The sequence below is a fragment of the Mirounga angustirostris genome, unplaced genomic scaffold (assembly GCF_029215605.1).
Source record: "Mirounga angustirostris isolate CCGP_5_RB_7025 unplaced genomic scaffold, mMirAng1.0.hap1 SCAF_15, whole genome shotgun sequence".
Classification (NCBI taxonomy): Eukaryota; Metazoa; Chordata; class Mammalia; order Carnivora; family Phocidae; genus Mirounga; species Mirounga angustirostris.
In genome coordinates, this window is record NW_026991723.1 from 28,530,579 (window position 1) to 29,684,011 (window position 1,153,433).

General features: G+C 42.5%; 8 protein-coding genes, 2 long non-coding RNA genes and 2 pseudogenes across 47 annotated transcripts; 5 read left to right on the forward strand and 7 right to left on the reverse strand.

Moving 5' to 3' along the window:
- Positions 1-3,568: 3,568 nt before the first annotated feature.
- LOC123842294 (procathepsin L-like) lies at positions 3,569-16,168 on the forward strand. The gene is made up of 8 exons (XM_064578915.1): positions 3,569-3,778; positions 12,500-12,635; positions 12,930-13,052; positions 13,154-13,300; positions 13,532-13,702; positions 14,384-14,546; positions 15,222-15,339; positions 15,816-16,168. The coding sequence occupies exons 1-8, from the start codon at positions 3,714-3,716 to the stop codon at positions 15,913-15,915; spliced, it is 1,023 nt and encodes a 340-aa protein (XP_064434985.1). The 5' UTR covers positions 3,569-3,713; the 3' UTR covers positions 15,916-16,168.
- A 486-nt stretch (positions 16,169-16,654) lies between these two features.
- On the forward strand, positions 16,655-23,278 carry LOC123850248 (procathepsin L). 2 transcript variants are annotated; one of them, XM_064578916.1, is made up of 5 exons: positions 16,655-16,780; positions 18,735-18,959; positions 19,639-19,801; positions 20,457-20,574; positions 21,053-23,278. In XM_064578916.1, the coding sequence occupies exons 1-5, from the start codon at positions 16,664-16,666 to the stop codon at positions 21,150-21,152; spliced, it is 723 nt and encodes a 240-aa protein (XP_064434986.1). In that variant the 5' UTR covers positions 16,655-16,663; the 3' UTR covers positions 21,153-23,278. The 2 variants fall into 2 exon arrangements, with proteins under 2 accessions (XP_064434986.1, XP_045739611.2); XM_045883655.3 differs by lacking the exon at positions 16,655-16,780 and having other exon boundaries at positions 18,789-18,959.
- A 3,250-nt stretch (positions 23,279-26,528) lies between these two features.
- LOC123849336 (putative ribosomal protein uL10-like) lies at positions 26,529-27,668 on the reverse strand (annotated as a pseudogene).
- Positions 27,669-66,935: 39,267 nt separating this feature from the next.
- FBP2 (fructose-bisphosphatase 2) lies at positions 66,936-97,310 on the reverse strand. The gene is made up of 7 exons (XM_064580128.1): positions 97,030-97,310; positions 92,290-92,452; positions 90,142-90,234; positions 79,051-79,191; positions 76,778-76,915; positions 70,456-70,575; positions 66,936-67,356 (listed from the first exon to the last, which is right to left on the reverse strand). The coding sequence occupies exons 1-7, from the start codon at positions 97,197-97,199 to the stop codon at positions 67,162-67,164; spliced, it is 1,020 nt and encodes a 339-aa protein (XP_064436198.1). The 5' UTR covers positions 97,200-97,310; the 3' UTR covers positions 66,936-67,161.
- Positions 97,311-106,918: 9,608 nt separating this feature from the next.
- FBP1 (fructose-bisphosphatase 1) lies at positions 106,919-131,684 on the reverse strand. Its single transcript, XM_045882352.2, has 7 exons — positions 131,270-131,684; positions 121,901-122,063; positions 119,711-119,803; positions 113,599-113,739; positions 110,145-110,282; positions 108,940-109,059; positions 106,919-107,244 (listed from the first exon to the last, which is right to left on the reverse strand). Exons 1-7 carry the CDS (start codon positions 131,437-131,439, stop codon positions 107,053-107,055), a joined length of 1,017 nt encoding a protein of 338 aa, XP_045738308.1. The 5' UTR covers positions 131,440-131,684; the 3' UTR covers positions 106,919-107,052.
- A 78,321-nt stretch (positions 131,685-210,005) lies between these two features.
- Positions 210,006-564,378, forward strand: AOPEP (aminopeptidase O (putative)). Of its 22 annotated transcripts, XR_010407861.1 has the most exons (19): positions 210,006-210,086; positions 245,322-246,257; positions 259,494-259,660; positions 278,314-278,467; positions 286,553-286,798; positions 407,726-407,915; positions 411,938-412,044; positions 434,399-434,501; positions 435,089-435,196; positions 445,800-445,843; positions 462,965-463,025; positions 487,463-487,525; positions 487,930-488,004; positions 541,283-541,399; positions 558,990-559,076; positions 560,651-560,865; positions 562,686-562,877; positions 563,243-563,478; positions 563,829-564,378. XR_010407861.1 is itself a non-coding variant. In XM_064579971.1 (17 exons), the coding sequence occupies exons 2-16, from the start codon at positions 245,461-245,463 to the stop codon at positions 560,859-560,861; spliced, it is 2,460 nt and encodes an 819-aa protein (XP_064436041.1). In that variant the 5' UTR covers positions 210,006-210,086; positions 245,322-245,460; the 3' UTR covers positions 560,862-560,865; positions 563,829-564,378. The 22 variants fall into 22 exon arrangements, 10 of the variants coding, with proteins under 10 accessions (XP_064436041.1, XP_064436043.1, XP_064436044.1 ...); XR_010407860.1 differs by having other exon boundaries at positions 563,243-564,378; XR_010407862.1 differs by lacking the exon at positions 563,243-563,478.
- LOC135362757 (uncharacterized) lies at positions 390,849-394,928 on the reverse strand. Its single transcript, XR_010407873.1, has 3 exons — positions 394,750-394,928; positions 393,336-393,425; positions 390,849-391,130 (listed from the first exon to the last, which is right to left on the reverse strand). It is a non-coding gene; the product is annotated as an uncharacterized LOC135362757 (long non-coding RNA).
- On the reverse strand, positions 416,782-421,577 carry LOC135362756 (uncharacterized). Its single transcript, XR_010407872.1, has 3 exons — positions 421,436-421,577; positions 418,112-418,992; positions 416,782-417,717 (listed from the first exon to the last, which is right to left on the reverse strand). It is a non-coding gene; the product is annotated as an uncharacterized LOC135362756 (long non-coding RNA).
- LOC123849613 (ATP synthase F(0) complex subunit C2, mitochondrial-like) lies at positions 436,863-438,480 on the forward strand. Its single transcript, XM_045882357.3, is given in 1 exon segment — positions 436,863-438,480. A coding segment is annotated over 1 exon segment (549 nt). The 5' UTR covers positions 436,863-437,157; the 3' UTR covers positions 437,707-438,480.
- A 9,993-nt stretch (positions 564,379-574,371) lies between the features above and the next one.
- FANCC (FA complementation group C) lies at positions 574,372-858,856 on the reverse strand. 13 transcript variants are annotated; one of them, XM_064579760.1, is made up of 17 exons: positions 858,659-858,856; positions 849,502-849,552; positions 758,186-758,305; positions 757,128-757,370; positions 748,797-748,881; positions 744,239-744,333; positions 667,683-667,796; positions 666,712-666,776; positions 643,627-643,791; positions 624,536-624,692; positions 613,263-613,315; positions 611,871-611,970; positions 604,085-604,160; positions 601,552-601,633; positions 599,142-599,316; positions 594,685-594,891; positions 574,372-578,052 (listed from the first exon to the last, which is right to left on the reverse strand). In XM_064579760.1, the coding sequence occupies exons 4-17, from the start codon at positions 757,290-757,292 to the stop codon at positions 577,900-577,902; spliced, it is 1,692 nt and encodes a 563-aa protein (XP_064435830.1). In that variant the 5' UTR covers positions 757,293-757,370; positions 758,186-758,305; positions 849,502-849,552; positions 858,659-858,856; the 3' UTR covers positions 574,372-577,899. The 13 variants fall into 13 exon arrangements, 12 of the variants coding, with proteins under 12 accessions (XP_064435830.1, XP_064435831.1, XP_064435832.1 ...); XR_010407814.1 differs by lacking the exons at positions 758,186-758,305; positions 849,502-849,552 and having other exon boundaries at positions 574,372-575,436; positions 577,768-578,052; XM_064579761.1 differs by lacking the exon at positions 849,502-849,552.
- LOC123850390 (U4 spliceosomal RNA) lies at positions 832,899-832,974 on the forward strand (annotated as a pseudogene).
- A 68,030-nt stretch (positions 858,857-926,886) lies between the features above and the next one.
- PTCH1 (patched 1) lies at positions 926,887-996,360 on the reverse strand. Of its 4 annotated transcripts, none has more exons than XM_064579696.1 (24): positions 996,229-996,360; positions 986,003-986,195; positions 967,758-967,947; positions 964,570-964,639; positions 964,384-964,475; positions 962,797-962,995; positions 962,375-962,496; positions 961,418-961,565; positions 960,489-960,620; positions 959,930-960,085; positions 959,185-959,283; positions 958,519-958,644; positions 952,365-952,483; positions 951,310-951,712; positions 950,579-950,888; positions 945,765-945,907; positions 943,509-943,692; positions 941,778-942,058; positions 939,884-940,021; positions 936,762-936,904; positions 933,315-933,414; positions 932,526-932,780; positions 930,366-930,921; positions 926,887-929,828 (listed from the first exon to the last, which is right to left on the reverse strand). In XM_064579696.1, exons 1-23 carry the CDS (start codon positions 996,229-996,231, stop codon positions 930,367-930,369), a joined length of 4,161 nt encoding a protein of 1,386 aa, XP_064435766.1. In that variant the 5' UTR covers positions 996,232-996,360; the 3' UTR covers positions 926,887-929,828; position 930,366. The 4 variants fall into 4 exon arrangements, with proteins under 4 accessions (XP_064435766.1, XP_045738315.1, XP_045738317.1 ...); XM_045882359.3 differs by lacking the exon at positions 996,229-996,360 and adding an exon at positions 987,833-988,048; XM_045882361.3 differs by lacking the exon at positions 996,229-996,360 and adding an exon at positions 986,876-987,112.
- Between the last annotated feature and the right edge of the window lie 157,073 nt (positions 996,361-1,153,433).

Consider the following 1,153,433-nt stretch of genomic DNA (forward strand, 5'->3'; position numbering starts at 1 on the left):
GCAGCTCCTTGGTCCTTAGCGCACATTTTATATATATATATATATAGAAAGGAGGAGTTCCTCTCTAGACATTTCATGGCCATTGTTGTTTTCATGGAAAGACATGTCTTTGTCGCTCTTGTTTAAACGTCAACATGCGCGTCCACGCAGCACCTGCAGACTGTCCTCCTGCCTCATTCCCACGCATCTCAGGTAGAAGGTGACACAGCTGTAGGTGAGGAAGGTCTGTGGGAGAACTCAGAACACCCCTGACCCGTGATGTGACAGTCCGTTGTCACTGGTGCACAGAAGATGATTTTCACATTAGGTCCTGGTTCCATAACTTCCTGTCTGTGAAGTCTATCAAAGAAGGTGAAGGTTAGCAAGATTTCCTGCAGTGATTTTAAATTGTGATAGAGTTTTAAATAGATATGAGGGAACGTGTCCTAATTCTTCTGTCCTGAGAAGCATGTAATTTTAATTTTATGACATCTGTCATGTATCTACCTACATGCAGTGTGTATATACATGTATATCAATAGGGTTATTTTTACTTAATCTATAAGGTATAGTCAAGAAGTTGTTGGTTTGGCTTTTCTTTTTTTGTTATTTCTTTTTCCTTTCCTTTTTTTTTTTTATAAATAAAATGCTCCTTGTTTCATTAGTTTGTTGAACTTTCATTCAAAAGGAATCCTTTATCTCTGTTTTGTTTTCACCCAGCAGTACCCCACAGAGCAGGCAAACCACACTGAAGCCCAGAAAGTCCGTGAACCTGAACCCCCGTATGGAAACACCAGCTTATCTGGGGTGTGTTATTACTAAAATTGGGAATGGTACGGGGAAATGGGAAGAGCCCAGAGGATTTTCAGATTTGTTCTCACTCGAAGAAGGGAGCCCCTTCCACTGTCCTTGTGTGACCCAAACACACGCGGAATCCTGGAGGCCCCGCGCGGGCATTCAGGGAGCTTTCTCAGTCTGTACAGACATGCGGGGAACGGCCCGCAGGAGCGAGAGCAAACCTCCCGCTCGAGGTGCCCAGCTCCCGCCCTTCCTTCCACCCAGAGCCCCGCCCCGCTGGAAATCAGCTTTGACCTGCGTGGTAGCGCTCAGTGACAAAACCTGCATTTAGGGGGCGCCTGGGTGGCTCAGATGGTTAAGCATCTGTCTTTGGCTCAGGTCATGATCCCAGAGTCCTGGGATCCAGCCCCAAATCTCCTTGCTCAGTGGGGAGTCTGCTTCTCCCTCTGTCTGCTACTCCCCCTGATTGTGCTCTCTCTCTCTGACAAATAACATCTTAAAAAAAAAAAAAAAAAAAAAAACCTGCATTTAGTAAAATCTCAAGATTTTAAACAAAAGAAAAAGGATTTGAAGGAAAACACTAAAATGGTAACGATTTTCTCCGTGGGTCTGGGAATACAGTCCACTTCTGTTTTGCCCAAACTGCCCACAATAAACACAGTCTATGTTATAATGAGAAAAAGAAACATAAATGAAACAAAACTAAAAACCACACGGAGACATGCCTGCAAAGGGCAGCACTGAGATTGAGGCTGTGGTCGCCTCACAAGAGGGGACGTCGTTGTCTTGTGTCACTTCACTCTCTCCTGCTTCGAAGACAGCGTCACAGGGGAGGGACGCGGCACCGGGACGCTGGGACCCAGAATGTTGGTCTCTGGCAGCATCTGTATGTAAATCCCAGAGAAGGATCTGGTCCCGCATGGGTCCCCGAGCAGCCCTGCACAGAACATGGAGGGCGGGGAGGTGGAGTCTGCGACAGTCTGGCCCCGGGGACCCTGGGGCGAGTCTGGGAAAGGAGCCATTCTTCCCAAGAAGGGAGTTGTGTTAACAGGGGAAAGGGGCAGAGGGAGGATGCTGGGCAAAGAAAAGCAAAGGACTGCAAGAGTCTGTACTTGTCTTTGATGCAGGTGCTGGGATTGGAACATGTTCCAAAGGATGTGGCCACCTGGGCTCTCGCAATGTTGAAGCCATAATGGGAACCATTACAACCCAAATCTGAATGGCTTAAGGACCACGGAGCTCCCTGCCCCATTCTGGGAAAGACCATGGGGAGCCTCCTGGGGGGCTTTTGGAGTCTTGAGAGCATGAACTCAGGTGAGGCTGGAAGTGTCTGGCAAAGTCCCATCCTGGGCAGCCAGCTCCGCCTCCTGCAGGAGGGAAGAAACCAGAACACAGCTCCCCTCCTGCCGCCACAGAGAGACTCAGATGGTGCAAGGTCCTGGGAACCACAAAGACAAGCCTCATGGGATCTTTTTCTTAGTGTTGCAGTGAAGTGCACTCGGGAACAGGCTCCTCACCCCCTCTGGGCGGTGCTGCCCTTGGTACAAAGCCCACTCCTGGGCTGCCCTGTGGTGCCCGAGGTCTCCATATGCACAGGAGCTTCCCAGGGACCGAAGGCTGTGTGGAGTGTGCTGGAGGCCACTGTGGGAGTTCTGCTCGGCTCCAAATCTGGATGGCACATTTCAAAAAAGAATCAAAACTGTTGGTGGAGGTTCTGGTGGACAGTTTGCAGAAAGGGGTTTAATTACAACTAGAGGATTCCCTGAAATGCCAAAACCACATTTGGCCCCATCGATGTCCAGAGTCCACAGGGGTCTTACAAAACCTTGACGGTGTGACCCTAGAAAAGCCACTCCAAAGTGAAGGGCTGACCTAGCTCTTACTACATGCACAGCGGCGACGTGCCTGTCAGGCGGGAAATCTGAGAAGGTGGTCAGGAGATCTGAGCTTAAAGTGGAAAGCCTTAGTGAAAGGGAAAACGATAGTTTCAGTTTGGAAGATGAAAACGGTCTGGGGACGGATGGTGGTGACAGTGCCCAGCGCCGTGCGTGTGCTCGCTGTCCCTGAGCCGTGCAGGGAAATGTGGCTCAAATGAACAATTTTATATTCTATTTTGCTACAACACTTTTAAGTAGAGAAAATACATAAAGCTGGAACGTAAATATATCCAGGTAACAATAAAGCTTGCAGAGGAATGTGCCAGATTATCCATTGTGTTTAGAGCATCCAGCAAAGCAGGATCCCCAAAAGGGGGGATGGAAAAAAAGATTTTGTTTTGGAAGAATTTCATGTTTATTATTTCAAAAAATATTTTCTTTAAAGTGGTATCATAGGAAGAACAAGTAAGAATTTTGTTTGGCTTTTTTTCTCTTTTTCCTTGCTATACAGTCTTTCCCCCCTCAGTTTCAATTCATTCGTGGGCTAGTCTTTCATATGCCGTAGTCTTTTCAGGACTTTGGATTCTTGAGGACACTATCAGGCCAAACTTTATGAGGAGTAATGTTGTCTGATTGATTATCCCCCAGACGTCTGCTGAACACCTATTAAGAGCACTTGCCCCCAGCTCACAACAGGGACACAGAGACAGGTGACCACGCACCTGCTCACCCAGGTCGGTCACGGGGCTTGAGCCAACTGCCGCCTGAAAAATTGGCTCCTAGGGGCTATTTCCAGAGACTATAGCTGTGCTTTGGGTGAGGTCAGACTTTATCTTTGCAACCAAAGGTCACGCGCTGCTGAGAGGCTGGAGCCTCAAATCCCTCAGGCCCGGGACTCAGAAGCTTTCAGAGCTGGGCCAGGACAGGGACGGGAGCGCAGGTCCTGGCGGAACACCCTGGAGGACGGAGGGTCAGGGAGGAGCCCCTGAAAGGGGGTTTTAAGGAGTAGTCAGCCCCCTCCCATGGCACCCCTGGAATGTGCTTGTGGCGGAGCCAGACATGCCCCAGGGGACAGCCGCTAATCTTCCAGAACCCGCAGCCTCAAAGGCTGGCTGGTGGTGTCGGTAGGTCACAGGGCCAAGTCTCTGCTGCGAAAGGATGGGGAAGAGTGTGGGCGTGGGGAGGAGGGGCAGGAAAGAAGTTCCACAGGAACCTATAGCAGAGGTCCCCCGGGATGGGGCTGTGATGTGCCCTCACCGTTGGGGCTGATGTTTGGTGAGGGGGGCCTGCCCGGGGGCCCAAGGCTGTCACTCCAGCCTGTGGGGCTCCTGCTGGGGGCACAGAGCAGGATCTGAGTTCAGCTCTTGGCGGATAATGTGCCTTGTCTCCTGAAATCAGAATTTTACAACTAAAAGGTAGTTACAGAGAGTTTGCTTCAACCTCAGTCTTTGGGGTCTGGAAACAAAGCGTTTAAGAGATTTAGACAAAATCCTACTACCAAATTATTAACAATTCACACTAAGTATCAGGCCATCTGCCCGCCCCTGGGGGTCCGTTATTCTCCTGTGCTAAGTCTTTATATGGCAATGTAGCGTGTGTGTATCAAGTTGTACACATTTATGTGTATACTGTGTAACTGTGTATGCGTATGTGTGCATCTGTCTATATATGTTTGTGTGTGTGGATTGTGTGTATTGTGTATAAGCACATGTATATTTGTGTCTGTGTCTCATGAGGTAAAGGATTCTCTGGCCCTGAAGACCTGTTCTCCTGGCCCAGAGCCTTGACCCTGACCGATGCATCCACGGGTGCCGGTTTCCCACGGTCAGGGAGACAAACAGAGCCGGGTGAGGACTATCTTCTTCCCCACAACCCCATACCATCCCCGCCCCTCGGGGAGCCCATGGGGTTCTGCAGAGCCTCGGGTTGCATGAAGCCAGTGCTGATGAGCATCTTTCTGCCTTCCAAGAAGGGAAGACCAGTCACCCTCGAGCGAGGCTGGTGCTGATTCCTGTGAATCATGTGATTCTGTGACCAGTCGTCCCATGAGAAGCCTGGAATTTATTGCTGACAGTCCAGCATGCTAAAAGTCAGCATCCGAAATCCTTTAGACTCAACCCTCCCTGGAGCTCAGGAAATGGCCCTCTTGGATTTTGGGGCAGTTTGATGTAATGGAAGTTTTTATTATCTTCCGTTTTTTTCCTAGACGTATTTTAATGTAACTTAAATCATATAAAATGTACTATTTTATATCCTGCTTTTTTTTTTTACTTAATGTGTTATAATAGCAATAATTCAATGTTACTCAAAGCTCTTCAGACAGAGTACAATGCTAACAGCTGCATACTCTGACGGTGTGGCCATGTCTCAATTCCCAACCCTGAGACACTCAGTCATTCTTCCCTATTATAAATACAACTGGGATAAACACTTTCATGAACTTTTTTTCCTGCATTTTGGATTGGAGGTGAAACTTCTTTTTTGTTGTTTTTTGGTTTTTGTTTTGTCAAATGACAATTAAAATCCAACGAGAGAAGCACTTCTTGCTGAGGGAAAAATTGCATTTGTATTGCTCTCTCTCTCTCTCTCTGGTTTTCATTTTTCCCAGAAAAAATTATTATATGAATAAACTGTTGACACACCTTCTAATACCTTTAATACAGTTTTTGCTACCTATAACAGATTTTATAACACCACTCTGAGCGAAACAAAGATTATTCTATCATCCCAACATCATGAGAGATTAAAATGATTAGTTAATAATTATAATTATTGATAGTTTAGAAAACTTGCAGCTTCAAAACTCATTTTTGGAAATGCCATGAGCATTTTTAGGATTGGTTTCAAATCTGGGGAACCCTCATCACGTTTTATATTTTTTTCATATGTAAGCTGTAGGGTTTCCTGACATGTGGAAATTAGTGACTCATCAGAATACTCGTTGAATTGACAACACTATTAACCAGTCTGTGGTTGTCCGTGTCCTTCTCTGTCTGGTTTGAGAGGCTGAGTTCCACTGCAGGATCCCTTCACTGAGGACGCAACCTCACTAGGGCTCTGGGCTGTTCTCTGTGTGAGGTTCCCCTGCCTCCTGGCTCAGGTCCCCACTTCTCCAGCGTCCTCACATCCCCACACCTGGGAGCCAGCCACCCAGCCGGGACCCTGCCCACCTTGGCACTGGGAAACTACTGGGGGACCTTATCAGTCAACATAGCTGTAAGCAGTGAGGACCCCACTAAAGACCCTTCCATGCAGAGAACACCCAGCCGCAGGGCCCACATGCAGAACTGGTTATCTGGTGGAATGTTCTGGTTTGTGACTTTATCTGATTGCTTTCTCCTGGTGACATCTAACTTATCCCCCGTAAACTGGACAAAGGTGGACTTCAGGCTTGATGAGTTTCATTCATCATTTTGGTAGGAGTGCTGTCCTGAAAATAAGAAATAAAAATAAATTTTACTACTGTTTGCCTCCAAACTCTGGAGCCTGAAGCTCCCACACTTTGGGATTTTCAAGGAGTAGTAATATTTCATAAAGAACACGGGTGACTGACACTTTGTTTTCCCAAGTAAGACCACTCAGAATAGAGCAAGGGCTGCTTGCTGTTGTCACCAACATCGCAAAACACATTTCTGAAACATTGTAATGCCATGAAGAAGAGAAAGAGTAGATTTTGAAAACAAGGAGTGTTAGAGTCTTAGAATAATGGATATATCTTTCTATTGAATAATTTATCCTAAAAAAAATCATCCAGTGGTCCTTTTTTTCTCCAAGTCACTAGACTAGTGACCAGACTGTTGTGGGCAGTGTGGCTGTCAAGTTTGTTATTGTTTGTCCAGACACTGTGCATAGAAATGCAGGGCAAGCCCCACAGGCCCCTTTCCATGAAGTATTTCGTGGCCATGGGGATTCCATCCCCTGACACGTACCCTTGAGCAGTCTAGTAACACCATTTGGCACAGCCTGGATTGGATTTGTGCCTGACTGCTTGGATTCCTCGGAGCTCACTGAGCACGCCACTGTGCAAATCATGGGCCATCAACTGAGAACAGTCCCCTTTGCAACAGGAATGCACACAACTTGGATGGAAGAGAGTCGGGTGTGGGAAAGGAGTTCCCCAGCCAGGACGCAGGAACCCGAAGCTGAGCACACACGGCTGATGAGACACAAATGTCTTAAACTGTTAGAGAGACTGTAGAATTTTCTTTTTATGTTTGTCAACCTTCATCGTGTTAGCGGCTAAGTAAGACTTGAACTTAAGGTGATTCCACTGGAATTATAGGAATGGCCTAAGGAGAAGCTATAACCTTAATTTCCCACATTCCAGCAACCCTATACATTTCCTTGCACTTTCTGGGACATAATGAGTCCCTTTCATCTTCAACTGTGACTAACCCTGCCCTTGGGTATAATTACTACCCATACTATCAAGAACTATCATAGGGGCACCTGGGTGGCTCAGTTGGTTAAGCGACTGCCTTCGGCTCAGGTCATGATCCTGGAGTCCCGGGATCGAGTCCCGCATCGGGCTCCCTGCTCGACGGGGAGTCTGCTTCTCCCTCTGACCCTCCTCCCTCTCGTGCTCTCTGTCTCTCATTCTCTCTGTCTCAAATAAATAAATAAAATCTTTAAAAAAAAAAAAAAAAGAACTATCATATCCCTGTATTATTCTTAAAATAAATCTGACTTGGAGCCACTCGTGCCAAATTCAGCCTCCTTCATTCTTTAAGAAGTCTCTTCTCCCTCCCATGGCTGTGCAAGGGCCCTGGGGTCTTATGAGCAGTCTGTCTTTGCTAGTCTTGGTCACTTTAAATACGTGATCTTCACGCCTCTTTGCCAAAGGCTGGGCTGGGAATCTTCCAGAGCCCACCAGCCATGCATGAGTATAGGCATCAGTGTAAGCACGCTGTTCCCCTCAGAGGGACCTCCTGCCCCTCTCCCTGTGTCAGGGAGACACTTTTCCCCTCTTCCCCCCACTCCACTAGGCAAAGTACACTTATTCGTGCATGCAATGACCTTATGTGAGGTTTTCAGATTGGGCCCTAGGATTAGGAAATCTTTTTCTCTCTCTCTTTTTTTTTTTTTTAAGATTTATTTATTTATTTATTTGAGAGAGAGAATGAGATAGAGAGAGCATGAGAGGGGGGAGGGTCAGAGGGAGAAGCAGACTCCCTGCTGAGCAGGGAGCCCGATGCAGGACTCGATCCCGGGACTCCAGGATCATGACCTGAGCCGAAGGCAGTCGCTTAACCAACTGAGCCACCCAGGCGCCCTTTCTCTCTCTTTAAACTTGGTTTCCAGGGCCCTCCTGGACTCAGGAATTCTAATTGGGATGTCAAGTGCCGAACAGTGACTCTCTCCTCTTGCATTCCTATTGTTAAAATTCTGATCGTCTATGAGACAAGCATGTTCCTGGCTATAGAGGGTACATGTCCCTAGAAAAGAAATACAAATAAGAAACTAACACTGACATTTCAGAAAATCTCACTCCCCTTGACACAGGTCTGCAGGTGGCTACAGGGCCCCTTAAGCATCGGATACAGTCTCCCCACAGCCCTGCCACCCCGCTCCAGGACCTGCTCTAGAAGAAATAACTCAAGCATGGGGGACTTCTGCTGGGGCAGAGGGTGGTGGTTCCTGCAGGGAGAAGAGAAGTTCTCCCCAGAAGTCAGCGCACAGTCACAGAACACAGGAAGAACTTTCCAGAAATGTTTAAATGGACATAGTGGCAAAGGGCTAGAGACTGTACCTAGGGTAATGACTTTGTGGGGGGGCCAAGGGGAGGGGTGCGGTCCCTTGGTTGCTGTCCCTAGGACTGTAGCATGAAGCATTAACTATTGTCCTCATCAATTCTCTTTAATGATCTTTACTGATGGCCAGCCTCGGGTCTGGTCTGGCCCAGCCCTGCGTGCTGCCTTGTCTGGAGTAACAGCTCCTGAGATCAAACCCTGTGTCCCTGCTTACCAGCCGGGGAAGCTGCCAGACTTCTCCCAACATCAGTTCATTCATCTGGAACATGGGATAAGCGGTATTATGGTGATCAAAGGTCACCACCCAAAGCAGAGTGTTGGTGAGTGAGCCATACATCCCAGTTGTCTGCTGATTTCAAGAAGCCACAAAGAAGTTGAGCAGAATTTTGGACACATTTTTTTTTCCCTTTTTTGCTCACCTGTACTTTCTAAGTTTTTCATAATGATTAATCGTTTTGTTTTCTAATAAAGAAAAGAAAAGAAAAAAAACCAGAAGGAACTAAAGAAAAAGAAAGAGAAAAAATTGCTGGAAGGACAAAGGCCAAGGTCCCTCTGAGAATCCATGAAAACAGTTGCTACCATGTTGTACATGAAAGCTCTAATGGGAGGAGACAAGCCAGGGCAATGATGCATTATTGTCCCATCCCCAGGAACATGACATGGGACTATGTGACATTGTTGCTCATGAGCCAGGTAACTGGTTTGGTTAATTGTTCCATTTGTTAATTAAACATTCACATACTCTGTATTTTTACAACAAACCACCACCTTCTCCACTAGAGTGTGAATAGGTCAGGATCTAGAAACTGAAAGTTTAAGGCAACTGTTCACTCATGTTTGCTGGCAAGTCCAGTTTGCCAGGACCAATTGGAGAATGAATCCACTAGACGTCTACAAAGTCATTTTTGACTTGCCTATTATGTTTCTGAGATACAAGAGAAAATGGGGAAGAACACCAGTTTCCCAGATGGATCGCCCATGAGCAAGGTTCACCAAGGCAAGGCCTGGACTCAGCGGTGCATTTTGCCCAAAAATCCGCCCACAGATGACCAATTTCAGTGCATCATGCGACTCAACAAGCAGGGCATAAAGCCATGATGATGGAAGCTGCTTTGGTTGAGAGACTCCAAGATCACCTTAGTCCTTGACTCTCCATCCAACCTTGAGCACAGAGCACCCTGAGGCAGCATGTTGGAATGGCTCCCGCTGAGTATCTGTTCGAAATCCTCTGTCCATCTCTGCTGGGTCCTGTGACCTCAGGTGCTCGGCCCTCCCCAGACCCAAAGGGCTTGTCATCTGTCCTATTATGTCTGGATTGTCTGATATTCTAAAACCATAAGTGTTACATCTTAGGATATGATCCAACAAGGGTGTTTTGATAAGAACTCTCTTAAATTCCAGAACATCTTTAAGAATAATAATAGTGGCTTCATGTTAGGGACTGTATATTAACCACTATATAATTTATCCTCTATAATCCTTACAATACCCCTTAAAAATGGGCATTTTTAATCCCTTTTGACAGGTGAGAATATAGACCCTACAAGGTGAAGTGTCTTGCCAAAGTTACATGACTGTTGAGAGGCAGAATCAAAATTTGACCTGAAAACTATGTTGTCTTAAAATCAGTGGCCCGACTTAGTAAATATTTCTCTGTGTACCCTGTGTCTTGCCTGCCAAGCATCATGTTCACCACTCACCTGACATACGATTGGCCCAAATAAATATTTGTTCAATGAATAAACACTATCTCCCCTGCAGACCTAGGGAACAGAGGCATAATTTTGGAATGACAGATCATTTACATTGTATTTCATTGTTTTGTATTTTCAATATTAGGGCCAGTTGCCTCTGGGCCCAAGGAGTCCAGCCAACTCTGTAGCTTCTACAAAAGTGGGGATGCCTTGTTGCATTGCAGAAGTATTTTGTGTCAAAACTTCTGTAAGATTTCTTTTTTCTTTCTTTAATACTCTTGAGCCTAGATTCATCAGCTCAAGTTGTTATAAATCTGGAAAACTCTGAATTAAGTAGAAAACATGTTTCTCAAAGGGGAAAATGTTTTTCAAGAGGGAAAACCTAACTCTAGCTTCAAATGGAAATTTCTTGCCCCAAACACTACTTTCTTTAAGAAATATGACTAGTTTAAAAAAAAAAAAAAGAAATATGACTAGCTTTGTCTTAATGTCATCCATGGGTTTTTGGTGACTTTCTAGAAAGGTTTTTGAATGTTTCTATTACCCACTCAGGACAGAACTGCTGAAGCACTAGGGAGCGTAAATGAGGTGGTCAGAGGGAGGAGGCTGATGACAGTGGGAAGGCTCAGCAGTGGCCCTTCAGGGCTGTGTCAGTGTGAGGAGAAGGCCCCACCCACATACCCCAGGCAGGAAGGGGCAGCAGGGCCAGTCCCTCAGACCTCATGTCACGGGAGAAAAGATTTGACCTTCCTCCCACAGTTGAGAGTCATTATTAATCAAGTTGAAAGTACAGATGCATTCTGTCCCTTATCCACCCAACTGCCCCCCAAAACAGAAGCCCCGAGTAATGTTGGCTCGCCCTGATCTAGGAGTCAGCTCAGTCAAATATATTCTCATCTTCAATTCTGCTGAAAAATGTTAGGACATTCCCCAACTAGTGACAACCCTTCCTGTTTGTGTTCCTTAAATTTTTAATTATATAAATTTACATTTGTATATTTTGTATGTTTTCCTCCATTTAAGATATTTTCACAAACTGTCATTTAAATCCTGACATTAAATGTAAATTAAAGTAATAATCATTGAAGTAAAGGTAAGTAAGACAATTTCTTAAATTAAATCTGAAGAAAAGCACATTGGATACTGAGGAACATGATAATCCATAATGCAGAGAGTCAGGAGGAAAAAGCAGTTTCTACATTCCGCCTTTTTTCCTTTTATTAAGCCAGATTTCTCTGTAAATAACACGTTCCTGTCATTTTTGAGAAAGGCTTGAGAGGGAAGAAGAATGGGGAAGTCAGGACAGGAGCGTTACAAAATGCCAAACCTTCCCTGGACACCGCTCCCATCAGTCCCTTTCCTTGAAAGCACGTGAGCCTTGCCCAACGCATCCCCTGTTTGGAGATTTCCAGTCCTCTCCAGAATTTTTCCATAACCCAGAGGCATCCCACCCTGAAACAGTCATAACACATTCCCCTGTGGGCTCTGCTTTCTCCACCTGCCCCACCTTTGCTCAAAAATAAACAGGAGCCACCACTAGGCTAGATAATCCTGTTCTCAGCCCTCGAGGAGATTTTAACCAAAGACTTTGGGACTGAAGGATACTCAGGGTGACGCTCGAAACCCACTTGGGTCTCCCTGTGAACTTCTTTTCGTGAACCGCCTGCCAACACATAAATTCCTGCTAATTAGTTGATCCGGGTCCCTAGGGAGGGACTGGATTCCCTCCTCAGTCCTGTCCGTGGTCCCCCAGCTCGCCTCTCGCGGGTCCACTGAGGCAGGCTTGTTCAGCTGTCCCCACCTTCGCGGAGCTCCAGGGCACAGAGGCCCCGCCCACAGGCTGGCTCAGCCACTCGCAGCCTGAGCAGGCGTTGGGGGCGGGGCTGACCGGGCCGGATCCCGACCCTAAAAAGGCGGCTTCGACCCACTGCCAGGCCTTCTGGACGGCAGGACGCGCGTCTGTGATCGAGACTGCGCAGCTGCACGGCCACAGGTGGTGGTCTCGTGCGGAGCCTGAGCCGGGGGCCGTCGCAGAACCAGCGCGGCCGCCTGCCTTGGGGGTCAGGGGTTCGGGGCTCCCAGGAGGCGCTGTCCCTGCGCTTGACCCCTCCAGACAGGGCAGCCTGATTCCCCTGACGCCTCGCTGTCAGGCCCCGCCCCTCCCTGTGCCAAGATGCAAGTCCCCCGGAAGCGGCAGGGGGGTCGCAGGGCGGGGAGCGGGGCAGCGGGCCCCCTGCACAGGCCACACCCTCAGCCTTCCTCCACCGCCCCGTGGAAACCCTCGGGAGGATCAAGTTCCTGTTTGGACTCCACCTTAGCGGCTCTAACATCGCGGAAGAAAGGAGCAGGGCTTTTTAGGTGGTTTGGTCTAAGCAGAAACCCGTGTGTTTTCCCTTCCTAGGTTTTGGAACATGCATCCTTCTCTCCTCCTGGCTGCCCTGTGCTTGGGAACAACCACAGCTGCTCCAGAAGCCGACCAGAGCTCAGATGCGCGCTGGTCCCGGTGGAAGGCGGCGCACGGGAAGCTGTATGACGAGGTGGGTAACCGCTGCGGCGTCCAGTGAGACCCCCAGGGGATGTTCTGTGCTGGTGCGAGCTCACAGCAGAGAGTAGCTGCTTGAGGCCGCTCTAGCCGAGGCGGTCAGCGGGGCACCGTGACTGCACAACGGTGGGGGCGTCTGTCCCGCTGCGTGGTTGCTGGAGAGCAGCTCCCGGAGCGTCCGCGCAGCCCTGGTCAGGGTTTCCCGTCCTCTCTGTCAGCGCATCCGTTTGGTGCAGGTGAGTTGGTTTTAAATAGAAACAAAGATGATGGGTTATATGTCTTTCTGCAGAATGAAGAAGGATGGAGGAGAGCAGTGTGGGCAAAGAATATGCAAATGATTGAACGGCACAATCAGGAATACAGCCAAGGGAAACACAGCTTCGCGATGGCAATGAACGCCTTTGGTGACCTGGTGAGGGTGGCATGGATTGCTGAATGTTTCGTGCGTCCTGTCCTCAGTACTTTACCAAAAAATCTGCTGCTTGTCAACATTCTATTTCCTTTTCCTTGAAGACCAGTGAAGAATTCAGGCAGGTGATGAATGGTCTTAAAATCCAGACGCGCAAGGAGGGGAACGTGTTCCAAGCACCTCCCTTTGCTGAGACCCCCTCCTCTGTGGACTGGAGAGAGAAAGGCTACGTAACCCCTGTGAAGAATCAGGTGAGACAGTATTCAGCAGGTCACCCTCAGGAGTAAAGGTGAAAGGAATCCATGTCCTTGCTGTGGTCGGCTGAGAAGCGTGTGCAGCTCACGATGTTTTAAGAGTTTTCGGATCTGTGGGTGCTGTCAAATCTTGATATTTGTTTTGTAGTCTTGGGTTTTTTTATTTGGTTTCGGGGTCTGTGTGGTTCTTGTTGGGCCTTTAGTGCAATGGGTGCCCTCGAAGGACAGATGTTCCGGAAAACTGGCAAACTCGTGTCACTGAGTGAGCAGAACCTGCTGGACTGCTCTCGGTCTCAAGGCAATGAGGGCTGCCGTGGAGGCCTGATGGATTATGCCTTCCAGTATGTGAAGGACAACGGAGGCCTGGACTCGGAGGAATCCTATCCATACTGTGCACAGGTAAGTAGTGCTCCTTACCTGTGCTTCCAGCTCTGCTTTTTGGAGTTGAACACACTCAAAGAAAACAGACACCATATTTAATATTCACAGTTTAAACTGTAGACCCTACACTTGCAAACCGTCAGAACCATCATTAAACCATATTAGCCGGGCACAGTTCTCTCCTCGATGGTTACCATATAACTGTTCCTATTTCTATGTTATGTGGCCATATATATACCATTCTATATACAGTACAGATTTCTCCAGAATGAAGAAACTTCTTACGGACAGGTAGACTGAGAGTGTCTCATGAAATACACACCAGCTAATGTTTCTTTTTTTTTTTTTTTTAAGATTTTGTTTATTTATTTGAGACAGAGAGAATGAGAGACAGAGCATGAGAGGGAGGAGGGTCAGAGGGAGAAGCACACTCCCTGCCGAGCAGGGAGCCCAATGCGGGACTCGATCCCGGGACTCCAGGATCATGACCTGAGCCGAAGGCAGTCGCTTAACCAGCTGAGCCACCCAGGTGCCCACCAGCTAATGTTTCGATTTCAAAACAACCCCTGGCATTTCAGCTCCTGGGATGCTTCATAATGAACTTGGCTTGGGAATCATTTAGCTGCAAACTGTCTTGAACTCATGTTCCCCAGGAGGTGGATGGTAGCAATCAAGTCTCTTCCCCTTTCCCTTGGAAAGGACGGATCCTGCGAATACAAGCCTGGACAGTCTGTCGCCAGTGACACTGGCTTCATGGACAGCCGTCAGGATGAGGGGTCCCTTATGGTGGCAGTGGCAACTGTGGGGCCCATCTCTGCTGCGATCGATGCTAGCCTGGATACCTTCCAGTTCTATCATAAGGGTAAGCATCTGTCTACATACAAATTTAGGCAGAAAAATGGGAAAACCACCATTACATACAGTAAGACTGACTCTGGTGTGTAGAAGTCAATGTAGAGTTTTGGAGGGTGTAGATTTAACATAGTTGTCTTTTCTGCACATGTCATTTTTGTGCCTGTTGTTTCCATCAGCCATGACTTGACCCGTATCCCCGTGATTTTAAGTACATCATAAATATATTTAAATGGCTACATAATTCAACTGGTATGCCTTTATTTACTTTACTTTTTTCTAACTGTTACACCTTGAAACATTCCAAAGAATTTTACTACTGTTACTGAAACTGGAAAGAACCTCTTGGCTCAAGTAATTTTGTGTCCTGTGCTGTTTCCATAAGTTGACATGCTCAAAGTCGAATCACAAGGTGTCAGTGAGTGCTCTTTTATGTTTCTTGACAAGTTGTTTACAGAAGAGATTGTACCAGTTTGTCTTTCTGCTGATATTAGATGAGGGCCTAAATCCTTAGCCTAGCTAAAAAATAAAAATAAATAAAAATAAAAACTAATTTTTAAATCTTATCTGGGGTTATGTCATTTAACTGAATTTTGAAATGCCTCCCTGACTGTGGCTGATAGGCTGGGTTACTATCACATGTTCCCAGAGATCCTCACCCCAGCACTGAATTTCTCTTCTCCAGGCATTTATTATGATCCAAACTGCAGCAGCGAAGACCTGGATGACGGTATTCTGGTGGTTGGCTATGGCTCTCAAGGAGAAGAACCCAAGAACCAAAAATACTGGATTGTCAAGAACAGGTATAAAAAGCCAAGAATACTTATCTTTAAAGTTGAAAAGGGAATCCTTTTTGGAATCAATGTTTGGAGGCAGGTCCCCCAACTCTTGAGCACACTTCTGAAATCCCAGCAGTGTTTACCCCACTTAGCTGGAACACAGACATATTCACGTGATGACCACAGTAAGATACTGTCTCAAGCTTGCTAGGGTCCTGCGATAGTTTTGGTACCATTGCATTTCTAAATTGGAAATGTTTTCCTATTTCAGAAACACATCTGACCCTAAGCATTTTATGGTCTCTCATTTGTAGTCTGTGAAAGGTCTGAGGGTAGAATTCTGTGCTGGGTTAAAACTCAAGCATGAACAGGAACGGCCTCTCTGGATTCTTCCGGAATCTGTCCTGGCCTCTGGTGCATTGCTCAGTATCAGGTGTGATTGTTCTTACGGATAAATATGTTTATTCCTCTGATAAATGTCAAATGCTGTCTTCTTCCAGCTGGGGCACGGACTGGGGCATGCAGGGCTACATACTGATGGCCAAAGACCGGGACAACCACTGTGGAATCGCTACCTCAGCCAGTTTTCCCATTGTGTGAGCTGAAGGTATAAAGAAGACCTTGACTGGGGACAGAATATGCAGAAGAGGAATTTTATCTTACAACTGATCATACTTTATTGTGTGGGATAAAACACTCGAACCACTGGAGATCCAACTTGTGATCTGATTCTGTGACTTCTTTAATTGCTGCTTTGAACAGCTTTGTGTGATTGACTTGTCCAAGAACTTTTGAATTTTTATATCTTATACTGATGTATAAAGTTTTAAAATAAAACCGTTTCAAAGTAGAAGTGGGGGAAGTTTTTAATATATTAGCTTCTTATAGAATCAGGCGTTAAATAATAAGAAACCAAGTAAATTACAAAGATCTAATTGGTTTAACAAAGGATTCATGAATCAGGCAGCTTCCCATTTATCTAGCAAGTAGAGGAGAACTCCAAGACCTACGGAAAAAGAAAGGTTTGTAAAGGTAGGGAGAGGGAGCGGAGAAAGGGAAATTATTAGCAAAGAATCTGTTATTTGAGGCAAGGTCGCTTTCCTTAGGAGGACAGAAAGGCCTGTCAGTACATGGCCTGCTGCTGACCAGGACATTCCCATTATCACCAGGTACAGGTCAGATTTCAGCTGGGAGGAGGTTGAAACTGCGGTTAGCTTAGGTATTAGGTCTTGGTTTACTGACTTGGGACCTTTACCTAAGTGATGCCATGTGGGGCCTGTGGTTTTATTTTTGACAGGGCTCCAAAGACATAACCAAATGTGCCAGTGGTCCATTAGGAGCAGACTGGATGGCCTCTGGTCCTTGTAGTTACGAACATGCGCATCTTAGGTCAGCGGCCCTCTGGTTCTGTCTGACCCAACCCTGGAATGAAGCAAAATGGGACCAACGATCTACAGGGACAAAGGTACATTATCTTAACAAGGAAAAGACTTCACATTTTCGAAAAGTGAACATGCATACATAGGATTTCAATAGTAGAGATATGCATTAGAGATCATGGTCATTTGACCCCAGATGGCTACAACCCAGTGGAGCTGCAGGACGGATGTCCCAGAGCCGGTTTCGGGTGCATCTTCCTCACCTGCCAGTGAGGGCCACGTGGCTACTTTGCAGATGAAAAGGACCAGACACAGTGGGTTGGTGTGTCTTGGGCCCAAAAAAGGATGAAGGGTAAGCCCCCAGACATGAGTCCAGGCTTCAAAAACAGAACTAGGGCCTGAGAGGTAGCAGACAGGTGAGGGCATCCAGAGTGCCCAGCTCTTCGGTCAAACACCTTTCTGGAACTTGCTGTGAAGTTCCTGCGTAGAAGTGATTAACAATTACAATCAGCGGACTTCGTTTAAATAAAGATTTCTTTCAATAATGTGGGTGGGCATATTTGCAACGACGTAGATGGAACTGGAGGGTATTATGCTGAGCGAAATAAGTCAAAAAGAGAAAGACATGTATCATATGACCTCACTGATATGAGGAATTCTTAATCTCAGGAAACAAACTGAGGGTTGCTGGAGTGGAGGGGGGTGGGAGGGATGGGGTGACTGGGTGATAGACACTGAGGAGGGTATGTGCCCTGGTAAGCGCTGTGAATTGTGCAAGACTGTTGAATCTCAGATCTGTACCTCTGAAACAAATAATGCAATATATGTTAAGAAAAAAGAAAAAAGAAGAAGATAGCAAGAGGGGAAGAATGAAGGGGGGGAAATTGGAGGGGGAGACGAACCATGAGAGACGATGGACTCTGAAAAACAAACTGAGGGTTCTAGAGGGGAGGGGGGTGGGAGGATGGGTTAGCCTGGTGATGGGTATTAAAGAGGGCACGTTCTGCATGGAGCACTGGGTGTTATGCACAAACAATGAATCATGGAACACTACATCAAAAACTAATGATGTAATGTATGGGGATTAACATAACAATAAAAAATTAAAAAAAAATAATGTGGGTGGGCATGTGGGAGGGGGGTGGGAAATTTTCCTCCACCCTCTTAGGATCTCTGGCCTGGCCCAGGAATTAAACTGACATAAGGTAAATTCACAGGAAAAAAAGTGCACAAGTTTAATTCAGTTTTTATATGCACCTGGGAGCCTTCATGAGAGAAGAAAGACCCAAAGAAGTGACCAGAGCTGGAAGCTCCTATACATTCTAGACAGAGAAATGATAAATTTGTAGAGAAATGACAAGACAAAGGGCAGTAAGTTGTGGGGAAGGACGAGGAGATACCTGTGGGGGCAGGAGGCAGAAGGAAGGGAAGATCAGGGTTATTTGGGAAGTGTGTTTGCACAGATGCGGTTGGGTGTGGACTCCCGGCCCCTGGTGATCAGGATGTTCTCTTGCTGGTTCCTTTCTCAGGGGAGAACCCCTTTCTAGGGGGAAATGTTATGACCTGCTTTCGGAAAGGGGATGTCAGAGAGCCCTTTCTACCTCTGCTGCTTCTCATGTGCCCTCAGCTGAAAATAACCAGTATGCCAACACGGCATATTCTGGGGGAGCGTGTCCTGAACCCCTCCAGCCTCACCGATCAGTTAAATGTCTTAGGAACAAACCTGGGATTTCCGGGGGAAGAAGGAATTCTGCCTCAAGGCTGTGGCATAGGGTGTGTGTGTGTCTGTGTCTGTGTGTGTCTGTGTGTCTGTGTGTCTGTGTGGGTTAGGGGGCTTGAATCCTATTGGCTCTGTGTCTCTGGAGAATTCAGACTGATGCACAGCCCCATCTTAGAGACCCGCCCACCATCTCCCGTTTTCCTGCCTATCTTTCTCATGCCTGTTTCCCTTCTTTGCAGAAAAAAAAGCAGGTGATTAGATTTCACTACATTTTTAGTTTCATTCCAGTTTAGCCTGAGAGCTTTATCATTTGGTTTCAGGGTCAGTGTGCTTCTGGTTGGGCTTTTAGTGCAGCTGGTGCCCTCGAAGGACGGATGTTCCAGAAACCTGGCAAACTCGTGTCACTGAGTGAGCAGAACCTGCTGGACTGCTCTTGGTCTCAAGGCAACGAGGGCTGCTGTGGAGGCCTGATGGATTATGCCTTCCAGCACGTTCGGAACAACGGAGGCCTGGACTCAGAGGAATCTGATCCATATCGTGCACAGGTGAGTGGAGCTCCTCACCTGTTATCATTTCAGCTCTGCTCTCAGAGTTGTATGCTTTTGAAGAAAACGGATACCATATTTAATATTTGCATTTTAAATGGTGGACTCTACAGCTGTAAACTGTCAGAACCGTCATTAAACCATATTAGCCGGGTACAGCTCTCTGCCTAGATGGTTACCACGGGGCTGTTTTTATTTCTATGCTACAGGGAGATATGCACAGCGTTCTATATAGCTTACAGATTTCTCCCGAGTGAAAACATTCTTTTTTTTTTTTTAAAGATTTTATTTATTTGACAGAGAGAGAGAGAGCGAGAGCAGGAACACAAGCAGGGGGAGTGGAAGAGGGAGAAGCAGGCTTCCCGCCGAGCAGGGAGCCCGATGTGGGACTCGATCCCGGGACCCCGGGATCATGATCTGAGCCAAAGGCAGACGCTAAGGACTGAGCCACCCAGGCGCCCCGGGAGTGAAAACATTCTTAAGTACACGTAGACCCAGAATAATTCATCGAATACACACAAGGTAGTTTTTCAGTTTCAAAACAACCACCAGCATTTCAGCTCCTGGATGCGTTACGACAAATTGGCTTGGAAATCCCTTACCCGTAAGCTGTCTTGAACTCATGTTCCCCAGGAGGTGGATGGTAGCAATCAAGTCTCTTCCCCTTTCCATTTGAAAGGACGGATCCTGCGAATACACGCCGGAGTATTCTGCTGCCAGTGTCACTGGCCTCGTGAACATCCCTCAGCAGGGGGCGTCCCTTCTGGTGGCGGAGGCAGCTGTGGGGCCCGTCTCTGCCGCTGTCCCCGCAAGCCTGGATCCCTTCCGGGTCTATAAAGAAGGTAAGCATTTGTCTATGTAGAGATACAGGTAGGAAAATTGGAAAACCACACTAACATACAGCAAGAGTGACACTTTGGTATGCAGAATTCAATGTAGAATTTGGGGGGGGGGGTGGATTTAATGTAGTTGTTCATCCTGTACGCGTAATATTTCTGCCCGCCCTTTCCACTTGCCATGACTTGACCCAAATTCCCATGATTTTAAACACATTATAAGTATATTTAAATGGCTACATAATTTGATTGGTATAGCTCGCTTTACTTTTTTCCAATTGTTGGATCTTGAAAATTTTTAAAGAATGTTACTACTGAACTTAACACTGGAAAGAAGCCCTTGGCCCAAGTAATTTTGTGTTCTCTGATGTTTCCCTAGGCTCACGTCCTTTAAGGAGAATCATAAGGTTGTGGCAGGTGGTTTTTTATGTCTCTTGACTACTGTTTACAAAAGAGATTGTGACAATTTGTATTTCTGCTAGCATTAGATGAGGGCCTAAACTGCCAGTCTAGCTAAACAAAACCACCTGACTTTTAAATCTCATCTGGATTTATATCACGGTTAAATTTTGATACTTCTCCCTTACCGTGGTTGATAGGCTGGGTTACTATCACATGTCACATGGGAACCCTCACCCCAACATTGGATTTTACTTTCCAGGCATTTATTATGATCCAAACTGCAGCAGTGAAGACCTGGATCACGGTACTCTGGTGGTTGGCTATGGCTCTCAAGGAGAAGAACCCGAGAACCAAAAATACTGGATTGTCAAGAACAGGTATAAAAAGCCAAGAATACTTATCTTGGAAATCGAAAAGGATTTGGAATCAGTGTTTGGAGGCAGGTCCCCCAACTCTTGAGCACACTTCTGAAATCCCAGCAGGGTTTACCCCACTTAGCTGGAACACAGACATATTCACGTGATGACCACAGTAAGATACTATCTCAAGCTTGCTAGGGTCCTGCGATAGTTTTGGTACCATTGCATTTCTAAATTGGACTTTTTAAAAAAATTTCCGAACCACATCTGGCCCCAAGAGTTTCCTTTTCCTGCTCACGTTGCAGTTTTGTGAAAGGTCTGGGATAGAAGTATTGTGTGCTGGGTTAGAACGCACGCATGAACAGGAACGGCCTCTCCGGATTCTTCCGGAATCTGTGCTGGCCTCTGGCGCACTGCTCAGTATCAGGTGTGATTGTTCATGAAGAGAAATGTGTCGGATTGTTTGTAGTAATTGGCAAACGCTGTCTTCTTCCAGCGGGGGCAGGGACCGGGGCACGCAGGGCTACGTGCTGTTGGCCAAGGACCGGGACAACCAGTGTGGAATCGCCACCATGGCCCGCTTTCCTGTCGTGTGAGCTGAGGATGCAAAGAAGGCCTTGACTGGGGACAGAATGTCTGGAAAACGAATTTTATTTTAAAGCTGACCACACCTTACTGTGTGGCTGAAACACTTGAATCACCGAAGATCCCACTTATGATTTGATTCTGTGACTGTTCACACTGGAGACATCACTACTTCCTTACTCCCTGCTCTAATCAGTGTTGTGTGAGTCACTTGCTTCATGACTTTTGAATTTTCATGTTTTAAAAGGTTGCAGAAAGTTCCACCTTTTAAAATATGGGGCGCCTGGGTGGCTCCGTCAGTTAAACATCTGCTTTCGGCTCAGGTCATGATCTCTGGGTCTTGGGATCAAGCCCCATGTTGGGCTTCCTGCTCTGCAGAGAGTCTGCTTCTCTCTCTCTCTCTCTCCCTCTGCCCCTCCCCACCAATCTTTCTTTCTCTCTCAAATAAATAAATAAAATATTTTTTAAAATAAATAATAAATAATATTTACTTGCATATGCTGAGGTGTGATTCTTTCTGTTTTCTTAAGATTTTATTTATTTGAGAAAGAGAGAGAGAGAGCATTAGTGGGGGGAGGGGCAGAGAGAGAAGCAGGCTCTCCCACTGAGCAGGGAGCCTGATGCACGGCTCTATCCCAGGGCTCTGAGATCATGACCTGAGCTGAATTCAGATGCTTAACCCACTGAGCTACCCAGGCACCCCTTTCTGTTTTTAATACACAAACTTCTTTATAGTTAAAAATGTAATGGTCTGTAGGGAGGAAGAAATCATCTTATTTCCTCTAAAATTCTTCCAACTGGTTTGAGAATTTAATTGACATGAGACAGATTAATGGGAGAAAAAAAACCCACGAAGTTTTATTACGCAGGCACAGAGGGCCAAAGAAATGACCAAGGAAGGCAGAGTTGTTTTGTTTGTTTTGGCAGATGTTATAAATTTTAAACAAAGACAATAATGTGTGAGAAATTGACAGGATAGAGAAAACAGATGTGTGAGAGCTTTAAATCGCAGGAATTCTAAGTGGAATTTGGGCTGAGGTTGTAGATTAGTAAAAAAGCCACAAGGTTTGTTTCTATGGCTTTCTGAGCTTTGAAGTCCCATCTGTGCTGCTAAGGATGTGTTTTTACTTCGTAGTACAGGGAGGGTACCTCTCATATGGGAGACACGTTTCCTGCTTTCGGGGGACAGAGGACAGTCTGGGTGTCCTCGCACCAGCTCTTTCCCAAGTAGCTTCGATTCTAGATAATCAACGTACCATTGTGGCACATTTTGGGATGTCCTCTCTGGACCCCACAGTTTTAGAGTTTCTCTAAAACTCTCCTGGACGTTTTATAGACTACTAGCTGAGCTGGTGACTGTGGAGAGAGAAATCCCGTTAGTAAATGAGTGGTAAGAAATCTGCAAACAGTGAAGAGAGCATAGATTAGAATGAGGGTGAATAAAAGGGGTACAGGCTTCCAGTTATGGAGAATAAGTCACAGGAATAAAAGGCACAGCATAGGGAATATCGCCGATGGTGCTGTAAGTGCGTTGTACTCGTACCGTGAGACTGACAAACAAGAGCTACCCCTGTGGTGAGCATAGCTTACTGTGTAGGGTTGGCAGATTACTGTGTTGTGCACCTGAAACTAATGTAACATTGGGTGTCATCTATACTCAAAACATTTGGGGGGGAAAAAAAGGCATGAGGATGAATAAACAGAAAAGAACACATTTCCCCACACCTCATGGAACCAGTCCCACAACCCTCGAAACAGACCAGCCCAATCAAATGTCTGTGTTTCATTTATCTGTTGGAAAATATTAGTCCTTTTTTTTAAAAAAAAAAAAACAGATTTAAGTTAGATATTGTGTGTCTCACGGGTTTACCTAAAAGCAACATTTTTCACTGATGATTGGGCAAGCGCCCCTGCTGGGAAGACCCTGTCCTAGGACGTGATGATTTGGAGATTCGGATTCCCGCAGAGGCTGTTACCTCCTGACTGGAGTATTCTCAAAGCTAGCATAGTGGTACTGAACCTCGTTCCATTACCAGAGAGAGTTTTAGGATTGCCTTTTCTAATTCACAATCTCTGAAACTTGGGAATAAGATCCTTAATGCTGAAAAGAACTTGGAATTCTGATACATCAGCAGATTTTCTATGATTTTTCAACAGGCATGTTTGTGTGGCACAATGAACAAGTGTAATTTGGCGGGCATTTAGGGTGGAGTGCTTGGTCCCAGAGGAGTCAGGGATCCAAGTCCATATGGTCGTGACCATTCAGGTGGGACCCCTTTCTATGCTTTTGCTGCCACATGAAATAAAAAGACCAGCGTGGTTTATAGACAAGGTTAGGTTGGAACCTGTGATTTTCAAAGTCTGGGGTGTTCCATGACCTTTGCCATTGCTGGTGTTAATGTCCTTACATCTCCATTTTTCTTGTGATCCTGTCAGTCTGTGAGAGCAGAACAAGCTGCAAAATAGCTGATGTAAGAGGCTTGTGGTTTGGCTCTGGCGGCTGGGAAGTTTAGTTTAGTCACCCAGCCACGTAAGCCCAGATTTTTGGTCCACATTTTTGGGTGGTCTGCCTTTGATCAGTATAGTTTCTTCCTCTGAAATTTTCCTGGGAGTTTCACACATTCAAAGTTGAGCTGATAGATTGTTTCATCCCCTTGAACCAGTCTCTTAGTTCTGACAGTGGGTCAGTTCAGTCAAATTCACTTCAGGAGGAGGTGAATCAGGTGTGTTCTCAGTTAGGCCTCTGCTTCAAATGATAGGTAATAAGAGGCAATTCAGGGGCGCCTGGGTGGCTCAGGCAGTCGAGCATCCTACTCAGTTTTGGCTCAGGTCATGATCTCAGGGTCCTAGAATGGAGCCCCATGTCAGGCTCCATGCTCAGCAGGGAGTCTGCTTGAGATGCTCTCTCTCCCTCTGCCCCTCCCCCCGTTTGCTGTCTCTGTCTCTCTAAAATAAATGAATAAATCTTTAAAAAACAAAAAAGTGTCAATCCTATGGCAATAAAAGCAAAATAGTGGTTAATGAGTGGGTCAAATTATAAACCAGTTTCTGAGTTCTGAGGGTAGCCAGTTGAGAGAATTTCTAGATGTTGCTCTTAAAGCATCTTTAGACAGAGGAAGAGTAGGTAATGGCAGTCTGACAGATTTTCTTGGCTTGTAATTTGAGTGTCCCTGGTGATTTTCTTTTTAAGATTTATTTATTTATTTATTTATTTATTTATTTATTTGAGAGACAGAGAGAGCACAAGCAGGGGGAGAGACAGAAGCAGAGGGAGACGGAGAAGCTGACTCCCCACTGAGCTGGGAGACGGACATGGGACTCGGTCCCAGGACCTGGAGATCATGACCTGAGCTTAACCATCTGAGCCACCCAGGCGCCCCTCTCTGGTGATTTTTTGAGTGGCCCAGAGAGAAACAGGCACGAAGACTGTCTATACATGAGCTGTTGTGGTGATTTCTCTGAGGTGTCCATCAAGTTGTTCGTATGCAATTTGCAGGGCTTCAGGAAAAAGGGTACATTTAGTGATCCAATGATTCCAAGTCAAAAGGGTGGGGAAAAGGGCGCCTGGGTGGCTCAGTTGGTTAAGCGACTGCCTTTGGCTCAGGTCATGATCCTGGAGTCCCGGGATCGAGTCCCGCATCGGGCTCCCTGCTCGGCAGGGAGTCTGCTTCTCCCTCTGACCCTCCTCCCTCTCATGCTGTCTGTCTCTCATTCTCTCTGTCTCAAATAAATAAAATCTTTAAAAAAAAAAAAAAAGGGGTGGGAAAAAGTGGAAAACATCAGTTTGGAGAATTGTAGCCAGGCTTTGGAGGAAACTAGAAGAAATTAGGATCTAGTCCCGTTTATAGTGAACTCTGTTAGAATCTAATATCCACAAGGGTGTGTTATTGAAACATAATTTTTCTCTCTATAATCACCCCCATTTTTACCAAGGACAGCCAAATTAAGACTAATTTATTTGCGAAATCGAGTTGTTGTTGCTGTTTTTGTTTTTTTCACTTGGCCTGATTATCAAATTGCTGTAAGTCATAGCTTAAGAGAAAAGTTTCCTAAGATTCCTTACTAATTAAAGCTCCCAAACATCGGTTTTCTTTATCCTGTTAATTCATCATGAATTTCTGTCTCTTTGTCTACAGTGTATAAAAGCTGCCTGCCTTGCTTATAGACTCAGATATAAGTTTTGGACTGTTTTTCCAAGGGGCTTTATTGGCTCCATAAAGTCTGCCTGAGTTCCTTAGAGCAGTCTAGTCCTATCTGAGTCTGTGCATGTCCCCTCTCAAATATGACATTTCAGTCAAAGCCTTGGTAATATAACCAGTGTTTCCAATTGTGTCCTGTTACAAGGAGAGCAGATTCTTATTAAATTTATGCAAATAAACATATCATCATGAAAATATAAGTATACTCCCTGAAAGTTTTAAAATTCTGGACAGAACAGGTAGGGAGGAAAAGATAAATGTTCCAGTTTTTTCACAAAGGTATATTTTATCCAATTGTTGTAAGTTATAGCTTAAAAGAAAATAGCTTCTTTAATACTGGAAAAAGGCATTTAATAAATCAACAGTGTCTCAAACAAAAATTTTATAAAAATTATAATCATCCTCCATTCATTGAGTTCCAAATGATTAATTCTTGTTTTGCTTGAATCCAAATCTCCCAGTAGCTCCAGAAATTCTTACCCAGTTCAGTTTTATGGTCTTAAGTTTATCAGAAACCTATATTCAAGAGTTCTTTCCATCAGTCTCACTGTAGATGAAGCACATTTGCAGAAAGCTTTGCAAAAGCATCTGAGTAAACCTATAACTGCCTGTAAATTATAAAAGACTTAAAAACGGCCATGCTTAAAGACCTGATGAGAGATCATTACAATGTAATTTACAAAGAAATTGGTTATTTCTATGACACACAACAGTTCAAGGTAGTAATACATCAGGACATATCAGATTTCTAGGAGTTTCATACAACTTCTAGAACACTCATTTTAATAACATATTTCTATATAAATATAATCTAAGAGTGCTTAATATCACTTATTTGACACTGCTTCCTATGTAATTTAACATGCCAAATAAGCCTTATTAGTGTAATATCTTCCTTTTTTTATAAAGTGGCCAAATCTCTTGAAAATGTTGCACAGATCCTCTGGAATATTTTAGTTACATTGTAGTCAAATACTTCATTTTAGAATTAGATTTTGGAAAGTTTGTGTTAAAAAAATCAAAATATTTGAACATCTGATTAAATATGATCGTAGATCATTAAGCAACGATATTTATCTATTCAACTGAAGGGAAAATAAAAGGTTGTTTTGGTTTTTTTAAGAAAAGTAAGTTTTTATTCCCCTGTTTCACAAATAAAGTGGGCTGGATCGGTTGCTTTTTTGGTGATTAGTCAAAGAGACCAAATCCCATATCCTCGTCCCACTCTTCTGAATCTTCCTTTGCTTCCACCTTGGCTGTGGCCATGGCAGCCACGGGAGCGGTAGCCACGAATGCAGGTGGATCAGCCAAGAAGGCCTTGACCTTTTTAGCAAGTGGAAGGTGTGATCAGTCTCCACAGGCAACGCCAGGACCTCCTTGTATCTGTTGATGGTAGAATGGGGCACTGATACAACAGTCGGGTAACCTATCTGCAAGACATCCTCGGGCAACCCTGCAGATGCCCTCCGGGAAGCGAGAATGCATTTGCCTCTGTGATGTCAAGCCCTTCAGGGTTGTAAAGCCACTGTAGTGCAACACCTGCTGGACGACCAGCCCGAAGGACAAGGGGAAGATGTTCAGCTTATTCAGCTGTGTGGCTTCGCTGGCTCCCACTCTGTCTCCAGTCTTAATCAGCTGCACCTCACTCAGGATTTCAGTGGTGCCCCTGGAGATTCTAGTGGTGATGTCTAAAGTCTGGAAGTAGGAGGCCTTCTCAGGCCCCCAGGCTGGCATCGCGACTTTACTGGGACTATGGCACCGGTATCAGCGGCAGCTGGCACCTTATTGATCAAGAGCATGTCCCTGATCTCAGTGAGGTCCTCCTTGGTGAACACGAAGCCCACATTCACCCAGATATGAGGCACTAGTTTCTCGAGAGCTGGGTTGTTCTCTCTGGATGCCCTCAGATGGCCTTGAACGTCATGGTGTTCTTGCCCTCAGCACCACAATCTTCCCGTGGAGGGACATGCAGATCTGCTGTGTCTTCTTGGAACCCATGTTGTCGGCTCCACAGTGGAGCATTTGGATGATCATCCAAAAGTTGGATGATCTTAAGGAAGTAGTTGAACTTCCAGGTCGTGCTGTCTTCCTTGGGCATCATGGCCGAGCATCAGGGATGGGCTTGCAGGGTTGAAAGATGATGTTCCTCTCACAGGGACGCCTGGAGAGAGGAGGGCCAACAATAAAACATTTTAAAGGCAAATGCAGAAGGTTACACAGTTGTGAACAAAATTCAGCTCTTTTAATATTAAGACTCAGGTTTCTTGAATAATCTGATGAAGACAAAGCATTAAAAGTTTGTATATCTAGGCCATTGGCCTTTACATTAAATGTAAGGAAAAACTTTGTTTTTAATTTTTTGTAATAAGCAAACCAACAATCTAAGAAAATTTTTTGTCTGTAAAAAGAGAAAAAACCTAAGTTCTAATTTTGCATCAGTATACTTTTGGTATTAAAACTCATTCTTTAATAAAATCTTAAGTAAAATCTATTTTGGCATGGCTTGTAAGAATCCAGGCAGGTTTCTCTTTTGTTCTGATGGCAACACCTCATAAGGTCCTTCCCAGGGAGGTGACAGCATATGCTTTTTTCCAAAGACCTTGATGTCTACTTGGTCTTCTGGCTGAAATGTGTGGCAAGCCTCATCAGTTGGTGGAGGCCATGCCTCTTTTACCTGTTGGTGATGTGCTTCAGGTAGATGAGGTATTCCTTGTCTAGAGTTAGTCATAGCATCACATTTTTCACTTACTCCGTGAATGGAAGGTTTAGAGATGCCAGTAGGCTTTGACGACCAAACACTATTTCAAAAGGGGTTGATCCATGTCTCCTACTTGGAGTATTCTGGATCTTAATAAGGGTCAGAGGCAATGTCGTTGGCCATTCATGCTTAATTTCTTGGTATTTCCCTACAGTCCTTCTTATGTCTAGATTTTTACGTTCCATTTGCCCGGATGATTGAGGATGATATAGGGCATGAAGTTTTAACGTGTACCCGAGAGTTTTTGCAAGCAAGTGGTTTATCTCTGCTATCCAATGAGTTCCTTTTTTCTGACTCAATCCATAAAGGAATGGCAAAACGAGGAATGGTCTCAGGTATTAATTTCTTTACTACTGTTGTGGCATGAGCACATCTAGTCAGAGAGCATCAGCCTATCCACTAAGCATACAGACAATGACCAAACAGTGAGAATAGCCCAAGGCTAGGGGCAAATCTATAAAATCCATCTGAAGTGCCTGAAGGTAGTGTGGGCCTAGGAGGACTTCTTGGGGTATGCTAATTACTTCTAGGAATTTGCTGACATTTACAAGTAGTGCCCTGGGAAATAATTTGGTCAGGAATGTTGTAGATGCTACGGCAATTGTCTTTTAGTTCCTTAATTATCTTTACAGATGTGTCCAATTTGTAGGGAGATAAGTACAGGCCAAATGGTTAAAAAAAAAGGGTGCTCTAGGAAGTCCATTTGACCCACTATATAATCCATCTGATAGTTGTTTAACACCCTTTTGTATCCAACTGTCCCTGGTAGACTATGGGGCATTTGCCGGGTAATTAATACTGTCAGTTGGGGATAAAGGTAGGGTTAGCAACTGAGTGGAGAAAGGATCAGGAGATCTATTTGGGGTGCATTCTTAGCAGGTCTGTCAGCCATATCATTTTCTAAAGATATAACATCAGATTTCTTAGTATGGGCTGAGCAGTGAAGAATGACGATTTTAGAAGGAGGGTGAATAGCTGTAATAGGTTAGCAATTATAATTCCATTAGCAATGGAAGTAAGATGATGGAGGGTTAGTTAAAAGAGCTTGTTTGTGGGACACCTGGGTGGTTCAGTCATTAAGCGTCTGCTTTTAGCTCAGGTCATGATCCTGGGGTCCTGGGTTCGAGCCCCACATCGGGCTCCCTGCTCTGCGGGAAGCCTGCTTCTCCCTCTCCCACTCCCCCTGCTTGTGTTCCCTCTCTCGCTGTGTCTCTCTCTGTCAAATAAATAAATAAAATCTTAAAAAAAAAAAAAAGAGCTTGTTTGTAAGGGGTCTGTCGCCATGTAGAGAGGTGCTGTGTTTTATGAACGTGTAAGAGAGCAGGCACCGTGTGGGGACACACAGGGGACTAGGGGAGCTTAATGTCAGAGTGCTGGCTTTGTCAATCAAGGCGGCAGCTGTGGCCACCACAAATAAGCATGGGGGCATACCAGAAGTCGGAGGGTCTGGTGGGCACGAGAAATATGCTACTGCTGTATCCGAGAGGCACAGGGCTGTCCCAGAATGCAGGCAGCAATTCCAGTACTTTCATGACAGTATAAACAAAACGGCTTGTCAAAATTAGGTAAGCTAAGAGCTGGGGGTGTGGACAGAGCCAGTTTTAAAGCTTCAAAGGAGGTGAATGCATCTGGAATCCAGGAAATAGGCTCTGAATTGATACCTGATTGAAGAGCATACAAAGGTTGATCAAAAATTGCAAAATTAGGAACTCTTTAGAGGCAGGAGCCAGCTTCCCCTAAAAATTTACATAACTGTGTTTTCATTTTGGGGAGAGGGATGGACAAAATTGACACAAGATTTGGAGTGAGATTTTGAAAGCCCTGAGACATCTCCTAAATGGGTAACATCATCCTAAACAGATAACAGTTGTTTTCACTCTTTGAAGTTTGGATGTATCGGCTTTATGGCCTCATTCAGCTAGTGCCTTTAGAGAATGAAGGAGTGCACAACAGCTCCCTGCTTGGTTTAATTACAGACTAAAAGTTCATTATACATTGTACCAGAGGGAGCCTTGGGTAAAGGTTATAGCATCTAGGTGGGCTTTAAGGACTTGCTCAAATATTGAGGAAGACTCATAATATTCCTTGGGGTATGCAAATCCAGGTTAATTGTCTCCCTTTATTTTATTTTTTAATTTAAATTTTAGTAAGTTAACATACAGTGCAATATTAGTTTCTGAAGCAGAAGTCAATGATTCATCACTTACCTACAACACCTAATGCTCATAATCACAAGTGTCCTCCTTAATCTCCATTACCCATCTAGCCCATCCCTCACCCACCTCCCTCCATCAACCCTCAATTTGTTCTCTATCATTAAGAATCTCTTATGGCTTGTTTCCCTCTCTCCTCCCCCCACTTCCTGTATGTTCATCTGTTTTCTTTCTTAAATTCCACATATGCGTGAAATCATATGGTACTTGTCTTCCTCTGACTGACCTATTTCATTTAGCATAATACCCTCTAGTTCCATCCACATCATTGCAAATGGCAAGATTTCATTCTTTTTGATGGCTGAGTAATATTCCATTGTGTATATATACCACCTCTTCTTTATCCACTCATCAGTCAATGGACATTTGGGCTCTCTCCATAATTTGGCTATTATTGACAGTGCTGCTATAAACAGCAGGGTGCATGTACTCTTCGAATCTGTACTTTAATATCCTTTGGATAAATACCTAGTAGAGCAATTGCTAAGTCATAGGGTAGTTCTATTTTTAACTTTTTGAGGAACCTCCATACTGTTTTCCAGAGTGGCTACACCAGTTTGAATTCCCACCAACAGTGCATGAGGGTTCCCCTTTCTCTGCATCCTCACCAACACCTGTTGTTTCCTGTGCTGTTAATTTTAGCCATTCTGACAGGTATGAGGTGGTATCTCATCATCGTTTTGATTTGTATTTCCCTGCTGATGACTGATGCTGAGCATCTTTTCGTGTGTCTGTTAGCCATCTGGATGTCTTCTTTGGAAAAATGTCTGTTCATGTCTTCTGCCCATTTCTCAACTGAATTATTGTTTTTGGATGTTGAGTTTGATAAATTCTTTATAGATTTCAGTAATTGTTTCTCTTTAAATGTGAATGCACAAGAAACCAGGGGTCGGGGTGCAGTGGGATTGAAAAGAAAGCTGCACAGAGGTCATTTCTGTAAACCAGGTTGCATCAGCAGGAACAATGAAGAATATCAGCTGGATTGGGAACCACAGGGTACAGAGGAATTATGAAAAGATTAGGGTCCTTAGGTCCTATACATTGATGGATTTGGTTTCCCTCTGAGTCAAATTTGCCTTCTTTCTTTGTGGGCAAGATTGAGGTGTCACAAGGTGGGGTGGTAAAGACAAGGATGTTGTGTTTCAGGAGAGACTCTATTACAGGGTTAATCCCTTGCTCTGAGTCTCTGGAGAGAGGGTGTTGAGCCACTGAGGGAGAGGGTGGGCTCCTCTCCCAAGAAATACACACAGGCCCCCACTTCCTAACAGCCCAACTTCATTCACGTGTGTAGCCCAAAGACTGATGGGGGCATCTCTCAAAGATCCATCCTCTTCAGAGGAATTTATATCAGGATGAGCTTCCAGTAAAGAAAGTAGGAAACTTGGGGCTTGGCCTGAAGGTAAGGAAACAAAAATGCCTTTTTATTGCAATTTATAGTAGTATTAACAGTAGATAACAAATCTTTACCAACAAGGTTGGCTGGACAGTAGCCAGGCCTGGTGAGTGTGAAGAGGGCCTGAAGATACTGGGCTGGGTGGGGACTCAGGCAGTAAGATGGGTCCCTGAGACTCCACAGGCTGCAGAGAATCAGGGGGGACAGGGAGAGGTAACTTCTCTGAGCAGACAGGAGAGGAAGTTGCACCAACATCCATCAAGAAACCCAGTTCCTGAGCCTCTGTTTGAAGTTTCATGGTAGGCTCCCGGTGTGACGGAGTCCTGGCTGACCCTGTCATTGAAGGGGCAACTGTCCCTCAGGAGAAAGATGAATTTTTTCAGAGTTATGGGACTGAGGGGCATTGTTTCTTAGACTTTCCTTTTTCTTAAGTGCAGGATCATTTCTCTTCCCATGACCTGGTTTTTTTTTGCAATAACAGGGAGACCTCTGAGGGAGCTTTAAGTCATCCTCAGGAATGCTTTTGCCTTTCCAAAGATTCAGGTTGTAAAGCAAGAGTTGTTGTTTTTCATTCCTTTTTTTCATTGGCTTTCTTGCAAGCTATTTTCAAAGAACCAGGTGGCTGCCTCCCTTGTTACTACTCAGAGGTTATCCTGTCCAACCGACCACACTACTGTGGATTTGTTTTTTTAATATCAGGGAGAAATTTTCCCACTGAAGCAGAAATTAGAAGATTTCTATGTTCTGGGGCTCCCAGCTTGAAAACAGTGTACCTTTAAAAGTTTGTATAAAATGCTTCACAAATGCGTTCCTCAATATTTCAAACTTAGACCAACTCACTTGGGAAGAACAGGCCTCCTCCATTGTTCCTATTAACCCTTGAACACTTGAGCCACGTCCTGGTGATTCCCCCGAGGGCCAGACAGAGGCTCCAGGCCTCTCTTTCCCCTGTGAGGGGGGCCATTGGGCCTGCCCAGTAACCACCATATACTCATGGACTGGAAAGTTTCCCCTCAGTGAAGGTCTCTGTGAGTTGGGTTGTAAAAACTTCTAAATCGGACAGGATCCTCTGAGAGCAGAAATAAAGGGACTTTATAATTTAAGAGGTCTGTTGCTATCCAGGAGATATGAATTCCTTGCGATGGGGGTCCAGGCAACACTCATCAAGGACAGCACATAGGAATGCCTGAGAATGGTGGAGCTTGATGACAAATCCCTGAGAAGATGAGGAATTATCAGGCCCGCAAAACGAGCTTCATTGCCCTTCTTGGGGGCTCCTGCTAGATTTACTGACATTCAGCATTTACGTGAGTAAACTGTATCTCCCCAGCCAGGAGATCAGGCTGAGGTACTCTCTATCAATCTTGTAAAGAAAGAATAGTTAGAATAACAGCTGGCCATTTCAGGTTTTTTCTGGGAAAGTTGGAGTTTTAGGATTGAAGGAGACTGGCTGAGGAGCTGGGGCTGGGTTTTGACGGGAAAGGTTTCAGACCAGGGGCCCAGAGATCCAAACAGCCTTCTGGAGGGTCGGGGACAGTGAGTTGGGGACGAAGGGGAATATAAGAAGGGGGATGTATGTCAGATGCGGTTTTTAATTCTCGTTCTAAGTCTGATTATTTTTCTTTTGTTAAGAGAGTCCCTGAGGCTAGTTCTTAGACTTGTTCATGTTTTCCTTTCATTTTGATCCTCCCATAAATAGCGATAAGGCAGCTGCTAGGAAGGAGAGCTCTCTGAGAAATGTTCTAAATATAGATGTTTCTCAAATTTGAAAGATCTCCGTCTGCTACTAATGAGTGGGATCATCGTTAGTATATTTATTCTAATAGTGACTCAATCCACTAAGCCTCTTTATGAAAGGACTCCAAGGCAATGAGACAACTTCCCAGGCTTAGAATAAATATTTACCATGGATGCAAGAGACATCTTGCATGGTGGTGGAAGGGGGAGGGGTCCTAATTTAAAACTTTATGGGGTCCTAGTCATAGAGGGGTCTCCACAGTTTTGTGAGTTTTGCCATCAGGAACTCTACTGGGTTCTCAAAGTGAGTATCTGGAAAAAGAAAAAAAAAGTCTCCTCCTACTTCCGGCAAACCTACTCCGGTCTTCTTTGAATAAGGAAATAAATACCTTCCCTAGTTTTACACAAAGGCATTCTTCACATCATAGTAGAAAATATGGAAGGAAATAAATATACTGGCTCCATGTTAAGGCCTTTTGCTTCCTCCTAACCTGGTGACAACACATTCTTTACTCTCCGGATTCACTTTCATGTCATGTAATCTAATCACCTCCTTTTTTCTCCAGAAGGAAAAGAAAAAAACAAGACAACAATATGGAGGAAAGTGGGAGATGGTGGATGGGTCTATTAAGTGAGTCTGTGTATCAGTCTGAGTTCTCCGGAGAATCAGCCACTAGGGTCCACACACAGACACACAAACTGAGACACAGACACACACAACGATGTCATGATTTTGAGGCTGAATGCCTTCTTCCTTAGAAACCCCAGGTTTGCTCCTAAGACATTTAACTGATCGGTGAGGCTGGAGGGGTTCAGGACACACTCCCCCAGAATATGCCACATTGGCATACTGGTTATTTTGAGAAGCAGCAGAGGTAGAAAGGGCTCTCTGACATCCCCTTTCCGAAAGCAGGTCATAACATTTCCCCCTAGAAAGGGGTTCTCCCCTGAGAAAGGAACCAGCAAGAGAACATCCTGATCACCAGGGGCCGGGAGTCCACACCCAACTGCATCTGTGCAAACACACTTCCCAAATAACCCTGATCTTCCCTTCCTTCTGCCTCCTGTCCCCACAGGTATCTCCTCGTCCTTCCCCACAACTTACTGCCCTTTGTCTTGTCATTTCTCTACAAATTTATTATTTCTCTGTCTAGAATGTATAGGAGCTTCCAGCTCTGGTCACTTCCTTGGGTCTTTCTTCTCTCATGAAGGCTCCCAGGTGCATATAAAAACTGAATTAAACTTGTGTGCTTTTTTCCTGTGAATTTACCTTATGTCAGTTTAATTCCTGGGCCAGGCCAGAGATCCTAAGAGGGTGGAGGAGAATTTCCCACCCCCCTCCCACATGCCCACCCTTTCATCGAGAGAAATCTTTATCTGAAGTCAACTGGTTATCAGTTTTAATCACTTCTACACAGGGACTTCACAGCAAGCTCCAGAATGATGTTTGACCAAAGAGCTGGGCACCATAGCCGCCCTAAGCTGACATCACAGTCTGAAGTACACACAGGGAAAGCTGACCAAGCTATACTATTGGGTGAAACAGGCATTTTACAAACGGATGATGTGGTGCAACTTTTGTGAACTGAAGGGGGAAAAAAGCACAAAACAAATGACGTGTGTTCTTAGGTAAAGGCAAAGGAACAAGACTACCAGTTGGCCTGCGTTCATGGCCGTGGTTTCTCCCCTCAGGCAGGGGAATGTTGATTGGAGGAATCGAGAACCAAAAGGGGACTCTACTTTATCTCCGCTGCTTGACTCTTAACACTACAAGAAGGTACTCACATGTAAGTTGTGTACGTCATCTATTATTTCAGGCGGGCAGCAGATTTTGTTGTCTCCTCTGGGCCAGGTCCTGTCTGGGTGCTGAGGAGAGAGGTGAACAAAAAATCCCTGATCTCGGGGTGGATTCAGTGGTGCGTACGTCAGCTGGAGGCAACGCTATGGGAAAACAAAGCAGGGAAGGGGAGAGGAGGACCAGGAGGGGTTGTGTTTATTCTAATTCTAGGCAAGGGCAGGCTTCTCCGAGGGGGAGACCTTGCAGCCAAGGTCAGACGGAGGGAGGAGCCTTGTACACACGTGGCGGAAAGCCTCACAGGGAAGCAATGGAAAATACATAAAAGGACATTGAAACTGAAAGAATAATTCTAAACATTACAAAATACTATATACAAGATTTCAAGCGTACTTCTTTTAGGACCTCATGGAACGGTCCCACCCGCCCTGGAGAGGTGGGAAGGTGAGGCGGAAGGACAGGCCCCACCAGCTAATGGTTGACTCCACCAGAGACTGTTTTCTGGAGCTTCCCTAACCAAAGAGCTTCTCAGGCACAAGAGGGCTCTTTGGCTGGAAACGAAGCTCCTGTCCCCGGAAGCTTTATTCGCCCCGCAAGTGAGGCTGACACCCGGACAGGGTGACCATCATGTGACCAAGGCTCCCAGACTTCCAGGGACAAGGCAGATGGGGGCCCAGGAAGGGCAGACCAGGATCACCTGCCTGCACTTGAGCCACCAAAGAAGAACAAAACCTGCCCCAGGAGTCGGAGGGAGCCCAGAAGCCAGGGGGCAGCCCTGGAGCGGGTGACTTGTCCCCACAGGTCAGGACTTCAGTGACAAAAGGCCAACAGCCCACTACGAGGAGGGGTCTGGTGCCACGACGAAGACTTGTGTGGTCTCCTGAGTCTCCTCCATATCTTCCTTCTGCTCTTTCCTTCTTCACAGAGAAAAACAGGGAATATCTGATGTCATCGAGGGAAGGTGACACCAAAGGGTCAAAAAAGGTGCGAATCATCACAAGTGAAATAAAAAGAGAAGGAAGCAAAGCGTGTTTGGAGTGCATGTACACGTGTGAGAATGCCTCTCAGTCAGAGGTCACCTGTCTCAGGTGTGGAACCCTGGCCAGGGCCTGGTCAACACGGCACAGGGAGCCCAAGCCGTGGAGAGGCCCAGGTGGGCCCTCTGGTCAGCAGCCCAGGGCTGAACACCCAGACCACACCAGCATCTAAGACCAGTGAACCCAGTAACACCTCAGCCCAGCCGAACCTACCGATGATTCCAGCTCCCAGGAGAGACTCCCAGGGAGAACCATCCCCCTGAGCCCAGGCAGGAAACGGGAGTGATGGTTTTGTCAAGCTGCTAGGACTCCGGGAGTATGTTGTATAGTAAGAGATAACCAGAACAGTCTGTCCGCTGCTTCCCCAGTGACGCCCCTGTGTCCTCAAATCCCACGTGGGCACCCAGCCTCATCTCCCCCACCTCCCCTCCCTCACTCCCACCTTCTCTAGATGCACTTTCTCTTTTCTCCGGGGTGCTGACCCCGAGTGTCTGCTCTGACACCCCTCTATTCTCCTGTCTCACTGACCGGCTCCTCTGGGTTCACGTCAGACCTCTCTTCCCCCTGCTGTTCTCAGCTGCCTCCTCCCCTCCCAGCACCAGCTCCTTCTGGTGGTTGGGAATGTGTCCTCCAGGAGGTGACAGCTGGGACACAGTGGGTGCTGCATCGGTTCTGATTGTTTCAACCCTGGTCCCAGCTGGCAGAAGGGATCCCGCTCGGGAGCCCCCGCATCTCCCGTGATGCCACCTGAGAGGACTGTCAGAAAACCCACACGATTTCACTCCAGACACGACATTGGCCACTTTAGGTCAAACAGTTGGAAATGGAAGCATCTAGGAGGAAAGGTTACATTGAATGGTCCAGCATGACACGTGGCCCAGGCCAGGGGAACATGACCTGAGGTGCAGGAGGTCCCTATGGGCTTAGACCCGCTGACCAGGACCTCTACTATTAACAACATACTTCTGCCTTCTCCTGATGCTTCCCGGGTGGAAACATGAGGTGTTTAAACACACAGAGAGCAAATGGAACCATGTGCTTCTTCAGCCTGCAGATGTAGGCAATCTGTTTTCTTTTAATAAATTCTGAGGCTAGGTACCTAGTTGTGAATTAGGCCTCAGATGACCCCTTTGATGTCCTCACTTGTCTCCCACCTCTGAGGCCCCAGCTCTAGTTTGGAGGCCTGGACTCATGTCTGGGGGTTCACTCTCGTCCCTTGTGGACCCAAGACACACATTCCTGGTAATCCATTGTGTCTGGTCCTTCCTCACCTGCAAAGTAGCCACGTGGTATTTACTATTCGGTGGGGATGATGAACTTGAAACTGGCTGTGACATCCATCCTGGACCTTGGCTGGGTTCTAACCATCTGAGGTCAAATGACCATGATCTCGAAGGCACTTTTCTACTTTGGAAATCCTATGTATACATGTTTATGTGTCTAATATGTGAAGGTTTTTTCCTTATTAAAATAATTTACCTTTGTCCTTATAGATCATCAGTCACATTTTGCTGCATTCCAGGGTTGGGTCGGGTACAGGCAAAGGACAGCTGACGTGAGATGTGCATATTCTCAACTACAAGAGCCCAGGTCACCCAATATTCTCCCAGTGGACCACTGGCACATCCAGGGATGTCCTTAGAGCCCAATCACATTTTGACTCTATAAAAAGTTAATGTATTAACATTTTACCTCACTTCTTCTTTGAAGTTGTTTTATTTTTAAAAAGTAAAACTTCATATTTTTTTTAAATGAAAATTCAAAAGTTATAAGACAAGTCAGTCATACAAAGGTGTTTACAGCAGTAATGAGCAAAGTGGTAACATCCCCAGTGTAAACGCCACACAATCAAATCGCAACTTGGGTCTCCAATGATTCAAGTGTTTTATCCCACACCATAATGTGTGGTCAGCTTTAAAATAAAACTCATTTTCTGGATATTCTGTCAAAGACATTGGGACGTTGACAGAGTTGATAGCACTGTTGAAGAAACAGATGTCAGGACTGAAACAACTGGAATCCAGGGCAAATCTGGGATCTAAGTAGCAGGAACTATTAGGCAATATTGTCAGGGCTCAGTTGCTGGAATGAAGAATTCACACTTTTTCTTTCATCCTTGCATCGTTCTGCTTCCAGATTTAAAACCCTGGAAGATAGTGTCTATCGATATTTCATCCCATGTCTAAGGGAGAGAAAGGCATCTTAATTATAGCCCCACCAAGATTGCATGCAATGGGGAAGAAACAAGTTTCAAAAAAAAAAAAAAACCACCACAGTTATTTACCCATGATACAAAGGTAGGGATCCGAAGGGGTACGTGCACCCGGATGTTTATAGCAGCAATGTCCACAATAGCCAAACTATGGAAACAGCCAAGATATCCATCGACAGATGAATGGATAAAGAAGATGTGGTATATATATACAATGGAATATTATGCAGCCATCAAAAGGAATGAAATCTGGCCATTTGCAATGATGTGGATGGAACTGGAGGGTATTATGCTGAGCAAAATTAGTCAATCAGAGAAAGACATGTATCATATGACCTCACTGATATGAGGAATTCTTAATCTCAGGAAACAAACTGAGGGTTGTTGGAGTGGTGGGGGTTGGGAGGGATGGGGTGGCTGGGTGATGGACATTGGGGAGGGTATGTGCTATGGTGAGCGCATGAATTGTGCAAGACTGTTGAATCACAGATCTGTACCTCTGAAACAAATAATACATTATATGTTAAAAAAAAAAAAGAGAGAAGATAGCAGGAAGGGAAAAATGAAGGGGGGGAAATCGGAGGGAGAGACGAGCCATGAGAGACTATGGACTCTGGAAAACAAACTGAGGGTTCTAGAGGGGAGGGGACTGAGGGGATGGGTTAGCCCGGTGATGGTATTAAAGAGGGCACGTATTGAATGGAGCACTGGGTGTTATACGCAAACAATGAATCATGGAACACTACATCAAAAACTAATGATGTAATGTATGGTGATTAACATAACATAATAATAATAAAGAAACCATAGTGCTCCTACCAAGACCAGAGGAAGTGGATGCTGGTGGCTGAGAAATAGCCTTGGGTCCACACAGCAGCCCCACTTAGCTTCTCAACACACGGATCAACTTTTTCTTTCTATTAAACTTTTTCTTTTGAGATAATTATAGAGTCACATGCAATTGTAAGAAATTATACAGAGAAATCCCATGTCCCATTTACTGGCAAAAAACAGAAACATAGATCGATGGAATAGAATAGAAAGCCCAGAACTAAACTCAAGCATATATGGTCACTTCATTTATATCAAAAGGGGTGAAAATATACAAAAGGGGAAGAGCAGTCTCTTCAATAAATGGTGTTGGGAAAACTGGACCACCCCACGCAAAAGAATGAAACTGGACCACTATCTCACACCATACACAGAAATTAACTCAAAATGAGTGAAAGATTCAAATGTAAGTTCTGAAAGCATAAAACTCCTAGAACATAGAAGTAGTGAGCTCCTTGACATAGGTCTTGGCAGTGGTTCTTTGAATCTGATGCTAAAAGGAAAAGCAAGAAAAGCAAAAACAAACAAGTAGAGCTCCACCAAACTAAAAGCTTTGGCACAGGAAAGAAACCCATTAACAAAATGAAAAGGCAACCTACTGAATGGGAGAAAATATTTGCAACTCATGCATCTGATAAGGGTTTAAAATCCAAAATATTAAAGAAGTCATAGAATGCAATAGCAAAAAAAAAAAAAAAAGGATTAAAAAATGGTCAGAAGATCTGAATAGACATTTTTCCAAGAAGACACACAAATGACCGACAAGTACATGAAAAGATGCTCATCATCATTAATCATTAGAAAAGGCAAATAAAAATCACAATGAGATGTGACCTCACATCTATTAGGATGGCTACTATCAAAAGACAAGAAATAAACCGCTTGGTGAGGATGTGAATGGAAGGATGCCCTTGTGAACTGTTGGTGGGAATGCAAACTGGTGCAGCCACTATGGAAAATAGTACAGAGTACCCCCCCCCAAATTAAAAATAGAACTACCATAACATCCAGAAATCCCGCTTCTGGGTATTTATCCATAGAAAATGGAAACAAAACTCAAAAAGATATATGTAGCACATATCTATTGCAACATTACTTAAATGAACCAAGATACAGAAACAACCTAAGTGTCCATCAGTGAATGAATGCATAAAGATGTAGCATATATATACAATAGAATATTATTCAGCTATAAATAAGAATGGCATTTTGCCATTTGCAACAACATGGATGGACCTTGAGGGCATCATCCCAAGTGAAATAAGTCAGACAAAGATAAATACCATATGATCTCTCTTCTATGTGGAATCAAAACAAAAACAAAAATTGAGCATACAAACAAAAAACGAAACTAAGCTCATTGTTACAGAAAGCAGAGGGGTGACTGCCAGACACAGGGGCTGGGGGTGGGAGAAATGGGTTGGGGGTCAAAAGGTAAAGAATATCACAAAAAGAAAAAAGAAAGCCTGAGAGAAAAAAGCTGTTGATTCCTCCTGCTATCTTAACTTCTCTTCCATCTTTAGCTTCAATTCCAACATTAGCCTGGGGCAGAGAATTTAGTGCCTCTCACCCTTGCAGGTAAAAGGATGAGCAGAATTTAACATCTTCAATTATTGTGCACAGAAAGGGTCTCTCTTAACAAGGCTTTATTTTATACCCTCTGTTACCAGATGGGCTGGCACGAAAAGAAGAGACGTTCTCTGCAAAGGAAGTGCGTTTCTTACAGGAGATTAGTGCAGGCTGCGCGGAGTAATCACTAAATCCTACATTCTAAAGTTCTTCTGCCATGTTTCCTGATATTCCAGCCTTGTTAGGCGTTGTGTGTATCCCTAGGGTTAAGAGGTGCCAGGTCAACCTCCTCGTAGCAGACATTTCCAGCTTCTTAGCTTACTTAGTAAGGAGAGAGACCCCCTCACAGCATCTACCTTCTCACAGCTCAGCCCATGCCCCATTTTACAGGCTTTTATATAAGTACCCTATTTCCAAGTCCTGGTTTCTCTATTAGACATAGTTCTTCCAGTTTCAAGTGACAGAAACCTAACTCAATATGCTTCAAAACAGTTTATGGTCTTTGCATGTGAAACAGGGAAGTTTATCTTGAAGCTCAGCTGGATTCCATCGAAAGCTTGGTAGGTGTGGGACAAACCTTCCTGAGCTGTGTCACCACACCCTGTGCGCGTCCCACCCCGACCCGCTCTAGTTCCTGGCTGTTGGCTTCACTCTCGGACTTCTTAGACTCACTCTTGGCAATTACAGACTCAGGGTGGTATCCTCAGAAAAGGGAAGGGATCCTGTCGAATAACATAGACAGTCTTGGAATGGTTCCACTGGCTCTTATGGGCGGTGGCAGGTGCTCATTTTAAATAATCTCTGTGGATTGTAGATGAAGGAGCAGGTCTCGGCTCGGTCCTGGAGACAGGTTTGGTGGGCGACACCTGAAACACTCTCAAGGAGGAGGGGGTGATTGAAAAGGGAAAAAAGAGTGCAATTGCTGGGTCATAGGGTAATTGAATGTTTCCTTTTATGAGAAGCTGCTTATAAAATCGGGGAATGTAGGGGCAGGGGGACAGGGGACAAATTTCCAGTTATTGGTAAATAAACTCTGGGGATGTAAGGTCCAGCATGGTGACCAGGGTGAACAATGCCATATGTACATGTGAAAGTTGCTGAGAGAATAACACTTAAAAGTCCCCATCATAAGGAAAAATAATTGTAACTACATGAGGGGATGGATGTTAATTAGAGTTATTGTGCTGATCATTTTACAGTTTATACATATATCAAATGATTATGTTGTGCACTCTAATACAGTGTTATTTCTCAATGATATCTCAGTGAAACTGAGAAGAGAAAGAAACTGCTAAACGATATCCCAGAATAGCTGCTCCACTTTCCATTCGACCAGCAAAGGCTGAGTGGTCCAGCGTCTCTGCAACCGTATTAGGTGATGTCACTATTTTATTTTACCCAATCTGATACATGTGTGAAGATGTATCCTCCTGGCTGAGGCTGGCATTTCTCTAATGGCTAGTAGTGATGAACATTTTTTCCTGGGCTCATTTGCCGTCTGCGTTTCTTCCTTGGTGAAGATAAGAAGTTTCCAGCACTCCCCTTCATGCACCTGATGCGCGATGTCAGGAGCTATTTCAGCGTCAAACGAAGGGGTCGCTGGCCTTGCCTGCGTTCTGTGCAGGGCTCACGCCCAGACCCCGGGCTGAAAATGGCTCATTTATGCGTCTGCCGATGAATACAGGATGGTCAGCAGTGCCATCCCATTGAGAAGTGTAGCGAGTGTCTCTTTCTTTCTTAAAATCTTGGTCATGACGCTCGCGGCTACTTTGAGGAGCTCCTCAGAACCAGTGTGCGTTGTGGTTGTCTCTGCTGCAGAGAGACTGTCTCTGTATCTCTGCAGTTCTGGGCTCTGTGCATTTAGTGACGGGGGCACTGAGGTGGCTTGGGAATGCATTAGCAGTTGTTATAAAACATAGACCCTCTGCTTTACGAGCAGCCACTTTGCTTTATTTGGAGCAACAAGAAAGCTTTAAGGGCTTCAGGACAAGGTTTTACAAAGTTTTCTGATGAAAAATGCACCGCGGCCATGGTGCTGTTGCAATAAAATCCAGTCTTCAGACTCCACTGTCGGGTGCTTCACTTACATGTTATTTATCTCTTCGTGGCTGCTCATATAAAACCATCAACCTCGCAGCTTCACCAGGTGATGTCGGCACAGGTAAGATCACATTCTATACGAACACGAGTCTCTTTCACGACTTAAATGTATTCACAACTTTCCCCCCAGGGCTAAATGAAGCCCGCAGCGGGAGCTCAGATCTCCTCCGTCTATGCGGCCAGAGCCTCTTTCCAGGGCTGGTCCTGTCAGCAGGACTAGAACATCCCAAAGCCCTACAGGGGTTAACTACGGCTGGAAAACACAACACACCAAAACTCGGCCTGAAAGCAACCGGCACTCACTGTTTCTCACAGGTCTGTGCATCGGCAGGAGCTTTTCTGATCTGGGCTGGGTCAGTCGGCTCTGCGCCGAGCATCTCTCATCCTCGCTGGGCTAGCCACGTCATGCTCCTCACATGGCGATGGCAGAAATACAAGAGAGTGAGCGGAAACACAAAGGGCCTCTTAAGGCCTCGGCTCGGAACTGGCACCCTGTCCCTTCCATATTATTCCACTGGACAAAGCAAGTCACACAGACAAACCCCACCCCAACTGAGCAGGGAGGTATACTCTGCTCTTGCAGGGGATGTCGAGGGAATGAATATTTCTGAATAAGATCCACCTGGCAGCTGGGTTCCGGGAGCAGGTGTCCCCACGGCAAGGTGCAAGAGTGTGTCATATTTATGCTCCAGTCTTGTAAGTCACATCACGTGACTTCCCCTGTACTGTATCTGGGGCAGTCACCAGATCCCACCAGGTGGAAGAAGAGAGGACATAGACCCCGTTATTCAACGCAAGGTGTGACAGTGTCATTTGCTAAAGACTAAGAACAAAAAAAGATGTAACTGGAGATATTGATATGGATATCTCTGGAGAATGCAATCTTAAAATAAAACAACCCACAATAGTATTTCCAAGAGACAAGCCTCCCTTGGCACAGGGTCCTTTGGGAGCTGCAGTGCACCCTCAGGGCCCTGAGTGCCGGTGGGTACCATGTTGTAGGCAGAAGAAATGACTTCCTCCAAAGAGAATGAGCACCAGGTTTCTAGAGTAGAAGTTTCTCCCTGGACACTGGGATCCGTCCCGGCTGTAAGTGATGACTTTCTTTCGGCGAACTTGACTCGCTGGCTAGCCCGTGCAGCAGGCAGGCTGGCAGAACCCAGGACCTCTCAGAGATCACTGCAAGATCACCTGAAGCCCATGGCTGTTTTCCCAGGCAGGTGAGAGAGGTCAAGCGAGAGGAGTGTGCAGATTCTAGTGCAGACTGCCAGCTTCCTGCATAAGGACCTTGGGCTCCCTTGCTTTTCTCGGTTCCGGTTCTCTTATTCTATGAAACAGGAAGGAGAAACTTGTTTGGAGCAGTAAGCTGTGCTAATGCACACAAAGCATTGCATTGGCTCTGGGAAAGTTCTCCACAAAGACACACCGAGAGAAAGATGCTGGTGGCTGATAGACATTGGGATGGACACAGAGCAGAGAACCATGGGGTGTTTGCTGTAGACTGAAGGTTCGTGTCCCCCACCAATTCATGTATTGAAAACCTAACCCCCAACGTGGTGGGATCAGGAGGTGGGGTGTTTGGGAGGTGCTTGGTGTCCACAGGGATGGGATTAGTGCCCTTACAAAAGAGACCCCAGGGAGCTCCTTATCCTTTCTGCCATGTAAGGACACAGCCAAAAGATGACCATCTATGAGGCAGGAAATGGGCCCTCGTCAGACGCTGAAATTTGCTGGTGCCTTGATCTTGGAAATCCAGCTTCCAGAACCGTGAGAATAAATTTCTGTGGTGCACAAGAGCCCATCTATGTTATCCTGTCATAGCAGCCGGAACAGCCTAAGAAGGCATTTATGCATGGCTGAGAGCAGAACCTGATTTTCTCACATGGATACAAGTCTCTGTAGGGCTGGGGGGACAGACAACATTTCTCTTCTGGGGTTTCTTTTAAAGCCCAAGGAGAAGGATTGTTTAGCCTGAGAACTGAGGATGACTGCTCTTCTCCACTTGACAGGGTAGAAGTAGAAGGTAGTTGAAGTGATTCTGGATACCAAGACTTTATCTGGAGTAGCAGAGAAATTACTGAGGAAAACAAAAATACTCTCCACAATGTCTCAAGCTTGTTCCTATGTAATTCATTGCCTAGTAAAGAAGAAATTAAACTCTGTGATTTCCTTTTTTAATGTATATCAGATAAAATTTTATATGCCACTTGTTTTCACTCAATAATATAGCTTGTTCATCCTTTTATGTCAGTACATGTAGATCTGTGTGGTTCTTTGTAATGTTGTATGGAATTCTACCACAGGGACGTATCTGCTGGAGGATAGTTGGTTGTCTTCAGATTGTTGGTTTTTATCCCTATTAAAAGTATTGTACAAACATTCTTGTACATTTGTGTGGATATTTCTTTAGATTCTTGGGAAACTTATTACACCCATTAGTATGGCCATTAAAACTTTTGTAGATATTTTCTTTTAAAAAATTACTTGTGTTGAGAGAGAGCAAGAGAGAGAGAGTTAGCGTGAGTGGGGGGGAGCAGGGAAGAGAGGTGGGAGAGAGAGAACCTCAAAGAGACTCCCCACCGAGCACAGAGCCCTACACAGGGCTCGACCCCACAACCCATGATATCACGACAGGAACTAAAATCAAGAGTCGAAAGTTTAACTGGACTGAGCCACCCAGGTACCCCTGTAGATATTTTCAAATACCCTACAAAAAAGCTAAGTCAATTTATACCCACTCAGTGTATGAGAGTTCCCCCCTCCCACACACCCGTCTTAGCCCCACTGGATGTATTAGTTGAGAACTTATAGATTCAAACTGTTATTGGGAGTTCTCTATGGTAGAAGTCAATTTATTATGACAGTATTTGTTTTGTCTTTAATTTTAAGAAATAGTTTAGTATTGAGTGTAATAATCTGCAGTGAGTAATCATAAAAATGGAATCATGTGACATTTTGATTTTTCCCATGGGTAACCATGTGCAAACTAGTTTAGGTAAATAGAAGGCAAGCCCTCCCCTTTTTCTCTCCTATCTCTATTTTATTATATATACAGGTTTAAAGAGGACCAATTCTTAAACACTGCCAAGAAAATATTAAGTGACATTGTTCCTCCTGATATCCCAACCACATGATTTCTTTTTCTGAACACAAACATCTAATTGGTTATTTATTATTAAACCCCTAGTGATGTATCCAGGAATCAGACTGTCAGCAAGAACTCCACATCTGCAGGCAGCAATGAGAGTCACGTGAAGACTGTGTCATCACCAGGTGTCTGTCACACAGGCTCCATCCCCTTCCCCAATACTGGAAATGGAGCCTGAAGTGAAGGAGAGTACCTGGGGGGCAGTCAGCTGGGTCATCAAGACACCAGGGAGCTGGAATGGTGGCAGCACAGGTTTGTCCTGCAGGTTTGTAACATCGTAAGCATCTGTCTGTCCCTGTTGAGCAAAACATTTGTGAGTCATGTGGCCCTGACCCCTAAATGTGTGCCCTGGGGCAGGAAAGCTTCCTGGAATATGAGGCAAGGGAGTAAAAATGGAAAGATGGTGAAGGCCGGGCAGGTGAACAAGGTCAGAGCCAAATAACACTGGGTCCTAAAGATTCGAGACCAGATTTGTCCTGCGTATCCTATGCCTTATAAACGAATTTTGAACCTGAAAGCCTCTAGGGCAGGGCTTCTTAATCTGATGTGCACTGACCACTTGGGTTCATGGATAGACTTCAGGCAGCCTTTATTAGTCAGGATTCTCCCGAGAAGCAGAACCAACAGGATGTATGTAGAGAGAATGAGATTCGTGATAAGGAATTGGTTCACATGATCTGAAGGCTGAGAAGTCCCAAGATCTGCAGTCAACAAGTCAACAAGCTGGAGACACAAAAGAACCCAAGGTGTAGTTCAGTCCAGCTGGGAAGACCTAAGTACCAGGTGTTGGACCTGGAGAGCCAATGGTCCAAATTCCAGGCAGGCTCCAGGCCCAAGATGAGCCCAAGTTTCAGTTCCAGTCCAAGGTCAAGAAAAGACCAATATCCCAACTAGAAGTCAGGCAGGCAGCAGGAGTTCCCATTACTCAGGAGAGAGTCAGTGGTTTTGTATTGTTTTGTATTGTTTTGTTTTGTTTTTATCTATTCAGGCCTTCAACTGGCTGGATGAGGGTTGCCCATATTAGGGAGGATAAGCTGCCTTATCTAGTATGCCTGTTCAAATGTTAATCTCCCTGCAACTCACTCTTACAGACACACTGAGAATGTTTGAATATATGTCGAGTATTTTCTGACCTAGTCAAGTTGACACATAAATTTAACCAATACAATTCAACTCCTTGTCCACTTGGGATATATACACATCCTCTCAAACCATAATTTCTTTTTTTTTTTTTTAAGATTTATTTATTTATTTGAGAGAGCGAGAATGAGAGAGAGAGAGAGTACATGAGATGGGGGAGGGTTAGAGGGAGAAGCAGGCTCCTCGCCGAGCAGGGAGCCCGATGCGGGACTCCATCCAGGGACTCCAGGATCGTGACCTGAGCCGAAGGCAGTCGCTCAACCAACTGAGCCACCCAGGCGCCCTCAAACCATAATTTCTAATTAAAGACAATAACAAGGTCAGAATTCTGCCTAACATGATCCAACTAAGCTGACACAACCAAAAATGCCCTAAGGCCTTTCCCCGAAGAGGAAATAAGGTTCTTGAGTGATATTTATTCTTCTCCTTGATACCCCATAACTAAAATATTATGACATAAAATCAACAATTCCTAAATACTATGACACAAAGTCAATATATCTTATGTTACACAGTAAAGCAGGAAGATAGGGGAAAAGACAAAGATATTTTATGCACACATACACATACATATTCATGACAAAATAGGAAGGAAATGCTCAGGATAATGACAATCCTCAGTTCTGGAACTGCTTATGTGGTCCTACGTATCTGGTATTTATAACTACTTTCTTCCACAAGCTCCATCCCCTTCCCCGATACTAGAGATGGATCTTTCTATATTCCCTTGGCCCTCAGCAAACACCTCAGCTGGTCCGTGATTCTTTACCTGGTGCTTCATCCCTGAAGGGTCTTGGGCCATAACCAGCCTGCTGCTGGAGTGGGTTGCTATAATTTTCTGTTGACTTTAATCATAGGGCACCCTAAGGTATCTCTTGTATTCCAGACATACTCTCCCTCACTTTCATTGTGGAGTAGCCGTCCATTCCTCCTAGGTAGTGAGGATCATTCACCACAGCCAGCACCAGCACCGTAACTCCCTTCTTTGCCTGTTGACTCAAAGGTAAGTGGCTAGGCAGCAGTCTTAACTTCAACAATGGAATCATTGTGTATATTCTGGTGGAAGCATTTCTCCTTCTGGAACTAGGACATCGAGGGCAGAAGAGAATAAGGTGGTAAGAACAGGAAGCATAAATTTTATTAGTGGATTACTAGGGGTAGTAGTAGTGCCATTCTCATCCCTTAATTCTTGGACCTTTGAATTCTGGTTATTGGAGAAATAGCACCATACTGGATGCTGATTCAGTTCACATACAGCCTCCTAGAGAAACTTGCCTCAGTCCTGCGAGATATTGCCACCGAGCTGGTGTTGTACCTGAGTCCTCAAAAGTCCATTCCACCATTCTATCAAGCCAGCTGTTTTGCATGTTAGGGAACATGATAAGACCAGTGAATTCCATGAGCATGGGACAATTATTGCAATTCATTGGCTGTGAAGTGAAAGTCCTTGAACATAGCAATGCTGTATAGGATACCATAATGGTGGACAAAGCATTCTGTAGTAAACGGATGGTAGTTTTGGCAAAAGCATTGTATGCAGGGAAGGCAAATCTGTATCCAGACTGTCTATTTCAGGAAGAACAAAAGGCTTCCCCCTCCAAGATGGAAGTGGTCCAATAAAATCAACCTGCCACCACATAGCTCGTTGATCACTCTGGAGAATGGTGTCAAGGACTCAGTGTCCATCTTTGCTGTTGACAGATGGGGCACTCGACAGTGGCCATTGCCAGTTACCCTTGTGAATAGAAGTCCGTGTTGCTGAGTCCATGCATAACCTCCATTCCTACCACCATGGCCACTTTGTCTATGAACCCATCAGGCAATGGGAGGGGTGGCTGTGGAAAGAGGCTGACTGCTATGCACAAAATGCATCATCCTACCCACTTGATTTCTAAAATCTTCCTCTGCTGAGCTCACCCTTTGTTGAGCATTCACACAGTACACAAATATCTTCACACTTTCTACCCATTCCAAAAGGTTTTTTCACATACTTCCCCACCAAATTTCCTTGGAACCACTTATCCAGTGATGGTCCTTCCAAGTCTCTAGTCATGCTGTCAAACCATGGGACACAGGTCTTGAATCAGAATATAATAACACGTTTAGCCATATCTCCTTCCAAGCAAAGTGAGACGCTTTCTGAGTCCCCAGGCTGCAGCATTAAATGCAGAACCTCTTCTTAAGGAACCATATCAACCAATTCATCCTAATCCAAGTTCATGTTCTTCTCTGCACTGTCTCACACCCTTAATGTCCATTCTCATACATGTTTCCCAGAGCTGTTTGTTTAAGATAGAAAACTCAAGTAGTTCCTTTGGAGTGTAGTGCACCTCTGCATGGGTCCCACTTTGAACCTCACCTCTAGGGGTCTGCTGAGAGCTGAGTTTAGCTATAGCAAAGAGGGGAGGTAGAGTTATATCCTGTCTTTGTCTGCTTGGGCTGCCATAACAAAATACCATAGACTGGGTGGCTTAAAGAACAGAAATTTACTTCTTGCAGTTCTGGAGGCTGGAAGTTCAAGATCAATGTGATGGTTGATTAGGTTTCTGGTGAGAGATCCCTTCCTGTCTCGCACATGGCCACCTTCCTGTCGTGTCTTCAAAATGGACTTTCCTTGTGTGCATACGGAGAGACAGAGATCAGGTTCTCTATATCTGCTTATAATGCCACCAATCTTACTAGATTAGGACCCCATCCTGATGATCTCATTTAACATTAATTACCTCTTAAATGCTCTATATCCAAACACATTCACACTGAGGGTTAGACCTTGAACACTGAATTGTGGGTGGTACACCATTCATGGCAGAGGCTATGAACCTATAAAAGGGAAAAGAATATCTTTATTTTTTTCTAAACTTTAACCAAAACTTTGCATTCCCTTCAAACATTTTCGTCACTAACAGACCAAGATACTAGCAGTACTCATGACTTTGTCATCATGAGAAATCAGATGTTTCATATCACACTACAGTTGGTCCATAGATCTTAGGAAATTGCTTAATGCTTGTCACTCTTTCCAAATCACAGCACTTAGAGGATCTTCCACTGCAGGCACACATATTATCGTGTTACCAGTATATCTGTATTTTGGTAAACGTTTTCAATATCTGATCACCTTGTAATTTCATGTACTTTATTGCAAAGATTTAAAAGCCTTATCATGAGACAGCATCTGTGGGCATCTTCAGATTGCCAGAGGTGCCAGGGCTGAACGTCTCCTATACAGGGAACCCTGTATATTTAGGTTTTTGGATGTTGGGTTGTGATCCACTGGTTACTAGTTATTCAGGATCACGCAGGTTTGTGTCAGAAGTGAGGGGTGGAACGTTGAGCTGACATTTAAAGCACTTAAACCATTAAACCTGTCCTTTTGACAAGAAAGGAGTTTAGTGACCAGGCTTCTAAATACAGACTTGTAGGGCACTATGTGTGGTGTCCAGTACAGCACAGTCATGGCCAAGAACTCTGCACCACGTTGAGGATTATTGAAGCCTTGGAAATAAGGGTAAGATTGACCAATCTTTAGCTAGAATTATTAGCAACCACCATTTCTAATAGAACTCTGCTTTGCAGCATTGTTTTACACTGATCTCACATTAATGGAAACTTGTCCTAAAATAAACAAGTGGTTATTTTCTGGATTGTGAATCAAAGGTTACAAAGTTTCCTCTTTTGAACAGATACTTCTCAAAAGTGGCCACTAAACACATGAAAAGGTGCCCAACATCATTAGTCATTAAAGAAATACAGACTAAAACCACACTGAGATCCCTCATTCTACCTACTGATAGCTAACATTAAAATGACTGACGAGACCAGATGGTGAGGATACACCTCACCAGATGGGGAGGAGAAACTGGAAATCTTACATTGTTTATGAGAGTTAAAAATGATACGTCCACGTTGGAAAACTGGCTGTTTCTTAGAAAATTAAATTACAGGTCTCCCTCATAGTTGAGCAATTCACTCCTAGGTATTTCCCCAGGAGAAATGAAAGCAGGTGTGCACAGAACAGCTTGGACTAGATTGTTAATAGCAGCTTTATTTGTGATAGCCAAAAGGAGGAAAGAATCCCAACGGCCATCAACAGGAGAATGCCCAGATTAGGGCGGATATCCATGCCCTGGTGTACTATACAGCCATGGGGAGAGAGGCCTGCTGACAGGACAACACCGTGGATGAATTTCACGGACAGTATGTTGAGTGAAAGAGCAAGACCCACACAAGAGTGCCTATAGTGTGACCCTACTGATATGAATGAACAAACATGCACCAGTGACCTGTGGTGAGAGAAATCAGAACAGTGTTCCCCTCAGAAGGTGCAGTGGGTGGGCATTGCCCGCAAGACTAGCACAATGGATGGTGCTGGTTGGATTGGATGTTCTACCTTCTGAGCTTGATTTTGTTCACACAAGTGAGTATGTTTATCAAGACTCATCCACGTGTAACATAAGAGCACTTTACCTCAATTAAACATATACCACAATTAAAACAAAACGGGACTTGGATTCTCCCATATGGTAAACATAGGGGAACATTTCTCATGCCGAATTTTTTTCTCTCTGTAAAAGTAGAATTAATACACATGCATAATAAAAGACGTGTGTATCTGGTCAGTGTGGCCAGAGTGTCAGCCTGGAAAATGTGCCTGATGGACACAAGCAGAAAGACAAGAGTTGGGTGGAGGGAGGTAGGAATGCAGGTGGGAGGGGCGTTCTTCAGGACACCTGCCCCAACTTAAGAAAGAATCAAAGAGGACACATGCTGATGTACGAGAGGTTGTTGAGATGTGTCAGAAAAGTCACTTTATGTTGCTGAAAATGAGAACTGACATTAATTTTCTGTAGGGAAAATAGCGCTAGCCATATTTTTCAGACTTATACTTTGCCCAAGAAATTTCCCCTTTGAGGCGAGAGTTATTTTCCCCTACAGAAATATGGTTTGTTCATGTTTTCTTCTTAATTTAGTCTCCCCAGCTTTAGAACAACTAAAGCTGATTGATTTCACATGTAAAATATTTTTGAAAGAATAATGGAATCCTATAAAAGGCTCCACATGAAGTGTTTCTGGAATGCAATGAGACATTCACACTTCTGCACCAGGGAGCCACAGAGTTGGCTGGGGCCACAGGCAACTCTGATAGTTCAATAAACTACAAAACAAAACAATGACCTGCCATTCCACCATTAGGCCCCCATTCTTTGGGTGTGAACGGGAGATAGCATTCATTCATTCAACAAATACTTATTTAGGACCCATCATAAGCCAAGTGAGTGGTGGACATGATGATTGCCAGGCAAAGGCAGACAATAGTCAAATGAACAAATATGTAGTAATTCAGGCCACTGATTGTGGAATTAAATAATTCTGGGTTCAAATCTTCCTCTGCTTCTTAACAGCCATATAACCTTAGGCAAGACCCTTTACCTCCCAGAGACTCCATTTTTTCCTCTGTCCAAGGAGATTAAAAATGTCTACTTCTGGGAATGCAAGCTGGTGCAGCCACTCTGGAAAACAGTATGGAGGTTCCTTAAAAAATTGAAAATGGAGCTACCCCACGACCCAGTAATTCCACTACTGGGTATTTACCCCAAAGATACAAATGTAGTGATCTGAAGGAGCACGTGCCCCCAATGTTTATAGCAGCAATGCCCACAATAACCAAACTATGGGAAGAGCCCAGATGTCCATTGACAGATGAATGGATAAAGAAGATATAGTGTGTGTGTGTGTGTATAAGAATATTGTGCAGTCATCAAAAAGATGAAATCTTGCATTTGCAACAACATGGATGGAACTAGAGGGTATTATGCTAAACGAAATAACTCAATCAGAGAAAGACAATTATCATATGATCTCACTGATATGTGGAATTTAAGAAACAAGGCAGAGGATCATAGGGGAAGAGAGGAAAAAAGGAAACAAGACAAAACCAGAGAGGGAGACAAACCATAAGAAACTCTTAATCAGAGGAAACAAACAGGGTTGCTGGAGGGGAGGGGGGTGGGCAGATGGGATAACTGAGTGATGGACATTGGGGAGGGTATGTATTGTAATGAGCACCGGGTAATATTTAAGACTGATGAAAAAAATGCCTACTTCTGAGGGTATCGTGAGGATTATAGAGGATACGTTATGTAGTGGTTAGTGTACCGTCCCTAGCATGTAGCTGCTGCTATTATTCTTAATGATGCTCTGGAATTTGGATCTGGAGGGCCCTTAAACCATCAAAACACCCTTGTTGGGGTCATACTTTTAGATATATCACTGAAGATTATAGAATTATCAGACAACACAGAAAAATAATAGAACATGTGACAAGGCCTTGAGGTCTAGGGAGGTCCGAGCACCTGAGGTCATAGCAGAGATGGACAGAGGATTAGGAAAATGAGACCACAACTCTCAGCTGGAGCCATTCCAACACGTTGCCTCAGGGGTGCTCTGTGCTCCAGGTTGGATGGAGAGTCAAGGACTAAGGTGACCTTGGAGTCTCTCAACCAAACCAGCTTCCATCATCATGGCGTTCGCCCCTGGCTTCCCCCTGCTTGTTGAGCTCCCAAATGCACACGATACACTGAAATAGGGCATCTGTGGGCAGAATGTTGGCAAAATGCAATGCTGTGTTCAGACTTGGCGTTGGTGAACTTTGCTAATCCATGATCCATCTGGGAAGCTGGAGTTCTTCCCCCTCTTCTCTTGCATGTTCTCAGAAAACCAAGCCAAAAGCAACTTTGGAGACTTCCAGTGGGTTCACTCTCCAGATGCTCCTGGTAAATTGGAATTGTCAGAAGACATGACTAAATGACTACCTTAAAACTTCAGTCTCTATGTCCAGGACCTATCCATAATCTCATGGGAATGCCAGGATTTGTTATAAAAGTAAAGAGTGTGAATGTTCCGCAACCAAGGGGAACAATTAACCAAACCAGTTACCTGGCTCATGAACAACAGCGTCACACAGTCCCAGGCCGTGCTCCCAGGGATGGGACAATAACGCATCGTTGCCCTGGCTTGTCTCCTCCCGTTAGAGTGTTAATGAACCACACAGTAGTGGCTGTGCTCGAGGATTCTCAGAGGGACGTTGGGCATTGTCCTTCCAGCAGCTTCTTCTGTTACTTTTTCTTACTTCTTTAGTTAAAAAACAAAACAAGTAATCGTTGTGAAAACTCTAGGGAGTGTACTTTCTAAAAAATGAAATGAAATGAAATGAAAGCAAAATGGAAAAAACATGCAACCAGAATCCCAGCCAACCTCCCTGTGGGCTCTTGAAGCCAGTGGACAACTGGGGTACATCCACACTCTGCTTTGGGTGATGGCCTCTGGGCATCATAACACCCCTTATCCCATGTTCCAGACGGAGGAACTGAAGCTTGGAGAAGTCTGGCAGCTTCCCCGGCTGGTAAGCAGGGAGCCAGCGTTTGATCTCAGGAGCCGTTACTCCAGACAAGGCCGCAAGCAGGGCTGGGCCAGACCCGAGATTGAAGGCTGGCCATCAGGAAAGATCATTAAAGGGAATTGCAGAGGACAACAGTTAAGGCTTCATGCTGGGTAATAGCAACCAAGGGACCACACTCCTCCCTGGGCCCCACGTCATTACCCCAGGCACAGTCCCCAACCCGCTGCCACTGTGTCCACGGAAACATTTCTGGAAAGTGTCTCCTGTGCTCCCTGGTTGTGCACTGACTTCTGGGGAGATCCTCTCCTCTCCCTGCAGGAACCACCACCCTCTACCCCCAGCAGAAGACCCCCCACTCCTGAGTTATTTCCTCTAGAGCAGGTTGGGGTACAGTTGGCAGGGCTGTGGGCAGACTGTACTTAGATTCTGAGGGCGCCCTGTAGCCACCTGAAGACCTGTGTGAGGCGAAGGGAGTGATATTTTCTGAATATGTAAGTGTTCTTTTCCTGTTTGTGCTCCATTTCCAGGGACATGTCCTCTCCTCGGCCAGGGACATCCTTGTTTCATGGACAATCAGGATTTCAACAGCAGGAATGCAAAGAGGAAAAAGAGAAACTGTTCAGGACTTGACATCCCAATTAGAATTCCTGAGTCCACAAGGACCCTGAAAGCCAAACTTTGAGGAAAAAAGAAAAAAAAAAAGATTTCCTAATCCCAGGGAGAGAGAATTCCTCCTACGAAGTTGCTGTCATCAAGGATGAAGTGTCCATTGCCTCGTGGAGTGGGAGGAAGAGGGGAGAAGCATCTCCCCGACCCTGGGAGAGGGGCAGGGGTTTCTCAAAGGCTCAGGGCCATAGCCTGCTCTCACTCATGCTGTGCGAGCCTGGTCTAGAGAGGGTGGGCTCCGGAGGCTCCCCAGGCACAGCCGTGGGCAAGGAGGGGCCAGATCACACATCCTGGGATGACTAAGGGCTGCAAAAACACAAATTGTTATAAAACCCCAGGACCCTCGCTCAGCCATGGGGAGAAGGAGAGGCTCCATGAATGAAAGGACTAGATTTTGCATTGAGGGGCTCTAAATCACATTTTTAAAAGAAGAATAAAGGAATATGATAGTTCTTGATAGTGTGGAGATTAATTATGCCCAAAGTCTGGGTTACGGTCATGGGTGAGTATGAAAAAGGCTGATCAATCCATAGAAAATGGAAGGAAGTGGCAGAGGGTTGATGCATCTGGGGAACTGAGGTTTATACGTTCTCCTTAGGCTTGTCCTGTGATTCCAGTGGAATCACCTTAACTTCCACTTCTACTCGGATACTAGCAAGGATTAAGGTTAACAAACATTAAAAGAAAATGCCAGAGTCTCTCTAATAGGTTCGGACATTTTGGTTGCATCAGCCAAGTGCGCTCAGATTGTAGCTTCTCACTCCTGGCTGGGGAACTCCTTCCCCACGCCCCACTCTCCTCCACCTGAGGTATGTGGATTCCCGCTGCAAAGGGCAACTGTTCTAGGCTGAGGCCCCACGATTTGCTCAGTACAGAGCTCGCTGAACTCAAAGCCCAAACCCTCTGGGCACGAATCCTACCCAGGCCGTGCCAAATAGTGTTACTAGAATGGTCAGGCGTGGTGCCAACAATCTCTTGTGCAGGAGGAGAGCCCGGCCCCAGGAGCACGGGGCTTGGGTTGAACTCAGGTGAGATGTGACCCCACGGGCCCCTCCTCCAGGCGCCTGAGGGCCGTCTACACAGCGCCGGAGCTGCTGCAGGTAAGGTACACAGCCCACTCCTCCCCTGCTTGCTTGGAGCGCAGGAGGGAAGACAGGGGGGCAGGCAGAGGTCCTGGCTGGCTGGTCACACTCACAGACTGAGGACACGGACAACGGGAATATCCAAGGGGAAGGAGGAAAGCGGGAACACTTATTCTTGAATATACTTGTTTCTCTGATTATAAAAGCGGGACACTTGGCAAACAAACGTAAGGAAGAAAACAAAGTGACTCAACTCTCAGTGCCAACGTAGTCCACTTTTCAGTTTCTATGCAGACTGTTAGTCCAAGCCTGACAGAGGCTACGGGGTTTCAGAAGAATGAGTTTGTCCAGTCCCTGAGCCTGAACCCTGTGTCACAAGGGCCATGGTCAGGAGACTTGCCTAGTGCCCGGCGGGCTCGTGCTTGCCCAGAGCAGACCAGATTGCTGCGCGACAGGTTCTGCTGCACCGGGTTCTCACTGCGCGACTGAGGGTCAGAAGAGACTTTGTGTACAGCATCATGAAAATAGTAATTTCACGGGGACACCGCGCAATCATAGCGGGAAATCGTGGATTTTGCTGACTGCCGACCCCTAGTGGTGACAAGCGGCAGGCCCGGTGGAGGGGCCACCCCTGCCCCTGAGCTCCTCCCCGGGGGGACAGCAGGCCGCCTCCCCTGCAGCGCTCCCCCTGGACACCCGCTCCCCTCTGCTCCGGGCATGTCCTTCCTGCTGCAGCCCCGCAGTGCGCCAGCCACGACCCTCCACTGGCCACAGAGCGCGGACGTGTGTGGCCGCCGGACAAGCAGTGTGGGGGGGACCCCCCCAGGCCCGGAGTGGCTGCACCCGGAGGCAGCCAGCGTCCACACGGGCCCCCCGCTCCTGCGTCCTGCCCGGTGGCTCGGCCCTTCCCGCCCTCATTTTCAGGAGACGACAGCGCCACGGGCCGGTGTCTAAGGCGCACCCACGGCCTGCTGTCGGAGGGATAGAAACGTGCCCCCGGGGACATCTGTCCCAGGGAAAGGAGCCGGGCCGGCCATTCTCGCAGGGCTCAGGGGGACCAGAGCTGTGGATTAAGAGATAGCACATGGCCCCCCAGGCACAGCGGAGCCTCTGGGCGCTGACAGTGCGGCTGTGTCCATAACCACACCTCCTTCCCCGGAGCCTACAGTCAATCCAAGGAGCCTGTCCCCTCCTCCACCCCGGTCTCCCCCGGGTGGCCCTCCTAGCCTGCCCATCTCGCTCTCCCTTGGGGTCCCCAGATGTCTCCACGGGGCAGGGGAGGGCTTCTAGTTTGCTCTGGGGAGAATCAGGGATCTTGTCAGACACCACACCCCAACCAGGGATTCGTGCCAAACTGCCTGGATCCTTACTGACATGGTAAGAAAAGGCCTCAGGTTAGCGGTTCCCAAACCTCCCCGCACACTGGAACCCCGCGGTCTCTAAGATCTCCCGCGGGCTGCACGCGCCCACTCCCTTCCGGATGCTCTGCTTCCCTGAGTCTGGGCGCGGCCCAGACACTGCGGTTGTAAGCGCTCCTGGTGATTCCGGCGTGCAGCCAAGTTTGGGGACCACTGTCCTGGTTGGAAGAAATCTGAGCTTTGACTAAAGTATGAGTCTTTTGGGGTCTTCTGGCCATACCATTTCTCTCAGAGACCCGGGATCCGCACATTACACAGGGAGAGGACCCTCAGTGACAAAGGTACTGTCCATCATAGAGCCTTTCAAATGACAGGAAAACCACCATCAACCAGGACTTTACAGTTTGCAAAACACTTGGCCCTAAGAGAAACTATTCAGGCTCCCAAAAGAAAGGCCTGCCAGTGTCATGGAAAGTTGGACCTTTGGAATCAGAAGGACAATGTTTATGTCCTGAATCTGCCCCTCACCAGCTGTGTGGTCAGTCACTGGGCCTCCTGGAACCTGGGCTTCATCTGTAAGGTGGAAACCGGGACCCGCACCACACAGGGACTTGAGCAGATCAGAGAAAACCAAATGGAAAGAACCAGCAGAGTGCCCAGCACAGAAAAAGCAAGCAGCGGTAATTATGAAGAGAGTGCTGGGAATTTCCCAGAACTCCCTGGTTTTCTGTCCAAGAGGGAACGAGGTAGGAGCTGGATGTTTGCCTTCTGGCCTTGCCCTACCCTGTGCCCCTGAGCCAGGTGCTAACGCCCTGCTAGCTTGTCACAAGGAGCAGGCAGGACCTGCAGAGAAGGCCAAGACAATGGACTTACGGGTAATTATAACTCATGTCATCTGGAGGAAACCACCAGAGTAAAATTCATATTTTGGGGTGGGTAGGACATCCTGTCCTTGGAGACATGAGGACCCCAAGCAGCTCATGTCATTGCCTCCCCTCCCCCATTCATTGTGAAATTTAAAAAAAATCACCTCTACCCATTTCCTGACATGCCCTGCGGGGAGCCACCCTCTGTAAGACCCTCTCATGTGGATCCTAAACACATCCCTGGGGAGAAGTCTGTATATACAGAGCAGGGGGGTGGCCTCCCACTAACTCTCTCTCTCTCTCAAATAAATAATTAAAAAAAAATAAATAATAAATAAATACAAGTAACACCATTAACATATAGTGTATTAGTAGTTTCAGAGATAGAGTTCATTAGTTCATCCTTTGTATATAACACCCAGGGCTCATCACATGATGTGCCCTCTTTAATGCCCATCACCCAGTTACCCCATCCCTCTACCTCTCTCCCCTCCAGCACTCATAGTTTGTTTCCTATGATTAAGAGTCTCTTACGGTTTGTCTCCTTCCCTGATTTCGTGATGTTTCATTTTTTTCCTTCCTTCCCCTATGCTCCTCTGTTTTGTTTCTTAAATTCCTCATATCAGTGAGATCATATGAGAATTGTCTTTCTCTGATTGACTTATTTCGCTTAGCATAATACCCTCTAGTTCCATCCACATCCTGGCAAATAGCAAGATTTCATTTTTTTGATGGCTGAGTAAAATTCCGTTGTATATATATATACACACCACATCTTTTTTTAATAAAGATTTTATTTATTTATTTATTTATTTGACCGAGAGAGAAGGCACAAGCGGGTGTGGGGGGTGGCAAAGGGAGAGGGAGAAGCAGGCTCCCCACCCAGCAGGGAACCCGACACGGAACTCGATCCCAGGACACTGGGATCATGACCTGAGCCGAAGGCAGATGCTTAACCAACTGAGACATCCAGGCATCCCTATACCACACCTTCTTTATCCATTCATCTGTGGATGGACATCTGGGGTCTTTCCATAGTTTGGTTATTGTGGACATTGCTGCTATAAACATTGGGGTGCAGGTGCCCCTCCGGATCACTGCATTTGTATCTTTGGGGTAAATACCCAGTAGTGCAATTGCTGGGTTGTAGGGTAGCTCTATTTTCAACTTTTTGAGGAAACTCCATACTGTTTTCCAGAGTGGCTGTACCAGCTTGCATTCCCACCAACAGTGTAGGAGGGTTCCCCTTTCTCTGCATCCTTGCCAATATCTGGTGTTTCCTGACTTGTTAATTTTAGCCATTCTGACTGGTATGAGGTGGTATATCGTATGGGGGTTTTGATTTGTATTTCCCTGATGCCAAGTGGTGTTAAGCACTTTTTCATGTGTCTGTTGGCCATTTGGATGTCTTCTTTGGAGAAATGTCTGTGCATGTCTTCTGCCCATTTCTTGATTGGATTATTTATTCTTTGGGTGTTGAGTTTGATAAGTTCTTTATAGATTTTGGATACTTGCCCTTTATCTGATATGTCATTTGCAAATATCTTCTCCCATTCTGTTGGTTTCCTTTTGGTTTTGTTGACTGTTTCCTTTGCTGTGCAAAAGCTTTTTATCTTGATGAAGTCCCAGTAGTTCATTGTTGCCTTTGTTTCCTTGCCTTTGGAGATATGTCTAGCAAGAAGTTGCTGCCAAGGTCAAAGAGGTTGCTGCCTGTGTTCTCCTCTAGGATTTTAATGGATTCGTCTCACATTTAGGTCTTTCATCCATTTTGAGTCTATTTTTGTGTATGGTGTGAGGAAATGGTCCAGTTTCATACCTCTGCATTTGGCTGTCCAATTTTCCTAACACCATTTGTTGAAGAGACTGTTTTTTTCTATTGGATATTCATTCTTGCTTTTGTCGAAGATTAGTTGACCATTCCATTTCTGGGTTCTCCATTCTGTTCCATTGATCTACGTGTCTGTTTTTGTGCCAGTACCATATTGTCTTGATGATTACAGCTTTGTAATAGAGCTTGAAGTCCGGCATTGTGATGCCCCCAGTTTTGGTTTTCTTTTTCAACATTCCTTTGGCTATTCAGGGTCTTTTCTGATTCCATACAAATTTTAGGATTATTTGTTCCAACTCTGTGAAAAAAGTGGATGGTGTTTTGATGGGGATTGCATTGAATGTGTAGAATTGCTCTAGGTATTGTGACATCTTCACAATATTTGTTCTTCCAATCCATGAGCATGGAGTGTTTTTCCATTTCCTTTTGTCTTCCTCAATTTCTTTCATGAGTGTTCTATAGTTTTCTGAGTACAGATCCTTTGCGTCTTTGGTTAGATTTATTCCTGGGTATCTTATGGTCTTGGGTGCAATTGTAAATGGGATCAACTCCTTAATTTCTCTTTCTTCTGTCTCATTGTTAGTGTATAGGAATGCAACTGATTTCTGTGCATTGATTTTATATCCTCCCACTTTGCTAAATTCCTGTATGAGTTTTAGAAATTCGGGGGTAGAGTTTTTTGGGTTTTCCACATAGAGTATCATGTCATCTGCAAAGAGTGAGAGTTCGACTTATCTTTGCTGATTCGGATGTTGCTTTGGATTTTATTTCTTTTTGTTGTCTGATTGCTGAAGCTAGGACTTCTAGTACTATGTTGAACAACAGTGGTGATAGTGGACATCCCTGCCGTGTTCCTGACCTTAGGGGAAAAGCTCTCAGTTTTTCCTCATTGAGAATGATATTCCGTGTCAGCTTTTCATATATGGCTTTTATGATATTGAGGTATGTTCCTTCTATCCCTACACTGTGAAGAGATTTAATCAAGAAAGAATGCTGGTATTTTGTCAAATGTTTTTTTCTGCATCTATTGAGAATATCATATGGTTCCTGTCCTTTCCCTTATTAATGTATTGTATCACATTGATTGATTTGCAGATGTTGAACCAACCGTGCATCACAGGAATAAATCCCACTTGGTCGTGGTGAATAATCCTTCTAACGTACTGTTGGATCCTATTGGCTAATACCTAGCAGCTTTAGAGGATGAGAATGAAAATGGCAGCCTCCCAATCTCCAGCCCCTGAGCCAAAACCTAGGGGCCCCACTCCTCAGTGAGCCCTCAGAGAAAAGCAGTCAATCACTCCTGTCTCCCTGGTCTCCAGCCACACTCCTTGTTCACCCAGCCTGTGACCAAGCACTTCTATCTCAAGCACACAACCCTGTTTTGAGTCTCCAAACACTGCAGATCCCTGCGGTGCACTCCCGTGCCGCTCCTCCCAGGGGAGGAGGGGGGGTCTCGCCAGTTCTGCCACTTGTTGGGCCCCAGCTTATAGAGCAGTGGCCCAGCTATGCCTCGGTTCACAGTTTATGGCAGCCCCGAGCTGACAACCCACTCCTGGACTCTCTTTAAAGCCAGCTTCCCCACTCTGATGCCTGGGAACTCTGCTGCACTCAAGCACCCCGAGGGTCCTGAGACCACACTGTCTCAGCTAGGGTTCCACCCCTGCTTAGCAGCCTGAGCCATGTCCCTCACCAGAGCAGACTTCTAAGTTCTGATTTTGTGCTCCGCTGCTCTATCACTTGCCAGTAGCGGCTGACGGAAGCTCCCTCCACCCGCAGCCTATCTTCCCATATATCACTCCTGATTCACTTCTCCGCACCTCCTACCTTGCAGAAAGTGGTCACTTTTCTATTTGTAGAGCTGCAGCTATTCTTTTCTTAGATCTTTGGTTGAGTTCGCAGGTGGTCAGAATGATCTGATAGCTATCTAGCTGAATTCCTGGGACTAGACGAAATTAAGGTCTCCTACTCCTCCACCATCTTGGACTCTCCTCCTCAAATGCTTTTTCTACATCAACTGAGAGGATCATATGGTTCTTGTCCTTTCTTTTATTAATGTAGTATATCACATTCATTGATTTGCAGATGTTGAACCAAGCTTGCAGCCCAGGAATAAATCCCACTTGGTCGTGGTGAATAATCCTTTAAATGTACTGTGGGATCCTATTGGCTAGTATCTTGGTGAGAATTTTGGCATCCATGTTCATCAGGGATATTGGTCTATAATTCTCCTTTTTGGTGGGGTCTTTGTCTGGTTTTTGGATCAAGGTAATGCTGGCCTCATAGAACAAGTTTGGAAGTTTTCCTTCCATTTCTATTTTTGAAACAGCTTCAGAAGAATAGGTATTAATTCTTCTTTAAATGTTTGTTAGAGTTCCCCTGGGAAGCCATCTGGCCCTGGGCTCTTGTTATTTGGGAGATTTTTTGGTTACTGCTTCAATTTCCTTAGTGGTAATGGGTCTGTTTAGGTTTTCTACTTCTTCCTGTTTCAGTTTTTGTAGTTTGTATGTTTCTAGGAATGCATCCATTTCTTCCAGATTGCCTAATTTGTTGGCATATAGTTGCTCATAATATGTTCTTATAATTGTTTGTATTTCTTTGGTGTTGGTTGTGATCTCTCCTCTTTCATTCATGTTATTATTTATTTAGGTCCTTTCTCTTTTCTTTTTGATAAATCTGGCCAGGAGTTTACCGATCTTATTCATTCTTTCAAAGAACTAGCTCTTAGTTTCATTGATCTGTTCTACTGTTCTTTTGGTTTCTATTTCATTGATTTCTGCTGTGATCTTTATTATTTCTCTTCTCTTGCTTGGCTTAGGCTTTATTTGCTTCTCCAGCTCCTTCAGGTGTAAGGTTAGGTTGTGTATTTGAGACTTCTCTTGTTTCTTGAGAAAGACTTGTATTGCTATGTACTTCCCTCTTAGGACTGCCTCTGCTGCATCCCAAAGATTTTGAACAGTTGTGTTTTCATTTTCATCTGTTTCCATGAATTTTTAAAATTCTTCTTTAGTTTCCTGGTTGACCCATTCTTTCTTTAGTAGAATGTTCTTTAGCCTCCATGTATTTGAGTTCTTTCCAAATTTCCTCTTGTGATTGAGTTCCAGTTTCACAGCATGTGGTCTGAAAATATGCAGGGAATGATCCCAGTCTTTTGGTACCTGTTGAGACCTGATTTGTGACCCAGGATGTGATCTATTCTGGAGAATGTTCCATGTGCACTCGAGAAGAATGTGTATTCTGTTCCTTTAGGATGGAATACTCTGAATGTATCTGTGAAGTCCATCTGGTCCAGTGTGTCATTCAAAGCCCTTGTTTCCTTGTTGATCCTTGGCTTAGATGGTCTGTCCATTGCAGTGAGGGGGATGTTAAAGTCCCCTACTGTCATTGTATTATTATCAATGTGCTTCTTTAATTTTGTTATTAATTGGTTTATATAATTGGCTGCTCCCATGTTAGGGGCATAAATATTTATAATTGTTAGTTCTTCTTGATAGACCCTTTAAGTATGATATAGTGTCCTTCCTTGTGTCTTATTACAGTCTTTGGTTTAAAATCTAATTTGTCTGCTATAAGGATTGCCACCCCAGCTTTCTTTTGGTGTCCATTAGCATGATAGTTTTCCACCCCCTCACTTTCAATCTGGAGGTGTCTTTGGACCTAAAATCAGTCTCTTGCAGACAGCATATTGATGGTCCTGCTTTTTTATCCAATCTGATACCCTGTGTCTTTTGATTGGGGCATTTAGCTCATTTACATTCAGGGCAACTATTGAAAGATGTGAATTGAGTGCCACTGTATTACCTGTAAAGTCACTGTTTCTGTATATTGTGTCTATGCCTTTCTGGTCTATGTTATTTTGGGGCTCTCTCTTTGCTTACAAGATTCCCTTAAATATTCCTTGCAGGGCTGGTTTAGTGATCACAAATTGCTTTAGTTTCTGTTTGTCCTGGAAGCTCTTTATCTCTCCTTCCATTCTGAATGACAGCCTTGCTGGACAAAGTATTCTTGGCTGCATGTTTTTCTCATTTAGCACCCTGAATATATCATGTCAGTCCTTTCTGACCTGCCATGTCTCTGTGGATAGGTCTTCTGCCAATCTAATGTTTCTACTCTTGTAGGTTAATAACCTCTCGTCTCAAGGTTCTTTCAGGATTTTATCTTTATCTCTGAAATTTGCAAGCTTCACTATTATATGTCAGGGTATTGATCTATTTTTATTGATTTTGAGGACAGTTCTCTGGGCCTCCTGGACTTGAATGCTTGTTTCCTTCCCCAGATCAGGGAAGTTCCCAGCTGTAATTTGTTCAAATAAAACTTCTGTTCCTCTCTCTCTCTCCCTCTCTCTCTCTTTCTTCATCTTCTGGGACCCCTATTATTCGAATATTATTGAACTTTATGGTATCACTGATTTCTCGAAGCCTCCCCTCATGATCCTGTAGTTTTTTTCTTTTTCTCAGCTTCCTTACTTTCCATCATTTTGTCTTCTATATCACTGACTCCTCTGCCTCATTTACTTTAGCAGTTAGAGCCTCCATTTTTTACTGATCTCAGTAATAACACTTTTTATTTTGACCTGATTAGATTTTAGTTCTGTTATTTCTACCCTAAGGGATTCCTTAGTGTCTTTTATGCTTTTTTCAACCCCAGCTAGTATCTTTATAATTGTTATTCTGAGTTCTAGCTCCAACATCTTACTTATATCCATATCGATTAAATCTATGGCAGAAAGTATTACCTCTGCTTCTTTCTTTTGTTGTGAACTTCTTCTAGTAATTTTGTTCAGAAAGGAAAGGAGGAAAGAAAGAGAAAGAAAAAGAAAGGAAAAAAAGGAAAAAAAAGACAGCAATAATAATCAACAACAACAACATCTTCAGGAAGGGATTCTGGTGTATGCTCTGTACAGTCTGCTGTTGTGTTTTGGCTGCTCTTTCCCACTGGCCCTTCCTCTACAGAGTTCCTCCTTGTTTGTAGTGGGGGGTGTTTGTTCCTTTAAGTAGGTATGCTTTGATTTTTTTGTGAAGTTAAGCTGGAAGCTGATGTTTTGGAGTTTTCTTTAATCAGTAGACTCAGTACATGCTGGGGTTTGTGTTTATCTTCTGAGGGAAAGGCCTGCTGTGCTGGCTCACAAGTTGACTTGCCCTCAGAAGGATGTTCCTACCAGGGAGTAGGGTTTACTGTAGGGGATTCAAGCCTCAACCCGAGGCTCTGTGTTTCTCTCTGGACTCTGTGCTGGTGGGCAGGAAGAGGCCGTCGTGGTGGAGAAGGTAGAATATGGTGTCACCTCATCCCTTTGTCCCTGGGGGGCAGAAACCCCAGCAGCTGCTGCTCAGGAAGCCCTCCCAGAAAATCGAGCAATCTCCTGTGGCCTGGGCCCTCATCAATCTCCTGCCCTAACCTGTCTGCATCCAGGTCATTGGCATGCCCAGAGCCACAGATCTCCTGTATTTTATCTCTGGCCAGTGGCTGGGATTCAAAACTCCAAGTTTTAAAGGACCTGTAAGGTGTGCATACCCACTGCTGTCCCCAGGCAGGGAGGATCAGGGTGTGCCCAGCACCGATCAGTCCATGAAAAGCCTTTGCACAGTGCGTGTGCAGAAGCTAGAGTTTATTGTAACACTGAGCGAAAAGCTAGAGCCAGGCTATCAGCCTTCTGCACTTAACTCAGTCCCCTACTCCCCTTGCCCTAGGAGAGCCATCACAGAGGCTTACTTCTATTGTGGCTGACAGCAAAATGCAGCAGCGATGGTATGCGAGATCCGCTCCAGCCTCTGCACTGCCCACAGCCAGTACCAGAAAAGGGACTATTGGCCATGCATAGAGGTTCAAGCCTATTGTGGCTCAGAGCAAAAAGTTAAGAGGTTTTCTCCTCTCTGCGCACCCCTCTGACCCCGCTGGAGAGCTCCCCTCAGTGGCTCCCTGGCTGTCCCTTTGTCTCTGGCGAGGACAAATAATGCTCCTCAAATGCCCTCCGGAAAGAAGAGCAATCTTTCCCTGAGCGACCCAGGGATTCACTTGCCACAGCTAAGTATGGGGTCACAAACCGCTGCAACCTTTCCGACTTCCTCCCTCTTCCTGACTTTGCCCCGCAAACCGGGCTTACTCCTCTTCCCCGTCCCATGGCTTCCCAATCCCCCAATTCAGGGCTGCGAACCATGCTTCTGCCAAATTCACTCATTCAAAATGTGCAGATTGTTTCCATACTCCTCCGATCCTGTTCCTAGTTTTTCAAAATAGTTCAAGGTTAGTCTAGTTATATTCAAAACAAAGCAAGTTCAGGGTCCCCCTAGTACTCTGCTCTCTTGGAAACAGTCTCCACTAAGTTCAAATTTTAAGCCAACCAAGACAAATTCTTAACTGATCTCTAAACTTTTTGCCCCAAAGTCCGTAGCTGCAGATTCCCTGGCTGAGAGACTTGGAACTCTAACCCTATTAACCGCTGTTCATAAGAGAAGACAGATCAAAGTTGTTCTTTTCCCATGTGGGTTTTTATTTTGAGCCCTTCCCACTGAGCACAGAATCGCCTCTGGCTTCTAGAGCTGTGCAGAGCACGTCACTGTGGCTCTTCTTTGGGGGATTCAGGGAGGCTTTGCCTTTTGTTACTCATCACCACTGTTTACAATGATCGTTCCTTTAGGGTCCTTAATAGAAGGGACAAGACAAAGAAAAGGCAGCATTCAGGGTGAAACCTACTACCTGCCTGCCTGGCTTTTCTGTACACAGGTGAGGTATTCCTTCACATCATCCGGGGACCCCAGAATGAGGGGGACTCGTTGGTGAATGGACTCTGGCTTCACGTCCAGCACGGGCTGGGTGCCCGTGGTCGCCAGGCCTCCAGCCTGCTCTATGATATAGGCCACAGGATTGCACTCATACAGGAGCCGAAGCTGTGGGAGAAAGACAGTCAGGTGGACAAGCTCTGCAGAGGCCCAAAAATCCCGAAGCCACACCCCCTAAACCTTGCTGGGGAATTCCGGGAGCTGAACTTCTGTGTCTTCTTAGCATGAATACACTGGGTTCATCACCTTGTCTTTGGGGCACCGCTGGTCAGTCTCTAGCTGTCTTGTGACCTTTGTGTTTATGAGAGGCCTGCCTCCTCCCTTGGGAGGATGAGATCGAGACACTTGTTTGCTGTTGGTTCAGCAGTGAGGCAAACTGAAGCTGAGGCCTGGTGAGGAGCCTCTGTATGTGAGGCCTTATGGCTAGCGAGGAGTCCAGCTTAGATGAGACGGAAGGTCACCTGGAGAGTACTAGGTGGCCTCTCAGGATAACCTCAGTGTTCGAGATCACGTGGCAGAACCCCATATCTCAAGTGTCAGCTTGACCAGGTAGTTTGCTGGGGTTTAAACGGCCTTTTCTCTTGGCCCCCAAGACTGAGTTAATGCCCACTGTTCGCACTGCTGTAGCCTCCTGCACGGCCCTCTTCAGTTTGTCACACTGAGGGTTGCTTCATATCCTTACATGCTTGCCCTTGAGGGCAGGGACAGAGTCTGTCTGGGCTGGCCACTGTGGCATCTTCCTTCCCAGTAATGTCTGACACAAGGGAAGTGTCCCAACAAGGCTACTGTGTCCCTTGCCCAAGGGCTCCCAGTGGAAGGCAGAAATGGGCAGGCTGGGGAGGGTAAGGTCAGCCTGTGCCCTGCTTTCCAGGTTGTGCCCGTGGACCCAGGGCTGAGCCTCTCCTGAGGAAGGCCTGCTTTTTCTACCAGGCACTATGGGAACTAGCAGGCGTCTGCCCTGCCTCCAGGGAGTGGCTGGGGAATTACATTGAAATGGGCTGGACCCAATGCCTTTTTAAGGCCTATTTCGGTGATTATGCTGTGATTCCCTCCTGATCACCCCAACCCCCACCAGACACACACACACATCACATTAGATTCAGGGTGACAGTCTAGCTGCCTGTTCTAACTCAGTATCATACTATCTTCCCCTTCCTTCCCAATAGGTATAAAATCTGTATTTAAGAGAAAACAAGTTCCTTTCTGTAATCAGCTTACAAAGTGGTTGAGCCAGCTTTCTGCAACTTCTTTTTTCCCATTCTTTTCTTCAAATCCATTCTGAAGATCATGTGAAACTCTTTGAGAAGCAGTCCTATCTTGTGCTAATTTTTGAATCATTGTTATTTCACAGTGAGAAACGAAATATCTCTGGTCTAGGTTAGAGAGCCAGGCATTCGGGAGAGAGTAAGTTAAGACTCCAGGGGGCATACTACCATTTTGGTAAAACAATATACACTGCCCTCACCCTAGACCTCCAGCTGTTGAAGCAGTGGGTGTCCTGGCAGGGAGCAAAGAAGCCCCAGTGGGTGTGGACAAACTTGGATCTGCTAGTTTCGTGCCTGATCATCCACAGGAGGGACACTGGAGGCCAATCGGTCCTGGACAGCTACCTGTCAGCTTCTAGAACTTGGCTCTTTCTTCCCCTTTCCCTTGCTCTGGGCGCTTCAAGATGAGGGGTTTGGGGTGTCAGACAAAGTCTCAGACTGTAATTAAGTAGCCTTTGTTTGTACTATGTTGATTCAGATACTTAAAAGAAAAAGAAAAAAGCACAACAACCTCACATAAAGTTTGTCTTTGAGCCAAAGCTGCCTTTCACCTAAAGTTGCCCTTGTAGTAAATTCATCTCAAAACACAATGTACAGGTCTTCGTGTTGCTTTGACCTGCAGTCCATGTGATCTACTTTTTTTCTGCAGTTAAAATCTAAACAGATATACAGAGACAAGCACACAGAGGAGAAAAGGCGTACACATCTACCCCACCGCCAAAACACACACTGATGCGCTCACAGAGACCACAAAAGCTAAACCGCAGAGTTCAGGAGTCAATGATACTTTCAATAGGGCTGGTGGTGATGGTGCTATGAATATATAGATCTATACATGGAATTATATGTACTTATGGAAATGTCTCTATAATTACATGGGCATATTTTCTGACTCATTGTAAATCATTTTAACAATTATTAAGAAATAGCCTAACATTTTCTGTGTTGGAACTGAGTAGGCAGCAAGAGTGGTTCTTTGTAGGCATTCCCTCGTTTTCTAGATCTCATTTACTACCCCGTGCCAGCACCCATCATGAAGACTTGGCTGTGATTCTTACTTCCGAAAGTTATAATATACCTAAGCTCAACACTCACATGAAGAGAAATTCCTGACACACAAATCTTCCCTCTGGTCTCACGTGCTCTTAGATTTCTTATCATGGCTTTGAGTCTGGCATTCTAATCATTCAAACTGCACACGCTGGGAGACAAATATACATGTGGCCAGTTGTTGGTGTGTCTGAGAGTACAGTAGATGTTTGTTTTGATTTGTCTACTTACCTACGATTTCTGTGATTGGCTAAAAATCAGACAGGTTTCCATGGGAGGGTCTATTCAAGATAGATGCATTTGGATATAAGATTCCCATCTGATCATATAAGTATTTTGGGGTTTGTGTCATAAAGTTGCAGTAAGATCACCTGGGAGCTACCTTTCCAGAAGTACTAAATAAGTTCTGACCAGAAGCTCTTATTCTGGAATTTGGGAACTCTCTAGAGGATTCATGGGTAGACTTCAGGTCATCTGTGAACTCCCTAAAAATGTATGTAATATGTATGTTTATGTGCATTTTTTTTCCTGGGAAGTGGATCCATACCTTTCATTAGATTCTCAAAGGGTCTATCATCCAGAATCAGGTGATGCTGAAGCTATAAGTCAGGCACAGGCCATAGAAAACAGTAGATGAACAGAGCTGACTTATGGTGAATGATGGGCATGAGGCCAGGGAATTCCAAGGCCAGTGAAAATTGCCAATAACAACTTCAGCTTCTACCACAGCCTCAAAATTCATTAACGGGAAATACACCTCTTTTCTCTTCCACCTGCCCACTCACAAACAGATGTGAAAAGGACAGAGCAGTAGCCAAAAAGCAGGCATGAAGAGAAAGGGAACTCCAACTGGCTTACTGAGTGATACAGCCAGGGGACAAATGAGAATTACCTTGCCCTTAGGACTTTTCTGGTTCGCCGGGTACAGGAAGATCCCTCCATAGACCAGGGTGCGGTGCACATCGGCTACCATAGAGCCCACATACCTGGCCCCATAGGGAGCACTGCCATCCTAGAAGGCAGAGAGAGAAGATATAAGATGTTCACCTGGATTACATACTCCCTTACCCACATATCCTGCCTTAGGAGGTTTGCAAAGCAAAGCAAAGCAAAGTAACTATTAAAGGCTTCTAAGGAAAGAAAGAGACATCAGCAGCATTTAGGTTTGGATTAGACAAGCAAGAGATATTCACGCACCCCCCCCCCCAAAAAAGGATTGAATTGAAATAAAAGCAGGCAGTGTAGGTGATTCCAAACCTTGAATATTAGGTGGAATGCAAAAGTAGTACTGTTCACAAATTGTGTGTAAATTCAGCTCAATAAATAATTTTTTTAGCATCTTATTTATGCCTGGCACCAGGCCAGGCCCTGAGGATGCCAAAAACAGGAAGACAGTCTCTGCCCCCAAGGAACTCACCAACTGAAGGGGGAGACTAGCATACATAAGTTAATAAAAATAAATGAATTTACCCCCCACCACTCAGGGGGTGGGAGGGATGGGGTGGCTGGGTGATAGACATTGGGGAGGGTATGTGCTACGGTGAGTGCTGTGAATTGTGTAAGACTGTTGAATCTCAGATCTGTACCTCTGAAACAAATAATGCAATATATGTTAAGAAAAAAAAAAAAGAAGAAGAAGAAGAAGAAGGTAGCGGGAGGGGAAGAATGAAGCGGGGGAAATCGGAGGGGTAGACGAACCATGAGAGACGATGGACTCTGAAAAACAAACAGGGTTCTAGAGGGGAGGGGGGTGGGAGGATGGGTTAGCCTGGTGGTGGGTATTGAGGAGGGCACATTCTGCGTGGAGTACTGGGTGTTATGCACAAACAATGAATCATGGAACACTTCATCTAAAACTAATGATGTAATGTACGGTGATTAACATAACATAATAAAAAAATGAATTTACAATTTTATGATAAAAAGATGAATAACCCAATTTTAAAAATAGACTAAAAACTTACCTTATACCACATGACAAATTAACTCAAAGTGGATGGAAGACCTACACATTAAGAGGTAAGACTATAAAACTCTTAGAAAATATCAACAGACTTTTTGGGGAAGAAACTTGAAAGAACTGGTATTGAAATTTTCTAGCAAAGAAAACAGGAACATTTGTGAAAATGAAGAACAAGGAAAAGAGTATCTCTACCAAATCTAAGAGCACACATTGAACTAACAATATTTACATATGCAAAGAAGAAATGCAAACGCTGACCAGTAGATCAGAATAGAGCCCAGTCCTGGGCCTAAAGATAGACGAGAATTTCGTTTATGCTGAACAGGACCTTTCAATCAGCGTGGGAGAGGACTATTAGCGAGCAGCGCTGGGCTAGCTACTTAGAAAAGAGGTGTGTAGGATCCCTACCTCATTCTTTACAGCCAAATTATTTCAAGATGGAGAGAGTTAAAAGGAGAAAATCACAAATAATTTAGAATAATGCTGTCCAATGAAGTTCTCTGTGGTGATGAAAACAATTTTTATCACCAACGTCCCATATAGCAGCCACTGACCACGTGTGACTGTTGAGCTCTGGTAATGAGACAGGTGTAGATGAAAACACAATTTTACATGTTATTTACTGGCAAGTATTTTAAATTTAAATAGCCACATATGGCTAATAGCTATTGTATTGGACAGCACAGAAGAAGAAAACATGAGTACATTAATTTATAATTTGGTACACAGCACCCATTAGATATAAAGAAAGATAAATTTGATAACATAAAATTGCAAACACCTCTACGGAATCAAAAGCTGAAAGTCTACACGTATTTCTAACATGAATAACAGACAAAAGGCTAGTTTCCTTCATTTACTAAGTGCTTATACAAGGCAAGAAGAAAAAGATAAATAATACTAATTAAATATTTGCTAAGAACAGAAATAGGCAATTTACTAAGACAAAAGTAGGTGCTCAATAAATACAAGGAAACAACATAAACCATAATTAAACATGTGCAAATCAAGCCACAAGGTTCACCTTTTGACCATCAGATGGACAAAAATTTAAAAAGATTCACCATATCTGCACTGGCAGGGACACAAGGAAATGAGTACTCTTCCATATGATGCCAGAGAGTATAAACTGATGCAACTTTTCTGGAAGAATATTTGGTAACATCAGCATGTGAAATGCTCATACCCTTTGACCCAGCAACTTCAGCAAGATATGTGCCCTACAGATATACTTGTAAAGGTAATGAGCATACAATTTTGGGATCTCGATTGCAGCTCTGTGTCTCCTGATGGGAAATCAGAGACAAGCAAAGCTGCTCTCCATAAGCAATTAGCTCGATCTGTCCTCTCAACACAAGGCTGGGCAGCCCTTTCAGTCAATGCCACAAATCTGTATGTGCTTGTGTAGAACAATCTCTAAGTCATGAAAAAGAAAATCAGATGAGTTAATATGCTCTACCTGATGTTCTTAAAGGGTGGTGGGGTAGATATGGAGATGAATGTGCATTATCCCCTCCCACCATCCCAATTCAAAGAATAAAATCAACACTTGGCAGTGGTCATCCCTGGAAAGAGCAACCTGGCTGGGGGTAAAGGAGAGAGGAGGCTTTCACCTTTAATTTTGTATATTTCTGTATGTTTTACATTTCCTAATCTTAGATTACTTTTTAAAATTGAAGTAAAATTCACATCAGATAAAATTAACCATTTTAAAGTATATAATTCAGTGGCATTTAATACATTTATAATGTTGTACAACCATGACCTCTATCTAATTACAGAACATTTCCATTACCTAAAAGAAAACACGATACCCATTAAATAGGCTCTGTCCTCCCCTCCCCCAGTGCTTGGCAACCATTAATCTGCCTTCTGTCTCTATGCATTGACCTTGTCCTTGCATCTGGCTCCTTCCACTCAGCATAAATGTTGTTGAGATTCATCATGCTGTGGTATGCAACAGTACTTCATTCCTCTTCACAGCTGAATAATGTTCTATTGTATGGATGGACCGCCTTTTTTCATCTGCTCATCAGTTGATGGACATTTGAGTTGTTCCCACCTTTGGTTATTGTAAATAATGCTGCTCTGCACATTGGTGTGCAAGTTTTTTCTGAATATATTGTTTTCAATTATTTGGGGTGTGAGGAGCGGAATTGCTGGGTCATACGGCAATTCTATGTTTCATTTTTTGAAAATTTTGTTAATGAGAATAAAAATTACAGTTTCAATCAATTGGAAGCATTATGGACTATTTAGTGTTTTCTCCCTTGGGCCTTTCTGTATTAAAAAATAGTAATTGGAAGACCTTAAAAGAGAAAGCAGCAGCTTCATGCCAACACCCACCAGGCCATCCTCTCCTGCGTTCATCTCTGCCTTTCTCTCTTCTCAGAGAATTGCTGAGGGAAGGGGGCACAGATTATTTTCCCTACTTTCCCTTTAATCTTTCTAAGGGATCACTGCAAACCTCTACCGTAGCCAGGAGGATGCCCACCACTCTGTTGAGGGTATCCCCATTTTCCAAATATCTACAGGTGGAAATCCTAGAAAGTAGCTTTGGGTTTTATTGTCTATTCATCTCTATTGTCTTATCAGTTAGAATTGGACACTCCCAAGACCATCCAGCACTTCCGTCAATATGATCTTTGTTTTCACATCAAGAAGAAAGTCCCTCCCTGGACTCTCAAGCATTGCCTGCGGAAATCATCAAGCATTCACACTGGTTTCCTGCTGTTAAACGTAGACTAAACTTTCTGGGCCAGAACCAACTAATCCTTAGTCTTCAATTTATGGAATTGTAAGGGATTTTATGTAAAAAGCAAGCAAGAAAAACCAAAACTTCCTAGAGACAAAACAACTCCTTTTATGCTAGGGGCAGATGCATATGAAATCTAGAATTTCATGTTAAAAAACAACTGGAGGATTCTGGAGACTTGCCTTATGTTGGGGAATATGTGCCTTTGCTGTTGAGAAGGGTCTCATCTTTGAATCGGTATTGAAATACTGATTAATATGTTGGGCTCAATAGTCTACCATTTCCATGATAAGTGAACACTGACTTTCTATTTTCTAAGAGGGACTACTCCTCTGAACAGCTGTTGCAGAGTGAGGAGGAGGTCAGAATAACCTGCTGTTTAGATCCCACTGCACGAGTCCCACCCGTTCAGCATACTGGGTGCAATAACGGGCAGCCATCTATGGGCTATTCGAGTGATGTTACCCTGTTCTGTATGTAATGCATACATTCCCCTTTATTTTATTTTTGTCTCACTGTCTCCATTCTGAATCTGTAGATTAATTTTATAATGTAGTAAAATGTCTAAGAAGCTGCCCAGTGCAGTGCTTTTTCAAGTGTGGATGGAAATCCATTAATGGGTCATAAAATCCATTTAATGGGTCATTACTAAACATGTTTTTTTCAAATGAAATGCAATCTAAACAAATGGAATGGAACAGAAGAGATCAGATCAGAACAGAATAGAATTGAATAGAAAAGAATGAAAAAATATCTTAGAGCACAGTAGACAGTAAGGCAGTTTACTTTTGTTTCAGTGGAGCATGTGTGAGTATGTGCATGCATGCTTGCACACATGTGCTCTGAATTAAACAGAAAATGCATTTGTTATTAATGGTCACAGTCAAAAATTCTTCAGAACCACTGGCCTAATGGACCTTTCTTACTCCCGGGACATCTCTTGTGAAACTGTGTAGACCCTCTTAAGGAATTTACTCCATTTTGTAAAATTGCAAAGTGTAACTTTACCTTAGAACCTAGTGTCTTTCTTCTAGCTGTAGTCAAACTATCTAAGCTGGCCTGTGAGAAAGGATACAAAAGAAACATCTTTTTTAAAGAGCAGAGAGCGTTATTTGGGAGGAAAAATAGTTAAAATGGAATTGAGAAAGAGCTTAAATATCTTCTAAGAGTTCCAGTTTTACTGAGAGGGCAAGGGATTTATGTTTCTTCCCTGACTAGCATAATCATGCTCTTTGCGTGGTTTTCTATTTGGGAGCCCAGCCTGTGGTAAGATTTACAAGGGGTCCTCGTGGGGTCAGCCTGTTCACCAGCTGTCGGTCACTCATGAGCTGATGCCTTTTTTCTCATTTGAAATCTCCCCTTCAAAGAGATTTATGGTATTTTTTGTGCAGGACTTTTGTTTTTTAGTGGTAACATAAATATCTTCTTTTTTGGGCTCAAGGAGAGGCACTTTTTAGCTTAGAATGGGAGCCACTATGAAACATCTCCAAGACCGGAAGCATGTAAATAATATTGATTTTATCAACCTTACAATTCACATCCTGTTACTTTTGCCCTCAAGACATTGGATGGGTTTGTGCGTGATGGCAAAATACAACCCTATGAAGGAGAGGTACAGGAAACTGCATTTTTGAGAACTTCATTTAAAAAACAAATGAAAGAAAGTAGAAAGTTCTCTATAGCTTCAGCTTGGGGCCACAGAGGCAGGTCCTGGGATCCTGTTGACTGACTGCCTCTTGGTCCCATGGAATCATGAGCTCTCTTTCCTTGGAGTTCGTGAGGACTTCCAGGGACAGCCAGGCAGGCACACCATACCACTGCCTTCCCACCACAGGATAAAGGGCCTCTCTTGTGACATCCCCCAGAATTTGGTGAGAGATGGTCCCACTTGTAAACAAGCTTGCATTCCTCTTCCAATTTAGAACAGACTTTACAGTCTTGATCTGGAAATTCTTTGACTCTGCTCCCACACCTGTCTTAAAAGCTCTCTTAGTATGGTGAATATACTGAATGGATTCTTTGGGCTGCATTCATAGACACATGAAGTCCAGAACTTGGTAATCCCGTTGAGAGACAAAGAACATCCTAAGGCTTGGGGCAAACACAGGACCTATGAATGGGACTTTCAAATATAATTACTACACCTAAAAGCAAATAAAAGTGAGTGACCAGAATCTAAATAGGTGGTAGCTCAGCAAGCAAATGACCTGACAGGTTCTGGCCTGAACCCTGAATTTTGAAAATGTGGTCTGTCTTCTTCATAAACAATGTCTCCTGGAAAAACGAAACTAGGGAGTATTATCTTGAGTAGGTAACTTATAGCTGTAAAAGACGTTGCTCGTTTATGAAGAAAGGCACAGTCTGCCATTCTCATACCGATCAGAGTCATAAACAGCGGCATCACCTCTTTCAGCCAGGCTCCCAAAGCCGCCACCCAAACAGGGACCCACTGAGGCAGCATTCTCCCTGCTACTGCCTTAGGCTTTCTTCACTCACCTCAGGAAATTTCTTTCTCTGCACATATTCTGAGGTGGGAGCATCAAAGTACTTGGCATAGCCCTCATTGAGACTGTAAATCTTTCCTTTCTGTTTTATCTTGACATCTTTTTCCACGAGGACAAATTCACCGAGAGCCTAGAAAGATGAAAAACACCTGGAAGAAGAGAGACACCAGGAAACAGAAGGCAACACCACAGTCCCCAACAATCAGAGAGCATCAGAAGGTGTGGGCCTGCTCGAGGAGCCCGGCCGTGCCATGTCCTTCTGCAGCTCCAGCGGTGCTCTAGCAAGAGATGGAATAATTCAGAGGAAAGAGGGAACGTTTCCTTGCTAATTTTCACTGCCTGACAGGTTACTCATTTACGGGGAAGCTCAAAGTATTAATGCCCCAAGTTCTCATTCCTGGTTAATTCCTAATGTTTCCAGGAAGATTTGGGCCATTGACAATGAGAGGAAGAAGTTTCATGGACAGGATTCATCATAAACGTAGGGGATGCAGTTCCCCTACAAATGTGTGGTCCGTTTATTTTAATGACTCAGTCCTAGAAACCATGAAAGATTCCCAATATCCCAGTGACTCTTATACAGGGTAATGAGGAAATCCCTTCAATCAGAAACTGTATTCACTTGGCATAAGAAATGAAAAGGATAAAAATGAAAGAAATCATCAGAATTATTAATAAAATTGTGCCCACTGCCCCCACTGTGGTTACTCTGCAGGACATCCCTCAGGTACCCATTTATCTGAGTGCTTATGGATGTGATTAGCTGGCTGCAGGTATCACCTTGAAAGGCTGGATGTCTCTTTAAGTCACAAGGAGGAAAACCAGGCTTGGAAATGTAATCAGTTTTAATGAACTTTGAAGACTAAGAAAGTGAAATCCCCCAGGATGATAGCTCAGAGCTGGCAGCTAGACTAGAAGGTTCCTAATAAACATAGGAATTTATATTCCCAGAATATAAAAGAGGCAAGACCATGCTGACCATGTCTGAAACAAGACGGTGATGAGAATACTCAGCAACCACAAAAGTAACTAAGCATCCTTCCCCTCTGCTCTGAGTGATGACTTCTTCTTTACCAATGAATCTCTACCTTCACTTCAATCTTCCCACCTCCCAGATAAAAATGATTGATACACAATCATTAATTGAATCCACTCCCAAGCCAGAATTGACCCTCTCTTTCTTGAATCCTCCTGAGATCATCAAGCAAAAGCCCACTTGCTATAGTGTAAGTCCATCCCAACTCCCTCCTAGCATGACACTCTACTGTTCTAGAGCACATCCTTCCTTGTTCAGTAAACTCAACTTCTTTTTATTATAGGCAAGTTCCTGATAGTCTCCGGCTCATGAGCTTTAATAACTTGCTGTGGACATTTGTTGCTTTGGAGCAGGCCAGTGTGGAGTAAGACTTCCTAAAAGCAGCCTAACTCCCTTTGAAGAAGTAACTCTTCTCATTGGATGCCAATCTACGAAGACTGAGCCTCCTCCAGCCCAAGGTCAGGCATTTGACTTAGCTTGGCAAATTAGATATTCCTCCCTGGCACTTGAAACCTGAGTGAGAGACACAGAATCAGGGGTAGTGTCCAGACCAGACTGGCCATGCTGCAAGCCCGTTCCTGGGACTCCTGCATCCTAGGCCTCAAGACCTGCCCATTTCCAGCCTGTGTCCTGAGCTTTACCACTAATACGGTAACATCCTTTACTTAATTGGGAAGAACATCTACTTTAGCGGCAGTCCCACAAACCCATGCTGTCCAATAGGGTAACCACTAGTCACGTGTGGCAATTTAAGTTAATTAAAATGACATAAAGTTTTAAAACTGAGTTTCTTAGTCACACTAACCACATTGCAAGTGTTCAATAGCCACATGAGGACAGCACAGATTACAGAACATATGCATGGTCACAGAAAGTTCTATTGGATGGTGCTGCTCTAAAAAATCCATGTTTCTGTCTAGATATCGGTAACATTGGGGTTTTTTAAATTATTGTATTTCTATAAGCCAAAGAGATTGGATGCATTTTTGGATTAGAAACTCCTTAAGGGCAGAGCCTGGTTGATACGACAGACCCCACAGAACACTTCAAACGCCCTCCATTGGACACAGGTCATTAATGTTTTTTGATGTTGGTGTTGATTCCCCAACTAGCCTCTCTTGTCCTAAAAGCAAGTATTAAGAATGACCAGAAAATTACCCCAGCCGACTGGGATTCGTGCAGAGACGCATGGAGTCCTATGTACTGATACTGCTACATTAGGTACCTACTGGGTCGAGCATGAAGAGGTCCACGCCTTGCCCAGTGGAAAGAGCCACGAGGGTTGCACTACCATAGAGGGCATAGCCTGCAGCCACGATATTTCGGCCTGGCTGCAGAGCATCTTTTTCAGAAGGCTCGTCCTCTGAGGTCTATGGAAGAGAAAAGAGAAACACGGGGTGTTATTGTCTCTGGACAGAACCCTTTGCCAGAGGCCTGGGCTTCAGATCTCCTTGAACCACCGAAGGAAGTGCAGTCCTCAGAATTTTGAGCTGAAGCACACGCATCTGGAGGGAATGCATTGCCATGGTAACAAATGGTTCTAGCTGAGCCATTTGCAGAGGCCATCTTTGGACTTCTCCCTGGTTTCCGAACACATTTGTCTGCATCCTACCAAGAACCACCCCAAGATGCTAAAACCACAGCCCCTCTTAAAAATTATAAGCCATGCTCCTTAACTGTTACAACCACCAAGGTCATTAAGCTTGATCTTGTGCCATATCTCATTGCACGTACTCAACGGTCCTCTGAGGGAAATATCTTTATCATCTCCATTGTGTGGATGCACCACTCAGAGCCTGAATGTTTGGATAACTCACCTGACACCAAGAAGCCTCAGAGCTGGAGTCAAGCCCAGGCAGCCTGGCCCGGGGCTCTTCCCCATTCCACGTGCTGCACCTGGAAGGCCTTGCCCTCGCTTGCCCCCCACCTCCACCCCCACACCTCCACCCTGAGCCCACGTCTACAGTTCTGAACGTTTTCTTGAGGAAGCTTTTCCCTTTGCCATGGCAGCAGTGCAGGTGTGAGTGGGACTTCAGAGACAGGACAGGTGGGGATGCTGAGGAAGGAACAGCGAACGTTCTCATTGGAGGGGCAGAGCTGCAGCTGAGATTCCACTTTAAACCCACTTTCCCCAATACCTCTCGAAGGTTCCTTCCTTCCCCACCTCCTTGTGCTCTAAAAGGCAAGTGAATAAAATCTGATTAGTTTGGAAAAATGAGTAGCAAACTTCTGGGCTCAGCTGTGAGGAGCTGAGTTGGGGAGTGGGGAGGAGAAGAGGCACGCTCCATTCTTTCCCCACCTTCATCTGGGGTTCTGACTTCACAGCAAATTGGGAGAGAATTCTGGACAAGCACTGGGGCTGGCTCTGGACCTTCATCTGGGGTTCTGACTTCACAGCAAATTGGGAGAGAATTCTGGACAAGCACTGGGGCTGGCTCTGGACCCTAACATCATTGTGGACGGCAGATGTGACAGGAGCTTGGAAGGAGAGGCAAGTGGACAGACTTCAAACGACTCTTTTCAAATCGGAAGAGCCAGATGGATGCAGCTCCACAGACCACGGCAAGTAGCTATGACGAATGTGACAGGTTGAAGCTCCAAACTCACTTTCCCATCGCCTGCTATGCCCAAGGAGCGTGGAGCTGGGTGTGCAAGGGTTAAATACGAAGTGTTGGCCTCACTGCTTCTGAGCCATTCGATTCCCCACTCTCTGTTTTCTAGCACAGCTACTTCTGCAGTTTAATTAGATGCTTTGTTCTCTCTAGATGCCAGTGGATTTTGGCTAAAAGTCCGGTCCAGAAATATCGCATAGAGATTCCCTGCTGAGCAGAAAATTCCAGAGAATTGCAAAGCGGTGGAGGTGAAGGAAATACCTTTAAAATTATGAAGACACACTGGTGATTATGTAAATATGAATCAGAATGTTATACTCACTTTAAAAATATATCAATTATGCTAATTAATTCCCCTGTAGAATAACTTCTTCAGAGTAAAATAGTAATTTTTATTTATATAAGGCTTTATCTTTTTCAAAGTACTCTCACATCATCATGCTTTTGTGAAAGAATGGAGAGTCTCCCTAACCCTCATTTAAAAGTGAAGGGAGGGAGGTCAGGAGAGGTACCCACACATTTTGAAACCAGTGAGTGATAAAGCTGGGATGGACCCACATCTCCCAATGCTAAAGCCAGCATCCTTCTCAACACTGTCACGGAATATGGGGCCAGTCGGCCCTTTGTGTGTAATATCCTAACGACTTCATTGTAAAACCAATCTTCTTTAAAAGTGTCACATTCCCTCTAATAATTTTTCCTTATTTTCACAGTTTTGCATTTTTTTGCAACTAATTACATTTTTATTTGACTTGGACATGTTCAATAAATTGGCCTTATTTCTAATTCCTGGCCACATAAGGATTTTGAGAACCAGGCCCTGTAGCAGACTCTCAAGGTGGACCGCAGCATCAGCATCCCCTGGGATCTTGTTAGAAGTACAAATACTTGTCTCCCCCACCGCTCCCCCAATCAGGCCTACAGAATCAGAAACTCTGGGCCTCCAGAAAGCTTCCAGGTGATTCTGAGGCATGCTAGTTTGGGAAACACAGCTCTAAAGCATGAGTTCTTAAGAATCTTCAGAAAAGTGGGAGGTTTTTTACTAAAATCTTTAGTCTTCACCATCGAAGCTTCTGAAGCACCTTCATTCGGCCACCAGAAGGACCACATTTTCTGTGTATGAAACCAGAGGTCTGTCCTGGGGATTTCTCCCTGACCAGAGGCTGTCCTTCCTCTGAGCTGTGGTCCTGCAGCCCCCACACAGCCTAGCACCCTCTCTGGGGCCCTCTGGGCTCTGTGCTGGGGCTTGAAAGTGAACCACTCCTTCCCCACTGGCTTCACTGGCTTCTAATAACAGGTGGAAGTCTCTGGCCTAAAGAAATAAGAAAAAATACTTTCTAGATCACAAGACTTCCCTCTAGCCACTGCCCTATCTCCATCTTCATCTAGGTCCTGGAGTCTAGAATGCCTGTCTATACTAGCTATCTTTCTTCTTCTGCCCCTACTGCAGGCTGCCAGATATGACCCCCATCTACCATCTCAGGAGCACACTGTCCAGTCCTCCTTACCCTACCTTTGGGCAATGTTGGGTCACTTGGCTGCTGTCTCCATCTTGATATGGGTCTCTCCTGAGCATCTGTCCACCTCCCTCTTTTCTGACCTCCGATATTGTGATTTATAAGAAATACCTATTTGCGCATTCAGCTGACCAAAATGCACTTCTCATATATACTTAGTTTTTGCCCACAGTTCCTGGCTCACAGCTTCCAAAACCCTCAGACTTCCCTTAGTGTTGAGAGTGATAAAGTGTCTTTGTCATGCTGATGGATGACTTTTGGACAGCACAGAAGGAGGGTAGCTTGTTGCCAGAAGAACCAACCCCTGTGATTAGAAGGTTGGAACTTTCAGCCCCACCCCCTGACCTCCTGGAGGCGTAGAAGGGATGGAGATGGAATCTACTGCCAGTGGCCAATGATTTCATCAAGTAAGCCTATGTAATGAAGCCTCCTTTAAACCCAAAAAGGACAGAGTTTGAAGAGCTTCTGGACTGGTAAACACCCAGAGGTTCAGGGAAAGTGGTATACCTAGAGAGGGCAGGGACGCTCTGCGCCCTTTCCCCATACCCTGCCCTAGGCATCTTTTCCATCTTGCTCTTCTTGAGTTATATCCTTTAATAATAAACTGGTGATCTAGCAACATGTTTCTCTGAGTTCTGTGAGCTGCTCTAGCAAATTAATCAAACCTGAGGAGGGGATCTTGGGAACCTCTGATTTCTAGTCAGTCAGTCAGAAGTACAGGTAACAACCTGGGCTTGGGACTGGCATCTGAATTGAGTTGCCAAGGAGGGGGGTAATTGGAACTTCCAATCTATAGCAGGTTGGTCGGAAGTCCAGATAATAGCCTGGGGTTGCCTTGTAGGACTGAGCCCTTCACCCCTGGATTCTGATGCTATCTCTGGGTAGATAGTGTCAGAAATGAGTTGAAATCTTGGACACCTGCCAGGGTCTGAGAATTGTTTGGTGCTATGTGGGGACCCCCCTCACCCCCACATTGGAATTGGGTCCAGGAACCCTTCATGGCCTTCTTTCTAGCTCTCTAGCTGTGCCTTCTTATTTGCTTTTGCCACCTCCTATTCTTCCGACCCCTTAAGTGTAGGTGCTCCTCCTGGTTCCTCCCCGTTCTCGGGGTATCTAACCAGTGCAAAAGGGACTTTCTTAACTGCCTCCCCATCCAAAGTGGGTACTCTGAGTTGCTGTGAGACAAATTTAATGAGGGCTAGGATAGATGCCTGACACAACCTGGCCCAATCAGAGTCTGCTCCAGAAATCCAGACACACGCAAATACACACGCAAGTTTATACATGTGCCTATATATACATGCAGATATACTTTTTCAGGAGCAGGGTGGGCAGGCTATTGCATAGGCATTCCCAAATTTAATCGAACCCTTACTTAAAATTTAGATTCTTCCTGAAATTTTTTAACTTTTTGTTTTAAAATAATGATAGATTCACAGGAAATTGCATAGATAGTACAGAAACTCCATGTACCTTTCACCCAATTTCCCTCAGTAGTTACATTGCATATATTTTACTATAGTACAATATCAAAACCAGGAAACTGACATCAGTATTAAGTCTGTGTGTCACTCTGTGCCATTTTATCACATGTGTAGACACCGCATAAGGATACAGAGCTATCCCATCAGGCAGAGAAATCTCCCTCTTGCTACTCCTTTATGGTCATATCCATCCTCCTTCCCCACCAAGCCATCCCTAACCCTTGGCAACCACTGATCTTTCTCCAGCTGTACAAGTATGTTTTTTTTTTTAAAGATTTTATTTATTTATTTGAGACAGAATGAGAGAGGGAGAGAGAGCACATGAGAGGGGGGAGGGTCAGAGGGAGAAGCAGGCTCCCCGCCGAGTAGGGAGCCCAATGCGGGACTCAATCCAGGGACTCCAGGATCATGACCTGAGCCGAAGGCAGTCGCTTAACCAGCTGAGCCACCCAGGCGCCCCTGTTGTTTTTTTTTTAAGATTTGTTTATTTATTATTAGAGAGAGAGTTCATGGGGGAAGGGGGAGGGGGAGGGACAGAGGGAGAGAATCTTTCAAGCAGACTCCCTGCTGAGCATGAGCCAGATGCGGGAGTCAATCCCACAACCCATGAAATCACTACCTGAGCCAAAACCAAAAACTGGATGCTCAACAGACTGAGCCACCCAGTCGCCCCTGTACAAGTATGTCTTTTAGAGAAGGTTACATAAATGGGATCATACATTTTGTGAACTTTTGAAATTATCTTTTTTCACTGAGCATGATACCCTTGAGACCCCTTGAAGTTGTTATGTGCATGGATAGTTTATTCCATTTTATTGCTGACTGGTTCCTCATGGTATAGATGTGTCACTGTTCAACCATTCACCTATTATAGGACGTTTGGGTATTTCCAGTTGTGGGCTATTACAAATAAAGCTGTCATGACCAATCACATGCAGGTTTTTGTGTGGACATAAGTCTTCATTTCTCTGGGATAAATGAAGAAACTGCCAAATTTTTCCCAAGTGGCTGTATCATTTTACATTTCCACTAACAACACATGAGGGACATGATTTCTCTGTATCCTTGCCAGCATTTGGTATTGTCACTATTTTGTATTTTAGGGGTTCTATTGGGTGTGTAGTGATGTCTCATCATGGTCTCACTTTGCATTTCCCTAATGGCTAGTGATGTTGAACATCTTTTTATGTGCTTATTTGCCAACAGACTCATTTTCACCTGTTTGGTGACATGTCTCTTCATGTCTCATGTTCTAATTGGATTGTTCAGAGTTTTTTACTATTGAGTTTTGAGAGTGCTTTTATGTTCTAGATAGGAGTCCTTTGTCAGACTGGTTTGCAAATATCTTCTCTCATTCTGTAGCTTGTGTGTTCATTCTCTTAACAGAGTGTGCTTTTTGAGGAATTGTTCCATTTCATCTAAGTTGTCAGATTTATGTGTGTACAGGTGTTTATAGTATTCCCTTATTTTTCTTTTGATGTCTCCTAATTTTTTTAAAATACCAAAACAACTCTGAGATGAACAATCTAGTGCACAAATATGTGTTTCTCTGATTATTCTCCCAAGAGAAATTTCAAACAATGAAATTATTGGGTAAAAGACTATTGATACATATTGAAAAGTTGCCCCTCAGAAAGATTACATTAACTTATAGCTTTACCATCAGTGATAAAAGCATTTGCTTTTTTTTTTTTTTAGAGAGAGAGAAAGAGCACATGTGCATGCACAAGTGGGAGCGGGGTGGGGTGGGGGGAGGGGCAGAGGAAGAGGGAGAGAAAGAATCTTTAGCAAGCTCCACACTCAGCGATCATGACCTGAGCCAAAATCAAGAGTCAGACACTTAACTGACTGGCCATCCAGGTGCCCCAAAGCATTTGCTTTAATTCAATCTGATGAATATAAAAGAGCACTATTTTTTCAACTTGGCCAATTTGATGGCTAAAAAAAATTACATTTCTTTTGTTTTAATTTCCATTTTTTTATAGTTAACAATGTAAACTTCATTGCCTTCTTGGCCAATTTTATTTCTTATTTTGTAAGTTGCCCGTTTCATGTCTTTGTGTATTTCTCTCTCAGGGTATTTATCTTCTTGTTGTTTATTTTAATACCTTTTTACATATGAGAGATAGTAATGCTTTATATGTGTTACATCTATTTTCCTCGAGTGCCATCTGCCTTTTAATTTTATTTACAGTGTCCTTTTCTTTTGCAGTGCGATTGTTTGGTAATTAAAATTATTCGGGCACCTGGGTGGCTCAGCAGGTTAAGCGTCTGCCTTTGGCTCAGGTCATAATCCCAGAGTCCTGGGATTGAGTCCCACATAGGGCTCCCTGCTCAGCAGGGAGCCTGCTTCTCCATCTCCATCTGCCCCTCCCTCCTGCTCGTGCACCCTCTCTCTCTCTCTTACTCAAATAAATAAAATCTTTAAAAATAAATAAATAAATAAAATTATTCATTACAGCCCATATTATTTTCTTCTCTGTCTTTATGGCCAGATAGAATTTCTCCTACATCAAGATAAGGCCAGACAAATGGTCTTCTATGTTTTATTTCTTCTATGTTTTATTTCTCCATGAAATTCATTAACCCATCTATAATTTATTTCAGTGCATGGAAAAAAGAAAGGCTCGGTTTTTTTTTCTGATTTTGAGATTTTAAAGATCTACTTCACATTAGTCATCTCTATTGCTATGACACTCTTCTCAGAAAATCTCAGAGTAGTTTGCAAACGATTTAGTGTTATCTTTCTCCAGTCTTTTTATTTCTTCCTACCCCAATAAAACATCTAAATCTGTCATAGGTAAAGGAAAGGATGCATCCTATAGCCCCTTACCAGTAAAGTTAATGGCAATTGCAAAGGCTCACTGTGTTTGGTGGTAGAAGGTATGGAAAAGTAGACCATTTTTCTTTGTATTGAGATACAACTTACTCATAGCAAAGCACACAAATCCAAATTGTACAGTTCAATGAGTTTTTACATACATGTAATATATACTTATGTAACTACCAAGATTAATTTACAGAACATTTAAAAAAAAAAGATTTTATTTATCCATTTGACAGAGAGCGAGAGAGAAAGCAAGAGAGCGCACAAGCAGGGGGAGCGGCAGGCAGAGGGAGAGGGAGAAGAAGTCTTCCCATGGAGCAGGGAGCCTGACACGGGGCCTGATCCCAGGACTCTGGAATCATGACACCCAACTGACTGAGCCACCCAGGTGCCCCATTACAGAACATTTCTAACAACCTACCAGACTCTTGTGCCTCTCCTCTATCACTATCACCTCCTCCAAAGGTAACGTCTACCCTGCCTTTTATCATGTGGACATCAAAAGGATAATCACCTTTGCCTGTTTTAGAACTTCATATAAATGAAATCACAAAGCATGTGTTCTTTTTTATCTAGCTTGTTTCACAACATTATGTCTTTGCAATTTTATCTGTTATTGCACATAGCAGTTTTCTGTTCTTTTTCATTGCTATGTAGTTTTCTGTTGTATGAATACACCACAATTTATTCATCTATTCTAATGTTGATACACACTTGGACTTTGTTTTCCAATCAGGAGCTATTATGAATCGTTTGTCACATGTCTTTGGACAGACACGAACACTCACTTATCTTGGGTGCGTACCAGGAGTGGATTTGTTGGACCATAATGTATGACTCTGTTTATCATCAGCAGGTGCCATCTCAACTTTCCAAAGTGTTTGTGTTATTTTTTACTCCCACTAACAACGTACAATTTCCAGTTTCTTCATCAACACTTGGTATACACTTTTCATTTTAGCCATTCTCCTGGGGTGAATGATGTCTCGTTGTTTTAATGTTCATTTCTCTGAGGACCAATGATTGAGCATCTCTCTTGTGCTTATTATTAACCAGTTGTGGAAAAAAAATCTCTTTAGTGAAGTGCCTGTTTGAGTCTTTGCCCATCCCTTTGATTAGATTGATGGTATTTTTTTTATTCATTTGTAGAAGTTCTTATTCTGCGTAAGAGTCCCTCATTGGAAATATGTATTGCAAATCTTTTCTTCCAGTCTGTAGTTACCTTTTCACTCTCTTAATTTTGTCTTCTGATAAGCAAAAGTTCTTAATTTTAATGAACTACAGTTCATTAGCCCTTTCTTTCATGGTTATTGCTTTCAATCTCTTGTTTAAGAAATATTTACCTTCCCCAAAGGCATGATGATATTCTCCTGTGGTTTTTTTTCTAGCAACATATTGGTAGTTGCCAGGGGCAGGGGTGGAAGAGTGAGGGGCAAATGGGTGAAGGTGGCCAAAAGGTACAAACTTCCAGTTATTAGATGAATAAGTTGTAAGGATGTAATGTACAGCATGGTGACTATAGTTAAGAGTACGGATTGTACATTTGAAAGTGGCTATGAGAGTAGATCGTAAAAGTTCTCATGACCAGAAAAAATATATATATTTGTTTAACTATGTGAGGTGATAGATGTTAACTTACTATGGTGATCATCTCACAGTGTATATATATGCATACACATATACATATGTACATACATATCTTAAATCATTATGTTGTTCACCTATTCTAATCCAATGCCATATGTCAACTATATCTCAATAAAACTGGAGGCGGGTGAGAAGCTATTAAGAAATGCGATTGGTGGAGCTGGAGAGCCAATTTGAGCCTCCGACCGGCCATGTCCTGACTGCTGATTTTAGTCGAGTCACTTCTCCGTTCTTCAATGTGTTCACCAGTAAGAAAGCGACAGCAGAATGTGCACCTGGCTCCTGGGCTGAGACGAGGACTGACCCAGGAGCACAGTGCTTGCAGCTGGGCAGAACGTGCCCGACTCACGCTCAGCACGGGTGTCTTTTTCCAGAATCTCATAAAGATCACACCATCTGTCCCTTTATTTTTATCTCTACACTGTACCTCAAAGGGAGAAGCAAAGCTCCTTTATTCACCTAGCTCATTTTTGCTTGACCTCAAAACATCATCTTAATCTTTCACTCTCTCAAATACCAGAGAAAGTGTCTGGTCATTCTCGCCTGCTCCCTCTGCAAAAGTCTCCTTTTCTCTCTTTGCAAGGAAAAAAAGAGAAGCACTAACTGGGAAAGCAAAATTCTCAGAGGTTCCCTCCCGTCCAGGGTGGCTTGGCTTCCATTTGGTTCTCCAAAACAGGAGTCACAGAGCCCGTTCCTCCTCCTTGATGTTCGCCTCAGAAAGAAGCTTAGACTAATTCACATATCCTGCTAAGGTTAGTTTTCTGCTGAAAATAAAATTCTGGGCTCTTTCTTTGGACAACCGTCAGCTAGGCAGAAATATCTTGCAATATCAACATCTATGGACAGCACATTAGGTGAATGGGACAGAGCCAATCCTGCCCCCCCCCAACGTTTATCATCTAAGAGCACTAAGGAAAACACTCAAAGTTAATTACATGCACATTACAGAATTAGTGCCAAATCATAGTGTAGAAAGTCAGTGATGCCTGCAACTTGTTTGATCACTGGTTTAGTGGACAGAATGTGTGCTGTGAGCCAGAGGCATGGCTATGGGCCTCTGCAACCAGCCTGGAGGGCAGATTACCCAACTGAGCAATCCTTAAACCCATCCAGCACCCTTGGTCTCCCTTCTGCCTGAAAGCCCCCAGGGCAGAGGCCCAGCCATCCTGACTGGAGTGAGGACTGATCCTCAAATGAGATCTAATGTGGATTATGTGGTTTGACATGAAGTCTCAGGTGATCCTGGATGGTCACAAACCAACCCACAAAACCCTCTGTTGTTGGGTTTGTGGGGTAGGTGAAATGCCCCAAAGAGACCCTAATCCCCAGAATCTGTGACTGTGCTGCATTATGTGTCACAAGGGACTTTGCAGATGTAATTAGGGTTACCAATTTAAAATAGATCATCACGGATTATCCAGATGTGCCCAATCTAATCAAATGAGCCCTTAAAATCAGAGAACTTCTGTGGCTAAGGGCAGGGGAGATGAAGCAAAGTGGGGATATCAGAGAGATTAGAAGTCTGAGCAAGACTTGGCCTGCCTTTGCTGTCTTTAAGGACATAGGAGTCACAAGCCACAGAATGTAGGAAGCTTCTAGAAGCTGAAAACGGCCCCAGCATCAGCCAGCCAAAAAACAAACAAACAAACAAAACAAGGGCCTCCAAGCCACAAGAGAATGGAACTGAACTCTGCCAACCACCTAAGTGAGCCTGGGAGCTAATTTCCCCACCCATATCCTCTCAGGAGGAGGCCAGGCTGGCTGACACCCAGATTTTGGCCTTGTGAGACCCAAGCAGAGAACCCAGCCATGCCTGTCAGACTTCCAACCTACACAATGGTAGATAATAAGTGGGCATTGCTTTAAGCCTCTAAACATGTAGCCAATTGTTACAGCAGCAATAGAAAATGAATACAGTAAGATCTGAGAAACAGAGGAGTCCTCAAATGCCACCAGGAACCTAATACCACGTCTGATATTTGTGTCACATCCAGATTTTCAAAACCAGGCTCCATCAGTCCTCTGACGTTACCTTCCCACCCAGCTGATGAAGAAGGCAATCGGAAAAGTAACACATCAGTTCTTCCAGTGAGGATCCCAAGACCGAGTGAGTTATGGTTTGCCTACAGTGCTGTGTCTGGTTAGTAGGAGGACAGAGACTAGAACTCCAAAACTCGAACCTTCCAGAAACTACCAGAGGGAAGAGGCATTAAAGATCAGACTGTCTACTCACCTTTCTATAGATAGCAAAGATGGTTCCAATGGAGGCCAGGCAGTCGATGTTAGAAGATCCATCCAGTGGGTCAAAGCAGACTATATACTTCCCCTAAATGCACAGAGAGAAGAACCACCTGATTGGCCCCCTTTCAGACAACACACTCCGTGTGAATGGCTGTACATGGCAGGTAACACTACATCAAGAAGTGATTTAGAGCAAAGGGCTATCCTTATCAAAAAATGCAATAACCAAGGAGAGCAAAGTATATCAGCATCTATGAATCCTGAGCTCAGAGCCAACCTGCCCATAGACTGATGAGTTGATGCCCACGTGGGGTGATCCAGGTCCCATCTACCTCCGCACCTCCTCTGGCTCTGCCCTCCCCTCCTGTGTGGGCCCACTGGGGACTCAGAGCTACCAAGGGTGTGAGAGGAAACCAGGTCTGAAATTGGCACCCGGCCCAGAAGGGGTGGAGAAGCTGAAGATGAACCCAGGCTAGCTCTATCCATATCCACGGTAAGGTCAGTTATAGATTTACTCATGATTCTTTCTGAACCTCTCTGCAGACAGGCTTTCCTCCTTTTAGAGCATTTTTGCCAAAAGACTTTGGAAAATCTCAGAACAATGTCCCAGAGCCTCTGAATCTGTCTTATTAAGAGGGCTAGTATGCATAAGTAGTCTGGGGAATAAAAATACTGTCCTAGGTTTTGCTGCATCCAACCCACCTGTCCTATGCGAAGACCAGAAGACAGAGTGGGGGGAGAGGATATTTCTAGCCCACCCACACTGCTGTCACAGGCTGCTCCAGCTGCCATTGCATAGAAAGAAATCACCAGATACTTTTTACAGGCCTCCTAGGTGCAAGGTTCCGGGAGAGCTTTAGTGATAGGGAAAGGAGTCTCCGGGCTAATTAAACGCAGATAATATAACATCAGGTAAGATGGGAGTCATTTCTCCCACCACAAAAATTACTTTTCCCTGACTTTCTGGTGAGTAATGCCCTAGCTTAAACTGACCTTTGTTTCTTTTGTATTCCTTGCTCAATGGGGGTGAGGGTGGGCTAAAAAGTGGGATAATCCATAAATTTGGAAATTCCCCATTCTCCCTGTAGATAATTCAACTGAGCCCATCTATTCACGCATGCATGCATTCAACAGATATCTGTTGAGCATCTAGCATATGCTGGAAAATGTTCAAGGAGCTGGCATGGAAGTAGGCATGGAATATTCAAGAACTAGCACCAAGACTTGTATAACTCAGGCCAACTGGGAAAGAAAATGATGGATTACACTGGAGAGATGATTGGGGGCATATCAGTGGGAACTAAATGTTGAAAATAATCAGTGTAATGTAGTTTAAATTGTGTGAGACAATGAGAGTAAAGTGCTTTGCACAGTCCCTGGTATACAGCAGGTGCTTAATAAATCTGGCTTTACCTCTTCCATCCTCTCAGCTAATTATGAAGAAATGGTCTCCAACATCCAGTGTATAAAACAAGAGCCAGTCCCAGTGTTTATTTTGCATCATAGCTGAACATAGGTTGAATTTTTGGCCACCAGCAAACCCCTGTCTTTAATGAACTGCTCGTGAAACCAGAATGACTACAGACCCTCCCCGGCCATGCCCTGCACTGACCACGTTTACCACTGTATTAAGCCAAGAGCACACGGTTTTTATGGTTTCTTTTCTGTATGAGTCTAACAGTTTGTCAGGCACGAAGAAATCTCTGCTGAAACCAGAGCCCCCTTGGAGAACTGTGTATTGGGGAGACGGGGCATAGAAGTGGGGATGGGAAGAGTACGGTCCTGCTCTTCCGAGGAACTCTACCTCTTATTGGACTTGATTTCGAAACCACAAAAAAAATGCAGCACTTGCTCCCGGCACATGAAGTGAAAACCCATGAACCCCACCGTGCACTGAGGCATTTTCAGTAAGTTACTGATTTATTTCCTGAATGAATCACCCCCCTGTTATGGAAATTTTTTGCACTAGACACATAAGACTTCTCGCTAAAAAAGTATGCAATTCGTTTTTTTCAGAAAACAGAACTTAAGGAAACAAAGAAAATCCCGGAAATAAAGAAAAAGCAAGGCAAAGATTCTTCCAACTCAGTAGTACCATCTGCTGGTGAAGAGGGTAATTGCATTCCGATCCCGCACTCACCCTCTTCTCCTTGTTGGTGATAATCGCGTCTTTATTCTCCTCCGAAACCAGGACGCAGGTGCTGTAGGAGGACTGGAGCATGTTGATCACCAGGGAATTGGATAACACGTCCAGTTTCTTCACCTCATCCCCGGTCACGTTCACGCTTCCCGCAATTCCGTACCTAAGAAGAGGAAAGTCAATGAAATCACTAAGGGAATCCAATCTCCAGCAAAGAAGCCCAGATGCTAAGACACCACCATTGTATCCCGCCAATCCTCTCATGGCTGCAGAGTCTCCAAATTATACAGACCACGTATAACATGTCTTACAGCGGGGATTCTCAACCTTGCTTCCTTTACATCTCGGGGATATTGTCATATCCCCTTATTCACCCAGAATTCAATCTTAATAGGGGCGCCTGGGTGGCTCAGTCGTTAAGCATCTGCCTTCGGCTCAGGTCATGGTCCCAGGGTCCTGGGATCGAGCCCTGCATTGGGCTCCCTGCTCCGCGGGAAGCCTGCTTCCCCCTCTCCCACTCCCCCTGCTTGTGTTCCCTCTCTCGCTGTGTCTCTCCCTGTCAAATAAATAAATAAAATCTTAAAAAAAAAAAAAAGAATTCAATCTTAATAAAACACAAATCTGCATTCAGCAGTGGGAGGTGAAGGGAAAGACACATCGCCATCATTACTGACTCCAACAAGTAAAGGCCCATGGCTTTCCAGCACTGAAATCTCAAGTATCTCTTGATTACCCTCAAATAGTGGCCTGGTGAGCTGAATGAAAAATCACTCTGTGGTAGCTTTGCATTCCTTAAGAAGGAAACTCGGGGTCACAATTAACTAATTTAATTTTGTTCTTCACTACCATTTCAAGCAATGTAAGAAAAATTCTATCTAGCTTTATGTTTTGGAACACGGAGTTCTCCCAGCTTCCACCCTCATGGGCAGGATCCTTCTAAAATGCCAACCAGATCACTCTGGTCTCACCCAGAGTTCCCAGGTTCCCCACAGTGGGTTTAAGGCCCAGCCAAGGAAACTCTGTCCCACTCACCTCGCTCAGCCAGTCTCGCCTCCAGAATCCACCAGGCACACCCTTGCCTTACAGGTACCCCCGAGTTTGTCACTCTACCCCCACACTTTCCCCCAAGAGTGGCATGGCTATTACCCCACTCAAGCCTTTTTCATCTCAACAGCTACAAAGGTCCTGTGGCCACCGGCACCCAGCAAGCTGCTCCTCTCCTTTTCACCTTCACTCATTGTGTTTCCCCCACAGGAATGCTGTCTGCCAACCATCAGCTTCTCCCTACTCTCCCTCCTGATCCCTTCTGGAAGCTTCCGTGGTCCCACGACAGACCCGGCACATCCCCTGTCGTCCCTCCCACAGCAGTTCACGATCTGTTCATGCAAATACCTTTCCTGCTGGATTGTCTCCTCAGTGAAGGCTAGAACACTGGCCTACTACTGTGCTGGTTTCCATAGTGCTCAAGGAAGTAGTAGATGCTCAATACATGTTCACTGAATTATGAAGAAGGCAAGGCAGGAAAGTAATTTCCCTACTTCTCCCTTATTTAATGCCATTTATTTGTTGAAGGAATCCTCAGGTGGTTCTAACAGGTAGCCAGGGTTGAGAACCACTGATCTACCCTAAGCAGGGGACAACTCACTTCCCACCCTCTTCCTTGACTGACAGCCTTCCTCCAGGTGCCCTCTACCCTTAACCCCCATCAACACCCCTCCTTCCAGAAAGAATGGAAGCTCATTCATAATGAGATCTAATTGTCTGACAACTGCTTCAAGTTAGGGTCATGGATGCAAGAGAGCTTTATAACCCACAGGAAAACATCTTTTACCATTTTAACTAATCTAAAAGCTTTACTGACAATTTTTAAATGGGATATTGTACCACTGACAGTAGAAAACCATGAAGATGTTTCCAGAAGAAGCACTCTAGCTTTCCCTTCTTCCTACAACAATGAGCGGACAAAAAAGAAGAAAAAACATGAAAATTTCTGATCCCTTTTGCACTCATTAAGTTTGCGCCTAAAAATGTCTTCCCAGAAAAAGGAAGCAAAAGAATGAGGGGCTTGAGGTCCCCTGGATGGGAAGGGGCAGGAGTATGTGGAAGTCCCATTTTCTTTTTTTTTTTTTTTTAAAGATTTTATTTATTTATTTGACAGAGAGAGAGATAGCGAGAGCAGGAACACAGCAGGGGGAGTGGGAGAGGGAGAAGCAGGCTTCCCGCCGAGCAGGGAGCCCGATGTGGGGCTCGATCCCAGGACCCTGGGATCATGACCTGAGCCGAAGGCAGACGCTTAACGACTGAGCCACCCAGGCGCCCGTAGAAGTCCCACTTTCATGAGCAGAATTGCTCCAGGACCGAGAGTGACCTTCTAGTAATATGAGAAGCAATTCCAGGGTCCTGTTTATTATTCTCAGCATTTTGTTAGAAAGAAGGAATTTCCAGACAATGGGCTTCTCACACTGCCATTTTGGTGTTTCTTACTGAGGAGCCAGGGGAAGGATGTCATCTGAATTGGCCGGATGTGGGGCTCCTGCCAGCCTGAGGACCTCGGCCTCTGAGAAAAAGGTGGAGTCTGACGTCTTGATTCAGTGGGCTGTACCTGCCGCCTAGGGGACAATCAGCAGCATGGACCAGCCCGCCTGCAATATTTCCCCAGATTTGGGCTTGGAACCACTGTAATAAGGAGCATTTACTGAGCATTTCTTATGGATCTGGCACTGTTGAAATCTTCATCCTATGGATTCACTAAGCCTTACAACAACCCTATAAGTTAGGGGCTGTTAGCATCCCCTCCAGTTTACAAATGGGCAACTGAGGTCCTGACAAGAGTAGACAATCACATGGAAGGAAGAGCCAAGTTCAGTAAACACCCTATTATCCAATTCCTGAGTCTGCTTCATCTGGACACTCAACAGCCACAAAGTTAGAGTTCTGAAGCCGATTAGTACAACCCTACCACGGCAGCCGCTGCCTACCTAAGCATCCTGCACAGAGGAGGAACCCATTAAAGGGGCAGCTAATACTGAAATGGCAGCAAGCAGCGGAGAGGCCCAGAAAATGACTCTAAGCATAGCAGGGCACACATATAGGGACAGGCAAAGTCACTGTTTAGTGTCACTCAGTATGACCCATCACCTCATAGGAGCAGGACAGACGCAAATGGCTGCACCTCATATTCATGAAAGTTCTTAATCGTAGAGCTTGGCCATTATTGCTGAATGAGGTAATAATAAGCAGAGAAAGGAGATCATAATGCATCTTTTTTTTTTTTTTAAGTAGGTTCCACCCCCAGTGTGGAGCCCGACACAGGGCTTGAACTCATGACCCTGAGATCGAGACCTGAGCTGAGATCAAGAGTCAGATGCGTAATCGACTGAGCCACCCAGGTACCCCATAACACTATCAAATTTTTTGTATTAAAAGTACTAAATTGTTAAGAATTAATATTTTAAATTATTAGATTTTGATATTTCTTTTTGTTATTTCATTTTTGGAGGAATAATAATAATGGGTCCCTTCAACTTTTGAGAAGACCGCCACTGGAATTGCTACTAAGAAAATGGAACCCCAGAGAAAGCCAGCTTCTTTTTACCGCAGACTTAACCTGGACACTAGGCTGTGTGAAAATTAATAAAGGGAAACCTCACTAAAATTGAGTCAGGAGGCCAGAAGGGGGAGCCCTCACACAGTGCCGCTGGATGTCATTCCAGAAGTGTTGTCAATTCCAAACCCCAATAGAAAAATCCTCCAGGAAATCATCAATTACAGCCCCCCACAGGGAAAGATGCACATCGCATCTCCTATAAGAAATGGCCTACCCCAGCAACTCAGCCAGTAAGAAATCATTATGGCCCTGAACTCTTGCTTTTGTTCAAAACAATAATTTTCAATTTCCTCCTCCGTAAAATAACCTTCTTCTCCTTTGTTAGACCAGCCTATGGTTTTTGACATAGCTTGCTTGTCCCAGATTGCAATTCTCTGCTATTCCCCAATAAACTCATTTTTGCTGATAAGATAAGCGACTTATTTTTTAAGGTCAGCAGCTGTGACAGTCAGCAGCTGTAGCATGAACTTGGCCTCGTTCTGTGCTTGGACAGAGTACAGAAGAGAACAAAGTGGAAGAACGCTCTGCATTCCCTCCTCCTAAACCCAGAACCTCCCCGCTTCCTGCACACCAAGTAGAAAAGAAGATAAAGAGTCACAGAGAAGAAACACAAAATTGTTTTTAAAGCAAAAGACTCCTTTCCAGAGTAAGACTGGAGCTTCAGGGCAGAAAGTTATTTTATAAATGATTCCTAGCTCCTAGCACGTTGTCAAAGTTCATGGCAAGAAAATGCTCGTATCTGCTAAAGAGCATGAAGCGAAATAAGTCTTCCTTGCTCTTTCCTTGGGCCACAAGATACAAGTCACCATAATTCAACCTATATTTTTAATGCAACAAGCCCCTGAGCTTATATTACATGGCCACTGGAAAAATTATATATTAAGAAAAGGAAAAAGAAAAATTTTATCTTTTTTTCTCCATACCATGTCTCCAAGTATTTTGTTCCTTTCTTGAAACAAGTCAAAAGCCCTTTATCAAGCAGAAACTTTTAAAAGCGCCTCCCCTCCAGGGCGCAGAGGCAAATAGCTCTTGACCCAGGCAGCTGGCCCAAGCACCTGCAGCTTTGCCCATGCCCCACCTGGGCCTCAATCCCTGTGTGTCTGAGCACCCACACCTGCTCCCCCCGGACTCACAGGTGGGCCAGGCCAGCCTTGCGCACAGCCGAGGATATGGCTTTGATGGCCGTCAGCATGGAGTTCAGTAGCTGTGTGAGCTCCCCGGTCCCTTTGGCCTGACGCCCCTTTTCCATAACATAGCGAGTGAGGGTGAGCATGTCCGTTTCGAAGGGGCTTCTGTCCGACATCGTGGCGGGTAACTTTTCAAATCCTTCTTTTCGCCCTGTTTATCTCTACAGGCTGTAGCTCCTTGGTATCAGAGCTGGTTCCTGCCGGCCCTGCCAGGACCTTTAAGGAAAAAGTGCCCTGACCCACGTGGTTAAGATAACTGGGCAAGCCCTCAAGGAAATCTCTCTGGCAGGCTGATTTGGTAGGCTGCCGAAGCACCATAAGCAAGCTGTAAATAGAATCGGGCAGCCCAGAAACACACACCTACTTTCTCTTGATGAACCTTTTCTTTTAAAGATCCTAGGAAGCAACCCTTTAGTAACTGGTGGGAGATGAGAAATCCAGCCACTAAAGAACCATCCATAAAACCCTCTCATTCAAGGACTCAGGATTCTTCGAATAGATCTACCGCAGAACCCAATTCCCCAGTGCCTATGGGAGGCAGACTGGCAGACAGCTTATCTGGGGTATAGGTCATGTAATAAGATAATGTCAATCCTGGGACCGCTTAGCCAGGGGGTCTTTCATAAATGTTTGAAACGGGTGCTTCTTATTTCCAAAAAGCATGTATGACTGAGTGGGTATCCGTAATAGATAACTAAGTCTAGAAGAAGAAAATTATATTCCTAGCGCAGTGCCTCACATCAGGGTTGTTTTATCAATTCCTAATTCAAAAATACTACTTGCTTACTGAAAGGAAACACTACGGAAATATACAAAGAAAAGTGAGGGGCCCCTGGGTGGCTCAGTCGGTTAAGCGTCTGCCTTCGGCTCAGGTCATGATCCCAGCGTCCTGGGATCAAGTCCCCCATGGGACTCCCTGCTCAGCAGGAAGTCTGCTTCTCCCTCTGCCCCTCCCCCTGCTTGTGCTCTCTCTCTCTCTCTCTCAAATAAATAAATAAAATCTTTAAAAATAAACAAGAAAGAAAAGTGAGAGTCCTCACCACCAGCCCAGCCCCCAACCTACTCTCTAGGACTAACTGAGCTGGTAGGGGCCTGCATAGGGTGGACCAAGAACCTTCTGCAGGGGCACACAGACCCAACACTGAGTCCCAAGCTAGTTGTCTGCTAGTTATCCTGGGAAAGTTTCTGAAGCCTCAGTTTCCTCTCTTATAAATGGGAAGAGCAGTAAAACATCTACCTTATAGAGTGGTTATCAGGATTAAAAGTGATAAGATGAGCCTGTCACATAGTAGGTGTTCAGTATCTCTCAACTATTATAGATATATATAACTATTTTTGATGTATATATTTTAGATGTATATTTAATTATTATGTGTACATATAGTTTAGATGTATATATAGCTATTGTTATAGTTTTTAGATGTATATGTAACTATTTTAGATGTATATATAACTATTTTTTTTAAAGATTTTATTTATTTTCACAGAGAGAGAGATCATAACAGGTTGAGTGGCAGAGGGAGAAGGGGAAGCAGACTTCCCGCTGAGCAGGGAGCCCGATGCGGGGCTCGATCCCAGGACCCTGGGACCATGACCTGAGCTGAAGGCAGACGCTTAACCGACTGAGCCACCAGGTGCCCCAGATGTATATATAACTATTATGTGTACATATATAATTCCATTTTGCAAAATAGAGGAATATACACATGGCTCTGCAATAGGATTTTTTTCTTCTGACAGTTATTTCAATCAGAATGTGTTTAGCTGCAAGTGAGAGAAAACTCAGATGATTTAGATATGCAGGGGCTTGTTTTTCTCGTATTTTCTCATGAGTTCGCTAGGAGGTGGCTGCTGGCATTTATTTGGCTATTCAAAGGTTCCATTAGGGGCCCCTCTGTCTCTTCTGTTATCCTTGGTCAGCTGGCTTCTGCCTCCCAGCTAAGACCTCTCAACAGCACAAAAAAGGCAACCACCATTCTGAATGTCTAGCCCACATTGAAGACCCAAAGGGGGAGAAGGGAGCTCCAATCACATTAGTTCCCTTTTATTAGAAAAGAAATATTTCCCCAGAACACACACACACACACACCAGTGGACTTCTTCCTACATAGCTTTGGCCAGATTTGTGTGATATGAGGACCCCTTGCTACAAAGGTTGGGCACTGGTATCCATGGGTCAACCAATCTCATGTGGCTGCCACAGCAAAACACCTTGGAAATATACATCCATGTCAGTACACAGAGATACATTGCATTCCAATGTGCGGACTGTTTGATGATTTGGGGAATGTTCGCTCTTGAAACAATGCTTCAACAAGCTTCCATAACTTTGTGCACGTGTTTGTGTGAGCCTTCGGTAAGATACCTCTGTGGAGGGGCACGTGCTCTGTCAGAACACTTTCATTTTGATATCACCAGGATCTAGACCAGAAAGCCCTCTTTCTTTTCTGAGAGCTGCAGGGGATGGTAAGAACCGTAGAGGGAGCCTTCTACATGACCTTGCCGTGTCATGTTGCTATTAACGAATAACTAAGTTTTGTCTTTCCAGTGGGAGATAAACAATGATTCTTCTGACATAATTATCAGAAGAGCCATGGCTGGATGTTAGGAGTTCTGGGCCAGTAAGTGAATACAAGAGAAGAGAGTGTCCTGGTTCTTGGTTTCCAGGTTTCCTTTGAAGTACAACATTGTCATCAAAGGATTTCCCACATGATGGTGCAAAACAATGCCAGTTCAGTGGGCCTTCACATCTTCCCTAGAGAAATGATTATGTCCATTCACAAACACCCTTTCATGAATATTTATAGCAGCTCTATTTATCATATCAGAGACTGCAAACCCAAATGCTCTCCAGTGAATGAATAAACAAACTGGGGAAGATCCATAAAACGGACTAATATTCAGCAATAAAAAGGAACAAATTGGTTGCATGCAGCCCTGGGACGAATCTCAAAGACATTGTACTAAGTGAAAGAAGCCAGTCTCAAAGACTATATATGGTATGATCCCATTTATATTTTGAAAAAACGAAATTAAATATAAAGAGAACAATTCCATGGTTGCCAGGGCCTAGGGGGGTGGGGAGGGTCAGGACAGGGGAGGGTTTTTTTGCCTGATGGGACTGTTCTGTATCCTAATGATGGTGACGGCAATTTGAATCTATATGTGTGTTAAACTCAAATAATTATATTTTTTAAAAAATTCATTTTACTGTAGGACAAAATACAGAATGGATCATGGACAGTCTGCAAACTGTACCAGTCCATGACAAAGTTAGTAGAAAAATTGAAAGTATTTAGAAATTTCTATTGCAATTGTCCTATGTTATGTTTGCTCTATCTATATTAAAATGTGATTTAGGGGCTCCTGGGTGGCTCAGTTGGTTAAGCGACTGCCTCCGGCTCAGGTCATGATCCTGGAGTCCCTGGATCGAGTCCCGCATCAGGCTTCCTGCTCGGCAGGGAGCCTGCTTCTCCCTCTGACCCTCCCCCCTCTCACGTACTCTCTCTCTCTCTCTCTCTCATTCTGTCTCAAATAAATAAAATCTTTTAAAAAAAAATGTGATTTAAATCTAGCAATAAGGGGCGCCTGGGTGGCTCAGTCGTTAGGCGTCTGCCTTCGGCTCAGGTCATGATCTCAGGGTCCTGGGATCGAGCCCCGCATCGGGCTCCCTGCTCCGCGGGAAGCCTGCTTCGCCCTCTCCCTCTGTTCCTCTCCCCTGCTCTCTCTCTCTCTCTCAAATAAATAATAAAATCTTTTTTAAAAAAAATCAATAAATCTAGCAATAAAATGTAATTTAAATTTAAATGAAATTGCAATCTAATACTAAATAATCGGGGACTGCATTTTGTATGTAATTGTTTTTTGTTTCATTCTTCCAGGGTTTTGTTTTTGGTTTTTTTGTTTTTTTTCCCATTTTGACCATTTTTAAGCACACCGTGCGGTGGCATCAAATACATTCGCAGTGTGGTGCCTCCCTCACCACCATCTGTCTCCAGAACGGTTTCATCTCCCCCAGCTCTGCTTAAATGATAACTCTCTTCACTGGTCTTTCCTGTAATTCGTTATATTATGTTTTATAAAGTATCTGTTAACAAGAGATTGGAAGCGAAACCAACCACCCAGTGCTTCGGGGCAAACTACCCGGAGAAGAATAAGCAGAAGCCTGGAGAACTTGGAGACAAGGACGGAGCGGTATTGACTAGTGCCATTTATTCAGTGACTCATCCATAAAGGCAACAGGGGAGGGTCCGCTATTTCTGCCACCATCTGGCCCCGGGCTGACAGCTGGGTGCAGCAGTCATGCCCCTTTGCAGCTACACTTAAATGTTAGAAGTTCAAGTTACCCAATGGTCTAAAATTGCAACGGACGACCTTTCAGCAAATGCCAAAGTTCTTTCAGGGCACACAACAGGGTAGAAACAGAGTGGCCATGGTGGAAGCCAGGCGAAAGGGAGAGCAGTACCCGGCTTACATTCACTTCAATGGCACCGATACGCCGGAGACCCCAAAGCTCCCTGTGGCCTCGCTCTGCTTGGTGGAGGATGCTCACAGACCTGAGCCTAAGTGAGTAGGACAAGCAGACCCTCCTGACAGTTGAGGCGATCTTGCTCTTGCATCAGGATCTGAAGACAAAGACAAGGATCTAGAAGGTGGCTCTAGAGTATCAACTGAGGGACACTTCTTTGTTAGCAAAACCCTACTAAGAGGATTTACATACACTCTCCCATGTAATCCCAACATATGGGGTTGTTTTTTAAGTTGTCACTCAGAAAAGATTTTATTATAAGAAACAATTCCAGGGCCCCTGGGTGGCTCAGTTGGTTAAGTGACTGCCTTCGACTCAGGTCATGATCCTGGAGTCCCAGGATCGAGTCCCGCGTCGGGCTCCCTGCTCAGCAGGGAGTCTGCTTCTCCCTCTCCCGCTCCCCCCTCTTGTGCTCTTTCTCTCTCTCACTCTCTCTCTCAAATAAATAAATAAAATCTTTAAAAAAAAAAAAAAGAAAAGAAACAATTCCATCAGGCAAAAAAACAACAAAAAAAAATGCAATTGTGGCAAAATGTTTAAAAATATCCACACATTTGCCCCCATAGGACTGCAGGGTTTACTATGTACCTGAGCATGGGACACGGAGGCCATTGTAAGCTACTCCACATGGGGAATCTGATTCCTTGGGGATCACCTTACTTTTCTTCACACACCGATGAAATCAGCTTAAGCTTCAACTTTGTAAGATAACAGAAAACAAAGATGGGAAACCAAGAATCCAATTTCTACTTTCCTATAATATACCAAGTCTGGTTTTCAATGCATAAAAAATATATAGGAAAGTACTTCAAGTGGAAAACAAAATTAAAGTGGAACCAGCCCATGTTAGATCTTTGTTTTAATTCTGTGGTAACCGCTATGCTTTTTACTTTTATTCTCATCATGCTATGCGTTTTAAAAAAAAAAAAAATTTAAGATTTTTTTTTTTTAGAGCAGTTTAGGTTTACAATAAAATCAAGAGGAGGTACAGAGATTTCCCATTTCTCCCTGCATCCACACATGCACAGCGCCCGCCCCCCACCCCCGTTACCAACATCACTCACCACAGTGATGTATTTTTTACAAAGAATGAACCTACAGGGTGCCTGGGTGGCTCAGTTGGTTGAGCGACTGCCTTCGGCTCAGGTCGTGATCCTGGAGTCCCTGGATCGAGTCCCGCATTGGGCTCCCTGCTCGGCGGGGAGCCTGCTTCTCCCTCTAACCCTCCCCCCTCTCATGTACTCTCTCTCTCGCTCTCTCAAATAAAGAAATAAATCTTTAAAAAAAAAAAAAAAAGAATGAACCTACATTGACACATCATAATCACCAGAAGTCCGTAGTTTGCCTTAGGGCTCACTCTTGGTGTTGCATATTTTATGGGTTTAGACAAACATATAATGACATACATCTATCATCATAATATCATACAGAGTATCCTCACTGCCCCAGAAATCCTCTTTGCTCTTCCCGTTCATCTTTCTTCCCCCACTGACCTCTGCCAACCACTGATCTTTTTACTATCTCCATTGTTTTGCTTTTTCCAGAATGTCATGTAGTTAGAATCACACACCACGTAATCTTTTCATTTCTGCTTCTTTCTCTTAGAAATATGCATCTAAGTTTCTTCCATGTCCTTTCATGGCTTAATAGTTCATTCCTTTTAAGCACCGAATAATATTCCATTGTCTGGATGGACCACAGTGTATTTATCCATTCACCCACTGAAGGGTATGTATCTTGGTTGCTTCCAAGTTTTGGCATTGATGAATAAAGCTGCTATTAATGACTTCTGCAGATTTTTGTATGATATAAGTTTTCAGCTCCTTTGGGTAAGTATAAAGTCCTATGATTGCTGGATCATATAGTGAGTGTGGTTAGTTTTATAAAAAAACTGCCAAACTGTCTTTCAGGTGGCTGTACCACTTGGCATTCCCACCAGCAATGAATGAGAGTTTCTGTTTCTTCACATCCTCATCAGCATTTGTTGTTGTCCGTGTTCCGGATTTTGGCTATTCTAAAAAGTGTGTAGGGGTGTTGCTTTCATTTGCATTTCCCTGATGACATATGATGTGGGGCATCTTTTCATATGCTTATTTTCTGAGTATCTGCTTTGGTGAGGTGTCTGTGAAGGTTTTTCGCCCCTTTTTTAAGCAGTTGTTTTCTTATTGTTGAATTTTTAAGAGTTCTTTGTATATTTTGGATAACAGTCCTTTATCAGATGTGTCTTTTGCAAATATTTTCTCCCAGACTGTGGCCTGTCTTCTCATCCTCTTGACGCTGTCTTTCCCAGAGCAGTTTTTCATCTTCATGAAGCCCAGCTTATCAATTACTTCTTTCACGGATCCTGTCTTTGGTGCTGTATCTAAAAAGTCATTACCATACTCAAGCTTATCTAGGTTTTCTCCTATATTATCTTCTAGGAGTTTTACGGTTTATATTTAGGCCTATGATTCATTTTGAGTTAATTTTTGTGCGGGGTATAAGGTCTGTGTCTAGGTCCATTTTGTGCGTGTGGAGGTCTGGTTGGTCCAGCACCATTTGTTCAAGAGACTATCTTTGCTCCATTATATTCCCTTTGCTCCTTTGTCAAAGACCAGTTGACTACATTTATGGGGGTCTGTTTCTGGGCTTTCTATCCTGTTCCATTGATCTATTTGTCTGTTCTTTCCCCGATACCACACTGTCTTAATTACTCTAGATTTTTAAAAATATCTTATTTATTTATTTGAGAGAGAGAGCAAACATGAGCAGGGATAGGAGCAAAGGGAGAGGGAGAAGCAGACTCCACACTGACTGTGGAGCCCAATGCAGGGCTCGATCCTACAACCCCAAGGCCATGACCTGAGCTGAAATCAAGTTGGCTGCCCAACTGACTGAGGCACCTAGGCACCCTTAATTACTGTAGATTTATAGTAAGTCTTATAGTTGGGTAGCATCAGTCCTCCAGTTATGTTCTTCTCCTTTAATATTGGCTATTCTGTGTCTTTTGCCTGTCCATATAAACTTTAGAATTAGTTTGTCAATATCCATAAAATAACTTACTGGAATTTTGGTAGGAATCACATTGAATCTATAAATCAAGTTGGGAAGAACTGACACCTTGACAATACTGAGTCTTCCTATCCATGAACATGGAATAGCTGTCTATTGATTTAGTTCTTCTTTGATTTCATGCATCAGAGTTTTGTAGGTCTTACACATATTTTGTTAGATTTTTTTTTTTTAAGATTTTATTTGTCAGAGAGAAAGAGAGAGCACAAGCAGGAAGAGTGGCAGGCAGAGGGAGAAACAGGCTCCCTGCTGAGCTGGGAGCCTGATGCGGAACTCGATCCCAGGACCCTGGGCTCATGACCTGAGCTGAAGGCAGCTGCTTAACCAAATGAGCCACCCAGGCGTCCCTGTTAGATTCATATGTAAGTATTTCATTTTGTTGGGTGCTCCCTCTGGAGCTGTAGGAATGAATCCTTCCTTGGCTCCTCCAGCTTCTGGTGGCTGTTGGCATTCTTTGGTTTCTTTGACTTGTGGACACATCAGTCTAGTCCCGGCTTCCATCTTCATATTGCATTCTCTGTGTGTCTCTTATAAAAATGCATTATCATTGGATTTTGGACCCACCCAGGTAATTCAGGATAATCTCATCTCAAATTCCTTAATTTAATTAAATCTGCAAAGATCCTCTTCCTAAATAAGGTCATGTTCACAGGCTCCAGGGATTTGGATGTGGACATGTCATTGGCTGGGGTGGGGGGAAGAGGGGGCACTAGAGTCATCCTGAAATTATTTCCAATTCTAAACCTGGGGACCAGGGACCACAGATACTCTGAGAACTTTGAGAACAATGATGCTCATGTGGAGTTTCTACCCCCTTCGTGGTCACAGGGTGTCCCATCAAATGCCCAATGACATAGCATGGTGGCAAAGCCAGGACAGACAGGTGCTTCAGGTCAAACTGGACTCAGCTTTTGGTGAAAGACACAAAACAGCAAGCATGCCATTGTGGAGAAACTCCTCTACTGATATACTTTAAAATATTTAGAATCTGGGCTTACATCCAGGCATGATTTTAACTTGGAACATGAGGAATATGGATATGGAACGTCCAAGAACCAAAATCAGACCTGTAGGTGGCAGCAGGGAGGCATGGGGACCTCTACAAATCCTGCGAATGCTATTACTGAGGAACCTATTAGAAAATGCCTAGCAGCCAAATATTTGAGTGGCTAAAGGGGGTGTTTTCCTTTGCAAAGAGAACATTATGTGTTTTGATTAGGAGTAGGAGGGAGCTCCCATTTTAGGGACAGCATGACACGTGGAGCCTGAGAACCAACAGACCTGGGTTCCTGCCAGGCCTCCACACAATGCTCAGCAAGCACCATCCCTTCATCCTCACCGGTGAAGGGCAGCTCACAAGTAAATATATAATCTATACTTTAACATATTAATACATTAAATATACTTGAATAAATTATTTAAAATATTAAATGTTAAACATCTGATTATTTAATATATTAATTTATATATCTATATAGCAAATAACATATTATATATGATCATATTTGCCTACATCTAGAGCTCAAGAAAGTCCACAGATGTTTAACAGATAACTTGCTATGATCTTGGGATTCTAGTCCACGGTCATCTAAGGGAGAAACTGCTTATATAGAGAGCCTAGTGAGAAATATACTTGCTGGCAACAAATTGTATTTCCTTTTATAATGAATCTTTTTCCTTATGGTAATTAAACCTTAGGAATGACTAGGCTTTGTTGTTCAACAGAGTGTTACGGTTTTTATAGAAAAGTCACCACTGAGTAGTAAGCCTTCATTTGCGACTCAGAGGGTTACACCCACATGTGAGGCCAACAGGTCATAGATGGGTAGTCCAGTACCCAGGAAGGTGTAAACAGCTCTGCCCAGGTTAGTTCTGTGCGCTCAGACCTGAACGAACAACACGCAGGAAACGCGATACATTAACTCTGTTTCCTGGCCAGACTACCTGGGTTCATATCCCCGCGTGGCCGCTCACTGGCTGGAAACTTGGGCAGATGACTTCCCCTCTCCGTGCTCCATTCTGTCATCTGTGAAAGGGGTTATTTGTATAGACTACCTAATTCATAAGGTTGTGAAAATTAAATGAGTTATCTGTTGTGATATGCATTCACTGCTATTATTACCACTACTACTATTATTTGACACAAAGCAAGGAAGACTCTTTTTTAGAAAGGATATGTTTGTTTCTCCCCCACCCACTCAAAATATGTCCAGTGGCATTACTGAGATAGAACGGCAGCACCAGGTACTACGCAGCTTCTGATGGTGAAAATATCCATGCTTTTTATTTCTGCTGTCTAGGAATGTGTGGAGCCAGAAAGGGGTAGCACTGTGGGAGACAAAAGGTCCAGATAAATGGCACTTCTTTTTGGTGTGGGCAAGGCCAGTTCTTCATTTGGCAGCGTGCTTCTTGTAGATCTCCAAGAACTCCTTCACGTCTTCAGGCGACCCCAAGATGACTGGCGCCCTCTGGTGGATGTCAGTGGGAACAATGTCCAGTACAGCTTCCTTCCCAGTGGTAGCCAATCCTCCCGCCTTTTCCATGACATAGGCCATTGGGTTACATTCGTATAGCAGTCTCAACTGGAAGAGAGAGCCACGAGCAGCACGCTCATTATTACATAAAAAAAAAGGGATGTGTTCTATAGCAAACTAGTACAGAGCTGGTGGGACTTTTCAAGGTAACCGATACTCTCCCTTTCCTTCTGTGAGGTTGTAATAGTCCTCACCCCCAAGGCTGCCTCTTAAGACCTAGTGATTAATTTAACCATTTGGTTAAATTAAACCATTCATCAGGCCACAGCCAGCAATAGAGTGCCTGATGCGAATGTGAGACAGACCACCTGGACTCAGGACTGAATGACATTTTGGCAGAACTGATGGTTCCCTTCTCTTTATAGCACGGAAACTGGACCTAATGAGTGACTCTGTGTGTTCTGGATGGAGCTTTGCCTATTCTAAAAGCATTAAACGTCCATGGTAGTGTCTGGCTGCAGACATCTGGAAAGCAGACCAGCTTCTCCAAACAGTATAATATTGTTTGCAACCCTGTACACATTCCTTTTACAATTCTCCGAAGGCTTCGGGGGTTGGGATTGAGTATGTTATACATCTCGGCATTTACTTTTAAATATTAACTTTTTTACTGTCTGCATTTTCATGCAGTCTGCCTATTGAGCAGACAGGTTCTTGCAGGTGTTTCCTGGCTGTATTTGCATACAGGTGTCATGGGCAGATTTGCAAAACAGAAAAAAAAAAAAGGAGGAACCTCAATATTGGTGTTAAGACACAATTTTTTGAGGCATTAAAGAAAAGTGTGACAGAGTAGGCTAATCACATAGGTTGGGATGCCTGAGGTGGTGATGGCAAGAGTGGTGTTTTAAGTAAATGAGAATGCCTTCAATGAACTGGACACCACCAGCTGTAAAGAGACATCTGAATATATCTGGAACATACACATTTTTAACTATCTTAAGGGGATTCTTGTTCCCATTCCTTCTCTCACATTTGAAAAAAAAAAAAAAGACAACCTCGCAACACTGTGGGCATTAGACCAGTGCATTCGGTGGTTGACAGCTCACCTGAAAGCTCTAGGTTTCCCCAGAGATTCTTTCCTTCCCTAGGAAGGTATCATTTTCCAAGCAGCCAATGTCAGCTCATTAGTTATTTCTATTTTACGCCTTTTGAAAGCAATCAAAGGAAACCTCTATTTGGATACATATTTGATTTTCTGCCTTGGTAATGAAGCTGAACTGTTTCATTTCACATTGTGAATGGCATTCATTTTGCCCAGGCCACCCACTGGAAGCACCCATCCTGACCGTAACACTGTTACTTATCTTTAGCAATGGAAGGGCTCTCACGAGACCATTCCGAGCCAGTATCACCTGGCTTTAACTAAGACAGCCTCCAATCTAGAAAAGAATATCCCACAGATATCCTCAGCATCATATTGCAGAGCAAAACAGCAATAAACAGCTACTGTAATCTCTCTTTCTTCCTGTATCAAATCCCCTGGGCTGCAAATGGAATCCACTGCTTTCAACCACGTTTTTTTGTTTTGTTTTTTAAAGATTTTATTTATTTGACAGAGAGAGACAGCGAGAGAGGGAACACAGCAGGGGGAGTGGCAGAGGGAGAAGCAGACTCCCTCTGAGCAGGGAGCCTGATGCAGGGCTTGATCCCAGGACCCTGGTATCATGACCTGAGCCAAAGGCAGACGCTTAAAGACTGAGCCACCCAGGCGCCCCTCAACAGCTTTTCAGGGGATTTGATTACCTTTCCATTGGGGCTCTTCTTGTTCGCAGGGTACAGAAAGATCCCGCCATAGACCAGGGTGCGGTGCACGTCAGCCACCATGGAGCCCACGTACCTGGCACCATAAGGGGCTGTGTTATCCTGCAAGGTTAAGACAACAATAATTAGGGTCATGGAAAAGAGAGTTCTGCGTCCTCTCTGCTCATCTGGTTCAATGATCATTTATTTAATGAGCACCTACAAGGTGCGTGTTTGGAGCTGTGCTAGGAAATGTGATGAAAATCCTGAGTCCCAGGAGCAGAAAGAGACCGCCTCTTACACCTCTCATAATAGGGTCAAATTACCTGCAGTGACCCTGCAGAAGTCCCCCAGGAGGGTGTCGTTGATTCTGACTACAGGGTTGGAACAGGCATCACAAAATCGTACCTTTCAGCAGGACCTTGCAGGCTGAGAAGGACTTTGCCAAGCCAAGGAGCCGGGCAAGGGGGCATGGGACCTGCCCGAGCAAAGCACAGCAACCCAGAGAGGCAGATGCCATCTGCCTGGGGTCTGGGGAGGAAGCCAGTGCACCTGTGTGTGCAGGGTTCAGCGGGTGGGAAGGCAATGCAGGGTAAGGTGGAAGGAGAGGTAAGCTCGAAAGAGAGCCTGGGGCCGGCCAGGAGGCCCTGAATGTCATCCTAACAAGGTCTGGGCTTCCTCCTCATCACATAGCAGCTTTCAAAGGCACTGAAGAGGATGACAAAATTGGATATTCCTACATAAAACTAGCTCTGTAAACAGCCATTTCTTCTCTTTGTATTCAGTGACTTGAAACCTCTTCAGAAAGGTACCAAGATGGACACTCGTAATCTTGAGACGGCGAACAGAAATCCATTGGCCACCCCAGGGCAGGCACCTGGGTACGAGAACCGTGTTCTGTACCATCCGAGATCGGGGACCACAGAAGCGAAATGTTTTACTGCCATGGACTCACTCATCTGGCTGACTTTATTGTCCTGATCTTCTCCTGCCAGCAGAAAGCGGCAGAGGCTGAAACGGACCCTCGGACTTTGACATCCGAGGGCAGGAGTTCCAGTCCCCAGTACGAGGTGGGAACCTCACCATGGGGTCGGGGCACACTGGAGTCCAAGCCCCTGCCATCCCTGCCACCTTTAGCCTCCAGGGTAAATCATGAACCAACAGATCTGTGCATAACTCGGGGCCCTCCCACAGAGCCCCTCACTTACCGGGGGGAACTTCTTCCTCTGGACATACTCGGTGACGGCAGGGTCAAACTCCCTGGCATAGCCCTCATTGAGGCTATAGATTTTTCCTTTCTTTTTGATTTTCACATCTTTATCCACCAAAATGAACTCTCCAATGGCCTAGGAAAGGAGAAGGAGACGGACAGGTGATGAGCCGCTTCCTCCGGGGCCAGGCTGCGCTGCGCCCGGGGTCCTGAGGCTGGGGGCACAAGGTGCCTCTCCCAGCCCTGGGACACCCTGCCCCTGACCTGCCACTCCAGGAATTGTGAACAGGGCCGGGGAAGAGTCGGTGGGTGAAAAGGAAACAGGAGGAGAGAAGAGGCTGCTGCAGATGTCAGCGAGTCGAAACTCTTGACTGGGCTTTCAAATGGTTTCAGTAAAACAAGAAAGAAAACAGACAAAAGTAGGGAATGCAGAAATACCTAACACAGCAGCAAAACCTGAGGGAGAATGAGAACTGTGTATCCACTCAAGTGGGATTTAAGAAACAAATGAGCAAAGGAAAAAAGAGAGAGAGACAAACCAAGAAACAGACTCTTTATAGAGAACGAACTGCTGGTTACCAGACAGGAGGGTGGGGAAACGGGGGATGGGGATTAAAGAGTACACTTATCAGGATGAGAAAATAGTAATAAAATAAGATAACAAAAAATAAACAGCTGTGCCCCCCGGGGGGCAGGGGAAATGTGCGTCCAAAGCAATATACAATTCTGAAAAAAAAAAAAAAAATTCTGCTGGTGCACCCAGGAGGTGGGGTATGAGGAGAGGTGGGCACTGAGTCACACCGGCGTGCTCAGGAGTGCTCTCGGCTTTCCATTTCTGCCGTGATGACGTGTCCCTTCTCTGTGCTGCCACAGAAAGGAAGAGAATCCTGAGTCTGGACTCCCAGCCTCTGTAACCCTGGGTGCTTTTGCCCGCTGATCTGCAACACGTTTCTCAGAACTCGGTCCTGCCACCAAGTTCCGGTGCTGAGTTGATGCCTCTGGGGCTGAGGTGCTTTAGAGGAGACCGGAATCTCGAGAGAAAGTGTCACCTAGGTCCTGCTGCCCGGGACTGAGGACTGTTTGGAGCTCCCACGTGTCCTGAGAAGAGGCTGACTGAAGCTCTGCCCTGGTCGGGAGGGAGCTGCTCCCTGGAGGCAAGAGCGAAGAAGAAAGGAGGTGCCCCAGCCATTTACCCCCATCGCAGAGAGTCCTTCCTGCAGGTAGGGAGTGTGACCTAGAAAGGAAGGAAGAGAGGGAGGGACGGAAGGAGGACTAGGAGAGCAGGAAGGAGGATGGAGGAGGGGAAGGAGAAAAAGACTAGAATTAACAGTGGTCACTGCAAGGTTTCACCTGAGTGATTCTTTTTTTCTTTTATGGTTTGTTTTTGTTTTTGTTTTTGTTTTGTATTTCCAAAAATTCTGGCCACAATTCTGTAGAAATGTTCTTTTATAATCAGAAAACTAACTCACTAGCTAGGTATCTTTACAGAAGAAGACCTGAGAGCAAGCCATCGCCCAGCGGATGCTGCAGAGCTCCTGCAGCCATGCTTTCCGACGCCCTGCCCTGGCACCTGGCCAGAGAATCCAAGACGTGAAGGGGGAAAGTCTCCTGCACGTGCACACAAGAGCCTGAGAGCCTTCTGAGGGTCCAAGCCTGCTGGAAACGCACATATAGCTGTCTCCGTCTTTTGAGCAGAAACCGCCAGCCAAAATGAATAGAAAGCGCTGAAGGGGTCCTGAGGTTCGCCCTGCAGGCAGCGGGGGGGAGCAGCGGGTTAATGAGACGGCGGCCCCAGCAGGGGACTATGACAGCGGACCTGCGCTGTTCTTCCAAACACTGAGGGGCCATTAGGACTCGGAGTGGCAAAAGCCTATCACATACACAGAAACTGACTCCCAGAGACACCGGTCTATGACCTGGAGACAAGAAAAGATTTCATTTTTTCTACAGGTCCATCAACTCAAAGGTAACAGAGAAGTCACTAGAAGAATGTCTGGGGAAGCAGTAAATCTCTAGCAAAGCCATACATATGCAGACTTCAGTGATTCCAGAAACTGTGCACTGGGCTCAGGGTGAACTTTGCTCCGGTTCTGCCACTATGTTCCCCTGAGGTCGCCCCACTTGGAGGCTTAATCTAGTGTTGTTCTCCTACCTTTGTTTATTTATTAAGCGCTGGTACTTCCAAGGAGCCAAAGTCCGGTCATGCAAGGCAGCCTACATTCTCACGGCTACGACCTGCCACGCACATGAAGCCCGGGGCCTCACCAGGAGCTATACCTGTCTCCCGCCCAATTCCAGCTAGCTGTGTGTACCCTGTGTTCCGTGTGTCCACAAAAAGCGCTGAATTAATAAAGTTTCATTACTGTCATAGGAGGACATGTCTAAAACTAAAAGGTATTTATAAACCCAATTCTTTTCCCTTTGGGGCACTGGATCAAGTGCATGATGAATGTGCCCGCCTACTGAATTCTATATTCAACGGTAGGTTGAGTTGGGCCAAATAGTGAAAGAGACTTCTTTCCGCAATTCATCGGCTCCACTGGAACTGTCATCTACCTGAATAAATAACTCCAATTAATAGACACGTGGAAGAAATCATCCACAAATTCAAGCTGTTAATGAATATTTTTCATGGCACCTTGGGCTCCTCTCCACTAAGTAGCTTTTCTCTCTAAGGTGGAATGAGGACTTATCTTCATTTCATTCTTTATTTTCTCTTCCTTGAGTTTATCAAAGCCTTATCAAAACTGCAAGCATTCACAGAGCGTTCATCTGCGTATGCACGACATCAAATGGATCTGGTAGCTATGTTTGAAGAAACAAGGCAATCCACTGCATCAGTTGGGACACCCGTTCACCTCTGCAAAACAAGCTAGTCATGGACATAGTGGGTGGCAAAGAGACCATCTACCGGCCCCATCTGGTCCATAAATGTGTTTTAGTTGGCTAGCACATGTTTTACAAATCTAGAAATATTACATTTTTTTTAGTCCACTGTTTCTTGAGACACTGGAAGCCTTGGCAAGACTGAGCCCCTATTCCCAAATAGTAACAACTGCTAGACCTCTCCAGCTTACCCCCGCCCCCACCATTGCCCTTGGCCTTCCTTCCCCAGCACACCTCATTCATTTATATGGCCTGCCTGGACTCAGTGGGCATTTGAGTCAGTTGAATAATGTCTGTTCTACAGAATTAATCTTGGAACAAAGCCCCCCTTATACTCTGGAATATTATTATTCCATATTATTATATTATTTCTCACCTCAGCAATCTTCTCGTGATGTACACGTGGTTCCTCCATCTCCCCCACCCCTTTGCCCACTCCATCATCTCTGGCCCTCTGTGGGCCTCATTTCCCACCTCTACATACCCCCTCTCACCCTCCCACACAAGTAACAGAGCCTTGCGAACAGTCACCAGCCAAGCACCCAACCTCCCACGGGGTCTCTCACCGGGTCCAGCATGAAGCAGTTGACGCCATTCACCATGGCCAGGACCAACATGGTGGCACTGCCATACAGGGCATAGCCAGCAGCTACCAGGTTCCTGCCTGGCTGCAAAGCATCCTTCTCAGAAGGCTCATCAGTTGAACTCTAGGACAAGAAAGAAAACAAAACAACATGTTTTTTTGTTTTGTTTTGTGTTGTGTTTCTTTTTTCCAGTTCAGTCATTAGCAAGATGCATTATCAAGGTGCGCTCTCCTAATGCAACTGGGTATCTTCCCAGCGGGGCCTTCCTCCACACATCAGTAATATCCTGATTATATTACCACGGCAGCCTCTCCGTCCCCATACGGCAGATTTCCTGCATCTGGATCCTTCTTTCCAATCAGGGTCCTCCTCCAATTTTACTAATTTGATATTCCCTCATTTCTCCATTATCACTTTCAAAAGAGAGCATGCCTTCTTGCCAGCTCCCACTAATTTAATCGTATTACGGCATCAATGTCTTCCACCTGCCTACTCCATCTTTGTTTAAACATATTAAGACTGGGCTGCAGGACTGCTAGTCTGGCGAGGAAATCAATTTTATGAGTTCTTGCCAGTTGCGGCACGTGCCTCAGTGGACACTCACGCATCCAAGCAATTCTCAGAAAGGCGGGGACTTGGACTATCTCTCCAGAGTCAGGACAGGGTAGGGCAGCTGCTTTCCATTTTTTTTACCACACCCACAGTAAAAAATACATTTACGCCACAAACCAGTACCAACACACACACACACACACAACTACACAAAGAAATGCTTACACTCAGAACATAACATGCACTCTAATCTTTCCTATTTTGTTCCATTAAAAACACAATCCAGTGGGTCATGTGATCACAGTTTGATACTAAGGAAGGGGACACCTTAAGGGCATAGCTCCTAGTCAAGGGTTGATAATGATAAGAAGATAATGATCTTCTTTATTAATACCTGATTGGCTTCTTTGGTCCTCAAAACAACCCCAAACAAATCTGATGGCTGATGGGCGCACAGGAGGAGATCCTGCCCCCCTCCTCCTGGAGCTGCCAGGAGCCCCAACTCCACCCCACCCGGGAGCCTCCAGGAGTGCAGACAACACTCCTCAAAACAACCCCAAACAAATCTTTCAGCTTGAATACTCTACTTGGAATTTAATTTCTGCCAATTTCATTTATTCCTTCCCCAACCAGAGATTCCAGTAGCTAAAAACAAGTATGAGCATCTATATCACAATGCTGGAAATGGAGGTCATCCCAGCAAAAACATTCCCGGTAATTTTTTTCCTGGAACTTTTTTGAAAGTGTGGTCCAGAGACCACATGCATCAGAATCACCTGGGACGCTTATTAAAAATGCATATCCTGGGCGCCTGGGTGGCTCAGTTGGTTAAGCGACTGCCTTCGGCTCAGGTCATGATCCTGGAGTCCCGGGATCGAGTCCCGCATCGGGCTCCCTGCTCGGCGAGGAGCCTGCTTCTCCCTCTGACCCTCCTCCCTCTCATGCTCTCTGTCTCAAATAAATAAATAAAATCTTTAAAAAAAAAAAAAAAGCATATCCTGGGGATGTAGCCTAGGCTTACTAAGCCAGACTTTCTAAGGGCGGCGGGGGGGGGGGGGGGGTTCCTGAGAATCTGCACTTTATTGTGCACCATACTTGACTCGGACACTGAAGTTTATGTAAAAGGCAGAGTCATAAGGACATTTCTCTCCTTTTCCCCCTCATCCCCACTCCTTGTGTTTAATAAATGGTTTTCACATAGGTGGCTCGTTGGTTGGTTGGTTGATTGGTTGGGTTAGGTCAAGCTATTTGATTTAGTTTGCTTTGTGTTCACAGAATAGTGCATTGCATCTAAACACAAGACTAAACATACTATCAAAAATTTGAGTTGTTTACCCAAACTCCAAATTTTACCAATGCCCAGCCTTAAAAACAGAACCAGCTTCCTTCAAAGCCAGTGACACACAGGGGAGGACTCGGGCCTCTAACTATCCTCTATCACAACTACTTAACCCTGCTAGGGCCGTGAGAAATCAGACCGGCAATATGTAGACAAATGAGTTGGCTGGGAGCCCCTAAAGGCTTGGAATAATCACTTCTCCCCTAAGAAAAATCCCTCAGAGATCCACCTCACCCAGAACCATCCACGCCTGCCCATGCCAAAGGTGCAAGAACAAACAGCCTTTCCTGAAATGTTGTCACCTAATAATCTTACTCTCTGCCACAGAATAAGAAATGGTAACATTGTCTATGATCCACACACTCAAAGAGAAAATAATGCCATGGAATCGTGGATGAGGAGGAGTTCTTTCCTAGCCTGGTATTTCTAATGCATGAATTCCTTCCTTCAAACCCCAGCAGGGAAGGCCTTTGGTCCAGGGATCCATCACATTCTCATGCAGGCGCTCATGGACCCACCAAGTCCCATAAAGCCCCTGGCAAAATTAGAAAGCTCCTAGACCCTACCTCTCTCTCTCTGCCTATCCCGGGCCACAACCTGTCGGAGGTACTGGTTTGTTTTATTTCCCACCACCTCATAAGGGGTATAGAGGAAGACACCATGGATTCTGGAGACTTGAGGTGGTGGGGGAGAAAATCTGGTCGATGTGGGTATCCCCCTTGTCTTGTCACAAGAGCTCACAGAGCATTCGGAGTCCCCCATAACTCAGCCAGTATTGTTCACCTTCTATCGCGCTAGGCCACTGGCCTACAAAACATACATTAAGACGATGTCCCGCCCTCAAGGAGTTTATAATCGGCAGTGAAGATGGGCTGGTTTTGCCTGGCCAGCATCCACCACCCTTCCCTGGTAACTGCACGTTAATCTCCTTAACATACCGCCTCCCGGGGCGCCTGGGTGGCTCAGTCGTTAAGCGTCTGCCTTCGGCTCAGGTCATGGTCCCAGGGTCCTGGGATCGAGCCCCGCATCGGGCTCCCTGCTCTGCGGGAAGCCTGCTTCTCCCTCTCCCACTCCCCCTGCTTGTGTTCCTGCTCTCGCTATGTCTCTGTCAAATAAATAAATAAAATCTTAAAAAAAAAAAAAAAAAGATACCGCCTCCCCTGCTCTCAACTCTCCGGTGAGCACATGACCCGGGCCTGGCCAACCAAATCATCGCCTGCCTCAGGCCATAGTGATTGGCTATAGCACAGCCACGTGACCTAAGCCAAGCCAATCAGATCCAGTGAGATGACATTCCTGTTGGAATTGTTGGAAGAGAGGCTTGCATCTTCTGCTTGACTTTACTGGGAGGGCTGCGTGTGAGCCTGGACTTGCTGGCCACCGTTCGCCCGAGTGGAGGAACGTAGTAGAGAGAGAGAGGAAGTGTCTCCTGATGGCGTGGTCTGAGGCCCTCAATGCAGCGGCACCTGAAGCAAATCTATCCATTGGGCTTTCTAGTTATGAAAACCAGTAATTTTCTTCTCCCTTCTTTTCCTTCCTCCCTCCCTCCCTCTTTTCATTCCTTCCTTAAATTAGAGTTCTGATACTGTCCACTGGATATTAATACACAAAACAAGTAATATTAATAGCTAATACTTAATCAAGCACTTTTTATGTGCCAGGCACTATTTTCAGGTCATTATTCCTAATTTTCAGTACCTCCCCTTTACAGATAAGGAAACAAGAGGCTCACAGTTACCTTGCCGAAGATCCCCATAGAACTGCAAGTGTCAATGTCCGGAAGCTACATTCCATATGGTTATTAATTAGTAAGTGTGTAAGTCTCGCTGTGCTCAGTTAAAGGACTTGAACTGGATTCTGAAACTGCTAGAGCACTTTTGAAACTCTGTGTTTAGTTGTGGGGACTGGATATTTTTAAAAGATGTTGCAAATTAGATTATGTCCAGTATAGGGTGACCACACTAGTGAGGTCTAAAATCTTCTCATACAAAAGATGTTTAGCTTAAAAAAATATTTTTTAAAAGGAAGGGAGGACAGGGCAGGAAAGCCATTTCCAAACACGTTAAAACAAAAAGACAAAAAAAACCTTATTTTCGGATGCTCTAAAAGGCCAAATGCGCAATAGGGAGATGTGTTGATTCAGTATGTGGACAAACATTCTAACCATGATAGTCGCTCAACCTCAGGAGAATTCTACCCCTTCTGGGGGTCTCCTCGGCAGGAACTCTCTGGGACACTGGACCATGTGCCCCTTTGAGACACCTCTGGAACCTGTTTCCAGGCATTACGTGGGAAAGGCCTGATCACTGTTGCCAGGTTCAGTTACCAATGCTGTGGCCTAAGGAGATGACTTCTAGCCCAGAACCATCGATGCAGAAAGCAGGAAATGTGTCATTTGCAGCATCAGACACATCAATGTTTACGCCCGTAAGCCTTCAAATGCTTTCAAACAATCAGTAAGATGTTTAAAAACTGCAATGGCATAAAGGTGGGTGTCATACTCATTTTTTTTCCCAGTCTTTTCAGAGAGCCACTTCAGGTTTCTTAAGAAGAGCATGGAGACTTGTTGTTGAGTTTTAGCATTCATAACTCAAGCTGCTACTGCAAGCTGGTTTGATTTTTTTTAGGTGATAGCTAGTTTTCTGGCTCTCAGTTTTCTAGGGATTTTTCTTTCCTTAAAAGTCTTTCCTGAGGGGCTGAGGTGGAGACTGGGGCAGGCAAACATCAGCACCCCTGTAGTTTTAGTTAAGTCATTAAGCAGGAGGCTTCCCTCACAGGAAGAATTTTGCTGGGAACCTCTCGCTACTATAGATTTGATACTTTGTAGAGAAAATGACCTCCCTCCATGTCTATAACAGGAATGGTATGTTTCATGGTCTGACCTGGAAAATAGCTGAGTTGTTGCCTTTGCCTTTTTGTTATGAGCATTAAAACCTTCTATTACTCAAACTGATCTCGATGTGGATCTGCCTCTCGGCCAAGACAAAAGAGCAAAATCCATTCTAGTGATGAAAGAAAACCATCCCATGGCGGCCATGTGTTTGGAAGGAGACTACATGTAATACTAGACAACAAGTCACTCTGAGAAATAAGGTACGAATTGTGGTCTCGCATCTCAAGCTGTGGCCTCTGTCTCCTGGAACAAGAGAGCTGGGAGGAAACTCAGAGACCAGCTGAACTAAGCTGCCTCATCCACTGAGATGAAGAAACGGGCTCAGGCTCAACCACAATCTGTGAGGTTTTATTTCTAAAATAACACAAGAAGGGCTGAAGCCAAGATGACGTATTTTAGATTTCATCATGTTTACGATGGGCCCATGGGTATTCATTCTGTTTTTCACTTCTCTGTGTACTTGAGTTGTTCCAACACACACACGTGCGCGCACACACACACGCACATGCACACATGCACAAAGAAAAAGAAGGAAGGAGAGGCTCGCACAGGTGAGAAAGACCCAGGGCAGGAGTCCAGGTCCCAAGCTGCACCAGCGCAAAGCAACCTTTTCACAAAGGGACAGACAGTAAACATTTGAGGCTTTACCATCACCGTCTTTATCACAACTGCTTTACCGTGACAGCGCAGCTCAAAATCAGCCAAGGGCAATATGGGAACAAATGAGTTGACCATATGCCATTAAAACTTTATTTATGGACAGTGAAAATTAAATTTTATATGAATGACACGGGTCATAAAATATTAGTCTTTAGACTTTTTTTCAGCCATATAAAAATGAAAAGGGGGTATTTTCTGGTCCCAGGCTATACAAATCAGACAACAAACTGGATTTGGTCCCAGCGAGTCTTCATTTGCAGACCCCGATTCAGACAATTTAAAGGACAATTTTGACATAAATAATCTCTCGTTATACTCATAATTCTCAGTTCACACAGTATGATCACTATAACTAATCTATATTGTCTCTTATTTTTATTCTCATTTTCCATTGTAAGGAAGATATAGTTTAAAAAGTGAAATATCTTTCTCTTCCCACCCATGTTTTACTATATTTTCTTTTAAACCACTTAATGGATCATCAGCAAGCAGTTAAGGCTGGAAAAGTCAGTACCTGAGATATAAACCTATCTCAAGCCTCAGAGAGTTTCATGACCTACATTCTACCCGCTCCACCAAAAGTGAAATAGTATTGGATGTCAACCTTAACTTTTTATTTCAAACCAGGGGCTCGATATATTACATTTTACCTTTTTGTAGATGCCAAAAATTGTTCCAATGGACGCAAGGCAGTCAATATTGGAAGATCCATCCAGGGGATCAAAACAGACCACATACTTACCCTGAGCAAAAAAAAAAAAAGGAATACAACTTTACTTTTAAAATTATAACAAAACAAAGAGCATACACAAAGGGGATAAAACAAGGGAATCTAGGAGAAAGTTCAAGAAATGTGAATCTGATTTGTCTGTCAGAGAAGGTATGAGGTGGCATACAGAACAAAAACAACAAAACATCTGTCCCAAAAGATCACTAGGCAGAGAAAACATAACTTAGAATAGCAGGTCTAGATGAAGATGATGAAACAGAAAAATAAGTCATAGTTTCCTACACTGCTGATATAGATGAATCATAATTTTGATCTGAGTTTCCTGACAGCCAAGGGGAAAAAAGAAATGAGGCTAGTCACTAATTTCTCTTTATTCACAAGGGAAAGAAAAAAAAATGTAACAATTCCTTAGCGGAAGCAAAGATAACATTAAGATCTATTTGAAAAAACTTCTCATGCACGTCTTATAGCTGACACGTGGTTGCAGTGCACAGAGTTCCCAACAACAACCCTACTGTGATTCCCAAAGGGTATAACCCTCTGTCGTAATGGGACTACCAAAATTTCATTCTGTGAACCAGATTTTCAGTGGTGTGCTGGAGCTGGTTGCTGTATGTGCCCAAGACCTAATTGTGCACATCTCTTCCCAAACTCTGCTTTCAGTGATGCCATGTTGGTAGCTTGAAATAAACTATGGGGCATATTTACACAGTAGAAATTGGTATGTGCTACAAATCAGAGATTTTTTTTTTTTTTTTTTTTTTTTTTAGAGAGAGAGCGCATGCGTGGGATCGGGCAGGAGGGGCAAAAGGAGAAGGAGAGGATCTTAAGCAGGCTCCACACTCAGCACAGAGCCAGATGTGGGGCTCCATCTCACAACCCTGAGATGATGACCTGAGCAGAAATCAGGAGTCCAATGCTTAACTGACTAAGCCACCCAGGTGTCCCAGAGATTTTTTTTTTTAAGAGAGAGTTAACCTGAATACCACTGGGGATTTTTCCATCTCCAGATTGGCCACTTTAAGATGTGGTTTTTAAATGTTCTGCATCAAATTAAGAGGTTTCTCTGATTCCCTGACCTATTGCTCTTAACAAATCACCCTGGCCCATGCAGAGGAAACTGTCATCTGGAAAACAGAAACATGCCTATTATCGAGGCACATTATAGTCAGGGAAGTTTGGGGTAACTGATAGAGGATATTAAACACAAAATTCAATCCACATGCCTAAAACTGCCAACTACCTTGGGAAGCCCAGCAGAGAAAAACATGAACTTTGAATCATGAAGTAGTATTTTAGGAATGATGTCAAACAAGCTAATCAGATGTGGCTCCCCACCCTTCTTATAAAGGTCAAAACTGGGTATCAGGCAACCTCTTTAAATTCATCTTCCAATTGCTTTTTTCTAATGCTACTCCTTCTGGTCCCCAATTCATCTCAAACAGGGAAAGATGGTAAGCCCACAGAACTTCACATCACATCTCAAAAATTTTTTTTTTTAATCATATGATTGTTGTTGTTCTTCAAAAGCTGGCTATACTCTTTCATTCACTTTTTCAACAACAATTTATTGTTGAGCCCCTACAAGCTGCTGGGTACTATGCTAGATGCTGGGATACAGAAAAGAATATAATCTATCTCTGCCTTCAAAGAGCAATCAAATTAATGGGATCCCCATGGATTATAATGCATAAATCAATGATAGAAACTGAGAGCAGTTTAGATTGGCAAGAAAGGTGAATGGGAAGGTTGGCAATTTGGTGGGTGGAGATGAAGAAAAAAGAGGTAGTTAACAGAAGGCAGACTTTGAAGAACCTTGAACATGAAAACAAAAATTTAGGGGTGGGGATGAGTATGAGTACATATGAGTCTCACTAACGCTTGAGTACATGGGGGGGTAATAATGGCATGAACTATGGTGGTAGCATGGACAGTAAAGGATAGATGTGAGATATGGTATTAAGGCAGAATCTGTGAAATGGTAACTGATGGGGAGGAATATGGGATGATTCCTAGGATTCCAGCTTGGCTGAGCAAGTGGGGCCATTTATAAAGCTAGGATGATGGTTACACTGAACACCCTCCCCCCACAGTAGAAATGCAGACCCACCCTTTTCTCGGGCTCTACTATAATGGCGTGCTTATCTTCTTCTGACACAAGAACGCAGGTGGCAAAGGAGGACTTCAACACGTTAATAACCAGGTCATTGGAGAGGACATCCAGCTTCTTCACTTGATCACCGGTCACATTGGTAGAGCCAGCAATTCCATAGCTAGAAGGAAGAAAAGTCACAAAAATATAAGCCATGACCACCAGGATATGCCAGTGCACCTCTAAACCCACTGAAAGCAGGTGTTTAGTAGAATTTAGAAGACAGAAAAGAAGACAAGTGGTTTGGGAGAAACAAAACAAGAAGAATGGTCATCCCCCCAGATTGACTCCTAACAAGGAGCAAATATTCACCTGTCCAGTATGTCAAGTACCCAGCACACCTTTGTGGGTAAATCCATGTTTCTCAACCTTTCTTTAATGGCCTCTAAGAAGACTTTTTAGCTTTTTTTCCCTAATCACACTCCTCCGTGAAATTTTACCACCACAAATATAGTGTGTATCTGTACTTCATATATTAAAAAGATTGATTTTTCTTCACCTCCCCCCAAAACCAGTTTTTACCCTTGAATACACAGGTTAGCACATAATCAATCAGCTGAGAGGTACAGCAAGCAAGGAAAACTTCTGGGTAGGAGGGAGCCTGAGCTGTGAGCTAAGCCAAGGGACGCTATGATTTCATAGCTGAAAAGTTCCTAAGGGACAATACAGACTGGCCCCACCACCTCATTTTATAGAGAAGGAAGCTCATTTGCAGACACTGACGGGCTTGTCCAAAGCGGAGAAGCAGAGCAGAGGTGAGAAGCTCACTCCGACTCCCTCCCGGGCCAGGCCTCCCTCGCTGGCAGGAGTCCTTCGGCTGCCGGCGTGAAAAGTCTGGAGTCTCTACTCTACTTTCAAAGTACCTATAAGTCGGTAGCTGCAGAACTCCCAGAATTAGAGTGGCTCATGCAAAATGCAGCTTAGTTTGTGGGAATGGAGGAAGAGGCAGGCTGGACTAGCGGGGCTCGAACAGGAACACTGAAAGGAGGGGAACCGTTTGAGAGAGAGGAGGCACAGCCCAGAGAAGAGACGGCAGGAGATGGAAGACGTCGCCCAACCGCTGAAGGGCCAGGACAGGGGCCTTGGCTGACAGGGTCAGGAGCACTCGCCTGGGAACCAGTGGTCACAGCGGCCCTTACTTCAACTCCTGCAGATGCATCTTCTGTCGACAGACAGAACTCCCTTGTCTCTGGCTGAACAAAACGCAGCCAACACCAGGGACTGTCCCAACCCAGACGCCTGGCCTGGCCTGATTGGCTCCAGAAGGTAACTCCGGCTTCACAGCAAGCCCACCTCCAGTGTCGCTTCCACGTCATTCCTTTGCCCCCCCTGGAAAGAGCATCTCGTCCCGCCAGCCCGGGGCCCACTGCTCCCTCTCCTGCCATGTCGCTCCTCGTTCATGAGTAAAAGACCAAGGGTCTGCCACACTTGCAGCTGTAGCCCCGTCCTCCTTCCACCTACTCTTTTTCTCACCTCAATCCTGAGGCCGATGCTGGTGGAGAAAGAAGGCAGCCAAATTCTGGGTGGAACGAGAGGGGCTTGGCAGGGCCACCAACCCAAATACATCTCCCTCACTGGCCCCACAGGCCCTGTCGCTCCTTCCTCGCCTGAGATGTCCTCACTGAAAGGCACTAATTCAGGCAGGTGAACTGGCTGATGGAAAGGAGCCTGAGCTTCCTGACAGGAACCTGGCTCAGACCTCACCTCTGCAAGTCACTTGTCCTGTCTCCTCGGGTGCGTGTGCCCACTGAAGGCAAGGATACTTTGTGTGATGCTAGAGGATTCCATGAGGTGAGACGTGCAAAGGGCTTAGCACAGCCCTTGGCATCTAATAGGTGAGAAAAAATGTGAATTACCTTGGTTTGCTCTCTCAAGGGAGCCCTCATCAGGGAGCTGCACCTGCTGCGGGAGGGGCAGAAGAGTCTCGGAGACTCCCAGGCTTCACCCCCCATCCTGTTAGCATGGTCGGTTTATCCTTCACTCCGATGAGGAAGACAGAGGGTATGTTTTCCTCCATTGTGTCCCAGCACACAGTAGGCCCTCAATAAATACTTGCCACACGAATGAATGGCATTCACCGAGGAAAGCAAAAACCTGTCTGAAGGAATGAATATAGGAGCAACCGACTTTCAAAGTCATTCCACACGCTGGAGAGCCGGGGGAAGCCATTGGCACAGTCCCCAGAGGGGTAGGCCTCCGAAGACAGCTCCACAGAGGCCGGGGCGGCTAGGGCAGAGGGACGGGGCCCCAGAGACAGGCGTGGGAAAGGCCTATGTCACACCTGGGCCCATGTCCCACCTGCTCAGGTATCTCATCCAGCAAGTCGGGTGAAGTCCGGCCATGGTCCTTTTTTCTCAAGGGCTTCCTAGAGGCCTGTGTGAGTTTTCCTGCATGTCCCAGTATTTACCATCCTCCAGAACTGTTCTCAGGGTGGGTCTGTAATGGGAGTCGAGTGCACCATGTAACACACTGCGGGAGGAACACTCTGGGGACACTAGCTACACCTGGCACTGAGATAGCCATCTTCCCTGCCAAACTATTGCAGATCACCGGCCACTTCCCCCTTTCCGGCTCCCTCAAGGTCGGGTAGTTACCTTCCCCCCCTCCTCTTTTGACCCCATGGAAGGTCCCTCCTCTGTTCTAACCAGGACCCTTTTCCAACTATCCCCCAGTTGCTTGTGAAGCATTAAAAAAAAAAATTAATTTAAACAAACACTATGGAGATAGAATATTCTGGGCCCCTCAAACTCAAAATTCAGGTACTTTATAACTTTTCTAGACATCTGGTGGGAGGGTTTCCCCTGGTGAGACCTGGTGGTAAGACGGTCTTAAAGGCAAAGGAAAGTGATCCTAAAGTAGAATCAGGGTTCAGGAGAGTGAGTTCCCAGATCACCATGTCCATAGTAATTACAACCAAGTTTATACCCCATCACTGGGTATTCCCTGCGTTTTGTCTTGTCACATCAAGTTAGCCGTGACTCATGTTTGTCACACTGCCCTGCGTTACTTGCTCAGGGATGAGGAGCCAGGCCAGGTGAATGCTCAGTCAGGCTTCTCCAACACACCGCAGGAGGGGCCCGCACAAGAGCTGCAAGGTGTCCCTGAGGGAACAGGTTTCCACAGCTCAGTGAAAAGGCAGAAGCAGGCAAGACTCCTCCAACTCTGACAGAGGAGAAAAGCCTTCAGAAATATCCTCCAGGAACTAATTAGCTGAAGAGAGCATGGAGTTATTTTCTCCCCAAGTTTTCAGAAACCCGCTTGAAACAAGAAATTTCTGCATTCTCATCAGTCATCATTACTCAAAGGCCCCAAAGGATAAATGACGACGAGCCTTCCCTGTGTATTCCGATGGCCACAAGGAGACCAGAGTCACCTGCGGGCCTACAGAACTGGTAGCAGATACGGGCCTTGGCTTCTAGGGAGGTGCCCATGCTTCTGCCTGGCCACTTGAACTAGGGCTTGCAAAACAGATCAACTGTGTTCCCTAAACTGGAATTCTAGGCAGACTCCAGGATTGCCCAGCAGAGGCCAGAAGCCTGGCCTGGTTTAGAAGCAACTTTTGTACCAGCTGTTGTGAACAGGAGGGCATGGCACCAAACACCCTCCCACACACCACCAGACTCTTCCTTAGATCTGTTCCCAATGTGCTGTTCCCTGGGGCCCAAATCAGAAAGCAACTGAGGCTGCAGGGATGTGGGGAAACCATCATCCAACTGTCAAAAAAGCCTTCCAGAAGCCAACTACGCCTTACAATCAGTGGAGAAAGAGAAACGAGCCAAAGGGTGAAGAAAATGGGTTGACTCAAGCAAGTTGTAAACCTCTAGGCTAAACCCCCTCCTCCACCCCACCCTGAGAAGGGCTCCGTAGCAGCTGGGCACTGATCATGCAGGGACAGAGACATTCGTTTTGACGGAGCAGGTGACTTGATCTGCCAAGGAAGCTTTTCCTAAATTCAAGTTACCCCAGAGGGAAAGGGAACATTACTGGCTTTACTCCATGGGCTGGGACTCTAGCTCACTGGAGTTCAAATCCATTGTAAATCACAAACTTTACGGCTCATCCTTTCTAGAAATCATGTGCAAATTTGAAACACAATGCTAATATTTAATCCAAATTTCTAGGGCTTTTAAAATACTGGCCAAATGTAACCTGTCCTTTTATATGAATTAAAGGATTATTCATTTAGGAGTTCCCTATTATATGAATTAAAGCGACATAGCTTTTTTCCAAATTTTTGGTGAGGTTTACAGTACAAGGGAAAGAAGAGGTATTGTAAGTAGCAGCTCTTCAAACTGATTTTTGCTCCCAAACTCCAGAAAGAGAACTCTTGTGTCTCTAGGGGTTTAAAAAGTAACAATCAAAAGGGCTCAGACCCTCACAGGATGCTTCCCACCCCTGAACTGCTTGGACTGCCAGGCCAACTAATTTGAATAAAAATGAAGTGAAATGTCTAGGCATTTCAAATGAAATACTCTCCCCAGTAGGACTCTGGTCAAATGCAAACTTCAAGCGCTTTCCTTTGTTGCCAGTTACCTGTGACACAGTTCTGCACTGGGTGACTTCCAGAAGTTGCCTGACAAACTGGTCTAGAGGTCCTGGTTTCCCCCCTCCCCCCCGCATCAGCCAAAGTTTACTTAGCGGACGCCTGTGGGGCTCCGTTGAGAACAACATGGCTGCCATTTGCACATGATTTCTAGAATGGATGAGCCATAAAGTTTGTGATTTATGATGATCAGGGGAAAGCCACCTTTAGCAACATTTCTGAAGACACAGGGTTGGAGGCAGGGCGACTCCCAGGAAGAAAGCTTCCTTAGCATTCCCCCCCCACCCCACCCCCACCCCCACCCCCGTGTCAACAAGGCAGCGGGAAGCAGGCCGCAGGCTGGACACCACGCAAAAGAACCAAGTGAACGAGCTCATTTGCAGAACACCCAACTGAAGAGAAAGGAAGGCAGATTATCATTTAATCCTTATCACAAAAGTTGAAGGTAACATGACCTGTTATTGACTGATGCCGAGGTAAGTGACCAACCGTTCACCCAGACAGAAAATCCAAGGGTCGGAGCAGAAATTCCTTGAAGAGATGCCAACCAGAGCAGCTTTCACAGGTCACAAACCCCAACCTCTGCTTGTGTTCATGCCAGCCCAAAATTGAAAGGTATCTCAATTAACAAAAATATATATAATCATGATCTTCAGCCTAGGAAAATAATGACAATATTGGCAATTGTTTAATGAACTCAGCTCATCCTCACACAGCTCTCTGAGGTTGAAAAAAACAGCGGTCTCCATCTTACCAGTGGGGAAACCGAGGCTCAGAGTTATTACATCAATTGCCAAAACCCTCACAGAAGCTAAATGGCAGAGCCAGGACTCGGAGCCCAGCTCCATTGCTCCCCAAAATGTGCGTGTTCCTGTTCTATGAAATCCGGTCCCGATTTTCTTCTCCTCTTCCTCTCTGCCTCAGGGCAAAGGTGCCAAAAACCAGGGGCCACATCTTGAGGAAGGGCTTCCTGCCCTAATTTCACAAAGCCCATCCAACTGCAGGCTGGATGACACCTCCAACTGGATAGCACTCCAACACCTCAAGTTCAATGTTTCCAAAATGTCGGGATCATCTTGTCATCCATCCCCAACCTCTAAAACCAGCTTCTGCTTTGGAATTCTATTTTTGGTTTTTGTTTTGCTTCGTGTTTTAATGGTGTGGCCCTGCTCTCAATTGCTGGAACCTGCTCTTTGAGAACTTGGCTGCCCTTCTCACTCAGTCCACACTCAAGACTTCCCCAGACTCTCTCTTTCCCCCAGGCTCTCCCCTCCAATGCTTTCCTCACCCCCCAGCCTTAGTGGGTTCTCGCCATGTTTCAGCTTTCTTTCTTCCGGTTCTGTACTTCCAGCCATATCCTCCCCAGATTAGTCGCTAATCATACCACTGACCTACTCAAAAACTTTTACTCTCCCCTTTGCATACTCCCCCCAAAATATCAAGTATTCACCCCTGCTATCAGATGCTCCCCAATGCACTTGTAATTTCACATCCACAAACACCCCTCCACATGTGCTCCATGCTTGAGTCAAACTGAATGAGCACATTTTCCAGAAATATTTTCCCACCCCTTTTCTTTGCACAACTGAATGCTATCCAGCCATCAGGCCTTAGGACCGTTGCCCATTGCCATGCTCATCTCGATGCCCCACAATCCTTTGCATCCATCCACATTGTATTTCTGGTACCTCTATGAAAGCACCTTTCAGGATCTCTATTGTGTTTTATAACTAATTCCATACTTGTCTAATAGCATAAGCTCTGTTGTTCTCATCTCTCAATCTCATCTAGAATTTTGTACATTGTGGGTGTTCAACACATTTTGTTGAACTAAACAGAACCAGTGAATTCTTCAAGCAGTGATTTGGAAACACGTACAAAGGAAAGTCAACTCCACATGGCTAAAGCAAAACCTGAAGCCACTGGAGAACCACTTTCTGCCAAAGGAGTGAAAACAAAGACATGAGCAAACACTTCAATTTGAACCATGAATTCATCAGATCCCCTTATAGACCGGTGACTGTTCTCCTGGGAGAACAAAACGCTGGTTGCTCCTTGTATGGATCGGCATCCCTTCTCTCCGGGGACTGGGTAGAGGGGAGCCAGAAGCACAGAAATAAGGTTTCAAGAACAGGTTTTCCAGAAGGCAATGGCTTCTTGAGATACGATTCTTAATTCACATCAAAAATAAAATTGGTGAGATTTAGAGTTGGGTGAGTTTTAACTGACTTCTGAAAAATAAAGTCCAACACGTGGCATAAAGAATCGCAGCCTGGACAATAGGCCCACTCACCTCATCTCCCCTGCCCTCAGGGCCCTCAGCTCTACAAAGAAGGGCCGGACTGGGTGACAAATTTTGAGTCTTTCAGCTTGAAACTCTATGATTCTGTGGATGTCTCATTAACCACAAGGACACCAGCTACAACAGCAACTGTTGGTTGACAGAGAGAGAGGAGGCTCCAGGCTCGAAGTTCAACTCCTAATGTGTCCCTGGCGAGACATCATGGCCGAGCTCCATAAGCTGGTTCCTGTGAGGTTCTTGCAGATCTGTAATCATCTTGTTTGTCTGGGTACATGCCCTTCTAGGTCAAGCCTTCGGCCGTAGCAAGTCATCTGCAGGCACATGGGCCTTTTCATCCAGGATAGCAAAGCCAATAATGAATGTGATTGGAGGACTGGCTTGAGATATTGCCTTATTGCTGTCTGCCCAACTGACTACATGTCATACTGAGATAGCCAAATTCTTATTTTCCCACAGGAGTAAAGAAGTGTCCAGATTCTGGCTCATGCCCTGTCAACCACCCACACAACCAGGCCATCAACCCCTGCTCCATACGTACGACGCTATTTGAAACAAAGTTCTGCGAAATGGCCAAACCTAGAGGAAGAGGTAAGTAGCTCAGGGAACACTACGCAACAGATACAAAGGAGGAGGTGGATTTATCCGTCCTCACATTGAAGGATGTTCATTTTATATTATTGAATGATGAAAGCAAAGTGCAGAAGAACATATAAAGTGTGCTGCCATTTGTTTGCTATTTACATACAGGCCTATGTAAATACGTATCGATACATAAACTTGTATGAGTATAAAGGAGTCGCTGGGAAAATGACCAGTAAATTATTAATAGTTGGTACCCCAGGGAAGAGATATGAGGTGGGTTTCACTTTTTCCTTTGTGTTCCTTTGAGTGGTTTGAACTTTTGCCAAGGAGTGCAACTTTTTAGGTAGCTTATAGTAACAACAGCAGCGGTATTTTTTAAAAACCTGGTATACAACTATCTAGCCTAAAAATATACATATTTTATTTAGCCAAAATTAGCACCCTTTGTCCAGGTCCCTCTATGCAAGATCCCAATATCTGAGGTTACTTAAAAGGTGGGAAAGATATACCTCAGAGCAGATCTTGTGTTTCTGAGTCTTTTGGGGGGTGTGAAAGGTACTGACACATTTTTTAAGTAATACAAGGAATGCCAAGCGCTCTTTTTAACAAAGCTCCCAGTCCTCAAAGGCAAGGAAGGTGATGAGAACACCTATACTCATTGTAAATTAAATCTGAACTGAGATTTTAACTGAGTGTATTTCCTAGGGCAAAGGCTCCATAGAAATGTATTATTAAGGGGGGTTCTAGAAGAAATAGTAAAGAAGCCACCACCTTCCTAATGTACTCGTCCCAATCCCAGCAAGGCCTATCTCCGTTTGACATCTGAAAATAAATGTCATCAACACTCCTTTTTTTTTTCCCCAACACTCCTTTCTTAAGAGTTAGCTCCACCAACCCACAGCATGGGTCTGAAGCCAAAGAGCTTCCCAGAAAAGGAATCCAGGTTGTGCGGGTTATACTTTTTCAGATCAGCTATGAGCATCATGCACATTTTCATAGTGTTCCAAAGTACAGGAAACATTAGGAAGCAGTGTGGGCAGTCTGAAAACCCAGGGACGCTTCAGCTACAGTGAGGATCAGTCTAAATATAAAATACATGTGCACACCAGAATAAACCAAAGGGAATTTGTGTTACTTACAAAAAGCCTCATAAGAAGGTGCCCATTGAATCCTCATGTCCCGTGATTCCTTTGCACACAATGTGATCTGCAAACCTCAGCATCTGCTCCATCGACCACAGAACTTTGTAGAAATGCAGAATCTCAGGCCCCACCCTGGACCTACAGCAGCCCTTTGCACACAAGCATTGCTGCTCCTGAGAGCTCTGGGCATGCAGGCTTCCTACCAGCCTGCCCTGGGCTTCCTTTGCTCCTAACGGGGCTTGTTTAGGGTCAAGGAGATACTAAATCAGAAACCTGACTTGGGACCCCAATTCCAGAGGGAGCAAAGAAGGGAAAAGGAGCGAAAGAGAAAGGAAGCACCCGTGCAGGCCCTTTCCTGTATGAGGCTAAGTTGGGTATGGTGGGCTGGCCAGGGGCTCAGCCTGGCCAGCCTGTTTCACCACGAGGAGGCTGAGAGCGGGTGCAAAGGCAGGCTGCTCAGCCCAGGGGAGAGGGCTGCTGGATGGAGGCAGGTGTGAACTGTGAGCCAGGTCCCCCCGTGGGGGCACTCCCAAGCTCAAGGGAGGGGGAACCAGGGCTTGGGTGCAGTTGGACAAGCTTTGTGAGAGAGGGGCTACGAGGGAAAGAGAGAGAGAGAGAGAGACACTCCCATCTGCCAGACAGGCAGGCAGGCTGACAGCAGGAGGGCCAGGGGACCACATATCAGACTCCCAGGCAGATCCCCAACAGGACAGACAGACAGGACGTGCGTGGCCCGATGGCCTGGAGGCCTGACTCACAGGTGCGCAATGCCGGCCTTGCGCACGGCCGTGGAAATGGCTTTGACCGCCGTGCAGAGCGAGTTGAGCAGCTGGGTCATCTCGCCCGTGCCGCGGGCCTTCCTGCCCTCCTCCATGACGAAGCGGGTCAGGGTGACGATATCCGTGTCGAAGGCCGCCTGGTCCGTCATGCTGAGGCCGGGCTGCGGTGCGCGGGGCGGCAGGTGCACGAGGCAGGTGCGGGCGGGGAGACGCGACGGACGCAGCGGGAGGACGGACAGACGGCGCCGAGCGTCCGCACCGTTCGGAGCCTAACCGGCCAAGGCCCCGTCCCCGCGGGGAGTCCCGGGCGAGCCTATATGCGCGGGTCGCCGCCCCCCGCCCCCGGGAACACCTCCGCGCCCGGGCCTCCTCCCCCCTCCGAGTGCGGCTCCGCCCACGCCGATCCCCCGGTGACGTCCCCGAGCCCCGCCGCAGGCTCTGCCCCCCACTCGCCGCCCCCGGTCCCTCCGCTGTCGCCCCGCGACGCCTCGGCGCCGGCTGCCGACGGCCCCCGGCTTGGCGGAGCGGCACTCAGGGCCACCTGCACGACCCCCGGCAGTCCCCGGCCCTGACCCCTCCCTCCAGTTGTCAGACGGAAGTTGGGCAGGTTAGGGCAGGGCTCCCGGCGGCGCTGGGGGTGCAGAGGCCCGCGCTCCAGCCCGCTCCGGGGCGCCCCGCTCGCGCTTCTAGCCGCCGCCCGTCGTCCCGGCGGCCCCCAAACCCCAGCACCACCTGCCCCCTGCTCCCTGCCCTCCGGCTCTTCTCACCAACCCGGGAGAAGTGGATTCCCTGTCCCTCACTGGTCCGATGGCCCCTGGCTGGAGCGTTCATTCCGGCCTCTTCTCTTCAGGATTCCTAGAATGCCAGAACTATTGGAGACCACAGTTTTCAGTATCTGCGTTTGGCAGAAAAAAAACAGTCACAAACACAGGGAAGTATCCCCTGAATGCCACACTGAGGCCAGAGACTCCGTAGACCACATCCTGATCTCTTTGTAGCCACAACACGGTTGTCTTAAGCCGGTTCATGCACTGATTCGTGGAACAACATTTATTGAGCACCTACTGTATGCCGGGCACTGTCCTGTGCTGCCCTGGGGACAGAGCCCGAACAAAACAGACAAAACTCCTGCCTTCTTTGACCTTACATTTTAACAGAGACAATAAAAAACAAACCAACCAGAGATTGGTATGTTAGATAAGCCATAAGAGCTGTAGAGGAAAATGAAATAGCAAAAGGGGACAGGGATTGTTGGGGTCAGGGGTTAAAACTAGTGAAGGAAACCCTCACTGAGAAAAAAAGTCTCCGAAGCGAAATATTTCCTTAACTATAACATCCGAAATACAATGACGGCTACTGTGGCCTAGAAACCAGTCATAACAGCTCCATTCAAGAGTTTGCCCTTTATGTGTCAGACAATTCGCGCATGGGGAGCTCAGATGAGCTAGGACCCTGAAATCGAGCTCGTGCCATCCAGTCCCCCTGAAGTGGAATCCCTTGGAAAGCAGCCCCGGTAAGCTCGGAAGAGGTTAGGGGGTGGGGTTAGGCAGGCCTGCTGGATTCCCAGCTCCAGCCTCACCGGCCCGGAGCCCTCGGCCAGTTACCCAGTCTCTCTAATTCCAGTTTGTCTGTAAAGTGAGGCAATTGTTCCAGCTGGGTGTCATGAGCATGCCAGCAGATGAGGTGGGCAGAGTGCTCAGTTCCAAGCGAGACACAGGCGACACACTGAATAGATGGCGGAGACCTCTGTCTGGCTCCCTCAGTGATCGCTGTCACCCCCACGGACGGGAAGCCCACCACCTACAAGGCCACTTGACCTGGTGGTGGAGTACGCACTCCGGAGCCAGGTGGCCTGGGTACAAGTTACTAGCCTCACGGAGGAACGTTGTCTCTAACAGGGGGCTAATGACCGTAGCCCCCTCACAGGATGATACAGAACGCGGGAGAAGGGCTTCAGAGCTGTGCCCAGCCCGCAGTAAGTCCACGCCATATGTCTGCGTGCCCTTCATTAGATGGACAGTGAACAGAAGAAAGACACTTCCCTTTGCCATCACAAAGGGGCTGAAGGGACATGGGGATGACAGCCTCAGCCTAAATTTATCTATTGTGCAATTATGTTCCCCTGCATCACGCTGGTTGACTGTGACTAGCTCTTTTCTGGGCCAAGATGCATAAACCCTGCGTCTACCTGCATGGTAGCCAGAGACTGAGGGAGGAAGAGGACCAAAGGAAGGTGGGCACCTCCGCGCGCGGGATTTCTCCCTCCCGTCTTTACCCGCCCCCATTGCAGAGCTGCTGCCAGCCGGAGGCAAGCTTTCTCCTCCTCCCTCATCACAAAACACGCCCGATTCATGCACTGGTGCAGGTAGGAGTCGTGTGTGCCATATTAGGACTTTTTGGAACAGCTAGAAGTCCTGGGAAGAAACGGTGACCACCGTTGCCTCACCAGGCTCCAACCCCAGGAGGTCAGCTCTGTGTCAGCGGCAGGAAGTGGAGAAGTAACAGTCTAGATGGTAACTCACCGCCTCCACCACCCCCCGCTCCCCCCCTGAACCCAGGGCACTTCTTCTTGCTCCCCCTGGCCCCCAGGACAGTTAGGGTGACAGGGAACAAAACACCAACTGGTTGCTGAGAAAGAGATTGTCGCAGCATGGTCCTTCCTTAGGTGAATCCCCAGCTCTCGTGGCCTCGTGCAAGTAGAGGAGGTGGGACCTGCCATCTCTGGAGCAATAGAAACTGAACAGCCAAACTGCAGAGCTAACACCTATTTAGCACTTGCTAGGTGCCTGGCACCCCCTGAGGGCTTTCCAAGTGTAATCATCCCAGAGCCCCTGAAGGTTGGCTTCAGCTCGTACTCCTATTCTTGCAGATGAGGGAGCTGAGGCTTTTCAAAGTCAAGGGATCTGTTGAAGGCCTGTGGCCAGCTGGGAGGTGGCAGAGCCAAGACTCACATCCTGATCTATCTGACTGTAAACCCCACATTCCCAATGGCCTGCTGGTTCCTTGCTAAGTGACGTTCATCTCCGTCGGTGAGGCTTTGAGCCTGCTAACCACAGTTTCAACAATCTGCTCTATAAATTGTCCACCTATTAGCTCTGGAGCTACTTCTTAGGGCTGTGCTCATACATTCTTTTACTCAAAGAATAGTTATCAAGCACCTGCTGTGTGCCAAAACCATACCACATGCCGGGATTACAGTGGTGAATAGGACAGACACATCTCTTCCCATGTGGGGCTTACATTCTTTGTGAGAGATAGTCAGGAGACAGAATCACATACTAAGCAAAGATACAAAACCGTTTTGAGGAGCAAAAAGTGCTATGAAGGGCATAAAATGGGGCAATGAGGTAGGAACTAGTCAAGGGAATATTTCTTAGGAAATGACCTTTCGTTCAAGACTGAACAAAAAAAGAATGGGGTGAGTGAAGAACTCATAGAAGAACAGGCAAAGATAGCAGCAGGTGCAAAGGCCCTGAGGTAGCAATGGGCTGGTGTATTCAAGGAATAGCAAGAAGAAGGCCAGTGCAGCTAGAACGGTGGGTGAGGGGAAGATACATAAGAGATAAGGTGAGAAAGGGAAATAAGAACCAGATAATGAAAGACCTCCAGATCATTAACAAGACACTTGTGTTCCATATATAGTGTGGCTAGAAGCCACTGGAGGGTTTTAAGCTGGCGTGATATGACCTGATCTAAATGCGTGGGAATGAACTACAGGGGATCAAGGAGGAAACTCAGCTGGAATTTGATCCAGCCTCTACTCGATTGCCTGTCAAAGATGAAGAATGCTGTCATAATCCTCGTAAATCTTTCCTTCTCCGTTAAATATTTTCACTTCCTTCAACAGTTCCGCATATGGCATATCCTGCTTTGGACCCATTGACTTCTTGGAACTCCTTCCCACACCATGTTCTATTTCTATGATTCCTCCTCTACTCCATCTGCTCCACCCTATGCCCCAATGGTCTGCTCGCTTGTATAAGAAATTAACCCACCAGCTCAGCTCTGCCCCCTGGTCCCAGCAAAAACCCAGTGTTGAACTCTTACTGGCCCAGATAAATGACCTTTCCTCCGCCAATGACTGTCGTTAGAGCAATAACACTGGATCGGCTCTGATGTACAGAAGACGTTACAGATGTTAGTACTTACCTGTTACTCAGAGCCAATGAAATCATGAGTAAAAGCACAGTGCCTGGGGAACATGAATAGCATAAGAAAGCCAAAGATGAGTTTGAAGGACAGTGAGCAAACCAGGTTGACAACCTGGAGAGTTTCAATGACAGACCAGTAGCCAGCAAGCCTGGAAAGTAGGTTGGCAGAGACTACAGAGGGTTTGAACAGGAGAATAAGGAGTCTGCACATTGTCCTGTAGGCCATTGCCACTCTTTGCTCCGCGAAGTCACCCGTCCATGAAAAACACAGAAAGTGAGAGGAGAAAAAAGCTATAGCAATTGGACAGAACAAATTTATGCCTGTTGAATCTAATAATAGATATTTGGGACCTGTGTTTTTCATCTTTTCTATTTCATTTTTCTAGAAATTAATTTTTATGGGATTTTATAAAAACAATGGCCCATGATGGATTGGAAATTTTTTTTAAAAACTAGTCCTTCACCCCAGAGAGTTTGAGAGGCACCCCTGAGGCCCACAGAGGGCCATCAAAGTTTTATGACGATGATATGTTCAGGATACTACTTTTCCTAGATCAAAGTGGAGAGAAAATGGAGCAAGAAATACCAAGTAGGAGGCTCCTGTGACCGTCTGGGTGTCTCTACAGGGCCAGTGGCAGCGGAGACCTCGGCAAGGAAGGAATCAGGGCAGGGGCTCCTTTTCCACCAGGTGCTGGGCTGCACAGGGCGTCCATGTGCAAGCAGAACTATGATCCACTATACTATGGTACATGGGGGTACCGATCTACCGAGAGGCCCCCACGCTTCGGACACCACATGGAATCAATCTGGGACTCCAAGCGCGATATTTGGGCAACACGACATTGCCACCTGTCTCATCACACAGACCCGCCATCTCAGGGTAGTCTTGGCCCTGCTGCATTCCTGGGCCCCACACCCAATCAGGTCACATTGGTTCTGCTTCTGAAACAGCTCTCCCATCTCCCCACTTCTTGCCAGCCCCCTTCCTCTCATCTTCTATCTCTGCCCTGAACGCCTCATCTCCCCTGAAGGCACTCAGATTTTGTCACTCCCTCACTCCGGAACCTCTCATGGCTCCCCAGTGTCCGGGAAAAACACACCCAACTCTTGAGCCGGGTATTTAAGACCACCACCGCATGTCACCACACCCCACATTTCCACCGAAACTCCCTCTTCTCCCTCTCCCAGTGTTCCAGCTGCCCCCAACCAGCCCCTTGCACTTGTGCCTTTCCTCCCACATCTCACTCTGCAGTGATGAATTAGCACCTACTATATTGAACAAACTCTCCAAGGCCACTCCCTGAACCAAAGGATGCATAGGGAAATGTGACCCTCTCACGGTCACCTGGGTGCTCATCCGAGACCTGGCTGCCCTGTGATGCCTTCTCATTTTAGCAAATGAAAGGTCAGAAAGCTGCCATAAGGAAGCTACCTTGGCTGGGTTTCTTGCAGGTATCCTGTCATCTAGTTTAATCCTTTCTTGAAAAGGAAAGGCTCAGGGCAGAGGCTCCTTTTTCACCCAGAGGCTCCTTTTGACTACCTAAGAGCCTGGACGTGTAAGGGGTATTATAATGATTTGGGTACATAGGTTCTGATCCACTCAGTAGGCGCCCACAACCTACTGAGGTGTTTAACCCCATTTATAGCAGAAGTTTAGACAGCTTTACTGGGGTGTCTAATGCCAAAGAGTAGTCAGTAAGCACACTGGGAATTTGAACCCAAGCACTAGACATGTTGCTTCTTAATCGTCAGACGAGACCAAGAAGGGAAACACCCAGAAGCCAGGACCAGCCCACCTGAGGAATGTCACTTAATCTCTTTTAGCAGAGTGGGGATTTGAACCCAGGCACTAAACATATTGTTTCTTTATCATCAGATAAGACCGAGAAAGTGAACACCCAGATCCAGGACCGGCCCTTCTAGAAACCAGCTCACCTTAGGAAGGTCACTTAATCTCTTTGAAAAATGAGATAGAACTGGATGTTTTTGCAAGATTCCTTCCTTCTCTTACATTCTTTGACCCTGAGTAATAATAACAGCTGATATCTGTTGAGTGCTTGTTACACGTGCTAGCATCATGCTAAGTGTGCTTTTAAACCAATTATCTCATTTGATCCCACGTGTCCTTATGAATAAGTGCAGCTGTGATTGTCCTTTGACAAAGGAGGAGATTGTGGTTTGGAGAAGTTAAGTAGCTCTCCCAACTTCACAGTTAATAAGCGGGGGAACAAGGTTCTAACTCAGACGAGCTGACTCCAGAGTCCACGCTCAGCCTGTCTGGCTTCCAGAATCTCCAAATCCAGGTCTTGTGTGAGGCCTGGCTCTCTCCAGCCTCAAGGTAGGGCCACCAGCTGCTTCCTCACCGAAACAGCCCACCCACCTCCCCAAGCTCACTTGTTCTTGGTAATTTCTGGCCACCAGACAGGTCTCTGGAGGCCCAGCCCCTTATGCTGGGTCAACTAGCCTCCCCCAGGCCTTCCTGCTGACTGCACCTCCTCCATCATCTCCTTATTACCCTGCTCTTTACCTTCCTAATTACTTTTCTGCCCTCCACACTGGGCTTTAAGCTCCAAGGAGGCCGGGAACGCCCTTGCTTCCCCAGGGCACAGAACAACGCATTGCACCGTGAAAGGAAAATGTGTTCACTTAGAGCAGTGATCGCGGAGGGGATATCAAACGTGAATGCTGCTTCATCTCAACTGGTTCCAACTAGAGCGACCCAGGTTGCTGGGCCCATCCGGGAAGTCACTGAAGACTCTTGTGACCAAAGAACAATGGGACTGTTTCTTTAAACCACCCTCTCCAGGCTGTATATGGTCAGTCCTTAATTAGCATAGCCACCATGAAACCTGTTTTTCCTTTCCTTATTCTTAAAACACAAACCCTGAGGTTCCTCCTCCCAGAAAACGTGTCAGTGAATTTCTTCCCTGGTGTGTTCCATTGCCGGGCAAATAAAAAACTCAGCATTATTATTATTATGATTCTTATATTTATGAATGGCTCTGACATTCTGCTTTAGTCTTTGACAGCACATAGTAGGTTCAACGAAGTTTTGTTGAGCATCATAAATACAAACAACTGTTGCATCAGGTAAGGGATGATATGTCCATGGCTGCCTGAGGAATCAGGAGCAAGGCAGAATCACTTCTCCCCAAGATAACAGCGGAACGTTCACAGAGCAAGTGAGCTTAGTTTTGGTAGTCATCTTTTACTTTTTCCTAATCCAGTGCCTTCTTTGTTCCAGCCTCCCTTTTCCAGCATAGATCCCATGAGGCATCAATTCAATGTCATTCTTGGCAATTCTCTCAACGCCTTGCCCTCCTGTCTTCCATCACCTCCCCCTACATGTACTCAACCATCTGCTCTCACCCCTGGACACCGATGGAGAAAGTCACACCAACTGGATACATGGGGCTCACCACAAATTCCATAAAGCCATGCTTTGTTCTCAACACCGTCCGACGTTTCTCCACTCAGTTCACTCACCTATTCTAAAACTTCCAGCCGCTCATCTCCTCCTTCACTGATTAACAGGTAGGAGCTCTGCAACTTCTGCCTCAGCTAGAAATCTGACTACATCGGCTCCAACCAATTCTCCTTCCCTTCTCCTAAAGCCAATCCTGCATCTGAGCTTTGGAACCCATCCACTCGCCTTCTCAGCAAACTGCCCTACCTCCCCTGTGTCCTTCTTGCTCATTCAGCTACCTCCTCTCAAATGAATCCATCCCATTATCAGTTAAAAATGTTCAAGTCCTTCACCATCTTAAAAGAAAACCAAAATCCTTCTCTCTCTCTCTTTCTCTCTCTCTCTCTCTCTGCTTTAGTAATCTCTACACTCAACCTGGAGTTCAAACTCACAACCCCAATATCAAGAGTCACATGCTCTACTGGCTGAGCCGGTCAGGCGTCCCCCGAAATCCTTCTTTTAACCCTCTCACTCCTCTCCAGCTACAGCCTCACAGTCAAACCTCTTGAGGAGATGGAAAAAGGGTCATTGAGTATAAAAACTCCCTCCATTTCCTCACCCTACTGGAGGTTAGCTTTCACTTCCATTTGTCTTTCGAAGGGTCACCAGGGTCACTGATGACTTCCATGTTGCTAAACTTAACAGATAATTTTCAGTTCTCCTCTTGACTTCTTAGGAGCACATATTTGACTGCTCCCTTTTTCTTGCAACACTCTGGGTTTCTTTGTCACACTCTCTCCTGCTATGCCTGTTACCTCTTGAGTTCTTCATGGACCCTCTCAGTGAGTAGTCTCCCAAGGCCAGCTCATGATTTTAATGACAATCTGTTTTATAATGGCTTATAAATCCAATCTCCATCTTAGATCTCCCCTTAGAGTTCCAAACCCACATATACAATTCTTCCTTTTTTGTTAAGACTATTTCTTAGAGCAGTTTTAGGATTATAACAAAATTGACAGGAAGGTATAGAAATTTCCCATATACCCCATGCCCCACACATGCATATCCTACCCCATTATCAACATCACTCACCATTTGTTACCAAAGCTGAACCTACATAATCACTCAAAGTCCTTAGTTTACATTAGGGTTCACTTTTGGTGTTGAACATTTCATGGGTTTGGACAAACGTTTAATGACATATATCCATCACTACAATATCACATATCCTCTGTGCTCTGCCTATTCATCCCTCCCCCCAACCCCATCCCTGACAACAACTGATCTTTTTTAGTGTCTCCATAGTTTTGCCTTTTCCAGAATGTCATATAATTGGAGTCTACAGTATGTAGCCATTTCAGATTGGCTTCTTTACTTAGTAATATTCATCTAAGTTTCCTCCAGGTCTTTTCATGACTTGGTAGCTCTTTTCTTTTTAGTACTGAATAATATTGCATTGTCTGGAAGTAGCACAGTTTATTTATCCATTCACCTACAGAAGGTCATCTTGATTGCTTCCAAGTTTTGACAGTTGTGAATAAAGCTGCTATAAAGTTCTTGTGCAGATTTTTGGGTGGATGTAAATTTTCAACTCCCTTGAGTAAATACCAAGGAGCCTAACTGCTAAATTATATGGTAAGAGTATGGACCATTTTGTGAGAAACCACTGAACTGCCCTCCAGAGTGGCTGTGACATTTTGCATTACCACTAGTGATATATGAGAGTTCCTATGGTTTCACATCTTGCCAGCATTTGGTGTTGTCAGCTACAATTGCTTCTTGACTTCCCTACCTAGATGCCTCAAAAGGCATACCAAACTCAAGACTCATGGTCTCCCCACCCCCTTCACACCAAACCAAATCTTTGGCCAATATTTTATCTTTTGGGTGATGACATCACCAACCAGACGGAAACCTAGGATTCTTCTTTGATACCCTCCTCCCTCATTCTCTATATTCACCCCGCACTCAACTTTCTTGTTCATTTTATCTTTGTAATGCCTTCTGGATTGGTCCAGTTCTCTTCAGCTCCTCAGGTGCCAGTCCACCTTAAGCTATCATCTTTCACCCAGACTATGGCAAAAGCCTCTTAACTCTCCTACCTACCCTATTTCCTGTGTTGCAACCAAAACCTTGAAATGATCATGGAGCCCCTATGCTGAAAATATTCCAGTGGCTTTGCTTCTTTGTCTGTTTTAAATAAAGAGCTGGCCTACAGAGCCCGGGCCATCTGGTACCCCCTCCCACCTCTCAAGTATTGTTTACCATATTCAATCACTAGCCACTCCTTCCTCTTTCCAGTTCAGACAAATTGTGCCCCTCCCTCCACAGGACCCTCACACATGGGGTTTCTTCTGAGTGGGATAATCTTCTTCACCTGCTCTTTGCCTGGCTCAATCCTACTCACCCTTTTACATCAATCAATAACACGTCCTCAGCAAAGTGTTCTCTGACCTGGTTCAGACCAGGTTTTACACATTACAGAAACAAGTGTTCTTCCTTCGGAGACTTCGTATCAGTTTGTAAAACATACCCACTGATGTAGGTATATGATTGATGCCTCTCTCCTCCCAGTAGCTTGTCTTCTTGCTGAGAACAGGGGTGTGTCTATTTTACTCACTGTTTGATCTCCAAGTATTGTTAATATAGGGTCAGAAAGACTATAGACCCTTAATAAATATTTGTCAAATTATGATTGAATGTGGGGGGAAAAGCTGCTGATTGTGAGTTGTCTGAAGGAGTGGACTGTGATGAATTCACTAATGCACCTTTGTAACCTGGTAAATGGCTGGCTTTTTGCCTTGCACCTTGTGGGAGCTTAATAAATATTGGTAGAACTGAACTGAATTGAATTGAATTGATGCTCCATACCATCAGTCAGGGTGCCATACCAGCTCCACTCTGAAATATGTCTTGAGCTGTCATTTACTGAGCAGAAAACTATGTGCTCATTATTATGCGGAGTGCTTTTCATGTGTTATCCCATTTAATCCTGAAGACGTCATGAGATGGATATTATTTTTTTAATTTTTATAAATGAAGGAGCCACATTGGTTAAGATCTCTATGGGAAACAGATGGCACACTCAACTCAGGATGATTTCAGAAGAATTGCATGAAGGGACTCTTGACGAGGCTTTGTGCAGGCGGAAAGTAAGACACCGGAGAGGATGCAATACTCCAGAGCAAGTAAGGGCTGGGAGGACTTCATTACTATTCCTGGGCCTGAAGGTTACCAGAACCCATACACATAGAGGGCAGGGTGGAAGGGGCTGCCAGTCAGGGAGACCATGGGTGGAGAGATGTGGCCAGCCCTGAAGGAACATGAATAAAATGCCCCGACCTCACTTTTCTCCCTCTCTCTACAACATTGTACTGGCTGAACACAACTGGGAGCCAGGGAGCGAGGGAATCCTTGATGCCATCTTAGAGTTCAGCTTCCCAAGGCCTACAGCAGCTGGAGAAGGATAGAGAATAGAGCTGGAGATGCAAACTAGAAACACCCAGCTCGAGTCCCAAAAGCACAGCCCTCAGAGGCAGAGCTCTCTTCCCCAAGGTCCAGGCTGCCCACCTCTAAAACCCTCAGAAAACATAGACTCTGAGAAGTTAAAGTTCTTCTCCCAGCCAAGTACTGATGAGACTGAGTCATTGGCTGGGACAGCATGGGCGGTGGCCCAGGGGATATTTGAAGTATAGAGAGGACATATGAGGGTGGTCACCAACCCGGCAACTTCCCATTATCTATGCCCAGGAGGATCCAGAGGAAGGGAGAGTCTGCCCTGACCTTATTCAACCACAGGGTGGAGAGAATATAAAATCCAGCCACCTTTATGACTCAAGCTATGGATCCAATCCCATACTTTAAAACAAATCATCTGAGACAGACTAACCCAACTAATGTCCTTTTCACCCTGATTTAAATCTGGTGGTTATGTCCTCAGTTGGCTCAATCTCTACAATGAGGATCAGAGAACTTGCATAATTTTAATGACCATCTGCAAAGGAAGTACAGTGAGCTGCTATTATCTATTATGAACATTCTTTCCAACATCTTCCTCTTTCTATCTTCAACTGAAGATTTTTAGACCAGTAGACATCCACCAGCTGAAGGAAAAATCCAAACGTCATTAACCAAGAAGCACCAATTCTAGCAAACTTGACTCAGCTGTGACAGTTGCTCTTCCTACTTCCTTAATAATTAAACCCAACTCCTGCTGGCCAAACATTTTTTTTGTCATGGCGCCACAGTCTGCTTGATTTTTTTAATTTCTTTTTTTTTTTTTTTAGATTTTATTTATTTATTTGAGAGAGAGAGAATGAGAGAGAGCACAGGAGAGGGGTTAGGGTCAGAGGGAGAAACAGACTCCCCGCTGAGCAGGGAGCCCGATGTGGGACTCGATCCAGGGACTCCAGGATCATGACCTGAGCCGAAGGCAGTCACCTAACCAACTGAGCCACCCAGGCACCTGATTTTTTTAATTTCTTTGTCCAGTTTGCATATATTTGTCATCAATAAATTTTTGTTCTCTATAAAGCCCCTATTCCCACCATACATAGCAAATTATTGGAGGCATTTTTTACACGGAAATACTGAAGAAACATTTTAGGACAATATGAAAACGTCAAAATTGGTCATCGCTTTTATACTACTCAATAGACAACTCAAACTTTGTTTTTGTTTTTGTTGTTTTAGAGAGGGAGAGAGTAGGGGGAGAGGGAGTGAGAGAATCTTAAACAGGCTCCATGTCCAGTGCAGAGCCCAACACGGGGCTCGATCTCACAACCTGAGCCAAAATCAAGAGTCAGACACTTAACTGACTAAGCCACCCAGGTGGCCCTCAAACTTGTTTAAGTTTGGCCAAATGTTGACATCAAAACAAAATAGAAGGACAATGGCGCTAAAGAAGCCTGTAGTGAGTTGAATGGTGGCCCCTTCCAAAACATATATCCAATCAGAACCTCTGAATTTGGCCTTATTTGGAAAAAGGTTCTCTGCAGATGTATTTAAGGATGTTGAGATGAGATCACTCAAGATTACCCAGGTGGGCCCTAAATCCAAGGACAAGTGCCCTTATAAGAGAAAGGCAGAGAGAGATGTGAGACACACAAAGGGGAAGGTGATGTGAAGAGGCAAAAGCTGGAATGATGCAGCCACCAAACTGAGGACCACCCAGAGCCACCAGGAGCTGAATCCTTCAAGGAAGAATTCTTCCCTGGAGCCATCAAAGCAAGCACAGCCCTACTGACACTTTGATTTCAGGTTTGGTCTCCAGAAATGTCAGGGAATGCATTTCTGTTGGTTTAAGTCATTCAGGTCATGGTACCTTGTGATGGCAGCCGCAGGAAACTAACACAGGGACCATTCAAATCCCCTGATTGAATTCCTTCATTACAGATGAAGGAAATAATAGCATTCTCAAGTACGAAATGCTTCACATAGCTGATCGTGTTCAATCTTTATAGCAGCTCTGTGAAGTGGCTGTTACTGCTCAAGAGAAGGAAACCGAAGCCCAAGGAAGTTCAGTGATTCGTGCGAGAAGAAGTAGCTGAGCAATGGTAGCAGCAGGTGGATTCTTCTTGAAAAACTGGTCTTTTCCCATAGAACCTGCCTGTCTGTGGCTTAGAGAGGCCCAGCAACTTGTCCACATCACAGAGGGGATGAGAAACAGTCTAGAATACAGATCGTTGTTTTTTCTTTTTCTCCCCATGTCTGCTGTAGGAATCTACCCGGGTACAGCAGGCTGTATCGTAAGGTCCAAACTGTTGAACAGTAAGTTAAATTGATGAAACAGGACGACCTCAAAGCTCATCACCTAGATCCTGGGGCTAAAGAAACATTGATGTCTCCAAACACAGGGGTAGTAAGCTGCAGGTTATTTGAATGGGTGGTACAGGTGTTCATTGGTTCATGAAATACGCTTCAAGATTCTCCAAACACTCAGAAAATCAACATCATCAACAGCTCCCCAATGCCAACCTGGTTTGGGGAACCCTCCCTCTGGCCTGTCTTGTAAAATGCTTTATTTACATGCTGCAAGGGTACCACTTCAAAGTCCCAGTGGTTCCAATGGTAATGAGTGAATAATCCAGTTGAGCAAGTAATCAAAGAACAATAACAGTTGTTCTTACCATAAAGCCCCCCAGTTTGCAATTACTTAGCCGTGTAAATTCACTTCATTTAGAAAATTTTGCCTCTGAGGCAGACTGAGGCTCTCATTCAGAGACCAATTAGATTAAATTAGGAGTGACACATTAGCTGGGGAGACTTAATTCATTTTGGGTTATGTGCAGCTTTAATTATAATCCAGATACAGGCAGAGCCACACTTTGGAACATTTTCTTGCCTCTGCGGGTGCTGGAGGTCATTGGATCCCTGGAAGAGATGCTCCGGGTGGTGGGTGGCCAGCCAAGGAACCCAAGGCTGCTTCGCCACCAGATTCTGCTCTCGACTTACTCTCCCAGCCACTACTGAAGAGTCACAGGAAGTGACTTCAACAAGATCTTCCCTTTTAAAAAGTAGCTTTATTAAGATATAATTAACAAATGCCAACACTTAAAATACACAATTTGATAAGTTTTGACATATGTATATACCTGTTTAACTACCCTCACAATCAAACAATCAACACATCCATTGCCCTCCTAAATTTCCCCATGTCCCTTTATAATCTCTCCCACCTAGACCCTACACAAACTCAGGAAATCACTAGTCTGCTTTTGTCACCATAATTTGTATTTTCTAGGATTTCATATAAACAGAATCATACCATATGTACTCTTATTCTTTCACAGAGCATAATGATTTTGACATTTGTCTATGTTGTTTCTAGTATCAATAATTAATCCCTTTTTATTGTTCAGTGGCATTCCATTGAATGGATGTACCACAATTTGTCTATCTATTCAGATGTTGGGAATTGTGGGCTGTTCCCAGTTTGGGGTTGTTACAAATAAAGCTGCTACTAACTTTATGTGCATGTGTTTTCATTTTGTCTTGAGAAAATACCTAGGAATAGAATGGCTAGCTCATATGGTAGCTATATGGTTTGCTTTTTCAGAAACCACCAAACTGTTTTCCAAAGCTATTGTACCATTTTACATTCCCATCAGCAGTGTATGAAAGTTCCAGCTTATCTACATTCTTACCAGCACTTGATATGGTTAATTATTTTAATTTTAGTCATTCCAATAAGTGGGTAGTGGTATCTTATTGTAATTTTAACTGGCATTTCCATTATGACAATGATATTGAGCATCTTTTCTGCTTATTTGTCAAAGTAAGTCTTCCTCTGTGAAGTGTCTGTTCAAATCTTTTGTCCATTTTTTTCTTCTGCCCATTTTTAAAATTTAGTTGGTTGTGTTCTTACTGAATTTTGAAAGTTCTTTATATATTATGCATATAAGTTTTTTATCAAATACATGATCTGCAAATATTTTCTCGCAGACTGTGTGGTTTGTCCTTTCTCTTAACAATCTCTTTTGAAGAGTTGAAGGTTCTAATTTTGATGAACTTCTGTTGACCAGTTTTTTTTATGGATTATGTTTCAGTGTCATATCTAAGAAAATCTTTGCCTAGCCTAAGCTCACAAAATTTTCTCCTATGTTTTCTTCTACATGTTTTAGTTTTAGGTTTGCCTTTAGGCCTATTATAGTGTAAGTGAATTTTTCTATGTGAAGCAAGGTATAGATCCAAGTTGAATTTTAGGCATGGGGAAATCCAGCAGTTCAGCACCTTCCTTCCTCTACTGAATTGCCTTTGCAACTTTGTCAAAAATCAATTGTCCATATATATGTGCATCTCATTTCTGGACTCCCTATTCTGTTCCATTGATCTATTTGTCTGTTACATCAATACCATACGTTTTGAATACTGTAGCTTTAAAGATTTTATTTATTTTTTTATTTGAGCGTGACCGAGAGGAGGGCAGAGGGGGTGGAGGAGGGAGGGGCAGAGGGAGAGGGAGAAGCAGACTCCCCAGGACGGGGGAGGGGCAGAGGGAGGAGATGCAGAGGGGGGAGGGGAAGGTGCAGAGGGGGAGGGGCAGAGGGACAAGGAGAAGCAGACTCCCCAGGCAGAGGGGATGGGGGAGGGAAAGGGAGAGGGAGAAGCAGACTCCCCACTAAGCAGGGAGCCTGACCCCGGGCTAGATCCCAGGACTCCAGGATCATGATCTGGCCAAAGGCAGACGCTTAACTGACTGAGCCAGCCAGGTGCCCCTGAATATTGTAGCTTTAAAATAAGTCTTGAAATCAGGTAGCATTATTCTTCTGACTTTGTTCTTCTTTTTAAAAGTTTGGGCTATTCTAGGTTCTTGCATTTCCATATGAATTTTATCAATTTCTACATAATCCTGCGAGAATTTTACTTGGCATTTTAACCCGTGAATACAGCATAGTTCTCGATTTATTTAGATATTCCTTAATTCCTGCCAGCAATGTTTTGTATTTTTCAGGTGTATCTGTCTTGCTCATCTTTTGTCAGATTTAGTCCTCGGTATTTTATTATGATGTTATAATAAATAGCATTGGTTTGTTTTTTGTAGCATTGGTTTTTTTTTTTTTTAAGTTCAACTTCTAACAGTTCATTGCTAGTATATGTAGAGAGAAAAACTGTTATGATCTGTTATGATCTTATATCTGACACTTTGTTATTTCATCCAGGTTTTGCAGGTATTTCAGATGGGAGGGCAAACCTAGTCCCTGTTACTCTCTGTTGGCTTAGAAGTCCTAAGGCTCTCTTTGAAAATTCCTGATTAGAATTTGGATTCCTTTTTTCTCTTACATGGCTGTGTCCTTTTCCATTCCTAACACCCGACTGCCTTTTTATTATATCATAATTATTATCATTACCATTATCATTATTAAGCTTCAAGCTGCATTGAAATTTCTCATTTGCTATAATCACGCCCCAGAGTCAGGGCAATTGGCAGGCACTTGAGAAGGAATTTTTTGACCAGGAAAGAGGCTTGATTTTCTATTGTTTTAATTCTCCTCTTACTGAAAATTCCTATAGGACAGTTTTTCTCAAATTCTGGTGAGCATCAGAATCATCAGAGGAGCCTATTTTTTTTTAAAGATTTTATTTATTTATTTGAGAGAGAGAGTGACAGAGAGAAAGAGCACAAGAGGGGGGAGTGGGAGAGGGAGAAGCAGACTCCCCGCCGAGCAGGGAGCCTGATGTGGGACTCGATCCCGGGACTCCAGGATCATGACCTGAGCCGAAGGCAGTCGCTTAACCAACTGAGCCACCCAGGCGCCCCAGAGGAGCCTATTTTTAAAAGACAGATTCCCAGCATTCCCTCTACTCAGCACAAGGAAGCTGAATCCAGGAAATCTGTAGTGTATCTTTAAGCCACTACACAAGAGATTCTGCTATATACCAAAGTGTAGACACCTCTGGTGTAGCCAAGCCTTGTGAATCACCCAGTTCAGCCACTTGGAAAATCCCTAAGCTGTAAAACTTGTCTCCCCAGTGTTCCTATCCTTCATTTTTTTCTCCACTCAGGCTCTTAGGTTCTGCAGATCTCTCCCGAGCAAAGCAGACTTCTGCACATTGTTGTCATTATTGTTCCGGGGATATCAGATTGACATGCCTTCTCACACTTCTTTCCAAGAGAAAGTGCACAGTCAACAGCCTGTCCTGCCTGGGAGGTCCTGTGATCCTGCCTCAGCCCCGTCCCCTGGCAGCCACAGCCCCGTCCCCTGGCAGCCACAGCTTCCTGGTTCAGGGTCAAGTCCACTGGATCAGTAAAAGCAGTGTATACGCGGGCCAGTGCAATTCCTGCATTCTCTGCCCAAATGTCAAGAATGGGTAAATCCATAGAGACAGCAATCAGATGGTGGTTGCCAGGGGCGGTGGGAGAGGGGATGGGGTGTGGCTGCTTAGGGTTATGGGGTTTCTTTTGGGGCGATGAAATGTTTTGGAACTAGATAGGGGTGGTGGACGCACAACAGTATAATTGTACTAAATGTCACTGAATTGTTCACTTTCACATAGTGAATTTCCACTAAAGAACAAAAGTCTGAGAAGTGAGCGCTGTGGTGATGTGAGGCCCTCAGAGCCCCCAGAACATCATGTTCCTCGGGAGATCGTAGGGGTCACACCTTCTGTGTCAGGAATGGGCTGGTGAGGGGACACCAACATCACTCGAAGTTCTCTGCAGGCAGGGCCAATGGTAGAGAGAAAGTCACAGAGCTCGGCTCTCAGAGAGCAGTGGGGATTGCCTCTCAGACTGGAAGCAGGAAGTCAGATGGCGGGCCCCAGGTAGATGGAAGAGGGAAATTCTCTCTCTGTGTCTTCTTTTCCTTGGCCTGGATTTTGAAGAGTCAGCCTACTTAATGACATCCCTGGATGACAAGGGAAAGGGTCCCAGCCATGTAGTGGCAAGCCAGCATCTAGGCCCAGAGGCTTCCCTGTGAGGCTACTGTGAGGTCCCGAATGTGGGTGTGGGTCCAAATCTCCTGGAAGCTTTAAAATATTACACCTGCCCCAGAGCTTTGCCACCAGAAAAGTTCCATTTCAGAAGGTAGAAGAAAGGAAAGGCAGGTGGGAATCATATTTTCAAACATCAATCCAGGGATTTTAAGACACACTAACCAGATGAGAGCAACTGCAGTAGGGAATCCTCTGGTGCCATTGAAGATGAGTAAGATATAGACCAGCATGAGCAGAGTCCTGGGTGGTGAGGGGGCACCAATGCAGAGCCACAATAAAGGGTTTGGATTTTATCCTATTTGCAAAAAAAGGCACTGGAGCATTATAATTGGGAAGTGATAGGATCTGATTCTCACTTCAAAAATTATTATCTCAGAGCAATTCAAACACCATAATACTAGAGGGGTCTTCTTGTACCCTTGTAGAAGAAAATCCAATTGTAAACTTTTAGGGTCATGCAGGGTCACTTCCCTTCTTTACTCTCTTTTGAGTTTTATCTTAAAGCAAGTGTGAGTTAGTCACTCTAACATTTTGCCGTGGAATTAGAAAACCATTGGCTTGGCAAAGGCCTCAAAAGAACATCCAGTCCAACCTGCAGACTTGTAGGCAGGTCCATACATAAATCATCTCAGAGCGATACAAATCCAAATCACGTGCCAGTGCTGACCCCGAGAACCCGTTTCCCATCTTCTCTGGTGTGACAAGAACACTCACCACCATGGATGAGAGGTTTGAAAATATTCTAGTTGTTCTAAAGAAATTAAACAACAAGAAAAACAGGAAACTGAAAAGGTGTGGGGTACCTTTGGATGCTCAGAATCTAGTTTCCTTATATCCGCACCACCCCGCCCCCCGACTATTCCAATCTACCATTTGACTTTTTCCACTGAATGCATCAGTTCCATTCGTGTCCAGTCCTCAAATGTTGATAGAGCACCTCGTAACTGCAGGGCACTCTACAGAACACAAGGGAGTCACTGACACCTACGATAGTGCCCTAAAAAGGAAACTTAGATCTCTTAAAAATCACATTAAAGGTGATACTTACAAGCACGGAAGCATGATCGCAGTATATTGCTAAGTGAAAATAGTAATATGCTACCTGATACTATTTTTGTAAAACAAACAAACAAAAAAAACAGAAAGAGCAGGACTGGAATAATTTTCAAGTTACAAGCTTATTTTTTTTTTTTAAGATTTTATTTATTTACTTGAGAGAGAGAGAGAGCATGAGCGGGGTAGACGGGCAGAGGGAGAAGGAGAAGCAGCCTCCCCACTCAGCGGGGAGCCCCATGTGGGGCTTGATCCCAGGACCCCAGGACCATGACCTGAGCCGAAGGCAGCCGCTTAACCGACTGAGCCACCCAGGCACCCCTCAAGTTACAAGTTTAAATGAAAAACAAATAATAAAACATACAATAGTATGCACAGCATTCTTCAATTTGTGTTTAAAGAATAGCATATATAGTGATTGGAAAAATCGTATCACAGGACTTCTAGTTTAAATCACTTGCTTTTTTTTTTTAAGATTTTATTTATTTATTAGACAGAAAGAGACAGCAAGAGAGGAAAAACAAGCAGGGGGAGTGGGAGAGGGAGAAGCAGGCTTCCCGCTGAGCAGGGAGCCCAATGCCACGGGGCTCCATCCCAGGACCCTGGGATCATGACCTGAGCTGAAGGCAGATGCTTAACGACTGAGGCACCCAGGCACCCCTAAATCACTTGCTTTTATAAGAAAAGGCAACATAGTAAGGAGAGAACAAAACAAAACAAAAAAATAAATGAAATAAAATAGAATAGAATAAAATAAGGAAGCCTGTTTGTGGAGGAGAAAAGAAACATTGGAAAAAATCCGCCAAGATCCACATCATCCTGGTCTTCTCAGCCATTTTCAAATATCCTCCCAGTAGTTTTGCTGTCTGGGCACATATCGACACATGCTGGTAATGGGAGCATATTAGAACAATCGTACTCTGAGGAATCCATCCGGCTGTTAAATGTGGTTCCATTATGGGATTATGCGGCGCCTCCAAGTCCAATAGCCACGTACAGAGGATAGGAGACGTGACCCAGGGAACCAGAGCAAAATGACAAAGGAGACCATTCCAGCTGTATGGCAGCAAATAACATTTTCTTCTTCCAGGGCACCACAGAGCCTTTTTAAAAAACAAATGGAATAAAGATGTGGGCGAGAAGTACCCCTCCCTGGGATAAACAGATGGGGAGGAAGAAAGTAGAAAGCAGGTGAATTGCCAAAGAAAAGGCAGGAATGTGAAAAACATCAAAATTTCAGAGTTAATGATATACCACTGCTCAAGAAATGAGAGATAAGAAGCCAGAAAAACACAAATTTAGGGAAGGTTGAACAAACAATTCTTTTCCCAGTGGCAAAGAAAGGGAGAAGCAAGCATCTTAAACGCCGGCAATTATGCAGATGGTGGAAAGAATAAGGATGAAATTTCATTGCCAATGCAAGCCTACATAATAAGGGAGCGTATTAGGGAGACAATAGCAGTCTGAAGTGTTTACAGTGTGGCGTGGGCCAACAGCTCGGCCAGCACTTAGAAGGCATTATCTGAGTTGTGAAAAATTACCCTCAGGAATCATGGAAATTAATCAAGAAGTTAAACATTGATTAAAAACAAGATTAGAGATTACATGCGAAAGGTCGGGTCTGATGGGTCAAAGAAAGCTGCATCCGCTTATTTCTGCACCACCCCCACCTGGGGGCTGTGTTTGATTTGGAGCATGAGGTCCAGATGTAAGTGGAGCTCCCAGAGGCCCCATCCTCTTTGGGGGCCTCAAGTCAGCACACAGGGAGATAGCTGGCTGTTCTGGCAAAAAGGGAATGACGCAACTGTTGAACAACGAGGACCCCTGACCCCTCCGTGACGTTCGCTCCCAGGGAAGGGAAACCAGCATTTGTTTGTGTCCAGGTAACTGCTTGGCTGGCATATTGGACAACATTCAAAACTGAACCCAGCCCCTCTCGGCACCCAGTGGCCCAGGTGTAGACTCCAGTGCCCAGGTGAGTGAAGCACTTGGCTGTGGGTGGCAGAGCTTTGCCTCTCCCATCTTTTTTGTCAGAAACATCAAGCAAATGGGAATAGATCATTGGAACAGACAAGGGAGAGGCTGATGTGTTTCTTGGCACAGAGCTGGAAATGAGGGCTGTTGCGGGAATAGGCACAGAGCGACTTTGGGGGTGGAGGTGAGGGAGAGGGTTTTTCTCGATGACTAATGAGTTTGTACCAGACACCCCTCTGTGTGTGAGTCCTTTTCACACCAAGAGTGAGATCCAGCTCGTGTCAGATCCTCACGAACCTTCACGAAAATATGAATGGCACAGAACCCTGAGGTAGTCAAGAGAAAGAAGCAAAAAGGAAAATTTCCTGTCCTCCTCTGGCCTAATTTATTTTCTTGTGGGTACGCATGACTGCCTCCCTTCCTTAGAACACCATGAATTAAGACAGATTTGAAAATTTTGGTGGAATCTGGTGAAAATTTTGGTCACATAAAATTTTTCTATATGTCTGGATTCGTAGAGTTCTAGGAAAGGGGGCCAGTCATGCGTACCACAAGAAAATAAATTAGACCAGGAGGAGGACAGGAATTTTCACCAGGAATGAGATTAAAAAGAAAAAAAAAAGTTTGAAATAAGCTTTTTCTCTAAATGATTAACTTCAAACCTTTATATGGGCTTTAGTACATACCACCTCCTGGGCCAAATGTTCCATATGAGTAAATGCATGCTATCCTGACAAAGCAAGGAAGTACTCAGCATCAGAAATGTCTCACACAAATGTTAAGAAGAAAAAATAAAATGTTCCTTTCCCCAGTAACTCTTGTTGAGTCAGCTGTGTTCATTCTTGCAGCAAGCACCCAATTTTCAAATCGAATGAAACCTCTGGCATTTGTCCTGATGCCTAGAGTTTTGAGGTATGGTAGTGGTTATATTCCAGTATCCCACAGTTCCAGGAAGTTCAGGTGATGACATAATATAACTTCCAAAATAAGAATATGTTGCGAAAAGTATTTGTGTTTCAAATAATGTGCATTAGTATTCAGAGAGAAAAGGAAAAAATGGCTCTTCGCAGAGCTCCTCCTGAACATGATTAATTGTAAATTTATGCCTCGCACTTAGGAGAGTGAAATGTATCAGTCAGCAGCATAAAATACAAGTGCCTAGACACTTAAAGCACAAAAGGATTTAATAGTATGTGAGTTATGTGCTTACCAAGTCATCAGAAAGGTTGGAGGGATTGCCCTCCGGGAGCTGTTTGCGGCCCTGCCATCAGAAAGTTGGGGAATCAATGAGGGTTCTAGAGGGGAGGGGGGTGGGGGGATGGGTTAGCCTGGTGATGGGTATTAAAGAGGGCACGTTCTGCATGGAGCACTGGGTGTTATGCACAAACAATGAATCATGGAACACTTCATCTAAAACTAATGATGTAATGTAAGGTGATTAACGTAACAAAATAAAAGAAAAAAAAAAAAGAAAGCTGGGGACTCGAGAAGCTGCCCAGGAGCGCTTGTCTTCTGGGGTACCTTCCATGCAGGTCAGGGATCAGAAAGCCTCGTGGTCTCAACTGTTCCCACAGAACCACATCCCTCGTCCTACATCCGCACTGGCAAAAACGAGTGTCCTTTCATGCCCCCTGACTCCGGGTGGCGGTGCTGCAGACAGTCTCACCTCCGTCCCCCAGTTTGCCAGCAGAAAGAGCAGAAACGTGCTTTGTGCTAACTCCCGCCCACCGACATCTTGGGAGCACATCTAAATCAAAGTAACCCAAAGCATATCCAGAACCCAACTGTGCGAGTCTGGAAAGGAGCTTTCTTACTTCTGAAGGAGGTGCAGGAACGCACCGTAGGAGGAGATGGAAGTGATGGGAGTAAAACCACCCTGGCATCACACGTGGTGTGGCGCGGGACTGGGCCTGGACGCTGAAGAGCCGAATGGGATCACCGACTCTTAACTGCCGTGAAAGCTCTTGGTTCCTTCACGGGCAAAACAAAGAGGTTGGACTACACCCTTTCTAAGAAACCTGTCAGTTCTTGAAATAAAAATGCACTTCGATCAAAAGGACGAGGAGAGACCATCTCCTGTCACCATCCTCCTGCCCTTACTTCCCAAATGTAGCATTGGTTTGTCTTTGCGGTTCTCATCCTTTCTTGGAAGCAGATAGTGGCAGCTGGAGCTGAGCTGTTTTCTGTTTCCTCTAGAAGCCTTCCAACACAGCCCACTCCATACAGTGGAGTTGGGTGTAGTTAGAAGTAGGAACAGAGCAGGGGGAAAAAGGTGACAGAGCTGAAGTTCTCTGATCCCACATCTGAATTTCCGAGAGCCCCTAGAGAGCCTCTACCATCAGCCAATATTCCTCGAGTCACTTCTGTGAACAGAACTGAGCTGGAAGACCCGTTTCATGCCCGGGGGTGCTGCATTGGGCTTATGCACAGCCTGAGAAAATCCCTTCTGAAGAGACTCTCAGAGCAGTGCTCCTCAGACTTTGATGTGTATGCAGAGCCCCAGGGTCTGTGTGAAAACGCAGATCCTGAGTCGGTGGGTCTGAGGAGGGGTCTGAGATTCCGCATGTATCACAAACTTGGTAGACCACGCTTGGGGTAGAAGGTCTGCATTTGCCCACACCACACTCCCACCCAGCTGCACCCCAAATGGGTTGAGTTAAATGCAAATATCTGTGACAGAAAATCATAAATTGAGGATTATGTGAAGAACCCTGAAGATAAGTGTTTGAGGGATTTTTTTTCCCCACTAAATATTAAGTACCGATCCTGGCATAAACACCATACAACGTGTTGCTCAGAGACACATATCCCTAGGGGTCTGGTCAACACAGTTTCTCCCCTTCCTATATCATCCTTATTTCCTTGCCCACCCTTTCTTCTGAAGCTAGCTTTCTGAGTTTGGGCCTCAGTTTCCTCATCTATAAAATGGGGATAGAAATATCTATCTATAGGACTGGTCGGAGGAATAAAAGAGATACTGCATGCCAAGAGCACTTGGTATATTACTAGGAGCTTTGAATGTTGTTTCCTCATCATTATTTTTTTTTTAAGATTTTATTTTATTAATTGACAGAGAGAGAGACAGCGAGAGAGGGAACACAAGCAGGGGGAGTGGGAGAGGGAGAAGCAGGCTTCCCGCCAAGCAGGGAGCCCGATGCGGGGCTCGATCCCAGGACCCTGGGATCATGACCTGAGCCGAAGGCAGTCGCTTAACCAACTGAGCCACCCAGGTGCCCAGTTTCCTCATCATTATTGGCATCATTGCCTCAATCCTGCTTCATCGTGGTCCCTGTCTTCTCTCAGGTATAAAGAAAGACACTAGGGGTGTCTGGGTGGCTCAGTTGGTTGAGCTTCTGACTCTTGATTTCAGCTCAAGTCATGATCTCAGGGTCTTGAGATAGAGCCCCGTGTCAAGCTCCGCACTCAGCACAGAGTCTGCTTGAGATACTTTTCCTCTCCTTGTGCCCGTCCCCCTCCCCCATGCACTTTCTATCTCTCTCGAATAAATAAATAAATAAAATCTTAAAAAGGAAGGAAGGAAGACACTATTCAGAATTGCTTCTCTCATTTTCATAGCATGGAAAGTCTGCCAGTCACTCTTGAAGGATAAGGAGGAATAATGAATAGTATGAGATAGAGAATTATAAAAGCTTGACAATTTTTATACTAAAGTGGTACCCTGTGAATTTATAGAACTGCTTGGCATAGTAAATTATGGCAAAAAAAACAGAAAAAAGTGACAAAAAAGAAGAAATTGAGCAAATAATCAAAAAGGAGGCAAACATTAAGAATATTTATGGCTGGGGCGCCTGGGTGGATCAGTGGGTTAAGTGTCTGCCTTCTGCTCAGGTCATGATCCCGGAGTCCCAGGATCGAGGCCCGCATTGGGTTCCCTGCTCCACGGTAAGCCTGCTTCTCCCTCCCCCACTCCTCCTGCTTGCGTTCCCTCTCTCCCTGTCTCTCTCTCTCTCTGTCAAATAAATAAATAAAATCTTAAAAAAAAAAAGGTTTATGGCTGCATAATATTCCATTGTGTGTGTGTGTGTGTGTGTGTGTATATACCACATCTTCTTTATCCATTCATCTGTTAATGGACATCTAGGCTCTTTCCATAGGTTGGCTATTGTGGACATTGCTGCTATAAACATCGGGGTGCACGTACCCCTTCAGGACCCTACATTTGTATCTTTGGGGTAAATACCCACTAGTGCAATTGCTGGGTCGTAGGGTAGCTCTATTTTCAACTTTTTGAGGAACCTCCATACTGTTTTCTAGAGTGGCTGCAACGACGTGGATGGAACTAGAGGGTATTACGCTGAGCAAAATAAGTCAATCAGAGAAAGACAAGTATCATATGATCTCACTGATATGAGGAATTTGAGAAACAAGACCGAGGATTATAGGGGAAGGGAGGGAAAAAATGAAACAAGATGAAACCAGAGAGGGAGACAAACCATAAGAGACTCTTACTGTCAGGAAACAAACTGAGGGTTGCTGGAGAGGTGGGGGGTGGGAGGGATGGGGTGGCTGGGTGATGGACATTGGGGAGCGTATGTGCTATGGTGAGCGCTGTGAGTTGTGTGAGACTGATGAAGTGCGGACCTGTACCCCTGAAACAAATAATACATTATATGTTAATTAAAAAAAAAAAAAAAAGACTGTTTAGGGCATGGGCGCCTGGGTGGCTCAGTCGTTAAGCGTCTGCCTTCGGCTCAGGTCATGATCCCAGGGTCCTGGGATCGAGCCCTGCATCGGGCTCCCTGCTCGGCGGGAAGCCTGCTTCTCCCTCTCCCACTTCCCCTGCTTGTGTTCCCTCCCTCGCTGTGTCTCTCTGTCAAAAAATAAATAAAAAATTAAAAAAAAAAAAGGAATGTTTATGGCAGCTTTGTATCTAATGACAAAGAAATTAGAAACAACCTAAATGCCCAGCATTCTAGATACAGGTGTGTAAAATATGGCACATCTATATATAGAATATTGTGTAGCCTTTACTGTTTTGTTTAGATTTTAGTGGCATAAAAAAGGCTTAAGCCATGATGTTTGAGTAAAAAGAAAATCAGGCTACGAACTGGTAAATTAAGACATACAGAGAAAAAAGGCAGGAAGAAAACATGCTACTGTGTAAACCTGAGTGACTGTGGTTTTGTTTGTTTCTTTGTACTTTTCATACTTCCCAAGCCCTCAGTAGTGACAGTATATTATGAGATGGGTTCCATAGATGGTCCTAACCTGTGACCGAATCCTGGGGTGCAGGGTCAAATTACCAAAGCTCTATGTTGATTGGGGATTCCAAACAGAAGCGATTCACACTCCCGGTGCCCAGAAGAGCCCAGGGTACATGTTCTCCTGTTGCCTATCAGGGCAGGGAATCGATGTTATGTTTAGGCAGACAGATCTAAGACAGACTCAACAGAGTTTCCTGCAACCCAGAGAAACTTGGGAGCTACTGAATGCTTTGTGAGTACTCAAGGGCTATAACAAGGCAATGCAGAGAGCTAGGGATCTGAGAAGTCCAGCAGCTTGGACCAGGAAGAACATAGCAGTGATCTGCATGAATCAAGGGCTAAACATTCGATGAAAACAAGAATGAAGATGGCACTGAGACCAGCCGCTGCTCTCCCTTATTGATAACTTGATTCTGTATGAGCCGCCTAAGAAATTAGACACAAGTCCAGAAAATGTAGGGCAGATCCAAATTGATAATTATGATTCCATGGCTTGGCAAAATAGAAACTTAAGAGGAAATTATTATTTAAAAATAAAGTAAATCCAGGGGCTCCTGGGTGGCTCAGTCGGTTAGACGCCTGACTCTTGATTTCAGCTCAGGTCATGATCTCAGGGTCGTGAGATTGAACCCTCTCTCTCTCTCTTTCTGCCCCTCCTGGCCCACGTGTGCTCTCTCTCTCTCTAATTAAGAAAGAAAGAGAGAGAGAGAGAGAGAAAATCCAAGCCAATTAAACAAGAAAAATAAATAAAAGACATATCCATTGGTAAAGAAGAAACAAAACCATCTGTATTCACAGATTACATGATTTTGTATATAGAAAATCCTAAGGAACACACACACACACAACCTAGTAGAACTAATAAACAAGAACATCAAGTTTGCAGGATGCAGGATCAATATACAAAAATCAATTGTATTTCTAAATACTAGTAATGAACTATCCAAAAATTAAATTAAGAAAACAAGTCCATTTATAGCAGTACCACAAAGAGTAAGACATTTAGGAATAAATTTAACAAAAGAAGTGTAAGACTTGTATACTGAAAACTATAAAATATTGTTACAAAAATTAAAGCAGACCTAAATAAATAGAAAGACATCCTATTTTCATAGATCAGAAGACTTGATATTGTTAAAATGGCTATTTTTTTCAAAGTGTTCTACAGATTCAACACAATTCCTATCCAAACCTCAGCTTCCCTTTTTGCAGAAAGTGAAAAGTTGATCTTAAAATTTATGTAGAAATGCAGGAGATCCAAGATAGCCAAAACAAGCCTGAAAAAGAACAAAGTGGAGGAACTCACAGCTCCACTATGAAGCTACAACAATCAATGCAATATAATACCGGCACAGGATAGATACATAGATCAATATAATAGAATTGAGAATCCAGAAATAAACCACGCATCTATGTCTAACTGGTTTCCAACAAATGACAATTAAATTCAATAAGGAAAGGATAATTTTTTCAACAAATGTTGCTGGGACAACCAGATATCCACATGCAAAAGAATGAAGTTGGACCACTCACTACCTCACACCACATATGAAAACTAATTCAAAATGGATGCAAGACCCAAATACAAGAGTTAAACTATAAAACTCTTAGAAAACGTAAGTGTAAATCTTCATGATTTTAAATTAGGCAATGGTTCCTGAGCTATTACACCAAGACATAGGCACGTTTTTTAAAAATGACAAATTCGACTTCATCAAAATTTTAATGCTCTTTTGCTATAAAGGACACTATTTTAAAAAAGTAAAAATATAATGCATAGAATAGGAGAAAATATTTTCAAATCATATATTTGATAAGGGCCTGGTATCAAGAGTATCTAAAAAATTCCTACAACTCAAAAGTAACAAGTTAAATACCCGTCACACACAAATAGGCAAAGGATTTGAAAAACATTTCACCAAAGACATACAAATGGCCAATAAGTACAAGAAAAGATACTCAACATCATTAGTCACTAGGGAAATGGCAACTTAAAACCACAATGAGATACCACTTTACACAAATCACAATAATTATAATAACAAAAAAAGACAATAGTAAGTGTTAGCAAGGTCGTGGAGAAACAAACCTTCATACATTACTGGGGGGTATGAAAAATGGTATAGCCACTTTGGAAAACAGTATGACAGCTACTCAGAAAGTTAAACAGAGTTACCATATGACCCAGTAATTCCACTCTATATATCCAAAAGAATTGAAAACATATATCCACTTAAAAGCTTGTACACAAATGCTCATTGCAGCATTATTTTAACTAGTTAAGAGTACAAACAATCCAAATGTCTGTGAATTGATGAATGGATAAATAAATGTGATGTATCTATGTAATAAAATACTATTTAGCAATAAAAAGGAATGAAGTACTGATTATGCAACAATATGGAGAATGCTTGGAAACTCTGCTAAGTGAAAGAAGCCAGTCACTAAAGGTCACATATTGTGTGATTCTATTTAAATGAAATGTCCAGAATAGGCAAATCCATAGAGACAGAAAACGATTAATAGTTGCCAGGTGCTAGACAAAATGGAGTGACTCCTAATGAGTATGAGATTTTTCTTTGGGGTGATAAAAATGTTCAGGAATTAAATAGTGGTAATAGTTGTACAACTTTGTGAATGTATTAAAAACTTCTGAATTGTACACTTTAAGAGAGTGAATTTTATTGTATGTGAATCATATTTCAATTATTCTTCCAAAAATGTTTCTCACATTAAGCACTAATAGTAAATAAAGCACAAAAGCAAAAAATTATTAATTAATTATGTTCTATTTCTTGCAGACTTGAGTTTGTAGCCTGAATACCATACTTGCTACAACTATTTGAGACATCCCCTATTTTAATTTTTAAATTTGCTCTCTCAGTGGTCTTAGCAGCACTGTGCATCCCCAAGGTTTGTGTGTTGAGCATGGTCTCCCCATCCATCTCCATCTCTGGGGTCCCCTAGACCATGCCAAAAGCACTTTGTTGATGCCATGTGCCATGAGATTTGTGGATTGTAGTATTTTATATAAATATAAACTCTCTATTTGTAACCCTCCTTCTGACAAAGAGCAACACTGCACTTGCTCATCTCTCTGCCAGGATTCCTAAATCTGTGTTTCTATCCCTGACCTTGGGGTCTTCAACTCCCCACAGGAGCATTCACAGTTAGCTATTCTTTTGTCACTTCCTTTATCCACACAGATAGTTCATACTTCATAAAACCACGTGGTGAACAGAGCTTCCCTTCCCTCTCTCTGTCACTATCAACAGCTTATATTTCCACTTTGATGGAAGTTTAGTAGGTACTCTCACGCAAGCTCATTTCACTTCCACAAGACCTTTGTGAGGTTGCTCTTACTGCTATTTTCCATTTTACACACACATTTGAGTCTTGAGACTCAAAGAGGTGAAGGATGTGGCAGAGCCAGAACTCAAACCCAGGTCTAAAAGGTCCAAGCCTCTGAGGAAACATTGTGTCTTCCATTTCTTCTATTCCTCCACAGCTAGTCAGTCACCAAGGTGCAGGCTATGTAAGCCAAGGACTGAGCTACTGGAAAGTTTAGTACTGATAAGGCTCTTCTGCTAATTCTTCCTTCATAACATTTCACGAGGTGGCCCCCTCCATGCCCACTTCCACTGCTAGATGGCTCTCAGGTTCCATCATTATCTAGAGGGCCTGTTAAAACACAGATTGCTGGGCCCCATCCCCGGAGTTTCTGATTCAGCAGGTCTGGGGTACAGCCTAAGAACTGGCATTTCTAATCCCATGGCTGGCCTGCATTGCCTGCTCCAGTCCATCCTGCATACCACCATTCTATTGATTGGCCATCTTGTCTTTCTTCCAATTAGATTGTGAGTCTGAGGAATGATGCTCACCCCTCCTTGTATTCTTTCTGCCTCACCCATCACCCCACACAGGCCTAGCATGCTTCTCCCAGTCTCACCTGAGCCCTCATCCTGAATTCAAATCTCTGCCTGTGGCTAATACCTTGACCTTGGACAGTCATTCAGCCTTTTCAAAGGCAGTTTCTACCTCTCTAAATGATGATGATGATCATCATCATCTCTAAATGATGATGAGAATGCCTATATGTGGGGTTATTGAGAGCATTAAATGAGAATAATGTTGAAGGGCTTAGCACAATCAAGTGGACAGTAGGTACCCAATAAACACTATTATTATTTCCCACTCTGCCCCTTGACCATGGCATGCACATTACCCCTCTTCGCCTTTACTCCTCACTGCCCTCTAGCCTAGAATATTAGCTCCCTTCAGCCCCTTCTCTCCACTTAAGCCCCTTCCATCCTTTCCAAATCTCTCTATTCTATACCTCCATTGATTTGTCCAGCCTGTGGGAGCTCTCTCTCTTAAATTTGGAGTGCTTAGCTATCTTTATCACTCATTAGTCCAGACTCTCAAACTGCCTTATAACATCCTTTTCACAATTGTATTAGTTGTCACATATCTGCAACTAAATTGTAAGAAGCTCATGCAGTGCTTGCATATTAATGTCCATAGCCCCAACCCAAATCTCAAGGAGTATTTGCTGAATGAGAAGTTCTCTTCCTAACGGACTCAACAGAGAATTAAGATATTGAGTTATATGCCATGTAAAGGAGTAACAAGGAACATGAGAATACCGATTTTTAAATGTCTTGGCTTCAGGGTTTAATTTGGCTGTGTTAACACTGGATCTGTTTTCATCAGGGCTTGGAATATTGTTTCTTAAATGTGAGTTTCTTGGCTAAAATACAGTGGGTTACCACTCTGTAGTGAAACTTGTAACCATTCAAAATAAGTGAATACCATGTGCCCCCCACATGTCAAGAGCCAGCTCTGGGAACTTTGATTTTCTTACCTCCCAGATTTAAAGGAACATCTCTGCCCAGTCAGACAACAGATGGAGATGCAAACTCTTGCTCTTGGTCTACATAATATTAAAAAAAAAAAAAGGTAGGGGCGCCTGGGTGGCTCAGTTGCTTAAGCGACTGCCTTCGGCTCAGGTCATGATCCTGGAGTCCCGGGATCGAGTCCCGCATCGGGCTCCCTGCTCGGCAGGGAGTCTGCTTCTCCCTCTGACCCTCCTCCCTCTAATGCTGTCTCTCATTCTCTCTCTCTCTCAAATAAATAAATAAAATCTTAAAAAAAAAAAAAAAAAGGTAGAAACAGGTGGAATAAAGATTTTCAACATTCTCTGGATTCCTGAAATAATTATTTGGCCACTAGAGAGTGGGTCTTTTCCATCCAAAATTATTCAATTTTTGCTTATTATTATTCTGTAGAAATATTTTTGGATCCCATCCTTTCCCTCCATTCTCATGATATAGTCAAAATAGCTACACATCACTGTTGGACCAGGTTCCAAGTCTGTCACCACACCCAGCTGTGTCCCCTGTCTCCTTGTGACCAGCTAATCGCAAGTTCCTCATCATTTCATAGATGAATAGGATTTTCTGGTCAATGGCTGAGCACTTAAGAGTCCCCATCACCTTTTCCTTTAGCAATCATTTATTTGAATACCTGCAATTGCTAAGGTTTTAAGTGCATTATCCTGTTTAAGCCTCACAAAACCGCATAAAGAGGTTGTATAATCTTCATCTGACCAGAGGACAGAAATGAGACCCAGAAACCACCAAAGAGCTAGAAGCCACAGCCCAGAAGTAACGGGCATTTGGCCATCTGGGGGTGTACAGTGACCACCGAGATATGGGAGGCAGGAAGGAGGTGGGCAGTGGATAGATTCCACCTTCCTCTACACATGCCTGCCGTACAGTCTGCTGGTTCTCTTCATGGGTCACTGTGACGCCATCACGTCTTCTCTTGCCTCACAGCCCCCTCTTCCTTACCTCCACTGCCCTCGGTTTTCACCTCACAAATAAGATCTCAGCACCTCAATCCTTGCCTCAGTTTCCACTTTCTTGAGGACCTGGGCTAAGACAGTTATGTTCTATTCCCAATTTACAAAATTAGGTTATTGTTTTAAAATGGTTCACTGAGACATGGAAAGAAAAATGAACACAGTAACATAAACTATAATACAGAAAAAGCATTCCCAATATAAGCAGTGGGTAGGATTCTCTTGTGAATATGGAATATAAGTCTCTGTGGATCAACCAAGTGATTACTTCACATAAGAGAAAAATAAAAGTCAAGTTGAATACGTATTGTCTTCCTTGAGGCTTTGTCAAACTTTTGCTTTATTCTCACATAAAACACTCTGAGCTCTCTAGCAGAACAACTGAGTTTTTCTAGGATGACTACAAGACAATGCTTTCCAGTATGCAATTTTGTTGCTAAGGCCTAAGAGGAGACAAAAACCATAGAGACATCATTGGAACTCCCACTCCTTTTAGTAAAAACAAGTAGTTTACTTTGCTGCCAAGATTCTTATAAAACCAGTCCCAAATTCACAAATGTTATGCCAGGAGAAAAAAGCAGAAAAATTTATTCACAAAATTCCTGTATAAAACATCTCTGTGGACAACACATAAAATTCAATGGCATAAAATGTGGAAAAGCCATTACTATCATATGTGTATGAGCAGGTATTTTCTTTATAGCTGGAGAAAAATGCTCATGTCCAAAGTATGAATCAACTTTTGGCCTATATACAAGACAAGTTAGGCTGGCCTACATAGCGCAACAAATAAACCCTGAAACCACGCCTTTATAAAGTCTGATGCAGCTGGGTCAGCCCCTCCTATATTGTACCCGGGCCATATAGAACAAGGGTCTTCCAAGTTCATTGCAGCACGGAAAGAGTTGGCAAAGGCAAATCGGCTCTTAAATACATTGGCCTGGAAGTGACACTATGGGAAATGCTGGGAGGAAACAATGTGGGGACATCATAACACTGTCCCTGCCATTGTACTTGTGGGAGGGAGAAGAATTAATGACTTTGTCACTGCTAATTACCAAGGAGAACCCATGTTACAGGAAAATGGTGTGTGTGTGTGTGTGTGTTTGATTCAATAACCTGAGCAACATCATGTGACCTGGAAGAGCAGTCATGTGATCAATACTGATGGAGCGTGAGCTTTTGTCCACAAGAGGGGGCATTGCTAGGTAAAGAAAAGAGAAATGGATAAATTCCTAGGAACATATAACTTCCCAAAACTGAAACAAGAAGAAATACATTATTTGAACAGACCGATTATCAGCATGAAATTGAATCAGTAATCAAAAAACTCCCAACAAACGTAAATCCAGGATCGGATGGCTTCACAGGTGAATTCTACCAAACATTTAAAGAAGAGTTAATACCTATTCTTCTCAAACTATTCCAAAAACACAAAAGAGGAAGGAAAACTTTCAAATTCATTCTATGAGGCCAGTATCACCCTGATCCTAAAGCCAGATGAAGACACCACAAAAAAAGTGAACCACAGGCCAATATCTCTGATGAACACAGATGCAAAAATCCTCAACAAAATATTAGCAAACCAAATCCAACAATACATTTTAAAAACCATACACCATGATCAAGTGGGATTTTATTCCCAGGACCCAAGGGTGATTTAATATTCACAAAACAATCAATGTGATACATCATATCAAAGAGAGAAAGGATAAAAACCATATGATTGTATCAGTAGATGCAGAAAAAGCATTTGACAAAGTACAACATCCATTCGTGATAAAGAACCCAACCGCATTTTTCACAGACCTAGAACAAACAATTCTAAAATTTGTATGGAGCCACAAAAGACCCTGAATAGCCAAAGCAATCTTGAAAAAGAAAAACAAAACTGCGGGGCGCCTGGGTGGCTCAGTTGGTTAAGCGACTGCCTTCGGCTCAGGTCATGATCCTGGAGCCCCGGGATCGAGTCCCGCATCGGGCTCCCTGCTCGGCAGGGAGTCTGCTTCTCCCTCTGACCCTCCTCCCTCTCATGCTCTCTCTCTCTCTCATTCTCTCTGTCTCAAATAAATAAATAAAATCTAAAAAAAAAAAAAAAAAAAAAAAGAAAAACAAAACTGGAGGCATTATAATTCCAGACTTCAAGTTAAATTACAAAGCACTAGTAATTAAAAGAGTATGGTTCTGGCATAAAAATAGACAGGTCAATGGAACAGAATAGAAAACCCAGAAACAAACCCACAATTCTATGATCAATTAATCTTCAACAAAGAAGGAATGAATATCCAATGGGGAAAAGACCAACAAATGGTGTTGGGAAAACTGGACAGCCACATGCCAAAGAATGAAACTGGACTATTTTCTTTCAACATACACAAAAATAAACTCAAAATGGATTAAGGACCTAAAGTGAGACCTGAAATCATAAAAATCCTTGAAGAGAGCACAAGCAGTAATTTCTCTGACATTGGCCATAACATTTTTCTAGATATGTCTCTTGAGGCAAGGAAAATAAAAGCAAAAATAAACTATTGGGACTACATCAAAATAAAAAGCTTCTGCACAGTGAAGGAAACAATCAACAAAACTGAAAGGCAACTTATGGAATGGGAGACGATATTTGCAAATGACATATCTGAGAATTTATGAAACTCAACACAAAAAACCCAAATAACCAAATTAAAAATGGGCAGAAGACATGAACCTTTTTCCACAGAAGACATCCAGATGGCCAAGAGACCCATGAAAAGATGCTAAGTGTCACTAGTCATCAGGGAAATGCAAATCAAAACCACAATGGGATATCACCTCACACCCTATCAGAATGGCTAAAATGAAAAACACAAGAAACAAGTGCTGGCAAGGATGCAGAGAAAAAGGAACCTTCATGCAGTGTTGGTGGGAATGCAAACTGGTGTAGCCACTGGGAAACACAGTATGGAGGTTCCTCAAAAAATTAAAACTAGAACTACCTTACAATCCAAGAATTGCCCTACTGGGTATTTACCCCCAAAATACAAAAACGCCAATTCAAAGGGACATGCACCTGTGTGTTAATTGCAGCATTATTCACAATAGCCAAGATATGGAAGCAGCCTAAGTGTCCGTCGGTAGATGAATGGATAAAGAAGAGGTGGTATATATACATAATGGAATATTACTCGGCCAGGAAAAAGAATGAAATCTTGCCATTTGCAACAACATGGATGGAGGTAGAGAGTATGATGCTTAGTGAAGTAAGTCAGTCAGAGAAAGACAAATACCATATAATCACATGTAGACTTTTAGAAAGAAAACAAATGAGCAAAGGAAAAAAGAGAGAGACAAACCAAGAAACAGACTCTTAATTACAGAGAAAAAACTGCTGGTTATCAGAGGAGAGGTGGGCGGGGGGATGGGTGAAATAGGTGATGGGGGAAAAGATCACACTTACCATGATGAAAAAAATAATAAAATAAAATAAAGAGGCCACATCTGAATGTCAACCCACACTCATTGTTATCCCCAGAGAATAGCCGGTGGTCGATAGCATGTTCCTGATCTTGAATCAGTATTTAAAATGGAGAAAATTGCACCTGTAATCCAAATGCCTGTACTTTTTTTTTTTTCCGTACCTGCATTTGGATTACAGGTGCAATTTTCATGGTGGTGAGAAACGAACAACAAATACAAGACATTGCTTTTCCAAAATGAATTATGACAGCTGTCGAAGTAAAGAACGCTCACATGGGGTTTTGAAATGAAGAATGATAATTTCAGTAAAGATCGTTTCTGTGATTTCATGAAGATTGTTAAAGGGACATCTGGTAGCAAAATTTTCAGTCTCTTGAAAGACCTGCATCAATCACTTCAGGCCCAAACTAGAAAAATCCTTAGCATTGAGAATAGGCTATCCAAACTTGGTGAAGATGACCAAGCTCTATTGCAAACAGCTTAGTCCCTGAGAGCTGGACTCTTCTCAACTGTAGGTGATTTCCTTCGCTCATTGGTGGAATAGACTGATGGCATGCTGTTAGGCATACTTAAAAACTCAAGCCCAAAATTTGCAACAGAACATGAAGAAATTATTTCCAGGAATATATGCAACCCAAGAATGGATTAGACACCCATGCATTCAGGACTACCTCCAAGAAGAAAATTCCACCATTCAGCTTTCAAGCAGGACAAGCCCATCAATACCGCAACTGCAGGGTGCTAAGAGGTGTCCTAAGGAAAAATCTCTCCTTAGAGAAACTATTTGGCAAGGTCACCACATACTCGCCATTCACAATGACCTCTGCCTTCGAGGTAGGATGTTCTCAAAATAAGGAATAAGAAAATAACGAATGGGGAGTCCCATCTATGCATCAATCCATATACTTTCTAGCCAGATACATATTTTGGTGAAATATTATAAAAATATCCTTGTCACTAACATGAAATATGTTATTTAAAATATTAAACAAATGTTTGTTTTTTTAAACAAATGTTTTTATTTAAAATCGTGATGAATCTTTTAAGTTTTCCTGAAATTGCCTGAGTACGCACTGCACATCATTAAACAGCTCATAAATGAAAAAATGTTCCAAGAACATCCTTAGCTGCTTTTGTGAACAGCCTCTGGAGAGTCAGTGGGATTGAGGGCTTGTCTCCTGGCTTCTGTTAGCTTCTAAGCCCCAGGGGACGCCAGGCAGGGGGGATGTGAAGTCATAGTCCCTGAGCCACTTGTGATCACTTTACCTGCTTCTGTTCCCTTTGTCTCCTGGTCTGCAGGTCTGAGCAGGGATATCCAAACACTTAGTGTCCAGATGGTGAATTTCCTTCCAGATATGAAGAGACAGTCATTAATTAAAGGCCTGGAGAACAATAGCAACTATTGGCTGATGGAAAAGGTCTCTACACAGTGACTTCCAGCGCCTGGAAGGCAGGAAGGTTTTGCTGATGTTGCAGGCTGTCTAATATCATGGCGTTTCTCAATTTTTTTGCCTATATATCTCGGTAAGAAATATATATTTATAAAGGCATGCACATAATACATAACATATTAATATATATTTATATATATAAATATATTAGATATATATATAATGGAAACAAAAGTTTCCCAGATCAGTGTTTTCCCTTCCCCTTTGAAATACACTCCGATAGGGACATCTGGGTGGCTCAGTCAGGTAAGCGGTAAGCATTTGTCTTTGGCTCAGGTCATGATCCCGGGGTCCTGGGATTGAGCCCCACGTCTGGCTCCCTCCTCAGCGGGGAGCCTGCTTTTCCCTCTCCCCACTGCTCATGCACACGCTCGCTCTCTCTCTCTCTCTCAAATAAATAAATAAATAAATAAAATCTTTTAAAAAAAATGCACTCAGATATTTTCTCTTCTCTTATTTTCCATTCTGCTCTATTCTATTTCATTTCAAAATGTTGCTCAAATGGAAAATAGGTCGTGGTTTTCAGGGGTTATGAACAGGATGACTGGGAGGAAGACAGATGATTATAAAAAGGTAACACTGACTTGCGTGGTGAGGGAGAGTTCTGTATCTTGATTATGGTGGTAGTGGTCATACAGATATATACGTATGACTCAATTATACACACACACAGAAAGGCATGCACGTAATAATTTGAAATCTGAGTCAGGTCACTAGTCTGTAGTACTTAAATGCATTGTGTCAGCGTCAGTTACCTGGTTTTGATAAGGTGCTTTCGTCAGGGAAGATGCTTCCACTGGCTGAAGCTGGGTGATGGGTACCTCTCTGAACTATCTTTGCAATTTCTTGTGCATGTCTAATTAGTTCAAAGCAAACATGTTTTATTTTTTATTATTGTTTTTTTAAAGATTTTATATATTTATTTTAGAGAGAGAGAGGACAAGCAGGGGGAGGAGCAGAGGGTGAGGGAGAAGGAAGGGGAAAGAATCTCAAGCAGACTCCAAGCTCAGCTGGACTTGGGGCTTGATCTCACGACCCTGAGATCATGACCTGAGCCGAAACCAAGATTTGGACACCCAACTGACTGAGCCCCCCAGGGACCTCCAAAACAAAAATGTTTTCAATGTTACTCAAGATCCATTAAAATGATATCATGAGGTCACAATCCATAGCTTAAAAATGAAGCCCTAGTTCACCAAGAGTGGATATTGGATCAGCAAGCGGCTGTGGCCACATGAACTTGTCTGTCCGAAGCGGGGCATCAGCCTCAGCAGACCTATATATTTGAACTGGCTGGAGTTCTATAACCTCAACTCTCATGAGCCCCTGCCCTTACCCCCCCTTACCCCCCAACCCCTCGTCCCCCCCCCCCCGTGGACTTGGAGGCCAGGGGTTGCATTGAATAGACAGACTTTTTTCCATTTTCTTTGTGTGTCATCCTCATCCTCTAAATGTCCCTACCCTATCCCATCCCCATTTTTTTAAAAAAAGATACTTGCTCCTCATTCCACCACTTGGGATATTAGAGCAGTATTTCTGAAAGTGTGGTCCTTGGCCCCTGCCTCACAGAAGGCCACGAATTCAGATTCCTGGTACTCACTGAAACTGACTTCATTAGACTCTTGGGAGGTGGGGTTCACAAATACACAGTTTAAACAAGCTCGCCAGAGGTTTTTATGTGCGCCAAATTATTGGGAGGCTTGAGAAGTTTGCTAAAACTGAATATGTGAATATGTGGGACGTCAATTACAACACTGGAAGTGAATGTGAGTTAAAAAGTTCCTCTGTTGTGAAGATAGGATTTCTGAGGGTAGCTTTCTTTCCAACTTATATGATCCTTGAGCAATAAAGTTTCCAATGTTGACATAAGCCGTGTTTCCTGCCTTTTTTTGACAAAAACATTACTTTAGTGACTCAGTTTCTCCAAATGTGAGGACAAAAATTCCAGTACTCACCCTAACTCATAGCACTTCCGTAGATAATGACCGTTTGTTCTCAGATGGAAGTAATTTCATTAGCATAAGTGGATGCATATTTTATAAACACAGGCCCATGTGTTTCATATTCTTCTTGTATTTATTTACACATTCTGTAAACACATGTATACACAGAGCCACATGGACATTTTTAGAGAAGCACATGGAATATTTTGCACATGTAAATACCACAGTTGATGCCTTGGGGGCTTTTTTTCTCAGGTGGCAAATCAGTTACCACTCAGAGGCTCTCAGTTATTACCTTTTCCCAAGTAAGAATGTACCTGCAGTGGGTCAGCCTCTGGGTTTTCTCAACCTCCTTCCTCCCTTCAGGATGTCCTAGCTTCTAGAGCTTCTAATTTATTGGGAAACCGATGCATCCTGAAATGGTAATGATTTCTAGTAAGTCAATATCATGGTGTTCCCATATAACATCTCCAAATGCACGCACCCTTAAAGAAGAGTTTAATCAGATCGACAAGGTGGCTACTTTTCGCTAAGTAGATCTCATAGCTCCCTTCTATAAACACCAAAGGCCTTGGACATACTTGGAGTCAGGTTAAAGTGAGCCTCATCCTGGAAAGTCAGGCCTGCACACAGCTGGGTGGGGGAGTCTGTGGGATGGCAAAGGTAACAAAAGTACTCTGAGATTTTAAAACATTTTCTTTCGGGGTGCCTGGCTGGCTCATTCAGAAGAACATGTGACTCTTGCTTTTAGGGTTGTAAGCTTGAGCCCCATGACAGGTGTAGAGATTACTTAAAATGAATAAATGAATTAAAACTTAAAAAAAAATAGTTTATCTCTACTGAGCCTCCCACATGAGGCTGAAACAGACCCAAATGCTATCGCCTGCATTAGAAGCAATCAATTAACTACAACCCAGTGTCTCTTGAGCTAAATTTGATTCTTTACTAGGTACTAAATATAATGTGAGCAGGAAAAGAATATTAGGTAGAGATTGTGCTCCTCAATATTCTCTTGATTTAAATGGCATGTTTTGGTCCGGAGACGGTGTGATCCTTTTTCCCCACTCTCTTTAAATTTGTTAAGGTTTTGTTTTTGTTTTTGTTTTTGTTTTCTGATAGTGAAAGCAAAAACAATAGCTCTTTCCTGCTGAGGACTTCCGTTGCACCAGGAACATCCTAAACTCTTTTACACTCATCTTTACAAAAGGCCAATGGGGTTGGTATTCTTTTTTTTTTTTTTTTAAGATTTATTTATTTATTTATTTATTTGTCAGAGAGAGAGAGAGAGAGCACAAGTGGGGGGAGCGGCAGGCAGAGGGAGAAGCAGACTCCCTGCTGAGCAAGGAGCCCGATGCAGGACTTGATCCCAGGACCCTGGGATCATGACCTGAGCCGAAGGCAGACGCTCAACCGACTGAGCCACCCAGGCACTCCTGGGGTTGGTATTCTTCTCCTCATTTTATGGATGAAAAAATGGATGCTCAGAAAGAGCCAATAGCTTGCTCAAGATTAAACAGCTAATTAGTAGCTGTGATGTGAAGCTAATGCCCATGTGCTAAGTTGAATAGTGTCCCCCCAAATTCATGTATTTCCCAGAACCTCAGAATGTTACCTTATTGGGAAATAGGGTCATCACAAACATAATTAGTTAAGGGCATAGTGGAGGAGGATGGGCCCCTACTCCAATGTGACTGGTGTCTATAAGAGGAGAAGAAGCACAGAGCTCAGGGAGAATGCTACATGATGACAGAAGACGCAGACACGGGGGCGATGAGGATGGCTGGTAATGCCTGAAGCTCAGAGAGAGACACAGACCAGCTTCTCTCCGAGAGCCTTCAGAGAGGGCATGGCCCTACTGGGGCTCCTGGCCTCCAACATTGTTGTTTAAAATTTTTGTTGTTTCAAGCCACCCATTGTGCGGTACCTTGTTACAGTGGCCCTCGGAAACTAATACAGCCCGTGACATACCCTACAACCTCTTTACTGAGAACTTTTGGAAAAGAAAGAAGAAATATTACAGAGTGCTCATGATCTCAAGTTCCAGAGCCGACCACTGTGGATTGTTACATTTCCAGGTTCCCTTCACTTCCTCCCCAAGGCCATTCCATCCATTTCTACCTTTTAAAAAATGGTACCTGCACTCTTGTGTATTTTCTTCTCTTTTGTTGTTTGATCACCTGTACTCTCTACGGAATGTGTTTTTAAAATAGTGAGAACAGCTGTAAACCCCAGCATTCTCTGTGTTTTATCATTAACATCAACAACCTCGTCCTCATCATCATTTCAGCTCACCAGGATAGGTCTCGTTGAGATGATGGTCGGACCCATCCTTGACTTAGAACACAGGCACTAAAAATCTAAGAGCTGGCGGGGCGCCTGGGTGGCTCAGTTGGTTAAGCGACTGCCTTCAGCTCAGGTCATGATCCTGGAGTCCCGGGATCGAGTCCCGCATCAGGCTCCCCGCTCGGCGGGGAGCCTGCTTCTGCCTCTAACCCTCCCCTCTCTCATGTACTCTCTCTCTCTCATTCTCGCTCTCTCAAATAAATAAATAAATCTTTAAAAAAAAAAAAAATCTAAGAGCTGGCTATGCGTGAGATTCCCAGAAGATGGCAGTGTGCATCATCAAACCACACCATCCACATGGCCACTTAGCCCCCAGCCTGTGAAGCCTGGTAGGTGGCAGGCGACAGGCCTTGGGCTCTGGGAAGGGCCTTTGTGAAGGATCCTGGAAATAGCGGTCACATCACTAACTAGCCTGAGTGTTATGAATGTTTGCCAACTTTGCGAGGTCCTTTCTTCTTGTTAAAGAGAGAAACTGAACTGCCACTCTAAGCCTTTCACCTGAAGAAACTTCCAGGTCAGACATTGGATGTATCAACTATGATCTCTAATTTCTGTCCCTTACTGATCTGAGGGTTCAAGGTAGGCATCTCAGTTCCCTTATATAGAGATTGTGCATAAAAGAAGGGAGGGCTGAGAAAGAATGAAGTAGAGAGAGCTTGGGAGGAGCAAGGAGACCGAACAGCAGAACACTATTTCATCAATGCTTACTAGCTGTGTGGTTCTGGGGTACTCACTTAACCTCTCTGAGCCTAAGTATCCTCTTGTTTTATTTGTTCTGCTTTGTTTTGTTTTGTGTTTCATGGGCATAGTGTCTGCTCTGTTGATCCTGCACTGTCATAGCTCAGATCAAATGAGAAATGATTATTAAAGCTATAAAATATTTCTATTAGCAATTACTTTCATAAGTATGGTCTAGCAGTAATTCTCAAACATTATCTTGGATCAGAATCACCTACAGAGCTTATTAAACCATGGAATGCTGGGCCCTGCCCCGGAGTTTCTGATTCAGTAAGTCTGGGGTGAGCCAGCGAATTTGCAGCCCGGACAAATCCCGGGGTGATGCTGATGCTGCTCACAAGGAGGACATCTCAAGAGCCACTGGCTAGAGCGAGGGTAAGAGCATTTGGTACTCTGGAGGCCTTGTACATTTCTTGGAACTTCCTTGGCTACTGCTTAATGCAAAATTAAAGAAGTTCTTTTCAAAACATTAGGAAATGCTGTCCCAGTCTTTATCCTGTGCATATCTGTGGTCAGTACCTGTAGCCGAAGGTGTAACTGTCTTTTAGATTGTGTCACTTCTGCTGGTCTAGAGTTTGCAGGAGCAGGTGTTTTCTGCCTTACGGTGACTGCAATAGCCCACTCACCATGGCTGCCACCAGGAGCTGGTGGCTGCCACATGCAGAGGAGGATCAACATGGCCCAGGGAATTTCCTTGAAGGCCAGAAGGGAAACTCAGTGAGGACCAGGACGTGTCTTGGGAATGCCTCAAGAAGTGGTTGGCTTTGCAGCCCCTTACCCTGCTCTATTTTTGCCACAGTGCCCAATGCCTTCTAATGATATTTTTCTTATTTATTTCTTGTTTACTGTCCTTCTCTCTGACCCCCAAATATAAGGAGCTGCTGTTTTTTTACTTCAGGATGTCCCAAGAGCAGCAGCTGCTGAAGAACGTGCATACAAACATTGCACTGAACGAGGGGAAGATAAATGCTGGCCATTTCCTGCCTTTCCCAGCCGCTCTTGATTCCTCCAAGTGCACAGGAGTCTACTTACCAGCTTCCAGAATGATGGAAGGCCTGCAGCACTGTTTTAGGGAACCACACACTAACCATAATGAACTATAAAACCCAGGCACTCAGTTCACCCTTAGAGCATAAGGAAGGGTTTACTGTATTTGGATTTTATGACAGTGCTTCTGCATTTTCTATACGTTACGGATGCTGAGGTCGAGACTGGGTAGCTGTTCTCACCAGTTCGATGTTCTGGTTTTTTTTGGATCCTGTAATTTGTGACTTGGGTTTTGGAATGAGACCAATCATAAATTCAGAAAGGTTGGTTCAGGATGATGATTAAGGTTCTGCCTTGAGAGCCTTAATAGATGAGAAAGATATAAAGAGAAGGCTCAGGGGAGCCGGAAACTCAGAAAAGGTGTAACCTGAAGAAAACAGATATGCACACCTGAATCAATGCTCCCCGAGTCCAACCAGCTAAAAGGCAGCCTTAGTAGAACTGACATCCACTGACATCCACTGACAACGTTGCAGGTGGTAAGCCTAGTGCTTCATCTTCAGGAACATTTCATTCCCTAGCAACCTATAAAATATATACAAGGCTGTACCACATGGAATTGTCATTCCTGTACGTCAAGAAAGGCTAGGTGCAGCAATATCATTTGACTCAAACTAAAAGTTATCAATCCTATTTTATAGATAAGGAAAATGAGCCTCAGAGGGAATAAACAAACTGTCATCAGTCATTTGGGTAGAAAATGATGGAGTAAAAGATTTTGAACCTAAATCTGTAGGCCCCAAAGACCGTTCTCTTTCCACGATATTATGAGGCTCTTGAAAGAAGGTTATGCTTAGGAAAAGCCCTAAAAAGCCAGTTTGTGTTGTACTGGTCAACATTTCTTTTAATAACTTACAGTTCTTTGCTCTTCCTTCATAGTCATAAATAATGCACTTTAGGAGAACTGTAAGTACTATGTTGAAGGAGCCCTGAGTACTGAGCAAACCACAAATGGCTGTTTTCAGGTTATCAAATTTTAATAACATTATTTTGTTGCAATGCTGCATCTAGCCTTTTAAAGAGAACGTTCCAAGAACTCATTATGTGATTATAAATAATAAGACTCTTTTCACAGAGTGATCAACAAAAGCCAGTCCCTCCTTGTGGCAACACTCAGAATGCGCTGAAATTTTTTAAAATCCTAAGCACATAATCCTCAAGCAAGAGTAGATAAAGCACAAAGTAAGTTTAGGGGGGAACTAAACAAAACGTGATCAAAATTAATCTGGTACATAATAATGACACTTTCAATCATATCTCCAAATGATAACAGTCCAGCGCTTGGTGATTTCTCAAGTAACTGTGATGGGAATGACTTTTACACGTGACCAAGTTGAATCTTTGGGGTTTTCTCTTCTTTTTTTTTTTTTTTTTTTTAAGATTTTATTTATTTATTTGAGAGCGAGAATGAGAGAGAGAGAGAGAGCATGAGAGGGGGAGGGTCAGAGGGAGAAGCAGACTCCCTGCCGAGCAGGGAGCCCGATGCGGGACTCGATCCCGGGACTCCAGGATCATGACCTGAGCCGAAGGCAGTCGCTTAACCAACTGAGCCACCCAGGCGCCCGGGGTTTTCTCTTCTTTAGTGTTCTGGCATCATTGTTGAAAGTTTTCCCTTATTGTGGGTTGTTTAATCCTAAATGCACACACTTGCACGGCACCACATAGAAGCTTAATAAATGTGGAACAAATAAATGATATTGAAAGATGAACACCTTTGTATCATTTTATCAGACAGGTGGGTAACCACTGTGCTGAACACTGGGATGAAAATAAAGCAGTGGGGGCGCCTGGGTGGCTCAGTCTGTTGGGCATCCGCCTTTTGCTTGGGTCATGGTCTCAGGTCCCGGGATCGAGCCCCACATCGGGCTCCCTGCTCAGCGGGAGTCTGCTTCTCCCTCTGCCTTTGCCCCTCCCCCCTGCCCCTGCGCGCTCGGGCGCGCGCTCTCTCTCTCAAATAAATAAATAAAAGCTTTAAAAAAAATTAAAGCAGTGTTAGACACGTTTCTGGTTGCTCACATTGGATGTCTCAAGATGAAATTTCTGTGATCTTACACTGATTGGTAGGTGATGTATAAGCAGACCAGGAACAGTTTTGGAGTTCGTGAGATTTTGACGCAATAGCGTTAAGAGGGGTAAAAACGGGAGTGTGTCCGTTTAGATTTCCTCGTTTACACGCAGTGGGTAGGAAATACTATTTCCACAGTAGAAACAGCCACTCTCCAAGAACTGGCTTTTTTCAACTGTAACAGGTGGTAACAAGACAGGATATAGGCACACAGGCGGCTGTGCCAGAGGTTTAAATTTATAAAGAATGGGGTAAACTGGGGGCGCCTGGGTGGCTCAGTTGGTTAAGCGTCCGACTCTTGATCTCTGCTCAGGTCATGATCTCAGGGTCTTGAGATGGAAGCCTGAGTCAGGCTTGGCGCTGAGTGTGGAGTCTGCTTAAGATTCTCCCTCTCCCTCTTCTCTTCCCCCTTCTTGCATGCGTTCTCTCTCTCTCTCTCTCAAAAAAAAAAAGAAGAATGGGGTAAACTAAGTATATGGGGATTCTTATGACCAACTTCACTCAATTAAGGATCTTGATGAGAATCAAATATATACGATGCTCCATGGTATCTGTGATGTCCGGCGTCACCTTGTTTAAGAGGAAACTTGTTTCCTAGAATCTCCTCCCTATGTGGTTCCAGGTTAGAGTTGTCCAAAAGAGGAATTTGCATGAGGAAGTGAAGCAACAGCAATACCTTTTGGAAGGTCATGGCAGTTGGGCCCAGCGACGTTCTTACAGTGACATTCTTACAGTGCTAGAAGGTTCCAGGTTGTTCCATATCCTGTATGCCACATCTCACTCTTCTTCCTGACTTCTGGCCCTGCTGACCAATGGCAACCTTCAGGCCCATGACCAGATACCCAGCTGTGGAGCCCCAAAGACAACATTTTCTCCCCCAGCTGCTTCTTGGTGGTCCCACCTGAGGGACTGGATATGCTTGACTTCTGGGACTGATGACGCTGACTCCTTGAACCCTTAATCCTCCTTTTAAGTCTTCACTTCTCAACACCTCCCACCATTTGGTAAGGTCTACTGTCTTTCATAACTCAAGGTGGTTCTGTTTTCCCAATTGGACCCTGAAAGAAACAGTAACAATTTAATTTGTAATAGCTTTGTTGTTTGAAACTGAATACATACTCATAATTTAAAAAATAGGGCAATACAGAAAAGTATAAGGAAGAAAGCCAAGATATAACCCCAAATCCCATTTACTTAGTCTCACTAACCAGAAATAGATTCAGTGTTAATTTTCCACAAATTTACCTTTGGGGTTCTACCCACCCACAGAAAGACAGAAAATAGTTGTAATGGATCTGGGTAAATAAATAAGTTTCATGCCATGGCCACCCTGAGTTCTATTTGTGGGTTATTTCTTGAATTAAAAATTAGATGTGTTTATTTCCCATTCCACAAGCCTGATTCATAAGCATGTATGTTAAAGAAAATTTTAGGTGGCTTTTCTCCCTCATTTTAATTAGGGTCCATATAAAATTTTTTGTTCCAAATGTAACTATAACTGCCCTTCCTCGACCCAAAGAAGCAGAGTTGAGTGGAATTTGTGGCACACTCCATTTCTAACTTGAGTATCATTGCATTTTTTCCCAGAAGAGCAATCTCTTGGGAAAAGAGTCAGGGTACTTTGGGTAAGATGTCATAGCAACAGCTTAAATGGAGAAAAGATTGTGGAAATATATCTTCCCACACTTTCCAAACCCAGACTTATGCTCCATTCATGCTTTTAACCATGAAAGACCCAAATACAGCATGAGAAATTGAAATCATTTCTTTTTTTAAAAAGCACCCCTTAATTTCCCCTCCTGAAAACGTGTCGCAAGAGAAGAGTTTGGCCCTTTGCCCTTTGCCATAGATAGATCTCAAGATCTTCCAACTCTGCAAACCCTCCAACATGTGCCACGGGATGGAACAATGGACATGAGCTGAGCTGTGTTTGCTGGACAAGTGGCCAGGCTCACTCACTAGCTTGGGGGCTCCCTCCTGCGGACCAGTCTCCCAGAACAGAGGATTGGAGGCTGTGCCCAGGCATAAGGGTCAAGTTACTGCACCATTTGAAACAGCTCAAAGCTCAAATATTGAATCTGCCACCGCCAGGACTAATCCGGTAATGCATTTGACTTTCAGTCTGAAGATCCATAGTTGAGCTCCAGCCCTGACACACACGTGATCTTGGCTAAATTACCCAACCTCTCTGTTGTACAAGGTGAAGATCAAAATGACATAGTGTCTTAAAATGTTTGGGGAATTAGAGAGTGCCGTATGCATACAGTGTATCATGACAATCCAAGAGACTGGGGTGAGAGTGTTCACTCCAAAGCATTTCCTGAATTTCCCACAAATTCTCGGGACTCTGTATTCCCAGGGTCATCCCCAGCTTCATCCTTCTGCTTTCTCTGAGTCCCATTTATGGATCACCTCAGGTTCCCTACTTGCTGTCCCTGTGCCTAATGTAGCAACCAGTATGTAGAATTCGGGTCCTTACCTCAATTTCCCTCCCAAAACTTCACACAAGGCCTGTGCGTAGCAGACTTTGCTCAAGTTTATAAGGAAACAGAGTGGGATTTCAGAAACTCCAAACACCATAAAACTGAGTCACTGAGTGAAGTTTTCCTCCCTGCTCTTTGATCTATTTCCCTCTGAAAACCAACATTGCCTACACTCCCCCTTGTCTCTTGTTACACTCTCTAACAGGCCACCTGCATACTTAACAGTGCTCCCTGCACTCCGTCCAAGCAAGCTGCCATCACCAGGTGTCTCCCTTTCTTCTTCTCCCCGCCACCCCCCCCACCAGTCTCTGTAGGGGAAAGGGAGCGATAAAGAAATTTTATCTTCTCTTGGAGGATAAATTGTGTTACCATCACCACCGCCCCCTTAAGAGACAGAAGCAGCTATAGTCTATTTGAGTTTAACAATTTTTTTTCAACTGTTCATTCATTCAACAAGTATTGATGCCCTTCAAGGTGCCAGGTCCTGTTCTAGATTCTGAGATAAAGCTATCACAGACAAAAATCCTGCCACTGTATTCTAATGATGGGGGTGGGGGAGACAATAAACAAATGCACAATTAAAATGCATGTATATCCAAATATGAGAAGTAGAGAAAGATACAGCAGGATAGGGCAATAGGGAGAAAGGATGGGGGCAGGTAGCTTGCAATTTTACACTAAGCAGTCAGAGAAGGCCTCTTTGCGAAGAGGCCATTTAGCAAAGACCTGCAACATGCTGGGGAGTGGGTCGTGAGACTGGGGGGGAGGGGAGATGTTGCAGGCAGAGAAAGAGCCCGTGCAAAGGCCCTCAGGCAGCTTGCGATCACATCTCTATTCTATCTGCATGAAAAAGAAGATTTCACTTTTAGTTTAGCTCAATGTTAAGAGTTCCTTTAGGGTCTCAGAAATTCCTCAAATTTATCCTTACCTTCCTTTTTTATTTCCTGTTGATTCTACCTCCTAAATATATCTTGAATCCATACCTTCCTCTCCATCTGACCTACCGTTGCACTTGTTTGTGCATTCATGAGTTCTCCCCTGGAGTACAGACACAGCTTCCTAACTGGAGAGTCCAGCCCCCTTCAGTTCCCATCAGAGTGATTTATAATTCCAATACAAACACACTGCTCTGTGGCATTAAATAGCTCAATCAACCCCTTCCTGCCCCCACACACTTTAGAACAAAATTCTACCTCCTCAGCATGGCTGCAGCAAAGATTATCAGTGCCCCCACTCATATCCCCTAGCACTGGCTGTTCCAGGATACGCCCAAAGCATGCTACTGTGAGCACCAGCCGCTCTTCGCTTGAGGGATTTCTTCGTTGTGAGCCATAAGTGCCAGGAAATTAATGCTCCTGGGGAGGAACCCTCAGTCAGTGATAAATGGAAATTGAAGGATAAATTCTCCATCTTCCTGGCCGCTGGGGCAGAGAAGCAGGGGAAGAGGGAGAGAATAACTTTGAAGTATTTTCCATAGTATCCCCCAGATTTTCCCAATGGAATCGACTCCAATTGCTCATAGTAGCAATCTGTTCCATAATGCACATTATTTTTGCTTCCTTCCTTTCCCTGTCTTGCTTCCCCACTCCTCCACCAAGGTTTCCTGGAATCACCCCTCCTCCAATAAGCTATATGTACTCAAATCTTTGTCCTCTTGTTACTGTTGTAAATTGAATTGTGTTTCCCAAATGATATGGTGAATTCCTAACCCCCAGGTACTTGTGTATGTGACCTTATTTCTTGTTGAATGTAATTAAGTTAAGATGAGTTCCCACTTGACTAGGGTGGGCCCTAATCCATCCAATATGACATGTGTTCTTTTAAGAAGAGAGGAGAAGGCCATGTGATGACAAGGGCAGAGATCAGAGTGATACTTCTACAAGGCAGGGAGCTCCAAGGATTGGCAGCAATGCCACAAGCTAAGAGCAAAGCATGGAACGGATTCTCCCATAGAGCCATCTAAGAGAGCATGCCAACATGCTGGTTTCAGATCTCTGGCCTCCAGAACTGTGAGTCAGTAAATTTCTGTTGTTTCAAGTCCCCTAGTCTGTAGTACTTGGTTAGGGCAGCCCTAGGAAACTGATGCAGCTATCTACTGCTATGCATAACTACTGCCTCAAAACTTAGTGACAAAAGCAACAGCCATTTTCTTTTATCTCCCAACTTTCTGGGTCAGGGATTTGGGAAGAGTTCAGGAAAGTCTTCTGTCTCATGTGCCACTGGGGATTACTCACTGGGATTCAACTAACAACTGAGCAAGCCCAGAGTAGCTGAGACAGCTCCGTTCCTGTATCTGGGACTTTGGGGGGCTAGAAGGCTGGCCTCAGCTGGGACTGTTGTCCAGAGGGCCTCCATGTGGTCTCTCTAACATGGTAGGTGTGGGGTCGGCAACTCAGGGCTCCCCGAGAGAGGATGTCCCATGAGACTCAGGCAGAAGCCGCAAGGCTTCTTGTGACAGTCTCAGAAGTTCCGGAAGGTCACAGGTGAATAAACAAACAAACAAAAAGCAGAATCAAACCTATGAATACAGAGAACAAACTGATGGTTGCCGTAGGGGAGGGAGTTGGGGCGATGGGGAAAATGGGTGAAGGGGAATAGGGGATACAGGCTTTAAGCTGTACAATGAATAAGTCACAGGGATAAAAGGTACAGCATAGGGAATACAGTCAATGGTACTGTAATAGTGTTGTATGGTGACAGATGGGAGCTACACTTGGGGTGAGCCTAGCACAACAAATCGACTTGTGGAATCACTATGTTGTATGCCTGAAACTAATGTAACATTGTGTGTCAACTATACTCAAATAAACTTCTACCACATTCTATTGGTCAAGCAGGTCATTAATTCAGCCCAGATTTAAAGTGTTGGGAGTAAGACTCCACTTGTCTCAGGGGAAGAAGTAGCAAAGAGTTACATTATCTCTAATCTACCTCACCTTGTCTCAGGGTCGGCTACTGGGGGAACCCAACCTAAGATAGCAGCCTACAAGGGTCTTGCCCCTGACTGTCTCCAAGGGCATCTTTTACCCTGACATTTACCTTTGATACCTGATATGCCAGATTCCTCACTGTTTTCTAACACCCCAAGTTCTGTCTTGCTTCCATGCCTTCATATACTTTATTTTTTTAGACACAAAGTAAAAAATATATATATACACAATTGATGTTCATGCTCCTCTCTGCCTAGAACGTCCTTCCCCTGATCTTCGCTCACCAAGCAGGTGGACTCATCCTTCAAGACCTAGACTACTGGAATGCTCCACCTTCTCTATCCCAGCAAGGTCACATGCCTCTCCTCTCACTTCTGTCTCAACTGCTGGCTAAACATCTGTTTGCTTGTCACTAAGTTCCTCAGGAGAGTGGACTATTCTGTTCTCTATCTCTGTATGCTCACGTTCTGTTGATGGATGAATGGTCTGTGGCCCGAAGAACCCCAAGGTAAAAATCCAATCAATTAAGCAGATTGTTGAAATCTTACATCAGTGTTCTGCCATTTCTTGAGTGATCTTCTTAATGTCAACCAGCTCAGTGTAGGAGCTGGTCCTCAAGCTGTCATGGGGAAGAGGGACTTGGGTGAGAAGACAATCAAATGCAGCTATTTGATTTAAAATGATGGGGCCAGTTACCAGAGGGGAGGTGGGTTGGGGAAGGGGTTAAAGCAGTGTTGGGAATTAAGTAGGGCACTTGTCACAATGAGCACTGGCTGATGTATGGAAGTGTTGAATCACTATATTGTACACCTGAAACTAATATCACACTGTATGTTAGCCATACTGGAATTAAAATTTTAAAAAATAAAAATAAAATGATGGGACAGTATATGTGCTTGATTGTCTCTGCACCACCATTTAACTCTCCTTGTTCCCTAATAGGCTTGATTGATATCTTAATAGAGTTGATCTCTTTCTTGTCCCACGTCCTGTTCTTGCAGCTTTTAAAAGAAGTTACAAGTGCTCCCAACAGGGGAGCTTTTGTTCAAAGACTCTGTCAGAGTTCTACTGAATATAAGCTGGAATAAAGCATAAAGGCAGGTTAGGGGTTGGTAAAATCTTTCTACAAAGGGACCATCAGTAAGTATTTTAGACTTTGTGGGCCAAGAGGCAAAATCGAGGATATTTCGCATAAATGCTTATATAACCAATTTAAAGGTAACCTTTGAAATATTTTTAAAAACATCCTTGAGCTGGCAGACAGTGGGCCAGATTTGGACCACGGGCCGTGGTTTGCCAACTCGGGGTGTAGCAGATGGAGAGCAAGAGTTGAGGCAAGGAGAGCTGGTCTCAAGCCTTACCTTGTCTCATGTGACCTTCGGCAGCCTCCTCTAATGCAGAAGGCCCCACAGAGATTCTACAATGTCGAGGCTCTGCTTCTGAGAGGATGGAGCAGAGTTAGGGATCCTGGCTAACCTCTTGTGTTCCAGAGCCAAAGGGAGCTCCAGATACTTGATCATAGTGGAGCAATAAGAAAGGAACCTGCTTAGGGACGCCTGGGTGGCTCAGTTGGTTAAGTGTCTGCCTTCGGCTCAGGTCATGATCCCAGGGTCCTGGGATCGAGTCCTGCATCGGGCTCCCTGCTCCGCGGGGAGCCTGCTTCTCCCTCTGCCTCTGTCTCTCTCTCTCTCTCTGTGTCTCTCATGAATAAATAAATAAAATCTTTAAAAAAAAAAGAAAGGAACCTGCTTAGAGCATTGGACTCCCAGGGAACAAACTGTGAGCTCAAGCCCCACCCCAACACCACATTGATGGCCTTGTGATGCTGGACCATGAATAACGTGAAGGGACCTGGGTGGTGGACCTCAAGCCAATGCAGAAACAGTGGCTCTAACCAGAGACCCCTGCCCAACATCCCATCCATTTGCATGAGTGCCCAAACAAACATGCCTCTCACCATCAGGGCTCCAGTTCCTCATACTCAAGTCCCATTATCTGGGAAAGCAATAAGCCCAAGGGTTCTCAGCCAAGGGCTATAGTGTGTTCCTAGGGCATCTGAAAATACACCAAGTTGTTTCTGGTCAGCCCATTGGCCTTTAGGGCAGGGCATTTGCCAGAGAGGGCACAGGTTCTGCAATTCCTGGAACAGACCCACCCAATGAAGATATGTCCTGACCAAATGCCATCAGAGTCTCCATGGAGAAATATTGCTACTGAGGCACTCTGGTGTCCCTGGGCTATTGGAATGGGGACAGGCGGACATCCTCCTCCTCACCTTCTTCATCTAATCTCAAAGGTGCTTGCAAGAATCAAGGGATAATGGGGTGCCTGGATGGCTCAGTTGGTTGGGCGTCTGTCTTTGGCTCAGGTCGTGGTCTCGGGGTCCTGGGATCAGGCCCCACGTCAGCCTCCCCACTCAGTGGGGAGTCTGCTTGTCCCTTTTCCTCTGCCCCTCGCCCTGCTCATTCTCTCTCTCTTAAACAGATAAATAAAATCTTTAAAAATTTATTAAGAATCAAGAAATAATGCATATGAAAGTCTTTTGTAGACTGTCAAATGTTAAAAATCTATCAGTCATTGTTATTGTTACAAATAACAGTGTCCTCAGGTGGCTCCTAAATGTGATGCCCTTTTTGAAAAAGTAAATGAGATATAACGTGCATGCAGTAAAGGGGACAAATCTTAAGGTACAGCTCAATGACTTCACATGTATGTATACATTTCTCTACCACCCAGATCAAAATATAAGATGTTCCCATCACCCCAGAAAGTTCCCTCATGCCCCTCTCTAGTCAATACCCCCTCCCAGAGGCAACCACTATTCTGAACTCCCCATAGATTTGTTTTGCATATTCTTGAACGTCATATAAATGGAATCATACCATATACACTCTTTTGTGCCTTCTTTTGAGATTCAGTCGTATTATTGCTTCTCTCTTTTTTTTTTTTTTTAAGATTTTATTTATTTATTTGAGAGAGAAAGCACAGAGGGAGAATGAGAGGGAGAAGCAGACTCCCCACTGAGCAGGGAGCCCAATGTGGGGCCCAATCCCAGGACCCTGGGATCATGACCCAAGCCGAAGGCAGACACCCCAACTGATTGAGCCGCCCACGTGCCCCAGTGTATCCCTTTTTATTGCTGTGTCACAACATACATCTTTTTGGGGTCAAAAGGAATTTTTCCCCCTCACACTTATAGCAGAAGCAACAAAAAAAAAATCATTTCATTCCCTGCATGACTTCTGATCCTGGTCTCTTTACCAGCTTCACTCCCATGCTTGGGGAATTACAAAGTCAATTAGCTTTCAGCTGTGTTGGGTTCAGACCAGACTGTCATCCCTACCAAGGACAAGGTCTTAGAGGGGAAAAGGATATGTTAGCTTAACATTCATTCATCTACTTATCTGTCCTTCCAATCAAAATTTGGTTGTTTCATAATTAACTGTTTTATTTACATAGAAATAAGAAAGACTACGCTCTCAACTTGGGAACATGGAGCTTTAAGACAAAAAGTACACATTCTGCAAACAAGACGTGGGGAGTGGAATAGAAAACTCCACTGAGTGCTTTCCTGGCTTCTGGCCATTCTGTGAATACTTAATGACATATATATTTTTTAAAGCCAACTGTTCTCACATTTAAGCCAATTTTTCTATTGCTAATATGGTCTTTTCTTGTCTTCAATCCAAAACAGATTGAAAATCTAGGAAGATATATTCTATTCACACTTTTATTTCAGCAATAGTCTGCTCAATTTCCACTAATGACAATCATTCATATATCTTTAAATATTAATATTGGTGCTAAAGAACACAAGGCAAATGTAACGCTCAGAGCCCACGTTGAATAAGAATTCCTGCAGAGATGCAGGTGAGGTGGGATTTTATCAAATTGGTCAGTTGGTCTGGTAATGCCCATTGCTGGAGGTGATGTGCCCCTCAAGGAAATGAATGAGCTCATAGGGAACAGTGTCTGTCAACAATCTGTGGGTTTAGGTGTATGGTGTCCAACACATTTTCTGGAATTGTCACTGATGTCATATTAAGTTGACTCTGGACTCCCTTAAAAGCTGAAAAGAAACTTGGGGAGAGGGGTGGGGTACCCCCTACCCCCACTTCTTGTCGCTGACATCACTGCACCAATCAACATTCTCAATATGAGCCTTTGTATTTCAGTGCTTTGTCCCTGAGCTCACCCTAGTTTGGCTCTTAGATTAACCAAAGAGGTAATTAGGAAAGTGTTATTGCCACCCTGAGGAGTTTATGAGGCTAAATGAATTCTGTAAGTAATGCAGTTAGTAAGTGGAGACTCTGCCCCTTTTCCTCTTCTCCCTCCAGGTCTTTTGAACATTGCCTTAGGAAGAGCATCAGAATAAGCCCTTCAGAATATTTCATAAAGGCTAATTAAATGGTAGACTCACTATTTTCATGCAATTAAATATAAATCTTGTCTGTAGAATCAGAATAAATTTGCTTCATTTGTCCCACTGAACTGACTAAAAGTAGTCAGGTATTATGACTTATTGTCTGTCTGTCTTCTGCTCTCCCCCCATCAAAATATAAGCTCCACAGGGCAGTGACTTTGTTTAGCTCACCATTATATCCCTGGTGCCTAGACCAGCACCTGACACATAGAAGATTGTCTACAAATCCTTGTTGAATAAATGACAGGATGTAAAAAGGAATGAGGGAAGGAAGGAAAGAATAAAACTCAGATAAGTGAAGTGGCTTGCCCAAGGCCCCACAACCACAGTAACCTGGATATTCAAGAGATTGATCATAAATATCACCCCTTTCTTATATCTTTTCACTTTTTCTTCATATCTATGGTCTTTACGGGGGCAAAGGGAATGTAAGGGGTGAGAGGTTGCCATTTTTCTAGACAAACACTTATAACAAGTCATCAGAGTTACTGCATATCCTACATGAGAAAAAGAGCAACAGAGATGCTTTGGGAGAGGATGCTGGTGACTGGGTAGGCCCACCAACCAGCCAGTAACTTGCTGACTTACAGCATATGATTCAAATCCACAGATCACAACATATCAGAGACCTCAGCAAGGCTGACTTTCTAATTCCACACATATTAAAGGTCTGGGCAGTTAGTTGCCCCATGGGTCTTCTATCCAATCTGCCCTTTTTTTTTTTTTAAACCATATCGCCTAAGATCCTTGTGTATCACAAAACATGCCCATAGAAAAGGGAGAGTTGATAGCTGATGCTCTTTTCCTTCATGCTTAGGGTGTACTAGAGAAATATATCTGCTCATGAATATGCAAATAATTGATTTAAAGTCTAACTGATTTGTAAGAAAATTCTTGAATCACCTCCTGGTGTTCTAGGAATTCGGTATTTCTCGGTGCAAATATCAGACTCCTACTCAGATACAACAAATGGAGACTTGGCTGCTTTTGAAGTATCTATTTACTTAGAAGAATAAAACCCACACTTAGGAGAAAATGTGCCTTATTCTATTTGATGTTCCAAATGCTTCTTTGCCTAAGGATTACTCCACAGGGATGTCAACACAGACAATGCAGCTTTATAGTGAAAGGTGGATCCCATCCAGCTCAATATTACCTATTTATGTTTCACAAAATTATAAGGCTCACAGCAAAGAGAAGGAGGAACCAATGCAGAGAGAAAGTGCTCATGCTTTCTAGAAAAAAGGAGATGCAAGATGGGGATGGTACCACATAGCATACCTTAATGCCTTTTTAAAAATTTATGCGTGTACCTTTCTTTCTCCTTCTAGTCTGTGTTCTCAAGATAGAGAGCCAGTCTGTGGCTTAACAACGTTTTCTACCAGCAGAAAAATTATAATAACCAAGCATACCTGAAAGCTCATAATTTTCCTGGCCAGCCTTCTTTAGGTTTATTCCTTTCATTACATTAGAAATGGAGGCTAATTAAGGCAACTGTGGCTAGAGCAAGCCAAATTGGATTTTTCTTATAGCTTTCCCTTCATCTTACAGAATGATGTCATTAAATGTTCAGACTATGAAATGCTAGGGACAGCCTGTTTCCACTGTACTCTGGGTCATGCTGGAATGCCAGGGAAATATGCCACAGACTGTCATAAAGCTTTACAGAACTACAATAAAACCTACATGGAGGCCAAGCAGAATACGGGCATTTACTTCTCTTTGTAAACAGACTCCATGAAGCTACAAGAAGCATAGGTAGAAAGCAATGCAAGAAACGATGAAGTGAACAGCATCACAGAACCACTCTGTGGGCTTTTTGGTCTGGAAGCCTCTTGAATGACCAGTCATCACTCATAGACTTTACACAGAACAGAAGGTTGGAACTGCCAAATCACACACCTTTTTGGCAGATTTACTTGACCACAGGCAGCTCTTGAGTTATAGGCCTATATTACATGGCAACTTGATACCTGTTTATAATTGAGCAAGCTCCAGTGGGCTTTCATAATAGAGATATACTAGTCAAATCAGTTTACCTCATTTGTTTGCATGAAGCCTGTGATTTGAAGAGTTAAGAGTTACGTTATAGTCCACTGACCAAGGATGTTTCATATAAATGGTTTTCTTAAATTGGAGTAGCCCTATTTCATTCTGAAGTGAAAATTATTTAGTGAGACTCCTCTGGTTTTATTCTTTTCATGTGTCTAAGTAGTATTTGAGTCCTTAACCTTACCCAGACATAACCATTTGTGCTGATGTTGATTAAAACATATGACTATTACCAACTATCCAGAACATATTACTAATGCCTACTATGTGTAAGGCATGGTCCTAGGTGCTAGGAGATAGCCATTGATCAGAAAGGTATTATACCTGCTCTCAAAAAGATAAGCTAAACACACATTAAAATGATTAACAACATAAGACAGCCTATGAAAAGGGCAGAGAAATATAGCAGTTTAATAACTAAAAGAATATGGAGGGAAAATGAGGTCAAAAGAGATAAGTATAGCTTAGGAAGATCAGGGAAGATGTAAAATTTAAGGGCAGTGACCTTTAAGGATGGGTAAGCAGCGAAAGGGGATAAACAAGTGGGAACTGTTACGAGAATAAAATGTTGGCCATGTTCCACTTATGGACTATCTCGAATGCAAAGCTAAGGAACTTAAACTTGTTTTTATAGACAGTGGGGGAAATACAGATGTTTCTTAGTAAGGGACTTACATTACTTGGGACTATTTTATTATAAGCAACAGAGAAGCCAACTTGACCTGGCCCAAGCAATATAGCGAGTTTCTTGGCTTACATAATGGAAATACCTACAGGTGATCCTGGCCTCCAGTGAGGCATGAGCTAGCAGTCCCAACAAGGACATGAGGGAACTGGTTCTTCTCTAGGTCAGCTCCATCCTCAGATGCCATATGGTCCCTCCTTCCCAGCCCATCCTCCCCACTGGCAGCTCCAGGCTCTCCACTTACAGTTGCAAAATGGCCGTAGCAATCCCAGACCCCAGATCTCCTCCCACACCTTCCAGAGGAAGAATGAACGTCTTTCCTGGTAGTATCCGTGGAAGAAAGAGGAAACTTTTCTTTCTAAGCAGTCTCAGTGTCTCCTTGTGTCTTGATGGATCTGACTGAGTTACTGGCTTATCTGGGAATCAGTGGAGGAAGTGAGTAGGTAAATGAGAAAAGCTGATGAGTTTAAGTAAACCAGAGTCCACACCAGGAGGTGGGGGGTGGGGGGGGCGGGGGGCAATCCCTTTTAAGCCATAGAGCTCAGAATGAGGAAGAAGAGATTTCTTGAAGGAATATACAAGTATTGTTAGGAACAGAGAATGGCAACTGGGTGGCCAGAAAGTGACAGATGTCCACTAGAGGGAATAACATGATGAAGGTAGGATTGTATGATAGGCAAGCCCAGTCTATCACATTATAAAATTGAAGAGGTATGAGCTAACTACCTAGTTAGCCATCTCCCCGACTTCCACCTGGCCCCGTGTGCGCACACCTCGCCCCTTTCATTTCAGAAAGTCTTAGAAAGGCATCATCTTGTTCCATATAGACTCAAGGGTGATTTCTCAAATAGAAAGAATTATTAAATTTTTTATTTGGAAATAAAGGAATTATCTTTCTAGAGACGCCAGCATTTTTCAGAAATTGCGCCCGTGGTTGTCAAGTTTCTTCTGTATACTCACCAGCCAAGAGAAGGCAGTAGGCAATCAGAATTCATGAGAAAAGTGCGGTCGGCCTTGAACGCTGCCTTTGTGTGTGTGTGTTCCTTTTTTTAAACCACTGGGCTTAGCCCTTTGGCCCTGACAAAAGCAAATTTTGACACTGACTTTAATGGGGAGAAGGAAGCCACATTTTCAATAGAAAGGCATTTTTTTTGGTCTGGCTTCTGTCACTGTAGCCGGAACCATTGTAACCATAGAGCTCTCTGTGCACAAATTAGGAGCACACCCCCCAGGCCTTGTCAGCTGTTCTGCCTTCTTTAGTGAAGTCACAACTGTCGTTGCCACCACAGTTCAATGCCACAGAAACAATTGTGAGGGCTTAGTGTCTGTATTGCTCCAAGTTTCCGGGGGTGGGAGAGAGAGACAGGTGTCCCCCACCTGGCTTCCTACATCAGAGACTCACACTCCCCCACCCACCAAAGCCTTACTTCTCTGCCCTTTGCAAATGAATGCAGTCCCAGGATGGTGTGAAACTAGGCAGTGCTGGGAGGAAATCCTGGAATGAGAAAGAAAGACCGCGAATTCAAAAGAAGGCACTTTGACAGTGATTGGATACATGTCCCTTATCAAGTGCATCTGAGCTTGGCATGATTCTCTAACCCTAAGAGGGACTCTTTTAGGCGTGGAAGACTTTTAATTCACATGAGCTGGCAGAACCATCACAGCTCTTGATTGGGATGGAAAATGCAAGTTGTAGTCAGAAAAATGAAGAGCAAAGCAGAAGTCTTCCACTCCCAGCTCATGCTTATTTGTACTCACCCAACAGCTGGACAGAGAGAGATTTATTCTTATCCTCTCTGGCAGTGAACTTACTCAGAATGAGAACATTGATTTGATGCTGAGACCAAAGGCTCCAGGTTTAAAAAAAAAATCGTCTCCCCCATGCAGATGGCACACCCTTCTTAAAAGCAGGAGCTGATAAACGACCCAATGAAGATAATACTGCATGACTGGAAAAATTTGATACAGATGAAAAGTGAAGAGAAGTGAAAAACTGCAAATTGCTTCGTGCTGAATCAACAGGGCCTCGGTATAGAGAGGCAGAGAATGAGAACGACAGGAAGCCACAGGGCTGGGATGGGGAGATGCCGTCCGACGTTTTTCCCCGTGTGTCCCAAGCATTTGGGTCAGTACCAAGGTTCTTGACATTTAAAGCTGGTGGGAGCTATTTCTGCTACTGATGGTACCAAGGAAGTGACCTTGGACCTGTTTCTTTCCTTCTCTTTCTTCCCCTCATTCCCTGTTCTAAAATATCTCTCTGCTAAGTAGTTTGGACTTTGCCAAGTAGTTTCTAAGGCCCTTGAAGCACGAAACAAATGTAAACAACTCTAATTCAATTTTCTGAAAGCTCACCAGAAAATTACACTGAGGATATTGCTCGCTTGTGCCTAAAAAGAACAGGAGGACCACATCTTTGTGCCACAGTAGCACCATCTTCTTCTCGGCCTTTTATCAGTCTGTGCTCACGACAGGGAGTGACACAGACCAGCTCCTGATGAAATCAGTAGTCTTCCCCACAGCGCCCCTCATTCTGTTCCAGTCACTGGAAAAATAAGACGAGATCTCTGTGTTTAGTTCTGGAGGTTTCCATCACAACTCTGTATTTGATGCTTATTTCTCAATTTCTTGACTTACTAACTCTGGTAGGAAAGATGATGTTTCAGTTAACTTTCGTCTCTCCTATCTCTTCCTTCTACTCGAGTGCTTGAGAGTTAGATGATGATTATTAGATTTTCTATGGGTGATTGTTTAATTACAAATAATATACTGTATCTAAATATTATAATATAATAAATAGTATTCTCGAATCTCTAGTTTTTCTTCCAGCAACCCCCCCTTTTATAAGATGAAGATGTTGCCCAATTGGGACTTATCTCCTTTTCTCCCCACTTCCTGCTCCCCACTTTCTGTTGGCTACACCCTTTCCATTATATCTCCAGGATGCGGCCTAAACCTCCACCAAGTCTTCCAAGCTTTTGACTGAGACTAGCTCTTGAAGTGGAAATCCAATGCACAGAGATAACCACTCTGTTACCCTAAGTCTCTGCCAAAGGGATGTATTCCTTTCTAAAGTCAGCTACATTACCAAGCACCACCAGCTCAAAGAGGCATCTATTTGATTGGGAGACATAATCATAACAGAGGGTTTTAGCATCCTACTCATTTTCCTGGCCTAAGAATTTTTTTTTTAATTTTATTTTTTAAGATTTTATTTATTTGAGAGAGAGAGAGAGAGCACAAGAGGGGGGAGCGGGAGAGGGAGAAGCAGACTTCCTGCTGAGCAGGGAGCCCGATGCGGGTCTCGATCCCGGGACTCCAGGATCATGACCTGAGCCGAAGGCAGTTGCTTAACCAACTGAGCCACCCAGGCGCCCTCCTGGCCTAAGAAATTTAAGATATAACCTTCTCAAAGCTTGCTGCTTCGATCATTGTATTTGCGTAAATTAACATTTCAACCTGTGAAACAAGTGGTTTCTTAACAGCCTTTTTTGAGGCAGAGAACAAAGGACCCAACTACAAATGCACAGAACTTTTGGCAGCCAAATGCCCCATTTTGATTGCTAATGGTTTCAAAGTGTATTCATCAACACTTAATGGTGCCCCTTTAACGGTCTCCTAAACATATAGAACGCAAACACACCTCTTCCCAGTAATGGAGATCTAAATGTGACTAAGGTTAATAGGAATAACTTTGCTTCTTGAAATGTAAGCTGGAAAAATTTCCATTGCAACCAGATATTTCTTCATAACTGATAGAAAACAATCCCCATATATTTTATTTAAAGCTTAAAGTAAGGGCAGTAGTTTAGCCATACTTAACTTTTTCTGAGCAGCTGCTAAGATGTCCAACTGTCCTAGTTTGCTTAGAACTTCTTCAGTTTTAGCACGGAAAGTCCCACATCCCAGGAAATCCTGGAAAAATCCGAGTGATTGATGACCCTACATATGGTAACAATGATGACAGTAATATTATTTGTGCTTATTATGGGCCAGGTACTATACTGAGTGATTTAGATGGTTTTAAATTTTAACCTTCACAATAACCATACAGAGTGGATATTATGAGTATCCCCACTGTAGAAATGGGAAAACTACAGCTTGACAAAGTCAAATTACTTCCCTAAGTTCCTTTAACTAATAAGTGGCTGAACTAAGATTCACACCCGGGTTATCTGACTCCATATTTGTTCCTGCATTAAAACAAAGTCCATCGCATTTCAGATTAAGGTTGTCAGGTAAAATTCAGGGCACCAAATCAAATTCAAATGTCAGAAACGCAACAAATAATTTTTTAGTATACTCCCAATTGCATGGGACATACTGATACTAAAAAAGTATTCATTGCTTATCAGAAATTCAAATTTAACTTAATTCAAATTTAACAGTATATAACTTATTTGCTAAATCTGACAGCCTTAATTTGGGGCAATCACCTTTTCCAATAAAAATAAATTTTTAGGGGTGCCTGGGTGGCTCAGTCGGTTAAGCATCTGACTTCAGCTCAGGTCATGATCTCAGGGTCCTGGGATGGAGCCAGACGTCGGGCTCCCCACTCAACGGGGAGTCTGCTTCTTCCTCTCCCGCTGCCCCTCCCCCTGCTCATTCTCTCTCTCTCTCAAATGAATAGATAAAATCTTTTAAAAAATAAAATAAAATAAAAATAAATTTTTATTAGGGCACCTGGGTGGCGCAGTCGGTTAAGTGGTTTTGGCTCAGGATGTGATCCCAGGGTTGTGAGACTGAGCCCCATGTTGGGGGCGCAGAGTGTGCTTGAGTTCTCTCTCCCTCTCGCCCTGGCCCCTGCCCTCTCTCTCTCCTCTCTCTCTCTCTCAAATAAATAAATAAATTTTTATTGGTGCTTTATGTGGCCCAATATATTTATGGGCTGGTGAGATCTAGGGAAACAGGTTTCAAATTAAAGGAAGCCAAATAAATTAGAGCAAAAATACATCCATGTATTGTTTTATTTGAGAAATCTGGTTGATCTAAATAGCCTCTTTCTGAGGTAGAGTAGTAATTCTGATATATTTGACTATGAGAATAGAATGAAAGTAGGAGACATTTACTTATTCATTCATTCATTCATTGCTTCATTATGTATTGAGTGCCTACTGTGTTCCTGGCACTATTCCAGATATTAGGTTACAGCCAAACAAAACAAACTCCTAGTTCTCCTAGAGCGTACATTTTCCAGGGAGGAAATGGGCACTAAATAGATACACTAGCAAGTAACATGGTTTCTGGGCGTGCTATAAGCCCTGAAAAAGAGTATAGCAGGGTAAGGGGCCGAAATGAAGGGAGGTGTTGCGATCGATAGAGTCAAGAGAAGGTACCTAGGGAGGAATAAAATCCTAAATGAAGAGAGCAAAGCCATATGTATATGTGGGAAGAAAGATGCTAAGTAGAAGGAACAGCAAGAGCTAAGGCCCAGAGGAGAGAATGTGCGGGGCATGTCAAAGGCATGGCACAGAGGCTGCAGACAATTAAGTAAATTGCAGAGTAGGAGGCAATGAAGCTAGAGAGAAAGAGGCAGGGGTTAGTCGCTTAGGGCCGACTGGCTGTGGTCATAACCTCGGATTTTATTCTAGGTGTGAAGGTTTATGAGCAGGATGATAAGTGCACAGCTTTATACTTCAAAGGCTCACTGTGAGTACCGTGCTAATGGAGGTTCTGCTGCGGAAATACAGGAGAGAGACGCTGGTGGCCTGCAGTAAGATGGAAGCGGGAAAGAAGGGACGTGTTGCGTTTGGCGTATATTCAGACAGTGTGGCCCAGGCAAATGTGACATTAAAAATCTCCGCCAGTGTTGTCTCAAGTGAATCTCCAAGACTAAGGAGCACAGCTACGTTACATTATGATCAGCCATTTGGACCATTAGTTCAGTGCTTTTCAATGTGGCTGCACTTAGTTACCACCCAGGGGACTTAAACAATACTAATGCTTTGGTCCCACTCTCAGAGATTCTAGAAGTACAAGTGTGGACATTGGGCTTCCTGCTTCCCTTTCCCATATGCACTCAGAAGCAGAGCTGTCCGTCAGTAATACTCTTGCCTGACCCTCTGAGCTTGCCAGGGCCATGGTGGCGACGTAAGCGGCAAGTGTCATCTCCTTCATCCATTTTTGCCTAGGCCAACTCAATTTCCAGGGGACTTCAAGGTCTTCGAGATGGCAAGATAAATTGGGAGGTGACCAGAGAGCAGTTCTCTTTTGTTCCTTTCCAGGGAAGGCATATGGTGAACATTCTCCTATGTTCCCAGGAGCAGCCCTGCAATTCCCTCGCCATTGATGGGAAAACTCAAACAAAAATCAAAGTAATAATCAATGTCACTTAGTGAATTAGTGATGGAGACAGGAACAGAATCCAGACTTTCTAACTTGGGGATCCCCTGCTTTTAAGTCTAAATGTTTTTTTATTTTAATCCAGCTGTGCTGAGTTAATAAGACTTTGACGAAATCCAGCCCTGTATTTTGTAGCGTTAACATATTTGATATTTACCTCAGCTATTTGTTGTCTGTTTAATAAGTTTTGTCTTCCCAGATGCACATTATTTGGCAGTGTCTAATCACACACAATTGTTTACACCATTTACCATTTGCTTTCAAGTCTTGCCAAGAAGGACTTGGTGTAAACTAGCTGTCTACAGCTACCACACTAAGCTAAGCCTTTAAAAGGGTCTAATCGGGCCTATGTAAATAAACAAAATGATATGGAAAATAACTCCATACAAATTTACTACACGGCCGGCCAGCTGGTGAATATGCAGACCTTTTCTCCTAGGGAACAGATAGGTTTAAATCTTCCTCAGGACACTACAGCCCCTGTAACGATCAATTACAGAGAGCTGTTTAAGTTTTAACTGAGAACTCCATCCAGACCCTACATGCACACACACACACACACACAATCCTTTCAGTGGCGATAAATTTCAGTCATGTGGTTAGTAAAATTTCACTCTGACTTTTATTTTCGGAGAAAATGGTCAGTGAAGTCAATTTCATATCGGACAGTTAGAAGGCCAATGGGCAGGTCATGATAGCTAGGGGAGCACAGATGGTTTGATCATCTTCTAAACTAATAAAGGAGATCAGCAAAAATTCACCCACTAACTGCTTAGGCTTACAAAAGAAACCAGAGCACAAGGAAAGCAATCTCTTTCTGAAAATGTCCAGCACAATCCATCCCTTATTGTAAAATAGCTCAACACTCACTTCTTCCTGAGAGGGGCTGTCAGGGTTCGGTAGCATAGTTTTTGTGTGTGGAAACAATACAGCATAATGTCATAGTTTTAGGACAGGCTGAGAGCGAATATGAATAGTCACTTGGGGAAAAAGTGAATTTGACATGCATTTCCTCAGTAAGTGTTAGTTGAACAGGCACTGCGGTTCAGGCACTGTGCTAGGCGTCACAGGCAAGGGAGTGGGCTGCAGAGGTGGAAGGCCTAGTCTTTGCTCTTGAAGAATAACGAACGTAGGAGAATCTGTCTTCTTTATGCCTTTGTTCATGCTCATTCCTCCAGTAAAAAGCCCTCTTCTGAAACTTGAGAAGAAGCACATATCCTTCAGAACTCTTTGAGGAGGGGCGCCTGGGTGGCTCAGTCGTTAAGCGTTTGCCTTCGGCTCAGGTCATGATCCCAGGGTCCTGGGATCGAGCCCCGCATCGGGCTCTCTGCTCTGCGGGAAGCCTGCTTCTCCCCATCCCACTCCCCCTGCTTGTGTTCCCTCTCTCGCTGTCTCTCTCTCTCTCTCTCTCTCTCTCTGTCAAATAAATAATAAAATTTAAAAAAAAAAAAAAGAACTCTTTGAGGAATCATACTACCTGTACCCTTCCTTGTTCATGCCTGATTCCTCCTGCTTTGAATCCCATGTACTTAACAGAAACCTGCACACTGCACAAGGCCTCATCTTGTCGATCTTTGTATCCTGTGCCTAGCAAGACATGCATTCAGTAAAATACCTGTGGAATCAATGAGTGAGTGAATGATAGTAATTTTTCTTTGAACAATGGCAAGCTCTTTGAATACTTGGAGTATTTGAATTTACCTCCTCTGAAGTGGTAACAGAACGGTATTTGAATTTGTCCACATTGTTTAATTAATACCAGAAAGGTTTCTGTTGGCTAACATCCTGGGAGGGCATTTCTGTTTCATCTAGCAAATTTTATTTAAAGTGCCTTTTTTGGAATTATTGTTGATTTTGGAGCGTGTGTGATGAGGACAGTGTGGTTATGGTTTAAAGGGGAGAGTCCTTGTATGTCAGAAATACATACTGAAATATTTAAGGATGAAATTAGGTGATGTCTGGAATGTGCTTCACAATAACTGGGGAGGGATAAGGAGTAGGAATTAAAATGAAGAAAGACCAGCCACAAGGTGATCCTTGTTGGGATGATGGATACATGGACGTTCATTAAACTATTCCCTTTACTTTTGTATATTCACTTTACTTTTGTTTAAAATTTTCCATATGTAACTAAAAATTTTTTTTTCATTTACAGAAGAGAATAATCTGATGTGAGGGTCACAACTGGACAATAAAATGTAAAATCACAGACCAAAATTGCTTCAGCTCAGAATGCCCACAATGTTGTACTTTTTGGACGAAGTAGAAAATCACAGACTAATACAACCATACATATACTCACTGCAGAGCCAAGTAACACATTATGATTACATTTTCTTTCCTTTATTCATTTTTTTTAGAATTAAGAATTTCTTTTTTTTAGTTGTATATCCTTAATTATTTGCATATGTTCTATTATAGTGCAATTCAAATTATGGCCCCACAGACCAACAATATCAACACCGTGTGGAAACTTATCTAAAACACTGAAAAAACTGGATATCCATATGCAAAAAAGATTTAGAGAAATTGCCAAATTTTTTTCAAAGTAGTTGTACCATTTTAAATGCCACCAATACTGTGTAAGGATTATAGTTCCTCCACGTACTTGCCAACATTTGCTATAGTCAGGTTTTTTTTTTTTTTAATTTATCCATTCCAGTAAATTTGTAGTGGTATAATGTTGTGATTTGAATTTGCATGTCCCTAACAACTAATAATATCAAACATATTTTCATGCGTGCATTTGCCATCCATATATCTTCTTTGGTGAAGTGTCTGTTGATATCTTTTGCCCATTTTCTATTGAGTTGTTTCCTTTTTACTGAGAATTCTTTATATATTCTTTCGTAAGTCTTTATCACATATATTCTTTGAAAATACTTCTCTAGTGTGTGGCGTGGCTTATCTTTTCACTATTGTGAAGTGTTTTTCAATCAGCATAAGTTCTTAATTTTGATAAAATCCAATTTGTTCATTTTATTTTATTTTATGGATCATGTTTTTGACTCAATTTCTTAAAAAATTAAGCATATGATCCAGGAATTCCATTTCTAGTATTTACCCAAGAGAAATGAAAGCGTGTATCCACACAAAGATTTGTACATGAATCCTTGTAACAGCCTTATTTATAATAACTAAAAACTGGAAGAAACCCAATGTCCATTAACAGATAAATTAATAAACAGATTGTGGTATATTCTTACAATGCAATTCTACATGGCAATAAAAAGATACTTCATATCTTGATAAATCATCCAAACACTGAACCTGACACTTGAATGACATGGGTTTGAACTATGCCAGTCCATTTATATGTGGATGTTTTTTCAATAAATACAGTACCATACCATAACTGTATTTTCTCCTCCTTATGATTTTCCTAATAACATTGTCTTTTCTCTACCTTACTTTATTGGAAGAACAAAGTATATAATACATAAAGTATACAAAATATGTGTGACTCAACTGTTTATGTTATCAGTAATGCTTCCAGTCAACAGTAGGCTATTAGCAGTTCAGTTTTGGGGAAGTTAGAGCCCATAACCCCTGAACCGTTCAAAGATCAACTCTACTGACACATACTACAACATGGCTGAATCTCTAAGTAATTATGCTGTGAATCCTACATATTGTAGGATTCCATTTATGTGAAATTCTAGAAAATGAGCACAATCTATACTGACAAAGAAAAATCAGCAGTTGCCTAGGGAGGGGGAGGAATGTGAGAGAAGAAAGGGTTACAAAGGGACGAGAAGAACTTTCTGGGATGATGTTATGATTTCACAGGTGTACAGATTATCAAAAATTACCAGATTTTACACTTTAAATTATGTGCATCTACATATGTCAATTACCCCTTGCTCAAGCCGTTAAAAATACTGACATAATCATGGTGTTATGTGGGTTGCTGGGAGAGTTGGGGTGTGCTTCTCTTCATCAGTTTCCAAGCAAGGGAGATTGTTTTTATAGCTATTAGAAGAATGATGGTACTGTCACAAAACTAAAATATCAAAATAAGTTCATAGAAAGGGCAATGTACATTGAGAACTGTTAGTTGCTGATTTAGTTGGTCTGCAACGATGCAAAAATTGCAAATTTTTCATCAAGATAGAAAAATAATGCTGTGAGCGGTTCATGTGTTCAGTTGGTGGTGACAGTCTTGCTGTCTATGTGGCCCAATCTATTCTTCCTTTCATATTGATCTGTTGGAGCATGTTGTCACTTACAGTTTTTCACCCCCAGTTCACGGTTTTTCATCCTTCTTTGGTTGTTTCAAAATGTGAACCATGATCAGTTGTAGTGTCTTCCTTGGAAATGTCAATCAGTTGAGTAGGATATCAACAGAGAATTATTCCTTGCAATCTCTCAGTGCCTCTACCTCTCAAGTATCTCCATTAATTATCTCTGTCTCTCCTTTTTTCTACCATTACCTCCTCCCTCAAGTGATCTAGGATATTTAGAGAGGTTGCACTGGTTGGTTCAGGACACTGAACCTGTGACTTTGTGCCCTTGTCCCACCCTGACTTTCAGGCTATGATTTTCTTGTGACTCCAGAATACCTAGTTTTACCATAGGTTTGCTGCAATATAAACTGATTCCAGAAAAAGTCTCCCCAGGGTGATCACAAGTGATCTCAATCCTCATGGGACATTAAACATTCTGAGGATTCTCTTATACTTGGTATTTTGGGCTATTTTGAGGTGACAACAGTTTTGGAGTAGTTTTAGGTGACAACAGTTTTCCTCTGCTTCTGGGCACCTCAAAAACCCTGCCCCACATAAGAGAACTCCCTAGGACCGCCCCATGCTAGGAACGGTGACAATATGATGGGAGATTCTAGATTTCTGTGTGTTCACACACAGAATTATGCAGATGCTGCTTTAATTAAAGCCATGGAGTTTATCTGAACAAAGTTCAGAAATCAGTAAAAATCCAGGACTGGAATAGTCAACATGTCTTCGATCAACTGTGAAGTAAACTACTCCTTTCTGGAAGCTGGCAGGACTCAAGCCAAGCCATCTGGTGTTCCCGCCAAGAATGGCTAAAACCACTCTCACTGTGTCTGCAAAAGTTAAAGTAGATTTGCAAACCTTACAAATGATTCAAGTAGGATACTATATTGTGTCATTGGAAAGGTACTTTTAGAAAAGCCATGAAATGTAGGCCACTTTTAAGGACTGGAGTTCATGCTCAAAATATAATTTGAGGCATAAAGCCCATCCATGACAAGTTTGCCAATATATGGTCTTTTAAACAGAAAATGTGAAGTAAAAGATGGTGAAATTATTTATGACTATAGCTAGAGATTTGGCAAGCTTTACTTCATATCTAGATAAATCATCCAAACACTGAACAGCATTTGTGTTCAACTGAGATAGAACTAGAATTAATAGGGTAATGTCATCCAAGAGTGTATATTATTAATTCTTAATGGCATGAAATTATTTTCCCTGATGGAGACACTTAATGTCCTGGAATCAGAGTGAAGAGTAATATATTAGGAAATAAGTGCTGTTGCCCTATCACAACCCCACATTGGGCCACCTACATCCAAAATTGTCATCTTTCTTTTTCCATCATTTGTTCCTGTTTCCCTCTTTGAAGTTGCCACCTCTATCCAAAGTAATGGACCAAATAGGAGTCATAAATGGCTCCTTTGTACCCATTGGCACAGGGCCATGTACTCATTAAATTCTCATTAAATTGATCTCAGAATAAGGGACATTTTTGGAAATTCTCCAACTGCTATTCAGAGAGGCAATAGACTGTACTGGTTAAGAGTTGTCCTACTTTGGGTTCCCCCAACCGCAGACTCTGAGACCAGGATTTAGGTGCAAGTAATTTATACCAAAGTTGATCCCAAGAAGCACTGAGGGAGAATTAGTGAGGGAGGAAGGCCAATAAAGGGTAAATTAATGATCGAGTTACTTCTGTGGGCAAGTGAGGTTAATTTCTGCCAGGGACTCTCTGAGAGACTTTGTGCAGCATACCTCAGCATCATCTGAGTGAGGGATGAAGAAGCCGGCCTCTTCATTTACCAACTCTTGTCCTCACTGGCTGAGTATCAATTCTATGAGTTAAATCTCCATGCCCAGGTCAAATGGATGCCAGAGAAGACCCTCACACAGAGATATCCAAGAAGCCTGTGGGCATAGAGGGAGACTATTTGCAAATGATCTCCCAGGTGGGCATGTGGGAGCTGTCCGCAGGTGACCTCAGAGGTGGACATGAGGGGAATTATCTGCAGGTGCCTTCCTGGATGGGCCAAGGGGTATCTGTGGAGCATTAATCATGAGTCTCCTACAAGAACTCTGGTGGGGCAGACCTTGATTCAAATCGTCACTCTGAAACTTACTAGCTGTTTGGTTTTGGACACGTTGGTAATCTCTCTAAGCCTTGATTTCTTCATGTGGGAGAAAAATAATAATGGTGCACACCTAGTGGCAGTTCCAGATAGAGGCATGTTAGGAAGGAGCGCTTAAGGACTTGTCTAGGAGCTGCATTTCCATAGTAAGCACACTGTCATATTAGAAGAATACATGTTTCTTTTGGGTGTCTGATAAAGAGTGCAAGGTTGCTAAACTTCCCTAAAGCTAGTCCCATGAGGTTGCCATTGAATTTACCTCAGAGAACTACTGTAAAGATAAAATGCCTGTAAGGCAAATGTGATTGCATCACTCCCCTACTTAAACTCTTCAGTGACTTTGTACTACCTCTTTTTTTTTATTATTATGTTATGTTAATCACCATACATTACATCATTAGTTTTTGATGTAATGTTCCATGATTCATTGTTTGCGTATAACACCCAGTGCTCCATGCAGAACGTGCCCTCTTTAATACCCATCACCAGGCTAACCCATCCTCCCACCCCCCTCCCCTCCAGAACCCTCAGTCTGTTTTTCAGAGTCCACAATCTCTCATGGTTCGCCTCCCCCTCCGGGTTCCCCCCCTTCATTCTTCCCCTCCTGCTATCTTCTTCTTCTTTTATTACAAGGTACAAGATGCTGTAAACCCTGATCCCTCCCTATTACTCAAGTCTTCTTTCCAACTTTTCTCCTCTCTTCTAGAAGTTTCTTGGGTGTACCATGTACCTGTCTGCCACAGGATCTTTGCATGTACCGTCCTTCCTGGGATGCTACTTAGCCCTCATGTGCACAGGCTAACCTGACCTTCCACCATTTAACTTTTTAGGGTAAGGCTCCCATTTTTCTCCCTGCTTGGGCTGGCTCTGCCTCCATCCCACACTACTCCCACTCTCCCATCATCCATTATCCTCACTGGATGGCAGGGAGTTGATTCCCAGGTGCCTTAAATTTCAGCTTCTTGAGAGAAGAGCAGTTCCGAGGCTAGGGAGATAAAATGCAGAACACAAAGACTTCTTGGGACAGGGAAAGACAGCCACTCCCCATTCACTCCCACAGCACTAAGAACAAACCCCAAATTAATATCCTACCATAATTATCTCATCAAAAGCTGGTTTCATATTTCACCCATATCCATTCATTATTAATATAGGAAAGCATTGCTTAATGCTTGATATTCCTCATATACATGTATTATCTTTTCAAGATATTACTACATTTTCCTTAATGAAAAACTTCACAGTCAACAACTGTTTTGACCATCGGCCTTTTCTGAGCACATTTCAATCAATGAAACTATTTACTAATGTCTGCTCTTTTTTTAATTCAACCAAAAAGAAAATATTGAATTATCAGTTTCTCTGAATGAAAACCAAAAACACTGACAGAGAACAGGAGACATTATGGTAGAACATATTAATGTTTTTTCCTGTGTTCAAAAGACTCTCCCAAGGGATTCTGCAGTGTGACTCCACCCTGACTCCTGCTCTCTAAAACTTAGTTGGCAATAGGGAGCTACCTTTTTTTTTTTTTTTAATACATAAACACTCGTGACCAAAACAGTGAGGAATGTTCAGGTTGTCCCACATGCAACTTCATCATAGGGTACCTTCCTTTGAAAAGCTGAAGGTAGATGCAGAAAGAGAGAATGGTTGTGATTCTCCTCAACTGATTCTATCTTTTCTGTTCTTGAGAATAAAAAAAAAAAGTTTTCTCTGAAATTAGGTCTTAATAGCTTAAAAGAGACTGAAGTTCATGAGAAGGAACATAAAAACAGGCCAGACTGTATCATCTCGATGGATCTCCATGATGTGATTAATCACATTAGTTTTCTGGCAGCAGAAGTAAAATAGCACTCAGTGCAAGAAACCTTACTGAAACTGTTGTGCTATTGTCATTCTTATGTACAGTGAACACCATGGCTCTACATCCCACTTGGGATCTTATCTGGTGATCTGCAGATTTTAATCAAGCTTTTCTGGGGATGCAGTGAGGGTAGGAAGCAGCAATACTGTCCAGCTGCCAAGACTAATCTTCGTCCTCTCAGTAAGCCAAAATTCTCATATTGCTCTATGATAGGCCAACAATTACCCAGAGCCAGGTGTCTAAATTTGATCTAAAATTTTGCATGATTAGCATAGGAATTTGCTTCATCTGCTGGGTGGGATATTTTTACACTTCTGGCAATAAAACATGAGACTTGGGGATCACCCTCCCCTCATCCTCTTCTAGAGAAGGCTACCGGCAGCCATGTTTGTGTCACATGACTTGCTCCCTGGCCAGAGATGACTGGATTAGGGGTGGACCCTTGACCTAAAATGGTCTTAATCATGTTCCTTCTTTCAGTGATTTGGAATTGGAATTAAGAGATCTGCTATCTCTTAGAAGGAAGAGATAGAATCTTGAGTATTCTGAGATGACCATCTTTGCTTATTCCATGTCTACAGACTCAGACAAAGTAGATCTAGGAAGAGAAAAAAGAGTAGAGCAGAAATACTTGAAAACAAGAGGAGGGAGAAGACGAGAGAGTACTGTAGGCTTCCCATGGCTCCTCTGACCCAGCTGCATTCCTGCCTTTGGGTTCTCTGAGTCACTACTGTGTTTTTTTTTTTTACAATAAATTCCCTTACATGATACTTGAAACTAGAGTCACAACTAATACAAGCATCCAGCCAGTGGTAACCTTTTGTTATAAGAGAAGAGATCAGTGTTTATCCATCTTTTTATGGAAGTGCTTGTATTTCAAGTGGGTTTAAAAACCAGATTCCTTAAAACATTGTTATTACTGACAGTAATGGAACTAGAAAAACTCAGTGACTTTTGAAGGGCTTTCAATCAAGTTGAATCCCACAGATTCTTAGAAATATCTCTGTAGGTTGGGAGGTCGCTCTGTAGTAGCAAGTTTTTGCTACTGCTTGTGAAATCATTATGTTTTTTTGGTGGGTAAGTGGACCCCGATTCTGCCTGTTTCCAAAACTATCATTGGTGATCAGTGCAACTTGCTCCCAACTGCATAAACATGACTGGTATGATGGGACCTCCTACAGGGTGATTGCCTGGGTTGCCAGGGCCCAGCCCCTTGTGAGTAGGCCCCCACCAGAGAGAGCTTTGTTGGTGTCTTCCAAAAGCTATATCATTGGGTTTGTGCCTGGATAAAGTATTACATTGTGCTGTGTTGGCTTCATGTCTGTGTATGGATAGAATATGCCTTTTCTCAGTCCCTCCATAGAGAATGTTTATCTTTTCTTGTGGCTGCTCTCCTGCCTCCCAAAAACATGGCACAAAAGTCATGTAAGAATCTTGTCTTGCATTCACCCATTCTTTTAATAAATAAACATACTGAGCACCTTCTGGACCAGTCAGACCTGGGTGTTGAGACCAGCTGCCCACACTAGCCTGAGGCTAGCAAACCACTTAGTATCTGCCGTTCTGTCAACCACAATGACCATCCCAGGGACACCCCACACTATCTCCCTTTGACCTGTTGCACTCGATCTTGTCTTCAGCATTCTTGGTTTCTCAACATCTATCTCCCCTCCGCAAATTTATCCTCATTTGTCTTTTCTCTTCATCCTGGCTTTGCTATTTGGGGCCCACCTAGGACACAGGTCCAGAGCTCTGACCTCTAATGTAATAAGCCACTTTTATCTCTACAATAGCCTGGAAGTTGTTTGATGTCAGGGACATATGTTTTCATCTTTGTATCCTCAGAGCCCATAAATGTACCTATACATGGCAGCACTCAGGAAATGTTGTGAAAAGAGAAACAGTGAATGTGGCTATATGACACATACCCAGTTAGCAGGAATGTATTAATGCTAAGTCTTACATACCCCCTTATCCACTGAACGTGCTTCTGCGTTAGGGAAGAAAAGAGAGACCAGACATGAGTGTAGAGGGACTTTCTTTTCTAGAAGTCAGAAGCTCTGTGTAATCCATGGCTGAACTTCTTTAATGTTTGCTTTCATTGGAATCCTTTGAAAACTGTTGTTTCCTCCTCTGGTAAAAATGAATATGTTATCATGAATGCCACTCTCTTTCTTTCTAGGAATCCCCATATTCCATTCTCTTTGGCAACAATACTTCAATTGCTCCCTGTGTCTCTTACTTCTTATTTTTAGTAAAAGGAGCATCATTTTCAGTTTCAGTGCCCTTGGAAATGACCCGTTGCTTTGAGCCACAGACTCTCCTCTCCATTTACTTCTGGCATGAACCACCAGTATAGTGATAAGATCTGTGGCCCAAGCTGCTATATGACTAGACAGTTAACCCTTAAACAGCAAGGGGGTTAGGGGCACTGATCCCCTCCCCATCCTGTGCAGTCAAAAATACACATATAACTTGGGACGCCTGGGTGGCTCAGTCTGTTAAGTGTCTGACTCTTGATTTCAGCTCAGGTCATGATCTCAGGGCATGAGATGGAGCCCGCATTGGGCTTTGCACTCAGTGCGGAGTCCGCTTTCTCCCTCTGCCCCTCCCCCTGCTCTCTGTCTTTCTCTCAAATAAATAAATAAATAAATAAATAAATAAATAAATAAAGTTTTTAAAAATAAATTAAATATATAAATCTTTTAAAAATAGACATATAACTTTTGACTCCCCCAAAACTTAGCTACTAATAATTGTCTACTGTTGACCAGAAGCCTCACCGATAACATAAACATATGTTTTATATATTATATGTATTATATACTGTATTCTTACAATAAAGTAAGCTAGAGGAAAGAAAACGTTATCAAGAAAATCATAAGGAAGAGAAAATACATTTACAGTACTATACTGTATTTACAAAAAAAAAATCCATGTGTAAGTGGACCCACACAGTTCAACCCCATGTTGTTCAAGGGTCGACTGCATATAAAATCAATGGTAATCTCTTCAACCCATTTTGTCCAAGTCACTGAGATGTGACTTGTGGCTCATGGCTGTCAGGCCAGTCATTACATTCAACTTTCATTTATCAACCACCCTACTCTGGTATGATTTTTCTTTTAGAAACTTGCAAATATTTTAAATCCTGCATTTATATTTTGACATATTCATCTCACCTGTCTCTCATCAATCCACAAGGAGTTTTAGAGAGAATTTTTTTGCCACAACTCCTGTCTTAGGAAATGATGGCATATAACCCATGCTGGGTTCTTTTTTTTTTTTTAATTTATTTTATTTTATTTATTTATTGAGAGAGAGAGAGAGAGAGAATGATAGAGTGAGCACATGAGAGGGGGAGGGTCAGAGGGAGAAGCAGACTCCCTGCTGAGCAGGGAGCCCGATGTGGGACTCGATCCTGGGACTCCAGGATCATGACCTGAGCCGAAGGCAGTTGCTTAACCAACTGAGCCACCCAGGCGCCCAACCCATGCTGGGTTCTAACACACTCACTTGCTTTGGTGTGACACGTGGGTGGACTATGGTGACATTAAATGGGCCAGAGACATGGCAGACAGGCTTTAGGCTAATAAATTCTATCAAGAGCTGAAGGGCATATATAACTATGTTTGGTACTTAGAGGAACTTAGAAAAGTAATTGCAAGCAGCAACAGTAACAATAACAAGCCTTACTAATGGGCAAAAACCAGAAGCAGTATTGTTTACTAAGAAGTCCAGAGAGAGATATCAGGGTCAGCATCTCAAAAATGTCAGCAATGACTCAGAATCCCACGCTCCTCCTCCCCCTCCTTCCTCAGCATGTTGGCTTTTCATCCTTATGGTTACCATCCATGGTCAAGATGGCTGCCGAACTCCAAGCATTTTTTCCCTCATGCCAGCTAGCTCTTCTTTTATGACTTTTTAAAAAATTCTCTTTTTAAAAGATTTTATTTATTTATGAGAGAGAGAAAGAGAGAGCGAGCAAGCATATGCAGGGGGAGGGGCAGAAGGAGAGTGGCCACAAGTCCAGCAAAGATAGGATATTCTATTATCTAAAATTTGAGGGTTTGGGGCACCTGGGTGGCTCAGTTGGTTAAGCGTCTGACTCTTGGTTTCAGCTCAGGTCATGATCTCAGGGTTGTGAGACCGAACCCCTTGTCAGGCTCTGCGCTCAGCAGGGATTCTGCTCGAGATTCTCTGCCTCTCCCTTTCCCTGTGCCCTCCCCCAACTCGTGTGACATTTTACAACTGAAAAAACTGAGGTGCAGAAAGGTTATGTGACTTTCCTAAAGAGAGATACGAATGCTTTCTCAAAGGCAGTGGTTAGTTAAGAATGGAGGTGGTGGGCAAATGTGATAAATACTGAGGAGATCCAAGTCAGGACATTTTTGGTTTGACTGTGGGATAAGGGAGAGAGATGAGCCTGGGATCATTTTGGATTTCAGGCTTGGATGCCTGGGTGGATATTGATACTGTTAACTGAGACAGAGAATAACTGAGGAGGTTAGGTTTGATGGTGGGGGCAGATGATGAGTTCAGTTTTATTTATTTAAATTCAATTTAATTAACATATACTGTATTATTAGTTTCAGAGGTAGAATTCAGTAAATCATCAGGTGCACAGAACACCCAGTGCTCATTCCTTCACATGCCCTCCTTCATGCCCATCACTCAGCTACCCCATCCCCCCACCCACCTCCCTTCCAGCACCCCTCAGTTTGTTCCCTATAGTTAAGAGTCTCTGATGAGTTCAGTTTTAAATGTCAAGTTTGAGATGCCAACTGAGTATTTCAATAGCAAATTTTAAAAAGGTTTGGGTGGAGAGACAGACTTGGGAGTTATCAACTTACTGGTGGTAGTCCCAAGAGAGTAGATGAAGTCATCACACTGGGAAAATATCCACCACGGAGGCAAACTTGTGGCCTGCACATGTGTTTTGTTTGGTCCAAAATAAAAGTTTAACAAAGTTCAAATTAGTGACCAACATTTAAAATTTAACAAATTTTATGTAAGAATTTTATGTAAGTATCTGTATCATCACCACATCACCAAGCCAGCACTCTTGGTTGGCAAAAATCATCCAGAGCTGAGTAGGGACCATGAACTCCAGTTCTCCATAGTCTCTAATCATGAGCTTCACTCCTTCGTGTTCACTGCCTGAGCACTTGTAGGCTTTTGGGTTTCCAGCTTGATGTAGCATAAGAAGATCAAGGAGGAAAGAGTTAAGGAAAAGGGAAAGAAAGAGGAGCCCCTGGATGGAAACTGAGAAGAGATGGTCAAAGAGATAAGAACCAAAAGGGCTTGGTAACAGAAGCAAAGGGATCGGGGTTGAAGGAAGGAGAAGCAAATCTTGCAAAGCATTAGAAGTTGTTTCAGCTGCATTATTTGGCTTTTTGCTGAGGCCCAAAATTTAGGCGTAATTTTTGACACCTTTCTTTTCCTTTATCGCCTTACATAATCCATCTCCAAGTCTGTCATCTCTAGCTCCAAATTATTCCTTAAATTTGTTCATTTCTCTCCATCATTTCTTACAGCATCACTGCAAAAGCAACTTGCTCTCTTTGCATCCTTTGTCTCCCAATAGTTCATTGTATACACAACATCTAGGGTGGTTTTACAAAAACAGATCCTGTCACTTGCATGTCTAAAACTCTTCACTGGCTACCCATTACAGTTCAAATGAAACCCATGCCGTTTATGATGACGCAGAAAGGCTCTACAAGATCAGGATTCTACTTGCCTTGTTGATCTCATCTTCTGTTCTTTCCCTAGCCTCCTTTCTCACTTTCTCAATGGCACCACATTTTATCCCTCCCCATAGCTTTCGAACATCTAGATTCTTCTCTTGGTTGTTCTAACTCCAGATCTTGACAAAGCTGACTTCTCAGTTCAACAGGCCTCTTCATAGTTACTTCCTTAACATCTCAAACTAATGGGGCGCCCTCCTTTTTTTTCCTTCCACACACTTCTGATCTCTATGAACGCATATAGATTTGTTGTCATTCAGTGTTTACTTTCTGAACTAGAAAGTAATCTCCAGAAGATTACTGTTTTGTTCACTGCTGTACCCCCCAGATTCCTTTAACACTGCTTGCCCGGCACATAACAGAACTGTAATAAATTGTGGTGGAATGAATATGTACACTACACTCATATATACCAGGAGCAGGGTAAAATAAGGAATAAAAAGTGCACTGTTGTTAATTCGGTAACTTTTTTTTCTTAAATGCCTATAAGATTTTGTAATTAGAAATAACCGGGTAACAGGGTAACCCTACAATCCCCAAACCAAGCCATCCCTGTCAGCCCACGCTCTCCGGCCGCAGCTCCACGCCTGCGCAGACCTCCCCCCGGCGACTCCGCCCAGCTCTTCCGGAGTGGGCGGGCCGGACCGACTGCGGTCCAGGCGCGCTTGGATGACGTCACTAGGCGGGGCCCGGGTAGCCCGTGGTAACCCGGAGTCTGCGGAAGTGGAGACCGGTGGGCAGGCGGCTAAGACAGGTAACCTGTGCGCTCCCTGTTGGGTCCATGCCTTCCTCTTCTTTGGCGCCGCGATGGCGGCTGGCACAGCAGCTTCCCATTGAAGGCGACCGGGAACCCTCCTCAGTCCTCATCTTTCTCCGGTGGGGTCCCCATTCCCTCAGTCCTCCCAGACTCCTGAGGCTGAACCTGTCCTGGGGACTTGGGCTGAGCGGCCACTTCTCTCCGCCTCAGCTCTCGCGGTGCCGATGGGCGATGACTTTCCTCTCCTCCCGTGGCATAGACCCTTCTAAAGCCTGCATTTGCCTCCTTCTTCCTCTCTTGCCTCCAGGCCCACTTCGCCCGCCCCTCTCCACTCCTTGCCCCGCAAGACTCATATCCAGGCTTGTTTAAGGAGATTCAGTTTACGATTCTCTTAATTTCCACTTGCCCTGAAACCCAGGCACCTTCCCTGCTCCTCCAACCGTCTACTTCCCCCCCCCTCCCCCCAGGATCCTTACTGAGAGCACCAAGCTTTGAGTTTTGGTGTCCCTAAAGAGCATTCGTACTGACAGGAGTTTTGCTCCTTAATGCATGTATTTGTTGAGTAAGGAAGTGGCGTAGTAATGTGAAAATCTTTTGTGATAATAAATGATATACATAGGATCCAATCAACTGTTGAGATGGATGGAACTGCTACAGCATTTCATTAAAATGTTCCTTGTTCCTAGCTTTCTTTTTGGTTTTCAAGCAGTGGTAACAAGTACCTTTGCAAAGTTAGCCGTCAAAATAAATAAGCAACAGAACCTCACTAGGAATGTTTAGACAGCAAAAAAAATAATAAAGTTCATCTTGTTGATAAAGTAATATGGGTTATGACAAAACCAACCAGGATAGATATGGGAGGAAAGACAGGATTCTGAAATCTTTGATCCGTTGATGGTTTGGTTTTGTATTTTTTTGTACTTTATGTTCCATTTTTGAATAGAGCGTATCTTCATGTAATTTTGAGAAGCCTGCCTATGGCTTGCTAATTGGTAAGATTAGATTCTTCTAATACTAGGGGGACAAAGTAGAATAAGACTAGGGAATAATAGTCGCTCATTGTTAGCCATCTGCTGTATCTCAGGGACCGTGTTTGATACTTTGCATTTATTTTCTTCTTAGCTCACACAACAACCTTGTGAGTTAGGAATTTTTATCCTCAATTTACACAGAGAAGGAAACTGAGGTTCGGGTATGTGAAGATAACTTGCCAAAAACTTATGGTTACTAAATGGTGGGGCTAGGCTTTAAGTTTAGGTCTATGTATGACTTCAGAGCCTATACCTTTTCTTTCTTTTTTTTTTAATAACTCCATAAACGATCACATTCTAGGCTTTTCACAATAGTCACACATAATTCTATGAGTTTATTCTCTCATCAATCTAAATGATGAGTTTATTCTCCGATCAATCTAAATGATTTATAATATCTTTAGTATTAAGTTGTTATATACCTGGAATTAAAACACCTGGAAAGCTTAATTTATGATCCTCCCCCCCCCCCACTATCCTTATCTGTAAGAATGAGATAAGAGGCAAGCAAGATTGCTCAGTACAACCCTTTTTAGATCCCTCAGGGAATGTGTAATTCTGGATTGTTGAAAGTTTTACCCTTTTAGAGATGGAAATCATACTGATTGTTTTGTATAGAACAATTTTAAATGCCCTAAAAAATTCCTTGCTTTCTTAAACACTAAGTATACTGACATACTTTAACCTTTTCTTATGTCTCAGAGCAGTCATTCTAAGTATCACTTACTGTCCTGTGTTGTGATACAGTGATTTCCTCAGAGCTTTTATTATATATATATATATATTTTTTTTAAGATTTTATTTATTTATTTGAGACAGAGAGAATGAGAGACAGAGAGCATGAGAGGGAGGAGGGTCAGAGGGAGAAGCAGACTCCCTGCCGAGCAGGGAGCCCGATGCGGGACTCGATTCCGGGACTCCAGGATCATGACCTGAGCCGAAGGCAGTCGCTCAACCAACTGAGCCACCCAGGCGCCCAGCTTTTATTATATTTAACTGCACAAGTTGTTTTGCCTTTTGAGTTTGTCTGTATTTTTATGTATTCCATTCCTCAGTGTCACCAGGAGATAGTAAACCATAGTGATTAAAAGCAGGGTTTGGGGAACCACACTTCCATTATTCAGGTCCTAGCTCTACCACTTACTAGTAGCTCAGTGAGCCCAGACAAGGTAGTTGACCCCTCTACACCTCAGTTCCTCATTTGTAAAATGTAAATAATAAGAGTACTTTTCTCAGAAGATTGTTGTGAGGATCAAGTGAGTTAGTGTCTGTAAAGAGCTTAGAACAAATCAGGCGTATAGGAAGAGCCATGTAAGTGTTTGCTAATATTGTTAGTTTGGTTTTGGCCTTATGTATTATTCCTTGAGTGATATTTGATATATGGTATTTATGAGTTTACTGGAGAATTAAATTATCCCAACTAGAGTACCTTCACCTTAGCCATTCTAGGAAAATGCTAATTTATTAAATTTATTTTTGTTGTGTCTTTGAAATGCAATATGCCTTTTGGTTGTAGTGTTTGGAATAGAGACTTCAAATATTTCGTGTTACTATATGTTTCAGAATAATAGGCTTTTAATTTCTGCTTTGAATTTGGGGGATATTTCAGTGGTTTACATTATGGTTTACACATGTATGGGAACCCCCTCTGCTTTTGAATTGAACACCGGTAGGTTTACACATCCATTTATGGTGCCCTGCACAGGGGTAGTGGTGCACTCCTGTCATGATTCTGTGTGGGTAGATGCCTCCTCATAAAACTACCATTATGCATTGGCCACATATAAAGCTATTTTCTCAGTATAATCCTCTTTTTTTTCTCTTCAACAAGCTAAAAAAATTGTCAGCAAAATGAAATAATAATACTTTTTGAATTTGCGAAATATGTACCAATTTTCAAGCATGTGTTTTAAACCAAGTCCAGCTAAGGGTTGATATTGATTCCTTTGTTGTCCATTGTCAGGAACTTGAAAATAAGTGATCTTTTTTTTAAATTTTAGTACCATTAAGGCTGATGCTCCTGTTGAAAGTTGCTGTTGAAAATATAGGTTGTATTTTTAAAAGATATTTTTTTATTGTGATAAAATACTCATAATATAAAATTTACTATTTTAACCCTTTTTAAGCATATACTTCATTGCATTAAGCACATCATTAATCACCATTATCCATTTCCAGAATTTTTTCATCATTCCGAACAGAAGCTCTGCACCCAATAAAAAGCAATTCCCCATTCCCCTCCTCCCACGCCCCAGCCCCTGGTAACCTCTGTTCTACTTTCTGATTTTCCGAATTTGCCTATTGTAGGTGGAGTCGTGCACTATCCTTTTGTATCTATTTCATTTAGTATATTTTCAAGGTTCATCTTTGTTGTAGTAGAGTTCATCCATGTGAGAGCATAGATTAGAATTTCATTCCTTTTTGTGGCTGAATAACATTCTATTGTATATATATAGCATATGCTATACTTTTGATGCATATTGAATTATGCTTCTATATACTCATTTCATATGGTATGAACTTAATACTTGGTGATTTGATTTGTGAGTTTCTAGAGGATGGGGATGGAAATACCAATTGAAATAACAGTTGTTACTGAACAGTGAACAAAATACCTGGTAACAATTTTAAACTGGAGCTTGAGCCTGTATTACAGTGTGGTTGTTCTTCTCACTTAACATTTAGCCTCAATATAGTAAGGAAAATAATAATCATGATAACATTACCTAGTATTTCTTTTTTTTTTAAATTTTTTTTTTAAATTTATTTATTTGACAGAGAGATAGCACAAGTAGGCAGAGCGGCAGGCAGAGGGAAAGGGAGAAGCAGGCTCTCTGCTGAGCAGGGAGCCCGATGTGGGGCTCGATCCCAGGACCCTGGGATCATGACCTGAGCCGAAGGCAGACGCTTAACGACTGAGCCACCCAGGTGCCCCATTACCTAGTATTTCTATAGTGTTTACAGTATGCCAGGCATTATTCCAAGCACTTTACCTGTGAGGTAGGTACTACAGTGTTCTCTTTTACAGATGAAGAAGCTAGGCACAGAGAACTTAAATTAATTGAATTGTTAAAATTTACAAGGCTGGTATGTGATGAAATTGGAATTTGAACCCAGGCTGGGTGGCTCCAGAGTTGATTTATCCTATATTTGGTGTTGACACTTGGCTCAGTATCAATTTTGCAATGTAAATTGTTTTGCCTGCCACATTCTTCCTCTACCCTCTCTTTTTATATCATTTTTAAAATAGAACATTACTTCCGAGCTTAGTAGGCAATGGAAGAGCATCTGAACCCAAATTGTCAAAAGGGTGACAGGAAACTTCTCACTTGGCTGGGGTGATAACATTTGAATGGCATTCAAACTGCATTTTCACAGCTTAGTTCATATTATCTTTCTCTGAGAGCCTGTCTTTGAAAAAGCAGATCCTGAAACGTTTTAAGATCTCATATTGCGTATATATTGTGTTGGTGTTTGATACTGCACAATTCCCACACTCTTTTTCTGTGGGTAAAAAGAGCTTTTTTTTTTTAAAGATTTTATTTATTTATTTATTTGAGAGAGAGAGAGAAACAGCATGAGAGGGGATAGGGTCAGAGGGAGAAGCAGGCTCCCCGCTGAGCCGGGAGCCAGATGTGGGACTCGATCCCAGGACTCCGGGATCATGACCTGAGCCGAAGGCAGTCGCTTAACCAACTGAGCCACCCAGGCGCCCAAAGAGCTTTTTGTTTATAATGTTGTTACTGACTGTCAGAATGGTTTATGGCACATTTATTTTGTTGCTAACTCATTACTCTGTATTGCTTGATTCCTGAAGAAATTATCTTTTGAGATAGCATTTTTAGATACATAATCAATTTCACTATAATTTTTCTTGGCCTTTCCTTTGCTTACATTTTATTTCTTTGACACTTGCAGTTGAAGGTTTACTTTTTGAAACTGATGGGAATTGGGATATGCTTGATAGATTTTGGCAGCAAAGGAGAGACATCTCAGCCTATTTCTTTTGCCCTGATCATGTTTTGCGTGTGTAGCAAGTATGGTGCATATTTGGAGGTGTGAACTGTCTTGAGTAATGTCTGGCAGAAATCAAACTATAGAATGGATGTTAAGGATAGAAAGGGCCCTTAGGTATTTCTCTTATATCCTTCACTCAGCAGTCGGGAATCTGAAGCCTGTGATGATGAAATGATTTGCATATATTCAAACAGAATCCATTTTTAAAAAAGAAATCCAGTGTTGTATGTTCTTTTGAATCATACCTCATTGTGTTTGTGTAGCATCCTTACTTGTAAGAGGAGACTACCTTTTTTTTACTCGTAGGTACTTAATATTCTTCTATATGTTTTAGGTGAGAGAGAATGCCCGGAATTGGATAGGTTGCCAAGAGAATGAACTGATATGATGGATCCAAGTGATATGTAGGTTAAATCAATAGGACTTTGCAATCGTTTATGTGTGGGTGAGAGTAAGAAATCTGGGGTATTTGGGTAACCTGAGTAGATGGTGGTATCATTCACTAGGAAAACTTAGAAGAGGTCGGGACTGGGTGTATGCGTTCAAAGTGACTAGAGCATGGATTGCATAGACATGTGAGAAAAATTGAAGCTAGAGCTGGAGGGTACGCTAGCATCTAGGAAGGGGGAGAAGGAAGCACCAAATCAGTAGGAAGAGATGGAGTGCTATCACAAATACCAAAAGAAGAGAGAATTTTAAGGAGGATATGGTCATGTACATTAATGCTCCAAAATTCAGGACTGGAAGAACCTACTGAAGTTCTTCCAGTAGGGAGTATAGCAAATGACATATAGGGAGTCATTTGCTTCCACTGTGGAGTTTTAGTGGCATGGGAGGGGTGTGCACAGTGGACTGGAAGGGATATGGAGTGACGGGGATAGGGAGGGAAGACAGTTCTTTTAAGGAATTTGGCTGTGTGTGGAGAGAGAAGAGTTGGAGAAAGATATGGAAGTAAGGTAGGGTTTTTGTTCAGTTGTGGTTTTTCCCCCTAAGGAGAGATTGGAACAATCACTTATTTCTGAGGGGAAAAGGGCTGAGAAAGAGGAAGAAGTTGAGGGAAGGCATAGATGATTGATGAAGCAGGGTCCCAGAGGTCAGTGAGAGATGATAGAGTGCAGGCCATGATGAGGGAGTGCTGAGACAGGAAGGACACTTACTCCACCTTCCTGGGAGGGATGGCTTGGGAAGGGTGGGGATAGATATGAATAGGTTTATGGGATGGGGAGGGAATATGTGCAAGTTCTTGTCTGATGGTGGCAAAATTTCTTAAGTGAAGCAGGTAAATTTGCTGATATTGAGTGCTCATTTGGTGAGGTGAGGATTGAGGGGAGAGGTAGAAGTTTGGAATAGTCACTGAGGGGAAAGAACAGGAGTTGAGGGGGTAACTAGAGAGAGACACGAAAGGTTGCCCGCCTGGTAATGCTGGGGGTCCCGTTGAGGTTGGAATCTTGAATATGTAGCATCTGCCTTTGGAATGGTCATGTGATATTTATTTATGTAATAGGTTTTTTTTGTTTGTTTGTTTTTTAGCTTTGATTGAGTTCAGTACACTGAGTTTAGAAGTAGCAAACTTGGGTGATTCAATTGGTTAAAAGTTAGGTTTTATAGAACAGATGTCAGAAGGACGAAAGAGCAAGAGAATTGAGGTTAAAATGTTCTAAGAGTGATTGAAGAAATGAATCACGTTATCCAAAGAAGGCCACAAAACAGATTCTCAACTTAAGAAACATTTATAATTCTCCCTCATAGGAGCTGTCCTGTGCATGGTAGGATGTTTAGCATCCTTGGCCTCTACCTACCAGATGCCGGTAGCCAACCCCGGCAGTTGCAACAATCAAAAATGTCTCCAGACATTGCCAAATGTCCTCTGAGGGGCAAAATCATCCCCCAACTGTAACTTCTGCCCTAGAGCCAGAGGGAGCAGATGCATTGAAGGTAATGGAAAAGTCGAGGGACTAGAGTTTCAATGTAGTAAGAGTTGGTGAGTAAGCAAGAGAAAGTAGGAAGAACAGGAGGGCATGCTCTGATATTAGATTATGGAAATGAAATATTTCAGTGATGGAGCTGTTCCAAGTAATGAAAATGTCAAGAACGGACCATTGGTTTGCTGAGTGGAGTGAAGGCAAAGGTTGTTGGCACTGAGTAGGTAATTTTGGGAGAGGGAAAATAGCCAGCATATAGTGATGGAGCAAGCTGGGAAAGCAGCCGCGGAACAGCCTGAGTTTCTGCAATGAGAACAGAACTAAGACTTTCTGGATGTTTGTTTCCTTACTCTATCCATTAAGTGTTTCTCATCTCTTTTTATAACAGTATCAATTCCCAGATCTTGTACCTCCCTTCTGTGGTATTTTAAAGTTGTGGAATTTATTCAGCTTGGTTTTTGTAGTATTTTTTTTTTTAGGTGAGGAGTTCTTTTTTTGTTTCCTTTTCCATATTTTCTTGATCTGATTTTGTGGTTCTCTACCTCTAAATATATTACTTTTCAAAAGGCCCTGGTTCTGTGCTGTGTGACCTATTTTCAGGGTATTTCTTTTGCATTTGGGCATTTCATTATCAAGTCTGCTCTTTGGCGGAAGTGTCAACATATCCTTAAATCTTACAACTTCTTAGAGATGTTCTTTTCCCTTGCCTTCCCCCACCCCCATTGTCTTCTGTTTTGCTCCTTATTATTTCATATTTATTTTTAAACTGTAACTATATGTATGTATAGTGTTGATGAGAAGTAATTACAGTGGACTCAATAAGCCAGACCATAAACTACTTGTAGAATATGCCTTTGCTTTTTCCTGTGTTCAATAAATCCATACTTCACTGGAACTTTTCTTTTTTTTTACTTTATTTAATGAGCTTACCTTGCATTATTCATCAAGAAAGAGTGGGCACTAACTTCCACCTCTTTTACAAGGCATTAAAAAAAAAATCTTAATCTACAGATATAAGCTGATGTAGGTTTTGTCATTGCAAAATAGGAAGTAAGTAGGTGGCATTAAAAGCCTTGACATTTTTACTTGATTCTTACATGAATTATTTTTTGTGGATGCTGATCTATTTGATCAATATGTTATACTATATTTGATAAAGAATAATAAGTAGCTCTATTAAGGAATGTCTTATGATGGCTAAATCCCCTAATGGTGATTAACAATGATATTTTATGACTTTATTTCCATACTTAAATATGAGGATTTCCAAGAAAAAGATTGATCTGTTACCTCAATAAAAAATGATAACCAGTTTTTCATAAGGATTTGATCTGTTGTGGTGTGTAGGATCTAGCACCTCAAAGGAGAAATGAATTGTTCTCTCCAAACCACAAAAACAGACATTCGTCCTAAATACAAAAGCATGCCAGAAGACAACATTTTTTTTTTAAAGATTTTATTTATTTATTTATTTGAGAGAGAGAGAGAGAGAGAGAAACAGCATGAGAGGGGATAGGGTCAGAGGGAGAAGCAGGCTCCCCGCTGAGCCGGGAGCCAGATGTGGGACTCGATCCCAGGACTCCGGGATCATGACCTGAGCCGAAGGCAGTCGCTTAACCAACTGAGCCACCCAGGCGCCCCAGAAGACAACATTTTATCACAGAAGTTGCGCTTTAAAAAGCAACAGCATTACGTCCCATCCATTGTTCTCTAGTGGCAGATGACACTAAACAATTTTTGTGCTCAGTCTGCAACCACACTCAGTACTTGGACAGATATAGGATTCTTCAGGGGTCACACTGGAGCACATGTATGCCCAAGGACTTTGACTGTTGTTCATAACAAATCATTTTGATTGTGAACATGGCTTAAAGACTTTTCTAATAAAGAGAGTGTTTTAGGTTCTGGAAATACAGTGGTTATGTTGTGTTTAGTCATGTTCTTACAATAATTTAAGAAAATCATATTTTTCACACTTCTTGGTAAATTGTTAATGTTATGCAGTATTTGCAACATTTAACCAGCTTATGGCTAACACTTTAAAAACACATTTCCCTGTTGGTGTTGTTCTGTATTGTTCTCCAGGTTTATTCTATTTCCTTAAGTATATATCAGAGTCTCAAAGAAAAATAAACTGCTTAACCTTACTTTTAAATCTTCCTAATTAATTTTAACATGGGCCCCAATTACGTATGTTCAGTTGTGTGTTCAAGTTGAAAAGGTAATGGAGATCCTGAAGATCTTCTAAAGATACTGAAGCTGTATCAAATGCATTTTCTTATCTTGCTCCCAAATACTATTCCAATTTCTAGGAATTAGTTGAAATCTCTTTTCTTGGGAAGGATGAACTGCATACATGTTCAGTTTACCACTTAGAACCTGATGCCAGGAGTATATTTTAAACCTTAATGAGATGGATTTGAAAGCTATTTATAGAGAATGGGGCACCCATATGTAGTGTGTAAATTCTAGACCTATCTCTCAATGGAGAAATCTCATATATTTATTCCCATGGAGAACCAGAATGTAGATAATGAGATCTGAATGTTGCCAATATTTCTAGAGAATCTAATTTTGCCTGATTTTGCCTTTAGACACAATACTCCTCACCAGAATTGTCTGTAGCTGTAGCCCTGTGACAGTCACCAAATAAATCACTAAATGGAGGGAGCCCATCTTGATTTCTGGCTAAAGAAAATGTTGTTTCCTAAGACAGGAACAGAGGGACCTCTTGCCCTTCCTACAGCTTTCCTGCTGTAGGAAGTATGGTTTCCTATAGAGGATAGAAAGGTTGTTCATGCAGGGTAGGAAGTGGGGACAGTAGGGTCAGACAGAGGCCAGGAGAGGGATGGGAAGGGTGTTCATCTCTGCAGTTGCCAAGAAGGGACAAACTTTTCACTCATACTGCAAGTTTTGAATGATGGGAATTTCTTGAAGATGCTGAGCCGAGTCCTACACAAGAAGCCCTGTAGAAAGTGGTTGGAGCATTTGCCAGATGGAGCCTTTTATTTATTTATTTATTTTCCCCAACATCATTGAACTTCACAGTGAATTCTAAATAGTGCTGGTTGGGAGGAGACCAGAATTAGCTTAAACCACTGGTTCTCAAAGTCTGGTCGCTAGACCAGCAACGTCAGTATCACCTGGAACTTGTTAGAAATGCAAATTCTTAGAGCCCATTAATTGGTATTTTAACAAGATCTTCAGATGATTCATTTCAAGTTTGAAAACCACTGGCTCAGGTAACTCAAAGTGGTTGAGAACGACTTTGCCTAATTGTGGTGTCAAAGTCACAGTGTTGAGAAAGAATGAGTGAAAATGCATTGCATGCTGGAACATCCTTTAATCTTTATTTAGGGATGAAGTTCTTTTTACAGAGTATGCTGTGTTTCAAGTTGAAGGGCAGAAGAGATACTGGTATCTACACTATAGATCTAACAGGCCTGTTGGTGGAGAATACTTGCTGTTCATGGCTGCAGTTTACACTGGAATCTAAATTCTCCCAGACCATAATGGAAGACAACTGTTCACTTTGCCTCCTTTTTCATTTTAAATATTTATCCCTTGATTTTCTTTTTGTACTTTGTGTAGGCAATGACCTGTGGGAATCCTGTTTTCATGGCTTTTTGATAGCAAGAGTTCAAGTAGCTAAATGGTTCAGAAGCATTAGAGTAGAATTACCTAGACGTCTTATTTAAAATGTGGATTATTGGTCCCAGTCACTGGAGATTCTGATTTAAAACATTTGACACAGTGTCTGAGAGTCTGTATTTTTTTTTAAGTAGACTTTTTTTTTTTTTTTTGAGGGGGGAAAGGGCAAAGGAAGAGAGAGAGAGAGAATCTTAAGCAGGCTCCACACCCAGCGAGGAGCCTAATGCAGGGCTTGATCCGATGACCCTGAGATCATCAAGAATTTGACGCTTAACTGACTGAACCACCCAGGTGCCCCCAAGAATCTGTATTTTTAACAAGCACCACCCCCCCTCACCTGCCCCTCACTGGTTCATTCTTAGGCACATGAGCTTCAGACCACATTTTGAGAAACTCTTTATCGGATTACAATTTTACCCTGAGATACAGATGTTTTCCTGAGTTTCTGAAGATACTCACAGATATGAATCTTAATTGCTAGTAATGAAGCTACCTGAATGTTTAATATCCACTGGAGATGCTTGGGATAAAATTCTAGAACTCATGAGTATTCTTCCTAGGTTAAAAATGCCCCTAAAAGACCAGTTTGACAGTGTAACATTATAACACAAAACCAGTCAGATTTAAAAATTTATTCTAAATTCATGTTTTCTGAATAATCCTAGTGAAGCCTGTGTTTACATTTATGGGGCTACATATTAAAACTTCACACAGAAAAGGAATGAACTAAATTGAGAAAATATTGGAAAAGTCTATCTTTTCACAGTCTCCAAGCCACGTGCTAGAAGCCTAAAAGGCATCAAGAGTGTTAAGAAAATACTATGTCAGGGCACCTGAGTGGCTCAGTTGGTTGAGCGACTGCCTTTGGCTCAGGTCATGATCCTGGAGTCCCGGGATCGAGTCCCGCATCGGGCTCCCTGCTCAGCAGGGAGTCTGCTTCTCCCTCTGACCCTCCTCCCTCTCATGCTCTCTGTCTCTCATTCTCTCTGTCTCAAATAAATAAATAAAATCTTAAAAAAAAAAAAAAAAAGAAAATACTATGTCAGTGAGCCTACAGGTTAGTACCCTAAGTTCATTGTGAGGGGAAAGAGGAGATTTACCTAAAATGATTTATGATTTTTTTTTCCTGCATAGAATTATATAAAAAATTGTTTTTTCTAGCATCCAGGAAAATGATTCAAGACCAGGAATTGGGGCAAGAAGCATTTCTCTCTGTCTCTCTCCCTTTCCCCCCTTCCTCCCACCCCCCACTCCCCCCAGTTCTCTTTGGAGAGAGCCTCCTGTTACTGTCTTTTTCTGTGCTTCACTACCCAAGATTCAGTTAATGCTTCTTGAAGTGGATAAGAATAAAGGCAGTGGCATGTGATTGTTTCACCTATTTAGGATAGATAACTACAAAAAGAGGTAGTCCCCCTTTGCAGTGAGAAAAGGAAGTTAAAAAAAAAAAAGTGATTAAATATTTTAGTGTCTTCAATGTGGTTTTTTTGGAGGGGTGTGGGTGCTTTGTCATCATGACATCCTCCATCAGGAATGGGAGTAAGCTGCTCTTAGGAAGCTGTTTCAAAGCGCCCACGGTACTAATATTTCAAAATGAAATCTAACCCATATTTCTTTTAGATGGGAGGAACAGGTGTGGTAGATCCCAGCCCCTCTCTGCCCTAAAGTACTACCTTTGAAATGGGCCCTTCTGCAAGCTTTTAGTACTAGTTGGCAGGAAGGAAGCAAAGTCAATAAAAAGCCTTGCCCACTTGTCCATTAGGCAGTTGGCCTTTTGCCAAGTTCAGCTCTGTTTGACAAGCAGAGCATGGCGGTAGCACCTGGACTGTACCACCCCATACCCAAGAACTTGAAGAGAAGACCTAGCATCCTTGTTCTTTCAGCTGCTTCCCTTATGGAGACCTGTTGCCTATCATTTTTCTCTACCATCCTTTCCAGTGTTATTCTCAAATACTTTTTCTTGGCTAAATGCCAGCCCTGTGGTTCCCACTGATAATATGCCTTTATAGAGTAGGACAGTCCTAAATTTTGCTGTGAAGTGGCTTCCTGAACATTCTGATTTCTTTATCACTTTTTATAAAGTGTAGATATAGATGTGTTACCAGGCTCAGCTGATTTTTTTAACCAGTGTTTTCTTGATTTGTATGCAAGATGATTTAAAGTGGTACATGGATAAGCATCTTTTGAATTTTAGTAGTTATGTATCTCTTTTAATATATGTGGGAAAATGCAAAATAGCCATTCAAACCTATGATTTCATTGGATTTTATAAAAGGTGAGTCAATGGCAAAGTGGATTGGAGAAAAAGTATTTAAAAAATAGTAAGATGATGGTATGAAGATGGCAAAAATACTGAAGGTGTTACATATATTTGACTGAAGTTTGGGAGATACTCAGGGCTTACACTTTTTGAAATAGTCTTTAAAATAATATACAAGAGGTGGGTGGGGGGATGGTGTAATTGGGTGATAGGCATTAAAGAGGGCACATGATGTGATGAGCACTGGGTGTTATATGAAACTGATAAATTACTGAACACTATATCGGAAACTACTGATGTACTATATGTTGGCTAATTGTTAAAAATTAAAAAAAAAATACACAAAATAAATTCTAAGGTTGAAATGCCATGCCATGTTGGGAGATGTATACTTGGCATAGCATAGTTCTTTAACTAAAAATTCCTATTCAAATCAATGTACTTCTATTTTTTTAATTTTTTTTTAAGATTTTATTTATTTATTTGACATAGAGAGACACAGCAAGAGAGGGAACACAAGCAGGGGGAGTGGGAGAGGGAGAAGCAGGCTTCCCGCAGAGTGAGGAGCCCAATGCGGGGCCTGATCCCAGGACCCTGGGATCATGACCTGAGCCGAAGGCAGACACTTAACGACTGAGCCACCCAGGCGCCCCTGTGCTTCTCTTTTAAATAGCCCTTTTAAAATACTAAGCTTAAAATAATCCTTGCTAATATCATTAATGTTTTTACTGAGTCTTTTGTTATAAGTTATAGGAGATTTTGTATCTTCAGTAGGACACAGGTAAGAAAAACCACTGTAAAACTTTGTGTAAATGGTTTGCTGTTCTTTTTTGCCACTTTTAAAAATAATAGCTTTGGGGCACGGGACTGGCTCAGTGGGTAGAGCATGTGACTCAATCTCAGGGTTGTGAGTTTAAGCCCCCACGTTGGGTGTAGAGCCTACTTAAAAAATAGCTTTATTGGGGTGCCTGGGTGGCTCAGTCGTTAAGCGTCTGCCTTCGGCTCAGATCATGATCTCAGGGTCCTGGGATCGAGCCCCGCATCGGGCTCCCTGCTCTGCGGGAAGCCTGCTTCTCCCTCTCCCACTCCCCCTGCTTGTGTTCCCTTTCTTGCTGTCTCTCTCTCTCTCTCTCTCTCTCAAATAAATAAATAAATAAATCTTTTAAAAAAATAGCTTTATTGAGATATAATTTACATACCATAAAACACCCTTTAAAACTATAACTCAGTGGTTTTTAGTATATTCACAGAGTTTTGCAGCCACCCCCTCTGTCTAATTTTCGGGTGCTGTCATCATTCCAAGAGGAGCCATTGTACCCTTTTCTCAGCCCCTGGCAACCACTTTTGTCCCTGTGGGTTTGCCTAATGTGGACATTTTGTATAGATATACTGGTATAATATGTGGCCTTCTGTGTCTTCCTTTCACTTAGCATGATGTCTGCAAGGTTCATCCACATTATAGTATATATCATACTTCATTCCTTTTCATGACCATGTAATATTCCAGTGTGTGGATATATCACATTTTATTTGTCCATTCAACATTTGATGGGCATAGGGGTTGTTTTGCTGTTTGTTTTTTTCTTAAACAATACTTTAAAATACCCGGGGTCTTTATTTTTTTTTATTTTTTATTTTTTTAAAAGATTTTATTTATTTATTTGAGAGAGAGAGTGAGAGAGAGAAAGAGCACAAGAGGGGGGAGCGGGAGAGGGAGAAGCAGACTCCCTGCTGAGCAGGGAGCCCGATGCGGGACTCGATCCTGGGACTCCAGGATCATGACCTGAGCCGAAGGCAGTCGCTTAACCAACTGAGCCACCCAGGCGCCCTACCCGGGGTCTTTAAAGCAGTTACTGGATGACTTTCTAGGTGTATTGTAGAGGAGACTCCTGCAGTGAGTGGGAACTGGATTTTGAGTCCTTTGTTATCATGGATTCAAGAAGTCTGTATCTGTCATCTCTTTTCGGTAGTAAAATATATTTTCCTATGAGCTGGAGCAGTGACTTTTTTTCCATAGCAGAACATTCATTAAGAAAGAAACTGTTTTCATAATACCTCTTTAAGAACTGAGTTTCCAAAATAACTTCTATTTAAAAATAGTGTTTTTCAACAATTCTAGAAGAGGAAATCTTACTGAAAAAGCTGATATTTTTGTCTATATTTTCTGTCTAATTTCCGATTTCTTTATTTTTACCCGACTGAACTCTGTAACCCAGCTCTATTAATCCAGATCCTGTTTCCCAGTATATGAATATTTATAGACAATAATAAATTATATTCTCTTAATGGAGTTCGAAAAGTTTTGTTAACTTTTATCCCAGCACAAATTCCTGGGTGGTCTGATTAAACCCTCATCTTTAAATATTAAATATTAAGCTGGTTCTTTTTATTTTTAAAGGCTGTATTGACTGATTTATATCCACAGAAGTGTTCAATAGTTATTTATCTAGGGCCTGTGGTATGCAAAGCACTTCATGGAGTAATAGCCGTACCTTTTGCATCTGCTGAAGTCATACCTGATTTCAACCATTTTACTCAAATTCTGCAGTGAGGACAGTGAGTGAATTTGAGTGTGAACTGAGATATGAAGGTTCTAGAAACTTTGTCATGTGAGAATCAGATGAAAGAACTGAGGTTGGAAGAGAAGACTCAGGCAGTGTGTCATGACGGCTCTCCCAGCTGTTCAGAGCTTGTCTTGTTCTGGGGGTCGGGGGGCGGGGGGGAGTTTGCGTGAAAGAAGCATGTGTCAACAAAGCTGGTACCCCTGCCAGCTGAGGCGGCCTAAAACATGAGTTTGTGTTCTAATTTTCCATCCTTATATACCTTTCCACCATCTTCCAGTTCCAGGATTATCTTGTCCAGTGTCTGAGGGTAAGAATGATTTCTGGACAGTATCTTGCCTATTCAAGGATTTATGGAATGTTACATTATTATATGAATACATGATTTTATCTTAAACAAATAGAATACAAACATGTAGTGTTGTTTAGTATAATGCAATTTTATTAAGTTTTATTAGATTAGGATTTAAATTTACTTTCCATTTGGTGTATGTGGAAGATTTTGTCACTCCTTAAAATGAAAGGACCTGTAAAATAATAGCAGCAGAATATGGTGTTGTTTAAGAGTGGTGGGGAAGCCTCTGGTGATAGTGGATGTCCATGCTTGTATGGGGATACAGGGATAGTTCTTGAGCTTTTTCAGTGTTGCTGGTCTCATTCAACTTATGGGTTTAGAATATAATGCACTTTGCTGTGCTTTAAATGGGCATTTTTGGTCTAGACTTGGACTGTACTTGAGGCAGTAGCTAGGGTCGAGCCAGACCATATGAATCTAAATTTCAGTTCTGCCATCTAATAACAGTGAACTTAGGGAAGTATCTTAACCTCTCTAGGCTTTAACTTACTCATCTGTAAAATGGAGATGATATAGACCTCCCTAACTGGATAGTGAGAAGTAAATGAAATGTAGTTAATATGCCTTGCCTGTTTCATAGCAAGCACCCAATAGATGTTAAATGCAGTTGCTAATTGTTGTTCATACTAGTGTATAAAGGTCCAGTGCTTTCTCAAAGATTTCTGAATAGTCCAGAGGAGTTCTGAATTGAGTGAATCTCTGAAGGGGAAAGACTCTGGTCTCCCTATTCTCTCCAAGGCATTCTAGATTCATGATGCTTGCTTGGGACCAGCACATTCTAGGGAAGTTTTGGGTGAATGGCATTTTCCTGGCCAGCTATAGTCTAGATCTCTTCCACACTTTGTTCCCCAGAACCCCTAAAACGTGGAGTGTTTGTGGAATGGGAGTTTCTCTGGCATTTTTTTCAGAAGCTCATGGCTGAATGTGCAGAAACTCCATGGAAACACTGGAGTAGCAGAGCACTTTGAAAAATTGTACCACCTTATGCTATAGGAGAAAAGCAGTATATTTGTCTCAAGGGAGATACAGTAAAGGGCATGAAAAAAGAGTTTAAGTTACTAGGATGACAAAGTGGACTATATCTAAATCTTCATGAGTGCCATAAAACCATATTCAATTTTATATGATTGAGGTATCCATTCAACAAGTGTCTATTAAGCATTTATTCATAGTGCCTAGTTTTGTCCAGGAGAGAGTGTTAGGAAACCCCCTGGTTTTTGTTCCTAACACTGCTTCTCAAATCCAGGTAGGATCTTCATGCTCTTTTCCTGGTGGCTGATTTCCGGGGCTCATCCTGGTTTTCTCTCTTCTCAGAACTGCCTCCACCCACTCCTTTCCTGGGATTTTATTTTTCCCAAGACTGGCTGCAGATTGGCTACGCTTGCCTTAGCTTTCACCTTTCCTTGTTATCCCTGTAGTTATCTTCAGACCCTTTTGGGATTCAGGATTTTACTGTGAATCCTTATGGAAAAAATAGAAAAAGGCTAACAAAAGCAGAGTCATTTAAAGACTTGGAGTTTTTACAATGACAGTTACCAATTCAGTGCTAAGACAGTAACTGCTAAAATTGTAACTGAAAGACAATTAACAACTGGGGCTTCTGTCTTCCTTGTGCTAAACACGAAGCTCACCATATTCTATCTGTGATTCATCTCCCCCATTCCCCTGAAAATCCTTCTTTTCCAACACCAGTAGAGATTGATGAAATCAAGAAAGAGCCATAATGATCCTCCCTGATACCAAGAAGGTAGTTTGTATTTCCAAGGACCTCCTGCTAGGATGATAGTCTATTTTAATATGTACCCAGGATTTGTTTTAATCAGGTGACAGACATGGAGACAAACTGCCCTCAAAGAAGAGTTTATTATTTACAGTTCCCAAGAGGAGGGGGCACACCAGCAAGGAAGCACCAGGGTTGGTCAGGAGGCAGAAGGAGCAAGGGGAAAGCATGGGCATGAGCCTTTATTGTGGTTTCTGGAGGATGACAAGGCAGGCCAAAGTAAGCAGACTTAGGACTGGCTAGTTTGAGTGATTTTGGAGGGCTCTGGGCTGTAGGGGTGGTCCCTAGTCTTTGGTATCTTGCCCTGGGAGGAACTGGGGTGTGGGAATATTGGCTTGGTGTTTGAGGATTAAAGGAGGTGGTTGGGACTGTGAGCTCTGGATTGGTTGGTTTGTATATTAGCTGGCCCCAGTAGGGGTTATCTGTCTGGGATCAGCAAGGCTCCAAGATGTCAAAGCATCATCAAATACAGAAAATAAACATGATTAACAGACATTCTATCCACTGGAGTTGTACTTACCACAAAAGGGTTCTTTCAGCAGCATTTTCTTGTTGAATGATACAAAGAATGGTAAAGTGGCTCCCTGCAGTCCAGGAGTTTATAGTCTACCTTAGTAGATAAAGCCTGCATATATCAAATAGTGACTTGTCATGCAGAGCACAAGATTATGTACCAGAAAGATCTACAGAGTGCAATGGAAGTTCAGTGGAAGGGGAGATGGAGTGTCCTAGAAGCAGTAGAGGGCAGTGGTAAGAGGACAGGCTACTGGGTTCATCTGGCTTCATCATTTATTTGCTGTGTGGTTTTGAACAAGTTCTTTAATCCCTATGTTTTAGTTTCCTCATCTGCAAAATGAGTTTAATAATAATAGTCCTCATCTCATAGAGTTACCTGAGGAGTAAATGAGTTAATACGTAAGAAGTGCTTAGAACAAAGCCCAGCACTTAGTATTCAGTGTTAGCTGTTAGAACTGTGGAGAAAAGTTTGGTGGAGTGGATAGAATTGATTTTTACCTTAGAAGAGAGAGGGGAAGTGTTCCTTTTTGGGGCCTGGGTTGCTAAGTGGCTGGAAGTGAGCCTGACAAAGTCAGGAAATGGGAGGTTGGTTTGGTAGGATGAGACTGAAAAAATAGTAAGAGTTTTGAATGCTAAGGAGTGTGCATTTTTCTTTAAACAATAGAAATTCATTCGAAGTGTTTTGTTTTGTTTTTAGCAGAGACATGACATTAAATTTGTGCTTCCAGGAATAAGTCTTGTTAAGTATGGTTTTGGAGAGAGGAGAGGCTTGGTACAGAGTGTTTCAGACAGGATAGGTTAAGTTAGCATAGTAACAAACAGCTCTAAAACCTTTGTGGCTTTAAAAAAGTAAATGTATGTTTCCTGCTTATGCTGCCTGTCTGTCACAGCTCAACTGGGTGCTCTACTTATAATCATTCAGAGGTGTTCAGGCTGATAGAGGAGCCACCTAGCCACCATCTCATATTTGTTTGCCTTAAGAGAGAGGAGAGAGCACTCTGGAAGGTCGTGTAGTAGCAGTTAAATATTAAGCAATCACAGGCTTCCAGAAATTGCCATCCTTCCATGTTTGAGGGTTAGGGACCTGGGAAGAAGAACTGGAAATGTTTGTTAAAAGCACTAATGACTGCTCATCACCCAGGGAGACTCATTTAGAAGGTTGTTGTATCGTAGTTCAACTACGTGGTCTTGGTTTCTGGATCCGGGTTTTGCAGGCAATGTGGAGAAGAACTGGATAAAAGAAAGAATTTGAAGGAATAGAATTTAAAGGTTCATAATTGATTGGATAGAGTTACAGAGGTGGGAGGAGTCAAGATGAGACAGAACTTTTAGACCTAGTGGACGGTGATGCTGCCCTAACAGACAGAAATCGGGAAGCGGGTGTGTGTTAGTGAGTGATAGGGGGTCAGTCGGATGCCCTGCAGGCCTCCAGAGCCGTGCTCCCTGAGGACGAGTCTGCCAGCCAGTGTTACCATACACTGTGGTTAGTCCACAAGGAGATAAGTACAAAAATAGAGAGTAATCATTTGTAAACTATTATAGTAATTATTTTTCCCTTGTTATGGTTTATTCTTATTGTGCTTACGTTAAATCCGATAATAAAATAATTGGGCTTGTATTTTGTATGTTTTTTTACTTTTCTTCTTTTTGTGATTTGTTTTGATTATGTTTTACAAAAGTGTTGACCTGTAATGGGAAAAAATAACTAGCCCTTCACCACAGAGAGTTTGAGACGCATTGCCTTGGAGACAGGTGACAGGGACTGCTGGAGGTCAGGGGCTGAGCCCTTTCCATAAGGAGATTAGTCGAGTACTGGACATGTGAGCACAAGACAGACTCCAGAATGAGAAGAGGGCCCCAGATTAGGCTTTGGGGGACGTCCATTGTCTGGGGGCAGATATGTAAGAGGTGGTGTAGACTGTACAGTCTCCCAGGAATCATCAGAGGTGATGGGAGATTAGTAATGACAGATGCCACAGAGTCAAGGAAAAGAAGAACTGAGGTCAAGCTAGATTTGGCAAGAAGGAAGTCACTGTAAATGTTTAAAAATAAACTTTTTGTGAAGTGGTGTGGTCAGATACCAGATTTCAATTGTAAGAAATGTGTGATCATAAAATAGAAGAGGGTATGAACTGTTGGCTGGAAAGTTTGATAGCAAAACAATGGCAAAAGCTAGAATGGTAGCTGTTGGGCCAAGGACAGGAAAGCACATTTTGCTGTTACTAGAGTTTTGGTTTTTTGTTTGTTTGTTTGTTTTTGCTACAGGAGAATCTGAGTAGCTTTAAAGGCTCCCGTCAGCTGAGAAGTGGAGGCATAGATGTGGGAAGGAAGGAGAGGTGGCAGTGGTCCATGGCAGGGGCAGGAGTGGAGAGCAAAGGTGTGGAGTGAACCTGGGGTTGGGAATGGGTGCTGCCGAAGAGGAATAGTGCCGTGACCCAGGTAACTGCTGCCAGGTAGCAGACGGAGGGTGGTTAGAAGGGGAAATGGATGGGAATTCACGAATGAACGGTGGGGCATCACGAGGGTGGAGCAATGATATGGTCCGAGTTGAGTGAGCAGGGACTCAGCAGCCCTAGTGAGGGCATCGGTGAAATGGCGTCCAGCCTAGGAAATTCAGCTTCTTACTCTAATCAACACTCAGTAAATATGAGTACTAAGTGACAGAGTAATGGGGGGAGTCATATAATCCCCAATCATGGTCAGAAGGAGAATAAAATTGTGATAAAGAAATGGACTTAAGATAAAATTATTTAATTAAACATATCTAATATTTAGAAACAGAATCATTATTTATTAAAAGTATGCAAAGAATACAAGTGTGATGTTTTAGTTACTCTAAACCTTGTAAAATTTGAGATGTATCTCAAAACTCCTACCTGTCAAAATCATCTGTTAACTAATTTCTCATTTTCATGGAGTTCTCTCTTCTTTTAAGTATTAGAATGGGATAAGAGCTGGGCAGAGATACAGGGTCTATTGTCTGTGCCCACTCCTCCCTTCCCTGACCAGATTATTCGCCCTCCACAGTCCTGTCCCAGCCCTCAGTTTCCCCCACACCTTTGCTGTTGTCTGTGATGGGCCTCTGGTGTTCCACGTGACATTGATATAAGGTAGCATGTCTTGTTACTCTGTAGCATTGCCATGTGGTAGAGGCCATGAGATAGCACTTAAGAACACTCTTAAGTCCAACTACTTGAGTTCAAATCTTGGTAATCTTGAGGGGCACCTGGGTGGCTCAGTCGTTTAAGCATCTGCCTTCGGCTCAGGTCCTGATCTCGGGGTCCTGGGATCGAGCCCCGCATAGGGTTCCCTGCTCAGCCGGGAGTCTGTTTCTCCCTTCCCCTCTCTCTCTGCCCCTCCCGCTGCTCACGCACACATTCTCTCTCTCTCTCAAATAAATAAAATCTTTAAAAAAAATCTTGGTAATCTTGTACACTTAGCTTCTCTGAACATCATTTCCTCATCTATAAAAGGGAATAGTAAGAATAAAAAACATTGCTGGGGATTAGGAGAGTTTCAGATACGTAAGTAAGCACTCAATAAGTATCAGTTATTTCTTCTTCTAGATAAAGTATCTCTAACAGATGTTTTCACTGGTTTTTAGTTTTCCATAAAACTAACAAATCAAGTTATTTGCCTCTGGATAATGGAGAGTTGTTAGTAGGTCTTGTGCCTTAAACAAGATGGCAAAGAGGTAAGAGGGAAGGATAAAGGGATTCCGTGAGGACAAAGTCAGCTTCTGGAGAGGTGTACCCACAGCAGGCTGTGTTAGGATTGATGAGTTCTTTGTTGTATTCAATTGACACATCTAACGATTTTGACACAGATAAGTTGTTTTCTAGTTTATGAAACCTTTAATTGTTGATAGTGCCAGGAAGCAGAACAGTGTTGATAAAGACACATCTAAGGAGGAATCAGACCTGTAGTTCAGCAGGTACATAACCTTTCCAGTGCCTTCGCTGGTCAGCCGCCATGGGGCAAGTATGACTTCTTGAGAAAGGGGTAGAAAAGTGAAATTTCCTGTTTTCTATAACCGTAATGTGTTCTCCCAGGAATCCTTTTGCCATTACTCTGCTGTAATTTAGTTTAAGTGACACTTTTTTTTTTAAAGATTTTACTTATTTATTTGACAGAGAGAGAGAGAGTGAGAGAGCGAGCCCCACAAGCAGGCAGAGCGGCAGGCAGAGGGAGAGGGAGAAGCAGGCTCCCTGCCGAGCAAGGAGCCCGATGTGGGGCTCGATCCCAGGACCCTGGGATCATGACCTGAGCTGAAGGCAGCCGCTTAACTGACTGAGCCACCTAGGCGCCCTTAAGTGGCACTCTTTAGAAAACTGAAACAAGCTCTACTTTGCAAGCAAGTAGCAATCAGAGGGATAAATTCTTTTCTCTTTGAAAATAGTGAAATCACTTCCACTCTGATCTTTGCAACCCAATGCCTGCTGATAATGTGAGCATAAACACATTAGGCACCAAAGAGGAATGGCATCTGGATGCTGAGATAGGATCAGAAGAGCCAAAATCAACACAGGCTGCCATCAGGGAGGCTGAATTCCATCATATCAGATCATGTTCAAGCATAATTCAGGCTAGTCATATACTGATGTGAGTAAAATCAGTTTGGTTTTCAGTTTTCACATTTTAGACCTCTGCCCCCCACCCTTGACTGGTTATAATATATAAATCAAACCACAGCTGACAGTGATTTGCTTTCTTTATCCGGGAAAAGGCCTTTGACTCTGGTTCTGACTTGGCTTCATTGCGCTGATCTTCATCACAAGCACGTTCTATAATTCCCACAACAACATAAACTCCAGTTGTTGTGTTTTTTTCCCCCCACATATACATATCACAATAGTTCTTTCATTACATGATCACAAATTATATGCAGTCACCCTTCTATGCTTCATGAAAGCAGTAAATTTGAAGAAAAGAGAGGCTATTTAAAACTTGAGACCAGAGGTCACAGTTTATCTTATTTACAGTTTGGCTTAAAGATTAGTATTTAAGTTAATATCATACTACATGTGGTAATCCTGCAAAGTGCTACATATTTTTATTTATAGTTAAGGGACTAAAGCAAAATCCCCTTTTCAGTATGTTATCTTGCATTATTTACTCAGTGATAAATGACATTGCCTCGCAGGTATGAGTTTTGCAATGAAAGACCCTGTTGTAGCATATATTTATACAGGGGGGTATAGGCTGTTAGAATTAGGGTTCCAGAGGGAATTTAAACTCTGAATATCCTGGTACTTGTTCATTTAAAACATAGTTTAATGTTGTTTTAACACTGCTTTTTTACTCAAAGTAGAACAAAAATAAAAAGAAATGAACAAAAGTTAAAATGCTAGAAACCAAATAAAGTGACTGAAGGCATATTGGCATATCCTAACCTCCGAGATCAAAACTGTAGCAGAGATAAAGGTGATTTTATCTGATTGGCTTGTTTCTGCTGTTTAAAAATAACTTCGACTTTATTACCTGTTTCAGGCACTGATGAACCATTTCTATCAAATTGGTGAGATATGAAAATGAGGAGCTGAAAGAAAAGTTCTGAGGGGCCAGACAGTTTAGTAATCGCTCAAACCTTTGAGTAGAAAACCTGCTCCATGCTATGTCAATGTGTCCACAATTCATGAGAATTTCTATTAAGGAGGGAAGGAGCCAGTCATTTTGGAGAGTGTTAATAGAGTATGTATTTGTTTTGAAATAGAATTAAAAATTTAAAAATAAATAAGAGGAAATACCAATTTTGAATAAAGTGGAAATTAGTTCAGGCCCCGCTTATTCAGAAATTTGGGTAACTTAAGCAGAAATAGGCTGCTGTTTTGCTAAGTACAAAAATAAGGACTTCATAGCAAATTATTATAAAATAAATAATATTTTAGGACTAATATATGTGAGGCAAGTGTGCTCCCCCAAATTCATTTAACACTTAAAAGATACCATTCCATTATTTTCTGGGCCTCCATTATTTCTTTTTTTCTTTTTTTTTTTAAAGATTTTATTTATTTATTTGAGAGAGAGAGCATGAGCAGGGGGAAGAGACAGAGGGAGAGGGAGAAGCAGACTCCCTGGTGAGCAGGGAGCCTGATGTGGGACTTGATCCCAAGACCCTGAGATCATGACCTGAGCCGAAGGCAGACGCTTAACCGACTGAGCCACCCAGGCGTCCCATGGGCCTCCATTATTTCTGATGAGAAATTGTTATTCTGATGAGAGACCAGTTGTCATTTGTATCTTTTTCCTCCTGCATGTAATATCATTTTGTACTGGCTACTTTCAAGATTTTTTCCTTATTTTTGTTTTTTATCAGTTTGACTATGTCGTACCTAGGTGTGGTTTCCTTTGTGTTTATCTTGCTTGGGTTTGTTCTCAGATTCTTGAATCTTTAGATTTATATCTCTCACCAAATTTGGAAAATCTTAACTATTCTAAAAATAAATGGTTTCTTTTGCAATACTTTTAGATTTACCAAAAGATTTGCAAAGATAGTATAGAGTTCCCATATGCATATGACATAGCTTCCCCTGATAACATGTTACATAACTATGGTATATTTGTTAAATTACAGAAGTAAATTGGCACAATGCTGCTAAGAACAGTTTTTGCACTAGTGTCCTTATTTTTTTTTTTCCTGTTTTAGGATCCTGTCTAGGATACCACATACATTTTATAATACCCCCAAGTCTCCTTCAATCTATTATAGTTTTTCAGATTTTACTTGCTTTTCATTGCCTTGACATTTTTGAAGAGTACTGGCCAAATATTTTTTAGAATGTCCTTCAATGTGTGTTTGTCAGATGTTTTCTAAAGCTTAGACTGAGGTTATGGATTTGGGGAAGAATACTACAGAGGTAAGGTGCCCTTCTCATCAATTGAATCCTATCAGGGGATAATGATACCAACATGATTTATCACTGGTGATACTAACCTTGATAATGTGGTTAAGTTTTTGTCTGCCAGATTTCACTACTCTAAACTTAGTATTTTTTCTTTCCCATTCTCTATTCTTTGGAAGCAAGTTACTAAGTGTAGCTCATACTCAAAAGGAAGGAAATTAAGCCCTACCCCTGCCTTCTGGAAGAGGTCATATCTACTTCTATTCTTTGGAATCCTTCTTTAAGGGAGGTGTACCCTCCCTCCCCATTTATCAATCATTTGTTTTTATCAGAATAGAGTTATAGGTTATTTATTTTATTCTTTGGGTTCTAATCCAATACCATCATTATTTTCCCGTTAAGATTGTTCTACCTTTGGCCATTGGAAGCTCCTGCAGTTAGTTCTTTTGTTTTTTTGAGATGCCCAATCCCCACACCACACTTTTTTTTTTTTTTAACTTTCTCCCTTTTTGGGCAGATAGATTAGTAATCGCTCAAACCTTTGAGTAGAAGATGAGCCCAGAGCGTCTATATGATCTTGCATTTTTCCTGCCGCAATCCTAGAATCAGCCCCTTCTCCAAGGAGACCTGGTTCCTTTCATTGGAAAATGGTATTTAGGAACCATAATCTGGGTGCTGGTTGTTCTCACTGCTCACTGTTTTTAAGCATATTTTTTGCTGCAGCATTCTTATTCATCTGTCCTTCTTGGACTTAAATTCTATATGTGTTGAACCTTTGTCCCATAGGTACCTGAGGTTCTGTTCATTGATTCACATTTTTTCTCTGTGTTCTTCAGATTGTATAATTGCTATATAAATATTTTCAAGATCATTTACTCTTTCTTCTGTAATCTCTAGTTTGCTATTAAACTTCAGTGAATTTTTAATTTCAGATATAGTAGTTTTCAGTTCTTAGAATTTTCTTTTTTTTTTTTAGCAATTTCTATTTCTCTGCTGAGTTTTCCTTAGTTCATTCATTATAGCATTTATGTCCTTAATTATAATACTAATATAATACTACATTAAATTCTTTGTTTATACTAATTCTAATATTTGGGTCCACTCAAGTCAGTTTCCATTGATTGCTTTTTCTTTAAGTATGGGTCATATTTTCTTATTTCTTTTTATATCTAATAATTTTTTATTTTATCTTGGACATTGTGATTGCTACTTTAATAGAAACTGGATTTATGTTCCTCTGAAGAGTTTTAATGTCTTTCTTGTATTAGCAGACAATTAACTCAGGTGAACTCAAACTTCCATATTTGGTTTCCCCGCAGTGGGCAGAGGAAAGCAGAGGTTAGTTCAGTACATTGAGCCATACTTGGACTATTTGGTCTGCCCCTAACATGGATGGTTCAGGGGTTCATTAGAAAATTGGGCAGTATATATGCAGAATATGGGGCTCATACCTTTTCTGAAGTTTTCCTTCTTTACCATCCAGGTGCTGAGTCACTCCTGAACTCTGTTCTCTGATTTTTTAGCCAGTAAGATTGCAAGTTTCAGTCTGAATTTTAGCTGCATATGGCCAACTAGGACATGCCCTCAGGTGAAAAACTATGACAAGGAAACTCAGTGCCATTCCCTTCTCCTCTAAGTGTCAGCTCCCTATAGCTTTTGTCAGCTTTTTGCTCACTGTCACCTGCCTTCAGATTTTTGTTGTTGTCTAGAGTTTATCAGTGCTGCCAGTAGGAGGATTGGTCTGATAAAAGCTACTCTGCTATTACCAGAAGTGGTATTTTCCTTCATTTAAGAGGAAGAAGAATATTAAATGATCAAACAAAAAATGTAAAACTAAAACTGTTGAACTGTGAAGAAGTACTCAGTGCTATGAGATCTAATAATTGGGAAATTGACTTAATCAGTGAAGTCAGGAAAGATTTCCTCAAGGACATGGTCGGGAGAGAGAGAGTAAAGAGAATAGAAGAGGATTCCATATTGAATGAATGAGTAATATGGTCCAGCTTTCTCTGCATCTTGGCTTCTTTCTTTGCACATATTCTTATCCTCTCATTTTTTTTTTTGAAGATTTTATTTATTTTATTAGATCATGAGCAGGGGGCGGGGTTAGAGGGAGAAGCAGACTCCCCGTTGAACAGGGAGCCCAAATGCCAGACTTGATCCTGGGGCCCCAGGATCATGCATGACCTGAGCCGAAGGCAGACGCTTAACTGACTGAGCCATCCAGGCACCCCCTCTCAGTCTTTAAGCATCTCTCTAGGCTTTTGTGATGATGAAAGGGAATCTGTAGCTATGGTGCCTATAAAGTTATGCAGCAAAGCATGCCCTGCATGAAAACTTTTTAAGCCAGGGGACTTGTGGGTGTGGACCATTTAATTGGTAAAGCAGGCTTCGTGGGCTTCTGGTCAGTATGATTAACTGAATTTTAAGAAAATCCCCCTTCCCACTTCAAGTATTTAGAAATGCTTTGTAAAGTACAACAACATACATACACCTATGAACACACACACACACACACACACATACACATGCAAATTCACAACCAAGAAGGAGTTATCCTCGTTGACCAAAATGGGGGGGGATTATAAAGTCAGGATGATGAACAGGAGCCTAACCTGAGAGGTTCTGACAGAGGAATGAGAATAGGCTTAATAGCTGTAGGGGGGCAGGGGGGCGGGAAGGGGTCGGGACCCTGATACCTATCAAGGAAGAGGTACTTGACTATAGACCTAGTACATGTGGAGAACTGAAACTGAGTTATCTGTGTAAAGCTAGAAGCCGTGAAGGGGTGACTGGAGAAAGAAAATTCCATCACACTGTTTCAGTAGAGAGCCAAGGAGATTTGCTGTCTCCTCAGGGTTATACATGGAAAGAATTCCTCAGGCTGAAGGAGCACACTGAATCTTGAGCAAGCCAAATAAAAATAAATCCATATTTAGATACATTGATTGAAACAATAGAACATCAAAGATAATAAAAAAAAATATAAAAGCTACCAGGGGGAAAAACATAAATATCAAGAAATGAAGATTGATACCAAACTTCTTATCCGAAAAAAGAGATGTTGGAATATAGTAATGTGTTCCAGGTGCTAAGTGAAAATAACTATCAGCCTAAGTGAAATAACTACTTAAGTAAAAAGGAAATTATATTTTCCCTAAATGACTATAACAGTATCTACCATCTCACAGGCTACTCTCCAGTACGATCCAGTGACTCCCCCGTTAAGATGTGAAGTTGAGTTCCCTGTCCTTAAATCTGGACTAGCTAGCTGTACCACTCTTTTGAAACCAATAGAATGTAGTTGACTTTTGAGGCTAGGTCAGAAGTCCTTTGGGACACTTGCTTTGGGAGCCACCAGTTGCCATATGAAATGTCCCAATTATTCTAAGACCTCCATATTAAAGAGGCTTTGTGTAGCTACTCTGGTCATCAGAACCCCCAGATAAGCCCATCGTCTAGCTGGGTACCACTGAGTGCTATAGTCCTATTCATAAGGTGGCCCAGCTGAGTGTTACCCAAATTCCTGACTCACGGAGTATAATCAGATGGTTGCTGTTTGAAGCCACAGAGTTTTGGGTTAATTTGTCAGGTGGCAGCAGTTAACTAGAGCAAAATTGAACCCTGACAGAAGGAATGGACTGTGTGAATCAGTCATGAGAAAGAAAGCTGGTAAACAAATACAAATAACTATTGACTTCAATTTTTCTAAGTTGGGTGAGGGTTGTTAAAAACAATGTGATACTGGGGCACCTGGGTGGCTCAGTTGGTTGAGCGACTGCCTTCGGCTCAGGTCATGATCCTGGAGTCCCGGGATCGAGTCCCGCATCGGGCTCCCTGCTCAGCAGGGAGTCTGCTTCTCCCTCTGACCCTCTTCCCGCTCGTGCTCTCTGTCTCTCATTCTCTCTCTCTCTCAAATAAATAAATAAAAAATCTTAAAAAAAAAAACCAAAAAAACAATGTGATACTGAGACACTGGCAACAATAATCTGGAAGCTGATAGAGAATGGGGAAAAGGAGAAACTGATGATAAAACTTCCTAGGGTCTTTGTATTATTCAAAAGACTACTAGAGATTGACCTGAAGTAAGCGTGTTAAAGAAAATAAATAGATTGTATAACTGATGAAGCAGTAGAGGGAAAAAACTCAGAAAAAATGCAACAAAAAGTAGAAAAAGTAAAAGCTGAGTAGCAAAGAAAATCATAGTAGATGGAAAACACAAAATAATTGGCTGAGAGATCAGTGCTGTTATAACAGTAATTATGATAAATGTAAATAAATTTACTTCAGTTATTAAAAATGATTATATATATATTTTAAAGATTTTATTTTTTTGTCAGAGAGAGAGAGAGCACAAGCAGGGGGAGTGGCAGGTAGAGGGAGAAGCAGGCTCCCTGCCAACCAAGGAGCCTGATGTGGGACTCGATCCCGGGACCCTGGGATCATGACCTGAGCCGAAGGCAGGCGCTTAACAACTGAGCCACCCAGGCATCCCGATAATTATATTTTTTAAATGCAGCCAAATGTTGCATTAAAAAGATATCCAAGGCAAAAGGCAAAACAACTCAGAGCAGTTAACAATAAAAATAAAAGGATAGAAAAGATACATCAGGAAAAAACAAACCAAAAGAAAGCAGGTGTGACAATACCAATCTCAGGCCAAATGGAATTTCTAGGTGTTTTATCCAGGAAACACTTGCACATGTGCACCAGGAGACATATATAAGGATGTTCATTGCAGCATGGTTTATAATAATGAAAAATTTAAAAGAATTTAAATACTAGCAGAGCAATGTATAGACAAATTGTAGAATATTCATATAGGGACACTAAGCAGCAGTTAAAGGAAACGAGCTAGATTTATGTGCATCTGTATGGTTTTATTTCAAAACCATTGCATGAAAGAAGTTACAGAATAATATGTCAGTGTGACACTTCTATTTTTTTTTTTAAAGATTTTATTTATTTATTTGAGAGAGAGAGAATGAGAGACAGAGAGCATGAGAGGGAGGAGGGTCAGAGGGAGAAGCAGACTCCCTGCCGAGCAGGGAGCCCGATGCGGGACTCGATCCTGGGACTCCAGGATCATGACCTGAGCCGAAGGCAGTCGCTTAACCAACTGAGCCACCCAGGCGCCCCAGTGTGACACTTCTAAATACAAAATAATACATTTGTACTTCTAAGAGTCCTTCTAATTCTGAAATTATTTTATCAAATTTCACAGTAATAAGCTATGTTCCTATGCTTATATGCATTTGAATGTCTGAGGAGCTATGCTCAGAAACAGTATACTTTTCGGTATATAAAATAGCTGTCATTAAGAGCAATCACTGTATCCTACAGAATGAACACACTTGGAGTAGCAGAAAGCTGTCCTCCTCTGAACAAGTAGTCTGTAGAATTAAATATTTTGTAACTACTCATAGTGTGCTCAGTACTATATAGTAAGCATTTTTGCAATTTCTCCCTTTCTTTTGAGTTGCTTATAGGAAAAGAGATGTGGCATAGAGGGACAGGTGAAGGCTCAGTCGTTAAGCATCTGTCTTTAGCTCAGGTCATGATCCCAGGGTCCTGGGATCGAGCCCCGCATCGGGCTCCCTGCTCAGTGGGAAGCCTGCTTCTCCTTCTCCCACTCCCCCTGCTTGTGTTCCCTCTACGCTGTCTCTCTCTCTCTCTCTGTCAAAAAAATAAAATCTTAAAAAAAAAAAAAATTGAGAGCTATTTGGAGGAAGATGTTGGTTAACCGTAACTTTCTACTAAACCTATGTAAGCCAGAACCCCTATTCTGTGGATAACGAGAAATTATAAATGCCCTCAGATGTCAATTCCACAGATATTTACTGAGAACCTACTATGTGTAGGGCATTCTACTCAACGTGGTCATGCACACAGAGATGAATCAGGAATCCCTAGTTGCTTATAGACCATTGGAAGGTAGAGGTAGCTGCAAAATGAAGCAGGGTAAGTTGAGGGTCATGAGAATGATACACATGGCCTTGTAGCTGGAAAGGAGAATGAAATTACTCTCTTTAGAGGGATCTGGAATGGCTCTACAGAGGCTATTTTACACATTTGTAGATGTGTGCATTTCTGTTTGGGTGACTGAAAGTGGCAAGGCAGTTTCTTCCCCGTGCCATAACTCTGTTTAGTATTTGATCCTCCCTTCCTCCCCCCTCCTCCCGCCTTTCTCAAGAAAAATATTGCTGTACATTAATTCTTTTGAAACCTTTAATGGTGTTGCTGAGACAATCATTTAAGCATTTAAAATACATAGCACGTAGTACACTTATTTTAGAGGCAGCAGTGGTTAGCCACTGGAAACTAACCATTGGGTTTGATAAAGGGGGGAATTTTATATGTTATGGCTTATGACAGAATGGAAAAATGCTTCAGTGAGACAGGCTGGCATTTTAAATTGGAGCACAATAATGGCAAGAAGTGCTGAAGTCAACAGACTGCTTAGAAATATGGTTACTATTTGCTGAGAGAGGCCTTACAAGGTGGCCACATACAAGCATTTGCAACCAGTTAGTTCAGTTCTTCCCTAAACATGGGAAGTGACCCTGATTGACGTCAGTGAGAGTTGTATACTTGCAGGGAGAGGAGATTCAGGTCATCTAAGAAGCCAAGGCAAGGAGGAAATAGGTGTAATAAGCAACGAGTTCTAACAGACTCACACATTATACATAACTTAGGTTGGAAACCAGACAGAGGTGACCGTGATCTGAATCTCCTGGGGCTGGCCCCAAACTTCTCCTTTTACCCCCAAAGCTATTAGAATATGAATTGAGTCTAGTCCACACAACTTGAAAATGGTAGACAAGGTAGAATGAGAATATAGAAGACAGTCTTATGAGGTGACATTTGATTTATGACTTGGACAGTATGAAGGAAATGGCCACAAGAGCTGGAAGATGAGAATTCCAAACGAAAGAATCAGCAAGGAGAAAATATCAGAAATGAGTGACCGAATTGCTTTACCTCTCTGGGCCTCAGTGTCATCATTTGTAAAACTGGAGAGTTCGACTAAGTGAGCCCTAAGGAATTTGTCAGCTCCAAAATGCAAAGAAGTAAAGACTTAGCTAACATGGGCAACAGGGTTAAATGTTTGGTTTGTTTGTTTTTTTCCTGGTTTAATTGAGATATAATTGACATATAACATTGTGTTAGTTTAAGGTATCAACATAATGCTTTGATAGATGGATGTATTGCAGTGTTTGTTTTTGAAGATGGTAGCCCTGGGGGGTGTTTGAAACATTAGGAACAGGATGGAAACATTGAGAGGAAGAAAATGTTGGCAAGAGAAACTTTTTTTTTGTCAAATGCAACAAGATTCCAAATTAGTGGAAGGAGATAGTGTTCGGGGTGTGTGTGGCCGGGGGAGCTCTTTCTTCTTTCTGATGTTTCCTGTCTTGTGAGGGGAGCTTAATTACTGTAACATTGCTGATCACTTTAGTTTTTCTACCTTAAGGGAGGTGGAGTGAGAAGACGAAATTGAGCATGTTCTGCTCCTTTCAGCTCTTCCCTTTTGCTTTTGGGCAGCAATCCTCAACTTGGATAGCTTTTCTCCTTACTTCCCCAGGCCTTAATTCTTGCCTGGGGAGGGTACCCTCTCCTCTGGGAGCTTTGACCTGATCTAGTGTTTCCTGTGACCTTGTGGGTAAATCTATTGAATATGGGGATTCAATTTTCAGGTACCTTTGGTTCCCACACTAAATCATATTGTCCAGTTTAGCCTTCATCAGTAATAATGGTGATATTTTGGTATCCCTCTGCCATATCCTCATCTTACTTTTTGGTATGTTCAGAATTTGGATGGGCAAGAAGAGTGCCATTCATTTGGCCCTTTCAGACCCCAAAAGCTAGGATTCAAGGGGAAAGGAATTAGCTTTGGTGAGAAGGGATATTGTCTCCTTTGAATCAGAAAGGAGAAGGCAGTAGTTGTGAAGAACTACAGATACTTGAGCCATGATGGAGTTTCAGATTCAGAATCATCTCAGTAAAGTAGGAGGCCAAATAATCAACTGAGAATGAGTCAGCAGGCATGGAACTAGAAAGTTAAAAGAGGAAAAGAGTTAGAACTGCAACTATGGGGAGTGTACTCAATCCACCGAAGAGCAAACTGTTGCCAGTTAGGGTGACAAGGTGATATTAACAGGCTTGGTTGTGGATGGGGCTCGAAGGCTGCCTTGTTATCTGCCACCAGTCACAAAGCAGTGGTGAAAACTGCTCTGTAGTATATGTTTGAGTCTTAAATTATATTAAATTTCACAAATAAATGAAAGGATCTATTAGGGTTAGACAATGAATGGTTATATTTATGTTGTTACACAAGCTAGACAGTTCTTCAGACATGGTGTACACAGCCACTAAGTTAACCCTTGTCTCGGCTGATTCAGATTTTCTTCTTGTGTGTGTGTATATATACTCAGGTTTTAAAAAAAATATTAAGTAAGGTTTTTTAAAGAGCCCAATCAACAAAAGACTGCATATTAGCAGCCCCAAACACCAACAGGATGACGTTTTAACATCTGTTGTTTTTCATTACATAGATGGCTTTATTGAAGGTTGTTATTCCTTACACGACAAGTTTAGTTGCTTTCATGCAGAAAAGGAAATACTCTGCCTTCTTCCTTTTGCCCATTGATTCTTCTAGAACCAAGGGGAGTGCCAGCTTCTTTATAATCTCAAAATATTCTTTGCATCCCTCATTTCTCTCAATTCCTATTACTTTTGAAAAATCAGATTGTATATTTCCACATGCAGTTTGGTGAAGGGTGAGAGAATAGGGAGTAAGGAAGGATTTCAGGAGATGATTGCATTTGAACTGAGTGTGGAGAAAGAACAGAATTTGGCAGGTGGCTGTGGGTGCACTCCAGGTATGGCACATGGCTTAGTCCAAAGAGCATGGAGGCCTGGTGTCAGGTCATCTTTAGGGAGCAGAGTGTTGAGCAGGCCCTTTGGCTAGAGGACAAATATGCAAAGGGTGTATGGTCTCTACGACTGGGAAAGTAGCATGAAATCAGATTTTTCCCCCTTAGGGTGGGTAAGATTTTCCTGAGGAAGTAAGGCTGTGGAGATGTAGAAAGTGAAAATTCAGTGGGTTTGATTTCTGGAATGATATTCTAGAAGGAACAGAATTAAGAGTCTAGTAGACAGGCACATAAAATCTGAGAGGAGGTGAGGAGGAGTTAAACAGAATGAAAAGAGAGGGCTCAGTTTTACTTGAAAAGCTGGTGATATTGTTTTGTAGTTGATACAAGAATACCTCCTGATATTTAGAAATACAAAAATTATTTTAAATATATCTACTCTGTCAGAGTTGTTATTCCCCCCCCCCTTTTTCATTTTTGGTAAAAGAATAAAAAATAAAGAACAGCATACACTGAAAGAAATCAGGTACACAACAGGGACTGAAATAATTTCAAATAATTTTTCTTCTAGGTGGATTGCTATTATAAAATAAGAATACATTTTGATTCAGAACTTTTATGAAGAACTTGGGCATTTTATTACAACATCTGTTTCTACATTTTAATTTCTCTTTTCCCTTTTATAGATATTTGCATACTTTTTTTTTTCCAAATGAGAAGACCTTTTTTTTGCCACAAGAAGGCTGTTATCCAAAATGTTAATGGGTTTTCAGCTATTAAGATGTAATGATATACCTTGAGTATTTAACTATAAATTTGAAAAATCTCCATGAACAATCTCAAAGGAATACTTAGAATGCACTCCTGGTAAATTGGCTCATTTTCCTGTAATTTACTGGAAGTGCTGATATGAGAGCAGTCCTAATGTGAAAAGTACATTAATCCCTGGAGTTACATTTTATGTATTAAATTATTACTCTCAAAGAATAAAACGTATGAGGCCATTTAGCCTTCATTCACATTTGTTACTTAGAATCACAGTAGAGAAACAGTCACTTATCGTTGATGCACAAAATTAGAAATGATGCATTTAATATCTTTTAAAACAAGAGGCACAGTGATACTCAGTTATGCTTTTGCATAACAATTGCTCTTTCCCCAAACAAGGACTGTTCTAGTTAAGAGCACGATTCTTCGGGCTTTGTGGAGGCCCCTTTCGTTCCATTGGTAATTGAAATATTTTTAGAAACCCATAATGCAGCTTTCTTTGATGTCAGTCAGAAAGATTAGTCTGCCTTCTAGCCCTGAGCTTCTACCACATTGGGGGATTATTTAAGGAGGTAGTCAGTTTGCTGAAGCAGTGGGTTGTAGGAACACTTAGGGTCTTGTTTGGAATTTTGTCTAATTGTGTTTTTCTTCTTTGCCAGGGGACTGAAAGTTGTGGAACCACAATTTGTGACACCAGGTGTTTTTTTGGTAAGCAGCCACTTATGATTCCGGAAGATTAAGGCAGATAGGAAGCCCCTTCTGAGATTGTAACAAAGCTCTCGAACAACAACCGACACCATGGACATAAAGCTGGACCCTTCCCAGGATGACCTGCCTCTCATGGCCAACACCAGCCACATACTCGTGAAGCACTATGTACTGGATTTAGATGTGGATTTCGAAAGTCAAATCATTGAGGGCACCATAGTGCTTTTCTTTGAGCCTGGGGACAGATTCGAGAAACAGAGTGGTTCCACCAAGGACACCTGCCGATCAGAGTCAAACGAAGCCTGCAGTTTTAGGATGCCTGCACCCTGCCAGAGTCCTGTGACAGATACAAGGACCTTCTCATCTAAAACAGGATATAATGATTTTGCAATCTGTGGTAAAGGTGAAAAAGATACTTCTGGTAAAGATGGTAACCATGACAACCCGGAACAGGCTTCTGGGATTTCTAGCTCAAAGTACCGCTGTGACACAGGGAATCATGGGAGTGAGGATTTTTTGCTAGTGTTGGACTGCTGTGATTTATCCGTGTTGAAGGTAGAGGAGGTGGATGTTGCTGCTGTGCCAGGTATTGACAAATTTACAAGGTCTCCCAAGCTCACAGTTGTTTCTGAGGAGCTCAGGAATCAGATTGTACATGAACTTGTCACTCTGCCTGCAGGGCGTTGGCGGGAGCAGTTAGACTATTATGCTGGCTGCAGCCAGGCTCCTGGCTGTGGGGAGCTCCTGTTTGACACTGACACTTGGAGCTTACAGATCAGGAAGACAGGGGCTCAGACAGCTACTGACTTTCCTCACGCCATAAGGATATGGTACAGCACCAAACCCCAGGGGCGATCTGTTACATGGACCTCAGACCAGAGCGGCAGGTAGGTTATCTGGGCGCTCCACAGCCCCCTGCCCGTTAATCTCACACACTGGGAGATGAGCCTTTGCATGGATGCTCTTCCACAGGGGACGGTCTTGGCAAGGATGCTCCTCTCTATTCTAGTCCCTAGGCCCACAGTGAAGTAGGTGAATTCCCAGGCATGCTCCACTCTTAATAGGATTATTTCCTTAAGTCATGATGAAAAGATTACTTTATTCAGCCCCTGTATTTCGGAGTTAGGAGATTGAAAGGCAAGCCTAATGATTAAATCCCGAGCCTAGCTCTCCGTTGGGATCTCTGCTGGCGACCTCAGTGCTGTAGATGGGAGTGATATGTGTCTCTGAGCAAATACTGTCTCAAAGTTCCTTCATATTCCCCCTGAGGGAATAAACTGCCACCAAGTTGGGTCAGTCTGAAGCCTGGCCAAGGGCTTCCAAATAAAGCCAGCTCTGCTTTGTGACTTTCTTACTGAACCTGTCTTTTGGCAGCCGTGCCTCTCTGGACTCTGTCACTTGTCATATAGTGCAAACCCCCAAACACTGGAAAGGTCTGTTTCTGAGGCGTGTGACATAGCCCTGCCAAGACTGCACACTTGCTCCTTTGGCCGCGATTTTTCCCATTTGACCCCAGGAGACTCCGGGTTTTTAGTGTAGAGAGAAGGGATTGATGAGGCGTTGAGGTGTTCAGGCAGCCGTTTGTGCTTTTCTTCTTGCCCTTCTTCCAACAGTTGTTCAGGGTTCTTAGAATTTGAGAATTTTAAAATCAAACTTCATTGATTCCTCATTATTTTACCTGTTTGTGCTAATGTACTGCAGATCAATACAGTAATTATTGCAGAGTTTGGCTGGAGGAATGCTGATCTCAATGAACTTGTTTTGAGCTCCTTCTTTTATAGCATGACTCCCTTGACAGAAGCGGTGGTCTCGGGAAATTGCTTAGATCTCTTCCCCAACCCACCCCCAAAAACCTTTTAGATTTTTTTTTTTTTAAGCATCACTTCGACTTTGAGCTCTAATTATCCTTTTCCTTACCTCCAGTCTTACTTCTCTGCCCTGGTCTCCTGCCCCACTGAGAATGAGTTCATTTCTTGTCTTATTTCTGTTGGAGTCTGAGGCAGCCTTTGAGAAATTGCAGGGTTGGTGCAAACTTACACCAGTACAAAAGCATACTGATTTATATATAAAATAACTTATTGGATATTCTTGTGAGACCATGAGGGAAAGAAACAGGTGTTCTTATTGTATCTTTAAAGTTTTTTGAAATTATTAAGGGTAAGGTTTTCAATAAGATTTAATTAAATATGGCTTCTGAATACTTAATTTAGGAAATCATAGTTTTTAACACTCCCAGATATTTCATTTCTGAATTAGAATAATGGGGAAGAAGAATCTATTGACAGTAGTTGGAAGAAATACTCATTAATGGCTTCAAAGATGGCTTTCTTCTCAGTGCTCACTACCCAGAAAGAGATTAGACTTGTGAATTACATTATTACATGTCAGGTGTTGAATAGGAATGAGTTACGGATAAATGCTGATTTCCATAAAGAAACCGAAGAGGTGCTAGGGCACATCTTTTTCCTGCAAAGATTGACTTGGCAGATTTACTCGTGATGTCTCCTTTTCTGATAATTCAATAAAATGCATGATGATAGCAGGAGTTTAAACTGTATCCTTGGGAGTTCGTGATTATATGTTAGTAAGTAAATGGCACATATGCAGCCTTACAAGAATAATAAATTTTGTTTTACAGAAGAAATCCTCAAAAGATGTTTTCTCTCCCTTTTGTCTTTTTTTGGGGTAATTTTATTACAATCAAGATCATCTTCCATAAATGGCCACCAACTCTCCCACATGCTTACAAATAAATCTAGGTGTATATTGGTAACTGTTTGGATACTTTAAGGACTTTAAAATGCCTAAGGATCCCAGGTTGCTAGACAGAAAATATTCCTTAGTGATAAGAGCAGATAATAATCATCAGGGTTACAAAGCTTTATGAATATAATTGTGTGAAAATATATAAAATTTTACAATTGTGTGAAAATTATAATTGGGTAGAGCTTATTTTCTCCAAGGCATAGAGTCTACTTTTACTGAAACTTACATTTTATCCTTGAGTGGCAGAATACTATCAGCATACCTACATTCTTAGTCCCGGATACAAAATGTTTTATTCTCATTTTACAACTAGGAGAATTGAATAAAGTTACTGATAGCGCCTTGAAAAAAATCTGTATTTCATTTGTGAAAGGGAGCTACATTTCTTACTTTTGATCTTTACCATGTCCCTTATTGTATGCAAAGATTTCAGTACATTTAAAAAATATATTAGCTTTCAGTGAATTTCTATTTTTAAGCAGTTATTAGACAGAAACTTAAGAAAATCTCTAAATTGATACCTTCCCTTTTGAGTTCTGTCAGTGTCTTCTCCCCTTGTCACCCTCACCCTACCCCATGTTGAAAATAAAACTTAAATTATTTGGTTTGATAATATATAAATAAGAGATCAAAGGATCCCGGGATGGAATGCAAATTGTGACAAAACAATCAAATTATATTAAAAATGTATGAAGCAACCTCACTGAAGGGGCTTGGGGGCAAAGGTGCTGACCTAAGTCACTTTGGAAATGAGTGGAGTTTGTAAGACTAAAGGCAAAAGGAGCTATGCCTAAATACTGTGCTGTAGTTGATAAAGTTATTTCCTATGGGCGTACCAGTTAACAATTCTGGTACCACCATATGTGTATACTGGAATTGAGCAATTAAGTAAATTAAGTAAATCTGGGAGCCAGGTTTCTCACTGTTGAAGTGGGAGGTTACAGATGAGCAAGAGGAATAGGCTAGAATGATCTCTGTGGTGTAATAGATTAGAACTGGAGACATCACTATAAACTCATGTTTAATGTTTAGTTTAAGATGGATGCAGATGGTTGCATTATAGAAATAATTATAAATAGGTGTTTTCCAAGGATTAGCACGCACACGTAAATTTCCTTGCTTGCCATATGGGAGGGTCTAGAAGCACAGTGCCTGGGTCTTGGTTTCTAATACCACTCTCCAATAATGAAGCCAGGGCTTCTTGGAGGAACGGCTAAGACTGTAGGAAATAATACAAGATGAGCCTGGAGCATCTTGTAGTGCCAGAAAATAAGGAAGTGCTCAAACAGCAGCAATAGTAGCCCACAATTGAGGGTATATGCCCAAGGTCCAAGGAGCCATTGGAAAGAATTCCTAATGACCAAAGCTGAGCAACAATATAAAATAGTTTTGGATGATGACCTGAAGTATAAAATAAGTATTCATGAGTTCACATTAATATAAAGAAATATTTGAATAAATAAACAAATAGAGAATAGACATATCTAAGGTACAGAAGTTGTCCAAGTTATGTAGATACTCCATCCTCAAGGAGGTGGAACATAACTCTGCTCCTTATTAAGTATGGGCTAAGAAATAAGAGTGACTTTACATCGTAGAAACCTGACAAACATGACCTCAGTGAGGAGATCAAGGTTAACATCAAAGTGAGGAGTCATGTTGATATAGTGTATATCCTTGGTATGATGTGATGAAATGACATCTTTGTGATTGTCCTCCCCCAAACCCATAACCCCAGTCTAACCAAGAGAAAAACATCAGATAAATCCCAGTTGAGGGACATTCAGCAACATACCTGACCAGTACTCCTCAAAACTCTCAATGTTGGGGCACCTGGGTGGCTCAGAGGGTTAAGCCCTCTGCCTTCGGCTCAGGTAGTGATCCCAGAGTCCTCGGATTGAGCACCACGTCGGGCTCTCTGCTCAGTGGGGAGTCTGCTTCTCTCTCTGCCCCTCCCCTTGCTCATGTGCTCTCTCTCACATAAATAAATAAAATCTTAAAAAAAAAAACCTCTCAGGGTCAACATAAGCAAAGAAAGTATTAAGAAACGGCTTCACATTCAAGAGAAGCCTAAGGAGACATGATGATTAAAAGGAATGTAGTATCCTGGAGCAGAAAAAGGACATTAGGGAGAACCAAGGAAATCTGAATAAATACAGACTTTAATAATGTATCAATACTGGTTTATCAGTTGTGACAAATACACTAATATAAGATGTTAATAACAGTGCGTATGGGGTAAATGGGAAATCTGTGTATTATCTTTGCACTTAAGAGTAAACCTAACTGAAACAAATAAGACATTATATGTTAATTAAAAAAAAGTAAATCTAAGCCTGACCAAAAGTAATGTTTATTAAAAAAATAAACTTCAAATCTGGAAAGCAGTCACCATCTTTCTACCTTGAAATCTCTTACAAAAGTAAGGACTGCCTTCCCGTTTTTATCAAGTGGCAATGTTTTCTGGAGAACTGAAAATGTATTTGAAGTTATAAAAGAGTATTCCAATAATTGTCAGTAATTTCTTTTCCCCCCGTTACTATTCTAGTTCTAAAATGAAGTGCCTGATCGTTATAAAAGCTACATTTTCCTACTGGGGCTTAGTCATTGTGGGATTTTGAAAGTTCTTGAACTGAAATGTTCTTTCTGGCCACTGTCATGTAGATACTGGATTAGAGATGACATTTAAAAAGGACCACCTAAACAGACACATATATGATAGTCTGATACAACATGCTTCTTGGAAAGCCTGTTTACTTCATGTAGTGTGATTTTTTTCTGCCCTCTAAAAATATTTTGAAGAACTTTGAGAACAGGGACAGAGTCAAGAATGTATTAAGGTTGTTGCTAAGCTGGGAAGAAAGGGGACTTGATATCTTTTTGGTTCTAGATCTTCAGTATACTTAAGAAAAAAACTTTTAGAAATGGAAATCTTTAATTCAAAATTTATGTACTTTTCTATTCCACTGAATAAAATGTTATTTAAAACTAAAAGCATTCTCTCTGGTAACCCGTTCCCTTTTCCCTTAGGATCATTATAATAGTTGTGGAACTGGCCAAGTGGTCTAGGGAACCCGGGCTTAAGCTAATGACATCACCGAACATGAGTTGAATGGAGTGGAAATTCAGTTAAATATAGGAAATTCATTTTTAAAACTCCACTTACTTGGATCGTCATTAAAGATAAGGAAACTGGCTAAGAAAATACATTATAATTTAAAGTAATATTAAAAATTTTAAGTTCCTTAAATCAGTATGATGTTGTTTTAGACAAGACCAGGATGAAGTTGGCAAAATACTAAAGAGAATGATTTTTCTCTATTATGTTTATTACTTAGCTGTTGGACCAAGGAAGGTGTAGACTTTTGGAGTATTTTTAGTTTGACATCAAAACCAGATGTTAAAACATGGTTTTTTTCTTCCCCCATGAAAATAGTTTCATTGCTTAATATCTCGCTATAAAGGAAAGTTTGAAAAGAATGAGCAGAAGATCTTTGGGAAGATTTCAGGTCTAAAAGGAACATTTCTACAGTTAATCCATTTTTTTCTTTCCTGCTTCAAGAAACCAATACAAAATTTATGAGAACTGAAGTGGAAGTACACATTAATGCTATAATATCATTGTAAGATTACAGGAGAAATTGATAATCCCAAACTTGAAAATGTTTAGAAGGGTTCTATTTTAGCCTTTCTCCCCTTGATTCTAGGTCTACCTCTATTTACCAGAATCCCAGATAAGTCACAGGAGAAAAGGCAATGATGGACTGTCTTAATTTACACAAGTAACCCAAATGACTAACCAACCAAATAGAAAAACCCTGAATAACCAAACATCAGTAGAAAATAACAAATCACAATGACCTAACCAAAGAGCATAGTGTGTTGGAAAGAACCTGGAAAGTGAGAGCCAGGAGACCAGAATACTCGTCTGAGCTGTGCTGCCCATTAGCTGTGTGACTTCAGATAAGGCCTTTTACATCTCTGGGGCTTAATTTTCTCGTGTGTTAAAAAGAGATTTCATCTTAAGATCTCCAGATGAGACTTCCAAATGAGAAATACTGTCTTTGCCTTTATAAACAGCTTGCCTGTTTTGCACCCAAAGCACTTGTGCTGAAAAAAAGTGGTGAATTTCTGACTCAAAGCCACTTCCATTCAGTCCAGTTCATTTTGTTCACAAAATCTGAGTCCAAGCAGCATTCTCCTTGCACCTGCCATATGTCCAGTATGATTTGGGGATCCCAGTTTTGGTAATTGTGCCATGAAGGAGAATATAATAAGGAAGGTCTGTGTGTAGAGTTGCGGAGAGAGAGTGAGTCATAGTTGACATTTCCTACTTTAGTAGTCTGCCTCTTGGTTTTTGTGGCAAAGAAAGCAAGAGGGTTGCTTGCTTGTAACTTGGGTTTAATGAGAACATGGAGTCTTACAAAAGATCAGGTGCAGGAAGGAGAAGAGATGTTAAGGAATTGGAGGAGGCCTGAAGACTTTGTAACCCAGGCAAGTTTTCTAAAAGAATCGGACTCACAGAAATGTCACATCTGTGGCCTCCTGGCCTCCAGTGACCAGATCAGTACTTCATTGTGGGAAAACATCCCAACAAGCCACACCCATGGCAACTCTGGGCTCATCTCATCACCTCCTGCCTGCTTCTCCTAAGGCAGCCCTCTCCCCAGTCACTGAATGGTGGTACCAAGTCTCTGAAAATGGGTGATTTTATGGAAAGTGGTGGAACATCAAACATTTTTTAAATTAAGAATAACCCCCTTTTCACACTGACTGCAAAAAGACAAATGCATGTAGTTGTCAACTGAAGAGAAATAAAATATATTTTTGAATCAATCCCCTACAAGTTTTCTTTATGGATGGCTCCTTAAGAAAATGAGCAAGCATGTGAATGTTCACCGACCTCTTACCTTGGAAGGTGTATGTCTTAGTCCATTTGGGCTATGATGACAAAATACCACAAATTTATTTCTTACTGTTCCTGGAGGCTGGAAGTCCAAGATCAGGGTGCCAGCATGGTCAGGCTCTGATGAAAGCCCTCTTCTGGGTTGCAGATTGCTGCTGACTTTTGGCTGTGTCCTCACATGAGGGAAGGGGCTAAGGAGCTCTGTTGGGCTTCTTTTATAAGGGCATCAATCTCATTCATAAGATCCTCATCCTCATGTGACCTAAGCACCTCCCAGAGGGCCTACCTCCTAATCCCAACAGTCAAATCGGCATTAGGATTTCAATATAGGAATTTGAGGGGGACACATTCAGACCATAGCAGCATAGTTAGTGTGTCTCGTCCTTGTTTAATCACTGCACGAACACAAACATGTATCAAGCTGAGGTAGTAGCTATTCTGACAAGTTCTTCCTCAGTTTAGAAGTTCTTTAATGGCAGCAAGTCATGAGTCTGCTCTCACGCTGTCTTTCCATTTTCTTTCTGATTTTTCAGTGTCCTCCCCACCCCCACAACTCCTATGTAGTTTAACTGAGCTCCCCAGGGAGCCTTTCATTGGGTGGCTTATCCCAGGGCATGTGGGATGAGCCCTGGTATGAGAGAGTTTTCCTCTGTGTGCTGGAAGGAATTATTGAGTCTGGAAATAATGAAGTTATGAGCATTGGAGGCTGGCGCCTGCACATCTGTCCCATAAGCGTTTTAGCAACATGGCCGAGGTGCAAGGCTGTGCATGTTGAATAAACACAGCTGCATTTACTTCAGTGATTACACATCCAGATAGCTGCAGAGCGTATTTATAAATGCGCATAGATTTTCCTCCCCTCTTGGGCCACAGGGTGTGGGGACAGGAAATCAGCTCTCTGTAGTTCTCATTTGTAGGTGTGTATGATGGGAGCCATCTTGATTCTTGAATCACCATGTGGGGAGTATGATTTTTATGACTCAGTGAAGTCCCTACATTCACCCATTCCCCACTTTTTTGTCAGATGCCTCAAATTCCACCACTAGAGTTTTATCCAGAGGTTAAGTTTTCATCTCTGTTAAAAATATAGTCACTTGGGATGCCTGGGTGGCTCAGTTGGTCGAGCGTCTGCCTTCGGCTCAGATCATGATCCCGGGGTCCTGGGATCGAGTCCCGTATCGGGCTCCTTGCTCAGCGAGGAGTCTGCTTCTCCCTCTGCCTGCTGTTCCCCCTGCTTGTGCTCTCTCTCTCTCACAAATAAATAAAACATATGTAGTCACTTAACTTTACACGAGGTTGTGTGACATGCATAAGGATATCAGGTTGTAAAAGCTCCAAAGGCCATTGCTTATGAAGTCATTGGTGCTTGGTGTAGGCTTGTTGGGAAGGAAGGAGGGAGGCTGCAACTGAGAAAGGGGAAAAGGCCAAGAAAGGAGTAGGCTGGGAGCAGGAAGATAATCTGCGTTTTCAAGAAATTTTGCCTAGGTGATTATTTTCCTATTTGTGAAAACATTCCAGTGAGAAAACGATTGAGTCTTGTATCAGGCGTGGCTATATTTATAGATGGGGCTGTTAACACTTTCAGAGTTACAGCTCTGGAGACCAGAGGGAAGTGTGGTGTCTCTCCCATTCCGATGGGGGCCCCCAGATGTGGGGCGTCCCTATCGGGTGGGGACTGGCGGCACAGGTGGTGCAGAATTCTCTGGAGGCAGAACAAAGGAGCAAGAAGTTTATTGAATACACTACAAGGGTGAGGCGGCAGGCAGGACCGCAAAAGAGAGACTGTCTGCCAGTGGTGGGTGGGGCTGGACTTAAAGGGGGAAGGTGAGGAGGTATGGGGATGTATGGAATTTTCCGTTTTTTGATACCTGTGCCTGGTTGTAAGTAGCCCATTGGTTTGTTAGGGCTTATGGATATTTTGAGGTGGGTGGCCTGATGGGCCCGTTTGTATTCAGCCAGGTGGTCACTCTGGGCTCTTTTGCCTTGCTCTACATTCCATTGCTCCAGCCTCTACAGAAAGCAAGAAAGAACACACATAGATTTTAGCAGCAAGGATGCCCAGCGGCGTAAAGAGGAGGTCGCAGAAGAGAATTGTGAGGACAGTAGGGGGCTGGGAGGCGAGAACTTCTTGGGGGCATGGCCAGGTAACTAATCCCCATGGTGCGAGAATTCATGTGCCCAGGGACAGTCTGGTAGAAAGAGCCTTTGAGAGGATGCCAGGGGGGGTCAGGACAGAACTCTAGAACGGAATATCTAGAACTAGACCACTCAGAGGGGAAAAAATCCAGAATGGGAGAGGAAAGGATGGTGATAACATGCTTTTTAAATATCTAGCCAATGGGAGGATTTCCTCCCACACACACTCCCTGATTTGTGGGTGGTACCCAGACTCAAATCTGCGGGCAGCATCAATACTCAGTTCATAAACCCATCATTCCTCAATTTTCTGTGATCGGTCCAGTTTCAGACACTCAGTCCCATTGCCGAACACTATACTCTTTGTACTTTAGAAAAGAATGATCTCTGTGTCCATACAATGTCCTCTGTCATAGGGTGTGCAAAGCCCTGTATGCGCAAATTAAATAGGGACTCTCCTTTTCCCTTGTCCCTTCCTGTGATCCTGCTTGTCATCTTGACTTTCCTATTTAATTGCTTCACAATCCATCTTATCACCTGAGCCAGAAACCTGAGAAAATTGTTATCTATTGCTGCATACAAATCACCCCAAACTTAATAGCTTAAAAGAACAAACATTTATTATCTCACACGGTTTCTGAGGGTTAAGAATCCAGGAACAGCTTAACTGGGTGGTTCTGGCTCAGGATCTCCTACAAGGTTGCAGTCAGCTATCTGTCAGGGCCACAGGCATCTCAAGGCTTGACCGCAGCTGGAAGATTCTCTTCCAAATGCATTTGCGTGGTTGTCGACAGGCTCAGGTCCTCACTGACTGTGGGCCAGAGGTCTCTCTTTCTAGCACATGGGCCCCTCCGTAGCCTATTTGAGTACTGTCTTGACATGGCAGCTGGATTCCCCCCAGAGCAAGTGACAGAAGAACCCCTAAAATGAAAGGCACAGATTTTTAAATTCTCTGTTCTCAGAAGCGACAGCTGTTCTGCCATATCCTATTGGTCACACAGACCAACCCTGGTACAATGTGCGAGGGTACTCCATAAGGATATGAATACCAGGAGGCAGGGGGCATTGGGGGCCAACTTAGAGGCCAGCTGCTTCAGAGAGGCTTTCCTTCTCCCTCTCCTTCAGCAACGCACTAAGTCCATCTGATTCTTCCTCTGCTGTGTTTCTCAGATATGATCTCATCTTAAATCTGATTGTGGAGGTGTGGAGGCTGATGGGAGAAGCCTTGGTGACCACATACTTAAGGGCACAGGCCGAATGCAACTTTATATATAGGGAGAAGGAGAGCAAACCTGTTGGCAAGCCAGTCTTTCAGGGAGGATTCATTCCCTCTGCAGGGAAGGGGAAGATCTGTAACAACAGAGTCACCCTACAGAAACCAGGTGCTGAGCACAACAGCAAGAGAGCACAGGTGCTTTCAGACTTGACCAATTGGGGAAATGTTGGGGTTCAGAGCCAACGGCCAAGAAAGAATTCTGGAGACCTCTTTGGTGCAAAAAGGTGGTTTGATTAAAGTACGGGTACAGGGAGCATCTGGGTGGCGCGGTTGGTTAAGTGTCCGACTCTTGGTTTAGCCCAGGTCTGATTTCAGGGTCATGGGATCAAGCCCTGCGTCAGGGCTCAGTGTGGAGTCTGCTTGAGTTTCTCTCCCTCTCCCCACCCTCAAATAAATAAATTAATTTAAAAAATAAATACAGCACAACAAGACCCTGGGCAGAAAGGGCTGCACTTGGGTAGTGAGGAATGGCTGATTATATACTTGGAGTTGGGGTAATTAAAGACAAAGGGAAGTTTCCAAAAGGACTTTCATATGCTAGAGAAGACTCACAGGATCCTGGAGGCCTAGCTATTGTCAAGCTAAGGTTGCTTTTCCCTCTAGCAAAGCATTAACATTAAGACCCTTGGGAGTTTCTGGAGGAATGTCATTCTCTGCCTGTCTCAAGTATTTGTCAATGGGCTGCAGGTTATAAGGACATTTAATTTTATCTACATTTCCTTCTGTCTTTGTACCCCACATCACTGGGACTTAAGACCATGATATGAGGTCAGCTCCCCTTTTTGCCTGAGGTAGAGAAAGTCTTAGGAAATCTCTCTAGGCAAGCGTCTGCAACTTCCTTGTAAGTCTCACAAATAGTTTAACTCCACGAGTCTACTTAGAAGTGGCTACTTAGATTGGAAGTAGAGCTCTTGAACTGAGAAAAGTTGGGGGATCCATTCTGCTTCAGTGAGAAAGACAGCCTCGATTCTCAGTATCTGCCATTGTCAGAGGAAGCAGGAGTTACACCTGCCATTTGGCCAGTGGGAATACACCCTGTTTCCACTGATGATACTTTTCCTCCTTGAGATCCTTGTCTAAGATGGGCATTTGGGGATAAAGCAAAACACTTAATAGAATTTTCAGAAGTAGGCATACCTTAATTACTTGAGCTGCGACAGCACCCCTCCCATCATGCACCCACCACTAGCAGCCCCACCTGGGAGGAATCAACCCTAGTAGTCTTCCTCATTAGGTTCTTCAACAGCCTGAGGCTGCACGGTTAACTAAGATTAATTCAGTTGACCAAGGGCCCCAGGGGACTAAGGTGGGAGTTGGGAACTCATTGGTGGGAGATTCTGGGTCTTCTATGAAAATTTACTTTTGTTCTTAGATTTATAATCTTGGGATCAGAATGATAGGTTTATGGCCCAGGATAGAGGTCAGCTCTCTGTCTCCCATCTGCATTTGACATGTGACTCACAGAGGTCAAGTCATTTAAAAAGTTGGCCAGGACTACAGTCTCCTGAATCTCTAATCTTTCCCTGCCCTGTATTAGACCTGCGAGTTATCATAGCATATACAGTGCTAGGATAGGTAGACTGCAACAGCTTGTTTGCTCTGAGGTCCAATTTCTGCTCTTGTTGTGATCTCTGGATGGCAAGGAACCTCATTTCCCAGGCTCCCCTGTCTTCTGCTTCCTACTAAGTTTGGCCCATGTAGTGCAGTGGGGGAAAATTTGAGAGCAAGAGTTGGTGAGAAACAAGGTATTTCTTTCCGCCTCCCTATTTCCCTTGGCATCTCCAGCAGTGACTTTGTCTTCTCTGGTCCCAGCGCCCATTGGACAGTCCCCACCGTGACTCTGGCTTCTGCTACTTACCCTTGGGCTGATCTCTGGGTTGGATCCCTGGGTTGCCTCACTTTCCCCCGTTTGGCTTCTCAGCTCTTCTATCACTTGGATCGCCAGCCCCCTAAATCACCTGTTTGTTAAAATCCAGACTGGTGTGTCTTTTCCTTACTGGGCCCTGACGGAGTAGGACCAGCATTCTGTGTGTTCCTGCACGTTTTAGGAACACAATAAATGTTCAGTCATAACGATGCTAATGAAAAAGGAAAACCAGTTTACCCAAGAGAGTTAGTGCTGTGCTCTATTCATTTACTCTATAAATCAAGCTGATTAAAACTACATCATATTTGTCATAATTCCTAAAAAGCAAAAAGTGGAGACATTTTCTTAAGACATCTTCCTGAGGGTCACCCTTGTGCCTTCAACTCTATGGTGTCAAAAGAATGGGTTCTTTTGATCTCATAGATCTTTACTGTCGCTGTCCTCTGACTTAATCACGGAAAGGATCATTCTCGGTATGGGTGGGTTTGTAATTTTTAATTGTAGCAGAACGAGCCCTAACGTCATACCATTTGGTTTCCTACACTCGGTTTGTAATGACTCTACACTTGGCCTTCCCATCACAAGCCCGGTTGTTGTGACCTACAGTCCTGTTTATATGCCCAACCCCTGTTCTTGGCCTCCAAGAACACAAGGTTTCCCACAAGGGTTCCATTTGAGATGGTAGTTTCCAGGATTGGGGGTATTTGTCCGCCAGCAACTGGATTTGAGACCACCAGCTTGTTTTTCCAAGCATTAATATATCTCCAAACATATTTTCTTTTCCAGAATGTTTTCCAAAAGGTTTGTAAGAATGTCTCTCAAACTTCTTTTCTTTTGAAGGTGTAAGAGCCTAAGGGGAGGGGCAAGGGTAGTATAAATTTTAAATTGGCAGACTAGTATTTAAAGCTTTATCCAAAAAAATATTTTTCCCTTTAAAAAAAAAACCTCTCTTTACATATTTAAGTAATTCATTTGGGAGAAATTACTACTCGACTATTCACATAGCCAGCCCTTGGCAGTTTCGGTTCAAAATGCTTTGAAACCAGTCAACTACAAAGCCTCAAATGTTTTCTCTGTGAAAGCTCAACTTAACCTTCACTACCATGGTGGTGAGAAAAGTGACAACTCATTTAAAGATTCCCCCCTTTTGTTTCTTTGTCTTTCTTATGCAGGCCATGTGTTTATACTATGGGATCTCCCATAAACAACAGGGCCCTTTTTCCATGCCAGGAGCCACCCGTTGCCATGTCAACATGGCAGGCTACAGTTCGAGCAGCTGCATCTTTTGTTGTTTTAATGAGTGGGGAAAATTCTGCCAAGCCAACACAGCTTCGGGAAGGTACTGTACATGTGTTCCTGTGCTTCTTTCTGTAGTGCACACATGCTGGACCCAGGGATCCAGTACGCAATGTTTTTCTCAACTTTAAAGAGCTCCTTTATGAGTTGGGTTGGAATGAACATACTAAAAACATTTTGCCAGAGAAAATAGCAGGGGATGGGGAGGGGCACTTGGGAGTCGGGACATGGGATGGGGGGCTCTTCATGCCAGAGTTATCAATTCCTAGATTATTTTGGGAGTTGCTTTCACCTGGTGGTTTGTGGGCCTTAAGTGGGTGGTCCTGGTTGAAGACTTTTGGGCAGGCAAGTGTGTCATGGAAACACCATTCATTACAGTTAACTTGTCTGTAGTTCAGTAAGGTTATTCATTATCCCAGGCAATAGAGTTCCTTCCTGTTGGCTGGCCCCCTGGAGTTGTCCTGCTAAGGCATCTGTTCTGCACACTGTTTGCCCATTTGGCTCTGAACCAAAGGTGTGTAAGAAAGATGGAAGGCAAGTGCTAATGCATCAAGGTTTTGTCTGCGAATCACTTGCTTATTGCAATAATTAACTTTTTCAGTCGAGATCCAGAGCGTGTTAACTCCAGGTAAAATTTTTCTAATTGTGTTATTTCTTCATTTAAAATATTGTGTCTCCTCCCATGTACTTATTATAGAAACTCTTTTAACATTTATAGAAAAGCAAAAGTAATAAAAAATAATTTTAGAGAAAATGGTTGCTAACATTTTGCTTCATTTCCCTCCATTATTTAAAATCTGTATGTATACTACATGTTATCATTTCAAAACGGTCATCCTAGCATATAACAGTTTTATATTCCACTTATTTCACTTGAATAGATCTTGAATGTTTTCCAGGTCACTATGTATTTTTCAAAAATATGATTTTATTGTCTGCATAATAATTTTCTTGTATGGGCATATCAGATTTTATGTAATGTTTCCATATTATTAGACATTTTTATTGTTTCCAGGGTTTTTTTTTTTTCTTATTATATTGTATTGAACTCCTGAGGAGATAGTTTGTATAAAATGAGAATTATTGAGTCAAAGGTTTTGAACATGTTTGTACATTTTTCAAGTTCTTTTCCAGAAAGGTACCAATTTACACTCCCATGAGTAGCTATGAGGGTCCCAGTTACCGAGAGCATCACCTGTCTGTTCAGCAAGAGAAGGTCTCTCTTTAATTGGATTATTTCAATTATCAATGAAGTTCCACTTGTCCTCCGACGTTTCTTAACCATTGTCATTAACTCTTTACTTCTTTTGCCCATTTTTATTCTGAGGCCTTAGTGAGGCTTTCAAAAGTTTGTTTCATCTTTTAATTTGAATGGCTCTTAAAAAAAATAAAGATATTGGAGCTTCCAGGGTGCTAAATGTGAAGATGCTGGAAGAAAGCATGGAAGCTCCGAGCACCTCCCCACATACCTTCTCCTATGCATCTCTTCCCTCTCGCTGTTCCTGAGTTGACTGTCCACTCTTCATCAAAGGCAGCAGAAAAGTGCACTGGCAAATGGTTTCTTCTGGTCTTCGTTTCCTTCTGGGGGCTCCTCTTGTCACAGACTTAACATTAAGTAAATCTGTAACCTAGTTTCCTACATAAAAGAATAAAATAAAATAAAGATATTAATCTCTTATGATGTTTGTGAAAAGTATTGTACCCAGTTTATAGTATGCCTTTTAATTTCATATAATGTTTTTGATTTATAGGAGATTTTAATTTTTATGTAGTGAAACCTGTCAAGTTTCTCTTAGAAAGTTTTTTGCTGTTCTGAGATTCACCTGTTTTGTTCTAATATTTTTAAGTTTCAGTTTAATTTTTGTAATATAACTCTCTAATCTCTTGGCAGTTTATTTGGTCAGGGTTGTGAAATGAGAACTAAACTTTTTTTTTTCCCAAATAGGAAACCATTTGCTCCGAGATCATTTATTAGATCTTTGCTAACTTGTAAAATCTCCTTTTTTTAAATTAAGTTTTTTATTTTAATTCCAGTATGGTTAGCATACACTGTTACATTAGTTTCAGGTGTACAATCTAGTGATTCGGCAATTCTATACATTACTCAGCGCTCATCATGATAAGCATACTCTTTTGATTTGTGATTTCTCCTTTATTAGAAACTAGATTTATTCATGTACTGGAGTCTTCAGTGAGTGTTAACTTGATTCTCCAAGTCAAGACAAAACAAAACAAATAATACATTTAAAAATGTTTTTAAAAAATGGGTCACAAATACATGGCTTCTTTACAAATGAGCAAAGGACAAGAAAATTGCAAGAAAGTCTTCTTTTTGCTCCTAATTTCCAGCTACTCAGGAACTGCCCCCTAAGGCAATCAAGGTGACCAATTTCTTTTGTGTATAGTATAGTTTTTCCTTTTTTGTTGCACAAATCATAGCATGCTATACACACTGTTTTTGTATTTTGCTTTCTCCTTTAGAATAAATTTATCTTATAGCTAATTTCATATCTGAACATAATAAAGAGCTTCCTCATTATTTTTATGACTACAGAGTATTCCATAAATGGCTGTTTCACAATTTAGTTAACTGATAGCTCTTGACTTGGGTCTAAATCAAATAATAAACTTAATGGGCATTTACTTCTCTCATCTTCCCTCACTCACATTCCCCAGTTTTAATTAATACAGTTTGTAGCTTGGGACTGATATTATCTTTATACTTTGTTTTTGTCTTATATCTTCTCTTCTAGGAATTACAATTCCTGTTTTATATTTTTGTTCAGTTTCAAAACATATTTGTAGTAAGTATTTAGACTTTCTTTATTTTTGAGCCCTTAAGTTTGAATCATCTCTCAGCTGGGAAATGGCTTATATATATATATATATATTATTTTATATATATGTATTTTTAGGGGGGGAAGGGGCAGAGGGAAAGGGGGAGAGAGAATTCCAAGTAGCCTCCATGCCCAGCATGGAGCCCAGCATGGGGTTTGATCTCACAAGTCTGAGATCATGACCTGAGCCAATATCAAGAGTTAGACCCTCAACCGACTGAGCCATCAAGGTGCCCCAGTATTTTTTTTCTGGAAGGGTGGATATGTGGTATATTTTCTGAGCCCTCCCATATTTAGGTTGGTTTTTTGTTATATTCAGTTATGAACAATCCTTGGCTAGGTATAAAATTCTTAAGACTTTTTTTCCCTCTTAAATTGACTGTAAACATTTTCATTATCATCCCTTAGAATTTCTGAGGAGAAATCTGGTATTTTTTTTTTTTTATTCTCTGAAAGTAGTCTGATTTTCCTGCCTAGAGACTCGTAGAATTTTTTTTAATTATGTAATTCAAAACTTCCTAGAACATAGCTAGTTGTGGGTACCATTTTTTAAAAATCAACTTTATTGAAGTATAACTTACATATAATAAAATGCACACAGTTTAAGTCTTGCTCATGAGGTTTGACAAATATATACACGTATGTAATTAATCAGCATCCCAATGAAGATGTAGACTATGTTTGGTACCCTGGAAATTCCCTGTGCCTCTGCCATCTGTCCCCTAACCCCATATTAGTCAACCACTGATCTGAATTCTGTATCTGTAGTCTACTTTTACCTCTCCTGTGGATTCATATAAATGGAGTTATTCTGTGTGTACTTTTTTGTGTCAGCCTTCTTTGGCTCTACATGTTTGTGACATGCATCCATATTGTTATAGGTGGCAATAGTTTATTCTCTTTTAAAGAAATTGATGGGGGCATCTAGCTGGCTCAGCATGTGACTCTGATTTCAGGGTTTTAAGTGTAAGCCCCATGTTGGGGTAGAGTTTACTTAAATTTTTTTTTTAATAAAGAAATTGATGAATAGTCACCAATTATATGAGTAAACTGCAGTTTTTGTTTTGTTTTGTTTTGTTTGTTTTTTTAAATTTGCTCACCTCCTGAGAGACATTTGAATTGTTTTTGGCCATCACAAAAAAATATGCTGTGGATATTCATGTATAAGCCTTTTTGTGGATATAGATTTTCATTTCTCTTGGGTAAAAACCCAACAGTGCAATTGCTGGATCATATATGTATATTTTAGCTTTGTAAGTATCTGCCAAACTAGTTTCAAAGGGACTGAATCATTTTATATTCCACTAGCAATGTAGGAGAGTCTAGCTGCTGTGCATCCTTGCAAACACTTGGTGTTGTCAGTCCTTTTAATTTCAGCCCTCCAGCTGGGTGTAAAATACTGTCTCCTTGTGGTTTTAGTTTGCATTTCTCTGATGACTAGTGATGGTGAGCAACTTTTCATGTACTTACTGTACATTCTTATATCTTCCTTTAAAAAACATCTCTTCAAGTCACTTACTCATTTACTTAATGTGGGTTTTTAGGTTGTTTTATTATTGGATTGTAGGACTACTTTATAGACTCTAGATACAAGCCCTTTGTCAGATGTGTGTATTGCAAATATGTTCTCCCAGTCTGTATGGCTTGCCTTTTCTTTTCTTTAATTTTCTTTCTTTTTTAAGATTTTTATTTATTTGAGAGAGTGAGTGAGTGAGAGAGCAGGAGCAGTGGGAGAGGCAGAGGGAGAGGGAGAAGCAGACTCCCTGCTGAGCAGGGAGCCCAATACGGGGCTCCATCCCAGGACTCCGGGGTCATGACCTGAGCTGAAGGCAGATGCCCAACCGACTGAGCCACGCAGGCGCTCCTTGCCTTTTCATGTTTTATTTATACTCTGTAACACTGATTTTCTATAGAGACATTTTGTTTTTTAGTAATTACATTACAGATTTAAGTTGTTACTGTAACAGTATCTTGCAATCCTTCCTCCTATTTTTTATCTTGTTACTTTGTTGTCTTTTGGTCTTACTCTGTTACACTGTCTCAGCCTGTTGTCTTCTCATGGCTTTTTACTACTTTCTCATAGAAGTTATGTCGTATCATAATGGGAATGCCAGTTTCCTAGGCTTGTTTTCATTTCTGTAGTAAATTGATTTCTGAGGCTTTGTTCTTCCTCTGAGTCCTTAAAACAATGTTTTCTTTGACCTTTATTTTGAGTATTTTTTCTTATAGTGCTCATGGCTTTCCTCTCTGGTATGTACCAACAGACAGGAGAAAGTCTGTGGATTTCCCGTCATTCCATTCACTGTCCGCTTGTGTGCTGCCTGAAACCCTCTCTCCGTTCATCACATGAGAGGTTACTGAAGCACACAGCTCCTATATCCAGGCTCCGGTGTCTCCTTGCCAGTTGTCTAATGAAGTTCTGCTGGACTCACATAGGATCTTTTTCTACCCGTGACATGCTGAATTGATTGAGTACATGAACACGACAATCTCAAGCAGGCACTGATAGCCGGACTCCTCCAGACTCCACTGCTATCTATTGTGGTTTACTTGTGTTGCCTACACCTCCCACGATGCTGTGTGGCTCTCCCTAGCCCCGCTTCACCAAGGCTACATTCTTCCTCATGCATGATTTGGCCCTGCAGTTCCCATGTAAAGGCTTATGTTTAGCAGTGTTTCTCAAAGTTGAGCATTATTTATCTTTTCAAAGGGGAAAAAAAATCTGATTCACTGGAGTTCACTTAAATTATTTGTATTAGAATGATATTTTAGAAAGTATAAATACAAGACTAGGCATAAGCTCTTATATATTATATGTGTAATATTACATATTATAATATAATAATATTATATAGTAACTCTTACACATCTATAAAGCCAAGATAAAATATAAATTAAACATAGACCAAACTATTAAATCAATAAAAATCAAATAAGCAACTCAATTTTAATGTAAAGATTAATATTTTACTGAAATGAAATTGTCCCTCACAATATGAATGTAGTGCTGACAGCTTCATGAAGGTTCTGTTGAGCTTATTGGTATCTCTTCTACCCTGAGCCACGTGATGATCTTGTTCTCCACCACTTTTCTTTCATGTGTTATAAAGCTTTTGTTTACACAGCATACTGTGATGTCATCTAGCCTTTACTCACCAAAAACAACACCTTATGTTCTTTTCTCATTATCTCTCAATAGTTAAAGCAGCGCTGCATGTCCCTGTGCAGTCCTATACACTAATTCAGATGTGAACTCTGAAGTTGTTTGGTAGTCCTCAGTTATATCTGGATGATCCAGCCTGCTTGCGAAATCCGGCCCACTGCCTGTTTTTGTAAATAAAGTTTTATTGGAACATGGCCATTGCCTATGGCTGCTTTCATGCTGCAGTGGCAGAGCTGAACTGTTGCAATAAAGACTATATGGCCTGCAAAGCCTAAAATATTTGCTGACTAGCCCTTTACAGAAAAAAAGCCTTCTGACCCCTTTGGTATCTGTCTGTCATTGTCTGTCTAGTTGAAGATTATAAAAAAATTAACATAAGAATTGACATTAAAATTTCCATGGAACATATTCATACTTATAGGAATATATCTGTGAATCTTTTTTTCAGAATTACCAATTCAGGGCAGAGTTGTAACGAAGCAGATGCTAATTGCGATTTGCTTATGTTCATACCACTTATACTTATGCAGTAGCATGGGCTTCCATTCATACTACTTATCCTTACACGATATCACGGAGCAGACTTTACCAATTTAAATGGAGGGAGGATTGAGCTAGAGTAGGAAAAAAATCTATGCCTAATATTGCAGTTCCCCTGCAGTCCACAGCTGGGTTTTTTCAAAGGACAACCAGGAAAGAGTACTAACAGAGCTCTTAGCCAGACCCTGAGGATGGAATAATGTCTCCAAATATCCCTGCACTCCTTAGAGGAAAAGAGTATGTGGCTACAAGATGATACTACTTCCTTTCCAAGTTGTTTTCTAGATTGTAGATTGGTCTCCTAGGACCTCCACTCTGCACAGTGCCCTTTTAAAACGATGAGCTGTCCTTGAAAACACTAGCCGAAAACCCGACCCACAAGTCACAGTTTCCATCACAATAACACATCGACGTGATTAGCACATTTGCCGGGCACCAGCTGATTTCCCGAAAACAGCAAAGCACCTGGGAGCAGCATAATGTAATGAGGCAGATACCAGCGACAGAAATGACAGCAGCCCTTCAGCAGGGGATGGAAATCAGGAGACGGACCTCTGAGTTCTTGCTACATGGGGGAAATCATTCCTCCTAGCTGTTTATTAAAAGAAGGCTAATGGTTTAGATTGTAGCTTGATGACCATCATAAGAATTTTATTAGCTAGAAGTCACCCACCTTTTTTTCAAGAAGGCTACATCAAAGCTATAGATTTAGATTGACTTGTTTGGCTCCTTTATTATTTAACTTCCTTAGCATAATTTCATTCGGGCGGGCAGAAATGTTAGCCTGTGTGTTATCATCGGCCTATATTCTCTGCCGAAATGTAGCTCGACTATTAAGCACAGAGACCCCACGCCCAAAAAAGTGCTTTGTATGTAATAGGTGCTCGATACTTGGTTGAATAAATGTGTTCTGTGTAATCAGATAGAAGTAATATGTTCATGGAGGGAGCATTTAAAAGCACTACTGAATAGTAAAAATGATTTCCGGGTCATTTCTGCAGTTATGCTTCTGCTTAGAGTTTATATGCCTTTTCTCTAGGCTCAATAGATTTTAAAAGAAAAAACTGGCATACTACAGCTTGTTTTTCCCTGTCTGGCAATTCTTTTGTTTAGTGTTATTTTATTTTTGCAGGGTCTAATTTAGTGTATTCCTGCTTCCTAGAAAAATAAAACATTCCACTTACTTTTTATGGAAAGCCTCAAATAAATGAGCAAAACTAACTTAAGCTCCTTACAAATGTAAGAGAAGAAGCATATGAACAAGTGAAAGGTGTTAAAAACTCTCTGTGCCCTCACATAGTATCTGATTTCATTTTTCTGTGCAAAAGTAAGAGACTGTAGACATTACTTCATCCTGGGCAAAATGCTACTCTGGCCTGCCCAATAGACCAACTCTCTGACATTCTCTCTTGACTTTGTGTGGGAAATTCCAGGAAAAAGCCAAGATTTCAGGGTCCAGACCCTCCTGTGTGCAATTGAAAGCCAACTTTCTTTCCTCTTGATGGCTCAAAATGAGCAATACTATTTAGACTGCTCCCACAGTATGCGAGCAGGAATTACGTATAAGGAAATAGTAACGTAAAAGACATTTAGGAATGGTTATGATTAAGAGTTTTCATCACAAAGAGAGAATGCAAAGTAGAGAAAGCTCCTTGTTTCTAGAACTGAGGAAATGTTATTCTGGGCACATATTTTATGTTTCAAGGGGTAGGAGTACGGAGTGAATGCATTCATCTTTTCTCTTTAGAAAGCTACTGGTGATTGAGACTGTTTTTCTCTGTTACCCCCCTCATAAAGTCTCACCAGGCCCTGGCACTTTCCAAATCTTTGTCAGTTTGTGATTTGCTTTTGACTAGTTCTTGCTTGCCCTCCTCATGCTGAACTTAACCATATTTGGCATTTGGGAGAGTCATCATGATTTCTTTTGGATAATGATGACTCCGGCAGGCGTGTTCCAATTCTTTTTGCTGTGGATTTTTGTCTTAGGCTTGATATTTATGGGTTTTCTCCTGTGAGTAAAGTTCGAAAGTGTATCTGTGACCATCTGGAGCAGTAGGCTTTGGTGTCTAGTACCCACTTGGTACTTAAGTTTAAGGGGAACCAGGTAATCTGTGGCACAGGTCAGAACGGTGCGTGAGATTTGGAAGAACAAGCCTGATGCAGGGTATTCCTTTAGGGATTCATTAGCCACGAGGGAAAACCTCAAAACCTATGGAGGCGCTTGTGTTCTCAGTTCGGTAGGTGGCGCCCTTTTACCTGGTTCACAAGAATGATCTTGAAGGTCATTCTCTTCTGGGTCTCCTGTGCCGCAGGCAGTACCATGTTGCGGGGAAGGAAAGCCGAAGCCCTGCTGGGTGGCATCGGTGCTTGAGAAGCGGTGGCATGACCTGGCACATGGCCCCAGTTAGGCAGTGCCGGCGCATACTAGCCCAGAGCATTCTTACTGTCTCCTTTATTCTGGTGCCAGTTCCCGCCCTTGAGCAACAGCAGAGAAGAACTAACGAAAGACAGTCACGCCATGGGTATTCAAGAGGGTGGCACTAACTCATAAAACCAGAACGTGTAGACTCAGCAACTAAAAAGTAGTGAAAGAGAAAGGGCTGGGGTTGGCTGAAAGACCCAAGCACTGGGCAAGGAAACCAAGGACCTTTCCCTCCTTTTTGTGTATCCATTATTATAAGAAATACGCAAAATGTAGAAAACATGCACATTGTGTATGGTGCGACTATATATATACACTTAGAAATACACATTTCCCTATATACACGTGTCCCTATACATATTAAGCATCTTGAATTTGTGATAAAAAGATATTCCAAAATCATGAAATAGCTTGATGTATGGAATGGTTTGGGCCGGAAACTCTGAAATTAAGAGTGATGAGTCAGTGGTGAGGTAGGAAATAAGCAAGGACTACAGAAGAATTGAGGAAAGAAATCTGATATGTTAAGTAAAAGCATGTATCAATCCAATGTTTCCAAATGCTTCATGTTATTTGTCTAACTTACAGTGCAAGAGTTTAAAAGATAGAGTGAATGCTTTTAATAGGAAGAATTTAAGTGCTTGTTTTAATTTTCAGTGAAAACAATAACTCTTTACATACAGAAAATACTGTGAGATGTTTATCTTTGCAAAGATAAATAATCTGCTTTTGCCCCTGTAGAAGCAGAATGGTTGTGGATGGTGTGGCTGTATTTTTACAATGTGTTTTGTGAGTATTTCCAAGACTCCCCTAGGAACAGGACAGTGACTTTCCATACATTTACGTATTTAATTTACTATTTGTGAAATAGTTAAAAAAATATATTAAATTTTTTTTTCTTTTTATAAGAATGATATTCCCAAATTCTTAGCAAAGTTTTTCACAGGTTTGGCAGAAAAAGTTCTCTCTCCCCCCATGGACTGATTCCATCATGTTCTTCCTTTCTCCTCTTCAGTCTTCCTCCCTTAGAAAATAGAATCTTCAAAACTATTCATAGGACAGTTTTTTTTTTTATGTGATAAAATAAGAAAATAATTAAGGCAATTGTTTTAATACTCCCTAGTTAGAAGAATTTTCAAAACTAAATTTTAAATTGCCTCTTATGATTTGAAAAGTGAACCATTTCAAATCCTTCACCTACCTACAAAAAATACAATTATCTCATATTTTTTCTGAAGAAAATTTCAGACCCGTTTTGGGACATGAACATTTCTATTTGGATCTTGTAGCAGCTACTATTGTGAGTATAAGAACAATACTTGATATGATGTATCTGTCTTACTAGTGAGACAATCAGAGTGTAAGAATTTTCCACCCTAAATAAGTTCCAGTTTGAGAAGGTGATGTAGGGGTATTCAGGAACTTTCTGAGGAGGCCCAGAAGGGAGGCGAGATGGGTGGCTGCTCAAGCCTGCTCGGTTAGGGAGTGCCACTTCCTTTGGGCCTCTTCCTACCTCCCCCCTCCCTGTTAGTCTTGCTAATGAATCCGGCCTGGCCGTGAAATCATCCAGTGGTGTGATGGGCTTCTGGCCTTTGCAGAGGAAAAACTCTGGGTTAATTCAAGTACAGCGTGTTCTCTTTGTTTTGCAGCTGGTGTAGCAAGGGAGTCTAGGGCAAGTGGATTGAATCAAAAAGGAAAATGAAGGCATTCACTGTCTATTTCATTGAGGATGGCTCATTTAAAGTAAACACCATTTAAATAGTCTCCAAATGGCCCATTCTATATGAAGTCATACAGGATGCCCCCTTTGGGCTGTCATTCTCCTTTAAATGGATCGCTTTGTGTGCACTGCGTTTTAATGCCATTCAACCTTAAACCCCATATGTGGGCCTCATCAGGCCACAGGCTTCGGTGCACATGTGGCAGCCATACCTTCAACATTCTTTGTCTCTGCCTCCAGACAGTCAGCCCCAGCAACAGGGGGAGGGAGTTGTAAAGACAACAGCAGTTAACATTTCTTCAACACTTATTATGTGCCAATTTACTATGTCTAGTGATTTCTCTATATATTATCTAATTTAATCCTCACATAATCCTAGGGGGCAGATACTATGATTATTCCCTTGTTACAGACGAGGAGATTGATGCATAGAGAGATTAAGCAATGTGCCCACATTGGTAAGTGTGGCTCCGGGAATTGAACCCCAGCAGTCAGATTCCAGAGCTGGAGCTCAGTCAATGGATATATTCAGAAGAAATAAGCTCTCATCAATTCTACCTTTGCAAGGTAGGTTTATCCCAAACAATAGATAATCCAGAAATGATTTCTCTTTGTCTTTGGAATGCATGCTCTGCTTTCTGGGGGCAGGAATTCCACCTTGTTACTTGCATTTTTCCGCAGTCGGGCTTGAGGATGAGATCGGGTATCCTTGAGCACCTAGCTCCCTGTGGCAGTGGGCAGTCTTCATACAAGATTGGGCTCAGTGGAATAATCCATTAACAGACAACCCAAATGAGGCTTTCCTACCAGACATGCCCTCATAGTAAGAAACTAGTAAAAACCTCCCCCGGAGAAATGGAAGCATTCAGTTGTCACAGCTCTAGTCTTCACCCAGGGTTGGGCAAGAATCCCAGGGCTGGACAGCTTTGGGGAGCTTCTGTGAAGGGTCCAGCCAGGGTCTCTGGGAAGTGTGTTCCTAGCCAGTTCCTATTTGCCACCCCCCCTTTGATCTGCCCCTGTTTAACTGTTACTTGGTAACCTAGAAAACTTTTTTTTTTTTTGCTGTGAAAGCTTGAAGTATGAAATAGTTTATTCCACATGAGCTCTAGTAAGTAGAGGAACTTTAAGAATCTTAAAAGATGAAAAATCTTGGGGCGCCTGGGTGGCTCAGTCGTTAGGCGTCTGCCTTCGGCTCAGGTCATGATCTTAGGGTCCTGGGATCGAGCCCCGCATCGGGCTCCTTGCTCTGCGGGAAGCCTGCTTCTCCCTCTCCTGCTCCCTCTGCTTGTGTTCCCTCTCTCGCTGTCTCTCTCTCTATCAAATAAATAGATGAAATCTTTTAAAAAAAAAAAAAAGATGAAAAGTCTTGAGGGTAGTATATAGAAGAAAATCATCTTGAACATTTAAAATATGGGTTTGGGTGATGTTTTCAATACATGCCCCCCCCCCCCCATTCTTTTCTTTCCATTGTTTAACTTCAGAGAAGACTACAAGGGAGCAATGGCAGTTCTGAAATATTTGTGCTGGACTTAACTGAGATTCTGCTACCACTTTTGCTGTCTTACTCCCAAACCTCAGGTCATTTAAGGTTTCTGCCTTAAAAGAAAAAACCCATTAATGTCATTCCTCTCCCCTGCCACATCTTTCTAGGGCTTCTAACACCCTCCCCATGTCCCCTCTAGGATACAGACATTCTGGTAAAGGCTCTGGGACAGGATGTGATTTGGGTACTCTCTGTGACCTTGTGCAGCCATCTAACAGATACCCCTTATTCCATTAGCACTGTTCTCTCTGGAAAGCAGTTCTAGTGCCTCCTGTTTCCATAAGTCTCCTCTTGCCCATGTGCCAGATGTGTGGTACAGGAACCGGAGGGACAGCAAAAATTGGGTCAACGCTTCGATGCAGATTGTAGGGAGAAAGCCTATTGTGTACATGGTTTCATTCTTGTCCCTCCCAGCTTTAATTGACATATAACGTTGTTTAGGGGATACAGTGTCATGATTTGATATGTGTATATGTTGCAAAATGATTACCACAATAAAGTTAGTCAGCACATCCATCACCTCATGTAATTATAATTTTTTTTTGTTTTGAAAACTTTTAAGATCTACTCTCTTAGCAACTTCCAAATACACAATATGGTACAGTATTGTTAACTAGAGTCACCTTGCCGTATATTACATCCCCAGAACTTATTTATCATATAACTGGAAGTTTGTATCCTTTGACCCCCTTCACCCATTTCTCTGCTACCTCCCCTGCCTCCCAACTGCTGGCAGCCACCAGTAAGATTACTGGTTTCTATGAGTTTGATGGGTTTTTTAGATTCCACAAATATGTGAGATCATTCACTATTTGTCTCTCTCTGACATATTTCACTTAGCATAATGCCTTCAGTGTCCATCCATGTTGTCCAAGTGGCAGGATTTCCTTTCTTTATGGCTGAGTAGTTTTCCATTGTGCATATATACTATACTTTCTTTATCCATTCTTCTGTTGATGGACACTTAGGTTGTTTGTGTCTTGGCCATGTGAATAATGTTGCAGTGAACATAGGAATGTCGAAATCGCTTTGAGATAGTGATTTCATATCCTTCAGGTGTATACCCAGAAGAGGCATTGCTGGATTCTGTGGTAGTTTTATTTTTAATTTTTTGAGGAACTTCTATACCGTTTTCCATAGTTGGTGCACCAGGTTACGTTCCCAACAACGGTGCACAAGGGTTCCTTTGCTCCACATTCTCACTAGCACTTCTTGTTTCTTGCCTTTTTGATACCAGCCATTCTGACAGGTAGGAGGCCATATCTCACTGTGGTTTTGATTTGCATTTCCCTGATGATGAGTGATATTGAGCACTTTGCATGTACCTGTTGGCAATTTGAATATCTCCTTTGGTAAAATGTCTATTCAGGTTCTTTACTCTTTTTAATAATATTTTTTGCTATTGAGTTGTATGAGTTCTTTATATATTTTGGATATTAATTCCATATCAGATATGTGGTTTGCAAATATTTTCTCCCATTCTGTAGGTTGCCCTTTCATTTTGTTGATGGTTTTTGTTTTGCCGTGCAGAGCTTTTTAGTTTGGTTTAATGGAGTCCTGCTTGTTTATTTTTGCTGTTGTTGCTTGTGCTTTTCATGTCATATCCAAAAAAATCATTGCCAGTGTTTTATTCTTAAAAGGATTTTCTGACAGGCTGGTGCCTCTTCCTTATCTCTAAATTGTCTCTTCCTTCTGAGGTATATTTTAGTATTTTAATATTACCTCAGGACCAAAAATATTTTTCTTTTTTTCTTAAGATGAACTTTTAATTAATTGACTGATTATTTTTATTTTTTTTATACTAGAAAGGCACATATTCAAAGAGTGAAATAGTTCTATTGGGTTTATTATACTCCTCCCTGAAATAACAGTCCTTAGTACCTCTACTGTATTTCTTCTGTTTCAGAAGTAACCACTTTCACCTGTTTTATTTAGCTAATTATCTGATATATATATATATGTCCATGTTGTTCAGTAAGATGCATGATTGTTCTGGGTTGATCTTCCCACTACGGCAGATAAGGATTTAGCTCTCTCCACCCTACCATCACACACATACCCCCTGCCCCAAATCCTATCTTCCCGATATAATTAATATCATAACCTTGATTAGAACAGTATTCTTTATTTATATTATTATATCTATGCTATTAAAAGCTGAGTCTTGTACAACTTTGATTACATTATTATTTCTGTACAACGTGTTTGTTTTTCATGGGGTTAATCATTGTGTTATTGTTTGTTTTTCCTTCTGGGTTGGTTTTTCTAAGTATTTACCAACCCCAAAGGCTTTGAAAGTTGTTTAAATCTGCTAAGATGCTCAAATACATCAAGTCTTCTATCAGTTTTCTCCTCCTGAAGCAGTCTCTCTCCGGGCTCTGAAGGTGCTCTGAAGAGCGGGGTTGCTCTCTCTGCTGGGCCTATAGCTGGCTCCTGGGATCGCCCTGCTCCATTACGGGATTGCTCTCTCTGCTGGGCATATAGCCGGCTCCTGGGATCGCCCTGCTCCATTATTCTACAGGTTCCCTGTGCTTCTCTCGTGTATTGGCTTGTCTGCCTTCCTCTTGGTTTACCATATCTTTTTGAAGCATATTTTACGTACTTAAGTAGCTTCCAGAGAATAGAATACGTGGGAGGTGAATTTTTTGTGAAACTGCATGTCAGAAAATGTCCTTATTATATGTGATTTTTTTTTCCTCTTTCTGGAAGCTTGTGGAATCTTGTCTTTGTCCCTAGGGTTCTGAATTTCATAACGATATATTTCGATGTGGATTGATTTGTATCCAGTGTCCTGGGTGTTATGTGCCCTCTGAAGTTGGAAGCTCATGGCCCCTTAAACTTGGGGAGATTTCCTCAATTTTTTTAATTGATGCTTTTTCCCCTTCTATTTTCTCTGTTGTCTTTTTCTGAAACTTCTATTACTTGGATATTGGACCTGCTGAGAGGGTTTCTATTTTTCCCTCTTTTTTTTCCCTTTTGCTCCACTTTCTGAGAGACTTCACCAGCTTTATATTCCATCTCACACCTTTATTGAGTTTTTCTTTTTCTTCTATCATGTGTTTCATTCTCTTTACTTTGGAATGCTCCTTTTTTATATGATACTATTCTTATTTCAGTATGGCAATACTCAGCTCTTAGTGTTTGGTGTTCTTTGAAGTTTTCTTCTTGTATGACCATTGACCTTCAACTTGCTTGTTTCTGTTTGGTCTCTCAGTGTCACAGCAGGGGCTTTCTAGAGGTCCTGGAGGTACTTGATTTGTCTGTAGGCATTTAGGAACGGGGGACTAAAATGCTGATTGGAAGCTCTGAGTGCCTGTGTAGGGCTTCTCAACCATGAGCTTCACCATAGGCTGATCATAGGACACCTCCCACGTGAGTCTCATTAGTTGTCTGCTCTTGGGCTGTTCAGTGTTTTTTTCATTCCTCTGCCTGGAGGGTAAAAGCCTGATTGCCTGCATTCTGGGAGCCAACTAAGAGAAGATGGCTGGTGGTCTCAGCATCTGATATGCATATGTTCATTTAATCCCATTCATTTGCCCTCAACTGTGCTGTTTTCCCCCTCCTCCCCCTCACACCACCCCCAGTCTGGAGGCCTTCTCTTACTCTCCGTATAAAATGAATCTCCAGTTATTTACTGGGCCTTGGGGGATGGGGAAATAGCCCACATAAGGGGTAGAGTTACTTAAAAATAAAAATATATATAAAAAAAATCCCTTTACTATCCTTCATTTGGTTTTGGGAGGAAACAAACGTAGCCTCCTGTGTGCAGCCTTCCATTTGTACCTAAAAGCCTCACCATTGCTGTTTATTTACTGATGCCCAAGTGACTGAAGCTTTTAAAAGGGATATTCAGTGGCCCATGGTAAATGCTACAAAGTATCCTTCAGAGAAAGAATGACCAGACCACAGCCCTTTGATTAAGAGAATTCGGTTAGTCAACATTTTTCTTTTAAACCAAGGCTGTTCAGAAGATTTAGTTCCTCACCCACAACTCCTTTCCTCTTCTTTCATCTGCACCCTCCCCGCCCCCCCAGCCTCTCATTGTGTTGCCCAGTCCAAATTGAAGTTCTTGTGGGGCGACCTTGGGGAGGCATCAGGTTGCAGAGGATGAGGTAGTGAAGGGAAGGTGAAAAAACGAGGGAGGTGGGCTCAGGGCAGCACGTCGTGTGGGATCCATGTCATGCTTTTATCCAGACTGCTGTGACTGCCTCTGCCCCCTTCTTACTGGCTGGGGGTCAGAGCCGCAGTGCTCTTTAAAGCCATGGTTTCTTTTAAGCTCAGTAGAAACTACACACATCACTGGACTGGCTCAAACATCACCGGATTTGGTTATCTTTTTAAAGAGGAGCGTGCCTTCAGCTTCTTAGCTGTGGAGAGAGTGATGTGAAGCGTAGCCGCTCTGACTCCAGAAACAGGATGACCTTAGAAGCAAGCTGGAGAGCATGGTTTCTGGTAGTTCTGAGCCTGCCCTTCTATATTCCTTCTTTAAATATCTCCTCTAGTGACTTCAAAACTTGATGTCATGTCATACGTATTCAAACTTGATATCATATGTTTTCCCCTTATGTTTAAATCTTTGTTTCCTATTTAAAATTTTGTTTCTCTTTTCTTTTCTTTAAATCTTTCAACAAGTATTTATTGAGCAGCCATATCTGCCAGGTCCTGGGATCGACACAGTCCCTGCCCTCATGGGCTTAGGTCCTGGCAGAGGCCCAGTGCAAAGCCTTGGGCTGGTGGGATGGGGCAGTGGGAGGTGCAAAGGGCAACAGATGCTTCCTCGTTTTGGGCAAAGAGGCCCGGGGATGTGAGGAGCCGCGGCCCGAATGAATCCCAGTCATGCCCTTTCCAGGGAAGAGGGCTGACGTCTCCCTGCTGAGTCCATGTAGCCATTAAAATTTTGTTTTTTATTGGAGGAGTTCTGTAATGTATTTTTTTGGATCTAAGTTAGTAGAGTTTCAGGGGATAATAAATAATGACCCCTCCACCTTCCTGAGTTCAAAATTAGTTGAGAGACAAAGAAGACAAGCATAGGGAGATAAAAATCTAACCTTTATTATTGATTTTTACCGGTAAAACAAATTGAAAAAGGCCATGTTAGGTCTGCTGGCCAGTATGGGCATGTTACTCTTTCGTCCCTGTATTTGACATCTAATCCACTCACTGACCAAATTGGACAATCATAGGCCATGAGTATCTGACCATCTAAAACCTTTAACAAGACCAAGAGGAATAGCTCCTGCAAAGGAGTTAGTAAGGGGCTGAAAGAGAGGCTAGAGGTATTCATGTAATGGAAGTTCCCTCCATGGAACATGAGGAGAGGAGAAGTGTGTTCCGTACATGGGGAGATATCAGTTTCCCTGAAGGCACACCATCAATTTATAGCAGATGCTCAGGAAAAAAAAAAATACTGTATTAGATCAGGTTGTATGACACATTCAGATTTCAGAAACATTAAAAGCATTTTGCCATCTTAGAAGTCAGGAAGGATAGTGTTATAAGCTATCAATTGTTTGTTCTTTCGGTAAACACCTTCACTATGTTTGGCCTGAGTGGTGTGCACACCCTCAGCTGGGGCAGGGAGCCCCTGCTGAAATTCCAGGCCTGTTACAAACTAGCTGGGAGTCCTTGGCTCCCCTGAACCTCTCTAGGCCTGGTTTTCATCTGCTCAATGAGGAATGGGAGACCAGCCCAATACATGAACAGATAAAAAGGATGAGGGATAAACCTAGGCTTCCACAGCTAATTAGTTTCAGAGTTGGGACTAAAACCCAAGTATCTTCCATCCCTAGTCTCACTGTTCTCTACCATATCCAGTTCAGACTGATTCTTAAATTGAATATATACAAAATAGTTTAGCACCACAGAAGCGATCATTCATTTGTTCATTCATTCATTTATTTATTCGTTCAACAGAGCATCTTTTTTTGTTAAGCGTCTGCCTTCGGCTCAGGTCATGATCCCGGGGTCCTGGGATCAAGTCCCGCATTGGGCTCCCTGCTCAGCGAGGAGCCTCCTTCTCCCTCTCCCTCTGCCTGCAGCTCCCCCTGCTTGTGCTCTCTCTCTCTCTCTCTGTCAAATAAATAAATAAATAAATAAAATCTTAAAAAACAAAAAAGAAAACACGTTTTTGTCTCTCTAACAGCATGCATCCTGTGCCCTTATGTGTTTGCAGCCCTTATGTGACCACCTCAAGTACGACCCTTTACTTATAGCCTCACTTGAAGCGCTTCAAACTGACCCTAGGTCTTCAAGGAGATACAGTCCTCCTTGGCTGCCCTAAAACCATCAGCCCTCTGTGCTCTCCCTGAGACCTACAGTGATGCCCCTGTGGTAGATATGACCCACCCACAAGAATAGCTCGTACCATCTTAGCACACAAGTTCTTCAAGCGCCTAAAGAGAAAAGCTACAGAGTGAGGTCCAGAGCTGTGCACTGGCCTCATTATGGTTGTTTCTCTCCTTCTGTTTCTAGGGTGTGCAAGCTGGCATTACTATGTAACCATGCCGATGCCAGCCTCCACCTTCACGATCGCAGTGGGCTCCTGGACAGAAATGAAGCCAGAGCCCTGCTTGTTCAAGGATCTGGCAGCAGAGAGAGCCCTCTCACCTTCCAAGGCTGACTTCAGGTTGGTATTTGGGAGCTTGCTGAAAAACAAACACTTAAGGGAGCAGTATGATGCATTTATTCCAAGCACTGGGAATGTGAGTCATCCCTGCTGAGAAGCTAAACCAAAATATGATTAATCAAAGCAAGAAAAACCCTACTGGGAGGGAAAGAGAGTTGAGAGGCAGAAATATGGGCATATTGTTTATGCAGAAAGAAAGAGAAAAGAAGGATATATGAAGTCCTCTGTGAAGTCAGGTGAAATATTTTTATGTGTTTGGGTATGTCAACAGAATCCTCAGATTCAACACTTTCCCTCCTATACTTTTTAACTTTGGTTTTCAGTGCTTATTTGGTCAAAAACACAACTTAATGAAAAGGAGTTGCTTGTCTGTTGGATTACTTTGTAGGCCACTCTGCTGTTTAGGTCCCCGGGACTGCTGTTAGCAGTACATTTGTAGGGTCAGCCCTCCTTCAGTGGGGCTAGTCAGCCTGCTCCGAGCTCAGGACACAAGGAAGCTGTTGCAAGGTCATGGGGCAACGAGTAACCTACTGGTCAGGACTCCATTAACTTTGGTAGTGGTTTCTTCTTTTTTCAGAGTGATCGGAGAAAAATCTCTTTAAAGTTTTTAAAAAGCAGCACAGACCATTAGATATTCACTCACAGCCTCCCCACACGTCCAACTGTTTTCTAACTTCGAGAGCCAAAAGGGAGGAGGGGAATGTCCATAGGAGGTACAAAGTGTCCAAATTGTGCATCATTGCATCATGTTCATTCCTAGGACTTTTACACCCAGCTCAGTTTAATCACTTTTCCTGTTTACACAGAGTCACTAGGTCCATTACCTTCTGGTGGAGAAAGCCCAGAGTAATGGTACAGATGGCTAGTTCATCCTTGAAAACCAACTAAGATATGCTTTTAGTACAAATTCCTTTTGTGCCGGTTATATTTTGCCATGTTGCTTTCACTCTTACTGCAGTGGCTGCAGTGACGGTTGGTACTGTGAGGACGGAAAGCCACTGAGCCCTCTCCTATGACAGGCATGTCTTATTGCTTGTGTTTTGCTTTTTGGAGGAAGGGAGGTAGTTTCCACTTCCTGCTTAGTAACTTGCCTATTTTGGACTATCTCCCCTGAGCTATACAGAGTATCCAAGGTTGCTTCTTGGATTTTATTTATGCACGCTTGAGGGAAGAGGAGAGTTGTGGACAGAAGTGACACGTGTTACTTTCATGTGGGGATATTTAATTGCATGTGAGACCCTCAAGTGATCCCTTCCCCTGCCACTGAGCTCAGAATAGGCCTCATTTTGCAATTTTGGGTAGCCCAGATTTCTGCATGGGAAGGACAGGTGCCCTGGAGAGTTACTTGGATCCTCAGTGGACTTGTTATGAGCAAGAAATAAATTTTTTGTTGTTGTTGTTAAGCCGCTGAAACACTGGGGATGTTTGGTATTGCAACATATCCTAGCCTATCCTGAATTGATACAGAAGTCACTGGATGTTTGAAGTCAGGGAAAGTCTTGATCTAAATGTCATCTTGGTTAGTCCTGAGAGTAAGCCTATAAGATAGATAGGCTTTATTATCACAATTTTATAGATAAAGATACTGAGGCTTTAGACAGCAATGTGTCCGTGTTCATATCTCTACTGAGTTTCAACACCTGGATTCCTATCTGGGCTTGACTCCTTACGGAGGTGATTCAGAATCTTACCTGGGGACATTGGGTTTTTTTGTTTTGTTTTTTTAAGATTTATTTATTTATTTTAGAGAGAGTGCACAAGCGGGAGGGGCAGAGGGAGAAGGAGAGAGAATCTCAAGCAGACTCCACGTGGAGTCCGATGTGGGGCTTGATCCCAGGATCCCGAAATCATGGCCTGAGCCAAAACCAAGAGTCGGACACTTAACTGACTGCGCCACCCAGGTGCCCCTACCTGGGGACTTTTTTTTTTTTTTTAAAGGTTTTATTTATTTGACAGAGAGAAAGACAGCCAGAGAGGGAACACAAGCAGGGGGGAGTGGGAGAGGGAGAAGTAGGCTTCCCGCGGAGCAGGGAGCCCGATGTGAGGCTCGATCCCAGGACTCTGGGATCATGACCTGAGCCGAAGGCAGACGCTTAACGACTGAGCCACTCAGGCGCCCCCCTACCTGGGGACTTTTAAAAACTGTGTATGATGTCCATGCCTCACCTGGAGTCTGATCCACCTTCCTACCTGGAGAGTCAGTACCATGACTGAGTGACTGTTACTGATTGAAATGTGTCACGCTGGTACAGACGACAGAAGTTGAGAGTTCTGCCTTTGAGTGTGAAGCAGTCCGTACTGCTTGGGTAGGGTTCTCGGGGCAAAGCCATTCTTTCCTGCTCTGTGGCATAAAGACTTTGCTTGGGGTTTTCCAATTCTTCATGGTGAAGAAGCAGCCTCAGGGCTGCTTGACTGTCAGAGGAGGTGTGCAGTTGAAATCCGTGCGCCTTAGGGGAAGGCAAAGAAAGAAATGTGTTATTTTGTCCTTCTAGCCATATTCCCAGGGATATGAGGTTGGGGAGCGGGCAGCAACCATTTCTTATGTGTTCCTTCTGCTGCCCAGGGGCCACTGAGGTGGCTTTTCACCTTATTTGCATCCATAATTGTGAAGGAGGCAGCCTTGGCCACTTCATGTGGGCATTCTGGGAAGAGATGGCATCTGAAATTCCAGTTGGGGTTTAGGGGAAGGGGATCAGTATGACTCTTTTCTTGTGTTTTCAAGTTTGCAACCAGCTGTGAAACAGGCAGAAGGAGAACACAGGGAAAGTTTTCATAATTGGCCGGAGCTCAGGACTGCTCGGGTGCACAACCTCAGTGGACTTTCTAATACTCCGTTTCCAAGCCAGACAGACTGGCCCATCCAGTTACCTGCGCAGCTGGACTGCTGTTCTCCACAGCACAGGTCCACGCAGGCTGCCTCATGGCCAGAAAGTACCCCATCTGTGGGCAAGCAGATTGGAAAAGAGGAAGCCCAAGAGTGGCCAAGCCGATCAGAGCAGCTGGAGCCAGGTCAAAGGTGCCACTCCAGGGAGGCACATCCTCATGTGGGAACGCGAGGCCTGGGGAATGGAGTCCTTCCCACACTCCCTTCCATGTCTGACATGCTATGACGAAGTTTCCCCTTCATTTATCACCATGCTTGTCCATCAGAAATGTACTGCTGATAAAATAATAGCTTGCATTTGCTTAATCCTTCCCTGGCTACGTGCTTCATGTGTGCTGTCTTTAGTCATCAGAGGGTAGCTTTGTGTTTTTATCCATTAAATCTCTGGCTCCGTGCTTGGTTTGCCAACAAAGGTACTCTGAAGTGCCAACTGCAGTCGTGTTTTCGGTTATGTTCACATCTGGTTCCCTTGCCTTCCCCGCCCCCCTTTTCTACTTCAAACCTTCCTGAGACCACCAGTTCAATTCACGTAAATGTAACTTTTATAGGGGCCTTATATACCACAGGCTTTCATTTGCCTAAAGTGTTCATCTGGGTCCCAGAAATTTGGCCAAAGTATTGGTCACTGAACTTTTGATCACTGTTCATGTGGGCTAAATTATAGGAAGAACATTCCCTCTTCCAGCTCCAATTCCACACGTGTTCCGGCCCACTCTGGGTGAGCATTTAAATACATTAATTAGAAGGCATTTAGGTAAACCATTGAAAGTTTATTAATTTTCTTCGGCTGCAGCATAACCGTCTCCAGCCACAGAGGAATCTTTGTATTGTTTAACCTCTGGAGGCCTTTGTTAAAGCACTGTCTTCACTTTGGGCCCATACAGTTTAGGCACGACACAGAAACTTGGATAAAGTCCAGAGGAACTCAGCAAAAATTATTAAAAGCGTGGAAAATACGTTCCACGAAGAAGAAAAGGCATTGAGGTTGTTCATCCTAAAGAAGGGACGGCTTGGTGGGAGAAGCGGTCTTTCTGAGAGTTGTGAAGTCTATGGAAAGTGGCCTGTGGACCTTGCAGGATGAGGCCCTATTTCTGTATCTTTGAAAGACTAGGAAAGAAGGAATGATATATAAGTCATGGGGGAAAAATACCAATTTCCAGTACACCCTTTGCTATAAGAGAAGCCTTTCCAAATCTCCCTGGCTTGGTGTGATTTCTCCAGCCCTGGCTCCCTGGTGTAGTTCAGCCTTCTGGTTTTTATAGCATATACTGCATTTTGCTTCGTAAAATCCTAGAATGCCCTAAGGAAACCCATCCAGCTTTCAGGCACAACTGCATCATTGTATATATTGACATCATTGTCAACAACTCATTGGGGGCTGGTGCTGGCATTTTGAACACTTGTGATTTTTACCGTATCCAAGCATCTACTCTGCTTGCTAAAATATGTTAATAAATTGTCTAAACATCTTACTGTGTCACTGTACTCATCAGAATTTAAAATTTTTTCTTCCAACAAAACTGTAAACTCCTCAAAGGTAGGGTTGGAAATTTATTCATATGTCTGTACATGGCATACCTTTGGGGTGCCTTGAGTAGAGCAAGAATGCAGGAAATAATTACTAAATTGTCAGGTTGAACGGTAAAAAAAGGACATGCATTCCCAGGGGAAACTTCCAGTGATTCCTTTTGAGCCTATGGCAGGGAAATGTCTGTGTCAGCTACTTTCAATACATCTCGTTCTTGAAACAAGAGGAGGGCTGAAGGAGAGAACCTCTTTAGGCAACTTCCAACCTTGTGATTCTGAGTGAAACGTGGTCACCCTTCTTCCGTGGAGAAACCTCTTGTAAAATAATTTCAGCCCAGCAATCGTAGGAGAGGGAACCAATGTTCTGGTTCCCATCATTTACCAGCCTAATATTTATTTCACCAGTTCTTCCCACTCTTGGCAATATTAATGGGCAACATTGACAAGGAGGAGCAGGAAACCAGAGAACCACAGAGCAGTTGAGCTCAGCTTCTAGAAAAATCCAGGACCCAAATTTACTCAAGAAGATTAATGCAGTATGTGGGGAAGGAAGGTCGGGAGGGAGGAGCTTATGATGACTCACGATGTGATGAAAAGAATAGTTCTTATTCCTTAGGAATGTTGTGTGGATTAATTGGGATAATGCACATGAAATGTTCAGAACAGTTCTTGCCACATAGTAAATATTCAGTAGCAGTTGTGGGAGGAGTTATTGTTTATTATTCTTATTATCATCAGTGCAGATTATTTATAAATAACAAGCATTATTATTAATCTTAACTATTAAAATATTTACCCTGATTATAAGTGTGGGCACAGGGAATAGCGATTTGCAAATGCTTGATTCGCTGATGATACTGAGAGTAGGTTGGAGCAGGCACAGATACAGAAATGAACAGCTGAAGGTTAGTGGGAAAGGAAGCATGTTTGAGTGAATTCTGGCTTCATGGAGGACTATTCATGACAATAGAAACGTATAATATTCCCTCACCACTTCAGGAACAAGGCTGTTGGCGTGAAGAGGGGCGGGGGCCTCATGTGGAGAGTTGCCATAGAATCACAGTGCCAGAAGAAACCTTAGAAACCATTTTTTGTTTTTTTTAATTAAAGTATAATTAACATACAATAAAATGCACAGATCTTAAGTGTTTGGCTTGATGAGTTTTTGACCATCGTTTACACCCTAAACTGATACGCTCCCACACCCAGTAAGTTCCCTCTAATCAATTCCTCCCCTCCCCGCCCCCTGCAGCCATTTTTGTGAGACCATGTTAGAGATGACAAGAAGGAGCCCCCAGGTACTGAGGGGCTTTCCTCACGTCACAGTTAGCCCGTCTGAGAACAGCCACTGAAGCCCAGCTTTCCTGATCCCGATGTCAGAACCTTTGTGTCATCTTCCCTGATGCCACTTCCATTTTTTAAAAAATTTTATTTATTTATTTGAGAGAGAGAGATCACATGCACGTGAGCAGGGGGAGGGGCAGAGGGAGAGAGGGATCTCAGACGGACTCCCCACTGATGCCTGATGCTGGGCTCTATCTCATGACCCTGAGATCATGACCTGAGCCGAGATCAGGAGTCTGACGCTTAACTGACTGAGCCACCCAGGTGCCCCAGCCACTTCCATTTTTATTGGGAACCTTAATGGTCTCACTTACCCGTAGCTTGACTGCCTTAAAGTCCTGCATTTTCTTCCAGGCTTTGATTATGAAAAACGGTGCTAATACACACAGCTGGAATAATCTTCATCCTCCTGGCTAGAGCCGTTCATATCCAGAGAGAATTTAACTCACCTTTTCTCTTCAACAAATTGTGTGGATTTTTTTTTTGTTTTTTGGTTTTTTTTTGAGAGAGAGAGAGTGCGAGCATTCGAGCTAGGGAGGGGAGAGGGGCAGAGGGAGAGGGAGAGAGAGAAAATCCCAAACAGGCTCCATGCCCAGTGTGACCCTGAGATCATGACCCGAGCTGAAATCCAGAGCCAGATGCTCAACAGACTGAGCCACCCAGGTGCCCCTACAAATTGGCTTTTTTTTTTTTAATACCTCCAACTATTCTCTGACCTTTCTTGGCTGCAAGAAATAGTCTGGCCCCATGATAATTTTCTAGATAGGCCGGTGGAATACCTCTGCGAAATTATGCTTTCATAAGTAGAATTTAAACTTATGCCCTAACTTTGTACTGAAGATGCCTCCACACCTCCAGTCTCTCCATTATTTAATGTGCTCTGAAAGTTCTTTAGTAGAGTGTAAGCTTAAATTATTATCGCCCATTATACATCTCTGTAAATATATTAGGTGATTAACTCAATAAATGGCTTCATAAGACCTTTGGGTACTTGTCATTGGGTAGACATTTGCAACATTTTCATGTTAAATGTTTACCACCAGGCACCTGTCCTCACTTTCTCCATAAAGCAAGGGTATCAATCCAGGGGCGTTGGCTAGCATTCGATGTCAGTCATTATATTCTTGCTGTCACCTTATCCTGGCAGAAGTGTTGAGGGGTCTCCAACCATTTTTCTTACCCTCACCCGTGGTGAAATGTCCCACGTGCTGGAAGCTGTGTTCTATGCACCAGGCTGGGGGACGGCGAGGCTTATCTCCAGAGCTGTGTGGATCTCCTTGGGCGGAGCTGGCTTTGGATGAGCGAAAGGCACTTTAGAAATCTGGAGAGGAATTATTGTTGTGGCGTGCCCCTTTTGGGACATGCCAGCATCTTAAGGTTTCTCATTATTCACCGTGACTCCAACAAAAACCCATAGTTAGAATTATAATTTGTCAATTAAAATTAGAGGGGCTTTCCATTGTGTTTGAATAAAGGATGTGTGAACAGGCAAAAAAAATTGAGTTCCCTTTGATGTGGGTTTCTTTGTGTAGATAAGTTCTCTCGAGGTCTGTGAGTCAGGTTCTAGGAATTCTTGCTTGGCTCCACCTTTGACAGAAGAACTGGCAGTGATCAGATGGTACCGGCTGGGCTCCGAACTATTTCCTTAAAAGGTTGATTCAGTTCAATTTGTATCGAAAGAGCACTGGGGAAGGTATTGTTTCAAAAATGCCTCTGTATTCCATAGGAACACAACTTCTGATGGCCTTTAATAAGAGCACCTAGATAACTTTTGAGTAAAATGGATTGTGTTCTTTTGAAAAGTTGAAACCTGTCCTATCATTGGGTTCATTATTCTACCTGAGTCCACATCTTTATTCTAGGAAATTCCAGAATGGGATCCCAAATTTGGCTTTGCACCATCCTTAACGTTCTGAGTTACGAATTGTTTCTGATTTGGAAATTTTTTTCCATGGTGATATTTGAAAAGCACATTTCTAAGGGCAGAAATTTTGCTTTTTACTTTCAGGAGGGGGTTGTTTCATTGCTTTGAGTCTTGGAGGGTTTCCCCCTGTTATTCTAAAATAAGTAGTAAAATCTACTTTCACTTAGTTTAGATTGAAGCTATTCAGTCAATTCAGCGCGTCAGTAAGTATTTTGACCAGTAAGTTTTCACTGCTGCACAGAAACAGCCAAGCCAAGAATTCAGTTGAACTGTCTTGATTGGGAGCCCATGTGAACCACTGTCTCTTAGAAGTTGTGCACGTCTGTGAGAGTTGCTCACCTCCACGGCAACAAGAATAAACCTGATTTACCATAAAGCGCATCTGTTTATTTTGTGTTGTTCCCAGGTATGTTGGCGTTTGTGGTCACACGGAATACCCCTGCCGCTTCCAGAATCCTTCCGCTACCACCCAGGAAATTGTTCCTCATCGGGTCTTTGCCCCAGTGTGCCTCCAGGGTGCCTGTCAAGAGACCCTTCTGCAGCTGGTCCCCCCGTGCCTGTCAGCAGCATACTCCATCCTGGGAACACACCCGTTCTCCAGGCTGGACATCCTCATCGTTCCTGCCAACTTCCCGAGTCTGGGGATGGCCAGGTATGTTGTGCCATGGTGGCACTCGGATTACATGCTTTGGAATGACTTCGACGATTTCTTGCTTTTCCTGAACGCTGTCAGAGCTGCCATTTGGTTAGGATGGTCTGCTTGGACCTCTCATTGCTGCCTTGAGGGAGAGTCTGCGTGTAGATTCCACCACGCGGGAGGGAGCCTTTAGGTGTCATGGGCTCAATCAACTGCCTTGAAAATAAAAAGCTCACGTTGTTGCTCGGATTGAAAACACATTGTGCCCCCAGAGTGATGTATGTTGGACTGTGGCTGATGAGTGGCTGGTTAGCTTAGGTGGTGAGAGCACAATGCTAATGAGCGCAAGGTCATAGCTCTGGGCAGAGTAACACAACTTAGTTCCAGGGCCACGGGCTGCTCACCTAATCCTGACCAGCTGTCTCATCCATTCTCGACATTGGTCACAAGGGCAACGACTTGAGAGCCCCTGTGTCAGAGAGACTGTGGATGGATCAGTGTAAATCCATCACCGCTGCTGGAAAAACAGCTCAAAGCAGATGGCTTACTGGGGGGGTGGGGAAGTGGGGGGGGAGTCACTTGTCTTGCTACTCTTTTTAAATATAATAAGTGCATTATTCTTACTGTTTTCTCAGTTTTGTTCTTACGGAAAATCCAGACACGCAAGTTGAGCCTTTCCCTGTTATTTTCATCTAAAACTCGTTCCTTGATGCTATCGTTCATTCAGTAATAGGTACCTGAGTTTCCCTCAGCATTTTACTTGTTATGCACTCGGGATTTTACTTGGTTATGTTTCTGTTTGAAAATCTTAATCATTAACAGTGAATATGCTTGACTAAGGCGAGGAAGAATAAGCTCATCAAAACACGTGACTTAAGTTTTTCCCTATTAGTCAAGGAAATTCCTGCTGCCAGTTAATTTCCATGCTTTGGAGCAGCTGTTGTTTGTGGTGTTTTCCCTGAAAACTGCATACATTCTGAGTCGAAAAGAACTGACCAGAACCTTTGCTTTTGATCTTTACTACATACGTATACTTTTTAAAGCTGGCTAGCTATTCTTAATCCTTGAGGAGGTCTGAGAAAGTCATTTAGGCTGATTTTTTATCCTGTATTTATGAAGATAATAGAAATGTAGAAACTAGGGTAATTGTCTATATTTGGTAACATGCATCAATATTGTTTGGGATGTCTATATATAGAATTTGTCTTAACAGGGGGGCTTCTTCGGTCCCTTTGAAGAGTCTGCTGGACTTAATTTAAGCAGAATTGTTGGCGAAGAAAGGGTTGTTCATTAAATGTTTCTCATTTGTACCCAGTTTTGAGGGGCTGTATTTATTTGGGAGTCTTTAGCACTTTATGAGAGTTGCAGTTTTTCAGGGCATGTTTGCTAACAGTTCCAAGTTCTGACCTGAGGGAACCAGAGGCGGAGTATTTTTCATACAGAGGACCTCATTTTCTGTAGCTCTTTCCTGACAGCAGTCTGCCAAAACCAGAATTTGTTGACCTGCAGGCCATTCTGTGAAGCCTCTCTTTGCAAGTTTGCATGCCCAAGCAGGTAGGCAGTGGGTTTGCTGCTTTTTGAGATATTTAAAGTGACTTAAACATGCTTAACTCTGTATTTTGAAAGTAAGAAGCCTAAGAACCCTAAGGCCAAATGGTACTGGGCACAAATGTCAGAAAATGTGGTGGCGATAATAACTCAGCAGCAACAAGACTGCTTTTATGCTTAAAAACAGAAGAACCATACATTTAAAAATTTGTGGTTGGTTGTCAAATATCATTTTTTCCCCACTTTTTTCTTTCTTTTTAGACAGTGGAAGTAGTCTGCCCTGGTCTAGATGTTTTCCTGAGCTTAGTTAACTGTTCCCTGTATTTGAGATGCAGAGGGAGGATTATGGTATCTTCCATTGCCAGTTGGGGGTGGGGGGGAGCACTGTGTTTTTCCTAACTGTGGCCTAAATTGATTCCACTTGGCTTGGCTTGACTCTCGCGGGATCCCAACACCTTGAGCCACATGCAACCGAGTGGGGTTTATGACTCAGCTGGCTCCCGGGGCCCTGCTGCCTTATTTATGGTCAGGGCTTTCCTTGGGGCTCTGCAAAAGCAAAGCTGGAACAAAAAATGACAGTCTTGTAGGTCAGCTCTGTACCCTAAACAGGAACAGAGAAATCCCGAGTCTAGTAGGAATTATCCCAAAAGACCTCTGTACTAAAACTTGTCATTGTCTTGTTCATTGTAATGCACTAAAGATCAAAGGATTTCTTGGTAGATTAAATGGTTCTTTGCTGAGTCCACATTTTATAAACATGTATGCGAGATCATAAATTCCATACCTCTGGACTTCTTTAGTGATTAGGTCCTAATCATAATGAATACCATTTTATACCATTGTAGTATTCTTTTTTTGGTGAATGGCATTAAACATTCCCACATGAACTAAAGTGGGTAAATTGTTAGTAACCATTTTGAAGAGTTTTTTAAATTTTTGGATGACATCTGTAAAGATTTCGCTGTATTTGAAATATTACATATCATAGTTTGTATGGATAATCTTAAAACTCTCTCTTTGGAGCCCGATTCTTCTATTTCAGTGAAGTGGGGAGAAACACACTTGTATAATTTGAATGTATGATAATTACAGATCAGCTTATCAGAAGGTAAATGACACAAAGACAACGTTTTAGAACTTGGAATGCTTTTCCAACATAGCAGTAACTAGACCATCTATCAAGACTGCACATCATGGTTTTTGGTCACCTTTTGTATAAGAGGAACCCCCCCGTCCTTTTCTCAGTCACTGTTCCAGGGGAGAGATGCTTTCATTCCGTTCTGATTCTGAGAAAAATCCCTAGTTTGCCTTTAAGACACTACTGACTAGTTGTAGTCCATAATTTTCTCATTCAGTGCGTGTAGGCTTTCTGTTTTTGTTTCCTTTTGCTTGTCCTTCCATAGAGGCTGAGTCTGCCATATAAGGAGCTGTGGAGTGTACCTTTCTTGGATTGAGTAATATGGTGTCTAGCCAAAGATATGAATGCATTTTAAGTGAATCTCCAATGTATAGACACATTCTCTTCATGTTGGTATAATTAGCATTCTGCCATTTTCATTGTGTTCTCGTATTTTCTCAGGTGTCTCAGCTAGGGATGGACTAGTAAGCCTCATTTCCCAGGTATTGAGAAATACATGAAAGGAGCTCATCATCATGCTTACACTCTTTGTTATAATAATAATAATGTTAATGAAATAATATCCTGGAACCAGATTTATGACAGTTGCTTAAAAATTAACACCTCAGTCTTACCTCTGTCGGTGTTTATAATAAATGTTTTGCTTCGCCATTTGTCTTTCAGCAGCTCACAATTACATGTCACGGGGCATAATTAGGTTGGCAGAACTACCTTGCTGACATCCAAATACATTCTTTTTTTTTTTCCTCCTCTATTTGAATTTCAAGAATCTCCTGCAAATCATTTCAGAGCGGTTTTACGTGTAGAGCACCGAATAAAAAAAGCTGTGTTTTCTGTGACTCTACTTCCCTGCTCTACCATTCACAGGTAGCTTCACCCCTGGTTCCAGTTGGAAAATTGGAAAAAAAAAAAAAAAGTGGCAGTGTGGTTGACATTAGGTGACAATTCTGCTTTCACTTGTTTTTCCACTGGTTTCGTCCCAGATTGTTTTGTTCGTCTGTACATTATTTATTCATCTATTCATCCTTCCAGTAAATTTCTATTAAGCACATACTGTGTGCCAGGTAGGATTTAAGATGCTGAGTCTACAGGGGTGAACAAGATTGATGCGATCTCTGTCATCACGGAACTTACATTCTAGTCAGGGGAGAGAACTGTGTACTTAAAAACCAGGACTAAGATGTATGCTATAAACAATAAAAACCAACTCAGTGACAGAGTGATCGTTAGGGTCTGAGGTGGGGGGGTGGTGGCAAACTCTTTTTTTTTTTTTTTTTTTTAAGATTTTATTTATTTATTTGACAGAGAGAGACACAGTGAGAGAGGGAACACAGCAGGGGGAGTGGGAGAGGGAGAAGCAGACTCCCCACTGAGCAGGGAGCCCAATGTGGGGCTCGATCCCAGGACCCTGGGATCATGACCTGAGCCGAAGGCAGACGCTTAATGACTGAGCCACCCAGGCGCCCTGGCAAAGTCTTCTTTAAAGAGTGGCAGGTGCCACGAGACTGAAAAACAGAAAGGAGCCACCCTCGTGAACAATCTGGGAGAAAAGCAACCCAGGCTGAGGGAGTTCAGGTCCAAAGGCCCCAAGGTGGGAACCACTGAGATGGGCTGGAGGAGCAGAAAGAAGGCGTGTGGCTGGAGGGCAACGAGATTTTAGAGTGGCTTTTCTTAGTTCCCTCCTTACACTCATTTTAGGTGCCAGGAGGTCCCATGGTCCCTCAGGTCTTGGGTCACCAAGCCACCTATGCACCAGTATGAGGAGAGCTAGGAAGAGCCACCAAGAAATGGCAGAGGTTGAGTGGGGACTGATGGTTCTGGGCCATCAGGAGTTATGGGGAGAGAGTCGAAAGAGAGGTCATCTTTTCTCGGTTTTATGAGAACCAGCAGTGCCATACCGTCTTGGGATTGGCTAGTTAGAACCTGACTTGGCTTAGCAACTGCTGTCCTTGAGCAGAATTCGCCACTGTGGGGGCATCAGAGTTCCTGGCGCAAGGCCCGGCAACTCTCCCTTTGTGGAGCAGGGAGAAAGCAGTCCCAGGGCACCACGTTTCCCTTCCCTGCTGGCTGCTGGTGGATTCCTTCCCAGCTTTTTTGACACGTGAGGTCACAGGGAGGGAGGCAGTGTTTTTATGTTTGCTCATCCTAATTTTTAAGTTTCTCAAAGGCTGAACAAAAATAGGATTGATAGAGAGCAGAGAGAAATAATCATCAATTACTTAAATATCTTCAGTGTGCTTCACGGCCGGAGAAAGACTGTAAAGCTCCCTATTATACATGGCTTGTTCTAAAGATGTGATTGTGCAATAAAGGGCTTCTGGGTGCTTACACTAGTTCCTGACTATTGCAGGCACAGTTTTCTCAAGTACCCCAATTTGGGGGAATGAACGGTGTGCACATACATGCCCAAAAATGAACGTCACCAGCTTTCCCTCCGCTCCCTCCTCCTGGGGTTAGACAGGGTGTTGTCCTGTTTATTCTTATCTCCCAGCCAATGTGTAATAGAATAAGCAAAACATAACATGCTGGTACAAAGGGCCTGTTGTTTTCAGCCTTCTAATTGTGCTCCTTTCTGCCGGAGAAGGAAGCAGTCATAAATTTCTGTCATTATCTTAAGTAGTAAGGTTTCACAGCTTTGGGAATTTTTCTGTGCTTGTTCTTTGTTAGCTTCTACTTGAATTTTTTGATCCCCCCCCAAACCGAAACTGCCGTATTTTTAACCAGTCCTTTACATTTGGGGGGCTGTGACCCCATGGTTTCAATGCAGGATGCAACCATAGTGATTCTTTCCTTTGGGATTCTGATTGGAGCTGTAAGAGTGCACCTCTCTTTGATATGCTGAGGATTTGGAGGGGCGGTGTCTATGTGTGGGTTTTGTTTCTTGGTTATTGTTCTTTGTCTCCCAAACTCTCAAATTCTCTAATTTCTTTCTGAATGGATTGTTTTTAAAAATATTTTGAAGGGGCATTTTTCCCCCTGCTTTCAAGCGTAATTCTGTTTTTTCAAGTAGGTAGGTGTGAATGATAGAAAGCAGCTCATACCAGCCTTGTCTTTTTCCTGCAAGATTTTCATCCTTTGTTTACTGGCACCCCCTGCCACTGCTGTAGTGATGAACACGTGGGTGAGTAGTGAGGGCCATGCCAGGAGGCTGAACTCCCAAACATCCGCTTTGTCACTTTCTTTATGTTCATATCTCCATTTCATTTCTGATCTCTATTTTTCTTCTTGAGAAAATTATCTGACTTTGTTTCCCTCTTACCTTATAGAGAAGGTTCTCCTGTGTTGTAGTTCTTGTGTTTTTCTTTCTTTTTTAAAGATTTTATTTATTTATTTGAGAGAGAGAGAATGAGAGACAGCACGAGAGGGAGGAGGGTCAGAGGGAGAAGCAGACTCCCCGCTGAGCAGGGAGCCCAATGCGGGACTCGATCCCGGGACTCCAGGATCATGACCCGAGCCGAAGGCAGTCGCTTAACCAACTGAGCCACCCAGGCGCCCCAGTGTGTTTTTCTTTCTTGAAACAGAAACTGGTATTCCTAAGGTCACGTTCTTCTGGGACTCTGAAAGCCCTTGGCTTTAGTTTTGACAATACCAGTTTATACTGAGAGAGGCAGGTAGCGCGAAGGTGTACGTATGCTCCATTCTTCAGGGCACAGGTGCAGGAGGATCTATGATGTCCCCACATCATGTAGAGCCAGCAAGTCGGAGAGAGATGTAGAAAGGCCTCATCCTTGGATGGCTCTTGGAATCTGGGGTTCAGACTTAAGCAAGTGTTTTATATAACCCTCCGTGAGGTATATGTATTTGCTTCAGGGTCTGTCCATGGAAATCATAGTGTCATGGAGTCTACCTGAAGCTCAACATTCACTGCGGGCTCATTTTGAGGCAGCCACAGAATCTGGGTACCAGGCAAATTCCTGGATCACATGAGTATGCTGGGGCCAGGCTCGCTCTCTCTTTCTCTCTCTTTCTCTCTCTTTCTCTCTTCTGTTGGAACAATAGCAGCGTGAACTCACAGCTTTTGGCTTAGCCAGAATCTTCTTGCCATCAAACAGCTGCGCTGCTTGTCAGACCCAGAAGTAGCATTTTATCATCATTACGCCATGATTCCTCACCCTCTGAAAGATTACGCTTAAGTGTTTTGTTTTCTTTGAACTGTTCTCCACACACATAGACTGACAGTCCTACCTTCACAGAACACTGCTGGGCCATCCTTCAAGAGGAGTTGTCAGGCCTTTGAAAGGCCTTCCTGAAGCAATCATCCCTCTGCCTACATTTGTAATCTTCTTCTTTCCATAGGCCCCTAATCTCTTCCAGCCCTTGAGCCTGAGATGGCCAGTCGGCACTACCTTTCCCTTTTTTCCATTGCAAAGAAAAGCCTTTTATTTTTCTCCCCTCCCACTTACTTACCCACAGAAGCATCATTACTGAGTAGAACATCCACTCCCTGGGTGAAAAAGAACAATGGAATTCAATGTGCAAAGTTGCCTGAGTTTGAATATTCCCAGTCTTGCAGGTTCTCACTCCTCAGACCACTACACAGAGAGAGCAAAATGCTACCAGCTTCTGGACCGTGTTACGTATATACGTGGGCATGGAGCTGTGTCCGTATCTCTTTGAAGGCTAGACTCCTTTGGGGGAAACACCAACCCTGGAAACAGTCCTCAAGCAAGGTACAATGTATGAATAGCTCTGCTCAGTGGGAACATAGCCTATGTTGTATTATAGCCAATATGCACCTGGAACCCACCGACATCTGAGCCACAGAAGCCTGTGTGCGTAAAGTGGGTAAGAAGTTGCCTTGTCGCTTTACCCCACCCCTGAAATGTAACTGGAAAAGGGTAGCAGATACCTTTTGTTAAAAAGTAGTGTTCACGTTAAAAGGCCAAAGATGTAAGGAAGCGCTCGTTTAAAAAATGGATTACTTTTTAAGAAATTGATTACTTTGTAGGATTTGCAGGTATATGCAAAAGTTCACCCTGACTTAACCCAAGTGGAGCTCAGAGGAGAACATGTTATATTTCTTGGTTAACTAACCATGCTATTTATAGAGGTGGCTCCTCAGAAAGTCTAGACATTGTTCCGGGAAGACAGAATGCCAAATCTGCCCTTCACTTTCCCAGTTAGCTTGCTGAAAATAACCACCTCCCCTTCTCACCATAAAATGGAAATCTTAGAATTCCATTTCAGGAGAGTGTGAATGATACTTGGGATCCCTGGCAAGGGCTTGGGATGGGCAAGGAGGAGAGGGTGCTCTTGTGATCCTGGGGACCCACCCTGGGCCTTTGCTCCCTGGAGGCCAGTTTGCTGAGTTGTGGGGACTGTGATTGGCAGTCCTCATTTCTGAGTTGGTCTCCTCCAAGAAGAGACCCTGAGGACCTACTCTGAGAGTGAGCCAGCTGCAGGTTCTGGCTTTTACCATACATGTGCCATTTGTGAACATCCTATGGAAAGCTGGCATTTGGAAAGGCCTGGATGGGCAAAGCCCATTTGTTCGGTAGATGTGTATCAGTGGGCAGGTGTGATGAATGCTAATGATTCTGTGGCTGCAAGGAGAGAGGAGACCTAAAGTCTGAATTAGGGTTTTCTACAGCAGGTTCCAGGGAAGACTAGTTTTGTGGAATGTTAATAATGTGGGAAAAGGAACTGTGGCTTAATTAATTGAGGAAATGAATGGATTAAACAGAGTTAAAATGGAGTCTTTGCTGGAGGACTTCTAAGAAAGCCTTTAAGATCCTTATTATCCTGATTTATCCTGGTGTGTACGTGCCTATTGAAGACAGGGCCAAAAGGTGCAGTATTCCTCTGTATGCCGTGCCCAGGGATCCCCCTTGATAGTGTGCATTCCATGGGACCATGATGGTCTCGAAGAAGCCACCTCCTCAAAACAAACCTTTGAGGGGTGCCTGGGTGGCTCAGTAGTTGAGCGTCTGCCTTCGGCTCAGGTCGTGATCCCGGGGTCCTGGGATGGGGCCCCGCACTGGGCTCCCTTCTCCTTGGGAAGCCTGCTTCTCCCTCTCCTACTCCCATTGCTTGTGTTCCTGCTCTCACTGTCTCTCTCTCTGTCAAATAAATAAATAAAATATTTAAAAAAAAAAACCTTTGACAAGTGATTCTATTCCAAAATATCCTGGAGTCCATTATGTAGCCGGCTGTGGAATCCACCTTTCATTGTATCAGGGTCACTTGAAGGCCTGCCATGTGTCAGGCCCTGGCAAGGGCCTTGCTTTATTTAGGGTGAGGAAGACGGGCCCACAGCTCAGTGCAGGAGGCCCCACGCTTTTCTGATTATACATCTCTTTTTGAACAGTCACCCCCTCCATATATTTATATGCGTTTATAAGTTATATACATTTAGTACAGTGTTAATATACTGGGTATACTAAAAAATACAAAAATAGAAATTTAGAAGGATGAGAAAAAAATATTTTTAAAGACTTACTCATTTCTTAGAGCACAAACAGAAGGGGCAGAGGGAGAGAGAGAATCTCAAGCAGACGCCTCACCTAGCCCAGAGCCTGACACAGACCTCGATCCCACGACCCCGGGCTCAATCCCATGACCCCAAGATCACAACCTGAGCCGAAACCAAGAGTCAGACGCTTAACCTACTGCGCCACTCAGGCACCCGGAGGAAAAAAAGTTAAGAATTTCTACCTCTTCATGCACCCCAGTGGATAGGCTAAGAACCCTGGGATCCCTTGAACCTGGGTCCCACCACGGAGACTCTGATTCAGTGGGTCAGCAGCAGGGGCTTGGCATCTTGAATGTTAACACATCCGTGCAAGTTCTTTTGTTCCGGTGTTAGAGAGCAGTGTGTTTGGTGGGGACTTTGGGGGGGGGGTGCATCTCTGAACAGGTTATCTCCCGGGAACTCTCAGACTCCGTACACTGCCATCTTCTCTCAGGTGAGAATGTCAGACAGAGGAAAGAGGATCTAGGAGAAGCTCCGTGGTGATGCTCCCTGCTTGTCTGTTACTCCTAAGGAAGGTGTGTTCCCGAGGAGCTGGGCCCAGTGACAGGCCGGGATCCTGGGCAGGTCACTTGGCCTCCCTGGCCCAGTTTTCGTCTTTGAAAAAGTAAGGGGCTGGTTTGGAATCGCCTGCAGAGTATCTTAGAACTTTAACATTCTTTGATTTATTTAGGTTTGAGTTTTTATGTTGAACAGGGGTGGAGGTGATTCAATTTCATTTGGCAATTTACATCCACATGTATTTTCTTTTTGATGTAGGAGCTAGTTAGATCATAAGCCTGGGATTTTCTTGTACTCCTTGGGCAGTGTACTCCACCTAGGCAGCAGTGGGCGTTTAAATTTTAGGCCCGCAAGCAGAAGGTTCAGAAGGGGCCTCTCTTACTCCTGGTTAATTGCAAAATAAACAGATCTCAGGGGCAAGGGCCCCTTCCTTTCATAATAACCGCCTCTGCTCAGTGCCCCATCCATGCAAAACAGCATTTCCAAATAGCACATCAGGAGCATGCTCCCTGGATGAAGGCCTTCATCCTCCAGCCCAGCCATTTACAGCCGACACCCCCCCTCACCCCCTCTGAGATGGCAGCTAACTTTTTCCCCCCACCCTGTTTTTAGCCTCCAGATACCTCCATTTGCAAGCTAATAAGTTGCACGTACATATGTTTGAACAGTTGTCAGGCTTGTCTGCTGCTCAAATTGTGCTTTGGTTTAAAACAAACAACAACACAGAACCCAAAGGAGGGGATGGATGAAGACATTTTAGTTGTACCTGCAGGTGGTGTTGTTTTGACCTTGACAGTCAGTTTTAAACGACCTGTCAAGCACCTTTGTGTGCTCCTGGGCACACCCACCTGGAAGATATTATATCCCCTAAGCTTTATGTGCCCCAGCAGGCAGGCACCAGGTCCCTGGATTTTGTTTTCATCGATGGAGGGTTAATGCATGCATGGCAGGACTTTACGGAGAGGGGCCCAGCTACAAACGCTGTTTTCATTTAATTCTGATTTCTCTTCTCCCTTGGCTTAACCCTCCCCGCCCTGAGGCTCTACCCACCCCCCATCCCCTCCAGACTCCCTCCACCCCCAATCAGCCTTCCCTGCTCTCTCACCCCTCTTTGGCTTCAAACCATTTCTTTCTGGCTTTGATATCTTCTTGCAGAGCTGCAAGCAATCAGGAAATTATGGGCCCCAGAGCTCAGCAGGGCACACTGCCTGGTAGGGGGCTCAGGCCCCAGGCCACCGCAGAAAATCGGGCCCAGAAAGCCTGCCAGCCTCCAGGACCCTCCAGGACCCTCCAGCCCAGCCCCTTGCCCATTCTGGTAACCAGCTTCCCTGGGGTAGAGGGGCGGGGACACCTCATCAGCTTCAGTGCTGTCTGGGGAGACACGTTTGGGAATGATTTTGACCTTAACCTATGTGGTCCGGGGTCACCTCTGTTGCAGCTGTTTGAAATTTATCTTTTTCAACTTTGAGTCTGCCCTCTGCTTTCTGAGCCATACATAGTGGTGCTGGAAGTTGGGGTGAGCAGAGTGAATGGACAAACGCAAGGAGCCCGTTGGATTCAGCCTCGTGCCTGCCAGCGCTAGGATAGTTTCAAGTTATTCGAGGATACAGATGAGGGATTTACAGGAAATGCCTCTTCCTTGGCATCCATGTCTAAGGCCCCAAGTTGTTGAAGGAAGTCTGTTCTATATTTCTAAAAGAAGAGGTGACAAAGAAGGTGCTTGTTCTTGTGACCAAATGTATATCTTATCACTCTTATAATATGTCCTTCAAGGTCTGAAAGAAACAGGCCCAGATCTAGCCACCTAACCGACTTTGCCACCACCAACTCTGTTCACAGAGGTGGCCGGAGGAAGGGGGTGGGGCGGTCTCAACCGAGATCTGACTCAGGATCCAAGAGGAGACCAGTGCTGTCAGCCTGTCCTCCTCAGCCCCAGGGACCCTTCCCGGGCTGTGGCAGTGCATCACACTGCCTCGCTCCTGGGGACGCACACCACACGTACTTCGCGCACACTGCCGCTGGGGCACCTCTGTACTAGAACCTGGTTACTTAAGATTGGCACAAGTCCCTCCCTGGGATTTCCCAGTTGAGAATGAGGGGTAGAGGAAGCTGAGGAGTGTGTGGTTTGGGAGTGACTGGACCGGGTCTCTGAGAATGGACGAGAAGCAGAAATATGGGTGAGAAATGGCTTTCATGTTCCCTGCTCTTCCCATGGGTCTCTGAGCCCTCACACAGGGCTCTGTTTGGTCCAAGCTGTTTGAGGTGGGTTTCTGTCGTTAACACCCAGGTTCCTGACTAATGTACAAGGGCTCCTTCTTTTTTACCTGTACAAACAAAAGCAGCATTAGACCTTAGGATTGGAAAGAGGAGTCAGGGGGCGCCTGGGGCTTAGTCGTTAAGCATCTGCCTTTGGTTCGGGTCATGATCCCGGGGTCCTGGGATCGAGCCCTGCATCGGGCTCCCTGCTCAGCAGGAAGCCTGCTTTCCCCTCTCCCACTCCCCCTGCTTGTGTTCCCTCTCTCTGTCAAATAAATAAATAAAATCTTTTAAAAAAAAAAAAAAAGAGGAGTCAGTGGCTTTCAACTACTTGGGATCCTTTTCCTCCCGACTCTTTAGTGGCGATACCATGTGATTACAGCTTGCAGAGGGTCTTCATATATATTCTCCCTTGTTTGAACCTCCCAGACAAGCTCTCAGCCCTGCCATGGCCCAGCCTCCTTCAGGACCAGCCCTGCCATGGCTCTCCCCATGGAATCCCTCCTACTCAGAGAGGCGCTCTGCCTAGCCCCTGCCATAATTTTCCATCCCCCAGGCAGGGCAAGCTCTGCTTTCTGTTCAGCCCAGTAGTTTATCTTATGGGGTGATGAGTCTCAGCAGGTGCTGACAGCCAGGATCAGGGCCTAGGCTTCTGTGACTCTTGGCCTCTGAGGCGTAGGGCAAGTGGATTCTAATGATGGGTTGTTTGCTGGAGCTGAGGAGTAGAAACCTGTAGACCCATGCATGCGTGAGTTGTGAGTGAAGCAAGGGCAAGCCCCAGGCAACCGAGTGCACTTAATATCCTTTCCTTTGGTTTATTTCTCTGTTAGTCTTTTGAACCATCGTGCTGTTACTGCGTGCTTTTTTGGAGCCTGTATGGGTCCTTCCACCCCTCGGGACGCCATGTGAGATGATGGAAAGAGACACAGGTTTCGGAGTGAGAAAGACTGGATGTTATGCAGCTGTGCCATGGACTTGTGAAACTCAGCCCAGTTACTCATTTGTAAAAATCCCCAGGACCGCTCACCTCCGGGACTCCTGTTTGCATTAGATACGATCATGTGAAACATACCTGCCAAGTAGTAGGCTCTTGGCAAATATTGGTCTCTTGCTTCAGTAGGCTTGGAGAAATGTGGTAGTTTTGTGGATCAAAAAGCACCTAGGATTGGCTGCTTATTAGCGTGAATCACAAACTCTAAGGTCCCAGCAACCCAGAATGTCCAAGATTCTCTGAAATAATAGCTCCAGGGAGAAAATAAAAATAGGTGTGATAAGTTACCATGGTAGCATGAAAACATGAACGGTTTGTTACGAAAAGTCATTGAGTCCAGATTACTCAGACTGTACAAATGGAATTTCTCAATTCAGTGAAGGAGCATTTTAGAGTAGCACCTACATTCTTGTTAGGTCTTCCTTCAAGGATGTAGCTTGAACTTTAGTAGTTTACATACTAACTTTTCTTACCCCCGCCCCCCCAAAAAAGTTGAAGAAGGCAGCAGAATAAAACTACTGGACATCTTTGGTTCAGGTCAGATTCATTTCTTAGTTCCTTTTCCACATCTAAAAGAAATCCTGGTCATCTGGGGATTTGGGATACCACCTGAACTCAACTGGACTGTCCAAGCCCCCCGGGGCTCTGGGTCCACCACTTGGAGAAAGCTCTGTGATCTTGACCTCTTTTCCTGTCATTTATGGATCAGAGATGGAGTCCTGTCCACTCCTGAGGCAGCTGTGTCTGGTCCGTTCTTGGTGGTGTCAGAGGCATTATCTGACCTGTGCTTAAAAGGACTGGGTGATGGAAGCTTCCAAAAAAACCCTGTGTCACCACACCTGCCGCTTCCAAATGGAGCCAGAGAGGCCCCGAGTCAGAAAGAAGGCCAGGATGGAGGGGGGCGAGCAGCGGCAGGGCGGGGTGACGTCCTGCTCTGCTCAGGCTGCCTTCCCAAGGCCCCTCTCCCAGAAGCACACACAGCATTTGGTAAATAGTCCCCACCTGGGTTGATTGAGATGCTCCCATAGGCCAGAATGGGAATGGCTCAAGACACTTTTGCAGAGTAGTCAACCTTAAAGGGCCTTTGAATCGTAAGTTTCTTTAGTGAAATTGTTTTCTATTTTTGTTCCTTACCTCTGTTCCCATCTACCTTAGTCTTCATTCCTTAGGTACTTTTATTAGCTTTTTATACAACTTCCTGTGTCTCTTCGTGCAAATGCAATAATAAATACCTAGTAAAATGATACAGATTTTACTCCTCCTCCCTTTTCTTACACGAGGCAGAGCACACACCCTGTTTACTCTGTGCTTTTCACCACTTAACATTACATCCTGGGCTTCTTTTTACTGTTAAGTCTTAGTGAGTTTTCTCTCTCTTTTTTATTTAGTGGCATGGTGTTCTATTCTGAGGTTGTTCTCCGTTTATTTTTCCAAAATATGGATCTTTGAGTTTTCCCCCCAGTATTTTACTGTTGTCAACAATGCTGCATGGAGGACTTGGAGCATTTTGAGGAGTTCGTGAATACACAAAGCTTCCGTTAATGTACCTGCCCGGTCATGGGAGTTAGGGAGGTGCCTGCCTCTTATTTATCCCCCACTAGTGCTGTGACGACAGGTGGAGTCACAGGACATTCCTGTTGGGGGACATTTCAAAAGCAGTTGAATATCCGCAGTTCTGTGTGGCTCACCAACACGTGGAGGAACCTACGTGTGCAAAAGCAGGGTTGGAAATAAGAATAGTCAGTCTTCACCCCAAACCTAACATTTCATTGTGAGGCTCTTGCTCACTTAGATCCAAGTCTTGTCAAAGTCACACGATGGGTGATCCTCTTCTCAGTGTTTGGTAATGATGTTGTTCTTCAGATTTCTTAATTTCAGCAATTGTGAAGTTGTAGTCATCCTGTTCTCAGTAACTTCGGAAATTTAGAGGGAGCCTCTTTTTTTTTTTTAAATGAATGTACATATTTGACATTTTTAAATAGCATTAAGAAATGCCATTTATTTTTCTGGCTAAGAGAACTAAATATTACTGATACAGTTTGGGCTATTGGTTTTATTTATTTGGGTTGCGCTGTGGTGTTGAGTGAGTGGTTGTAGCTGGTCGAGGGACCCGCAGCTGGGCTTTCAGCAGCCGAGTGTTTACTCCAGAGACTTGGAGGTGGGCAGGCAAGAGGCTGAGCTGAGCCCAGGCCAAAAGGTCAGCAACCAGTCTTCCAAAATAATGCCGCTGTGCAGGCTTCAAATCAGAAAGCTTGAAAGAGGAAAAGGGAAAATATTCTTTAACCTCCGTAGAGAAAAAAATGAAGGGGGGAGAGCTAATGTTGTCTCTTTTAAAAAAAAAATAGGGTGTTGAGAAGACAGAGATTTTTAATGGTTTTAATCCTCAGACTTGGGCAGAAGGCCAAGCATGATCTGAAAACAGAAAAAGTGGAATGAAATGCCAGAAAGGGAAGTGGAAAGTAGTGGGATATGGAAACAACTAAACGTGACCGAATTTCTAGGCTTCTCAAGGAATGGGTTGGATTGTGGCAGAGTTGCTGAAACATTTTTTTTTTTAAGTTCAGATGAATGTCCATATGCCACCCCCCACCTAATTGTAGAGCATATCACCCCAAACTCAATTTTAAACAGTAAGCAGAGCCTAGGCTGCTACCCCATTATGGTTTCATGTTGGCTACAATAATCTAATTTTTTTCGGTGACATCAATGGGAGGTAAGCAAGGGACGTGATTTATCTCAGCTTTAATAAGGCATGACACTAAAGAACAAATTCGGAAAATGTTCTTTATCAGCATAGCAAATAATTTTTTTTAATCTCTAAAGGGTAACCATTTTAGTGGATACAAAATTAATATAAGCTGTAGGCCTTTGCACTGTGTGTGTGCAAACACACACACACACACACACACCCAAGCATTCAGCCTGTTGACCTCCCTGGTACATACTCACCAGAGATACACACACAAAATGCAGTGATCCTGGTTTGGCAGGACAGTTATTACTTAGGGGGAACAGACAAAGAGAGCCATTGCAGAAGGCTCAGAGGCTCAGAGAGTCCCGTGAGGGGAGTTGCTGGTCATTTGTGTCACTTCCCCTACCTGGCAGGACCCTTGAACCCCTTTAAGGATGTGGTGATCTTGTTAGAAACTGAAGCAGCAGATGGAAGGTCGTTTTTCTTGTGCTTTCAAATGGATGCCTGATGTGATGGGAAATAGACTTGTGCTTGTCTGACTCTAAGGCCAAAGGAAATGACTCTTCATAAAAAGAAAATTATAAGGAAGTCCTTTTTTATAGCTAACCCTTGCTCCTCTTGCTACAGCAACATACCTTCTCCCATGGCCCCACTCCAGCAGCAGAATAGCTGGTCACCCCATGCTGAATAATGGGGTGCTTTATTGCTTATTTGGTTTGTTGCTAAGCCTTCCAGCTTTGGCTTTTCCAGGCTAGATAGTCCTGACAGTTTTGAGCTCGTTTTTATGGTTTGTTTGCCTTTTCTTTAATCATCTCACTTGCGTTCTTCTGGATCACTTTCTAATTCTCTTCATTGTCCAGAAATTGAAAAGTCCAAACCAGGCACAGGAAGCTGCAAAGGTGTATCTCCTTGATGAATAGAGGATCCGTTTATGGAGCACTTAATTCTAGGCCCAGCACTGGGCTGGGGACATTTTATGGGTTGTCCCATGTAAGCCTTACAACTGCTATAGGGTGGAGGCGAGTATTACTGGTATTTTGTAGATGAGGAAACAGAAAAGAGTAGTTGTGTCTTGCTCAATCTCCCAAGTGATGCAGCTGAAACTCAACCTGGGTCTCTGACTGTGGAGCCTGTAGTCTGAACCACATCTCTCTGGTGCCATGATTTCATTCACCAATTCCAAGATCTTGTATTTAATAACTGTGCTGGGCAGCTGACTTGCTTTTCATTTAAGGACTGTTATGGCTCCCTTTTACTACTTATTAACACATGATTAGTCATTCCTTACTTCAGACTGGTCTGCATGTGTTTCTGGAAATTCATTTTATTTAACTACTTTTCTAAGTTCTTTGATTCTCCTTGAATTCGAATTCAAGCCCTTCAAGAAGCTGTTAACTCCTCTTAGCTTGATGCCCTGGAGGATCTAATGAGGTCTTTTACCTGGCGAGACCCCCTCCCCCCACCATGGGAATCTTGGGTGTCCAGTGCCCATCCTGATGTCATTCCCCACACTTCCCTTGGTCCTTCCCTGGGTTTCCATGGCGGACAGAATGGAAGGAGGTGTAGAGTGAGCCATAATGTTGGCTGCCCAGTGGCAGTGAATTTTTAGGTACTATCTATTTATTCAAGTTTGGAGAATTTCATAATAACTTCAGAACTGGGGAAATCTAACTTGCATTTTGTTTCAGGGCCAGGGTTATCGTGCACTCATAGCTCTCGCTGAGAATCTGGGGAACTGCCAAGATGTCAGTTTGTGGAAGCCATGCCTTTGGAATGAAAAAAATACCACCTATGAAAAAAATTCACCTGACGTGCAATTATAACACAGCCAACATGCTATAAAGTACCAGGCATATAGATGACATTCAGCTTATTTACTTATTATTTATACTGTGAGGGAAAGAATGCATGTAGGAATAGCTATAGTGATAAAGGTAATTTTAATTTTGGCAAAGATAGCTAGTGTGATTTCCCCAGTGTCTGGACACCAGTTTAAGCAAGAGACGGTAAGACAGGAATCACCATTCCAGTTGTCCTCCAAATTACAGTTAAAGTAAAAAAGGTCTCATAACACATTTTTTAGGAACAACAGAAACAACAACAGCAGGGGCGCCTGGGTGGCTCAGTCCATTGAGCGTCCAACTCTTGATTTCCGCTTAGGTCATGATCTCAAGGTCGTGAGACTGAGCCCTGGGTGGGGCTCTGGCTCATTGGGGAGTCTGCTTCTCTCCCTCTCCCTCTGCCCTCCCCCACTGCTCGAGCTCCTGCTCTCTTTCTCTCAAATGAATTAAAAAAAAAAAAAAACACAACAAAAACAAAAACCCAAAGCCCAGCAAATCAATGTTCCAGAATCTCACGCACCTAAAATGAGGATTTCAAGAGTCTTTAGTCTTTAGCTTTCCTTTCCTTCTCTCCTTTTCTGGTTCTTGCTCAAAGATGTTAAAACCAGCCAAGGATGGTCTCCTGCGAATCGCTTGCAATTATACCCATCATTACAAGTACAGTTTGGCATCTACTGCATTTGAAAACTCAGAAGTACTTGGAAACACTGCTGGGAATAGTCGCTAACTTTCAGGTGGAACCAGAAAATAAATAATTTCTGCCTCTACGATGATGCTCCTCCAAGCGTTTGTCAAATTCAGCTCAAAACAGGGTCTTGAGTACAGAATATTTTTTCTGGTTGCCACATAGCTCAGTGAATCTGTAAACCACGGGAGTGTTATTGAGAGCATTTGCAGAAGGGTGGGATGGGGTGCTTCGGGGCCCCCAGCAAGAAAATGTTTTGTTATTTACAGAGCAAGGCAGTGAACCCCGGAGACTTGAGTTCCCTGTCTCCTAAAGGGAATTGGGGATGCATTCCTTTACCTTGATAGAGGAAAAGAATTAAATAGAGAAACAACCATTCTTTTACATTTCTTTTTCCTCTTTCGATTTTGCTCTCGAGTTTTTGTAATGTACCCTTCTCAAGTTTTGAAAATACAACTGCTTCCCATTTGGTAAGCTCTTTTTTCCCCCCTTTCCATTTGGCAACAGCATTTTCCTGTGTTTTCAATGGCACCAAAGTTAACATGGCTGTTTTTATTTAACAGGAACAACTTCAAGTTTTATATTACACGCCCAGCCAAAGAATCTTTGATTTTGCCCTGGCATTTCCCAAGATGTTAGCATGGCTTTGAAAACAGGGTTGCTTCACTGCTGTTGCAAAGACAGTAGGGGCGGCAGGGCAGATTGGGGAGGCAGGAGTGAGAGGAAGAAGGGAGGAGATGAGGGGAAATTTGCCTCCCCCACGTTGCTATTTTTAAAGTTTGCTTGCCTACTGAATAGCTCAATTTACAAATCCTACTGGATATCGTTTTGACCTTCCCCAGTTTTCTTTCCTGTTGAAAGCGTGATGGATGCGTTGGTGGGACACAAACCATTTGTTCTGTAGATTTTGCCATGTGCATGCTCCCTTATGAGCACCAGACTCTCCACTCCCCTCGATACGGATACCCACATGGTCAAAGGCACCGTGCCTGTGGGAGGTATCCAAGCCCAGAATTTCTTAGGAGGTGGGATCTCAAACCCCAATTAGAAACACTCCAGGAAACACACATCTTTATTTGTTAAACAAATAGTCTTATGTGAGCCTTGGCAAAGACACTCACTTATTTTAAATAAGCGAAGTAAACATTACCCGTGCAGGGGAGCGCCTCCTTATTTTAGACTGTAACTTTCAAGCCCAGTTGTAAGGTTTTACGTTGGAACACGCACTGTTCTTTTTTCCTTGGCTTGGGTTCTAGAGAATGTTGTTTCCTCATTTAGTAATTGGAGAGTTAATGGGGTTCTTTGTGATGCTACTGTAGAAGAGAGACTGTTTTATTCGATTCTGGGACTGTAATTAAAGTGGCGCCCATCGGCGTACTTAGAGTTAAGGTTGCTTCAGCTTTTCCAGTATAAACTCATATTTTGGGGGTTTATAACCAGCTATAAAAATTTGCTTCTAGCTACAGACCTGGCATATTCAGTGTCAGCCTAGGAATAACCTTTACTTCTTAAAAAATCTTTTAAAAAGGATAATTAAAAATTCAGTTTAGCTGCTTATAACTGTTACGTTACAAGGATACAAGGAAATAAAAATAGCTTTTTTTTTTTTTAAAGCAAAAACGTGTGACCCATTTTTTAAAATGTGGGCAGGGTTTTTAGATATTTGTTATGCCTTCAAAGGAAAATAGAGCAAAATCTCTGTGAAAGATATTTTTAAAGGATATTGTTTCAGTGTTCCTCATGGCGACAGGCAGGGCACTGGTAAACGCCCGCCTTGTTCTTCCAAGACATGAGCCTCCTTTGTCAGTGGGCTTCGAGTCATTGTAACAAAACCCCTGGCCACGGAGTACACGGCAGCCTCTTCCCGGCAGATGGAAATACGGCCCGCCCTTCGGTTATGAGGCCGTGGCTACTCACTTATCCCACCCAGCCCTAGCCTTCTGGGCCGTGCCTGTTGGGACATAGTGAGCAGCCCAGGGACAAAGCCATGTTAGAGACCCACTTGGGAGCCTGACAACCTTCTCCCAGCCCTCGCTCTGTGTCTCACAAGGGTAGGAAAGGAGCGGAGGGAGTTTGCCTCTCTGGGAGTCTCTCTTCAGCACCGTGGCAGTTACTGCAGCAAGTGGCTTTAGGTGGGGCCATAGTTGTACCTGCTGAGAGATGGGCGTGACACTGTTTGCACACGTGATTCAGAAGTTCTCCAAATAGAACCTTCTTTAAGGCTTCAGGTAAAGCAGGTTTACCTTCAGCTATTCCTTCTTTAGCAGCTGGGGTTTTGATTGATGCCATGTGGTGATGCAGATGGTAGTGGTGGTTGTGATGGGGGAAGGAGGGAAGGTGTTATTGGTCCTGGTGACGGTGTTGATGTAGCTGGTGGAGGTGGTGGTGGCCACAGTGGTAGGCATGGCAGCACCAACAGTGCAAGCGGGGGGAGTCACAGTGGTGCTGGGTGGTGAGGCGGGTGATGGCAGCACTGGGGGGTTACAAACTTCTGCCTGCCCAAGCTCTGTGCAAAAGCCATTCTTCATCTTTGCAGAAGCAGTGGCTTAGGGAATCTGCTTTTTGTGCTTTCCCTACACACAGTATGCCCAGTGGAGCTAACAACTGGCTTTTGATAGATCTTGCCTTCCACTGAACTAGTATGGTTTGCAGGAGAGGTGGGTACATGCCCTTTTTAAGAGGCCGGTCTCCATTTGAGAGCCAGAGAACAACCTGTCTTCTTTTCTATGGCTTCCAGTTAGGACCAAGGAACGTGGTGGTGACCTGAAGCTCTAGAGACATAGTGGGACATATCTAATATTCCTACCAAAATTGAATTGCTGGGCCCTGTGCTTTGCATACATGATGTCTATAAATCCTTTCGACAACTCTGTAAGGCAGGTTTTTATTATCTTTGTTTGGCAGTTTAGGAAAGTGAGGCTTGCTTCATAGGTCGCAAAACTAGGGTTTGAAAATCGTGGTCTTTGTGACCTCAAATGCTTTTTACTTCTTCCTCCACTGTGGCACCAGATAGCTTTTCAGTCCTAGAACATTCCTGGAATGTTTCTTGTCCTTACTTAGGTAAGGGTATGGGAAGAAATTCATAAGAGAATACTCTATATTTGGTTTTCTGCTCTAACTTAGCATGAGTGCAGAGAATGTCTTTTCTCCCTACGTACTTCCTTACACTCATAGTGTACTCGGATGACCCTGTTAAAATTCATATGGGAACTGTGTGGAGGCTCTTCCCGCATGTTTTCAAGGCTGGAACTGTGGAGTGATCTTTTCCTGACCTGGCTGGTTTTTGGCCAAATAGGACATTGAGCAAGCCAGAAACCAGGCCCTAACAGAAAAAAGCAAATAGAGATAAATATTTATCCTCATCCCAGTGGGATCCCTACGTTTTCAGGATCAAAGGCCTACTTTGTGTGTGTCTGTTCGTAAGCCTTGGATAAGTATACAAGAAGCAGGCGACCTGTAGTATATAGCAAAGACTCTGTAGTACCCAGGCTCTTTAACACTCAAACAAATTCCCTTGTGATGTTTAAAAAAAAAAGCAAAGAAAACCCCCAGAATCCAGAATAAAAATAAAAATATAAATTGCATTCCCTAGACGCAGAATAAGAAAAAGGAGAAACCAAGAGTGGGAACCAAAAGAGGAAAAAGAAGAGGAGAAGAAATGGAGAAGACCAGAGACAGAAAGCAAGCGAAGAAGGGATGGAGAACTATGGTTTTGGGGTTGATGCTGGGGAATCTCTTTATAAGAAGCATGGAAGCAGATGATAGATGTGTATGCCTCTTATTGTGTGGGTCGCTTTCTCAATTTTCTTGATAGTGTCCTTTGAAGCATAAAACTTTAGTTTTGATGAAGCCCAGTTTTGTTGCTTGTGCCTTTGGTATCGTATCTAAGAAACCATTGCCTAATCCAAGGTCATGAAGATATGCACCTATGTTTTCTAATAGTTTTATGGCTTTAGCTCTTACATTTAGGTCTTTAATCCATTTTGAGTTGAATTTTGTGTGTGGCATGAGAATGTAGATACCCATTTGCCCCAGATTTTTATTCTTTAATTCAACAAACATGTGTGATATACATATTGCGTGCCAGGCATTGTGACAGACGCCCGGGATACAACTGTCAACAAAATAGTCATTGGTTTCAGAGTGTTTCAGAACCTGGGGACAAAAAAAGCAATTTAAGAAATTTGGGGATAAGATAGACTTTCAGAGGATTTAGACTCTTGAGCAGCGTTTGTTTTTGTTTTGTTTTATTTTGTTTTCCCCAGGGAAACCTGGGAAATGAGGAAACCTGCATGAGGATTACCTAGAATGCTTGTTAAGAGAGCAAACAGAGTTGATTTTCTATGTATGTGATTCTTATATAACTAAGTATAAGATACAGTGCTTTATATTGAAAGCCAGGTAGGCCTGGTTATTATTTCCTCTTAGATTATTATCAATTATCTGAATGACACTGATTTATATTTTTTAACATTAAAAAAATCAGAACTTTTCTGTGGCCTCATTTTGAAATCCAAAGAAGTGAGGCCATTGTCTAACCACATACCGGCCTGCAGTTGTGGAAGTCATTCTCCTAAAAGCCTATTGATGAAATGTTTTAGATGGGAAACATGATATACGTCTGGAACGGGACGGTAGAAACTGTGCCCCATCCCGAAATTGGATGCACTTGACAAAACGGGCCACGCCCATGATGGATGCCAGGGCACTGGAACAGGACGGTAGAAACTGCCCCATCCCTTTGCTTTGCCTGTACAATCCGAGGGTTCATGTGTGTGAAAGAACAGCATTAGCAGAGTGACTACATGAACTCCATCTGATGTTTGATTTTGGAAAGGGAAATGAGCTGCTTTCAACACGTGAATTGCCTGGACATAAGGACTTTTTCTATGTACTCGAAGGGACTGAAGGGGAAAAGGTGAAGATCATTAAACATACTGTGTTAAGTTCTAGAAGAAAACATGAGTGAATTCGTTTTTTAGCCTCAAACTGAAGAAAACTTCTGGATTCAAACTCCAGGACCAATAAAATGAAAGACTGATAAATTAGAGCACATGAAAACAAAATACTTTTTGCATGTAAAAGAAAAATAAGCAAAGCAAATGACTCACTGGGAAAAAATATGTGCACTTTATGCCATAGACAAATAAATAATGTGCTTCTAAAAATGAAAGAGGAAAAAAAAACCCCAATAACCATATAGAAAAATGAGCTACAGATATAAACAGTTCACAGAAAAGAAATGCAAATATCTCTTAAACCTATGAGAAGATGCTCAATTTTGCTCATCATAGGAGAAATGCAAATTAAAACCACTATAATTTCTTATCTATCAGAATGGCAAAGATCCAAGAGTCTGACAACATACTTTGTTGGTGGAGCTGCAGGGAAACAGGCACTTTTACATTGCTGGTAGAAATGCAAAACAGTTTAAACTCCATGGAAGGGAATTTACATATCTAACAAAATTAAGTAGTTCTTTTATTCAACAGTCCAGCTTCTAAGATATTATCCTAAAGAAACATTGGCAAAAACAGGAAAATACTCATGTATAAGGTTATTTGTTGGCACAGCAAGAGACTGGAAATAGCCCAAATGCCCATCAATTTGGGCCGATTTAGAGAAATTATGGTACATTCGCATAATGGAGCACTAGGTAGCTGTAAAAAGAAATGCAGACTGTCTCTAAGGCTGTGTATTTTTTAAGATGTATTGTTACATGAAAAGAGCAAGGTGGAGAAAGTGTGTGTAGTGTGAATTGTTAAATTGATACTAAACATCAGTTCCTTTGGTATTTAACAAAAACAGTGGAAATATAAATGATAAAACTTCTTAAGATGATTACCTGTAGTGGAAGGGAATAGGATGAGAGAGACAGAGATAGGCGCTACACTTCTTTTAACTACACCTTGTGTTATAGATTTGAGTTTGGAACCAAGACAATATTGTACATAATTATAAACCTAAGTATTTTTTAAGCAATCCCTAAAAATTAAAAGCAAAATGAAGCAAATGAACTTAACTGTGTTTAAGATTGGCAGCATAATTATACAAAGTAACTATTGCAAGTACTTTAAAGTACAGTAATTTGTATACTTCTGGTGGAATTACTCTGGTCTATCATATCGTGAGTGGTGATGATGATATTATTAATTCTGAGGTTGTTGTCTATTTTAAGATAAAGCAAATGAGTAATTATGTTGGGGCTTTAGGGGACTGAGATTTAAGCCATGGGAGAGAGAAGATCCGCATGTAAAATTGATGAAGTTAAGTAAAAACTCTGTAGTCATGAATCTGACATCGTGTAGTTCATCTTGAGAAAAAATATCTCGCATCTGTGTCAACTGAAAGGCTGAGGATAGTATAGCAATGAGCATCTCTAGCACACAGTTTGTGGTTTCTAAATACCATTTCTGACTAAAAGGAGCTAGGACTCCTTGGAGAAATGATTGTTTAAAAATTTGGGGCAGGAAATATACCACTTGGGCCTGGAGTGGTTTTTTTGGTCATACCAGAAAACAAAGAAACTGCCAAAGACTACTGGAGCCACAACCAGGACTCAAGAACCAAACTAAAGAAGTTCCCAATGGGGCAATTTGAGCATCAATAGAATAGTAACTGCAGTGGTTTAAAATACATCAAACATGTTTAAATCCATGAGTTAATAATAATAAAAATAAACTCACATAATTGCTCACCTTCTGATGGTGCCAGAGAATGAATTCATTATTTTGAAAACAGATAAAGGAAAGAATCAAGCATTTATCTTGTCTTTCCTGCATACGCTGTATTGCAGCATAATCAAATTGTTAAGAAGGGGAGTTTCTCTTCATAGAAGAATTCTGGCTAATAAATTAAGAAGTGATGATAGAATGGAGTATTAGCATTTTGCAACCCCTAGTTAATTAATGGATCTAGGCAATGATCATTTGTGCCTACCAAGGGTGTGTTGGGGGGTGGGGGTTACACAGCTCATCTCTGTTGAAATTTTCTTGCCCAACTAAAACCAAACAACCTGAATCTGATCAAGCCTCTAGATCTGATTATCAATTTACAGGAAATATAGAGGACAGAGAAACAAATTAAATGACTCTACAGGCATATAATGAGCAAAATCCGGGCAATCTTGTAGACCAAAAATCTGTTTTTTTTCAAATAAATTGCAAGGAAGAAGGGCATTGGAATCCAAAAGAAATGTAGAGAAATACCAACCTATTCTAATTATGGGCCTTATTTGGATTTCAGTGTGGACAAACCAACTATAAATAAGCATTTATGAGATAATCAAGGAAATTTTAACACTAGATAGTTGATAATATTGAGGAATTACTACAATATTTAAGGTATAATAATAGTATTGTGGTTTTGTTTAAAAAAGAGTCCTTTTAGGGGCGCCTGGGTGGCTCAGTCGGTTAAGCGTCTGCCTTTGGCTCAGGTCATGATCCCAGAGTCCTGGGATCAAGCCCCGCATCGGGCTCCCTGCTCGGCGGGAAGCCTGCTTCTCCCTCTCGCACTCCCCCTGCTTGTGTTCCCTCTCTCGCTGTGTCTTTCTCTGTCAAATAAATAAATAAAATCTTTAAAAAAAAAAAAAAAGAGTCCTTTTAGAACTATACTGAAATACTTATTTGAGGGATACAAGATGTACATCATGGAACAGTTATAACATGGTATAGTGAATGGTATAAAAAAACATGTATGAATTATTTTTGTCAATTTACTTGATTCTTTCCTCACTAGTCTGTAAGTCTCTGGGCAATGACCCTTTATTTTCATTTCTCTCTCCTCAGTGCCTACCGCCATGCCTTGCCATGGTAGAGCCTCAGTGACTCTTTGTTGAATGAATATTGAATCACATTTAAGGATTGAAGGGTATGATATTGGCATGTATTGTAAGTATAATGAGAACTACAGGGAGTGAGAGAAGAGATCTTTGACATATACAATTATCAAGGAATGCTTCATGGATGAAGAAGGATAGGCGATGTTTTAAGGATGGTAGGAAGAGCATCTTAGGATGACAGGAAGAATGGCAGGAGTCCCCAGGATGATAGGGCAGCACTGATAATGGTGTATTCAGGGAATGGGGTGGGTGGGGGGAGGGGGAAAGTTGAGGTAGGTCCAGCTAAACCAGAAAGTTGTTGAAGTAGTTTGAATGTTAGAATGGGAATTTTATACTTGTTTTGTTGGGACAGTGAGGAGCCATTATAGATTCTTAAAAAAAGAAGAGGCATGATAAAGGATAGGGATTCTGTAAGGAGATCCACAAATATATGGTCAGTTCATTTTTGACAGAGATGCCAGGTTAGTTAATGGGGGGAAAGGACAGTCTTTTCAACAAATAGTTCTGGAACAACTAGATAGCCTTTTTTTTTTTTTTTTTTAAATTAATATTTTGGGCACCTGTGTGGCTAAGTTAAGTGTCTGCCTTCGGCTCAGGTCATGATCTCAGGGTCCTGGCATTGTGTCCCTGCTTAGTGGGGAGCCTGCTTTTGCCTCTCCCTCTGCCACTCCCCTTGCTTGTGCTCTCTCTCTCTCTCAAATAAATACAGTCTTTAAAAAAAATTAAAATTTTTTTATTTTAATAAATAATTTTTTTAGTAGAAGGTTTGAACTTTTATTTTAAAAAGTTTTTTTAATTGAGATATAATTCACATATACCATTATGGTAGTTTTAGCTGTCCAACATAATGACTTGATAGTTGTATACATTGCAAAATGGTCACCACAATAAGTCTGCTGAACATCCATTACCATACATAGTTACAAAAGTTATTTCCTTATGATGAGAACTTTTAAGTTCTACTCTTTTAGCAATTTTCCAACATATGATACAGTATTATATATTAACTATAGTCATAATGCTGTACATTACAACTCCAGGACTTCCTTTTTTTGTATTTTATAAATTTATATTTTATATTTATATATTATTTTTTACTGTTTTATAGCTGGAAGAAAATCCCCTTCACCCATTTTCCTCACCCCCCAGCTCTTAGATTGCTATATTAAAAATGAAGTGACCCTAAACTCATGCAATACACAAAAATTTACTTAAAACATATCATAAACCTAAATTAAAGGAAACATAAAACTTCTATAAAAAAAAAGAAAATCTTCATAACCTTTGGATTGGAAAAGATTTCTTAGGATACAAAATACATGACCCATAAAAGAAATATATATAGAAACCCATATATTATATGATATAATTCCATAAAAGAAAACATTGATAAATAAGAATTCATCAAAATTAAAAATCTTTCCAGCCCACCTGGGTGGCTCAGTCAGTTGAGTGTCTGTCTGCCTTCGGCTCAGGTCATGATCTCAGGGTCCTGGGATTGAGCTGTCAGGCGTCCTGCTCTTTGGGAGTCTGCTTGTCTCTCTCCCTCTGCCCCTCTCCCTGCTCAAGCTCTCTCTCAAATAAATAAGTAAAATCTTTTAAAAAATAAAAATCTGGGGCACCTGGGTGGCTCAGTCGTTAAGCATCTAATTTCGGCTCAGGTCATGATCCCAGGGTCCTGGGATCGAGCCTCGCATCGGGCTCCCTGCTCAGTGGGAAGCCTGCTTCTCCCTCTCCCGCTCCCCCTGCTTGTGTTCCCTCTCTCGCTGTGTCTCTCTCCTTGTCAAATAAATAAATAAAATCTTAAAAAAAAAAAAATATTTCCTATTTGAAAGACATAGTGAAAAAAATTAAAAAGGCAAGCCAACAGACTGGGAAAAAATACTCATATATGTCTGACAAAGGACTTTTATTCATAATAAATAAATAATTCTTACAACTCAAGAAGAAGACAATCCAATAAATAAGCAACAAAGATTTTTTAACAGATACTTTAGAAAAGTAAATATGCAGATTGCCAGCAAATAATTGAAAAGTGATCAACATCATTGGTCATTAGGGAAATGCAAACTGACCTTCAGTGACACCTCAGTTGACCTCTACACATTAGAATAGATACAATTAAAAAGACTGACTGGCAATATCAAGTTTGGCAAGTATATAGAACAACTGAACCATCATACATTGCTGGCAGGGATGCAAAATTGTACAATAATTCTGGAAAACAGTTTGGCAGTTTATAAGTTAAATATACATTTCCCAAATGACTCAACCATTCCACTCATAGTTAGTCCCCCAAGAGATATTAAAAATGTGTGTATGTCCACACAATAACTTACACACAAATATTCATTGCTGCTTAAACTAGAAACAGCCAAATGTACGCCATTATGTACATGGATAAACAAATTGAGGTATATCCGTGCTATCCATATAATGGAATCCTACTCAACAATAAAAAGAAATGATACATCTAGCAGCATAGTTGGATCTCAAAAGCATTATGCTGAAAGAAGCCAGACACGAAAGAGTACATATGATATAATTCCATTCATATGAAACTCTAGAAAAGATAAATCTTTGGTGACAGAGAGCAGATGAGATTAACTGAGTTGGGGCACAAGTGAACTTTTTGGCAAGATGGAAAATATTCTATATCTTGACCATCCATGGTGGTTACGTGGGTGTGCAGATTTGTTGAAACTCATCAAAATAGACCCTTTAAACCAGTGCATTTTATTATATGTAAATGAATAAGCAGAATAGACTAGATGGACAGTAGTCTAGCTAGGGGAAGGCCACCACAGGACATACAAGAGTGATTTTCCCTCCAACAGGGCTGATGTAATCTGGGTTTTGCTTTGGCTCAACTGTTGTCTGCTCTGTGGTCATCCCTGGTGTGTGCCTTCCTAACTTTGGCCAGTATTTTCCTTTAGTCTCTACATCACTAGAAATGGTGAGGACATTGGAGAGAATTTACTGATTGATGGAAGAGGGCACAGAAAATATTCAACCATCCAATAAGTCTCTTTTTTTCTCCTTTAAAATAAGGAAGTCCTACTGCTCTCATGGTCTCTAACTTGCTTTCCTGCATTCCCCAATGACTTAAATTAGAGGTGTAAAGCCTCCTAAGAAATGCATTGAGACTCCTGTTTATTTTTAAATTTTGCTCTATTAACCAGACAAGAGCAAAGACTTTAACACAGTGCTTGAACTTTTTTTCTTTCTGCTTCAGTTGAAACTGTATCTGTGTAAAAATCCAAAGAGCAGGTGAGTGGGGGGCGGGGGGAGTAGAGGGCCAAGGCAATTCTGTATTTATGGCTAGTCCTAGTGTCTCCTCCAAGCAATGAGTTCAAAGGCTCCTTTGTTTGATGTTTTAGTGGGATTTTCTGGATTCTTTTGTCATTCTTTGTTTTTGTCTTTGTTCTCTTTTCACCCCAAAATCAGTCAATCCCAAATGAGGGGATCTTGAGGTCAGAGATACAGGGTGCAGAGTAGATAGAGGTGTGTAGCTGGGCGTGTTTATCCACAGGAGAAAGCGCCTTGATAAGATTGCATACATTTGGATGACTTTTCTTCCCTGCTAGTTTGTGTGCGTGTGCACATGTGTGTGCATGCACCCATATTTGCAAGTGTGTACATGCACCTTTTCCGGGGAAAATGTAATTGCCACATAATTTTAGACATGTATAGAACTCCTACAAACATTCATATACAGGTTTTGGTGTGAACGTAAGTTTTCATTTCTCTAGGGTAAATATCTAAAGGGTTGCTGCGTCATATGTTAAAGAGTATGTTTAACGTTATAAGTAACCTAACTATTCTTGCAAAGTGGCTTTACAATATTACATTCCCGTCAGCAATGAACAAGAGTTCCCCTTGCTCCACATCCTGGTCAACCCTTGGTATTTAATCAGTTTAAAAATGATTGTCATTCTACTCTTGAATCTCAGATCTGTACCTCTGAAACAAATAATGCAATATATGTTAAGAAAAAAAAAAAAGAAGAAGAAGAAAGTAGCGGGAGGGGAAGAATGAAGCGGGGGAAATCGGAGGGGTAGACGAACCATGAGAGACGATGGACTCTGAAGGGCAGGCAGGGTTCTAGAGGGGAGGGGGGTGGGAGGACGGGTTGGCCTGGTGGTGGGTATTGAGGAGGGCACGTTCTGCATGGAGCACTGGGTGTTATGCACAGGCAATGAATCATGGAACACTTCATTTAAAACTAATGTTGTAATGTATGGGGATTAACATAAGAATAAAAAAAAAATGATTGTCATTCTATTAGGTAGGTAGTGGTATCTTATTGTGGATTCTCATTGCATTTCCCTACAGTTAATGATGGTAAACATTTTTTCATATGCTTATTTTCTTTGGTGTAGTATGTGTTCACATATTTTGCCTATTATAAATTGGGTTGTTTCTTTTCCTACTATTGAGTTTTGAGAGTTCATTATTTATTTTAGATGTAAGTAGTGTGTCAGCTATGTGATGTGCTAATATTTTCTCCAGCCTGTAGCTTGTCTTTTCATTCCCTGATATTATGCAAGATACTGTTAAAGTCTCAAAGACCAAATGATTTTAATTTTGATGGAGTCCAATTTGTCAGTCTTTTCTTTATAGATTGTGTTTTTGTGTTATGTCTAGGAATTCTTTGCCTAACTCCAGGTCATGGAGATTTTCTATTATTTTTTTTTGAAAGTTAATTGTTTTATGCTTTATATTTAGATCTGTGATCAATTTGAGAAAAAATTTTGGTAAGATGTAAGATTTAGGTCAAGGTTCATTTCTTTGTCTCTGTATGCCCAATGATGTTTTAACATCATTTGTTGAAACACTACCCTTTTTCCATTGAATTGCCTTTGCGCCTTTGTCAAAAATCAGTGACCATATTTTTGTGGGTCTATTTCTGGACTTTCTCATTTCTTCCATTGACCTGTGTGATTTTCCCTTCTCCGATAGCATACCTGTTTTGATTACTGAAGACTTTATAATCTTAAATTTGGGTAGTATGATTCCTCCAACTTTCATCTTTTTAAAAATTGTTTTGACTAGTCTAATTGTTTCAGCTTTCCGTATAAATTTTAGAATTAACTTATCTACAAAAAAAATAAAAAACGGGGTGGAGCAAGATGGCGGAGGAGTAGGAGACCTGGATTTCGTCTCCTCTCAGGAATTCAGCTGGATAGGGATCAAACCATTCTGAACACCTACAAACCCAACAGGAGATCGAAGAAAGGAATAGCAACAACTCTCTGAACAGAAAAGCGACCACTTTCTGGAAGGTAGGACATGCGGAGAAGTGAATCCGAGGCGATTCAGAAGGATAGACAGCGGGGGAGGGGCCTCCGTCGACCGCTTCTGGCAACTGATAGAGCCGGGGAGCACAAAATCAGAACTTTTAAAAGTCTGCTCCACTGAGGGACGTCACTCTGGTGGCTAAGCAGGGGGTGGAACCCTCTGGGACAGTGTGGTCTCAGGACCCTTGGGGTCACAGAAAGACCGGGGGTGCCTGAGTGTGGCAGAGCTCCCAGGTAATGGAGCAGGAAAGCCAGCTGCAGAGGCGGAGCCCAGGCGTGGGCTCTCAGCTCGGGGTTGCCATAAACCGTGATCCGCGGCACAGTCGGGCCCCTGCTCCTCCAGCAGGGACCCAACAAGTGGCAGATTCGGGGAGACTCACCTTCCTCCCCCGGAGGAGCCGCGTGGGACTGCACCGCAGGGATCTGCTGGGTTTGGAGACTCCACCCGGGGTCGGGTGCCAGAGATAGAAACACGTGGACTGGGTGAGCACGGAGTGCAGCCGGAGACCGGGGAGATGGGAGTGACTGACAGCTTTTCTCTGGGGGCTCACTGAGGAGCGGGACCCCGAGTTCTCGGCTCCTCCGGGGCAGAGATTGGGAGGCCGCCATTTTCACTCTCTGCCTCCAAAGCTGTACGGAAAGCTCGCAGGGAACAAAAGCCCCGGAGAGCAAACCCGAGCAGATGACTTAGCCGGGAGGGGGCAAGGGTGGGGCAATTCCGCCTCCGGCAGAGACATTTGGAAACCACGGCAACAGGCCCCTCCCCAGAAGGTCAGCGAGAACAGCCAGCCAAGACCAAGTTTACCGATCAATGAGAACGGCAGACTCCAGCACTAGGGGAATACTGCACATAGAATTCATGGCTTTCTTACCATGATTCTGTAGTCTTTCAAAGTTAATTTTTTTTTAACTGTCTTTTTTTCTTTTTGAATTTTTCTTTTTCCCTTTTTCAACCAACATCTTATCAATTCCTTTTTTTAAAAAAAAATTTTATTTTTCATTTTTAGATTCATATTCTATCCCTTCATAGTAGTTACCCATATTTTTGGCTTATATATATAAGTTGTTCTCTCTTTAAAATTTTGAGATAGTTTCTTCTAACAGATTAAAATATACCTTAAATCTCTAGTATATGGTGTTTTCTATTCCCCTGCCTGATCACATCCTCTCCCTTTTTTTTTTCTCTTTTTTTAAATCCTCTTCTTTCTTTTTTCAAACAACTTCTTATCAATTCCTTTTATAAAATTTTTTATAATTTCCATTTTTACAGTCATATTCCATCCCTTCATCATATCAACCCTTATTTTTGTACATATATAAGTTTTTCTTTCTTTAAAATTTTGGGAGGCACTTTCTTCTAAAAGACCAAAATACACCCCAAATCTAGTGTGTGGTACTGATCTATATACCATATAGATCATATTTGATCACATTCTGGTTTTTCTTTTGTTGTTGTTGTTTTGTTTTGTTTGTTTTTGTTTTTGTTTTTATCTTTTTCTTTTTCTTTTTCTTTTTTCTCTCGTTCCCTTTCTTATCCCACTGCTTCAGGTCTTTTCTGATTTGTTTAGAGTATATTTTCTGGGGACATGGTTACTCTGCTAGCATTTTGTTCTCTCATTAATCTATTCTCCTCTGCACAAAATGACGAGATGGAAAAAATCACCTCAACAAAAAGAACAAGAGGTAGTACCGACTGCCAGGGACCTACTCAATATGGACATTAGTACGATGTCAGATCTAGAGTTCAGAATCATCACTTTAAAGATACTAGCTGGGCTTGAAAAAAATATGGAAGTTATTAGAGAAACCCTTTCTGGAGAAGTAAAAGAGCTAAAATCCAACCAAGTAGAAATCAAAAAGGCTATTAATGAGGTGCAATCAAAAATGGGGGCGCTAAGTGCTAGAATAAATGAGGCAGAAGAGAGAATCAGTAATATAGAAGATGAAATGATGGAAAATAAAGAAGCTGAGAAAAAGAGAGATCAACCACTACTGGATCATGAGGGCAGAATTTGAGAGATAAGCGATACCATAAGATGAAACAACATCAGAATAATTGGGATCCCAGAAGAAGAAGAAAGAGAGAGAGGGGCAGAAGGTATAATGGAGCAAATTATAGCAGAGAACTTCCCTAATTTGGGGAAAGAAACAGGCATGAAAATCCAGGAAGCACAGAGAACCCCTCTCAAAATCAATAAAAATAGGTCAACACCCCGACATCTAATAGTAAAACTTACGAGTCTCATAGACAAAGAGAAAGTCCTGAAAGTAGCTCGGGAGAAGAGATATGTAACCTACAATGGTAGAAACATTAGATTGGCAACAGACCTATCCACAGAGACCTGGCAGGCCAGAAAGGACTGGCAGGATATATTCAGAGCACTAAATGAGAAAAATATGCAGCCAAGAATACTCTATCCAGCTAGGCTGTCATTGAAAATTGAAGGAGAGATAAAAAGCTTCCAGGACAAACAAAAACTAAAGGAATTTGCAAACACAAAACCAGCCCTACAGGAAATCTTGAAAGGGGTCCTCTAAGCAAAGAGAGAGCCTAAAAGCAACATAGACCAGAAAGGAACACAGACAATATATGGTAACAGTCACCTTACAGGCAATACAATGGCACTAAATTCCTATCTTTCAATAGTTACCCTGAATGTAAATGGGCTCAATGCCCCAATCAAAAGACACAGGCTATCAGACTGGATTAAAAAACAAGACCCATCGATACGCTGTCTGCAAGAGACTCATTTTAGAACCAAAGACACCCCCAGATTGAAAGTGAGGGGGTGGAAAACCATTTACCATGCTAATGGACACCAAAAGAAAGCTGGGGTGGCAATCCTTATTTCAGACAAATTAGATTTTAAACCAAAGACTGTAATAAGAGATGAGCAAGGACATTATATCCTACTTAAAGGATCTATCCAACAAGAAGATCTAACAATTGTAAATATCTATGCCCCTAACATGGGAGCAGCCAATTATATAAGGCAATTAATAACAAAAGCAAAGAAACACATCGACAACAATACAATAATAGTGGGGGACTTTAACACCCCCCTCACTGAAATGGACAGATCGTCTAAGCAAAAGATCAACAAGGAAATAAAGACTTTAAATGACACACTGGACCAAATGGACTTCACAGACATATTCAGAACATTCCACCCCAAAGCAAAGGAATACACATTCTTCTCTAGTGCCCATGGAACATTCTCCAGAAGAGATCACATCCTAGGTCATAAATCAGGTCTCAACTGGTACCAAAAGATTGGGATCATTCCCTGCCTATTTTCAGACCACAATGCTTTGAAACTAGAACTCAATCACAAGAGGAAAGTCGGAAAGAACTCAAATACATGGAGGCTAAAGAGCATCCTACTAAAGAATGAATGGGTCAACCAGGAAATTAAAGAAGAATTAAAAAAATATATGGAAACCAATGAAAATGAAAACACAACTGTTCAAAATCTTTGGGATGCAGCAAAGGCAGTCCTAAGAGGAAAGTATATAGCAATACAAGCCTTTCTCAAGAAACAAGAAAGGTCTCAAGTACACAACCTAACCCTACACCTAAAAGAGCTGGAGAAAGAACAGCAAATAAAGCCTAAACCCAGCAGGAGAAGAGAAATAATAAAGATCAGAGCAGAAATCAGTGAAATAGAAACTAAAAGAACAGTAGAACAGATCAACGAAACTAGGAGCTGGTTCTTTGAAAGAATTAACAAGAGTGATAAACCCCTGGCCAGACTTATCAAAAAGAGAAGAGAAATGACCCAAATCAACAAAATCATGAATGAAAGAGGAGAGATCACAACCAACACCAAAGAAATACAAACAATTATAAGAACATATTATGAGCAACTCTATGCCAGCAAATTCGATAACCTGGAAGAAATGGAGGCATTCCTAGAGATGTATCAACTACCAAAACTGAACCAGGATGAAATAGAAAACCTGAACAGACCTATAACTACTAAGGAAATTGAAGCAGTCATCAAAAATCTCCCAACAAACAAAAACCCAGGGCCAGATGGCTTCCCAGGGCAAGTCTACGAAACATTTAAAGAAGAATTAATACCTACTCTTCTGAAACTGTTCCAAATAGAAATGGAAGGAAAACTTCCAAACTCATTTTATGAGGCCACCATCACCTTGATCCCAAAACCAGACAAAGACCCCATCAAAAAGGAGAATTACAGTCCAATATCCTTGATGAACACGGATGCAAAAATTCTCACCAAAATACTAGCCAATAGGATCCAACAGTACATTAAAAGGATTATTCACCATGACCAAGTGGGATTTATCCCTGGGCTGCAAGGTTGGTTCAACATCCGCAAATCAATCAATGTGATACAATACATTAACAAAAGAAAGAACAAGAATCATATGATCCTCTCAATAGATGCAGAAAAAGCATTTGACAAAGTACAGCATCCTTTCTTGATCAAAACTCTTCAGAGTATAGGGATAGAGGGTACATACCTCAATATCATAAAAGCCATCTATGAAAAACCTACAGCGAATATCATTCTCAATGGGGAAAAACTGAGAGCTTTCCCCCTAAGGTCAGGAACGCGGCAGGGATGTCCACTATCACCACTGCTATTCAACATAGTATTGGAAGTCCTAGCCACAGCAATCAGACAACAAAAAGAAATCAAAGGCATCCAAATTGGCAAAGAAGAAGTCAAACTCTCACTCTTTGCAGATGATATGATACTTTATGTGGAAAACCCAAAAGACTCCACCCCAAAACTGCTAGAACTCATACAGGAATTCAGTAAAGTGACAGGATATAAAACCAATGCACAGAAGTCAGTGGCATTCCTATACACCACCAACAAGACAGAAGAAAGAGAAATTAAGGAGTCGATCCCATTTACAATTGCACCCAAAACCATAAGATACCTAGGAATAAATCTAACCAAAGAGACAAAGGATCTTTACTCAGAAAACTATAAAATACTCATGAAAGAAATTGAGGAAGACACAAAGAAATGGAAAAACGTTCCATGCTCATGGATTGGAAGAACAAATATTGTGAAGATATCAATGCTACCTAGAGCAATCTACATATTCAATGCAATCCCCATCAAAATACCACCCACTTTTTTCAAAGAAATGGAACAAATAATCCTAAAATTTGTATGGAACCAGAAAAGACCCCGCATAGCCAGAGGAATGTTCAAAAAGAAAAGCAAAGCCGGCGGCATCACAATTCCGGACTTCCAGCTCTATTACAAAGCTGTCATCATCAAGACAGCATGGTACTGGCACAAAAACAGACACATAGATCAATGGAACAGAATAGAGAGCCCAGAAATGGACCCTCAACTCTATGGTCAACTCATCTTTGACAAAGCAGGAAAGAATGTCCAATGGAACAAAGACAGTCTCTTCAACAAATGGTGTTGGGAAAATTGGATAGCCACATGCAGAAGAATGAAACTGGACCATTTCCTTACACCACACACAAAAATAGACTCCAAATGGTTGAAAGACCTCAATGTGAGACAGGAGTCCATCCAAATCCTAAAGGAGAACACAGGCAGCAACCTCTTTGACCTCAGCCGAAGCAACTTCTTCCTAGAAACATCGCCAAAGGCAAGGGAAGCAAGGGCAAAAATGAACTATTGGGACTTCATCAAGATAAAAAGCTTTTGCAAAGCAAAGGAAACAGTCAACAAAACCAAAAGACAACCGACAGAATGGGAGAAGATATTTGCAAATGACATATCAGCTAAAGGGCTAGTATCCAAAATCTATAAAGAACTCATCAAACTCAACACCCAAAGAACAAAGAATCCAATCAAGAAATGGGCAGAAGACATGAACAGAACTCTTTCCAAAGAAGACATCCAAATGGCCAACAGACACATGAAAAAGTGCTCAATATCGCTCGGCATCAGAGAAATCCAAATCAAAACCTCAATGAGATACCACCTCACACCAGTCAGAATGGCTAAAATTAACAAGTCAGGAAACGACAGATGTTGGCGGGGATGCGGAGAAAGGGGAACCCTCCTACACTGTTGGTGGGAATGCAAGCTGGTGCAGCCACTCTGGAAAACTGTATGGAGGTTCCTCAAAAAGTTGCAAATAGAGCTACCATATGATCCAGCAATTGCACTACTGGGTATTTACCCCAAAGATACAAAAGTAGGGATCCGAAGGGGTACGTGCACCCCGATGTTTATAGCAGCAATGTCCAGAATAGCCAAACTGTGGAAAGAGCCAAGATGTCCATCGACAGATGACTGGATAAAGAAGAGGTGGTATATATATACAATGGAATATTATGCAGCCATCAAAAGGAATGAGATCTTGCCATTTGCAATGACGTGGATGGAACTGGAGGGTATTATGTTGAGTGAAATAAGTCAAACAAAGAAAGACATGTATCATATGATCTCACTGATATGAGGAATTCTTAATTGCAGGAAACAAACTGAGGGTTGCTGGAGTGGGGGGTGGGGTGGGAGGGATGGGGTGACTGGGTGATAGACACTGGGGAGGGTATGTGCTCTGGTAAGAGCTGTGAATTGTGCAAGACTGTTGAATCTCAGATCTGTACCTCTGAAACAAATAATGCAATATATGTTAAGAAAAAAAAGAAGAAGAAGAAGGTAGCGGGAGGGGAAGAATGAAGCGGGGGAAATCGGAGGGGTAGACAAACCATGAGAGACGATGGACTCTGAAAAACAAACAGGGTTCTGGAGGGGAGGGGGGTGGGAGGATGGGTTAGCCTGGTGGTGGGTATTGAGGAGGGCACATTCTGCATGGAGCACTGGGTGTTATGCACAAACAATGAATCATGGAACACTTCATCTAAAACTAATGATGTAATGTATGGGGATTAATATAAGAATTAAAAAAAAAAAGATTAAAAACAAAATCAAAAACAAAACAAAACAAAAAAAACCCAAAAAACCCTGGGATTTAGATCAGATTTGCATTAAATGTAGAGATAAACTTGGAAAGTTGACATCTTTACTGTGAGTCCTTACTCTGAGTCTTCCAATTCATGAACATGGCTTATCTCTCCATTTATTTAGGTCTTTCACTTTTTTCATCAGTGTCTTGTAGTTTACAGCATACAGATCCTATACTTGTTTTATTAGATCAAAAGCTACGTATTTCATTTTTTTTTAGAGTTACTGTAACTTGTATATTCTTTTTAAATTTTGGTTTTCAGTTTGCATAGCTAGTATATATACATATGATTTATTTTTGTGGGTTGACCTTCTATTTGAGACCTTATTTCTCATTTATTAGTTCTAGGAGTCAGTAAAAAAGGACAGTTTTATTTCTTCTTTTGTAATTTGTTTGACTTCCATTTCTTGCCTTATGTGCACATTTAGGACTTCCAATATGATGTTGAATAGGACTGGTATGAGTAAACATCCTTGCCGTGTTCCCAATCTTAAGGAAAATGCATTTTGTCTTTCACCATTAGTTATAATGTTATCTGTAGGCTTTTGTAAATGTCCTCCCCAGGTTGAGTATACTCTCTCCTCTTCCTAGTTTGCTGAGAAATTTTAATATGAGTGGATGTTGAACTTTGTCAGATGCTTTTTCTGTATTAGCCAATATGATTATGTGGGCTTTCTTCTTCAGATTGTCAATATAGTGGATTACATTGATTTTCAAATACTGAATCACCTTTGCATTTCCAGGATAAACCAAACTTGATTGTGGTATATGATTCTTTTTCTATATTTCTGGATTCAATTTACTAATATTTTTTGAGGATTTTTGTATCTGTTTATGGGGTATATTGGCCTATAGTTTTCTTTTTTTCTATTATCTTTGGTTTTGATATCAGGGTTATTCTGGCCTTATCAAACTGAATTTGGAAGTGTTTTTTTGTTTTTCTGGGTTTTGTCTCTTCTGTTTTCTGCAAGAAATTGTGTAGAATTGGTGTTATTTATTTTTTATGCATTTGGTAGAAACCACCAGTGAAACCATCTGGGCCTGGAGAATTTTCCTTTTTATTTTTTATTTTTTTGCTGGAATTATCTGATAAATGTTTTTTTTTTTTCCCCTCTGCACCTTTTATTTTTTATTTTTTAATAGATAAAATATATAACTTTTTTTTATTTAGTGATTCATCACTTACATATAACAGCCAGTGCTCATCATAACAAGTGCCTTTCTTATTACCCATCATCCATTTAGCCAACCCCCCACCCATCTCCCTCCATCAACCCTCAGTTTGTTCTCTATTGTTAAGTCTATTATTGTTTGCCCTCCTCTCTCTTTTTTTTCCCTTCCCCTATGTTCATCTGTTTTGTTTCTTAAATTCCACATATGTGTGAAATCATATGGTATTTGTCTTTCTCTATTTCGTTTAGCATAATACTCTCTAGCTCCATGCACACTGTTGTAAATGGCAAGATTTCATTCTTTTTGATGCCTGAGTAATATTCCATCAGATATATATATATATATATATATATACACACACACATACACACACACATATATACACACATCATACATATATATATACACACACAGACCACATATTCTTTTTTTCTTCTTTTTTAGTTGGAAACTGGTTGCCATTTATTTAGATAAGAAAGGTTTTTTTTTTGTACACATGAAATGTTACTGTAGTTCTAAACAGGTAATATATATATATTTTTTTTAGAGAAATATTTAGGAGTCTTTATTTTTTTATTTTCAGTGATTTTTTTCTTTAATTAATTAATTAATTATTTTAAATGTAGTGTTCCATGATTCATTGTTTGCTTATAACACCCAGTGCTCCATGCAATACGTGCCCTCCTTAATACCCGTCACTGGGCTAACCCATCCCCCCACCCTCTCCCCCCTAAAACCCTCAGTTTGTTTCTCAGAGTCCATAGTCTATCATGGTTTGTCTCCCCCTCCGATTTCCCCCCCTTCATTTTTCCCTTCCTACTGTCCTCTTCTTTTTTTTAACATATACTGTATTATTTGTTTAAGAGGTACAGGTCTGTGATTCATCAGTCCCACACAATTCACAGCCCTCACCATAGCACATACCCTCCCCAGTGTCTATCACACAGCCACCCCATCCCTCCCACCCCCCACCACTCCAGCAACCCTCAGTTTGTTCCCTGAGATTAAGAATTCCTCATATCAGTGAGATCATATGATACTTGTCTTTCTCTGATTGACTTATTTTGCTTAGCATAGTACGGTTCCATCCACATTGTTGCAAATAGAAGATTTCGTTTTTGTGATGGCTGTATAATATTCCATTGTGTATATATACCACATCTTCTTTATCCATCATCTGTTGATGGACATCTTGGCTCTTTCCACAGTTTGGCTATTGTGGACATTGCTGCTATAAACATTGCGGTGCACATACCCCTTGGATCACTGCATTTGTATTTTGGGGTAAATACCCAGTGGTGCAATTGCTGGGTCGTAGGGTAGCTCTATTTTCTTTTTTTTTTTTTTTTTAAAGATTTTATTTATTTATTTTTTAGAAAGCGAGCGAGAGAGAAACAGCATGAGAGGGGAGAGGGTCAGAGGGAGAAGCAGGCTCCCCGCCGAGCCGGGAGCCCGATGTGGGACTCCATCCCAGGACCTTGGGATCATGACCAGAGCCGAAGGCAGACGCTTAACCATCTGAGCCACCCAGGCGCCCGGGTAGCTCTATTTTCAACTTTTTGAGGAACCTCCATACTATTTTCCAGAGTGGCTGCACCAGCTTGCATTCCCACCAACATGCAGGAGGGTTCCCCTTTCTCCACATCCTTGCCAACATCTATCGTTTCCTGACTTGTTAATTTTAGCTATCCTGACTGGTGTGAGGTGGTATCTCATTGAGGTTTTGATTTGGATTTCCCTGATGCCAAGTGATGTTGAGCACTTTTTCATGTGTCTGTTGGCCATTTGGATGTCATCTTTAGAAAAAGTTCTGTTCATGTCTTCTGCCCATTTCTTGATTGGATTATTTGTTCTTTGGGTGTTGAGTTTGATAAGTTCTTTATAGATTTTGGATACTTGCCCTTTATCTGATACGTCATTTGCAAATATCTTCTCCCATTTTGTCGGTTGTCTTTTGGTTTTGTTGACTGTTTCCTTTGCTGTGCAAAAGCTTTTTATCTTGTTGAAGTCCCAGTAGTTCTTTTTTGCGCTTTCTTCCCTTGCCTTTGGCAATATTTCTAGGAAGAAGTTGCTGCAGCTGAGGTCGAAGACATTGCTGCCTGTGTTCTCCTGTAGGATTTTTATGGACTCCTCTCTCACGTTTAGGTTTTTCATCCATTTTGAGTCTATTTTTGTGTGTGGTATAAGGAAATGGTCCAGTTTCATTCTTCTGCATGTGGCTGTCCAGTTTACCCAGCACCGTTCGTTGAAGAGACTTTTTTCCAATGGACATTCTTTCCTGCTTTGTCAAAGATTAGTTGACCATAGAGTTGAGGGTCCATTTCTGGGCTCTCTATTCTGTTCCATTGATCTATGTGTCTGTTTTTGTGCCAGTACCATACTGTCTTGATGATGACAGCTTTGTAATAGAGCTGGAAGTCTGGGATTGTGATGCTACCAGCTTTGCTTTTCTTTTTGAACATTCCTCTGGCTATGCAGGGTCTTTTCTGGTTCCATACAAATTTTAGGATTATTTGTTCCATTTCTTTGAAAAATGTGGATAGTATTTTGATGTGGATTGCATTGTATGTGTAGATTGCTCTAGGTAGCATTGACATCTTCACCATATTTGTTCTTGCAATCCTTGAGCATTGAACGTTTTTCCATTTCTTTGTGTCTTCCTCAATTTCTTTCATGAGTATTCTATAGTTTTCTGAGTACAGATTCTTTGCCTCTTTGGTTAGATTTATTCCTAGGTATCTTATGGTTTTGGGTGGAATTGTTAATGGGATCGACTCCTTAATAGAAATGCCACTGATTTCTGTGCATTGGTTTTATATCCTGCCACTGTACTGAATTCCTGTATGAGTTCTAGCAGTTTGGGGGTGGAATCTTTTGGGTTTTCCACATAAAGTATCACGTCATCTACAAAGAGTGAGAGTTTGACTTCTTCTTTGCTGATTCGGATGCCTTTTATTTCTTTTTGTTGTCTGAGTGCTATGGCTAGGACTTCTAATACTATGTTGAATAGCAGTGGTGATAGTGGACTTCCCTGCCATCTTCCTGACCTTAGGGGAAACGCTCTTAGTTTGTCCCCATTGAGAATGATATTTGCTGTGGGTTTTTCAAGGATACCTTTTATGGTATTGAGGTATGTACCCTCTATCCCTACACTCTGAAGAGTTTTAATCAAGAAAGGATGCTGTACTTTGTCAAATGCTTTTTCTGCATCTATTGAGAGGATCATATGGTTCTTGTTCTTTCTTTTATTAATGTATTGTATCACATTGATTGATTTGTGGATGTTGAACCAACCTTGCAGCCCAGGAATAAATCCTACTTGGTCGTGGTGAATAATCCTTTTAATGTACTGTTGGATCCTATTGGCTAGTGTTTTGGTGAGAATTTTTGCATCCATGTTCATCAGGGATATTGGTCTGTAATTCTCCTTTTTGGTGGGGTCTGTGTGATTTGGGGATCAAGGTAATGCTGGCCTCATAAAATGAGTTTGAAAGTTTTCCTTCCAGTTCTATTTTTTGGAACAGTTTCAGAAGAATGGGTATTAATTCTTCTTTAAATGTTTGGTAGAATTCCCCTGGGAACCCATCTGGCCCTGGGCTCTTGTTTGTTGGGAAATTTTTTATTACTGCTTCAATTTCCTTAGTGGTTATGGGTCTCTTCAGGTTTTCTCTTTCTTCCTGGTTCAGTTTTGGTAGTTTATACATCTCTAGGAATGCATCCATTTCTTCCAGATTATCGAATTTGCTGGCATAGAGTTGCTCATAATATGTTCTTATAATTGTTTGTATTTCTTTGGTGTTGGTTGTGATCTCTCCTCTTTCATTCATGATTTTATTTATTTGGGTCATTTCTCTTGTCTTTTTGGTAAGTCTGGGCAGGGGTTTATCAGTCTTGTTACGTCTTTCAAAGAACCAGCTCCTAGTTTCGTTGATCTGTTCTACTGTTCTTTTGGTTTCTATTTCACTGATTTCTGCTCTGATCTTTATTATTTCTCTTCTCCTGCTGGGTTTAGGCTTTATTTGCTGTTCTTTCTCCAGCTCCTTTAGGTGTAGGGTTAGGTTGAGTATTTGAGACCTTTCTTGTTTCTTGAGAAAGGCTTGTATTGCTATATACTTTCCTCTTAGGACTGCCTTTGCTGCATTCCAAAGATTTTGAACAATTGTTTTCTCATTTTCATTTGTTTCCATGAATTTTTAAAATTCTTCTTTAATTTCATCATTGACCCATTCATTCTTTTTTTCTTTTTTTCTTTTTTTAATATGAGCAGGGGGAGAAGCAGAGGGAAGGGGAGAAGCAGGCCCCCCGCTGGGCAGGGAGCCCAATGCGGGGCTCGATCCCAGGACCCCGGGATCATGACCCGAGCCAAAGGCAGACGCTTAACCATCTGAGCCACCCAGGTACCCCGACCCATTCATTCTTTAGTAGGTTGCTCTTTAGCCTCCATGTATTTGAGTTCTTTCCAACTTTCCTCTTGTGATTGAGTTCTAGTTTCAAAGCATTGTTCTGCCACATATTCTTTATCCTTTCATTAGTCCATGGACATTTGGTCTCTTTCCATACTTTGGCTATTGTTGATAGTGCTGCTATAAACATCGGGGTGTGTGTACCCTTTCAAATCTGTATTTTTGTATCCTTTGGGTAAATACCTAGTTGTGCAATTGATGGATCATAGAGTAGTTCTATTTTTTACTTTTTGAGGACCCTCCATACTGTTCTCCAGAGTGGCTGCACCAATTTGCCTTTCTCTGGGACTTTAAATGACACAATGTTAAGTTTTTTAGTGTTATTACATAAGATCCTGAAGCTTTAAGCATTTAAAAAAATTTTTTTTCTCTCTGTTGTTCAGCCTAGATTCTGTCACTATATCTTCAAGTTTATTGAGTCTTTGTCACTTTTAATCTGCTATTGAGCCTATCCAGTGAGGGTTTTTTTTTTTTCTTGGTTCTTATATTTTTTAGTTTTAAAATTTTCACTTGGTTCTGCTTTGTATCTTCTCCTTCTTTGCTGAAATTTTCTATTTCATTTATTTCAAGAGTTTTCACCCTTACTTCCTTGAGCATTTTTATAACTAAAGTCTTTCTCAGATAATTTCAACATCTCTGTCATCTCTTCATTGTCATCCATTGACAGTCTTTTCCCATGTGACTGACATTTTCTTGATTCTTCTTGTGCTAACTAATTTTGGATTATATTTGGGACATTTTAAATTTTATGAGATTTGCATCTTATTTAAATCTATGAATAATTGTTTTTTTTTTTTTTTTTTTAAAGCAGGTAATCAACGCAGTTGGGTTTAGGCTAGAAATTCTGACCAGTCTTCTGTAGGCTATCGTTTCAGTGTCTGCTTTGTTTTAAAAGTCTTTGTACTGCTGTATGGATTTGTCCCTCCTGTGTACCACCCTATGGGAAGCCTTGTGGTCTTTCCCTTAGTGCAGTTCTCAAACTCTTCAGTAGGCTGTTTATGATCAGATACCCACATGCATGGCTTGGGAGTCAGTTCAGGAGTTTATAAACAACGTTATTGGGTCCTGAGCCCCTCCCTCTCTGCAGTCTCCCTGCTACTGCCTGGTTCCCTTGGCCTCCTTTTTTTGGTCTTCTGGCCAGAAAGCTGGGGCTTTAGTTGCCACCTTCTGTCATACACTGCCTACATCCATGCCCTTGTCCAGGGCCAAGCAGCAGAAGTACTGACAAGAGAAAAAAAAAGCATGTGTTATTTACCCCGTCCTCTTGGGACCACAGCTTCAAATGTAGAGGAAGTTTCCCTCCCTCAGTTTTAGGTGCTTTCCATCCCACTGTCTCCTCTGCTTGTCACCACAGCCACTCAGGATTGCCTGGGGCTGGGGTGTGAGCAAACAGAAAAGAAAAGAAGAGGAAGTAGGGATTTCTCTCTCTCTCTCTCTCCCTCCCCCTTCTTTCTCCTCCCCTGCCCCCTTTCCCAGAGCTTTAGGTATTCTCCCTCTGCATCCCATTCCCCCTTTGAATTAGAGGGTTTCTTCTGGAGTTCTCTCTTTCCTTGCCTTAGTGGCTGTCATTGTTTTGAGTTCAGTCTGGGGAATATTGCAGGGAAAATGGGGATTTCACTGATTCCATAGTATTTTGAGTTCTAGTCTTTATCTACAACTTTTTTGCCATTATTTATTTTCCAGAGTCTTCAAATACTTGTTCCATATATCTGCCAATATTTCAGGTTTGCCTTCATTGGGAGAGAGAGAGTGAAGTGGGCTTTTTCTGTCTTACTTGCAGCCAGAACTTCCCTGGGCCTATATTCTTTTAATTGACATTTGGGGCCCTTGCATGGACCAAGAGTTTTCCTCAAAGGACTTTATGCTATTCTTAATTTTTGCTTGTAGCCTGCATTATAATGACACTAATAAGAGCTTGCTGAAATTTTTTATAGTGGTAGTTTAAAAGATTAAAAATTCATCAATTCTTTTTTATTCACCAAAACTGGATAAAGTTCAAAAACATTTTCATACTGTAACTGGAATGCTTATCTTGCATGGAAGTAATAATAAGAAAAAATAAACAGAAGTAGTAAGAAAATATTAAAGTCTTCAGAAATTTCCATGCTTGCCTCCCCAAAACTTATTCATGTGCCAGTAAACTTACTGTATTGTTTGAAGGCTGTGGGGAGCCAAGTCCTGTGGTTTTTCACTTTCTGTAGGCAGGTGAGGTCAGCTGTGTCACCTCTGCTTCATTGACTGTGGCCTTTGCGTGGTGCGTCAGGTATAGGCCCGCAGTGCCAAGGAAGCAATGCCCTTGCTCCTGGGATACCAGGTCTCTCCAGAAGGGCCAGCAGCAGGTCTCTCGTGCCTGCTTTCTCCTCAGGCTGGCTCTCGAAGCTCCGGAGAGCCACCTGACTGTAATGGAAGCCCCACTGTCACATTCTGGCCCAGGTAGAGTGCACGGATGCAGCCGGTTCCTTCCTAGTTGTCACCCTCTTCCCTCCCCACCTCCCCTCTTCTCTCTGGGCTAGTGGCACTGCTCTCCATTCAGTGACTTAAGACACAAAGCTCCACATCATTCTGCACTCTTGCTGACTTCCCATTCACTCCATCCGTCACCAGGCACTGCCTGTTTTTCCGCCAAAGTATCTCTGAGCCCTCTCTTCTCCCTTCCGAGGGTACGTCCTGCCATTAGATTAGAGTCCCTGTCATTTCAGTGGGCTTTTGAGGAAGCCTCCTCCTGGTACCCCTACCTCTGGCCCTGCTCCCCTCAAATTTGTTTTCTGCATTACTGTCAGAACCAGCCTCCTAAAATGCAAACCTGATAATCCAGCCTGCCTGAAAAGTAGCTAGAACTGGCTGCTTATCACCTTAGCACAGCATACAGGGCCCTTTCTTGCCTGCCCGTGTCTCAACATGGCGCCCCACAGCAACACAGATTTCTCAGTTCAGATTCTTCCACCACCTGAGTTTTTTTGTGCCTCTGCACCTTTTCACATCTTGTTCCTTTTGCCACCCTTGTCCCCCCGGTTCCCCCACGCCCCCCTCCCCCTCCTGCCTGGCCAGCTTGTACTCATCTCTGAAAACTCACTTCAGGAGTGTCCTCCTCGGTGGTCCATCTTTGATCCCCCAGCATGAGTTCATCCCAGCCTCCTTTCCCATGGGTACATTCCATATGTTTCTATCTTGTACTTTCCATTCTCTCTTGTGATGGTCTGTGTGCATGTTTCCTTCTCTTAGCCCCAGTTCTCAAGGAGCTCATGGTCTACTGTGTCTTATTCGTACTTATGTCCCCAGCGCATAGTGTCTGGCCTCTAGAAGAGGTTCAACCACGAGTGGCTAGTTTGTTATTATTACCATTCTTCCTCCTTCGGCCTCCTGGGTAAGTTGAGTACCAGACATAGAATGCCTGTGAGCCTTTGAAATCACGTTTTTTAATGGAAATTACAGGTAAAATTCATTCAGTTTAACCAGGACTCTCTTTTTGTCTTGTCTAGTATTACTGTAATCACTCTGGCTTTTGAATACTCTATGACTTTTCAGAACAGAAAAGACTATATTTACACAAGTCAAACCGTAGATTTTGCACTTGGCTTTTAGTTTCCCTCTAATATACCTTCCCATCTTTTTTTATATATGTCTCAGTGTTATTTTTTTCAATTATTGCTATCTCAGTGTTGGTAAGATCTATGCTATGGAAAATAATGTTTGATAAATCTAGGTATAGTTATTGCTTTATCTAACTATAGCTGGGCTGTTTATTTTTCCTCCCCAGAGTTGCTTAGTCATACCTGGCATATTCCTTACATCCATAAGCCACTTTGTGCCAGAAGCCCTTAACATGGGGGATGCAAGTTAATCCAGAAAATGTGTCCTGGAAGAACTCATGGTCTCAGAGAGCAGATGAACCTGCTCCGAGGGCTGGCATGAGGTCGGAGCAGCCCAGGTAGGGGGCTGCCTACCGGAGTGGAGTTCATGTGAAGTTAGGCCAAGGCATAAGTTACCTGAGCTAGTCAGTGAATACCATGTGGAAGTAAAAAAAAAAATGTCCGTTTTAGGGGGCACCTGGGTGTGTAGTCGGTTAAATGTCTGACTCTTGGTTTCAGCCCACGTCATGATCTCAGGGTCTTGAGATCAAGCTGCGTTGAGCGCTGCCTTGGGCTCCACGCTGAGCGGGGGGAGTCTGATTGAGGCTCTCTCTCTCTCCCTCTGCCTCTGCCCCTACCCCCTATTCTCTCTCTGTCTCCCTCTCTGAAATAAATAAATGAATTTAAAAAAAAAAGGAAAAAAAGTGTCCTTTTCAGGAAAAAGTGAAGAAGCCCAAGAATTTAATCATTCATGTAGTCTGTCAGTTACACAACTTACACAACTGAGTCCTTAGCAACTATAGAAACAAATATTTCTTGAACTCTTTTTTTTTTTTAAGATTTTATTTATTTATTCATGAGAGACAGAGAGAGAGAGAGGCAGAGCGAGAAACAGGCTTCCAAGGAGCAGGGAGCCTGATGCGGGACTCGATCTCAGGACGCTGGGATCATGACCTGAGCCGAAGGCAGATGCTTAATCATCTGAGCCACCCAGGCACCCTATTTCTTGAACTCTTATTATGTACCAAGTACTATTCTAGACAGACAAAGTCCATTCCATTATAGAGCAGGGTAAGGGAACTAAGAGTATAAAAGCTTGCTATTATGCAGATAGTGATGGTTTGATGTCTTCCTTTACTGCTTGGATACTTTTTATTTCTTTTTCTTCCCTAATTGCTCTGGATAGGACTTCCAGTACTGTGTTGAATATGGTGCTATGAGTGGGCATCCTTATTTTGGTCTTGTTTCTGAGCTTCGAAGAACTTTTAGCTTTTCATCATTGAGTATGATGTTAGCTGTAGGGGAAACTTGGTATTTTATATGGGCAATTCAGGTCGGACTTTATAATAATATGATATTTGAGCACAGACCTGAATGAATCAGGGGAGTGGGCCAGATGAGGCAGAGCCGCTGAAGTAGGAATATATTTAGCAAGTTGGAAGAACTGCAAGAAGGCAAGGCTGCTTATGTTGAATGAACAAGAGGAAGAGTGGTAGGAAGTGTACATGGAGAAGTTGCTAAGGACCCAGTTGTGTAAGGCCTTCTAGGTTTTTTATTTTGAGTGGTATGGGAAGCCACCTGAAGGTTTTGTGTAGTTAGTAACATGACTTGATTTATATCTTCAAATGGTCATTCTGGAAGGATGCCTGATATTTTGGTTTGGGGGATAGGGATAGGGTAAGAGCAGAAATAGGCATACAAATTAGAAAGCAAATGGAGAAATCCATGTGAGAAAAAATGGTAGCTTGGACTAGTAGTAGTGGGGTAGTAGTAGTGAATGGGGTTAGAACCGTTCACATTTGGATTATTTTGAAAATAGAGCTGACGAGATTTTAGAGCAGACTGTGTGTAAGATGCGAAAGAAAGAGGAGTCAGGAACCACTTCAAGATTTGTGGCCTGAACAAAATGTTGGTGCCATTTTATTGAGATGGAAACAGTAGGGAAAGATAAGATTATAGGAGAAAATCAAGATAGGTTTTAAATTAGTTGATTTTGAAACATCTAAGTGGAACTGTTGCTGGAATTCAAAGGGAAACCCATGGCTGGAAATATAAATTTGGAGAGTCTTTAGGATACAGATGGTATTTAAAATCATGGAACTGAAAGAGCACATTGTGAAAGGAGATAGAAAGAGAGGATAAGAGGTGTGAGGACTGAAAAATGGTGGGCAAGAGTGTGAGCCACTGAAAAGTATATTATATGAGGACTGATAATGGACTGTGGGATTTGGTCCAGTGGAGGTCACTGGTGACCTTGAAAAGAGCAGTGGTGGTGAAATGGTTGAAAAGGAAGCTTACTTGGAGTGAATTAAGGAGAAAATGGGGACAGGCAGTTGGGACATCAAGTACAGGAAGCTCTTTCAAGGAGTTCTAGTGTAAAGGAGAGGAGGGGAATAGGGAAGTTGCTGGACAAGCTGTGAAGTCAAGTGAGCATGTTTTAAGGCCAGACTATATCAGAGCACATGTGTATGCTGATGAGAATGATCTCAGTAAAGAGGCAGAAGTGATGAGAAAGGACAGGTGATGATGGTGCATGTGTCGTCATGGCGAGAGGGTTGGGGATCTAGAGTAAGAGCAGATTGGGTCTTTGATGGGAGCAGCAAAGGTTCACCCCCCTGTCAGAGCAGGGGAGGCACATATGGAGGTGGGTGCAGGTAGGGTGGTGTGTTTGGGTGTGGAAGAGCTAGGGACCTCCATGTTGATTGCTTCTGTTTCCCACACTGGACTAGGTGGAGAAAGCCTGGGGGTAGGAGGAGATTCAGGGGCTATTGCTTGGAGCAGGTGACATCTCTCTTTGGTTCTTTATGCTGGTGGTTTCTTACTAACACCTACTTTTTTGAAATTTAATAGATTCTTATAGAAGATTGAAGAAAATGAAATTCATTCAAGAAGTAATGAAGCAGAACTGTGTTATTAGGTGCCAGGCGAGTAGCTGATTTCCTTAATAGGTTGAATCATTAATGGGGTGGGAGATTGGGCCCTTCTGTGTGGTAAAAGAGGAAACAGATATGAGTGGGAGAAAATTTGAGTTATGTTGAAACCGAAACAATCTCATTAGTTACTCTTAATATCCTTAGACATTCTGTAGGGACAGTTGATATCTTTTAGCAGATGAAGAATGAGAGCACAGGGCATTTCAGTAACTGCTCATAGCACCCAGCAAATTAATGGTAGATCCAGGATTTAAATGGTTTCCTTGAATTTCTAGTTCTTCATTTGGTCCCCGGACTGAAGCAAAGTGCTAAATCTTGACTGTAAACCACCTGCAGGATTGGGGACATATCTTTAGTCTTTAATGTTCAGGCCCTTGCTGCTACTAGTAATTTCTACCATTAAAGTGGGAGTTATTTGGCTACCGGCTCTGGGGACACATAATACTGCAATTAGTTGTTTAGTTCCCAATTTAAGGGCTTCTGTGGAAGAGAGCGTCTCATCAGCATACATTTGGTTAATGAGGGTTAATGAGTAAAACATGGAGCCTGACTCCGTGATGGCTGTAACTGCTCTGCTTCCTCCCTTCTGCAAATGCATGTCCAAGTTCATGACTGGAGACACACACACACATGATTATAGTAAACATGAACATCCAATGTAAGATGCATCCTGATTTCAGCAGGGGGAGGGGTAGGGAAGATAGGCAGAGGAGAAAACATGTGTTAGAACTAGAAATGAGGGAGGTCACATTTTCATTTGACATTGTATTGTGGAAACATTTACACGTTGAAGACAAACCTGTATTTTGTTTGAAATTAGCTTTAAGAGTGTTTCGCTGGTAAGCCTGACTCCATAAACTGGTTTTAGGATTAAAGGAGACAATGCATGTAAGGAGTTGATGGCAGTCTCCAGCACGTAGTAAAGGCTCAGTAAATATTCATTTCAAGTAATAATAATTGTTATTGTATTTCTCTGAGTATATTTTCCAGGCAGCAATAGATTTTTTGAAGTATTTCTGATGGTAAAATGTTACCTTTTAGTCAGTACCGTCTTTTTGCTACCAATAAGAAGAAATGGACCTTTTAATTAAGTTATTAATATGCAAAAACCCCACAAATGAACTTAGTGAATGCCTAATTGAGCATGTCACTGTGCTCAGTGCTAATCAGAGAGAACCCTTCTCCCCCACAGATCTGGTCCCTGCCCATTAGCTGTTTATAACCTATAACAGACGCCATGAAGACGAAGATGATCACTAACGTTGATTAAGCCTTACTGTGTGCCAGAGTCTATTCCAAGCACTATACATTTATTCCTCACAGCAGTCCTCCTTAGTTAGGGACTCTGGTCATTCCTTTTTCAGAGAGAAGAAAATTGAAGGCTGCACACCCAGTTAGTCGATGGTACAATGGGATTCAAGCCCACTTCTGGCTCCCTTAACCACTATGCTCTACAGCCTGTTTCTCATATGAAGTAAACTGCAGCAGACCCCATTGATTGTCTGCCTAAAATCCAGTCCCACTCTCTTGCTTGCTGGAAGAGCCTTGATTTTGTTTGGTTGTTTACCCCTCCCTGTGTTTCTCAGAGAAGGTGAATCCTGTCCACATTTCCCTTAGTAAATCCTGGTTCATCTGAGCCAGTCATGGTGTCCCATTTCCCCTTGCCAAAAATCTGGGTAGGCAAGGGCATTTGACAAGATTCTGGCCAAGGAAATATGAGGGGTAACTTTTTGCAGACTTCTGAGAAAGAGAAATGGGTTTCTTCACTGAGAGAAATAGGCCCATAAGGAAGAACACCTCTCTTTTTCTCTTGATCTTCCCTGATCACATTTGGATATGATGCCTAGCAATGTGGCAGCCAGTTTGACACTGACCTAAAAAGGAAGCCGATATTCAGAATAAGGCGCTGCAGAGACAGTGGCAGAGAAGCAGAATAGGACCTGACATTCTATGCCTGGAGGCACTTAGCTCCTGCATTTCTTGTTATATGAGAGAATACGGCTCCTCATTATTTAAGCTAGCTTGAGTTGGGCTTTCTGCTACTGCTATCTAATGGTATCTTCATTTGGAGCATCCCCACAGGGGTGCCTTGGCATGCTGGTGTTCTGCAGATGTGTCACAGGTATGCTGAGATACAGATGCCCTCCGCCCTCAGGTGGCTGGGAGGGACCAGGGATAGCCAGAGTCCCAGGCCTGTTACCTTTAGCCACAGGCAGGCTTCATGTTTAGTCCAGAGAATTTGCAGATATTTTCTATGTGTGTCATGACATTAAGAAGGTTGGGAAGATGAAAAGATGCTCCACATCATATGTCACCAGGGAAATGCATATTAAAACAAAGACAAGGTACCACTATGCATCCCAATTAGGATGGCCAGAATCCAGGATGCTAACACCAAATGCTGGTGAGAATATGGAGCAACAGGAACTCTCATTCACTGCTGGTGGGAAGGCAAAAGGGTTGCAGCCATTTTGGAAGACAGTTTGGCAGTTTTCTTCCAAAAGTAAACACACTCTTACCATATGATCCAGCAGTCATGCTCCTTGGTATTTACCCAAAGTTGAAAACTTATGTCCACACAAAAACCCACACACTGATGTTTATAAAGGCTTTATTCGTAATTGTCAGAAGTTGGAAGCAACCAAAATGTCCTTCAATGGGTGAATGGATAAATAAACTGTGGTCTATCCAGACAGTGGAATGCCATTCGTCACCAAAAAGAAATGAGCTATCAAGCCCTGAAAAGACACCGAGCAACCTTAAATGCATATTACTAAGTGAAAGAAGCCAATCTACATACTGTATGATTTCAACTCCATGACATTCTGAAAAGAACTATGAAGACAGCAGAAAGATCTGTGGTTACCAGGGATTGAGAGTGGGTAGGGATGAACAGGAAAAGCACAGAGGACTTTTTAGGGCAGTGAAACTGCCCTGTATGGTACTACGGTGGGAGGTACATATCATTTTACATTTGTCCAGACCCATAGAGTATAACACCTAGAGTGATCCCTAATATAAACTGTAGACTCTGGGTTAGAGTAATGTATCGCTGGCATCACAATGATGTGATGTTCACAGTCATCACTTATAACAACTGTCCCACTTTGGTGGGGGATGCTGATAGTGGGGGAGGCTGTGCATGTGTAGGGGCAGGAGGGATAGGGAAATCTCTGCCTTCTGTTTAATTTTGCTGTGGACCTAACACTGCTCTAAAAAAGTCTATTTTAAAAAGTCAAAATACACAAAAAGCCTTATGAGTGAGATGAAAATATACCCATGGCTGTAACAATTAGCTATATTGGCTGGAAAAAAAGGTTGGGAAACACTGTCCTAAGTGATCAAAAGTATATAATAGAGACATTATGTGTCAGTGTGTGTCAATAATAAAAATATTTTAAAAGGGAAGTGTATGTTTCTAAGAAAACATCCTTTTTCCCGTTACTCTTTCAGTCTGATGACCCGCACGACCCTGTTCAAGTATAATTTCCTCTGAGAAGCCTTCCCCAACTTCACAGGTTGTTAATTGCTCCCACCCCCTGTGTCCTATAGAAGATTTTTCATATTTCCATCACAGTACTTACATCACTGTGATTTAAAGTTTGGTTTTTCAAGTCTGTCTCTGTCAGTGGACTACAAGCTCTTGAGTGAAAAAAGTTCCCTATTGAGAATGGCTCTCAGGAAGCCGGAACTGAGCTCAATAGTGGTAGTTAAATGAAGCTAGATGTGGTGGTCATAGAAAGATAGGTCCCAGAGTATTGATTCTCAATCTTGGCTGCTTTTTAGCAACATTCCCGCCTCGTTCCCATCTCCAGAGGTGATGATTTATTGGGGGTGGGTTGTGGCCCGGACGCTGTTACTTTAAAGGCCCTCGTGATCCCAAAGTGCAGTCAAATTGAGAACCACTGTCCTGGAGGGAGAGAAGAACAGAGCCAGAAGGAAGGTTGACGGAGATCATTTTGAGAGCTATGACGACAGTAGATGTAAAAGGCACTAGCATCAGTTAGATCCTCCAGATCCAGAGAATCCAGCAGGGAGCTTGTCTTAGTAGCCCTGATGTGAGATGGTGATCCCAGCAGGTGGGGGAGAATCCGTGTACATAATAGTGGAGGAACTACTATGGGAGATGTCTTCTAGCAGTGCCACCTTATGGCAGTGATTCTTATCCTGCCTACATGTTAGAATCATTGGGGAAGCTTTGTAAAAACGTAAGTACTTGGACCCCATCCCAAAGATTTTGGTTAAACTGATGTGGAATGGAGCAATCGTACTTTTTAATTTTTTTCAAAGCTCTCCAGGTGATTCTAATGAGTTGCCAAGATTGAGAACTGCCGCCTTATAAGAATAGCAGTAGAACTTGACCCTACTTGGATATGAGAAATTGAGCAGAGGTTATCCCAAGCCTCTTGACTTGAGATGTTGACGGTAAGTTTGCATAGACCAGGGAGTTTGAGAGGCTGGCTGGAAGTTGGACATAGAGTCAGGGATGAGGGGAAAAGATAAGATAAGAAGGTAACTTTTTCATGAGGTCCAGCTTGAGTGGACAGTGGGGCCCGAAATGAATGACAGTTTTTGGCTGGGTGTTACACAGACCTAAGTCAAGCTGGAAGGCTGGGAGCAATTTCTCAGTGCGGCTCATATGGATCTCCCACCCCCATTCCATACTGTCAGGTGGTCTGCAGGTGCTTTGGCAGTTTTGGGGGATAAATCAATGAAGTCATTTTCTTCATACACATTTTACTTATTAGAAATAATATTATTTTCACAGGAATCCTGTTCTTAATAATCTTTATCCTCTTAAAGATAGTGTATGTGCTAGAAAGACTGTCAGTCACTTTGTCTTGGATAATACTTGGTCAGCTGAATGAAGTTCATCTCAGCTGACATGTTTTTACATCCTCTGCCATTATTGTTCACATAAATTTTCATGTACTGTAGCTATATGCCAGTTCGAAAAAATAGCTCAGTGACTGGTCAAGACAAAAAGTAGAATGGAATGAATCAGGTAGATATTAGCACTCAGAGTAATGTTAGAACTATAAACAGTAAGCAGGACACCAGTGAAAATATAGAATATGTATCTGTAGCTGATGGGACAAATGATTCCTTGGGTAGGATGATTTAACATAAGTGGCCAAATAAGGAAGGAAGAATGGTGATGAATATCTAAAATTAGATTTTATTGAATCAGCAATTCTCAACCCCACCTCACTTGGTACTGTCCTTTTATCAGATAATGGCATTGAAGTCATTGAAGCTTTTCTGTCACTTTTTAAAAAAAGATTTTATTTATTTATTTGACAGAGAGAGAACACAAGCAGGGGGAACAGCAGAGGGAGAGGGAGAAGCTGACTCCCCGCTGAGCAGGGAGCCCGATGCAGGACTTGATCCCAGGACCCTGGGATCATGACCTGAGCCGAAGGCAGATGCTTAACCGACTGAGCCACCCAGGCGCCCCTCTGTCACTTTTAAACACAACAGAGGTAAACCTATTATGTTTCTTCAGAACAAATCCAAAATTGTGCTTTTCAAAATGAGATTGATGAATTCTACAGTGAAATCAGAGAACAAGTCAAAATGAGACACTATTAAGTGGTATAATCCATGTAGAGATAACCAGACACAAGTCACACTATTGTTGAAGGGTTCGTAAGACTGTCTCCAGTTAGTGACAAGCATAATTCTCAGAGAAGGCAGGCTAGGGGGTTTGGCAAATTCTCTCATGAAATGGAAATTGCATAGTATCCATGGTATAAGTATGGAAAAGCACTTATTATTGGATGTATACACTAGCAGATCTTTTACTTTGCATTTGGGCAAAATCCGTGGTGTGCGGATTAAGAATCAACTCTTGGGGGCGCCTGGGTGGCTCAGTCATTAAGCGTCCGCCTTCAGCTCAGGTCATGATCCCAGGGTCCTGGGATCGAGCCCTGCATCCCGCTCCCTGCTCCGTGGGAAACCTGCTTCTCCTCCCCCTCTGCTGCTCCCCCTGCTCGTGTTCTCTCTACGCTGTCTCTCTCTCTGTCAAATAAATAAATAAAATCTTAAAAAAAAAAAAAAAGAATCAACTCTTGGCATATATGCAGTTCTTCTATGAAAAGGAATTGCTTGAAGAGTTTTTGTTCACGAAAACCCATGTCATCAGAAAAAGTTTGGTTTGGTTTGGTTTGGTTTGGTTTGGTTAATGATTATGTTGTGAGCCATGAAGGAGAATGCAAAAGGTAAGGTGGGACCGGTAGTGACAGATAAGGAGAAAGAACATGGCTCCATGAATAAAAGAAGTGACACTAGAATGTGAGTAACAACATTATTTTATTCTCAGAGAATGGTTTGTGGTCTGTCATGTGCCTCTTGATCCTGATTGTAGTTGAAAGAGTAAAAAGTATGGCAATTTCTCATAAATGAAGAAAATGGGCAGCACATAGCTTAGTGGAGGCAAAGGTGTCTCACCGAAGATCTTGGAACATGGTATGAGTTATACACATACTTTCATGACACTGACTAGTGTCTGTAAAGGCCATTTCTATTTAGGTGGCTTTCTCGAATGATATGCTATTTTGGGGCTGAATATTAAGATATGTATTGTTAAGTACAAGAAATCCTGTTATTTTGTGTGTGTGTGAGGACAGAGACCCTGTCTTGTTTCCTTCCATATCCCTAGTACCCAGCAGTGTCCACAGTTGCTCAATAAATATATGCTGAATGAATGGATCTTCATTCCTTAGAGAAAGAACTAGTGGTGTATTATAAGTTATGTTTTATTATTTTTTTAAAGATTTATTTATTTATTTTAGAAAGAGAGTGTGCATGAGTGGGCGTGGGGGGCAGAGGGAGAGGGAGAAAGAGAATTTCAAGCAGACTCTGTGCTAAGTGCGGAGCCCGATGTGGGGCTCAATCCCACAACCCTGAGATCATGACCTGAGTCGAAACCAAGAGGCAGACACTTAACCGACTGAGCCACCAGGCGCCCCATAAGTTATATTTTAAAATCATATCCAAATGCTGTTACATGCTTGACAAATGCAACCAAAAAATAGATTGGCATCTATTGGTTGCTTTCTTCCCCGATGGAACATTCAGTCCAGTCTTCCAGCTCTTGGATCTAAGGTGCTCATGAATTTATGTTTACCAAGCCCAATTTATGTCTCCTTGGTGAGAAATCACCCCATAATTTTTAGGACTGTGCTGAGTCTGAAGGTCCAAATGTATCTAACAGAGCTACCGAACACTTGCAGCCCTTTCTGACAATCTCTGCATGTAAGGTTTCCAGTTTAGTAGAAATGAAGAGTAAGAAATTACCTAGAAGACAGCTCAAACTATTTGTCATCATATGTATGACCAATGAGTTTGTCGTTACAGATACAAAGTCCGATATACATTAGCTAAGTACTATACACCATATCGTCCCTCTCACTGATATGAACTTATTTAAAATAGTAATTTTGTAATATGTTTTAGTTTATCCTTTAAAAATTGTGAGGAATCTTATTTTTAATATGCCTAGAACTGTTGGTTGACATGTGGGTCAAATGCCCATTATGTTTGATAAATAACGGCCTAGAGATAGACAAAATGTATTTGCAAATTATCCTTATAAAAACTACATTATACAAAGTCATAGGCGTCCTCTTCTTGGACTCTGGGGTGAGACTCAAAGAATATATGACAAAGGAGAGGCACGCTCCTGTCATCAGATGTTCACAAGTCACCACTGAGGAAACATTAGAATATAAACCTGGCAAAGGGACATACGTGTACATGGGGTTCATACCTTAGGCTTACTCACATCCTGAGTTCTACCAAAGGCCAAGAAGCAAGCTCTTGCAGGGGAGGCCAACACTCTGGGCATCAGCGCTGGGGTGGGGGGGCAGAGCAGAGAGAGGTGAGTGCCCCTGAGCACCATGGCTGGGCACACACCACATCTAGTGCATTTGACTCAGGCCACGTGCTCACAGACGAGCATGCGCAAGCACACCCACCCAGCACCTGCTCTCAGCAAAGGTACAGCGTCAACACGGGCTGCTGTCTTCAGCGTGGCTGATAATGATTGAGGTGTAAAAATGGGATAGTCTCAGTGAAAACAAATTATTTGGCCAAATAGCTATTTACCACCAACGACATTAAGGGGAGGCCAAGGGTAAAGGAAGAGGCAGGAAGATGATGGGGTGCTACATCTGTTTGAATGTCATATCGAAAAGAACTGGTAAAAAAAACAATCAGCTTGAAGTAGCTCATCATGGAATAGGTTTACAGTGCTTAAAAATTAATTTGCCCCTAAGAAATATAAGGTAATTTGTTATTATTTAAGCTAGCGGATGCATCTCTCCCATCTGAAATCAGTGTGGAGAGGCAGAGCACACAGTGCCGGAGGAGGGTCTAACAGACCTGAGTTTGAGCCCCAGCTTGGCCACTTGATGGCTGACTGTCCTTGGGAAAGTGACCCCACCCCTGCTGGCCTCAGTTTCTCATGTATAAAATGAGGCAGTTGAGCTAAATGATCTCCAAAGTTCTTTTCTACTTTCAAAATATTATGACAAGGGGCGCCTGGGTGGCTCAGTCGTTAAGTGTCTGCCTTTGGCTCAGGTCATGGTCCCAGGGTCCTGGGATTGAGCCCTGCATCGGGCTCCCTGTTTGGCAGGAGGCCTGCTTCTCCCCTCCCAGTCCCCCTGCTTGTGTTCCCTCTCTCACTGTGTCTCTCTCTGTCAAATAAATAAATGGAATCTTAAAAAAATATATTATGACAAGTGAAGTGCTTTTTTAATATTTCTGACTGCTCCCCAAATATGCTCTGGGCCCTATGAGAAGCATCTTTGCTCAGGAGGTTTTCTTACATTGAAACGTCCTCACCTTCCTGCCTTGCCCTCTGTCAAGACTCAGCAAACTTGAATCACTGCACCTAATTGCCTCAACCATATTTTCTCGCTCCGTCTCATCTGGAGCTTTCTTTATGCTCTCTTACAGTGGTTCTTATGATCGTCATTTCTTCAACCAGATTTTAACTGCTGTGAATCCACCTCATGTATGTTCATCTTAAACTGCAGAGCCATATTGACAACAGCTTTGAAAATTTCCGATTTCCTTTGGCATGATTAATTTCCAGCAACTTAATATCCTTTTCCCATCTGGAAGCTCTGAATGGAATAATAGCAAGATGGCTGCTCCAGCAAGAGGGCTATTATCCCTGTCCTCTGGGTGGGAATATTGAGAGTATGTTAAAATTTTTTCTTCACAGTGTGTCTCACCTCATAAATATTATTTGACTTCTTATGATGTTAAAATGAGTCATTGGAAATTTATATTTCTAGGCACCTTGTCTTATAAAATTATAGATTGTCTTAAAGCAGAGTGCATTATCAGTCTGCCAAATCCAGACCTTAATATATGAGGCAGAACTGTGACCACGAGGTAGGCTGAAAGATGAACTTGCAAGTACAATGCCTTTAATTTCATGGAATATGATTCCTTAGCTATTCTAAAGCAGTTGTTTACCTATTATAAATTATTTCCTTTATTATGGAAGTGAAAACAGAAGACCTCCCTGGATCCAAAATCATTTTGGAAGCAAGATGAAGACACCGTTTACTTTGGTTTTTATATAAGTCCTGAGCTTTGAAGCATTTTTACCCCTAGTGGTCAGTCGTTTCTTTTGTCTTGCCTTATAATTTTCTGATTCCTCATTGCTAATTCTTGACTTGGGGAATGCATGGCAGAGGTGGTGCCAAGAGTGAAGATGTGATGTTTACCTGTGGCTGAACAGTGTATGGCAGAGTACAAATGGGGGGATGTTGGGAAGGAGTAAAACTTTTCCAGATGTAAACCACTGTGTTTTAGCAAAATAATGTTATGGACTCTATATTAGTTTCCTATGTCTGCTGTAACAAATTACCCCAAACTTGGTGGCTTGAAACAATGGAAATTGATTCTCTCACGGTTTTGGAAGCCAGAAGTCTGAAATCAGTATGACTGGGCTGAAATCAAGGTGCTGGCAGGGTTAGACCCTCTCCCAAGGCTATAGGTTGAATCTATTCTGTTGGCCGCCAACATTCCTTGACTTGTGGCTGCATCACTCCAAGATCTTCAGATCCCTCTCTGCTACCCTTTCATGTCCCCATTTCTTCTGTGTGCCAAATCTCCCTCTGCCTCTCTCTTCTAAGGACGTTTGTGACTGCATCTAGGACCTGTCTGGATAATCCAAGATCATTTCCCCATCTCAAGGTTCTTAGCTTAATCATTTCCCAAAAGATCTCCCTTTCTTTCTTTCTTTCTTTTTTTTTTTGCTATCCTTTCCTTTTCTTTCTTTTTTCTTTTCCTTCATTTCCTTCCTTCCTTCCTTCCTTCTTTCTTTTTTTGCCATATAGGGTAACATTCACAGGCTTCAGGAATTAGGATTTGAATATCTTCTGGGGGGACATTTTTTAACCTATCCCAGACTCCATTTGTCCCAAATCAATCAACTAACCATCAGCCTCCTATATCTTCTCTCTCTTCTGATACAATCTGGTAAGTGTTAAGAACATACAAATATTAATATGTTAATTCAACACATATTTATTTAGGACTTAGTATGTGCCTGTCATTAAATTCTGTGGCTACAGTGATGAACAAGTAGACGTAGTCCCTTGTCCTCATGGTTGGGGAGATGATCATTAAACAAATACTCGAAAAAAATATACCACAGATTAGTAAATGCTACACAGAAGAGGTGGCTTCCAGCAAGGTCTTGAGGAAGGTCCATCTGGAAAAGTAATGTGTAAGTCAAGATTTGAAAGACAATAGAAGAGCCAGGCTAGGAACAAAAAGGAGAGCATGTCATGCAGAGGGCCAGCCTATGGCTGGAAGGAACTTGGAGCTTTGGAGGAACTGAAAGAAGTGTTGGTAGAACTTACAGAACTGTGGGAAGACTGAGGTGAAACGAGACTGGAGATGTCATCAGGGGTCAAATAAGGCCGGGCCTTCCAGAAATGTGAGCTTCATCCCAAGGTACTGAGAAGACCAGGGGCTTAAGCAGTGGCAGGATGGGAACAGAGGTGGGTATGACATCTGGTTTATGTCTTTACAGAATTACTCTGGCTTCTGGTTGGAGGATGGGTTGACAGGAACAGAGTGGTAACAATGGCATCCAAGGTGTGACCATAGTCCAGACAAGAGGCAAAGTTGGTTTGGACCAGGGTTGGAGATACTGCTGGTGGAGAAAATTGGAGAGATGCAAGAGATGCAAGATATGCTCTGGAGAAATGACAGGAAGGTCTCAGAAATCAAGAGTTTTATGTGAGGGAGTCATGAGGAAGAGGAAGGTGTCAAGGATGAGTCCCAAGTTCCTGGCATAAGCATAAGCAGCTAGATGGATGGGGGGGTGCCATTTGATAAAAGTAGGAGGACGGGAGGAGCAGATTTGAAGAAAAGATCCTGAATTCAAGTGTGTGCATGCTAACCTTTAAGAAGTCAATTGGCACGGTGCCTGGCACGGAGCACACCGTGAACAGTAGCTTCTGTTTTAGTCATTCCCAAATTACAACTGGCCTTTGAGTCCATACATTTAGGTTCTAGCTGTGGCTAGGCCATTTTAGATAAATAAACCTCTCTGGGCATTAAGTGTCCTCATCTATAAATTGGAGGCAGTCGAACTGGATGCGTTTTGTGGTCCCTTTCAGGTTTAATATGCCTATGATGCTATGAAATTCTTTGGTCTTGACCACCTGGAATGCTCCTCTGGCCAGCTGGATCTGCTTCAGAGAAGCTGATGAACTCGAACTCCTCATATGGGTGGCAGTTTCTGGTGGGAGCTGACGCAGAGGGAGCTCTGGCCAAGGCAAACTGCGGCTAGTGAGGAGGCCTCATGACGAAGGGGAAGGATGTGGTTTGAGGACAGCAGCTGCTGCTGTCACCAGACAAGCATGAAGTTCGCTGAGCTGCAGAGGAGATTGCAGCCGGGGATGGCTGTTTATTAATTGACCAATTAATGTGATTTGGGGCATATGGGGAAATGGCGACGGGCAGAAAAGCAGACAGAGTCAGAAAATCTTATTTCCTTCTTTCCTGGGCCCTCATCTGTTACTGGCAGAGTCATAGTTGGAGCCGGACTGGGTTTCGGGGATAGATCATCTCCAGTCCAGCTCCTCATCACTGACAGATGAAGAAACCAAGGTCAACGACAAGTTCCACCGCAGCAGAGCTATGCTAGCCCTCCAGTCTTTTTACACGTGGCCCGTGCTTTCCTGCCCCACCAGGCCACCAGGGAGGGTTCCTGGGAGCCACTGTAGGCCCCGTTTTGGAAAAAGAGTCAAGTTTGGTTTCATTTGCCTTAGGGCAGACCCCAGAGAGACTATTCACTCCTTCTCACCTCCAGACAAAAAAATACCGTAGGTAATTTGTTCCACTTTGGGCCCTCTCCTCAGTCAGTGCTTTATTACTCAAAATAAACCTGCCTGGACCCTGATTCCATCAGGATCCTTCTGTTCACCTGACCTCATTTGGGCTCCTCAGTGGTCATAATGGCACTTCCTCTTCCAAAACACATCCTACCTGTGCCTGAGTCTTTCATTAGCTTAGACAGCGCTGTCCTTTTCCTCAGGTGTTGGTTGGTCGATTTTTAAAAACTGAACAATGGCTTTGTTTATGAGGAACAGCTGAAAGGGAACTTAATAGGAAAATTGCTGCTTCATCCTGTGATTGTGGTTAGCTTATGAGTAATTGAATTCCCTGGCCTCTTCTTTGGAAGCAATGACTGGTCAGTCTGTGGCTTTACTGTTGTTTCACAACGTAGGACGCAGAGCACCCTATCTCTGCTTAACAGTTGAATTTCGAACACCTCATCAGGGGCGGTGAGCAAGACTTCAGATGTGCCTGTTGCCCAGTAAGAAGCACAGTTCTCTAGAAGTCACTATTGGGCTGAGCTTGGAGCAGGATCCCTAAAGAAAAGCAGGACCCTGGGCCTGACGCGCATCGTAGAGTAGGCCCAGGGGAGTTGTCAACAGTATCAGGCATGTGCTGTGTGTAAGGCAGGGACAATCTGGAGCAGAGATTCCTCTCCTGAATGAGGGGGTGAACGGTGAGGTGAGCCATCCTTTACAAGACTCTCTTCAAGGCGGAGAGACCGCATTCTGAGAAAAGGGAGGGCTTGGTTTCCAGAGGCCACACATCTGGTTGACCTCCTTCCAGTCTCCTTGAACATGCTGTGCTCATTACTGAAACAGAGGTTTCCCTGCTGTCCGTCCCCACCCTGGGGACACCCAGCCGGTTTCTACTGCCTCTGTGGGTTCAGCCCCTCATGTGAGGCTCACTTCAAGGGCCAGCTTCTCCCTGGAATCTTCCCCAAGAACCCTAGTCCTCATTGGTCCTTTGGTTTCTGCATTCCTTCCACAATTGCAATCTCATTGCACAGTCTCACTCTTTGTTCTTTGCTGATGTGTGTTATTTCCTCTGGGTGGGTGTGTTGGGGAGGGAGGATAGGCAGTTTGTGCGTGTTCTTTTTCACTGACTAAATCACTAACTTCTAAAAGGATAAGAACTCAGTCTTGAATTTCTCTATATTCTCTCATAGTATCAGACTTAATTCTGAGGACAAAATATGTACTCACGAATACTTGTCTACTTGTTGGAAAGAGTTCTCAGTATGTTTGTCAAACAATGGATTTTTTAAAGACACACATTAAGTCTACCTGTGCCTGTTTTTCAGATTATTTTCAAAATCGTATTGCTAAGATTTAATGTGGCTGCACAAGACAGAAAACTCAAAGTATAATGACTTAATTACGATTGGGCTTTCTTGGGGCACCTGGGTGGTTCAGTTGGTTGAGTGTCCAACTCTTGATCTCAGCTCAGGTCATGATTTCAGGGTCGTGAGCTCAAGCCCTGCCTCAGGCTCTGTGCCAGGCATGGAGCCTGCTAGGGATTCTCTCTGCCCCTCTCCGCCCCCCTCTAGGGGAAAAAAAAAAAAAAAAAAAGATAGGACTCTCTTTTTTTCTCCATGGGACTGAAGGGCAGACGGAAAGAGTCCAGGGTGTGTGGGACTCCACAGGGCAAGCACCCAGCCTTAGCCTTCTTTCTGTCTTGCTGCTCTGCCGTCCTAACAGGTGATGTTCATTCTCAAGATCAACACATATTCTACAGTGGCTATTTGAGCTCCAGCCATTACATGCACAGTTTAGACAGCAAGAAGGAGAGAGGGAGGGAGAGGAAGAAGGGGCAAAGGGCTTGCATCAGCTGTCAAGGAGCTTTTTCAGAAGCTGCTGCAAAATGCTTTTGTTTGCATCTTATTAGTTCATACCTCGTGACACCTAGCTGCAAGGGAGGCTGTGAAATGTAGTCTTTATTCCAGGGGGCCATGTATTCAGTTGAAACTTGGGGTTATTGAGGATGAAGGGGGAGAACAGCTAGAGATTCAGACACATGGGATCAATTGGATAAAGTGAGGTATACTGGAGTAACTGAGTCTTTTTAGCTTTATCTCATCAGACCATTCATGAATTCTCCAGTGAGCCACTCTTTGCGTCTACTATGCACCTGGTGCTATGCTATGTGTTAACAGTGGAGCAGAGAACAAGACAGATGTGGTCTTTACTTTCAGGAAGTTTACAATTCAGGTTGGGAAGACAACAATAAACATGAGAGCAAGTAAGTGAGCAAGATAGTATGAGATAATAGTAAGTACTAAAAAGAAAATAAAATCACATAGCCTTAGTTGGTTTCAAAAACTATCCATCTATTGGCTATGCTTAGAGTTGTTTACTACATGAATGAAACATTCAGTCTTCTTTAAAGCTATTTTGGTTTCTCTCTTGGATTGTGCTTCTAAATCTCTTTGAGCTTTTTAGGTGAAGAAATGCGTTAAAAATTGCTTTGCTAGACCAGTCCTAAGAGGATTTATTTAGACTGGGTAGTTTTAAGCTGACATTTCTAAAAGGTTTATATCTGAGTATGTTTATATTAATTAAGGTTTTATTTATATAATGTAAATGCACGTTTTCAGGAGCCATTTATTTAAACATGTAAAGACCATTAAGAAAAGTGTTGTCAGTTACAGAAGAGACTTCTAATGGTATGTGTTTAATAAAGCTGTGTAATTTATAAAATACGTAGAAAAATGTTAATGTTTTATACTTTTTTCCCAAGGGAGGAATTTTTATTTCCCTACGTTCCAGACACAATGGTATGAGTCAGTTATTTAAATTTTATAATAGGTTGCCATTAGAGTCAGATATGTTTTTGCAAAGGACATTTTTTTTTTTAAGTGAATAAAACCAAACAAAGAGTCATCAGCAATGCTTGTATGGCTTTGATTTGATGTGCTTTGTCGCAGTCCAAGCTGATTTCTGGACCCCTGGAGTAAAACTGCTGAGGGTTAAAGAGACAGTTCATGAAACTTTCATTTTGTGACTCTTATTTAACCAGACCTGAATGACTTTCTACTTTCTAGTATTAATTTTCAGTTATTTCAGGCCATGGCTTATCGTCTCTCAATTATGGTGGAGACCACAATCTGGAGAAGAAAGAGAACATCCGCGTTGTTTAGAGTATGTTTAAGTAAGAAGTCCTGGAGAGCAGTTCTGGACTGGCCATGCAGGAATGTTACTCAGCAGCAGTGAACTGTGTGCTGAAGACGTGTTGAAAACAAACCAGAGCTTAGGGAAAAACAGGAAATTTGACCAAACAACTCTTCCTAGTAACAGGTTTTGTGTGTCTTTGTTAAGATCATCACAGCTTGTTTTAATTCTTCTTTAACTTCCTTTCCAAAATTTGACACTGTGTTTCTTTGCAGTTTTATATACAGCTTTCATTTAATAAAGCACTCTTCCCTTCAGACCAACCACGTTCCTATAACCGGAATTGCAAACGAGAGGACTCCATAATGAAATTGTGATGCTGTGTATTCGTTCATAGGCAAATTGGTGTTAGAGACTGCTGATTAACAGGGTCTTTTGCTAGGATGGTGCTTAAACAGCCTTCCAGCCCAATTTACAAATGGTGACATTATCTGGCATTTGGAAGAATGGGCTTATGTTTTGCTTACCATTCTTAGCCTTATTCTTTTTTTTTTTTTTTTTTAATTTGAGAGAGAGAGAAAGAGAGAGAGCACATGAGAGGGGGGAGGGTCGGAGGGAGAAGCAGACCCCCCGCTGAGCAAGGAGCCCGATGTGGGACTCAATCCCGGGACTCCAGGATCATGACCTGAGCCGAAGGCAGTCGCTTAACCAACTGAGCCACCCAGGCGCCCTCTTAGCCTTATTCTTATACTCTTAATTTTAAACTCGACCCTCTATTGTCATCGTAATGCAAGAAACCATTCCCATTTAATCTGGGACAGCTGCAGATGTTTAGAGACTGTAATGCATAAGTTCTCACAGAAATCTGACCTAAAACGGACAGATGTTTGAACTCCTATGTAAAAATCTATTCTAAACATTCTGGACTACTGCTAGACAGGAATGCCAAACATTCCCAACCACAAATTATACTTGATAATAACCACCTTGATAACAGAAAGCAGCAGACCCCCAGTTCCATTTCATGATCTGGAGGAAGATAACAGGTCTTTGGCATTTCAGCTCAGCTTTGCTATATTTACAGATGATTAAGGCCCGTGCAAATTGCATCGTTGTGAAAGTTAGAAACTGTTAATTCATACACAAAAATTCTCCGGGCACAAAGGCATAGACTCTCTTCTCCGTGTAACGGGCCCAGAGCAGCGAACTGCTGACAGCAAAGCGGCCGAAAACCAGGCAGGCAGAGTCCACAAAAAGCCATATGGCTCACGAGAGGAAATGGCCATGTGTTCCCTTTTCAAGGTTCTGAAATCAACGTATTCCTGAAGAACCATTTAAATAAGCTCACCAGCATGTTTTATTTTATAAAACGTGGGGCGGGCCGGTTATGAAATGGGAGGCCTGAAATGTGATACATCCATCTTAACCAGCTCAGGGTTTGATTCAATTCTTCAAGCTTTAATCCGATTAACTCTCATGCACAAAGGAAATGCAGGGCTCCTCTCTGCCCAGGCCTCATGGCATTTGTAAACCACGTCTTGAATTTTACAAATAAAGCTTCTTGGTTGACCAAAAATATAACAAGCATCAGTGAAGCCACCTTTTAAAAAGAATATTTTAGATTGTTTACTTTAAGAAAAGCCCTTACAAGGGATTTATGACTTCAATCAGTGTATAGATTTTGAGGATTTTTTTTTTTAAAGTGGCTCACTTGGATATGCAGATTTTTGGTGTGAAGCACATCGAATATGTGGCTTTTTTAAACCAAATCTCTGGTTTTACGAACAAAGCTCATTGGTTGATTAAAAATACAAGCAGCATCAATGTAACCGCTGTTCAAAAGAATTTTTTTTAGACTGTTTACCTAAGGGGTTTTGAAGGGCTTGATGATTCACCTCAGTTTATAAAATCGAGGATTTTTTTAAAAAGCAACTTTACTTAAGTAAGCCAAAATTTTGGTGTGAAATGCATCACACTTATTTCTGGCTGTACGTCCTTTGGACGTAGAGCTAACCCAGCGAAATACCAAGATCTGATTATGATGTTGTTGGGAGTTAATCTCATTGTAGTGAACATGAGCTAATAACACATTAGTCCATATTATATTATACCCTTTTCAGCCTGCGGCCTGCTGTTTTGATTAAATTTGGTTCCTATCCCCTTTACAAAGCCTTTCTCTAAAATTCTGAACTATTTTAGATCTCCATTACTTACAAAATTGTAGCCAATGTAAAATGTTATCGCTAATGTAAAATCAGAGAGGCTATTTCTCTCCGTCCCGTTTCTGTTCAGAAATACTTGCTGTTTACAGGTGGCGGGCTGTCATTAGCACGGCCTGCCCTGTGCTGTGGTGGCCTGGAATGTCTAGGCATTTTGGTTTACATAACAGTTTCACTGGGGTGTTTGCTTTCAGAGGTCACTTCAATGTCAACCTCAGCAGCACACACATAAGTCTGCCTGTTCCATGCAGTTGGCCAAGGAAAAGAAAATATTCTATCCAAGCATTCCCCCCCTACTTTGTTTCCTTAGCCGAAATTATTTGAATATACATTGAAAGAGTGATAAAATTCACCTTATATTCTGAAGAATAGGTTTATTTTTCTGTCTGACTTCCTAACCTGTCTGACTCTCTTCCTGCCTGAGAGGCACCTGGCCTATTGGCTGGGACGGCTTACTGCTCCCTTTCCAAACACCTTGGCCTGAAGTTAGGAATGACACTGGGTCAGTACCCACTAAGACTCTCACCGGAGTCCTCCCAGCTCTGATAGGATGCCATTGGACTCAGAACATCAAGGAATATTCCCTTGGTAAATGAAGCTTCTTATGCACTAGCGCATTGACTTCCCTGGAGCTGAGTAATTTAAGCCAGTTGCCTTTCATTTCAACCATGTCAAAGTATCAAATAAAGGTATAACATCAGAACAGCTAGGGAAATGAGAGTAACATGTTTATAATATAATATAATATATAAATAGAAAGTAACATGTTTATATAAATCCTTCCTGTTTTCTCAACCCTTGCTTCCCTGGCTGTTTTCCATTCTGACAGTCAGAACACTCTGGAGATTTGCCTACAAACAGTGGCCACCAATTTAAGGATTTGTTGATTATTTATTAAGGAAAATTACAAAGCTCAAATAAGCAAACCCAGTGCTGGGTAAAACTGTTGACCAAAATTAGCAATTCCCAAGATTCATTAGCATTAAGGACCCTCACAACCAGGTTGGGCAGGCCTTTGTGTCACTCAGTCTCCAAGAAAGCAGTTTGGAGGCCACAGGTGGCCTCTTCTTTCCAGACCCAGATACCCCAGAAGTAGCACCCTTCTGCAAGTGGGGAGGCCAGTCCGCTGCAAGTGAGAATACCTGCCAGTCCCTTGATCTCAGGACTGTGCTTTCTGACCTTGGAGAAAATCTGTTTCAAAACATTGATTTTTCCAGTCATTGCAGTTATGCATCACATGTCTCCTAGGCTTTTGAGCCATTTGAGGAATGCTCGTGAAATGCTTTAAGTAGGATAAAAAAAAGGTAAAACTAGAGGCCCTCGTTCCTAACTGGGAAACCCAGGGGGAGCCCTAAGAAGTTACCAGCAGCCCAGAACTAGGCCTCTAAGCTCCCGTCTGTTGAGTGTGTACTGCTGAGCTTTCTTCTCTTCTCTCTCTCTCCCTCCTTCTCTCTCTGTCACACATACACACACACAGGTATTCAGGGTACCTTCACCAAAAAGTATGACCATATCTACCTAATGATATTTGCGGAAAAGGTGGTTCCAGAAGAGAATGTGATTAACATCACCAAATAACATTAGGAAAGGAAGTATATATTCCAACTAGATTCTCACCATCTCTTTAAAATGGCAGACTCGATGGGCCTGCCTGGCTCAGTTTGGTGGAGCACGTGACTCATGATCACAGGGTTGTAGGTTCAAGCCCCACGATGGGTGTAGAGATTACTTTAAAAAATTTTTAAAAATCTTAAAAAAAGTAATAAGATGGAAAAAAATGGAAACAAAAGTAATAAAATGGCAGACTTTTCAATCTTGCTTTCTTTCAGAGCTTGTATTCAAACCTTATACAATCTAAGATGCTATTCAGGAGATGCACCTAAATACACATACTATTAATTAATTGAACACTCATTTCAGACTATTAGAAACCATACTTCTTTGGGAGAGAACTTGGTAGTTAACTAATCCCTGGACTGGCTACATAATTGGCGGGGCTCAGTACAGAATCAAAATTCAGGGCCCCTTACTCAAAGGCAAGGAAAAAGGTATTAATATAGAGGGATTTTCCTTTTATTCCTCAGTCTCTCTCAACTTGTTATGATATGTTTCATTTACCATTTAATGTTATTTTTAAGTAAAGAAAAAATTTAAAAAGTAAATTATTAGTGTGAATTTTACAACTCATCTTTATATTATGCAAAGGTGATTTTAAATGCGAGTATAAGAACATTTAACTCACATCCAGAGTCATTGAAATTACACCGTTCTTTGTAGCACATACATACCTGGGTTTTTTTTCTTGCTGGAAGTAGAAAGGCTGCAGAAAACTAGCTCACTGTTTTTATTTCACTTCTTGATACATGCACATTCTACCAACATTCCCTACTTTTGACTTCCTGATGACTGAGGGAGAACTAAAAAGAAAATGAACTATAGATCACCCTATCCTTTCCTTTCCTTCTGACCCATCATTTTCAGTATATGTGGATGGCTAATACAGAGAAGTAACAGCAGTAAGAAATGATTGTTAGTGTTTCTTAGAACTCTTTTGCCTTCTTTCTGCGTTTGAAGAAAATTCTGGTTCAAATGGAAAGCAGAGCCTCTTGGGCTGTCAGCAAGCCCACTTACTCAGTTTCAGACATAACACAGCTATTTTGTGCTCATTTTGAGTCTTCCTAAACTCCTATGCAGTGTGGGTCCACCAGAATTCTTTGTTCATGGGCACTGTGACTGCTCTGTGTGGGTAGGTTGGCAAGGACCATTGGTAGACACATGTGATGCACATAATAGCTTCTCTGCTCATGTGTGTGCTCCACTGTCCCATCCGTCTTTGCTTACAAAACACAAGTTCAAAGATAACATTAAGAATTTCAAGACTGAGGGCGCCTGGGTGGCTCAGTCGTTAAGCGTCTGCCTTCGGCGCAGGTCATGATCCCAGGGTCCTGGGATCGAGTCCCACATCGGGCTCCCTGCTCTGCGGAGAGCCTGCTTCTCCCTCTCCCACTCCCCCTGCTTGTGTTCCTGCTCTCGCTATGTCTCTCTCTGTCAAATAAATAAACAAAATCTTTAAAAAATTAAAAAAAAAAAAAAGAATTTCAAGACTGAAACGTTAAACCGAAGCACAGGGAACACAGGCCCTGTGTGACTGCATGGGTCACATGCCCATGAAGTTGTCCCTGAGTCCTCCTGGGCTTTAGCTGACTTGCAGTGTAGACTAAGATCCTAAAAGGTGTAGGGCTTCATGCTTCACCAGTCTCATCTCCTTTTGCCTGCTGGGAAGGTCTTGAGAGCAGGAATGAGCCAGAGACTGATGCTTCTCCCTGACCCAGGTTGCCTTTGCTAAGTCCTCCTGTCTCTATCAACAAGTGGTCCCAAAGGGGCTGTTGTGGGGGGAGGAGTGGGTCTTCCTCTGTTTAGCTCAGCTCCCTCTTATCAAACCCTCATCCGGTCTTTCCCCCCACCCCACCCATTGAAATGGAAATAAGAGTTGCTGGGGTCCATTTCATTATCACTAAGAGCTCACAAATATCATTAGACTTTATTTCTCCCATAAATCAACAGTTTTCCATCATGGAATTATTATTATTATTATTACTATTATTATTATTATTTTATTATTTTATTTTTTTAGAGAGAGAGAGAGTCAGGGGGAGGGGCAGAGGGAGAGCGAGAGAGAGAATCCCAAGCAGGCTCCACGCCCAGTGCAGAGGCCAACACGGGGCTCTATCTCACAACCCTGAGAACATGACCTGAGCCGAAATCAAGAGTCAGATGCTTAACCAATTGAGCTACCCAGGCCCCCCATCATGGAATTATTTTTAACTTATATATTTTCTTAGTGTGAAATATTTCAGAAATAGAAGAAGGTTTAGAGAAGTACATAAGTATCTAGGTACCCATCACCCAAAAATGAGACCTAAAACATTACCGATACAATGGCATTTCCCTGTATTACCTTCTCCAATTTCATTTCTCTCCCTGCCCCTCCCTCCAGCAACTACTATTATTTTTCATTCTTCTGCATTTCTTTATAATTTTATTTTGTAGGTATATACTCTCAAAACACTTATTTAGTATTTCTTGTCGTGTTTTAAAGCTTAATGTGAATGTGAAGTCAGTTCATACCCGTCAGCTTGTTTTTTTAGCCTCCACAATATGTTTCTGAAATTTGTCCATGTTGCTGGGGCAGGAGCCTTTGTGTCCAGTTTAATTTTATGTTTCCGAAGTTCCAAGTTTTTGATCTTGTTGATTGTTAGTGAATGCCCCATTTCTAGCTTGGGCGGGTTGCAGCTAGTCATTAGCCTTTGAGGCTTTATTTAACCAAAAATTTGTTTGGAGACTTGAGTCATCAACCCTTATCTGTTTCACTGAGTTTCCATTCAGCCCATTGTCTGGGCAAAATATGTGTTGGAAAAGTTTACTAGTGTTTCTTGGCAATCATTTGCTGTGGGATGGGCACAGCCATGCGGAATGAGTTGGGTAATGTTTTTTTGATTACACCATTTATCTTTAAATTAGACTGAATTAGTATAAAAGGAAGGATGTAGAGATACAGAATCCAAGCCAGATAAGACTCATCTTACCTAGAAGCAGAATGAATGATTACTCATCTATAGAATGCCATTTGGAGACAGCCTATCTACTGTGAATATCTCTCCACAGATTACTCCTTTGTGTAATCATTGCCCAATACCATTATATTCATTGCTTTTTAGAGTCTGTAGTATGAAGCATCGCCCTTTGATATGAGTGACATTATCAAATTGATTTCTCTCTTGATAGGAAAGATGGGGTATGTTAAGGGCACTTTGCACTTGGGCAGGGGAAAGCCATGATTTTTTTTTTTTTTAAAGGGAGAGGAAATGGTCAAAACATGATTATTTTTTTCTTAAAGGAGAAGAGTACAGAGAATTAATAATAACCGTTTCCATTTCTAGAATACCAGTTTCATGCCCAGCACACACTAAGTGCTTTACATACATTCAAATCCCACTCAATCCTCACGAGGACCCTGCGGAACAGATGTCTGTTTTATCGTTTTATAAATGAAAAAAGTTCAAAGCCATTAAGACAGTTCCCTCAAAGCCCCAGAATGGGTAATGGGAAGGCCGGGCTTTGGACCCGGCTGTGTCCACGGAGGCAGGGCTCTTTACACACTCCGGTAGACCCAGCTTGCTGATGCCACAGTTAAGCAACAAGCCAGCCATGCTGTGGACAAGACTCAGCGCTGGTGCTTGGCCCAGTATGATGACTGCATGGATGCTGTGGCTCTGGTGGATAGGGAATATATAAGTTGGATATGGGTCTGCTCAGTGGGAAAAGAAGTAGAATGTTAGTGGTTATGTGGTTTCTAAGGAAGAGCCAGAAAAACTAAAAAGTGACCGTGATTTGGGTTTTTACAGACCCGCCTTTGGCCTCAAAGGGTCCCTGCCCTACTTGAGGTCTGTCTGTGGCTGGCTGGCTTCTGAGGGGTGGTCGGGCCATCACCCGCCTCTCTCTGCACAGATTGGGTTAGGCCAGAGGCCCTGCTCCAGCAGAAGTAATGCCCTTCCTCAGTGCATGTGGCCGCCCGTTCCTTTCTCTCCATCACTCTCTCGGCCTTCTGCCCCAGCTCTTCTGAAACATGGGCGTAACTCCGAATTCCATTCTCTAAAAAGGTCTGTACCCTGGAGTGCATTCTGATGCCCCACCCTGACACCATATTTTTGAGCCTGTGTCAGCAACTTTTCTACTCACTCTCATTATAGCCCTTTCAGATGACCTTGATTCATCTTGCTATCTTTAGCTTTTCTCTCTTCACCAAAGGCACAGGTAATGCTCCAGCTCAAGCAATCACATTATCTCTGCACCTTGGTTGTTTTTCAGCCTTTCTGTTTTAAATGTGTCTTTTATTTATCATCCACCCAGGAACCTCTCTGGGTTGATGGCATAATTTTCAGACTTCCTGACATCTGAATGCAACACACACACCCTCCTTAATGTTGGCTGATTTTAATCTTCTCGGCCACAATAAATCTGACACATACCTCAAGCCAATGGCATGCTTGTCTTGATATTTTGATCCTTTTTCCTTTACCACAGTGATTGCTTGATTTAAGAAAGTAGCTCTGGCATGTACTGTTTTTACTAACATTGAAGTGTCAAGTCGGCCTTGACTTTCTGCAACCCCTTACCAACCTGATCCTTCCAGACTTAAAAGTATTTTGCCTATCTGGTATTTGCTGGTATGGAGAGCAATTAGGTTTTGTTTTGTTTTGTTTTTTTCCTGTCTTGTATCTCATAGGATAGTAAGAAATACGATGATTTGAAGATTTTTTTTGCTAGTTTTTTATAGTCCAACAAGATATCTCTAGGAAGTGAATGGCTCTGCGACAGGAAAAGTAGGACCTAGAATTTTCGTATCATTTCTCTTCTTTTCTTCTCCAGGTCTTATTGGATGGCATTTCTTTGCATATCTGAAAAAGTGGTCCTCCAAGTGGGGCATGTGTTTAGATAGATTACATTATGTGGGTACTGATTCTTTAGTCTTTGGCTTGTTTAATTTTCAAAAGTCATCTATCCAACTCCCTCATTTTACAAAGGAGGAAACCAAAGCCAAGAAAGGTTGACCTACTCATGGATTTTCATAGAACTCATGGCAGAAATGGGCTCAGGCCCAGGGCTCAGGAGTTCATATAGTCAGAATCTCTAGCAGGGATTTGAAACCTCACTTCCACATAATATTGGGTCTCCAACTGATGAAGCAATAGAAACGCCTCTTTGAGGCCGAAGTTCTATATTCTCTTATTTAGCCTCTTAAAGCCATGTGTTTGCTATACTCTCGAGTCAAACAAATATCTAAAATTCGTTTAACCTCAAATCCTTTTATCCCCAAAGAGGCTATACCTTATTTCCATGAGATATGTCCACCACCCGAACTCAATCAGTAACTATTTGTTGAAGTTATACTGTATGTTTTCTGAGGCTTAGCTGTAATATTCCCTGTGCTTGAGTAGCTGCCTGCTCAACTGGAAAAAAAGACACAAAAGATTATCTCACAGTCATAAAGTGCTAATTGTGTGGTACCAATCATTAGTGCCGTGGAACTTGAAGGGAAATGAGAATCGCTGGAAGTTGGAGCAGTCAGGGGGTGGCTTCCGGAGGGGTCTCTCACTTGCAACATAGTTAAGCTTTCCACAGGGAAGCTAAGTAGCAAGACAGGAGGATTCGTCAAAGAGGAACCCAGAGGTCAGGAGAGGCAACAAGAACAGAAAATATATCCAGGGGCAGTGAGTTATAACACAAATAAATAGATCAAGAAGGATAGCAGAGGTATGGATGATCCAAAGAAAAACCAACAAGGAAAGGGTGGGAAAAGGAAACAGGAAAAAAATGGGGAGGGAAAAAAAGATGAAAATGAATCACCTAATTAATGGGTGGGAATGCCGGCTGATGGTTTCCAGGGGCACTGTTTCCAGGCCAATTATCTGTCAAAAATGCTTTGGCTTCGTGGCCAAAGGAAACCGAGGCGAAAACTCCCTGCTAAAATACTTGAACGCCTTCCCCAAACCTCGACTTTTATTTCTCTTATTTGAAAGAAGGCGTTATACTATTTGCCCCAGAATATGATTTTAAAGTCCTGATTCTAGAATTCTTTGCAATTAACATACGTGTGGTGTGGTCTTTATCGCATCACTTTGGGAAGCACCTGACGTCTTTGGAGCCAAAGCATAACTTAATAAATTACAGTTGCCTGGGTGGTTAGGAGGTAACTCTGAGAAGAAGCTAGGGACTTTGGCCAAGTTGGAGGAAGGAACAAAGAGGAGGGGAAATTGCTGCTCTTCATTTCAGCTTTCTCTCCCATATTTGGTTTGTTCACAGAATTCATCAACTTGCAGAATCCGAGCCATTATATGGGGACCATAAAATTTGTTTTGTTTTCTTCATTCTACTTGTTTTACTTCCATGTTTAATACACTGACTTAATAAAGGGTGAGAAAATGCTTTGTATAATTTCTTTCAAACAGCTTCTTTGAAACTGTAATAACTTCTCTGTTTCATCAGCAGGGCTTTAAAAAGTTGTAGGTAATAAATGATAAATTCCCGACATAATTCAGTGGAGTCACAGCCACTGTACTCTGTGAAGTGTGAAGACTGACGTGTCCTGCCCTCGGTAGGGGCTGAGTCAACTCTTGGTAGGAGACTGCGTACATTCTGTCTTGTGTGCAGCCTGGATGTGGGACACAGCTTCTCAAAGAGCAAATGAGCCAGAGCGTGTAAAGAATATGAGAGAATTATGTTTGATTTTGTGATCATGGAGAAATATGGGTTCCCTTTAAAACTAAATAGAAAAAAGGTGGAAAACTATGATTAGAAAATTGCTTGTTACAGGTTGTTAATATGATTATTTAAAAAATTGTAAGTGTATTATGTAGTTCCCCTGTGTTACCATCCAGCCAGAACCTTGAGCATTCTCAAAGGCACCGCTCAACCACCTACTCCCTTTTTTTAATCCTAGAAAAGTACTGATGATTTAATGTTCTTCTGCAAGAATATCCTCCTTTTGATGGTTTTTATTATTTTTTTTAATTGGTTATGAACAGCAACCAAAAGAACATTCCCTTTTTAAAAAAAATAACCACAGGAAATAGAGTTATTTTTATAATGATAATACTTTATACAGATCTGTGGTCTTTCATCTCAGAACTTTCAAGCGCTTTTCAAATGTTGACTCATCAATCCATGACACACTTAGAAGATTGGGCAGTAATTCTGCTTCCATTTTATTTCAAAGAACTCACTGTGTCCTAAGACATATGGACTCTCTTTTTACTTTTTTTCTCCCTCTCTCCATCTTCCTTCCTTCCTTTCTTTCTTTCCTTCTTTCCTTCCTTCCTTCTCTCTCTTCCTCCCTCTCTCTTCCTCTCTTTTTCTTTCTTTCTTTCTTTCTTTCTTTCTTTCTTTCTTTCTTTCTTTCTTTCTTTCTTTCTTTCTTTCTTTCTTTCTTTCTTTCTTTCTTTCTTTCTTTCCTCCCTCCCTCCCTCCCTCCCTCCCTCCCTCCTTTCCTTCCTTCCTTCCTTCTTTTTGTTAAAGGCCAGAAGAAATGTGGCTTTATCCCAACCCATTAGGACCTCAGTGTAATGAAGGAAGGAACCATGGAAAAGCTCTTCAGATTCTCAGTAACACATGCTACAACTTAAAAACCAGAGACGGAAATCTCTACATATTTTTGAAGGTCCAGAAAGGCATGCAGAAGACTTCGAGCCCTAAATTATTCCAAGCTACAGAAGGCAGACTTACTTTGCTGAATTGATGTTTTAATTGTATTTATCTTTTTTTTTTGTAAAGATTTTATTTATTCATTTGAGACACAGAGATACAGAGAGAGAGAGAGAGAAAGCATGAGCAGGGAGAGAGGGAGAGGGAGAAGCAGGCTCCTCGCTGAGCCAGGAGCCCGATGTGGGGCTCGATCCCAGGACTCTAGGATCATGACCTGAACTGAAGGCAGATGCTTAACCATCTGAGCCACCCAGGCACCCCTAATCCGTATTTTTCTTATTTATTTTTTTAACAGGGCAACTATGTTATTTCTAATGTCCTTGCCAAACATGAAGTTATGCCTTTCACCTGTGTGGGGAAAGATGATCAAGGATGGATTGATCTTGCCTGAAGAATTCGTGTATAAAAATTTCTTAGGCCAAGGATAGGAAAGTAGGCTGCCAGTAATTAAAAATTTATGAAGTATCCATTAAGATTTTGTTGATTAACCGTCTCAAGATTTAGCCTTTAATTGTCTTACCGATTTCCTGTGGTAGGTAGAGTTCAATGGCCTTTCCAGCTACCTTTGAGTTGTTAAAGTAGATGACTATGTTGGGGGCGTTTTTCAACTCGAGGGCCGTATTTTCTCACCCACATGCTTTTTAACTCTTCCAGTTCAAGAATGCTATGAAAATACTCTTTATGAGTATGGATCATTATGTATGAGAATAATAAAGTTATGGGAAGAAGGTAGTTCTATGTATCGGAAAAATATGTTTCTCTCTCTCATGTATGTATCTAGCATAACTATACTCCTATGAAACAATTTGGGTTGATGGCAGAGATATTAGTTAAAACTTTTAAATGTGAATTGAGGGTTGAGATAGAGATACTAGAAACCACATAGAGAAAGTGAGAGGAGACCCCACAGAATGATGGGTATTTGGGACCTCCAGCCCAGGCAGAGTTTCTGAAAGCTGGGACCTAGGGCAGACCTCTGGCCACCACTTTATTTCCCATAACTACACCCCAAGATGGAGTCACTTCCTTGAGTGCCTCCATTTTAGAATTTCATGAGGAGCATCCCTAGCTCATGCTCATGTGCTTTGGGATGCAAATTGCTGTCTGGATCTTCCCTGGGGACCTCTGTCTTCAGCAGCCCCAAGCAGACCATAAGCCCAGGGAGAATCCCTGCCCCTCTTGGTCTGGAGAGAGGTGGAGAAAGGAAGAAACCAAAGAAACCATGAAATACCTTTTACTGCTGCTATTTACTTCTTCCTTTGTCTCAGATTTCCCACCATATCTTAGCAGGTAAATTGTTAATGAAGAGCAATTAAAGATGCTTCAGTGAGGCTTTGAAATCCAAACCCATGATAGCTGTTCTACCAGCCAAAGAATGAATTCATAAGGAATTGGCTGTGGTACCCCAACCTGACTGCTAAGAAAGCTGAAGATGAGATTCTGTTAGGCAGTTAGGACTTTCTGACTGGACACATATTTAGGCTAACCTTGAATTAGCACAAAATATGAAACACGTGTCACCAATCCCAAAAGAATCAGGCTGTTATGGTAACAGTATTGCACAGAACACACACGCTGGAGCTGGGACTGCAGGGTACTGACCCGACCCTGCCAGTCGTGACCTTGGGCAAGTTTCCTAACCTCCCTGCACCTCAGTTTCCTCATCTGAAAAGTGAGGACAGTATTATTATAGTATCTCACTGGGCTGTGAAGATGAAATAAATTAATGCGTGAGTATCTCTATAATCAGGGACTGGCACAAAGTAGAATTATAGTAATATTTGCTGCTATTATTGTTGTCGTTGTTTTGTACTAAAACATGTAAAAATAGCTTATACTATCTGACATTCAGATGGTTGAAGGGGAAAAAGCATGGAGGAGTATACACAGGAAGTTTTTATGAGCTGGGCCTGGTCATGGCTAATATCACTCCTATTTACATTCCATTGGCTAGAACTCAGTCACATGGCCACACCTAACGGCCCTGGAAGCTAGAAAATACAGCCTAACATTGGGAGTCCAGTAACAAGAGGAGAATGTGGATTTTGGTCAAGAGAATCTTTTGCCACAACCCTAAACCCGTAATAATCTTGAAAGAGCTTTTTCGCTCTTTTAAGAGATCAAGTGGGTAAAACACATGTGATACATGTAATAAAATACATATTTTGCTAACTGAACAATGAAATATGTGGCCTGAAATTTTTTTTCTGACTTGTGAAAGTTTATTTGAAAAGTCTTACAAAATCATCAGAATTAAATTAGTTTGGTTGTATATTTAAAGAGTTATCTTAATTGAAAAGGATATCACTGTGTGAAATCAAAGCAGTGCCAGAAGGTCTGAAACATAGTCCCTGTTCAGTGACTAACAACTGACCCATCATTATAAAATCTACATTCACTCCATTGGCTCAGTGGTCAGTGCCAATATAATCCGAGGTTAGTACAGATGAAACCAAAAAGCGTTGGTGAAAATTAAAACCACAAAGCACTGTGGAAAATTGAGAGGTTTGGATGGGATAGAAGGGTCAGAACAATAGAAAATTGTCTGATGAAAAAACTAACCCAAAGGAAAAGCAAAAGTAATGTGCATCTGACAGGTGGTAGGCACTGGAATTTCCTTGGCATTTTTTTAAAGTATACAAATAAAATATAGCCAAGGGTCAGATGTGCTTTGCTGGATATATAAACACTCTTGAGAAGATGTCCATAAACTGAGTCTGTCGAAATCCAATTTTAATGCTTTAAAAAAGATACCTACGTAATCCAGCCCTACCGAAAAGGCTTAAACTCCCTTTTGTTTACATGGCCTGTAAGCCTTAAGTAGTTACTCATTTTCTTTTGAAGTAGATCATCCTACCAGGTCATGTTATATATGTATGAAAGCAAACTTGTGATAATTTTAAAAATCCAGAATAGAGGGATGCCTGGGTGGCTCAGTTGGTTAGGCGTCTGCCTTTGGCTTGGGTCATGATCTCAGGGTCCTGTGATTGAGTCCTGCATCGGGCTCCCTGCTAAGCAGGGAGTCTGCTTCTCCCTCTGCCTGCCGCTCCCCCTGCTTGTGCTCTCTCTCTCTAAAAAATAAACAAACAAAAAATCTTTTTAAAAAAATCCAGAATAGAAATGGGCTACCTTTATGCTTTTTTCTTTTCAAATGTATTACTTTTAAGAGAAAAGTAAAAAAATGATATCATGCAAGGTTTTTTTAGAAAAGGGGTTTAGACTGATTTTCTACAGTGGGATTGTTCTTTGTTCTTAGTATTGTTGAAATGTGGGACAGTGCAGTTCAGTTTTATACAGCGTTAATAACAACATTTTAAATGAAGTTCGTAAGTCCCAATAGTTGAAATTATCTTTAAAATGCCTTAAAGCATTCACAAAATATACTATATGTGGATTTGTTCATATAACCTATTATGTAATATGAATGTATAATATAGATTAGTGTACAATCAGTGATGAAATATACATGCAAGTATTGTCTTACAGCACTATTTAAATTATTAGTCTCTGTTTTTTCTTATGAGTGGGTATGGTTTAGTCTATGTAAGTAAAATCCATGGATGATGGAATTCCTTGATATAGAGGAACAAACGTTGGACTTGAGTTGGAAGTCCTGGCATTTTATGACTTTTGGCAAGTCATTTGATCTTTCCAAGCCTTATCTCTGTTGCCCATAAGATAAAGCTACTACATATTTCATAAGTTGTATTCAAGATCAAATGAAATGATGTGTAAACTCTAACGTGCTATACGTATCAAGAGGTTCCCGCTAGACTGAGAGTATCAAGAGGGCAGGCACCATATCAGTGTTACTGCTAGTGAATTTTCATGAGTCTCTATTGGAAGTTCTGTTGGATGACCAAACCAGGGAAGAAGTTCAGTCCTTTGTTTTCTGCCCAGAAGCAGACACACTCAGATGGACTTATGCACAGAGCAGTATTAACATATCTGAAGTAATGAAGGCAAATTGGCTCTTTTCTTAAACTTCAGCCTGTATAAAGAGATGCTAGTGCTATTCATGTTTAAGTGAAATAAGCCCATAGAGAAATCCAGTATAAACACTAGAAGTTTCCCTCATTAGGCAGTGAGCAGTGAGTTTTATTGGGAATGGATTTGTCATGCTGAAAGTTTTCTAATTATAAGGCCATTTTTTGCTTTGACTATCGAAAATATGTCTGTTCACTAGACTTTCACCTTTTTTCCAATATCACAACTTAAAAAGAGGATTATTTTAATTACAGTAGCATATAACTAATTTAGTGACAAGGAAAGGAGTAAAAGTGAAAGTGAACAAAAAATCCATTCTTAACAGCTGAGGTGACCATGTCAACCAGTTAGAATTTTATTCACTTCTCCATAAAAATGAAACTTTAAGCATTTTCAGCCATAGTGCTCATATAACATTAATCCATCATGGAATAAATTGAGACCATGCATGTGCGAGCATGTGTGCATGTGTGTCTGTGTGTGTTTATTTTTTATTTTGTAATAATTATGGAGTCACAGAAAGTTGCAAAGAAATGTACAGGGAGGTCCCATGTACTTATCACTCAGCCTTCCCCAGTGTTAACATCTTGCCTAACTGTAGTATGATATCAAAACCAGGACACTGGGGGCGCCTGGGTGGCTCAGTTGGTTAAGCGGCTGCCTTCGGCTCAGGTCATGATCCCAAGGTCCTAGGATCGAGCCCCGCATCGGGCTCCCTGCTCAGCAGAGAGCCTGCTTCTCCCTTTCCCTCTGCCTGCCACTCTGCCTACTTGTGCTCTCTGTCAAATAAATAAATTTAAAAATAAAAAAAAACCCCAGCAGGACATTGACATTGGTACATTATACAGCATTTATTCAGATTTCAGCTGTTATACAGTTGACCATTGAACAATGTGGGAGTTGAGGGCACCTACCCTGCACAGTCAAAAATCCACATATAACTTTTGACTCCCCAAAAACTTTAGTAATAGCCTTGGGTTGACTGGCAGCCTTACCAATAATAACATAAATAGATGATTGACACATATGTTGTATGTTATATGTATTATATACTGTATTCTTACAATAAAGTAAGCTAGAGTAAGTGTTATTAAGAAAATCATAAAGAAGAGAAAAGTACATTTACAGTATTGTACTGTATTTATTGAAAAAAAAATCCATATATAAGTGGACCCACACAGTTCAAACCTCTGTTGTTCGAGGGTCAGCTGTACATACATTTATTTCTCTCAGCATTTATGTGTGTGTATAGCTCTCTGCAATTATATTCTGTATGTAGCTTCCACTGTGTATAACCACCACCACAATCAAGATACTTAAGTATACCATTACCACGAGGCTCTGTTGGCGTTTCTTTATAGATAATGTGCCATTTCTCTTGAACTGTTGTCAAGATTTTTTCTTTCTTTTTGCTCTTTAGAAGTTTAATTATGATGTGTCTGGGTGTGGATTTCTTTGACTTTGTCTTACTTGGAATTTACTTAGCTTCTTGAAACTGTACGCTGTGTCTTTTGCCAAATTTGGGAAGACTTCAATCATTATTTCTTTGAATACTTTTTAAAAAATATTTTATCAGTCCCACACTCTGTCCTTCTGAGATTTTGATGATATGAATGTTGGATCTTTTGTTATTTTCCCACAGAGCCCTAAAGTTCTGTTTATTTTTTATATCTGTTTTCTTACTATTGTTCAAATTGAGTAAATTTTATTGATCTGATTTCAAGTTCACTGATTCTATCCTCCATTATCTCCAACTACTGTCAAGTCCATCCAGTAAGTTATTGTGTTATTGTGTTTCGCATTTTAGTTATTGTGTTTTTCAGCTCTATAATTTCCATTTGTTTCTTTTTTATAACTCCCCTTTCTTTGCTCAGATTTTCTATTTTTTTTTCCACTTATTTCAAGAGAATTTCTAATTGATTGTTGAAGCATTGTTTTATGACAGCTGCTTTAAAATCCTCATGAGATAATTCCAGCATCTGGTTTTTCTTGGAATTGGCTCCTACTGAAGGGAAATTAATGATCCCAACCTCAAAACATTTTAAAGTCAGTGGTGAACTGAATCAAACTAAAACAGCAACAAAACAAAGCCACAGCTAGACTACAGGTTGTATTGATTTGGCGTGACAAAGGAAAGGGCATATCTTTTCCTAGAATAAATATTATCTACTTAAGTCTTTCTTATACTCTCAGTTGAATATACAGTAAAAAACAAAATTAAAGGAAGGAAGGACAGAAGGAAGGGGGGAGGAAGGAAGGAAGGAAAGAAAGAGAGAGAGAGGGAAGGAAAGAAAGACACCTGAAGAAAGTGGAACATGTAACCCAAAATCAAGAAAAAAATCAGTCATTAGGAGCAGACCACAGAACAGCCAGATGCTGGATTAGCAGACCAGGATGTTAAAATTACTATGATAAATATGTTAAAGGCTCTCATAGAAAAGGTAGACAATGTGTAACAACAACAACAACAAAGGACACTTTAAGAAATAACTAAATGGAAACTCCCAAAATGAAAAAGATAATAAATCACACATTTATATAATGGGATAAAGAATATAATAGACACAGAGAAAAAAGGATCAGTGAACATGAAACAAATCAATAGATTTTATCTGAAATAAAATGAAGCATTTTTTTCATTTTATGAACAGGGCATCTTAGAACTGTAGAACATTATCAAATGATCTGACACATAAGTAGTTGGAGTTGCAGAATGAGAAAAGAGAGAGAATGCAGAAACAAAATATTTGAAGTGATAAGGGCTAAAAATTTTACAAAACTTATCTAAGAAATCGACCCACAGGGGCGCCTGGGTGGCTCAGTTGGTTAAGCGACTGCCTTTGGCTCAGGTCATGATCCTGGAGTCCAAGGATCGAGTCCCACATCGGGCTCCCTGCTCAGCGGGGAGTCTGCTTCTCCCTCTGACCCTCCTCCCTCTCATGCTCTCTGTCTCTCATTCTCTCTCTCTCAAATAAATAAATAAAATCTTAAAAAAAAAAAAATCGACCCACAGATCAAAGATGCTCAGCAAATCCCAAGCAGGATAACAAACTACAAACAAAACTACATCTAAGCATATCATGTCAAAATGCTAAATATCAAAGATAAATAGAAAATCTAAAATGCAGCCAGATTAAAAAGAATCATTACATTCAGAGGAACAACATTAAAAATGATGACGGGTAGGGAGGGCGCCTGGGTGGCTCAGATGGTTAAGCATCTGCCTTTGGCTCAGGTCGTGATCTCAGCATCCTGGGATCGAGCCCCTTATTGGGCTGCTCAGCGGAGTCTGCTTCTCCCTCTCCCTCTGACCCTCCTCCCCACTTGTGCTTTCTCTCTCTCTGTCTCAAGTAAAAAAAAAAAAAAAAAAAAAAAAGACAGACCTCGTCTTAGAAACAATGGAAGCTGAGCACAGGTTAGTTTTGCCATAAGGATGACAGATCAGCAGAGCAGAATACAGAATCTAGAAACTGACCCATACACATACAGTCAAATTGTTTTTCACAAAGATGCCAAGGGAGATCAGTGGGGAAATGGGACTGAAAAAACTAGATAACACTATAGAAACAAATGAACCTAAACCCCTACCTCACTCCATAAACAAATATTAATTTGAGATGGATCATAGAACTAGATATGAAAACTAGGAGTCTTAACTCTTCTAGAAGAAAATATAGACTATTCTCTTGACCTTTTAGTGCAAACAGATTTCTTAGGACATATAAAGCACTAATCATCAATGATAAAATTAATAAACTTAAAAATTCTGATTATGAATTTTTGGAAATGAACAGGTTAGCCATAGACTAAGACAAAAATTATTCACATTATAATGGGCTTATATTCAGATATATAAGGAAGACACATAGCTCACTTTAAAATATGATAAAAGGCTTGAGTAGTCACCACACACACACACACACACACACACACACGAATTAGAAATGGTCAATAAGAACACGTAAAGATATAAAAAATCATCAGTCATCAAGAAAATGCAAATTCAGACCATTCTGAGATAGCATTTATGCCCACAAGAATGGCTAATGGGTGGATAGGATTATGTTAGCAAGTATGTGGAGCATCTGGAATTCTCGTGCATTGTCTATGGAATTGTAAAATGGGACAGCCACTTTGAAAAACTTTTTGGTACTTTCTTATAAAGTTAAAAATACATCTACCATATGACCTAGCAATCCTGCTCTGAAGAACTTATCTAAAAAAAATAAAAATATATTTACAAAAAGACTTGTACAAAAATATTTATAGCAACCTCTAATACTTAATAGCCCCAAACTGAAGCAACCTGAATGCCTCCTAACAGGAGAATGAATAAACAAATTGTGGCATATTAGTACAATGAAGTACTAAAGACAACACGGATGTCAAAAACACTATGTTGAGCAAAATTCAGGTACTAAAGAATACATATTATATGATTCCATTTGTGTGAAATTCAAGAACATGGAAAATTAATCTATGTACTGGAACTCAGTGGTTGTCTTTGGGGTTGGGTGGGATTGACTGGAACAAGGCATGAAGGAATTGTTTGGGAAAATTTCTGTATCTTGATTTGGGTGGTGGTTACTTTGTGTATTCAATTATCAAAACCCATCAAACTGTTTAAGATCCATTCATTCTATTGTATATATAAAATTTAATTCAATTAAAAAAAAAAGTTCACCAAATATCTTAGAGAGACCTGAGTTCTAGGCCTCAACTCTACCATTTACTAGTAGTTGCACCTTCAGCGAGGTGTTTAACCTTTTTGAGATTTGTGTCCTCATCTGAAAAGTTAGCATCAAAGCAGTATCTACCCTGCTTTAGGATGTTTGAGGTTTAAAGTGGTTTAATACATATAAATCACTTAGCACAGTGCCTGGCATATAAAAAATATTCATCAAGTGTTAACCATTATTTTTTATTTTTTATTGTCCTTTTTGTTTGTTTCAATTGGAAAAACAGAATGGTTCACTGCTTTGCCCAGGGACACTGGTAGTATATTATAGAGGTGGAAAATTAATCCAAACAGTCTCACTCCAGAGTGAAATTTGTATATCAGATTGTTTTAGAAGGACATAGGGAATTACTTGTGATTGATTGAGTCTTTGGTTGATTGATTGGTTAATTAAGCCAACACAGAAACATGATAGGCAGCTAATCAATCTTGTATTATTGAACCGTACTGTAGGAAGATTAATCTGTCAGTGTTTTATAGGATTGATTGGGTCATACAGAAACTGGTTAGTTATGAAGCAGTTAGAGTTGTCCTGAGAAGTGGGTGATGCAAGCCTCAGTAGGGTAGTAACAATGGGAATAGAAATGAAAGAATGGATTGTAGATGGTGGATAGGTGGATTCTTGATGACATGACAACTGACTGGATGTGGGCATTGAGGGATAAGATGGAACTGAAGATGACTCTGAGAAGAATGGTAGGGCCATGAAAACAAGTAGGAACATCAGGGGAAGGAATTGGTTATGGGGTCAAGGGTAGGGGAGTCAAGGTATGAGCTTAAGTGAAATGAATGTGAGCAACCAGCACAACACCCAGAGAGTTGGATGTCTAGCTGCTCTGGAGAAGTGCGCCCAGAGGGAGCAGATCTGAGAGACTCATGTTAGCGACAGTTGACATTCCCTGAGTGAACCGAGCAAGGAGGAGTGAGAGCTGAGGATGGCAGCAGTTGAAGAGCAGGGGAGAAACAAACTATGGAGCGGGATGGTTGTTGACGTCTGTGTATAACGATGGTGCTATTGGCACTTGACCAACTGGATGTATATTTTGTGCTGTTTCCTTAATGTAGTTGCCTCCCTTTCTCCTTCATAGAATCAAATATATTATAAAAACTATTGCATTTCTTAATCTTTGAAAGGGCTTTCTTTGGTGTGCCCTCTTAGAAAACTGAGCTCCAGAGATGTAAAATTATATAGCTAAGATCACAAGACCATGATGAGGTAGAATGTCAACCAAAGTACTAGCTCTTCTTAACTTTTCTCTTGTTGATACAGCAGGTGTTTACTGAACCTTCTTCCTGGTACACTCTAGGATAGAAAGTAATGTAAGATTTCTCAAGGAGCTTACTGTTTTACCAGGAAGACGAGATATATTAAACAGCTGGATAATAGTACAAGGCCCTTTAGATCACATGCCAAAATGCATCTAGTCAATGAAGGTCACAAGAGTAGAGACACTCAGTGAACTTAGCCTGATTTTATATGTGTCAAGACTTGAGCCTTAAAAGTTGAATATAAAATGAGCAAAAGAGAAGATATTTAAGAAAACAGAAGAGGGGAGGTGCCTGGGTGGCTCAGTCAGTTGAGTGTCGGGCTCTTGGTTTCAGCTCAGGTCATGATCTCAAGGTCGTGGGATTGAGCCCCAAGTTGGGCTCCATGCTTGGCATGGAGTCTGCTTGAGATTCTTTCCCACTTTCTCTCCCCCCCCATTCCTTTCCCTGCTCACACGCTCGCTCTCTCTCTAAAATAAAAATAAATAAATTAAAAAAAAGAGTATACAACTAGGTTTTTTTTTTTTTTTAATGTTTTATTTATTTATTCATGAGAGTCGGAGAGAGAGAGAGAGAGGCAGAGGCAGAGAGAGAAGCAGGCCCCCCGCCCAGCAGGGAGCCCAATGCGGGACTTGATCCCAGGACCCCGGGATCATGACCTGAGCCAAAGGCAGACGCCTAACCATCTGAGCCACCCAGGCGCCCTACAACTAGGTTTTTAACAACCTACATATCAAATCCTGTTTTAACCTTTTTATTGACTCATTTTACCATGGATCACTATGAAGTGAATGGCTTACTATCAGTCAGTCTTGTGTCAGTATGAGGAGAAACTGCCTAGGGCCAGTTAACCCCAGAAAAATAAACCCATTGAATACAGGTGGCATTCATTCATCAATTCATTCATTCAGCAGCCACTTACTGAACAACTGTGTACTGAGCATAGTACTACGAGGTGTTAGAGATACATGAATCACATAGTTCTCCTGCTCTGAAGAAACCAATCATGCAGAAACAATGTGAAGTATATAATTGTCTGCTTTAAAAAATATTTCTAGTTAATGGATCATTTATAGAAATTAATCACATCGGGACTTACTAAAAATGTTATTCAATTCCTCAAGAGAAATAAGATGATCTCTGACCCCAATGCAATAAAATAATAAATTAGGAAATAAGAAAAGAGGACCAATACCTCTCTCCCCCAAAATCTTCTCTCTTCACCTTTATATCAAAGAAGAAATTAAACCTAAACTGGGAGAATATCTAGAAAAAACATAAAACACCATCTAGCCCAGTCTATGGGGTGCCACTAAAATTGTTCTTGATGAAAAATTCATAGCCCAAATCAGTTCTTAAGAGGTTGGAAAATAATGATAAAATCAACCTAAAGAACACAGAAGAGGTAGAGATCAAAGCAGACATGAATTAAGTGGAAAGCATGAAAAGGAAAACCAGAATTGATAAATGCATCCAAAAGTTTATTTTTTGCCAACACCAATAAAACAGAGATAGCTTAATTAAGAGGAGAAAGGGAAGAACTAATACAGAAGATTAGAAATGAAAAGTGGCAAACAACAACAGATGGCAAGGAAAATTTTTTAAAAAATCATAAATAGTACTTTGTGACCTTTTCAGCAAATAATTTTGACAATCTGGGTGAAATAAATGATTTTCTAAGAACAAATGAATCAACAAAAATTGATACCAGAAGAACTATTACTAGACAACTGAAATAAAAAATACCCACAGAAGAAAAGTTACTTGAGATTCCCCTGGGAAAAACACCAGATCCTTGTGGGTTTTATAGATGAATTTGCTCAGATTTTCAATAAACAGGTAAGTCCTAGCCATAAAAATATTCCCATAGAAAGGAAGTCTTTCAAATTATATATATGAAGCCAACAAAATACTAATTCCATAATCTGACAATTTAAAATAATAACATACGGCGCCTGGGTGGCTCAGTCGTTAAGCGTCTGCCTTCAGCTCAGGTCATGATCCCAGGGTCCTGGGATCGAGTCCCACATCGGGCTCCCTGCTCGGCAGGAAGCCTGCTTCTCGCTCTCCCACTCCCCCTGCTTGTGTTCCTGCTCTCGCTATCTCTCTCTCTGTCAAATAAATAAATAAAATCTTTAAAAAAAATAAAAAAATAAAATAATAACATATTATAAACTATTATTTGTGAATATCAATATAAATACACAGACTATTAAAAATAAGGAAATACTTAACATATCACAAGCATGATAAACTAAAACTAGGTGAGTTTTGTACCAAAAGAATGGTTACATCTTAAAAAATGTATTAACATAACACTATATTTATAGGTCAAAGACATCAAAGCTCAGTAGTTGCAAAAAAAGGCAGTTAACAAAATTCAACAATATTCCTAATAAATACTCTTAGAGAAAATAGGGCAAGGTGGATTTTTTAAACATTATTTAAACTGTGTGTGTGTGTGTGTGTGAGAGAGAGAGAGAGAGAGAGATCAAACGCTGGCATTCTGCTTAATAGTGAAACAGAAGAACATTCTGTTTAAAATGAAGATTAAAACAAGGCAAGGTACCCACCATCACCATCATTATGTAACATAATTTCAATTCCAAAACAGTGGTCAATAAACTATATTGCCTGTGGGCCAACTGCCTGTTTTTGTAAATAAAGTTTTATTGGTAAACAGTATCTCCCATTCATTATCATTTTGTCTCTGGCTGCCTTCCTACTATAATTGTAGAGTTGAGTAGTTGTGACAGAGGCTGTATGTGATAAAGCCCATAATATTTACTATATTTGGCTCTTTATAGAAAAAATTTGTTCATCTCTATTCTAAATAATACAAATAGACAAGACAAAGAAATAAGATCTATACTTATTGAAAGGAGGGAGCAAAATTATCATTATTTGCAAAATATACATAGGAAACCCAAGACAATGAACTGAACAGAAAATAAAAATAATAGGAAAATTGAACAGGATGGATGGTTACAAAATAAATTTCTTAAAAATCATTAATTTTCTACTTTAGAAACCATAAAAAGTTATAGTGGAAGAAGAGCTTTAGAAAATCACAGAAAAAGGGGCGCCTGGGTGGCTCAGTTGATTGTGTCTGCCTTTGGCTCGGGTCATGATCCCAGGGTCCTGGGATCGAGTCCCTCATTGAGCTACCTGCTCAGCAGGGAGTCTACTTCTCCCTCTATCCTTCCCTCCTGCCCTTGCTTTCTCTCTCTCAGGTAAATAAATAAAATCTTTATTTAAAAAAAAGAAGAAGAAGAGGGACACCTGGGTGGCTCAGTCAGTTAAGCGGCTGCCTTCAGCTCGGGTCCTGATCCCAGGGTGCTGGGATCGAGTCCCGCATCGGGCCCCCTGCTTAGCGGGGAGCCTGCTTCTCCGTCTCCCTCTGTCTGCCGCTGCCCTTGCTTGTGCGCGCTCTTTCTCTGACAAGTAAATAAATAAAATCTTTAAAAAAAAAAAAAGAAAATCACAGAAAAAATTTTTTCTTGAAATTTGGAAACATCTGAAGGAAAACCTAAACTTTCTTGAGGATCATGATAGAAGAAAAATGATAGAAAGGCTTACAAAAATATTTCTCATTATCACTTATTTTACATTAAGCTTTTGCAGAAAAACTAACCAGCCCCAAGTAATCTGTAAATTCAGTTTGATACCAGTTAAAGTATCAGTAGGATATGGGTTGAACTGGTGCGGGAAGAGAGACTTAAAAATGGTATTAAGTAATATAAATACAGATGGATGCATATAACAATATGTATAAATATGTGTATATACATGGGTTAGTATACACACTTCTATTTCATTGTTCTGTCAGCTCACAGGACCTAGAAGCCAAGAAACCCCCAGCCGCAAAGATCATACCCAGCACCCAGAGTTTGGTATTAGTAATATTTTCCAGTAAAAGGAACCAGATTCTTGGAGGAAATGGCTGATTCTAGGACTGGGGCAGGGAATATACAAGATAAACCTATAGAATCCTCTAATACCAGAAAGTAAGGAAGTACTGAAAACAACAAAACCCTCGACAATGATATGGTTATGTCAGTGGGATACAGGAGCCAATTAAAAGAACTCTCACTGGCCAAACCTGGAACAATTTGAGCAATAAACAAATAATGCAGTATTAGATTGTAACCCAAAGTACAAAATAAATGTCTATATGAGTCTGCATTAAATAAGTGATTGAATAAAGAAATAAATGAGGGAGAAGTTACAAATCTCCTGTGCAGAATTCCAAAAACTGTATGTAGAAACTCCCCACTTAAGTAGCTGGATCATAATGCCTCACCTTTTAAGTTTGGGTTGTGCATAGTGACTTCCTTCCAAAGGATACGGTATGGAAAGGGGCAGAAGTAACTTTACAGTTGAGAAACCTGACAAATATTCCTACCACTTTAACCCCATGATCAAGGCCAATGTCAACAGTGTAAGTCATGTTGATAGCATTTCCTTCAATGTGATGAGCATAGCACTTTACAGCTGTGGTCTTCCTCCCCAAAACCTGTAACACCTTTCTAACTATGAGAAAAATATTACACAAACCCAAATTGAAGGACATTCTGTAACATAACCCGACCAGTACTCCTCAAAATTGTCAAGTTCATCAAAACCAAGGGAAGTCTGAAAAACTGTCACAACAAAGGAGGACTAGGAGACACGACATCTTAATGTAATATGGTCTTGAATAGGATCCTGGGACAAAAAAAGGGACATTTGGTCAGACTGAATAAACGGTGGACTTTACTAATGATGTGTTAAGGTTGGTTCATCATACTAGTGTACATTTGGACAAATACATTTACCTCTACATAGATATTTTGACAGATGTATCATACTGATGTAAGATGTTAACAATAGGGGAACCTGGATATGGGTTATACTGTCTTCACAATTTTTCCATAAATTAAACAATTCTAAAGTAAAAAGCATAAGTAAGAAAGAATACAAATTGAATGTAAACTATGTAAGGTAGAACTCAGCCTCCATAAATTTCCCATATAAATATGTATTTTTAAAAAGTAAAAGAAAAAAGGCTAAAAATCATCTGAAAAAAAATAGACATGTGAGAATGAATGGAAAAATATTTTTTAGAGATTAATAACGGGTAACGGGTGCTAGTTCTATCACACATGAAAACATGTTACAAAGATACATTAATCAGAGCAGTCTGTTACTGGGAAGGAATGAAGCCCTTGAAATGGGATAGAATAGCACTAGGAACTAGATTCAAATACATTGAGAAAATTTTTATATGAGAAAGGTAGTGCATCAAATCAGCGAGGAAAAGATGGATTGATAAGTAAATGTTATCGAAATAACTTACAAGCAATTTGGGGGGCGCCCGATGGCTCAGTCGGTTAAGCGTCTGACTCTGGTTTCAGCTTGGGTCATGATCTCAGGGTCGTGAGATCGAGCCCCGGGTCAGGCTCTACACTCAGTGGAGAGTCTGCTTGAGATTCTCTCTCCTTCTCCCTTTGTGCCTCCCCAGTTCACTCTCTGTCTCTCTAACATAAAATAAATAATTTATTTATTTTAGAGAGACAGCACTGGAGAGTGAGAGCAAGCAGGAGTGGGGGGCAGAGGGAGAGGGAGAAGCAGGCTTCCCGCTCAGCAGGGACCTGATGCGGGACTCCATCCCAGGACCCTGGGATCATGACCTGAGCCAAAGGCAGATGCTTAACTGACTGAGCCACCCAGGCGCCCCTAAATAAAATCTTAAACACACACACACACACACACACAACTTACAAGCAATTTGAAAATTTAGCTGCATTCATATTTCTTTCACAAAAGTCCAGATCAAACATTAAATGTAAACAAACAAACCACAGCAGTAAACAAATATCAATATTTATACTCTTAAGATGTGGGGATTCTTTCATAGACAATAAAACCCAGAAACCATAAAGAGAAATGGTGATAAACACGTTTACATTAAAATTTTAAACTTCTTTATTGAACAAAATGCCATAAACAAGACCAGAAGCAATAAAACAAATGGGGGAGGGGGATATTCGTAACACATGACAAATAAGGGGCTTGATTCCTTATTTTATAAAGTGTTCTAACAAGTATTTTTTAAAAAGTCTCTCTCCTCAAAATAAAAATATAATGTAACCCAAAAGAAAACTGGGCAAATGAACCTGGCATTCTCACTTTTTCTTTCTTTCTTTCTTTCTTTTTTTTTGTGGGAGGAGAAATTGCTGTTAATTGCTTTTAAGGCAATTTGGCAATATTTACCAAACTTTCAAAAGCATATTCTCTTCGACTCAGCCCTTCCACTGCTAGGAATGTCACCAAAGTATGGGTGGATAAATGGGCAAGAATGTTCAGTTTAGTATTGCCAGTGAAAACAAAACTCTAGAAACCACCTAGGGCCAGGTGGGTGCAGTCTGCCGCACCCGTCAATGGATTTCTGTGGCCTTCAAAAGAAATAAGGTAGAAGAACTACATGTGGAAGAAGTTCTGAGATACAGTATCATCTTAAGAAACAAGATGCAGTGGACATCATGCCTTTATACTCTATACTTGAAAATATTTTCAGGAAAAATTTGTAACACTTCATCTTGGAGAAGAAAGACTCAAATTGGAGGACTGATGAGAAGAGCATTTTCCTCATCATTTGCTAGTTTTTACATTGAGATCTTTTTACTGTGCACATGTTTTTAATTATTAAAGTTACAAAAACAAAAAACAGGAACAAAGTACAGACAACCTTTTTCGATAAGCATCACAAGATTTTAATTAAATTTTTTTTTAAGATTTTATTTATTTATTTGACAGAGAGAGACACAGCAAGAGAGGGAACACAAGCAGGGTCAGTGGGAGAGGGAGAAGCAGGCTTCCCATGGAGCAGGGAGCCCGATGCGGGACTTGATCCCAGGACCCTGGGATCATGACCCAAGCCGAAGGCAGACGCTCAACGACTGAGCCACCCAGGTGCCGCGCATCACAAGATTTTAGAACTTACATTGCTTGAGTCCCAAATTACTATCCAACTAGAATTAACACAGAGTTACAATAAATTTAACCAAAAGCAGAAACTTGGTGCTTGAATCTGTGTTGCCTTTTTTCCCCAGCAAATATGTAGATTCATTTGAACTTTCTGAAATACTGAATGTAGGAGGTGCCTGGGTGGCTCAGTCGGTTAAGCAACTGCCTTTCCCTCTCTGTCTAGAGAATCTCTTGCATTATCATCATCATCTTCCCCATTTCTCACTACTCCTGCCCCAGACTGCACTAGGAAAATGTTTTATGGTACTTGGATAGAAGATATCATGGGACACAAGCTATCCCTTCTGGAATAGTATTCAGTATAATAATTCTCTTTGAAACATTTTTCTCTGCATATCTGTATCTTCATCAACTTTCAGGTTTCTCCCTGAGAGAGGAGAATGGGGAGTGTTGATAATCCAAATGTCATCTATATTTGGCTTCAGCGTGTTTTCTACTTAGCTTTCAGTTCTGGATATATCTGAGATTCTGGGAACTGACTTTAAACAAAATCACGACGCTTTGCAGTGAGGATACATCTGACTCACAAGTTAAGTGGGATGCTTCCCAGTTGCCCCATTTCTTAGACCTTGCTCAAGTCTTTCCTACAATAGCTCCATGCTTGGATTAGCTCACTTTCTCTCAGATCTTGGCAAAACTGACCTTTCCATATTCCCTAATGTCAAGTGGTGGTTACCATTTGGGTTCCTATTTTTAATCCATGCAAAGTTGAGTAAATAGTATGAAACCTCACTGCAGGAAGTGGTTAGATGGGAGATTTACCAAAACAATTAAGTAGAATGTGGTACCCACTGTCAATAACCAGGAAATCAAATGTTCATAATCTTCTCTGACTCGTGTGGAGTTGACTTATATTTATGGCAACTTCCACCTTTTAATGGGGAATGACAAAGAATAGAGTATTTGGATTTACTCAAAAAATAATTGATTGCTTCCTTCTCTGTGCCCCCATACCTCCCAATACATTCTTTCGTTGTAGCAATTTTAATAAACTAACCTAGTATAGTAAAGTGTAATGTTTATTTTTATATTAAATTTTTAACTGAGATATAATTGACATACCACATTTTATTAGTTTTAAGTGTGCAATCTAATGATTCCATATTTGTATATATTGTGAAATGATCACCACAGTAAGTCTAGTTAATGACCATCACCATACATAGTTTAGAATTTTTTTCTTGTGATGAGAACTTTTAAGATCTACTCTTACAGCAGTTTTCAAATATATAATATAGTATTATTAACTATAGTCTCATGCTGTACATTACATCCCCAGAACTTTTCTTTTGACTACCTTCACCCATTTCACCCACCCCCCAGGCCCTGCTTCTGGCAACCGCCAATCTGTTCTCTGTATCTGTGAGTTCAGTTTTTTCTTTTAGATTCCACATATAAGTGAGATCATAAAGAATTTGTCTTTCTCTGTCTGATTTATTTCACTTAGCATAATGCTGTCAAGGTCCATCCACGTTGTCACTAATGGCAGGATTAACTTTTTTAATGGCTGAATAATATTCCATTGTGTATATATGCCACATTTTCTTTATCCATTCATCTTTCGATGAATGTTAGGTTATCTTAGGTTATTTCCATGTCTTGACTATCGTAAATAACGCTGCAGTGAATGTGGAGGTGCATATATCATTTCAAGTCAGTGTTTTCATTTCCTTTGGATAAATACCCAGAAGTGGTATTACTGGATCATATGATATCTCTTTCTTTTTTTTATTTTTTTTTGTTCTTGTTTTTGTTTTTTTTAAAGATTTTATTTATTTATTTGACAGAGGCAGAGACAGCGAGAGCAGGAACACAAGCAGGGGGAGAGAGAGAGGGAGAGGGAGAAGTAGGCTTCCCGCGGAGCCGGGAGCCCGATGCGGGGCTCGATCCCAGGACCCTGGGATCATGACCTGAGCTGAAGGCAGTCGCTTAACCAACTGAGCCACCCAGGCGCCCCTTTCTTTTTTTTAATCATTTTTAATATGGTATCTATTTTTAATTTTTTAAAGAACTTCCATAGTAGCCAAACCAATTAACATTTCTTTCAGCAGTGCACAAGGGTTCTCTTTTCTCTACATTCTTGCCAATACTTGTTATTTCTTGTATTTTTTTTTTTTAAGATTTTATTTATTTATCAGAGAGAGAGACAGACAGAGGCAGGCAGAGGGAGAAGCAGGCTCCCCGCCGAGCAAGGAGCCCGATGTGGGACTCGATCCCAGGACCCTGGAATCATGACCTGAGCTGAAGGCAGAGGCTTAACCGACTGAGCCACCCAGGTGTCCCTATTTCTTTTTTTTTTTTTTTTAAAGATTTTTTATTTATTTGACAGAGAGAGAGACACAGCGAGAAAGGGAACACAAGCAGGGGGAATGGGAGAGGGAGAAGCAGGCTTCCCGCGGAGCAGGGAGCCCAATGCAGGGCTCGATCCCAGGACCCTGGGACCATGACCTGAGCCGAAGGCAGACGCTTAACGACTGAGCCACCCAGGCGCCCCTCCCTATTTCTTGTATTTTTTTATACTAGCCATTCTAAACAGGTGTGGTGTGATATCTTATTGTGATTTTTGACTTGCACTTTCCTGATGATTAATGATGTTTAAGCACATTTTCATATACCTGTTGGCCATCCGTATGTCTTCTTTGGAAAAATGTCTATTCAAATCCTCTGCCCATTGTTTGTTTTGGTTTGGCTTGGGGTTTCTGTTTTGCTCTTGAGTTGGAAGCGTTCTTTATATATTTTGGATATTAACCACTTATCAGATATATAATATGCAAATATTTTCTCTCCTTCATTAGGTTGCCTTTTCATTTTTTGATCATGCCTTTTCTGTGCAGTAGCTTTTTAGTTTGATGTATTCCTACTTGTCTATTTTTGCTTTTATGTCCTTTGCTTTTGGTGTCAAATTCAAAAAGTAATTGCCAAGACCAATGTCGAGGAGCTTACCACCTATGTTTTATTCTAGGAGCTTTATGGTTTCAGGTCTTAGATTCAAGCCTTTAACCCATTTTCAGATAATTATTGTGTATGGTATAAGATAATGGTCCACTTTCATTCTTTTGCATGTGGCTGTCCAGTTTCCTCAGCACCATTTATAGAAGAAACTATCCTTTCCCCATTCTATATTCTTGCCTCCTTCATCATAAATTAAGTGACCATATATGCATGTGTTTATTTCTGGGCTGTCTGTTCTGTTCCATTGGTCTAAATGTCTGTTTTTAAATTGATACCATATTGTTTTGATTACTAGAGCTTTGTGATTTCTCCAGCCTTAAAAGAAGAAAGAAGAAAGCTCTACTCTCTCAAGATTGGCTATTGGGGGTGTTTTATGGTTTCATTCAAATTTTAGGATTATTTGTTCTATTTCTGTGAAAAATGCCATTTTAAGTAGGGATTGCACTGTATCTGTAGATCACTTTGGTACTTCAGACATTTTAACAATATTAGGTCTTACAATCCATGATCATGGAATATCTTTCCATTTGTGTCTTCAGTTTCTTTCATCAATGTCTTATAGTTTTCAGTATATAGATATTACACCTCCATGATTAAATTTATTCATAGGCCCAAAGCAGTCTTGAAAAAAGAAAAACAAAACTGGAGGTATAACAATTCCAGACTTCAAGTTATATTACAAAGAAGTAGTAATTAAAAAGTATGATACTGGCATAAAATAGACACATAGATCAGTGGAATAGAACAGAAAACCCTGAAATATACCCATGATTATATGGCCAATTAATCTTCAAAGGAAGAACGAATATACAATGGGAAAAGACAGTCTCTTCAACAAATGGTGTTATGAAACCTGGACAGCTGCATGCAAAAGAATGAAACTAGACCACTTTCTTTCACCATACACAAAAATAAACTCAAAATGGCTTAAGGACCTAAATGTGAGACCTGAAATAATAAAAATCCTTGAACAGAGCACAAGCAGTAATTTCTTTTTTTTTTTTTTTTAAGATTTTATTTATTTATTTGAGAGAGAGAGAGAGCACACAAGAGGGGTAAGGGTCAGAGGGAGAAGCAGACCAGAGCCCGATGTGGGACTCGATCCCGGGACTCCAGGATCATGACCTGAGCCGAAGGCAGTCGCTTAACCAACTGAGCCACCCAGGCGCCCCACAAGCAGTAATTTCTTGATGTTGGCCATAGCAACATTTTTCTAGACATTTCTCCTGAGGCAAGGGAAATAAAAACAAAAATAAACTATTGGGACTACATCAAAATAAAACATTTCTGCACAGCAAAGAAAATAATAAAACTAAAGGCAGCCAATGGAATGGGAGAAGATATTTGTGAATGACATACCCAGGAAAGTGTTAGTATCCAAAATATATAAAGAACTTCTACAACTCAACACCCAAAAACCAAATAATCCAATTTAAAAATGGGCAGAAGACATGAACAGACATTTCTCCAAAGAAGACATCCAGATAGGTAACAGATGCATGAAAAGATGCTCATCATCAAGGAAGTGCAAATCAAAACTACAGTGAGATACCACCTGTCAGAATAGCTAAAATAAAAAACACCAGAAACAACAAGTGTTGACGAGGATGTGGAGAAAAAGGAACCATCATGCACTGTTGATGGGACTACAAATTGGTGCAGCTATTGTGGAAAACAGTATGGAGGTTCCTCAAAAAATTAAAAATAGAACTGCACTATGATCCAGTAATCACATTACTGGGTATTTACCCCAAAAATACAAATACACTAATTCAAAAGGATCCATGCACCCTATGTTTATTGCAGCATTATTTACAATAGTTAAACTATGAAAGCAGCCCAAGTGTGCATTAGTAAAAGAATGGATAATTGCCATTTTCAACAACATGGATAGAACTAGAGAGTATAATGCTAAGCGAAATAAGTCAGGCAGAGCAAGAGAAATACCATATGATCTCACTCATACATGAAATTTAAGAACCAAAACAAACGAGCAAAGGAAAAAAAAAAGAGAGAGAGAGAGATAAACCAAGAAACAGACTCTTAACTATACAGAATAAACTGATAACTATAGAGAATAAACTGATGGTTACCAAAGGGGAAGTGTATGTGTGTGGGGTGGGGAGGGGGATGAGGATTAAAGAGTACACTTTTCATGATGAAAATAAAATAAAATGAAATGATTTAAAAACATTTATTCCTAGGTGTTTTATTCTTTTTGATTTAGTTGTAAATGGGATTGTTTTCTTAATTTCTCTTTCTGATAGTTTGTTATTAGCATATAGAAATACACCTGATTTTTGTATGTTGATTTTGTATCCTGCCACTGTACTGAGTTTATTTATTAGCTCTACTAGTTTTTTGGTGGAATCTTTTGGATTTTCTTCATGCCATCTGCAAATAGTGACTATTTTACTTCTTCCTGTCCAATGTGGATGCTTTTTATTTCTTTTTCTTACCTGATTGCTTTGGCTAGGACTTCTAATATTATGCTGACTAGAAGTTTGAGAGTGGGCATCTTTGTCTTTTTTGATCTCAGAGGTAAAGCCTTCAGCTTTTCACTGTAGAGTATGATTTAGCTATGGGCTTGTCATATATGTCCTTTATTATGTTGAGGGAATAGTGAGTGTTTTAAATGGAAGAACGGCTCTGTGCTTATCATCCTTGAACCCCCTCCACTTGGCCCAATATTCCACATATGGCCAGTGTTCATCTGATAGTTGTTAACTGTGGGTTTTATCTTTTGAATGTGGGATGAACCCTGAGTCCTTAGGACGACCCCCTGCTTCTCAGTGTCCCACACACATTTTGGCTGTCCACAATAGGATAAAAAAAAAAAAAATTTCTGACTTCTTCAGTCACTTTCACTTAAAACACACATGCTTTTCACTTAAGAAAGTGCTTCTGAAATTTTAACGTGCATATCAATCAACTGGGGATCTTGTTTCAAATTCAGATTCTGATTTGGCAGTGCTAGATGAGTCCAAGATTCTTCATTTCTAGTAAGCTCCCAGGAGATGTCGATGGTCCTGGTCCCAGACCACATTTTGAGTATCAAGAACTTACAGTTGACTTATGTGTGCTGTTAATTGACTGTTTAAGTAGGGAAGAAAGTCATGTTTCCAGTGAATATGTCATTTAGTGTTTCTTACACACATATATATGGAAAAGGGTGAATAGGGTTTATTGTGAATGATGTTCAGAAGTGAGAAGGGAAAATAATGAAGCTGGCTGGATCTTACTTGGTGTGCTGTTCTTCAGCTCAGCAAATGAATCCAGAGTAGGGTGAGCAGGTCAAGTGCTAAAACACAGGTTACTGTGTGGGTGAAATGCAGCAGCTGCTCAGTGTTTTTTTGTTTTTAAAGATTTTATTTATTTATTTGAGACAGAGAGAATGAGAGAGACAGAGAGCACATGAGAGGGGGGAGGGTCAGAGGGAGAAGCAGGCTCCCTGCCGAGCAGGGAGCCTGATGTGGGACTCGATCCCGGGACTCCGGGATCATGACCTGAGCCGAAGGCAGTCGCCTAACCAACTGAGCCACCCAGGCGCCCGCTGCTCAGTGTTTTACCTACCTGCATGCCCCCTTTTAGGACTGGAAGCATAGGCAGGTATTGTATCCAAAAGAAATGACAAGGAATGGCATTTTATTTATTTTATTTTATTTTATTTATTTTATTTTTTTAAAGATTTTATTTATTTATTTGAGAGAGAGAATGAGACAGAGAGAGAGAGCATGAGATGGGGGAGGATCAGAGGGAGAAGCAGACTCCCTGCTGAGCAGGGAGCCCGATGCGGGACTCGATCCCGGGACTCCAGGATCATGACCTGAGCCGAAGGCAGTCGCTTAACCAACTGAGCCACCCAGGCACCCAAGGAATGGCATTTTAGACAATAGGTGGCAATTGTCCGATTGGGAATTTACCCAAGATATCAGTGGTGTGATTTGTGTGACTTATCTTCTACAAAGATGTGTTTATCTCCCTCTTTCATCACAATATAGGTGCATTTTCTGGCCCTCAGTCTCCTATTTTCTTAATGTGTGTGTGTGTGCACGAATACACCATTTAAAAAAGAAAATTGGAAGCTCATTTTTATCTTTCTGTGATAACTTTTTGCATTTCCGTTCCTTGAAGTAGTTCTGCTTGTTTGCTTCTGTTGTAAAGATTATAACAGGGCAGCAGGCCCCCGGGCTGGGGGAAAATAGTAGCAAATGGATCTGTGGTCAGACACAGCAGGTGTCATCCTCACCCTCTCTTTATGGTAACTGAATTGATTGAAGATACATGGAAATCCAAACGAGATACACTTTAAAAAATATCACTAAAACGCTTGCGATTACCATTTGATTGCCATTTGATGCTATTTGTGCACCACAACTACACAATTTGGCTTTCTTCTTGTCTGAAATGGTGCTCTTTGCTACATCTTCAGTTGAGTGCCCACAAGCCTGACTAAATTAATCTCTCTGAAAGTAAAAAGGGTGAAATCGAATGATTTGAGGGAAGTCCAGCCAAGACATTCCTGTATCAAAATTGTACATGACATTGGAAATCCTTACAGCTTCCCTGACAGAGTGGGTGTCATATCCATTTTAGAGATAAGAAACTGCAGCCCAGAGAGGTAAAGAACTTGGCCTGAAGTCACACAGTTTTCGTGCACTTGAGCCAGGGTTTGTACTCAAGTTATGTCTGGCCTTGAAGCGTACCAGACCTGTTAGCTCTCTGACTGTTGTACTGCAAGTCCTCTAGGGCCACTGGGCGTCATCAGAAGCTGTGTTTAAGAAAATCACAGGAGGGACACCTGGGTGGCTCAGTTGGTTAGGTGTCTGCCTTCAGCTCAGGTCATGATCCCAGGGTCCTGGGATCAAGCCCCGCATTGGGCTCCCTGCTCAGCTGGAAGCCTGCTTCTCCCTCTGCTGCTCCCCCTGCTTGTGCCCTCTCTTTCTCTCTCTACCTCTCTGTTTCTCTGTTAAATAAATAAATAACATCTTTAAAAAAAAATCACGGGAGATGTCGATGGCTCTCCCTCTTACACTGCAGATAGAGCCCTGCCCCTCAGCATCACCCATCCTCCTGTTTCCTTCAGGCTTTTCTTTTTAAAGTCTGCCATAATGTGGAATATGACAGCCTCAGTTAAAATATCCTTTTTATCATGATCAACAATGAAAATCAGGAAGATCCTTTCATTATGCATTTCATACCTTGAAGAGTTTCATTTCATTCTAAGTGGTCTTTTTAAACTGAGTTCTCAGTCTTCCCAAGGACTTCAATTTTATTTTCCAATTTTCTTTTTTTATCTACCTGAAATCCATGTATTTGGGTCATTTAAGCCGCCACTCTATTAGAAATAGGTGTCTTCGCAGAAATTCTGGTAGTTTGGAAAGAGTTGAATGTACTAGAATCATAGCATGTATTTCAGCTGCACTGTTAGCCTCCTCGCTAAGGAGAGTTTATTGTTCCAGTTTTAGTCATTATAATACAGTCCTGTTTAATATTGCATGATCTGTGGGTTGCCATAAACTTGGTACAAATTGGAGTGCTGATATAACATGAAATGAAGCGCCTTGTCTGAATGTTGCTTTTGTTTTGCATTTAACAAATTAGTATGTTGACATTTATCACTGATGGATTTCATTATTTGCTGAAAGGGTTTTAGAGGTTTGACAGCATGAATGGTTTGTCCTACAGACTTTTGAGAATTGATAAAAGCATCTTTGTTCTTTGTACAAAAGCACAACAGATATCTTATTGATGGATACACAAAAAGGGATGACTTGTGTAGCTGCAACATAAAATAAACCAAGAAAATAATTTTTGAGTTGCTACTTATGCTTTTATGTGATTTTTTCCCCCTTTCGTCCTTTTTTTCCTGATTAAAGAATGCATTTCATTCATCTCAGTAACAAGCTCAAGAGCGGTCAGTGATCTTTTGGTAAATTTAAAATATTGGTTTCTTTATGCTCCACTTACATTTTGTTTAGGGAAAGTGGTTGTAAAATGTTATAAAAGTAATTATTGTGTAAGGATTGCATTAAATAATGGTTCCAGGCCCTCAGATAGCAGAGAGGTAAGATGAAGGAGCCAGCCTGTGTGGGTCAAGAAACTAAGAGTTACATATAGAAAAGAAAAAGGATAAAAATTTAATTTAAAAGTCTAGTTTAATCAGAACAGTAAAAATATATGCTCTTCTGTCATTTCTTTCCTATCATTATATTTACAGGGATAGCCTTGTCATTCAAATGTACCTTCTCTCTACAGGTCATTGAGCACTTATTGGAAAGTTGCTCACCTCACACTTTTGCCCCAACCATCTTAAAACCTATCATAAAATATATTCTGGGACACACACACACTCTTCCAGTAAACGCCATGATAGAAAGCGACACATAATGAAATCTATCAATGATCAGATAATAACGCCCATCACTAACAACTGCCAACACTCGGACTAAAGCAGTTAGACACTGTGCAGAACCATCCATCACCCCTGTCATTTCAGCAGGGAGTGGAGATCAGGGCCTGGGAGGGGAGGGCTGCAGAGGCTCTTGAGTGAGCCGAACATAAAGCAGGTGGGGGTGGGGGTGCAGATCTGAATTCGTACCACAAAAACACGGGAACCAAGAGAGGGAAAGAAGTGAATGACTCAGTTCAGAAGTAGAGTTGCACTTCCCGCATGTCGCCCCCTGCTAGACTGTGATCTCTCTGATCACCCCAGTCGCTGCCCCTTTTGTTCATGAATGTATCCTAAGCACCAAGCACAGAAGCCTGGCACTTAAGCAGGCTCTCAGTAAACGTCTGCTGAATGAATGGATGGTTCAGCACCGGTATTCACCCTCTGTGTCCTGTTTGTCCAACCCAGTCTTGGACCAAGAATTTATGTTCCCTGAATGAATTCACTTTGTGAACCATGGAACCGAAGCTGGCCCTGCTGTGCACGTGTCCAGAGTCCAGTTTGAAGAGGAGCTGGAACACAGGCTAGCTACACACGAGCTTGCTGTTCCAGGTCGGTCTTTTCCTCTTTCTGGCCTTCATTTTCTCACCCGAACGGGAAAAATCCACAACCCTCACAAAGCTGTTGAGGTTCAATTAAAAAGAGAAAGAACAGATGAATGTGAAGGGCCTTTTAAAATTATAAGGGTATTACTATTCATTAATTGAAGAATTTCTCTTTTGGGAGGTCACCAGTGGGAGAGTTAATTTACTGAAGAAGATACAAACACATTTGTGAGTGACATAATGGTATTTTCAAATCAGGCTTATTGGTTTCCCAAAGACATGGGGAAGAGCTGAACCTGCAGCCACGTGTGGACAACCCTGCTTGGTGACTTCTGCATGCTGCTTCTCAGTTGTCTCTTAGCTGTCACCTCAGGGTCCTCTCTGTAAAAGAGAAAGCTGACGATCTGAGAGATCTAGTGGTTGGCCCCAGTCCCCGTTCAGTGTGGTTTCCGAGTCCCAGGGTTCAGGGTCTGCTGCAAAGTGCTCTTGACCTCACATATCAAGTTGTTATGGGCAAAGGTGTATGGAGGAAGGGTCTGTTGTGTGCCCCTTACACACACACACACACACACACACACCCCACATGCAAGGGTCTGTTGTGTACCCCTTACACACACACACACACACACCAGATGCACACACATACATACATATCCCAGCCTCTCTAGAGCTTCTTCCCAAGCAAGATCTTGTGCCTCAGAGTATCAGTGGACAGGACATTTCTCCTTTTGGCCAACCACAAACCTCCATTGAAACAGCCCCTCTGCAAACTGGAATGCAAGGTATTTTCTCCTTTGAGCCACTGACAAAGGTGCAGGATCTGTAAAGGTCTAGAGAGTGAGCTACTCTGGACAGCCAGGGGCCAAGATGCAGTCCGCAGCCTGCTCTGAGCCTCAGTTTCCTTCCTTGCTGTTTGGAAGTGGTGGTTACACCAAATGACCATTAAGTGCCTTTCCAGCTCTGAAACTCTTTGAACTCCAGGTCTCTTCCTTTCCAACTTATGGAAATTATTTTCCCCACTTTTCCTGAGAGGGGAAGTATAAGACCCCAGGCTGTCTCTGACGACTGCCAAAGCGGCTGGTTTTTAATGGAAAGTCAGCTTCCTTCTCAGGTTGCTTAACATAGCAGAAGCTTCTCGAGAACAGAGAAGCCCAATGTTTCCCCCTAGCTTTTTGACGTCATTTGCCTGTGGGTGGGTTCCCGTCCGCCGCCACCTCTCCAACCACACCAAATTTTATTGCACAGATTTAAAAAACACACCTCGGTGTGGCAGGCCACCTAAAGAAGCAGTTTAGCTTAGGAGCCCTGCCGCTAAGCTGTGGCCGAGAGTGCTAGTTTCGGTCCAGCCGCGGACTGTGCCAGCATCCCGTCTGGAGGAGTAAATTAGCCTCTCCCTCCGGGCCCCCCGCCAATAAAAGCGGACTGTTCACTTTACACTATCTCATGGGGGACTTGAAGAATCAATTCTAAACACGGACTTGAAAGCACTTAGCAGTGCTCCTTAGAAGGAGGGACTCGCATTTGTGACGTTTTTACTGTGTGCTAGGTAGTAGGGTAGGCACTTGACTTGTCTTCTTTAACTCCGCTAGGTAATCATCATATGCAAAAATGTCAAATAGATGCTTTTTAGGCCACTAAGAACCTAAAACTTATCAAGAAGACAGTGGACAGAGGGAAAAAGGAGAAACCAGACTTACCATAAGCCCCCGAGAAGCTAAAGGTCTTTGCCATACTTAAGCACCGTGCACGCGGAATTTAAAAATCTAATTATGTTCATTTGCAACTCGCAACTATGAGGCCTTGGAAGTACATCTGTTAACACAAATATTTTGCCCCTTTTGGTGCTTTCAAATGTCAGAGAGTTCAGCTGAGTGATTGCATCTCTAGCCGCTGATAAATAACCTAGAGATGTTAATCTTATTCTAGTAGTTTCCTTTTTAAGTTAAAAATAATTTTGCCAACCCTCCTGGTATGTGTTTAGGTGATTAGTCTTAAATGACTAGGTGGTAAATTCAGGAGAGCTGAACTTAGCCGCCAAAATAAGCAACGTTGCCCATGACATTATGGAATAAAAACACATACCCGGCTTGGTCTTGCCTGCTTTGAGGCTTCTATCGCCTGGTAACGTGAGCAGTGTTCACGGTGAGGCACATGTGTGGAGATCACGCCACACGAGAACTGTGAGTCAGGTCTGTTCTCAGAAGAACTGAGGTAATGGCTATTAATATTTTATTTCATACATTACAGGGTTTGCTTTTGCAAACACTGTAGTTAAGGTTACCTGCATTGACGCTCCAGCATAACCCAGTTTTTCTTTATGCCAGGCTTTCTTTCCAGAGACGTGTTCAACCCAAAGGTCAATTTGCAGAGCCTTAAAAAAAAATGAATGAAAGAACAAGAGAGGAAAATTCGAAAACAATCAGGTACACCGTTAGAGTTACACAGTGAAGATATGACACTTTTTATACTTAGAAAATAGTATGGAGTGTTTTCTTTTTCTGCTTTTGTTGTTATTTTCCTCCCATGTGAAACTGGTGAGAGACAAAACAAAAAACAGCAAAAAAAAAAAAAAAAAAAAAGGCGGTGTAGTTGAAGCTTTCCTTCAGGGTAGCCCTCTGTCAGCAGGAGAGAAGGCCAGATCTTACCGGAGGGAGCATCCCAGGAAGCAGCCTCTGTTACGCGGTATGATGTTCATCTCAGAAGCATTTTGTGGCTGTGGCTGCAGAGGATTTCTGCCCTCAGTCGCCACGAGCTCCTAGCTTTGAGGGAGCCAACAGTTTTAGGCAGCAGGCCTCTGCTGGTTCTGCTGTGACTGGGATTTTGTGAAAGAGTTTTGAGTAAAATGTCTGTCAGACTTGGGTCTGACATGAATTAGCTGTGGCACAGAGGAAGCTCCCATCGTGTGGAATGAACAAGCTGGCTCTCTGGGTCTTTGTTTTCTCATATGTAGGCTGAGGAGGGGTGGGTCTGTAAGATCTCTCTTGGATGGACTGTCCAGGGATTCCAGAACCAGTCTCTTACCTTCCCCAGCTTCATTGTTAGCTTATCTCCCTGGCCCAGCCCATCTCCCACCTGTGAGCCAGATTCTACACAGGCCTTTGCATCCCGTGTTCCTTCCTAAGATCTGCTCTTCTTACCCACCCACCCCCAACCCTCATGGGCTAAGTTCTTTTCCTGGACAGTGCTCCCCACGCTCATCTTTCCTCCTCATCTGTAGTCCTCCATCAGAATGAACCTGTTCTCTTTCCCAGAGCCCTTCCTGGCAGCTGGCTAAACGAATGTGGCATGCATGTTCATCTTGTGGGCAGTGGCTATGAAATAGTATGCTGTCTGTCTCCCTCTGGGCCCTGGGACCATATAATACCCGAATCTAATGGGGGTTGACTCCATTATGGAAGGGTCAGGCATCTGTGCGAGACTGGGTCGCTGAAATCACACCACCCGGTTGGGATTCCAGCTTCTCTCCCGTCATGTCCAGGCTCATTCCTGCTGGCTTGCAGGTGCGGACATGGGTCTTAGGTGGTCACAAGCCATGCGGCACTTCAGCTACAGATCCCCTCGGCCTCCCTCTGGTCTCCCTGCTCTGGCCCTTCCTGCTGCTGCTTTTGGCCTCAGGATCTGTTCCTGACCTGAGACACCTGCCTTCACACTGAGCTGGCCCAGGCCAGGGTGGGGCACTCATCTGGGGCACTGACCTAGGTAGGGTCCGCCGCTTTCTGACGACAGCACGGTGTCATTTGCCCGGGACCTGTCTTCTGCACTTCAACCGTGGAATGCAATAGTGTTTCTAATTCTCTGCTGCTTGAGAAGTATGGGAATTTTCCCAGATCTTGTGGCAGCTCCTGACATCTCTGCAGAGAAGGATCTTGGGTCGGGGAGGGACAGTCTATAGGACGAGCCGTATGAGATTGCCCATTTTGGGGTGTTGAACATGCTCAAATATCAGCAGTTTCATATGGTTCATCCCAAAAGTTGAAAAGATGGAGGAAAGTCAGGGCCTTGTCCTATTCTATTTGCCTAATCGGCATGCTGGGTTTTGCTTAGAGTGTGATGTCGTAGGACGTCAGTATTCTACATCAAAGAATGTTATTGTAGGTGCTATTATTACTACTACTGCTTATGCTATTATTATGACTACTACTACTTGAGGCCACTTTAGAGACAACTGATAGCAGGAGAGGGACGGCCAGCCCACCCCCTGGGAGGCACCGCTGCCCTGGCCCCAGGCCCTGGTCTTCCGCCTTTAGAACTAGGTCTTTAAAAACGAGCTTTCTCCTCCTCCCGGTCTCATCTTGTTTGACCCATGTGGCTAGTTTCAGCGATAAGGGACGTTAGGTGATCAATGGCCTCCGACAGTGTGGCTGCCACAGTTTCATTTTCGAAATGTCATGGCAATAAAAAAGCCATTTGCTAATAAAAGGTGGGATTCATGGCCGAGTGGCATTCGCATCCATGCTGTCACTGCCTCACCCGGATTTCTCAGAGCAGCCGCTCGCTTGGTGTCATAGCTGTATGATGTCATTTCAGTCATAATGTAATTTTCCAGCTGGCCGGGATGGAAAAGGGGTTTATTATAGTGGTATGTTTTCCACTGTGTCTGAAAGAAAATGAAGCAGGCGTGGATATATAGCAGTATCAGTTCTGTTTTTACAGGTGCGTCTGAAGGATACAAGGTACCTTTCACTTGCACTAGAAATGTGACTCTAAGGCAAAAGAAATTAAAAAAAAAAAAAACCTTTTCCTCAAGAGATTTAAAATACACACATAATGAGTGTTGGGAACTGACCTGGAGTACACTCAGCTTGAAGGACGAGAGGAAGGCTGCCCAATCTCTGGTCTCCTTCCTGTCCCTACCAACGGGACTCTGGCTTAATCTTTGCCTTCATTTTTCCAAGAAGAAAATGGCCACCTCCCAACATACTTGTTTGTCTGTTTTTAACTTTTCACTGAAGTACAGTACATTGTAGAGAGTGTGCAACTTAAGTGTACAGCTTTGTTGAACGTTCACACACTGAATATACCTTTGTAACTAGCACCCTGATCAAGAAACAGAATGTGACCCATGCCCCAGAAGACCCCTCTCAGCCCCCTTCCAGTCACCTCCTACCCGACACACACGAGGCCCAGTGTCCTGACTTCTAGAAGCGGTGAGACCAGTGTCAAACTTCTGACCTGCAGAACTGTGAAATGATAGATTTGTATTGTTTTAAGGCACTGGATTTGTGGTCATTTGTTACAGTAGCACTAGGAAACTGATACAGTGACGAAGCTGGTAAATGAGAGAGCCACGAGTCAACCCCAGGGCTCTGGCCCCAAAGCCTGATTCTTAAAAACCACCATAATATATAGCATTGCTGTTAGCTTTAATGGGTTTTCAGTCTTTCCAGGAGGGTAAGAAGGTAAAATAAAAGTCCAAATGTCAGCCAGCATCAGGTTAAGTTGGGAAGTAGGTAGACTATGTCCTTGAAATATATCTACTTGCCCATCCTACAGTCCCCATGTTCAGATTGCCTCCTGGCTAGAAAAATCTGAGATACATCCCTAACACTTCAGTGTGAATTCTTTTTAGTGCATTATTTCTTCGGAAAGTATTTGCATTCTAAGAGACCCAAGGAATGGCACTCTAACATCTGTGAGAAGGAGGGTTGCACTAGGGTGCTGTAGCCGGCCCTACACCCATAACCAAACCCCATCTACCTGCCCATCTCTGCCATGGAATCAGGTAAAGCCAAAGAGCCTCTTCCCTGTGCTGTCTTGAAGGTTGCTTGTCTGAGCTTGGGGTAGCCAGTGAGAGGAAATCTGCTATGGGCTTTCTAGGGTACGTTTTGCTTTCTTGATGAAAGGGGGAGATATTGCTGGCACAGCACCCCTTTTCTCCCACCTTTTTGTTCTATGTTGAACATGAATGTGGTGCCTGGAGCTGTGGTAGCCAACTTGGGACCACGAGGTGGCAGGCCTGAGGATGAGAGTGAACACAGTAAGAATGGCTAGCAAGTGGGATGATAGACCCAGAGCTCTGCTGCCACAGCTGAGTCACTGAACCAACCCCAGCAACCACCTTCTTCGGGGGGTCTTGTTACAGGAAGGACAAGAACCTCTCCTCGTGTATGCCAGCCTGAGTTGTCTTTTCTGTTACTTGCAGCTAAACATATTGCAAACAGATCCAGGTGTCTTTCACAAGACCAGAAGGCAACCGCCCAGGAATGGGCGCATGGGCACTAAGAATTATTTAGGAGAGGAACTCCTATGACCCTCCCCGACACTTCCGGCATGGTGAACACATCCGAGAGAAATGGGAATTAACTATAGATATCCAATAAACACGGAACTTCCATTTGGAGAGAAGAAAGGCAAAGACTAGGAATTTTAAATGAAAAGCATAGTTAAAAACCAGGAGACTGGAGAGCGAAACCTTTTATTTGTTTTTTGTTTCTGGTGCAGTTTATTACCTTTTAAAGGGAAATGCTGTTAAGTTCAATACCTCTGAGAATGACCATCTGCCCCATACTTTCTAGGACCACCCTGGAAAATATGAGGTATATTGTCCCTTTATGTCCTCAGGCATGCTGTTTTAGTCTGTTTGTGGAGTCAAATAAAGATTAGGGGATATGGCTATTGTTCGTAAAAGCAAAGTTATTTATGAACCCCCCCATAGCCAGGTGATTCCTTATCCTTAATGGCATTTGCTGATGCAGATGAGTACTTTAAAAAATTTAGAGAGACATTTACTTTGTAAGCGACCACTGAGAAGATCTCTGACCGGATAAAGATAACTCGAGCAGGCTAAGCCTTTCAGCAAAGGTGGTGATATATATCGTGGCAGCTGAATGCTCCTTTACAGCCTAGCGAGAACAATCAGCGAATTCATTCATTTAATTCATGAATTTCCCTTCTATTTACACTTTCAACAAACATGCCAGTTGTTTGCTTAGCTAACAAGCTCTGCCTTCATTATAAGCCATTAGTGACTAGTAATAATTGAAACTGTGTTTGGATTTCAAAAATACAATAAACCTAATTAATTCCATGCTTAGTAATATGGAATTTGTAGTGAGTGACTTGAGTGAGGCTGATGTTTGTTTGCGTCTTTGGCCTCTCCGTGAAGCAAGAGTTTGCTAAACTGTTTTCTAGACATGAACAAGGTTGATAGAATTTTTCATAAGAAAAACTAAGTAAGAGATTAAATCCACATGCTTATAAGGAGTCAGGCAGCAAATATAAATGAGTGCATGGCAGAGCATCCCCTAGAACACTTGGTCTTTGATGCCCACTTTTAACGGAGGCACAAGAAGAAGAAATATTTTGCTTTTCTCTTAGTCCTGCTATAAGAAAGGAGGAGAAAAAAACACACATGATTATAAATAAGTGGACTCAGCCAGTGGTGGGGAGACAGATAGCAGTGGTGGGGAGCTGGGGTCTGAGGGCACGGAGCCCCCTCTAAAAGGGTCAGCTGCTATTCCGCTACAACTGCTACCTGGGAATGTGGGCCTAGTGTAGCCAGATCTTTCACATTTTCAATATAATTAGAAAATCTGGATCTCAAGGTGAAATAGTCCCACTTATAGACTTCGGCAGCGGATTTTTTTTTTTTTTTTTAAGTTAGTGCCATGCAGCCCCCACAGTGTAAGTCACTGGCTCTCAGAGCGTGGTCCCTGGACCAGCATCACCTGGGAACCCATAGAAATGCAGAATCTCAGGCCCTGCCCAGGCCTCTGAATCAGACTCTGGTGGTGGGGCCCAGTGATTTGTTCTAACAAGCCCTCCAGGTAGGGTTGCCAGGTTTAGCAAATATTGCATGGGACATGACATACACTAAAAAATTATTTATTGTTTATCTGAAATCCGGATTTAACTGGGTGTCTTGTATTTATCTAGCAATCCTACCTCTGGGTGATTCTGAAGCATGCTGACGTTGATCAAGCAAAACATGTAGATGAGCCAGGCTGCCTGTGTTTAAATCCGCTTCAACACGTACCAACTATAGGATCTTTGGACAAGCAATGTGACTTCTCCATGGCTTAGTTTACTTGTGTGTAAAATGGGGGTGATAATAATAATAATATCTCCCTCGTGGGATTGTTGTTAGAATAGAATGGGTTAGTGAAGTTGGAATATGCAGATGGTGCCTGGGAGAGAGTAAGCATGTCTTAAGAGTTTACCGTCATCATTATTTTGTTTTTCCTCTCCTTTTCCTCCACCATCGGACCAACCATTAGAGAATACTTGAACTCCGCTTCCTTTAATTCTGTCTTCCTGGATCTACCTTTGGTTTAGAGATTTGATTCTGTTAGGCCATGCCCTAAGGCAGCTTGCAGCTTGTTCTTTTTTTTGAAGATTTTATTTATTTATTTGAGAGACAGAAAGAGAAGAGAGCATGAGCAGGGAGGAGAGGGAGAAGCAGGCTCCCCGCGGAGCAGGGAGCCCGATGCAGGACTCGATCCCAGGACCCGGGATCATGACCTGAGCCGAAGGCAGACGCTTAACCAACTGAGCCACCCAAGGCGTCCCCACTGCTGCTTGTTCTGATGCAGAATAACCTAGTGCTTTGAAAGCTAGCTGACAGCGTGGCTGTCTGGCAGGAGGACCCTGTCCTCTGCACTGGTGTCTGCTTCCAGGACTCATTCTATCCATCTACAGTGCCCTGCTGTGCTCAGGCCTATTGTTGTCCGGACCGGCCTTTCTGCCTCGTGTGTGTTCTCACCAGCCCCCAGCGCAGCACCTACACATGTTCCCGACTACATCTTGAGATTTCAGATTCCCAGAGTGCCTCTCAGTTGTGGAAGCAACGGATGACCTCCCCAACCCCACCACCCACCAGTTAGATTTCTGAGTACTCGCTGGGAAATCCCCATAATTTCTTTTTCTAGACAAGGAACACAGGAAGACATGATTTGTGGACCCAAAGAGTGTTCACACCGTATTTCAAAGGAAACTCGTAACCACATATTTCTTACTTAGGGTTGTGCAAGCTACCTGAACGTGTTCCTTCATGAAGCAGCTTTCCAAGCTTCCACATGGCCACAAATGACAGACTTGTACGCACAGCGAAAACCAACCGGATGAGCTATTATGGTTCTCAGTTGCGCCATTTTGTTGCTGTTCTGGGAATGAAGCAAAATGCATTATTTTATTAAATAAAGATTTCCCCTGTATCATAGGGGAAGCTAATTTTATTAGCTCTTTTTATGGGAACAAACATCATCACCCTGGTGGGGAGGATGGGAGCAGGAGGGGGGTGAGGGAGTGGAGAGAATCACATTTTGTCATCCCTGTGCTCCAGTGGAGGCTGCCAACATGTTTTAATTGGTAATTACCAGAAGAGTTCTCCAGATCCTGCGGAAAATGCACAGCTCTCGGTTCATAAGTAATTTCATGATTCAAAAGACATGCTCGGCTGCGATAAATATGGTTCATGTAGTTTTGGTATGGGTGGGTCCCTGGTGTCCAAAACACTGGAGTGTTCAGTAACTTCAAAAAAAGTTGTCTCTTTGTTCTCATCTGTGAGAAAACAAAGACTCCTTAGGTTGAACGTGTGTGCTACGATTCAGAAGGAAAGAAGTCCAAATCTAGTTGGATCATTCAAATACGAGCCTCTGATTCTTTAGTTTTAAAACCTGAGACATCCACTTGTAGCTTTATTTCACTTTTTAGATGAGTTTAACCACTAGATGACAACCACTACCACCTTCCTCAGGCAGGGTAGCCCAAGTGAGAGGTAGCCAACTCCTAATAATTGGGCACTAGCACTGCCTGCACTTAGCACGCAGGGCTGAGGTCTAGACGGCGTTCCCAATGGATGATTTGCCCGGCGGGCCTGAAGGGCAGTGTCCACTGCTCTGCTTTTCCATAGCTAAGCACTCTCCCAAAGACAGCCTCTGTTTTCTCGAGTCAGAAGTGGCCTCTGTGTTTGCTAGAGCCAGAGATGGTCTCTGTTTTGTCGCCGCCATGCTGTTATTTTGCCCATTAGCAATAGGCCTAAGGCCAACACTAAACCAAATTATGAAGCAGGCAAAAATGTTTTGGTGTCCCCAGCGCCACCCCTTCTTCCCTCCTTGTGCCTCACTAGGAGCCCCCTCTCTCCTCCCAGCTGTCATCTGTGCTCAGCTTTTGAGCCTTTCCCATCTTCCATGAGCATCCATCCTGAACCCTGGTAGGATGCAGATATCAGTCATTACAACCTCCCTGTGCAATGAAAGTATAAGCTTCTTCCCCTAAGATAACTGCTTTAAACGAGAGATGAGAAAATTGTAGCCCCTGTCCATAGGTTAGGTTAATTTTGACATGGTGTTTTTAAAAATTGCTGCCTATTTCCCCCTATTGTTTTCTACTTCCCTGTTGTAGTTACCTGTTGCCCTATATCCTTATCACTCCCTAATCTACTTCCTTCATCTTGTTACTCACTTCCCATCTTGTTGTCTACTTCCTCCTTCCTTTTGTTATCTGCTTTCCTCATTTTATCTGTTTCCCACCTCTCCATGTCCCCTTCCCCATCTCCTTGTCCCCTTCCCTCTTCTCCTTGTCTACTTCCCCACCATCTCCTTGTCTACTTCCCCACCATCTCCTTGTCTCCTTCCCCCATCTCCTTGACTTCTTTTCCCTCTCCTTGTCTCTTCCCCCCTCCTTGTCTCTTTCTCCCTCTCCTTGTCTCTTTCTCCCTCTCCTTGTCTATTTCCCTCTCCCCTTGTCTCTTTCCCCTTCTCCTTGTCTCTTTCCCTCTCCTTGTCTACTTCCCCCTCTCCTTGTCTACTTCCCCTCTCCTTGTCTGTTTCCCCCTCTCCTTGACTCCTTTTCCCTCTCCTTATCTATTTCCCCCCTCCTTCTCTATTTCCTCATCTCCTTGTCTACTTCCCTCATCTTTTTATCCACTTCCCCCATCTCCCACATCCCTCATTTTATTATGTTCTCAGCTCCTGTAACCCTTTGAGTTTGTGATCTGCTTTAAACCATTTCTTCTTGGAAAAAAAAAAAAAACCAGAGGATTGTTCAGGGCAGTGAAACTACTGGGTGTACTGTGTGGTACTGTAATGGTGGTTACGTTCATACATTTGTCCAAACCGATAGAATGTACCACACCAACAGTGAACCCCAGTGTAAACTGTAGAGTGATAATGATGCATCAGTGTAGGTTCATCAGTTGCAATAACAAATGCACCGTTTTGGTGGGGCATGTTGATAGCAGGGGAGGTTAGAAATGTGTGGTTAGAGGGGGTGTATAGGAACTCTCTGTATCCTTTGCTAGTTTTGCTGTAAACCTAACACTGCTCTAAAAAATAATGTCTTTTTAGGAAAAAGAAATGTCAGGCTTTAGCAAAAATGGGTGGGAGATAGAGGTCAGGGAGAGTCTGGCGTGTTGCTCTTCCTGGGCTCCTAGGGACTGGCCTGAGCACCTTTGCACCTGCTTGTCTATCTAAGCATCCCCTTGAGGTGGTCCATGAGGGACTCCTGGCATAGGGCAGGGTTAGGAAGAATAAGGTGTTATGTTCAGGAATTTAGGTCCTTTGGGGATATCAGAAGTGGAGTAGTGGTGTTTTCCTTGCTTTGTCCCCTGTCCCTTCCATCCTCACCCTCCTTCCCACAAGGAAGAGGCTGAAGCCTGTGATCAAAAGGTCTGGTAACCCTGGGCCAGTCTGGCTGCGACATAGATTTCGGGAACAGAGGGCATGGCTGGTGGCTTCCCTTGGGTGGGCTCTGAAGATGGAGTTCCAACAAGGGCAGCATTGCACCACTGGGCTTGAGCTGGCACAGGGGGATGGGAGCCCAGAATTTACAGGTCTAAACTCAGTGACCCTGGGCCAGTGAATCAGAGTAAGGCTTCAGGGTCAAGACTGTTTGAGTAGAAATACTCCATTACTTGCCAGTGATGTGACCTTGACCTAGTCACTTTACTTTTCTCTACCTCACTTTTATAATCTGTAAAATGGAGATAATAATAAAATCCATCTCCTGAGGTCATGAGGCAGGTCAAATGAGATGATGTATATAACATACAGTGCCTAGCACATAGCAAGCGCTCAAGCAATAGGAGTCTTTAGAAGGAAGATATGTTTTTGGTAGAAATCTCTGGAGTGTGGCCCTGGACATTCTCTCTCTGCTCTGGTTATGTTGGCAGTTTCAGCCAAAATCCATTTAGGTAAATGAGTATAGATGTTTTACTGCCTATTCAGAATTTTGAAAGGAAAACTTAATGTTACCCTTTTCTCTCAAACTTAGATCCCAGTGTTGATCGGATGTAGTAAGTTTTCTTCAAGTTTTTAGAAACTGGTTTCTACCTCAAGCTCCTGAAAATCCCTATCCCCGAAAGAACATTTCCTCATCTCCTATGGCTCCAGTTTAAAGACTACCCTGTGTGGCCACAATGGGATGCCAGATGGGGCAAATGGAACGTAACTAGTCCCTACTGAGCAGTCTCAGAGCCAGACGGGTCTTCAGGTCATCTGGGCCACCTCTTTGCCTTTGGGACCACAGATGCATCCCCTACATTAGACTGCACGCAGGAGAGGGGGAGTACAGGAATTCATTGCAGAGAAGAGGGGCCTCAAGTTGAGCATTTTGATTTGTAAACACATTCGTTGAAGTGCTTGGCATGTATCACATCACACCTTAAGAATGAAAGAGAAAACATATTCTGAATCTTAGGGAGTGGTAGCTAAGATTTGTCCTCCTTGCAGATTGCCCCAGGCTCCTATGAGTCTACTTTTAGTTGCCCAAATTAAATTAGCAAGTAATTAAGTCACACAAGCAAAAGTTGCTTTCACGTGATTAGAAGACCCTTAAAGCTATCCAGTTTGACTTTGGAGGGAAAGGAGCTTCTGTTTCCCTCTTTTCCTGGTTCATCCTTCCTCTCCATAATGGGTATTGGGGTCCATGTGTTGTTGAGATTGTGAAAAACTTTGAATCACTAAGAAGTCCAAGCTTGAGGAGTGTAAGTCGGTTTCCTGGATGCACTTCCCAAGGATCTATATAAAAAGTGAATCTGCTCCCCCCAGGGAAACTGGGATCAGCTCCAGTATCATGGAAGGGGTGGCCTGGGGCTCTTCTTGTCCTGAACCAAAAACCATTTCCTGTCCTCCTGGTCACACCCGCAGCCTGCTCTGACCAGCGAAGGCAGGAGCTCGGAGCTGGAGCCGGGAAGTGCTGGACCTCTCCCTGGGCAGCAGGATGGGCCGCGCTGGTCACGTCTCCCTGGACAAAGCTGAAATAAATCACAGAACAGCCCCTGCTTAAGATCTGATGAAATTCTCCATTTCCGCTCCAAATTGAATTCCTCCCGAAGGCTTGGAGCGGCTCTTGAGAGTAATGAAGGCTCTCCTTCCTCCTCTGCGAGAAGCATGTTTTAAATTAACAGACACAGCCTTCTAATCTGGGTGGGGAGGTAGCCTTTAGGAACAGTCTTGAGAAGCTGTTTTCAGGCCAGAAATGATATTTTTACTCTCGAGGGGCAAAGGCAGCAGACATCCAACACGACGTGGCCTCCTCTGGAGGGAGCAGCCCCGCCGGTGGTCCCCTGGGAGAGAATGAGAACACGTGTCCTGCTCTCGCTCTGTGCCGCCCCCCTGCTCTGCCCTGCTGTCCTCCTCAACCACTTATAGCGAAAGGGAATTTATGACGGGAATACGGACCAGGGGGCTGGTGCTTTCTGAGAGTTGGAAGTATGACTTTCCTGTCCGTCTCTTACTTGGGAAAAGTGATAAACTCCGTGCATTAAAAAAAAAAACCAAAAAAACTGTTTTTAGGATGAAGGTATCATTGAAGTGATTATGTTCCATCCTCTGCAATGATGAAGCGACAATTTGGCATTTGTAGAGGCAGCTGACACAGGCCCTTTCCGGGGAAAACAAGAAAACCTGTTTTCCCATGGGCCTTGTCAGAGCGAAGACGGATGACCTGCTGGCTGATTGGGACCATGAATAAGGCTCTGAGAACGCGGGAATGTGTGAGGAACCCAGGGGTGAAACTTATAAATCAAGGTTAAGGTAGAAGTAGAAAATTCTAAATATCCATTCTGTCTTGAAGGTGGGCAGGAAGTAGATTATCTGTTGGTAAAGGAGTATTTAATATTACTCCTTGAAGTGAGCTTAAGAGCATTATACTTTTCCCCACTCGCTGTTGAAAAAAAGCAGTGTAAAAAATCCTACTTGACAGGAGAAATCCTGACTTTTAGGGTCGAAAGGAGAGGAGGAAATTCTCCTTAAAAGTAAATTCTATTGGTTCTTTTATGTCAGAATTTTAACAGCCCTCAAGAAGGGTTATCAAAACCTGACTCCATGTTTTTCATTTAGTTTTAAGAAGGAAGCCATTTCCTTCATAGGGAAATACGACCCCAGAGTAGCCCACAGGTAAAACCCAACCTCAGAGGGCGGACTCCACTGCAGGAGGATTTAGGGTCTGATTCTCAACTGGAAAATTGCTTTTCAGGGAGAAGGTCGTGTTTTCCACTGATAATAGGGTCCCTTATATCAAGTGAAACGCCCTTCCTTCTGACCCAGGAGGACATTTAAGCTTTGATCTTTCTCAGAGGACAGTAGGAAGTACATTTATTCCCCGCTAGGAAGAAGGGACTGGGGATGGGTAGTGGGAGTGTAGGATTCCAGCAATGTCGGTCCGTCCTGAGCCCAGCCAAGACTCACTGGGGCCTGGCCTGGTGGCGTCCTGGCAGGTGGGGAAGGAGGTCTGGTGGAGACAACAAAGGCCGTTGGAGGGAAAAGATTAAAGGGCAGGAAAACGCACAGCCACCCCCCGCCCCCCACGCAGCTGCTTTCGTGCATTCCTTCAGGCTCTCTAGACTTTGATATTTGCATAAATGGGCCTTGGCTAGGCTTCCACACTGGGACAGAACAGCGAGCGGTCACCGCAGACAAGGCAGGCTTTTTCTTCGTGACCAGTCTGGCTGTGATTTCAGTCATCAGCTTGTGTAACCTCCCTGGGTTGAGCGGACGGGTCAGCCGCCCCGTCCCTGTCGCTGTGTGCACACCGTCTGTGTCTCTGGCCCGCAGACCCTTCCGACGCAGGCGCGTCTTGGAGCCTGTTTACAAGGCCTGCAGTTAATTCTGTTTTGTTTTAGCCAAAAGGGTGAAGTGCTGCCAGCAGTATGTCTGGAATGTTATTTACTTGGTACATTTCTGTGGCTTTTCTTTGTAGCGCTACACATGCCAGAGCAAGGGGTCATTGACTTGAAAATGCCAGGTTTCGCAGTTTGTCTTCTCCGCGGGGCTTTACTTTCTCAGTGAGAAGGAGGTTAGCTCCTGTGCCTGCCTCTCCGTTCCTCCCTCCCGTCCTTCCCTCCTTCCTGCCTCCTTTTTTTGTTTTCTGAGTGCTCTGAGCTACTGTTGGCGCCTGCCCTTCCCCACCCCCCCCGCAAGCACCCCCGTGTCCTAAATGCCCCGAGTGCACTTTTAATTCCTGGGGTTTCTGGTGGACTCTGCCGAGGGCCTGGCAGACGCTTTTCATTTGCGTGCCTGCCCTGTTATTATTTCACATGAAAGCTGTCTATTTTGGCACACGTGGCTCCCGCGATTTCAGTTGAGCTCTCTGGGCTGAATGGGCGATGTTGTGCAAGGGAAGTACAGGTGGGGCTTTCTCTACTGGTGGCCGTGGGGGCGGAGGACAGATCCGCGCGCGGCCCTGGCTTGTGCTGAGCCCACGCGAGAGCAAACAAATGGCTTCTGAAGGAAGGAACCAGTGTGGATGGTTTCTTAATTTGGGAGCTTTCACAACTGTTCACCTTCAATTGATGGAGGAGAGGGTTTTGGGTTTGTTTTTGTTTTTTTTTTTAAGAGCAAATTCTTCATTTAATAAAACTGTAAACAAGTCCTGGATCAATGAGCAATGTGGAAGGGGGACGCAGGGGAGGTTTGCTCTCCGCCTCTTGTTTTCAGCCTCCCTTTCTCCCACTTCTATGCAATTCTGATCATGGTATTTGGGGCTTTAAAACAAGGTATGGAAAATGAGATTAGATAAATCTCCCCAGCTGGTGCCAGCCCTGGGGCCGTTTGCACACCTGGGTGGTTACCTCCACCCCGCCCCCTGCCCAATTTTGTTATGTCAGTGAGTGTATAAGCATCTACAGGGAGGAGATGAGACCTTTGAAAAGTTTTGCCTTACGGAGACTGGGCCTTTCTCTGAGTCTCTGGGAAACCTTGCCCATCCACGACACCTGTTAGTGTGTTCACTCCGTAGCCAGCCCCAGTCTGCAATGGAAAATTTTGGTCCCATTCTTCTCGGCTTTTCCTGTCCTTCTGCATGACTTCTCAATTTGTGTGTAAGCTGCTCGGATTTTTGGCTGAAGGGGCTTCTTTGATCACTCTCTTGACAGCATGGGCTTCACATTCTCACACCTGCTTTTCTTTTACAGTCCAGATTTCAGAGTAAATGCTTCCATTGCCTTGTCATTTCTTCGGTATAAAACTTTGGTGCTGGTTACTCATTACAGGTAATAGCCGTTGGATGACAGAGACAACTGCTTGGCACAAACGGCCACCTGAACCACTGCCAGAAACGTAAACTGCCACTTTATTTATTTCTGAAAGCATCTAAGCTGCAAGCCTATCGGTCATGATCTAGCATGCACATGATAATAACAGGCTCGCCAGGCTAAGAAAGCCGCCCCATGGGGCAGCCGTGAGGGCAGGCTCTAACAAGACTCCCGTGTGTTTTCTCCCCCATTATCCACAGCCCACACATCATCTTCCTCTCTCAGAGCGTCTTGACAGGAGCGAGCCATCTCTGTGGGACCCGGCTCTGCCATGAAATCGCTCACGCCTGGTTTGGCCTAGCCATTGGGGCCCGGGACTGGACGGAGGAATGGCTGAGTGAAGGGTTCGCCACTCACTTGGAAGACGTGTTCTGGGCTGAAGCGCAGCAGGTAGGTTTACAGTGACCCTAAGCATTTCCCGACCCGGAGTCAGATTCTGTTCATCTGTTCATTCCACAGATCCGGAGAGGGCTTCTTGCGCGCTAGGACTGTGCTGGATGCTGGGGAGAGGGGAGAGGCCCTGAGCCCCGGGGGGTTCTCCCTGTGGGGATAGGACAGAGGACAGCGAAGCAGACAAACGCATCCCTACCATGTCAGGTGGTGAGCACTATGAAGGCAGGGGAGGCCGGACAGAGAGTGGCGGGGAAGCTCAGTTTTAGAAGGCACCATGAGAAGGCCTCTCTGATGGTGGACATTTGAGCAAAGACTAGAAGAGAAGGTCACACCGTGGCATGCTCAAGCACTCCCCTGTGGTTATTATGGTTGTGGTGACACTGACTTGTGTTTGGTTTGGGTTGGGTTTTTTTTTTTTCTAATAAGATGAAAATTTACATCTGGAGGCATAATCTCAGATGTCTGCTGGCAAGTAACGAAGAATAAAGTGGCTGGTGTCGTAGGTTAGGGTGTGCTGAGGGCTGAGACAAGCTGGCAACCTCCCCTCAGCTTGGACCAAGCATGGCTGGGTCGGCGGGAGGGCTCAGTGGAGCCTGGACTCCTGGTGGTTTAAAAGGAAGTTCTAAATCTGGATTTTTATATGAAATTTAGTAATTTAAAAAATCCTATGCCAACTAATATACCCAGAGGTATGGGCAGCACGCTCCCAGCTTACAACCTCTACTTTAAAGCACTGACTGCCGGCTCTAATGAGGATATGGCAGCTAAACTGCCTCCTGCTTATTTTTCATCCCCTAATATTTGGTCACTCTTTTCCCTGCCATCCCCACCCCTTACACACTGGACTAGTTAACATTTTCTGAAATCCTCAAGTTTGTGCATACCTATATGCTTTTGTTTGAGCTCCTTCTGCCTGTTGAAATCCTGTTTATTTTTCACTAACCAGCTCAAGGTCACCTTCTCTGGATAGCCCAGACTGATCATTCCACTCACAGTACTCACTCTTCTAGAAGCTTTGAACTCCCACGGTATTTGGTACTTACCTCTTTTTCCTCACTTCTTTCTTCTTTCTCCTATCCTCACAACTAGACTGTGGTCTCTTTCAAAGTGGAGCTGCAGCTTATTCACCCTCCCACGCCCTCTGCACCTTGGCCAGCAGCGTGCACATCTGTGTCCCCTGCCACACAGTGAAGAGAGGCCACGTGGCAGATTTGGGCAGGGTGGCGGGGTTTGGAGTCGGACCGGGCAGGGAATCCCAGCCCTGCTGTTGACCAGCTCTGTAAGTGTAGGTAGGTTGCATAGCCTCCCTGACCCTCAGTTTCCTCATTTGAAAATACATATAAGAATGTGCAAACTGGCACGGTGAATGGGATAATTATGAATGACACATGGAGCTCATGCAGGAAATGCCAGTTCTCTTTTTCTCTTCTTTTTCTCTTTGTATTTTCCTCCACCTGACTGATGCACAGTAGGCATTCAGCAAGGGTTAAATAGGCCAGTATAAATGGGCCTCTATCATCATCCCTTCTCTGGGATGCTTCTGTCCTGAGACAGATTTGTGCTGTTCTTGGTAATTGTGAGTATATTTCAGGCATCTAACGATGATCTCCCTGTCCTTTATCTCCCGTATCCACAAAAAACACTCCTCCGTCGCCTTGGCCCCTGCCCATATTTCCAGAGTGTCAGTCCTGAGTCTCATTGCTTACGTCCTGCCTCTTACTGCCCTGAATATGTCCATCTCCACTAACAGAGGCATGAAGCCAGTCTGGCCTCATCCCACAGCTGACATACCTTCAGTGTGTCCATTCTGTGCTAGACCTGTAGGGATAAAAGGATGAGTGAGACCCAGCCCTGCTCTGAAAGAGGTCATAGTTTAACTGTGAAGATAAGAAAAGCACACAGTAGAAGGAAGAAGAAAATAAGTTAGAAGAGAGAGGTAAATACCAAATATTGTGTGAGTTCAGAGGCGGGAGAGGTCAGGCCTGAGCAGATCCAGGAAGTCTTCTTGGAGAAGGTGACTTCTGACATGGGCCTTAAAGGTAAAGTAGGAGTTGAGATTTCTCTGTCCCTGCCTTTCCCTTAACCTAGCATAGGGGACAACCCACCGCACTATCCTTCAGGGTCTAAAGACCCTAAAGGGGGCAGGATCTCTTCAATATGTGAAAGCCCTTTGGTCTGAAGCAAAGTGGCCATTCTGGATACCAGCACAAAGCTTGGAAACCTTTCCAGAGAGTGTCGATCCCTCTAGCCCCTTCCTTAAAGGGCGAGACTGAGGTGCTGTTGGTCCCTGATGGCAGACTTTCTGAGCAGGAGAGGGGCTCTTTGGGGCAGGAGAGTGTGGGCCAGCTCACATGGTCAGTGGCAGATGCCGCCAGGGAAGAGGGGGTGACGCACATCGGCCACTTGGCAGCCCAGACTGTGCTCTGCATCACTGAACGTTAGCGAGCATGGCAAAGTGAGGGAGGGGGAAACCACTGAACGAGGAGACAGAGAGGGGCATTCCACTTGGAGTGGCGTTCCGCAGGGAGAAGGGAATTCAGTTAGTTGCAAGATTGCATCATGTAACTTGTCATCAACCTGGATAAAGTCTAACCTCCTTCACAGGTGTCTTAGCTCAGGCTGCCATAACACAATACCACAGCCCGGGGGGCTTAAACAACACTTGTTTTCTCATAGTTCTGAAGGCTGGAAGTCCAAGATCAAGGTGCTGACAGGCTTGGAATCCGGTGACACCTTTCTTCCCTGGCTTGGTGGCGGCCACCTCTTCTCTGTGTTCTCCCGTGGCTTTTCCTCTGTGCGCATGTAGAGAGAGAGCCCTGGTGCCTCTCCCTTTCTTGTTAAGGACACCCGGCCTATTGGACCAGGGCCCACCCCTAATAACCTCATCAATCTTAATTGCCACCTTAAAGGTCCCATCTCCAAATACAGTCACATTGGGGGTTAGGGCTTCAACATGAATTTTCCACTCATGATTCGGTCCTTAGCAAGAGGGCACACAGAACCTGTGGCTCATCTGGCCTTTGCTGGCTACTTGGCACCTCTGTCTCTGCCCAGGTGATAGCGTGCTCCCCGCCCGACTACATCCCTCACCGTTCTCTAAACACATCATCACGCTCTTTCCAGGCCCCTTGAACCTTACACATGCTTTCCCTCTTCCTGAAATTCCTCCTCCCTGGGCTGACTCCTGCTTTCTCTGTGGACCAGTGTGGGCCCCACCACCTCCTCAGGGACTCACCTGGATGGCCAGAGGGCATCTAGGTTCTTCCTTAACCTCTGATGGCTAGTGTTCTTACAGGCTGTGTCCATAGTGTACCCAGGGTCTGGCAGAGACTCAGTAAATACCTGTTGAATCCACTCTTAAGGATCTTTCATTTCCAGAAGTGCCTGTTGGTACTGACATTTCCCTCCCAGGCCGATGTTCTGCTGCCCTCCCTTACAGAGACTTGAGTCGTGGGGCCTTGTGAGCCCAGTGGCAGTAGCCCGTTCTCACCAGCAGGGCAGGGTGTGATGGCGTCCCCCTCCCCCAGAGTGAATCCAGGCAGTACACTCTTTCTGCTTCTATGCAAACAGAATCATCTGGGCTGCATTAGCAGGCTCCACTGTAAACAGCCCTTAACCAAACTGAGGGCTGGGAAAAGTAGGAGGTAAATGGAGGGGACCTTCCCCACCCAGTGCCGAAAGACAAAGCAGGAAAGGGCTGGATGGAATCCGAGTGGAAACAGCCCTCTAAGGAAGCCTGCTCTTTCTGGGCCCCAGGGTGTGTGAGGGGTGGGTTCCAGACAGCCAGGCCCAGCTCCATCACCAGCAGGAGAGTGAGCGGCTGGGTCTTCGTGTGAGGACCTACCAGACCCCTTTGGCCCTCTGGCTTTTCTGATGGGGTGCCAGGCACCGCGGGGAGGCCATCTGTGCGGTCACCCTGAAACTGAGCAAGCTGCCCTGTCGGGCGGCTGTGACCCCACGTGAGGACAACAGTGACTGTGTTTTGTGCACATGTGTTTGTGTGTCTGTGGCCCAAGCAGCTGGCCCCCCACGAGGCCCAGGAGCAGCAGGAGCTGAAGGCTTGTCTGCGCTGGTGTTGCCTCCAGGACGAGGTGCGGAACTCCCCCGAGGAGATGCAGGTGTTGAGGTAAAGCGCCCTGAGATCTCTTTCCCCCTCATCCTCTGCCTCCCCCTCCTTTCCTTCAAGACGCATCCTGGCCATCTATTAAATCTGCTGTGTTTCCTTTTTAAATCAAACTGGGTTAGGTCACTCATCCTCCCAGGAATGTGATTGTTATGTTTGAAGTCTCTCAGGGCTTGGGCTTAGATTTGCCTTCTGACGCTTTCCTGGTGTCTCTGTTCAGGAAAAAACGAACACAAGGCCATTTCCAGGACCAGATTCTTTGTTTGAAGTTCTAATAGTCACTTTGTGTGGTGGCTGAGGACTTGGACAAGGTGGGGGTTTGGTAGCTTGACAGACAGTAACCCTTTAAAGCCAAAATTAAAAAAACAATAACAACAAACTTTCAGGAAAATATTGCTTCCTAAGTGTTTAGCAGGAACAGATGTCAGTGTCAGTGGGGCCTTTTGTTTGGGGTCCTCCCAGCAGGAGGCCACGCCTGTGCCTGGGGGAGATGCTACTCCGAGCTCCCGCAGGGTGGTGTCCACGTGTGTCTTGCAGCGCTTACTTGTAGGATTACTTCTTGCCATTTTTCCGTTTTTGCCCCTCTCTGCTTTGCTCGTTTTCTTCATTTCTCTAAATAGTTGTTTATCGGCAAGCCCAAGCCTAGGCCCCGGGAATACTGCGATTGCTATGACCACAGAAGCTTTCATCCTGCCCCTGCTCCACTATAGCCGTCAGACGGGTGGGAAGACAGCCATCCAGCGGTGGCCCCCCAGTTTGATGACAAGGCCAGTTGACCTTTGGGCAGAAGCCAGTCTGAACCGGTTTGGTTGTTTGTTTTTCAATGCCCCCCCCGCCCGCCCCCCAGGGAGGCTGGCTGGTGCTTTTGTGCAGCATGGCTGCCTGGGGTGTGGCCACTCTTCCCACGAAGAAGAAGTCCCTCGTTCTCGCATACGAAACCTCTACGTCCTCTAACTCATGGGTTGTGTAGGAAATCCAGAGCGAGGAGCCCCGCATTCCCCACCCAGCACCGCTCTCTGCACCCCTCTGCCCTCAGCCAGTGGGATGGCTATACGACGGAGGTGGACAACGTCCCCGCTCTCACGGAGCTTCCACGTAGCGGGACCCTGTTGCCTTCACAGGGTTCCAGATGGTGAGAAGTGGTGCGAACGGAAGGTGTCTCTGAGGACTACAAAGGCCCTGAAGCAGGAAAGGGCTTGGCAGGCTGGTACTTGAACAGAAAGGAGGGCGGTGTGGCCAGATGGGCAGAGGGAGGCAGGCAGGAGTCTGGCCAGCGAGCCTTAGGCCGAAGTGCAATGGAAGGCGCCCCAAGGCTTGTAGCAGGGAAGGATCCTGATCTGTCTTGTGTTTTCAGGGCTGCTCGGGCTGCTGGGGGATGGACTGCAGGCCGCTGAGGGATGGGAAGGGGAGGGTTAGAACCTTGCAGTCGTCCATATGCAAGAGGTCCTGGTGGCGGCTGTGGCAGACCCATCTGAGACATGTCCAGGTGGTGGGGCTGGCGGGTCTTTGGTCATCGAGTATGGAGAAGAGGGAGATGAGAGTGTCCAGAATAATTCCAGGCTTTTGACTTGAGCCGCTGGGTAGATGGTGAGGCCATTTGGTGAGACAGCAAGACATCGGAAGGAAAAGTAAAAATCCCAGTCTTGTATATGTTAAGTTTGGGATGTCAAACAGATACTTGATATCGAGAACTTAGTGGGGTCTACAAGTCAGCAGCTCACTGGAAAGATTGGAACATTCAGTCTATAAATACTTACAAGTCTGAGCACACTGAAATCACCAGGGAGAGAGGAAAGTGAGGGAAGAGGTCGGAGGAAGGTAGGGGGCCAGTGGAGGAGCTTGGGAAGTCGGTATGGCGTGGGGGTGGGGCGTCATAATGAACATTAGTTGATGAAATGTGCTCCCAGTTCATAAGCAGGCCAGCCTCACACGGGGAAGTCAGTACGCATGTGAGGAGAGCCTTCTCTCTGGACTCGGTGGAGCTGTGATCAACCAGCCTCTGATGGCCAAGAGCTTTTCCTGTGTGTGTAGAGCTGGGAGAAGAAATACACTATTTTTAGACCCTTGTGCTGGAAAGCTTATTAGGGCATTTGTTTTTCTTTTTCTTAATATTCAGAAATTTTGTTTGCCTAAATTTAGGCTAACCATGAAATGACCGCATTCGAAAGATTTATTGCACATCAGTATGGAATCTATTGTTATCAGATGCGCTTACAATGAAGAGGAAATGTTTCTGAACCTGCCCCAAATTATATAGTCAAGGTTTAGTTTACTCCCATCCTTTAGAATTCTCCCTTAAATGGGCACAGAGAGCCTAGAAATTACTGAAAGTGAAAGAAAAAAAACATCAGAGTTATAAAAATTTGTTCTCAGATTTTATTTTGGTTTAATATGCAAATAAGACCTTGGGAAAGAAGTCGCTTAAAACAAGACAGTAATCAAAGATGCTCTTTTTTTCCCCCTCCCTTTCAAGATAACCCATGGCCTTGAAATGATGGACCAAGAACAATTTAGAAGTCTTGGTTTGTGTCTTGATATGTTCCGCATTCCTCGGTGGTGCAGATGAAATGGAAGCTTCTCTCACTCATCTTTGCAGCCGCTTTCAACGTGGTTGACCACTCCCTCCTTCTAAAAACACTTTCTTCTCTTGGCTTCTGTGTCACACTCTCCTGGATTTCCTTGTGCTCTGCTGCCAGTCCCCACCCCTCCTGCTGGCTATTCAGCATCTTCACTTAGATGACTCACGGCTCAGAAAGAGGTATTAAGGGGTCCAGCAGCATACAGCTGATACAGAGCAGAACAGAGATTGGAATCCAGGGATGGAAACGACCTTCTTTTCCCTATACACTTTCTCTCTGCCTTCAAGGAACTCCATATAGCATTTAGTTGCATTAAAACCAAACCAAACCAAACTAAACCAAACCAAAAAACCACTGCAGGTATCTTGAACAGTGGAAGGATGTGAAGGTCAGGGTTAAAAAAAAAAGTATCCTTGGACCAAGTATCTTTGTCTTCTTACACATGAGTGAATGTGTCTGATTATTTCGGTGGCTATCAGGAAAAAAATTCAACATTGTGTTGATTATAGATATTGGAGTATTAACAAAGTGAGAAGAGAAAAACTAAAATTGCGTTTGGTTCTGGCTTGCTAATTTTAGTCATTTACAAGAACCATTTTCCAGTCGTGTCTTCCATACATCCAGTGTTGAACATGGCTCTCATCAGATGTGTCCTGGATTGACTTGGTTGTGAGATTCATTTGGTTACAACGGTTCCTGTGTTTTCCTTCTCAGCCTTCCTTGGCTGGGAAGCCTGTAATTTGGCTGCAGACTCTTGAGGCATGGCAATTTGCTCAAAAGGTTAGGGGTCACATTACTGACTCCACGCCTTTTCTCATTTGTTAATTATTAAAGATGCTTTTCCCATAGACCAGACCCCAGTGGCTCTCCTCAGACTCTCCCTCACCTGTCCACTGACTCTGGGCACAACTGTGCACCAGACAAAGCTGATCTTACTGCTGTCCTACTCTGCCTGGCCGCCACCACTCCGCTCTCCTGTTGTTTCCACCCCCACCCCACCCTTGACCTTGCAGCAGTCGTGACTCTTGCCAAGGAAGATGCGAAGGGCCTTCTGCAAGGCTCCGTGCCTCTGGTCCCTGGGGCACTGCTGGGTTCCTGCGTTCTCTCTCTAAAGTGCTTTACTCAGTGTTAGTTAGCTTTCCTCTGACAGGCCTACAGGATGGAAGAGCTACGGTGGTGGGGTCAGAAGAAATCTCTGTTGGTTTTTATTGTTTGTGATTTATTATCACTTCTCCTCTTTTCTGGATTCATTGTTAAAGTCAAGCTCGTGCTGAGAAAAACGTGAAAATATATCATGTTGAGGAGGCGCTGACAGGCGTAGAATCTGATGTGGCTCTTTCTCCTAGCTGCTGTCTCCACAAACGGTAGAATTCCGGAGAAACGAGGATATCTTCTCCTACCTTCCTCATAAATGCCTCATTCCCTGGTCACAAAGACAGCCCATACTGATAGGGAGAAGCCCCAAGTATGCAACCCTCCATAGCCACAAGGAGATGTGCATGCCACAGGCTCTATGAGTCTGCACGATGCCTAACACTGTGTGTTCCACTTAAAACAATAAGCCTTTTAGGGGTGGCTCAGATGGCTTGTTTAAAGCTCTACTGAGCAGCACCTGAGTGGCTCAGTAGGTTAAGCATTGAAGGCAGACACTTAACCTTCAGCTCAGGTCATGATCCCAGGGCCCGGGGATCGAGCCCCATGTCAGGCTCCCTGCTCGGTGGGGAACCTGCTTCTCTCTCTCTCCCTGCTCCCCCCACCCCCCTGCTCTCTCAAATAAATAAATAAAATCTTAAAAAAGTTAAACAAGACTTTTGAAATTAGTCTACATGTGCACCTCTAGTATGCATGAAGTTTTCACCTCTGAAGTTTTTCTCAAAATTTTTATTTCTGATCCTTGAAGAACACAGCGGTCTTTTCCCACCCACATGTGGGAACTCATCCACTCGCAGCCACCCGAACCTGCCTCATGGAAAAGTGCCCCTCCTTTGAGAGTCCTTTGTCTCTGCCATACACCCACCTCCACCCAGAGGCTCAGCCTCCGCTGCTCCTCCATGCTGGGGCCTGAGACTCCCGGCGTGCCTGCTTCGGTCTCCAGTGGCCCCACAGGCTGGGAACAAATCCTTTCCCTCTCCCCTGGGCAGCTCCCTTCCCCGTGGCCTTCAGTATCTAGTCCAGACCTTCCCCCCTTCCCCGCTCTCCCTTCCTTCTCTTGCCTCCTGTCCCCCAGGGAAAACCGACGCCATCAGCCATGTTCTTCCTTCAGTTCTATCAACGCATCAACATCCACATCTCTCTGATCTCTCAGAGGCCTGAGAGCCAACCTGTCAGTCTCAGTACAACTAAAGACACATTTCTAGTTCCAGAGGTGGCAGCGAAAATGTGTGTGCATTGACGTAAATCTAGAACTTACGTATATCTAAGTGAGGTTTTCTGCCCATGAGGAAGAAGGGAAGGGAGGATCCATTTATGAAGGGAGAATGAAGTTCCCATCACTTGGGACTGTGAGCCAACGTCATGAATCTAGGGAAACTATTTTTTTCCTGAGGTCATTTTGCCCTTCTGATCACCAGATTCTGTAAACATATTCTAGTCTTTATATATATATATATATATATATTTTTTTTTTTTTTTTAAAGATTTTATTTATTTGAGAGAGACACAGCGAGAGAGGGAACACAAGCAGGGGGAGTGGGAGAGGGAGAAGCAGGCCTCCCACGGAGCAGGGAGCCCGATGCGGGGCTCAATCCCAGGACGCTGGGATCATGACCCGAGCCGAAGGCAGACGCCTAACGACTGAGCCACCCAGGCGCCCCCAGTCTTTATATTATTGGAACTCCTCTGCTTTGTTTGGTACTATTGACAAGTCTTCGTTCTGGGAATCTCTGTCACCTGGCTTTCCTGGCAGCCCCTCTGCCTCTCTTTTTTCTGGCTCTCCGGTGCCCCTCTGCTGTCCCTCCTCCATCGTCTTCAGGCTCTTCTCTTCGCCTGCCTCTTCAGAGCTGGTGTTCCCTTGGGGGCTCCGCTCTTTGCCACACATCCTCCTGGAGTGGTCTCATCTACACCCCCTGTCATGGGTAGGATTCCCCAAAAGCAGACCCTGAGACAAGATTCATGTGTAAGAGATTTATTAGGAAGTATGCCCAGGACAGGAAGTAGAAGCAAAGAGAGGGGGAGGAGGCCAAGCCAGGGTGCTATGATATCAAGTCAAGTCCCATAGGATGGCCCTGGAAGGTGGTGTGGGTCAGTCTCAGAGTTTTCCCTGCAGGGGTATGGCCCAGACTGTGGACACACCCCTGCATGTGTCCCCATTGCTTCGATAGATGTATGTTCCCAGGTACTTCCGACTCTTGTGTTTGCAGGCAAAACAGGCTTGGGCCACCCAAGAGCCACATCTGACCAAGAGTCATGGAGAGCATGCCAGGAGTTGATGTGCACACGGATGATAAAAGGGCCCCACGGATTGTGAGTGGCGTGGGCACCGCTGGCCATACCTTCCCTCTTTGCTGGAGGCTCCCACATCTGCAGGCTGGCTCCACTCTCCCTCAAAGATCAGAGGCAACTGCTTAGCGACCCATTTGACATCCTGTCTTCCTGGTGGCCCTACAGGCCTCTCACTGGTAACCCCACTCCCTGGGCCCCATCTGCTCGTCTCCTATGGTAGTGAGCTCATCCGTGGTGGCTCACGTTCCCACGCTTGTCCCAGGCCAAAAGTGGGGGCCTTCCAATTCCTCCTCCTCTCCGCTCCTTGCCCTGGGAGGGTTTCAGCCGGCACTATGAACTTTCCTCGTAAGTATTCTCAGCTGGGTCCTTCTCCATTCCTGGTACTGCTGTCTCCCTGGATTTGAGTCCCATTAATAACTCGCTGGTACCAATCCAACAGCCTCCGACTTGATCTTTCTGTTTCATCAAATCCACCTTCCTCGTCGCCGCTGGGGAGCTCTCCTTGAAACACCTTCTGATTCTGCCACCTCCTTGCTTAAAATTCTCCCAAAGCTTCCCTTCGCCTCCGGGAAAAAGCTCAGGGTCCTTAACATAGGCACAGTGCCGCACACCAGCTGTCCTGCCTGTTGGGACAGTCTCTTCTCTTCCCATCCTTTGCTTCACCCTCCAGCCGCCTCACTCGGTTCATACCCAACCCTACGGCATCAGTTTGCCGGGGCTGCCATAACAGACTACCACAGACCAGTATGTGCAAATGGACTTCCCCCGCTCCTGGAGGCTGAAAGTCCAAGATCGAGGTGTCAACAGGTTTGGCTTCTTCTGCAGCGTCTCTCCTTGGCTTGCAGGTAGCCCCTTCCCGCTGAGTCCTCGCACAGTCCCTCCTCTGCGTGTCTGCACTCCTGGGTCTCTTTGTATGTCCGAATCGCCTCGTCTGGTAAAGGGAACCGACCAAATGCCTCATTTTAACTGACCTAGCTATTTAAAGGCCCTGTCTCTAAATGGAGTCACCTTCTGAGGTACTGAGGCTTAGGGCTTCAACATAAAAATTTTGGAGAAATAGAATGCAGCCCATGACATCTACTGTCTACCTGTTCTTTCTTACCTCCTTGCCTTGTCTTCATGTTGTCTCTATTAGAATAGCCTCCCCTTGTCATACGACTCCAGATCATCACGATTCAGCACATATATCACTGTGTTCCAGAAGTCTCAGGCTCTCCCCTGACAAGATAAGTGCATGACCCTCCTCTGTACCCCCAAATGCTCTGGTTGTATCTCTATCCCTGATCTTACTATGTTATTTGATAATTATGTTTAGAATGAGCCACGTAATATTGCCAATATTTGACCATTTTTAACCTATAGAAACAGCAGTTTCACATGGTCTAACCTAATGCATCTTTCTTCTGGGTCATAAGCCTTTTGAACCTAGGGACTGTGTCTTTTTTTTTACTTCTGTATACCACAGGTTTGGGCACTGAATGGGTACTTGATAAATGTTGAAGAAACGAATGTCATAGAGGACACAGTCTGTGTTCCTGAGGTTCTTTCTATCTTATTTACATAGAGTTGAAATACTGGTCTCAACACAGTAGATAGAAAAACCCTAGGCTGCATCCTCCGAGTTCTAAGGCCTGAGAGGTTACTATTGGTAGGCTTGGCTAGAAAGGGCCGCTGGGAAGGTGTGAGGTTTGAGCTGGGATGGTTAAGAAGGGCTAGCATCGAGACTGGGAAAGGCTGGAAGGAAGGGAATTCAAGGAGCAAAGCCTGGCAGGCATAAACAGTAGATTAATTGTGGAAATGGGCATTAGGTGAGAATGAGCTTCCTGGGGAGGATAGCCATCAGGACCTGTGAGACCGAAGGGGGCCAGGGAAGGACAGGCTAAGTAATGGAGTTCCTTAGAGGTCAGTTTCAAGAGTTTGCATGTGACCATCCAGGCACTGGGGAGCTATTTTCTGTTCCAGGAATGACATAATGAAAATGGGAGTTCTGGGAAGATTACCCAGCCTGTGAGATCACACTTGATCAGAGAGACAGAGTCTATCTAGAAGCCAGATGGAATTGGGTGGCCATTTCAGGAACCCACACCTGGGTTTAGAAGAGTTTGAGATGCTCTTTCTGATTGGCCTGAGGCTCTAAGTTGCTCATTTGGCGCTATTCAAAACTGGTTGAAGTGTCAATACAGCTTCAAAGAAGGCTTCTAATAATATGATGTAAAGCTTTCTCTGATCGCAGATAAGGATTGACCCAGTAAAGGAAGTGGTTGAATATGTGGGCTTTGTGAAGTTTGTTATGACTTTAACAGAGTGAAGGGCAACAGTCCCAGTTCCTGCTTGGCCAAAGCCTGGTCTGTCCTGCCTCATTTTAGAGAAAAACCGTCTGAGAATGTAGGCCTGGGCTCTCTCCAGAGCTTGTTGGTCTTCAGGTCTCAAGCCAGGAGAGTAGTCTAGGATTTAGAGAGTAAGCTTGGAAGCCAGAGTGGCTGGATTTGAATCCCATCCTGACTCCTCAACTTGCTGTGTGACCTTTAGAGAGTTACACAAGCACAATGAGCTTTGGTCTGCTCATTATAACATGGGAATATAAACACAATAGTTTCTACTTTATAGGTGAGTGGGGGGGGTACTGTGATGAATACATATAAATCAGAATACATGTATTGGGTTGAATCACAGAGAATTGACATTTTGGTGGATCTAAAATGGCTCAGTATTGTCAATTTCCAATGGTTCATCCTATAGTAAATACTCAACACGTGTTAGGGGCTGTCATCTAGACCCTCTGACACCCGGTCAATGTTTGCCCAACAGGTGACAGAGGGCACAAGGACGCAGCCCCTGCAGCTAGCCCCACTCTCTCTTCTGGTTTATTCTGGTTTCTAGCTCTTCTTTCACTGATGCCACCCTCCCCTGGTGACCACACAGGCAACCTGCTCCCATTTCTTTACCCACCAGAGCCTGGAAACACCTACCTTTCCTCTTGACAAACTTGCAATTGGCTAGAATGCTCAAAAAGTTAATTGTATTAAGAAGTTAAGAGGATGTTTAAAAAGGGAGGGGGTGGGGGAAACAAGAATGCCTGGTTACAAATGAAAAGATGGGATTAAAAGCAAAAACAAACCAAAAAAAAGTTTGAACATGAAACAAAGATGCTCAAACTAATAGCTAGAGGTAAGAATTAACTTGGCACTGCATCTGAGACAAATGGAATCTTCATACCTTCCTGGAACCTACTTGTGGTCTAATCTCTACATTAGGGCCAGGCTGGTGTCCCCTCTGGCTCCACTTGGTACAATTTCCCCAGCATTCTGTGCAGAATCTGACCACAGCCCTAAGAAGAAAGCAATTCTTGCCTCTATGGCTTTGAGAGTTCTTACCTGGGTTCCAACCACTGACACTGGCCTGTGGAGTTCCTGAGGTCTCTCCGTGCGTATCCAGCGATTCTTACACTCCATTCTCCATCTCTCAGGCCTGGGGACCACTTCACCCCCATTTTTTCTGTCTAATTCTTTTTGGAACCACACTCACTAGCAAGCTAGCTGTGTGGACAGCATCTACCCTTCTGTGACAGGACGGGGCTGTACCTGTGCCAACATTTTCTGAAAAACTTGAAGGCTCTCAGCTAGCCAGAAACAGACTGCTTTCCTGTTCTGAAGGCCAGCTCTATCCCCCCGAACTGCCCACTCAGTTCCTGTTTCCTGTTGGAGGGAATCCCTCAGTTCTCACTTCTTCTACCCAACAAAGATGACAGACATGTCCTGAATATTTGAACTCAAATAACACTCCCTGTTCATTTTTCTAGACCATTCCCTGGTTACTCATCACTCAGGTATTTCTAAGGGAGGGATGGAATTCTCCTTGATAGGCCCCTAATTACATATTTACTGTATGCGGTGTTTCATTTTTGCAATTACATTTGGTAGGGTTTTTTAAATCTAGAAAAACATAAAGAAGAAATAAAACAGTTCATAATCACTGCCTAGTTAAAAGTACATAACAGGAAAACCCAAACAGTTTAGAAAGGTGCACAATTTCATCCCCACCATTGTAGTCTTCACCCTAAGATAATCACGGCTAGCGTTTCCTTGTGAATTCTTCTGAAAATAAATTTTGTAAGTATATATGCATACTTCTGTCTTGCCCTGTGTGGCACTGATTCATTATAACCCTATTTGCCTGTGAAATATTTTCCTTAAAAAATAATTCATATACATAAACCGATCTGTAATAATTCACTCTTATTTTGCCCATCCTCTGAGGACGTTTCATTCACTCAGCCAGTCCTAGCATGATATACATTACATTCTTGGCTAATGAGTGTTAGTTTCCCATTCAGAAAAACTCTCGTCCTCCCTGTACCCTTCCCCCTGATACTGCCATTTCGTTTGTGTTTTGGCCAATAGTTTTGACCCAGAATGGCTGAGAAAAAAACAATGCAGGTATTTGCATGCACCTGCTGCAAAGACACAAAAGAAGAATCTTCTACTACATGTTAAAATGCAGTTTTATAGGTACACCTGGGTGGCTCAGTCGATTAAGCGTCTGCCTTTGGCTCAGGTCATGATCCCAGGGTCCTGGGATCAAGTCCCACATCAGGCTCCTTGCTCAGCAGGGAGCCTGCTTCTCCCTCTGCCGCTCCCCCTGCTTGTGCTTGCTCTCTCTGACAAATAAATAAAATCTTTTTAAAAATGCAGTTTTATAGGGGCTTCTTCCTCTTTCATGTCAATGGTTGAGGAGAGAAAAAGCTAAAAAGAGGGATTATGTTTCTGCTCAAGATTGCGCTGGAGGTTCTAGCCAAGGTAGTTAGGCAAGAAAGTGAAATAGAAGGCATCCAGGTTGGAAAGGAAGAAGTAAAACTCTCTCTTTTTGCAGATAACATTATGTTATCTTAGGAAATCCTAAGAATCCTCCTTGCAAAAAACTGTTAGAACTAATCAACAAGTTCAGCAAGGTTACAGGGTACAAGATCAATATACAAAAGTCCATTGTGTTTCTATACCTAGCTATAAATAATCTGAAAATGAAATTAAGAAAACAAATTCATTTACAGTAACAAAGAATAATTAAATACTTAGGAATAAATTTAACACAGAAGTGCAACACATATACTGGACACTACAAAACATTGTTGAAAGAAATTAAAGAAGAACCAAATAAATGGAAAAAGTCTTGTGTTCATGAATTGGAAGACTTCAGATTGTTAAAATGGCAATACTCCATATACTGATCTATGGAACCAGTGTCAAAATTTCAGCTGCCTATTTTTTTTTGCAGACATGGACAAGCTGATCCTAAAGTTCATATGAAAATTCAAGGGACCCAGAATGAATAGCCAAAACGATGTTGAAGAATAACAGAGGTTGAGGACTCACACTTTTCAATTCCAATACTTACCACAGAGCTACAGTAATCAACATAGTGTGATACAGACATATAGACCAATGGAATAAAATTGGGAGTCTAGAAACAAACTCTTCTTTCTTTTATGGTCGGTTGGTTTTTGACGAGGGTGCCAAGACCATTCAATGAGAGAAAGAATAGTCTTTTCAACAGATGGCCATGGGACAACTGGATATCCACATGCAGAAGAATGAAGTTAGACCTTCTGCTTCATACCACAAACAAAAATTAACTGAACATGGATCAAAGACTTAAATGTAAGAGCAGAAACTATAAAACTATTAGAAAAAAAAAAAATCACGGGTATAAGTCTTCATGGCCTTTGGATTAGGCACCAGTTTCTTAAAGTACAAGTGACCAAAGGGGGAAAACAATCAATAAATTGGACTTCATCAGAATTAAAATCTTTTGTGTTTCAAAGGGCTCCATCAAGAAAGTGAAAAGACAACCCACAGAATGAGAGAAAATATTTGCAAATCATATATCTGAGGGGACTTGTATCCAGGATATATAAAGAACTCCTACAATTCAACAATAAAAAGACAAATAACTCAATTGAAAAATGGGCAAAGGATCTAAATAGACATTTCTCCAAAGAAGATACACAAATGGCCAATAAGCACATAAAAAGATACGTGACACTACTTACCATCAGGGAAATGCAAATCCAAACTTCAGTGAGGTATCACTTCATTCCTACTAGGACAGTATCCTGAAAAGTAAGAACAAGGGCTAGGAAGGTTTTGGAGAAATTAGAACCCTCCTACACTGTTGGTGGGAGTGAACTGGTGCAGCTCCTTTGGAAAGCAGTCTGACAGATCCTCAGAAGGTTACATGTATGGTTATCATTCAGCCCCGCAACTCTACTCCTAGGTATTTACCCAAGAGAAATGAAAACATAAGTTCACCCAAAAACACATACGCAAATGTTCATAGAAGCATTATTCTTAACAGCCAATGGTGGGAACAACCCTAATGTCCATCAGCAGATGAATGGATCAATAAAACGTGTTCTGTTCATACAATGGAGTATCATTCAGCCATAAAAGGGAATGAAGTACTGTTACGTGCTACAAAAATGGAGGCACCTTGAAAACATTAGGCTAAGTGAAAGAAGCCAGTCACAAAAGGCCACATGCTGTATGATTCCATTTATCTGAAATATTCAGAATAGGCAAAACCATAGAGACAAGAAGCAGATGAATGGTTGTCAGGGACTGGGGTGAAGGGAGAATGGAAAGTGACTGCCAGTAGGTGTGGCATCTTCTTTCTGGGGTGATGAAAATGTTCTGCAGTTAGGTACTGGTGATGGTTACACAACCTTACGAATATACTGAACCCAGTGAATTGTACTTTTTTTTTTTTAATGGTGAATTTTATGATATGTGAGTTATATCTCAATTTTTTTAAAGAAAGAAGGATTGATGGAAATCATTGGGTATTTTGTAACATCTTATAACATCGTCTCAGCCTTAGCAGGGTTGAGTAGCAATGTCTGAAGGAGAGATGGCAGATGAAATTATGGCAGGAGGCAGCTAGTGTCCTCAGGGCACCAGAGGGGACCCAAGGAGCCATTTCTAGCGTTGGATGCCTAGAAGACATCTCCATAGTGTCTGTGGTATCACCACCCCACCTAGAAAGCATCCCTCAAGCACAAGTACATATGCATGAGTGTGTGTGTATGTGTGAATTTGTTTCCACTACATGCTCTACCTTCCATTTTTTTCTTAATAATATAATCCTAATTGTTGTTCTGTTCACAGCACATGTAGGTTTTTTTGAATGTTCCGCAACTAACTGTATAACTGCCTGTTAACCATTGGACATTTTGGCGATTTCTAGGTTTTTGCTTTTACAAACAATGCTGTGGTGAATGGTCTTACTGTTAATGCACAGCCTGTTAAATATAAGACCTAAGTCGTACACAGTTGCCCGTGAGACTGGGAAGAGAGCTGTTCTGCCAACTACTTACCCTGTTTTATATCCTGGTATGTACTGGGCTGCAAACCCAGGCAAGGCTCCACCCCCTGTGGCTCCCAGTCCCGAGCGCTGTGCTATCCTCCGCCCAGCAGGGAAAAGTCCTTCCTCAGCTCCCACAGACCATCTGCTCCACTTTGAGTCATGAGACGAACCCTTCCACTATCTCGGCACACAGCACCACGCGTGCTGTTGGTGTTCAAAAAGTGCTTCTAGCCTCCCCTTACAAAATGAAGCTGGTGCTTGTCTCATTTGCCTCTTTCCAGGATAGAGTCGTGGGTTTTGTTCGATGAAGTACAAGAAAGGTTTTCCCTTGCTACCTTTTCTCCTTTTGCCTCCCGTAATTTCCAGGTTCTCTGTATTCCTGTGTTCTGAATGTGTGTGGCCAACTGACAGCTCACGTTTCATTATGATCACCCTAGCCCTGCATAGGGTGCGGGGCTCCTTTTAACCTGGCTTATGAGGATTCCAGCTCAGGTTTAGCCCGTATGCACCTCTCTCTCCTTCGCCCTCTCCCCCAGACTACAACACTGGAAACAGGATAATGAAAGCCTCTTACTGCTTGAATCCTATATTCTTAGGTTAAATCTATCCCCAGATACATGCGGTTGGGTAAAGTTCAGTTAAGTTTCCTCTAATTCATTTAGGTATTTGTTGGTTGGTTGGTTTTAATCAGAATCACCCTTGATGCTGATTTGGCATGACCAAGGCTGCAGAGCAAACCTACTAACTCCACTGCAGGGATGAATACTGGTTTACATCTAAATGCTGCAGCTGAAATTATTCTGGGCCATTTTATCTCTGAAAATCATAGAATATTAGGGTCAGAAAGGACCTTAAAAGTGATTTCCCCTAACCTCCCATATCCCTGACAGATACCACCCAGCTTCTATGGAAGATTTCCAGGACCTGGTTCTCCCTGCTCTGGAAAGCAGCAGTTTCCCTGTTGAGTACACCCATCTTACAGTGGCCTTCCTCCGACTGGCCCTGAACCTGCCTCCCTGTAAGGCCCACCAGGTCATCTCATTTACTGCCAGAGTTGCACCGGATTTGCCTTGTTCTGCGCCAAACAAATCCACATATTTGAAGACCACGGTCTTTCCTTTCCTGGTCACTAGGTCACAAGTTTTGGAAATTTGTCATACATAATACAAGGTGGGGAGAACCCTTGCGTCCTTGGGCTTGGTCCGTTGTTGTTGTCTTTGTTGATAGTGGCCTTCTCCAAATGTGACACCTGAACTGAACACAGCACTCTGTTTGAGGTTTCGCGTGTAAAGAATGCAGTGGAACTCTTACTGCTTCTCTTGTCTGGCTGGGCCAGAAAAGAACGGACCAGCACGGGTCCAGTCGGATGCACTCACACATACACCGTATTTCATTTTTAAACCAGTATGATAAACCTTCTTGTGGTGGTCTTACTACTCCAACCCCCTCGCATTTTTCTCTCCTTAGTAACATTCACTGAGTGCTTCCAATGTGCCAAACACTGTTCTAACCACTCTACATACGTTATCTCATTTAGTCCTCAAAATGGCCCTATGAGATTGGTACTGGCCATCTTCCTTCCCATGTGGTAGATGAGGAGACCGATGTGTAGAGGTGTTAAGCATTGGGCCACGTTTCCACAGCTACTAAGTGGCAAGCCGGGATGGAAGTAGAGGAAAGTCTGGCTCCAGAGCCCAGTCGTGACCCCTGTTCCCCATGCTGTCTGATCCCCTCCCCAGCAGTCCTTCCTGCTACCTTCTCACTGCTCCTGTTGAGCCCAGTGTGGTTATTATTATTATTATTATTTTTAAGATTTTATTTATTCTTTTGAGACACAGAGATAGAGAGGGAGGGAGAAAGCATGAGCAGGGAGAGAGGCAGAGGGAGAGGGAGAAGAAGGGTCCTCGCTGAGCCGGGAGCCCGATGTGGGGCTCAATCCCAGGACCCTGGGATCATGACCTGAGCCGAAGGCAGACACTTAACCATCTGAGCCACCCAGGCGCCCCAGTGTGGTTATTATTTTGGAAGCCACATCAATCACCTCTTGCTGCATGTTGAGTTTACAGACAATTTAATATACTAAATCTTTTTCATAGGCCAAGGCTTAATTTTTAAAACCTCTGTCCTTCTTAACTATTGTCATATTAATTTTGGATCTTCATTTTAGCATGTGCTTGCTGTTCTTGACCGTGGGTGCTGCCAGTCAACCAGCTAGACTCCCAGCTTGGACTGAAATGCAAATCTGTTACACGGGTACATCATCATTCCTTGGGCTCAGCCCTAAGTACTGCTCCCTCCTGGTTCTAGCAAGTAATTAATCAACAGCCTCAAGCTCTGAGTTCTGTTTTTTACCCGACAAGCCATGAAACAACCACCATACACTCACCACTTCTACATCCATTCTGCCGGCTGTCCTCTAGAAGTCAGGATGCCTGATGCCCACAGTGAATTTCTGGAAGTGGCCCTCTGGATACTCTGACGCCTGTAGTTCATCATTTTCTGTTCTAAGCGCTCACGAGCTCTCTGTTCAATAACCCAGTCGCAAATTTTGCCTTCCTTCCTCTTAGCCCCTCTTCCTTAGCAAATCAGAAGAGCATTTGTCTGTCCCCACCAGTCCCTCCCCCATTGTCTCCATGATGATTCCCCCAGGGGTCTGTGATTGCCGGTGGAAGCTTTCAGAGCTGAGGCAGGTCGGGACTCTTGAAGGGAGTCCCCTGTCCCAGACGTCAGTTCCCACAGAACAATGCTCATTCCACTGTGTACATCATTCTCCTTAGCGGGAAGGTTGGAGCGAAGTGGGAGTCAAGTAGTTCTGTTGGTTCTGTCACCTCTTACCAGTTGGTCTTTATGCTCCGAACTTCTAAAGCCCCTTTCATTGTCCTGGACATTCTCCATTAGCATCAGCTCATTCTGACTTTTTGCCTTCCCAGCAAGGATTTTACAGCTTCTGGGCTCTTGTATTGAGCTTTGCTTTTTGTTTTTGTTTTGTTTTCTTTCTCCAGCATTCCCCCCCCTTCCATCTTTTGAACACTCCTCTGAAAATTCGCCTTCTGGAAACATTCTGTGCAGTCAGAGTGGGGTCTGTGCCCTCCATTTTCTCCTTGTCTCCTTTGAAAACAGGTCCAGATTCTCTCTTGCTATGTTGAATGTGGTAATATACAGCTCAGACCATTGTATTCATCTGTTCTTTGTTTTTTTCCTCTGGGATTTTGTTTCTTAGGTATTTCTGATTTATGGCCACTCAAAACCTGAGGACTGTTTTGGTTTTGTACTGATTCTCATTACCTCCTGCTTTTCTAAATTTCATCTTTCATGTCCCTACCCTGCTTATCAAAATTTGTGGACTCTGTTTGTGTTTTCTGCAGTTCTGCTAACTACCGAATCTTTCCTTGTCACCTTTTTCGGCAGCTGACCTCTCCTTCTATAGGTTCCGACCACTGGCTCCTTTCACCATCAGGGGGACGGAATATACCGTCCTCGCTTTTCTCTGGCTCCTTGGAGGGAAGCCTCTTTCTGTCTCAGATCATCTTAGCAATTGCCTTTTTCAACACCAGAGCAATATCCTGCTGTGTCGGCTCCAGGATAATGGTCCCTGACGGGGAAGAACCTTCAGGTTGGATAACTGTTAAATCCATTGTGAAAAGCACACAGAAAATCAAACTTGCCAAACAGTAGCTCTGACACGATACATCATTAGTTAAAGGTGTGCACGACTTTCTGTCTGCTTCTCTCTGCTAGTGTAGTCAGTGGGCAAGAATGCACATTTTATAGATGGGAACATTGTTGCAAAAACAAATGGAGGATCTAAGATCCGTGTACTTCAAATCATTCCGCCTTCCTTTTTTACCCAGAAATGTAAAAGTGGTGTAGACTGTGGGCTTGTGTGTTGGGAATCTGCCCAGCTCTAGCTCGCTGCAACTTTAGGCAACACCTGAAATCTGTTGTTTCTTTCTGTTTTCTGATGATTCCGCAAGGAGCAGCTTGAAAGACCAACCTCTGAAGGGTTTACACTCAAAATTCGGTTTTGCAAAGGAAAAGGTGGAAGGGCTCATATATGTGCCATGGCTTCTTTAAAATACTTTTTATTTTGGAATGATTTTAGACTAACGAGCGGTTCCTAAAACGAGGTCCTGTGTACTCTTCGCCCAGCTTCGCCTTATGAGAACATGTAGGACTTCGCCTGTCAGAGGCAGGGTTGGCGGCATTCCCTGAAGTCCAGTCGGAATGCATGATGGCCAGAAAGCAGCATTCATGCTGTGCTTACCAGATGCCAACAGGAACTCTGGCTAAGTGCTATTAGATGCTGCAGCAGCCTAATGAGGTGTCATGGTCATGATCACTGTCTGTCCCCTTTCCATAGATGAAGGATCGGGCTTCATGGGGTTGGGTGTCTCAAGTGGCACTTAAATGGCAGAGTCAAGATTCACCCCGAACTCTTAACCAGTGTGTGAGGTTGCTTCCCCCCGTAGGTCTCACATGTGCACTTGGGGCTCAGCGAAGTACCATGAGACCAGTTTCTTCACTTCCTCCATTATGGTGGGTGAGTGAGGTCCTGCTCCCCACCCTTCACACCTTGTGATTTGGCTGTGACTATAGACAGACAAGCAGGTTGAAATGCTGAAGGGATGTTGTCTCATCTCTTTCTGTCTCATGTCTGCGGTGCTTAGTCTCTGGCTCAGGCACCACAGTAGTAGCGAATTTATAGATGAAGATATCTCGTGGCTCTCGCTTCTATGGCCAAGGGGTATGAGATGCAGAATGCTGGCAGACGGCCCGTCTGGGCTGTGGCGGGGCAGTGGGTGTTCGGACCCAAGCGGACACACCTGGGCACATTTCAGAGGCATTTTCCCAAATCCCACCTTTGGTGATACTCCTGCAGAATCAGTCCTTTCTTCAGGAGGTTTGATTCTAAGTCAAATCACTGTGTATCAAATACCACTGCTATCTGACAGCTCTTTAAATGTCCATATTGCTTCTGAGCGCGGCGGAAAGCCAGGAGGCAGGAAGGGAAAGGTCATGCTAATCTTGGTTGTTACATTCGGTGCCAGGTACAACAGAAACCAAGGGCATTTAAGCTCAAATGACCTTGGTAACTTGATCTCTCACATTCCATGTATTCCAGCTAAGGAAATAAACACTGGTGTGTAATGTTCAAGAGATGCTTAACACTTTTACGTTTACAAGGTGCTTCCAAATTATCTGAGCCTCATCACGCTCTCTGTATGTGAGGAAACTGAGCTTCGGGGAGGGTAAGCAACTTGTCTCAGTTTCTCCACTTATATTCGGCACAGCCACCGTGGGGGCCCGGATCTTGGGGAGGCCTCAGCATTGAGCAAGGACTCTGGTGTTCCGTGGACCTGGGTTCCAGCCTCAACTCTGCCACTAACTAGCTTTGTGGCCTTCTCCAGGCCTCACTTTCCGGTGCTTTAAATGGGCGTACTCATAGTACCTGCCCCAGGTACGTAAGAAGAGCTTGGCAGAGTACCTGGCATGGGGGGATAACAGGAAATGGTAGCTGATAGTATTAGTTCAATTCTCCATCCATTAGGAATGAATCTGGCCATAATTAATAGAATACTAAAGCAATCTTGACTTAAACTTAACAACGAGAGTTCCTTTTCTCAGACAATAACAAGTTTGAAGGCAGGCAGTCTTGGGCTGGCCAGCAGCTGAATGATCCCATTGAAGACTACGTTCTTTCATTTGATGGATTTTGGCCCCCATAGCATATTGACTTACTGTCTCCTGGTTGCAAGGTGGCCGCTGTACCTCCATCTACCAATCATACTTCCGTCTATCGTAAGGAAAGCAAAAGCTTTCCCGGAACCCCACCTCATCTGCTTTTGTCTCATTGGCCTGGACCATGTCTTCTGACTATTCATAGCTGCCAGGACACTTGGAAAGTGAGCATTTCACTTTTCAGATTTAATAGTATAAGAGGCAAGAAAGAAGGTGGATGAGAATGGGACTGAGCCAGTGGTGTCTGCCACAGTTCTTTCTGCCTCTCCCAGCGTCATTTAAAAAACATACTTCATTGTGCAGAGGGCTTCGTTAATCCTCATCTTGTGTTCAGGGCACGTGAACAGCAAAGCTCCTTTCCTAGACTGATTCCCTTTTATTCTCACAAAACGTGTACTGCTTTGCGTGCATCTATTTTTTCTTAACTTTCTGATTGAAATGTAACATACATAGGTATTTCTGGATGGCTCAGTGGATTTCTACTATGTATCCTAGTGAAAGCACCACTCAGATCAATATATAGAACATTCCCAGCATCTCAGAAACCTTTCTCCTTTTCCCTGCTCTGTCAATACTCACCCCCAAGGGTAACCATTATTCTGGTTATTCTGGTCTCTATCCCCATTGGTCTCTTTTGTTTGTTCCTTGACCATAATTATTTAAATGGAATCATACATTGGCATGTAGTCTTTTTGGGTGTGTCTTCTGTCGCTCACCTGTGAGACTCATGTGTTTTTGCATGATGGGGGAGTTGATTTGTTCCCTGCTTTCTCTCCGTGCTTTGTCTCTCTGCCTAGACCTGGGATAAGTTGCATCATGAGGGCTGGAGTAGCACAGAAATGGAAGTCACCTTTTCCCCACTCATGGAGTATCTTTTCCTTGTAAAAACCACTCCCTTTGATTTCTCATAAAGCTTGCCTGCGCCCTGCTCTCTCCAGCACGACGTCTACTTTAAAAGGAATCTCTTGGGGACTTGTGTATTTGCCTTGGATGCTGTCAGCATAAAAGAATTTTCTCGAACACTTCTTCATTTGGAGAAGGTGAAAGAAGAAAGTAAGAGAGGGACGCTTTCTGGAAGGACATATTTAGGCAAAGGGGAAAAAAGCACCAACTACAGGCGTCACTAGGAACTTGAGCTAGAAGCCAGCCTTTGGAGCCAAGATTTACGTCGGTCCTCTGTGTCCCTCCCCTTCTGATAGTCTCAGTACAAAGCTTAAGGTGTAAGAAGCTCACAGCAAGTCTGTCCCTCTTGGGGCTGGGAAAGCTGGTTTGAATTTAGGCCAACTCTGAGAAGCCGTCCTCCTGCCAAGGCTGAGGGTGGTGGGCTTTGCCTATCAAAGCCAGGGTGGTTTTCTTTATAAAAACGCTCAGTCCCAGGACAAACTTGAGAGCAGGAATAAAGCTGGTGCTTTTCAATGGAGTCTTAAATGAAGATGAAAGAGACTAGTTATTGCTGCAAGTATGGTCATGTATGTAAGTCAGGGATCAAGCACAAAAATTGAAAGTATGCAGTTAGCTCTGGTGGCCAGTTGTTGTCTCTACTTTAGGAATCTGCTGATCCCGTGCCTTCTGTCTGCTGAGATAATGTACTGGAATACTCTGCAGAGACTTAATCAGGGATTCTTGCTTGGCAGCTAGAACACACTGCAAAGGTCATAACTGGCAAGGTGGGCCATCCTCAGGCACTTCCATTCGGGTCCAGCATCCTGACACATTTGTGTCCGTGAGCACATGGGATTAAATGGATGAACCACTGAGATTCATTGCCTCTAACATCAGATGACCAACCTTGAATTTAGCCCTATTTATTGCTAACAACTTCAGAATATTTTATTAAGTTTATTGAGTAATTTTTGTAGCTCTGGCTCTTGCTAGGGGCTTTGCGTATATTATCTCAATTATTCCCCACAGGAACTGGGGCGTTGGGTGGGATTATTTCCGGTTTGCAAGTGAGTAAATTGAGGGTAAGAGAATTTAAGTCATCTACCAGTAGGTAGCAAGTAGTAAGAAGTGGGGTTGAGATTCAACACCAGGTCTCTCGGATTCCAAAGGCCATGTACCTTGTAACACCACACTACTTTTGAAAAATAGGATCCCCCCTTTCTGATGTGCCAGCCCGATGGTCAGCCCTTGCCTCCCCTCACCCCAGGTCATGCTCTTCAGGCTGTTGAGCCAGTAAGTGACTGGTTTTAGAATAGCTGAAAGTTGTAAGTACGTTGCCACTCATTTTGATTTTAGCTAGTTGTTGAAGCTTCATTATTACCCAATTATATTTTTTAAAGGAATTTTTTAAAATACTTAAAGCTATAGGGGCACCTGGGTGGCGCAGCTGGTTAAGCATTCTACTCTTGGTTTCAGCTGAGGTCATGATCGTAGGGTCGTGAGATGGAGCCCCGCATCGGGCTCTGTGCTTAGTGGGGAGTATGCTTAAGACTCTCTTCCTATCCCTTTGCCCCCCACCCCAGCTGTTCTCTCTCTTTCTCTCTCAATTAAATAGATAAATCTTAAAAAAAAAAAATACTTAAAGCTATAGAGCAAAATGGAAAGCACCGTGATAGATAATAAGGAGACATTGGTTTCAATGCTGATGTTACCACGACTCAAAACAAGCTATGAGACCGGGATGCAGTCTTAATTTCTATGTGGCTCAGTTTCCCTCATTTGTGAAATGAACAAGTTAAAGTGTATGCTGGTAAGGCCTGTACCTGTTCTAAAAACATGGGCCGCTATGGCTTTGTTTTTGTATTTTGATATTTTAAAGTGGCTTCAGAGTACAAATATTTCTTAGATCTTAACTGCTTAAATGCAAATTAAGAGAAGTGGATAACATTGGGGCTTTCAGGATTTTTTTTAAAAGATATTAGTTCTTTGCCCTTCCAAGTAAGGCTGCATTTTCCATTGCATTTCCCAGTCCATCACTCCTACCAAAAGAAAAGCCTGTACGTTCTTAAATAATTCATATTGCAGCTCAGATTCCTTGAGGGTCTGGCAAGCTTTAATCTTGGATAAAATGATGTAAAATATTGCCAATAGCCAACCGCGGGTTGCCAACCCAAATATAAATCCCTCCTTGTTCAATATATGAATTTATAATATAAACTGTTTTAAATTATACCTGGTACAATTGAATAGACCTCAGACACTGTTGAGCAACTTTGAAAATAAGAAATTAGATGATATTATGGTCTAATTATTGAAAAATGTGCATACTTAAACAAAATTTTACTGCATCATTTTAGACCCAATAAAGAGAAGACTGGCCACGTGAGTGACTCAGGATCATCTGTCATCAAACATGGGCTCAATCCCGAGAAGGTCTTCATGCAGGTTCATTATTTAAAGGTAAGAGCATCTAAGCGACAGAAGTCAGTTGTTACGGGGCAACACTCTTTAGGTTATACATGTAAACATGTAAACATGGCCGGGGCAAAACAAAGAGACTATCCACACTGTAATGTCATATGACTGGGCAGGTATCTGAGAGTCCAATATTTAAAACACTTCATATCCCAAAAATGAGACATGAATCAGTTTCCCTGCCCTGTACTTCCCTTCTCTCTGCTTCATGTCGGTTTTGGAGAGCCAAATCTTAAAATTGCTGTTAGGTTCCAAGGAGAAGACAGGAGGTATAAGGAAGTATTTTACGTCGCAAAGGCTTTTCCTGCTAGCTGAGGGAGACAGCTGGGCCCCTCCTCGCTTTCGGTCCATGATGGACATTAGGCTTCATGTAAGCCGAGGAAAAACCAGATGGTGATACCATTAACAGAAGGGTTGAAAGCAAAGTAGCCATTCAGCCCAGGACAGGTCAGACAGAACATTCTCTATGTGCAGAAAGTGCTGGTGGGAAGTTAGAGTTGGCTACGTCGTAAGCAGCTTTCTCGTGAACCCATGATAGACATCTTTTTTTTTTTTTTCTTCCTTTCTTCTAGGGCTATTTCCTTCTCCGGTTCCTTGCCCAAAGACTTGGAGATGACACCTATTTTGCATTTTTAAGAAAATTTGTGCACACATTTCATGGGCAGTTGATTCTTTCCCAGGTAATTTATGAGTCGTCATGAGTCCATGGTATGTAATTGGAGGGAGTGTGACATGTGGGGACTAGGTTATGTGAGTATCAAAAAGTAGGGAAAAGATTTACAATTTAATGCAATAGGAAAAGTAGGGAGTTAATGAAGTGAACACAGGGAGGTGTTGTTTTGGGGAGGGTGATCTCACTATAGCTTTGGGACAGACTGTAACCCAAAGCTGTCCTGTGCACAGGGATGTGGATAGTTGCACCTTACGTGACCTTAAAAACAAAAACAACGCAATCCTGCTCTTCCCTTTACCTGGAATGATCTTTGCAAGGTTGGCTCCTTCTTATCCTTTTGTCTTAGCTTGAATACCACAATCTCAGAGTCGCCCCTGCTGAACATCTATGTACCCACCGTGTTATTCTTTGCCCTTTGCCCTTGTCATTGCCTTCATTGTCATTGCCATTATTCATAATTATATTGTCATTGGTGGATCCATTTGTTTTTTTCTATCTCCTCCATTCTGTGCATAAGCTCAACAAGGCCAGACCATGTTCTTTATCTCACCAGTACTAATATACAATCGGCACACCGTACATGCACCATATATATTCGATCAACAAATCGATTAATAACAAGATACACTGAAATATTCAGACAGCCTGGCCACCAAACTATCAGAGAGAGGCACTGTCAACTTATACTGGTGTTGGGCCAAGCTGCACATAGCAAGAAAGTTAGCAAAGAGGGAGAGGCTCTGAAAACAGTGCTCATAACTGACAGAGAATAGAGGATGCAGCCTTAACACCGATTGGTCCGATGGGTATTCTTGATATTTGACAGTGATGCTCATGCACAGTTTTGAAGTCACAGTGTCCACTGTGTTAGCTGTGATGTATGTGCGTGTACAACCAGAACACATACAGTGGGAGTAGCGTGAGTGTAACAAGATGAGATGACTGTTCCTTGCTCCTACGTTCTTTTTTTCTTTTGGTTGGAGGGAAAGGAGGGTCTTCCTAAACATATATTTGGAAAGGCATCTTGAAAATAGGCTCAGAAATCTTATATGCTTGGTGGACCGATTAGCCCAAACTCCCACTGCCTAAAACCACTGCGCACTGAGATACTGCAGTGTTAAATGAGCATGTTGCCCGTCCTGTGACTTCTGAGGTGCTGATGTCAACTTCCCGTGGAATGCTTAGTGCCTCCTCTACCAGGTCACTCAGGTTTTCTTTTATCTTTTCTGAACAACAGCTTTATTGGTTTTTCATGACAGCTTTATTGAGATATACCATATATATTCATATACCATGTACCATATGTATATTCATATACCATAAATTTCACCCTTTTAAAGGGTACAAATCAGTGGTTTCAGTATATGCACGAGGTTGTGCAACCCTCACCACTCTGCCATTTTCAGAATATTTTCATCAGCCTCACAAGGAGCCTCATACCCATTAGCCATCACCGCCCCACTCCCCCCGAACTCCAGCGCCAGGCAACCACTAACCTACCGTCTGTCTCGGTGGATTTGCCTCTTCTGGGTGTTCCACATAAATGGAGTCATAGAATACGTGGCCTTCCGTGCTGGATTCTCTCATGTAGCGCAGTGTTCTAGGTTCATGTGGTAGCACGGAGCAGCACTTCATTCCTTTCTTTATGTCAAGTTTTACTTTTTAAACTTTGGTAAAACATAAAAAAATTTACCTTTTTAACCACTGTAAAATGTATAGGTCAGCACATTGAGTACATTCACATTGTTGTGCAACTATCAGCACCAGGCATCTCTAGCATGTTTTAATCTTCCCAAATTGAGACTTGGATCCATTAAACAATAACTCCACCTTGTTTCCTTCTCCCCTGGCCCCTGGCAACCGTCACTCCAGTTTCTGTCTCTAGGAGTTTGACTGCTCTAGATACCTCATATAAGTGGAATCGTACAATATTTGTCCTTTTGTGACTGGCTTATTTCACCAAACGTAATGTCTTCAAGGTTCATCCATGATGCAGCACGTGTCAGAATTGCCTTCCTTTTTAAGACTAAATATTCCAGTCTTCTCTGCACTGGGAACAGCTCTCCTGCCACAGGCCCTCATCCCCTAAAAATGTCCGCCTGTGCAAAGTTCGTCTCCACCCCCTTCTTGGTCAGGAGCACCTCTTAGCTGTTGAGCTGATCACTGTCTGCAATGGCGCTAAAACCACCAGGAACACTGACAGATGAGAACCTCAGCTGCCTGGCAGCCCCACGTCCCCTGACCTCACTTATTTCCAGCCGCAGCTTCCAAACCAGTGCCATTTCAAGGGACATGCGCACAGCAGCCAAGTTCATTGGGGCTGGGGCTGCCACGGTAGGGGTGGCTGGCTCTGGGGCTGGAATTGGGACTGCGTTTGGGAGCCTCATCATTGGTTATGCCCGGAATCCCTCTCTGAAGCAACAGTTCTTCTCCTACGCCATTCTGGGCTTTGCCCTCTCGGAAGCCATGGGGCTCTTTTGCCTGATGGTGGCCTTTCTCATCCTCTTGGCTATGTGAAGGAGCCGTCTCCACCTCCCAAAGGTCTTTCTCCCGTGTCTTGTCTGCCCTGTATGTTCCTTTTCCTATACCTCCCCAAGCAGCCTGGGGAAAGTGGCTGGCTCAGGGTTTGACAGAGGGAAGATAAATAAATACTGTATTAATAAGAAAAGAAAGACTGAATATTTCATTGTCTGTATATGCCATATTTTGTTTATCCATTCATCCGTTGATGGATGCTTGGGTTATTTACGCATTCTGGCTCTTGTTGATAATGCTGCTATGAATATTAGTGTACAAATACCTGTATGAGTTCCTGCCTTCCTGTCTTTTAATTATATTTGAGGAACTGCTATACTGTTTTCCACAGTGGCTGTACCATTTCACATTCTCACCAGCAGTGCACAAGTGTTCCTATTTCTTCACATCCTTACCAACAGTTGTTCTGTTTTTTAAATAATAACCATCCTAGTGGGTGTGAAGTGGTATCTCACTGTGGTTTTAATTTGCATTTCTCTGATAGTTAATGATGTGGAGCATTTTTTTTAAGTAGGCTCCACACTCAACTCTTGAACTCATGACCCTGAGATCAAAGAGATGCATGTTCTACCGACCTACCGAGCCAGCCGGGTGCCCGGATGTTGAGCAGTTCTTCATGTGCTTATTGGCTCTTTCCTTTTTTATATCTTCTTTGGAGAAATGTCCATTTAGATTCTTTGCCAATTTTTTAATTGGGTTGTCTTTTATTTTTGAGTTGTAGGAGTACTTTATATATTACAGATTCAGGTCCCTTATCAAATATATGATTTGCAAATATTTTTTCTCATTTTATGGGTTATCTTTTCACTTTCTTGATAATGTCCTTTGTAGCACAAAAGTTTTTAGTTTTGATAAAGTTCAATTTATCTTTATCTTTGGTTGCTTATATATTAGCTATCATATGTAAGAAACCATTGCCTAATTGAAAGTTATGAAGATTTACTCCTGTTTTCTTCTAAGTGTTTTATAGCTTTAGCTCTTACATTTAGGTCTCTTATCCATTTGAGTTAATTTTTGTATATGGTGTGAGGTAGGGAATCTAACTCCATCCTTTTGCATGTGAATATTTAGTTGTCTTGTGACCATTTGTTGAAAGATTATTCTTTCCCTCCATTGAATTGTCTTGGCATCCTTGTTGAAAATCAGTTGACCTTAAATGTAAGAGTTTATTTCTGGACTATTAATTCTATTCCGTCAATCTCTATTTCTGCAAGTACCACAGTAAGTTTAGAAATTATTGCTTTTCAACTGAGACATACTTATTGTAAAAAAAAAAAAAAATTCCAGCAATTTGTAAAAGTACAAAGAAAATGTGAAATACTATTTAAAATCCCGCCACCTATAAATACCCATAATTAATATTAGGTGAACTTCATTCCAGAAATTACACTATTCTCTCTTTTTTTGTATGTTACATGATATGTATACATTCATGATATGTATGTATATGTGTACACACATATAAAGATACAAAGGTATATGTAGAAGTAATTTTATAAAGGTAGGATTATATGTGCTTTTTCATTAAGTGTTTTCAATTTTATTTTACTTGAATTTAACAAATGAAAAAGAAACTAAAGTGAATGCAAAGAACTTTCCTGAACTTTGGATAAATATAAGAGAGATCATTTCCTAAAAGATTCTTCCATAGTCAAGAAGGATGATTACAAAAAAAATCTTTGAGGTTGAAATTGTTATTTTTTTCCTCTTTAGCTATTTATTCCATTTTTAGAAAGCGTCAGTTTATTCACTTCTGTAAAAGCTGAGGAAATTAGCAGTTATGTACTTCTACTTTTCCCTCAATTCAAAATTTTTCATAATTAAATATTTTTATAGAGTCAAGCTTTATATCATTTGTTATATGTGCTATAACCATACTTTTCATAGTTTTATAGTCTTAGCTCTAGATTTAAAGGACTTCATTTTCACCACCAGTCACTTTGCCATGCTTTTATATTCATGAATGCCTTATTTTGATTCCATTTTTTGTTGGCTGAATTTTGTTATCAAATTGATGTTTAAGTTGCAGACTCACTGCTTCTGTGATTTTTGAGTTCTTATGTGCTTGAGAATGTTTGTTGCCTTTATATTTGAATCACAAACTGGCTGGATATAGTATTCTCCAGTCACATTTTCATTTTCTCAGAACTTTGTGGCTATTGCTTAACTGCCTTCTGATTAATAATGTAGAAACTTTTTTTTAAGATTGTATATATTTATTTGAGAGAGGGAGAGAGAAAAAGAGAGAGAGAGGGTGGGGGAGGGAGGATAAGAGGGAGAGGGGCAAGCAGACTCCATGCCTAACATGGAGCCCAACTTGGCGCTCGATCTCAAGACCCTGAGATCATGACCTGAGCCAAAATCAAGAGTCAGCCGCTTAAGGGACTCAGCCACCAGGTGCCCTGCTGTGGAAACTTTTGAAGTCAGCCTACTTTTTCCTCTTTATGCCACTCAGATGACAGAAGAATTCTTTCTTTGTCTTTGACATTTAGTAATTGACTCAGAAAATAGCTTGGTGTTATGAGTCTGCATCAGTTTTATTTTTCCTGCGAAGGAGTGTGCACTTCCAGTCTTACCTTCTGTCCTTCCTTCTTTCAGCGAAATTGTCTTAATTGTATGTTTGAACACATTCAGGTTTTTCTCCCTTGCGGGGTTCTGGATTTCAAGGTTGCCAGTTATCCTTGTGTTATATCATCTTTGTCCTCCATACCTTTCATTTTCTAATTGCTTTCATCTTTTTCTTCTTCATGGCATGTGTTTATCTCAAGTGACATTATTTTTATTATTAATGTTATAACATTATTATTAATTTTTTCTTTAATGTCTACATTTTTCTTACTTTTTTGTGTTATTAATTGTCATGTACTGGTATTATTTTGGTCCTTAATTTATTTTTTATTTTTTATTTTTATTTTTTTTTAAAGATTTATTTATTTATTTGACAGAGAGAGACACAGTGAGAGAGGGAACACAAGCAGGGGGAGTGGGAGAGGGAGAAGCAGGCTTCCCGCTGAGCAGGGAGCCTGATGCAGGGCTCGATCCCAGGACCCTGTGATCATGACCTGAGCCAAAGGCAGATGCTTAACGACTGAGCCACCCAGGTGCCTCTGTTTTGGTCCTTAATTTATTTCCTTTGCTTTGAAATCTCTCTTTTCATCTCATTTTGTTGTTTTATCATCTTGTTTCTGAGCTTTCATTTTACTGACTTTATGTTCTTATTATGATCTTTTGTTAATTTGTTTTATAGTGTAAAACATTCATAGAGAATTTTCTTCTGTTCCTTGCATTATGTTTTCTTCAAGACTGGATTCTTTGTCTTTTATCCTATGTTTCTTAGTTCTGCTCTCTCTTTATGTGGGTTTTGTTACATTAATTTGCATAGTTGCCATACTTTTCTTCTTGCTCATTCTCAGCATGCGTAGCCCTGTCCTGACCTATTATTTATTCTCATATGTATTGGAACATTATTCTTGATTTCTTTCCCAACTTGTCGGAGACATGTTTTCTTTCCCTCTGAGCTACAGTTTGAAGCTTGGATGTTCTGCATGGTGGAGCTTGAGGGGAAGAGCTCCACTGGGGCTGCATACAGCTTTTGTTGCAAGAATTTGGCTTCACGAACTCTTAAAATTATTTTAAATGTTCCAGCCAAGATTCTCTTTACCTGATTTGGGTGCATCTTTTTCCCCACTGCAGGTACTCTCTCAATCCATATTGTTCCTGCAGTTCAGTGTGGAGCTCTAGAAGCTCTACAGTTCATCAAAGAGCATCTTAGTTGTTTATTTCCCAGCTTTTGCTCATCTCTCTCCAGTAAACATTTCTAGTCCCTTAATGGTCAAAAAAAAAGAAAAAGAAAAAGAAAAAAGAAAGAAAGGAGGAAAGATAAAGATATTCCTGTTTCTTTCCAAATGTGTGGGTATTTGTGAGAATTTGCAGGGTTTGGGCAATTCACCAGTCCCACTACTGCTAAGCATGAGGTTGGGGGTGGTGCAGAGTGAGGGCTGGAGGCTCTGTTGGAATCTTATGTCTCTTTCCTTAGTTGTCTCCTTTTGAAGTTTATGCCACGAGGCCGTCCTTCTTTCCTTATTTGGATGCCTCTGGTGACATTTCTGCCCCCTCCTTTTTTTTTTAGTGGATTGGGTTTTTGTTTATATTGCTTGTTAGTGATGAGGAGGGCTGTGATCTAGTTTCTTTGCTCAGAAGTCCTTCAATTTCTTCTTTTTCCAGTTTGCTTCTTAATCTTTTCCCTTGTGAACACCCCACCCACCCAACATTTTGGTTTATCACCGTCCCAGTCCCCACTGCAGGTTAACAATGACTTCTTCCCAGACAATTCACGTCTCAGTTCTTATCTTGCCGACGTGGTCCTTGCTGAAATTATTTGGTTATTTATTTTGCCTCTCCTGCCCAACCCCCATGACCATGGTAATTATTCATAAAACATCTGAAAGAAATCACTAAATCTGTGCAATTATCAAGCCATTGCCAGTTTATCCCATAGAATCTATGTGTACCTGCTTTTTATTGAATATTTTTACCAGGACTAAAAAAATAATTACCAAATTAGCCATGTGCCAAAAATCAGCGTAGTTTTTTTTTTTAAATCATGCTTAATTTAATGTTGTTAGGTGTTGATGAAAATAACCTCTCTGGGACTGACCTGATTCACATATAGAATATTAGGAGAGGAGGAAATGAAAAAATTTTCTCAAGGAATGTATTTTTTGATTGGGGTGAAGGCTTGTAATAATTTCCAAGGATCCAGATAAAATTTTATCCTAGCCCACTGTCAGAACAGCAGGAGGCCTTTTTTGTTTTGTTTTTGTTTTTGTTTTTTGGGGTTTTTTTAATTGTCTTGTGTCCCTTTGGTTTTAATCTTTTTTCAGACATACTGTAGAGGTGAAAAACTGAGACTCTGGCATTTGATGCTAGCCAACTTTGTCTGTGATCAGCCTTGAAGGAAAGCCCTCCTTGTCCAGTTAAGATTTGTAAATTGCCTTTACAAAATTGCCAACATGCTGAAGGGAAGAGGAAAGATGGATGAAAGAACTGAAAAGAGGTGGTGAGGGAAGGAATAATCTTAGGAAGCATTTTTCTTTTTATGTTCTCCTGTTGTGGAGAGTGGGGAAAAGCTTCTATCATGAGTCCACTCCAGGGGTGTATGCCAGTTTACAAAAAGAACCAGGAAAACTAGCATGTCATGGTTAATGATTAGGTCATGAAAGGAGTAAGAAGGGCCAGCCAGTAGAGTTGAATCCACTAATAGCTGGTATAGCATTGGGGCCAAGACTCTCTTTGGATTGGATGGAGTCTAGACAGAACATCTAGAACCGTGAATGGGCATTCACATAGCCCATGGGAATACAGGCACCATGACTTAGAGATGCTTGAGGTGGTGGGGTTTTGTGATCCATTGTGATTCTTTAGACCTGTTGTCCCCAGCATTGGTTGAGAGCCTCCAGCGAGCTGCTGGGTGGCCTCCAGATCTCAGCCCTAAGGCAGGAGAGGCAGATGACCACCTACCAGGAGGCAGAACAAGGTTTCTTAAAAATGAAGCAAGGTTTCTTGGGGACCTCCTGTACTTATCCTATATTGACACAAAATTCTGGAACATTGTGCTCTGCATTTCTGTAAAGAAAGATCCAATTGTAATTGGAAAATGCAAAAGGGCAGAATTAAGGCTAACTCTGAATTTCCTGCTTCTCCTGCAATTCAGTTCTCCCCCTTGTCATTGAGTTAATGTCATCCCCCCCCATAATTGAGCATAAATTACTGGACAAATATGGGATAAGTTGATATGGACTCTAAGGAGATAATGAAGCAAATTTAGTAAGAAATTATCAGTACAGCACTCAGATTTTTAAGAAGCAAAAATACTGTCAGTAAGCCAATGAAATATTTGCAAAGTAATCAATATATCAGATTGTGATAAATCAATTTCTAATTTAACCTTTTAACAAAATGATTGTTAAAATTATAAAAATAATGACTTTAAGAACCTCAAACAAAAATAATTCTTCACATTCTAGATATTACTCATTTCCTTTTTTTCTCCATATACCCACTGCAGGTCCAAATGTGAGACATTCGATTTGGAGTTGTCCCTTTCCATTATGACTACATGATCCATGTTCTTCATATTAGTTTTGTACTCTTTGTATCATTTATTGTAGGTGAAGCAGCAGTAGACAAATAATGACTTAGAAGGAGAACAGAGGTTAGGAGAAATAAATCTTTCATTAGTACTCCTAATAGGGAGACTTGGCCTCTGGAAGAAATGGCCCTAGCCACCTGTAAGCACACAGGGACGGTGGCTCTGCTCAGTGCCATGATGGAGAGAGAACACCTCATCATACAAATTTTTCGCAGATTTCCATTCCTCTCTAATTCCATCTGTTTGTAATACAGAGGTCGGTGCTGCTTCCATCTCACACTGTGTCTTAAATGGATCTCATCAGAGCCCTGTGCTGACCCTGGATCTGCAGACTTGATTCTTGGGGGTGGGGCGGAGGGTGTGGCTTCTTTCTGCAGGAATTCTGGTTTGGTAGCATCCTGTTTGGTCATCTGGGCTTACACAGAGGCCCCTCTTTAAAGGACCCGTTTTAAACGATTATTTTCAACTTATTAAAATAAAAACTTCAAGTGTAGATCTTATTGATTGTTCAATATCAAGTCCAGAAAGTTAAATATTGTTCTTCTCTGTCTCATGTTCTGTATTGATCCAAAATGTATCTTCTTAAACCCTTCAGATAACTTAGGGTTACCACTAGCCTTGGGTCACTTAGCAAATAAAAATGCACAGCTCCCACTTAAATTCAAATTTCAGATAAACAACAAATAATTTCTTAGTGTAAGTATGCCCCCAATTTAACTGGGCGTCCTGTATTTTATCTGACAAATCTGGTTGAGACCAAATCAAGATTCTAGAATTTATGGGCTGAAAAGATTAGTCACAGTACTCAAGGTGCAAATTAAATATAAATGTAATCTTGAGCATTCATATGTGAATTTTTTTAGGCCTATGGTATTGTGGTTATATTTTTAAAGAGTCCTTATCTTTTAGAGTTATTTACTGAAGCATTGATTGATGGTGTTATATAACATTTGGGATTCACTTCTGAATAATATAGGAGGCAGCTAAGAGGTTAGGACGGATTGGCTGTGGGTTGATGGGTACATAAAGGTTAATTAGACTCTTCTCTACTTTTGAATGTATTTGAAATTTTCCACAGTACAGGAAAAAATAGATGTGTCTAAGTTATGTGTTTAGGTTGAAAAAAATCTATTGTTGAAAGATCCAAAATGTGAAGCAATAGGAGATTGCACAGTGTCACTAGAAGTAGCTTCAGACTGAGGCGGGGGCCCACGAGCCATTTTGTAATTGTGACATCTTTGTTCCTCCACTGGGATATTAATTGTCTTGATCTTTGTCTTGATCTTTTGTTGGTTGTTTTTGTTTTATATATATATATGTGTATATATATATATAAAATATATATATACGTATATATATACATATATATATATATATTTTTTTTTTAAAGTAATCTCTATACCCAGTGTGGGCCTCAAACTCACAACCCTGAGATCAAGGCTCGCATGCTCTACTGACTGAGCCCCTAGGCGCCTCTGTCTTTATCTTTCCATAGAACAATGCAAGAATGTTGCAAGTTAGTTCCTAGCCTCTTGTTGGAGTTGAGAGTGTTCAGGTGTCACAGGATCTCTAGGGAAAGCTGGAGAGGAGGAAAACGTGGTTAAGTAGAGAGGGGATAGTGCTTTATGCTATGGTCAGCCTTTTGAAAATAGTTAAACATGAAATAAACTGTTGGGTTAGGTCAAAATAACAAACAGTACATTTTTCAATTTGCGGTTTTTACAAAAAAAATCTCTTTAACTGATTGGATTGAAGCCCTGGTAAATTAATAAATATAGAGTATATAGTCTAATAAGTCAACACAGACCTAGCTTCCCTAGCAGGTGAGCTGTCAGCAGCTGGGAGCACTCGGGCTCTGGCACGATTCTGGACAGTGTTATTTATTGATGGACATCTTTAATGGTTTGCTTTTTTCTTCTTCCAGGATTTCCTTCAAATGCTGTTGGAGAATATCCCAGAAGAAAAAAGGTGAGGACCGATTTAGGAATTAAGAGCCCGGTTTTACTTTTAATGTTAAAAATGACCCTGCCATTGTTTGGCTTGTTGCAATCTAGAAAGTTCAATCTTCGTCTCTTTTTTTTTTTTTTTTTTTATTCTTATGTTAATCCCCATACATTACATCATTAGTTTTAGATGAAGTGTTCCATGATTCATTGTTTGTGCACAACACCCAGTGCTCCATGCAGAATGTGCCCTCCTCAATACCCACCACCAGGCTAACCCATCCTCCCACCCCCCTCCCCTCCAGAACCCTCAGTTTGTTTTTCAGAGTCTATCGTCTCTCATGGTTTGTCTACCCCTCCGATTTCCCCCGCTTCATTCTTCCCCTCCCGCTACCTTCTTCTTCTTCTTTTTTTTTTTCTTAACATATATTGCATTATTTGTTTCAGAGGTACAGATCTGAGATTCAACAGTCTTGCACAATTCACAGCGCTTACCAGAGCACACACCCTCCCCAGTGTCCATCACCAGTCACCCCATCCCTCCCACCCCACCCCCCCACTCCAACAACACTCAGTTTGTTTCCTGCGATTAAGAATTCCTCATATCAGTGAGATCATATGATACATGTCTTTCTCTGTTTGACTTATTTCACTCAACATAATACCCTCCAGTTCCATCCACGTGGTTGCAAATGGCAAGATCTCATTCCTTTAGATGGCTGCATAATATTCCATTGTATATATATACCACCTCTTCTTTATCCATTCATCTGTCGATGGACATCTTGATTCTTTCCACAGTTTGGCTATTGTGGACATTGCTGCTATAAACATCAGGGTGCACGTAGCCCTTCGGATCCCTACTTTTGTATCTTTGGGGTAATACCCAGTAGTGCAATTGCTGGATCATATGGTAGCTCTATTTGCAACTTTTTGAGGAACCTCCATACAGTTTTCCAGAGTGGCTGCACCAGCTTGCATTCCCACCAACAGTGTAGGAGGGTTCCCCTTTCTCCGCATCCCCGCCAACATCTGTCGTTTCCTGACTTGTTCATTTTAGCCATTCTGACTGGTGTGAGGTGGTATCTCATTGAGGTTTTGATTTGGATTTCCCTTATGCTGAGCGATATTGAGCACTTTTTCATGTGTCTGTTGGCCATTTGGATGTCTTCTTTGGAAAGAGTTCTGTTCATGTCTTCTGCCCATTTCTTGATTGGATTCTTTGTTCTTTGGGTGTTGAGTTTGATGGGTTCTTTATAGATTTTGGATACTAGCCCTTTATCTGATATGTCATTTGCAAATATCTTCTCCCATTCTGTCGGTTGTCTTTTGGTTTTGTTGACTGTTTCCTTTGCTTTGCAAAAGCTTTTTATCTTGATGAAGTCCCAATAGTTCATTTTTGCCCTTGCTTCCCTTGCCTTTGGCGATGTTTCTAGGAAGAAGTTGCTTCGGCTGAGGTCAAAGAGGTTGCTGCCTGTGTTCTCCTTTAGGATTTGGATGGACTCCTGTCTCACATTGAGGTCTTTCAACCATTTGGAGTCTATTTTTGTGTGTGGTGTAAGGAAATGGTCCAGTTTCATTCTTCTGCATGTGGCTATCCAATTTTCCCAACACCATTTGTTGAAGAGACTGTCTTTGTTCTATTGGACATTCTTTCCTGCTTTGTTGAAGATTAGTTGACCATAGAGTTGAGGGTCCATTTCTGGGCTCTCTATTCTGTTCCATTGATCTATGTGTCTGTTTTTGTGCCAATACCATGCTGTCTTGATGATGACAGCTTTGTAATAGAGCTGGAAGTCCGGAATTGTGATGCCGCCGGCTTTGCTTTTCTTTTTCAATATTCCTCTGGCTATGCGGGGTCTTTTCTGGTTCCATACAAATTTTAGGATTATTTGTTCCATTTCTTTGAAAAAAGTGGATGGTATTTTGATGGGGATTGCATTGAATGTGTAGATTGCTCTAGGTAGCATTGACATCTTCACTATATTTGTTCTTCCAATCCATGAGCATGGAACGTTTTTCCATTTCTTTGTGTCTTCCTCAATTTCTTTCATGAGTATTTTATAGTTTTCTGAGTAAAGATCCTTTGTCTCTTTGGTTAGATTTATGCCTAGGTATCTTATGGTTTTGGGTGCAATTGTAAATGGGATCGACTCCTTAATTTCTCTTTCTTCTGTCTTGTTGGTGGTGTATAGGAATGCCACTGACTTCTGTGCATTGGTTTTATATCCTGCCACTTTACTGAATTCCTGTATGAGTTCTAGCAGTTTTGGGGTGGAGTCTTTTGGGTTTTCCACATAAAGTATCATATCATCTGCAAAGAGTGAGAGTTTGACTTCTTCTTTGCCAATTTGGATGCCTTTGATTTCTTTTTGTTGTCTGATTGCTGTGGCTAGGACTTCCAATACTATGTTGAATAGCAGTGGTGATAGTGGACATCCCTGCCGCGTTCCTGACCTTAGGGGGAAAGCTCTCAGTTTTTCCCCATTGAGAATAATATTCGCTGTAGGTTTTTCATAGATGGCTTTTATGATATTGAGGTATGTACCCTCTATCCCTATACTCTGAAGAGTTTTGATCAAGAAAGGATGCTGTACTTTGTCAAAAGCTTTTTCTGCATCTATTGAGAGGATCATATGATTCTTGTTCTTTCTTTTGTTAATGTATTGTATCACATTGATTGATTTGCGGATGTTGAACCAACCTTGCAGCCCAGGGATAAATCCCACTTGGTCATGGTGAATAATCCTTTTAATGTACTGTTGGATCCTATTGGCTAGTATTTTGGTGAGAATTTTTGCATCCATGTTCATCAGGGATATTGGTCTGTAATTCTCCTTTTTGATGGGGTCTTTGTCTGGTTTTGGGATCAAGGTAATGCTGGCCTCATAAAATGAGTTTGGAAGTTTTCCTTCCGTTTCTATTTTTTGGAACAGTTTCAGAAGAATAGGTATTAATTCTTCTTGAAATGTTTGGTAGAATTCCCCTGGGAAGCCATCTGGCCCTGGGCTTTTGTTTTTTGGGAGATTTTTGATGACTGCTTCAATTTCCTTAGTGGTTATAGGTCTGTTCAGGTTTTCTATTTCATCTTGGCTCAGTTTTGGTAGTTGATACATCTCTAGGAATGCATCCATCTCTTCCAGGTTATCTAATTTGCTGCCATAGAGTTGCTCATAATATGTTCTTATAATTGTTTGTATTTCTTTGGTGTTGGTTGTGATCTCTCTTCTTTCATTCATGATTTTGTTGATTTGGGTCATTTCTCTTTTCTTTTTGATAAGTCTGGCCAGGGGTTTATCAATCTTGTTAATTCTTTCAAAGAACCAGCTCCTAGTTTCGTTGATCTGTTCTACTGTTCTTTTAGTTTCTATTTCATTGATTTCTGCTCTGATCTTTATTATTTCTCTTCTCCTGCTGGGTTTAGGCTTTATTTGCTGTTCTTTCTCCAGCTCCTTTAGGTGTAGGGTTAGGTTGTGTACTTGAGACCTTTCTTGTTTCTTGAGAAAGGCTTGTATTGCTATATACTTTCCTCTTAGGACTGCCTTTGCTGCATCCCAAAGATTTTGAATAGTTGTGTTTTCATTTTCATTGGTTTCCATATATTTTTTTAATTCTTCTTTAATTTCCTGGTTGACCCATTCATTCTTCAGTAGGATGCTCTTTATCCTCCATGTATTTGAGTTCTTTCCGACTTTCCTCTTGTGACTGAGTTCTAGTTTCAAATCATTGTGGTCTGAAAATAGGCAGGGAATGATCCCAATCTTTTGGTACCGGATGAGACCTGATTTATGACCTAGGATGTGATCTATTCTGGAGAATGTTCCATGGGCACTAGAGAAGAATGTGTATTCCGTTGCTTTGGGGTGGAATGTTCTGAATATGTCTGTGAAGTCCATTTGGTCCAGTGTGTCATTTAAAGTCTTTATTTCCTTGTTGATCTTTTGCTTAGACGATCTGTCCATTTCAGTGAGGGGGATGTTAAAGTCCCCCACTATTATTGTATTGTTGTCGATGTGTTTCTTTGCTTTTGTTATTAATTGCCTTATATAACTGGCTGCTCCCATGTTAGGGGCATAGATATTTACAATTGTTAAATCTTCTTGTTGGATAGATCCTTTAAGTATGATATAGTGTCCTTCCTCATCTCTTATTACAGTCTTTGGTTTAAAATCTAATTTGTCTGATATAAGGATTGCCACCCCAGCTTTCTTTTGGTGTCCATTAGCATGGTAAATGGTTTTCCACCCCCTCACTTTCAATCTGGGGGTGTCTTTGGTTCTAAAATGAGTCTCTTGCAGACAGCATATCGATGGGTCTTGTTTTTTAATCCAGTCTGTTAGCCTGTGTCTTTTGATTGGGGCATTGAGCCCATTTACATTCAGGGTAACTATTGAAAGATAGGAATTTAGTGCCATTGTATTGCCTGTAAGGTGACTGTTACCGTATATTGCCTGTGTTCCTTTCTGGTCTATGTTGCTTTTAGGCTCTCTCTTTGCTTAGAGGACCCCTTTCAAGATTTCCTGTAGGGCTGGTTTTGTGTTTGCAAATTCCTTTAGTTTTTGTTTGTCCTGGAAGCTTTTTATCTCTCCTTCAATTTTCAATGACAGCCTAGCTGGATAGAGTATTCTTGGCTGCATATTTTTCTCATTTAGTGCTCTGAATATATCCTGCCAGTCCTTTCTGGCCTGCCAGGTCTCTGTGGATAGGTCTGTTGCCAATCTAATGTTTCTACCCTTGTAGGTTACATATCTCTTCTCCCGAGCTGCTTTCAGGATTTTCTCTTTGTCTATGAGACTCGTAAGTTTTACTATTAGATGTCAGGGAGTTGACCTATTTTTATTGATTTTGAGAGGGGTTCTCTGTGCTTCCTGGATTTTCATGCCTGTTTCTTTCCCCAAATTAGGGAAGTTCTCTGCTATAATTTGCTCCATTATACCTTCTGGCCCTCTCTCTCTTTCTTCTTCTTCTGGGATCCCTATTATTCTAATGTTGTTTAGTCTTATGGTATCGCTTATCTCTCGAATTCTGCCCTCGTGATCCAGTAGTTGTTTATCTCTCTTTTTCTCAGCTTCTTTATTTTCCATCATTTCATCTTCTATATTACTGATTCTCTCTTCTGCCTCATTTATTCTAGCACTTAGCGCCCCCATTTTTGATTGCACCTCATTAATAGCCTTTTTGATTTCTACTTCGTTGGATTTTAGCTCTTACTTCTCCAGAAAGGGTTTCTCTAATAACTTCCATATTTTTTTCAAGCCCAGCTAGTATCTTTAAAGTGATGATTCTGAACTCTAGATCTGACATCGTACTAATGTCCATATTGAGTAGGTCCCTGGCAGTCGGTACTACCTCTTGTTCTTTTTGTTGAGGTGATTTTTTCCGTCTCGTCATTTTGAGCAGAGGAGAATAGATTAGTGAGAGAACAAAATGCTAGCAGAGTAAACCCGTCCCCAGAAAATATACTTTAAACAAATCAGAAAAGACCTGAAGCAGTGGGATAAGAAAGGGAAAGAGAGAAAAAAGAAAAAGAAAAAGATAAAGATAAAAACAAAAACAAACAAAACAAAACAGCAACAACAAAAGAAAAACCAGAATGTGATCAAATATGATCTATATGGTATATAGATCAGTGCCACACACTAGATTTGGGGTGTATTTTGGTCTTTTAGAAGAAAGTGCCTCCCAAAATTTTAAAGAAAGAAAAACTTATATATGTACAAAAATAAGGGTTGATATGATGAAGGGATGGAATATGACTGTAAAAATGGAAATTATAAAAAATTTTATAAAAGGAATTGATAAGAAGTTGTTTGAAAAAAGAAAGAAGAGGATTTAAAAAAAGAAAAAAGAAAAAGAAAAAAAAAGGGAGAGGATGTGATCAGGCAGGGGAATAGAAAACACCATATACTAGAGATTTTGGGTATATTTTAATCTGTTAGAAGAAACTATCTCAAAATTTTAAAGAGAGAACAACTTATATATATAAGCCAAAAATATGGGTAACTAATATGAAGGGATAGAATATGAATCTAAAAATGAAAAATAAAAATGTTTTTTTTAAAAAAAGGGATTGATAAGATGTTGGTTGAAAAAGGGAAAAAGAAAAATTCAAAAAGAAATAAAAAGACAAAAAAGACAGTTAAAAAAAATTAAGTTTAAAAGACTAAAGAATCATGGTAAAAAAGCCGTGAATTCTATGTGCAGTAGTCCCCTAGCGCTGGAGTTCTGCCGTTCTCATTGCTCGGTAAACTTGGACTTGTCTGGCTGTTCTCGCTGATCTTCTGGGGAGGGGCCTGTTGCCGTGGTTTCCAAATGTCTCTGCCGGAGGCGGAATTGCCCCGCCCTTGCCCCCTCCCGGCTAAGTCATCTGCTCGGGTTTGCTCTCCGGGGCTTTTGTTCCCTGCGAGCTTTCCATACAGCTTTGGAGAAGGAGAGTGAAAATGGGGGCCTCCCAATCTCCGCTCCGGAGGAGCCGAGAACTCGGGCCCGCTCCTCAGTGAGCCCCCAGAGAAAAGCCGTCAGTCACTCCCGTCTCCCTCGTCTCCGGCCGCACTCCGTGCTCACCCGGCCTGTGACCGCGCGCTTCTATCTCTGGCACCCGACCCCGGGTGGAGTCTCCAAACCCAGCAGATCCCTGCGGTGCACTCCCTTGCGGCTCCTCCCGGGGAAGGAAGGTGAGTCTCCCCGGATCTGCCGCTCGTTGGGTCCCTGCTGGAGGAGCAGGGGCCCGACTGTGCCGCGGATCCCGGTTTATGGCAACCCCGAGCTGAGAGCCCGCGCCTGGGCTCCGTCTCTGCAGCCGGCTTCCCTGCTCCGATCCCTGGGAGCTCTGTCACACTCAGGCACCCCCGGTCTTTCTGTGACCCCGAGGGTCCTGAGACCACACTGTCCCGGAGGGTCCACCCCCCGCTTAGCCACCAGAGTGACGTCCCTCAGCGGAGCAGACTTTTAAAAGTTCCGATTTTGTGCTCCGTGGTTCTATCACTTGCCAGAAGCGGCCGACGGAGGCCCCTCCCCCGCTGTCTGTCCTCCCGAATATCGCCGCGGATTCACTTCTCCGCACGTCCTACCTTCCAGAAAGTGGTCGCTTTTCTGATGAGAGAGTTGTTGCTCTTCTTTTCTTCGATCTCCTGTTGAGTTTGTAGGTGTTCAGAATGGTTTGATCCCTATCCAGCTGAATTCCTGAGAGGAGACGAAATCCAGGTCTCCTACTCCTCCGCCATCTTGCTCCGCCCCCCCCTTCAATCTTCCTCTCTTAACAGCAGTAGGGACCTAGCCCAGGACAATCAACCAGCCCTAGAGCTAGAGGTCTGCTTGGATATTGGGAGCCAGGGCACGCAGCATTGGGAGGGCCCAGAGTCAAAAGCCTGAAAGTAGTATGAGAGACAAGCCAGGGACACTTCGTGGCCTCAGCTGCTGTGAAAAGAAGGGAGGAGAGGAAAGTTCTAAGTTAGGGTTCTCTAGTTAACACAGTTTAATATAAGGAAATGCTGTTTAATTGAAGGTAAAAGTGTAGTGTAGTAATAAGAGCCTGGGATTTGAAGTCAGGCTCTCCTAGGTTCTTACCCCAGCATGGCTCCTTCCCAGCTCTGAGATTCAGAGTGAGTTACTTCATCCCTCCAAATTTCGGTTTTTCACCCTTGGGAGGAATAAAAGAGATAATATCTGTGAAAAGTAGGTGTTCAATCAGTGATTGATAACAGTTATATCAATAGTCATCTTCTGTGCCTCAGGCCCTGTATACAGGATCTACATATAGTAAATCATTTAGTCCTTATTACAGTACACCCCCACCCCCCCAACACCATCATCATAGTGGGTATTGGAGGGCAGTACTTCCTATATGCAGGCCCTCAGGTAATCCTTCATCCAACACTATTTAGTGCATGACATGTCTATCCCTATTTTCCCAGTAAGAGCACTGAGGTACTGAGGGGCTGACCACGTATAGGAGGAGGAGGTTTAGGACCTACATCAAAGTTTACACTGGGTTCATTCCAATCCTCTCCTTCTAATTTCCTATCTTAATTTAGACACTAGAAGTGAATACCCTGAAACATAATTCCCAATAGCAAAATTGGTATTTAACGTTGAGGGGGGGCATCTTGAGAAATTAAACATTCCTTTGAAGAAGAGCCAATGTTCTTCTCCTTTCTGATCCACAGATTTAACAACGTTTTTATGCTCATAATAGGTTTCCAAATGTGGAAATGAATTCTTTCACGCAGACACTGACTTGGACCCAGGCAAGGCCATCCTCCATGTAGGTGGGCCAGCTTTATAGGCAGTCCAAATGGAGTGTCTTAAAGGGAAGGTGGCAGGGTTTGAGCCACCAGGAGGTGACATGCAAATTCAGGGGGGTATCCAGGGGCCATGAAGACATGAAGATTTTTTTCTAAGTGTTAGACTTTTGCCTGGCCTTTTGTTTAAACTCCCCATCTTCCACCTTCTACTTCCAATTCTGGCTTCAACTGTTAGAAGTGTTATTGTTATCCGCTTGTTTTTTTAAATTAGATGTGAACACACACACATAGAGCAAGCCAGTGCATCATACAAAATGAACATACCCATATGATTTGATAAGTTCCTTCATTTCTACCTCTTTGTGTTCATGCCTTTTGATGCTGAAGGAAGTCTTATACAGGGAGATTGCGTGGGGCTTTAGTAAATGGCCAAGATTATTAGCTCTTCAGGAAGCTGCTTGAAGGAAGTGTGGCTTGTTTTGGTAAGTCTGAAGTGTTTCAGATTTACCATCCTTTCTTTTTAAGCAGACATACGGATTTTCTTCATGCAAAATCACATCAGATGTGGCCATTATTCCTAAGGTCAGGAACAACAGTTTACCTGCAAGACATTTTTTTCCCCCTTTGCTTCTGTACCTGCCCTGGAGTAACTTTTCAGATTCCCTGATAAGATGGAGCAGTTTCTTTAGAAACTAATGCAAGAAAAGAAAGACAAGACAATTACTAGAAATGGTGTATTCTTATTACCAGTGTGTACTATACACTCTTTTGGAAGAACTTAGGACACAAATATAGCAAATTTCATGGAAGCAACAAAGTGCATTTTTAATTGGGAAGGGCTTCTTTCTTTTTATCCTCTTCCTAATAAGGTTATGAAGTTCATGGGGATGGCCCTGAGCCCTCTGGCTCCGAGGGCTCCGGGGGACTGGGATCTTATCATTGTGAATATTTATCAAGGGACACACTGTTGAGCCCACAAAGAGACTTTTGTTGGGATGGTCTCTGTTTAAGGGTGGCCACCGACCACCAACCTTCACCCCCTGAGAGGACGCCTTTCCCAGTTAGGGTCATGTTTTGGCTAGCAGGTTTAAGCTTCCTTTTAAAATTCCCCTTAAAAGTTAAGGCGATTTCCTTCCTGCAATGAATCTATTTCAGCAAGTATAGCAGAATATTTTCTGAACCTTGAACATCTTTCCTGCTAACTAATGTCAGAATCTAATTCAGCTATTAAAACAGACTGTTTGCCCTTTTACCTATGCAGCATATTGTACCAATTTTATCTGGGTCTCCAAAGGCCCCACACCTACCCCCGGAGCCTCTAATCTATAGCCCGGCTGCAAACTGATCCTTGGGCACGTCTGTCAGGCACGTGAGCCATTGTGAGCGGGGCAAGGTTCTTCAGATTAGACCAGCCACTTAGTGTTCAGGGGCCAGTCTCCTCTGTGTCACACTGTTTTGCGTTGTTCTCTTGCTTCGATTAATTTAACATTATCTATTGAGCGCCTCCCCTAGCAGGCTTTAGGCTGGACACTAGGGGACAGAAAGGAATAGATTCCATGTCCAGCCTGCAGGGAGCTCCTAATCAACATGAAGATATGCATGAAAACAGATCGTTATGATTCAGTGTAGGAGGTACTTTTGGGAGTTTCAGAGTCCTTGGTGCACAGGGAAAGGCCCATGCGTCCTAGCCTCAAGCCTTCAGGCAGAGAAGTACACCGAAGGTTCTAAGTAGGGGAGTGCCATCAGCAGATTGGCAGGATACTCTGGGGGGCAATGTGGAAGATCGATGTGGGCAGGGAGGACTAGAAGTCATGAGACCAATGAGAAACCTAGACAGCTGTTCACTCAAGAGATCTAGAGCTGGAACCCGGGCAGGGATGTGGCAGTGGCAGGAGGGTTTGGGAATAATGAACAGATCTGAGGGATATTCCAGAGGGGCCACGGATTAAGACTTGGTTGGTTGGTTTTGAAAGTTACGTGGAGGAATCCAGCGCAACCTGACCTTTCTTTCTGGGCCACTCAGTGACCCTTTGGAGTAGTGCTGGAAGCAGAGGGGGCTGGGAATTTGTCTCGGGAATCCATGTGGGGCAGGGAGTGGGAGGGAGAGCATTTGGAGGTGGAGGGGAGGGAGTGAGGAGTTGTGTTCTAGACATCTTCAATGTGAGGTTTCTGTTCAAATGTTGATGTTTTATGAGACCAAGGGAAGAAAAAGCTGAAAGTGCTTAGAAGGAAATCTAAACAGACCCTGGGCACTAGCTGGCCCTGATGCAAGAGCTCCCTGCCCAACTAATACATCAACCCTATCAACTGTGGCTTGCTCTTCCTTTTTTTTTAAGATCTATTTATGAGAGAGCAGGGGGAGGAGCAGAGGGAGAGAGAATCTTTTTTTTTTTTTCAAAGATTTTATTTATTTATTTGAGAGAGTGAGAATGAGAGACAGAGAGCATGAGAGGGAGGAGGGTCAGAGGGAGAAGCAGACTCCCTGCCGAGCAGGGAGCCCGATGTAGGACTCGATCCCAGGACTCCAGGATCATGACCTGAGCCGAAGGCAGTCGCTTAACCAACTGAGCCACCCAGGCGCCCCAGGAGAGAGAATCTTAAGCAAACTCTGCACTGAGCGTGGAGCCCGACGTGGGGATCAGTCTCACGACCCTGAGATCACGACCTGAGCCAAAACCAAGAGTTGGACACTTAACCAACTGTGCTACCCAGGCACCCCAACAGTGGCTTTTTCTTTGCTCATCAGTTATTATGTGTGCACGTCCCTGTGTTTGGTTTCATTCACTGCCCTGCCTCCCCCGTGGAGCTAGGGAGTGCTCGCTTATAGATGTGACCTCAGCCATTCTCATTATCTGCCCGAGCACAAATGACTCCTTTTGATCGAGAAACAAATAACCATGTGCAGAGTTCTGAGACGCACACTATTTGTATCCACATGTAGAAAGGGAACTTAAAAACCTAAACTACGAAAATTTAAAAATCTGTGAGGAATGTCGGTCGCACTGCCGAACGAGGGCTTTTCCATTTCAGACCCTGAGCACCGAGGGCCCCAGTGCTTGCGTTCATCCAGTACCTGCACTTCCAGCGTTCCTTCCATCTGTGGTTTAGTTCACGTGACAGTTGCGGGGGCCTTAGAAAGTTGTGAAAGTTGTGCTTTCCTTCAGAGGCACGGATAGAACGCGATCGTGAGACTCTCAAGGGCTGCAGGTGGGAGCAGAGAGCGGTGAGGACCTCTCTTCTGATCGGCCGCAGGTGATAGGCACAAGTGGCAGATAGAGCTGCAGGCCAGCCCAGCCATCCGCGTCCCTCGGCCCTCAGAAATCAACTGAACAAGCAATACAGCGCGTGCAATACCATCTTCACACGAGCCCTAGGCATGTTAGTATCACAAAGGGAAGAGCCCCTGCCTTTCAACTTTCTCCACTTGAAACCCAGTTATTTCTCTCACCCGCATTATGCCACGGTGTCCAACATATTCTCTCCCCTGCTGTGCTAACTATGTGTGACCACTTTTATAGCTCAGAGGGCCTGGAGACAGATGCCTGAAACTCAAGAGTGGCCTTACAGGATGTACGAGTGCAGAGAGGGTACTCTCCAGCCAGGGGGTAAAACAACCTGCTGTTCCAGCTACCCAGGAGGCTTGGGTAATGAGGCGCAAGTACCGCTCACTAGTACAAATATGGGGGCATGCAGTCGTGGGTCTGTGTACTTCTGGCTATCTGTATAAAATCAATTTCCATAGTGATCAGACATGCAGAAGAGTAATTTCCTGTAAGTCCAGGGTCCCAGCGAAGTGGAAATGCTTCTGCTTGTTGTTGTGATTATTTAAGCCACATGATCTCAGAGGGGAAACATTCACCACTGGCTTAGACTCTGAGTGTCTTGATCTGAAAAAGTCAACTTTTGCTTTACCATGGCTATCTATCCAAGTCCAGACCTAAAAATTCACCTGCACCGTCATCTCAATTACTACGATCAAAACAGCAAAAACTATGGAATTGTTACTTTTTCCCTCCAAACAGTCTGCAGTTCATTTCTTCCTTGCTGATTAAGCATTATTGGGGTGCCTGGCTGGCTCAGTTGGTAGAGCATATGACTCTTGATCTTGAGGTTGTGGGTTTGAGGCCCATGTTGGGCATGGAGCCTACTTAAAAAAATTTCAGCATTATCACACATCTCTCATAATTTCCTTGGGAAGTAAGCCACTTATAGTACCTTCATTTTTTTTTTTTTTTTTTTTTTTAGCAGTTGAAGTTATTGCTTTCATCATTCTCTCATAGTTTAAAGTCTCATTCCCTGTTAGCAATCCCCAGACAGGCATCAGTGTGGTTCGATGTCTGCACTGGTACTGGGAATCTAGAAACCTGGGTCTTTTCTTTAGCCCTTTGTCTGGCCTGACTTTGGCCAGTCTTCTTATGAGGCAGTTTCTCCATCTGCTCAAAGCCACACAATAATTGACACCCACTTCACAAGGATATTATGAGGAATGAAGTGATAATGGTTATAAGATGCTGTGAACTTTTCCAAAGGAAAGTGATCTGAAAACACATGTTCTTTTCATTCACGGGAGAGTGTCTTTTGCTCCTGGATGCAGCTGAACGATGAACTCTCCTGCCCTTACACTTTTGCTCCTCCCAAGGGTCTCCCCATCTCTTCAGAACTGTAAATGAAGGGCAGACAAACAGGGTGACCACAGCAGGGGCCAGGCCGCCTTCGGCAGGAGAGATGTGAGCAAGAAGGAGAAGGCAGGGCTGTTTGGTGCAAGTACAGGCCCTCCTTTTCCACAGGCTTGCCTGTCCCCAAAAATCACAATCGATGTATCATGATACCTAAGTTCAGCATAGAAAGAAAAGTGGGGGCTTCGTAGCCAGGCAGCATAGACTTGGATCTGTGTGGCCTTGGTTAAGTCCCTTAACTTCCCAGAACGTGCATTTGCTCATCTCTGAAATGGGGATACTAATATTGGTCTTGTGCAAATAATGTCAAGTTTAAATGGGATATTCTTTCTAGTGTCTGGTACACAGTAGGTGTTCAGTAAGCAATAGCTACTACTTTTATGCCTTTACTTGGTAGTGGGCAGAGGGGTTTTTGTTTGCTTTGTTTTTGGGGCCACTCCATAATAGGACCTGTGTGTACAAACACTAAATATGGCAACGCAAAATTTGCCTTATTACTTTCCAGTGGAATAACCAACCACACAGTTGGCCCGGCCAGCTCTTCAGGTCATAGACTGTAGCACAAGTTGTTCACAATCTCCACTTTGGTCTCCCTGCCTCCGGCCTCTTTCCCTTCTGTTACTCCTCCTCGACTCCCTTTTGTTTGTGCCATTCTGTGGACATGCTCCGAGCCTCCTCGATGAGGCCAAGGCTCAATGGCAGGATGTCAGGGTTCTCACAGAACACCCCTTTTTTCCCTCACCTCATTCTGTGTGCCTGCCCAGTTGACCATGGCTTTGGACTTTCCTGCTTCTGCTCCCTTTGCCCTGCATGCACTTTCCTTCCATTTTGCTGGCTCTGCACCATCGTTGGGGACAGCACAGCCTTCCTCCATGACATGGTTCAAGCGTTGCTTCCTTGAAGAAGACTCCCCTGACACGCCTCCCACCGTCCTCCTTCTAGCTGAGCCACCTGAGGCAGCCAGTGCCTCTTGCATACGTAGTCCCACATCTCTGCATTAGCGCTGGTGGCACTGTGGGCGTGCCTGGTATGTGTCCCTATCAGACAGTGCAGCCCTGGGGGTTCCCAGCTCAGCCCTCCACAGAACCTTGTGCCCTGTAGGCATCCACTGAACCAATGCTGCAGGGAGAAGTGTTGCCCATTCTTTAGTTTTCTCTGGTGAAGACTTGGGCCTTGCTCAGTGACATTCCAGGGCTCAGCGCCCCGGCCCCTCCCCATGCCACCCTTGAAACTGTGTGTTTGGGGGCGCCTGGGTGGCTCAGTTGTTAGGCGTCTGCCTTCGGCTCAGGTCATGATCCCAGGGTCCTGGGATCGAGCCCCGCGTCGGGCTCCCTGCTCAGTGGGAAGCCTGCTTCTCCCCCCTCCCATTCCCTCCGCTTGTGTTCCCTCTCTCGCTGTGTCTCTCTCTGTCAAATAAATAAATACAATCTTTAAAAAACAAAGCAAAACAAAAAACTGTGTGTTCCAGCTAAAATTCCCTGAAGGAAATTTATGTCCACGTCCTCTTACTCGCTCCTCCATGACTATGCACAACAGCTGTTTGCCCTCTTTTGTAAAATCACTCAAAAATGGCCATGAAGTCACTCCCAGACTTCTCTTCTTCAGGACATTGAACCCCAATTCCCTCGACCCCCCTTGTGGACCCAGTGTACTCGCCCCTTTGATCCTCACTACGCTTCTTGTCTAAATCCTTTCTAAATCCCCTGTCTTCCTCTCAAGTTGGGCAAGATTTAAGAATGCCCGTTTTCCTAGAATGCCACAGCTCAACAAAGCTTGGGTCAGAGTCAGCCTCTTGCGTTGGCTTTCCGGAGATCGCTGGAAGGAGGGTGACGGGAGCTCTTGGCCCCAGGGCTCTGGAGGGCTCCCGACATCCCAGTGCCCCTCTCTGGCTGGAAAGGAAGCAGATGAATGGGCGACTTAGGAAAAGCTTCAGGGAAGGAAGGACCCAGGAGAAAGCAGGCGTGCCTCTCAATCAGGATAGACAACTTAGAGCACCAGCAGATCCCCAGCTGTTGAGGCCCCAGGGCAGGAACCCAGCACCACCAAGTGAACCCCCCCTCCTGGGTGCCAGACAAGGTGGGGATGGTCTGCGTTCCTTCCCCACAAGAGCAGGCCTTCCACGGAGCCTCTTACCTTCAGCGGAAATTATACAGTCTGTCTGCCCTTGCAGCCTTGCACGTTTCGTTAGAAAGCAAATCAGCTTTGAGTTCCTCAGACACTTCTCTAAGGGGCCCCTTCAGCCCTGCTCTCCTCCTCCTCCCAGCAGACCAGTCAGGCCTGTGAAGGGCATTGCCAGCACCTCCCAGTGCGGCCGACCGAGCCCAAAGAAGAACAGTGATCTGGATCTAAGGTGCTCTGAGAGCCACCTCCTCCCTTCCAGTCACCCACCCACCCACCCCTGCCCCACGTGCTGCACACGTGCATGCACACACATGCCTCCACGCTCTGCGTCACAGCAGGAACTTGGCCGCTCGCACCTGGATTGATGCTGTTGAGTGACCACGAAGAAGTAGTGGGGCAAGGCTCGGGGATGGTGGCCCCTGTGGGCACCTGCATACAAGGCACGCCCAGTAATTCCACTGAGCCCGCGAACCTGGAGGAGCCCAGCGCAAGCATCCTGGGGAGGTCATTGTTCTCCGCTTCTCCACTTCTGGCCTCTCCCCTTCCCCAGTCATCCCACAGATGGGCATCATCTTGAAATGAATCCAAACAACTTACTCTGCGTAGTCCCTCCTGCCCTCCGTTTTCTTTGGAAATACTAACAGTTGTGCCCTTCTGCAACATTTGCTTTTGCCCTGGCCCAGGAAGACCAAGGCACACCAGTGACTTGCTTCTCACTGGGGAAGAGAAGGTCGCAAAAATATCAGTCAGCCCCTTCTTCCCCAACCCCATCCAGGCCCGCTTCTCCCTCCCTTTCTCACTACTGCCCAGCCTGGAGCATAGCCCAGGAGGTGAGGGAGCACTGGCTTCAGCCCCTTAACATCACAGATGGATGGCATTGTGTCTTTCCACAACTTCTCTGCAATCCCTAAAGGGAGGGAAGGAATATTATTTATATATATCTGTGTGTGTGTGTGTGTGTGTGTATGTATATATATATGTATATATATTTATGTATGATGTAGAATATAATATATAAAATTTTTATAGGTTTGGAGTTTAACACATTGGGAATCTCTTACTGGGAAAGGTGGTTTTTAAATTAAAAGTGAATACTTTTTATTGAAACAAAAGTGAAATGTTTTCATTCATTCAAATAAAAAATATCTATGGGAAGCATCTTTTATACCAGGAACTGGTCTCCATTCTGGATCTTGAGAAGTGAGTCAAACAGCCATAGACCCTGATCTCAGAGAGCTTCGATCCAGTGAGGGGACAGTTAAAGGGCAAGTAATGAAATAGAAGGCAGGCACGCAGTGCGGAATGCCATGGCGCAGAGGGCAGGGAGCGTGGTGGATGCCGCACACACAGCCTGGGACAGGGCTCGGGAAAGGCCTCTGCGAGCGGGGAGATGGAGCAGGGGCCAGGGGTATCTAGACAGGGACTGTGGTTGCTTTAAATGTCATTAGCCCAGGAACACAGGAAGATGCAACCTAAGGTCTGTTGACCCTAAATATACTGGATACTTCACGAATTGAAGGAGTATTCAAATCAGCGGGACATGAAACCAAAAGAATTGGAGCTGACTTTGGGTCAGACTTAACGAGCAACTTTTATTTCAAATAAAGCAGCCCGTGGGCCTGCTTACGCACACTCCCCGCAGCCGGGCCCCTCTGCGCTCTGACAGGGGATTGTGCCATCTGTGCCTGCCACAGCCGCCGTCACGATAAAGTTCAAATTTCATTTTGATGTGCTAAGTGCTGGAGCGTTCCGATTTCACTTTGCTGCCAATTGTGGAGGAAGCAGTCGTGCCTGATGTGTCCTCTCCTCCCTGAATTGAGGCTCCCAACCCAACAGTTCCTCTCAAGGCATTAAGAGCACCTATTACAGTGTGCCTCCGATTTTTAGATCCCATCGTGCACATCCCTGTTGACCGAAGCTGCGCTGAGTGTGACTGAGTGCCCTCTGCACTTGAACCTGGCACGGCGTTGCTTTTCTCCAGGGAACGGGTACTTCTCTGGAAGATCGATGCTGTGATCTACCCGAATAGTTATAGAAAAAGGTGCTATGTATGTAGTAAGTGCTCTGTACCATTTTAATCCTTGACTTTTTGCTTTATTTTTAAAGGCTTGAGTTGTCTGTGGAAAACATCTTCCGAGACTGGCTTGAGAGTTCTGGAATACCACAGGTGGGCTCAACATGACTGCTCAGGAGGGTCTGTAGAGGAGAGTGAAGCTTGCTGCTTAGCGTATCAATTTTGACAATGATTTGTTTGTATGTGTAGTTATAAAAGTAACCATCTTACTGAGGTGGAGTATCTGTAAGTCAGGAAAATGATGGTCTCCCACCCTTTTCCGCCTGCGATCATGGTGTGTGCCTCCGGCCTCTGCCTCAGGGGACTGTGGGGCTGTAGGTGGGCATGCTGGTTGACCTTGAACTGTGTGTTAAGTGAGATCTTGCAAAGTGTGGTGTACATTGTGGGTGGTGTCACCAGGCAACACTTCAAGGCCACCGGTCGGTTGAGCAGGTGGTCTCCAGCTCTGCTTTTTGGATACAGCCAGGTGAGTGAGTGAGCTGGCTTGTCTACAGCTTTCCTCTGACCTATTATGCCCTTAGTTCTCCATCATTTCCCTGCTGCAGCTGCCCCTCAACTTTCTCGCCTGGTTCTGCATCCCTGCCTCAAGCTGGTGTGATCCGAATGAGCCATGTAGATTCATTTCTTCGTCTTATGGACCGGGACCTATCCCAGCTGAATGGTTGTTCTACTGTCTCCCTCCCTTTCAGCCCATTGGCACGTCTGAGGGAGAGACATTCCCGACCAGTCCCAGCTCCATGGGAACTGCCTAGCTTGGAGCCTCGCCTCCCTCCACTCTCCTCCCCAGGTCCTGTGCTTTCTGGAGCTTGACGGGCAGCCCCCGAGGGCCGACCCTTGCCAGAGCATAGGCCCTGGGAAGTTGAGGGTGGCATCCCGTGTGGAGCTGATCAAGGGACCCTGCAGACCTGGAGCTTCCCAGGCTGGGCTGCACCCCCGCCCCCCGAGCAGCTGCAGACCCATCAGAGTGAGCCCTAGTGTCTGGGAGTGGACCCCCATGGCTGTGAGAAACTCTGCCCTGGGCCCAGGCAAGCAGCCTCCTTAGCCTGCTCGTTTCTAGTTTCATGGCTGGTTATATGAGCTTCCCCTTGGGAGTGTCTGGATGTCAATGAATGTCTGTGAACCATGAAATTAAGGAACAGGAGGGGCTGCTCTCCATTACCTTTTCATCCCTCTCTTCACATCTTTGTCCGTGCTATCACACAGGGGAAAATGTCGGCCACCAGCCGCCATGAACTTGTTCCTAAAAAGGATGCAGTGCCTTCTGTTCGGGGATGCATGTCACCTGTTAAAAAGTTATTTATTTGGCCCAATCCTTCTGGGAGCAAAAAAATAAAAAATAAAACCCTGAGGTCTAAAAAAGCAAAACCAAACAGGGGTGGGTAAGGCAGCAGTCCTGGGAGGCAGCTCTGTCAACTTGTATGTGTTATAGTGAGGTCCTGGGATTTCTAAGACGGGGGCTTCCGAACCCGGCCATTTACTGCGGAGAAAAATCTCAAACACAAAGTTAAGGTTTGTTTGATCCCAAATAGCCAAGCGTTGCCTTCTTGTTTGAGATGGGGGCAGAGGGCATTCGCCAAAGCTGTGGGCCTTGTGTTCCGAGGCCGGGCTGTTGCAAGGCACCCAGACATTCTTTCCATGGCCTGGAAACTGGAAAGAGTGGGGAGCTCAGAGAGCAGGATCCCGAAATTTCCTGGCTCCACACAACAAGACCGCTGTATTCAACAGTTAGCCCCGAGGGAAGAGAAAAGAAAGAGTCCTTAATCGAGTGCCCAGAAGCAGGCGCACCCCACTTGGGCTGTAACACTGGGGCTGACCCTCTCAGTCCCAGGAGGCTCCCTAATTTCCCCTGAAGAGAAGGAGGCTTTGCCACCAGCAGGAGGCTTTTGCTTTTCATTAAAAGGGGGAGGGGCGCGGCGAAGGGAGAGATTTGCCTCTGAGCAGTGCATTTTTTCCAAGGTCTAGTTGCATTTGTGACAGCTTATAGTGTAGACAAGAATTTCTGCTATAAACTGACGAAACCTGCTGTCAAAACACAGCCAGGTGCAATGAGGCCAGCCTAGCTATAAATTGTCTTTAAGACCCAACTGGTATTTCCTTGGGCGCTTAACTGTTCAGTAAAAACAACAGCGTCAGACAGAAAGGACCCTGATTTAGTGCACATCTTTCCATTGGTGAATGATCAGAAGGCACCTTTTCATCTCCGTACCCATTCTCTGCCATTGTTTACATGGTTGATGATGATTTACTCGCTCACAGTCCTTTCTGCACTCCTTGAGAGTTCCTTCTCGGTTCCACTTCAGTGAAAGGCTCTGCAAAGGCCCGGGACCCTCTGGGTGCAGCCAGCTGGCGGTGAATGGGACACCTTGTTCTTTGTCCCCATCATTATAATATAAAGTTACGAGTGTGCTTGGCCGGGATTGACAACCAGAGCACTGAAATCACTTCGATGCTCTTTGTTCTCGTTAAAAATTTCTGTCCACCAGCAACTGAAGTCATTCATGACAAAAGAGTCACGTTCTCCTGGTAAAGTTTTCATTCCACAGGTTACAGAGGCTTTTTGTCTCCTCTCAGGAAGGCTTGCCTTGTGGTTGGCCTCGATTTTCCTTTTTGGGCACACTGAATGGAAATCATTAAAAAAAATGTGGAAATCACTTCAGCGGCAATAAAAGTAAGCATGAGCCCCAAAGAAGTAAAAGAAATTGGATCCAAACCTCTTTAAAGAACACCCAACCCTGTAACCTTTGGCTTTGCAAACAGATTTAAAATTGATTGTACCATCAGTATTATAGATTATTTCCTTTTATGACTTGTTTTTTTCTGGTTATAGAAGTATTATGTATTTATTTTGGAATATAAAAAGTTCAAAATAAGAAAATTAAAATGGCCCAGAGATAATTTTTTGATATAAGTCCTTTCAGTCATTTTTCTGGAGGTCTGAATACATGGTTTACCCTTTCCTTTGTCTCCCTTTTTAAAACTCAAATAATGTGTTCTCTGTAGCAAGTTCAAGCAATAGCAAGATATAAAAAGGAAAAGCCCTTGCCCCCATCAGTCTTTCTCTGCAGAGATAATCCATGCTGGCTAACAGCATGGTGTGGGTCCTTCCACACATTTTCTGTGCTATACAGAATGTAGGTGCATATCCTTTTTAAACAAAATTAGAATCTTATTATCCAAGCTGAAAGTTCTCATTTAAAAGTATATCTTAAGCAGCTTTCCTTATCCTTTGATATAATTTAAGAGCAGTAATTTTCAACAGCTGCCTAGCCTTCTAACGAATAATACTGTAATTTAATTTACTCCGATTCCCTCCTCGCCCCAAATAGTATACATTATTTCTAAGAAAGTCGCCCATTCTGCTAATTTGACTGTTCTCTAAATAGATATTGACTTCTTTTAATGTCTGCCCAAGTGTCTCTTCCAAACCCCCCCACCAGCCTGTACGCACATATATTCCAATTCCTTTTAAAACATTTATGTGCAGATATGTTAGAAATAACTTTCCCATCCAGCCTTTTATCTGTACTTCCTTATTTTAGTTGCTACAGAATTCTCTGACTCCTCTTTTTCCTTGAGTTCCTGGCCACATTGCCAAGTCCTGGTATCCCTATATACATATTTATTACATTTCGAATTTTCTTTCCTTTCCTATCGCCTCCCCCATTTTTTTCATTATATTTTGCTTGGACCGGTTCAGTAGCTAATTGGTTTTTTAGCCACGAAGCCGTTCCACATCAATACTAAGTGGATCTTTCTAAAAGATTCCTCCTCACCAAAAACTTATCCCCCATTAACTGTGGATTGAGGACAGACTCTTTGGCTTGCTATTTGAGGCTATCAGCAGAACTGCCCTAGGCTGTCTTTTTAAACTTTAATTTCTACCCTCCTAGGTTTATGCCCAGCCATAATTACCAATCTCTAAATGTTTGTTTCTTTGCCACCGACCTTCCTTTGTGCATTCCCTTTTCTCCTTGGAATGCTTTCCTTTCTGTGTACTTAGTAAGTGTCATGACCTGCCTTACATTGTTACTATTTGTATATGTGTCTCATACATAGGCTTCCCCACCCAGAGGAAATAAGGACTCTGTCAGACTCATCTTGTCTTACCTGCTGTGATGTGCACAGTAGGTGCTCGGGGTCTCGCTGTCCAGTATGGCAGCCGCTAGCCACATGTAATTATTCAGCACTTGAAAAATATCTAGTGTGCCTGAGGAGCTGAATTTTTAATCTAATCCACATCTAAATTTAAGATCTAATAATTCAAGTTTTGTTTGGAACAACTTTGGGTATGTGAATGAATCTACTTTTTTTAACCGTAAATTTTATGAAATCTAAATACAGACCAAGCATTTCTGGTTAAAATTTAGCACTTGAGATGGACTGTGAAAACACATCAGATTTAGAAGATTTATTACAAAAAAAGGAAGGTAAAATGTCTCTTTAATGGTTTTTAAAATATCAGTTACATGTCAAAACGATACTGTTTTGGCTACGTCATAACCCAATGTATATATACCCAGTAAGATATATTATTAAAATTAATTTTAGCTGTTACATCTTACTTTTTAAATGTGGCAACTAGGAAATCGTAAATGACAAATGCGGCTCGCATATATTCCTAGTGAACAGTACTGCTCTAAAACTATTAGATGAATTAAAATCTGAGTGCATGATGCCTTAAAATCCCCCACCAAATAAATGTAACTGAAATCATCTGTATTTTTGTCAAATGTATGGATAAAGATAGCGCTCGGCCAGTCCATAGACACCCTTCAATGTGCCGTGACAGCGCAGATGATTATAGTCCATGGGATGGGAGTGCTTGTTCACTGTGGGCATCCAGAAGGGCATGAACTAATTACCAGCCTCACTTCAGCTCTTAATTTTGACTCCCAGGCAGCCTGTTTCCCGAGGTACTAACAAGTAGCACACTGACGACGCCAGTGAACCTCACGGCCCTTCTGTGGCTCTGTCTGCTGTTTGGGGGAAGTGCTGAGCAGATGTGAACTGGCAAAGCCATGGGCATCAAGGGCACTGAGGAGGATAGAGAAGATGGGTAATAGCCGATCACATTGGGTGTCTCAAACAGGCAGGAAGCACCTCAAGCTCCCAGACTCGCTCCTGCATCCCCTCCTAGAACAGCAGGTTCTTGTGTCATCTTGGAGAATGCCACTCCTTTTCAAACAAACATCTGCAAGTTGCCAAAGGCCACACAAGCAAATGATGGACAACTTAAGTCTCGTAGGGAAAATGCTGAGGTCACAGAACTGAGGAAATTTGATAAGATGTGGTGCTTTTAGCACAGAGAAAGCCTGTGGTTTATTAGGGGCATAACTTGTAAGCTTATTTTTTGCACAGTTTATGTAATCACATCAACATAAGTTTAAGGCCTGTTGGGATACTCAGGCTCAGTGATGTCTATAAGAATTCTACATTTAATGGTCATTCAAGAAAACTGAGACTGGTTATTTTGCAAACTCCAGAGAAATGATATTTTTCAAATTATATGTGCTGTGAGATCCTTGCTTCTTTTTTTATCAGTAGTAGCAGTTGCTATAACATGGTGTGTTTTTTGGGCTCCTAATAATTTTGCTGTCTTTTTAGTCCAGTGGTTCGGCTTACATTTTCTAAGTGACTAAATACCTTGTCAGGGGGCTTTAGAGATATACTGACTAGATTCCCTGGCCTCAGTTGGGGCAGGGCCCATCCTGTCGATGAGTCGCCACAGTTCATCGAAGAGCCCACAAATCCCTCAAAGTGATACACTGCTCTGCAATCACAAGAGACAGAGAGAGAGTTTATTAAAGTCCTTTCATCTGTAGCCTGATTTCTTTCATTCTTGGCATCTGTGCCTTCGTGCTCTTATTAGTTAGCTCAGGCTGCCATAACAAAATCCCACAGATCGGGTGGGATTTTGCAACAGACATTTATGATCTCCCGGTTCTGGAGGCTGGACGTCCAAGATCAAGGTATGGGTAAGGTCAGTTTCTCCTGAGGCCTCTCTCCTTGGCTCACATATGGCCAACTTCTCCCTGTGTCCTCACATGGTCTCTCCCCTGTGTGCGTAGAGATCTCTGTCCTAATCTTCTCTCCTAAGGACACCAGTCAATTAGATTAGAGCCCACTTTGTGATCTCATTTTACCTTAATCACCTTTTTAAAGGCCCTATCTCCAATGCAATCACATTCTGAGGTATTAGGGGTTAGGACTTCAACATGTAAATTTAGGGGGAAAATTCAGCCCATAACAATGCTTATTCCCAATACTTCCCTGATTAGTTCTACATTTCTTGTGAATCCCTTCAAAATGGCCAGTAAAAATCACTTAAGTCAACCTCACTATATATTTTATTCCCCTATGGATGAATATTTTTGGGGTCTATAGGTTTTTGTGGTCCCAAATGACATCCTGTCTTGTGGACGAGAGAGAAATGTGGGAAGGAAGGGTCAGTTCTCCTGGAGAGTACGAGGTAACTGAGGGTCTGTGCTGGGCATTGTGTGTTATTGGGGATATCTGATCTGACACTGTCTAAATGAACTGACCTCTTCAAAGCATAAGGCACCACGATGAACCGGGAGACATTTTCCTTTGGTGCCCCAAATGAAAGTTCTGTGTCCTTCCTTCCTTTTCTCTCTCTTTCAAACACAATTTCCAGAAAGAGTTTGAATCTCATTCACAATAGTCTAAGATGAGACTCTAAGTGAATAATAAGGATTAAAACTGTTTCCTCTCCCTTGAAGATTTCCTTTGTAACTGTGTCAGAGCTTAGGTTTCTACAGAACTGCCAAGCATCCCAGACCTGATGGATGAGATTTGCAAGAGGAAACTTCCACGATCTGAAATCTTACCTCCTAGTCCAGTGCCTACCCCTCACCGCATCCCTTCCCTTCTTCCCATGAATATAGCTGGTACCTCTATCTTTTCTGAGGGACTGTGGATGACTCAAAGATGAGAGAACACAGGCTTTGCCCTCAAGATGCTTAATAATTCAGTAGGGAAAATAGACACACAAGTAACCAACCTAAGGCAGAAAGCAGTAACTTGTGAAAAATGCTAACTTTTAGCATTCGGAAGAAAGAGGTCATTTCCCATTTGTTGAAACAGGGAGGGTTGAAGTACCATTTGAAGCCAATCTTGAAGGATACATAGGGGAGAAGGCCATTTCAGGCAGGCGGAGAGTCAGAACCAGCATCTAGGGGTGGAAAACTGAGTATGCATGCTTGAGCAGCATTAGGGAGAATCAGATCTCAATAATGGGAGGGGGCCGATGAACCAGTTTGTCGTAAGCATGATTAAGGCTCAGTGGGTAATGCCCCAGGAGCAGAGGAATGGAGACAGCTTCCTGGTGGGAGGGCTGGGGGAAAGCACCCTCCCAGCCAGCCTCACTGTCACCCCCTTCTCTGTCCCCAGCCTCTGCCACATTCTAACCAAGGTCATCTGTCCCCCGAATAATAGAAGGGTCGGTGCATTTTTTTTTGTAGCGATAAAATACATTGGGTGAATGCATTGTGACCACAACTTGGGAGTAGTGATCTTTCCCCTTGTTAGGGACAGGCTTGTTAGGAACAGGCATATTGTTGCCCGCTTTGCACGGAGAGCAGGATCTGCAAAGGGCATTGATTAGTAAGGTAGGACACTGCCAGACTACACAGGAACTTGAATGTGATGCTGGAGGGTTCCCACAAGATTCAAGAGCCACAGAGGACCACCAGAGGCCTATAAAAGGATGCTAATACTTGAACGGCAATTAGATCCCTGGGCAGGTAGGCCAGCAGCCTAGCTAGAAGGAAGACTCCTGGATGAAAGGCCAAGCCTCTCCCCTCCATTCAGGTACTAGGGAGTCTCCGGGAGTGAGAAGAACAGAGAGAGACTTTCGCCCCTTGGTTTTCAACTTTGAACTTTCAGGTCCAGGAGCTGTTCACTTAACACGGATGCTTTTAAAAAGCATCATTAAGTATCTGGATGGCCAGTGGTGTCTCCTTAGAAAGCACATGCAATGGGCTGAGGAATATCTACAGGTGCCCTCAGAGAAATATGTAGGAAGCCATGTGAAACAAGCACAGATTCATGTAATGCAGGTGACATGCCTGAATCCTGCTAAGTGATGAGGGAGAACATTCAGGATATTGACCTAGACTGAGGTCTGAGACCCTTCAGGATCTCAGATTGGACATCTATTTTTAAAGTGAGCTCAGAGGAGGGCATATGGGAATGGCTCTGTCGGGTGGATAAAGAGCATTTGCGAACTTGTTTCTTTAAAAAGAATAAAAATTCTGAACTGGCCCAGATGGACACAGACATGATGAGGGTGTGGCACCGTGGAGAGAAGAACAATATTTGCTTGCCTTTTGAACCAGAAGGAAAAGGAAGCAGAAGCCACTAGCTTTGAAAAGTCTACTTGGTTCCATCCAGTTGATAGAGACAGTTGGTAGTGGCCTGTGCACACATGGTTTTCATTTTTTTTTTAAAGATTTTGTTTATTTATTTATTTGAGAGAGAGAGAGAGAGGGAAAGGAGGAGGGACAGAGGGAGAGGCAGAGAATCACAAGCAGACTCAGTACTGAGCACAGAGCCCGAGACCAGGACCTGAGCCAAAACCAAGAGTCAGACGCTTAACCGACTGAGCCACCCAGGTGCCCCACACATGGTTTTTAATAAAGAGATAAGTGTAGGTATTTTCCGGAAGCATAGCTTTGCAGACTTGGATTAGAGGCCACCTACCCCAGTTATGTGGAGACCTGATTATCAGAATCATCCAGGAAGCTGTTTGAAACCACAGGTCCTGGGGGCACCTGGGTGGCTCAGTCAGTTAAGCATCTGACTCTTGTTCTCAGCTCAGGTCTTGATCTCAGGGTCACGAGTTCAAGCCCCACGTTGGGCTCCACGTTGGGTGTGGAGCCTACTTAAAAAACAAAAATACTGCAGGGGCACCTGGGTGGCTCAGTCGTTAAGCATCTGCCTTAGGCTCGGGTCGTGATCCCGGGGTCCTGGGATCGAGCCCCGCATCGGGCTCCCTGCTCGGCGGGAAATCTGGTTCTCCCTCTCCTGTTCCCCCTGCTTGTGTTCCCTCTCTCGCTGTGTCTCTGTCAAATAAATAAATAAAATCTTAAAAAAAACAAAAAACAAAACAAAAAAACTACAGATCCTGGACTCAGGCCATACCCAGTGAATGAGGATCTCCATAAGTAGGACTGGGACCAACTGAGAGACTCCATAATCATGTCATATTCTGCAATATATTGAATCAACAGAAGTTTTCTTATTCCTTGAGTATAATCTAAACTCTTAGAATCCTTTAGTTTTATATTCCTCCCAAGCAATCCAAATATTTGGCTTTATGGTTTGGTTTATTTGTTCAGCCCTTATGCCAAGCACTGTGCTGGGGAGTGGGCTTACAAAGCTGACAGGACACCGCCCCGCCCATGAGCCCATGGCCCGTGAGGGCATCTGCAACCAACCATTGTTCAAGGCGTGCTCGAGGGGCCTCTGCCCTGAGTTTGAGACCTGAGAGGAGCCATAGAAGTTGACTTCTCTGTTTGCCACATTCAGCTGGGAGACCATGTCCATTGGAAGACAGCATGCCTGGAGGCAGGAGACTTGGCTGTGCCCCACTGGGTCACAAGTCAGCCAGCTGATGTGCACGGGAGCCAGTTTAATTGTCCTCAAGGTGCAAAGTCTGGCGAGCCATGTTTGGACATAGGGACATTACCTGGTTTTCAGGTTCATACAGATTGTGCACCCACAAGAGAGATTCACTTAAGTAAGGACATTGCAGCAATCATAAAGAGTGATACCATTTAACAGGACTTCATTGCAATGGTGCTTTAGCTTTTTCATAGAGAGAGTTCTTTGGAAAGAAGGAGCAACGTAAACTCAAAGAATCAGGACAAAGATATCAGCATCAGGTTGTAAACGTATACATCAATAGAAAAACATCTGATTCTACTTTTTAAGAACTGCCCCTATTCTCTGTTTTATTAGCCTGGAGACATATTCTGGTAGACTCTTCATCAAAGGCAGATTATTTAGCGCGTGCATTCTGCTCTCGCCACGCCTGGGGCAAGCCCTGAGGCCCGGCAGAGCAGCGGGTTGTGGACATGGGTGCACACATACAGGGTCCCTTGGCACTTTGACATTGCACAGCATTGTCAGCTGCATCCCATGCCTCTGGGCAGCCGCTCTGATGGTGGCCCTCCACCATGCTCGCGGGGACTTTTGCCAGAGCACCTGCCGCCAGAGCCACCTGCTGACAAGGAAAGCTATTAGGAACACTTGGCTGATTTTAGAACATGGGGCTTTTTTTCCTTCTCTTTTGTGGAGAGCCACTGTGTCGTACAAAGTAGATGTATATTTACTATGTGCATAGTATAGAATTCTTGGGTGTGGCCCCTATTGCTTCATGGTTAAATATTAGTGTTTTCTGGTGTTGCATGACTTTCGGTCTGCTTTAGAATCATAGGCAGGAGCAAGTCGTGGTGAGGAGCTCATTTTCTCTCCCCAGGAGTGGTGGCCTGATCGGCCCAGGCTGGTAGCCCCAGTTAGCGGCAGAGCCCCAGCTCAGATCTGGGACCCTTAGCCCTCTGTCCATCCAACTAAAGTATTTTGTGTTTTTAGCAAGGTTGCTTTTAATCCAAATCAGCTGGAACCCATCCTTGCCTTCATTTTTACAAGACCTATGAAGAGATAATAAATGAATACAGCAGGGAGCTCTGAGCAGTGATGATTTTTAACATAATTAATGACTACTCTTCTTCCTGAATCTGTTCTTTACTATTCTTTAGTGGGCAAAACTGTGCTTTGTGCCTGCAGTAATATGAAACTCACCTTTCAGGGCTTTTCCATAAATATGTGTCGTGGTGTGTACATCCTTTTTCCATGTGGCTATCTCTAAATGGTAGTAGCCCTGTGTATCTGACTGAGTATTTTATATAGGAAATTCTGGGCTTTACTGCATTGAAGAGTTGGTATCTTTTTTGGTGTGAATGAATATGAGTGTGTGTAGAGATTAGTTGAGGTCCTTGCTTTTAGAAAGACAGAGCTATTCCTCGAGATGGAAACTAAATTAGGTAATAAATATCAGGTCACCAAAACAAGTGAGAAAAAGCAATTGGTCGAACAAAGAAGTGTCTTTATATACCATCTAAAGCATTTAAGGGATGTATCCTTTATCTTCTTATTTGCATTCAAAAGCTAATTCCAGCTAGAGTCCCTGGCTCTTGCCCTCATTTTGTCCTCTCCCCTGACCTGGAGCAGGCGAGCTTCGAGGGCACAGCCCAGAGGTGGCCCAGAAGCAAGCGTAATCACAAGGGTCAGGGTAACAGTCAGTGATTGTCAAACTGCCCAAATCCGCATGTGTGTTTTTAAAAAGGGTAGCGTGCATGTCACACGCATTTCTTTGTGTGGCAGTTGTCTGTGATGGTGCTTGGTAGTGGGCGTGTTCAGCTCATTCAACAGAAGACCCTGTCCTTCCAGGCTGGTCCTTCAGCTTGGACCTTTGCAAGCTCAGTGTTTCTGCTTCTGATCCTGTCTACTTATAACTGCCACCACCGTATCTAAGTACGGTCCAGACAATTTGATGCATAAAATGCACGGCCGCATTATTTTGAGGTTAAAGAGCGGGAGTAGAGGCTGGGTGGGAAAGGAGAGTCAGTTGTGTTGTATCCAATTTGCTGTTTTCACAGAGGACGCTGTAATGAACTTTTGTCCTGCGAACTTAATTCTATATTAGACAAAGGAGGCAACTGATACATTAAATGAGGCTTTGGAAGCAGCCCTGTGCCACTAAGCTGTGTGGTCTTGGGTGAACCACTTGCCTTCTCTGAACCCTCACTGATTCTTTGGGAAAAGAAGGGGCCTGGCCTGGGTGAAGGCCAGATCCACTTTTTTGCCTCATGTCACTATATACTATGCCCAGTAGCTGGCTGAAGTGTGAGCTCCATCGAGATGAGCCTGGTCACTCTGAGAGGAGAGAAGTCTGGATTGACTTTTCCTCCAAGTGTCTCCCTCTCCAACCTGGGAATCTGTTGAATTCCCCACAGACTGGAAACTTGCCCTTAGTTTGGAGTGGTATTGGGAGAATTTTCTTTTTTCTTTTTTCTTTTTTCTTAAAGATTTTATTTATTCGACAGAGAGAGACACAGAGAGAGAGGGAACACAAGCAGAGGGAATGGGAGAGGGAGAAGCAGGTTTCTTGCCGAGCAGGGAGCCCGACGTGGGGCTCAATCCCAGGACCCTGGGATCATGACCTGAGCCAAAGGCAGATGCTTAACGACTGAGCCACCCAGGTGCCCCGGTATTGGGAGAATTTTCATATGTTTCCTCCTGAGTGGTGTTTTACAAAGGTAGCTATCAAGAAACCTTGTCTGTGCATTTCTTTTCTCTTCAGCTGGAAAATTGCTATACAAAAGATTCTTGGGAGAAATCACAGGTAATAATCAATCTGCAAGAGCATTTACGCTGGTTGATCATTAAAGAATAGGCATTTGCTTTTATTGCAAATCAATTATTCACAGATAGTAACCTGTTTGACTAGGAGGAGATGAAAAAAAATTTTGCTCAGGTTGTCAATGTCTTGAAATGCCTGCAGATCAATAAAAGCTGCAGGCAAGTTTTACCTCAGACAGTGGCAACTATTATTTCTAGGATACATTTTGGGACATAAAAGTAAATACTCATTTATGTTTCTTGTCCAGATGATCCAGTGAGTTCTAGGAGGGGAAGACATTGGGGCCAAAAAAATTCATATTTTTTATGCTGCTTTTATATTTAAATCTGTAGATTATTTGCTGCTTTAAAAAATAAAACCAAGCAGAGCCGGTAGTGAAATGTTTATGAGAAATTGCTACAGTGATTGCTGTAGAGCTTGCGGCCGAATGTTGCCATGTTCCTTATATTGAGAAACTAGAACCTATTTGGCATTGAGGTATAACAAGAAATGATCAAACCCAGATGCTTTCCTAAAATTATATTTTCAGTGCATTTATATGTCTGTTACAAAGTGTGCTACATGCTAAAAATATTTTCTTTTGTAGGCTAAGGGAATTTCAAACCACATCGAAGGCTATATAGATCAGATGGTTTTTCTTAAAGAGCATTAAGGGCATCCTGGTTGTTATTAGCCCCGACCTTCCAATATGACATTATTTATGCCCCACAGCTCCACAATTCACTTCTTTATTTCAGCAATTTTACTGGCATGAAAATGCATGGAAGGGAGGCCAGAGTCAATGCATCAGACTTGGGGGCTGAGACTCCGGGGCAACAAGTAATACTAGGGATGGGCTGGAGAGAATGCCTTCACCCCCATGGCCTATTTCCATGGAGAGAGGTCTCCTTCCATGCCCGGCGGCTCCTCTGGCCTTTCCTCCAGGGGCTCCATTTCCCCTTCTCTGTATTCTCTTCCTTTTCCCTCAGTTGTGTGTGCTGTCACTTTTCATATTCCATGTGGCCAACCAAAGATACATTCTCTTTGAGACTCTTCTTGGTTATACTCATTACAAGGTTGGCTTCTCCGGAGCTCTCACTGAGTCTCTCCTCAAATCGTGTTTCTTCGTCACTGTCATTGATTTTGTAACTGAGGGATGTCTGCCTGGGTTTTGCATAAATGCTTCTAGTGAATTAAACTGTAAATGGGTAAATCTAAGAACGTGTAGATCAGGTGGCTCTGTATAGAATTGTATTTGTGAATTTAATCTTTCTCTCTTCTTAATTATTACATTGGTGTTAAATGCATGTAGCTACTATTAGGATTTCAGATGTTTTTGTATCTAGCACCTGTCATGTTGGTACCTTCAGAGAACAATGTAGAAATACCAAATTTCATTTCTGATATTCTTAGAACAACAGTGGCTTATTGTTTTGAGTGCGATGGGACCGGAAACAGAATGATTTCCTTTATCATAAGGCATATGAGAAAGAGAACTTGTTTACTTGTGGCCACCAGTCCTTTGGAAAGAGACAGGCATTTGCCTATAGTAGCTCGGCCATGCCACTGTCACTGTGGGCTCTGTCAGAGGCGACACGGCTGTGTGGTGGTCAGGTGAGGCTTTTTATTATGATGTCACAACTCAGTTATTTGAGACCTTTGAAAGTTTACTTAGGCTCAAAATACCAGACAGGCTTTTGTTTCTGGGGGCAAAGAGGCAGGGAATTAGCATCTACTGGTCTACTTTGTGCCGCTTGGTTTATGTGCTGTCTCATTTCATCTTCAGCACCGCTCTGCGAAACAGATAGCATAATCTCCTTTTTATAGGCCCAGAAATGTTGTGTGACATGCCCAAGGTTACACAGCTTCTAGCTGGTAAGGACAGAGGGTGCCTAGGTCTAGGTTCTTAACTGTGTATTTCTCATTACATATGGTTTTGTACAGAGATTGTTAAACCACATTCATAGGACAGCACTTAAAAACAACAACAGCGGGCGCCTGGGTGGCTCAGTCGTTAAGCGTCTGCCTTCAGCTCAGGTCATGATCCCAGGGTCCTGGGATCGAGTCCCACATCGGGCTCCCTGCTCGGCGTGAAGCCTGCTTCTCCCTCTCCCACTCCCCCTGCTTGTGTTCCTGCTCTCGCTGTCTCTCTCTCTGTCAAATAAATAAAATCTTTAAAAAAAAACAAAACAAAAAAACAAAACAAAACAAAAAAAACAACAGCATATTTAGTTGTACATTAGCATGATTTCCAATGCCCTTGAACCTCAGAGAGCAAGGCAGTGAGATAAGAAAGGCTCAAATAGAAAGCAAAGCTAAAGTAGACTGCAGTATTTATGCTATAAATTGAAATCCATAATCATAAAACAGAAATGACCAGAAGATTGGTAGGTTTAAGAGAGTCTAACATACCTAATATTAATAGGAATATAAATTCACTGGGTAGATTCTCAAAGTCTACATATTAGGTGTTTATGATGAGTCTAATAAAGCTTTAATGTTCTTGGTGGTTCTTTTTCATCTCTCATACTACTGAGCACAAAAGCTGTGTTGTATGCAGAATGGCTGGGTTTATCCCTAGTAGAGAGAAGTTATGTTTGGTATCTAAAGAACAATGAGAGTTTGCTGCTTGGCTGATCAATGCTGGATCAAGTTCACATTCCCCAGCTCCTACTCTCCCACCTACACACGCAGGGGGTGGAAGCAGAGCAAAAGGAGGGAAGACGGATCCTTTTTTCACCGAGAAAGAGATGTGAGCTTGGGCTTTCCTAATATGGACACAGCTGGGCCTGTGTAGCATTAAACATTGATTTAATCCACTGCTGGAGGAAACATCCTACAAAAAGTAAAGAGATTAGCAACCAATTAATTCTGGCCCTTCTCGTTGTTGTCCTGGAACACCTCTTATATGGATCTAAATGTTTGGTGAACAAACATCCTGGAAAATAGCTCTTTCTCATATAGTATTTCTATTTGGGACAGCCCCCCCCTGCCCCCCCCAAATTATGGTGGATTTTACTTTCCCTATTCTGTGTGTGCACGTGCCTGTGTGTTCCTACTTCTGAATAGAGGTGGGACGATTTAGGCCCATTGTACTTGTTTGCAAATTGTGACTTCATTGGGTTCTCTTGGAAGGTCAGATGACAGGCAAGCCAGTCTGAGTGCCAATATTTTTAAAAATAGACATGCTGGAAAAAGAAAAAGAGACATGCTGGGGCCCCAGACTCCCAATGCATAGCTTCCCTTGAAGGCATCATGAAGCACAAGGCATTCCTTGTGCCTATACTTACAGATAGCATATCCATCCATCTTAGGGAATAACCAAAGGGACCTAGACATGAGTGTTTGCTTTTCAAGCTACTGATATGTTCACATATATGTTTGTGCTTTTAAATAATTAGTAACTAATATCTTTTGTAAGGCATTTTGCCAGAGTAGTTTTCCTATAGCATCATTGTAGTGTATTTTTCTAAATAGGGAAGCCCATTTGGTTAGAGCATGGTGCCCAACACTAAGGAAGACCAACCTGGGTTCCTTCCTGTGTGGAATAGTAGCTTTTGCACATGACAAAGGGTCCTTTCCATTGGTACACATTGTCCCCGAATTGTAGCCAGCAGTCTTCCAAATGCAAAATATTTGTTTCCAGGGAATAGGTGGCAGCCATCGACATGATTAGAACACTGTCTACAGGGGATGAGTGGGAAATAGCACCTCATATGTATGTGGGGTTACGGGTTCCCCAAAAGACAAGAATCTGTGCTCTTTTCATTCCGGATCCAGAATTGTATTACCCATGAACCTGGAAAAAACTCTAAAAAGTCAAATATCCATTCATTCTTGCCTCCCTTCTGGTTAGTGTTGAGATCATCCACTTCTTTTTAATTCGTGTGTGTGTGTGTGTGTGTGTGTGTACTTAACTAATCTTGCCCAGAAGTTTATCCCTAGGTGTAAGCAGTAGGAATTGCTACCCTGGGTCAGGCCAGCAGCCCATCCTGCTCAGCATTGTCTATTGTTTACCCAGAGACTTAATGAAATAGAACTTAATAGATGGCTGTCTCTGTGGCATTGACCTTGAAATTTAGATGTCTCCCAAACATCTGGAATTTCTTTTTTTTTTTTTTTTTTTTTTTTAAATATTTTTATTTATTTATTTGAGAGAGAGAATGAGAGGGGATAGGGTCAGAAGGAGAAGCAGACTTCCCGCCGAGCAGGGAGCCCGATGCGGGACTCGATTCCGGGACTCCAGGATCATGACCTGAGCCGAAGGCAGCCGCCCAACCAACTGAGCCACCCAGGCGCCCCTACATCTGGAATTTCTTAATAGTAACTTGTTAGAGATGGGTCATCATTAAAATGATCTAAACCAGTGGTTCTCAACACTGGCAGCACAGTGGAATCACTAGGGGAGATGTGGGGGTGGGGAAGGCTTTAAAAAAAGACTGATGCAGGGTCCCACTCTCAGGATGTGAATTTCAGTGATGTGGCATGCCACCTGGGCATTGGGATCTAAAAACCCTCCTGGTGATTCTAATAAGCAGTCAGGGGTCCCTCTGATTTAACGCCACCCCTACATAACTTTGTATTTCACCTGTGAAACTCTTTGTCAGAATATCCATGAATGTTAAGCTCCTGTAAAGAATTGCAGTCATACAGGTGTTGAAGGGGGTGTACAATGTCTGTTTTCTGAAATGGCTGTTGCAATAGACTTTTATGGTATGGGATAATATTTTATGGGCTGTGTTTTGATCTGAGGTTGATCTGATCCACATAATAAGCAACTATTTTAAAGTGAGACAGTCATGCTAGATGTTCCCTAAGCTCTCATGCTGGAGTAGAAAGGGTGCTACATTTCCAGCCTGGAGATCTAAGGGCTACCCAATATTAAATACTAAAAATATGAAAATTTGGGGCACCTGGCTGACTCAGTCAGTAGAGCATGCGACTTTTCATCTTGGGCCTGTGGGTTCGAGCCCCACGATGGGTGTAGAGATTACTTAAAAATAATATATATATTAAAAAAAAGAATACGAAAATTCCCTGAGACCCAGTTTCTTCATCCTGAAAATGGGACTATGTGAGAAATAAACAGTGCAGTCTGTATGTGGAAGCACTTGGCAAACCATTCAGTCCTTACAGAATTGGCTGCTCTGGTTCTTTCTTCCAGTTCTGAGGTTCCATGGTCTCTGGTACACGTAGCAGTTGGGTACTTTGTGTCTTAAGGTCACTTCCCTCCAGCTTCTAGTGATGTTGGGTTGCTTCTAGAATTTGGTAAGTAACAACTGCCTCCCCTTGTAAGCACATCACATGTGTCCCTTGATCTTCACAAGTCTCTAAGAAAGGAGGCTTAAAGAGGTCACACTACTACTAATATATGGCAGACCCTGGATTCCAACCCAACAGGCTATCTGTGCGCTCCTTATACTACGCCGGGTGACTGCCTGGTCACACTAGGGTCCTGAAGACAGGGATGGTGTCTTATTCAGCTCTGTGTTCACGAAGTCTAGTGCTCTGTTTTGCAGTAGGCTCTCAGTATGCTTGTTAAGTGACTAACCTGTCTCTATATCCAGCTTACATTCTTCTTCCCGAGGTCAAAACCTATTTCCTCTGGTTTCGATATCAAAAGAGGTAAAATACTAGGTTGATTAACATTTTTATAGTAGTTTAGCACCATGTTTGTGTAATAGTGTATTTACTTTTGTTTTGTTTTTTAACAGTTCTTTTCCTTGAATTTTATAAGTAGAGTGTAATAGTACGTCCTTACCTCCCATGCTTCACTTCTAAGTGTTTTTAATGGAGAGAAATATTAGAACCGTCACATTTTATCAGAACCTCTTCCTCTCCCCAAAAAAGTAAAAGAAAGTTAAAGAAGAAAAAATAAACCCAGAATATTTTATTTATTCATACTCTTCTTTGCCCAAAATGGAGTTAAGACAGCTTCTAAAGCAAAATAGAGCATGATAAAAATAAATTAAAATATAAAAAGCGAAGAAATGTGAAAATAATAGTAGGAAAATAAGATGGGGCCAGGAATTAAATTATCATACAATATGCACCCCTTGAAGTTCTTATGCTTGGTTTAATGTAGGGGCACAGAATTTTCTAGAAGAGGGAAAAGGAATCAATTTGTAGTGTTCATGAGGTAAAACAAACCAGGTGCCTGAGTCCAGCTATTCCTGATGTTGATACCAGGCTCCCTGTGGGTCCTCTCAGAAAATTACTATTTAATGTAATAAACAATCCTCTGAAACTATCCTTACGGTAAACACTGGGATGGGTTTTATGGGGCTGTTTCTTATAATGCACCTCAATAAAGGTTGATGGCTTCTTACCAGAACATAATGCGATAAAAGGACTTTCACAGAGCACCAGTAAGACGTCGTCCTGGGCCAGCTGTATGGTGGGGTCTGCTCTAATCCAAGAGGATTTTAGAGTATCTAGGGTAGGGGTTTGGGCAATCAGAAAATCTGTAAACCTCCTGACAGTTGATGTGTGTGTGGGAAGGGAGTAGGGGACTGTGAATGATTGTAGGTGTATTTTTTTCTAGGGAGCCAAAAGCTGATAGCTAATGTTTTATCAGATTCGCATAGGGGATCTAGAAATGGTAGAGCTGAGCGTGTTCCCTCAGGCAAGCTCTGTAAAAGTTTCTGAATAACAGTGAGTTCAGGGTTATGATGACTGAGAGGAAGAGGTTCTCTTAGCCAGCTCACTGCAGCACAAATGTGGGAAGGATTTCCTTTTTTGAAAACCATGCTTTATAAGGATTCCACTAAGAGGTCCATTTAGCAGGGCCAAAATCCTCTTGAGAAAGAAGAATTAGGCATTCATTCTAACACAGACACAAAATGAGCAATAATAGAAATGGTAATTTTTCTAAAATCAAAGATATCATAAAGGAATGTTACATTCTAAAAGGGTAGAGCAAAATTTAAAGACCTAGACATTTGAGAACTTTGACCCTAATCAGGATTACTTCCTTGTTATTATTTGCAGCTTAAACTAATCTTGATTTTTCATTTCCAGTTTTGTGTAGGTGTGTACTTTTTAATTTACACTCAATGTATGTTGGCTATAGAGCGCTTCTGAAACCTCTCTACATTGTTTGGTATTAAAAGATCTTTTGACTTCTTATAGCGGATAGTTTTGCCTCTCCTGAGCCCAAGTGAGTGTACTTTGCCATCTGAGGCTGTTTGGACTAATTAAAAGGCTCCCCCTGTCCGCCCTTTCGGCCTTCTAGGTGACTAGGAAGGCCTGCTGCTGCTTCTCATTCCTCTGGATTGTAGCTCATCATGAAGAAGAAGCACACATCCATATTAACAATATGAAACTGATATCGCTACCATATTCCAATGAAAGAAGTCATTTCCGGAGGAGGAGGGGGAGGAGGAGGAGGAGGGATTTTCTCTCTAAAAGTAATCTCCAGCCACTTGATAAAGTAACGCTTTTATTCTAAAGCAATGGCATTTTCCTTAGCCTCTGAAATTGTCTTCAGCTATTACAAACTGCATTGACAAGAAAGTCTCTTAAAACAACTTCCTTTCAAAACTTGCATCTCTACTAGACGAAACATTTTTTAAAACATACTTCAAATAGAAAACATCTGTTTTTAAAAGATAGCTTTAAAGTGCTTTCACCACTTTCTTAAAGATAGTTATTAGAGTATCCATCCCTGTCTACAGAATTCCAATTTTATTTATTTATTATTTTTTTAAAGAGAGCGGGACGGAGAAAGTGCGTGTGCATGCAGGGAAGGGTGGGAGGGGCAGTGGGAGAGGAAGAGTTTGAGAATCTCAAGCAGGCTCCACACGCAGCACAGAGCCCAGTAGGGTGGGGGTAGAGGTTGGATCTAATGACCCTGAGGTCATGACCTGAGCCTAAATCAAGAGTGAGACGTTTGGGGCGCCTGGGTGGCTCAGTTGGTTAAGCGACTGCCTTCAGCTCAGGTCATGATCCTGGAGTCCCGGGATCGAGTCCCGCATCGGGCTTCCTGCTCAGCAGGGGGTCTGCTTCTCCCTCTGCCCTCTTCCCTCTCGTGCTCTCTGTCTCTCATTCTCTCTCAAATAAATAAATAAAAATCTTAAAAAAAAAAAAAAGAGTGAGACGTTTAACTGACTGAGCCATCCAGGCATCCCCAGAATTCCAATTTTTAAAAAGTACTCTTCCTCCAGTTTTTCCACACCCTACCTTTATTGGGGTCAGCCCATGAAGAAAGGGAGATTTAGATAGGCAAAAGGAGAAATGTGTTGAGGTTATATTGAACACAGTAAAAAAGAATTAATATTTTTCCGGGCGCCTGGGTGGCTCAGATGGTTAAGCGTCTGCCTTCGGCTCAGGTCATGATCCCAGGGTCCTGGGATCGAGTCCCGCATCGGGCTCTCTGCTCCTTGGGAGCCTGCTTCTCCCTCTGCCTCTCTCTCTCTCTGTCTCTCATGAATAAATAAATAAATAAATCTTTAAAAAAAAAAAAAGAATTAATATTTTTCCAATAAAATGGGGCGCCTGGGTGGCTCAGTCAGTTAAGTGTCTGCCTTTGGCTCGGGTCATGAGCCTGGCTCCTAGGATCCAGCCCCGCATCGGGCTCCTTGCTCAGCGGGGAGCCTGCTCCTCTCTCTCCCTCTGCTGCTCCCCCTGCTTGTGTGCTCTTTCAATCTCTCTCAAATAAATAAAATCTTTAAAAAATATTTTTTTCCAATAATTTTAAAATGTGTTACTATTTCATTCTAGATCAAATTCAGCTCCTAGCACTGAATTTTTGGAATACAGTTTTCATGATTAATAGAAGAGGGAATTAAGAATCTTTATTTCTCATTTCTATTTTTATTTTTATTTTTTTTAAAGGCCATTTTAGAAGCACCCCGCAATGTAACTGATGTCCCATGGTCTCTTTCTTTAAAAAAAAAAAATGCACAATTTTGTGCTTTTTACAAAATAAGGTATTTTAGTGGAGAAACAGGAGTTAATTAGAAAGATCTTTCTCTTGAGACTCTCCCCCTTGAAATTTCATATGCTGTTCATTCAGTCATTTGTTCCTATATCTTCCATTTGCTTACTTAACGTATTTATTTAGCATCTACTATGTGCCAGCGGTATTTTAACTGACTGGACCAAAATCAAGAACAAAAGAGGATCTCTTTCTTCCTGGAGTTTAAAGTCCAGCTGGGGAGATAGACATTCAACAAATTAATAATAATTTTAAAAAAGCTGCAATAGAACTGTACAACACATAGTGAACCCTACTGTAAACCATGAGCTTTATTTAATAATGATGTATCAAATATTGGTTCCTGAATTGTAACAAACACACCACCCTAATAGAAGATATTAGTAATAGAGGAAACTGTGTGTTATGTTGGCATATGGGAACTCTGTGCATTTTGCATAAATTTTTCTGTTATCTGCTCTAAAAAATAGTCTTAATTAAAAATAATTTTTAATAGCTCTAAAAGATAAGCAATTTAAAAGAAATAAACAGGATGCTATTAGAAGGAATAGTGGGGGTGACATAATTTGGAGTGGGGAGTAAGGAAAGACCTTTCTAGAGTTAAGGCCAAAACTAGAGAATAAGTAGGAGCCAGCCAGGCAGAGAAGAGAAAGAAGTGCATTCTTGGTAAAGCAAAGTGGTATCATTTGAACTACCTTTCAAAATATTATTCTGGCTTCTTGGTGTAGGATGGATTGTGGTAGTGGGTGTGAGGGTGTAAGAGTACAAAGGAAAGGAGTTAGGAGGAACTTAAGAGTGGACCATAGCTTTAATTACCTACTCAGAGGAACAGTGACAGTAGGATTCTTTCCTTTGCTCAGCTTATGCCAGAAACCATTAGGTTCTCCATGAGCTGCAGACTAGGAAGAAAGGAGACTGTCACTGGCAGCAAGACAGGGTTCCCAGGTCTCAATTCCTAAGATCTTTCTAGTGACTTAATGGGATTTTTAGCATGAGAAACAATTGTGTGTGTGTGTATTTGAGACTACAGTCAGATGAGAATAACAATGGAAAACAAGCCTTCAAGTACTAACTATCCATCTGAAATAACATTTTCATAGAAGTCTATATATGATTTAATTTTCAATAGTTTTCTATTCCCACTACTGGATTGTTGGAATTTATTTTATTTTTTGTTTCTTTTAAGGCTACATGTTAAAAAAAATTGTTGATCAGTCAACAAAAAGGATACTTAAGGAAGGTCTATTTGGGGTGCTGTTTTAGTACATCAGTAATGAAAGGTTTTTTTATCAGAGTTCTTAGGGGTGGTAAATTCCCAAGGAAAAAAATTCTAGTGGGTGAAGGGAAGTGTCTACCAGTGATAGATTTCTATTGATTCTGGAACTGTTATTAGTAGCGTGGAAGCTCAAATAGTTGGAGGTCTTATTTCCATTTGAAAGTAAGCAGCTCTGCAATTACATAATCCAGTTCATCATTTGTAACTTTTACCTGCCTCTGTATGTGCACTGGAGATGTGCAAGGCATTAACTATTTTTATACATTTATTTTGCAGTGGAAAAATTGTATATGATAGTTGTACATTATATATAAGGAGATTCGATACCACTTCGAAAAATCTTTAGCAAATGAGCATGCATTTCATAGTACTTAGCTAATAATGATACAAAATGGCAAATATGCTTATCTAACTAGAGTTTTATTTATTTATTTATTTATTTATTTATTTATTTATTTATTTTGGTATTCATGGAAACACAAACACTTAAGTCAAGAATCCCCCATTTGAGCAGACCTGTTGTTTATTTTAGGACATATAAGTGCATCATCAATGTAATTTTAAGTAGTCCAGTTATGAATATAGGATGAAGGGATAAAATAAAGTTTTCCACTCTGATGTCTCCATTAAGAAGCTCCTCTTTGTGTAAAATACTCCGTGGCAAAGTTGCTTCTATTTAAAGTAGTGAGTTTGATCTTGGCTTTGATCTAAAGCTTTTGATCTTGAAAGAAGGATGAAGTAGCAATAAAGAGAGGGCAAGACAGATTTTCTTTAAAGAAATGCGATAAAGTTAAAGGGATGGTCAAGATCAACAAATACGAGTGCGACCCAACTGTTCACCCCCTTTCTGGTTCAGCCAACTTCTGATACGGATGGGAAGAAAGCCTTTTGGGTGTCGGCGGAAAAATGTGGAGCATCGCAGACTTTTACAAACTAAGTGGAAACTATCCCCCTAATTATAAAGACAGAATGTCTCCTTTTAAATTCTCCCCAGTCGCTGTGGGGGTCCGCGGGCAGGGCGCGTGCGGCGCCGGCCGCGCTTCCTGAAAGCGCACAGGCTCCGTCGAGGCGCGGGCAGTGCGCGGGGCTCGCCTTTTTACGCGCTCCAGGTTTCTCCCCCGGGAGGTCACCTGCCACCGCCCCAGAGTCCGGAGGGGCCACTGAAAAACGTCTCCTTAATGGCGTCTAGTCCATTCCCGGAAAAAAAGCCCACTAGGAAAGTTCCTTTCCGCTCCGCGAAGACCATCTGGACACCTAGGTTTCTGACCCGAGAAGCGAGTTCGGCTGGCCGCGAGGGGTGTGGGGGCGGCTTCTCGAGCTAAGCCCTTTCGCCTGCGGCCGGGCAGCGCTCCTGCTCGCAACGCGGCCGAGAAACCCTTTCGCGGGTCCCCAGGGGTCCGCGGGGGATGGGGGCTGGAAAGGTAAGGCATGCGCGCCCAGGTCGGCCCGCGCGTGGGAGGGCGCGGGAACGCGGGCGGGACGCGGGGAGAGGAAGAAAGACGTTCGCAAAAAGAACAATAAAATTAGCCGGCGCGCCGGCGGGGGCGGGGGCGGGGCGGGGGCGACCTGCAGGGAGGACGGCGCGGCCGCCTATACCTTTAAGGCAGGCCCCGCCCCCGCCCCAGCGCCCGCCCTCCGCCCGCGCCGCCGCCCGGGCCCCGCGCCGCCCCGCCGCCCGCGCTGCGCCTTAGGTGTTGCGGGCCCAGCGTGCCCGCTGCTCTCCCGCGGGCCGGCGGGGCGGCGGGCGCTGGGCGCGGGCGGCGGGGCCCTCGCTCCCACCCTCACCTTCCGCGGGCGAGGTAGTGGGTCAGCGCGCCGAGTTGGTGGGGCGCGGGGGAGGGAGGCTGGGGCGGCTCCCGGGGTAAACTTGACTCTTTCCCCTTCCCCCGCAGCCGCTGCAGAGGGAGCGCCAGGCCGGGGCGGAGTGCGGGCTCGCGCGGCAAGTGAGCGCCGAGGTGAGTGCGGGAGGCGCGCTCCCCGCGCTCCCCTCCCTCCCTCCCTGGGGGCGGTGGGTCTGGCGCCGCATCCTCACCGCGGACTCCCCGCGGCGCCGACGCGCGACCGCGGTGGGTAAGATGGCCCCGTTCGGGGGCTCCGGCGCGCGGGTGGCCGACCGGGCCGGTGACCGGAGGGCCGGGCCCGGGCGAAGGTCACGGCCTCGGCGCGCCGCACACCCGCGCGTCTCTTGAGCCCCCGGCGCTGAGGCCGCCCGGCGAGCCCGGAAGGTGCCTGTGGCTTCCCCAGGTGGAGCCCTGGCAGGCAGCGTCGCGAGGCCGTCGATCGTTTCTTTCTCACGCAGAGGGATGGCCCTCACGACCCGTCGTCGTGTTTAAATCGCTCTGTGGTTTTTGAACTCCAGGTCGAGAAATGGATTCGAGTGAACCGGAGACCCCGAAAACGGACACGAAGGGAGGCTGAAGAAGTGTTTGAAAAGGTAGGGTCCCCGAAAGAGCACTGGGTGGAGTTCTTGAGAAATCTCGCCCTACGCCCCTGAGGACTTGGTCATAACGGTAGAGTAGTAGTTTTTAAGTTTTAATTAAATGTACAGTAAGCCGTAAAATAACGTGGATGGTTATACAGAAATATTGGTTGATAATCTCTGATAACTATAGACATACTATATTCTCAGGAAGTAAGAGAATAACTCGCGATGGAGATACGTTTCGTGCTCATTAACTAGAGCAATAGGACATAAGCGGGTTCCATTATTATATTAGATCTGTTAATAGTAGTTATGCAGTTGTTAAGGTACCTCTAAAAAGGGGGGGTGTTCTGAATAAATTGCCCACAATATCAGGTTTCTCTGTTTGGTTGTGATAGATACAGTAGCACACTCACTCGTTTAGCCTTTAGACTTTAAATTAGAGTAATCTTAAAAATGGAGGGAGATGAAAGAAGTGATTTCTTTTGAAACAGTAGGAGGGATTTTATTTACTGTAAAGCAAATGAGAAATTTGTTTTTTTTAAATTTAGAATTTCAGTATGTTACTTTGCAGAAGTTTGGACTACCTATTTTCTCCTGAAATTGTGTTAAAACTTGATTTGTCATTGTAATAAATAATTATGAAATAATTGTGAAATAAGGTAAGTAGTATGTTGTTTTCTGAATAATGTTTTACCAGTGTTACAGCAGATACGATTTTTGTTGCGTTTACTTAATTACTGTACTGTTTTTTGATTCCTGATAGCACCAAGGGATTAAAATAGATGTGTGTTGTTTTTCTGCTGCTAGAATGTATGATGAATCACTCCTGATTCTGAAGCCAAATTCTTGCTGATAGCATTGCTGCCAACTTCTCTGATGTGTTGCCTTAGTATGGGCATTGCAGCGTCCGAGAATGTGCACAGAGCACATCATAATGAAGGTGATTCCAAAGTTTCAGAGTGCATGTAAGGATACCAAGGACAGCTTCTAAGAGAATTGGGAAAAGAACTGGCCTAGGATCCTGGTCATTTGTAGGGAGACAGTCCATGAAGAGTGGTACTCCAGCCCTTACCTTTTTAAACAGAGTCATATCTGTCACTTAAGTTAAACAGTAATAGGAAAAGGTTTCATTTTGAATAGATTTGAGTTTTCTGACCATACCTTGGCATGCTGTGGTAGGTTGTGTTTGTTTAACTTTCATGCTCCAGGTGTTTTAAAAAATGTCCGTGAGGTGATGAATGAGATCATAAAATGTCCAAAGAAGGAAAAAGTTTTATGGCTTAACATTTCAAAAAAATATTTTCTGGCTATTATTTTTTTAAGCCAAAAAGGTGATTACCCAAATGCACAGTATGTCACGCATGAATGAAGGGAAGCCCTTACCTTTGTGGATTACTAGGTACGATCACCCCCAAAATCTGAACTTTAACCACATGTGTGACACCCATGATCTGACCACTGCCTTCTGAGAATGAGGAGGGAACTGAGGATTTCACCTCCCAAGAAAATGGGGTTCTTTGCTGAGCCTTTCTCCTCGATAGAGGCTGTGTATTAGAGCTTATGAGCAGGGCGCACGTTTGACTTTTCTTCTTAGAAAACGTGGGCAGCAGTTTTAAAGAGGATACAGAAATAAAGTAGGTTGGGACCAACAAGCTGAACTTCCTTTCAAGGAGTGAAGCTTAAAGCTGACTAGCTTTGAGGGGGAGGTGGAGAGGGCCAGAAGATGGGAAATTTCAGAATTGGATCAGAGAATATTAATTATCAGTGTGTCTAGTCTTTCTTCCTGGCTCTGCATGGCAGCCAAGCCCTTTGCCCACTGTTTTGCCTCTGTTGCACCCAGGAAAGGGTTTGGAGCTCGCTGAGGCAAAGCAGGCGATATTTTCAAGGGCAGGGTGAAAGGGAGTGTAATCAGTGACCAAGGGCATTAGAGTGAGTTCTGAAAGGCTCAGAAGCCACCCTGCAGCGGGTAGCCAAGGTGCTGTACCCCGATTGCCCAAGTGTCTATTCCGAAATACAGAGCGAATTCTGTGTGGTAATGAGTATTTAAACCGAGGTCATGTGTTAATTTTTTGCTACGATTTGAACCTGTTATTAGTAGGAATCTCAGTAGTTAACTTGCTGTTGAGTTTCATAAATGTTCTTAAATGTCTACCATGCCACAAGTAGAAGCAAATGAACCTAATTTCTCCTTTTTAACGCATCCACTATCTTTTTTTTTTTACAACATTGAAATAAAACTATGGTATTTTCAGCTTTTATTCATTTTCTGTTACTGTTAACATGAGAAAATGAGTTTTAGTCATTTTTGGTAGGCATAATTTTAAGTCTGCCCATTGCCTTTATTTGCCTACTTTGTTTTCTTTGCCCCACTTCTCCCGCATGCTGCCCTTCCTCCATCCCTCCAGTCTCTGTTTACATCTTTCAGGCTCACGCAGGATTCAGCCCAGATGACTGAACTTGGTTAACTAGTCTGTGTTTAACTGTGGGAGGGTCGGAACATTTTTTCTCCAGTATTTACTGACTTGTGGAAAGCAGAGTCGTCTGACCTGCCTGAGGAAGGAAAACAGAGCAGCGGTGCAAGGCCAGAGTCTGGAAGTGGGCAACTGGCAAGGAATTATAGGTAGTGAATGTGATCTTAAAGAAGATATTTATTTTCCCCCTTAAAGAAAATCTCGAAGGTGCTAAGTGGTCAGCACAGCCTGATCTATGGGTTGAGTTTTTCAGTGAACTCAGAAGGGGAAGCAAAACAAACTTACCCCGTTCTCAGCTGTGGGTTAAAATAACGAATAATGAAATAAAGTAAACTGGGGTGAGTGAGAGGTACCACCCGGAGAAGTGATTTAAAATGTTCTCCTGGCCTTTTCCTGGCTCTTCTGCTTACTGTTCAAGTGTCTCTCCACCCCCCGGCCCACCAGGTGGCTGTGCGGTGTTACAGGTTTTCAGCTCTCCTCTTCCTGAAGCTACTACATCGGTCTGCCTGACGCATCTTTTGTCTTTCCTGACATTTACTTTCATTTTATTTTTCTCTTCACATCTTCGCCCCCCTTCCACTGGTGCAACTCATTTCTTTCCTACTGGTTTTTCTTTCCTTCATTTCAAATGACAAAACTCACCTCTCTTTTGCCTCTGGTCCTCAGGTGTTTTCTCCTTCATTCTGATAGTCTTTCTTCTTCAGTTATTTCACATTCCTTTCCTTTAGTTTGAATAACTTGTGCAACAGAAAGGCAAGGAGAACATGAACAACCACACAAACAGCCGGGGGGAATGGATCGGCCTGCTCTGTGAGGGCTGCTGAGACAGTGGTGGTGGCCGACTGTGTGGTGTCTGTTTTTAAAAATAATGTTAATAGATGTTGCTGAATGGCTGTTGGTTTTGGAAGAGGAACGTAATTTTTTTTCTGCTTTTATCTCTAACCAATTCAAAGATAAATGCGAATTACCCATCACATTCACAGATGAAGGGATAATATACTTTTATAAATATACATGAAATACAAAGTTTTTAAATAGTTTTTTTTAAGGGTTAGTAATAGAACAATAAATAGCATATAGAGGAAAATATATGAATGAGGTAGGATTCCTTTAGAAGAAGAAAATGCCAGTTTTCAGATTCAAAAGAGGCACCTGAAATCCTATTTTATGCATATGTGATAATGTACAGAGAATAAATTTTAAGATACTCACTTCTGGTCATCATCAAGTATATATGATGATGTCACAAGCATGCATTGGCAAACTTTCAAAACCCTGAAAATTCAGTAATACTGAGGTTGGCTATTATTATTAACAATCCATCCTTTACGTGTGTTAGTTTCCAAGCCTGTGGTCTTGGCGAGGGTGAGTGTGTCGGCCTGTGTTACGATTAGTCATAAGCAACACTAGGTACAAATGGTTTCTAGCAAAAGCACCCTTTAAGGTAACCTAATTGTTCTTTTCTCCCGGAACCTGAAAAACAATATTCTGTAGCAATGAATTGTTAAAAATTTTATGAAGTTTTCCTTGAACTACGGAGCGAAACATACAAAGATCTAGAAAGATGGTTGTGAAATGTGGACTTTATATCGTATTTAATGGCCATTTTAGTTGGAGCCAAATGATAAATTCTGTTTTCTAAGTCTTTGAGAAAACAAACATGGGCACTATTTTCTTTGTGATAATATGCTTCTTAGATTCTGGAGCATTTTTTCTCACTTTTATTTCATTTGCTCTTTCCATTTGTTTGATTCTGAATTGCAGTGATAATCTTGGTATGAATAATAATGTACACATTTAAAAAATTGTGTATAAAACCCAATTTGGTTTATGAATTTTGCCCCATTTATTGTTCCTTTTAAAATTTTTATATGTTCTAAGAAAATGCTTTTATTACAATTCTAATATTGAAATATTCAACATGTTAAAGGTAGGTACAAATTTTAAACTATTTAACAAAGTGCTTTACTGCTGTTTGTCTTTTGTGACAGAGGTCTGTTTTATATTAAGTTTATGATTTCTGGAAAACTAAGACTAATAAAAATTATCTGGCTCTTAGTTGGACGTGTAACAGCAGACGGTGACGGTGTTAGGCTTGACTCTGGAGCCGTAAGGATACAAAGCTTGGCAAAATGGCACAAGATGAATTTAGAGAGGGCTGAACCAAGGGTCCCTTCACTTGATAGGAGCTACGCCACATTCAGCAAAATGGTAGGCTTCAGGCAGCCGTGCTTACACAACTGAGGCAGCATTGGTGTTGAGTGGTTTCCCAGGCATTGGTGCCCTTGCTTCTTTTCGAAAATGCTCTTGCCCTGTGAGAATTCATAACTAGTCTACATTTATATAGCTGTAATCTCTTACAATAGCTTCATTGATACTTGATCTCCATAGAAAAGCTTTATGGGTTCTAATGAGTCACTGCTCTTGAGGCACCAGCCGCCCTCCCTGTTTGTGAGTGGCTTTGTGTCCTGTGTTGTACTGATTGTGCCTTTGGATGACAACTTACTTGAGTGATGGGGAGAGGCAGCGTAATTTATTAAAAGTAATTACAAAGAAACCAAACAAAAAGAGTAATTACAGCGCTGTTAATATGCAATTCGTTATTTTATTGCTGCAATATTTAGAACTGGGTCTTACTTGTGGGTCACCCTTTTTTCCTTGTAAATCTCTAGCAAATACATAATTTATTAAATTCTCTGTACCCAGGTCTCAAGTTAGATCCGGTTTCACAGGATCTTGGCTTTTTCTGCCCCCCTCCCTTTTTTTTAAAGCTGGACCAAGGAAGAATTGCTGATAAAATGTATTTTTGGTAGCCTCAGGAAGGAAGTCTGATCCGTATGATTTTATACCATTAAATTTTCATCTGTTCTGTAGATTTATTTTTTTAAGAATCCGCAGTTGATAAAAAATATTCTGAGAATTCTGAGTGAACTGAAACCCCTTCCATTTTCGACTAGCACAACAGAGAAAATTAAAGTATAGTCATCCACTTACCCTCACGCACTTATTCACGTATTTTAAAAAGAATCTGTGAATGGAACTATTAATATAATAATAGCTGACACTTGTCATGTGTCACGCCCTGTTCTGAGTGCTTTGCATGTATCCGCTCATGTAAATGCACCATTAAGGTAGTACTGCAGACCAGCAGGATGCTGTGAGGGTGTCGTAGACTGGGGCGACCGCTCTGAAAGGAGGTGAGGTCCAAACAAATCAAATAATTGCTGCAGAAAAGAATGCTTCAGGCAAGACTTAAAGAATTTTTTTTTTAACCCAAGCCATTGACAGCCTTAGACCACCAGCATAAAGCATACATTTCTAAATGAGGAAAATCCCAACCAGCGAGTATTTTGAAAACACTTGAAAGTGTGCAGATAATTACACTGTTGTTGATTTTAGCAGATTCGATGCCAGCAGGCATCAGCTCTTCTATGCCATGAAAGATGAAAGCCATTTTAATATAAACCATGAGTTTTGGCTGGAAAGGGGAGGCGGGCAGAGAACAATTTCATGACTTTTTAGTTACTTTTATAGGAAGCATTAGTTACGTTCCTGTGATAGAATGCTTTACTTGGCAATTATTCTCATCTGAGGCATTTTAATGACCGCTGCTTTGTGCCTGGTATCATCTGGCACTAATAAGATGCATTATCGTAGTAGCACCTACCAGTGTCAGCGTAGTTTAGGGCCTGTTACGGTTTCCATTCATCTTCTCTTTTAGGAGGCAGACACTATACCTTTAAGTATAGCCAACCTGTATTTCATTTGTATTTCTGGGTGTCTGCACACGGCAGAAATGACACTCAAGCCTCGTATCTCCAGCACTTAGGAGGGCCTGCCTGATCACACGCAGCCTCGAAAAATATTTGTCGAATGAATTAGATCAATGAATCCCACTCATGGCACTTAGACCTTTAAGTCATACCTGGCTGTTACGTTTTTAAGAAATTGTAGTGTCCCAGTTTTTATTTAATTATTTTGTTCCTTAATGACAGCAGTTTTCATGAAAGCACATTTGGTAGAGCTTTCCTGGTTGTTGTGGGTCATCTTGTTCATCCATTCTACACAGAGAGCTCAGAGCCAGGAAGGCCTGACCCTGGTCCCAACTCTGCCACCAAATTGTGTGCTCCTTGAGTTTGTCACTTGACTTTTGCTTTCATCTGAAAATCCTTTCAGTTAATAGGCCAGTTAAGCCAGTGTATATTAATTATAAAATTAATGAGTATGTTTAGCCTTGATTCTTTCATACAGTTTTATGATATATTTTTTTCTTTTGTCCTTTTTTCATATTTAGAAGGCTTGGATTTTTGTTCTGATGGTTACTTTGACATAATAATACATTTTGGTCTCTCTTCACTTTTTTACCCCCTCTTGTCTATTGATTTCCTGCTGTGAGCAGTAGTGAAATTAGATATTAAGCTTTTCTTGCCCCTCCTCTCTTTATTTTCTATCATGTGACATGAAATACTGTCTTTTTGCTTCCAGAGAAATACTTTTAACATGGTCAACAAGCTGATGGTATCGTTTATATAGTCTTCCCATTTCCTCCCTTTCTTTGATGGTTGTATTAGATTTATGATGTCAGAGCATGTAGATATTATATACTTAATACCATATGCTTTATAAAATCACATAACTTTAATTCTGCAAGTAAATCTGTAATGTTCATCAGCCGCCCTCATACAACTGATCTTCGGGGATTTTGGTTTTTTGAAGCTAGTTCTAGAGTGGATTTCTCTGGAAGAGCGTGGGGCAACTATATTTATTGAGTTCTTGCATTTTGTAAGTTTGTGCTCTTTCTATGTGAAGGTCAGTTCAACTAGATATAAAATTCTTGATTCACGTTTTTATTTTGAGTATGTTACTACATTGTCTTGGTGCTGGTCTCATTTCTTTCCCTCAGAGTGACCTGGTCTTTTCTCCCAGATTTTTTTTTTTTCTTTAAATTCCGAAAATGTTACTTGAGTATGTCTCATTGTGGGTTACTTTTCCCAGTTGTCAAATGGCTTTTGACCTTGATTTTCCTCATTTGTAAAATGAGAATAATGGTAACCTTTTTTGCTGCTCAAGAGAGTGGATTTGAAGACCAGCTAGGGTACTGTATATAAAGTGCTTTAAATTCATTTTACTTTCTTGTTACTCTTCGAAGTCCTGTGTTGTTAGGAACTCTAAAATTTAGAGTACTTCATTTTATGGTAGTCAGATTTGAGTTGGCTTTATATTTGTGAGAAATCTAAAGTGGATCCTCTGAAGTCTTTTGTCTGCGTCTTAGCAGTATATAAACGCTTGCCAATTGCATGTGGTCAGCAGGCTCTCTGGCCTAAAACCAGTGGTGCTTTCTGAAAGCCTCTCATGGAGAAAACTCCTCCTCTGTTTTATTCTTCATACACTCTTGCCCGAAATAGGTTAGTTTCCCCATACACAACTGGGTTTACATGATCATGGTTTGTGCACAGTGTAATACACAGGGAAAAAAAATTAAAGGACTCTGTTTTTCAGATAATGAAAGCCGAAAACCCAAGTCAGTTCTAATCAGCCAGCATGTTTTCTTGGATTTGTTGTACGTAAGACCTGTGTAAGAAGCTGCTGGAAAATACCAGAGAAACAGGAGATGTCATTTCTGGCCATAGGAGATAAAACACACACATCAAAGATCATTTACAAAGCAGCATGTGGATAAGTAAATTCAAACCAGTGTGGCATAAACTAAGGACGTGAGTATATGATGCATTTTACCTGAGGCTACCCTGGACTCGAGTTTCCACGCCTGGGCCTTGTTTGAATAAAGCAACCCTTTACACATGCAGCCTGGAAGTTATGGTGGGAAATTGGGTAACTGAATTAACTGAATCCATTTTAATGCTTTTACCTGATTTGTAAGCACAGATAGGGGTTTGATCGACATACATGTAAATAATGTTAGTGTCTTTATTTGAATATGTGATTTTTAAAAATAAATTCATCCATGTTTTGCAAGTAAGGCTGGAACCTATCATAGAAATTCTGCTTACACTTGCAAATCAGGGTGGTTTGAAAACCCAATGCTAGAAATATAATACCACCTGTAATTCCATGTTAACACATTCCTTATTAAATTCTATATTTATTTGAACAATTTATTTACTAACTTCACCACATATCCACAACATACAAAGCCCTGAATAAGGAGTACAGAAATGAATGGAAAACAGTCCTGAACGAGTTTACAGTTGATTGTAAAAAATTGTATAGAGTAGGAAACAGAATTGAACCCAGCCTCTGTCAGTGGTACAAGTATGTCTACAGAGCAGTTTGGATCTCTGTAAGAAAAGGGGGTCCTTTCTCTGTGGGCTTTTTGCATTCTCCGTGAGGCTTTTCCAGGATGATTCCAGGATGCAAATGTTCCAGTTTATTCAACTTTTGTTATTTTGTAGAATTGAGGATACCATCATTTCAGTTCTCAAAATTCTGATTGTCTTCATGAGAAGGTACTGAAACTGGGAAATTAGTATTTCCCTTTGGCTTATGTGCAGTTGGAGGCCTGCAGCGAGTTCAGGCTACTTCTGGACTTGAGGATGTATAAAGTTTTCAATCTCTTCCACTCTGTTTTTTCCCTTTTATTTGCATTGTTAAGTTTTGGGGTTTTCCCCTTCGCTGAACATTTGGTTGAGGCAAAATGAGAAATGAGAATGTTTCAGAATTAAAGGTGGTGACTGCAAGTTCTGGAGTCCTTCAGTTTCCTCTTGTGATTTTTGAATGTTGTATTCTGTCATCAAAAAGCATCCCACTTGTTTTCAGCACCACAGATTTAGCATGACCTCATTTAAAAAAAGTTATTAAAAAATAATTATATGCCCCTTTTTCTGTTGATGAGCACAAATGGACTCATCAAGTGGGCCACAAAATGGCATTAAGTGCATATCCAAATCCTTTAACATTTTACATCTCTATAAATCAAGAAATGTTTGTTTTTCAGGGTGTTAAATTCTAAATCATAGGTATGTGAAGGTTCAGACTTCATATATATGAAGCAAGAAAACAAACTGATTTGCAGTAATTAATATCAAGGAAACTGTAAAGTGGGGAAAGATCTTTTCATAGAAAAGGCAACAGTTGTCATTTTATGTGGCCTCATTTATAACTGAAAACCATAGAGTTAATTTTCTGTGGCAATTTTCATTTGGTGTCCAAGAAAAATTCATGATCTCCATGAGGAGCAGGAGAAGTCAAGGAGAACAGCGGGAAGAATCTGGAAGAGAAATAGCTCTGCGTTGTGTTCACGCATAGCTTGGTTTCTGAGTTTTTCTCCCTAACTGTCAGCTACAGGAGCTTTACTTTTCAGTGTTGAAGGCACAGCTTTAACAGTGATTGCTCGCAGTAACGGTGAAGGCTGCCAAGTGCTCCCACAGACAGCAGAAGATAGTGGTTCTGGTTCTCTCTTGTAGCAGCTGTACTGAATTTTAGGTCCCATATCTTTTATATGCCATAAAATGCACCCATAGCCAGTTTCTTGAGTTTTAGGACACACAGTTTGTGCAGCCATCGCCGCAATCCAGTTTTAGAACATTTCCATCACCAGAAAGTTCCCTTGTGTCCATTTGTGGTCAATCCCCATCCTGACCCCCTAGCCCCAGGCAACTACTGATATGCTTTCTGTCTTTAGAGTTTTGCCTTTTCTGGAAATTTCCTATAAATGGAATCATACACACTTTAGTCTTTTGGACTTGGCTTCTTTTCATTTATCACCCCATTTTGAGGTTGAGCAGTATTGCACATTTTGGTGTTTGCTCCTTTTTATGACAAGGTGGTATTTCATTGTGTGGATGTGCTACGTTTTGTTTATTCGTTTTCTGGTTGAGAGGTGTTTGGAGTTTTTGCAGGTTTGGCTTACTATGAATAGTGTTTAACTGCCTACATGTGGACATGTTTCTCTTGGGTAGATACCCAGGCCTGGCATGGCTTGGCCATAGGGTAGGGGTGTGTTTAACTTTCCAAGAAACTGCTCAACTGTTTTCCAGAGTGGTTGCAGCATGTTCTACCAGTGGTGCTTACGGTTCCCAGTTCCTGTGTCTCCTCGTCAGCACTTAGAATTGTCAGACTTCTTTATTTTAGCCATTTTCATGGGAGTGGAACCGTGCTTTCTTCACTTATGCTTTTATTTCTTGTGAGGATCTGAAAGTATCTGTATACCCAAATGTGCTTTCGTCCTCCATTTTATAGATCAGAAGGCAGTAGAGTCGTCACTGGAAAATCTAAATGTCTCACCCAAGATTCCCAAATGAGTCACTGAGCCTGGAGTCCTCGTGCATCAGTTGGAGACGGAGCAGCCTGTTTTTTGTTCCAGCTCCTGGCTCCCTGTGACTCAGGCTCCTCTTTGTCCTCATAGCCTTGTTGGGTGTGGCTTTCTTTTGATCTTTGTTGAATGAGCCATTCTTACCCTCTCTGGAATTTGGTCTGATGAAATCCCGTTGTTTTCTGTGGAGCTGTGCTAGTGTCTTGGGAGAGGTGCTCCTTAGCTGAGGTCCACAGGCCTTGGGTGGCTGTGCCAGCACGTGTCATCCTGTCAAAGGGGGTAGACCCTCGCCTCACCGGAGCTCTGGGGGAGTTAGGTGAGGTGACTTACCGAGACAGCTGGCACGGACTAAATAGTTAATACGTTTTACAGCACCTCGTCCAATGCCTGTGAAAGTCGACTACCTTCTGACGTGGACAGTAAGACCAGTCATTTGGGTTTTTCTTCTCAGCGATCGTGAGACAGGAGAGCATTCTTAAGTTTATTTACTAATTAAGAAAAAAAATTCAGCCATAGTTTCTTACTGTTCTTTGGTGGGCAGCAAATGCAGCAGTAGTACTTTTACAAGTTTCTCTGTTTCACCTGTCTTCTGGCTTTACTCTAGAAGACTCATCCTGTTTCTCGGAGCTACTGTGGCATTTCGTCAGCCCCTCCCTCCAGTTTGTCCAGACTGGAAGCTCTCAGAGTGCTCTCGTGGCTGTAAGATCTGTAGTCTAGCAAAAGCTCCATTTTAGATCAATCTATAATCATTTCTTGCTGTCAGTATGTCGTTGCTTTTGCATCTTGAGGCCAAACTGTTTTGATGCGAAGTTCCTTTGAAGGCTGGCGGAGCTTATACAAATGCCCAGCTAATGAAAGGCACTTAATATGGGGCACATCTCGCCCTCCATGCTCACTTTGCAGGGCATGCCTGGTTGAAGGGAAGCTTCCAGTTACCTCTGTTACCTTTCGCTAGACAGGGTTGCAGTGTTTCATTTATTTCAGGACAAAAAGTGACTTCTAGTACAGGTAGTTTGTGAAATAATTATTTTCTCTGAAATGATTCTTGGTCATGTTGAGTTTCTAAATGTTAAAGGGAACCTGGAGAGGGGCCTGGGTGGCTCAGTCGGTTAAGCGTCCCGACTCTTGATTTAGGCTCAGGTCATGATCTCAGGGTTGTGAGATTGAGCCCCATGTCGGGCTCTGCACTGAGCGTGGAGTCTGCTTAGGATTCCCCGCCCCCCCCCCCCCCGCCCGGCTCTCCGTGCTTGCTCTCTCCCTCCCTCTCAAAAATAAATAAATAATAAAGGGAACATGGCTTTTAGATCTCTGAAAAATCTCCTCTTGGTCTTATGCTGTTGCACAGAATGTGGGGACGAGCTAAAAGGTTGAGAACTTCAGAACATCTAACCACCCCACCAAGGAGCTGTCTGAAATAACTGCTGAAGTTCTAAGTCAGGCACCTGGAAGGGGTGTGCTAGTGGCTGTAATGTTAAAGCTGCTTGAGGTCCTAAACACCTGAGTGTGCCGGACCGCAAGAGAGGAAATGAGGGGGGAAATGTCACGTGGAAAGTTGACAAGTCAGGTTTCACTTTAGCACTTTATTTGGGAGGTTGTATGGGACTGAGCTGTTAGACTCAGGGAAGACCTTACAGCTTCTTGAAGGCCAGCCTTTTTCTTACATGTGAGAACATGGAGGCCCCGAGAAGTTTCGGGTCCCAGGCTGGAGTGCTGCCCTGGGACCAGAGCCCAGGTTCCCGCCCCCCCCCCCTTTTTTTTTTGCTCTTTTCAGCTGGACAGTTTCCCAAAGCAGGGTGTGGAGGCAGAGCAGCCTTGGGTTCCAGGTGAGGAGAAATGGGTCACACTGGTCTTTGTTATGTTGTAGGGCGTGGACACCTGAGGGAGGCCCAGAAAGAAGGTCTGAGAGACTTGGGATGTCCCTACCAGGTCATCCCTTGTCATGTAGCAACACGTGCAGAGTGAGGGCCTTTTCCTAGTGGATGGAGGCTTGGTGAGGCAGGGACTGCGTCAGATTTTGAGGGCTCAGTCATTTCCGAGCACAGAGAAAGACTTCATGGTGAGGCAGCTGGGTGTCTGCAAGGATTGATGTGAAATTTTGCTTTTCATGTTAAATTAGTGACTTTTACAAGGCACAGATTATTTGAATTTTTGTGATTCTTATCATAGTCCAAGCAACTGCAACATGAAAATGTTGTGGTAGTTTTTCAATCAAATGTGGGTGTGACCAACTAATTAGTCATTTTATTTTGTATTGCAGCAGGGGTACACCCACAAATGCCTTTTCTTCAGTCTGTGCAGATCTCTTTTATGGTGATGTTATTTATTCTAAAATGCAAGGCTGCTTTCCATGTTTACACATATTCCTACCTTGCTGTATTGCAAATTTAGAGTTACATTTTTCTTCAGTCTCTCTCACTTGGCTCATAGCTTACAGGTCAAATCAAACCACCTTCACCCCAAAGCAGTATTGATAAACCTAATGCTGAACTTGGATTATGAAAGGTTTAGTTGGCAGGGCAAAGTGAGTAGGAAGATTCTGGTTTCTGCTTGTATTTTATCTGCAACACAGCTGGTAGATACAAAAGGATAGTGCCCCCAAATGAGCAATTGAAAAGGGAATGTAGGTACTGAGCTGCTTCAGACTTGCAGAAGGCGCCCCCCTGTCCCAGCAGAATGAATTTGCTCCTGTAGCAAACTTTGAGTCTTCATTAGAGATTAAGTCACTGACTTGGTCACCAGTAGCATTACCCAACCTTAGAGCACCAGATTATCGTAAGACAAATCTAAATGATGCTGAATGGTCTTCCAACAAAGGATTCCTGTCATACCAGCATGCACGTATAACTTGGGTGGTGTGCGTGCAAACGTACGCACACACATTTACCTGTCCCGTCAGCCTTTGACCTGCAAGCAGGGGAGGTGAGGGGCGAGACCCGCTGTTGTGACCACTGTCTCCCAGCTCAGAGGAAAGCTGCAGGCGCTATTTCCAGAGCTGGCACTGTTTGCCTCTGACTCACGCTCCCAGAGAACTGCCCTGTGCATAATGCAAAGTCATTGTCATCATGAGCCATCGTAGGGAGAGGTTCAGTGGAAAAAGTGAAGGTGGAGCAAACCAGGCTCTGGAACAGGAGGCAAAAGGTATGGTTTTTGTTTGGTTTTGCTGAACTTCATAGTCACTTTTTTGAAAACTGCAGTAATCCTGATGGAGTTCGGGATAACAGAAGAGAGGAAATCTGACTTGTTGCTGCAGGACTCCTCTTGTGTTCAGATTCTTAAAACAGGAGGAGGAGAGTAAATAATCCTGTGCTTATTGTCGATTTTGAACACATTCATAATTTCTCAGTTCTTAATTTTTTGTGTCAAACCTATTTTGTGATTATGCAGTGTTACAGAGAAGAGAGGGGGATGTGTTATAAATATATATAAACTTTGGTATTCTAATTACTTGTCTTCAAAATGAACTTTTAATAATCGGGAGGGCAAGGCACATCATTTACATGAGGGTTAAGAATAAAGAAGTTATCTCTATGCTATTCTTGGTGGGACTTTTTCCTGTGAAAAACTGTTATCAGCATATCTGGAAACACTTCCTCATTTTTTAAAGACCGTTCAATATAATAAATCTTACTATCAGAAATAATTGAAAATTGGGGCACCTGGGTAGCTCAGTCAGTTAAGCGTCTTGGTTTTGGCTCCAGTCATGATCTCAGGGTCATGATACCGAGCCCCATGTTGGGCTCCACATTCAGCGGGAAGTCTGTTTGGGATTCTCTCTCTCCCTCTGCCCCTCCCACTTATCCCCCCCCCAATAAATAAATAAATCTTTAAAAAAAAAAAAAGAACTGAAAAGTAAAATAAAGTAGCCATTGTAACGGTAGCTCAGTAGAAAGAGTTCGTGTGTCAAGAGCATTTATTTCCTAAGCAGTTTTTTTTACTGTAGTTTCCTTAGCAAGAAAAGTGTAAATCTGTCGTGGATGGACACTTTTTCTTCTTTTTCCCAGAACATGTGTGGTTTCCATTAACTTCTTTCTCCACCGAACTGTGGAGATGGCCGCAGATGATGCCTGTGGGTCATCTGTGCTCCTAGAATTGAACTGAAATTGTGCTGTACATTTCCCCCCCCCGCTGTTGTCCTTCACAACCTGGAAATCATAGACAGGTAGATGGAAATCCCATCTTTATCCCTTACTAGTTTTTTACCTTGGACAAACTAGTCTGTGGAAACCTCAGTTTCCTCATCTGTAAAACAGTTACTGTAAAGCATTTAACGAAGAGCTGCCCCTGGATTGTTGCTCAGTGACGGTAATTAATGTTACTGGTGATGGGCTTCTCCAGTACTGTTGTCAGGGGTTAAAGTCATTTATCATCTGCAGTGTATTAAGAGAATGGAAGGAGCCCTGAGAAGCAATAGGATAGTTAGAAATGTAGCCAGAGAAGGATGGCCATGTTTGGAACATCAGCCCCGCGTCTCCTGGCCACCTGGAGTGTCCCCAGCATGAAGACCGGGGAGGCAGCCCAGTTACTTCTCTGGCAGGTCTCAGCTACGCCTAGAGGTGCACCTCTCTGCTAAGCTGACCCCGGAATCTGCTCCGTGAGGCCGCTCTGCCCCAGGCAAATAGTGCCTGGGGTTCTGTTGGAAGTTTCCACTAGGCTCCTCCAAGAAAGTTTTAGTTGAAGTCCTCAGTAGTAGTTTTATTGATTTGGGTTGAGGTCTTAATTAAAGTCATCAGTCATCTCACTTGGCAAAAGGTCTGGCCAGGCAGAAATACAGTGCTTGCTGGTATCTGAGTACTGTAGAATTCCAGGAAGTTGTCAGAAACAAGTGTTGAGATATCCCTGCCCGCCCCCCTCCCCCCCCGCAGCTATAGAAGTCTGAGTTTACAATAACTATTATTCTTATGTAGAGCTGGCTCCGTATAGTGAGTTTCCCCAGGCATGGACTTACTAATAGAAACCCACTTAGACCCTGAAGAAATGGGCCCAGTGTTTGTCTCAACTATGAGTAATGTATTATGCATGATTTAAAAAGGCTTCTCAGAATGTCCTTGCTTATGTAAATCAAGAATCAATATTTTTTAGAAAGAAGTTTTTATAGATAAGCCATCACATTATTTGATAATCAGACATCATTTTCAAGTAGTTAAAAGGGTCATTGGACAAAACCCAGTGGACTGACTTCGCTCCCTAATTGCTAAGGATTGAGACTCCACATGCCCTCTAAATTATGAACAGGCTTGAATTTTTTATGGGAAAGAAATTGTATTTTTATGTAGGATAATTTTCATGTCAAACGGTCTATTAGCCAGCTAGCTCTATCAGATTATACGGGTTGCCACTTTAACTCACCTGATCCCTACTTTTCCTCTGTGAAGTTTATTTTAAATAGAGATAAGAGAATGAGAGAGAAAGTAGGTTTGGAACGAGGGGAATGAATCATGAAAAAACACTGCTGGTCCTTTCCATTCGTCCTTGGCATTCTTGGAATATTCTTACCTCTGTTGAGTTCAGCGACAGGCTTGCTCATGGTAAGGGGCATTGTGGGCCCCCCTGGGGAGGAAGTTGCTGGAACATTCTCCCCATTTTCTCCCAGGCAGTGCCATACCTCTCCATGAGTGGTGAGGGCCATTGGAAGGATTTCATAGGCCCGGGGGGGGGGGGGCACCCCTCAGCGGATAGCTGCAACAGTGTGCAGACCTGCATCTGTGTGATCCTGTGTGAGTGCCGGCTGCCCCAGAGATGGTGTGTTTTTCTACACTCTGGGCCGGGCGGGGGCCGCCTTGCCGGCGGAGCTCGTTGGCCAGTTTGTCGGCCAGTGTGTCTCAGAGTGCAGGGAGAATGCTGGGAGGGAGAACAGTTTTATTGCTTCTGAAAATAGAGGAAATACTCAAGAGTGCTGGGAGAGAGGAGGATAAATATAGCATTTCCGTTTTCCTGCCCATTCTACTGTTTTCCACTGCATTTCATTTTTCATAAGATGGATTTTTATCCTGCTAACTTCAACAGAAAATAATTGCATACCGTTTCTGTCAGATGGGCCCTCTTATCACTTATTACCTTTTTTTTTTCCTGTTCAGAAACTTTTGTACAGGGACATATAAGGTGGTCCTAAGAAGCTTGTCTTCTCGACATGGCGCGTGTGCCACGGCTTCCAGCGGAACCTCCTATGAGTACATGGCAGGGCCAGTCTTGGCTATGGTGGTCAGGAAATTCCAGATATGGACTAGCTTGTCCTTGCTCTTATTTCTTCCACGACCCATGTCCTAGAGGGCCGTTCCGTCAGTGGGCACCGTCGGCCCCCAGCGCTCAGACATGGCCCTGGAGCCTGGTCTTTGTGCCCAGGAACAGTGCCAGATGCCATCCAGTCTGCTGTCCTGCTGGGAAGGGGTCCGTCATTGAGTCTGCAAGGCAGAGCTAGCACACTGGCCGTAAGGCCCTGCCCAGCTGTTTAGTAGGTGCTTGGCAGCAGTTGACTCAGTAGGAGATGGGAGGGGAAAGCAAGACAGGTCGTCTTATGGCATTGTCCACGCTGTGCCTGCTTACCAGACTGAGGTTTCTCACTGTGTAAAATTATTCAGTTGATACCAATTTTAACTAATAAAGCCTAACTTTGAGGTTTGGGAGGTAAGTGGCTTGTGTTAGATTTTCAGCGCATGAACTGAATATAAACATTTCCCTGGTTTCTCATTTCTTGATTGTTTGGAGTGTCCATTAGCATGCTTAGCCTAGTGCCTGGCCTAGGTTTGCCCATGACAAAGGTCCTATGTTCATAGGGCAGGGGACTCTGCGTTCCCAGGCCCCAGCACTGCCCCCGCCGGCCGTGTGCAGTAATAAGTAAGCTACTCGTGGTTACCGGCTAATAGGGCCGTGACCCAGCTTGAACTCCATAATGAGGAAAGAGCAGATTGATTTGCTCCCCCTGCGTGCCTCCCTCCCCCCATGCTCCTTTATTATCTTTAAGAGGAAATTGAATAGCAAAATTCTGCATTCTCATAATGTTACTGGCCTGATGTCATCTTTTCCAGTCTGGAGTCAAGAAAGAGGGACAACCAAAACACAGATTTAACATTTCGTAGCTGCCCAGGGCTTCAGCTAGAGGCTCTATGTATGTGTGTGTTATGTTTTTAACAGCTTGTGTCAGGTGTAATGGCTAGAGGATAAAATTTAGTGTACAATTCATTGGTTTCTAATAAATTTGCTAAGTTGTGCGGTCATCACCAGAATCCAGTTTTAGAACATTTCTATCATCCCTGAAAGATCCCTGGCACCCATTATCAGTGACTCCCTGTTGCCCCCCGCCCCGCAGCTGTGGGCAACCTGTAACTTTCTTTCTCTTTCTGTAGATTGGCCTTTTCTGGACATTTCGTATCAGTGGAATCGTACAATATGTGGTTTTGTGCGTTTGCCTTCCTTCACTTAGCATACCGTTTTGGGGGTTCATCCATGTTGTAGCATGTATCAGTAATTTGTTCTTTTTCTTTTCCTGAGTAGTATTCCATTGTATGGATATACCACATTTTGTCTGTTCACCAATTGATAGACATTTGGGTTGTTTCCAGTTTGGGGCTGTTGTGGATGATGCTGCTATAAAGACTCACAAGTTTTTGTGTGGATGTGTGTTTTCAGTTCTTTCGGGTAGGCACCTAGAAGTCTTAACAGTAAACTTATGTGTAACTTACTAAGAAACTACCAGATTGTTTTCCAAAAAACTATACCCTATTAACATTTCCACCAGTGATGCATGAGGGTTCTAGTTTCTTTACACCCTAACCATAGGCTATATTTAAGGAATAACCTTAACCTTTGACTTTTATTTGATACTCTTACACACCAAAGAAAAGTAGAAACTGTTTTAGGGTTTTTTTGCATTTTTTCAAGAATTGTTAATGCATGTTAACCGAAATTGTAGTCCTGGGTACTCTGTCCTCTCTAATCTCTAATTATGTGGGGTTTTTTGTAGACTTGATAAGAAGTATGGAGGCCGTGTGTGATGTTAATTGTTTCAACGTTAAATTAGTTTACTTTGAGAGGGGATTTTATTTTTTGTGCTTTTCTTTTTGTTACTTTCTCTTTTGCTCATGCCAAAGGTTGTAAGTTTATATTTCTAATTATACACATTGTCTTAATATAGAGTAGACACATGTGTATGTAGAACCATGTTTTATGGTGCTTTAAATAATCAAATGGTAAGTTTTCTAGTTTATAGAATTAGGTAGCTTTTAAGGGTTTTTTATTAAAAATGCAGGTAGGGGTATTTGTATGAACCTGGGCTATTTCCAAAGGCCTCACAAAAGTTGTACAAGAAGAATTTATCCCATCATTTGACATGGCAGGGATTACTGTGCACCTTTAAGACCAAGTGATAAAAGTTGCTTATTATTTTTGTTTATTCTTGGATTTGCAGGTATGTTTTATTCTGGCAGTGAGCTTATCAAATAAACATTTTTCTAGCCAAGTCCTAGTTAGTCATGACCGAGCCTCCTGGTGAGGTCTGTGGCCGCTCCTTAGGTGCCCCAGGACACCTGCTGCAGGCCTGCTGGTCTTTGAACAATTTGTACTTGTTGAGGGTTGGTTTTAGCAGTGAGTGGGTAAAGATAATGTTCTTTATAATAATGAGGGAGCACCTCACCTCCCCAAGAGGAAAGGATGAGGGGTACCCAAGTGCCAAGTGACAGAAATACACAGGAGAAAAACCACGGCAGAGATGTTCTCATACGTTCTGATAGCTGAGGAGACAGCCACAGCTAACCATGGGCTGTGGCACCTAGCCTGGCCTCCGTTTCTGTTCTGGCACTCTGACGTGGCAGTAGTTTGGTATCAAGGAGCCGTTCTCACGGGGCAGAACCACTCCCATGGGGATGATGTTGTGTCACAGTGATTGGGGGGTGCTCTTGGCCGTTAGCGGGCTGAGTCTGGGAATAGTGTGTCTGCAGTGCGTAGCACTTCCCAGCGTGGTGAGGAATGTGCTGCTTCCTGCAGTCTTTAGGTGCCCGCTGCAGGGTTAGACAGCTGAGAATCCTGGCACCGATATCGGAGCTTAGACCTGACTCTCTAGGCACAGTTTTAATATTTTCTGACTTCTCTAGGAATGTGACTGCCAGGTAAATCTGGGAGGATTGTATTTTGCTGAGTTTTCCCCCAAATGCTTGCCATTTCAGAAAACCATGTCCTCAGTGAGAATGCTTTTGTGTCTGAGTAACTTCCACAGCATGTTTGATTCAGTTTGCATTAATAGCTGTGTGTTTATGGGGATTCTTTAGGCCTCTTACTGCTTCATTATGTCTTCTAGGGTTCACGGGCTTGTAAATACCGAAATCCACATTAATGCATCCGGACCCACTTTCCTTTTAATTCTCCTTTATATTACAGATGGGGCATTCTATTAAGGTCTCCTCATTATATGTATTACATGTGTTAGGATATCTAAGAATTTCTTTTCAGGGTAGTTTTAAAAGTGAGGCATTATTTTTGACACCGTGAGAGCTGTTGGCTCCACGTTCCAACAGGCTTTCAGTCCATGTTACAGGTATGTGTGGAAGGGAGTGGCAGAGCTAATGGGGGTAGTAGCAGCTCTCAGAGGCTGCATGGGGGGGAGGCAAAGCTTGCAGGGACCTGTGGAGGGCGGGGTGCTGCAGGTCACTGAGCTGTGTTCCTTTGCTGTTAATTGACTGTCCTGTGGGCTCTGCAGTACTCCCTAGGACTGCTTGCTGCCTTCATCAACGCAGAACCCTCCCCGTCACTGTGCACCCCATCAGTGGGGCATGGGGGGCATCATGAGGCTAGTCACATATTTCTGAGAAGAGATGTGGTAGGGAGGCCTAGGGCAGAGTGGAGGGTGAAGAACCGAGCTATTGGGCTTCATGCTGACGTTACTGAATTCCTTAGGGATGTTGCCTAGATGCGCACATTAAATCATCTTATCAGTCTCCATTTTCCTGGCCTCTGCCCTTTTGTCTGCGGTGTGTTCCTGACGAAGAGCCATGCCCCTGATCCACCCAGGAGCAGCCCCTTCTAGCCCATGCTTTCTCGGCAGAGCAGTTCCTCAGAGCTCGCACATGTAAGTGTCCTCCCTGCGTGCAGCATTTCCCCCTCCTGGGCCCTCAGACACCTGCCATCCTGTCATGACTCCAGGCCACTTTGGTGCCATGCCAGTCACTCTTCATCCCTGGGTTTGAGAGACGTGGCGTTCTACCAGCTTCTCACGATTTTAGCACTGATTCCAGTTTGCAGATTTTCCAATAGTAATGATTCTCCTTCCATTTGTTGCTGATATTTTGGACATTTCAGTGCTTAAAAGCATCTTCTCCAGCAGCTAATCAGGGACACCAGGAAGAAAAAAGTTAATTCAGCCTTCTCATGGAAGGAAGCTCCTAAGAAAGGTTTACTCAGGGGCAGGGAGTTGGAATTAATTTTAATTCAGTTTCATTTGTAATAACTAAGTCCACTGTTAATGTAACAACTCGGCTTTCTACTAAGCCTTGCCTAGGTCTTTGAGAGTTTCTTGGTCAGATCGGAGTGACACATAGGCTACAGTATGCCCGCCCCATAGGGCTGATTGGGTGGGCTCGCTGGGGAACCTGGTTTATGTTGCTCAGATTGTTGAAACTACACCGAATGCTGAGTTGACTGGTGCAGGGTGCTATGTTCCCAGTTTCTGCATAGGGTAGTTTGTTTTCCTGTGCAGCACTTTTCCTGTATATTTACCTCAGTTCAGCATATTTAGCTCCCTTTCTAGTCTCAAACCAACTTGAGCCAAGAAAATTAACATTTTTTTCTTGTTATAAAAGTGATATACCGTCGGGGCACCTGGGTGGCTCAGTCAGACACAACCGACTCTTGGTTTTGGCTCAGGTCATGATCTCAGGGCCCTGGGATTGAGCCCTGCGTCAGGCTCTGCACTCAGTGCCGAGTCTACTGGAGATTCTCTCTCTCTCCCTCTGCTCCTGCACGCACGCTTGAGCGCATGTGCACGCATGCTGTCTCTCTCTCTGTCTCTCTAAAATAAATACAATCTTTTTTTTTTAAAAAGTGATATAGTATTAGAGAAAATTTAGAAAATATAGGGAAGTATAAAGAAGAGAATTAAAGGGGCGCCTGGGTGGCTCAGTCGTTAAGCGTCTGCCTTCGGCTCAGGTCATGATCCTGGGGTCCTGGGATCGAGCCCCGCATCGGGCTCCCTGCTTGGCGGGAAGCCTGCTTCTCCCTCTCCCACTCGCCCTGCTTGTGTTCCCTCTCTCGCTGTGTCTCTCTCTGTCAAATAAATAAAATCTTTAAAAAAAAAGAGAGAGAATTAAAGACTCTCTGTAATCCAGTCATCCGGAGAGCTGTAGACTCTTACTATTCCGGTGTTTGTCTTTTAAGTCTCTTAGTGAAAAAAATTATTGAAAAAGAATGGGAGTATGTTTTGTATTTGTGACTTCAAAGGTGGTTCATTCAGGCTACTTTCTATTTTTTCTAATTAACTGAATTCACTGATTTTGAAATTTGGCCTTTTGGAAAGATCTGTTTTATACCTTTCATGAAAACATACTTGATGGACAGTGAGTACTGGAATCCTGGCTTTCCCAGGGACTTGTGTACCTTAACTAAATCCATGTGGAAACGATCTTGTGTGTACCAGAGTAAACTTTTATAAATGGAGACTGTGATTTGATGTCACAATCTCACAAATGGATGATGGCAGGAGTGAGCTCAGGGCTGGGGGATGACTTTTTTTACCTTTGACTTTCTGGGTGTGACCATTGGTGTAAAAAGTGGCAACAGCCATGCTGTGTTTCCTCTTCTCTCTCAGCGTGAATCAAAGGGACATCCATTTCAGGATCTGAGGGTGTGCTACCAGCTCACCTCGTGACTTGTGGGTTGAGCTTGCAGTCAGAATATGCGAATTATGGAAGATGAGCCTCTGTTCAGCAATTAACTGTGGGGCTATTTCTGTTCTACTTCAAGAGTTACGCTGAAATTGATACTCCCAACTTGTTTCTAAGGAATATGCATGCAGTTACACAGCCGGCCTGTCTTTTCTGGCTTTTATTAAAATGCAAATAGTCTTCAGAGTAGTGTAATTGAGTCCTGAAAGGGGTTATAACTGATGCCTGGCCTCTTCTTTGGTTTTTTTGCATTTTTGTGCAGCCGGGCTGGCTTTCCTGGCTATCTTGCTGTCTACATGGGGGAAAACCCCTCCCAGAGAGGCTTCGTCGAAGCTAGTGGAAAGTCTGGCACTTGGAGTGCTCAGTTCATCCCTGGGGTGTGCAGGCACACACATGCACACACACGCACGCACGCACCTGCCGTGAGCCTGGTAACGCTACCAAACAAAGTGAATGTCGTATACAGATTTATGCGGGTGAATAGCGTGAATTGTTTTGGCAGTTAATAGATTTCTCTGCATTTACCAGTATTGACTTAAATGAAATGGAGTCAGTGCATCTGTCTCCTTTGGCTCTTCATGCATCTGCTCTTTTTAGTTTAAACAGAATCATGAATCGTAGGTAGGCTCTCTCTTGTCACAAACATCCAATAGCAGGACCCACTCTGGTTAGGCATGCTGTACACGTCCCCAAAGTGCCAGAACATGATGTCATGTGGGTCCTCATTTTCATGTGAGAAGAAAGTAAGTCCCTCAGAAATTCTTTATAGCAGCTAATACCTGACTGAGACCTCGCCTTCCATCAAAGGCCAGGAGCACAGCTCATGGCCCGTGCGCTGACATCAGGCAGCTGGTGGAGCATGAGGTCAGAACTCCACGCTTGGCAAGACAAAAGGGGGCCATTGGATTTCACTCCCATGAGGAATCAAAGAATTGCTGAAGCTTCCCTGTGCATCTTGAATCCTCTTCCCAGCCTGGCTCCCAGAGGGTGGGAGAATTAAAACATGAGCATCCTAAACTGTTACTGGATCACATCATTTAGGGTCATTTTTGGATGTATCTCAATTCTGACAAGCGGACGCTATGTGCTCCTCCGTCTTTCAACTTGTCCCAGATATTTGGAGGACTATCCTGTTTGTGGACCTTGTGCCACACTGAGGGGCTTTGATATTCCACAGCCCCCACCCTTTCTTTTGGTTACGTGTGTTTCTGCTAAAGACATCTTTTTCCAGTGCTTACAGGGGGCATGAATAAGTTGCTCAGTCCCCTGTAGTTTTTGTACTTTGTGGTTTCTCTCATCCTGTGGTGTTAACCATAACATGGAAAGGAACCTGATCAGAAGGCACATGTCCAAGGTTATCAGACTAATGTGTGGTGGCCCAGAAACCCTCTGGTGTGATGGTGAGTGGGCCTGAAAACACCCTTTATCTTGTATGTCTGAGAAAGCCCTGTTGGTCCTGACTAGCCGGGGCCAGCTGCTTCTGGTGGTGTGCCTTTCCTTTTTGGGTCACCTCTTGGTGCTGTAGGTGCACGTGCTGGCCCTTCTGGGGCCCTGGGGTTGGTCAGGCATGCCCCAGGTGCAGGGGGAGGGGCAGAGGGGCCCGACACGGGGCTCGATCTCATGATCCCAAAATCATGACCTGACGTCTAATGGACTGAGCCACCTAGGCTCCCCTAAAAACAGTCATCCTAAAATGAACTCGGGTTGGGTGTTCTAGCACTTGGCACAGTATCAGGCAAATCCTTATCCCCATTACACACACGCATGTCCCTGGTTGGTAAAGAACTCTGGGCATGTTTCAGGGCAACACAACCTATAAATCAGTGATAAGGCTATTTTCTCATAGAATAAAGGCTATTTCACCATAGCCCAGAAGTGGGGACAACTATAGATCACCCTGCCCTGACTTTATGCAGTCATGTATTTACCAGTTTGTTTCAGGGAACGTGTATGTATTCCTCAGTAATGCCTACTGTGTACAAGTTACAGATCCCAGTCCCCGGTGCAGCTGAAAGGTGCCGCCACGGGATCTTGTGCTTCTGAGAGACCCACAGAGCAGAGTGGATGCTGGCGGGACACCGGCTCTTCTGACTAGTCCCACTGGACACCCAAGTAAGGGTGAACATCGCTGTCTTTAGAACACGAGGCCCCTACTGTCTGTGGGGCCTCGTGGCTCAGTGGAAGGCCTGTCCCTTCTGGACCAGAGCGGGCTTTTGCCTCCAGGGAAATAAGCAAGTTCTATAGCACTGTTTTTAAAACATGGCTCTTGGGTATGTTTTCATTTAAGTTCTGCCATTCAAAGGTATTTCTGTTGACACAGAAGCCACCGGGTGAACTCTGGAGATGTTTTTCTCTGCCCTTCTAAAGACAGCGATGTTCACCCTTACTTGGGTGTCCAGTGGGACTAGTCAGAAGAGCCAGTGTCCCGCCAGCATCCACTCTGCTCTGTGGGTCTCTCAGAAGCACAAGATCCCGTGGCGGCACCTTTCAGCTGCACCGGGGACTGGGATCTGTAACTTGTACACACACAGTAGGCATTACTGAGGAATACATACACGTTCCCTGAAACAAACTGGTAAATACATGACTGCATAAAGTCAGGGCAGGGTGATCTATAGTTGTCCCCACTTCTGGGCTATGGTGAAATAGCCTTTATTCTATGAGAAAATAGCCTTATCACTGATTTATAGGTTGTGCTGCCCTGAAACATGCCCAGAGTTCTTTACCAACCAGGGACATGCGTGTGTGTAATGGGGATAAGGATTTGCCTGATACTGTGCCAAGTGCTAGAACACCCAACCCGAGTTCATTTTAGGATGACTGTTTTTAGGGGAGCCTAGGTGGCTCAGTCCATTAGACGTCAGGTCATGATTTTGGGATCATGAGATCGAGCCCCGTGTCGGGCCCCTCTGCCCCTCCCCCTGCTCTTGCACATGCTCTTTCTCTCTCCCAAATAAATAAATAAATAAATAAATAAATAAGATCTTTAGAATGGCTGTTTTCAGAATACCAGTGTAACTTCTGAAGAGATTTCAGTTAGAAACAGTGGAGTTGGAGCATACCTTACATGGTTGGAGGGAAGGTGCCTGCAGCTTCAGTCAGCAGACACAGCTAAGAGTAGCCCCACTGCCGTGTGCTGTTCATCTCTGAGGCCGTTCTCTACCCCGGGGTCATGGAGGCCAGAGGTTAGCACATTCGAGGTGTCACCCTCATGCGTCCTCATTTCACCTCTTCTTTTGATACCTGTGTTCCTCTTGCTGGTGCTGGTCTCTCCCCCAACCTGTTGAGTCAAGTGCCTCATGCCTCCCAGTGCCCAGCACGTCTCTTCGTTCTCATCTCTTATCCACCCCCCTCACCCCACATGGTGACTCCTACCCTCCTGCAGAATCTACTTGTCCAATTTCCCTCTCCTTCCACTCAGTCATGTTCCTCCACCCAGCCTTTCTATCGTAGGTGACGTGTTAAACTAGTAGAATTGATGGGCTTACGTGTGTGTGGTCGTCTCTCCATTGGTCAGCGATTCTTCATGTTGAGAGGCTTACTGAAGGTACAGAGTCCATAACTCAAAGTTTCCCCGTCTTTGAAAATGAAATACTAGGTTAATTATATGACACTCTAATTAATAATACAGTAAGTTTACTTAATAAGCCTCTCCCCAAAAAGATCACGTTGGAAATATTTGACATTTAGAAATAGGAGCTTTATGTGATTCAGCAAATCACAGTGATGTTTTTTGTGTTTATTTTGTGCCATTTCAGAAATGGGAATCGAGTATGAATTACATAATGATTCTACATATGGACATAGTAAAAATCATATTGTATAGTCAGAAGTTAAATGCCCAAAATTCTATGCGTCATCCATTAAATTTGGTATATTCTACATAGAAATTTATAATCCTCATTTGCTTAACCAAATTGTGATTATAAGATGTTGTATGTTCTCTTGGGGTGCCTGGGTGGCTCAGTCGTTAAGCATCTGCCTTCGGCTCGGGTCATGGTCCCAGGGTCCTGGGATCGAGCCTCACATCGGGCTCCCTGCTCGGCGGGAAGCCTGCTTCTCCCTCTCCCACTCCCCCTGCTTGTGTTCCCTCTCTCTCTGTGTCTCTCTCTGTCAAATAAATAAATAAAATCTAAAAAAAAAAAAAAAAAAAAAAGATGTATGTTCTCTTCTCCTGTTTTGCTGTCACTATGTTAGTGCAGTTCTACTGAAAATGAGAGAATTGCTTTCTAAATGACCTGTTGATGACATGTTCCTGCTTTGTCTTCTGAGATTTTGTTCTGAGTCCTGAAATTCATGTTGTTTTGTTCTTAGGATACGTTCATGAAAACCTGGGTTTTCAGTTATATTTGAAACTTAATCATACTTTTATTTATTGCTCAAAGCCAAGATGTAAGTAGTGATTACTTCACCTTTATTCTTACTATCCTTCTGAATAAGAGTTTAGACTGGTATCTTCATAAAGTGGATCCCTTAATAAAGGAAAATAGGTCTAGACACCCACTAAATCATTCTTTTTCACCCCCGTTTTCTCCTTCCTTGCAATAAAGGTCGATTTGATAGAATAGCATCAGTATACGAAAGGACAAAACTGGTAAATACAAATCGAGTTCTCTTACAGATCACAGAGATGAGAGAATTTGAGACCATGCTCCTTATAAGTTGAATGATAAATGGGGCAGAAATGGCATGAAGGCTGAGGGTGAAACCATTTAAAAGTAAAGATGAGCTAGTATTGAAACTCTGCATGGGTATTAATAATTTTCCCCTTAATCCACGCACTGTGGCCTATGAGGCCTCCTTTGGCTCATCCGTTCTTATGTGGGCTAAAGAAACTTGTTTGGAAGATGTAAATATCCTCATGTTTTTTTAATGGAGAAAGGTTGGAACAATTATGCTTTCAATTCTGATCAGCTAACAGTCCTTGATTTGACATGAGCTACACTGAGAGAAAGCACATACTGTTTCGGTGATGTAATATGGCTCTCTAGAAAGAGAAGCTTGACAAGCAGGCCTTGCTGTGATTCTGGCTAATGGCTGGATTGGACTGGTTGATATGTTTCTGGTTTCATTATGAACCTGGGAGAGAAGTAGGAAGACATCCTATACACCTAGCATTTCACTTAATAATTTGGAAGAAAAACATTTCTAACAGTAAATCACACATCATTTTTTTCCCAAGACTGGACATTAATTGTTGGCATATTTGAAAAATCTGCCCCAATTATGCATCCTGTGGGAGCTGTCAGTAACCAGAGCTAACAGTTTGAGTCATGTTGAGGACCAGTATGAACATCTTGAAGATCTAAGCGGTAGTAACTCTCTAAGGAATTTCCTTTGTACTGGTGCTTTGCTGTTTTTTAAAATTAATCCCTTTGACACCAGATTCATATAATATTTTTTTAAAGAAATTGCTACGTAGCATAGCTTGTCTGTCAGTAAGAGCAGGCACTGCCCCTTCATCATTCATTCGCTCAGACTCCCCTCCTACCACATGCTTTCAGATGCTTCATCCAGAAAATGAACATGAGAGATTGCAGACCCCAGGGAGGGAGAAGCTCCTGTGACATTGGTCACAGTGAGTGTTCTTGAGTACAAAGGATTGTACAAATATTCATGTCTTAAATCTCCCCAGATTTTTGCTGTCTAGTAATTGAGATGTCTTTAAGAATTCCTGCTGTGCTTAAGAGTTCCTTTATGAGGATGTACCTGTGATTCTATGCGAGCACATTTCCTTTAAGCCTAAAAGCTTCTCTAAGCTTGAAGGCAGTTGGAATCTTCCAGTGAGCTTGCTTGGTTTTTCAAGATCTTAACACTGGTTTCTCAGAAGGACATTTTAATTTAGTTATTTGAAAGTCTGAAAATACATCTTTTGATTTTATTATTTGAAGTTGTAATTCATGAAGATGGAATTTATCTGGTAGGCCCTATTGCTTTCAGTCCTCACCTATGGCAAAAAAAATCCTAAGTTTTAAATAAATTTCTAAGAGTGGCAACCCATGAAATGACAGCAATCATAGTGGAGGGTGGGGGAATGTCCTTCATCCCTCATAAATACATTTAATCTTTTTGTAAAAAGCTTTCCTTGCTCCCTAATTATCTTAAATACATTATTGGCCACGCACACCAAAAAAAGGTGTGGTGTTGTATGCCTTTCAGCAGATATCAGAATGGTGAGGATTTTTTTGTTTTTGTTAGTTTGTTTCAGATGTCACCAGGCATGACATAACTGAGATAGGGAGGAAAGCTGTCCCATGAACTCCGTGTCTGACCTGGAGACACAGGGCTTGAAGTCAGCTGGGGGGTGGGGGTGGGGGGTTGTGGCTCTGAGGGCCCTTTGATCTCCTTCTTCCGGCCTGGCCTCAAGCTTGCCTTAGCAGTCCGAGCCCTGAGTGTCATCTCTTGCCAGTTCAACTGTGAGGGGATCAGATGCTCACTGCAATTTGGCAGGTCATGCATTCTGAATGTGCCACTTGCAGAAAGTGGCAGCATCTATTTAGCTTTGCATTCAAAGCTGGTATGCTGCTGTGCAGTTTGAACATCACAGATGTGTGCGGTATCTGTAGCCTGATTGTGGGCATGAACATCGTAGAGCACCCATAGACGCGTTCAGAGTGTTTCACCGACATGACCTCAGAACGGTGTTGGTAGTTTGGTTATGAAGTTTCAGAAATAATGTACTTTTTCATCCACCTTTTAGCCTTTATTGTGACTTAAAAAAAAAAGAAAGGATTTTCCTTTATCAGTCTCTAACCATTTTATCTTAGGAATTCTTTCTGAAGTCATCCTTTGTTTATTTTACCAGAAAGCGGATTAGAGTTCATTGATAGAAATGATAGGCTGTACAAATAACTATGGAAGATATTTTTGTCCTTGGCATCTAAAAGTCATCAGAAGCATTGCTACATTCGGTTGTAAAGGGTGTGCAGGGTTTCATTGTTTGAGATTATGGTATAAAAAACAGCATCTTGGGCACCAAAGCTCAATGAATTCAGGTGTTCCACAGAAATTTAACTTGCATTTTTTCCCTGCGGTATTCACATTTCTTCTCCACCCTTCAGTTTTTGGAGTAAATAAGGCATCATCTTTGTTCTGGGCACAGTGCCTCTAGGAGATTGCTGAAGGACTGGGACAGAGCATTTTAAGATGGTAAAGGGTCCAGTTTGCTAAACTGAAAAGGCAAGCCCGCAAGCGCTGTTCTTTTCTCTTCAGCTGCTCTCTGTAAGCCTTCAGACACACTTGGAGAAGGAAGTGCTTAGTCCTGAGAGCTGTGGCAACACTATACTTGATTTATCTGCATAGTGTAGCCCATTACCTGGCAGAACAAAGTCATAAATTCCTAACGGTTATCTGGCTTCCCGTGGTGATTTATAGTGATCCTGACCAGTGTTCTGACTGAGCCCCCCACGTACAAAATGTGACCCAAGAGTGTGGTGACATGGTGGGGAGTGTTGGCACCTAAGATGTGTACGAAATACATGCAGTTCTCTAGGTGAAAGTTGCTCAGTGTGGGGAATGCTTTCAGTGTGAGAAACCTACCTACCTTCCTTCCTTCCTTCCTTCCATCCATCCATCCATCCATCCATCCATCCATCTAACTTAGGCCTGTATCTCTCTCAAATGTAAAACGTCATACATATGTGCAGTCCTGACACAGGAGAAGGGACCTCCTTCTAAGTTTCCTAAAGAATTAAGTGCATTTAATCAGGGTGAACAAAACGCTGATTTCTCTCATTATACCAAACGTAATGGTATAACTAAACCAAACTCCCTGGAAAACTAGATACCATCAACCTTGAATGACAGGGATATATAGTAATGAGCCCAGCCCGGAGTGTGCTTGGGAGAACATGCTGTTTCCAGCAGCTGCAATTTAGCATCCATCAGGCTGTGAATTCTTCTGTGCTTTGGTTTCTAGGCAACTTGCACAAATTTTAAATCTGAATATAAACATATACACACACTTCCTCTCTCTCCTCCCCAATCAAAAAAACTCTAAATAAAATGATAGAAAGCCTAATGACATAACCCCTGCTTGCCACAACTCTTGGTAACTACAGCAAACAAATCCAGGCCACTACCTGGCTATTTAGAGATTCTGGTGGTTAAATCTAGGAAATGAGGACTTCTTTTGTTGCAAAATGATTAATCCTTTTTTTTAAAAAAAAAAATTTTATTTATTTATTTGAGAGAGAGAGAGAAACAGCGTGAGAGGGGAGAGGGTCAGAGGGAGAAGCAGGCTCCCTGCCGAGCTGGGAGCCCGATGTGGGGCTCGATCCCAGGACTCCGGGATCATGACCTGAGCTGAAGGCAGTCGCTTAACCAACTGAGCGACCCAGGCGCCCTGCAAAATGATTAATATTTCTACAGTACAAACAAGTTGTGGGTATTTTTCCTCCAAGGTAACCTGCAAGAGAAAGGATCTTCTCATGGAAATGGTTTCTCTTGTTAAGGGAGATTTCTTTTCCTGTATTTTTAATTAGTCCTGCATTCAGATTGTTAGAAGTCGTGGATCTCCTTACTGATAGCAGCAGGTTCTGTCCGTGAAGGGGTACTGGATGGTGTCTTGAATACTGGCTTATTTCCTCTTTTCCTGTAGCGGCTCTCAGGACTCATAGACTCCTGTTTGGATGGGTCAGTGCTTCCACTGCCACCAGGAGGGAGATGATAGAGCAGCCCCAGAGTCAGTGTGGCTTACTGTTGCTATTGGGGATTTGGACTTGAAGATAACCGTGGGGAGGTTATGGATGAGGCGGGTTTAATAAGGTTGCCAGAAAATTTGGCATTCTAAGTGATCTTGTTAGACCAAGCACTGTTTAGATTCATGGGGGGAACTACCAGCTCTAGGTTTGAAAGCAGGGTTATTGTGGATCCACTGGACAGACAGAAGTCGAATGGGACACCTGCAGGAATTTGTGCAGTGCCTTTCAGTATTTCCTAGTGTAGTGGCAGGGGGTGCTGGGAGGGGGTCAGCCAGCGGCTTCTTTATGCCTTTGGGAGTCTGCATCTTGAGAAGTGTGAATCAGTTGGGAAAGGTCCAAGTAAAGGTAATGTTAGAGGTTAAAAAGTAAAGTCTCTGAGCAAATTTTTAAAAAACTGGATTTGTTCTGTCTAGTAGCAGCGACGTGCGTTTGGGACTTTGGGGATGAGCTGACAGCGAGGTTCTAACCTTTGTGCCCCTAGGCAAACAAGTCACGGAGTGCCTCTCAACTTAAAATTGTTCTCTAATGAGGAAGCGAGACATCCTGCCATCTTTAGATTTTTTCCTGAATTCAGAGGAGCTGTTCACAAGATACTCTATTTTCACAGCACACAACGAAGGGACTTAAATTGCACTGGTGGGGTTAAGAATCGTATTTTTGCAAATAACAAATCAGTATTTTGTGCTACCAATAGCAACAGTTAATAAATTCATATATTTTTACATGGCTATGTCTTCAGTGCTAATTATCTGTGGCTTTGCTAAAAGCTGGGTCACATTTCAAGTAAGTCCTATCCTACAATCAACACACATTTTACTTTAAGAATACTTCTCCTAAAGGCTTTGAGGGCAGGCTATACAACAGAAACAACTTAGGAGTTTACTAATTTGTTTACCTGCTATGGACATCGTGTTTGTCTGTTGTCATTCATTCATTTTTCATGTTACTACTTTTTAAAAATCTTTACAATAGTCACTGGTGTTATTTACCATCAAGTAGAATGATTTGTAACAGCAGACTAAATAAGATTGCTGATGTTATTTTTTTTCTCAGAGTTTGTGAAAACAGTTTTCAGGATGTTAAATTTTTATAGTTATTGTATGATTGATATATTTCCTTTTCCCACAGAACTAAGGCATGTGAAGGATGCTATTTTAATTTAATTCAATTCTGGGAATACAATAAGAATAGCATTAGGGAAATGTAGGAGGGACTGGAAGAGGCCTTGTTAGTCCTCCTCATACAGAAGCAGCGGCAGGTGGAGGATGGTTTCTCCTGAGTCCCAGAGGACCACAGGAGGGGAGAGGAGCACGGGGTCAGGCAACTTGGAGGCCACAGCTTCACCAGTGGGCTCTGCTTCCCCAAGCCCTTCCCACAGGCTTGTGCCTGCAGTGATAGGAATTTTTTTTCCCGTGCTTTGTAAAATTTAATGCCCAGCCTCTTTTTTGGGTTTTTTTTTTTTCCCCCTTTAGAATTACATTGCTATCAGGAATGGTTTTCTGAGAACTAGAGATGAAGGAGGGCTGTATTTCACGGTGTGCAAGTCAGCTAATAAAAATGGATGGTCAGGGTGCCTGGGTGACTCAGTCGGTTAAGCGTCCGACTCTTGATTTCGGCTCAGGTCATGATCTCAGGGTCCTGGGATTGAGCCCTGCGTGGGGCTCCGCACTCAGCATTGCGTCTGCTTGAGATTCTCTCTCTCTCTGCCTCTGCCCCTCCCCCTGCTTGCGTGTGCACACACGTGCTCTCTCTCTTTCTCTAAAATAAATAAAAATAAAATCTTAAAAAAAAAGGATGGTCGAATACAAAGCAAGTTTAGTTTCCAGACTTAGACCATTGTACAGCAACATGATAAGTACTTTTTTCTAAAGGAAAAATGTCACAACCCTGGGCCCAGGTGTGTTTCATCTTGGGTTGCTTCCCACTGCCTGAGGCTCCTCCACTTTTTCCAGGGCTTCTCCAGAATCTGTCTCCATCCTTGGGATTAAAGAGAAGAACATAGAACTCTCCTTCACTTATTTCTGACCAGGTGCTCCAAGAGACATCTTCTGGTGAGGCCACATTCCTGTTCCCTCATTCCCTTCCGGCTGCGTGTTCCTGGAGGTGAGGCCATTTGTGACAGAATCACTTCCACCTCAGCCTTCCTCTCTTGTGGGGGGCAGGGTCTTCATTTGGATATGACCCTCGCACCTCTCATGCCGGTTCAGCTCCACAGACAGTAATACCACAGGAGAGCCAAAGATATAAAAAACACTGATCCAAGTGAGGTACACTTGGAAGAAATTGCTTTTTTTAATATAGGGCATGACAGAGAATTGCCCTTCCTCCCTCAGTGAAGAGTTTGCCTGGAAAGATACGGCTGGTTAATTGTTTCTCTTTGGAAAATATAATAGCGTGGACTTTGGAAAACATCAAAATCAGGCGGTTCCATGATAAAGGCTGTGCATGATGAAAAAAAGCAATGGCACTGATCTTGTGGACATGTGGATTGCTCCAACCTCTTACCCATTCCTTTTACCACTTAGATGTTTTGTCTGGCTTCTCCATCCACAAGGCCCTGTGCTCTTCAGGAACTTGGCCAGGTTTAGCACAACCGAGTGAAACATATGGGGGCAAAGGAAGACCCCTTCCAACAGCAGCAATGTGCCCTTTGAACAGTGGAGGAAATGGCCCCAGGAAAAGATTGATTTGTGTTAGAAAACTAGAAAATGCGGGGAACTATTCAAAAATAAGTTTTTGTGTTTTAAGTCAATTATGTAGTAATATAAAACCTGATATGGCCCAATTGTAATTGCAGTGCTGTGTATCCAGAGTCCTCGGTTGTGTGTGTATGTTTGAGGAGGGGGGTGGCACTTCAAAAAACTACAATAAACTGGGCTGTGATCTCACCATATGTGTTGAATTGAACATAGCTCTTCTGCTTTTAATGAAGACTTTAGCCTTTAGGGGTAAATAAAAAATCACTAAACAGGGATGGCCTGAATATTTTTTACTGGCTGTAATAATTAAAGCCATGAAAAAGGTGGTGGGGTTATGTTACTTATTAACTTGAATCGCTCTTAGATTTGATCAAGACGTGGTTGCCCATGGCATTTTGTTTCATGTTTGTCCTTTGTTTCATTGACATGCTCTGCCCCGGCCTCCGTGGCACTATAAAAGCAGCAAAGCAGTTAGGAACCAGACCTGAAAGGGCTTTTAGACCTCCTATCCAGTTTTCTTCTCAGCTCAGCCTGCCGACCCCAGCAAACTTCTCAGACCCTAGAATCGAGCCTGAAATTCCCTATGAAGCTGTGTGCTTGGGGATGAGGGGAGGGCCCTGGAAGAAATTCTCCCCTCTTAGGAGGAAACAGATCAGAGTGCAGGTGTAACTGAGAGCTTTTAACGGATGTTTTTATTTTCCTCACATGTTGAGCAGCAGTGACGTTGATTATAAGAGGAACTTGGGACCCAGATGTATTAGTATTAGTTTCCTATTGCTGCTGTAACAAATTGCCACAAATTCTGGGACTTAACACAGATTTATTATCTATAGTATCTGGAGATAAGATGTCCAAAATCCGTCTCACTGGGCTAACCTCAAAGTGTCAGCAGGCCTTTGTTCCTTTCTGGAGGCTCTGGGGAGAATCCACATCCTTGCCTGTTCCAGCTTCCATAGGTCCCTGCTTTCCTTGGCTCATGGCCCCTGTGTCCACCTTCAAAACCAGCGAGGCTGGGGCCTGTCCTTCCCATACTGCTGTCTCTCTGGCTCTTCCTTGCCTGCTTTCTTCACTTATAAGGACCTTGTGATTACCTCAGGCTCACTTGGATAATCCAGGATCATCCCATCTCCAAGTCGGCTGATTAACAACCTTAATTCTCCTTTGCCAGGTAACCTAACGTACTCACAGGTTCCAGGGATTAGGACGTGGACATTATCCTGCTTCCCGCACTAGAGAGTGTTGATAATGTAAAGGTTAGTGACTTGGGAGTTCATAGGGTTGGACAATAGACAGATACAGGCTGTGTGGTATTAGAAATGGGTTTTCGGGGCGCCTGGGTGGCTCAGTTGGTTAGGCATCTAACTCTTGATTTCAGCTCAGGTTGCGATCTCAGGGTCCTGGGGCTCTGAGCTCAGCAGGGAGTCTGCTTCAGGATTCTCTCCCTCTGCCCCTTCCCCCGTGCACACATGCTCTCTCTTTTTCTTTTTCTCTCAAATAAATAAATAAATCTTAAAAAAAAAAGTGGGTTTTCATAGCTTCTCACTAAGGTTTCTGATAACTACTGCCTGGAAAAATTACATATGTATGTACATGTACATACATGGTATAACAGTAGAAAAGGTCACCTGTATTTCTAGCTTAAATGGGCTTCCATTTTACTGTAATGTCTAATGTCAACTACTGAATATAAAGAGAAGTTTTAAGTCTGACATACAAATATTTATAATTTTAGTTTGGGGGGAAAATGGCATTTCTCTGTTCAAAAGAATGATCCAGTTATAGTTTTATTGACTTAATAATTGAATCAGTCATTTTTTGTCTTGTGAATTTTTTGTACTTTCATTTGTTATTAACATCTGACTTCATACAAAAACCTCCAATAACACAATACTCTATTTTTAACACTAAACATCCTTTTTGGTACTCACATCTGTAAAATGTTTACATAGTTTCCAGCACTGTGTGCATTTCTTGTGTCTTAAGTGGCTTGACTTTTCTGTGTCCCCTTTCCCCAGCCATCTCTTTTAAGGCTCTGGGCGGTGTGTGCCCATGTCTGCAATGCCATGGCAAAGTCAGCTGAGATCACAAATGTGTGAAGTGCTCTGGGAGAAAAGCACCATCTGCATTTGCATAAAGCAGAGCTACAGTGGTTAAGCTGTCAACAGCTTCCGAGTAGAAAATGTCCCTGAAGTAGATATGACATTTACCTGTAATGGCTTTCTTTGCCTGTGAAATTAATGGTATAAGGCTTAAAAAAAAAAAAGGTGTATTATCTTTGATTTTCTCTTTTAAAGTTGATCCTATTTTAACAAATTTTCATCATTTTAGTTGCTAAAATTAGTGCTAATGGGCACAAGATTGAAACTTTGATCTTGCCACAAGACAGGTGACATTAATTCCAAATTGGCTGTGCTGGGGGCTGGGTGGGGAGGCTGAAAGAAAAGACTGGGCCTTCCAGGAGCTCAGACAGCCGGTGTGTTGTGCACAGCGTCACTGCCAGTTCTGTTGCGCTGCGGTGTGGGACTGCCTGCATGGGGATGGAAGAGAGGATAAAACCCAGAAGGCGCAAAATGTTGCTGGAAGGATTCTTGAAAAGGTAGCCCCTGTAAAGTGATAAGGAGAGTCAGAGGGCATTCCAGGTGGAGGGCCTGGTATTAGCAATCCGTATCAGTTTTGACTTCAAGAATGAGTTTGAATGGCTGAGAGGATTGGAACTGGAACTGAGTGTATTGAATGACACACATTGGAGCTTACAGGTCACTGTGTCAGAGGACGAGCGGAGAGAAGGCCAGAATCAGAGCTGTGAGTAAGCAAAACTCACCTGTCCCGGTGGACGTGGAAAACGTGGCTGTATAATCCAGGTCCGCGCCACCACGCAGGCCTGACGAGGCCCTAGGGCCCTCACAAAGGGAGGAAGGCACTGTCGATCAGGGAGGGTGGGAGAACGGAGAGCTGCTGTGACAACTGGTTGAGATTTGGCAGTTACTTTAGTCGGCTCACCGGTTTCAGTCCGGTTTCAGTCCGCGCTCCACTCCTTGTCAGCACTGTTGGTCTTTGAGGAGCATGCGGGAGGAGGGTGGGCCGTTGTAAATTCATGCCCAGGACCAAAGTCGGTCCCTAGCCCGAAAGGGCGCCAACGGTTTCCTGACACCCTTGAGAGTTGGATCGAGTTTTTTTAGATGAAGAGAACGGAAGTCGCAGTGTTTCTGCCCAAGGTCACTAGGTGAGTAGACCCGGGTTCTAGGTGACTTGCCAGCTGAAGGCCCCCCGTGTGTTCAGAGGAAAGGACGCTGTTTTTAAAGAGAGGCACTCTTATCCCCCGCACCTGGCAAGACCCTGGTCCCGCGCGGTGCGGCGCGGTGCGCAGTCTGCGGTGGCTCTGTTGACACCTGCGTGGCTGGGGGCGGGGCCGGGGCGGGGCCGGGGCGGGGCCAGGACACCGCCTCCTCCGTGGGAGCCCCCGCGGCCCGCCCACCGCCCGCTCCCTCCGCAGGGTGACCCCTGCGCCCCATGCCCCACTCGGACTGCGAGGCCGCCGGGACACTGGCGCGAGCCGACCTTTATCTGGGGCTTGGCGACTGGTGTCGGGTGAGGGTCTGGGCCGGGGAGGAGGAAGCGAGGCCTGTGGGGCCCCAGGGACGACACGATTTGCTTTGGTTGAAACTTCCTTACATTAGGTGTGCTCCAGCCTTTAGATCCAAGCATTTGGGCACACCTGGAATTCCCTAAATCCCTCTTGTTTTTCGTCTCCCTTTTGGGGACTGCCTGCGCCTTCCTGGTGGACGCTGGGTGCTTGGTCCTCCCGGCGGAGGGCTTCTGTGAGTCTTGTGGAGGGATGCCGCGCACTCACGCAGGGTCTTGGCTTCCGAACCGGAGAGCGCCGTTCGCGTCGTTGATTGCTGCACAACAGCTGTAGTCTCCTAAGAGCTAGGTACTTTAATTTTGTTCTTCCACCCGACCCCCGTGCCTTTCATAATCTGTTGTCCTTGTGCTTCTAATTAGGTCATTCTTTGCTTTTCAGAGACAAACGTGCTCCTGGGACAGATGTCAGTGTAGTTCTACCCGCCTTTAGACTTAGGTGAAGCTGGATGAGAGCATGGAGCGAGACGTGTAGATTTAGGGCAGCATCGCCCGGTGGGCCCTGTGGAATTGATAGTGGCGTTTGGGGATTTGCTTTTGAAAAACCTTGGAAAGGTGTCACCGCCCCTGCTTTGAAGAGAGGTGGGGGCGCAGCAGCGCTGGCCAGCAGGGGACTGCGCTCTGCTTGGGAAAAGGGTGCGGAGGGGTCACCCTAGATACGGCTTCTTTCAAAAATAATAATCGTAACAGTAGTTTCATGGGGTAGGGCTATTAATTTGACTTCCAAAAGGGGAAATGGTAATTATAATAACAGCTTGAGCAAATAGTATTGGAATCAACGAGAAACGGAATCTCTTATGTTGAGAACTCGATCTTACATGGAGATACTTTCAGGACAATATGTGGTATTTTAACTCTTGGTCTTTACCTTTCAATTTAAAACAAAATTGCAGGTTTGACCAACAGCTAAATTGACAATGGCTTTTTGCTTTTAAAAGTAAATGTTAAAATAAGTTTGTGTCAGCGATGAGGCTGATAGCATGGGTGCTTGGCTGTTAGATGTTTACTTTTACAAGGCATTTTGGTATATTTTGTAAAATTTCTTTATTCTTGTCTGTCTCTCATTGCAGTATATTTATGTTTATTATCTGAAGGAACATAACATGGATTTTTCATACTGAAACTTTTTTGAGAGTTATATTGAATGATTTTTATGTTCTTATACATTTGAGAACATACATAAAGCTTATTAATGTTCTTAATATTTAAAGGGAGCTGTCCTGTCTTGTACACAAAGAGAGTAACTTACCTAAGAAAGACTTTAAAGCCATTTAAAGATTTAGATGTTGACTTAGTGGGGAATTTTGGAAGGATAAGTTTGGGGGAAATATATTTTCTCTGGAGGAGTTTTCTCCCTGTGTTCTCAATTGCTTACTATGTTTATTTTATCTGCAGAACAAGTGTTTGGAAGTCCTCTCTCTATTTTTATGTCCCAGGCACCTGGTCTTCTTAGTTTAAACATTTAAGAATACCATCTTATTTTCAGGGCTTTAACTTTATAAAGAGTTAGGTACATTAGCATTTGAAAGTGTTCCATTTGGTTTTAGTTGTTTCTTACTTTCTCCTTGTTTTAACTTAAAATTAGTTGATTTTTTTGTTAAAAGAGATTAACTTTTTAAGTTGTTACTACAGTGAAACTAAATTGTGTTTAGATATTTGTCCTGTTAACATCTAGAAAGGCAAACAGCTGCTAAGCAAAAATCGCATCTTGTAACAAACTAAGGTGCTAAATTCATTTTTCACAATGTTTCATAATGTTTCATAATTTTCATAATCATAAAGATTTCATTCAATTAAAAATAGAGAAATTTTCAAGCATTTTCTAGTAAATGCATGGAGTGAGACTGAAAACTACCTGAAATTTTGAAAAATTCAGGATCTGTGTTTGGGGAAAAGTATATTGAAAGGGGAAGAGATGTATAAGACATGTAACCTGTTTTGTGCAACATTTTTGTAGTGGTTGTTTTTATCATTTCTCTACTTTAGTAGTTCATTGCCTTTTTTTTTTTTTAATCTTTCACATAAACTTCTGAGTATTGAGTAATTCTTCTAAAATGGATGCAGATTGCTTTAAAGATCAAGCCAGTACTGGACAACAAAGTAAGAAAGGACTTTTTTGTTTTTGATGTTTTATTTTTCTAACACATATTTTACAGTTATAATTTTACTCATCCTGAAAATTCCAGTGTACATTTAAAATTAGAACAAAGAGTTTAATACCCAGAAGAGCTGTGAATGGGCTATTATAATTTTCTAGGGAAAACAGGCCTGATCACATCCCTTCCTGAGGATTCCTTGGGTTTGGGGCCATATTTATCTTTCTGGTTTTATTGTGAAGTAGATCTGTCTTCAAGAAATGCCTTGTTCCTGATAAGTACATTTCCCCAAATCTTTGCAATAGCTATTCTGGGTGATGGCGGTTGCAGTTTTTGATTTTTCTTGTTGGAATCTGTTCTGGTGACCTTTATCTACTGGGGTTGCTGTAAGAGTCTTGGAAACAAGACTGGCCTCTTGTGTGCTTTCGAAATATTCTGGTGAAGTTTGGGGGAAAGATGCAAGTCAGTAGGCATTAAAGCTGTTCTTGCACCCAGGAAACTGCTCGCATGTGGTGTTTTCCTCCTCGGACCGGCAGGTAGCCATCCAGCTGATGTTAGTGTGAACGATTAGCAACCTCCACCCATACCAGTTAAGAATTGTGCAGATTGCTTACTAGAAAGCTGCCCCGGGTAGTGTGTTTCCCTTTCATTCACATGGTCTATAAACTGTAGGAAAACAGTCCTCTCACATCTCTGTACATCTTACATCTTTCCGCCAAGCGATCCAGAACACTGGTTCTGCAGGAGGGACCAAACTTAGAAGTTTAATACGCTTTTTTTTTTTTCTTGAAACAGTGTTTTTTTTGTTACATGTAGCTGATGTGTGCTGGTGTTTTTCCACAGAAATGCTGATATCCTTGTGAAAGGGCATGTATACCAGAGGTTAAACCTTTTTTTTTTTTTTAAAGTACAACGTGCAGTGAGAGAAAGTGTTCACATTCTGTAAATTAGAGGAAAAATTGCTACAGCTATGATTGCCTTTGTTCTCAAAGCCACTTCAATTGCAGGCTGTGTTGGGACTGGTTCGTACATTGTTTAACTGCTGAGACTAAGACTTCTAATTAGAGTAATTACCGGGTGGGAGCTGACTAGCGGGGCGGGTGGGGGCCAGGGGTGTGGCCGGGCCCGGGCGCCGCGCGCTGGGAACCCGGCCCCGACTGGCCGCGCGGGGCGGGGCGGGGCGGGGCGCGCCGGGCGGCCTCTCCGGGGATTGGCGGGAAAGGAGGAGGCGGTGCGCGGGGCGGTCGCGGGAGATATCAGCCGGCGCCGCGGCGGGTGCGAGCGGACTCCAGGCTCCGGCCCGCGCCCCGACGGGAACCGCAGTAAGTAAGACGTTCTCCCCAACCGGGTCGGCGGCTCCGCCCGCCGCAGCCCGCCGCGTCTGACAGCTGCGGGGACCCGGGGCCGTCAGCTGGTGTTCGTTAGGAGAATTAGAGTGGTTTCTTCTCCATCTACCAAATCCCTTCTCGTTTTCCTCCTTTTAACCTCAGTCTTTCCACCAGATGAGCTTTAGCGGGAAAGAGAGCCAAGTTTGGGTCACTATTACTCGTTTTGCTTCATAATCCTGTCCTTATTTGCTCGCAGCTAACAGCCCATTCTATGGAGTTTGCAGTCCCACTACCATGGTGATACCAGTTGATGTGAATGGGAGCTCTCAGTTGCCTTCAGAAATACTATGGGGTGCTTCTGACGGGCTGTTGCCTTTGTTTTCACGCTTTCGTAGTTGTAAACAGTTTAACTTGCAGAGTGTGTTCGAGGGCCTGGGCGTCGATGTTATTGTAATTTTTGGTGTGTTGTATTTACCAGGGCTTCGAGGAAAAAAAAAACCCAGGTAAACAAGTGCATTCTGATTCGCACAGGAAAGCTCGTTTAAAGTACAAATCCAGCAGGAAAAGAATAACAAAAATTACTGCTGGAGAGCGTGTGTGCTGATCTAGAGGGGTGTTCTGGTCTTTGGTCTTAATTCCTAGCAAAAACATTCTTGGATGGAAATGTAGACTTACTGCCGGACGGCTAACCCAGACAATTAAAAAAGAAAAAAAAGCTGCATTTTAAACTTTGACTCTAAAAAGAAGTTTGTTTGGGTTGCCCAGGATGGAGGAGCCTGTTCATTTTTTATTTCTGTCTCGACTCTTACTTACAAAGTTCCCAGATGAGTCGAGACCCTGCATTGTGAAATCAGTGAAGAAGTGGTTCTCAACCAGTGAGGTTGACTTTAGTCATTTTAAAATCTGTGTACCCATTTTTCATTTTGGGGGGAATCTATGATCACTGGTTTTTCACGTTAATTTATTTTATTTTATTTTATTTTATTTTTAAAGATTTTATTTATTTATTCATGAGAGATAGAGAGAGAGGCAGAGGGAGAAGCAGGCTCCCCGCAGAGCGGGGAGCCCGATACGGGACTCGATCCCAGGACCCTGGGATCATGACCTGAGCTGAAGGCAGACGCTTAACCGACTGAGCCACCCAGGTGTCCCAACCACGTTAATTTATTTTAAATAAATCAAGCTTCACCTTGGCATAAATGTGTAGATTATAATTGGTGTGCTGGAACTTTGATATATAGTAAAAGCAAAGTAGCAAAAATTTTGTTAGAATGTGGAAAGTAAATCCCATTTTTAAAAGTGGTTTTTAGTTTTTAGCTTTAATTATTTAAAGAAAAAATTTAAAAATCTATATGATGAAAACTGTGTTTCATTGCTGTCTCTTTTTTTGTAAAGATAAATTCCAAGTTAATTTATACAGATAATTTGGGATGCTAAGGGAAGGGAAAGTTTGCTTTTCCAATGGACTATTTTCCATTAAAATTGAATAAACAGAAAACTTAGAAATGTCTTAATGTTTCCTGTAACTTCCAGAAGTTGTTCTGTGCTGTTAAAATGTATTATTCCAGTAAAATAATACTGGTTTGTTTGTTTACATGAGCACATTATACACACATAAAGGAAGATATAAAACTTAATTGCTAAAACTTAACTACAATTTTTATGAAATTTCATTAGGAATCTGTTAGGAATAACATGCACATCCTTGAGATTTTAGATTGCCGCTAGAAAGCACATCGTAGGTTTAATCATGTTCGTGCCAACACCTATTAGAAGGGTGTTAGTAGGTCTCTGACCTACCAGGATTTTAGATCCATGGTTAGCAATTTTAGGATTTTAGATGCATATATAAATTTTTAGATCCATAAATTTTTTAGATCCGTGGTTAGTAATTATCTGTTTGCATCTTTGAAGACTTACTTCTGTTGGATTGACTTTCAAGTACTTGAATTCATGTGAGAAAATATTTCCATGGCAGCAAACAAGGCCGCATTTTAGATTCCTATTCCCGTATCAGCTTCAGGCTGCTCCAGGCCGTGAGTCCCAGCTGGAGCTCACAGTAGACATAAGATTATAATGTATGAACTCTCCTAGCAATAATGTGGACGTTTCGCCCCCAAAGAACATTTTATAAAACTTACTGTTTTAGTTTACTTGTTTAGTTGGGAATAGAGTCTGTCATGATGGGAAGTACATTAATTTGTGAATTATTCAGCCATTTGTACATAGCATGCAACTTGGGGGTAAACAAATCGGGCCTCGAACATGTCCGTGTGGTGTTACTCTTCTGTTTCCCGTTCACCTTCTCACATGATATACATCCACAAGGCAGCCACTGCTCTTCATACAGAATGCTGGCCCAGTAGGCGCTTTCATTCCCTTCACGTGAGCTGGTGTTGAGGTGAAGAGAGAGACAAGAAGTTGAAAATGTAGCAAACATTTCTTGAAAGTACGTGAAACTTGTTCTCTACGTTTCTTTCTCCTGAAGTTCTTAAGTCCATATCTTTTTCAATAATACGAATTGCTGTAAGTGTCAGTGACCCTTCCCAAGTTAATCCTTTGCTCTGTTCCTCATGAAACTTTCCAGAGTTAATCCTGGATATAAAATGTCTGGACTCGAATCCAGCAGTGTACAGAATTTGAGCGAAATGTGACTCATGTGCTTTACATACATTAAGTTATTCTGTGAAATAACCCTCAGCCGTTGGACAGTCAGTGGAAGCATACTCTGAACGTATTTTTATTAAGTAAACACAACTTTATTGTTTTATTGCCCACAGTCACTCATGCAGCTTGACTCCTCACCCTCGTCTGCCCCACCCCCACAGTGCCTCCTTAGTTGTGGCTGGCTATACATGTATTTAGGGATATGTCTCCTTGTCAGCTTTATGACAGAAACCACAACACATTGTAGACATGTGGCTAAAGTCATGCTTAGTTTGGATTTGGTAGAAAACATAGAAAGAATATTAGAAAATAAAGCCCAACCAAAAGATGTTTCTGTATTTTGACTATGCTCCTGTGAAGAAGAAAGGGCAGGAACCAGGAGTGATGGAATGTTAGCATTCTAGACCAGAATAAACACCCAAGAATGAAATTTGTTTATAAATGATGTTCTGCATTTAAAAACACGTTTACTGTGTGTGTGTCCATCCGTGCCTGAGTCTGTGTCCAAGCTGAGGCCAGTGATTGACTTGGTTCCCCCCTCCTCCTATTTCTGGTCTTTTTCTCACCTTACAGTCTTGTTAGTACCATTGTCTCTAAAATGCTTTTGCGGCTTACTTTCTTTTTAGCGGGTGATTTTGATAATTTGGAAAAATTTAATCTTGAATAGCAAGTTTTAACAAGGAGATTTTGGAAGACAAAAGGGCAGGTCTCTCTTAGAGGTACTATCCATTGTTTGCACTTAGAGCAGAATGGGTTGTTGCCACTCCTTGTACAACCTAACTTATTTATTAGCTCTTTAAAAACATTCCAGAGCCATCGTTTTGTTGAGTACAGTTGATTACGATTGCAGAGGCATTTCAGTTATTTTACCATTCATTAGCTTTTAAAATAAGAATCCTCTACCGCATCTATTATTAGAATGCTTATAAAACTTTTTAAATTGATGTATTTGAATGTGTGTATTTTTTGGATTTGTTTTAGTTTAGAAGTGAGAATCATTTCTGGCTTGAATTTTCATTTGTAGCTAAAAGTTTTCTTGTAATAGATTTAAGTTGCCAAATCATTGATTGCCAACTATTCTTGCAGTCATCTTACTATGTTACTCCACCTACTATAGTGGACATTAATTCCTTTGTTTAAATTTGATAAACATGTGAATGTCAGGCCGGGGTAGGTGGCACAAGAAATGAGCACTGTCGGGTTACAGTTTATAAGGAGTTGCCTTAAACTTTTTACAGAAGTTGAAATATAGTTTTGTTTGAACTCACTATTCTTTACACTTAAGAGCATCCTGTTTTTGTCCATAAGATACTGAAGAGTATATTTTCAATAAGAGCTTAGGTTTTGTTTTTTTTTTTTTTTTCCCATTTGTTCACTACTTGTTTAGAGAGAAAAGTATGTTTTTAGACTGGATGTTCCTAAGGGTTAAATATTTGTGCTTATGAACACCTTTTGTGTATGTTCTGTAGGTCACTCTTTACCAGGAACGTAGGGCTACATGAAATATATTCAACCAGATGTTACAAAGGGGAAATCTAAAGTTGTTGTAGTTATTTACTCAGGTATTAAATTTGTAGTAAATAATGCCACACAGACTATGATTTTGACATTTTGAGGGTAATATAGGAAGTTAGAGAAAGATAGAAAAATTCTGAATTCGAATGAAATTACTGGTTTTTGTCTCTTGGAAAAAACTAAAAATATTTGATAGTTCATTGATGTTGTAAATGACAACATAAAAATCTGAGCATGCAGCTGTTTGATGCAATGCTTTGTATATGCAAAGCATTCAGAAAATGTAAGGCTCTAGCAATATTTGAGTGTTGTGTGCACAGAACTAATGTCTTCTTTCTGATGGTGTTAGCATTCCTCTTTATGGAGAAGCGTGGAAATCTGAACTTTTGAGATCTGTGTTATTTTCAAATACTGTTTTTCTAAGACTAGAGAGATGCCGACAGGTTTCTTGTGACCCTAGTGCTAGGGACTCCGCCTGTACTAACTGGATCTCTTTATAGAGGCCCCCCCCGCCGCCCCCCGGTTTCTAGGTGCTGGCTCAGCACTTCGTTAGAGCATGTGCTTTAATCATTTACGCATTTCAGTGCTTAAATTAGATTGCAGTATTGAATTTCTTCATAAAGTAGATCTTCTCTCCATTAAGTAAATTATTGGGAAATGTTTTTGACATGATTTAAGAAAAATAGTTTACTTCAGCTGGAGGCAGGAAAAAAGGAAAAAACCAGTCAGCTCATGTCCTATCCTTTTGAGCTATCAGTTGGTTGTGGTACTTCCAAAAGTGACACCACAGACTAAAACACACCATCATTAGCAGGTAGGATCTGATGTAATTGACTGGCATCGATCATTCTCATGTTTTCACATTGTAGAAGGGTCACATTTTCCTGTGCTAACTTAATTTTCCCAACTTTTGTGAAAGTATTACCCAAACTATGTGCTGTCTGACACAAAGCATGTTATTTAAAGTACATGAAATGCAGTCTTCTTGTCAACTTTTATGACCACGTGTGTACATTAATGGTTTATGTCCTACATTTTGGAAAATAAATCTTTGTAAACACTAATGTTGGAAATTCCCAGAATTTTACCAGAGTACTTAGGATCTTCATGTCTGCTTCCCCTACCCAGTAGCCTGTCAGATCAATAACCAAAAGGGCCAAAGGGAGACAATTCCTGATCTGAATTTTATGCTTCTCAAGAAAATCACTCATGAAAACTATAAATTCCTAAGTGATCAGCCCATTCACTGTGCCTTGACAACAATTGCATGCTCCGTGTTGGCCTGGTTTAAAGCTTTCTAAAGAATTTGGAACACTTGAAAGTATCAGAGAATACTTCTAACTTGCATTTGCAGGTTTTTTTTTAAACGGGAATCTTCTTTTTGTTTCCTTAGAATTAATGCTCTTACCTAAAGTAATAATACTGTATTAATACTGATGCATTTATCTTGGATAAGAGTGTGTGTTTTATGAGCTGGAGTTCCTAACTTACAAGTAGTAGTATTTTCTAACCCAAAATTCTAGTTGCATACTAATTTACGACCCCCTGAAGTCCAACGTGTGAATACCTTTGTTGTGAGAACTGTCAGCTGGTTTTGTATGTCAGATTGTAGCCAAGGTATGGAACCACATAATGGAATACTACTCAACTATTAAAAAGAATGAGGTGAAACTGTTTCTGTAGTATGGTAAGATGGCAAGAAATGTGTGTGAGGGGAGTTTACTGTATTTTTGTTTCCCAATTTTTTTTTCCTATGAAATGAATTATATGAATATTTGCTGCTTGAATTTTTCTACTAAAATTTGACTACAGACATACTCCCTAAAGATATTTGATAATCAAAAGGGACTGTGCTGAGTAAATATGTCTACTGATTGCTCTCTCGGTATTTTGAAGGAAGTTATTTTCACTTTTAATTATTTTATTTGGTGACTTTCATTTGTTGGTAAATCAAGTCTGTATGCCCAAAATAATAGGAACTGTGACTGCTTTTCTTAAGTTTGGCAGTTCTTTAAAATGTATTAAGTTTTTGTTTTAGCATGTAGAGGTTGGTTCTTCTTTTGTAGGTTTTGTTTTTAGTTTGTTTTCAGTAGCAACTCAAACCAATTGTTTTTCCTCTATACAAGTTACTAGTTTAAACTAGAAATATTTTAATTATACCATGATACCTTAGTTGACAACAGCTCTTAGGCAGACACTTGTCTGTGTGTACATATTATTAAATAATTCACTTTTGTCACTTAAAACATTTATCATTAGGAAAGTGACAGATGACGGAAGATCATATTCTAACATCTATGTGAAGACCATAGTCCTGGCTGGTGTTTGGGGTCTGGAAGGTCAGCTTCACCAGGGTTCTGATACTCTTGAGGATTTTGTGTGTCTTTTGGGGTTGTAAGGAAGGAGAATTCTTATGTTTTGAGGATTTCTTAAAATTATATCTTAATTATACCCCATTTTCAAAAGTCATGATACAAAAATTTATTTAACTTAGAGATTTTTACTTCTGTTTTATTTTGGGTCAAGCGCCATCTGAAAGATGATTTGTTAAGGCTTCGCCTTGTGTCCTATAGTCCGTTCCTGTTGCCCGTAATGAGGAAAGTACAGGGGCACTGTCTGTTCTCAAGCTGTGGACTGGGGGGGCACCTGAGGCTCTATCGTGTGGTACGTTTTCTGGGAAAGGTACAAAGGAATTTATCGGACTTTGGGGAAATCTTATAAAAAAGACTTATTATATCTATGGGATTACCTTTTTAATCCAAGGGGCAAAGAACTGCTGTCTCTCTTGTGCCTCTGTGCCCGAAAGCCTTTGACTTTGAAAGGTCAGCTGCTTCGATTCTGGTTTGGACCCTGCTTCTGTTGAATTTCAGCCAGCAAGTCTCCAGCATACAGGAGAATTTGAGATTTTTCTCCCTCCCCCATTTCTTCTGTTTTTGTTCAGTGTAAACAGTTCCTGCCGTAGTAACATAGACAAATATAGCAGAGAATGCTTTTCTGGAAGAAGAATGCTCCCTAAGCATTTTTTAACCATTTTTGGGAAGAATTGATCTTTCTGTGTATTTGAGACAGACTGAAGGAGGGAGGCTGTTGCTGTAAATTGAAGTGACATCATATGTATTGCCCCCATTGATCCGCTTTTAGTCTCCAGCCAGGATAAAAGGAAATGGCAGCAGGGAGGAAGCATGCTTCATTTAGGCACAGATCCAGAGTGATAATGGGGTAATAATAGAACTCACGCCACTGTCCGCCGGTGGCTGTCTTAGTCCCAGGCTCACTCCCCGTCTGGGAGCCTCTCGGAGACTTCCTCCGTGTGTGTGGCTGCCGCGGGCCGGCTGGGCCACGAGGGAGGTGCCTTCCCTTTGACGGGTGCAGGCAGTGGCGGCTCCTGGTTCCTCGTGTCGGTTCCTGCCTTTGCAAGGTCAGTGGTGGGATGCGTTGGTGACATTTTCTGATCGAGGCGGCGAGCTGGCCTTTTCTGTGCCTTGCTAATGGCAGAAATGGTGGAGGGGCTCAGTTGCGTGGGTGGTCCTCTGGGAGCCGGGAGTGAGTGATGCCCCTCTGATGGCGGTAAGGGGCTTCTGGAAGAGTCAGGGTTTGTTTGCTTTGTGCTGCTTGTAGACGAGGAGGGTGGCTTTGGAAAATTCATATCTTCTTTCCAAGAGCCTATGTGGAAACTCTTCAAAACCATTCAGAGTTGGGTGGCTTCCCTCAGCAATTTAAGTAGACTGGGAAAAATACCAGGTAGACTTCTTTTTTCTTCGTACATTTCTGAGTAATTAGCGACTACGGAATCCTCTCTCTTTAAAGCAAGAATACAGACTTCTAAATCCTTAACAAATAGCATTTGTATTGACTGACCCCCTTTAGCATTTTATGTTTTGTATTCAAGTAAGTTTTACAGTGTGTGAAGTTCTCTTTCACACACAAAGCACATGACTTTGGCACCCCATTGTCTTATTTTGTCTAAGTTTCTGAGGCAGATGAATATTTAAAATACTGAGGTGGCTTCCCTATGGAAAAATAGTCACCCCTTCATGAAGTCCTTGTGTGTGCAAAGGAAGGGACCTTCTATTCCTGTCACTGTTAAACTGTGGGCGTGAGCACCATTAGACGCTCAGAAATAAGGTCAGGTTCTTTTGTAATGTTTAGAGGAGCTGCTTTCTCAGGAGATAACGCTCTGAAACACGCACTTTATTTTTCTTAATCACCCCATAGTGCAACGGAAGCTCTCAGTACTGCTGCATTAAAACACAGTTGGCCTAGAAGTCATGTGAAATTTAATGTGATTTCTCCGTGGGTGGGAGTGGAATGACCCGCACAGCGTTTCCCACTGCTGCCGTGCCAGCCGCCGGGGCGGGCGGTGCCCAGCACCGTGTTTAGACCACGTTTGCCAGTGTGCGATCTTGCTCGCTGCTGTGCAGACATTTTGGTTTATTACATAGTCCTTCTTTTTCATTGTAGGTTGGCTTCACAGGGAGTAAGTGTTTATTTTATGAAGAAATGTACTGTATTAAAGTGAGCTACTTACCACATTTTTGCTTTCATATCCTCCTTTCAGGGGGTCTGTAATGTCATGTAAAAAATTACGTAATGTTTACTTATTTGTGAATGAAAGATACTGAATCAGTGTTATTATCTGTGTACTAAAATAGCATTTGATCGCTAATTTTCTCTGCTTTCCTCATTGTTTAGAAACTGCATTTTTCCTGGTGAATTAGAAGAGCCGCAGTTGGAAGCCAGATGGCTACAGGTTGTTTACTAAGGGAGAGTCATTTCTACCAGTCTGCTCTGAAGGCTAGGACTAGCGAGCTCCTGGTGTTCGTTCTGGAGAAATGGTCTCAGGTCTCCGTGTGGGCCCTCGTTGCCTTCTGCCCGCTCTCAACAGGCCCACTCTCCAGCAGCGCTGCCTGGGTGGGGGGCCTCCCTGGCGGGGCGTGCGGCCTGCTCTCTCTGCCTCTCTCCAGTTAGAGTAAATGAAACGTGTTAGAGAGCCCTAAGGGTTTGACCCCCTCCCATCCGTCTCTGCTGTCCATCTTCAGGCAGGGGGCTTGGCTTTAAATATTTTTCCATCGTGGAAAATTTGAAGAGGACAAAGGCCTTCAGTGATCCTTTGGTTTTGTTTCTCTGTGAGGATGTATGACCTGTTCAGAAGAAAACTTCAAGATATAAAAGTGTGAATCCAGATACCTTGATCAGTTCACAAGCTAGTAATTCTTCAATTTCAAGCTGGAGTTGTGTTTGTTGGTAAAACCCAGTTGGGGTAAGTTAAGGACCAAGCGAATCATCTTACTCAAGGTCTTCTTTCCTCCATGGGTCTCTCTAGTTTAAACCAAATCCCAAACTTGAGTTGTAACAATAGGCCTCTTTGTAAGTGCGTATGCGTAATAGGGAGATGCTTTCCGTCCTGCTCCTTCCTTTCCTGCAACTCTGCAAATTGGCAGGGCTGGTTCCTGCCGTGTTTAGTTAGCCAGCAGGGCCCACACCCCCAGCTGGTAGGTGTTCTGTGCTCTGTCAGGTGGGCCCTTCCCCAGAAGCTGTCGTCCTGCATCCAGAGTGGCCTAGACATCAAGCTGTTGCTCCTAGGGGTGGTTAGCTATAGAAATGCTGGGGGCCAGTTTTGGGAGTGCCTGTCAGGGTATAGGGCTGGATGGGCCCCTGACTCAGTCTGGGGCTCTCCCCTCCACAGCCCCTGCAGAGGCAGAAGCCAGGCCAGGCCACCACCTGGTGAGGGCCGTTGGGACACACTTTGTAAAGGGCAGTAGTGGGGTGGGGGGTGGGGTGAGACCGTGATGGGGGAGAAAGGCCAGCTCTGTGAAGAGGGTTCAAGTGTAGGAGGACAGTTGGGGAGTGACCTAAGGGGTGTACTCAGAGCCAGGGCTGAAGGATTAGCCTCCACCAGGGAAAATCCTCTCTTGGAAGGCAAGAAAGAAAGATCCAGAGAGGGAGGCTGCAGGATGCTGTGGGTAGTAAGAAGGGCTGAGGAAGCCTGGGTGCCAGGCAGGACCTGAGCACATTGCTCGTGGTATGAACTGGTGTGGAGGCTCCCTAGAGGCTGCTGGCCCTGGATTTGGGCTCTTTTATAAACAGCAAATTTTTGAAAATATAAAAGCCTCATGTGTCTGAAACTGTAAGAAATGAAAAACTGTCATTTTTGTTATTGGTTGTTATGTAGTGATTTGATATCTTCAAACATCTTAAAGGCACATGACTTATAATGAAGATGAATGAAGTGTTAGCTATCCTTTGAGTCCTCCTATAGGACCTCACGGGCCAGTGCTGGTTGTAACCCTCTATTTTTGCTGAAGGCACCTTGTTTCAATCCTGTCAGCCTGAGAGAGGATCCACAGCATTGACTCTAAGGTGGAACGAAGTGATGTTATAAAATAAAAATGCCCAGGAATCAAGTGATGTACATCCATGTTTGTCTGTAGGAAAGTGGGGGTTTTATTATCACTTAGAAGGGCGATGTGAGAAAATACAAGAAATGCTTTCACTATGAAATTGCCTGGTGAATATTGTGCATGCTGTCTACTCAGTTTTCCTCCCTTTGTGTTTTGGGAAGTGTGTGTGTGTTGGGGAGGGGGGATGGGGATGGGGCAGAGTGCACACTAAGGGGCAAAAAGGTAGAGAGGTAGCAAGAGAAGCCAATGATTTTTAAATTTTCTTTTAAAGTAACAAAGTAGGGATTAAAATCCAGGTGGGTAGTATGAATATTCTGTTGATCGAGCATTGACTTCTAGACCTGTAAAATTGAGTTAACTGACAGGGATTATCTGGTCATAAGCAGGGATGGAGAAAAGCTAAATGTAGAGAATAGTGAAATTCAGAATCATAATGTTAAAACCTTGATTTCAGAATAAATATTTTTCAGTTCCTGCAGTTTCTACAAGATGGATCTTACATTTAGTTTTTCCTCCATTTATAGTTTATTTGAGCACTGCCCTGTGGTCGGGGCTGATCCAGGCATTGCGTGCAGTACTGTAGTGAATAAGACATTTTAAGTCCTTGGATTTCACAAATATTGTTTGCTCATAAATTTTCATTGTTTTTATGTCCTATGAAAACATCTTCCTCTCTTTGCCTTTAAGTGATCAACAGCATTTTTTGACTGTATGAAAACTCAGGAATAAGAGTGACTTTGTGCATTTTGTGTGTGTGTGTGTGTGTGTGTGAGAGAGAGATTATACATATACGTATAAAATCACATGGACAGTCATTTTAATGGAATGGTAAACTTACAATTTTTATAATGGAGGGATTGTGAGACATGGTTCTTGTTTCATTATGTGCCTTTTATTTCTTGGTTGTACATGTGCAAGGTTTAGGTGCTACGGGAAATCTGAGAACTGCTTCTTACTTCTTTTCCATGTGTTCACTTAAGATCAGATGGCTTCAAACTAATGATGTAATGTATGGGGATTAATATAAGAATAAAAAAAAAATCAGATGGCTTCTTGAATCTTTATCTGGGTTAAGTGACATTTTTTGGCATTTACATGTCGTAAAGAAAGGAATCTAATGAACCATGATAATGTTTTATTAAGATAAGGACAGGTTTTATCATTTCACAGTGCATATGTATATTAAATCATCATGTTGCACACCTTAAAAAAAATCACATTGTACAACCTAAAAATAAAAAGATAAATACCTGGGGGCGCCTGGGTGGCTCAGTTAGTTAAGCGTCTGCCTTTGGCTCGGGTCATGGTCCCAGGGTCCTGGGATCGAGCCCTGCATCGGGCTCCCTGCTTGGTGGGGAGCCTGCTTCTCCCGCTCCCTCTGCCGCTCCCCCTGCTTGTGTTCCCTCTCTCGCTGTGTCTCTCTCTGTCAAATAAATAAATAAAATCTTAAAAAAAAGTTAAATACCTGATCTTTTTATCTGCTCTAACTATAGAACTGACATGAAAAGCCATGGAGAATATGGCTTAATCATGCCCCAGAATGCAGTGTCTTTGGGGATAATGGTGTAAGCTCTGAGATTTTAGCAAGATCAAGTCTTTAGCCTTTTCATAGACTTTTTGGTTTTGCCCTTAGCTCCTTCCAGACCAGCTTGTCTTGCTTCTGGAGCATCTCTTGGAGCAGAAGACTCTGAACCCCCGAACTCTGCAAAGCCTCGAGAGGACATACCACCTCCCCCAACAGGATGCAGAGGTAACCAGGAATGCTCTTAGAGTTTAGACAGTGGGGCCCCGCTGTTGGTGAAGAGTGAGGGTCCCATTGCACCCTAAGCTGTTGAAACTGCTTTTTCCTTTAGCATCCATGCAGTGTGCTGCTGAGTGAAGAGCAGGTACTTTAAGCAGAGTGTGAACTGCTCCCCTGGTTGTGCTTGCTCCAGTAGACGGCCTCTGATCCTGGTTATCACCTGGCTATCTTGAGGTCCCGAGTTTTTCCCTTTTACTTCTTAAGTCATAAAGATGGACATAAGTCTCCTAAAGGAATGAGCAGACAGGATGGATTGTTTTTGAATTAGAAACTCAGGCGGGTCATTTTGTGCACGATGGTGGCGCCATCCTGCTGCACATTAAGGAAGCTTGGCTCAGATGTGCCAGAACTTCTTGGTTGCATTCAGTTAGGACAGGAAAGGAGCCATGTGTAAAGGAAATGAAAACTAAATCTAACAGCCGTGGTTTGAAAAGCAAAACTGGATGCTTGTGGGAAAGCAATATGATGTGGTTCGTAATATCTTTTAGCTTATTGTGAAGAACGTGGTGTGAATCCTAAGATGAATTCCAGGAGTTTTTATATACCTAAAATAGTAAATATTTATTGTATTAAGTCATCTGAAGTAAAAAACAAGCACACAGTCAAAATGAGAAAAACTCTTTTATATAAAACTCCTAAAATGCAAGTGAGTTTGGTTTGTGTTCGGTTCAAATAACTGAGCATTTGAGACACGTCCAGGGCTGAGCGGCAGCCTGTACGCACACGGCCATTGAGTGCTTGATCCGCGGCTGTGGTGAGCTGAGATGCGCCAGGAGTGTGAATGGCACCGCGGACATTAATGACATGGTGTACAAAAGGGCAAATTATCTCAGAATTTCTTCTCATGGATTACAGCGTCGAAATGATATTTCGGATATGTTGGGTTAACTAAAATATGAAAACTAATTACACAGTCACTAAAATAGAGTAAATCGGGAAAAGCTCACTGTGACATTATTAGATTAAAAGGTAAGATGGACATTGTTACGCATTTTAAAGCCTCATAAATTCAGGAGTTAATGGAAAAACTTCAGAGAAGACACATGTGGCTTTTTACCCACCTGAGCATAGATCAAACAGGCAACTGTTGCTCTTTATTTCAACTCTTATATTTCTGTTTATGGGAGTTTCCAAATGCCAGCCTGTTATTTTTAATTAGTGTTTAAAAGACGTTTTTATTTATAGGCATGAGGTTATGTTTTAATCAGAGCTGAATTCTTCTGGAATGCCAGGCCCCTGTGACCGGCAGCGGATCAGAGCAGGCGCTGGACACCTGTCACTCTGTGCCCAGAAGTTGTGAGGCGCGAGACCCTGTTCCCCCCACCCCCGTAAAACTCTTTAAAAAAAAAAAAAAAAAGTACATAGCACTCCTTGCTGCAGGCTGATCTGGCCTGCTTTCTCCGGAGTTTGTCAACCCCTGCCGTGGGCCCTGCCGGGTTGAGCTCGGGGGTGGGCAGGGGCCAGATCGAGGAGGGCCTTGAGGCCGTGGTGCACAGTTGGGATTTTTCCTAACAGTGTGCCTCCTGCCCCCTCCCCAAGTTCTCTGAGGTCCTGGTGTGGAGTTAGTTACCCTGACAGCTCGTCTCACTGTGAAGTTTCCTTGAAATGTCACTCAGAACCGGAAAAGCAACAGGGTTTTGACCAACTAGGCTGTTTTCTAGAAACTTTATTAGTTAAGTGTGATTTCTTTGTGACATTGATTAGCAGGAATTTAGTTGAATAATTATCTGCCTTTATTTTAAGTGACAGAACATTTCTTGGGAGAAAGAATTATTATTTGATGGTAAGGTCTTGAAGATTCTGACTTTATTCTCGGTGCTTCTCCTTGACCTAAACAAGTAAGGACCATCCCTTTCAGTCATTATCAGAGCTTTGTCCCAAATAGCAGCCGTTGGAAAGTTGGCCGAATCTACTGGAGTGTGGCAGGCCGTGTCTGGGGCATGCCTGTGGGAAAGGGCTCTGGAGTGACTTTCCTGGCAAGGAGCAGTGTGAGTTACAGCCCTGCCGCTCTTTGTTCAGGGTGCTGGGACCTGGGACCGAGACTTCAGCCCCAGGGATGACGGGGCTCTCCAGCAAGAGCAGGGGATGTAGTTCCCCCACGTTTCCAAGGTGTACGGAAAGGCTCGCCTTACCTTGGACGGACCTTTTCCCTGAAAGCCCATATGTAACGTCCCTTTTGACAAGGGGGGCCTGCTGCACCTTGTCTTGTTGCCACAGCGTTTCCACAGCTTGTTGAAGCGGAGGCTCCGGCTGCTTCCACCCTGCTCACTCAGTGCGCTAAAGCACTCTTTTGCTGTCAGAGCAGTACGTTCTCGATGCATCCCACCAGAGTATGCTCAGCTGTGTGAGACGCCTGTCCTGCCATGAATCGGGGCCCTCGTCCAGTAGCTGCTTCACCTTCTTTGCTGTCACCCCCCTGGGCCCTTCCCTCCTCCCTTCTCTGTGTTGGGCGGGCTCGTGCGGTCCCACCGGGAGTTTTAGTTTTAATTATTCTCTCTGGGTAGCTCAGTACCTGTATCAGCTGTGTTGCTTCTGGGTTTTAGCTGTGTTCCCGGAACATCTGGTCCGTGGGTCAGGATTTCTGAGCATGGCGCCCAGGCTGATGTTGCTCACCAGTATGTTGCATGTCAGATCAGTGGGTGTCGGCCTTCTGAACGCCAGTCCCTGGCTTCCAGGTGCCTGCGTCACCCCTGGCGTGAATATGCAGGCCTGCTCTCCGGGAGAGGGCTGCCACGTGCTCCCAGGCTTACGGGAAGAGCGCTGAAGGACAAATGTCATCAGAAGCTGGGCAGAGTCACATGTGCAATCGTAGGCCACTTTGTGCCTTGCCTGCCCCTTCTCATTGCCACCACATGAAACATGGGGCACTGGTGGGGGGATGTTTGCCTTTCTTAGCCTGGAAAGTAACCCTAAGTACAGGAGTCAACCATCTTTTACCTCCTGAGCTAATGATACTACTAACCGTATGTGGGGCTGCTTTTAACCAGGACGGAAAATGAGCTGAGGGGAACCTCAGTTCACAGAAATGTATTGTCTACAGTTTTTGAGCATATTGGCTCAACTAAAGAGCCATGAAAGTTAAAAAACAGAAGTTTAACTGATTCTTGGAACAAAGGGTATTTTCTAAGATCCCTTTCTAAATGGTGACTTTCCTGCCCTCTTTAAGCAGGTCTCTTGAACTGTCGTAGTAGCTGCTGTGGTCGGGGGGAGGTGAGGACCCACGCAGCTTGGCTCTGGGACCTTTTTTCCCAAGAGCTTCTCAAGTGACCTTGAAGTTAATTTCTCTGTATAGACTATAAGTGAGCACTTCAAAATTAGGGGCACACCTCAAGTGAATTTTCAGAAATTTAGAATCAGCAACTCAGCATCTTATCTGGCCTAGATGGGAACGGAAGACATTGGTCAGGAAGTTCCCCAAGGTGTCATGCTCTGCTCTGGTGCTTCAGTTGGTAGATTGAGCCAGAAAATTAAGTCTCTGGGAGAGGCCATGACCAGCGTCAGCTCCTCCCCTCATTGTGTTTGGGGAAGTACTGAGGGCTGAAAGGACAGGTCTCGGGGGTGGGTTGGAGTGGGACAGCTGGGCGCCGGCCCTCTAGTCTCCTGTCGGGGGACACGTCCTCATGGTCGGCCATGAGAAGGGAAGGAACGGTGCCTGCTCCTAGCCGTGGGAGTGCCTCTTCCACGCCTTGATCTCTTCTTAACACCCAGGCCGAGCACCTGGTCCTGGCCGAGGCACTGCCTTGGTAACGAGCTCCACTCGAGTCCCAGGCCCCCAAATGGCTGGTGACCACAGCCGAATCGTCCCCTTCCTGGGCACCATCTTCCTGTCTGCACAGCTGTTGCCTGGACGGGACTGCAGATTTCCGGCTTTTATGACCACAGCCAAGTGGCAAAATGAGTTTCACAAAACCAGTTTTACATTTACTATCATTTCCTAGTTCATTTTCTTTAAAAATGTGCATTGTGATGTAACAAATTGATTTTTATGATCCACCAAATTGACTGCAGCCCGCAGTTTGAAAAATGCCAGGCGGGGTGACGTCAGGGTCCTCCTCACCAGCTCCCCTGCTTCCTCCCTGCGGACCATGGCCAAGGATCCTGAGCCTCCATCTCCTCAGGATTAAAATGGAGCCGTAAACCCCTTCTTCATGGGACTGTTAACACGATGTGAGAAAATGTCTGTGAGCGTCCATGGCTTTCATGTAATTTCTCTTCATGTAAAATTCAGTCTCTCATTTGCTGTGAAATGGTCAGGTTTTGTTATTTACCTGAAACAACCTTTATATTCTCTCCTTCCTTTAATCTGTCAGGGAGAAAGAAAGAAAAGAAGCATAAGCTACCTGTTAGGAGCCCGTAAGCATCAGGTCACAGAGTTCTTGATCTGGGGGCATGGTGAGCCGGAGGGGTAGGGTGCAGGGGAGAACTTGCTGTCAATCGCGGTTTCCTAACTGTGGCACTTCCGACATTTTGGAATGGGTAATTCTCTGTTGTGGGATGGCCTGGGCCTTTTAGGAAGGTTGGCATTGCCGGCCTTTACCCATGAGATGCTAGCAGGAGCGCCACCCACCCACCCCCGGTTTGGCAATCAAAAGTGTCTGCAGACCTAACCAAATGTCTCCAAGGGGGCAGAGTCACCCCCATTTAAGAACCCCAGCTCGACACTACCAGCTGATTCACAAGAGGCAGTTTTTCCTTCTCATCTAAGGAAGTGCTGTACTTCTGAGGCTCCAAAGAATGTAACCTTGGAAGAGGTGAAAACAAAATCTCTCACAAGGAAGAAAAAGAACTTACAACTAAAGTAGTAGCAGCAGGCACATCTGAGGAAGCAGATTAGCAAATAGGGACAAACCTGTTTTACCACTAGAACACAGAAGAAGCCATGCCAGCATCCGACCGCTCCACTCCGCTCTGAAGAGGACACGTTCAAGGTTGATTGCAAATGGAAAAACATCCAGTCTTGCGGGCCTTTCCCACATCACTGCTTTTCCTCTGGTTCCTGCTGAAGAGCCCTTGAAAACCCAATAAATGGCCCCCTCCCATGGTGGGCTTCACATATGTGGGGAGGGCGTGTATTTGAGTACGTTGTTACTAAGAGAACTCATTGTTTGCTGGAACAAAAACTACCACAGCATGTCTTTGAAGTCCAAAGGGGATGATTCCAGGAGTGCAGTGGTCTGACAACTCTGGCCCTCATTTCTGATTTCATCTGGGCCCAACGCATAGTTTCTGTGAATTGAGAAGATTTCATGATTCACAGACCTTGGCATGTTAAAAGGGCAGAGAATAAAAGCTTAGTCAGTTGCTAGGTCTCTGAATTCTAAAATTGAGCCATTGCTGTGATTCTGCCCGTTCCTTTTAGTGCTAACACGCCTTCCATTCAAGGTCACAGTCTTCTGCAGAGTGTTCAGGTCTGGTCCTGGTCACGCGGAGCTCCCTGTCCCCCTTCACTCCTCTGGTTGCTTTTCCGCAGCATTCCAGCTACAGAATTAAATAAAGCACTTCTATTTTGTTTTCCTCACAGAGCAGTTTAGAGGAGAGGTTAGTTGTAATCTCTTTAGGCTCTGTTGCCATTTCAGGATGCTCAGTTAGTTACATGTATTAAAATGTAGCATCCCAAACTCTGAGCCTCCTTCCACTCTGGTCTCCCTCCCTGCAGTCTGCGCAGTATAGTGGCGGATGCTGTGGCCCTTGATCCCGGGACTGTGGGAGGGCGGCCCGGTGCAGGGACGCTTCTTCCTCCCTCCTCCCAGAGGCTGCACACACACCCCAGGACCGCCCCACGAGGCAGTTTGGGGATTAAGCATAAAAAAGAGACCATTGTGGAGAGTCAGAATGATGTGTGGCAATTAGTGAGGTGGTTTTTCAGGGTGAGTTACGAGGTGGGAGTTTCCCAAAACACCTGCCATATCCAGCATTGGGCTGTTTGTCACAGTTTCTTTGCAGGGACAAGGGGTCTGGCTTGGTGGCCTGGTGACATGTCTAAGCTCAGGTTACAAATCAAGAGGTCAGATGCTGTTGAACCCCAACTTCTGGTTGTGAGCTATAGTGTGAATTAATACCCATTTTTTAAAAGGCCAAGACAGTGCTTTAGAGTAGAGGGGGCTGGCGCTCAGCTGTCTCTGACACAGTATTTTAATTCCTTTTCTAGAGTTTTGAAAGCTTGGGTGGGGTACAGATTGAAAAAAGAGATCGGGGTAATTTTCTGTAGTTGCTTTAGACATACCTGTCTTTTTAAACCTTGTGCCTTTTATGATGTGGGAAAGAACGGAGCTCTTATATAATTCTTTAGTTATATTTGTGTATTTTTCCTTTGTTGTATTTGGTTTATGAAACTGTTTTTAGAACATTTCTTTTCAAGTCAGGAAGATATCTCTAGGTCTTTCTTGGAGTTTTCTTTCTTTGTTACTCAGTTCAGTGCCCCTAGGTTTTTTCCTGTGGAAATCTTGCAACAAAGTGTTCCCTACTATAGTACAATAAAGGAATTTTTCAAAAACTGATCTAAAATGACAGAGTTAAAAAACTTATATTTTTTAGATTAATATTCCTTTCTTGTTCCTGAAGCCAGGGATTGTGCTTTATTTACTTGAATTGTTCCAGCATGTTGGGGCTGCTCAAATGTGTGTTAAGTGATGAAGATAAAGAAAGAATGAGCCACTAATTGCATAATCTGTTCAATTCTTCTTAGGACCATTTAAATAAACACTTAAAATCAGTTGATAATATTTATAATTTATCTGTAAATAGAAGAAAACGGAAAAGAACATTTAATAGAGGGGCGTTTAGCCACAGGTTCAGCCAGACTTGATTAGAAAAGTTTCTAGTCTCTTAGTGTTCTTTGTTCTTTGCTATTTGGCGCTCAGCAGCAGGTCCTGTGGTATAGAAGCTTTATATGCCCCCCACACCCCCATCTATACAGATTTTCTCAGATGCAGAGATGAACACATTTTCTGGGGTTATATTGCCTTAATGCTCTTTCGGTAGAGCCCAAAACCCAGCTACATCACATGTCCATTTTGTCTTTAAAGGGCTCACGAGTGAAATCAGTGTGGGGTTTTGTTGGTGCTTCTGGGTTCTTTATTCCTCCCTCAGTAGTTTACATATTTCGTATTCTATTTCTGTGCTGAAATCCACAGCAAAAAAAGCTCCCTGTTGTCCATGAACACTGCCATCTTTTTCCCACAGCTGTAAACTGAGCCATATTCACATGTAAAGTGTCCCATAAGTACCTTAAAATAGAGGGCTCACTTTTTCCAAAATGCTCCCATCTTTCCAGATTGCTTTTCTCCCCTCCAGTGCCTTATCTGACACATTCCCTGCTCTCTAGTTCCCTGGCACACCAGGATTTGGGTGTTGGGGGAGTTTGGCCTTTGTGCTGTGGAAGCCACGTACCACACGTGGGATGCAGGTTCTCCCTGAGGCGTGTGGGGAGCCTTCCCCGGGGCAGGGGGCAGGCTCTGTGGCCCCCACCCTGTGTCGTGGCAGCATTCGCTCTTAGGTGTGAATGTCTGTGCTGGTCCCTGAGAGCAAAGGGAAAATTCGATTTAAACTGTTCAAAAAATTAAAGAGCACCCACTTATATGCAAATCGTGGCATTTTGTGCGTGTGTAAGTGTATGAAATTTAGGGATCAGTTAAACTTTATGGGGTGGCACTGACACTGATTTTTTTTTTTAAGCTACTTGGTCTGCATGTTGCTGCACTGCAGCCTTGAACCACATGGAACCATGTTCCGTAGACCAAGTGATCTTGCCCATCTGTGGGTAGAAGAAGCCAACCGGGCTGAGCTCGGGAAGTCCCCTGGCTCTGCTGTCGGGACACCAGGTAGTTTCCTCTGTAGAACAATGCCCTTTGCTGAAACCACCTTCCCCATCTTGACTCTTAGGTTGTTTTTAGTAACAGCTTTGAGTAATAATTCACAGGCCACACAATTCACCATTTCAAGTGCACAATTCAGTGGTTTTAGTGTATTCGCAGAGTTGTGCAACCAGCACCGCAGATAATTGTAGAACATTGTCATCCTCCCTCAAAGAAGCCCCCGTGGCCTGTAGCTGTCGTTCCCGTCGCCTCTGCCCCCACTCCCGGTCCCGGCAACACCGTCATCTCTCTAAATTTGCCCGTTCTGGACGTTCTTACAAATGGAGCGATACACAGTATGCGACCTTTTGTGACTGGCTTCTTTTCACTTCGCCTCCTGTTTTCAGGAATTGTCCGTGTTTCAGCATATATCAGCACTTCATTCCTTTTGTATTGCCAAATATTTTCGATCGTATGGATTACAACCGTGATCCATCCATCAGCTGATGGACTTGGGGCTGTTTCCGCATCTCGGCTGCTGTGAATAGTGGTTTTGTAGGGAGGGTATTGAAAGAAATAGCCATTTAAAAAGAGAGGGGAAGGGAGGGCTGACATTTTCGCGGCATGTGTGGTATGGCTAGAAATTGGGCTTGGGATGCCTCCTTGTTCAGGAACTGGTGTCTTGTCTTCCTTCTGCACTCCCGTTTGTGCAGCTCCTTCTCAGACTCTAGTGTGCCACCCCGGCTTCCCCCGTTGCACCGTGTTACATTCTTTCACAGCATTTGTCACAAAGGTATTGCTGGTTTCCTGGATTTTTCTTAGACCTTCTATTGAACTACAAGTTCCAAGAAGACTGGGACTTGACTGTTTTATTCACCACTTTATCCTCAGCATCTAATACTTATTTTTTGGAGAATGACTTTTCCTGAGTCTCCAGGTGTTCTGGAACGGCAGCTACTAGTCATCTGACGTGACAGGGTAATTGGAGTAGGGAAACACCTTCGGGAGGGAACAGTCCTTTTTGGTAGAGACAGGGAGGCCCTCCAGCCTCGAGTCTGCCTCTGAGGAGAGTGAGAGAAGGCACCAGTGTCCCTTCTGAGCTTATCAGAGGAGGTAACCCATGGTTCTGTTTTCTGCCAACAGTAAAAGTCCTCTTTGCCGTAAAGGCTGTGTGTCCCATGGTAACACAAGGAAGAAAAAAGGTGGAATGTGTTCCTTCCTGATTACAGACTTACATGTTGGAACAGACTGCCGTCAAGTTTTGATGGGAAAGGAAGGCAAATAGTGCCGTATTTCAAGGTGGACCCACCATGGGCTCCCAAGTTCTCCTTTTTGAAGCCAGTTGCCCTTAACAGTGTTAATGTCATTAGATGAAAGAGTAAGTATATCCACAGGAGAAGGAAGAAAGGTTAGAACTTGCCCTTGTGAACTATGCAAGGCTGCCTCTTCTAATCCTTGACATTTGTCATCCCATTTATCCTCCCGGCCGCTCTGGGTGGATGTGTCAAGTGTGAGGCAGTCCCGAAGGAGCCCTGTTCTGCGTGTTGCCACAGCTCCGGTTATATTTGGCTATAACCAGTTCTAGCCAGTTGTCCATCACCAGAGCTTTAGGGGCTGACTCAGGCATGGGTGGTAAGAGCCCTGAGAAAGAGCAGACAGCCTCTGATGCCTCATTTGTTGTCCCTACCGCCCCCGCCCGGCTTCGTGACAGCAAATGCAGTAACTTCTAGATCTTGTTTCAAAGAGAGCATGAAGATCGCAGCTCTTCAGAGTAAGGAGCAGCGAATGTGGGAGCGCAACGGAGAAGTGCTAGAGTCACGGTACATGTACGATGTTGGAGTCTCGACGTGAGAGCCGCACAGCTGAGGGGTCTTTCGTCTTTTCTCGTGAGGCACAGCAGAGCGTTACACTCGCCGCCGAAGAAAACACTGGCTGGAGATGCTGTCTGTCCTGGAGCCACACTCTGCAAAGGCCTTCCTGCCCTCACCAGCAGGAAAGCCACTTGATAGCAAAGTTAAATCTAATTTCAGACACAAACTGAAAAAGCAGGTTCATTTACTGCAGTGTTAGACTTATTAACTCCCCGAAGCCATGAGCCTTGGTCTTTCTGTTTACAGATATAAAATGGAACTCTAAATGAGGCTTAATGGGCTTCCCAGATCATGTTCCCTGGACAGATTTTTTTTTCCCTTTAACAGTAAATTTTGAAATCAAAAGGACTGAAAAGAAAGGGGAGTACTTCCTGTCATAAATAGGATGGGTGGCATTCTTCAAAGCGTTTTACAGCTTCCAACTGTGCCTTATAATTTCCAAGTAGCTGGAAAGCATTCTGAGTCTTTAAAGGGGCTTCATTCATTCAGAAACATTTGTCAAGCATGTACTGTGTGCCAGGCATCGAGACGGGCCTGGAGATGACCTGCAGGTGCCCGGCCCCTGCTCTCCCCGAGCTTGTGTTTCAGGGCAGGGGGCCAACAAGGGAACACAGGCTGCTCCAGGAGCACCGGGGGCGGGTCAGATCGCAGACCCAACTCGGAGAGAGTGGCCGGTGGCGGCGGCAGGGTGCTGATGGGCTTGGAGGATGCGCGCCAGTGCGGGAGTTGCTGGGGTCACAGCCAACGTCCTTGTCCCCTCCCGTCTGCTGGCCCCTCCCAACCTCCTTGTTAAAAAGCCAAAGGCTATTAACACACTTTGGGACTTTGTGGGACACACTGAGACTTTAATGGAGCTGTGGTGCGTTAACAGAAGGGCGTCCCCTGTCGTCTTGAGCGAAAGTATGTGGGCTCTACTAAACCAGTAAGCCCTACAGGGGCAAGTGGAGAAAAGGAAAAACGCAAAATAATATATCCACATTGAATGTTGCTGTGAAGATCAGAAACGAATTTGGCTGAATGGCTAGAATTTCATGTTCATTGGGTGGTTTGTTTGTATACAGTTACGTGTTTATAATTTTTAAACATTTGAAGATAAAGCAGAGAAGCAGCTACCTCCAGGAGCCATAGGGGCTTTTTCAGGCTTGGACAGTGATGTGCACCAAGCCAAACCCTGGCTCCCGGACCACAGTGACAGAAGCAACGGCCTGATTTCCTCTCTCTGATGTGCGTGTGCCTGCGCGTGCCTGTGTAGGCTCGGTGGCTTGGAGAACCAAGGCCAGGGGTATTAGCCGAGTTAGCAGAACTAACCTCTTGGTTTACATCTGCAGCAGTGTCTGCACAGCCTCTGTGATTCCATTTATTCTTCAGGCACGGTAATTCTGAGACACTGGTTTTCAAACTCCGCATCCGAGGAACCCAGGGCCCCACAAGTTTGCCGTTTACCTTAAAGGTGTTTCCTCTCTGACATGGAGGTTTAAACTGCCTGAAGAACCACTTACATTCTTTAATTTATCTTTAGAAGTTTCCAGAGTACACTTTTACTAGAAGTTAGAAGAATTATGTTCAAGAGAAGTTTGAAAACCACTTTGGAAAATTAGTCTATTAGTTAATAAACAGGCTTATGGGGTGCATTCCCATAAAGAATGTTTTATTTCTTTGAAATAGCTTCATGGAAAACACAAAAATTGAAGGAAAAAAAGGAAACTTGAGGTAAAAGCTATAAAAGAACTTTGAGAATTGTGAAGTGTTACTAAGCATGAGACTGGGGTGTGTAGTGATTCACAGAGGGAAGCTCCGACAATGTGGGGAGACTAGGAGCGAGCTGGTTTAGGGGGTCACTCTTCCCAAAGATTGTGTTTCCTTGATGTCAGGTCACCCACCCATGCATGATGCCTCACATCTGCATTTGTGCTGGGCCCACCGGCTCGAGAGTCACTCTGTTTCAGCAGGAATTTAACCCATAGGGAGAAAAGGACTCAAGAGGCCCCACATCCAGGAACATGCTAGATTTTCTGGCAGGACCAGGCTGAAGTAGGCCTGAGCCAGCTCATGAGGACCTTCCAGCTCTGTGTTCTAAGACATCATGCAGGTAGCTTTGGGGGTTGAATGTTTACCAGCACCCCTTCACCTCGCCTCCCTCCAAGACCTGGGGTGTGGGCTTCCGTCCTAAGCAGAGGTCTGCAGAGTGTAGCCAGGCCAGCCCCGCCCACCCTGTTTTTGTAAATAAAGTTTTATCTGAAGACAGCTGTGCTCACACCCACTTATTTACATACCGTCTAGGCTGCTTTGGCAGTACAGTGGCAAATGGGCTGCAAAAAGCCAAAAACACTCACTGGCCCTTGATAGAGAAAATTTCCCAACTCTTGTTCCAGAGTTTGGTAGGAAACCGGTTCTGGATACATGAAAATTCTCAGGTTGAAAAGACATTGGGGTGGGGAGTGGGCTTGTTCTTCAGCAGTCTTTCTCTCCTGTTTCTGGGAGAGAACGACCAAATGAGGGGGACCCCCAGCATGTCCTAATGAAGGTCACGGTCATATCACAGAGAGGCCCCACTGGGTCATGGGACTTGTCCCCTTGAGTCTGAGATGTGGAATGGGAATACAAATGACCCCTGCGAGGCAGGTCCCATTTTTTGAGCACCGCCGGAAGTCGGGAGCAGGCCGGAAGTAGTTCGGCTCAGCCTTTGAGTAGTAAGAACTTCCTTGAAATGGCAGAAACACCATGGGGCTGGGGCTGAGGCAGGGCTGAGCTGAGCTGGGCGTTCTGTCTCCACAGGTGGTTTGGGAAATTCCCAGTGCCCGGCCCCTGGGTGTACTGGATGACGGGGGACGCGCCAGCTTCCCGAGGCCTCTCAGCCCCTCCCTGGTGGCACCCCTGCTCTTCTCCCGCAGGGAATCTCAGACTCCTGAATCCAGTCACTGCAGGCAAAGCAGGGGCCCAGAGAGGCCTGGGGACCTCGCGCCCCCTCCCCCAACCCCCAGCCGGGAGCCCAGCCCCGTCTGTGCCTTCTGTCTTGGGCTGCTCTACCTCACACACCTTCCAGTCCACCCTCTCGACCAGCAGCCATCCGATGGGCACCTTGCTCTGTCATTTCGCCAGTTAACAGCACTTTCTTGACATGATACTCCCAAGTTTTTACAAATTCAATAAATAACAGAACTTCTGAAACAGAAAAGAAAGCCAGAAACATGCCACTCCTGCTAAGGTGACAGGCACTCAGTATATGGGACCCTTAGGTACACTTGCCATGGGCAACCTCAGTCGGTTTCCACAGCAGCCAGACAGGGGCCACCCTCGTCTTACCCCACCCCGGGGACCTGGGCCGCGCTGACGGGACTGAGTGGCAGACCCAGGTCTCCAGCCTGGGGCCTCGGGCTCTGTGGCTCAGGGCACAGTGGGTCATGAAATCAATTGAGTAGCTCACTGACCAGCAGAAAGAAAAGGACAGAAAATACCAGAGTGAGGGGCACCCGGGTGGCTCAGTTGGTTGAGCGACTGCCTTCGGCTCAGGTCATGATCTTGGAGTCCCGGGATCAAGTCCCGCATCTGACTCCCTGCTCAGTGGAGGGTCTGCTTCTCCCTTTGCCCCTACCCACTCTCGTGCACTCTCGCAAATAAAATCTTTTTAAAAAAAAAAAAAAGGAAAGAAAATACCAGAGGGAAAGGATTCCGTGTGTGTGCACGTGTATACACGGCTATACGTGTCAAGTGCAGGATACCTCGTGGGTGCCCAGGCCACGCATCTGCCAGGCCTCCCAGGGGCTCAGGCCTGTTGCCACACACACAGCCCACCTTCCTGGTGGAGTTCCTCCTGGACGAGTGCCTGCTACGGGTCAGGGATCCACCGGTCTGGAGCAGTTATGTGGATTATTGGAGGGTTTTCATTCTCACCAAAAGTGGGTCCGACATGAATCCGCTTCTGCACACCTCCCCTTCATTGTTCCCACCTCAGTTCTGGCACCCAACCCCAAAGAACCAGTCGCATTGTTGGCCATCCCCAGGGAGAACATTAATGTCTGTGTACTTACCACCCTTTGTTCATGGAGGCTTTGGAAGCCTGGAAACTTCTGGAATCCATTTCCAGTGGTGCAGATTAGCACCGCTGTATTAAAACTCAGCTGTGCACCGAGGGCAGCACCCACATCATTTTTCTGTTCAGTATATCCCTTAAGCAGAACTCTGAAGAGCAGAGTTTCAAACTAGCTCTTGTTGGACTGGAGGATTTATGGGCGCACACCTCTATATGCACGTCTGTGTATCAGACTTCCTTGTGACCCTGTGGGAAGAACCGGGGACCTACATTCTCTTTTTCTTTATCATTCTTCCTCAGTCGTGTGCCACACGCTGTGCTGAATGGTTCATGTGTGCGAGGAGCCCCCCACGTGGCCATGGCAGGGGCCGGGACCCGCAGGGAAGGCGCAGCGGCGGGGAAGGCCTCCAGCGCCCTGCCACACACTGTCGCAGAGCAACGGGACGGAGGGTGCCGGCCCTCGGGGTCCCCGGGACTCTGCCCTTCGTCACCTGGGGCAGCTCTGCCGCTCTTCACTTCTGAAATGCCCCTTTTCTCATCCTCCTCAGGTTCTGGTCCTTCTGCTCCCCGCCCCCCCGCCCCCCCCATCCCTCCTCACCCCTTCTCTGTCCGGCTGACCACGTTGATGGCCTTGGGGACTAGGATGTTGGCTGCCGGGGCGCTTGCAGATGATTCCCGGCACGAGGTTGGAGTGAGGTGAATTTGAGTCATCGTTCAAAAGGTCATTAAATGTCTTCAGCTCTATTGACATAACTGAAGTACAGTAAAACGTGGATCTTTAAAGTGGGATTTGATCCGTGTGGGCCTGTGTGAGCGCCTGCAACAGGGAAGCTCAGTGAGCAGAACCCAGGAGCCCGGGAGGCTGTGGAGGGAGGCCCGCCGGGCGTGGGCGCTGTCCTGTGCGTGCGCGGTGTTTGCCGGTGAGCTCACTGAGGGAGTTACACACCAGGCGGCCACCACCCCGTTGTTGAGTTAATTAAATAGAAAATGAGGAAGGGCAGATCTACAGGATGGACAGCCCTCTGCTCAGAGGCCTGCTCCAAATTCTCTGGCTCTGGCCCCCCAGCACGGGAACCTCACTCTCTCCAGTTCCAGTGGGAGAAGGAGCGTGATACACGTATGTGATGGCCCCTGCCAAGGATTCTCCAGTTTCTCAGTGACCTGGAAGGGGAATATTCTGTCAGTACCTGCTTTGGAAATATTGCTGGGAAGAATTGAGACAAATGTCATTTTGCTGCCAGTTTTTCGGGAAGACCCCCATTATGTGTGGTGACAAGTGGCCATGCAGGTTAGGTCCTGGAGTTTAGGGGATAAAAAATGAGGGTTTTCTTTGTGAAAGAAGTAAGAAGAGAGGTAAAAGCCCTGTGCGGGAGCAAGAAACATCTGTCAGGCCCTCAGCCTCACGAAGCATCTCTGTGGTGTCTTGTAAACATCCTGCCCCTGAACTATTGAAATGCACTGAGCTCTTTTGTAAAGAAAAGGCTTGTTGTTTGTTCTGCTCTTCCAGGGGAAGGGACGCTGGGCTGTGCTTCCTGGATGCCGTGTTGGCCTTCAGGGGTCAGAAGACTAGATCTCTTCTTGTGCCAGTAATCTCTTTCTAACAGTAAGAGAAGGAAGAGAAATGGCAGTGCTGACTTCATGTTGGTGTCAAAGAGCCTTTCGCTCGGGCCTCCTGGACCTTTGCCCCTTTGTGGTGGAACCCCCCCTCCCCCCGCCTCTGCCTGCCTGGAGGCCCTCTTCTGCCCGAAGTAGGCCCCCAGGTGGGCCTTGTTATTGCTGTCCGTGTACATCAGGGAGAGGAGAGCACCCCGTGGACAGGGTGGAAAGGGGCGCTCTTTCCTGAGGGCCCCGGGTGGGGCACAGAGCAGCCGTCGGCCCCTCAGGGTGGGCCTCCCACCAGGCCACCCCCTGCTTGCTGGGGGGACTTCTCCTGACCTTGCCGAGCTGGCCCCCCCATTTTCTGCAAGCTCGCAAGGTGCAACCGGGGGTGTCTGAGGTGTTGAGATGAGCATGACTGCGAGAAAACAGTGAAAGGGCATCCAGCGGGGCCTGGTTGGGTGCTTTCCAGGGCCCAGGAGCGGGGCGTCTGGTGGTTCTGGTGGCTTCTGATTGGTGTAGTATGATGAGCTGGCTTCTCAGAGCTCAGTCCACTTGTCCTGTTCTGTGAGAATATTGTAGGGGCTGCCCTTTCCCTTTTATGGTCTGTTCATTTCTGTTGGCTATGTAGGAAAGAACATCTTGTGGAAGATGGAAAGATTGCCAAGACCCATCCAGTCCAGCCTCTTCCCGTTTGTTGTGATGCTCTGAGGCTATTAGCTCATTTCCATGTGCCTCTGAAATTCCTTCGTGGATGTAAAGTTCGTTGGCATCCTGTCCTTAGAAGTTCAAAGGGTTTGCTGCCCACAAGCAAAGGGCAGAGCCCCCGAGTTAACACCCAGTCTTGGGAGTGCACTGTAGCCCAGGGGAAGGATTCTTCCCAGAAGATTTGTTTCTTCATTTCTACTTGTTTGTGTGTAAATCTATTTATAGTAGATTAAAGGAGAGATCCGGCCAGCAGTGGGTAATGATATAATTTACAGGGGCCCCAGCCAAAATGTTGAAATTGCTTACATTATCCCATTGCCACAAATGGATTACTGTGCAGGGTCTCCCTCTTTCAAAGGCAATAAAAACAAAGAGGGAAGGAAGGAAGCTTCTTAGGTGCTTGTAATCACTTCTGTGGAGGGCTGATGTTGAGCCACTAAAGGAATACAAAGTGGTGGACTGCTCACTGCATATAAATAACTGAGAGGACTTGGGGCAGTAGGCATGGGCCTGCGACTGGATTCTGAAAACCGAATTCAGGTAGACTCTCCACCTAAAGAATGTGCCAGGAGATGCTGGGGCTCTGCCTCCACCAGCAGAGACCACTAGTCCTGGGCCCAGACTCCCATATTGTCTGGAGGGGCTGGGGTTCTGGCAAATTCCTTCTGGGAAACCTTGAGTCAAGTGGATCTGAACTGAATGGCCCCTGCAGTCGGCTGGGCTGTTTGCGGCAGGCTGTGTAGACATGCGGCACCCTGCGGGCACACGGCGGGGGGCTGCTTGTGGCAAGGGCTCTGCTCTCCTTCCTGGCCCCGGGCGCCGTCCGCACACGCTGCAGAGGCGTGCGGTGCGTCTTCTCGGGAATGTGGAGGACCGTGTCTTCCCGCTCTCGCTGTCTTTATTGTTACGATCAACAGCGTTGAACCAAATTGGTCATTGCTGGAAATTAAGAAGATGTGGTTTTGAAGGGCACGTCCGTTGACCGCGTGCTGCGGGGCAGAGCTGGGCTGGCTGGGCTCTGTGCTTCATCGCCCGGTTATGTTTTGCATTTATCTGGTGTCTTGCAGAATTGCATTTAAAAACATCAGAACACCTAACTGAACCATGTCCCTTCTTCCCCTAAAGTTGACACACCACGGTCCAGTGAGGAACATGGTTCCTTTCTTTGTACACGAAATTAAACTAAAACAAAATTTACAACAAAGTGTCAGCGACATTAATACAGTTGAGAGAGTAACTTTTGCTAATACATATTCTGTCATTAAGACAGGCTGAGGAGGGACGCCTGGGTGGCTCAGTCGGTTAAGCGACTACCTTCGGCTCAGGTCATGATCCTGGAGTCCCGGGATCGAGTCCCGCAGCAGGTTCCCTGCTCAGCGGGGAGTCTGCCTCTCCCTCTGACCCTCCCCTCTCTCATGTGTGCTCTCTCTCACTCATTCTCTCTCTCTCTCAAATAAACAAATAAAATCTTAAAAAAAAAGACAGGCTGAGGAACCCCCCCCCCGGTTTGTTGCTTACTGGATTTTCTGTCCTTCCTTAAGGTTCGCCATCGATGGTGCGAGCTCATTGTTAAGCACAGATACACAAGAGCCTACAAAGACGTGGAGAGATTCCTCCAGGAGGATCAGGTAAGTTTCCTTCTTCAGCAGATGGGAATTCTTTACTGCTGTCCCCTGACTTCAAGTGCATTTACTAACACAGGGACCCAAGTTGTGAACTTCTCTTTTATAACAAGTATTTAAACATTTTCCATAGATTTCTAAGAAGTAGGTAGGAGCTTCCCTAAAACATTCTGGAGCTGATTTTCCCCTCTCTCGGTGTCCCTAAAGCAAACCAAAATGTTGGTTTGACGTGGCTGTGGACCACTGTGATTACCACATGACGCACAACAGACCTCACGGCGTCACCAGGTCTCGGGCCAGGTCGCGGCTTAGCTGTCCCGGTGTGCATCCGTGTCTTCAGCGGCTCTGAGTAGTCACGGAGAGCCCCGACTGCCTAGGACAGCCCGGTCTGTGCCCGCACCAGCCACGCCTCGCCACGCCCCTGTGTGTCATCCTGTCCCCCCCGTTTCCAGTTCCCTTCCTGCCAGAACTTCCCTCACTATTCATGGGGCAAGGCGGTCACCTTCCCCGGAGCCCGCAGGAAGCACGAAGGAGCGTGAACATGTCTGGGGGTGCCCTCCTTGCCGCCTCTGCACACCCACATCTGCCCAGCGTGGCTGTGTGTGTGGGGGGGTGCCACGGGTTCTGTCAGCTTCTGGAAGGCAGCCTGCAACTCGTTGCTGTTAGCGTGACTGTTTTGTGCCACCGAGCGAGCTTTGCGCCGGGCACTGTGGGCTGGCAGAATGGAGCCATGCTTGAGTGGGGGTGGGGCGAACAAAGGGACTTTTGAGAGGGCCTGAGTATGGGGGGCAGCCAGCAAGGAAGGGCTCATTCTTCCCACAAAGAAAAATACATGACTTTGTAGCAGAAGAAATGTCACATTTGCACAGTTGGAGCAGAGGTGTTTGGAAACACAGGGACAGAATGTAAGAAGCAACTTAAGGTTTCTTCTGAAAACCAAAAGTAACTGCTTTTCTAGAGCCAAGACCTTTGCCAAATAAGGATTACCACAAGTCAGCTTTCTCAGGGAAGAAGTTTTGAGCCCCAGACTACCGAGTTTTTATCTTGTGCTGTCTTTGAGATCTTTCTTTTAATTTGCTCCAGCAGAATGTAATGCATAACTGTGCTTAGAGCAAGAGAAAAGGCAGAACCAAAGGGGTCTTTTGGTCTTCCAGGATGTAGTCGGCAATTTTTCAGACTGTCGCAAACTGCAGAGGTGGTGTTTGCTGCCCGGTGGGGAAGGTTGGGGGGCTTGGCCGGGCCGGGCCAGGCAGAAGCAGCGGGCACCTGTTCCAGGGCAACAGGACGGTTCTCCCCCCGAGGCGCCATGTGATGTGCTGGGGGCACTGTCCCAGGAGGAAGGCCTGCTTGCAGCCGTGCCGGTTTCCATGGCGGGCATTGTGGGGACCTACCTGCTGTCCCTGGCATTCCTGACACAGTCATCCCTGCAAAAACAGGTCGCCAAGGTTCTGTTGATGGAATGGATAGCTAAGAATTCTGGGGGGGTCAGTGTGAACGAGAGAGAAGGGATGGAAAACTGTAGGTTGCAGAAGTATAGCTGGTCAACCATCTGTCTTTTCTCGGGTCTCTGTCATTCCCAGACGGGCAAGTTTGTGTGCATGCAGACACCTCATTCCTGTCCCTCCCTCGCTCTGCCCCTGTGCCCTGCAGGCCATGGGCGTGTACCTGTACGGGGAGCTGATGCTGAGCGAGGACCCCAGGCAGCAGCAGGTCGCCCGCCAGTGCTTTGAGCTGACCAAGGAGCAGATGGAGAGGTCCTCAGCTGAGGTGGTGGCCGAGATGTTATTCTGAAGAGGTGACTCTCTCCCTTCCCTTGCTCCGCTGTTGTGCTCTAACCAGAGAGTCCTCGTTGGAGCCACATGAGCCGGTAATGAGACGCTGAGCCACGGTCCTCTGCTCCGTGGCCAGTGGCCAGTGGCCAGTGGCCTGGGAGCGCAGGTAGGGCAGGCGCCTGCCGGCAGCATGAGGCCCACTCTGGCCAGAGTAGCTCTCCTGACACTGTTCTGGCCACTTGGGGTTCTGTTACTTGTAGGGACAAAAACACAGGAGAGCACTTGGAGTAGGTTTGGACGGTGGGCTGGGGAGGCCGCTGGAGCACTGATCCGGTCGTCCAGGTGAGGGCTCATATGGGAGCACGTGGCCGGGTTACCCTGAACCCTGAGCTCCGTGCAGACGTGTGTGTGCACCCCCGACCCCCATCTTCAGGAGAACTTGAGGGGCCGCCTGCTGGAGTGCGCCATGCACTTCTCAACAACCCCGTGCCCGGCTTATTTCACCTTTTGCACTGGAGCAGAATTTCTCCCTGGTCTGCACTGGAGTCCGAGCCCTAAATTATTTAAACTGCTTCCAATCAATTGTGCTTGGAATTGACCTGTTAGATTTACATCCTAGCAGTTCGTTTTTTAACTGGGTTTTTGTGTTTTAAGTCACATCCCAATGGTCCGGGAAGCTTTAGGCAGAACTGTGGGGCTGTGAGCGCGGCCCGTGACGGCCACCACGGCTTCTGTTTCTTCTCATTTATGTGATATAATGGGGCCTAATTTTGTATCTTTTTTTTAACTTCACATCAAATCTCAAGCATTTTGATGTTTATACAGCTTCTCTACATGTAGAATTCTTCATGGTTAATATTTTATGTAGATATTCTTAATCTGTTGTCAGACTTTCAGTGTGCTTCTGCTGTTTTGCTGTTAACAAAACCATTTCTAACATGTTTAAATATTTATTTGAAAGAACTCTTGATACTAAGGAGAGAAAAGGGTTTTCTAAAGTATGATCCTGTTCTTCCAGAAGAGTCCAGGAACCGTGTTTGCCAGGAAAAGGAAATAGTGGGGGTATTTGCCACGATTGTACGTCTTGTCGCGCAACAGCTGTGTGTGGTCCGTCCCCCACTGTCCCCGTGGTGGCGGCGTGTCCTGGGCAGAGCCGGGCCAGTGGGAAAGACCGCGAGCCTCTCCTGCCGCCACTCTGCGTAGCCGCGGGATAAACCCTACTTCTCTGAGATGTTTTCTTTCGTGGAGAGGTGGGGTTTCCTGGAGACTGTGCATACAGTGGGGTGGTCCCCCCCCCCACCGCCCCCCTGCTGCAGCTTGTGGGGAGCCACAGCGGGCTCCACGGCTCTCGCTTCTCCATCGGGAGTTTTCGGGGGAGCCCCGGTCACGAGTCTGCTCCCCTCCTGTCCCTGCCCCTTGGGGATCAACGCAGGGCCACACGCACGCCCCTTCCCTGTCGCTCCTGCTCAGTGACAGTGGCACCTTCCAGCGGGGGATGCCCTGGGCCCCCAGGGTGGAAGCGGCGAACCACGTAGGGGCAGCTGCTGGTTGCATTTTTCGTTCCGTGTGCCAGAGCTGCACGGGGCGCACGTGGTCGCCGCGGAGCCCTCTGGCTGTGGGCTGGGCCGCCAGGACGCCGGGTACAATGCCCAGCGAGCTGAAGTCGCGGCCACGCGGTGGGTAGTGGGCGGACGGCGGTGCCCGGCGCTGCTCCGGTGCTCTGGCTGCTTGGGTTCCTGGCATGCTGATTTGTGACTTAAGATTAAAATCACATTGCCAGGGATTACCACGCAGCCATGACCTTGGCTGCTCCTTCAGAAGCCGTAGTTCTCTCTCTCTGCAGTTCTGAGAACAGACGCATCTTGTAGCTCTTCTCCGGAAACAGAAGCAGCAACAGCCGTGGAAGATGCTCGGCGGCCCGCTCCTTCCGCCCAGCCGACGACCTCTCTGCCGAGGTGCAGAGCTTAGCTGATTGGTGAACAGTGACTGGTTTCCGCTTTGTTCACAGTGGCTAAGTTCTGCACCTGAAGAGAAGGTGAGATGGGGACAGTTAAGCTGCTGGGGCAGAGGCCGCCGCTGAGCGGTCCGCTCGGTGCCGGGCGCGATTCTGGAGGCTACGAGACCGCTCGGCTCCGAGGATGCGCTCCCTCCTGTCGGGAATACACAAATGTACCAAAAGTCTGCGGAAATATAAACTCACTGATTAGATACCTGTCTGAAAGGTCAAATGTACTGAAAGCTGCAAAACAACTTCTCTTAAGAACTAAAACCAAAGGCATCACCAGAAAAACCAAGTGAAAGCTATGTCAGCAGTGGGTTGCGTGTGAGTAGGGCTGGTGCTTTCCAGGTGCGCCCTGCTTGCAGTTGCCGAGCACGGTAACCTCTGTTTTGTGTTCGCAGCCCCCGCAGGACGGCGCCGAGCTCCCAGCCGAGGCACTGCTTCCGGGCTGTCGATTGGACCCGCCCTCCGGTGCCTACTGAGCTGATATCAGTTCTCATTTTACACACTGGCTCAGTTCAGCAGGAACAGGAGTCGAGCCCTCGAGCAAAAAGCCTTCCTGTTTGCAAGTGCCCAGAGGCTCCGGAGCTGGTACTGCGCCCACGCGAGGAGCACACGTCGGTGGCGGCGCCCATCTGTATGTGGCCCCGGGGTGTGGCTGTCCGTAGAGCCCTGGCGCCTGGAGGGCGTGAGCTTCCATCCTGGAGGCAGACCGCAGGGCACCTTGAGGCTGTGGGAGCAGGTGCAGTGAAGGGGGCCGGAGCCACGGGGGGCAAAGAAGGCCGGGTGCGGCCGCCGGCTCTCACGGCCGTGTGCGAGCGACGCGGCTGTGAACCCCACTGGCGGGGTCATGAGGTGCAGCCGGTCTCCTCCCGTCCTCTGCTCAGGTCCTCTCTCCGAAGCCAGAGCGGAGTCGAGCAGAGGTGCAGGTACAAGCATTCCTCCGTTGTTAACAGGCAGTAAATTGTACTGCTCTTTCCTTTGCAGGGAAGATCTCAGCAAGATTCTTTCTCATGCATCTACGCCTAGCCCTGGTGGGACCAGGATCGCATTGACCCTCGACATCGCAGGAAGGGTCATGGGGCTGCTAAAGCCATCAGCCAGCAGCATCCACGCCTTGGTGCTTCTCTTTCCCGAGGCTGCTCTCCCTGGAGCTCATGGACCGCATGGTGCCTTCGTCCCCTGCCCTGAACTTGCCACCTCAAGATCAGTCTGCGTTGGATCTCTTCCATGAGGCGAAGGCGCTTCTTTCACACAAATGATGAAAGCTGCCTGAGATGCATCGGAAAAGCTGCTGAACATTTTGCATTGATCCCCTCAGCATATGGCTGCACTGGAGATTTCTAGAATTCCAGGAAGTCACAGCTTCTGTATCCTGGGACCAGTGGAGTTCTTCTCCAGATCATTTCAGAAAGATTCTGCAGGGTTATTTTGATTGCTAGGTCTGTTGTTTAAATTTGTCCAAAATGTTAATACCCTTGGTAAAAGGGCAGGGTGAGAATCCAAGACGTATTCGTAATAAAACAGTGGATTACTATTTTTGTATTCCTGTGTGCTTCTGAATTTAGTAATGGTTTCAAAAAAGAAAAACTGTTACCTGAGGGGTATTCTCTGCAAGCTGGCCCTGCCCCTCTCCCGCCCACCGGCCCCCCTCGTGGCTCTCCCCACGCTCGGAGACCAGGCTGCCGGCACCGTGCGGGCCGAGCCCGCCTCCAGGGCCAAGTGTACCCTGCTCTGCATCTGGCCTGTGGGAGGAAGCGTGGCGTTAACACCTTCCTTCATCAGAAGCTCTTGGTCTTCAGAATTCTTTAATGGAACCTAGAAGGTTTCCAGGGGGTTTGCTCTTCGCTGTTACCCGTGCTCTGCCTACGAGGATATGTGCCTTGTATACCACAGTGGTACAAGAATCATTTGGATTTTTGAATTTGAATAAATGTAAGAGCGCTGCTCCCTGTGCCGACTTGGAATAGATGGTCTGCGTGAGCGTGTTGGGCCTGCCGGGTGGAGCAGGAAGGGACCGGGGGGTGCACACTGCGCCTGTCCGCGTGCACACAGCTGCTCCGTTCCTCCCTGTGGCCGGGAGCAACCAGCTGGCCCAGTGGTTAGCTGACTCTTGTTTTTCCAGAAAGTTAAAGCCCCCCTTTGTCTCTGGAAGCCACTGAGGCAGGACTGAGCCACCCCACGCATGGGATTTTACACAAAGACAGCTGATTCCCTTGCTCCCGTGATCCCAAGTCTTGCAACCAGTTGTGGCCCGTCCCTGAGGGATCACCTGAACCGACACTCCCCCCCCCCCCCCCCCACACACACACCCCGCCCCCAGTCCCCTGCCCCGTCACTGCCTTGGCTGAGTCCTGTGCCGTGTCTGCCTTCTCGGCCTGTGACACCGGGGGCCTTGCCTGTGCCGGGTGTTGTCCCCCACGGGGACGGTGAAGGAGGAGGGGTGAGTGGATGCCCTGAGTTTCTGCCCACACGGCGAGATACCCATGGCCGCCCCGCAAAGAGGGGACAGACAGTTCGGACTAGCGTGCTGATTTCTGCACGTGTCCTCTGATTGCAGAAAAGCAGCCATGGCGGACCCCCGGGGACGCACAAGGGGCTTGGGATTAGAAAGCCCACTGCCCTCCCTGGGTTGCTGTTCTCCGCAGGTGCACATAGCGCCTTCCGAGGGCGGCCTCAGGGCAGGCGGGAGAATTTGCAGGGGGCCCGGGAGCCCTGGGGACAGAAGATGGGCCATTGTGGAGACAAGGGTGTGGGTGTGCGGGTGAAGGAGGGAGGCTGCCCGGCCCAGCTTCCCCTGGTGGGACCCCTCCTCCCCCCAGACAGGTTTAACCGGGCAGATCCCCACCTAGTAAGTGACAGGATATGAATGTGGGTCCACATGGCTCAGGATTTCCCTCCCCGTGACAGCTCCTCACGGCCTGGACTGTCACATGCTCCCCAGGGACAGCCCACCTGTCACTGAGGCCTGCACTCCTAACCCGATTTGCTGTAGGGATGGGCCTGCGTGAGGGCGGGGTCAAGTGACCCCGGCTTTGGGAAAATGGCATCTTGAGTCCCCAGGGAGACGGCACAAAGACCCGTCAGCGGGGCAGTCTCGTACACTTCCTGGGCGGCACGGGTCCTGGTCTCTGCTCCCCCAGAACTCCTTTCTGGCCTAGGCGGTTCCCCCGACCCCTGCCATAGTTCTCCCGTTAAGCAGACACAGGGGGCTGAGCTGACCCCCAGGAGGAGTGGGAGAAATAAACCGGGAAGAACAAGCCTGCTTCCCAACAAGACGGCGCACCCCCAGCAGAGCGCCCGGGACAGGAGGGGCCCACCAGTCGCCGTCGGTCCCCTGGTCCAGTGAGAGCGGCTTCCTTAAGTGGTGCATCAGTTTGACCCTGAATCACACTTGGCCTTTACTGGCTGCCAGGAACCCGGCATTTCCCAGGGGCGGTTTGGGGGCTCCCCGCCAGCAGTAGTCCATTAGCAGGCTCGCTCCTTTGTGAGGCACCCCTGGCCCGAGCCCCCCCTGGGACGTGGGGGCCACTGAGCAAGCCCGCCACCACCGCCCCCAGCCAGGCAGTCAAGCACAGAACTGGCGGTGTTTTAACAGGTTTATTAAAAAAGCAAGAAGCAGAGTCTTGTCCTCTGAGCGAGTTCTTGGGTTACCTGCCAGTCAGCTGTCCTCCCCAGAACCAAGGGCTCTAGAAATGGAAGCGCTCCTCCGCCCCTTAGGGAACAGACCCTGTGTCTTTGAAGAGCAAGTCAGGTTGGGGACAGAAGCACATCTCCCCAGGTCACCTTGGCTTCCAGCATGTTAGGAAACAGGCGGGGCCAATCTGTGGTTGGACTGAGGGGCCAGGCCTCCAATGTCCCCGGGGTGCTCCCCACTGTGCTGGGCCTGGCTGTCAGCCCCTGGCCAGTCTGAGGCAGCCCCCGTTCCTTTCCTGGCCGGTTGGGCTGAGGGGCTGAGCTTCAGGAAGGGGGTAAAGGGACATCCTCAGGAGCCCTTGCTGCCCGCCTGGCTCCCATCACCTGGCCCTGGGCTTTGTGCAGCGGCCGGGGCAGAAGTGCTGGGCGCCCCGGCTGTACCAGGACCGGAAATGCAGGGGGTGCGGGGGGGGGGGGGGGACGGGGGAAGAAATACAAGGGAAGATGTTTCAGTTCTCCCTCTTGGCCTCTATTTTAGGATGACAGAGTTTCAAAGCATTTATTTTTATTGGAATTTCAAATCAAAACATAGAAATAATAGTCTCCATCCCAAACAAGGTACAGACATGTCACAAAAGCAGGCAGAACCCATGTCCCAAGTACAGGAACCAGAAATAGTAATGTGTCCCTAACCTTCAACTATCCATTTAAAATGAAGAACAGAGCTCCAAAAGAAAGGCCTCAGACAGATGTTTCCAGAGCATCCTGTCTCTCTTCCCTGACCCGGCTGATTCCGCATGGACACTTGGCAAAGCCCAAACACGGGGTGCGCCAATGTTTTCAGAGCTTTCCGTTCTGGGCCACCCACTTCCCGGTTCTGCAGCCGAGCGGCGCGGTGGGAGGATGAGGGGCATGAGGGGGGCTCTGCCCCCCCCCCCCCCCCCCCCCCGTCAGCAGGGCCGACCCGCACTGTCCGCCCTGCTGGACAGATCTCTGGGCGTCCCGGGCCTGTGGCCTCTGCCGGCCGGCCTGTCTGGAACATTACCATTCCTGAGAAGTCAGGGAGGGGCTGCTATGGGTGCCACCAGCAGGTGACAGCGTGCAGCCGCTTTGGGGTTGGATGGTCCCTTGGAGGGTCCTCTCCCCAGGGCGCCTGGGGCTGAACTGCCTCCGACTGCAGAGAGTGGGGCGGGGACCCTCCGTGCCAACCGAGGGGAGCCTAGACTCCCTGGAGTCTCTTCAGCCCGAGGTCGGAGCTGAGGAGGCAGAGAGGGTCCGGGCGTCGGAAGCCTCAGGGAGGTGGGGGTCACAAGGGCGGTCTGGACCTCCCAGGGCAGTGCCGGGGGTGGGGGGGCATGAACTCTCAGCCCCCCCCCCGGGCCCCCCGGCCACGGTCCTGAGGACAATGACCTCAGCCTTCCCTGGCTGGGCCCTGGGGGTTTACAAGGTGGAAGGGAGGAGAGGCCGACTGGGGCTATTCACCGGCGGGGTTTTATAGATCTTTTCCCACCCTTTGGGGCTGTCTGGGAGATTGATCGGCCAATAAGGCATTTCTGTTCCAGTCCAGAGGGTGTGAAAAAAGAGGGAGGAGGCCATCGGCCCAGCCTGGGGGCAGAAGGAAACCCGAAGTTCCCAGGACCAGACCCGGCCGCGAAGAGCCTTCTGCGGGGATGGTGGGTGGGCGTCGGGCGGCCCCGGGGCCGGAGCAGGCCGCAGAGGCAAACACGGCCCTCGGGAGAGGACCGGCCAGAGCGGCCCACTCTCGGCAGCCGGGCCGGGAAGGGCTGGTGACAGCACCAACGCTCGTGCGTGCGTGCGTGCGTGCGTGTGCGTGGAATGCAAAGCAGAATGCAGAAATGCAGATCAAGGCTTCTCCGACCACATATTTCCGGCTGCTCCAGCAGCGCTCGGAAAACTCACCTGCTCCCCGCGGAGTGTGGGAGAGAGCATGGTTCAGGCCCCGGGCTTCGCGGCGACAAGGACTGGGAGGGGACATGCTGAACTGCCGGCGGTGCCCCGCCTCTTCCGGCTGCGCTGCCACTTGCGCTGGCACAGCCGAAGGGGGTGCGGGTGCGGTGCGGGGCTCCCGCCCGGGCGGCTCCCCTGGGCTTGGCGGGGAAGCAGGTAGGCCGGGTGCACGCCGCCTTCTTGGCGCTCCTCCTGCGGCCCTTGGCCGTGGTTCCACCACTGTGAGGTCCGGCCCCAGTGGTGCAGGAGGTGCCGAAACCGCCTGAGGGTGGGCCCTGACCGAACCGCCAAGAGTCCGGTGTTCCAGAAAGTTCTTTCCCGCTCTAATAGTCTTCCCTTGTTGCACTAGGCCTGGCAGAACGGGCCGCGGCGGCGGAAGTGAGTGTCCTGGCACCGGAGAGTATACTGTGGCTGAGAAAGGCAGAGAGGAGGAGCCCCCCCCCCCTCCCAGGGCCAGACCCCGGCGCTCTTCACCCCGCCGCTTCGGGCTCCCGCGTCCCCACCGCATGACTGCAGTCTCCCGAGACTTCAGCCTCAGTTCTGTGTAAGGAGGGGCGCTCAAAATAAACCCGAGTGCGGGGATCAGGAAGAGGTGGGAGCCAGGTTTAGTGTTTGCCCAAGAGATGGGCGCCGCGTGCGTTTATGTTGGGTTGTAAAGAGAAGACAGATCGCTTAAGGGAAAGGGATTGTCGTTTTATGATTTTATTTAATAAAATAAAAGACTTGCCGCCGAAGAGAGAAGGGCACAAATTCTGGCTTCAGTGCCCTGGAGGCGGAGGCCGTCGTGTAGAGCGCCTACGCGTATTAGTAACCGCGGTGGCTGGGCGCCCGGACAGACCGCGAACTGCTCTTCCCCTATGTCGGGGACCTGGATGCAACCAGGTTGTCGTTTTCTAGAAAGCTCTGTTCGAGGCTAGAGCGTCGGTCCTGTGAAGCGCCGCGGTGCTGGTGGAAATGCGGGGCACGGTGTCGGCGCCGCCCCGGCTCCGCTTAGCCTCTCCGGGAACAGGCAAACACTGAGTACAATCTGGGGGGCCTACATCAAACAGGCAGACAAATGCGAACTATACGTGGGGCAAAAAGGACGTTTTCCTGCGCCTGTTCACCTGGTCCCTTGTCCCAGGCCTCCAGTGTGAGGGCTCCACGGGCCTCCGGCCCCGCCCAGCCGCTGAGGGCGGCGCGTGCACGGCCCTGGCCCTGGCTCGTCGCCCCGACGGGAGCCCGGCACACACTCCTCTTCCCACGGGACAGACTGGGTCTCGGGCGGCCCGCAGTAGGGACCTGACTTCTGTTCTCCGAACGTCGCGGACTGCCAGAGGCAGGAGTCCCCGGTGGCGCAGGGGTTCCGCTCCGGGTCCCCCGCGCAACCTTCCTGGTTGGGGAGTCCTCGTCTGTAAACCGGGGACATTCGAATGAATATATGTACAACCCTGGGAACGGGGCCTGGCAGCAGCTCTAAGGGTGTATTAATGTATTAATACTTAATGTATTAACCAGCCCTTGACCATTGCGCCTTTGAGGTGTTTCCAGGGAGCGCCTGTTGGAGGCAGCACCGCCAGAAGTCGCCGCGGGCATTCTGCAGGTGCACGGGGGGCGGGGGGGCGTCCGTGGGACGGCTCCTGGGTTTGCTCCTGGTGGTGGGAACCGTGCAACCCGAAATGGGAGGGGGTGGCTCTGAAGAACTGGAATTTCCTTCATGGAGAATAGGATATGTAAATTTTACATGTTTTATTTAATGTTATTTTTTGAAAACTTCCACAACAAAATTTACCATTTTCACCATTTTCACAGGTACAGGGCAGTGGCATTAGGTGCATTCACAGTGTTGTGCAATCGTGGCCACCATCCGTCTCCAGAACTTTCTCATCTTCCCAAAGTGAACCGCTCCCTATTCAACACTAACCTTCCATTCCCTGTCCCCCAGCCCCTGGCTACCACCGATCTGTTTTCTGTCTCTACAAATTTGTCTGCTCTCGTGGAATCACACAGTATTTGCTTTTTTGCGTCTGGCTTAGTTCCCTTAGCAGAATAACCTCAAGTTTGGTCCATGTTGTAGCAGGTGTCAGATCTTCATTCCTTCTATGGCTGAATAACATTCGTGGGATGGACAGACCCCATTTTGTGGATCCCCTGATGTGTCACGGCCCCGCGCCTGTTTGCACCTCTGACTGCTGGGTGGCACTGCCGGGAACACGGTGGACGGACACCTCTCCCGGTTCCCCTTTCCGTTCCCCTGGGGACACAGGACACAGCAGCAGTGTGATTGCTGGGTCACCTGGTGATTGTCACCATTGTTTCTGGGACGTATGCCCTTTAAACGTTATAGTCTCTCCCTCTGTGAAGGACGGTGCCTTTGCCTCCGCCCCGTGTGGCCAAATCAGTCTCTTTTGCTTTGGCGTCTTGATACGGGAAAATGTTTTTACTAATTTGAGTTTCTCACAAGCTGTATTAAATATTTTTTTAAAGTCTCACCAGAGTCCTGTGTATCTCTCCTTCTGTTAACTGTGTGCAATGTTTGTATCGTGGCCCATAAGTCTCTGGGCTGAAGGCCTTCTACTGATCTGGAGAAGAGCATTACAGTTTGGAAATCAGTTATTTGTCATGTGTTGCAAATATTTTTTCCCAGGGTGTTATTTGTATTTCAATTTTTGGTTATTTTAACGCTTCTGTATGGGCAATTTTATTCGTCTTCTGTGGCTTCTGGGTTTTCTGTCTTACATAGAAAGTGCTCCCATTTGGCTGAATTGGAGAATTCATGGATGTTTCCAGGTGATGTGAGCGGAGCCTCAGGCCCTCCCCAGCTCCTCATGCAGGGAAGACCCCTCCCATGCTCCCCACAAAGGACTGAGACGCCTTCTCTGAAGCAGTGGCGAGGGGCTTGGACTCGCAGACCCCAGGCAGGGACTTGGGTGTGTGTGAGCAAGGAAGGCTAAATGAAATAGAAGAACATTCTTTCTATATCAGGTAAGTTGTTTTTATAAACTAGCTTTTTATGTATCTGAGTAATAGGCTCTCTTCCCCCGACTCTTTCCAAACAGAATTGCCAGAGCCTTCTCTGGAGAAAACCCCAGCCCAGACCTCAAGATGCTGACATTTGGTAAAGAGCGTTGAACATTTTATTTTGTAATGTTTCTTTTCACCGAAGAAGTGGAGATCCAACTTGATTTCCCAACACCATCTTTTCTCTGTTGATCAAAATGCTTTTACCATATATTAAAGCCCTTTACAAATCAATTCCACAAATACTTACTGGCATTCTTTTATATGCCTGCAACTATTCCAGGCACCTGTGGTGGAGACCGTTGATGAAGAGTAAACAGAATATGTAGATTACCTGGTGTCTAGGAGTTGTGTGTGTGTGTGGGGGGGAACAAAAGCTGAGGTAGTACAGGGGGAGGGGTGGAGGAGAGTGGGGTGCCACTGTCAATGTCAGGGAGGCCTCATGGAGGCAGTGACCTGTGAGCAGGCAGGGGAACTGGCCTGCATGTCTGGGAGGTCAGGACAGCCCATTCAAAGGCCCTGGGGTTGGAGTGTACCATGTGTTGGAGTCACTGCTGGGGGCCCATCTGGTGGAGCTGGTGGTGGTGGGTGGGTGAAAGGGTTGCAGAGAAAATTAGGAGATGAAGTCGGAGTAAAAGGAGGACCTAGATTGTGTAGGGCCTTGAAAGCCATTTTAAGAATGTTGGGTTTTACTTGAGGTGAGGTGAGGAGCATCTGGAGTGCCTTCAACAGTGGCGTACCACGATCGCAGTGGAGAGAGATCGCCCACACTGCTTGCAGTGGGGTAGAGCGGGAGCAGGGAGACCAGATGGACGATGGCGTCTTAAGAGTGGAGGGCAAGAAATGGTCAGAGTATTCTAATGGATTGGATGTGGGGGTGAGAGAGAGAAGAATCAAGGGTCCAGAATCGGGTGCAAGTCGCTGGGAAAATGGAATTACCAACAACTGATGTGGGAAGATAGTGGGTTTGGGGGGATGGGGTAGAGCTGGTGGAATCAGCTTTGCACATGAGATGGTCATCCGACTTCTGGGGGGAGATGCTTCCTGGGCAGTGGGACACTCAGGCCTGTGGTCCAGGAGGGTGAGTGGCCCCTCTGCACAGAGATGGCATGTGAAAGCCCAGTGTAGGGAGGGTCTGCAGGGCAGAGGCCCAAGGATGGAGCCTGGGGGCTACCCCCAGGAAAAAGGTCAGGGATCAAGAAGGGACCAGCTCGCCAGCTGAGGGGAAGCCCTGGAATGTTCTGCCAGTCAAGGGAAAGCATCAGGGAGGAAGGGACTGATGGGATTAGGGGCTGCCCAGACCTGTGAGGGGACCTGAGAACTGCCTGCTGGATCCACAAGGAGGGGTTACAACCCAGATGGGGTCTCCGTGTGCCCCCCTCGGTCCCATCACCCTGCTGTCATGCTCGAGCCTTAGAGCGTGTGCCAGTGCATGCCCCACTTCATTATACTTCATCCCTGCACTTTCAGACTTTTCCTGGCCGCTCCTCAGTGGTTACTTTTCCATATGAATTTTGGAATCAGATGATCTAGTTTTCTTATTAGGATCCTCTTAAGCCTAATTTATATCTCTGTAACCGTGTTTCTATCCAGGACATCTTTCCAGAAATAAGAACCACCAGCTAGAGCAATAATTCTCGATTGGAGAGTTGGGGGGAGGTCCCCGAGACATTCTGGAGAGTCTCATCACTTCTGGGCCGGTATGTAGTGGCAAGAGGCCAGGGATGCTGCTCACCCCCCTAGAGCGCACATGACACCCCGCCGGAGACTCACCTGCTCCACGCTGTTCTAGCGGTGCTGGAGAAACTCAGCCTCACGGGCCCGCACGCTTCCTGCCAAGGGCCCTCCTCTGCATTTTCCTGCTGAGTGCTTGGATGGTTTCATGGGACTCAACCTCCTCAACTGCTCTAGAAGAGCTTTAAGGATTGATGATACATAGTGTTGTGGAGATTTTTTATTCTCTTCAGCAGCCCAGGCTCTGACCCCTTCCTGCATGTAGGAGACCGCTGGTGGGGTCCAAGGTTCCAGTAATGTCATGGAGGCAAAACAAGCCAGACACCTGCTTTTCCACTTCGCTTCCAGCTGAAGCACAGGTCGGGGACCTGCGACCCATCAGGTGCCCGTGCAGGGACCAGGGCTTCGGAGCAGGGCACAGGGCCCGTCTCCCTGCTGGAGGTGGTGGGCCTTTCAGGACCAAGCTACAAAGGCTCTAAGTGGCAGGTTTTGGTGGTGACAGATTTGGGCACTGTTCTTGACTGCCTGACACGCAGCCTTGTCTGCCCCCCAATTCTGTGGGCTTTTAAATATCCTTTCGATCAATTCCCTTTTACTTTTGACATCGCGCCCAATTCTGTTGCTTGCCACCAAGAATCTGGGCTGGTACACATGGATTCATCATACCGTGAGAAACAGCGGAGGCCGAGATGTTCGACAGTGATCGAACTCAGCTTTTCTACAGAAAAGTTGTGTGGAACTTTCTGTATCAAAGTATCCAAGTTTCCTGCCCTAAACCCCAAGTACAATAAGGGATGATTATGATGTCAGGACTGGGGAAAGGGAAGGCTTACACTGAGGGGTAGGATGTGGACTCATGGGAAAGACTGTGGAACCGGATTTTAGAAGGCTTTAACACATACATCTTTATCTTGCCTTAATGTTGGTTCTTCAGGAGTAAACTGGCTTGGTGATGGGTAGAACCGGACCAGTGTCTGAGAGTCTGTGGGGTCCCCGTGAACAGCAGGGTCACGCAGAGGGAGGAGCCCATGCCCACCCATGAGGAACGGGGCCGAGCGGGGAAGGGCTAACGGCGCACGTGTAACAGAGCAGGACTGCTCACAAGGGGCTCCTTCAGACACGCGGCTTCCGTAACTGGGGAGTGAAGGCAAGCTGCTTCTGAGAAAGGTTGTCATAGTTAATGAATACAAAATTAGGTGTAATGTACGTTTTTATTTATAATAAAAAAAATAAATTACAAATTTAAAAACGCTAACAGATTCCACACATCACAAAGTGCAGGTGACAGGCTTTGCATTAACAGGTGGTCAATGAATGCATAAATGCCTTTTCTCCCCGGTTTTTGGCAGCTCTGTCCTCTGATCACCTCTTGTCGGGACAGTGAATTTACATATTCCCACAGCTTCTCCAGCACGCTTTATCAAAAACTTCATTATTAGGACTTAACGTTTCTCTCCACTTCACAGCTTGCTATTGGTAATAGATCATTTTAGAGCTGTTATCAGATCTCTGAAAACCTCTATCAGGTTCATCCCAGACCCAAGCTGGAGGTTTTGGAAGGACTCCCCCCACTCCCCTCAGGGTTCCTCCTCAGGGGGCACAGGCCACACTGCTGTTGGGCCCTGGCCCCTGCAGGGGGCACTAGCGTTCTTGGAAGCTTGCCCTCCGCAGTAACTTCACTAGACCCTGAAGTAATGCTGAACCAACTCCGAGTCCTCTCAGCCGGATTCCAGTGCACAAGGCCACCCTGCACGGCCCAGTGGGAAGGGGGACAGTAGGAGTGCACAGAAACACCTTTGCCAGTGGCAGTTAAATTCTCTTTATGAATTTTACAAAAACAGATGATCATGGGAGCACGGTGCTGGGGCCTCTCCCAGGGCCTCTGAGGGGCCAGGCAGTGGAAGGCCCTGAAGCTCAAGGCTCCTTAGTGTCCTGATAAATCTGCGCATGGTCTTAGCAACCCCATTCCGCCGTGCTGGGTCTGCCAATGACCTAAGGGCAGGTCCAGTGCGGGCTGGTGGGAGAGACAGGAGAACCTGATGTCCTTTTCCTTCTTGGAGGCTGTCAAGAAAGTCTCAACTTGGCAGCTTTCTTGAACTTGGGAGAGAAAACCCAGAACCCCACTGAAGCCAACCCCGTTGTTAGCCATCTTTCCGGGTTTTCTGTGTCTGCGACCATCAGGTGTCCTCCTTGTTGAAGCTGCTCGTCATTGACTATTCTGCTGGTGGAAGCTGGAGGCATCTGCCCGGCATAGACACTATAGTGGAAAGAAACCCAGTCCAGTTAACCCCACACACAGCCTCTGGGTCTCAGCCTCACTGAGACCTCAGCGCTCCAAGCTCTCCAACAGGGGCACAAGGCTCGGCAGCCTGTGGGGCCTACACGTGCATCCTCACCAGAGCCCATTCCTAGCTCGAACCCTACTTCTTTGAACTTCAAAAAACCGAAAGAACCCACAGGTTCAGACTTTCCCCCACTCCAAGGCAACGGGATGAGGAAGTGGAATTTACTAGATACTTCTCAGCCTGCTCCTGAGTTCCTCTGCCAGGACTGGGTCTCTTCTGGGGTGGCTGGGGGCGGGCTTGCTCAGGAGCAGAAGGAGTACAAGGTACTTGTCTTCCTGGGCTGTCAAGCAGACAGCGTCGCTTCCTCCCTTCCACAGTGCACCCCCCTCCATCTGCACTTAGGGAGACTCCCTCCTCCTCAGAGAAGTGAATGGGATGATGCAGTAACCCTTCTAAAATGGTCGGCATGTGCACCACTGAAGGCCAGGGCCTGCCGGTGAGCCTTCCCGGCTGCCCCTCCAGTTTGGGGAACATTCCTGCTTCCCTTTGTTTCCCCCTGTGGAGCACTTCTCCCCTTGTCAGTGACTTTCTCAAGGAGGGAAAGGCAAGGGGAGAAAGTAAAATCAGTAAACAAACCAGGGCCTGCTCCAGACACAAGAACTGCCTGGCTGCCAGGAGTTCACCGGGGTGAAGACTAAAGCTCTGCCGATCAGATAGTCTGGTCAGGTGCTGACTCAAACGCCCAAGGTTTGGGAGAATTTTGAGGCTTTGTATAGGAATTGGAGATACTACAAACAGGCTGAGGTAAGGTCAGGACAGGAAGGACCCTTTCAGAAATGCAGCTTCAACAGTCTGAGGTGGGTAACAGTCTTGCTGAGAATGAATTTCCAGTGGAAGCACACCGACAACAGGAGTCTGATTCCTGACGGGCCCTCACGTTAGGGATTATTCAGGCTACCAGACGACAGATCCCCTTCTTCATGCCCACAGAGCTGTTCACAGCTTCCATGGCAAACAACACAGAAGAGATGTCCTTGACTCCAAATGAAGCCTACTACTACACGTTTTGATGAAGGCTTTTTATATGAAAGTAATAATGGTGGTAGTTGTGTGGACAGTATTTTATCAGAACATTGCTCAAACTGCAACATTTCTCAAAGGGCAGGCTCAGATCAAACAATTCTTGAATTTTCCAGATCTTTAGGTGGATCCATATACCAAAACAGTAATGCTCCTAACACCACAACCTTTAATCCAACAAAATGTTACTCATACCTCAAACAGGAGCCCAAACTGAAGGTGATTCAGAGATCACTAACACATAAATCAAAGTGGACATGAAGTCCTGACTGACTCAACCACCAGAATGCACAGAGAAAAGCACATAGTCAATGCATATTAAGAATAAACCTGGAAGGGGAAAATTTTTTTAATTGATGTGAAATAAATATTGGGGTTAACCGATTCTTTTATTAGAGATTTCTAATTCCCAGGGCACCTGGGTGGCTCAGTTGGTTAAGCATCTGACTTAGGTCATGATCTCAGGGTCCTGGGATCAGGCCCTCATCAGGCTCCCTGCTCAGCAGGGAGTCTGCTTCTCTCTCTCCCTCTGCCCCTGCCCCCCACTTGTGCTCTCTTTCTCAAATAAATAAAATCTTAAAAAAAAAAATTTTGAATTCCCACTTCGGTTAACTAGACAACTAATCCGTAATCTCTCTATACTCTCCCCTTTCAGCCATCCTTGAGGTCACACAAGCCCCTCTGGTGGCAATGTTTAGCAAACAAAGCAAATACAGTTCCTACTGGAACTGGCTTTATCCCTCTGGCAGGCAGAGCCGTCCTCCACCGCTGAGCAGTGGTCCCGGGCACTACCACTTTGCTGTCGGTCTCGAGCAGGCTCTGTTTCCCTTCTGAGGTGCCTGAGAGACACCTCGATGAAGAATTTCTTAGGGAAGCAAGACAGTGTGGCTTTATCTCAAATCCCTGCGGGTCAAAAGAAACACCAATAATAATAACATGACTTCTGAAAAGAGAGACCTGTGGAAAAGGACTAAGTTACATTCTAAATCGATCAGTGGTTCATGACCCATCTCTTGGTCCAGAGACTTTGAACCACTCAAATAATAGTTGTGTATCTTGGTCTGATACGAGGGAAAATGGAAACAAAAATCTGTTCTCCTATCTAAGCCTTTTCTTTAGTGATTCTCTGGCAGCTGGGCTGAGCAGGTAGGGAATGCTCAAGGCACAATCCAGTCATGAACAATAAACTGGATGGAGTTTGGGTTAAGAACCGGTCTTCTCACTTCATAAAATATGTGCTAGCAGATCTTGCCAAGATGTCTGGCTCATTCTCACTACTCATTCCACGAAGAAATGGTCTCATCATCACATCACGAGGCCGCGGGGAGCCTGGTCCCTGCACGGCAGCTCTGCAGTCAACGGGCCGTGCCGGCTGAGCACAGCTCCGCGAGGAGCTCTCTGGCCAGTTTTCTCGACCTCGGGGCTTCCATGCAGAGATGATCCCATCTGTACAAGGTCTGGTCAAGCAAGCCAGTCATCTCGTGGGTTAACTCATCAGTTGGAGCCATCTGCAATGAGGACAGAGGAGAAAGAAAACTAAAACACTCACCAGACAGATTCATCTCTTGGTCCAGCAAACCAACCGTACCCATCCTTCCCCGAAAAGCAGCTGCATTCTTATTAGCTTCGGAAGGGCTCTTGTTTTGTTTGCAAGGTGACTGACAAAGCAAGTCTGTTCTCAGAGGCTGGCCATCCAGTCAGCAGAGTCATTTCCTAACGATCACCCTCTTCGGACAGAATGGCCCGGAACGCACAAAGGCTACAAATAAGCACCACGTTTCCTGGAATGCCAGTCACAAGCCAGGCGACTATCTGCCGTGGGTAGCGAAGGCAAGTGAACGTGCTGTGGCCTGTCTGCAAAAAGCTCACACTAATATGAGAGCTGGAAACTGCTGGAAGGAAAACGCCACGTGTTCTCACACAAACAGCTTTATAAATGGCATTCTTGAGCTAGCAACCTGGACCCACTTGTTTTTTAATAGACATCTAAGGTTTTAACACCCGATTCTCAAGGGAAGCAGGAAAGGCAGAACTGTTAGCTCTGCTAAATACAGCCTCAAGGCGTTCTCAGTTGTTGGCGCCCAAGTATTTTCCTAAGAATTTCAGCTCAGCAAAAAGGCAAGGGTGAGAATCTCACAACTGAATTGTGTGAAGAATTTACTGTGACTTTTTTAGACACGAGCACATTAAGCAGCCCTGATGTTGAGAGTAATCTATATACTCACTTTGTGTGGGATAGTTTCTATAGACCCCTCAGTCAAATCTTTAATCAGCCATAGCAGCCACAGGTCAGCTTCCCATCCATCTCCACACTGGGCCTTCTGGTGGGAGGCCGCCCGCCCTGGTGCCCTCGGACAATCCCACTGCCCTGGAAACGCTTCACTCCAGGGCCACCACCTCTGACCGGCAGCTCAGGCAGATGCTCCGGCAGCACAGGATGTGCGGGGCACACGGCGACAGCATGAGGTCTCTTCAACTCTGGCTCAGAGGGGCTCTGCCAAGCTGTCGGGGGCAGGCCACCAGACTAGGTGGGGTTCACTGTGCTCTCGGTATCCATATTACCACTGTGTGGTTTTTACTCAGAATCACAGATGCTGTGGATGACCTCTGTCAGATACAGTTCTGTCTTTGTGGATGGATGAAACTGCGTGAGCCTCCCTGGGACACCTTCAAAGAGTTAATCTACTTCCTAGACCCCAAGTGCAGGGAGACCCCAAGTGCAGGGAGAGGGGCTCCCCTGGGCTGTTAGTCTTAACAGCTGACCGTGGAGGCCACCTGTCCTGACCCTGTGTCATCTTCACAAGCCAGCTCAACCTCCACACTGTTCCACTCACGGTCTCTGGTCACATGCCCACCTCCCTGCAGCCCAGGTAGGCAATCTGCATTGTTGGCAGAGATGCATCTGTATAGAGATGAAATTCATTTGAGTTCAACAACTATAGAACTGAACTCTCTATTTCAGATGCTAGCTAACTTACCTGGAACTGCTGTGGACCAGCAACAAAGATGACAGGAGAGAGAAACATGAACTCAGGACAGGACAGGGGGCAGGACAGAGTGAGCCTCAAGGGCAGGAGGAATCCAATCCCAACACCACCCGAGCTGCTTCTGACTCATCCTGGTCAAAGAGGCACATAGGGAGGGAGCAGGGCAAGAAACCTAGTAGCCAGAGGAGCAGAACACCAGGCGTGAAGGGGCAGGGGTTCCGAAGAAGGAGTTCAATGGAAATTCTCAGAAGCCCAAGGCGGGCAGAAGCTGATTACGGGGGCCTGTGCAGGAGCCCAGGGGAGCAGTTTGTAGGGAGTATCCTACAGCAGAAGCTGGAGTATGGGACAATGTGGGAGGTCACAGCCTTTAGACAGGGCACAGACATGCAGCCCCTGTGGTCTGCAGCCTCGAGTGTGCACAGCTCCCCAAAGCTGATGCTGGGATAAGAAGGATAAGACCAGGACCCTGGCTCAGGAGCTGCTCTGCTCGGGCCTTAGTTCACATCAAAGCTGGGTCAGGGATGGAGTCCTGGAAGAGAAGAGAAAGGCTTCTTCCTGCTGGAAGAGAAAGGCCATCCCACCAAAGCCAACACTTCTACCATTTGGCCACCACCTGCTCCCAGGCCAAGGAGACCTGACCCAGGACTCCTTCCACAGTGCTCTGAGTGAGAGGAAGTGATGAGATAGGGGGGCTGAGGAGAAACCCATGAGAGGCTGGCACTGTGCAGAGGACTTCTTCCATCTGTCCTGTCTGTAGCTGCATCAGCCAGGATGCCTTCAACCTGTCATGAGGCCACTGCAGGAAGCCTTCCAGTTAGGAAGTCTGGTATGTTACTAAAAATAGTTTCAAAACACCCACAAGGACAGTGCCAAGGAGGCTCTCTAGACCATGATGCATGGGCTCCAAGGTGCCCAGACAACTACATCTGCTAAAAAGCCAATGTGTAAAGAGAATCATTGGTGTTTTCCCTTCAATGAATTTTTTTGCAGCTGAGCAGACTTATGATATTTTATGAAGATGTACTGGAGTTTTCCACCTTCCCTTAGCCTCAGGTGCAGGCCAGAAGCATTAATGTATGGCTAGGACTGGACTGTTTTGTGGGAATGGGCTGCCCAGGAGAGGCAGCAAACTTGAATTCGTGACATACTCTAGGCTCCTTATTCACAGCACCTCTATGGGAGAGACGTAAGGATGTTCCATTCTGAATGCGGACTGTTTCCCCAGAATGGTGGATATGTGATTGGAATAACCGGAGGAGCATTCTCTGGGCCACTTTCTTCCTCTCTTAGCCCACGGGCAGGGCCAGGCTGGTCATCATCTCTGTGGCCTGTGAAACAAGGCAAACTCTGCAGGGGCCTGATTCTCCATTCCCAAGGTAACAGCATAGGAGATGAGCGGAACAAGAACTCGCTGGGGAGAAGTAAGGCAAAGGCTCCGGGAGGAAGAGCCTGAGTCCCAGCTGCCAGGCTTGAGAAGGCTCCCTCAGGGCAGAAGCTCCATCCACAGGAGGGCATGGTCAGAGATTAGGTGAAAAAAATACCACCAACACTTTCATGACTCAAGAGTGCCTGCTGTTGACTTAGCATGTTGAGAAATAATTGGAATATCCTATTAGTTTCAGGCTTACATCATAGTGATTTGATATTTTTATATGTTATGAAATGATCCCTGTCATGTCTAGTTATGTCATCACACAAAGTTATAATAATATTGACTATATTCCCTATGCTATACATTACATCCTCAAGGACTTATTTTTGTTCATTCGTTTTGTTTTTTAGATTCCGTATGTAAGTGAAGTCATATATTTGTTTTTCTCTGCATGACTTATTTCACTTAGTATATACCCTCTAAGTCCATCCATGTTGTCGCTAATGGTAAGATCTCATTCTTTTCTATGGCTGTGTTATATTCCATTGTGTATATATACCACCTCTTCTTTATCCATTCATCTATTGATGGACACTTAGATTGTTTCCATATCTTATTGTAAATAATGCTGCAATAAACACAGGGGAGCAAATATCTTTTCAAATTAGTGTTTTCGTTTTCTTTAGGTAAATACCCAGTTGAAATTTTTGAGGAACCTTCATATATTTTCCACAGTAGCTGCATCAATTTACATTCCCACCAACAATGCATGAGAGATCCTTTTTCTCCACATCCTTGCCAACACTTGTTTTTCTTGTCTTTGTTTCTAGCCATTCAGACAGGTGTAAGGTGATATCTCATTGTGATTTGGATTTGCATTTCCCTGATGATCAGTAATATTGAACATCTTTTCTTCATGTCTGTTGGCCATCTGTGCACCTTCTTTGGAAAAATGTCTGTTCAGGTCCTCTACCTATTTTATTATTTTTTTTAAGATTTTACTTATTTGACAGAGAGAGACGGTGAGAGAGGGAACACAAGCAGGGGGAGTGGGGGAGGGAGAAGCAGACCCCCTGCTGAGCAGGGAGCCTGATGCGGGGCTCAATCCCAGGATGCTGGTCATGACCTGAGCTGAAGGCAGACGCTTAACGACTGAGCCACCCAGGCGTCCCTGGGTCCTCTACCTATTTTAAATGGATTATTTGTACTTTTGGTGTAGAGTTGTATAAGTTCTTTATATATTTTGGGTATTAGCCTTTTGGCAGATCATTTGCAAATATCTTCTATTTAGTACACTGTCTTTTCATTTTGTTGATGGTTTCCTTTGCTATGAAAGCTTTTTATTTTGGTGTAATCCCAATAGTTTATTTTTGCTTTTGTTTCCCTTGTCTGAGGAGACCTATCTAGGAAAATGTTGCTAAGGCTGATGTCAAAGGGATTATTTCCTATGTTTTCTTCTAGGAGTTTTATGGTTTCAGGTCTCACATTTAGGTCTTTAATCCACTTTTGAGTTTATTTTTGTGTATGGTGTAAGACAGTGGTACAGTTTCATTCTTTTGCATGTGGCTGTCCAGTTTTCCCAGCACCATTTATTGAAGAGACCCCATTGTAGATTCTTGCCTCTTTTGTCATAAATTGACCATATGCATGGGTTTATTTCTGGGTTCTCTATTCTGTTCCACTGATCTGTCTGTTTTTGTGCCAGTACCATAGTGTTTTCATTATTATAGCTTTGTAGTATATCTTGAAATATGGGACCCAAATACCTCCAGCTTTGCTCTTTCTCAAGATTGCTTTGGCTATTCAGAGTCTTTTGTGGTTCCATACAAATTTTCAGTTTATTTGTTGTAGTTCTATGAAAAATACTATTGGTATTTTGACAGGGATAGCACTGAATCTAGAGATTGCTTTGGATAATATGGATATTCGCCCAGTCCATGAGTGTGGTATATCTCTCCATTTGTGTCATCTTCAATTTCTTTCATCAATGTTTTATAGTTTTCAGAGTATAGTCTTTCACCTCCTTGGTTAGTTTATTCCTAGGTATTTAATCTTTTTGGTGCTACTGTAAATGGAATTGTCTTCCTAATTTCTTTCTGCTACTCTCTTGTTAGTGTACAGAAAGCAACAGATTTCTGCATATTAATTTTATATCCTGCAATTTTACTGAATTCATTTATTCTAATAGTTTTTCTGGTGGAGTCTACAGTTTTCTATTTGTAGCATCATGTCATGTACAAATACTGAGAGTTTACTTCCTCCTTATCAATATGGATGCCTTTTATTTTTTTTTTCTTGTCTGATTGCTATGGACAGTACTATGTTGAATAAAACTGGCAAGAGTGGATGTCCTTGTTTTGTTCCCACTTTTAGAGGAAAAGCTCTCAGTTTTCTCCATTGAGTATGATGTTAGCTGTGGGTTTGTCATATACGGTCTTTATTGAGATACCTTCCATTTAAACTTACTCTGTTGAGAGTTTTTATCATAAAGGGGTGTTTAATTTTGTCAGATGCTTTTTCTACAAATATTAAAATGTCATATGATTATTATCCTTTGTTTTCTTAATGTGGTATGTCACAATGATTGATTTGCAAATACTGAACTATCACCCCCAGAATAAATCCCACTTGGTCATGGTGAATCATACTTTTAATGTATTGTTGAATTTGGCTTGCTAATATTTTGCTAAAGATTTTGCATCTATGTTCATCAGGAATAGTAGCCTGTAATTTTTTTTGTGTGGTGCTTTTGGTTTTGGTATGAGGGTAATATGCTGGCACTACAGAATATATTTAGAAGTTTTCCCAGTTAACAAAACAAAGAGGCAACCCACAGAATGGGAGAAGATATTTGCAAATGACACTACAGATAAAGGGCTGGAATCCAAGATCTATGAAGAAGAACTTCTCAAACTCAACACCCAAAAAACAAATAATCAAGTCAAAAAGTGGGCAGAAGATATGAAAAGACACTTCTCTGAAGAAGACATACAAATGGCTAACAGACACATGAAAAAATGTTCATCATCATTAGCCATCACGGAAATCCAAATCAAAACCACATTGAGATACCACCTTACACCATTTAGAATGGCAAAAATGGACAGGGAAAGAAACAACAAATGTTGGAGAGGCTGTGGAGAAAGGGGAACCCTCTTACACTGTTGGTGGGAATGCTAGTTGGTACAGCCACTTTGGAAAACAGTGTGGAGGTTCCTCAAAAATTTAAAAATAGAGCTACCCTATGACCCAGCAATTACACTCCTGGGTATTTACCCCAAAGACACAGATGTAGTGAAAAGAACGGCCATATGCACCCCAATGTTCATAGCAGCAATGTTCCGCAATAGCCAAACTGTGGAAAGAGCCGAGATGCCCTTCAACAGATGAATGGATAGAGAAGATGTGGTCCATATATACAATGGAATATTACTCAGCCATCAGAAAGGATGAATACCCAACTTTTACATCAACATGGATGGGACTGGAGGAGATTATGCTAAGTGAAATAAGTCAAGCAGAGAAAGTCAATTATCATATGGTTTCACATATTTGTGGAACATAAGGAATAGCATGGAGGACATTAGGAAAAGGAAGGGAAAAATGGGGGGTAGGGGTGGAATTGCAGGGAGAGATGAACCATGAGAGACTATGGACTCTGAGAAACAAACAGGGTTTTAGAGGGGAGGGGGGAGGGGGGATTGGTTAGCCCGGTGATGGGTATTAAGGAGGGCACGTACTGCATGGAGCACTGGGTGTTATACGAAAACAATGGATCGTGGATCACCACATCAAAAACCAATGATGTATTGTATGATGACTAACATAACATAATAAAATTAAAAAAAAAAAAAAGAAGTTTTCCTTCCTCTTCTGTATTTTTGGAATGGTTTGAGGAGAAGAGGTATTAACTTTTCTTTAAATGTTTGGAAGAATTCACCACTGAATCAGTCTGGTCATAGACTTTTGTTTTTTTGGGAGTTTTTGATAACGGATTCAATTTTATTACTAGTAATTGGTCTGTTCAGATTTTCTATTTCTTCCTGATTCAGTTTGGGAAGACCATATGTTTCTAGGAGTTTATCCATTTATTCTAGGTTGTCCAGTTGGATCTCACATAATTTTTCATAATAGTCTCATAATCCTTTGTATTTCTGTGGTTTTGGTTGTTACTTCTCCTCTTTCATTTCTGATTTTATTTAGGTCTTCTTTTTTTCTGCTTAAAGGTTTATCAATTTTGTCTATCTTCTCAAAGAACCAGCTCTTGTTTTCATTGATCCTTTTGTTTCTTTTCTTTTTTTGTCTCAATTTCACTTATTTCTGCTCTGAACTTTATTATTTCCTTCCTTACACTAACTTTGGGCTTTGTTCATTTTCTACTTCCTTTAGGTGTAAGGTTAGATTGAGATTTTTCTTGTTTCTTACAGTAGGCCTGTATTGCTATAAACTTCCCTCTCAGAACTGCTTTCACTGTATCCCCAAAATGTTGAACCATTGTTTTCATTTTGTCTCTATGCAGTTTTCTGATAGCCTCTTTGATTTCTTCATTGACCCACTGGTTCTTTAGTACCATGTTGTTTAGCCTCCATGTATTTGTTTTTTTGTTTGTTTTTTCATTTTTTTCTTGTGATTGATTTCTAGTTTCATACTATAGTGTTTGGGAAAGATGCATGGTATGATTTCAGTCTTCTTAAATTTATTGAGATCTGTTTTGTTACCTAACATGTGCTCTATCCTGGAGAATGTTCTGTGTGCACTTGAAAAGAATGTGCATTCTGGTGTTTTGGGGTATAACGTTCTGGGGTCAAAGACACTGTTTCCTTATTGATTTTCTGCCTGGATGATCTAGTCATTGGTATAAGTGGGGAAAACCCTCTACTGTTATTGTATTACTGGCAATTTCCCCCTTTATATCTGTTCATATTTGCTTTATGTATTTAGGTGCTTCAATGTTGGGTGCATAGATATTTATAACTGTTATATCCTCTTGGTAGATTGATGCCTTTTCATTACATAATGCCCTTGTCTTTTGTTACAGTCTTTATTTTGAAGTCTATTTTGTCTAAGTCTTGCTACTCTGCCTCTCTCTCTCTCTCTCTTTTTTTTGTTTCCATTTGCATGGAATATCTTTTTCCATCCCTTCACTTTCAGTCTGTATGTGTCTTTAGGTCTAAAGAGAGTCTCTTGTAGGCAGCATATACAGGTAGGTATGTATTGCCATTTTGTTCTTGTTTTCTGGTTGTTTTTGTAGTTCTTCTCTTTTCTTTTTTTAAAGATTTTATTTATCTATTTGAGAGAAACAGAGCATGAGCAGAGAGAGGGAGAAGCAGACTCCCTGGAAGCAGGGAGCCTGATGCGGGGCTTAATCCCAGGACTCCGAGATCATGACCTGAGCCAAAGACAGACGCCCAACCGACTGAGCCACCCAGGCGCCTGGAGTTCTTTTCTTTCATTTCATCTCTTGTTCTCTTTCCTTATGATTGATGGCTTTCTTTAGTGTTATGCTTGGCTTTCTTTCTCTTTATTTTTGTATATCTATTATAAGTTTTTGGTTAGTGACCATCATGAGGTTCATATGTAACATTCTAATTATATAGCAGACTACATTAAGTTGATAGTCACTTAAGTTTGAACACACTCTAAAAGAACTTCAGTTTTACCTTCCCACCCAATGTAATATATACTACTACTTTTTGCTACATTTGTCTCTTAACCATACTAGCTTGATAAGTGATTGCTCTACTATCTTTACTATGTGTTTCTTTTTACTCATGAAATTTTTTCCTTTTATAATTTTCTTACTTCCAATTACGGCCTTTTCTTTTCCACTAAGAGAATTCCATTTAACATTTTTTGTAAGACTGGTTTAGTGAGGATGAACTCCTTTGACTTTTGTTTATCTAGAAAACTATCTCTCTTTCAATTCTGAATGATAATCTTGCCAAGAGAGTATTCCTCCTTGTATTTTTTTTCCCCGTTCATCCCTTTAAGTCCCTCATATGTTACTAGTTGGTTCTCTCTTTCTGCTTTTAAAATTCTCTCTTCATCTTTAATCTCTGACATGTTACTTATTACATGTCATGGTGTAGACCTCCTTAAGTTCATCTTGTTTGAACTTCATCTGTGCTTCCTGAACCTGGATGTCTGTTTCTTTCCCCAGGCTAGCAAAGTTTTCAGCTATTATTTCTTCAAATAAGTTTTCCGACCCTTTCTCTTTTCTTCTCTGGGACCCCTATTAATGCAAATGTTTGTTCACTTAATGTTGTCCAAGACACCCCTCCCCTTAACCTCATTTTTAAAAATCCTTTTTTTTCTGCTCAGCTTGGGTGTTTTTCCATTACCCTGTCTTTCAGATCATTGATCCATTCTTCTGCATCCTCTAATCTGTTGATTCCCTCTAGTGTATTTTTCATTTCAGTTATTGTATTCTTCATCTCTTGATTGATTCATTTTTATATTTTCTATCTCTTTGTTAAAGTTCTCAGTAAGTTCAGCCACTCTTCATTCTGTTGAGTATCTTTATGATCATTACTTTGAACTCTTTGTAACAGGTAGATTGGTTATCTCCATTTCATTCAGTTTTTTTTTCTCCTGAGGTTTTGTGCTTTTTCTTTTGTTTGGAGCATATTCCTCTGTCTCTTCATTTTGCCTGACTTTCAGTGTTTGTTTCTATGAATTCAGTGGTACAGTTACTTCTCCTAAACTTGAAAGAATGGTCATCTTCTGTGTAGACTGTGTGTGCCTGGTGACTTTGACTAGATGCCTGGATCTGTGTCTGGTGTTGGTTGGGGGTCCCAGGATGCTCTGTGCAAGGGGCCCGTGATGGGACAGCAGAGGCCAAGTGAATGCTGACCAGGGCTGTCCTGGTCTGCACTGTGCTGGGTGGGAAGGCTTGGGCTAGTATAGACTAGAGGCCCAGGCTCACTGAGGTGATAGGCTGGCTGGGGCACCTGGACCCTGCTCCCGTCCATTCTATTAAGGTGGGGGGGAATATAAACCATGGTGCTTGCCCAGCCCTTTGATCTGGAGAGAGTCTGCCCCTGCCCAATGACTGGAAAGGTTCTAGGGATGGATCCTTTATATTCTAGTCGTTCTTTTAAATTACATTTTTCTGTTCCCCAGGGTGTCTGGAACTGTGTGGGCTAGAGGCATGGGGCTTGCTGAGGTGGCAGGCTGGCTTTGGTGCCCAGACCCGGCTCATGTCTGTGCTATGAAGGTGAAGGAAGAACATAAATCATGGTGCTCACCAGCCCCTCTAACCCAAAGAATTGCAGCAGCTCTCCCATTGTTCAGAAGGGCTCTAGGGCTGATTCCTTTATAATTTTAAACCAAGGCTTTTTTTTCTGTGCCCCAGGGCAGACAAATCTATTCATGGTCTCTCAGTACTATCCCTCTCCACTGTAGTTGGGGATTTCCCTTCATTACCGTTGTCTCCATCTTTCTTGCCATTCTGTATGTGGTCTATCTTCTGTTGTGCAGAAGCTGTTCAGTCAGCCCTCAGTTCTTCAGGAGGAATTGTTCTATAAATAGGCATAGATTCGGTGTGTCCACGGAAATAGGCGAGTTCAGCATCTTCCTACATTGCCATCTTGGACCAGAATTCATGACTTAATTATTTTATAACTGGAAGTTTGTACCTCTTAATCCCCTTCACCTGTTTTACCTCCCCCACCCCCAACAACCACCACTCTGGTAACTATCAATTTGTTCTATCTATGAGTCTGTTTCCATTTTATTTTGCTTTTTCATTTGTTTTGTTTTTAAGTTTTCTTATTTTTTTTAAATAGTTAAGGACATTTTAATTTTATCTATCTACTTTAAGTAAGCTCTATGTGGGGCTTGAACTCATGACCCCAAGATCAAAAGTCACATGCTCTGTCAACTGAGCCAGCCAGGTGCCCCTGTTTTGTTTTTTAGATTCCACATATAAGTGAAATCATATGGCATTTATATTTCTCTTTTATTTATTATTATTATTTTTTAAAAATCCTTCTCTTTCTTATTTCACTTAGCCAAATACCCTCAAGGTCTATCCATGTTGTGGCAAATGGCAAGATTTCATTTTTTTCTTTTCATTTTTTATGGCTGAGTAATATTCCATATATATTCCACAACCTTTTTAGCCTTTCATGTACTGACAGACACTTAGGTTGCTTCCATATCTTGGCTATTATAAATAATGCTACAATGAACATAGGGCTGCATATGGTCTTTTTGAATTGGTGTTTTTGTTTTCTTCAGATAAATACCTAGAAATAGAATTGCTGGATCATAAGTAGTTGTATTTTTAGTTTTTTGAGGGACTTCCATATTGTTTTCTATAGTGGCTGCACCAATTTACATTCCCATCTGTAGTGTATAAGGTTCTCTTTTCTCCACATTCCTGTCAACACTTACTTTGTGTCTTTTTGATAATAGCCCATCTAACAGGTGTGAGGTGATAGGTGTCTGTGGTTTTGATTTCCGGTTCCCTGATGGCTAGTCATGATGAGCATCTTTTCAAGCATCTTTTGGTCATCTGTATTTCTTTGGAACAAATGTCTGTTTAAGTCCTCTGCCCATTTTTTAATCAGGTTTTTTTTTTTTTTTTTAGATTAAGTTCTTTATATATTTTGGATATTAACCCCTTAGCAGATGTATGATTTGCAAATTTCTCCTCCCATTCAATAGGTTATGTTTTCATTTTGTTGATGGTTTCCCTCACTGTGCAAAAGCTTTTTAGTTTGATGTAATCAATTTATTTTATTTTAGCTTTTGTTGCCCTTGTTTGAGACTGGTTCAAAAAAATATTGCTAAGATTGATGTTGAAGAGCTTACTGCCTATGTTTTTTCTTCTAGGAGTTTTATGCTTTTAGGTCTTATATTCAAGTCTTTAATCCATTTTGAATTTACTTTTGTAAAGATAGTGGTCCAGTTTTCCCAGCACCATTTATTAAGTGTCTTTTCCCCATTGTATATTCTTGCCTGCATTCTTATAGATTAACCACATATGTATGGATTTATTTCTGGACGCTCTATTCCATTGATCTCTATGTCTGTTTTGTGCCAATACCATACTGTTTTGATTATGATAGCCTTGTAGTAATATTTGAAATCAGGGCATGTGTTACCTCCACCTTTGTTCTTTCTCAAGACTGCTTTGGCTATTTGGGATCTTTTGTGGTTCCCAAAATTTAGATTTCTTTGTTCTAATCTGTGAAAGATGCCATTGGTATTTTGGTGGGGATTACAATGAATCTGCAGATTGCTTTGGGTAACAATTTTAACAATATTAATTCTTCCAATCAATAAGCACAGAATATCTTTCCATTTATTTGTGTTGTCTTCAATTTCTTCCATCAATGTCTTATAGTTTTCAGAGTATAGGTCTTTTCATCTCTTTGGTTAAATTTATTCCTACAGGGTGCCTGGGTAGCTCAGTCCGTTAAGCATCTGCCTTCAGCTCAGGTTATGATCCCAGGGTCCTGGGATCAAGTCCTGCATTGGGCTCCCTGCTCAGAAGGGAGTCTGCTTCTCCCTCTCCCTCTGCCCTGACCCCCTGCTCGTGTGTGCTCACTTGCTCTCTCTCTCTCTCAAATAAATAAAATCTTTTACAAAAGTGAATTTAGGGGCACCTGGGTGGCTCAGTTGTTAAGTGTCTGCCTTCAGCTCAGGTCATGATCCCGGGGTCCTGGGATCGAGCCTGCACTGGACTCCCTACTCCGTGGGAAGCCTGCTTCTCCCTCTCCCACTGTTTTCTTAATTTTGCCTTCTGATGCTTCATGATTAGTGTATAGAAATGTAAACCATTTCTGTATGGTAATTTTGTATCCTGTGACTTTACTAAATTCATTTATTAGTTCTAATAGTTTTTTGGTGGAGTCTTTAGGGTTTTCTAAATATAGTACTATGTCATCTGCAAATAGTGACAGTTTTATTTCTTCCTTACCAATTTGGGTGCTTTTTTTCTTGTCTGATTGCTATGGCTAGGACCTCCAGTGATATGTTGAATAAAAGTGGTCAGAGTAGCATCCTTGTCGTGTTCCTGATCTTAGAGAAAAAGCTTTCATCCTTTTTTCACCATTGAGTATAATGTTAGCTGTGGGTTTGTCATATATGGCCCCTATTATTTTGAGGTACATTCCTTCTATACCCACTCTATTGAGAGTTTTTATCATAAATGGATGTTTAGTTTTGTCAGATGCTTTTCTGCATCTATTGAGATGATCGTATGACTTTGGTTTATGAATATTTTGTTGAGGACTTCTGCATGTATGTTCATCAGGGATTTTGGCCTGTAGTTTTTTATGTGTGTGTGGTGTCCTTATCTGATTTTGGTGGCCTCACAAATATGTTTGAAAGCATTCCTTCCTCTTCAATTTTTTGGAATAATTTGAGGATAGTCATTAACTCTTATTTATTTATTTATTTATTTATTCATTCATTCATTCATTTCCAGAGAGTGAATGGGGAAGGGGCAGAGGGAGAGGGAGAGAGAGAATATTAAGCAGGCTCTGCACCCAGCATGGAGCCCAACGCAGGGCTTGATCTCACGACCCTGACATCATGACCTGAGCTGAAATCAAGAGTTGGTCGCTTAATCAACTGAGCCACCCAGGCGCCCCATTAGTTCTTCTTTAAATGTTTGGTAGAATTCACCTGTGAAGCTGTCTGGTCCTGGAATTTTGTCTTTTGGGAATTTTAAAATAACTGATTCAATATCATTACTTATAATGAGTCTACTCAGATTTTCTCTTTCTTCATGACTCAGTCTTGGATGGTTGCTTGTTTCTAGGAATTTATCCCGTTTCTTCTAGGTTTTCCAACCTGCCTGGGGAAGGGAGCAATTTATTAGTGTATAGTTGTTTGTAGTAATCTCTTATGATCCTTTGTATTTCTGTGATTTCAGCTGTAATTTCTTTCATTTCTGATTTTATTTCAGCCCTCTCTTTTTTTCTTGATGATTCTGGCTGGAGATTTTCAATTTTATCTTTTTAAAGAACCAGGTTTTAGTTTCATTTATCTTTTCATGTGTGTGTGTGTGTGTGTGTGTGTATGTGTGTGGTCCCTCTTCCATTTATTTCTGCTCTGATCTTTATTATTCCCTTACTTCTACTAACTTTGGGCTTTGTTCTTCTCTTTGTAGTTTCTTTAGATATAAAGGTAGAAAGTTAGGTGGTTTATTTGGGATTTCCTATTTCTTGAGGTGGGCCTGTATTGCTATGAACTGCTCTTTCAACTGCTTTTGCTGTGTGTCATAAATTTTGGAAAGCTGTTCCCATTTTCATTTGTCTCACGGTATTTCATTTGTCTCAGGTGACAAAAATGCCTCCAACACGTTCATGATTCAAAAGTGCCTGTTGCTGACTTTTTGAAATAACTGAGTAGGTATTTTGTTGAATGTCCCTCAAATGGGGCTTGTCAATTACTTTTCTCAATATTAGACTGGGGCTACAGGTTTTGGGGAGGAAGACCACAGAAGTGCCACTTTCATCACAATATACTAAGGGTATCTACAGTCAACACGACTTATCACTGTTCCTGTTGACTTTGATCACTTGGCTGAGGTAGTGGCTGAAAAGCGACTATTACAACTTATACCTGGCCAGAGATAAAACGTTAGTTGGTACTGAGGTCTATAGACACATGGACATTTTTTAGCTCTCACCTATGATGTTCATCCACCCTAAACAGACTTGAAATAAAGTGAGGTATGCACTGTATAAAACGATACAAGAGATTTTGTGCTGGGGTGGGCCCTGAGGAGATGGCACCTAGCATGTGTTAACAGGTGAGTCCTCTTCTGCTCTTGGCAATGCCCAAGCTCTTGAGAGGCCTTCTGTCTGAACACGAGAGGCAGGACTGACAGGCTGGCTGCTGTGGCCTGCCTGCTCAATGCTGACTGTTCTACTAGGACTGAGGAGAACCTCCTCAGTGCTGGCTTCTGAGGTTCTTGGCAGTCCCACTTATCACTGGGACTCCCCTCATATTCACATTCAAACAGAACCTGCCCAGGGAAGGGAGCAAGACGGGGTTTTCTGGGTGCTGAGACCATTCTTTTCTTGATTTGGTTGCTGGCTGCATAGTTATTTTTGGTTTATGAACATTAATCAAGCTGTACATTTTCTGCATGTATATTATATGTTAATAAAAAATAAAAACAAAAGCAAGTAAAAATTCTAAGAGCCAGCTTGTGGATGCTTTTTAAATTTGCTCTTTTATCCATTTTTAAGTGGACAATTCATTGGCATGAAGTAAATTCATAGTACTGTACAACCATCACTAACCATCACTATTACCCATTTCCAGAACTTTTTTTTTTTTATCCCAGTCAAGCTCTCCATCCCTCTCCCCTGCCCAGCTTTTGGTAACTTCTATTCTACTTTTTGTCTCTATAAATTTGCTATTCTAGGTACCTCATATAAGTGAATCATACAGTACGTGTCCTTTTGTGTCTTGCTTATTTCAGCATAATGTCCTCAAGGTTCATCCATTTGGTAGCATGTATTAGAACTTCATTCATTTGTAGGGCTTAAAAATATCCCATTGTATGTACCGACCACACTTTATTTATCCATTTATCTGCTGATGGACACTTGGGTTGTTGTGCATATTGGCTATTGTGCATAATGCCACTGTGAACAGGGGTGGCTAAGTGTCTGTTTAATTCTATAAATTCTTTTACAGAGAAATAGAATTGCCAGATCATATGGTAATTCTGGTTAACTTTTTCAGGAACCATCAAAGTCTTCCACAGTGGCTGTACAATTTTAATATTCCCCAATGGAAATATATGAGACTTCCAATTTTTTTCTTTTTCCTTTTTTTGAGAGTTCCAATTTCTCTACATCCTCACCAATACTTGTTCTTTTCCATTTTGTTTTGTTTATAATAGCCATCCTAGTGGGTGTGGAGTATGACCTCATTCTGGGTTTTGATTTGCACTTCCCTAATGGCTAATACTGTTGAGCATTTTTTCACGTGTTTGATGGCCACCTGTATATCTTCTTTGGAGAAATGTCAATTCTAATCTGTTTTGACCTTTGATCAAATCCGATCTGACCTTTGATTTAGATTTTTTCTATTGCTAAGGTGTAAGAATTCCTAATATATTGTGGATACTAAACCCTTATCAGATATATGGTTTCCAAATGTTTTCTTCCCATTCCATGTCTTTTCACTGTCTTACTAATATCTTATAATGAACAAGAGGTTTTTAATTTTGATGAAGTTCAATTTATCTACTTGTTGTTGTTGCCTGTGCCTTTGGTGACATTATCCAAGAAGTCACTGCCTAAGCCAATGCCATGAATAATACTCACTTTTGACTTGGACCATTCTTTATCTCTTATGTCAGCTGGGTTTCAGGAAGGAATTCACTGTAATTAACAAACATTTTTTTTTTTTTTTAATTAACAAACAAAACTCTTTGGATTGCTACAGTGAACACACCTCACTGAAGTCTTGGTCCTCTTTGTGAGGAAGGGAGTCATGCAATGTAGCTAAAAGAATAAGTACATGAGGACACAGAAGAACTAGCTTTGGCTATGGGCCCTGGGAGCAAGCTGTGACCTAGAAGAAGTCACCTCCTTTCTCTGAGCCTCCATTTTCTCTTCCATGTCATGAAGGTGTTGCGAGGGGTAGGCTCTGGGGTCTCAACTGTCAATTTCATTGCCTGTCCTTCCATGTTTGGATAGCACCCTGGTACACACATTCGTCAAAGGCCAGACCTTTGGGCAGACAATCCACCTCTTCCCTGGAATGTGAGTGAGACTTAGCATGCTAGAAAAGGGGAGACTTACAAGGGTGATGACTTCCCGGGCAATCACATGGCCGCCAGGAGCCCAGAGCAGGAAGTTCAGGACGAGGCGCCTGATCAGCTGTTGACACAAAGGTGGTCTGGGGTCTCTGTCTCGGCTCTCTGCAGCTGCTGCCTGCAGATCCTTGGCTGAGAGAGTCGGACTTCTGAACAGCTTCTTGAGGTGGCCGAGCACTGCCTTTACCTCTATCTGGGAAGTATAATGTCAAAGGTGAGATATTAGGGAAGAATCAACACAAGCATAATTCTAGGACTGATTTGGGACTTTGAAGCAACCCCCAGAAAGACGAGAGGACTGGCGCCCGAGGGAAGGCAGAGAGAGGCGACTCATGTCTGAGCTTACACACTGCTCCACACAAACCCAAATGGGCGTAATGGAAATTTCTTGACTTTCTTTCGTCTTGCTCACTAAGCAGCCAAGGCACCATGCCAGGAATTGACCTTTTTTTTTTTTTTTTTTAAAGAAAGGAAATGGAGAAAAGTCCTCAGCAGAATGTAGTCAGATTTTTATATTGTGGGAAAAAGAACAAAAAGCTCCTTGAAGACTCGCTCACTATCACAGCCACAAATCAATTAAAGCCCCATGCAACTGGACCTCCACTGAGCCAATGTTCTGATAAGAATGAGTTTGCCTTTTGCCTTTTGCTATCTTTGAGGGATGGAAACACACACACACACACACACACACCACATTTGTTTTGTTTTAGACACAGGGACAGTCTGTTCATACATGTTTAAAGCCCAAGCAGAGGTCACAAGTCTGTGGAATCCACATAATAATGGTGATTGTTATAGGTCTGTGGGTTGTTTTTGCATAAAAAATACTTATTTCATGCTGAGACTTCTGCTTGCTAGAAGAATGGTATCAAGTTGTGACTTGGAAACAAAGAAAAAACTGAAAGCCATAGATCCAAAATGCCACATGGCACTCATGAACAGCTATGTTCCGTCATTTTCGGAAGAATACTTAGGCCTATTCTGAGAATTCCCATGACCAATTTTATGGATTTTGTGTGAGTCTTTTTTTTTTTTTTTTCCTGGAAGTTAAGGCCTCATTCAATGAAGTCTGTCATAAACTCCAGTACACTAGGAGTGCTGTGTGAGCTATTCTGACCACAGTCCAAGACCGTGAGAAACTGCACCATGGGGCTCTTCCACGGAGAATGGCAGCATTCCAACAGGAGAGGGCTACTCTCTCACCACCTCCTCCTGTCAGCTGGGCCCAGCCTGCCCTCATCTGATGGCATCTATGGGAGCCCAAGACCCTCCTCTCATCTAAATGGTGTGCAAAAATGTCAGAGCTTAGGAAGTTATGCCTTCATATCCATTTTGTTCTTGACTGAAGAAAATCTTGATTTTCTACCCTTGTCCAGTACTCCCTAAGACTGGTCTTCTTCATCCCAGACCATCTTTCCCTTTAAATGCCTTCCATGTCCATAAGCTTCTACCTGACATGCCAAAACTTTTTTTTAATTTTTTTTTTAAAGATTTTATTTATTTGACAGAGAGAGAGAGTGATCGCAAGTAGGCAGACAGGGAGGCAAAGGGAGAGGGAGAAGCAGGCTGCCCGCTGAGTATGGACCATGCAGGGCTCGATCCCAGGACGCTGGGATCATGACCTGAGCAGAAGGCAGACGCTTAACCCACTGAGCCACCCAGGCGTCCCCCGACATGCCAAAACTTTAAATGCTTTTTCATTTGTTTTTAGGTAAAAGACATAAGCTTTCTATTCTAAGTAGTACTTTTTATCCTGCATTGTGAAAATTTACATATGCTCACTGCAGAAATTTAGAAAAAAGTATCTAACTCCACTACCCAAATAAAAGTTCTGATCTAACTTGATCTCAGGCTGGTCCTGCTCCATTTTCTCCAGGGGAGATGGAGGAAACCAGGTAGGTTCACATCTTTCTCATCTTTTTCCCATGCCTTGTGCAAACAGCACTCACTATGCACTATGTTTTCTTTGTGTTTTCACAATGCACTGTAAGCAATGTCATGTATCTATGACAGTCTTTGAGAACATGATTTTTCATGGCAGAATGCTAGTCCATGGTTAGAATATGTCACAATTTATTTAGTCAGTTCTTTACTATTCAAAGTTTAGGCCATTTGTCATGTCTGCAATTACAATAATGCTCATGTCTCATACATAAATCTTTGTATGGATCTCTAATTACTTCCCTAGGGTAATTCCTAGAGGTGGAATGACAAAGTTAGAGTATGAACCCTGGCCTAATTCTTAGGGATATACAAACACAGGCATTTTTTGTTTTTATCATGATTCATTTCAGAGTTAGTAAAAGAAGATGGACACTGGCTGGCAGTGAACACGGTCTACAGAGAGAAGGGTGGGTCTTTGTGCGGTGGCTGCTCTTGCTTCCCTGCTACTGAACCTCAAGGGTGGTCAGGGGAGGGGGTGCTTCTAGCTACAGTATGCTATCAGGCCTGAGCGATTAACTGGATTTAATGACACCTTTTGGGGAAAAGGCACAGATGCTGTCAGGCTCATTCAAATCTCCCAATAATCACACGTTCAAAGGCAGCTCACAGTTCGTTTCTCAAGTCACCCAACAGACCATCAAAGGGATTAAAGCTCAAAAAACCAGGAGAGCGAGAGGCATGTCTTACTAGTTAAACTAGGAAAACTGGGCCCACTTGCTTCTCAGGATGTCACACACACCAGCGCCTCAGGTTGGGCACCAACGAGGAAGAAAGAAGCTTTGGGATCACAGACATGGAGTGTGGCTTCAATCACAAGACGAACAGCCACCTCTGACAGGATAGCTAAGAAGGAAGCGAACATGCTGGTGCTAAACTACTCTTGAGTGTGCTAATCTAATTTTTTCAAAGATTTTATTTATTTATTTGAGAGAAAGCAAGAGAGAGCATGAGCTGTGGGGAGGGTCAGAGGGAGAGGGAGAAGCAGACTCCCTGCTGAGCAGGGAGCCCAATGTGGGGCTCGATCCCAGGACCCTGAGATCATGACCCGAGCTGAAGGCAGATGCCCAATCCAACTGAGCCACCCAGGTGCCCTAAGCTAATCTATTTTTATCCAGTATGCCTAAGCATCCCTGGAGTAAGAACTATGCACAGGTTTTATTAAAAAAAAAAAAAAAAAGACCTAGTTAAGTATTAGACATGCCAATGCAGAACTTTCTAGAACTTACATTTTTTGGGGGGACAACTTATTTCTCTATAGTTCAAAAGTGAACCTCTGTTGGTTTCTATGATTGATATAGAATTTAACACATAACCTACCTACTTAGCTTATAAACAATCAAAGTATATATAACAGGGCTTTGGAAATCATGCATGTGCTACATGCATTTTAACTACTACTATCATTAAAAATAAGGATTTCCCTTAATTAGGATTAGGATTTCCCTTAATTAGTTTGATATTTTAAAAGGGAAATAGAAGGCTTTCTTTTTAATATACTAACCCTCAAATACATATGTGGATTATGATAATTTCTTTAAAATGTTCTATTTTTGATCCAAAATAATCACAAAATTTCCACTTTTTAAAATCCAAAACTCTTTTTTTCCTCTACCATGCAAGCCTTTAAACAAGTAAAATATACAGACATATCTGTACTAGTCCGCTTTTTTCCAACAATGGAAAACATCAAGCAAAAAGGAGCACTGCTCTCTACATAAAGAAACCTGCTCCCTTTAATTATTAAAATTAGCAAAAAGTTCTAGCTTTAGTTAAAGTTTTAAAAACCAACAAATAAATGTTTGCAAGGGAGGTGCCAATGCCTTTAATCAAAGCACTGCTTCCTGTAATCATTATACTCCACATAAAATAACAACTCTCTTTGCCATAGACAGTCAGTCTAGTACTTAGCGGCTCTGTTATTTATGGAATGCCCAAGTCCTTTTCCAGAAGCTAAGGGGTTAATATCAGATTACTTTAGTAAGAGTTCTAAACAAAGCTGGTAATGTGAGGATCTGTTGACTGAGCCAAGAAAGCAGTAAGTCAAGACAGGCCGGGCTGCGGATCAGAGAGAGGACAGTGCTCCTCAGAAGAGCAGTCAGACTCCGTGTAGCAAATGCTAGAGGACGTGGCCCCTGGGCCAGGAGCGTCTGTAAATGAGGGCAGAGGTGGCAGCTGAGCAAAACCAGATAAAACAATGTGGGGGACAGAAGGGCTATGCCTCATCTCCTCCATGCTTCCTGGGAAAGCAGAGTGGCAGGCTCCGGTCTCCAGTCAACTCTGTGAGGCAAGAAGACGTCTCCGACCACAAACTGAGCACCCGTGCACCCACTTATCTGGGTGGACACTGACATGCTTCCGCAATGAACACAGTGACCACTCAGTGCTTAGGTGCCTGGGGGTTAGTGGAAGCCAAACCCACTACAGGGCCCCTTCCTGCAGCATCCTTTCTGATCCCGAGACGGACCCAGAGCACCGCACAGAGTGGGCCCTGCCACCCACCATGGTCTGTGCTCTCTGCAGACTCCCGTCGCGTGGGCTGTAGCTGAATGCCAAGAGCCACAGCAGGGCCTCAGGGGGTTCAGCTTCTGACATCACTAACTGCTCAGCCACGATATCAGCCCATCCTCCAAAGTGAATGAACAAAAACCAGCACTCAAAGGGGCCTCCGTAGGACCTGGAACAGAATCAAAACACATGGCAGCCCGGCAACTTGATTTCTTTCTCTTTTTCGTTCTTAAAGCAACTGTAATGTTTGCAAATGGTTGGCTTCAATTGTTCTTATGCACTGAAGTACAACTTGCAAGGAATACAAGTTACACCCAGAAAAGTAGCTCACTATGCCATGCTGAACTCATCACAGGGCCATCAAAGGCAGGTCTTTCAAAACCCCATGTGCCCTGAGGACTTCAGACATTTAAATCTTTATATCCAAGGACCATGAGTACAGGACTTTGACAAAGAAAGATTCTGGACCATGACCAACAGGAATGCTACAAGATGAGAACCTGCAGGCACCCCTTCGCTTTCTGCCTGGCCTGCACAGCTGGGCTGCCATGGAAAGTGGGGCCCCCCAGCCATTATGCAGCCACCCAGAGAGCTCCAGAGCAAGAAATGAGGGGGCTCCCGGGGGTCCAGATGGAGACCAGAGAAGGGATGCAGACAGAAACATGCACGGTTTCCTTCTGACAAAACACAAGGTTCTGGTCAGTATTCTGGTAATTATGAATTTTTAATGGGCTGCATACTGTATTCTTTCCTGTCATCACGTATATGTCCAAGCTGAAAAGCTAGAAGCTTTTGTGAAGCTATCCTTCTGTCATGCTGGGAACTGAGAGGTGTGCTGGTTGTTTAAAGGGAAGACTCCATTAATATGCACAGTGACAGTGTCAGCAGCTTAATATCTCCCCTGGAGAAAATGGAGCAGACTGGCCTGAGATCAAGTTAGATCAGAACTTTCCTTCTGAACCAGGGAAGCTCCTGGAACAGGAGAGTTCTAGGCCTCTCTTGGTTTGATCTGGGCCCAAGTGATTAAATGTTTTGAAATCTAGCTCCTGGACAGTGGAGAGAAAAGAAAAAAGGAGGGTATTTATCTTATTTGTCCCACAGGAGGGAGAAGAGGTGCTCTGTGGGCCGCATCAGTGGTCAGCTGGGTTATGATGTCTCAAAAGCAAAGGACAAGCTCCACAGGGTTTCTCCCCTACAGACCTGAGCACCAGGGCTCTCTCACCCTCCCTGCTCACAGATGGGCATCACACCTGGATCAGAGCTCAGAGCTTGCCTTGCACAAATGGGCCTGGTCCGTCTTGCTGTTTTCTACCAATAACTGAGTATGTGAGGCAGTCCCAGTGGCCGGCTGAGAAAGCATCTAAACCTGCTCACCCACTCCTCCCTGCAGGTGGACCCTGAAATCTAATTAAGGCAGATCTAGGTTAAGTAGGAGTACTGTGAAGTTTTGGGTCTAGGTCCTGCTCTGCAACAGAGACAATCTGAAAGGATGCACATGGGGCTGACGGTGTTACAGGTTGTCAGTGAGTCCAATACTCTGATCCCCGCTTGGCTGCTAGTTCTTTTTTTCTCATTTATTGGTATGAATCTTGTTGAGGAGGGGCAGATGAGTAACCGGCACAAAGCCTTCATCAATGATCACGAACATAAGGAGGACCAAGTGGAATATGTGATGGCTCAGTGAGGAGATTACAGAGAATTTCAAAAGGGAATAGTGGCAAAAGGAACAAATAAAGACAGTCTTAGTAGGTTAGTATAGACAACAAATAAAATATTTGTACTCTACAAAAAAGTAAGTCAAGAGGAAGCTGAAGGGTGTTATGTCACAAAGAACTAAAAGCCTAAATGTGATTGCTTTTAGGAAAATAATGTATATGAGAGGATACTTAATATCATGTTAGAAATTAATTTATATTAGAATGGATTTTCTAACTTTAGAAAAATATTTATTAAAAAGAGGAGGAAAAGGGGCATTTTATCCTACTGTGCAGGAGAAGGTTAGAATTTCCTTCCGTAGAGAGTAAAAGGAAGGAGAAGACCAAGGGACCCAGAGGGCACCACCCTTCTCCTTCTGCATGGCTGGGGGTGGGGGCGGCATGCAGGCACTGCTTTTTTTATAGTGTCTATTTTTCTTATTGTTATGCTTATATATTTCAAAATCCAATACCGGCCATTATTCAGGACAGTTTCTATACAAGGTATTTACATACGTACCTGTTGATTCTGAGCGACACATGCAGCTCGCCATGTGCTTCCTCTACTTCTCACTCAGTAAAGTGCTTACCTGTTTGGGGATGGTCACAGACCAGTAAAGGCCATCCCCCGTCAGCCCTCCATAAAGGGACGATCAGGATCAAGAGAAACCACTGTGATGCAGACCTACGAGTCGTCAGGATTTGCTTACCCGTGAGTCTGGTCTTCAACTATTTCTCTGAGCATTTCAGAAATATGTTTCAGTGGCTGGTGCCACAGTTCTTGTGGGATCTCTGTGGGTAGAGAGACCAGAGGGAACTGAAGAAAAGTCAAACCTATCAGGATCATCTGCTGCTAAGACCAGAAGAGCTTTGGAAAAATGCCTTGTTTTTCCTGGTCCATGGGACCCATACCACTGGTCTCATGCTGTTCCCAGTTGATATCCATCCCTTAGGCCTGGGAAGATCCTCAGTGTTACACAGAACTAACCTTCAATATATGGAAGGAGACAAACTGCAGCCTGCCCTAGGACTGGAAATGTTATGTTGCAGATACCCCAGGTTTTTTTCTTTTCTACCCTCCCCATCGCTGACAATTCATGATTTCAAAGTACATGAAGATGGTAATAAAAGTCAACAGGGAACTAAGAATAGGTTGCCCAACTGTTTTTCTATGACTGTGATGAATTCAGAATATGATTTCAGGTTTAAAGGAAAGGCCAGGAAAATAATACGCAGATATCATACAAACAAATGTCCTTTCTTGAGTTAGTTTTTCTGGTTTCGTAATTATCCCATGGTTTTAAGACACATCTGAACACGTATGTATCTGCAGTTCTACACAACATCTGACAAAGTTACCACATTTCCATACAGTGATAGGCTCTGTAATTAAATACATCAGAAGATAATGTAAGCAATAGGGTAAGCACTGCTAATGATCCCACAAATGTCACGGGTTACAGGCTCGTACATTATCTTTCCCTCCTCTGAAATGCCCATAACTCTTGATTTGTAGTCTTTGAAGGCATGTTTCATTTTCTTCTTTGTATTAATTATTTAGATACTTATTTTATGTCCCCCCCTACTGTAGCTCTTGGATAGTCAGGGCTTGTAAGTGATCTATCTTTTATGCCCCACAGGACTTTACAGTGGACACAAAATCAATTTCTGATGAATAGAAGATTCTGCTATTAAAAAATACTTCAGGGGCACCTGGGTGGCTCAGTTGGTTAAGCATCTGCCTTCGGCTCAGGTCATGATCTCAGGGTCCTGGGATCGAGCCCCACATCGTGCTCCCTGCTCAGCAGGGAGTCTGCTTCTCTCTCTGCTCCTCCTTGTGTTCTTTCTTTCTCTGTCTCAGATAAATAAAGTCTTAAAAAAAATACTTCAATTTGTGAACTTAACATTCATTTTTTCCCAAAAGTAATATGCTGAAAAGCAGAATAGGAGGAACTCCTGCTAAAATTCACTTATTTATTTTTGGACATAAATCTAGGACAGTCACATAAAGGAAAAGGTAAATGGCTGACTTCATGCCCAAGGTATCACCTTAGCCTTTTGTTTATAGATTTCCCAACTTAAAAAATAACAACTCCAGTATTTTTTCTGGAGCTCATTCAGCTTTGGCTGACCTCAGGCTTTGCTAATCTGACCTAAGCTGTAAAGTGTACCCCTAGAAAGAGAAATGCTGACTTTTCTGTCTCGTTATCAAAGTTTTCCCATTGTGTTCCCACAGGGTAAGTTTCACAACACTGTTGACCCCAGGTCCCGCCAGCCTCATTACCACCTCTACCGCTAGCACCTGAGAGGACAGGGTCAGATGGGTCACTTTGGGTGAGAACCTACATCTTTTAGAAAAAGGAAAAAGAACTGGATTTTGTAAAATGCTCTGAAACTTTGAATCATCTACTTTCCTTGAATGAATCAACTTACTCAAGTCTCAGGAAAAATGCAAGTAAAAATGGCATAAAAAGGAAATACTACCGGCTCTTTCCCTCTTCTTTTTCCTTCCACAGTTAAAATGCCTTCTTCTCTGGCACAGGCCACGCTGCGTCCGTGTGCTGCCTTTCCCTCAGATGCCAGGCTGCCACGGGGAAGGATGCCTTTATTCTCTATGCCTGAAACGTTGCCTAAACACAAGTTCCTACACACGCCAACAGGTCAACTCCAGTAAGGATGGAATCATCACTTCCCCAACTGGATGTGGCCAATGGAAGGCTGGCAAATGAGACCAGAGAAGGCCATGATCCAATACACTTACTGAATTCTTTCAAAAGTCTTCTTCCCTTGGCTCGGTTAGGAGAAATTTCCCCTAAATTTCCTAGGCTTTGTTCATCATTTTATCTTTCCTTCTGCAACAAGGGGCACAGAGTGGAAAGATGAAATACAAATAAACGTACTGTTTTAATCTTCCTCAGCCAAGTCTTGGCTTGATCCTGGCATTCAGGTGGATCTGGCCAGCACCAGTAGAAGCCCGTGTTATCCGGAGCAGACTACCAAAACTTAACGAGAGGCCATTTTTTCTTTCTTTCTTTTGGTAAGTGATGATAACTGGGAAGTCCAGAAAATTCTCATTTCAAAATCCCACAGAACGTGAGACCCCGAGAGCTTAAAGGGATGTTAGAGATGACCAAGTCCGTCTCCCCTGTTTTATACATAAGGGACTGGTAGGGAAGGGTCATTATTTGTCAGTGTTCTTTCTCAGAAATTATTTTAATATGGGTAGAATCAACTTTCACGTACCTTTCGGGTGTTGGAGCAGTGCCATAATAAGAGATGGAGAAGCATAAGGAAAGTAGGTCTTGAATGTAAACTTCAGCTACAAGAGAATAAAAACTTCAAAACCACATGGGCATTACGGTTGAAAGGGATATTAAGAAAGAACAAAATCTTGCATCATCTACCCCAAAAAGACCTACTAGTACTAACATGGTCAGAATGTTTTCTTAAACATTTATTTTTAAAAAATGCTTCCAATAACCTTGTAAATATGTACCAGAAAAATGAACCTTTTTGAAATCACCTTCTGGGGCTTAAGAAAAATAAAGTTATGTTCCTGATGTCTTCATAGCAGTTCTTTACCTCACATGAACCCAATTATGCACATAAATCTCCTATTTAAGTGAGAGTTTCCAAAGCGGTTGTGAGATGTTAGGTATTCCAGCATGATTTTTTAACAACAAAAAAAGCTTGAAACAACCATGGTGCTTGCAACACTTTGAGGGCCAAAGCGCTACAGTTATTTATGCCTTCTGAAGGCAGAGTGGCTTTGAAGTATGTTTGTAAGAAATTAAAGAAATAAAAGCACTTCTAGAAACAGTGAAGTGCTCGGGCTTTGATGAATTTTGGTAAATCTGTAAATCCATGTGACCATCATCCCAGTCAAAACAGAGAACATTTCTGTTACCCCAAAAACTTCATTTGTGGTTCCACCACTCCCCAGCAACCAATATTTTGATTTCCACAAGAGAGTTTCATTTTGCTTATTCTTGGATTTCATATGAATAGAATCATAGAGTTTGTATTCTTTTGTGTCTAATTTGGCTGAACATATTTTTTTTCTTAGATTCTTCCATGTTACTCTGCTTGTTGAGTAGTTTGTTCTTCCAGTCTTTTCTTATTGCTTGAAATAATCATTGTATGAATATACCATAATGTTTATTCATTCCCCTATTGATGGGTATTTGGGTTGTTTTCAGTTTGGGGCTACTATGAAAAAAGTGTCAAATTAACATTCATATTTATGTCTTTTTGTGGACATGTGTTTTCATTTTTCTTGGGTAAATAGCACAGGAGAAGAATTACCGAGTAGACGCCTATTTAACTTTATTAAGAAAATACCTAAAAAAAAATAAAAAATTAAAAAATTTAAAAAAAAGCAAATGCCATGTAGTTTTCCAAAATGGTTGTACCATCTCACATTCCCACCAGCAATTTATGAGAATTCCAGTTGCTCCACACAGCAAACATTTGATATTGCCAATCTTACTAATTTCAGCCATTCCAGTGGGTATGAAATGTCACCTCTCTATGCGTTTACTATGCATCTTCTTGACAGCAAATGATGTTGAACAATTTTCATGTGTTTAGTGCCAACTTATGTATCTTTTTTGAAGTATGTATTCATTTCTTTTCTACATTAAAAAAAACCTGAGTTGTTTCTTAGGGAGTAAGAGATCTTTATATATTCTGAACACAAGTTCTCTGTCAAACATATGTATTGAAAATATTTTCTCTCATGTGGTGGCTTGCCTTTTCACTTTCTTAACGAATCTACCAAAGAAAAGAAGCTTTTCATTCAGATGAAATCTATAATTTACCCAATTTTTCTTGTATGGTTTATGCTTTTTTTTGCATCCATTGTAAGAAATCTTAGATTGTTCCAATGTAAAAAAAAGATACTCTCCTATGTTTTCTTCTAGGAGCTTTATAGTTTTAGCATTTACGTTGAAGTCTATGATCTATCTCTAATTAATTTTTGTATTTTGTGAGGCAGAGGTTCGTTTTTTGCCATATAGATATCCAGCTGTTTCAGCACATCTGTTCAAAATGTTCCTTTCCCCATTGAATTGCCTTGGTGTCTCTGTCAACGACCAACTGACCATACATACACACACACACATATTTCTGGACTCTTCACTCTTCAGTTCTACCAATATATCTATCCTTTTGCTGATACCTCACGGTCTTGATTACTGTAGCTTAAAGTCTTGAAATCAGGTAGTATGTGTCTGCTGGGGTTTGTCTTTTTTTTTGCATTTGTTTTTCAGAATTGTTCTGGCTATTGTTCTGGAATTTTATGGGTTCTCTCTTCACATATTTAAGTTTCTTAAAGCAATGTTCTGTAGTTTTCAGTGTAGAGGTCTTATACATCTTTTATTAAATTTACATCTAAGTATTATCATATATTTTTAAAGATTTATTTATTTATTTTGGGGGGGTAAAGAGAGAGCGTGGGGGCGAGGGGCGGAAGGAGAGGGAAACCAGACTCCATGCTCAATACGGAGCTGAAGCAGGCCCTATCTCAGGACCCCAAGATCAGGACCTGAGCTGAAACCAAGAGCTGGACACCCAACTGACAGCGCCACCCAGATGCCCCTTAAGTATATGTAACTGTGCATTTGTCTTTCTCTCTTTACTTCTGTCAATTTTTGCTTCATGTATTTTGGAACTCTCTTATTAGGCACATATCCATCTATAATTGGTATTTCTCCTGATGACCTGACCATCGTGCCATTATAAAATGTCCCTCTTTTTATCTCTTGTCATACCCTGTCCTCAAGTCTACACCATCTGCTGCTAATAGCGCTGTACCAAATTTCTGTGATGATTACTTGTATAGCCTATCTTTCCTTTCTTTTACTTTACTCTATCTGTGTCTTTATAATTAGAATGGGTCTCTTGAAAACAACATACAGTTGGATCTTAGTTTATCCAATTTGACATTTGGGCCTTTTTACTAGCATATTTAGCTAATTTTTATTTAATTTTTGTAATTAATGTGCCTGTTAGTATGTTTGGGTTTAAGTCTACCTTTTGATGTTAGTTTTCGTTTGTCCCATTTATTTATTTTTTGTTTCTCTGGCAGCTCACAGCCCTGTCTTATGACACCTCAAGTCCATCAGATTGTGCCTTTAGGGCGCCTGGGTGGCTCAGTTCGTTAAGCAACTGCCTTCGGCTCAGGTCATGATCCTGGAGTCCCTGGATTGAGTCCCGCATCGGGCTCCCTGCTCGGCAGGGAGTCTGCTTCTCCCTCTGACCCTAACCCCTCTCATATGCTCTCTCTCATTCTCTCTCTCAAATAAATAAATAATAAAATTAAAAAAAAAGAGCTTCTTTAAAAAAAAAAAGATTAAAAAAAAAAAAAAGATTGTGCCTTTAGTTCTGGGCACCTGTGACCCCACGAAACCCCCTCCCACTCCTCACATGAGTGACCTAAGGAGACGGTTAGCAGAAATCCCAATGTGGTTTCCTTTTTCAAGGCTTAAATCTCCTCCAGTTTCTATGTGCTTTTTTAGTGGCTCTCTAGTACCTTCAAATAGTTTTTAAACATATTTTGCTCAGAGTTTATAATTTTCATTAGGAGATTTAGTCTATTATTGGACTCTGCCATTGCTGGAACCAGAACCTGAACTGATCTGCTGTTTGTACTAAGCCATTAGGCAAGTTTAGAAAAAGTGGCTTGTTGTGGCAACACTAGTCCAACTGGGCACATTGATGGAACTGCACCGTGCTTGCCAAATACAACAAGGGTGAGAGGAAAGGATAAAAAGAGAATGCGAAGCACTGAAGATAAGTATTTCTGACAATGGGAAAGAATGTGGATGAATGGGATTTCTCATAAACTGTTGGGGGGAATATAAATTGGTACATCCACATATGAAAACAATTTGGCAGTATCTACAGAAGCTAAATCTTTGCATACCTAATAACCAGCACTTCCACTCCTATATATATATATATATATATATCCCAGAATGTTCAGGGCAACCCTATCTCTAAAAGAAAACAAAATCTGGAGACAACCCAGAGGCCTACCACCACTTTCCCAACAGAGTGCTATATACAGCAACACCCCACCGTGGCCACACACGACATAGAGCAATCTTGGTGAGTGGGAAAAGCAAGGCTCAAAAGACTGCACACAGTATGCTACTCTTGTTTGTTGTTTGTTTTATGAAGTGCAAAAAAGTAAAGAATACATGGGTTGGGAAATCCCATATATGTGATTACATTATTTTCAGGAAAAGCAAAAGAATGATAAACATAAACTCAGAACAGTGGCTACATGGGGGAGACAGGCAAAGCTGTAAGACAGAGACAGGCTATACGGATACATGTAAATTATTGTTACCAGTCCAGGTCTCATTTGGATATCAGATTCATAAATATTCATTTTATTAAGAATAAATGCATGACGGGAGCCTGGGTGGCTCAGTTGTTAAGCGTCTGCCTTTGGCTCAGGTCATGATCCCAGAGTCCTGGGATCGAGTCCCACATCGGGCTCCCTGCTCGGCTGGAAGCCTGCTTCTCCCTCTCCCACTCCCCCTGCTTGTGTTCTTGCTCTCGCTATCTCTGTCTCTGTCAAATAAATAAAATCTTTAAAAAAATAAAAAAAGAATAAATGCATGAATGAATGAATAAAACACAGAAAGGAAAGAGTGTTATGCATGGATCACACAGGACACAGGGTGTTATGCATTAAGGATTATGAGTAATCTAAAAATGGGCACTCAAGAAGGCAGGAGATCAATGATGAGAAATGGCCGTCGATTAAAAAGGCAGGCAATCAGGAATAGCCCTACAAAGAGAAATGACATAATATATGTATATGAAGGCCTGTGCAAAGATAAGAGGTTACTGCCCTCTTATTCTGAGACCAAAGTCAGGGCAATGAATTCTTCTTTCTTTTTTGGATCCCTGCCTTGCTTTCCACTGGGACTCAGTGTGTACCCCTCCATACCGCCAGACCAGTGTAGCCTAAGCAGGGTGATATTCTAAAAGGAAAGCAACAAAAATAGAAAAGAAAAGCAACAGAAATAGAACAAACAATCTTAAAATCTGTATGGAACCATGAAAGACCCTGAACAGCCAAAGCAATCTTGAGAAAGAAGAACAAAGCTAGAGTCAGCAGACCCTCTGATTTCAAACCTTATTATAAACCTATAGTAATCAAAACAGTATTGTACTGGCATAAAAACAGACCCACAGATCAACAGAACAGAGAGCCCAGAAATAAACCCACACATACATGGTCAAGGAGCCAAGAATATACAAAGGGGAAAGGACAGTCTCTACAATTAATGGTGCTGGGAAAACTGGACAGCCACATGTAAAAGAATGAAACTGGACCACTATCTTAACAACATATACAAAAAATAAACTCAAAATAGATTGAAAATAGACTGAAACCATAAAACTCCTAGAAGAAAAAACAGGTGGGAAGTTCCTCAACAATGGTCTTGGTGATGATTTTTGTATCTGATTCCAAAAGCAAAGAGAACCAAAGTGAAACTAAGTAAGTGAACTGCATCAAACTAAAGAGCTTCTGTACAGCAAAAGAAACCATCAACAGAATGAAAAGGCAACTACCAAATAGGAGAAAATATTTGCAAATCATATATCTGATAAGGGGTTAATACCCAAAATATATAAAGAATTCATTAAAATTCAATACAAAAAAAATCTGGTTAAAAAAATGGGCAGAAAATATGAATAGACATTTTTCCAAAGAAGACCTACAGATGGCCAACAGGTACATGAAAAGGTGTTCAACGTCACTCATCATCAGGGAAATACAGATCAAAACCACAACAAGGAATCGCATCACATCCGTTAGAAGAGCTAATATCAAAAAGACAAGAAATAACAAGTGTTGGCAAGGATATGGAAAAAAAGGAACCCTAGTGCCCTGTTGGTGGGAATGTAAATTGGTGCAGACACTCTGGAAAGCAGTATGGAGGTTCCTTGAAAAAATAAAAATAGAACTACCAAATGATCCAGTATCCCACAACTGGGCATTTACCCAATGAAAATGAAAACACTAACTCAAAAAGATAGTTAATTAACTATACCCCCTATGTTTACTGTAGCATTGTTTACAGTAGCAATGACATGAAAACAACCTAAGTGTCCACTGATGGATGAATGGATAAAGAAAATGCGGTCTATGTATATACAATGGACTATTATTCAGCTGTTAAAAAAGGTGCTATCTTGCCATTTGCAACAACATGGATGGAACTTGAGGGCATTATCGTAAGTGAAGTAAGTCAGACAGAGAAAGATAAATACTATATGATATCACTTATATGTAGAATCAAGAAACAAATCAAAGCAAAACACCCCTTGAGCTCACAGATACAGAGAACAGACTGGTGGTTGCCAGAGGCAGGCTGGGGAGTGGGAGAAATGAGTGAAGGGGATCAAAAGGTACAAACACTTCCAGTTATAAAATAAATAAGTCTCATGGATGTAACATACAGCATAGTGACTACAGTTAATAACACTGTATTGCATATCCAAAATCTGCTAAGAGAGTAGATCTTAATAGTTGTCACTACAAGAAAAAAAATTCTGTGACTTTGTGGTGACAGATGTTAACTAGACTTACTGTAACATTTCACAATATATACAAATATTGAATCATTATGTTGTACACTTGAACCTGGTATTTGTTAATTAGACCTCAATAAAAAAAAATAAGAAGAGACAAATGACTCAAAAGCAACCGCAACTCCAGTCCGAATCCGCAGTGCCCAAGACCAAGAGCCAGGAGCAAGGCTGATAAGAAAAACACACTTAAGCTATTGCTTTCACCAGTGTCTTCAGACCCAGCCTAGGTGTTGTTCAGGAGTCAAGGGGGCAGGTTTTCTAGAGGCTGGTTCCTAACTGGGAATACAAAAAATGCACAAGGGAGGATAAAAGATATTTACAGTTATGCCTCAAAATGGGTGTGAGGGCCAACCAATGCCTTTCAGCAGAGCTCTCCTCCTGAATTCCAGGCTGGGTACCACTGAAACGTGGTTTGCTACAGTCTATTTAACCTCCCTAGGGAAAAAGGATGGGAGAAAACACATCATAAATATTTATGATTGCCTTAAAAAGCGGAAACATCTGCTAAAACCTGAGAGATTTCTTTGGTGCAGGGGTGTGTGGGATTGTAGCAGGTAACAGTCACACAGCACTGCTCTCTTCAGTCAGGCTGTGGAAAGCATGGTGAGGGACCATGGCCTACCTCCTGGGAAGCTGCAGTGACCCAGGCGCCCTGACAGGCAAGGCCCCACACATAGTATAGGGCAGTTAAAGTGCCCAACAGTGAAAGCTCTGGTGGGAACGCTTCCTGTTTCACAAGGTCCCTCTAATCAGTCCCCGGCCCTTGGCAGGGCTTGTCTGGCTTCTGCTGATGGGGCCCCACAGTACAAGTCTTCCTACAGCCCTCACGCCTGGCTTCTTGCTCGCTGATTGTGTCCAACTCGCACTTCTTGGTCACTGCCACTCCTAGCTGCTTCTCTACAATGATTCAAATCTCTCCTTGTCACTTTTACTGGCTCCTTTCTCTCCTGGAACCCAATTCACATTTGGGTCTCTCCTAGCTAGGCAAGGAAACTCTAATAATTAAGAATGCCCAGCACTCCTTTGTAATATGTGGCATTCCTTCTTAGCACCTGCCATATAGACTCCAGAATGCCTGGGCAGGGCGGAGGCCCGCTTGGCAGACAGCATGCAACACAGGCGCCGGAAAATGCCTCCTCCAGGGTGGCACGTGCTGGCATGAGAGTCCTCTTACACAAGAGCAGGTAAATGCTTCTGGGTACCAGGGCACAGGGCAGACAGAAACTATCCTGATTTATTTTCTACTAAAATGGTTTTACCTTTGCTGGGGCATTCATTTGGAAGCTTTCTTCATAAGCAAAACAGTTTATCAAAATTACTAAAAATAAAGTGCTCCTTCCTGGTGATTAGCTAGATACTCTTAACAGCCTTTTTTGTCTTTGGGGGAATGAGTAATATATGCAATATAACAAACCTGCTTGTTTTTTTTTTCCAGAGCTTCCACAAAGCACCGTGTAAACACTTGAATAGCGGCTAGTACTTCTGGGGCTCCGTCGGTTTCCAGAAGTGCACACCTGAGCAATGCAAAGCCAGATTACACTACACGTAATGATTAATCTGGCAAACACGTGAGCCTGAATTGTAAAAGGAAAGAGTGGAAACGTTCTTTTTGTGCCATAAGCTTCAGCAGTATCTTAGCTCATCAGATTTCAGTCCTCGTGTGAAAGTAGGAGAAATCTCACTCCTTTTCTAAATACTTCCATTAAAATAGCAATCGGCGGAGCTTCCTTTCTTGGTTTTTAAATTATTAAGCACTGCATATCCCTTCCACATAGGCCTGAGTGCTCTTTAGAAATACTCGCACATTGTACGCCCAGGCATGCAAAATCAACAGACCTTTTGCTTTTTCAAGTGGAGAAAGAGCTGCCCAAGCGGGTAAAATGCCTTGGTCAAATCCACCCAGAGAAGCGGTGAAAGAATCTGTGAAAAATCTGCCTTGTACCTGGACTGGTTTTTGTGCATTTTCATACAACTAACTATATGTTGAAACAAAAGAAATCAACTCAAACTTTGCTCGCTTTAAACTAAAAACATCATTCTGACTTACTCCTGTGCTCATTTATTTAGCCTGAAGTTGGTATGTTAAGACCAACTCAAGGACTGGGTTATTTGCTGTTGTAAAAATTCCTTTCCCCAGGGTTACTGTCTGCCCTGGAGGCTCTACTGCTGAGGGCGAGGGGGATGAAGGCGGGGAGAGTAAGCGCCAGCACCCAGGAAAGATGGAAACCCTCCCTTGGTAACAAGATCCCACTAACGGCCAGCCATGACCCAACCTGGTATCCAGTGGTCTCTCATCTCTCTTCACCTGTAAATCCAATGAACTTCCTAAGAAGTACTCATATTTGTAAAATTAATGTGTTTTAGGATAACATGCATAGTTGATTTTGCCTTTCAGCTCTAAGAATGGCATTATTTATTTCTTTTTCTCAGTTTTTCCTTAGCTTTAAATTCCTTTAAAAAGATCGGTCAGCCCTCATGTGGTGAAGGGAGTACACTGCTATGCTTTATTTTGAGCTGAGAAAAGTCCTACATGAACAGTTAATGATTTAATATCTAATTCGATTTTGCCTTTCTACCATTATAATTAGAACTTTAAATGGTTTTAAAAAACTTATTTTTAATTCTTAGGCATTGGCTTTTAAATATACACTGATATTTAGGTTTTACCAAATAGCTCAGAGGGGTAAGACAGAATCAGAAACTAACTTCCCCATTGTATAGCTAGAGACTACCACAAAATTTTTTATTCATATTTGGAAACTGGCTTTTCTAGATCAATTATTAGCAAAAATAGCACATCATTTACCTGAACATTTCATCAACAATTCTGAATATGGCAGGGTGGCAGGCTGCTTCAGGCTGTAAAGGAAGAGACCAAAAGAAAGTAAAATATCAGAAGCATTTCATGGATAACATATGACTGGTTATTATCAGGGAGATGAGTTGTCTAGAACTGTTGGTGTCTAGAAAATGGGCATATCCCTTTGGGTTGGGGAAAAAAAAACCAACGCTGAGTGCATGGAAAAAGCCTTGCATTACAAACACAAATTGGTTCTCTAGGAGCAAAGAGATTATGGGCAAGCTTTGTTTCCTCTTTATACTCCTGTATGTTCTACATTTTCTCCAACAGGCCAATATGATCCAGAGAAAGAATCAATAAGTATCATGGGAAATTTAAAAATACCTTTCACCAGCATGCTGTAGTAAAGGCAGAGCCTGTTTGTGTTGCTAGTTTTACACCTGCCCGTGTGTCTGACCACCCCCCATGGCCCAGAAGTGCCCCAAGGTCACGTCTGGGCCTGCTATCTTTTCATTCCTCCTTATTAGGCAATGAGTACATAGTAATTTAGAATTATTATTGAGGAAAACAGTGACTACTACCATCCTGGACTAAATAATATCACATCTTAGTGCACTATGAATTTAACAGCTTAAATTTAGGATGAAAAAGGGGCTAATGAAAATAAAATATAGATACCATCATTTTGAAGAAGAAAAGTGATTTATTCTGTGAATATTTTTGTGATGGTTTTGATGATTTCAATCTGCAGAAGTTGACCTACTGTGGCCTAGGTGGGGCTTCAGTGGGCCTGACCCAGGCTGCCTATCTTCTCAGCCAGAGCTCAAAGCATAACATTAAGCCAGATGAAAATGCCATTTGCGGGATGCCTGGGTGGCTCAGTCGTTAAGTGTTTGCCTTCAGCTCAGGTCATGATCCCAGGGTCCTGGGATCAAGTCCCTCATCGGGCTCCTTGCTCAGCAGGGAACCTGCTTCTTCCTCTGCCTGCAGCTCCCCATGCTTGTGCTTTCACTCTGTCTCTCTGACAAATAAATAAATAAATAAATAAATAAATAAATAAATAAATAAATAAAATCTTTAAAAAAAAAGAAAAAAATGTCATTTGTGTTCTGAAACAGATTTTACAGTAGCATCCAAATGTGAGTGGATTAAGCTCTACAAGGGACATTTCTTTGAGTCCTACTGCACTTGCTATGACCAGCTTTGGTAAACATTTTTTCATAGCCCCTCAGCAAGAAAAGAAGAAGAAAGGATATGCTTTGCCTCACAAGTTTTCTGGGCCATGGTGAAGAAAGAATGGAGTCTACCTCCATAGATTTTCTTTTCCACTTTCCAGTCTGCGCTGGCCTTTTGAATTGTAACATTGAACGTGTGCCATCTAGTGTTCACATCCTGCCACTACAGGCTGTCCCAGCCCGCTCCAGGCAAGAACACTGCCACTTGTTGAAAGGATGGGAAGATTTCCTTTTAATTACTGGAAGAGAGGGATTTGTGCTTTGCAAGTTACAAATTGCTACTCTTTAAGTAGAATAACCCACATTCCCTAATCCTTCATTGATGTGAATTTTTATTTAAAAGAAACCAACTAAAAATTCTCATAGGTAAATTCATTATGTACTCAAGAAATAATGTGGCAGGACCATGGTTCAACAGAAGGGAGGCAAATTATTTCTTGGCTTTGATCTCAGGCAAGTCAGTTCATCTCCCTGTGTCTCGGACCCACTGTAAATAATAACAGCTATTAAGAGGTCACTGGATAAATGCCCAGAAAGTATCATAAACCTTTCTACATATTCATAATGGAAAAATCAAACAAGAGAAAAGCGAACTATATGTTTTAGAGTGATTCATCAGATTTGCCAAAAATTTTTCAAACTTTCATAGATGGACAATATGCCTGAATAAGTGTTTGTGTCACATGCACACAAGCAGACATACAAGAGCCTGAAAACGCACTGATAGAAAACCAAAATTGGAAATGGTAAAATAGAACCATTCCTTTCAATCCAAATGGTCTAACTAATCTACAGCCACAATGTAAATTTGATGCTAGCAGAAAATCATTCAGTACTATTTACAGGGGGGCGCCTGGGTGGCTCAGTCGGTTAAGCGTCTGCCTTTGGCTCAGGTCATGATCCTGGAGTCCTGGGATCAAGCCCTGCATGGGGCTCCCTGCTCAGCAGGGTGTCTGCTTCTCCCTCTGCCCCTCACGCTGCTCGTGCTCTCTCTCTCAAATAAATAAATAAAATCTTAAAAAAAATACTGATTACAGGGAGGGATTTCTAAATCGCCAATGACAAGATAATCCAATGGGTAGAATAGGCTGTCATGAAAATAAAGGGGGAGAAGAACGTTCTAACTTAGATCGTTAAGAGAGGACTAGAGTTTGGACATACTTTTATTTTATGCAGTGTTTTCTATCAAAACCACTCAATCCAATGTTTTAAATGTCTCCAGAATGTGTGGAACCTCCTGCTCTCTCCATGCCATTGGACTCTCTGCTTAGATTTCCTTCTATCTAAAAAAAAAAAAAAAAGATTTCCTTCTATCCTAAATATTTCATATTTCAAATATTTATTTGTTCTCAGCCTGCTTCTACAACCCCTTTTAGCTTTTACAACAAATAAGATGCCAGGAGGCAGGAGAACCTTGCTGAAACAGCAGTGGCAGAGATTTTGATTTAAAAACCAGTCTTCCTTGCTGCCCCAGAGCTGTGAACAGCTCTTTCTCATCTGAAGCCTTTACTGATGGTTTTTCAAATGAGACTCTTTACACTTCCCGAGCACATAATTTCAGGGTCAGTGAGTCCCCTCATGAAGCCTGGAGTGGTCACAGGCCAGGCATGTGTCCCAGTGACATCAAATCACAAAAGCAAACTTAAGCTGCTTTTCTTTATCAAGAGAATCCTCCAAATAGAATTAAAGTCTTAATTTATGCTTCTTTGGAAGCCATAAATTTCCCTCCCCTAAATCTTTACAGCATCCTTGTGAGGGAAGAGCCAGACATTTAACCCCTCTGTGCCCTATCTTATTTGTAGAATGGGACCCTACAGCCCACCACGGGCTACCCTGCAACCCAGAGCCTCGAACCCTAGCTCTAAAGCCCTGCAATCTGGGCGATTATCTTTCCTGTAAAAATGAGGGAAAGAAAAACTTTCTTGGGTTCCATCTGTTTGTCTTTCTCCATCCTACCAAAATCTGTTCCTTCTCAAGCTCTGCTCTTCTCCATCTGGCCTAACGATTTCCATGTACACATTATTTCAAGTCTAGGGAAACTATGTCACCAAGAGGCCATCAATAACACACGTTTTGCCTTCTTTCCTCCCTTCACACCACCCCCAATCCTTTCACTGAATGTCGGAGGATGAACAGAAGATGATGATGGAGAGCTTCGGACTCTGGCTTCCTTTTCTTATCGACCAGATTGTTCTGTTGGGTGTGCATCCCCTTCCTGTCTCCCACAGCTACCCAGAAATGCATCGTTTATCTCCTCTCTGCCTAGGACAGCCTATTCCCAGCCCTCAACAAAACGAGGCAAGACAGAGTCAACACAGTAGAAATGCGCAGTGGCCGTGTGCTCTTGGCCTGTTGGTTGTGGGGGAAAGGTGAGGGAGAGGCCAACTGTACAAATAACATCCATGCACACTCTCTGCCCTTGATGCCTAATCTGTTATTTTCATCCCAATTCATCAAGGATTATTACAAGCCACTTGTCACTTGAAAGAGGCCTGAGAACATGGAAGAACAGAATTCTCATGGAAGAAATCTTTCCTCTTTTCTACCATTTTCTGATTCCTTGTGTGTGCTCGATAGAGTATGGGGAAGAGGGGAAGAAAAGAGAGACTACAAACCAGAAAGGGAAATTGTACTATGATTCGAGGTAATTCACAGACAAAAGTGAATGCCTCATAGAAAAAAGGGCAGTGAGGAAACAGAAAAGTTCTCAAGCCTTTTCCATTTATCATCCTTCACAGATATTTTTATCTAAAAAATAAAGAGGGAAATTGGAGGTAAGAGAGAAGATGAAGTTCAGGAAGCCTGGAATAGATTCTCTTTCGTGGTCTGTTCTACGAGAGTTAAATACTTTACTCAGGAACGGTCATTCTCTTCAAGAAGAAATGGCTGATGAGAAGCTTGCCCTCCAGGTGCGCGGCGTACGCAGGAGCCAGCAGTCCCGGCCCACTCAGCCCACTCCTCCAAACCCTGACGGGCGGGAGCCCCTGTGGTGATATATGTATGTAATTGAAGGGTGACTGTATTTACCAGAAAATACCTTTCCTCTTTTAAAAAAGGGATTCTCCAGAAGATTCATTCCAATAGTAAACTCTTTTATAGAGCTCAAAAGCAATTTGGTTTTTAAGATACCGACTTATATGAAACCTTTATATCTATTGTGTAAAGTACCTTTATTAATACGTATGTTTTATTATGCCATTTTCTTCTTTTCTGCTTTCAGAATGCTAAACGTAAAACTGTAAATATCCCTTTTACATTTCAGGACCTATTTTGTTTCAAAACACTCAAGTTTCTTTCAACAAATTTGAGCCTGGAAAAATTATTATTTTTAATCTTTACCAGATGTTGTTTATACTACAAGCAATTTTTTTCAGTACTCCATAATGCAATTATTGTTTAATTAGTGATAAATGTATCATTTCTGGGCTTAAAAGAAAAACAACTTAAGCACCAAATGTACTTCTGTATTTTAAATTTACCTGTGCTCTCCAAGAGCGTTAAGACGCAGGGGATGTCAGCTCTGGATGCAGAACAAGAAACCCCAAATCTGAAGTTCTTTCTAGCCTTGCCCAGTGGCCTCTGTCCAGTGAGCTGAACTTGTGCAGCTTGAGCAGGAAGATAGCCCCTCAGCTTCCTGCTGCTTCTTGGCTCAGTCACTAAGTGGCACTGAAACCCCAGGTCGAACACTGCACTTTGTTTTTTGTTTTTTCTCTCTCCCTTCATTTGACTGGTCGGTTGCAAAGTCCTGCATCCCCAACAGTAGGAATCCCCAGCACTTGCAATCTGGGCCTCCTTCTTTACAGAGATGATGCCTGGAGCGGGGGAGGGTGTGTGTGTCTGGTGCCCCCCAGAGGTCGATGCTGGGAAGTGCAACTACTGTCCCAGATGCAGATTCTTCACCTTTTTGCTACAAGCGTAAGCCATCACCACACTTTCCTATTCTACCACTGCTAAATTACATGCACCACATTAAAGAGCTCAAAAAAAGAAATGCTTAAAGGACTGCTAATGAAAAAGCAGGAAAAGAAAGCCCTAGAACATTAGTAAGAAGTTATTCAAGTACAGAAAACTGACATCATCTGGGATGTGGAGTTAATTCTTCAGTATAATCTTTTATTAAAGGGAAACTGTGCTTGGAATGTTGTGTAAAGGCAGTTTTTCTTTTTGAAGTGGCTATAATTGCTCTTTGGAGAATGAAAACAACACATCCTATCTCACATCAGGGGTATCTGCATGCTTTTATTCTTAAGCTCTTATTAAATTAAGAAATAATTCCTCTACCACCCCCCGTCCTCAGCTTTACTGAGGTATACTCGACAAGATAAAGAAATGATTTTAATTGAGCTACAAAGACTTTCAGGTAGGAGGGAATAGATTCAAAATCTGAAAAAACAAAAACAAAATGCACCCCATCTCCCTTCCCCCTCTCCTCCCTGCTCTTTCCTGGGCAAATCTATTGGTGAAGGCGAGGGAGCAGCTTCTCTGGACCCAGCTCGAGGGGCAGGCGGCGTGCGGGGTCAGCCAATGAATGACTGAATCAAAGGGCATGGGAACCAGGGTACATCCCAGCCCTGGCATGCAGCAGGGCAGCCAAGCACAGCGCCACCGTGCCACCCAGCCCGCACTTCTCATTTAAATGTGGAATAGAAACAATAGCTTTCTGGGCTCCACAGACAGAATGGTAACTGGAAAACATAATATCCTTCTGATTCTGGTCAGTCTTGGGAAACCAAACAGGGTCAAAAAACCCTGCATAATTAGCAAGTGGCTTTCACTGCTTTGGTGACATCAGTTTTTTAAGGTAGGTCTGAAGCTATGGATTACGGTCTTGCAGTGTGTGTTCTGTCAAGGAAAACACGAGACTATCTGCTTTGAAAAGTTTCAGTCTGCAGAATAAATGACAAACTGAGGCTAATACTGCCATTTATTTAGGAGCCACCAGTTGTGGCAGGGAGCCATGAACTTGGGGGCAGTTCAGCCCATGGAAGCCAAAGGGTGAGTCTCAAAAGTAAGCAGGTTTCAAAAACGTGTTTTTATTTTATTTTAAAGATTTTATTTATTTATTTGTCAAAGAGAGAGAGAGCGCACGCACATGAGCCGGGGGGAGCGGCAGGCAGAGAGAGAAGCAGGCTCCCCTCTGAGCAGAGAGCCTGATGTGGGACTCGATCCTATGACCCTGGGATCATGACCTGTGCCGAAGGCAGACGTTTAACTGACTGAGCCAACCAGGCATCCCTTGTTTTTATTTTAGAAGTCAAAAAGATATATGCATTAAGAATTCAGGTAATATTAGATTGGTGCCTTATTAGTCTTAATAGAAAATAACAAGCTTTACAATCTACACATTTAATGCAATTCCTATAAAATAACAACAGCATTTTTCACAGAGCTAGAACAAACAATTCTAAAATTTGTATGGAACCACAGATGACCCCAAATAGCCAAAGCAATCTTGAAAAAAAAAAGCAAAGCAAAGCTGGAGGCATCACAATTCCAGACTTCAGGCGATATTACAAAGCTCTAGTAATCAAAACAGTATGGTACTGGCACAAAAGGAGACACAAAGATCAATGGAACAGAACTGAAAATCCAGAAAATCCAGAAAAAAACCCCCCCCACAATTATATGGTCAATTAATCTTCAACAAGGCAGGAAAGAATATCCAATGGGAAAATGTTTCTTCAACAAATGGTATTGGGAAAACAGGACGGCAACATGCAAAAGAATGAAACTGGACCACTTTCTTACACTATCCACAAAAATAAATTCAAAATTGATTAAAGACCTAAACGTGAAACCTGAAACCATAAAAATTCTAGAAGAGAACACAGGCAATAACTTTTTTGACATAGGCTGTAGCAACTTCTTTCTAGATATGAAACTTCTTTCCAGATATGTCTCCTGAGGCAAGGAAAATGAAAGCAAAAATAAACTATTGGGATTACATCAAAATAGAAAGCCCAGCAAAGGAAACAGTGAACAAAACGAAAATGAAAAGGCAACGTATGGAATGGAAGAAGATATTTGCCAATGCCATATCCAATAAAGGGTTAGTATCCAAAATAAGTAAAGAACTTATAAAACTCAATACCCCCAAAACCAAATAATCTAATTAAGATGGGCAGAAGACATGAACAGACATTTCTCCAAAGACGACATCCAGATGGGCAACAGACACATGAAAAGATGTTTATCATCACTCATCATCAGAGAAATGCAAATCAAAACCACGATGAGATATCACCTCAAACCTGTAATAATGGCCCAAATCAACAACACAAGAAACAATAGGTGTTGGTGAGGTTGTGGAGATAAAGGAACCCTTGTGCACTGTTGGTAGGAATGAAAACTGGTGCAGTCACTCTGGAAAATAGTATGGAGGTTCCTCAGAAAGTTAAAAATAGAACAACCTTATGCTACAGCAATCACACTACTGGGTATTTACTCAAAGAATACAAGAACACCAATTCAAGGGCCACCTGGCTGGCTCAGTTGGAGGGGTGTACAACTCTTGACCTTGGGGTTGGGAGTTCAAGCCCCATGTTGGGTATAGATTACTTACATAAATAAATATTTTTTTTCATACATAAATATCTTTTTTAAAAAAGAGCACTAATTCAAAGGGATATATGCACCCCTATGTCTATAACAGCATTATTTACAATATCCAAGATATGGAAGGAGCCCAAGTGTCCACTGATTGATGAATGGATAAAAATGTGGGATCTACATACAATGGAATATCATTCAGCTTTTAAAAAAGAATGAAATCTTGCCATTTGCAACAACATGGATGGAGTTAGAGAGTATAATGCTAAGCAAAATAAGCCAGTCAGAGAAAGACAAATACCTTATAAATTCACTCACACGCGGAATTTAAGAAACAACAAACGAGCAAAAGGAAAAAGAGAGACAAAACAAGAAAGACTCTTAGCTATAGAGAACAAACTGATGGTTACAAGAGGGGAGGTGGGTGTGGGAAGGGGTGAAACAGATGATGGGGATTAAGAGAACACTTATCATGATGAGCACCAGGTGATGTATGGAAGTGCTGTATCACTATATTGTACACCTGAAACTAATATAATACTGTATGTTAACTACCTGGAATTAAAATAAAAATTTTAAATTAAAAAAAAAAACCTACCAAAAAAAAAAAAAAAAGGAGAAGAAGAAGAAAAAGAAGAAGAAGAAATGAAAAGAAAAAACTAATGATGTAATGTATGGGGATTAACATAAGAATAAAAAAATATATATATATAAAAAAAAAAAAAAATGAAAAGAAAATACCAGGCTTTCAAGTCCCCGAAAGACCAAAGCACATTTGGGGAGATCATTTCCCTTTGTACAACCTGTACCACACTTTTATCTTTTGTTTTTGCAACATCTTGTAACTATAGAATTTCCAGGGCTATTTCTGGACAGTCCCAAGAGATGGAGACATAATTAACAGTGCTCCATATAAAATACAAGTTACGTAGACCATCACACTTTAATTACTCTCAGAATCCAACTCTAATGTAATAGGTATCAAGTTTCTTCTGGAGGAAAACACAGCAGGCCCCTGCTATCTGAGTCTTCGAGATCTCTCTCTGATACTTCTGCACGGCCTTGTCACTGCACCAAGATACTGTGCTGCGATAAATGAATCAGATGATGCAATTAGGAAGCAGGCTCTTCAGGTTACCCTTGTAATCACTCAGTCACGTCACAGGCATATTCCAGCCTGCCGTGTTTTCTAGCACTGTAGACCCAGGATGCCTGAGGAGAGCGGCCCACGCCAATCAGGGGCTTGCAGCTCTGAACTGTAATTACCTCCTTGAACCATAAGGCATAGAGAGGTCACATCCTGCCAATGCCACGATAAATTAAACCAAATAACACCCTCTGGAATCCTTTAACCATAATGGAAGCTCCGAATCCCTACACACACGAGCCTGATAAATACTTCTGTAGATCAACTGACTGCTAAGCTGTCTGCCTGGGGGATATTAAACTATAAAAGTTGGAGACTGAAGGCTGTGTAGTGCAGTGTTCAGTGGGGGTGACTGCCTCCTGGCTCTCATATGCTGGGATATCCTGTGCTCGCTGGAGTGCTCTCAAGCCAGAGGGCCACAGGTAAAAAGGACATGGGGGAAGTTCAGAGAAGAACCACAGGACCAAAGAAAGGCTGCAGAATCAAACCAACTCAGAAAAGCCAACGGAACTGGAATTTCTCTATAGGGACAAGACCTAAAGAAAATTAAGGACCCCACAAGCAAGGAAATAACTCAGTTACTGTTATTTTGTCCCTGAGAAAGGACTAGGGAAAATTAAATTATACCATGTACATTTAAGTTAGAGATAGAGATGTACCTGATAATAAAGGTAATGTTTGGAATGGCCAGGGACTTTTAAAAGCCTTTGTTCATTTTGAATTTTACTGTAGCTATTTTTACGTAAGGTGCATTCTTATTTCTCACCTTACTATGCAAGTCTTTTGAATGGTGAGGTCAAAGTAGTAATTTTCCTAAAAACAAAAAAACCTCTTGTGCTCTCTCAGTCTTCTGTATCTATCTTCTTTCCTTCCTTTTTTCCTATCAAACACTGTAAACTTGCAAACCAGCGGGGTTCAATCTGTGCCACTTGGCTTGCAGGGACATGGCTACTGGTGACCGCAGCACCGTGCACAGCTGCCTGGGAGGCCCCAGAACGTGAAGGCAGACAAGAGCCTGTGCAGTAAGGGAGAAGGCTGATGGGGACCTAAAAGGAACAATGGGACAGAGGAAGAAGGCAACTGATTCAATCAGGATTCCCTAACACAATCTCCAATATGAAAGAGAAAGAAAACAGGAAGTTCCAACTGAATTAAAAAAACCAGAAGGTGTCTGGGAGGTGGGCGTTGTGTGAACTCAGCCAACCTCAGAGCTCCCCCCTTTCCAAGTCTCAGCTCAAGTGGGGAGGTGAACACTCTCTCCTGCCCACTCTTCCTAGCCCCCAACTAAATATCTGACCGTTCACCATCTCTGAACTGATTTTCTCCACCGGTACAATAGGAAGAAAATCTCTGTGCCCTATGTTCCCCAGATTACAAAAGCTAATGAGAAAACATGTTAGAAACCACTAAGGTTCTCGTAAAACAGATGCCCAGGGAGCACGGCACCTCCTGTAGTTTTTGGCTTGTTTTTTCAGGGTGCATTGGTCTTTATTCCTGCTCTTAAAAAATGCACATAAATTCCACAGAGTTGCCTCCCACGAAGGGAAAACACCCCCACCGGTCAGGTTCTGAGGATTGCCTGTGAGTCCTGCCATCTGACCCTGGTTTAGGTAATGAAGCCAGTCCATTTGGCCCACTGAGCCCCCAAATTCCCAGGCCTGAGAAGTCCCAAGTACAAGGGAGGGCAGGGTTCAAGGCTAGAAGGCTTATACCAAAAGAAAACTTAAAAGAATTCTTAGCTGTTTTTGTTGTTTTAACCTTTCTTCCAGGATTTTGTTTTATACCTCCTCTCATTTGTAAGGTCTTCATTTTTTAAAACTTACTTTTCTTTTTTCTTTTTTTTTTTTTAAAGATTTTATTTATTTATTTGAGAGAGAGAATGAGAGAGAGAGTGAACATGAGAGGTGAGAGGGTCAGAGGGAGAAGCAGACTCCCTGCCGAGCAGGGAGCCTGATGCGGGACTCGATCCAGGGACTCCAGGATCATGACCTGAGCCGAAGGCAGTCGCTTAACCAACTGAGCCACCCAGGCGCCCCTTAAAACTTACTTTTCATATGGAAATAAGAACTACTGTTTTAAAACAGTGTGCCTTAGTATCAGTTCTCGTGAGGGTGCCCTCTAAGGTGCACTGACCCAGTAAATCTCACACCTCTCCCCGTTTTCAAGACACGCTCCAACCATGCAGAAAAGCCCCCTAAGCTGGGTATTCCTATAACAAAATGCAGATACATGATTATTTTAAAAGGTGCCAACTGCTCTCGTTTACATTTCCCCTTGCTTTGACTAAAAGAGAGGATACCCAGCATCCTCTTTAAGGATTTTTCTCCTCATCAAAGCCCAGCACGTACCAGTAATGAATCTTTCAAAAAGCATTCGATCCTTCTCAGGAAATTTCTCTCACTGGAGATTAGCTTATCAAAAAGATGCAGTGTTGCTTTTTCAAGGCCGGGGAGGTGCCGAAGCCAGAGGCAGACTACAGCTGATGTGGGGAGAGAAATCTTCTTCCTTTCAGCAAGAATAAACAAAATTTTAAACAGAAATGGGTTACTAAGAAAATAAGATTGAGACAGATCAAAATGCAGTAATGAGTCCAGTTTGTGAATCTTCTTTTCATCATGGTCGTACAGCAGTTAATATTTACAGTAATCAATGAATATTTACCAAGTGTAAGTTTGCAAAATAATGTGAATCTGCTTCCAATTCAACTCAAGAAATTAGAGAAATGCCCAAAGAAACGCTTTCCAAAAGGAAAAACAAGTAGTAGTGACAGAAGTGTTAGTGACAGAAAGATTAGTGATAAAGATGGGAAAAGGCCTTGACGGATACCGTCCCGAATTTAAGAAAGTTATGTTTGAAAGTACATCATAAGGATTTAAAGTATGTAATCAGACCAGAGCCACCACCTACTAACTCGATGGCCTTGGGAAAGTTACTTAAACTCCAAACCTCAGTATACTCATCTGTAAAGTGGGCCTATCTCCCTCACCGTGTTCTCAGAAGGATCAAATGCAGTAATAATACATGTGCAGAGATTAGCACAATGCTTGACATCTAGTGAATATTCAGTGGCTGTATTTGTGAATCTGTCACTTGAAAGTTAAAAAATATTTTCCTTTAGTAATCATTTCAAAAATGGTGGTAACAGCCTGGTAGATCCATAGCTGATCCCTACCATGGTACTCTATGGGCCCCAAATAATTTGTGAAGCTATGTTTCCACAGGAGAATGTACGTGGATGTTCCTCCTGAGTCAGGTCAGTGAATCAGGGGTTCTCCCTCCTCTCCTGGGAGGGAGCATGAGGGGACACCTAATTCTGAGCCACTGGTGGCTCCTCCCTGTGAACACTGGGCCTGTTTTGGCCTGGGGAGACTTCTCTTTCTCCTTTCAGCCCAGCTTTTCCAAGACCTCCCTCCCTTCACCTGTGGTATCACAGACATCAGAGTACTTGCCAGGTTCTGCCAAAGATGTTTACTGCCTTTACTAAGAAAAACAGAAGCTGAGGGCACAAAGGCCCCCTCTTAGCCAAAAACCCCTTCAGGCCTTTCCCTTCACCACGGCTTCTGGGCCACTTCTCTGCAGGAGCTGGTGTGAAGCCCAGAGCATGGGCGCAGGCGCAGGAAATGAATAGGCAGGGTCACAGTGCAATTTCTCATGATTTCTCTGTTTTCTTCTCCCTCGGCGTACCTCCTGTAGACCTTTGTCCTGGATTAACTCTGGGGCCAGACAAAGCTGAAGAGTCAGAAGGACTCTCACAGACAGGCAGAGTACAGGACAAAGGGCAGGACGGAGGCCCCCCTTTGACCCTCTTTCTCATCTCATGTTCTCACCCTGAGCTTCAACTCTTCTGGGAAGTCTTGCAGGACCCCCTTCCCTCACCTCCCCACACCTGGCAAAGAAGAACTGCCACGGTGCCCCCCCTCTTGCATCACCTGGCCCATCTGGGGGCCATGCTATGGATGTCCTCTCTTGTGCCACTGGTGCTTTGGGCTGCAAGCCCCATGCCACCTCCCCTATCATCCTGGATGGCAAGGAGCTGGTGGGCATCCATGCAAGGAAGAGGAGCACTTCCTGTGAGGCATTCAAAGTGCCAGGTGCAGGCCAAGCAGATGGGAACAAAACAGACCTAGTCTGTACCCCTAGCACTTGGGGCCCAGTGGGAGGTACACATACACATACTAAATTGAGAAAAAGGCAATGAAGGAAAAGGGCAGGCTGAGGTAAAAGAGAGTAATAGAAGGGGCCTGACTGAGACTGGGTGGTCAGGATGGCCTCTCCAGCTGAGTTGAGATTAGCTAGGTGAAGAGTAGCCAGAAGGGCATTTCAGCTGAGGGAATGGCAGCCGTGATGGTCCTGAGACAGGGAAGAGCAATGTCAGACGGAGAGAGAAACCCCAGAGAGCGAAGGTGAGGTGGCTTGTAAGGCTTTGGGATTCTATTCAGTGATTATTCTGGTCCAAAGGACTTTATACGGAGGAGTGCCAGGATGCGGTTTGCAGTCAAAGGTCAGTCCGGCTGCAGCAGGGAGAACGGAGTGTGGGCCTAGAATGGGTGTAGGGAGCTCAGGAGCCCAGGGGGGCCAGTGCTGGCGGTGCTGGCGTGACCCAGGCAGCAGTGGAGGAGTGAACGGATGGCCTTCCTGGGTAAGCAAGATGCCTGGACCCTGTGTCCACTCCCTTCAGTGTTTGCGGAAGTCTTTTTAAAGTCTAGGCTGTCAGGCTGTCAGCCAGTTTTAGTCACATTAACAGACCCCTGGGAGAGGTTTCCATCCAGCTTTCTACAGGAGAACTTCCCTGGACAGGGGCGAGGGTATCTGTAGCCCCTGTCATGAACCAGAAAGCCCCCAAGAGGCAGGGATGCTCTGAGGTGCAGAGGGAACTTGGCTGCTCAGTGGCTCCTCCCTTCCCAAACAGCAGGGACATCTTTTGACCTGCATTCACCACATCTTTTTTTTTTTTTCAGGATCCATATGAAATAACTATGTATGTCATTAGAGAAGTTTCTCACTTCAGGGAGAGTTCTTCATGCAACACCATTCCCAGGGCCTCTGAGCAGCCGTGTGCAGTAAGTGTGATTTTTACCTAATGGTCACAGTGGCCGAGTGATGCCTGGCAGCACAAAGGTATGAGCCGTTGAGAATGAGCAGTAGATAAACATGAACAAATATAAAAAGGAAGCTAGTGTAACATGGTAGTTCCATCAGATATCTGAAATAAAAAATACTGCTTAAAAATTTACATAAGATCTGCAAAATTATATACTCAAGTCAGTAAGTACATAATATTTTTGTTCTGTTCTCAGAAACAGTTTAAAAAATGTGTATGTTGGGCACCTGGCTGGCTCAGTTGGTTAGTGGCTGCCTTTGGCTCAGGTCATGATCCCAGGAGTCCTGGGATGGAGCCCCACATCGGGCTCCTTGCTTAGCGGGGAGCCTGCTTCTCCCTCTGCCTGCCACTCCCCCCCTGCTTGTGCTTGCTCTCTCCCTTCCCCATGTCAAAAAAATAAATAAAATCTTTAAAAAAAATAAAAAATAAAAAATGTGTATGTTAACAATTATCTTTTTATTACCCTTTATTCAGAGTATACTCATTTATTTGCTGTGATTAAATTTATGAACTCATGTTGAAGAAAACAATCTATTTTGCCCTAAAACATCAAAAATTTAACTCTTTATAATCAATACTGGTGATGAAGAAATCACCAAAACAATATGATCTTAATATACTTGCATAACAGAATTTGACTAGACCAACACATTCATATTATGTAAAATGTTCTAAAAGTATACCAGGTTGGTTTTGAAATAAAAAAGGCAAATTACATTATATGTCAATTACATCTCAATAAAACCGGGGGCTGGGAGGAGGCAAATTATGAAAGAACACAAATGGCCAATAAAGATATGCAGATTTTCAACCTTATTAATAGTAAAGAAAGGTAAACTAACACAGCTATCATTTTCCTCCTCACACATCAGCAAATGTTTACGACAACGTCCAATGCTTTAGTAGGTACAGGGGACATATGTTCTCAGAGGTGAGATGGAATGGCTTTGCTCTTTTGTTTATGCATACCATCTAACGAATTGTAGAACAGACATTATCCTGGCTTTCATAACCATACTTTTGTGAATCTGCCTGGCAGAAATAAAAGCATCAGTTGGAGGATATTCACTGCAGCAATATTATAAAAACAAAATTAGAAACAACTTGAATGCATCTACTGGAAAGTAGCTGAATAAATTAAGGTCCATTCATATCAGGGAATATGCTCCTATTTTATAAAAATGAGCTGGATCTATAACCCCTGAGGGCTAGCCAAAATATATTGGTTAGAAAACAGGTTCCAGAGTCATGTGTATGGTGTGATGCTGTTTTTGTTTTTTGTTTTTAAAACTACTTAAAAAAAAAATAACTGTTTTATATAGATTTCTATGTTTACAAGAATATAAGGTATGGTTATCAGAAGTACTAGAGGGTGATAATGAGAGGATAATTAACATTTTCTGTATATACTTCTGTATTGTATTGTTTGACCAGATAAAATGAATATATTATTTCTGTGGAAATTTAAAGAGCCAATAAAGTCACAGAAGATAAAAATGTTTTAAAGGACACTGAAAAATTTCATTCTACTCTACTGAACATGTGTTAGTCATAGAAACACTAAGGCAGTCCTTTTTCTACTCTAACCATACTTACTCCATCTATCTAGCCCAGATACCGATCAAAACTTGGTGTAATACATTAAAAGTTTCTCATTTAAAATAGGAGGAATAGGCTTCCAGTCAGTGCTTTCATGTGGAGCAACTAAGTCTTTTTTTTTTTTTAAGATTTATTTATTTATTTGAGAGAGAGAACGTGTGTGTGACTGGGGGGCAAGAGCAGAGGGAGAGAATCTTTAAGCAGACCCTCTGTCAGGTGGAGAGCCTGACATGCGGCTCGAATCCCACGACTCATGAAATTATGACCTGAGCCGAAACCTAGAGTCAGACATCCAATCCACCGAGCCACCCAGGCGCCCCAAACATCTGAGTCCTAGTAACAATTTCTGACACAAAGCAGGAGAAGCCTGACAGGACACTACCGTGTCCAACATCTCCTGCTATTAGTCTGCTAGATAAATGCCTCCTTGGCATTTAGAAAACTATACTTTGTTTCTCCAAAATACTGAGGCTGTTGTTTGTCCCATCTCTTCCAAAAAGAGGCAGTATATAAAGAAAATGGTTCAGGTGCTTAATAAATAATTTTGGCTCCAACTGTTTTTTGATAGCTACAATAGAAACAGAATGTGGAATTCAATTCTTTGCAAAAACGGTTCTTAATGAAGGCAGTGCCTGTCAGTAGGGAATGTCAGAGAGGCGAAGGGAAGGATGAAGCTTCCTCACTCAAGACAAACAGGCAGTAGTCCACCTTTCCAAACCAGAAAGAGATCAGGGCTGTTTGGGTTGCCAGAGAAGCCCACAAAAATCGGATCAGCTTTTCTGGAGAACTACTTAATTCCAAGGAATTGGAAAGAACACTCTCTATTATATCCCAAAGGTGTACTTCCATGAAAACTTGATCTAAGAAGTATAACAAATTTGAGGACTGTGCCATTGCCACTTACGTGTTCAGAGAAATCACTTTTCAAAACAAAGAGCAGCAACACCAAGCAAAGGAAATGTCCAAACCCAAACATACTGGAATGTCTATTACAAATCAGAATCAGCAGGTTTTTATTTGAAACTTTTTCAATGACTAATTTTGTGACCATATCTTACTAAGGTTTAAAAGAAAAAGAGGATCTCAGGAAGTCTCAATAAATGGATAAAGAGAGTTTTAGTTACTACTACTCATCTTTGTTACCTTTCTGTCTTTGGTATTACACTAACCTTTCTTTGTTTATTGACATTCACCTATATCATTTGAAAACACTTAAAGCCTGATTTTTCTTATCTGAGCTGAAAAAGTACAAAACCAGTAGCTTGGCAAAAGGTCAGCCTTTTCTTGTAATTTACTTTCTTTTCCTGGTAGGCACCTTTGGAGGCTGTATTAGTTCTTTCAGCAACAGGATTTAAAAAAAAATTTTTTTAATAGGGAATAATACACACACACACACACACACAATAGTTCAGCAAAAGGAATTTAGCTTACATTTGGCCTCAGCTCAGTGACATTTCCATTAAAAGGAAAAGATATAAGCTTGAGAAAACCTAATAAAACATTATAAAAAATGATAAAATTACTAAAGTCAACAATAATAATAGCAACATGTGAACAGTTACTGAACGTTTACTCTGGGTGCGAGGCACCATGCTGAACGTATTACAGGCATGAGACCCATTTAAATACATTTCAGTATGGGGGTGCCTGGGTGGCTCAGTTGGTTAAGCGACTGCCTTTGGCTCAGGTCATGATCCTGGAGTCCCTGGATCGAGTCCCGCATCGGGCTCCCTGCTTGGCAGGGAGCCTGCTTCTGCCTCTGACCCTCCCCCCTCTCATGTGCTCTCTCTCTCTCATTCTCTCTGTCTCAAATGAATAAATAAAATCTTTAAAAAAAAAAATACATTTCAGTGTGCCTAACGTCTGTTACCCCACCACAGTTATAAAAAGGCAGTCCCCTTTGAACTCTCAAAGTTTGGGTCAAGATTATGAACTGTACGGTCACTCTATTTAACATTCACAGCCATACCGTGAGGCCAGTTGGTTGGTCAGTCCTGCATCCATTCATTCTTCCTTTCATTTGTTCAACTGACTCATTCATTCTAGTATGTAGAAAAAAACTCTCCACCCAGTCATCAAACTCTTCAATATTTCTGTAGATTTACCTTAGAGGGCATGTCATACTGAATTATTTATACTCCACAGACCCCCGGAAGGATTTCAAGCAGTCCTCCCAGAAAGGTTGTATGCAGCCTGCAGCCTGCAGCCTGTGTGACTGTGAGGGCAGCTGCAGGAAGAGACCTGAGAAGTTAGGTTTGACATTTAGGCCAAGAAATTAAAGATTTCCTCTAGGTTATCTAAACTGCAGAGAGGGGCAAGAATCTGCTGTTTAAAAGAAGACAGGCAGGGCGCCTGGGTGGCTCAGTTGGTTAAGCGACTGCCTTCAGCTCAGGTCATGATCCCAGGGTCCTGGGATCGAGTCCCGCATCGGGCTCCCTCCTCGGAGGGAAGCCTGCTTCTCCCTCCCCTACTCCCCCTGCTTGTGTTCCCTCTCTTGCTGTGTCTCTCTCTGTCAAATAAATAAATAAAATCTTTAAAAAAAAAAAAAAAAAAAAAAAGAAGACAGGCAGCCCATTTCTGAAAGTACATGACTGTATTTGGAAGCCAAGGCCACAGACACCCGGCCAATAGTAAAACAGATGAAATTCCACTGGTGTATTGTGGCAGGCAAAGAGTTGGAAGTCTAAACACAGGGCAGGGCGCACTGGTCAAAGAAAGTATGTGGTTTCTAAATGACCACACAGCACATTTGGGGAACTGCTCAAGGGGCTGGGGGGAGAACAGTGTTGGGTGTGGGGGTGGTAATTTGCACTGACTGACTGAATCAGCCTCCCCATGTCAACATGTGGCTAGGATGCTCCGTCCATGGGAAAGTGTCCATGGAAAGGTGCCAGCCCTTACGCCACTGCTCAGGGAACTTGCTGAGCTGAAGCCACAGGAATTGGACAAGTCGAAGGCCACCCAGCATTTCTGAACTGTCTGTCCCCAATGGATTAGCAGACATAATTTTTCAAACTAAATAAATTTTATTAGTTGCTGAGGGAGAACATGCTATCAGAAGTAAAATAAACAGCAAAGGAGTTCAGGCCTACCCATGAAGCCACTGCCCTCAGCTTCCTGTCTGAGCACTGTGGGTGGAGCAAAAGTAGCTATTTTCTGAGCATGTCTCTTCCTCACCAGTAATTTCTAAAACAGTTCTGAGAGGTTTCACAGGGGATGCCAAGGGGCGTTCTCCTCCCATTTCCCTTTACTTCAAGTCTTGCAGAAAAAGGCTGGAAGCACAGGTTGCTAAGACCCTATAACTTGATGAAATGTATTACTAAATAAATCAGAAACAGAGCTGCAATGGTGAAAGGCAAAGAACATTTTACTCAAAAGTAAATACTTTGAAAAACTGCTTTGGAGGATGAAAAATGAAAGCTGTAGGGTAAGCCACTAGAACCTGAAGTATGTACTCAGGTAAATGATGTGAAGCACATTTATCACATTATACAAACCAAAGACAACTGATCAGACTCCTCAGGAAATTCAGGCTTACTGGGTAAATTGTGACAGAGGTTTACAGTAGGTAGAAAAAGACTATATATATATATATATTTTTTTTTTTTAAGATTTTATTTATTTATTTGAGACAGAGAGAATGAGATACAGAGAGCATGAGAGGGAAGAGGGTCAGAGGGAGAAGCAGACTCCCTGCCAAGCAGGGAGCCCGATGCGGGACTCGATCCAGGGACTCCAGGATCATGACCTGAGCCGAAGGCAGTCGCTCAACCAACTGAGCCACCCAGGCGCCCAAGACTATATTTTTTAACCATGAGAATTGTTTGGACTTTTTTCAACATCAAATAATTTAACCTTCTATTTCTTTTTCTAAATATTACCTTAACAAATTCCTGTATTATAAGACTTCATGTAAAATGAAATTAAAACTTACATTCTTACATTAATTTTTAAGAATTATATATGAAAAACAGCAAATACTCTATTGGTAATTACTTCCTCTGAACTAACTGAAAGAAAAATGGTGATTTTGAGATGCTCATTCTCCAAATGCAATGATATAATAAAAATCAATTTAAAGATGGGGAGAAGATATACTTGTTACAGAAAAAAAATCTAACCCTCCCCCCAAAATACAATAAAACCTTAGGAGTAAAATATATTACAACTTATATATGAGGAAAATATGTAAAACACTCCTTTAAGATCAAAAAGTAAACCTGAACAAATGGAAAGACATAAGTATTCTTGGACAGGTGGACAGAAAGCCTTCATGCAGAAAAGATGCCAATTCTTTCTCAGTTAACCTATATATTTCACATGAGCCTCCCCCAAACAATATTAACTATCTTTCCTGAAGCTAGACACAATGGTTTCAAGGTTTATTTAGAAGATAAAACAAAAAACAAAAAAACAAAACAACAAGAAGATAAAACAAGTAAGAATTGTCAGAAAAACCCTGAAAAGGAAGAGAAATGAGGGAGAACTAGCTTTATTTTATAATAGGTGTATAAGAAAGGCTCCACCATTAAAACAAAGTGGTACTGGTGTGTGAATATACAATAGGCCAAAAAAAAAACCACCAAAAAACCCAGAACAGAAAATAACAAAATAGGCCTAAATTATACATACAGAAATTGAATGCATATTAAGAGGGCAAGGGGTTTGCACCCTTTATCACACTTGAGATGGTAGAATGCTCTGTAACCTAAGAGTGTGGTAAAGCAACCATATTATTTCAACAAATACTTTGCAAAACCAAAACAAAAAGAAATTGGGAACCTATAGATTGAAAGAGACTTTTGAACCTATCAGCCAAATGCAACATGTAGACTTTGGACTCTGACTCCAAAAGAACCAACTGTAAAAAAAAAAAAAAATTTTTGAGACAATCAAGAGAATTTACTGTCTGACTAAATACATGATGGTGCTAAGGAATTAGTATCAATTTTTTAAAATATAATAATGCTATTGTAGTCATATGTATTTTCAAATACACCATATAGAGACTTTCAATTTCCTGTTGCACATGAAAGGAACTTGGAAGTCACCACTCCTATCTTAACAAGTACAAAGCAAAACACACTGAAAAATCAACTTTTCTTGTATCCTTAAGATAGACATAGGACAAACCTTGGCCCCTAAGACTGAAAAACAGATAAGCAAATAGAAATTGTGACTTACTGGAGTAGAGAGCCACAAGTAGAAACTGCCCTAGGAACCAGTGCCAGGTAGGAAAACGTGCACTGTAATTAGTGAAGGGCTGGAGGCTCAGTGTGGACAACTCAGTTAGAAAGTCCAGTGGGATCCAGTCATGGAAGGCCCCCACAATATTACGAAATTTGCCTCCAGGAGCTTAACCAGGTTCTCTTAGTACACTGGGAGTAAATCTACTTCTACTTTAGGTTTTGAATAGAATACAGCACTCCGTTCTTTTTTTTTAAAGATTTTTTTTTTAAGATTTTATTTATTTATTCATGAGAGACAGAGAGAGAGAGAGAGAGAAGCAGAGGGAGAAACAGGCTCCCAAGGAGCAGGGAGCCCGATGTGGGACTCGATCCCAGGACCCTGGGATCATGACCTGAGCCGAAGGCAGACACTTAACCATCTGAGCCACCCAGGCGCCCACAGCACTCCGTTCTTAACAAGGTCTGCCCTCAAGGAAAACTGGTTAACCAGAGCCTAACCTCCGGTGGTATTATCAGAGCCTAAAAGACCTGTGGGAAGGCAAATAACCAATTCCAGCCAGCTCAGGGCATTTGTCCTCTAAGTAAGGGGAAAAAAAACCCTGAGAAACTTGTGTGAAGTTCACAGTTCAGGACAAAAGCTCACTAAAAGACTGAGACCTAATTATAAGACCATAGACCACTTCCCCTCCTCTCATACCTCACCACCAAACTACAAAAGCCTATTTACAGTTCTTCTTACCCAGTACATATCTAGTACATCAAGAAAACAATGACAAGGCATATCAAAAGGAAAAACACCCCACAATTTTAAGAGACAGAGCAATAATCAGAACCAGACACGCAGAGATGTTAGAATTATCAGACTTGGAATTAAAAACAACGATGATTAATATGCTAAGAGCTTTAATAGATGGTGTGCAAGAACAGATGGGCACTGTAAACAGAGTTGGGAATCTTAAAAAAACAAAAAGAAATACTAGAGATCAAAACCACTACAACAGAAATAAAGAATGCCTTTGGTGGACCACAGACTGGCTAAGGAAAGAATGTCTGAGCTAGAGGATATATCCATGGGAACCTTGAAAACAAAAAGCAAGACTGAAAAAACAGAACAGAATGTCTAAGGAATGTGGGACAACTATAAAAGATGTAACACATGTGTAATGGGTGTACTAGAAGGAGAAGGAGGAGAGAGAAATAAAATTTTTTTAAAACAATGCCTAAGAATTTTCCCAAATTAATGTCAATACCAAATCACAATTCCAGGAAGCCCAGAGAACACCAAGTGGGATAAATACAAAAGACTGCACTAAGCATATCATTTTGAAATTACAAAAAAAAATCAAAGATAAGGAAAAAATCCTGAAAGAAGCCAGAGGGAAAATACATCATTTTTTTAAAAAATATTTATTTATTTTGAGAGAGAGAGAGAAAGAGGGAGAGGGCAAGTATGGGGAGGGGCAGAGGGAGAGAGTCTTCAAGCAGACTCCCCACTGAGTGTAGAGCCCCATGCTGGGTTTGATATCATGACCCTGAGATCATGACCTGAGCCAAAACCAAGAGTAGGACGCTTAACCAACTGAGCCACCCAGGCGCCCGTACATCTTAACTATAGAGAAAAGAGATAGGATTATATCCAACTTCTTAGAAACCATGCAGGCAGGAAAAGAGTGGAGTGAAATATTTAAAGTGTTGAGAGAAAAAGAAATACACCTTCTAAAATTCTGTACCCTGTGAAATTACTCTTCCAAAGTGAAGGAGAAACAAATGCTTTTTCAGACAGACAAAAATTGAAGAGTTTTGTTGCCCGTAGACCTAACCTGTAAAAAAAAAATTAAATGAAGTTCTTTAGAGAGAAGAAAAATAGCATAGGTCAGATACTCAGACCTAAAAAAAGAACATCAAAGAAAAAATAAGGAAGGCAAAATAAAAACTTTTATTTTTCCTATTCTTAACTGATGTAACAGAAAATAGACTGTTCAAATAATAATAAATAGGAACAATGTACCCAATTATATATGTTTATGTGTGTATATATGCTTAGGGTGCTTCATATAAATGAGATGAATGACAATGATACAAGAGACAGAAAAAAGGAATTAGGATTATTTTGTTATTTAAAGGTACTCATAGGAGCCCCTGGGTGGCTCAGTTAGTTGAGCATCCAACTCTTGGTTTCGGCTGGGGTTGTGATCTCGGGGTCATGGGATCCAGCCCCAAGTTGGGCACCATGCTCAGTGTGGAGTCTGCTTGTCCTTCTTCCTCCCTCAACTTGCACGCTCTCTCAAATAAATAAATAAATAAATAAATCTTTAAAAAAGAAGGTACTCACTATCTGTAAAGAGGTACATATAATGTTATGTGAAAGTGGATTTGCATTAGCTATAAATGTATATTGCAAACTCTAGGGTAATTACTAAAAAAGGTAAAAAAAGAAAGTGTAATGAATATGCTAAGAAAGAAGATGAGATAGAATGGTATCATATTAAATGTGCAATTAAACCCACAAAAGGCAGAGAAAGAGTGGAAGACAAAAAGAGGAACAAATACCAAGGGCAACAAATATAAAACAGTAAGGAATATAATAGATATTAAGATAATTATGTTAATAATCACTTTGAACCTCAATGGTCTAAATGTACCAATTAAAAGATAGAGACCAACAGAGTAGATCAAAAAACAAGACCCAACTATATTTTGTCTACAAAAAAACAACTTTAAGTATGAAGAAACATACAGATCAAAACTAATGGATGGAGAAAAATATACCATGCTAACACGAATTAAAAGAAAGCAGGAATAGCTCTATTAATTTCAGATACAGTAGGCTGCAAATCTAGCAGTTATCAAGAATAAAGAAATTCATTACATATTGATAAAGGCGTAAATTCTCCAAGAAGATACAACAATCTTTAACTTGTATGTGCCTAATAATGAAGTGTAAAATTATATGAGGAAAAAGTAACAGAACTGCAAAGTAGATGAATCCACTATCACAGCTGAAGAGTTCAACATCCCTCTATCAGAAAGAGACTGATCCAGCAGGTAGAAAATCTGTAAGGACGTAACTCAACAACACCATCAATCAACTGTATATATTGCCATTTATAGTATTCTTCATCTAAACATAGCAGAATATGCATTCTTCTTAAGTTCACATGGAACTTCACTAAGATAGACCACATTCTGGGCTATAAAACACACCTTCATGAGGTGCCTGGGTGGCTCAGTCAGGTAAGCATCCAACTCTTAATTTCAGCTCAGGTCCATGATCTCAGGGTTGTGAGATGGAGCCCTGCAGCTCTGTACTCAGCATGGAGCCTGCTTGGGATTCTCTCTCTCCCTCTCCCCATGTCCCTCCCCTCCCTGCTCATGCTCTCTCTCTAAAAAACAAACAACCCCCCCAAAAAACCTAAATAAACACACACTCACACATTTAAATGAATAGAAATCATACAATGTCATCTTTCAGATCACAATTCAATTATTTTTTTTAAGATTTTTTTTTTTAAAGATTTTATTTATTTATTTGAGAGAGAGAGAATGAGAGAGAGCACATGAGAGGGGGGAGGGGCAGAGGGAGCAGACCCCCCGCCGAGCAGGGAGCCCGATGCGGGACTCGATCCCGGGACTCCAGGATCATGACCTGAGCCGAAGGCAGTCGCTTAACTGACTGAGCCACCCAGGCACCCCCTTTTTTTTTTAAGATTTTTAAAATTGATTTATCTGACAGAGAGATCTGGCGAGAGAGGGAACACAAGCAGGGGGAGTGGGAGAGGGAGAAGCAGGCTTCCCGTGGAGCAGGGAGCCCAATGTGGGGCTTGATCCCAGGACCCTGGGATCATGACCTGAGCCAAAGGCAGACGCTAGTGACTGAGCCACCCAGGCGCCCCCACAATTCTATTATAAACTAGAAATCAGTAACAGAAAGATTAACTTGAAAATCCCAAATTATGTAAAGATTCAACAACACACTTCTAAGTAACACATGGATCAAGCAAGAACCTCAAGAGAAATTTAAAATTATTTTTAACTAAATGAAATTGATTTCAATGAAGTTGATAAATAAAATTTATCAAAATTTGTGGGATGCAACAAAAGTAGTGCTTAGAGGAAAATTTATAGCACTAAATACACACTCAGAAAATAAGCAATATCTAAAATCAATAACCTAGTTTCCACCTCAGGGAGGTATTTAGAAAAAGAAAAGCAAATTAAATCCAAAGTAAACAGAAGAAAAGAAAAAGTAAGAATTAAAACAGAAATCAATGAAATAGAAATCAGGACATCAATAGAGAAAAATCAATGAAACCAGAAGCTGGTTCTTGGAATTGATCAATAAAATCAATTAAGTCTCTATCCAGGCTAATTTAAAAAAAAAGAGAGAGAGAGAGAACAGCAATTACTAATGTCAGAAATAAAAGAGGAGACATCATTACAGATCCTATGGTCATTAAGAGGATAATAAAGGAACTCTATGAAAAACTCTATGCCAATGAATTTGATAACCTAAATGAAATAGACTACTTCCTTGAAAGATAACATTCTAACAGAACTCACATAAGAAGAAATATGCTGAATAGGCCTATACCTATTAAAGAAATTAAATGAACATTTAATAACCTTTCAAAAAAGAAAGCACCAGGCCCTGCTGAATTCTACTAAACATTCAAGGAAGAAATTGTAGCAATTCTCTACAATCTCTTTCAGGGGAGAACAGCAGAGGAAATACTTCCTAACTCTTTTTCTGGGGCCAGAAATATACTAATACCAAAAGCAGACAATAACATTATAAAAAAACTTAGAGAAAAAAGAAACACAAAACAAACCTTAGAAACCAATATCTCTGATTAACATAGAAGTAAAAATCCTCAACTAAATATTAGCAAATTGAATCTAATAGTGTATAAAAAGAATTATACATCATGACCAAGTGGAATTTGTCATAGGTATGCACGGCTGGTTTAACTTCTGAAAATGAGTTAATGTTGGGGTGGCTGGGTGGCTCAGTTTTAGGCGTCTGCCTTCGGCTCAGGTCATGATCCCAGGGTCCTGGGATCGAGCCCTGCATTGGGCTCCCTGCTCCGCAGGAAGCGTGCTTCTCCCTCTCCCACTGCTTGTGTTCTTTCTCTCGCTTTGTCTCTCTCTGTCAAATAATAAAATCTTAAAAAATAAAAATAAAAAAAGAAAATGAGTTAATGTTATCAGTCACATCAACAGGCTGAAAAAGAAAAGTCATGCGATCGTATCAATAGATGCAGAAAAAGTATTTGATAAAATCGAAACCAATTCAATACAAAAACTCAGTAAACTGGAATGGAGGATAATTTTCTCAAACTGATAAAGAATATCTTCAAAAACCTAACAAGAATTAATATTGTTAAAATGTCCATATACCCAAAGCAATCCATATATTCAATGCAACTGCTATCAAAATTTCAATGGCAGTTTTCACAGAAATAGAACAAACAATCCTAAAATTTATAGGGAACCACAGAAGTCCCCAAAGAGTCAAAGTAATCTTGAGAAAGAACAAAGCTGGAGTCATCATGCTCCCTGATTTCATACTATTTTACAAAGCTGTAATAATTAAAACAGTATGGTATTAGCATAAAAAAAGGCATACAGATCAGTAAATAGAACAGATAGCCTCAAAATAAAGCTATGCATATATGGTCATTCTATGACAAAGGAGCCAAAAATATAAAATGAGGAGAGGACAGTCTCTTCAATAACTGAACTTGGGAAAGAACTAGAAAAATAATACTAAAATTTGTATGGAACCACAAAAGACTCTGAATAGCCAAAGCAATCATGAGAAAGAACAACAAAGCTAGAGATACCACAGTCACAGATTTCAAGATATACTACAAAGCTATAGTAATCAAAACACTATGGTACTAGCACAAAAACAGACACAGATCAGTGGAACAGAATAGAGAGCCCAGAAATAAACCCATGCTTATATGGTCAATTAATCTACAAAAGAGACAAGAATATACAATAAGTAAAAAAGAGTCTCTTCAACAAATGGTGCTGAGAAAACTGGACAGCTTTCTTACACCATGCGTAAAAATAAACTCAAATGGATTAAAGACCTAACTGTGAGACCTAAAACAACAAAACTCCTAAAAGAAAGCATAGCAGTAATCTCTTGGACATCAGCCTTAGCCACATTTTCATGGATATATCTCCTCGGGCAAGGGAAACAAAAGCAAAAATAAGCTACTGGGACTATACAAAAGTAAAAAGCTTTTGCACAGCAAAATGAAAACACAACCTGCTGAATGGGAGAAGATATTTGCAAATGATATACCTGATAAGGGGCTAACATCCAAAATATATAAAGAACTTCTACAACTCAACACACACACACACACACACACACACATAACTCAAAAATAGTCCAATTAAAAAATGGGCAGAGAACCTGAATGGACATTTTTCCAAAAAAGACAGATGGCCAACAGACAAGTGAAAAGATGCTCAACATCACTAATTATCAGGCAAATGCAAATTAAAACCACAATGAGATATCACCTTACACCTGTCCAAATGGCTAGAATCAGAAGGACAACAAATAACAACTGTTGGTGAGGATGTGGGGAAAAGGGAACCCTTGTGCACTGTTGGTGGGAATGTATATTTGTGCAGCCATCATGGAAAATTAAAACTATTCTATGATCCAGCAATCCCATTTCTGGGTATATATCCAAGGAAATGAAAACAGGATGTACTGTACGTCCATGTGCACTGCAGCATTCACAATAGCCAAGATATGGAAACAACCTAAGTGTCTATCAGTAGATGAATGGATAAAGAAGATGTGGTATATTTATATACTGGAATATTATTCAGACACAAACTGCAAGAATATCCTGCAGTTTGTGACATGGATGGACCTAAGGGCATTATGTTAAGTGAAATAAGTCAAAGAGAAAAACACAAATACCATATGGTATCACTTTATGTGGAATCTAAAAGAGCTGAACTCAGAAACAGAGACTAGAAAGATGGTTACCAGGAACTAGGGTGTGGTGAAATGGGGAGATGCTGAAGATGTTAAAGAGTACAAATTTCCAGTTGTAAGATGAATAAATCCTGGGGATCTAATGTACAGCATGGTGATTATAGTTGATACAGTATGATATATTTGAAAGATCCTAAGAGTAGATCTTAAATGTTCTCACCACAAAAAAGAAATGGTGATTATGTGACATGATGAAGGTGTTAGCTAAGCTATGGTGGTAATCATTTTGCAATATAAAAGTGTATCAAATTAACTTGTACATCTTAAACTTACACAATGTTGTATGTCAATTATATTTCAATAAAGCGGGGAGTGGTAAATGTAAGTAAGTAAATAAGTAAACTAGTATTTCCTCTTGAGCCTACAGGGAAACATAACAAGAAGCAAGTACACTTTGTTGTCTAATTGTGCAATAATATTTAAAAATTTTTTGAAAAGTCTAAATTTTATCTGAATTACTTTAGATCTAAGTATATTTATATATACTTCACAAATATATAACATATTTTAGATCTTCTTATAATTTGATATTTTATTAAAAAATAAAATTCATTTATAATATATTTTCTAACATCTAAGAATGGAACATTTACTTTACGAAGGAGAATGAAAAGATTTGCTTTCTCATCCACAGCTGTTTCATTGGGAAAAGATGAAACCAATACACCAAAGATTTCCCCGACTCATGACAGGGAGACGTGTACACCAAAGGAACGGGGCTAAACTGTAAGTGAAAGCAAATATGAAGAAAGCTATCTTTCCCTTGGTTTCATAGATGTTACTAATTTACCTTATTATGCCTTATTGAATAGAATGTTTTCAAATACTATTTTGGTGCTAGCTTACTGTGGCATCAATTGTGAGATCAATCATTCAGAGTGGAAACAAAAAGGAATTAAATAATTCGAACACAGATGTAATGTTAATATTTCATCAAAAGAATTATACTTCTGCCTTAAAAGTAGACCTCTCGATATGGCTGAACTAGCTGTGTTGGTTGTATTCATCTCGTATCAACACGGAGAACAGGAGTTCTGTTAAATGAGCAGGGCAGTACACACACAGGGTAGAGAAATACTTAAAGTGTTAAATAACTATTTTGAATCTCATGGTTTTTCCTGGAACAACTGTGTTGATATTTGCACTCACAGTGCAAAAGCACTAGCAAGTAAAACTACTGTGCCCAGCATGAGTCAAGCAGAGGAAGTAGTCACTGTATTCTTCACTACTACATACGGTAATAACAGTGCCAGTTTCACACAAAAATGTGTTTGAGGAAGCAGTATAAAATATTAACTTTACTAAATTTTACACTTGAGAATACTTTTTATAAAAAAACATTCTGTGTGGTGAAAAGGAAAGCATGCATACTGCACTTCTGCTGCATAACAAATCAGGATGGTTGTCTGGAGGAAAAGCACTTGCAACTGTATGAGCTGCAAGATCAACTAGCCACCTTTTTGTAATGGAAATTTACTTGAAAGAATGGCAGACAAACAGTGGTTACTCAGAATTGAGTATTTGGCACATACTTTCTCAAAAATTAGTGAAATGACCTTTGTACCTCAAGGAAAACAAATGACAGTATTTTGTAGCCAATGATAAATTTGAGTTTTTAAGTAGAAATTTTAATCTTGGAGAATTTGTTCCTGCCAATGTGAGCTTGAAAAGCTTCCTAATACCTAAAGATATTTCTGATGAGATTGGTGCTGACAAGAATGAAAGTGTTGATGCTATAAAATGAAGTATGTCAGGTTTAGAAGATCTGCATAACTTAATAAACCAGTATTTCCCAAATGAAGCATGCATTCAAAAACCAGGCTACAAAATCCTGCTTGGGCAGAAGAGCTATTAAAAGTATACCACCAAAAAACCCCCAACCAAACAAAAAAGTATTCCTCAGACATTCAATGGGTTTTAATTTAACAGTATGAAAAGCTCACTGTTATAATTTCAGATTCTGCATAGCAACTAACCTTAAAACACTACCATTTTCAAACTTTGGTGAGGTATCTATCCAAGGAGAAAATCCACAATTATCTGAAATGGCTACTGCAATATTCTTGTCTTTTCCAACTATGTATCTGTGTGAGGCTGAATTTTCTTCATATACTTAAACCAAAACAACATATCACGTCAGACTGAACAGAAACACATATGAGAACCAGCTGTCTTATGTCAGATAATAAAGAGATGTGCAAAAATGTAAAACAATGCCATTCCTGTAAACAATTTTCTTCTTGGAAAAGATCACTTTTTCATAAAAATATGCTATTTGTGTGAACATGTAATCAATTTATTATTTTTAAATGAAGTAATAAATATTCTTAAAACTTGTTTTAATTTCAAGCATGGTAAAATATTGATAAATAAAACCCACATTAAAAAAAAAAAAAAGCTTATGGGATCCTCAATAATGTGGTGCTGAAACCAAAAGTTTGAAAACTGCATTTCCAATATACTGAAGCATTCTAAGAAAGGAAAAACAAAGCTAATTGAGAGTAAATGGACATCACTTACAGCAGAAAGGCCTCATTCACAGCATCAAAGAACTCAGGCCAGAGCACTTCCTGAGGTTCATGTCCATGGTAGGTGAGCAGAGCCTCCACCAGGGGTTCAATATCTGGCAGAGTTACAAGTGGTATACAAACTCGTGACAGGAACCTTATTTTTTCAGGAACCATTCTATGGAATAAATAAGAAATAATTATCCAAATCTTAGAGCCACGTGTAATTAAAGACAGAAAATCTTCATGCTGAAGACTGATGACAAGTTACTTGCTTTGTCTCTCACATAAAGAAGGCTAACACCATCAATGAACCTTTCTCTTACTCAACTCTCCAGGAAGAAATCCTTTAGTTGAATTTCCCATTTTGACATCACTTACTGTCAGGACTTTGGCATAACTATCTACAGGCACCTCCAATTTACCATGCCCCAAACAGAACTCTTGAATTCCTTCTCCAAATGTTCTCTTCCCCAGTGCTGCTGATCTCATTTGCTCAGGTGAAAGCCCTTCAAGGTCCCCCCTTTCTCGTGCGCCTTACCAACCAGCAGTAAATACTGTTAATTCATTTGATGACCTCTACACTCCATCACTACCCACTAATTCACCATCACCTGTGGTCTGAGTTACTGTAGGAGCCTTTTAACTTTCTCCCTACTTCTGCCCTCATCCCCAATGTTTATCATCAGAATAGTTCCAGCAACCCTTTAAAAATTCAGATCACTTCACTTGTCTGCTCAAAGCTTTGCAATGGCTTCCCACCTCAGAGAACAAGCAAAGTCTTATACTGGCCGCTGTGGCCTTCCATGATGGTGGCCCCTTCTGTTTCTCTGGCTTCATTTTCTTCTACTCTTTCCCTTACTCATCCTGCAGCCTTACAGGACTTCTCCAACTACTCCAGATGAGGTTCTGGTTTTCATTCTGCCTGGAACCCATGGCTAGCTCCTTCATTTCGTATAGGTCTCAGTTCAAGTGTTGCCTTATTCACGTGATGGCATCCCTGACTACCCATTCAAATGCACTGACCAATATGGTAGCAGTGAGCCACATGTGGTAATTTAAATTCAAATGAAATAAAATTTAAAATTCCATTTATCAGTTGCACCAGCCTTATAACAAATGCTCAGCGGGTACATGAGGCTAGTGGCTTATAGTATTAGACACTGCAAATTTCCAGAACTTGTCCATAACTGCAGGAAGCACCACTGGACAGCAGAGCTTAAACATAGAAAGTGCCCTCCCATCCCATCTATCTATCTTACCGTTTTACTTTTCTTCAGAGTACTTTTCATCACCTGACCTATAATGTATTTATTTTTCATCATCTGTTTCTTCCTCCTAGGATATCAGCTTTATCAGGACATGTCCTTTTTTCTGTTTTGCTCTCTGCTCCAGTCCCAGCATGAAGGAACCAACTCCTTACACATATTACATGCTCAAGAAATAGATGTTAAATGAATAAAAAACTAGAGATCGATACAATGAAAGTTTGAGATACAGGCTATTAGATCTTTTTCTAGTTATATTCATATATAATCATAAATCTAGAAATTTAGTCTTGTGTTTTCTGAAAAACAAATGGAACCACAACAGAAAACAAAAAGCTGTCCCCCATTTTTTTTTACTTGCTGCCTATTATTAAACAAATATGTGTGTTCTGTAATTTGACAATGTCCTTATTTATAGACATTTAGGTTATTTCTGATTTCTCACCATTACAGACACTGCTACAGTGGTATCCTCGCACATGCCTATCTGGGACCCTGTGTCAGCATTTGCATATTAAATTGCACTCCAAAAGATGACCAGTTTCCTTTTTCCCAAACTCCAACCCAAGTGCATAATCTCTTTGCACTACATTCAAATATATCTGACATTCTACCACTCTCATCATCTTAAAAGAAGTTTCTCCTAGAACCCTCTGACCTGTTCCAATCCAGGCAGGTCACTTTTTATTCCCTCTGTACAGTTATCATCTTGGGATCTCTGTCCTGGGGATTTTCTTCACTTCTTTCCTGAACACTGTATCTTTTTCTTTCTTGGTTCATTCTTCTTATGTGGGAAAAGGTAGATGAGAGATAAAGTATTTGAGACTTTGCATGTCTCGAAATATCTTTATTTTACGTTCACACTTGATTGATACTTTGGCTGAGTACAGAAATCTTATAATTTTCCAACGAAATCGTGAAGGTGTAGTTCCACTGTCTTCTAGCTTCCAGTGTTGTTCCTGAGAAGGCCCATGCTATTATGAATCTTTATTCTTTATATAAGTCTTGTTTTTACTCCCTTGAGGCTTTTGGAAATTCTCTTTGAAATTTCACACTGATGTGTGTTGGTATGGATTTATTTTTATTCATTGTGCTGGGCACTCAGTGGAGCTTAAACCAGAAAAGTTCTCTTGGATTGTTTCTTTGATAATTTTCTATCTATTCTTTTATCTGTTCTCTCTTTATGAGAACTCCAATGTTTTTGAATATTGAACTTCCTGGACACTTTTCTGTCTTATTTTTCATTTCTTGGTCTTTTTACTCTAGATTTTGAAAGAACTGTTCAAATTTATCTTTCAATCCTTTTTTTTAAAAAGATTTTACTTATTGAGAGAGAGAGCATGAACAGGGGGAGAGGGGCAGAGTGGGAGGAAGAAGCAGACTCCCTGCTGAGCAGGGAGCCTGATGCGGGGCTCGATTCTAGGACCCTGGGATCATGATCTGAGCCGAAGGCCCACTGAGCCACCCGGGCACCTCCCAATCCTTTTATTATGGTTTTCATCTCTCGTGATTCATTTACAAGAAGTTTTTTTTAATAGCCTAGATGTTCCTTTTTTTAAAAAAATAGCATCCTGTTCTTATTTAATGGATATAATGTTACCTTTTATTTTTATGCAGGCACTAATATTAATTTACTTGAGATAGTCTTTTCTTTGAATAATTTATTTGTATTGCTATTTTTTCATATTATATGCTTAATATGATTTCCTTAAATATCTGGTGACCACTGCTGGTCTGCTTATATATACATGTATTTTTTTTTTTTGAGCTGGGTACAGTATACTTTATTGACGATACATCACAAGATAGGTCTCCCTGAGCCCTTCCCCTTCTTCAGGGGGTCTGGGATAGAAATTGTGTAGAGGTCAGGAGATTCTCAGCGTGTTGAATTTTAACTTAAAGATTACTGAGAATACCAAAGAACTTTTGTTTATGAGGTTGTAACTTTCAACATTTATGATGTTTGAAATTAAAGCAGAGACACTTGAAAATACTTATTCACTAAAAGTAACAATGATAAACTCATTAGATGTTAACATGAATAACATTTTTTGTTAAACATAACAGTATTTTACAAGACAAAAATAAAATAGTGAGAAGAGTGGCACTCATTTAAATGTTTGTAAATCTTACTATATGGCCTGAAAGAAGACGCTTGGATTCTTGTACACATTTCTGCATTCAATCTGTTGCACTATGTTTTGAGCAAAGTATATGAATAAAGCCTAGCCCCACAAAGATATATAGTTTTCAAAGGCAGGAGTATTTTAATAGCCTCTTCATATAACTGTGCATATTATCTTTTGATACTAGACCAAAACTCATCAAGCACTGCCCACCCCTCCTACTACAAGCCTGTCTAGGAATGCAGGTACAGCTGCCCATCATGTGTCTAGGGGATTGGTGATGGGTAGTCTCTATCATGATAACAGCTGAAATTTACTGGCCAAACCATCCCCCCAAAGCTGCAAGTCTTCAAGCAGACTCGAGAGTTCCAAAACAGTTAACATCAGGCAGAGTCTCTTAGTAAAGTTTTGGTCTAAGTAAAGAGGTGGATTCCTGGCCCTTCTTACCCCATCATCTTCCCCCATAACCCACTCTGATCTCTTATATTAAAAAGGAAAAACAAAACCAAAAAACCCCACCTTCTTACTTTCTACTTCTCTGTCCTTCTGTACTTTCTCCTAGGAGAACTATTTGGCTCAGTCTTTGAAGTCATTATTTGTTATTCAGCTCTATCTCTTTAGCCTTTTATTCATTTTTTCCTATAAGTCCCCTTTTTAGAAATGTAACCAATTTATTCGTATTTCAAGGATTTGGAAGTTTCTCTTATTATTCTTAGGGCAATTAATTATACCTTTAAAAAAAACACTTGTTTGTCCAACATAATCCATTTAATTAGTGTATTTGCATCTTCTGTTTTGTTGCATTTAGTTCATTTTTCTTCATGGTGTTGGTTTTCCATGAGTATCTGGTGATTTTTTTGTTTGCTCTTTCTGGAATTTGGGATTCCCCATTAGCCTCCCCAGGAATGTCTTTTACTATAGCTTCCTCTGGAGGTCCGGATGTAGTGCTGGTTGGAGTTGCCAATAAATCACACTCTGCACATTGGAGCACCCCCAGAATTGTTGGGAATTAATAGCCATTTGGTGCTTACTTCTCCAAATCTTCCTCCCTCCTTCCTGCTGGAAACAGGACATTTCTGTTGTCTCTTGTTTGAAGGCAGTGGATAAGGAGGAGTGTATGAGGACCCAGCCCATAGTTGGATTATGTGAATTGCAGTAGTCCCAACAAGCTGTCTTGTTGGCTGCCTTGTACCCTCCTGTTCCATGAATCCACCCCAGCGTTACTTTTACCTTTGCAGTAGTCCTCTCTTGCAAGCTTTGTGGGCTGTGATATTTTCCTTCAAAAATATCCCACTACCTGCTATTTGAAGCCTTTCCTGTAATTTGTGGGTTGTCAAATGCTCCCTTGTTTTACAGCATTATATACTTAATTGTTAAAAATGCCCCCATCATTTCTAGGAGTTGGAGTATAAAGCGAATGCCAGGCCATGTATGAACTTAGTTCATCACTTGATTTAGTCTCTTGCATTACATTTTCATCTGATTAGATTAGGAGAGCCACTCTTCTTCATAGGTCTTACACTTTATTTTATTTAAAAAAATTTATTTTTATTTGGGACAGAGAGAGAGAATGCAAGTGAGAGCACATGCATGAGTGGGGGGAGGGGCAGGCAGAGAGGATCTCCAAGCAGACTCCCCGCTGAGCAGAGCCCGATGATGTGGGGCTCGACCCCATGACCCATGAGATCATGAGATCATTACCTGAGCCAAAACCAAAAGTCAGATGCCTAACTCACTGAGCCACCCAGGTGCCCCAGGTCTTGTACTTTAATCTTCAGGATCTGGCCAAGCACTCTATATCGGAGTTACTCCAAAAATATGGTCCTCAGAATCATCAGCATCAGCATCCCTATGAGTGGGGCCAAAAAATATGCTTGTTAATATCTTTTTTTTTAAGATTTTATTTATTTTTGCAAGAGAGAGAGAAAGAGAGCACACGAGCAAGCACGAGCAGGGGGGAGGGGCAGAGGGAGCAGACTCCCTGGGGAGCAAGGAGCCCTGTATGGGACTCAATCCCAGGACCCTGGGATCATGACCTGAGCCAAAGGCAGACGCTTAACTGACTGAGCCACCCAGGTGCCCTCTGCTTGTTAACATCTTAACATGAGATGATCCTTATGCACACTGAAGCCTGAGAAATGCTGCTGTACACTACTTCTTCAGTAGCAGTCCCCAGAATAAGGTATCAATCTCCAGTAATAACCTGAATACTTTAAGGAGACATGATAGAACTGTATTTAAGATTTATTTTTTGTTAGTTAATTCCTATAAACTTTCAGTTGAGCTGTATTATATTCTTGATAATCAACTGTAAAATTCTCACAGAAATAAATTTTTGTCAAACTACAAAATGATTTCTTCTCATGTGTGAACAGTTCGTCTCTTCTCCTCAAATAATCACCTTTTCTAAAATTCACTTCTTGTTCTGTACCACTTTCCTAAATGACTGAGGTCTCTTTAACAACAGGTATCTTCCACAGTGCTCTACCATCTTTCTTTAACCCACCACCAAGGTGGTTTTAGATCTAAAAATAGTTAACGTTTTCAAGTCCATCATCTCAGTTTAATGAAAAGAGAGATTTAGCTTGAGTTGTAAATACCTTAAATTTTTGGAACTTATTAACTTACTGGGTAGGATAGGAGAAAGGGAGAGTTGTTGTTGTGTGTGGAATGTGGAAGGTTTTTTGTATATTTTGCACAGAATGTAGAATATTTTGCATAGAATAAGGGTTCTGAGAATGTTTGAGAAATGGAAAAAGAGTTATGTGTACTCATAGTAAATCCAGAACTCTGAAATAAAGAAGCAGGGAGGTAGTGATCTTGCCCTTCAACAATCCTCCTCTCTAAAAGACCTGTAAGTCCAACTTTTCTCTCATTATCTTAAAATTCTTACCATCCTCTCATTACCTTAAAAGAGAGGAGTCAGAGACCATCACTGGTGACTAGGTGAGTGGAGAAGACAATCCTGGCACCAAGGGCATTTATCAAGCACTGAAATTTATGGTCTGCAGATTGTATCTCTCAATTAGGCTGAAAAGGTCCAAGAGAATTTTCCTGAAAAATTCTAAAGTCTCATATAAATTTCAGCAGTTCTTGGTTCTATCAAAATGCAGGCAAGGTCAACTGATGATCTTCTGAAGGGCTTCAAAGTGCTCACAGCCTTCACGGCTCCCTCTTTTGGTCTGAAGCTTGCCAGAATGTGGAGGTCCAACTTCAACTATAGTTATGCAACACTTTCCAGACTGGATTATGATAAGCATTATGTCTTGATTGATTGCCAGAGCAGCACTTCCAAATGATTTTTGCACAAAAATTCAACTGCAGAAGGCTCAACAGTAACCATATACTGCTGGAAACATCATTCCCATGTGGCTATACTGACGCTTCCAAAACATCTGCAGCAAACCACAGAACTACAAGATAAACTGATGATGCTCTCAAAGTCCAGAATGTCATTCCTTCTGGACGGTTTATGGCAAAGAACAGGAGAGAATTTAAATATTCTGTCACTGAATTGTTGATTTTAGTTGGTGGCAAGTGAAATTCTATTTAAAATCCTATGACAAGACCATTTATCAGGCTTCTAAAAATAATGCAAAAGGAAACCAAACAGATTTTCCTATTTTTTTGTTCCTCTGCCACTGTATGCATTGAAGTTATGAGATTAATTCTATATTTTCTACAAGACTTTTGAGTCTTTTGAAATGAACTTTAAAGATTTAAGTAGAGGTCGCCTGGGTGGCTCAGTCAGTTAAATCTCTGCCTTCAGCTCAGGTCATGATCCCAGGGTACTGGGATTGAGTCCCACATCAGGCTCCCTGTCCAGCAGGGAGTCTGCTTCTCCCTCTGCCCTCCCCCACTCATGCGCTCTCTCTCAAAAGTAAATAAAATCTAAAAAAAAAAAAGATTTAAGTAGCAAAAAAATGAAAAAAAAAAAAAAGTAAGATGCCCTCTATTAACAACACAGAGAAAAACAGAATTGCATTGCTTATATGGTGTTTAAGAGGCTCTTGGTGGCTTTAACATTTTAAGTCTTCCTAGGGGAAAGAAAATGATAAAATTTAAGTCTCATAAATAGGGGAATATCTACATTCAAGTATACCAGAAAGTAGTCTGCGTACTATAGTATATTCTTATTCAACTTTTTTGACTTTTAAATCTTAAAAATGTACAGAAAACTTCATACACACACACACACACACATATATATACATATAGTAGGAGAAATTTACACATTATAATGATGCCTACTGTAGTTATTATTATAACTTATGATAGCAACAACTATAATGGCTCCAGCATGTTTGGCAGCTCTTTTAAATGTTATCATGATGCCATTCCACTACCAATTTCATGAAATCAGTTTCTACTTGAGACAAGAGAACACACTTGGTTGGACTTAAAATTCACTAGAGAACTGTAGATGTGTTCTGAGTCTCACATAAGCTTTAAGGGATCCAGGTTCTTTTATGGATGGAGAACAGAACTTCCTGGTTTGAGGTCTTAAAAGTAAGACTTTAAAAGCTCATAAAGAGACTCAAAAAGAATGCTGAGCATCAACTTGCTTTTTATTTTTATTTTTTTTTAAGATTTTTTTTTTTTTTTTTAATTCATGAGAGACAGAGCGAGAGAGAAAGGCACAGGGAGAAGCAGGCTCCCAAGGAGCAGGGAGACCGATGCGGGACTCGATCCCAGGACCCTGAGATCATGACCTGAGCTGAAGGCAGACGCTTAACCATCTGAGCCACCCAGGCGCCCTCAACTTGCTTTTTAAATTCAATCTTCTGATAAGTATAAATGAACTTAATTCAAGAGATTGAATTTCTCTAAAAACTCAACACATTCAAAAAAATACCTGCAAGACATTTCTTGTTGAATTCTGAAATTCATTCAAAAATTAAGACTCCATAGTAAACACTATTCAACAGAGCAAATTAGAAATGTATCAGATGTGCCAGTGTCCAGAGGACATTCTACTAGCACAAGCATCTCATACTCTTGGTAAATTCAGTTAAGAATTTTACTAATTACATCACCGACTTGCTTTGACTAAAAATGTTTTTAAACTACTAACCAAGTTAATCACCACTGTATCCTTGCGGCTACCGCCAGCTGGAGTACCAGCATGGACATCCTTCAGTAAAGAAAGAATCTGAAAGACCAGTAAAATCAAATAATGGGTACAGTGCAAAAAGATTTAAATAAAGGGGGAAAATACTGCACAGAGGAATAAATACTAACCAATTGGAGGCTGATTAAAGATGATTGTTTTTTCATGAACTACACCTGCTACTTTGGAAATAAGAATCTGAAGCACGAAATTATTCCTTTATTATGAATATTATCTTTTAATTTTCAGGATTTTACTAGCTAACACTGTATTTTCATTTTTTAAAGTTTAATTATAAAATTATGACGTATACAAAAACATAGGGAGGGGCGCCTGGGTGGCTCAGTTGGTTAAGCGACTGCCTTCGGCTCAGGTCATGATCCTGGAGTCCCGGGATCGAGTCCCACGTTGGGCTCCCTGCTCAGCAGGGAGTCTGCCTCTCTCTCTGACCCTCCCCCCTCTCATGCTCTCTATCTCATTCTCTCTCTCAAATAAATAAATAAATAATCTTAAAAAAAAAAAAGAATACATGCTTATTAAAAAACAAAACAAAACATAGGGAATTACTATAACATCAACTGTGTACTCATTGCCAAGATTTTTACAACGCTAACATTTTATTGTTATTTCTAGTTGAGGTTTTAAAGAAATAAGAATGTTTCAATTATAGTTGAAATACCCTTCTCCTAAGGGGAAAAAAAAAAAAATACCCTTCTCCTGTCCCATTTCCTCTTCTCCTTCCCAGGACCTGGCACTCCCCTAATGATATGAGTCCTTTCTGTCTAGTTTTAACACTTTTACTTTATATGTGTGTATTGTTTTATGACATTACAGGTATCTTTTTGCAACTTCCTTCCTATTCTATTCCATGGGTCTCTGTGTCTGGCTTTATACCAGTACCAAAGTGGCTTAATAACTGTAGCCTTGAGATATGTTTTCAAATCCAGAGGTGTGAGTCCTCTACCTTTGTTTTTCTTTACAAGGTTGTTGGCTATTTGGGGTTCTCTAAGATTCTTTATGAATTTTAGGGCTTTTTTTTTTTTTCCATTTCTGCAAAAGAAAAATGCCATCTGGATTTTAATAGGACTGCACTGTATCTATGGACTGCTTGGGGTAGTATGGACATTTTGACAATATTAAATCTTTCAATCCCTCAACACAATGCCTTTTCATGTATTTCTGACATACTTAATGTTTTTCAGCAATGTTTTGTAGTTTGTAGCATACAAGTCTTTCATCTCCTTGATTAAATTTATTCCTAGATATTTTGTCTTTTTGATGCTATTATAAATGGGCTTTTAAAAAATCTCTTATTGGACTGCTGTTAGTGTATAAAAACACAATTGATATTTGAGTATTGATTTTGCGTCCTGTAACTTTACTGAATTCATTTATTAGTTTTAACAGTTTTTCTGTGGAGTCTTTAGGCTTTTGTACATATAAGATCACGTCATTTACAAACAATAAACTGTCCCTTAAAATTTGGATGCCTTGAGGGGTGCCTGGGTGGTACAGTTGGTTAAATGTCCAACCATGGGTTTGGGCTCAGGTCTCGACCTCAAGGCCCTGAGATCAAGACCCACTGCAGGGCTCCATGCTCAGTATGCAGTCAGCTTGGGACTCTCTCTCCTCCCTCTGTCCCTCCCCCCCTGCTCATTCTCTCTCTAAACTAAATAAATAAATCTTAAAAAAAAATTTGGGATGCCTTGGGGCACATCGGTGGCTCTTCAGTTAAGTGTCCTACTCTTGGTTTCTGCTCAGGTCATGATCTCAGGGTGATGGGACTGAGCGTCAGGATCTACCCTCAGCGCAGATTGTGCTGAAGATTCTCTCTCCTTCTCCTTCCCCTTCTCCCCCTCCTCCCATGTGCGAGCGCGCTCTCTCTCTCTAAATAAAATCTTAAAAAAACACACACACAAAATAAAATTTGGATGCCTTTTGTTTCTTTGTCTTGCCCAATTGCTCTAGTACTTCCAGTACTTTGTTAAAAAGAAGTGGTAAGAGAGGGTATCCTTGCTTTGTTTCTGATTTTAGAAGGAAAAAATTTTGGTCTTTCACCATGAAGGATGATGCTAGTTGCAGCCTTCTCACACATGGTCTTTATTTTGTTGAAGTAGTTTCTTTGTATTCCTGATTTGTTGAATTTTCTTATCATGAAAGGGTGTTGAATTTTATCAGAAAGTTTTTTCTGATTTAATTAAAATTATCATGATGTGGTTTTCTCCACCATTCAGCTAATATGGTGTATTACACTAATTGGTTTTTGTATGTTGAACCATCTTTGCATGCTAGGAATAAATCCCACTTGACCATATGCATAATCTTTTTAGTGTATTGCTGAGTTTGGTTTGCTTGTATACTGATGAGGATTTTTACACATCATCAATATTCATCACGAATATTGGTCTACAGTTTTCTTTTCTTCTACTGTCTTTATCTACCTTTGCTTTCACAGTAATGCTGGCTTCATAAAATGAGTTTTGAAATGTACCCTCCTCTTCAATTACTTGAAAAAGTTTGAGAAGGATTGGTGTTAATTCTTTAAATATTTAGTAGAAAACTCTAGTGAAACCATCTGGTCCTGGGCTTTTCTTTGTTGGAAAGTTTTTGATTACTGATTCAATCTCCTTCCCGTTATAGATCTGTTCAGATTTTTTAAATTTATGATTCACTCTTGGTAGGTTGTATGTTTATAAAAAAGTTAACCATTTCTTCTAGGTTATCCAATTTGTTACAGTATAATTGTTCATAGTAGTCTCATTCTTTTTTTTTTTTTAAGTTTCTTATTTCAATTCAATTTAATTAACATATACTGTATTCTTAGTTTCAGAGGTAGAATTTAGTCATTCATCAATTGCATACAACACCCAGTGCTCATTACTTCAAGTGCCCTCCTTAATGCCCATCACCCAATTACCCCATCTGCCCACCACCTCCCTTCCAGCAACCCTCAGTATGTTTTCTATAATTAAGAGTCTCATGATTTCCTTCCTCTATGCTTTGTCTTATTTTAATTTTCTTTCCCTTCCTCTACATTCATCTGTTTTGTTTCTTAAATTCCACATATGAGTGAAATCATATGGTATTTGTGCTCCTCTCACTTATGTCGCTTAGCATAATACCCTCTAGTTCCAACCACATTGTTGTAAATGTCAAGATTTCATTCTTTTTGATGGCTGAATAATATTCTACTGTATATATATATATATATATATATATATATGTACCACCTCTTCTTTATCCATTCATCTGTCAATGGACATCTGGGCCCTTTCCATAGTTTGGCTATTGTGGACATTGCTGCTTCAAATCACTGTTTGTATCCTTTGCATAAATACCTAGTAGTGCAATTGCTGGGTTGTACGGTAACTCTATTTTTAACTTTTTGAGGAACCTCCATACTGTATTCCAAAGTGGCTGCATCAGTTTGCATTTCCACCAAAAATGTAAGAGGGTTGCCCTTTCTCCGCATCCTTGGCAACATCTGTTGTTTCCTGAGTTGTTCATTTCAGCCATTCTGACCACTGTGAGGTGGTGTCTCATTGTGGTATTGATTTGTATTTCCCTGATGCCGAATGATATTAAGCAGTTTTTCATGTGTCTGTTGGCCATTTGTATGTCTTCTGTGGAAAAATGTCTGTTCATCTCTTCTGCCCATTTCTTGACTAGATTTTTTTGTTTTTTTGGGTGTTGAGTTTGATTAATTTTTTATAGATTTGGGATACTAGCCCCTTATATGACAAGACAAATATCTTCTCCCATTCAGTAGGTTGCCTTTTAGTTTTGTTGACTGTTTCCTCTGCTGTGCAAAAGCTTTTTTATCTTCATAAAGTCCCAATAGTTGTTTTGCTTTTGCTTCTCTTGCCTTTGGAGATGGTCTGGTAAAAAGCTGCTGCAACCTCGGTCAAAAGGTTGCTGCCTGCGTTCTCCTCTAGGATTTTGATGGACTCCTGTCTCACATTTAGTCTTTCATCTATTTTGAGTCTATTTTTGTGTATGGTGTAAGAAAGTGGTCTGATTTCATTCTTCTGCATGTGGCTATCCAATTTTCCCAACACCATTTCTGAAGAGACTGTCTTTTTTCCATTGGACATTCTTTCCTACTTTGTCAAAGATTAGTTGACCACAGAGTTAAGGGTCCACTTCTGGGTTCTCTATTCTGTTTCACTGATCTACGTGTCTGTTTTTGTGCCAGTACCATACTGCCTTGATAATTACAGCTTTGTAATACAGTTTGAAGTCCAGAATTGTGATGCCTCCAGCTTTGCTTTTTTTTTTCCAACATTACTTTGGCTACGCGGGGTCTTTTCTGCTTCCATACAAATTTTAGAATTGTTTGTTCCAGCTCTGTGAAAAATGTTGATGGTATTTTGTTTGATAGGGATTGAACTGAATGTGTAGACTGATCTGGGTAGCATGACATTTTAACAATATTTGTTCTTCCAATTCATGAGCATGGAATGTTTTTCCATTTCTTTGTGTCTTTCTCAATTTCTTTCATAAGTGTTCTATAGTTTTCAGAGTAAAGATCCTTTACCTCTTTGGTTAGGCTTATTCTTAGGTATCTCATGGTTTTTGGTGCAATTTTAAGTGGGATCGATTCCTTGAATTCTCTTTCTTCTGCCTCATTGTTATTGTATAAAACTGCAACTGACTTCTGCGCATTGATTTTATATCTTGTGACTTTGCTGAACTCCTTTATCAGTTCTAACAATTTTTGGATGGAGTCTTTTGGGTTTTCTACATAGAATATCATGTCATCTGCAAAGAGTGAAAGTTTGATTTCTTCTTTGCCAGGCTGGATACGTGTTATTTCTTTTTACTGTGTGATTGCTGAGGCTAGGACTTCCAGCACTATGTTGAACAACAGTGGTGAGAGTGGACATCCCTGTTGTGTTTCTGACCTTAGGGGGAAAGTCTCAGTTACTCCCTATTGAGGATGATATTTGCTGTGGACTTTTCATAATGGCTTTTATGATATTGAGGTATGTTCCCTCTATCTCTACACTGTGGACAGTTTTGATCAAGAAAGGATTCTGTATTTTGTCAAATGCTTTTTCTGCATCTACTGAGAAGATCATATGGTTCTTGTTCTTTCTTTTATTAATGTGGTGTATCACACTGATTGATTTGCAAATGTTGAACCACCCCTGCAGCCCAGGAATAAAACCCATTTGGTTGTGGTGAATAATCCTTTTAATGTATACTGTTGGATCCTATTAGCTAGTATCTTGGTGAGAATTTCTGCATCCATGTTCATCAGGGATATTGGTCTGTATTTCTTTTTGGTGGGGTCTTTGTCTGGTTTCGGGATCAAGGTAATGCTGACCTCATAGAATGAGTTTGGAAGTTTTCCCTCCATTTCTATTTTTTTGAAACAGCTTCAGAAGAACAGGTATTAATTCTTTAAATGTTTGGTAGAATTCCCCTGGGAAGCCATCCAGCCCTAGACTCTTGGTTGTTAGGAGATTTTTGATTAGTGATTTGATTCCTTTGCTGGTTATGAGTATATTCAGGTTTTTTTCTACTTCTCTCTGTTTCAGTCTTGGTAGATTATATGTTCATATGTAAGAATGCATCCATTTCTTACAGATTGCCTAATCTGTTAATTGCTCATAACATTCTCTTATAATTGTATCTCTTTGATGTTGGTTGTGATCTCTCCTCTTTCATTCATTATTTTATTTATTTGGGTCCTTTCTCTTTTCTTTTTGGTAAGTCTGGCTAGGGGTTTATCGATCTTATTCTTTCAAAGAAATAGCTACTAGTTTCTTTGATCCGTTCTTTTGTTTTTCTGATTTCTGTATCATTGATTTCTGCTCTAATCTTTATTATTTCTCTTCTCCTGTTGGATTTTGGCTTTATTTGCTGTTCTTTTTCCAGCTCCTTTGGGTCTAAGGTAAGGTTGTGTTTTTGAGACTTTTCTTGTTTCTTGAGAAAGGCCTGTTTGCTGTAAACTTCCCTCGTAGGACCACCTTTGCTTCATCCCAAAGGTTCTGAACTGCCATGTTTTCATTTTCATTTGCTTCCATATTTTTTTTAATTCTTCTTTAATTTCCTGGTTGACCCATTCATTTTTTACCAGGATGCTCTTTATTCTCCATGTATTTGAGTTCTTTTCAAATTCCCTCTCGTGATTGAGTTCTAGTTTCAATGCATTGTGGTCCGAAAATATGCAGGGAATGATCCCAATCTTTTGGTACCGGTTGAGATCTGATTTGTGACCCAGGATGTGATCTATTCTGGGGAATGTTCCATGTGCACTTGAGAAGAATGTGTGTTCTGTTGTTTTAGGATGGTATGCTCTGAATATATATGTGAAGTCCATCTGGTCCAGTGTGTCATTCAAAGCTCTTGTTTCCTTGTTGACCTCCTGCTTAGATGATCTGTCCATTGCTGCAAGCAGGGTGTTAAAATCCCCTATTATTATTCTATTATTATCAAGGAGTTTCTTTAACTTTGTTAGTAATTGGTTTATTTATTTGGTTGTTCCCATGTTAGGGGCATAAATATTTACAATTGTTAGCTTTTCTTGTTGGATAGACCCTTTAATTATGATATAGTATCCTCTTTCATCTCTTATTATACTCTTTGGTTTAAAATCCAGTTTGTCTGATATAAGGATTGCTACTCCAACTTTCTTTTGATGTCCACTGGCATGATAAATAGTTCTCCACCCCCGCACTTTCAATCTGGAGGTGTCTTTGGGCTTAAAGTGAGTCTCTTGTAGACAGTATATGGATGGGTCTTGTTTTTTTTTGTTGTTGTTTTTTTTTAATCCAGTCTGATACCCTGTGCTTTTTGATTGGGGCATTTAGCTCATTTACATTTAGAGTAACTAGTGAAAATTTAGTGCCATTGTATTACCTGTGACATTGCTATTTCTGTCTATTGTCTCTATTCCTTTCTGGTCTTTGTTACTTTTGGGCTCTCCCTTCTCTCAAAGGATCCCCTTTAATATTTGTTGTAGGGCTGGTTTAGCGTTCACAAATTCCTTTAGTTTTTATTTGTCCTGGAAACTCTCTATCTCTCCTTCTATTCTGAATGACAGCCTTGCTGGATAAAGTATATTGGCTGCATATTTTTGCCATTTAGCACACTGAATATATCATACCAGTCCTTTCTGGCCTACCAGGTCTCTGTGGACAGGTTTGCTGCCAGTCTTATGTGTCTACCCCTTGTAGGTTAAGGACCTCTTGGTTTCAGGATTTTTCTCTTTATCTTTGAAATTTGCAAACTTCACTATTATATGTCAAGGTATTGACCTATGTTCATTGATTTTGCGGGGGTTTCTCTCTGCCTCGTGGACTTGAATGCCTGTTTCCTTCCCCAGATTAGGAAGTTCTCAGCTATAATTTGTTCAAATAAATCTTCTGCCCTTCTCTCCCTCTCTTCATCTTCTGGAACCCCTGTTATCTGGATATTATTTCACTTTATGGAATCGCTGAGTTCTCGAAATCTTCCTTCCTGATAGAGTAGTTATCTTTCTCTCTTCTTTTCAGCTTTCTTATTTTCCATCATTTAATCTATATCACTGACACTCTCTTTTCCTCATTTATCTTTGCTTTCAGGGCCTCCATTTGGGATGCATCTCAGTAATAGTATTTTTAATTTCAGCCTGACTAGGTTTTAGTTTCTTTATTTCTACAGTAAGGGATTCTCTAGTGTCTTCTATGCTTTTTTCAAGCCCAGCTAGTATCTTTGTAATCATTGTTTTAAATTCCAGTTCAGACATCTTTATTCATATCCGTACTGATTAAATCCCTGGCAGTGAGTACTACCCTCCTGTTCTTTTTGGGGGGTAAATTTCTCCATCTCATCATTTTGTCCAGAAAAGAACAGAAGAAAGAGAGAGAAAAGACCACCACTACCACCACAACAAAGAGAACAAAGCAGAAGAAAACAAAAATAAAACAAGAAAAAGTCAAACAAGAAACAAAGCAGAACAAAACAAAAAACTAGATCCTGGGTGTGTTTTGGTCTGCTTGTTAAAAGAAACTAGATCCCAAAATAGGAAAGAAAGAAAAACTTATATATATACAAAAATAAAATAAAATACTATGAAAGGAAACCAAAAATAATATATATATATGAAGAGTAAAAAGTAAAAAGAAAAAACAATTAAAAAAATAAAGTAGCTGGGAAAAAAAAAAAACTGAAAGACTAAAGAATAAAAAAAACCCTCGAGTGCTATATACTGTTTTTCCCAAGAGCTGAAGCTTTGCAGTTCTCTATGATGAGTAAAGGGTGCTAGCCAGTTGTTCCTGCTGGTCTTCTGGGGGAGGGGCCTGTTGGGCTGATTTTCAGGTGCCCTTGCACTTGTGGAAATGGGCCTCACTTGCCAGGGGGCCCAGCTCAGTGTAAGCAGCTCTAGATTGCACTAGGTGGTGCTGTTTTGCTCCCTGAAGGCTTTCAGCACTGATAGGCAGGATGAATATGGCGGTGCTCCACTCTCTAGCCCCTGAGCTGAAAGTGAGCTTTCAGTGTCCAGTGAACCCTCATAGAGAAGTAGTCAATCACTCTTGTCTCCCTGGTTTCTGTCAGAACTCTGTGTTCACCCAACCTGTGACTGAGCATTTTTATCTCAGGCATGCCCTGAATGTTTTATTTACCCTAAAAGCTGGTGATTGAACAAAAGAATTGCCACTAACTTAGTTCTACATATCTCATTATAACTACGGAGGACTGACATGCATTAGTAGTAGAATAAAATGTTAATTAACATCATAGTTATTTTCATCTAACTTGTATTGTAGGACTGCTAAGAAAAGTATTCAGGATTTTATCACTTAATACTTTTTTTTAAACATTTTATTTATTTATTTGAGAGAGAGAGACAGGGATAGCGAGAGAGAGAGAGAGAGAGAGTGCAGGAGTGGGGAGGAGAGGAAGAAGCAGGCTCCCAGCTGAGCAGGGAGCCCCACATGGGGCTCAATCCCAGGACCCCAAGATCATGACCTCAGCCAAAGGCAGATGCTTAGCCGACTGAGCCACCCAGGTGCTCCCATTAACATACTTTTGTGGTTATAGTTCTTAATTATGCTTTTATTGTCCAACTTTTGTTAACAGATTTAAAAGTAATTTATGTGCTACCATTACAGTATCACAGGATTTTGCATTTGTTTATATATTTACCTTTAACAGAGAGTTTTATATTTCAGTATGCTCTTGTGTTGCTGCCTAAAGTCCTTTGGTTTCAACTTGAAAAACTCCCTTTAACAATTCTTGTAAGGCTGGTCTTGTGGTGATGAACTCCCCCAGCTTTTGTTTATTTGGGAAAGTCTTAATTTCTCCATTTTTGAAGGACACTTTGCAGAATATAATAATCTTGGTTGGCAGGTTTTTGTTTTAGCACTTTTGAATATGTCATCTCACTCCCTTCTGGACTTAATGTTTATGCGAGTAATCCACTGATAATCTGGAGAGCTTCCTTGTAGGTGTTGCATTCCTCGTATTCTTTCTTGCTTTTTCTTGCTGCTGTCAACATTTTCTGTCTCTCGACAGTTTGATTACAACATGTCTTGCTATGGGTCCTTTTGGATTTATTCTAGTTGGGAGTTCTTTGACCTTCTTGAATTTGGATGTCCAATTCCTTCCTCAGATTTGATAAGCTGTCTTTTTCTCACTTCTGTGACTCCTGCTATACATATAATTGGTCCACTTGATGATGTCCCATGAACTCTAAGGCTTAATGAACTTTTCTTCATTCTTTTTTTTTTTTACTTGATTTGACAATTTCAAGTGACATGTCTTCAAGTTAACTGCTTGACTAAGTCTACTGTTGAACCCCTCTACTAAATTTTTCAATTCAGTTATTGTATTCTTCAGCTCCAGAATGTCTATCTGGTTGTTTTTCATAATTGCTATCTGCTGATATTCTCATTTTGTTTATGCATCATTTTTCTGATTTCATTTAGTTGTTTATCTGTATTCTATTGTAGTGCATTGAGCTCCTTTAGGACGATTATTTTTAATTCTTTGCCAGGTAGTTAGGTCATAGCTCTCCACTTCTTTAGGGTAGGTTTGTGCAAATTAATTTTGTTCCTTTGTTTGGGCCATGTTTTCCTGTTTCTTTGTGTGCCTTGTTATATTTTGTTGTGTTTTCTGCAGTCAAAGAAATAGCCACTTCTCCCAGTCTTTATGGACTGCCTTTGTACAAGGGAAGATGTTCACTAATCAACCTGGTGAGAGAGTCTGGGGGTCCTTTGAATCTTTTCTGGCGATGTGTCTTCTCTGGGATTGTTTGTGTAATTTCCCAGAGAGCTTGCCAGCTTTTCAGGAGTTTGCAATCTCTTTCTCCCTCTGGTGTTTGTCTGTGGTACTGCAGGTTCTCTGGTGCTACAAGCCACTAAGCTCTTTGGTTCTCTGCAGCCTCCTCACCTCCAAAGTATGCTGGTTCTGTTATTGCTTCAAGTCAAGGGAGACTGAAACCAATCCCTAAGGTAGCCTCTTCAGAAGCTGGAAGATTAGATATATATTCCACTCTTCTTTCCCACCCCCTATGCCACCTAGACATTAGCTGTGGGTTGGGTGTTTTCTCTCTGAGCCTACCTCTGTCTGCAGCACTGTCAGTTCTCTGATGCTGCAAAAAGCAGCTGAGGACTCTCTAATGTGCCACAGTTCCCAGGCACTGAAAGTATGCTGGTTCCCCAACAGTGGTCAGAGTCAGGCAAGCGAGACACCAGTCCCTCAGGCAGCCCCCCAAAGCAGAAACACTGAACATATTCCATTCTTTTCTTTCCCCATCAAGGGAGAAGCTGTAAGCTAGAATTTTCCTCCCAATCCCACAACACTGAGCCAGCTTAGGGGAAGGGCTACTGTGATTGATATGAAATGGCCTTCTTACCCATTTCCATATGGTTGTTTTTAACTTCGAGTTTGCCTGGGGTATTATATCGTCTTAATTGGTTTCTGGAGTTCTCATAAAGGCTCTTTGGGTCATATACCATTGTTAAGTCAGTGTCTCTGTATGGAAACAAAGACTGGGGCTTCCTATTCTACTGTCATGCTGACATCACTCTTGAAGAATTTTTTAAATGTTTGTTATTTATTCTTCTTTCCTCTTTTAGTAATAACTTACTTATATTTTTTGCCCATTTCTATACTGGAGTGTTTGCCTCTTTATGATTGATTTGCAGGAGGCATTTCTATACTTCCCATACTAATCCTTTGTCTGTTTTATGGTTGCAAATATCTTCCAATTCTCTGGCTAATGTTTTCCACTTGTTAATAGTGTTTTTGTTTTGTTGTTGTTTATTCTCAGTTAAGTTTTTAAAAAATCATCAACTTGGCATTAGTTTGGGTTGTTGGTGAAGGGTGTACATATACATTGTATCCTACTGATGTTTTAAGTCCATTTAAATAAATTTCTAATTCTATTATTCAACATTTATCTCAAGGCAAAACCAAAGTCTCTACCTGACATGTAAATGAATGACTGTAAATGCTTTCCATGTCCCTTCTAGGGACTCTTCTTATTACTTTTTAGGTATAACTTATATACCACAAAATGTACCTATTTGAAATGTTCAATTCAAAGATTTTTAATAAATTACTGAGTTGGACAGCCATTACCACTAATGATCCACTTTTAGGACATTTCCATCATCTCAAGATCTTTTGTACTCATTTGCAGCAAATCCCTGTTCCTACCTTTAGCCCTAGGCAACTGCTAATCTACTCTGTCTCTATAATTTACCTATTCTGGACATTTTATAAAAATGGAATCATATAATATATGGTCTTCAGTGACTGGCTTCTTTCACTAAGCATAATGTTTTTGAGGTTCACACATGTTGTAACATGAATCAGTAGACTGTTCTTTTCTTAGTGAGGTATAGTATTCTACTGTATGGACACAACATATTTTGTTTATCCATTCATGAGTTGATGGATATTTGGGTTGCTTCCACTTTTTATTATGAATAATGCTGCTATGAACATCTGTATACAAGTATTCATGTGCTTATTAGCTGTTTGTATATATTTTTTGATGACATTTTCCAATCTTTTGCCTATTTTTTTTTTTAACTGGGTGGTCTTATTACTGAGTTCTTTATATATTCTGGGTAGGAGCCCTTTATCAGATACATAATCTGAAAATATTTTCTCACAGTTTGTGACTTGTCTTTTCATTTCTTAAACGGTGGTAACAGACAATACTTACTTGTTTATCCATCCAGTTAAGGTGGTCCTTTGGATCATTTCTGGTTTTGAACTATTACAAAATTGAGCAGCTATGAATATCTGTATAGAAATATTTATGACTACCTATGTTTTCGTTTATTGTGAGTAAATACTCAAGAATGGAGTTGGTGGATCATATGATAAGTGTGTGTTTAACTTTATAATGAAGTACTACACTGTCTACCAAAGTAATGACACCACTTCACATTCTCACAGACAGTGGATGAGAAATCCAGTGGTTCCATATCTTCTCCAACACAGGTTGATGTAAGTGTTTTAAACTTTAGTCATCTGATGGAGTGTACAGTTGGTATCATGTTTGTTTTTTTTCTTGCTTTTTTAAAATCATGGTAAAACATACATAATTGTTATTATTTTTTAACTATTTGTACTTGGTAACCATTTAGTGGCATTAAACACATTCACATGCTGTGTACCCATCACCACAATCTATCCCCAAAGCTTTTCATTATCTCTAACCCCTAACACAACCGATGGGCCCATTAAACAATAACCCCGTTCCCTCTACCTCTAACCTCTCTTCTGCTGTCTCTACTGAGTTTTCCTCTTCTAGGTACTTCATATAAGTGGAATCATACATTATTTGCCCTTCTGTGTCTGGCTTATTTCACTAAGCATGATGTTTTCAAGGTCCACCCATATTCTTGCATATATAAAAATTTTATTCCTTTTTATGGCTGAAGAATATTCTGTTGTATTTACATACCATATTTTGTTTATCCACTCCACATTTTGTTAGTGGGAACTTGGAGTGTGGCCACCTTTTGGCTATTGTGAATAATGCTGCTATGTACACTGGTGTTCAAATATCTGTTCAAGTCCCTGTTTTCAATTCTTTTGAATATATACCTAAGAGTGGAATTTCGGGGTCTTATGGTAATTCTGTGTTTAATTTTTTGAGGAACTGCCAAACTTTTCCACAGTGGCTGTACCATTTAACATTCCCACCAGCAAGACTATAGTCTATAGTTTGTTACATTCCCACCAACAATGCACAAGGGTTGTACTTCCTTAACTTACTTGCTAACATTTATTATTTTCCATTTTTGCTTGTCTTAAAAATTATAGATCATGGCTAATACATGTGACGTAATATCCCACTGTGGTTTTGATTTGCATTTCGCTAATAACTGGTGATGCTGAACACTGTTTCATGTACTTACTGGCCGGTTACATATCATCTTTGCAGACATGTAAGACATCTCTCTTGGCCCATTTTTGAATTGAATTTTTTGTTTTTGTTGAGTTTCAGTTCTTTCAGTATTAATCCCTTATTGGATACATGACTTCCAAATATTTCTCAGTCAGTAGGCTTTTTGCTTTGATAATGTCTTATAATTCATAAAAATTCATAATTTTAATGAAGTCCAATTATTTACTTTTCCTTTGTTGCTGTGCTTATGGTATCATATCCAAAAAAATCATTGCCAAATCAATGTCATGAAGATTTTCTCCAGTGTTTTTAAGGGTTTTATAGTTTACTTTAAAGTTTACATGGAAAGGATCACGTAGGCTGAGAGCAAAAACCATTTGTGATAGTTTTAATTGACAGTAACTTTATAAAAACAAACAAAAAGCAAAAACAAGGACAAAGTCCCTTGTCCCCAGACTCTCTTAGTTAATAATTTGTTAAAAATGAAATGCTCACCAGGGCACCTGGGTGGCTCAGTTGGTTAAGCGTCTGCCTTCGGCTCAGGTCAGGATCCTAGAGTCCTGGGATGGAGCCCCTGTGTCAGGTTCCCAGCTCTCAGTATGGCTTCTGCTTCTCCCTCTGCCTCTGCCCCTCCCCCTGCTCATGCTCCCTCTCTCTCTCTCTCTCTCAAATGAATAAATATAATCTTTAAAAAAAAAAATGAAATGCTACTCACCAATGAAGACAACTTTGAATTCTCTCACATAGTGAAGAACATTTTGTAATGTGATTAATTGCCTTTTAATTTGTCTGAATCTATTTGATTTGTTTAGTCTAGATTTTGGAATATTATGTTTCTTAAAGTAAGTCATATGTGCATATCAAATATCTGTTGCCTTGTAAATACTGTTTGTGTGTGTGTGTATTTATAAGACACACACACACACTCTCTCTCTCTCTCTCTGAGCTGAGCCCTTCCTTTGTTTGTGTTCCCTACTGTATATGTAGGGTTTTTTACTCAATGGGTCACAAGAGACGTTGCATGATTTACTGCCCTATAAAAGTTGAAAGAATAGTGATAAAAAAAGAAAGTTTCATAAAACTCACCAATTTGCCATGTATAAATAATCTCTCCATACAGAATATAACCTGAACTTATGAACATGCATTTCCAAAGAATTATAAAATTTTTCTCTCATAACCAGACTGATACATTTTGAAACTTAAGAAGGGGGATGTTTAGTTTAACACCTACCGCCTTGGAGTGTTAAATCCATTAAGATGATTCTCTCGCAGTTCAGACACTAATGATAAAACCATCTGTAAAACAAAATCAGTTGCAGGTTAACTCATCCTGCAAAACAGGATTACATCAGTTCTATTTTTCTTGGTGTGAGTGATATTTCCGTTGAGATTCCCTCCCCTCCCCTACCCATCCTCTCCTTGTTTTACTTTGTCAAAATGAAAAGAAAGCAGTGCCAAGTCACATTTACTAATAACTTGGATTTTATTTTTAATGTCTGTTATTCCACATTCCAATTTAATCAAATGAACAATACACTGATCATTAATTTCCAAAGAAAACCAAACCTGTTAAAAATAAAACCACATTAAAGTTACCTTATTTTTTTCTTTCCTAATTTAGCTCTAGTTATTTTTTAAAAATGCTATTTATGTATAAAGTTTCCAAAAGACCAGGACAGTTAACAAAGATTAGAAATCTCATAACAATATTTAGAAGATCATAAATTAAAATTTCTTGAATTTGGCCAAAATTCAAGGCAAAAGGAAACATAGCTTTAATACTAAGATGTGAATATATAATACTATTTACAACATTGTTACTTATTGAATTTTTTGCTTTAACATAAAGTTCCTATCAGGTTATTTTAAATACAAAATTCACCCAACAGTAAAAGGGTGTGTTTACACTGGTTAAGGAAATCTCTTCTCCCAAAAATCTTTGAGAGAATAAATGAGATCCGTTAAGAGAAAAGAGGGGTTGGTTGATTTAGAATAACCTCTCCTGGTTTCCTTCTTTTTTCTCATAATCTCCCACCTCACATTTCTTCCTTACATGGCTGTAAGTCGGCCCAAGGTAAGAAGAGATAAACAGAGAAAAGTTAAACATCTCTCCTGGAAGAGTGAGATATTTCCATTTACCCTTTTTGCCAATGGTACATTAAGCAACAAAAATTTCAATACTAATAAATTAAAAATACTCACATTTTTAAGCAAACCAGGACAGTAATCTGCAGGTGCATATCCAAGACCTTGAGTAAAAAGACCAACTTCTTTTGTATCAAATCTGAATGCCGAAAGTATATGAGATAACAACCCCTTAAAAACATAAACAAAGTTATTAAAAGCGAGTGCAAGTGCCTATTACGTATAATGTCTAGAGTTTAGGTCATCTGTAAATGCACTCATCTCTGTGAAATGAGTAATCCTAATTTGTCCAAATACTCAGTTCATCTGGATTCATGGTATAAAGAAGAAATAAGTTAGCATTAAAATTATCACATTAAAAATAGGTCAATTTAAACAAATGTTAACAGTGAAGCAAAAATATATAATAAATGAACAGTGCTTTAACCATATTAAGAATATGATATTTATTGTTTTTAAACTCAGCAAAATATTTTTATCAAAGTAGCTATAATTTAACACATGACAAGGAACATACCACAAATTACTAAGGAAAGATGAATCACTAAATGGTGTTATGGGAACGCTATTTGAAAAAAAAATTAGATTTGTACCTTATGTTATTCATCAAAATATACTTGAATTTAATGTAAAGTTAAACATCAATGTAAAGAGATCAATGTAAAAATGAAATAATAAATGAGAAGAAAACAGTACTTTTCAGGTGTCTGAATAGGGAAGAACTTTGTAAACTGAAAATTAAGAGAGCAAATCATTGGTTTTTCTAAATAGAAATAAAACCTTGTGCTTTCATAAAATAATATAAGCACAAACTAGGAAGAATATTATTAATAAGTAATGACAGATCATAAATAAATGTGCAAAATACATGACAAACACTAAGAACATAAAAAATGAGTATGAACAGATAATTCATAAAAGAAAATACAAATGCATAAGAAACACACCAATAAATGTTCACACTCATAAAACCAAAGGGTAAATTTAAACATCAACATACCGTTTTTCACTTAATGAATTAAAGATTTTACAGACCTAAATACCAAATGCTAATCTGGGTTCTCTGAAACAGGTACTCTATGTGAGCTATTAAAATATAAATGGGTATCCATACATCCTGCTGCTGTGAACCACACTGAGACACCCCCAGGGGGTGTGAGTGGGTGTAACACAGCCCATTTCCCACCCCAAGCTCAGACTGCCAGGGCTATATCTGCCCAGAGGTTTATAACCTGAACAAAGGTGCCTTATAGGGTAGTAGAGGCCTGCCTTATAAAGAGCAACTTGGACATACATATTAAAGGTTTTTAAAAGATTTCATAACTTCTAATGTATCTGGCACACGTTTATGGAAATAAATCCGAATATGATGATGGGGATTATAATCAAAGATGTTCACTACAATGGTATTTCTCATAGTGAAAAATGCTAACAGCAGGAACTGATTAATTTATAATACCCTCATACATTGGCCCACTGTAAACCATTAAAATGTTTATAAAGAATTTATGAGAGCATTTTAAATGGTTGTATTACAATGTTAAATGAAGAAAGGAAGATGCAAATTTTAATACTCAGAAACAATCTCATCAATATAAAAATAATCCATACATGGAAATGAAAAAATAATGGAAGAAACTATCACCAAATGTTAACAGTCTCTGGGGTGGTGCTATTATGGGTATATATATTTTTTTCTACTTTAGTACATTTTCCAGTTTCCTATGTGTGTATGTGTACTACTATTAAAATCAGAAAAAAAAAATACTTACTTTTTGAAAAAGTATTCTATTTGGAAACATTTTATTTTTCAACAGCAGCTTTATTAAGATATAATTCATATACTATAAAATTTACTCTTTAAAGTGTACAACCCTGTGGTTTTCAGTATATTTACAGGGAATATACCTTTTTATTCTTTTTTCTTTTTTAAGTTCTGTATTGCATTTTGTAAGTACATATTATGAGATAAAATAAACTCGTGTATGTGCATCTAAGTGTATGAGTCCAGATACAAATACTTGGAGGACCACTGAATCTAGGGAAGGGGCTGTGTTACCTCAGTCAAGGGTAGGCCCCTCCAGACCAGGACAACAAACTTAGCAGTAATGCCCAGGGTCGATGGCATCATTTCAATTTTATCATGAACTGTTTCACATATTCAAAAAGATATAAAATAATATGACAAATTTCACCCATCACCACATTTAACAAGCATTAGAAACACTGAGGAGGCCTTCTGTGCCATCTCTCCCTTCCCCGACCAGTTCTACAGCCGTCCTTCCTCCCAGGGAGAATTCTACCCTGGATCTGGTGTGCACCCTTTCTTGTAGATCATGATACTTTCTCCCTGCGAGCTCAGATTTGCCTCCTGATCCTCAAAACAGGACTCCAGGCAACACTACTAAGTCATGCAGGTTGAAAACTGCTGTCCCTGCATGTGATCCCATTTACTATTTTCAAACTGGAAAAATTCATAGCAAGTTAAGAAAGTAGCTTTGAAACATTACTAACTACTAAGCAAAAAATATTGATGATTTTTTAAAAACCCAGCAACATGTATCACATGACTTTACAAAAGTAAGTTACTGAGGAGGGAGAAAAACAGAGATTTATAGGGTTAAAGTAAACTTTTTATAAGGTATAAAATACTTAAGAGGCTCCTTACTAGAGTGAAGAAGAAAAGGCTGGATGGAATTTGCATATTATTTGCCTTTTTTTCTCTTTCAGTTCAAAGCTGTCCTTTATAAATACAGAAGGCAAACAGGAGCTGAGGACAGCCCAGTTGGTTTCAAACACCAAGCGCCATGTGGGTGAGAGTAAGCAGTCATGGTCAGGTTGGCAACGCCGGGGAGGTAAGTTACCTCCAGTGTGCCATACTTTGAGGATCGGTGGGTACTGGCGAGTTCTGTGTAGTTCACCCCAGCAGGAAGCCCACACGGTGTAAGTGGCTAACTGCGGCCTGACCCACTGTGTGAAGTGCCATGCAAGTGCTCTAGGGAAGGAAGGCCAGCCGGGCCTGGCCAGCATATGCCACATCCATGTGGAGGCAGCCACCCCAGACCAGACACGGGGAGGTTCCGAGGAAGCTGGGCTTGGTTTGGAAACTAGGCTCGGCCAAGGACTCAGAGTCAGGGCCAGTCTGGGTTTTCCATGGTGGAGGTCAGCTGTTTGGAGGGAGGGTAGTACTGGAAGTGCTTAACTTTCAGCATTCTAAATTTAACCAACATCTAAAGCACTAGAAGCTGTTCTGAGGACATGACAAATAAATAACAACTCAGAGTTTATGGTGTGAGTACTACTACTATTACTAAATCTGTGTTGGAGATGAGGAAACTAAGACACACTTAGCTTAAGTAATGTGCCCAAGGCTGGTTATTTACTTTATGGCCAAACCTCGTAAGGAACTTCCCTGTACCCACTCTCCACAGGTGGATGGAATCGTTTTTTAACATAACAATCAAATATGATTCGTCCTCAGCTTATGACCCTTTCCGGCTCTCAACTGCTCTCCCAGTGAAGCCTAAACTTCTTCTCAAAGCTAAGCCCCCGCCTAGGGCTGACTTTCGCTCACTGGCTTGTTTGGAGCCACAAAGGGCTACAGGCTCGTTGGCTCCTCAGGACTTCAGGATGTTCCAGCCCCTCTGCCACGAGGGTTCCTCCAGACCTGGTTAAATGTCACTTCTTGAGGGAATTCCGACAATTAAGACAACTAAAATTTATGAGTGCTTTCCATGTGTGAAATACTGTGCTAAGTTCTCTAAGTATGGCGTCTCACTTAAAAGCCCATAAATCAAGTTTTTAATAAAATTCAATTAAGCAAGTTTCACTTAAACCACCTATAAACAGGTGGCTACTGTCAGTATAATTCACATGATTGACCCTTAAAAAATTAAAGCACAAAGTACTACAAGCTTAGTTGGTATAAAAAGTCATACAGTGTATGTACAGTAGAAGGAAACCAATTTCAAGGCTGTAACAGTTAGGGATCAGTTAAGATTGTAGATCTTACGGAAAACCATGCCAAGTCTTTCCCCTATAAATCCAGTGCCTCCCAGAAGCACTCACATCCTGGTCCTTGAACCAATGCATGGAGGCTTGCTTCTTAAAAGTGTATGAGTTACTTTGGTAGCTGAGCCAATGATAAGTTTAAAAAAGAAAGAAAAGAAAAAGAAAAAAAAAAATTTTAGGACACTCAATAGATTCAGAGGGTATGACTAGGGATTGTAAATAATTCCTGAGTAATAAACAGTTCCCTAGATAGTATTCATAATGCCTGCTTTATGCAAGCTTACTCTAATATTTAAGGTCTTGGAAAAATGAAAACAACTTAATTGGCAGACCTGTCCTAGACTAAATTCCTAAAATGATATGGTTAGAAAATGATTTTTAAAAAATCAAATGCTATAAATATTAGTTCCCCATCCCACCTCCTACCTGTTTAAAAAACAAAAACAAACAAAGAAAAACCCCATACTATACTACTCAGTGTTGGCAAGGATGTGGTGAGAGGGGCACTCTGTCCCTATTGGGAGCACAAATTTGTAAAGCCTTTCTGGGAAATCACTTGATGATATGTAGCCAAAGCATTACAGTTCATATCCTTTTACCCAGTAATTTAATTTCCAAGAATATATCTTAATGAAAGTTTTAGGTTCAGAGCAGCATTACTTATAATAGTGAAAAACTAAGAAGGAACCCAAGGACCCCATACAACACTGGATTGGTTGAATTCATCATGGTTTATGCAACAGTGTGAATTATGTTGAAACAGATATTTAATGACATAGGAAAAGACTATGTAACATTTACTTAAAAAGCAAAGTGTCAAACTGTATGTTCAATGTGATTTTAATTTTGTATGGAAAAACAATGCTGAGAAGAAATATACCAAATAGTTAACACAGATTTTTTTTTTTCTAGCAGTGATTTAAAATTTCTTCTTTCAACTACCTGTATTTCCAAAATTTCCACAATTACCAAAGCTGGTTACTTACTCTATGGCCAAAACTTATAAGGAACCTCCCTATATCCACTCTGCACAAAGCAGCTGGAATAGTTTTTTATCATAACAATGCAATTCTGATTGGTCCTCAGCATAAGAACCTTTATGGCTTACGTTTTATCACAAAAAATGTTTTGTAAAATAAAATTACATGCTTTAACTTATGTCTCTTTTCCCCCCATAATTCTCTAGTAAGAATTGCTATGGAGGGCCACAAGAGTTTTATCCCTGGTAAAATAATCACAGGTCCTAAGAAACAGCATACTGAGGCCTGGCTATGGTTACGTAACTTCAGAATAGACACCTCAAACTAGACCTTGCTAAGAATTTTTTTTACTGCCACCTAGTGGCTAACAGTCCAAACAGAAAACCATTAAAGATTCTGTGAGCATCTGGCCCTTGGACAAAAATTCATTCCTACTGTCATATGATAATTGATTATTTTGTAAATGCTGAGAAAGCAATCTTGGAAATCCTCTATTTCAATCCTCTCATTTTCTAATGAACTGATGAAGAACTGGGTGTCTGAATATAGGAATCAGTATCCACAAAAGGATGTGTATGTAAACACACAGGTTCTAACTTGAAGGGCATAAAGAAAATGTGCAAATATATCCCCCTGACTCGTGATCTAAAATTCTTCGAGGGTGGAAGGTGTAGGAATGAACACAGCGGTGTACAAAACATTTGAAGCCCAATTTTTATTCCTGCAGGAGTTTTAAGAACACTGTTAGAGTTTGAAAAGCCATTTTAAAACTGCTTATACCATGAAGGTGAAGTTTCATAAGGAGATAAGTTTTAAATAAATCAGAGGAAAATCCACTGCCCTTGCTTTCAGGTGTCTTTTCTGTCCTCACCTCACTGTATCTGCTCCATCTCGTAACAGGCAGCACATTCACAGGCGGGTTAGGAAAGTTGGAGCAATGAGGCTGTGGTTTGGCACAGGGTTGGGTTGTGGAAGAAGGACTGTGGTTTCTGCTCAGGCTAGGAGAGCCAAACTGTGGTCAATCTTCTTGAACTGAGACAGAGCACATATTTCATGCTTCTCCAAACAATTTCTTCATCTGATCATTAAAGTCTTTTAGAATTTCCATCACTTTGGTCTCTACTGCATCTAGTTCTTTATACATAATATAAATAAAAACTGTTTATAAACAAGGATCCCTTATTCATTCAACAAACACACTGAATGTGATCTATATTCAAACCATGCTACTAAGGTATTGGGATAAGAAGACCCTATGGCCCAAGGAAGGGAGATCGAGATGGAAACAGCCATAATATAAGACAGAATGCAGTGAGTGCTACAACGAGGGGGTAAGACAATCACTGTGGGAACAGAGGAAATAATGATTAATTCCAACTGTAGGGTTTCAGAATGCTCCCAGAGATGATGACTTCTGAGCTGATTCTGACAGCTTGGTACAGACAGAAAGAGTGAGGGGAAGGAGGCAGGGAAAGAGAGAAAGAGAGGCTGTGTGATGCGACAGACACACAAAACCATTAGGGAAGAAGCAGAGAGAAGCGGAGGGAAAGAGGCTAGAGTAGGCAGGGCAGAAACACCCGGGAAATGCTCCTGTCACTCCTCCTGCTCCCAGCCTTTGCTGGATGCCTAAGCACAGCCCACCTGGTCAATCTTATTTCTCCTGGTCTTTCTCTTTGATCCCAGCAATTTGGCTGCGTCAAACTCCCTGCTGGTCACCACATTCCCACCTCCCTACGATTTCTTTCTCCTAAGAAAACCCACAACCTCCACACATTTCTAGCTGCCAGAATTACACATGTCTTTCAAAATCCATCTTTCTCCAAGACTCCTGATCCAGTTCCTTACAGGATGAGATCAGATTCTCCTGAAATCTCCACAGCATCCTATCTGTATTTCTTTGACAGTGCCTACCAAGTTCTGCCTTACAGTGAAGTTATCTTTTTCCTCTTCTACTCATTAGCCTGTAGGCTCCCCAGGAAAGGGACGGTCTTCCCATCTTTATACTCCCTAGAGCAACTGTTGACTAGCCCTCCACTTTGCATACACTAGGCATTCAATAAACACTAGCCGAATAAAAATAAATAGAATGGATTGCTCATTTATAGTTACTGAACAATATAATTACTGCAGGATTCCTCTGTAACCTCATTACAGTATAAAATGATGAATTTTCCTTTTCACAATTTGCTTTCCTAAGTTTCAGCCCATAAAATACCCACAGAATAATGGAAAAAACATGACATTGCTTATGTGCTTTTACTTCAAAGGGGTTTACTTAATTTGGTAACACTGACTGGAACCTGGCACACCAATGTGAATGTAGTTTCACTGAATAATATGCTGCTTTGGTGCTACTAAATTTGTGACAATCTAAGAGTACCACGGTATGAGAGCACGCAGAAGGGACAGGAGAAGCAGCAGCAAGGACCATCTTTGCTAAAAGGGCACTAGAAAATCAAAAATCTGTCTTGACTATCCTTAAATAAAAACTGTAATGGACAGCTACACATTTTTAAAACTTTTTTTCCTGTAGGGGCGCCTGGGTGGCTCAGTCAGTTAAGCGGCTGCCTTCGGCTCAGGTCATGATCCCAGAGTCCTGGGATCGAGCCCCGCATCATGCTCCCTGCCCAGTGGGGAGCTGCTTCTCCCTCTTCCTCTGCCTGCCACTCTGCCTACTTGTGCTCTCTCTCTCTCTGTCAAATAAATAAATAAAATCTTAAAAAAAACCCAACACTTTTTTTCCTGCAAACCTGAATTGCAAAACAAAGCTTCTGCTAATTCAATCCAATTTATCCATTTTTGACTAAAAAACTTAGTTCTCGAGGTACAGCACAACATAATTAATCTTCTCTTCTCTCAAGCTTTTACAAAAGCATCCGGTCTATTCAGTTGTTGGCCAATAGAACTGATGTCATTTTGAATACTTGGCACGTTCATTTACCATATAAAATACCTGTGCCCAAATACTGAATTAGTCACTTCTTTTTTTATATTCCCATGGCATTTTATATAAATGTCTAGTAAAACATTTATGTTATTATCCTGTTTGTTACATTTAATACTAAAATTTTCAATTAATTAAATCCCTGCAAGTGATTTATATTTTCCTAAATTAGATATCATAGTGAAAACTGGCTAATTTTCTTAATAACACAATCTTAAATCATTATTTCCCCTGACAACAAACACAATCTAGAATACAGACCAACATATAAGCGGTGACTAAATATATTACTTCAGTGAAAAAGAAAAATTGCCCTCTATAAAGTAAAATGGACCAGCAGTGCCCTGCGCATGACACTACACAACAGAACAACAAAGAAGATAAATGTCACAAAACTTTAAGACATCTATTAAAGACCTGCCTAAAGGGAGAGATACACCATGGCTTCAGCAAGAAAAACTCAGTGTCATAAAGATGTAAATTCTTTGTCATAGAGACTCAATGTAGTACCATTAATAATTCTAAATAGGTTTTTTTGGTGGAATTTCAGAAGCTTTTCTAAAACTTACATAGAAAAGCAAGCACAGCACATGTTAAGGAAAAGAATAAAATTATAGAAATAAATACACAGTATGACTCCACTTCTCTGAAGTTCAAAAGCAGGCACACTAAACAAGGTGCTGGTCAGGGATACAGACACAAGGGGCAGAACTACAAACTCTGCAAATTACTTCTGGGTGAAGGTTCTAAGAGACAAAGTGGGATAAAGAGAATTAAATATTTTACACCATCACAATTATTCTGTGCCTGTTAGTCTGAAGCACCCATAATACTGAGACTTCTCAGGAAAAAAAATATTACAGTGATGTAGTTTCACTGCTAACTCTTCTAAAATTTAAAATCCTTAATATCTAAAATTATAAGGAAGACTGTTTTCATGTTATAATGCATACCCATTGCTCTTCATAAAACTATAAAACAACTAAGATATAAATTGCTTGGAAAGTTATTTAGAATTCTGTAAATTAAAAACATTTTCTAAGTTTCGATAGTATTTTTTGTTATTTCTATAAATTAAGAATTAAAAAATATTTCAAAATGTAACTGGCATACCACCAGGTACTAGAAAAATCTGCAATCCAAATCAAGAAGAAATGAGTCCTAAATTAAAGATATGGTTTTATTTCTAGTATGTTCCTCTTAAAAATCAGACATGTTTATTAATTTAAAATCATTTTGAGGGGGAAAAAACCCCTCATTATTTTCATTGCAAATATTTGTGATTATGCATACTTTAGCAAAGGGGTAATAAATAGACTTTTTAAAGGATAAAAACAGCCTAAGCTTAGAACTTATACATTATCTCCTTCAACATAAAAGAGCAGTCTAAATAAATTAACCTAAATAATGCCAATTCCCAATCTGGAACCCGACAGTTTTTTTCCAACAGTCTCGCTTATTAGTCTTATTTGGGCATGGCAGGTTCAATCTAATAGATGTGCAATTACCACAGTTCCTTTTATTTCAATTGTTGAAACTATTGTATTTCAATAGTTGAAACTGCTAAATGATTTCTAATTTTATAGAATCAGTATCTACTCTAGCCAAAGTGGACAAAGTTTAATTCAGTGAGCAATTTACTACTGAAGGAAAACTAACCATATAAAACATGTGTTGAGAAACACCCTTCCCTATTAGGTGGGGAAGCATGGTTCAAGAAACTGGGATGCAAGATTCAATAATTAGTCACTGATTATTTTGCCGTTTTCATAAACCACACACTGTGAGGTATAAAAGTTCAAATATGATTGCAAATCAGGGAAGAGGCTAGAGTATAATTGTTTTCTTCCTCAGAAAACTTGAAATCCAACCATTTAAAACTAATTGACTTATTACTCAGCACTCTTAATTAAAGGTTAATGCTGAGAAACTATGTATATCGATCAAGCCCTTCAGGAGGCTGCTGAAATCCCTTAAGATGAGGAGGTTTTTCTCAGTCTCTGCACTATTGACATTTTGGGCCTGATAATTCTATGTTGGGGCCTGTCCTGTGCATTCCTGGCCTCTACCGACTACATGCCAGTAGCAACCCCCCTCCAAGTTGTAACAACCAAAAATCTCTCCAGACATTGCCAAATCCCCTCAAGAGCAAAACAGTCCCAGCTAAGCAGCTCTGGTTTAAACACACGCCTGCTTTTTAAAGTTGGTTTGGATTATAGTTTGTGCATATTCCTGCTGTTTCTGGTATAAAGATGAGTCCTGGCTATATAAAGAAGGCTTTCTAATTGATATGGAAATAACTACAGGACTTAGTATTACGTGAGAAAGTAAGTTACAGAATAATACATGCAGAGTTATTACCTTTATATGAACAGAAACACAAAAAAATTAAGATATTTTCATATATAAATACAAAGACTAGAAGGCTCTATGGATCTTCCACTACTTATGATAGGATTATGTCCCAATAAGCATATCATAAGCTGAAAATATCATAAGTTGAAAGTGCATTTAATACCCCTAAGCTACCCAACATCATAGCTTAGCCAGGACCTTCACTGTGTTCGGAACACTTACAAAATCACCTAACCCAAAGCCTATTTTATAATCAAGAATTGACTACGTCAGGTAATTTATGGAATGCTGCACTGAAAGTGAAAAAGCAAATGGTCGTGTGGGTCGAGAACGGTTGTCAGTGTTAACGGTCGTTCACCCTCATGATTGCTGGCTGATGGGAGCTGTGGCAGCTCAGCATCAGGTGAGAGGATCATACCGCATATTGTTAGCCTTGGAAGAGATCAAAATTCGAATTCGAATGAATGTGTATCACTTCTGTACCATCGTAAAGTCAAAAAATTGTCAGTTGAACCATCAAAAGTCAGGGACTATCTGTACAGTCTGTTGATACCAGAGATTATTTCTGTGGAGGGGTATGGGATTGGGAGAAGTCTCCAATGTTTGGACTGTTTGATGTTTTTGTCTGTGAGACTATATTGATGTATTATTTGTGTAATTTATAAAAAATGAAGGAAAGAAAAAGGTTGTGGGATTTTAAAATTAAACAGACTTTGATTCTAGCTATATGATCTTGGGATAATTTTTTTTAAACAGTGTCAGGCTTCCCCAGTTCCCATTTCTATAAAATGTAGATGATAAAATTGATTTTATATGTTTGTTACAAAATTAAGTGAGGCACACGCATGGGAGTGTTGGTTCACAGCACATCCCTGATCATCGGTAGCTGCTCTGCTCAATCTCAGTTTGAGTAAGGAGGTAATAGAATACACAGCCAAGTAACCCAGCTCCTGGGTTTGGGGTAACTTTAGCCTTCTCTCTCTTCATTTTCATGGTCAAGGTCCACCTCCTGCCCTCTAAATCATCACAATGCCCAGTTTTGTGTACACTTATCTGACAGTGGGCCCACCACCTCTAGGCTTATCATCTCATAATCAGATAAGAAACGGATGAAGAGACCAAGGAAGAGCCAGGAAAAACAGGGTGATCTACCTCAGTGTTTCTCCTGGTGTGATGTGGAGACACACACCTCAATCAGAATCATCTGGGTTCTCATTACCATGCAGACATTCCACTGAACCAAAACCTCTGGGTATGGAGCTTTTCCAGCAGGACCATCACCCAGCACACTGCACTGTGAAATTTAAGGACCACCATCCTAGCACCTGCCCACAACCTGCACACAATGTATATTTATCTCCCATGCACTGGGGAATAAATCAAGACAAAGAGAGAAGCCCAAGTCATCCTATCACTTCCCTACCTTTGCTAGAATTAATCCTTCTCTGGTCCAAAATCTACTGTAACAACCATCCAAGCAAGCTTTAGACCATCCTGTGTAGCTGTAGCAAGATTCCTTGAGGAGCTGAATGAGAATACTCTGGAGTGGAAACATCCTAGGATTTGGGAGTCAGACATACCTAGGTTCAACTGGCAACTCTTGCTCAGTGTAAAATATCACTGTCAGTAAGCTTCAGTTTCTAAATTATCTCTGAAATGGAGAAAACAATACTTCTCAAGGTTAGGAGGACTGAAAGAAACCTTGTACGAAAATCACCCAGCTAGAGATCTGGCTCACAGTAGGTGCTAAATAAATGTTAATTCTCATGGTTCAGTGCCAGGACTGACTCAATTTCTCTGAGACAGGCCAAATGTCTAGAAGGTACCCTTATTAGGAAGAGACAGAGAGGTCTTTGGTGCATTCTGTCTCATAATCTGTTTGCCTACAAATCAAACATTAACAATCTCTTATAGCAAACTTAAATATTTGCAATGTCCCCAAGTTAGAGACACGAGATGCACTCCTCAGGAAAGCAAGTGGTGTCACTGTGGCCATAGCTTCAGGATGCATACAAGCTGGTGTTGTTCATGCAGTCCTCTCCTAAAAAACTCTCGTTGGCTCTTGCCCCTGCCTCCCTCCTATCATGACTTCATTTTCAAAACACCCTCCTTCCCACCCCAGCTGTCTTTGCTTCTGGGGAGAGGACACTGTCAAGGAAGTCCACAGGCCCAATGAAGAAGGTCAGGGTTCCCGGAAGGCAGAAATTCCCACCCAGTGAAAGGCAAAACGTTAGTTTTCTTTGTACTTATTACTCCTATCCATACTTTTAAATCTTCGTAATCAATACAACTTATATCCCTAAAATTGTTGTTACTTGGCAGGCTGAAACAATCAAGTGTTTGGGTCTGTTTTCTCTACAGATTATCTCTTTGTTTCCTACTAACTTCTACTCCCTGCAGTGCTCTGCTGTCTCATGTTTTTCAGTCCAGCTCGCATACCCCAACTAATAATCTTCCCCTATACGACTTGTGCTCCTTGTCTCTTGTCCTAAAGCTTAATCCATTCTAATCCTTTTCTCATTTCACTCTGAACACTCAAAGTTATCATCTGACATGCCTTCACAATTTTAAAAAATAATATTGCAGATAAGAAGTTATGAATATGTTGAAAATCAACTTCAAAAGGAGAATTTCTTTTACTTTAAAATTCGGTATATGGAATATTTTCAGCCTGGCATAGTATTTGGACATTCTGGTGTGCTATTATTCAAATCCTTTGTACATCAATTAAATGTACCAATTGCTCTCACTTAAAAGACGAAACAAAGTTATTCACATCTCTTTTGCACTTTCACATCCACAGCCAAAACAAATTCCTACAGACTTATGTAGATTTTCCTTCAAAATCCTGCCTTCAATTTTTTTTTTAAAACTTTATATGTCCCATTGCAGTTTAAATGAAATGATCTACAATAAAAACCTAACTGGCCTGGTATTTTTAGAGCCCTTTTTACTATGAAATAAACACTCAGAAATCTGGAGAATTGCAGTGGTTAAGTGTGTAAGCGAGAAGGAAGGCTGCTCATTCATAGAACCGCGCAACACCCATTGTTTACATAGCCTATTCCATGAGCAGGATGCTGACATAACACAATTCACAGAATTTCCAAACACAGGTCCAATCATAACAAAGTCTGCAACTTTTACTTTTGCTTACAGAACCTCTTGCTTGCTCACTCATTAATTCCAGGGGGGATAATACAGTTGGTTTTCCAAAAACCAAAATCAAAAGGCTTTAGAAAATAAGCCTGAACTAAAAAGAGCCATACAAATGATTCAAACAATAGCACTAAAATATACCTATACTCACATAATATAGAAAGACAGAGGTAGGCAGATCTAGAAATGTATGCTTTACATTTACTGTAAGCAGGTCACGTGTTTAATAACTACCTTGCCAAGCTTAAATGATCACTCCTTTGCAAGCACCCTCAGCTCCCTGCTTGCCACCCCCACCCCAAAGTGCTGTAGTGCTTGCCTCGTGAAACCCCCACCCCGTGAACCCATCTCTACCTTCTCTTCACCAGCGCCCACACAGCCGACACTGGTGAGAACATCAGACCCCGGAGCTGCCTGCTCTGGCTCTGATTTCATGACCATAAGCCTCAAATGGGCCCGGCACTGCCTCAGGCCCTCCTATGCTTGCTGGGCGATTTGCTCCACAACTTTCTGAGCAATTACTTCATATCTCCTCCTGTCTCATCACACCACTGCCCCTTCCGCACAACTCCTGGCAGAGGACCTCATCTCATCTATAGCTGGGAAAACAGCAATTAGCAAGGAGCTCGCTCCTGTCATCACCAACCAGTTCATAAACTCACCTACACAAACAGCCCCGTTTTCTGTCCTCCTCCCTCTTCTGACGGAAGAAGCGTGTCTCTGCTCCTATAAAGTGGAGCTGTTCACTTGGGCTCTGACCCCCTCTCCTCCCCTCTTTGCCAGGTCTCTCTCTACAGCCATGCTCCTCGTTCTCCCTGGCATCATCACTCGGTTGTTCACATCGGTTTATAACCATGCTCTGAGCACTCTCGAACTTAAAAAAAAAAAAGTTCCCCTTGATCCAACATCTCCCTCCTTCTAATTACTGCTCATTTCTTTGCTCTTCATTTAGCAATTTCCTGAGAAAACTTTCTAAATTTGCCTTCTCCACTTCCCACTTCACATTCATTCCCCAGTCTTCTCTAATCTGGCTTCTGTCTCTATAAATTCACTGATCAGAAGGCCATGATGCAAACTAATGGACCCATCTCTCCCCTATCCTGCTCACCTCCTCAGCGGTATCCTAAGTGTTGACTCTCCCCCCAGCGCTGCCACCCCACGTTCTCCAGTACACACACCCACCACATGCCGCAGTGCTGCAGGCACATGGTATCCCCGGCTTCTGCTCGCCTGAAACGTTTTTGTCTTAGCTGGTGGCATACTGTACTATAGTTTCTCTCCTCATCCAGTCTAATTTGCTGGTACTTCCTCCTCAATCTGATTTTTTAAGTGTTGGAGTCCTCAGAGCTCAGTGAACCTCCAGGAGATCCTTTGTAGTTCCATCATTTTAAAGACTATTTATTTATTTGACAGAGAGCGACACAGCGAGAGAGGGAACACAAGCAGGGGGAGTGGCAGAGGGAGAAGCAGGCTTCCCCGGAGCAGGGAGCCTGATGCGGGGCTTGATCCCAGGACCCTGGGATCATGACCTGAGCTGAAGGCAGATGCCTAACAACTGACCCACCCAGTCGCCCTGTCTAGTTCCATCATTTTAGATACTGCTTATTTCTGAAGTCTTCTGTTATAAAGAGTTTAAATCTACTTTTGATGTCTGATTGCTGATAGCTTTCAAGTCCCACTGCTCCCCTTCCCCCTTCTGCCCCGTATCTGGACAGGTGACAAGAAGGCCTTGGTGCTTCTTCCTGTGGCCCCAGCGTGAAGTGCAAACCTCAAAAGGCTCAGCCCACACAAGGCAACTCCTGCCCAAGACCATCCTCTCACCACCATAAAAACCAAACCAGTCTGCTTTCCAGCTCTCTCAAGTCATTTCTGGAACAGCTGGGGAGCCAGTGCTGATCTCCCTAGAGAGCCCCATTATATAAGTATTAAATTTTTTCATACCTTCTTGGTATGGGTGTGGTGCCCTCTTGGTTTAAGTGTGAGACCACTGATCTCTACATCAGAACCAAATTTGGGGGACGGTGTTAGGAGGCCCATCTCACTCTCGTTGGGTGACTACAACACATTCCAAATTTCTAGCCCCACCCTGCTCCTTCTCCTATGCTCCAGATTCATATATGCAACCGGCTTACTTGGTATCTTTGAATGTGGAAGAGATAGCTCACAATTAACAAGTCTAAGACTACTATTATTCCCACCATCCCCAAACCACTTTTTCCTCTTTGTCATCTGAGTAAATGTCACCATCCACATGGTTGTTCAAAATTTTAGCTGTTACCTTTGATTCATCCTTCATACCCTTTCTCTCATCCTCCATATCTGATCCATCATCTGTCAATTATAGCTCATATACACTCTGCCCCCGTGTACTTCTCTCCAGTGCCATTACTTTCACTCTGATCCTATCCACTATGACCTCTCACCTAATGTTGTCACAGCTTCCTACCTGCTCTCCTGCTTTTTATTCTTGCCTCCTCCCACCCCCAGATCCATTTTCCATAAGGCAGCAAGAAGGAGTGTCAGGATGTAGCTCTCTCAGGGGCAAAACAACATTACAGTGAGAAATTCTTTGAGTTGGAGCGCCTGGGTGGCTCAGTCAATTAAATGTCTGTCTTCGGCTCAGGTCATGATCCTGGAGTCCCAGGATCGAGCCCCATGTCCAGCTCCCTGCTCAGCGGGGAGTTGGCTTCTCCCTCTGCTCCTCCCGCTGCCTGTGCTCTCTCTCTCAAATAAATAAATAAATTTTAAAAATAGCAATTCTGAGTTTTGAATGCAGTAATAGTTTTGATGAGACTGGTCTCCTAATGGAATGGGGATTCAGGGAACAATGGGCTCAGCCCCACGTAGCTATCACATGGCTCAGACCACTGACCTCGCAGCAGTTACCTTCACTGATTCCAGGATTTAAGGACAAGCAAGTCTGTTCACTCTCTAGTTCCTGCCACAGATACTTTCAATTGAAACCTGATACCCCAGGGATGGGAAACCCAATAATGAAACAGACCTATGTCCTGGTTTTATAACCCAACCAGCTTTCTAAATGTTTCTTAACATTTAGAGTGTCACTTTCTCATTTTCAAAATGAAGATATATTTTTCATAGGGGCTTGTTAAATGAATATGTATGAACAAACTATAGAAAGCAACACAAATTTAAGTTGTGAATATAACCCCCTCTGACATGCCCTTTAAACAAAAAATACTATTAATTCGACTGAATTTCTTTTTATTATTAATAATTATAGAACAGATAAAGATCATTATGGAAATTTCAGAGATCTTGAGCTATGCTTACAAGGTAAAGGTTCTTGGAACTTGCATAATTACAGAATTCTATTCCCAGCTTGTTTTCCCCCAGATGTCAGTCTTTTCCTAGACAGTTTCATTTTCCACCACACTCCCTGACCTCCATTCATCCAAAGATTACATGTGAGAATGGGAATAGGCAGGATTTCTGCAAAAAACCCTGAATTCATACATTGTTAGCACCAATGGAAAAACAAGAGTCTCTTGTCAGAGAGTTGCTTTACTATAAAAACGTTATCATTACATATCTATGTTCAAAATAAGTTAGAGGATATTTATTGAGCACCTATGGTGCACCTCACTTTGGAGATGTAACAGCCAACAAGCCAGTGCAGGTTGCTGCACTCACAGTTTACCTTCCAGTGAGGGGAGGAGGAAGAGGGAATGAATAAATAAAGTACACGACAACAATGACAATGATAAGAGATGATGATCAGGATGCTGTGACTAGAAAAAAGTAGGGAGGAAAGAATGGGTTTATTGTCAGGAAGGGAGGGAGGCAACTCTAAAGACTGCGCATGGGACCAAGACCTGAAGGAAAAGGAAGGAACAGCATTCTAGGCCATGGATCAGCAAGTTCAGATCAAAGGCAAGAAAGAAAGTGCGACTGAAGAAACCCTAGGAAGGCCAGTGTTGCTAGGCCGTGTGAGCAGGGGTAGAACGGTATGCAACAGGATGGAGATAAAACCGGCTTCCAATCACACAGGATCTTACAAGCTGTGGTTAACGGGAACTGGGAATGCTATTTCAAGCACAACAGGATGAAACTAAAGGGTATTTAGAAGGAAAATGATTTGATTTGTATTTTTAAAAAGTATGAAGTTCACGCTTTATTTTGTAGACAGTGAAGAGCAATGAAAATGTTTCTGAGGAGGGCAGTGGCATAAGCTATGCTTTATGATGATGGGGTTGGCAACACCATGCAAGACAGACTGGAAGAAGAGGACGACACTGAGGTTGAGACTAACAGCCAACTATCACGTGAAGTCACAGCATGGTGAGTGCCTGAACTGCCCTGACAGCAAAGGACTGAAAATAAAGGATGAAAGGGAGACAGATTACACGGGTGGCAGGGACAGAACCTGGTTGGAACAGAAGAGGAGAAACTGTGGGGAAGTTTTCAACTAAGACACACAAAGTATAAAGGCGGAGGCCCAGGTAAAGAAAAGAGATAGTTACTCAGTGTCAGCCACAGTGCCCCCTGCTTCTCATTCTACAGTTACCACCCTGCTACCTCACTGCATTATTCTAGTCCAGTGTTCTAGTTGTTTCTCACCCAAGGCTGGGCACCAGTACCATTAGACCCCAGGCCACACACCAAACCTACTGAAGAAGGACATGGAGGTTATTTTTTTAAAATTCCACTGGTGATTCTGATGTGCAGCCAGGGTTGGAACTCACTGGCCCAAGCAGAGTACAAAACCAGGATTGATTTCTTCTATTTTTTGGGTAGAAGATTATTCCGGTCATTTTCCTTCTTAAAGAACAACTTTAGCATTTCCTTTACTGTGGGTCAGCTGGTAATAAATTCTCTTACTTTTTGTCTGAAAATGGCTTATTCTGAAAAGAATGACAGCCTTCCCCCTCCCCCCAGCATTTAAGGATCTCATGATACTGTCTTCTAGCTGTCATTACTTCTACAAGAAGTCAACAGTCTGTGTAATTGCCAAAGCTGGTACTAGAGTGATAGAGTAAGGCACTTGCCTTTGGTGTGAAACTGGACCCACTGCCACATTCCTACCAGAAACGTGCAGGTGGTCCAATTACTCCACATCCTCACCAGCATTCAGTGTTCTAGTTTTAATTTGAGCCAATTCTTTTTTTTTTTAAGATTTTATTTATTTATTCATGAAAGACAGACAGAGAGAGAGAGAGGTGGAGGGAGAAGCAGACTCCCCAAGGAGCACGGAGCCCAATGCGAGACTCGATCTCAGGACCCTGGGATCGTGACCTGAGCCGAAGGCAGATGCTTAAACCAACTGAGCCACCCAGGAGCCCCAATTTGAGCCATTCTGATAGGTGTGTGCTGATATCTCACTGTGATTTTATTTTTTTGCATTTCTCTGATGGCTAATGATTTGAACATCTTTTCATGTGCTTATTTACCATCTGTATACCCTTTTTGTAAAATGTCTATTATATCTTTTGCCCATTTTCTAACTGAATTGTTTGTGCTTTTACTGTTGAGTTTTGAGACTTTTTTTTTTTTTTTAAGTAGGCTCCATGCCAAGCATGGAGTCCAATGTGGGGCCCAAGCCCATGACCCCAAGATCAAGACCTGAGCTGAGATCAAGAGTCAGATGCCCGACTGAGCCACCCAAGCGCCCCTAGATTTTTGTCCTTTGTATGTACTGTGCTTTTGGTATCAAGTCTACGAACTCTTTACCTAGCTCTAATTTCTAAAGATTTTCTATTTTTTTCCAAAAGTTTTATAACTTTACATTTTATACTTAAGTCCCTGATCCATTTTGAGTTAGTTTTTATGTAAGTTGTAATGTTTAGGCTGATGCCCAAGTACACCAGTACCACTTGTTGAAACTCCTCTACTGAACTGTTTCTGTACTTGTCAAAAATCAGTTGAGCCTATTTGTAAGGCTCTATTTCTGGAGTCTATCCTATTTCATTTACCTCTGTGTTTATGCCTCTGCCAATATCACCTGATGTAATTACTGTAGCTATTACAGTAATCCTTAAGATAGAATAGAGTGATCACTCCCACTTTATTCTTCTTTGTCAAGACTGTTTTACCTATTCTAGGGTCTGGGCCTTTCCATGTAAGTTTTGGAATAAGTCTATGTGTACAAAAAAGCTTGCTGGGATTTTGACAGGAAATGCTTTGTACTTATAGATCAATTTGAGGAAAACTAACATCTTTATTATGTTGAGTTTTTCGATGCATGAATACTTCATGTCTCTCTGCTGATTTAGGTCTTTTTAAATTAATTTCGTCAGAATTTTATTTTTATTATTTTAATCACTTTTAGATAAAAGATATAAGTATATGTTAAGTATATACCCATGGATTTCATTTTCTTTAGGGGTGACTGTAAGTGATATTGTTTTTAATTTCAGTTTCCACATGTTCATTGTTAGTATATGGATATACAGTTGATTTTTGTGTACTGATCTTTTATTGGGTGACTCTGCTGAACTTATCAATTCTAAGAGTTGCTTTCTTTTTTAGGATTTTCCACATAGACAATTAGATTTCTTGCAAATAGGCATAGTTTTATTTCTTCCTTTTCCATATAGGCCTTTTATGTCTTTCTCTTGCCTTATAACAATGGCTAGAACCTCCAGTGCTATGAAAACAGATACCCTTGCCTTGTTTCTGATCAGAGGGGGTAGCATTCAATCTTTCACTATCAAGTATGATGTTATTAGTTGTAGGTGTCTGATATATGCTCTTTATCAAGTCAAGGTAATTCCCCTCTATTCCTAACTCACTGAGAGATTTTTGTCATGAATGAGTACTAGATCTTCTCAAACACTTTTTCTTGCATCAATTGATATGAAAATATGATTTTTCTTCCTTTGCCTATTAATATGGTAGATTACATGGATTGAGGTATTTTATTTTATTTTTTTAAGACTTTATTTATGTATTTGACAGAGAGCGAGAGAGAGAAGGGGAGGGACAGAGCACAAGCAGGCAGAGCGATAGGCAGAGGGAGAGGGAGAAGCAGGCTCCCCGCTGAGCAAGGACCCCACCCCCACCCCCACTTTGCGGGGCTTGACCCCAGGACCCTGGGATCATGACCTGAGCCGAAGGCAGATGCTTAACTGACTGAGCTACCCAGGTGCCCCTAGTATAGGTATTTTAAAGTCTGAGACTTTTAATGCCAGTATCTAAAACTCCTATGTGTCAGTTTTGTTCTCTGTTGTATCTACTAATTCAATTTTGCTGTTTTGGCTCTTTGTGTGCCTAGTTATTTTTATTTTGTGCCAAATATTACATTTATTACACTCTTGGTAGAAATAAGAGCTTCTTCCAAGGAGGCTTCTGCTAGACCTCAAGTACTAGCAATCCAGAAACATCTTAATCCAATTTCAGAAACTAAAAGGATCTGAAACTAAACTGCACTCCTTGTGAGGGCCTGTCCACTTCACACTTACTCTTAAGGTCACACACTCAGGGTCTCAATCTAAAGTGAGGGGTTCACTCATTGGTAGGCCATAGACTCTAATTCTTACCCTCCTAGCCCTGTAATGCTGTTAAAAGCACCTTGCTTCTTATAAGGTTGATCCCTCTGGAATTGGTAGACACCTTCAGCCCCAAACAATGGGTTCACCTCCCTTAGCCTCTGTCCTTACCTGGATCCTGCCATGGTAAGCCTTTACTATTTTATGGACTTTTTCATGCCTTCAAGCATGTTTTTAATATACTGTCCAGACTTACTCCTTCTCAGGAGGAGGGTTTTTGAGTTTGCAATAGCTAGAAACAGAAGTCCCCTATGACCTATTTGGATTATTTGATGAAAGTTGTGAACCCCCTTCCAGGAAAACTATCCATACCAGTAACATTTTAATATAATTTCATGGAATTTTCTGACACTCTGAAGCCCATTCATGAACTCCAGGTTTCAAAATCTTCAGTTAAAAGGCCAAATATAGGGCGCCTGGATGGCTCAGATGGCTAAGCATCTGCTTTCAGCTCAGGTCATGATCCTGGGGTCCTGGGATCGAGTCCCGCATCGGGCTCCCTGCTCAGCGGGAAGCCTGCTTCTCTCTGCCTCTGCCTCTCTCTCTCTCTCCCTGTCTCTCATGAATAAATAAATAAAATCTCAAAAAAAAAAAAAGCCAAATATAGTAAAAAGAAAAAGGAACTGTATGGTAATCAGGGTCCGCAGGTACGGACCGTTTTCTTTGTGTTAGGCCTCATGCTAATAGAACAGCCCTATAATTATGCTTATTTTTTTGCACACACTCCTTATAGTCTCTGCAGGAAGCATGGCTTGTTGGTACTAAAGGTAGTGGCATGACTCCTGAGGCAAACCAGTGATGCACAGACAGGAGAACTTTCTACTGCTGCCACTGCTGTGATGCTGAACCCTGAGGAGCTACTAGGCAGAGGCCAGAATGTTTTTTGTCTAAATCTGCGCATGTTTTAAACTGATAGAGCCATCTAAAGAGACCTTCCTGGTGGGTGGAACAACATAGCAGAGATTCCCATAGGACCCCAAAACTGTAATGAAGTGGACAACAGTGACCTATTTCCAGAAGTCCCTAGGGGATAAGCCAATCTCAGCAAGGGAGATGTGGCCTACAAGCAAGAGTATGATCAGAGATTTGAGACTCAGACCCCTAGAATAGGCACATGGCTCCATGCCCGATGCCATGGCTATAGTCTGGTAGGCCTAGAGATGTTCTAAAGGTACCCAAAGCCAGCACTCACAGCAGTAAGACACGCTTCATGACCCCGGAGGAGCTAGGGCTGATGGAATTTCTAAAATGCTACCACACTTGACTGGAACTAAATGTTGAAGATATTAGGCAAAAAAGGGCTGTAGAGCAGAACAATGGTTCTCAATGGGACCAATCAAAACCCACTCGCCCCCCCCCCCCAAATTTGTGGCTCTACTAGCATAAGCTAGTCAAGGAAGACTAGAAATATATCTTCTGAGGGTGAACGGGCAGACACGACTTTCAAACGCCCTACTGAACTCTTAGGTATGTCAAACCTGCCCGTAGAGCCTAAATCGGCCTTACACATCAACACAAAGCATTTTTTGCATGTTTTGACATCCTCTGACTTCTCAAAAAATGTAATTTTCAATGTCTATAAGGGGAAATTTTGATGCATTTTAGTCAGAACTCTATCAGGAGTTGTCCATTGTTTTCGAAAATCATCTCCCAGAAGGCAAGGCCACTCATGGTATTTTTCTCACTGTCACATCACCTTTCTGTAACAGTCTACATTTGTGGCGGTCACATTCTCAGAGAACCTATGTGGAAATGCATACATCAGATTATTTATTATGTCTTCTAGGGTCATAATGTCAAAGCACTTACATTTTGAAATGTATATTATTTTATATATTTATCTTCATTTTATTTTTCTTTATATTATAGTAAAGGCAACATACTGATTTCTTTTTTTTTTAGGAAGAGTATTTATGAATTTCACTTCAGGATAGCTAAGGGGACATTATAAAATGTCTGTTCTAAAAAAACTGGTGTTGGGTCTGAAAGTGTTGAGAATTCTGCTATGTACCATTTTCTTTAAAATAATCTGTACCACATACTCCACTCAGGCCACACTTTCCAAGTCCCTATATCCCTTAAGGTCCCTTTCCAGAATGTAGGCCTTTTACTTCTTTTTCTTGCCCGATAACAGTAGCTAGAACTTACAGTGCTATAAGAACAGACATCCTTGTCTTGTTTCTGATCAAAGGGGGAAAACATTCAACCTTTCCCCATTAAATATGATGATTTCCCATAGGACCCCAAAACTGTAATGAAGTGGACAACAGTGACCTATTTCCAGAAGTCCCTAGGGGATAAGCCAATCTCAGCAAGGGAGATGACTAGTATCTACAACTAGTATCTACTAGTTGTAGATACCTGGTACATGCTCTTTATCAAGAGCATGTACCAGGTATTTATCTATTTCTAACTCAATGAGAGATTTTTGTAATGAATGGGTGTTAGATTTAATCAAATGCTTTTTGCTGCATCAATTGACATGATAATGATTTATCACATGATAATGATTTTTCTTTTTTTGCTTTAAAAAAAATTTTTTTTATTTTTTAAGTAATTCTCTATACCCAAAGTGGAGCTCAAACCCACAACCCTGAGATCATGCTCCACTGACTGCGCCAGCCAGGTGCCCCTTCTTTTGCATGTTAATATGGTAGATTACATGGTCCCTGGGTCTGAGTAAGCACTGACTGATGGCAGTCTGCCTGTCTCCTGGACAGTTTGCTCCAAGGACAGTGCCTCGGTTAGTTTGAGTACCACTGTATGTTCCGCTTAGTGCAGGTAGGGACTGGTGCACACAGGCATGCCACTGGGAGAATGAAGGAGGGGGAGAACAGAGGAAAAACACTGTTAGAGGGCCCTGGTTTCCATTTTAAGGATGAGTGTTTACAGCAGTGACCATCTTCCAGGGATGTGAAGGGTGAACATTCACCTTGGTACAATGGCTCTCTTGTTTAGATGAGACCTTTCCATACTTCTCCCGCAAAGTTTTATGTTACAAGAACCCTCTAAACGAGAGTGGACATCTATTAGGTAAAAAGCTTTCACAGCTCATGTGAGCTTTCTTTTTTTCTTAGGAAATACTTGTCTTATTTTTAGGATGGTTTATACTAATTGGCATCTATCTACTCCATGTAGTATAGCCACTGATAATAATAGATATTTAGCATTTAAAAATGTTTTCTTCTTCTTTCTTTTGGTATAAATCTAAAGGATAAAATCTCTTATTTCTAAATTTTCATAGTCAAATCTTCAAAATTACAGACAAATGAAAACGGATGCTATCAGAAATATCAGTGAATATTTGGTGCTTGAATGCCTGGGCAAATGAGTCACTATCAAGAGCTAATATAGTGTAGCAGGAATCCTGAATCTTGGACATTATCTCAGAGTGTGTGACACTTTGTAAACAGTCAAAAAATGTGCATTATAAAAAATATTAGCACTGCTGCTCCTCCACATGACACCTTTAAAATACAAAGGAGATCTACCTGGAAGCCAGAGTGGCTGTTTCACTTTCATAGAAGAGCAGCAAGATGTTTAGTGGAGTAACTTCACTTACCAAATGGGGGGGTTTTCAGGCAAATTCCTACATGTCTCATCTCATCTAAAATATGGAGATAATTTTACATGGCCTGGGGGTATCATGGGGTTGTGAGAATTAATTAAATGAGATACAGATTTGCTTTGAAATCCACAAAAGAGCATCAAAATCTAAAGTATTAATATAATTGTTATTTTCATTAGAAACTTACTATTTCTCAAGTAACTTACATGTATAATAAGCAGATCACATAGAAATGGAAGATCATTTAAAAAAAAATAGGCACCTGGGTGGCTCAGTCGGTTGAGCGTCAGATTCTTGGTTTTGGCTCAGGCTGTGATCTCATGGGTCCTGGGATAGAGCCCCAGTCCAGCTCCGCGCTCAGTGGAGAGTCTGCTGACATTCTCTCCCTTTGCCCTTACCCCCACACGTACACATGCTCTCTCTCTCTCTCAAATAAATAAATCTTTAAAAATAAAATAAATAGCAATGTAAGGAATAAAAGGCATCTATTTTCACTTCAAGATATTTACCTAAAGAATAAGCCTGTCTCAATCATGAACATAATAGTCAAGTGTTCTTTTAGATTTAGATAATCAAAATGTACTCTCTAGAACAAGTCAGCTGAGATTATGCCAAGTTGTAAAGTGGTGTATTACATCTCCCAACAAGAAAGCAAATCCAGGGGTGCCCGGGTGGCTCAGTCATTAAGCATCTGCCTTTGGCTCAGGTCATGATCCCAGGGTCCTGGGATCGAGCCCCACATCAGGCTTCTTGCTCAGCGGGAAGCCTGCTTCTTCCTCTCCCACTCCCCCTGCTTGTGTTCCCTCTCTCGCTGTGTCTCTGTCAAATAAATAAATAAAATCTTTAAAAAAAAAAAAAAAAGAACGAAAATCCATACAATGCAATCTAGTACTATATGCAATATAAAAACACAATTAAAAAGAGAGACCATTTTTGAAAACTTCTAACTATATAGTATTAAGCACTTTAGAATTGATTTTTAAAAATTGTATGTATTTTTAAATAAATTGTATGTATGTATTTTTAAAAATGTATGTATGTATGTATTTTTAAATAAACTGTATGTATGTATTTTTAAAAATGTATGTATGTATGTATGTATTTAGTAGGCTCCATACCCAGCATGGAGCCCAGCGCAGGGCTTGAACCCACAACCTCAAGATCAAGACCTGAGCTGATAAAAGGAGTCTGATGCTTAACCGACTGAGCCACCCAGGCGCCCCTGGAATTGTTTGATTTGCTTCCTTTTTAAGCAACAAGCAAATGTTAACTCGCTAAAGTATTTTTTTCAAACAAGTCAAGAGGGAAAGAGTGGCATCTAACACACACCCTTGCACCCTCATCTCTCATGCATCCCAGCTCAGTGAACCTCTGTAAAAGTAGTGCAGGAAAAAGAAACGGTGCTGCTCCCGTGGCTCAGACCACACAACTCTCTAATGGAGCCGTTCCAAGGCTTGATGTTCCATTTGAAAGTCACTAACAAAATCTCTGGAAAGTTTAAAAAAAGAAAAAAAAACAAGCCAGGGAACTGGAGGCCTGGTGAACCCTGAAGCCTGTGCTTATCTACACTCATGAAAAGTAATCACAGGTCCAGTCCAGTTCTGTCCCTCCTTCCGCATTCCCTTCAAAGCAATCCACTAACAAAATTGCTATTTCTGTTTTCAGTAAAAAAAAGAAAAAGAAAAGAAAAGGATGAAGGAACAAAGATTCCATATAAACTAAATGTGGAAAGAAACCACATTTATGCCACCATGTAACAAGAACGACAATAGTTCTTAACTAATCCACATTGAAATCTGTTCGTTTAGGACCTAGTGATTTAAATTTGTTCCCTTTGCGTAAGAAACACCACACTCTAATATCAGCCAAGACACAGAAGGCCACCTACTTAGACAGTTGTAGACTTCTTTTTAAGTGATAGGTAATAGCAGGTTTAAAAGTTTCCAAGTTTAAAAAGATTTCCAGAAACCAAGTCCCTTAATATACTCCAAACCTCAGATTAGCAATGTTGCATTACTTTCTATAATAACATACACACCTACATTTTGCTTACTTAAAGAAGCATTTGCAGCTGTACCATGTAATACAGAAGACAGATGGCTCTTGACACTATAATCTTGGAAGAAAACTGAAAAAATCAACTAGGTATTTGGCAGAACTCAACAAACAGCATAATAAGTTCATTCTCATGCAAATCACCTACAATGCCAAATAAAAAATTGCTGTATTAAGCTCAGAGGAGGAAAACTTCCTCCCCATCCATGTGACTGGAGACTAAATGGAAGACTTTAGGGGTGCTGCTGGCTATGAAAAGAATTGGGGAAACTCCCCCAGCAGAAGTGGGGATGTCTAAGCACAGAGGACGGGGTGTAATGGGAGAGAGGCTGGTCTAGATAAAGTGCCAGCTCTCCCAGCATGGGACAGAAGTTACAAAACTTCCTATAGCTAGTGAATCAACCCCCACCATAAGTTACCAAGGCATACTCTTCGTTTCTGGAGGTACTTCAAAGACAAGCAATCACTTGTTCTAAAGATTTAAGATAATTCTAAAGAGAGGAGAAGGAGCCATATCAACTCTTACCTGTCTGTTTCCAATATAGAAGTTTGTTCCATAGGGCAGTTAGCCCCTTCCAAGTCAAAAGTAATCACCTTTTAAAGGATTAGTTACAAAGCAAGACAAACTAAAGAGAATAATAAAGGCAAAAATAATGGTTATTTTGCCACTTTTTCTTTTTTAATCCCAAACTGTAATTCAATAGAAAAATAAAAATTATTAGGTAACTGAGGCAGATGTGGTTAGAAATATCTGAAGTACACCTAAGATTGATGTATATTATGCTTATTACAATTTCCATGGATTTTACAATTGCCATAGAATCATCTATGAAAGATGGCAATCTACAATGTTTGTTAAAAGCCATGTATTAAAATACAAATGGGTGCAGATTATGTCAAACTAGAAAGAGATAGTTAAATAAGTAAAAGGGATCATAACTATGCAACCTATGGCGCCTTCTTAAATTTGTAAGAGGACATTGGACATTCTGCTTGATAGAACTTCATTTATAACAAGATACGTCACCGGTGCCTGGGTGGCTCAGTCAGTTAAGTGTCTGCCTTCGGCTCAGGTCATGATCCCAGGGTCCTGAGATCAAGTCCCACATGGGGCTCCCTGCTCAGCAGGGGGTCTGCTTCTCCCTCTCCTTCTGCCCCTCCCCACCTGCTTGTGCTCTCTCTCAAATAAATAAAGTATTTTTTAAAAAGCAAAATAAAAAGATACATCATGAAAATATTCTGAAAATATAAAGTGGACAGTTAATTAAAACCTCATGGCTGCAGGCTAATTTCATATATTTATAGGCTCATTTGGATCAGACTCTCAGAGAAGCCAACAGAATATTGATTTGAGAACCACATTAATAGTTCTAATATCTATAATAGCAATTCTTAGATCTTCTGGTCCTAGGACCCCAAAGAGATTCTGTTTATATATGTTTTATCTTTTAATATTTACAGTATTGGTAATCAAACCTCAGAAAAATTTATATTATCTATTAGTTCATTAGAGATAACAATAAACCCTTTACATGTAACAATATTATTTATGAAAAAGATATTTTCCAAAACAGAAAAATTTTTAGTACAGTGGCACAGTTTTACATTTTTTGCAAATCTCTTTAATGTCTAGCTTAATAAATGGTCTCTGTGTTCTCTTATCTGCTGCTGCATTCAATCTATTGTGAAATGTTGTTTGGGTTCAATATTTGAAGAAAATCCAACATCACAAAGATAAAAAATTGGAAAGGACATGGCAGAACTCTTAGAGACCTGAGGATCCATGGACCACACTTTGAGAGTCACTAATCAATAATACAAAACACAATGATGAATATTTACACTTAGGGTGGAATGAGGGTAATACAGAACTGCAAATATCACCAGAAGCATATAAATACCATGTTGGTAATATGTTAATATGTTCCTTATAGACCAAAGATAAGGAAAGGAAATTAATTTCAAGAAGAGTAATCTGAATACATGTAATAGTTTTAATTTCATTCAAAAAACCACAAAAAGTAATATGTAGCACCTTCAGTCTTCTAGTCTTCATATTATTTCTGTCTCTCATATTGCTAATATCTTTTTTATGAAACGAATTCAAGGGGTTACATCTAAATAAACCCACGAATCTCTGTCATGAGGACATTAGCAGCTTAATTACATACTGGTAACTGGGGAAATGTTCTGAGAGCACATCTATGAATAGAAACCTGCTGAAGCTTCATTGGGTCTCATGCAGCCCACTCTGTGGGAACCCCAACATGTGCCTGAAATGAGGCATTAAGAACTCTAAGGTGCATTTTCTGTGAAGGAGGGTTTACCCTGGTGTCTTAAGGCAAATTCTGAGATCCATCAGGAAGCTCAGGGAAAGGGAGACTGAACACTCAGTCTTAAGTATATGTTAACCGGTACTATTAAAATAAAAAATGTCAACATCCCTGCTTTTGATATGGTTACTAAACTCCAAATGGTAATTTCTCAAACCAAAACCAACCTGCCTCACCCCTACTCCATTTAAAATTAAATGTAATCCTTCAATTTATAGATGAAAGACTATTCCAAAAGAAAGTTAAATTCAGCATCGTTAAACTTGTCCCAGTTGCACCCAGACTCTCAAGTTCCAACTCCCTCTGCCAGAGGGTCCCACATCAAACACAGGATGGCTCCCCATAAACAGACTGTAACGTACCATAGAACAAAGGATGCCCAAAATAGCTTCAAAATACCAAAGGGGATTAGCCAACAATTTTTTTCTTAAATTAAGCCGTTGTGATCTAAAGCTTGGCAAGTAGCATCAGAACAGAGAATTAGATTAGCTTTATCATAAATGAAAATGACTAAAGTATTTTGTAAGTGCTTTCATGAACAAAATAAAATTCCCCAAAAATCTACATATAACACTGGATTTTTTACAGGTATGACTTTAAAAGGAGGTTACTCTTGCTTTTGACAATGTCATTAAAAATTATAATCGTAGGCAATTTATTTATAATCAGTTTATGGGAAAAAAGTACAGTATAATATGACTTTATTAGGGACTATATCTTATGTAATATAATTTGAAAACTATTTTTTTAAATCTCCTTTATATTACTTAATTATATATGTTAATATAAAATATTATAATGTCATGTTTTTTTGTTTTTTTTTATTCTTATGTTAATCCCCATACATTACATCATTAGTTTTAGATGAAGTGTTCCATGATTCATTATTTGTGCATAACACCCAGTGCTCCATGCAGAATGTGCCCTCCTCAATACCCACCACCAGGCTAACCCATCCTCCCACCCCCCTCCCCTCTAGAACCCTGTTTGTTTTTCAGAGTCCATCGTCTCTCATGGTTCGTCTACCCCTCCGATCTCCCCCGCTTCATTCTTCCCCTCCCGCTACCTTCTTCTTCTTCTTTTTTTTTTCTTAACATATATTGCATTATTTGTTTCAGAGGTAAACTCTATAATGTCATGTTTTACTAAAAAATTGATGACTAGGAACAGCCTGTTTATAATTTTAAGCAGTAAGACATTATTACCTTAAAGAAATCAATAGGGGTGAGGAGGTAAGGGTATACATTTGTAGTATTAACTGGTCTTTTATTAACATATCTGTATTTTTCCAAGTCTTTCTTTTAAAAATCACTCTTTTAGGGAGAAAAACGTTAAAGCTTCAGATAATACATTATCATCTGTATACTTCATCATTTAAAATACCTCCTCCCCAGAAAAATTGACCAAAAGCTTTTATAAACTCCATAATTCTCATAGACACAAACTAGTGACTTTGCATTTCCATCATTTGCTTCTTTTGTTAATATTCATAAACATTAAGGGCTAGAATAATAAAAGTTTCTAAAAGGGGAAACTGGATTACCAAAAATCAAAACAGGCCAGCAAAGACATATCTTAATAAGTAAGAAAAAACTTCGCAAATGATTCAGATTTTCATTCAGTCAAACAAACATCAAAAGATGTTTGGGGGAGGAGTTAAATGTTTTTAAATGAAATAAGGAAATAAATTGATTAAATTCATTTTACCAGGGCTTACTATGAGAAGTTGCTACCTTCTAACGGTCACAATATCCTATGGATCATTTTCAGCTTTTGTGCTGAAATAAAATTTTGAACATATATATTTTCAAAGAAAAATTTTAAAAACCACTGGACAAGGAAGGCAACAGCATATGCAGGAAGGCTTCATCTGATAAAAGCAAACAATTTAAGCAATAAACATTTAGAGGAAGAGTCTAAAAAAAGAGGAGAGAAAGGGGGAAAGCAACTTAAAAAGAAATGCTATGCTTTCTCAAACTGAAAATCCTGAAAAGCCTGTGGAATGCTGTTTACTTGTGCTCGGCTCACAATCCCCCTCGCGTGGGGACTGGACTGCCTGAGTTGTCTGCGGACCGTGACCACCCACACTACGGGAAGCACCGTGATTAAAGAGAGAGTGCTGTAGTCCAGTATCTGCCAGCACAGTCTCTGCCACGCTGTAATTACTAAATTTGCAGTCTTCTTATAATCTGTTGCATGTGTTGTGGCAAGTCCCCTACATTGTCTAACAAGAAAACCACTGAACATGAATAGCAAGTTATTTTTAATGTGCACAAATAGCTAGAAAACTGGATACTTTTAATATTACACTTTCAACTTTCACAAAAATGGTTTAACTCACCATACATCTAACACTACCATGAAAACAGATATGCCCCTCCAAATTCCCTTTCAGTCCTCTTAAAGAAGATAACGGGCCCAAGTTAAATTTCTTAATAAGTAGCTAAGATATGGTTAAACATATACCAAGGAACAACTCACCCTTACATCAATCCCATGATTAAACACACAGAAGTATACTAAGGAATACAGGCATAAAATTCTGTAGGTTTATTCACCCCCAAACTTCTGTTTTCTATCAAAAATTTGCTTTCCATTCTGTCTAATTGTGTTCACAACAGTAATCTGGCTTTAAAGACATACTCTTCAAGGAGTATTATCACAGGTGGTGCTCAAATGTCAGTCAGGGCACCCTTGGCTCATCAACTTCCCTGACTCTACCCTCCCATCCTTGCTGAGGGAGCTGTCACCTAGGCACAGCAGGTCTTTTCTGTAGGAGCTAAGACAACACAAAGTTTTTTCTAGGGGTTCCTGGGTAACTCAGTCAGTTAAGCATCCATCCGACTCTTGATTTAGGCTCAGGGCATGATCTCAGGGTTGTGGGACTGAGCCCCACACAGGGCTCCGTGCTGGGCACTGGAGCCTGCTCGGGATTCTCTCTCTCTCTCTCTCTCTCTCTGCCCCTACCCCAGCTCCCACTCTCTAAATAAATAAATAAAAATACATATAAATAAATAAATAAATAACAACCAACCAACCAAAAACCAAAGTTTTTCTAAAAGTCTTTTTAAAAAAGGACAAGTCAGCTCCACCAGAAATTAGCAGGCAGGCCTGCCCCCAAAGTAAAACCTCCAGACCTCTACCTAAACCTGTCTACATCAGGGCCCCTGCCTTGGGAGGGGTGTATGAATGAATTCACACAGACAGCTGGCCACGGCTTCTATCACTAAAACAGAAAGAAACCAAGAAGAATTAAAGAAAACAAAATAACCATAAGCATTTTTAAAATATCCTTTCTAGAAGCATAAAATCAAAACCACCAAAAAATTGTGACCCATCTCTGTAACGCTCCTGCCAAGACAAGCCTTTCATCTGGAGGACAGATGATAGACTCGTTTCCCTCTTCCTAGTGATCAAAGTCCTTGGAGATTATTTGCATAGGTTAAACAAGGAATGAGGATCCTTCTTTCCCAAACATACCTCAAAAAGCCATAAAATCCCCCAAAACCACAAGACCGAGACTGAGGAAACCAACTTTGAACTGTGCTGGCCTCCAGGAGACTTCACATTTCCATCTCTCTCCTTGGACATATGCTCCCATGGATTCCAGATGGCTCCACTACTCAGTGCTGGGGCAGGGAATACCTCTTTCTCACACAGGGTTACAACCTTCCCCTACCTACCTCATTATATACTTTACCTGTGGCAAAATGCTACACAGTAAAAAATGACACAAAGCTGTGTGAGCTATGACTTGATCTTACAACCAAAATGCAGTTTATGTTTAGAGGCTTAAGTTAACAAAATTTACCTTGTTCCAAAGAATGGGAAAACAAATACAAAGATGGATGGATGGATGGACAGATAGATATATCTATCTATCTATATATATAAAGTTATTCATTTAAATTAAATTCCTCTGGTTGATTCAGAGTTCCTTTTCGATGCTGTTTTAGAATTTTACTAATAGATTAGACTGCATTTATGTATGACACAAACAGCTCTGATTGCAGTCGAGCTCTTCATCTGGCTGTCTGGCTTTTCATCTCCAGCCTTGAATAAACTTTTCAGGGAGGAGGGAAGTGATTCAGAGAGGAGCAGTGGAGAGGAAAGTATTAAACTCTTTAAATGACTTGTGCTAACCCACAAGCCTTTTAAGAGAAAAATCACCCATATATGTCCTTTACTACATCACTGCCTTTTTTTTTCTTTTGATTTTTATGTTTTTTTTTATTATGTTATGTTAATCACCATACATTACATCATTAGTTTTTGATGTAGTGTTCCATGATTCATTGTTTGTGCATAACACACAGTGCTCGATGCAGAACGTGCCCTCCTTAACACCCATCACCAGGCTAACCCATCCCCCCACCCTACATCACTGCCTTCTTATATGGCAGCCGTTTTCTTTTCTGACACAATTTCAAATTTAAGAAGTTTGCAATAGAGCCACACGTCTTGGGCTCATAAAGTTATTGTTCCTAGCCTACTTAGCTTAAAAAATAAAATGGGCATTAGAACTTATACATACTTTCAATATCTCATTTATACACATTATACAGAACACACTAAAATTCATATACATCTCCTGAATTTTAAAGTGCATGATTTATGGACACAGAGATAAAAGATTAAAGCGGATTATGAGCCTGTAAGTGTTTTCCTGTATTACATACTGGCTTCAGTATAAACTAGAACAAAAATAATATCTGCAACATTTGCAAATTGTTTTCTTTTTAAACAAGTACTCCAAAAAAATAAAAACTGTTCACTTAAATCTGGAGGTGATGGCATCATCATCATCATCGCTGTTGTCATAGATAAGAAAGCTGCTCAAGTTGCCAATGTGACTGGCCTGTGAGCACCAAGTTTATGGTAGGTGTGTGTACATGTACACACGTGTCCTATCCCCTGGAACCTATGTTACTTTACATGGCAAAAGGGAACGAAGGTTGCAGATGGAATTTAAGGTGCTAATCAACTGAACTTAAGATAGGGAGATTATCCTGAATTACCCAGATGGGCTCCATATAATCATAAGGGTCCTTAAAAGTAAAAATAGGGGTGACTGGGTGGTTCAGTCGGTTAAGCATCTGCCTTCGGCTCAGATCATGATCCCAGAGTTCTGGGATCGAGCCCCGCATTGGGCTCCCTGCTCAGCGAGCGGGAAGCCTGCTTCTCCCGCTCCCGCTCCCCCTGCTTGTGTTCCCTCTCTAGGTCTCTCTCCCTCTCTGTCAAATAAATAAATAAAATCTTAAAAAAAAAAAAAGTAAAAATAGGAGGCAGAAGAGTGACAACAGAGAGAGATGGCAGTCTTGAGAAGGACTTGTTGGCTCTGAAGGCAGGGGAAGGGGCCACAAGCCAAAGAAACTGGGGTAGCCTCTAGAAGGTGGAAAAGACAGGGAAATAGATTCTTTCCCAGAGCCTGCGTTCCACCTCGGTGGCTTACATGTGACTTCTGATCTTAGCTCAGGTGTTGATCTCAGAGCTCAAGCCCTGCACTGGGTTCCACACTGGGTGTGAAGCTTACTTTAAAAAAAAAGAAAAAAAGGAATGCAGCTCTGCCGACACATGATTTTAGGCCAAAGAAACTCGTTTGGTCTTTGGACTTCCAGAACTGAAAGATAAAAAAATGTATCATTTAAGCCATTAAATCTGCAGTAATTTGCTAAAGCAGCAATAGGAAACTAACACACAGCTTATCAGTGCCAGGGCCAAGATTCAAATCCAGAGCTTTGGACTTGGTATTATTTGTTATGTCCCTTCGCATATAAATTATGATTTTTTTTTTTTAACCTCCAAATGTCAATGCATTTAAAATTACTTAAGCATGGACTAAAGGCCTTAATGGGATCATACATTACCTATCTGAAACTTAGCTAACTAGTAACTTCCACCCACACGGCTTGGTACTGGATGTAATCAAGAGATAAGTCCAAATCTCAGGATATTCCTAAGAAAGCCTCCTGAGTCTTTATTCAATGTCATTACATATAATTGCAAACCATTTAGTTCTTATTATATTTAGATCAGATCTAAGGCACCATATTGGAAAGAATAATGTATTCTACAGGCAAGCACAGTGACATCAGGAATGGCAGTTAATGAGATATTAAAAATGTAAAAAAGGAAAAAAAAGAAATACCCATGTATTAATTAAAACAAAATACAATGTCTTAACTGCTGGGAGAAGTACCCATTTCAATAAATGCACCTCCATTTAAAATTCTGGGAGTCATCCTTGATATTCCCTTTTCCTCATCCCACCCCCACTTTTGTGAAATACAGTGCTGACACCTGTTGATTTTATTTCCAAAATGAATCTGAAATTCATCTGCTTCCCTCCATCACTTGATAACCATTCTGTTTCAAGCCCCCATACCCCTTTGCCTGGAATACTGCAACAACTCACTTCCACTCTCATCTGCTCCCACAGGCAGTCAGCTAAAGATTACAACCTCAAATTTATGTTTCTAGACATATATCCAGAGAAACTCCAGCACATGTACATCAGGAGACATGTACAGACATTCAGAGCCATTCTGTTTTTAGAGCAAAAACCCAGAAATAAGGAAAATACTATTCAGTAGTGAAAATGAATGCACTATTACTACATGTACCAATGCAGATGAATCTCAAAAAACAAAAACAAAAAAACATTGAGCAAAACAAGTGGAAGAATATGTCATTTTATTTACATAAAATTCAAAAAGCATGAAAAATTATATGTTGTTTATGACTAAATCAATATGTAGTCAAACTATTTTTTATAAAGCAAGGCATATGATCATAAGAAGAAAATTCAAGATCAGAGATAATGGGATATGTGAGGGGGCTGAGTTGTATGGCTGACTCTGAACGTAATAATATTCTTTTGCTAATGCTGAATGGTAGATATAAGTGTTATTTATTATTCTTTAAATTCTACAATATATATGCTTTAAAAAAACAAGGGATGTTTCTATTAAAATGGTAAAAATAATTTTGAGGTTTAGAGGAATAAATCTTAATCTAATCAGAAACTCAGCATGACAACTACAATGACAATAATAATAAACATTAAATGAGCATTTAACATCAAGCATTGCTCTTAAAACTTTACACACACACACACACACACATCATATATAATCATTTAATCCTCCCAAGGTGGCAAAATGATTTTCCCTTTGCAGATGAGAAACTGTATTTCTGAGAAGTTCTATGACTTGTCTAATACCAAACTAATAGGTGGCAGACCCGGGATTTAAACCCAGGCAGTTTGTTGCAGAGTGCCTGTGCCCAACCATTCCAAACCATGCAGTCTCAAAATGCTATAATTCCTGTCTGATCTGATCCAGAGGCCCAACAATTTTTTTTTTTAATTTTACAATCTTAAATTAACAAAGGACAATTATTACAGAACAAATACTCTTATTAAAGTATTTCATGTACATTCTGCAAACTCTTACTATTTATATGCTAATAGGGCAGGTTATAATAGAGCTTTGCAAACTGAAAATGTTAGCTATACAGAGGGCAAAGAGCATATTAATATATATGCTAATCTATAAAACTGACTTGTCAATTTCTTGAAACTTTATTAATCTGTTCAAAGGTTTTTAAAGCACTCCAGTTATCTTCAGGATTTCTAATCCTAGCAAGCTATTGCATTTATCTTCTTCCTTATAGAAAAAAAGGGAAACTAGACAAAATGATTTCAGACATTTGACAAGAGGCAGCACCAGACTGCCTGATCCCTGAAGGTAGAAAAACCAATGAGGTGAGTCCTATGATCAGCCTGGCTTTCTGCCTGGATGCACTTTCTGAAGCATGGAGCAGGGAGAGCCGTTGCAAGCAGAGCACAGAAGTCTCACTGAGTTAAGGAGACTGATACTAGAGTTTGGAAAGACAAAGGCAGCTGGAATTTAAGGGTAAACAGGGAGCTAAACAGAAAAAAACTCCAGAAATCAACATGGGGGTCGTGCCTTTGGTTGAATAATAATCCATGGATGTATATGGTGAAATTCCACAATGACAAACAAAAAACTGCCAGGGAGTGATAAGCTAAACAATTCCCAGATATCACACAAGACTAGGAGACATTGGAATTCTGTGTTCAGGAAATCATCAGATACTCAGAAAGGGTCACATCTTAATAGCAGGGTCTATAGTTACTATAGACCTACCCCAACACAGTTTAAATTCAAGCGTGGAAGGGACTGACCTATCTTCAAGGATCATAAATGTCTGCCAAGATAAAACTAAACTAAAAAGATGACAACATAATCAAAACATTCAACAATGTAAACAGTCACAATATCTGGCATCAAACAAAAGGTTACTAGACATGCCTAGAAGGAGCAAAGTATGACACATAACCAAGAAGAAAATTAGTTTAAAGAAAGAAGCTGAAAATGACTGAGATGATGCAATTAGCAAGCAAAGACCTTAACAGGTATTTGTATATATTACAATTATATACGTTAAAGAAAATTATGAATATAACAAGGAAGGAAATGGGTGGTTAAAAAACACAGGCATACCAGGACGCTGGCTGGCTCAGTTGGTAGAGCATGCAACTATTGATGTCGGAGTTGTGAATTCGAGCCCCACATTGGGCATATAGCTTACTTAAACAAACAAACAAACAAACAAAAAACAAACCCAAAAACCACAGGCATACCTTGAAGATATTGTGGGTTTGAATCCAAACCATTGCAATAAAGCAAGTACCACAATAAAATGAGTTAAATTAATTTTTTGGTTTCCCAGTGCATATAAAAATCACATTTACACCATGCTGTAATCTAGTTAATGTGCAATAGCATTAGCTCTAAAAAAATAATGTACATGCCTTAATTTTAAAATACTTTATTGCTAAAAATACTAACCATCATCTGAACTTTCAGCAAGCCATAATCTCTTTGCTTGTGGAGGGTCTTGCCTTGATCTTGACGGCTGCTGACTGATCTGGGTGGTAGATGCTGAAGGCTGGGGTGCCTGTGCCAATTTCTTAAAATAAGACAACAATAAAGTGTGCTGCATCAACTGACTCTTGCTTTCATGAACAAATTCTCTGTAGCATGTAATGCTGCTTGATAGCAGTTCGCCCACAGCAGAACTTTCAAAACTGGAGCCAATCCTCTGCTTTATCAACTAAGTTTATGTAATATTTGAAACCCTCTGTAGTCATTTCAATAATCTTCACAGCATCTTCACTAAATTAGATCTCAAGGAACCACTTTCTTTGCTCACCTATAAAATGCAACCAACCCCTCAAGTTTTATCATGAGATTGTGCCATTCAGTCACATCTCCAGGCTCCACTTCTCATTCTAGCTCTCTTACTATTCCTACCACATCTGCAGTGACTTACTCCACTGAAGTCATGAACCCCTCAAAGTCATCCATGAGGGCTGAAATCAACTTCCAAACTCCTGTTAATGTTGATATTTTGACCTCGTCTCATAAATCATGAATATACTTAATGGTATCTAGAATGGTGAATACTTTCCAGAAGGTTTTCAATTGACTTTGTCCAGATCCATTAGAGGAATCACTGGCTCTGGCAGCTATAGCATTATGAATGTATTTCTTAAATAATAAGACTTGAAAACTGAAATGACTCCTTGATCCACAAGCTACAGAATGGATATTGTGTTCACAGGAATTGAAACATTAATCTCACTGTACATCTCCATCAGGGCTCTTGGGTGAACAGGTGTATTGTCCATGAGCAGTAATGTTTTGAAAGGAATCTTTGTTTTTCTGAGCAGTAGGTCTCAAAAGTGGGCTTAAAATATTCAGTAAACCATATTGTAAACAGATCTCTGTCACCAGGCTTTGTTGTTCCATTTACAGAGCATAGACAGAGCAGATTTAGCATAATTCTTAAGGGTCCTAGGATTTTTGGAATGCTAAATGAGCACTGGCTCCAACTTCAAGTCACCAGCTGCACTAGCCCTTAACAAGAGATTCAAGCCTGTCTTTTGAAGCCAGGCATTGACTTCTCTCTACCTATTAAAGTCCTGGATGGCATTTTCATCCAACAGAAGGAAGTCTACACTGAAAATTTGTTAAGTGTACCCACCTTCAAAAATTATCTTTGCTAGGTGTGCCTGGGTGGCTCAGTCAGTTAAGCATCTATCTTTGGCTCAGGTCATGATCCCAGGTCATGATCCCAGCCCCGCAACGGGCTCCCTGCTCAGCTGGGTGTCTGCTTGTCCCTCTCCCTTTGCCTCTCCCCCTGTTCCTGCTCTCTCTCTCTCAAATAAATAAATAATCTCTTTAAAAAAATAGTAATTATCTTTTCTAGACCTTCTGGATAACTTGCTGCAGCTTCTACATCAGCACTTGCTGCTTCAGCTTGCACTTTTAAGTTATGAATATGGCATCTTTCTCTAAACCTCATGGACAAACCAACCTCTGCTAGTTTCAAACTTTTCTTCCTCACTTCTCTCTGCTGTCATAGAACTAAAGAGAGTTAGGGCCTTCCCTACGCTGTATTAGGCTTTGGCTTAAGGGAATGTTGTGGCTGGTTTGATCTTCTGTCCAAACCAATAAAACTTTCTCCCTATCAGTAATAAGGCTGTTTCACTTTTCTTATCACGTGTGTGTTCGCTGGAGTAGCATTTTTAATTTCCTTCAAGAACTTTTCCTTTGCATTCACAACTTGGCTATCAGGTGCAAGAGGCCTAACTTTTGGTTTATCCCAGCTTTTGACATGCCTTTCTCACTAAGCTTAATCATTTCTAGTTTCTGATTTAAAGTGAAAGACATGTGACTCTTCTTTTCACATGAGCACTGCTATTGTAGGGTTACTAACTGGCCTAATTTCAATATTGTTGTGTCTCAGGCAATAGGGAGGCCCAAGGTGAGGAAGAAAGATGGGGAGTGGCTGGTCATTGGAGTACCACTTTATCTATTAAGTTCAGTATCTGATATGGGCACAGTTCATGGAGCCCCAAAACAATTACAATAATACCACCAAAGGTTAGTGATCACAGATCACCATAACAAATATAATAGCAATGAAAAAGTATGAAATCTTGCAAGAATTACCAAATGTGACCAAAAAAACAATAAGGAAGCAAATACTATTGAAAAATAGTATTTAAGTAGTGTTTAAATTAATAAAGCAGAATAAACACCGCAAAAGAAAGATCACTAAACTAAAAGACATAGCAACTGAAACTATCCAAAATGAAGCAGACAGAGAGAAGATAGGATAACATATGACAAGAATCTCAATGACCTTTGGGACTTGTTAATATATATACATATATGTATCTGGAATCCTCGAAAAGAAGCAAAGGACAGAGTAAGTATTTAAAGAAATGATGGCTGAACTTTTTCTAAATTTGATAAAAACTATAAACGCACAAATACAGGAAGCTCAAAAGATCCCAACTATGATGAACACAAAGAAAACCATACCACGATACATACTAATCAATTTTCTGAACACCTGTGATAAAGAAAAAAAAAAATCTTAGAAGCAGCCAGGGGGGAAAAGACAGATGAATATAAAGATAAAAATGACAATAGCCTTCTCAAAACTATACAACACAGTCACTCGAATTACATCTTTAAAATACCAAAGGACAAACAACCCACCAAAACAGAATTCTATATTCAGTGAAAATGTCATTCAAGCATGAAGATGAAACGAAATCTCTTTCAGACAAACAAAAGTGGAGAGAATTCTCAACAGCAGACATGTAATCCACCCTATGTTAAAAGAAGTTTTTCAAGAGAAAAGAAAATGTTATGAAATGGAAATGAGCATCTACACAAAGAAATAAGAGTTCTGATGATAGCAAATATATGTGTTAATATAAAAGATTGTTTCCTTACTTTTCATTTTTGTTAAAAAAAAATAACTGACTCATTAAAGCAAAATTAATGACAATGTATTGTGGGTTTATAAAATTTTCATAAATAAAATCTACCATTAATAATAAACAAAAGCCGGGAGAAAAGAAATGGATATAAATTGCTGTAACATTCTAATATTATACACATACATACTATACATATATACTATACTTTAAGGTAATATAAATACTCTTATGAGGGTGCCTGGGTGGCTCAGTTGGTTAAGCGACTGCCTTCGGCTCAGGTCATGATCCTGGAGTCCCAGGATCGAGTCCCGCATCAGGCTCCCTGCTTGGCAGGGAGTCTGCTTCTCTCTCTGAACCTCCCTCCTCTCATGCTCTCTATCTCTTTCTCTCTCTCAAATAAATAAATAAATAAATAAAATCTTAAAAAAAAAATACTCTTATGATACAAAATATGAGTATTATAAATCTTAGAGCTGTGTTGCCCCATACAGTATCCACTAGCCACCCGTGGCAAATTGAAACTTAAAACATGACTTGTCTGAATTGAGAATTGTTATAAATAAGTTATATTCTGAATTTCAGTGAGTTACTATAGAGATAAAGAATGAAGTATTTCATTTTTAAATATTGACTACATGTTGAAATAATAACTGGTTGTATTATGTAAAATAAAATTTTTTTACGATTTTATTTATTTATTTGAGAGAGAGAGAGTGCACATTCATGAGACAGCATAATCGGGGAGAGGGGCGGGGGGGAGGGGCAGAGGGAGAGGGAGAAGCAGACTCCCCACTGAGCAGGGAACCTGGCATTGGGCTTGATCCCAGGACCTTGGGATCACGACCTGAGCCGAAGGCAGATGCTTAACCCACTGAGCCACCCAGGTGCCCCAAATAAAATATTTTTATAATTAATTTCACCTGTTTCATTTTTTAATGTGGCTACTGGAAAATTAAATACATAATTATGGCTCACATTATATTTCTAATAAATAGTGCTGTGCTACAGCAACCACTATAAGATAAAAAAGTATAGCTATTAAACTAAAGTAGAGATGAAATGGAATAGCAAAAATAAATTTTTTTTTAAAGTTAGGAGTATAGGAAAAATAATGAAGAACAAATGAGAAAAACAAGAAAACAAGAAAAAGATACTAGATGTGGCAGTCTTTTTTATTTTTATTTATTTTTTATGTGGCAGTCTTAAAACATGGTCCTAAATATCTTTGATACTCTTCACATTGAGAGGTGGGGTTTCTGTCTTTTTCCCTTGAATCTGGGTAGGGGCTTGTGCTTACTACTACTTTAGCGAGTGCGGTAAGTGTCACTCTGTGATTTCTGAGAAAAGGTTACAAAGAAGAGGTAGCTTCTACCTGGTTCTTTTAGACATTTTCTTGAAACCCAGCCACCATGCTGTGAGGAAGCCAAAAAGCCCGACATAGAGGCCACAGGTAGGGGGTTCCAGCCAATAGTCCTAGCTGAGGTGCTAGCTAACAGCCATCATCAACCACCATTAATGGAGTAAGCCTTGAGATGATTCCAGCCCCAAATCATTCCATCACTACTAGCATTCAAATCTCCCCATCCAAGGCCCCTGACATTGAGAAGCAGAGCAAGCCATCCCCAATATGTCCTTTCTGAGTTCCTGACTGATAGAATCCAAAAAGGCATTAAAATGATTAATTTTATGTCACTAATTTTGGGATGGTTTGTGACTTAGCAATAGCAACAAATACAAAATATTTAAACCCAGCACATCAGTAATCACATTAAGTAGAAATATTTAAACATTCCATGAAAAGGCAGCAGCTGTCAGACTGGATAAAAATCAAGAACCAATTATATGTTACCTACAAGAAACCCACTTTAAAAAGTCATATTAGGTTAAAAGTAAAAGGATGAAAAGGATATACCATGCAAACACTAGCCAGAAAAAAGCTAGGGTGTTGACGAACCATGAGAGACTATGGACTCTGAAAAACAAACTGAGGGTTCTAGAGGGGAGGGGGGTGGGAGGATGGGTTAGCTTGGTGATGGGTATTAAAGAGGGTATGTTCTGCATGGAGCACTGGGTGTTATATGCAAACAATGAATCATGGCACACTACATCAAAAACTAATGATGTAATGTATGGTGATTAACATAACATAAAAAAAAAAAGCTAGGGTATTTTTTTGTTTTTCATTCTAATATCAAAGTATACTTCAGAACAAAGATTATTACCAGGAAACAAAAGAGTCACTTCATTAATAATAAAAGGGTTGATTCATCAAAGATGTCACAATTTTAAACATGCTTACACCCAATAACAAAGCTTCCAAAATAAATTGAAACCAAAAAAATGACAAAATTGAAAATAGAAATGGATAACTCAAAATTATAACTGCAGACTTCAACATACATCATCTATCAGTTAGTAACTGGTAGAAAACAGAAAATCAGTAAGGCTGATTTGAACAAAAGACTTGAACAACAGTGTTATAGGGAGATAATTCTCTGTTAGTCTCTTGCATTTCTGCACATTTTGTGAGCCAAAGCAGTGGCTGCCTTTGCGTCATACTATCTTTTCAAGGATGCTTCTATAACAAACAGTTTTGGAAGAGAGAGGTAGGGTCTCAATCAGAAGCAAAGGGCAGGTTTGTTTACTGTATAATATAATGTTTCCCTTCAGGGTAAAATGAAGTTTGTCTGCCATCTATTATAGATTTGACTACTCCCAAGCTGAAGGTTTTTCAGATATGACTCATACCCATCTATGAACAGTATTTACCTGGAACTCTCTGCATCTCCCATAGAAAACAGGGGACACAGGGAATAGACACATACATCAAAGTCATACTGTTTACTGTATTATAATAAAGCCCTTTGTTTCTACCAGCAGGCATTAAAACATGACAGACTAACCTCCTAGCATGCAAGGAGGAAAGAAATCTCAGAACTTCACAGTCTTCAACAACTATTAACCATGTTGAACTAACCCACATCTACGGAATACTCCATCCAGTTACTTTCAACTTAATGTGGAAGTCACCATGACAGATCAAACTCAGAGCCATAAAACACATCTCAGAGAACTGAAAGGAACTAAAATAATACAAATATTTTCTCAGACACATCAGAATTAAATTATACATCACTAAAAGAAATATGAAAAATCCTCACATATTTGAGAATTAAGCAAAACATTTCAAAATAACCAGAATCAAAGAAAAAATTATGAGAGAAAATTAGGAAATATTTTGCAGAAAATGAAAACATAACGTCCCCAAATTCAAGAGAAGCAACTAAAGCAGCAATTAAAGGGTAATTTATAGCTTTAAGTTTTATGTTTCAAATGAAGAAAGGTCTCAGATCAAGTAAGTTCCAGCTTAAAAGTCAGGAAGAAAATATCCCAAGTAAATCCAAAATAAGAAGAAAGGAAATAACAAATATAAAGGCAGAAATAAAAGAAATAGAAAAATGCACAAACAAGAGATAAAAATCAATGAGGACCAAGACGGGTTCTTTTTAAAAACTTAGTAAATTTGTCAAACTCTAGTCATGGCAAAAGGGGAGAAGATGCAAGTCCAAAAAAAAAAAAAAAGATCCAAGTTCTAATGTCAGAAGTGAAAGTGAGGACATCCTACAGATATTAAAAGCATTATAAAAAACATTATGTCAACAAAGGTGCAATGGATAAATTCCTTAAAAGGCAAAAATTACTAAAACTGACTCAAGAAGAAATAGAAAATCTTAATAGAATTCACCTATTAAAGAAATTGACCCCTATCCAGCTGAATTCCTGAGACTAGACAAAATCCAGGTCTCCTATTCCTCCGCCATCTTGCTCCGCCACTCTACCTATTAAAGAAATTGAACCAATAATTTAAAAACTTCCCAGAAAAAACATTTCAGGACCAGATAGTTTCATTAGTGATATTAAGCAAACATTTAAGAAAAAAAAAAATCCTACATTCACTTAGAAAATAAAGGTGAATTTCCCTGATATCAAAGCCAACAAAGGCATTATTGGAAAACTAGAGACCAATATTCCACATGAACATGGATGCAAAAATTTTAACAAAATTTATTTTTAAAAAGATTAATTAATTAATTAGAGAGGGAGAAAGCAGGGGGGTAGGGGGTAGGGGCAGAGGGGGGGAGAGAGAGAGAGAGAGAGAGAGAGAGAATCCCAAGCAGACTCCATGCTGAGCCCAATGCAGAGTTCGATCCCACTACCCTGAGACCATGACCTGAGCCAAAATCAAGAGTTGGACACTAAATGACTGAGCCATCCAGGTGTCCCTTGTCAAAATTTTAGCAGTAGAAAGCAACAATACATAAAAAGGATAATACCACATTACTAAATGGGGTTTATCCCAGTAATGAGAGGTGGGGTTAACAACCTAAATTGCAATAAATGCTATATTGACTATATGAGCATTGATAGTATAAAGGAGAAAAATCATATGATTATTTCAACTAATACATAAAAATCAATATTCAATATTTGATGGTGTAATGTCAGCAAAATAGCAGACTAGAAAGTCTCAAGCCCTCATTCCTCCAATAGAAATATCAAGAAAACAACCATAGACTGACTAAAACAACTTTGCAGGAACTCTGAAAAGCAGTCAAGGATTTGCAGCAACCAAACACCCAATCAAGAAAAAGCCACTCAAAACAGTATGAAATTGCCCTTGTCCATCCCTTCCCCCCATGCAGCTCAGAAGGAAGGGGCCCAATTTCCAGTTTTCGCCCTCCTAACAACAGAAAAAGAGTGAAACTTGTTTGTAATATTAAGGCCTGCCTGTAGCCTGCCCAAGGAACTGCTTTCTCTATTGCCTGACTCGGAGCTCAGATGCAAATGGTGGCACAGTTTGGATTTCAGGCCTGAAGTCATAGAAGGCAGTGGCAAGTACTGCAGTGTGCAAAAACTATAGGGGATGGGATACGGGCAGACACCTGGGGGTAAGATTATAGGCAAAGAAAAACAGTAGAACACCCAACACCCTATAAAGAGGCAGGAAGGAGACTCATTAAAAAATTAGGATATTTTAGTGCTTGCTTCAGCTGCACATATAAAAAAAATTAGGGTATTTCAAAGAAGCCATGTATACAGAAAACTTGGAAAAAAAAACATACAGGCCCAGAAAAAAGTGCACCCAGAAGAGGCCTGAGAAAACCGTAAGCCTTTATGCCAGGCTAACTAGGACGATTTTCTCTCATGCAGGGCAAACCTGTAAAGATTGAGAAAATTGGCTTTTTAAATAACAAATTTTCAACAAATATAACCAGGCATGCAAAGAAAAAGGGAAATATGAACTATTCAAAGGAACAATATAAATCTCCAGAGTGATGCTAAAAAAACGCAGACTTTGGACTTCCTATAAAAAGACATAAAGCTGTCTTAAATATGCTCAAGGAGCTAAGGAAAAACACAGAGAACTAAAGAAAATCAGAAAAATTACATATGAACAAAATGAGAATATCAATATAGAAATTAAAATGTCTTTAAAAACAACAAAACAGAAACTCTAGAGCTCAAAAACAGAACAAAATTGAAAAATTCATTGAAGGGATTCAATAGTGGGTCAAACCAGCAGAAGGAAGAATACTGAATTTAAGGAGAGGTCATCTGAAATTATTGAATCAAAGGAACAACAACAACAAAAAGAATGAATAAAGAAAGCCTATGGGATTTACGGAATCCATGAAGAACACCAGTATATTCATTATGGGAGTCCCAGAAAGGGACAAGTGAGAGAAACAGGCATAGAAGTTATCTGAAAAAATAATGGTCAAAAACTTCCCAGATCTGAGGAAGGAACTGGACATCCAAATTCAAGAAACTTAAAGGACTCCAACTAGAATGAACCAAAAGAGGTCTACATTGAGATATATTATCAAACTGTCAAAAGTCAAATACAAAGAGAAACTTGATAGCAGGAAGAAAAAAGCAACTCATCACAAATAAGGAAGCCCCCGTAAGATCATAAATGGGTTACTCGGCAGAAACACTGCAGGCCAGAAGGGAATGGATGGTATATTCAAAGTGCTGAAGAAAAAATTGCTAACAAAGATTACTATATCTGGCACAAATGTCCTTCAGAAATGAAGGAGAAATTAAGACCTTCCCAGATAAATGAAAGTGAAGGGAATTCATTACCACGAGACCTACCATACAAGAAATGCTACAGAGAGTCCTTCAAGTTAAAAAGAAAAGATGCTACACAGAAACTCAAAACCATATGAAAATATAAAGTTATGCAATAAAGTTAAATATACTGACAAACAAATTCATGTATTATTGTAACTGAGGTGTGTATATCCATTTTAATTCTTTTAGGAAATTTAAAAGACAGAAGCATAAAAAATAAATCTAAGTTAATGGGTACACAATACATAAAGATGTAATCTGTGACATCTATTTCATAAAGTAAAGAGGCAGAGTTATAATTTCTGTACGTGATTGAAGTTGAGCTGGTATCAATTTAAAAAAGACTCAACAAAGAAAATACCTATAGAATCTGAACTAAAGGAAGGGAATCAAAACATGTCACTACAAAAAATCAACTAAACAGAGGAGGAAATAAGGAACAAAAACTTATGACATCCAACAAAAACATAATGACAATAATAAGTCCTTCCTGTAATTACTATAAATGTAAATAAAATAAACTCTACAATCTAAAGACAAAGATTAGCAGAATGGGTTAAAACAAAAACAAAAATAAACAACAGATCTAACTATATGCTGTCTACAGTGAACTCACTTTAGGAGTTCAATCTAAGGAGTTCAATCTAAGGCCATGCATAGATTGAAAGTAAAAGAATAGAAAAAAGGCCATGCATAGATTGAAAGTAAAAGAATAGAAAAAATATTTCACGCAAACAATAAGCAAAAGAGGGTAGAGTTGGACAGACCACATTAGACAAGAAAGACTTTAAGTCAAAAACTAATACAAGAATCAAAGGACATGATATAATGATAAATGTGCCAATTCATCAAAACATATAACTATAAACATATATGTACCAAATATTAGGCTCCTAAATATATGAAGCAAGCAAACACTGACAGAATTTAAGGGAAAAAGAGACAGCTCTACAGTAAGAGTAAAGACTCCAGTATCCCACTTCCAATAATAGACAAAATAACCAAAGATAAAAGCAATAAGGAAACACAGGACTTAAAAAAATACTATAGACTAACTGGACCTAAGAGACATATAAAAAATACCTTACCCAACAATAGCAGATTACACACTTTTCTCAAATGTACATACACTATTTTCCAGGATAGACCATATGTTAGGCTACAAAACAAGTCTCAATAAATTATAAAAGACTGAAGTCATACAAAGTATTTTTTCCTATCATAATCCAACAAAATTAGATGACAATGGTAGAAGAAATACTACAAAATCCACAAATAATGTGGAAATTAAACACCACACTCTTTTTTTAAAAAAAACACACTCTTAAACAACCAGTAGTTCAAATAAGTAATCACAAGGAAATTAGAAAACATCTTGAGACAAAAAAATAAAAATAAAAACAAAACATACGAAAACTTACAGGATATAGCAAAAGAAATGGTAATAAGGAAATATATAGCTGTAAATATTTATATTAAAAAGAAGGATAGTAACAAGCTGACTTTAAACCTCAAGATAGAAAAAGAGGGGGCACCTGCATGGCTCAGTCGGTTAAGTGTCCAACTCTTGATTTCAGCTCAGATCATGATCTCAGGGTTGTGGGATCGAGACTCACCTGTCATGGAATCAAGCCTCATGTGGGGCTCCAGGCTCAGTGAGGAATCTGCTTCTTGCCCTCTCCCGCTGCCCCTCCCCCCAACACACATGTGCACACTCACTCTCTCTCTCTAAAATAAATAAATCTTAAAAAAAGAAACTAGAAAAAGAGGAACTAACTCAGAGTTGCCAGAAGGAAGGAAATAAAAAACATTAGAGTAGAGATAAACAAAAGAGAATAGAAAAACAATAGACAAATATCAATGAAACCTAGAGTTTGCTCTATGAAAAAAATACAGAACAAAAAGTGACAAATGTTTACAATGCTTGAATGAGAAAGAGAGACAGAGAGAGAGCAAAGACTCAACACAGTAAGAAATGAAACAGAAGACATGTGACAGAAATAAAAAGGATTATAAGAGTGCTCTAAACAACTATATACCAACAAATTGGATAATCTAGATAAACAAATCCCTACAACAAGACTGAATCATGACGAAATGAAAAACCAAACAAACCTATAACTAGTAAAAAGATTGGATAAGTAATCAAAAACCTCCCAACAAAGAAAAGCCCCAGACCAGAGGGCTTCACTGGACAATTCTAACAAATATTTAAAGAAGAGTTAACATCAATCCTTCCAAATCACTTCCAAAAAATTAAAGAGGAGAGAACTACATCATTCTATGAGGACCAGTATTATCCTGACACCAAATCCAGATAAAGACACTTTAAAAAAACTATAGACCAATATCTCTGATGAATATTGATACAAAGATCTTCAACAAAATACTAGCAAATCGATCTCAGCAACACATTAAAAGATTATGACCAAGACTAAGTAGAATGTGTTCCTCAAATGCAAAGATGATTCATCATACAAAAATAAATCAATGAAATAAATCATATTAACAGAATGATGGAAAAAAACACACATGATCACGTGAATTGATACAGGAAACCTATCTGATAAAATTCAATACTCTTTAATGATAAAAACACTCAACAAACTAGAAATATAAGAACACTATCTGATAATAAAGACCATATGTGAAAAGTCCACAGCTAACATTATACTCAAAGATGAAAAACTGAAAGCTTTCCCCCTAACACAAGGAGAAAAGCAAGAATGCCCTCTCTTGTCACCTCTTTTCAACATAGAACTGAAAGCTCTACCCAGGGCAATTAAGTAATAAAGAGAAATAAAAGCTATCCAAACTTGAGTAGTAAAATTATTTCTGTTCAAAGATGACATGATGTTATATGTGGAAAACCCTAAAGATTCTAACAAAAACAAAAAAACAAAGAGCAAAAACAAAACAAACCCTGTTAGAATAAATGAATTCAGCAAAGTTGCAGGATAGAAAGTCAACACGGAAAATCAATTGTGTTTCTCATTACATGAACAATAATCACCCAAAAAGGAATTAAGAAAACAATGCCATTTACAATAGCATCAAAAAGAATAAAATACTTAGGAATAAACTTAGCAAAAAGAAGAAAGACTTATAAACTAAAAACTATAACACAGTGCTGGAAGAAATTAAAGAAGATGCCAATAAATGAAAAGGCATCCCTTATTCATGGGTTGGAAGACTTAATATTATTGCCAATACTACCCAAAACCACCTACAAATTCAACGCAATCCCTATCAAAATCCCAATGTTTTTCACAAAACTAGAAAATCTACCCACAATTCAAATGGACTCTCAAGGGTCTCTAAATAGCCAACGCAATCTTGAAAGTGAAGAAAGCAGGTCTCACACTTCCTGATTATAAAATCTACTACAACTATGCAGTAATCATCTGGTGCTATGAAACAGACTAATGGAACAGACTAGAAAGCCCAGAAATAAATTCTTGCATATATATTCAAATGGGGAAAGGGCAATCTTTTCTACAAATGGTGTTGGAAAAATTGGATATCCACATGCAAAAAAAAAAACCCTGCAGCTGGACCCTTACCTTACACCATATACAAAAGTTAACTGAAAAAAAGATCAAAATTCCAAATTTAAGGCCCCAAACTACAAAATCATTAGAAGAAAAGATTGAGGAAAAGCTTCATGACATTGTATTTGGCAATGATTTCTTAAATATGACACCAAAACACAGACAACAACAACAAATAGATAATCTGTACCTCATTAAAAAATTTAAATTTGTTCTGTGCAACAAATGACACTATCAACATAGTAAAACACAACCACATAATAGGAGAAAATATCTATAAATCATATATCTGATAAGGGGTCAACATTCAGAATATATAAAGAATTCTTAAAACTCATTAACAACAAAACAAAACAAGCTGGTTAAAAAATGGGCAGAAACTTGAACAGACATTTCTCTAAAGGTTTATAAATGGCCAATAAGCACATGAAATCGCTAGGGAATTGAAAATGCAAAACCACAATGAGAAACCACTTTTTACCCATTAGAATGGCTATTATTAAAAAGAAGCAAACAGAAAATAAGTGTTGGGAGGCTCTGGAGAAAGTGAAATCCTCATACACTGCTGATGGAAATATAAAATACTCCAGACAATATGAAAAACAGTATGGCAGGGCAGGCACCTGCATGGCTGAGTCGGTTAAGCATCTGCCTTGGGCTCAGGTCATGATCCCAGGGTCCTGGGATCGAGTTCCGCTTCAGGCTCCATGCTCAGCGGGGAGTCTGCTTCTCCCTCTCCACCTCCCCTCTGCTCGTACTTTCTCTCTCACTCTCACTCTCTCTCAAATAAATAAATAAAATCTTAAAAAAAAAAACAGAGAAAAACAGTATGGTAGTACCCCCCCAAAAATTAAGAGTTTTTTTTTTTTTTTAAGATTTTATTTATTTGCGAGAGAGAGAGAATGAGAGACAGCATGAGAGGGAGGAGGGTCAGAGGGAGAAGCAGACTCCCTGCCGAGCAGGGAGCCCGATGCAGGACTCGATCCCGGGACTCCAGGATCATGACCTGAGCCGAAGACAGTTGCTTAACCAACTGAGCCACCCAGGCGCCCCCCAAAATTAAGAGTATTACCACATGATCCAGCACTTCCATTTCTGGGTACATATCCAAAAGAACTGAAAGCAGATAGTCACAAGTATTTCTACACCCATGTTCACAGCAGCATTATTTATAATATATAAAAGGTGGAAGCAGCCAAAATGTCTCTTGACAGTCAAAGGACAAACAAAATGTAGTATATACATACAGTGGAATATTACCCACCCTTAAAAACGTAAGGAAATTCTAATTCGTATCACAACCTTGAAGACATATGGTGAATGAAATAAGCCAGTCACAAAAGGACAAATATTGTATGATTCCACTTATATGAGAAACCTAGAGTAGTCAAATTCATGCAGACAGAAAGTAGAATGGTGGTTACCTGGGACTGGGCAGATGGGTGGGGAATGTGGAGTTATTATTCAATGGATACAAAGTTCCAGTTTTGCAAAATGAAAAAATTTCTAAAGAGGGATGGTACTGATGTTGCACATTTATGCAACTGAACCGTACACTTTAATATGGTTAAAATGGGGGGCGCCTGGCTGGCTCAGTCAATAGACATGTGACTCTTGATCTCAGGGTTTTAAGTTTGAACCCTACATTGGGTGAAGAGATTACCTAAAAAATAAAATCTTTCAGAAAAAAATATGGTTAAAATGGTAAACTTTGTTATGTATATTTTACCACAGTTTTTAAAAATTAAAATGAAAAATAAAAAAATATTCAACATTCATTTATCATAAAAACTTTCAATGAATTATCAATACAAGGGAATTCCCTCAACTTTATAAAGAACACCTATGGAAAACCCACTTAAAGTCATGTTAATACTAGGGGTTCCTGGGTGGCTCAGTTGGTTCACCATCTGCCTTTGGCTCAGGTCATGATCTCAGGGTCCTGGGATCGAGCCCCGCATCAGGCTCTCTGTTCAGTGGGGAGTCTGCTTCTCCCTCTGTGCTCTCCCTCTTTCTCTCTCTCTCAAATAAATAAATAAAATCTTAAAAAAGAAATAAAGTCATGCTAATACTGAAAGTCTAAATGCTTTCCCCCTAAGATGAGGAAACAGGGGAGGTATCTGCTCTCAAAGCATGTATTCGACATTGTACTGAAGGATTTGCAAGTTCAATTAAACAGGAAAAAAAAATTAAGGGCATATAGATGGGGAAGTAAAAATTAAAATATGATTATGTACAAAATCCTAAAGAATCTATGAAAAGCTGATAAGTTTAGCAAGGCCCCAAGATACTAAGTCAATAAACAAAAGTATGTTTCTATGTATTGGCCATAAAAGACTGTAAATTAAATAATAAGCATTCAAAAACATAAAATACTTAGATATAAATTTAACAAAATATGTGCAAGAAATGTACACTATAGACTTGCAGGAAAGATGGTAGACTAGGAGGATCATAAGATCATAATGACCCATGGACACAACTAGGTAACACCCACATCAGTGTAAATAACCCAGAATACAATTCAAAGACTGGCAGAACAGACTCTTCTTCATAGCTAAATGTAGTGAAGAGGCCTATTGAAGAGGGTAGGAAGAGCAGAGATGCAGCTGGAAGACAAAGACAACCATGGGATATCTGCAGGAGCGACACAGGAGGCACAGAGTGAGGACAGGAGCAGATCCCCGCCAGACACAGCAGGCACAGGAGACCCAGAGGGGGAAGATGAATCCCCATATCATTTGGCTTTGAAAGCCGGAGGGGCCTAACAAGCGACAGGGCTTAACGTGTGGAACTTTAAAATTCAGCAGGTTTGACTCTGGGAGAGCCAGAAGGGCGGAGTTCCTGCTTAAAGAGACAACACAACAAACATCCTCACTGAGATACAGCATAGAAGCAACAGTTTGAAAAACACCTGGAGTATACGGGAAGGAGATATATTTACTAATCTTGAAGTGTATGCTGGAGGGACAAGGATCTTTGAAAGACCTCTCCAAGGATAAAAGAGCTGGTGGGCACCATTTCCCTCCCACACGCCCCCCCCCCCGGGGCTAGATACTTGGAAATCTGTGGGAACCAGCATAGCACCAATACTCCCTACCTAGATTGCTAACAGCAAGCCCCACCGCCACATGGATTCCTCTTTGGACTCACCCTCTCCATCTTGGCCATGGCAAGAGTTTTTCTCGGTGGCTGCAGGTCCCCTCCCACAGTGGATCATCACAACCTTGCTGGCAGCACACACCCTGCCCTGCATTCTTCTATGGACCCACCCCCTCCAACCTGCCAGGAGTTGGCAGGATTTTTCCTAGGCAGCTGTAGGTCCCCACCCAGAACAGACCACAAAGACCTTGCTGGCACCTAACACTCTGTCCCTGCATTTTCCTATGGACTTGCCCCCTCCAATATGCCCCTGGCTGCAGACCACTCAAAGCAGTTCCACAAGCCTGGCAGTGACCAAGCACCCCGTACAGGGGTCAGCACCTCTCCAAAGTGACTCCTGCCCCAGAAAGGGGGAAAGATAACCACACACACCAGTCCAATTGCAGATTCAGGAGTGGGATGGGGGCAGATATAAGATCTGACTGTAGGCCCCGCCAACCAATAAAAGCTTCCCAAAGGACAACACAGGGAAAGAATGCTACAGTTTGGTGCTACTGCATCTCTGACAAATACCTGGTATGATTAAACTCAAGCCCAAGGCAACCCCAGACAGGCCCACTAACAGAGGGACCAAACCCTGCCTACAACAGGCAAAGAGAGCCATTGTAGATGACTGGACTGAATGCAAATGCAGATCAGCCACAACAATAGGGTGTGTACAACACACAAAGGAAACACCCCTGAAGTGCCAGGTTGTGATAAAGAGGGGACACTGCACTACAGGACCTCTTCTTCATAAAGCCACTATTTTCAAGAATAGAAGACATAACTGAATTTCCTAACACATAAACAGAGAGTTAAACAAAAAGAGGAGACAGAGGAATGTGTCCCAAATGAAAAAAACAAGGCAAAAATCACAAGAGAGCTAAACAAAATGGAGATAAGTAATATACCTAATAGAGAATTTAAAGTAATGGTCATAAAGGTACTCACTGGATTTTAAAAAAGTGGAGGAGCCAAGGGAAACCCTCAACAAAGAGAAAGAAAACATAAAAAGAACCAAACACAGATGAAGAACTCAATAAATGAAATTAAAAATACACTGGATGGAATAAACAGTAGATTAAAGGAAGCAGAAGAACTAATCAGTCACTTGGAAGACAGAGTAATGTAAAATGATCCAGCTGAAGAGGATAGAGAAAAAGATAATAAAAAATGAAAATAGACAAGGAGAATTCAGAGACACCATCAAATGTAATAACATTCGCATTATAGGGATCTCAGATGGAGAATAGAGAGAAAAGGGGAAGGAAATAAAATTTAGGGGAAGGAAACAGAAATCCAGATCTAGGAGGCACTGAGGGCCCCCCAACAAAATCAACCTAAGAAGGTCCACATCAAGACACTATGTAATTTTTTTTTAATTTTTTTTTTTAAGATTTTTATTTATTTATTTGAGACAGAGAGAATGAGAGAGACAGAGAGCACATGAGAGGGGGAAGGGTCAGAGGGAGAAGCAGGCTCCCCACCGAGCAGGGAGCCCGATGCGGGACTCGATCCAGGGACTCCAGGATCATGACCTGAGCCGAAGGCAGTCGCTTAACCAACTGAGCCACCCAGGCGCCCAAGACACTATGTAATTAAAATGGCAAAAAATAGTGATAAAGAGAATTTTAAAAGAAGCAAGAGAAAAGAAAACAGTTACATGCAAAGGAAACCCCATAAGGCTATCAGCTGATTGTTCAGCAGAAACAATGCAAGAAAGAAGGTAGTGACACAATATATTCAAAATATCAAACAAACATACAAAGAAACACAAAAAACAAAACAAAACAAAACCTGCAACCAAGAATACTCTATCTGGCAAGGCTATATCATTCAGGATAGAAGGAGAGATAAAGAGTTCCCAACAAAAAAGTTAGAGGAATTCAAACCAGCCACACAAGAAATGTTAGAGAGGACTCTGAGTGGAAATAAAAAGACTGTAAGTAGGAGTAAGAAAAGTAGGAAGCATAAAACCAGTAAAATTAAGTATATCTATAAAAAAAAAAAAACAGTCAAGGGATTTACATAATAAAAGGATACAAAATATGACACCATATACCTAAAGCATGGGGGTAGGAGGAACAAAGAATGCGTTCAAACTTTAAGCTACCATCAGCTTAATATAAACTATTATATGCATAAGATGTTATATGTAAACCTAATGGTAACCACAAATCAAAACTGGTAATAATATGCAAAACATAAACAGAAAGGAATCTAAGAATATCATTAAAAAAAGCCAGCAAACTGTAAGAAAAAAGAGCACGAGAAGAAAGGAACAGAGAAGAACCACAAAAACAACCATAAACAAGTAAAAAGTGGCAATAAGTATATACCTATCAATAATTTCTTTGGATGTAAATAGACTAAACACTCCAATCAAAACACAAAGAGTGACAGAATGGATAAAAAAGATAGATTTGCAGAATGGCTAAAATTAACAAGTCAGGAAATGACAGATGTTGGCAAGGATGCAGAGAAAGGGGAACCCTCCTACACTGTTGGTGGGAATGCAAGCTGGTGCAGCCACTCTGGAAAACAGTATGGAGGTTCCTCAAAAAGTTGAAAATAGAGCTACCATATGACCCAGCAATTGCACTACTGGGTATTTACCCCAAAGATACAAATGCAGTGATTCGAAGGGGTACACACCCCAATGTTTATAGCAGCAATGTCCACAATGGCAAGAGCCAAGATGTCCATCGACAGATGAATGGATAAAGAAGATGTGGTATATATATACACAATGGAATATCATGCAGCCATCAAAAAAAAAAAAGAAATCTTGCCATTTGCACTGACATGGTTGGTACTGGAGGGTATTATGCTGAGCGAAATAAGTCAATCAGAGAAAGACAAGTATCATATGATCTCACTGATATGCGGAATTCTTCATCTCAGGAAACAAACTGAGGGTTGCTGGAGTGGTGGGGGGTGGGAGGGATGGGGTGGCTGGATGATAGACATTGGGGAGGGTATGTCCTAGAGTGAGCACTGTGAATTGTGTAAGACTGATGAATCACAGACCTGTACCTCTGAAACAAATAATACGTTAAAAAAAAAGAAGAAGAAGATAGTAGGAAGGGAAAAATGAAGGGGGGGGAAATCGGAGGGGGAGACAAACCATGAGAGACTATGGACTCTGAGAAACAAACTGAGGGTTTTAGAGGGGAGGGGGGTGAGGGGATGGGTTAGCCCAGTGATGGGTATTAAGGAGGGCACATATTGCATGGAGCACTGGGTGTTATATGCAAACAATGAATCATGGAACACTGTATCAAAAACTAATGATGTAATGTATGATGACTAATGTAACATAATAAAATAAAATTTAAAAAAAAAAAGCTAGATTTGTCTACATACTGCCTGCAAGAGACTAATTTCAGACCTAAAGACACATGTAGACTAACAGTGAGGGAATGGAAAAGCATTTATTACACAAATGAAAGTGGAAAATAAAAAAAGGTGAGTAGCAATACTTACTTTGAACAAAACAGACTAAAACAAAGACTGTGGGGTGCCTGGGTGGCTTAGGCGGTTAAACGTCCTACTCTTGATTTCAGCTCAGGTCATGATCTCAGGGTCATGAGATTGAGCCTTGCATCAGGCTCCCCACTCAGCAGGGAGTCTGCTTGAGATTCTTTCCCTCTGCCCTTCCCCCGGCTTGCGCTCTCTCCCTCTCAAATGAATCTTAAAAAAAACCCAAAAAAAACAAAGACTGTAACAAAAGACAAAGAATGACACTATAAAATCATAAAAAGATTCCTTCATGATAAAAATTCTCTTTAGACGTAACTTAATAATTAGGCCATATATGAAAAACCCACAGCTAACATCGTAGTCAATGGTGAAAACTGAGAGCTTTTCCCTTGAGACCAGGAACAAGACAAGGATGCCCACTCTCATCACTTATCAATATAGTACTAGAAATCCTAGCCAGAGCAATAAGACAAGAAAAAGAAATAAGTGGCATCCAAATCGGTAAGGAAGAAGTAAAACTTTCAATATTTGCAGATGACATGATATTATATATAGAAAACCCAAGAAGTCTACCAAAAAACTACTACAACTGATAAATGAATTCAGTACAGTTACAGGATAAAAACCGATTATACAGGAATCAGTTACATTTCTATACACTAATAATGAAGTACCAGAAAGAGAAATTAAGAAAACAATCCCATTTACAATTACACCAAAAATAATAAAATACCTAGGAGTAAGCATAACCAAGGAAGTGAAGGACAGGTACTCTGAAAACTATAAAATATTGATGAAAGAAACTGAACATAATACGAACAAATGGAAAGATTTTCCAGGCTCATGGATTGGAATAACAAATACTGTTAAAATGTCCATTCTACCCAAAGCAATCTATGTAAATATTTAATGCAATCCCTATGAAAATACCAGAAGCATTTTTCACAGAACTTGAAAAAATAATCCTAAAATTTGTATGGAACCACAAAAGACCATGAATAGCCAAAACAATCTTGAAAAAGAACAAAATTAGAGGTATCAAAATCCCAGATCTCAAGTTATACTACAAAGCTGCAGTAATCAAAACACTATGATACTGGCACAAAAACAGACACAGATCAATGGAACAGAAGACAGAGTCCAGAAATAAGCCCACAATTATATGGTCAATTAACCTTCAACAAAGGGGGTAAGAATATGCAATGGGAAAACAGTCTCTTCCACAAATGATACTGAGAAAACTCGGCAACTACATGCGAAAGAATGAAAGTGGACCACAAAAACAAAACAAAACAAAACCCAACCTCAAAATGGATTAAGGACCTAAATGTGAGACCTGAAACCATAAAAATCCTAGAGGAGACCACAGGCAATAATTTCTTTGACATCAGCTGTACTATCATTTTTCTGGATCTATCTCCTGAGGCAAGGGAAACAAAAGCAAAAATAAACTGTTGGGACTACATCAAAATAAAAAGCTTCTGCACAACAAAGGAAACAATCAACAAAACTAAAAGGCAACCTACTAAATGGGAGAAGATATTTGCAAATGACCTATCTGGTAAAGGGTTAATATCCAAAATATATAAAGAATGTATACAACTAAATACACACAAAAAAACAAATAATCCAATTCAAAAATGGACAGAAGACATGAACAGACAGAAATGTCTATTTCTCCAAAGACAAACAAATGACCAACAGATACATGAAAGATGCGTAACATCACTAATCATCAGGGAAATGCAAATCAAAACTACGAGATATCATCTCACACAGTCAGATGGCTAAAATCAAAATACAAGAAAAACAAGTATTGGCTAGAATGTAAAGGGAAGCCTCATGTACTGTTGGTGGGAATGCGAACTGGTACAGCCACTATGAAAAACTGTATGTAGTTTTCTCAAAAATTAAAAACAGAACTACTATATGATCCAATCATTCCATTACAGGTATTTACCCAAAAAATATGAGAAAACATTAATTCAAAAAGATATATGCACTCCTATGTTTACTGCAGCATTATTTATAATAGCTAAATTATGGAAGCAACCTGTGTCCACCAGTTGATGAATGGATAAGGAAGAAATTGTACATATGCACAATGGAATATTACTTAGCCATAAAGAAGAATGAAATCTTGCCATTTGCAACAACATGAATAGATCTAGAGGGTACAATGCTAAGTGAAGTAAGACAGAGAAAGACAAATACTGTATGATTTCACTCATATGTGGAATTTAAGAAACAAAACAAATGACCAAAGAAAAAAAGAGACAAACCAAAAACCAGACTCTTAACTATAGAGAACAAACTGATGGTTACCAGAGGGGAGGTGGGTTGGGGGATGCATGAAATAGGTAAAGGGGATTAAGAATATAGTTATCATGATGAGCACTGAGTAATGTATAGAATTGTTGAATCACTGTATTATACATTTGAAACTAACATAACACTGTATGTTAACTAAATAATTAAAATAAAAAATAAAAACTTTTCAAATTTTAAGAATTAAAAAAAGAAATGTATACTATAAACTGCAAAATACTGATGAGAGAAGTTAAAGAAATACAAATAAATGGATGCCTAGGGGTGCCTGGGTGGCTCAGTCAGTTAAGTGTCTGCCTTCGGCTCAGGTCATGATGGCAGGGTTCTGGGATCGAGCCCCGCATCAGGCTCCCTGCTCAGCGGGGAGTCTGCTTGCCCCTCTCACCCCTGCTTGTGCTTTCTCTCTCTTGCACTCGCTCTGTTCTCTCTCAAATAAATAAATAAAAATCTTTTTAAAATTAAAAAATTAAAAAAAAATAAATGGGCGGCTATACTATGCTCCTGAGTTGAAACACTTAATATTGATTGGTAAGATGTCAATTCTCCTCAAATTGATCTAGAGATTCCAATCAGAATCTCCTCAAACATTTTTGAAAAAACTGATAAAAAATATATCTGGAATAACTAGATCTCAATTTAGAAGAAACAAACCTCTACCCTTGCCTCAAATCCATATAAAAAAGTTAACTCAAAGTAGATCATGTATCTAAATGTAAATAGAAGCTAGCACTATAAAACTTTTGGAAGAAAACACAGAGAAAATCTTTATAAACTTGGTATAAGCAAAAAATTTCTGAAGACACAAAAAGTTTGAGTCATAAAGAAAAAAATGGACAAATATAGATTTCACCAAAATTTAAAACTTATGTACCTTGTAGTATATTATTAAGAAAAGGAAAAGGCAGGGTGCCTGGGTGGCTCAGTCGGTTAAGCATCTGCCTTTGGCTCAGGGTCATGATCCCAGGGTCGTGGGATCAAGCCCTGCGTCGGGCTCCCTGCTCGGAGGGGAGCCTCCTTCTCCCTCTCCCACTCCCTCTGCTTGTGCTCTCTTGCTCTCTGTCAAATAAATAAATAAAATCTTAAAAAAAAAAAAAAAAGGAAAAGAAAAGGCAAGCCACAGATGGAGTGAATATTCTCTCTCTCTCTCTCTATATATATAAATATATGTATAATATAATTATCTGGCAAAGGAACAGTATTTAAAATATTTTTTTAAAAGCACTCTTACATTACACTCTTACATAAGATGGCAATATTTTTAGGAAGCAATTTTTTAATAAGTAAAATACCTGAATAGACACTTCACAAAAGAAACTATAAGCACATGAAAAGATGCCTTAACATCAAATCATGAGGGAAATTCATATTAAAACCACAAAAGAAGACAGCTATACAACCGTGAGAATGACTAAAACAAAAACACACTAGTATACTAAGTGTTGGTGAATAAGTGGAGCTATTGGAGCTCTCATGCATCACTGGTAAGAATGTGAACCATTTGGCAGCATCTTATAATGTTATGTATAAATGTATCACACAATCCAGCAATTCCAATCCTAAGCATTTATCCATGAGAAATTAAAACATGACTACGCAACTCTTATACAAGTATGTTCACAGCAACTTATTCATAACAGCCAAAAATCAGAAACAATCTAAATTGCTATCAACACATAAATGGATAAACAAAACGATGTGTTGATACAAGGGAATACTCAATAATAAAAAGGAATCAACTACTCAGATAAGCTACAACATGGAAAAATCTCAAAAAAATTATGCTGGATGAAAGAAGCCAGACAGAAAAATCAATACTATATTACTCTGTTTATATGAAATAATAGAAAAGAGAAAAGCAAATCTGTGGATTACAGAAAACAGATCAGTAGTTGACTAAGGCCAGGGTTGAGAGAGTGACAGATTGTAAAAGGGCAATACAGAACTTTTTGTGATGACAGAAATGTTTTATTTCTTGATTGTGGTGGTGGTCAGAAGGATGTATACATTTGTCAAAACTATCAAACTATACACTTTAAAAGGATACGTTTTACTGTATGGAAAATTTGCCTCAATAAAGTTGATTTTTAAAAATATAATGTTACAACCACAATACATTATCATAATTTGATGAAATAAAAGCATACAAATTAAAAGAAATATTAAAAGGAAAAATTCACCCAGATACCACTATCCTAACAAAGTTTTTCCATTTCTGCTTGTAATCTTAGTTAGTGCATATATATTTTGCGCAGCTGTTATTGTTTTGTATAAATAATTTTACATCCAACTTTTTATGTTATACACATTTTTCACATTATTTCATAGGCTATACAAAATGACATTACATTTCTTGAAGTAGATTTGCTATAAAAAAGTAGATACACTATAATTTAGCTATCCATTAGTCTTTTTTTTTTTTTTTAACTTTTTTTTAAGATTTTATTTGCGAGAGAGACAATGAGAGACAGAGAGCATGAGAGGGAGGAGGGTCAGAGGGAGAAGCAGACTCCCTGCTGAGCAGGAAGCCTGATGTGGGACTTGATCCCGGGACTCCAGGATCATGACCTGAGCCAAAGGCAGTCGCTTAACCAACTGAGCCACCCAGGTGCCCAGTTATCCACTAGTCTTTAGACCATTTGCATTGCTTCTCGTTTTTTCCAATTATAAAAATTATTATAATGAACATCATATATAAAGATCCTTTTTTAATTTGAATACTATTTAGAATAAACTCCCAGGAATCATGGCTAACTTTCTTTTCTTTTTCACTTTAGAAATTACATATTAGTTGGCTAGGACTGCTGTAACAAAGTACCACAAACTGAGTGGCTTAAACCACAGAAATTTATTGTCTCAGGGTTCTGGATACTAGAGTTCTGAGATCAAGGGGTCATCAGAATTGGTAGTTTCCTGACAATTTTTGGCATTCCTTGGCTGGCACCCCAATCTCTGCTTTCATATTCACATGGCATTCTGCCTTTGTTCATGTCTGTGTCCAAATGTTCCCTTCTTATAAGGACACCAGTCACACTGGATTAGGGGGCCACCCTACTTCAGCTGACTTCATCATTTTAACTAATCAATTTACTTGCAAAGAGCCTATCTACAAATAAGATCACATTCTAAGGTTCTGAGATTCAGGACTTGAACATATGAATTTAGGGGGAACACAATTCAACCCAAAACAGAAGTTACACTTGTTATTAAAAACTCAAAAAGCAGAAATAAAATATAATGAAACGGTAAAGGCCCTTCTCAGTCTCTACTTTCCACAGAAGTAATAGCTATTAACCCCTTAACTATTCTAACATTTGAATGACACCTTGGCTTCCCATAAAGGCATTTGTTGTTCCTGATGTACCACAGACTAAATCTAGCATGCATTTTGAGTTCAGTAGAAATGGTAGAGGGGTCATCTCTGAACACCTAAACATTTGAACTTTCTTTTTTCTCACTTGAAGGATCTCTGCAGGGTCCCTAGGACATCTCAGAATCCTAAGAATCACAGATTCCAGAGCTAAAAAGCCTTAGAGATAGACTGGCTTAAGTTTAGCTGGCAGCAATGTATTTTTTGAGTGGCTTTAAAGTCACAACTAGGTCCAAAATGGTCTGCCACTTACTAGCTAGTAAATTACTTCTCTAAATCTAAATTCTCTTATCTATAACACAGGGTAATGATACCTGCCTTCATGGAGTTGTGAATATTTAATAAGATAATTCATCTAAAACACATACTAAACATTCAATTAACAGTAACACTATCCATTAAAGTTTCTTTAAATTTTTAAAATTGTGATTAAAAACACATAACATGAAATTTACCATCTTAATCATTTTTAAATATACAGTTCAGTAGTGTTAAGAATATTCACATTATTGTGCAACAGATCTCTAGAACGTTTCTTCTTGCAAAACTGAACTCTATACCCATTAAACAAATCCCTTTCCCCTTCTCCTCCGGCCCCTGTTCTACTCTGTTTCCATGAATTTGACCACTTTAGATATCACATGTAAATAGAATCATTAGTATTATCCTTTTTTTAAGATATGGAAATGATGTATGTAACTTCTATAATATCTCACTAATAGAGCCAGAAGAGATCTGGACTTTGTGATTCTTAAAAAAGTGACCCAGTTGAGGTGTTTTTTTCTTTCTTTTTTTTTTTAGTTCCAGTTGAGCTACAAAAGCTCCCTGATAGCCAGCATTCTTTTAAGTACTGCTTATGTCAACCATAGAGTAAAGGACTATTTAAACCACAAAGCCTTTAAAAGACCTGGAAATCAAGATTTATGGATTTGAATATGCCTGGTTCTTTTGCCATGCTGCTAATTTATAGAAACTCCAATGTTGTCAATATTAAACAGAACCAGATCTGATAGGAACAACAGTCAAACTAAGATAAAGTATAACAATCTCTAGGTCAAAGAGAGTAAACCAGTTATAGTTGCCAGCTTATAATGCCTGGATCCTGGGAGGGAGGGATGTCAGCCCCCTAAAGAAATGCACATGTGGTCTGGGAAACAACTGAACTTCAAAACAGATGTAGAGATCATGTCACCACATGTAGTGCAGACATCCACATGGCCCTCAATGGTGGCTATTCAGTATGAAATACCTCCACTATAGACATTACTGTTTAAATTTACTTTTCACAGGGATTTATCCTCAAAATAGCCCACGGAGCACTCCCCAGGCAATTCAGATTGAAATACAGTGAGCCTATGTCTTAGAAACATATATTACACCTGTAACACACAGACCTAAAAATTCCTGTTTACTCCAGACTGAGGTTGGGGCACAACAGGAGAACTGGGTGAAGGGGTTGAAATAAGAAGACTGGGAGTTATAGAAGGGGATCTGGTCAATGTTCTATTAACAAAGCCAAGTCAATTAAAGTTATAGTTTAATGGAAAAGCCAACATGATCATAAAACAAAAATAAAACAAAATAAACATAAAACATAAAACAGGTCATCCGGAGAACATCACCAAACATCTCAAACATCCTGTTCCTAATTGGCAATAAATGTCTTGGTCTGGCCTATTTGAGCAGTGGCAACTTACTAAAAAACAATCTGATACAATTTAGAATTAGAATAAGCAGAAATCCACCTAAATGAAATAAAGAAAAACCTAGTCAAGAACACAAATGGTATCTCATTTTGTCCTCTCAGAAGAAGCAAATGTTTATTCCAGGAAGTTCAATAATAAGTTCAGTGTCTTCACATTAATGACTCAGGAGACAGTTACCACTCCCCAAAACATGCACATACAAAGACATAAACATTCACAATTCAACTTCATGTGTAGCATGAATTGCTGATTACATTGAATGGATGTAAAATACTTGGGAATGAGAATAGCAGTGTTTGCACATTTTCTAGAACCCTGCAAAATACTAAATACCATACTTCTATTGCAAAACTATGAAATCTTGAGGAGACTTTATCAGGCTAAATAAGAGCACGATATTTAGTAAGGCAGATGCTATTTCATGGAGTTACTGAAGTACCCGCTGCATTGGGCAGCCTACTACTAGATACCACTGCCCTAGCACAGTATGGCAGACAGCTTCAGTGGTTTCCAAAAGCCATGGGGAAAACACATTTACAAAACTATAAAGAAATTTTCTATGCTTTCCCATTTTCCCATTTTTTTATTCAATAACAGACAAGAAAAGGAAGAGGACTCAATTTGCATTATATTCCCTGAGTTACGGTCCCAGGAATGTAAAGGGAACCCAAAAGGCAGTGAGAAAACAGGGTCTCTGCATTCCACTGTTCTGGAAGATGGCACAGAAGACGAATATGGGACAGCTGCTGGGCTGACCTGATCTCCTCCTCCTTCCTCTTGTACTTTCTTACTTGGCTTATTTTAGGGACTCTGCCCTCTTCCCCTTACATTTCTCAGTGAATGGTACTACCATCCACCATGATGCTCAAGTCAAAAACCTAGGAGTTCTCTCTTAGAGGGAAACAAATTGCCTGTCCTCATGTTTCCAGAGAAGACAGACTGTCCACCCCACTCCCCAGGAGGGAAAAGCAGAAAAGGAATGGTTTTGGTATCTGTGAAGGATGTTGTGAAGTCACATCCATATCATCATTAGCCATCTCTGCCTTGCTCAAGATCATACCTCCTTCCCTCAGTGGCCACATTCCAATGACTGATGGAAGCAGAGGCATAAGGGCCCAGCCCTCCTGTCCCAAAGCAGGAAAGCTCTGAAGGGTCCCCCATCTCTGTCCCTGTACGCACAGCAGAAGTTTCCATTGAGACTGCACTGTAGCTGAGCTTCTCAACTCTGCACAATCCTGTGTCCTTCCTATCCCCTTGACAGCTGTCACTCCCTGCACATTATCTCCATCTCAAGGCGAGATTTCCAGAAAGCCCAACCTATGACATCATCTCTCAGTCCTGTCACTCTCTTCTCCCCAGAAGAACTGACCTGGTTGGTCAATTTGGGAGAAGAAACTAAAAAAAATTCCTCTCCCAACTCTGTCTTTCTGACTTGCCTTACCTGCAGAAAGGATGTGTTTTAGTCTACCACTGCACCATGCTTAGTCAGACAGGCTCATTCCCTGCCAGGCAGGCCTACTGTAGTCCAGCTTAGCTGTGACAGGCTGACTTGTTTACCACAGGCAGATGGGCCCAACTGAACCACAGATGGAAGCTACATTCTTAAATCTGTTTTAAGAGTTAAGGGATGGATGTTTGATATCCATCTACCTAACTCTGGTGTATCTCAATAGTTCCTAACTCAGAAGAAGAGAGAGGTGTTATTTATTAGTCCCCTAAAATCTCTCAACACTATCCTAAACTGCTCCCCTATCCTTTCCCTAACAACTCATCAGTACCAAGTCCTGTCCTCCTGTACTTTCAAATGTATTTTCAGCACTGAAGCCACTAATTCATAAATATATAATGTAAGTGCCCCCGCACTCCCATTTAAACCCCTCCAATTAAAATCCTTGCTTTCCAGGTTAAAGACACTTTACTAGGGGCCGTCTGAATCCTCAGGATCCGGCCCTATCTACCTGTCATGCGTAGCCAGTATACAGTAGATGGGATAGCCCATAGTAGATGGGATAGCCCATTCTTAATATCATTACCAGGAGGAGCTTTTCTAGCTTTTTCTCTGCCTACTCTCCTACATGCATCTCAAATCCCTTTCAGCTCTTCCAGTTCCATGAACACCCCTAACCTCTGCCTCATACCTCATGATACAAGCTCAAATGTCATCTTCTGAAAGCCTTCCTGACCAGCCCTGCAAACCTCCCCAACTCCCAATGAGGCTTTTTTTTTCCTTTTCACTGGGCTACCACAGTACCTTCAACATGCTGTCCTTCTACTCCTTCACTTATTACTTTGCAATAAAACCACCTGATCCTGCAAGGCAAGATCTTCATGTCCCCTAATATCTGCTTGTACATGGTAGGCACTCAGGATATATTTATGGAATAAACGAATGAAGGACTGAGAAAGACTAGAGGAGAGCAAGGGAAAAAACCGGAAGGGATACCAAACATGACAAATGCCTCTCTCCCAATGACACAGTTAAAATACTTTTCAGTAGCTCCTTCCTTTGCCCTATGCTACTGATTTATGAACAAACTCACAGACTGGCATTCATGGCCCTCCAAAATTCTTCCCAAACTGTTTTTTTCTAATCTTAATTTCTACTTTTCTCCATAAGTACCTTATTCTCCAGCCTAAATGGAAAACCACTCTTTCTTGACTATAGCCAACCTTCTGTTTGTTCACTCTCTTCTTTCCAAGTAGAATCCCACCCCCCCCACACACTAGGGTTTACCATCTGAAATCATACTCCTTTATTTACTCATTCAGCAAATAATCACTGAATTCTTACAGTGTAGCAGATACTGTGCTATACTTTTAGAACAAAGTCTCTACTCTCATGGAATTCGTAGGCTATATGGGAGGGAACAGGCAGGAAGAACAAATAATCAGTATGTCAGGGGGTGATCAGCACTAAGAAAAATAAGTCAAAATAAGGAGAGTTGAGTGCCTGAGACAGGCGCTGATGAGGAAGGCCTCTCAGATAAGGTGATATTTGAGCAGTGGTCTGAGAGAGGTTCTGGAAGGAGCCATGTGGCTCTCTGGGGAAGAGCTGTGGAAACAGTTGCATACACTCTAGAGAGGAGGTTGATGGGTCCAGGAAAGTCACACGATATTTGAAAAGTTCCAAATGTGCAGAATAAAGAAGTAGACAGTTTATAATTTAAAGGGGAATTTCCATGGGATGAAAATCAAAGGAAGAGCTATTTTTAAAAGAAATGTCTATGACCAGTCCTTTGTTATTTGGTAAGCTGTGACATGGGATAAAGGTGTTACTTGCAGACCAGTCTCTCTTTTGCTAAGATCTTGTGGTGATGGTCAACTACTGGGCTTATGCCATTAGTGTGCAACTATGGAACGGAGTGTGAGGGGACCAGGATATTATGAATTTACTTCAGGATTGTGCAAAAAAGTAAAACAGACTTGAGGCTATGAAGGACACCTTTTTTATTTGATTCATTTTTAATATATTTTTATTTATTCATTTAATTTAATCCATTGAATGAAATGGATTCTTTTAATCTTCCAAAAAACTTATCAAGTAGAAACTGTTAAAATCTCCATTTCAGGTAAAGTAAGGCTCAAACAAATAACTTCAGTGAAGCTAATGAGAGATGGAGTCAGGATGTCACAGCACTCCAGCCAGTCTTAAGGGTTAACTTGCTTCAAGGTACTCACATGCTGACTTAAGGCCCTTGATCTGTAACAGAATTAATTTACTTTCTTTGAGATTTACAGACCACGGGCCTTGGGGAATAAAGGACCAGAATGGCCCCAGACCACAGTGGCCAACAAGTCTGTTTGAAGCCCCCTTAGCTTTCTGATTAGCCCAGCAATCTTTTAGCAAAATGTTTTTCATTTTTAAGGTTATACACTGACTTCCCTCCCTCCGCTGACTTCACTGACCTCCCTCCGCAGATCCATAGACCTCACCCTCCTTTGCAGAAAGAACAGAGCACCCATGCACAACCCCTGGTTACCAGGATTCAGAAGTTCCTACACAACCCCCTCTGGGCACCAAGGAACTAGAACTTCTTGCACAACCTCCAAGCACTGCGATAACTCTGTAGCTGGTATCACCGAGTCTGCACATAATCAAGAAGTGTCACAGACCACTGCATTCCCTTAAATGATTAAACCCTTTTAAAAATCTCTTGGCCACGCAGAAACCTTGGAGTTGGCCTTTGGACAAGAGTCCACCTTCTCCCCAGGTGGTCAGCCTCCCGAATAAAGCTCATATTCCTTTATCATAAACACTCATCTCTTGAGTATTGGCCTTTAGAGCAACGGGCAGACGAACCTGGCTTTCGGTAACAGGGAGGCAAATTAGGTCAAAGTTGGTCTCGTTCTCTCTCAAGTCTCCAAACATTATGTTTGGTGGTGGATAGAATACAAAGAAAGTATATTTCAACTTATCTATAAATATGAATGCTAGAAGTTTCTTAGCTTTTATAAGAAAAATAATTTATATTCTAGGAGAACTATGTGACCTTTATGTGATGCTTTAACATTTTTGTCCAATTCTCTTCCTATAAGCTCTGCAGGCCCTGGTCCTACCACTGTGACACACCCTCTGTTACTCCAAATGTCCGGTGTCTGAAATCCTAATCCACACCAACGTGAAATGAGTCCACTGGGGTGGTTGGGCTGCTGCTGCATGTGCCTTGGAGTTCCATTCTCACCTTGTTCTTTCTCACACAGGCCGAGAAAGGAAACAGGGCCCACTTTAAAGTGTCCAAACTTGTATTACTATTCCAGCAGTGTGCCGGAATCTCTCCTCTAGAAACCTGGACTTGTAAAGGCTCTGGCCTCTGTGGATATCTGCCCAAGTCAGCATTTTCCAGGGGCCTCTGCTGAGGGGTTGGAGCCAGTTCACAGGCTCCAGCCGGTTCCACAGCCCGCACTGGGGTCTACCTGCCCGCACTGGGGTCTACCTGATTCAAAGGAAGGTGAGACACCTTCTGGGTCCCTCACGTATGTTGCTGGATCCCACAATTCCCACATAGGCATTTCTCTTCGTGGACAAATGTTGAATTTTAAATGTTTAGCAGGGGCAAAAACGAGACTGTCATGCCACCATGCTGCTGCCAACACCCTCCAAGGAGGCCTTCTTTAATATACATCTTCATCATAAGCGGTGGTGGAAAAACAACTTTGAATCAAGTATGGAACTTTTAAGTAACTATAATTATTTTGTCCAATTCACTATTGATTCATATTACCCTTTGAGTAAATGAGATTTTTTTTTTCTTTTGCAATTGTGTATGTGTATACCTGAGTTTTGAAACCCTTCAAAAAAATAGTTTATTAAACCTCAAAATAAATCTGTTTTTTCCATTAGGATGCCGTTGGCTGCTAGTAAAAACAACGCTAAACCAAACTGGCTTGAACAGGAAAGGGAATGTACCAGAGCACTGAAGTCCAGGAGAGGCTTGGTCCAGGGCCCCAACAAAAACAACCTGAACGTGACCGTCTTTCTCTTTCTCTCAGCTCTGTTTCCTCAGGACTAACTTCATTCCCAGGCAAGCTCTGTCCTCGTGGACCCACAATGACTGACAGCAACTTCAGGGACTATATGCTACCTAATTCACGTTCAGGAGGAAAGATAAAATCCACTTCCCTGATCAATCAAACAAAAGTTGTAGGACTGAATTTCCAGCATGGGCTGTATGTCCATCTTGACCAATCGTTATGGCCAAGGAAAGGGAGAGGTGGTCCTGATTAAGCCAGGCAGGACTAACTCCAGGACCATGGTGGGGTAAGTATCACCCAAGATGCACAATGCACAGCTGAGAAATGCACAGTATTGTAAGAAGGTAAGAAAGGAGGGAGATGGATACTGGGAAAGCAATGAATAACTATCTGCCAAATGTGTGAATATAAAAATTCAAAGAAACAAAGAAACTGCAGGTTTTAGAAAGTCAAGCAAATAGAATACAGGTAGGAAAAGATACCAGTATTGTGTTTGTTATTTCAAAAGTAAAACCAAAACAAAAGAGACAGCAGTCATACAGGATTGCCAATGTTTTGCCAGAGTGGAGCTGTGGAAGAGAAATCTCCAGCATCCCCAGCCTTGTCCCTGAATTTCACCTTGCCTCTATTGTCTTTCACTAATTGCCCTCAAGAAATATGCTATTTTCCCTTTTAAAGTACCATTCAATTGTGGACAATAATTCTTTCCCTACATTTCAACATCTGAGCTGAGCCAGACTAGCATTTCCAAATCCCAAACAACACAAAACGAATAATAATGGAAATTACCAACAGTGTAGAATAATCATGTTTCCAAAGCAGCAGTGTCTGCCCTTTGGCTGACCAGTCTTTAGTGTAGTTGTTCCAGCACCAAACCCACTGTCTCTTCTGACTCCCTTGCCTGTCTTGCAACTTGGTATACATAATACCATCATTTCTGAAACCACTGGTTTCCGAAAAATTTAGGACACTCCCTGTAGAATGCCTTGACAATGATGTATTGCACCAAAAAACAAAATATACAACTTGGGGTTCACTCAAACCCATTGTTTATTCGATTTCAATACAGGGAAAACTCTCATGGGAGGGTTTAGCCTTTTTGGCTAATTGGATGAAATGCCCACACACATTAAAGAGGATGACCTACTTTACCTAATCTATTTAAATGTTAATCACATTCAAAAACACCTCACAGAAACACCAAGAATAACATATGACCAAATATCTGGGCTCCACATAGTCCAGTCGACATAAAATTAACCATCACAGATAGATGAAACCAATGGAGAGATTTAAGATCATATCTGCACATGCAAAGACACTTGACTTATGATGAAGGCAGCCCCATACATCAGTGAGGAAAGAACTTTTCGGTAATGGTGTTGGGACAATGGGTATACATGTGGAAGTAAAGTGAAAGTGGATGCCTACTTAGAGCATACAAAAAAACAGTTACACTGATCTAAATGGGAAAGGCAAATCAATATACTTTTAGAAGATAATATGGAAGATTTCCATGATCTTGAAGTGGGGAAATTTTCCTTAAGCAAAATACAAAATTATTAAACACAAAGGGGAAAGATTGATAAATTTGACTACAATAAAATTTAAAATGTCTTCCTTAAAAGAAAGAAATGTAAACACAAACCACAGAATGGAAAAAAACAGCTACGATATATATAAAATAAAATCGTACCCAGGGCACCTGGGTGGCTCAGTTAGTTAAGTGTCTGCCTTCGGTTCAGGTCAAGATCCTGGAGTCCTGGGATCAAGCCCCACATCAGGTTCCCTGTTCTCCCTCTGCATGCACTCTCTCAAATAAATAAATAAAATCTTAAAAAAAAAAAAGGTGCCCAGATTCAGTACATATAAAGAATTTCTACAAATCAATAAGAGAGACAGCCAAGTAGAAAATTAATTAAGAAACATGAACAGGAATGCCACAAAACAGGTGCTCAACTTCAGGGAAATATTAAAACCATAATGGATACTACCACACACATCCACCAGAAGAACTGAACTTTAAAAGTCTGACAATGCCAAGTAACCAGGAGGCTATGGAACTCTTATACACTGATCATAGGAATTTAAACTGGTACCACCACTGTGGAAAGCAACTTAGTATGAGCTGATACAATTAAAGATACGCATATAAAATAACCTGTAATTCCCTCTTTTTTAGAATGCTCTTTATTTTCACAAAACAGGGCATGTGCAAGGCTTGTTCACAAGTGTTTGTAAACACTTGTTTAAACACTAAAACACATTCTCTTACTCTCCCGTTGCTCTTCTTTTCCTTTGTAGTTCTTTATAAAATATATGCTTTGAATCCTGGATACGCAGGAGAGAATGTTACAGCAACTCTGTTCCTACTTCTCCCCAACCAGAAACAAATTCCCATCAAAGGCAGAGTGGATAAATAAACTGTGATACATTAATAAAATGGAGTGCTATACAGCAATGAAAATGAACATGGGCCAACCACAACATCTAAGATCATGGTTGAATACCACAAACAATTCTGAACAAAATAAATTAAACACAAAACAATAGTGTATTATTTCATTTATATCAAGTGAAAATAATAAGCCAAACTGCATAATTAAGTGGTAAAACCATAAAGCAATGTAAATAAAAGCCAGCCTAGTGGTTACTACCAGAGGGAGACAAAGGAGCATGTAAGCAGGAAGAGGCATCTGGGGGCAGAGAGCTTAGAGGAGGCAGGTAATGCTCTGTTCTACTTCCTGACCTAGGTGATAGTTACAATGGTAGTTACAAAAATAACTGCAAATTATTTTGTAATAATTTAAGCTTGTCATTCATGCTTGATACACTTTTCTGTATGTTTGTTAGATTCTGTATAATTTAAAAGTCGTTTGTTTTTTTAAGAAGAATGAAGTAGAGGACTAAAGCAATACATGTAACACTTGGATATTACTTAGCACTGCATTTTGAAAGGGAATAAAGATGAAGTAAAACCCTTTTCACTGATCTCTGCACCTGGTATTCTGTTGTTTTCTTCGCATCAGAATAAAATTCATAGAGGTATGGTCTTGCCCAGAGAAGACAGGTATCTCCTAAATTTGGCAGGCCTGGTATCTCCTCCTGGATTATAACCTCTCAGAACAGACTATCTTTAGATCCACTGCTATATCCTCAGCCTCTGGTGTAGGGCCTGACAAACAGTAGGTGCTCAAAAAGTATCCGTTCAGTTGATTCACCAGTAAAACCAAGTTTTTCAAGGACCAAGTATTCCGAAAAGAGGTGAAAGAGTTCTGTGACTTCAACAAATCTCTAAACTGTAAGAATAGTCACTGAGGTGGTTATTTGATGAGACATTTGAGGTTACCAGTAAAACTTCAAAAACAGAAACAAAAACACACTGTATTAATGTATTTCCAACATATTAACATACGCTAACATATGGCCAGCAAACAAAAATTTTATTTCATCTCAGTTCTAAGAATACAACTCATACAACTCAGTCCAACATTTTCAAATTTAATAATCTGAATTTTTATTGAATTTTAGAATTTATGGAGGAAATTAGTAGTTTTTGACTCAGGCTGTTTCAATCACATTCCGTGAACTGTAAAATCTGGCTATTTCTCACACCTCCCACTCAACCTAGCCTCACCAAGGTGATTCCTCCTAAGTGGCTAAATCCAAGCACTGCTTTTCGGTCCTTATCTTGCTTCATGCTCTAGAGCGGCCCTGTCCACTACAGTGGCCACTAGCCACACGGGGCTACTGAGCACTTCAAATGGACTGAGTACGATGAAGATAGTAAGTTTTTAATTTTTAAAAATTTTAATTAAATTTCAGTTTAAAAACTGACACTTTGTTCAGTTATAAGTTTCTTTGTAACAATTTGGGTATGTGAGCCTACTTTTTCAACTGCAAATTTTATGAAATTGAAATACAGAGCAAGAACTTCCAGTGAAAATTTAGCATCTGAATTAAGATGTAACATGTAGATACAAAATGTAAATGTAACATACACACTGGATTTCAATGACTTAGTATGAAAAGAAATTATAAAGTAATCTCATTAATAACTTTTATATTGATTATATGTTAAAATGATAGTATTTTGGATATACTGGGTTGCATAAAATATTATTAAAATTAATTTCACTTATTTCTTTTTGTCTCTTAAAGCAGCTACTGGAAAATTTAAATTATCTATGTAATATGTATTTGATTTGTGTTGGACAGTCCTGCACTATAGCATTAGATATGAATGACCACTCATTCCTTCTTGAAATGCTGCTGGTTTTCTCCTTCTACACCTTTGACTCTCTGTTTCTGACCCGCAGTGTAGCTTATTCCTGCACTCACTCCTCAAATGCCAGTGTCTCCCAAGGTTGTCCCAAGGCTCTTTTCCCTCCCCATGCTAGCTGCCCTCCCTGGGCAATCTCACCCTCACCCAAGGCTCCACTGTTCCCAAGCCCTGAGGATTGTCAGCCCTCCTATGTGTAAATCAGCTCACTTTCCTAAGAACAGTATGCTCAACTCCATCTACACCTAAGTACATCTGCACTTAACCTGCCATTACATCTTTTGAATATTTACCTTATTCATATCATAAGTCTGGCCCCTTTTCTCCATTTCATTCAGGGCTGCATGATTTCTCACCATCATCACTACAATAGCTTCCAAAGTGCTATCCCTGCTCCCTTCCAAATCAACTTCCTTTTGCTGTTAAGTTTCTAAAACTCACACCTGGCCAAATGACTTCTCTGTTTAAAATACTTTGGCTTCCCCACTGCCTTCAAAATAAAATAAAAACTTCTTTATTTTTTTTTAAGATTTTATTTGTCAGAGAGAGAGCACAAGCAGGGGGAGCGGCAGGCAGAGGGAGAAGCAGGCTCCCCGCTGAGCAAGGAGCCCAACGCGGGACTCTATCCCAGGACCTCAGGATCATGACCTGAGCCGAAGGCAGACTCCTAACCGACTGAGCCACCCAGGCGTCCCAAAAACTTCTTATAATTATACATTAGGCTTCATGCTTCATTACCAGCCGTCCAAAATCCCAAGCTCAAACATTATCTAAGTACCTGCAGTTCCCTGAAAAGGGCATGGGCTCTCTCCAATCATCTTTGCGCAAGCTCTTTTTGCTGACAGGAATATCCTTCCTAAAGCTCTATCCCTGCTCTCCTAGTCACCCTTCAAAACTCAGCTGGTATATCACCTCCTGCAGGACTCATCTACAAACCCCCAAGTCTGAGCAAGTGTCCTCTGTATCACCATCACACCTGTACATAGCTCTAGTTACTAGTGAATTCCCTGATGGCAGGAGTTAAGATTTTAAGTTAACCTTCCTGTGCTATACTTTATATGTACCTATTGATAAATGAACGCAGTATTAAATAAGGGAAATCCACAGAATAAAATGCAAAGCTAGAAATTTTAAAATAGGCTAATAAAGTCATGAGTTTAAACGAAGAAAGTTGACCCAGTGACCCTAAAAACACTTTATTACATGCCTTATTTCAGGACTTAATGAACTAGTCAATATAAAAATATATCCTAAGTAATCATTAAAACATCAAATACTCAACAAAAGCAACAATTTAAAAAAATTAAAGACTATATATGTTATTCTATTTCTATAAGCTTGTTTTTCATACCTTTTCTTCCCTAATTCTACTTATCAGTTCCTTTCTTTAGCTCTTTACAGTAATTTACCTTCCAGTAAAGTTTGCACCCTTTCCTTCCCCCACCCAATTCTTTTCATTTCTACTGTCCCTTCAATTTTTCTTTTAAATCTAAAAGAAAAACACAAACACTGTCTTTGTCAGCTCTGTCAGCAATTTTGTATAAAACAAAGTAATGGTAAAAAGCAGTGAATGGAATGAGATCACCAGTCAGACTGATAGACAAAACTGTATGCATTAATCTGGGTGGGTGATTTCATAATACTAAGCAGCTAATCTGAACCATATGCATACTAAGTGGAGTCTGACCAGCATCAGCGAGTCCTTGGGGTTATTACAGCAGGACAATGGCGGGTATAAGAAAAGAACAGCAACTTGCTGGCGGTGAGGGCAGCCACAGCCCAGCCTTACAACATTCACCAACTTGTGCCTGTCCTTCCTGTGGGGGGGAATGCAGGACGCTGTCAGCTAACCAGCCTAGCACAGTCAAGTAACCGATTTGACGGTGAGCAGCAAGCAGCAGCCAACGAGCACCGGATGCTAGTCTGAGCACCCTGGCCTGGATACCAACTTGAGGATATAAAATAAAGACAGCAGCTCCCAGGGCACTTCTAAATTTTCATTTTACTACAGATTAGATCCTGAGAGAGGCAAAGAAATACTTAGACGGAAATTATGTAAGTATTTAAACTAGGTTGATAAGGAGAAACAATTTTTTGAAGGATCACAATCGCTAGAAGGAAAGAGAGAACATTCTTTTCATTACCTGAAAGTAATTTTTCAAAATCACACAACGTGAGGTCTTCCAGGCATGAAAAAGTTCACCCTAAAGACTGCTATCTTCTGGAATTCAGAATCAAGCAAAAATGAAATCTCTTGAATAACTTTACACCCAGCAAGATAATGGAACAGTAAAGACTGTATTTGAAAAAGTTTCTAAAACATCATAGAACTGGACTATCCAAGGAGCACCTTTAAAAAATCAATTTAACGCAAAGCAGTGCAGGGCAAGATTTACTCTTACCCGTGTCCAGGAGTTAAGTTTCGATTCTTCAGAATTCTGTGGTTCTTTATTAATCAAACAACATAAGCACCATGTTAGAATTTTTTGGCTTTCATCTGCAAAAAGGAAAACTAAAATAAGTAGGTTTTATCAAATAGAAAAGATAATCAGTATACAAATTTTTTAAACACTGTATTTAAAGGAAATACATGTATTATATTTTAGGAAAATCTCAAACTATTAAATTCACAGAACAAGCAGCCAGAACCATGTGTGAAACTTCGTGGGGTTTTTTATTCTTGTGGTTTTGGGATCACTTATGCTTAGCCCTTGTGTGGTCAATTACCTTTCTGACACAGCAACAAATTTTTTTTTTTTTTTTAAGATTTTATTTATTTATTTGACAGAGAGAGACACAGCGAGAGAGGGAACACAAGCAGTGGGAGTGGGAGAGGGAGAAGCAGGCCTCCCACCGAGCAGGGAGCCCGATGCAGGGCTCGATCCCAGGACCTGGAATCATGACTTGAGCCGAAGGCAGACGCTTAATGACTGAGCCACCCAGGTGTCCCTGACACAGCAACAATTTTTAAAGCCAAAAGAGAATGATAGAAATAACTAAAAGAACTGCACTTTTCTCAAGATCAGTTCTCTTAAAGTATATTTCAAACTGCTAGTAATTTCAACCTTTTAAAAGCAATATAACTGTTATAGGCAGTAGTCAATATTAGTCTTAATCTTTTAATTTTCTAGTTTCCCAAAACACCCTCACTTGTTAAAAACAAAATTAACAAAAGGATCGTTTTAAAATATATTCTGTTTAGTACTAAATGGTTTGGATAAAATAGAAGCCTCTTACATGTTCCTCATTCTTTACTCTAAAATTTAAAACTTTACCAAATATGTGATGAAAACACTGAACTTTGAAATCTTATACTTGGCAAGAATATCTACTCGGTGAGCCATTTTCTTTTTCCTCGTTTGGTAAATGAGTCCATTCCAGTTGGAGATTTTACAACACAACTGAGAAGCAAGAAGGATGCCTAAAACTGAAGATGTCAGTACCTACACGAGAGCCAAGCAACCGTGGCCTTCATCCGAAGACCATGGAGTGGTGGCTGAGGAAGCCCAGCACCTGGAATCAATCCTCTGCAGAATCACCTGATGCCCTTTACCCTCTCATCTTCTACGGTCTCATAAACACAGCATTTCTAAGAGCTACGGTAACAAGAAATAAGAAAAATATAAACTGCAGTAAGCTACCCCTGCATTTTCAACCATACACCAAAGAACACTAATAGTAATTGTTTATTAAACCCTTTTTTCCCCCATAAACGTCCTAAGTTTATACTCCCCTAATAACACCTCTAAACAAACTTCATCTGGTATTATTTTGAGGGACATTGATTTTTTTCCTACTTTTTATGAGCTCAAATGTATCACTGGCTTGCCTATTATAGGTTAATTTCATGAATCATGTCATTTAACCTCCGAAGATCCTAGGATTCTTCAGGTTTAACCAATGCCACTGATTAAAAATTTGACTGTTGTACTTCCTATGCTTTAAATATTAGAAGCAATTCTAACTATCTTCATGTCACAGAGTGTCAGACACTTCCAATGATATGCTTATTACACAAGCAGCTTCCCCTGTTAGAAAACTTAAGTCATCTAAAAGATGGAAATTTTCCCCAGGTGTTGAGTGAATATGCACACTTAGTTCAACAAGTATATCATTTTTCAAATTTTTCTCTCAAAACAAAACAAAAATAAAAACAGAGAGCAGCCAGACAAATGTTCACCCAACCTTTGGGAGGTGCCTTCCTTTGCCCAGAGTCAATGTACTGAAATGCACTGAAATGTACTGTTAATGAACTTATTTTGCTTTAGGGATTTACAGATGCAAGCCATCACTTGTTATTCATGAGTGCCACCAACACTCACTGCAGGGCAGAAGGCTTCTGTCAGGCTCCTCCCTGAGACCCCTAGATTCAGAGTGGACATCCTGCAGGGCAGTTAAGTGAGATGGGAAAACGCCTGGGGTTCATCATGCAAGCAGTCACTGCCAGCAGATCTTCGTGAAAATTTGGATTCTAAAAATGAGTGGAAGGGAAAAGAATATACCAGCATATATTTGCCACCTAATATTTTTTTTGGTATCCTGAACTAAAATTCCAAATGAAAGCTAAATTAATTCTTTAAAATTCGGGTCACCTGGGTGGCTCAGTTGGTTAAGCGACTGCCTTCGGCTCAGGTCATGATCCTGGAGTCCTGGGATCAAGTCCCACATCAGGCTCCCTGCTCGGCGGGGAGTCTGCTTCTCCCTCTGACCCTCCTGTCTTTCATGCTCTCTGTCTCTCATTCTCTCTCTCTCAAATAAATAAAATCTTAAAAAAAAAATAACATTCTTTTAAAATTCCTTCATCTATAATTTAAAAGTGTGAAAGCAGCATTTTTTAAGACAATAAATATTTATTATTTTAAGCTGCCAAGTTTGGGGGCAAATTTTATATAGCAATAAATAGCAAATAGTGAGGTTATAGCTGTTATATTTAATCATGAGAGCATAGCTCAAAACAACCAGTAAGAATTCCAAGAAGGTGAAAGTGATAAGTTTATGCAGAGAACACCCCTGAATAAAAGGTGTTCCCTCCTTTTCCATTATCAGTTTTTTCTCTCCTCTACATGGTGTCTTTTCCTTTCTGAATCTTTCCTCCTTTTTTATTATCCTTATTTCTGATCCAATTCTCACTTAACATTATGAGAGACTTAACTTCTTTCTTTGATGGAAACTCACCTTTCCTGTATTTAAAAAGTTATTTTGCTATTATAAAACCATAAGAAAGGACCCTTTCCTGGACAAAAGTACCCAACTAGCAAAACAACAGTAGCAACGCAGGCAAGACTTGATTCATCATGGAGTTCTGTTGTCTGTCAGTCTCCACTAAGCTCAGAACCCAAGGCACTCCTCAAACAGGAAGGTGAAATTTAACAGGCAGTTCGAAACATAACAGAGGCACAGAAACAAAAAGAGATGAAGGATTTGTTTCTGGTTGTCAGAGGGGGCCAATGTAATGGGGATAGGTGCAAAGGAAAGATCACAGACAGATACAAGTTTAAGGCCCTAGGGATAAATCAGTCCAGCCCTTTTACAAATAAGGGATCTGAAACCACGCAAGTCTGGTGACTTGTCTCAGAAAGTCCTGAATCATCTACTGTTTCCTAAGAGTCGGCCTCAGCTCGACCTCCCCTGAAAAACTCTCCTTTCTCTCTCAGCTCCCTGTTCTGAGTCAGGCTGATCTGCTGAGGTCTCTTTTTTCTGTGACTGGATGCTTCCAGTGAGAGAAATTGTAGCCATGTTTTCCTAGGCCTCACATATTAAAAAAAAAAAAAAAAAAAAAGCTTAGTAAATACCTGTCCAGTAAATATATACATTCACGTGAGGCTGGCTGGTGTTAAAGCCAGAACTGGACCACTTCAACCACAATGATGTGATACACAGGATGGATCATTACAAAAATGCAGGCTTTAGAGGGGTGGGATCCTGGCTTTTATCAGTTTTACATTATGGGGAAAGTGATTTCCTTGCCCTAATCCATAATTACCTATCCTGCAAAACTATCATCAAGTAAATATTACACTAGCTAAAAATACAGCCAAGTCAAGGCAATAAACCTCAACGGTACACCTTCCGATGTGTCTGCTTCCCCTACACTTGGCCCTAGGACAACAAAAAGAACTAAAACCACAGTTCCTGCTCTTGAGAGGCATTCAGTCCTCCAGGACATCAGACAGGCAAACCAACAATTACAAAACAGTGCAGTAAGTGCTATAATTAAGGGAGATGCGATCAGCTATGGAGACACTAAGAGAAGTTCCTAACTCAGCCCCAGCAAAACTATTCCAAAGAAAGTTTAAGAGGACAGGAGATGAAAACAGAGCTCCAGGCAAAGGAATCACATGTCACAGGTCCTGACATCATGTACGTTCAAGTCACTGTAACTCGACCTGGCTATCATGTGTGTGGTGTGCCCGTGGAGAATTACACAGGAAATGAGGCTAGACAGGTAGGCAGGAGGTCAAGAAAGGAACATCTACCCCCAAAGTGTCCCCAAATTCCTCTTCACCTTGGGTAAAACCACAATGTCACCCCTAAATAATGTCAGGGCCTTGGGAGGATTCAGACACTGAAGAATGATTTTACACATGGAAAATGTGAGTTAACATGAAATTGTGAAACAAGAAATTATTTCATTATTATCACCATTTCACGCTGAATTAAAAATGAGGTTATGATAATCATCTGGAAGAGTCTACTCTATAATACAAGTTCTGTTTTCTTACAGATCTGCATGTGTATGGGTGTGTGTATGTACGTGTATGTGAGATTATCTATATGAACATATATGGACAAGAAAAGGATGCCATCTTTCTAATGGAACAATGAATAAATCTTAATAGTTGTTTTGTAAACAATGGGACAAAATTTGTAATTTGAAGCTCTGTATTTTGTTAAACAATGCAAAGATTAAAATTATCATTAGAAGTTTGTATTTTGAGAAGACACGTTTTGAATTCTTACCAAATGCTAAGATAAAAGGATTCCAGCAAGTTCTTGCCAAGAGTTGACCAATTGTGGGGAATCTTTCAATGATCGTATTTGAATCCTGTAAAAGAAAATTATGTTTTGGTCAACAAAATACTTTTGTTGACAAAGTTGAACTGATACTACAAGTTGAAGGAATCTGAATATTCAGTATTTCAGAAAAGGAGGAATTTCAAATAAAATTTAACAAGTAACCACCTAACTTCATCCTTAAACCACATCATCAAAACTAAGATGTACAGCACATTTACATAAAATCAATCTTGTTACAAAATTATCTTTATTTTACTCATACTTAGGAAAGCCAATTTGTTTAAAAATAACAAAGAATGTATAACAGTGAACAAAATATTGTGGGTGATTAATAACTATATAATCCTGTATCTTCATCCTGGTTTTTTTACTCTACCATAAGAGAAGTTCCTAATTCAACTTTACTAGGGCTATTTCAAAGAAGGTTTGGGAGGACAAGAACTCTGGAACTTGTAAAAAGAAACAAAAGCAGCCAAAGCATAAAGATATATATCTCTGTTTATTACGATTTCAGTTACTATATGCTAAATGACATCATACTTACTCTACAACAACCTGAGACAAAAAAAAAAAGATCAACCAAATAGAAAACAGCTTAAGATTAAACAATCTACATGCTATTGTACAACTAGCCCTCTTTCCACTTCTTTACCTTTCAAGAAAGTTCAAAAATAAGACCTAAATGAGGTAATATGTATATAAGCTGAAATATAAGTTGCTGCACCAATAAATTCTTCATATTCATCTTAGCATCAAGGCCAGTCCTAGACTTTCTGGGACCAATTGAAAGCCAAGTTGCAGAAGTCCTATTACAGAAAAACAATTTTAAAAGGTAGCATCAGGAGAGGGGGAAAGATGGCGGAGGAGTAGGGGACCCTATTTCAGCTGGTCCCCGGAATTGAGCTGGATATCTACCAGACCACTCTGAGCACCCACGAAACCAGCCTGAGATGTAAGAAGATCTGGATCTCTACAAACAATATCGCAGGCAGTTGGTTTTGAGGTACGAAGCGGGGAGCCGTGATCCTGCGGGCAGATATCAGAGGATAAAGGGCAGCGGGAGGGTGCCTGGCCGTGGGGATCCTGCACCGCTGGTGAGTGACAGCCTCGTGTGCTGCGGACGGGGCACAGACTTGCAGACCGGCAGTGTCGGGTAAAGGACTTTAGGGCAGCCCCGGCGTGGAAACCCAGAGCGGCACAGTCGCGTGCACATGAACTGCAGCCCCCTGGATGGAAACCCGGGGCAGCAGTGTTGTGCCGGTGAACTGCAGCCCCCGCGGGACAGAAACCCAGAGTGACAGAGTCGCACGCACACGAACTGCAGCCCCCGGGGGACTGAAACCTGGAGTGCCAGGGTTGCGCCGGTGAACTGCAGCCCCGGGGGCGGACACCTGGGGGGGTGGAGTCACGCACGCTTGGGAACGGGGAGCGGCTGGAGGTTTTGGAAGCACAAAGGGCAGAGACGTGCCCCGACTGAAGGCAGGACTGGGAGCGCTGCGAGGGGCGCACAACCCAGGCCGCTGCAGTTTATAGCAGCACGGACAGAAATGGAGACAGTGTGGCCTGGAGGGCTCACTGAAGAACAGACTGCGGTCTCTGCTCTGAGGCAGAGGGTTGGAAACGGGTCTCTTCTGCTCTGACTCGCGGAAGAGATGCGGAAAGCCGCCAGGGGAAGGCGCCAGAGAACAAAAGCCCCAAAGACTGATTCCCACTGAGCCCATCCCCCGCCACAGGGGTGCAGGGCAACTCCGCCCAAACAGGGCTGCCTGAGTAACAGCGCGGCAGGCCCCTCCTGCAGAAGACAGCCTGGGAAAACAAGAGGCCAGCAACCCTAAGGTCCCAAGAAAACAGGTGCATCTTGCTTGGGTTCTGGTCAATAATTTGGACTCTATACATTCCCTCAAACACCCATCAACAGAATGACTAGGAGGAGGAGCCCCCCAAACAGAAAAGACTCAGAGATTATGACTTATGCTGCAGATTTACAAATGGATGCAGATATAACCAAGATGTCGGAGATGTTATTAAGGCTAGCAATTGTGAAGACAATGGCTAGAATGGAGAAATCAATTAATGGCAACATAGAGTCTCTAAGGGCAGAAATAAAAGGTGAATTGGCAGAACTTAAAAATGCTATCAATGAGATCCAATCCAATCTAGATAATCTAACAGCTAGGGTAAATGAGACAGAAGAGAGAATAAGCGACCTGGAAGACAATATAATAGATAAAAAGGGAAAAGAGGAGGCCAGGGAGAAACAACTCAGAATCCATGAAAATAGAATCAGAGAAATAAGTGACACCATGAAGTGTTCCAATGTCAGAATAATTGGAATCCCGGAGGGAGTGGAGAGAGAGAGAGGACTAGAAGATGTATTTGAGCAAATCGTAGCTGAGAACTTCCCTAATCTGGGGAGTGAAACAAACATTCGAGTCCTAGAGGCAGAGAGGACCCCTCCTAAGATCAAGGAAAACAGGCCAACACCCTGGCATGTAATAGTAAAACTTGCAAATCTTAGAACCAAGGAAACCATCTTAAGGGCAGTTAGGGGGAAGAGATTCCTTACGTACAGAGGGAGGAACATCAGAATAACGTCAGACCTATCCACAGAGACCTGGCAAGCCAGAAAGGCCTGGCAAGACATATTCAGGGTACTAAATGAGAAGAACATGCAGCCAAGAATACTTTATCCGGCAAGGCTTTCATTTAGAATGGATGGAGAGATGCAGAGCTTCCACGACCGGCAGAAGCTGAAAGAGTATGTGACCACTAAGCCAGCCCTGCAAGAAATATTAAGGGGAGTTCTATAAAAGAAGACCCCAAGAGTGATATACAACAGAAATTTACAGGGACAATCTATAAAAACAATGTCTTCACAGGCAACATGATGACAATTAATTCATATCTTTCAATAATCACCCTCAATGCGAATGGCCTAAAAGCTCCCATAAAACGGCACAGGGTTGCAGACTGGATAGAAAGACAGGACCCATCCATATGCTGTCTACAAGAGACTCATTTTGAACCTAAAGATACATCCAGACTGAAAGTGAAGGGATGGAGATCCATCTTCCATGCCAGCGGACCTCAAAAGAAAGCTGGGGTAGCAATTCTTATATCAGACAAATTAAATTTTAAACTAAAGTCTGTAATAAGAGACACAGAAGGACACTATATCATTCTTAAAGGGTCTATCCAACAAGAAGATCTAACAATTGTAAATATCTATGCCCCCAACATGGGAGCAGCCATCTATATAAGCCAACTGTTAACCAAAATAAAGAGTCATATTGATAACAATACGTTAATTGTAGGAGACCTCAATACTCCACTCTCAGCAATGGACAGATCATCTAAGCAGAAAATCAACAAGGAAACAAGAGCTTTGAATGATACATTGGACCAGATGGACCTCATAGATATATACAGAACATTCCACCCTAAAACAACAGAATACTCATTCTTCTCGAGCGCACATGGAACTTTCTCCAGAACAGACCATATACTGGGTCACAAATCAGGTCTCAACTGATACCAAAAGATTGAGATTATTCCCTGCATATTCTCAGACCACAATGCTCTAAAACTGGAACTCAATCACAAGAAAAAATTTGGCAGAAATTCAAACACTTGGAAGCTAAAGACCACTCTGCTCAAGAATGTTTGGGTCAACCAAGAAATCAAAGAAGAATTTAAACAATTCATGGAAATCAATGAGAACGAAAACACATCGGCCCAAAACCTATGGGATACTGCAAAGGCGGTCCTAAGGGGGAAATACATAGCCATCCAAGCCTCACTCAAAAAAATAGAAAAATCCCAAATTCACCAACTAACTCTACACCTTAAAGAACTAGAGAAAAAGCAACAAACGATGCCTAAGCCATGCATTAGAAGAGAAATAATTAGAGCAGAAATCAATGAATTAGAAACCAGAAACACAGTACATCAGATCAATGAAACTAGAAGTTGGTTCTCTGAAAGAATTAATAAGATCGATAAACCACTGTCCAGACTTATCCAAAAGAAAAGAGAAAGGACCCAAATTAATAAAATTAGGAATGAAAGGAGAGAGATCACAACTAACACCAAGGAAATAGAAACAATTATTAGAAATTATTATCAACAACTATATGCCAATAAACTGAGCAATCTGGATGAAATGGAGGACTTCCTGGAAACCTATAAGCTGCCAAGACTGAAACAGAAAGAAATTGACAACCTGAATAGGCCAATAACCAGTAACGAGATTGAAGCAGTGATCAAAAACCTCCCAAAAAACAAGAGTCCAGGGCCTGATGGATTCCCTGGAGAATTCTACCAAACATTCAAAGAAGAAATAATACCTATTCTACTGAAGCTGTTTCAAAAAACAGAAACAGAAGGAAAACTTCCAAACTCATTCTATGAGGCCAGCATTACCTTAATCCCCAAACCAGGCAAAGACCCCATCAAAAAGGAGAATTTCAGACCGATATATATCCCTGATGAATATGGATTCCAAAATCCTCACCAAAATCCTAGCTAATAGGATCCAACAATACATTAAAAGGATCATCCACCACGACCAAGTGGGATTTATCCCCGGGATGCAAGGGTGGTTACAACATTCGCAAATCAATCAATGTGATAGAACACATTAATAAGAGGAGGGAGAAGAACCATATGGTCCTCTCAATTGATGCAGAAAAAGCATTTGACAAAATACAACATCCTTTCCTGATTAAAACTCTCCAGAGTATACGGATAGAGGGAACATTCCTCAAGCTCATAAAATCCATCTATGAAAAACCCACAGTGAATATCATCCTCAAGGGGGAAAAGCTGAGAGCCTTTCCCTTAAGATCAGGAACACGTCAAGGGTGCCCACTCTCACCACTGTTGTTCAACATAGTACTAGAAGTCCTAGCAACAGCAATCAGACAACAAAAAGAAACAAAAGGTATTCAAATTGGCAAAGAAGTCAAACTCTCTTTTTTCGCAGATGACATGATACTTTATGTGGAAAGCCCAAAAGACATGATACTTTATGTGGAAAACCCAAAAGACTCCACCCCCAAATTACTAGCAATTACAAGAAATTGTACAACAATTGTACAAATACAAACATCCAGCAATTCAGTAATGTGGCAGGATACAAAATCAATGCACAGAAATCAGTTGCTTTCTTATACACTAACAACGCAACTGTAGAAAGAGAAAGTAGAGAAACGATTCCATTAACAATAGCACCAAAAACCATAAGATACCTCGGACTAAACCTAACCAAAGAGGTAAAGGATCTATACTCTAGGAACTACAAAACACTCATGAAAGAAACTGAAGAAGACACAAAAAGATGGAAAAATATTCCACGCTCATGGATTGGAAGAATAAACATTGTTAAAATATCTATGGTACCCAGAGCAATCTATACCTTCAATGCCATCCCGATCAAAATTCCAAAGACATTTTTCAAAGGGCTGGAACAAACAATCCTAAAATTTGTATGGAATCAGAAAAGACCCCGAATCACCAAGGAAATGTTGAAAAAGAAAAACAAAGCTGGGGGCATCACGTTGCCCGATTTCAAGCTATATTACAAAGCTGTGATCACCAGGACAGCATGCTATTGGCACAAAAACAGACATACAGACCAATGGAACAGAATAGAGAACCCAGATATGGACCCTCAACTCTATGGTCAGATAATCTTTGACAAAGCAGGAAAAAAACATGCAATGGAAAAAAGACAGTCTCTTCAATAAATGGTGCTGGGAAAATTGGACAGCCACATGCAAAAAAATGAAACTCAACCATTCTCTAACACCATTCACAAAGATAAACTCAAAGTGGATGAAAGACCTCAATGTGAGACAGGAATCCATCAAAATCCTAGAGGAGAACATAGGCAGTAACCTCTTTGACATCGGCCACAGCAACTTCTTTCAAGATACATCTCCAAAAGCTAGTGAAACAAGAGCAAAAATGAACTTTTGGGACTTCATCAAGATAAAAAGCTTCTGCACAGCAAAGGAAACAGTCAACAAAACAAAGAGGCAACCCACAGAATGGGAGAAGGTATTTGCAAATGACACTACAGATAAAGGGCTGGTATCCAAGATCTATAAAGAACTTCTCAAACTCAACACCCAAAAAACAAATAATCAAGTCAAAAAGTGGACAGAAGATATGAAAAGACACTTCTCTGAAGAAGACATACAAATGGCTAACAGGCACATGAAAAAATGTTCATCATCATTAGCCATCAGGGAAATCCAAATCAAAACCACACTGAGATACCACCTTACACCAGTTAGAATGGCAAAAATGGACAGGGAAAGAAACAACAAATGTTGGAGAGGTTGTGGAGAAAGGGGAACCCTCTTACACTGTTGGTGGGAATGCTAGTTGGTACAGCCACTTTGGAAAACAGTGTGGAGGTTCCTCAAAAATTTAAAAACAGAGCTACCCTATGACCCAGCAATTGCACTCCTGGGTATTTACCCCAAAGACACAGATGTAGTGAAAAGAACGGCCATATGCACCCCAATGTTCATAGCAGCAATGTCCACAATAGCCAAACTGTGGAAAGAGCCGAGATGCCCTTCAACAGATGAATGGATAGAGAAGATGTGGTCCATATATACAATAGAATATTACTCAGCCATCAGAAAGGATGAATACCCAACTTTTACATCAACATGGATGGGACTGGAGGAGATTATGCTAAGTGAAATAAGTCAAGCAGAGAAAGTCAATTATCATACGGTTTCACTTATTTGTGGAACATAAGGAATAGCATGGAGGACATTAGGAGAAGGAAGGGAAAAATGGTGGGGCTGGGGGGGAGTTGGAGGGAGAGATGAACCATGAGAGACTATGGACCTGAGAAACAAACAGGGTTTTAGAGGGGAGGGAGGAGGGGGGATTGGTTAGCCCGGTGATGGGTATTAAGGAGGGCACATACTTAATGGAGCACTGGGTGTTATACAAAAACAATGGATCGTGGATCACTACATCAAAAACTAATGATGTATTGTATAGTGACTAACATAACATAATAAAATTAAAAAATAAATAAAAATAAAAGGTAGCATCAGTTGCTCATACAGACTCTGTCTTTCCTCCTAGTTGCTAAAAACACATGAACTCATATTGTCAACATAAATAATTCTTTAAATTTCTGACTTGCTTCTTTGATTAAGGGAAGAAAAATGTAACACAAGAACACCCATATTAAATGAATATATTTAATAATAATATATTAAATGAAAATTTCACTTTCATTTTGAATTAGAAAGTAAGTATAAAACAAAGAATATTTTCATAATATGAAAGCATGTTAACTCATAAAAATATCCATTGCAATAAAAATGAGAAATGTCAAAATGAAAAAAATATCAAATTTTAAATACATTATACAATAGTGAAGACACTCAAAATCTTAATATTCACCAGAAAAGACACTTAAGATATTCAAAAGAAGATACTTATTTATCATTTCTTGGTAGAACCTGCTTTAGAACAGCATTAAAGAAAGGGTAAGCATTGGGGTGCCTGGGTGGCTCAGTTGGTTAAGCGTCCTACTCCTGATTTCGGTGCAGGTCATGATCTCAGGGCTGTGAGGTCAAGCCCAGTGTTGGACTCCACCCTGGGCATGGAGCCTGCTTAAGATTCTCTCTCCTACTCTCCCTTTGCCCCTCCCCCTAACTTTTCTCCCTCTATTAAAAAAAAAGAAAGAAAGAAAGGGTAAGCACTTTGGAAAACTCTTCAATATTTAAGAGATGAAAAGGACTTTAAAAGAATCTCAATTATTACTAACAAGTATCAAAGTCTTTTTTTTTTTGGTTTTTTTTTTAAGATTTTATTTATTTATTTGACAGAGAGAGACACAGCAAGAGAGGGAACACAAGCAGGGGAGAGTGAGAGAGGGAGAAGCAGGCTTCCCACTGAGCAGGGAGCCTGAGGCGGGGCTCGATACCAGGACCCTCCGATCATGACCTGAGCCGAAGGCAGACGTTTAACGATTGAACCAGCCAGGTGCCCCTAAGTCTTTTTTGTTTTAAAACAACTTTATTGGTCAGGAAGTCTCATGTGACAATGTAACTACTCGAGGAGACTGAAATCATAAGAAATCAAAGGTCAGGAAACTGCCCTGTCTGTATTACCTATGGGTAATTTGTCTTTCTAATCCATCAAGACATCAGGTCAATACCACAAGTCCCTGACCCTAGATAACGTTCAGGCTTGGTTAAATGTAGTAGAGATTCATTATTTTGGTCCACCACTTACCATCTCTTTCAAAACTTCATACATCTGTCTCAGGAACTCCTGAAATCGAGGTAGGTGAAGGCAGGTATCTTGCTGGGTTTCCAAAGTGGAGGCCTGGTCCCACACAGAAAGCTTCTGCAGCCAAAACTGATAATCAGAAGAAAAGCTTACCGAATCTTGAGCCATCTTGGAAAAAGGGAAAAGGTGATGAACCTTCACAGTGGCCTGCCAAGCACTGAAGGAAACAGTGAGCACACATCAAATCTAGAAAAAAGGGGAAAAATGAAACATTTTTAAAAGGATTTTTACTGGTGACTTCATAGTCCACTGATGAGTGAAAGGGGGAGTATAAGGGACTAGAACAGAATGCCTTCTATGGAGTCATCTTTGAATTATTTTAAAACATGTCACCCAGCTATAGCTCCAATATTCACCTTCTGACTTTTTATCATGGGTAAAATTCCACTAGAAATCATTATATCTTCACAGACACATGCTAATTATGCACAAAAAGCATACACCTAATAATACTTTATATCTTCTTTTTAAGATTGAGCTATTTTTAAATGTTCTGAAGTTCATTTGGGTATTTTAATGTAATGGGAAATCAAAAACACCCATGGGTGTTTAATAATAGCCTGTGTTTTAAAAATGTTTTTTTAAGTTTTCATGTTTTATATGCATTTCTGGCTTCTCATTTAGGTGTTAAAGAAAATCTCTATGCACTACTGTCTACTGAAATTTCTTCCCAGTTTCTCTTCACTTTTCGGAAAAAGTAAAATAATTCATTCCACATGCATCGATTTGAGCAACTGATTTAATTAAAGACTAGTATATATGCTTGATCTCAGTTCATTCACAAGAATAAATCATATTTTAGTAAAATATGAAAAACTGCAATTATTGAGGAGGTGTACTAGTCCTAAGGGATAGAACACAGCCCATAAATTTGACTTACCACACATGAAGTACATGTTAGAAAGAACCGTGGAGTGGCGCAGTGAGCGTGGGCCTCAGGCAGAGCTGGCTAAATAAATCCCAGGTGAACCCCCACCACCCCAGCTCCTCGCCATCCTCACCCATAGAAGCACACCGTGCAGAGGAGGAAGAGCTGCTTCTTAACCATGCAGGCTTTTACAAGGTCTCCGACTTTCTTGGGGCAGGGATGATACTCAGCTATCTGATTTCAAAAGACAGCTCTGCAAACAGTGAGTGAGTTTAAACTTTCAGCAGCAATAATTAACAGATAAAATGGTCCCAATTAAGTGCTAAAAACATCAACACAGGGGTTTCATTACTAAAGAAGAAAATAAAAATATTTAAGGAGAGCATACAATTTGGTTGCAGTACAAAAAACTCTAGACCAGGAAGGTGGAAATTTTTAAATGGTCCTAAAAACTTGGTCTTAGGAACCATGAGGAAAAAAAAGGTTTAATTATAGAAGAAATATATGCATCTTGTCAAATGGCACCTAATAGCCAAAACTTTATTCCTTCTCCCTGATTCCTCCCTTTCTCTCATTGTCCTCCTCATCCAAGCCATCACCAACACCTGTCAATTCTACTTCCAGAATAAAAATGCATGATTTCATTCAACTTATCCACTTCTTTCCAACTCCACTGCTGCATTCCATCCCATCCCCATCCATTTCTTTCCCTAGAGTCTTCTACCTGGCCCTCCCCTCCCCCCACCCCTTTCCAATTCTTTCTCTACAGTCCACAAAACAACTTTCCCAAATGAGAATCACACCCAGCACACTCCTGCTTAAAACCTGCCCCCAACTTCAAAAGCTTCTACAGACTCCCTGTAGAAAAGATCCTAGCTCCTTCTCCTGGAGTCTCTGAAGTCCTGCAAAAATTTAGCTATGGCACCTGCTCTCATTTCCTACGCTGTGCACCTGTCCGGTCCAGGCCTCTCATCTGTTCACCATCAACACATGGAAGCCTTCCCTGCTTCACTGCTTTCTGCTCATTCCTCCATAACTCCTATCCCATCCCCTAAGTCTTGTTTTTTTGTTTGTTTGTTTTTTGTTTTAAAACAACTTTATTGGTCAGGAAGTCTCATATGACAATGTAACTATTGTCAATGTAATTATTTGCTCGCTTAGTTACTGCTTCTTCCACTGGTATATAATTCCCTGTCTCCTAGAATTTAACAAATGCTTGGCAAACAAGAAATATTGGATAAAGGAATAAATAATTCACTCATATTTTTCAAAGTATAGTTCTAAACTAAACGCCATAACAAAATGCTTTTCCAGATACAGCAATTTAATTTTTAAAAGGTAACTTCCCCAGAAAAAAAAATTTTTTTTTTTAAAGATTTTATTTATTTATTCATGAGAGACAGAGAGAGAGAGAGAGAGGCAGAGGGAGAAGCAGGCTCCCAAGAAGCAGGGAGCCCGATGTGGGACTCGATCCCAGGACCCTGGGATCATGACCTGAGCCGAAGGCAGACGCTTAACCATCTGAGTCACCCAGGTGCCTGAAAAAAAAAGTTTTAAGGTGTATCTATGTGAAATTTAATTAATATCCCATTTAGAAATACAGTAATAGTTTATACCTACATACACTTACTATGCTCTTGACAATATATTAAATGATTTATGTACACTAATTTAATCCTCTAAGCAACCCTATGAAATGGGTATTATTATCATTATCTTCATTTTACAGAGGCACAGAGAGATTATGTAATTGCCCAAAGTAAGATTATGTAAAAGCCCAAAGGAAGTAACTGCTAGTAAATAGCAGATCTACAGGTTGTGGGATTTGATTCAGAGTCTAGCTCTAAAGTCTGTGCCCTAAACAAAGAAATAAACCGAAGAAACAAATTAATGAATTACATACATAGTTCATATGGTTCTAGATGAGGCCTGTTTAGATATTCGGAGACACTAAACTGAAGACCTTTTTGGTAGGAGACAGAAAACATTATTTTATTATAGCCAAATTACAAACAACCTTTTGCTTAGCAATAGGAATACATCTGATTGTTTTAAATGGAAACAGCTTTAGGGATCATGTAGCCATGGTTCTGAGGGCCTGTTCACAGCCGGTCTAGGGGGAGATGGTAATGGCTGGGAAACAAGGAGACCTGACTGTGATGCTTAGCAGTGGGAGTGCTGCTGGTATTTAGTGCCCAGGAGCCAGGGATGTTGAACATACTGCAATGCACTGGGAGAGCATCACACGAAGAAAAATGGTCTTACCCCAAAGGCCGATGACACCTCTACTGAGAAATGATGACCTAATCCGAACACCCTGGAATGCGCATCTGTTGACTGTGCCTGTTGAGCATTCCTCCTCCCTTCTTTTGGTTACAACACCTCACCGTCCCTTGAAGAAAGAACCTCTCCTTCATTCCACAAGTCTTGGTGAGTTTATGAATCAAGGCACCTTGCAGCATCAGCCAAGAGGTGAGATGATGACTCAGGTTAGGCAAACCAGACCCTGTGCTGGGAATCTGAATCTTGAATAGACTGACATAAGGATGGAACAAAGTCATTCCAAAGACTCTCTCAGTCTAGATCCCTAAGGCCACCCTACATCATGTCCTTAACAAGGTATAGCTTTCCAGCTATTTTTTCTAAAAGATTTTATTTTGGGGGTGGCTGGGTGGCTCAGTCAGTTAAGCATCTACCATCGGCTCAGGTCATGATCCCAGGGTCCTGGGATTGAGTCCCACATCGGGCTCCTTGCTCAGCAGAGAGCTTACTTCTCCCTCTGCCTACCACTCCCCCTGCTTGAGCTCTCTCTCTCTCTCTCTCTCTCGCTGTGTCTCTCTGTCAAATGGATGAATAAAATCTTAAAAAAAAAAAAAAAGATTTTATTTTTAAGTAATCTCTATACTCATCGTGGGGCTTGAACTCACAACCCGGAGCTGAGATCAGGAGTTGCACGTTCCACCCACTGAGCCAGCCAGGTGCCCCTCAGCTCTCTCTTTAATTCTGTCCACTACCCAGGGGCTTTCTGCAAAATCCTTTTTTTCCCCCTTAAATTAACCACTGTTGATTTCTGTGGTTTCAGAAAAAAAAAGCAACTACAAACTGATAGTTTCATATATACTGATATAACATCTAATACAAACTAGATAGTGGGCTGCAGGCAACAAACCTTTGAAGAAAGAAGAGGAATTTAGAACTGGTTACTGGGCCAAATCATAGAAAACAGTAGGGAAACTTCTGTTTGTATTAGGGTATTGGAAACCAGAAGTCCATGGAACAAGAAGGGAATACAGGTCAATGAGGTATTGCCTATGATCAGGGATGCTACCTCATTATACTCTTCTAGTAGGAATGGCCAAGTGAAAGATTGGATTATCAAAAAATGATGTCTGGTGATCTGCAAAAAAAACCAAACAAACAAACAAAAAAACAAAACCCACCTCTCCAACCAGGAGGCCAGTTGGTTTTAGTCAATGATATGGGCTATCATAAACATAATCAAATGGTGACTCCAACTCAAGGTGTACTTTCAGATGTAGATCCTAACTGGAATAAACTAGTAACCACCACCCCCACCCCCACCCCCCCAGCACCTAGAATGCAGTTACGAAGCTGGTAATAAACGCATTTCTCCATTGGGATAACCTGAGGACATGAGAAAGCAGTTCACTTTCACCTCCCTTAAAGCAGTTCACTTTCACCTCCTATCAACTCAGAACACGGTGTATTACACTAGTCTACCATATTGAAGTTATCAGGTTGACAGAACCTAGAGACAAAGAAGACACAGGTGCTTTGCATGTATTCCAGATGGTGGGATATAAATCCCATGAACATACAGGGCCTGCCATTTCAGGAAGTTTCTTGTGATCCAATGGTCCGTACAAGACAGAATATGCCCTTTAAAATAAGGATAAACAACAAACTAGTACCAGTGGTTGCCTCCAATGTGGAGACCTGGATAGCTGGATGGTAAGTGCAGAAAACAAACTTGGGTTTTACTGTCCACCTTTTTGCACCTTTTCAAAACATTTGGCTGACATCTCTGGGACTCATGAACATAAACTTGCATGGGTCTTAGACCATTTATCTGCTTCTGCCTATTTTTTGGCAATGAGAAATATGGGTAGAGCCCAGAGCAAGAACCACCGCACAGTTGGTTCATCCTAAATTGCTCTGCCACATATGACCCAGCAGATCCAATGGTGTTTAAAGTGTGTGTGGAAGATCTGGATTCTGGGCAGAGCCTATAGCAGGCCTCAGTGACTGGACTGATCGTCCAAGCCACAAAGCCGGGTGTGCCCAGCAGTACTCTATCATCATGTGCAAATTATGCCTGCTTGAGCAAAATGCATGAGTGAGGTTTTTGGATGCTGTGTATGTCTTCCCTGCTGTGTCATATAATTTTTTAAAATTCCCTTCCTTCTCATTTTTCCCTCTCCTACTACTGCATATATAGAGTATATTATTAGTAGATAAATTTTCTAAAGTCTTAATTTACCAACTATCACAGAAATGGGAAGAGGAACTGACATCCAGAAATTCTGGACCTGAAGCCAGAAGCATTAACCAGGCATTACTTCAGATTATCTCCTATTTTGAAGGGAAAGCTAAATTATGTTAGTTGGAAGTGTTTTAAAAATTCTTTGTGTAGACAGCAGCAGGTCTGAATGTCCTGAGTAACCAGCAAGTGCAAAGTAGTAGATATCTGTGGGTTTTGCCCATCTACCACCCTTTTTCCTGTTCTTTTAACATGAATGCACCCCACTTTTGCACTGAAGAACTGCCCTTCTTCCATTCCATATATTCTTACTAAGACTATGGATCAAGGTGTGCCTCCTTAAGAGTGAGAGAGTTACATAGGTCTAACAGATGAGGCTAACAGCTAGGAAAGAATGCTATGCAAATAAAATAAAGTTTACGTCTCTTTATCTGACACCACTCATAAACAGCAGACTTTCACCCAACAGAGAGAAGAGCTTATGATGATGTCACTTAAGGCACAGGTTATGTGATACAAGTTAACTTTTGTTTATGTTTCTTTTTTCCCCCCTAGTTTAACGAATATCTTTAAAGACACCAAAAAGCAGACAAGACAGCCAAATGAACCCCTATGCACCCATTAACTAGTTCAAGCAAATCACAGACATCATACCACTTTACCCAAAATACTTTGATTTGTATCTCTTTTCTAAGGACTCAAAAAGAAAAAAGAAACTTAACTACGCTATCTTTCACACCCAATAAATCCAGCAATAATCATCTAATAGCCCATCTAAGTTCAAATTTCTTTAAAATTTCCCTTTAGGTTGGGTTGTTTATATTAGGATCCAAACAAGATCTACACATTGCATATGGTCAATATTGATTATTTCTCCTTTACTCTATAACAAAATAATATAAAAATAAGTGTCCCTTAATCTGTAATAATTACCCCTTGATTTTTTTAACTTTTTCATAACATTCATCCCCTGAAAAAAACAACCAACAGAAGAAGCTAATAGAATCTATTGTATTGACTAGTAGAATCTTTCAAAGGTGCATTTGGCTGATTGCATTTCTGTGGTGTTAGCATGTTTTGCTATCCCCTATACTGCCTACAAACTGAAAGCACGATTCAGAGTTTTTTTTAGATTTAGGGTCAACCTTTTCCCAAGAATACTTCATTTGTAGTGGTGTGTGCTGTGAATCAAACCAGAAGGCATATACTGGTTGTCTCATGTACCATAATGTTGAAACTGATCAGTTGTTTCAGGTACTGTCAACCTAATCCATCCATTATAAAGTTCACCATCAACCCTTTCCTGAATGGTCTTCTGAATTGATGATCATTTTAGATCCATTAGGGGTTGAAAAATAGTGATTTTCCTATTTTATCCATTCTCCTGCATTTTTATGATGTTTCTTGACATATCAAAGCTGTACAGTTTTAGGTAGTAAGAATAACAATCTTTTCCTATGGAAATCCAATGTATGTCTCTCTAACCCTGTGAAATTGCCAAAAGAGTTGCTAACTTCTCTGACCCCCTCTTGCAGGTTCTCAGTCTCTCCCAGCTTCTCAAGAAATGGCAATGCCCTGAGGGTGAAAAGCTGCTAAAGAATCTGTTCAGTACTCTGCACTTCCTTTCACACCAGGGGCTTAACCCCTTGAGTACTGACTTCAATGGCTTCAAAAGATGTTTTATCTGGCTCTTCTAGGCACTGTAAATGGCTGGAAGTAGAAGTCTATCATAAATTCTCTTGATTAACCAGGATAGGTGAGGTAAACAAAAGTATGGTACATAATATATTTAGTGTAAACATACTTAATTAAAATTGCATCCAATTTCAGTCCTACTTCAGGTAATGGTAGACTATACAATTGAGACCAACCCACCTACTGAGCATGGAATACAAAAACATAATTTAAAAATCATCAAGGAATCAGAAAGACAGTGTCAAATTATAGAGAAAGATCTTGGCACATGGGTTACACAGGCCTAGGGATGCATTTCTGATCCTGAAGATGCAGTTTAAAGGCAAAGGTTAAAAAAGCTCTGTGGGGTGCCTGAGTGGCTCAGCCAATTGAGCGTCTGACTCTTGACTTCGGCTCAAGTCATGATCTCAGGGTCAAGATACTGAGTCCCACATCAGGCTCCATGCTCAGCGGGGAGTCTGCTTGGGATTCTCTCTCCCCCCCTCTCCTGCTGCCCCTCCCCCCCACTCCAAAATTAATAAATACATCTTAAAAAAACCAAAAATCCTCTTTTGATAACCTTGCCAGAGAATAATAGTAGGAGGCCAGCCCTACCAAAGTGAGGGCCTGGTAAACCACCCCACACTTAGGGTTGAGGCCTATAAGGGTACACCCTGGGAGGATGGGTGAAACAGAAGTGAACCAGCCTGCATATACCATGCCTAACTATGAAATTAAAACTAAATTAAGGTGGTCCCTGGTTTCTAAGTCTGCTGCCAGGTGCCTGGAAGATACAAACAAAAATCCTCTCTGAAGGAAAACAACATCATCATAGGTTTCTAACTATTTCTAAAAATAATTTTTCAAATACAATAAAAATTACATAATGAAGACAATCAAGCACACAGGAAGAAAAGAACACATGAAGAAGAACTCCAAAACAAAAGACAAGAACAAAAAAACAAAACAAAGAATATGGTAGAAATTCTAAAACTGAAAAGAAAAAAAACAAAACTAGCTGAAATTAAGAATTCAACAGATAGGTTTAACAGCTGATCAGACCCAGCTGAAAACAGAATTAGTGAACTTAGAAGATAGAGCAGAAGAAACTACCCAGAATTCAACATGGAAAATAAAAATAATGGAATATACAGAAGAATGGATAAGATATAAAAAAATACAGCAAGATGGCTAGAAAACATACCTTCAATACAATAAAAGGGAAAAAAGGGCCAACCCAGAATACTATAACCACCTAAAATAGTTAAGATAAAGTGAAATAAACATCTGACCCATGAGAGAATCTGCCACTAGTAAGCCTGCTCTCAGACAAAAAATGATCCCAGACAGAATTCTGGAAGCACAAGAAGAAATGAAAAATAACAAAAATGGTAGATACATGGAAAAAATTAAATTAACATTTATGATATAAAATAAGAATAATATCATTGGGGTTTTAAATATATACAGAAATTAAGATATATAAAAACAGTTAAGAAAAATAGAGTCAAAGAATTCTAAAGTCTGCATTTTCCAGGAGAATGAAGATAAAAGTGTGAACATTAAGTTTTAATAATTCAAGAATACGTACTGTGATTTCTAGGATATCCACTAATAGAATATCAACAGGTAGTATATAATTTCCAAGTTATCAGAAGAGAAAAATTTACAATTCAAAAAACCACCCCAAAAGGGGAAGAATGAAGAGAAAAAGGGAATATAGTATGGACAAGATTTTAAAAAAGCACAGAGTGAAATGGTAGATTTAAACTCAAATATATCAATAATTATATAATATATAAATGGCTTAAATTTCTAAGTAAAACCCAAAGATTATCAGGTCTTTTAGTTTTTTATTTATTATTTATTTTTTAAGTTTTTATTTAAATTCCAGTTACTTAACAAACATAATAATAGTTTCAGGTGTACAATATAGTGATTCAACATATCCATACATCACCTGGTGCCCAACGCAAGTGCAGTCCTTAATCCCCATCACCTATTTCACCCACTCCCCGTCTGTGGTAACTATCAGTTTGTTCTCTGTAGTTAAGAGTCTGTTTCTTGGTTTGCCTTTTCTCTTTTTTTCCCCTTTGTGCTCGTTTTTGTTTCTTAAATTCCACATACAAGTGAAATCATATGGTATGTCTTTCTTTGACTGACTTATTTCACTTAGCATAATACTCTCTAGCTCCATCCATGCTGTCGCAAATGGCAAAATTTCATTCTTTTTCATGGCTGAGTAATATTCCTGTGTGTGTACACACACCACATCTTCTTTATCCATTCATCAATCAATGGACACGGGCTGTTTCCATAATTTGGCTATTGTAGATAACGCTATCAGTTTTTAATTTAAAAAAACTATATGTTGTTATAAAAGATACATCTAAAACATAAAAATACAGTAATTCAGAGAGGCTGAAAGAATAGGAAAAGAAAAACCATACAAACCTAACCAAAGGAATCCAATAAACTGTACCAACTCAAATACACTTTGGGACAAAAAGCATTACCAGAGGTAAAAAGGGTCATTTAGTAATGACAAAGTGTTCAATTCACCAAGAAGATTAAACAATTCTAAATTTGTACGCTCCAGTAATATAGAAATGTAAAACAATCTATAAAGCTCAAAATATAACACAGAAATTGACATACCTACAAAAAGAAATAATCAATCCTAATCATACTGGGAATTTTCACACATCCCTCTCAGTATATCATAATCATGCAAAAATCCACAAATTAAAAACTCTCCCTCAAAGAATACTCCAAGCTTATTGTTTATGTACACCAGCAGAATGTTCATAGCAGCACTGTTCATAATAGACCCAAACTGAAAAGAACCCAAATGCCAAAAAAAAGAGTAGAATGAATAAATTAAATGTGATATATTCATACAAAGGAATACTATACAGCAGTGAAAATGCCTACAGGCATAGAGATGAATTTTCAATCATAATGTTGAGAAAAAGAAACCAACCCATAATATATAAGATATGATTCATTTACACAAAGTTCAAAATCAGGTAAAACTAAACTGCAGTGGTTACCCTGAAAAGTCAGGAATCCTATTACCTTTAGAGGAAGAAAAGAAGTACTATGGGGAAGGTATATGTAAATGGCAATCAATATGCTGGCAATATTCTATTTCTTGGCCTGGATGCCAGTAACATGTGTATTAACATTTTAAAATTTATAAAACCGTGAGTCATGTTTATGTGCTTTTCTATATGTGTTACTTTCCATTACAAAAAAAAAAAAATCTTTAACTTCTAAATATACATTTACCATACAGATATTACTCCAAAGGAAAAAAAGAAAATATGTTATAGCTTATAAATGCTAATCATTAAAGTATCTGATGAATACAATAAAAATTTTGAAGTATTGAAAGAGTATCTTCTATTTTTTAGCTGAGTTCTCTGAAAATATTACAACTATCAGAATTGGCCAGAGATACAATCCTAGTGTTTGTTTTCTCTTTCTCCTTCCCATCCTCAAATAATGGCTCCATTTTTCCTAGTCTTGGCTCTCAGGAGGAGAAAATCCACAGCCTTCTCTACCCACCCTCACTTCCCCATAGCTATGTGGCTACTGCTTTGCCCTGAGAGGGCTATTGTCATAAGGTGGAAGAGACATCCAATTCATCTCTCAGGGGAGGGTAACCAGTGAGAGGTCCATGTTCAAGGAGACAAAATGAGGCCGTGTCCATGCAGCTAAAACAGAATGCATGCCTCATAAAAGAGAGGATTCTGCAGATTCACGGTGATTTCAAATTTTTTCACAAATCATTAATTTTTGTATCCCAGTTAATCTGCACACTTACTAGACAACTGAGATCTGACTTTACATCTTTTGATCGATATCAAATTCTTGATGTAAATCAAGAATATCAAATTCCAATGTAAATTTTTTACTTTCTCATGAGTCTGCTTAGTGTGCATGCCCTCACATGGACATAGGTCTGTGCCCATATTCATTTCATTGGAGCAACTAGAGAAATAATGTTTAGCATCTTTTGAGAGCATAAGAGAAAGGTGGATGCCAATGACATCACTTCCTTAGAACTCAGGATTTTAACAAGTATTTTGTACACAAACTGTATATGCTTATGTGGCAAAAGCAAATGGCACAGAAAGTTGGAAGGAAATCCTCATTTTCCATTTCTTGAGTTATTTCTCTTTTGGCACATTTACCCAGTCCTAAAGAATCAAAACCATGATTTCACCTTCTCCACATATACAGACTAAAAACAACAAAAGTTCTTAGTCCCCTCACTATATATTTCCAGGAGAAAATAAAATGACCTTCAGAAATTGCCATATAGAAGAGACAAAAGAAATGTCCTGTGAGCAGAGAGAGCTAGACACCCAAATGCAAATGACTGTCTAGTAAAGGATCCCCATGTACTTGTTCATGTTCCTGTCTTTTGCTATTAGAGGAGATCCTACAGAAGAAGGAGGCAGAAGGAAGAGGGATAAAGTAGCAAGGGAATCCAGCCATCAGAGCTAGCAAACATCAGATACTGAAACAGGGCTGGTTCAAAATGGTGTCCACATTGGGGGCGCCTGGGTGGCTCAGTCGGTTAATGTCTGACTTCAGCTCAGGTCATGATCCCAGGGTCCTGGGATCGAGCCCCACGTCGGGCTCCCTGTTCAGCCGGAAGCCTGCTTTTCTCTCTCCCTCTGCCCGCCCCCACACTGTGTTCTTGCTCACTCTGCTCTCTCTCTCTCTCTCTCTCTCAAAAAATTAATAAATAACCTTTTTAAAAAATGGTGTCTGCTTTGGATCACTGTCTCCCCCTCTTTTCTCATTTATAAACTGCTTGAAAGTTACTCCACTACTTGCAAAGTACAATTTTATTAACTCAAATCACCACAGCACAAAGATACACCACTATTCATGAGGGTTCACATTGTGAGTCGCCAAGATAACATGGCCTGGATTCAAAATACAGCAGGTGAAGAAGAGGTAATGCTTCAGCGCTAAAAGGTTCCCCATTCTGGTGATTTCTGTTCTCTGGGTAAAGGATATATTCAAAAACTTAGTGGAAATGTGCTTCACAAAGAATACGGTGTTTACCAAGCACAACTCATGAGAAGTAATGAAGGAAAGAAAAGCATCACAACACTTGAGCAGTGTCTGAAGAAAGATGATGAAGAGGAAAGAAACAAGTAGGTGACAGGCTGGGGCAAAGTATCCTAATTTATTAAAAAAACAAACAAAAGCATTTCCCTTAATTTAGATACCAAGTGTTAAGAACCTGGCAAGGGACAGCTCCCAGACCAATGGTTCTCAAATTATCTTTTAGAAAGCAAGGTGGGTTCCCAAAGTTCCATGTTGACACCTGAGTATTTAAGCAGCCCTGACTTCAAAGAGTAAATCCTGCAGCCCCAGGCAGGAGCACGCAGGATGTTCTGTCTATCACAGCACTGGGAGTGACCAGGAATGGCATGAGCCAGCAATTCCAGCCTCTCATTTAACATTATGTGACAGTATTATCCTCTCTTAATCTATAAAGTTTCAGGATGGAAAATCCCTTCTATAATTTAACTTACAATTTTCTGATCCTCCATTAGTATTGCTGTTGAAAGGCAATTCGCTATCTCAAAAAGGCTGTCCCATCTAGAAACAACTTAGAACTCAACTGTTTTTAGATTTTCTGAAAAAATCTAAAAAGAATCCTTACTCAGCTGATATGATGAGGAATCTGGTGCCTTTAAAGTCCTGTCAAAGGCTACAATTGCCACAGATATAAAGGAAAAATACTCTAAAAATCACTTCATTTTAATCATCATTGTTTTCTTTCATGGCAAAGAGTTGGTAATCTATAAGGCCAAGTATGCAAATAAGAGTAGCCAGGGCTACATTTTGAATAGTGTGAGAAATTCAAAAGTAGTTATTATAATAAGAGTAGCCAGGGAGAAATTCAAAAGTAGTTATTATAATAAGAGTAATAAGTGTGAGAAATTCAAAAGTAGTTATTAATTATAATAAGAGTAGCCAGGGCTACATTTTGAATAGTGTGAGAAATTCAAAAGTAGTTATTATAATTTAATTGTGAGCACTAAAGTAATTACCAAGCTCCTACCATCTGTATCTTCTAAACCAGTACAGTGGGTAAACATCTAGGATGAAGTCACAAAAGTGACAACAATGACAACAGTGATATAGAACTTTAAAGCTCTTTAAAAAATTGTTTAGTAAAATGAAACCTTGTATAAAAGTTCAACTCATAAAAGGGACAGACCTGTGCAAATCATGTATCAAATAAGGGATTAATATCCAGAATATATGAAGAACTCCAACTCAATGAAAGAAAGAAAGAAAGAAAGAAAGAAAGAAAGAAAGAAAACCCCAGTTTTTAAAAAATGGACAAAGGACTTGAATAGATCTCTCTCAAAGATATACAAATGGCCAAAAAACACATGAAAAGATGTTCAACATCACTAATCATTATGGAAATCAAAACCACAATGACATACTACTTTACACCCATGAGGGTGACTATTATTTAAAAACACAAAAAACAGCAAGTGTTGGTGAAGATACAGAAAAATTGGAACCCAGCATTGCTGGTGGGAATACTAAATAGCGTAGCTGCTGTGGAAAACAGTATGATGGGTCCTAAAAAAATTTTTTTTTTTAAGAGACTAACATTTGTTTTTTTTAATTTTATTTATTTATTTGAGAGAGAGAGAATGAGAGACAGAGCATGAGAGGGAGGAGGGTCAGAGGGAGAAGCAGACTCCCTGCCGAGCAAGGAGCCCGATGCGGGACTCGATCCCGGGACTCCAGGATCATGACCTGAGCCGAAGGCAGTCGCTTAACCAACTGAGCCACCCAGGCACCCGGGTCCTAAAAAATTAAACACTGAATTATCATATGACCCAGCAATTCCACTTCTACATATATACCAAAAGAATTCAAAGTAGGAAAGCAAATGGATATTTGTACACCCATGTTCATAACGGCATTATTTACAACAGTCAAAGGGTGGCAATAACACAAATGTCCACTGAGAGATGAGTAAATACACAAAATGGATATATACATACAATGGAGTATTATCAGTCTTTAAAGGAAGGAAATTCTGATACATACATGGACGAGCCTTGACAACATTATGCTAAGAGAAATAAGCCAGGCACAAAAGGACAAGTATTATATCATTGCCCTTATAGGAGATACCCAGAGTAGTCAAACTCATAGAAGCAGAAAATAGAATAGTGGTTGTCAGGGACTGGGTGGAGAATTATTATTTAAAGGGTACAGTGTTTCAGTTTGGGAAGATGAGAAAGTTCTGGAGATGGATGGTGGTGAAGGTGGTACAACATTGTAAATATAATCAATGCTGCTGAATTGTACATTTAAAAAATAGTTAAAATGGTAAGTTGTATGTTTATGTATACTTGTACTACATTTAAAAACAAAATAAGGACAGACTTGAGCATGGCTCTGGTCAAAGCAGAGACAAAGCCTGAAGTATGTGCTATGTCCCTGCTATGTCCTCCTGACAAAGCCCCCTCTTCAGAACAGAACTCCTCCTCAGAACTGTCTACTTGACAGCCCTAACCCTTCTGCTGCTTCTTTGTTAACAGAATCAGTTCATCCAGGAATCTCTCAGCCATGAGTCTTGGGGAAGCTGGGATGTGTTCCAATGCCACGGGTGAACATCTTGATTAATGGAGACCAGGAAATCAGAAACATTTTCAGGACCCTTTATATTCTTAAACATTAGAGGTGTTATGTGGTTATATTTATATATTTATATTTATGTAATATAATATTTATATATATATTTATAATAAAACGGGGTTATATTTGTATTTACCACATTAGAAATTAAACCTGAAAAAAATGTAAGACCCAAAAATATACACACACACATTCCATTAGCTGCCGGAGCAATGATACCATCATACATCATGTGATCTTTGACTCCACTATAGATTACGGAGAAAATGAGAATGGATGATGTATATAATGTCTTAGCATTATTATGAAAATAGTTTTGCCCTCATGATCCTTGTGAAAGGGAATCAGGGATGCCCAAGGGTTCTTGAGCCACGTTTTGAGAATGGCTGGTGTAGACCAGTCATGGTATTTCCATCTGCCCTCTTCCCAACTGTAGGAATGGCCAGTGTTATGCTACTTGGGACAATGACAGCTGAGCTTTGGCTGGAAGGTTTCTGATAGAGTCTTTCTCAATCTAAAATAAATTCACATTTTTTTATATTAGATATTATAGTCTTCATGTGGTGCTTAGAATAGCAGTGGCTGCCTTGGGATCCAGCAGTAAATACGCCTGAGAGGACTGGCCAAAAACCTACAAAGAGCAGAGCAGAAAGATGAACCTGGGTCCTCTCACTAGCATAGTTGAGGCAATTAAGTGGCCACCCTACTCTGAATTTTCCTTTGGGATTAAGCCACCTTTTATTGGTTTTTCTGTTACCTGCAGTCAAACACATATAACTGGCACATGTCCTCAGGCCCTAGTTTGCTAAGCACATTCTGACACCACTACTGTGCACAGTAGCTGGCATGTAGAAACTCAATAAATATTTGTTGAACAAATGTGTGATACATAAATAAACAAATCCACTAAGGCTCCTGTAGAGGAGAGACTAAGACAGACAAAATTTGAACTGATTTTGTGTTGATAGACATGAAGCTCCCAGATTGTCAACATTTCAAAGTTCATTAAAAACCTCACAGTCTCAAAATGGATGTATCATACTTGTCAGGGGCCAAGAAAGTTAGAAATTGCTTTCCTTTGGTCTATCCCATCTCTAGGCCACAGGCAGGAGAGGTAAGTCTATACATGCCAAATATGGCCCATGACCAAAATGGCAACCTGATAAAAAGCACTATTTTTTTTTTCATTTCCCTTGAGCATGAGTCAACTGAAGTCACTTCTCCCATGAAATAAGCACCAAACAGAGATTTAAGGACAGAATGCTACAAAACACACTTTATGAGAGAAGAAAAAGACAAATTAAATACCTAGCCTCCAATTAATGTCATCAACTAGGGGCACAATGGCCTTATCAGAAAATATTTAAGGGCGCCTGGCTGGCTCAGTCAGTAGAGCGTGTGACTCTTAATCTCAGGGTTGTGAGTTCAAGCCACATTGGGTATGGAGCCTATTTCAAAAGAGGAAGAGAGAGAGAGAGAATTAAAACCTCTACGAATATAATGAAAAATAAAATTAAGAAATTTATGTCCAACCATGCTTAAGGTTGACAACACACCACCTCTGCCTTACTGAAAGCCTGATACCAGTATTTTTAATTTACTAAAAAGTAATATTTCTTTGCTTCGTTATTTTAAGTAAGACTGGTCAATTTGTCCCTGTGTTTGTGACTTTTTAAAAAAAGTCACAATAAAATATTCTTGTTTCCACATAAAGTGCTTAAGAAAGAAATTATATTCCCCCCCCCCCCAAAAAAAACAATGAGGTTTTAAGGAAAGTTCCACTAGGAGGAGCTGGCTTTTTCTCTATTGAGTCAGCAGCATTTCTCCTTGGAGATAGTCTAATAAAAAACACAGACATGAAATCTACAGATAATTTCAAACAAACCTCAATCGTAAACAAAATCTAGGTCTAAGGAATCAGAGGAAGCAACTACAATCCAGGTGCAGAGTGAACACACTCTTCAGATGACTTTGCAAAGAATTAAGGAAATTTAATCTAGCAGATAACTCTGTCTAAGGATTTATGAGGCTCCATTCTCCGGCCCATGTCCCCAGGTGTGTGGAGAAAAGAACTGCTCTCTGGACCTAGCTTCCAAGCAGAAGCATCCCTTTGTGATAGTGCTTGCTTTTGGAGCTACTAAGAAAGAGCCCCCTGACCTTGTTATCTGTCAGAGTACCAAAGAGCAACCACTGGGGCTCAAAAAAATACCAGTCTTCCCACATACATTCTGTTAGAAATAGTGGTTACTTTCCTTGCATTCTTGTCCTTAATTCTCTCATCTTAGAGTAAGATTGTGACTTCTGGTGAGACCAAAAGTTTGAAAAATGGGCTGAGGAGCACACTAGATATTAAAATATTAGAAATCTTACCTTTGTCACTGATTTGCCTCCAAGTTATTTCTGCCTCTTTCTACCCTTGGTTCCACTCACAATTTATTACTAAATAAACAGAAACAAAAAATCCCACATATTTATTGGGAGTCTACACTTTATGACAGAAACTCTCAAAAGCACTCTAAGTAAAAAGATGGCAGTGTGTTCCTTGCTCTCAAGCAACCTGTGGTTAATGAGAAAATCAGGATCTATAAACAGAAACAACACAATCCCCTGTGGGAAGGGCTGGGAAAAAGGAAACAGAAGGTGCTGCAGGGAGCACTAAGAAGGGGCACCTCACCCAGCACGGGGGTGTCAGACACTTCCAGAGAGAAAGGATGCCTATGCTGAGTAAAAGCATGAAGTATGAGCAGGAGTGAGCCAGGCAAAAACATAAAAACCAAACACAGGATGCTACTACACTGCACAGGAAGAGTTAAGCTACCCTTTGATCCATGTCTCTCAAACTTGAAGAAAAAACTGCTGAGGGCTCTCAGAGCCATCTAAAACCATTTTTAACCTGTTAAATACTAACAAGTACAAAACCAGTAAAACCATTATGCTTATAACTCTTACTCATCTACAAAATTTTTACATGCACAAATACCAACAAATCTACAAACTGAATAAAATTTCAATCAACAAAATGAATTCAATGTGATCAAGGACAGGTTACTAAATCTCACTTGGACTGGTGATGTAAATTTGGTACTGGCTACCAAAAACTACCAGCAGCTTCTGTCATTTGCTACCATATGTGGGGATGGCTAAATTTACCCTTTTCTCTTTTTAAACTACTGCGAAACAGCAATCTCTCACTCAGCTCAAATATATGATTTACATTTTCACCTCTGTTCATTTGCAATATCTAAAAGTAGTGCTACTTGGCGCCAATACAAACAGAACTGCAGGCACTGACATCTTAAGACACTAGCTAGAATTGTGGGCATTTAAGTGTTTGGAAACAACTGAATTTTTAAATTACAATCAAAATGAAAAATAAAAAGTGAAATCCTTGTAGAGAACCATGGAATCTTAATAAATCCCACCTGCTTAATCCCACTCTTCTTGGGGCTACAAGCCTCTGAAGGAGGAGTTTAAATAACTGTAGGCTATGGGTCACTGAACTCACACAAAAAAACATTTCTGTGGTTAGCATTTAGTACTATGTAAAACCAAATATCTCACTTTATTTCCTTTAAACCCCAGCCCACATGACTTCCAGTTAAGATGGCACAGTAAATTCACTTTGATGGAACCTCTCTACTCCAAACATAGAGCAATGAGAGGGGAAACGTAAGAAGAGAAAACCAAAAAGATGTAGGCAAGCTCAAAAATAAGAGAAACATTTCTGTGAAATAGGTATGGGGCAGAAACTCAAAGAGGGAAGCCCTCGAAATTAAAGCCTTGAGCCTCCTAAGCTCAGGATCCAGGAACCGAAACTGGAAGTATGAGTCCTACAAAGTTTTGAGGCTAAACATAATCCACAAAAGACAGAGTCAGACCTAGCATCGCTGTGTGATAGCACGATCAACCTGATAACTGGAGGAGGCCCCCCATTTCTGAAAGAAGGCTGGCAGCTCCTTGTTTCATACAGAGCTGTGGCATAGGGAGGAAGGAGGACATGGGCCAGCCAGGGTTCAGTAACTCAGTAAGACTGCCTGTGATTGCCCAAGTATAAACTACCACTGTGGTTCTAGACTGGGGCTCCGTGGAAGCCACCCAAGACAACTCTAAAATAGCTATAAAGAATGAGCAAAGAGGAAAAGAGGTGGAAAATGAGTAAACGAATGAAAACAATACAAAACAGACCTCACTTAAAACATGTCATTCAACCAAACTTCTAAGTACATAAAGAAATCTAATGCCAATAAAGGCAACAGAATCAGTCATCAGAGCATTAATTCACTTCAGATGAAATTAATACTACAAAACAGTCCAACAAAATAAGCATATTTAAGATGCTTTTAAAAAGCTAATTGAAAAAGAATTAAAAATTATAAAACAAAAAGGCAGAATTAAAACAAGAAATGGTTAAAAAAGAACCAACTAGAAATTATATGGATGAAGAATACAGTCAAAGTTTAAAACTCAGCACACAAAATACTTCAGACTGGACAGAACTGAAGAAAGAACTGGTAAATCTGAAGATAATATTAATAAGGAATTCACTCAGAATGTAGCCCAGAAAAAAAGAAGAAAGAAAAGCACTTAAGAAACCTGAGTGATAGCTTCACAAACATCTAGGAGGTATCACAGCAAAAGAAAGTAAAGAAAATGGAAGAGAAGCTGAGCTAAGAATGTTCAAGAAATACTTGAGTTCTGAGATTAAAAGATATGCTGGAGGCACCCGGGTGGCTCAGTCAGTCAAGCATCGAACTCTTGATCTCAACTCAGGTCTTGAGCTCAGGGTCATGAGTTCAAGCCCTGTGGAAAAAAAAAAGTGTATTCTGAATACTAAGAAAGATAAAAAAAAAAAAAGCAGATAAGTAAGACAATAAACAAATCTACACAAAATAAAGTATGAATTATAAAAAGAAAATTTCAAAAGCCGCAAGAGAGTGCCCTGAACATCCACTGGATCTCTGGGTCACAAATTTCAAGAGGGGGGCTGCCAGTGCTGTAGCCAAGACCAGCTAAGCTCACTGATACCTGATAGCATGGGGAGCCAATAGGAATCAGCTGCTCAGATCAGCACACCCAGCTGATGCAGAGTCTGGCAAGCATTTGCCTCTTCCTTAGTAGTTGGTGAATACAAAGTGAACCAACTGTCTTTCACTGTAGAGACAATCCCAAGAAACTTCCAGAGAAAACAGACCGTAAATGTTTTTGGCAACTTCTGGCAAAAAGAAATTTGTCCTGCTTGGAATGGATACTCAGTCTGGATTTAAATTTCTCTTCCTTCCCTACTACATGTCTGCCAGCAGCACCAAACGTGGACTTTATTGGATGCCTTGTTTACCATCATGACATTGCAACCAACTCTGAACCAAAGAACTCAATATACAGCAAAAGAAGTGAGGCAAAGGGCTGATGCCAACTGGGTTCACTGTCAGCTGTAGTTATTACTGGCTATTGCATGAACTCAATGTTTTTCATCTATATTCCTTCATCATTTACAAGTTTCTCTCCCACATATTTATTTTATTCTACTCCATCTTCTCCGAAGCTAAAGGAAAGGAAAACAAAGAAACCAGAATGATAGCCTGAGTTATCTGGAAAGGAACTTGATTTGGAGCTTCACTGATGATTTACAATGAAAAAGAATGGTCATGGGGTGCCTGGGTGGCTCAGTTGCTTGAGCGTCTGCCTTTGGCTCAAGTCATGGTCTCAGGGTCCTGGGATCGAGCCCCGCATCAGGCTCCCTGCTCAGTGGGGAGTCTGCTTCTCCCTCTCCCTTTGCCCCTTCTCCCTGCTTGTGCTCTCTCTCTCAAAAAAGTAAATAAATAAAATCTTAAAAAAAAAAAATGGTCAGAGAAAATTGGTAACACACAACACACATCACAAGTGTTTAGATAAAAACTAGAGCCACAACATTTTTTTTTTTTTATTTTATTTGAGAGAGAGAGCACACTCACTAGTGGGGGAAAGGGCAAAGGGAAAGAATATCCAAGCAGACTCCCACTGAGCGGGTAGCCTGAAACTAGGCTCGATCTTACGACCTGTGAGATCAGGCCCTGAAATGAAACCAAGAGTCGGATGTTTAACTGACTAAGCCACCCAGGCACCCCAAGCCACGGAATTTTTTAAAAGGTTAGTAAACCTCTCAGTTACATTCCCCTGGAAAGCAGAGCTCAGGTAGCTTTAGGTAAAGACCTGAATTTACCTCATTTCCAGAAAAAAACAAAACAAAACCCTCTCACCAAAAACACCCATATGCTGCTATCCAACTGATGCACCTGGCAGTGACCCACAGGATCAACAGGGACACAGGCTCTACTACTACCCACTGTGGTCTCAGAACCTCTCTAAAAACTATGCTATATTATATGGCACAAGAGCACCACCTACTGAAATAGTTCCAAGGGAGAAGTTAGTCCATTTGTCAAAAAAGGGCTATGTATACCTATCTCCACCCAACTGTTAACCTTGGCTTCAAAAAATATGATTATGGAGGGATGGACTTCAAATCATTTCAACCTAACTGGCTGTCTCTTTCTCTTTTAAAACTAGGCCCTTGCCAAGATCTCCTGAAAAAGAAGCAGCATGCCTTCTCCTTGCTCCCATTTTTGCTTTAATAACCATAGCAAACCAAATCTTGCTAGTACAATGTCCTCTTCCCTCCTAGGCAGCTTCAATTATCTTAGTGAATACTGTTACTTGTAGATCTCTTCCCCTACCTGTTTTCCAAAGGAGTGAGAAAATTCAAGGTGGAGAAGCTGTAGTAGTTTTAAAAGGTCTGGGAAGGATATTCATAAAGTCACTCACTCAAGTCTTTCATTTTAAGCTCGACTGGGGAATTGAGCTTTTTCAACTCATTGAAAGATGATTATAATATAGTCCCCCAGACCACCCTGAAGGAATTTAAGATGAACATAAAGGTTCTATACCAGCAAAGCTGAGGTCAAATGATCTACATAAAACAGAAAATGGCATGTAGGGAAAGATAATTTATGGGATAAGTAATAATTAGGATAGAGTAGATTGTTTCTCCTATGCTGTATACATACAGAATACAACTAAAGCCAGGACAAAAATAGAGTTCTTTCTAGAGCCCTTCATGGCTTTTGTGAAGCACCAACGTATTGCCAATGACAAAAACCCCAACACAGACTCACTTGAACAATTCATATAAATTCTAGCTTGTATATCAATTAGCTTTGTTATATTTTATTGGTCTGCTGGGGGCACTTTATTTATGAGCCATTGTATGTGTAACCACTACTATGCTTTAGTTGTGATAAAAAAAGCAGCAGCTTATGTTTATTCCCAATCATGCTGCCTACCCTCTCATCCAGTACTAGTCAGGGTTTCCATTACAGTCAGAGCACTCGCATGAAAACAGAGAAAGGATCCTCTACAGAGCACAATCAAGAAAGAAATAACACATACCCCCCAAAATACCAGTCATCTGATGCCTATAGAAGTATAGATTCGTTCATATGTAAATCACAGAAACTTCAAAACAAAATGCGCCTGTATTCTATTTCAATTACTTCAGAAGGGAAAAAAAATGACCACTTAGAAAAATTCCAATCACAGTTCTCTAGTGCATAAATGGCAATGCTAAATGCAGTTTGTACTACTGTGTGTTTCCTAATGCCCCATGGCAAGGGGCAAGAGAAGCAGTGTCACAGGGAGGGTAAATCCCACTGAATGTGAAAACCTCAGGGAAGAGACTTGTTGAAAAAGAATGAAGTTATGCAGGGACAAAAATTCTAAGCTAAAGAGCAACTGGCTTTTTGACATTAATAAAGCAGAAAAAGAAAACAACTTGAGATTCATAGCCCCATGGAATTTTTTTTTTACAAAAGTGTAATATTGGGTTTTAGTTTTCTAACATAAAAGACCATAATGTTAGAATATACTAACAGGGATCTAGCAAAAATTTAGCAAGCCTGCCAGGTTTGACCCATTTTGGGTCCTTATTAGAATTTCAGGTGCAGTAGATATTTGCAGTTACCTCTCCAGCACCCATTTTTCTACCTTCTTCCTTCCTAACAAGACTTGAAATTTTCTAGCCAGCAGATTTTGGTGAGATTTTGGTGAGACAAAAATGGGCTCTGACTGGGTTAAAGCAGTGGTTCTTAATCAGGGACAATCTTGACATACAGGGGACCTATGACATTGTTCAAAGACATTTTTGGTTGTCAGGACTGGGGAAGACAGTGCTATTTGCATCCAGTGGGGAGAAGCCAAACATGCCACTACACATCCTATAAGCACAACAAAGTCCCCAACAACCAACAATTACCTGGCCCAAAATGATACTCCCTCACCCATGCTAAAACACTCTATCTTCTCATACAAGAGCTACTGGGAAAAGGCTCCTCACCAGGTACGAAGAAGGAAACAAGAGCTCTAGTCACTCCTGGAAACCAACTCACAACCACAAAGAAACCAGCCTTAGGATGAAGTGTGAAAGGCAAACAGAGTTCAAGTGATGGCTGCTTGCCATAAGACCTCTTATAAAAAGATGCACCACTTTGGACAATGATTGCTTTTTCCCCTGTCACTATATGACCTTTTCATGCTACAGCACACTAAGTAAATCACTATAAAGATAGTATTTTAACACAGTTTCAAATAAAGAATGGCTGTGTCTTGTCAAGAATATCCTATGGAACAGAAAGTTTTAAAAATTGCTTCAAATATGCCATCTCATTTGTAGTAGGCTAAACAGTGGCCCCTAAAATATATGTCCATGTCCTAAGCCCCACAGCCTGTGAATGTCTCCTTTAAGGAGACAGGAACTACAGGTAGACGTCTCAATGATCCAGGCCAACCCTTTCACTTCATAGTAATAGGGTGGCGGAAGGATGAAGTACCTTCCTTAGACCATCCATTTGGTTGGAATTCCAGCAAGAACAGAATCCAGGTCTCCTAGCACCTACTTCAGTATTCCCCCTGAGGTTATATAAAGAAACTGAAGAAAAATGGCTAACTAAGGAGGGAGAAAACAGCAGACATTTTTACCATTTTAAGAAAAGATGAAATGATATAGGCATTCTTTCTGTAAAAAAGGGAAGGGTGGTGAATGAGTTAATAAACACCAGCAGGTAAAGGAAACATCAACAAAAGGCTACCCCACATACCCTTATTTTGCACTGATAATCAAACCTTGGTTTTCCATCTTTCTGTGTGTCTTACAACCCAGAGTCTTCAAGATTTTTAATTCTATGAGAATCTATTTAACTACTGGCACTGTATCTCAGTTGTAGAACAAAACCCCACACAACTAACTTGAGTCAAATGGGGAGGGAGGCATTCTGAAAAGGCTACAACAAAAAATCTCACGGATACTCAAGGAAAGAAAACAAAGTTAGCTGGACCAAGTGAAAACTGGAACTAGAAGCTCCTGCCACCATTTCTCACGGGTCTCTACATGTGTCCTCCGCTGTCAGCTCCTCTCTGTAGACTACCCTTCCTCTACTGACTCACGGCTTTTTCGTTCCCCTTGGCTGGCAGATGGTGTAAGTTATGTAAGTTTATGGGATAGTTCAGAACCTGGTCACAACTCAAGATGATCTTTCACCCCAAGGATTCATCACCATCCAATTAACTCAGTATCTCAAGGTCCCTATTCTCAGGGAAGAGAATCCAATGGGCTCAATTCAGCCAATGGAGTCTCTAGACTGGTTGCTACTAGATCAGCTGCTCATCCTGCAAAGATTGGTGATCAATGGGTAGTAAAGTCTGGGCAGATTCTTCCAAAAGTGGTGCAGCAGGGAGAAATTGATCAGCATGTGCATTAAGGTACGCAAGAATTATATAGCTCTGTTAGGTAAGGCTACACAGCAAGAACATGTCATTTCTGTGTTTGAGATCTGTGCAAGAAGCGACCATAACCTCTAAACAGAGAATAGGAACCACTTTTAAATTTTCTTCTAGCTCTACGGAGCTAGAGCGAAACCTTACTACTTGGGGTTGCATTATCAGATTTTATCATTGTCCACAAGTATCTCCAATTAGCAGATCATCAAGGAAATCTCAAGAAATAAAAGAACATCTCTTTTACACAATATGGTCCTGACATGCCATTATTTGGAGAAAGAAAGGGAAGAAAGGAATAAAAGGAAGGTATCAGCAGTCCTTACATAATTGGAATTTTCTGAACTATATTATGGTCAAAGTACACGTAGTTCAACAGTTCACACAGGAATGGAATTATAACAGAACTGATTCCTTAAGTAATTTTAAAAATAAAAGCAAAAGCCTCACAGAGGTTGAGAAGAATGGTAGATGAACAGGCAGAGTACAGAGGATTTTTAGGACAGTGAAACCAGTCTGTAAGATACTATAATGGTAGATACATGTCATTATACCTTTGTCTAAACCCACAGAGGTACACCTCCAGAGTCAACCTTAAGGCAAATGATGTACTTTGATGATTATGATTTGTCAATGTAGGTTCACCAATTGTAACAAATGCACTACTCTGGTACAGGATGTCAATAGTGGAGGGAGTTGTACATCTGAGGAGAAATGGGATATACAGGGACTCTGTGCTCCCTGCTCAAGTTGGCTGTAAATCTAGGCCGGCCCACTCACCCCCACCCGCAAAAAAAAAAAAAAAGGGCTATTTAAAAAGGCCATGGTGGCATAAGCAACTTTGGACCCACAAGATTCAAAACTACTCTAGACTGTGGGCATAAAGAACAGAAATATCAGGAGCCGAGTGAGAAAAGGAAGAATGGATCTCAACTATATCTGGCAGCAGCCACAGCCCTCACACCCTATATAATAAAATTAATCAGTTCTCTGAGCTCTGATTTCATACAGCCAGATGCTTGGTTTATCCAACAGGATAATTCCTGTTGGTTGCACTTTGAGGTATTTTCTGCTTCCAAGTCTAGTATGTGAACTCCTCAACCACCAGGAAATTAAATACAAAAGCTTATTGCTTCTCCCCCTAACTCTCCCCCCAAGATAATATGCATTTCCAATGTCAACTAAAAATTTCATGGGGCAATCTCTCACATCTAACATATGAAGGTTTTTTGTTGCTAGGTTTGTTTGTTCTTTAAGAAGTTCTCATCTTAACTTAGACTATAGGATAGAATTCTAACAGTACCATATGGCCTGTGGCATTATTAATTCCATGGGCCAACTTTTCCTTAAACCCTTCCTCTAACAGATGCTCCTCTTCCTCTCATAGGGAGCCTGGTCCTTCTCTTATCCTCCCTGCATCATCTTCAAGACAACTCATTTAGGGGCAAGGTAATCTTAAGTAACAACTTGATTATGTATGTACATACCTACCCTAAGTCTTAATAAAGTACTATTGCCCATTCCTTGTTATGCCCCAAGAACTGTATTTGGTCTGGCAATATTTAAAAGGTTTAACTGCATCCACTTGGGTAGGATTTCAAAAAAATAAGTAAGTCAAAGAAGCAGTATGACTTATTTTGCCTACTAATTCTGAGGAAAGATCTTGACAAACGTCCACTAGCTTAAAAAGCACAATTGTAACATTTGGTTAATTAAAGTTTTGAGAATAAACTGGTCCACACATAATTTTGTCATGCAAAATTGGTGAAAATTATTAAAACAACAACTATTTAAAGCTTCTGGAAATGGTCCCAAAGGTAAACAGCAAATGAAAAAAATACCTATTCAAGAAAATCTATGCAAATTTGATAAGAAAGAGTCTGAGGCATTTGAACGAAGAACACTCCCTACCTCTCTCCTCTGAGCTCAGCAAGAGTACTCCACACTGCAACAGCCAGAACAGTTCCCTCTCTCTCCAGCTGATAGCCAGAGGGGCTTTCTTCTCGGGAGGAGCGGGAGGAGCGGGAGGAGCGGGACTGCCTCCAGCTGCCTGTTGCTGAGGCTAAGTCCCAAAGGAGTATGACAGCTCTAACTTGGGTGTGTCAAACCAAGAATCATGAGGCTCTGCCCATTCCTGCTGCGGTGGTTCCGCACCAGAAGTGGCAGCTGAGTAGACCTCAGGCTGCTGCACCTCCACCAAGCATTCACCAACTAGAGCAAGAATGTCACTCAAAGAGAAGCTTTTCATTGTCACCACCCGAGCTCCAGGGCCCTGGCTCAGAGACTTTGCCAGAAGGGGGAAGCAGGCCATAACAGATGGCTTCTAACCTCTACCCAAAGGAACCTACTTCATTTGCAACAAGGTGTGGAGAAGTTCAAGCCTAGTGTGCTCTCAAAAACAGTAAAGACTGTGGTGAAAGGCATCTGAGAGGAGATTCAAGATACATGCTAAACTGCAGGCCAGCCAGTTTGCAGCAGAGAACTGGGAATAAGTTCAGAGAAGCCCTCCTGGGGATGGAACAAATATCAAACACTAACCTCAGAAATAATTCCTTCAAAGAAGATGTAATTTGACTGGATTCATTTATAGAGCAATTTAGATCTCAGAGCATTATTAAAAACAATATAGTAATTATCCAGCAATCAGTGGAGCTCAACAGTTGGGTATGGTCAGAGAAAGAGTTGAGGAAAACCCTACCAGTGTCACTGTCATCCTAAAGTGACTATGGACATACCCAAAGCTTCTGAGGAGCAACATCAGAGGCTTAATACTGTCAGAAGAGAAACAGACTACTCAGTTAATAAAGAAATAAACAAGCAAATGATACAACAAGGTCTGAAACGGGGCATCAGAGGACAATCAGTGCCCAGGGCTGCTACAGTATATTACATGAAACGTCCAATTTTCAACAAAAAAAAAGTATGAGGAGCCATGCAAACAAATAAGAAAGTATGACCCACAGACCAGGAAAAAAAGCAACAGAAGGGGCCTGTGAGAACAATCAGATGTTGAATTTATCAGAAAAAGATTTCAAAATAACAATTATGAACATATTCTCACAACTACAGGAAGTAATTAAAGAAGTAAAGGAAGGTATGATGACAATATTGCATCAAATAAGGAATATCAATAAACAGAAATTATTAAAAGAACCAAATGGAAATTCTGGAGTTAAAAGTACAATAACAGAAAAAAAGAAAAAAAAATCTCATTAGGATGCTTCAATAAATTTGAACTGACAGAAGAAAGAATAAGCAAACTTCAAGATAGACATAGATCAAGAGAGAGATATCAGAGAGAAAAAAAGAATGAGGAAAAATGAAGAAAGCCTCAGAGAAATGTGGGACATCATTAAGTGCACCAACATACTTGTAATGAGAGTACCAGAAGCACAGGATAAAAAGGAACCAAAAAAAAAAAAAAAAATCATTCAAGAAATAATGGTTAAACCTTCTCAAATTTACTGGGGGGAAAAAAATCCAAGATCAACCATACCAGACTTCTCAGCAGAGACAATAGAGGCCAAAAGAGAGTGGGTAACACATTCAAAGTGCTCAAAGGAAAATCTGTCAACCAAGAATCTCATATCCAGCAAAGCTATCTTTCAAAACTGAAGATGAAATCATAATTTTCCCCGATAAACAAAAACTGTGATAACTTGCTCCTTAGAAGACCCACCTTATAAAAAATACGAAAGTAAGTTCTTAAGACTGAAAGCAAGTAACCACAGAAGGTAATTCAAATCTACATAAAAAAAAAAGAACACCAGTAAAAGTCATTATAAATGCATATTCTTCTTGCCTATCATAACTGACATAAATATCAACTGTATGAAGCACTACTTATATAACATGTCATTAGGCTGGTAACATACAAATATGTAAGATATATGTGATATATTTGCCAATACCAGCACAAATGAGGTATGTGGGAGCAAAGCTGTATTAGGCCAAGGAAATTACTATTATGTTAAGGAGTATCTATAACAATATATTTTTGGATCTGTAACATTAAAAGATGCAGTATGGGTGCCTGGGTGGCTCAGTTGGTTAAGCGACTGCCTTCGGCTCAGGTCATGATCCTGGAGTCCCGGGATCGAGTCCCGCATCGGGCTCCTTGCTCAGCAGGGAGTCTGCTTCTCCCTCTGACCCTCCCCCCTCTCATGTGCTCTCTCTCTCTCTCTCATTCTGTCTCAAATAAATAAATAAAATCTTTAGAAAAAAAAAAAAGATGCAGTATGTATAATACAAAAAGTGGGGAGAAGGGAACAGAGCTATATAGAATTAATGTTTCTATATACCACTGGAATTAATCTGGTATAAATCTGAAGCTGATTCTGGTATGTTAAGATATATATGGTAAGGCCTACAGAACCACTAATAAAAATACTCAAAAAGTATAGTGAAAACATCATTAAAGAAATTAAAAGGATATATTTAAAAATATTCACTTAAGGCAAAAAAAAAAATGCAATAAAAGAGAAACCAAAAAAGACAATACAGAGAATAAAAGTAAATAAATAAAAAGCAAATGTGTCAAAAATAAATCTAATTATGGTTGACACTTGAACAACATGGGGGGGGAGGGGATACCACATGCAGTTGAAAATCTGTGTATAACTTTTGACGCCCAAAAGACTAAAGTACTAATAGCCTACTGTTGACCAAAGCCTTATAGATAACATAAACAGTCAATTAACACATATTTTGTATGTTTTATGTATTATATACTGTATTCTTATAATAAAGCTAGAAAAAAGGTTATTAAGAAAATCATAAAGGAAGAGAAAATACAGCTACATACTATACTACATTTATTAAAAAAAAAAAACCCACCTATAAGGGGACCCATGTAGTTCAAGGTCAATGGTATATGGATAACATCATTGAATGTGAGTGGAATAAACAATCTAACCAAAAGGCTGAGATTATCAGACTGTATAAAAAAACAGTAAATCTATACACAGTCTACAGAAGATATAATTTAGATTCAAAGATACAAATAAAATGGAAATAAAAAGAAAAAGATGTATCATGAAAACATGCAAAAACAAGAGGTGGCATAACTATACTAATATCAGAGAAAACAGACTTTCTTTTAGATTTTATTTTTTAAGTAACCTCTACACCCAATCTGGGTCTTGAACTTACAACCCTGAGATCAAGAGTTGCATGTTCTACTGACTGAACCAGCTAGGTGTCCCAGAAAACAGGCTTTAAAAAAACAAAGAATGTTACTAGAAAAATGAAGGGTATTTTATAATGATAAAAGGGTGAATCCATGAGGAAGATATAACAATTATTAACATGTGCAGCTAACAGAGCACCAAAGTACACGAAGCAAAAAATGACAGAAGTGAAGGGAGAAATAGAGACTTTAATGTTAATAAAACTTCAAAACCTCACATTCAGTAAAAAATAGAATAAATGGACAGAAGATCAAGGAAGCAAAAAACTTAAATAACCACCTAAACCTAACAGACATCTATAGAACACTTCACCCAACCGTAGTATATTCTTCTGAAGGTCACATGGAACATTTCCCTAAAAAAGATATACAAATGGCCAACAAAGTACATGAAAAGATGCTAGGTATTATTAACCATAAGGGAAATGCAAACCAAAATACAATGAGATACCACTTCACAACCACTAGTCATGGTTAAAATCAAACAGTCAGATAATAGCAAGTGTTGATGAGGATGTAGATAAATCAGAACCATCATACACTGATAGGAATGTGAAATGATGTAATCACTTTGGAAAAATTTGGCAGTTCCACAAAAGGTTAAACATAGAGTTACCACATGACCCAGAAATTCCACTACAGTATATACTCAACAGAAATTAGAACACACATTCATATGAAAACATGTACACGAATGTTCATAGCACTGTTTATAATAGCCAAAAAGTGAAAACAATCCAAATGTCCAACAATTGATAAACGGATAAATGAAAAGCTGGGATAGAAACATGAGAGTGACTACTAATGGGTATGGGGTTTCTTTCTGGAGTGATGAAAAAGTTCTACAACTGGGTTGTGGTGACAGTTGTCCAACTTTGTGAATGTACTAAACTACACTGAATTGCACAACTGAAATGGAGGAATTTATGGTATGTGAATTATATCTCAATAAAGCCAATGAAAAAGAAACTATGAGGGGCACCTGGGTGGCTCAGTCAGTTGAGCATCCAACTCTTGATTTCAGCTCGGGTCATGATGTCAGGGTCCTAAGATCAAGCCCCAAGTTGGGCTTCATGCTGGGTGTGGAGACTGTTTGGGATTCTCTCTCTCCCTCTCCCTCTGCCCCTCCCCCCAACATGCATGCTCGCACGCACTCTCTCTGTAAAAAAGAAAAGAAGAGAAAAAGAAAGACTATTATGTAGAACAGCAGTTTAAGAAACAATGCCCTAAAGAATTAATTTTACTTCTAATGCCTTAAGGGTCTATAGTGGAGTCATAGAAAGAAGTGGTTTTTCCTTTACTCTAATGTCTCTCCTAAAGTAGGAGAGTCAAGTTTGGTATTAGATTCAAAAAGTTTTAGGCAACGTCTGAAGCAATCACAAACTGTACTAGAATTATACATCCAGGACAAACAAAACTGGATGTTCTATGACCACTTATGGCTGAATATAGGGACTTGGTTAATTCCCTCAGGGAATTAAACCTGGGCTTACCCTAAAATGGGTTGAATCGAAACTGTCCAAAATTTACACAGAATCCTCAAGATCACCGTATTTTGTACTGGAAAAAGTAAGAACTGAAAGTAATCTTCAATATTCTTTAAATTCCAAAGTCAGATGGAAAAACCTACAATCCAGAGCTGTCCCCCAACTCCATTATTTTCTGAATTATGCTTGCTTTTATTGTATTGATTTTTTTTAACACCTCCAACCTGCTCCATGAATATTTAAGGTGATTAACCTTTACTCATTCAATTAGGCACTGTAAAATACAACCCAAGGCAAATTGATGAAAAAAGCATAACAAAGAGAGATATCCTAATCCCCAGAACCTGCGAATATGTTATCTTACATGGCAAAAGAGACTTTGTAGATGTGATGAAGTTAAGAATCTTGAGGATTGGGGGGAGGGGGGGACATGGGACAGGGGATGACACATTATTGTCTTTATCCAGGTGGCCCAATATAATCATAAGAGTCCTTATAAGGGAAGGAGATAAGCAGAAGAATATAAAAATAAGATGTGACACTGAAAGCAGAGGTGGGAGTGATATGGAGCCAAGAGCCAAGGAATGAGGGTAGCCTCTAGATGCTGGAAAAGGCAAGGAAAAAGATTCTCCCCTTAAAGTCTCCAGAAGTAATCAGCCTTGACAGTTCCTTGATTTTATCCCAGAGAAACTAATTTCAGAATTGTGCCCTCCAATAGTGTAATACAGGAAATTTATGCTCTTTTATACCACTCAGTTTGTGGTAACCTATTACAGAAGCATGGGAAACAGAGGTTAGTACACAAAATGACACCAACTAGCTCTATATTTTTTCATGGCCAACCCCAAACTGGCAAACAAATCATGAATCAATTTGACCAAAAGCTAAACACAAATCAACTATAAAGAAGAAGCACAATTGTTCCTGGCACTCTTTCAGAGGAGAAATTTCTTAGGCTCTTTATAAAAAGATGCTTTGCCAACTCAGGTAATAAAGAAACTACCTATGCACACAGAATTTCCAATCTAAAAAGTTCTAATAATAAACAGTTTCTATGGTTGGGCTGAAGATAGCAGTGTACCAAGATCCTGAACTTACCTCCTCCTACAGATACAACAAAACTACACTTGCATATGGAATAATTCCCTCGGAAAGGAACTTGAAAAACGAATAAACAGAACCTCCACAACAAAGGATAAAACGACAGCACTGAGATAGAAAAGAGAGGCAGAGAACAGACTGACCAGGAAACAACCACCCCCCCCAGCTACAGCCAGTCACAACTGGGAACGATAACAACCATACAGAACTTTTCCCTGAGGAGCAAGGGATTCAAGCTCCACATAAAGCATACCAACTCAGATCCTACACAAGAGGAAAAAACCCCAAAACACTGGACTTTGAAAATCAATGGGGATTACATTCAGAAATACTATAAAAATATAGGGAACAGAAAATGTGCTCTTAAAGTCCTTCTGCAGAGACTCACTCAACCAGGACACCAGTGAAAAACTATCAGTTTGAAAGGTACATAGACCATAAGTAAATTAAACCCATTTACAAACGTTAAAGTATCTGCTGGGAAGTCAGAAAACAGCAAGGACTCTCCCTGGGAACTGAAAGACTGGTGGGAGTAATTTCTGCAGTCTCAACCTACCTTATTAATACCAGCCATTCTGACATTCTCCCTCCAACTTGCTGGTGTCAATACGTGCACCCTACTGAGAACCCCACACACCAACTCACCATAGCAGTCATTGACATGCCCCACAGCTACGTGGAGGGCCAGCCTTATGACCAGTGAGCCACAGCATTTGCAATCAGGTCAGGAGACAATCTCAACCATCAGTGAGCCACAGCAGATGTGCCCCACCCACCAACATGCCCCAGCCATGGTCCCACTGCAATAAGACGGCACATGCTGCCCACATAGAGGACACCCCATTAGCTCCTGGCTCTGGTGACCAAGGGAGATTGCACTTCTGGGCCCCACAGGATATGTCCTACATATGACCACACACCTTCAAGACTCGGAGAGGTAGCTGGCATTCCTAATATGTAGAAACAAACAAAGAGAGTTGGCAAAATGAAGAGAGAGGGGAATATATTCCAAACAAAAGAACAAGACAAAACCTCAGAAAAAGAACTAAATGAAATGGACATAAGCCATTTACCTGATAAAAAGTTCAAAGTAATGATCATAAAGATGCTCACTGAACTCAGGAGAAGCATGGATGAACATAGTGGGAACTCCATCAAAAAGGTAAAAAAAAATAAAAGAAAGTACCAAAAAGAAGTTATAACTGAACTGAAAAACACTATAGAGGGATTCAACAGGAAACTGGATGAAGTAGAAGAACAAATCAAAGACAAAGCAAAAGACTCCCTCAGAGCAGTAAAATCAAAACAGAATTTAGAAAAGTTAAAATGCCTCAAGGAATGTTTGGAACAATATAAAGTGGAGTAACATTCACATTTTAGGGATACCAGAAGAAAAGAGAGACAAAGGACCAGTAAAATTATTTGAAAAATAATAAATTTCCCACTAATCTAGGGAAAGAATCAGATATCCAGGTCAAGGAAGCCCAGAAAGCTCCCAATAAGATGAACCTCATGAGATCCACTCCAAGAAATACTATAATTGAAATGGTAAAAGTTAAGGATAAGGACAGAAGCCTATATCAGCAACAGAAAAACAACTTGTTACATATAAAGGAAACTCTGTAAGGCTATCAGGAGACTTTTCAGCAGAAACTTTATTGCCAGAAGGCAGTGGCACAACACAGTCAAAGCGCTGAAAGAAAAAAATTTCTAACCCAGAATTGTCTACCCAGCAAGGCTATCATTCAGAATAGAAGGAGAAATTAAGAGCTTTCCAAACAAGCAAAAGGTAAAAGAATTCATCACCCCTAAACAGGCCCTGCAATAAATGATAAGGGTCATCTTTAAGCCAAAAAGAAATGGTTCTGATTAATAACAAGAGACATATGAAAAAAAAATCTCACTTTAAAAGGTAAATATGTAACAAAGGTGGTAAATCATTTACAAAGCAAGTGAAAAGACAAAAGTAGTATAATTAACTAAAATTACAAAAAATTAGGTAAGGAAAGCATAAGATAAAAAGATGTCATCAAAATGAGTTAAGGAAAGCATAAAATAAAAATATGTCATCAAAAATATAATACATGGGGGGGAGTAAAAAGGTAAATCTTTGGAATGTGTTTAAAATCAAGTTGCTATCAACTTTAAAAAGGACTATTTACATAGGACATTTTAAGTGAATCTTACAGTTATCACAGGAAAAAAAAATTAGAGTAAATACAAAAAAGAAATGAGAAAGGAATCTAAACATAACATCAAACCACAAGAGAGCAAGAGAAGAAGAAAGGAACAGAGAGGAATTTTTTAAAAGCAGCCAGAAAACAATTTTAAAAAGGCAATGAGTACGTGCTTATCAATAATTACTTTAAATGTAAATGGATTAAATCTGCCAATCAAAATATATTAGAAAGGTTGAATGGATTAAAAAAAAAAAGATTCATCTATATGCTGCCTGCAAGAGACTCACATCAGAAGTAAGAACACATATAGACTGAAAGTGAAGGGACAGAAAAAGATATTCTATGCAAACAAAAATGAAAGAGAGCTGGAGTAGCTATAATCATAGCAGACAAAATAGACTTTAAAACAAATATTGTAATAAAAGAAAAAGGACATTACATAACGATAAAGAGGTTGATCCAGCAAGAAGATACATTTATAAATGTATATGTACCCAACATGGGAGCACCTAAAACATAAAGCATATATTAACAGACCTAACATGAGAAATTGAACACAATACAATAATAGAGAAGACTTTAATACCCTACTTTCATTGATGGATAGATCATCCAGACAAAACAAAAAAAAAACAATAAGGAAACATGGGCCTTAAACAACATATTAGACCAGATTGACTTATGAGATATATATATTATGTTCCTTCCAAGGCAATACAATACATGTTCTTCTCAAGTGCATGTGGAACATTCTACAAGACGATCACATGTTGGGCCCCAAAACAAGTCTCAATAAATTCAAGAAAACTGAAATCATATCAAGCATCTTTCCTGATGACAATGGTATGAAACTGGAAATTAATTACAAGCAGGAAATGGAAAAGAACAAAAAACATGGAAATTAAACAGCATGCTACTGAACAACCAATGGGTCACTGAAGAAATCAAAGGGAAAATAAAAAAGTATCTACAAACAAATGAAACCAGTAACAGGACATACTACAATCTATGGGATGCAGCAAAAGTGGTTCCAAGAGGAAAATCATAGCAATAACAGGCCTACCTCAAGAAATAAGAAAAATCTTAAACAATGTAACTTTATATTTAAAGGAAGTAGGAAAAGAAGAACAAAATCCAAAATTAGTAAAAGAAAAGGAAATAATAAAGATCAGAGAGAAAACAAGTGAAATAGAGACCAAAAAAAAAAAAAAAACCAGTAGAAAAGTTCAACAAAACTAAGAGTTAGTTCTTTGAAAAGATAAACAAAATTGCCAAACTCTAGCTAGACTCACCAAGAAAAATAGAGGGCTCAAACAGAATCAGAAATGAAAGAGAAATTACAACTGATACCACAGAAATACAAAGGATCATAAAAGATTACTATGAACAATTATATGCCAACAAGCTGGACAACCTAGAAGAAATGGACAAATTCCTAGAAACATAATCTTCCAAGACTATCATGAAGAAATAGAAAATCTGAATAGACTGATAACTAGTAAGAAGACTGAAACAATATCAAAGAATTCCCAACAAACAAACTCCAGAACCAGTTTCACTGGCAATTTCTACCAAACATTTAAAGCAGATTTAATACCTATCCTTCTCAAACTCTTCCATAAAACTAAAGAGGACAGAGAGCTTCTGAACACGTTTTAGGCCAGCATTACCCTGATACCAAAACCACACATGGACACCACAGAAAAAGAAAATTATGACCAATATCCTTAATGAACACAGATGCAAAAACCTTCAACAAAGTATTAGCAAACCGAACGCAGCAACATTTAAAGGATCATCACCACCACAATCATGCAGGATTTATTCCAGGGATGGAAGGATGGTACAACATCCACAAATCAATCAACATGATACTTCACATTAACAAAATGAAAGATAAAAATCATATGATCATCTAATAGGTGCAAAAACAAAAACAAAAAACACTTGAAAAAAAAAACACTTGACAAAACTCAACATCCATTTGGAATAAAAACTCTCAACAAAGTGGGGATAGAGGGAACGTACCTCAGCATAAAATATACCATATATGACAAACCCACAGGTAACATCATACTCAATAATGAAAAGCTGAATGTGTTTCCTCTAAGAATAGGAACAAAAACAAGGATGCGCCACTTCTACCACTTTTATTAAACATAATATTGGAAATCCAAGACACAGCAATTGGGCAAGAAAAATAAAAAATTCTTTCCAAATTGTAAAGAACTAAGTAAAATGTCACTATTAGCAGATTATGTGATATAATATACAGAACACCCTAAAGATTCCACCAAAAAAACTGTTAGAACAAATAAATGAATTCAGTAAAGTTGCAAGATGGAAAATCAATATACAGAAATCAATCCCATTTACAAGTGCATCAAAAAGAATAAAATACCTATGAATAAATTTAACAAAAAGACGAAGACCTGTAAACTAGAATACCTACAATTACTGAAGAAAGAAACTGAAGAAAATACAAATAAACAGAAATATATTTCATGGTCATGGATTAAAATATTGTTAAAATGTGCACATTACCCAAAACAATCTATAGATTCAGTGCAATCCCTATCAAAATTCTAATGGCATACTGCATAGAACTAGAACAAATAATTCTAAAATTTGTATAGAACTATAAAAGATTATGAATAATCAAGTAATCCTGAGAAAGAACAAAGCTGGAGGTATCATGTTCCCTGATTTCAAACTATACTACAAAGCTACAGTAATCAAAACAGTATGGTACTGGAACAAAAACAAACACACAGATCAATGGAACAGAACTGAGAGCCCAGAAATAAACCCACATATATATGAACAATTAATCTATGACAAAAGAGCCAAGGATATACAATGGAGAAAGAATAGTCTCTTCAATAAATGGTTCAGGGAAAACTGGACAGCATGTGCAAAAGAATGAAACTCAACTACTGTCTTATACTATAGACAAAAGTTAACTCAAAATTGATTAAAGACCTGAATGTAAGACCTGAAACTGTAAAATTCCTAAAAGAAAACACAGAAAAGAGGGTTTTTGCATCTGTGTTCACGTTTATAAGCTCTCTGACACTGAAGTGATATATCTGACTCCAAAGGCAAGGGAAACAAAAGCAAAAATAAACAAATGGGACTACATCAAACTAAAAAGCTTCTGCACAGCAAAGGAAACCATCATCAAAACAAAAAGGCAACCTACTGACAGGAGAAGGCATCTGCAAACCATATAACCAATAAGGAGTTAATATCCAAAACACATAAAGAACTCATACAACTCAAAAAGGAAAAAAAAAAAAAAAAACTTGATTAAAAAGGGGTGGAGGATCTGAATAGACATTTAGCCAAAGAAGACATACAGATGGGCAACAGGCACATGAAAATATGCTCAACGTCATTAATTATTAGGAAAACTCAAATCAAAACCAAAGTAAAATATCACCTAACACTGATAATGGCTATTGTCAAAAAAAAACAAGAAATAACAAGTGCTGACAAAGATGTGAAGAAAAGGGAACCCTCGTACACTGTTGGCAGGACTGTAAATTGATAAAGCCACTATGTAAAACATTCCTCTAAAAATTAAGAATAGAACTGCCATATAACACAAGCTACTCTACTGGGTATTTTTCCAAAGAATATAAAAACACTCATTCAAAAAGTTTTATGCTCCCATATGTTCACTGCAGCATTATTTTCAATAGCTAAGATATGAAAGCAATCTAAGTGTCCACTAATAGATGAATAGATAAAGAAGACACGGTATATTTTTACAATGGACTACTACTCAGCCATAAAAAATGAAATCTTGCCATTTTTTGACAACATGGATTGACCTTGAGGGTATTTACACTAAGCAAAATAAGTCAGACAAAGAAAGACAAATACCGTATGATTTCACTCATACGTAAAATCTAAAAAATCAGAACGAACAAACAAAACAAGACAAAAACAAACTCATAGATACAGAGAATACATGAGTGGTTACCAGAAAGAAGTAAGCAAAACAGGTGAAAGGAGTCAACTGTATGATAATGGATGGTATTAGACTTTTGGTGATCACTTTGTAGTGTATACAATGTTGAATTATAAAGTTGTATATCCAAAACCTACTTAATTTTTAAAAAAATTATTTGTCTCAGAATGTTTTATGTTATTCAGTAAATATCTAGTACTCATTCTCACATTTTTTGTCTTTGGCCAACAAGTTTTTTCATTTTATTTCACTTTCTCCCAGATAGCAAAATATTTTTTTCCTCTCTTTAAGAATTACTTTTTTTTTTCTTTTTGCTTTCCCCTTTGCTCCTTGGCTCAGACTCTTCAGTTTCTTTCATTGTATTTGTAGGTGGGAAGAAGAGGGAGTCTTAAAATTCAAAGAAATGACAATCACTACAACATCAAACTGGACACAGGCCTATGAGCCTGGGTTATCGTTAATTAAAAACATCAGTTTTCTAACAAAGTGTCATCCACAATCAACAGCCAAATACGTGGTATTTGAGCAAATGAAAAAATAGCAAATCTGTCAGCATTTCTTACGTAAAAGGAATATAACTTAACTTTTAGTATCTTGAAAGATGACCTATTTATCAATATATTTTAAGAACACAGTCCAAAAATTACTCCATAGAGTTCAAACAATCAAATAATCATTTTCAACACATCACAATATAGAAGAGAAAAACTAACCAGATTTACCTTTCATTAAAAAAAGGAAAGGAGGGGCGCCTGTGTGGCTCAGTCGGGTCAGGTCATGCTCCCAGGGTCCTGGGCTCAAGCCCCCCATCAGGTCCCGCACTGGGCTCCCTGCTCGGTGAGGAGCCTGCTTCTCCCTCTCCTCCTGGCTCGTGCTCTCTGTTGCTATCTGTTTCTCTCAAATAAATAAATTAATTAATTTTTAAAAAAAGGAAAGGAGATGAAACTGGTCTCAATTTGTAGGCATTACCAATATCAAGGGTGGCCTACACAAATAATTATATCATAAAATCACAGTTTTTGAATTGGAAGCAACTTTAGGGATTGTCTAAACTCAAATTCCCCAGTTCACAAATGAGGAGACTCAGACCCTGTATCAGTCACTTACCCAACTAAACCCAGAATGACTTGAGGACATGTATTATTGAACAAGCCATGTATTATTGAACAATAAAAACAAATACACTGAAGAAAGGGGAGATGACCTTGACCCAGCCCTGCCATTACCATGCTTCCAGTCTTTGGTCTATACTACTGTCTTAACTTTGAGGTACACTTTCCAGTGGGGATATACAGAGATTTTCTAAGGAGTACACACGCACAATTCGTTTTAGGATCAATTTCTGGATCTTCAACTTTTTTAAGTACTCTTAGTCTGTTCAGGCTGCTGTTAAAAAATACCACAAACTGGGTGGCTTATTAATAACAGAAATATATTCCTTACATAAGTTCTGAAGGCTGGAAAGTCCGAGTTCAAGATACTGCAGATTCAGTGTCTAGTAGGGACCTGCTTCCTAGTTCATAAACAGCTGTCTTTTTGCTGTGTACTTACACATTAGAAGGGACTATGAGGCTCTCTGAGTCCTTTATAAGGGAGTAATCCCAGTCATAAATGCTCCATCCTCATGACCTAATCACCTCCCAAAACCTTACCTACAAATACCATCACTTTGGGGATTAGGTTTCAAACTATGAATTTGGCATCATTCTCTTTCCTAAAAACTCTGTTAAGAACAACTGAAGTCTAAGCCTCTGTTTTCCTCCTTCTCCTGTCATAATCATTCCTCTCCCACTTTGTAGAAGAAAGCTGTAATGCTACACTGTGTAGTAAGAAATATGTTTTTTGGTCTTCATCCAATGTTCCTGGCTTACAACTCCCAAACCCTTGGAATTTCCTAAGTGATAAGAGTAATGGGAACATCTTCTGTTATACTTGGTCTCGAGTTCTCAGTTACTGAAATAGCTTCACAGCCATAAAGGTGAAATGGGTGTCTTGTTATTTATAACAAGCCACTTTCAACCACACTTGAGTTTATGTTAATGCTTTTGGAAAGCTCCTAAGGATAGAGGCTGGTTGCCAGGGGAACCAATCATGATTCATGGGTTGGAACTTTCAGTCTCACCCCTCCACATATAGCTCCAAGGGGAAAAGAGGGGCTGGAGGCTGAATCAGTCACCAATGGCCAATGAGTTCATCAATCATACCTACATAACAAAGCCTCCATAAAAATCCCTGAACTCTGGGGTTTAGGAGAGCTTTCATGTTGGTAAAAAAAAAAATGCATCCATGTTCAAGAGGGTGGTGTATCCCAAACTCCAGAGACTGAAGCTCCTGCACTAGGAACCCTCTGGACCCTTCCTTTCTGACTCCATCTCCAGGTGGTGTCAGAACAGAGTTAAATTGTAGGACCCCAGCTGGTGTCTGAGAATTGCTTAGTGTGGGGAAACCTCTACACAACTGGTGCCCACAAGTGTGAGAAGTGAAACAAAGTATTACGTGAGCAGAGTATTAAAAACAGAGGAGAGATACAGGAAGGGAAGTGGGTTTTCCCTTCTTTAAAAAAGCCATTCCTGACTTACTCCATCTGCCTTTCACCGTGGTACATAATAGTGCTAAGATGTAAAACCCACGGCTCCAAACAGGGGCCACTCAAAAAGATTAGCACCAATACATTTCTCAACAGAAATATCACCACCCCATCGCCATCTACTCATCAAGAACTGCAGCTGAGGGACACCTGGGTGGCTCAGTCAGTTAAGTATCTGCCTTCAGCTCAGGTCATGATCCCAGGGTGCTGGGATCGAGTCCTGCATCCAGCTCCGGTGGGGAGCCTGCTTCTCCCTCTGCCTGCTCTGCCTGCCACTCCCCCTGCTGTGCTCTCTTTCTCCCTAACAAATAAATAAAATCTTAAAAAAAAAAAGAACTGCAGTTGACATGAAATTTTACTTTTATGTTTAACAGATTATTTTTAAATTTGTCAAATGTTTACATCACTTTAATCAACTGTGTATTAGGAATAATCGAAAATATAACTCAAGTCTGGGGCACCTGGCTGGCTCAGTTGGAAAAGCATGCAGCTCTTGATCTTGGGGCTGTAATTTTGAGCCCCATGTGGCGTGTACAGATTACTTAATAAACTTAAAAAAAAATTAAAAAATTAAAAAATAAAAAGATAATTCAGAAAAAAATTTAAATGTATAATCTTAGATTCTATGCATTTTTATTGTACAATCTTTTGGAAGTCTATTACCTGTATTCTTGTATTCACTGTACTCAGTCAGAGGCAGTTTCTCCACGTTTCGAACTATTTGTCTAGAATGTCCTTAACTTCCCCACACTTGCCTCATTGTCAAATGAAACTACACCCTTCCCTGGGGTCTCTGGGAACCCTCTCTTTTCCCACCCAGGTTCTACTCCTATCCCTTCCCATCTCATTTAAGACTTTTCTCCATGCACTGCTCTCCCTATCCATCACCTCCTTTTCTCTTGGCCCATTAAAAACCTTTCTTTCCCCTATCCTGAAAAAGAATAAAGTAAAAAGCTTCTCCTTGATCTTATCATCCTATTTCTTTCTGTTCTTTGACAGTCAAGCATCTTGAAAGAACAGTCTACATACCCACTCACTGCTGTCTCCATTTCCTCAGTAATTATTCATTCCTCAGTTTCCAGAAATGACTTCTGTTCCCACCATCATGTTTAAGATTTCTGAGCAAAGGTCCATAGCAACTCTGTGCTACCAAACCTCCTGGGACAAGGGCAGAATTAATTGTTCTGGTCTTGTTTGCCTTCTCTGTAGCATCAAACAGTTCAGTGCTTGCCCTACACATACTCTCCTCCCTTGGTTTCATGGATATCACTCTTTCTTTCTCCAATAGTACCTTCTAAGTCAGCCCTTCTGAAAGCTCTTCTTCCTCTGGCCATCATGCAACACACATGCTTCTCAGGACTGATTCTCTGTCCTTGCAGATTTTCAATTGTGTAAAACATCCCGCCTACACACACACACACCACAACACAAAAGCCTATCCCCTTGCCATTTTAAAAACCTAGGCTGACATTCTCACCATGTCCTTGCCCTGACAGATTGATCTTGACCATTGCCAAGGAAAAAACTCTATTTCTAAGACCAAAGGGATAATAAGAGAGGCTTCTGCAAAAGATGAAGAACAGGGAGAGATTTATGCCTCTGGATCCTTCCACCCTTTACATGTTACTTATGATCCTAACTCCATATTGTCCCCTAGGCCTGCTAGTAACACCTGAATTCAGACCAGTAGCTGATTCCACCACACACTACTGCCTTAGGAACAAACAGAGAAGCAACTGTGCCACATCTGAACTGACCAATTAATATCTGACCAAGGGCCACTTTTAAGTGACAGCTTTCTAAATTGGCCAAAACTACACAATCAACTATTTCCAAAAACTGGGTCAGAATTTTCAGTTTAATTTCTCTAATTTATTCACCTCAATAGTCCTGATCAGAGACAGTGAGGAGGACTGGTACAGGACCAAGGGTAATATTAAATGCCTAAAGATGATAAACCAAGTTTTCATTTACTCACTAGTTTTCAACCGTAGGAAGGTGAGATCAAAACGGTACTCTATAATGAATCACTTCCATCATTCACCCTTATCATTATCAATCATGTCACTGGTGTTAACTTGGGCCACCCAAGTCTCCTTCTTGAGACCTAGGCTTGGCAACAGAACAAGACAGACTGATGATAGACAAGGATGAAAAGGACAAATCTCCTGAGCTTCAGGAAGAGTGAAGCAAATATCAAAAGTAACCCTATAGCCTGGCCTTTGACTCTTTTATTAAATGCAAATGCCCTCCTAAGAAAAGGCATACCATACTTATAAATATTAATATGAATATCTTAGAAGGGATTTGTTGACAGTGAGTAAAGATGGTTGGGCACCCCACCTAGTAATGGGGAATGGCAGAACAGACCAAGGTGCCAGTGACAGGTAAAATGAGAAGGTGTCAAAGACAAATTCTACCTATAGCCAGCCTGGGCAATTTCAAAATATTCAGCCTGCCATTCCTGAAATATTCAGTTATAAAGAATGGAGTGCAAGACCAATAAGGCTACACTATTAGAGACTATTAAACATTGATCATTGATCATTCTGTGACTATTACTATGATTCTGAATCTACTCTCCAAAGTTTTGTTTTAAACACTGTCTTTCTAGGAGACCGTTTTGTTTACTGGAAATGCAAGCTTACCTAAATTTGTATGAACACAAAAGAATATGCTTGACTCACTGTGTTCCACCATAATATTGGGTACAAGAGGACTCATTTCATATGAGCTAAGAATTTAATGAATAGCAATTGCTTAACTATTTTGAGCTGCTAGCAGGCATCAAGTCAAACCTTCCCCAAAACGTGAATAGCTATTTCTGAGTCACCAATACCTCCCTCTTCCCATCTAATAAATGTTAGTATAATAGAGTGACAAAGGAGGCAGACTCTGGAGATAGACGGCCAAGGTTTGAATTCCCACTCTGCCATAAACAAGCCTTGTGACCTCGGAAGTTATTTAACCTGTGTTCTTCAGTTCTGGTATCTGTACAATGGGAAAAAACCTAATAGGGCTACAATGAAGCTTAAAATGGGTCAATATACAGAAAGCACTTGGACCTGGGCCTGGCATTCAAGAAATGTTAGATATTATCATTAATTATTGTATTTCTAATAAAAAGAAGCTGATGGCTTTCTCCAAGATTTCTCTGCTAGGTAGAAATAATCTCCCTTGGCAACCCTAAATGTCAGCAAAACTGCTCATGAAAGCAAGGGAGTCAACAATGAGAATAAGCATCAATGTCCTGGACAGGCTGTGCACTACACAAACCTGAAAGTCTCAAATTGTTTATTTTACTGTACCACAAATATTAGAGTTTGAGGTTTCAAGATTTTGCTAAGCCAGTTCCTGCTACATTCAAAATATGGTAATATAAGATGGTTTGGTCAGCTGTCAAGTCATGGGTTGTACAAACACTAGTTTACAACAAAAATGACTATAAAAGTGGTATGGTTCTTTTTTTTTTTTTTCAGAGTTTTTTTTTTTTTAAGATTTTATTTATTTATTTGACAGAGACTGAGACAGAGAGAGCAGGAACACAAGCAGGGGGAGAGGGAGAGGGAGAAGCAGGCTTCCTGCTGAGCCGGGAGCCCGATGTGGGACTCGATCCCAGGACCCTGGGATCATGACCTGAGCCGAAGGCAGTTGCTTAACCAACTGAGCCACCCAGGTGCCCAAAAGTGGTATGGTTCTTAATGGTTTTATTAAATTATATTTGAGGCCTTTTATTTTCCTAGCTGCAAATAATAGGGAGAAGAGTCCACTTGAGAATAAGAACCAAATTTAAATTAATTATAAATTTCAACATAACTTGGAAACCTCAGCTCAGCCTCTTTCTACATGCAAGACCAAACACAGTATAGTTTATAATTTAATATCCAAACATATCACTAGCAAGCTAGGTTCCAATCCCAGCTACCACTATTAGCTGTATGGCTAATATTTCATCTCTCTATAAAAGAAAGGGGTATTGATACTAATCTCATAGAACCAAAAGAGAAGATTAAATGAGAAAAATGCTAACAATAAATAGTAGTTATAACTATTAATAAATAACACAGGAAAATGACATTTACTCAAGGTCTGAGACACACACCTACACGATTACAATTAAAAAAGAACAAAGAATCTGAGCCAAGGAATAAGAAAATAATTTTAAATTCTTTCTATAGAGTGGAAAACAGATTCTGATACCTGGGAGAATATGAAGACAAATAAAATGTTATGTTGCCAAAGCAAAATGGTGTGAGGAAGAGTCATAGACATTTACTAAATAACATAAAGGAATCTGGAAAGAAATAACTTATTCATTCAGTATCAAAGGTGAAGTCTATAGCCAGGAGGATGTATGATTAAATAACTCACCCAACCAGAGCAGGCTCTGAGACACTATAATTTAAAATGACTATAATATCATAAATTAGGTAAACTAATATTTGGAATAACCAATTTAAAATAGAATGTCATAAATTTATTCTATGGAGTTTTAGACTTACCATTGACATACCTTATGTTCTTTATTTTATGTACATCACAATAAAAAAGTAAAAATAATGTCATGTAAAGGATGTGAATAGATAATCTACACATCAAGAAACATATTTATTCTTTCATTCAATAGGTATCTACTATTACTAATATTCAATAATACCGGTAATCAAAAAAGCATAGAAAAACAAAAGAATACCACTTTTTGTCTATAAAACAAGCAATTACAACATAATTCCCAAAGCTGACAAGAATACAGTTAAATAGCCACTCACATATAGGTTTGTGGAAGTGTAAATGGCACAGGTTTTCTGGAGGGTAAACAGAGAAGTACACCAAAAGCTGTGAAAATATTTATGCCCCTTTACCCACTTTCCTTACCACAGCTGTACACAATGATACTAACAGGTCTTTACCACATACATACTAATAAACTACTGATGATCTCAATCTCTAACAATAAGCAATTATTTAAATAATTTGTAATATAGCCATATGGAAGAACACAGAAGACCACTCATCTCATTTTTGAAGAACATGGTTTCATGACATGAAAAAAACGGTTGTGTTAGATCACTAAATTTAAGACTATAAAACACTATGTACAACATGACTACAATTTTCTAAAAAACAAAAACTAGAAAGCTAGAGGAGGAAGATGGCAGAGGAGTAGGAGACCTAAATTCGTCTGCTCCCAGGAATTCAGCTAGATAGGGATCAAACCATTCTGAACACCTACCAACTCAACAGGAGATCGAAGCAAAGAATAGCAGCAACTGTCTGAACAGATGAGCAACCACTTTCTGGAAGGACGAGTGGAGAAGTGAATCCGAGGCGATATTCGGGAAGATAGACAGCGGAGGAGGGGGCCTCCATCAGCCGCTTCTGGCAAGTGATAGAACAGCAGAGCACAAAATCAGAACTTTTAGAAGTCGGCTCTGCTGAGGGACATCGCTCCAGTGGCTAAGCGGGGGGTGAAACCCTCGATGGGACAGTGTGGTCTCAGGACCCTCAGGGTCACAGAAAGACCAGGGGTGCCTGAGTGCGGCAGAACTCCCAGGTATCAGAGCAGGGAAGCCAGCTGCAGAGACGGAGCCGAGGAGTGGGCTCTCAGCTCACGGTGGTCATAAACCATGATCCGTGGCACACTCGGGCCACTGCTCTTCCAGCAGGCACCCAACAAGCGGCAGATCCAGGGAGACTCCCCTTTCTCCCCCAGGAGGAGCAGCAGGGGAGCACACCGCAGGGATCTGCTGGGTTTGGAGACTCCACACAGGGTCGTGTGCCAGAGATAGAAACGCTCAGTCACAGGCCGGGTGAGCATAGAGTGAGGCCGGAAACCGAAAAGATGGGAGTGATTGACTGCTTTTCTCTGGGGGCTCACTGAGGAGTGGGGCCCCACCTGAGCTCTCGGCTCCTCCGGGCGCAGATTGGGAGGCCGCCATTTTCACTCTCGTCCTCCAAAGCTGTACGGAAAGCTTGGAACAAAAGCTCCCGAGAGCAAACCCGAGCAGATAACTTAGCCCCACGGGGCAAGGGCGGGGCAATTCCACCTCCGGAAAAGACATTTGGGAACGACGGCAACAGGCCCCTCCCCCAGAAGATCAGTGAGAACTGCCAGCCAAGACCAAGTTTACCGATCAGTGAGAACAGCAGAACTCCAGCGCTAAGGGAATACTGCACATAGAATCCATGGCTTTTTTACCATGATTCTTTAGTCTTTCAAAGTTAATTTTTTTTTAACTGTTTTTTTTTTTGAATTTTTCTTTTTCCCTTTTTCAACCAATATCTTATCAATCCCTTTTATAAAAAACATTTTTATTTTTCATTTTTAGAGTCATATTCTATCCCTTCATAGTAGTTACCCTTATTTTTGGCATATATATATAAGTTGTTCTCTCTTTAAAATTTTGGGATAAAGTTTCTTCTAACAAACCAAAATATACCCTAAATCTCTAGTGTATGGCTTTGTTCTAGTCTCCTGCCTGATCACATTCTCTCCTCCCTTTTTTTTAATCCTCTTCTTTCTTTTTTCAACCAACTTCTTATCTTATCTATTCCTTTTATAAAATCTTTTATAATTTTTATCTTTACAGTCATATTCCATCCCTTCATCATATTTACCCTTATTTCTGTACCTATATAAGTTGTTCTTTCTTTAAAATTTTGGGAGGCACTTTCTTCTAACAGACCAAAATACGCCCAAACTCCAGTGTGTGGCACTGATCTATGCACCAGCCTGATCATATTTGATCATATTCTGGTTTTTTTTTGTTTCTTTCTTTGTTTTTATCTTTTTCTTTTTCTTTTTTTCCTCCTTTTTCTTTCTTTCCCTTTCTTTTCCCCCAGTTTCAGGTCTCTTCTGATTTGGTTAGTGTATATTTTTCTGGGGTCATTGTTACCCTGTTAGCATTTTGTTCTCTCATTCATCTGTTCTACTTTGGACAAAATGATAAGACGGAAAAAAATCACCTCAAAAAAAAGAACAAGAGGCAGTACCGACAGCCAGGGACCTAATCAATACGGACATTAGTAAGATGTCGGAACTAGAGTTCAGAATGACAATTTTAAAGACACTAGCTGGGCTTGAAAAAAAGCATGGAAGATACTAAAGAATCCCCTTCTGGAGAAATAAAAGAACTAAAGTCTAACCAAGTTGAAATCAAAAAGGCTACTAATGAGGTGCAATCAAAAATGGAGGCTCTAACTGCTAGGATAAATGAGGCAGAAGAGAGAATCAGTGACATAGAAGACCAAATGATGGAAAATAAAGAAGCTGAGAAAAAGAGAGATCAACAACTACTGGATCACAAGGGCAGAGTTCAAGAGATAAGTGATACCATAAGACGAAACAACATTAGAATAATTGGGATCCCAGAAGAAGGAAGAGGGGCAGAAGGTATATTGGAGCAAATTATAGCAGAGAACTTCCTTAATTGGGGGAGGGAAACAGGCATCAAAATCCAGGAAACACAGAGAAGCCCCCTCAAAATCAATAAAAATAGGTCAATAGCCCGACATCTAATAGTAAAACTTACAACTCTCAGAGAAAAAGAGAAAATCCTGAAAGCAGCTCAGGACAAGAGGTCTGTAACCTACAATGGGAAAAACATTAGACTGGTAACAGACCTATCCACAGAGACCTGGCAGGCCAGAAAGGACTGGCAGGATATATTCAGAGCACTAAATGAGAAAAATATGCAAACAAGAATACTATATCCAACTAGGCTGTCATTGAAAATAGAAGGAGAGATAAAAAGCTCCCAGGACAAACAAAAACTAAAGGAATTTGCAAACACGAAACCAGGCCTACAAGAAATATTGAAAGGGGTCCTCTAAGCAAAGAGACAGCCTAAAAGTAACATAGACCAGAAAAGAACACAGACAATATGCAGTAACAGTAACCCTACAGGCAATACAATGGCACTAAATTCCTATCTTTCAATAGTTACCCTGATGTAAATGGGCTAAATGCCCCAGATTGGATAAAAAAACAAGACTCATCGATATGCTGTCTGCAAGAGACTCATTTTAGACCCAAAGACACCCCCAGATTGAAAGTGAGGGGGTGGAAAACCATTTACCATGCTAATGGACACGAAAGCAAGCTGGGGTGGCAATCCTTATATCAGACAAATTAGATTTTAAACCAAAGACTGTAATAAGAGATGAGGAAGGACACTATATCATACTTAAAGGGTCTATCCAACAAGAAGATCTAACAATTGTAAATATCTATGCCCCTAACATGGGAGCAGCCCATGTTATATAAGCCAATTAATAACAAAAGCAAAAAAAAACACATTGACAACAATACAATCATACTGCGGGACTTTAACACACACCCCTCACTGAAATGGACAGATCTAAGCAAAAGATCAACAAGGAAATAAAGACTTTAAATGACAGAGTGGACCAAATAAACTTCACAGATATATTCAGAACATTCCATCTCAAAGCAACAGAATACACATTCTTCTCTAGTGCCCATGGAACACTCTCCAGAATAGATCACATCCTAGGTCACAAATCAGGTCTCAACTGGTACCAAAAGATTGGGATCATTCCCTGCCTATTTTCAGACCACAATGCTTTGAAACTAGAACTCAATCACAAGAGGAAAGTTAGAAAGAACTCAAATACATGGAGGCTAAACAGCATCCCACTAAAGAATGGATCAACCAGGAAATTAAAGAAGAATTTAAAAAATTCATGGAAACCAATGAAAATGAAAACATAACTGTTCAAAATCCTTGGGATGCAGCAAAGGCGGTCCTAAGAGGAAAATATATAGCAATACAAGCCTTTCTCAAGAAACAAGAAAGGTCTCAAATACACAACCTAATCCTACACCTAAAGGAGGTGGAGAAAGAACAACAAATAAAGCCTAAACCAGCAGGGGAAGAGAAATAATAAAAATTAGAGCAGAAATCAATGAAATAGAAACCAAAAGAACAGTAGAACAGATCAACAAAACAGGGGCTGGTTCTTTGAAAGAAATAACAAGACTGATAAACCCCTGGCCAGACTTATCAAAAAGAAATAGAAAGGACCCAAATAAATAAAATCATGAATGAAAGAGGAGAGATCACAACCAACACCAAAGAAATACAAACAATTAAAAGAACATATTATGAACAACTATATGCCAGCAAATTAGATAATCTGGAAGAAATGGATGCATTCCTAGAGATGTATAAACTACCAAAACTGAACCAGGAAGAAACAGAAAACCTGAACAGACCTATAACCACTAAGGAAACTGAAGCAGTCATCAAAAATCTCCCAACAAACAAGAGCGCAGGGCCAGATGGCTTCCCAGGGGAATTCTACCAAACATTTCAAGAAGAATTAATACCTATTCTTCTGAAACTGTTCCAAAATATAGAAATGGAAGGAAAACTTCCAAACTCGTTTTATGAGGCCACCATTACCTTGATCCCAAAACCAAAGACCCCATCAAAAAGGAGAATTACAGACCAATATCCTTAATGAACATGGATGCAAAAATTCTCACCAAAATACTAGCCCATAGAATCCAACAGTACATTAAAAGGATTATTCACCACGACCAAGTGGGATTTATCCCTGGGCTGCAAGGTTGGTTCAATATCCGCAAATCAATCAATGTGATACATTAATAAAAGAAAGAACAAGAACCATATGATCCTCTCAATAGATGCAGAAAAAGCACTTGACAAAGTACAGCATCCTTTCTTCATCAAAACTCTTCAGAGTATAGGGATAGAGGGTACCTACCTCCAAGCATAAAAGCCATCTATGAAAAACCAACAGCGAATATCATTCTCAATGGGGAAAAACTGAGAGCTTTGCCCCTAAGGTCAGGAACATGGCAAGGATGTCCACTATCACCACTGCTATTCAACATAGTATTAGAAGTCCTAGCCACAGCAATCAGACAAGAAAAAGAAATAAAAGGCATCCAAATTGGCAAAGAAGAAGTCAAACTCTCACTCTTTGCAGATGATATGATACTTAATGTGGAAAACCCAAAAGACTCCACCCCAAAACTGCTAGAACTCATACAGGAATTCAGTAAAGTGGCAGGATATAAAATCAATGCACAGAAATCAGTGGCATTCCTATACACCAACAAGACAGAAGAAAGAGAAACTAAGGAGTTGATCCCATTTACAATGGCACCCAAAACCGTAAGATACCTAGGAATAAATCTAACCAAAGAGGCAAAGAATCTGTACTCAGAAAACTATAAAATACTCACCAAAGAAATTGAGGAAGACACAAAGAAATGGAAAAACCTTCCATGCTCATGGATTGGAAGAACAAATATAGTGAAGATGTCAATGCTACCTAGAGCAATCTACACATTCAATGCAATCCCTATCAAAATACCATCCACTTTTTCAAAGAAATGGAACAAATAATCCTAAAATTTGTATGGAACCAGAAAAGATCCCGAATAGCCAAAGGAATGTTGAAAAAGAAAAGCAAAGCTGGTGGCATCACAATTCCAGACTTCAAGCTCTATTACAAAGCTGTAATCATCAAGACAGTATGGTACTGGCACCAAAACAGACACATAGATCCATGGAACAGAATAGAGAGCCCAGAAATGGACCCTCAACTTTATGGTCAACTCATCTTCGACAAGGCAGGAAAGAATGTCCAATTTGGAAAAAAGTCTCTTCAACAAATGGTGTTGGGAAAATTGGACAGCCACATGCAGAAGAATGAAACTGGACCATTTCCTTACACCACACACAAAAGTAGACTCAAAATGGTTGAAAGACCTCAATGTGAGACAAGAGTCCATCAAAATCCTAAAGGAGAACACAGGCAGCAACCTCTTCGACCTCAGCCGCAGCAACTTCTTCCTAGAAACATCGCCAAAGGCAAGGGAAGCAATGGCAAAAATGAACTATTGGGACTTCATCAAGATAAGAAGCTTTTGCACAGCAAAAGAAACAGTCCACAAAACCAAAAGATAACTGACAGAATGGGAGAAGATATTTGCAAATGACATATCAGATAAAGGGTTAGTATACAAAATCTATAAAGAACTTATTAAACTCAACACCCAAAGAACAAATGATCCAATCAAGAAATGGGCAGAAGACATGAACAGACATTTTTCCAAAGAAGACATCCAAATGGCCAACAGACACATGAAAAAGTGCTCAACATCGCTCAGCATCAGGGAAATCCAAATCAAAACCTCAATGAGATACCACCTCACACCAGTCAGAATGGCTAAAATTAACAAGTCAGGAAACGACAGATGTTGGCAGGGATGCGGAGAAAGGGGAACCCTCCTACACTGTTGGTGGGAATGCAAGCTGGTGCAGCCACTCTGGAAAATAGTATGGATATTCCTCAGAAAGTTGAAAATAGAGCTACCCTACGATCCAGCAATTGCACTACTGGGTATTTACCCCAAAGATACAAATGTAGGGATCCGAAGGGGTACATGCACCCCAATGTTTATAGCAGCAATGTCCACAATAGCCAAACTGTGGAAAGAGCCAAGATGTCCATCAACAGATGAATGGATAAAGAAGAGATGGTATATATATACAATGGAATATTATGCAGCCACCAAAAGGAATGAAAGCTTGCCATTTGCAACGACGTGGATGGAACTGGAGGGTATTATGCTGAGCGAAATAATTCAATCAGAGAAAGACATGTGTCATATGACCTCACTGATATGAGGAATTCTTAATCTCAGGAAACAAACTGAGGGTTGCTGGAGTGGTGGGGGGTGGGAGGGATGGGGTGGCTGGGTGATAGACATTGGGGAGGGTATGTGCTATGGTGAGTGCTGTGAATTGTGTAAGACTGTTGAATCACAGACCTGTACCCCTGAAACAAATAATACATTATATGTTAAAAAAGAAGAAGAAGATAGCAAGACGGGAAAAATGAAGGGGGGGAAATCAGAGGGGTAGATGAACCATGAGAGACTATGGACTCTGAGAAACAAACTGAGGGTCCTAGAGGGGAGGGGGGTGGGGGATGGGTTAGCCTGGTGATGGGTATTAAAGAGGGCACGTACTGAATGGAGCACTGGGTGTTATACGCAAACAATGAATCATGGAACACTACATCAGAAACTAAGATGTAATGTGTGGTGATTAACATAATAAAAAAAAACTGGAATGCTAAACACCACAATGTTAACAATACTTACCTCTATGTGATGATAGTTTTTAAATTTTTTATATTATGCTTTTTATTATTTTCCAAATTTCCTATGATAATCATGGATTATTTTTATAACCAGTGCAGTTGTCTTTGTGGTTTACACCCAAAACACCTATTCCACCTAAATCAGTCAGGGTAATCCCACTCCCCTTGTCAATGACTGTATCCTGGCCAAGGAGGAGATACAAGGAGACACCTAGAATGGAGGCTTCCGGGAAAGGCTCCCTTGCTCCTGAGAAGGAAAGTAAGAGAGGTATTGCTTTCTTCTAAATAAGGCTGCATCTAGATATGATTCATTTATCTTTCATTCAATACACATTTACCTGAACACCTACTACACAGTTCTCAAGTTATCTCTAAATATGGAGATTATGTTTGCTATTATTTCTAGGAATCCTAATATAATAACTTTAGTAGCTAAATACAAAAATCCTAATTATCACTGATATAGGAAATGTTCAACTTTTAACATTTGTAGGCCCTTCTCCTGGGCTCCTAGGGAAGCTATACTTAATTTTCCAGGGTCAAATGACTCCACAAAACCTCAAAGCATGGGTTCTATTTGTGCCCTAAGCACACAGTGTACATCTGCTTCATTAAATAACCAAAAAGGAACATTCTGAACACAAAAGATAAAAAAAGGGAAACTTTCCGATTCCCTTAAGATTAATGTCACACAGCCCTGCATATGCTAGAAACCTAAGATAAGGTCTGCAACTTTCTGAAATGTCTTTTGTCTAATGATTTGTAACTTTGTACGTAAAAATGTATATGACCCTAAACCAAATGTTCCTTTGCCAGAGCACTCTCTTCTTCGTGAAGATTGTGTATCCTGGGCAGCTGTCCTAACTTCGGCTCAAATAAAACTTTCTACCTTTTTTTAGAAATTCTGAAAGGTTTGTTCGTTTTGCGTTGACATCCTCCAACTTCTACTTTCTTCTTCACAGGAAAGAGAAATTATTGGATAAATGGTGGTATAAGGTGTAAGAAAATAAAACAAAACCAACACATTCACCACAACAAAAACCCCAACTGATCACATATAAACAAAACAAAAACAAAAACAAGACAAGATAGTTTCAAACCATCATTGCCGTTTAACACATTATGGACAATATTAGAAAAGACAAGAGGAAAAAGAAAAGTCTGGAAGGAAAATTAAGGGTTCTATTTCTCTCATGCTAATTTTAAGGTTGTAAAAAACTACATGCATCTTTCATTTTAATGCACCTAAGAATATACTAAAGCTAACTGAAGTTGCTAAAATCAGAGTAGGGCACTGGTTGGCTCAGTGGGTTAAGCGTCTGCCTTCAGCTCAGGTCATGATCCCAGCGTCCTGGGATCAAGTCCCGCATTAGGCTCCCTGCTCAGCAGGGAGTCTGCTTCTCCCTCTCCCTCTCCCCCTCTCCCCTTCTCCTGCTCTCTCTCTCTCACATGTGTGCTCTCTCTTTCAAATAAATTCTTTAAAAAATAAAAATTAAATTAATAAAATCACAGAGTAATTTTAAGTGTCAAAACTTGCTTTATGTATTCATGATGGAAATTTTTTTCAAAAGCAATTATACAATTCCCTGTCGTTTTAAAAAAGCATCCTAAAATTTGGATTACTCAGGGGATGCCTACCACTGAACATTACTGTGCAGTTTTATAATATAATAATGCCCTTAGGGATCCCTGAAGTGTGTATAGTTCTTTGACTCTACACTAAATAGCCCCAGGTGGCTATGTTTTTTTGTGACATTTATTGGCTCATGTTTTAATTTGGAAAAATGCTACAAAAATAGAAATCATCCACAGTTACTAATATTTTTCAAAAATTGATTTTTCAGGGGCATCTGGTTGGCTCAGTCAACAGAGTGTGTGACTCTTGATTTTGGGGTTGTGAGTTCGAGCCCCACGTTGGGGGTAGAGATTACTTATACAAGTAAAACTTAAAAAAATTAGTTTTTCGGGGCTCCTGGGTGGCTCAGTCGTTAAGCGTCTGCCTTCAGCTCAGGTCATGATCCCAGGGTCCTGGGATCGAGCCCCGCATTGGGCTCCCTGCTCCGCGGGAAACCTGCTTCTCCCTCTCCCACTCCCCCTGCTTGTGTTCCCTCTCTCGCTGTGTCTGTGTCAAATAAATAAATAAAAATTTTTTTAAAAAATTAGTTTTTCAAAGGTAACACAGACATATTATAAATCACCTTAACACTAAACAATTCATTACTGATTCGTTTATATAGAGATACATATTTTTATACTAAGGTATTAGAAGAAGCAATAGCTTCTTCCTCAAGAGGGTCTCTTAAGCTACTAAAATAAGCTAAAAAAATAAAATGATGATGATGATAATTATTATTATTATAGCATCTAACATTTACATAGTGCTTATTCTATGACAGCATTTATAAGCGCTTTATACAAAGCCCAATTAATCCCCACAATCCCATTTTATAGATGAGGGAACTGAGACAAAAAGCTGTTGAAGATCTTGCCCAAGGTCACACAGCGTGTCAGATAGAGCCATTCACTGAGAAACATATCACATGCTCATCCACATCACAAATCACTGATGACACGTCACAAAAGGAGATGAAGGTTGAATATGAAGAGTTGCTTTTGTTTGTTTTTATCCATATCCAAAGCAAAACTTTTCGGGAACCTCAACCTGAAATATTTGGCTTCTTAAGAACTCTCATGTTATTCTGAGCACTCGCATTCCTCATTTCTGTCCACATTGCTTAATTCCTCTCTTAAGTCTCTCAAACAACCCCAGCCCAGCCCAGCCCAACCCACCTCCTCAGAGCCCGCAGTCGCATGCTAAATGCTCAGTGGGTCCTTCCAACTATCAGAGGCTATCCCTCTATCTGTTTACACATCCCAAGTTTACCCAACCAAACTTCAACAGGGAAACCACAATGTCTGCCTCTGCCAAAGGAGAAAGGGAGCAAAATGTTTTCCACACAGTTTAAAAGAATTCCATTTGTCAAACCAATCTGATGATGCTGGATGAACTGAATACTTCCATCTGACTACCTCACCATCCACTATTTAATATGAAATTGTTATGATTTCCAAAATGGAAATCATTCAAATTGCCTTCAAGGAGTTAAACTAGAAATTTTTCTTTTTTGTCAACAACAAAGAGTTATAAATAAGAGCCACAGATCTGCAATATGCTTTTTTTCCTGAATAAGAATTTATTTCTGTTCTCCTTGTATAAAAATTCAAGATAGGTCTCCAAAATAAGGGTTTGAGTCGATATTTTTTCTATTGCTATGTAGCAGTAAAATTAGTTTTTCCAGCTGATAAGTTTCCCCCATTCACCCATGTTCAATGCACAATTTCTCTTAAGAGCTCTGAAATTTTAATTCTCAGCTGCAGACTACTGGCCCAAATTCCTAATAATCTATGTATTAGAAAAGGGATATCAGACAGAAAAGTAAAATGCTTGGCATTTAATATTAACAAGTGGGATAAGAAATTGTTTCATCTTTTCTAAAAGCATTCTGAACTTCCTCTAAAACATAGACTAATGCTTCAGCAAGAAAGTACAACTTGTAAAGTAGTGTTTTGTTTATAATTTCATTGTTCACGTTGATCATGTCTTTTTTATATAAGATAATCTGTCTTTGCTAAGACCATATATAGAAGAAAATTCAACTTGCTATGGCTGGTGTAACAACTATTTGTTCCAGAGACCTTAGTTATAAATGTTGATGTATTTTATCTGTCCATGTATTTGAAAACTACTGGATCATTTCAAGGCAGTGATTTAATCTTAGTATGCACTGATATAAACTCCAATGGCAAGTTGTAATTTCATACATATACTGTATTTATGATTGTGTTTCCCATAATTTCCTTTTACATGTCCTCATCATAGGTAATAGTTACAGCACTTAGCACATGGATTCAATGTGTTTAAGTCTGGTCCCTGGGGCGCCTGGGTGGCTCAGATGGTTAAGCATCTGCCTTCGGCTCGGGTCATGATCCCAGGGTCCTGGGATCAAGCCCCACGTCCGGCTCCTGGCTCAGCGGGGAGCCTGCTTTTTCCTCTGCCTCTCCCCCTGTTCATGCTCTCTCTCTCTGTATCCCTGTGTCTCGAATGAATGAATAAAATCTTTAAAAAAAAAAAAAATGATAATCCTGCATTACCAAGTTCTTGCCATGACATTTTTCCTTTGCTTTTCCATCTTGAGTACAGTTTGTTGAGTATTTACATCTCGTGTTTCTGATTAGTTCTATAGCATTTCACTCTTTTTCTTATTTCCAATTATACTTCCCTTCACTGTTTTCTGTTTTCTAAGAGTTTCATTTCATCTAAGTTTCATTTCAATCTATGGTTTCTCCTTTATATATATTATTAGTGTGTCTTCTACAGTTTCTCACAGGTACTGCTTCTTTTTTTAATTTTCTGAACCTTTAAAATATCTGGTGAGGTAAATGCTCAGATGCATATATAATTCTTATATACAGCACTATCTATCTGTCTCCTGACAGTGAAGTATGGTTTTCATACAATCACTAAGTGTCTGCATATCCACTGGGTTGGAGTGGGAACCTAAAAACTACACAACCAAACCCTGAGTATACTATAAAGACAGCACTCTATAAAAAGGTAGTTGTCTTTTAGAGGTGAATAATAATTCCATGCATTAACACCAGTAAGTTAAAAATTATGATCATACTAAAATTCATAAGTCATTCCTCTCCACAAAATTCACATAAACCCCAGTATTCAGGGATACCTGGGTGGTTCAGTGGGTTAAGCGTCTGCCTTGGGCCCAGGTCATGATCCCACGGTCCTGGGATAGAGCCCCGCATCGGGCTCCTTGCTCAGTGGGGAGCTTGCTTCTCCCTCTGCCCGCCACTCCCCCTGCTCGTGCTCTTTCTCTCTCTCAAATGAATAAAATCTTAAAAAAATAAAAAATCAAAAAACCCCAATACTCATGAATTCTCTATCATTTTTTCAAATTAAAAAACATTTTTTTTTTATTTTAACCTTAAATGTACACACGGATTTCAGAATGGAACTTAAACATGCCTAAAGTTTAGGCTTGCTAAGAGACTGCTCCCAGAAAACTGGTCTTCGTGTGTATCTAATCTTGCAGCAAATTCTGAAGAATGTCTGGGGATTGCTGTGCATCAGTTATTCCTACTGCCTGAGTGGGCAGGCATATTACTGGGTTCCAGAACAAGAACACACAAGCAAAGGGTGGAGGGATGATCAAAAACGTATAAAACTTCATGAGAACTGCTAAAGGGGTTTCTCATGCATGGTAGATACACCATACGAGAAACTCGGGCAACTGAGAAGCCTATACTTCTGTCTAGGATCATGTATGCTTTATCTTGATCCAAAAGTTTCCAAATCTTTTGCCATTAAGAAAACCAAACATCTTCCAAGTTTATCTTTTTGTCACCAATATGCACATTAATCCACAGATCTTAGAAGCCTAATTAACCTCCAGAAAGATAATTGCCTTATTTTGGGTTCCCTAGAAGCTGACCTTGAGAAAACGATTTGAGTAGAGATCATTTATTTGGAAGGTAAACACTGTTAGGGAAGTGGAGGTGACAGAGGGAAGAGAAAGGAGCTAATAAAAGGTTATTAAGCCAACTACCAGGTGGGTAACTGGAGCATTCCATCAGTCCAAGAGCATTCTCTGGGGAATGGTACCAAACACACTCCTCAGAAACAAAATATATAGAAAAACTGCAGAAAACTAAAGGCACAGAGGAAATCCTAAAAGCAGGCACAGTCTCAATGTTCCAGATGAAACTGGTAACCCAGAATTCTATACCCAGCAAAAATATTTTTTAAGGATAAAGATGCAATAAGAATATTATCAGGTAGATTTTAAAAAGTGGGAGAGTTTACCAGCAAACCAGCAAAGAAAAATCTGAGGAATGTTCTTTAGGTAGAAGAAAAATTATCCCAGGAGGAAGACGGAAGGCAGAAGTAACAAAGAACAAAGAAAAAAGCAATTATGTATAAAATGTAAAAACTAATGATGGGGGCGCCTGGGTGGCTCAGTCGCTGGGCGTCTGCCTTCGGCTCCGGTCATGATCCCAGAGTCCTGGGGTCGAGCCCCAGGTCGGGCTCCCTGCTCCACAGGAAGCCTGCCTCTCCCTCTCCCCCTGCTTGTGTTCCCTCTCTAGCTGTGTCTCTCTCTGTCAAATAAATAAATAAAATATTAAAAAAAAAAAACTAATGATGTACTGTATGGTGACTAACATCACATAATAAAATAAAATAAAATTTAAAAAATAAATAAAATAAAATCAGCTTTACAGCAAAATCATTACTCAATAATGATAAAAGTCAATTCACAAACTGGTGAATTGCTTATAATTGCTATATTGCTATAATAACTTAAAATGTGTATATACCAAATAATATAGTATCAAATCACATAAAGCAAAAACTAACAAAACTCCAAGAAGAATAAGAATAGTTCCATAATCAAAAGAAGTGGGAGGTAATTAAAGCATTTATAGCTGTAAATGTGTTTTTTTAAAAGATTTCAAAATTAATGTACTCTAACCTTGTACTACACACAAAATTAACTCAAAATGGATCAAAACCTTAGTATAATGGCAAAAACTATATAACTCTTAGAAGAAAACAGGGGAAAAGCTTCATAACAATGGATTTGGCAAATGATTTTTTCTAACATCAAACTTACAGGTAACAAAAGAAAAAAAAGAAACTGGACTTAATAAAAACTAAAAACTTCACAGAATTCAAAACTTTTGTGTAGCCACTGTGGAAAAGTTTAGCAGTTCCTCAAAAAGTTAATCATAGAATTACCATACAATCCAGCAATGCTACTCCTAGATACAAACCCAAGAAAAATGAAAACAAGTATCCAAACAAAAACTTGTGCACGTATGTTCACAGCAACATTATTCATAACAGCCAAAAAGTAGAAGCAACCCAAATATCCATCAACTGATGAATGGATAAAATATGGCATATCTATACAATGGAGTATTATTCAGCCCTTAAAAGGAATGAAAAACTGACATATGCCACAATATGGGTGAACCTTGAAAACATGATAAGTGAAAGAATTCAGCCACAAAAAGCCACATACAGCATGATTCCATTTATACAAAGTATCAGGAAAGGCAAATCCATAGGGACACAAGCAGATTAGTGGTTGCCAAGGGGCTGGGGTGAGGAAGAGGTTAAGGGGGGAATGGGGAATGACTGCTTACTGGGTAAGGGGTTTCTTTTTGGGGACAGTGAAAATGTTCTGGAATTAGGAAGTGGTAATGGTTGCACAACGTGAGTGCACTTAATGCTAATGAATTATACGCGTCAAAATGGTTAAAACAGTGATCTTTGTAAATTTAGTCTCAATAAATAAAAGCCAAGTCATATAAAATTCTGCCATCAAAATCTACTCAATGTTATATAACATCACTATTACAGAAAGATGGAGCATCCATTCACTGAACTAAGAGGTACCAAAGTGATTCTAAATGATGAATGACAATGCTTTATAAGGCTATTCGTGCCTCATAGCTGCACCCAAGATGAAATATGTGAAAGAGAATGTTATAAACTTGCAGTGAGGTCCTTCTGACCTTGTGGTGGCCATCAGCAATAATATCAGGAACAAAACAGGCAGCAGAAAAAGACAAAGGAGAAAGTTTTCAACCAAAATGTGAAAAGCTTGAAGGAGATTCAAAAAAGTGGTAGACACTTTTTTAAAGAATACTTAGTAACTATTTTTCCCCTTTCTAGCTTTTTATAAATTTCTTTACATGAGGCTAGTGAGAAATTTCCTGCTCAGGCGTTCTTAAAGCTCCACTTCACTACTACATCACAAGTGATGAACATGTCACTTAGCAACCCCTAATATTAGACCACCTCACTGGAGTTATGAACACCACACACAGCTTATTCATATTCCTCATCACCATTTTGGTCTCTATCTTTGTCATCTGTGTGGACCACATTTCCTGTCTATAACATCTTCACCTTCTAGAATGCAAGAGGAAACTTGTCCCTAGCACTATGATTGGTTGATGCTTCACATTAACTTTGTGTTACACAAAGAAAATCATGTCTAAAAATTACGAAATAAAACTAGACTCACACTAAAGCTTATTTTAGGAACTGACAAATGCCTTCGATACTGGATATTTCATATCTGTTATCCAAACCTGACCTTCTACAGAATATTTCCATAAAGAATAATGAATTCTTCATATCCTCATAGTACAAACTAATCATCTACCCAACTTCTACATTTTCTCATTCACTTGAGCAATATTCACACTGGGAGGGTACTCACTGAAACAGGTTCACCATGACTTTCATGGACTCATTCACATTTTAGTTCACAACTACAATTTAATTAGACATCATAGTCTTTAATTTATCCAAAACTTTACTGTTCACACCAAGAACCAGCATTTTCTTAGATCGTAAGGTTTTCTCTTCTTTTTCATCAGTAGGACTAGCAGTTGGCTTTCTTTATGAAACCATGAAAAAATGCTTTATTACTTCATGAGAACTAAGGTATAAGCTCTGATGATGGGTAGATAGCAAAGCTGCCCTGAGAGCAGGTTCTGAGGGCTGAGGTAGGCTTACTGACTATGTCAATGCCTCATGCCCCCAAACCTGACTCATAGTACCTATTACTCAAATATGAGTCTCAGGAAAACCACAATTCAGTGTATGTCATCGATTTTTTAGATCAATTGCAAACAGTCAAAACTGCACAAGCTAAATCTGAAAATATCAAGTCTGCTGTATATTAAAACCCCTCTATATTAATTCCAATTTAAAATGACATAAGGATAGAAATACACTGATTTCACATATGAGGAGGCTTCATTTCCAGAAAAATAACAAAGAGCCAGATGTCTTTTGGATGACAAAGATGACTTTGGTAGAGTAAGTGAAAAAAAAAAATCACATGTGAAAGAACTATACTTTTTTCATGGCTCCTTTACATACTATATCAAATCCATAGTCCTTTGTTAAGACATTTTTTTTTCTTATTCAAAGGTAATTCACTTGGATTTTTCAATAGGGTTTTAGCAAAGTATAAATTAGGAAATTACATAGCCTTTGTGGATTATACTATTTCAGGCATATTAAATTCTCCTGAGCATAGAAATAAAAGTACTCTCAGAAGCAACAGTTCCAGACAACAATGCCTTAAGAAAAATACATGGTTGATGAAATCTATCAGAAGGGGAGGTAGAGCCTAACTGTTAAAGAGGCTAAGAAGTTTTAGGCAGAATTTGGGTATTAAGACAGAAAGAAAATGCAGGGTATATTAAGATAGCCAAATAAGCACACATCCTGCGTTAGGACGAGACTGGGCTGGCTTGACAGGTGGAATATATACCAAAATAAAAAATATCAAATATGAACACTGGCATTCACATTCAAGACATTCACAACTGGACTATGGCAGGCCCCTCTCATTCACAGAATATCTTAAGGTATGCTATATTACAAATATTTCAAAATTGTAATTAGGTTCAAAGAAAATTCATGGCTTTAGTGGTTTTAGGAGTGGAGAAATGTCTCATGACTCAATCCTCTTGAAAACACTCCTGAAACCCCCTTCATTTCAAATGATAAAATTAGTTATACTCACTGAACTTAAAACATAAACTAAAGCTGCAGTATAAGAAGCATTCTATGGTACAGGAGATTCAGCAGAGCACTTAACCCAGACTTAGGGTGTCAAGGAAGGTTTACAGGGAAAGAGACCTGAACCATATGCAAAGGTTCATTAAGTGAACAGCAGGTAGAATGTTCCAAGCAGAGGGAAGAGCATTTGTAAAAAACTGAGGCAAGAGGACCTGTCTTTAGACAAAGCATAGACTAACAAGACATAATGCATTGTTTTAGAATCTTGCCAAAATCAGGGATTACTCCCTTCTCTGGGAGAGGCCCACAGTTGACTTTTCTTTTTTTCTTTTTTCTTTTTTTTATTATGTTATGTTAATCACCATACATTACATCATTAGTTTTTGATGTAGTGTTCCATGATTGATTGTTTGCATATAACACCCAGTGCTCCATTCAGTACGTGCCCTCTTTAATACCCATCACCAGGCTCTTTGTCAATAGTGAAAACAAACATTTTAGGGTATCTAGAAATAGAGACCAGCTGAAAGATTACTCTATTAATGCTTTTGTATTTTTTTAAAGATTTATTTATTTGAGAGAGAGAAAGAACATGCGCATATGTGCACGCACAAAAGTTGGGGAGGAGCAGAGGGAGAGAACCTTCAAGGAGACTCCCCACTGAGCATGGAGCCCGACATGGGGCTCCATCCCATGACCCATGAGATCATGACCTGAGCCGAAACCAAGAGTCAGATGCTCAACTGACTGAGCCACCCAGGCACCCCAATACTTCTGTATTTTGACCTCACCATTTTTATATTTCTACTGGTGACATTCCTTCCTTTGTTCCTTCCTTCCTTCTTCTCTTCCCAAGATGTTCAGGAATCCCATTCTCTTAGGGAAGAAATAATGTCCATATCCTATAGCCAACCTCTGTTGGCCTATTTGGAAAACTGCTTCAAAAGGAGCAGATGGGGGGCACCTAGGTGGCTCAGTCGGTTAAGTGTCTGCCTTCAGCTCAGGTCATGAGCCCAGGGTCCTGAGATTGAGCCCCACGTCAGGCTCCCTGCTCAGCAGGGAGTCAGCTTCTCCTTCTCCCTCTGTCATTCCTCCTCCCCACGCCCTGCTTGTGCTCTCTGGCTCTATCTCTCTGTCAAATAAATAAATAAAAAAAATCTAAAAAAAAAAAAAAAAAAGCACTCCCCCTGCTTGTTCTCTCTGGCTCTATCTCTCTGTCAAATAAATAAAATCTTAAAAAAAAAAAAAAAAAAAAGGAACAGATGGTTAACTCTTTTATTACCTGTTCTTTATTTTTTTAAGATTTTATTTATTTATTTGAGAGAGAGAGAGCAAGAATGAGCATGAGCAGGGGGCAGTGGGAGAGGGAGAAGCAGGCTCTCCACTGAGCAGGGAGCTCGACGGGGGGCTCGATCCCAGGACCCTGGGATCATGACCTGAGCCGAAGGCAGATGTTTAACCAATTGAGCCACCCAAGGACCCCTTTTATTACCTGTTCTATTTATTAACCCAAAATGACAGGCTGTGGTGGCATCTAATCATCTCCATTACTTTGTCTGGGCCAGGATCAATAGACAGGCTCTCTACAGTTTGTCATAAAAACATTAAAACAACATCAAGCATAACTTCTAGATGGAGACTTCTCAGAAGAAGCTGCCAACCATTACAACTACCTGCTGCACTATGTATGATGGATGTGTAGGAAGAGGGGTGCACAGATCTGACAGGGGCTTACTAAGGGACAACAGACCATAGTAAAAATTTCTTGCTTCTCATAAGAAAAGAAAGTGTCATGAATGGTGTTAGGGGGATTTCAGGCTATAAAAGTAAATCTAACTAAGGCTATCACCTTGCTCAGGCAAGCAACAGATGAACTGAAAGGACCTTATAAGATGTGGTCAGGACCTTGGACTTTCCTGTAAGAGCAACAGGAAGCCACTGAAGAATTTTTAGCACCAAAGTGATATAATCAGATTTGTGTTTTAGAAATATCATAGAGAAGCAGTATAGAAAATGGGCTAGAAGGGGAGAGAGGAAGACTGTCTTCTAGTTACCTGAGGCCCAGTCAAGTGGCATGAAAGAATGGAGAAAAGTTCCTAGATATGAGAGACACTTAAGAAGTAGAGTGTATGACATTTACTGTCTGACTGAACATAGCAAAAAAGGAATAGGGAGGAAACAGGATGGTGCTCAGGTTTCTGATTAGTGAACGAGGTGCACAGTACCATCGTGTACTAAAGGAGGGAACAGAGAACTAAGGACTTACTTGGATAGAAAGATGAGTTCAATTTAGGGCACGATGAGTACAAGATACTTGGAGCATCCACTCGAAAATGTCCAATAAGCAATAGGCTATATGAGTATGAAGGCTTAGGAGACAGATCTGAGCTAAGGACATAGATGTGGGAACCATCAACACACAGAAGGTAATTAAAGCCATGGAAATGGATGACATAATCGAGGAAGGATGAGAAAAAAGGACTGGGCCATGGACAAATGGGATGTAAGAACTACGGAGGGTTGAGGCGCCTGGGTGGCTCAGTCGTTAAGCGTCTGACTTCGGCTCCGGTCATGGTCCCAGGGTCCTGGGATTGAGCCCCACATTGGGCTCCCTGCTCCACAGGAAGCCTGCTTCTCCCTCTCCCTCTGCCCCTGCTTGTGTTCCCTATCTCGCTGTCTCTCTCTCTCTCTCCCTCTCTCTCTGTCAAATAAATAATAAATTTTTTAAAAATTTAAAAAAAAAAAGATCTACAGAGGGTTTAATTGACCTGTGGACATTTAATTGAAGAAACAAGGTGGGGAGGAGGGCTAAGCATGACAGTAGCTATGTTAGGGAGCAGTCTTGCACTAGTTCTCCTGGGAAAAATTAGCAGACGTGTGGTAGAACAGGAGGGGCGCCCACCCACTCTGTTCTTGGCTCTAGTTTCCAGGTTCAGTCTGCCACCTTTACAAAGACTATAGTCATCCAAAATAAATAAAAATCAGTAAAAACGAACTGGCAAAATCATTGTTGTTCTAGTTTTCTTTTACTTAGTAGATTCAAAACTGATACCACCTGTGCAGTCAAGCAATGTATGTTACACTTAAATACAAGAGTCATTCTTGTACCACTAATGCAATCCAAAAGCTGTATCAAGACAGCACAGACACAGAGTAATATCAGATGTAGTTTTAAGTGCTATAAAATAAAATGATTCTACATTTTGGTTCCAGGCTTTAAAAGTACCATAGTATATGTGGCTTTGTGTAAGATTCTAAACTGTAGTCAAGTTCTTAAACTAGTTTTTTTCTACTCAAGTGCTGACAGGAAAAACTATAGTTTCAGTCTGACCTCACAGGCACATACTATTTACCCTACTTCTAACGTGATTTGAACCTTAAGGGTACTCTTACAAAACAACAAAAATGTGCAGAACTGAGGTCAACTAATAACTAGTTCCTAAAATCTACTGAATTTTTTGCTGGACAATATCAAAATCCCTATAATTTATAATGAGTGATAATAAAACTTGGGATTTTTCCAGTTCCAACTAGGATTTCCCCAAAGATGAAAAATACGTTATTTTAAGAAATTCTATCTGATTCATCTGTATATCTCTTTAAGTGCTTCATTTAACAACTATTCTATTGCTAGATATAATAAATATCCACAGACCACATTTTAGTAAAAAGTTATCCAATTCAATACTGAAGTTGTCAGCCACGTTTAATTGTCTTCCGAATACAAAACCTTATTTCCCAAGCCCCAGAACAGGTTCTATCCCTCAGTCAATATTTAACCTTCCTTCGAATAAAAGTTAACAGGATAGCTCTATTTATCACTGACGTAAAACACCTCTGTATGCCGAAAACTCATCTGCTTCTGAAAGTTTTCCCATTTTTCTCTATCATCCATTCACAATGTATGTGCCCAATAGGACAGTTTCTTTCTGTCATGTTGGTTTACCTTTGCTGACATATTTTCCTTACATCTCCTACGATGTGTCCTGATCTCCTAGGAAGTAGGGACTTACCAGGCTTCTTTTTGTAGGACTGCACACATAAGCCACATATTAGTGTCTAGCTGATTCTATGGTCTTCCAAATACATGGAATCAAAAAGGAATTAGGTTCCTTAAAATCTTGTTTTATATTAAACACGTAGCAGGTGGCCTATTTACCACCACCTTCCTCACCTCACCCTCCCTATACCCATCCAATGAAAAATCAGATTAGATTCCGAAGGAAAATCTGATTAGCATAAGACTAATTTAAAAAAGGGAAGAAGTCTGAAGAATCAGAAGCAGAAAGAAGATAAGAAAAAATGATCAAAGAAAAATGACTAAAAGGAAAATCTGAGCCAAAGATAATAAAAGGGAATAAAATAAATAATAACGAGGCAGGGGCGCCTGGGTGGCTCAGTTGGTTAAGCAACTGCCTTCGGCTCAGGTCATGATCCTGGAGTCTCGGGATCGAGTCCCGCATCGGGCTCCCTGCTCGGCAGGGAGTCTGCTTCTCCCTCTGACCCTCCTCCCTCTCATGCTCTCTGTCTCTCATTCTCTCTGTCTCAAATAAATAAATAAAATCTTTAAAAAAATAAAAAAATAATAACGAGGCAATAATATCAGATGATGACCAAGAAAAAGAAGCCTATAAGAAATAAATTCAATCTCCTGCTTCAGTCGATCACTAAACCACAGCTCACAGGACAGTTTTCCCATTTTTAAATCCCAGGCCAGGGATGTGTGGTTATCCCACCCTGGTACTTGTTATGCCAAGTATTACTGCTGACTTGGGGTACTCCGGAGTCAATGTAGAGGACCACCATCATTTCTGTTCCCTGCCAAGAAACACAGCAGCGACTGGGGGCCGGAGGGGGGGCCCGTGGCAAAGACAGCACAACAGCAGGCCAAGGACTGCACAAAACAAGTCTGGTATTGAGGTTAAAATTAAATGAAAGGAAGAGAAATAAAGACAAGGGAGAATGAGAAGAGCAAACACAGCATCAGACTGAGTTCTTTCTATATGCAGGGAAAAGCAAACATCTGGAATTATTTGGTGTTGAGTGCCACCAAGTTTGACTTTGTTCCTGTCTTGCAACTGTTTCTTAGTAACACCACAAAGAAAAAAACAGACCTAGATGCTAAAATGGGGAAGAGTCCTTAATTATATTAACCTTAAATGGTTATAACAATAACCATTTAAAAAACAAAATACTTTTTTTTTTTTAAGATTTTATTTATTTATTTGAGACAGAGAGAATGAGAGAGACAGAGAGCACATGAGAGGGGGGAGGGTCAGAGGGAGAAGCAGGCTCCCGCCGAGCAGGGAGCCCAATGCGGGACTCGATCCCGGGACTCCAGGATCATGACCTGAGCCGAAGGCAGTCGCTTAACCAACTGAGCCACCCAGGCGCCCAAAACAAAATACATTTTTAAAGTAACAGAGCAGTTAACTGCACAAAGACTATACCTGACTGACTTGGAGATACGTTCATCCTAAATTCTTAAGTCAAATGAGGAAGTTGCAGACAAATACATATGATACATAACATTTTTTGTAAAAATACGTCTGTATAAGCACAGGAAAAGTCTTTAAATGTTCCAAAATAAGTGCTGGTATTATGAGTGATTTTTCCTTTAAAAAATTTTTTTTTCTGCGTTGTCAACATAATTAAAATAAAAATAACAACAATCCCTTAAAATAAAAGGAAAAATATCCCCTTCCAGGTCATTCAGTCTTTACCTTAAGTGTGTACGGAATTTACAAAGAACCCCTTTCACACTGAACACAGCTTTGAGAGGCCTATTCCCGCCCATGGGGAGATGGGGCCACTGGCCAAGCCCAGCTGCATTATGGTGGAAAAAACACGAGCTGTGAAGACCAACGGAAAGGTTTGAATCCAGAATCTCTATTTACTAGCTCGGTGACCCATGGCAAATCAGATGAAATTTCTGAGTGTTGCCTTCACTTGGCTTCGGCAATGAAATAATACCTACCTCACAGGGCTGTTTTGAAGATTCTTGAGGACAGTTCCTACATATGACATGGACGGGTGGGATGGGTATCAGGGAGAATTATGACCCTTCTAACCACTATTATACTTATTATCTCAGGAAACAATCTGTTCTGAATAATGCCAGATTGTTTGCAGCTTTCACTGACCTCCCCTTGGCCTATGATCCCTCAGACTAATCAATGCTCAGCAAAGCAGCCTGGTTATTGATGCTTCCTTTTAAAGCATCTGTACTTACCACCTCCAGGAGAATAAAAAAGGAAAGTACGTGTCAGAGAACAAATGGGTGCTTATCCAAGTTCTTTGTCCTACAAATATATAAGCAAACCCAGTAAGGGTAGAAAACATCTCTTCTAATAGCACATACTGCAGAAGAGTGACCAAATGAATTGCATGATAATTGCAGATATTGTTATAGGCTCTGCTTGACACATTATGCTTCACCAGAATTTGCACTGCAACTGTTGTTCATTTCTTAGTGTTGTTTTAAAACCTTTTAAGGATGCCCACCAAAAATTTTAGTATTCATAAGTATGCCCTGAACCTGGAAAAGTTCAGAACCACTGAGACGGAAAATAAAGGACAGAGGAGAGAGGTGTGAAGCAACAGTCTAGAAAAGTGCTGCCTGGCAAGACAATGCAATGATGGTAATGTTCTATCCAGATCTATGGCATCCACTATGATAGCTACTAGCCACATGTGGCTATTGAACACATGAAATGGGGCAGGTGCAACTGAAGAAATGAATTTATTTTATTTAATTTAATTCTAATTTAAATTTATATGATCAAATGTGGCTATTGACTATGGTACTGGATGGCACAGATCTAGAACCCTGGGTTAATAACTTGTGCTAATTCAAAAAGGGTGGTATGCGGATGAGTCAGCTAAAAGCAAAGACAAAAAGAGAATCAACAAAACACCAAAAAACCAACAAAAGCAGAAACCCAGTGCCATGTTAATATTCTCTCGCTCCACAAAGAGTTCACCCTGATAAAGCTGAAGTCCTCGTCTGATCCCAAGCTGCCTTAGTCTGCTCAGGCTGCCATAACAAAAAACCATACAGTGTGGGTAACTCAACACAAATTTATTTTCTTAGTTTTAGAAGCTGGAAAGCCCATGAACAAGGTTCTGGATGACTTGGTTCCTGGTGAGGTTCCTCCTCCTGGCTTGTGGATGGCCACCATCTTTCTGTATGCTCACATGACCTCTTATTTGTGCGCATGCAGAGAAAGAGATCTCTCCTCCCCTTCTTTTAAGGTACCAATTCTTGCACCAAACCAGATTATGACCCCACCCTTACGACCTCATTTAACCTTAATTACCTCTTTAAAGGCCCTATCTCCAAACACAGTCACTTTGGGAGTTAGGGCTTCAACATATGGGGGGGGGGATGGGCAGGCGAAATTCAGTCCATAGCACAATCCTCCACTCACTAACCAGCTTTCTTATCATGAGTTCCAAAATTCCATGGAATATATTTCTCACCCTTAATTCATAATCTTCTAGAAGCTTAGTCTTCTGCCTACTCTCGCCACACCACCAGTTTACACCCATGTAAGGCTTTAACTCTGTCTTCAGACACTTTAGCAACTTACCAAGATTAAAACTTAACTTTGAGCCTCAAAAATGGCTTAACTCCTAAAATGATTGTGCAAAAAAGAGTTAACATAGCAGGCCTGAAACTGCTCTCCTCAGAAAGGACTGTTTGTAACACTGGCACTTGGCTAGACTCTGGGAACTTGGATACTAGAAGAGTTCCCACCTCCCTAACTACTAAGAGGGACTCATAGTACCTAAACTGTACAGACAATGTGATTTATGCTGAACACCTGCTTTCCTTCTGAGGGTCTGGAATTTGGTACCTGCTAGGATGGTAGGAAGACTATGTGACCAGCCCCCAATAAAAACTTTGGGCATTGACTCTCTCTCTAATGAGCTTCTCTGATGGATGACATACTACACGTTATCACAGTTCTGCTGGAGGAAATGTGTCCTGTGTGACCCTACAGGGAAAAGACTCTTAGAAGCTTGTGCCTGGTTTTCTCCTGACTTAATCCTATGTACCTTTTCCCATTGCTGATTTTACTTGGTATCCTTTCCCTGTAATAAACCATAATTTGAGGACAACTACATGCTGAATTATGTGAAGTCTTCCTAGTGAATCATCAAAGTTGTAGTATAGAAGACATCTGACACTTCAATCCACTTAATTCGTATCACCAAACATCTACCCTAGTAAAAGAACCCCATATTCCTATATTTTAATCTTCCCAAGTTCCACTCCAACCCATAATTCTCCCAGCCCTGGCCTTATCCAGTCAATTTTCTACAATTATCACAATCACTCAGGTTAAGATAACCATCTGCTCTCACTATGTATCAGTGCTTCTGTAACTGGGTGAATATGCTCCAAAAGACAGCAGCAGGTGTTTTTTTTTTTAATGTAAAAATGTTCATTTCCTAAATCTTTTAGTAAAAATAGCATTCCCAGGCACTTCTCCATGTTGAGCCTCATTTTACTTGATCTTTCTGCAAGGGTAGAAGCTGCAGAGCACTCCTTCTATCTGCTATAAGCTGCTTCTTCCTCCAAATAGCCTTAAATATCAGTGTTCCACGGGTCTCCACATTCTGCCTCTTTCACCTCACTTCCCAAAGACCATTCCATTTACTTCCCTAACTTGAGCTTCTACCTACAGTCCATACATCTTTGCCTTCAGCTCTGTCACCTGTCCTAAGCCCCAGAATCTCACCTCCAAACATCTACAGGATAAATGTATCTATGGATCCTAATGATCACTCAGACTAAAGCCTTCTTGATACTTTTGTTCAAAAAGATCATCGAGGTCTGTTTGCTTCACAATTCCATTGGTATGTCTACAGCTACTATATCATAGCAATCTGAATTTACAGAAGTTATAGAAGACTATTTGAATTCTTTCCTTAACATGTCTTTTTGGTATTCCAGCCTACACTGTTCCTATTTAGTAGTTCACTATCACAGTAGAGCCTGGTGAAAAGCTATGCACACACCAACCATTTAATAAATGTTCATTCAACAAATTAATATTGTCATCCATCTATCAGACCTACAGCAAACAGAATGGAACACAATGCTGGTAACCCAGCTGCATGTAGAAATGTCACTACTGGTAATCTCAATTTATTAGTTCTATATGAATCAAAATTTTCAAAGAACGGTTTGGAATAACCAGCTAGCCATTTAAGGGATAAAATGTGTATGAAGGTTTAAACTTTAAAAATTAAATCATTTAAGAAAAAAAAAAAAAAAAAGAAGAGGGGGTATTTGCTGTAGGAATGTCCAGATAAGGATGGTAGACTGAACATACATAGGTTTCATTCCTCCCTGAAACTGTACAAAGATGAAAATAAAGGAAATTACTTTTCTTTTTTTTTTAAGGCATAAACTTACAAGGATGAAGAGGATAGAAAAGGAGAAAACAGCAATAGAATTTAACAAGCTAGAAAGTGATAGACCAATGGTGACTAACTTAATAGACCGGAGAAACCAGAATCTGAGAAGAACAACAGAGCTAAACCCAGCCCATTTTACATCCCATTTTATACCACTGGACTCCTAACAGGATCAGGAAATGAAGAAATCTGGGACATCTAGAAATGGAGATGTGAAGGGAGACCTAAAATAAAGTCAACTGGTTTAAAGGCTATCTAAGATACAGTTAGAGCTCCATAGCTTCATTCCAACTCTGGCAGCCTAGGCCCCAACCTGACCAAAAAGAGGTAGTTTATTCTCTGGAGATGATAAAAGAGGTCTCTGGACTACAAGTCAACAGACACAGCTGAGAGCAGAGCCATAGTGCCGCAAACAGGGGATGGAGACCAGCAACCAGAAAGTGATACAACAGCGGAGCGCAAAATCGGAACTTTTAGAAGTCTAATCCAATGGAGGACATCCCTGCCTAAAAGGCGCTCAGGTGGTGAAGTGGGGCAGAATCCTAGGTGGGACAATGCAGTCTCAGGATCCCCATATTCACAGAAAGAACAGGGGTGCCTGAGTGCAGCAGAGTTCCCAGATATCGAAGCAGGAAAAGCAGCTGTAATCAGTGAGCCCAGGAGTGGGCTTTCAGCCTGGTGTTGCCATAAACCACAAACCCTGGCACTATCCGAGCAGGGGCCCACCAAGCGGCAGAACCATGGTGAAACCCCCCTCTTCCCCCGGGACAAGCGGCTTGCCACAGTAGTCTGCAGGGTTAGGAGACCCAAGACAGGGTCACATGCCTGAGATAAAAATGCTCAATCACAGGCTGTGTGAGCAAGGAGTGTGGATGGAGACCAGTGAAACAGGAGTGATTGCTTTTCCTGGGGGCTCACTGAAGAGTGGGGGGCGCAAGCTCTCAACTCTAGGACTAGAGATTGGGAGGCCGCCATTTTCATTCTCATCCTCAAAAATGATGCAGAAAGCCTTCAAGGGAACAAAAGCCACATACAGTAATCCACAGCCACTTACTTAGGTGCCCCCCCTCCCACCCCACACAGAGGTGGTGCAATTCTGCATGGGGCAAAGACACCTGAGAAATCAGCGCAACAGTCCCCTGCCCCCAGGAGATAAGCAAAAACATCTGGGTAAGAGCAAGTTTACTGATCACACAGAACTGCAAAACACCAATGCAAGAGAGAAATACGATATAGAATTCATGGTTTTTTTCTCACGATTCTGTAGTCTTTCAATTTTAATTATTTTCTCTTTCCTTTTCAACCAACCTACTGAGCAGGGAGCCTGATGTGGGACTCGATCCCAGGACCCTGGAATCACAACCTGAGCCGAAGGCAGACACTTAACCATCTGAGCCACCCAGGTGTCCCTTATTCTTTTTTTTTTTTAAGTCTTTTTAAATTTTCATCTTTATAGTTATATTCTTTTTTTTTTTTTAAAGATTATTTATTTATTTGAGAGACGGACAGAGAGAGAGAGACGGAGAGAGCAAAGGCAGGGGAGGCAAAAGGCAGAGGGAGAGGCAGAAGCAGACCCCCTGCTGAGCAGAAAGCCTGATGCAGGACTCAATCCCAGGACGCTGGGATCATGGCCCTAGCCAAAGGCAGACACCTAACTGACTGAGCAACCCAAGCGCCCCTTTACAGTTACATTCTATCCTTTCATTGTATTTAGTTTTGTTTTTGTATATATGTAAGATTTTCTTTCTTTACAATTTTGGGATGCAGTTTGTTCTAACAGATCAAAATATACCCAGAACCTAGAGTATTATTCTGTTCTCTTCAGCTGTCTGATTACATTCTGTATTGTTTTATTAAAGTCTTTTTTAATTTTCATCTTTACAGTTACATGCCATCCCTTCATTGTATTTTTGTTTTTGTATGTGTGCATGTATGTGTGTGTGTGTGTGTGTGTATATATATATATATATATATATATATATATATATTCATGTGCATATGTGTAAGTTTTCCTTTCGTTACAGTTTTGGAATACAGTTTCTTCTAACAGACCAAAAGACACCCAAGGCATAGTGTATCACTCTGTTCTATTCAGCTGTCTGTTTATAGCCTTTCTTTTTTCTTTGTCTTTTTTTTTTTAAAGATTTTATTTATTTATTTGACAGAGAGAGACACAGCGAGAGAGGGAACACTAGCAGGGGGAGCGGGAGAGGGAGAAGCAGGCTTCCTGCCAAGCAGGGAGCCTGATGCGGGGCTTGATCCCAGGACCCTGAAATCATGACCTGAGCCGAAGTCAGACGCTTAATGACTGAGCCACCCAGGTGCCCCTTCTTTGTCTTTTAATTTTCATTTTTACAGTTATAGTCTATCCTTTTATTGTATTTAATTTTCTTTTTGTACGTATATAGGTTTTTCTTTCTTTACAATTTTGGGATCTAGTTTTCTAACAAACAGATCAAAATACAGAGAGGATCCAGTGTATTGCTCTGTTCTGTTCACCTGTCTGATTATATTCTCTCTTTTCTTTTCTCAATTTTTCTTTTTTTTTTCCAGTTTTGGGTCCCTTCTGATATGATTAGTGTGTATTTCTCTGGAGTTGTTGTTGTGATTTTAGTATTTTGTTCTCTCCATCATGTATTCTCTGGACAGAGTAACAAGACAAACTAATCTCAAAAAAGAGAAGAGGCAGTACTGACTGCCAGGGACCTAATCAGTATAGATATAACTAAGACGTCAGAACTACAGTTCAGAATAACAATTATAAATGATACTAGCTGGACTTGAAAAAAGCATAGAAGACACTAGAGAATCCCTTTCTAGAGACATAAAAGAACTAAAATCTAATCAAGTCAAAATAAAAAATGCTATTAATGAGATGCAATAAAAAATGGAGGCTCTAACTGCTAGGATAAATGAGGCAGAAGAGAGAATTAGTGATATAGGAGACAAAATGATGGCGAATAAAGAAGCTGAGAAAAAGAGAGAGAAACAACTACTGGATCACAAGGGGAGAGTTCGGGAGATAAGTGATACCATAAGATGAAACAATATTAGGATAATTGGGATCCCAGAAGAAGAAGAAAGAGAGAGAGGGGCAGAAGGTATATTGGAGTAAATTACAGTGGAGAATTTCCCTAACCTGGGGAAGGAAACAGGCATCCAAGTCCAGAAGGCACAGAGAAACCCCCTCAAAACCAATAAACATAGGTCAATACATGGACATATAATAATAGTGAAGTTCGTAAATCTCAGAGACAAAGAGAAAATCCTGAAAGCGGCTTGGGACAAGAGGTCCGTAACCTACAGGGGTAGCTTACAGCAGCAGACCTATCCACAGAGACCTGGCATAATATATTCAGGGTGGTAAATGAGAAAAATATGCAGCCAAGAATACTTTATAAAGCAAGGCTGTCATTCAAAATAGAAAAAGCAGCTTTGCGCAGTGGCAGTATCATAGCCAATGAGTTTTATCCGAGGAGTGATTATTGCTAATTCAAAATAGAAAAAGCGATAAAAAGCTTCCAGGACAAACAGAAAATAAAAGAATTTGTGATCACCAAACCAGCCCTGCAAGAAATAAAGGGGGTCCTGTAAGTGAACAGAGAACCGAAGAGTAACAAAGACCAGAAAGGAACAGAGACAATAGACAGAAACAGTGACTTTACAGGTAATAAAACAGCACTAAAATCATATCTTTCAGTAGTTGAACGTAAGTGGGCTAAATGCCCCACTCAAAAGACACAGGGTATGAGACCGGATAAAAAAGCAAGATCCATCCATATGCTGTCTGCAAGAGACTCATTTTAGGCCTAAAGACACCTCCAGATTGAAAGTGAGGGGGTGGAAAACCATTTATCATGCTAATGGACATCAAAAGAAAGATGGGATAGCAGTCCTTTTATCAAACAAATTAGAGTTTAAACCAAAGACTGTAACAAGAGATGAGGAAGGACACTATATCATAATTAAAGGGTCTATCCAAAAAGAAGAGCTAACAATTATAAACATTTATGCCCCTAACATGGGAGCAGCCAAATAAAAAAAACAATTAATAACAAAGTTAAAGAAACCCATTGATAATAACACATTAATAGGAGGGGACTATAACACCCCTCTCACAGCAATGGACAGATCATCTAAGCAGAAGATCAACAAGGAAACAAGAACTTTGAATAACACACTGGACAAGATGGATTTCACATATATATTCAGAGCATTCCATCCTAAAGCAACAGAACACACATTCTTCTCAAGTGCACATGGAACATTATCCAGAACAGGTCACATCCTGGGTCACAAATCAGGTCTCAACCAGTACCAAAAGACTGGGATCATTCCCTGCATATTTTCAGACCACAATGCATTGAAACTAGAACTCAATCACAAGAGGGAATTTGGAAAGAACTCAAATACATGGAGAATAAAAAGCATCCTAGTAAAGAATGAATGGGTCAACCAAGAAATGAAAGTAGAATTAAAAGAATTCATGGAAACAAATGAAAATGAAAACACAAGTGTTCAAAACCTTTGGAAGGCAGCAAAGGCGGTCCTAAGAGGGAAGTTTACAGCAAACAAGCCTTTCTCAAGATGCAAGAAAAGTCTCAAATACACAACCTAACCTTACACCTAAAGGAGCAGGAGAAAGAACGGCAAATAAAGCCTAAACTCAGCAGGAGAAGAGAATTAATAAAGATTAGAACAGAAATCAGTGAAATAGAAACCAAAAGAACAGTAGAACACACCAATGAAACTAGGAGCTGGTTCTTTGAAAGAATTACTAAGATCAACACACCCTCAGCCAGACTTATGAAAAAGAGAAAGGACACAAATAAATAAAATCATGAATGAAAGAGGAGAGATCACAACCAACACCAAAGAAATACAGACAATTATAAGAAAATATTATGAGCAAATATATGCCAACAAAATAGGCAATCTGGAAGAAATGGATATATTCCTAGAGATGTACTGAACCAGGAAGAAACAGAAAACCTGAACAGACCGATAACCAGCAAGGAAATTGAAGCAGTAATCAAGTCTCCCCACAAACAAGAGTCCAGGGCCAGATGGCTTCCCAAAGGAATTCTACCAAACATTTAAAGAAGAATTAATACCTATTCTTCTGAAGCTGTTTCAAAAAACAGAAATAGAAGGAAATCCCAAATTCGTTCTATGAGGCCCACATTATACCTTGATCCCAAAACCAAAGGCCCCACCAAAAAGAATTACAGACCGATTATTCCTGATGAACACGGATGTTGAAATTCTCACCAAGATACTAGTCAATAGGATCCAACAGTACATTAAAAGGATTATTCACTACAATCAAGTAGGATTTATTCCTGGGCTGCAAGGGTGGTTCAACATTCGCAAACCAATCAATGTAATATACCACATTAATAAAAGAAAGGACAGGAACCATATGATCCTTTCAATAGATGCAGAAAAAGCATCTGATAAAGTACAGCAACCTTTCTTGATTAAAACTCTATGCAGTGTAGGGATAGAAGGAACATACCACAGTATCATAAAAGCCATCTACGAAAAGCCCACAGCAAATATCATCCTCAATGGGGAAAAACTAAGAGCTTTGCCCCTAAGGTCAGGAACACGACAGGGATGTCCAATCTCACCACTGTTGTTCAACATAGTACTGGAAGTCCTAGCCTTAGTAATCAGACAACAAAAAGAAGTAAAAGCATCCAAACTGGCAAAGAAGAAGTCAAACTCTCACTCTTTGCAGATGACACTATACTGTAAGTGGAAAACCCAAAAGACTCACCCCAAAATTGCTAGAACTCATACAGGAATGCAGCAAAGTGCCAGAATACAAAATCAATGCACAAAAATCAGTTGCATTTCTATATACTAACAATGGGACAGAAGAAAGAGAAATTTAGGAGTTGATCCCATTTACAATTGCACCCAAAACCGTAAGATACCTAGGAATAAACCTAACCAAAGAGGCAAAGAATCTGTATTCAGAAAACTATAGAACACTCATGAAAGAAACTGAGGAAGACACAAAGAAATGGAAAAACCTTCCATGCTCATAGATTGGAAGAACAAATATTGTTAAAATGTCTATGCTACCTAGAGCAATCTATACATTCAATGCAATCCCCATCAAAATACCATCCACTTTTTTCACAGAGCTGGAACAAATAATCCTAAAATTGCTATGGAACCAGAAAAGATCCCGAATAGCCAAAGGAATGTTGAAAAAGAAAACCAAAACTGGGGGCATCACAATGCCGGACTTCAAGCTCTATTACAAAGCTGTAATCATCAAGACAGTATGGTACTGGCACCAAAACAGACACATGGATCAATGGAACAGAATAGAGAGCCCAGAAATGGACCTCAACTCTATGGTCAACTCATCTTCAATAAAGAAGGAAAGAATATCTAGTGGAAAAAAGACAGTCTCTTCAACAAATGGTGTTGGGAAAATTGGACAGCCACATGCAGAAGAGTGAAACTGGACCATTTTCTTACACCATACACAAAAATAGACTCAAAATGGATCAAAGATCTAAACGTGAAATAGCAATCCATCAAAATCCTAGAGGAGAACACAGGCAGCAACCTCTGTGACCTCAGCTGCAGCAACTTCTTGCTAGACACATCTCCAAACGCAAGGGAAACAAAGGTAAAAATGAACTATTGGGACTTCATCAGGATAAAAAGTTTTTGCACAGCAAACAGTTGACAAAACCAAAAGACAACTGACAGAATGAGAGAAGATATTTGCAAATGACCTAGCAGATAAAGGGCTAGTATCCAAAATCTATAAAGAACTTATCATACTCAAAACTTAAAGAACAAATTATCCAATCAAGAAATGGGCAAAAGAGATGAACAGACATTTCTCCAAAGAAGACACACAAATGGCCAACAGACACATGAAAAAATGCTCAACATCACTCGACATCAATACCACAATGAGATATCACCTCACACCAGTCAGAATGGCTAAAATTAACAAGTCAGGAAACGACAGATGTTGGCGGGGATGCGGAGAAAGGGGAACCCTCCTACACTGTTGGTGGAAATGCAAGCTGGTGCAGCCACTCTCGAAAACTGTATGGAGGTTCCTCAAAAAGTTGAAAATAGAACTACCATATGACCCAGCAATTACACTACTAGGTATTTACCCTAAAGATCCAAATGAAGTGACCTGAAGGGGCACCTCCACCCCAATGTTTATAGCAACCACGTCCACCATAGTGAAACTATGGAAAGAGCCCAGATGTCCATTGACAGATGAATGGTTAAAGAAGATGTGGTATGTATATATATACATACACACAATAGACTACTACTCAGTCATCAAAACAAATGAAATCTTGCCATTTGCAATGACATGGATGGAACTAGAGGGTATTATGCTAAGCGAAATAGGTCATTCAGAGAAAGATAATTATCATATGATCTCACTCATATGTGGAATTTAAGAAACAAAACAGAGGATCACAGGGGAAGGGAGGGGAATATAACAAGAGAAAATTGGAGAGGGAGACAAACCGTAAGAGACCCTTAGTCATAGGAAACAAACTGAGGGTTGTTGAAGGAGATAGGGTAACTGGGTGATGGACATTAAGAAGGCACATGATGGGGCGCCTGGGTGGCTCAGTTGGTTAAGCGACTGCCTTCAGCTCAGGTCATGATCCTGGAGTCCCTGGATCGAGTCCCGCATCGGGCTCCCTGCTCGGCAGGGGGTCTGCTTCTCCCTCTGACCCTCCTCCCTCTCATGTGCTCTCTCTCATTCTCTCTCTCTCTCAAATAAATAAATAAAAATCTTAAAAAAAAAAAGGCACATGATGTAATGAACACTGGGTATTATGTAAGACTGATGAATCACTGAACTCTACCTCTGCTATTAATAATACACTATATGTTAATTAACTAAATTTAAATTTAAAAAATATACAGATAAAAAACAACATGGAAGTCACATGGGGAAAGGAAGAGACTTTAAAAACTTTTTCAAAAAGTCATAACATTCGTATCTTTTTTTTTTTTTTAAAGATTTTTTCAATTGATTTATTTGACAGAGAGAGACACAGCGAGAGAGGGAACACAAGCAGGGGGAGTAGAAGAGGGAGAAGCAGGCTTCCCGCAGAGCGGGGAGCCCGATGCGAGGCTCGATCCCAGCACCCTGGGATCATGACCTGAGCTGAAGGCAGACGCTTAACGACTGAGCCACCCAGGCGCCCCAACATTCGTATCTTTATAGTACAGAGAAGATAATACTATATCCATGAAATGAGAAAATATTAACAAAATGAACATTCAGAGAACGATCTTGGAAATTAAACATAAAATACTAGAAATAAACTCAACAGAAAAGAATTTAAAGTTGAAAAAATGTCTCAAAGGTAAAGCAAAAACACAATGTGATGGAAAACAGGAAGAAGGTAAAGAATATCAGTCCTGGAAGTCAAATTCCAAATAAAGGGGCTCCAAAGAAAACAGAAGAGAGGATACAGTGAACACATATTTTCCTAGAACAAGAAGCTCCAAACTGAAAGGGTGCAACACAATGGATGAAAAGAGCATTATAATACACCATGGCACATCTTCATAAAATTGTAAAAACATTGGAAGGTAGAAGGAAATGGAACAGTGCCTTCACAATTCTGAAGGAAAATTATTTCTAACATGGAATTTTATATCCATCAAACTATCAAACAAGCGTGACTAGAATCACGACACATTCAATAGACAGTGACCAGAAAATAACTCACCTTCCACACACCCTTTTAACAAGATACTAGAGGATGTTCACTACCAAAAGCAGGGAATAAACCTAGAAAGAGAAACAAAAAGAAGATATAATATCAGAGAAAGGACAGAATGGATGATAATGAAGGAAAATCCTACAATAACTGAAAAAAGTTTTTAAACAGAAAGAGGCTTTTTGTATCTGCTCAGAGTTCCTTCTCAAAATACAGAATTTTATGTAAATGCTGAAAGAATTCAAGAAACCTCCACAACCTCTTAAATTAAAAAAAAAAAAAGGAAAGCAAAAAGAAAGACGGGGGAGACAAAAGCAACAGCATTCATTGTGGTATACCAGTCTTCTATATTGATAGAAAAAGCCAGTTCTTCTGATCAGCTCTGTGCTTCCAGTTACTAACTTTAGGTTACAACACAGTATTTGACAATGGTTGGCTTCAATTCTTCTGGTCATAAAATGTTTAACAGAAATTAAAGAACAAATGTAAATACGGGAAACTCAACTGCCTTCTTTTGATAAATGTTGCCTCTTTTTAATCAAAGACTAAAGATGGTTTAGCAATAGCCAATTTAGATGCTTCCTCAACAGTCCAGTGGAGAAATTCAGTAAAAGTAAATGGAATTTTAAAATGCGGTCACCAGGGGCACCTGGTGGCTCAATCAGTTAAGCATCTAACTCTTGGTTTCAGCTCAGGTCACGATCTCATGGGTTGTGGGATCAAGCCCTGAATTGGGCTCCTTGCTCAGCAGGGAGTCTGCTTGAAATAGTCTCTCCCTCTGTCCCTCTCCCTGCTCCTGCTCTCTCTCTCTCAAAAAAAATAAATAAATCTTTAAAATAAAATGTGGTCACAAATAAACAAGCAAACAAAAACAAAACAATCACACCCACTCCTAGAACTATCTGACCCATTCAAAGCGCCTCCAGTGGACTCCTGTATACTCTTAAATTTGACCCAAAAAACCCCAAAAAATCATACAAGATTTCATAAGAAATCAAAGCACAGAACGTAGCTCTAGAAAATACTATACTGCTTAACTGATACCTCACTGGTAATCACACTAAGTGGAAAATGAGAAAAACAAATTGGAATAGTGCAGGTTTTGAAAGCTTGTCCTACCACAGCCTAACTGAAAGACAAGTTCACAAGGAACATGCTCAAAATCACTCAGAATAAAATTCTTTCCTTAAATACAGCATTTTAAATTGTCCAACTGATACGATTCTAAAATATCAACTATTTACTATCTTCTAATTGACTAATGCAATTGGATTCCATTAACAGCTAATTTTTGCCAAATTCTAAAAAACTCATTTAAGTTAAAAGACCATAAAGAAAGAATACTTATACTGTATTTTTGCATTCCTACAATTCGAAAGCAACAGAATCAAATTTTTTCAGGATGTGAATAAACATGCCATACTTCAGGTTAAAAGCATATTCTATTCCAAAATTAGCAGTGAAAATAAGCTCGGAAAGAAAGGACTTCCCAGCCTTGAATTCAGTGGCATTAATATTAATGACAATCCCACTCATTTCAAAGGCATGTCCCAGAGTGTTTATATTATGAAAAATGGCTCTGGAATGTCATCTTCAGTAAATTTTAAATTGTTTAATCTGAGGTTTTGCTAGATTTGTAACAGCTGCACTTGTGTTTACAACTATAATTAAGATCTTTACAGCATGGCACTCCTTTACACATTTTTTAGATCTGGTTGGTACAAACATGTTGTACTGATCAATAGAAATGAGTTTGGTATCTCTCGATAGCTACAAATTTGGTCAGAATAAAGTTTTGTTTTGGATTAACATTGTACAACAAATGCATCATAGACCTTCAGAAGTTTTATGGTATTGGTTACAGAAGGATAGGATAAAAACTTCCATTCCTATACAAACATTTGGAAAATGACTCAATTTGTGTTTGTGGAATTCAAATTTTGTTTGGGGAGAAGATATGCATATCAAATACACTGTGGATCTAATTTGTTTGCTGGCATTCACGGAGGCTCTCAGGGCAAGTTACCAAGCAGAAACTGGTTAGGCAGTATTCAAAAGCCTGCATTTCTTCTAATACCTTTATTTACACAATAGAAAAATGCAACAAAAAGCCTGCCAAAGACTTGCTTAAGACTGTTTCAACAGGGAGCACCAGCAATCCTTGGCCATGGGGCTGCTGGGGCAATAAGAAGAGCACCAGACCAGCGTCAGTTTTGGGGGTAACAGTCAACAGCTTTGCCACTAACCTCAGTTTTTTCTCTGTAAATATTTCACAGAGAAGTTATTATTGAAGGTGAAGGTTCTCTGCTAAAATAAGTTGAGTCTGGCAACCAGAAATGCCCGGCTCTTTTAGAAACTGAAAAGATTATCATGCCCTAATAGCTAAGACATATTTAAAAGCTGCACAAACAGAAGTAACCCCACAAGTTCTTCAGCACTATCCTCTTTTTGGGCTCTCAGGCATTCCCAATCCTGGTCAAAATTAATTTTTTGAAAAGCCTCCACTCTATTTTGTTCAGAATTACCCATTTCTTCCCCTAGCTATAACTTTGACAACTGAATGCACTTCAAAATGATTCAAGTGTTACTAAATTACTTTAGACAAAGGTCATAAATTCAAATGTCCAGAATGGGTCAGTTAAATGAGTAAAGCAATCAAAAGGGCTTGAGGCTACTGGGAGACAAAGCATCATCCAAAGAAGACAGCCAGAACTTAGTTCCTGCCAGCTGCTGGCAAAGGAAAAGTCAGATTTAGTTGTCCTACTGCCTTAATAAAAACCTAGAAAATATGGGTTTTTAAAGGTGAAACTGCTTGGTGTTTAAATGTTAGTGATTAGAAAACTCTTAAACATCATGCAAGCCACACAAAACTTAACTTCAAAGCAGATCTGTTCTCTGCTTTATTATCTCTACCATGTTTGTTTTATACGGATGTATGTAAAATACCATTACAAGGTAAAAAAGAACTTTGGTGACTTTTTTTAATGCTTCAATTATGCTATGACTTATGTCGATATATTCAACAAGGTTCATTTTTTTTCCTTAAGCTACAATTGGTTTGTAATGTTATATTAACTTCAGCTTCATACACACACCATGATTTGATCTTTGTATACACTACAGTAAGTCTAGTTACTATGCATCACCGTATCATTGCTGTTTACCCATTTCATCCACCCCATAACCAACTGCCGTTCTGATAACCCCAATCTATTCTCCATATCTGGAGTTTTTGTTTTGTTTCTTGTTTCATTTTTTAGATTCCATATATAAATAAAGTCATAAACTTGTCTTTCTCTGACTTATTTCATTAGCATAATACCCTCAGATCCATCCATGTTGTTGCAAATGGCATGCTTTCATTCTTTTTTATGGCTGAGCGGTATTCCATTGTCTATATACCACATCTTCTTTTTCCATTCATCTACTGATGAATATTCTTGTTGTTTCCATATCTTGGCTACTGTAAATAATAACTGCAATGAACATGGTATGCAATATATGTTTCTTAATTAGTGTTTTCATCTTCAAATAAATACCAAGAAGTGGAACAGCTGGATCATATGGTAGTTCTATTTCTAATTTTATAAGGAAGCTCCATACTGTTTTGTTTAGTGGCTGCACCAATTTACATTCCCACCAGCTGTGCACAAGGGTTCCCTTTTCTCTACATTCTCTCAAACTTTTTTTTTAATAATAGCCACTCTAACAGGTGTGAAGTAATATACCACTGTGGTTTTAATTTGCATTTCCTTGATGGTGATGTAGAACATCTTTTCATGAGCTTGTTGGCCACTTATATATTTTCTTTGGAAATATGTCTGTTCAGATACACTGCCCATTTTTCAATGAAAATGTTCGGCTTCTTTGCTATTGACTTGCTTGAGTTCTGTATATATTTTGGATGTTAACCCCCTAACAGATGTATGATTTGCAAATATTTTCTCTCATTCAGTAGGTTGCCTTTTCATTTTGATGGTTTCTTTTGCTGTGCAGAAGCTTTTCAGTTTGATGTACTCCCGTCTGTTCATTTTTGCTTTTGAAATCAAATCCAAAAATTAAATGTCAAGACCAATGTCAAGGAACTTACCATCTATGTTTTCTCCTTGGAGTTTTATGATTTCAGGTCTTACATTCAAGCCTTTAATCCATTTTTTTTTTAAGATTTTATTTATTTATTTGAGACAGAGAGAATAAGAGACAGAGAGCATGAGAGGAAGGAGGGTCAGAGGGAGAAGCAGACTCCCCGCCGAGCAGGGAGCCCGATGCGGGACTTGATCCCGGAACTCCAGGATCATGACCTGAGCCAAGGCAGTCACTTAACCAACTGAGCCACCCAGGCGCCCCGCCTTTAATCCATTTTGAGTTAATTTTTGTGTACGGTATACGATAGTGCTCTAGTTTCGTTCTTTTGCATGTGGCTGTCCAGTTTTACCAACACCATTTTTGAAGAGACTTTCCCCATTGCAATGCTTGGCTCCTTTTCAGAAATTAATTGACCATAGGTGTGTAGGTTTAATCTGGGCTATTCTGTTCCATCAATGTGCCTGTTTTTATGTCAATAACATATGTTTTGACTACCATAGCTTTGTAGTACAGTTTGAAATCAGAAAGCATGATACCTCCAGCTTTGTTGTTCTTTCTCAAGATTGCTTTGGCTATTCAGGGTCTTTTGTGGTTCCACACAAATCTTTAAATTATTTGTTCTATTTCTGTGAAAAATATTGAAACATTTTTGATAGGGACTGCACTGAATCTACAGATTGCTTTGGGTAGTATGGACATTTTAAACAATATTAATTCTTCTAATCCATGAGCATGGAATATCTTCCCCTTATTTGTATCTTCCTCAATTTCTTTCATCAAGGTCTTATAGTTTACAGTGTACAGATCTTTCACCTTCTTGGTTAAATTTATTCATAGATAGGGGCACCTTGGTGGCTCAATTAGTTAAGTGTCTGAGTCTTGATTTTAGCTCAGGTCATGATCTCAGGGTCCTGAGTTCGAGCCCCATGTCCGGTTCCACACTCAACAGGGAATCTGCTTAAGGATTCTCTCTCTCCCTCTCCCTCTGCCCTTCCCCCTGCTTGCATGCTCCCCTCTCTCTAAAATAAATAAATCTTTTTAAAAATTTATTCATATTTTATTCTTTTATTTACAATTATAAATGGGGTTTCTTCTCTTTCTGATACTTCATTACTCATGTATAGAAATGCAACAGATTTCTGCATATTGATTTTGTAACATGCAATTTTACTGAATTCATTTACTAGTTCTAACAGTTATTTAAATGAGTCTTGTTTTTTTTAAATCCATTTAGCCACTCTAGGCCTTTTGATTGGAGAATTTAATCCATCTACTTTTAAGGTAATTATTGATAAGTATGTACTTATTGCCATTTGTTAATTGTTTTCTGGCTGTTTTTTGTAGTTCCTCTCTTTTCCTTTCTTATTCTCTTCCCTTGTGGTTTGATCACTTTCTGTAGTGCTTTATTTACATTCATTTCTTGTTATCTTTTGTACATGTATTAACAGGTTTTTGCTTTCTGGATACCCTGAAGTTCACATATAACAGCCTACATATATAACAGTCTATTTTATGTTGGTAGCAACTTAAGTTTGAAAGCATGCTAAAAACTCATTTTCACTATCCCCCCCGCAAACATTTTGTTTTGATATCTTCTTTTACAACTCTTTATTTTGTGTATCCAACATTTATTCATGATAAGAACTCTCAACAATATAGGAAGGAAAGTTCCTCAACCTGATAAAGATCATTAAGGAAAAACTTAATATCTAACATCATACCTACTGGTAAAATATTAGATGCTTTTCCCTTAAGATCAGAAACAAATCAAGAATGTCCACTCTCCCCACTTCCATTCAGCAATGTACTGGAAGTTTTAGGCCAGAAAAAAAAAAGGGCACCCAAATGCAAAGGGAAAAATAAAATTGTCTATATTGACAGATGACATGAGTGTATGCAGAAAACTCTAAGGAATTCACAAAAAACCTGCCTGAAATAATAAACAAGGTTGCATGATACTAGGTCAATATACAAAAAAAACAAGTGTATTTGTATTTTCATATACTGGCAATGAGCAATCCAAAATTGAAATATGAAAAACAGTTCTACTCACAATAGCATCAAAAAGGAAACACTAAGAAATAAAACTAACAAAAGAAGGGCAAGACTTGTACAATGATAATTACAAAAAAATGCTCAAAGAAATTAAAGATCTAAACAAATGAAAAGACATTCCATATTCATGTTATTACATTTCTCCCCCAAAAGGGATCTACAGAGTCAATACAATTTCTATCAAAATCAGCAGGCTTTTTGGGGGAAAAAAATGACAAGATGATACCAAAACTTAACATGGAAATGTAAGGAACCCAGAATAGCCAAAATAATGTGAAAAAGAACAAAAACAATGGAAGACTTTTATTACCCAATTTCAAAATTTACTACAAAGCTACCATAATTAAGACAGTGTGGTGCTGGTATAAAAACAGGCATGCAGATCACTGAAACAGAAATGAGAGTCTAGGAATAATTAATGGTCAACTGATTTTTTTTAAGATTTTATTTATTTACTTGAGAGAAACTGAGAGCTTGCATGCATATGTGGGGTGAGGAGTAGAGGGAGAAGGAGAGAGTCTCAAACAGACTCTGTGCTGAGTATGGAGACTGACAAAGGTCTTGATTTCATGACCTTGAGATCCTGACCTGAGCTGAAACCAAGAGCTAGACACAACCAAATGAGCCATCCAGGTACCCATACAGCAAATTGATTTTTGATAAAAGTGGGGGAAGGTTTTTTTCAACAAATAGTGCTAGCATAACTGGATATACATGTACAAAAAAGATGAATTTGGATCCCTATCTCATACCATACACAAAAGTTTATGGAAATTAATCATAAACCTAAGATATGATCCAAAAAAAGAAAAAAAATTGATAAAATGGACTTCCTCAAAATTAAAACTTTTGTACTTCAAAAGATACCATGAAGAGAATGAAAAGACAAGTAACAGAATGAGAGAAATTATTTGCAAAACATGTGTCTGATAATGGGCTTCTACTGAGATATACAAAGAATACTTACAACCCAATAATAAGACAATCAACTGTGAAAATGTGTTAAGGAAACCTAAGTTAAAATTGGAACAAGGAAGCCATGAAAGGAGGGCTCTCACACAGACCCATTTATTGCAGCTGAACTCTCACAGTCTTCCAACAAACTTTATTCAAAACTACCCCTCCAAATTCCTCCTTTCCTCTATAAAAGGATCCTCCCCTCCATTGTTCTCAGGATTTGCCTATGGTTCACCATAGTTTCCTTCTCTTGAACTGCAATTCCTCTGCTATTTCCAAATAAACTTGATTTTGCTGGCTGATCACTTACATTTTTAAAGATTGACATTTCATGGTGTCAGAAGTGGGATCCGAAGGCAATGAACCCTAGAGGAACTAATGACCCCTAGAGCCACATGTGGCACCCACTTGTACCCCTCATACTCTCTGCTTGAGTTGTCTTCTTCCTTTCAGTTTGATAAGTCTTTTCTCAGATTCAAGCTCCCTCCTTTTGGTTGAGCTCTCCAATTTTACTGGTGATCTGTTTTCTTGAAGGTATAGTCCTTTTAGTGATACTCATTTATATTGTGAACCTCTGGTTTTGAAGTATGAGAAGATCCCAATCCTCTAAATTCTCTCAAGAGGGTCCTCCTTCTGGGATCCCAGTTTTATGTTCAAAAACTACAGTCCCTCCTCTTGTGCATCCTTAACTAAGTAGGACAACTTACAGATAACTTACAACTCAAATGCCCAAAGATAACTTACAACTCCAATGGCCATCATGGGGAACCTTCAATCACCCAAACTCATATTTTTCAGAACCAAATTAGAAGACCATAGCTCCGAAATTAAACAGACTAAATGGGATCCCTATCTTAATTGGTACCTGGAGGCTTCCAAATGTACCCAAGATTTTAAAATCATCTCTTTACAAAATATCATTTCCAAATAAACTGAGGTGAACAATTGAAAGAAGACCCAAAAAAGCTTCTAAGGCCTCTTTTTCCCCTCCCTGTGCTCTTTGTCTCTGCTGCCAGCTTCTTTTCCTCCTGCACCACCCCCATCTTCTTTATACCCTTCACTTTCTCATTCTGATCCCCTCACTAAACTTTTCTTTTTCTCAAAATCTCTCACTTCCTGCTCCCCTGAACCTATTAAAACCTGCCCCTTTAAAATCAGACCCTCTGTCAATCCAAATGCTAAACCCTTAATTTCTTCTGTTACCTGGACTAAAGTTGAATTACAAGCCATAGTCAAAGATTTTCCCAAAGTAACTGAAGATCCCCATAGATTTGCTGAGGAATTTAGTATAGTCATTCAAACTTATCAGCCTGGTTTCTCTGGTTTATACCATATGCTTGTTAGGGAAGGCCAGGCCCAACTACCAAATGGAATGATCCCAAGAAGCCTAGAATTACAACATGGGTACAAAGAAACCCTTGCTGCCATATATATGATCAGGCTTGGGGAATTGCCAACTGATCCTTTTGGTAATTCTCAGGGCTTTCCCAAAGCCAGCTGATTGGAATATGATTCAGGCTTGTACCCAGAAGCCCAATGAGCCCATGCATGATTATTAGAGCCAGCTCCAAATTATCTTTAAAGAAAATTCTGGTCTTGCTTTGGATATTGAGTCCACCTGGATAGCAGTTAACTCTATGTTCATTAACAGGCTGAACTGGGATTTTTTTATTCTAGTTAAAAGGACCAGGATGGAATGAAAAAGTATCTCTACTGCAGATTGAGCTGATTTAGCAAACAAGGTCACCTACATCTTAGATGATTCAAATAAAAGAAAGACCCATAAACCCCTTCATTTGAACTCCAACAAATGAAGGATCCTAAATAAAACCAAAACCGTCCTGGTCTCTGCCATTATTGCAAAAAGCCAAAATATTGGAAGAAAGACTGCTACAAGCCTAAGTGCTCCAGGCACCTTCAGCCCTCTATCCAGCCAATGTTCTAATCCCCAGTGATGGAACTCCAAACTCCAGGGACTATTCCAGTCCTTTCCCTTAATTGACCTGGAGAAACCACTCTCCAGATGGGGAATGAATCTCTCTGTACCTACTGATACTAAAGCTACACTCCTCAGTGCTCAACTCCACTGCCATTAAACACCCACTGCCTCAGAGTACTAAAACAGTTCAAATAGCGGGAGTCTCTAATAAATCTCAACAGGTTCCTATCTCTAAACCTATACCTTTTTGCTTAGGCCTTTAGAGATACCCAACCTTTTCTCCTTAGTTTCTCTGACCTTATTTATTTATTGGGCCAAGATTTCTTAGAAAAATATCATGCTGGGATTTTTCTTCCAAAAGGTAGAAATAATTCTAGAATTTGACAGCAGGAACCAAAATAGCTAACTAGATAAGTCAAATGACCCTTCAATAGCTCTTATTTGCTCCATCTCTGATATCAATATATCTACTCCAAGGACACTAATCATTTGTCTCTAATGGATCAGCTACCATCCTCTCCATGACAAAATCCCCAACTGATATTTACAGAATCCACAGTGCACCTCCTGTTAAAGATACAAACAGATTCTTCAAAATCTCTCCCCAGAATTAACCAATACCCTAATAAACAGAGGCCCTTCAAGGCATTAAGCCAATAACAGAAGGCTACAAGACTCAGGGCCTCATTATCCCCTGCACCAGGCACTGCAACACCATTTTACCTGTGAAGAAACCAAATGGCCATGGATGGAGGCTCATCAAGACCTCCAAGCCATAAAAAATATTGTCATCGCTTTGCCCCTCTGTTGTCCCCAATCCCACCTTATTTGCTTCCATCCCTACTGAGAGCAAATTTTCTTCCATGATTGATTTATGTAGTGTTTTCTTCAGTATCCCAGTAAATAAAACTAGTAAATATCTTTTTGCCTTTACTTGGGAAGAACAGCAATATACCTGGACAGTAATGCCCCAGAGTTTCATGGAAAGCCCTTTTTTCTTACAAGCTTTCAAGACTGACCCAGATGATATCAAGTTCCCTGGAGACTCCACTTAAATATGTGGATGACTTACTTCTCCGCTCCTCTTCCCAAGCCTCCTCACAAGAAGATAGCATCCATCTGCTAAAACTCTAAGCCAAAAAGGGATAGAAAGTCTCTTTAAAAAATTTAAAATTTGTTCAAACTTAAATTTGATACTTAGGACATTTAACCTTAGAACAAGGACTGCATCTAAGATCACACAGGCTTCATGGCACCCTGAACTTCTCAAAGCCCAAAACCAAACATCAGCTGTGAGGTTTTCTCAGGTTGGCAGTCTACTGTTGCAACTGGATCCCCAACTTTTCCCTTATGGCCCAACCCTTAAAACCTTGTTTAAAAACATCTAAACCTAGGAAGATTGAGATGACATGATTTTTCAAATCTTAAAAGATTTGGTTTAATAACCATCCCCTGGCCCTTGGACACCCCAATTATCAACTCCCTTTCTTTGTTGTATATGAAAAAGGGAATGCCCTCGGGGTACTCATCCAAAAACAAAAGGATCACCACCAACCCACAGGATATTATAGAAAACAACTAAATCCTGTAGCCCAGGGATATCCCCGTTCCTCATAGCTATACCTGCTACTGCCCTTCTTGTAAAGGCCACTGAGGGAATAATCATGGGATCCCCTTTAACCATCTTTGTGCCACATGTTGTCAAAGCTCTTCTTAACTCTCATCATACTCAACATCTTTCATTAAGCCATTTCACTTCCTATGAAATCATCATGTTAACTGCCCCTTAGATCACTCTTGTTCACTATAGTTACCTTAATCCTGCTAATCTTCTCCCCTCCTCTACTGATGAAAGCCCCAACAACTGCTAAATACTAACAAATCACCTTCCGACCCACATGATGATTTACAGGAAACTTCAGATAACACTGACTTTTCATGGTTCACCGATGGATCTTATTTGAAAGATGAAAATGGTAAATATTGTGCTGAGTATGCAATATCAACTTTTGAAATAATTGAAGCAGCACCTTTGCCTTTGGCTATTTCAGCCCGTCAAGGCAAATTATATGCACTCTTTAGGCCTGTATCCTAGACAAGGGCAAAATTGCAACATTTGCACTGAGGGTAGACATGTCTTTGGAGTGGCTCACGATTTTGGAATGTTATATAAACAATGTGGCTTTTTTACTTCCAGCAGAGATAAAATTAAAAACAGGCCTTACCTTCAGTAATTATTGGATGCCATATTCTTACCTGCTGCTTTGGCTATTATTAAGGTCCGGGGGGCATTCTAAGCTTGACTCTCTGAAAGGTAAAGGAAATCACCTCACTGACATTTCCCAAAAAATGCTACCCTCAAAGGGTCCAAAAGTCAAACCTCTGTTATGGTCCAAAGGAACTCACCTCCAGAGGGTAGCCTGGAGAAATTGACGAGAGACACCAACAATCAGCACCAGAAAAGGAAAAACAATATTGGCAATCAAACGGTAGCTGGTATGATAAAAAGAGAAACTTGTGTTTTGGGCCAAACAAAAACTCAACCCCACCAGAAATTCTGTAATTCTATTTTCTTATTCCCTTTTTAAATTAACATACAATAGGGGCTCCTGAGTGGCTCAGTCGGTTAAGCGACTGCCTTCGGCTCAGGTCATGATCCCGGAGTCCCGGGATCGAGTCCCGCATCGGGCTCTCTGCTCGGCAGGGAGCCTGCTTCTCCCTCTGACCCTCCCCCCCCTCATGTGCTCTCTCTCTCATTCTCTCTCTCTCAAATAAATAAAATCTTAAAAATAAATAATTCATTAACATACAATAAACATACAATGTTATATTAGTTTCAGGTGTATAATACAATGATTCAACACTACTATACATTGTTCAATATTCATCAAGATAAGTGTACCTCTTAATTCCCTTAATTTATTTCACTCATCCCTTCATTCACCTCCCCTCTGGTAACCACCAGTTTGTTCTCTGTATTTCTCTTGTTTTTTTTGTCTTTTTTCTTTGTTCATTTGTTTTTGTTTTGTTTCTTAAATTCCATGTAAGAGTAAAATCATATAGTCTTTTCCTGCCTGACTTGTTTCACTCAACATTACACCCTTTAGGTACATCCATGTTGCTGCAAATGGAAAGATCTCTTCTTTACGACTGATTAATATTCCTGTGTGCGTGTGTGTGTACACCTTCATCCATTCATCTATCAATGGACATGGGTTGTTTCCATATCTTGGCTATTGTAAATAATGCTGCAATAAACATAGGGTGCATATACCTTTTCAAAATACATATGTTTTCATTTTCTTTGGGTAAATAGCAGTAGTGGGATTACTGAATCATTCGATAATTCTATTTTTAATATTTTGAGGAAACTCCATACTGTTTTTCACAGGTTACACGAATCTGCATACTCACCAACAGTGCACAAGGGTTCCTTTTCCTCCACATCCTCATGAACAATTGTTATTTCCTGTCTTTTTAATTTTATCCATTCTGACAGGTGTGAGGTGATATCCCATGGTGGGTTTGATTTGCATTTCTTTGATGGCTAGTGATGTTGAGCATCTTTTCATATGTCTGTTGGCCATCTGTATGTCTTCTTTGGAGGAATGTCTATTCAGGTCCTCTGCCCATTTTTCATTGGATTTTTTTTGGAGTTGAATTGTATAAGCTCTGTATATAGTTCAGATATTAACCCTTTATTGCATATGCCATTTGCAAATACCTTCTCCCATTTAGTAGGTTGCCTTTTTGTTTTGTTGATGGTTTCCTTCACTGTGCAAAAGCCTTTTATTTTGATGTAATCCCAATAGTTTATTTTTGCTTTTGTTTCCCTTGCTTCAGGAGACATATCTAGAAAAATATTTCTATGGCCAATGTCAAAGAAATTACTGCCTGTTTTCTTCTAGGAATTTTATGGTTTCAGGTCTCACATTTAGGTCTTTAATCCATTTTGAGTTTATTTTTAAAGTTTCCATTATTGACCACTGTACATGCACTCAACCAGTGGTCTATGGATAAAATGATAGGTTTCTGAATCAATACTGTTATGGAAAGGTGAGAAACCAAGCGACACTCAGAGAAGTAGGAGAACCTGGGTTTATTTTACGTTGGTGGACCCAGACGAGCTCGCACTCAAAATTCTGGGCCCCGGGTAGCGGGGTTACAGAGCTTTTATAGGGCAGTGCAGGGAGTCAGGTACCAAGGGCTGTGCTGACTGCCGGTAGGAGGGTTTAAATTGGCAGGGAGGGGGGTGCTTTTTAGGGGGGAACAGTAGTTAGGGCAGTGCAGGAAGCTTGTGGCGGGAAGCCTGTCTAAAGTAGAAATGGCTGGTTATCTCTTGCTCAAGCGGGGCTTCTGGTTATCTCCTAGTATTGCTAGTAACCTTCCACCTTCTGGGGCCTGCCGGCCTGGGTCTGCTCTGGATAATTTTCCTCTTCAATACTAGTGGGGAAATACTAACAAAGCCACAAAAAAGGCCTACTGTGATTGCCCCAACTGCCCAAAATACAATCCAGGAAAACCTATCCTCACTGCTCCTGGGCACTTTAAATTGCCTAATGAACCATTCGAGGTTTGGAAAATGGACTTTATTCAGCTACCCCCATCTCATGGGTACAAATATGTCTTGGCAATGATTCATGTCCTCCCACTGGGTCAAAACCTTTCCATGTAGACAAGCTACTTTGCTCTTCAGTAGCTAAAATTCTACTGGGGGGAAAAAAAATCATCCCTACCTGAGGAACCCCTCTTAAGCCCTACAGTGACTAAGAAACTCACTTTATTGGGTCAAATATTATGGTGAGTCTGTGATGTCTGGCCAGTTCTGTAGCATTTTCACTGTTACTTATCATCCTTCACATCTTTCACTTACTATCCTCGGTCTTCAGGACTAAGTGAACAAACCAGCAGCAGTAAAAAAAACTCAACTGGCAAAATTTGTGGAAAACTTCCAAATACCCTGGCCAAAAGAACTGCCTTAGTCCTTCCTAATCTCAGATCCACCCCCTTTGGAACCCACAAGTTCTCACCTTTGAGATAATTATTGAGTGCCCTATGCATCTAGCTTCGACATTTTTTGACCCACACCTAATAAAAGGAGATATATTTCAGTATCGCAAAGGTCTAATTACATCCCTTGAAAACAATAATGCGCTAACAGAGCAATCTTTTCACAACATGTTCCCAGGAGATGAAGACCCCCAAACACCACACCCTATAACCTGGGGATTTCATTTATTAGAAAGGACATCTCCAAAAAGACTCTCTTCAACCACACTAGAAAGGTAATTACGACCAATTCTTGTGCCAGCAAACTCCATGGAGTTGACTCCTGGATCCATGTGTCTCATCTAAAGAAAGCCTCAAATCCTGACTAAACCTGCACACCAAATGGTGACCTAAAATTAAGGATTTCCAGGAACTGAAGCCAACAACAGCCGAAGCAGAGTTTTCCCAACATGATGAGGGTAGACCTGTACATTCTCCCCTTTCTGCTCCCCTTTCTGCTTCTGCAGAAGGGCCCACAGCAACCACCTGGCCACCCACCTCAAAATACCCATAAGCCCTAACTGACGCTACTTACAATCAGGCACAGTTACCAAAAAAGGGAATATTCCATGTCCCCATACCTCCTCTCCTCCCACCTTTAAAAACAGCCCCCACCCACTACCTCGTGGCAGACAGTCTCTCCTTTGCTGTCTTGCCCGCTGCTCCCTCGCGGTGTATTAAATAAACTTCTAACGCCTCTGTTCTCCCTCAGGTGAATCCTTTCATTGTCCAAACTGCTGGCTTCCACCCCATCAGGTCACCCCACATTTTAGGCCCCCATACGATTGGGAGAGACACCATATATTTCCTGATTCCTGGCAAAAAGGGAAAACATTTCCCACAGTTGGATGTCATCAGAAACCTGGATCTGTCCATGACAGCTGTGAACCTTTAGTCTTCCCTGTAGCCAACTTTTCCTTCATCTCCAATGCAACCACTAACTAGACCCTCACCCTTCAGGGTCTTTCTTTCTTTTTTTTTTTAAACAACCTTTTTTAAAATTCAAATTTTAAAATCCAATTAATTAACATATAACATATAACGTATTATATATTAGGTAGAGGTCAGTGATTCATCAGTCTTATATAATACCCAGTGCTCATTACATCACCCAGCTACCCAATCCCCCCATAAGAGACTCTTAATCATAAGAAACAAACTGAGGGTTGCTGGAGGGGGAGGAGAGGGTATTTCTTTCTGAGTCAAACTTCTAGAACCAGGTTTTCCCCATACCTTGCTTTGACCTGTACCCTGTCATAACTCTCAATGCAACTAATTACACCCACTGCACTTATACAGTTCTCCATTCTTACTACTACCTCACGTTTGCTTGCTGTAGCAAAATAACCCCCTTCTATACAGCCTTCAAGAACCAAGTCCACAGAACAAGACCGTTTCTCCCTAATTATTCCCTAAATACCAGTGACCCTAGGCTCAAAAGGGCCAACTGAATAATCTCAATTAACACCATTATTAATAATCAAACCATAGTAGGAGTCTTATGTGCACTACGTGGTTTTATCTTTGTCTGTGGTGAATCACTGGGCCTATGAATGTTTAGACCACGGGGGGGGGGGGGGGGGGGAGACGCCAATGCATACTAGGATTTCTAACTGTCCCCAGGGACATCCACAATAAATCTGAAGCCTCGCATAGGTTTTCCCCATTAAAACTTCACTGCCACATTAAAAGGTAACTCCCAGGAGGCATATGTGACTTTGGATTTGCCTCCATCAGAAGGGTACTTTATCCCTTTTGTGGACTTCCATGACAATGAACGAATGATTAGACATCTTCCTCTGGAACTGGGAAAACTTGCCAAACCCAGTCCTAAGGCAATAGCAGCCCAACAACAAACACTTGGTCACTGGCTAAAGTATAGGCAGGCATACCTTGTTTGTGCTTCACAGATACTGCATGTTTTTTTTCCCCACAAACTGAAGGTTTGTGGCAACCCGGTGTCAAACAAGTCTATTAGTGCCATTTTTCCAAAAGCATTTGCTCACTTTGTATCTGTGTCACATTTTAGTAATTCTCACACTATTTTAAACTTATTATTATATTTGTTACAGTGATCTGTGATCAGTGATTATAACTTGCTGAAAGCTCAGATTGGTTAGCATTTCTTAGTAATATTGTTTAATTAAGATATGTATTTTTTTAGACATAATGCTATCATACACTTAATAGACTACAGTATAGTGTAAACATAACTTTTATATGCACTCGGAAACCAAAACATCCATCTGACTTGCCTTATTGCAATATTTACTTTACTGTAATATTCGCTTTATTACAGTGTTCTGGAAAGGAACCCACAATATCTTTGAGTTTGCATATAGCCTTTGATTACCTACTTGCTGAACCAGGAAGCATTTATGCAATAGCAAACACCACCTGTTGCACTTGGATAAATCCTCCAAAGTAGAAACCCAATCACATAAAATTACGGAACAAGTACATTAGCTACAATAAATTCCATCTGAAGATCTAGGGTCCTTCGCTCTCTTTAGCCAGTCACTTTCGGGTTTGGGCTCCTGGTTCAGACTATTATATAAACTGGTGTCATTATTCTGCTCTTCATATCATTCTGTATAATCGTTTTTAAGCTTTGTACCTGTTGCCTGTCAAAACCTTGTAGAAAGGACATATCCAACAGGATGATGCGGCAGCCTCAACACTTCAAAATATTTCCAATGCTTATAACCTTGATAAGATACAGACTTTGAATGAATACCTGAGAGTTCTTTCTCCCACTGTTTCTTGTTACTCAAATGTGGCTTCAGTGGTTTCCAATCTGTGCACCTCCCTCTGATGTGGGACATGACATACAGGAAAGATCCTTCCTGGCACCAAAGGACAAAAACAATTCTAACAAGGAACAGATGGCTCAACTTTTGGTCAGTGATGCTAAGAAAGGTTTGAAAAGGTGTTAAGGAAACGTAACTCAAAATTGGAATTTTGGAAACCATGAAGAGATGATTCACACACATAGTACCTGTCCAAGCTTGCACTGTCCAGCAGTAAGAAGGAAGGTTTGCTCTCCGCCCAGGAACAACAAGCTGCCCTCACCTACAGCCAACGAGAAGCTGCCACCACTTCAAATTCTCATTTTCTTCCAATGAACTTTTGTTCAAAACAGACCCTCCCAAACTTCCTCCTTTCCTCTATAAAAGGACACACCTACTCTGCTCTCAGGACTTGCCTATGGTTCACCATAGTTTGCTTGTCTTGAATTGCAGTTCCTCTGCTGTTGCCAAATAAACCTGATTTTGCTGCCTGAATCACCTACCTTTTACTTTTAAAAGGTTGACATACCCAATTGAAAATGGACAAAAGGTTTCAATAAATATTTCAAAAGTGACATAGAAATTGCTAATATGCACATGAAAATATATTCAACATCATTGACCAATAGGGAAATACAAATTAAAACCATAATGAGATACTACTTTCACACCCACTAGGATGGCTACTTCAAAAAGACACAATTAACAAATGAAGTTCTGGAAAAATTAAAACCCATATACATTGCTAGGAACTTGCATGTGCAAACTTGTTAGGGTGGTATAATATGGTACAGCCACACTGGAAAAGTCTGGCAGTTTCTTAAAAAGTTAAACATGAACTTATTATACAACCCAGCAATTCCATTCGTAAGTATCTATCCAAGAAAAATGAAAACATATGTCCAAAGACTTGCACATGAATGCCCACAGCAGCATTATTCGTAATAGCCAAAAAAGAAGTAACGCAAGTGATGAACAGATAAACAAAATATGGCATATCCATACAATGGGATGCTATTCAGCAATAAACAGGAACTATTGATACATGCTACAAAATGGATAAATCTCAAAAACATCATGCTAAGTGAAAGAAGCCAGAGATAAGACAGTACTTATTTTATGAATCCATTTATATGAAATGCCCAAAGGCTAACCTATAGAGACAGAAAGCAAATCAGTGGTTGCCTGATTGCCTAGCTGAAAGCCACAGCTAGGATCAACTAGGAACTTGCATGTGCAAACCTGTTAGGGTGGTATAAATGTTCTAAAAATGAATCGTAGTAATCACTGCACAATTCCAAAAACCTAAATTTACTAAAAATCACTTAATTCTTTAGAAAACAGAGTACACAATGTCAAAAAGATGATTTCCACATGAACTCTGCCTCCCTATAACTAGAGAAGGGTACCAGGAAGATTACAGATGTTCCTATTTCAGAGATCTCAACAGGGAAATGATTTCTACATACCCAGCAGAACTAATGAAGAGCCTAAGAGAACGAACCAGTTAACATTGCAAGGTCTCTTCCAAAAAAAAAAAAAAGGTTTTTAGTAGAAAATGAAATGCTCAAGATTTGTAGTGTTCTCTAACTTTTCTGATAAATTTTTAAGTTTCTTCCTTCTCTATTTCTACTACATTTTTATTGAAACACTGTAAACTCAATGTACTTCTCCCATAGGTGTTCCTTCAAATTAAAGTCAGGATCCATAAACAAGAACAGAGAATACACATACCCCAACCTAAAATTTTATAAATCCATTTGGTACTGATTTCCAGCCTGATTTGAGGCTCCACCACTACCAACTTGGAACTGCCACACCATGTGTGATTTTTCTGGCTCTCTCTGTGGCCTAGGTAATCAATCCAACTTTCTACTGGCCAGGCTGGCCTCCTTGTAGCTGGTTTTCATAAATACAAAATTTGTATAATTGTTACTGGAACTACTTGCTGAAATATGGAACTGGTTTAAAATACCATTTATTTTAAAATGTACATGCACAGTTTCACATACATGCAGCAACAAAGCTTCCACACCCAGCCAATCAATCAAGTTAATGCCTTTTTTTTAGAGAACAAAAAATTCCAATATAGTTTGCCTTCCTTTTCTGGAACCTCAGTAAATGTTTTTCAAGAAATCAAGAGGAATATGACTGAATAATGAAAAAGATTAATTAAAATGTAATATATACTAAAGTATAATTAGTCCAATTCTAAATAAGCAGGACCTAACTTTAACCCTGGGGAAAGAGGCCTCTAATAGAACTAGGAAGAGCAAATTCTGTTTTGATGCAGTCTTTCTTGTATATGCATATGAATGCTTCTTTCCCTGTGAATCTGGCACAGTCCATTATATTGAAACATCAGTTTGATTTAAGTTTAATGGATAAAGTCACAATGAACGTGTTTTCTATCTAAACTTATGTAATAAATGATCCCAACACATGGTATGAATTCTATCATTTGTAACAACCTTTCCTCCCCTCTTTAAGGGAATAATGAGAAAAGGTTCTGAGCTGCACATCACTGAAGGTGAGTGACATTCATAAATGGCTGAAGTTGGGTGGCCCAAAAGTGCCCTGCTCACGTGATAAATGGTAAGTCAATCACATCAGTTAAGATGCACTAAATGGACAGGTTATAATGAAACCGGGAGCCAAGGAGTTTTCCAACAGTTTCAGATTAGGATAAAACCACTGGCACATACAGGTCTTTGCCAGAAAATTCCTCGGCCTCTTTCCTTAAAATTCTGGTCCCAAATTCCTCATGTTTCAATAAGTCCTAATCTTTTCCTCTTCCAGACTTCTAACCCGTACAACATAACCACAGAAGGTTCATGGTTGTAAAAGCGCCCACGTAAATACAAAAAAGCAATCCAAGAAACAACATCTCCTAAAAAAATCTCAGGGATTTGGACGCGATTTGGCCTAGCGGTCAAAGAAAGAGAGTTGCGGGGAGACGGTCGCCGATCAGAACCTCCCTCCCCTTGTGCGATGAAAGGCCTGGAGGGCGGGAGGGGTAACAGCCGCGCCCCAGGCTTCTCTAATTGGGCCTCGCCCCCTCCCAGTGCCCTGGAGGCAGGGGGACGGAGAGCAAGCGGCCAGCTGTAAGGGTGATGGGTTAGAAGAGGAGAGCTTTTCACAGCTCCCACGGATCCGGGGTGAAGAAATTCACCTTTGCACCTCTCCTTTTAAGTAGACAGAGCTGCCAGGGTTCAATGAACAAAAAGAACCGAAACGCCCATTCCCAGGTCTCACCGCTCCGGGGGCTCCCTTCCGCGTGACCCCTGCGCCGGCTCCACCCCCGGGCCTGCCCCGCCCCCTGGGCCCGCCCCCTGGCCCACCGACCCGCCCTTCCGCGGGCTGGCGCCACCTCAAGCCTCTACCCACCTCCCCGCCTCAGCCCTAACGCACGGCGGGGGCTCCGCTCACCCACCTAGATGCGCAAAGCGCGGCGAACGTTCTCGCGAGTCTTCCTTCCCTACTCTCCCCCTCCCCACCCCCATCCCTAGGCTGACGCGTCGGCCAGACCCTCAGGGAAGCAGCAGCCTTCGCTCTCGTTCTGCGGCCTCTCTTACCGGGTGGTCTGCGCCAGAGCTGCTTCAGCAGTTTGGGCAGTGGCAGAAAGGACGCCTCCGCCCGGGTTCTGTGGCTTGCAAATTTGGCTTTGCCCCGTACTGGTTTTTTGTTTTGTTTGACTTTTTTTGGAATTTTCCCGCGGTCGCTCGGCAGTGGAGCGGCGCTCGCGCGCTCTAGCCCCGCAGTGCACTCTGGGGCCTGGCGAGCGGTGCCGCGCGCTTCCGCGGCATCGCGGGAAAATGCGAGGAATCTCGCGCTCGCGGTGGAGGGGGACGCGGGTCTAGCTCCGGCTCGCCGGAAGTCGGCCCGGCCCGGCCCTCGGCGGCCGGTCGCGCTCCGAGGCTGGTGGGGGAGCTGGGGCTGTCTTAGCTTTCCAGGGTCGGTGCTGGAGTCACGGGCGAGAACTAGACCGAGGGAAAGACCCGGGAGGGAGAAACCTGGGGTTTTTAAGCAGGTTGTTGCCCAGTGTTGCAAGATTCAGTCCAAAATGCAGAGGACGTAAAATGGAAATCAGTTTTTTAAAAGAAAAATTGAAGCTTTGTCAAGGGGTAAAACCTCTAAACAAGGCCTAGCATATGGTTTGCTAGCTGTGGTCATACACAAAAAAAGGAATCTTTTTTGGGTTAATAATCCTTCCTGTCCCCTCCCAATCAACTCTATACAGTGTGAGTCGGTTTTAGATAAGTTCAATGAAACCACTTAAATAAAAGCATTTTCTGTAAAGTTCCGTTATTTTAGCTTGTCTCGGTGAATTTTTTTTCTTTTTATTCTTTAATTTAGTGCACGGAGGTTTTTCATAGATGTTTAAGTTGTGAAAAGAAAGAATCTGAGGAACTTAACAAGCTTTAGATTTTTTAAAATCAGTGCCTCATAATCTTAAAACTACAACTTAATGGGTGCTTTAAAAAAAACTTACTGCAACGCAGTGTATGCATGTAATAAAAATATTCAAACACAGCCTTCTGTGATGAAGGAATACCCATTTTATATAAGAAGAAATTGAATACAAGGATTAGGTTACATCAAGCTTACACAGGTCCTAAGTGACAAACTTAGCATGTAGGTTAGTGGTAGCAACAATCTTTTTTTCATAAAGGGAGATACGAAAGGAACCCAATCCAGAATTTGAGACAAAATAGGCAGGATCTGCAGCTGTATTAAGGAATCAGGTGTTAAATCCATTCTTGAAAATATTCCCTGCCCACTAAAGAGGTCTATGCTATATTGATGGGTGCATAGTTCATTGTGGGTAAATCCAAAGCAGAGCCTGTGTAGGAAGATACCTGCTTGAGTGACACTCATTATGGCCTCATTGGCCATAAGGAGAAAGTCATTGTGTTTGTGGTGACAAATGTGAGCAAGTTAGTATTTAAGACTTGCTTCTACCAGCAAAGGAAACAAGCTGTTTATTTCCTTAGAGAAAATATCTATTGTGGTACTCAGGTCCCTTTACATATTTGCTGAAAAATTATTTCTGATATTTGTAGCATTAATAATTGAGGTCTCGGGGCGCCTGAGTGGCTCAGTTGGTTAAGCATCTGCCTTCCACTCAGGTCATGATCCAGGAGTCCTGGGGATTGAGCCCTGCATAGGGCTCCCTGCTCAGTGGGATGTCTGCTTCTCCCTCTCCCTCTGCTCCTCTCCCACTCGTGCTCACTCTCTGTTTCAAATAAATAAATAAAATCTTTAATAATAATAATTGAGGTCTTGCCATATTGCAGTTATATGTCTTTTTGATTTAGTGGTTCATAAAGTTTTGCTAAGCTAATTCAACTTTACTATAGATAAAAGGATGTCATGTTTAGGCCTAGTTTACACCTAAATTGGTAGCATGTACAGTATAAATATATAAATGTAAATTTATGGAGATTTATAGATGCTCATTTTATTTGGCATCCATATGTATGGAACTATCCTAATACTTTAAGCAGTAATGAAATCAACATTTTGTAAAATGCCTGAAAAGTTTCCTGAGAAATACCGAGATAAAAATCCTAGTTTTGGGGTGCCTGGGTGGCTCAGTTAAGTGTCTGCCTTCAGCTCAGGTCATGATCTCTGGGTCCTGGGATGGAGCCCTGCATCCGGCTCCCTGCTCAGTGGGGAGTCTGCTTCTCCCTCTCCCTCTGCCCCCCTCTGCCCCGCTCATGCTCTCTCTCTCTCAGGTAAATAAAATCTTTAAAAAAAAAAATCCTAGTTTTAATCAGCTTGTAACCCTGAGTATATGTACCTCTAGAAACAGTTTTGGTATAGTACAGAGCCTAATCATACTTAAATAATGTAGCAAAAATGAAAAAGCAGCATGTGTAGGTGAAAATTATTTCATTCTCAGAAATAATTAGAATTTATTCTAATGGAATCTATCCATTAGAATCATTATATTCTAGGGGGAAAAACATCACAGGTGAGTGCTATAAAGTACCTGATATCAAATCTTCTTTTAAAATTCAACAAACAGGGCACCTGGGTGGCTCAGTTGGTTAGGCGACTGCCTTCGGCTCAGGTCATGATCCTGGAGTCCCAGGATCGAGTCCCACATCAGGCTCCCTGTCCGGCAGGGAGTCTGCTTCTCCCTCTGACCCTCCCCCCTTTCATGCTCTCTCTCTCTCATCCTCTCTTTCTCAAATAAATAAATAAAATCTTTTTAAAAATCCTTAAAATGTTAAAAAAAAATTCAACAAACAAAATCAACTGTCTTGGAGTCTAACCATTGTAGTAAGACTCATATTTCCAGAATTAGTCCAGACACCCACCTAGTTTTCAGCTTTCATAGCACTTCAACACTGTATTGTCCACAGCTCTGATACTCTCAACTGTGAATATTTAATGAGTATTTAAGTTCAGGCACGGGGTTAATGCCTTGAACTGATTATTTTAATTATTACAGTGATCTTACGTGGTAGGTAATATTCCAACTTCACAGCTATTGAAACTGATGCGCAGAACAGTCTTTACTAATAGGTGTAGTACCTTCAAATCCAGATAGATTGACTCTGGTGCTTTGCTTCTTCCCACTTGCTATGCTCTTGCTCATTCTCCAGGCTGGGTACCAGACCACTTCCTAAGTTCTTGATGGGGCAGAAGTCGGGGAGGGGGCGATGTGACCCTAGAGGCTTATACAAGGTAATCACCACATTGCTTTTTTCTTAAAACATTCTGTCTGAGGAAATGTACATGTAATTAGAGAAGAAAACAATAAGAATGTGCACAAAATACTCTCAGAAATGGTGCAAGTAATAGTGAAGGTCTTTGATCTGCCACCCCAATGGGGGAAAAGCACCAGAGATCAAGACACTGAGGGCAGCAGGAAGTGGAAATTAATGGAAAAAGGGAAGTGTATTATGACTGTTGCAGGTACCTCTCCTTCCCCTCACATGCTCATTGTTTAGGGGCTACGGAAAGAATGCACCTTAAGAGGACATATTTGTACTAATTGCCTCACTCCTTGCCACAGCTATTTGAACTAGGAATGGTAACCTGACCCTCACTGAATCAGTGAAGCTACTGCTGGGGAATTTGGAATGGCAAAACCCAGATTGTACCACAGGAGCTAAACCCCCATGCCAGCCAAACTTACTGGGGGAAGAAAAAAAATACAAGCAGTAAAGAAAGTTGGTTGAGAGAGAAAAGCAGAAAAGAAATTGAAAGGCCATATTATTCCATGAGAAATAGAGATAGCTTCTATTCCCAGCTTTTTTAAGCCCAATTTTAAGGCAAACTGACTATATTTATTTTTCTGTTCTTAGCTTTCTGTGAGATTCCCCTGCATCTTCATAACAATTACCCCTTTATCTAATCTTTCAATGAGTTTCTCTCATTTTTTTATTTTAGAGAGAGAGCATGCGTTGCACACGAGAGTAGGGGGAGGGGCAGAGAGAGAATCCCAAGCAGACTCCCCGCTGAGTATAGAGCCTGATGCTCAATCTCACACCCCTGAGATCATGACCCAAGCCAAAATCAAGAGTTGAACACTTAACCAACTGAGCCCCAGAGTTTTTCTTTCTTGCTGCAAAGTGTTAACCTTAAAAATAAAACTGTCAGTTATTTGACCAGCAAAAAATGGTTTCATTTGGGAATAGCAAGAGAATTGCAATTGGGGACATGCAAGCTTCTGCAAAACCATAGGCAACTTTGGAGAACAAAGGAGAGGAATACTCTCTCACTGAAGAAAAAGGTAGGGGGGTGGATTTTGAGGGACTGTTATAAACCAAAAGCCCAAATTGGGAGTTTCAAGTGTAGTTGCTTTTCATTGGTTGAGTTGGGATAGTCTCTCATTGGCTGGGCTGTTGCTGGGGCAGGAGAAAATCTGCCTCCTGCTGAGGTAAGAAACTCTAGGCTTCTTCCTATTGCCGGGCGAGGGTTCCTGCAAGAGGACAAATGGTAGGGTGAGAGCTCCCACTTCTGGCCTCCTGTCTCCATTTTAAATGTAGTTTATTCAGTTTCACAAAAGCAAGCCCTGACTAAGGACCTGGAGGTGCCAGCTTGTCTTTGTGTCTCTAGGTGTTAGCACTTTGGCTGAGATACTTGATAAATTAATTAATGGATTACCTAGTGAGAACTTCTAAGCAGAAGGCATGAAGCATGTAGGCTGTGTTGAAGACACAGATCCATCTGAGTATCCTGGAGCAGGGAGAAATCTTGCAGGTCACCTATGTAGTCCAGGAATTCCCTAGATTTTGAATTTCTTGTACCAGTAAAATGTCAATAATATTAGAGGACTAATAGAGTTAACAACTTTTTATCTGGTCAAGTAAGGACTTTAGGAGGGAAAAAAAATTTACCATCATTTCAATTTTTAAAAATTTAAGAACAGATGCGGGGGGTATGAGTCCAAAGAATAGTCTTGTAAACTGAATAAATTTGCTTAACAGAAAACTCATTACATTGTCCTTATTGATCTCATTGTACCACTTCCGCCCTTTGTTAGTATGAGAACACTACTTTTACTTAGCATGGCAATGTGCCCAATTAAAAAAACTACATTTCCCAGACTCCCCTGCTATTAGGTGGCCCTCTAACTTAATTGTATCTAGAGACACATAAGTGAAAACTGTTGGATGAGACTTTCAGAAAGGCTTCTTTTTTTTCAATTTTATTTTATTATGTTATGTTAATCACCATACATTACATCATTAGTTTTTGATGTAGTGTTCCATGACTCATTGTTTGCGTATAACACCCAGTGCTCCATTCAATATGTGCCCTCTTTAATACCCATCACCAGGATAACCCATCCCCCCACCCACCTCCCCTCTAGAACCCTCAGTTTGTTTCTCAGAGTCCATAGTCTCTCATGGTTCATCTCCCCTTCCAATTCCTCCCCTTCATTTTTCCCTTCCTACTATCTTCTTTTTTTTCTTTTTAACATATAATGTATTATTTGTTTCAGAGGTACAGGTCTGTGATTCAACAGTCTTACACAATTCACAGTGCTCACCATAGCACATACCCTCCCCAATGTCTATCACCCAGCCACCCCATCCCTCCCACCCCCCACCACTCCAGCAACCCTCAGTTTGTTTCCTGAGATTAAGAATTCCTCATATCAGTGAGGTCATATGATACATGTCTTTCTCTGATTGACTTATTTCGCTTAGTATAATACCCTCTGGTTCCAACCACGTCGGTGCAAAGGGCAAGATTTCAGGTTTATTTGATGGCTGCATAATATTCCATTGTATATATATACCACATCTTCAGAAAGCCTTCTTAAAAGGTAGCAAGACAAGAGCAAGGAACTTTTTAGCCCTTTTCCCCTTTCAACTGTTTCCTACCTAATGTGGGGCAAAATGGCTGGAGTTCCAGTAGTCTTGGACCATAAGGTACCCTCAAGGATGATAACCATGGAATAAAGATGGCAGAGCAAATGAAATGGATTCTGGGTCCACAGTAATCATGGGAGTCACCTAGTTTGCCTAACACTGAGCTTCTTTTACAATAAAGAAAAATCTGTTTTGTTTCAACTAGCATTTTAGATCCCTGTTGCTTAGGGCTGAACTCAGCTAAGGCACTATGGTGGGTCTGGGATTAATGTGGTGAAAAAAAGAAAAAAAAAAAAAAACACAACATATTCTCTGTGCTTGTGAAATTTATTCCAGTGAAGGGAATCTGTCTTTAATTAATCAACATCTTCTCTTCCAGCAGCATAGATCAATAGACATAGATTTGTTAAAATGAGATAAACTCAAGAGAATAGCAAGTTTCATTCCAATAAAGGTGGGGGAGGAGACCTAAACCACACCAAGAGAGAGGAAGGCAAGGGACTCTTAACCATTTGTTAAAATTCTGTCAACATTGTAGAATGGGAAAACAACTTTATCGTTGTACAATCTCTGACACAGAATTCCCAGAAAACAAAAATCTGTCCTTTTGGAGCACCTGAGTGGCTCAGCGGGTTAAGCGACTGCCTTCTAGGGTCATGATCCTGGGGCCCTGTGCTCCCTGCTCGGTGGGGAGTCTGCTTCTCCCTCCCCCTCTGCTGCTCCCCCTGCTTGTGCTCTCTCACTAATGCTCTCTCTCTCTCTAAAATAAATACATAAAATCTTTTTTAAAAATCTGTCCTTTTTTCATTGAGCAATGATATACTCTGCTTCAAAAAAATATACACATATTAAGGCAGTGTTAGTCTGATTTTCTTTAGTTTAGTAAAAAATGCATTCCCACCAATCATGGTGTGTTGTATAGTACATTTTTATTGCCTGTGGAAAGTAATAAATTATATTTTTAAATGAGCACATGGTTTAAAAATATTTTTTTCTCATAAGTATTTCATAATGGCTCATTTAATATGAAATTAATATTAAAGAACTGCTAAGAATAAGCACTTAAAAAATTCCAAATGAAAAGAAATTATGCACATTTATGATTTGATTAATTCTGGCAACTATTAAGTCAAAAATAAGTAAGTTTCATCACATTCTTGTGTCTGTTTCAGATTGACCCTTTAATTGCCTAGTGTTTTCCAGTAAGACACGTTAACTGCATCTTTCTATTTATTCATGTACTAAATTAAGGTTTCAGTACATTCAAGTTGCACCATAAAACAATTGCTTGGGGTGGGGGTAATAAGAAGATGTTAGTCAAGGGGTACAAACTTCCAGTTGGAAGATGAAGAAGTTCTGGGGATCTAATGTACAGCTTGGTGACGATATTTGACAACACTGTATTATATACTTGAAAACTGCTAAGATAGTAAATCTGAAATGTTCTCACCAAAGAAAGAAAGAAAGAGAAAAGATAATTATGTGAGGTGATGGAGCTGTTACCTAACCCTACTGTGTGTGGTAGTCATTTCACAATATATATGTGTATCGCATTATCATGTTGTACACTTTAAACTTACACAATGTTATATGTCAATTATATCTCAGTAAAGTTGGAAAAAAACTGCATGCTAAAAGAACAAACTTCAAGAATGACATCTATATATATGTTATGCTTTTATTACTCAAGATCTAAGATCTGTAAGGGCAAGTAGAAGGAACTAGCTTTTAATGAGCACCTACTATGAGTTAGGCATTTTGCTAAGCACATTACATTTATTGTCTCTTGATTTCGTTTCTCTGGCATAATCTCATCACATGGAGATGTAATAAAAGTGTCACTCCCATTTTGCATGTAAGCCAATAGAGATTTGGTATATCTGAAAAAATCATTTTAACTGTAAAAAATATTCCATACAGCAAGTGACAGAGTATCATTAATAGAAAACCACTTTCCTCTGCTTATGTTTGGGACTCAAAAAATTTCAGAAGCTTTCACACTTCTTGTCTTCTATATCCCTCCGTCATCTGTATTTATTTCCTATTGCTTCTATAATAAATTGCCACAAACTTAGTGGCTTAAAACAACACAAATTTATTATCTTGTACTTCTGGAGGTCAGAAGTCCCAAATAATCTCAATGGACTAAAATCAAGGTGTCAGCAGGGTTATGTCCTTTCTTGGGGTCCTAGGGGAAAATCTGTTTCCTGTCTTTTCTAGCTTCTGGAGGCTGGCTGCATTCCTTGGCTCATGGCCCCATCCTCTAATTTCTCCCTTTCTGATTCTGACCCTCCTGCCTCCCTCTTATAAAGACGCTTGTGATTACATTGTGCCACCTAGATAATGCAGGATAATCTCCCCACCTCAAAATCCTTAACTTAATCACACCAGCAAAGTCCTTTTTGCCACATAAGGTAACATTCACAATTTCCAGGAATTGGGACATAGACACCTTTGGCGGGGGGGCATTATTCAGCTTACCATGCCCCATCTGTTAATTCAAATGAATTTTCATGACTTCATTTCAGATAATGATTCATAATACAATTTGTATGTTTTTTCCATAGTAATGAAGGCAGTTGCAAACCATATAACTTTTAGAAAATCTTTTTCTTTCTTCAAGGACACTGTTTCTTATAGTATTCATGGCAGATTCCACTAATATTTGCAGATGAATCTATTTCTTAAAACAGAATTGTCTCGTCACTATTACCTGCTTAACTATCAAAGTTGGTGCTGAACAATAATAACTTCACTATCTCTCCATCAGCACTAATTGACCCACTGAGACAAGGTAAAGATCTTTTTCCCACCCATAGGGCATTTCTGCAAATCACAAGATTCAGCGCTGGGATAGTATCTGCAGTCTCACTGGGGCTTGGTTTCATGGCTTCCTTAAGTGACTCACACTTGCAGACACACATCTTTGTATTGCTTCCTGGCTACTTCATATGCACCCGTCTTAGCTCCCAACAAGGCCACACTCATCTGAAGAGCTGAAGTCAAGTCCTCTTCTTTTATAGCCCTCAAGGGTCTAGCAAAATACTGGACCAGAGAAAGTAAGCAAGCAACCCAAAGTCTGCATCTGGCCAACAGAGTTAGTTTAGCTTGAAGGGCGCTTGAGAAAAAATTAATTGAAAACATTTAGAACTCAGAGCATTTCACAGAAAATTTTGTATATCCCAATTCTCTTCAAGAAATTAGACAGTATGGACACACTAGGCCAGCATTTCTGCCTGGGAACTATCAGCTGGAACTCAGGAGCAGAATGCCCTGTCCACAGGCAGAGCTTCTCCAGCCTGATGGTCTCCACTGAGCCCAGACTGACCCATACAAGCACTTGAGTTTGAGACTCCCATACTGGGTACCTTGTAGAAATCTCTAGTGATCTGCCTACTAATAGTATCCCTTCATTTTTCATGCATGGAAACTGCTTGTTAAACCCCTCTCTGGCCCACGAACTACTTGAGGGTATATTCACAAAAAGTTTTTTAATGTGCAAGCTGTCCTCTGAAACCTTGCTAATCAAAGTATAATCCACAGACCAGCAGCATTACTGTCAACTGGAAGCTTGTTTAAAGCTCTACTGAGGGGCGCCTGGGTGGCTCAGTAGGTTAAGCATCTGCCTTCAGCTCAGGTCGTGATCCTGGGGTCCTGGGATCAAGTCCTGTGTCAGGCTCCCTGCTCAGCGGGGAGTCTGCTTCTCCCTCTGACCCTCCCCCTGCTCATGCTCTCTCTCTCTCTCTCTCTCTCTCAAATAAATAAATAAATAAGCAAGCTCTACTGAAGCAGGATCATACCCAGGTGATTTGAATACATATTAAAATTTGAGAAGGGCTACTCTAGATAGGAGTTTATGGCTAACCCTATCTGACACACACACACACACACACACACACACTAACACTAAGGCCAGGCCTAACTCTCACTCATTTATGTGTCATGGAAATAATACTCTGAAAATTATTAACATGCCATTCTCTTATGCTTGTCTAAATGTAGAATTGGGGCACCTGGCTGGCTCAGTCGGTGGAGCATACGACTCTTGATCTTGGGATCGTGAATTCGAGCCTCACCTTGGGTATAGAGATTACTTAAATAAATGATTAAAAAAATAAATGTAGAATCAGAGGCATCCTTCTAAATGGGTAGGAAGAGATTTAAAATACCAAGAATACCTAAAGAAAAACGTGAGGTAACTTGTCTAGGTTTAGGCTGGGAAGGAGGGTATATTATAGGGAAAGGAAAAGGAAAACACCACCTTTTTTAGCACTGAGAACTGAGGCATGAGAGACACTCAGTCCAGGATGTGAGTGTACAGATTCTGTGAGGTGCACACTGAAGGCACAAGGATTTTTATCCTCACACTTCTCTTAAAATCTGCCTCTGACAAAAGGACAGGTGGCACAATTTAAAAATGGGCAAAGAACTTAAAAAGACATTTCCCCAAAGAAGATCCACAAATGGCCAATAAGCATCTGAAAAGGTGTTCAACGTCATTCAACAGGGAAATGCAAACCAAAACCTCTCCATACCTACTAAGATGGCCATTATAAAACAACCACCACCACAACAGAAAATAGCAAGTGTCGGTGAGGATGTGGAGAAGTTGGAACTCTCATGAGTTGGTGGTAAGAATGTAAAAATGAAGCAGCTGCTGTGGAAACCAGTTTGGCAGTTCCTCCAAAAGCTAAACAGAGAATGACTGTATGACCCAACAATCTGCTACTACCCCAAAGAACTCTCACCCCGGAGAACTGAAACTGGAGACTCAATCAGATACGTCTACCCCAGTGTTTGTGGCAGCATTATTCCCAATAGCCAAAGGTGGAGACAACCCAAGTGTCCACCAGGAGATGGATGGATAAACAACATGAGGTCTACACACACAACAGAATATAATCCAGTCATAAAAAGGAATAAAGTTCTGTCACATGCTACCACATGGATGAACCCTGAGGATGTTATATTAAGTGAAATAACCCAGACACATGAAAGGACAAATACTGTATGACTTTACTACTTATATGAAATATCTAGAATAGGCAGACTCATAGATGTAGAAGGTAGATCAGAGGTGACCAGGGGCTGGGGGAAGGGGATAATGAGAACTTCTGTCAGGGATGTTGGAAATGTTTTGGAAAGAGTGGTGATGGTTGTATAATATGACATATTGAAAAATGCTACTGAATTGTACACTACAATGGTTAAAATGACAAATTTTATGTTATATATATTTTTACCACAATAAAAAATTATTTTTTTTGCCACAACAAATAAATATATTTTTTTGCCTCTGGGGTTTCCCACACCAGTGTGGGTGAGTTAAGACTTGGTGGTCAGAATGAGTGGATAGTAAATAAGTCTGGGCTGCTTAGCCCAAAGGATGGAGGAAAAACATGGCACAGACCCCAGGGTCTATAGCAGGTGGCGGCCAATGTGATGCCACATCAGGAGGGAATAGCTCCACACTGTGATCAAAGTGACAGAGACCAGACCAGGGATGAATGACATCTGGGTGAACTACACAGAGGTGACTAAGAGCCATCATTCCAGAGGCCAGAGAAGTCAAAGGACACCTCAACTGGAGCCCCTAGCCCTTCTCTGTCATCCCAGGAGTTGTATAAGACATACTCCACCCTCCATAGCTCAAGATACCATCTTAGGAAGAGAAGCAAGGGGGGAGGGAAGGGGTAACTGAGCAAGTAAACGTTTCTGAGAAGGCCAAGCCACAACTAAAGAGACTGATTATATTAAGTGAACAGACGAGAATCTTTAAGCCAGATAGAACTAATGGTTAATTTTTAAACTACTTCTCTACTCTCCGTTCCCACCATAAACCAATGGGTAGGGATTCAGGAAGAATGGATTAAGAAGAGTCAAAGAAATTGCCTCCAGCCCCTGTTACCTCTTTTGGCTTCTCTGGGCTTTTGCGTTAAAATTCAGGCCCTGCAGTGATCTGCTTCAGAAAACTGGACTTGGACTCCTGGAGTCACCTCCCCTGCAGGTGCAGACTCTGACATTGAACCTTCGCTTGGTTTCTTCCCCTCCCCTTCCTTCCTCCTTCCCCTTCCTGGTTTCTTTAGGGGGCCCTCCTTAATAAACCCTTTACACACAAAAGCTCACCTCCAGGCCTGTTTCTGGGTAACCAGCCTAAGATGTGCCTTTTTTTCTACCCTCCCAAGTTATAATATGACTGAACATTTTCAACCCTACCACATCTGTTACTTGGCTGACTCCAAAAGTATTTGAGTCTATGGCCCCTGTTCTAGGCATTCTGCCTTGTTTGTGGGAAGCACTGAGCTAGCCCTGTGCTGGGAGCACCTCGGGGAGGGAAAGTTTGAGTAAGGTCTGCAGAACCAGTTAATGAGCAAGATCACAGAGGTGGGCTTCCACCTCCTTTCCTCTCATTTTAGCCACCCCCTCCCTTCAACCCCAATTCTGCTTCTGTATGCCGAACTCTAGGCAGGTGGGGTGGCTCCAGGGGTTCAAGTCCATTTTTCCAAAGTGACTCACAACAGAACCTGACCCCAAGGGCAAAAGCAAACTCTTTAACATTTAAAAGGTAGCATGGATTTCTTGGAGGAAATATGGACTAGTCATAAATAAATAAAAATAAAACCAACATATTCAAAGCTTCTATTATATATCCCTGAATCCATTAACTTTGTTCTCTTTCCCTGCTTTCCATTGGATGCTTTGAGATTCCTTCTGCTAGTTTCAGTTATACAATATTTTTGCTCAGCAGTGGTTGTACTCATAATTATTTACCCCTACAGATTTTGTAAATTTATCGCCATTGGCATCTTTCTCCAAGAGGACCACTCCACTGTTGGTAGTCTGGTCCCAGGTATCACAGTCTCTCACCTGGATCACTGTGATGCTTTGCTCTTGGATTTCTCTGCTTCCACCCTGTAGTGCCAACGTCATTTTAAAAGCCAAAGTAGGCATTCCTGTACAGAACATCCTCCAGTGGTGCCCTATCTTGACTCAGGAAAAAAAGTCCAAGTCCAAGTCAAAGCTTGGCCCACAAGGGCCCATCGGATCTCCTGCTTTTGCTTGGCCACCAGCCCCTATTCATGTATAAGACATACTCCACCCTCCATAGCTCAAGATACCATCTTAGGAAGAGAAGCAAGGGGGGAGGGAAGGGGTAACTGAGCAAGTAAACGTTTCTGAGAAGGCCAAGCCACAACTAAAGAGACTGGTCTTTTTCTCTTCTTTCAGCATGCTGTGGAAGGGCCCACCTTAGGGCCTTTGCACTAGCTGTTGCTTCTTGTTTCTCTCGCCTCTTTCCTGTCTGTGCTCAGATGTTCCTTCTTCTTTTTTTTTTTTTAATTTTATTATGTTAGTCACCATACAATACATCATTAGTTTTTGATGTAGTGATCCACAATCCATTGTTTTCGTATAACACCCAGTGCTCCATGCAGTACGTGCCCTCCTTAATACCCATCACCAGACTAACCCATCCCCCCTCCCCTCTCCCCTCTAAAACCCTGTTTGTTTCTCATGTCCATAGTCTCTCATGGTTCAACAGATGTTCCTTCTTAATCAGGTATACCTTCGTCATCCTATTTAAAATGAAAACAAGAAACAAGACTCCCATGCTCCCAATACCCTTACTCTGCTCTATTTTTCTTCTTTTTTTTTTTGACTGAAGCATCGATTGTCTCCTAACATGTCATATAATTTACTTATTTATTGTTTATGACTCCTCTGACTAACATGTGAAGTCTTAGAGGGCAGGGATCTTCTGCTGGTTTGTTTACTGCTGTAGCCTGAAGACCCAGGCCAGTGTCTGGCACAAAGCAGGCCCTCACTCAAAATTGGTGGAATGAATGGATGCTTTAGGGTGCTCTACTTTTCTTATAATTTGTCTTCTAATTTTCTTTTCCTTTTTTTTTAAAAAAGATTTTATTTATTTATTTATTTGACAGAGAGAGATAGAGCATGAGCAGGGGGAAGGGCTGAGGGAGGAGGAAGGAGAAGGAAACAGAGAGAGAATCGCAAGCAGACTTCACACTGAGCGCGGCACCCAATACCGGGCTCTATCTCACGACCCTGAGATCATGACCTGAGCCGAAACCAGGAGTCTCAAGCTTAACCAACTGTGCCACCCAGGTGCCCCTTGTCTTCTAATTTTCTAATTGTCTTTTTCCTTTTAATTACTGGGATACTCCATCTTTAGTTTTGAATATTATGTTAAAATTCACATTTCTGCAATCATATATATGATTTATAAAAGCTCTTTCTTGTTTTCCAAACATTCCATGTTTATAATGTTTGTATCTGGATGCAATACCTTTTCTTATTTTGAAGTTTTCTTGAATTATCTGTGCTTTCTTTGCATTTCTGTTTTTGTTTTCCAAAAGAAAAGATTTCTTCAAATTTATGACGAACTTTGCCTATTCATATTTAATATTGAGACATTGAAGGTTCATTGGAAATTCCACATACCTGGGTGGAACCTGTCAGTGGGTGGGCCTCACTGGGTGATGATAGGTGTCAGCCTGTCCTTTCTGTAGGGGAACCCCAAATATCAGTATCTACAGAACTGGGAAAAGGGGGCTGGTTAGTTTCCCAGCAGAGTTAGCTCCGGCCTGGGACCATACTCCTGGCTACCAGTGTTAGGGGACCCCAAGCAGAATACACAAGGCTTCGGTCTCCCAGTTCAGTGTGTAGATTTGCACTTGTGATTTTCAGGACAAACTTTATCCCTGCCCTAAATTGGACCGTGTATCCCCAACATCAAGAATCCAGTTGGTTAAACCGGTCCTATTTTCTGCCGGCAAAAGGGCGGGGTAATTATCGGGCTGTGTGGTGGGTGTGGGGGGGTGGGGTGGAGCGCAGTTTGAGGGACTGTTTTTAGCTCTATCTGCCCTCCTGCTTCTGAAGGACCCAACACCTCCAATTCCGGAGCCGTCCCAGGGTTTAGTAGTGTAGATCCGCTCACTGCTGATCTTCTCAGCAGGCCAAGATTTTAGTCTCCGGTTTACTAAGACAGATGCCATCCACGGATTTGCTCGTAGGCTTCCAAAGTTTTTTTGCGATCTCGCCTTTGTTGCCTATTCTGCTTTCTTTATTCTTCTGGTTTCATGCCTGTTTAATTTATTTTGCCCTGTTTCGTGGGGGTATTGAGAGGGAGCAAAAAGTAAAATTTATTAGTCACCGTATTTAATTGTAGGTGATTTGTGTTATGTCCAATATAAATAATATTTATGTAAAAATAAAAGAAAAACATTTCAACCATAGAACAAAGTTAAAGTAGGGCAGTTAGTTATAGTAATTATAAAAAACTAATCGAAAAAAAATACTCGTTTTGTGAAGATGAATCACTGACTTAATTAAGATTAATATCTGTATTTAAGGTATTATGTAATTTTTAGTGCATAGTTATATATAATGACCCAGGGATTATGGAATTGAGTTTATGTGAGGACACTGATTATCGAATGAAACCCGAGTTTTACTCCATTTATACCTATTTGTGCAATACTATCTTTTAATATTACCTCCTTAAGTATCTACTCCTTAGAGGCATATAAACATGTTTAACTGATGGGTGGAAGCATTGTGATTTGACCCTTTATAACAATCATTTATTCCACTGGGACACTGTTCCCCAACATTTTAAACCTCACATCTCTTTTGGACAAATACAAAACTCACCATTTCCCCCATCCTTGCCATTTTTGATGAATTTCTCTCTCTTTTTATTCAGGAATAATTAACATACAACGTTACATTAGTTTCAGCTGTACAGTGTAATGATTCACCAATTCTATACATGACTCAGTGCTCATGATGATGAGCACTCTTAATCCCCTTCACCTATTGCACCCATCCTCCCTCTGATGTGTTTCTCTTAAGAGCCTAGAAGATGTTTAAGATTTATCTTTTATATTTTGAATTACAAAACTGAGATTTTATTTTTATTTTCAGATACAAAGTATTGAATAGAAAGTACTTCAAATCACATTTTCTCACTTTTGCAGATTCTAATTAGTTCCCCCTGCTGGGGGTGGGAGGAAGGACAGGTGAGCTTCCCAGGTTGGCAATACCATGTACAGAAAAATTTCAGAAGCAATGTGGTTTTTTTCCCTTATTCATGAACATAACTGTTTTATGAAATTTTGGGCAAGGGAAACAATTGTCAAGTGATATGAGTGTATTACTACTTACAGTGATTTCCAGAGGGGTCCCTTCCCTTCCAGACTTGACTAAACCATTGTGATAATTGAACTGCTGATATAATGTGGATCTAAAAACTGAATAACTACATATACATCTTTATCACGAAAAGCAGTCCCATAATAAGTTACCATCGTAAAACTAAATGTACTGCATTTAACACCGTTGTTACTTCATGTTTTTAATGGTATATTTAACTACATTAAATTAATTGGTGGAAAAGTTATCTTTAAAATCCAATTATAGAAATATAGAGAAAAATACAAGTGAAAAAAGAAAAATTATATAAATAAGGCTTCATCAAGATTTAAAACTTTATGTATGCTTCAAATGTTATCATCGAGAAAGTGAAGAAACAACCTTGACAGAATGGGAGAAAATATTTTCACGTGCTATAGCTGATGAGGTACTTGTATCTAGAATGTATAAAGAATTGTTACAACTCGGGGCGTCTGGGTGGCTCAGTTGTTAAGTGTTTGCCTTCAGCTCGGGTCATGATCCCGGGGTCCTGGGATCGAGCCCCGCATCGGGCTCCCTGCTCCGCGCGGAGCCTGCTTCTCCCTCTTCCACTCCACCTGCCTGTGTTCCCTCTCTAGCTGTGTCTCTTTCAAATAAATAAGTAAAAAATCTTAAAAAAAAATTGTTACAATTCAGTAACAAACAGATAAATAGACTAATATAAAAATCAACAAATTATTTGAATAGACATTTCTCTAAAGAAGATACACAAATATCCAATAAGCACATTGAAAAATTCTCAATACCATTGATTATTAGGGAAATGCAAATCAAAACCACCATAGGATACTGCTTCATATTGACTAAGGTATCTCTAATAAAAAGCCATAACAGCAAGTGTTGGTTCGTACATGGAGAAATCTGAAGCCTTCCACATTATTGGTGGAGTGTACAATGCACAGCCACTTTGGAAACCAGTTTGGTAGTTCCTCAAAATGTTAAAATGGAGTTACCATATGACCCAGCAATTCTACTTTTAGGTATCTACCCTCCCAAAATGGTAACATATGTCCATATAAAAACTTATACGTGAATGTTCATAGCAGTGTTACTCATAATAGTCAAAAAGTGGAAATAACCCAAATGTCTGTCAACTTCTGTCTGAATGGGTGAACAGAGGTGGTGTATCCATACAAAGGAATGGATTTATTCCACTGGGACACTGTGGAATAAATCCACCATAAAAAGGAATGAAGTACTGATACAGTGTCACATAAATGTACCTTGAAAGCATTTTGCTAAATGAAAGAAGCCAGACACAAAAGACCACATAGTGTATGATTCCATTTATATGAAATGTCCAGAAAAAGCAAATCCACAGAGAGAGAAAAATAGATTAATTCTTCCTGGGGGCTGGGGTGATGGAGAAAAGGGGCAGTGACTGTTAATGACCATGGGGTGTTTTTTGGGGGGGTGATAAGAAGTTCTGGAATTAAATAGTGGTGAGTGGTACACAATTTTGTGACCGTACTAAAATCACTGAATTGTACACTTTTAAAGTGTGAATTTTGTGGCATGTTGAGTTATGTCTCAGCAAAGCTATTATTAAAAAATAATTTCCCTAAATATCTAAAAAATTCTTTGATTTACCAAGTAGTTGTCGGAATCAAGATCTAACAAGGTCCACATGATTTGGTTGGTTGATAAATCTCTTAAGGCTCTTTTAAAACCCATCCATTTCCCTTCTCTCTTTCATGTCACTTATTTGTTGAAGAAGCCCCTTAATGACTACATCACGTTAGTGTTGTACTTGTGTTGGAGTGGTCGGAGTATATAATAGTGAATTTCCTTTATTTTAAATTTTCTCTTAGCCCCTTTAACATTCCACTTTCGTTCTGGAAAAAAATAAGTCTGTTCCCCTGTTATGGGAAGCTCCCGAGCTTTCAAAGACTTAGATTCTCATTAGCCCGCTTCTCTCACCATCCCCCTAATCATCCCCTCAACCTCCCTCGTAGCTGACCTCTGCCTGTTCTCCATTACCCTTCGGCCCAGCCTGGCCTCCCCAGGGTGGCACACAGAATTGCAACTCCAGATGTGGACTGACCAGAGACGCGCCCATTGGGATGATTATTTCCCTTGATCTGGATGCCATCCTTCTGTTAATATAAATTAAGATCTCATTAGGTAGTTCATTCGCCAGCTCACACTTTTGACTCATTTTCTCCTTGAAATCAGCTGAAACACCTAGAGCGTGTTTGCATGTGACTGTGTACGTTTTCTCACATAAACTTCTTAGGCTCGTTTGTGTACTTTACAGTGGCATTTTTGAGCCTAAATGCAGGTTTTTAGTTTTAATTGTTCGCATTCAATTTCATTCTGTTGATTTCTGTCCATCTGTGCAATCTTTGGAGATCTTTTTGAATCCCGAGTTTTACACACTTTATGAATCTGAGAAGCATACTTCTCGGGTGCAAGGTCAAATACAGAGCTGTAGAGCCCTCCTTTAAAGACTTCTTTTCCATGTAGCATTGCCCCTTTGACCTCTTTGGTGTAATCAGCTATGAATCCACCAAACTGTACCATTATCCAGGCCTTAGTTCTCCAGGTGCTCCACAAGAAAATCATGAAAGACTTTGAGAAATGCCTTCATTTATTTCCCGATCTATTTCATGTTTCCTTACCTTTCATTATAGCTTGCTAAAGAATATAGGGGTTTCCTTGATCTTAAGAATGAAATGAGCCCCCCAAGTTCCAGTACTAGCTTATTTTGCTGAAAATTTTGATATTCACATTACTCTGCTCACAAATCTATAATTTCTAGTCTTTGAAATGTAGTCTTTAAAAAAGTGATCACTGAATTGTTTTCACAGACTTCTGCTTTTACCGATAGTTTGCTTCTTTCACCTTGTCTGACTTGGAATCCTTTTTTTTTTTTTTAAAGATTTTATTTATTTATTTATTTGACAGAGAGAGAGAGAGCGAGAGCTAGAGAGGGAACACAAGCAGGGGGAGTGGGAGAGAGAGAAGCAGACTTCCCGCCGAGCGGGGAGCCCGATGCAGGGCTCGATCCCAGGACCCTGGGACCATGACCTGAGCCAAAGGCAGACGCTTAACAACTGAGCCAGCCAGGCACTCCTGACTTGGAATTCTGTGTTATCCATGTGACATTTTGGACAAAATATTTATTGACTTCAGTATTTTTTCAGAAAAAATATCTAATTTTCTAAATTTCTTTAAATTTATTTAAGTTCTCCGAGATGAGTCTCAGGATAAACAACATATGTATATGGTATATATCTTAACTACTTACTCATTTTTACATCCTGCAGTAGGAAACAACACGCTTAAATCCATATACTAGTCTACAGAAAATCAGAATGCAAAAAGTAACCGCTGAATCCAGCCATGAATGCAGCGAATTGAACTCTAAGGGAAGCTGAGAGGCTCAGCGACTTCTTCCTGTCATGATCTTAAAGAAAATCCCACACTCCCAATAAGATGATAGGCATTTACGAGAGATCCACAGACTGTGAATGGCAGGAGAGTCTATCATTTCTGTGACGCACTCTTGCAGGACCACATTGGGCTCTGCATCTGAGCTGGCCACGTTCAGCAACGTGAACATGGCCAGGTGAATTTGATGCTCTGCTGTTTTCACTGTCATGCATCCAAGGAACATCCAAGCGCGGGTAGGTTTAGGATTATAAGGAGCTGGCAGTACTCCCTCTCCCTGATGGGGTGATCCCACTATAGGAAGATGTCACATTCTTTCTCAAGTGGGGCTGGCCCTGCATTCCGAATGGAAAACAGCCAAACTCTGGACAGCAACACATGGTTTGGTCTCTGCAAGATGCACGCTTGATCCTGCTCGGAGAATTTGTCTCCTGCTAAGATAGTAAACAAAGCAGTAAATAAAGCAAACTTTCTGTAGGAATCTTATGTGGAGGGTGTGGGGACGGCTGCTCTGTCAGAGCTGACATTTCAGAAACATCTTCAGCCTGGAGGAGACGTGTGGGTTTTGAGTTATTCAGCCCAGTAATGAATAGACTGTGCTTCAGGGAGACAGTCTAAATGTAACCATATTAATGGAGCTCATAACTTTACTAGTAGATTAATGAGGATCTGAAAGATAGGGTAAGTCTGATCTGTTACTGGATAATGTGGTGATTCATGTTCATGATGTAATAAGGAAGCCCTAAGTAGGAAACCACAGCGGGAAAACCCCAACAGGCTTTTTCACTTAACAAGAGCTTCCACCACCGAAAGAAATTTTGAAGTGTCATTTAATAAGCTTTATGGACTCAGGATGTAAAAATCAGAGGAAAGCCAATTAAATGTTGAGTCGGGAGTGAGCAACATTATGATCCACTGAGACTTCATATCTTTCCTTATGAAAATTCCTGCATCAGAACAAATTATTGTAAAAATATGAGTCGTGGTTACAATAACAAACTGACCTATATTTGTGATATATCAACAACTATACTTTATACTCCATTCTTTTAAGAATATGGGAAACATACAGCATCATTTTCAAGGGGATGTTCACCTACAATCCAATTTTCACTCTCATTGTAACTTTTAATAAATTCATTCAAAGTATTAAGGACAAAACCAATCACTTCCATTTTTTAAAGTGAATTTTATGCCCTCTATTCTTTGGGCCAATACAAACATTTTAGGATGCCAGATTTTGATGATAGTTTTCTCTACATGCGTAGTATATTTATGTCAAATTATTCTTTCATATTGGAAGAAAATCCTAGAAATAAAAATGTAGAAAAACTTTACTCTATCACATACATACATACACAATAAAGGACAGACATTTTCTTGCATGTGAACTATATGTATGAAACAATTATACAACCCTTTAAACAATACTGGTAAAATGCTTTTTTGCATGCTACTTAGCAGTTTCTAGAGGTTAATGACCAGATTCTAGAGGTTAATGACCATCTGAGGAGGATTAATGAACCAAGGTTTTGTCAGAACCATTAACCTCAACCAATCATTAATTGCTAGAAATGTCTTGGGTCTAGGAGGTTAACTATAGTACAAGATTAAGGAGAAGGAAATATAAACTCTTAATACTATCTTTATGGGCTATGCCCTTTAATGGAATATACATGGAAATTACTGTTTTCTACATCGGCTTATCAGATGGCTTAGGCCATCATTCAGCATTCTGCCCAACAGTGCTATAATTAAAGGTCTTGTGTTTAAGAAGGACATAAAGTGTGAAAAGAAAGGCCATATGCACCCCAATGTTCATAGCAGCAATGTCTGCAATAGCCAAACTGTGGAAAGAGCCGAGATGCCCTTCAACAGATGAATGGATAAAGAAGATGTGGTCCATATACACAATGGAATATTACTCAGCCATCAGAAAGGATGAATACCCAACTTTTACATCAACATGGATGGGACTGGAGGAGATTATGCTAAGTGAAATAAGTCAAGCAGAGAAAGTCAATTATCATATGGTTTCACTTATTTGTGGAACATAAGGAATAGCATGGAGGACATTAGGAGAAGGAGGGGAAAAATGAAGGGGGGGAAATCGGAAGGGGAGACAAACCATGAGAGACTATGAACTCTGAGAAACAATCTGAGGGTTTTAGAGGAGGCGGGGTGGAGGGATAGGTTAGCCAGTGATGGGTATTAAGGAGGGCACGTGTTGCATGGAACACTGGGTGTTATATGAAAGCAATGAATCGTGGATCACTACACAGAAATTAATGATGTATTGTATGGTGACTAACACAACATAATAAAATTAAATTTAAAAAATTAAAATTAAAATTAAAAATTAAAAAGGACATAAAGTCTATTAATTTCCGTCTACTTCAGTTGCTTATGATTAGAAAAGTCTAGCCATTTGTCTGGGTACTCAAAGTGGTCTGGGACAAAGTCAAGAAGTCTTCTCAAACCACTACAATTTAAGCACTCCCCCATATTTCTCAGGTCCCAGAGAACTCCCCCCTGAATCTTTCAATTTCACACTTATCACTGAAGGCTTTGTATTGAGCCAGGAAAACATCCTCGGTCTCTGCAGTGTCCACTTTGTTTTCAGCACACAGTAGGCCCTCAAAAATATATATTGATTGGACTGTGTGAGTGTGAACCAAGTCTCCTTGTATGTATCTTTAAACACAGTAGGCATTCTTACTTTCAAATGCTATACAATGCCATTGTTCAGAACAGTGATGCCCATGACATATTACTAAGTGAAAGAAGAAAGTATTCAAATATTAAACTATTTTTTAAAAGAATAGAGAATATTCTTAAATTATTTGACTTATTAAATAAAGCCACACAACGGTGAAGTTATGCAGTTAGGTGTCTCTCTTTTGGAAGAAGTTGCAGATTTCTTAGAGAACAGGTGGGTTGGGAAGCTTTAGGCAAACAAAACAAAAATCGTCATTCTACTTAAGCATCCTACTTAACCTTGCTTTACATCAATCATCCTTTCTTATTAACCTCTCACCCTTAGAAGCTGCTGGGGATGCAGGGGGCGGGTGGAGTGTGTGATAGGCTTGGGGATGAGGGGACAGTTATAACATGCAAATTATATAAAAGTGGGCTACAGCCATAACAGCCATTCATATTTACTCAGAACTTTCCTCTGAGACTTGCAAAGCATTTATAAATACTATCTCCTTAGTCCTCTGGGATGAGTGGGTGGCAAGATTCTTGATCTTTACTTAACAAATGTTTTATCTATGATAGAGAAAAATTAAATGCCAGCAAAAGATCTTAACAGAAGGCAATTGGATGATGAGAAAGATTAATTTTAATGTATGCTTGTAGTTACAATTCAAAACGATCTACACTTCACTCTTGATTTTCAGCTGCATTTCTTTGCCTCTTCCAACATGCAAAATTCCCATGTGGTTGGATTCCCAAGAAACTGATCACAGTGGTTGCTTTAAGGGAGAGAAGTTTGGCAGCTGGAGGGAGGGATTGAAGGAGGGGGGGGATTTTTCACTGTATATTCTTTTGTACCTTTGGGGTTTTACTGTATATTCTTTTGTACCTTTGGGATTTAATATTAATTAAATTTTAAAGACACACAAAACAGTTTTCAAGAGGGCAAATTCAATCAAAAGATCCACTCTCTTGAGGGATGCCTGGGTGGCCCCGTCAGTTAAGCATCAGACTCTTGGTTTCAGCTCAGGTCATGATCTCAGGGTTGTGAGATCGAGTCCAGCAATGTGCTGATCATGGAGCCTGCCCTCTCCCTCTGCCCCTCCCCTACCCCTCTGCATGTGTTCTCTCTCTCAAAAAAAAGATCTGCTCCCTTGATGTTTTCCCCTCACTCCCCAGGAAACTTGGTGGCTGTAACATTGTAACATTGTACATTGTAATATTCGGATAGAAGTCATTGCAAAAAAATGAATACAAAATTTACAGTCCATGTTAAATGTATAAATTCGGAGATTTAATAGAAATGAGAAATGCAGTGTGCAGGTATATTTACAAACCACCTGGTTTTAGGGAGTATCTATGGCATGATAAATATTACACCTAAGACTCTAACAGTAAATTAAAAAATTGTTTGGACTGATGAGCTGCTTTTGAAATAAATTCCACTTTGTAGAAATGGATATTAGCCTTTTAATATTTTGTAACGTATTTTTAGTGAAAAGCTGCTAAGCAATTTCTATGAAATTAATCTTCGATAGGGACATTTTACCCCTAAGAATAACTGAACATATTGCAGCAGTCAGAGAGAAACGTTGCCAAGTATTTATTTTAAACATTTCCAATTTTTCCAAACACCAAATGGTTCAATTCTCTCAACCAGATCATTAATAAATCTGTTATCCAAAAATGTGGGTCTAAACATGGCTTAGTTTGGCCGTACTTAATTATTGAGTGTACAGAATGTCTTTCTTTTTTAACCAAAACACTTCATGGGTGAGAAAGGGACCAGGAGGTGGGATTATTGCAGCCTAGTGTGGGTTCAGTATTGATGTCTCTTGGACTGACAGTGTTGAAACAGGCCCTGATTTCCACTCCAGTTGCTTTCTGGATAACCCCCTGGAAAAGTTGTCTCTGTGGGCGCTGGAGGCCCCAGGCTGTCTCCTTCCTACTGGCTTCTCTTGTCTCTTCTCTAGTCTGACGGTAGCAGGGGACCTCCCCTTCTAGTGAAGGGTGGCTGAATTCAACCACCTTGCACTCCAGAAATCAGTCAAAATGCCTTTCTTTGAGCAGATTTCCTCACACCTCTTTTAATGACTAATTAAAACTGATTATAATTAGCAGTATTCACTGGCATGCTAGTACCATAATGTTCAAGTCCATTAAAAAAAAAGCCCCAAACTGTCTTAAATAGATTGCTCTGATGTTAAGAAAAAAAGTATCCAAAACTTAGAAAGAAAGCCAAGAAGATGACCGCCTTTTTAATATCATACTAAAGCATTGTTTCACAGGCGCATGAAGGATTATTTAATTATCTGGGTCTAGGAGGCTGTACTATTATTTTACTTTGCTTGCTACCATTTTTTAAAGACTCAGACTCTATGCAGACCTAAGTATTAACTTATGTCCTGTCCAGTAGAAATGCAAGTTATTTCTCTCAGGTAGAAAAGATAACCCTAGGGGTTATGATTTCATTGCTCTGAAGCACATTAACCAGTTTTATTTCTAGTTTAGTAATGTTCTTCTAATATCCTTTTTATTTTTTTAAGTGCCTTTCCTGATGAGCTATATAATCCCTTGTCCCTCAGATGCTCTTCAAACCAGCTTTACACTCTTTACATTATTAGCCGATTCCTCATACGTTAATGAATTGAATAAATTTTTTGACACGTACTCATCCTATATTTATAAGAGAGTCATGTTTTTAACTTTTTGAAAATTATGCTTTGACACCGGTAAATCCATGTGGCTTATGCTACGGATTTGCTTTACCAACTTCTTTCCCCATAGTGTGAAAGTCCAAATTTCTTAGTTGGCACTCAAGGTTCTTCGTATTCTGGTCCCACCTGACATCTCCCTTTTGCTGAAGCACTTCCCCAACCTCCTCTCTCCCACCCACATCATCCCTTCCTCAGGCAGAATCAGAAGTCCCCCCATCTTTTGCACCAGCATCCCCAACCAAGTATTTATTGATAAATTGAACTATTTTCCTACCCTTGTGGTTGACATGTAACCTAGAGGTTATTCAGATAATGCATTTCATCTCCTAGCCACAGTAATTGTTTTTTTGGGGGGGCGGGTGTGGTCATATGAGCCATGCTGTTTCAGTCAGCATTGCTCTCAGAATATTTAGGGGAATGGTGTGACAACATCACTCTTTTTTTCCTGCTGGATGTGGACAAAACTGTACCCCTGGAGGCTGGCAGCAGCCGTCTTGGAACCATGAGAGAACCAAACTTCAGGATAAAGCAGAGAGCAGCTTTGAGAACTGGAAAGCAGCTGAAGCCTTGGTAACATGGTTTAGTTTCTGGATCAAGCCTTAAGATAACCCTGCTTCTAGATTTTTCAGTTCTGTGAGCCAGTAGATTTCACTGATCATTTAAGCCTTTTTGAATCAGACTTTCTAATATTTCCAGCCAGAAGCATCCAAGCTGATACATATACCGGCTTCAAGCATTTGTATATCCATCAGTGTTTCCTCAGTAGTTTTGTATCTGCTTAACTTCCACCCAAAGAAAAACATCTCTGTGATCCTAGCACCTCACACAGCGTCTGGTTCAGCCAGACTCAATAAATGTTGCCTGGATTCATTCATTCGTTACTTTTGGAGTCTATATCTCAATATTAATACAAGTAATGAAATAAAAACCTACTTTCCTCCCCTTCTGCCGACTCCAGTGTTTCCAAAATTCCAAGCCTCGATAACATTTCCCGGCATCCCATTCATCACACCTGGAGCCACATGAATCTCTCCATACCCCCACCCCACTGTGCCCACCCCTGCCCACTTCCTCTGGAAATTTTCAGAGAGGAAATGCCTGGGCAGTTAGCCAGGCTGGCAAGCTGTGGGTCTAATAGAGCCCTACATAACTATACCCACAACCTATGTCAACAAGATGCACTTGGACACTTTGGAAAGTGATTGTGGAAACTCAGCATGAGACATGGAGATCTACTCTGGAGATTGTGCACTCCACGCTCGAAGCAACTGCGCTTGGGGACCAAGCTAGAAAATCACCGGGAAACACATTGTGCTGGCAGATCCAGAGGGCCTGAGATTTGAGTCTCTTCTCAATGACCAGGCACAAATGCTGGGAAACACTTTAGAATCATCTTTCCCAACCAACACTCCCAAGTCTCCATCTGACAAGTGCACTTGTCTTTCCTGAGTGACCTCTTTTTGACAACGTGCTGATTTTGTTTATGGTATTGCTGGCATCTGCCTTGTGTGAAGAGTCAGTATTCAAACCATGTGGGAAGCGTGAGCCTGGAGGATCATTTTGTACTTAATATATTTGCACACGTTGACAGTAGCAAATAAAAAATCTTATTTTGAACAGGTTCTTGGAGTTAGGAGCCAGAGAGATTTGGTCATTTAACACTGGAATGCAGTAACTCCTTAAATATCAAGGGAGGGGATTGGTAAATAATGCTGATATCGATTCTAAAAGTATTAAATGATGTGGAGCACTGCATGCTGGTTCCATAGTTCAGATGTTACTTACTGTTGCGCTGGTTTTCCAGAACCCACTTTGTCTGGGACAAATGGTTGCCAATAACTTATATATCGTTTACCGCCTCTCCATGTTAAAATAGAGTGAAATACCCAGTATCAACCTGGTTTTTTTTTTACCACCGGCCAGAAACTTCTTTCCTCCTTACCACCTGGGGCCCCTTAGGGGTGTGGTGTTTGACCGTTTAAACATGCAGCACCCTCAATCCCTATATTTCTCTCTCTCTCGATTCAGGAAACACCCAAAGGTAAGAATAACAAGTAGGTGTATGAGGCAGTCACCCACACAAGGAAGCAGAATTTATGATTTCTGTCTTACAGATTCGTTAACAGGGTCGCTAACACTTTTTCCTTTCATTGACTCGGTAGCTGATGCTGTCACAGGCCTGTCATTAGTAGGCTCGTGGCGCTCCCAGCTGGGCTGTGGCGGGGGGGGGGGGGGGGGGGGATGCCACAGGAGGACACCCAGAGGTTATTCTTAATGATAATGACCTGCCCCACAGGGTCACTGTGGACTTTGATTTTGAAAGGCGAGCCTGAAATATTTTACAACTTCGTGGGGTACGACTACATTCACATTTAAATGAATGTTTTCTGCCCCAAAATTGAAGATGTTTAAAGGAAGGAAGATTAGCAATTCACTATAACAGAGGGGCAGCTCTTATCTCCATATTATCTGAAATGCCCTCATTTTTCTAAATTTATTTTATTATTTTTAAAGATTTTATTTATTTGAGAGAGAGACTGAGGGGGAGAGAGAGAGAGAGGGAGAGAGAGGGAGAGTGCACAAGCGGGGCGAAGGGCAGAGGGAGAGGGAGGGGGAAGGGGAGAAGCAGACTCCCTGCTCCAGACTCGGAGCTCCATCCCAGGACCCTGGGATCAGGCATCGTGACCTGAGCTGAAGGTGGACACTTAACTGACTGAGCCACCCAGGCGCCAGACCCTCATTTTTATTTTGGCAACATCGCCATCACATCCTCCAAAAAGGTTAATGATCACAATAGATTCTCTCAGTGTGGGTCAAAGAAGACAAATTTGCAAACCTTAATGACAACTGTGGGAATTGCCCCGTAAAAATGGAAATTCTAAGTTGAGAAGTCTGGGCCTCTGTCCATCCATATGATTTTAATGGCTAATTCACAAACATATAATCATTATTCACTCCATGCAAGGCGGTCTGGTGTAGGGGGATCTGAGAAGTATAAGGCATGGTGCTTGTCTTGATTTGCTTATAATTTAATAGATGATAAAAGATTAGAGCATTTGAAAACTTCATATTCATCCTTTAAGAATCCTCCCTGACCCTCCTCTGCTATTTGTTGCTTGAAAGTGTTAATCACTCCTTTTCCTGGACTCTCCAATACATTCATTCTGAACTCGAATGGTTTCTACAGCTATCTTCTCCCCCACAGCTAGTATAGGGCAGCATAGTAGGTGCTTGAAAAAAATGTGAATAAAAAAACAATGAACAGAGGAATCAGTGCAAAAAAAAGAAAGAAAAAGAAACTCAGATACAAAGATTAGTGGTTGTCAAAGGCGGAGGGTGGGGGGTGGGAAAATTGGGTGACAGGAATCAAAGGTATTAGAAAAAAAAAGCAATGTGAGGGATAATTTGACTGATTCAAAATAAAACAAAGTAATCGGTGCATTTAGAAGAACCAAGAGAACGTTCTGGATTATAATATACATGAGACAAATGGGACAGAATGAACCCTCCCTTCAAGTTGGGATTGTCAGAGATTTCACTGAGGAGATGGGAAATACGGCAGTCCTTCGCGGCTTGACTTGTCAGTTGTAGGTAATTGTGCCTGGGATGATGAAGACCCCAGGTAACTCCCCTCCCCCAAATCTGGCACTGTTCTTGGATATTTAAGTCACATCAACACAGAGAGGAAATAGACTATTATTACAACAGTGCTTGGCAAGAAAAAGCAGCTTCATCAGGGAGGGTCACACATTTGAAGAAAGAATGCTTCTACTGAAGTGTCTATCTGGCCCAGAGAATTATTGTTGAGAGAAACAAACTCTAGCATTGGGCATGTAGCATTACCCACAAGAGACGGAAGATGAAGACCCCCAGATCTTCCCACTTACCAAAAAACTATTTTAGGGGGTAAATTTTCAGCCAGTTAAACTCAACACACCTCAGATCCCTGAAGTCCTAGTTAGTCTCCAAGATGGGGACATAATCATACTCTATCCATGCCACCATGCACACGTCTTATTCACCAACCAACTCCCTTCTGGGCTCAACTTGCACTCTGCCCCCCTCCTCCATCTCTTGCCCGATGCGGTCTTTGTCATCTGGCATTCATTGAAGATTTTGGCATATTAGTCACAATTTTTTTTAGAATAAATGCATTTTTTTAGTGTGGTAAAATACACATAACATAAAATTTATCATTTTATCCATTTTTGAGCTTACAATTTAGGAGCATTAAGCATATTCATTGTTATACAACCAACCCCGTTATCCTAAATGAGGTATTTTTTTATCGCACCATATATGTTAATTTAGTTCTCAATTTTATCAAAATTACATACACATAGAGTTTGAGTGCAATGGTTCAGGAAGGCTTGTTACCTACATCACAGATCCTGGCCCGCTTATTCCCTATTTCTCGCCCTTTCCTCCCACCGGCAATTTTCCCAATTTGTCAGCTATTCCTTCTCTAGTGATTTCTATATATATCTAAATGTGTTGTGACTTTCAGATTTTTAAATTTTAGACATTATCTATTGTTTCCCACCATGGACAATGAGGACTTCATCCCTGGACTGGCTTAGTCCTACCTCACACATATACTTCCCGTACCCTCATCCTCCCAATATAGTTCTACAATAACTTTAGCTAGACCAACATGCATCATTGACATTTTCACCATGATAGATTTAGATGGAAGATCATCCATCTTCCTGCCCCTCGGTCCTCCCTCCACCAGCTCAGCTGCCTCTGAATTCCAGATTCACAGAAACTATGTGATGTAATATTTATTGCTATTTAAAGCCACAAACTTTTGAGATAACTTGTTATGCAGCAATAGATAACTAATACACAGTCTAATAAAGCTCACTCAGATTTGCCGCAGCTTAGAGATAATCAATTTTTTTTTTTACTCTTCTTATTTTTATTTTCCTATGGATCAGCTCCTTCTGGACCATGATTGTTAGAGTCTTCATCTTTTCTTAATGAATTACATACTTCTATTCCTAGGCAGAGTCCTGTTGCCTGCAAGCTCTTTTGACTCTGGTGATATATGATACTTAACTTCATTTCTCATAACAAGTAGACCTTCAGTTCTGTAGTCCTGAACTATTCCCAGGCTCTCATTTAAAAATTTCTTTTCTCCCTGTCCCATTCCTCTCTTCCAAGCAGCTCTGTTCCTTGCATTACACTTTTCTTTTATTTTCCATTCTTTTTGTCCTAACAATCTGTTTTTCTCCCTTTTCTGATTATATAATTTTCCAAATATACCATTCCCTACATGTGCCTACTTTTTCACAATACTGTTGACTTTGTATATGCTATTTGTTACTTTCATCTATTCCTTCCTTCCTTCCTTCCTTCCTTCCTTCCTTCCTTCCTTCCTTCTTGTGTTCCTACCATGTGCCAGGCACTAAGCTAGGTACTGAAGGTACTTCTGCCAAAAACACCCTGGCCTCCAAATTCCTCTTCTCTACCTGAACTTAATCAATTTATCTTTGATTATGGGCTCATTCAAGGTCAGACACTGTGTTAGATGTGCTTTAAGTCTCAGTTCCAATTACCATCTCTCATTAAGACTTCCTTTTTCTCCAGCCAGAGTTAATTGCTTCTGCCACACTCTATATTGGTAACTTGAATAATGTTTTGTTTGTTCATTTGTTTATTCATTCATTATTTCATCAGATATTTTTGAGAGCCTGCTGTATGCCTGACACTGTTAGAACCTGGAGAAACCATGGTGTGAGGTAAGTGCCAACAGACGTTTGTGCCTAATGCAATGGAAACTCAAAGGTGGAGCAACTAAGTGTGTGTTCTAATTGTTTCCTTTAGTTGTTGTGTTCTTCATAGATCTCGAGCTACCTGAAGGCATGGATTACATCTTTTTCTTGCTCTCCCCAGTACCTAGCAGAGCTTCTGGAACAGGGAAGATGCCTATTAACGATTTGTTGTGTGTTGGCAGCCCATCACTATGCTACTTGACAAATTGGGAAACACCTCCATTGGATCATCATATAGCCACCGGATCTCTCCAGGCCTCCACACATTTTGCTTTGTGCCTTTTCTCAAAGTTGATTTAAGACAAAGGCTCATCTACAACTCAATTGCATGGCAGATTCTCTGCCCTGGTCAGGCTGGTGACACTCCAAATCCAGATTTCTAGGAGATTTCTAGCAGAAGGCAGGTAGATTGTGAGGGGTGGTCCAGGAATATGGGGAGTTGAGAGAGAGGTGAAGGGAAAAAAATAAGCTGTTGGAATTGGAGATGGAGGCCAAACACAAGGCTCTTCTCTTTCTCTCCATTTTCCTAGGGCCACTCGGCCCTGATAAAACTCAACAGGTTAGTTTCAGTCTGGAGTCTGAGAATAAACGAAGCATTCTAGATGACCTAGAAACAAAAAAATAACTGAGTAACATTTACAAATATGCCCCCCGTCCTGGGTGAAGGCCTGCGAGTCCGCATCCTTGGCAGCTTCAGGCTGCTGACGTGGCTCCTGCTGAGAGATGTCTTAAGAGCTGATGAAATAACTTGCTGTTTTTACACTAACAATGCAAATATTCCCTTCATTCATAGATAGTCGGATACGCTGAGCCGAGTCTCATGAACTAGTTTTGGAGTGCCATCAGATCTTGTGGTTTAGAATCTGTCTCCAGTTATTGTGGTGGTCAGCAACGCTCTTCTCTAAGCCAGTTAATTCATGACAGAAAATGAGAGGATGAGATCACAGTAAGCACAGAAATAGTCCACTGTTTGAAAACTTGCATTCCAATGTGGATATTAAGCTAATTTGCTTATCTTAATCCCATCTTTGTGTTAACCTGCATTTCAAAATGATGATGCGTTCTGGAATCTCAGACCTCCCTATGGAGGAGTTAGGCCAAAACAGAGGAGTGAGACTCCCTTAGAGGCTTTGCTGAAAACAAAATACCCCTATAATAAATACACTATGGTAGAAATCTCTTGTGTCACAGTGTCTCAAATGAAAGCATTGATCCATTTATTTCTCCTAATTATATTTGAGAAAAACATGATTCATCAACAAAATAATTACTTTGGTCATAATTCAAAAGTTACCTCCAAATTTCTAATTCTACATCAGCAAGTTAATTTATTTCATTAAAATGGACTGGAACAGACACAGTTTCATTCAAGCTAAGCTGACCTTCTGATTATACCTGTTCTTGGTTGATTTCTTCTGGAGGCCTTTAGGCACCCCTGGAAATACCAATTAAAAAGATAACATCCTGAGCTGCTTCTTTTTTTTTTTTTTTTTTCCCCTCAGTGGACAAATTTGTCTACCCATCTGGGAAGAATATTTCCTCTGATTCAATGCTCTTTCTCTTTCTTTGTCCATCTGGGGAACATCCACTCACCTTGCAAGAATCATGCCAAAGGCCATATCATCCATGAAAATGTTCCTAATTCCCTGCTTAACGCTCCTTCCTCTGTGTACATTTCTGTCTCCTATTACCGTGTGTGCACAAATATTTTTAAGATTAAACTGAGCTTTTAAATTTTGAGATAATTGTAGATTCACGTATAATTGTAAGAAATAATACAGGGAGATTTGTATAGGGTTTATCCAGTTTCCCTCAATGGTAACATCTTTAGAAACTATGTATAAAATCACAACCAAGACATTGACGATTATACAGTCAAGAGACAGAACAGTTCTATCACAAGGATCTCTCTTGTTGCCCTTTTGTAGGGCCCCCTGCCCCCACCCGACACATGTGCCCACATCCCCTCATCTTCAACCCCTGGCAACTGTTAATGTTTTTCATTTGTATAAGTTTGTCATTTCAAGAATGTTTTATAAATGAAATAATACAGTATATGATCTTTGGGGATTGTTTTTTTTTCCAATCAGCATAATTCCCTGGAGATTCATTCAACTCATTGCATGTATCAATAATTCCTTCCTATTGCTGAGCAGTTTTTCCTGATACAGATGTAGCAAAGTTTGTTTAAGAACACACACACTGGCTATTACAAATAAATCTGCTACCAACATTTATGTACAGGTTTTTGTGTAAATATAAGTTTTCATTCCTCTGAGATAAATGCTCAAGACTGCAATTGATGGCATGTTCAATTTTGTAAGAAACTATGAACTTGTTTTCTAAAGCGGGCTTTACAATTTTACATTCCTACCAGAAATGCATGAGTGATTCCAGTTTTTCCACATCCTTACCAGCATTTGATGTTCTCACTATTTTTTATTTTTATTTTAAGATTTATTTATTTATTTGAGAGAGAGAGAGGGAGAGAGGAGAGGATCAGAGGGAGGGGGAGAGAATCTCAAGTAGACTCCCCGCTGATGGAGCTGGATGCAGGGATCCCACGGCATGAGATCCCATGACCCTAAGATCCCACGACCCTGAGATCATGACTTGAGCCAAAATCAAGACTCTGACACTTAACCAACTGAGCCATCCGGCGCACCTCATTATTTTTCATTTTAGTCAATCTCATAGGTGTATAATGATATGTCATTGTTGTTTAAATTTTTGCATTTCCTTGATGGCTAATGATGTTGTCATCTTGTCGTGTGCTTATTTGCTATCTGTATGTCCTTTTTTTGGTAAAATATCTGTATCTTTTGCTTATTTTCTAATTGCATTCATTCATTCATTCATTTTACTCTTGAGTTTTGAGACATTTTTATATAGTCTAGGTCCTTGTCCTTTGTCAGATATGTGATTTGCAAATATTTTCACCCAGTCTGTAACTTGTCTTTTCATGTTCTTTACAAGGACTTTCACAGAAAAATGTTTTTGATTTTGATAACGTCCAAATGATCAAAATTTCCTTTAGTGTACTGTTCTTTTACTATCAAGTTGTAAGAATTCTGTGTCTACCTCTAGATCCTAAAGATTTTCTCAGAAGTTTTATTGTTTTACATTTTACATTTAATTCTCTGATCCATTGGGGTTGATTTTTGCATCTGTTATAAGGTTTGTGTCTATGCCCAATTGCTTCAGCACCATTTGTTGAAAAAGCTATTGTCCCTCCATTGAATTGCTTCTGTATCTTTGTCAAAAATCAGTTGAGTATATTTGTGTGGGTCTAGTTCTCTATTCTGTTCCATTTATCTATGTATTTATGCCTTGCCAATATCACATGGCCTTTTTGTAGCTGTTATGGTAAGCCTTGAATTAAATGAATCCACCCACTTTAATCTTCTTTGTCAAGATAGTTTTAGTTATTCCAGGGCTTGTGCCTTTCCATATAATTTTTATAACACACTTGTCTGTGCATACAAAAAATCTTGTGGAGATTTTAATAGTATGTCATTAAACCTACAGATTAGTTCAGGGAGAAATGACATCTTTACTATGTTTTTCAATTGGAAGCAATTCATGAATATAGTATGTATTTCCATATGTTTATGTTTGCTTTGATTTCTTTCACCAACATTTAGTAATTCCCAACATACAAATCCTGCATGTTTTATCAAGCATATGCTAAGTATTTCATTTTATTTGCAGCAATTATAAATGATACTGCCTTTTAAATATCATTTTCCACATGTTCATTGTTAAAATATAGAAATATGATTGATACTTACATATTGCTCTTGCATTTTACAACTTCCCTGAACTCACTTATCAGTTTTAGTTATTTTATAGATACCTTGGGATACACAGCCAATTATATCATCTGCAAATAGGAACAGTTTATTTCTTCATTTCCATTCTGTACACCTTTTATTTTGTTTTCTTGTGTTATTGCAGTGGTTAGAACTTATGGTATTATGTTGAATAAGATAGGTATGAACCCTCATCTTTGCCTTGTTCATGATATTAGAACGAGACTGTTATGAACTTCACTATAGAATATGGTGTTAGCTGCAGCTTTTTTGTAGATGCTTTTTACCAAATCATGCAAGTTCCCTGCATTCCTATCTTGATGAAAGGTTTTTTGTTTTGTTTTGTTTTGTTTTGTTTTGTTTTAGGCTTCATGCCCAGCTTGGGCTTTAAACTCACAACACTGAGATCAAGAGTCACATGCTCTATCACTGAGCCAGCCAGTTGCCCCTACCTTGCTGAAAGTTAATCCTCAAACCAAGAATTTTAGTTCAAAGTGAACCAGGGTTGATAGCACCCCAAATACATGGCCAAATGCAAACTAAAATTCTCTCTGGAGAAAACTTAAATTCAGGCTTCAAATAATTTTTTAGATAAAATTACAGAGAATGTGAGTCATTTTTTTTTTTAAATCAGAGAACGTGTGAGAAAACAGGTACCATGAATGAGAGTCAGCAAACAACACACAATAGAACTTTAGAATGATCACACACAGAATATACAATGCCTATATTGGATTATATTTGAAGAAATAGAAAGGGCTATTATATGTATGAGTAAAGAACAAAAAACTTCAAAATGATCAGGCACACACAGAAAGGCAGTGATGGGAGGTAAGCCAGTCACATGCTAGCATAACTGTGGGAACCTCAGATGCCAGGTGAAGAACAGGGGTCTTTGTATAGAGACACAATTGAACCACTGAAATCTGCCGAAGGGGACTGCCATATGCTGAGTGGGGTTTAACTAGGACTAATCTGTTACCTATGTGCAGAAGAAACTCGAGGGGAGAAGATGGACAAAAATCAACCAACAATTCCATGGCAGGAGTGCCAGCATGTGATCCTGAGATGAAAATAGAAAGAGTGTGTGGACGGGAGAGAAGCATCATGATGGAGAAACAAACGATATTTGATGCCTGGCTGTCAAGTGAGTAGGGAGGATTCTAGTCTGTGTCTTAGAGTCTCTGATTGACATCTTTTATTTCCTTCTTCTAGAACTTTCCCCAAACCCAAATCGCCTGGTTTACCCTCAGCTTCCACTCTGTCTCTAATAGTGCCTATTGCTGGGCATGAGCAATGTGTGAACAGAGGAAAGCAGAGGGACTGAGGGACCATGACTGTTCTGGAGGCATCAGGATGCAGACACATCCTCCTACTAACCAGACACATACGGACTTCACACAACTCTGCTGATACTGGGGTAATAATCATGCATTAAATATTACAAAGCCCATTTGTACACCCTGTCTCATTTGATCCTTGAAGCAATCCTTGACATGGGCTGACAAGACCTTTTATGACTTACTTCTATTTTATGCGTGATGAAGCTGAGGCTCAGCAGTATGGAAGGGACATTCCCCAAGTCACACAAGCAGTTTGGTGGTAAAGCCAGGACTAGAATCTGCCAAGCGAGAACTCTTAATTCTTCCACATCTTGGAAGGGGAGACCTCAAGGTGGAACCTGTTGGTTTTGTTATGTTCCATTGTATTTGAGTCCTTGCATGGATACCGGGCATACAAAGAAGAGAAGTTGCTGGAAATTTTAGTTCTAGCTGGTTCTTAGCTATAAAGAGGGGATTGTGTAATGCAATGCACTTTGCAATTTCTCTGATGCTTTTGATCATAAGAAAGTAGGATATGGGGGAGGGGTTCCACTGTGGAGGGAAAGTTGCAAGAAGGGAATGGAGTTGCTTAGAGAGATACAGTTGTAAAGGGGGGATAGCAGCTGAGTTTCTGACACTAAATTTTTTGGTGCCCTATGGTGTTAATTAGACATTTCTTTTCAACCTGATTGACAGTGCATTTTAATGAAGAAATAACGGAGCCCAGCAGAGCCTGGCAATATATTCTTTTCTTACAATTTACAAGCTGAACGTCCCTTGGCAACCTACATCTGGTTTGCTCTGCTAGTAAGTCTGTCAGTAGAACAATGTATAGGCTCTTTCATTTCAACAGGTTTGCTGTTATTAAAGCCTTCTGCATTTTCCTCAGCTTAATTCATTAGGGCTGTTAAATTTCATCAAATCACTTTCTTTAAATTATATATATAATAATATATATATATAAAAGAAGCCCAGTTTTGACCAGTCTGAACAAAAATAGGATAGTATGGAAATGTGTGAGCTTCAAAAGGAAGAGGCTGTATGTTAAGGGTTGTATAATGGAAGCTTCATGGAATTATTTTTTTAAGTATTTTTTTCTCCCTTTCAATGGGATATTTCCTGGAAAATTAGAATAAATCCTGAAGGATCCCCTAAGCCTCCTATGACCAATTGGAAGCAGAAGGTTCTCACGCACTGAATGCCTTGGCCACCTAGGAGTGCTGATACTTGGCAAGTGCTTAGGAATACTTATTTTTTAAGATTTCACATTTGTTTTACATTTACACACAGACGTTTAAAAATAAACACATCTTTTTGTTTGTTTATTTCTACCCAGGAGTAAATGCCCGTCTCTACCAGAGACTAACCAGGACCCTTGTTTTTTGTCGATGGGCCAGAGACCACTAAAAACAGGCAGGAGAGACTGGGTTGCTGTACCGTCCCTCTGCCTGAGTAGAGGGTTGGGAGCAGGGCTGAATCTACAAATGGGGGGTAAGTGACTACGGTAGAGGGCTGTAAAGGCAGAGAGCCAAACAGATCGTTACAAGCTACTCCTCCAGGAAAATGGAATCCATTTAAAAAATTCCGGGAATAGCTTGGAACATGCAGTGTTCTTAAACAAAGGACCTTTGTGACATTCAGAATTACCAAATTTAGGAGAGGAAAAGACTCACACTTCACCTGCCTCCCTTCCCTTGGTTTACTGCCACTGCTTTGTCTAGATCAATTGAAAAGACCCCCAAATTTGGAGTCTAACCACAGTTCTACATTTTTGTGATGAGGGCAAAAGGCGGATTGTACCTTATTAAAGATTCTGTCCAATATGCTATTTCCAGGTGTTTGCCCACCTGGCTTTCATGATATTTAGTTCTGTATTAGTTTGCTTAGGTAGGAAAAATGCTTGAATTCATGCTTCATACAAACTTCTTCTATTACTACAGGCAGATGATAGAAGACGATCATAGTAAGAATGAAGTTAAAACCCATTCAGTGACTTCTGTTCAGATTTTATCTATTAGAACTGGGTAATGTGACCATCCCTAAATGCAGAGGAAAGTGAGTGATTTCTGGGCCCACTGCTGCCCCAGGTAAAGTCTCAGGCTGATGGTAAGGAACAAGGAGAGAATGGATATTGGATGGACACCATCAGGTTCTGCCAACTCACTATCTTTTGGAAATTGTGGCTTTTTTTTTTTTTTCAGATTTATTTATTTGAAAGAGAGTGAGAAAGAGTGAGTGAGTGGGGGGAGGGGCAGAGGGAAGAATAGAACCACAATTCTATTCTTTGCTTCCTTGAGTTTGATTATTTGAGATAATCATACATATTTGTCTGTGACTGGCTTATTTCACTTAGCATTATATTCTAGGTTCATCCAATGTTGTCACATATTTCAGGATTTCCTCACATTTTAAGGTCAAATGATATTCCACTGTAGGTAAATACCACATTTGTTTTGTCCATTCATCCATCAGTAGACGTTTAGGTTGTTTCCATATCTTGGTTAGTGCGAATAGTGCTGCAATGAACATGGCAGTGTTACTGTCTCTTCAAGATCCTGATTTCATTTCTTTTGGATAAATATCCAGATGTGGGATTGTTGGATCATATGGTAGTTCTATTTTTAATTTTTTGAGTAACCTCCTGTTTTCCATAGCTGTGCCCATTTTGCATTCCCACCAACAGGGTACAAAATAACCCCCCTATCTCATGGTGGTTTTGATTTGCATTTCTCTGATAATGAGTGATGTTGAGCATCTTTTCACATACCTGTTGGCCATCTGGATGTCTTCTTTGTTTTTGTTTTTTGAAGATTTTATTTATTTATTTGACAGAAAGAGAGAGAGAGAAGGTGAGCATGAGTGCACATGAGCAGGGGGAGGAGCAAGGGGAGAGGGAGAAGCAGACTCCTTGCTGAGCAGGGAGTCCGATGAGGGACTAGATCCTAGGACCCTGGGATCATGACTTGAGCCAAAAGCAGATACTTAACCTTAATCGACTGAACCACTCAGGTGCCCTGGATGTCTTCTTTGGAAAATGTTTATTCAAGTCCTTTACCCATTTTTAAAATCGGGTTATTAGGGTTTTGGGGGTTTTTTGCTATTGAGTTATAGTTATGTATTTTAGAACTAACCCTCTTATTGGCTATATATATATATATATATATATATATATGCAAATATGTCCTCCCATTCTGTAGGCTGTTTTTCTACTCCTTTAATTATTTCCTTTTTGTGCAGACATTTTTTAAATTGATGTAGTCCCACTTGTCTATATTTGATTTTGTTGCCTGTGCTTTTGGTCTTACATCCATGAGATCATCGCCAAGGCCAAGGTCATGAACATTCCCCTAAATGCCATTTTAAGGCTCAGACCTCAATTCCACAGATGCTGTGACCTTGAGGTGCCACTGAAGGTGAAGTTGGACAGTGGGATTTGAATCCCTTTGCTCCCTGCCCCAGGGATGGAAGACTGGCCTGAGTGATGATCTCTAGGGGTCGGGGTTTGTGCCAGAAGAGTAACCAGAAGTAAGAGGGGTGCCTAAACCACAAGTGAGAAAGGGCTGAGGTAGGGTGAAAGACCAGGACACCAGAAAAGTCTCCAGGGGTCCCCAAATGGAAGGGGGAGGCCAGGTGAGGGGGCCTGGCTGCCCAGGCTTAGGGTGGGTGGCTGAGGCAGGGCTGGCGGAGCCAAGCTGCTGAGCTAGAAGGCTCTGGGCTCAGGGATAAAGGCGGGGCCTCCACTCCAGGTAAAGTTCTTGGGCCCCTAGTGACTCCATTTATGAATGTCTGACGGTGAACCCAGTGACTTATGCAAGTCTGCTATAGTTAATGTAGCCTTGACTTACAGAGTTTTTGATGTTTAAAAGCTAGTATCATCTGCTTTGAAATTACTTTAGCAGTGTTATTGTGGGCACTTTCTAGTTTTTTCAAAGGACTTTGATGTGCTTACACATTTGCTTCAAGAACTGCCTGCTACAGAGAGGGACTCTGTTTCTCTGTTGAGGAAACAAGGTGGAGAAGTTACATCACTTGCTCAAGGCTCTGCTGGTGCCAAGGTGGGGCTCTCCGTTCTCAGGGAAGTGAGCATGAGCGTCATGCACAGTGCTCCTATAGATATAGCTGATCACTTACAGATACAGTTGTTCCCAGAAGACCAGGTTGACCAGAAGCTCCGTGGTCACAATAATTGGCCCAATCTGTTGTCAGGGTCCCTCCCTCTGGGGCTCCCCCCAGCCCCCTCCTCAGGCGTAGGGTGGCTTCACTCAATCAGCTGCTGGGTGCCCAGATGGTGCTCTGGTCGTGAAGACTCTGTGGTGGTGGCAGAGGAGATCCACGCTTGGTAACGGAGCCTAAAGAAAAGGACCCGGTGGGGCCCGTGAAGTTCTCTACTTCTGAAAATGAGAACAGGAATGCCTAACTCAGAGTAAATGTGAATTTTAGAAAACATGATGATATAAAGTCAATTTAGAAACTGAAAATGCTGCACAACTAGAAGGTAATACCATAATCACTATTTTTGTTGTCAGTGTTAACAATAATACTAATATTTATTGAGCACATGCTATATGCTAGGCACTGAGCACAAGGTACACATGAATGATCTTATTTAACCCACAGAATAAGCCAGTGATATGAGTACTATTATCCCCATTTTTATAGATGATGATACAGAAGCAGGGTTAAGTGACTTGTCCAAGTTCAAAGCTGGTAAATTATAGAGCTGGGCCGGGAACCCAGTTCTGTTTAACTCTGAAGCCTGTTCTCCTACCTAATCTAGAAATGAGTACTTTGTATGGTTTCCAGATCTTTCATTTTTCAGGCTGTCTTCTTTGGATGCTTTCTTGGTTTGTTGATATTTATTTTAAAATTCATCACCTATAACTGAAAAAATACTCCAAATATGGCCTTGACCATCAAAGAGTACTATGGGGTCATTACCTCCTTTGTTTGGGACCTTAGGCTTTCATTAATGCATCCCAACATTTTATTGGCTGTTTGAATGACTAGGTTGCGCTAATGGCTTATCTGAATTCGAAGTCTCCTAAATTCCCTAAGTCCTTTTCTCTTGAATTGTTGGTAAACCCCATCTCCCCTTCTCCAAACTTACACAAATGAAATTGAATGTCAGTCTTTGATATATTGCCTTGATTGAATCTCCAGGAAGAGTGTGAACTCTTAAGGAATCATAAAATGTTCTGCTGGGTGTTCTAAGCAAGATTCCTCAATGCTAATTACTATTGTTAAATGGGTGAGTCATCTGAAAGAGTTTCCTTTTCAAGTTGCATTGCATCATATGGGAACTGTTTTAAATAGACCACCCTGTACACAAACATTTTCATCTTAAAGTATTCAGGCACCGCTTCTGTGTAGGAAGAGATGAATCGTCCTTCCCACCTCTCAGAGGGGAACGACTTCACAGCACACTGGGAGAGTCACAGTGAGGCCCCGAGCTCCTGGTTCTCCTCCTGCTTCATTTCCGGAGGGCTAGATTGTATCTCTTCATCAACGGGAAAATTTAGCAGGAGAAAGAAAGGGGCTGAGCAACCCAACCAGCTTTCCACCGAATTAAAAGCAGGCTGTTGGGGCGCCTGGGTGGCTCAGTCGTTAAGAGTCTGCCTTTGGCTCAGGTCATGATCCCAGGGTCCTGGGATCAAGCCCCACACCGGCTCCCTGCTCGGCAGGAAGCCTGCTTCTCCCTCTCCCACTCCCCCTACTTGTGTTCCCTCTCTCGCTGTCTCTCTCTCTGTCAAATAAATGAATAAAAATAAAAAAAAATAAAAATAAAAACAGGCTGTTCATAAAGCAAAGGGGATTCTTTACAATGGGGTTAAAAAGGAGGACAGATGGGGTAAGAAATCAAATCAAAGTATTTTAGGTGCTGCTTTTAACAAGGCAGGGCAAAAACAGAATGAATTCCAAATAGTCCTGGAGGGAGAGAGATTATGGTCCTAGAATACGTAGGATGACAAGGTGGAGAGAAGCGAGGGCCTTGGCTCACAGAAACTGAGTGAGCGGAGCAGGGATTCTAGCTAACTGCTTAATTTGCAGACAAATAAGAACAATATGAACTTCACTGTTTGGAGGAGGGGGAAATCTCTTCTTAGGAAAGCAAAACAAAACAAAACAAAGCAAATCTTCACCTCTCCGTGCATATTTTCCTTCTCTGCAGTGATGAAAGTGTTTGCACTAATTTTCCAGGGAGACCAGAAAATATGTATGGTCTGTTTTGTCTCCAGTGGCATCCTGGGTCACTGAGCACCGTCATTCAATGCGATTTGTTGATGGATAGATGGAAGAATCAAACCTTTCAGCATTTGGGGGAAAAAAAATAACCAGAACCCAGCGTCTATAGGAGCTCCCATTAAAAATAATTTGAAATGTTAAATCTGAAAAGTTACAGAAAATGCCATGCCACGGGAGGAAGCACACTGTCACTGGAAGAAGACAAGCCAGATCCATTTTGCCTGTGTTGGATAAGGTCATGTTTCTAGAAGCTGAGTGACAAAAACAGAGTGTTCCTCGTGATGTTTGAATGGACCAGATTTGGGAGCTCCGTGTCAATTGTGTGCAGCAAGAAAGGGCCAAACTGCTAACCAGGGTTGCCCAGAGAACTGGTGGGCTATGAGTGGGGGGGGGGGAGGGGCAGGGGAGGAGCAGATAATTCTCTGCTTGGAGGGGAAAATTCTCCACCAGCTCATTCCCAGCTGAAAGCAGAAAGGGGACACACCCAGACACCCCCTCCAGTTCCCAAGGGAACCAGAGGCAGCCTGAGCTCTCCCCTCAGTGCCTCTTGGGTCATTGAATGTGGTGGCCTCTTCCCTGGGGCTGGAGTGGGACCCCAGGCAGCACCCCTCATGGTCTGCCGCACCTTGAAAGGTTTGTCTGGTTGAGTCCCTCTTTCACTGCCGGCCCCATCCTCTCTGAACCAGGCCGAACCCATTTCCATAACCCTACATAGGATGTTCAGAGCAAAGTGGGTGTGGGCAGATGACTGGGAATGGGAAAGAATGTTCCTTGAGCCCCTGCCACATGCCAGGTCTGTGCTAAATACTTTCTAGTATTTACTAGAAAGTATTTAGCACAAATTCTCTCATTTGTCTTTATCTTACACAGTAGGACATGAAGGCTCAGGGACAGTCACTAATTTGCAGAAGTCAGATGTCACATCAGTGATAGTGGTAGACTGCCTCTGTCTGAGTCACATCTTCAGGAACCCAGAGAATGGCTTTGCCCCAGAAAAGCACCAGCCCTGGGCCTTAGGAACTAAGTCAAAGCCTCAGATATGATGCTTTCCTTTCCACACTGAGAGAGATGATGTTCTCAGACCTAAAAACATTAAATGCCAGGAGAATCTTACCTTCAGCATGAAGGGAGAGACCAAAGGCTGAAATTCGACTTTGTCCCAGGTTGGCATCCCAGGAAGCTTCGAGGGATTTGCATGTTGGAGTTCTGTGGGGAGTTCGCTCAAGCGCTATATCCATGGAGGGGATCCTCCAGGCAGGACTGGGCAGAGGGAGAAGCTGAGCTGCCAGGCAATCTCAACAAAGGCCTCAGTCAACCCCCAGGCAGCTCTGGAGCTGAAAGGGCTCTTAGAGGGCTGAGCTTTCATACTCCTGGCCCACCACTCATTGGATGCAAGCTGTTCCAGGGAAGGGGCATGAACTTGGGAAAAGTGTCTCTTCTGAACCAAAGGCAAATTGTAGGAAAGGAGTCCCTTAAGTGCTGTTGGCATCCAACACTCAATATAGCTGGGGGAACCAGGGCCTCAGCTGAGGGAACCACCACCTCAGGGTGGTGCCTCGAGGTAATGTGTCCACTGCACAACTGTATAAAAATCCTGAAGTCAACAGGCCCCAGATGGGACATATAGAACAAGACCAATAAACAGGGCATTTAAAGCATCCCTCAGTTGAGAGATACATGGTCTTCACATAATATTTCTGAAAGTGGGATGCATCTTGCAATTCAAGCCAAAGTAGGCTTGCCAATCATTCTCCCAACCATGCCTGCCCCAAAGTTGTTATTAAATCGATAGTGGTTTTTGAATAGGTGATCTTAGAATCGAGGAAATACTGTATTTAATTTACTGGCTGATGGGGGTAAAAGGATCTTCCAGTCTGTAAATTGCCTAAGGAGAGGGATCCTTGCATTGCTCATCACAGGGTGGTAAGGGTTCCCATTTCTTCTTTGCTGCTGAGCTGCTTTCAATGTTTTTGTTTGTTTATATGTTTTTAGTTTGAACCTCTGAAACAAGTAAACAAATAAATGAGTAAAGATAAATTGCAGTGTCTGTTGTGTGTGCCTACAGGGCCTCTTGAATTAATAAACTACCTTAGTAAACGGCTTCAGTTTTTTTTCCAAATTATTCTAAACATCTCCCTAGAAGGTTGAGAACTCTGTTGTTAGAAAAGGCTAATGCTACCTTGTTCTTTTTTTTTTTTTTAAAGATTTTATTTATTTATTTGACAGAGAGAGAGACAGTGAGAGAGGGAACACAAGCAGGGGGAGTGGGAAAGGGAGAAGCAGGCTTCCCATTGAGCAGGGAGCCTGATGCGGGGCTCGATCCCAGGACCCTGAGATCATGACCTGAGCCGAAGGCAGTCGCCCAACCAACTGAGCCACCCAGGCGCCCCTAATGTTACCTTGTAAATACAATTTAAAGTCCACACAATTTTTAGGTAATCATTATTTTATCAGTGCAGTACATTTATAATACTTATAAAGAGAAATAGTATTCAATAGTTTGTGCCAAAGCACAGTGTTTCCTGCTTTCATCATGCTCCATTCCTTTCCTCTGGGCAACTACTATCAACTTTTTAAGCCATTTTTTTCCTGGCATTTACATGTCCATAATTCAAAGTATTGTGTGTACCCTGACCTCTTTTAATTTGCCCATTTTATCTACTTGCTTGATATTACCGTAGAAGATCCATCCCCTCAGCCTTCCCTCCTCTGTCCCCCAATATAATTATGTCACAAATTTTAGAATTGATTAATATTTAGTATTTACATTATTAAGATTATATAGATATTGTTCTCAGCTGAGTATTACAGAGTACTCTGATCATAGTACCTTCCTTACTTTTCCTTTTTGTAGTTAATGATTGCCTTTCTTTTTCTTTTCCTTAGTTTTCTTTCCCACACCTTTTAATAACCTCTCAGTACAACTTTACATGGACAGTCCTCAGGCTTCCTTGTGAAGAAATCTATCTGTTCTATTATTTACTTAGAGACTTACTTAGAGACTTCCCTCCTGAAGACCTCCATTCTCCCTCCATCTGGGCCTATGGTACAGCTATCATCCTGAGCCTTCTTTTCTGTCATCCTTGGACTTGCCTTGCTTTTCTCTGGGACTGTATTATCTAGTTCCTAGATCTTATATCTTCTCAAGGGAGGCCTGAAAAGGGGTGGGGCAAAGAACAGATATATACCCACACACACACACATATATTTGTATACATACACATTCATATATCATATGTTGTTTATTGCGGTACCATTTGTATTCAGTAAAAAGCACAGATCTTAACTGTGTAACTCAGTGAATGTGTATCCCTGAGTAAGATACAGAAAGTTTCTATTTCCCAGAAAGTTCTCTTGTGCTGCTTCCTAGACAATTCTACCCCATACTCTCAAAGCAACCACTGACCTGATTTCAATCACAATAAATTAGATTTGTTTTGCTAATTCTAGAACTTTATATAAAAAATATTTTTGGAAATCTGGCTTCTTTCACTCAGCATAATATTTTTGAGATTTATCCATGTTGTTATGTGGTTTGTTCATTTTGATTGCCAGAACAACTGTACAGTTGACCTTGAACAACATGGAATTTAGTGACACCACCCCCATCCTGTGCAATAAAAAATCCACATATAACTTTTGACTCCCCAAAAATGTAACCACTAATAGCCTGCTGTTGATCAGAAGCCTCACTGATAACATACACAGTCAATTAACACATACCTGGGAGGACAAGCCTCCCCAACAGTGGAGGGGGCATGAAATAGATACTTTTTTTTCTTTTTTAAAAACTGAGCAGAAGGTACAGAGATTTCTCACGCACTCCTTGCTTTCACACATGCAAAGCTCCCCATAAACAACATCCCCTACCAGAGTGGTACATTTGTTACAATTGACGAACCTGCATAGATACATACTTTGGGTTTGGATTTGCTTCCCTACACACCTTGTTTCTTCCAGCAATTGCATTCATGATTTATTGAATACCTTACGCATCTTTGTGTTTTTGACAAAGAAGCTCATGAAACTCCCATGAAGAAGTAAGGCAATGGAAAAATGAAAATAAGTTTCACTTCCCACATATGCATTTGACTTTGCAACAAAGAAGCCAATTAAAGATTAGGTGTGTTGCCAACAACATCTTGTGAAGTTGGTATGTTGTCTTATGGGATAATATTATATACTTGGAATCAATGACCAATAGTGTGGTTTCTCCCAATGCCAGAATTAATGAGTTGAAGAGGGCATGACACCTCTCATTATTGGATTTATCATCCACTTAAAAATTTTTCCTTATTGCCACTTGCAAAGTTTGTTTATTGGCTCTGTAATTTTAGGGTCTATTGATTTAGAACCTTAATTTCTAAGAAAGGAATGCTCCCAATGGGCACACAACACTGAATTAGAAGCTATGACTTTCCTCTTGATCATTTGAGGCTCCTCATACCACTAAGTACTCAAGAAAAAGTTGGACTAAGCACTGGTTAGGTTGATTTATTCTGCTTCTCCAGGAGAATAGGATTTACATCACATAACTGGAGTAGGGAGGAGTATGAGTGAAACTCAGAGGACACATCTAATGGTTCGACCATGTTCAATGGTAAAAATTAGTGGAAGACCACAGCAACCCTATGCAGTGAGACAAAGGGCTCATATTTCTGTTAATAAAGATTTGGGCCAGTCCACTGGATAAATAACCCTGAAAAGTAAGCCCCCAATCAAAAGGGAACACAGAATGAGTAGTGGAATGGGAGTGAAACCATCAGTACCAGTTAAAATCTTACAACCAGTTACAGACATGAGGATCATAGCATCATTCTCCTTTTTTAGTATGAGCTGGCATCACTTTAACCAATATAAACAATATAAATTAAGTTTTTTAATATAGGTTTCTATGTATTTCATTCCAGTCCACTCCATTGCAAAGGCCACACCACAGTTCTTTTTGAGGTATGCCATTCTCTCCAGACTTAATTATTGCAAATTAGGGCACATGAAGCTATTGTGGAACCATGTGCCCTTTGGCTTCTAGGAGCTCTGTTATCTAGCTTAATGGGTCTTCTAGATGCTTACTTATTTATCTGCATGGAATAGGAAACTATAAAACATGGCAAACATGTTACACATATAAAAATGAGTCATACAAAACTTATAGAAGAAATGTTTTAATAAAACCAACAATTAAAAGATTTGTTCAGTAGTAGAAGACAGAATCCATGAACTGCAAAACAGAACAGAAAAAATGATCCACGATGTCACATATAGAAACAAAAAACCCCCCGCAAATATAGAAAAGAAGGTAAGAGTTATGATGTACTGAGAAAATTCTAACATATATTTGATTTTCAAATGAGGAAAAAAAATAGCAAAGGTAGTATTGAAAAGGTAATGGATAGGAATTTTCTAGAACTGACTAAAGACATGTATTCACATATTTGAGAGGCACACTAAACCTCAAGCAGGCTATATTCATTTTCTGTGGCTGCTGTAACAAATGATCACAAACATAGTGCTTTGAAACAACAACAGAAATCCATTACCTCACAATTCTGGAGACTCGAAGTTTGAAATCAAGATGTCAGTGGGGCTGTACTCCATCTGGGAGCTCTGGGGGAGAATCTACTTCTTGCCTCTTCCAGCTTTGGATGGCTACCACCATTCCTTGGTGTCCTTTGGCTTATGGACATACCACTCCAATCTGCGTCTCTGTAGTTACATTGCCTCCTCCCCTGTGTGTATATCAAATTTCCCTTTACCTTTCTCTTATAAGAAAATTTGCTGTGGCATTTATGACCCACCTAATAATCCAGGGCTATATTCTCATCTCAAGATCCTTCATTTAACTACTTATGCAAATATTCTTTTTTTCAAATAAAGTTAATGACACATTCCAGAGATTAAGACATGGACATATTTTTAGGGAGGAGATTTTCAACCTACCACACATTAAATAATAATGATGATTTCTTTTCAATGGAGATTAATGGACTGAAAGCCAGAAGTCAGAGGAATGATTCTTTAGATGTGCTGAAAGAAGGTAACTACTACCTAGAATTCTATACCTAGGAAAACTATCTTCCAAAAAGGAAAAAGACATAAAAACATTCTTAGGGAAAAGAACTGAGAAATTTTATAACCAGCACACACTATTAACTTTAACTCTAAGGGCAATACTTCAGGCCTAAGGAGATTGATCCCAGATGGTAGGTCTAAAATATGTATAACTTCTAAGCTAGCAAAAGAAGAAAAATGAGAGTGATATGAAAATAGTCCATAAGAAAGAAACGGAAAAAAGTTGAGTAAAATATGTAGAAAAAGTGGGTTAAATAGAGGGTACATGATAAGTTTGTATATTTAAATGAAAATATACCAATAATTATAATAAATATAAATGGACTTAATTGTTCAGATAAGAGAAAAAGATCATCAGTCTGTCATATACTAAAACAAACAAGCACTCAACTGTGTGCTGTTTAAGAGAAGCACATATAAAGAATAGAAAAACATATACCATACCAATATTAACCAAATAAAGCCGGTGTAGCTTTATGAATATTAGATAAAATGGACTTTGAGGCAAAGAGCACTATGAGAGATAAAGAGAGCCAGTTCATAATGATACACTCTAGATTTACAAGAATAATAATTTTAAATTTGTATATGCCTACTAGTATAACCTCAATATATTTAAATTAAAATTTGACAACTGAAATGAGAAATATACACAACATAATCATGGGATGAAATTTAAAAACATGTCTCTCAGTAGCTGAAAAAAATCATGATATAGAAGATTTGAACAAAGGGGCACCTGGCTGGCTCAGTTAGTAAAGTATGAAACTCTTGATCACAGGGTTGTAAGCTTGAGTCCTACATTGGGTGTAGAGAGTGCTTAAAAATAAAATCTTTAAAACAAAAGAAGATTTCATCATGATTAACAAACTCAACCTAAATTATACATAGAATCTGTCTCCAGGAACTGCAGAGTATGCAGTCTTTTCAAGCAAACCAGGGGCATATAAAAATTGACAATCTAATAGGCCATAAAAGCAAGTCTCAATAAATTTTACAGAGGAGTGTTCTCTGATGGCAATGAAATTATGTTAGAAATTGGTCACTAAAAGTTAAATAAATAATTAAAAGAAAACATTTTTCTTTGGTTGGAAATCAGATAAAGACACCTAAATATATTGAATCAAATAAATTATAATGGAAATGAGACAATACTTAGGCTGCTCGGCGGGAGGCCTTCTTCTCCCTCTCCTACTCCCCCTGCTTGTGTTCCCTCTCTCGCTGTGTCTCTGTCAAATAAATAAAATCTTTAAAAAAAATAAAAAATAAAAATAATATTTAGAAAATATTAAAAGCATGCAGAATATAAAAATCTCTCCAAATCCCGTAAATGTGTAGTTTTGGTATATTTCCTTGAGATTTTTAGTGTGTGTGTGTGTTTAAAATAAATTTGATCATGTGACTTTGACAAAAGTAATATACATGCACTGAAAAAAAGTTTAGAAACTATACAGAAGTATTTAAAAAATCATCCATAATCTCAAAAGCCAGTGGACCCCTTCCAGCTTTAATCATCTTGCTTCTTTATAAACATTTTAATACAACCCAAGCAAAGCAGCTTTGAGGCTGTACATTTAAGATGAGGGTTAGTGAAGCATTTCTCCACTTCAATGAAACTAGGAAATCAAATGGGGTCTCCTTCACCCAGTCAGCGAAGGAAGCTGGAGCCGCATAATAAGGCTCTGCAGTGACATGTATAATTAAGGGGGTATGTTGGTAAATGTATCATGAGCAAAAAAAACAATTACAAGATCTAAGGAGCCAAGCATGATGGATTGCTTCAGAGCAGGCTGCTTACCAAGAGTGGCCTATATCTTGTGCAAGACAATCTCTGCAAAGAAAATCACATTGTTGAGGATCCAAAGGATGTATTTAGATGGACGAATAATACATTTAAAAAATCCCTTGGATGGCCATCTGAGTGGTGCTGCCCTCTTTCAGTTTCAGAATTTCCACCTGTAATTTACTTCACCAAACCAAACTACCCTAGGTCCAGTTAGTTTGCAGTCTATTTTTTTTCCCCATTGCCACCTTGGACTAAGATCTTTAAACCATTGTTATTTTTCTCCACACATATTTACCTTTTTCCATCAAAACAACATATTAGAGTCTACAAAAGTTCTTTAAGATAAAATTCAAATTCTGTCAGTGTTTATGTGCTTGGTCACAGATGTTCCATTGTAAGTCAGTCAGAAAACAGAACTTTTCTCCAGGTCTATAAAACTGTGGTTATGCCTGTATCAAAACAGAGGAATGAAAGTGAAGTCAAATTTGGATCATTTACCATCGTAGAGACAGATACCTCAAAATAGTGAGTTGCTTCAGTATCTGAATAAAAATATAAAGATACAGACAAAACATACAGAAACAGACAATAAATTGGATTTTCAAATTTTTATTCAATTCCTTGAGTGTTATAAAGACACAGTAAGTGTCCAGAATTAAAATAAAAATTGGAGGCAGAAAGGCAACAAGGAACTGAGCATCCAGCTCAGGGTCTATGTCAGAGTCATTTCATCTTCCTATCATCCTTAGAAGAGTTGCCGGAGCTTGTGCTCAAAATATGTTTGTTTGTTTGTTTGCTGGAGTGGTGGGGGGTGGGAGGGTTGGGGTGGCTGGGTGATAGATATTGGGGAGGGTATGTGCTATGGTGAACGCTGTGAATTGTGCAAGACTATTGAATCACAGACCTGTACCTCTGAAACAAATCATACATTATATGTTAAAAAAAGAAGAAGATAGTGGGAAGGGAAAAATGAAGGGGGGGATATCAGAAGGGGAGATGAACCATGAGATACTATGGACTCTGAGAAACAAACTGAGGGTTCTAGAGGAGAGCAGCGTGGGGGGATGGGTTAGCAAAAAAAAAAAAAAATGTTTGTTGATGGACGGACTGAATGAATGAGTGAATTAGTGTGTGAGCACATGGAGCTGTAGCCTGTGCAGTAGACTGTGTGTTGTAGCCTATGAGTGTTGCTGAGTCATTGATTTTATAACTGTGTTGGCGCTAAAAAACAAAACAAAACAAAAAATCTTTTAAAATATAAAATCAGCAGATGAACAACTTTACTCATGAATGTGTGCTAGAGGTTGTAAACACAAAGATGGATAAATCTTCACAAGGGGAACATGTTGGGTTGAGATTCAATGACAAGTGAACATTAAATGCATTTGTGAATACTGAGAGCCATGGGAAGAGTGAACAGCTTTTAACTGAAGATCTGCCGATTCCATACACCAAAATTAAAAATAGCTTTAAATTCTACTTATTATTATGAAAACAGAGGGGGAGGCAAATCATAAGAGACTCTTAACTATAGGAAAAAAACTGAGGGTTGCTGGAGGGGAGGTGGATGGGGGAAGTTAAAGATCATGCAAAAATAAAAGAGAAACAAGATGTTCAGGAGACATAATGGCTCACAAAGACTAACAGCATCTCTTCCCAACTCTGTGTTCAGTGACAACCCATTGGTAGCTTGAAATCCACCATGGAGGGAGGATAGATACCACAGAAACTGGCAACAGCTACAATTCAGCCTACTTTCCCCCTGGAGATCTGGGTGTTAAACATTTATCAGCACACCACTGCACCAATCAATTCCTTCCCTGCCCCCACCACAACTGTCAACATCATCTATTAAAGAAATTGTACTTTGCAAGCTGACATAAGAAAGCACTCTTTATCTAAAGACACTGCCCACAAAATAGCTAGAAATTAAAAGATCAAGATGACTTCTTACAAGATAATTGTAAAAAGAAAACAAACATGTTGATGGTCACATTTGAATGGATAAAAATTCTCCTCCCAAAACCCATTCACAAAGCAAAAGAAAATTTAACACAACTCTTTAAACTGAATTAAGTATCCTAAAGAAATATATGGAAATGGATTTTTTAAAATCTTTGAATCATAAATTTAAAAAAACCTAAGAATAGAAATGGTTGTAAAACAAGAAGAAATGCAACACGATGATTGAGAGATGTTAAAGAAAAAGATGCAATTATCTGAGAAGGTAAGAATAAATTAAAAGTCCCACTGGAGAATAAATGTCAATGGAAATGTAATAAGGGACATCGAAAAAAAGTAGACAAACAACCAAGAGAATTAAAATGAGATAAAGAAGTTAAAAAGATCCAAGAGAAAGTGGCTAAAATGGAAGGCAGATGACAAAGGTCCAACACATGAATAATGTGGTCTCTGAAGAAGCAAACAAAACATTGGAATGGAACTAGTATTTAAATTTATCATCCAAGACCATTTTCTGGAAATAAAAGAACATTTCAGTCTACATATAGAACTACAGGGTAACTTTGAAAATTGACATGAGACAATTACCTCCAAGACATATCCTAGTAAAACAATTAGACTTTAAGGTCACAAAACAAACAAACAAAACAAAAACAAAAGACATCCTCAGAGCCTCCAGGCAAAAAGATCCAGTAACTTACAGGTAAGAAAACAGGTAAGAGAAGGTGGGCATCAGCTTCTCATGAGCCACATATGAAGTAAAGCAACAGTGAAGCAGCATTTTCATGATGCTCAAGGAAAGAAAGTGCTAGTCAAGGATTTTATACCCACCTCAGCTATCCAAACCATGGAATACTGTGCATATGCCCTTCCTGAAGATTACAGGAGAAAATGCACTTCATCCAACTAAGTGATAACAGAGGAGATTTTAGCAAAATAACCAATGGTGAACACTTAATATAGTCAATTGCAGAGCTAGGAGTAAAACAAGAAAGCAAACATGGGTGGAAAACATAAATATTATATGTTCTCACGAAGTAGAAAGAAACATCCAAAAATGTGAGGAGCCAGGATAAAGACAGGGAGAGCAGAATAAGATTGTTGCCTATCATAGTAAGTGAGTCAGAAGATACCACTGATGGGTCAGATAATAAGAAGATAAGTAAGAAAAAAGGGACTTAAGGAAACTATACAATATAGAAATACAAAGGAGAACAAAAAATTCTCAAATACCAAAAAACATTTAAAATTAATATATGTGATAGAATTAGTAGAGAAAGAAGCATAGCAAATATAGTATAATATTCACTGTAATTATAACATAAAAAAATATGACAGAGTTGAGACCAAATGTTGGTCATCTTGTTAAATGTGAATGGGTTTAACTTGCCTCTATGTGAAAAGATCTTCAAATTGGCTTATAGGCTTATATAACAAAACCCAACTCTATGCTGTGATCGAAAAGACATACCTAAAACAGTGAATCAAGCGGAGTAAAAATAAAGAGATGGACAAAGATTTACCAGGCTAAGGACATGATAAGAATTCAAGGGTCATTATTGTGATATAAAACAAAGTAGAATTTAAGCCAAAATCATTAAACAAGATTAATAAGGGCACAGTAAAGTTAAAACCATAACTCACAAAAGACTGGAACCTCTATTGGAGGGGAAAATGCTATAAAGAAAATTATCGGGGGCGCCTGGGTGACTCAGTTGGTTGGGCGACTGCCTTCGGCTCAGGTCATGATCCTGGAGTCCCGGGATCGAGTCCCGCATCGGGCTCCCTGCTCGGCGGGGAGTCTGCTTCTCCCTCTGACCCTCCTCCCTCTCATGCTCTCTGTCTCTCATTCTCTCTCTCTCAAATAAATAAATAAAATCTTTAAAATAAAAAAAAAAAAAGAAAATTATCGGGGTAATACTGTCATATTTGGAATACGGACTGTGGTTTAGATAAAAAAATGTCATAACAAAGTCAAACTTCCTAAATAAGAGACTAGCCTTGCTCTTAGGAAATACACAGAATTATTAAGTAGTAAAGGTACATGACATATGCAACTCGCGACCAGTTAAAAAAAAAGTAGTGAACCTGGGTAAAGGGCAAATGAGAGCTCTTTGTATTATTCTTGTAACTTTTTGTTAAATTTGAAATCATTTTTTTAAAAAAGGTAATTTGTGTGCATTGGTTAAAACTCATCTGAAGGTCCACTTGACATTTATGCATTCCTCCGTATATAAATTTTACCTAAAAAATTCCACAAGCCATAAACAAATATTGAATTCCAATTAATAGATGCACACTGAAGTGCTTCAGGGGGAAGTGTACGTCAGTGACTTCCAGATCCTTGCAGAATAAGATGGCCTGCTGGACACGTGAGTGGGAGGGATGAACGGTTTCACATGTGATAAAAGCAAATAGCAAAGTGTTCATCACAGAATGTAGGTCATGCGTGTTCAATTCTTTCAACTTTTTCTATATGTTTGAAAATGTTCATAACAAAATGGAAGTAAAAGGTAAGTCAGGAGTTTGATGCTGTGTAGACTTTATCAACAACTAGAGGGCTGACCAGATTTTCCACTTTCCAGCACCTTCTCTGTTTACTTGGCCTCTGACAGCCTCTACCATCCCCGTCTGGTCCCACGAAGTCTTGGAAACCCCAGGACGGCCACCACCAGCTGTATCTCACCTGGGTCTGCCGCTCTGTGGATGGGCAAGTTGGTTCACCTATAGAATGGGCCCCACCAAATTAGCTCTGTTTTCCTTTGTCTCTACCTTGGAATAAATTAGGCCAAGGCTCTTCACACTTTGAATTTGTTTCCTTTAAAACACACACGCACACACGCACACCTGTCTTCGCCTGGGTGAAGCAAAGCTAGTTCTTACTGCATGGAAGTCTGGTTCTGGTTTATTTTTTAGGGTAAGAAAAAAGGTCATTAAAATTCTCTCTGATGGTTGCGTTGGTCCTTGTGGGGGGAGGGGAGAGACGGAGCCAAGGGAAGAAATGTCCTGGTAAGCACAACCCCACTTAAAAATTTTCCCTTTCTTTCTTTTTGTTTTTCCTTTTTTCCCTCTTGAAGCTGCTCTCCGTGGAGTCAAAGCATTTTACAAAAACAAACCACTCCAAAGCTTTCAAGTCCAGGGAAAGCTCAAGCAAAGTTAATTAACATGAAGGTTCTCACAAAAGTTAATTAACATGAAGGGACTCACAAAAGCTGTCTGTTGGCATCTGCTCGCCTCCCAGTTGCAGCGGTCCCTTTGTCTGATGGCAGACCCCAGCCCGGTTCTGCCCCACAGCATCTCCCAGGGGCCAGGCTGCCTTCGTTTCTCCCAGAGCGCCTGTGAAGGCTTCACGATGTTCTAAGAGGCTCCTTGCTTCCGTGAGGATCCATGGCTGCTTGTATGCAGTCCCTGAAGAAAGCTAGTTTTCAAAAGGGAAAAAAGGAAAGAAGGGTTGGGATGAAATCTCTCTTCATAACATGACAACTATTTCTCAGGGAGTAATGAAGACATATAAAGACACATAAAATCACCAGAAACAATAATATACTGAAACGGCATAATATAATAAACAATGAATAATGCAGCACATTAAGTAATAACGTAATTATTAAATAATATTACATTGATATCAATAAATAATACCAAAAACTATTTGTAAGAATCATATCATGAAAATGTACACCCTCTCTGACTTTGCCTCTGCTCTACGTAAAGCTACTTTTTCTCAGAAAGAGGAATATGAGGTACCTACTTTTTTCATAATCTGCAGTTTAATTGATCAATAGATCATGAAGTTTTTTCAGTATCAGTAAACATAGAGTTTCTGCAGCCCCACAAGGATTTTCCCGATCTCGCAGAAAATCAAATTGTCACAAATAAATACGTATATAGGTCTTGCTACGTCACGTTATCAGGCCTCTCATATGTATACAACCAAATACATGTGTGTGGGATTTATTGAACAAACCACATGAAGCAAGGTTATTTCTCTTAAACAGGGGCTTACTATGAGGATTCTTTCCCAGAAAGAAGTTGTACAATTGTGCCAGAAAAATCCATCAATTTAGATTTATGGAGTTATGTATCATTTACCTAGAACTTTGATATTGGGGATGTTTGCTAGGAATGCTGATTTGGTTCTCTCTAGAGACTTCAAAATATCTATTTCAGAGTTCCTAATGGTTACAAAGGAGTCATACTGACATATGTGTAAATCTTTCTTCATTCATGAACTGCCCACAGTGAACCATCATGGTTCTTTGCTTATCCAGAAGCTGGCCTAGGTGTGTTCACTGGGATTTATTTAGGACTTTCTGGGGTACAGGACTGATGTGACCAGGACACAAACAGAAGATCCAAGGAAGAACTTGATTTTCATTGCAGATATTGCCTATTATTGTTGCCAGCTTTGTTTTCTTTGTTTTTTGTTTTATTTCGCAAATGCTTCTTATAATTCCAAATATCACTAAGACCACAGGGTTTAACGGCCCGGTGACTGCTTGGCTAGCTTCCATAAATAGAAGATTTTGAAGCAACTGGCTCAGGAAGAAGAGAGAGTTCCACACGCTGCAGCCTTCCCAGTACTTGAGGCGATGTGAACAGGTAGAAACACAGTGGGTTGCTTTTATTTGCTCCTGCTTATAGAGGACTTCCAGTTTCAGAGAAGTCTGCCCCCAGTGACAACAGGGGAAACTGTGGATGTAATAGGCAAGTGCAAATTTAGATAGTAGAGACCAGAAATGTTTCTAGACAAGTCCCAGACAGGAAAAAGTCCCAAATCTGAAAAGGTAAGAAAGACCATTCTGGATCACAGGAAGTGTACTGTGGGGTTTAAGAGCCTGTCGTGGATTTGAATACTGGCTTTGCTCCCTAATGGCTGGAGGACGTTGTATATTACTGGGGTGGACTGATGCCCAACATCCACCCAGCCATCTTACCTCTTAGAGGTGAGGAACTAAAAGCACTTCCCAGACTCCCTTGCAGCCAGGAGTCAGGATGTGATAAATCACCTCCCAGCCATCCCGTGCAGTCCGAGAAGGCAGAAAGCAGAGGGGAGTCTGAGGAAAGATTTGTGTTGCTTCTGGTGTTCCTCCTGGTTGTGGTGGCTTGGTTCGGGAGCTGTCAAGAAACTTTCCAGTGTCACTGGTGGCTTCTTCATCTTAAGAGAGGCAGAAACCCTCTTGGTAGTCTGCTTCTGCAGCTTTGGCATTGTTCCTCAAACCCCAGCCCCCAGTTTTTTTCTCCAGCCTTCTCAGTAATTCTGTTATTGTTTTCAAGCATTCATTACCTTGTAGTGACTCTCTTCTTGCTTAAGCCAGCAAGAATGGATTCTGTTCTTCATAATGGAGTCAACAGAGTTCCTTATCCTCTCTGTGGTGGCTTCTGATGGTCTCCTTGGCTAGGCTCAACTATGGTCCCTAGCATTCTCTTTCATTAGTTTCTGGTTAGGGTTATTCTCCTTCAGGAACTGGGGCGTCAGAAGGGAAGCAGTGGCCATTTTATAACATGTACCCCTTCTCCAGTATTTAATCAAACGCTAACACATGTGCTGCTGTGAAGGAATATTACAGCTGTGATTAAAATCCCTCATCAATCACCTTTAAATTGATTAAAAAGGAGATTATCATGGGTGGGCCTGACCCATCAGTTGGAAGATCTTCAACAGAGGTTTCAGGCTTTCCTTGAGTTTAAAGACTCTCTTCAGGTCATGCCTCTGGGGTTCCAGCCTGCTCATTATCTTGCCTTCCTGTCTGCTCTACAGAGGACCTTAGACTTGCTTAGCCAGCCCCACAACTGCATTAGCCAATTTCTTTAATAAATCTGTCTATCTATCTATCTGTCATCTACCTATCATCTATCTGTCATTTCTTTTATTGGCTCTGCTTCTCTTGTTGGACCCTGACCGGTACACTCTCTGAGCCTCGGTATGATTAGTTGCACGATGGAACTTAGTGTCTCATACCAGGCTTGCTCGAAGGGTTACATAAGAAAGTGAATGTAAAGCCCAGTACCCGGCAAAGGTATCAACTCTATTTTGGACACTGTCTCTGCTCCCATCTGATCCTGGACATTTATTCACAGGGTGCCAGTAGCTCCGCCAGATCGGTAATTTCAAAACCTGGTCCTGCCTCCCACAGAAATATCAAAGTGACCCTGCCAGTTCACAATGATCCGTCCTGCTTCTGAATTTCTAGGTTCTGCTTACCTGGTCCTGAAGCTTAACCCCATTTAGCATCCTTTAACCATCTGACACATAGCATTATACCTCATTTACTCCCTCCTAACTCCCACCAATGTACCCCAAATTAGGGCATACACTGGTTAGATTGACTCCAAACTCAGATTCTATCATAAGCTACATAATATTCTTTGCAAGTAAAATACATACATTATTAGGATCAAAGGACCCATTTTAATCTTCCTTTCCTCAGCTCACCCCCAACAACAGGTGGTGATGGGAAAGGGAGGGGATATAGCCAAATCCATGGTTATTCTGAGACCAAATGGAGCATCTCTTTAGTACTAAAGACCTGGAATCTCAGAGGTTAGGCCATTCCTTAGGATGGTCATTTGTTTGGTTTTATCATTATTTGTATTTTCAGATGGGAAACACTCCCAATATTCCTGTATGCCTCTCTTCTCAAATGATTAAACATAGATTTCCCACATGACCCAGCAATCTCCAAAAGAAATGAAAAAAGTATGTCCATACAATAATTGGTACATGAATGTTTATAGCAGCACTATTCATTATCACGAGAAAGCAGAAATGACCCAAATGTCCATCAACTGGTTAATGAGGAACAAAACATGGTATAGCCATCAGTGGAATATTATTTGATCCTAAAAAGGAGTGAAGTACTGATTCATGCTACCACCTGGATGAACCTTGAAAACATTACACTAAGTGAAAGAAGCCAGTCACAAAAGACCATGTACTATATAATTCCATTCGTATGAAATGTCCAAAACAGAGCAGAAAGTAGGTTACTGGTTGCTTGTGGCTGAGGGAGATGGGGAGGATAGGGAAATAACAGCTGAAAAGGAGATGAAAATGTGCTAAAATCGACTGTGGTGATGGTTGCTCAAGTCTGTGACTATACTAACAACCATTGAATTGTACACTTTAAATGGGTAAATTGTATGGTATGTGAATTACATCCCCAAACAGCTTTTAAATGAAAACAGAGAGTAGGGATAAAATTTATTCAGCAAACATACTCTCACTTTTGATGACTTTTATGTATTAGTCAGCAAATACACATGCTTCAAGTACACCTGTCCTATCCCCAGATTCCAGATTCTTCCCCTAATTTAACTGCTCATCAACTGACTAACCGCCACTCAACTCATTTGCCATCACCTTAAGGTCCCTGGCCAGCGAATGCTCACAGCCTGGCCCAGCGTTAATATCCGTATTTGCTATTACTACTACTCTCTTGGAATTTGCAGCACTGCCTGGTTCTGCTACCTCTTTAACTGCTCCTCTTTTCTCTTTTCATGGGTTCCTTTTCTTCTTTTTGCCCCCTAAGTTCCATCCTCCCTCCTTTCCATCTCCACTCTCTCCTGGCAGGTGCTCCTCAACTATGCTTTCCATTCCCACTCTTCCCAGATGGATGTCGGTCTGGACCTCTGGGAACATCTCTTCAAGTGTTTAAACACCACCGGTTCAGAACTGCCTCCGCCCTCTCCCGGACTGCATCCTCTCCTCCTCCGTCCCTCACTTCAACTGCAGGCATCCCTGTCCTCACAGCCGCACACTCAAGCAGGAAGCCTGGCTGTGGTGAATGCTGGGCTGCTCCCGACACCCAGAGACTCAGCACTCTGCCCCGCTGTGGGCTTGTTGGCGGCTGATGGCTCAGCTCAGTCTCTCTTTGGGAGTTACACTTGGTGGAGGAAACACACCTGACCCAATCTCATGCCCCCTTTCTGGTGGCAGCGTGTATCCAGTGACTGGTCGAATTGAGAGTGTAGAGCTCTATAGTCTCTTCACCCTAATTTGATTCAACTCCGCAGGGCCATCTTGGCCCCCACAGGACCAGCAGCATGGCAGTTCAACTTCTCCCTCTGCCCAGGGCTGCTGCTTCCACTGTCCTATAGGGGTTGACCCTGGGAGCACTCCCCAGTGAACGTCCCACACACGTCTCCTTCTCAGAGTCTGCTTCTCATGGAATCCAACCTGCAACACTGTCAGTCACCTTTGACTTCCTCAATCTCTTCTCCTCTCAGTGAAAAGCCACTGTCGGTGTCCTGTGAATCTGTGGCTCCCCTATCAAGCCCAATGCTTGAATAGGTTTAGGTCATTCAGGACAAAAACAAAAAACAAAAAACCAAAAAAACCTGCCTCCAATTGGCCAGAACACTAAGACTTTCAGAACTGAAAATTTTGAGAATAGATTAGCTTTAGGTACAGCTGGATCCAGGGTTCAAATGACGTAAGCAGTTTTGACTTCATCCTCTTCTTTCCTTGGCCCTGCCTTTTGCACTACGGGCTCCTTTCTCAGAAAAGCTATCTCTCCACTCAACAAGGAGGCTGCACATTTCTCAGTGGAAAGCAAATCCTACCAAAGCACATCTACTCAGAGAGCCTCACAACATCAAACAGATTCTGATTGGTTCATGCTCCCATCCTTGAACCAATCACTGTGGCCAGGAAATGATGCTCTTATTGGACAGTCTGAGTCACATGATCAACCCTGAAGCCTGGATGGCTCTACCTGAAGCAGATGGACTGAAGGTCAGGAAAGTGCTGGTTCCTGCAGAAGAAAATTGGGTTGGGAACCCAAGCAGTGAGCGGATGTTGGGAAACACAAGTAATAGGCCTTGCTGCTGTAATTGCATTTGGCAGCCCCTGCAACAGCTTCCTATGCTCTTCCTGCTTCAAGGTTCTATTTCTGTACCTCTCATCCATCCTTCAGAGCTCTGAAACACAGGCACGATCAGGTATCTGCTTAACAGTCTTCAAGAGGGCAAACGAATAAGGCCACTGTCAGGCTAGCTTTCAAGGTCACCTTCTTCCCATGTGCCCTACACGTGCCCATCCTAAACTTTTGGGAGCTTAAGAATCAGGGGGCACCTTGGTGCCTCAGCCGGTTAAGCACCTGCCTTCGGCTCAGCTCATGATCTCAGGGTCCTGGGATTGAGCCCCGTGTTGGGCTCCTTGCTCAGTGGGGAGTCTGCTTCTCCCTCTCCCTCTGCCCCTCTCCCCACTCATGCTTGCTCTCTCTCTCTCAAATAAATAAGTAAAATCTTAAAAAAAAAAAAAAATCACCTAGAGAGGAGCACCTGGCTGGCTCAGTTGGAAGAGTACAACCACTGATCCTGAGTCCGAGCCCCATGTCGGTGTAGAGATTATTTCAATAAATAAAACTTAAAAAAAAGAAAGAAAGAAAGAAAAAGAATCACCTGGAGAACTTATTAAAACAGATTCCTGGGCTTCAAACCCAGAGATTATGATTTGGTAGAGTTGGGGGTGGGGGAGCCTGTGAGTTTACATTTCTAGCAATTTCCCAGGTCATGTTGAAGTCACTAGTCCTAGGACCACACTCTGAGAACCGTAGTTCGTGGGTGGCATCTGCTCCAACATAATAGACCTCACATTTTCCAGACACACCCTAAATTTCTTATCTTCTGGGACTTAGCTCAGCCTCTTTCTTTTATTGATAATGCCCTTCCCAAAGTCTCTACCTATTGAAATCCTATCCTTCAAGGCCAAATTCAAATGCCATCTCCATGACATCTTTCCTGATCTAGTCATCCCTTTAACTCCCATTTTGCTTGATTTATTCCTTTTTAAAAAACGATGCATCATATTCTATATTATATTTAGTTGTACACCTATCTTCATTTATCTAACATATTTCTTTTTAAAATATAAAAAAATTTGTTGTCTTTTTTTGTTGTTGCTGTTTTAAAAGTTGATTTATTTAAGCAATCTCCACACCCAACGTGGTGCTCGAACTCATGACCCTGAGATCAAGAGCCACATGCATGCTCTACCAACTGAGCCAGCCAGGCACCCTGCCTTTTTTTGTTTTATTTTGAGTAATTATAGAAATGGTGAAATGCTTGAAAAAAAATAGGAGAAAATAAACACACACACACAAGTGAACTTTGGGACAATCTGGGGGATTTGAATATGAATCGGGTATTATGTGACATAAAGGAATTATTGTCAATTCTGTTTGGGGTAGTAAAGCAGGGTGGTTAGGTTACCAGAGGAGGAGAGAGGGAGGGGGTTGGGCAAAATGGGTGGGGTGGGCGGGATGGGCTTTCAATTATGGGATGAATAAGTCACAGGGATGAAAGGCACAGCACAGGGAATATAGTCAATGATGTTCTAATAGTGTTGTATGGTGACGGCAGCTACACTCATGGTGAGCCTAGCATAATGTATAAACTTGTCAAATTGCTGTTTTGTACACCTGAAACTAATGTAACATGGTGTGACAACTATACTTCAAGCAAAAAAAACAATCCTTCGTTAGAGATACATAATGAAGTATCTGTCGGTGGAATGGGATGATGTCTGGGATTTGTGTTAAAATACTCCAGCAAGCAACAAGAAGTTGAAGGACAGACAAAACAGAACGGGGAAATGTTACCAATTGTTGGAACTGGATCCATGGGGGTTCATTACTCTCTGCTATATTTGTATGTTTGGAAATTTTGCCATAATAAAAGGCAAAGTAAAACAAAACAAAAATGCACCTATATGTGTCCTTATATTTATATATTTGTAGGGAAATAGGAGGAATTAGATTTTAAGGTTCTTTGTATCAGGGACTGTGGTCCTGTTACTCTTTTTATCCTGCCCAGAATCGGGAACGGTGCCTGGATCTAGAGAGGGTGCTATGCTCAGTAACCAGCTGTGATGGCAACACAGAGAAGAGGCAAACAGTAGTCATAGAGTTCCCACGAGTAGTGCCTAAGGCTGGCGGCTCAGAAATCCATGACTTGCATTACAATTTCTAGCGAAACTGGTAATCTTCTAGTGTTCTCATCTGTCAAGTGGCAGAAATTATAGTAGGTACTTTCTGGGTTTATTCTCTTAACAAATACTGTACTGAACTGAATGCTATGTTCCAGGCACAGGTCTAGCCTTCGGGGACACAGTGGTAAATACCAGAGCCGAACATCCCTGTCTTCAAAGAGCTAACATTCTACTAGGGTGAGCTAGACAATAAATAAGTTGGCTAAGTAGAGAGGATGTTAGAAAACACCAAATGCTGTGGAGAAACTCAAGCAGAAGAGGGAGACGGGGTGCTGGGGTGGAGGTGCGGGTTGTACTGGCAGTTCTAAAGTGGGGGGCAGGCAGGCCCCCCTGAGAAGGCCACCTTTCAACAAAGACCTGAATTCAGTGAGGGGGTGAGCCCTGTGTCTGTCTGGGAGACCAAATGTCCAGTCCTGGTGGAGGGAAGAATTAAGTGCAAATGTCCTGAGGGAAAACTGCCTGGTGTGTTTGAGAAATAACAAGAATTAGCATCATTGTCCGTACAGTGGCCAGAGTGTGTACATGATTTAATGGGGAGACATTATATTCTAAATCAGGGGTGGCAAGCTTTTTCTGTTAATGGCCACACAGAAAGTATTTTAGGCTTCGTAGGCTCTATGATGTCTGTCACAACAGCTCAACTCTGCCCCTGTGGCATGAAAGCGGCCACAGACAATACAAAAGTGGATGAACATGTCGGCGTTCCAATAAAACTTTATTTACAAAGACAAGTGCCCGGGCCCGATTTGGCCCGAAGGCTGTAGTTTGCCAGCTCTTCCTCTCAATACATCTCTCCCTCCACTTCCTTTTGCCTCTTGGACTTTGGTGCTATTTCCTGCTGGCTCAGAGTCTCCGCGGAGGCCACAGCCGGTGGGTTTGTGCGGAGAAATCCCCGCGGGCGGCCACGCGCCGAGCACGCGCCTGTGGTTTTACTGCTGGTGCCCCTGCCCCCCGGGCTGGCGCCCCGAGCATCCAGGCTCGGGAGGGCTCCCCGGGCCTTGGAGCTGAGTCGGCCTTGACCAAGAAAGGGAGGGCGGCCAGGCCTCTCAGGGGAGAGCCGAGGAGATTCGGCCGGGGTCACAGCTGACAGGTCGGGACTCGTTCGTTCCCCGGGTGCGAGTGTGCGGGCAAGCGCGGGCCTGCGTCAGGCGGGTCCTGCGCTCGCCGGTGGATGCGGGCTGTGTCCCCGCCGCGGGAGCATCGTTCATAAATTCAGCCAGCCTCCCTCGCTTGCACGTTGAAAATGCCACCTTAATTGTGTGTGCCTTATGATTACGAGCCATTAGAGACCATTAGTAAATGAACTATGAGATTTCAATCGTGAAATGCAGACTCTCTTGTGAAATGCAACCCTCGCTTCACATATTAATTGCTTCTAATTAAGGAGGAACATTTTAGCCAATTAGCTTTTGGAATTTAAGTGTAATCAGAAGGATAATTCGGAGATTTGCTAATTGCTTCCTCCACTGCGGCCGTTTGCCTTTAGCGCAGACATACCGTGTGTGCACCTGGTTGTGCACCCACGCGGTGGCTGAGGGGCCCGAAGTGGTGGAGACGTCGGGCACCCCACCTTTGAAATTAACACGTAAAACACCGGGGGGTGGGCGGGGAAAGGGAGGCCATAAGGGAATAAGAACAGCAGACTGCACCAGATTTGGGTCCTAAGTCCGACTTGACTCCAGAAGGTGCTGGCTAATGTTGAGATGGTCATTGCACGTCCCCAGCCTTTTTGGATCTAAGATGGCCAAGGCCTCGGACAGTTTTGGCCTTCCATGATTCCTGACAAATTCCCATGATTCATGATAACCTTCCACGATTCCATGTCCGGTGGGAGCTGAATAAGAAAAGAAAAAGCATCCATTGGATAGAGGGGCCAAGCGTGCTTATTGATGCTTTGGTCCCAGTACAAGTATTATGGGCTGGATTCAATGGCTCTTGCAGCCCATGGATGTTTTAAAGAAGATCTTTGTCTCTTGGCATTCTAGTCCACTCTTTTTTTTCATGCCTCTTCCTCATTTGAATGGTCTTTCCCGTTTTGGCGGCGCTTTGGCCTTTTCCATGGTATTGGCCTCATTCTCTGGACATCTGAGCACGTGCCTTCTAAAGGAAAGCTGTTTTCTCTCTCAGTCCCCAGCAGACCGCCTCCTGCTCTTCTCCCTTCCTGCCTCATCTTGCTTCTCCTCTTGCTGCAAAAGAGGCTCTCACCAGGAGTCCACTTACTGCTGCCGCTGATTGAAATTTGTAATTACAAAGATTATCCTTTTGGCATCTTCATGTGGGCTTAAGGCTGCAATCCTCACCAGTCAGAACTTGCTCATCAACGTCTCCTCCATCTACATGATTTTTCTCTTTATAAAAATAAAACCGGTTCTTATCCACCACCCCCCTTTCCACGAGAATCCAAGCTGTTGTCCATTGTGTACAAAGATGTTGCTGTTGACAGAGGTATTTTCTGGGCTTGCTTTAGTGTGAACTGTTCTCTGGGTTTATATTTTGCCTCAGTGATAGCTAATATCACACTCCTACGCCCTTGGTCCTCGGTCCTGTGGCTCGGAAGCAGATGAATGAAGAGAACACACTCCGGGAAAGAGGATGTAAAGGGGTTCAATCGACTCTGAGAAAGATGTGGCTGTGCTTGCCTCTTCTAGTGACTCGGCTCACTGGGGTGTGTCTCTGTCAGGGCAAAGGCTCCCTCTCCCCGTTGAAAGGCCCATTTTCTTTGCCCCAAGAAAGGGAATTCCTAAAGGGTAGGTGAGAATCAGCGATAACAAAAACGCCCTGCCATGTGGAACGCCGCACCTGCTTTGGCCAGGCCAGCTTTGATTTGGGTCATCTCTACTGCTCACTTCTTTAGGTAACAGAGAGCCCTGGGACCGTCTGTTTTCCTGAGGTCCACTGTGTTCCTAACAGATCAGAATGTCCCTTCAAGATCCCTAAAATGGCAGTTGTCATTTCCTGGCAGGGAACGTTCACAGAAAATGGCGTCCAACATGCTCTCCATCACGACAATGTGAACGATGAAGCAGATTTGTGTTCGAGGTGTATTCTCATTAGGTGCAACCTTCATTAAAAGTAATTAAAACTTGGCAAATATTCTTTTTGGATGATTAATAGGCCATCTCCACTTCTCCTTTTGGGAGGTCAGTTGCCAGTTACCAAAAATGAAACACCTGCCTTTACATCAACGTGGCTACCGCCCGAAATTGAGCAGCATGCAGCATTCCCAAAGCTGTTAAATGTGCCCATCGTGCCAAAAATAATGGGGCCTTATGTTTACCTAAGTCCTAAATAAATATGGTGGATTTTGGGACACAAATCTGATTAAAAACTTCTCCCCGGGCCAACGTGAAAAACGAAATTAGCTTACTTAGGTATATGTAATTTATACAGAATATAAAATTGGATGGCAATGAATGGTCATTTTGGTGGTATAAAACACGTTTAAAAGAAAGCGTCTCTCAATTTGAATTCCAATTAATGCAATTAATATTTTCCATGCTCAGTTTCAGGGAGTACCTACTCCCCATGACCATGTGAGCATTATGTGTGAAGTTCACCACCGAAGGGCTTTAGTAACAGACTGTTGATTAGACCAGGAGAGAGGAGGATGAGGTTATAAGACAGGAAACGCTGCTTAACACTTTGACTATTGTTTTTTGATGAAGCATCCATTAAGGAGGACATTGTATTACCCGAGTGGCTTATTCAGTGTGGGGTCCACAGAGGTTTCCTCTGGGCCAGACCTCATCACAACCATCACTGCTTTCAACCTTCAGAAGTCTGCAAAGGACACGCATTCTCTTTAGTTTATATACAGATGAGGATACGGAGGATCCAAGGTTTCAAGTGACTTGCCCAAGCCAGAGCGAGTCACCTGCAACCCTCTCAGCAGCAAGGGTGGACGGGGGTCTGGCCTGGAGTGGCCTTCCTCCCCTGCCCGTGAGGTCAGGAGCCCACACCCTCTACAGCGGTGGTAGAGCACTGAAAAGGAACTCCTCTCTTCGGACTCCCAGACACAAATGCAGTTGGCAGGTCTCCGCTCTTTCCCATGGATGAACATGTGTTTTTGCAGAAAGAGAAGCACAGAGGGGTCGGCATCTCTCCATTGTTTTCAGATCCGGCCTGCACTGGCCGTGTAGCCCGTGACCCATGGCCACATGCAGCCAGAACGGGTTTAGGGATCGTCTCTGCTGTTGCATCCAAACCACCAGAACCAACCAGCTGGTTAACGCACGGATTCCTGGGCCTCACTCCCGGCATTCTGACTCCATAGGTCTGGGGTGGCCCTGAAGATTCTGCTTTTCTGGAAAGCTTCCGAGGCACGCCAATGCTGCTGGTCCATGAACCCCACCCGAGTATCACTGAACCAGGATAACCCTATCTTAAAATGGGTGGACGAACACAGTAAATCACCTTAGGCTCCATAGGCTGTGCAGTGGGTCACAACTATCCAACTGCCACTCTACCTGGAAAGCGGCCAGACTACCTGTATGTCAATGCGTGCGTCCGTCTTCTGAGAAATCTTTACAAGAACGGGAGGCCCGCGGACTGCAGTTTGCTGACCGCTCACCAGGTGTTTGTGACAGTTTGGGTCTCGAGTTCTTCCCCACCACTCCTTGCTTTCCGATGGGTAGGATATTCCTGGTCTTATTTTTCTCCATGACTACGAAGAAGATGAGATATAATCGTATCATAAACACTCAGAAAAAGTCATTCTGTATCAGGTTCAACTAGTCCCATATTGTCAGCTACCTTCATTTATTTTAATAATCATCACATTTATCTTGATCAATGTTCCCTCTAGTTATTAGGCATCACATAAAAAAGATAAGAATGTTAAGAGATGACAGAGGGGATCATCTTGAATGGTATTTAGGAACTTTCTTGGTGTCAGAAAATAACCTAGAGTTCTTATGTCAAGAATGCTTTCATGAGGTAGAACAAGAAAGGATTCTTGAGCAACGTTACTAAGACAAAACAACAAAGTTTATGGTGGCCTGACACGCTGCCTTTGTAAAACACTATAAATAAAAAAACATTCTATGGGGACACCTGGGGCGGCTCAGGTGGTTAAGCATCTGCCTTCAGCTCAGGTCATGACAAGGATCCTGGGATCGAGTCCTGCATTGGGCTCCTTGCCCAGCGGGGTGCCTGCTTCTCCCTCTGTCTGCTGCTCCCTCTGCTTGTGCTCTCTCTCTCTCCCCCTCTCTGACAAATAAATAAAATCTTTAAAAAACAAAAACAAACATTCTATGAATAAGGGCGCCTGGGTGGCTCAGTTAAGGGTCCAACTCTTGCTTTCTACTTAGGTCATGATCTCGGGGTCCTGGGGTCAAGCCCCACATTGGGCTCCTCGCTCACCGCGGAGTCTGCTTGTCCCTCTGCTCCTCCCCCTGCTTGCACGCGCATGCGCACGCACACACACACACTCTCTCTCAAATAATAAAAAAAATCTTTTAAAAAAATTCTATGAACAAAGACATAACCAACAAGTTATATTATTTTTTATTCATGTTAGAATTTCTATCAGTGTTTGAACATTAATATTTAGAGAGTTTGTACATTTTTGCCTTTCAAGGTTTAAAATGAGAACCACACTAGGTCACAAATGGTAACTAATACACATTTCACGATTGCATGAATATTTACTCGATCTCTCACTCTCTTAACACTGTTAAACATTTTCTTTTCCTTGCTGTACTTTACAATGAAAAGTGTGCCCCACTCATGTCTCAGCAAAGTTCCAGACATTATGGATTCATCACATATAAATTCTTTAAAAATATACTTCTGTCAAAAGACTTGATGACTACTATGTACACTACAAAAATAAATTTTCATATAAATAAATTATATGGCATACTTTTATCTTTGTAATTGAAATGACACAAACCCATTTCTGCCCAAACGGGCAGACAATGAGACCCAGTTTGAATATTTATTTCCTTTAAACTCCTTACACTAACACCTACCATGAGTCTTTAATGAACATGTTATATACTCTGAACTATTTAACATTAGTAAGCACTCTATACAAATAAAAATTCTGTTCAAAAGTAAAACATAGCTGTAATAGTGTTTCCAATAGAAATAAAATCCCTGCATTGTTTGTTATAAACTGGCGTGACAAATACTGTAGGAAAACATTCTTATGATACAAAATTATAAATATCAGCAAAGATTTAAAAAAAATTAAAACATCCAAATAAACAAACAAGACAGACAAAATAAAACTATTTTAAAAAGAGAGAGAGAGAAATTCTGGCTGCCTGCCCGCCCCCGAGTTCTCCCTTTGCCAATGTGACTGTGGGAGAAAGTTCTACCCCGTGCAGAAAGTGGGGCCGTGCGAGATCTCATGCACCACACAAGCTGGGCTCAGGAAAGGAGCGAGGAGGGCATGCCACGAGCCAGAGGGAAGCAGACCTCAGAATTTTGCACCGTCTCTCTCTTGAACGCAGGACCTAAGTTTTCTGAGCAGAGCTGGGTGTTAGGTGGACAGACAGTGTGGCTGACAGAGGCTCCGAACAGTAGACGCGGGCCCACTGGGGCCCCTGGCACATGAACACACACACCTGGCGGCCCCAGGGGGCTTCCAATTAGTATCTTACAGTTTTGTGGCAAGTTTTCGGGTCTGAGGTCACTATACTGCTGGGTGCTACTGGGAGCCCACTGCCTTTTGGCCGGAATTTTCTGTAGGGAACAGGAGGGCACAATGGGCACCGCCATCCGTGTGCTCCTACAGCAGCTGAGTCTGGGGACCGACTGCTTCCCGGACACTTGCCGGGCCCCGGCTAGGAGCGGAGGAAGACCAAACCTCAGAGCCGGACAACACGAGCAAGACAGAAGCAAATCTTTAAAAGTAACGCCTGGTTCAGAGATCTGCCTCCAGACACGTTCTTCAGTGGGGTGTATGCAACGAACAGCTCCCTGCTCTTGGATCAGTGTCACATCGAAAGAACACTAGTAAGGCCGAGAGGAGGGACACAGTTTATTTAGGAAGTGTGTGCCCATGACGTTACTATTCACACACTGAGAAGGATCCTTCAGAAGCTCTTACCCTGCAGAACTTCTGACTCCACATCACCAAACTGGAGGCTCACTATTTATCTCTCAAGAAGATACAGACAGATCCAGAAAGCCCCGACCAACTGTGCAATTTAGGAAGAGGGGGGAGTTTAAATTGTAGGGACTCAAAACATCATCTCTGGGTTTACTGTGGGCCCAGAATCAATAGGTTTTTCTACTCGTAGTAGGGTCATTGTCTCTGAAAGATTTCCGATCTGCCCTTAAGCTTTTGAGGGTGCATGTGTATGTGTGTGTGTGTGAGTGTGTGTGTGAGTGTGTGTGAGTGACAAGAGGTACAACGAAGGCTGCGTACTCTAGAGTACACGTTCATGGCCCAGCCGAGGCTCACCACTAAACGTGTTCTGTAATAACTCTTTAATACCAATGAAGATGAGCAGATGTTAGCTCTAAACCCTGAGGTTCCAACGTCCACCACAACGATCCATGCAACGGAGCCCGTCTCCTCTGAGGCATGAGTTGGGAGTGTCTGGATAGCAGCCAACGATCGCAAAAGATGCCCTGGACCTGAAGCGAGTCTGGCGAAAGGATAAGGCGACATTCAGGGCTAGCTTTCCAGCAGCACCAAGCAATAAAGATATCCTGACTCTTCCAGCCCAAGGAGGGCAGAGCCCACTAAGGATTACAAGAACGTGAAAAGAAACAACAAAATGAAAAAAAATAAAATAAAATCACAGTACAGTACATTGGGAAATCACACACGTGTTCACACACACACAGCCAAACAGAACCACATCCAACTACACCTGGAGAAGCCACCGGGGTTAACGTACTTTCTTCATATCTGCTCATTAAACAACAAAATTATCACGCATAGCGTGTTTGAAAGTTAACAGTAACATTTCATACTACCACAGGGCTGTGATATGCAAATTTAAAATATTTTAAACAGAAACCTTTACAAAATAATCCTATTACATAAGCAATATTTGCATAGAATTATACAGGTAAATTATACAATATTTAAGCAGCAGCAACATATGCTGAAATTTAAGACTAAGTTAAGCTTGGTTGTGGCACAGAGACCCATGCACAAATGGGGGGGGGACCCCGCGGCGGCCTCCCCACCAACAACTCTGGGGGCAGGAGTGGAGAAAGCCCAGATCGCACTACTTTACATCCGTTCCTTCGTATATTACATATGTGTACACCTCTTAAATATTTATAGAACTATTTCACAAAATAATACAATCGGTTACAGTAACGCGGAACTGCTCTCCCGGTGCGCACGTTTGTAGGACTCTAAGCCGTTCTCTTCAAGCAGTTCGGGGGCGGGGGCGGGGGGTGTGTGGTTGGGGGGGCTTCCAATCTTTGGCCTCTTTGCTTCAGATTTTACTCACCCTTTAAAAGAAAGAAAAAAAAGTCAAACGAAGCAACAGGTGTATGGGTCCGGATTTAGAAAGCACAAAATCAAGGAAACTGATCAATGGTATTAGGGATCAGGATGCGGGTGCTGGGTGAGGGCACGAGGGGATTCTCAGGGTGGGTGGCAAACCCTTCCCCGGTGTGAGGGCCGGCGACATGGATTCACGGAGCCGTGTATCACACATACCTGTTATGGTGCTTTATATAAAGATAGAGAGGTGAAAGCTAGCGCCCTTGTGGACTGGCACTAACGCTCAACAGCTCGGCAGCGAGGGGAGGGACCCCATTTAGGACTGGACCAGTTCCCCAAGGACGAAAGAGCGTGGACGTAGCGCTCCTTGCCTTGGAGATCAGAAGCCACTGGGGTTCGGTTTGGGCCACACCAATGCCCCGGGGCTCCCAGAGGATGCAGCCTGAGAAGCCCCAAGGAGCTCTGCTCTGGGTCCCCCTGCGCGTCCGGCCCCTGCTGCCGAGGAGCAGCGACTCCCGGGCCAACCCACCTGCCCCACGCACCTCAGTTGGAGCTGCTGCCCCGGGGCCTCTCCTCACACTCCACGTCCTGCAGCTCTATGACTTCCACCTTGGAGTCCCTCCTCTCGCGCCGGACGTTCAAAGGCACGTGGGGGTCCTCAAACAGCCCGTGGTCAGTCTCGGGGTAGTCCCCGTAGCCTGGGCACAGTCCCCCTCGGGGGCTCCGCGCCGAGCCGGGCCCGGGGGCAGGCGGGGGGTGTACGGCAACAGTCACGGACGCCGAGGCCGTCACAGTGGTGATGGGCTGGCAGTAGCTGGGCGCCGAGCTGCCCATGGCAGTGAACGCGGGGTGCCGAGGGTTGTTAGAACGGGCTCCCCGGGGGCCCGCGCGGTCCCTATTGCTAGGGCCGGAATGCCCGTCAGTAGAAATTTCGAAAGCATCTCTGCGCGGTCTGTAGGGGGGTGGCCGCAAGCCTTCCCTGGGGGGCTCCCTCCGGGGCTGCTGGCCTGGTCGTCCGGGAGGCAGGGACTCTGAGTCCAGGGGGGGCTGCTGTCGAGGGTTTGAGGGCGGGTGATGTCTCGCTTCGGGATGGACCACCTGCAGAGGGCGAGGGCAGGTTAGAACAGGCGGGAGGATGCTAACCCCAGGCGGGGCATCGCCCCTCGCTGCGCCCGGCCTTCCCTTCCTGGCTCGGGCTCCCGCCGGCCACCCACACACAGTTCTTCACTGAGCGCTCAGTCAACCCCACAAATGGCTGGGCGAAGCCCGGGGGAGCCAACGGGGCCTTCCACCCACAAAAGAAAAACCTGTTCTTTTAGAACCTCCACGACGTGGCAGAGGAAGGCCTTCTTTGGACCCCGGGCCTAGGCTTTCTCCCGCACAGCTGACCGGACACATACGGCTGAGGCCCATAAATGCAGGGCTTTGGTGGGAGGGGCCCTGGGCTGCCTGGTCCCACAGTTTGCGCCCCACCCTGCGCTGCAGGGTCAGGTCGCAAGCTCCTCCTCTTTGAAAACTGCTAAGCATCTGGCTCCCGCCGGCCCAAGCGCAGCCTGTTGGCAGGACTGTCTACACCTACACTGTTGAATACGGTAGCCACTAGGAACATACGGCTATTTACACTTAAATGAGGAAAAATGCCAAATTCGGTTCCTTCGTCGCGCCAGCCACATTTCAAGGGCTCAACGGCCACATGTGGTCAGTGGCTACTATATGGGCGAGCCCAGAGGGAGCATTTCCATCGTCGCGGAAAGTTCTGTGGGGCAGCACTGCCCCGTCCGGTTGTTAGGAATCTGGTTTCTGGGTCTCTATACAAAGCACGGAGCAGCACAGTGGCCACATCAATCAAAAGGACCGTGACCAACTTCAAAGTCGTTCAGCTTGTACCTATTTTTAGGCCCCCGCTGAACAAAACCAGATTCACACTGCAGCTCAGCAGGCAGCGCCACGGGGGGTAAGAGGAGGAAAATTTAGGTTATTTGGTTGGCCCCTTCTCTCTTTCATGCAAGGGCTGCTCTGGCCTGGGACTGGAATACCCATTTCCTGGAGGGACAGCAGGAGGCCCTCAGTTGGAGCAACACGAGTCTTAGAACCTTCCTCGGGTTTTGTGTGCTGTGCTCTAGGCCTGGGGGGCTGAGGACATCCTGGGGAACAGAGAGAGTGCAGGACATGGCTGGGGCTCTGGGAGCCTCTGAGAAGGGGCTCCCAGGCTGCTCATGGCTTTCCTGAATCACTGAAGGCTAAGCTTCCCACTTCTGGTAAAGTCTTAGGCATCAATACTGAAATCATTTTGTACCAGGGCATTTAAATGTAACAGAATTGGGAGGAAGAAGAAATCACTCTGTTGGCAATAAAAATACCATTACATTGAAAAAAAAAAAGTATTACTCTAAAATGACATGCAGCTTTAAAAAAAAAAAAAGGGCAGCAGCAAGGCACGCTTTCCCTCTGGCCCTGAAGCTCAGATTGTACTTAGCCCGAACAAGACACATGCCAATGCTGCTCATAGCTAGGGTTACTGGCCCCCGCCCTTTGCAACCCGCAGGACACCCCGCCACACAGAACTGATGTTTTTATAGTTTAAGAGGCAAATACTGGCAATTTCATATGATTCTACCTAATCCCTACTTTATTTTAAAGTCCTCTCTGTCTGGGATTTGCTGCTCAAAGGAGGCAGGGGCTGCCCCCCTAGGGTGACTTACAGTGGAGCGCGCAAAGACAGGGTTTTCTGTGGCTTCCACGATCACTTGGTGGGCAGGGCCCCCGGTGCCCTGCTGGGCCTCGTAGTGCCGAAGCTCTTCACTGATGCCTGACACGGTCGTCTGAGAACTGTACTCCGAGTCAGAGGAATCAGACCCATTGTTTGCATGACCGGGGGGCACGGCAAAGCGGACCACACTGGGGGGCGGCTCGGGGGAAGGGGTGGGCAGTCGGTTCAGCCCGTTGGCTGGAGATACCTATTAAAGGAGATTCCATATCAGAAGTGTTATCATCCATTTACCTGCTGGTCACACTCAAAGCAAAGCAAAGCAGAGCACAGTCTTGCTCAGGGCTCTCTGTACCCGTCCCCCACTGCCCCGGCCTCTCCCACTCCCGTGCTCACCTCCCCCACTCTGCCACCTCGAGGCCCATCAGGCCTGGCAGCTGGAACACAAGAACTGCCCTCTGCTTTTACACTTCGGAAAGGCAGGCTGTGCCCTTTTTACTTTTTTCAAGCCCGGATATTCATCTTGAGTGGAAAATGCTTCATTGATACAGAACTATAAGACTCGGGGCGCCAATCACTTGGTTTAAGACACCAAAACAAAACCAAAACAAACCCAGTACATCCCCCAAAGCTGAAGAGAAAAAAGCCATAGTCATCGAAATGTTTACTGAAAAAGTAAACAGTAATGTTGAGATACCTAAACATCTAAATTCACAGGGACCCTGGGACAAGCGGCATTCTGGTGGCCTGAGAGGTGTATGTGACACCCGGTGCAATTACTGACCTCGGGGTACGGGCCGAAGAAGGACAGAAGGACTGGGAGCAAAACCAGCCCGTTGAGAACACCCAGGATTGTTAGGATTGCCAGGACAGCAAAGAAATACCTTGAAGATAAAAGGGAAACAGGATCATTCACTGTGGCAAAAGTAAATGAAGCCAGGCTTCATGTGCCCAAATATTATGCAGCATGTCAAAACCCAAAATTAACAAAGCCCACACGGTTGCAGAGGCTCTTATAAAACTGTGGTTCACATTCAGCATGAGATTAGTTTTTTTTTTTCTTCTTTTTTTTTTTTTACCTTGTGACTCTCAAGGACTACATTCCACAACCCAAAGTGTTAGTTCGTGAAGGGAAGAGGGAAAAATTAGTTTGTTAATTTGCTGAAATCTCCTGGCATGTAATGTTATTTATGAATGTGTTACACAAACACAAAAATATGGAATGTGAGCTGAATGGCTGAGCGGATTGGAAGCACAAACACAATGCAGAGGGGCCCCCGTCCATGAAAACCCAGCAGAAGCAAACAAATGAAGTGAAGGGTGTAGAATTTAAACAATTTAGCTCAGGAGGAAAAGCAGCCCACTTCTGCAGGCAGCTAATCCACTGTGAAATGCTTCTGCATCTTAGAGCAGAATCTCTAATTAAGTCTCGAGCGGATCAGGTAAGGCTTTCCCTGGGCTTTCATTAATCACAACTTTCTGCCTAGAATTCTGTGAGTTCCAGTTTTACCAAACGGCTCCAATTGCAACCTTTTTAGAACACAAGAACCAGCTTTCTGCAAAGAAAACGCTGCCCATTCTGTGGTTGCTGGGGCATTTGCGGGGGAGGGCGGCCCACAATGAGGGGCTGCTCTGTGGGCCAATCTTTTGTTGAACAATTTAGCATCTCTGAATACTCTTGTTTTGCGTCAGCCAATTCAAACATAAAGGCCGCAGCACCATGAAGAAGAGGAGAGTGCGCAAGTGGCCCTGCTTTCCCACCATTGAGGGCTAAGGTCTGGGATCCTTCATGAATACCAAGGTAAACCTGTCAGCTCGGGCAAGCGGCTGGCCGATGCTCCCCACAGCTGCAGGGAGCGGGCTCCACACAAGTGTACGTTTTCTGGAACTAACAATATCTAGGACAATTTTGCTGGAAGGAGGCTGAGGTGGCGGAGAGCTCAGGATGTTCTGGGAAGAGGGAGGGCGAGATATCTATCTGTTAATGGTCCTCTTGATCATAAAACAGAACAGGCACCCAACTTTGCCATGACTATATATGTTTCGACATTAGATGAAAGGAGCGAGAATCCCTATAAAAATACAAATACCTTGCAGCTATTGTAAACACTAGAAACTTCTGAGCTGCATTAGTAAGAAGCAAGCCGCCAATGTCTTGCTCTAATGTAAACTGCAGGAACTTGAGGCTGAAGCATATATCAGCAGCAGCATTAAGACATTTGCATCCCATCCGTCTAACTGTAGCATAAACAGACCAATTAGATTTCTGACGGCTTAGCGTATACAATGTCTGCTCATTTAGTTGACCTCAGTGAGGGCTTTATCAGGTTAATCCATCCAGTTCTAGAAAATGGGAAGCCCTTTTAAGTGCTTGAAACAAGAACCCTGATATCTCTGGGAGAGAACAGGAAGCCACGGGTTCGATGAGAGCTGGGATTCTGCCCTCCATTCTGGTTCCCAGCTGGTTGCTCCACTTCTGGCAAAGATCCCCCTCTGGGGCTCACTCGGCTTCCCCACGAGGCTGAGTGAGATCCTCTGAGATCCCATCACGCCCAGCCTTTCCCATGCTTCTGAACTGCCTGTGAACTCCCTCTCCCCCCAGATTGTAAGCCACACTGCGGGGGACGGGGTCCAGGTAACTTGCCGCTGTGTACCATGGCACTTACGAGGTGCTTGTTACATTGTGTCGAGGGAGAAATCACGTGAAAGAAACTCTCCTTGACACAGGGGTTTTAGGCCATAAAGAAACATCTACTAATGCCCGAATACACGTATGCTAAGGAAATAAAGGAAAAGCCAAAGTCAAGTTAAGAAGCTGAAAATAAAACTCTGGCCAAAATCTTGATCTAATTTAGGCATACATCTACCTGGTATAGGCAAACAAGAATGTACTAACTGGCTTGTTAGTTGATTAACGGTGTTGTGTTGAGAAGACCAGCAGCATGGGTATCACCTGGGAGCTGGCTGGAAATGCAAACTCTGCTCCGCACCCTCCCTGCCCCCAAAGAAATCCGAGCTGCATCTGCAGAGCCTGGGATGATTCCTAAGCACATTACGGTCTGAGAAGTTCTGGTCCACACTGTGATCGCCGCCCCACCTCTCCGTTAGCCCACACTAACTACACTGAGGGAACGCCGGCCCTCCTTCGAGGAAGGCTTCATCTCTGCTGCCCAACTGCCCAGTGGGGTAGGCCACAGACCAATGGCCTGATCTTTTTCCTGCAAGAAGGAATCTTGGACTGAAACTCAAAACCCTCTTCTTTTCACTTGAAAATGCAAGACCTATCACAGGCCCACACAGCGAGAAAGCCTGTTTAGATTCTCTCTCCAGATTCCTGAAGCATCCCAAGCCGGGCAGTCATGTCTCACATTCGGTTCTGCTTTACCACGGTTCTAATTCTGGACTATCTTTCGCTTATGGATGGTTCTGGCCTTGCCCTTCCACGGAGCAGCAGTGTTACATCCAACAGCAGCTACTTCCCGAAGCCATGGGGGCTGTTCGGAGCAAAAAATGGTCTTTCCCTGCAGTGCTCAAATTCTTTTCAGAAGGCAAACTTGCTCTCCTTTTCTATGTCACAAACTCATATTCTTCATAAATCCACAAGAAATTGCATGCCCGGGGATCCAAAAAGAAGTATCCAAACTAAGTCTGGATTTCCAACATTTGATACCAAAGTCACACATTTACTGCTCCCTAAATCTTATCCCTAAATCTTATTAAGAACTTGAATGTGAAGTCTGGGCATGCTACCTTTGCTTCTTAGAAGAACAAAATGTAGGTGACCATTTTAGGTATTTTGCTAAGTTTTCTATCAATTTGAAAGTCAGTGAGGGGGAATCAAGGTCAGAACTGGGGTACTGGGTGGTCCCCTGGTTTCACACTGTGGAACTCTCCACTCTCCTCCCCAAGATGTTCCCTAAGATGGCTCTGGAAGAGAGCTTGTCCTTCTACCTCTCGGCAGGTCTCTGAGTTAAGAAACTCAACATTAGAGGAGTCACAGACTGTGGTGATCATTTTACAATGTACTCATATAGCAAAACATCACGTTGTATACCTTAAAAAATATATGATTTTTATTTGTCAGTTACACCTCAATAAATCTGGGGGACAAAGAGTAGAGTCACAATGAAGACATGAAGACATCTACAGGATACAGAAGGAAATCTCCAACAGAGATCATAAGGTTGATAGTGATTGCTAGAAATTAAGAACCGTCTCCCCTCCTGCTTACCTGACAATGAAATCAAACTCAGACCCTGCGAGCATCAGCACTCCCAGCAGAGTGGAAACGGCGCCGTCCAGGACGGGTGCAAATATGTGCTCCAGGGCGAGCGCGGCCCTGCGGTTCTTATCGCCAATGGCCGTTAGGAAGGCCTGCGCAACGAGAAGAGGCGGGATGAGCCGATTCCCGGACGGAAGCCCGTGGGCAGCTCTGTCCAACATGCCACCAGCTCTCTTACTCGGTCTGTACAGACCTTCTCGCATCTTCCTTTCTAGCTCCTGCAATATTTAATCGGGGTTGCTCAAGTACCTAAATCTAGGCTTATGCTAAAATGGCCTGTTCGTGATACTGTGTCATGTTTGGTGTTGATATAAATCTTGAACGACAAAAAGAGACAGAAAGCATATTTACTTTAAATTAAAAACCAAACCAAAACTATACAAACATGAGCAAAATGTCCTTTTCTTTTTGCTGCTGCCCCCCTTGGGTTTCCTCCCCAACCCGCATGGTCTCACGGCTTTCACATGGGAGGCCCACAGTGTGAAGATGACAGCATCCTTCCTGATTTGGGGGAAGGTCAAGATCTTACTTCTAAGTGGGCTTAGTTGAGGGTTGCGTGCAACTGGGTGCCAAGTACCCATTTCCTCATGATGATGCAGAACTTCCATTGCCGGGTTCAAACTAATGTGTTTGTAGTACATCTAAGCACCACGGAAGGATCACAAGAAAAATATAGGACGCGAAATTCAAATCGAGCTGTTCTAACTCTGCGTGGTCATATCCCCCCGCTCCTTCACTTCCTAAAGCTCCACTAGGTCAAGAATACTACTGATACCAATGGCAACTTATATAGAGTAAGCCCCAGCATATTGGACTGTTGGCTTGATGGGGTGACCCAGGACCATTTTAATGGGAGTCAGTTCCTGGCCCTTCGGTGGGAGTCAGTACCTGGCCCTTCGGTGGGACCCCAACAGGAGTTTGGTACAAGTCCTTTCTCTGCCTGAAAGCTACAGGCTGCTCTGGGATATGCTGAGAAGAGAAGGTTCAGGAACTCTGTAGACCATAGCTCCTTAAAAATCAAGGCCTATCACACATTGGGTGCACTCCCATGCCTTGCATAGCTTGTGGAAGAACACTAAGGTTGTTCTCTTGAACGGATGAAGAAAGAAAAGTATATAAAAATGTGCTAGGAGTTTCCATACTTTTCTCCAAAGTGCATGTGCTCTAGAATGCACATGCTTTTCCAGAGTGGGGAAGGCTTTAGGATCAACAGAATTGCCTTTTTGTCTTGGGAGGAAAGCACCAAGACAGTCTGCAACCATGTTACTTTGTGCCATACTTGGGCCACAAGGCTGCAAGGGTCAAGTAGGGTTTTATCATCTCACACCCAACTTATGTTGTGGGAACAATGAACTGATAGGAACCCACTGATTCTTTGAAGAGTGCTCCTCACCAACCTTATTCCATCATTTTAGAAACCTCAAAAGAGCAGTACCTGCCTGCTTTAAGTAGACCTTCACATACAGGACCAAGAACGCCATATCCTGTGTGTGGATGGTCTCGTGATGAAGATGGGGGCTACGAGCAACGAGCAGGGGTGATGGCTCACAAAGCCAAGCTGGCTCTTGAGCCTCCTTAAATTCTTGGAATTACATCTTGCATGAGCGGTGGAAGCATTCCTTAATTGTTTATCCAGCACTGGTGTGTGCATTTATGTTCATACTACCTCACGTGTAAGGCCCAGAGTGCCCTGACAGGCTGCAGTTTTCATTTCCACTGTAAAAACCTGTTCTAGAACACTCTTGCTTGCTATGCTGGCTACCAAAAAAAAAAAACACGTGGTTTTCATTCCCATCAGAATAAAATGACTGGGTGGATTCTTCACTCTCATGTAAAGTTTTCTCCTTTTTGAAGAAATGATATTAAGCATTATTTATGTTCTAAGCTCTAGGCTGGTGGGCTCTTCTTTTTAAAAAATCCCCTCTCCCTCCTCCCAGCTCAGTGGAGGAAAAGAATTTGGGGAGGCTCAAAATTTAGGGAATGTTGCTTCTGTATTATCAGCTTTTTGTTGAAAATGGCACAACCTCAACAGAACAGTCTTTCTGAAACACAGAAGTTTATAGACTCTAAACTGCATGTCAAGGCCCCTGAAAGACTCCTTGTGGAGAAACTAAGAAGGCACAAAACAGAGCCAATGTGTAGATATGCACACGTGCAGACATGCATATGCCATGTGTTGAGCGCCAGGAAAACCAACGCTAGTGACTGCAAAAGCAAGACTAAAAGTAATGTGACCCAGGCTCAGGGCTAGGTTTCCTATCCGGGGCATTCCACACATCAGTATTTCTTTAAAATATTTATTGAGTGGCTACCAATCACCCCAAGGACTTAGGCTATAAGCATGAGTGTGGACAGAACATAAACCACACACTGCTAGGAGGCTTCTGAATAATTTTCTAATAAATGTACACAATGGGTTTGTCTCTTGGTTTAAAGTCTCCTGATGTTTAACTTCCTCCAACAAACCGTTTACGGGACTGGACATGGTTGGGGGGGGGGCGGGGCGGGGATCCTGTTGAGAGCAACCCTGGTTCTCTTATGTTCCTCTCTCTCTCAAATTTGGAGGCAGGGAGGTTGAAGGAGCTGGGTGGGCTCAGGTGGGAGAACCAGTTCCTCGGGCCTGCCTCACCCTCAGTCAGGCCGTCCCGCCACGCCTGTGAGTGTGGTCTCACTTTATCTCTGCTTTATAACTGTGGTTTTAAAAATTGTGTGCTCTTGTGTGCAATCACACACACTGATACCATCTAACTCAGGAACAAAGTTGACAACTTACACACCTCTCATGACACTAAGGACACCAAATAAGCAGAATCCTTCCTGGGCCCCTGCTGACCTGCCCAGTGAACTTTCACCTCCAATGCCCTTCTCCTTAGACTGCCCAAGAGGGAAGAAGCCCACCTAAATTTCAGCCCCTCGTCATGCCTGTGCTCTGAAGCCCCTTCACTATGACACGTTGTATGTGTGTCCTTGATGCTGGAGAAAACCCAAAAGGTCCCCAACCTGGAGACAACCAAAGCTAAAGTAAACATGTGGCCTCTCCATAACGTTCTCGATAGAGAGGTCTCCCATACCAGAGCAACATGAACGGTGAACTCCACTCCTATGCCGACGGAAGCGATCAAGATGACCACAGGCACGGCACTCAGCTTGATTCCAATGAGGCCCATCATGCCAAAGAGCTCGACCGTCATCAAAGCCAGGACCATCACCTTTAAGAAGATGCACGGGATGAGTGGACGGGCACAGACACCGGGTGCTGACAACAGGGGAAGGGCTCACTCCAGATCAAGAGCAGAGAAAACACCAGGGACCCAAACGTAATGAAAACGCTGACTTGCTTTCACTCTGGACACCTGTCTTTACTTTCTAATTCACCGCTGTCACTGCTGAGAAGGGAGCCTTTGGGACAATTTGGGGATAGCTGTTTTGGGCCAGCAGCCTGTTTGAGGAGTGCAGAAAGGCAAAGCTTACTATTACTACCGTAAGCTGTTTTTCCAACATACCTGCTCTAGAAGGCAAACAAATAAAAGAAAAATTAAAAAAAAAAAATTCACAACTATTCCATTTGGGTCATCTAAGAATTACACAAACATGGACTGGTAACTAGCTGCAAATTTAAAATAGTTTAAAACAAGGTTATTTCCTTCTGTTTTGATCTTAATCATCAGAAACTGTCCTTCAATTTACAACAGAATGGAAACTGGAAGAGTTTTTGGATGCCCCACCCTCCACCCTAAAGAAAGCAGATAGGACGGGTGAATAAAAGTTCTTTCTTCTACGTAAAGGCAGCTTTGCTTTTGTTTGGAGAGCCCATGGGTTAAGAGAGGATGACGAGGGAGAAAAGGGACTTCTGGTCAGCTGGCAGGGGTCAGGTTACAGGCGCCTTCACTTTGAAGAAGTGAGGAGCAAGGCGGGTGGACACAGCAGACAGCTAAACCCAAGGAAAAGCTCTTATTTGCCTTCCGTCTGCCTTGTCAACCTCTGCGCAGAGATGCAAAGAAAATCTGCGAGGTAGACTTTGGAGTTTCTTGGGCCAAAGGGGAGAAAACACAAATGAAACAATAAACTTCCCACAGACGGAAGAGGAGTGAATGATCTTTCCTGGCCGGGGTGGGGCGGTGGACGGCGGCGGCAAGGGGAGGACGAGTCCAGTGACAGTTCCCTTTGCTTTCTTTTAAGAAGCTAATGAAAGATGGACAACATCAATTGCTTAAGCACCATGAAAACCCCTACAGACTAAACATTTACCTTTTAACATACCTGCTGCACAGACGTATGGTGCAGAAATGAGACCTGGTCTGTTTTTATAATTTTGTCATTTTGAAGCCTGTACCACAATTCGTGGAATTTAAACACTGCCGTGATTTTATTAGACTCTACGTGAAACTTACTTCAGATCTGAGAGTATTATACTTGGAAAAAGGATGCCAAAAAATCGGCTAGTAATACCAGTTCATCAACGTCCTTCAAACTTTAAAACACACAGAACACACACAACCATCTCGAAAACCATTTTACCCATAGACCACTGCCCTAACTTCTCTATTTACCTCCCCCCCCCCCTTTTCTAGAAGAATCTTTCCTATGTTAGGTCTGGGATGTAGTCACAAAAGGACCCTTTAAGTAAAAAAAAAAAAAAAAAAAAATTAGTTACATTTGTATTTAATAAATGCTCAGCGTGTTCACGTTTAATAAATGCTAGGAGCGGTTATAGAGAGTGTGTTTTAAAACTTCCCTGTCTTTACACAGGAAGTTGAAAGCTGTAGGAGAAGGGACACAAGATGAAGGCCATTAAAGGCTCTACCTAACCATGAACCTCGCCACCTCCAGCAGAATAAATATAGCAAGGATGATGCAATCTATACCCTCCTCCAGAGGCCCAGACATAAACACAGCTTCCCGGCTGCAGCAAGAGCTAGGCCGAAAGGAATCTGACGTCCACAAAAGCCCTGCGAATGAACTCACAATGATCCCGGCCGTCCAGGGGTTCAGGAGGAAGACGGCACACACCAGGAACGTGCAGGCCAGCACCACGCTGATGGACAGCAGGAGCCAGTGCCGGAGGCCGATGTACTGCTCCCAGAAGAGGAAGGGGTAGCCGTTGGGGTAGCTGGAGAGCCCCAGGCTCGTGTAGTTGTTGCAGATGGTTCTGACCTTTTCGATGGCTTCCACGAAGTCTGAGGTGTCCCGCAAGCCATTGAGGTAGAAAGGGAACTGAGCATATTCGATGGGCTCCGCTGCTGGGACTGGACAGGGAGACAGTGGGAAGAGGCCACGGCTGAAGGCTTGGGGCAACAGGACAGAGGGCGAACGGGCGTGACCCAGGTTTGGGGGAGCCACCACACGCCCCAGGGTCGGCCCTCCCGGATGCACACCCCGCATGCTCCGCCACTGATCACAATGAACGGAGAAGGGACTCTGCCACCAGGTCCCCTGACTGCACTTCTTTCAACGTGAAGCACAAACAGTACTGGGGACAGTCTTCGGGACTTTACAGTCTTAATCTCTGGTTTAAGAGAGCTTTAAGCAATAATCAACATTCTATCTTTTTTCTGGTGGGGGGAGGGGAGGGGAGGAGCCTGGGGCCTGTGTATTTATTTAACCTTTGATTTTAATCTTCTGGAAGCAGTCACTTTTGTGATGTGTCTAAACAAGAATTCAATGGCAGGAGCATTTTTTGTTCGACTGACACAAGGGAAAATACGAAGTTCAAACTGTTTTATTACGCAGTCACTTATGAGAACAAAATAGCTCGAAAGTCATGCTTTCCTGAGAAAAACGCTTAACTTTCTTATCCTTTTAGTGATCTAACACACTTAAACCTTCCATGCTTCTCTTTTAATGCAATGCTAAGTCTTCAGCAGCAGGGGAAGAAATCCTTACACAACAAGCATTTAGTTACTGCCGTTGTGTGTTCCAGACCCTTTGGGGTCATTCAGTTGACTTGCTAAACATGATTTGCCCTATTATAATCTCAACTATAAATTTTCATTAAGACAAGCCTTGGCTGCTTGCCACAAGGCTCTGGGGTTTAGATACAGAGAAGCACAACCCGCTTCCTCTCCGGCCATGTTTGCAAAGGGACCCGTCTTCTTTGTCACGTCCTCCCTCGGCCTCCTCTCCAAGGTGGAAGCTACTAGTATGTCTAACGCCAATGCAAATTCCATCCATACAGGACCACCGTTCAAAGTCAGGGCTGAGCGGGGAAAGGAAGAGGATGCTGCTGCATACAGACTACCCTGCTCTGGTCTGAACAGCTTTGACAGAGTACAGGTGCTTGGTGGCTGATAGGAATGACCCAACTTGCCAAAAATTCCTTCCACACCAGAGTTGACAAAGCTAAGATAAACATATAATCCCCAGCGATAAAACTCTGCAATAGTAAAAGAACACTCAACCTGGAGGCGTCCCCAGCTTTCACATGGAACAGCTGGTGTGAAAGAGAGCTGCCTGGTGGGCGTCCTAGGGCGAAAGCTACAAACGGAGATAAGGGACTCTCATTTCCCAACGTGATAGGGCACGGCTTGTATCCATTAAACATCCTCATCTGTCTCCCAGAGCTTTAAACTCAAAGGAATATATTGTTCTGTTTACACTTCTGAACCCTGGGTAAGCGTCAGCAGACGAGGGCCATGGCTGAGCTTGGGAGAACAGGGTGAGGCCCTGCACGGCGGGTCCCCGTGGAGGGCTACTTACTTCTGAGCCTGGTTTCTGGCATGTAGTCGGCTTTGTCGTGCACCCACTCAGGACGGTGAGGCCGGATGTTGGCCTGGGAGGCGGCGTAAGCCACAGGGTCATTGCTGACCCAAGCGGTCAGGTAGATGTAGAATGCGCTGGGATTGATGATGCCATCCGCGTCCACCAGGCGCCGTTTGGTCAGCTGCAAAATGGGAAGAAGAGGGGTCCTTCAGAATGGGGCTGGGAGGGGGGGACACACTCCTGTCTGGAGGGGGGAAAAGAAGCTGAGCCCTGCACCAGCATTTGCAACAAAGCCGAGTATGCCCCCTCTTTGAACATATAAGAAAATCCCACCAGAACACCTTTGGTTTCTTTCAAAATGCACTTATCAGAGGATGCAATAATGGGTGTGTTTGTAACACACACACAGTTCTGCAGATGGTCCAGGAATTGACTGAACCAATTAAATCTGAATGCTAAAAGACTGTCTGCAGCCAAGGCAGAGAATGAACAATCTGGAGAAACATATTTATAGGAGGGGAAGGGGGGGAAAACCTGGCAAGAATCCCCATACACGTCTGTGTGCAGTTAACCTCTGCTGTTAACACTGAAGGAAATGCCACCCAGTAAATGGAGGAGAGCTATAAAAATAAAACAACATCTGTATAAATTTTGCTAACACTAGCCTCCTATGACCTGTGTATTCACAAAATGCCCATCGCCAGAGAGTGGAAGGGGTTGGTGCACAACTATGGTCTTTCTGGGTACCCCGATTTCTGAGAGAGCTGGTCCCACTGAGCAAGCCCCATCCTAGGCCCCAGAATACTACACTCCCTCTCTCTAAAGGAGGTCCTGGGGGCTCTGCTTAGGTGCAAACACCGTGAGAGAGACATACACACACATCCACACACACTCACACACACAAATATATTTTTCCTGTTTACTTTAGATTCAGGCCTGACTCCAATGCTTTTGGCCTTCTTAACAAAATGAAAAACACCAGTGACAGCAGTTAATAGAGAAAGAGTGAAGGAAGAAAGAGTCGAGCGACAAAACGAAACTTCAGGGGTCTGGATTCAATTAATCCCCAGGATATGTAACAACTGCATGTCTTCAAGCCATCTCTGGAATTACAGAGCACAGCTCATGGCCTCCGTGCACGCAGCATGCTTTTCTCCCTCCCGGGCGGAGGAAGTGATATCCGGGGGCCTGGCCCGATCCCCTTCGCTCCATGGTGTCCCTGGTCCCAAAGGCCCGGCCCAGCCGCCGGGCATCCCCCTGCTATCTCTCCCACAGGTTCCTCTGCCCACATCCTTGTCAAACCTGACAGCGTGCCGAGCCGCATGCAGCCATAAAGCACCAAGTTCACACTCCATAATAACTCTGAACAATGTACTTTGTAAATCTGTCACCTTTAACGCCAGCAAAAAAGGGGAGACAATAAACAGAGCTGCTGGGAAGATCATTAGCATGACGGTTTTCTGCCTGAGGGGGAAGCAAGTAAGCTACGAGGAGCAGAGGGAGTGAGATCTGGGAGGGCCGGTAGTAGTGTTGGCCTCATTTGAAATCCGAAGGGTCCAAACACACTCCCCAACATGCCTGAGGAATCAAAAGGGATATGCTGGAATCTGAGCATCACAGAGAAGATGCAAATGCAGTTGGAGAATATGATTACTGAATAGAAACAGCTCTTATTACCCAGGGGAGTGAGCAGAATGGCGAGTGCACTCAGGTTCCAAGGACTGGCATTTCTGTTTGCCTCACTCGTGACAGAGCCGTCTGTCTGTCCTCCTTCTCCACCTGCTGGGCCAGGGTGACCCCAAGGAATCGAATGCAACCGATCCTCCCATCCTTCTAGAAACCTCTTTGATCTCCTAGCTCATCCATCCACCCTAAATTCTGCTCAAATGACTGTTACCATTCTTCCAAGTTTGAATAGAATCAAGACCAACATGGTAATGAGTACTAGAATTCAAAAGAGAACAGTACAACACAGCATTTCTAATATCTGAAAGATACTGCCCACTGCCTCGAGGGTTCTTGGTTGGAACCACGGCCATGGAGGTAGGTGGTCCACATGTCCCCACCTGACAGAGGAGCAGACTGAGGCACTCAATCAGCTGATGGGATGAAGTGAATTAGAGCCAACTCAATATTCTACCAGCCCCTGATGCCCCAGGTCTCCAGAGAGCACAGGCTGGGCGGGCAGGCTGTCAAGCAGTCTCTGTTCTATCATGCCCTGGGAGCTTCCAGGGTGTAGGGCAGGGAGAGTACCTGACTGATGTCAATGGGTTTATCACGGCTGCCGGTCTGCACCAGGAGTTTGTAGGCAAGGACCCCATCATCTGATCCATTTTTGTAATTGTTTGGCATGATTTTCCCAGTTTCCCAGTCACTGTCAAATGCATCCTGAAGTCCTAGAAAAGGCAAATGTATACAATGTATTATGATTCTTAACCACTATGATCCAGGCCCTAACGGGGTGGGCTGAGGACACTGAGCAGGACAAGGAAGTACTTGACATCAACCTCAAACACTGTGTGCTACTTGTTTTCTATTTCAAGTTCAAGTGACACTATTAGATTTTTCATGGATGAACTTCAGGTTGCTAATAATCACTGCTTCAAAAAGACAGAAGAGGGGAATACTTGCTTCTGGGAAACAAATATACATGTTTTACCTTTACATAAAAAAAGAAACCCCTTCTTCTCCCCCATGGCTATCCCGAAAGAAGGGAAGAGAGCTTGGGAGAGCTGGCTGGCTGGGTGAGGAAGCCACACAGGCTCATTAGGCATTTCACGCTGCCGTCAGGTGCTAAAGCCGTGGATTCTCCGATACGACCAGAAATCCCACTCAGAGGGGGAAACACGCATTCGAACTCCCAGCTTCAAACAAGCACTCAGCTGCTTCTCCAGCCCAGGGTGAGTGAACACGAGTCTGTCAATTTGTTCCATCTGTTCGACTTGTGGAGCTAATACAAGCTGTGGGATCGGCTGCCAGGTTGTGTAAAGATCACAGCCAACACCTATTCACTCTCCACTGTTCCTCTTTGCCACCCTTCCTCAGAAGGGGGGTGTGGAGGGGGGCGCGGGGAGGGATCTCGTGAGCGCCTGTGTGCGCAGGGAAATGCCTCACGGGGTAAATTTGGATCAGATTGAGAACAGGAAGCCACAGGCCAATACAAGGGGGCTCTGTGAGAACAGATGACAAACCGCAAGCACAGGGAGGGGAAGGAAAGGGCTTTCTGGGTGTGGGGGATGGGCGAGCCCACCAGCCCACCGCACACAGCTGCGCTTGGCCTCTGTAATCAAAACCATCATTACAGACCTGACGGTTTGGCTACAGCTGTAAAGAGATAAGCGTGCTGGAAGAGAAAACAGGGCCCTGGTGACCTGGCCTTAGGGGCTGAGTGATCCCCTGTGCACACACTCTCCCCCGACACCCCCACCTCCTTTCCACTGCCCTGCTTCCCCCCGCCCCCCATCCCCTCCCAAGTAGAACTCCCAAGCCCCAGCAGCTCAGGAAACCACATCTTTTGAACAAGCTGTGCTGGCAAGGGTTAGACATGGCCAGTAAGAAGGGAAAAGGGTTCATTTCATGACATGCCTTGAGTGACTTCAAAGACACCTCCCCCCTCCCAGTGCTGGTTCCCTCAGTGCTCAAAATAATTAAGCTCTTGGGGTTTGAAACAGGCGGAGAGGGGAGCACAGGCCCCTGTCCCCCGTCTCTCTCTCTCTAAACCTTCCTGCCCACATTGCTGTGGGCATTGTTTTTACACGAACAATGTGGGGATGAGGCCCGTAGGCCTGGTGCTGAAAGAAGGCCATGTTGGGGCGAGTGTGGAGGAGCGGTGGGCGGGAGGGACCACCAGCACGGCCGGCTCCCGACTCTCACACAGACTGTTTTTCAGAGCGGGGCATGCACACAACAAGCCGTACTGAGCAGATGTTATTTTATTACCTAAAGCCTTTTTTTGTTTTTGAAAAAAAATAAGCAGGAGAGCAAAAACAAGCCCTCCTCCCCTCCCCACCCCCCAGAAGAGACCTGGTCTGTTTTCCTCACCTTAACAGAATTTTAATCACTTCATGGCCTGTATGAGACTTTAACCCTTTCCCTCTTGACCCGTCAATCCTAAGGAGCCACTCGTGCTCAGCGAGCGTGGGGCTGTCTCAGCATTTTACACTGATCACTAGTGTGCTTCTTACAACCACCTCACGAGACAGCCCTGTTAGCATCATGGTTCCCACTTTACAGATGAGGAAACTGAGGCGTGGAAAGCAACTTGAGCAGGGCCACCCAGCAGGGCTCCAGGCTCGGCTCGAACCACGGCTGCTCTAAATGGCCTGGACACACAGAGGCGCTCAGGAAGTTCTCTGCTGAAGGCACGAATACGATCAGCAGAGTTACTGTGGGCACCAATGATGTCTAGGGGAGAACAGTGTTCCACAAACGTTGAGTGTAGTTTTAAGATATTTATGCACTAAGAATCGGGGAACACCCTAGATTGGATTTGGGGATGGCAACCCTGTGGGCAACTCAGTTCAACTCGTCATCCACGCTGCCAGCCTCCCGCGCCAACAACTGTACTTGGAATACAGACACAAACGAGAAATAGTCATTGACCTTAGGAAAGAGCGAAGTCCTCATGATTAGATTATTTTATTTTCTGACGAATTACCAAAAAGCTCAGTAACAATGAAGTGGCCCAAGAGTACATGTACAACATAGGATTCTAGACACAAAATGAGGGACAAGGATTTGCCTCCACTGCCCCTTGGCCAACATTTTATACTCGAACACATGTGCACTGTAGAAAACATTGGTGACAGTATACCTATTTTACAGCAAAATGTAAACGTTCTAGCTAGAACTTTTCTCATTTTAAATTTTATACTAAATATTATTTTCTAGGGGAAAGTTCTGAGCTACTTATCCCAATTGTCAATTTCTCTTTGATATGGGCCCCTAAAAAGAAAACACTGATTTAAATTTTATCTGCATAATTCAGTGTGAAATACAAACGAACACCATTTGTTCATGATGCACAGTGTGGTTTTTACCTGCAACTTCGCCTTACTTGCATGTGTGTTTAAAGATGACATGTGATGTTACCACTATGTATTTTTATGAGTTAACGCCCCCCAAACTTGTGGAATGTTGCTAAAGACCAATAGCGCAATATGGTTTTTAGTGATAATTCCACTGAAAACCAATGAGGGGTCCCAACACTTACCAGCCTCCCAAAATGTTTTTAAACGATTCAAGGACAGCTGATTCCTTGCAGGAAGTGTTCAAAGACCCAATCAACCACCTGACAGGCCTGAAAACCGTCTAGGCAGCCCAACGGTCCCATTACCTGGCCATTCTGTGTCCAGTGCTCTCTGCTGGACCTCATAAGAGTCACACGCAGAGTTGTAGAGCTGGCTGGGACCCCGGCTTGGGAGCAAGAACGGATCTCACTTGGTCTAGGTGGGTGCTGTTCACTTAGCAATCAAAACAACATGATTCAATTGCACCTTTAAAAAAGTGCGATTCTCAAGCCCAACCGCTTTAGGTCTTTAAAGGATGAAAGCATAGGGATAATTTACAATACGCTATAAAAAGTTTAGCCCTCACCACCGCCTGGAGACAGTACCCTCTGCCCTCTTCCCAAGCTCTGCCTTGCAGGCCATATTGAGCATCCAAAGGAATGGCTGAAGATGCTGAAATCAATTCTACAATAACCCTCTTTGGCTCAGATACTGGCAGTGCTGCCAATCGCTCTGTCACGGTGGCAAGCGATTTGCATGTCTTTGGCCAATGGGGGAAAAATGAAAAGCAGGGAATCTCTCAACTGTCTGGTCCTGTTTTGACTCATTATCTGAAAAACACAACCTCCCAAACTACTGTAAAAAATAAGACTTGGAACAAATTCACGTTGGTCTCGTGAGCATGTTAAAAAAATAATATTAACGTCGTGCAGTTCTCTTTGCCTTCCTCAAAAGAAGAGGTCAAATCTGGTATACACGCATGAACAAAATTCTAGCAACAAAAGTCAATGCCAGAAACTGTATTGAAGAATTTTCAGTCAAACTCAAGTTGTTTACCATTTCATGCAAACGCCCAGGGAAATTGGCTGCTTAATCTTTACATACAAGTGTATTGACTTAAGACCAAAAAAGGCACTCAAATCTGTGTTTAAACAAGCCTAATTAAGTGGTAAATTAAGACAATCATTTGGATAACTTAAGCCAAAAAATGTTGGGGGCCATAATTATTTGGGTATTTCAGTAAAAGCATTTTTTGCCTGAATTGTGTGGATAATTATCTTGATTCCCCACTTCACTTTGCATGTGTCAACATGGAATAAATGAACAGATGTTCTTGGAATCACTGAATACATTCATATTCAGTTGGTAGTTAGGAACAAATTTAAGCCATTTTTTTTTTTCTCCAGTTGACTACTATTTCCTAGAAATGTTTCTAAGGACAAGGTAACAAATGCTAAGAAAGGCATTTTAAAGCACAATTCGATTATTTATGAAATACTGTGAGATGTGATTAAGCATTGATAAGTTTATTTCATATGCCAAATCAAAAGATGGTCCAAATATGGAATTTTACATTATATTCTCAAATGATGCAAAATTTACCGGTATAGTAAAGCCATAATTTGTCAATAAGTCAGTCTAGAAATTCCATCAACACTCTGATTTCACTTGATCATCAAACTAACCACCATCCAAAAAAAGAGCACTAGAAGCATCCAGCTCCCGATTTTATAACATATTTCCCATTTCCTAATGTGCACCCATAAATTCATACAGAAGTTCCCGAGTCCCCCATTTGAATTGTTTGCATCATTTTATAGGTAAGAGCCGGATTTGGGAGGCTGCCCCAAAAACAGTCCATAGAAGAATTTTAATTAAAATATAAAAAAAAAAAAGAAGAATTTTAAGCATCACTTAGAAGTCAATGAAACATGTTAGTGTTACGTAATAATCTAACACTTTAATAAAGTGAACAAAGGGAACTTGTGGAAGCTGAACATACCAAAGACCGAATGGTGAAAGTTTACAAAGGGCGAACACCCACTAGCAGCACCTCACCTTGGAGCCAGTCTCTGAAGTAGTGCAGCCACATTTTGGGAAGCTGTTTATTTTCTTCCAACATGACATACTTCACATTGCTGAAACTCTTGTGAAGGTCGTAAAGTAAGTGCTGGATATTTGGGTAGTCTGCTTTCTGGGTGACTATATACATGTTGTAGAAAGAAAAGTATTTGAATTGTGCAGCAATAAAGTCATATTCTCTGGTTTCCCGAGGCACAATGTCTGTAAGGTCCAGCCCATCGCGCACTCGGGTGGTCCCATAAAGGCTGACCCCCAGCAAGCCCAGAAAAAGGAAGATCACCACGACCTGTAACACAGTAAGAGGCATAAGATCAGAGCCAGAGGACAGGACCAACTCTCCCTTGACAAAAGCAAGCTGTTTGGTTCAAACCTCACTTTTACCCCCAAAATGGCCCTAATGAAGGATGTAGGGGTCATTCTCCAGAGGGAAAAACAAGTACTCATAGTAATCACATTTTAAAACAAGCTCATGAAAAACAAAATGTTTAAAACATAAGGAGTTCATCTAAATTCAGAGAAACATTTGCTACATAGAGATTCACTCCTGTAGAAGATGAGCTCATTAAAATGGCCCCACATGCTAAATGGACTGACTTTTTAGGAGGTCTGAAATAAGTCACACCCAAAGAAGCAACCTGATGAATTCCAAAGGAGACGGTTTTGTTATTTCTTGAAGACAGGAAGAATCTTCTGTTTTGGTAGATTACCTTGGCTTTTGGTTTCAAGAGGAAAGGAGCATAGTGTTTCTCAGCAAAAGATGAAAGTGTCCACTTGGTGCAGGGGGGCTCAAGGCAGTGGAGGCTGGAGTCGGAGAACTGGGAGAGCAGGTCCCTCGTGGAGCTGGTGCTCTCGGGGCTCTGGCAGCTGAGGGTATCCTGGGTCATGGTGACAGGCTGCACGGAGATCTCGGAGCGTGGCTCAGCAGTGGTGTAGTATACATGCGTGTGGGGGTCGTACTCTGTGCGGAGCTGCACTGTGGACTGCATGGTGATCTGGGTTTCATGGGTGAAGCTGTGGCTGCTGTAGGGGGGCGGGGGGCTGTAGCGGGTGTTATCATGAGTCTCCGTGTAGGCCTGAGGTTCAACCTGAATCACTCTGCTGACGCAGGGGCTAAGAGGGGAAAATATGTTGCAATGGTATACTGAAACAGGGAAACAGTGCTTTCATTTTTGCCAATGACCGACAGTATCCATTTTACATAGCTCTAATTTAGAAGAAAAATATCATACTGTTGAGTTCCACAAACATCACCTGATTTAACCACCTGGACACAAGACACTAGTAAGTCAGAGGAGACCAAATGGATGGCCGATCCTGAATTTGGCTGGCAAAATCGAAGTTACATGCTGATGAACCCCTTTCAAAGCACAATTCCTAAAAAACACACAACCCCTCCCCCCAAAACCCCACAACACCCAAAGGGCTGTATTTTTTCTGGATGGTTGGTTTTCAAACCTTTGTTCTGCCTGAATCAACAGAGATATGACACACTCCCAATAATCAGACAAAGCGATCCATAACAGAAATAGTGAGTGTGTGCATCACAACCCCAGAGCTGTGAGTCTTTAGTCAGGGGAGGGGAGAGCCTGTGACTCAATATCCCCAACAAAGCATCCTCCATCCATTATCTCCTCTGCCTCCATCACACTGGTAACAAGCCCTGTTAGCTACATTTTCGTCCAAGTCTACAGGCTAAAGAGTTCTCTAAACCTACCACTCTGTACCCAACAAATAAAGGCCATAGCAGCTCATGAAATTGTACCTTGTAAAACAGCAGAAAATATCCAATCTCCTGTCCTCACGTCGATACAAATCCATGCTGAGAATCGCAGGAAAAATTAGCAGAACCATAGCAAAATTGAATACCACTACTACGGCTGCCTGGAAGCAGGGGGAAAAGAAAAAAAAGTAGAGGTCACCAATATGTCTCCTCCCAGTCAGAGGACTGCTCTGAAAATAAAAGAGGTTTTAAACAACATCTTTCTTTCAATTCCCTATTGAAGTGTTTAAACTTGAAATAGATGGAGTTTCTCATCATTTTGCTTCTCTTCCATCATTAAGAGACCATTTGACTAGAACAGGCCCCATCATTCTGATTCTTTTCATCTTTTAGAATTTCATGAACCCATGATGTACAAACACAGGAATGAAATGAGCGTCTTGCTAGCAACCTAACCAAACCAAATCTACAAAGGCAGAATACAGAATATACTTGAGATGTTTTAATTGAAAACAAACATTCCCCATTCAGAACATTTCTAAGAGTTTCACGCTACTCTGATTTTATACTCAGAATATTTAGACGTAAAGTGGATTGGGTATATCAAAATGTCACCTTGAAAACATGAAATAAAATTTCAAACACGTCCCCTGAGGTTTTTAATAGGCACATTCCAAATAGCCTCTGGAGTAGCCTGTGGTGTGTGCGAGCACAGTAACATAAAAGGTCAAGGAGAGTAAGGCAGAAAGAAATTCCTGTGTGTGATTATAGTATGCAGAATAAATAAGTACAGATTCAAAAGTCACTCCATAACCTAGAATAAACATGGGGCTAGATTCTGTAGTGCTTTGGCAAATCTCCTGCTGACCTAGTAAAAATTACACAATTGGGCTGTTAATAGGGGAAAGTCAACAGAGGACAGTTGAAAGTGCTCGCCCATTCAGACAGGAATGGAAAGAAGCGGCACAATAAAAAAAAAAAGGAACTGGAATGCTAAGTAACCAAGAAATCATCAGAAAATTTTTTGAAAATTAAAAGGTCTCAGGAAGTTTTTCAAAGAACTACTTAGTTCTAAGACGTCCTCCAACTGGGTAAACGTCTCTGGGTGAGAAAAGAAAACCTGCTTGTAACAGACACCTAACAGAATCAGAAGAGAACTTTGCAAAGGGCTTCTGATAAAAATTGTGCATTTATGCTCAAGGTGAAAGAGCAAGGCCAAGGTCTGGAAAGGTACCTTTCAATAATTAATTCCCTGTCAAGTCCACAAAACCAAAAAATAATCAAGAGTCTCCTTCTAAAAATTGCCTAACTCCTCTCTTCTCAGTCTGCTTTGAAATTCCTCATCATCTCAAAATACATGAAACCTGTGAACTTAACCGCTCTAATGAATGGTCTTTAAAGACCTAAAGACTAAAGGATTCATCTTAGAGACAAATACTTTAAAAAGAAAAGGGAGGACACAGAGCTGGGTACTGGAGACACAGAGAAAAATAAGACAAAATCCTGTTCTCAAGGACCACCACAGCCAGACCTACCAACAAACTACAATTCAGGCTAATAAATGTAGTAATAAAAGCTTGCATAGAGTTCCAGAGCAGCTCAGAGGGGGAAGAGTACCCGGGGGGGGGGGGGGTGTGGGTGGAGGGCGGAGGGTGGTCAAGGCAGGGTCTCAAGGAGGTGTAGAAGACAAAAAACAGGCCTCTCGTGGGGCCAGGGAGGAAGGATGTGCCATGTGGAGGAACCTGACAAGCTGTGTCTGAGAGGGAGACCCAGAATTCTGTTGGGGGCAGAGAAAAGGGGGAGCACTGGGAGACCAGGTAGTTAACACACAATTCTTCAATCCCCACAGCAACCAGGACAGCCATTATTACTGCTCTTGACACAAGCACCTAACAGACTCCGTCGTACAGAGGATGGTCACCTGCCGGCAGTCATGGAGTAAATCGAATTCAAACACAGGCTTGATGTCAGTGCCCTCAGCCTGACTGCGACCTGGGAGTTCTTGTCACCTGGTTACCTCCTGAGGGGATGGACATGGGCTGGGTTCGGCCTCCGGACCAATCTGACCACAGGGGTCCTGGCAAAGACGGGTCTGATTCTCAAGGAGATTTTTCCAGAAAATTCAATTCTGGAGGTGGAGTCCTTTCAGCTTTTCTTTCTATTATAGGCATGTTTAGAATTCGGGGGTGGAACGCCGACAGAACACTCTCGGGCATCTCACTCTGGACAAAAGTTCCTGAGGATGTGGAACCCAAGTGGCCCAGATGCTCTGGTAGGAACAGCACCGAGGCTTCCACAGGGGCTGGGGACACATCTGATATCAGCTTTATCCCCCGGAGGCATCTGTGGAGGACACGAAGAACCCCCCAACTCTTAAGTGTAGCGTCCTGTCCACGCTCACTGTCCGGCGGCATATTGCGTACACAGGGAGAACATATTCTGACAAGAAACGGCGCAACTTCAATGTCCCATTCAAGTGCACCCAAACAGTAAAGACCAACAAGCTGCAAGGACTTCTCAGCAAGGGAGAAGGGTCATTGCGGGCACAAAGGGGAGCTTAAGACATTGTAAGAAAATCTATTGATGGGGATGATTTGCACTGCCAATCAATTCTAATTACTGTACTAGAAGGAAATGTCCCCATCTTCTGTGTTGCCCCCAAACCCCACCTGCAGCAGAGCATCCGTGGGGGCCCTGCTGACACACTTGCAGAGCGCAGAGACAAACTGACCCTGCCCAGAGGGCCCTCATCTAGACCCCCTCACTGTGTGGAACAATACGGCGTTCTGTTCTGGGAGTTTCCATTGAAGAACACCATTCAATTATGCAGGGCTTTGGTTCCTAAAGAATTAGACGGTGCCACTGCTTTCTGGTATAGAGGTGGCATTTGGTCAGATGGATGGAGACTGACAAGGAAGTCTAAGACGGTTTCTCTGGGGGAAAAAAAATTCTATTTATTTTGATAAAGTTAGACAATTGGAAAAGTTCCACAAAGAAAAATCCTAAATTAATATGGATTTATTAGTGTACAGAACCACTGTGGGTCTCTTTCTTTTGAGGCTTAATCTATAATACCCTGAAAACACAAACACAAATGGATACCCAGAGGCACAACTTAACACAGTTCACTAAAAGAAAGAGAAGCTACATCATGACAAACTTTGAATGTCAATATATTTAAAAGGAAACCAGTGTAAATTTCTGATGGCTACAGCAAAAATCATGGCACATTCTTTTTCTTTTCTTCTTTTTCTTTCTTTTTCCTTTTATTTTTTTTTTTAAGTTTGTTTTTGACAGAGAATGAGCCAGTTATTATGGGGTCTTTAATAAATGAGGACTCCTGGAAGTCCTCAATTTTCTAAAGTGGTACCCCAGGGGCTTGGAATAGAAATGCAAAACTCACAGTACTCATTTCATCTCAGTAAGGTGCTTACCTTGGGAGAACTTTAGCGTACTGGATTTTCTAAAAGGCGTAAGGAAAACTCATGTAGCTTTTCAGACCACCACACCATAGGATATCATTAAAGGAGAGTATGCCTTGATGAATCATCAGTGTGTACTGAGAGAGGAGAGGAGAAAATGAGAGAGAGACACAAGAAGAAATGAAGGAGCGTGAGGCAGAGCAGAAATAAAGAGCAGCGAGAAAAAGGCAAGCGGAAAAGGAGAGGCAGGAGAGGGTCCCACTGTTAGAGGAGGGGGACAATTTCTCAACACCGGCATCTGCTGTATGTATAAGCAGCGAGAACGGGAGACTGCAGGTGGGTGTGCAGATGCCCACGCAAAAAGGCATTCTAGAATGGTAATTGTATCAATTCTTTAGCGGGCACTTTTCACTTATGTTCCACATCACTGAGCAGTTAAGCAGTTAGACATATTTTCATTTTCCTGTGCTTCGGTCGTTCAGATTTAACCTTAGTCACTAATTCACTTACTTCTTCTACTGTTAGATATTTATAATAAACCCTTTATTATTTTCATTTTTTTTAGTATTTTTCTTTTGGGGGGTGGCGGTCACAGTGATTGGTACAAAAATCTTTTCTCATGTTCTCTCTTACACTAAATATTAAGTCAGTCTAGTGTCCCAAACACAGCTGGATCGTTAGTTCCTCAGGTCTTCATTAGCCATTGGTGAAATGAAATCAATTCAAATATGAAGACTACAAAAGAGCGAAGCGTGTTGACAAAAGCATAAAGAGAAACCTAATTTATGATTTGTCAGTTGCTCTTCCTGGTCACAATCACCTTTTGGTGATTAACCAGAGTAAAGCAGTAGGAAGAAGCTGGATGTAATAACAGCTTAAAAAGTGACACCAAGGGGCACCTGAGTGGCTCAGTTGGAGAAGCAACCCCAGCTCTTGATTTTGGCTCAGGTGATGATGTCAGGGTTGTGAAATCAGGCTCTGCGCTGGGTGTGGAACCTACTTGAGATTCTCTCTCTCCCTCCCCCTCTGCCCCCTGCCCCTCTCCCTCTCAAAAAAAAAGTGACACCAAAAGTAATTTCCCTTAAAACCTGGCCATCTCATAAATTACACATCATACTGTAAGAGAAAAAGGGGGGAAAGCCACCGTGTCTCTCTTGGAAAATAGTTGAAGCTTTAAAATGTGAATTTAGGGGCGCCTGGTTGGCTCAGTCATTGAGCATCTGCCTTCGGCTCAGGTCATGGTTCCAGGGTCCTGGGATCGAGCCCTGCATCGGGCTCCCTGCTCCGTGGGGAGCCTGCTTCTCCCTCTGCCTCTCTCTCTCTGTCTGTCTCTCGTGAATAAATAAATCTTTAAAAAAAATTTAAAAAAAAATGTGAATTTAATTCACAAAACTTCAGGAACGTCTTTGTAATACCAAAACCTGAAAACATCTGGGGCTTAGGAAGATCACATCCCAGACTGGTCAGTTAGCTGTCTTCATCCGCTGTACTGACAGATTCCAGGATTCCTTAGAGTTTCAAACAGCGGCAGAGCCATGCCAGCACTCCCGGCCGAGCACAGAACGGACCAGAGCTGTGTCCCCAACCTCGGGAGCTCTCCATTCTTACCATTCGTATAAGCTGGCTCTCTGCACAAAAGAAATATCCTGGTGGCCTCTAGGTGTGGAAGGGCCTGGTTTGGGAAGAGAGAGCAGAACAATGCAGGAGCCAAACTGCTCTGCAGAAGGAGGGCAGAGGAATTTTGAGTTTTCTTGTGCAGCCTGAGAGGGGAGTAGGAGACCAAAAGAAGAGAGAAGAGATGGAGGAGACTGTGGAGAGACTAAGGAAAGACGTGACAAGCGAGCGCCCGCCAACAAACCCCCTGCAGGCAGAGAATGGCCGGACGTTTGCACGGTGGAAGCTAATGCGGCAGATCCTCGAACAACATGGGTTTGAACTGCATGGGTCCACTTAGAGGCTGTTTCCAATAAATATGGTGTAGCACTCGAAATGTATTTTCTCTTCCTTATGATTTTCTTAATAACATTTCCCCCCCAGCTCACTTTGTTCTAAGAACACAGATTTAACGTATAAACGATGCGTTAATTGATTATGTTATCAGTAAGGCTTCTGGTCAACAGTCGCTATTAGTAGTTAAGTTTTTGGCGAGCCCAAAGTTGTATGAAGATCTGACTGTGTGGGAGGGGTGTCAGCAGCCCCAAACCCCATGTTGTTCAAGGGCCAACCGTACTCAGTTCTAGGTTACCGCCTAGCTGGTCTCTACTGCAGCCTCTTCCTCTGCGTTGTACAACTGTCCTGTGTTGGAGCTGCTTTAGGGAAGTAGAGAGGGTGGCGTGCTGGGGCTGAGGTGGCCAGCAGGGAAGGGAGTAAGCCCAGAAACCCAGTGGGATTCAGAAGCAGGCACGGCCAAGAGCTGGCTGCACTGTGGATGAAACCAGAGGACTTCCCGCTATCTGGAACGGGGGCTTCTCAGCATCCCCTGCAGAGTGGCCCTCGTGTGGTTTTCGTCTCACTATAAAGGGAAGGGCCACTCCCTAAGGCACCAGGTCTTGGGGATACCCGGGCCCCAGGCATCTGGGCTCTAGGAATGAAAGGAGGGGAGGAGCCCTGGCATGTGTTTTAGAGGGAGTGTTGGGGTTGTTGCTTTAAGAAGCTTCCACCCAGAATGGCCCCAGATGCGGACAAGCTACTTGTCTTCACGTTAGTGGAGAAGGGAGATGGGATGCTCGGCCTCCGTGTGGTGCTCGCCATGGATGTCACCAGTGCAGACTCACCTGGAGGGAGAAGGCCCGCAGGGCGGGAATGGGGATCAGTGCGGCCATGAAGAAGGCGGTGACATTGCTGATGGAGGTGAGGGCCACACTGGCTCCCGTGCGCTTGAGGCACTCTCCAGTCCTGTCCTGAGGACGAGAAACCACGGTGCTGAGAGCCGCACAGTGCAGGGGCCCCCAGATCACAGATCGTGCCAACAGTCCAAATTCGCGACAAAGTGGGACAACAGGTAGTTTATCGTGCTGACGTCAGGGCATAAGGAAGGGCTCTCCCCGCCCTCCCCCCCCGACACTGGCATCGAAAACATTTTCAGGACTATCTACACGGTCCTGCGTTGTACCTGGCTACCACATCCAAAGCACAAAGCTGCAAGACCATGATTTAAGTCAATTTTTAAGATTTAAAAGGTGTGTGTTGGGGGGGCAGGGGGGATGGGGACAAAGTGACCACAAAACCCCACAAAAAACCCAGAAAAGCAAATACAGGCTTTGGAATAATCATTCTGCGGTTCTTCTGATTTCTTTCACTTATTTAGAGCCAGTAACATGTCACTGACTTGGGACTGAAATATTTCCTAGGCCAGATTAAAGAAAATTAAAGGACAAATACTCAAGAACAGAGGGGATTTTGGCTGGCCCCAAAGCTTTCTTCTTTTGTTTTTCTATTACCTCAAAAGGGATTCTTTTATTCTGTCCTGTTTCACTAAATGCATGTGCCAAAAGGAAAACATCATCCACACCAACGCCAAGAGCAAGAAACGGCAAAACCTGCAGCGAACACAAAGGGCAGCGCATTAAACACACGAAGTCCAATTCAGATAATTCTAGAGACACTGAGAACAGTGCCCCCAGCAGCTACCCCAAGGACAGCTCACATCAGCTTACGGTGAAGAACCTAGTTCCAAGAGTTAAGATTCCCCGGATCTAGCCGTTTTAGCTCACAGGAGGTCTTACCCATTTCTATTTTTAAGCTCCGCTATTTTATTTTTAAAGCTAATACATGGGAAGGAAGCTAACTCATCAAAAGCAGTGGTTCTCAGAGCATGATCCCTGGACAGGCATGGTTGAGAACTGATAAATAGAAACTCTGGGGGCGGGGCCCGGCAGTCGGAGGTGTGGCCAGCCCTCCAGGCGACTCTATGGCACACTCAAGTCTGAGAACCGGGGCATGGCTCTAAAGAACGGTCTTCACTGCACTGGTAAGTGAAACATCTCTACGATCAACAAGCCCGTGCAGACCTTCCACCCCCCGCCAAGTGCTCCTCTCTGAGACAGCACCCCCCTCTGAGGTGTGGCATCCTGGCGGTAAAGGCCGGAAGACCCTGTAGGTGACATGGACACATAGGAGGCGGCTGGGCCAAGCCCGCGGAGGGGTGTTTGTCAACAAACAGTGGATAGGTGGCTCCCTTAGTACCTGAGTTGTTGCAGCGTTAAAGGAAATCCCGATCAATGAGCACAGGCCCAATCCTGCAGCCACGGACAGTGCAACCAACAGGACGCCAGCCAGCCCCACGGCACCCTGGGACTTGGAGCAGTCCCAGCGCAGCATGGTTAAACAGGCATAGGCAAGCTGCGAGCAGAACAACGGGGTGAGGGGCAAGGGAAGGAGTGAGGAGGGGGAACCGGGGGAGGGGGAGACACAAAAGCCCAACATTAGAATGTGTAAGGATTCTAATGTTTTCCCCCACCCATCACCCCAAATCAAAAGGGACAACTAATCAAATCCAACAACAACAACAATTTACATTACAGACATCACACGGAATGATACGAGTCAAAGATGGGCAAACTGCAAATGGGAGAAAATGCTTTACACGACCACTTTTGAAATCGTTATGAAGCCGAGCTCTCTCTGTCTTGGATGCACGTGTGTGTTAAGAGCAGTTAAAAAGCAGGAGCGGTCATGGAAAGATAAAAACTAAAACCAAACCCACTCCCCCCCCCCACCCAAGGAGAACTGAATTGACTGTTACCATCAGTAGGTAGCCACTGGCCACTCGGATGACACTGACATCAGAGAAGGACTTCAGGATGTCGTCCAGGGTCGTCGTGGTAAAGGAAAGCACCTTCTGAGTGGAGTTCGGAGCGACACTTTGATGAACCACCTGTGGTCACAACATAAAGTCCCAAATGGAATGAGAGCTTCAATAGCACAGACCTCGGGGGACACGTCCCCTCCACTCAACCCTCACTTTTTTCTGATGCCTTAAAAAGAGCTCTACATGATTTGGGTTTGAACTTGGACTGAGGTGACATGACCCTGGGCCCGGGACAATGAAGGCCACCGCTCATCAGGTGAGAATGGGGTGCCGCGGTGAGCCGGCCTCATCTCTGTGTACCCTCACCTGAGACTACCTTCTCCTCTCCATGGCTCTACAACAGATCTGCGGTCCCATCGGCTCCCCTGCCCCGCCCCAATCCAAAACGACTCAGTCTTGTGGCCACTCCTCCCCACTTCATTTGCTGGCCACTTTTAAAAGGTCACATGCAGCTCAGTAGAGGTCACTGCTTGGGAAAGGCCAGCTCCTGTCACATGGCCTAACCAAGGGGATTGCAGCTGTGACCAGATTCTATGCTTTGCTAATGTTTTCCAGACACTTTTTCTTGCTAACCCAGTGTTTTTTTAAACACTGTTACGCCTTCGCCCTGGAGTTCACAACTGGTTACTCAGAACGTCTCAGGCGTCCCAATTAGAATTAGCCATCAGCCAGACACGAAGGTGTTCCGTATCTAGGAAAGGAAAAAAAGTTCTCACCCCACCAGGTCCCCAAAATGACCATTTGTTTTGAAAATAGATTCTAATGAAAACAAATGTTCTAAAACATGGCGACAATGAAGTACGTGGTGACTAAGGGGTCTGTACCCAGATTCCAAGGTGGGTGTCGGAATGCCGCTGATTTACCTCCACGTACGTCCTCTGCCAAGCCTCCAGTACGGCGGCTGCCTTGTCCTCGTTCCAGTTGATGTGCGAGACATACTCGTACCCCTTGAAGTGTTCGTACATTTGCTTGGGAGTCATTAACTGAAACATGGTCTGCAGGGCGTGGGCACTGTGACAGGGTGGCAAAGACATGACATCAGCATTTCCAGGAAGTTGTCCTCGCTGCTTAAAATCCTGAACGCGCGCCCCCACCTCACTCGTGGCCATTCTCTCCTTCTACTTGAGCACATGTTTCCATTAAACGGGACCTGGATGGTTATTTTACTCAATAGATGGATGTACCATATTAAAGGTGTAACCTTACAAACCTTTTACAGATAGACCCCAAAATTAAATTAATAAGCAATTTCCTTTCTCAGTTTCTATTCAGTGAAACAGGAAGGGTAGGGGAGTAGATAGCTTGACCAGATACGCTGGGCTCGGCGCTGCACGCTCGCCTATGCAGAAATCCCAGCCGACGGCTCTCCCAAGGGAGGGATCTCAGACGGAGAGTGCCTGACGCTTGACCGAGCGGAGTCCGCAAGGGCACAGGGGAGAATTCTTCGGCAGCCGTCAGTTGTTGGTCAGTCTGGGACAGAGCTTAGCTCACACCCCTCCACCCTATTGCTCTGACCACTGTTGCCTGCCCGCCTTACGCTTGCTCCCACTTTCTACATAATCGATCTTCTAGTCTTACAGTCACTAACTACAGTCCAGATGAAAACAGCCAATCTCCCCCTGAAAAATTCCCCACAAGGCAGTTTTTCGAGCTGGTCTGGTCCACTAGTATTTCCTAATATTCTATTACACCAGACTGCTGGCCAGGAGAACAGTTAAGTATTAGTACAAGTACACTCGCAGACGTCAGGAGGGAAGTGGTTTCTGAGCAAAGGACAAAAAAATAGATGGCTTGGATTTTTCCTCCTTGTGCTGGATTACCTGACAAGCTTCCCAGTACTATTCTTGACCGTGCCACCCACAATCAGTTCCTCTTGCCAGTGCATATACTTTCTGGATAATCCATGACATCCACCATTCAAAACAAGGGCCACATCAAGAGGCTAAAATAAAAAGACAGCCACATAATTACGGGAATTAGTAGGCAGGTCACATGCCTTGTTAAAATCCAGTGCATTAAGGGCTTATTTGTTTCAGAGAGAACATTAATAACAAGGCTAATGAGAGGCATACGGCAAATCTTACAGCAAAATTTAGCTCTATAAACAAACTTAGCTCCATAGACAAAAAAAGGTCGTTGAGAATCAAATCTTAAAAATGAAAATAATAGGACTAGGAATTGCGGAGGAAGACGCCAAGCTTTCCTCTCAGCCCCCAGGAGCAGTATCAATGACCGTACTCACTTTGGTTGCGTTTTTGTTGGGGGCTGTGGCAGGGCAGTCTGGATCAGCCGGGTTGAGGCAGGGCCGGTCCATGTAACCATGACCAACTTCGGCCTTATTCAGCATTTCCTCCCAGCTGTCCACTTGATAGTTTATTTTCTTTAACTCTTCCAGGAATTCCAAAGGGTCAAAGTTTGTCCACTGCAAAGGAGGCTTACCTCTGTGAAAGAAATTAGAAGGCGAGACCATGAAAAGAGGCTTTTCCAAGCCTCCGAGCCTGCGCGGATCATATATACTGCGTCCGGATCGCACTAGGCTTTCTGGGAGTGCGGCAACGCGGGGAGACCCTGGCACAGAAACAGAATGCTCCTTTCCTGGGGATCAGTATGCAAACCCGAGTCAGGAAAATAATTCATGAATGGAAATGGCAAGCAGAGAGCTTGTAAATTAATGAAGAAATCAAAGACTCGTTACTGGCTGATACGTCATCTTTAATACCTGAAATCAAAATTTGCCGAAGGGTACGCCTAAGCAGAAGACTGAGATCCAAAATTAAGGGGGGGGGGGAAGAAGAGGGAATCACAATGTCAAATTAGCACTTGCCAGCCTAATAAATGCTTCGTAAATGTCATCAATCACAATATTTGATCTCCATTACCTTCAATAATCCCATACTTATGAGCTCTCTCTGACAGCCTGGCAGTCGACCCCAAAAGCCCCCTGCTGCCTCTGCCATCACCACCATCAGGGCCACTTCCCCCCACACTCACTTTTGAATTTGTGCTGTTGACAGACCAGAAAGGCTTTTGGCTGCCTGTTATGTGGTTCAAACCACACTGTAGCTGCTTAACCAGGCTGAAGTCATTATTCAGAATCTCCCAACCAGAAAACACAAAACCCCTTATTTCCCATCTAAAACTGTACACTGAAGGTCAGGGTATGGCCACTGCAAATTGCTTTTGCAGATATGTGTAAGCCAGGACAGAAACAATAACCCAAGCACGAACTCTTGCATAATTAACTGAAAACGTCTACACTGATTAACAATTATTCCTTAAATGATGCGGTGTATATAATATCCAACTGCTAAATCGTGAAGCATCCCCTACCATGGCCTTCAAAGATAGCGGATTTCCCCCTTCAATGTCATTAATGTGATCCAAAGAAAGGTTAGTATTTTACTCTGCAGGAGGATCTTGAACTTTAACTCAATATATTTAATTCTGATATGTACGCACTAATAAATTCTCTCTCCTTAGAAAAGAACTCAAACATATGGCAGTGCTTGGTTAGCAAAACTGCAAACATTTTATTAAAGAGTTAAAAATCATACATACTCTGAAAGAATTTGCATTTTATTTGCATATAAATAGGTTGGTAAAAGTGAATGAAATTTACTGGTGCCTTCAGAACTTTTTTTTGAAAAGAGGAAAAACATTCTGCTGACATCCCCTCTCCCCCAGCTATTCACTCAAAAAATGCCCACGGAATTTCAATGTTTTTATTTCTTGTTCAAAACTGAAATAGAATAAACAATGATCAAGGAGCATCCGAAACATTCTAAAGTTTAGAAATCACAGACATCAGAAAACAAGATCACACACTTACAGTAGGTACGCTGTCCCAGATTGTAACTTTGCCCCTTCCCAGAAGCAGTCCAAAGGTGTAATAATTAAACAAGGGTAAAGATATTCTATTATCTGTCAAAGTTAAAAAGAACAGGCCACACGTTAGGCTAATGCATACCACTGAGGAATTTTTGAGAATTTCTTGCAAAAAAAAAAGAAAATATACCTGATCCATGTAACCTGTTTCTGTGATAAGTTCTCCAGATTTGTAACACAAATGTTCCAATTTCCACTGCCTAGTAAATGAAAAAGCAGAGACAAACATTCTCATTATAGTAACGTAAGGAAATCAGTGCAAAATCGGAACTATAGAACATATATAGAAACTGCAATTTCTATCACTTTTAAGTATCTGTCAAAACGAGCACAACTTTTGCCAAGTAAAGACTCAACAAGCTTGCTTTAATGAATAGATAATACTCAATTGTAATTAACATTTGGGTGTTTATGTAAATGAATGTTACCAAAGTACATGAAAAGTCTTGTTTTCTGAAGTGTTCTCCCAATAATCTTGTTTACACCATTAATCTGCTTTTCTACATACATTGAACAACTTCAGGGAAGATAATTCATAGTTGAATTATCAGAAATTCAAAATAAGTGGAGACTAATTAGTAAGGTTTATAATACATTAACATATATTCAGGTAGGAAAATATTACTGACTTTTTTTTTTTTTTACTGGCAGTTAATGTCCTTATTAACAGATAGTGTTCAAAATGACTTCTGCTCTTAACCATGAATGCTATAAACAACACTGCCAGGTAGATAGATTTCCTACTTTACAGTCTTTTATTCTTGTTCTGTAGAAATGATATTAAATATACTGATCAACAATTACCTCTATTATCTATCACCTATCTATTATTACAGAGTTCTGTCAACTCTAGAAAAATGCTCTGTAAGCCCATGCCTTTCCAAGTGCATCAGGGAGATAAACTTAACTTGAAACAAAGAGGAAATTTGAAAAGGGTGGGGATGGGAAAACCAGATGAAGAAAAAAATGTTTTTAAGTCTCTCTAAACTGCTCTATTTTATTGGTCTTCTTTATTTTTTTTTTTTTTTGTATTGGCACCCAAAGGAATGTTCTAGACTTAGCCCACTTCCCTGTGGAACCTTCACATCTATACCGCAGGGTTCCCAATGAAATGCCACCCCTCCCACTAGGCTTTTTTTGCCCAGAGCTACTGAAAATCACCCCTTTCTCTTGAACTCCAGGGCACTGCTGGTCCGATCTGCTTGACACCCGGACACCTGGGCCGGGGGGTGCCTGTGGTTGGCTTTGTATGTGCCCATCTACACTGATGTCTTCACTCTTTCTAACTAGACCGTCAGTTCCTGAGTGCAGGGCTCAAGTTATTCATCCATCCTTCCATCACTCATCCACCCACCCACCTACTCAGGCATCTATGTATATGTTCATACTGAACTCCACACAGCATCTCTCTAAAATAAATTAAATCTAGCATGAGGAGGTCCTCAATATCACTTGGTCGGTGAACTCATTTACACTTCCTTGAAGGGCATGGCTGTGCATTAGAAAAACCCCTGTCTTGGAGCCAGAAGAAAGGGTTTGAAACCTGGCTCTAATGTTTAATAATTGTATGAACTTGAACAAATGCTCTAATTGATCTAATTCCTGGTTTTCTCACCTAAAAAATGAGATGGGTTAAACTAGGTGTTCTTTAAAGCTCATTCCAACGCATAAATGTTCTCGGTTCCATCTCAGATAAAGAGTGTAATTTTATGGTACAGACACTCACATCTTCTCCTTAAGTGTGTTAGTGACAAGTCCCTTCAAGATAGGGTCCCATTATGTTAAAAATGGGTCAGCATGCTTACAGTGGCCCTGGAATGCCCATTTCCAGGTTCTTTACAGGGCCTCTACTTACTAATTTTGCAAAACTGCACTGGGTAGTTGCTCCCTCTACAGAATGGGAGGGATGTGTTGAAAGGAGCAGGGTGTGCTCGCTAGTCAAGTCAGCCTGACGAAAGTGCTAGAATACCTCCTTCCGTTTTCCCTGTCATCCATTACATATATCTCATTTTGTTCTCAGGGCCTCCTGAGGATAGTAGACCACAAGTGATCAGTAATTTAGTTTACAGATGAGGAAACAAGAGCGTGCGACTCATGCTGGACCCTAGGGCTCCGTCTCCAGCAAGGTGGGTCTTAGAGCCAATCCAGTTAAGCCATGGAGAGTGGAGGTTACTGTAGCAGTGACAAGTACAGATTTTCCTTTTATTCTCTCCGCTCACCCTCCCTGGCCACAGACTATGTCTACAGGGCCACTTACTCCCCTCTCCTGTGAAAAACTATTATCAACCACTCAGTTAAAAGGTGCTTCAAAGGGGCGGCTGGCTGGCCCAGTCGGTCAAGCATCTGACTCTTGGTTTTGGCTCAAGTCATGATCTCATGGGTAGTGGATCGAGCCCTGGGTTAGGCTCCACGCTCAGCGTGGAGTCTGCTTGGGATTCCCGGTCTCTCCCTCTTCCTCTGCCCCTCCCCCCAACTCGTGCTCTCTCTCTAAAATAAATTAAAAAAAAAAAAGAAGAAGTGCTTAAAAGCCTTGGCGAGGGACAGGATGGGGTTAGGTAAATGCTAACTCAGCGGTCCCCTGGAAACCGGGTTTAGTGATAGTCATCTCAACAGTTCAAGGAGAAGACCCAGTTCAAATTTACAATCTAGGCAGTTAGTCAATCATCAAACTCTTGAGTGCCCACCCTGATCTAAATGCTGGGGTGCAAGGATGGACAAGAGATGTGGTTCCTGCCCTGAATAACTCACTGTTTAAATAGAGAAGAGAAAGGACTGTCAGTTTTGCTCCAGAAGTCTCTGTATGTTTTTACTCTACCCACAGCACTGTTAAATTAGCTATGAAGTTAAAGGGTAATATTTTGTGAAGCTGTGTATGATTCCTGTCAGTAAGAATTCACCAGAGTGGCTCAACCTGCTACACACTCTGTAACACATGCCAACTGTCAGTAACTGTGGGGAATTCGAAGAAACCAGAAGTAAGTTCTTACTTTTTCTTTTCCCATTCTTTTTAAGTTGACTGAAAGCAATTCCAACTGTAACTGCTCCAAAAATATCTTAAGCAATGAAACATCTTCAGAATGGGTGTACAGCCCCCAGATGGCTGCCTGAAGGATCATACTCATTTTGGGTATATAGTGCCAAGATACTTACTGAAAATACATTATCATGTATTTGATTTATTACCAAACTCTAGAAACAAAAATCAAGATTAAAAAAAAAAAAATCACTTCATTAGAAAACTATCTGAACTAACACTCTAAGCATATTTCCAGGGTAACGTAACTTACTAAAACCAGCAGCTTCTTCCCACCAGCTTACCTGTTATACATATATACGTGGACTCGGCTGGCCTGGAGTGCGGAGTCCAGGTGTTGTCGGAGAGCTTCCGTGGTCAGGACGTTAGCACCTTCTTCTTTCGGGGTCTGAATCATGAGTTGAGGATTAAACATAGCCTCTTCTCCAATCTTCTGGCGAGTATAATTTAATTCACGACTTACTCGTCCACCAACTGACAAACATGTACAGGTTTCAATTAGAGCAGCAACATCCCCACGAATTCATGTTCTGTTATCTCACTAAGAGGTGCACAATGCATGATAAGTGCTCTCTGTTCATATAAACATATGGCTGATGTTTGGGGGGGGGGGGGTAACATTCACTTTATGATTATTGGCAATGTTCATTTCACCAATAAAAAACATAAAAAATATTCACTAAACCCATGAACAACTGTCCTGCTCGTTGCATATGCAAACCTAATGCATACGTGCTTTGTGCACCTTCTAACTAATACACCATATGTATAAAGGGGGAGGGGGAGGGGGAGGGAAAACTTGAGACACCTTTTCCTTGCAGACCAGACCAAATACCCCTGTTACAATTTCTTTCACTTGTGTAAACAATGTGCCCCTGCAGCCCAGTTCAAGATAAATGGCTTCGATTTACACTCTTCTCCTAAATAATCTAGCAAAGGTAACAAGGAAATGTTTCTCCCCATTGAAAAAGAAACAAGGAAAGTTTAGCACAAAACTTGCCAGGAGAAGATAAATAATGTGATTCACATCAGATGTACTTGAGAGGAAGCAAATGTATCAGCCAATGGCCCGGACGGCCAGTCTCTGGGTCCTGGCTCCATCAGACTCACCTGGTCAGCATCCTGGAAACAAAGGTGCCAGGTTCTGAGCTGCCCGTGACAGGCAGCCTGTGTTCCAGAAGCTCCCCCACATGATTCTGAACCTGCTGCTGGGGCCAGAACTCCTGCCCCAGTACCAACCGGCTCTCCAGCAGGCCGACCACAGTGGGACAAGCCATAGGCCAGGGCAACAAGGTGCAAGGGACATTGGTACTGCAAACTGCTTTTTTGTCTTCTTTCTCAGGTCCTACGTTATATTTCAATTATGGTTTTAGAACAAGCCAAGCTCAGAATGCTGCCACCTGGCTGGGAGGTATGGGGTGAAGGGAGTTGCAGTTCCCAACAGGGTAGGTGTGTGGGGATGCGGTTGAGGAGAGTGCTCTTGGGAGATGGTGCTTTGATCCAATACGGTCACAGGGAAGGGGCTGTTCAGGAAGGGGCCAGGAAGCAACAGAGAGAGAGAGAATCCTAGAACAGCACCCCCCCCTCCCTACACACACACTCCAAGCCTAGCTGGTGAGTCTGAACAGTGAGTCTGAATAGTTCCTGAAGTCACTGATAAGTTGCATGTTTACTGAAAGACAGGCCTTCAGCTGCAGTGTAGAAAGACCCTTCAACAATCATCCTGAGCTTTCCCACGAGGAGGAATCCTTTTTCTTCAAATTTAGTATTCAAGGACATAAACATTTGGTTTGGGCAAGTAAGTAAGTATTGGGAACAGCAGGTTGTTTGGTTCTCTTGGCATATTTTATAAACAAGGGGGCAGGCTAAAAAGCAAATAATGCCCTCATTAGGAAAGCTAGTCCAGATTCACAGACTGGCAGGATCGTCTGTGTGGGTCCACGCAGATGGCCAAGGCCACTGTGGAATACTGTGAGGGGAGGCCGAACATACTGTGGGGTGTGTCAAAAAGGAGGAGAAACGGTGGGGGGGGGGCATGGGGGAGAGGGGAGGGGCAGAGAGGGGGAAATGATCAATTGGTTACACAAAGTATTAAGACTCCTTGTGCAGAAAACTTTGACAGATGCCCTGGGGAATTGCTGAGGACCCTGCAACCAATTTGAAGTTAAAGAAAGACCACAGGAAAACAGAGGAAACTTGCAACAAAGGATAAATTTACATGAAGTCACAGGCCTTTTCAGGATGCTCTTCTAAAGCTGCCTGCAGGCAGGGTCTGGCTCCTTCTGGCAGGAATCACAATGCATTATTTCAACCAATTAACTAGTGAACTGAATTAGACTCAATCCACATTCTCTGGAGATACAAAGGCTGTTTGAGGCTAAAAAGCCAATTATTAGTCCAGAGGTCACTTCTGAAAAGCTACAGAGCTCCAAGCCAAAGAGCTCCAAAAAGACTTTTCCGGGAAAAAAAGCTGAACTCCTTCCTTTTTTTCTGGCTATATGACATCAATGCCCCACACCTATAAATCCTGTGTATTTCCCCGGGATCCTCAAGCATCGGCATAGCGCATGATCCCTCGTTCTGCTTACAAAGTCCTACTTCCTTCTATCTTTCCTGAAGCTTAACTACAGGTGAATTAAAACCACGAGGTAAAAACAGACGAGTAACAACAAAGGGGGACCACAGACATCCCCCATCCTCCTCTCCCCTGCCTAAGAGCAGCTGCCTGTGACTATAACCGAAAAAGGTGAAGACCCAAGCGAAGAGCGCATACGAAAATAAAGATCACATACAAGGTTCATGCTCCTGAAAAGAATGATCTACACTCTTCCAGACCAACCTCACAACAGATCAGTGATTTAATTACAGGGGTTTTCAGAAAGGATGCTATTTCCTACAACATACAAAATGGACCCCAGGGGCTTTATAGTGGCACTTTTTAGATGGTTTAAGATGTATATTTAAATAAATGGATATTTTTTAATTAAGGTATTTGTCATGTCTCTGGAATTGGAAATCTTTTTGTTCGTTCAGCTCTTTGCTCTAGTGATAAATCTAATATTTTGCTAACATGACAACCAGTTTCAACCGAGACAAGACTATCATCGTAGGTAGACAGAGCAACTGAGTTGAAAGACCCTGAATTCTGAAGTGTCCTCAATCACCTAAGCTGTATCCTACCTTTGGGTACTGTTAAATTCGACTTATTTTTACATATTACACGCCATATTTTATTTAACATTTCATCTTATATTTGACCAAATATGCATGTTTTTGCAAAATTATTCAGTAACTTTAAAAAAGTTTCATTGACATCCACTTTACTCGACAGGATTCATTCATCCGGCGAGCGTATAAAGGTGCCTGTCATGTGCTCAACAGTGGGGTGCTATGGGGGGGTGAGACTGGCGTGTTCCCTGCCCCAAAAGGCTGGCCGGCCAGTGAAGCACACAGGCAACAGACAAACACATCAATAAGCTAATCTCATGGCATGACAAGTGCCACAGAAGAAAAAAAGATGGTGATGCCATCTTTATTTCAGTGCCTGGGGACCAGTGCCTGGGCAGAGGAAGCAGCAAGTGTAAAGACTCCTGTTTGGCTTGCTGCAGGAGGAGAGAGGAGGCCAGTGTGGCTGGAACTCGGTGAGGCCATAATTACCTCATTCACTTGGTTGCGCTGGTGGACTTAGCTCCTTCTCAGGTGTACCTGTTTCACAAATGGCACAGCCTTCATACGCTCTTTTTTTTTTTTTAAAGACTTATTTACTTGACAGAGACACAGCGAGAGAGGGAACACAAGCAGGGGAAGTGGGAGAGGGAGAAGCAGGCTTCCCATGGAGCAGGGAGCCCGATATGGGGCTCGATCCCAGGACCCTGGGCAGATGCCCAACCTACTGAGCCACCCAGGTGCCCCAGCCTTCATACGCTCTTATATCAGCATTCGCGCACGGTGCTCTGGAACAAGTTACCAGAAACAGAAACCCTTCTGGACAGAGCGATTTTATGGACTCACCTGACTTCTACTACCCTAGCAAATAAATGCCTATCAGAAATCACAACTGAGCGACAGCCCAGGGCTATTCCTTATCTAGCCAGTCTTCCTCATCAGGCATCAGTGTGAAGCTCCACCTGCCAGGAAGCCCCACAGAACCCCTTTCAAGTGGCTGAAATTACAGGTGCAGTCTGGGGGAATTGGTTTTTCTCCCTTTCTGTCCCATTTTCAAGGTCAAGGTCCTTCTTTATTATTTAAAAAATAGTCTACTGTTCATGAAGTACTGCATGATTATTTTTGACTCCTGAGCAGAATGAGCCGTAATACTCAGTATCTGTGATGTAGATGTAGGTATACTTGGACAATATTTACCCATTTCCCTTTTTGGAGTTTACTGCTAATTCTTAATTTTTCTGCACGGAACAGGTACAATTAAAGACTTCCATGTGACAAAAGGAGAAAAATATGAAAGCTGCTTGGTAGGGATCTGAATGAAAAACAAGCTCACTACAAAAATAACATGCATATTCATCATATTCCGAGGTCCTCTTATATTCTTTTCCTTCTTCCAAATGCAACAACTTTTAACTTATATAAAATAACAACCAAACTCTTTGAATAAGACTCATGAAAAATGTTATCTCGGGATCCTGGGACACAAAATAGCCTTTTAAATTTGTGTATGTTTTGCATTTGCAAAGCCATTTCACATGCATTCTTTACCTATTTATAAATATTTTGCTTGGTGCTGCTCCCCATCAAGCTGGGCCAAGCTGGACTGGACAGTCAGGTGATGAGAACCAGGATCAGAAGGGCTGGGTTCTGAGTCGCAGCTTTGTGACAAGTCCCTGACCCAGCTGGGCCTCGGTAACCATCTCTGTGAAATGGGATGAAAATGCTACAACTAACCTCGTAAGGTGGTGTGAGTATTAACAACGTGTGGGAAATTTCCCACACCCTTAACCAGGTGCTGAGCAGGTCATTTATTCATTTATCACAGGGCATGTTGCATCACCCTTACTTTACAGAAGAGGAAAAGCAGCTGCAGTTTGGTTGACTGGCCCAAGGTCACCCAGCTGATAGGAGGTGGAACCGACCCTCAATCCTGCATCCAACTTCCCTGAGAGCCTTGTGGCTCCTGAGCACTTGTTGAGGATATACCTCTAGGAGAGCCAAATTCCATATACCCGACAACATCAACCTCACAGCTAGAGCTTTTAGAATGCTCGAAAAATATTACGCGGGACAAACAATTGGTATTTTTTATTTAAAGGACAACAACATTGTCTCCCAGAGTGTTTACCGCCACTGAGGAGATCGTTTTTGGGTGGCCGCGGACAGGCCCCCGTTTTCCTTCTGGTCCCCAGAGGGGCCTTAGAGGGGGGCAGAGAGATGAGGGCACACAGAAAGCAAGCGGTCTTATGCCTCTTTACCTGCAAATTCTCTAGAAATCTGAGGCTTAAGCCAATTCTCTGAAAGAGGTGGGGTAAAAAGCATCAGTTGTGCAAAGAAGTTCTTGCTGAAGCTCTGCTGATCCTTTCCTCCCTAAATCAAACCATTACGCTTTCCAAGGTGAAGAAGGGCCAGCACAGGCGGGAAACCATTCCACCCGGGGGTCCATACCTCTGGGCCAATGCTATTCCAATCCATGGTAGACGAGAGATGCTCCCCTCATGATGCTCTCCTGTTGTGTACCATTCCTCAGCATGGCCTCTGTGCAGAGCTTAATAAACGCCTGCAGCATTCATGCAAAAAGCTTTTAGCAAAAGCTTATTGTGATCCACATAAAGGTGATCTGAGGGACCAAACGAAGTGCTGTTCCCAGTAAATTCCAAGTCCTTTCAGGGAGGCACTGCCTGCTGCCCACTTACCTCGGCAACTAGGCGCATGCGCACACTCAGCGTGTCAGAGGAATGAATGAATGAACAGCCTCAATACAGAGCCTTGGGAACAGGCAGTCATCTGTATAAGATATTAATTCTTCCCAAAGCCTCAAAAAGTCAATCAGTCAAAACAAATGACCCTTTCAGCCTGAAAAGTACCCACTCAGAGTCCAATTAGGAAAATGGGGTCTGTGTATATGCAAGCTGAGCATTTGCATTTGATTAATCCCATGAATTATCTAACAGCCTCTAGAGAGATTTTTTTTTCTTCCCTTTTAGTTACTTCAGGTCCTTCTTTCAATGTTGCGATTAGTTATTGTGAGGGTGAAAAACTACAAATCTCCAAAAGGGTGTAACTGCAAAATTATTAGCACCAGCTCATTTTCTAAATTGAAAAAAATGAAGATTCAGTAATTTGGGCAATTGGCTGAAAACTCCTGAGCTGTGAGTTTTAGTCACTCTTCCAGCCATCTCTTTTATTCATGACTAGCCAACTGCTGCTTAAGCTTCTGGGCTGTTTTTCTCCTCGTGGGATTGTGCCCTTGGGTGTTGCCATGGGAAAGTGTTAGAATCAGATAGCCCAAAGAGAATTTGCCTTCATGAAGTGAGCCCAGTGAGTGAAAACCACAAAAACAAGACAAGAGCAGGACACATCCCCACACCTCCCCAGGGACAGCCCGGGGGGGGGGGGTGGTAAGGAGGGCGGAACTCGGTAGAAGGGGGAGCGGGCCTGAGCATGCGCCTGCCACAAGCCCCCACACCAGCTGTTTGTGGTGCCATCTGTTACCGCCCAGGCTGCTTCTCTGAATGGCTTTCCCTGAAGCTGCCCGCTCACCCTGTCGGACACGATCAGGTCAGCCCAAGCACTGTGTCCACCCTGGACCTGCCGCCTGCCACAGCTCCCCCCGACCTGGTATTCTCTCCAGGGCCACCAGCTCCCAAGATGACACTGCATCTGTTGGGAGACCCATTCTTCCTCGGTCACTTGCTGCTGTGGCAAATGAGAGCTGCGGTCAACCCCACCAAAGACAGGCCGCATGAAGTCGCAGGCTGCGCACTCAAGGATGCTCCTGGCGTCCAGCAGGACGTAACAGAATGGAGCTCTGCTCTATGCCTAAGCTGCGTACTTGCCCAGTGTGAACTGTCCCAGGCCCTACCGTGATTTCACCTGGAATGCTCAAGTCCACAAGCCAAGTAGATGCAAACCCAAGTCCTGTCCTTCTGCAGGAGCTGAGCAAGCCTGGGAGGGTCTGACACAGAGCAGCATGCTCAATCAGAGGCAATGCTGGACCAAGAAGCAGAACCCGGGACCAGAGACAGTGTTGTGATCAAGTCCCAAGTTCTTAGGTAAGGCCTCCTCAAGTCTTCATTAAAAAAACAAAAACCACACAACCCAATCACAACAACAAAAGCCAAGTGCTTGCTCGGTGGTGGGGCTTTCTAGCCCAGCATTCGGGCTGCTGAATAACATTAACCCAGGCTCCCTTCTCCCAGCTTCTGTGGGGGGCTGACATCACCTCTCTGTTCTGAACAGTCTTCCTGCCGTTGTCCGGCCCAGGCCTCTTTGTACCGGCCTTCTCCTTGAGCAGCACAGGGGAGAAGACAATGTGAGTCCCCACCTCCATGGGCAGGCTCCAGGGGCCCTGAGGAACATCAGGCTGGCCTGCTTTAGCTCCCACACCCTCCCCAGGGGGTACTTTCAGGATTTTGTTGCCATCAGGATTAGCTGGATTAGGGGCAGATGCATAAGGACCCCCTGGCGTTGTGAGGAAGTTTCATCACCAGGTCAGCATGGTGTGACCTATATTCTGTCACCACCACCACTCCTCATAGCCACCAACTGGAAAAGGGGAGGGGACAGCAGGAGAAGTGCTTTGAGTGCAAAATGCATGAACTCGGTACAGCTATAAATTCCCCCATCATGCACTTCCAAGGGTGTGGGCCATTCAAGACCGTCCTCCTTTCAAGCAAGAGCCCTACTGAAATGGGTCTGACAGTGGCCCTAAGTGGAGTGGTAAGCGGAGCTGCCCCAGAAAAACAACACAAAGAAACTTCTAGTCCTTTGCTAAAACCAGGCAAGCAATTTGGGAAGAGAACTGTGCTGTTGGAACCTTATATTATGGTCCTATCCCATGGAGGGGGGGGAGGCCTCCAATTTATTTGAAGGAAAACAATGTGGGCAGGAGTGGGGGCTGGGCAGTAAGAGCACAGACTGAAACAGAGGAACAACTCTTAACGCCTTTTAAAAATTCAGTGACCGAAACTTTTCCTCCCAAGAAATCACTTGGCCCTTTTACCTACCGGAACCCGCATCCTGGCTGCCACTCACGTGCACCCTGCATGTAGTAAACACGATCAATAGAGAAAGCAATGGGATTTCTTGCAAGTGTGTGCGTGTGCGTGCGAGTGTGTGTGTGTGTGTTATAGAACAGTCCCTCTTGCACAGAACTGGGCTGTTCCATCAAAGCCGTATCTGTTATATTTCTGTCTTTCTCTTCTGTTTGGCGTATTCACCAACAAGAGAAAAGGAGGTAAGCTTTGGCGGCCCTGACCTGCAGCTGGAACACAATACTTTCGCACAGCCCTGCCGACCCCTGACATAAATTTTACACCGCAGCTGGCATTTACACACTCAGCATTACCATATGTATGGTTGCTCCGTGCTAATTATGCTAATCACCTGTCTAACTGGCTGCTTCGAAAAATGGTTGTATTTAGCACTCCAGTGCCTACCAATGCGGCTTACTGTGTGGCTGAAATGTACATTCAGACGGCCCTGAATGGCAAGATTTTTCCACGTTGCTGGCTACATTCAGGCCTCAGAAAAATTTATTCAAGTCAACTGGTTTCGGTCCGCAACAAAAAAGTTACGAGAAAAAAGTGAGTGTGTTCTTGCCCTAACATTCTGGATCTGCTTGCAAGCAAAATGATAAATCAATTGGTGTGGGAAACAAAAAGGGAGAGAGATTTCTTTTGGGAGCCATGTGAAACTGTAGCCTATTTAAAAAAAAAAAAAGAAGAAAATAAAGGGTCATCCTATTCCCCAAATCTCTAGAAAGAGCAGTTAATAGATATTTAGCCCTAATCCCAATTCTCTCAAATTGCAGGCTTTGTTTGCAATTAAGCAAGGTATTAAACATGTGCAATTTTCTTTTTTTTCTGGATCATGTGTGGACTAAAATGATGGCACCATATTTATCATTTTTAAACTTATTGCAACAATGTATGAACCTCATGGGGAAAAAAGCCAGGTAAGAGGAAAAATAATTTCTTAGGCAGCTAGGGAAAATTCTTTTATTATGCTCTCTTAGAAAACTTCCATTTAAAAAGACATTGTGTGATATTTACGTCTATTTTGTCAAGTTTTCTGGTTTGTCCCCTAAAGGAGCAAAGGAAATCAGGGAATGGGGGTGGGGAAATGGGAGAATTCAAAACAGAAAAAAAAAAGTGCTGGGGGAGGGGTAGAGAGTCAAGAAGCCTACATTTTCCTTAATCTCAAAATTCCCATTTTTACCATCACTGTTTCTAAAAGCAACGTTCTCAGATCACTCTATAGTATGGACTTCTAAAATCGGGATAATATTATTGCAGGCTGTTTAAACAATTCCCCAAGTTCAAACTGAAACCCCATTTCCTTCTAACTCACAAAATACCTTCATATTAATGTTTAAAAACCCTAAATGTAGTCAGTCTAAGGACTGCTTAGTATGAGATTATTTGGATGTACAGATAATGTCTAGGCGGTCCAATTTCCCTGAATCGCCTACAGCACTGTAAAAACATGCTTTACTGGAGGGGCAGCCCAAAGCGTCCAGTTACTCTCTTACCTCCAAAGGATCATCATTAGTAGATGCTCTACTGAAATCTAGAAACTGGGAGCAAACTGGAAGTCCACTTATTTTGCAAATATATCTTGGGCTGCCCCCCAGTGCTACAAAACACCAAAGCAGCTTTGTGATCAATCTTAGGTGTTCACACAGAGAAGGTGCACCGACCCAGCAGGCTTTCTCAGACCCAGGAGAGGGTGGTGAGAGAAGCTGCTCTCTCCTCGCCTCGCTTCACCCACCTTGCAATTTAACTTACAGCAGATGAAAAGGGTGAGGCTCACTGATGCTGCTATGAAAACAACAGCTTTGTTCCTATCAGCCCCTCCCCACTCCGTTCAACATTTTATAAACTTATCTGACCCAGTGAAGCAACATTATCCAAGCCACATCTTGCTCTCTTTGGCATCCCAATTCAAGTGGCTTTTGTTTGCCAGTAAAAAGTATTAATTCATCTAGGTTTTTGCAGTTCCAAATCTTGACCGTACAGGCAAAAATCCAAACACCATGACCACTACTGAGCCACTGTAGAGCTTACCTCTCTTTCCCTCCCGATCTCGCTCTTCTTTAATAGGAGATGGACCACCCTGCCTCATGGCACAGAGCAGTGTTTACATTGCAGTACTTGACTGTGTAATACATCTGGCATTTTTGGGCAGGATTCCTGAGCTAGGGGCCAGAAGCCCTTAAGCAATGATTTAAGGGGAAAAAAATCATGCGCATTGACTTAACAAAGCCCACTTCCAGTTCCTTTTGCTTACTTCTGTACATGTTTCATCAGTAACTGAAAACTCTCTTGGTTGATAGTTTCTGGGGAAACCTACCGTTTCTCTTCATTTATCTTAACAATAATAAATCAAGCTTGTGTGGTGGCACAGAGACTTGCTTCTCACTAGTCTCATCTTCATGGCCAGTGGTGTTTTGGGACCCACGTGCAGTGTGGACTCTTTGGGCCAACTCACACCTGGGTTTCTAGAAATAAGGTCCTGCCTCCACGTTATAAATCTCTCCAACAACAAACTTGTCATTCATTAGCAGGTACCTGACTGCCCACCAAATTCAGAGTTTGGAAACAAAGAACAAGTAATAAAAGTGCTTATATTTTGATGACACTGATGATATCTGTGTAGTCAAGGAAGGCTCCCACTAAGAAAATCCCAAGGAGTTTCCTCATTATGAACTGCTGGAAGCACCTTCATGAGCAAAACCCTCTGCTCTCTGGGACCTCTCATGTGGATGGACCATCTAATGTGGCAGAGTTGACCAAAATTTGGATAAGGAAATCTGTCCTCTTCCATGTTCCTTTTGGCTTTGGTGGGAGTTCCATCCAGGGAGAACCTGAAGTATGGTGCCCGGGTGGGAATGTCTTGGTTTACATTTCACTTACCATCTCAAGAAATGCTAAAGGACCCAATTCTTCCATATTTCACACAACACATTAAACACAGGGGACCAAGACTTACTTTACACTCCATTTGTCAATGAATTCTAAGGCACCTCAAAAGTCCATAAAAATGCCATGACTCTTCAATAGGGGAAGTGCATCTTCTGCTGACAAGACCCCATCAAAGAGTAAGGTCTGGGAACCAACCCTTACCAAGATAAGAACCTCAAGGATGCAAATGGCAGCTTTGCATTTGGTATCTCCCACAGCTGGTTTGAAATAATACATTTTCTAATTCCCTCCTGTCAGTTTGTGATTAACCAGATTTACTACCATTTCAGATTTCACACTAGTAACTCCAGAGATCCACTGGGAGGAAATGATTAGGGCAGTTTAGGAGTAGGTGGGGGGGAGGAAGGATGGGAGGGAGAGAAGAGGGGGAGGGAGAAGAGGTTCTGGGAGCCAGTGAGGGGCAAAGGAAACAGTATTATAATAATAGAATCACACAGGTCTGGTGATTATTTAGGGATGTCTTTCTTCAAAATAGTATCAAACTAGTGCTGAGCTAAAATGCTATACTTCTGCAAATCGGCCTCTATTAAATATGGTCTCCTGCATAATAATTTTAAAATATTTCCGTATTTGTTTTAAAAGCTAAAGACCTTTAAAAATCAAACCCCCTCCACCTTCCCTACCTCCCACCCCCATAAAATAGACTACTCTTCTGGGTCTAAATCTGGGCAGATAGCTGGCATGAAGCTGGGGCGGGGGGGGTGGTAAACCACAAATGCAACCCCTTCCGCTGCACAAATGTGACCCCCCCCCCCCCCGCAACAGGAGAAGAAGGGCAGACAAGTTACAGCTTGGCCTGAGTGGACAGAGCTCCGGGGGTCACGGGGAGGTCAGCTTTGAAGGAGAAATCCCAATGAAATATAAACACAGCATTGTGGAAACCAGACAAATCTCCCATAGCTTGTCCAGCCAGCGTTAATCTCGCCATCAGCTGTGGTGCATAATCCAAACAAACGGATCCGGCGGTTCGTACATCTGGAAGCTGTCATCTTCTGGGGCCTCCAAGCAGCAGTCCGTGTATCTGATACAGCCCATCGCCCAACCTGGCTTCTACACCCCTTGGGAGGGTCAAGAGTGGCAGGCAGCAAAGAGACATGGAGGATTCGGAGGGTCAGGTGCCCTGGGGAGAAGGCACCTGAGGCTTTTTGGTATTTTAAAGCAATTATTGTTGGGTGTTAATTTCTCAGTCATTTTCCTCCAAATATGACGAAAACCACAACTCCTTGCACCTGTATGCGGGCGCCTGCTATTGCAATCTAACCAATACCTACCTAATAAGCATCTTCATTTTTTAAAATGCACAGGGGACCAGGAAGAAGAAAGGAGCTGCACTTCAGCAGGTCTTTCGATCCCTTGTGAAAGGCACCCAAACTGACAGCCCCAGAGAGCAGAAACTGGGGGATCACTTTGAAATGGGGCGGTAAAATCAGAGCCCATAGGGCCCATACAAGCTCAAGGCCTCAGCCCCTCACTGTGCCCTCGGCTCTGCTGCAGAAGGGCACCCGGGGGAAAGTGGTTTGTGATGGGAGCATCTGGAGGAGAGCTAGACCACTGAAGAGCTAATGTACTGCGCAGGCTGCCGAAAGGAGCTCTCGCTTCAATATGAACTAAGTCCACTGGAGTCTTTTCCTGCTTTTTACAAAGTCACCTTCATGCAAAAACCTTCATCTTACTGTTCTTGAAATGCAACACGGTCTGTCTTCAAAATTAAATGACCCAAAGGAAGAAAATATTCTAATATACAGCTTTTTCTTTCTTCCATGGCTTATCCCCTCCCATGTCAACTTGTCATGCTGGTTTTTTTTATTTGATATTTAATGTAATTCTAAGAAAACACTTAAATTATTAGAATTAAAAAATTAGTTACCATTAGTTACGTAGATCAGTAAATATGGAGATGCGGAGGGGGCATTATCTTAAAGAAGAAAATTCTTTTGCATTTATGGCGGTCTATTTGCAGCCACAACTCCATCATAATAAAAGCCTTCCATCTGCACAGCAGGGGTCTTCCAATTGGAATCTATTATCTCAACCAGCGCTTCTCAACTGGGGTGATTTTGCGCATTCTCCCGCCCCCCCACCCCCATTTGGCAATGACTAGAAACATCTTTGGTTGTCACAACTGGGAGGTTGCTACTGGCATCTAGTGGGTAGAGTTCAGGGATGCTGCTAAACGTCCTACAATGCACATGGCAACCCCCTTAATATAGAATTATCCAGCAAAATGTCAATAGTGAGAAAACTTGCTCTGAACTGCAAGAAAGGATGGTGAAGTTCATTTATCTCCTACAACTGCCTGAGTTCAAGCCAAGAACACTGAAGGCGTCATACAAGCAAGGAACAAACTTGAGAGCACTTAAAAACATCAAGCAGACATTAAAAATATTTTTAAAAATTTTTCTTAAAAAAAAAAAATCAAAGTCACAACTTGCGTCCTCTCCCCTCGCTAGCCTCCAGAGATGTTAATAACCAAACACAAGGCAATATGGATTCATTTCAAGGCTGTTATTACCCTTTGCAGTAGAAGAAGCCAGGGGGTGGGCAAAGCTTGGGGGGGGGGACACACTCAAAGAGATAAATGAACGTTCTGTCACTGGAGAGCTGTCAACAACAAACTTGTGTCCGAGACAGCGTTGGAGGGGGCGTAGATATTAAAGGAGACGGGAGGATAAAGGTGCTAAGCCAAAAGGAAAAGCCAACTGAGAAATGGGCAAGATTACAAATAAAGTTATTTGCCTTCTGTGCCCAGAAGGGTGAAATCCAGGTGAAGCACACCAGCAACAGGCAGCACCCTAAGGGCCAAATACGCTAGTATGGAGAACGACACAGGCAAAGGGGCTAAAAGGAAGAGCCTGCCACTCAGCCAAATGCCCTGCACACACCAGAGACCTTCCTGCCATGTGGCTCGGCCTTGGAGGCCTCCGGGCTCCCCACCTCAGACTGAAGTCCCAACCAGAGGCAAGCACTTGGGAGTTCTCCTGTCCGCTGAACCTTGCTCCTGGAGCACCCCAGCACCCCCAGCTCTCCAAGCCCTGCGGCCTGGCTCAGTCCCTCCCTGTCCAGGCTGTCCTGGATGGCGTTCCTGCCATCCTGCCATCCTGCGTCCGGTCTGGGTGCCCCCACTGGGGTGGAGGTCCTCTGAGAGCACGGACTGTGGCCTTTCACCAACACCTCTCTGGAACTGAGCGCAGTGCCTGGCATAGAGCATACACAGAGAGCGTGCACTGAAGGAATATTTTTACATTTAAAGAACAATTAGTCTCTCCCTGACCTTGCCGCCACGGGCTTGTGTTTCGTAACAGATGTCCACTACATCATTCCACATACTCTTTTCCTGAACCTCATGACTCCAATCACAAGTGAGCTACATTTGATATTTTTGACTTGCAAATACTATAACCCTAAGACCTAAGCTAGCACCTAATGCATATTGAGTTTCTTAAAAGAAACTGGTTGCTGTTGCAATGATTACAGCAGTCACTGTACGAACATTTTAACAACAGAATCAAAGAATTCTTATCACCAGTGCGATAAAAATATGAGAGTCTTCCTTATCTAGCTTATATTGGTCTGCACAGTGTGGCCCATGTATTCAAATGGTCTTTATAAAGCCACATTCCCCCAGCACGCTGAAGCATGAAAGTCAAATCAATGATACAGCCTAGCAAGTGGATCCTTTTAATTTGCTGACTATATTAAAAAAATAACAATTATTTTGGCAAATACAAGGATATATGTAGTAAGTCTATGTGGAGACACAAATACAAAGGTAAGTGGAGATATACACAGTTGAACAACACAGGTTTGAACTGTGCAGGTCCACTTATATGCAGATTTTTTTCGATAAATACAGTTGAGTACTGTAAATATATTTTTTCTTCCTCTTGATTTTTGCAATAATTTTTTTTTCCTCCAGCTTACTCTATTCTAAGAATAAAGCATATGATACATATAACACACAAAATACGTGTTAATCGACTTTATGTTATTGGTAAGGCTTCCAGTCAACACAGGCTATTAGTAGTTAAGTATTTGGAGAGTCAAAAGTTACACATGGGTTTTCAACTGTGCAGGGGTCGGTGCCCCAAACGCCCCACACTGCTCAAGAGTCAACTGGTAGATACATGTATTCATGTATAGGTATGTAGATATACATATCTCCAGTTGCTTTTGCCTATTTAGCTATGTAGTGTGTGTGGTATGTCTTTTTGTTTAAAAAAAATCATGGGGGAAATAAGCATTTTCCCAAACTGTCCCTCAGCATTCCTCTCTCCTTAAAAATCTCTTATGTTTTTCTCAGTCTTTCGCTTTTTAACTAGGGAAATAGGCAATCTCTATTCGTTTGGTTTCTTTAGTGTAGCAAACACCCTCGTTTATGCTCAGAACATTTATAGTCTCCATTAAGAAAACAACCATCTAACACTTCCTTGCTGATAGTGATGAATAATTTATCAGAGACTAAAGTACAATTAACCTGCATCCCAAGTTGCTCCTCATTTTCCTCTGCTACAGTCTAGGACAGCAGGAAATTCCAACTCCTGAAAAAAAACGCTTACACTACTTACTGTTGATATGAACACCAAGCTCACTACCTCATAAACAAGAACTCCTTACTGTTACCTCTTCTTTGAACTTAAGTCAAAATTATAAAATGACATGGTGGTCTCACGAGATCCCGGGTTGGGTTTACCTGTATTTGTGAAACTATTGCTTCTTCTACATGGGAAGAGTCTAGCACACAATGAATGAATGAGTGGATGAATGAATGAATGGATGACAAATCAAGAGACCAAGTTGACTTAAGTCATTAGGAGGCAAAGTGGACATTTTTGTAAAATGGAAGAATAATTCAGTTATTACAGGTAAAAACATCACATACACTATTGTGTTATAAAAATAAGCATAATAATAGATAACTACTTTATTGAGTTGTGAGACATGTGTTAATAAACAGTAATGGTAGTTGAGCAACAAGTGATAGTTATTAAGTAAATAACATTTGGTTAAAGAACGAGTGAGCCACACTGAAACCACCAAAACAGAAATGGGAAGAAAAATAACTGAGGCCCAAAGTCGGCAAAATGAGTCCTGTCTGAGGTGTCACTCCTTCACACTCACTAAGCTAGAGCCCAGGTGACACTGCCACTAATCATGTTCCTCCTCCTTCCAGGACTTGAAACAAACTGTCACATGCAGAAACAGTTGCTTCTAGAAATATACAATGTTAAGAAAATAAATCACATTATTTCTCTTTACACTTACTAAAGGTCTACTGAAAAATCTTGCTCAAAACAGCAAAAAATTATCTTTTGTCATCACCACTGACACCTAACAAATTTGTTGGTCTGAGTGGCGTAAAGTGAACAGATGCACAGAGCTGGGAAGCCCCTCAGCTCGTCCCTTGTTCTGTCCTAGGACCTATGGTAGCTCCCCACAGTCTAGCCAATCACATCATTTCCCAACTACAGCCTACTGTCTTGGGCACACCTGCATCATGGCACCCTATTCCCACCACACTCAGCTTGGGCCTCTGCTTGACCCCTCTTTTTGAGCTTCTGCCCAGACATCCCTCCTTCCTTCTCTTTCTCTCTCTTTCCAGGTCATCCTAATTTACCTCAGCACTTCCATGGAAGCTTTTTTTCCCATTTGACTTTCATGGCCCACTTCAACTGTGAGCTCAAATTTACTGCAAGCGCACTCAACACCAGTATTTTTAATTGCGAGCATTTGTGCACAAGGAGTGTCTCACAGACGGGACATGATAGGTACTCTGTAAAGTTGGTGCTAAGGTATAAGACATATTGGTGTATATATAAGGTATAAGGTATATTGATGCTCAAGAAAACTCTTCTTTTATCTACCAATGACAGGGAAATGCTCAACTGAGGTAAATTACCCCACGGATTCAATCCAAAGAATAGTTTTGTATTAATTACCAACCTACTTAAGGCAAGAATGTTTTCTGTTCTTAATTCTTTGGACTATTATTTTAATTGTCACTTCTCAATTAAAGACTCCACCACATGCTTGCAAAACACTGAGAGCTGAATCTTCACAAACAAGGCAAACTTAACAAAATATTCTCCAAGGTTAGCTTTCCAACAGCATTCTGGAAGGGATCAGTGACGTAATTACACATACAACTCTCAGGCTTCCAAATTTTGTGTTAGGTAGCTTTCACTAGGAATGCTCTAGGTAGTCTGGTTTGAAATATCTACATAATTACCTCAATCCTTCCTTCCCATCCCATTGTAAGAGATATCCAAAGCAATATTTAGGGGTTAAAATGTTTCCAAACAGCAAGACTGTCACTTTCCAAAAAAGAATTAAAAAAACAACCACCCACAACAAGAACCCCAAAAAACAAAAACCCGTATCACCAAAAAAATGTAAAATGTTTCCGTCTTGAGGGGCGAGGAGGATCTATTTTAAATTTACAACTGCTTTAAAAAAAAAAAAAGTCTTCAAGAACCCCCAAATGGAGAAATGTTGGATAAAGGACTGGCAGAACCCCTTGGAGAGCTCCTGTGTGGCCCCTCCCTCCAAACCTGAGTTCTTAAAACACATTTCTTCTTTCAGCCTGCAAAACGCAGCCTTGCCCCGAATCATTCCATTTAAAAAGCCCCCCCCCTCGAGGAAACATTAATCTACTTTGCAAACATGCGTTCCAGTCTATGCTTTACTGTTTTTTATTTCAACTCCTTTCCTCCCCACCCCCACTTTTTTTTTTTTTGTACCTTGAGACAAATGTTTTTTTCCCCCAGAGTTGAAAGCTGTCCAAAAACAGGACCACACACGCCGCTGCCTCCGCAGGCCCGCGCTGCGCCCGCCCCCCGCCCTCCCCGGCGCGGCGGCCGCGGCCGCCGGGGACGCGCACACTCCCTCCAGCCGGAGGGGTGGCCTCTCTCTGCCCCCCCCCTCTTTCCCTTTGGACGTGCTGGGTGGGGGTGGGGGAGGGAAGGACACCGAGGACGAGAGCCAGGAGCCGAGAGGCCTTCCTCGGGCCGCGTCTCGGGCGCGGCGGCAGTGAGCGGCGGCGGCGGCAGGCCCCGGGGGCCCCCGGCCGCGCGGAGTGGTCCGTCCCGCGGAGGGGCCCCGCGCCCCCGCCGGCCCGCCCTCGCCACTCTCTCCCACAACACCTAGCAAAGCGCAGCGCCCCGAGTAGATTACAGCGCGGCCTTTGTCGGGCGGGCCTGGCTCCCGGCCAGGCGCCCAAACAATAAACAATTCCCCCTGGTGCGGGCAGGGGGTTCTCGCTCGCCACAGAAAGGCCCTAGGTGTATGCTGGCAAATATCTTTATCAGTTGGAAGGAGGCAGGGAAAGGGGCCCGGGCTGGGGGACGAGAGGGCGCCGCGGCGGGCGCTGGGTCTCTTACCTTCCACCCACAGCTCCTCCACGTTGGTCTCGAGATTAGCTGCCTTTAATCCCACAGCGAAGGCCCCAAATATGAGGAGGCCCACAACCAAGAACTTGCCGCAGTTTTTTTGAATGTAACAACCCAGTTTAAATAAGAGTCTCTGAAACTTCGCTCTCAGCCACAGCGGCGCTTTCCGGCCAGTAGCTTTCCCCTGAGGATGAAGCAGAAGGGAGGAGTGAGCGCCGGGGAGTCGCGGCCCGCGCGCCCACGCCCGCTTGCGCGCACCCGCCTGCGGATCCCGCGACAGCCGTGGGGAGGGGGGTACCCTCGGGCCTGGATCCCAGGCCGGCCCCGGGTAATGCGAGCGGCGTGGGCCTGGGCATAAATCAACGTCGGGATGCAGCGTGGGAGCTGCACCTTCGCGACAGCAGGGGCGCCCCCACGCACGACCCGCGCAGCATCCCCGAAGGTGTCTTGGGGGCGCTGGGGAGAAGGGCTGCAAGAACAGGGAAGGGGAAGCCGAGGCAGAGAGGAGAGAAATCACTCAACACAGGCAATATTCACACCGGAGCTGGGAAGGGAGGGGCTGCGCAATCTCTGTGTTGGAGCCCACCATTTAAGAACCAGCAAACCATGGGTCGATTCCCCGCAAGTCAAGCGCCATCCTTCTCCCCTTTCCGGATGCCCCGGCAAAGATGGGGGCTGGGGAACGAGCGCGCTCTGGGAACAATGTATTGCGGGCTCCCCGATCCTGACCCCCGCCCGGCGTGGTAGTAAGTGGGGATCCACGTGGTGAGCGCGGCGCCGGAGCTCACTCGCGACGCATTTCCAAAGCGTTGGGAGACGCTGTGTGAGCTGAATTAGGAAGTGGGGCAGCCATCTGCAACTTACGACAATATTTGTGATCGGAAGAGGGCAGCCACATGGATCTTTCCCTCCTCTCCCTTCCCATCTGGTTAAACGTAAAAAGTAGCCAAGTGCACAGGGGAAGGGCCCAGGCCGGCGCAGGCGGGGGTCCTGGCTGGGCTGTGGCTGCTCCCGGCGGCGGCGTTTCCCCGGCGCTGGCCGCTGCCCCGGCGGGCCCCCGTCTGGGTGCTCGCCTTCCCCGGATTCCACACATTTCAGCGAGCCTCGTAAACACAATGAACCCGGCCGCTTGGCAGACCAGCACCCGCGGATTTAAGGTGGCAATTTGTTTACAACTTTCCCTTTCCCCCCAGGCTCTAAGAAGAAGTGGCTCAAAAACTAAAAAGGAAGAGGGGGAGATGCCCTCTTCCAAGGATAATTTTTAAGGGGGCAGAGATTTCATGCTCCACAAAAGCAAAACAGGCTGCCAAAAAAGGAAACCACCTTTATTTCGGCTCCCTCCCCCCCTTCCTCTCTCCGCCTCCCTCCACTCCGCCTCCCCCTCCAAGATGTTAAGAAATGTGGCAGCATTACAGGGGTTTAGGTTGCAAATAGGGGCAGGGGCGCAGGAGCAGGGGTCTCCGGGGCCGGGGGCACTGGGCATTGCCGCGCTGCGGCCGCCCTAGAGGTGGTCCACGGTGGACCGCTTTCCAGTGCTCCGGAAAAGGCATGCCGGGGAGGGCGCGTGCACACACACACACACACACATACACACACCCTCCACCCCCTGCGGACCTCAGACAGCCCTTTCCTCCTAGGACCGGAGGGAGGGTTTGAATTTTTCAATCCCCACTTGTCTGCTTCTTTTCCTGGAGAGGTGTGTGTGAGTGCTTGCGTGCGTGCGTGCGTGTGTGCGTGTGTGTGTGTGTGTGTGTGGCGGGGGCGATCCCAAAGAGGAAGAGGAGGGAAGAGTGGGAGGAGAGGAGAGAGTCTGAAATGCACCTTGGAAATCTGCTCCAGAGCGAAGGCGGCGTCGCAGTAGCTGGGCCGGTGCAGATAGTCCCGGTCCAGCGCGGCGCTGCGGCGCAGCCCCCCGGTCCGTCTGCGTCTCCCGCCGCCGGCCGGCCGGCCCGGGGCCCCGCTGCAGCTGCCGCCGCCGCCGCCGCGGTCCTGGGGCTCGGCGGCGTTACCAGCCGAGGCCATGTTGCCGCCGCCGCCGCCGCCGCCGCCGCCGCCGCCGCCGCGGGAACCGAGGCTTCCCGGGCGGCCCGGCGCGCTGCTGCCGCCGCTGCGGGCTCCCGGCGCGCCCGGGCGCTCGGCTGGCGAGGACGCTGCTGGCCGCCGGCTGCTCGGGCTGGGGCTCCGGTTGACAGACCTGCTGCTGTCGCTGCTGCTGCCGCTGCTGCTGCTGCTCACACGGCTGGCGCTGCTGCCGCTGCGGCCGCAGCCGCTGCCGGGGAGTCAGACCCTGCGCCTTCCATTGCCACATTGCGCGGGGGTCCCGAGGTCTCTGCGGCCGCCGCTGCCCACATCCAGTTCTCGGGAAGGCGAGAGCCGGCGCGCGGAGCCAGCCTGTCCTTCGGGCGCTCGCGCGGCGCTCCTCGAGATCCCCAACTCCCCCTACCCGCCCCCCGCCCCGCGCCGCGACCCCTTCACTGCAGAAAGCGCCAGCAAATCCCCGCCGCTCCCGCCGGCCTCGCCGGCTCCCTCGGCGCCTCCCGGGTCGCTCGAGCGGCCGCGGAGGGTAAGCGCAGAGCCACCGCCGCGGGGTCCGTGCGTGCCCGGTGGGTCTCAGCGCTGCCGGGCCGGGGCAGCCGCCGCCGCCGCCGCTGCTCTCGCGGCGGCTGCTGCTGGCGGTGGCGGCTCCTGAAGCTGCTGCTCGGGCTGCTCGGGCTCTGGCTGCTGGGTTCGCGGTGGCTGTTCGGTCCCGGACTCTGCTTTCTTGTGCTCCTCGCCGACCCGCTGGACCATTCTGCCCCAGTGCAGCGCGCCTCACTCGCTCCCGGGACCTGGGGACTCCGCTCTGTGTGTGTGCAGCGGGCAGCGGCCGCAGCAGCTCCTTGATTCAATAGATGAGATGGAAGAAGAAAAAAAAGAACTCTCTCCATTTGGAGAAAGAGGAGGAGGAGGGGAGGGGGTGGAGGGGGAGAGACCGAGCGAAAGAGAAAAAGGCTGGAGCTCCCGCCCCCGGGGCTGTCAGATGGCTTGGGTTTCTGCGACGCGATTGGCTCGCGGAGGGCAGAAATTACTCAGCAAACATGACTATTATTAGCTGCTTAGCAACAGCTCACCAAAGTAGAGAGACCACCCAGGTAGGCAACCCCAGTGTGTGCATCCCCGGCTTCGGGGGGAGCCTCCGAGAGCGCCAACCTTCTCGCATGCAATACTTCCATTAAGGAATGCTCCCCCCCTCCCTTTTCTTTCTTATTCCTTTTCTTTTCAACAGTGTCTTCTTTTTGTAAGACGCCTTTTGCGCGCGCGCACACACTCACACACACACATACACCCACGAGCATTTGCCTCGCGATAGACACGGGGGGAAATGTAATATTTTTTTAAGCGCTTAAACAATTTCTGAAATTCCTCAAAGAGAAAACCCTTTCAGAGGCACCTTGGCCTCAAGCTGCAGCAAATACTGGGAGGTCCGGCTTGAATTCCCAGGCCTGCACCAATAATGACAGGGTGGTGGATAGTGCGCCAGTGTGTGCCAGATTTTTTTTTCCTCTTCTCTTTTCTTTTCTAACTAAAGAGAAGACTTAGGCTCTCGCAGGGAACAACGCCTCGCATTAAGATAAACAAAATGGAAAGTTAAAGAGGAAAGTAAGGACGTTGGGAAAAGCCACCCTTTCTTAAAATCCTCCCCCCACCCCACCCGAAAACCCACGGCAGCACAGTCCCCGTTTGAAGGAGTCAGTGCTTTAAAAACGTGGAATCCAGACACCGAAGCAATCTTGTGGAGGCAGAGGCGTTTTTATTTGAATCTTTAATATGACATATGTAAAAAAGAAACAACAGAATCCTTTTAACAACCAGGAGCAACGGAGTTGTTTTCACTGAGAAAGAGAAAAAAAGTTTTCTTGACTATTTGGGGTTCATTTGGACTCCCCCCTTTTATCACCCACAAGTCCTTGTTTAAATTATTTAAAGTCCGTTTTAAAAGTTTTATTTTTTTTTTCCAAAAACTGGTACGCATCCTGTTATATTTAATAATAGCGTGACGTTGGGGAGAATAAAGGCTTTGATGTTGGATTCATTCGAAACAAATTGTGCGCTGATTGCGAGGACTTGTCAGTACACTGCGGCCAGTGTCACCGAGACATCCCGGGGATTCGCTTCCCGTTGGGGAAGAAAACACGCGACCCTCTGAAGTGGATCCTGGGGCCAGACATCTTAAACTACCTACATAGTTCCGCTTTTTACTTAAAAATATAATTTTTGAAGAGCGTAGTTTGTTTTTCTTGTTTGCAAGTTATTAAATCCTCCCTGAGATAGCGACCAGACCCACAAACTCTTCGATTCTGCTTCATTTTATTATTTTTCCCTTTCTTTTTTAAAAACGTGGTTGAACTGCAGAGGGGGACCCGCGGCAGCTAGAAGCCGACTGCAGCCGTGAAATGGGGCAGTGTGGCTTTAAGATGCACACGGTGTGTGTTCATTGAAAAAAAAGAAGAAAGAAAGGAAAGGAAAGAAAGAAACCCAGATGGAGGGAAAGGGGGAGGAGCGGGGAGAAGGCGGAGCCCACGCGACCACGTGACCCAGGGCCGGGCCCGGGCGGCGCGCGCTGGGCGGCCGGGAGGCCTGCACGCGCGCGCGTGCGTCTGCCTGCGCGCGCACCCGAGCTCCGGGACTCCCCGCGCGACCCAGGCGGAGCAGGTAGGGAAGTCGGTGCGCTTGGCTCGCGCCGGGCGGACTCCAAGTCTCCAGCTCGGCCTCCCGGGAGCCCAGAGGAGGCTCGCGCCCCACCGGCGCGGACGGACGTGCCGGACGCGCCGTAGTACATTCCTGAAGGCGGTCCGGCCCCCTTACGTTGCCCAATGTCCGCGCGGCCTCCCGCAGCCGGCCAATGGCCGAGCGCACGGGTCCCTTCCCATTCAGCGGCCGGGTGTCCGCGGCCCCGGCCCGAAGGGGACTGCGGCGGGGCGAGCAGGCCACCGGGGCAGCCCACGCGGCTCCCGCGGGGGGGCTTGTCGCCAGCCCTCCCCGCCCTCTTCCTGATCCCCTTAGTTGTTTCCCTCTCCCTCCTTCTTTCCATCTCCCCTTTCCTTTCTCCTTCCTCTTTCACCCCTTTCTCCTATCTAGCCTCACTGCCTTCCTTCTAGCTTTTTCTCCTTCCTGGTTTCAGTGGGAGGCCCTGTCTCCTGAATTCCAAACCGGCGGAACGTGATGCGGTACCCCGGGCGGGGTAGGGTGTCCCGCAGAATAGAGACAAAGACAGCAGAAGTGTCTGAGGGTATTTACGAGATCAAGAGGAGGACCGGAGTACCCGGCCAGCGCGGAAATTCAAAACTCAAAACTCCGAAGGAGCACGTGATTTTGTGCGCCGCTCTGGGAGGGCTGCTAAAATCCAGAAGGGAAGGCAAGCACCGTGCGATTAAAATGACACATTAATAAATAATATCGCAGGGAGGAATGGGCTCGACACATAGCAAGTTTAATCTTGAAGCGAAATCCTGATTTTTATTATGTTTGATAAAGAACAGAAAGTAGGAAAGGAGAGTTATTCCAACTTTCCTTACTGAGTGGTTCTGCAGACGTTTGAAGTCAAACTATTAAGTGCTTGCCGCTGGAAATTATTTTTTTAGAGTTGGGGGTTGTACCCCCTAGTTTTACATGTCAGTCTCTTTATATTTGAATCGTGCTGTATAGCAAGGTAATCATGTAGTCATAGGTTGCTTCGTTTGTCTCTTCAAATTCCTTTACAGCGTTTTAGACCAAAACAGTTATGCCTCCGAGTCTTTTATTTACAGCAATTTAAGTTTAGCTGCTTGGATTATGGAATTCTAAAATGAAATTATGGGCTATGTACACATCATGGTTCCTTATTACTCTCTGCACGCAGCTGCATATTCTCTCGTGCTGACTGCTGCTACATGTGCACCATTTCAATGGCAAAGCCTCTTCCACTCGGGCTCATTTCCCTCAGTTGGACTTAATTCCTAAACGTTTTGAACATTGATCTCCCGGGTTCTCAGCGCCCTCAGCCTCCTCACCCGCTGTTTGATAGGTTAACTTTTCAGCATCTCAGACAATAGTCCCGGCCTGTAAATTCCACCCATCGGTTCCAGGACGCAGTCCCCAGCCTGGGCTCTAACAAGCGCTATCTTAATCTCCCCACCCCCACCCGCCGCTTCCCCTGTGGTCTGCTTTTTTCATACACAGAGATGAATTACTTTGAGGATCTAATTGGCCTTGTTTCTGTAACGTTTTAAGAAAGGGAAGAGGAGCCAGTGTAAAAGCCTGCTCGACTTGGGTGGTCAGGGCTGAGGCTGCCCCCAATTTGCCTCATTGCTGATGCATGCGAGTGCGACATTCCCAGCGATAATGTTGTTCCTAATCAATCTGCCCTTATTTACATTTGTAAGCGTTGTCGGCTTTAATATGCATGCCCTGTGCAGGGGACTGCTGCGCCACACCGGGTTTGTTAACTTCAACTAACCCTAAGAATTCTCCAGACCTGAGATGAGGCTGGCTGGAGGAGCCAGGCCTGTGAAGGTGTCTGCTGGGAAGACAGTCCCTTTAATGGCCTCTCTGCAGTGTGGCTCCCCTCCTGAGAGTTACCAAATAAGTGAGAGCTTGGGGCTTTTTCAACCAGCAGGAGTTGCTGGCCCTCTTTGGAGCAACCGTTGAGTGTTCTATTTCCCCTTTCCAAGTAAAGGGGAATGCATCATCTCAGTGCATCACTTGTCATATAGGTCTTCCCACCATGATGCAAGACGTCATAGGACTCTGTAGTTTTCAAACAGATTTCTTTGAACTTTTAAACTATGAATATGAAAAATATTTCCCCTTTTCTGCTCCAATACTTAAAATATCTGTGGCCACACCACACACATCTCAAAAATGACATCCGATTATCCAAGTGATAACACTGAAATGAAACATCTGCCCTTTGTATTTGGACATTCCAATGATAAGCAATTGTGGGAGCTGGACTTGGTTGAGTAATGAGAAACCATAGTGAGATTTAACTTTTCACTGGTTTCTCAGATCCAACGAAATGGGTCTTGAAAATCTAGTGTAATTTAGCAAATTTTTGCAAAGTAGAAATGAATAAAGGGGTAAATGTATTCTACTAAGTTGACCTTTGGGCCTTGTTATAATTTTGCCTGAGTTTAATGCTCTTTTCCACAAATGCAAAGAATTGCAAATGTTACATTAAGTCCCACAGTATGCCTGTTGAGAGGCTGTGATGGGGAGAGGAACAGGGGATTTGATGTAATATTCTATTTCTGGGTGGGGAGCCCAGGGTACAGGATGTGAGTGATGGGCCTGAGCCGGAGCGGTTGAAAGCAGGTACTTTGGAGAAGGAGTCTCGACTCATTTCAAACCCGTATGCCACCATCCACCACATTTTCTTGGCTCTCTAAGAATGCCTTATTATTTTCTCATTGGCAGCTTTTGTATTTACTTAAAAGGTGATGGTAGAAAATGAGTCTAAATGGTTTCAGGGGGGAGGGAAAAAAAAAGATTCGGCAGCCACAGAATGAGAATCCCCTAAGCATGACTCCCCTCCCCTTCCCCTTCTACCTTCTGTTTCCTCCCCCTATTCCCTCCTCCCCAGGACTGGAGGAAAGGGAACAGCTCTAGCCAACTTGTCAAAATAATGCTGCTAATTACCCCTGATCTCCTTTAATGGGAAGCTGCTCCCAATTCCACAAAGGAGTAAATGAGGGGTCTACAGCACAAACCCAGGAGCACTGGCATTTTTTTGAGCCTGCAGTGAACTTGGGATGGTGGCAGAGGGGAGATGTCCTGAGAAGGTCCCAGAAATCTCCACATTTATTACTCCAGGTTCAAATACTAGCTTGAAAAGGGGAATTAGACTTTATGCGGTGCCAAAGCTTTGGGTCACCAACTACAGAGAAAATGTTCAGAGCCTACAATGAACTTGAAAGAAAACATAGCATTGATCCTTGTACTGATTTCCCCCCTTCTCAAGTATCTTCTTAGCCACATTACTCCAGTGGATAGAGATGTATTCTAGAAAGACCCAGACTCTGAACATTTTTTTTCCTCCATCTCTCTCTTGCCTCATCTCTATCTCCGCATCTAATATATCTATATCAAGCTTTGCATTTGGCAGAAGGCACACCATTCATTTCAGTGATCTCTGCCATTGGGTCTTGCATGAAAAAGAAGCTGAGCAACATGATCCCTTTGACCCACTGCTGGAGCAACAAATTTATTAGAGATATAGGCATGAGAAATGAAAGGGAAGTAAAACAATTCCAGCTTATTGTGTGTCTTTCTTTCATACTGCTAATCCGGTTTACACATCACGCCTACATGTCTCAATAGGGCTTTATACACTGTGGCAGAGGCGGGAGAAAATAAAAGGTGTGTGTGTGTGAGAGAGAAGAGAGGAATGAGGATAAAAACAGGGAAGACATATTTTAATCCATATTGATTTGCTTCATCAGTTTTTCTATCGGTAGAAAGTTGAAGACAATTTGTAAAAACAGTCTTCCCCCCCACCAAACACACAAAATAATTCCAAATGGTGTGAACTCCTATTCAAATAGCCTGTTAGATTAGGACTAGATTATAACCAGAAATTAGAAACACTTCTCACAGTGAGTTTGAAATGAAGCTAATACCCCAAATTGAGAATGGGCCTATAGGCGTCCACCTTGATTGAACATTTTAATACAAAAAGATCTTGGACTCAAAGGCATTTTACAGCCTTGTGGAAGGAAGCTGGGTGACAGCTGGAACACACACAAACTCACAATTGAAAGCCCCTTGTTTTACAACATGGGTGCACAATGCACCTGAGGCAACAATTTATCCGAGGTACCACCCAGAAATAATAAGTTACAGTAACAAAGGATGACACCAAAAAGCATTGTCTTTCTTTGTGAAGGCAATTAATTCTGGACTGGAAGGAAAAAAAACTGTTGAACTACTGGAAGAAAAAAAAAATCGAACAGAATGCTGAAAAAGGACTATTGTAGTTCAAGACCTCAGTTATACAATTATTAAATATTTAGGGCCGCCCATTGTGGGTCTTTATTATTTGCGTCTAGTTCTTTTAGATTTCCCCTCCCCAGGGAGGAAGGAGGGATAAAAATGGAAGAAGACAGTCTTCTCTCCCAGGTCTAGGAAAAGAGAGGTCTCTGGGTGTCTTCCACAGACAACAATCCATATGGTTCTTCTTAGATGTTGGAAATTGAGATCTGAAAACTTTGGACTGATTGCTCATCCACACACTAGGAGTCATTTTTCACATGAACTTAAATACCTGGAGGCATAGCACACGTCATCCCAGAGGTACAGTCCCTGGAGGTCCTGTGGGCCCAGTGTCGGCATCGGGTCTAAAGGGGTTTGAGTCGGCCCGCGCCAGCTCAGGGCTCCCCTGAGGCCACACTCAGCACCCCGGCTAGCCGCCGACCTCTTTAATGGGTGGCAGGCACCAGAAGGCCCGCTGCCGTGGGAGCAAGCGTCAACACGTACCTCTCTCCCACCCGTGGCCCCTTCCTGAACTCAGAGCAGCGCTCTGGCCTCTTTTCCCACCAACGGCGGCGGGAGGGGGGAAGTGTGAGCCCGGGGTTTTTAAGGTGCTTCTCGGCTAGCCCCGGCTGTCGCACTCCCGGCGTGCGGGTGCGGGAGCGTGCGCCCGTGCCCTCCAGCAGGTCTCCACGAGCGCCACCGAGACGAGAGGGCTCGCTCCGCTGCGCGCGCGCCCTCGGCCCCCACCCTCCCCCCTCGGCGCTGTCACTCTCCGCACCAGCCCTTCCAGCCCAACTCTGCCTCCGCTGGCGAGTCGGGAGCCACCAGCAGGCTGAGGAGCGGAAGCCAAGGTGGCGACCCTTTCAAGCGTGAAAATGGGATCCCAGGCGACCCCCTCCGTGAGAACTCCCCCCGGAGCCGTTCCCCCGGCCGGGCCCGCCGCGGTCGGCCCCCTCCCCACCCCGCGGGGCCGGCCTCGGGGGGCGGGGGGCCCGCGGCGAGCGAGCGAGCGAGGGAGCGTGGAGACGCGGGCCGGCGCTCCCGCGCCGCGGCGGCGCAGCCCACCCAGCCCCGCGGCCCCGGCGCGCCGCCAGCCCCTCCCGCCCGGCGCCCGGCCCGCCGTCCGCCGCGCGGGGCGCCCGGCCCCGCAAGCCCGCGGCCCCGGGACGCACGCGGCGCGAGGGCGAGGCGGCGGTGGCGGCGGCGGCGGCCGCGCCGGCTGCACTCACCATAGCCGGCCGTCAAGCCCTGCCCGGAGCGCGGGTGCCGATGGCGCGGACGCTGGGCTTGGATTTCACATCAATTCCTTTTTTTCCCCTCGCCCCCCTTTCCTGGTCCTCCGCTCCTCCGTCTTCTCCCCGTCTTCCCTGGTCTCCCCCTAGCCTTGTCGCTCTGGGTCTCTTTGTCCTCCCTGTCGTCGTCTTTTTCTTCGTCTTCGTCTTCGTCTTCTCCTCCTCCTCCTTCGTCTTTACAAAAGGAACGGAAAGTGTAAAAACCCCGGCGCGCTGGGCCGCCGGAGGCTTTCGGCGGAGTGCAGCGCGGACTCACAATTACAAGCCTGTTTCTATTAAGCAGTTCCATGGCCCTCGGCGTGGGTGGTCTGCCGCGCCATAGGCAGGACCTGTCAGGGTCACGTGACAGATCCGAAAACTTTACCCCTTTACAATAAACTCAAGGAAAGCAAAGTAAACTCGAGGAACGTGCTATCAGCACAGCCCTCCTGGGTAAACAGGCGCTCCCCTCCCCGCCTTCCTGGGAGGCGCCCAGCCGCGCGAGCTCCGGCGAGCCCTGGTCACCCCCTCCCGGCCACCCCCCCGCGGCCCTCTCTGCGGGGGGCCGCCGGGCGGGGGGGCTCGGCTCGCCACCTTGCCTTCCCCACCTTGTGCTCTCCCACCCCCCCACCCCCGCCCCACGTTATTTGCTAACATTGAGCCGCTTGCCCGAACCCGGGGGCGGGGGTTGCCAGGGGAGCAGGGAAGCTCACTGCAGCATCCCCAGCACTGCGGGAAATGCGGGGTGCCCAGAGCGCTGCCGAACACCACCACCTTGCCTGTCCTCAATTCTCAAAGCCCTTTCCTGCTCGCATTCCCACGGAAGCCCTGAGAAGCTGGGAGCGTTCTGGTTGACAGGCCCACAGGCTGACAGGGAGGCAGAGAGCCAGGGACGCCGGGCAGATAACAAGAGCCTCCCTGGGGAAAATGTTCAGTGCACCAAGATGTATGTGGATTCGCGTCGTTTCTGTCAGAGGGCCCTGGGAAGCTGCTACTTCTGAAGAGACCAAGGTGGAGTCCCTTGGAAACCAAGATTGGTAGCTGGCTGAGGAATTACTAATTGATATTTGCTTTTCTCCCCTTCCAATTACTGTGGTTTTTGGGGTATGCCACCCAAATGCTCCCACCCACACTGTCTTCCCAAACGAGGCAAGCTTGGGTGATGGGGTTAGACGGAAGTGCCTCTGTGCTGAAGGGCTCTCAGCCTCTTGCCCTAAATGGAAAGTCCTATTCTGGAGAGACCCTGCTACAGTGTTTAACATTTCATCTGCTCAAACCTGCAGGGTAGACTTGTGTTTCACACACAGCTGAAAGGTGCTATTTGAAATGGTCCACATTATGAATATAGATGAATTACAGATGAGGGAGGGTAAGATAATTTATTGAAAATATGAAGAGTTAACTAACTGGTCTTTAGGTAAAACCAGCCTTTCCTCACCTCGTTCTGGGCTGACAGTGTGATTAGGGGTGTGTGTGTGTGTGTTGTGTGTGTGTGTGTGTATTAAAAAAAATAAACATCCATGCAACCAACCTAGGAGTCACAATTTGTCTCCCTCCCCACAAAAGATGATATACCGTTCTTTAATAGGGTTATTTGAGTTTCCAGAGTGCTTATGTTTGAGATGCATTAAGTAATTAAGCACTGGAATGCTGGGGGCAGCCCTGTGAATTAGGCTGGTCCAGAAAGTCTTTTCATACCAATTGACTTTAGTAAAAAATGGTCTTAAATGGATATTATCCATTTATCCAAGCTGAGTGTGGATTCTAAGAGTCATAATAATTGGAAAAACAAACCCACCAATATTTCTCTCAGAAACGCTGCATTTTGGTGTCATATCCAAAGACTCTATTCATACCTTGCTATAAACTTGGGTGGGGTGAGGAAGAGGAAGATAAAAATACATCTCCAAAAAGAGTAGTCTAGAATATGAAAGAGAAAGGGGGGGGGGATAAGAAAAAAGAGAAACAGCTTAGCAAAGGACATTTAAATGGCCCACAATATCAAGTTGGTAGGTATGCTAATTTTGCAGAGAAATTCCAGCAGACCTGTGGAATTTGGTTTTCCTAATTAAAATGACACCCCCAACCCCAAACACCTCCCACCTCTGCCCTCTGCAAGCAAGCTTGGCTACAGGCTCCTTGAGTATGTGGCCAAGGATGATAATAAGGGATAGATCCAGGTTTACTGGGGCCTGAGGCTTATGCAGTTTGAGATTGGGGGGGTGGGGGGAGCTTCTTTAGGAGCTCCAAATCACAAACCCCAAATCAGTACTTGGCTTTGGAAGGGGTCTGTTCAGGGAAGAGGCCTGAAGCTGTGTGAGCTTCCTGTCCCCCTTTATAGTGCAGGACAGGGAGATTACAGAGCTACCCAGATTCTGTGGTCTTGCATCCATTAGTTAAGACTGAATGTGTTCATATTATGTCCTATTTCAGTCAACTGCTTTACAATTGGGAGCAAAGACAGCTTGATTTGAGTGCAAATAGTTGGAGTTGGCCAGTGGAGATGTAAAGAATCAGGGAGAACGCCTTTGGTGTTGGAACCTAAAAGGTCAGCAAGGAGGGGACCTCACTGGAAATCCTTTCTCCCAGGAGCAGCCTGCCCTTCTTTTCCTTCCTCTGAAATCAGTCTTTGAAAATAATCTCAGGGCTGTGCCTCTCTTCCCTCTACTCTTAGATGCTAGAAATGTTAAATCATCAAGTCTGACATACGTGTTCTGCAGGGCCCAGAGCCCCATATGTTGTTACCTTCTGGCATTTCTCTGAGACTCCCCACCAGGGCGGGCTCTTTCTCATCAAACAGCTGCCTCCACCCTTCTAAAGTTGCCTGTGCCCCATCCCTTCCTGCAAAACCAGCTATAGCGCTGATTACCAGTCTGATAACCCACTTGGCATGGATATATCAATGACTGACAGGGCTCCCAGGCAGCAGAGCTCAGCTCTAGCCTGAGTCCGATAAGCCACTGACATCAAGGTGTTAACGGCTGCCCAGGTTACTAGACAGTATTTTTGAAGGTTAACTTGGACTTGTGGAACCATACCCAAAGGAATAATTCTAAAGTTGGAGATTTCAGGGCATTAGGCAGGACCAGATGGAGCCATTAGGGACATATCAAAGGAGGGGACAAGAGAGGGACTTTTTGAAACAGGTCTGAAACAAATCACATGGGTGTAATCACGTCCATGGCGGGGCAAGGTCAGCCTTGGCTCTGCTTGTCTTTGTGAGTATCTGTCGCTGCTTGCAACACACACACACACACGGAGCCGTGTGCATGCACATGGACACATTCTTCATTTTATTCTCCCCTCTTCCCTGGCTCCCGCTAAATGTGGGTGCCAAACACTTTCACTCAATCCCTCTCTCAGAGCAACCTCCAGCAACCAGAGTACTTCACATGAATAATTGAGGGTTCAGCAGAAACGTTTGTCCACATCTAAGAAGCCATCCACCGCTCTTGTACACACTCATCTTGGGTGCAGCCATTCTTTGATCCTGGATCAGACGGATCAAGCTCTCATAAAAAGCAATTTGCTCAGTGTAGGGATTCCAATTCTAAAATGATTACCCGCCCCCACCTTCTGCCTCCTTCCTGTCAGGAAGATACCCAGAGCCAAGCCAACTTGGAGAATTAGGGCTTTGAAGACTGGAAGGGTAAGGAATATTTAAAGGTGGTTGGTTGGAGTTAGGAGACTGGATGAGCAGTTGAATAGCAGCGCTGAGATACTCTGAAACAGTAAAAGGAGAATTGTTTAAACAGCAACAAGAAGTAAAACAGGATTGCAGCACAAGAAAATCTAAATAAGCAGCTTGGAAACACAAGGGGTGGGGTGAGATCTGGAAAGTCTGAAACCAAAAACTCCAAGGGACCCATTACTGAATAGGGAGGCTCACGGAGGCACTGAAGTATCCAAAGATGGGACAGCAATCTCAGGAAAAGAAGAAACAGGAAGAGAAAGATACCAGTGGCACCCCTACCTCAAAATATGAAACTTAAGCAAGTTGCTTACTCTTGCAACTGATGTCCACGTAGGACTCTTTCTGATGACAGTCCCCTCTGTAGAAGGCCCATAGAGGACAAGCCTTGCCAATGACGAATGTGGTAAGAAATGAAATGCCAAAGAGGATTTTTATTTTATTTATTTATTTATTTATTTATTTATTTATTTATTTATTTATTAAGATTTTATTTGTTTATTTGAGAGAGAGAGAGTGAGAGAGAGCATGAGAGGGGAGAGGGTCAGAGGGAGAAGCAGACTCCCCACTGAGCAGGGAGCCTGATGCGGGACTCGATCCCGGGACTCCAGGATCATGACCTGAGCTGAAGGCAGTCGCTTAACCAACTGAGCCACCCAGGCGCCCGCAAAGAGGATTTTTAAACCATGGGAAGCAGGTGTGGCCAGGCCGGCTGGTGGGGACGGTGATGGGGATGGTGGTGGGTCAGGGCCAGGAGAAACAAACAGCTTACTGCAATCAAGCGGGTCAGAAAAGTTACCACGAGGTTCTAATTGTTCCTAGGAAGGCTAAAAAGGATGTTCAATGTAGTAAATGTTAAAAAAACAGCTTCTGTCTGTCCAAAAATGCTGTTTTACACAATTGGCATTCTTGCCACTTAGAGTCCATCACTTATCTTGATTGAGATGGTGGGAAGAGGCACAGAACCGGAATGCACTTACCTATGCTACGTGACTAAAACTCTGGAGAGCTGAGCCACCATTCCTGTTCTCGCTGTGAGTGAGGGGGATGTGAGAAGCAATGGCTCCGTGTGGGTGAGATTTCAGGGGGAAGGTTTGAGGTGGAAGCGGTGAAACATCCTCGAGCCCTGTCACTATGCTGTGTTATGGGGGCCAGTCGGCCACGGGCGGGACTGTCGGCAGCTCTGAAGACCCCTCATATATACAGACAGTTCCCCTCCTCTGAGGAGCAAGGGCCTGGAGAGTAATGCATGTTCCTGTTTCCCGGTAGCCCCGTGGGGAGGGCCCTGGGGCCAGGGGCACCTTCTCCTGCACCTATGCCCAGTGGTTGAAGGAGGCCTGTTTTGTGGGAGTAAGGAATGCAAGCCCGGGTCTGCCTGCCCTGCCATCTGACCCCAGGCCTGGTGCCTTCCCCTCCACACCTGTATTAGCTTGCTGGAGTTGCCATAACCAAGTACCACAGACTGGGGACTACAACAACAAATTTATTTTCTCATAGTCCTGGAGGCTTGAAGTCCAAGATCAAGGTCTTGTCATGGTTGGTTTCTTCTGGGGCCTCCCTCCGGCTTGTAGATGGTCGTCTTCTTCTGTCATTACATGGTCTTCCCTCTGTGCACGTCTGTGCCCACATTTTCTCTTCTTGTAAAGACATCAGTCATACTGGATTGGGGCCCACCATATGACCTCATTTTAATTTAATTACCTCTTTGAAGAGCTTAACTCCAAATACAATCACATTCTGGGGTACTGGAGGTTAGAGCTTCAACATAGGAATTCGGGCGGGGTATACAGTGCAGCCCCTAAAAACACCCAAATGTTGAAAGGAGCTGGCATGGATCTGAAGGGCAAGTTCCTGTGACATTCAGAGGGAGGAGTGGGATGGACAGGACCTGGGTGCTTCTTGGCTTCTGGCGCTAGGAGGACCTGACCTGCCACCTCCCAGGAACACCTCCACAAATCTGACGTGGATGATACATTTCCTAGGAATGCTGGTGGTCTAAGAAAATGGCTTTAGGCACCCAGCAGAACTTTAATCCCCCCACAAAGAATGAGCCCTGCTAGGCTAATTATAAATCTGTCTTCTTTATTTATTGCAGCAAGTTCCTTCAGGCAATGGTTTCCAAGGCTGGCTGCTCATCAGAATCACCTGGGGAGTTTAAAAACAAAAACGAAGAAACACAAATAGAGTCTTTGCTCCCATCCCAGAGCTATAGAATCAGAATCTCAGCCCTGGGGAATTGACATTTTTTCAAAAGAATCTCCTTAGAATAAGTGTTGTAAAATGCTAATGGTAGGATCCATGTTGGGTATTTACTGTAAAATCCTTCCAACTTTGCTGTATGTTTGAAGTTTTTCATAATAAAATGTCAATGAGAAAATAAAAGGATACCTGGGTGACCCTGATGTGCAACTAGCTTGGAAGACTTAAGGGACGGTTAATTTACAAATATGTTAACATTCTCCTCTCTAACGGTACTTGTCACATTGCATTATTGCTGTTGATCATCAGATAAAAGATTTGTGAGCTCCCACAGCATGCAGACTCTTCTGTTAGGTGCTGGGAATTGGGGAATGAAAAACCCATCTTCCTTAAAAACACCATGAAATACTATTTCATATCCATCAGATTGGCAAAATTTAAAAGTCTGACCATAGCAAGTGTGAACAAGACCAAAACAGTGGGAACTCTGGGGCATCACTGGTTGGAGTGCAGGCTGGAAAATTGCTTTTGGAAAGTAATTTGGCATTGCCTAGAAAGTTTGAATCCCACTCCTAGATATATTTCTAAGAGAAAGAAGATGCCCAGGAGGGGCATTCAAGAACATTACAGCATCAGCATTTGTAATGGCATAAAATGGACATGACCAAAATGTCCATCAAAGTAGCAAAGATAGACTGTGGAGAATTCATACAATGGAATTTTACCAAGAGATGAAAATACACGAGCCCTAGCTACTTCATAGCAACAAAGATGAATCCTATGAACATTATCTTGGGTGAAATACCTGGGTCAGAAACAAGTCTCATAAAAGTGCATACGTAAATTCCATTTACACAAAGGGCAAAACCAGGTAGTACTTAGAAAAGCAAAAGCATGACAAACCCACTCAGGGAAGCAGTTACTTCTAGGGGTGCAGGAACCAAAGGGATTGGGAAGGTCAAAAATAATTTATTTTGGGGCATTGGGCTGGCTCAGTCAGTAGAGTGTGTGTCTCTTGATCTCAGGGTTGTGAGTTCAAGCCCCACATGGGGTGTGGACCCTACTTAAAAAAATTGTAAAAAAATAATAATCCATTTTATTATTGTTCTTGAAAATGTGCATACAGGTGACAAACACACTTTTGAATGTATGATTTATTTCATAATGAAAACATTTTTAAAAAATAGGGGCGCCTGGGTGGCTCAGTCATTAAGCATCTGCCTTCGGCTCAGGTCATGGTCCCAGGGTCCTGGGATCGAGCCCTGCACCAGGCTCCCTGCTCAGCGGGAAGCCTGCTCTCCCTCTCTCACTCCCTCTGCTTGTGTTCCCTCTCTCGCTGTGTCTCTCTCTGTCAAATAAATAAATAAAATCTTAAAAAAAAAAAAAGACACCATCGTAATTCTAGACAAACTCAGGGTCTAGCAGGGTATGAAGAACAAATGACAGGTGCTGGAGCCCTGGAGCACAGGGAGTGTGAGCCTAAGCCCTGTCTCCTGAAAGGGCGGAGTGTGGGGAGGGGGCTGCTGAGGAAAGGAAGAGGAGCTGTTGACCATATCAAAGAAAGAGAGAAAGGGCATTCTCCGGGGAGGGGAGACCCAGAGGAACCCCCATCGCAAATCCTGTCCTTAGAAGCCCCTACTTCCGGACCCCAGCTTGGTTAAACTCTGAGCTACCACCTTCATGCTTTCCCGGTATTAACGTGACACCCTAGGCACAGACTAGAAACCCTGAGTAATCTTTTCCGAGGGAATGAGGCTATATAACCTGAAAGTTGGGGGAGTGTGTGAATTCGATGGCGCTTTATGGGCCCAAACCTGGGTTTAAAAAAATCTGCACCATATAGTCAATCCTTTCACGGGTCATCTTACAATGACATTTCAGTTATTCTTTGTATGTAAGGCAATATTATTTATTTACTACAAGCACTGTGAGGAGTTATAAATGTTAACAGGAAAAATCCATAAAATGGCAACCTTAACTCTCTTCCCTGGTGAATTTGCATGGCACAGGATTTTTTTTTTTTTTTTAAGTCACTTCACTATGGGTAAAGTGACAATCTGCTTAAGAAAATTCAGTTACAAACAAGTGTTGGCCTAGAGGAAGCCAAGGAGAAGGCAGCTTGAGAATTGCTGTTCATTATTTGCTTATGCAGGAGAACACTTCTGTGTGACCTTCGTGGTCTGAAACAGGCTACCAGCCCACTCTCCATAGAGTGGCCCACTCAGTTTCGTGCCCCCACCTCTTCTGCAGACATATACTTCTACCTGGCCTCATCAATCATTCTTGATACCCTCTCTGCTGGTGTTTCTAGCACTTTCTAGCTTTTTATGTCACAATACACATAGAAAGAATGATAATATTGGTATAACACAATGGAATACCTGTGAGGGATTTGGAGGTTTTACCTTTTTTTATATTAGAAAATTATAGCAGAGATAAGTAAATAGATAGGTAAATAAATAAATATTTAGAGAAAACATTGTGTCTGAAATTTGTATAAAATTTCCAAATGAAACCGTTTCAAGTGTTTGATTGAGAAGGCTGAACTGCCTTCCAGTTTTTTTTTTTTTTATGTCAGCTTTAATGCCTAAAAGGACTCTGAGGAAAAGTCTCAGAATAAGACTTGAATGATGATCTCTTCAAGATGTTTAAATCATGATCTCTTAAAATTTTTTCTAGGTACCATGATTTAAAACTTTGTATGAGCAGTTGATAGAAACTTTAAAACATTTTTTTAAACATGCAAAATTGACACCTGTTGAAATGGAAATCAAAAGCACAGTGCGATATCTCCCTCACACATGTTAGGATGGCTATTATCAAGTGCTGGGGAGGATGTGGAGAAAAAGGAACCCTCATGCACTGTTGGTAGGAATGCAAACTGGTACAGCCACTGTGGAAAACAGTATGGAACTTCCTCAAAAAACTAAAGATAGAAATACCATATAATTCAGCAATCCTACTTCTAGGTCTATATCCAAAGGAAATGAAGTCACTATCTTGAAGAGATATCTGTGCTACTCCCATGTTCATTACAGCATTATTTACAATAACCAAAGTATGGAAACAACCTAAATGTTTATTAATAGATGAGTGGATCAAGAAAATGTGGTGTGTGTGTGTGTCTGTGTGTGTGTATGTATGTATGTGTGTGTGTGTATATATATATATATAAAATGGAGTACCATTAAGCTTTTAAAAAGAAGGAAATCTTGCCATTTGGGACAAGATGGGCACATCTTGAGAGCATTATGCTAAATAAAATAGCCAGACAGAAAAGAAAGACAAAAACTGCATAGTAGCACTACTTATATGTGGCATCTAAAAAAATAAATAAATAAATGAAAGTGGGACTCCTAGAAACAGAGGAGAATGGTGGTTACCAGGGGCTGGTGGGTGGGAATAATAGAGTGAGGCTGATAAAAGGATACAAACTTTCAGTTAAAAGATGACTAGGTCTGAGGCTCTAATGTATAACATAGTGACTATAGTGGATAACACTGGATTGTATAACTGAAATTTGCTAAGAGAGTAGAGTTTATATGTTCTCTCACACACACAGAAGGTAAATATGTGAGGTGATGGATGTTAATTAGCTTGACACGGGTTATCATCACAATGTGTTCATATATCAGATCATCACATTGTACGCTTAAAATATCTTACACTTTTGTCAATAAAGTTGAAAGAAACAAAATTTACATCTGTTGAAATTATATTTAAAAAATCTAACAAATTCCTTGTTGGACAGATTTCCTTTTTTTGCTTTGATGACTATCATACTGAAATGTCATATGATAATGTAAATGGATTTTTAATTTTCTATGTGTATTTTTTTCCCCTAGGGCTGTCATAACAAAATACCACACAGAAGATGGCTTAAAATAAGAGAAATTTATTCCCTCACAATTCTGGAGACTAGAAATCCAAAATTAAGATCTTGGCAGGGTTGTTTCCTTCCACGAGCTCTAAAGGAGAATCTGTTCCAGGCCCCTCTCCCAGCTTCTATTGATGGCCGGCAATCCGTGGCATTCCTTGGCTTGTAGATGTGCCCTTCCAATCTCTGCCATCATCTTCACATGACATTCTCCCTGTGTGTCTGTCTCTGCGTCTGTTGTCTTCTTATAAGGATACCAGTCCTTGGACTAGGGGCCCACTCTGTTCCAGTATGACCCCATCTGAACTAATTACATCTGCAATAACCCTATTTCCAAATAAGGTCACATTCTGAGGTACTGGGGCTTAGGACTTCAACATCTCTTTCTTGAGGGACGCCATTCAACCCATAACATCATGGAACTTTTGAAGCTCTAATTTGCAAAGTAAGTGCGTGTGGTTAGAGCAGCCCCCCTAAACCAACTCAGATACCATTAAAATAGCGTACCAGTTGCAAGAAGGAGAGACACATTCAATACACATGAAAACAGAGATTTAGGATTCCTGGAGTCTGTTTTCTGTCTCACACCCTCAAAACCAACCAGCTGCAAGTGAAACATGACCCTGCTCCAGGCAATTCATGGAGCCTCATTTAAGGTGTGTACTGCAGCTGGCCCCTAACATTGGGCACCCCCAAGGAGGTCAGTGGGGACCCCAGTGGTCTAATCCTACTTCACTCCACTCCAGGAATTCCAGCTCAGGCAGCTTTGTGGCTGGAGAGACTGTCCTGGGCTCCAGACTCCTTGGCCAGCAGGGCTGTCCTGAGGACTGACAGGTTGTTACCTTGAAGCACTCTGACAGTCCTTCATGACACATTCACGCATGCCCTGCAGCATACAGTGGAAAAGTTCTCTTCTCCTGCTTGGCCTCTCTTCTGCTTCTACTTCTCTGACTGTTCCTCTCCAGCTTCCTTTGCTGGTCCCTGCTCTTCCATCCACTCCCGAAAAGTTAACATTCCCCAGGGTCTGTGGCTGACCTCAGTTCCTTTTTTTAGCTTACTCTTTTACTCCTATAGGTGGGACGGTGAGCCCATTGGCACCCCAACCTCCCTCAGCCATTTACCCTGAACTTCAGACTCTATATCCAGCTGCCTCCTGGACATGGATGCTTCCCAGGTGCCTAAAACTGAACATGTTCCTGCCCACCCCCTCCAGCTGAATTCTCTGTCTCCAAACCTGCTCTTCTGACTCAATTAATGGCTCTTCCATTAACAAGTGTTCCAGCCAGAAATTACCTTTGATGATTCCCTTTCCATTACCCAAAGGAGTTTACCAGACACCATGTCCACATTCCTTGGTGTGGTTTATAAGGTCCCTAGTGAATTGGTTGGTTGCCTTCCTCTGCAGCTGTATCTCCACACCCTGCCGCTCTTCCTGAGCGAAACAGAATTGTGTAGTTTTCTGATTTTTTTTCACTTCCCTCTGCCTGCACATTTGCCCTTCGCTCTATCTCCTTCCTATACCGTCTACCTTTACATACATCCTATAAGGTGCACATCGAATGTCCCTTCTGCCGCGTGCACAGAGGTGACATCAACTCTGCGTAAGGGGTCAGAAAATAATTTACAAGTAAGTTTTTAATGTTTTAATAATTTAATGTTTTGAATGTCTCAAGTATTATTAGTCATTTTGAGGTTAAATGATGAGTCGTTAGTAAAATTATCAGTCATTTTGGTATTAAAGTCTAGAAGAGTGGTCCTCAAAGTAGAGTGTCTGAATCAGCAGCAGCAGCATCCTCTGGATATTTGTTAGAAATGCACATTCTCAGGCCCACCTCAGACCCACTGAATCAGAAGCTCTGGGGCTGGGGCCCAGCAATTTGTGTTTTAACAAGTCCTCCTAGTGATGCTGATGCGTGCTAAGACTTGAGGGCCAATATCTAGATCTGGCCTAAAGGGAAAGGTAAAAGGCCTGGTGAACTTGGTCTCTGTAGGTAGCTACATGGGGCTCCCCTTGGCCATGATCTGCACTCACTCCTGTCTCTTCCCCAGGTTCAGCCGCTCATCTGCCTGACTCACCCCAATACTCCAAGATTGGTTGCCTACCTAGCAAAAAAGATTATAAAATGCTCCCCAGGTGAGACAGAAATGGTCTCAGTATCAGAAAGTTGGTGTTTATGGCCCAGACTCTTCACCTCTTTTTCTTTTTCATCTCACTGCTAGGGATCTCCTGGTTTCAAATTATTGGCCTACTATTTGATCAATTGTTTTCCTAACTTCTCATCAAACTGGTCGGCACCATATGGCTGCTTCTCCAGAATAGGAAACACCATGTCACCCAAACTGCCCCGTTTTCCCACCTCCAGACTAGTCATAGGTGTTTGATCCTCCTTCATCCTATTTCTCTTCCTATAAAGGACCTAGAGATAGATTCTCTACACAGAGCCTGGGTTCATGCTTATGTTCTAACTTGCTTTTTGAGCTTGCCTCTCCTAATCATACGGAAAGTTGAATAATTTAGTAAAAAGGAATCAAGAACACAGGAATAGATTCCGGGAAATATGAGAGTTTAATATCTGACAAATAACTGACTTCGGTGGGAAAGATTTAATGTGAAACGTGATGGTGCTGAGCCAAGTGGCTATCTCCTGGAAGAAAATATAGTTGGATCCCTATCTCAAACATTTGCAAAAATGAGTTATAGACAGAGTGTTTATATGTAAAAAGTAAAACAATAAAAATAATATAATTTAGGGGACATAAAACATGACCTAGAGATTTAAGAAACCCTTTTAACAGAAGTAAGAAATTCAGTCTATAAGAGAAAAGAAAGACATATTTTAACCAAAAAAAGTAAACTTTTTAAAATTTTTTTATTTTATTTATTTATTTTTTTAAAGATTTTATTTATTTATTTGAGAGAGAGAGAATGAGAGACAGAGAGCATGAGAGGGAAGAGGGTCAGAGGGAGAAGCAGACCCCCCCTTCTGAGCAGGGAGCCCGATGTGGGACTCGATCCAGGGACTCCAGGATCACGACCTGAGCCGAAGACAGTCGCTTAACCAACTGAGCCACCCAGGTGCCCGTGGTAAACTTTTTTTTCAAGTACAAGGAGCACTGATCTTTTTTCTTTTTTAAGATTTTATTTATTTATTTGACAGAGAGCCAGCACAAGCAGGGGGTGCGGCAGGCAGAGGGAGAGGGAGAAGCAGGTTCCCTGCTGAGCAGGGAGAAGGATGTGGGGCTCGATCCCAGGACCTCGAGATCATTTCCCCAGCGGAAGGTAGATGCTTAACCGACCGAGCCACCCAAGGCACCCCTAAACATTTTTGAATGGTAAAAAATATAATAAATTAAGGGGTGCCTGGGTGGCTCGGTCAGTTAAGCATCTGCCTTCTGCTCAGGTCATGATCTCAGGGTCCTGGGATCGAGTCCCACATCAGGCTCTCTGCTCAGCAGGAGCCTGCTTCTCCCTCTCCCTGCAGCTCCCACTGCTTGTTCTCAATCTCTGTCGAATAAATAAATAAAATCTTTAAAATATACATATATATAATAAATTAAGTAACCAGAGAAATACAAGCCTCATATGGGGGAATCGCACTGGGAAGTGATAGACAGTGTGGCTGCCGCAGATAGATTGTTGTCATGCAGGGGCGGGGGCGCAGTGCGGCCAGATGTTCTGGTCCTTCAATTCCTTTATGATTCGGGACTTTTATAAACTCTACCTGAGTTGTTTATTGGTACCCCAAACTCCAGATGTCAAAATGGAAACTATCAGCCTCTTGCCAAAATATCCTTCCTCTCCCTCCCCTCCCTCACCCAAGAGGCATCAACATCAGTCCACGCCTGACACCTTATATACACACATATTTTTATTCTTTTCTCTTGGCCGGCTTCCTCCCTACCCCCATTTCGAGCAGTCCCACAGCTGTCTCCATCCCACCTCCTCTCCCACTGTCCTTTTGCTCACGCTCATTCTCTTCCCTCACAGGCACCCCTGGTCCCAGGCACTCAGGACTTCTCTCAGGGACTATTATAAGGGTCTTCAAGCAGGTTTCCACCCATGATGACAAAGTCCCATTCCTAAGGCTCAGTTCTTTTCAACCAAGCCCTAGGCTAGGAATCTTCAGTGGGTCCCCGGCACTCAGTGGATGAAGGGTGAGCACGCAGCCCGGCTGTCAGCACCTTTCCATCAATGTCCTGCTCTCTCCCCTGTGCTCATGCCCAGAAATTAATGATCACTGCCTGGGTGTCTTGCCACACTCTCTAAGTTAAAACCGAACTCTAGGACTTCCTGGGGCTTTCCCAACTTCCTCCGTGTAAAGGACAGAGGAGCTGGAGTAGGCAATGCCATAGTAGTTTGTCTCCAGATCGTTAAGCATGGAAAGTATGTGCAAATCTCACTTTCTGGTTTCTGCGTTCCTGCAAAGTCTCTCCTCATAGGAAAGAAATTTCCTATATTATCACATAAGACCTTGCAACAGTTTTGCAAACAATTTTTAAAACAATTAGCCTCAAAGATATTTAGACACTTTTTGAAAATCTTCCTTTTTAAAACTGTGGTAAAATGCACATAAAATAAAACTTGCCATCTTAGCCATTGTTAAGTATTCGGTTCAGTGGCATGAAGTACATTCATGCAGCCGGCACCCCATCCATCCCCAGAGCTCTTCTCATTTTATGAAACAGAAACTCTGTGCCCATGAAACACTAACTCCTCATTCCCCTCTCCTCCAAGTCCCCAGTAACCGTCATTCTACTTCTTGTCTCTGAATCTGGCTACTCTAGGTATCTCATCTGGGTGCAATCATACAGAGTGTGTTCTTTTGTGACTGGCTTATTTCACTTGATAATAGTAACATAATTATCCTCCAGGTTCATCCATGGGGTAGCCTGTGATCATTTCATTCCTTGTTAAGGCTGAATGGTATTCCATTCTATGGATTTACCACATTTTGTTTATGCATGCATCCATCGATGGACACTTGGGGTGCTTCTACCTTTTGGCTATTGCTAATCACACTTTTATGAACATGGGTGCCCAAATATCTCTTTGTAGGCTCAAAGATTTTACATGTTCACCAATGTTAGTTTTGGTCAGGCCAGTGTTTGCTGGTGTCAGCTCTTTCATAATAAAGCTAATTTTAGAAGATAGATTCTGACCCAATCTGCATATTGGAAGGAGTGCTGTCTTCTTCAAACACTTAGATGACTTCATGATTAAAGTTAGCTTTCACAACGTGTAGCTAGTCAAACCTTTAGAGAACTTTGCCTACTTACCCAGAAACAACTTTGCTAAAAAGTTTATGGCACTTTGTGAATGTTAGAATTCCAAAAATTACACAGATTAGAAAGAATAAGTGAGATGGCATGGAATCAGGATTCACTTTAGGAAAAATTAAGACACTGATAAAACACTACTGGGGGTGGGGGTTGTGGGAGGCAGAATACTGCTTCCCCAAAGATGTCCACATCCTAATTCTGTGAACTTGTGAATATGTTACATTACCAGGAAAAAAAGAGACTTTGCGGACATAATTAAGTTAAGGCCTTGAGATGGGGAGTTTATCCTGGATTTTTTGAGTGAGTGGGTCCAAACTAGAATCTTTAAAAGTAGAAGAGGGGGACAGGAGCATGCCTTTTGAGAGGGACCGCACCTGCCATTTCTGGCTTTGATGGAGAAAGGGGCCATAGTCAAGAATTATGGACAGCCTCGAGGAGCTGGAGAAGGCGATGAACAGATTTTCCCGAGTCTACAGAAAGAAACACAACCCTGGCGACACCTCGACGTTAGTCCGGTGAGGCCCGTGTTAGGCTTCTAATCTACCCAACAATAAGATAATACGTGTGTGTTGTTCTAAGCCACTAAGTTTGTAGTTGAAACTTTAAGAGCCGATTTTGTTAGCCTGAGAGTGGCTGCCGATCATCTGATGTTGAAGAGGATTCTGAGCCAGTTCAGGTCAAGCAGCAGTGTGACATGACGGAGCAGAAGTGTCTGCTGTGCGTGGGGTGACAGTACATGGACCTCATGTTTACCACTGCCGTCCCGGCCTCACCATTCATCCTTTCTTTCAATCCGTTTATTCCTTTTGCTGCTTTCCACAGAGCCCCCTGTAACAATTTACAAAAGCATAAGAAAGGCTCTGTCTGGTCAGATGCAAGCCCCAGGAATGTTAGGAACCATTCCAAAGGTAGCTGCCAGAGACACTCGATGATGGTCGGTAGGTCACAATATTGAGCCCAAAAGCCAGGGACAGCAGTGCTCGCCGCCATACCTCTCAACTCCCAGCGTGCTCTTCCGGTTTCCAGCTACTAGAAGAATCTGCATCTCTGTGTGTGACATTGCACTAGGGCATGTTTGGGCTTTGCCCCCAGTTCCTTGCACCAGAGCTTCTAGAACGCTTGGAATTTCCTGAGTGATAGTGGTGAGAGGAATGTCTTATAATAAGCCCCTTTCGATCACACCTAAGTTTGTGCTAATGAGGTGATTCTGCGTGGGCCCCCAGAGAGCTTTAGGATGGGGGCTGGTTGCCAGAGGAACCAATCTTGTGATCAGAGGGGTGGAAGTTTCAGACCACCCCACCTCCCCATCTTCACTTGTACCTAGTGTTTTACCATCTCCAGGGAGGGGAGAGGGGCTGGGGATTGAGTTCAATCACCAATGGTCAGTGATTTAATCAATTGTGTCTATAAGATGGAACGTCCACAAAACCCCTAGGTGTTGGGGTTTGGGGAACTTCTGGGTTGCCAACTCCATGGGAATAAAAACTCCTTTATTTGAGACCCTTCTGGACCTTCCCTATGTACCTCTTCACCTGGTTGTTCATTTGTATCCTTTATAATAAGCTAGAAATAGTAAGTAAAACAGCTTTCTGAGTTCTGAGAGGGATTATAACAAATTGTCACACCTGAGGATAGGGCTATAGGAACCCCACACAGAGGTGTGGGTCACCTGGGGACCCACTACTTGTGGGTGGCTTCTGAGGTGGGGGGCAGTCTTATGGGACTGAGGGTCTATGCTAATTCTGGGTAATTAGTGTCAAAATTGAATTAACTTGTAAGACACCCAGTTGGTATCCACAGAAAATCAGAGAACTGCTTGGTGTCAGAAGTGTTGTGAGTGGAAACGGATCCTAGTACTCTGCCTGAAGATTCTTCTCCCTCCCAAGAGCCAAATCCACACTGCCCCACAGCGCCCAGGAAACAACCCCCACCCCCACCCTCACCCCCACTCATGTAGCAGCTCAAAGCCGAGTCCAACTGTTGTAGACAGACTCCCAGAGGTTGGTGCACCAATACCTGCCTCCCTTAGCTTGGGTTGGATAATTCCGAGGCTTGTGTTCTGTGTCCAGTTTCCCTGCAGTGTTAAGCTTCATTCTCCCATCACCCACCCACCCAAAAAATAAACTCCCCATCTTAAGGCCTTAACTTAATTACATCAGCAAAGTCTCCTTTTTCCAGGTAATGTAACATATTCACAAGTTGGCAGAATTAGGGTGTGGGCGTCTTTGGGGGGACCAGTATTTTGCCTCCCACAACGTACCCCCTCAATAGTGTTTTATCAGTGTTTTAATTTTTTCTAAATGGAATCCCGGTTACATGCCACTTATTCTTTCTAATCTGTGTAACTCTCTAACATTCATGAAGTTGGATATTCTGTTTCTCTGTTCCTGCTTTCTCAACAGGCTATGCATTCCCAAATATTCAGTACTTAAAAAGAAGAAATACACGCTCATGATAAAAAGCCAAGCAGCATGAAAGGGTGTGTATACAGAACGGAGAATAACTGTCCTTGTTCTACTCTTGACCTCAAATCCTCCAGATCCTCTCCAGAGGCAGACGTCATTTTAGGATTTTGTTTCTCTCTTAAGATTTTTTTCAAATATAATTAAGCCTGTATACGTGTCAAACTACCACTCTATCTTCTACTTTAAAAATTTTTAAAGTATTCCTTTCCATATCAATGTACATGGTGCCTAATTTTTTGTATTATCCTTTATCTGCTAGGCTTGAAGATAGGGAATTCCTGTGTCTGTAGGTCTGAGATAAAGGGCAGCTTTACCCTCACCCCCTTTTAAAAACAGTGAGTCTCTAATTCCCTAGCCTCTTCTTAGCACAGCCTACGGTTTTATCGCCACATCTGTGCTAACATGCACAGGTGATATACAGTCTGGCCGACACAAGTCAGGATCAAGATGTCAACATGGGCAATGCCAATGCCAATACCTTGCGATTTTCCCCTCAGCGCAAACTCGTCATGCGCATTTATTTTTTTCTGATTGAGTTTTTATTATTTAGGAGTTATTATTGCACGTGAAGCCTATCTAGTTCATCTCACAATTACAGCTATTCCATTGCTGTAAGGAGGAGAACATTGTAGTAGAGAAAGTGCATCCTTTAAAAATGAGCATGAACCACAGTGCATTGGAGCTGGTCTTCAGAGGAGTGTGTCTCTGAAGGAAGCCCACTGTGGCTGGGGGAAAAGGAGCCAGTGGTTGTTTAAACGGGAGGGGACATTACAGGAACCTCAGCATCCCCATCACTGTCTTTACAAAACAATCATTCCCAAGGCCACGTTTTGGTGGTTTCCTCTCAGGGGTAGCTTAAATGCTCTTTCATGCTACTGTAAATTGGCCTTTTTACAACGTCCATGTTAAAAGAACAAGAAACCGGGGCGCCTGGGTGGCTCAGCGGGTTAAGCGTCTGAGTCTTGGTTTCTGCTCAGGCCATGGTCTTGGGGTCGTGGAATCAAGCCCAGTGATCTATGCTCAGCACAGAGTCTGTGTGTCCCTCTCCCTCTCCCTCTGCTCCATCCCCGCTCTCTCAATCTCTCATTAAAAAAAAAAAAAGAAAAAAGAAAAGAAAAGGAACAAGAAACCAAAATCCCTCTAGAAGAGGTGATCTCAGGGGACTCCTTATCAGCTGGAATACAGAAGACCTTAATGTTTCATGATCTAATTTGATTTTCAAGTTGTTCCAGATGCCTTTCTGCAGCAACACTCCTTGTAATTAATTGTTGCAGACACTGGAGCCGGCTCACACTTTTTTTTTTTGTCTCCAGAGAATGCAAACCGTGGTGGAAACTTTGCATGATAGAGAAAGTTAACAGCATCAGGCAGAACCTGGAAGATTGGTTATGTCAGCTGAGCTCCTAGCTCCTGAATCTCCTCAACATTTGATCTTGTATTTGCTACAATTATCTCTTTAGTTGTCTTTTAATAGTTTCATAGTTTTAAAAAGTATTATGGGGCAAATTATTATTTTTTTCTCAGTAGTGGGCTTTCCATAGAGTCGAAGAACTTAGGGAGATTCTTTGAACAATAATAAAAGAAAAAGTGAGGATTCTGAGAAGTTAGAACTTTTAAATAATTCGGGTTTTTTCCAAAACAAAATAAAAATGCTATGACTTTAATATATAAATGCATAGGAAGTTATTACTATACTTTCTCAGATGAATGGGAATTTTGTTGGTTCTAATTTACTTTGAGTATACACAGCAAGTTCCATCAAATAAACACCTTTATTACTGTAACAGTCTATTAAAGGGAGGTTATTTTAGGTAGGTGGATTTTTCTCTGTTGAAGGGAAAGCCTCTGAAAATAATTTCATGGTCTAGATCAATGCCTTAACTGGTCCAATTTTGTGTCGTGATCAGGGACTGGAGGATAGCAAGCTTTTATGATGTGATTCATTGTACAATTACCAGCTATTTCAGGAAATTCCTTTCCAACTTCAGATAACAGTTACTTTGTGCCCTGAGCACTGGGACGACCCCCTTATAATTGTATTCGAGCTCGGGTGGTTCAGGCACTGCTTTTAGTCATACACCATGGAGATTCATTAGACCTTCTTTCTCACTGAGCACTTGGTCATACGGAATGTTCATTTGGAAGTTTCAGTGAAAGGCCCATAGAGCTCCGCTACCCTGCACAAAGTTGTCCTGTATTTGGTCAACTGACTGTTGAATAATTGGCACAGCTCTCGATGCCAATGTGAAAGAACCAGTAAAGGCAAAGAGTGCAATGGCCTGGCAGTTAGGAAGGCTACGCTGGTCTTGCGTGAATTCCACTGTGTGCGGAATGGGTGGTATGTATGTATTTACTGAGCGCAGCGATAGTCTCTCCAGTATAGGGGGGTGGTTCAGAACTTAGACTTTGGAGCTGTGCATTAGTGCATGACCTTGGAGACCTTAACTACCCTCTCTCTTTAGTTGCAAAGTCATCCTAATAATATCTACTTCCCAGGGCTGTGATGAGTTGGGAAATGAAATCATCAATGTAAAGAGCTCTGCCCAGTGCAAGCACTCAATCAGTGGGAATTAGCTCTGTACAGTCCATCAGCATGGCAGATGCTATCCGGACACCGGCCATAACCGGCAACCCTCCCCGCCCCCGCCCCCGCCCCCCGCCCCGGCCCTACCACTGCAGCCCACGCCAGCCCAACTTCCAACTGTGGGTAGCAGCATTTCTGTGCCACGGGGCTTTTCTCTAGCCGCCAGACCTGCTCTGCTGCCCAGGCTGGAGGAGCTGAGGAATGCCCTCTGGAAGGAGCCTTCAAGTAAGTCTTGACTGGCGTATCCATACCCCAGATCTCTTGCCTTTGGATTGGAAGAAATCGGAATCTCACGCTTTCCACTGGCTCTGGAACTCCTTGGGGGGGGGGGGGAGGGTTGAGTTTCAGTAATCCATGGGGATGGCTTTCGTGAGGATGAACCTTCCGTTGGCTGTCTTCCCTTCCCTTCTCCCTACTGCACTCCCCCACTTGCCATTCCAGAACAAACTCCTTGCACCCAGATCCTTCCTCAGAGTCGCCTCTGGGGAAACATACATTAAGACATTCACTCTGAACACGAGGAAAGAATTTTCATTGTTAATGTTGGACTCATTCATGCCTCTTTATACGGGTCCTGGTCCCGAAATTCCTACAAGGAATCTTCTTGCCAGCAGGATTTGAGGCCTTTTAACCAATTGAGTCCTAAATGGTTTTTTTCTTAATCAGTACAATCGATCTAAGGGGCAACTCTCCAGGAGCTGCTGCAATGAAAAGACTGGCCACCTCTCCCGGATCCGCTTCTCCAGCAGCTGTAATTCCTGATGCTCGAGTCGTCATTCTTTCCGCCTTTCAGCGGAGGTGCCCGTTGTCATGCAGATTCAACCTGAGAAGGTGGCACAAAAACATCACAGCTCTTTGATTACACAGAGTATCTTTTTTTGAGGCAAATTGGAACAATAATACCGCCACATGTTGGAGATTCAATCTCTGGACGCTGTTTTGAACTGAACGCCTCCTAGATATTTTTGCAGAAGGGGGAAACATTTAATGAAAGTTTTGAAGCTGGTGGTTATTTATTCCAGGAGCTTATTGCTGGTGGGTGGTGAGCAGGGAGGCCTGAGCCCTGGTAATAAAAAGATCAGTGAGTCCTGCTCCTGCCATGGTGGAGGAAACGACCCTGTGAAACACTGACCAAAATATATAGGTCTGAGTTCTTTAAGCTATTTTTACAAAGCTTGCCTAACACTTTTGAAATTCTATAATACTTAATCAGCAATATCCTGATTAACTTTCCATAAAGTCATATGGATTGTTCAAAGTAACATTTGAAAACTTTGGGGGCAGAGGGAGAGGGAGAGAGAATCTCAAGCAGACTCCGCACTGAGCGCAGAGCCCGACCTGGGGCTGATCTCACCACCCTGAGATGTTGACCTGAGCTGAAATCAAGAATCAGATGCCTAACCAACTGAGCCACCAAGGTGCTCCTTATTTTTATTTTAAAAAGTGTCCAATTATATGTTACGGTAAAGGATGGGATGAAACAGCTTTTGATTTGCCATTTCTAGTTGATTCCTTATGTTTAGTGAAAGAGTGTCTAAGAAGGGGTGCCTGGGTGGCTCAGTTGGTTAAGTGTCCAACTCTTGATTTCAGCTCCGGTCATGAAGTGTCCAACTCTTGATTTCAGCTCCGGTCATGATCTCAAGGTCGAGGGATTGAGCCCCTCTAGGGCTCTGCACTCAGCGTGGAGTCTGTTCAAGATTCTCTCACCCTCATTCTCCGCCCTCTCCCCACCCCCCCAACGTGGGCGCTTTCTCTCTCTCTCTCTCTCTCAAAAAAAAAAAGAGTGTCTAAGGGGAGGGACTCTGATATTTTTACATGAGTGTTGTTCTAGTTTTTCACTTCACCTTGAAAAGTTAAATCAGATGAATCAGCAATAAAGAAATGTTCTGTCCAGGACTATGTGTGGGCATAGCTTGTATAATAATGACTGAGATAGGAGCAAAAACTTGTGGAACTTATGTTTTGGGAGATATTTTTTGGTTAATAATTCCAAACCCTTCCAAATATCCAAAATAGATATTTTTAGAGAAGAATGCACACACCTGCTTGTTCATGAATTTATTACTTCAGCAGATATTTATTGAGTTCCTACTATGTGTGAAGCACAGGTCTAAGAGGTAGGGGTATAAGAGTGATCCAAAAACAGATATGAAACTTAGGGTTCAATAAACAGATATCATTTAATTAAACAAATGAATGTATAATTACATAGTGAAGAATGTGTAGAGTTATAAAGAGATACATGTGCTCTGAGGTATAGCTATGTAGTTCCATGAAATCACCCAATAGTGGAACCTGACCAAAGGTGAGGAAGAAATGTTTGTGCTGAGATATGAAGGATGAGTGGGGTTACCAAGGCCAAATGGGTTAGGTTACAGAGTAGGGGCTAAGAATGTTCCAGATAGAGGGAATAGCAAGTGCAAAGATCCTGGGATAGGAGGGAGTTGGTGTAATTTGGATCTGAAGGCAAGTCTGAGCCCAGAGTGAGCAGGGGCAATGGGCCAGATGACACTGGAGAGATAGGCTGAGGCCACATTCTGAAGACTTTCTAGGTCATTTAAGGAGATCTAGCCTTATCCTGTGAGCCTCAGGAAGCCAATGAAGGCCTTCATATAGGAGAGAAATGTGATCAGGCTTGTCTTTTGAGAAAACAAAAATATTCGGATTGCTATCAAATATATTAGGGTGGGAGTGGGGAAGGTCAGAGAGGATGAGGGGAGGGATGGATAATTAGTAGGCTACAGTGGAAATCCAGGAGAGAGATGGCAGTTCCTTGGAGAAGGGTAGAGTGATGGGGAGAGAAAGTGACTAGGTTCTAGAGGTAGAGAGGATGTGAAGTTGACAGGACTTGGGGATAACGTAGCTATGAAGAGCAAGAAAGAGGGAGGTGTCAGAGATGGCCCCTAGTTTTCTGACTTGCATTTCTGCACGGAGGGTGGGGCCATTCACTAGGATTTGGGAGAAGATCATAAAATCGCTCTTCAACATAAAAATTTTTTTTTTATTAAAGATTTTATTTATTTATTTGACAGAGACAGAGACAGAGACAGCAAGAGCAGGAACACAAGCAGGGGGAGTGGGAGAGGGAGAAGCAGGCCTCCCGCTGAGCAGGGAGCCCGATGTGGGACTCGATCCCAGGACCCTGGGATCATGACCTGAGCCGAAGGCAGTCGCTTAACCTTTGAGTCCACTAAATGGAGTTGTTGAGTTGGCCCTAGTATATAGATCTGGAGACCAAACTGTTCATTTTTATTATTATATAATTTGTTCTTTCCAAGTTTTAAAAAATTAAATAAAATATGCAGAGTTTATGTTTGCAAGGGCATATGGGTTTCTCATCCATTTATATCATCCACTTTAACTCATAAAAATCAGTTGAAAAATACATAAAAAGGAGTCTTCTACCCACCACAGGAGATTAAAAAAATGCTCTTCTTATGTTTTATTACTCTGGAGATGATTGCATGAAGGTTAGTACTGGAATTCTGATGTATAATTTTAACTGGCAATTCTTTTGCAATTTCTACTAAGCTTGAACTATAGAGAGTCGGTATTGGTGTTGGCAGTGAGAGTAGTGGAGATGCCCAATGGTGATCTGTTTCGATGTGCCACTCTGACCACTTCTTATTCTTTGTCTCTACCTGGACAATTCTCTCACTCCCATGAACTTCCTGCTCTTCACCTAATAGTTACTTACGGTGTACCCTGGTTCAGCGGCTGGATATACAGGAGTGAATAAAACACACAAAACAAACAAAAATGAGTGAATGAAACAAACAAAAATCCACACCTTTGTAGTGCTTGAATATGGGAATGACTCCCAAGTCCATGTTCACCTCAGACTTCTCTTCAGAGATTTAGACACATCTACATGCAACTATTCCTAGGGCCCCTCAAATTCAAGATACCTAAAATCAAACTCCTTATCTTTTTTGTTTTGTATCTGCTCTCTTGAATTCTCTTTCTGTCCAACAGTGTGTGCATCCGTCCTTCCTCCCAGTTGCCCAATCCATTGACCTGGGAACCATCTTTAATTTCTCCCTGTCCCTCACTCCTAAATCCTATCAGTAATCTAGTCCTCCTATTGCTTCTAAAATAGTTCTCACATTTGTCCCCTCATGTGGCCCCCAAGTACCCCTGTCTAATGAACTTGGCTCTCACCATCTCTTGCCTGGACTGGAAGAACCACCTTGCTGGTCTCTCTGATTCTGTATTGTTTCCTTTAAATTTCTCCTCCATGCAGCTGCCAGAATGACTGGTCTAAAAGCAGATCTGGCTGTGATCCTTTTTAATGACTCTAAGCTCCTTAATGTGCCATTCACAGCCCTTGGTGATTGTCTTCTGCCCACCTCTCCAGTTCACCTCCTCCGGCCCTGTCCTTTTTTCAAATACAGCAACAAGGAGGGGCCTGTGGTTACCATTGCCCAAACCTGGAAGGTCCTTCCTCAGATTCTTCATGCATCTACTGCTGCTCATCCTCTAAGATGAGGCTCACGTGCCATTTCTTCCATGATACCTTATCTTGCCCTCTAACTCCCTCCCCAGGACCAAGCAGATGGCCTCCAAAGCACCATGCCAGCACTCCTTTACGTGCTGTCTTGGTATTTCCTGACTCACATTGGGATTGCCTGTCTTCCTCGTGCTTTGAAAGTAAGAACTGTGTCTTAGTCAATGAGTGTAGCCTCAGCTCCTGCCCCAGTATTTGGCACACAGAAGGCCAACGATCAATGTGTTGAACTGAGTTGCTGAATGTATGTTAGAATGCTTTTCTATTGGGGAAATTTCAAGAGCATAACATGATTTTTCTTTTCGTGGAAGTACTAGTATAATGTAGAAGGAGTCCTTTAATCTAAACTGTACTTGAAAGACAAGGGGAAATAGGACTTTCCGCAGTAGAAAGCTCTTATCTGTGGCTAAAAAAAAAAAAAAAAGGGTGAGACTATGAAAATGCTGTGGTATCTAGAAGTCTCAATATGCTGTTGGTTTTCTTTAAAAGAAAATTGACTTTTACAAATGTCTCAAATGTAATAATAGCAAAAGATATATGGAGCAAGGGAGTCCCTGATTATTTTACCTTCTGAAAGGTTCAGCTTACAGACAAGCTAACACTCTGTTGAATTTGGTATCCTCTCTTGACAAAGATATGTACACAATTGATTCTATCACTTAGTTCTTTCCTGTCTTCAACTTATTTTCCTACAACAAAGGATGGAAAATATTCACAACTCAGAACATATGTATATTTGGAATAGTTGGTCCTTTCTGTTTTTTTTTCTCCTCTGAAAAAATATACTTTGATCTTCAGCATACCACATGAAGGTCCTTTGAATGCACTACCTAATGGGGAAAATAAATAAGCCAAGAGCTGCTGTAACTTAAGATGTTTGCCTTGAGATCTATTGGTCTTTCTGTCAGTCTGTCAGCCTGCCTGTCTTTGTGTGTGACTCTCCATTTTGACTGCCAGTGTTTTGTGTAAGTACCTTAGAGGTTTTCTTTTAATATCTAAACACGAGCTTCTCCGTGTTCTGGCCAATTGCTGTAGAATTCTTTCATCACGTAGCAAGGGTGAATTTTCTTTGTTTCTTATTCAGCTTTGCTTGCTAAAGCTCTTAAACGGCTAAGGAAGATCTCTCCACAGACTACAAAGGATGATTTTTATCTCTTAACTGATTTAGAAAAAAAAATCCCCAAAGTTCACATTGATTTGGTGAAAATGGAAACTTCCAAGGTATAGTGGATGCTGTAGTGTGTGGCCCAGGTCCCCCCTTCAAGACAGGGTACTCATTCTCCACGCTGCCAGGGACGGTGGCTGATAACAGCTCATAGTAAAGTCCCTTTTTGGGAATTGACATCAGCCCAAGAAAGCTGCCTGAGCAAGCTTCCTGGCCTTCTCCACATACGTCAGAGTCCCAGAAATCTTCCCCAGCAAATCCAACTTAAGACATGGGAATTCAACAGTGAATCAGTTCAGGGAAAAGACTGGTGTATTAGCCAGAGTTCTTCAGAGAAATATTATCAATAGGGGAAATATATATATATCTTAGTGTAGAGATCATATAATACGTATCCCGATATATTTGATATATATCCTTATATATACCATATAATATATCCTTACATATGGAAATAGCATACATCCTTATATATCTCCTACTGGTTTTGTTTCTCTGGAGAATGTACAGTTGACATTTGAAGAACACAGGCTTGAACTGGGCAGGTCCTCTCATATGTGGATTTTTTTTTTTTTGTATAAATGCAGTATGGTACTGTAAGTGTATTTCCTCTTCCTTATGATTTTCCTAATAACATTTTCTTTTCTCTAGCTTACTTTATTGTAAGAATACAGTATGTAATACATATATAAAATATGTGTTAATCAACTGTTTATGCTATCATTAAGGCTTTTGGTCAACAGTAGGCTATTAGTAGTTAAGTTTTGAGGGAGTCAAAAGTTATACACAGATTTTTGAGCAGGCAGTGATACCCCTAACCCCATGTTGTTCGAGGTTAATTGTGTGTGTATATATATATAATATGTAATATACATGTAATGTATATATAAGAAAAAACACATGTAATATATTACATACATAATACATATATGTAATAAATCAATCTCTATCTATCTAGCTGGCTAGCTATTTATCATCTATACAAATTCCATGCCCTGGAGTAGAGGATGGCTAAGTAGGGACCAGAAAGACTGCTAATGTGTATAGGATTTCTTTGAGGGACATTGGACATGTTCTAAAATTAGATTGTGGTGATCTAATTCAGTGTATCTTTGAATCAGTTTAAGCGTCGTGTCAAACACAATTGCCTTTTTCAGCTTAGATTTTTGGAATGTTTGAACACAAACATTGCCTTGGAGATGCTCTGGTAGCTCTCGGACTGGAGACAGACCACGGATTGAGAAAGTAGCAACTCTGTTGATTGGCTGAGAAGATGAAGGCTGAGAGGAGAGCACTGGGGACTGAAGGGTCCATAGTTGTGAGGTTGTTCACTCACAAAAGTTCTTCTTCTTCTTCTTCTTCTTTTTTTTTTTTTAAAGATTTTTATTTATTGGAGAGCGAGAGAGTCAGAGATAGTGAGAGAGAGCACGAGGAGGAGAGGGCAAAGCAGACTCCCCGCTGAGCAGGGAGCCCAACACGGGCTCCATCCCAGGACCCTGGGATCATGACCTGAGCCACACAGGTACCCCCACAAAAGCACTTCTAACTCTGAATTTTCTCCAGCTCCTTCACATAGAGTGGAGGTAGATGAGGTCTTGTTGGGACAGCCACATAGCCTGGTAAATAGCACACAGCCTGTTCTGTGTTAGGAATATGCTATTTTTGCTTTATGCAGTTTCCCAGCCTCCTTTTAGACCAAACATTTGAGCTTGTTGGTCCTCTTAGCTGTAACAGCGTTTTGGACCCCTATGTTCAGGGAGTAATCTACTACAACAAATATTTATTGAGCACCTACTGTGTGTGAGGTACTATTCTAGGTGCCGTGGATTTGTGGCGAACCAGTTTGGTAAGGAATTATGGAGTCGACATTCGCTCATCCTAAAACCATGTATTGAGCACCCACTGTTTTTCATGGACTGTGCTGGGCTCCAACTAATGATGAAAACTCCAAAACAAAATTGCAAGTATAGAAAATCATGTTTTAATGAATTGTGGAGTCAAATAAACCCAGGTAGGCAATCCCAATTTCCACCTCTTACAAGTTGTGTGACTTTGGGAAAAATAATTTACGCCAAGAAACCTCAGTTTTCTCAGCTGTAGAAGGGATAGAGAGAGTGGAGGAATCACCTGTGTCATATCTTGTAAATTTTTATTGAGAAAACATATCTCACTGAACACCCAGCTCAATGCTGGTCCTCACTAAAAACAAATAATAGTTCCTTTCTAATTTTTAGCTCACTCCCATGGATTTGGGTTATGGTACATGTAGAAAGCCATTTATTTATCTATCTATATCTATCGATCTGTCATCTATCTGTTATCTATCTACCTACTTATCTATTCTTGTAAGAGTCTAACATAATTCTTTTATTTATTTAATTGAAGTATAATTAACATACAATGTTATATTAGTTTCAGGTATACAACATAATGATTCAACAATTCCATACATGACTCAGTGCTCACCCTCTGGGGTGCCCGGGGGGCTCCGGCGGTTAAGCGTCTGACTCCGACTCTTGATCTCAGCTCAGGTCTTGATCTCAGGGTCGTGAGTTTTAAATGTTCTGAGATTCCACAGTGAAACATCCAGGTTTAAAGATCACGCTAGGCCCTCCTGAGAAGGCAAGTAACAGAGAGAGAAAAGAAACAAAGCTCATAAGTTACTGTGCTGTGTTAGAAGAAAACTGAACCAGGAATTGAGTAGCGGGGCTGGCTTTCCATGCTGACCTCGCTGTTAACTACTTCTGTGACCTTGGGTAAGATTCGGGACTTTTCCGCGGCACAAGTTTTCTCACCTATAAATGAGAAAGTTCAATTATGAGTTATTGAAATGGCGTTCTACATTAAGAGGCACAAATTTACTTTATTTACAAGGTGAATAAGTCGTGGAGATGAAAGGTACAGCATAGAGAATATAGTCACTAAGATTGGAGTGGCGTTGTTTGGTGACAGAGGGTGATTATACTTTTTTTTTAAGTGAGCACAATCATTCCAGTTGTGCAGAAGCAGATGGAAAGCAAAATCAGAACAGTGTGTACTCACGGCGGGTCTCAAAACTGGCCTGGCGGCAGGAGCAAAGCTAAGATAATAGTATGAAGGGAGTGCTTAAAGCACAATAAAAAGAACCTCGGCTGTTATCTCTGGGCCATGGCACATCCCCAGGGAGGGGTGAATGTGCTTGTCCCATGAGAGCATCAGAACCTGGAGGAGAACCTGGGTCTTGGACTGCTTCACTGTGTTCCTCCACTTTAACTGCACACCAGGATCCCTGGGGGCCTATAAAAATTCCCAAAGCCCTGGCACCAATCCAACCCCATTAAATCAGAATCTCTGATGGAGGGGCCTGGCTTTTAATATTTTTTAAAGAAGTTCCCAGGTGGGGCGCCTGGGTGGCTCAGTCAGTTAAGTGTCTGCCTTTGGCTCAGGTCATGATCTCAGGCTCCTGGGATGGAGCCCCACATGGAGCCCCACATCAGGCTCCCTGCTCAGTGGGGAGTGTTTTTCCCTCTGCCTCTACCCCTCCTCCCCGCTCGTGCTCTCTCTTTCTCTCAAATAAATAAATAAAATCTTTAAAAAGAAAAAAAAAAAGAAGTTCCTAGCGAACTTCTAAAACGTTTCTAAAGCGAACCAGGGTCCCAAACTGCTGTGCCACGCCCAGCCCTCACCTCCCTGGAGCCAGCGACATCCTTGACCTGCTGGTCCCACCACGCCTGCCCCCATGACTTCATGAGCCTTCATCTAGCTGTTGGCTTTCCAGCTTCGGACCCCTTGCTGTTTCTGAATGGCTGCATCCCTGCTTCTCCCCTGCTTCTTACATGTGTGGAGTTGAGTTCTTACTATGTGCAGTTACTTTGTACTGGACATTTCACTTTGTCTTGGCAACACCCTCTGGCTGCATCCCTGCTTCTCCCTGGTGGTGGAGGCTCTAACATCCACCGTTTATTGTGGGCTCTTGTTGTATCTAGAAGTGCCCCTTCGGTGGGTTCGACTGTGGCTCCCAAAAAGACATGTCATATCTTGGAATGTGACCTTATTGGTGAAGAGTCTTTGTAGATACAGTTAAGTGAAGGTTCTCCAGAGGAGATCATCCTGGGTGTCGGGTGGGCCCTAAGTCCAACAAGTGATCCTTAGAAGAGACACCTAGGGAGGAGGAGAAGGCAGTGTGAAGCCAGAGGCTGAGAATGGGACCACAGACCGAGGAATGTCCAGAACTACTGGAAGCTGGAAGAGGCAAGGAAAGATTCTCCCCATGACTTTGAAGGGAGCATTGCCCAACTGATGCCTTGATTTCAGACCTCTAGCTTCCACAAGATGAGAGCATACAGCTTGCTCATTTTAATCCACTTGGTTTGCAGCATTTGTTACGGTAGCCTGAGGACACTAATAGATTTGCTTTCTCCACACCCTGCTTTTTGCTTGGTTGTGATGTGACAGACAACCATCCAATTCAACACACTTCCTTTGGACTCACCAAATTTTGCCTTTTATTAATATTAAATCCAGACAGTTTTGAGGTGTCCACTAGGGCAAAGCACCCCTTTTCTTCTCTCCCTTCCAGCCTTCTCTCAATCCAGACCAAACAGCACCCACCAAGAATCGCCTCAGAATGGCCACATCCCGGCATCTTCCAATCATTTCACAGGTTTTAATTTTTCCATATCATGTTTCCTTTAAAACATACAATTTTTTTTTAAAGATTTTATTTATTTTTTGACAGAGAGAGACAGTGAGAGAGGGAACACAAGCAAGGGGGGGTGGGAGAGGGAGAGGCAGACTTCGCCAGGAGCAGGGAGCCTGATGCGGGGCTCGATCCCAGGACCCCGGGATCATGACCTGAGCTGAAGGCAAATGCTTAACAACTGAGCCACCCAGGCGTCCCTAAAACATACAAAATTTATGCATGGCTGTACACAGTTGCAACAATTTAGGAGAATAACTTCTGCCTTCTCCTGCTGGCTTCCTCCATCCACCTTCCCATACCCACCTACGGTGACCACGGATAACCGAGAGCAGTACAGTGAATATCTTTCAATCCTTTTTCCCAGGCAGATATTTTGTAAGCGATAACTGACTGACAGGAAACAGAAGCTCTGGTGCGCCAGGCTGGCTTGGTCGGTAGAACCTGCGACTCTTTATCTCAGGGTTGTGAGCTCGAGCCCCAAGTTGGGTGTGGAGATGACTTAAAAATAAAATCTTAAAAAGAAAGAAAGAAAGAAAAGAAACAGAAGCTCTGACACAGGTGGAAACAGAACGCACTTGTTGAAGCAGGCAGGGGTGGGTGCTTAGAGCCCAGTGATCATTTCTCAGTGGATCTCTCTGAAGAGTGCTCAGGACAAAGGAACAAAAACCATTTGGAAACCACTGGCCTTAGGAACCAAGTTCCGGATGAGGGTGAAGCAAAATTTAAGGAGCTGCTCTCTTTCAGGGCTATGCATACCTTGAATCTTCAGGTTGGGTGGTGAAGACCCCATCAATGGCAGAGGAGGGGTCCTGGCTCTCTCTATGTGTGGCTTCTGGGTGTTTCAGAGAGGAAGAAGCTGCAGCACTTATTTCTGGCTACATACATCAGTCACACTGTGCTTGAAAGCTCCAAGGTCTTCCCATTACATCTACAGTGAAAGTCAAAGCCCTGAACACTGCCCCTGACATGATCCCTCCCTGATCCCAGCTCCCAGTCACTAGTCCCAGCACTTACCTGACTCTGGTCACATTGCCCTCCTGCCTTTTCCTTCAACACACCAAACGTGCCCTACCTCGGGGCCTTTGCACTTGCTGCTCTCTCTGTGCGTGCAATGCTCTTTTCAGGGATCCAGGAGACTCGCTCCCTTACTTCCTCCAGATGTCTGCTCAGAGGCCACCAGGTCAGAAAGGACTCCCCTAACTTCAAGGAAAATAGTTCTGGCCAACCTCACCACGCATTGTCCCCCGGACACCGCTTCTGTTTCCTGTGTAGCGCTGATTGCCAGCTGACTTTGTAGCTTCAGACAGTCAGACCACTGCAGGTTTTGTGAGAAATGGTACAAAAACAAGCCAGATGCTTTCCCTCACTGATTTCACTGAGCACTGGCTGCTGAGTGCAGGACCCATTCTGTTGATTTGGGTTCCCATCTGAAAAGCCCCAGAGATGTCTTTTGGAAATGGGGTGTAGGGAAGCCACACATCCCTGAAAACATTGTTCATGTGTTTGTGAACTCTCTGTTCCAAGGTGCTAATTGTGTATCTGTGGGCTGCCTTTTTCTCTTTGGCTCCCAGGAAGTTTGGGGCCAAATTTGAGACAGAACTGTAACAACTCTATGGGACTTGAATGTCTTACTCCCTGGTTGGGATTTTCCAGACTTATTTACATTGTCCCAACCCTGGTTATTTGTTCCTGTTATGTTATTCTGTAGTTTGTTCTTTCTGCAATCCAGGGATGAGGTGGGAGAGAAGTAAGCTAATTATCAAGGGCACGGATAATATACATGTGTGATGAGCAGGTGGGCCTCTGGCCCAGCAGGCTTTGCTGGAAATGCAATATTGCCCGGAACAGAGAGGAAAAAGATGGGTAGCACAGTTAAGTCTTGAGGTCAAGGTTTTGCTCACATAGTTCTTACACGTAACAATACGACTAATGTGGACCCATAAATTTATAGACTCTCTGAGCTTGAAGAAATTGTTGGTAAATCCAAATACTTCCTCACAGAAACAAGGAAACTGAAGACCAAGCAATTTGCGTAAGGCCCCAAACTATTTATTGGCAGAAACGAGAAGAGAATCCTTTTCTCTCTCCTCCTGGCCCAAAGCTTTTTCCATGATACCACCCACAAAGTTGCAGTTCTTCCCATTTTGTGTATTAAATTTTTTCATTTGAGATCCTTGGAAAAGATGTTAAGAGGTTATGCCTGCATTTGTATAATACTTTTTCCTCCACAGACTTTCCAAATTCAATAAAGTCATGGAAGCAGAGTGCCCCCTGATCATTTTCCTCAAAGCCCACCCTGATTTTAATGCTCCGGCTCAGGAACACACTCTTTCCAGCAGCGCCCCTTGGCAAATGGGCTTGTAGCTGGGAGGGGGAGGCTGAAACACAGAAGGCATTCCTCTGGCTGGTGGGAACCAATGGGGTAACAATAGAGCTCGGGGAGCTGGGGGCTGGGGATCGGAGGTGGGTGGATTCCAGGTGGCAGGTGGGACCATCAGAGCACGGGGTTTCCGGGGAAAGCTGCCAGCTCAGGCCAGGAAAGGAAAGACAGGGATTCCAGATGTGCCCCAAACATGTCTGGTTTCAGTCAACATTGGAGGACTCCTAAATGTAGGTTCTCAAAAAATCATAGAACTCAAGAGGGGTTGAGGAGCAGGCTAAAAAGGAAGGGAAGACCCCGTGTGTGCAAATATCACAAGTCTCCAGGGACCTGAAAGGCAACCCAACCCAACCCAACCCAACGCAGAATCTTTGGTGGGCAAGCAGCATTAGGGATTAGGACCTAGCTTTTAAGAGGCAAGTTGTTCTGATGAATGGGTATATTTGGCTAGTTCCGGCTGAGTGGTTTTCAATGGTGACTTCAGCCCAGCGCTATCACTGCTGCCTGTTTACCAGTCAGGCGGGCACAGAGCCCTGCGGGTGGAGGGGGGCGTGGGTGGGGGGCACCTGGAAGGAGCCTGGGGCCCAGGAGCTGCTGCCCAGAGAGAGCTCTGCGAAGTTTTGTTAGAAAGGCAAGGGAAGGGTGGGCCTGCTCATTCCGGGCTCCTGCTTTCTGTGAGTTCTTCTCCCGGGAAAACCAGTCTTTTTCTGCAGAGCACTTGTATTGCCCACGACATCCCAGTTAGGGATTTCATGCCTCCACCAAGATTGGGCCTGGTTTTCTCTTTCACACACTGCAAGATAATGGCCCCTGGCACATGATAGGTAAGCAAAATGATCCCAATGATGATCATACAGCTGCTATTTTAAAAGCTAAGAAAGTGATCCATTGTAGCTAAGAAACTGCGCAATGGTCAATTTTCTCATGAGACAGAAAGCTGTGACCTTCAAGACTGCGGTGCAATTCCGAGCTTCTCCCTCACTTTGTTTCCAAGTTTACTTAAACCGTTGCTGGGCTGCAAGCGGTCTTTGTATCTGTGTCCCCTACCAATGGGCTCCATGCCTGGATCAAAGGAGTTCTTGAAGGCACGATCCTGAAGCTCCCCCCCAGCTCATCGTGCCAAAGCAATAAATTGGGAATCTGGGTGAGCTTATTGACTGTCCCTTAAAATCCTTTCCAGCTAAAGGTTGTCAATCTTTATTTCCCCCAGGCTGGCCTGAGGACCACCTGCATTAGAATCTCTCGAGTTCTTTGTTAAAAAATGTAGCTTCCTGGACCTGAGTTATACTCATTGAGTCAGACTCTCTGGGACTTGGCCTCAGGAATTGGTATTTTCAATAAGTGATTCCTATGCATATTTAGTTTTTTAAAAAAAACAGTTCGATATTTATCTGAAAGCAAATACTTATGTAGCTATCACCCTGGTCAAGAGATGGAACTTTATCAACAGTGCAGAGACCCTCTCATGCCTGCACAGCTCCCCAAAGGTAACTAGTATCCGGATTTTATGACAATTGCTATCTTGCTCTTTCTTAGAATTGGTGTTTTTACGTTTAGGGATACATGTAAGCATGTATCTTTAAACACGATAGTTTAATTTTGTCTTTTTTTTTTTTTTTGATTCTGTATGAATGGAATCATACACGTTGTAGTTTGGGCATCTGATTTTTTTTTTCCCTCCTTGCCATTATGTTTGTGAAATTCATCCGTGTTGCTGCCTGTGGTTGTAGTTGTTTTATATCGCATAAGCTCTAAACCATAATTTATGTATTTAGCCTACTGTTGGTGGACACTGGGTGGTTTCCAGTTTAGGACTATTTATGAATAATGCTGCTCTGAACATCCTTGCACATGTTTCTGTTGGTTATACAGTAAGAGTGGATTGCTGGGTGTGCTCATTTGTAATGTTAAGAGATAATGCAAGCTGTTTTACAAAGTGGTTATTGCAAGTCCAATTTCAAGAACCTTTATCTATCTATCTATCTATTTAAAGATTTTATTTATTTATTTGAAAGAAAGCTAAAGTGAGAGAGAGGGAGAGGGAGAAGCAGACTCCCCACTGAGTGGGGAGCCCGACGCAGGGCTCGATCCCAGGACTCTGAGATCATGACCTGAACTGAAGGCAGACACCTAACCCACTGAGCCACCCAGGCTCCCCAAGAACCTTTATCTGTATTTTTGCAGAGTGGAAGGTGGAAACAACCACAGTGAGCTTCATACGTAATTCTTTGTCACCCCCCGTTTATGAAGGTGCTGGCCGATTTGTTTCCAACCAGAATTTTGTTGATTTAATCCCCCCTTTGTTGCTTATTGCTAACTCCTTCTGAACTGATATCCTAAGCAACTTTTTGATCTGTCCAGAAATGAAAATGGATATGCACAAGAACCTGCTATGTGCCAGACACGGTGTTAGGTTCTAGGAACACAATGGTGAACAAAATAGGGAAGAGCTCAGTCTTTGAGAAGCTTAAAGTCTAGCGGGGAAGTGACATAAACAAGAGAAGAGAGGAGTAAATATATAATTATAAACTCCGAGACATTCTGCAAGAAAAGAACAGGTGCTGGGAGAATAGAAAGGGCCTGGGGCAGGGGGGTGCCCAACAGTAGGGTGGGACTTACCATGTAGGCAGGAGGGTATGGGGAGGGAGTGGGAGAGAGCCTGGCTTGAAAAGTGGCAGTTAGCTCAGAGCTGAGTAAATCCCACAAAGAGTCAGTGAAGGACATTCCAGGCAGATAAGATGTTCTCTTGTGTGGGCTCTGAGAAAAAGAGAGGTTGGCCTGTAAAGAACTGGAAGGGGGAATGTGATGGAGTGTGGGGGAGGGTACGGGAGATGAGCCGGGCAGGGTGGGCAGGCCCCAGGCTCGGCGTGCTGCCCTGTGTGAAACGTTGGCTCTGGATACTATACAGACAATGGCCAGTCGGAGGCCAGGCGTGGAAGCAGGCAGGCTGGTCAGGAGGCTACTGGAGTCGGCCAGGCCAGAGATGATGTTCAGCTGGACTCGGACGTTGCCAGGAGGCTTGGAAAGACGTGCATGAATTCAAGAAACATGTTGGAGTTGGACTGGAGAAGTCTGGTGATGGATCACCTCTGAGAAGAGAGAGAGGGAGGGGAGTGAAGAGTGTAACTCCCAGGTTTCTGGCTTCAGTACCTGCGTGAGAGGAACTATCCTTGACTAAGATGGGGACATCTTTTTCATGGACATCAAATTCCTTTTATAGTGCTGAAAACCTACTCTATCTCCATCCTCCTGATATTTTTCTATACTCAGTCTCAAAATAAAAGCAATCTAGTTTTGGAAACCAACTTTCTTTTACTGTCTTCCATCGTTATTTCTTATTTACTGAGTAACTATTTGTATGCTCGCTGTGTCCAGAGTTTCTGGGTCATAGTTTTCATGCGTGATTTAGTGAATGAGTTCTATTTATAAATCAACCTCCAGATTTATAATAAGGGGAGGCTGGCCTGACAGGAAAATAGCAGATATAGACCTGCTTCTCAGAACAAATGCAGTTGCTTAAAAATTATCGTTTTTTTTTTTAAGGGGAACATGTATGAAACATGGAAAACTTATGTTAAAACCTAATAAAAAAAGTTCTGAATTCAGAGATGTAAAAGAAATGATAGAAAAAAACCAACTTATCAAACTCTTCACTAAAGAATTGGACTACACAATATTTTCCTTTCAAATTTCTTTTTCTTAAAAGAATTTTAATTATTTTGAGGCCATTTGAAGTGGGCTTCCTGTATAAAATATAGGATATACTTAATTTCTTCAAGATATGCTCCTTTGAACATAAAGATATCAGAAGTGTTTCCAGGGTAGAGTTTGTAAGGAAATTCTGAACTTTTCAGATTGGCCTATGTAGTGTATTTTAAAAATTTGGTTCTGGTCTCTTAGCTGGTCCATCAGAATTGTCCTTCGGGCCCTAGAGTCTTAGCTAGTCATTTGGGAGCACTGGAGAAGAGAGAAAGTTATGAATGGATTGTGTGGCCATTCACCTGCCACCTCTTTACCCGCAACCATGAAGAGGCCAGATTTTCTTAATTGCGAACGACAGAATCCACCCAGCTAGTTTAATCAGAGTTAGTACAGAATTTCCAGGAGGACCAGGGAGCTAAGCTTGGATACTACATAGGAATAAGCAATCAGAAGAAGCACCAACCACAAAAGGAGACTTTTCTAGCAGAAACCTCACAGTTCCCAGTGCCAACTAACCAGGCCACATGCTGCTGGGACCATAGAGGTGCCCTGGGCCTCTATGAGAACTAACACCTCCATCTCCATGCTTGCTCCATGATCCCACTTCCCTCACTTGTGCCGCCTTCCATGGCTCACTGCTGCTTTCCAAGTCTCTCATGGATGCATCTGTTTGGTATAATCTAGAACACTTTCTTACTCCCATAAGAATGCAGACAATAATCAGTTCCAACAGGAGAGCAACAAGTGCTTCTTAAGGGAGTCTGGGAAGGACGGAGCTCCCCCTTTTAGCCCCCAGTTCACCCCCCCATACCCCTCTCCAGAGCAGGGATGTATACTAGATGGTGTCGGAGGTGATGTTGGAAATAATATGCAGTATCTGCCACAGATGACGAACAAAATCACTTAAAGAAATGATCTCAAATCACTGGTCTCCTTCTCCCAGCACTAATTCCACTCAGGAGAAACATTTACCTGGGTCTTGCCTCCATTTCTCAAACTTGTCCTTGCAGGCATCCCCTCTGTCAGAACGAGGTCAGCGTCACTCTGACAGAGCACGCAGGATGCATCCGTGTGCAGCCAGGGGACCCGGACAACCCCTACTTTCCATGAAAGGCCCTTGGACAACAAACATCAAGCAGTTTCTTCTAGGTCAGTGGCTTTGCTTCTCCCTGACTTCTGTTAGGTTTTTCGATTTAGGTCAGATCATGGATCAGAGGGTATTTCTTATTTTTAGAACGTAATTCTAGAGTTTACTATAAGGTAATATAAAATGTGGTGTGGAATGGAGATAGTTATCTGCAGTGATGCTGTTATAATTTTAAAAGTCATCCTTTCCCCGTTCACTGCAACTTGAAATGCAATACATTTCAAATAATTAAATCTTAAAGAAAAAGGGATAACGTAAAATGTGGATGGTGGTAATGATGCTCACTGTCTTGTTTTGTGGTATAGTGGTGGAGACGAAGGGGTCTTAAAAACTTCTTGGGACTTCTTGTTTTCCAGTTCGGCATGTAAGGCGCTTGAGGCCACCACTCTGTCCTCACAGCAAGTAGAAACAGAAGCAGATGGACAAATCAACCACTCTTCTTTTTTTTTTTCAAAGACTATTTATTTGTCAGAGAGAGAGAACAAGCAGGGGGACTCCAGGAGGAGAAGTGAGGACACAGGACGAACCGCCGCCCCCAGGGCCGGGGAGATAGGTGAATGCAGGAGGTCTCGGCTTACCAGCGCAGAGCCCAGCAGAAGCCGTGTGAGAACCAGTGCCACGGGGGAGAACAGCAACTGTGACTTGATACATGGTGGGAAGCTCAGTGTAGACAAGTCTAAGAGTTAAAAACTCTCCAGGAAGACTCACCACAAGTTTATGAGATTTACCTCCAGGAGCTTGACTAGGTCCTCACAGTAAACACCAAATATCCGGGGTGGGGGGTGAGGGGGGATTCCCTTGTCTGGCAGGGGAGGAGAGAAGGAGCCATTTTGAAATATGCCAGGGCAGTTAGCTCTTCTTAACAAGGCCTGCCCTCAGGGGAAACTATTTTACCAGAGCCTAACCTGGGGAAGGAAATACCCAACTCCAGCCTACTTGAGCCATCCTGTCCTACCTAAGGAAAAAAAAACTGAGCAACACTTGTGAAGTTCAGAGTCCAGGGGCACCTACATATCCAATCCAGCTCACCCCCCATACCTTACTACCGTGTTACTAAAGGCCTATTTACAGCAGTTCCTTTTACCCAGTACATCGTGTCCAGCTATCAAGAATAAATCCAAGGCATACCAAAAGGTAAAAAAAACAAAAAAACACCAATTTGAAGAGATGGCGCAAGCCTCAGTATCAGACATGGCAGGGATACTGGAATTCTCCAGCTGGGAATTTAAAACAATTATTCTGAAGGCTCTAATGGATGAAGTAGACGGCATGTAAGAACAGAGGAAGCAGAGAGATGGAAATCCTTAGAAACAATAACGACAACAACAAAAACAAGTCAGAGATCAAAAACACTGTGACAGAAATAAAAAATTCTTGGATCCAAGATGGTGGTTGCGGTCACAGTCCCCCCGAGACCCCCAGTCTTGCAGCTGTGGATGCAGTGGTTCAAGCAGTAATAGCTTTCTCTCATCCAATAGGAAGAGAACAGCACTATGTGGACAAGGATTGATTTTAACTGGAGCCTAACCAAGAAAGATCTTGACGGCTGAAAGTATTAATACTCCCATGACCTCCTCAAGGATGAGTCTGACGTCTGGCTTGACAATATCACCATATACCCCAATACTGTCCCAGAAACTGCATTCGGTGAGGTAGATGGGACAATACCAAATGTCTAATTGATTACTTCAAGCTTTTGAACCGGGAACCTGCTCAAGTTTATTGGCTCATCTCATGGCTCTGGGCCTGGGCCCTTGGCTGGCAGTAGAAATCCTGGATCTGATTTAGAAGCATAAAGAATGATAAGACCAGTGAAGATCCAAGCTATTGAGATAGAAAAGAGAGACCTTTGGTAGCCTTGGACCTGACTTCCTATGTCTTATTCATGGTTCAACTTCTAATAAGACCTGAGCTCTGACACACTGCCTCCCACCCTGAACCAGTTTCACTGAAGAGTTAAAACAGGCACTGATGCAAAAACCAGAATCACTGCTGGGTTTCACAGTTGGGATGCCCATGGAGGCAACTTATAGCCTCTCCCTGCTTGGGGGAGTGGAGAATTCTGGAGATAGGAGGTAGGTGAAAGTTGATAGACAGCCTTTTTGGCTTTGGGAAATAAACTACTGATAAAAGCTGCTTACTAGTTTGTTTGTTTGTTTTTAAGATTTTATTTATTTTTTGACAGAGACAGCAAGAGAGGGAACACAAGCAGGGGGAGTGGGAGAGGGAGAAGCAGGATCCCCGCTGAGCAGGGAGCCCGATGTGGGGCTCGATCCTAGGACCCTGGGATCATGACCTGAGTGGAAGGTCAGACCCTTAACCCACTGAGACACCCAGGTGCCCCTCCCTTTTTAAAGATTTTATTTATTTATTTGACAGAGAAAGAAAGAGGGAACACAAGTAGGCAGAGCGGCAGGCAGAGGGAGAGGGAGACAGGCTCCCACCCAGCAGGGAGCCTGACATAGCGTTGGATCTCAGGACCCTGGGATCATGACCTGAGCCAAAGGCAGATGCTTAACAGTCTGAGCCACCCAGGCACCCCAAAAAGCTGCTTACTAGTTTAAAAAAAAATGAATTGGAGGAGGAAGAGGAAGAAGAAGAGAATCCTTAGCAAATTATTAATAAAATTATGGCTATCTGGGACATATTTGGTGTGTTCTCTCCCTAACAAAAAGTCGTGGAAATAAGGCAGGGAGAACTTAGGAAAGCCGACATATCACATATCATCATTGGAGAAAGTCAAACTTGAAGGACATGATGCTCAGGGACTGAGGTTTATTTATTATTTATTTATTTATGTATGTATTTATTTATTCACTACCTTTTAGGATGTGTTTGATTTTAAAGTCTACATTTTTAAGAAGGGCTTTCACATTGGGGCAAAGGGGGAAAACATCAACTCTTCTAAAAATGTATTCCAGCAGAAACTCTTTGAATTTCCACACCATTTTTAGAAAAGCAGATGTGCTTAATCTGCCACAAATGATTCTTCATAAGCCATTCCTGGCTCTTTTGGTCTGATTTTTCTGTTTTAGAATCCTGCACAAAATGGAGTCAAAGTTCACAAGGTGGTAGGCAAAATGGAGTCAAAGTTCACAAGGTGGTAGGACCTATGACCTGCCCACAATATAAAACTCAGACAAAAATTTGCCATGTCTGTATTTTCGGCACTACTCCTGTGATTCATGGTTCCTCAGAAGTCGGTGGCAGAGACCTGGTGAAAAATACCCATGTTCTTCTAGTCCCTGGGCTGTACATTTTCCTCCTGGCCTCCCCTAGTGTCTCATTTGTGTTCCCAAGTTCTTTGGACCCTGGGCCCAGAGGTGTTCTCAGGCTGGCTCAGGTAGAGGAGGAGTGTTGAGCCCACCATGTCAGTAAAGGAGCCAGGCTCTCTGGAGGTGAAATATGGGGTCTGGAATACACCTGGGGCTCCTTCCGTGATACAGCATCACTCTTGAGAATGCCACCATCTTCTCATGAATGTTCCACCTTCTCCTCGGCTTGGCCTCTCTCTCAGCCTCTCCTATCGGTGTCTCCTTGCTCCTCTTTTCTTTATTAACCAGCCCTTCTCTGGTCTGCTCATGTTGTTTTCTTCCTCAGGACATGGCTTCTTTATAACTTCAATGTGTTCATGGGCTTTTGTGGCTTCTCCTGTATTTCATGTGTCTCCTCTTTCTGCATTCAGTTTGGGTCCTGAGCTTGGATTCTCTCTTTTCTCAAGCAAGGTTTGCAAGAGTGAGAGCACCCATTGGCCCAGCTCCTTCTCACTTGGCTAGCCCGTGGAATGGCTACACCTAGGTCTGATCATGTGGGCGGGCGGGTGCGGGCCTGTGATAGAACACATGACACCTAGGTCTTTGGAGACAGTGGGGCCTGTGGGAGCACTGGACACTGGGATTCCTCAACTTACTATTGCTTTTAAGCTGAATCCATAACACTCCATGGAGCAATCTTTGTGATAGAAAGGAAAACTAGATAGCAAGCAATATTTTTCCAGCCTAGTTGAAAAGGAAGCAAATGGTAAGGTAGAAATACTGATTGCCTTATTCTCGATTCCTAGAGAATTTGGGATAGGATCAATATCTTCACTTTACTGGGCTTCATTCTAGTTCCAAGAATTCACCCTCCATGTTCATTTGGTCAAACTCAAAGTGTAGGTCTGTTGATTTTCTCCTGGGCACCACAAGTCCTCTATTGGAAGGGGCTGGAACCCTTCCCCCACCACATGTCACCCTGGCACTTTCCTACTGTGTTGGCCCAGCTGCAGACACTGCATTAGAAACTCCCTGAGTTCGGGCTGGGGAAAATCTTGACCTACAAGTGTCTGCAAAGGGAGAGTATGATGGAAGTTTCATATCATTTAGGTTTTAGTTATCTTCATCTGTCTGTGGCTTGTTCCTGAAACTCATGATCACTTGACGTTGTTTCTCCTTATCTGTGAGCATTCACTTTCCCCAGTATCTCCTAACCGTCCTGCCCTTTTGTTGCTGTTAAAGGCCCCTCCGCTGACCTGACACATAGTTTTTCCATTGAGGGATCAATGAGCCAGTCTGCTATGTTCAGGCCAGCAGGGAGAACCTGTTACGGGGTGTGTGACGGGACAGGGGAGGAACATTTATGAGGCACGCATGAGCTTTGATTTCTGCTTACCTCCTGAGCTTCTCCCCTACGTTCCCATGTCCTGCTCCACCTGAACTACTTGCGTGACTGGGCATCTGCCACGTGACTGGCATGGCTAAGCTTTGCTCCGGAATTCTGTCTGGGACACATTCTCATTCTCCTTGCCTTTTTCACTCGTAGATGTTGCTTCCTCTGAGAAGTCTGTCCTGATTCCCCTCTCTCCAGGACAGGCCTGGATTCTCTGCCACCCACACCCATGTGCTCCTAAGGCACCTGGGACCTTTCCTTTTTGCTGTCATTGCCACTCGTTCCCTGAAGTGAGGACTCCTGGAGCGCTGTACCCCCAACTTTTGGTGCGTGGAAAGTGCTCAGTAACTCCTTGCAAACGGTTGAGGGTGTGAGCGGAGTCTTCTCATTCATTCTGGATTTGGGGTGAAATTATGCATTTCGGTAGGAATCCCTTGTGGTGCTTCTTTAATAACAACAGCCAGTATTTCTAGAACTACTACAATGTATCCTCAGTGCCCCATTAAGTGCTTACATGGATCACAGGTTTTTATCTCTGTCACTCTTTTCAGCCAGTGAGGTAAATACCATTTTTAACTGCATTCTACAGACTGGGAAATCTGGGCTTAGAGAGGGGAAAGGAAGGGCCCAGACCACCCAGCAGGTGCATAGCCCAGGCGGAGTTGGAACCTGGCCCCAAGCCTCTCTGCCTGCACTGACTTCTGCCGCCGTCGGGCCCCTGGAGCTCCTCCGCTCAGCTTAGGGGTTAGGGACCCACAAGAGACTTATGATGAAGCTCTTGGTGTCTTATAAGTCTCTCTGCTTTCCACTAGTAACCTTGAAAGTGTCTTCAGCTTTAAAACAAACAAACAAACAAACAAACAAACAAACAAACCAGCAAGGTGTCCTGCCAACTAAGGTGTTTTTAAAAAGTTGTAATTCTTATTAATTTCTTGTTCCCCTCCTCTGTTATTTTTTGTTGCCTTTTGTTGCCTCCTTATGCAAGTAATACCAGAGTGCATTTTTCTTTCTCAGAGATTCAAATGAATTGGGAATACATGCAGAAAACTGTGAAAAACCTCTTCACCACTGGCTTCTCCTCACTGGGGATTCCATTTTCTTTTTCGGAGATAACAATTGTTAACAGTTTGGAGTGGATCCTTCAAGTCCTTTTTCTGTGCATCACACACATAGATGTGGCCATGGAAAAAAGTTCTCTTTCCACAGAAGTGGCATGGTTTTGTCACTTGATTTCCTTTTTCCTGCTGGACACTGAATGTCAGCGATCAATCGCACTCTAGTTAAGAGCTCATAGTACTTACCATCTTTTAACTCTTCCCTTAATGATGGAAATGTAGGGAGTTCCCAGAAAAATGGCCAATCACAGCTTGCTTCTTCTCTGAAAAAGTATTTATTTTGCTTTAAAAATGCTCAAGAAGAGTGCTTGGTTCGTATAGGGCTTTACTGCTCCTTTTCATACACTCATACAATCGGTGCTGCTCATACTTTCTAGAATGTGGAATGCAGTCCACTTTGTTTTTGGTAAAATTAGTGACTCACAATGTCTTCCCCCTTCCCTTCACCCCTCCCGGCTGAGAGAGGCCCCGTCTGTTGTGCTCTTGGAAGTAGCACAGGATGCTGTTACACTTGGCTACCCAGTGGCACAAAGGTCTCCGACATTAGGCCCAGCACTAGCGAAGCCCTTGTTCACTCTTCAGATACTGACCATCGACTGGCACTGGGGGCTGCCACCTGCGCAGTCAGGGCTTCCAGGTACGCGTGTGGAGATGTGTGATGTGTGTGTGTGGTGTGTGTGGTGTGTGTAGTGTGTATGTACGTGTGGGGTCTAGTATACGTGTGAGTGTGGTGCGTGTGTGCGTGTGTGGTATGTAGTATGTGGTGTGTATGTGTATGTGTGGTGTGTGTGTGGTGTGTGTGTGTATGTGGTGTGTATATGTGGTGTGTGTAGTGTGTGGTGTGTATAGTGAGTGTGGGGTGTGTGTGGTGTATACGTGTGGTATGTGGGGTGTGCGTGTGTGTGTGTGGTATGTGTGGTGTATATATGTGTATGGCGTGTGTAGATGGTGTGTGTGTATGGTGTGTATGTGTAGTGTGTGCAGTGTGTGATGTATATGTATGTGTAGTGCATATGTATGTGTGGTGTGTATAGTGTCTGTGTGGTGTATGTGCGGTGCATGTGGGGTGTGTGTGTGGTGTCTGTGTGGTGTGTGTGCGGTGCGTGCGGGGTGTGTGTGTGGTGTCTGTGTGGTGTGTGTGCGGTGCGTGCGGGGTGTGTGCGTGGTGTCTGTGTGGTGTGTGTGCGGTGCGTGCGGGGTGTGTGCGTGGTGTCTGTGTGGTGTGTGTGCGGTGCGTGCGGGGTGTGTGTGTGGTGTCTGTGTGGTGTGTGTGCAGTGCGTGCGGGGTGTGTGTGTGGTGTCTGTGTGGTGTGTGTGCGGTGTGTGTGCGGTGCGTGCAGGGTGTGTGTGTGGTGTGTGTGCGGTGCGTGCGGGGTGTGTGTGTGGTGTCTGTGTGGTGTGTGTGCGGTGCGTGCGGGGTGTGTGTGTGGTGTCTGTGTGGTGTGTGTGCGGTGCGTGCGGGGTGTGTGCGTGGTGTCTGTGTGGTGTGTGTGCGGTGCGTGCGGGGTGTGTGTGTGGTGTCTGTGTGGTGTGTGTGCAGTGCGTGCGGGGTGTGTGTGTGGTGTCTGTGTGGTGTGTGTGCGGTGTGTGTGCGGTGCGTGCAGGGTGTGTGTGTGGTGTGTGTGCGGTGCGTGCGGGGTGTGTGTGTGGTGTCTGTGTGGTGTGTGTGCGGTGTGTGTGCGGTGCGTGCAGGGTGTGTGTGTGGTGTGTGTGCGGTGCGTTCGGGGTGTGTGTGTGGTGTCCGTGTGGTGTGTGTGGTGTGTGTGCGGTGCGTGCGGGGTATGTGCGGTGTGTGTGTGGTGTGTGTGTGGTGCGTGCGGGGTGTGTGTGTGGTGTCTGTGTGGTGTGTGTGCAGTGTGTGTACGGTGCGTGCGGGGTATGTGCGGTGTGTCTGTGGTGTGTGTGCGGTGCGTGCGGTGCGTGCGGGGTGTGTGTGTGGTGTCTGTGTGGTGTGTGTGCAGTGTGTGTACGGTGCGTGCGGGGTATGTGCGGTGTGTCTGTGGTGTGTGTACGGTGCGTGCGGGGTATGTGCGGTGTGTCTGTGGTGTGTGTGCGGTGCGTGCGGTGCGTGCGGGGTGTGTGTGTGGTGTCTGTGTGGTGTGTGTGCGGGGTGTGTGTGTGGTGTCTGTGTGGTGTGTGTGCGGTGTGTGTGCGGTGCGTGCAGGGTGTGTGTGTGGTGTGTGTGTGGTGTGTGTGCGGGGTGTGTGTGTGGTGTCTGAGTGGTGTGTGTGCGGTGCGTGCGGGGGGTGTGTGTGGTGTCTGTGTGGTGTGTGTGCGGTGTGTGTGCGGTGCGTGCAGGGTGTGTGTGTGGTGTGTGTGCGGTGCGTGCGGGGTGTGTGTGTGGTGTCTGTGTGGTGTGTATGCGGTGTGTGTGCGGTGCGTGCAGGGTGTGTGTGCGGTGTGTGTGCGGTGCGTTCGGGGTGTGTGTGTGGTGTGTGTGCGGTGCGTGCGGTGCGTGCGGGGGGTGTGTGTGGTGTGTGGGGGGTGTGCGGTGTGTGTGGGCACCAGCCCCTCCTCGGCAGTGGCGCACTCCTGTGAGGGGGTGGCTCCAGGGGAAGGAGGTCACACAGGAGTGAAGCAGTCGAGGGACGTTGCTCCAGGACTCACTCCATTTCGTCACTCTTTTAACAATCATTTCCGAGTGACGAGTGTACAAAGAAGTTAATGAGTAAGTACTTCCCCTTCTGTATAGAATGTTCCGTGAGGATAAGAACAGCACCTAACGAATCTGCAAATACAGGATCTCCTGTGGGGAAAGCTTGAGAGAAGCGTCTTGCTAAGCGGTACCGCTGAGAGGAAACACTGGGTAACGCGGAGCTTGCCGATGAATTTTGGAGATTAACTTCACGAGAATCCCTGACTTGGACATTTGGTTTCAAAGGCCCGTTGGCCGCGCTGTTTTCTGTGATCAGAGAGACGCACGCCATTGATGTAACCAGCCCAATGTTGATTTTTTTCTTAATTTGGTTCAGAGTTACAATTTTCTCTTCCATTAGCACCTAGAATTTTCCATTAGAAAATTTCCTTTCCACTGGTGTCCGGAGATGTCCAGACGCTCGTTCCATTAGTATTAAGTGTCTGGAAGCCGCAGCTGAGCCCATGCGCTGCGGCAAGGCTGTTACTTTAAAGCCGGCTCACCGTCTTGGGCTCTTAGGATCCGAACTCTGAGACTGGATCCATTATGACACCAGAGTGATCAATCTTTTCAGGGAAAAACTATTGAGAATTGGATTTGGGGATTATAGTCACACAATTTTTAAACTTTCCTTTCTTCTCTCCCTCCTAACTTCAGGATACTGTTTCTTTTCCCCAAGTGTCCAAGTATTTAAAATTTTATGTATTGCTGCTTTTTCATTTCTTTAAACAAAATTTTTTTCCTATTACATAAGTAGGTCACCTCATTGTTTTTAAAAAAATTGTGGAAACACACATGTTTTTAAAAAAAATTGTGGAAACACACAATATAGAAAGTGAAAACCCCTCTCTTTTCAGAGATGAGTTTGTTGTTCTTGGGTCTTACCTATTTTAGTTTCACTTTTCTCAGACAATGAAATTTGAAAACAACCCATAAAAAATACAGAGGTAAATTCATATATTGATTTAAATATTCATAACCCATAGTGCAAGTTTTCTAGGGCCTGAGTTGCTTCTGAGACAATTATTAAGAGGAAAAAATAGTGTACTGAGATTAATTTCAGTGACCTTTTCAGTAAAGAAGTACATAAGGTTCCTTTTATCCTTTGAGGAGATCTGAATTCTTTATTCTATTTCCCTTTGGGGCTGGTAACCGAATGACAACGGACAGCAGAAATCACATGGGGGTGAAAGGAGCAGTATCAGCTTTAGTCCTCAAAACACAGGGCTCTTGGGAATAGCTTCAAATGTGGCTTCTGGGGGGAGGTTCCGTAGGGCAGACCCTGACCACATAGTTCAGCCTCCCACGTGGAGGGTCTCTGCCGGGTCCTAGTCCCCCACCTAGAAACACAGGGCTATCACGGCCTTGGCTCTGCCTGGGGAGCTTACTCCCCACCTGGGAGCAGACAGGCCTGTCCCCTGACTCTCTGCTACTGTCACCCCACTTGAAAGCCAGAGCTTCTGGACTGGTGCCTCCAAGGGTCTCTTGGGGAAGAGATGTCTTCTCTCCTGGGAGGAGAGGGCCCCGGGAGCAGGCCAGGACGACACCCCTAGGGGTATGGTCTAGCTTATCAGCTGAGTCAGAAACAATCAACTTCACCACCCAGGACCTGATAGCGATCCCCGGTTCCTGCAGCCTGGCTTTGGGGCTGAGCGGGTAGCTCTTTCCTCCCAGAGCGCCTGCATTTTTTGAGGATGGAGTGAATGTTTGTGTTTTCATGAGGCCATGTGAAAGGAATGTGAATATTAGAAAAGAGCCTTATTTGTTAAAATGATAATTGCTAGAATGCTCTGGAGCCGTCCATATTCGCTCTTCTATAGTCTCATGAAAGCCCGAGGAATAGGGCAATGTCTGACCCCGATGACTTGGACTTGCCAAGGTCCTTCCAGATGATAGAAATCTGCTGTCATTTCGGTTATAATTTTCACTAATGACTTGGATTTCCTTTTGGCCACCAAATATTTCAAAGCAACTGATTTTTTTTATAGCATTCAAGAGCTGACTGGCCCCATGGCAGTTGCCCAGGCTGACGACGCAGAGTGAGCGTGTGAATAAAATAATAAACGAGTGTATAAACATGCATAATTTATTTGAATCAATATTCATGCCTGATTACACCGTGGGCCGTTTCAGATGCTTGGAAGCCAGGCCTGGCTGGCCCCCGCAGACACCCCCTGCAGCAATTCCCTCAGGAAGTGAGCTCACCTCCCCTCCTGGAAGAGCGTTTGTAAAATGCTTGTGTTCCTCCTGGTGCCAACTCTGCAGGGTTGGGGTCAACTACGAGTTTCAGTTACTCCTTCAAACTACTGAGAGAGTCCTTGGGGACAAGCTTGCCTTCTTGGGCCTTTACATTGGTTTCCTATCTTGCAGATAAGGGGGAAGAACGGCAGTCTGTGAGGGCTTGGCCTCTTGACGTGCTCTCTCTGGGCCAAGCGAAGGGTTGGTGCTATGGTTTAGGGGAGATGCTCGGTGGATTCAAACATCTGCTTGTCTTGGCTTTAATCATCTGATGGTGTCAGCCTCCATTAACTGAGATTTCCACGCTGAACAGCATCATGGTCCAGTGGTCAAGCGTCAAGTCAGGACAGATCAAGTCAGACAGACCTGGTGTGAATCCTGCCTCCACGTCTTACCAGTTGTATGGCTGGGGGCTGCTTACTTAACCTCTCTGGGCCTTGGATTTCCCACCTGTAAGATGAGGATGATGAGAGGGCCTTCCCCAGCATATAGTAAAGAGTTTCGAAGAAGGCTGGACTTGCAGAAGAAAGAGTGGGGAAACTACCAGGAATTGGTGAAATCCTGGCTCTACCAGGCTCTGCGTGTGGACACACCGAGCGAAGGGCCCAGAGAGGAGGAGGAGAGCCCCTCGTATTCACCCGTGACGGATTCAGAAGTTTAACACAAGCTAGCGTGTTCTTTATGCCCTGGCCATCTCCCAGCCCAGTATTTTTTACATTTCTTCTATGGCACATCAGGGGCAGTAGACAAGCTCTCATCTTTCCACAAGCCCTGGACTGGCCTGGGTGTGGCACGCAGACATCCGGAGGCTTACTTTCTATCCCCTTCCTGGGTCATCCTGGCAACCCACGTCTTCCCCCTCTTGCCATAACACAGCAAAAACATCTCTCTACCAACAAGTGGGGATGGTGTTGGTAATGGCTGGCTGCTTTCTCTCAGTTGTCCCCCATGCTTGGAGATCCCCTCTCTCTTGTACTGCCCCTCTTCTGCCTTTAGGTCTCCCTGACCTCTCCCCAGGGAAACAAATTTTCTTTCCCTAAAGCTCAGGGTTTCTCAACCTTGGCACCACTGACATTTGGGTCAGAGAATTCTTTGCTGTGGGGGGCTGTCCTGTGCACCCTAGGATACTCAGCATGCCTGACGTCTCCCCACCAGAGGCTGGTGGCATGCTTAGCCCCAGCTGTGACAGCCAAAAATGTCTCCAGATACTGCAAACTTCCCCTTGGGGAGGGGAGAGCAGAATCACAGTCCTAAAGGAATGCAAAGTGGTTTTAATGTTCTCCTAAACACAAAGACCGGGGGCTGTACATGTGTCTGTGTGTGTGTAGGGGGGTGTGGCAGGACAATAGTTCTCGGATGCAATCCCGAGCCAGACGGTTGCGAGCTCTCTCGTTTCTCTTCTCTTCTTTCCCTCCACCCAACCCCATGCACAAGGAAGCGGCATTCTGAAAACAAGTCAAGGACAAAGTAGAGAGTCCTAGAGGCCACAGAAAATGGGACCAGTGTGTGTGTGTGTGTGTGTGTGTGTGTGTGTGTGTGGTGGGGGGAGTTTTGAGTTGCAACTTGAGGAAGATTAAAGTGGCTGTTTCTTTGTTCTCTTACTTCCCCCTTCTCTCTTACCTCTCAGTGTGGCCGGCGAGCTAAGACTCTGGAGAGAGCTTCTTCAGCTATCAGGAGGGCTGGCTGGGGCTTCGAGGAGAGGCCGTATAGAGAGGGCAGCCTAGGCAGGCTCTTCCCTCCCTTTGTCCTCCTGCCCGGAGCTGGTTCTGATGAGGGGACCCCCATCAAGGTGCTGGGCGGAGCACTCCACCTCAGAGAGGTTCCATAACCTGGAGACGTGGCCACTGGATCAGAACCTGTCAGACCAGAGCTGGAGCGGGAGTCACACGGGGAAGGGAAGCAGCGAAGTGCGAGTGGAGGGTGGTGGAAGCAGACACACGCCTGGAAGGAGGACAAGAATGAGAAGCCACAAGGCAGAGAAGCCATGAGGTGCAGAGATGGGGACTAGAGAGGAGAAAGTAGAAGCCGGGACTCGGGAGCTGAGTATGGTGACAAGTGGCTTTGGGAGGCCCCCCGGGCCGTTAGATGGGCTGTGAACACAGGATTCCATTGCTCACTGAGGTTTGGTTGGAGAGATGGGTTCTTGCAAACTCCCACTGCCTAAGTCATGGCTTCTGCAGCTGCTGTCTGTGCACCTCAGGAGGTCTACAGATACGGTCTCTGCAGTCTTCAGGCTTTCTGAGGATAAGCCTGGCTTTTCGGCAAATGGAAATAATATATTCACATTCTGGATCATTTCGAATTATGCGAATACTGTAGCCACTGGCTGTGGGTGCCTACTGAGCACATGAAATGTGGCTAATAGAAACTGAGCTGTGCTCTAAATGTAAAACACATTTTGACGTCTTAGTAAGAAAAAAATATATAAAATATCTCATTAGTAAGTTTTTGTACTTATTATCTGCTGAAATGATAACCTTTTGGCTATATTGAGTTAAATAAAATATATTATGAAAATTAATTTTACCCGTCTCTTTTTATTTTCTTAACGTGGCTACAGGAAAATTTAAAAATTATATGTAGTATGTGGCTTGTGTTATATTTCTGTTGGGTTATGCCTTCTCAAAGGGGATGATATTGTTCCTTACTGGGCAGGAATTGATTCTTGGAGGAGTATGATGAAAAAAATTATAATCTTTTAAAATCTTTTATCTATGTATAAAGCACAGAGACACATACAGCATATAAACAGATACAACTGTATGTCTGTGGTATTAAAATTTCATGGGGTTGATTAGGAAAAAGAAATGTCTAAAGAAGCTCCTTGAACGGACAATAATGAAAAAATTGAGAAACACTGATCTAGATGAACATCTTTTTTTTAAAGGTTTTTAAAATTTTATTTTATTTATTTTTTTAAAGATTTTATTTATTTATTTGACAGAGAGAGACACAGTGAGAGAAGGAACACAAGCAGGGGCGGAGTGGGAGAGGGAGAAGCAGGCTTCCTCTCCTTCCCCAGGACCCTGGGATCACGACCTGAGCTGAAGGCAGACGCTTAACCGACTGAGCCACCCAGGCGCCCCTAGATGAACATCTTATAACCCAAGAACTGCTGTGTATGTATAGGCCTGTGTCTGCATTTATGTTTGGAGCCCTATTAGTGCCAAGTAGAAACATTTTAGTTATCTTGAGTTAATAGGTGAAGAATTGAGGTCGTCTTCTGCAAGGATGAATTTGTCCTCAGTGAAGGCAAAATGACACCAAGGTGTACCTTTCAAGGAAAGTTTCAAATCAGTACGTTAGGGAAGAATGGGGGTGGGTGGGAGTGAGCAAGCGCTTGGCTCGTTAGGGGGCTATACTCACAAGAGCACCCGCAGGTTCATGTCTAGGAGACGACAGAATCCATCTGTCACATCATGTTGATTAGTGTTGCTACCCTGAATTCCATTATTTTTAACATATAATTTGTTAATCTGTGTTGGATTTCTATAGCGTCAAGTGCTCCCAACTCAGCAGAGGAAGAGAGGCTTGATTCACACCACTAAAACCCAACAAGGATAAATAAAGGAGGAATCAAACAGATGATCATAATGTCAGCTCTGTAACTGATACAAAGTAGCTTGGGAGTCATGGCGTACATGTGTTCCATGTCACCCCAGAATGAAACCTGGCCACCTGGCCTTAGGCCTAGCTGGAGAGCATCACAGATGCTTGGCAGATAGCCGAGCAGCAGCTAACCCCGGCAGGCACCGCCAGCCTCAGCAGGGGAGGGGCGGGCGGGGCGGGGGGCAGCACCGAGCATGCCCCGTTCCTCTCAACCAATCAAAAAACTCGCCCCCCCCCCCCGCCCCAACCCCTAATAGGGACTCCAAGTGTTAAGCGAATAGATGTTCTTCCACTTGGAATCATGGGGAGAGGTGAATAAATATTTTCCTCTCAGTCCCTGGTTTTATGCTGGTACTTATTTAGGTAATGTAGAAAAAGGAATTTAGGTTGGCATTTAGGTTTGTAAGACCTTTTTAAAAAAAATTTTTTTTTTCGAAAGCATTTATTCAGAGCCACTGACCTATTACAGGGAAATCTGGGTATACTTCCGTCAGTGTGAACATGCGTTGACTGACTTCTCTGCGGAACAAGTCCCACCTGCCTTGCTCTCCATCTTGGATGGCAGGTTCTGCTTCTCCTCTCCACTTCTGTGATTTTCTACAGCCTCACCCCTTGAAGCCTTTGACTATATAGCGGAGAGGAGGGCATAGGGACGCACACGTGGGTTTGGAATTGACAGCTTGCTGTTCAAACCTGGGTGTTGCCGTTTCAAAGTTGTGCGACTCTGGGCCAGTTACTTAACCACTCCCTGCCTCACTCTTCTCACCTGGAAAGTGGGCTGATGCCTTTCCGCCAGAGCTGTTACGTGGCTGAAAGGAGATAGGTACATAAACTCATTCAGTGTTCAAAACCCTTCCCTTTCCCTCCTTGGTTTAGTTTTCAGGCCTTTTCTAGTGCTGCATCTCTTCAATTTTCAACTCTTTGAATGCCCATTTGCTTTACGTAGTTATCAAGCAGAGCAGCAGTAGAAGGAAAGTTCCATGAGATAAGCCAGGCGTGGGGCTTATGCAATTTCAAAGTATAATTTTCAAAAAGTTAAAGGACTCTCAAACACATATTGAGTAATTGGGTAATCAAAGATTTATTTAATGTATTAATGAGAGAACCAAGCTGATAGTAAAACAGCTTTGAGGGCAGGTAGGAAAGACTGGTGTATACAGTCAATCAAAGAAAAAAAATGCTGAAATACTCCTGCCAAGTTAGCTATGAAACTGGTTAATGTCCTACAGCACCATGAAACTGCAGCTTGGAGAGATATTTTCTCCCCTGGATAAAAATAATCTGCTTTTTTAGTGGACAAAAATAATTTTCTTTTTTTTTTAAAAAAGATTTTATTTATTTATTTGAGAGAGAGAGAATGAGAGAGAAAGAGAGCATGAGAGGGGGGAGGGTCAGAGGGAGAAGCAGACTTCCCGCTGAGTAGGGAGCCCAATTTGGGACTTGATCCCGAGACTCCAGGATCACGAGCTGAGCCGAAGGCAGTCGCTTAACCAACTGAGCCACCCAAGTGCCCGACAAAAGTAATTTTCAACTCTACAATTTAATATCTCACGTTACAGAGTCTAGGCTGTAACCATGAGTAAATACTGAGTCAAACAAAGATTACCAACTCTAGAAATCAGGTGATGCTTAGGTGGGCGCTTAGACAATGCTCTGCTATGACATAGGATAGGAGTTACGATTTTGCTTTAAGTCCACATTATAGATAATTTTTTAAGAAGCATAAGTAAGATCTGATAGCAAAAATCGATGGCGGAGAAGCTACCTATTCTGGGTAAGGATTGGCATGACGCCTTCAGTTATAAATCTCAATTATGTCTAATGAAAACTCTTCCTTAAAAATGGAAAAATCACCCAATTTCCATTTGAACTAAATTTCTCTATTGGGTCCAGTGATTCTAGCATAGTTTTTTCTCTCGCAAATTGTTTTTACCATTCTGAACAGTGAGTATCTTTGGATAGTAACAGTAGATTCAGTCACACCCCTCACTTGACAATGATGCTTTAGGACAATTCCTAACCACTAGAATCTCCTGGGTGTAGGATCTTGACTTGAACCATATTTGAACCTTTTGGTATGAGAACCCTGCTGTTGGCTGGCAAACCATAGCTTCCTGGTTTTTAGAAAAAAAGGCTCAAGAGAGGCGCTTTGGACTTCAAATGGTTATTACAAAACAACATTTTGATGAGTTAAGTGTAAATGAATCAGAAGCATATGGATTTAATTAGTCTCCAAACACAGCCATTTCAAAATTCGGGGAAGGAAAAAAGCATGCTTGTGTCAAAACACATCTTGGGGTTTTCCTGCTAAATTCAAAATGATGGAAAAACATATGGAACCATCTGCCAAGCCTTCAGGTTGTGCTCTCCAACTATCTTATCGGGAAACACAGAGCAATGGGAAATTTCTACCACAGAAGTGGACAGCGTTTCGGCATCATGTTTGCCAGCCCGTTTGTGGCCTACAGTTAATTAAACCAGGCCTACGCATGGCTGCAGAGCATGCAACTTCCATGTTTTTGAAGAGGGTCCAGGGCATAATCCACATGGGACCATGTGTGTGGTCTTCTTTTACAGCTGAAAACCCCCATATTATTCTCCTCATGCCTCTATAAGTTTTTCCATGTTACTCCTGAAGTTGGCCACGGAGGCATCTTGGTGGAACTGAGTGGCGTCAGGCAAAGAGTCAAGGAATATGCATGCGTTTTCACTTAAATGTGGAGCTGTTCTTGCTCCTCAATGAGAAAGGTGCTAAAAGTTCAAGGGTCAAAAGCTGCCTTCACTTTGAGTGAAAAGAAGGGCCTGGTAGTCTGAAATAGGACATGCCTCAAGATGAAGTCAACCGAATGGAAACATGGAGGCAATTTTTTCCGTAACTTTTCCAGAAATCATGTATCAGGTCTAAGCTTTTTTCCGCATTGAGGTTGTCCAGATTTACTGCGGAACGGACAAATCAGAACACCACCACACATTTGTTGAACGAAAGCCTACCGAGTGCTTTAATCTTCACAACAACCTTGTGAATGGGGTGCCACCATCCCCATTTTAAACAAGAGGAGATCAGCTGACTGAGGTAAAGAGATCTGCACAAGCTCTGTCAGTTAGGAAAGGGTAGAGCTGGATTTGGATGCAGGTCTTTTTAGTTCTAAGAGCAGCGCATTTTCCGCTATTCCCTATCTACCAAGGAGGGATATGGGACTTACCAGTTTTATTTAAGTGCAGATCCTAGACTTTCACTTGCTAGCCAAACATGCCTTCCAATTGGGAAAGCAGAACGTGTCCTGGGCTTCTGAACTCATATTGCAATTTGCCTGGGACATCCTGGTTTATGCCTGTTGTCCTGGCTTAATTATGCATAGTACCCTGTTTCTCTCTCAGAAGTGTCCCAGTTTAGATGATAAGTTATTTGGATACTCTATTATGAACTCCATCTCATAGATTTTATTTGGATAAGTCATTGAACCTTTCTATATCACGTGCTTCCTGTGTTTTTCAAATCAATGTTTTCATGTATGGAAGAGGAATGTCTGTGGTTTTAGAGAGTTTTGGGGTCCCCAGATATGAACATCTGATGTAGAATTGAAGCATTGGTTAGATACCCACATAATTTACCGTCTAGTTCTGACCAGAAATCCCCACAAATTGTACTTTACTGCAAAGTTAAGTAAGGTTTTCTCAGCTTTCTCAAGGAAAGGTGGTAAGGCCTCCTCTCCCCAAATTCCCACAGAGAAGCTGGTCTTTGGCATCTGTGCATTTCCCTACCTCTCTTCCTCCTCTACCCTCAGGTAGTCTCTTCTTGTTCCCATGCACACAGTGTCCCCCAGATGGTCCTCTAGGTTCCTATAATCTCTTGCATTAGCCCTCACTAGATCTCTCACTATATCCCATCAAGGTTCAAATTCTCTCAGCCTTACCCTCCTCAGACACACCTCAGGAAAGCAACCAAATGCCCTCATTCCTGTTAATCCTCCTAAGCCCTGTTAGTGGAGATACTTGAAGCAAGAGGACATTTCATTTGTTAGTTAAGTCATAGAGCTCACAGGTAAGGCCAGTCCCTGTAGGGGGTGTGAAGAAAGAGGCAGAGGGAGTAACATTCTTATTCCAAGGGCAAGAGAGAGTGAGGGTCACAAGTGAGAAGTGGAACAGATCTGCAGTATGGCCTCCCTGGTGATGCATTTCTCTTTGTGTGGGCTTGCCCCATTCTCTTCCACAGGGAGGCCTCCTCCGCGGCTTCGCTGTCATGTCCCTCCATGATGCTGGCTGGCACTTGGACATTGTGGCTCCCATATTCTCTCTCTGTCCCCTTTCTACATTCTATCACTTACTGTTCTTTGCTTATAAGCAAAAGAAAGCAACAATAGTTAACTTACCCAAGAAAGGAATATTTTGGGAGAATATGGGGTATGAGTTTGGTAGGTTCTATCAGAAGTGGACTTGGAGAAAAGGATTTGGTGCAATTTTTAAACATTTTTATTATTGAATTATAGCTGACATACAATGTTATATTAGTTTCAGGTGTCCAATATAGTGATTTGACAATTCTACACGTTACTCAGTGCTTGCCACAGTAAGTATAGCTACCCTCTGTCACCATAGAAACTTATTACAATATTATTGACTATATTCTCTATGCCATACTTTCTTTTTTTTCTTTTTAAAGATTTTATTTGAGAGCGAGAGAGTGCACACGAGTGGGGGAGGGGCAGAGGGAGAGGAGAAGCAGACTCCCCACTGAGCATCCCAGGATCATGCCCTAAGCCAAAGGCAGATGCTTAACCGACTGAGCCACCCAGGTGTCCCTATGCTGTACTTTTCATCCCTGTGACTTATTTACTTTAAATGATTTTTAAAAAGATTTTATTTATTTATTTGAGAGAGAGAGAGAGCACGAGTGAGCACACAAGCAGGGGGAACGGCAGAGGGAGAGGGAGAACGCGCTCCCGACTGAGCAGAAAGCCCGACGTGGGCTCAATCCCAGGACCCTGGGATCATGACTTGAGCCAAAGGGAGACACTTAACTGACTAAGCCACCCAGGGGCCCCAACTTATTTATTTTATAACTAAAAGTTGTACCTCTTAATCCCCTTCATCTATTTTGCCCATCCCCCCAGACCTTTTTCCTCTGGCAACTACCAGTTTGTTCTCTGTATTTATGACGTTGTTTCTGGTCTTTCGTTTGTTTGTTCATTTGTTTTTGAACTTATATGGTATTTCTCTGTCTTATTTCACTTAGCATAATATCCTCTAAATCCATCCATGTTGTTGCAATGGCAAGATGTTATTCTTTCTTTATGGCTGAGTAATATTCCATTGTGTATCTAAACCACATCCTTTTTATCCATTTATCTACCGATGGACACCTAGGCTGCTTTCATATCTTGGCTATTGTAAATAATGCTGCAATAAGTGTAGGGATGCGTATATCTCTTCAAATTAGTTTTTTTTTGTTTTCTTTAGGTAAATACCCCATACAATCCAAATCACTGGATTGTATGGTATTTTCTGTCAATTTTTTGAGGAATCTCCATACTGTTTCCCACAGTGGCTATACCAGTTTAGATTCCCACCAGTAGTGTACGAGGGCTCCCTTTTCTCGCCATCCTTGTCAATACTTGTTATTTCTCGTCTTTTTGATACTAGCCATTCTGATGGGTGTGATGTGATAGCTCATTGTGGTTTTGGTTTGCATTTCCCTGATAATGATTGATGTTGAATATCTTTTCAAGTGTCTGTTGGCCATCTGAATGTTTTCTTTGGAAAGAAAATCTATTCATTAAAATGTCCTCTGCCCATTTTAATTGGATTATTTGTGAGGTTTTTTTGGTGTTGAGTTGTGTAAGTTCTTTATATATTTTAGATACTAACCCCTTATCAGATATGTCATTTGCAAATATCTTTTCCCATTCATCAGGTTGCCTTTTTGTTTTGTTGATCGTTTCCTTTGTTGTGCGAAAGGTTTTTATTTTGGAGTGGTCCCATTCGTTTATTTTTGCTTTTGTTTCTCTTGCCTTGGGGACATATCCAGAAAAATGTTGCTGCAGTTGCCGTCCAAGAGATTACTGCTTGTGTTTCCTTTTAGGAGTTTAATGGTTTCAGGTCTCACATTTAGGGCTTTAATCCATTTTGAGTTTATTTTTGTGTACGGTGTGAGAAAGTGGTCCAGTTTCATTCTTTTGCATGTAGCTATTTAGTTTTCCCAGCATCACATATTGAAGAGACTCTTTTCTTTATTGTATATTCTTGCTCCCTTTGTCATAGATTAATTGACCATATAAGTATGGGCTTACTTGTGGACTTTCTATCCAGTTCCATTGATTCATGTGTCTACATTTGTGCCAGTACCTTGCTGCTTTGATTACAATAGCTTTGTAGTATATGTTGAAACCTGGGATTTGATTTCTCTGGTTTTGTTCTTCTTTCTCAGGATTGCCTTGGCTATTCAGGGTCTTTTGTGATTTTTGTGATAGATTATTTGTTCTAGTTCTGTGAAAAGTACTATTGGTATTTTGATAGAGATTGCTTTGAATATGTAGATTGCTTTGGGTAGTAAAGACATCTTAACAATATTGGTTCTTCCAATCCATGAGGATGGAATATCTTTCCATTTGTTTGTCTCATCTTTAATTTCTTTCATCTGAGTTATAGTTTGCAGAGTACAGGTCTCTCACCTCCTCGGTTAAATTTATTCCTAGATATTGCATTCTTTTTTGGTGCAATTATAAATGGGATTGTTTTCTTAATTTCTCTTTCTACTACTTCATTATTGGTGTATAGAAATGCAGCAGATTTCTGTATATAAATGTTGTCTCCTGCAACTTTATGGAATTCTTGTATTAGTTCTAATAGTTTTTTTTGGTAAAGTTGTTGTTGTTTTGAAGAGAAGATCTCAGGAGGCCTAGGTAGAAGAATGGAGAAGTTGGGAAGGTAAGGCAGCCACGGTGGGTGTGACAAGAAACAGGTTTCTATTTTGGGTGATTGGGGCTCAGTCTCTCTGGGACCTATATAGATTCTACCTCTGATTTAACCCAGTCAAGTGTGAGGAAGCTGGAGCATTTAGACTTCCATTGAGCTGTAGCTAAGAACTGCTCCTGGGAGTGTTACCTCTCTGGAATACTATCTGCCACAGACAGAGAGAGTATACTTCCAGTCAGAGAATGTCTTCAAATGGAGTTGCAAGCGCTTGAAGTAAAGAGCTTGTGGCTATGTAAAGGTTTGTCTCCAAGCTGGCTACCATCCATCAGTTTGTTCTCTTCCTGTATGTGTACATTCCCTCATTGAGAGATGGAAGTTACTCTTCAATCCCTTGGATCTGGGCAGCCTGGTGACTTTTGAGAAATAGAATACAGCAAAAGCAGTGCCTGCAGCTTGAGCCTGACTTTCTTGGAACACTCACTCTGGGAGAAACCAGCAACCATGGAAGAAGTTTAACTTCTTTTTTTTTTTTTTTTAAAGATTTTATTTATTTATTTGAGAGAGAGAATGAGAGAGAGAGCACATGAGAGGGAAGAGGGCAGAGGGAGAAGCAGACCCCCTGCTGAGCAAGGAGCCCGATGCGGGACTCGATCCTGGGACTCCAGGATCATGACCTGAGCTGAAGGCAGTCGCTTAACCAACTGAGCCACCCAGGCACCCAAGAAGTTTAACTTCTGCAAGACCACCTTGCTGTGAGGAAGCCCAAGCCAGCCATATGAAAAAGCCACATGAAGAGAAAGTGAGAGATGCCCAGCCAGTCTCAAGCTGTTCCAGCCATCCCAGACCAGATGATGAAGAAGGCTTCAGATGAACTTAGCTTCAGCCATAGGCTGCTACTGTATGAGGTACCCCAAGTAACAGGCAAGGTGGGAAGACTCAGTCACATGCTATAAAAACCTCACTGTGTCTCCTGGCAGGGCCATGGGTGGGGCAGTAACCTGCAGAAGGGGGTGTGACCGGGGCAGGCATTCGATACTGGCCACACAGGCAGAGGTTATGACCACAGACTTTAGGCTGAGATCCCAGCTTTACCAGCGGTAGGAGAAGCCCCTCAGACTGCGATGGCCAATTACGTTCTCTGCAATCATAGTACCTACCCATAGGTTTGTTGGGAGAAGCAAATAGAAAGCATGTACACCGTCCGATACAAAAGCTTTTAGTGGCGGTAGTACATCATTTTATCTTAAGTGTGAGATCAGCCACCATGTCTGATGCTCAATCATCAATGAAAAGGACTAAAGCCCTCCATGCAGAAGGTATAGCAGTTGCTGCGTGCTCCTTGCCATTACCTCCCCCCCCGCCCCTTACCCTTTTCAGTGCGTGCTGATTTCGAACTGCCAGCCCCTGCATCTCTTTGCTTGAGGGCTTTCTTGGTCGACTGGAGTGAGCTCTACTCAGGCAGGCCCAAGTGCAGGGAATTCATGACCACTTTTCTCCCCCAGCAGCTCCCAACCAAAGACTGGTGGGAGTTGGTGTATAAAGTACCCCAGCACCCTTGCCCATCAAGTGGGATGCTTTCGAATCATGTGTTCTATGGTAGCTTCCAGAATTCCCCAGAGACATCAAGCTGAATTATCCAAAGTGGTAGCTTGCTCCATTATGCACCCCATCTCACTTCCCCACTCCCAACTGGTGTTTCCTAGGATCCCCTACCAAGTAAACTACTTGCATGTGAATTCTTGTCCTCTGGGGGAACTCAAGCTAAGAGAGAGAGGAAGGTTCCCTGGTCTGTGACAAGAAAGGTCCTGACTCCTGCTATTTATCTTGTTGTTGCTCCTGAACCTCACGGGGTTGGTTCTTAAAACACCTGGACTCCAATCTTGGGCCCTGTGTTCCTCTGAGCAGCTTCCTGTGTTGCTCAGACCTCTGCAATATTAACATTAATTTTCTTCTTTAGTCCCTAGTCCTTCCTGGCTCTGTGTTCTTTTTTTTTTTTTTTTTAAAGATTTTATTTATTTATTTGACAACGAGAGACAGCAAGAGAGGGAACACAAGCAGGGGGAGTGGGAGAGGGAGAAGCAGGCTTCCTGCCAAGCAGGGAGCCCGATGCAGGGCTCGATCCCAGGACCGTGGGATCTGACCTGAGCCAAAGGCAGACACTTAATGACTGTGCCACCCAGATGCCCCATGGCTCTGTGTTCTTAAGAGATGAGCTATGGCCCACTAAGATGCTTCTCAAACTTGATTTGCAGAGGAGGGAATGTACCTTAGAGGCTATGGGACTTCTAAAGGGGCAAGTTCAAAATTCATTGCATTGTTCCTTCTCTCCACAAAGGTTCATGTGAATTTTGCATTTAACACAAAATAAATGTGCTCTTTATTTTAATGTGCTTGATCAAGGTACACATTAATATTTTCAGTTGCTTATTGTCAGATAAAATTGATGGTTCGATAAGGTGGTCCATGCTTATTCTTGGAATCGAGGGTTTTTTGGTAGCTTCTAGGTTCTTACCTTGACCTGTTGGGGAAACATGGGTCACCAGGTAACTTGGGACCGAGGTCTTTTCTAGGCTATTTATTGTCCCCGATGAGAGCCAGATGGGACCCAACCTGAGGCAGAATGGGGTTTCTCAGTTCCAGTTTGGCCCCATGTGGAGAGAGCTGAGCCAGGTGATTTGCTTTTTGGATACCAGTGGGGGCGCACGACTAATTCCTTCCAAGTCTCAAAGTCAGCTCTTTGCTCCAGGCAGACATTTAAAGCCCGAAACGTAACAAAGGTCTTAGTATTTCCTCTTTCCAATATCTTCTACTTCTTGGAACTACTCTCCTGTTTTGAAGAGGATTGAGAGATGAAAAAGAGGAAAGGAAGAGTGTGGTTTCCTTGGTGACTCAGGGATGCTCTCGGTACATCTGTTTTCCTTCAAGACCTTATGTTAGCATCCTTGAAATGCGCTCTGCCAGATTTAGCCCACTGCTATTCTTCTTTAAGGATGTATAACAGGCTCCCTTCCTTTCACTTTCTGAAAGCAGAACACGAGGAAAATTTAGTATTTGTTGAAAATGACATTAATAAGTTCACGATATCCCTTGTCAATGCCTGGACGATTAGGAGAAAAAGGTGAATGGGCGGTATGCCTCAAAACGTCATGGGTGTGTGGGAAGTGTTAAATCAGATCTAGGGGCTTGAGAAGGTATCCTGTTACTTAAAAAAATGCAGGAGACAACATGTTTTACTGAAGTCATTACCTTTTAAAATTAATTCAAGAAGCTAATGGGATTTAATTTCACGTGATCCTCGCAAAGCCAGTGCCCAGTCCTCTTTTTCCAGTTTCCACCCCAAATTTCATTCAAACATAATGTGCCAATAGAGACAAAGGACAAAGAAGAGAGAGGGTGGGGTTGACGAGTGAATTAAATGGCCTTTATCCCTCTAGCAGGCTGGCTAATGTACAGCTGAAGCTTCACAACAGGCGCATTATTGCAACAACATCTGTATTTTATAACGCGCCCTGTGACAGTGGTTCTGCCATTATCTGCTGTGTGTGTTAGAGTATGTGCTGTGCTGAGCGCCCAAGGCATGGTCAGGGAAGGCCTTTGCACAGTGATTAGATTTATGGCCCTGGTCTCCATCTGAGGAGAGATTAGCAGGACTAAGGCTGTTTAGTTTGGCAAAGACGAGAGGAGCAGGGGATGTGATAGGTACATTATAGAAGATGATAAATGAAGAAAGGGAAGGCTTTGGGGCCCCCTGGTTTGCCATTGCAAAGACACTTAACACACTTGGGTCCCCACCCGGAGCATGTCATTAACCCGGGCGTTGGAGGCTGTGGAGGGGGCAGAGGCGGGAGAGCCGGCCTCAGGGAAAGGCACTGCGCTGATGGGAAATGTCTGGGTGGATGTATTTATATGAAATAGCACCTATGGTTACATTAGCGAGGATCGGTTTACCGGGGCCATCCATCCTACTTTAGGGCATGGTGACAAGGCTGGCTGTGCTTCCTGCTTCCCGGGGGAGGGGGCCCCAGACGACTTGGCACCAGTCCCCTCCACGGGGTGTCTGGGTTTCCAGCAGCCTTTTCTCTGTAGGAGGTGGAGAGGGAATCCAAGCGTTGAATGGATGCAAATATTTGGGGGGCTGCGGGAGGGCATGCCGGGATGTTGCCAGTCCTTAGGAATTTGGTAAGGGTCAGTATCAAAGTGGGCCACAGTGGAGACAGCCCGCTCTGAATGGAAGGGACCTGGAAACTATTGGATTTTAAGATTCATCTGGGACTTCCTGTATCTCTGGCCCCAAAGAGAACTGTCTCCTTTAATCCCTGGGGCTTGGGCCCGGCGGCCGATGACCAGGGGCAGTAACCTTGAGCGGCTAATGGTAGCAGTGGGTCTTGGCAGAGTCTCCGCAGTATTCCCACTTTCTCCACTGGCTCCTTTTTCTTCCTCAGTTTCCCCATTGAAGACTGCCATCCTCTGAGGCTCCCCGAGGTTGGAGGTTGGGGGTGGCAGGGGCGGAAGATCAGTACGTTGGTGTCTGGCTGGCACTTTGAAGTCAGAAAGCACAGCTCCCTCGGGGCACTGACGCTGTAGATGATTCAGCAGTGACCACCGGGTGGGAGGGGATTCTTCGCCTGCCACATTTTCCCTCCCAGCAGCTCCTGGAGCTACTAAAATGCCACCTCCTTTGCCAAACAGCTTTCCATGACTTCCCCTGCCCTTGTTCCTCCCTTCCTACAACTCTCTCCATCCGCTTGCCCTGGGTCTTCTCTCTTCCTCTCTTTTTTCATTTTCTGTCATTATTTATTTATTTATTTTTGGTAATAAAACTTTGTGTAAGCATCATAATTCAGAACTTCCTCTTGTCTGTGTATAGAAAGCTTTTTATGTTGTGTGGCAATCAATTTGGTTGATGGACCTCTCTCTGAAAAGGAAATGCAGTGGTGTCCAAATCCGAATGGGGACTCCTCAGACCTCCAATGTTCTGAGCACAGCAGAAAGGACAGTAGGAAGAAAGCATTTTTATTTTCATTTTTTTGCTTTTTTTTTTTTTTTTTTTGTCCTGTGCCTTTGGGCAAGTCACCTGACATTCTGGGTCATTCTCTTCAGAAGAAGGCGAAGACCCAAGCCCTACCCGACACACACACACACACCCCCCCCCACACACACTCACAGGGCACCTCGGAGCCCCCAGTGGTACCTGTTCTGGAAAGGCTGAAGAGAGCTTATGTGGGCAATTAGGATGATGACCAGTGGAGCGGCTAGCAGACCCCAGCTAAGAGTAGAGAAGCCGGAATATCTGGACAGCAGGCCACTGCTAAGTGCTAAATGGCTCGGGGAATATTATTTTAATGTATACCTTGATGTGTTATTTATACTAATTAGCCACAAAATTATATGCCGTTGTGCTTCTGTAAATGGCAGAATTGAAAGAGGCAGTAGTAAAGCAACTTAATAAGTATCTACAGCCAAATTTAAAAAGCTGAATGAAACGTGCTGTGTAAGGGGGAGAAACCGGGATACATACACAGAACATGGAAATTGCACTTCATTGTCATGGGCGCTCAGCCTTGGGAAGGTCTTTACCATCTCTTAGGCCTGGTCCTGTCTTAATGTATTTGAATGCGGTGTGTAAGGTCTCAGACTCTAGGGGGATATGACAAAAAAAGCCTTCTTTTAAGGGACCTGCAGAGAGAAAATGTGAATGTCATTCCTGACGTCTTCTTTGTCCTGGTGAAGGTATAAGGTGAGCTCAGAGTTTCCTTTCCAAAGGAGCCCAGGATCTGAGCATCCTAAGCAACATTCCATAAGTCTTGGCTATTTGATTTTGAATACTTTGACATTTTTTTAGAGGTCTAGAATGTTATGTTATGAAGATCCATTATAACTTCTCATTTGGAAGCCATGGTCAAGATCATGGTTAAATCTCAAGTCAAATCTTGAGTTCCCTTTATACCAAATGACAGGTTGTGTTAGCCTAGACGTCTACTGCAGGTATTGCGTTCCTCAATGGAGAGGAACGTATTTCAAGAGACCCAGGGTCCCCTTTTCAAGTCATTTCGACCTTCCCGTTCTCAGTTCCGTGTGTCCATCCTCTTCTCTTTCATCTCGGGGGCCCTATAACCAGGAGTCCAAGCGAGGGCAGGATGATGGAGGTGGGACAGAGACTGCTGGGTCCAGCTGCCACCCCGCCCCGTTCGACTCACATAGGGGTGCAGGGCGTCCTGGGCCACCCACCCTGGTTTTATTTACTTCTAAACCACTGTGAGGTCTGGGAGTCACTCCCAGGCGGAGCCCTCTCCCTGGCAAGCGAGTGATCTCAGGGGGGTGGGAATGGCCCAGGGCAGTGCCTTTGAGAGATGTGGCTGACTCTGTCTCAGTTCTCCAGGGTGGTCAGCCTGTAATTTCAAGATTTACTGGCCTCACGGAGATAGCCACAAATGGGGCAACAACAGTAATTACAAGAGGCCGCTCTGCTAATCCCCAGTTACAAATGCTAGTTAGGAGCAAAAGAAGCTTCATGCAAGCATTTCCTGGACTTGCATGGGCCCTGTGTCCTTTTAGCTTTTATTTTCCTCTCCTTAGGAAGGGAAAAAAAGGAGAGAGAGAGAGAGAGAGAGAGATTGAGGCAGGGGGAGAGAGACTGATTCTTATTTAATTTCATTGTGGCCACTAGGAATTAGAAAGAGTCTTTGAAGTTCAAATTATTTTAATGCTTTTTTGGTTTGTTTTATATTTGGAATTGGAAAAAATTAGGAAGCTGGATTCCTAAAGCTCATGAGAACCATGTTGTACGTTCTGCCAGTTTGTGGCTGAAGATGGGCTGAACAGAATGATTTTAGGGAAAATGTCTCCAAACTGAGCAAAAGCAATGAAAATTCTGGGACTCCTGCCCTCCTTGGAGAAGCCTGGAACGTGAGCGAGTCCTGGTGGCTTTCCCCCGCCTCCAAGCCCAGTTGGAGGGGGCCCTGTTTCATACTGTGCTCATTATCCTTAGAGAATCTTCCCCGAGTCTGTAGGAACGTTAACCCCATGTGCTGTGTGAAAATAGCAAGAGACAGCCCAGGCCTTCTGGAGACGGTTCATGCCCTTTGCCAGACCATTTGCCCTCCTGGTCTCAGCCTCTCTGGAGGCAGTTAAAGGTCATTCCCTGAACCCGGGAGGGCTCTGAAAATGGAACTGACCCCAGAGGAAGACAAAAGCATTCAGCTGTTTGCCTATGATTCTTATCTTCAAATGTTTTCAAATGTTTAAACCCACCCTCGGCTCTTTTGATGTGCTTCTGAGGGCTACACAGACCCATGACTGAGGCTGCTTTATAGCACAGGGAATAGAGGGAGGCCACGGTCTTAGGTCAGGCCATCTGTACTCCCTTCCCTCGAAAGGTCCATCTCTTTAAAAGGCCTGTGGTTTAAGACTTACCCCTAGAAATCCCCTGTGTCCACCTTCTACCCTGGAAGAGGCCATCTCCTCCTCCCTATCTCCTCTGCAGAGCAGCATCCTTACTCCTGCTATGGGCCACCTCACAAGGAAGCTCTGAGTTCAGGTTTTCTTCTCTCCACAGAGAGCTCATACGTGGGGAGCAAGGCAGTGCAGTTACCATTAATAATAGCTGGTGTGATGATAAAACCCTCCAACACATCCATCTGCTCCTGGAGTCAAGCAAGCACTCAGGAAGGGGACGAACTTCCCAGAGGGTTTTTCTTCCCCTGTAACTTTGGACAGTACACTGACAGACTAGAATAAGAAAAACGTTTTTTACTGAAATAGCCGACTTTTTTCCTCTGCTTGAGTGAGCAGGTTCCAAAGTGGTGATTCCTAACACTTGAGCCCAAGCATATTTATTTTGTCTTGACCAAAGTTAAAACCCATGGCAAACCCTGAACCCCAAACTTGCTTATTAATAGTGAAGCTGAGTCACTCACCTCTTTTTAGGCTTACTCTCTTCTCTTTTTTAGCTACCATTTATTGATCACTGTTTGCCAGGCTTTTTTTTTTTTTTCCTTTTGCATCTAGTGTCTCATTTAATTCTTAAGTCATACTTGTGAGACATGATGGTTAATTATATGTGTCAACCTGACTGGCTCATGGGCTGCCCAGATATATAATCAAACATTATTCTGGGTGTCTCTGTGAAGGTGGTTTTGGATGAGATTAACATTTAAATTAAAAGTGAATAAAGTAGATCGCTCTCCCTAATGTGGGTGGGCCACATCCAATCAGATGAAGGCCTGACTAGAGCAAAAAGGCTGACGTTCCCCTGAGTGAAAGAGGATTTTTCTTCCTGGCAGCTTTCAAACTAGGACATCAGCTTTTTCCAGCCTTTAGACTTACATGGAGATACTGGTTCTTCCTGGGTCTTGAGCTTGTCGGCCTTCAGACTGAAACCACACCAACGGCTCTCCTGGTCTCCAGCTTGCTGCTTCATTCTGCAGATCTTGGGACTTGTCAACCTCCATAATTGTGTTCCCCAGTTCCTTATAATAAATCTCTTTTTACATATCCCATGAGTTCTGTTTCCCTGGAGAACCCAAACCAGTGCATGAAGTTAGAACCATATTGGGTATGTGTCAAGGATTCAAATCCTGCCTGCACCACTTCTGAGCTACAAGAACCCGGCTAAGTTTCTCAACTCCCCTGGCCTCAATTTCCTCATCTTTAAAATAGATACTTATCTATTTGGCTTATCATGATATTAAATGACATATGCAAATGCTGAAAACAGTGCTTGGTACACAGGAATTTCTTGGTAAGTGTTAGCTGTTAAGACAACTGAGAAGCTCAGAGAGGTTAAGTTAACTGCCTGAAACCACACAGGTCCTGACAGAGCTGTACTGGCTAATTCAAGAACCTTCTCTATCCTTTGGACCAAATTCATTCCCAAACGCTTCCCTCACCATGGAGGCCCTTACCTTGTGAAGTAGGCTGATGGGGACGGAGCCGTGTTCAAATCCCCATCATTCAACTGCACGGCTGTGTGGGTGGCTTTGGTGTAGGAACAGCTCTTACCCGTGGCCCGCCAGTCTCTGTAAGATAGAATGTGACCCAGCACTGCCTTTGCCCTTTTGATGGTATGCTTCTGTTTCTTCCTCTACCTCCTGCCCTCCCCAGAGCCCTCCATCTGCCTTGCTTTTCACCCTCTGGCCAGCCTGCTGGAATTATCCTCAGGAGCGGATCCTTTCTCCAGGTGAGGCTTCAGATGCTGGCTTCAGCTGGAAAAAAATTCCAGCTGGAATTACCCCTGTGGTAGCAGGCTATGCTCCCTGAGCCTCTGTACTGCATGTGGATTGAGGACTGGGCATAGAACACAGCTCTAGGGCTTGGGGTTGCGTGGAGGGAGGGAAACACGGCCTGGCTCTTGAGTGCCACAGACAAATGAGGGAAATGGGGCATGCTAGGAAAAGGCCTGAGAATAGCACTTAGCAGCTGGGGGCACATAGGCACAGAGCATGACCATTTCTGCTTACCCAGATAAATGACAGGAAAGTGTCACTGAAGGCACTGAAACTGGATATGGCCAGTCAGGAAGGATACCAGGAAGAGGTGTGGTGATGACTGTTCTTGAAGAACAGATATGATTTACGAGTAAACAGGGATGCATGCAAGCGAATTTCTTCAGTAATTCTAATTTCTAGCATAAAACGAATAATGATACTGTCCACTTACGAAACACTATGGCTCAGCTGTACACTGTGCACCTGTAGAGGACCTTTTACGCATTAGTTTATTTAACCATCTCATTCCACACAGATTCCTTCAGTTATTATAGTTAAGTTCATTAAAATAGCAGTAATAATGATGACCTTCTTTGATTAAGCACTTATGATAGATCAGATGTCCAAGGACTGTGTTTAGTATTTTACATACAGTATCACATTTAACTGATATAGTAGTCTGGAGGATGGGCATTAATACCTGCATTCTGTATCTGCAGCACCTGTAGCACAGAGAGGTTGAGTGACTTGCCCCACATCATACAGGTGAGGTGATAAGTGGCAGAGTCCAAATTTGACATCATAGAATTGGAATTACAGGGATGACTCAAACTAGCTCTTCTCCTATAATTTGCCATTCTATTTTTTTGAGAATTATCACATTGTAAAATGTGTCATTCAGGTATGCAAATCATATGCAAGGTGATGTGCTGGTATTGAGTGTTGTAAGAAGATTGTCTTTGTGCTCAAATAATTTTTCGTTTCATTGTGGTGCTCACGACTAGTATCAACGCTTTAAGTTGAACAAGACCAACAGTAGAGAGGTTCTCTTCTGGTAAGTTTTTTTTGGCATAGTGAGACTGGGATTTACATGAAAAGTATTGACCAAAAGCTTCATCGGTAAGTTCATTTCCTGAGTAGAATTAATTTACTTGTTTTTCATGGTTAATACACACTAATGAAAGTGGCAATCAATGTGGCATTAGCTTTCTCCCCACCCACTTGGTAGCGCTGGACCTGCTTGTGGTGGGCAGCTTCTGTCCTGGCCCATAATGATCCCTGCCTCTTGGTACTTATACCCCTGTGGAATCGCTCTCCTTGGGTGCAAGCTGGACCTAGTGACTTGCTTCTAATGAAGGGAATACAACAAAAATGCTGAATGTCGAAAAAAACACAAAAACAAACAAACAAACATACAAACAAAAAGTGCTGGGATGTCACTTTTGTGATTAAGTACCAAAAAACCTGACTTCCATCTTGTTAGCTCTCTGTCTCTGGGCACCAGCCGGTGGGGAACTGAGTCGCCAACAACCATGTGATCAAGCTCAGGAGCAGATCCTTCCTCAGGAGTGGATCCTTCCTCCAGATGAGGCTTCAGATGAGACCACAGTTCTCTTTTCTTTTATTTTTTTTGGACAGGGAGGGAGAGAGAGAGAATGCGTGCGAGTTGGGGGCAGGCAGAAGGAGAGGGAGAGAATCTGAAGCAGGCTCCATGCTCAGTGTGGAGCATGATGTGGGGTCCGATCCCATGACCCTCAGATCACAACTAGAGCCGAAATCAAGAGTCAGATACTCAAATGACTGAGCCAGCCAGGTGCCCCAAAAGCACCGTTCTTACTGATACCTTGGACCCACCTGAGCCATGCCCAGATTTGTGACTTTTAGAAACTTTGAGATGAGAAAGTTGTTTCAAGCACTAAGCTTGGGGTGATTTGTTATGCAACAATAGATAACAATAGACCTTAGAGAATCAGGTACTCTCTGACATCATGCGTCTGAATGGCCCTTACCCTTGTCCCTTAGCCCTGCCCACCTGTGCCTCTCCCCAACAATAAATAATATAGAAAAAGAAAAAAGCCTTTTCCCTGTTGTGGTATCTAAAAGGATAAGCTCCCTCCTTGGGCAATTCACCAGTGGTCAGCTCTTGGCCCTCATTTTTCTTGACCTTTAGAAGTGGTTGGCACAATTGATCACTTGTTCTTCCTTCACACATTTTCTTCTCTTGTCTTTAGGTCATTGCACTGTCCTGGTTTCACTCCTACCCCACTGGCAGCTCTGTCTCAGCCTCATTTCCTGGTTCAGTCTCTTCTTCCCAACCTGTGGACACCAGAAGACTCACATCTGAGACCTCAGGCCTCATCTCTCCTCTATGGACACACTCCCTTGGTGCTCACGTTCCATTGCATGGCTTCAGATGCCATCTAGGTGGAAAAGATTCTTGATTTACATTTCTCTCTTGAATTTAGACTTGTTTATCTAATTCTCTACTTGAGGTTTCTACTTGGAAATTGAATTGACATTTCAAATTCAATGTGTCAAGTGGCTCTTGGTGTTTCCCTGACAACCTGCTCCGTCTGCAGCTGTCCCCACTAAGTTGATGGCAACTCTAGCCTTTCAATTACTTAGGCCCAACACTTTGGGCTCATCTAGGTTCCTCTTTTTTTACACTGTCAATAAATCTTGTCAACTTTATCTTTAAAACACGTCTAGAATGCAATCTCACTACCACCATGGATGCCGCCCTGGTCCAAGCACAACTTCCTCCAGATTACTGCACTAGTCCCCAACCAGCCTCCCTGCTTCTTCCTTTACCCCCTTTGGAATATTCTCTGCACAGCAACCTCAGCAGTCCTTTCAAAACCCGAAGTCAGGTGAGGTCACTCTTCTGCTCTAGCCCCTCCAATCCCAAGATTCTACGTGGGATGTCCTTGCTATCTGCCGCAGCCACAGTGGCGCTGGCTGGTCCTGGAGAAACTGCCAGTCACATTCTTGCCTTGGTCCTTTGCCCTGGCTCTTCCCATGGATGTCCAACATCCATCACCTCCTTCAGGTCTTTTTTCAGATGTCACCTCCTCACTGAGAGGCAATTAAAAATCACAATGCTAACCCCCAGGACCCCCCAAATCCTTACCTGGATATGCTTTTTCTCTTCTCCATGGCACATGTCACCTTCTAACATACTATATTATTTGCTTTTTAAGAATTGGGGTGCCTGAGTGGTGCAGTTGGTTGAGCATCTGACTCGGTTTTGGCTCTGGCCGTGATCTCAGGGTCATGACATCAAGCCCCACGTCAGGCCCTGCACTCAGCATCAAGTCTGCTTGAGATTCTCTCTCCCTCTGCCTCACTGGCTCATGCTCTCTCTCTCTAAAATAAATAAATAAATCTTAAAAAAAAATAAAAATTATGTTTGTCACAATTAGGCAAGAAAAAGAAAAGGCATTCAGATAATAAAGGAAGAAATAAAATTATCTCTATTTGCAGATGACATGATATACAGAAAATCCTAAGAAATCCACTACAAACGATTAAAACTAATAAATGAGTTCAATGAGGTTGTAGGATACAAGATCAATATAAAAAGTTATTGTATTGAACAATCCAAAAATGGAATTAAAAAAACAATTCCACCTACATAGTGTCAAAATGAATAGCATACTTATGAATGAACTTAATGAAGAAGTGTGAGACTTATACACTGAAAACCAGAAAACATAACTCAAAGAATTAAGTGGAGAGACAGCTTGTGTTCATGTGTTGGAAGACTTCATCCTGTTAAGATGACAATACTCTGCAAGTTGATTTATAGGTTCAAGGCATCTCTGTCTGACTTTTAACTGCACTTTCTTTTTTTTTTTTGTAGAGATTAGCAAGCTGATTCTAAAACTTACATAGAAATTCAAGGGACCCAGAATAGCCAACACATCTTGAAAAGGAAGAACAAAGCTGGAGGACTCACACTTCTAAATTTCAAAACTTACAAGGCTATAGTAATCAAGACAGTATAGTAATCAAGCACTGGTATGCATTATATCTCAGAGTCCATATATTTATGCTCCATTGATTTCAAGGGTACCAAAACAATCAAATGATGAAAGAAAAATCTTTTCAACAAGTGGTCCTGGAACAGCTGAATATCTACAGGCAAAAGACTGAAGTTGGACCCTTACCTTATACAACATACAAAAAATTAACTCAAAATGCATCATAGACCTGCCTACATGTAAACACTACAGCTATAAAACTCTTAGAAGAAAACAGGGCAGTGAATCTGCATGACCTTGGGTTAGCAAAGCTTTCTTGTATATGACATCAAAAGCATAAATGGCAAAAGAAAAATAGATGGGGGCGCCTGGGTGGCTCAGTCGTTAAGCGTCTGCCTTCGGCTCAGGTCATGATCCCAGGGTCCTGGGATCGAGCCCCGCATCGGGGTCCCTGCTCTGCAGGGAAGCCTGCTTCTCCCTCTCCTACTCCCCCTGCTTATGTTCACTCTCTCTGTCAAATAAATAAATGAAATCTTGAAAAACAAAACAAAACAAAAGAAAAATAGATGAATTGCATTTAATCGAAATTGAAAAAAGTTTGTACTATAAATGATACCATCTGGAAAGTGAGAAGACAACCCACATAATTGAAGAAAATATTATCAAATCATGTGTGTGATAAGTATCTGGAATATATATATAGAACTCTTATAATTCAACAACAAAGGACAAACAACCCAATTCAACAATGCAGAGAGGACTTAAAGAGCCGTTTCTCCAAAGAAGACAAATGGCCAACAAGCACATACAAAGATGCTCAATGTCATTAGTCATTGCAGAAATAAGCATTAAAAATCCCAGTGAGATATTACGTCTTACCCACTGAGATGGCTATGATAGAACCGAAAAGGAAGGTAAGAAAGTGTTGGCGAGGGTGTGGAGAAATAGGGCACTCGTGCATTGCTTGTGGAAATGGAAATTGGTGCAGCGACTATGGAAAACAGTTTGATGGTTCCTCAAAAAGTGAAACACAGGATTACCAATTCTACAACTGGGAATATACCTAAAAGGATTGAAAACCAGTACCCAAACAAATACTTGTCTATGCGCATCCATAGTGGCACTCTTCATGACAACCCAAAGAGGCAAACAACCCAAATAAACATTAGCTCATGAACGAGTAAATACAATGTGGTATAGCCATACAGTGAAATATTATTTGGCCGTAAAAAGGAATGAATGATACGTACTGCAACATGGATGAACCTTAAAAACATTAGGCTAGGTGAAAGAAGTCTGTCACAAAAGGTCCCATGATACATGATTCCATTTATATGAACTACTCAGAATAGGCAAATCAGTAGGGACAGAAAGCAGATTAGTGGTTGCCAGAGGCTGAGGTGAGGGGAGAAGTGGAACGGGGACCAGCTGCTAATGTGTTTGTGGTTTCTATTTGTGGCAAAGAAAATGATGGTTGCACAACTCTGGGTATAATAAAAACCATTGAATTGTACACTTTAAATGGACAAGTTTCCTGGTATGCATTATATCTCAGTAAGCTCTTTGAAATAAATTATGATTATATATTGACTGTCTCCCCTAACAAGAATGTAAGTGACACGAGGGCAGGAATCCTTGTCTGTTTTCTTCACTCATGTATTCTTAAGCCCAGAGGACAATGCCTGGTGCTCGGGAAATATTTACCATGTGAATAAATATAGGACTATTTTGTGTTGACTTTTTCATTTCCAAAAAACATAAATACCCCCACACTGGGCAAGACTGCTACCTATGGCTCATTATATAAACCTACGTGTAAAGGAATTAATTTGCTACTTTTTTTTTTTAAGATTTTATTTATTTATTTGACAGAGAGAGAGAGACAGAGAACACAGGCAGGGGGAGTGACAGAGGGAGAGGGAGAAGCAGGCTTCTCACTGAGCAGGGAGCCTGATGTGGGGCTCGATCCCAGGATCCTGAGATCATGACCTGAGCTGAAGGCAGACGCTTAACCGACCAAGCCACTCAGGCGCCCTTATTTGCTACCTTTTTAAGACGGAATTTGGAACAGATATAGTGGAGAAAATAAGAGAACTCTGGAGGATGCCTGGCCTCCAGGGAGAGGAGGCAGGAACGGGTTGTGGCCATGAGGGCTGGGCCTCGCTCCATGGCAAGAGAAGGCTCCAAGTCAGAAGGTATAGACTGGTGACCCAGGAGACTTTCTGGCCTCAGCCACGTTTTCACGGCTCCTGGCAGTACATCTGATATTTATGTGTGAATTCCAGAAAGATGCCCGGTCTCTGGCTGACAGCACTCTTACTCGGCCTGCTGTTAAGGTGCAGGACTTGGTGGAAGAAGCTTGACTGAAGTTTACCCCCATGTATCCCCTCATAGGCGTCCTTGAGAAGCGGACGTGCCGTACTACCTTATACAGTGGCTCGGGCATTAAAAAGATTGTCACTAGGTTTCAAGATTCAAGGGCATACGGCTTCAATGGGAGGTGATGCCAGGAAATGTCAGCAGAAGAGTAGTGACACAAGAGAAGGCAGTTAAAGTCCATGATCAAACTTGTTAGTGATGGTGCTTTCTCCTGGTGGCAGGTCTGGGAAGCACTGTAGGGCCCACGCCTCAGAATTATCCCAGATTGAAGAGAGGGAGCTGGGGCGTCAACACACCAAGTCCTCTCAGCTGGTGAGGCCTGCTCTGGGACACTAATTCCTGGGCAAGTCCAGCCTGTGCACCCAGGCAGCAGGGCCTTCCAATACTTCAGAGAAAGCCCCAGGCCCAGAGATGCTGTTACCGGCAGCTGGGAAGTCAGCTTGCCCACACTGAAATGGTCAGGCCCTAGGATTTGAGCCCAGCACCCATTGTTTCTTTTTGGTTGCCAAAATTTTAAAAGGGAGAGCTCTCATGCAAAAATATGGATTTCTGGTTTCTTGAAGAAAAAGTGTGATGAGCTGGCAAAAGTGGGCTGACGTTCCCACTTGTGAGAAGAGGCCTCTGTTGCAATTCCCTTCCAGCCTCGGGCCCTTGGTCACGTCTCTGACATGGCCCCGGTGGTCACTTGCATTTGTGATTCTTGCCCGAGGCCACACAACTCTTAGCCCAGGGTGCACGGGTGATGGCCGAGCCGACGTGCCCTGTGAAAAGTGGCAAAAAGAAAAACAAGATATAAATGGATTTTTCCCCCCATTTCTCCCCAAAGAGCTCTGACCTGCACATGCTTGGCTTGTGAGAGTGTTGAAAACTCTTGCCAGTATTTTCATATATGTAGCTCCTTCTAGCCTCCCCCAAACCTAGGAGGGGCCAGGACTTTGATCCGGGGCCCCTTCACGCATGACGGACCCTCAGACTCGCATGACCAAGCCTGAGACACTTGAGGACTCAACAGGCCAGCCCTTGTGTGAAGTCTCTGGTCTGGGCCTGGCCTGGGGCCAAGGCTTGGTGGTGCTGCCTGCGGGAGAAATCTGCTGATGCTGCATGACCCGGGGCCTACGCGGTGCAGAGAGGGGGCCAAGCTGGGGCTCTTGGACCAGATTCCAGGATGCCTGCTAGTAGCATCACTGGAATGTGTTGCCACGGAAAGTAGTGGGAATGGTGGCTTTCACAGATTCCACCTCCCCACCCCGAATGCAGGATGGGCCACTGTCGAGGAACATCAGAACAATTGTTGCAGAGCTATCTTTGAACTTAGCCTCTGCAAATATAGAAAATCTGATTGTGGGCTCCTGTGGTTTGGGCCCCGGCCTCTATCTGTGCGGCCCTATCCCAGGTTACACGTCAGTTCTATAAGGGTGAATCTTTTCCTCAGGCATCTCTCTCTATCTCTCTGTGGTCTCTCCATGGGGCTCTCTCTAGTGTGTCCATGGCAGAGCAGTGGGACTTCTTAGAGAGAGGCTTGGGGCTCCCAAGAGGCGTGTCCCCAGAAGGAGAGAGCCCACAGATGTTCCGTCACCATTTATGATCTAGCCTTGGAAATCAAGGGGCATCACTTCACAGACTTTACCAGTGGGAGCCGTCACAAGGCCTGCCCAGGTTCAAGGACTGTCCATCTCTTGATGGAGGAGTCGCAACGTCCTGGGAGAGCCTGTGGAAGAAAAAATACTACTACAGCTATTTTTGGGAAATGTAACCTGCCACAGTCTCTTAATTGGGCCCTAGTCTATGGGGTGGGGTGCAAGCCCAGGGATGCTGGAAACCTTGGAGCTCTCAGGGGCCCTTTGACCTCATTTGTCAGTGAATTAGCCAGGGGAAATGAGACCACCATATTATGACAGCTCCCTGTGCTTCCAGGTGGTGTTTGGGGTTTGGGTGAGCTACCAGTGACTTCTGCTTCAGAGATCTATACTAGAATAAATGGAAGAAATGTCATATTCCGGCCAATATTCATCTAGTTTCTGGGGCTTACTAGGTGACAAGCCTACTCCTAACATTTCCAGGGCTCAAAGCAAGCATACACCTGGTGGCCTACATACCAGATGTCTAACTATTTACAATGTACAAGTACATACATTGTAATTACAAAATTTATGAACTAATTCTCAAATAAATCTCTTACCTTGCCTTCTTGTCAAATGTTCTTCATAACAACCTGGAAGGATGAATTTGAATTGGGATTTCTTGGATTTCTGGGAGTTCCTGAGTGGGGAGCCCCCAACCCAAACCCTGCCTGCTTCACAGCCCAGCTGTTCACTCCACAAGGGCCTTGAATATGTGAGTGTGAACAAGCCGGCCGGCATATTCAAATTCTATCTGTATATCCTTTAAACAGCCACCTCTTGGTCAGTTCTTGGGCTTTCCATGTAGACCTGGAAGTACGAGCCATCAGGGGAGGTGGATCGGGGCACGAGGCCCTCCAGCCCCGGAAGCAGGCTTGGGAGTTCTTTGGGCAGAGAAACTGGATCCCAGTTACCGAGAGCGTAGTTTAGAAAAGAAGATCTGGGCTCCAGGTGGGCCTGTCCTGAGCCTGTGGCCTCCTCAGTCCGTGTGGGGGATGGGGGGCAGCAGAGGGGCCAGAGAAGGGCCAGACGAGTCCCTGGGAGTGTGGGAGGCACAGGGCAGGGCTTTTCTTGCCCAGGGCCCCTGGGGTCCGGCTTGGTGCCTAGCCCCCCTGGCTACCGGCGTGCCACTCTCACAGCCTCAGGGCTGTTTCCTTTGGGTCGATTTGGATAGATTTCCCCAGGTGGGTGGCATGTAGCCCTTGTTGTCTTCAGTATTTATGAAGATGGTCCATAGTTTGTTTTTAGTTCCAATAAAAGCAGAGACTGGAAATTAGGGATTCTTGCACAGTAGTAGCTGTGCTTGCACACACTTTCCTTCAAGAACTTCCTAGAAATAATAACTGCTGGGTACCCAGGCACTGTGTGAATGCTGTCCACGCAGCATTTCCTTCCATCCTTACCCTACAAGGCAGGTTCCATCATTTTCCACCTTGTACAGGTGAGAAAACAGGAGATCAGAGAGGTTAAGTAACGTTCCCAAGGTCACACAGCTAATGAGTAGCAGTTTTAGGATTTGAACTCAGGTTTCCTTAACTTGAAAGCAAGTTGCCTTAACTTGAAATGTATAAAAACGTTTTATAGGGTTTTAGAGACCCTATAAAACTACGTCTTTTTTGCCTTGAATTATTGCCTAGTGGCTTCCTGGGAGCCTCTTCCTCTAGGGACAGGATATCCCTGGATGCAGGAAGGGAGCCACCAACTAGTTTTCCTGCACACCTCTGCCTGAAACTTGCATTTCTCATCCGGGCTTTGCCTTCGGCCAGCACGTCGGTGAGAAGCAGCTGTAGCCGAACCAGACCGCATGATGCTTTTGTGATGTGGAACTAGGCCAGCTAAAGAGGGGAGGGAATTTTTTTCTGTTTGGTCCATTGCTAAACCAATTCAAGACATACATAAAATTTAAGTCTTTGATTCCTCTTATTTTTGTTTCCCCTCTGCATTTGGCTTTCCCATGAGCAGCTTTTCATTGTATTTACTACTATCTTTGAGTGAATTATGACACCGGGAGAATTTGCAGAAGTAGCCAGAGTAAATGGGTCTTGCTAATCCTGTGGTTAGAAGGTCAAATCAGCAAACACTTGGGTGTGAAGAGTCCAGGGCCAATTTCATTATGGGCTCGATTTGTAAGATGCGGGTGAGAAAAATTATATTAATAACCAGAAAAGGAGACCTTGAGTGTTTTCCCTATGTCACTTATCCCCGCCTGCCCTATGGCACGCTGCAGAATTCCGACTCCCCCGTATGAAACTCATCTACGCCTGGGACCCTGCTTTCTCATCTGGAAACAGAACTCTTTATTCGACTTCACAAATGTCCTTGGTGTGTTAGCAAGTCAGGTTCAAGGCAGCAGCTCTGCTTCCAAAGAACAGAGTTCCCAGGCCATATTCTACCTTGTTGTTCCTGGCTGAGAAAGTCTATGAATGCCTGTGTATGTTGATTGCAAAATACCCGCCACCATGTGGCATTGCTATAAAGAATCAAGTCAGAGAAAAGTCGATATGGTCGATGGCAGGATTGTTTCCGATTTTTTACTCCTCCTTCTGTTTATGTCCTTTTCCTTTTGACTGGGCAAGGTGGATGTTTTCCTGCTCCAATGATGTGGGGTTTGGCCACGTGACCTGCTTGGCTAGCGGGATATTAGTGGACATAATACAAACAAAACGAACACTTGAAATGCACTTGTGTGATTAGGTCTGTCCTCTTTGCTTCTTTTGCCACCATGATAACGTGCTCTGGATATCTTATTTGTCCCCAGAGACAAGGAAATGTGAGGAGCAGACCCAAACCACACCTGCAGCCTGGGGTCAGGCTCAGCACCAAGCCCAGCTGATCACAGAGATTTGAGCTCGGAGGCCTAATAAATCCTTATTGTTGTAGCTCTCGGTTCGGGGTATTTTGTTTTGCAATGATATTGCAAAAACTCATGGACATGGTCTATCAGAGTTCTTGAGAGAAACAGAACCAATAAGACATATATAGATATACAGAAGGAGGTTTATGATGACAGGTTGGTTTGGGTGATTAAGAAGGTTGAGTCCTGCTACCAGGGCTGTCTGCGAGCTGAAGACTCCAGAAAGCCTAGGGTGTAGTTCCAGTCCAAATCTGAAGGCCCGAGAACTAGGAGCCCCAATGTCCAAAGGCAAGAGAAGAATGATATCTCCGCTCAGGCAGAGAGCAAATTCACCCTTTCTCAGCCTTTTTGTCTGTCCGGGCCCTCTGTGGCTCGGGTGATGCCCCCCCTACACTGGCAAGGGCCATCTTCTTCGCTCAGTCTATGGATCCAAATACCAATCTCTTCTAGAAACACCCTCCTGACACACCCAGATATCATGTTTTGCTAGCTACCTGGGCATCCTTTAACCCAGGCAGGTTGACTCATAAAATTTACTATCACACAGTCCGTCAGAGGTGAGATTCATGCTCTTTATTTTGTCAACCCAACTCAAGAAAGCAAGGATGCCCACACCACGGCTTCACTGAATTGCTTTGAGGAGTCTCCAGTTGACCCAAGCAGCCCTAAACAGAGCTGTTTGTGTGGAAATGCAAATGATGAGGTCTGATAATACAGGATTTATGGATAACTTCTAAGGCTCAACAATGGTGATCTAAGAAAGTTTGCCTGGCCAGGAGTGGAGGGAATGAAATGTAGCAGTCATGAACAGGGCTGTGAAGTTCATGGCTGAGGTAAAATCATGAAATAAATACTGAGAGAAAAAAAGGAACATTGTATGTATATTCTTCAGGATTAAATTTCTCAAGACTACCTTTTGGGAGATGAGTGAATGGTTTGTGTGTGTGTATATGGGGCTGTTTCTGTTGATTCTCTTCACTCTCTGGCTGTCGATTTGTTAGAAAGGATTACTTCTTTTGTAAACTGGTATTTGAATGACCTCTTAAAACCACCCTGGGACAGTAGGTTTGGCCTCTGTGCCTGGGCCTCTATTTCTCTTTCTGTATCTACTTTCTGAGCGATCCCACTCAGTTCCACGGCTGTAGATCCCAACTTGAACTGGATCAATTGAGTTTCTTTTTTTTTTTTTTTTAAGATTTTATTTTTTAAAAAGATTTGTCAGAGAGAGAGAGAGAGAGCAAGTGCACAAGCAGCAGGAGTGACAGGCAGAGGGAGAAGCAAGCTCCCCACTGAGCAGGAAGCATGATGCGGGACTTGATCCCAGGACCCTGGGACCATGACCTGAGCCCAAAGCAGATGCTTAACTGACTGAGCCACCCAGGTTCCACAAGATTTTATTTATTTATTTTGGGGAAGGAGGGGCAGAGGGAGAGAGAATCTCAAGCAGACTCTGTGCTGAGCGTGGAGCCCAATGCGGGGCTTGATCTCACGACCCATGAGACCATGACCTGAGCAGAAATCAAGAGTTGGATGCTTAACCAACTGAGCCACCCAGTCACCCCTGGGCTCCTTGCTTTTCATGGAACATGTCATGTCTTGTGTTTGGGACACAAGCCTGCCACTGGGAATAACTTTCCTTCCCTAGGACTTGGCATGGCTCCCTCTCTTCTTTTAAGTCTTCACTCAAAATCATATTCTCAGTGCAGAAGGTACATAAGAAATACCTGTAAGATGAGAGAATGAGCTAGATGCTCAGAGAAAGGGTGTTCTGGTGACTACCCCCCTTTTTGTCACACTCTGCCCCTAGCATGGGCTCTAGTCTACCTATACCACCTCTGTCAGTGTCAAGTCTGATGTGACACCCCACTTACCATGTGCCAAGTCCCGTGCTCCACCTCCCCTACTTCTCCAACCTCCTCAGGAGCCAGATGCTGTCACCTCCAACACGAGGAGTGCCCCATGCCAAGTCCTGGGGTCTTCCAAGGCCACCACCTGAGCTCATCTTGTATGAACTCATCTAGGCTTGGAGAGTATTTCCCCTGCACTATGACCCCAACTTAGAGGGATGGAGGGTTGTCCTCCTAATCTGACCCTCCAAGAGTCCCGGGCCATTTGAAGTCCCGGGGCAGCTGGGGGAAGATGGACCCAGGACTGGATGTGATACCCAAGAGGCCCCAAGAGCCTAGCTCAGTGCCTGGATCTGTGTTTGCTGACTGAATCAGTGAAGGACCTCCTGTCGATGCCTCCTGGAGGCTGCCTCAGGGTGGGACAGCAGAAAACGAAACAAGTCAAGGGGATGAATAGGCTTAGGTTGTTTTTAAAAACAGCAACAATATTTGGTCAAAGTTGGAGTAATATAAAAACTAGCCCAAACAACTGGAGGGTCCTGGGTGGTCTCTGAGCTCTGAGGGACATAACTACATGTAATGGGGTGAAATTGAGCAAAGGAAAATGCTCTCACAGGAAAGCTGATTATATGTTGCCACTGGGTCCTAAGGAAGTGGTAAAATCCCCTCACTGAAGTCAATTTTGACTATTTTGGAGAAGTATTCATCAGGCACAGAATGAGGGTGGGGGCTGCCTTGGGGGAGTGTGTGTCTTCCTCCATCCCATAGAGCCTCTAGAAGGCAGCAGGACCTCCTTCATGAAAAAACCCTAGTTTAAGACCAGGGTTGGAAAGTTTGATCTGAAAAAATATTTTGAGGAGATTGTGTGGGAACCTTTAGTATTTCCTGAGCTTATAATCTGTAGATAGTAAAGAGTTTGTTTCTCATCTCTCAGAACAAACTAGAAGCATCTCAGTGTAGATGGGAAGACAGCAAGCCTTCCGGAGGCCAGCTGATCCCCAAAATTTGCTTCAGAAACTCAGATGGAGTCTGCGTTTTAAATTCCTCTTATGTGGCTCAGAGTCTCATGGGGGTTCTTGTCAGGGGTTTCTGGTCGGGTTCGGGGCAAGGACAGGAGACAATGGCAAAGAAATGTCCCCCCTTTCAGCAAGCATGTGGAGGTATGTGGTAGAGGGGATTTTTTCTTTTTTTCTTTTTCCCAACTTGTCCAAGAAAACAAAGGACTTGAAATGACAGCTCTCAGGCCAAACTCAAGTCACAGACGTGTTTTGCTTGGCCCATACAGGGTTTTTAGAAAACTCTGAGCCAACATTTAAAAATTGGGTGATTTCACATAAATATCTGAATTTTGGAATGTCCTAACAATTCAGAAGGCCTGCGCATCCCAGTCCACACTCCAGCCTGGCAGTGGCTAGTGGCGCGCCTTTGAGATGAGGCTGTCGCTCGAGGACTAGCTGCAGTCCCCACCAGGTGGGCCTTCTATATCGCCATTCGCGGCCCTCCGGCTTTTGGATTTTGCCACTCCTGAGATAAAGTCGTCTTTTATTTCAAGAAGCAAGCATGGGAATTTGAAAATTAAAGCAATTGCTTTATAGCACAAATAAATTGTCCAGCAGACCGAAGGCTATAAACCCCACAAAGAGTAATGCCTTACGAGAGTCTACGCGGGGATGGAAACAAATCATTCCCTGTCTTCGTTTGGGTTTCTTAGAAGCAGGGCCCAAGCCAAAGATTCCTGTGCAAGGGATCTGTTGTGCTGGTGCTCTCAGGAGAGGGGGAGCTAGGGAAGCAGGGCCCCGGGGAAGGAGCCGGCCCCCGGGGGGGGGCCCTGGAGCTGGATTGGTACCGCAGCCCTGGTCCCACTGAGGCAGGGGGTGCCCTTTTCCCCTCCCGTGTCCATCACGGGGGGAGGTGTGTGGTGGGGGAACACCCCGACCAGGGGCTGGCTTCCAGGGTGAGAAGGCTGTAAGCAGTGAGCAGACTGCAGCTGGGGTGGGTGGGTGTGCGGCCTCCATGGATGGGATCCAAGTTCCTACACCTTCCGCCACCAGTTATAAAAGGAATTCTTACTACAGGAGAATGAACAAATATAGGAAAGTTTAAGGAAAAATGATTACTTATCCCACAGCTTAGAGATAATAATTGTTCATATTTAGACACCGAATTATCCTTTCCTCTTTCCTTTAACTCTGAGTGCAAGTCCTTGGGCTTTCGTGCCCCTAAATGGTGAGGAATCCAGTGCCCTTGTCCATGTTCTTGCGCATTCTGCGTGCGGGGCCGAGAAGGGGGAGTGTAACTGGCCAAAGGTGGCCCCCCTCTGCTGGGCTCTGAAATCCAGCGCCGTGGGGTGCTGAGGCGGCCTCCGGGACTCCGCAGGGCAGACCTGTCCTGAGGGACCCTGACAGCTGACTCCCTGGGGGCCTGGCCCAACCTCCCTTGGGCTGCTCCCCGCCAGCTCTCCTTCCCTGTCTCCTCCTCTCCGAACCAGACTGTGTTGCCTCTGCTGACTCTCCCAGCTACCTCCAACTCAATATTCTCTCCGGGCATTTCCCCTAATGAAATCCTTGCAGGTTTCATCCTGTCTCGGCATCTGCTTCTCAGACCTGCACCAACACAGGTACTTATGTCGTCTTAGGGGTAACTGCTGCTTCCTACACAATTTGGGGCTATCTCTGGCCACCTCGGCTTTCACCCCAGCTGGAGCATTCTGTGTGAGGGGCCTGGAGTGTCCAAAGGGAGAAAAGAAAGCAGAGAGAGAACCCAAGGGTTCATCTGGCTGCATGACAACTTTTCTAGTACCTTCCTTCTCTTTAGGATTCTTCTCTCAGGTGCTGAATCCTGGGCTCACTTGGAAGAGGCCAAGGGAAGGGCAGGGCCAGGAGACAGAGGCTGCCCCCCCGCACGAGCAGACTGGGGAGGCTGCAGCAGGTCTTGACCCCGACCCCGCTGATCTTATCTCTTCTATCGTTCCCTGGGCTCCTTGTTCTCCATCTTGTCCTGGTAGGACTTGATGTCAAGGTCACTTTCTTATTCTCTGTCCCCCACAGTGAGCTCCTCACCTAGTTTTCTGATTCTGGCACTGATGTTTTGATTTCCTCTTAGCATCCCCTTGACATTCATTTCCATGCATGGAGGCTGCTCCTCAGGCAGGCACCTATGAAGGCTTTTTCTGCTCACAGGAGATGCTTGGCCTGAGCTCAGGGCCAGCCAGAAGCACTGTGAAGTTGGCGTCCCAGAAGCAGCTCTGACCAGTAATGGACAAGGCATTGGATAAATGCCTTAACTTGCTGCCTCTTGGTTGGGAGAACTCTGAGGGGGCTCTATGCTGTCTCCAGGGTCCCCCAGAGGATTGCCTTCTGGAGTAGCTGCTTAGACAAACTTTTTACTGCCTTCCCTACTGCTTTCCCATTTCCCAACCAGTGTTTCTTGGAATTACCTCCCAAGAAAAACACTAGCACTGGGATCCTTATCTTGAGGTCTTTTTCAGGACAGCAGAGCATGCTATTTCCCGTTGCTCACTGCTACTCTGGGTTCAATCTCTGGATGAATGAGAACCCGAAGGAGCAGCGGTGAGAGAGGCACTTTAGGACCCGGGCCCCCCTGCAGGCCTATGGTGTCACTGCTGAGAACACTGAAGAGGACCCCCCGCACCGCCTCTTTTGGAGGCCAAAGGGGCAGGAGGCTCAGCCTAAGGATCTAGATGCAGGGGTTGCAGAAGAGGACTTGGATTTGGCCCATGGGATGATTTTGTTTGGCTTGTAAGTTTTTGAACTTGAATTAGTTGCCAAAACCAGAAGAGTTCACATAAAAATTCACATTGTGTCTTGCCTGGAAAAGTTGGGAGTTGTAGCTGATGATGCTGGTCAGCATCTCCTCCTCATGCCAACAAGCTGCCCTAACTGAGCCCCCTTCAGATGGGGCTTGTGTGTTCCAGGTTTCTACATCTCCACCCACCTGGTTTGGATTGTTTCCTTGGCTTGGGGGGGTCCTATAGTCATCTGGCTTGTGGTCCTGTGCTAGGATTGCTGGGCCCCTAGAACTGGGGCAAAGTCGTATGGCCCCATGCTAAATCACACTGAGGGAACAGAAATGGTGGGGCTGCTGAGCCCTGGCCTTGCTATCAGCTGATGGATGGACCATGATTATATCAGGAGCCCAGCACCTTCTTAAGGGAACAAAGCCAAAAAGGCCAACAAGCCTCTCAATATAAAGTTTGGGTCCAGCGGTTCTGAACCCCTGGCCTTACTTGTTAAAAATACTAAGGTTTGGGCCCCATCCCCAGGAATTTTGGCTTGACTGGTCTGGGGTTGGCCTGGGGCATGCCTGTTTTGAAGAGAGCTGCTGTATGAGGAGTAGGCTTGTACCACTCAGGAGAGCCCATGGTGTGTATCTCTTGTTGAAATTGGCTGTGGTGGGAGGATTTACACCACGGAGACCAGCGCTCACTCTGTCCCTCCAGAGAGCCTGTTGTTAGACATTAACCAGCACACCCCTGAAGAGTCCCATGCCAGCTAATGGGAACTGTGACATGAGCCATGGCCTTCGCAGGGATTAGTATCCCTGATGTGGGATTTGTCGCTCCGTTTGAGGCAGAAAACTCTACACATGGAAGGCCTTAGGTCCAAGATGGTGGGGGCCCCATGGAGTCTTACATTCAACTTGAGAGTTGGAATTTCCGTTCTTCTGATCATTAACTGTATGACCTTGGATAAAATGTCCTCACCTTTGGGCCCCTGGCTTCCTGTGGATTCAGTAGGAACAGCAGTCTCTACCTCTCAGGAGGGTTGTAAGAATGAATGAGATCCCACAAACCAGTCACGGCCACAGTGTCTGCCATACAGTCACACTCCATAAATGCCATTTGTCTCTCCCTTTGTCTGAAAAGGTACAAAGTACACAGTGTAGTTTCTGGAGCCTCCTTCAAGGAGCTGTGTCATGACTGACCACTGATCTGAGTGGGTGTTGGAGAAGGTCCGCTTAGAGGCCATCTGGGAAGAAACCCCATGGACAGGTTCTTCTGTGGCCGGGCCTTGGCCCCGGGGGTGGTGAAGTTAATTTTTCAGTTGGAAATGACTCTTCCAACTATGACTGCTTTCTTTGACACAGGAGAATCGAGGGCTGTTGTCTATTGAAAGGAAAAAAGAGCTACATTAATTACAGTCTCACCCATGACAATTTACTCTGACTAAAATCTCACCACTCACCGTTTCATATGATCTCTTTTAACCTGAAAAGCAGCTTTTTTTGCTCCCTTTCTAACCCAGACCCAGTATTTAGCAGGGTAATGGGATTTATGATTTTGTTTACATCAGTCTCCGTGGCGATCCACCATAAAAGATCAGTTGCTTGGCAACTTGGCATTGTGGCGTTGCAATGGAGGGTGGAATTTTTTGTCCCTCTGAAGCGAGGGCTTAAGGAAGAATGAAAACTTCTGCTCATACTTCTCATGAATGCTTTTATTTTCAAGGTCAACCAAATGTTTTTTCAGGAAAGACTAATGCACTTTTCTTCAAGCGATACACTGTAAAATGTTTCTCCAAGATTATCCTGTCTCTGAGCCGAGGACAACCAGCTCTTGATGTTTTTAGTCCGTCCTTGCTGTTGCAAAATTAGGTTTGAGCAACTCTGGGACCATCATAATGGAGGGGGTCCTTCTCATTTACTGGCATTTTCTACACTCATTAGCAAATGCTTTTTTTTTTTTTTAATGAGCTGCTATACACTCTGAATCACTTCTACTCTTAGAAACCAGTTTCGTTTGGTTTGCAGTTGGTTTACCAAGATCCCTTTGATGACAGGGTCAATGTTAGCAGAAGCCTGGAGGGCACAAAACAGGACCCCAATTTCCCTCTGAGGTTCCTATTGATGATAGGCGTTTCTACGAATGATCAAAGGGCCTGTTTTAAAACATGCAAATGCACTTTCCTGACCTCTTTCTCAACACGGGTACACACGAATGGGAGAAGTTGACTCATACAGATATGCGTGGACACAGCCCATGCTGGAGTGTGGAGGCTGTAGTGGGAATCCCAGTGAAGGTCACAGGAGCTAACCGAACACCTGCCCCGTGCTTTACGTATAGTACCTTGCATGATTCTTGCAACAACACTCAGCCACGTGTAATATCACGGTTATCCTAGCAATCGAGACCCCCACTGCCAGGCAATGGTCCCCTCATCAGCCCATGCCTCCCCGCTTCCGGTGCCCACTACTAATTTCTCCCTACTGTTGTTCTCTCAAGCTAAACTCAGACCTCAGCTTCTCATGGTGAGTGAACCCCAACTGCCCTGGTCACAGGGCCATCCTCACCCCGAGTCAACTTTAACCTAAAGACTCTTCTGCATCCCTGTGAGGTATGTTAATAATCCACTGGGTTGTGACTAATGTGAAGTATGCTTCCTGAACCCGAACATGTGTGAGAATCACTTGTGGGTCTCGTTCATGGGCACATGCTGAGCCTCACCCTCAGAGCCTCTGATTTAGTGGGTCTGGTGGGTTCAGGAAATGTTTGGTGAGATACTTTATGATGCCCAGTTTTCATCTCGCTTCTTGCCAAGGACTTGGCAGGTTTTACGTTTGTCAGCTGTTGACAATTTACATGCATTGTGTAACATTTGTGGAGTGATTTATAATTTACATGCACTGTGTCATTTGGCCCAGTGCGGTATGGTTTTGCCCATTTTACAAATTAACCAATGGAAGCTGAGATGGTTCAAGGGCTAGATATAGACCATAAACCAGGCCTTTGGGTGCTAAGTCCAGTCTGTTCACTCCATGGATGCTGCCCAGCTCTGTTTCTGGTCATGAAGTTGTCTCAGTGCTGTGAGGCAGTGGGACACACACTCCCTGAGGAGACAAAGATGGAACCTTGGTGAAGAAAAGAGTCCCAAAATGTAGGCTGAGTGCTTGAACTCCAACCACTCAGTTGGCACCCTGTTCTCTATCCATTAAATAGAGATAATAGCATTTCTATCTCAGAGGCTGTGCAGAGGAATCAAATGTGTGTAGTGGCTTTGTCCCTGAGTAAGCTGTTACTAGAATTCCCAGTAAATAAGAGAAGATACTGGCAGAACGAGGACAGCAAGACCACTGCTCACATTGATTCTAGATGTTTCATAGGCAAGGGCACACTCCTGTGATTTCTGTTTAACTCTGAAATGCTCATATAATTTTCAGAACATCATTTTTTGGTGGAATTACATCTTGGTTTGAGGCAGTCCTTCTCATTTTCGAACATGACAGCCCTTGGCTGGATGTCATTTTCTTTCTTTTCTTCCTTTGACTCAAATTAAAGCATTTGGAAAAGCGTTTTATTTTTTTAAATCTGCCAATTTAAAAATACATGTCCTTTTCACTGTTCTCTGCTGCATTTCATGAGAAGGCCCAGCTCCTGGGAATCTTCTATAGTAACAATGGGCCGTTGGGAGAGAAGGCTCTTGTGGAGTGGCTGTGGTCTCTCTGAACTCACCTTCTCCTCAGGCCCCCTGGCAGAGAAGCTGGTGGGTTTTCACAGGGGTGGGAGGGTACTGAAGGACATTCATGGACCACAGTAGTCATGTCCTTCTACCTAGACTTAACTGGGACCCAATGTGGCTTAAGTAATGATGATGAAGGAATGTTGACTTGACCTGAGCGAGAAAGAAATAGCAGGAACAAAGTGAGTGGATGAACTAATGCAGCTCAATTTCACTGTACTTGGCTCTGCTTCAAAAAGTCCAGGTGGAAGGTGTAAGTGGCTTTCAACATGGATCCCCAGGATGCTTCTCCGAGCAAAAAAGACAAATCAGAGAAGGGTAGCATAGCATTTATGTAAAGACACATAATTCCCACAAAAATACTATAAAGTGTCTGATAGCATATATATGCACACACTTGTACATATACATGGGTGCACACATGGATCTAGCAGGAGTTACTCCTAACTTTGGCTACCTCAGGGGTTGGGATTGGAGTGGTGGACTTCAGAATTAACCAAATATTTTAATTTTTAAAAGTAGAGTGGGTTTGTGTATTATTTTTGCAATTAAACACTAAATTAAAAATAATAGTTAGAAAAGAGAAAGCAGCTCATTGTAATGACCACGCTTGAGGGGTGCCTTTTTGACAACTCTGCATTGACCATCCCCTGAACAACTGAGGCTCGGAGGCTCCTTGCTGCAGTTCTGTAACTTCAGTCTTTGACTTTGAAGCAAAACAAATTTGGCTCTGCCAAATTCCCATTGCCCTTAGGGTTTGGGTGAGCAGCAGTCTTAGTATTAAGTAGGGAAGCCTTTCCCCCCAGGGTTGGCGGCGCCTCACTTTCTCATAGGCCTTTTACTCCATCAATTCCCTCCTTTTTAAGTGTCTTTAATCAGTTTTGCTACAGGAAAACTAAATGGTAAAGGCTTAAAGCGTCTTTCTTTCCAGACACATCTGGATTTTACTAGGGACTAAAGAAAGTGTTCTGGAGGAAATGATGAGCACAGTGTGGGACACTGGCAAGCAGGTTTTATGCAAGTGCTCCCATAACTGACATGAGAGTCTGGTTTTGCCTCAGGCCAAAGGGAGAAAAGAGACTTGTGGTCTGTAAAGCAGGCAGATTCGTTTTAACAGAAAATTCCTTCTCAACTCATTAGCCACAGGATTAAACAGGTACTCCTTTTCCCCCTCCCCTTAATCTCTGATAATCCCAGATAATCTCTTCACTGAAGATGACACTCCTCAATGGGGTTGACTCATACATTCCCAAGGTTTGGGCAGCCACATGCCTGCTGAAGTACAAGCTGTCTTCCTCTGGGGCCAACTCCAGTGTCTGGATGGGACCTTAGAGTCGGCAAGTAGACCTGCTGTCAGAGTACAGTTTTCTCCTCTCCCTTGACTGTGTAATGGGGCTGCAGTCTTAATAATCCAAGAGTCCAAACCACACAGTCTAACAGAGCATGAGGGGCCTGGATCTCATGTACCTTTCCTTCCTTCCTTCCTACTGGAACGGCAAGAAAGGCCAGACTTCCTTGTTGGGTATTGAAGTCACACAACACAGTAAAAGATTTGGCGAAAAGTGGACATGACTGGTGAGTGTGAGGAGGATTTGGAAGACCAAAGGAATGGTCCAATTAAAAATAATTACATTTTATTTATTTATTTATTTATTTATTTATTTATTTATTTATTTTTAAAAGATTTTATTTATTTGCGAGAGAGAGAATGAGAGACAGAGAGCATGAGAGGGTGGAGGGTCAGAGGGAGAAGCAGACTCCCCGCCGAGCAGGGAGCCCGATGCGGGACTCGATCCCGGGACTCCAGGATCATGACCTGAGCTGAAGGCAGTCGCTTAACCAACTGAGCCACCCAGGCACCCAACATTTTATTTTGATAAAATCGTTGACAAGCCAGTCATGCCTGGGAACAATCTTTATTCCTTGCTGCCAATATATGGCAGTTGTCTTTTCCTTGACGGGACAGTTGGTGTAGGGAAAAGAATATGGATTCTGGAGGTGGGAAAACCTGAGTTCAAATCTCATTTCTGCAACTTATTAATGGTGTGATCTTGGACAAACCATTTACCTCTCTGAACCTCAGTTTCCTCACCAGGAAAATCAGTCTTATAATGTCCATCATCCACGGCTCTAAAGCTTAGAGAGGATATGTTTAGTCTGCCTGGCACATACTAGGTGCTCAATAGATGGTAGCTACTATAATCATACCATCATTTACGCTGCATTAGTCAGGACTCATAGTCACAAGAGACATCAACCTAATCACAATAAGACATAAGCAAAAGGGAATCTGTTGGCTTATCTAACTGAAGAGTCTAGAACTCCAGGCATGACTTAATCTAGTTGCTCAAGCTGATTTTCATGAGGAATCAGTCTTTCTTTTTCTCCACCTCTTAGGCTGTTTCCCTTTGAGCTGACTTCATTCAAATGACTGCAAAGATGGACATCAGTAGATCGAGTTTATATTCTAACAGTTGAGCAACCTTGGGAGAAAAGGGACATGTTTTCCAATTGCTTAGCATATTCCCAAATTATTCTGATGTGAGTGATTTAGGTCTATCATCTTCCCACCCTTCAGCCAATTATTGTGTCCAGAAGATTGGAATATGTTAGCCATGCTATGGTCATGTGTCTGACCTTGCATCCTGGTAAATACACATGAACCAGAAGGAGGGTTGGGGGGATGATCCTAAGGAGAACTAGGATGGGTGCCATTATCAGAAGATGAGACAATAGATATTGGGTAGGCACAAACAAAAGACCCCGATTACAAGGGCATGTTTTTAGTAGATTCTCTAATTGTGAGATTGACAGCCTTGGAAGATTACTGTTCAACAGAGGGTTGCCATTAATTTCCTTAGCTGTTTGTAAGTTTTCTGATTCTCTAGTTTTTCAGAAATGCAAAAGAGTGAGCAAATTAACAAGTACTTCTTAATGGATGTGCAGGATGATAATTTGAAAGTGCCCAGCAGGGCGCCTGGGTGGCTCAGTTGGTTAAGCGGCTGCCTTCGGCTCAGGTCATGATCCTGGAGTCCCTGGATCGAGTCCCGCATCGGGCTCCCTGCTCGGCAGGGAGCCTGCTTCTCCCTCTCCCGCTCCCCCCTCTTGTGCTTTCTCTCTCTCTCACTCTCTCTCTCAAATAAATAAATAAAATCTTTAAAAAAAAAAAAAAAAAAAAAAATGAAAGTGCCCAGCATCCTAAATTTCCATGGGAGTGATCATGCTGGAGTTGTTTGTTTGTTTTAAGTAAGCTCTATGCCCAATGTGGGGCTTGAACTCATGACCCCAAGATCAAGTCACATGCTCTACCAAATGAGCCAGCCAGGCACCCCCATGCTGGAGTTTAAAAAGTAATTAGAATGGAGTTCTAGAAAATGTTTTCAGCGCTTACCATCAATGTAGACACCCCAGCCCCGCAAATTGCTTTAGGCATATTGCCCCAGGACATATGCTATTTCTTCTGTATTAATTGGGTACCTTTGAAAGTGGAAATTCCTAATATACTACAAGGTTCTCTTGAGAGAACCATCAAAGAACACTGGGTTTGATTTGCTCTAATTCCACAATCACTGAGCAGCATACCTAAAAGACTTTCCGGGGCATAAACTCACGGGCCGTGATAAAAATGTATGGGGTGAAGGAAGCAATTTAAGTGGCTGTTGAAAATTCCTGTCTGTATGATTCTGAGAGAGTCATCTCTCAGGTAGAGCCTTGCTGGACACTGGGTTCCCTTCAGCTGGGAGAAGGAGAGAATCTAGTCTTTTCAGCCTCTGAATCATAATGCATTTACATATAATGCTAATGTGCTAGCAGCGGTAAGATTCTGAAACTTGCAATGGGTTTGGGTGAGCAGCAGCCTTAGTATTAAGTAGGGAAGCCTCTCCCCCCAGGGTTGGTGGCTCATGGCTATCATGCTGGGTTGTTTCCTGTTGGTCTCTGCCTATGAGTAGTGATGCTATCAGCTAAGAATGCCTGGGAGTCCTGGAGGGTACATAGAATGCCTACAGGGGCAGTGAGGTTTGGGGTGGGGTGGGGGAGAGAGAGAGAGAGAGAGAACGTGTGAGACAGCAGCTTGATCTGGGGGTCAGACAGCAGTCCTGGAGTTCAGCAGCAACTGGATTTCAAAGAGTGCTGTTGAGCTCACAAAATGCCCTCACAGCCATTCTCTATGGATCTGAGAACAACGTCTCCCAACCAGCAGACACACTATCTCTGACTGCTTGCTTTGGATCTGGGGTTGTGGTTCAGAGGTGTGACCTGCCTTGTAATGAATGCACTTCTCTGGCCCCAGAACTGGCCCTTCTGCTTTCCAACCTTTCCTTGAGCTCTACGTGTAGGCTTTGCAGCTTGATCTGGGGGGCAGATCAAAGGCATTGCAAGTTTCAGAATCTTACCGCTGCTAGCACATTAGCATTATATGTAAATGCATTATGATTCAGAGGCTGAAAAGACTAGATTCTCTCCTTCTCCCAGCTGATGGGAACCCAGTGTCCAGCAAGGCTCTACCTGAGAGATGACTCTCTCAGAATCATACAGACAGGAATTTTCAGCAGCCACTTAAATTGCTTCCTTCACCCCATACATTTTTATCACGGCCCATGAGTTTATGCCCCGGAAAGTCTTTTAAAGATGAAAAAAATTTTACTTGGCTCCTGTTCTGTGTTATAATTTAGCTGAAAGGCAATGCAGAGAGCAGGCTGTTTTGAAGGTCTAAGATTGGAACTGGGGTTCTGGGCCACCGGATTTTAATTTACACCATGGCATGGCTGCCCATTTCTGGCTTTGGTCAGGTTACCTTTTGCTCTCTTGGTGGCCACCTCTCCATTTCTGAAAGGAGACCCTCATTCTGGAAACAAACTAATTAACAGAACTGGGACACTTTCCTGCTTTCGGCTTCTTTTAAAGGCACAGAGTTTGGTTCCCATCTCTTGGATGCTATCAAAGATGAGTTTCAGAAGAAGCAAAAAAGGGGCGCCTGGGTGGCTCAGATGGTTAAGCGTCTGCCTTCGGCTCAGGTCATGATCTCAGGGTCCTGGGATCGAGTCCCACATCGGGCTTCATGCTCCTTGGGAGCCTGCTTCTCCCTCTGCCTCTCTCTCTCTCTCTCTGTCTCTCATGAATAAATAAATAAAATCTTTAAAAAAAAAAAAAAAAAGAAGAGGCAAAAAAAATCTGCACCAGGTCAGTGGGTGATTCAGGGCCGCCCAGAATCTTCCCTGGGGATCATGTCCTAACATTGGTCTTTGGCAAGCATCTTCTCTTCCCTCCTTTACTGGCCAGGCCTTGGCTCTGAGAGGCACTTCCCTCTCTGCTCAGCCCGTCCATGTTTATTTGAGGGGGAGATAGTCACGTGACAGGGGAGGTGTTTATTGCTCCCTATCTAGATTTAATAGGAAGGGAGCAGGGGAAGGTGTCTGGCATCTAATGTAGTATCTGAATTCACAGACCCCAGTGCCACCCAAAAGGGGAGAACTGGTTTTAGAATTGAAATTGCTGGCATGCCTTTGTGACTGTGCCAAGCTAAACACCTTCCATATAGAAACCCCCAACCTTCTCCCTGTGAAAGCCACCAACCTAAATAAGAAGGATTAGAGGCTGCCTGATATTTGGAGATGTTTAAAAAGAGAGAAAAGTGAAAGCAATGTGCTCAGTGGGTATTGGCCCCTGAAAGCTGTAGCCACAATAAAGTGCCAGGGGGACAGGATTACACCAGGAAGAGGAACATATCTGTGCCCACAGGCTGGATGGGAGAACTGTCGAAGGAAAAGAGGAAGTTTGTGTTTGGAGGGGTCTTAGCCAAGTGGGGAGTCTGAAATAAATCTCTTTGCTTGGTCGTTCTTTATTTCTCCTGTTGGCAGAGTTTGGGATTGGGGTGAGTGAGCTGGGCTGTGTAAGGAAGGGAAATGACTGCAGACTGGCTCGTTCTTAGATGCTTCATCAGTGGCCACTGGTGAGGGAGGGTCTGGCCGTGGGTTTCCCTGGGAGAGGTTCCCTTTGATCCACTCAGAAATTTCTGCAGGAGTTGTTAGAAAGATAGATTATCAAGAGGGAAATCAAGAATACAGGATGCCAGTTTTATTTGGCTTTTTCTCTCTGTGTGTTTGTGTGTGTGTGTGAGAGAGAAAGAAATTGAGAGAGAGAGAGGAAGGGAGGGAGGGAGAGAGGGGAAAATGGGATGGGAGAGAGAGAGAGACCTGCATGGATTCCTCTTTAGCTAGTGAATCACAGCTAGTGATGGTTTTTCCCTGCCTTGTTCATGGAGAGACACACTGAGGTAATGAAGTGTCAGGTAGTTTACTAAAGTCCTTGGTGAGCTCCTGGGGTAAACCGTACTCGTCAAGAAAGCACACCTTGCAGGCACAGATCTCAAATGAACTTATATTAACAGTGGGGAGTACAGTTCTGAGCCTTTCCTAGACCTGATTCCATTTGATCCCATAATACCTCCCTCAGTGGACAAGGCAGGCATTTTCATTTTTTGTTGTCTTCCCATAGATGGGGAGACCAAGGTGCAGAGAGTTTGGGTCTCCAGCCAAGGGTCTGCCTCCAGCCTTGGCAAAATCCTGTTCTCACCTCCTTTATGGGTTATGAGTCATGAAACAACTTTGCTGGGGAATTGGAGCTACTTGAAAGGTAGCATCTCGACTAGCAGTTCTGATTCCAGTGGGCGCATCTGGAAGGCAAGGAACTGACTTGCCCACCTCTCAGGGAAGGGTAAGCTCAACAAACACAAAGCTTTGGCTTAAGGTGTGCTGGCTTTAAGGGAACAAATCCCAAACCTTGGACTGTGGGGCAGCCCCTCTCAGCTTTCCTGCAACATGACTCCTTAGTCTCCATTGAGCACCTCCTGCATGCCAGGCCCTGGAAAGAGAGCAGTGCCCAAAGCAGACAAGATCTCTCTGTCCAAATGGCAGAGGATGCAGGGTTATTAAACAAAAGTGTGGAGTGTCATACGGTGGTAAGTACTGAGAAGAAGAATAAGAGCAGGGAGGAGAGATGGGTGGGGGAGGGACGGGAAGAGCAGGAGTTGCACTTCTGAGCAGAGTGGCTGGAGAGGTGTTGCTGAAGGGGTCCATGTGGTAAAAATGTGAAGACTGTGAGGGATAAGTCAGGCAGGTACTTGGGGGAGAACATTCAAGGCAGAGGGAACAGCAAGGAGGTCATGTTACTGGGACTATGGGGTGAGGGCTGTGGAGGCAGAATGGGTCCGTGATGCCCACTGTTCAGGGCCCAATGGCCCATCGAGAGGAGTCTGGCTTTTCCTTTCAGTAAAATGGGAGGCCATGAAGGGTTCGGCCAGTGAAGTCATATGCTCTGCAATCACTGGCTGGTACTGAGAATAGACACAGGAGAGGCAAGGACAGAAATAGTGAGACAGGGCAGTAATTGAAAGGGAGATGACAGTGACTGGGTTCTGATAGATGTGATGGATTTTGGGTAGAGTGTGAGGGAAAGCAGAAGTCAAGATGAACTGGGGGCACCTGGATGGCTCAGTTGGTCAAGCATCTCACTCCTGATGTTGGCTCAGGTCATGATCTTAGGGTCGTGAGATCGAGCCCCATGTCGTTGGGCTCTGTGCTCAGCGGGGAGTCTGCTTGAGATTCTCTCTCTCCCTCTGCCCCTCCTCCTGCTCTCTCTCTCTCTAAAATAGATAAATAAATCTTGAAAAAGAAAAAAAAGGAAGTCAAAATGAACCTAAATTTCCCCAGAGAATAGAAAGATGAAGTTGCCATGAACTAAGTCTATGGAAGGTTGGAAGGACAGGGCTTTCGGGGGGACTCTTGGAACCCTCTTTTGAACATGTTAAGTGTGAGGAGCCTTTTAAACACCCAAGTAGTAATGTCGAAAGGGGCTGGTGGATACATATGATTGGAGTTTAGGGGTGAGGCTCAGGTTGGAGATACCAGTGCCCCACTTCAGCATATAGATATCATTGAGAGAAGAGCCTTGTGCCTCCAGCATTAAGAAGTCACAGAGAAGAGGAGGACTTTGGGAAACATTTTCTGTTATTTTGGAAATGGGTTTGTCCAGAGACAGCTACAGTTTAAGTGGCTACTGAAAAATCTTTCTTCTAATCACCTGCCTGTAGATGAGGTTCCTTTTTAGCCTGGGACTTTGCAGGTGACACTGGCCTGTGACTTTTCATTCTATTGGGGCAGCATGGACTGTGGTGCTTTGAAAAGCCAGAGAAGGACTCTCAGTCCTCAGTATCTCAGGTAGAGTCAGGAGAGACATGCAGCCAGGTGAGGGTTAGACACTCTGCTCCCTTTAACCTGCTGGCAGAGCACCCTCAAGCAGCTCCTTGAACTCTCCAAGCCTGGATTCCTCATTTATAAAGTCAAGACAATAATGGCATGTGAGTCATAGGCTTATTTCGAGGAGTAGGTAATAATGAAAGTTAAAAGCACTTAGCTGAGTGAACATAGTAAGTTCTCAATAAGCATTAACTCTTGTTGTTATTTAATTTTACCTTTCTTTAAGAGTACTTTGAGATTTGAAGTGAAAATTGGCAAAAAGGAGAAAAGTACCATTAATTACCAGGAGTCTGAGATAAAAAATTTAAATTAGGTGGTATTTTACTAACTCTGTAAATAAATTACTTACTAAAATCTATGCTTGAAAATACCCAAACTAAAGGGGGAAATTCTTGGTGCTCCAATATTTCTCCATTATTTACTTCAGTTAAATACAATTCTATTTGAGAAGCGGCTCACAATGGTTACTTTGTTCAAGGAAACATTGATATTTCAAAGGAGTTAAAGTAATAAAGATCATTTTCCTTTCTCAATATGACTGAGTCTAGGTCTGCCTTGGTTGTCATGCCTCTACGTCATTGGCTTCTTTCCACTCCCCTCACTCTTTTCTGCTTCTCTTACAAAACTGTGAGCTTCTTGGGGGCAGCCTCATCTACAACAGGTAGATGTCAGGTGTCACTCACCTATGTACCCTCAGCACACAGTGAGTATTCAGGACATATTTGTTAAAAAAAAAAGTTATTGTTGACTGATTAAATGATTGACTGACTGACTAAATGAATGAAATTCAGTCCTTTCCAGTAAGTTCTCCATGAGATGGAGAAGAAAGGTGTTCACGTAGATCAATTAAAATATAGTGCGTGATTATTAGGGCAGACAACTTGTATAGGCAGGAGTTTTGAGTTGGAGTGTGAATCCAAAGACCTCCCAGGGTGTACGTGGGCTGAGTTGGTTTTCAGGGAATCAACTTCAGATGCTCAAATTCCACATTGACTGAAAAATGGCTGTGATGGGGTAAGCCCATCACCTTCCTCAACTCCCGATTCACCTGGCTAAAGACAGGTATGGGTTCTCACTCATTATGAGTCCCTCCATGGGGTCTTGCACAGGGGTGTAAAAGTCTTTGGGGCAATAAAATTATGATTCAACTTATTGGGGTTGGCAAAACTTCTGTAACTGGACACCACTGACCTGCAGAGAACCTAGTATCTTTCTGTTACAGGCTGAGTTCTCTAGAAGCAGAAGCTGAAACAGAGTTTGGGGTGCCAGACACTTTTAGGGATCAATACCTGCCAAGGGAGAAGGGAAGAAGCAGGATTGGGCAGAAGTCAGACTGAGATGCAGGCCTGACAAAGCCTTGGCAACCCTTGGGGAGTTAGGTACTGGCCACCAGAGTGGTCCTCACTGGGCAGGAAAGGCACACCAGGCTGGCTTTCTTGAAGCTGAGGCCAGCTCTGAAGGAGTTAACAGTTGGAGGCCATCTGCTTGCTCACCTCCCACAGTTGGGTAGCCAGGTTCTTTGGAGGCGATCTTCATGGCATATCATTATGTCTACCACACTTTCACTGTGTTGTATGCAATTCTGCCACGGGTGAAATGTGGTGCCCAGAAAGGAAGTATTTGGGCCTGTGAATTCAGATGTTTTGTAGAGTGAGGCAGTGGGAGTGATGAAGACTTTTGTTCAACAATCTCTTCTCTTTCATCCTCAAAATAATGTCAAAGAATATATACCTCCTAAAGAAAGATTCTCAAACATGAAGTAAAGAGGGCACCAATAAGCAATAACAAAGGTCTGCTTCATCAAGACAATTAATTCACAATGTGGTGTTAACACCTTCTTGATTTCTAAGACGGACAGCTGGTCTACCACTTATTTGCCTATGCATTGATCACTCATCTCAGAATTCAAATTGAGAAGTAAGGTTGTTGGCTAGGGTTGGGTATTAGCACATATATTTGAAACTGAAATCAGTTTTTCTTTAACTGAAACTAAATCTGGTTTGGCTGCTTGGCTTGACAATGTGGACTGCTTTGCCAGACAGGTTATAGAGCAGACATTTCCCTGAACCAAATCAGCTAAATCTGAAAATCCAAGCTTTAGATGAAAACATATTTAAAGCATGTGATGAAATAAAATAATTTTATTAAAAATTGTATTGGTTGGAGGTGGGGGATGGAGGATGAAGAATAGTACTCATAAGTGCAGGAGTTCTTAATTGGGGTGATGAAAATGTTCTGGAATTAGATAGTGGTAATGATTGCATAACTTTGTGAAGATACTAAAACCCACTAAATTATGCATTTTAAAGGGGTGAGTTTTATAATATGTGAATTATATTTCAATTTAAAAAGTAAAAAAAATATTATATTGGCAACATTGTATTGAAGTAACAAGTATTTTAATTTTCCCAACCTTTTCAGTTTAAATAAGGGGCCTCTACATAAATGAGTAGCAGGTATAATTAGCAGTCATCTGGGAAGTTTGGGTACAGCCTTTTTGGTGTCTTTCCCGGAATTAGGAAAGCAAATGACTAATGACTGGGTAACAAATATATTTTCAGCTCTTATGGTTTCTAATTCTTTTCTTTCAACAAAATTGAAGGAAAACCAAACTCATTTGCCAGCTAATAGGTCACTACTAACTTTAGAGATTGTTATGGAATTTTTGGCATCATAAAACTTCTTTCCTTCATATCTTATTTTTGGGAGAACAAGATTTCTCAGAGTTTTCTATTTAGAAATGTTAAATAGGAATAGAAGTGACTCTGTACCATATCTCATCTTAGCAATGAATAATTTTCATCCATGGTACATCTAATTGAAAAAAAAGGTGCCATTTAAATTCTTTAAGAGGTGAATTTTTAATAAAATTTATGCTTATGCTTAATTATTATTTATGAAAATCTATAATGTGTATAGATAATTTATTTGAAAAATATATATGTATAATATATTCTCTTGATTGTGTTCTGATAATTATTAAAGATTTTATTTATTTATTTGAGAGCATGAGCAGGGGGAAAGGGCAAAGAGAGAGGGACAAGCAGACTCTGCTCTCAGCACAGAGCCTGACGTGGGGCTCCATCCCAAGACACTGAGATTGTGACCTGAGCTGAAATCAAGAGTTGGACGCTTAACCGACTGAGCAACCCAGGCACCCCGCTGATAATTATTGAAGTTATAAGTTGGTCTAGAAAAAGCTGCTTAAAACTTTTAGACTTACAGTGATAATGAATTAAAATTTCAATGTATTTACATTTTCTGTTGCAGAAAAGAATGGTGTGATGATCATTTGTGAAAAAAACTTTCCAACATGAAAGTATATGACAATTGTTAAAATGTACAAAGAAGTAAGTAGAATGGAAATGTGAGTTCAAGGAGAAAATGGACGAATAAGTTGATAAAGAAGACTTTTCATGGGGGTGCCTGGCTGGCTCAGTCAGAAGAGCATGTGACTCTTGATCTTGGGGTCATGAGTTTGAGCCCCATTGGACATAGAGATTACCTAAAAATAAATAAGTAAATAAATAAACTTTAAAAAGAGAACACTTGGGCACCTGGGTGGCTCAGTTGGTTAAGCAACTGCCTTCGGCTCAGGTCATGATCCTGGAGTCCCGGGATTGAGACCCACGTTGGGCTCCCTGCTCAGCAGGGAGTCTGCCTCTCTCTCTGACCCTCCCCCCTCTCATGCCCTCTGTCTCATTCTCTCTCTCAAATAAATAAATAAAATCTTTAAAAAAAAAAAAATAAATAAAAATAAAAAAATAAAAAGAGAACACTTTTCATGTATTTTTATTTTATTTTATTTATTTATTTTTTAAATCTTTTTTTTTTTAATTTATTCATTTAAGACACAGAGATACAGAGAGAGAGAGAGAGAGAGAAAGCATGAGCAGGGAGAGAGGCAGAAGCAGGCTCCTCGCTGAGCCAGGAGCCCGAGGTGGGGCTCGATCCCAGGACCCTGGGATCATGACCTGAGCTGAAGGCAGACGCTTAACCATCTGAGCCACCCAGGCGCCCCACTTTTCATGTATTTTTAAAATCGATAAGTTTCAGAGTATAGAATTGCTCTGGTACTTAGATTCCATTGGCAACATTTAAAGAGCGATGTAATAATTTTATTTTAAAATGCTAATATTTACAATACTAAGGAAATGACATCCTCTGGAACTATTTAAACTTCCAGTAAGTTTTTTTTATGTCATCTTAAAACTGTGCTAGAGGGTGTATGGATTTTCAAACCACTTCTAGGGAGCACGCAAACCAAAAATTTAGGAGGCCACAGCTTTAGGGGCCAGGCAAGAGGCAACTAGATCTGCTTGGGTGGGTGGAGCTTAAAGAGGGAGTGACTTGTGAGCTAGACCTTGACAGATGGCGGAAGGTGTCTGCCAGGCAGAGGAGGGCCCTCGGCAGGTGCCGGTCTGGGAGGCTGATGTTTTAGGGGCACGATGCCAGCTCCTGGCATTCTCACCAGTATGCCCATTACTATAACCTTGAGCTTCATGAATGTGACAATTAAGACCTTGGCCATTTTCTAGGTACCCGAGTGAAAGATGAAGCTAAGTGATGGGTCCACAGTCTCGCTTCCAGGTGACACGGCCAGATGCTGACTCCTGGCAGCTGTGTTAAGTATTATTCTCCACTTCCTCTGCCCGTTGGCCAAACTGTAGCCCCTTTGTCATTGTTCAGCTGCACCGTGAATTAGCTTGGCTTCAAACCTCACTCTTTTCCTTGTCCCAAGTGCATCTTAGGGTCCACAATGTGTCAAAAGGGCAGCCTACTCATCCTCAGCCTTCCAGAACTCAGGCTGGCATTTTCCATCCCTGTGATCTGTGGCGTCAGTCTGAGACTGGATTTGGACAATGGACAAGGATAAACTTGCAAAGAGCAGTCTTTGGTTTTTGCTGTCTTAGTGGGAAGGAAAACCCTGGTCAAGTTGGGGGGTGGGGATGGGTCTTGGGTTGGAGGGTTTCCAATGATCTTGAGAAGAAACTCAGGCTTTTTCACCCTCTGAGCCGAGTTCAGAAGTTTGTAGATGTCTTTGGGGGGAGAAAATTTGTGCTGCAGACCTCAAAATTGGGTTTGTGTTGAATAGCGAACCACAAAGCAGGTATGATATTCGAACGAGTTCTCACATTTCTCGAAAATGTGAGAGAAAATTAGAGCCCATCCAGGGCGTCTCTCCTGGGGGAGCAGAGCAGCTTTGGGGAGGGTCCACCCACAGAAGAACCTCAGAGGACCTCCCCGCCCCCCACCCTCAGCTTGGATTCTGCTTTTATGCATATTTATTTTAAAGTGTGTATACAGACGTGTGGGTTTTCTGGAAGGAATCGGAGAGGAGGGAAGCAAATGTGGCTGTGCAGAATGTTTTCAGCTGCAGCCATCGAGACCCAGAGGAAACGAGTTTACTTTTTCCAGCTTGCCCAGATGGGCCGTGCGTGTGGGTTGTTAGCTCTGGCACTGGCCACCAGGCTCTGTAAACACTGCGTGGCCTCTCCCCCAGGACGTGTGTGGACTGTCAGGCCTTGCTGTCTAACTGGCTCTTGCTGAAGAGCTACGGGCAGCTTCTTTCTGGTCTCTGTTGTCCTGCAGGGAAGCCTTGGGGTTGGCGATGGGTGTCAAGTGATTTGGTTCTGTCCCTTTGTTCATTTCCCAGTGGACCCAACTTAATGGCTGAGAGGGACTTGCCTTCTTTCCAGAAGACCTTTGCAGGGTCTGTCCTATGTGTCCTTTGGGATGGAAGGGCAAGTTTAATGAGCTGCTTTAAGTCAAGTCTTAGGCCATGGGAGGCTCATTACCCTCCAGCCATTTCCTCCAGCTCCCCTTCCACACAATCACGGTTTTTGCTCCTTTCTGGGTTCCATTTTTTATTTCCCCTCGGGATGAGTGCATTTTCCTTCTGTTCTTTGCATTCCAACTGCCCAGATACTGCTGTGCGTAGGGGTGATACACGTGCACGCTGAGTTAAGTCAGCATGGATGGATGCCAGGTGCCAGGCTCCACAACCCACAAATCACCCCCTCTCCGCAGCCCTGCTACAGCCCTTCTGAGACTTGTGTCTATAAATTGCGCCAAGACAGGTCGCCTGGAAACTTCCTTTGCTGCTGGCAGCTCCACACCCATGCATTTCCTCTTTCCTGTAAAAGATCCATTCCCAGCTCCAACTCAAGACAGAAGGTCGGTTATATTGGCACCTACTGCATACAGACACTGTATTTTCAGGAAAATATTTTCACCTTTGAAATTTTTCATGTTGGGTCCCTTCCGCTCCCCAAGCCACTGCCTAACCCCTCAAACTTTTGTGGTAACAGTCAACAGAAAGGCCTGTCCTCCAGCTGCATATCCCACCCCCAGGAGGATGTGTGCTTTGGGGAATGTTTCCAATGGCAGTGAGGAGCTCCACAGAGATACTCATGAATTCTCCCTGCAGTGGGGAGAGATGCCTGAGTTCCTTGGCGCCTGGCAGGCTTTCTGCTTAGCTGATAATCTTGGGCAGGGTTTCTCTCTTCCCTGCCTGCCTCTCATAGTTTGTGAAATAGGAGACTAATAGTTTCCCAGGAGGAAATATACATACAGGTACCTTGTAAGTTTCCAGTGTTGGGATGTTTTATGGGATGGTGCTCTCTCCTTTATGATCAGGCCAAGGGACCCTTTCCTGCTTCTCCGCAAATGTCAATCTGTCTCCAAGAGCCTTGGGTTAAAATCAAATATATTAGTTTAGTGAGGAGGTGGGGTGGACATTTGTCAATTTTGCTGTTCCCCATTCATGCTAATAGCACCCCATTTCCTTTCCAGGAAATTACCTCATCCCCATTCTGTGCATTCCAGGGAATTAGCTCACCCGACTTGGTAGACTGTCAATCACGGTGCCCCACTCCCCTCAGCCAGGCGGTGAGCTTGTTCAAATGGGGCTGGCTGGCTTCTCCTTGTTTGGCGTCAAATCTGGAGCAGTGTCATGAGTGAGGACATGTGTTGGAGCTGATACATGCTGGTGTGCTCCCTAACCCAGCAGCCATGTTTCCTAGTCCTTCTGGCCCCAGAAAGACCCAAGTTTATGTTTCCTACTGGCCTGGTGCTCAGTCATCAGGAAGTAGAGTTCTTTGTACCTGTCTGATTTGGTGAGCTGAGGGTAACAAGTTAATCCACAAATTCTGACAGACTGAGGGAGAAAGTGAGTCAGAAACTCCAGAAGAACTCTCTACAAATAATGGGATCCTGGATTCCAGCGTCGCCAAACATACACATCTCTCTGCATTTGTGTCAAATAAAGAAGGAAGGGCACGCACCCCTTCTTCCTGCTCTTCTTTTTTTGTTTGTTTCTTTTAATGGGCCTTTGTTGTTCTTTCTCTTAGTTACCTATTAAATTGAGTTCAGGGTCTCTCTTTGTATCTGGATGATCAGAAGTTCAGGGGTTCACCTTCCGTAACTGGAGTCTGAAAACCAAATTCATCATTCTGAATCAGCTTCTCTGGAATTGAAGCTGGTGCTAAAACTATGTCAAACCAGTTGAACAAAACAAGCAGAAGGACCAAAGTCACAGCTTCTCTCTCCTTCTTCCATCACCTAGGGCAGACAGCATAGTTTTCTTGCAGTCAGGCGTAAATCTTCTTTTGTTCCACCTGGGCTTTAGAGAGACACTTTTCTTTCAAAACAACTTTTCATTGCCTGAACTCACAGGCAACCTTGATGTGAGCTATACTTTCTCAGCAGAACTGCACGGGGTGTTCCAACAATGTTAAAAAGAAACTGTGGTAATCATGTGAGTTTTTCAGTGGAGAGCCACCTTGGAGATGGGTCTCAAAGAGCTGCAAGTCCGAATAACACAATCCCAGAGAAAAGGTGGACATTGTCTCAGGACCTGGCAGTGATCGTTATAAGTTGCACTTTTTCCTGTATGGGCAGATTAGTAAATAGCTTCCCTTTCCTGGAACTCAACATAGGGGCTAGTGGAAGGCTTAAGAGTAAATTTTCTCTAGTCTTTCCATTTTCTCTTTGTATTAGTGACAGAAAGTAATGATAGCTGCTATAACAATTATCCCCAAGTTCTAGTGACTTACTACTAGTTTATTTCTTATTCCTGCCCTGAGGTCCATGGCAGCTATCCTCCAAAGCAGTGACTCTGGAATCATCGTGTGACTTTGCTATCTGAGCCAAATGCTTGCAGTCATGTGAGAAGAGAGAGGATAAAAGAGTACCAGATACATAACCACTTTAACTAGAAGTATGATTTCATTGGCCCAAACTAGTCATGTTATCAACTTAACTGGGAAGAAACATGGGAAACAGGAGGGTGCATACGGGTATCAGTGAGGACTAACGCTCTCCGAAATGCCTTCAGTTCTGAAATAGATGTCCCTCTCACATCCTGGTGAAACTTCTCCCCTGCAATAAGACTTTCAGGAATGGTTCAAAACCTACTTGATACTAAGGTACATGAATATCATGGCTTCTTCCTAAGGAATATTGTAATTTAGGGCAGGCTAACCTTTTAACCTAAAGGGATAAGGGAGGGGTCTTTTGCTAGCTTTACTGGTTAATATTGGAGTTTTCTTAATTTCTAGGCCCCTGAAATTTAGGTGAATGCGTGTAAGGATAGCCTTGCTGACCGTACATGGTCCCCAGACTCAACCCTTGCTCGAACAGCCATTATTCTTAGAAATAACATAGAAGGAATTTTCTTTTCTTTTTTTTTTTTCCAGAAGGGAATATTTATTTATTTTTACTTTTTTTTTATTATGTTATGTTAATCACCATACATTACATCATTAGTTTTGATGTAGTGTTCCATGATTCATTGTTTGAGTATAACACCCAGTGCCCCATGCAGAACGTGTCCTCTTTAATACCCATCACCAGGCTAACCCATCTCCTCACCCCCCTCCCCTATAGAACCCTCAGTTTGTTTCTCAGAGTCCATAGTCTCTCATGGTTCATCTCCCCTCTGATTCCGCCCCCCTTCATTTTTCCCTTCCTGCTATCTTTTTTTTTTAACATATAGTGTATTATTTGTTTCAGAGGTACAGGTCTGTGATTCAACAGTCTTACACAATTCACAGTGCTCCCCATAGCCCATACGCTCCCCAATGTCTATCACCCAGCCACCCCATCCCTCCCACCCCCCCACCATTCCAGCAACCCTCAGTTTGTTTCCTGAGATTAAGAATTCCTCATATCGGTGAGGTCATATGATACGTCTTTCTCTGACTGACTTATTTCGGAATTTTCACTGGCGATACTCATGTGAAATGAGGAAAGAACTGCTGGGTCCTGGTTCTTTTCTGCCCAGAACTTGTCTCATTTGCCTTTTCATTTTCTAGTCAGACTTATGCTTGGGGCTTTTCAGTTCACAAACAATGGGACTGATTTCCATTGGGTGGTTCTGTCATCTGGTAGGTCACCCTGGAACTTTATGCTTTGTGTTCTGATTGAGAACAGAAACAAGCTAAAGAAGGAAAAAGGGCAACAAATCTTGACTCACAATTATAATGAGAATCAGTAACAAAGCTCTAAGTTTAGTGTGTGGGATAAAACATTGCTTTCTGTCCATCTATCTCCTGGTTCTAATTTCCAAGAACCAAGAAAAGAGCTTGAGAGAATGAGGAGGAAATAATGAAATTGTGGGGAACTGAGAGACATAATCCAAAGGAGGTTGAACTCAGTATGAAAACATCAGACCAAAGTTACAAAGGGGAAGCCAGAGGCCAGCTCCAGTCCTCATACGTATTTTCATGAACTTCTGGTTGGTTGGTCTACACAGCTTTGGGTAGACAATCTGAATTTGTAGCCAACATTTTAAAGACTCAGAGATTTCACATAAAAAGCCAGATTTATGGCTTCTCTTGAAATATCAAAATTTGGGGCAACATTAAACCTTACAGTCTAGTAGAGCAATAGTAGGCCTTAACTAGTCAGTAGCTGTCCTCTTCAGATAGGACAGTGGCTGTCCCCTTGCAGTTGACTGTGGTCCCACTACTTCCTGTTGCACCCCCAACTCTAAGCCCAGTGTCAATCTTCTTTATTTATGACCTGCTTCTTCCAACAGTCTCATTCATTCACACCATCTGCCTGGGCACTGCAGGTATATGGAAGCTGTGACCTTAGGGTCTTCTATGCCTCAAACTCAAAGTTGCCGAAAGGCATTTAAGACAAGGAAGGACTGGTGGTGACAGATATTTAAATACAAAGGAAGAAAAGGAGGAATGAGGACCTTGAAGGCAATGGGGAAAAAAACCCTCAGGGAGTCTAATTGCGTTCCAGAATTAGAGCTTCTTGATGGTCATGTGATACACTGGGACTCTTTCTCTCTTGGCTGTGACTGAAGCCCAAAGGCCAAGGGTAGAGGACAGAGGAAGTGCCGGGTACCAGTGTTGTAGGTGAGGGGCTGGCCATGGCCTGTGCCAGGCTTGCGAAGGGCAAGACAATCAAAAGGGGCGGGGGTATGGAGATGGTGAATATAGACAACTTTTTCAGGAGTTTTGCTGAGAAGTGGAGCAGAGAGAATTGGGGCAACAGTTGGAAAAGATGAGATCAACGTTTGTTTCTTAAGCTGAAAGTCCAGCATTTGTTTATTGATTGAACTATTTAATAGAAAGAGGAAACTGATGATGCTCTAAGAGGCAGGTCAAGTGAAGGTGTGAGGTCTCTGAGTCAGTGAGACGGAATGAGATTGCACCCTTAAGACAGAAGCACAGATGATCCATATGTTAAAGTAAGAAAGAAGGCAGAATATAAAGAACAGGTAAAGTGAGCTTTGGTAGATTTAGATGTTTAAGTGTGAAATGTTCTTTGATAATTATAGCCCAGTTGTCCTCTTTTCAGCTATTGGTAATAAACATACTGAAATTTGATTAAATTTAATTTATTGGGTCTTATTTTCATATAAGATTGTGTAAGTTGTTCACTGCACAAGGGCACCTTGCCAAGAGGATGAAATGAGATAAAAATCCCATCCATGCTTTCTGCCCTTCAGCAGTGTACCTGGAGCAGGGCTAAAAACCCTTGGAGTAGGGGGCATCTCTGTTTTTCCATTTGCACGAAGCAGCTGATAGGTTAGAAGGAACTCTGTTTTGTTCTCTAGTTGTGTGATGTGAGTCGATCCTGCCTCAGAAATGGAAGTGTGAGATCCCTGAAGGAAGAGGCTTGTCTCATATTAGTTACCACCAACAGCACTCAGACCAGCATGTGGTTTCCTCTAGAATGGTCCATGGAACACTTCTATAATATTGGAATAGATCTTCTATAAAAAGAAATCCATGCAAAATTAAAAAAAAAAATAAGGGGGGGGAGGATCTGCACAGTGAAGACAGTTGGTCAGTGTCACAAAACAACACTGAGAGACATAGCACGCATACTCTCCAGTCGTGTATAATTGGGCTGAAAGGTGCCCACTATGGTGGTCCTGCTGAGGCCTCCACATGGACCCCCGCCCCCCCCATGGAACCCCACCCAGACGTCTGTTGTGATGTCTCAGGGCACTCAGGCCCACAGGCAAAAGATGTTCCTCTGGCTAATCTGAGTACTCCAAAGGGTTTACATTATTTCTAAGAGTGAGGTTTAAGCCCTGGAGCAATCTGACTCAATATTTTCCTTTACCAGGAAGATAGTGCCTGTAAAATTCCCTACATCACTCTCTCTCCTTGGAATGATCTAGAGTTCTTTCATTGCATTTTCTTTAGGCTTTAAACTCCTCCCAAGATTTCCCTCAAAACCAAAACCATTCTTTTTCTTTTTTCTTTTCCTTTTTAGAGAGAAAGAGTAAAGTACTCAGGGGGCTTCGCTCATAGGAAGTGCTCAGAAAATAGTGGTGTTATTATCACCATCATCATCAACCTCATCTTGATACATTGATATCCTTGATGCAAAATTGTAATCGCAGTCAGACTGCGCTCCCTCTTTCTATCTTGCAAACTTCTACCTGTCCCCTCCCTCCAAACACCACATTATCTCTCTCATCATATGACCTATCTTTCCCAGATAGAATTTCTCCCCAGCAGAATGTGAGAGCTCATTAACAAACTATGTGAAAGATGGACTTGGTTCATGTTTATTGCCCAAGATGTCCCTGAGTGTGATTCGAGTCCTCAGATGTTCTAGATGTAAGATTTTCTGCGTGCACCCTTGCCTGCAGCTCACGCTCAGAGCATGGGAGACACAGAAGGATTAATTAAGGCCCAAGTTTGAGAGCCTGTGGTGCATCCTGCTTCCTGGAGGCAAGAGGGTGGTCAGAGCTACTAGACACAGGCAGCTTTGTCTTGTTTGGAGACCCAGGGACAGCCTCATTCTGGTCATTTTTATAATTCCTCTCAGTCTCAGTTCTCCACGCAGAGCTGTCAGCCTCAACCAGAGTGCCCCAGGGAAGGAAAGGCCAACACTAGCCTTTGGAGAGAGCTGCATTCTCTCTGCCGGCCTTTGAACTTCCCGGGAGCATTGCTCTGGCCTGTAGATCTTATCTGAAATGTTTTCTTCAAGAGGCCCGTTCCCTCACCCGCAGCAGTGGTGTGACATGGGCCACTCTCTCATCTGGTTCCCAGCAGCTGGAAATGTGAATGTTTGCCTCCCGGCCAGCACACACACACACTGGGGCTGCCCCCCACATGTTCTTAGAGAACTGGCACTCAGGCCCCTTTTCTTGCTGCTTTGTTAACACACACTTCAAATGAGTGGGCCGGGCTTGATCTTAATCAAATGTCTCATTAATATCTGCCCTTGGCTTTGTTCCCAGTCCCTAGCTCTGTGTATGAGAGGCATTTGCATAACATGCACATATACTCACACATGGCCATACCACCCACCGTCATAACATGAAGGTCTCAAGCATATGATGAGCCTATTTTTTCAGCAGAGATGGTTTAAATAAATGGATAGAACAAATACTTCCTCTCCCAGCAGTACATGCTCAAGGTCACTCAACAAGGAAGTGGGATAAAAGTTCCTGAGTTGAAAGTCAAGTACAAGGCAAGCCTTATTCACAACCTGTCTTTTTTCTCTTTTTTTTTGATTCATGAGTGTAGGTGTAATCGATGAGTGTTTGCTTGGGAAGTATCTGGATATTTGTACCCAGATTGTCATGTCAAGTTCTTCTAGTCCATTAAGTAAGAGGCTCGCTCTGGCCTGTAGATCTCATCTGAAATGTTTTCCCCAAGAGGCCCACCAGAAGGATCTCATGGAGACACAGCTTGAGGTTAATATAAGCTTCAGGCTCTGAAGCTGGATTTTTCCATGCTGAGTTCCACAGTTCCATGCTGTTTCTCTAATTTTGGTGGGCATGCATGGGAATTAATGAGGGCAGCCATGGGTGGGTTGGGGTCCTTTTAAAATGTAGGTTCCTGAGCTTCATCTCCAGAGGTGTCACTCCAGCAGGTCAAGGGTGGGGCTAGGAATCTGTACTCTGACAGCCTACTCCCCATATTCTGCTGTGGCTGGTTCTCAAAGACGGGGACCCTTTGAGGGCATTTGTGGATACTCCCTCTCCCTCCCCCAGAGTTCCCACCATCATGACCTTGAATGCCCGGGGAACTTTGCTGTCACTTTGCCTTTCATTCTTGGCAGCCTTGGCACAATGATCATGGGGGACAGGCCGTGCCTGTCAAGGTTTGGACACGTTCTGCAGAGACTCTTCCAGGGGATTCTAGGGCATAGTCTGTCCTTCCTTTCATCTGAGTTTTCTCTGATAAGATGATGACAGGTGCCAAAGAAATGTGTGGTTCTGAATTGAAATGAAAATGTCTTGAAGCCCAAATGAGATTTTCTGCAATTTTAAAAATTATTATTATTATTTTTAAAGTAGTCTCTATGCCCAAGCTCAATGTGGGGCTTGAACTCACAACCCTGAGATCAAGAGTCACATGCTTTACCAACTGAGCCAGCCAAGGCACCCAAGATTTTCTGCAATTTGAAGCCTAGAGACTTTATTTTTGTTATTGCATTAAAACAGTGCTATAAAACCAGGTGTGGAGTCGGGAAGAGGCCACCTCTCTGATGCTTTTGTTGTTTCTGATCATTTGATATCTACCAGGTACTAGCAACAGACACCTGCTCATCAAGGAAAGCTCATTATCCTGTCACACCCATCCTAAGCAAAGATTTAATTGCCCCCTTTTCTTTTTTTTTATAACATTTTTATTTTTCAAATGATTTTAAATTTTTATCACAGTAATGTATGTACATACTTGTGGGAGTCAAATAGTATCATAAGGCTTTTAACAAAAAGAGCAGCCCCCCCTGGAAAACATTTCTCATAGTGTTTCCTTGTGTATTTCCTGCCAATGTCTTTTCTAGTCTTGTTCTTGAGCTCCTTTGTGTGTTGAATCTCCTGGGCTGATCCTCTGATTCTTTATCTTTTCTAGTGTTCATCTCTTTATCTTTACCCTCATCTGAGTGATTCCTTTGTCTTTATGATCCAACCCTCTATAGACATTCTTACTTAGCTACTATATTTTCTAATTTTCAAAATGTCTTTCTTATTAATTTTTATAGTATCCTGGTATTGCCTTATGAATGCAATACATTTTATTAGTTCTCTGAAGTTTGTGATTTCTGAAATTTTGATGTAGCCCTCTAAACTGCTTTTGTTTCTTCTAAGGTCTTAAGAAGGACCCAGTCTCTTGAATTGGGGACCAGAGAAGAGACTGATGCCTGTATTCTGGTTGTTGGGTGAGAGGAAGCTGGACTAAAGACTTTTACTTAAAACTCCTGTTCGGTTCAGCTGTGGACCCCAGACTCCTTCCTGTGTCTGTGTCTTTGCGTTCAGGGCCTTTTTGGTTCCGTTTCTGTAGACCCATGCTGTCTAATACAATAACCCTTTACCATGTGTGGCCATGGAATGCTCGAAATGCGGCTGGTCAGAATTGAGATGTGCTGTGAGGGTAAAATATATACCATATTTTGAAAAAAAAAAGTAAAATATCTCATTACGAATTTTAAAAGATATTGATTACATATTGAAGTAATAACATATTGGATTAAGTAAAATGTATTATTAAAATTAACTTTACCTCTCTTAATGTGGCTCCTGGAAAATTTGAAATCACATCTGTGGTTTGCATTATATTCCTATTTCACATATTGCTCTTCTGTGGTTGCAGGGATGGGGGTCCGTGGCCGCACTGTTCCTGTTTCAGCCCCACGTGTTAATGGGAGTGGCTGCTTCTAGTTCCTAGTCCTTTCTAGGCTCAGCACGACAAATCGCTTGCTTCTCCCTGGTGTTCTATGCAGGCTCTTGGTTTTAACTTCCTCTGCTTCCTCTGCTCTGTTTAGGTCAGTTAACCCCCATCTGCTTTCCACCTTAAAAAAGTCAATTGACATACCTCCTCTCCCATTCTCTTAGCAAATATTTGCCTTTGCTGTCATTTTAGTAGGATTTTGGAAGGGAAAAACTATAAATGCATGCAATCAATCTGCCATTGGTAAATTCTAATGGCCCCTTGACTCAAAATAAATTGGCAACTTTCAGGACCATGATAATTTCCCCTAAGGTCTGTGTGCCAGGCCCAGATGGTAATAACACAACACCACAAACTGGGGGGCTTAAACAACAGGAATTTATGTCTCAGAGTTCTGCAGGCTGGAAGTTGAAGACCAGGGTACTGGCTGATATGGGTCCCTGGTGAGGATTCTCTTCATGGCTTGAGGAGAGAGCTGCCTATCCCTGTGTCCTCACATGGCAGAGAGAGAGAAAGGAAGCAAGCTCTCTGGTGTCTCTTCTTATGAGAGCACTGATCCCATCATTAGAGCCCTACCCCCATGACCTCATCTAAACCTAATTATCTCCCAAAGACCTGATCTCCAAATACCATCACACTGGGGGTTAGGTCTTCAACACATGAATTTTTGAGGGGGACCTGATTCAGTCCATAGCAGTCTCCCTTCTGGCTCATGGTCCAAGTTTTTAACCAAGAAAAGCTTCTAGACATACAAACAGCCAACAGACTCATGAAAAAATGCTCAACATCACTCTGCATCAGGGAAATCCAAATCAAAACCACAGTGAGATACCAACTCACACCAGTCAGAATGATGAAAATGAACAACTCAGGAAAAAACAGGTGTTGGCAAGGATGTGGAGAAAGGGGAACCCTCCTACACTGTTGGTGGGAATGCAAGCCGGTGCAGCCACTCTGGAAAACAGTATGGAGGTTCCTCAAAAAGTTAAAAATAGAACTGCCTTGCGACCCAGCAATTGCTCTACTAGGTATTTACCCAAAGGATACATAGTGATTCGAAGGGGTACCTGCACCACAATGCTAATAGCAGCAATGTCCATAGTAGCCTAACTATGGAAAGAGCCCAGATGTTATCAACAGATGAATGGATAAAGAAGTGATATATATATATATATATATATATACATACATGGAATATTACTCAGCCATCAAAAAAAATGAAATCTTGCCATTTGCAATGACGTGGATGGAACTAGAGGGTATTATGCTAAGCAAAATAAGTCAATCAGAGAAAGACAAATACCATATGATTTCACTCATATGTGGAATTTAAGAAACAAAACAGATGAACATAGGGGAAAAGAAGAAAAAATAAAATAAGATGAAAATAGAGAGGGAGGCAAACCATAAGTGACACTGAACTCTAGGAAACAAACTGAGGGATGCTGGAGGGGAGGCGGGTAGGAGGATGGGGTAACTGATGGGCGTTAAGGAGGGCACTTGATGTAATGAGCATGTGGTATTATATGCAACTGATGAATCACTAAATTCTACCTCTGAAACTAATAAAATCAAAAGCTTCTGTTTATCCTTTACACAAATGTTATTTGCTACCCCCATCCCCACCCACATGCTTGCCACCAGGATATTCATCTCAAAGTTTCTTTCATCTTTTTTGTAGCAAAGCCTTGTTCTATCACCTTTAATAGATTGCTTGAAGGTTTTTATTCAGAAATAGATAAGACAATTATAAAATTTATTTGGACAAGCAAAGGACCAAGAATAGCCTAAAAAATCTTGAAAAAGAACCAAGTTGGTAGACTCATGCTACTTGACTTCAACACTATTAATTAGATTAGTGTGGTATGTTCGACAGACTGGACATATAGATAATCGGTCAGAATAGAGTGTCAAGAGATTAACCCACAAATATATGACTAAATACTTTTTGATAAAAGTGTCAAAGCAGTTTAATGGGGAAAGGAAAATCTCTTGAATACATGATACTGGAACAATGAGATATTCATACATATATGAATATCCCCTTGTGTGTGTGTATATATAGTGTGTGCACATGATGAATCTCAGCCCCTACTTTATGCAGGACATTCAATCAATTTGAGATGGATGTAATATCTAAAACAGTAAAACTACTAGAGGAAAACCTAGAGGGATAACTTCATGACCTCAGGCTAAGCAAAAATTTATTGGAAAGGATACAGAAAGCAAAAATCATAAAAATAATGTAAGTTAGAAGGAGCATGAAGAAACATTTTGGAGGCAATGGAAACGTTCTGTGTCTTGATAAGCATTTTTCAAAATTGATTAAATGGTACATGTAAGATTGGGACATCTATAGTGTGTAAATTACACTTAAAAATGGAAAATAATGAAAATATAAAATGATGCTTAAAATTTATTTACTGGGTTCCATTTTATCAGAAGAACCTTAAGAAGTTACTCAACTTACTTTACCTACTTTCTTAATTTACATTCTTTTTTTAAAATTTTATTTTATTATGTTATGTCACCATACATTACATCATTAGTTTTTGATGTAGTGTTCCATGATTCATTGTTTGTGTACAACACCCAGTGTTCTATGCAATATGTGCCCTCCTTAATACCCATCACCAGGTTAACTCATCCCCCCACCTCCCTTCCCTCTAAAACCCTCAGTTTGTTTCTCAGAGTCTATAGTCTCTCATGGTTCGTCTCCCCCTCCGATTCCTCCCTCTTCACTTTTCCCTTCTTACTATCTCCTTTTTGTTTAACATATAATGTATTATTTGTTTCAGAGGTACAGGTCTGTGATTCATCAGTCTTATATAATTCACAGCGCTCACCATAGCATAGCCACCCCATCCTTCCCATCCCCCACCACTCCAGCAACCCTCAATTTGTTTCCTGAGATTAAGAGTCTCTTATAGTTTGTCTCCCTCTCTGGTTTCATCTTGTTTCATTTTTTCCTCCCTTCCCTTATGGTCCTCTGTCTTGTTTCTCAAATTCCTCATATCAGTGAGATTATATGATACTTTTCTTTCTCTGATTGACTTATTTCTTTTAGCATAATACCCTCTAGTTCCATCCACGTCATTGCAAATGGCAAGATTTCTTTTTTTTTTGATGGCTGCATAATATTCCACCGTATATATATACCACATCTTCTTTATCCATTCATCTGTTGATGGACATATTGGCTCTTTCCATATTTTGGCTATTGTGGACATTGCTGCTATAAACACTGGGGTGCATGTACCCCTTTGGATCACTACATTTGTATCTTTGGGGTAAATACCCAGTAGTGCAATTGCTGGATCTTAGGGTAGCTCTATTTTCAACTTTTTGAGGAACCTCCATACTGTTTTCCTGAGTGGCTGCACCAGCTTGCATTCCCACCAACAGTGTAGGAGGGTTCCCCTTTCTCCACATCCTCACCAACATCTGTTGTTTCCTGACTTGTTAATTTTAGCCATTCTGACTGGTGAATTTACACATTCTTCTAGCTGGTGTAAATTGAAATGTTTCTTAGTTTATTTGTTACCAAATTTCTTTCTCTAAAGATATATCTTTCTTTTTTAAAATATTTTTTATTTCCAACTAATCTCTATATCCAACATGGGGCTTGAACTCACAACCCTGTGATCAAGAGTTGCATGCCTTACCGACTGAGCCAGCCAGGCACCCCCAAAGATATATCTTTCTAGATAAGATGCTTAACCTAGTTAACTGGTGATCTGGAACTAAAAACAGAGAGTGGAATTTCTTACAATGTCCTAGAAAACACTTGGGGTGTCAAGAGCTGAGTCACACATCTTTGCTTATGGTCTCCTTTATGGCCAAAATGCTCTTTCCAGAATTCTTATTCCATTGCATCAGCTGACTTTGCCAGTTCTTTAAAGAAGCATCTTTGTCTATGTATCTGTATCACCCAGGAGGCTTTCAGCTGTATGTAGTAAAAAATTCAATGTGGAATGGCTTATTCTTTAAGAAAAACGTACATATTATAAGAAGTTTGGAGGAAAGACACCAGAATGGATTATGTTAGCAGCTCAATGACTTCCTCAAGGTCTTGGGTTCTTTCAATCTCTTTTCTGCCTTTCTTAGCACATCCAGTTTTGTCCTCAGATACTAAGTTTTCATATTCATGGTTGTACATTATGGTTGCAAGAGGGCTGCTGCTGTTCCAGGTATCACATCAAGAAAGAAAAGTCTCTTAGAAGACGAAGATCCATTTCTTCTTGTGTCTTTTTTTTTTTTTTTAATAGCTAGGGTATCTTTCTCAGAAGCCACTCAACAAACTTCACTTGGCCATCTCATTGGCCAAACATGCAAAGGGAAATGGGACTGTTATTGTTGAGTTAGACCCATCAGGTCCTTTCCCTGAGGCTGATACTGGGATCATTCTCCTTGAAGTCATGGGCATATATTGTAGGGTTTATACCTGGCCATAATCAATGTCTGTTAGAAGCCTGGAAATGTCCGTATTGATGGATATTGGGTTGGCAAGAAACAATGTCTGCTACAGGAACATTTGTGTTTGTTCTGTTTTCCTCATAAACGTAAACTTGAGGATAGAGATTCTTTGCCCCACTTCCCTATGTACATGGTGAATAGTATAAGGGTGTACTCACAGTAGGCCCTTCATAGTATTGCTTGATTGATCACATTCCAGAAAGAATTTAATTCTGCTCAAAAGGCACTCAACAAATGTGTCATGATCTCAAAATGTTCTAACTGGTGGGACAGGTTTAAGAGTACAACTGAAATGTTATAAAAAAAAGATGTATTTTAAGAAGAATGAGATTTTATTATACAACCAACTTGAGTGTCCTGTTTTGTGGGGATTTTCCTAGATTCCCAGATTATCCTGCTTAACTTGGTCTTAAGCATGACCATTCAAGAATAGGAAGGAATAAGGAGAAGTTTGACTTCTTAAGGGCTCTCATTAAAAATTGATGTTCTTAGGGTGCCTGGGTGGCTCAGTTGTTAAGCGTCTGCCTTTGGCTCAGGTCATGATCCCAGGGTCCTGGGATGGAGCCCCGCATCTGGCTCCCTGCTCAGCGGGGAGCCTGCTTCTCCTTCTCCCTCTGCTCCTGCTTTCCCTGCTTGTGCTCGCTCTCTGAAATAAATAATAAAATCTTTAAAAAAAAAATTGATGTTCTTGCTTAAAAGGAGACTTGTGGAGTCGGTTTGATGTCTACTTCTCCTGGCCTCCATTAGTGCTATTACCCGTCATCTAGAATGATCTGATTCAAAGGATACCTCCTTGATGGTTTCACCATATATGGGGCTAGATGTTATTTGAGCTGGGAGCTGGTTTTTCTCTGTAGTCAGGGGGAGCTGGTAGCTTTCAGAGATGCCCGGAATATCTGGGGGCCCAGTTTACAAAGTGCTTTATGACAGCAGATGGAGGTGCATCGAGCAGGGGATTCCAGAGTGGTTCAATGTCAGCACCCCTGCGAGGAGGGGGGTCTTGTTAGTTGACCTAAGAGATTCCATTCTAATGTGCTGAAGATGGATTTTAGGCCTGGCCTTTGCTGAGGCTAAGAAAGATTCATTGCAAATTTCTGTTTACTTGTCTGGCTTTCGTGGGATAGCCAGTGTTTTCCCTTGTCTTAGGTTATCTTTGGCTGGAGGGCAAGAAAAATAGTCAATGATGTCTTGGAAGTTTAAGTCTATACTATATGGCTCTTTTAAGAAATATTTGGTTGTCCAGCAAGATATTTCTTGTGTTTCTACATCTACAATTTCCCTGTGGTTTGGCAATACCACAGCTTTTCATGGCTGCCAGTCATATCTTAATTGGATCACCTTGTGGAAACTTCAGAGACATTTTCTAGAATTTGTTTCCAATTTCAGATGCCGACCCAGCTTTTATTATTTAAGGTGAGACAGACATGACAATCTCCTCATTTCCTTTTCTTTAAAAGAACTTGTCGCATTTTCCAAAATGCCTCCCAGAGAGTGCTCACTGCGGGTAGTATTCTCTTTTCTTGGCAAAAAATGTTCTTGCTAGCTCTGTGACCCCTCAAATGATGGTGACTTTTTTTTCTTTTTCAAATCTGATTGAGGAAATAGCTGAAAATTCAAAGGGGAAGAAAAACTTTACTTTGTACTCATCCTTGAGCCCATTGTATTGTCATTTTAAAAATCATGCTTATCTGAGTCCACCTTGTATTGTGAATGACAGATGTGCTTGCCTTTCTAAAAAAATTTTTGTGCTGCCAAATTATAAGCTCCTCGAAGGCAGGAAAAACATCTAATTCTGCTTCCACATTTTCAACACTGGCCAGAATGTCTGACATGTAATAGGTGCCTGGGACATACTTATGGAATTAAAATGCTTGAAATATATCCTTGCAAAACACTTGAGTGGCTATTAAAATTTTTTCCCCAAATATCTAATGACATGGGGGAAGATGGTTTTAATGAAAAAAGCAAGACACAAACTTCGACTATAACGGGATTTCGCTTTTGTTATAAGTGGGCATAAATATGCATCCACAGAAGAAACACTGGAAGGAAATATGACCAAATAGGAAACATAGTAATTTTAGGGTGATGAGATTAAGAGGTAATTTTAACTCCTCTGTAATTTCACTCATGTTCAAATTATCTATAATAATAATTTTATAGTTAGAAAAATATAAATATTAAAATTTTTATGCAGTTATTTTTTAAAATTTTTATTTATGTATTTATTTATTTGAGATATTATTTTATTTTTTAATTTTTTTTAAGGATTTTATTTCTTTATTTGACAGAGAGACACAGTGAGAGAGAGAGAGCGCACAAGCAAGGGGAGTGGGAGAGGGAGAAGCAGGCTTCCTGCTGAGAAGGGAGCCCAATGTGGGGCTCGATCCCAGGACCCTGGGACGATGACCTGAGCCAAAGGCAGATGCTTAACGACTGAGCCACCAGGTGCCCCTGAGATTTTATTTTTAAGCCATCTCTACACCCAGCGTGGGGCTCAAACTCACAACTCCCAGATCAAGAGTCACATGCTCCACTAACTGAGCCAGCCAGGCACCCTTGTGCAGTTGTTTTTTAAAAAGTTCATTTTCCTTAGGTATTTTAAACCAAGACATTGCAAAATTTATTAAATTATGGCAACACTTTTTATTTAGTCTGACTGTGTGCCAGGCATTGTGTGGAGTGTTTCACATTATTATCTCTTGTTGTTGTTACTTAATGACCTTGCTCCATGTGTCTTATTGTCTTCATTTTACGGATGAGGAAATTGATGCACAGACAGGCAAAGGGGCAGCCATGCAGAAGTGGGGATCTGGACCGGGCCCCACGGATGCTAAGGCTCGGCCATGACCACACACCCCACTTGCTCCGAGTCGGACTCCACATGTTGCTTCTCCAGCACGGACCTTTGGAACCTGTCAGTTTTATGCGATTCTTTTTGCCCTTGGCTCATATATTAAAACATGTCATGACTGTACCATCTATCTGAAGTTTTTGGTCCTTTGTAATTTATGAATATTTACAGACTTACCAAACACTGATAACGCGACTGTAATAGTAAAGGTTATCATATGTGTAGAGAAAAAGAACAAATGGGAAACGTGCCCCAAACTTTTGATGATAGTTGTCAGGGGACATTTGCTTTCTAAGTAACATAGTTTTGCAATGTTTTAATTTTGTATAATGAACATGTATTATTTCTGGTCCAAAAGGGCAATGGAAATATGAGAAAAGATGGAAATAATTTGTAGCTGAAAGCAGGCTCAGTAAACTTTTTCTGGAAAGGGCCAGATTGTAAATAGCTTCAGATTTGCAGGCCATGTGTCTCCTTCACAGTACTCAACTCTGCCAGGCTAGCAAAAAGCAATCATTGGTATTTCAGAAAGGAATGGGCAAGGCTCTGTTCCAATAAAACTTTATTTACAAACAAGAGGCAATGGGCCAGATTTGGTCCACAGGCCATCATTTGCCAACTCTTGTGTATTAGTGTCCTCTTAACATTGTAGCAAATGACTGCAAATTAGTGGCATATAATAACACAATTTTATTTTCTCACAGTCCATGAGGACAGATGCTCGAAATCACTACCACCAGGCTAAGGTCTCCCATGGGTTCTAAAGCAGCAGGCTTGGCTTGTGGCCTCTTCACTTCAATCCCTGCTTCTGTTACCACATTGCCTTCTCCACTTCTGTAGGCACATCTCCCTCTGCCTTCCTCTTACAAGGACACATTGATTGCATTCAGTGCCCACCTGGATAACTGAGGATAATCTCTCCATTTCAAGATGCTTAACTTAATCATATCTGCAAAGTCTCTTTTGCCATGTCAAGAAATTCATTTACAGGTTCCAGGGATTAGGATGTGGATATCTTGCGGGCCATTATTCATTCTTCCATACCCCCGTTCAAAGTAACAGGAGGTTTGCAAGCTGCCGTAAAAAAGAACATTGATTTGGGATCAAGCTCACTTGAGTTGGGGCCCCAGTTCCAGAACCATATGTATGGCCTTTGGAGGGTCATTTTACCTCTCTGGCTTTAGCTTTTATCATTTATGATGTGAGGGAATTAGACTATATGACCCCTACACGTCTTTTTAGCTCTGTCATCTTTAAATTTTATGATTTTGATAAAGAATATTTTTTTAACATCTGCTACATGTCACAGTGACCTTTATCATAAGTAATATAAATCCATTCTAAGCAGCTTTGTGCTAACTTGTATCAGGGAAGATTCAATATTTATAAGCAAAATAAAGTAAGAGATAAATTTTAACTATTCCCAAATTAACATAAGTATGGTGGAATTACAGGCCAACCCTCTCATTAAGAATGAAACTTAAAAGTTTTTGCATGTCACTCTGTACAGAAAAGCATTTCAAGAGTCCACGGAAGTACTTTCAGGACTTGTAGATAAAGAATAATAAACTCAGGATGGTGAGGGAGAGAGGATTGAATTATTATACGGACCTAGGTCAAGGGAAAATATAGAAAAGCATACACTTGGGCCTTGTGGAATTCTTAAAGGTAGGCTGTAATTCTGTCTGTGAGTTTCCTATTGGCACAAGCAAAGAGGGAAAGATGATTGTGTATGAATAACATTGTTAATAGAATTTTGAAAATTGTTAGAAATTCCTGCAACATGAGTGATATTTCCCAGTAGTCTCTCTGAACAGGGCCACCAAAGTTGTTCTAATAATATCAGGTCTTTCACTCATGCATTCAACAGTATTAATTGATTGCCAACTCCCTACCCGGCACTGTACTAGTCAGTTAAAGAGATAGTCGTGAGCTGGATAGAAATGCCTCTGTGTTTTTGGTGCTCACCGTCTGGCACTGGGCGCAAATATTGACAAGGGCAATGAGCTCCATGAGAGTGGGAGAACAGCAAGGCATAGGGGGTTATAACAGGGAGGCTTATCTACGGGTTATTAGAAACGTTTTTCTGAAGAAGTGATATCCAAGGTGTCTATGGGATAATGGTAATTAGCCAAGCAAAGAGTGGATAAGGAAGTTTCCAGATAAGGTGGAGAGAATGGCTTGTGCCCACGTTAAGGATTTTGGACTTTGTTCTACAATTAATGTAAAGTGTATTAGAGTAATGTCAGCTGCTGTAGTGAATCACCCTCAAGGTTTCAGGGGTTCGGTGCATACCAGAGTTTATTTATGACTCTCATAGTAGTCCAAGACCATTTTTCTGGTGTGATCTTACTGGGTATCTCCTCTGCCTCTAGGGCCTTCTTGCCGACAGTGGAGGTAAAAGAGAAGAAGAGAAGTGGGAGAGAACACAGGTACACAGGTATGTCTTATGCACCTTGGCCTTGAAAAGGACTCATATCACTTTGACATCATTTGCTGGTAAGAAGTAGTCCCAGAGCCTCACCTACATGCCAGCGGCGGGGAAGGTAGGGGGTGGGGGGCCACTTGGGCAGCCACTTGGCAGCAAGATCTTGATCCTGGAAGGGGGCGTGGGATTTGGAGGACAGTTAGCTGTTTCTGCTGCAGGAAGTCCCTGGAGAGTTGTTAGCAGGATCTTGGTATGACTGAATGTGAATTTTAAAACATCCTGACCGCAGAATGGAGGATGGCTTGGAAGGGGCAAGACTAAACACGGAGAGACCAGTTATATTGTGTGAGAGAATCTACAGTGACAGTTACAGCAGAGTTCCTAGGTGCATCTCTCAGTGACAGCCAAGGACACGATGCCAGTGTGCACGTCGGTGAACTCCATTATGTCAGGGGACTGTCAGGTAGAAATATGTTCAACTGTGACAACCAAGGGATTCATTTTCCTTTTACAACCAGAAGGCAGTTGAGCGGTTGATGCCAAATGTGATCAAAGGTGGTTCCAAGGGCTGCCTTCCTTCTGTCTGCCGCTTCACTGTCTTTAGTGTGTGGTTTTTATCCTCATGGTCATGGGATTGTTGCTGCACCACTAGGCAGGGACAAGGTGGGGCAGACTGACAAGCAAGAGCTATTTCCTCCTGACATTTTATTCAGGAAGGGAAGCCCAACCCAGGGACCTCCACATCTCATGGGTCACATGGCATCTTGGGAGTCTGGGAAGGGAGTGTGGGAAGCTGAGTATTTTAGCAGAGTGTGCATGCATGTGTGTGTGTGCATATGTGTGTGTGTGCACGCTCACGCATGCTCATGGATGAGTAGGAGGGAGGCTTGACCCAGAATTGTAGAGGACATATTGGGGATGAGTGATGAGACTGGAGAAGTATAGACTGCTACTCTAGGACTAGCCTTGCAGCAGAGGGTGGTATTCTCTGTTGAAAGCAATTGTACCATCGTGACCAGGAACACCACAAACTTTTTTCTTGTGGGGACTCTCCACAGACCTACAGATGGTTCATAAGTGATCTTCCCCTCTTATTCACGGCACAGTCACGACACCAGTGTGAGGGACGTGCTGCATGTCAGGGACAGACATCTGAGCCCTGTGATCTGGATGGTATCAGCTCAGTGCAAAAACACCCGTCACCCATGTCCCAGGCTAGGCAGTGACACTGGGTTGCCCAGCTTCCCAGAAGCCACCACGGGAGAAGGGAGATATGAAGATGAGTTCAGCTCTGGGTTGCTCCCTCCCAAATCACTCCTGCTGCTGAGAAGGGAGTGAGCAAAGAAGCAAAGAAAGGAGAGGAGAAGGTGTGGGGTGGTCAGGAGATCTGCATGCACTGGGTCCCAAGAGTTCCCCTCTTCACATGACCACCAAGGTGGTCATCATGCCTGGTCATCATGGCTCTAGCCAGACCTGTAGCAGTAAAGCCTCTGCCATGTAATATGTGCATGGCAGTGACTTTCGGAAGTCTTCTTATGGAATGATTCCTCTTTAAAGGAATTTCAGGTGTTACAAAATGTGTAAGAGGGGTATTTGGGGCAATGAACCCCTGAACCCCTGAAATAAATTCAACATGCAATGACAGACTCTTGTTTTTGCAACCCTGTGCTTACACATGGATTCCCTCTCACCAACTGTGGTGGCTGTTCTTGAGATGGCATTTCAACTCCCTACCCCTTCATAGGGCCCCCCCCCCCACTTCACTGGCTTCCATCTACTCCCTATGACGTTTGTTGCTGACTGCACCTGCATTCTGGCTGCCTTGTCTGGAAGAAGGGGTTATGATTTATCATGCAGATGGTCATACGGTTTGCCTACTTTAGAGGAAAATGAAAAGGAATTTTACTTTCATCTCATTTACTCCACTTACTGTTCAGATTCCCTAAATGGCATCCTAGTTTGGAGTGTAGGCATTCTTCATCCTCAATAGCACTGTCTCAGACTGGATTTCCTCCAGTCTCTGAAATTAAATTGATTAAGCATCTACCGGAGGATGAGCTTGGGACTTTCTTCTTTCTTTCTTTTTTTTTTTTTAAAGATTTTATTTATTTATTTGAGAGAGAGAATGAGAGACAGAGAGCACGAGAGGGGAGAGGGTCAGAGGGAGAAGCAGACCCCCCGCTGAGCAGGGAGCCCGATGTGGGACTCGATCCCGGGACTCCAGGATCATGACCTGAGCCAAAGGCAGTCGCTTAACCAACTGAGCCACCCAGGCGCCTGGGACTTTCTTCTTTCAAAACAAGTGATTGGCCATGTTTCTCAGGAGGACTTGTGTTCCTGATGTCCTCCATGTCATCAGGCTGCCGTCCTGCTGCTGGTGCTGACCCACATTCAGTGACACCTCAACAGCTCTGTCCTGCACCCCCACTTATTCTGAAAGGCTGTGTAAATCTCTACGTTGCCAACATGTGGGTAGGAGGTATTTATCAAGACATAAGCATCCATTTCTTTTTCTGACTGACTGCGTACAGAAAAACCCAAAGAAATAAGAGGACACAATCTGAGTTGGAAAAGCTGCAGATCACTTCCTTCGTGATACACTGTTTCTCCTGTATGAACTAAAAGAGAATTATCCCTGCTACACAATTTGGAATTGAGCACAGTAGCAGCAAGAGGTAACTATGAAAGGGAAATGATTTTGAGGTGGTAAGAGGCACATAGTGGGTACCTGCGTCCTGGATGGAGGATACGATGATATACCTCTGGTTTCTCAGCCGGAAGAAAGCTTTTCTCTGCAGCTAACAGGACTACTAGCTTTTTAAAATGTCCCATCCCAGCCACCCAACATTATGTGTGCCTCCTGATAGAAGCATGAAACACTGCTTATGCAGCATTTTTGCCAAAAATTCCAACCTGAAATTTGGTCAAGTCTAGATTTAACTATCAAATTATAGGATACCAGTGCAGTATAATGGACAAATATATCTAGTGTTTGTCCCTGCTTCCTGTCTCAGAGCTTCAAAAAACTCTTGGAATTCACCCATTGCTGGGAGTGTTTTGTTATGCTAATGAGATGATCCTGGTGGCTCCTAGATGGCTTCAGGATGGGGCTGGTCACCAGAAAGACCAACCATGGCATGAGGTTGGACCCCTGCTGTGGTCTCTAGTGGAGCTTTCCTTTTTATATTGGCATAGTTAACCACATTTGAAGGCTTTGAAAAGCCCTGCAGAAATGAAACCCCATCAGCCACATTTGACCCAAGGTTTTTCAATCTACTGGCCTGTGGAACACCTTCTTCTTGCCATACATACTAAGCTCCATGGAATAGAGTTCTCTAAATTATCCATTTGGGAAACAAATCATCCATTTGGGTTTAGCACAAAAATTTTCTTTAAAGGATCTTTGCTGAGAGGATTAAGAAAAAGAAAATACAGGGTTCTTTTAGCTTTTATGAATTACCAAAAAATGAAATGCGCTGAGTTAGAAGAGATTTAGGAAGATATTAGCCTTTTCAAAAGAATGTCATTTCCTATTATATTCTGTTGTACACTGAGCAATGTATCCTTACCTGAATAATTTGGAAATGACTTACAAAATTTATAAAACAGTTTTAAATTTTTAGCTTTGGTTCTGACTGTTTCTAGGGGGAAAAAAGGAATCAAAACCTGATTATTAAGAAAATTGAAAAATTCTTTTATGTCCATCCTGTCAGTTGGTCCTTTGGTTCAATTTGAGGTAATTTTGGACACTGATAGTCTACCCATCATCTGAAATTTTAATAAATATGTAGTTTATTTTTTCATTCACATCATTAAAAAATATGGGTTTTATTTCCACATCATTAAAAAATGTTGAACAAGGCAATTCCCAGCTCTGAATCCTGTGACACATCACTAATGAACCTAATGAATTAATTGATTCAGTCATACATCAACCCACCCATCTCTATCCCCATTCACCCACGTTGCCCACATTTTATCAGGATTTTGTCAAATGTTTTTCTGATATCAGCATTTTCTGCATCAACCACATTTCTCTGAGTTACTAGTCTAACAACCATTCCAAAAAAGGAAATGAGGTTAATCTAAAATGGCTTGTTCTCAGTGAGCCTATCAAAGCTCATAGCAATCACACTGGTCTTAAAATAATCTATTCATGTTACTTGCCTGAGATTGAAATCGTATGGTATTCAGAATATGCCTTTTTCTTTTTCTGGAAATTGAAATAGCATTTTCCTATTTCTTGCCTTTTGGTCCCTCTCCTGGTCTCCATTATTCTCCAAGGTCACTGCTAGGGGTTGATTCTACCATTAGCCTCAGGTATGGTTTGTCCAGATTGGGAGATCAGATTTCATTTTAGAGCACTCATTATTTTCTTACACTCTCTATATATCAAGGTCCAATCCTCTCTAACCAATATGCATTGTGCTTTTTTTTTTTTTAGCCCCCAAAGTAAAATCTTTGAAAGAGAATGCAAACTCCATACTGGCTTTTTGCCATCCATCAACATTACAATATAGGTTTCCACAACAGATCTATCTCTTCTTTATGTTTTTCAAGTGAAGTTGATATGATCCATCCTACAGGTTGGAAGTGCAAAAAATGGTCATGGCTATTTTTCAGAGTCAAATGCATATTAAATTAGCAAGGCACAGTTCCTCTGGAACACCTGCCCAACCCATCTTCCTGTCCCAGGGTTTTACACAGGTAAAGACCATTATTTTGTTTGGTGTAGACACTGTTGGAGAATCTTATTTACCAACAAGCTCCACCTGTTTCTACACCGGTTTGTTGCTTTTATGTACTGCTGGGATGGTGCTTCTGCTAGTTCGGTGCCTCTGGGATGGACAACTCTGGTTCCTCAAGTATTGTGCTCCATTCTTGGTCTTTCAAGACTAGAGTCTTTGGATTCATCCTCATAAGCCAATGCACTGTCCAAAGTAGTCTGCAAATACCAGCATAGCCAGATCAGAAGGTCCATCTGAACTGAGGTACACTCTAGAAAGAGTCCTCTCTTCAAGGTCACCCAGACTCTGGTGTAAGCCTAAGTCTCCAGCCACATTCTCTTCCCTATGATGAGTTCTTTTTTTAGGCACTTTGTGCTTTTCTTTCAGACATCAGACAAAACAAGCCAAATCCAAGAAGGTGGGAATTGAGTTCCTTGTCCTGGTCTCCAGTACAAGTTTACTAGAGTTTCAGCTCTGCAAACTAAAAGAGAGGAGGCAGGCCACAAAGGCCCCGAGACACTCACTCCCAAGGCAAAGGGGGCTTGGACTCCATATATTTGAATGGCCAAGACAGTCATGACCATGTGATCTTATCCTGCTCAAAGGGGTCTTCCAGTCTCTACCTAGAACACAGCTTTTGAATTGGAGTTTCTCTAGCTAAAGTTCTGCCTACCCAGCACTTGCTGTTTGAACATAACTAAAGGTAGACTTTTAAATTGCTTTCAGTGTTTTTTTTTACAAGCTTAGCTCATTTGAAAGTTTGGCTTTCTTCCTTTTCTTCTTTTAGAACTCTGATAGGGGCACCTGGGTGGCTCAGTCGTTAAGTATCTGCCTTTGCCTTGGGTCATGATCCCAGGGTTCTGGGATCAAGCCCTGCATCAGGCTCCCTGCTCCACGGGAAGCCTGCTTCTCCCTCTCCCTCTCCCACTCCCCATGCTTGTGTTCCCTCTCGCACTGTATCTCTCTCTGTCAAATAAATAAATAAAATCTTAAAAAAAAAAAAAAGAACTCTGATAGATGGAGCTCCATCACAGACTAGTGGGAGAAGGAGGGGTACCATATTAATTTGCATAGCCTAGGCTATGCTAACAAAGATACCCAAACATATAATGGCAACAATATGGAAGTTTAGTTCTCACTCACGTGATGGTGCTAGGCTGGTCAATAAGTCAGTGGGGCAGTCCTCCTCCACCCGGGGCCCAGGTTACGGGGACTGTCATCTACAATGTGTGGCATGTCAAGAACGTATCTTACACCTCATTATATATATATATATAAATTTTTATTTTGAAATAGTTTCAAACTCACAGGAAGTTGCAAAAAATAGTATAGTGAGTTCCTGTACTTCCCTTAGTGATTATATCTTACATAAACATAGTACATTATCAAACCCAGGAAATTGACAGTGATACAGTACGATTAACTCAGGTGTAGACCTTATTTGGCTTTCACCAGATTGTAAATGCATTTTTAAAAATCTGCCTTACTTTCAACCCAGTGAAACGTTATTGTATGTATGTGCATGCGTGTATGCGAGTGTGTGTATGTTTCAGACACTGTAGTAGCCTTCCAGGGGCTGTCTGGATAGCTGAATGGCCTCCATCACTGGCAAGTGTTTCTTCCATCTAGCCGGCAGCTAACCATATGACCTCACTTCTATTCCTGCCTCCTTATATCTTCAGCCAAATTCATTCTAGCAGTATTCAATCCTTGACTCACACAGATCCAGAGGAGAGAATTTTCTCAATATCCAGTCACTAGTTAGTTTAAAGACAATTGTGTCTGATGTGCAGGAGACACATTTTCCTCCCACCAAAAGTCTGAGGCCAATTAAATTGGAAGTTAATGTTTGTGTTTTTCAAAATTTATGTTCAATTTTTTTTCTTCCTCTTATCCAATGGCCCAATAACCCTGAGAATAGAATTGGCTCCTTCCGAAGCCTCTGGTGGATAATGGCAGCATTTTATTGGGTTTTAGTTTTCATTTTCAGCATAATACAATGATCTGGAGAATACGTCCATCTGTATTTGCAGCTCTATGGCACCTCCTTGCCACTGAAAAATACTTCCCTTAAACTGCACAGGAGAGTTTAAACAATTGTGAAATTCCTAAAACTGCCCACTTCGTTGCCAAGAGTCTTCTTCTGGCCGGTGTCCAAAGTGGTGGCCTCAGCTACCTTTCCGGAGCCGGGTTTCCGACATGGCACTCTCTTACTCTTAAAAAATGGTTTGAACATCTAAAGTAGCCACAAGGATTCCTGGCATTTGTCAGAGGCGGAAATCCGCATGGCAGACTGAGAGAGTCATAAAAACTTTGTTTTAGTTTGGACTCGTTTAAAAACTGGAATGAAATTAAAAACGTTTTTTTCTTATGTGGTCACAGAGGTTTCCTCTTAAGAGGTGGGAATTCTACCAGCATGTGATGTATAGGGAAAATGACTATTGGAGTTTTGTTTTTATGTTTTGTTTTGCTCATCAGTGGAAGTATGACTCTGCTTGGCTTCTTCTGAGTGTGCTCTAGCCCCTTCTCTCTAGTCAAAGCCCTGTGTCTGGTATGTATTCTTACTGGTGAGCTTTCAATGGTTTAACACCATGGTCTGCAAATGCACTTTTCGAACGTGCCTTCCATTGTGTGCAAGCGTCAATTCCCACATTCTCATGTTTGTGGATTCTCTTTGTCTTCCAGAAACACTAGTGTCTGTCCAAACCTTTCAGACCAAAGGGTGTAACTTTTGGTTTGTGGTCTCATCTCTCAGTATCTCTCATTTCAACAACACACAGAAGCTCAGAAAGGTCTGCTGGAAAGGGAAGAAACCATCCCTCACCCCTGCTTCCCACGTCACTCTATTCCAGACACATTCGGAGGCATGAGAAAAGAAAGTGTTTGGGTGTGGGATCCCTGTATTGCTGGACAATACGAATTGATGGATTAGAGACCTGGAGACTATTTATAAAACCGTAGTGTAAACTAAGAACTATGTCAGCAGATACAACTTCAGGCATTGAATGAAAATTGATCCTGAAGTTACATGAGAGGTGATTTCTTGTAGTGAATAAATTCCATTTTTTTTTTGAGCTTTAATACACCCAAAGCCAGCTAAGAGTCATGATTAAGATTCTTTCATCCACCAGACCCTTCACGAGTGTCTCTGCCTTGGGCTAGACTCTGTGCTTGGTTCTAGGGACACAGTCCTGGGAGCCAGCCCTCACGAAGGTCCTGGTCCAGGGGTGATAGGCATGACAGTCTGTGTGCTGCGGTCCATGAACAGAGGCACAACAAGCCAGGGGGGCACAGAGAGGGACTGGGGAGGGGTTGGAGATGGGCAAGAGGTGTTGGAAGCTGTTTTTAAGATGAAATAAGGCATGGCCTGAATCTTGAAGGTCAGGGAGGAGGTCAGGAGGAGGCTACCGCCTAATGGGCATTTGGAAACAGGGAGAGTACAGAAAGCACGGCTGTGTGAGAGAGGAGCAGTGGTTTGAAGAGGGAAGAGGTTGAAGTGGGGGCTCTGACAAACCAAGAGCCAGCCCAAGGAGCTTTAATATTTTCTTCTATAGGCACTGCAGCACAGTGACTAAAAAACTTGAGGCACAGGCATGATGTGGGCCAATTTGTAGTTTAGAATTACCCACCTGTGCATTATTTATGGCAATTGATAGGTGGTCCATGTGATATAAAAACGGGAAGTCAGTTAGGTCAACCTGGTCTCATGGATGAAAGCTTATCGGTTAAAGAACCCTGACAACCTTAAGTGGTTTATTCTTTCAACGTAGGAGTTATGGATTAAGATGTGCTTCCAGAGGAAGTTTCTTTTGTGTTCCCTTGTGCAACAGGGGAATTCACTCCGCTAGCTCTCCAATTGCTCCTGTCCTTTGGAAAATGGAAATCAGTAAAATTTTGTTTTGAGTGGAGGTAAAAAAGACAAACTATAAAAGTTTGAGTGGAAATACTTACATACTTCCATTACAGAAATTAGAACAGAATATTCTCTAGGTAGCAGAATTTATATACCTCTGTACCTGTACAGAAAATTTTTTCTCAATAAGAAATCTTATGGGGGCGCCTGGGTGGCTCAGTTGGTTAAGCGACTGCCTTCAGCTCAGGTCATGATCCCAGGGTCCTGGGATTGAGTCCCACATTGGGCTTCCTGCTCAGCGGGAAGCCTGCTTCTCCCTCTCCCACTCCCCCTGCTTGTGTTCCTGCTCTCGCTGTCTCTGTCTCTGTCAAATAAATAAATAAAATCTTAAAAAAAAAAAAATAAGAAATCTTATGGTCTAAGGATGCCTGGGTGGCTCAGTCGGTTAGGCGTCTGCTTTGGCTCAGGTCATGATCCCAGGGTCCTGGGATCAAGCCCCACATCGGGCTCCCTGCTCAGCATGGAGCCTGCCTCTCCCTCTCCCCCTGTGCCTCCCTCTGCTCCTTCTCTCTCTCTCTCTCACCCACTCTCTCTCTCAAATAAATAAATGAAATCTTTTTAAAAATATTATGTTCTATTGAAATGACTGTTGAGAAGATGCAAATGCTTTAAGATTTATTAACCAAAAAAAGTGACTTTGAAGAAAATTGCAGGCAGTTTTATAAAAAAGATAAAAAGGTAACAAGACCAAATTGAAGAAATTGTATTTTTTCAGGAAAAAAAATACTAGTGGCATGACATTCAAGAGAGACTTAGCTAAGAAACTAATCAGAGCAAGTGAATATGCGCCAAGAATAAGTCTACTTATGTTACTTCTCAGTGTTCCGATAATCAATATAAAGAAGGTTTTGGAGCACCTGCGTGGCTCAGTTGGTTAAGCATCTGCCTTTGGCTCAGGTCATGATCTCTTGGTCCTGGAATGGAGCCCCTCATCGCATCAGACTCCCTGCTCAGTTTACTAGTCAATTAAAACATAGTTCAACATGACATAACTTTAATTGTTTTAATGCCATTTCCTTCTAAAAGTGTCCCAGGTAAGCGTGATAAATTGCTTTTAAATTTTTCTTCCCTCTTCTGTTAGTCAGGTTTAGATTTATAAGGATAGAAACCCCCAACAACACCAGCTTCAACAAGGGGTTAGCTTCTGTTTCTCTTTTCTGTAAAGTCTGGGGTCGACTGTCCAGGGCCTGCATGCAAGTCCTGTCCCTTTCCCCTGATTCATCCAGTGTCCGAGTTGCATTGTGGTGTCTGGTTGTTCCAGCTGCAGCCATGTCAGGAAATTGCAGTCCTCCAGAAGGAAGGCAGAGGGAAAAGAGAGACTGGCCACGTGCCAGTTGTCTTCTAAGGAAGTTTCCAGAAATCATCTCGTTACCTCACTGCTTTCTTCCCCTTGGCCAGAATTTAGTCACAGGGGCATGCTTAGCTGCAAAAGAGGCTGGGAAATCCAGAATTCGTCATGGCCAGTGATGGATCAAGGTTAAAATGAGGGACTTTATTACTCTGAAAGAAGGACAGTACATAACAGCGGTCCCTGCCACACACTATCCATGCAAATTCATGCCACCCTCTGCCAGCCCCATAGGCTGACTAGTTTGGTTAGGGAACACTCTTCATCTGTGCTTTTTAAGTGTGCCAAAGATGGGTCCTTAACACCCCAGGACTGCGTGAGTGTTCCTTATAATATTTCCTTGAATCTCTCTTTTCATTTGAAGATTCATGCAAATTTTGGTATTATTCTATAATATTTCTATATTTGGTTTGAAATACAAATTATGTCAAAGTTAGGTAGGGTAATGCACCTATTTTGATTTGAGGAGAAACTGTTTCTCTGACCTTGGATGGCTCAGCTATCCAAAGGGTATTCATATTTTAACAGGGCTCTCCAAATTCTAAAGAAACTCATTTCTTCTGGTGGAATTCAGGGATGGTATTGTGGACATGGGGCTCCCCAGCCCTCTACTCACACCTCCCAGATAGACACCCCTCGGCCATGAATTTTGTCTGTGTCTGCAACTCGTCCAGGTTTTGATAGACAAGGAATTTACTTCTTTAATTCACTGTTTAAAAGAAGAAAGCAGAAGCGAACTAAAGTTCTAAAGGAGGAGGCCTGGAAACCACGTGTTCTCTATGTGTTGTTCGTGTCAATATTTAGAATTCCTGTGTCAATTATTTGGAACTTCAGTATATGAGCCACACGCCCTTTGCATCCATCCACTAATTATTATCACACTTAGCCACGGCATGCACAGCCTTCCTAGCAAGGAAATTGTACAGTAATTATAAGGTAACATGTCTAACATCCCCATGTTGGGAGGCCAACATCAGATCTTAGTAACTAAGACTTTAGCTTCCATTAGAACCTAATAGATGTAATATGGTGATATCTATCAGGAATTCTCAATGTGGGTGGGAAATATTTATTCATTCATAGTATCTCGATCACGGACCCAGTTGTGCCACTCCTGCACTAGACACAGGGTAGATTGGTGATCCAGAGTGAGCGTGGATGTCAGCCCAGTCATAGACTGGACACTCACATGAGATTCAATTAATTATTTGTAATAAAGGCTATGAAGGAAAATACAGCCTGCTGAAAGACTGCATAATGAAGATACCTAACCCACTCTGAGGGTCCAGCAAGGCCTGCCTGAGGAGCCTCATCCACAGGGTGACAAGCTTGGGGAACGGTGTTTTCAGGGCAAATGGACTGCCTGTGTGGAGGCCTTTGAGGCTGAAAAGACTTTGAGTTTTTAAAAGAACTTCACTCAGGCCATCTTAAGGAATTATTGAAGAGTTTAGGCAGAGAGATGACCTTGTTCAAAGATCCTGGGGGTTGGTGACATTGGCTTGGGTAAGAGGGCACTTGGGCTCGGGTCAAGTGGAAGCTGAAGTAGAGGGGAAGACAGGTGGGTGGAGATGTAAGGATGCAGGACCTAAAATCGACAGGGCTGGCATGTGGATGAGATGTGGTGTGCTGGCAGGGAGAGCCTGAGAGAGGATGAGTTGCACATTTGTGTAGGAAAATGGTGGCGGGTGGTGGTGCCAAGTACCGTGATGGGGATCATGAGGGAGGAGAATGAAGGATGCACTTGAGGGGAAGATCATGAGTTCATAGGATTTAGGTCAGTGGACCCAACCCTTCATCTTACAGTTGCAGATTCCCAGGCCCAGAATTAAGAAATGATTCCATCTGAGGCCTTGCTCCATGAAGTGTGCGCCAGGGACCAGCAGCATAGGCTTCGGCCAGAAGCTTGTTAGAAATGCAAAAGCTCAGGCCCTCCCAGACCTACAGAACTACATTTTAACAGGATTCCCCAAGTGAGCTGTATGAAAAAGATTCTAAGGAACTTAATACATTGCAGAGCTGGATTAGTACTGAATTACACATATGATTTAGAATAATTTTTCTTGTTTTAAACTCTATCTGCATGGGTTAGGAGTGATGACCAAGTTAAAAAAGGAGGTTGAGGGCTGCCATTAATTTAGGGGCACTTTATTTAATGGACAAAGGGCTACTAATGTTTTACCTGTAATATTAAGGAAGGAAGGTGGGGAGGGGGAAGAAGGAGGGAAAGAAGGGGAGAGAGAGAGGACAGGCAAGATCTTCAAAGGCCATGCATGCATGCAATGGATTATTCATAATTTGTGAATTTGGGATGGGAAAGAACTGGCCAAGTCAACTTAGTATTACATATTGTGGACACATGCTTCAATATGTTCTGAAGAAGGGATTCAAAACTTCCAAATTCCTTTTTTTTCCATGAGTTTCTTTTTAAGGAAGGGATATTGGTAATGATCGTGGATTTCTAAATGTTGCTCAAATAGCCAGCACTATAAAAACTTCTCAGCAAGATCGTTCCTTTCACTTTTGTTATTTATTAAGCCCCACTGTGCAGGAATTCCAGCCGACACTGTGCCGTGCGCCAGTGTGTCTAGCACCTCGTTGGTGCTCAAGTACGAAACCTCAGCACGGGGAGAGTTCGGAAATGATGCATATCAGTGTATGTTATCTAGTGTTATGTGACAAATTACTGCAAAATTTAATGGCTCAACACGCAAACATTTCTTGTCTCATAGTTTTTGTGGATCAGTCATCTGAGTTTAACTTAGCTAGGTGCCTCTGGTTCAAATCTCTCCTGAGGTCGCTGTTAAGCTGTTGGCTGGGGATGAGGTCTCATCTGTGGGGGGCCACCCACTCCTAAGCCCACCCAGGTGTTTGCTGGCAGCCCTCAGTCCCTTGCCTTTCTATGGGACTTTCTATGGGACTGCTGCCTCATGACATGGCAGCTGGTTTCCCCAGGACAAGCAATCCATGAGAAAGAGGGTCCACAAGGCAGAAGGCAAAATCTTTTTATAACCTAATCCCAGACTAGTCACCTGATCACTTCTGTCATCTTCTATTTTTTAGAAACAACTCAGTGGGTCTAGCCCAACACTCTGGGGGAGGGGACTGCTCAAGGGTGTGGCTTTGCAGAGGTGGGCGTTCTGAGGGTCCTCTTAGAGGCTGCCTACTACACAGGACTATTTTCTTCTTCATTTATACTCTTATCAGAGTGATATGATACTTAAAGATTCTTTTCCAATGAATCTTTTTTTCTGACCAGTGCAGGGTATTGGGTTTTTACCCCAAATGATCCAAGGAGAGACTTGGCTTACTGCTTTTTACGTGTGAATGGGACAGTACCAGAAAGCCTGTTGAGGAGATCTGAAATGGCTGAGGTGGGGGGATGCAGGCAAGAGGGAAGGGATGAGCAACTGTCCAGGCTGGCAGGCCTCTGATGCTCTGCTGGCCACCTCTCAAATTCTAGGGCCTTCCATGCAATAGGGAAGGTCCTCTCCTGTCCATTTCTTCCCTCCTCTCTGCTTTAATAGCAGAGTAAATTCTAAACTTAAGCAGACTTCTTCTTCCCTCACTCCATTCTTTGCATTGCTGAAGGCCCAACTCAAAGTAGCAGCTCCCCGGCAGGGTTCACTCTTCTCTTCCCCGTGCTCCTCTAGACCTTCATGCCTGCTAGCCTGCGTGTGCCTCCCCTGGGAGGGGTGCTAAGAACACCACTGTAGGCAAAAGGGACCTGTCCCCTGCCCTTAAGGACCTCACAGTCGATTTGGAGAGACAGATACTAATCAAATGACCACACAAAGAAATGTACAACTGCTACAAAAAAAGTGGACCAACAATGCAGAGACCTAAGCCAGTTTGGGGGGTTTGTGCAAAGACGAAGGGACATTTATGCAGAGTCCTAGGAGGGGAGCAGAGTTGTCTGGGTATGGTAGAGAGAACTTGGGTGGAGGCAAGCCCAGAATAAAACTGAGAGTAGCCCTGGGCCACCTGGGTGGGTCAGAAGGTTAAGCATCTGCCTTCGGTTCAGGTCATGATCCCAGGTCCTGGGATGGAGCCTCACATTGGGCTCTGTGCTCAGTGGGGGAGTCTGCTTCTCCTTCTCCCTCTGCCCCCCGCCCCCCAACTTGTGCTTTCTCTCTATCTCTCTCTCTCAAATAAATAAAACCTTAAAAAAAAAAAGGAAAGGTTGAGAGTAGCCCTTTAGAAAAAGGAAAGAGGGCTGGGAGCTGGAATGAAGATCTGGGGGGAGCAGGCTATGACACAGAGGTGGGATGCTTCATTTCATGTGTGTTATGGACTGACAAATGGGAAAGACCAGAGCAACCCCTCACTCAAGGCCAGTTTGGTGGTAGAAAATGGAATTCCCAGCTTCCCATGAAGGTGGTAGATCTCAGAAGTTTTGAGATCCTTCAGGGCTTTGCGGTCAAAGTCGGAAAGTGAAGTGGACAGAGTCTTTACACCTGAGATCCTTCCCCTGTCCTCCTCCCCTGCCATTGTCCCCTTCCTCCAGAGCTGAAACCTCTTCCTTGACTACCTGATGTACCTCCTCCCCCTGCCCCTGGCTCTGTCTCTCCTTGCCCCTCATTCCAGGATCTGCCGTGATCAGAGCTTCCTGCCATTGTCAGCTTTCTGTTCTGCGGACACACCACCTCAGGGCTTTGCACTTGCAGCTCCCCCACCTGGTATGGTCCCACCTCTACTGCAAATGCCCCTTCTCAGAGCGGGACCAGGGATGTAATTTGTGGGGCTCAGTGCAAAATGAAAATGTGAGTGCCCTGGTTTGAAAAGCAAGAAAGGAGCTTGTTCCTTTCTTCTTGCAGTCTCTCCTTTGATTGTCACGGGGTTTTTATTTGCTATTTAACGTCGTGCATCCTTGGGCCTGAAGAAGGTTGTAGGCCAAGTGCAGACCAGCTCCTGGGGCTCACGCCCAACCCTGCGCCTCCCTGCGCTAGTGCCACAGCCCTTGCTCGGCACAGACCTGGACAAGCCACCCTGCAGCATCTGCTCTGTTGCCCGTCACACACCCCTACCAAAGCCAAAGCCAAAGATAGAATTACTAAGAATTTTAATACGGCAACAGCAGAGTATTAATCTCTGAGTAGAGGGCCCCTTTTGAACATAGGGTCTTCCGTGACTGCATTGTCTCAGGGACCTGCTCAGATCCCATATCTAAACTCGCCCTATTCTGTACACACTGTGCAAGGTGCGCCCCGTCACATCATGTCCCTTAGAGTTCTATGGCCCTTAGAGTGATGTTATGTTCCGAAAGTATCCCTTTAATCTGCTTTCTCTTTTTGCGGTCCGCCTCCACCACGAGAATGTAAACTTTACAAAGGCTTGTCCTAATCATCTCCATGACTAGTGTGGAAGCTGGCACATGAAAGACCTTCAATAAATATTTGTTGATTGAATAAATAAACATAAACGGGAATTTATTGCGCATCGCTTTAAGTAAACTTGCTATTTCTCCTAGCTCATGCAATCTGGCAACACGACAGAACTTTCCAACTAATCACTTCTCGGTCTTTATTTGGGGTTACCATCAGAACCCAGATGTTCCTGCCCATGTCAAGTCCTACCTCTGCCCTGAAACTCATTCCTGAATTCCTCTGGCCCCTGGGTAAACGTTTTCTCTCTCTGCTGGCCTTTCTTATCAACACTGTGCCTCTGAGCTGACAGAAGGAGCACAAGGAAGGCCTGGTCTTCAGAGAGACCTGCTGTTTCTTAGTTCATCAACACCATGGCTGGCCTTCCTGGCACTCCCATCCTCCCCTTCTTGGTCTTTCTGCCCACCGTCCAGGAGGCTTTGCCTGCCCAGGGCGCCCACCAGTCACTGTGACGGCAATCACCTCCCATGTTGCTGAGGAATTGCCACTCGCCCGCAGTGAGGCTGGATTTTTGGAAAGCTCCTGAGTGTCCCAAGATCTCCTGTTCCCTGTAATGAATATAGGCAGTAATTCATCAAGATGAATTCTAAGGAGCTTAAACATTATAGCTTTTAAAAATGATATATTTTGTGCATTATTTATGACAAGTGTGGCATTAATGGAGGCTGGGAAGCTTTTTTAGTTATGCAGAGAGTTTTATACTAAAAAATAATGCAGCATGAAAACTAGAGGAGGGTGTCCCCACTGTAGCTGCAAATGATTTCAAACCGCTCTATTTCATAGACGAGATGAAGAAATATAGAAATGAAATAATCCTCCATTTTTATTTACTTTTATTTTTTATTTTTATTTTTGGAAAGATTTTATTTATTTATCTGACATGAAAAAATATAGAAATGAAATAATCCTCCATTTTTATTTACTTTTATTTTTTATTTTTATTTTTGAAAAGATTTTATTTATTTATTTGACAGCAGGGGGAGTGGCAGGCAGAGGAAGGGGGAGAAGCAGGCCGCCCGCTGAGCGGAAAGCCAGAGAGCCAGATGCGCGCTGATCCCAGGACCCCAGGATCATGACCTGAGCTGAAGGCAGATGATTAACCAACTGAGCCACCCAGGCGCCCTAATCCTCCATTTTTAAAAGCAACCTTGGATCTTATAGTTTTTTTCCTAATAAAAATAGCAATATTTTGAGCAAATTCCCACACATGGTATGTATGTAGGTGTATGTGTTTCAATTTAAAGTGTGGTTTAGGTCTTTCTCTGTGGGCTACTCTATTTGACTAGACATCTGAAGCCAAACTGTTTATTGCATGCATACATATAATTTTTTCCTGTTTTTTTTAATGGAATAAGTATTAATGGCTATTTTTTCTGAAGCAATTTCTCCCCCTGAACATAGCATTAGAGTGGACATGTGCTATATGTGTGTTGAAGAATTATTTTTAATTTTTTTATTGTTTTTTAAAGATTTTATTTATTTATTTGACACAGAGAGACACAGCAAGAGAGGGAACACAAGCAGGGGGAGTGGGAGAGGGAGAAGCAGGCTTCCCGCTGAGCAGGGGGCCTGTCACGGGGCTCGATCCCAGGACCCCGGGATGATGACCCGAGCCGAAGGCAGACGCCTAACGACTGAGCCACCCAGGCGCCCCGAATTTTTTTTTAAAGAAGGCTTTCTACAAACCAACATCTGGCTTTGTTGATTCTCTGTATTATTTGTTTTCTATATTTTTGATTTCCGTTTTTATCTATATTCTTTCCTTTCTTCTACTTTGGGTTTACTTTGCTCTTCCTTTTCTAGCTTCTTAAGGTGAATGCTTAAATCACTTATTTTAAACTTTTTTCTTTTCTAATACAGGCATTTATTTTTTTAAAAGATTATTTATTTATTTATTTATTTGAGAGAGAGCGAATGTGGGGGGAGGAGCAGAGTGAGATGGATAAGCAGACTCCATGCTGAGTGTGGAGCCCAACATGGGGCCGATCCCATAGACCCAGAGATCATGCCCTGAGACGAAATCAAGAGTTGGACACCCAACCAACTGAGCCACCCAGGCTCCCCTCTAATAAAGGCATTTAAAAGAACACATTTCTTTCTCAAGATTGTTTTTGCTGCATCTACAAATTTTGACATGTTGCCTTTTTTATCATTCAGCATGAATATTTTCTGGTTCTATAATGACTTTTCTCTTTTTGAAAAAAAACCTATGTGGTATTTAGAAATGTGTAATTAATCTTTAAATACTTGGATGTTTTCTAGAAATCCTTGTTAAAAGCATCATATTATTTATTTTTAATTTAATTCCATTGTGGTCAGATTTCAATCCAATGACATTTATGGAGACTTGCTTTAGCATGACATATACATATTTAATGAACTGACACATCACTTTTGTCTTCAAACCTCACTTCAAATTTCTCTCTCCTCTTTAAACTTAGCATGGAAGCTAAAGTGAATGTGCATGCCCAGAATAGGAACAGAAAATGCCAATGCGGGCCCTATTTCTGTTGGGAAGATCTGTTTATTTTGTAATTAACGAAGATTGGCAAGTTTCTCCTAAAATGTTGACTCCAGGGCACAGATTTCAAATTCTCTCTCCTGAAATTGAGTAAGGAATATAAGAAAAATGTGGTCATCTCTGTGTTTTCCAATGAGTTACCTTTGACAAGCAAGCGGTATCCAGTGGGTTTCAGCATAGTCTGAAGTGTAGCATCTGTCACTTTCATTCAATATTTAAGTGTCTGTGTCATTGCCCCATTATAGTTTCCAGTTCGTTGACATCCCACAGTGTCCCACAGTCTTGGACATGGCAGACACTCAAGAAATTCTATTTAATTGAATAATGAACATATAATAAGCATCCTCCAGCAGTGAAATGGTGACATTGAGAAAACAAATTTATGAAAATGGACATCCCCATTAGTTAGACACTGCATTGATATCTTTAATGAAATTGATGTATTGATGTTGCCAAATCACTCAAGTGGTTGTTAATAAATACTATAGCCTCTATGCAACTATAAAGTCCTCATTAAAAGCCACCATCATTGAATGCTAAAACCAAGCTCCCAATTTTTAACATGAATATAGTGGGGAGATTTATTTATAAATCAAGAAGTAAAGTGTTGAATATAGCAAAACAGTATAATATAACAAAAGGCAGATTTAATGAGAGGTGAAGGCAGTGGGGAGAGGTAGTTTTCTCTTCTATAGGATGTCTGGTATATTCACATTTGCTGGTGGATTAAAGAAAGACAATTTTATCCTGTGATTAATGTCCATAATCTTAATCTAATGGAGAATGGTGTGCCAATTATATTTTTATGGCTTTGTTTACCAGATTCCAGAAGAATGTATTGATTCTGTAAATTTAATTTTCAAATCAATGAGCATCATGTGGCCAATTTGCTGAATGTCTGAATCCTTCTGCTAATAACTGGTTATTTTAGTGGTGTGCTGTGCCTAGTATATTATATAAATAGTAGGTGTCCAGTAAACATTCTTGGATTTAATTGATTTTCATACAACTGCAATGGAAACAAAGTAATGTCATGAATGCTCAGATTTAATAGGATTGACTTAAACTTAGAATCAATAGTTAAAGAACTAAAGAATATCCTTTTCCTTCTATATCAACCCGCAATACTATTTCTTGCCCATTTCACCAACACTTCTTGTTCCATTCAACCTTGCTCAGGACTTTGTAAACGGACCTTTCACTGAACTCTCTTGGGCTTGAGGGCACCTTGTGTTTCTGGAATCCTGACTGATAAGGCAGAGTTGGGGTTTTGCTAGGTATTAGGGGTTCTTTGGAAGGAGACTCTGAGAGGACATTCTCGAGCAGAAGGTTTACTGAGGAATCCTCTAGTAAAGGAGTGAGGAAGCAGGATGGGACAGAGGGTAAAGTTGAAGTGTGACGCAGTAGCAGCCGAGGCCTCGGTCGGTCGGTCCCACCAGACTGTGGAGCTGGGAGAGCTGCTCAGAGTTGCCGGGGACCAAGGTGAGGGGGCCGGGCTTCTGCACCCCTGTCACGGAGGCAGGCTGCTCTTGGAGAGTGGAGGGGTGGGAGCGGGTGGGGGGTTTGGACGGGACAACTCCCTTCTGCCAAAAGCCGTTCCCAGAGAGCTGGTGAGCTGTGAGTCTTCAGCCAGCCTAGTCTTCAGCGGGAACTAGGCTCTCCATTCGGAACGGTAGCGCCCCACCGCGTCCGCTGCACCCGGTGAGTATATAAGGTGAAGCAGGGGCAAGTGGGGCCAGGAGGGATTCAAGGGGGAGGGCATAACGACAGATCCGATTCTAGCCTCTAAAGAGGCATGAGTAAGGGACGGTGAAGGCAGATCAGTGGACGGTAGGCCCTGGTGGAGTCCTGGAGCAACACTACCACGGCAGCGACGTTTAGACCTCCCCAGAGCCCAGCACCGGAAACGGAGACCACGGGTTCCGGGCTGGTGCGGGTGAGTGCGGAAGTCTGAGGCGGCCAACTGCCTTGGAAGGGAGGGGAAGGACCCGGGAGCATTATCTACAATGACAGTAAACTCACTGAAAAGCATGACTTAAAACATTGTGAAAATACTTTAAATAGATTCAAATGCTTTTTATTGTCCTTATTTGGTATTTGAAAAAAAAAAAAGCCATGAAAAAGTGTGTGGAGGAAGACAAATACATGTTTTGTTTAAACAAGACCACCAGTTGAGTCAGATTTTAGGTCCTAAATGAGATTTCTTAGGATAGAGGAGCGCTTTTCCACTTGAAGGCTGTGGCCTTTCCCTCTTTGGGAGCTCCTGCAGCCACCTCAGGTCTTTCTCCGAGTTGTAAACCAGTCTGTCCAGATACTCATCTCTGCCCTGTTTCGCTGCCCTTCTTCTTGGGAGGTTCGTCCGTAACCATCTGCACATGGCTCCGCTGTTCTCTGCTGCTTAGCTCGGGGCCAGCTGTGGCTGCCAGATGTCTGACCTCCTCTCAGAGAGAGAGCTGGGGTCACCTCTTCTGCCTGGAGGCTTTCAGCTTTTGTGTCGTTCTCTGAACCTGGTCTTGGCTTCCAGCTACCAGGAGAAAGCCAACTTTGATCATGCTTGGCTTACAGAACACCATTAAAAGTTGGCCAGTGCCATAAATTTTATTTTGGACAGAGAATTTTAAAGGCTAATGAATGAAATTGAATGCGTAGACTTTTATTCTTTTTTTTTTTTTTTTTTTTTTAGATTTTTGAAAATAATTCCACTCCTTGGTCATACTTAACATCTAGCAATCTAGATTACCCACCCTTGGTGTCTGTTTCTGCCATTTCCATTTCTGGGTCTCACTCTAATTTTTCCTCTATGTTGATTGTTTTTTTCACCATTTAAAGTAATCACTATTTTGAATAATCCGTAATCTTTTCTCTTTCTCTCTTCCTCTTCTCCCTCTTTGCAATATAATATCCTCATTTTTCTAATTCCCTTTCTTGAACAATTCCCAACTTAGAGATAATTCCTTCTGTGGCACTTCATTGGTCTTTAGACCCACAGTCAAGGCTTTCTTTGTCAAATTAGTCTTAGAATGCCTTTGTGGCCTTCCAAAATGGCCACTGAAGCAGTTTTGCTATTGTAGTTAAGGAACTTTAGGTGGTCTGAGGGCACCTCAGAGTTTTACAAGATGATTTTTAATTCATTAAATTGGAACAATTTAAAGCATTTAAGTTCAGTTTGTACATGGAATTCACATTGCTTGGTCGGAGTGTGATGATTCCCCTATGACTCTAGGGATGTTAGCTGGACAGTCATCTATCTATCCCTGCTTTATCAACATCATTGTCAACCAAAGATATGCTGGGTTTCCTTAGCATATGAGTCAACAGGAGAGTCTTTCCCTAATAGCACATACCATGCCCTAATCAATAGTATTGTCAAAACCTGGTATGAAGACTACAGAAGTACAGAAAATTAGCTTTTGTCTCTACAATTCCAGAACATCTTTTGCAAGTAGAGTTTTGAGCATCTATGTTTTCCTTCATTGTTATCCAGTTAATTAAAAATGTAAAGTAATTCTCTGATTATCAAGTGAATAGGTGTTAATTGCAGAAATATTAGAAAATAATGAAAAGTAGAAAGAAAAGAATAAGATTCACCTTTGATTGCATTGATTACAAAGAATCACTGTTGACCCCAGGGCAATTTTTTTCCAATTGTTTTTTCTTTTGATATTACAAAAGTGGGACCAAAGGAGATATATAGCATGTAAACTTTAATTCTTTTTCACATTATGGACACTTTCTCATATCATTAAAAATAAGATGATTTTTAAATGACAGCATACTTTTTTGATCAGATGGTTAGTCACAATTTATTTGAACATTTCTCATTTGTCCTATATATTGGCTGTTTTGAATGTTTTGTCATCACAAATTATGTTGCCATAAACACTGAACACTCCAGTAGAAGTGCAATTATTGGGTCATATTATGGCATTTTGCAATCTGACAAGAGCTTGTAAGATGAAGGCAAAATTTCAAAACCAAATTTATGAAGATTTTACAGTTTTAAAAGAGATTTCATTTTGTTCTGGATATTGGGTGAAGTCTCTCATTTCTTCTTTTTTATAAAGTCATTACAAAGATCTACATGTGGGATATCAATCCCCACTATTTTATTGATACCAAAGGGGACAGAGCGAATGAGGGCTGGGGAGGGGCTCTGTGTCCTCACCAAGCTAAAACCACCAATGCAATTAATGTGTCACAATGGTCATGTGTTTTACTGAAAGCCAAAGAAGACTGTCGACCTCAACTTTGTCTGGACTTGTATTGTCTGACCCCGCAGTCCATAGCCCTGTCATCCAAATCCCAAGCCATCACTCTTCTCTCATGTCTATAAATCTATTTGTCTCCACCATTTCTCAGCACTGCATTTGCTCAACCAGAAGTTAAAGACAGAGTTCCTCATTTCTTGTGGCCATTAAGATACCTCTACTATTTGCTCAAGGAATGACCCCAGGATGATCATTTTTTACTTCCCCCTTTAATGCATCCTCATCCTTGTGCAACTCAGTTTATTTCTTCTAGGATACCATCTCTTCTTCCCAGACAGTTAACTATTGTCTCTTTCATACTCTCCTTTCTCATTGGATAGTAAATTATGTTATGTGGTGATTATTAGTTTACCCTCCATGCATCGCTTATCCAAGACTACCTATTTATCCAGATATTCCCTCTATCTTCCCAGAGCCTGCCAGAGTTTGTGTAATAGGAGGTGTCGAAATATTGGTTAAAAGTATGAATGAGTGGGGGTGCCTGGGTAGCTCAGTCGGTTAAGCATCTGCCTTCAGCTCAGGTCATGATCCTGGGGTCTTGGGATCGAGCCCCATGTGTCATGTGTTAGGCTCCCTACTCAGTGGGGTGTCTGCTTTTTCCTCTCCCTCTGCCTCTCCCCCTGCTTATGCTCTCTCTCTAATAAATAAATACAATATTTTTTAAAAAGTATGAATGAGTGCTGATCTTTATTAACTGCCTACTTGTGTATAACTCACAGGATATTTGGATGGGAATAGACCATATTGAAAGCTCATTATGTGTATGGTGATCATAATCTTTTTTTTTCTCAGATGGCTTGTAACTTCCCAGTGTATTAAAATCAAATGCAAAGTCTCTCACTAGGTATCAGACTTTTCACACATGGGCTCTTGCATTTTTATAATATTGTTTTTATCCATGGAACTTTGGCTTATTTTCTACCATGGATGCATCCAAAACTGGACCATTCTGCTCTCAAATTCATGAGAATTGATGGGAACACTTAACTGGATTTATTCCACTTGGTTATATCCTTGTCTTTCTATTGTTTGTCTGCACTCGTCTTGCTTTTAACTCTGTAAATATTTAATATCATGTAAATGTGCAGGTGAATGGTGTCTGTACAGGAGGAACTTTCCTGGTTTGAAGAAGACGAACCAAGAACAGACTCAACTAATTAGTATTAATCTTTTACATTAGCTGGGATTTCAAGTTCCACAACAAACACTGCTTCCCCTCTAGCATAGATGCTGATCCCCTACAAAGGAATGGAATTCTATTGAAATTTTGTGTCTTTGAGATAATTTTTTGAGATAATGTTTAAATAAATACAAGAGCATATTTCCTATGTATCAAATCTCCTAGGGAGAAAATTAGCCAGTGGAAATATTTACGGTAAATTAATTTGTTTTGTAACTGAGAAAAGTAGAATGATATCACTCCATATTGGACTATAATTAATTGACCAGTAGTTCTTAGAATATTTACCTTGTTAGAATATCCAACTTGCAAAATTAAGAAGAAAGATTTTGCTTTTTTTAAACACATAAGCATATTTTTAATTAAATTGGTTAACTAAAAGCACATAGGAGTTTAAGGATTCATTTTTAGGTATCTATTTTAGTCTAACTGGCAGTATTGCCTTTTTAGATTTATATTGCTAAGCAAAACCACTTGGGTCATGCATTTTAAAATGGCCTCTGCGGTTTTGACCCAGGTAACTACATATCTGGGAATACACAAGAATTAATGAAATAAAACATGTCAAGTGGTACAGGCAGGTTGCTACATGGATCAGGTACAAAATTCTCAAAACGTGCTAAAGAACACTGGTGTTTCCATATAAAATGATTATAAACAAATAAAGCATAAGGCAATGTAAGGCTTGTATTTTAGCTGGAGTCCAAAGAAATAATATTTTCTAACTATGAGGCTAATGCTGCTTTGTTTAGTTTTAATTTTTGAAAAGCCCTGTGTTTAAAAAATAATTTACTTTTGTTAAGGTTTGCTCATTAGTATAACAATTAGGCAGCTGCTAATAATCAGTTCCCTTTCTGGGGGACTCAGAGGAAATGAACGGTTTTCTTGTTCAGCATTTTGAAATAAAAATTGCAGGTCACGTAGAACTTTCTGGGTCACTGTATTCCTTCTGTGACTTGGGGAAGGAGAAGAGGTGAGAAAATCGTGCTTATTTTACACTAATTGCTCTTCCCATTCCTTCAGCACTCTGATGAGCTAATGAGGTTCCAAAAAAGAGTGTGGGCTTTGGCTCAAGACCGCTCAAGACCCATCACTCTGTCCACTTTCTGCACCCCTAAGAAGGATGGCAGAGTGATGGGTTCCGCCTACAGCTTCATTGCAAAGTATCTGTGCACAAACCTTGCTCTCTAACTCATGTGAACCCAGTAGCCACATCTGTGTGTGGATGGGCACCACTGTTCTCAAAACTGGCTCTGTGCATTGACTGCTGGGGATGCCTGGTTACTCTGTTACACAGTTGAGATCATGATGGTGGGGGAGTGCTTGTGTTTGTCCCATGCCTGGGTGAAGCATGATCTGGCTGGGGCTGTTACCACTCCCCATCAGAGAGAAGGAAGGTTGTGATTGCCATTCTCTCTATTGCCTGCAGCCTTAGACTTTAGAGACTCGGGACTGTGGAGGCTGCTGGCATGCCCTCCAATAAAAGAGGCCCCCAAGTCATCTCACCATGAGCGGATTAGGGCTTCATCAACCCATGAAATAGCAGGGAGCACCCACTGATCATGGCTATTAGACTTTGGCCTGATCCAACCATGAGCTGCTTAGTGATGGAGCTGGCTGTATCCCCAGACCTTCCTAGAGACAGGTGGTTGTGCTGGGAAGGGCTGAGCAAGGTTGCTGCCAGTTATTTTAGTGGCTTTGTTTGCAGGCTTTCCGTACAGATAAATTATGGATGTGTGTCAGATATAAAGTGTATTCGCTCCTTCATATTCAATTGATAATGGGCCTAAACATCTCATTTCTTCTTGTTTTAAAGCATGTGTTCTTAATTTACCAAATACTTGAACTTGCTGTGTATTATAAGATGTAGTGCTAAGCATTGAGTAGAAGCATCATGGTTTTCCTCCCTAACTTATTAGAAACATGTACTGAGTTTTATCAAATATCTCTTTAGGAGGCTGACATTGTAATACGCTTTTCCTACTCCAATTTCTTCGTATAATATGTTATGTTGAGAGCATCTCTTATGTTGAGCCATCCTAGAATGGCATATAGCAAGGGAGTCAGGGTATATACAGTGACCCTTAACAACACCGGCTTAAATTGCACAGGTCCACATGGACATGGATTTTTAAAAAATGAATATGATGTAGTACTGTAAATGTATGTTCTCTTCCTTACAATTTTCTTAACACTTTCTTTTCTCTAGCTTACTTTATGTAAGAATGCAGTCTGTAGTACATATAACATACAGACTATGTTTTGTTTATATTATCAGTAAGGCTTTCAGTCAATAGTAGGCTATTAGCAGTTAAGTTTTTGGGGAATCCAAAATTATCAGTAGATTATCAACTGAGTGGGAGGTTGGCACCTCTAAGCCCCACATTGTTCAAGGGTCAACTGTAATTATTTTATATAATCCTGGATTCTATTTGCAAATATTTTATATAGAACTGCTGTGTTTATACTAATTTGAAAATATTTTGTTTAGAATTTATATTCATGAGTGAAATTAGTCTATAATATTTGTCCATCTTTATTGGATTTTGGTGTCATGGCTGTCTTAGATTTGAAAATGAACTAAGGAACTTTTCTGCTGGCCTAGGGGAGCAGAGCAATAATCTGTAGTCATAAGTTATTTCCTGAGTCTTCACCTTTACCTCTGCAAAATGAAAATCACAGATTTCTCTTTCTGTTTTTCAGAATTGCTGTGAAGATCAAATGTATGTGGAAATGTTTTGCAAATTATAACATGCCATGCAAATGTTAATTATTATCATTCTAATCCAAAGTTGAATTTGTCTGTATGTTTATAGCTGTATTGCCTTCAAATATCTTTCCCTCATTCTTTCTCTTTTATGTGCTTTGTAGGTTTTTGTCTAATTGATTTGGAAATCCAGTATGATTAAGAACTCTTTTTAATCTTTGGCTCTGTCTGTACTAATTTTGTGACCCTTCATCTCACCACTGAATATTTTAAGCCTCAGTTTCCTAATCTATGCAATGAGGATAATAGAACCTACCTCATGGGCTGTTGTGGGGGCAAACATACTTCAACCACCCTTTGAAGTATATTTGTAAAAAGCATAGCTTGGTGTCTGGCACAAAAGAAGCCTGAAATAAATGTTAGCTATTATTATTATTATTATTATTAATAGTACTACTTTTGGAGATTGACTCTGAATTCTTTGGGAGATCCGGGATGGATATATGAAGCCATTTGACTCACTGAGAAGCGTGTTACTATCCTGCCTTTAGTAAGTGAAAATGATTTCAATTCAAGTTCTTCCCCGAGATGGCATTCTGATAACATTAAATAATTTTTTTTTGGTAAATCTGCACTTCAACTACTGCAAATTTTGTGACCCCTTAGACATTTGGGAAGAATTGGGTGATTTTCTAGTATCTTGGTGCTCTGGGATTTGAAATACAAAGGTACATACTTGGAACTGTGTTATTTTATTACATTTGGACAACACCCCAGACTGTATGCAACTTTGTTGAAAGAAGGGGGAAAGAAGAAATCTTGAGAAGTCTTTTTTCCCCCCCAACTATACATCCCTTCTGCCAATCATTCCTGCCTGATTTGTATTTATGACTCAGGTGTCCCCAAAGCAGGTCCCGACAGGATGGAAGAGGAAAAGCAATCTGAGGGAAGGTGCTTTTTTTCAGAGGTCAGTCCTACCCCAGCACTAGTAAGGGAGATCTGGACACACGTCAACCATGGAAAGTTGGTTTTCCAGAAAAACGTGAAAGAGGAATTTATTCTTATTCCCCAAATACACCCATGGACATGTCATACCATTTCCACTCGGTGTGCTGCGTAGCTGCCTGCAAAGAACAAGCCTAAACCTTTAAGATGTTTTTTCTTAGTGAGAGCTTTACCTTAGTCTTAGCCATTGTGGTTGTTTCCTCGTTCATAACAAGTCACCAGTGTTCTGAGTTGCAGTGTTAACTGTAAACCTTGTTTTTGTTCATTCACCAGAGTGGAAAATCATAGGGTTCATGTAATTAGCAGTCTAGAAAAATATCAACAAACAGATGTGTCTTCTGTGGCCAGAAAATTTTGAGCCTAGGAGACCACCCTGAGGAGTAAGTGACATTTCGGGGGACATGGTGTGCAGAAATGCTTGACTGTGCAGCAGTTCATGGGGACAGAAGGGATTGTGGCCACATAATTGCTGTTTTTCTCCAACATTTTATTTCGAGTTAGGAAGGCTATTTTAATGTGGCTACAACACCAACTAAATGATGGATCTCCATGCTTACCATCAAAAGTAGCTAAAAATATGTATATTTTTGACAAAGTGACAAAGATATCTTTTGTAATTGCCCCCCTACCCAACCCCACCCCAACCTTCATGTCTGTCTTAGTTTGGTAAGTTTTGAGGGATTTTGCTATCACTTTGGTGGCATAAACTTTACAAAAATTCTTATGAACATTACTCATTGTTGGTGGTGTGCTGGAGCCAGCTTGTACTGGTTTATACCAGCTCATGAGGGCTGACTACACACATCTCTTCCCAAACCTATGGTCTATGGCACCATGTTGGTAGCTTGAAATGGGCCATGGTGGGAATGTTTACACCATGGAAATCAGTAGATGCTACAAATCATCTCCCCAGAATGCCGGCTGTCCAACACATCCCAACATTCTACCTCGTATCACTACTTTTTCAATGTTTTATCAGTTGAAACAGAACTGTTTTATTTTTTTATTTTTTTAACTTATTCATTTGAGACAGAGAGAGAGAGCATGAGCAGGGGAGAGAGGCAGAGGGAGAGGGAGAAGCAGACAGGGAGCCTGACACAGGGCTCAATCCCAGGACCTGGAGATCATGACCTGAGCCGAAGGCAGACGTTTAACCATCTAAGCCACCCAGGCGCCCCCAGAACTGTGTTTTAAAACTTACCTCATGGAAAAAAAAAACCCAAAAAAGCAAAAGCAAAAAAACCCACGAAAAACCCAACAACTTACCTCATGGACTTCATGAGGTAAATCCATGAAGATACCCTCTATGACACCTGCCCTTCTTGGGAAAGGGGAATTTCATTTTGAAGTGAAATTTTGGCTTCCTGCCTCTGTTTATCCTTCTTTGGATAACTGTAACTCAACTTCCGTCTTCAATTTGCGTGTTATTTACTCATTCACCATCAGCCCAGGACTTTGGGCAGGTCCCAGTCCTGGCTCAGAGTTGGAGCATGTTACTTGGCCAAAGCCCATCAGAGTGCTGCCTTCCTTTGGCCAGAGTTCACGCATGGGCACATAATGCATGTGGCACTGATGAAGCATGAGAGACATTTTGCTACAAATTCTGGAAGAAAAACTCTTGCTTTTTGTGTTGGAATTGAATTACGAAGATGTAATATCTGGAGTTGGTGCCCCCATCTTGCTACTGTAAGAGCACTGCCATTGAGAAGTAAAGCAGCTCAGAGGAAGTAGAATCAAGGGACAGAGGAACACAATTGGGTCCTGGTGGCATTGTTCTTCTTTTGATGTTTTGCCTAAAGTGCGCTTTTCCCGTTGTCTTTCAGTCATGTGAGCCAATATATTTTCTTTTTACTTAAGTTAATCAGGGTTTGGTTTTCTAGTGCTATAATCCAAACAACATTCATTGGTATAATGAAGAATCTGTCAAATAATTTCTTCCTGATATCATAAAGACTGTTCTATTAACCCTGCTGCTAGCTTAAGGAAATCAATTCTAGGTCTCCATAAACTGGGATAAAATAGTATACTTTATCCCCTTTATACGGGGCTAAAGGTAATTCTTAGATAGTATCATTTATTCATAAATATCTACTACTCCTAATGTGAACACAAGTGAAAAAGAGGCTGGAGAATCTTAAATCATGAACTCTTCATTTAATTTGCTGCCTCAATCTTTAGAAACAGGATGTAGTTTCAAGAAAGAAAGAACATTTGGACAATCCTACAATTCATCAGTGGTGGACACTCATGGCAAACACTCTTTTTTTTTTTTTTTTAAAGATTTTATTTATTTATTTGAGAGAGAGAGAATGAGAGACAGAGAGCACGAGAGGGAAGAGGGCAGAGGGAGAAGCAGACCCCCCGCCGAGCAGGGAGCCTGATGCGGGACTCAATCCCGGGACTCCAGGATCACGACCTGAGCTGAAGGCAGTCACTTAACCAACTGAGCCACCCAGGCACCCCCATGACAAACACTCTTATGATGTTTGAACGGATCCCTCTAAGCCAAGGAAGAACATAGTCTTTCTGCCATTGCCCAAATTCGTGTGTGATTCAGCCTCATGGGGAAAACGCCCTCCTTTGATCTATAGAGGACACTGTGTTAGTAACCACAGTGTAATTCCCTACATTCTCCTTATTGGGCAAGAAAGATGAGGCTAATCCCCTTGGATTCACGCCTTTCCCAAATCTCAGACTTGTCAGCATGTAGTGTGGCCTTGTGCAGTGCCTGGAACAAGGCAGGTTCTCAGTAAGTGTGCTAAATGGATGACCAAAAATGATCCTAATAAACAAACAAATCACCTGGTATAGTGAGGTAAAGAATTACAGGGTACAGAAATAATCTACTTATATTAGTCTACCTACTAAGGTGCATTCTGAAATATTATTAAATATTTGTTTTGGCTTTAAAAGAATTAAAAATGTTAGAACACAGGCTCTTCAATTGAAAATTTTATTTGTATATTGGAAAAAAGGTTTCTGATACTTTCATTATTACATTTATCAGTCAACCATTTCACTGAAGTTGTAATTTTGCCTATTTCCATTGTTACAGGAAAAAGGTAATATTCTTAACTCAATGTTGCTGAAATAAATGCATTTAGCATCTCCCATTTCCTCCCAAGCTCCAATCTAGATTCCCTCCTGTGGCTAATGATGCTCACTTAATGACTCAATCAGCTGGCTTAATTGTATAGCAGAGTTAGCTTTAAAAAAGAGCTGGTGGCTTTATCTATTGAAAATCACGGGAATCACGCTGATCAGAGTGCTGATGAGGTGAAGGTAGTGAGTTTAAACCTGAACAAGGCAAGTAGTTTTAATGCAAAGCAAAACAAGAAACATTTCACTGTATCCTAATTAGTCACAGAAAGCAACCTCAGACCTGGCAAGTCTAGTGGTAATTTTGGTTTGGTTTTGTTTTTGTCACAAGTAGACAGGGCAAGATAGTCCAACCCCATTGTCATGTCTTCCTGATGAAGCTTGGGAATGGAGGCTGAATCTGTAGAATGGGTACATTTTATGTTGCAAGAAGCTACCAGTGAAGCCCAAGGTAACAAAACAGGTCCTTTAAATTTCCTTTAATTATACAAAGAGTTCTTCTGTTAGGCCTTTACATTTCTGTCTTTACACTAGAAAACTGACAAAGTGTTTGGAATCCCAAAGTATCCATCCAGTGGTCTACAGACGAAGTAGTTATTAGAAGAGCGACATCACTGTCAATTCAGTGACAGCATAGGCCAGAGATTCCCAAACTTTCTTAGTTCACGGCTCCCTTAATGTCACAGTAGTTTCTTTGATGGCACTCTAGGCCAAAAGAAATACCAAATAATTCCGTTTATGCAGTCCAAACACCTTAATAATATTTATGTCCTAACAACTTAGTAACTGTTTGAAAAAATAGAATACCTACATTAAAAGATTATTTTATTTCATTCTTTAATAACCACAATTACTACTGGGATGTATGTGCCTATTGACATGCATTAACTTCTCAGACTTTGGAGTTAGATTGGCCAGTACCCCTTCATTTCCTCTTCCACATTGGTTTTCATGCAGTACTGGCTTTTTCTCATAGAAACCACAGAAAACCCAGTTTTGCAAAGATATGGCACCATCAAAAGGATGTCAAGCAGCTCTAAATTATTCTGTTATGTCCTTGGGTGTTTATGTAGCCTTGACACAAAGTTTGAGAACTTTAATAAATACCTTTGCTTCGTCATTAACGGGGACAATTTTTATTATACTTAATCCGTTATTTTGTAAACTATAGAATGTGTTTCATTGTGATTTTCTTTGACGTCTGAATGTCCTGATCATCTGTAATACTTGCCTTGCAAAGAATTTCCGATCTATTGGTAATGAGGGTCAAGACAAGTAGTTGTCTGTCTCCTATAGTTTTGAGAACACCACCCATATTTAAACATGGATGGGTCAAATTTTGTCATAAATGTTCATGCTTTTCATAAAAGGCTATATAGGAAAGTTGTCGAATTGAGTTGAACCGGTAACTAAACTAAATGGATCAACAGAATTTGAGTAGCTGGAGAAGGAAAACAGGAAGAAGGAAAGCAGTAAGATGTGGGATGAACTGGCCTTTCAATGGAAAGACTAGAAATCTGCATTTGTCCCTGAAGATCCAACTCATAGATAATCTCTCCTGAGAGGCTTCCTGACTCACTGTCACTAGGAGGAACTACTCTGTCGTACTATTGATCATTATACTATGACTGTTGGCTCACCCACTGGCCTCACCCACCCCCTCAGTAGCTCTTTGTCTTTGTTATCCAAGAACCAAGCATGACATCTGACCATGAAAGAATAGATGAATGAACATTAATAATAAGAGCTATAAGGGTTGAAAAAAGAATTACTGATAAGAAACATTATTGCGGGCATTGAAAGGGAGGTAATGTTTAGGCTGAGTGTCTAAGGAAACATAGGAATTCATCAGAAAGCAAAGGGAGAGAGTAGCTTGGGAGAGGCATTCCACGTAGTCAAAACAGTAAGTGTGAATTTCAGCAGCTATTGATAGAAATGGAATATTTGAAAATGTGTGAGAAGTTCTGAGGGATTGGAGAGGAGAGTGAATGTCTAGAAATGGTAGGAGTTGAGAATGGAGAGGCAGGTTTGGGCTAGACCATTTAGGGCCTATAGGCTGTTATAGAGAGTGGGGAGCCAATGCAGGATTCCAAGCAGGGCAATGGGATCATCAGACCTGTGTTGGAAATGGAGCATTCAGGCTGCAGGGCTGGAGACTGAATAAAGGCATGCAGATTAGTTAAATGACTTTTATTTTTATTTTTTTAAGATTTTATTTTTTGTTTGTCAGAGAGAGAGAGAGAGAGCACAAGCAGGGGGAGCAGCAGACAGAAGGAGAAGCAGGCTCCTGTTGAGCAAGGAGTCCGATGCAGGACTTGATCCCAGGACCCTGGGATCATGACCTGAGCTGAAGGCAGACGCTTAACTGATTGAGCCCCCCAGGCATCCCAGTTAAATGACTTTTAGAAAGGAAGGTCCAGAAAGGAAAGTCCAGAAAGGAAAAGAGGTGGATGTCCTTCATAGGGCCTGGGTCTCTGACTGCCTGGCCTTCATCAGCCTTTTATGAGCAATGTGTCGATATGACATGACAGGGACTTTTTTAACCTTTTCATCTTGAAATAATTTTAGACTTACTAAAATGTTACAAAAATAGTAGCTATGGTCCTGTATGGTATTCACCCAGTTTTCCTTAAAGTACACATCTTACAAAAGGAAATTAATGTTGACAAAACACCAGTACCCGATCTACACACCTCATTCGATTTCGGTTTTTCCCATTAATGTTCTTTTTCTGCTCCAGGTTCCTACTTTGCATTTAGTTGTCATGTCTCCTTATCTCTTCCAGTCTGGGCCAGTTCCTCATCTTGCCTTATCTTTCATGATCTTAACACTTTTGAAGAGTATTGGTCAGCTGTTTTGGAAAAAGTCCCTCAGTTTGGGTTTATGTAATATTTTCTCATTATTAGATTGCTGTTATACATTTTTGGCAAGAATACGAGGTGATGTGCCTTTCTCAGTTCATAATATCAGGAAGTACGTGATGTTGATATGTCTTATTATTGGTGATGATTGGTGAACACTCACCAATTGGTGAGCATCATTTTGGTGAGAATTTTAGGAAATCTTGGTTTTGAGTCTCTCTCCTGTCTTCTCTACCAATTTAGATCCTTTATTGCTTTTATTTATCCTTCTTTCATAAAGAGGTTCCCTGAATTCTTTGGTATAAATTTTGGTCTCCCTGTTCTCAGAGAGCAGTGATGGGACTGCTGACTTCCTAGTATAACCCTTCTTTTCTTCCTTTTAGTAATAGAATACCCTAAAGTGCAGCTCAGTACATGATGCCTAGCCAAGGATTGTATTTTCTGGATTCCCATGAAGCTAAGTATGATCATAGACCAAGATGGGGCTAATGGAATATGAATGGAGATGATCCCTGCTCATTAGAGAAAATCTTTTTTCCTAGACTTCCTCTAGGAGCTATAACCACCCATGCAGCCTGGAGCAACCACCTCTATCCCTAAGTCACATGACAAGGATGGCAGCACTGCTCCAGGACTGTTTCACCGAAGAAATCATACCACTGTACTTGAGGTCTTTCTGTTACAGCAGCTTAGCCTCTTCTCTATTACAGGTACTTAGAGTTAAGAGCGCACAACCAAGACGATGAGTGAATTTTTTTCTTCATATGTTAGCCTTATTTTCATAGCGATATTCCTATGGGGGGGGCACTAAAATTGCATAGTGTATTTCTTATTATTCTCCAGGAGCGTATGCCATAGTTCATAGATGTGAGTTTTCCAAGCTATTTCATTCTTTTTTGGGAGGTGGGGAGTCATGATAAGCTGTCAAATAATTCTTCCGTTTCAGCTGGGCATAGGTTTGCAAATAGTAAAATACGGTTACTACTACTGCTACTCCCCTCTCCTAAACACCGACAAACATAGCTAATTGATCCCATCACTCTGCTCCTGAGTTGAGAGGCAGCATCATAATCTTTCTCAAATAAAATGCCAGCAGCGACTACTTACCCATTGGAACTGACTCAGAACATGGCTCTCATTTGCCATCCTGGAACTAGAATTTTCATAGAAATGCTTTATCAAGTAGAATATCAAGCTTTCCACTATGAACAATTTTAGCACTTTACTATAAACAGCATAGTAACTAAATACGTAAAAGAGAATTTTCTTAACTTTTTCCTTCACATTTTATGGGAAAGAAACATCTCTCACCACTTTTCTTCACTTTTTAATTCCCCTGAGGCTGGGTTTACCATTCAACTGTGGCTATCTGCTACCCCTCATTGTTTTCCTGTCTCTCTTACTCCCTGGGGTAGGAGTTTCTGCAGAACTGGAGACCCTCTGGTATCCTGGGAGCCTAGCACCATGCTGGCAGAGGTCCCACCAAGCTGGAATAACAAACTCCCAGATCTCGTTCTTACTGAAAGATTCTCATCATCACATGAACTGGGGCCCAGAGGTGCCCTGTTCCACGTGCCTCCACGGCGGTGGGTATGTGAAGAAGGGGACATGGTGAGTCACATACCAGCGCTTGGAGCTTTCACATTTCACTGGAAATCACATGACCACACCTCACTTCAAAGAGGCTTCCAACTTACAATGAGGTAGAAGAGAGAGGCAAATTAGGATATCTGTGAAAAATCCTAACGACTACCACAATATCCAGGAAGTTGCTGGAAATGAATGCAGTCATGTCTGGCTCTTGCTTAACAACTGGGATGAGAACCTCAAAGACCACACTTTTCCCTCCCTACAGCTTGAAAAAAGCCAAAACGGAGAGACAGTAGCCAAACAGTATAATTCCGGGTCAGCAATATGAAATCCCATTGCTATCGTTGTGTCCCTAATCAGAAGGGAATAGTTTTTTCTTTTCTAAAAAGGAGCTTCAGAAAAAACTTGAAAGTTTCAGAAGGGCTTACATTTATTCTTAAAACACTTAAGCACTGCGTCCTCCACAATTGTTTCAGATTAATTTCAATGAAGAATATCCCTTTTCTTCTTATAGAAATCCAAACCTACTGGAACTTTACTTTTACAAACCTATTTAGACTGAGCATAATGAAGTTTTATTCATTACATTCTAAACATTAAATGTTCATTGAAAAGACTGTTCTTTTCTCACACACTGCAGCACCAAAACTAGAGCATACGGGTATCCAATAAAAATTTGATGTTGATTTGGTTTTTTCCTCTTTAACTTTTAACTTGGAGAAAACGCTCTCCTTTTTTGTTTGTTTCTTTCTTTCTTTCTTGGCCAGGAAGACATTCTGAGACTATGGAGACTTGATTTAATCCTTCTAGTACTTTAAAAAGATTTGCTAAAATTTTTACATCCTGCGTTTCAGTGTTAAATGTAATAATGGTGCAAGTGCTTGTTTTAATTTTGGTTTATTTTTACTAGTGTTTTCACTCATTGTCATTATGGCTTGGCTTGGGAAAAAAGATGAAAAGATTCCATGTACTAGAATTTCTCAAACATAAAAGGCTGTTGCTTTGTTGAACATTCTGTTTCTCATCACCACGAGCAATGACCACTTTGGACCCCAGGAGGATGTGGTGCATCCCCATCACAAGACTGTTCTGTAGCATGATGTGGGCAGAAATGGACTGGAAACAGACTTTGGGTAAATGCCAACCTCCATGCCATGGTATACAAGATCTTCCATGATCTGACCCCTGCCCA

What these genes read in the sequence shown, in the direction of transcription:
- LOC123842294 (XM_064578915.1), top strand. Translation starts at nt 3,714, where the DNA reads ATGCCCCAGGGGACAGCCGCTAATCTTCCAGAACCCGCAGCCTCAAAG. An exon ending in TGAACGCCTTTGGTGACCTG is followed by an intron (nt 13,053 to 13,153) that starts GTGAGGGTGGCA and finishes TTTTCCTTGAAG; the next exon opens with ACCAGTGAAGAATTCAGGCA. An exon ending in TAACCCCTGTGAAGAATCAG is followed by an intron (nt 13,301 to 13,531) that starts GTGAGACAGTAT and finishes CTCGAAGGACAG; the next exon opens with ATGTTCCGGAAAACTGGCAA.
- LOC123850248 (XM_064578916.1), top strand. Translation starts at nt 16,664, where the DNA reads ATGGCCTCTGGTCCTTGTAGTTACGAACATGCGCATCTTAGGTCAGCG. An exon ending in CTGATCCATATCGTGCACAG is followed by an intron (nt 18,960 to 19,638) that starts GTGAGTGGAGCT and finishes TCCATTTGAAAG; the next exon opens with GACGGATCCTGCGAATACAC. An exon ending in TACTGGATTGTCAAGAACAG is followed by an intron (nt 20,575 to 21,052) that starts GTATAAAAAGCC and finishes GTCTTCTTCCAG; the next exon opens with CGGGGGCAGGGACCGGGGCA.
- FBP2 (XM_064580128.1), bottom strand. Translation starts at nt 97,199, where the DNA reads ATGTCGGACAGAAGCCCCTTCGAAACGGACATGCTCACCCTCACTCGC. An exon ending in TCTTTGCTATCTATAGAAAG is followed by an intron (nt 79,192 to 90,141) that starts GTGAGTAGACAG and finishes TCTCTTCCATAG; the next exon opens with ACCTCAGAGGACGAGCCTTC. An exon ending in AGAGAAAGAAATTTCCTGAG is followed by an intron (nt 70,576 to 76,777) that starts GTGAGTGAAGAA and finishes TCTGCCTTCTAG; the next exon opens with GATGGCAGTGCTCCCTATGG.
- FBP1 (XM_045882352.2), bottom strand. Translation starts at nt 131,439, where the DNA reads ATGACGGACCAGGCGGCCTTCGACACGGATATCGTCACCCTGACCCGC. An exon ending in ACTGCTTCATGCTGGACCCG is followed by an intron (nt 110,283 to 113,598) that starts GTGAGAGACCCC and finishes CTCCTTTCCTAG; the next exon opens with GCCATTGGAGAGTTCATTTT. An exon ending in AGAGGAAGAAGTTCCCCCCG is followed by an intron (nt 109,060 to 110,144) that starts GTAAGTGAGGGG and finishes TTAACCTTGCAG; the next exon opens with GATAACACAGCCCCTTATGG.
- AOPEP (XM_064579971.1), top strand. Translation starts at nt 245,461, where the DNA reads ATGGACATAAAGCTGGACCCTTCCCAGGATGACCTGCCTCTCATGGCC. An exon ending in GCCAACACAGCTTCGGGAAG is followed by an intron (nt 259,661 to 278,313) that starts GTACTGTACATG and finishes TTCTGTTTCTAG; the next exon opens with GGTGTGCAAGCTGGCATTAC. An exon ending in CCTTCCAAGGCTGACTTCAG is followed by an intron (nt 278,468 to 286,552) that starts GTTGGTATTTGG and finishes TGTTGTTCCCAG; the next exon opens with GTATGTTGGCGTTTGTGGTC.
- FANCC (XM_064579759.1), bottom strand. Translation starts at nt 757,292, where the DNA reads ATGGCTCAAGATTCGGTAAGCTTTTCTTCTGATTATCAGTTTTGGCTG. An exon ending in GTCCTGGTTTGCTTAAAAAT is followed by an intron (nt 666,777 to 667,682) that starts GTGAGTATTTTT and finishes TTTGTTTTACAG; the next exon opens with ATGGTTTTATCATTAGTGTC. An exon ending in CCCGGGAAGTCATCACCCTT is followed by an intron (nt 578,053 to 594,684) that starts GTAAGTCTCCCC and finishes TCCTCATTGCAG; the next exon opens with ATGGCTCCAACTGATGAGTT.
- PTCH1 (XM_045882359.3), bottom strand. Translation starts at nt 988,033, where the DNA reads ATGGCCTCGGCTGGTAACGCCGCCGAGCCCCAGGACCGCGGCGGCGGC. An exon ending in GGCAGAGGACGTACGTGGAG is followed by an intron (nt 960,621 to 961,417) that starts GTAAATCAGCGG and finishes TTGTGACCACAG; the next exon opens with GTGGTTCATCAAAGTGTCGC. An exon ending in CCTGGACGGCCGGGATCATT is followed by an intron (nt 940,022 to 941,777) that starts GTGAGTTCATTC and finishes ATCTTCTTAAAG; the next exon opens with GTGATGGTCCTGGCTTTGAT.